Source organism: Ambystoma mexicanum, chromosome 10 (genome assembly GCF_040938575.1).
Source record: "Ambystoma mexicanum isolate Mex_15411 chromosome 10, UKY_AmexF1_1, whole genome shotgun sequence".
Classification (NCBI taxonomy): Eukaryota; Metazoa; Chordata; class Amphibia; order Caudata; family Ambystomatidae; genus Ambystoma; species Ambystoma mexicanum.
The window spans coordinates 238,083,670-239,138,784 of NC_090932.1; the positions used below are offsets into that span (position 1 = coordinate 238,083,670).

The 1,055,115-nt window shown below is 46.2% G+C and overlaps 2 protein-coding genes across 4 annotated transcripts; one reads left to right on the top strand and one right to left on the bottom strand.

Annotated features, from left to right (window-relative positions):
* The first annotated feature begins 87,123 nt into the window (after positions 1 to 87,123).
* On the top strand, positions 87,124 to 571,427 carry LOC138491315 (espin-like protein). Of its 2 annotated transcripts, none has more exons than XM_069617768.1 (8): positions 87,124 to 87,476; positions 313,957 to 314,033; positions 363,385 to 363,460; positions 419,274 to 419,392; positions 427,995 to 428,090; positions 448,169 to 448,291; positions 489,242 to 489,442; positions 567,726 to 571,427. In XM_069617768.1, the coding sequence occupies exons 3-8, from the start codon at positions 363,442 to 363,444 to the stop codon at positions 569,265 to 569,267; spliced, it is 2,100 nt and encodes a 699-aa protein (XP_069473869.1). In that variant the 5' UTR covers positions 87,124 to 87,476; positions 313,957 to 314,033; positions 363,385 to 363,441; the 3' UTR covers positions 569,268 to 571,427. The 2 variants fall into 2 exon arrangements, with proteins under 2 accessions (XP_069473869.1, XP_069473868.1); XM_069617767.1 differs by lacking the exon at positions 87,124 to 87,476 and adding an exon at positions 307,613 to 307,766.
* Positions 571,428 to 606,885: 35,458 nt separating this feature from the next.
* KLHL30 (kelch like family member 30) lies at positions 606,886 to 953,922 on the bottom strand. 2 transcript variants are annotated; one of them, XM_069617770.1, is made up of 8 exons: positions 891,984 to 892,103; positions 888,881 to 889,708; positions 887,475 to 887,640; positions 833,408 to 833,494; positions 734,371 to 734,526; positions 711,086 to 711,274; positions 662,633 to 662,778; positions 606,886 to 614,874 (listed from the first exon to the last, which is right to left on the bottom strand). In XM_069617770.1, exons 2-8 carry the CDS (start codon positions 889,652 to 889,654, stop codon positions 614,623 to 614,625), a joined length of 1,770 nt encoding a protein of 589 aa, XP_069473871.1. In that variant the 5' UTR covers positions 889,655 to 889,708; positions 891,984 to 892,103; the 3' UTR covers positions 606,886 to 614,622. The 2 variants fall into 2 exon arrangements, with proteins under 2 accessions (XP_069473871.1, XP_069473870.1); XM_069617769.1 differs by lacking the exon at positions 891,984 to 892,103 and adding an exon at positions 953,750 to 953,922 and having other exon boundaries at positions 606,894 to 614,874.
* Between the last annotated feature and the right edge of the window lie 101,193 nt (positions 953,923 to 1,055,115).

Below are 1,055,115 nucleotides of genomic sequence, written 5' to 3' on the forward strand. Positions count from 1 at the left end.
CGTTATGCAGCCTGCAAAATCCACAGTGCCCCAGCCCGTAATTCCAGTGTCGTGAAGTAACATGTATTTGGGAACGGCCGGCCTCATCGGCCACGTAGCTATTGCGCATCCCAAACTATTCATATCAATCATTGCTTCCTCGCCATGGCCCCTGTCTCAAGGACATTGAACAATAGAACGTTATATTTGCAGTCAGACCTGTGGGCATCTCCTCGCCGCTAGCTGGAAACCGAAAGCGCCGCCCTTCGAATTCCTCATTTGCAACATCACGTCGAAAAGGCATCTGTGGCCGTTTGAAATCACTAATTATTCCATCGAGTGCGGCTGTGTGTGAAAATGGCAACTGCCTTCACCCACAAATGGGACGCCCCGCCCGTCGTTGCAACTCGGTACGGTGATGCATGAGGGCCCACCGTTACTCGAGTACTACGTTCCACTGACCCTTCACAAGTCTGTTCGCGACTGCACAGATAGTATGTGAAACAATGGGACCACAGCAGAATGAACATATCAACCAATCTTACACGGCCATCGGGTACAAATACATGATTGCAATAGCAAGATGCAATTCCCCGAATTGCAGCGTTGTGCGCGGGACGTGCCCGGCCAAAGGGGAGAGCAGTTTGCACAGGTGGAATTAATCACCACAGGTGGAGGCCATACAGCCTGAAAACACATAAATTGCACAGCCAGTCTCCTCCCACAACCACACCGAAATGCTACCGGCAGGACTCGCGATGTTGGCCCTGGGGGACCTGATAGCACTGCAAGTACTCCAACTCCAAGAAGAAGACGAACACCAACTACAACCGGCCGCACGGAGGAGACGCAGGAGGAGGAGGAGGCCAAGGCAGGGCCAGCAAGGGCCGCCAGCACAGCCACTACCACCACGCAGGCAGCCCGCAATCCCACGCCTCCGAGCACATCCGTTCAACCTCACTGATGAGCAGATCCACACCCTCTACCGTCTGGACCGGGACACCATAGCCGCCATTGTGGACATGACACAGGCTGACCTTGTCAGCATGATAGATAGCCCAACCGCCATCCCACCCCTACTGAAGGTGGTGTCTGTACTCCACTTCCTGGCCACAGGCACCTACCAGCACACAGTCGGACAGTTGCATGGCATTTCTCAGCCACTGTTCTCACGGACACTATTGGAAGTGCTCGATGCCCTCCTGCAGCACGCAGACGACTACATCTCTCTACCACGCTCGGAGCAGGAAATTACCAACACAAAAGTGGGATTCCATGCACTTGCCGGCATACCGGGTTGCATTGGTGCCATTGACTGCACCCATGTTGAATTGGTCGTCCCACATGCCATGGAGGCCCAGTACCGCAACCGAAAACAATTTCATTCCCTGAATGTACAAATGGTGTGTGACTCCAACAGGATCATTACACATTGTTGTGCCCGATTCCCTGGATCAACCCATGATTCTATGGTCTTGAGGAACTCTACAATACCACGCTACATGGAGCGACACGCAGGGAACAGATCCTGGCTACTCGGTGAGTCTCATTACATGCATGAATATGTGTGGTATGTGATTTGGCAATGACCTGGCAGGAAGGGGGGGGGTGTGCGTACGTAGCAATGGCATTCCACATCATGCGTTTCTCGTCCACATACAGGTGATGCTGGGTATCCACTGAAGAGATGGCTCCTCACACCAGTCCGGAACCCACGGGACCAGCATGAGGAGGACTACAACCATGCCCACTCACGTACCCGTGTAGTCATTGAACAGGCATTCGGCCTACTGAAGACTCGTTTCCGCTGCCTCAGCAGGTCTGGCGGGGCACTCCTGTACCGCCATGAGAAGGTTGCAAAGATGGTGATGGCATGTGTCATGCTCCACAACATGTGCGTACGTAGAAATGTGCCCATGCCCCCTGACGCAGAACTGCAAGCACCTGATGATGGTCATGATGAGGGTGGGGATGTGGCAGCACCTCATGGAGTCTGCGAGGCACCGGAGGCCCGTGACATTCGTCAGCATCTCATTGATGCATGCTTCTAGCACTCACGCCTGGTGGCTGATACATGGACACGGGACTCGTGGCACTGTGTGTGTCTGGGACATGCACAATATGGACTGTACGCCTATGATGGCCTAGTACACAAAGATCAATGTCCACACATCTCATTGGTTGATCGTGCACTGTTTATGGCATATGTGATATCATGTTGAACACCCTATCGACCCGCCACCCAAGTGAGCCCAACACACCCCCTCCACCCTCCTACCTCCCCCCCGAACACCAGTGTCCAAAGATGCTCATTGTCAGTGGGCTGTCGCTATTGCAAGCCCCCTCTGCGGGTATCAGGGGCACCCCTGCCTGTGGAGCGCAGGTTCCTCCCAGATCTACGTTGGGGGCTGCCCTGGACGGAACTTGCAACGGATGATGTCTCTGCCTGCTCACGTCCATGCATGTCCCTAAGGGTTTGCGAGAGCTCAGTGAGCACACGGCGCACTGCGGCAAGTTCGGCACATACGTCTTTGGACGTCGCATGCAGTTCCCCCCTCAGGCTCTCGGTGCTTCTCTCCATTTGTGCCCTTAGCGTCTCTGTACCTCTCTCCATTTCTGCCCTAAGTGTCTCAGTTGATGTTTCTATGTCTGCCTTAGTGCCCCCACATTCATCGGCATGGTCCTTGAGGAGCGTGGCCATTTGCTGCTGTTGCACGATTAACTGGTCGAGGGACTGTTGCCACTGCTGGGCCATGGCCATTTGCGGGGGTGTCACAGAGGGGCTGTTGTCCTCATGTTGCCTTGCCACAGGGCTTGTGGGGGATGGCCAGTCGTCGTCTTGTGGGTGCCCCTGCGTGGTATCCTCATGTTGTACGGGATGGGACAGACAGGGGGATTGGGACAGGTCATGGATGGATCTGACTTCGACATCCCCGTCTTCGGTGTCCGAGCATGCTGCCATCAATGGGGTGTTACCTATGGTGCTGCTGCCACCAGAGGCAGTGCCTTCTGTGGCATCCATTGGGGGGACCTGTGGTGGTGGTGGTGGTGTGCCCATGCTGGCTTCTGGGGTGCCTGTTGATGTTCCCTCCTCTGTGCTGCCACCTGATTTGTGCTGCTGCCGTGACTTGATGCGTGCAGCTGAGGTGGAGGGTATCTGGCCGTTGGTCTTGGCCCTCTTTGCAGGTGTGCTGGTAGGGGTGTCCTGTAGCTCGTCGTTTGGATCGGACCCTGTGGTGGAGTAAAGGAGGGCGAGGGTTATTGATGGGTCTGTGGGAATTGGAATGGCATTGTATCACATGCATTGGAGTGGTACCTGAGGGTGATTTGGGTCGGGGCCTTGGAGGTGCTTTCATTTGTGTGTGGAGTGAGGGTGCAGTTGTTTGGCAGCCTGCAGTTAGGGTGTGCCTGCTGCACGTGTAGTGCGTGTTTTAGGGGATTTTAATTATTTATGTATTTATTGTGGGTTTTAACGTGCGCTATCAGGCCTATGTGTGTGGACGTTCTCCTGGACATGTGTTTCTGTAGCACTATGTGGACGCATGGTACTTCACATGGATGGACTGTGTGGATTTGGCATTTTTTTATTTGGCCCCCCTACCTGAATCTTCGGATGTCTGCACTCCTTTCTCCATCCCTCCGACTCCCTCTATGCTCTCCATTCCGATGGTGGACGCACAGATTTCTTCCCAGGGGGTCAACTTGATGGGTGATTCTGGACCTCCCCCGGTGGCTGTGGCAATGTTGCGGTTGGCAGAGAGTATGCTGCGGACGCGTATCCGCAGGTCGTCCCATCGCTTGCGGCATTGCTGTGGGGTGCGGGGTGCGGTCCCCACCGCACTTACCCGCTGTGCCACCAGAGCCCATATGGCCTTCTTGTTTGCAAGTGCCGTTCTGGTCATTTGCGTGGAGAAGACGACGGCAGCATTCTCCTGGAGGGTCTCTGTTAGCACGGTGAGTTCCTCACGGGAGAAGTGGACCTGCCGCTTGCGGTCGCACGCTTTCTTCGCTACTTTTCCCATTTTTCTTGGTTTCGCTAGGGTGGATGACGGGTTGGGGTGTGTTTCAGGGTAGTGATTTTAGTGGTTGTGTGGTTTTAGTGGTTTTATAGGTGTACGGCGGGATGTTTCCCGTTCCGGGGCCATGTTTTAACTTCCGTTTCCGTATATTTCCGGTCACCGTACTTTCCGGTAGGCGCACACTGCGGTGACCGCTAAGAGGGGTGGCGGTATTGCACCTAGGGCGCCGTACGGCGGCGGTGTGGGCCGTTTTGGGGTCATTTCCGCCATCGCGGACTTTGCACTTCCGCCATGCCGTGGTGCTCGTGCCCGATGGGTCGGAATGGGCCGCACTTTGCTCCTTCGTGCAATGGCGGAAACGCTATTTACGCTGTGGCGGTCCGGTCAGTCACTTTCCGCCAGGGTCGTAATGAGGGCCTATGACTTTGACGTGCTGTTGCCATCTTAACATATGAGAAGTCAAGTGTATATTCCAGAATCGAGCCAGAACACTTCCACCAAGTCAGTAGCGTAAAATGTGTTCATTACACTAGTTCTCCAGCATTGAATCTTTCATAGAGTCACATGCTGAGAATGTTCCCCGTTGTTAGGCTGGGAATCCTCTGTAACATAGAGCAGTTTCATTTTAAACTGAAAACATCAGCCACTTTAGTGCTCTATTATAGTCATTTTGGACCATACTGCTCACAGGCAATGGAAAGGGCCCTCTTAGCTCCAACACTGGAGGCCATCTTCAGATTTTGGCATATCACACGTAACGTGATAGCATGAGCCAAGAAGAACCAAACTTGGTAGGGAGGAGGGTTGCATGAGAATCCATGAAAAATACCAATGCTGGAGAACAGGAGTTGCAGGCAAGTAACTAATTCCTTCTCCAGCATTTGATCTTTCATAGATTCACACGCTGTGAATAGATTACAAAGCAGTACAATACAGCAAACGGGCAGAGGCAAGCTCCATGCAGCAAACACCACAGGAGACATTAACCTCACGCAAACAGGTTACTTAGTACTGCCTGGCCGACTCTAGACTCTGCTGCAGAATCTCAATAGAACTTCATGAACGTGTGCACCGACCTCCATGTTGCTGCTCTGCAGACGTTCAAAAGTGGGACGACAGAAAGAAATGCTGTAGTAATGGCCTCTGATCTGGTGGAGTGAGCCCTAGGCCTGACAGGGAGAGGTCTGCCTGCCTGCAGATGAAAGAGATGGAGGAGGATATCCATCTGGTGCTAAATAATTGGGTACTCCCTAATTTTTGTTGACGGGGGTCAAATCTGTTGGAAGGGAGAGTCTAAGAAGAAGGTGAGTACATTGCAGATTGACTACCCCTCTCTAGAGGTCCTGTATGGACACCGGTTTGGGTGGAGAAATCCTGCTTTCGTATTTGGCAGGGTTATCACCTTATTGGGAACAATTATTTAAGCTAAATGCAATTTTGCAAAAAACATAAATCTCTTTATTGATGATTCATAAAAACATCTTAAAAAACATTACAAACTTCTACTCAAATCAATCATACCTTTCATACAACTCATGATTTTTTACAAAAACGGGGTTCTACAACTTAAGTTTTCTTCCAGCATACCAATTATTGTTGGTATGCATGACATAGGAAAAGAGCATTTGATTTTCCTTTTTCGGTCGACATATGTTTCGGTCCCTGATTGTGTACCACCTTTGTCTGTGGTGGTCATTAATACAAGTGTTGGGCCATCTTCAGGACATTCGTTATTTCTAGAAGATCAGTTTTGTTCCCCATTCTCATAGATTGCCAAAACTGTGATCCATAACCTATAGTTAGGACGACTGAGCTTGGACTGCTGGGTGTAACAGTGGTTTATCATCCAGTGTCCAGAACCGGGAGGAACACGTATGTAGAGGTGTCTTTGATGGCTCTCTTAATCTAATGGAGATGGACGATGAATAGATTCGCTAGTTAGAGCGTCGATCCACTGATGGTTTCTGTGACGATACCTGTTTGAATGTTCTGCACGCGTTCATATCCTGCTTGCGATTGTCGGCAACCAGACCGCAGTGTCTTCCGTAAGAACAACTTCTTTCTTGTAGTAATATACATAAGCTCCCTGGGCCGATTGCATACACAGTGCAACCCTACCACTGCATTGCCCTGTGAGGCCTACATTCATGGCGTTACTACAGTTCATTTGTGTGCCCATGTTTTCCCCTCTAGGAGTGCCCCATCCCATCTTGCTTACTCCCATAGGTGGTAGGTGTGCCCCCCTATCTGGTGCTGAAGTAGGACCTTTAATGTGTTGGGTGGCAAAAAGGTCTATGTCTGGGGTTCCCCAGAGGCGGAAAATCTGCTGGAGCTGATGCTCCTATACCTCCCACTCGTGACAGGAGGGAAGTTGCCTGCCGAGGAAATCTGCCATGGTATTCTGTAGTCCTGGGATGTGAAGAGGAATGAGAAACATGCAATGTTGCAACGCCAAGTTTCACAGAGCCTTTGCCTCCAATGATTATGAGGGAGATCCTGTTCCCCCTGCTTGCATATGTAGAACAGTTTGGTATTGTCTGTGAAAATTCGCACCACTTTTCTTTTGTCTTTTGGAAGAAACAACTTCAGTGCCCAAAAGATGGCACGCAGTTCCAGGAGATTGCTATGCAGTGTTTTCTCCGGTACGATGTCCTTTAGTCGCGGGATGTTTTTCTGGTGGAGTTTTACCACCCCCCAAACAAAAATAAATTCGATGGGTTTTTTTGAAAAATAATTGCAGTAAAAAACCCCGTGAAAAAACATCCTGCGATGAAATGACATGGAACCATTTTCTCCACCTCTGTCCAAAGGCCACTGGCATGCAAGCTTTCTAAATGTGCACCCCAGCCCTATGGGAAAGCATCTGTGGTAACCATGACTTGGTGAATGGGGAGACAAAAGGGGGCACCCTGGAACAGGTGAGCTTTGATTGACCACCAACGCAGTTTTCTTTTTTTTTAACATTTGATTACGTTTACAATAACTCTAAGTTTGCTTAAATACATTACAGATGCACATCAAGTGCTGATCAACATATGTGTTTACAAGCTGTGTCTTACCCAATATGTTCTCCCTCCCCCTTCACATCCCAACATATAACTAATAACTTGCACAGTCTACAATCTCTTCCCAGTACCTGCATACTCACCACCCCCTGTCTTCAGGCTCTCCTACTATTGCATATAATCTTTATTTGTACATGTCCTCCAAGACGCAGCCTAATGCTACCTGGTCTCGGCTAAAAACACTGCTTGTATCAATGCTTTCCATGACCTCAGGTTCACTGAATTGTCTGATAGGGCCATGTTGGGTGCTCTTTGCCAGACATATGTTTCCGTCATTGACCATTTGTACAGGTCTGCCCACCAAGGTTCCACCGCCAATTTTCTCGGGGAATTCCACCCTGTGGCTATCCTCCTTTTCGCTGATACATATGCCAGGTCTTTAAATTAATGAATGTGTTTCGTGGTTTTTGTCCTTGTGAACTTTCCAAACAAACAGGCTGCTGAAGATTGGACATTGAGATTCACTTCTTCTTGCAATAATTTTCCCGCTATCGATTCCCAGTATTGTTGAATTATGGGACAGGACCAAAACATGTGTAGCATACCAAAGTTATCGCCCATGCATTTGGGGCAGTTTTGTGTAGTTTCGTTTTTGAACTTCCACATCTTCCAGGGTGTTAGATATGCTCTATGCGTGTGTAATAAACAGTTGTAACTGTTGCAGCCTATCGTTTCTGGATACTTGTTTGTGGTATGAGAGTACTTGGAGCCACCCTGTGTCGGTTAACTGTTCCCCACAGTCCATCTTACTATTTATAACGCTCTCTTCCGAAATACTTTCCTTCTAGAGCTCGGCCTCTTCCAACTCTCTGCGGGTGAGCTGTTTTCCAAACAGAGATTTGGGGGTAGATCCTTATCCCCTGCAGGTGCCTCCCTCTGGAAGAGCCTCCGTCTAAAACTGGACTTCCTTAAGTTCTGGAAACTACTCAAGGCCTTCCTTTTCCCTTCCTCTTTCTCTCTCTCTCCCCTGCTAACCTCCTCTCTCCTCGCTTCTTTCTCTCCTTCTTTCTCTTACTCAAGGCCTTCCTTTTCCCTTCCTCTTTCTCTCTCTCTCCCCTGCTAACCTCCTCTCTCCTCGCTTCTTTCCCTCCTTCTTTCTCTTCCCCAATCTGTTTAGCTCGCTGACTGGCCGCCTGGTGCACCTCCAGAGCCCTACAAGTCCCAGGCTCCCCCGCCAGTCCTGCACTTGCCTCCGGGCCTTGGCACTTTGCTTAGCACTACTGCATCATGCGCCATGAGTGGGGCAACCACTCTGCATTTAACCCTGCGCCCTCCTGGACTGGGCGCACTTGTCCCCTTCCCCCTCCCTCGTACTTCCGGTCTCTGTGCACTTGCATGAACTTGAATGTACTACGCCAAACAAATCTGTCTGTCCAGTCATCCCTCTGTCTCCCCTCTCTAGCCAGGCATAGCACTGTAGCTTATTGTACTGTGCTTTCCACCCCCCCCTTCTCTCCTCACTCCTTGTCACTCAGTTACACTAGTAGATATGCCTCTGGCCTAGTGTGCTAGTAATTGTCGTTTGATCATTTGGAATGTTCAAGTCCTAAGAATGATGGGGTCCCCTGGCGCTATTAGCAATAGACTTTGAGAAAGCCTTCGACTCGGCGCACTGGCCAGCACTGTGGGAAATAATGCGTTGAATGGGTTTCGGTGACCAATTCCTGGGATGGGTGCAGTTGCTATACAAGTCCCCAGAGGCCATGACCAGAGTAAATGGGTGGCTCTCACAGCCATTTAGATTGGGCAAAGGGACACGACAGGGCTGTTCCTTGTCTGCAATGCTTTTTGCACTCGCCATAGAGCCGTTGGCGATTCTGCTAAGAGAATCACAAATGTGGAAGGGTTTCCGGTGGACAGATGATTGGGAGGATAAGGTCTCATTATATGCAGATGACCTGCTCCTGTATCTATCAGACCCCATAACCTCTTGTCCTGCAGTGATACGCTTACTGAAGGAATACGAATCCTTTAGTGGTTTGAAGGTGAACTGGTCGCAATCCACACTGTTTCCATTGAGAGAGATGGGTAGCGTAGGGATACAGAGTTGCCCCTTTCGTATAGAAGTTAACCAGTTTCGTTACCTGGGGGTTCAGATAACAACGAACTTAAACAATTACGTAGAGAAAAACATCCACCCAATCATAAACCGCTTTGCAGAGGACGTCAAACACTGGAACGCCCTGCCACTGACCCTACTGGGGAGAGCAGCACTATTTAAGATGATGGCACTACCTAGATTCCTGTACATACTCCAAAATGCCCCGTTACACATCCCCAGACAGGAGTTTCACAGAATCGACAGAATCCTCCGGAAACTCCTGTGGAACAATGGACACCCGAGAATAGCGCTCCACATCCTGCAGCGTTCCATCTGGGAGGGAGGCATAGGATTGCCGCGCATACAGACATACTATTGGGCGAGTCAGATGGCAGTAATAAACAACCTATTACACGGCAACCCCTCGCTACCTCACATTAAATCTGATTCCCTGGATGGAGCGAACATAACCCCACTAGAGTCCCTATACCGGAAAACTAATACCAACACCACCAAAACAATGGCTGCTCACTGGGAATTAATCTGGGCAGAGGCGCATAAACATATAAACTGGGAAGGAAAAACCACACCGGTACAGCCACTGTGGGCAAATAAACACATCCCTGAGCTGGACAGGCTCCCAAAATGGCGGAACTGGATAACTGCGGGAATAACAAAAGTGGGGGATGTGATTCGGGATGGGGGAATTGTGCCATTTGAGGGGTTGGTGGAGGAGTTCAACCTGCCTGTCACTGACCGATACCGACATATGCAATTAAGTCATGCCCTACAGCGGTACTTGCCTGACCTGCGTGACATGGCAGACTGCACCCCCATAGAGAGGAACCTGGTCCTAGATAGCATAGACACCAAAATCACCTCGGTGATGTATAATGTTCTCACCTCGTTTGCCACACCGGAGCTATCGAGTCTAAAGTCTAAGTGGGAAAGGGATGTGGGAGAAATATTGCCTGAAGACTGGATAACAATCCTAATGTATCCGAGAGAAACCGCCATTTCGGCCAGATTGCGCCTTGTCCAGCTCAAAATCCTGCATAGAATCTACTATCCAAGGGTCGCACTGTACCGATGGAGTAAAACCACAGACCCGAATTGCCTGCGCTGCCGCCAGGAAGAGGGCACCTTTTTCCACATTATATGGGGCTGTCCGCACATCACGCTATACTGGCAACGCTGCTGTGACACACTTACTAAGGTACTGGGTTGGATCGTGCCCAGAGATCCGAAACTGATGTTGCTGGGTGTCGAGGACGAGGGTGAGATGTCTCGCACTGATAAGTTACTGTTTGCAACCACCACGGCACAGATCAAACGCAACATTGCCAAGCTATGGGGTTCGGATGTAACCCCTGAGCATGCACAATGGATAGATGATGTAGATGCATGCAGTGCGATGGAGCGAAGAGTATATGCGGCCAGAGGATGTCCTGGGAAAGCGGGGAAAATCTGGGAAAAGTGGGAGAACGCACAATAAGACCTTTGTATGACACAGGCCTGTGGCCAGAATGTAATTGAAATGCAAGAGTGTACATGTAATCGTTAACATAACCTTACATTGTTGAAAGCTGGACCTTATGTTCTTTTGTGATGTTCTTGGTTGCTGGACCCCTTCAGGGTCATTGTTCTTTTTTGTGTATTATGCAATAAAATCAATAAAAGTGTTTAATCAAAAAAAAAAAAAGAAAAAGAATGATGACTGTAATCCCTTGTTCTGTTCCCACTTCGAAACGCTTTGAAGAACTTCACTTTGCATAAGCGCTTTACAAATAAACAATTACAACTATAATCTCCCATTTGTGTCGTATCTGCAGTTCAGTGTTTGTGGACATGGAGATAAGCAGTTTGTCTAATCTGGAAATACCATGCCCTCCTTTGGAAAACTTGTATAGGGTGTCCACTACACTATTGGATTCCATGTGGTCATTCAGCCCGTGCCACCTTCTCCTAAGTGTGTTGTGTAATATGTGTTTCCCCTTGTGTATCCCTGTTTATTCTAATAGGTCTGAAAAATCGGTTAGGACTCCGCCTGTGAATGAGTCACCCATAGTCGCGATTTCGTTGGGTTCCCAGTATTTACGTATCCTCAAACGTGTTTGCTTGTTGTCAGCCACTAAGGTAACCAGTGGGATTTGGGGGGAGAATGGGACCTCAATCTTGAGCAGTTTGCATGTTCTATGCCACATGCGTCTGCCCAACGCCAGCATATGAGGTGGGTGTTTGAGGTGATTATCTTGTAGCTACAACACTTCTTTATGGTAAAAGTGCTTGCTGCTCTCTTGCAGCAGTGTGAAGTCTAGCGTTGATTCATCTGATAGCCATCCTGCAACAAATTGTAATTGTCTGGCTAAGAAGTATCGTTCAAAGGTGGGCCCTCTGATTCCCCCACTTTCATACGGGCAGCTAAGCGTGGATAAGGCCAGCCTTCACCTTCTGTTCTGCCATAAGAATGTCCTACAAATCGAATCTAAGTGCACAAAGAACTTTCTGGGTATATTGCAAGGGACGTTAGTGAAGAAGTGTAACATTCTTGGGAGTACCACCATCTTTAGTAAAGCAGCTCTGCCCATAAGTGTAAGTGTTAGCCGTGTCCAGAAGTTCACGGACTTCTCAACTCTAAGCAACGCCTGCTGTGTGTTATGCGTGTGCTCTCTTTGGGGATTGTGGTAGACGTCTATGCATAGTTATTTAAACGTATCTCTGCTCCAACGTATCTGTAATGTTGGCCAGTCGGTTTCTGCAATTCCTCTCAGTCCTGCTAGGGGAACCAGACACGACTTACGTCGACTAATCGTGATGCCATATAGTTCTGCCAATCTGTCTATGATCTCTAATATATATTGAAGTTTAGTTTCTGGTTGTTGTATGTAGAGAAGCATGTCATCTGCCTACATGGAAATCAAGTGACGCGTGCCATGCATCATTATAGCCGCCTTGTTGCACTCATGCCTCAGGTATGCTTCTATCGGTTTCAGAGCCAGGACCCCTGTCTCATACCTTTCTCTAATTCCCACTGCTCCGACATCTGACTGCCTGTCTTCTCTCTGGCTATTGGCTTGTTGTATAGCAGCATTACCCACCTAATGAAATCTGTCCCAATGCCAAATCTCAGCAATGCGGCCCGTAGCCATGACCATTTGATAGTCAAATGCTTTCACTACGTCGAGTGACGCCACTGCGTACTGCTCCCTGCAATGGTTGATGCTGTGTATAACGTGGTGCGATCTGCACAGCTTCCATGTAGTATTTCTACCAGGTAAATACCCTGTTTGCTCTGGGTGAATAAGATCGGCTATCGCTTCCTTCAGTTTATTGGCCAGCAGTGCGTTTAGTATTTTGCTATCTTGGTTCAAAAGAGAGAGCGGTCTGTATGAACCACATTCTGCGGGGGGTTTATTTGGCTTTGGGTGGGGTATTCTAATGGACTCCCTGAGTGAGTTTGGCAGTAAGCCCACTTCATATGCCTCATTAAACATGTTAAGGAGCAGTGTTGCCAGTTCTTCTGCAAATTATTTGTAAAATTTGCCTGGGAGACCATCGGCTCCCGGGGTTTTACCCGACGGTAATCCTCTTATTGTGGACACCAGCTCCTCTAGTAATAGTGGGGCCCCCAGTTGATCTGCAGCCGTGGCATCCAAGCGTGGGAGGTCTATTTGCCCCAGGGCCTCAGACTGCTTAAATTAAAAAAACTCAGATGTGTCCATATACAACTTTTTATAGTACTCTAGGAAGGTAGTGTTTATGTCTATTTGTATAGTGCAGGGCACACCTTTATCATTAACAATGGTGTGCATAATTTCCCTTCGGGTGTCGCTTTTGTACAGCCAGGCTAACAGCCTGCCAGGCTTATCGCCTTCTGCGTGTTCCCTCTATATGTATTAGGTATAGTTTAGCTTGCCTAATTTGTCCCAATGTACTGTGCATTCTTGTCTCAGCTTGGTTATAGCAGGGGAGAGCGTGTCGGAGTTATTCTCCTCTCTTTCAAAATGTACCAGTTTCTCTTCTGCCTTTTCCAGGTCCCTGGTGATTACCGCCTGCATCCCTCCTGACTTTGATATGGCTTCCCCTCTGATCGCCACTTTAAAAACTTGACAAAGAGGTTTTACTGATGTTACACTACCCGTATTTTGTTTAAAATAATTCTGGATGCTTCCTCTCATGTGTTCTCTGAACATCTCATCATGCAAGGCTCCACCTCTCAGTCTCCATGTCGGGATCCTTGGCCTGGGGGAGACCACCTGCCACGTTGTTAGGAGAGGGGCATGGTCAGATAGTACCCTTGTATTCTGTCTCTAGGAACTCACTGCAGCTGTCAGTACCCGTGAAAAAGTAGTCAATCCTAGTATGTATGTCATGCGGTGCAGAATAGTGTGAGTAGTATCTCAAATGCGGGTGGAGCCCTGTCCATAAGTCCAACAGTTCAAGAGTTCAGCAGATTGGTTAGTGTTTTAGCTGGGGGGTGGGGTGTGTCTATTTGTCGTCTGACCTCTCTAGGAGTGGTTTCAGGGTGCAGTTGAAGTCCCCTCCCCAAATGATCCCACAGTTTCTGTATGGGCCTATCCGTACATACAATGATTTAAAGAAGGTTGAGACATCATGATTTGGGACATATTGTTCACAATGCACACTTCTTTTCTTTTCTAGGATTCCATGTATCATAACCAGAATTCCATGTATCATAACCATCCTGCCTTCATCATCCAGTATCGGTTTTAGTATTCAGAGTGGTACTGTTGGGGCAATCCACACTAATACACCACTGGTGTATGTAGAGTATGTCGATCCTATTGTGTAAGCCCACATTGTTGTGCAATCTTGTTTTGTTTATCTTTAGTGAGGTGGGTTTCTTGGAGCAGTGCACTGTCCATTCTATGCCTATGTAAGTATGTCATGACCCTGTTCCTCTTGATATAACTGTTTAAGCCACAGACATTCCAGGTCATCAATCTAAGGCCTTCCATTGGGACTATAGTTATGGGTATACCTCTTGTGGTTCGTCCACCAGTAACATGTGCTAGGGGTCAAATATCACAAGTATGTTATATAAACTGTCAGCATAGTGGCTCTACTGCTCATGAGGCTGTGCAATTAAACTCCCATAACAATCCCCCTCTCCCCAAACCCCTCCCAACAATTGACCAGCTATACTTAGCATGCTCAAGCACTTTACACTCTAGTGCTACTCCATCAGAGTCTGCACAGCTGGAGTGCAGCCGGTGGATACTCTTCAATCAGTATCCCAAAAGGGTGTAGCTCCCTTTGGGCAGGGGCCACACCACACCCCCTTTCGCGTTCAGGCGAAGGGGTGTCTTCTGAATGTCTCCTGATTTTCTTGTCACTGTAATGTACCGAAAAATGAAATCTCAGGATTCTTGGTGATCATACCAGTCTGTGCTCCTATGCAATAACTTCATGCACTCCTTGATGACAAGTGTGTAGTGGTGCATAATTCTGGACAGCCCTCTAGGAGTTTACAATGGGGCTTAGATATTTAGTGTTCCATACACGTGAGGGTGTCATTCTTGTTCTGGTACCAGTTTCTCATTGTCCATCCAGTTGTGCATGCTTTCCGCAGTGTTAATAAAAAGGGTGCAGTTCTTGTATATGACTTTGAATCTAGCTAGGTACATCAGCATGTACTTAAGTTTAGCCTTACGAAGCCACTCCTTGGCCAAACCAAACTGCATTCTGCGTTTCTGCACTTGCAAGTTATAATCTGGGTACGCGTTCAGCAATGCTGACGCTCTTCGTATACTGCCTCTACTTCTAATGAATGCCAATATTTTTTTCGTCTTTGGAATTCATAATTTTGGCTATTATGGGTCAAGGGGAGGCACCTGCTGGTGGTCTTCTGCTTAGTGCCCTAAGCACCCGTTCAACCGTGAAGCCTTGTGTCAGGTTTCCTGGACCGATTTCCTGCAACAGCATATTCTCGACATAGGATGTTGCATATGTTCCTTCCTCTCCTTCTGGTAATCTGATTATCCCGACATTGTTCCTTCTGGCTTTGCCCTCGGCATCACCCGCTGTGCTCTCCAAATTTGCAAATTGTTGTTGTAGGGTCTTGACCTCACTTAGCGTGTTTCTCAAGTTTTTTAAATTTTTAAATAAATATCTTTATTCTTTTTCAACATGCAATAGTTACATTACAGTGGCAACAATTACCATAAACTTCAATTTATAGTGTACATGTTCCCCCTTTAACTTACCACCCCCCTTAACTGCTTGTGTAAAGTTCCTGTCTTTATATCCCTTTTTGCGATCCCTCCTCCTTAGCCCCAGTTTGTGTAGTCTGTGCAGCATTTTTGCTCTCGCTTTTGTTAAACAATGTTATAGTTCGAGCAATCCACTGCTGAAAGTCTGCTCGTAATTCTTGTTTCTGCTCTCCCAGCACCTTTTCCCATACCCGTGGTTCTCATGTTTGTCGTATTTTCTGTGACTTGTTTCTCCAGCGTCCCTGTCCTGTCCGCCAAGTCTCTGACATCTTATCTCAGAAGACCCATATCAGTCTCAGATGAGTCCATCTTGGATTCAAGTGAGGGTTTTAGGACGGCAATGGCCTGCAGGATTTTCTGTTTGCACTCCATTTGGTCTGTCAGCGTGGTATTTGGCTGCAGATAAGTTGCTAGGCTCTGTTCTATAGGTACTGTTGTAGTAGATGCCTTAATTATGATTTGTTTGGCTTTGTTCTTAGCTGCTTTGGATGGCATATGGAAGGCACTGCTTCACAGGGGGCACGTGTGCTTTGCCAAGTGCTCACACCCTGGGCGTACAGAACTTTCGGGTCATGTTCAGGATGGGGCTATTGCAGGAGTGAATTGCGGTGTAAGCCTGCCATTTTAGTTTGGGGCGGGCCTCATATTTCATTTGTTGCCATAACCGGTCCCACCGATCTTCGGGTGTGTCTGTTGGTGCTTTTCTGAGCTGTGCCTCAGCTCCCGGCCAAATGGCACAGTGTGGGTCCACAGGGGCAGCGCCGCTCATTTGTGTTTTCGGATCTAAACTCCTCTGTGCCGCCTGGGTAGTGTACTGTTGTGAGTACAGACAATCAAAGCACTTCTCTGGCAGTTCTACTGATACCGTCTCTTCTGTTTGTTACTGGAGCTATGCGCAAATTGACCACATGATTAAATTAATGGGCACAATGTATAGCAAACCTCCATCATGTGTGGGCTGCAATAGCAGTACGCTGTTACTCTCATGCACTGCTTGTTTTTCATGCAGGTTGGGTTTTGGCATATCCTCCCTCTTTACTTGTGTGCCATGACTCTGGGGCACACAGTGTAGTGTACAGGGGTTAGATACTGGTACTTTGTGTGATTTAGCTGGATGGCTCGTGTAGATGGCAGGCACACAATGCTGATAGCCGTGTAAGCCCACTAATTAGTGTCTGTACGCTTTGTGAAGGCAGTAGGCAAATTGTTGTAGCTCTCCGCTTGCAGCGTGGGGTACCGTTCGTGGCTACTGCTGCTCCAGGTATCTACAGCAGTGTGTGCTGTCCCTCACTCGGCGAGCACCATATCGCCTTGTCGTTCGTTGGGGGTTGCGGGGAGGGACACTAACTTACCATCATCTCAGCCATTGAATGTATGCTCGTTATGCCGACTGCTCCATGTCGCTCCAGAAGGAGGAACTCTTGCAGGGGCCGTATGTGGAGTCTGCAGTGAGGTAGAAGAGCGATGCAGGATGACATCATGCCCAACATGGACTTGTAACTGTGGACAGATACTGCCAGGGACACAGAGTTGTTGTACTTTGGCAAGGAGGGTACATATGTCAAACCTAAATTGTATTGCCCACTTGAGAAAACATCTGGGAACCCGCACATATAACTATCACTTTCTGTGTGAAGTCAACTCGCAATGAAAAGTGGCTGCATACGTCGCTGTGGAGCCATCCTCTCATAGCTCTCAATGGTATTGAACTCGAAATGGATAGATTATGTTTCTAAATCTGTGCTTTCTTAATATGAATGCTCTAAATATATATGTCATTTCATGAAGTCACAATACAAAGTTACCTTTTGGCTCAATTGTTGGAATGAGCATATGTATCCTGAATGGACATTACATCATGATCCTAGAACTGCTCAGACTTGTAATCAAACGACTTCCTGTTATGCGGTCCATCAAAAGAACACTGCATGTAACATAAGAAAACCAAGTGATGCAGACCTGCTCTATTATAGTCATTTTAGGTCCTATGCCCTGCAGCCAATAAAAAGATCTCCCTTCGCTCCACCCCTGGAGGCCATCTTCAGATTTTTACTGCACATTTTCGTGTTGGGAGTCCTCAATTTATCTCTCTACATTCGAATAATACATATGATACAAAAATATAACTTTAAGAAGTTTTTGATGTCAGATAAAGCTTGACGATCTGAAGACGGCTGCTCTGAGTTTTTAGACCATCAGTGGCTTTCCTGCCCACGGTAGCCCTGTCTTCCGTAAGTGACTTCAATTCAGCCCTCCAACTAAGTCAATGCCTAGCCTGGGATGCCCAATGCAAGCACTTATTTATATAGTTTTATGACAAGTTCAGAAATCTGGATGATGAACCCTTATATACCGCCCCTCTCTTTGAATCCCCCTGACCTCACTGAGCCAAGAAGTAGGTTTGTTTTGCAAATTAAAAGATTTATTTGAAAAATTAAACAATATATATCACACTTTTATGAATACATTAATATTTGATAGAACTCTTATGAATATGACAGTGACTAACAGTGGATAATATTACAGTAGCACAATTCTTTAATTACTTAGGAGTTGGTATAGAAAGGATAAGGTAGCAGAGAATACTTTGTATGGTTTCAAGGAAAAGCAATGATGGAAAGAATGCAGCACAGAATAAACTGGATATGGTTTCAACAAGAGATAATCTGATCACTTTTTCCTCACTCCCCCCCTATGCAATATGAAGAGATGGAAGTGAGGGCACACAGGTTTTCAGGAATACAATCAGAAGCAGTTCAGTTCATGTTTCACCCAGCAAGCTTAGAGAAAAAGGGATGATTTTAAAACACAGGCCAAATACTTTTACATGTGATTTGCAATGAAGTGAAAAATACGCTAAAAATGATTTTAATTCCCTATAGGAGATTCAGGGTAGGTGACAGCTACTTTGAATTAATTCAGGTCAACACTAGCAATGATTCAGGAATGATTATCAGAGTGAAACGAAATTCAGCAGTTGCAAGCAAGAAGCACCTATTTTTTTACAAGTGGTGAAATGGAGTCAAATTGCAGTTTGCAGCACTTTTTCCGAGTGCGTCGATCGCGATTACGGGTAAACTATAAGGAGTTGAAATGTCATTCTGGGTTTGTTGGAAAGCTTAGATTCTTAGCTTTAAGATGACAATTTCGCTTTTAGGACGTGCGGTTCAAAAGATGCAGATGTTTTTGTGGAGGTAGATTTTCAGAAATGAAGTAAAGATCCAGAATGACAAATGACACTTTCACAGCTTTGAAATGACAGAATGGACACACGATTTCTATGCAATTTTAAATAGGTTGAAATGGATGGGATGAGATTATTTTAGACTAAGAGATGACTATGCACAGTTCTGGCTGGATACTCACTCCTAATTTTGGACCGGAATGGGCCTTGGACTGCACTCTCGCCACGGGACGGTCTCAGCCACTGGTTCTGCTCACAGTGTGGCCTCTGGTCTGGGTCTGGCACTGCACAGCGGTCTGGTCTGGTCTGCTATCGGCACTGCACAGCGGTCTGGCCTGGGTCTGACGGGTTCTGGATACAGCTCTGCTTTCTGGGTCTGGTTCTGGCACAGAGTTCTAGCCAGAAGCAGAAACAGCACAGCCCGGCTGTTTTATTCTGATGTGCCCCTTGGAAGTCTGGGGTAAAATCAGTTTGCAAGATTGGAAGGCCAGCTGAGAAGAGTTCAGCTTGCAGTAGGACCTCTGCTTCAAAGTTCTGGAATATGGAGTCTGGTTTTCTTGTGCAGAGCGTCCCACCAATGTTCAGGTGATGAGTGAATCTGGAAGTCCCCCCACTAAGGCTTGCCATCCTTACTTATAGCAGAAATTGCATCACCAAAATGGGTGTGTGCGTGGGCATAACTAAGCCTGCCCCTCACAACTTATCATTGGCCAAATTCTCCTCTCTCCCTTGATTGGAGGAGGGAAATGGTGTGTCATCGTGATGAGGTATGTTTATGCGTCAGAGAATCCTCCCCTTGTCACTTTGCACCCAAATCTATTTTTGATTCAAATGCATATTTATCTCTGTACAATTTTTCTAATATTATATGTCCAGTTAACATATTTTCTGTAGCGCCAAATCATCCGATCCCTGTCTTTGTAAAATGTTGTGTCCACTTCTGACAGAATTCTGCCCTTTTCATCCAGAACACAATATCTACATTTTTCCAGAATTTACACAAATGTGCGCAAGGAATATGGGCATCAGATGATGAAGTGTCAGATTTTTAACATACAGACATTTGGAGTAATACCCTATTTTCCGCTACTACCCCCCAGAACATACCACAGAGTCCTAACACCTCTTAAAATGTGCACAGAAAAATCACAGGAATAATGATATTATTTATATAATTTTTACAATTTTGTACTATGAATTATCCATCTTTTTATTTATTTCAATTATGCTCTGGCCCAGATGGGTGTGGTTAAGTCCCAAAGCACATGGGGGAATTTCTTGCTTGCCCCCGCCTCCAAGCTCAGCTGGCTCACAGGGGCAGTGCCCCTCCCAGTTCCTTCCAAGAGGAAGCCATTTACGACCTCCTGATTTAGCAATTGCTTTGAGCCAAGGGAATTTCATTGTTCTGTTTCCCTGTAGTCCCAGGTACCCCTCCCCTGATTCAATCAGAGAGGTGTAATCTCCTTTTTGTGGGGGCAGAAGAAGGCAGGCCAGGCCTGTGAATGCAGTTGCTGGGCAAGTTTCAACTCCTGTCGGGGGTAGTTGCCGGGCAGAATTCAATCCCTTTAAGCCAGGCTTCAGCCAAATGTCACTTTTGTTCCAATTTTTCTTCATTCAAATCAAATTTACAATTTTTACACATGCATCTAGAACGCTGATTCTAAGTTCAAAACTATGACATTTAAATAGTTGCAACCTATGTGACACTCAAAAGTAGGTCACTCATTTTTTTTAAACATTTCGATTTTAGTGGCTTTAAATCCAATTTCACTTAAGCTGCTGACATTCACAGCTCAGCCAGTTTTGTTATGAACATTATTGTAGGCTCTTCATCGTTCCAGATTTTGTATGCACACAAGACTTCATTCTACCAGACGCCTGCTGGTGTTCAGTAAGATTTTTGAATATCTTGCAATGTTTGAAATAGGCATTTTGAGCTTGCATTCAGAGAAACAAAGGTGATTTCAAAGCGCTTTTTGAGCTAACAGGCACTGCTGTTTTTCCTTTGGCACCACGTTTCACTCATGGCGCTTCTGGCCCATCATGCTCGCACTGGTGGGTGGCAGGTCAGGCGACCATTTTGGTGTGCGCAAAAACTGCGCGGTTTTCCTGGATTCTGGCGCAAATGTGGGCTTTTCGGCCATCTTGAATTTTCCAAGCCCACAGCACCAAATGTTGCAGCATAATAACTCGAACATGGGTCAATACACCTGACACTTCAATATCCTCAATGTTTGTGCCTACAAAAATGTCTGAGGCCAGGAGCAAAAGTCTTTTTAAGGCCTGCATTCGATGTGGCCTAAACATTTCTTCATGTAAGACCTCCTCGAGAAGAGTCTATGCTGACTCCATCCACACCGTGTCATCAAAGAATGTGAGATTTGCCAGTCCTTCTCAAATAAAACCCAGTGGGACCGTCATTGATGACTGGTGACATGGCTCAACGATGCTGGGGGCCGAGGGGATTCTGACTCTTCTTCTACCCAGCCATCCACCTCTAGTAATAGGTCTAGATTGCATGAGGAATGATCAAAGAGCAGAAAGAGGGCACATCCAGCAACCACTGCAGGTGTCCCATTGCAGACAACACCAGCCACAACGTCAGAGAAATCTCCAAGTTCGCCCACGCCATCCCCACACAGTAGACAAGTTTCCCCATCTTCACTGTCTAAAGACGAGTGCTGTACTCGCACATCTTTGACGCCATCATCAATGACAATAGCACTGTCCACGACCACACATCTACTAAGACCTCAGAGTCGACGTCCTCAAACACCTTGTTGCTGTCGGCCACTACCAAGACCTCATCAGTGGTCTCTTAAACCTTGTTGATGACTACAAAACCTGCCTTGTCGATGACCACAGGGACACACACTCCTACGGCCACAATGACATCGTCAAAGGTCACAAAATCCTTGTCGGCTAAATCCTCAATGACAACAACGAAAAACACGTCTATTACACTTCCACCACTGAACTCATAAACTTTTGGACACTGTCATGACCAGTTCACCCCCTGGCTCTTGGGGCCAAACCAGATGCAGCCCTGAAACCCCTGGCATGATGGGAGATCTAACTCAAGCGGAACCAATTGTCTGCTTCGTCAGAAGGGGAGCTCAGACCTTCCAGCCCAGTATTGGTGTGAAGCTGGAAATGCTTTGGAGGGACAAAGCCTCCTTGTCCTTGTCCCACTACTTCCCTGTTGGTGTTTTATGTGCTTTTTTTATGCCACAGGAGTTCAGTCTAGACCTTTGGCAGTGCAGCTCCTCATTTTTTATTGTTGAACAACACCCATGGGCTACCCCTAAGGCACCCATGTGTAGGGGGACAACTTGGTACCCCGAGTGTGTGTTTTGGGGCACCAATGTGTTGCCCACAGAGCAGGCTATGGGATGGTGGCAGCTAGGTACGGATTTTGTTGGGAGGGTCTCCCCCATTTTGGGACACCCAGGCCCTGCCATAGGAATACATGGATTCCTGAACAAAGGCAAGATGGCCGCTGAAAGCCTCATGGCTTTCTACCTTTCGCTTCCTGTTTTTCAAAGACCTGAGAAGCCCTGCTCTGTCTCTCTTTACCTGTTTGGATGTTGGGTGGAAGGACCATATATGGCTCCAGGGCTGCCTCTGCTATACTAGTAGGAGCCTTCCCAGGGACTGCTTTTTTCCAAGCCATGTCTGAAGCTGGAGTGAATGCAGTGTGTGATCTGAAAGACTGGGAGTTGCCACGAATACACATCCACCGTTTTGAGTGTCCGGTTTGGGTGAATGGCCTGAAAGCCTGTGAGCATGATAGGTGCTGCATGATGAATGCTCTACTGTGTGATTGGCTGACTGAGCCTAGTTCAGTCTGAGTAAATGGGGGGATTTTTGGGACAGGAGGCCCCTCACTTACCTCTGGGTAAGAAGCCCAAGTCAGAAGCTGCAAGTCGAAACCACAAGTGAGAAGTTTGGCAGCTTGCAGCCTTAATCCAGCTATAGGAAGAAGTCTGAGGCTGTGCTGATTCAAGGCTGCTGTGATGATTCAAGGACTGATCAAGAGCGGACCTGGACAGGTGGCCTCTTCCCATAGCTATGAGGGGACATCAGCCACTGCTCAAGTGTCCTGGAAGCCAGCTCCGAGTGCCTGCCATCCTGCAGAGATAACTTTGTGGATCCAGTAGAAGAGAGTCTGGACATATTGAGCCCTAGAAGTCCCCCAGCATCATCCTGTGTCTGGAGGCGGTATGTGACCAGAACAAATCCAGATTGATGTGTATCGCCCAGAGGATAGGGTACCTTGACATAGTACTGCTCGACGCCTGGATCTTGCCAAGTTCCAACCAACTGAAGAAATCTTCAAGTGGCACTGCAGCCAAAACATCTGCCCACTTTTCCATGACTGAGGAAGTCCAGTGTTGCTGTCTGCAGAGAAGTGCCTGTCCGTGGATTTTCCGCAATTCTGAACTGAAGAACGAGTCCTGAGTGTCCAAACTTGGTGGAGGCCCACAGAGAAATCCAGTGCTCGAGTCCAATTGCCAGAAGCCATCCTGTCATCCGTGCTGCAGCTGCAGCACCGACGAACTGAATGACAGACAACCGCGAAATACTGAAACCTGACACCTAATTCTGTTACTGCACCCATCACCACCAAAGGACATTGACAAAAACCAAAGGACTCATCCTCACCTCCCAATCCCTGTCAAGGTCCACAGTGAGTTTCAGCTTTGGGGGACATCCAGTGTCGGCATAGCAACCCAACGAAGGAGACCACTGTGACAGATCTGCACCGCTGCCTTTCTGACGCTGCTTGGTTTCCTTCTCCTGCTAGACAGCAATGACTCAGTGACTTCTTCTTTCAGAGGGGGTCCATTCACATGGGGAACATTAAGTAAAGATGGGAAACGCCGCCACTTCACCTTCCGTGGCATCCAAGGTACTGGGACGAGGAAGAGGAACTTTCTCCCTTAGGATCCATCTAGGGGTCCCAGATTCATCTTAGGCTCAGCTCTTCTGTTGCTTCCCAGGTACTTTGGGGTGGTGGGAACCGGGGAAACAATAGCAGACTATTAATGAACACATGAGGTTGGGCATTGACATAACAGCAAAGTATAACTTACATTTTCTTACAGGTTGAAAGGTCTCATAGAATAGCATTCTTACTCTGAAAAGTATGCTGCGAGTGTTCTAAAATAATTTGCTTACATTTCTACACTTGTGGTTTAAAGTTAAGAGCGTTTAGTAATTGTAATGCTTTTTAATAACTGTTACCAGTTGGTGCATTATTGCTGAACTAAGTACAACTGTGGTACCACATAGAACTGTATATATGGTTTTAGAAGTGGAGTAGAATTTCATAGTACAAAGTGAGTCTTATTTATTTGTATATATCCACCTAACTAGTTATCCTTTAATAAAATAACTGTATTAGCACATAGCATAGTGTGTGGACATTCCTTTGTGGGGGTTTGGGGATTCACTGCACCTAAGAACCAGCCTGAATCCCTTCCCTCGAGTCTCAGCCTTGGCTGCTCGCCCAACATTACCATTTGAGAGCCTTGACTGGGGTGTTGCTGTACCTTTACCCCAACCATATAGTGGGTAGTACCACAGATACCTCCTCCAGTCTTTACAACTGGAAATGCCCACTCCAAAGGAAACACCTCTACTGGTGCCATCAGGCTGGGAGGCACCTTGCTAGAAGGCGCCTGTCCCAGTTGGAGGACTGGCTACACCGGCCAATAGAGACTTCTCTCTATGCAGCCTAGCCACATTAAAAGCTCTGGTTTCAGAGTTTCACCAAATGCTACCAAGCCCATCTGCAGCAGTTCCACAGCCAGGACCCAGTGGAGTTCCTGCTCCGCCTCGCCCCACAAGGGACAATTGACGTCTCCACAGGCCACTACAATTGTTTGATAATGAATCTGATGATGGCTAACAAGAACAACAGGCATCTGTCTATACCACCGGCACGTCGGATGAATTGGATGATATAGTTCCAGGTGATGGTGAACAAGAGAAAGCCCCTACTAGGGATTCCCCACCAGGTGAGATCGGATCCTTTCATGCCCTTATTGCCCATATGGGTGGGGACACCAAAATGTTCAGTTTAGCACCTGAAGAACAGAAGAAGGATAGCCTCCGTTATCAAAGGCGCGAGAAACACCGGATGAGTGTCTTGGGTATACAGTTGTTGGATGACACATGGAAGAAGGCTTTCTCTCTATGACCAACCCATAATCAGGACCCACCTAAAAGGAAAGGGTTGACCAAAAATAACAGAGTCCCAGACTCAGCGCCAATCTGGTTGAGAACCAAACCAACATCGGACTCTGTAGGTTCTGCTGAAGCACGGAAATGGTCCGCAAATCCTTCCTCTTTCTGCTCAGTCCCACCTGGTAAGGAGGGTAAATGCCTTGATTCCTTTGGGAAGAGGGTCATCACCATGGCTGCCATAACCATTAAGGGGCTAATGCTATGGTCACCCTTGTCAAGTATGACTGATATTTATGGTTCAAGCTGGGACCCATTCTCGAGTTCCTCCCAGAGGATAGGATGCAGGAAGTGATAGACATCCTTCGCGAGGTTGAAGCAGCATCTGATCATGCTATATCAGTGGACATTGCTGATACAGGTTTTCAGCAGTTAGGGAAGCGGCTGTACCACATCTGCAAGGATGGTTGAGAGCTACCAACTTCCGCCCCCATGTCCAAACTGGAGATGTCAACATGGCGTTCAACATGGTGGACCTGTTTGGGAAATAAGTGGATGAAACCTTGCAAATGATCAAAATGGATGCTGACATGGCATGCTCCATAGGGAGCTTGCAAAAAAAGCGCCAGTGCGTTTGGTCTGGAAAATCACGCTTAACCACGATTCTGTGGAAATACCGTCCCTCCTACCAGTGTCCATCCTATAAGGCACTCGGTTACTCCTCTTAAGTGACCTACAGGAAGAAATTGCAGTCCTACAGAGGCAACCAACTCCGGCGCGGCTCTTCACAATCCAGGCACCAATCATCTAAACAGCCCTGACCCACCAGGGTAATGCCCTTCTACTTAGCACCTCAGTGGGAGGAAGACTATCATAATTTGTCACAGAGTAGAAACATCACCACCGATGAATGGGTGCTCTCCCTCATCCAGCGGGGACATACACTGGAGCTCATCAAGCAACCACCTACCATCCTCCTGGTCAAGAAAGCAGAAAAACAATATCATCTGCTGCAACAGGGATTCCGGTTGCTGCTGTCCAAGGGAGCCATACAGCGAGTACTGCCCAGATACTCCAGATACTTCCTGGTAAGAAAAAGACAGGGGGTTGGAGACTGACTTTAGATTTCAGGGTCTTAAACAAATACCTAAAAGCTGAAACCTTCTGGATGGTCACACTACAACAGGTGCCATCATAGCTGCTGCACCTAGACTTCCTGGTCTCTGTAGACTTGGAGAACGCCTACTTTCACATCCCTATTAATCTTTTACACCACTGCTACCTGTGCTTCGTTGCCGCGGGGAAATATTACCTATTAAAGGCTCTGCCGTTCGGGCTGCGATCTGTATTTACCAGATGCCTCAACCCAGTGGTTGCACATCTCCACAGAAGGGGCACTCACGTCTACACCTATCTCAAAGACTGGTTGGTGAGGGCAATGTAATACGCCAAGCAAGCACACAGAACTTCTCAGACTCTTCGCTTTCTGCAATCCCTAGGTATCTCCATCAATTATCCAAAGTCCTGTCTCATTCCCTCCCAGTAGGCCCTGTACCTGGGGGCACATCTCGACATGCTGTCTTGCACAGCAACTCTGTCACAGGAGAGGGTATCTACCCTCCTCGCCAAAGTACAACACATTTCAGTGTCCCCATCAGTATCTGTCCGCAGTTACAAGTCCCTGTTGGGCGTGATGTCATCCTGCATCCCTCTTCTACCTCACTGCAGACTGCACATGCTGCCCCTGCATGAGCTCCTCAACGCTCGCTGGAAGCAGGTGTCTGGGTCCTGGCAAGACCAAATCAAGCTGAACCAATGCTGCAGAATTGCAGTGGTGGTCAGTCAAAGCTCACCTGGTTGAGTGTGCCCCCTTTCGTCTCCCCATTCACCAAGACACGTTTATGACCGATGCTTCTCCAGAGGGCTGGGGAGCACATTCAGATGGCCTGCATTCCAAAGGCTTTTGGAAATAGTTGGAGAAAACTCTCCATTTCAATCTCCTAGGACTGTGTGCCGTCATTTGGGTGCTGAAGTCGTTCCTTCAAAGAGTCAATGGAAAAGTGGTGCAAATCTTCACAGACAACACCAACACAATGTTCTAGCTATGCAAGCAGGGGCGGCCAAGATCTCCTTCCCCATCGTCAGAGGCCCAGGCCCTCTGGTACTGGACATGGCAACATTGCATGTTTCTCATTCCTCTTCACCTCCGAGGACTACAGAATACCATGGTTGATTCCCTCAGCAGGGAGCTTTGCTCCTGTCACGAGTGAGAGTTACATGTGTATCAGCTCCAACAGATTTTCCGCTTCTGGCGAACCCTAGACATAGACCTTTTTGCCGCCTGTTGGATAAGATTTTGTAGAGTCCAACTGGTGTGGGACTTTACAAGACTTATCTGCTTGGTATTAGTGACCCAACATTTAACATAGGCGCTAGAGTGGCTGAGCAGCCAGGCTTATCTAAAAGGGGTACTGTGAGCTCTAGAGCAGAACAATGAGATCAGTAAATACAAGTATTCAAGTAAACACTTACACCCTTAAAAGTTATATCTATTTATTTATTTATATATACACAAAGCAAATGAATCACACTAAATATACAGCAACTAATAGTAACATTGAATAGAATTTCAGAATCAAGTTATACATGCTGCAATAATGCAGGTAAGTAAATGATTTTCTACTAAAACATTTCCAACACACAGAGTGACCTCAATTACGGTCAGTAGTAGCATTTGTGGTTCACCATAAAATATTGAGTATGGAGGGAAAAAGTGTTACAGTAGAATAGAACACTGTAGCACTGTAACAATAGTAGTTTCTCCCAGAGGGATGTAGGAAGCCCTTTCCCCAGCAATAAGAGTGTCAAGCAATTAAAACCTTTATAGGGAAAAAGCACTAACAAAGCCAATAGGGTTCAGAAGGGATGCCTTTAGGGAGCCAGGAAAGCTAAAGTGCACAGGACAGTTCTAGTTCTGATGCAATCTTCTTAGAAAAAGTTAGTTGAACAGTCAATAGTTCTTTGAAGAAAAATCCAGGAGCTCAAGAGAGCCTACCTGAGGTGCACAAGCTGTTAGGCCTGCACAAGTGAATTGAAGTAATTCAAAAGGATAGAAAGGAGCACTCCCCAAGCTTGGAAGCACTCGATTTGGCTGAAGGTGATTAAGCTCAAAGCCCCCACAGTACCTTAGAACTGAAGCAGATGATCCAGCTGACTTCCTTCTTGATGCAGCGATGCAGACCCTTGTTCCTGGACCTTGTCGTGGTGACAAAAGGAAGGGCGCCTGGCAGGCTTCTGCAGCAGCACTCTCGTGAGGGACTCTGCAGCAATGGACTCCACTCATTTCAGTGGCTCTTTTTTTTGTTGAGTATTTAATCAAAAATTTGATTTTTACAACATCGTTTCTTTTCTCTTTCTTTTGTCCGAATTTGGACATCTTAATCATTTGATTCTGTAGGTTAGAATTTCTGGTCGCTTTACAAGGAGAGTCTTGGTTTTCATTTCGTTTCGCAGTGAGTTTTTCTGTTAAAGCGTTAAGGATTTTGTATGTCGCTAGTTGCCACGATGTGCGGTCACCACTTATCATCCTTTTCCACCATGTATCTTCATCAGTTACTGTGGAATGTTGGCAGATATATTTCATATAGGGGCGGCGGATGTTTGTCAGGCTTGGGCAGGACAGTATAAGGTGGCAAATGGTCTCTTTCTCGTTGCCACAGAATCTGCAGGTGCTAGTCAGCGATTGCTTCCTTATGTGGCGGATTTCGTTGGTGTCCACAAGATTCAGTCTTGCTCTGATTATAAGATTGCGTGCAGCTCGGATGGGGAATCTTTTGATGTAGTTCTGTAGATCGTCACGTTTTTTCCATAGCGGTGGTAAGTGAGAGACAAGCTTGTATTTTGAAGCTGCATCTAAAGTGCGAATCCAGTCCATGTCTTTAGTTTTTTTATTATTCTTGTAGGATTGTTAATCAGATCTTCTTCTGTACATTCGATGATTTTCAGTAGAGCTTGGTTTTCGTTTTTCCATTGACTTAGCATGATGCAGCTTCCCTCTAGAATTTCTTTGGACACCCGGCCGTGGAGAAAGGAACCGTTTGGTAGAATGCATTTCCTATATAGCATCAGAGTGTTGCAGTCTACACTGCCTTGAAGTGAAAGCAGACTGATTGCTTGCCGGATCAGTGTGATTGGCATTGAGTCCGGAAGGGTAAGGGTTGTCCTCCAAAAATAGGCTTCCAATTTGGGCCAAAGAGTCTTGGGTAAGGACGGCAACGCTTTTGATCCATTTGTAACCATGGGGACCACTTTTTGCTTGTAGAAGTTCAGTAGCGGGATGGTGGAGAATTTACCAAATTTTCTGTCTATTGCTTTGCCTTTTGTTGCTAGGCTTCGGATCTTATCGAACAGGGATTCTTGCATAGACGTTTCTTTTGCTGAATTGTCCAGAGTTACGCCAAGATATTTGAAGCTGTTTACTCTTTCAATTTTCGTTTTTTCCAGGAACCAGTTGTATTTGTCCCGCGCTCTGGTTTTGCGCTCCATCACCATGATTTTGGTTTTGTCGGTGTTGATTTCCAAATCGTTCTCGTTACAAAATAGTTGTAGATTGGTGAGTTGGCGCTGGAGGCCTATGGGCGTTAAATCCAGCAAAATAAGGTCATCGGCGTAGAGCAGTTTACTGATGGGTGCTTGTGCTATTTTTGGTGGGAAGGATCTGATTGAGGTTTCGGAATGTTGATAATCTCCCATGTAAGCGATAAAGAGGGCCGGGGCCAAAGGGCATCCCTGTTTGACTCCCCTATGTGTGTTGATCTGAGTGGATAAGTTGCCTTGCTGATTTAGTCGTACTTTAATGTTGGTATCCATGTGGAGTGCCTTAATCAGATTTAGAATGTCGCTTGGGCAGCCCCAGAAAGATAGTTTCTGCCATAGTCTGTTGCGATCGACTCTATCAAAGGCTTTGGAGAAGTCTACGAAGGCTGAGTACACTTTTGGGTGGCCGTCATTTATTTTGCTTTTCAAGATGGTTAGGAGGAAGATGTTGATTGTGGTTCCCAGTGTTTTTTTGAATCCGGCTTGGAAGTTGTCATTGCACGGAGTCTCTGTGGCCCAAGATTGGAATTCTTTTAGGAGAAGGGACCCAAAAACTTTCCCTGTAGGGTCTAGTAGCACAATAGGGCGGTAGTTTGTAGGGTCTTGCTTGTCGCCTTTCTTATAAATCGGGACCACTATTGCGGACAACCATGTAGGAGGTATCGATTGTGCAGCCACGCATCGTGTGAACACGGATCTTATGAATTTGGCCCATTCGATTGGATGTGATTTCAGGTCAAAGTTGGTGATACCGTCAGGTCCCGGAGCTCTGGATTTGTTCAATTTTTTAATGATGTTACAAATGTCATCTAAATCGTCCAGCTTTGTCCAGGTGTTAGTTTGGTTTAGGCGATTCAGGTCAGTCGACAATGGTTTCTGACGCTCGTATTTGGATAGAGTGTTTGGCAGCTCGAAGAGTGATCTAAAGTGGGTGGCCCAAGTTGCTTCATCGATTGAATTGGTAATTTCTGGTCCAGTAACCGACAATGTTTTATTGAGTAGAGACCAGAATTCTTTCGCGTTATTGGTGCAGATGGCTTTTAGCATGGTTTCGGCATCTTGTTGATGTAATGTCCATCTGTGTCTTCTCACGCAAGATTTATATTCTCTTGTTAGTTCTTTGATGGTTAGTTCTGTTTTTGACGGGGGAAGTGTTGCTGCTGATCTTTTTGCTTTCCTGTAGGCAAGGCGTCTGAGAACCAAGAGTTTGTCGTATGTATGGATGTGTGTTTGAGTGGTTTTGCTTGGGTTGGTTCGCTGAGTCATGTATGAGATAAGCAGGGGAGCATAATCCATGGTTTCGTGTTCAGGTGTATCGTTAGTTTTTGAGTAACGATTTGTCAAGTCTCTTATGCTTTGAGCTGTGAGACACAGTCTATTTTTTTGATTGTTTTTTTTCAAGTCCATTCTCCATTTTATCTCGGGTGATGAGTGGTGGTTTCCATGTGGTTACCAGGATGTTGTGGTCACTGGATGACGTTAGCTGGACATCGAAAGAAGTTGCTAAGGATAGCATGGGTTCAGGTACAAAAGTATAGTCAATGGTGGATGCCGAGTTGTTGTTTGTCCATGTTGGATGACGGGTGTTGCTTTTATACAGTGTATCCAAATTGTGAAGGTGTCTAGAGTTCATCAGTTTGGTCCAAGCTTCGCCTCGTCGTTCACTCTGTGTGTTGGCTTTAGTGGAAGTTTGTTTGCATTGGGCGTTTAGGTCGCCACATATTATAATGTGGTATGAGTTGTAGATGGTGCGTACCTCGTCCACAGTGGATTCAATTAAGGCCAAAAAGTTTTTTTCATCAATTGCCGCAGGGTTTCAGTAGACGTTTAGTATTGCCATCGGGATCGTCTGGTGGAGTACTTCCGCGTTAGGAGGGAGTTCCCATGTTAGCAGTAGTGCCTGCAGTGAATAGTTTGAGACGATAATGTCTGTTATTGCCAGGCCACTGTTGATTCAGCATGCAGTTATGAGGCCTGAGGATGGTCGGCCAAGTGATCGTTTTGATGCTGGTGCCAAACGAAGGTCAAAGCCGTCGAGTGATGGAGTTTTGGTCAACCAGGTTTCCTGGAGGCACCACAGATCTGCTGATCCTAGGTTGACGTCGCTAGGTGAGGTGAGGTGTTTGAATCCTCTGGTGTTCCATGATTGTAGTTTAAAGTCACGGGGGAGTCTTTCTTGAGTAGTTGTTGATTCTTGTAGGCTGGTTCTGTCCATGTCATGATCTCTGCTTCCAAAAGGTCAGGGTTTTCCCAACTCCCTTGGAAGCAGATCCATAACCCAGGTTCCGAGTGCCAACCAGTCCCAATTGGGACCTTTTCGACCCAGTCCTGGCGCCAGTGGCACCAGGCTCATAAATATGCCCAGTCCCAGCGCTGGAAGCGCCGGGCTCATAATGCTTGGGTGGACTTACCTGCAGCAGACCATGCTGCTTACTTGCCTGCCAGTTGAGCCTCTGATCCTCTTCTGTTTGGAACTACTTTTCCTGTTGGGTGGGGCAGGAGCCACTCCCTAGGTTCAGAACACTGGAACTCTTCTGGAAAGCAGGAACTCTTTTCTTACCTAGGCGTGGCTGTGGAAGGAGACGCCTAAGCACTACAGGAGGCTATTTAAACCACACCCGATGGATGAATCTTGCTTTGCGTTATTCTGCATCCTCTGCAGCAGAACGCTCATTGTGTCTTCTGCATCTGATCCTGGGCCTAAGGAAAAAGGCTTACCATCCTGAATCCAGTCTTCAGCAACACCTATAAAGACAAGAAAGAACAGGTTAGCATTACGGTCTTCAGTGACAGCGCTTCACTTACCTGGTCCATCGGCTGTCACCAACGCCTCGCGCTGCATTCCGGCATCTGAAAGACAAAGGCTTACCTACTCTTCGTGCGCTCCGGAGGTCTTCGCACTGCATTCCGGCATCTGAAAGACAAAAGCTTACCAACTCTTCGCACGCTCCGGAGGCCTTCGGCGCTGCATCCCGCATCTGAAAGACAAAACAAGGTGCGTTTAAAGACATTGGGGAACATTAATACTCACATGCCATTACTCCTTTCCACATCTAACCCAGTGGGTATTCCGGCACCCTGCAGCCGCTCCGAACTTTTACCTGCAAAATAAAAAGACAGTTAGAGCGCATCGTGAAGCAGGCAACAAGCGCTTACTTACGTGCTTCCAGGCGCTTCTATTCATCACACGGGCTCCATCTTCAACTCACTTCAGCCCGTCATCCGCCATCGCCGGAACCCTGCAAAACAAGAAACATCATTACTAAAGACTTTAAAGATATTAGAATTACTCAAAACTTACCGTTCGTGCAGTAAACGACGGACAGCAGTCCTCTGAAGTCAAGAGGCCTGCTCCCCTTATCCAGTGAAGAAACTGGTTACAGCACCCTGCCCCGAGGCAGATGGAGAGCACGGCGTTCACTTACCTAAGGTGAGAGCGTTAACCTTTGGGGTTCTACAGGAGAAGAGAAAGGGAAGAAGAGAGAGACATTCAATAACCCAGTTCCTTAATCCCATATTTTCTATCTGCAGACATCTTACCCTTCGAGTCAGACATACAGTGCACAGAGGTCCAGCCCAAAGAGCCAGCCGTGTGTTACACATCACCTTTGAAGATACGGTATACGCCCAGTCAAGACCGGCGCCTCTATGGGAATCAGGTGAGCGTTACAGAACGCAAAGCCTACCACAAAACTCCCGTCCAGGCGCTATGGAAACCTCGGATACCGACCAGCTAGCCCAGTTACTTGGGGAACTAAGGGCAGAAGTGCATGCAGCCCGTCATGAAACGAACGCTCTAAGAAGGGAACTGATTATTTCCAAGGAGCGAACAGATGATCTCGCTAGACAATTGCTACAGTCACAAGCCGGACAGACCCCGTTACCCGCATCTGGGGGAAATCTTCCTTCTACATCCTCTATGAATCCAGTGCAGATCAACCTACCTGGGAATGTACCTCTGGCTCCGCCCGAACGATTTTCTGGTGACCCAAAGAGGTTTGCAGTATTTATCAATCAGTGCCGGTTGCATTTCTTATGCCGGCCAGCAGCCTTTCCAACTGATCAAGCTAAAGTAGCTTTCGTGCTTTCGTACCTTAGTGGCAATGCGGCAGACTGGTCAATCCCTCTAGTAAATCAAGATGATCCGGTCCTCCATGATTTTCAAGCTTTTCAGCTCAGTATGGAAAAACTGTTCGCAAGACATTCACAGGGGCAGGCCTTGGACAATGAGCTTCTTTCGTTGCGACAAGGTAATCAAGACCTTTTGGCTTATATTGCGTCTTTCAACAGACTGATAGTTGAAACTCAATGGCCTGAGGACAAAAGGATTACGCTGTTTTATAGAGGTCTACGTGGAGAGCTCAAAGATGTGTTAGCCCAAGTAGTGAATCCCCCACAAGATTGTTCGGACTATATAGACTTAGTCGTTCAAATAGATCACAGACTGCAGAACAGGAAGGCCGATCGTTCCAAGTTTGATGCTCGAGTATTTTCCAAACCGCCAACTCCTTCCAAAGGAGTAGACTCCGGGGAACCCATGCAAATAGGGGGTCTGAAAGGTCCTCTAACACAAAAGGAGCGGGAAAGGAGAAAACAGTTGCAATTATGCCTCTATTGCGGAAACTCAGGGCACTTTCTTCGAGACTGTCCGGTGAAACCTGCCAAGAAGGCAGTAGGAGCTGCGGTTACCAAAGTTACAAACTCTGAGCAGGGAAACGACCTCGCCCGACAAGAATAGAGGTCCTCTTGCCGAGCGTGAAAACCAGTTCCGTGACCTCGCATTTCGTGATACCTATGGTCCTCATTAGCCCTGATAATCCGGATCGATTACATGCAATTGAAGCTTACGTCGACAGCGGTGCCATCGGCAATTATGTGGATCATGAAATGGTTTTGAGGATGAATCTAACTCTTTGTCCCAAGGCTGTAAAGGACGTCATTACTACGGTGGATGGTACAGAGATAGCCTCCGGGCCAGTAACGCATACCACTCAAGAGGTGACGCTAGTAAGTCAAGATGGACACCATGAGAAGATCGTGTTCGATGTGATCAAGGCCCCTCAGTTTCAGATTATTCTAGGAATACCTTGGTTAGAGAAACACAATCCTCTGATCGATTGGCGAGCAAGAACGGTCCAGTTTCCAGAATGTGTCTCTACTTGTCACCCTCCACCTGGTGTTGCACTGGCAGCAATTTCTTCAGAGACTCCCCAGTTACCTCCCGAATACCTAGAATACCAAGATGTTTTGCGGAAGGATCAGGCTATCTCTCTACCTCCTCATAGGTCTTATGACTGCCAGATAGACCAGATACCTGGATCTACTCCTCCTTGTAGTAGAATTTATGCCCTCACCGAGCCTGAGAACCTTCACCTTCGACAATACCTGGATCAATACCTGGCAAATGGGTTTATTCGTCCTTCCAAGTCCCCTGCTTCTTCAGCTTTGTTCTTCGTTCCAAAAAAGGAAGGAGACCTTAGAACTTGTATAGATTATCGCTCCCTGAACCAGATCACCGTTAAGAATAGATATCCGTTACCTTTGATCCCTGAACTCCTGGACCAAGTCAGAAAAGCATGCATATATACAAAGCTGGATCTTAGAGGAGCTTACCACTTGGTACGAGTAAAAGAGGGCGATGAATGGAAGACGGCCTTCCGCACCAAGTATGGGCTATTTGAATATCAGGTCATGCCCTTCGGACTTTGCAATGCCCCGGCCGCCTTTCAATATTTTATGAACGATGTCCTCAGAGAGCTCATAGATGTGTGTGTTGTTGTTTACATTGACGACATCCTCGTTTATTCTTCATCGGAATCTGAACATCGGAAACACGTGAAAATGGTCCTCGAAAGATTGCGTCAACACAAACTTTTCGCTAAGTTGGAAAAATGTGTTTTCAACGTGACTGAAGTTGAATTCTTGGGATTCCTATTATCACCTGGCGGAGTGCGTATGGATTCAAAGAAGGTCGATGCAGTTCTCAAATGGCCATCACCATCCTCCGTAAAAGGTGTGCAAAGCATGTTAGGCTTCGCTAACTTTTACCGCAGGTTTATCCCTGAATTCTCTCGAATAGTCCAGCCCATCACTGCCTTGTTAAAGAAAAACAAACGTTTTGAATGGTCTACCGAGGCGGAACAAGCTTTCCAGGATTTGAAGACTAAATTTATCTCTGCACCAATCTTAAAACACCCTCGCCCCGAACTCCCCTACATCGTGGAAACTGATGCTTCAAGCCTTGCCATGGGGGCAGTTCTATCACAAAAGGACCCGGTAACCAATCAGTTGCATCCCGTGGCATTTTGGTCCCGCAAATTCTCGCCTCCTGAAATCAATTACACGGTTACTGACAAGGAACTTCTGGCTATCAAGTCTGCCTTTAAGGCTTGGCGGCATTATCTGCTGGGGGCCCGACACACCGTTACTGTGATTACGGATCACCGAAACCTGCAATATTTGAAAACCGCAAAAGCCCAATCCTCTAGACAACTCCGTTGGGCATTATTCTTTGCCGAGTTTGACTTCATAATTACCTATCGACCTGGTACAAAGAACGGTAAAGCTGATGCCCTTTCTCGGATGGGAGTGGAAGAACACTTGATCAACCCTAAACCTGTACCAATCATTCCTGAACAAAGAATTCTGGGTGTAATCGCCACAGAATCCATAGAGGAAGTTAAGGATAAAGCCAGGCAACTTGTAACTCCAGCAGACATACAGAATTGGCATCTGCAGGGAAAGGACTTTGCAGTAAAGGACAACTTATTGTATTTCCAAGAACGATTATACCTACCCAGCACAGATTTACAGAAAAAAGTAATCTCTTGTTATCACGATTCTTTAATGGAAGGACATCCCGGTATGGCCAAGACCTCAGAAAAGATCAAGCGCTACTTCTGGTGGCCGTCTTGGAAAAAAGATATCAGAGACTTTATAATGTCCTGTGGAGTATGCGCCCAAAACAAGAGTCAAAAGGAAAGACCAGCAGGCCTCTTACGCCCTATTGACATCCCACCTCGCCCTTGGCATACGCTTTCTATGGACTTCATCACCGATCTACCTCCATGCTCCGGATACAATACGATTCTAGTAATCGTGGACTTATTCTCCAAGATGGCGCATTTCATTCCGCTCAAAGGCTTGCCAACAGCAGCAACTCTGGCCCGAGAATTTCTCGAAAACATCGTCCGACTGCGCGGTTTTCCTTCGGTTCTAATTTCGGATCGAGGTAGTCAATTTATTTCTCATTTTTGGCGAAGTTGCTGTCGGTCGGCTCAAATTGATGTGAGACTATCGACCAGTCACCACCCTCAGACCGACGGACAAACCGAGAGGACCAATCAAACTCTGGAACAGTATTTACGCTGCATGCTGCAACAAACTGAAAAAACTTGGAAAGACATCCTTTGGATAGCCGAATATGCCTACAATAACTCTGTCCATTCGGGAACTGGGAAAACCCTGTTTTTCCTTTTGTACGGCAGTCACCCTCGAACCTCGGAGTTGGATCCCCTCCAAGATCTTGAAACACCAGCAGTAGACTACCTGCATTCTACAATCACCCAAGCCTTTAAGGAAGCTGTTTCTCACCTTCAAAGGGCTAAAGAACAATACAAGAAAGGAGCAGATCAACATCGGAAGGAAGCCCCTCAATATCAAGTAGGGGATCAAGTCTGGTTATCCACCAAATATCTACCTCTAAAAGGGCCACGCACATTCAACCCAAGATACCTTGGTCCCTATTCCATCACTACCATAGTAAACCCAGTAGCGGTGAAGTTGGACTTGCCCCCGCACATGAAGATACATCCGGTCTTCCACGTCTCTCTATTAAAACCTGTGCAACCTCAAACCCGACTAACTAAATCTCCAAAACCTATCCTAGTTGATGGAGAACTCGAGTTTGAAGTCAAAAGCATTCTGGACTCCAAGATCTCCAAATCTAAACTATTTTACCTAATTGACTGGAAAGGCTACGGCCCCCAAGAGAGATCCTGGGAACCTGCTGAATATGTCCACGCTCCTCGCCTAATCAAAAGATTTCACCGAACATTTCCTGACAAGCCAAAACCCCCGGAGAAGCCCGGTTTGGGAGGGGCCTTGAGGGGGGGTACTGTCATGATCTCTGCTTCCAAAAGGTCAGGGTTTTCCCAACTCCCTTGGAAGCAGATCCATAACCCAGGTTCCGAGTGCCAACCAGTCCCAATTGGGACCTTTTGGACCCAGTCCTGGCGCCAGTGGCACCAGGCTCATAAATATGCCCAGTCCCAGCGCTGGAAGCGCCAGGCTCATAATGCTTGGGTGGACTTACCTGCAGCAGACCATGCTGCTTACTTGCCTGCCAGTTGAGCCTCTGATCCTCTTCTGTTTGGAACTACTTTTCCTGTTGGGTTGGGCAGGAGCCACTCCCTAGATTCAGAACACTGGAACTCTTCTGGAAAGCAGGAACTCTTTTCTTACCTAGGCGTGGCTGTGGAAGGAGACTTCTAAGCACTACAGGAGGCTATTTAAACCACACCCGATGGATGAATCTTGCTTTGCGTTATTCTGCATCCTCTGCAGCAGAACGCTCATCGTGTCTTCTGCATCTGATCCTGGGCCTAAGGAAAAAGGCTTACCATCCTGAATCCAGTCTTCAGCAACACCTATAAAGACAAGAAAGAACAGGTTAGCATTACGGTCTTCAGTGACAGCTCTTCACTTACCTGGTCCATCGGCTGTCACCAACGCCTCGCGCTGCATTCCGGCATCTGAAAGACAAAGGCTTACCTACACTTCATGCGCTCCGGAGGTCTTCACACTGCATTCCGGCATCTGAAAGACAAAAGCTTACCAACTCTTCGCACGCTCCGGAGGCCTTCGGCGCTGCATCCCGCATCTGAAAGACAAAACAAGGTGCGTTTAAAGACATTGGGGAACTTTAATACTCACGTGCCATTACTCCTTTCCACATCTAACCCAGTGGGTATTCCGGCACCCTGCAGCTGCTCCGAACTTGTACCTGCAAAATAAAAAGACAGTTAGAGCGCATCGTGAAGCAGGCAACAAGCGCTTACTTACGTGCTTCCAGGCGCTTCTATTCATCACACGGGCTCCATCTTCAACTCACTTCAGCCCGTCATCCGCCATCGCCGGAACCCTGCAAAACAAGAAACATCATTACTAAAGACTTTAAAGACATTAGAATTACTCGAAACTTACCGTTCGTGCAGTAAACGACGGACAGCAGTCCTCTGAAGTCAAGAGGCCTGCTCCCCTTATCCAGTGAAGAAACTGGTTACAGCACCCTGCCCCGAGGCAGATGGAGAGCACGGCGTTCACTTACCTAAGGTGAGAGCGTTAACCTTTGGGGTTCTACAGGAGAAGAGAAAGGGAAGAAGAGAGAGACATTCAATAACCCAGTTCCTTAATCCCATATTTTCTATCTGCAGACATCTTACCCTTCGAGTCAGACATACAGTGCACAGAGGTCCAGCCCAAAGAGCCAGCCGTGTGTTACACATCACCTTTGAAGATACGGTATACGCCCAGTCAAGACCGGCGCCTCTACGGGAATCAGGTGAGCGTTACAGTCCATGAGTTGCTATTTCGATCGATGCGTTGCCAGTGCTTTTGGGAGCCAAGCCCAGAAGCTAGATGAAATCGTATTTTTGGTTTTTGATGTAGAGGGCAAGTTTTGTGGTAAGTGGATGGTTTTGGTAAGATTCTTGTGTTGGTCGTGTCGTTCCTTTCGGAAGGCTATTTTTGCTTTTTGGTTGTCTTTAGTAGCAGCGTCTGATATGGATGGAGTTTGGGCAGTTTGAGGGGGAGGTTGAGACTGAGTTGATGGTAGCTTATCTGAATTTAGTTGAGCGGTCGTAGTGGTGTTTCGGTATGAAGGTCTCCGTTCATGTGCGCTACCCTTTATGTTATGTTTGGGTCTTGGATCATAGGCGTTTTCGCTGTTACGTGATTTCTTTGCTGAGGGTATTGTTTGTTTGGAGTTTGGGATCTCGTAGTTGCTTTGTTGTTGAGAGAGATGATATCCCAAACTGCGGAAGTCCCTTTCTCGGTCTAGCAGTTTGTTTTTGATTCTTCTCGAGATGTTGTGAAGGTAGCATGTAGCTCTTCCGTGATAGTGACTTGGTTCAACAATTCTTAGATCGTCTGACGTTATTTGGGACAATTTTGGAACAAGATGTATCAGCGTCAGGACTCCTCTTCTGTTTAGTGTGACTTTGTCTCTGTTGTGTTTCGTTTGTTCAACTTTAAGGAATCCACTTCTCCGTCTGACGTTCGGAGTGGTTGGAATTATATTGTGTGTTTGTTTTGGAGTTTTGTTGTTGAGTCGAATAGACAGTATTTTGTTTTTGACTATTGCTTCGTTCTCGATTTCTTCGCGATGGTTTGGGTGAATGTTTTGGAGCAGACGATCGGTCGGGTTTGTTTAGATTTTTTGGCTGGGTGTTGTTATCTTTTTCAGCACTTTTTTCTTCTTTTTTTTGATCGACCTTCATGCTGACGAATCTTAGATGCGTATTCGTTTTGTTTGAATCTGTTTTTTGTTTGATTTCTGACGACCGTTCTATCTTTTGTCGACGTTCTTCTAGGGTTAGGAAGTTCAGTGGGCTTTCTTGTTCTTCATGATTGTTGCTGATCCTGGGAGTATTATTTTCCTTGTTCGGTTTGGAAGGGTTGATATTTTCTTCTTGTTGGTGAGGTGTATTGCTCGTATCGAGTGTTGGATCTAGATGTTCTGAAAGATTCGTTAGGTCTGAGTTTTGTAGAAGGTCGTCCGTTGTTGTCGGTGAGCCCCTAGTAAGTTGAGTAGTAAGAGAAGGTTGAGAGCTCAGTGAGTTGTTCGATTGTTGGGATGCATTTTTTTGGGAAGACTGCTGCCTCCTGGGTGGTGTGCCGGGGTTGGATCTTTGATTTGTGATTTTTTTTGTTGGAAGAGGCGTTTTGTTTGTAGCGTCTGAGGCTGTAGGGTTATTTGAGTTTTTGGATCTGGTTGCGTCAAAGATTGAATAGGGTTGCTCCATTTGGTCTTTGGCCGCTTTGCTTCTGTTTTCTTTGTCGTCGATTACTAGGACGATGTTGGTGATAGATCCGTTTGTGGAAGTGGGGGATGTTGTAGCGTTTTTTTGGAGATCGGATTTGTTTGTTTAGCTGCAATATTTTTGTGTAAGTTTTCAGCTGTGAGATCAATAGGTAAGGCAGGTGTTTTAAGTTGAATTGCTGTTGTATCTGGTGTTGATCATTTTTCTAGGAGATTCAGAGTCGTTTCTATTGTCTGTAGGCGTGCGTTGATTTCTGCCAGGTTTGTCCAGGGAGTATTCTTTATGTCTTTTTGAGCTGTGACGTGACCTTCAAGAAAGGTGAGTGGATCATGGCTTGAAGTACTGTATGATCTTTTAGTGTTTCATTTAGCGATTCATAGAGTTTGGTGAAGGGAATAAGGGCAATTGATAATGCCGACATATATGATAGTAGGTCCAGTTTCTTTGAGGGTGTTTCATTTGTCAAAGCAGACGATTTTCTACCTGGTCCACGTGTGGGAGTGGATGGCGTATAGAAGCTTGTCCTGTCCGGGTGAGGGTCATACTCGCGATGTGATTCCCTTTTGTCTCTGGGTTCCTGAGGTGGTCGGTTTGTGTGGTCGATTTTTTTGAGTTCGTTTTGGTCTTCTGGTTCTTGATGACTTGAGTCTTTTTGTTCAATTGGTAGCGAGGATAGGGGGGTAGTTATATCCTGTAAGACTGGGAAGAGTAGTGTTGACATTGGAGGAGATGGAGGGATAGTTGTTTGCTTCTTGTTTACGGCGGCAGCTGGGACGATTTCAGAGTCTGTATCCGCTTGAAGTTCATTTGGTATTGGGCTTGAAGGAATGATCACTGGAGAAGATGAAGAGGCTGAAGTTTGTGGTATGAGCGGGGTTTGACCAAAGGTGAAATCGTCAGGAATCACTATGATGACTGTTTTGTCTGGCGTAGAATCGCCTTCTGGATTGACAGGTTGAATATCTTTTTGTCCTGTGTGGAGTGACTTTGCTTTTGGAGGAATTGGTGTATCCTTTTCGCTTCCTTCAATTTTTCTGTGCTTGCTGAGAGGTTGTAGGTCGTGCACTGCATCCAGTAATTCAGCATCTGTGAGCTCATAACGCGTGTCTGTGTGATTTCTCCCATTTTTTTTTTTTTTTAAAGAACTTTGTCAATGTTGACAATGGCAAAAATTTTGATCTTTTGTGTTTAGGATTTTAGTTTTTACTTTCTTCGCTTTCGTTTTGATGATGGTTTTTTGTGTTGTATTGTTTTCAAGAGTAGATATGGCTTTGTATTGCCGGTTTCCTTTTCTTTTCGTTGTCGTTCGCGCTTGGCGCAGAGGTTTTTTTGGGTTGGTTGGGCTTGTTTTATTTTTCTCAGTAGGCTAAGTCTCTGGGGGGGGTGGCTCAAGATCGTCATAGGTCTCAAAGAGCTCCTGCTCTGATGACGTGGCTGTCAGGGCGTGCAGTCGGCGGCTTGCAGCCGCAGCGGGGCCAGGTCCAGCCGCCTCTGCGTCTTCATCACGGCGTTCTCGCGGCCCCCGGCTCCCGCCTTCAGCATGGACGAGTGCAAGAATCGAATGCGGGACCACGGCAGCATCGTCGGCCGCAGAGTCAGCGGCGGCCCGGGAAACATCAGAGCTTCCAATCGATTTCATTACTGGATCCAGCGGCGCTCCGCGTCCTGGAAGGCGGGGGGCACCGCGAGGTCGGGTGGGTCTCCAGACTCTCCACCGCCGCCCGTGCGGACCAGCACACGGATCCGGACCCACCAGAGGTCCTCCTCTCGACTGCAGACACAGCACCCCCTCTGGGGCAAGCCGGTAAGCGAGCGAGGGGAGGCATGGTGGGAGGGATCGTGTTTGGTGAACTTGAAGCGATGTCAGAATTTGAATGTTGACATTGGATAATAGATGTCTCACGTTCCTCGAGCTCCTCTGGTGGTTTCAAGAGAGGCTCAGTTGAAAGTTGGGGATCATTCGGCGTCGGCCACAGGCTTTTGGTTAGGGTCCTTGTGGGTAATTTGAATAGTTTTTTTTCCCACTTTGTTTCCTGCAATTTTGGAAAGTTTGGTGGTTTGTGCTGAAGCATTTGGTGAGTTTTACAGGTCTTCTAGAGGGAGTTTTTCGAAGGGTGGACGGGGTCGCAGAGTTTTTAAGCGCCCGTTATCTTCTTCTAGAGGAGTGTTTGGGGGGGCAGTCAGACCAGTCATGCCAGCCATGACTGCCGGACTGCCACTCTCCGCCACTCCGCGTCCGCTCCGCGGTAGGTCTGAGTCTTTATGGTGAGCAGGGTAGGTTTGACTCCTCCTTCAGGTAAGGGTGGCCAGGGAAAACAGATCAACAGAAAGTAGACTGAAGGACTGCCACTCTCCGCCACTCCGCGTCCACTCCGCGGTAGGTCTGAGTCTTTATGGTGAGCAGGGTAGGTTTCACTCCTCCTTCAGGTAAGGGTGGCCAGGGAAAACAGACCAACAGAAAGTAGACTGCAGGACTGCCACTCTCCGCCACTGCTGCCTTTTTAATAATAATAATAATAATAATAATAATAATAATAATAATAATAATAATAATTTGGCATTTATATAGCGCTACAAACCCTCAGGTATCTGAGCGCTGCTTTTTATTACCCACGGTGTGTAGTGCTTTTTCTCAGCACCAAAGCGGAATGAATATCCCAGGATGGAATGTGCTCGGTCCCTCGGTCCTGAACTCTGGTGAGGAGACTCTGGATGAAGATGTCTTGCTTCTGTAGGCTCACACAGATGCCTGTGAAGTTTCAGCTGGATTCGTCCTTCAGAAGATGCTGCACTCATTGATGGTCCAGGTACCCCGGGTATTGGGAAATTGCAGCCCAAGAAGGTTGCAGCGACAGAGGGTTTGGCCCAGAATGAAGCAGGTCTTGGGGCTAGTTGGTCTCACCAGCCTAGGGAGGAAGTAATCCGTGGCACAGCTTTTTGTTGATAGGAAAATGGGGTCAGCACAGCTGCAAGGCTTCCCTGGTGCCTTTGCGGTCCTGGAAGGTGCTGCTGGCTTCTCTCTGTATATTCTTATTCGGATTTGATGTTCCAGTGGTCAACTCTGCCTGTAGTCCCAAAACCCTTGACTTATATGCAAAATCCCATTCACAGCAATAAGCGGTCATATCACCCGGGGGGGGTTGTCCTCTAGGACAGCCACCCACCCTGCTGTAACTAGTTTTGGCCAGGCATGCCTACAAACAAAGGCCAGTGAATTTTTGGGCTCCTCCCTCACTTCCTGCCTTCCCAAACACACTGGAGCCTGGGCGGGCTTCAGGGTTTGAAGCCTGCCAAAGGCAAAACACACAATGGACTCAACCCTGATCTAAACAACAGGGTAAAAGCCCAGAAGGAACTAACAAACATGAAATGGCAAAAAAAAGACCAGGGACATTTTGGTAAAATGGTCACGCTTGGGTGCTGTTCTGCCACTGAGAAATCAGCCTGCAGATACATTCGACAAAAGGTAGTAAAAAGAAACCACTGCCACCAGCCATTCGAGTTAGTTAGTGTAACAAAAGGTTACATGAAAAGTGGAATAAGGAGTTACTATGTAAACCTCCCAGCACTCCGCATAAGGTGGTGTGCGCTGGACCCACAAAGGAAACAAGGTAAGTAAGACAAAAGTTGTCCTACTATTCTTGGGAACCGTAGTTCACACAAGAAAATATAATTAAACATTTAGAGGAGCCCAAGGGCACTGCACAAAGGGTGCTGTGTGTAACTATATAAAAATCAGATGCCTATGGAGTTTACCAGACACCATTAAAACATAAGGATCTCAAAATCTTAGTTGGAGGGAAAAGGCATGACTGGGTGGCAAAACCTCCCACTCACTCACAAGGTTAAAATAAAAAAGGTCCCCGATTCCAGAAAAGGGCTGGGTGTCTCCATGGTTAAAGGGAATTAGCACAGAAACTGAACGTTCGCCCTAACACCACCTACCACAACAAATGGTGCATAGCAATCGCCAGCAGGTTTCCCCACCTAGAGAGCCTAGGGCATGACTTCTTGTTCACATGGAAGGGGAAGTCACTCTATGCCTTCCCAACAATTCCTCTGGTAGCGCAGGTCCTAAGTGTCTTCAGACAACATCAGTGCAAACTGATCCCAGTGGGCCCTGCATGACTGAGGCAGTTCTGGTACTTCAACATCCTGGAGATCTCCACGGCCCTCCCGATAAGAATACCCTCATCACGAGTTACTGTCCAGGTACAAAGGGGAAATTCTCCACCAGAATCCAGCATCCCTCAACCTGACGGACTGGCTCTTGTGTTCCTAGAATTTGACTCTCTCCCGTTACCTCAGGACTGCAGGGACGTACTGACATGGGTTTGCTCTCCCGCTAGACTTGCTTGTTACAGCAGCAAATGGAAGAGGTTTAGGATATGGTGTAAATTCAAGAAACTGGACCCTTTTACCATTCAATCGGCCAACATCCTGCTGTATCTGTTGTCTTTGGCACACACCGGTTTGGCTCACTCCTCCATTAAAGTGCATTTAGCAGCGATCTTGAGATATTCCTGTTCTCCTGTAACAACTTCACTATGGTCCCGACAGTTGATCGAAGAGCTCCTCTTTAGTTCTTTTCAACCAATCAAATAACCAATACTAGCCAGGGAGCTCAACGTCAGGCTTTCCATCCTAATGAAGCCACCCTTTGAACTGATGCACAAGAACCCGCTCAAATTCCTATCCTGGAAGACAGCTTTCCTAGTGGCCATCACCTCTACCCGTCGGGTAGGATAAATACAAGCACTCTCATCTCATGCAAAGTACCCTATCTAACGTTCCACAAATCCAAAGGAGTTCAACCACCAACCCCTCATTTCTGCCTAAGGGGCCATCCACATTTCATCTCAATGAACCCGCTGTGTTGCCATTGATTTTTGGATCACCGGTGAAGGCAAGTCCCTGTTTACGCACACTCCAGAATGAATACAACCCTCTAGGTAAATAAGCCAAGAGATAGCTTGCAAGGATAACAAGGTTTAATTGTACAGATTACAAAATATCAGCAAAGAACTCCGCTGCCAGACAATGTTCTGACTCCAGAATACTGGTGGGTCCCTTTTGAGAGGACCCAGTGTCATAGATGACATCACTTATAGGGTCTAAACCTGCACAGCTGGTTGGTAAAAACATATACATGTCCTGTTCCATAGGGGATTCCAGGCTACAATTGGTTAGCTTCACTCTGCCGTCTGTCAGAATCCATGTGGGTCTACTGGGCTTATCTCTCCGCGGAGTGAAGGTCAGGTCTCTCATAAATTGGTAAATCTATGCTAGTATGCTAAGCCTACTACTATATCACTGTCACTGTGGCATGTGCCTGTGGGTCTTGGGGGATTGGTGCCAGTGTCGCACTGAACCACATATTCTAGGCTTTTTTGATACTGCTCCTCTTGCACCCAAGGCTTCCACCCTTGTTTTGATCTATAATGTATCCCTCCCTGTACCTTGTGTTACAAATGATGTGTTTTATGCTGAAGGGTGAAACAGTTGTGCATGCTTAGATCTTTTATGGTCGCTTGGTTTATGCTGGGGGTTTGCTTACTATCATGGAATGCAGGGGTGTGGGCGTCGGGTCAGTGGTGTGGGCTCTGGCTCTGGGTTGGCTGGATGGGGGTTAGAGACCTCCTGGCAGCTTGGGTGTGATGAATGGGCACTGCAAGGAGCCTGGAGTTGTTTCACGGCCTTGCAGGGCACATTCCTCCCAATGATACTAAATGTTTGCAACAGTGAATGGACAAGGGAGAAGTGAACTTCTGTGAGAACTGGTGGTGTGGACTCATTCTGCCTTAGTGGTTTTGGGCCGAGTCAAATCTTTCCATGGAGCTCGACCGGTGTAGCGCGGCCATGCAAGCCTGTGCCTCCTCCATTATTACAAAATGGTGTTTCTTTCTGTGTGCCATCTAAGGTTATGCATCTGCTGTTTGCGCTATATTATATCTGCAGCAGGTTTCATAGTGCTGTTCTCTCCCCACTTGTACACTATACTATTTCATAGGGGATTCGCCTAACCTTAAAGCATCTAGGGGGGTGGGATATACTAATTTCCATCCCACCATTCCCCCTTTTGTTACTTCTACAGTAATAAATTCTCCTCCCCCATATTTACACTTGTTTTCTCGCGTTAGTGCTTTCTCATATGCGGGTGTTTCCTTTATTGGCATCCAGGCCCTACATAGATGTCTCAAACTTTCTCCTGATTGTGCATACCCCTCAGGTGTACATGTCATATAAATGCAACCCCTGTCCCCATCCAGTTCAACCCATACTTCTTTGTAATTTTCAGGGTCAGGGGAGAGGAACAATGGTTGTGTGGTATGGTCAACTATATCTCCAACCGGAATTGGGACCATGTGGTGAACGGAGTGGTCAGTTTGTTCTTCTATTTCTTTTGTATCACAATGTACTTTAGTACTGCCAATAAAAACCATCCTCATTGCGCTATTAGGCACTGCTTTGGCACAACACCAGAGACCCAATTGGCACGTGCAGAAGATCACCAAATCAAACACGATGATGGGCACCAGCATTTTCACCAATGTTCCAAGCCACGATGGGGCCCAGCTGAAGGCCAGGGAAAACCAATCTTCTTCTTGAACACCAGCTTCTTTTTTCATCTTCACCCCAGTTCATGCACTGCCGCAAACACTTGTCATAATGTCTCATTTTCAGCATCTTCAGAAGGTACCAATGTGCAACATGAACTACCAATCTTTTTTGCAAACACCTTCCATGGCTGTCGGTAGATCCAGCACATACCTGTTCTGTATTGTCATTAGTTTAAGGGCCCTCAGCTACACTTTTATGACGTTGAACCCTTGTTCAGTTTCGTTAGCCAACTGGATCAGCTCCCATCGCACAATTTGCAGACGTTTCACATTTGCTTGTGCCTGGATGCTGGGTATTAGAGATACAAAAAATTCTCTGCAGAATTATAGAGCTTGTATTCATTAGGTATTTGCATGAGCAGTTCAGATAAATCTGTCTATGTAATTCAATTATCTTTTCCTTCTTCGCAGTTGATCATATTGTTCTTTCTCAGGAAGGATGCGAATGTTTGTTGGCGGCATTGTGTGCTGTGCTTCAATTGCTGGGGGCACTGTGGGTGCCTCATCATTCATGGGCCCCCCCTGTCAGGTGTTCATCTGGGACTACTACCAGTGCTGAGTGCAGGGTAGCTAGCGAACAATAGCCACACCAAGAAGGCAGGAGGTGCAAGTGTGCTTGTTGGCCACACACCCAGTAGTAGTCCATCAGCGCTGCAGTGCCTTTCTTGAGGCCTGGAATTATCACAGTTCTGTTACACCGTTCGTTTGACCCGACAGAAACAGTTCCCTAATTGTAAAAACATACTTATTACGTTTTTTATTGGGGCACTTTTACTGGCTTCTCTATTGCTGCAATGCATGTCAATTTGGTGATGTGCTCTGTCCATGCTTGTGCACAAGTCTGTTCTACAAGTGCTGCAATCTTTTCGGGCAATCCTAAAGGTTCTTCAGCTTTGCATGTGAGTCTTGTTTCTTGCCACTTATTGTTAGTATATTTCGCCCCTTCGATCTCCATGTAGGGTTCTTTCAAACAGTTGGGGTTGGTTGAACTCGTTTTCCATTTCTGGACGTCCGGATTAATATGTTCTAGGTGGACTTTGAGTGCATGGAACGTGCCTCTGACCCTACATAGCGCAAGATGAATTATGCTTTGTGCCTCCATCATTGGGACTTCTTGCGGTGCTAAAACCTTGGGTGCCCCAGATGCGTGTAGTATTACGCAGCAGGCATAGCAACTCCCATTTGCTGTTCGTCTTCCCACTGTACTCATGTCAGAATACCAACTGTTGGAGTGCTCAGGATGAAGCATATCTTCAACTGCGTCTAGGCCCAGGCCATGGTATGCATCATATTTGAGTTTACGTCCTTGTCTTTTTATTCTTTTATGGCGTTTAACGTGCCTTTTTGCTACCCTGCTGATATTTACACTACTGCTTGCATTACACAAATGGTTCTTGACATTAGGAAGTAAGATTTCAAAATGTTACTAGTACATATAGTTGTATGGGTGTTGCTACTAATTGTGGGGGCCACATTATACGTGGTTCTCGTCAGGTTGTTGGATTCTGTTGAATTAAAACATACACTTTCATTCGTTCTTTCATTCGGATCTGGGCTTGGGGTCAATTCAGTTAAATTGGAGGGTATACTTATTTTCCAAATCTCTGTGCTGTCCCCCCTTCTTTTAGATGGCCAGCCCAGATAAAAGATATTCCCCAATATATCCACAACAAAAACATTAATAACGTAAACAAAATGGCCACAAAGTGAAAGCCAGAATCATAACTATACATCCTGGTACTACTAATTCTATTTCTATTCACAGTTGAAGAACATCTTGGCGTGGACATTTACATTGTAGCAGTACCTGTGTGTTGGAAAAAAACAGGTAAAATAGAGGGTTGTGGGTTCTGGAATTGAGGAAAGTTCATGCTCTAGCAGCAATGCATGGACTTTGAACTCTTTCACATGCACTCATATGGTCAGCATGAAGCTACATAAACTGAGGTATATTCGTTGTATTAAGTTTGGGTAGATGGTGTCAAATCGGGTGGTATCCAATATCGGAGCCCCTTCACTTTGACTGCAAGAGGCATGGTAAACATGACCTTGTGGGGCCCTTGGAACCTGGAGTCGTTCCACTTTCGCACAAAGCTTCTGACATAGACCAGCTCCCCCGGCAACAGTGGTTGAGCGGATGTGGTGCCAGTTTGCAGGATAGTTGATGTGTGTTCGTCTTCTGTGTTTGGCAGAGACATTTGTTTTGAGTTACATCTGATTGCACGTGTCAGTTGAGACAGATACTGCTTGTATTCTTCCCACAGAATTGCTGCTGCTCTATGGGCGTCTGACGTTCTCCTCACAGGGGAGATGGGTGTTTGCATGCGTCTGCCAGTTACATTTTCATGGGGGGAAAGGTGGTGGTCCTTACTGGGCTCTGTGCGTAAATGGAACAGTGCCAGGGGCAGGCAATACATCCAATTATTTTTCAGGGTGTTACATAACTTGGAGAGTCTGCTCTTAAGTAGGCTGTTTATTCATTGCACCACCCCATTTGCTTGTGGATGGTAAATTGAACACATAAGATGCTTGATTCCTAAAAGGGCTGTTATTTCTTTGAAGAGCTCCTTGAAAAAATGGGTGCCATTATTGGATCTTAAAAGGTCACACACCTCCATCGGGGGAAAACCTCTTGTATGAGGAATTTTTGCGGCACACTTGGCATCTGGGTGGACACATTGACTAGCCCCGACCCACCTGGAGAACGGACACACCACAACAATCAGATATTGTGCTCCATTACATCTTTCCCCATGTTGGCATAGTCAATGTGCAGCTCACGGAATGGGCCGATGGGGCGGGGCAGAGTGCTTCGCAATGTTCTGGGTGTCATCCCTGTACTAAACATTTGGCAGGTGGTGCATAGGACAACCATCATTGAGGTGTTCTTGTAGATTGGGAATTAACCAGTCTTTCTGGAGATCTGCTGCAATGTGTTGCTTATAGCTATGAGAAGAGTAATGCGATTTCTCAAAAGCTGTGTGCAGTAATTCCACGGCATTACTACTTTCCCCATACTTGCTGCCTCCATAAGGGATCAGTAGGGGATTGCATGCCCCTGTGTTTGAGCCATGTGTTTTGCTCTTCTGGTTGCGCCCTACGCTGCAGCTCAATTATTTGTACTATTCGGAGTGTTCTGTACGCATCTGTTTATGGTCTGCTGGTCGTTGTGCTCACAACCTATTCACATGATGTGAGCATTGGGTGATATCCTGCAGCTTTTTCTGCCGCATCAGCGCCTGCGATCCCCAACAAAAGTTTGTCACTATTGTGGGTGTGTGTTGCGCATGTAACGATCGCTACTAGAGAAGCCTCTGCGAGGGCGTAAATCAGGACATTGAGCAGGTCGACGTGATGTACTGGTGAGCCATCGGCTCTCCTGAATCCCCTCCTCCTCCAGCACGACAGACATGTGTGCACCGTGGTGGTGACATAAGCAGAGTCTGAATATATGGTGACAAAACACCCCTTGGACACCCGCAGGACTTCAATGAGTACTACCAGTGCAGCTGCTTGGACTGAACAATGTATGGGCAATCTTTTAATTATAAGATTTTCAAATTCGCCCTCTTCTAGGCGTACCACTACTGCTCCAACATGTCTCATCTGTCTCTTGATCAATTGATGCTGACCCGTCAACAAAGAGGATTTCTCCTTTGTCTAGGGGGTGTGTTTGGCTTTGGGGATATTATCATCTTCACCTTCAGTAGATGCACAGTCATGCTTTTGCAAATCTTCGGCGGTGCATGGTTCTATAAGGAACAGGGCTGGGTTCACTGTTTTGCACCTAACAACATGAATGTGTAGGCTTGATAATATGATCTCATAGGCGGATGCCCTTTGTGTGGTGAGGGTGGACTATGAGCGATCAAAGATCGTAAATAGTGAGTGCTCTACATACAGTGAGCACCCTATGACAAATTGTGGAGCTCTTTTCAATTGCGAAGGCCGCAGCTGCAAGAGCTTGTTCGCAGGTGAACTGTCCCTGCATCACAGAGTTGAGTGTACCACTGTAATAGTCCAGGGTTTGTGGCCCAATGTGCTCTTTTGGGTGAGTAATGCTATCATGAGTGTGCCATTTGAGTGTGAGAAAATATAAAACTCCTGTGTGTAGTCTGGAGTGGCAAGGACGGGTTCTGTTGAGATCACTTATTTTAAGTCATTAAAGCTCTTGATCATCTGAGGGGTCTACTCTATTCTGTTGTTTTCTTTCTGTGCTTTCTTGAGGCCCTGCAGGAGTGGCCTTGTGTGTGCTGCATAATCTAGACTCCGTGCCCTGCAATAATTGTACAATCCTTTACATTTCTGAATATCTCTCACTGTGAGTGGCTTAGGAGTGGCGCACACTGTTACTGCCCTGCCAGGGATTATTCTTTTTCGGTCTTATGAGTTGCGCTAGGTAGAGTATTTCCAGGTGGCAGTACTAGAGCTTTGCCTTGTCTACCTTGTACCCCTTCTGTGCTAGTAATTGCAATAGTGCGATAGAGTCCCTTCGACAGCTCTGATCGCTGTCGCTCAAAACTAGTAGGTCATCTACGTATTGAATGATCGTGCTGGGTACCTGAATGTTACCTAAGTTTTTGTCTAATATTCTATTGAAAATACTGGAGCTTTCATAGTACCCTAGAGGCAAACGAGTATGCACATAGCGCTTTCCGCCCAGGGTAAATGTTGTGAGGTACTGGGAGTCTGGGTGCAGCGGAACTGATAAGAAGGCGTTCTTCAAATCTACAACAGTGAAATGGGTTGCCTCCTTGGGGATGCTGCACAAAATGGATCCCAAAGTGGACACTCCTTTGTACTTCGTCATTAAGGGGGTGGAGATCTGTTGCCTTTTTAATGGGGTATATGGCATGATGAGGTGGAGGGTACTATGATCCCTTAGTGTAATAGGGCCTGTATTGTTACCCGGATCCCTTCCTCTGATTCTCTGGACAATGGATATTGCTTCACTCAGGGTACCACTGCCCCACCCTTGAGTGTGATTCTTGTTAAGAAAGATTTCCATTTCTTGTGTAATTTTCCCTCCAGTTGTGTACCCCCCAACCTTTTGCTTTGTTTAAACACCATAGTCTGATTTTTCCAGAGGAGCTCTGCCTTCTGCTGCACTCCCCTGAGCTTTTCGCTCACTTTTTATGTGGAAACTGACATGGCCTTAAAGACAGTCAGGACTGGGAGACTTTGTTTCCCTTAGTCCTTGTCAATGTTGCAACTTGCACAAAGTACCTTACAGTACAGTTTTTCCTGTCATTTCTAAAGGCCCTGGATACACTCGAAGGATCGTTTAGGACAAGTGCAGATGTGCCTTGGACAGGGCTGGTGGCAGATTATATTTTCATGTATTTTTAAGGCTTTCCTGCCAGGTAAACCGTGTTTACCACGTTTGGCATGAATAGGTGGCCTGGCTCCAAAATGACCGTGCCACGAGATTCTTTGTCCTGTCCTTTGGCCATCTTGCCCCTTCACCTTCCCCAGGTCGAGCTGATCCAGGTCAGTCCTTATTTGAGCATGTATTTTCCCACGAAGCGCCAAGCTTTCGCAGGCTTCTGTATGCCTTGAGTGTGCCCTCCAAGGATATGGGCTGGACTATCTAGTTCCAATACACATCTTGGGTGCTAGAGAGTCTGGTGTGCTGTGAATGCCTGGAACCACCGTGGTCCATGATTGGTCCACGTATGGTATGCTTGTATGTGAGCAGATCTCCCATTGGGTCCTCTTCATTTTGGAGTGAAGGATAGTTTGGATAAGAGAAGGCTCCAAACACCCATACTGTCATGGGTACCAGGCATGTAGTCGGGGAAAGCTGGGTGGAGGCTTGGCAGGCCTGGCATAGGCACACAAAAAAAACCATAGCAGATACCTTCTTTTAATTCCTTCCTGGTGTTTGTAGTAAATTGCTGGTTACCACTTCCTGTTGCCAAACAGGAAGTGCAAGAAAGTCCATGAGCTCTCTAGTGTTTGGGTGTGGCTGGCTATATAAGCCACACCCAAGATTCTTCCAGTGCTTCGTGTTACTTTCTGTAAGCTGCATCAGCAACACACGCACCGTGCTCCTGCTTACCTGCTCTGGATCATCCTGCTTCTGCTTACCTGCTCCGGATCATCCTGCTTCTGCTTACCTGCTCCGGATCAACCTGCTTCTGCTTACCTGCTCCGCATCATCCTGCTTCTGCTTACCTGCTCCGGATCAACCTCTGTGCTTTCTCCACGCCACAGCTTTCCCCGGACATGAGGTGAAACCTACTCCGGCACCTGTAAGCACAAAGAAGAACTTTAATTAGTGTGCTCGCTCCAGTAACTCTTCGCATACTCACCGAATCTTCCCGCTACGCTGGAATCCAGGTTCGTAGTCCGAGCGCCCAAATTCCTGCAAAAGAAAGGAGAGACATTACTTACTGTGCTCGCTCCAGTAACGCTGTGCATACCTACCGAAGCCTTTGTGCATACTTAGTGGACCTCAGAGGCTCTCCAGTAGCGCTGAACCCAGACTCGTGGCGCAAGCACTCCATAATCCACTCCTGCAAGGGAAAGGAGAGACATTACTAGGTGTGCTCAAACCTATAACGCCACACATACCTACCGGCGGTTCTGGGTTCTACACGCAGCACTACTCACCCAAGATACCTTTGGCCAAATAAAGACAATTTGGACATTACCGGACTCTCAAAATCCACCACGCAACGTTCGCCTTGTGGAAAGGACTTTCTTGCTAGTGAAGAAACTAGTACATTGAACACTCTACCTCGCTGTGAAGGCATATAACAGCGTGTGGCATCAGAACTCAGCAAACAGACATTGGCATCATCCCTACGAGTTTAGGGCTGTGAATCTCCCATAGAATCGCACCCCTGCGAATGCAGGATGGAGTGCACACCCCACTAAAAACCAAGGTAAGCCCTTAGGGGACATCACAGCACATAGTAGAGAGAAGGGAAGGGGCCCAGGGGAATCAGGTGAACCCAGGTCTGAGTGTGCATCTTATATTTGACAGGTGTTCCTCCGGGTGAAACAGGGGAAGTGAGAGCTCGGGGTCAAAGGAGGCTCATCCATCGCTCCAGCAGAGACACAGGTGAGTGTGACACATACCATGTCAATCTCTGGAGTTCTCACTAAACGTAGGCTAGGATCCAAGTATCCTGAAACTAAGAAGCCGAGTCGAGGGACCGCTGGTGACCCGCTGGAAAGTTTGGCACCCTGAGCCCACTGTCGTCCCGTGGGACCCCTCTGCATTTGGTCGTCCTAGACTGTCTGCAAAGATGCTTCGACCAGTTAGAATAGTGGGACCAACTATTCCCGGCACCTTCATCAACACGTTCAAGTAACCCTTTTCGGAAGTGTCCCTGGCCCAACCAGTGGGCTGACCAGCTTGCCCAGGACATTTGCCCTGATACCGCTGCCGTTTTGAGGAGGTCATTGAAACTTGGTACATCACAAGCTCTTTTTTCACAGCACTCTCACACCGAATTTCGTACTCTTGGCATCCCCAGGTCTGGAGTAAAGTGAGTGCGCCCGAACCGGAGTATACGCAGTTACCGTTTCGCCCAGCCGTGGTGACGAACTTTGAAAGTTCATTGCAGCTGTGGTACTCTGTGCCCTGAAGCCTGCTACAGCAGAACTTGCCTGATCCATCCACCAGGAGTGGAGAAATCACCACTGTCCCATTGGGAATCAACGCTGTATCTTCGTTGCTGAAAGCCGGAGATCCACGAAATTGCTGGATTTGAACCTGCAACCGAAGTGGACTCGACTGCCGAAGTTTGGTCCAGAGTGTGCCTGGGGTCGGTGAGTAATTGCAACCCTACCTGGTGGCCCCTAGCGCATCCATCCATTTTTATGCATGAGTGGCCCCTGAGGGCCCCTCTCCTTTCCACTGCTAGTGCGAACTAGCAAACTATTCCCAAACTCTGGAACCTGCTCTGCCCTGTTGGGGAGACCCTCCATGAATAGTGGGAACTTATTCTGCATTCCCTCACCCACATTCCTGAGCTGCTACAGACCCTTGAAGAGACCCCGTTTTGCCCATCTGCATTACCGCATGCGCCAGCATTGCAAGTGCATTTAAGCAATAGGCTCCACTCTTCCTAGGGATTGGACTGCCTTTCAGTTAGGATTGTGTTTGATGCAGAAGAGACTAAAGACAATTTGCACTGCCTGCTTCCTTCACCTTTTAGGTTGTGGACCCATTTTGTGCATTAACCCTTTAGACCCCATTGGTCTTGTATATGAGTATATTGATAGGATTTTGTTGGCTTAGAAGTATTACTGTGATTTTATTTGTGTGTTGAATCTCAAAGGCCTTGAAATAAATGTATTTGTACTTTAAATATATATACACCTGACTGGGAGTGATTTGTAAGTATCCTTTACTCTGTGTGCTCATTGAGGTCTTTCAGTCACCCTCAACCCTCCTGAGACCTAGTCTTTACAGCCGCCAATGCTACCTTGATTGGTGTGGCTTGTCCAGAAGGTTATCCTGTTCCAAGAAACTAGGCTGGCCTTCTGAACCTCTGCACACCAGGTCAGAGTTCAGAAATCCATCTTAACAATTCTCAAGGGAGTCACTTCTTATGTGGGTTAGTTGTCCATAAGTGTGTGGGAACCTGCTGTAAGTCTGCCTGACTGAATGGGGGTGGGGCGACAACTGCCATAAGGGGGCTCTGGACTTTTCTGTATTGCACCATTATCTCACAGGGTATGCACATTTCGAGGATGATCTCCCCGTCATTGCTGTCATCCTCAAAAAGTTCAGCATCGCTGAATTCTTTCAGGGGTACAGTGGAATCGATGCATAACATGGTGCGCCATTGGCACCTGTGGGGGTCAGTACCTAGTACTACAATCCTTTTTGCAGACATTAGTAACTCTTCTAGATCTAATGAGAGTTTTGTGCCTGCAACCAACTCTGGGGACGCCACAGGGTGAAAAATGAAATCAGTGGGCACTCTCCAGCAGGTTCTGGTAATCTGAGGGACGGCTTTTGCAAGCACTTTAATGCCATAAATGAACATGTCAGGGTTAACAGGGATTCCTTGTGCTGTTATTTCATTTGCCATAGCATGTATCATGAGCATTGCTCTTAGTGAACACATGCCAGGTGTGGGCAGATGATACCTCGGTCAGTAAATGAGATCGTCCTGTTCAGATTAACTCAGCAGATCTCTAGCGAGCAAGTTGTCAGGAGAACTCTGAGTATAAGAGGGGGACCCTTATGACCTTCCCTCCCACTTTGACATCTAGATCTTTTGTGTATGGAACTGTTAAAACAGTCCAAGACAATCCCTGTATGTCGAGAGTCTTTCCTGATAGCGGGAAGTTACCTTCGCGGATGCACAACTTGTCAGTTCCTGAGTCCACCATAAAGATGAATTGTTTGTTCCCTATCTCTGCCCCCACCAATGATTCCTCTTCTGGATTTAGGGACATTGACAGGACTGGACATGCAAGTGTTCTCTGTGGGCTGTCCTAGTCTGGGTATATGTCCGTCCCAGGGAATAAAAAAGGGTTTCCCTGCACTACTGTAGCGCCTTGAAATGAGGCCACTGTGCCATTAGGTGCAGTACCAAAAGCGTTTCTATTCTCCGCTGGCTGTGGGCTAGGGCGGGCTGGTAAGGCTGAATTGCCTGCTGCTGGTGTTGTGGGTGACAGGGGCCGGGTATCTGTGGGGGTAACTGTGTATAGGCCTGATTAATCTCATATGGTATCGAAGTAATTCTGGGAGGTGGCCCTTGGGGGCTACCTGGATGGGGACAGTCATAGTTCTGCTGGTTGTAGTTGTAACTCCCTACGTGCCTGCTCCAACTCTCTCTCAAAGTGCCTCCATCTTCTGCATGTCCAGCACTGCCCTGGTCCCCCTCCTCTCGGTCGCGGACCTCCATAACCCCACTCCTCTAGGACCCTCGGAACCCACCTCATCCTTGTTGCTGTCCTCCCTGCCACTGTGGTCCTGAAAATTGCTGTTTTCTCCCCCACTGTGGGCCCTCCCTCTACTGTCTTGCTCTGGAGTTGGTCCTGCCATTACAGCAGCCACTTTCACTAGTTTATTTTGAACCAGTTTCATTTCCTCAGCCTGTCTCCTCTGAACCGTTTCCTTTTCTAGCTCTTTGATTCTCCTACAGTGGTGAACTATAATACTTTGAGTTTTTACGGGCCACCCCTTAGCTTCCACCCTGGCTATCTTGTCAAGTGCCTTCTGTACCTCTTTGGGTAGGCCTCTTTTTACTATAAAATAGAAAAGTGATATTTGATTGATCCCAGGCGTTGCCCATTTCTGTTCTCCACATCTCTTGAACCTTAAGAAAGTACTGCACAGCTTCTTCCTCATCTCCTATTGTACACTGCATGATCGATTGTAAATCTGGGGTGTCCGGGAACTTTCGCTGCATTGCATCTTATACCCGTGCTCTAATCTTGTTAAATGATGCTCCATCATGGGGATCATTACTCAATGTTACTCCTGGGTATCCTGCTTTAATCCACATAGTCTCTGCCTGGTCTCCAACTGCAGCTACCAACAAACTTTTGATAACCCGTATTGCTAATGGTACCCCTGCTGTATTCTTTTCAAAGGCATAAATCCACTTCCCCGTCGCTGCTGTGAGTTGGGGGATCACCTTTGAAAGGGGCCCTTAGGGGTCCCTCGCGATATGGAAACAAGGCAATAACCATACACGAAAGGATGCGCCAGACACAAGGTTCAAATTCCCAGTGCTAGGGTTTATTGCAAGCAAAATAGTCCCAATTGGCCAACTGTGGTCTCACGCCCCGCGACGTGTATACTCTAGACCTCGAGGGACGCAAGAGAGCGAATTACGTACATCAGTTACATATATACAAAATGCATATCATACAATCAGCTATGTCATGTTTAACACCCCCCTTTTATTGAGTTTCTTTGAACTCGGGATGATGATGGACATTTCCGACGAGTATGACAATTATGACACTTTCGTTGTCTATTCTAGTAACAATGTGCAATTTAGAAAGTGCGGAGGCATCAATAGTTCTTGAACAGAACACGGTGCTTCTGTTCTTGGAAGCAAGCTGCACACGGGGGAAGAGTCACATTCCAAGCTTTGCTATCTATGAGGTGCTATTCGTGTCCTGGGAGCCGACACGCTCTAAAGGGTTTTTTGAAGGGGGGCCGTAAGAAGAACATAGTTCAAGCCTTTAGCTGCTTTATTCTAACATATTCTATCACAGTACGAGACTGGCTGGCAGCTGTGAAATGATTAAATGCCCTGCAGCTCTCCCTCAAGGCTACAGAGAAGGAGCATGGGCATTCCTTTCTGGGCGGCTCATGAGGAGTTTCAACGAACTCCTCAGTCCCCCGGCCTTGCCCTTTCATATTCAGTCAACAATGTTAACAGTTGAGCAGAGTAAGGAGAATTCGCAAGAATTGCAAGCTGCAAAGCAGTTTAGACAGAAAGCAATGAGCAATGGTTAACAAGCAAAATGGCGATTCTGGCTACGTTTAAAATGGCCACTTGTTGGTCAAGCATAGCAGTCTGTATTTCTATAATTCTGCGCATAAAACGGTTGGCCTATCATCCAAATGAAGGGTATTCATTTTTCCAGATTGACAAACCCTCCTTTTGGCCGTATGCCAAACGTTTTATTCATTCATTGTATCCTCCTCTGATGAGGATAAGTCTGGGGTATCTATGTCTGAACCTTTCATGCTATCGCAAGCATCATCTTCATCATTAATGTCTATAGCCATGAATTGTTTTATTGTTTTTGTTTCATCAGTGTCTCTGCTATTTCGGCCATGCATTTGTTTTCCTCTCGACACCATGTGCATACATCCCTTAGTACATCCCTCAGTTATCTCAGTGCAAACTATTGGTGGGCATTATATGCAACAGCAACATGTTATGAATATACCAAGTACCACCACTAGTATCAAAATTAACTTCCATCCCCAGGACCGCAATAGTCCCCAAAACCAGGATCCTATCCCCCAAACTCCTTCTTCAGTAGAGAGTGTGGAACTTAGGACATGTAATTTCCGGATTGCTTTATATATCGTAGGGGAGTAATCATCTATAAACACACAGCATGCAGTTTTTACGAGTTTGCAAACTCCCCCACGATCAACTAATATTATATCAAGAGCCATTCTGTTTTGTAGTGCCATTAGCCTAATTCCTTTTTCTTCCAACGTCATGTTGTATAAGATATCCGTTGTTGTATCTATTGTATTTTTTAGTATTCTGGACAGTTTCCTTATGTTATAGGAATTTTCTATTTGGGCCAAGAATGGTAAAAACGATTTGGCTACATCCATTGCTATCATTCCATCTTCACTACTCCTTCGGGTTCTACCTTTTAATCGCCTCACTACTTCTGCAGTTTCTAAGAGGAACACTCCTGGGAATAGTAGACCCAAGTAACACGTACCTCCCCAGTTCCTAGGTAACCATGGATATGCTTTTTCCCCACATATAAAGTAAACAGGGTCCCCTACGTACACGGGTTCTATTTCGTGCTTTAAAACCACTGTGTTCAGGCAGCTGCTAAACGTTCCTACTTTATAGGAACCCTTTTTCTTTAAACATAGGGGAGCAGTTTTGGGGCTATAATCCACTGTATAGGCAGGGGGCACAGCATCTTTACTCCATTCATCCCTTATTCGAAATGTCATTACTGATGTTTCTTCTGCTGGCGGGGTCGGTCAATTCTGCCTATGTAATCTATCTAGTCATGTTGTCTTTCGTGTATTTTTCCTCATGGGATCTGGTGATAACACGCAAGCTTTGTGGAATATGGAACAACCCACAGGTCTAATGATCACTTCCTCAAATTCATTCCTATTGGTCTCGTCTAGCTGACCCGTATTACCCTTGTTCCATTTCCCAAAGAACATTGCACTCAACGATACTTCACATGAATAAACCAATGATAACGGTTGTACATACCAGCCTATCCCTTTCCCACTGTGCTGTGGTAAATGGGCACACACCCAGCAATCTTTTTTCTTTAAAACCGCATGGGTCATGTTCATGATGAGCAACAATGTATTGTTGTCATATCCTTCTCTATGTCTTTCTTCCATTGGGGACAAAGTACCAGTGATTACATGAACCGGGCTCTCAGTAGCTGCTTTTAGCAAAAGTGTTTCTAATGGGTGCGCGGACTCCAGGAACCATAGTGTAATAGCTTATATTGTTGGTACTACCATACTTAGAGAACATAGGACCAATGTCCAAATCAGTACCTTATTCCTTTTACCATGCTTTTTCCCTAGATTTACAGTCTTTAAAACTATCATCTTTTCAGCAGGGGTGCAGGAGGAGGCTGAAACCGGCCTTGATTTGTTCTTCATCGTCCTTCTTCTTGCTGGCAAATTTCGTCGCAAATGTCTCTCGTTCTTGATGCAAAAAGTTCAATGAAAATGTCACAGTTCAATTCTGCCAACCCTTTCACAGCCTAGATCACTTATCCCCTCCGAGCAAGATTAATTGTTCTTTCTCCCACTGCTCAGACTATTTCTGAACAGTTCTTTATTGACAGAGTACTATGTGCATCCAGCTTGTCCCGCTCTGGCTTAGGACACATGTACTCTATCAGCCTTAGTACTTATGTGCGTCCGGCTTGTCCTGCTCTGGCTCCTGACACATGTACTTTATTATAAGCGCACCGAGGAGCCGTGAGTCTTGAATTGTCTGACTTGCACAACTCTCACACTTCTCTCCTCTACGCCCCTGGTTCCTACTCCGTCTGTGAGTGGAACCAAAGGCAAAAGAAAAGCACCAAAGATCTGTGGATCACTTTGCCTGTCGAGGCCGCAAATTATACCGTTTCACTCCTGGTATTGTATGATCCGTGAATAGTGCCGTTGCACTTCCAGTATCAAGCTCAGTGTCAGCCTGCGGCACAATGATGGGTAGCGATGAGCGCCGTGGCAATGATGTAGTTTCTTTCTCTGGCTTTGGTGCGTTTGCAGAAGCTGGTGGGCGCCAAAGGGGTACACGCGTTGTTTCTGCTCGTGTTTGCAATGCAGAGTTTGTGTCGTTCGGCAGTGATGTTGTTTCTGCTGAGCTACGTTGGGGCACTTTTCGCCCTTTCCCCTTCCTGGCAGCCTCCTCAGGCTCTGTTTCGAGTTTCACTTCTCGCTTAGGCTTTGTTTCAACTTTCACTTCTCGCTCAGGCTGATGCTGTGGCAGTGGACTGGCAACAGTTTCTTTCGTTTCCGAGACCGTTTCCTTTCTCTGGTCGTCAGAAGTTGTCAGCAGTCCTGGGAATCTTTTGGCATGTGTCGCATGGATCCATGCGTTGCGGCTGTCCACCCGTATGGCCGTCTGCGTCGCCAGCAACACTTGATAGGGGCCGTGCCACCTGGGTGCTAATGCTGTCTTCCGCTCAAAGTTCTTAATCAGGACCCAGCTTCCAGGTTCCAGCGTGTGCCCCGGTCCGGTGTATCGCACTGGTAACGCCTCCTGCACCAGCTGATGAATCAAACGCAACTTCGGCATTAAAAGGCCACAGTACGTGCTTAACATAGGATGCTCGGCCTCACATAATCTTTTGGGCTGCGGTGCGCACCATACATTGGCTGGTCTCCCCATTATAATTTCATAGAGGGAGAGCCCAGTTTTAGCCTGCACAGACGTGCGCATGCACAATAGCGCTACGGGCAATGCATCCACCCAACTCAAGTTGCTCCCAGCACAGATCTTAGCTATCTTTGACTTTAAGATACTGTTATGTCTCTCAACAAGTCCGGCGGAACTCGGATGCCTGGAACTGTGGAATCGTTTCTCTATCTGTAGACCTGCACAGATCTGTAGTACTACTGCGCCCACAAAATGTGGGCCGTTATCTGACCACAGGACACGGGGCAGCCCGAACCGGGAGAAATACTCCTTCAACATTACTTTTGCCGTTGACATGGCAGTACAGTCTTTTAAATGATATGCCTCCACCCACTTGCTAAATGCACAAATCACCACTAACACATATTTGTAGTTCTGGCACCTTTCCATTTCTATGAAATCAAAATGGATCACCTCGAATGGCATAGAGGGTGGGCAAAAACTACGTACTGGAGTCACGGTTCCCTTCCCTACATTGTGTTGCAGGCATGTAATACAATTCTGCACTAGCCTTTCTGCATTCTTTTTTATGTGCTCATTTTACCATACTGTGGACAAATGCTGTACCATTTTCTTTGCGCAAAAGTGGGTAGGGCTATGCGCCATTGTGACCATTGCGGTTACGTAACAATTTGGCAACATCCAATTCTTGGTCTCTTTGTCCACCCAACATCCTTCCAAATCTAACTCAGCAGAGCCCTCAGCCCACCCCTGAATCTCTTCGGTCGTGGCCTCAGCCTGCATTTCTTCTGACTGTGGCAACTCCATTCTCTATCATACAAGGTACTTCCTCTGTTTGTACTGTCATCATTCTAGTACTCAAATCAGTGGCTGTTTGTTTCGCAATCCTGTCTGCAAATGCGTTTCCCTCTCCCACTTTGCATGTTACTTTTTTATGCGCCTCGCATTTTACTATAGCTAAGCGCTTTGGAAACGTGAGTGCAGACAACAATCGTACAATCAAAGGGCCATGCTGAATCCTGGCCCCATGTGATGTCAAGAAGCCCCTCTCAGCCCAGAGTCGGCCAAAGTTATGAACCACGCCAAAGGCGTACTGGCTGTGGGTATAAATATTCACGTTTAAATTCTCAGAGAGTTCACATGCTCGGGTCAGTGCTATTATTTCTGCAGCTTGTGCCGAATTGTAGGGGATTCTTCTGCTTTCTACAACACTCTCTAGGGTAGTAATTGCATATGCGGCTGTTGATGTGCCATCAGGTAATTTAAAACAAGAGCCATCACAAAACAACTCCCCATCTGGCTCTTTCTGTGGGATGTCGCTCAAGTCAACTCTTCCCTTTGTTTCTTCTTCAGTGACCATTAAACAATCATGGGGTGGTGATTCCTTGTTACCAATTTCTGCTATGGGCAGTGGCATTAATTCTGCAGGATTCAATGCACTACACATCATAATTTGGATGTGGGGTGCAAACAAGATGAGCTCATATCTTGTTAGTCTAGCAGAGGTGAGGTGTTGCATCTGTGTTCTGTTTAATAGAACGTCTATGGCATGTGGCACCATCAGAATGAAAGTATGCCCCAATACCATTCCTTCCGTTTGTTTCACTGACGCAGCAGCCGCTGCAACAGATCGCAAACATCGTGGTAGTGCGCGCTACAGGGTCCAGCGCGGAAGAATAATAGCCGCACGGCCTATTTCTTCCACCTTGTTCCTGTGTCAAAACCGCCAATGCACATCCTTCACTCTTGCTCACAAATAGTCTAAAGATCTTTTTATAGTTAGGAGTGCCTAAAACTGGCGCAGCACACAATGCAGCTTTCAATTGCTCAAACGCTTTCTGACATTCCTCATCCCACTGTAAAGGCATCACTGCATCCTTTGTAGTTAATTTTATCATCGGCTTCACAATCAACGCAAAATTACTGATCCACTGCCGACAATAAGAGGCCATGCCTATTACAGCTCTCACTCCCTTTTGAGTTTTTGGAATAGGCATACTAGAAATACTTTCTATGCGTTCTGGTGTTAATCTTCTCCCTTCTTTCGAAAGTAGGTAACCCAAATAAGACACCTCCTTTTGATTATACTGGAATTTCTTCAAACTTGCCTTGTGACCATGAGTCGCTAGGTGTGTCAATAGTAATATAGAATTTTCTTTGCAGATCTCTTTTGTGTCAGCAGCTAGTAACAAGTCATCTATGTACTGCAAGAGTACGCAACCTTCAGGTAATTCTAGCATGTCTAGCTGCTCTTTTACCGCTCTGCTGTAAATACTTGGGCTTTCTGTGTATCCTTGTGGAATGCGTGTGAATGTGAATGATCGACCTCCTAGAGTGAACGCGAACAGATATCTACTGCTTTTATCCACTGGAATGCTAAAGAACGCGTTCTTCAAATCAACTACACTAAAGTATTCTGCAGTGGCCGGTATCATTGTCATTATTGTTGTGACATCTGGGACCAAAGGGAATTGTGGGTCTACCACTTTGTTCAATGCGCGCAGATCAATTATGAAACAATATGGTACTTCATTGCCTCCTTTCTTGTAAACTGGAAGAATCGGGCTGTTGCACGTGCTACCTGCAATTTCTTCAACCACCCCCAATCTCACCAGATCAGTAACAATACTCTTTAATCCCTTCTCACCTTCAACAGAAATTTTATACTGGGGAATTCGTGGTAATGTAACACCTTCTTTCAAAGTTATTTTTGCTGGCTCTATTTTCAAGCATCCTACATCGTTATCATGCATTGCCCATAGACAGGTTGGTACTCTACTTAGCTCTTCTGGTAACGCTTTTGACATAAATTCCGTCACCGGTGCATCGTGAGGCCAAATCGTGAGGAACACCCCATCTGCCGTACAATGTATAACTGCCCCCAATTTTCTCAACAAGTTTAATGCTAGCAAGTTCTCCCCACAATTTTCTGTCAGAAGAAATGGACACTGTTCTGTAAATGGTCCTATTGTAATTCGGACAGCTTCGGACATGGGGTCAATTACTGGTGTACCTGCGAATCCTACAGAAACATTCTTTTGCCCCGACAGTGGGATCTCCGGAACCAAGTGGTGGTCTATCGAACACTTCTGTGCCCCTGTATCTACAAGGAAACGGTGCTCCTTATTCCCGACTCCCATTTCTACGTAGGGTCCTCTCTGATTCACGGGAATAGACACTGGTTCCGACCCCTGCCGTGGGCTGTCCTATTGCGAAAATAACACATCGTCCGATGTGTAGTCACCGCTGCTACTATAATACGTGTTTGGCTGTGTATCAAAAATATTCCCATTTCCCCCTCTGTGTCCTCCACTCTGATCATTTCTCTGTTGGCCCTGCCCGCCCTGATTTTGGTTCGGAACACTTTGGTTCAATGCCTGGTTCTGTTGAGCTTGGTTTTGACCATAGGATTGGTTTTGATTACCTCCATTGGTATATCCCTGCTGCTGCTGCATGCTATTTCTGCTTAGGCCATTTGACCCCTGGTGTCCTCTATGAGGCCTTCTCTGGCCAAACCCACCTCTATTCTGCAGGTTCGGGCATTGCGCTCGCCAGTGTCCTTCCTCATTACAGTACGCACATTGATTTAATCCCAATGACACCCCGTGCATATTATTCAAATTTCCCCTGCCTTGTGCATTTCCTCTACCTCTATTGTACCAATTACCTGCTGCAGTAACACTCCTACTATCGTTTGCATCACTTCTTTTCTCATCTCCAATGGGTACCCATTACACATCTCACTTACTTCCTTTACTGACGTTTTCTTATTTGACATCCATCTCATCGTTTCCCTCACCCATGCCTGCAATCTTTGTTTATCACCTATTTGTCCCAGTGCCAGCGAATGCTTTGTACCACCTGGAAAAACTGTCGGCCGCGATTTTTGCATATACAACCTCGACGTCTCCTTCCTACCTTTCTTAATACACTCCTGACTATATTCAGGACAAGCAAACATTTCAGCATATCTATCTTCCATTTCATTTTTCAGTTCAATGAGTTTGTACACATGTTTTCTTACATCCTCATCTCTTTGCTCACTACGTGCTAACTTATTCAAATCTAACAATCGCTGTGGCGGTAAATTCCCAAGTATCTTTTTCCATTCTCCCACCAAAAATTCCCCCATGGATTCCAACACTACCTGCCTCTCGTTGCTTCTTCGGTAACCATATAATGAGGCCAATGCTGCCATCCCATCATTTCCTTCTATGTACATTTCTGCCTCTTGCTGTAATTCAATCTTTCCTTCATTGCTGATCGCGCTGCGAGTTACCTGTCCAAATCCTGTTCCTTCAGCCCTGCCGCTCGCCTCCCCGGTCTCAATTTCAACTTCGGGAGGGGCGGATGGTGCTGAATCTGTCTCTGGAGCGGGAGGTGCAGATGGGACAAGTGACACAGGTGGTATCTGTTAAGGGCCTTCCTGGGTGCTGGGAAATTGTGCATCTGCGGTCTGCGCTTGTGGTATGGCTCGAGCTGTGGGTGGGGCGTGGGTTAATGCTTGCGTGAGGGGAAGTGCTTGGGCTGCGGGAGGGGGTATGAGAGCTACTGGTTGGGCCTGCGCAGTCACTACTGGTGTGTTTGGTTTCGATCCTGGTTTTGGGCCTTGACCCGTATTGGTTAACAAATGTTCCATTAATTTGTCTGCTATGTGTAGTTCCCGCTGCGGGTATATTCCTTCTATGTTCATTTGCTCACGTCTCCCTTCCCGTCTTAGACTTGCCGTCGACTCCTCCTCCTCCTTTTCTTCTGCTACCTCAAGCTTCGATTTGTGCCTACGCGCATGCTTCTCTCTACTCCTAAATCGTAGCATTGCTTCCCTCCTCCAATCTTTGATAGTCTCTAAAGCTGCGGGTCGCGCTTTTTCCCTTATCAACACCCTTTCTAGGTTATCTATCCTCGCAATCTCAAAGCTACCATTAATCGGCCACTGATGGTCCTATTGCTTTCTAGTTTGCCTATGCCAAATTTCACAAAACATTATCGCACCCACACCATATTTTGCATACATGTCATAAGCCGGCGTTCCCCCAGGCGGTGCACTTTGGCCATTTTCCAAGGACTGTCTACCGAAGCGGAAAAGCCCCGCTAAAGTGGACAGTACTCCAGGCATGTTTTTAACCTTCCCCTTGGTTAATCAACCTTACTTTGGATGTTTGAATTTGCAAAATCAACCCTCTACCAATAATCAGGGTTTCGTTTGAATTGGGGAATGACTCACCTGATAAAACAAGTCGCCTGTTTCCTGACGCAACCTCTCCCAACGTCGTGTCTGCGCTTCTCTGGCTTCTGCCTCGTTTCGGGACCCTCGCCTTCTTTGCCCTCTGGCCCGGCACGTCGATCAGGGATCAGATGTGTGCAGATCTGTGGAAGGAATCTCTCCTCACTTCTACAGGGCGCCCCGTACAGCTCTTGATCCCGGCTCGATCGTCCCGTCCTAGCCGTTCTCCGCCTTTACTCCGTTACACCGTATATGATGGGGCAAGTGCGGGAGGGTGCCTATTCGGGCACCAACTTGGAAGGGGCCCTTAGGAGTCCCTCGCGATATGGAAACAAGGCAATAACCATACACGAAAGGATGCGCCAGACACGAGGTTCAAATTCCCAATGCTAGGGTTTATTGCAAGCAAAATAGTCCCAATTGGCCAACTGTGGTCTCCCGCCCCGCGATGTGTATTCTCTAGACCTCGAGGGACGCAAGAGAGCGAATTACGTACATCAGTTACATATATACAAAATGCATATCATACAATCAGCTATGTCATGTTTAACACCCCCCCTTTTATTGAGTTTCTTTGAACTCGGGATGATGATGGACATTTCCGACGAGTATGACAATTATGACACTTTCGTTGTCTATTCTAGTAACAATGTGCAATTTAGAAAGTGCGGAGGCATCAACAATTGTTGAACAGAACACGGTGCTTCTGTTCTTGGAAGCAAGCTGCACACGGGGGAAGAGTCACATTCCAAGCTTTTCTATCTATGAGGTGCTATTCGTGTCCTGGGAGCCGACACGCTCTAAAGGGTTTTGTGAAGGGCGGCCGTCAGAATAACATAATTCAAGCCTTTAGCTGCTTTATTCTAACATATTATATCACAGTACAAGACTGGCTGGCAGCTGCGAAATGATTAAATGCCCTGCAGCTCTCCCTCAAGGCTACAGAGAGGGAGCATGGGCATTCCTTTCTGGGCGGCTCACGAGGAGTTTCAACGAACTCCTCAGTCCCCTGGCCTTGCCAACAACAATGTTAACAGTTGAGCAGAGTAAGCAGAATTCGCAAGAATTGCAAGCTGCAAAGCAGTTTAGACAGAAAGCAATGAGCAATGGTTAACAAGCAAAATGGCGATTCTTGCTACGTTTAAAATGGCCGCTTGTTGGTCAAGCATAGCAGTCTGTATTTCTATAATTCTGTGCATAAGACGGTTGGCCTTCGGCCATCAAGATACGTCTATCATCCAAATGAAGGGTATTGATTTTTCAAGATTGACACCTTGAGGAGATTATTCATGTCCATCTGTGCCTGGGATACATAGTGAGGCAGTCCTGCAGCCTTGTGTATCAGTGGCACCTGCAGTTTCATTTTTCCTTTCCCGCCCTTATTTGCACTTCCCTTCTTCTGTTCTAAAGTTATCCTTCCAGACCTCTCCCTCAACTTCCCGTCCCATAAACTTTCTAGCCGTGGTGTAGCTTGGGGTGCCTGCTTGGCCACTCCCTCCCCCTCTTCTTCAGTGTCATCGAAATCATTCCAGTATTCCTCGTACCCTCTTCATGACCCCACATTCTCATAACCCAGGCTGTCTGTTTCTCCGTCACACCCTACATGAATGTTTTTTATAGATGCACTGTATATTCTGAATAGGAAGTCACCTGACTTCCACTCATCCCCGGGTGGTGGTGGGGTTGCCCCTGTGGGCGGCATCAGTGTCTCGGCTACCCTGGTGGCATTGCATGCTGCCCATGACCTGGCTAATTCAGTGCGTGTTGACTCCAGTGCTATCGCTAAGTCTCTTGCGCTCACTCCACTGTGGGCAGTAACCTGCGGAGGTGAAACTATTGGCGGGGTGGAGCCATACTTGCTATCATTGTGCCCGCTGACACATGTTGGGTTTGTATACCCTTCTGCTGGGCAGGTTGCTTGCGGATATATCCCCTTTTTCGTCTCCACTTTCTCTCCAGCCTCCCCTGTCCCTGTCTCTTTGCTACTGTCATGTGTCACCCCCTCTCCCTTCTGATCCTCGTTTTTTCAAACATCTTTCAGAGGTTCAATACTTGCCTCCTATTTTGTAATGGTCTCCCCTTATACTTTGCCGTCAGGAAGTTAGACATGTGCTTCAGCGCACATCTGTCAAAAGATCCATGCTCTGGCCAGGAGTGGGGCATTCCCCACTTTAGTCTCAGTCACCCATTGATTGTGATATTTTTTATTTTTTTCCCAATACAAGGGCAGGGACTTACATACATGGTCCAAGGGTGCATCTACCCTCATAGTCGTGTTTTTGCATGGGTCTTGTATTCGGGCTACACCTAAGCTACTGCGCCACAGTTAATACAGCAAATCTGTTAATTTATTTAAAGCATATGCCTTTCAGTCTTGACTTCGATACATGTCAATACTGTCAATGAATTAACAGAAGAATCATCAGTTTAATTTTCCTGCCACCCGCTATCCCCCTTCTTCACACACTCACTGCACTCTCTCATGATGCGCCCAAACACACACACCATACACGCCCCTCCTGGACCTCCTCCTTACACTTCAAAATACACCAACAAAACAAACTAAAATAACAAGCTAAAACAACAACCACTATTATTCCCGAGGTCTCTAATTATACAGAGCTTCTATATTTCTCCTTATATTTTTCCCGCACTGGTCGAGACAGTGGACGTGGTGCCACCTTTCCCCCTTACTCGGGGGTGAGGGGCGGAGGGGGCAGGGCTTCCTTATTCAATATCCTTAAAAGGTTAATAAAAAGGCCAAAAAATCAACACAATCCATAAACATATCACATTCTCAATTTCAGTCACTGTGTGTTCACACTGTTCACACTGCTCCATACACCTAACCCTACTTTGTTATCCCCTGCAGGCTATACTCACATGCTCACGTTCTCCCGAAGCCCTCCGTTCATGGGGTTCCACAACCGGCATGCACCTCTCCTTGGGGCCGCACCCCGCTCCAAAGAGCAGGCGAGAGTCTGCAAAGACAGCTCCCACAAGGCCACTCAGAGTACGTGTTTTGGGACAAGTCACTGTAGGTGGGCACGGCCCTTCCAGAGAGGCCGCCTGGATACCTCCGCATGTACGGGGCGATGGGATCATGTCAGCAGGGTCACCAAATGAAGGCAAGTCCCTGTTTATGCACACTCCAGAATGAATGCAACCCTCTAGGGAAATAAGCCAGGAGATAGCTTGCAAGGATAACAAGGTTTAATTGTACAGAATACAAAATATCAGCAAATGACTCTGCTGCCCGAGAACGTTCTGACTCCAGAATACTGGTCGGTCCCTTTTGAGAGGACCCAGCATCATAGATGACATCACAAATAGGGTCTAAACCGGCACAGCTGATTGGTAAAAACGTATACATGGTCCTGCTCTATAGGGGATGCTAGGCTACGATTGGTTAGCTTCGCTCTGCTGTATGTCAGACTCCACGTGGGTCTGCTGGGCTCATCTCTCCGTGGAGTGAAGGTCAGGTCTCTCATAAGTTACATTGTTAAAACTATGCTAGCATGCTAAGCCTATTACTACATCACTGTGGCATGCACCTGGGAGGCTTAGGGGATTGGTACCAGGGGGAGGAGAGGAAGAAATACAGTCACACTGACCCACACATTCTAGGCTTTGTTGATACCGCGCCTCTCGCACCCGGTTCATAGTGATAGTTTTGAAAGCAAAACTTTCGAAATACAAAAGTGCCGACACAAAAGCATCAGGAAAAAAAACTTTTTTTTTTGTTTTTTTTAATGGGAGGGTTCCCCCCTTACCCTGCGTTTTCTTTTTTTAAAAAACTTTTTTCTACACGAAACTAAAATAAAACCCATAAAATTTTTTAAAAATGTATTCGAAACTTTTTTTTTCGATGCTTTGTATTCTGCACTTTTGCATGTCGAAAGTATTCTTTCGAAAGTATGACTGGACACCTCGCACCCAATGCTTCCACCCTTGTTTTGATCTATAATATATCCCTCCCTCTACCTCGTGTTACAAAGGATGTGTTTTATGCTGAGGGGTGAAACAGTCATGCATGCTTAGATCTTTTATGGTCGCTTAGTTTACGCTAGGGGTTGGGGGATCGCTTACTATCATGGAATGCAGGGGTATGGGTGTCGGGTCAGTGGTGTGGGCTCTGGCTCTGGGTTGGCTGGGTGGGGGTTAGAGGCCTCCTGGCAGCTTTGGTGTGATGAATGAGCACTGCGAGGAGCCTGGAGTTGTCTCACGGCCTTGCAGGGCACATTCCTCCTAATGATACTAAATGTTTGCAACAGTAAAGGGACAAGGGGGAAGTGAACTTCTGTGTGAACTGGTGGTGTGGTCTCATTCTGCCTTAGTGATTTTGGGCCTAGTCAAATCTTTCCATGGAGCTCGCCTGTGCCTCTGGCATTATTACAAAATGTAATTTCTTTCTGTGTGCCATCTAAGGATATGCATCTGCTGTTCGTGCAATATTATATCTGCAGCGGGTTTCATAGAGCGGTTCCCCCCACCCCCTGTACACTATACTATTTCATAGGGGATTTTCCTCCCTTAAAGCGCCTAGGGGGGTGGGTTATACTCATTTCCATCCCAACACCGGTTACCCTGGCAGAGCGCTCTTTGCACACCTAGACATCGTGTGAGCTTTCAAATACTACATCTCCCGCACCAAACCCTGGCAACAGACATCACAGCTTTTCGTAACATTTGGCCCATCTGGAATTGGGAAGGCCATCTGTAGGCGGGCAGACCTCTTCCTGGCAGACCCAGGGCTCACTCCACCAGATCGGTGGCCGCTACTACAGCATTGCTTTCTGTCGCCCCACTTCTGGACATCTGCAGAGCAGTGACATGGAGGTCGGTGCACACGTTCACAAAGTGCTACTGTGCGGCAGAGATTCTGCCACAGAGTCTATAGTCGGTCCGCAACTTGTTTGCATGAGGTTAATGTCTCCTATGGTAAGGGTGTTCTGTGTGGAGCTTGCCTCTGCTCGTTTATTGTATTGTACTGCTTTGCAATCTATTCACAGGATGTGAATCTATGAAAGATCCAATGCTGGAGACGGAACTAGTTACTTACCTGTAACTCCTGTTCTCCAGCATTCATAGATTGCCATACAGCCCTTCCTCCTGCCCCATTTCGCTCTTCTTGACTCATACTGCCACGTTATGTGCGCTATGCCAAAATATGAAGATGGCATCCAGGGGTGGAGCTAAGAGAGCCCTTTCTACTGGCTGTGGCCAGCATGCACAAAACTACTATAATAGAGCACTAAAGCGACTCAAGTTTTCAGTTTAAAATTAAACTGCTCTATGTCACAAAAACAACAGGGTATAGTCACAGCATGTGAATCTATGAAAGATACCAATGTTGGAGGACAGGAACTCCAGGTAAGTAACTAATTCCTTATTACTATATCACTAAATACTAATGCTCATGAAAATCCTTTGAATTAGACCCATGCGAGTGAAAAGCCATCTCGCTGTCAGGAAGGTGAACCTTAATTGAAATATGGAAACTAACACATTTCTAACAGCTTATAGGCAGCCTAATTGATGCCACTTCTTGTGATCATTGAGTCCATCAATAGAACTCTCGAAGTGTACATCCAAAACTATTCTCTAAGTGACAGCTTTTTTTCAGTTATATAGCTGTGTGTGGTGCTGATTTTCACTATGGCTCAGCATTGTAAATCTTCAGGGCCATGCCCCATTGTGACAACATGTTGCACTAATGGTGCAGTAACATTTTCAGTGCACATTTTGGAACAATCTTTCATAATACCTGTTTTCACTTGCCTGGAAGTCCTGCTTGCCACTTCTCATATGTTAAGATGGTAACCTCAAGTCAACATTCTAGTCTTTTCAGATATCTACATCACATGGTTTTCTTACATTACATGTAGTGTTCTTATGATGGACCACATAACAGGAAGACATAGGATATTGAGTAATGACAGTTCACACACATTTTAAATATAGATGTATTTATTTTTGTTTCAGATTGTTCCACTTAGTCCTGAGGAAGACCTAGCACCTTGAACTGTTGCTGAAGATGTCGAAACTAGTTATTCAGTTGCTAATTAAATCAGAACACTTTAAGCTCACAAGCTAGGTAGACAATATGAGTATTCCTTTTTTTAATCTCAACTAGTTGGAGCTATGAAGGAATCAATAGACTTCTGCAGTATATAGATGAATAGGTCATTGTTCATTTCTTATATCTTGCAAAATTGCACGTGAAGCACTCTGCACTTTATGTGTCATTTTATGACTCTTTCATCAACATTAAGCTATGAATACATTTTTTAATATAGAGAATTTACTAATATTTTCGTGCAATAGATATTTGTGATATATAGATGGGACGCTGTTTGCCCTTGGTATTTTGTAATATTTCACTTGATGCTCATTACACGTTATGAACCATTTTATATAGATGTTTCAGATATTCAAATACTATTTATAGGTATGCAGTGTGAGTTTTTTTTATGTAATTACACATAGACAAAATAATTAAAATATATTGTGGTTTCGAGCTGTATGACCAACCTCTGCTTAACACAGGGATAGTTTGTGCATCCTTCATTTTGAAATTAATACTTAATTCGTTCCATCAGACACAACCTTCTTCTTGTTATGCCCTAGTTTGGACTGACACATGTTAATGTTATGTTAATGTTAAAGGATAGTTGTACCGTGCACTATTGCCACCGGAGTGGTCCCCTGGCGCTCTGGCAGTTCTGAAAAAGGGGAAGAGGGGTGAGTTAGTGGGAATAAGCTGGAAAAGTGCAAGAGAGCAGTGATGTGCTAATGGCAGCCTCAGCCCGGTGGGTCCGTTGGCTGGGCTTGGGGAGTTTTACGGTCGGTAGTCGTCGTGTGCTGTTGTGCGAGTCTGTGCGTTTTTTTGTTGTTGTTGCCGTGTTGTGAAGTTTGTGCGGATTGTTGTGTTGTAGGCTTGTGGTTGTGTTTTGTTAGAGTTTGAGAGGTGTATGCAGAGGGGTGAAATTGTTAGTAGATTGGTTAATTGGCATTGCTGTCCTTGCAATTATGTCTAGTTGTGATGCTTGCTATCATTCACTATTCCATCTGAGTGTGGCACTTGCTAATCTTTAATATCATATCTAGATGTGAGGCAGGCTAGTGATCATGATTCCATAAAAGTGTTGCGCTTGTTAACATTCACAGTTTCATTTAAGGGTGGCGCATGCTTACATTTATAATCTTATCTAGATACGACGCGTGCTAACGTTAAGAATTCCATCTAAGTGTGGCACATGCTGACATTCATAATCCTATCTAGATGTGATGCATGCTAAAGTTAAGAATTCCATCTAAGTGTGGTACATGCTAACATTCATAGTCCTATCTAGATGTGACGGAAGGTAATCTTCACAGTTCTCTCTAGGTGTGGCACTAGTTAACATTGGCAAGTATGTTACTATGTAATGCAAGGCCACATTTTCAATCCAACCATGAATAGATTTAGGCTGGTGGTCACAATTCTCTCGTATGCATGGTGTAAATCTATGGCAGTCTACGTTATGGAAAGGTAAGGTAGAGTGGTGGGGGCTTTCTGGAGTAGAGTAATTGCTCTGTACCCCACTCATGTCACACTTACAGTTTTTGTTGGTGTCTGTTCACTGCTGGCTTCATTGGCTTCCCCTGCGAACACCTGCAGACACTTTCTGGAGCTGCCAATGTAGGAGCCGCCCTTTGTCTTGGGTCCCTTCGCCGCTGGGGCTGCCTGGCAGAGGGCTGCCCTGATCCGGTCCAGGATAAGGAATGATTTGGCCAATAAGGTCGAGGGGGAGGGCGCGGGAGGCCGGACCTCGGGATCGGAGGCTACGGTGTGGTTGGGGAGCCTGTGAGGGTCCCGAAAACAGCAGCACCGCCATGATGGTCAAAATGGGAGAGAGGGGGGTCACTAGCACACGCTCACCTGAGCTTGCAATTATGCAAGCCCAGGATGGAAAATGGCCCAGGGAGCGGAGGTGCAGCGAGTCAGCCAGTTTGTGAAAACTAGGCCTTTTTTCTCCCCTTTCAGGATTCTCAAACTTAGGTGGCTTCGCCACATGTTGTTTTAATATGTACTGTATCAGTATTTAAAATTTTGCATTGTGAAAACTAAGCCTTTTTCTCCCCTTTCAGGATTCTCAAACTTAGGTGGCTTCTCACCAGTTTTAAAGTTGAGCATTTGTGAGCTCTTTAACCCTGAGAGTCTGTCCTATTTGGCAACTTGATTGCCGCTCGCTATCTTGTCTGCCTACTCTTGCCAGTGTCTCCCCCTCTCATTCCACCCCCTCCTCTCCTACCTACTCTATGGTGCTCTCTGTCTCTCCTATCTTCTCTAACTGCTTCTCTATTGACTAGCCTGCTCTCCTCACTAAATCTGGTAGGAAGAAGTTTAAAAAGGACATCCTGGTCTCCAACCCAGATCTCCCTATCGCTGACACTCACACCAGTGCCTCCTCCAAGGAAACTCTCACCGACATCCTCTTTGTCGTGTTCATCTGACTTATGGATCCTTCATATGGTCTCTGTGCTCTCTCATTTCTCCTCCTCTCCCATTAATGGTGGCACCCGTTGGGACACCCTCCTGACCTCCTTCCATTCCTCTAAAGTCATCATTAATGTTTACTCTAATGGGATTGTCTTGGTCCAAGGCCCTCAGGCCAACCTTCATCTCTTTGATAGACGCTTCCCGTGCCTCATGAACTTCCTTTCCTCTCCGGCTGACCCCCCTCCCCTTTCCTTGGCTACCTTGCCTTCCCCCTCCCTCTCTGCCCCCTCTCGGCACCTGCTACACCTCCGCAGGTCATACCTCTGATCTGTACCCCTTCCCGGAAGTCCTTCAATGATGGCAACCTTCTCCACATTGCCACTCTTAACTCTCGCTCTGCTGTCAAACATTCCTCTGATATCTGTCGCCTTCTTTAAGAACTTGACCTCAATGTCCTCGGTCTCACTGAGAACAATGCAAAGGTTGGACTAGTAGACAAAATGAAGGCTAACGGGATACACTAACAGTTTTTTTTAGCTTTGGTAATGTTACCAAGACTTTTTGTTTTATTCAAGAAAAAGACATTATTCTAAAACAATTATTAAACATTCAATTGTGCTATTGTGGCTCATTCATTTTCAATCATTCACATTCATACTGTCATCATCAATCTCTCACAAACATATATCTCTTTGAAAACTGGTATACATATCAACAAACAGTCAAATGTTTGTTATGTCTTAGTGCATTCACAATTTAGAAAAAAGGAATCCCCATCATTTTAGGGTAAACAACAGATCTGTGTTGTATTCTTTCCACAGATTTTTATGATCTCCTCGGTCTCACTGAGACATGGTTCACGGCCAGCTCTGTCACCAGCTTTGACACACTCCTACCTGATGGCTACAAGATCCTCTCCGCGCCCACGACCAACCGGTCTGGTGGGCGTGTAGCCCTTATCTTCCCTGAGTGGATACCTGTCTCTGTCACTCCTACGCAGACATGCTCCTCTTTTGAATGCCTCGTCTGAAGGCTCTTTCTCTCCCGTAGCCACTGTAGCTACTATCTATCGGCCACCTGGTCAGATTTCTTCCTTCCTCTCTGAGTGGGTGGACCTCTCCTCCTCACTCCTGGCCTCAACCACTCAACTCCTCCTTCTTGGAGACTTCAGCATCCACCTGGATGACTCCTGTCCCCCCTCTGGACTCATTCGCAACCTCTGTGACTCTCACTCACCATTCTCCCCTTTGGCCCGACTCATTCTGCAGGGCATACTCTTGATGTTCTGATCTCCTCAGACCTTCCCCTCTCTGTCCCTCTCTCCACTCCTCTCTCCTGGAGTGATCACTTTCTCCTATCCTCCCACCTCACCCTACCTACCCCTCAGGCCAAGCCACCTCCATCACTGCCACCCACCTTCTCGGTCATCTGACCCATGAAGCGTGTGTCAGTTGAGGCTTTCGACGCCACCTTCTCACCCCCATATACCCCTTTGGCTGACTCTCACCCTGACACAGCACTCTCCACGCTCCACTCTTCTATATCTGATACCCTTGATATCCTTGCCCCTGTCATGAGAATCCGCCTGAAGCTCAAAGCCAAGTGTAACTCCTGGTCTGACTCAGACCTCATCACCCTAAAACGCAAGTGCAGGGTGGCCGAGAGGAAATGACGTGCTTCATGTTCATCCTCTGACAAACTGGCCTGCCGCCTGCTGCAAAGGTAATACCGGCTCTCCGTTCTCACCAAGAAGAGAGCTCATATCCAAGCCTGCATCTCTGCGGCATCTAACAACTCGGCTGAAGTCTTTAAAATCTGCAAGGATTTGGCCAATCCTACAGCAGTCTCTACGTCTCCTATTCCCTCCCCGGCCCTCTGCACGGCACTGGCATCTCACTTCATTTAAAAAACTCAGGACATCCTGTCCTCACTCTCCTCCTATCACCTACCCCCCGCTATTCCCTGCTCTTCCTCTGGCCCTTCTGCAGCCACCCCCCTCCCTCTGTCTTTCCGCTTTTCTCTGCAGACAAGGTTTCTAGACAAGTCCGATCTATGAAAGTCTTGTCGAAACAGGTTCACCCCTGTTCCTCCAAAACTATCAAGGACCACATCGATTTCTGCAATCACTCCTTCGCCACTGGAGTCTTCCCATCACGCCTGAAGCACTCCCTTGTGCACCCTCTTCTTAAGAAACCCTCTGCCGACCCCTCCTGCTTGACTAACTATCGGATTATCTCCATCACTCCCTTCCTGGGAAAGCTCCTGGAGAAACTGGCCATCTCCCAGCTTAATCTCCATACTGAATCTGTGGTTTGTCTTCATGACCATCAGTCTGGCTTCAGAGCTGCCAGAAGCACGGAAAGTGCTCTCCTGAACATCCGTGAAGACCTGCTCTTCAACCTTGACTCTAACACCCCGTGCGCCCTCATCTTGCTTGATGGTTCCTAGTGATTGCATTGAATGCAAAAGCTTCGAATCCAAAACTATCGAAAAAAATGCACTGTAAAAATGCTTTTAAAAAAAAAAAAGATGTAATGGGGGGGTCCCCCACCCAAACCCCATTTTCTTACCCCTTAAAACCAATTATAGTAAAAACAAAAACTTTACCTACAAAAAATGCATTTTATCGATGCATTTATTTTCGAAGTTCTTGCATTTGAAACTATGTATTCGATGCAATTCCTGGATACCTTGCTTGATCTCTCTTCTGCCTTTGACACTGTCAACCATGCCATCCTGCTCAACCGTCTCCGTGATAATCTGGGTATCACTGGTCAGGCTCTGGCATGGCTGACTTCTTTCCTCTCCGACTGACCCTCCCAAGTCCAACTTGGGTCCTTCCGCTCAGATATCTTTTTCTCTACCTGTGGTGTCCCCCGGGGATCTAACCTCTCTCCCTGGCTGTTCAACCAATACCTAGCACTCCTTGCCCACTGCATTGCAGCTCTCTGCCCCAATTTTCAGTGCTATGCGGATGATAACCAGCTCATTTTCAGGCTACTCTCTGCCTCCTCCTCTCCTTCCCTCATCTCTGACTGTCTTTCTGCTATCCAGGAGTGGTGTGCCGCCAATGACCTCTGCCTAAATGCCAGTAAGACTGAGATTCTACTCATCGGTATACCCACTCCCACCTTCCCTGCAGCTCTCTGGCCGGCCTCTCTTGGCCCTCTTCCTGCTCCTACCTGCAAGGCTAAAAACCTCAGGGTCATCTTTGACTCCACGCTCTCCTTCTCTCCTCACATCTCTGACGTCTCTAAGAAGTCACACTACCAGCTGCACCTCCTCAGAGGTATTCTTCCTTTCCTCTCCTTCCCCAGAAGCTAACTGTCTCCAGAGTCCTGGTTCTCTCTAGGCTGGACCATTGTAACAGCCTCTATCTAAATCTGCCTGCCTCTACTCTCCACCCTCTGCAAGTTATCTAGAACAGGACTACAAGACTTGTCCTTGGCCTCAAGCCCAGGGATCGTATCTCTCCAGGACTGAAATCTCTGCACTGGCTCCCACTGGCTGCGTGGATTAAGTTCAAAACCCTCTGCATTGTCCACAAGGCCTTCTGGGTCCACAATACCTTCAACTCTCTCTTCCTAAATATCTTCCTTCTCAAGCTCCTAGCTCATCCGCCTCCAACTCCCTTAGGGTCAGTCGCTTCTCCAAGCAACGAGTTGGTGGTAGATCTCTCTCTTCGGCAGGGGCCTCCCTCTGTAACAGGCTTCCTGCCTCCCTGAAACTTGAGGAGAATCATCTCCGGTTCCGGAAGCACCTCAAAACCTTCTTTGCTTCTGCTTTCTCTCCCCCTCTCCCCTGCTGAATTCCTGGCTGAAACTGCACTGGTTACTTGGCCACCCTTTCTGATCTCGGGCCCAGGCCCCGCCGGTTGCACATCTGCACTGCCTCCCTGGCAGCCCCTGCAGCTGGGGACTCTTTTCTGTATCCCTACAGTGCCCCTACCAGCATTTATGTCAGCACTTTCCTTGCACTTGCGCCCAGCTGGCCGTTTTTATTTATCTTATGTATTCTACTGTCCCATGTACCGCACTTTCCCCTCTCCCTTCCCCCTCTCACTTTCCCTTCCCCCCTTTCCATGCACTTGCGTGATCTGAATGACACCTGGCCTAGTAGGATCGCTGTCTGTCTTCCCTTTGTTCCCCCTCCCTTGCCTCGTTGCACCTTGAAACACTTGTGTATAGGCGCATTATAAATGCCATATCATATATCATATCATATCATATCACCAACATGCTGCTTTGGATTGGCCAATAAGGGCCACGGGGAGGGTTCGGAGGCAGGACATGGGGATTGGAGGCTATGACGCGGCTGGGGAGCCCGCAAGGGTACCGAAAACAGCAGCGCCACCATGATGGTCAAAATACGGGTCAGGGGGTCCCTAGCACACGCTCACCTGAGGTCAGGGTGGAAAATGGCCCTGGGAGCGGAGGTGCATCGAGTCAGCCAGCACCAACATGCTGCTTTGGATTGGCCAATAAGGGCAAGGGGGACGGTGTGGGAGGCGGGACCTGGGGATTTGAGGTTATGGTGCGGCTGGGGAGACCGCAAGGGTCCCGAAAACAGCAGCGCCGCCATGATGGTCAAAAAAGGGGGCCATGGGTGACTAGCACACGCTCACCTGAGGTCAGGATGGAAAATGGCCCAGGGAGCAGAGCTGCAGCGAGTCAGCCAGGACCAACATGCTGCTTTAGACTGGACAAAAAGGGCCAGGGCAGGGTGCGGGAGGCGGGACCTGGGGAACTGGAGGCTACGATGCAGCTAGGAAGCCCGCGAGGGTCCTGAAAACAGCAGCGCTGCCATGATGGTCAAAATGGGTGGCAGGGTGTCACTAGCACACGCTCACCTGAGGTCAGGATGGAAAAAATGTTGTCAAATTGTACCCTTCAAACCCATTATCTTAAAAATGCTATTAGTGGGGATCAGGGCGTGCTCTATCTCTCTCTTTTTCTGTCCCTCTCCCTCTACCTCTCTCTCTCTCTCTCTCTCTCTCTCTTCTTCTTGCTCTCTTTCTCTCTTCTCTCTCTCTTTCTCTCTCTCTCTTCTCTCTCTTCCTCTTTCTCTCTCTTCTCCCCCTCCCCAGTCCCAACCATTTGTGTTCTCAAAGGCCATGAAGATTTCCTTGGGTGAGAACAGTAAAGCCTCCTGTGCCACCAGCCTCGCTGGAGGGACAATGCATCTGTGTGTATATATGTGTGTATGAGTAGAATAGCCCATTTCAGTTAAGCCGCACATGTCACAGTCCCACCTAGCAACCAACCCTGGAAGTTTACCTCTAATTCAGAGCCATAGAGCAAAGCATTCTGTGTATTCATGCATTAAACTAAATGCTTTCATGCTTGCTCCATATGAGTTTACTGTAATTGTCTTATAGGGCCATACTATTTTATACATATCTTTACCAGCTCAGAGATGCAACAACACCATCTCGCTGGATTGTACCCTTATGGGGGATACTCAGTGTAGTGTTGTTGACATACTTGTAATTGGAGTGTTGGGGCATGTTTACCTAACGACATCCATATTATAGTAGGTTTAAAAAAGAAGAGAAAAACAACCTTCTTCCATGGACTCTGAGAGAATAATATGCCCATTCAGTTTCCGAGCCTCATATTTCTTAGTGGCACCTAGTTATCGTTCCTAGAAGTTCACCTAAAAGTTCAGAGCCACAGAGCAAGGCACTATATAGGCCTCATCAGGAGTCTGGCGGTATCCTGTTGGTAATACCGCTGGGATACCACCAGCGCAAATACGGTTACTGCTACTCGAACCAGCGCTATTAGCACCGGATCATGAGTAGCAGTACATCAGTATGTTTCCATTCTCCATTGGACCCAATGGGGTTGGGGGGCGCTGTTATCACCAGCGGTAGTTGCGCCGGCGGTAATGGCACTGAAAACAGCCGAAAACGGGCAGTGACTAGACGTCCGGTTTTCCTGGGACAGTCCTGGGAGATCGCCCTCCTTCCCGGGATCCTGGGAGTTTTTTAATTTAATGATCCCCGTCCCGGAATTGGATGGGTGGCTGCAGTCCCGGTTTTTGCCAGGAACCGAATCAGAAATTATGAAATCGAGGCCCGGCGCGACTCTTCCTACGCGTGAAGGCTTTTCATGCACCCTTCCCCTCCCTGGAGGCTCTTCTCCAATGAGAGGAGTGTGTATGGAACACACACCCCTGCAACAGGCCAGCGACATGGAAGTAAGACTACAGTTTGTATCTGAGTCCTGTTTGTGTTTACTGTAGTCCTGCTTCTATGTCTATGGCCTGTCCCATTTTTTTTTATCTGGTCACCCTAAGTAATGGGACATTTTTACCTCCAGCTGAAAGCTGGAGGTAACACTCCCACTTACGGCCCGACTCATGATTGGGCCAACCCTTAAATGCGGCTGTAAACGCGTTACCGCCACATTTAAGGGATAAGGCCCAACTCATGATGAAGCCCAATGTCTATTCAGCCATTAAATGAAATGCTTACATTGTTGTTCCGTACAAGATTAATACTGTTCTCTTATAGAACAGCACTGTTTTAAACATAGCTTCACCAGCCAAAGAAAGACAGCTTTCCAGGATGCAGCATCCACGTTACGTTCTGCCTCGTGCCAGCTAACCATAGGAATTGTCCCTGCCAGTCGTCAAGTAACACAGCTGTCTACAGGGGGCAGCTGGTCACCACCAACGGGGCCCTGAGAGAATCCCCCCAACCCCCACATGCACTCACTTTCCACCATAGTTTTAAAATGTTCACATCTTTTTATAAAAACATGTTTTATTGTGTTTATGGTACAAATCCTACCTTACACACAATTTAATAACACACATCATGCAGGAGGTGTACTGATGGTAGCAAGCATGAATGGCGAGCCTCGAGGAACAAAAAATGATGGGAATGGCAAAAAATGTCCCATCCCTGAAGTGTTTTTGAAGTATTGTGCCAATAAGACTACCGCCCTCATGGCATAAGGCATGGAGAGGGCAACGCTCTTGGGAGGGAAGTGCCTGAAGGGTTTGGTGTATCTGCATTTATACTACTAACCCGCATGTTCCTCTTGTTCCTGAGTAGTTCCATAGAGTAGTAAGGGGTATCCGGGTATGTGGTCGGAGTGCCACTCAGCCACGGGTTTCTAACGGCTTGTGGCGGTACCAGGTGAGACACATGGAGACAGCAACTTCTTCTCCATGGTCTATTAAGCACTTGTTTGGCAACCTAAGGCGTGACGAGATAACCGGAGGTTAAGTAACACTGTGTTGTGTGATGGCTGTGGGCCCCTATTTGGCTGCCTACTGTGATTTGACCCATCCGTAAAATCTGAGCACAGATGGGCTAATGAGTTTCTATTTGGCCACCTGGCATGGAGTGACCCATTCAGCGAACCGGAACCGATTCATTGAGTAATGAATACAGAAGCACATGTAGATTGGGCGGCAGTGCTTTAAGCGGGATAACAAATCGAGGCAGGGATCTAGCGCACAGTGAGGTACATTTTTGGGTGTGGGGCCTATAAAAAAGCCGTGTCGACCTCAAATCCCAAAGCCTTTAAAAGAAGTGTAGCCTACTTAATGAAGAGTGACCTAACGGACACAATCGAGTTTTAATACTTACAATGAAAGGGGTAAATTATACTTTCAAATATATATTAAATAATATGAATGTGCTTAAAATATTGACCAAAATATATTCAGATATAAAACAGAACTTCAAATCAAAATAGGTCACTGCACCATGAAATCCCGTAGACCTGTTTGGAAGCAACCTAAGTTAAAATGTAATTAACTGCTGTTGTAATTATGAACATTACTGATAGTGACATCTACTGGTGAAAAGCAGTATTGTCATATCGCTTTGTATTTACAAGGAAGAGATCTATTGGGGAAATCCAGTTTGGACAGCCCTGCAGAGCCCCTGCTCAAGGGCAATATTTGGAGACTGCCCGAGCTGAGTCCTGGTTGCCCCAGCCCAGTTAAAGCCTTGCTGGGCAGGGAAGACTTGAAAGAAGCTGGATGTGTTCATTACTAGGAATGACAGATTAGGCAGAGAAATGTTAAGGCCCTCAGTGACTAAAATATACGAATGGAGATGCTAACAATGAAACGCTTTACACTATTATTACCTGGCGACGTGGGGTGGCGGCCTTCCAGCCAATCAGGAGGCCCCGAATGGGGGCTCCAAGTCTCGTCGGAGCTGGAGGCCACCATCTTCTCCTGCCGGGTCTGAGGTAAGTGTGCCCTGCACATCCCCTTCCCCTTGGCCTCCCCCCCGTTTCCACATATTTAGCTCCCTTTTCCCTCACTGGCACCGGGAACGCTAGTATTCCCGGCACATCACCGACGCAGCAGTGACTGCCATGGAAAGGGAGAAGAGACTACGTGTAGTGCCCTTCTGGCTGATCCATGGCCGCCATCTTGTTTGATAGTTTTTTTACAATTTGAGAAACAACAAACATGCTAGTTCTCAACTTGGAAAAAAAAACTATTAGTATCCAGGGTCAACGTGCCGGGATACTAATAGTAATAAACCACTATTGGTGGGTGCATTGCCGGGGCAGGTAATGCCCCAGGCTACGTTAAAGGCCTCACTTCGCCCAGGCTTCTAACTGGCCTGGGACATTACCTCTCCTGGTAATGCCCCCACCATCAGGGTTTATTGCTTAAGTAATTCACAGCCTTTGTTTACTGTCCTACTACAAGCTCTGTTTATCTTCTTTGTCTTGTCCTGTCCCACCACAGCTCTGTAGGTCAGCCAGGTCAAGTCAAACTTAACCCAAAATGTCAGTGGGGTGGGGAGGGTTGATCAGTGGCTTCACAAGCAGGCTGGGGTTATGGGAGCAAGCTGCCCCCCTCTGTGGCTCTTTTAAGAGCCAGACCTGGGCATTTGTCAGTGGCACACCTCTCCCGGTCGGCACCTCAATGAGGGTGCCGTAGGGGGAAAGGTGTCCCTCTGGCAGGACAATGTGTGCCTAGCATTCCTGTTCAGCACGCTCATTGTCCTGGCAGCAGGACACCTTACCCTTTTGGAACAGGAGAGATGGCCCGCTGCCAGGACAATGTCCCAAGGAGCTGCGGGCAGTAGAGGGGCTCTCACGTTGCTCTGTCAACAGAGCTTTACAATGTGAGTCATTAGGCACTGATGGGAAGGGGGACTATTAGCAGGGACTTCTGTGAGGGACGTCATTTAGGGGTTGCCAGATGTCGCAACTGCGACTTCTGAGGTCTTCCCTGCGACCTCTAAAAAAAATAATAATAAAGTTTTGTCTTTTTTTTTGTGTTTTTGTTTGTAATGCAAGCTCCTGGGCTGTGGCCAGCACCAGGTAGCTCTTTACTTCTGGAGTGGCTGGCTTTCTTGTTCAGGCCCCTTAAACAAAAGATGAAAAATAAGAACAGGAGTGCCACAAGTCTAACACTTTCAGCACTGACCCTAAATAAGAAAGAATAGGAATACCAAATAATGTGTCTTTCTGGAATTCTATACAAAAATTACTAGACTCATTAAAGGTTTATTTCAGGCACACTTCAGAGGATGAGTCACTGATTTAGTCTGTTCTCAAATGCCTCAACTCAGCCTCTCATCCTTCTGAGGTCGATAAATGAGTACCACCACAGGTTGGGTGATTATATAAAGTGCTTACGCGCTATATAATAACACATCATTAGGTCATGGACGTCTGCTTGCATTCACAGTAATTTGGTAATATGGGCCTATACACACTGATCTTAATGATACATATGGCGATTCATTCTTGTATGAAATGTACATTACATTATAGTGATATTGTAACCATATTTTTTGTAGTTTACAATGCTATGTGATGCCACTTACTGTTTTGTCAATGGGTGAAAGGTTGTGTTCCATCGCTTCCCGCGATATCACTTCAGGGTGGGGTCAAATGACATCCCTTCCTGTGCTGTCATCAGGGGTCAAGGGTCATGTGATGTCACTTCCGCTACCCCTGGCATTTTGGTGAAATGACGTCCCTGACTTCTGTCCCTTTAGAAATGTGAATAGGAGGGAGTGATCAGAAGAGAGAACGGTGCACAATGTTGCATGCTTTATGAAATAATGACTATCCTAGCGTTAAATCCCAAGACAGATTTGTTAGGCTCATTATAAGCTGCGTGTTGCTATTGTGGCTTTCCATGCATGATGGGGAGAATAAAACTAAAGCCATTCTCTTATTACTAAACATATTTCTATGGCAATGCATATAGTGTATAGTTAGTGTACTATGAAAGGCTAGTTTATTATCAAACGTGGTTTGCTTTCAAGGCATTGCTATACAGTATTATTTAAGCACATGAAATGCAAAGCAAAACCATAAATATATATATATCAACTAAACCTGGGAAGATGTGCTCAGTTGCTTAAATTGTCCACATATCTTTTTCAACATTTAACCAAAGTTTGTGATCCTGGGCAAATCATTTACACTGTGTCTCATCTACAGCTCTGTATGTGATTCTGATTCACTTCATAGCTTATGATAATATATCATGCTGTTATAAAAAAAAAGCCTAATTACTATAGAGTTGCTAACTTATGTGTCACTTGGCTTACTTGGCAACGTAGTCACTTCCATGGTGCCTCCAAGTATCAAAGACTAATGATGCTCCTTGCAATGTCCTTTTCTGTGAAGTCACTTCTGTTGGTGCAATCCATATGCAAATTAGGTTTGCATGGGGACCCAGTCATTTCATAACGAACATTTAAATAAATATATAAAGGGTAGTGGGGTGAGGGGGTTAAAATGGGTCATGATGGGGTTGGGGTGTCATGTAATATGGGTGAAAAATAGGGGCGGTTTGAGGGGGACCCCCAAATAAAAAATCTGTGTTTTTCAGTGTTTTGACCGCAATGAAATGTCCATCGTTAAAATCACTTATAACTGTTTTGCCCGAGAGCACCTGGACAGAGCTCTAATAGATGAGTTTCATGCATCTGTAATGATTCTATAGTTTATTTTTTTTGTTACGTGTTAAAATGCCATCTGCCAATAATGTTACCAAAAAAGTAGATTAGGGCAGATGTGGGCGGTTTAGGGGCGCACATGGGACCCTATGGAATTGCGCGCACTGCAATGAGGGGAAAAGATTGAAGGATTCGCCGTGGTTGGCAGTCTCAAACCGCACCACTGTCAGCAAATTGGATTGAGGAAATGTATAGCCTGGCAGGCATGGAAAATGTAATCTACAGAAGGCAGAAGAAATTGAAGATTTTTGATAAAATTTGGGTTCCTGTATGGTTGTATTTGGACTGTGAAAAGGGGGGTGGAAGTGGGGGGAGAGTGGGGCTGGGGGATACGGGTTGTGGTGGGGTTTATGAAACTTTTTGTTGCAATTCCCTGCTTCTCTAGGTCTTTTATGCTTTATTAGTTGTTATGATGTTGTTCTATTGACTAATACTGTTTGCTGTATATTTTTTTTATTTTATAAATAAAGAATTAAAAAGAAAAACAATTAGGGGAAAAGTAGCAGGGCTTTTTTCATGGCTCGCCCCCTGCACCCTCCCACTCTCGTAGTGCCCTGGCGGTGATATTGCTAAATCACAATCTACCCAATGGTCGTTGCGTCACTGCTCTAACCTTAATATTAACCCACTGGTCGTGGCCTGGTGTAAACCTCGGACAAGTCCTAGTGTCTTCCTTCGCTCCGAGTCTAATCATGCCCGTGTCGAAGTTGCCTGCGCTATGTGCGCTCGTGCTCTTGACACGGGGCTTCCCCACCCCCTCCACAACTCCATTACTGTGACTGCCACTTAATACTTGCCAGTGGATTAGAGGCTGAAATTAAATTTCCATCCTTGCTGCCGTGCACGCACTAAATCTTGCCCAGCCAGTCCCGCTTGCCCACCTCCACCGGCAACCCAAGCCGCCTAGAATCTGACACCCAGGGCTGCCTCTGTTGTGTGCGGGAGGTGACGCAGCATGCTCAGGAGCGCGGAGGCTGGGGCGACCGTGATCCTACCTCACAGGTAAATGATCCTGCGCCGAACACAGGGGGCTGCGGCCACCCGACACGGGGCGCTGAATTATTCACACCAGTAAAGCTGTGCCTGCCCTTCTTGTCAGGGCAAGAGAGCGAGCGCGCGTGCCGAGGTTTGCACAGACTTCTAGGCCGGAGTACACCAGGACACCCCAGCCTCTGCCAGCCTGCCCGTGACCCGTCCCGGAGACCGCCTGTGTCCGCAAAGTGCCTCCCGTGTCGCCTCGCTGCGCTCCTGAGATTCGCATCACACTGCTTGATTGTATAGGTATGTATGTAGGTGTGACCCACATTCCAGATTCCCAAAATGTCACCAAGGAGAGATCAAACGTTGGGTTTAGGAAAACTGTTAGGCAATAAAACATTGCTCCCACGGTGCTTGTCTGGACACGCCACGTTCCTACTCATTTTACCGATTTTCTTGTAGTCAACCCAAATTCCTTTATTTCCACGCAAAATACATTTTGGGGTTTTAGGAGATTAGGCAGTCATTGCTTGAAATTCAAATCGGCTGTGAGTCGGGTTATGAAGCCTAAATGCCTTCTGGGGCCAGGTTGGGGGAGTGGGGAGAGGTGTGTTGTAGATGTGGAGGGCGGTCGGGGGACTTATTTGAGCAGAAGGCAGACGTTTTCCCTATTGGAGCACACCCCTTAAGAAACATATTAAGGAACAGTCGTTGGAATTTTTATTTCCAGGTTTGAATCCCAGCTCATTACCGCTAGCATCTGATCCTGGGCAAGCGCTTTGTTTTCTCCAAGCGCCTGAATGACCGACAGCGTGTGTGAATTGTTAGTGTTGCGAAACGTGATCTGCAGGCCTCTTCATTCAACGATTCATGACACAACCCTCTTCTTACACTACTGTCATGCGCAGAGTTTAAAGAGCAGTTTCGGGGCGTACACGCGTTTACAGAAAATACCAGCAAGTCTTCATGTTATAGGACTTAGCACAGCCTGGCAGTTCTCAATATTTTACGACAAAGCACTAACGTGTCTTCCTGATTAAGGAGTGCCACCACTTTTCAATGCAAATTACAGGACGTGTTAAAAGACAAGTACCGCCATTACTCCTTGGTAAAGTGCTGGCCCTGCCTAATGTCCAAAGACAGGGCACTTACTGGTCGCTCTCACTGTGAAAGATGAAGTTCTGACGTTTCTCTTTCTTTTTTAATTGGTTCATAGTCAAAACATCGAAAAACAAAAGGTCGAAAGTCAAAATATCGAAAAAAAAGGTCGAAAAAAAAGTCGCATTTTATTTATAACATTTTTTATTCGAAATGGGGGGGTTCCCCCAACCCCCTTTTTTATTTTATTTTTGTTTTTACCTTTTTTTTTTACATACGAGAGCCAAAAAATAAATATAAATAAAAAAATAAATTATTCAACTTTATTTTTTTTTACTTTTTTTTAGACTTTTTGTCTTTCGACATTTTTTTTCTCGATATTTTGACTGCACACCTTTTTAATTATTTGTACATTTTACAAGGAACAGTTAACAGTAAATAGTAAAACAATATAATACATGTAGATAAGAGAATACATATTTACAAACTCAGAACTAGTACATTTTTAGAAATTCATCCCAAATTTTTGTATACAAGTTAAGCTTCCCTTGTTTCCTATAAATCACTCTCTCCCTGTTGGCAAGACAGGTCATCTCCTCAATCCAATCCACCACCGTCAGAGCAATCCGAGATTTCCAGCTCCTTAATATCATCTTTTTGCATATACAAGCCCCCCTGAACAACATTTTTTTTTGAGAGACTGAAAGATCTCCAAGCAACTCATCACAACCTAAAACCATCGTTTTGAAATCCAGAGCAATAACCTGATTTAAAATTCGCAGGCAAAACGTTTCTCCATGCTTATAGGCTGAGCACCAATACTTCTACAATTTTAAAGCCAGAGCTCTAGTAAAACTTTATGTTTATGAGGGAGCCCTGACATATTTTAACCTTGAAAGACGTGGCATGGTTAGTTCCAATCCCTAAAGATAAAATACGGCGGATAGCACTTTATTTTAAATTGCAAGGTAGTGCCATTTCTCCACCTTTAAAGCTGACTAAATTGCCAATTTTAGAACCAGAAGTCGGGGGTTCTAATACCAACTTGTGCATTTGACCAAAATCGGGTAGTCGAAGGCAGGTCACGTTATCAAAGTATTCCTCTAAACTTAAGTATGTGTGGTACATGTATGCAAACGAACAATTGTACAGTGTAATGCCTTTATTACATGGCTCCTCGTAGTCTGGTTTCTTTAATCTGCTGACTCATACACACAGTACTGGTTGATGTTCAGCTTCTCAAGTTTCAGATCCTTATCCTACATTGACATATACTATAGATTTCGTTTTTATATTGTGAACATGTGTTCTGTGTTGCCAGTTATTGGCAGTCTTCCACAGCTGCTCCCTCCATTTTCCATTTATTGCCAGCGTATGGCTAGGCAATTACATCATTTGCCAGGTATTACCATCATATGTACAGGTGCTACCATAATTTGCACAGTATTGCCATCCTATATGTCATATGGCCGCTATTGCTATCATATGCCAGGTATTGCCATCATATGCCCATTTTGCTGCAGTACTCCGGGTGAGTGTTGTGCCTTGTTAGGACCCTTTTGGGCCCGTTTATTTGTTGCCTGCAGACCCTTCTTGTGGTGCCCCTAGCCCGCTTTCACCCCGTGCAGCCATCCCTCCCCGCAGACCGTCTCCCTTCCGTGTTTTCTTCCTCCTCCCGCCTCCTCCACCCCTGATTGGCTGGATTGCCACCTGCACGGCCCTGATTGGTCCTGACGAGAAGCTCTCCCTTTCATTGCTGGTCCTCCCAGGGCAGCCCTCTGCCCGGCAGCCCATCAGCTAAGGACCCGAGGCAAAGGACGGCTCCTACAGTGACGGCTCCAGATCGTATCTGCAGGTATCCGCAGGAGAAGCAAGAAGCCAACAATAAGTAAGTGTGGCAAGGGCGGGGACTGAAGCAAATACTTCACGCCATACTACCCTACGACTCCACCCATAGAAACTATTTTGCCCACCTGTGGTGTAGTCTATACTTAGAAAGTGTTCCTAATAGCATTCTGTGGTACAATTGTATTTTGACAGTCCCCCGTAATATCATATCTGTGGTCTAGTTGCATTTAGAAAGTCTGCCTAATAGCATATTTGATTTGATTTGATGGATTTGTAACACGCTCTAAACAGACCTAACCGTATAATGGCACAGATCGTATTAATAACTCAGGAAGGCTAGGACAAAGTATATTCTTAAGTATATTTGAGAGCAAGAAAAGATCTAATTTTTATCCAGTGGGCACATTTTATTTAAACAGGAAGGTCTTTAAGGCCTTCCGGAAACTAAGCAGGGTCTCTGATTTCCGTATTTCCCTGGGTAGACTGTTCCAAAGTCTGGGACCATACAACGAGAATCTTCTATCCCCTCTAGAAACAAATGTAGATGGGGAAATGATTAATAGTGCTTGGTCACTTGAGCGAAGGGGTCTTGATGGTTTATAATATCTAAGCATTTCCTTAAGATAGTCTGGTGCCATATTATTCAGACATTTGAAGATCAGACAGGCTATTTTAAATTTTATATGGTCTTAAACTGATAGCCAATGGATTTGACAAAATGAGACATGGGCTGTTTTTTTGAGCCATAGATCAGCCTGACCGCAGCATTCTGCGCTCTTTGCAGTCTGCTGATCTGTTTTTTCGGAATGCCCACCAGTTGACTATTACAGTAGTCCAGGTGAGCATTCGTAAGTGCCCCCACTACTTGAGGATAGTCTTCCTGTGGAATGTAGGGAAGTGTTTGTCGTAGGAGCCGCAGGGAATAAAAGATTGCTTTTACTTTGGCTCCAACCTGGCTTTCGCTACCCAGATTGTCTTGCCAAATACAGCCGAGGGTTTTCACCTTTGTGGAGAATGTAAGCTCCACTCCTAATAGCTTAGGAAGAGGTTGAGTTTTTATTGCGGTCATGAGGTGTTCCGGGCCAAACATAATGAATTCTGTCTTGGAAACATTCCGTTGCAGTTGATTAGAGGCGATCCACTCACTGATTTGCTGAAGGCATTCTCCAATTTTGATAATAGTTTCTTTAACCTTATCGATTGAGATGAAAATCTGAGTGTCATCAGCGTAGGACTGGAAACTGACTCCATGCCGTCTCAAGATTTCCATGACTAATCGAAGGTATAGGTTAAACAAGAGAGGTGACAGTGAGGAGCCCTGTGGGACCCCACAGTCAACACTACTAGGAGCCGAGGTCAAGGCACCCAGTTTAACACATTGTTGACGTCCCTCCAAGAAAGACCTGAACCATTGGATGGCTTGTTCTGAAACTTTTCCAATCATCCTCAGTTGCTCCAGGAGGATCTCATGATTGACCATGTCGAAGGCAGCTGACAGATCAAGCATCACTAAAAGTGAAAGCTTGCCCAGGTCAGCTACCCTCAGCAACTCATCATAAACTAACAGCAATGCTGTCTCCGTACCAAATCTAGGACGGAACCCCGACTGCAGGGCATCAAGGAGTGAGTCCTCTTCAACAAATGCACGCATATCTGTGGTTAGAAAGTCCCCCTGATTTTAGAAGTGTGCCTAATACCGTGCCTTGCTTGAATTTAGAAGTGTGCCTAATACCCTCTCTGTGCAAAGTTGAATTTAGAAGTGTGCCTAATAGCCTCTCTGTGCAAAGTTGAATTTAGAAGTGTGCCTAACATACTCTCTGTGCATAATTGTATTTGGTTGCCTAAATATCCTCTCTGTACAATGTTGAATTAGTAGTGCGCCTAATAGCGTGCCTTGCTTGAACATAGAAGTGTGCCTAATATCCTCTCTGTGCAAAGTTGAATTTAGAAGTGTGCCTAATAGCCTCTCTGTACAAAGTTGAATTTAGAAGTGTGCCTAATATCCTCTCTGTGCATAATTGTATTTGGTTGCCTAAATATCCTCTCTGTACAATGTTGAATTAGTAGTGCGCCTAATAGCGTGCCTTGCTTGAACATAGAAGTGTGCCTAATATCCTCTCTGTGCAAAGATGAATTTAGAAGTGTGCCTAATATCCTCTCTGTGAAAAGTTGAATTTAGAAGTGTGCCTAATATCCTCTCTGTGCAAAAGTTGAATTTAGAAATGTATATAACAGCACTTTGGCATAGCAGAATTTAGACAGTGTCCCTAATAACGTCACCGTGCCAAAGTCTAGAAAGGCTGCCCTATAGCTTATCTGTGTCATAATTGCATTTAGAAAGTCTGCCCTATAGCTTATCTGTGTCATAATTGCAATCAGAAACTCTGCCCTATAGCAAACCTGTGTCATAATTGAATTTGAAAGTTGCATTTAGAAAGTTTACCCTATAGCGTATCTGTATCATAACTGCATTTAGAAAGTCCTCCTAAATTGCACTTAAAAGTCCACCTAAAAGCACATCTGTGGCGTTGTTACATTCGAAATTCTCCCTAATAGCATACCTGTATGCCAGCTTGCTCGAAGAAAGTCTATCAAACAGCGTAACTGAGCTGTTGTTGCAACTGGATAGGCCACCTAATAGCTACACTTCAAAATCGCCTAAAAGCATATCTGCGGCCTAGTTTGGAATTAGTACATTAAAACTTAGAATAAGTGAGTAATATCACCCTGCTTAGTTGAACCCCAGAAACCATGAATAATCTCACCTAGTGATATAGCTGAACTTATAAAGTCCAGATATAAAGTGTAATTTGCATCTGAAACTGTACCTAATAGCAGTAGTTGCAACTGGATAGGCTGCCTAATAGCATATTCTAAGATCTAGCTACAATTCAAAACCGCCTAAAGGCATATCTGCAGCATAGTTTGCAATTAGTACATTAAAACTTAGAATAAGTGAATAATATCACCCTGCTTAGTTGAACCCCAAAAACCATGAATAATCTCACCCAGTGGTATAGCTGAACCTATAAAGTCCAAATATAAAGTGTAATTTGCATCTGAAACTGTACCCAATAGCAGGTACTGCCGTGGTGCTGTTAATCACAGAAAAAGTGACCAATTAACATCTGATGTTATAGCTAAAGTGGCCTAAACCCATCTATATCACAGTTACTAACCATGAGTGCCACTCAATCCACCAAGGTCTGCCGGAAACGAACCCTGTGCACCGCCCCCGCCCTCCTGCCAGCCCTGCCTCCGGTCCCCTCCTCCACAAATCATCCCACCCTCAACCACATCCCCTACCCATCCCCTTTCCAAACACCAAGCCTGAGGGGCACGATGGCGAGCCAACCACCCTAAAACCACTGCTACTCTGAACCCCATCACTGATCAGCCTACTATGATTATTCCTGCTCCCTTCACTAGCCTCCCAGGCACACCCTGCCCAGCAATCATGCACCACCCACTTTTCCCATCAACCCCCACCATCATCCCCCTGACCACACCCCTTCCCCTCCCTAAAAACTGCACGCCTAGCCCTAGCAAGAACCAAAGCCTCATCCCTCTCCCCCTCTTACCCACCTACCCTCTCGCACACACCGATTGCAACACAGACACTTAAGAGGAAACGTACCTGGTCCGCCTCCATCTCTCAGCACTCATCGCCTCCCCTGTCTCGACCCAGCACCTGACCCCCCCAATCACCACCCTCCCCCCATGCCTCACTGTGGCTGAAACCCCACTCCCTTGATTTCTCACCGACCACAACTGAAACTCCTAACCCCCCTCACCCACCTTCAAATCCCCCGTGCCAAACCCAATCACCCTAACACACGCGTCCATCCACTCCCACCCGAAACCCATCAACTTTTCTGCTCGTCCACTCTTCCCATCGACCATCAACCACCCCACCCCTCTCGCTCTCCAGTTACCACCCTCTCCCCCCCAGCCCCCCATCTTTGCAGTTCCAACACCAACCTCATCTACCAAAGTGAATTGCATCCTGTTTAATTCCCGATCCGTAGCAAAAAACAGACACAGCATCTTTGACCTCCTCGCCTCTGACAAACCAGACCTGGTCTTCATCACCGAAACCTGGTTCTCTGACGACTTCGCCCCTATCACCAATAAAGCCTCCCCCCCCGACTACTCCCTCATCCTACTGAACCGTCCCTCTAGAGGAGGAGGAATAGCATTCGCCTTCAAGTCTCACTACCACGCCTCAATCATCGATAACCAACCTTCCATTCCTTCCTGCGAATCACTCCTCGTTAAACTATCCCTTTCCCCTTCATTCTCACACAGCTTCCTAATAATCTACAGACCCCCTGGCTACGATAGACAATTCTCAAACAACCTTTGCGGCTCTATTGCCACTCTTCAACTAAACCATCCCAACCTCACCCTTCTAGGAGATTTCAACATATGGCTCGACATTCCCACCAACCCTATGACACACTCTCTGGTTGACGGCCTAGGCGCGATTAACCTCCCACCCCACATAAACGGCCCCCCCGCCCCTATCATCTGGTCCGATCACTTCATTGTTTCTTTCACCATTCGCTCACCCGACCCGCTTCTTGTACCCGAACCTGAACCTCCGAATCTATGCAAATGCTGGAAGAAACTAATAACCCTTCCTGACCTAGCCGACGCACTCCTCCGGTCTCCTCCGCCTACCTGCCTACTCAATAATCAACTAACTCCCGATGCCTTTGACTAATGGCTTAATGTGATGCTGGAAATGCATCGGAGGGACAGGGCCTCCGTATCCTTGTCTTTTACTGCTTTTTATCGTGTGTTCTGTCGTGTTTTCCGCGCAGGAGTTCATGTGGGACTCCTGGCGGTGCAGCTCTCTTTCTTTTGGTTTGGTGAACGGACCCGTGGGATACCCTTATGGCACCCATGGGTGGGGGTACCACCCTGTGCCACTAGTGTATGTTTTTGGGCACCTGTGGCTGGTGGCAGCTCCATGCTGAATTTGACAGGTGCGCGGAGTATCCTCCATTTTGGGATACCCCGGCCCTTCCATTGGGATCAGTTGATTCCTGATGGAAAACAAGATGGCCCCGGTGGCCTCTTGCTTTCTATTACCCATTACCTTGTTTTCCCAAAGTCCTGGAAAGCCCTGACTCTGTCCCTTCCCCCTGACTTGCTGTTGGATGGAAGTGCCATATATGGTGTTGTTGTGAAGGCCCAGTCAGACTAGCTGGAGCCTTCCCGGTGATGTATGTTGTGGGTACCTCCTGTGGGTGGGACGTGGGTGAATAGAGTGTGTGGCGAATATACATTCTGTGTTGTGGGTGTCTAGTATCTAGTGGTTGACACAATGACTGAGACAACCCTGCCCGAAACCGGTATGAATGCAGCTTGGAGTGTTGAATGGCTCACATAACTTGTTGTGAGTGTCTAGAGAGAAGTGAATGGCCTGAATACCTCGTGTGCCTGATTGGCTGCCTGCCTGCATGAATGCCCGTAGTCGTGATTGGATGCTTGAGTGTGAGCCAGCGGAATGAATGGGAGATCAACAGTATATCTGGGGACCTCTCACTGCTAGGAATCGTGTTCAGAAACTCAAGTCCACTATGACGAGTAACTGGATTAACTGACGCTTGACCTTGAAGCCCTGCTGGACGAGAAGAATTGTTGTTGCTCCCCTTCACAATCTGAAAGCTGCTGTGCCTCCAAGGACTGACCCAGAGAGGACCTGGTAAGGCGCCCTCTTCCCGAGCTACGAGGGACCATCGTGCACAGCTGATCTTTGCCAACGCTCCCTGGTAGACAGACCTTCGACAGGCTGCCGACCCGATACGGGGACTGCTGCGGAACTCCAAGGAGAAGCACTCGGACTGTTGTCCACCACTGTCGACGACCGCCGTCGCCGACCGGAGCCGCCGTGCTCCCGTTTGCCTAAGAACTTCAATTGATCATCGGACGCTCTCGTCTGCATCGGCATCCGCTTGTCTCCCGCTGGAGAAGGCCCGACCGTCGACGCGCTGAGGAGCATCCACCCGTGGGTTTCCCGCCACCTACAGACCGCAGAGACGCCGACGATTCGCCGCCCTTGCTGGGCCACAGTTCTTCATCATCTCTTTGCGGTCCAGAACTATCGTCACCGAGGTGCCCCGCACGCCTCTTCCTTGCAGGACGCCGACGCTCTATCATCGACGAGCACCGCTAGGAACAAAGCTGTCACTTCCCTGCCATAGTATACCCTGTTCACCGTTGGACGTTCGACGACCGGTGACTCCCGCCTTAAAGGGAGGGCACTCAAGAAGGGCCGTCGTTTCCCCGACACCGAACGCCAAGTTCCCCGACACCTCTCGACGATCCGTGGCTCCCGCCTGAAAGGGAGGCACTCAAGAAGGATCGGTCGGTGCATCGTCGGAGAACTCTACTCCACCAGGTACATTGGGGGGGTAAAACCTTAATAGGAAGAAGTGAGACTATTGAACATATGGACTGTGCTTGTACGATATATCTTTATTTTACAGGTTGCCCAGGTGGGGGATCTCCACACAGAACTGTGTCTAGGGTACGGGGCCAGTATTCTGCCTATTGTTTCAACCCCCTTGCATTCCTTCCTATCTCTATTGCTGGTTTACTCGTTATTGATTTGTGTGACATTTTTACTGTACAGTTGATGCACTTTAATGGGATTTGATAACATTAGTGGTACCACTTTAGAATTGTATATACTTATCATTCTTGACTTCCGAGTACAAAGTGCGTTGTTGTGATCGTGTACATACCTTTGAATATTAATTATATAAAGACTGTGTTTTCAGTAATACAGTGTGTGGACATTGCTTTGTGGGGGTTCGGGGACTACACTGTACTAAAGAACCAGCCTGCATCACCTCCTGAGAAGCTAGGCCTTGATTGCTCCTCCATTGCTACCTTATAGAGAATCTTGGCTGGGGTCTTCTATGCCTCTCCTCTACCATATAGAGAGCGGAAGTACAGACACCCCCTACCAGTCTTTACACTGGTGGCAGCGGTGGGATGCTTATGGTTTTAAGACTCAGTGTGTAACCGTGCCACTTACAAAATATCTGCACTTTATTCGATTAAGGTTTGGGTGTGTACAAAATAACTGCATTACAAGCAATGGAGGCTATTGCGAATGGTAAATTGACTCGGATGCGCTTACAGGCTCTCCAGAGTGCTTGTGAGGCCAGGGAGTTAGACTTTGTGGATAAGTCTAGGGCTGAGCTGATAGCTGCCCTGGTGGACTACCAGACCGCTGGTGAAACTCTTGATGAGGGGGGAATGCAACCAATGAGGACTCTGCCCCTGGGGTTTCTACTGAATCTGTTTCTGGGAATGCCGCCATTCCTGCTGCCTCTGTTCCGAACCCCAGCAATTCCTTGGAGCTTGAGTTATTAAGGATGAAATTGGCCTTTGAATATCGCAAGTTGGAAATAGATGCTGAGCTTAAGAAAGAGGAGCTGGAGCAACAAGTGGAACTCAAGAATAGGGATCTTGAACTCAAAGACAAGGACACTGAATGTCAGAGAATCCAGCTAGAGAAAGCTCGAGTGGAGTCTTCAGCGAAACCCAGTGAGAGTGTCAGGTCCCCAGCCACTAAATTTATGAAGGATTTGGTTGGTGTGTTTTCGGAGGGTTCTGATATCTTCCAATGGATTGAAGCGTTTGAAATGGCTTGTGCAATTCATGATGTTGACAAAAGAGATTGGGCTAAGAGTTTGCTAAGCAGAGTGCCTCAAACTGGATAGGACTGTATTCTGAAGCTGAGTGTGGAAGAAAGGGGTCAGTATGAGTGTATGAAATCTGCTTTGATTGCCAAGTTTGGCAAGACACCTACCCAATACCTTAAAAGGTTCAGGGATTTTAAGAAAAGAGATAATGTGTCTTGGGTTGACTGGGTGAGTGCTGCGCACATGAATATGATGGGGTGGATTGACGGTTACAAGGTGAAAACCTTTGTTGAATTGTCCCACCTGTTGTTTTTTGAGCCTTTTTCTGAAGCCTGTTCACCAGAGCTGCGTCAGTATATTGCTGACCAGAACCTTTTGGATCCCTTTAAGCTGGCTAGGTTGGCTGACAAGTGGGTCTCCCACCGGGTGTCCCCTAAGGACTCCAGTGGGAAGGACAAGGACAAGGAAAAGGGGGCCTCTCAGAAAGCTGAGGAGTCCCAAAAGCAGTCACAGTCAAATAAACCTAAACCCTCCTCTCCTAATACCCAAAAATCTAGTGGGGATAAGTCATCTGTGGGTGGGAATAAGAGTAGTGGTCCACCTGCTGCAAAGCAGGCTCCCAGTGGTTCCAGTACCGTACCCTGCACTCCCAGCACTTGCTGGGACTGCGGGGCTCTGGACCACAAAAGGGGTGACTCCAAGTGTAAAGGTAAGGCACTCGGAGTACAGGCTGTCAGCCTGACCTACCCTTACCCCATGTCTGAGGTGGAGGCCACTATCCTCCCCTCCTCTACTGGGATCACCTTTGGCGCTCCCGTAGAGATTTCCTTAGTGTCCCTTGGGGCCTGGGACCAGTACGCGGAAGTACTGGCGACTATCCCACAGAACACCTGTAGATTTTTGAGAAGTGTCCTCCTGAATGGCCAGCCTTCTACTGGTTTGAGAGACACTGGGGCAAGCGTGGCAGTGGTGGACAGGACCCTGCTCAAGCCAGAGGACTATGTAGATGCTCCTCTGAGAACCACCAGGTTAGCTGGTGGGCCTCCCAAATTATCGCCTGTAGCCCGAGTCACACTCGTAATTGGAGACAAGACAGCAAAGCTTCCTGTCCTGGTTCAGGACAACGTCCCTGCTAACATTCTGTTAGGTAACGATCTAGTCGAGTTGGGATTGATCGTGGATGGTCTTCCCATGACTGCTGCTGCGGTCACTAGGTCACAGGTGACCCCGGGTCTGGCTGTGAGTCAGGTACCCGAGCCGAAGGCACAGCCTAAGGCACGACAAAGGAAGAGCAAGAAGGCCACCTCTGTGGAGGGAGCCCCTTCTCTTCCTTCTGTTCCTACAGCACCCATTGGGATCCATGCTCCGGACGGGCTGGGTCCAGTGGTAAACCCCGTCTCAACTCCTGTGGGAGAAGAGCCAGAAGACTCTCCTGTGGGAGAGGTTCTCAACCCGGAGGATCATCTCGATCTTCAATGCTTGTTAGGTGAAGGGGGACCCTCCCGGGCAGACTTCTGTAAAGGACAGAGAGAGTGTCCCTCTCTCGAGGGTCTGAGGAAACAGGCCCTGTCCCAGGCACAAGGCAAAGTGCCTAGAACTTTCCGGATTTATTGGGAGGGTGAGCTCCTTGTTAGTGAGCCCACTAAGCCCGAACCTGGTGCCCTCAAGAAGTTGTTGGCACCCCAGGTTTACAGGCCCTTCCTACTGCAGTTAGCGCATGAGGTGCCCTGGGCTGGTCATCTTGGTACCAAGAAGACTAAGCAGAGGCTCTCTGCCCATTTCTACTGGCCCCGGATGGGAGTAGAAGTGGAGTCCCACTGCAGGACCTGCCCAACTTGTCAGTTGTCTGGCAAGACTGGAGGCAGTGTCATTGCCCCCCTGCAGCCATTGCCAGTGGTTGGCACACCATTTGAGAGGGTGGGCATCGACATTGTTGGTCCCCTTGACCCTCCCACGTCAGGTGGACATCGGTTCATCCTGGTTTTGGTAGATCATGCCACCAGGTACCCTGAGGCTATACCCCTTCGGACTGTTACTGCCAAGGTGGTTGCCCGGGCCCTCCTGGGCATTTTCACCCACGTTGGATTCCCCAAGGAGGTTGTCTCTGACCGAGGATCCAACTTCATGTCTAGTTACATGAAAACCATGCGGAAAGAATGCGGGGTAACCTACAAGTTCTCCACTTCTTACCATCCCCAGGCTATGGTCTGGTTGAGAGATTTAATAAAACTCTCAAGGGCATGCTAGGTGCTTTGGAAGAGCCCCTAAGGAGGAAATGGGATTTCCTCCTGCCATGCCTGCTGTTTGCTTACCGAGAGGTATCTCAAGAGGGTGTTGGTTTCAGCCCCTTTGAGTTGCTCTTTGGACATCCCGTGAGGGGGCCCCTCGCCTTGATCAGAGAAGGCTTGGAAGCCACCCCTCCCAGTCCTGCCAAGCAAGTGGGGGACTATGTGTTAGGCCTCAGACGGAGGATGACACAGATGATGGGACAAGCAACGGCGAATCTCAAGGCTCGCCAGGAATTGAACAAATACTGGCATGACCTTAAAGCATCGCAAGTGGAGTGGACTCCGGGACAGGAGGTCCTCGTGATGGAGCCTTCCAAGCCTCGGGCATTGGCAGATAAATGGACTGGACCCTTCCGGATAGTCTCCAAGATGGGCGAGGTCAATTATCTGGTTGACATGGCAATCCCAGGGGTAGCCCCTCAGGTATTCCATGTTAATAGACTCAAGCCGTTCCACAGGCGAGCAGAAGTCTCATGTCTCTTGCTGGCTTCAGAGCAAGAGGAAGATGAGAGTGAGCCCCTTCCTGATTTGCTGCATAGCAACCCTCAGGATGGCTCAGTGGAGGGAGTACAGCTCTCTCCAGATTTGACAACCGAGCAGCAGAGTGCCTGCAGGACTTTGCTCCAGCAGTATGCCTCTCTGTTTTCGCTGACGCCAGGTCTTACACCGTGGTGTAAGCACGAGATTGACACTGGTGACAGCGTTACTGTCAAGAGCAGGAGCTACTGAATTTCAGATATGGTTAAGAACCACATCTAGGCTGAGGTCTCCAAGATGTTGGATCTGGGTGTTATTGAACCCTCAACCAGTCCCTGGTCCAGTCCAGTGGTCCTTGTCCCCAACGCAAGTTCCCAGGCCGGTACCAAGGATTGGAGCTTCTGTGTGGACTACCGAGGAGTCAATGCCGTCACCAAAACTGACGCGCACCCATTGCCCAGGGCTGATGAGCTCGTGGACACCATAGGTGCTGCCAAATTTGTGAGCACCTTTGACCTCACCTCAGGCTATTGGCAAATAGCTCTGATGGACCATGCCAAGGAAAAGACGGCGTTCTCTACACCAGAGGGACTCTACCAGTTTAGGGTCATGCCTTTTGGGTTGAAGAATGCCCCTGCCACCTTCCAGAGATTGGTCAATCATGCTCTCAGTGGGCTGGAAGCCTTTTGTGTGGCTTATTTAGACGACATTGGGGTCTACAGTTCCACTTGGGAAGAGCACTTGACACATCTGGGTAGAGTGTTGCAGGCCTTAAAGAGGGCTAACCTCACTATCAAGGCCACCAAGTGCCAGATAGCTCAGGGGAAAGTCACATATCTTGGTCATGAGGTAGGAGGGGGTCAAATCCAACCTCTCCCCAGTAAGGTACAGGATGTACAGGACTAGGAGACTCCCACTACTCAAACCCAGGTGAGAGCCTTTTTGGGTCTCACTGGGTACTATCTCAATTTCATGGCGGACTATGGAACCATAGCTGCACCACTGACAGCTCTGACTTCACCCAAGCTGCTTAGGAAGGTCAATTGGACTGAAGACTGTCAGAGGGCCTTTCAAGGCTTCAAAGAAAGTCTGTGTAGGGCACCCGTGTTGTGTGCGCCTGACTACAGCCGACCCTTTATCGTCCAGACGGATGCCTGCGACACCGGAATTGGAGCTGTCTTGTCCCAGTTAGATGACAAAGAGAGAGAACATCCTATCATATTCATCAGTAGACAACTCAAGGGTAGAGAACTTACGTGGGCTACTGTTGAAAAGGAATGTTTTAGTTTTAGGCCCTACCTTACAGGGTCTACCTTCAAGGTCCAAACGGATCATAAGCCCCTAAAATGGCTTATGCAGATGAAGGGTGAGAACCCGAAACTGCTCAGGTGGTCCATTAGCCTGCAAGGGCTAGACTTCACCATAGAGCACAGACCAGGGAAGAGTCACGATAATGCAGATGGCCTTTCCAGAAGGTATGTTGACCGTCTGGATGAGGGTGTCTATCCCGTGGGAGATTAGGCACCCTCCACCTCAGTCTGGGGGGGGCGACTGTGATGCTGGAAATGCATCGGAGGGACAGGGCCTCCGTATCCTTGTCCTTTAGTGCTTTTTATCGTGTGTTCTGTCGTGTTTTCCGCGCAGGAGTTCATGTGGGACTCCTGGTGGTGCAGCTCTATTTCTTTTGGTTTGGTGAACGGACCCGTGGGATACCCTTATGGCACCCATGGGTGGGGGTACCACCCTGTGCCCCTAGTGTATGTTTTTGGGCACCTGTGGGTGGCGCATAGAGCAGGGTATGGGCTGGTGGCAGCTCCATGCTGAATTTGCGCGGAGTATCCTCCATTTTGGGATACCCCGGCCCTGCCATTGGGATCAGTTGATTCCTGATGGAAAACAAGATGGCCCCAGTGGCCTCTTGCTTTCTATTACCCATTACCTTGTTTTCCCAAAGTCCTGGAAAGCCCTGACTCTGTCCCTTCCCCCTGACTGGCTGTTGGATGGAAGTGCCATATATGGTGTTGATGTGAAGGCCCAATCAGACTAGCTGGAGCCTTCCCGGTGATGTATGTTGTGGGTACCTCCTGTGGGTGGGACCTGGGTGAATAGAGTGTGTGGCGAATATACATTCTGTGTTGTGGGTGTCTAGTATCTAGTGGTTGACACAATGACTGAGACAACCCTGCCCGAAACCGGTATGAATGCAGCTTGGAGTGTTGAATGGCTCGGTACTATTCCCAATACACATAACTTGTTGGGAGTGTCTGGAGGGAAGTGAATGGCCTGAATACCTCGTGTGCCTGATTGGGTGCCTGCCTGCATGAATGCCCGTAGTCGTGATTGGATGCTTGAGTGTGACCCAGTGGAATGAATGGGAGATCAACAGTATATCTGGGGACCTCTCACTGCTAGGAATTGTGTTCAGAAGCTGAAGTCCACTACGACGAGTAACTGGATTAACAGACGCTTGACCTTGAAGCCCTGCTTGACGAGAACAATTGCTGTTGCTCTCCTTCACAATCTGAAAGCTGCTGTGCCTCCAAGGGCTGACCCAGAGAGGACCTGGTAAGGCGCCCTCTTCCCGAGCTACGAGGGACCATCGTGCACAGCTGATCTTTGCCAACGCTCCCTGGTAGACAGACCTTCGACAGGCTGCCGACCCGATACGGGGACTGCTGCAGAACTCCAAGGAGAAGCACTCGGACTGTTGTCCACCACTGTCGACGACCGCCGTCTCTGATCGGAGCCGCCATGCTCCCGTTTGCCTAAGAACTTCAATTGATCATCGGACGCTCTCGTCTGCATCGGCATCTGCTTGTCTCCCGCTGGAGAAGGCCCGACCGTCGACACGCCGAGGAGCAACCACCGGTGGGTTTCCCGCCACCTACAGACCGCAGAGACGCCGAAGATTCGCCGCCCTTGCTGGGCCACAGTTCTTCATCATCTCTTTGCGGTCCAGAACTATCGTCACCGAGGTGCCCCGCATGCCTCTTCCTTGCAGGACGCAGACGCTCTATCATCGACGAGCACTGCTAGGAATGAAGCTGTCACTTCCCTGCCGTAGTTCACCCTGTTCACCGTTGGACGTTCGACGACCCGTGACTCCCGCCTTAAAGGGAGGGCACTTAAGAAGGGCTGTCGATTCTCCGACACCGAAGCCAAGTTCCCCGACACCTCTTGACGATCCGTGGCTCCCGCCTGAAAGGGAGGCACTTAAGAAGGATCGGTCGGTGCATCGTCGGAGAACTCTACTCCACCAGGTACATTGGGGGGTAAAACCTTAATAGGAAGAAGTGAGACTATTGAACATATGGACTGGACTTCTGCGATATATCTTTATTTTACAGGTTGCCCAGGTGGGGAGATCTCCACACAGAACTGTGTCTAGGGTACGGGCCAGTATTCTGCCTATTGTTTCAACCCCCTTGCATTCCTTCCTATCTCTATTGCTGGTTTACTCATTATCGATCTGTGTGACATTTTTACTGTACAGTTGATGCACTTTAATGGGATTCGATAACATTAGTTGTACTACTTTAGAATTGTATATACGTATCATTCTTGACTTGCGTTGTTGTGATCGTGTACATACCTTTGAATATTAATTATATAAAGACTGTGTTTTCAGTAATACAGTGTGTGGACATTCCTTTGTGGGGGATCGGGGACTACACTGTACTTAAGAACCAGCCTGCATCACCTCCTGAGAAGCTAGGCCTTGATTGCTCGTCCATTGCTACCTTATAGAGAATCTTGGCTGGGGTCTTCTGTGCCTCTCCTCTACCATATAGAGAGCGGAAGTACAGACACCCCCTACCAGTCTTTACACTTAACACCTCACTAATGCGGCTCACACCCTCTTGCAAACCATCATCCAGCCGTGGCCTTTTCCCTAGATGGTTCACACCTGAATTGAAGACCAGTAAACAACTATATAAATGCCTAGAACGCAAATGATGGAAAGACAAAACTCCCCTGAGCAGATCCACCTTGGCACGGCACCTTCATCAGTACAAGGCCGAAATCCGGAAAGCAAAAAAAGCCCATTACAACTCCCAAATCCTAAACTGTAAAAACCCCAGCAAAGAACTTCACAAAATCATCATCGAATTCACCAAAACATCATGCACCACCACCCTCCTGACCCCCTCACAATCGCTGTGCGACTCACTCACTCTCCACTTTTACACCACAGCTCTTGAAAGAACAAACGCTCTAACCAACAAACTAGCTCTCTTACACCCACCAGGCAACCCACCCCCCATACCGGTCAACCCACCGCCTGCGACGACTACCCAACCAACGTTCGACTCTTTAGTCCAATACCTCCCGACCAATTTCTCAAACTTCTCTCCAGCCGCAAACCATCCAGCTCTTCGCTAGACCCTTGCCCGGCCACAACCCTCAAAGAAATGTTCACTTCTACCTGCGCAGGAGAACACGCAAGATCCATCATAAATGACTCCCTTTCCTCTGGAATTTTTCCTGACACATTCAAAACGGTTCATGTCAAACCTCTAATATAAAAAACCTTTGCTCGACCCTCTCGAGCCCAAAAACTACCGCCCCATCTCAAACACCAGATTCCTTGCCAAACTCATCGACCAAACCGCCTACTCCCAACTAAATGCCTTCGTCGAAGCCACCAATCTCCTAGACCCCGCACAATCAGGTTTCAGAGCCTGACATGGACTGAAACCACCCTAACCTCAATCTGGGACGACCTTAAAAACACAGCAGACTCCCCGGGATGCGCTGCATCAATCCTTCTTGACCTATCCGCTGCCTTCGACACAATCAATCACTCAATCCTCCTTGACCGCCTCCACTCCCTAGGAATTCGTGGAACCTCTCTCAAATGGATTGCATCCTTCCTCAAAAACAGGAACCAAATAAGCCTACTCTCCACCTATTCCTCCCAAGCCCGACCAGTCGACACGGGAGTTCCACAAGGAGCATGCCTATCAGCCCTCCTGTTCAATCTCTACATGGCCACCCTCCCACGGATAATTCGTTCACACAACATCCTGTGTTACAATTACGCTGATGACACTCAACTAATTCTAAAACTCATGAACTCAAAACCCAACTGCTGACCTGACCTCGCTTCCTGCCTACTCGACATAGAGCTCTGGATGACCACAAACCACCTCTTGCTAAACTCCTCCAGAACCGAAATCATGGCAACTCCGAACTTCTTCCACACCCACTACCCTGGCCATCTGCCATGGGCAACTCACTGACTCCCTCTAACTCAGTAAAAAACCTGGGATCCACCCTAGACTCTGACCTAACACTCTCGCGCCAAGTCAACAACGTCTCAAAGTCCTGCCACTACCACCTTAAAACTCTTAGGCGCATTTTTCCATACCTCTCCTTACCCAACAGGCTCTCCGCGGTCCAAACAATTGTTTTATCAAGACTGGACTACGCTATCCCCCCTCTACCTCGGAATCCACGCATACCAACTGACTAAAGTACAAAGAGCACAAAACGCGCAGCCAAAGTGCTACTAGCACTCGGCCCGAGAGACCACATCTCCCCAGCGCTCAAAACTCTGCCCTGGCTTCCAGTTGCCTGAAGGGTGACCTTCAAAACCTTATGCATTTCTCACCGAGCACTACATAAAACCGGACCTCAATATATTCAAGACAAACTAAAACCCTATCACCGTTCACGTACTCTAAGATCAAGCTCAGCTGGCCTCCTAGTCATACCTAAAACAAACTCAGTTAGGCTAGGCGGATCATCATTCTCAGCCTTGGCCCCCACACTGTGGAACACACTCCCACCCCACATCCGTCTCAATGAAGACCTCATTTCTTTCTGCAAATTACTGAAAACTTGGCTCTTCCCCTAAAACTGACCCCGATCTCAAACTAACTCAAACTGGATAACAGCATCTCAATGACATTGCCAAATACTAGATCATAAATAGCAATGCAGCATCATGATCCAAGCGAGAAATCGAAAACAAATTAACCTCTATTGGTTAGCTAAAAAGGACAAACAAAATAGAACGAGTAAAAGGATCAAACTTGTGAGGTAGATAAGAATACTTTGTACAAGAGCAGTAATGTGGCTGAAATTAAGGAAATGGACAAAATAAACAAAATGGACAAGAGGATCAATGTGGACATGAGGAATAAAGTGAATAACAACAACTCAACTAACCCAAACTACTAGATCTTAAATAACAATAAAACAAATAACAATACAACATCAAGATCCAAGCGAGAAATCGACAACTAATAACCTCTAATGTAAACTAAAAGGACAAACAGAATAGAATGAGTAAAGTAGATTAAAGCAGTGAAGTGGATAAAAAGAATAAATTGCACGAAAGCAGTAAAGCGGTTGAAATTAATGAAATGGATGTAATGATTGCAATGGACGAAAAGAACAAAATGGACGAAATGAATAAAGTGAAGAGACTGGAAAGATGGATACAGGAGACGGATGAGTACACAAACAGATGGCATGGAATGTATGAGTACATGGTATAAATGGAAAGTACAGAATAGTCGATTTGAGTACATGAGATGGGTGTAGTGCATGGGACAGATGGAGAGCACGGAAGGGATCGAGTGCGTACGACAAGTGACATGGGCTGAACCGATAATGCAGGATGAATGTACGAAGTGAGCGGAGCGGATGAAGTCGGTGGAATAGGTGAAGTGCGTACAGCCGATGAGTGCGTTGAGTGGATGAGTGCGTTGAGTGGATGAGTGCGTAGAGCGGATGAATGTGTAGAGCGGATGAGTGTGTAGAGTGGATGAGTGTGTAGAGCAGATGAGTATATAGATCAGATGAGTATGTAGAGCGGATGAGTGCGTAAGAGCGGATGAGTGCATAAGAGCGGATGAGTGCACAGAGCGGATGAGTGCGCAGAGCCGATGAGTGCGCAGAGCCGATAGTGCGTAGAACGGATGAGTGCATGGAGCGGATGAGTGCGTGGAGCGGATAAGTGCGTGGAGTGGATGAGAGCGCAAAATGAATGAGGGCATAGAGCGGATGAGAGCGTGGAACAGATAAGAGCAAGGTGCGGATGTAGATTGTGGTACGGATGTAGGTTGTGTGAGTGGATAATAGAATGGAGCGGATGTAGGGTGTTGAGCAGATTTAGGGTGTAGAGCGGATGTAGGGCGTGATGGTGTTGAAGAGATGTAGGGTGTTGAGCAGATGTAGGGTGTGGTAGTGTTGAGCCAATGTAGGGTGTTGAGTGGATGTAGAGTGTGGTGCGGGTGTAGAGTGCGGTGCGGGTGTAAAGTGTGGAGCGGGTGTAGAGTGCGAAGCCGATGTAGAATGCGGAGCGTGGAGCGGATGTTGAGTGCGGAGCAGGTGTCGAGTGTGGAGCAAACGGGTGATGTATGTGGATGGACCGGATGATGTATGTGGATGGAACAACGGGTGAAGTGGTTTGAAGGAATGGGTGTAGTAAGGGGAAGAAACTGGTGAAGTAGGTGGTAGGAACGAACGATTGATCTGGAAGAACGGGTGATGTATATAGATGAGACGGGTAAAGTATGAGGAAGGAACGGGTGAAGTATGTCAACAAAATGGGTCAAATATATTGAATAGAACGATTGAAGTATGTGGATGGAACGGGTGGAGTGGATCGATCAAGTGAAAAATGTGGTTGGAACGGAGGAAGTATGGGGTTGGAACCAGTGAAATATGTGAGTGGAATGGATGAACTGGGTGGAACGGATGAACTGGGTGGAACGGATGAACTGGGTGAAATGGCTGAACAAGGCAGAAAGGAGGAATGAGGCAGAAAGGAAGAACAGGTAGTATGTGGATGGAACGGGTCAAGTCTGTGGATGGAACTGGGTGGAACGGATGAACTGGGTGGAATGGATGAACAAGGCAGAAAGGATGAACAAAGCAGAAAGGAAGAACAGGTAGTATGTGGATGGAACAGGTGAAGTATGTGGATGGAACGGGTGAAGTATGTGGATGGAACTGGTGAAGTACTTGGATGGAACGTGTGAAGTATGTGGATGGAACGGGTGAAAGTATGTGGAAGGAACGGGTGAAATATGTGGAAGGAACGGGTGAAGTATATCGATGGAAAGGATGAACGGGTGTACAATGGGTGAAGTAGGTGGAACGGGTGAAATGGTAGAACGGATCAAGTAGGTGGATGAACGGGTGATGTGTTTGGAACTGGTGAAGTGGGTGGAACCGGTGAAGTGGGTGGAACCGGTGAAGTGAATGGAACGGGTGAAGTGGATGGAACCAGTGAAGTGGGTGGAACGGGTGAAGTGGATGCAACGTGTGAAATGGGTGGAACCAGTGAAGTGGATGGAACGTGTGAAGTTGACATATGTGGATGGATGATGCATGGAGAAAGGATAACGTGGGTAGAACCAATGAAAGGAGCATTGCATAAAATGGTTGCAGTGCATAAAATGGCTAGGAGTACATGGAACAGATTTGAGTACATGGAACAGATTCGAGTGCATGGAATGGATTGGGGTGCGTGGAACGGATTGGGGTGCGTGGAACGGATTGGAGTGCGTGGAACGGATTGGAGTGCATGGAACAGATTGGAGTGCCTGGAGGGGATTGGAGTGCATAGAATGGCGTGACTTACATCGAATGGTTTGGAGTGCATGGAACATTTGAAAGAGCATGGAAAAGAACGGTTTTGAATGCTTGAAATGGTTGTAATGCATGGAACAGTCGGAGTACATGGAACTGATGGAGTAAATGGAACTATTGGAGTGAGCCTGATCGCAAACACCTAAGGTAAACCACCATATCACATCTCCACGCTTACTCTCTTCTTTACACCACCACTCAACTAGAACACAGCGATACTAAGACACCATTCGGTATATCTGTTCTCATACCATCATCTGCCTCATACCCCCCATCACCCTAACTAAACACTGCTGGTTACACACCCTCCAGCCTAGGCGTTCTCCTCAGGCCTAAGGCAGCCAGAATCGGTCTGGATAAAACCTGCCAGAACGAACACATATTCTTGATCTCCCAACCACCACACCTACCGCTAAGAAGCAGCTTTCACACAAATGCCACACCTGCTGCACACATATCCGGTGCGCACACACACCTTTGACTCTCTCTATTTTCTCTACTGACTTGAACTTCGGTTCCCAAGGGCGTTCAACCTACCAGCGCCTTGAGACCATACCAATGGTACGTAAGGCGCTATATAAATGCAAAGTAACATAACATAACATATGCCCAGGCGCTACCATCATTTGCGCAGTATTGTCATCCAAATGTCATATTGCAGCAATTTCTGTCATATGCCAAGTATTGCCAACATATGCACAGGCGCTACCATCATTTGTGCATTATTGCCATCCTATACGTCATATGGCAGCTATTGCTATCATATGCCCATGCGCTACCGTCCTTTGTGCAGTATTGCCATCCTATACGTCATATGGCAGCTATTGTTATCATATGCCAAGTATTGGCATCATGTGCCCAAGGGCTACCATCATTTGCCAGGGATGTTATCGTTATGCCCCGGAATTGAGCTGGTGTGACAGGTGTTGCGATCATAGTACAGGCCTTGGCTTCATATGCAGATGGATTTTATGTGTTTTGTAAGATGCCACACTACATGCACACGCTGCTTCAGAGTGACCAGACGACGCTGAGAAAGGGAATTGTTTAATCAGGATATTTTTTCTGGAGGCTTGGAAAAGAGAACGAATCTTTATCAGCTAAACAATGTGTTCAATTCCTGATGCCGGAGGACGTTTATTCGAGAAGTGCTTTTGAAATGTGTATTTTATTCATTTGTAGATGGTTTAAAGGGTTCAGTCTATATCTAGGAATGTTAAAGACAGGTTTTTGTGAAAGAAAACAACATTTAGAGCACTTTCCTGACCCTTATATGGCTTCTCTGCAGTTTAAATCCACATGTAGATTGTTCCACATTTGTGTTTGGCTCACATGGGGATGCTTTAGCACCACCTCAGAGAATAAAACACAACTACAGAGTTAGGTGAGAGGAGAATGACATTTGTGCTGGGCTACACACAAAACAGTGCTCGAGTCGTGCTACCACCCCTATGCTGTGCATATTTGGTGATCAACGTCATAACATGGCACGGACAGCATCTACCATTAGTTGTTAGGTGCTGTTGTTCAAATTGTGCAAGTGCAACCTACTGAGGCAGCTTTTATTATCTCACCCTTTTGTAATATTACTCATTGATTTGTTTCAGGCTAATAGGCTGCATGTGTGGGACACGTTTCTTTGCAGGATCATCTAAGGCCTGTCAGAAGTAATAGTTCTTCCCTTAATTGCTTTTCTAAGACTGCAGCTATTCAAGAGGAGTTTTTATTTATGATGCTGTGTGTAAATGTAGTTTAGCAGACTGCCAGTTTTGTTTATATTGCAGTTTCATGTTTATTACGCAAACTGACATTGAATAATAAGTGGCCTGACTTACCATTAGCGTTGTTTTTAATAATAGGCATTTGAGCAGATGACAACATATCTTTGAATTTTGTGTCCATATTCCATAAAAGGTATGCACACATATGTAAAATGTTTTGTCTTGAACTAACATGCAATTTGAAGGTGCATGAAAAAAGGTTATTTATATTATGTTTAAGAACACCAGAGACCTTTTTTTGGTGGAAGCGTATTTAACGATGATGCTATATGGGTTCTTTGTTTAATGAAAAAAGCATTAATGTTAGGTTTTGCACAAAATTAATTTGTGATGGTGATTAACAAGGTGCCTATTACCTTGCCGTCATTGGTATAGTTTTGATTATCAAATAAAAACCTATATATCATCAACAAATTCATCCATTAAAAGACATTTACAAATGGTTTCTTCTGGGTCCAGTTCCTGGCATATGAGTTTATGTGCTTCTTCTGAATTTCTACAAAGGAAAATCCAGTTGTGATTTTATTATATCAATTGCATATATATATATATATATATATATATATATATATATCTATTACACGGCCTGCGGAAGCGTCCATGTAGTTATGGTTAAGTTGCTCAACCCATAGGAAGGGCGGCTTATATGTCCCCCCCCTCCCGGACGAATCCTCTCCAAACATTGCAAAAAAAGTAAATGGCCCCCTGAGATTGATTCTGCAGTTTGGTGAGGTTTCGTCCAGGAGGGGAAACGTTATAGGGGGTCCCAAAATGTGTAGTTGTCCTCATAGACGCAATGGAAAAAAAATTGCTCAAACCTACAGCCCAAACCACTGGATGGATTTTAACCAAATTTGATGCAGGAGCAGCGGCTTGGTCCTGAAAGCGTGCTTTTGTAAATTTCCTGTAAATTCATATAATAGTTTTTTTTTAAACCGCCAACACATGGTAAAAATAAATGTGTGTTATCTGGGTTCGTTCCACAGACTCACTTCCCTATTCGCTCCGTGGTCAGGCATCCGGGCCAATCAAGGGGTGACGTGATGTCTGTGGACACCGGACGCGCCCGCCGATTGGATGGTGAAAAACATGAGGTGTGTCAAAACTTGAAACGGCTGCAATGTTGGATTCGCGGACAGCAGCCTTTCGTGGATAGCGCAGTGGGGAAAAAGTCTGGAAAACACATTTTGGGTTATTTGGTTTGCCGAAAGAGGTCCTAGAAAGAGTGGGGGAGTGGAATGAAGATGATATGGGGCTGTTATACATAGAAAAAAGGCATGCAGGTGCCGCGCTGTCCGTGGTCAATTCTGATGTCCAGTTAAGGGCGAGTTTTGTTATGTACTTGTTATATAGTTTAATTATATTGTGGTGGTTGTGGCTAGTGGCCATATTCTTGGGGGGATGGCAGTAGGTCACAGCCCCAACAATCTGGCCACTGGCCACAACCATTATAGTAGTATGTGTATAGTAATTTTAGGTACTGTAAGGGGAGTAGGAAATATATGGTATTTATGATTAAAGAACAAATGAGGATAGTGCTTATGGAATATGTATTTGTTTACACTTGGTATGGTTACTTAGTTGTATCCAGTAGTGAAGCTGGAATCTCTGGTTCGTTTTCTGTGAAAAAAAAAGTATAATTTCTTAAGCCGGATTTAAATATACAATTACTTTTTTTGACCCTCATAAACAGTACATTCTATGCACTACGTTTGGTACAACATTAGCGCATGCTACACTGTTGTTGTATTGACTTGAATATTTATTGGGGGAAAATTCATAGAAGATAAAAAAACTACTACAATTATGTCAGTTTAAGTGTGATAGTATGTTTGTTTGAAGTGTGTTGTTGTTAAGGGAATGTTTAAAGTAGTTATATACCTGTTGGCATATTCTAACTACATTAGACTTTAAAAAAGATTTGTAGTAATCAGAATTGTGATAGCATATTTCAAGTGTATTGCAATGAAGGGTATTTTTTAAGTACTTACTTACCTGTTGCGGTATTCTAACTATTTTGCGCCTGCTTTTTATTTTAGAAAAAAATTACACACAGTGCTGCTATAAATGTACATATATATTTTTAACTTTCATGAAAGTGCTCCTAAAATGAAATATTTCTAAACGTCCAGCATTGTAAGTATTTTCTACTTGATGTGAGGAGGTGCTAAATGCCGCAATGCACGGCAATTGCTTGAGTGGTTAAAAAAGAGAATATGTTTATTGAAAAGTTTATTACAGGGTAAGTAGCAGGAAGCCTGTATATATATATTTGTAAAAGTGTTGAAGAACATACTTTAAAAAATATGAGCATACCTGTATTATGTCTTGTTAGATGCAAATGTTATTGAGTCTGTAAATAGACATTTTTGTAGAATTTTACAGTAGTTGTTGGTGTGGATGGCTGTGATTAACAGGACATATGTACTCTCAGAGATCAAGTGTACATCTTAAGAGTTGAACTGAGATGACAGGGTTACATGGAGAGTTTTTGGATGTGATTGGTGGATGGATGTGTGACTGTTTGGAAGCAGGTAATGACTTTTATAAGCATAAATGTAAAAAGGGTAAAAGGGCCACTCTGTGCTAATTGAGTGTAAACCGCCCCACGGCCTTCAATTGGACATTCTGTCTGCAGACAGCTCAGCAGTTCGCATACGGCACGTGCCACATCCGGGTCTTCTGAGGATCCCTAGCATGGAAAGGGGGCTGCGGAGACCGTGGACAGGCATGGTGTCTGCAGATGTTGGGGGATCAGCCAATCAGGTTTCGTGGGTGTGGTGTACAGACAGGAGTTTTGGTTGGTGAGATCACTGAAGATGGCTATGGCTATGTCTTTGAGGAGGCAGAGTGTATGGATTTTGAGGGATTCAACGATCCAGTCATTGAAGGCGTATGCTGAAAATCATGGCATCTGTGAAAGTATTAGATTGCAAGTGGAAGCTTTGTTGCATGGTGTTTGTGGGTTTAGCTGGCAGGCTTGCTGTCATTCTGCCAGAGTATGGCACACTTTAAATGTCCAGACATTATAGTTGTGTATTGTGGAGTGAACAGTTTGGGGTATGTGACTGCAATGTATTTCCAGGTTGCCCTGAAGGATTTTTTCAAAAGTCTAATGGAACTGTTTCCTGCTGCAAAGATTATTTTTTTCTTAGATAAATAGGAGGCAAACATGGAAATGTTTAAACTTTTGCAGTGCTGCATGTCAATAAAGCTGTATCTGCTTTTTTATATTCTGCAGCAATATCATGTTTTGAGGTGTGGATGTTTTTCGTGAAGATGGAGTTCATTTCACAGATGTCAAAAATTCTATTTTTCTTTACAATGTTAGGAATGCATTGAAACAGTTCCTGGAAGAAAATAGGAAGGGAAGATGTCGAGGATACAGTACTACTGTACATGAAAAGGTGTTTTTAACAAACCCAAAAAACAATGGTTCTTTTTAGAGCCAACACTAAAGAATAATTAACTGAAATTGAGTTAAAACTTCCCCACACCCTTTAATTTGACATTCCGTCTGATAGACACTGCATGTGCCATCTTAGCCATTTAAGGATGCCTGGCATGGAAAGCGTGCTGCAGAGACTGTGTGTGTCTGCGGATATCGGGGGATCAGCCAATCAGGTTTACTGGGTGTGGTGTACAGGAAGAGAGGGTAGCAGGAGCTTTGTTGGTGAGAACACTGAATATGGTTATTGCTATGTGTTGAAGGAGGCAGCGTGTATGAATTTTGGGGGACTCCATTGGCTGAAAGTCTATTCTGAGCACTGTGATGCTGGAAATGCATCGGAGGGACAGGGCCTCCGTATCCTTGTCCTTTACTGCTTTTTATCGTGTGTTCTGTTGTGTTTTCCGCACCGGAGTTCGTGTGGGACTCCTGGCGGTGCAGCTCTCTCTTGGTTTGGTGAACAGGCCCATGGGATACCCTTATGGCACCCATGGGTAGGCGTGCAACCCTGTGCCCCTAGTGTATGTTTTTGGGCGCCTGTAGGTGGCCCACAGAGCAGGGTACGGGCTGGTGGCAGCTACATGCTGAAATGACTGGTGTCCTGAGCGTCCTCCATTTTGGGATGCCCAGGCCCTGTCATTGGAATCGGTAGATTCCTGATGGAGACAAAATGGCCCCCATGGCCTCTTACCTTCCATCACCTGTTACCTTGATCTTCCCGAAGTTCCGGGAAGCCCTGACTCTGTCCCTTCCCCCTGACTGGCTGTTGGGTGGAAGTTCCATATATGGTAGTGTGGGGAAGTGCTGACCAGACTGGCTGGAGCCTTCCCAACAACCGTATGTTGTGGGTACGCCTGTGGGTGGGATCTGGGTGAATGGAGTGTGTGACGAATACACATTCTAGGTTGTGGTTGTCTAGTATCTGGTGGTTGACACAATGACTGAGACAGCCCTGCCCGAAACTGGTATGAATACAGTGTGGAGTGTTGAATGGCTCGGTACTTGTCCCAATACACATACATTGTTGTGAGTGTCTGGAGAGGAGTGAATGGCCTGAATGCACTATGCACCTGATTGGTTGCCTGCCTGCATGAATGCCCTTCGTAGTGATTGGATGCTTAAGTGTGACCCAGCGGAATGAATGGGAGATCAACAGTATATCTGGGGACCTCTCACTGCTAGGAATCGTGTTCAGAACTGTTCAGAGCTGAAGTCCAAACTACGAAGAGTAACTGGAGTGAAACTGATGCTTAACCTTGAAGCCCTGCTGGACGAGAAGAGTTGCTATCACTCTCCTTCGCAATCTGAAAGCTGCTGTGTCTCCAAGGACTGACCCAGAGAGGACCTGGTAAGGCGCCCTCTTCCCGAGCTACGAGGCACCATCGTGCCCCAGGTGTCCTTTGCCAAAGCTCCCTGGTAGACAGACCTTTGACAGGCTGCCGACCCGATACCGGGACTGCTGCGGAACTCCAAAGAGAAGCACCCAGACTGTTGTCAGCCACTGTCGACGAACGCCATCGCCGACCGGAGCCGCCATGCTCCCGTTTGCCTAAGAACTTCATTGATCGAAGGATGCACTCGTCCTCATCGTCGCCGCTGTATCCTGCTGGAGAAGGCCTGACCGTCGACGCACTGAGGAGCATCCGCCGGTGGGTTTCCCGCCACCCAAAGACCACAGAGACGCCGACGACTCAACGCCCTTGCTGGGCCACAGTTCTTCAAACTCTTTCCGGTCCAGAACTATCGACACCAAGGTGCCCCGCACGCCTCTTCCTTGCAAGACGTTTACGCTTCCCCATCAACGAGCACCACTAGGAACGACGCAGCCACTTCAACGTCGTAGCTCGACCTGTTCTCCGTCGGACGTTCGACGAACCATGACCCCTGCCTTAAAGGGAGGGCACTCAAGAATTCCCCGACGATAAACGCTACAACGCCAAGGTACTTTGGGGTTGCAGAACTATTGGAAAGTCTAGTGTGAACAATATAGGGACCGGGCTTGTATCCTTCTTCTACAGTTTGCCCAGGTGGGGGGGATCTCCACACAGAGCTGTGTTTAATGGTAGTTACCAGTATTCTGCCAATTGCTCAACGATTGTGCTTTCCTTCCCCTCTCTACTGCTGGTTTCCTCTTTATTCTGAGATCTAATAACGTTAGTGGTACTACTTTAGAACTGAATATATTTACCATTGCTGATTTTCAGAGTACAAAGTGAGTTATCGTGATATTGTATATAACTTTGAATATTAATTATATAAAGACTGTGTTGTAACCGATACAGTGTGTGGACATTCCTTTGTGGGTGCTTGGGGACTACACTGTACTTAAGAACCAGCCCGCATCACCTCCTGAGAAGCTAGGCCTTGATTGCTCGACCACGCACCAATAATAGAGAATCTTGGCTGGGGTCCTCTGTGCCTCTCCTTTACCATATAGATAGCGGAAGTACAGACACCCCCCACCGGCGTCTTCACACTTGTGGCAGCGGTGGGATGCTTATGGTTTTAAGAATGAGTGTATAACCGTGCCACTTACGAAGGATATCTGCACTTTATTAAATTAAGGTTTAGTCATGTGCAAGATAACTGCATTACAAGCAATGGAATCTATTGCGAATGGTAAATTGACTCGGATGAGCTTAGAGGCTCTCCAGAGTGCTTGTGAAGCCGGGGAGTTAGACTTTGTGGATAAGTATAGGGCTGAGCTGATAGCTGCCCTGGTGGACTACCAGATCGATTGTGAAACTCTTGAAGGGGGGATGCAACCAATGAGGACTCTACCCCGGGGGTTGTTGCCGAATCTGACTCTGGAAATGCCACCATTACTGCTGCCTCTGTTCCAAACCCCAGCACTTCTTTGGAGCTTGAGTTATTAAGGAAATTGGCCTTTGAATATTGCAAGTTGGAAATAGATGCTGAGCTTAAGAAAGAGGAGTTGGCACAGCAAGTGGAGGTCAAGAACCAGGATCTTAAGCTACAAGATAGGGATCTTGAACTCAAAGATAAGGACCTTGAACTCAAGAACCGGGACACTGAATGTCAGCGAATCCAGTTAGAGAAAGCTCAAGTGGAGACTTCAGCTAATTTGAAGTGTTATGGTACGGAGTGTGAGGAGGGAAGTGGGCTAGCCTACTCCCGTTTTGTAACCAAAACCCCCAGAAATGTGCCGTTATTACAACATACTTGTATGACGAGTATCAGCAAGGACCTAAAGAAGGTTTTGGAAATCTGTCTGGTGTTTTATTTTTCCAAAGTGCCAGAATGTAAGTTGAAAAACGAGTGATATAAATTTGGTGCCTGGGTAGTGGGCTTGGCTTTCGGCACACACACATGTGTACTCTGATTTGATTATTGGGTAATGCGGCATGGCCAAAGCCCATGCTCCTTGGATTTAGAGACTGACCATGGCTGTAAGTCATGAGCACTGGCCATTGGCCACATTATTAGGGTATAGTGGACCCTGAGCTAGGATGCAGGGCAGGTGCAGTGAATAATATGGGTGTTTTGGTGGAGCTGGGGTCATGGTTGAGCCTCATGCCGTAGGCAATTCAATGATGATTTGCATCTGCAGCATGCGCTGCTGATATCGATTGACAAAAGTATGAGTTGTAAAAAACATGTTTTTTAAAGGAGGTGTATAGTTCTTTCATATATATTAAATGAGAAATTATTAATAACTTATTTACAGTGATGTAACAACATGAAACATTTTCACTTATATAAACCTATTAAATTGACAGAAAAACTTTGTTAAAGGGAGGTTACGGTTAAGATGCATCCTATCCTTGGGACTCCTACGCCCCAGCATTTAGCCAGTGGCCTCCCATCTTGGCATCCCTTGGCACATCCTTCCTGGGCTCTTATGAGCCCTTGCCCATCCGTACCGCCACTTCTATTTCTGCACTTCTTTCACTGCACAATGCATATGTGCATTTGTTAAGTGGCATTTGGTGTGTGGAATTTTAATATGTTGATAAGGTTATATATAGAGTTTTTGGAAGTGATTGGTAGATGGATGTGTGACTGTTCGAAAGTAGGCAATGATGGAGTGTTACAAATATAAAGGTAAAAAGGTCAGAAGGGCTGTCCTGTACAATGGTGTGCACGTGCCATCTGGGTCTTTTAATGAGGCAGGGCCTGGAAAGGTGACTGCGGATACCACAGATGGTTATCAAGGTCCATAGATTATGGTCCTTATTGTATGCTAGAGAAACATATTTGTGAGAAACATATTTGTGACAGAAATTGTTTCTGTTCTTTACCATTTTTCTCTAGTATACAACTGTCCATTATTTCCATTGGAAATGTTGGAGAATCTTATTGAGTCGAACTACTTTACAGAGAAATGTAAAGTAGATGGAGTTTATAAGATCATTGTATTTAGTTCTATTTTTACCTGTGAAATGTTGTTCCTAACGGATCCTTTTTTTGATGTTTTTTGATTTAGTCTTTTGATTTGTGGCAGGGGTCCAGGAATTACGGTGGGGGCGGGAAGTGAGTGGAGGGAACCAACCACAGATAAGGAGGGGCAGGTGCATAGGGCAAGATGTTGGGTGTGCGTTAAATGTAATGTAGGGGGCAGTGTTTCTCATGCTCCTTGATTACAGCCTCAAAAGCACGTTGGAACTGCTCGCCCCTGCAGAGTGGTGTGTTACAGTATATACAGAGGACTGTTGTCTTGGAAAGATATGGATCAACAACCTCTTTTTTGGTTTACAAGGTAACTGGTGGGTTCTTCTGCACCACAGGAGTGGCCTATGTGGTACCAGTAGGGGTGGAGGAAGATGAGATAGAGGAAGAGAGCATATTACTTACTGAGAAAGGAACAGCTTTCTAAGAGAATCCCGGTCACATGGAGGTGGTCCCGTAGGAGTACTGCCCAGGTTGCCTACGACTGAGTACAATGTTGCACACAGCGCATTCTACCTTTGTAGCATTAGCCTTTGGTACGTCCCCAATGGTGGTAAAAAATTGCCACATCCGTGATTCTCAAACCAACAAAGAATTGCCTTCTAGTGCTGTGTTCCCAGCTTGTTTCTTATTTGATGAAAATCCATCCAGCGTATTGAGCTGTGTGCTTGACCCAAAATTTGACATTTTCCATATGAGAAAACCATTGCAAAAAGTGAAAACACACCCTCTAGTGGATCCTTAATATCTTTTGAACCGTAAAATGGATTTGCACGAAAGGTCTGAGTTTTGGAGTTCCTGGGCCAGACATCTCATTTGAAGAATTTAATCTGATCCGTCCTACAGTTCAAATTTATTAGACATAGAATGTACACATTTCCTACGGATGATAGGTTTCATCTTAACTATAGGGCGACAATCCACATATATATTGCATCCTGCACCATTGGTTAGGAGATGGAACAACAGTAGACAGATTCCCTCCTGTCCAACCTGCTTATGCACACACTTGCTGCAAGCAAGTCTCTGAGAACTATTTAATCCACATTCCATGCAGGGGACTACGTGACACCTTGATCTGCTACAACATGGTAGCCCACAACTATGGACATAGCAGGCACGAACGTCTGGTAGCATTTTAAGAAAATGGATACTTGGATAATGGATAAAAAAATTCCTAATTACATATTAAAGTATAAACCCATGTGTATTGAGCCCCTCCCCGTTGATACATTACCATCTTGACCAAGGATCTGCAAGCATGATTTAGTCAAAGGAGAATATCTATCTGTATTTTGAGATTTTTTTAAAAAAAAAAGGTTCTATAACCTGTGCAATATATCTGGAATGCAAACTAATAAGCATGTCTGTGGGCTTCATCTGCACAGTCTCTCACACACAGAGACACACACAATGTGTGACAACTTCCAACAATACCCTTGGAGTGTGCATATGCAATATGTTCGAAAATACAAGTAAACAAGACACCCTAGATCCCCCAAAAGAGTATGCTTGGAATATGTATATTCACAGTCAATGAACTTGTCATACAAGTAGATAAAGTATGCACATCAGTTAGTTTGAAATCCTAGTAAACATGGTAAATACGGTTGTAATATGTATAAGCAGAGCTACTTTGCACTGAATAAATATGCAGACCCACTCCTCACACACCCACATACAAGATTCCTTTGGACTGGGCACATGTGCATACATTACACTCGAAATGCAAGTGAGCACATTACACACAGGCAAGATGTCCAGACTGACTTTGGATACACAGACCCAAGCGCACACCACACTCCCACAGACACAAACATGCCCCCCTACACACCTCAAATCCACCCCACACACACAAATACCTCAGACTCATAATACTCACATACAATACTCTCAGACAACTTCAAACAATGTGCATACACTGGACATCATTACGAGTTGGACAGTGGGGGTTACATGAGGCAGTATTACTGTATACCGCCACATCACTGCACCGCCCAACTAAGAGTTTGGCAGAAGGCTGGAGGATTTACCAACTTTCTGCCCTATTTTGGCAGAATTGTCGCTGGCGGAATAACAGCCACAGTTATTCTGCGGAAATGTCCCGTGGAGTCCTATGGACGTCAAATAAATGGGGACAAACACTGCCAGCGCCACTTGTAATATGGTGGTAATACTGCCAGACCAAGTGGCAGTAATAGTCATTCTGTTTGCTGGTATCTCGGCAGATATACCACAGAGATACCACCAAATTTATAATGAGGCCCACTGTAAGGTGGTTGACTTTGATTCACAAAGAGGCCAGGGAAGGGAATACACTTAACACAGGTTTTTAATTGCACAAGTGGCTGTCACAATCACGTAGGGATAGGGACTGAATTAAACTGAATGCCAGGGTGTTTATTCCTTATGAAAGGGTAGTGCTCTGGGACCACATGATTAAAAAAAGTGTTACCCAGTGTAGTAAAGTGTTCCAGTAAATGTTCTCCCAAGTCTGAGTAAGTCTCAGGCTTAGTCTCTCACAGAAAATCCAAGGTAGCTAGTGAGATTACAGCCATGGGCTTTAAGTGGTCCCCGCACCCAATATCATACAGTTCTTAGGGTCTCGTCTCCACCCCGGGTATCAGTGTTCCTACACCATGTTTCTCATAGTTCTTGCGGTCTTTTATCCTCGGTTTTAAGTCCCAGGCTTTAGCTCTCTATTTGAAGTGTGTCAGTGAACTCTGTAAGCAGGGTTGTTGTGAGTGGTGGGCATCCAGCAAGGATTGGATCCACAGGATAATAGGAGGCTGTCATGAAGTCTAGTCTGAGTTCTCATTGTGCCCTTTCTTATCTTCCTCTCTCCAACTCTTCTGGTCCTACAGCCACTTCCCCCAGTCTCTCTTTCTTTTTCTCTTTCCCCCCGCTCCTTCTGTCTTGCCTACAGTCTCGTTCCTCCGCCTTACCCTTGTTTACCTCTTTCCATCTTTGAGCCCACCACCTTTTCTTGTTCATTCAGGACCTCCCACCTCTCATCCCATGCAATTCTTCTATCTCCTCCCTAATAGTATTCCAATCCTTTTCCACACCTCTCCCTTACACCAACTCCTTCAGCTCCAGCATGTGACAAGCCATTTCTCCTTTTCTTCTTTCTATCATGTGGTGGAAAAATTACCACTGATGATCACAGTGGATTGGGGAACAATTTATTAGTAAAAAGTGAACAGCACGACAAAACAAACCAGCGACAGTACAAGACTTCAGCCCAAGTGAGAACGCCCCTCCTTTCGAGCACTATTCTCATATACCCAAAGGAACACATGCACTTCAATGGAAGGGGTGGTCCAGACAGGGCAAGGAATCATACTGAAACAATGTTGCAAGCAGGGAACAAAACCCCATGATAGAAGTCTTTGATACCAGCTATGATCTTACATGTTAGATAGTGTTATCAGGAAGGACTGCATAACGTGATACATTTAGTGAAGTTGAATATACTTCTGAAAGAGTCACATATCGTGTGAGGCAGGCAAGGACACTTACAGTTTGATGACTTTCTTCTACTAGCACTACTTTTCCTTAGAAAGCGGGAGCCTAAAACACGCTGATATATGCCAAAAAGGTAACACTTCAGAAGCGAGAGATGTGAAAGCGAGCATAGCTACAGTCTAGGCACAGAGCCTTCATCGTAAAGTCATGTGCACTAAAGCCTCACCTCGCACAAGCAAGAACCAGAATTTAAATTGGCTGGTTTGCAGTTACTCATCAATATTATATTGCAGTAATATGCAAGTGGAGTACATAAAAGTTGACATTCCAAACTTTCCCCCACAGTCCCCTCCTGTGAGAACTTCACTCCAGGCTCATGGCATATATCTCTAGGCGAACAAACATCACAACCCGGCATGTCTTAGCAGCCTATTTCTTCCGTAGCATGACAGTAAAGCGCAATGTAACATTATTGAGCACTACATTGTAATTGGTGGACAGATAATAATGACATTTTCTGTTTCCCATGAACAGAGGACCTGTGTTGGTGTAGCATATAAACAAATTGCTGGGGAGGAAAGGTGGAGTGCTGCTGTCTTAGTGCATACTTGGTCTGGGGTGGGAAAATTCAAAGGACTGGTAAAGAACAAGTGGTAATGAGTGTCCGTACAGGGTCCTGGGCCTTGGGACTGGGTAACCAACTTGAGAACCAAACAGACATCGCCCCGCTGAAAAGGAATGGGTTTGACAGGGAACCTGGAGGATAAGTCATGTGGCAAATGGGCACGCTTGGTCCAATCATCGAATGGTTAAGTTCAGGAATCAGATTGTAACACCAGTACAAAGATTTGTGGCTTTAAGACAAAGTTCAATTGAATTCATCATGGCAGGTAAGGTGCGAGCCATAAGTGAGCTAAGTTTGCCAGACCAAAACTTCTAGTTCAAAGTTTATAGGCTCTGTGAAGTTGCTGCAAAGTAGATATCAACGTTCAAAGAGTTCTTCAATCCATAGTTTATGATCAAATGTTCCAGCTAAAAGTACAAACTACAAGTATCCCTGGGTCCAGAGCCACGTGCATATGAGGTTCATTGTAACAAAAAGAATGACCAACAGATGATACAAACAGGGGCCATAAATTTCAGGTATCGGTGAAACAACAGTAGTGACCTCTACGTTCTGCCAGTGCCTCACCACCTCAGGGTGATTCATTGTCATTGAGGGGACAAATCCAGGGATGAGTGACTTGTCCAGTAGCCACTTTGTTCATAGGTATTGATTCTCAAGAGCTCTTCCCTGGGATTGCAAAGTTGACCTTTTGAAGGCTGTGTTGTCAGGTCCAGAGCGGTCAGACACTGAAGATGGTATGCCAACAGTGAGGTCTGCATCGGGGTTGATTCTTCTGGAACTTCAACCGCCCGATGAAGGAGCCTTAGCAATAGCACCCACAAGGACCACACTCTGTGGGAGTGGTACAGAAGCTGCGGATCCTGGTTCAGCATGTGAGCATATTGGCTGATCGAGGGCCGTGCCCTTGCCTTCTGGTACTGGCCGTTCCATTCCATCAACACTGGACGAGTCTGACATCGGCAAATGATTGGCTGTGTCACTGGTGGTGGAGTTGGTGGTCATGGTGGAACTGGGGCCAATCTGAGGAAGATCGGTCATCACAGAGGTGATATGAACTGGGGTGGTGACATTGCGGCAATGCGCCGCATGGATCCAAGCTGGAATTCCAGAACACTTCATTGCAGAGTTTGTGCTCAAGCAGACCTGGAACAGGCTACACCAGCTAGGCTGGAGCACCGATTTCCACTGGTGGACCTTCACCAGGACCCAGTGTCCTGGCTGTAGAGGATTTGAAGGTTCAATAGTCTGTTCAGGCAGGGATTTACAGACCTGAGCCTGCAAACATCAAACACTTATAATCAACATGTCACAATATTGGAGCAGTGTATCATCCTCTAATGGCAGACTTTGAATGTGGGGAATAGCTGGGTTTGCAGCTGGGGGTGCAGTTCCTGTTTTCATGGACCAACCAGTGAGGATTTTATCGGCAGACAGTTTGTGAATACCCAGTGGATTATTGTGCGAGGCAAATAGAACCAGGGGCAAGGCTTGGGGCCTTTTCAACCCAGTCTCTTTACACATTTTAGACAGCCTTAACTTGAGGTCCCCATTCCAGCATTTTACATGCACACTAGTTATCAGGTGATTAGGTCAATGGAAATGTTGAGCTATTCCTAAAGCTTTGTACATGTCTCTAATAATTTGACCAGTAAAATGGGTACTTTGGTCGCTGCCTATATTGAGGGGCAGCCCAAAAACGAGATATATATTCTGCTAACAACCTTTTAGCCACAGTGACAGCATCTACCTTTCCACCTGGGTTGCCTGCACCCACCCAGAAAATACATCAACCAGGACCAAACAACAGTTAAAGTTCACACAGGCAGGGAGCTTTATAAAGTCTGTATGCGCGTGCAAGAATGGACCTCCCAGCACAGGACATAGAAACATCCTTGTGGGTACTGCTCTCCCAACATTATATGTGAGACATATGACACAGTTTTCGCAAAAACCGTGAGCCATAGAGGCTAAACCAGGAGCCATTCAATCTCAACACAATAAAGTAATCATAGCATTTTTACCTAACTGGGCTAAGACGTGAGCTTCATGGACCAAGTAGGGGAGGAGTATTTTAGGTGCCACCAGGTGGTCATCTGGCAAATGCCAGAGGCAGTCTACTCCTAACTTACAATGCCGTTGAGTCCAGGTCACCTTTTCAGCTTCTGGGGCTTGATTTCGGAGGATTGCCAGACTGGAAAGGGAAGTGATTTGTGATCGTGGAACTGCAACACAAACAAGAAATTCATTAGAAGCCAGAGGCCTATTTAATGGTGCTGAGCGAGTTGCACCATCTGCTAATGTATTACCTTGGGATATGAATGACTGTGAGGGATCATGTTCCTTGCATTTCACAGTAGCTACAGTTGCGGGCAGTAACATTGCAGTAATTGAAGTTGATACATATTTTCCATTTAATATTGGGGTGCTCGTGGATATTAAATATCCACGCTGCTTCCAGTCGGTAAAAGCCATAGCCAAGCTATGAAATTGTATGCGAAATAGTTCTAAATGGTTTCTTTCTTTTTTTAAAGGAGATGTAAACCTTTATTTTTCCAAATTGGCTGTATGGATAATGTGATGTTTTAAAAGAAAATGTTTTATTATGTTGGTTTGTTAGTGTAAAAGGTTGTGAACTCAACCATATGCACTTTAAATAAAGGAAAAGAAAAAAAATATCTGAGCTATCTTGAGCCAGAGCACAAGCACGGTTGTGGGCCATGAGTTTGGCGACCTGTTATCATTTTGCCCTAGTTAATCAACATGCATCTAGAACAGCATGGAGGGTACATAAAGAATACCAAGAGACCAATTGTCCATTTTCTGGGATACAGATACAAGACCCATTGACAAAAAGAATCAGGTCAGTTTCTCCACGGCAAACTGACAGTCATGCGACTCCGTGTCCTCCGGGGTTGATAGTAAAGAGGTGGGATTCAGGACTAGACATTGATTCAAAGTTACATTGGTGGCAGAAATAAGCAACTTTTTACATCGGGTGAGACAATAATTTGACCCATGCTGTACCTTCCCTTTAAGCACTAATGACAGCACAGCATGGGGAACCGCAATCTTGTCAGAATGCCCTTGCACTAAGGAGTCAGTGTTTTCGATCAAAAGGGCAGCAGCAGCGGCAGGTTGCTGACATACTGGGAGTCCCGTGGTTACTGGATTTAAAGCTACACTGTGGTAGGATACAGGCCGGGGCTTTTCACATGTAACTCTGTCAACAAACCATGAGAAAACCCTTTGCACGCATTACAGAACAACACAACAGGCTTACTGTAATAGGGCAAACCTAAAGCCAGAGCCATTGTGAATGCTTACTTGATGGTGACAAATGCATCTTCTGCTTCCTGAGACCATGGAAGTTGTTTGGGGATCAAATCATGCATGAGGTTTTGAAGGGGCTTAACTATGGAAACACATCCCGGGACTCATTGTCTACAGAAACATACCATCCCGAGGAACCCTGTCAACTGCTACCTGGTCTGGGACATAGGGAATTTCTGTATCGCTGCAGGGCAGACACAACTGTAATTTGTCTTTAGATGCCTTGTGATCTTTTTCAGCAAGCACCTTCAACAGAATAAGGGAATCTTCCTCACAAGCTTCCAAGCAGGATGCGGGGGGTGGCAGGGTAGGAGCAGATCATCAATGTGCTCTACTAGTGTTGACCCTCGTGGAAACTGAACTGAATCAAGATCTTTCTTTAAAATTTGGGAGAGCAGGGTAAGGCTTTCTAGGTATCCCATTGGAAACCTAGTGAACGTATAATGTGTGAATTTATGGGTAAGCGCAAATGGGTACTGACTGTCAGGATGTATGGGTATTGAGCAAAATGCTGAACACGAATTTACAACAGTGAAGTACTTGGCTGAATAGGGAATACATGACAAAATGGTAGCCGGATTAGTTACAACTGGAAAAACCAGTAACACAGCTGTATTAACTGCATACAAATCCTGAATAAAACATTCAACCTCTTTACCTGGCTTCTTAATGGGCATATTTGGAATATTGCAGGGACTGCGGGTTGGCACAACAATACCTTGTTTTAGAAGGGATTCTATTACAGGGTGAATACCTTCTTCAGCCGGTCAGGAAATAGGATACTGAGGTACACATGGTAGGGGCTTGGCAGGATTTAGAGTATTTTTTACTGGTGCAGCATTAACCATATAACCAGTGTCATTTCCATGGTTTCACCATAATTTGAATGGGACTTGATCCAACAGTTCCTGCCGCAAACAGGGAGTGTCAGCCTGGTCTCTAGGGGTCGAATAGTAATATTCTATAATAATGCCAGCACCATTTGCTCTCTGTGAGCAGAAATATCAAGGTATAGTCAGGGTTCCATTAGATGTCTCCTTGAATGATCATAGATTGGTCTCGCACAAGAACACACTTTACAGAATCCCCAGTAGAGGTAACGGTTTTCGTTCCAAATCGAGATGGTCTGTAACACCTCAGAACCATGGTTGGTATTTGTCTATGCGTCCTTTCAGAGAACACTATGGGTTGCCTTGGAGACGCTGGCGTCCTGTGCATTCACGTAGGTGCTCAGGCCGACAGCGCCGTGTTGTGCATGTGGTCAGCTGACCTGTACTTAAGCCCCACCCACGCGCATAACGGTGCTTCTGAATTTGTATTCTTTCAAAGCTGCGCTTCTTGTCACCTTGTCTTCTGGCTCCTTGAATCCCTGGCCTGCCTTGTGACTTTCCTTGTTCCATTCTTGTCATTGCCTTCGTCTTACCTGCTCATTGCCGAACCCGGAACGTCCACGGACCGCATTTGTCTCATCCCTCAAGTCTTACTTGCTCATTGCCAAACCTGGAACGTCCACGGACTGCATTCGTCTCATCCCTCAAGTATTACCTGCTCATTGCCAAACCCGGAACGTCCACGGACTGCATTTGCCTCATCCCTCGAGTTATACCTGCTCATTGCCAAGCCTGGAACGTCCACGGACTACATTTGTCTCATTCCTCAAGTCTTACCTGCTCATTGTTCAAACCGGAACGTCCACGGACTGCACTTTCCTCATTCCTCACGTCTTACCTGTTTGCCAAGACCACAGTCTCTTGGACTAATACATCTACAACCAGTGTCATATCTTCACTCTTCTACTGTTCAAAGACTTTAAGGAACTGAAAGGACATTCGTGCATCGGCGCAGGACCAAAGGACATTAGCACAATAGCGCAAGGAACAACAGACTCTTTAGGCGTCCTTGTGCCGGCGGGATTAGGAAAACAAGACAATGGATTTCCAGGACTACCACTTCCTTTCCAATATTCTTCTGCAAGCATCTATCCAGGTCACTCATTTGGTAAGCACAAACGATTTGGTTCTTCCTTTCTATTGCTATTCAGTACTCCTGGTAACAGTTACCTTTCTTGTTTCAGGATACTCACCAATCTAGCTTGGAACTATTCAGTCCCAGTCTGATTTTCTTGTTTGTGAGTATCACTTCATAACCTTTTTTTGTGATTCTATTGCCACAACTCACTTGTTAATACTTGGTTACTTTTTCTTGCAGCCAGCTGTCTGAGTACCAGGGTTTACCATATTTTCGGGCAATACTCACCTCAATCTGGCCTTTTGTACTCTTGTTGAAGGGTATATTGTCAGAAAGTCTAAATTGCATCACGACGTGTCATGCCACCACTACTGGAGTTAGCCCTTGGGCACTAACATATTCAGAAGCCTTTAAAAAATGGAAGAAGCCGCTGATCACTTAGCGGCTTTATCCAAAGTGGTGGCTAACCTCAGGGCTGACATGTCAGCAGCACACAATGCTACTCAACGCCGTATTAATGAGTTACATGCTGGCTTTCAGTCAGGGGCTGGAGCACCTAGTTCTGGAGTGGATTTAGCTTCAGGAAAGGCTTAATCGAGAACTGAGTGAAGTCCAGTCTACATGGCGGCTCAATTTCCGTTGGCTCCTCCAGAAAGATTCCTAGCGGATCCTAAGACCTTTCGTACATTCTTGTGTAGGCCTGCCTCCTTTCCAGATGCTACTACAAAGGCAGCACTAATTATGGCAATGACCCGTGTTTTTGATACCAGGTATAAATCACAGGCAACAGATCTGGAATTGCTTTCTTTACAACAGAAAGATAAATCCTTTTTGGAGTACTTGGCTAAATTCAACCAGCTAGTTGCTGAAACCGATTGGCCAGATGAAAAGAAAGCTGCTTTGTTTTATAAAGGTCTTTCGGATGGCTTAATGGATGTTTTAGCAACGGTACCGGCTGTGCCTAGTGGTTTCCCAGAACTGGTTGACCTGGTGTTGCAAATTGATGCCCGGAAGGCAGAACGAAAGGGTGTACAAAGAACCACCCTAGCCGTTCCGCCTGTGTTAACTTCTGTTTCAACCTCCGAGCTAATGCAGATTGGTGCCATTCGATGTCCACTTACTCCCTCAGAAAGGGAGCTTCGAAGAGCCAATCATTTATGCTTCTACTGTGGTTTGTCAGGACATTTTTTGAAACTCTGTCCCAAGAAACCTAAGAAGGCGGGAAACGCCAAAGCTCGACAATAGATGGGGTCCCTTTGTCTAGTCAAGTGGTCATGGATCCCAATCCTCGGTTTCTTTCTCAGTATTGGCTACATAATCTTCTACCTCTGAGACAACCTGGGCTGTTGATTCAGGTGCAACTGGAAATTATGTGGATGCACAATTTGTACGTGATCATTCCATTCCATTGATTTCCAAGAAAACACCTGAGTTAGTTAATGCAGTGGACGGTACATCTCTTATTTCTGGTTTGGTCACGGAACAAACCATTGACCTTGTATTATCAATTGGTGACAATCATTCAGAGGTTATCCATTTTGATGTAACTTAAGCTCCCCAACTCAAGTTGATCCTGGGCCTACCCTAGTTAATTAAACACAATCCTACCATCGATTGGATATCACGTTCTGTTGAATTTACCTCGGATCAATGTCAAAAGTCTTGTCATGTATCTATGGTTGAATCCATGAATCCTAGTTCCATGCTCCTGGATTTAGCATCTACGATTGGGGCGATCACTACAGTGCTCCTTCCTAAAGAATATGATTCTTTTAGGGACGTTTTTGATAAAAAGGTGTCAGAAAAACTACATCTGCATCGTCCTTATTATTGCCCGATTGAACTACTGGTAGAAGCCCGTATTCCTTCTGGAAGAATCTATTCACTTACGCAAAAGGAGGATGTAGTGCTAAAAGAGTATATAGATCAAGCACTCAGAACCAGATTCATCCATCCCTCCAGGTCACCAGCAGCATCACCTCTTTTCTTCGTTCCTAAGAAAGAGGGAGACCTATGCCCCTGCATCGACTACAGAGAATTGAACTCAATCACAGTCCGGAATCAGTAACAGATTCCTCTGATATCAGTCCTGTTGGATCAACTAGGCTCTTCCAAACTTGATTTAAGGGGGGCTTATAATCCAGTGAGAATCAGAGAAGGTGACGAATTGAAAAACAGCCTTCAAGACAAAGTACGGTCTGTTTGAATACTTGGTTATGCCATTCGGCCTTTGTAATGCCCCAGCTACGTTCCAGTATTTCATCAACGATGTGTTCAAGGGTTTACTGGACCAGTTTATGGTTGTCTATCTTGATGATATTCTCATTTACTCCTCCACCTACAAGGAACATGTGCAACATGTCTCCACCGTTTTACAGAGGCTACGTGAAAATAGTCTCTATGCCAAACTGGAGAAGTGTGTCTTTCATGTTGATCAGGTAGAATTCTTAGGATACAATATCACCAGTGAGGGTGTTAAGATGAGCAACAATAAGGTTAAAGTGATTTTGGACTGGCCTGTACCAAATAATGTAAAGTCCCTTCAGTCCTTTTTAGGATTTGCAAATTTCTACAGGCGATCCATACACTCCTTTTCTGCTATCACAGCTCCCTTTACTGCACTAACCAGTTCCAAAACTGGTTTTGTATGGTCTGATCACGCTCAAGAAGACTTTGACACGCTGAAGTGCACATTCACTTCAGCTCCGGTGTTTCAGCATCCGGATCAAAAACGTCCATTTGTTGTTGAGGCTGATGCCTCGGATCTGGCTGTGGGGGCTATTCTGTCCCAGAGATGTGAGGATACTGGTCTTCTCCATCCCCTGGCCTACCATTCTAGGAAACTAACTAAGTACGAGATGAATTATACTATCACTGAATGTGAACTCCTGGCAATACGTGATGCATTCCTGGTGTGGAGACACCATCTATTGGGTACTGTTACACCAGTACAGGTTTTCACCGACCATCGTAATCTTCTTGCTCTTAAATCAGTACGCTGTATCACCGCATGCCACGCACATTGGCATGAATTCTTTTCTATGTACAACTTTCAGATTACCTACCATTCAGGCAGTCTGCATTCTGAGGCAGATGCTTTATCCAGATTGAATGAAGGGGGTCAGACGCCTCTTCGGGAAGGGAAGGTGTTACAGCCGTTGTTTGTCATTTGTTCTTGTACTGTTGATTCTTCTTTGAAGGGTTTGATTAAATCCTGGATGGCAACCAGTCCTTCTGAACTCCATGACCATGAAATGGAAGTCATCAATTCCCTGGCATATGTACAAGGACGGTTGTATCTCCCTACATCTGAAACATGTGTGTTGGCCCTCCAGTGGTGTCATGATGCCTTAATGGCCGCACATCCAGGGAGACACAAGACTGTTGAATTAATAAAACGGTGGGTGTTCTGGCCTACGATGACTAAAGATGTGTCAGATTACATCAGGAATTGCGCTATTTGTGCTCAGTGCAAAGGTACGGTGTCCAAACCAATGGGATTGATACATCCTATGCCTGTTCTGAAGAAACCCTGGCTAATGATCTTAATGGACTTTGTGGTCGAATTACCTCTTGTCAGAGGTTGTGATACCATATGGTTGGGCGTTGACTACTTTTCTAAGAGGGCCTTGTTCGTACCTTGCCGGGGCATACCTTCTCCTCCGGTCCTCACGGAACTGTTCTTGCAGAACGTTTTCCGTCGTTTTGGACTACCGGAGATCATCATTACAGATCGTGGTTCACAGTTTACCTCCCGTTTCTGGTGTCATCTAGTCACTGCCTTGGGTATAGATGGACGTTATTCCACGGCCTATCATCCTAAAACAAATGGGCAAACAGAAAGGGCGAATGCCACTATGGAACAATTCTTACGTTGTCTAATCGCTGAGCATCAAGAGTCATGGTTAAATGTTTTGGAAGCGACAGAATATGTGTACAATAATTCAGTCCATTCGTCTACTTCTATCACTCCATTCTTTGCCCTTAACGGCCTACATCCCAGGTCAATTCCTGAGGATGTGATTCCTACCACTGGCAGCCCGGCAGCTCAGGCTTGCATTTGTGACTTCATTTCCCTGAGGGAAACGGTCTTTGATCACTTGGAGGCTGCGCAACGGCAAGCTAAACTCTATGCTGACAAGCACCGGATTCCTGCTCCCAATTCTCAACCTGGAATGCTGGTCTGGTTGGCTTCTAAGAATCTCCATTTGCCTGGTCGTAAATGCTTGATACCTCATTTTGTGTGTCCCTTCCCTATTAAAGAAGTGCTCAACCTATTGGTGGTTCGTTTAGAATTACCTTCCCAATGGAGGATTCATCCAGTCTTCCATGTTTCCCTTTTGAGGCCATGTCCCACAGGTACCCGCCTCCCTTCTCGTCCGGCACCTGTGATGGTCAAGGGTGTGGAGGAGACTGTGGTAAAGGCTATTTTGGATACTAAGATGATAAGGGGGGTGCGTCATTTCCTCATTGATTGGGAAGGTTACAGTCCAGAAGAGCGTACTTGGGAACCTGAATCAAATGTGCATGCTCCTCTCCTCTTGTCCAGGTTCTTGGCTACTCACTCCGGGGATCCATCTTTGGGGGAGGAAACTGCCAGGGTTCCATTAGATGTCTCCTTGAATGATCATAGATTGGTCTTGCACAGGAACAAACTTTCCAGAATCCCCAGTAGAGGTAACGGTTTTTGTTCCAAATCGAGATGGTCTCTAACCCCTCGGAACCATGGTTGGTATTTGTCTATGCATCCTTTCAGAGAACGGTATGTGTTACCTTGGAGACGCTGGCGTCCTGTGCATTCACGTAGGTGCTCAGGCCGACAGCGCCGTTTTGTGCGTGCGGTCAGCTGACCTGTACTTAAGCCCCACCCACGCGCACAGTGGTGCTTCTGAATTTGTATTCTTTCAAAGCTGCGCTTCTTGTTACCTTGTCTTCTGGCTCCTTGAATCCCTGGTCTGCCTTGTGACTTTCCTTGTTCCATTCTTGTCATTGCCTTCGTCTTACCTGCTCATTGCCGAACCTGGAATGTCCACGGACTGCATTCGTCTCATCCCTCAAGTCTTACCTGCTCGTTGCCAAACCTGAAATGTCCACGGACTGCATTCGTCTCATCCCTCAAGTCTAACCTGCTCATTGCCAGACCCAGAACGTCCACGGACTGCATTTGTCTCATTCCTCAAATCTTACCTGCTCATTGCCAAACCCGGAACGTCCACAGACTACATTCGTCTCATTCCTCAAATCTTACCTGCTCATTGCCAAACCCGGAACGTCCACGGACTGCATTGCCTCGTCTCTCAAGTCTTACCTGCTCGTTGTTCAAACCGGAACGTCCACAGACTGCACTTTCCTCATTCCTCACGTATTACCTGTTTGCCAAGACCACAGTCTCTTGGACTACTACATCTGCAACCGGTGTCATATCTTCACTCTTCTACTGTTCAAAGACTTTGAGGAACTGAAAGGACATTCGCGCATTGGTGCAGGACCAAAGGACATTAGCGCAATGGCGCAAGGAACAGCAGACTCCTTAGGCGTCCTCGTGCCGGTGGGAATAGGAAAACAAGACATTGGGTTTCCAGGACTACCACTTCCTTTCCAATATTCTTCTGCAAGCATCTATCCAGGTCACTCATTTGGCAAGCACAAACGATTTGGTTCTTCCTTTCTATTACTATTCTGTACTCCTGGCAATAGATACCTTTCTTGTTTCAGGATACTCACCAATCCCTAGAAGTGGTAGGTTCTTCAGCTGGCTAATTGGCACGCACTTTGAGCAAGATAAATGTATCTGTAGGCAGCACTGCTTGCAACAATTGATTCAAATCTACGCAAGTGGGGTGATGGCAATCTAATATGACTTGAAGCTTCTCCTTGAAGTTAACAGGATCTTCTTGTATGTTTGGAAATCTCTGTACAATATTATTCAAATCCATAGCGCTCCAGGGTGCATGTACAGTAACTAGGGTATCGCCTCCTCCAGGTAACTGTCTGAGCGGGAATACACCAGTACTGGCATTGGGCATTGTGTTCGAGAACCCTTCAAATGTGGCTGAGGAAGGCAGAAAAAGTTTAGAGATATGAGCTTTTATTTCAGGGGAGAGCGGGCTGAGCAAAGGATTTATTGGGGGTATACTGGTGATAAGTTGGCAGTGGGTTGTAAGTGTCCAAAATAGCTTTGGGACATTCCTTTAACGGGGGATCCCTTTGGATTACAGGATATCATTATTTGTACCCAGCTTCATGGGCCGGTACCTGCAGATTGGACTACTCAGTTTTCAGGGATTATGCCCAGGTCTTGGATTCAGTCTGTCTCTTAGTAACTTCGGAAAACCAATCTAGATAACTGCCCCATTACTGTTGATGGACACGTGCTCCTTTCTTTTGTAACGCCTTGCATAAATTCATTATTGTGCCTAAGTTGAATGTGCCTTCCTGGGGGAAGTGTCTAGGTGACTGATTTTGTGCATGTTTGTGCCATTTATCCAGGTACTTACATGCTTTGGTGAATAGAGAGTAAACATGAAGTGTGCTGGACTTCCATTAGAAGGCAGTTGCTCTTGTCTAGACTGCTCTGAACCCATTCTCATGGAGGTAAGACAAAGTATGACTTATTATGGATCCAGGTCCGTTCCTAACTCCATCTGAATCAGGATGCTATCGTGTCCCGTGGCTGTCAGCGTGGGCACGGCTCATAACTGACCTCCCTGCCACGTCTAATCAGAGGCTCAGGTATACCCCGCCTAACATCCGTTCCTCCCCCAGTACTGAAATTTCAGTAACACTCGCAAGTGTTGGTCAGATTTCAGATGACTGATGGTTAACAGCCTATATCCCCATTACGCTAACCAAAATGCAGAGTGGTATTTCAGCTTGTTGCAGAGACTTGGATCGGTAAGGGTCAAAGACAAGACACATAATCGGTAAAAAAAAAGCCTGTTACATCTCCCATACTAGGACAGAGAATAGTGTGAAATATAAAGCGGCGTTGCAACTAAGTTGCACATTTAGGTTTTCAAGTATCAAAGTATAGGGTCTAGACAAGGTAACCACAGGGCTCTCATCCAAATATTTTCATCACAGTCACGCAGAACACATTCACCCTAATCCCTAATCCATACTACACTACCCTGACCAGAACATCAGTCTCATGTTCTCTTAAATCAGTAGGGAGCCTGGATGCACCGCTTTTGCATTTTTTATCCTAATCTGCAGGGCCAACTGCTGTTACTTTTTCTTATTCTGGTAAACAGTTATATAGGGAGGGTACTTTTCCTCCTGTGTCCTTCGATAATCACAACAGATTTCAGATTTCAGTTCTCCGATTTCAGGCTTCAGAGACAAACATTTACCCCAACCCTGAAAAACTACAATTTACAAGACATAACATTTTCAGTCAGCTCTTTCTTCTGCTTCTGCTCAGTCTGCCCTCCTCGAGTCTCCGGGCGCTCCGACCAGCTCACTCCTCTCCGACGAAATTGTCTCTCCTGGCCCCATTGGATCACTGGGAGGTGTGCCAGGTGACCCTTCGTCTTGGCCCCAGGGCAGCGGGAATCCGATGTCTTATTAACCAAATTTATCGTGAAAAAATGACCACTGACGATTCCATTGGATTGGTGAACAACTTATTAGTAAAAAGTGAACAGCAGGACAAAACAGTGATAGTACGAGACTTCAGCGCAAATTAAAACTCCCCTCCCTCAGAGCACCACTCTCTTATACCCAAAGGAACACATGCACTTCAATGGAAGGGGTGGTCCAGACAGGGTAAGGAATCGTACTGAAACAATGTTGCAAGCAGGGAACAAAGCCCGACTATAGAATTCTATGATACTAGCTATGTTCTTATGTGTAAAACAGTGTTATGAGGGAGGACAGCATAACGTGATACCTTTAGTGAAGTTGAATCTACTCCTCAAAGATTCACACATGCTCTGAGGCAGACGAAAACGCTTGCAGTATGATGACTTCCGTCTACTAACGCTGCTTTTCCTAAGAAAGCGGGAGCCTAAAACACACTTACATACGCCAAAAAGGAAATGTGTCAAAAGCGAGAGAGGTGAAAGGGAGCATAGCTACATTCACTTCCTCTTTAACATCTTTCAACAACCCTTCCGAACTCTGCATCTTTTTCATTTATCCCGTGTTCCTTACTTATCCACCTCCCTTGAGCGTTGTCTCGCACTAGAGATTTACTCTCCCTCCCAGATTCTTTTTCCCTTAAGCACCTTATTCACCCCTTTTGGAACCTTCCTAATGACAATTAAGGTTCTCGAGTTCTCTTCTATCTCTCTCAACCTATTCACCCCTTTGATCCCCTTCTTCACCCCTTTGGTAACCGTCCTTTTGCCAATTAAGATTCTCTAATTCTCCCCTGTCTCTCCTACCTTCTTCACTCCTTTGAGAACCATCTTCTCCCATATGGACACTTCTCATCTAACAATTAGGCTCCCCCAATTCACCTCAATGTCTTGACATACTTCTTTTACTCTGGCATGACATTCATTTACTGGGCATCAATGTTCAAGCCAATATGATGAGTGTTCTTACATGGCAATATTGCCTACATTGGTGGAGCCAGCCTGGGCATGTTTTCTTTTCGAATGGCATTTAATGTGCAATACTGACATATTTTGGTGCAGCCAGCATAAACGTATAATGGCAAAGCCAGCATGAACATGTTTTTTATATTTGTATATCTTGTGGGCAAATGCATTGCGAAAATGCATTGGAAATGTTCATGTGCATTGTTGGTGACTTGAATCTATTTTATTTTTTGTGTGTTAACCTGATATAAACCTTGTGGCTTTTTACCCAATTTTCACTGAAAGTGTGTTGCAAAATGCACACTTTTTAACCCTTATTTTTAAATTTTTCTCGGGTGGAAACCACCTCCTTCCCGCTGATATCCCCTTGATTGTTTTGAGTTCCCTTGTTCTCCCTCCAATTTAATAAATCATCAGCCACCACTGCTCCTTTGGTGCACCTACTTCCTGCCTCCCCTCTGGTGCCGCTCCCCCCCCCCCCAGCGCTCTGAGTCAATCTCCTCCCAACCTCCTTGCCATTTCTTTCACCAGCTCTCTGGGTGTTGCTCCTCCCATCCCACCAAGCTCTCTTAATTAACTGTCTTCGGGGTTCATCTTTCCAAAGCCTCCTGGGCCCTCCCTGAATTTTCCAAACTCCTCCTTACAAAGGTTTCTGGGCCACTCTTCCTGCCTCCTATCTCCTGCTCGACTCCAGGGACTCTTTTCCTGTCTCCCGTTCGTGCTCCTTCTCTAACATAATGTACATCTACTTCTGTTTACCTCTCCATCCAGCTCCGAATTAGCTCTTCCTCCTAGATCCACCACCAACTAACTGAGCCCTTGGGTTTCTATCGAGCTTCTTTCTGGGTCCCACGTTTAGCCTCCTGTCTTCAGCTTTCCCCAGTCCCCAGGGACTCCAGTCCAGTCTCCTATCTCCAACTCTTATTCCTTCTCCAGCTTCTTCTGTTCACCTCTCTTGCCACCTCCAAATGGGCACTTCCTCCTAAGTTCAGCACCAACTGACTGAACCCTGGGGTGTTCATAGGGCTTTGGCCCCACCTTCAATCAGCTCTGTGGCTTTGGGACACAAAGGTCCGGTAGCTCAGATCGGGATAGCTGTCGGTCTCCGCCCCTGGGATGGCTTACAGCCCCGGTGTGGGGCAGGGGATTGGCTCGACCCTCCCCAAGGAAGGCCCTTCTTCTGCTTGCCACACTCTCATTCTGCCTTACAGCCTCTTCATTAGTTACTGGAACTCAGATTTGAAGGATTGCTATATTGAGCTTGGGAGCCATAGTTCTCTATGCATCAGTAGGTCTCTAGTGTCTGCTAGACCACAGTTTCACGAATCACGTCCGCCATCATGATTTTCCCAACTTCCTCTTCCTCTTTAGCTCAGTGGAATATGGACTGACTGGCTGATTCCCTCTGAAATTCCAAGGCTTAGTTCACGCTCCCCTCTTTCTCTGGGTGGATATAGGAGCAATTTCAGTGCCCACACAAGGGAAGGCAAGTATGCAGGCCCCGTTGGCTCTGTGGAGTCGTCACAACTTTATTCTCTTAATGGGACAAAAGCATCTACAGCTGCAATCTGATGAGGCCCTGCTCTCCATGTGTGGTATGGTGAGAGTAGCCATTGAATCTCTTGCTTGCCACCCCAGGCACAGTATTGCACTGCTTGAGGCAGCACTCAGCCCCTTCGGCGACCCCTCCATCAACCAATGCAGCCAGGCAGAAGACATTGTCACAGCATATTAAATTCTCTCTGAATATAAATAAGAGGAATATGCACGTTCAATGCATTCAGAATATAAGTAAGCACAATTAAAACAAAATACTCTGCAGTACTACTTCACAAAATGTATTTGGTAGATAACATGAGTTATGTAGTAAAACGGAGCCTTGTGAAGTAGTGTTGTAGTGGGAGTTATACATTAAAATGTAAGTTATAGGTAGGTTTAAGTTTAAAAAATAGCACAGTTCCATTGAGTGTTTGTAGCAAAGTTAATGTTCGCATTCCATTCACTTGTTTTTGTTGCATTTTGATGGCACACAGAACCACGAAATGTGCCAAAACTGTGTGAGAGAGAGAGGAGAGGGAGAGAGGGGGGAGAGAGAGAGAGAGAGAGAGAGAGAGAGAGAGAGAGAGAGAGAGAGAGAGAGAGAGAGAGAGAAAGAGAGAGAGAGAGAGAACGGGATGTTGAAAAGCATAATATCAAGTTGGCATTTCAATTAACAATACTTGTCACTTTCAGGATAAAAAGCACTGAATATTATTTCTTGTGACCTCCATAGCAGCAAACACTGAGAGCTTGCCTTACTCGATTTTGACGAATCAGAATTGTAGGATTCTGTCTGTGCATTATTTCAGGTTTAGAACCTGGGAGTGGCTGTGTAGGGATCCACTGCTTCTCCTGCAGTGTTGACACTAACACTGTAATTTCTCCCTCTGAATCCCCACCGCATCTCTGTATTTTTTTTACTGTGCATGCCCGTGCGGTCTAGCCCCTCTCTCCTTTTCCCATGGCCGACATGTCCTGCAGAGAGCAGAAGCTATCATCTGATGAAAAAGAAATGCTCTTTTGGACAAAGCATGCATTTGTGTGCATGCGTGTTGTAAATGAATTGTGTGTTCATGTGAGGGTTTGAATGAGTGTGCACAAATGTGAATGAGTGACTGTATTTGCATGTTTATGCGCAATGGAACGCCAAATGCAAGGATGTGCAATCCTGAGCTTTTTTGATTTTTTCTAAAACAAATGGTGGTAGTTTTCTCTCGCAGACAGTGTGCTCTGCTAAGTGGACCTCACTTTCGACAATGCTCCATGCTGAAAAGTAAACACCTATGTACTCTGCTGGGTCTTGAACACTGACACAGCAGCAGCTGCAAGTTCATTTGGCCACATGGCAGCTACAGAGTAACATGTACCTTCTAATGTGCACAGACAGGAGTTAATAACTTCCCCAGTGGGTCCCTTTTTGTACTTGGCATAGTAGCTTTAAGGGAAACACACTATTCATTGCAGTCTGCTGTCATACCAGTTCCTTATACAACGGGATGGTTAAGTTTAAGGGGGAATCCTGATTTGATGCCTAAAACATCCTTCTTGAAAATAAAGTTATTACAACAGACATGGATTGCCTTTAAAAGTACATGCACCCATGTGCAACCTCCCTGTAACTACATGAATTGATTTCCGCCGTGACCCTTGCAACTGCAGAGCCATTTATGTTTTTGCATCTGGCCCTAGAAATGTTACCCACAACATATGATTTGCCTATTCAGAATTTCCATTGTCATCTGCGTGATAAGTGCGACACCTTTCCTGGGAGAACATGAACATTTTTCCTACAGGTGGGATAGGAACTTAGTGCTTCAAGTGGGCCTCTGCAAGATAATGGCAAAGTCACATGAAGGAGAACATTATTGGAGCCCTTTTGATTTGAAGGAAGACAAGCGAGGGGGGCAAGTAATGTACAGCTGACAGAGGATCTGCAGACTGGAGAAGGGGCCAGGAATCTTGAATATGCCTAGGCCCTACTTCCTTCCTGCGACCCCCTCCTATCTTCCTGCATGCATTGCACTCTGGGAGATGACATCACATGGAATAATTCTTATTACAGTGACCATGACTCTCCCCTTACAGACAACTCAGAATGGATCAATCCGTGGTGACAAAATAACTACATAAGGAGAAGAGTGTGAGGAATTGCCATCTGGCAAGAGTGCAAAGCCCTGGCTTTTTGTATTTTTAGTACCTAAAATGATACAGGTGATTCCTTATCAAAAGGGGTTCTTTACTAACCAGATCCAACCCCATGCCAAAAGCATACTGCACTTGTGCCCTGTTGCTTCAGTAGCTTGATTCATAGCACCCACTCTGCTCGTGGCACAGAGCATGTTCAAAGTCACACGATACCCACTCGACTCCTGCAGTAACAGCAAAGTCACTGCAGCACATGGGCGACATTTAAGATATGCCACCTATACCAAAGCTGCAAAGATCATGAGTACCCCATGCTGGTGGTGGGGTAATCTCTAAGAATAATTAAATCCTTAAATATACATTTTGGATTAAATCCTTAAATATACATTGAATTTACTCTCAATCAGCCAGGCCTCTCCTGAAGGAAATTCTTCACACGTGTGAAGACTGAAAGTCTGCCTTAAGGGATTGGAGGAGCAGCCAGATCCTGGAAACATTCAAAGAGAGCGGAACTAAAGTCATAAATCGCCCTGCTAGCTCAACTACAAACAGCATTTACAATGACATCAGCATTCACAAGAGTCATGCATTCCCCAACTCTGAGCTGGAAGGAATTCACTCACTCCAGATGTTCTGGTACAGCGGAGAGAAACTGGAGTTGCCATGTAATAGATTATAAATATGAAAAAAAATGCACCAAAGGCGTTCCAGTGAGAGTCATATTTATCTTGTTAACTTTTGGATGGAACCTCGTAGAGACATAATTCTTTTTTCAAAAGAATTCAGCTAGAAAGTCCTATCAGCTGAACACCAAACACAACATTTCATTTTATGTTAATTATTTAAATTAGGTGAATGTGGAAATGTACGCACCAAAATAGCGCACTTTAGTGCATATATCCGAGCCTTCATGCCAGCGTGCCTGTTATCATGAAATAGAAATTGAATTTTTGTAAAAAAATATTAGTTATGTAAAGACAATGATCTCTAACACAAACATCCTATGTCGTACCAAGATGGAAATTGCCTTATTTGTTTCACCAAAGCGTGAGCAATCTGATGAACTGACTAGTAACATGATCACATGTGTTGAATATGCTGTTATACAACGTTACAAATGTTTAATACAGACATTTCTAAGATGACACCACATCACACAGAGTGAAACTGGGTTTGGAAGATATGCCCATCAGATTACCCTTCTCATTAGTATGCCCAATGACTACAGAGGGGTTGTTTTAGTGTGAAGTCCCTTTTGGAACACTGTCCAATCACATACATTGACCAATTGGATTAGATAAATGATATACACCTTTAAGAGGCATTTTCTACTCTACAAAACTTCAAACCCATTGATTCTGGGGACAGACACTCACTCACTGACTGATGGTGAGGAAGAAGCAGGCAAAGGAGAATTGACAACAGGAACGAGATGAACTATATTGCTTTCCTATTGGACTCATTTTTGGATTATTAGCCGAGTAAGTGAGACCTGCCTTCAGTCAAAGTCCCAGGCCTTCTTCAGTGAAAGAGACAACAGACAGGCTGTGAAGGCAAGATGACCCCATCATGTTGACTGATCCCCCCTATTCCTAGAGGGCGACAATTGAACAAGTCCTTGATAGGGTGCCCACCTGTGTGTGAGACAGCCAAAAGAAATGGTTGTGTAAGTATAATATAAAGTGGAAATAATCCTAGGATAAGCAATATTCTAAAGGGAAATAGATTAAACTCCTGGTCCCTGTCCTTTGCAAGTAGTACTGAGCGGCGGGAGTATACAAATGCACTGTACATCCTGGGAAATAAGTAAATAGTTCAGAAGTGTATGTACTTCTGGAATTATAGATTTGATTAAATAGATCCTATGGTCTGTATACTCAGTGATCCTGTGACTCCTTCTCTGTGCAATGTACAAGCACAGAAGAGCAGAGGTCATCTCTCTGCGCATACCTAGAGAAATAAAGTAATTGAAGTAATTTCCTGGTGACATCACCAAGCAGAATACTGTTACTGGTGCTGATCTATTCAAGAAAAGGGGGAAAGGGTTATTAAATGCCACCTATTTTCTGACTTTAAGTTGCCATTAAAGATTGCCCATGCGACTAGCGCAGGAAGTCTTGATTCTATTAAAGACACGGAGGCGAGCATTATGCTTAAACTTCTTTAATTACTGCTAACCACAGCTTTTTAAATCTTTCCTTTGTTTCAATATATATATATATTGTTTTTTTATAACTTGTATAAATAACAGAAAAAATGAAACACCATAGCCTTAACCTGGCTAAACTACTTCCCCCATGTGGCTCCCCTGCATGGTAGTCCAATAGCCTCTCTTCCACTGTCCAATCAGGTAACCCCTTTTACTATAAGTCACTTCTTCCCTGTGTCCCTTCCTCTTCTTTTGCAGCTCACCCCTTAACTGAACAAATGTCTGAAATCCAACTGAACTCTCGCATAATCCAACTGAGTCCTTCCTTTCTATCCTTGGTAGGCTCTCCATATTCTAACTCTGCTGTTCTGCTGCCCTCGTACATTCTATTCTCGGTGATTCTTTTGCTCTTCTCCTATGCAGAAAGAGAAATGTGCATGTTAGGGAGGGGAATACGATTCTTCACTTGTCATAATCAAGAATTTATATAAATTACTGTGAGATTTATTACAGTTCATATCATGACCCTTACAGCAGTATTCCCGTAGGGCGGGATAATGCTTGCCTCCGTGTCTTTAATAGAATCAAGACTTCCAGCGCTAGTCGCATGGGCAATCTTTATTCTATCACAAGACTGGAGGCGAGCATTATGCTTGTTCAAAGCTTTCTACAACTGCAGCTGCTATATTGGATACTGGTTTGAAGTAAAAGGTTTTAAAGACTGAGTCGCTCGACCAGTCTGCTGCCTTCATGATCTCCTGCAGCGGAACTCCGACTGCAAAAGCTCGTGAAGCCATGGCACCTCTGGTAGAGTGCGCTCCAAATTTTGTCGTGTCTATGCCTGCTAATTCCATCACTTCTTTTACCCATCTAGCAATGGTAGCTGACGTAACTGCTTTGTATGGTTTTATGCGCGCTATAAGCAACTGGATAACCCCCCCAGGTCTAACTGCTGCTGTAGCTGCTTCATAACACTTTATACATTTTGCCACACATAATTTCTTGTTGTTTGGAAAGTATGGGTATGATATCAATCTAGAATTAGTCTTTGTACGCTATGCTATGGTAAACGCTATCCCTTCCGGATAGTACATTTTTCTGTCTAGCTCTAGGGCTTTAACATCTGAAACTCTTCTACAAGACACTAGGCAGAGAAGTGTAGCTAATTTGCCTGAGAGTTGTTTGTCCGACAGCAAGCTGTTTCTTGGCCACTGCTCGAACAGATGTAGGACCTTCTGGACGTTCCACAGCGAGGAGTACCTAGGCATAGGGGGTTTGCTCATCTTTACACCCTTTAGGAGTCTTGAAATAGTGGGGTGTTCCCCTACTGGTGCACCGTCCACTAGCTCGTGTCCAGCGGAGACTGCTGATCTATATACTCCCACAGTCCTGAAAGCTTTCCCTGCAGAAGGGAGGCTAGCTAGAAAATTCACTACTTGAACTACAGATGCTGAAATGGGAGATATACTCCTCCCCCTGCACCATAAATCCCAGTCTTGCCACGCGGAATTATAGCTCCTGATCTTAGATGGGGCCCATGATAGATTGATAAGTTTTGTAGCGTCTTCTGAAAGGCCTGGCAAGCACCATCTATGCCTGAAATTTTGCACGCTATCAGGGTTATGGTCTGGTCCTCTATCAGAGGGTGTGGGGCTCCTGCTGGATCGGTCAGCACGTCTTGTCTGTATGCAATCCTCTGTGGAAAATCCGTAGAAAGTTCCATCAGAACTGGAAACCAGGCTTGCGACTTCCACTCTGGCGCCACTATCACTATTTGAGCTCTGTCTCTGCGCACCTTTGCTAGTACCCTCGCCAGCACCGTGAAGGGGGGAAAAGCATAATGCCTCTGCGACCCCAAATGATGCATGAATGCATCTGTTCCCTGGGCTTCCGGGTCCAGCTTCCAGCTGAAGAAATTCGCCAGCTGCGTGTTCAGCCTCGAGGCGAACAGGTCTATGTGCAAGAGGCCCCATTTTGCCTCTAGTTTCTCGAAGATAGTCCTGTGTAGCTTCCAGTCTCTGTAATCTACTTGGTGTCAGGAGTTCCAGTCCGCCACTGAGTTCAGGGCCCCTGGGAGATACTCTGCTTATCTTCTTCTCTAGGCAGTCGTGCCAGAAATCCTTCGCTAATTCTGCTAACATCTTGGATCTGGTGCCCCCCAACTTGTTTATATACCTTACTGCAGATATATTGTCCATCCTGAGAAGGATGCTGCAGTGTGCTTTGTCCCTGGTGAACGCCTTTACTGCAAATGACCCTGCTAGCAACTCTAGGCAATTGATATGTAGCTCTAACTCTTCTTGCAACCACTTTTCGCCTGTTTCTATCTCACTGCATCGAGCACCCCATCCGGACCTGTGGCGTCTGACTCGATAATTAATTCTGGTACGTCTCTGAAAATGGAGCGGCCGTTCCAGGCTTCCATATTGTGGAGCCACCAGGTGAGCTCTGATTTGCTTTCCTCGTCTAGGGGAACTAGTCGATGGTATCTCCAGCCTTTCCTTAGGTATTTGATCTTCAGTCTCTGAAGTGCCCTATAGTGTAACGGGCTGGGAAATATTGCTTGAATGGATGCTGCCAAAAGACCCACTATCCTGGCTAGATATACGGAAGAGGGATCAGCGGTTTCTTGAGTGCTGTTCTCAGATCCTTCTTGATAGCCCTCATTTTTGGTATTGGCAATTCAAAGGTAGCTTTCTTCGTATCTATAGTGAAGCCCAAGAACTCTAGTCTCTTGGTCGGCGTAAGCTCTGATTTGTCTCTGTTCACTAGAAACCCCAGACTGGAAATTAGTTCTATTGCCCATTGAATTTGATTCAATAAGCGATCTCTGTCCTCGGCCATAAATAGGATATCGTCCAAGTAGACAATTATTCGACACCCTTGTTCTCGAAGTGCTGTCGCCACGGGCCTCATAAGTTTGGTGAATGCCGATGGTGCCGACACTAGACCGAACGGTAGGCTTCTGAACTGCCATAGTTCGTCTCTCCACCTGAACCTTAGGAAGGGTCAACATTGGGGTGCTATCGGTACTGTGAGATATGCGTCTTTCAGATCTAGACGCGCGAGCCAATCTCCCTTTCTGAGCAAGTCTCCTAGCAGATGGATTCCTTCCATTTTGAAATGTTTGTATACTAACCAGCTGTTGAGTTCTTTCATATTGATTACTGGACGAACCTTGTCCTTGCAATGGACTAGGAACATATTGCTCAGGAAGGATTATTCGCTTCTCGTCGCCCTGTCTATCACGTTCTTCCACGCCAGATCCTGGATCTCTGCATCTAATAATGCTTCTTCCGCCTGTTTCATTTGAATTCTCTGAGGGGGACGTTCCTGTTCCGGATGGTCTAGGAACTCTAGAACAAAGCCTTGTACGGTCTGAAGGACCCATGCATCTGACGATAGATTGCGCCAATTGTGCCAATAACGCATCGTTCTGCCCCCTACTGGAGGATAGGTCGCTGCGCATTCTCTCACCTGCGTTGTTGTTTTGGTGTCGGTAATATCCACGTCCTCGACGTCCCAGAGAACTTTGTCCTCTGTTAGGGAAAAAGGCATCTTGTTGGCGGGTCTCCCAATACTGGGCTTTGGGGCCTTGAGATCTTCTTTTATTGAATCGGCTGGGCCAGCGGCCTTTATATCCACCGGCCCCTGCAAAAACTCTCCCTGGGAATACCTTCCTAATGGATGCCTGCACTTTTTCTAGCGCCGTGTATGTTCCGACGAATCTGTTAATTTCTTTGACAAATGTGTTTCCGAACAGAAGTCCTTGGGCGCTCTCTCTGGCCTCGTAAGATGCCAGGTCACCTAGTTTGTTGTCAATCTTCAGCAACATAGATCTGCGTCGCTCTGAAGATATTGTGCAGTTTGCGTTGCCTAGCGTGCAGACTGCTCTTTGTGCCCATCCTGCTAATATGAGTGGGTCCACTGGTTCCTCAGTGTCTTTAGCCCTTTCAGCTAAATCCATTATTTTCACTATGGGGCCGGCCAGGTCTAACAGTTTATCTTGGCATGTCTTCCATGCCCGATCCATGCCTCTTCTGGTGTCCTTCAATGCCTTCGTTACGAAGGTTAGCATCTTTGCGTCGAGCTCGGGTGTATCAGCTACTTTCCCTGTTAGCTCTGGTCTCGGACACTCAGCCCTGAGTCTGAATCTAGTATCTTTCTCCATAGGCTTTCTCATTTTCTGGGACATGTATAGAGCTACTCTTGGTGATGGGGTCCAGTCCGTCGATCTGGGGTGTCTAATGGTGTCCGGTTCGAACATGTCTGACATGTCTTCTTCATCTAGAGGGGCCTCCACACCACTGGCTTTGGGCTTGCCTGTACTCTTCTTCTGCGAGACTACGCTCTCTTTGCTTATGCTCTGATCATCATCCCCTTCCTGATCCTGATCTGAGTGTTCTGTGGATGATGTGGCATCCCCTATATTTTTTGCCCCTGGGGTAGGGGGTATGAGGTTGGGCATGGCTGTCTTTGTAAGAAAGGCACTTTTAAGCCTATTGAAAGCGTCAGCCACCTCTAGGGACTTAGTCTTCCCTGTATCAGTGCCCCGTGGAGTAGAAGAGTGTTTCCTCTTCCGGGCCACTTTTCTCCCCTTCTCACCTTGTGTCAGAGACTCTTGTGTTGAGGTTCCTTCACCGGGGTTGTCGAGCTTGCCAGCTTTTTTGCCCAGTATTTCTTCCAGGACTAATAGCCTATCTTGTAGAGGCTTAACTCCTATTGCTACGGCTTGAACCAATGAGTCGCCTAGCACTTTCTTGAAGCTATAGGAGAGTTCCATTTCTTCTCCTATGTATTCTCCCTCTTGCTCTGGTTCTCTGTCACTCCCTTCACTCCAAGCCTCATTATCCATGCTGTATGCCATGGTTATGCGCTGTATGCCTGTGCCTCACAGAGGATTGCTATCAGTTCGAGTGCTGTAGCTCCTCTTTTGCTGATGGCAACAGAATTATTATTATTATTTTTTTTCGAAATTAGGAACTGCCTCTGATCTGTGCAGACGAACCGCTAATAAATTAGAGACGTTCGCGTGTTCGGGAGTGAATGAGGGAGCGTAGTGTTGACCGTTAGCTTCTCCGTTAGCTTCTCTGTGAGAACACCCTTTCCTGAGAGGAAATTCGCAATGCGCATGCGCGAGCTTCCCTTGTTTCTACAGGGAGTGGGGCTTACCGCGTATTACGCATTGCCCGCGAACTTCTCTTTCTCGACGGTACTCGCTTGCGGCTGACTGGCCGAGCCCTAAAGCGAGTGAGATCCCTCGCGGGCTCGGCTATCAGCCACCCAGAATGTCAAACTGTCTCCACGAATATACGCATATTATTTTTCAGCACAAACGTTATTACAACTGTGCTAGTAAGTGCGCGTGCGCTTAATATGTGTATACACCCAATATTATGGAATTTTGTACAAGAAAAACAGTATAGCAATGCACTGTTAATAATGGATGTCACTTATCGGTGGTGCAGCAAAAAAGACGAGGAAGGGACCCAGGGAAGCAGTGACTTATAGTAGAAGGGGTTACCTGATTGGACAGTGGAAGAGAGGCGATTGGACTACCATTTAGAGGAGCCTCATGGGGGAAGTAGTTTAGCCAGGTTAAGGCTATGATGTTTCATTTTTTTCTGTTATTTATACGAGTTATAAAAAAAAAAATATATTGAAACAAAGGAAAGATTTAAAAAGCTGTGGTTAGCAGTAATTAAAGAAGTTTAAGCATAATGCTCGCCCCCGGTCTTGTCATAGAATTGAAAATGAGAAATGTACACCCTTGCACATTAATACAATAGGAATACCACTGAACGGAATATGTTTTCCTTTGTACAAGTAATCTACATGTGGGACGGTGAAGTAGCTTGTTTCCATTGAGTTTTCGAGAACCCTGTTTAAGATTCTGATGTGTCCATTGATTAGGGCCGGGGTGTTCATTTGCAATGACTAAGAACTTGAGAGAGATTTAAATAGGCAGGGATGTTCTGATTTAATCTGGTTTTCTATAGAATCACAATTCTATCCAAAGCCCTGATTCACTGTTCAGGCCATCGGACTGCACGCTCAGGATAATTCAAATGTATACATGGTGATGTGTGTGTTTTTAAAAGTTAACTTTCATAATAACGCAGTTTTGACCATTGATGTTGGAATTTCATAGATGCATAATTGTGTATACTTAAATTGATCCAATTCATTGCTATTTTATTAATAAATGGACCTTCTGTGCAACCCTTTCGAGTTTCTTATCCCAAAAGGGAAGAGAGGCTGTTGGGAACCAATATTATTAAATGTGGGTCCCAGGCCCATAAAACAAACTTTATTCAATAAATACAATTTGTACGCCCATGGTTTGGGGTGGGTTGAAAATTCCCCCGAGTTAGACTTCGCCCAATTAAAACATGCTGCAGACCCTTTGCTGATACTGCCATTGCGATGAAGAGCTGACGACATGACTGATTGCCACTTTGAGGCGACTCAACGCTGTGAAGCCCTGGAGACGCATCTCAGCTTTCATTCGCATTGAGAACTCATCGAACACTTCAAGCTATGCCATCTTGAACATAGTCTGCCTGTCCCAAGACTCTTTGAGTCTGAAGTTGTTGCCGCTTGTCAGACCACACCACATCATTGAACCCCATCGAGCCAGCTCACCATCTGAAACCCAACACCAAGCACCAGAAAGCACCCAGAAACCTAACTTAATGAGAACCTGGAAGAAGATAAAAGGTATAAATAAGTGGTTCTGTCCCCCTGGTCATTTTCTATGGGCCATTAGGATCGTAAGACCCCACCTTATATCTTAAAGACATATTCTTAAACTTTGTGTGACTTTCTACAAAATTATGAATCTACAGATAACCTTTCCTTAACACCCAGAGTGCCCTTTTCTCCTAAAGCCTGCATTCTCTGTGTATGTAACTACAGAGAAAGGCTGTTAGAGTTTTTAATAGTTTGCAATTTTAGTTTATTAAAGTATTATGTTTATAGACCCTTGATTGGACACTTCTTCATTTTGGTATTTACCATACTATTGATGTTATTGATGCGTCCATGCTGGCTCACACCCCCTTGAAGAGTGCAGCCTGCCCTCAGACCACACTACCATAAGGGGGAGGACGTATGCAATTCATTCTATGCCTGTATCCTATTTGTTTGAGATCAGTGCTGTTCTAATAGTAGTGTGGGTCCAGGTTGATTATAACGCTTGGAAGCCAAAGTAATAATTTCATCACAATTTGAGAGTGTGCAATTCGCACGCTTGTATTTAGCAAGAATTGGAGGGGGGAGGAGAGCGAACACAAGCACCATGACTGTGCTGTACAGGAGCGTGCTGGCATATACTTTGGACACAATCAATGTTTGTCCATATACATCATTTCAATAAAAAAAAAATCTTCTAAGTTGTTCATCCTGCCTTCAGTGGAGTCGGACCTTTTGTCTGGAACTACAGTGCAAACCAGTGGGAAGGGAAGGGGGTGGATAGTATATTTTAGAGCATTGGGTAGAAACATTATTCTTGCTCTGCTCTTTTTGGCCTGATTGCTGTTATGTTTCTTTCTGATTTTTAGCATAGCTGAACATCTTTATACACTTGGCATTTACTCACTAGTGCAATGTATTGGTTCTTCAATTACTCTGTTTCAAACTTTTGAACACCATCTCCAACCGTTTGTTTAAAAATACCCAATGAACGTCTAGAGCAGTGCTCTTTAAACTTTTTATGTCAAGTGCCTGGGCTTCCGGTGTTAGAGTGCTGCTTTTAATTTTTTTTTATCATGCAGACATTGGTTGCTGAATGTGTCATCCCATAATAAGTCAGGGATGTTTTGTTGGGGATAACACAGTAGGACACTTGCTTCCAGTCCATTCAAGGAAACACTTCAAGTCAACAGAAACCTCTTTGGTGCTACTTTTATTTCCTCAACAACAAATCATATTAGTTTATTCAGCAAACATCAGTGTGATGCTACAGAGCGGGCATTTCTAATGTCTGTCTACAGAAAGTGAGTACATGTGTGGCCAAAAACAGTGGTAATGCAGTGCCATTTTTAGCTTCTCTGCTACATTGTCAGCACTGATTGTCTGCACATTACCACGGCTGCTGGTAAAACCACCTTTTCAGCATCAGTGAACGTTTTTGTTTTTTGGGAACCTCCTATGATGCTTTCAATGCTTTGGCTGCAGTAGAAGCAATATTTCTAAATATTTTCTGCTGGTTGATTATTTGTAACTTGCATGCAAAGTACACCCCTTCTCTTGCCACTGAGGCCCTCGTGTTTAGTTTCTATGTGTGTCTTACTTTTGTTGGTTTTAAGCTGTCATTTACCAACGTTCCTCCACAAACCAGACATTGATGCCTAGTTTCAACACCGACTACAATGGAAGTGAATCCAAAATCTAAATATGTTCTTTCATACTTCCTGTATTTTTCAGGTTTAGTCTTTGCCCATGTCTGCATCTACCTTCCTTTTGCACTACCGCATTTTGGCAAAAAGAAGTGCTCCATCTCAAAATGGGTTCCTCACCTAATTAAATAATGCAAACTCCCATATTAATGCCCATCGCCTGCTTGGTTGTGGACCTGCATATCATGTACCCATGTGTGTTATAGCAGGATTTGTAAATGATCACTGCAAAATGAACATGCAAAAAACCTTTTAGAAAATGTAGGCGTGCCAAAAACACATGGCTGCTAAACAAAATCGGGGGCTTGAAAAGGAAAAGGTTCTCTAATAGGACCCTCTAGTGTTCTACATGTCCTCTGGTTTCCTTTTTGAAGATTTGGATGGTTTCCAGCAACCAAAAGAAGGCAAGGGACATTGCTGATTTCTTTTACTGGCCTAATTCAATTTAAGAAATTAGTGGTGCTCCTTTGATGAATCAGTGATGATTCCTCACAGAACCCTGGTCTTGGACCCTTCTCATGTAGCCAGGGAAAGGCAGATGCTTCCTGATCCCGACCCCAGTGGTGGTGTATTGTAGGAGGATCACATGTTGGGCGTGGGGGGACAGACCTGGAAGACTGGGAAACCCCACTGTTTACCTTTCCCCAAAATCCCACAATTTTGATGGCTGTTTTCCAAACTGCAAAAGTTAAAAGAGACAACTTTGTTGAAGGGGACTACAAGTTCCATAATCCCATGAGTACTGGGACAAGGAAGAGGCTGAAGGGGCATGCAGTTGCAGTAGTCAGGCAATTAAGCCTAACAGCCAACACCTAAAGGAATCTGAGCGGCATCAAAGGACCCCTCGGGTGCAGGCAAATGAAAGGATCTGGAACTATGACTGGAATGCGAGCAGTAGTAGCAGAGGGAAGAAAGCACGAAGCTGGCAAACAGCAGAAGTGGAAGAACAAGAGGGACACCGGCATGTGGAGACAGCAGCTTTCACTTGCTTGTTCTGAGAGGGCCCTGTCCCCCCAAACTCTGAAGTGCAGAGGCTGCACAGTGGAAGGCGTGAAGGAGAGCAGTATTTCCTCATGTGAGCTTGATTGCTGTGGTTGCTGTGCAGAGAACATGTTGCAGGCTGAGGCGAGGTCTCAGGAGCGAGAGGGGCTCCATAAATGTGTGGCCGGACCAGAAAGGAATGGTGTGGGTCCCTAAGAATACAGAAGCAGTTGAAGGTGTGGCAGAAGTCGTGGAAGCAGTGCGACCCGCATTGCAAGTGTTAAAGAAGACGCTGAGTTTAGCCTTCATACTAATACTTTGCGTGAGCATTGCCGGCAACAATATCCAGTTCCCTATTCACTCGCGTCTGGTTTAAAGTGAGCTGAAGTTGTTTGTTGAAGTTGTAATACAGGAACAATGGAAAAAGTAGCAATCACATATATGAGGAAAGTCCTTTTATTTGTGTGAAAAGCAACAGCTGCTTAAACCCATTGTTAAACCCTAAAGAGACTGTTACTATTTGAGGGAGTTGTGGTGTGCCACTAATTAAGAAGAGCAAACATTATAAAGGCCATTACCGAATACCTAACCTTGATAAAACAATTTTTGAAATCTATAACATTAAGAATTAATTCTTTTAACATTAAGAAATGGTCACGTGTGCCTAATTTTGATGCACAAAGAAAGACTGAACTCTATTCTCTACTTTAATGTGGCATACTTTCATACATAAGAAATTAAACAGTTTACAAGTGTATCTAATATTGAAGAGGAGAGCAAGTATTGCCCAAACCAAGAGTCTCCCCATATTAAGAGTGAAACCAGCCTTTCTCCGAGTCAAAGAGCTAGCTAACTGTTACTGTTAATCTAATAACAGTTCAACTGGCCTGGGTACAAGTATGCAAGCATTACCCGAAGCTAGGAGAGTGGCACTGAGACTTAGGTGTAATTACCTGAGCTTATAGCTGGCAGAAAGGGGACGATAAAGTTGGGGAAGGGAAACTGGCTGCTTGTAAAGACTATTTTGAAGTTAACCTAACCTGTATTGCCAGAGACCGTGGAAGACAGAAAGAAGTAATTCTTAAAGGCAAACCCGGTGTGTTATTGTGGCAGATAGACAAGAAAGGCAAAGAGGGAGCCCCTTTTGAAACTCAAAGAGTGCCTCACCTACGTGAAGGTGTTGAAGTACTTTAACGTGTATCTTCTCGAAGCCTGTCTAGAAGTACAAATCACTGAAGCTGTGGTAGTATAGCTTGTTGTCGGTAGATGCAACATTGTAGTAGCCTAAACAAAGTGGAGTACTGTGAGACAAATATGACTGTTCTCATGGTGAATCAAGTTGAAGTGAAGTTGTTGAAGTGGAAGCAGCAGCACTGAGAAGTCATCCTGACAAATATATATACCATTGTGAATACTAAACCGGTAACAGAGCAAACACTAACTCTTAACCAAGAACTGTGTTACACTGCATATCTTTTGTACTGTGGCAGATCTTTTTGAAGAGGCGACAAGGCATTGTGGCTGGGATTATCATTGGTGCTATTTGGTGGAAGTGGATATTTCACCAAGGAGAAAAGATTTGCTATCATTGGAACTTTGGTAAACAAACATTTACTTTGACTATGAAACATCAAGAGCTGATTTGAGACATTTTATTCTTTGGTTGACCATTAGCAGAATGTACCTTGAATCCTGGGAAGGGAATTTACCCAGTACATTAGAAGGTTATTAAGAAACTGTGAATGTTGTTCATGTTATGTTGTATTGCCATATATTTTCTTTGTGTATTTGTTGCTTAGTGTGAGGGCCCAATATCCTGTGTTAGAGTGATTTCCCATAGCTTTGGTTAGGCAGAGAAACCCTTGGCAGGGTAGGGATAGTGAGACATGTTTACTATATTTCTTTTTTAAGAATAAAATGGCATGTTTTGATAAATCATCCAAAATAATGTTGGTCACTTAAAATTACAATACACACCAGCGTTGGTGCCCTCTCAGGAAAATATTGTATCTGACTGTTCACTTTAGCAAGACTTCAATGGGATGCCACATGCTTCAATTTCTGGGCAATTGGTAGACAGTGCTTTTCCTGTACAAAAGATGTTCTGACTGGTGACCCTGGAAAGTAAATCAGAATTATATTTATCATAGAAAATGTACTCCCTCTGCATTACCACTGCCTCCCTTTTCCAGTAAGTGAAAAGAAAATACTTGCATGAACAAACCCTCAGTTGTGAACTCTCAGCAGCACCGGTTCCCCCGGCTCTTTTGCTTGGCCAGCAGTAAAAAGATGCCCACACAAGGCACCACCTTTTTGTCCTGCTTACTTTAAGCATTAACATCATTGTAAAGTAATCCTTACTTAGTTGTGTGGTTTCACAAGCTCCAACTATGGGGGATTGCTCCTCTAGAAGGTTGTCAGGCCAGTGATTTGAATATTGAAATTGATAGGGAAGAGAACAGTAGGTCAAATATTTGTAAAAGTACCTCCCAGTTTTGGCATCCGTGAGCATTCGGAAACACTCAGCTTCCTCCTGCCCACCACTCAAAAGGCAAGCACATTTCCACAATTGTAATCATGGTTCAGGTACCTGCTGTGGCTCCGCATAATGGGGTGAGCAATTATTTTATTCATGCCTGCCCCAAAGGCGCATTTCATTTGAATGGGGAACATGGACTCCCCCGAACCAAGATTGCTGGCATGTGCTGTTGAGGCATCCACCACCCCAGTACAAAATGCTTGCCCCTACTAATAGTGGGCAGGTGCTGTCAGCAGGAACCACTTACCCCCACATTCTCTGCATTCTTTAAAAATGGAGGCAGGTGCCTTAAGCCATGGATGCTAGCTCCAAAAAGTACATTTGTTTTAAAATGGCGACAGGGGGACTTCAGCAGGAGCCACTTAACCCCCCCCTCAAGTACATTCTTTTTAAATTAGGGACTGAGGGCCCTACTAAAAGAAAAGCAAGACCCTTAAAACTGTGCTTCACTCTAAGGGAGAGCACGGGTGTTAGGTGTTCGACCTATTTTTGTAGCCAGGCTGCTACTGTACTTTTCACCCCCACCAACGCTCTTTCCCTCGTCCCATTTTTGGGGGAATACGGTACCCTCTCCAGACCTCTAACATCCGCGTTCCACCTCTGCTCACACCCATTCTGCTTTGGCTGAATGGATGTGTGTAGGAACAGAGGGAGAGTCAGTGTTTTTTTTCTAGAGTGAGAGCTGAATGCCCTTAACAGTGGAATCCGGGTAAAGAAGGTGGGCTGGGGTGAACAGGGGACTGAAAAAGAAGCATTTACCTTATCCGGGAGGTGCTTCTAAGGAAGACGTGATACTGGGCGGAAATAAATGCAACCTGGTATCCTGGTGCAACACAATAATGACTGTGATGCTCCCGACCTGGCACCTGCCATGTCAGCTAGGGCACTTACTCTGTGAAGAAACTGTACTCCAAACATAATGAGAGTTTAGCTGTTGCATGGGCATGCAAATACTTTTATAATTTTCTATATGAGAAAAGATTTACATTTATCAAGCCCTCATAACTGTATGTGAAAACCCAAAAGCAAAAGTATGATCCCGCATAGTGAGATGTGGACACAGCCTGCAAGACTATGGGGGTCATTACAACCCTGTCGGAAGCCGTGCATGTAAAACAGGCACGGATGCCGCCGAAGTTGCATTTTATCCAGCTCCTGGCAATGGGGACGTACAGGGCCATTCCGACCTTGGTGGACCATTTATGTTCCCATTGCCAGGGGCCGGAATCCATGACTCCCCATTCCCATTGAGCCCCATAGGGCTCAATGGGAATGGGGAGTTTGGATGCACCGGCTCCGTTATAAACGGTGCCGGTGCATCCGACATGCTGTGCTCGCGGGTGCCTTTCTGCCCGCCAGGTCGGACCTGGCGGGCAGAAAAGCTCCCGCGAGCACAACTCGTAGGTTGCCGGTCTGGGAACTATGGTACCGGCAAGCTTACCGGTACCATAGTTCCCGGACCGGCAAACATATAATGAGGCCATATGAGTTTTTAATAGTACACAGAGCAGGAAAGGACCACAAAGCAGGACTAATATTTCCTGACAAGCATTCAGGCTGCCCAAAGTGCAAGAGAGAGCAATGAAGGAGAAGAACACTTAAACTTTGTGATATATGAAGCTGAAACTTCATCTTTTTCTGTGGAAGAAATCAGCACTGTCTATGAAGAAGATCCTTTGCTGACAACTGAAATACCTCCAAAAATAGAGGCAAACAGTTTCTTGAAAAACTATAGCACACACCAGCACACACCCAAGGTCAATTTATCTGAAATACCATCACCCCAGAATGAGGTCTGACAAAGTATGAGAGGCACAATGATTCTAATCCCAAAAAGCCTAAAACAGTGAGTCATTGTAGCAGGGGAAGAAGGCCATCAAATCCCTGCGAGGGTACACAACATGGTTCCCATCCATGGATGAAATTACTAAGAAAAGGACAGTTGTACCACACGTGATTGTTCACTTTAGCCCGCAACCTACCATGCCAGTAACAATGTCAGAGCTGCCTGCCAGAGTATGGTAGCAAGTAGCTGCAGATTTATGTGGGCCCACAGAAGAAGGTAACTGCTTAATGGTGGTGGTAGAAGAGTACTCCAGATTCCCTATTGTCAGAACCATAGCAATGACAGCTTAATAGCCAGTGACAGCAGCTTTTGATGACATTTCCAGCAAATGGGGGATACTGGATGTTGTAAAAACGGACAATGGGCCACCATTCCAGAGTCCTGATTTCAGGAAAAACACTATGTAGAATTTCATCATCAGAAAATAGTGCTGCTGTGGCCACGAGCCAATGGGATGCTAAAAGACTTATGGCAACCATTCAAAAGAGGCTACATCAGCCATATATCAAGCTCCCTTTTGCAAAACTGCAGGAGCGTGCCACAGCTGAACTCAGCATAGGGAACATCCCTGATGAACTAATGACAGGCAGGCCCTGGGGAACCAGAACTCCAGGCCGTAGAAGAGAAGAAATAACTCTAGTGTCAGCAACAAAGACCACCTATGCAGAAAGAAAGCCAAAGTATATACAGATGAGACATTGAGCAAGAGAAATCAACATCCAAGTGGGAGACACTGTCCTCATAAAACAAAGACAATACAAGAAAACAGATGGCATATTTCAAAAGGTTATACAAACGAAAGGGACCCTGATAACAGCCAAGAATGTGACGTGTATTTCCCATATATGCCCAAGTCAGCCATGCTTAAATCGGCATGTGGTATGAGCTGCAGACCAGGCCTGGTTGCTAAATGTACAGTGTCATGTAAACAGTTTTATATTTGGTACAATGCACGCTATAAGATTTGCTTTTTGCAAAGTGTTAGAGGTTTTTTCAATAGTCTGGGCTGAGTGGCAGTAACCTTGAGTTGAGTACATGATGCAAACTTACTGTAAACAATTTCCTATGACTGTACTTAAGGCCTTCTGGGACAAGTGCCAAATGAGATAATAATAAAAAAACAAAGAGATAAGAAGGCAATACAAAGAACTACAAAACAGTCTTTTCTGTAGTTTACATGGTCGATCAATGCTGTCTGTAGAACCTTTCTTAGAATGATTCCTAGTGCTGAATGATGATGTCCTTGGCTAATATTTGCACATGAAGGGTGCTGTCCACTGTACACTTTTGTTGGCACAATTCCTAGTGGCGAATGATGCTTGTGTCTTTGTTATTGCTTACACAAAATAGATGTGTTCTGCTGATATTTTGTTCATAAAGACTTTTAGTGCTGGATGAAGTTTGGGAATTGGAGCACAAATAGAGTCACCTCAGGCAGTGCACATAGCTGTTTGGGGCAACAGAGCTGGCAAGGGGAAGAAGCACATGGCTGGAATATTGTAGAAGAAGCATGGAGGTTTCCAGTTGGGAGGAGCCAACTGCCTCTTTTTTCTTTTACTGGATCTTAATGCCTTCCAGCTGGCTTCTGGCTGTTTTGAAGCATTTTGAGTCCCTGAAGGACTCTGGCTATTGACTTTTGAGCAGAACTCAGATTCTGTTAGGGCAGCTTGGGGAACAATTCTAAGGAGAATCAGCTAACCACCTAAAGAGCAGACACCTAATTCTGGATTGGCTATATGCTGACATCATTGATCCCAAAAGACACTTAACCTTTTTTGAAGCATTATATTCTATTTATGATACATTTTGATGCAAATATGATGGTGCATCAATAGGTGGCTTTTTAAATATTTTTGGAAATGTTTCAATTTTTCCATTTGTTCATTTTTCTTTGAATTGCGGATATTACCACAGATTCAGACTTCAACAGCCCTCTTCGACTCCCTTCCTTCTGCTGTTAGTGAGTATGAGGGGGCCTTTTACCCTTCATTTGATATCACATTGAGAAAGGTATTGAGCTTTTGATGGAGGCAGATGCCTCTATGAGATTGTTATTATTATTATTTATTTATTGTAATTAGTCAAACGACTTTTTACAATTCCTTATAATACAAACATATATACACATTTTATAATCTACAGGAGAGAATTCCATAAAACGATAATCCACTAAAAGTCATAGGGCCTCATTACGTGTGTGCCGGTCTGGAAACAACAGTGCCGGTAACCCTACTCGCACCGTTGTTTCCGGACCGGCACACTACTGGTTTGCCTGCCGGAGCTGCTGTGCCCGACAGGGCAGACCCTGCCAGACAAAGCTGCGATGGTAAGCAAGCCGTAACAGAAGCGCTGGCACTGTTATTCACGGTGCAGGTGCTTCCGTGTTCCCCATTCCCATTGAGTCCTATTGGACTCAATGGGAATGGGGAATTACGATTTACTGGCACCTGACTTTTCAGATCGCCGGGGTTGTAATCCCCTGGTGTTACCGGCAAGCCAGGTGCTGGTAAAGCTTACAAGTCCAGAGGCAACCCACCGGTAACACTGGCAGGGTTAACGCTGGACTTGTAATGAGGCCCATAATCTTTGACATAAAAATCGTTAAGAACCCTATCGATATAGTCCAAATATTTCTCTTAAGCAGTCATGTTTAAATCTTGCGATACATCACTTAACAGGAAGCAGAACAAATGGACATCAGCAAATAGATCATTTATACTTAGTTCATTGTATACATCTATATACTTATACTGTGTGCAACAATGCAATGTGCAAATATGCAATGTGCAATAGGAGTACAGATCAGCATTCAGTTTTTATAAATACAATTGTGTGCAAAAGAACAATGTGCAAGTAGTTATATAGTACTCTGATATTATCTACTGGAATGTACTATTGAACAATGTGAACAGATTTACAAAAATATGTAAAACTGCAAAAGTGCAAAAATATACTTGTATTTGAAGACTTTCCGACGGTCAACATAGTTATTATTCAGCGTTCGGGCACATTTACTTAAATGCCTATTACCTTTGTTATCTCCACCCAGACCCTGTAAAGTGCAATATGCACTGAAACAGAAGCAGAATTTAAACAATAGTTAAAAAAAATCATTGGATTTTATAGTGTCATAATCATTTACAATACTCTCATAGGCACAAATATAGCTGGGGCCTATGTTCGTACATTCTGTGAATGAATGTTTGGGAGTTTCCAGGCAATCCAGCGATTTACAGGCACAACAATATGTTTCTTCTGGCCTCAATTTCAATTCAGGGCCCAGTACAGTTAATAGGGGCAATTGATCCATGCATAGACACAATATTAGCATACGTATTTCGGGATTTGGACTCTGAATAATGTACGACTGTGGTCTCCTAACCCATGGACCACCCTCAACACTTGCCGATAGCATTTTAAGGTGGCAATGTAGTCATAATTTTTATTCTAGTCCCATAATTCAGATTTTGTCTTAAACAAATCTTTTAATCCATCATATTCAACCCTAGAGTTCCAATTCGGACACCAATTTATAGTTTTAAATTTCAACATTGCCAGATCATCAAAACTATCACCTCTAATGAGGCGATCCCTCCCACAGTTGGTACACAAGGCTTTCAAAATCAGGTATGATGGATCTATTCTGGAATTTAAATATAATTCACTTCTCTTCCTCTCAACCTGTCCCCCCAATATGATCAACCCCAACTCCAGATGGAGGAATTCCATTGTCACTGATGGTCTGAGTTTCAGGATCTTCCTCCTAAATGCTCCCTCCACTCGGTTTCATTCTCAATGCCTCAAGACCATACAAAATGGCAGGACAAAAGCTCTGTTTGTATAAAGTCAATATTCCCTCAAGGGAATATTCTGCAGTCTGATATGCACATTTATTAGAAAAATTGATTTATAAACAATCTTTTCTTTGTTCCCATACTGTGGTTCCCACTGTGGAAGTTAATGTGACTGTTGTTTTTTTTTACAGTCAATCAATAAAGTTTTCATTTTCTCAACATTGATTACAAGGTCATTCTCACCAGCGTAAGTGACCAGTTCCTCCAGAATGTATCTAAATCCAAAGAGAGTGTGGTCAAATACGACGAGGTCGTCTGCACATAACATGCTGGTGATCCTCATCTTCTCAATCCTAGGAGGACAATTTGAGCTGGCCAAAATCTGTTCTGGCAAATATACCAGATAGAGATTTTACCACAGGGGAGCCAAAACACAACCTTAATTGCCTATCATGATTTGGTGAGGCAGGAGCTAGATTGCCTAGCATGATTTGTGAGGTTGCCTATCACGACCTAGTGAGGAAGGTAGGTGGTTTTTAGGGTAAAACTGATTTTTTGTAGAAGGTTGATCAGTCTTAGGGGGTGATTAGGAGCATGCCGGTCTGGAAATACGGTGCCGGCAACAAAGTGTACCCAAACCTTTTCTGGACCGGCATACTCTGATTCTGCCGGTAGGGGTAGTGAACTACCGGCAGGCCTGACCTGCTTTTAGATCAAGCCCCTATCGGCAGATGATTCACTGAAGCACTGGCACCTTTAACAAGGGTTCCTCTGCCACCCTTAATGTAATATCCTGGTAATAACAGGATATCGGGTGGCGGAAGTACCAGCGGCTAACCGGCAACCTCGTAATGACACCATTAGTCTTGATTTGAGGTAGAGGCAATGACTATGATTCAGCTTTTCCATATAATGTTTTTTGCATTTTAAGTGTGTTGTGTAAGTGTGTTGTGTATAGTGATGATAATAATGGCAATGTATTTTTTACATGAGATTGTAAGAAGCATTCATTGAGTGCTCGTTACTGAGTGATACTTATTTTAACATGAATTTAAGGAGTGAGGCATCTATCTAAATGCATTGTCTACTGATGTGCTATAAATGGTACATGTCTTTTAATACACATATGAAGGGTTACTGGATGGCGTGAGCAGTGAACTATCAATAACAATATATGTGACATTGGTAAACCCCTCCTGTGCTGATGAATGAGTAGCAGCCACCCGATGCAAGAGGTTGATCGCCTGCTCTCATTACAGATGCGCAGTGACAGGTATATGCTTTTCCCTACCCCTATTCCTACCCCACCCCCTGCTGGCGGGTCCTGGACACTCCCATGGCGGTGGAGAGAAGGCTCTGGAGGTAGGGGTGCTAATAATCATGTCACTTGGAAGTAAGTCCCTTTCTTATGATGATCCCAAGTTACTTCAAGATAATTTTGAAATCTGAGGAAGAGACAGTACTAACAGGATAACCCCAGAAATTGATACAATAGTATCTGATGGAGAAGAAAAACATCCAGATGCTGTTTCACCAAGCTGAACACCATGTAAAAGGAATTAATAAGCCGCGAGACCAAAGAGAAAAAAGCTGACCTAAGAGATTTATTGATGAATTGTGGAGTGAAACAAAACAGGAAGGGTGAACAAATACTATGCAATTTATAATGTGCTTTTATTTCACAATAAACGCTCCGAGAACATCTGCCGATTTCCATATTCAACCACATTGGTAATTTCTTTCTTTGTTCTCGACCCACAAATGTTTATCGTGAGTCACACAGTGGTCCTTTGGGTATAAGAAGCGCTTTGGATGCGCCGTGAATTGCAAGGCTTCCGCATCAGCTTGTTCCTAGGCCACCGTAAACAATGTCAGGTTGCTTCTTAACGCTGGTACTGCGAAAGGGTATATCGGGCCGGGGCGATCGTCCCAAAACAGAGTGATTGAAATCCAGCCATTCAGGTGTATCTGCAACTGCCTGCTGAAGAAGCCATCAACTGGTATCTGGAAACGATGACATTCGCAGAATGGCAGGATGTAGCTGTGTAGAAAACAGAACAGAAATGTGTCTCAGTAGCCGTTCTGTATTCTAATTGATCAATTTACCCATTAATTCTGCACCGTGTGAAAACCTATGGTGAACACAAACGTGAAACAATGGAAACACAGAGAAAACATTGTGGAAAGTTGGAGTCTACGATGTGCTTGAGAGGTTAGTGCTATGGAGTATGTTTAGCTCGCAATGGGATGCGGATGCGGAAGCTGACGGAAGAATTCGAAGAACACATAGACGGCATTTTAACAGAATATTAGCGTAGAATTTGCTGTTGGTGGAACCTGGGGGAACCCAGACGTGGACTACATGCATTTCAGTGCTGGACTGCCCATGTGCCCAGGACAAAGACAAGTACACACAGGTTGTTTTTGCGTGTCATTGCAATATGCCACAAACAACAACCCATTACAATGTAGGCCAGTAATACCGGTCAGAAAATGAAACCTTGACTCGTTTGTCTATAAACTCGTCTACAGTAAAATGTACATAATATCCGGCATTTCCATTCTCTCGGCGTAACACAGAGGGTCGGTTCTTATCAGATTTTCATAAAATTAAATTACATGCTCCTTTGTCCAGTTTTAGAATGGTGAACCTTATCATATTTGACAGTATTACACACCTCCCTTCATTGATTCCATTCCGAATCCTCCCTTTCTTCCAAGGACGAAAAACAATCGAACCATATACTGTGTAGGAAGCGTAGGTGTGCACAGCACACAAGCAAAATTCAAACGTGGGACTTTCACTCCTATGGGAGCAAAAAGCCCTGCAGACCAACGTGGCATTTGAAATATTTTCGAAAAACAAACAAATTGTTTGCTGGATTACCTGGCATATTAGATGGCGTGTCCAGGGACCTGCAGGATGCCATGATAAGCCTCCTGTCTTCAAAGCAAGTGCTATCCCCCCACAAGGGACCATAGAGATTGTGATTGCTGAGAAACCAGTCCAAAAGAAGTCATTTTGGGATTTATTTGTTTACTGTTTTATGTACGTTGTATATATATTTTATTGAATATCTTATGTTCCTTTCCTATGTATATGCAAGATATGCTCTGATGCATTAAAATTGAATCACATGCAGTAGTCATTGTCACTATTTGTTTATTTGTTCGTCTATTGACTGTTAGGTTTTAGTGTTTCCTCTCCATGTGGGTTCCCATGACCTTGCTCAATTGTATTGTATAAACACGTGCTTGGTAAGGCAACTGCAGACCCTGCAGTTGCTTTCATGCTGATATCCATCTGACCCTCCCCCGATCAGTAAAGGACCCACAAGAGCTTAACGAAAGCACAGTGTTACACTGTATGGCCTCCTCCAAAAGGCACTTCTTGCAAAAAGAATTGACAAAGAGGATACATTTCAAAAGACAATTTGGACCCTTTATTTGGACAATTGACAAAGAGGATACATTTGAAAATACAATTTGGGCGCTTTATTTGGACAATTTATATAAACATTGTTGAACAAATCAATAGCTGCTAATCATTTGAACCGGGAAGTGAACTGTTCCACGAGGTCTGTTTTCGGTGGACAGGGCACATTTGCAATGTTTTGTGGCAATGTATGCGTCCTATGAACAAAATCATAAGCAATTCTATGAGTATGCATGTCCAACACAGTCAAAGTGAGATCTTTCAAAAAATCAAAATCAATTTCCTGGTATATTGGCTTGACCACCCATTGTTTGCTTCTTTTCGCAAATGCCACTGTGTAACAAAGCATCCCAAAGTTTTCTGCAGTCCTCGATTGTTCTCTCTCAATGTTCTCGTTATGCGCTAACACCACTAGTAATGTTCGATATTGCATCCCGTCTATGCCGAAATGCAATCTCTTGGGCCTGTACTTTAGGCACATATTGTGGAACACCTCCAAATCGTCCATGTGACAGAATTCTGTGAGTCCCTTCAATCTCTTGATAGAATTTTATCAAACACAATCTTCTCAAGAGCTTTGTGTGGAGGTGAAGGTGGAACCGACCACTTCTTCCTGTGAACCTGCTCCTCCGATAAAGGTCCATGTGCACATTGGTGAAAATGTAGGTTTTCTGTCCAAGAGTGAACGTTGGAACAGTGGTGCATTAATGAGCGCCAAGGGTTTAGATTTGTATTAGATATGTGGGAAGATCCAACTCTCAAGAATATGAACTTCAGCAAGTCTGTATGGCTCACCATTGGGATACTGGACGTCTCAGTGATGTCGTCACTACCGATAATCTGTGCTTCAGTCAATATGCTCACCTAAAAGAATTGACATGTGAAGCAACCGATTACGAAAAGATTATGCTTATTTCGAAGGGCACTATGACATAGTTTTCTGGGTTCATAAATAATTTTCTATGATGCTCCTAAAACCAGGGACAGATGTCTAGCAAAATGGGGTATAGTTATAAAGCAGTACAATCTGATAAATATGCAAAGTTTAGTAAGAAACATTTACACCAAAAGCACCAATCCGTTCATGTAGTTACCTTTTTAGTACCCCAAGGCCTACAGCTAGTTCATGAACCGTGACTCACCTGAGGCAGTGTGTGCATGAATAGAGTTGGAATTGCATTTGGAAGCAATTTACGAGACGTTCTTTGTCGATGCTTCTTTGTGTACTGTGATTGGTCATACATATCCGGGGTAAAGTGCAGGCTGCAGATGCGGAATCGATTGCCCCTCAAATCCCCCAAGACATGCTGGGCTCTACTTTCAAGCTCGATGACTCAAATCCACAATATCTGACCTATTCTCTTATTAGATCTGTATTCCTCGGGAATGTATGCATTATTGTGCCCTTAGGTTTGGTATGGGTCTTAGAACGGCAACCGTAAACCATACAAGCTGGCATTGTTGAAAAATCTGTTAAAAAAAGTGCACATAGTTTAAAAAGTATGTTACATGAATGCGTGAGAAAGATGGAATTATATCATACATTTTTCTATGCAATGTTTGTTTTGGTCACAGAAGCAAAACTTGTGCAGCATAGTCGACTATACACTAGGATAACTTTCATACAGAATTGATTAATGTGATGCAAAACGTAACGTGTTACTGGTTCGTTGAATATACTTTCATGCATCAAAAGGAAACATGCTTATAGACACGGTTCGCAAAGGATGGAATTCTATCCACATTGACACTGATGACAATTGCTATATATCGAGAACAGAACAAATTAAACGGAAGTCAATGGTAATGGCAATGAGATGAATGAACATTACACTACTGGGTACATTCATTTGAAATAGATAGAAATTTAGAGATCAAGAAAAGATGATTAGGTGACCTACCCATTACTTGACCAAGAAACAGATTCAGCAAGTAGGGTAGTTAGTAGCAGGAGAACAGGTATGGCGATCACAAGTTGACCTCCAGTGCTCAGAGGTGTTCACAGGTAGCACAATGACAAGCTGACTTTCAATGGTCACAGATGTTCTCAGGTAGCACGATCACAAGTTGACTTGCAGTGCTCACAGATGTTCTCATGATAAATATCAAGGGGTTTATAAAGAATTAGAAAAGTGGGTGTATGTGAATGAGTGACATGTTTATGGCGTGGTCTTATGTGGATAGCAGGGATGCAGCCTGCTTCAGGGGAGCCTGCCTGGAGACACTGGATGTGGGGAAGCCATGTGAACAATGGCCCCTGCGCGGAAGATACCTTTGAAGTGCACATGGTGTTTGACACCTTAGACATTTCCATCCCTGCCAGCCCCCTTGGCAGCGCACATCCACAGGTGCAAACTGCCATTAATAATGGAGGGGGGATGGATGGGCATGAGGTGTGCAGACAAGGCCCGGAACACCGCTGAAGGGAGAGACACACTTATGTGGATTGCAGGGGCGTGGCCTGCTTCAGGAGAGCCTGCCTGGAGAAACTGGGTCTGGGGAGGCCATGTGAACAATGGCCCCTGCGTGGAAGATACCTTGGAAGTGTACATGGTGTTTGGCACCTCGGCTGTTCCCATCCTGAGAGCCCCCTCGGGAGGGCACGGACCCAGGTGCGAACTGCCATTGATAGGGTAGGGGGGAATGGGCGGCCAAGAGGCATGCAGGAAAGAGCCGCAACACTGCTGAATGGAGACACACTTATGTGGATTGCAGGAGCACTGTCTGCTTCAGAGGAGCATGCCTGGAGACACTGTGTCTGGCTAGGCCATGTGTACAATGTCCCCTGCGCATAAAATACCTTTGAAGTATACAAAGTGTTTGGCACCTCGGCCGTTCCCACCCAGTCAGCCCTACCAGGACAAGTGAGCGTGTTCTTGATTCACTGAAAAATTGAAACAACCATTCATATTTTATTTTGTTGCTGATGTTGATGGCACAAATGTACCACACATTATATACTTCGGGTTGCAGCACAGTGTGGGAAAATCCCCTGTACTGACCGCTGTTACGGGGAATGTGGCTCTAATGGCACCAACAACACAGGCGGATATTACTTGTCGAACACGGTATCCAAGCCTCCCATGAAGCCACCATGTAAATGCACGATAGGCCACCAGACTGTTCCACCTCTGGAAGAGAAACATACAAACTGTATTTAAATGAACATGATAAGTGTATCAAACCTTAGTTAAAAATGCAATCTTGTACCCTATGGCATAGTTGCCAGTACAAATGTTACTTCATGAATCAATCAACTTGGGCTTTAAACTGTAGACACATTACAAAAGTGAATAGCTATGCATTCCGTAACGTTGGGGGCACAGAGAAATATTGGTTCTTGATTGTACATGAAAGACACAATAAGATGACCAGTATGATTTCCCCAAATCGCGAGTGATGTATAGAATTGCAAGACTACATTAATTTGGCAGTGATAGATCAAAGTTACGACAATATAGGAGACAAACAAGAAATGTAAGTGGCCTCAGTGGTCAAAGTGAAACATAGGGTGATGCCAGGAGAAGAACACCAACAAGCAGAAGGAAGGCAAGAAGCTAGTGAAATCAAGTCAATTATCTGATTTTATTTTTACTTGAAAATGTAAAAAATTAATTAAACATTTTAATCATTTGACATTTATAAAAAACATTTATAAAAAGCATCCTATATGTCACACATCCATACATTCACTCAATCTAAGTAATGTCATAAAACATTCAATTTATTCAAGAATATCAAAAAAACAGGAAATATACTTCATTTCCCATAAACAGTTAGAAGTAGTTCATCGGAATTAACTATTTCTAACTGTTTACGGGAAATGCGACTAGGCTCAGGCTCTTGATCCGGTGATTCGTCCTCCCAACTGTCGTCCGAAGCCCCATCGTTTCTGCATCTTTCTCTTTCGACTAATTCCGCCTCGGAATACTCCGGCTCGTACAGGTAGGGCTGTATTGTTGCCATTATGGAACAAAATTCAAATGGATAGTAATGATAGTACTAGTATCTGTTCACACGTACTACGAGCAATGAAGATAGCTGAACAGAGCAGAAACGAGTCACAGGATACACAAAGAAAGACAGTGAAACGATTAAAAAGCAACTCTGATGTTGTCCGATGAGAAGCGGTCTGTTTATACTTATTGAGGAAAGAGGCGTCCTGCCATTTCCATGGAGACAAGTCATTAGCTGGAGCGCAGAGAACGTTGACACGAGACGTGCATTGGCGTTGTGAAATAGGCCGCACGCGTCTAGTGATGTCAGCTTCAAGGGTGGGGATATTATTTAGTGCCGCCAGGGCAGTTCACCTTAGGGCGATGCAGCAACGGATAAGGATAAGACTAGCACAAGATGGCCGCGCCCTGCTGCATGATTTCGCATGTGTAAAAGTGAGGAAAACTACGGTAAGGTGCATAGGAAATGTTTGTACGATCGATCAACGTATGCTTAAAAACACATGCCCGAATGATCGGGACAATAATATTTTTGAGCGCACTATTCCTTTAAAAAGACAGATGTCCAAACTTATATAAATTAAACACCAAACCAGTGCAAATGCTTGAGACAAGTTGATACCCGAAAAGGTTTTGGCTAAGCACTGTTATTATGTACTCTTTGGCAAAAGTTCCTCCTTGTTCAAAACATGCCACTTTACATGTACCTGTTCGATAATGAAATGTTGGCTTCATTTGAAATGCAAACAAACAAGATGGCACGTGTCTGCTGATTACCTGAATAATACAATCAACTGTTAGGATTGGATTGGCTAACTGGGAAGCAGAGGAAACCTTTATAAACCAGCTGTTTTAGCCATCCAGGATGCTCACCTGAAATTACAATGAAGGCTATGACAATGTGGAAACCTGAGGGTGCAGAGCCTTGAGGATCACTGATCCCGTAAACAATTTGACACGACTGTGCAAGGAAGCAAGCAGAAACGTGAATGGCTAGGCCAAGACTGTAATTCTAGTCTATTAGCCTCATCACGAGTTGGGCGGTAGCCTTTAAATGTGGTTGTAATGGGGTTGCCATCGCATTTAGGGTCTGCCCAATCATAAGTATAGGGTGTTTACCCCTAGCTCAGAGCTGGGGGCAAACACACCAGAAAAATGTTGATTTTTGGTGCAATTACTGCACAGTAATACGGCCAGCGGTAATTACGCTGAAAAACTCACAATGGGGAATAATGTTTACAGCCCAACCCGTGATCGGGCGGTAATACTGCCGGACGGGTTGGTGGTAATGCAACTAAAGGTGGGCGGTATCCAATTCGTGATGACGAGTTGAGCTGTAGCCTTTAAATGCAGTGGTTACAGTATTCCCGCCGCATTTAAGGGATGGCTCTATGACGAATTGGGTGCTAAATGGGCTGTTTTACCTCCAGCTTTTTTCTGGAGGTGAAAATCCCATTTAGCACCGTGTATTACCGCCAGCTGTAGTAATGCGCGGTATTAGTGTCAAAGATTCCCCATCAGGTCCAATGGACCCAATGGGGGAAGGGGAGTTACAGATAACGCCCAAACTGGTGGGCATGAACGCTATTACAGTTGGGTGGTATTCCAGCCGGAATGCCGCCCAACTCGTAATGAGGCCCTATAGGTTTAAAATGTGGCATGTTGCAGTTTTTGCAGATTTATTTTTTTATTACATGTAAACTTTTAGAGGCTAAGATAAATTACAAAGTTGGACTGCCTTGGAAACAAGCAGCAAACCGCTTTTAGCTGCCTTTACCCTTAAACAGTAAACGGCTCATGTGGCTAAAAAGTTGTACTTTACCAATTTTTCCAAATACTCATTCTTTGACTGCTTCAATATTTTGGGGCTGAAATAAAGCAATTTTTACTCCTTTTTGCACCATGCATTTTTACAGTGGTAACACCATTTAAAAGACAACATAATGTATTTTGTTAGGTTAGCATTTCAACCTTCCCTATGCTGGTAAAACACTGAGTTTAGAGTTGCACTGAGTTTCGACAAGGTGCCCATGTGTTACCTGTGTTGCCCCTCCTACTTCTTTGGCCAGGATAAGTGATGCCATCAAAACAAGGGTGAGAGGAATCCTTACATGAAACTTTACATTGCATTACCTTTAATCTTTTTGAACCATGGCTGTAGATCACTTTTAGGTTGTTTTAAGTTAACTGGCCAAAGACGTTTTCACAGAGTTTTTAACCCTTTCCACCAAATGAGTTATCCAGAGGTTGTTCTGCATAACCTCATCTGTCCCCAGCTTCCCAAACCACAACATCACAATTTTGAGTATGATTTAAGTTTTACTTATCTACGCACAAATTGTTGATTGTAGGTAGTTTAACATTTTTTAGAAGTGAATAGAATAGTAGGATGCTGGTATCTACTCATCTAGTGTATTGCTATTATGAGGAACTTATACCAGGGAATGAACAGACATAAATGCTAACCAAGTGAGTTTGAGCTGTATTAATGTGTTTCTATTTATGAGTATAAAACACACTATTTTGCAAGGGCAGACACTTTTTGGATTAGTGATAAAACTGTGTAGGGAAGATATTGATCTCATCTAATGCTTACCTTACATACAAGGGTAATACGCATTGGTACATAGATTCAGAGGCAGACCTATGATAATATTGCTGTCTAATAGTAAGCGTGTCAGGTGGGTAGGGGGGTGGTTTATCTTGCACTAAAGCAGAGAGACCCAACCTCTCTAGAGTCTTGCTTTGGCTACGACGCTATTCTCTTTTGCAAAACTTGGCACAGATCCAGGTGGGCCTTTAAACTACCTTAGGGGTGGAGGTTAGGCTCTAACATGCATGGTATGATGTAAATGATCACACCCTATGACATGTTTTGCCATAAAGTATTTTGTCAATCACACAATTAACATTGATTGAGTAGGTGCTTACACCATGTGTAAGGTATGACAAGCCCTGGTGCTCACCACATATTCTAGGGAATTACATCATGTGACAGGTATGGACAACAAATCGGTATCTAGTCACACCAAATACTAGGTAGTGGCATCATATGCTAACAGTGCACCCCAAATGCCTAGCTATTTACACCATATGCCATATAGTGACATCACAGTACTGGTAATAACATTGTATCCCAGGTTTTGCCATCACATGTCTAGATATGCATGCCAATTTCCAGGTATTTATCATTTCTCTAGGCATCTGCAAACTGTTTGAGATTATATCAGTAAGCACCCAAGTACCAACACCATATACCATGTGCTGACATGGTGTGCACAAATATGCTATGTTTGCCATCATATGCCCTGATACCAATACCATGTTCCAGATTTGCCATCGACATCTAATATACTGCCATCCCCTTGAGGGTATTACTATGAATTGCTAGGCATTGCGATCAGATCCCCCTCACAGCATTATTGCCAGCAGAGAAGGGGGGTCACTGAATCCATGCTCTGTCACCTGCTCAGCCCGATTCTGTGCTCCCTTGGTATTTTCAGATGACTGCTGGATTTCAGGGGAGGAGCTCACCTTGCTTCCAATGTATATACACTCTTGCTTAGCAATAAGAAGGGGAATGTGGATCTCTTTAGGTCATGGTCTGAAACCCCTGGGTCTGAGCTGACAGAGAACAGGTGGCATAACGTGTAGGAATGTGTCATTGGCCACTTTGAATCTTGGGGAGAGGGTGCAACAAATTAAGATCCTCAATAAGGTTTATTAGACCCCAGTAAGGCTGTTTAGGACGGGCATCACTGATTCTGAAGCATTGTGGGGTTGTGGGCATAACATGAGATCCTTTGATCACATTGTCTGGGGGAGTCTAGTAAAGTGAGATAATTTGAGATTTAAGTGACTAAGATCATAAACAATGTTTTGATGGTAAACATGGATTTCGAGTTTGCAATTATTATTTTGGCGAGGATGATCTTCTAGAGCATCTTTCTTACCAGAAGTGTTGGTTTTTTAGAGCTTCCTTATCTACCAAAAAATGATTTTGAGAGATTGGAAAAGTGATAGTATGGTTTGAAGATCTCTGGAAAATGTCCTTGTTAGAAAATATATTGTGTAAACTGAAGAAGAATGCCTTATATGGTTATATTTTTAGATCTACTATAAGGAGTGTTAGTCCTTGTTCATTCCTGAGCTGCCGTGTATTGTGTTGTAATTGAGGGGCTGGTGGGTTAGTTGTACTATTGTTTGTTTAAAAAAAAATCCTTGGCTTTTGTACAATAAAATATGTGAATACAAAAAAATAAATATTAAAGGCAGACTCCCAGCAGCATTTCCTTATCTCTAAAAAGAGAATGGGGGTCATTACGACCCGGGCGGTAGCCGTGCCGGTGAATACTGGCACGGCTGCCGCAAGAGCCATGAAATTACTGGCACCTGGCAATGGGCAATTACCAGGGCATTCCAGCCCTGGCATACCCGGTAATTGCCCATTGCCGGGTGCCGGTAATTATTAATCCCCATTCCCATTGAGCTCCAAAGGGCTCAATGGGAATGGGGAGGACCGATGCACCGGCACTGTAAATAACGGTGCCGGCGCATCCGTCAAGGTCTGTGAGCAGGTGCCGTTGCACCCGCCAGGTCAGGTCAGACCTGGTAGGCGGAAAGGCACCCGCTCGCAGACCACGTAATTTGCCAGTCCGGTAACAACAGTGCAGCGGCAAACGGTGCCAGTAGCATACCGGCACCGTTGTTACCAGACTGGCAAACTTGTAAAGAGGCCCAATGTCTGTATTTCTCCTGGTTTGAAATCAAGGCTGCCACTAATCTCAGTCTTTAAAGCCCGACGGCCAACAATACAGTCTTGTTTTTCAGGAACGAGCAGTGACACTCGTTCATGTTTAAATTAGGTGCTCGGACACTTGTTCCAGTTTAAAAGTAGGTTATTGGCAATTTTCTACGAGATTGCATTTCCCATCATGAAGCAGATGCTCTGGGTTATAGGAGCACTGAAATATTTATTTCCCAAACAAAGTTGTAATGCATGTATTGGGAAGTGTTGTGACAGCAGGTATTCATTTCGGTAACCCAGCGCTGGTGGATCTTCTTTCCACGCCTAATGATGTATTACACTTGCTGTTCAGCGTGGACATGGAACTGAGTGCCAGGGCTGGCGCAAGAAACAGCATTTTGGTGCGCCTCTGCCTTACTCTGAGACCAGATTTGACTCTTTAAGAACAAAATTGTGCACTGTTCATGGCACCCTAAGGAGCTGTGTGGTATTACCTTATTGTAGTGCTGGCCATGTGAGGTATGTCCCCACGAGAGCCCTTTCCTTATCTGATCAATGCTGGTTATTGGTGACCTCTTTTAGCTTGCCATTCATCGTTACAATGCAGTTTTCTATTCCGGTCATATTAGTTTGGAATATCCTTCCCCCATTTCTGAGGTGATGTACCAATATAGGCTCATTTAGACAACTCATGTATTAATTTGGGAATGTTACAAAACACACTATACACATATTTATCCGTCTTACATTCTCAGAGTTTTGTCAGAGTTAGATAAACATTGTCCAGAGAATATCCATTTGATTAAGCACACTATACAGGTGCCTTTGTCCCACGCCTTTTTTCCTGGCCCCATTTCTAACTAGTTAAGTGATCCCAATCCATTCTCTTGACCCCTTGCACGCGAAATATAACCCATGCCTTGTCAGCTACCAAGGATTGCTGCAAGTGGGTTCTCCTACCCATTTTTACCCCAGCCATTTTCTGTATCAGATGCAGCTACCCTAAAGCCCTCTGACGTCTCTCCATGTTAATCAGTGGAGATGACTTTAGGTCAGGGGGCTGAGATCTACAGCCCTCCAGATGTTTAGGACTACGACTCCCATGATTCCTCTTCATTGACTATGCTGGATAGGTCTGATGCGAATTGCAGTTCAAAACATCTGGTGAGCCAAAGGTTGCCGACCTCTGCTCTAGGTACACAGATTGAAGCAGGCCTGAGCCAAGCAACGACTACAAGAAGGTGCATTTATCACGGTTTCTTTTGATGTGTGTCTTTCTAAAGCAGAACTGCAAAACTAAGAGGAGATTCATTAAGTGTGTATTATTTGGCATCCGGGTACTTGTAGTCTTGCACTCACGATGGAGGAAATAAAAATATAATCTTTTCTTAACATGCTTCTATAAAAGTGTATAATATATTTGCCATGTTGGTTTATGTTGTGAATTATGTTCCTTCATGTTGTGAATGGTGTTCTTTCATGTTATCTATTAAACAGTTTTATGTCTGCTTGTTACACTGAAATGTTTACGTATATGCACCAAATTACGCTGAAATGACAGGGTATGTAATCAAGTTCCTAAATTGTTTGGGCCTCATTACGAGTATAGCAGTGTGGGAAATAAGTGGCGCAGACGGAATAACCGCCACTTTTCCTGCTCTGCCATACTACGAGTGTGGCCCTGGAGTGGGGGATTTACCTCCAGCATCACGCTGCAGGTAAATCTTTCCACTTTCTGCCAAAAATTCAGAAAAATCGGCGGTATTACTGCAGCAGTAATACCACCGGCTGTAATTCCGCCTAAATCACTGTAAATTAATGGGGACTAATACCGCCACTACCACTTAATCTGGCGGTAAATCCACCGGACCAAGTGGCGGTAACAATCATTCTGTTGTGTAGTATTCTGGCGGATATATACCAGCGGAATACCGCCCAACTCGTAATGAGGCCCGAAGTGTGTCAGATCCTGGGCAAATATGCTTTTAGCTCACTGTGCCTTATCTGCCAAAAATTTGAATTGCCTAGAAAAGGGATTTAGTGCACAGTACGATAATCACTAAAAGTTCATGGTTTAAGCAAGGTTGCAATAGACAATATTTAACCCTAAGGGAAGGCAGAGCGACCTCCTCGGGCAGTAGTCACCGACAGCAACAGTAAAGGGCACCTTGAGGTATGAGGGCCTGGAGGGCGGCCTGAGATCAGTCACCAAAAATTATCCCATTCCCTCGTGGCAATGGCCCTTGGTGCACAGTGGCTTGCCCGCTGTTGTAACCATGAATTTGTATTTTTTTTGTCTTCACGTAAGGATTTGTCACAAGATTAAGTGGGAATGCCAGATAAGCCATGGGGATTTTGCGCTGGCTGCAGAGGAGCTCTGATTTATAGAGAGGCACTGTCCCATTATATAACCATTCTGCCCAGCCAAGCACTAGAGCAGGCTGATGACACTGATGCCGTGGGGTAGTGGCTTATGTGTATTGTGAAAAACAACAGTCAGGGCCCCCTAACTTTACCAATCCTGAACTGGCCAAGTAGTTGTGCACCACCTGCCACCCAATGGCCCACAATGAAAGCATGGGCCAGTATTGGTACACCGCTTCCTGGCTAGGTGGGTGATTAAAGCCATGGCCCAGAGTCTAGCTGCTGGTGGGACTGCCGGTTCTGTGAAGTCATGTTAATTTCTCTGCAATAGCATACACATCTCTGTTTCATTGCTGGCTCAGTCTATCTGTTTCCTGGCCTTAATTTGTAGGATCACAGTAGTGCTGCATTACACATTCCAAATTGTGTGGGAATGTGGACAGATTCTATAGTATGGTAAGAGGGCTTCCTATTACACATCTTAACTCTCTAATCCTACTCCACAGCGGTATGAATGAATACAAAGGAAAAAGTACTCCAGTATCCATCATCCCCGCCCTTCTATACTAGACCCTGCCACTAATCCCTTTTTGTTTCTTTATATAAACCCCTAATTTGAAGTAGTTCGACCTCTTTCTTCCAGTTGCACAGGCTTTGAGTTAAGTACCTCAGCTTTGATCCAGGTTTGGAGGGACGGCAGAGGATTTTCTGGACATTTAATGTTGATGCTTGGGGCTGGGTAGGTCAGGGGACCACTTTGGTCGCAAGTGGGGTGTGGAGGATTCCTGTTCGACCAGAGGGCTGCTTCCATGCTCAGGTTGAAGAGACCTAATTCTCGGAGCAGCATAGATTGAGCACAAGACGCTGGAATAATTTGAGGAAAGTACCCTAGAGCATCGGGTGTGCGTGACTCGCAGTAGCAGATTTTGCAGTCTGAGAACTCGTGAAGGTTGTTTTGGGAAAACGCAGGGAAAGCTTTCTCGTTTACCAGCCCACTTGTCCCAGGGTGATAGTGAGGTCGGGGATACCATGGTGGACGTATCATCTGAAGATGAGGACAAGAGTTTCCCCTAGATAAGGAGATTTGGTAAGATCATTTTGTTGCTTTTCTGAACTTCTTTATCACTGGCTGTGCACAGGCCTTTTGACCAAAAGCTATACACTTTTTCTCAATCTATTCAAGCATCAGTCCCCTAGGTATTGGCCTCCAAGAATCCCAGTACCTTAAAGGCTAGTCAACCCTCAAGGGCTGGGGATGACAACATGAAGTTATGGTCTTGCAGCCTGTGGCCCCAAGGGGACTGGTTAGTAAGGGCTACATGTTTGACCCTCAAGAGACCCTAGGAATAAAGACTCAGACACTAAGGTAAACAAAGTAGTTTAATACATGTGTAGTGTTTCTTTATTTATATGTGTTGTGCATGTGTGTGGATCATTCCATCCAGCCCCATGCAGACAGCAGGTTAAAATAAGTAGTTCAATAAACGTGCAGTGTGTTTCTTTATTAATATGTGTTGTGTATATGTGTGGATAATTCCTGCTGAAAACAGAAAGAAAAGAACAATAGAACAGAACTCCCCTACCCAAGAATGGGCTGGGCAAGGGGGAACAGAATCCAGGAGAATTTAAAAACAAGAGACAGTAGTGTTTATTTATATGTGTTGTGTATGTTTGTGGATCATTCCATTCAACCCCATGCAGACACCAGGATAAAATACGTAGTTTAATAAACCTGCAGCGTGTTTCTTTATTAATATGTTTTGTGTATGTGTGTGGATCATTTCTGCTGAAAAGAGAAATAAAAGAAAAGAACAGAACTCCCCTACCAAGAATGGGCTGAGCAGGGGAGAAAAGAATCCAGGAGGATTTAAAAACAAGCGACAGTTTAAAAAAGACAGTTGAGAGAGAGAAACAAAAGAAGAGATGGGGCAAGACTTCCATGGGGGGGGGGGCGTCACTGCATCGAGTGCCCCCCAGGGCCTAATTCAATGGAATAGTGTTTGACGGCACGTTGGGAGCCCCCAAGAGACTGAACCAGGGGGCCAAGCTGTTGATGTAATGGACAGCTCAACCGCCGCAGGGCTATGGCAACTCTCAGCCCGCCTGGGTGCCAGACCGGACAGGCCTGCAGTATCCAGGGCCCAGGCAGTGTGCTGGAAGCTGCCTAGGCCAAAGAAGATCAACCCAGCCTGGGCCATGTGTGGGGAGCGGCCCAGACCAGGCTGCCGGGCCATGCCTCTGAAGGCTCGCCTCGAGGCCAGCGAGGCGGGCCCTTTGAAAAAGTCATCCTGGACTGCGTATGCCAGGTGCAGTCGAGGAGGTGAAGAGTGGGGCGTAGAAGCTCACTCCCCCCAAAAGGGGGAGCAGTGAAGATGAAGTCCTGGGTTGGCTTCGCCGACCAACCCGATTGAAGAGGAGAGGAGGAAGTCCCAGGCTGCTTCATTTAGCATCCTGGGTGAAGGAAACCCCTGGGAGGTCCAGTGCAGCAGTCTGGGTGAAGATTGCTTCCTGGCCCCTGCATGGGGATGCCGCCTGACCTGAAAATGGCTGCGGGAGCAGTTGTGATCATGGCGGAGTGCTCATGACACTAGGGACACTGCCTAAACTCAAGATGGCAGTGCAGACCGCACGATGACTGGGCAGCCATCATGCTAACCAGGTCACCCGAAGATGTTAAACATGGCATGGGTACGACAGTGAATGCGGGTGGACTCCCCAGCCAACAGGGCCCACCCTGAAGATCCAAAAGAGCCACAGGTGTGGCAGGAATTGCAAGTGGACCCCCAGTCAACGGGTCCCACCCTAAAGATACTAAGGGCCATGGGGCATTACGGTGAGTGCAGGAGGGCCCCAGCCAACAGGGCCATCCTGAAGATCGCCCAAGGCCATGGAGTGCAATGATGATTAGGGGCAAACCCTCACTCATGCAGGGGGCCATCCAGGACATAGAAAATAGTGCGGGATGCGTGGTGAGTGCAGGTTGGCCCATGTAGTGGATGGGGCCACCCATCAGTGTGCCACCGCTAAGGACAGACAGATGAAAGGTGCTGTGAAGGGGGTGACTGACTGGAGCAGTCACCCCATTGTGACATAGTGTTTATATACTTCTAGAGTGCAACTGTTACCAACAAGGACATCATGGTGCTAAGAAGTGGGAGAAGACGACCATAGAAACCTAAAACAAGAACATACTAATGGAAAAAGGGATTTTATTCCATAATGAGACAGCAGCAACCGAAAACGCGCGACCACCAGTCTGTGAAGAATGAAAGCGGGAAACCTGAATCAGGAGATCATCGGAAGACTGAAGGGAACGAGAAGGAAAATATGGGCAGAAACTTCACCTGTAAATATTCTGGGCCAGTGCCATAAAGAGAACAATGGAAAATGCGAGCGCTTTAAATTCCATGTGCTTAGAGACTGGAAGCAAGGAAGAGTACAAAGAATAGGAGAAATAGAAGCATGCAGGGGGGGTGCCAGTAGCGACTCTAGTAACCGTGTTCTGAAGGACTTGCAGACGATGGAGGAGATACACAGGTTGGGCCAGGTACAAGGAGTTACAATAGTCCAAGGTCCTAGAATCAGTGGAAGACACCACCAACGTGCTGAGGTGTACAGGTCAAAAAGGCAGGGTCTTACAAAGAATCTTAAGCTTAAAATGGATGGCTTGGCAATCACACTCACTTGAGCTTCCATAGAAAGATAGGAAGAAATCTTAACGCAAAGATCTTTGACAGTGGAGGCCGGCTACGGGAAAGGTCCAAGAACGGTAGGCCAAAAAGGGGATGTCCAAAGGCAGGTGGCAGACAAGGCCCTACTACCAGCACTTTGGTTTTGTCCTCATTAAGATACAGCCAATTAGAGCTCATTCATGTATTAACTGTATGGAGACGTGAGCAGCAACACTCCGGAGCAGCCAATTGTGCAAGGTCAAGACGCACTAGAATCTGCATGTAATTCGTGTACGAGTCGCAGAGAAATCCAAAAGAGTGTATAAGCTTGACCAGAGGCTGAATATAAACATTAAAGAGCAGAAGTGAAAGAGCAGAACCCTGTGGGACATTGCATGTGATAGGAACTGGAGCAGACAAAAAAGGAGGTACAGAAAGAGATTGTGAATGATCAGAAAGAAAAGAATGAAACCAGGCTAGGACCGGGCCGGTGATACCCATGGTGGAGAGCCTGTCAATCAAGATGGAATGATCGATGGTGTCAAAATCAGCAGATAGATCTAACAAAATTAATGCTCTGACACCAACCCAATCCACTAGGTGACCAGGTCATCCGCTACGGAGATCAGCACTGATTCCATGCCCCAGCCCGACTGGAAACCCGACTGAAAAGGATCAAGAAAATAGGAGTCTTCCAGAACAGACTGTAAAAGAGGGGTAACCAAGGTTTCAAGCAGTTTCATACGAAAAGGAAGAAGAGAAATAGGTTGGAAATTAGCTGAAAGGAGAGGGTCCAGGGAGGGTTTCTTTAGAAGGGGGAGCACCAGAGCGTGTTTAAGAACCGCAGGAATAAAACTTGTGGTAAAGGAGTAATTGACCGCAGATACCACCACAGAGACAATAGAAGGCATGATCTCTTTAAAAATAGAAAGGGAAATGATATTCGATACAGAGGCCGATGTCAAACAATTAGTATCCTTCAAAATGTCAGAGGTATCAAAGCAAGGAAAGGAAGACCAAGAATGTGAGTATCTTGTTGGAGATGAAGAAAACACATCAGATGATAACTGTGAGCCAGAGCTAGCAATTTTCAACTGGATATCAGAAAGCTTATCTGAGAAGTGGAGGACAAGGAATTAGACAAAGTTGTATATGTATTTATATGTATATATCTGTTTAATTACTGATATGCAGGGTAACGGTTAAGTAGGGGGAAGTGTAAAGTTGGGGAAGGTATTAGGGGGTATGTTAAGTAAATTTAGAAGTTAAGTAGTGGTAGGATATGAATTATTGATAGGAACTTTAAGTACTCAAAGGGGTAGAGGGGAGGTACCCTGGTGTGAGGTAGCTGGACAGTATGGTGGCCTGCCTGAGGCAGCCTGGCAAGATGGAACCACCCAAAGAGGCCATGCTCTGGCCTCACACTCCATGTCGGTGGTAACTGAGTTTATGTAGCGGGTCTGTTGCACCATACTCACCCTAAGGGTCTCTGACGTAGCTGGTCCCCATTAGATGGAGCTCAGGTCAGAGGAATCTTAGGGAATCCAAAAGGGAAAGTATTAAAGGTGTCTACTTCCCTTAGTGATGAAAGAACTCAGAGTGCAGCACATCTCCTGCTTATCAGCAATTTTATTTTGAGGTGCAGCCCCCTCCCTACCGGCTGATCTAGGGGGTGTGTGGTGTTAGTTCCCATGAGGATTGTCCCTGGTCCGATGTGAAGGAGGTGTACACCTTTGCTTGGACCAGGGCCTGAAACTGGGATACATTCTGATAAAACCCCTTGTAAGAGAAACCACCCTGATTAGGCGACCTCCTGTAATGACTCATCCCAGCCTGGTAACCCCCAGGCAGGTGTGGTACTGGGCCCGGCCATGGTGGGGCTGCTTCAAGCAATCTCAAGACCCTCTGACCTGGGGGAGGTACAGAAACAGGTTAAGAGAACCACATTGGGGTCTTTGTACTGTTGGTAAGAGACCCAGGGTTGGGTTCCTCCCCATGTTACAGATATTACAGATATTCTTGGGGAATTTCAGGTTCATCGGGTTCCTTCTGGACTACAGGATGCAGTAGGTAACTCCATGTTTTACTCAGATGTTTTATCACACCCCAATTACATGGCATGGGATCCCTTCTTGTCTGCTGGAGAGTATGCAAGGATGTTACTCAGGTGTAAGATGGAACCATCTGGCAGGAGCAAGATTAATGCTGCTTTTCCTAAACTCTCCCTTCCACGGATTTGCCCCAACTCCTGTTCTAAACCCCATGATGGATTCCTTTTTCTCAAAGCACTGAAGGGATGTTTCTATAGGGGTGGGTAGGCCTTCGCAATCTCGAGAGAACAGACTTTAGAAAAACACTAGACCACTGTCATGGTCCTGAAGTCAGGGGCAAAGGCATGCAGGGGTCGCATGCACAGGAGACCTGGGTGGACACTGTCCTGGTGCCTTTGGCACCAGGCTCATGAACAAAAGTAAACAAGAACATCCATTTAACACCAAAAAGCTTTTATTATGAACATAGCACTTCAGATGCATTAGCCTTGAACATTCCGTCCATTAAGCAGGATGCATTAACCTTGAACATTCCATCCATTAAGCAGCTCCAAATGTACTCTTGGGTGTGGCTGGTAATGGATTGCCTTCGCACGTGCTCACTCTCTAGGAGTGGCAGGGTGTGGCTGGTAAGCCGGCCCTAATGGGCGTGCCCACGATCTCAGCTATATAAGCTGCCATGATCCTCAAAAGAGACGATTCGCGTTATTCTGCACTTGCAAGCAGCGTAACGCTCACTGTCGCCTGAGGTCAGACTTACCTTTGAAGATCCTGATTCCTGGACATCCTGCTTCCTGCCAGCATACTTACCAACTGGGGGAAGCTGTTCTTACCTGTACATCTCCTCGGCGAACCAAGTATTCATATTTACACTTTCCGGAAGGACAAAATCTTCATCTTTGCACCGTAGCACGACACGTTCCATCGTCGACAGCAGCGCCTGCAAGGAAAAACAGAAGACAAGGTTAGATATAAAAAAAACAGTCAGTTTAAGGTTGCGTTTCACCATACTTCGCGTTTTTCCTTAAACCTTCACTTACCTACTGTCGAATATTGCGGTAGCATCCATCTTCCATACGGCCGCGTCTCACAGCTGCATTGAGGCCGCATTTCCATCTAAGGGAAGAAAACAGAAGAGAGACATTATTGCGGGCATAAATAGGAGCAACATATAAAGACATTAAACAGAACGAACAGCATCACAAGAGTTCAAGAAAGACTTACCAATCATAAGGAGAAGCATAGTCGCAGCTGGACTGGACTAATCCTTATCAGGGATCAGTGAAGGAACTAGATCCCATTCGACGCGCCCCTGCCAGAAGTAGCAGGATGGAGAGCTTATCTTCCATAATTCACAGTAGCAGTATCACCACGTACCACTGCTCACAGCTTTTCTACTGAGGGAGAGGCCTGAAGGGGGTGATTCAAGTTCAGGGAGGGCTGCAACCGTGCCCCAACACCTCCGCAGAGACCAGGTGAACGTAACAACCACTGGTTACAATCATGGATCTAGCTGAGAAAGCTAAAGCAGCAGCGGTGGTATTGGATCCTGTTGAGTTTAGCAACCAGGCATTATGGGCAATCTGATTTCTAGAGGATGTCAACTCCACTATATTACAGGAAAAGAGAAAGGACAGCTCCGATTTGGGGAGATTAGTGGATACAAAAGGGCTAAAGTCTCTGGCTCTTTGTTTTCTGCGTACGACTTTGTGAAGGAATTCGGATGCTCCTTTACTTTACTTCACTCGAGAAAGCAAAGTCATCCTTAAAAAAAAATATATTTCCTCCCTCGCAGGACAAGGCTGAAGTGTTGAACGACGCAGGTGCACAGGAGACGCTGCCTGACGAAACGTGGCATGCTTCGCTACGTCCATTCTTCCGCACCTATAAGAACCGAGGCATGGACCCAATGCAGCAAAGCCCTTGTGGGACAAGGCTGCGTTGCTCAGTGATGGAGGTGTGCAGGAGACGCTGCCTGACAAAACGTAGCATGCTTCACTACGCCCGTGCTTCTGTGCCTATAAGAACTGAGGCACAGACCTTCTGCGGCAAAGCCCTCACAGGACAAGGCCACGGTGTTGAGCAATACAGGTGCGCAGGAGATGCTGCCCAATGAAACCTAGCATGCTTCTCTACGTCCAGGCTTCTGCGCCTATAACAATTGAGGCACGAAATCTCTGTGGCAAAGCCCTCGCAAGACAAGCCGCAGTGTTGAGCGATGCAGGTGAGCAGGAGACGCTGCTTGACAAAACGTAGCGTGTTTCGCTATGCACACGAGTCCACATCTATAACAACCAAAGCACAGACCCTCTGCATTAAAGCCCTCGCAGGACAAGGCCGCAGTGTTGAGTGATGCAGGTGCGCAGGAGACACTGCCCGACGAAACGTAGCACACTTCGCTACGTCCACGCTTCCGCGCGTATAAGAACCGAGGCACAGACCCTCTGCAGCAAAGCCCTTGCAGGACAAGGCTGCAGTGTTGAGTGATGCAGGTTTTTGGCGGCAAAGGGGATCCATCGTAGAAAGTGAGTGAGGATGACTCAATCTGATGTCTCCGGCCACCAGGTAAGACGTTGTGGGCAGAGTTTTAGCTTACGTTACTCTTTTTAACCACCCCCTGACTATTGCTCCTTCTCTCTCTTGCACTCGCGCTGTTGTTTCCTCCATGACCTGTCCTTGGCTCCCCCTATCCCCTGCTTACTTCACACCCTCGCAATTCCTGATCACGTGTGCTCACTTGCACCGTAGGCACCCTAGGCCGTGCGTCCTGTCTCTTATCTTAGGCCATGTGTGCTCCCTTGCAATCTTAGATTGCGTTCGCTCTCTCGCGACCTTAGGCTGTGTGCGTTTCCTCGCAATCCTAGGTTGTGTGCACTCCCTTGCATCCTGGGCCGCGTGCATTCACTCGCAATCCTTGATTGCATGCGATTCCTAGGCCATGTACATACCCTCACAATCCTTGATTGAGTGTGTTCCCTCTCTTCCTGGGCTGCGTGCGTTCCTTCACAATCCTAGCTTGTGCGCGCTCCCTCGCAACTCTAGGCCTTCTTCCCCACTTGCCCCATGCCCTCTGCATCCCCTGCAGGCCCTCTCCTTCCCTCACCTGACCTACTGTGTACTTCTGTGATTCTGTTCTCCATGGTTGTTGCATTCTTTTCCACTAGGTTCCCTACTTTGTCCTGCCTTTGTGTTGTTTGATATCCATGGTTGCTTGCTTACATCGTTCTGCCTGCATCCCTGTTGTTCATTCTTTTTTCTAGGTTCCCTGGTTGATTGTTCTGTATTTGGCGCTTTTATTTCTACTGGTTGTTTGCTTCATTGTTTTGCCTACATCCCTGCTGTTCTTTTCTTCCTATAGGTTTTCTGGTTCATTGTTCTGTTTTCTATCACTGTTTTTGTTTCTCCTGTTTGTTTCTTACATTGTATTGCCAGCATCCCTGCTGTGTCCATTCTTTACTTCTAGGTTCCGTTGGCAACTGACTATATTTTGTATCTGATTTTCGGCCATTGTTCTGTCTGTTGTGCGCCCCTCCTCCTTCTGTGTTCCCCCAGTCCTAGTGTTCCCCCCTCATGCCTGGCCCCTAGCTCCATTCTACACCCCCCCTCTGCCCTCTGCAACCTCTATGGTGCTCTCTGTCTCTCCTATCTTCTCTAACTGTTTTTCTATCGACTATCCTATCCTTCTCACTAAGTCTGGTAGGAAGAAGTTCAAAAGGGATATCCTGGTCTCCAACCCAGGGCTCCCTATCGCTGATACCTACACCAGTGCTTCCTCCAGACAGACCCTTACCGACATCATCTTTGTCGTTCCCTCTCCACGCCTATGGACCCTCCACATGGTCTCTGTTCTTTCTCCTTTTTCCTCTTCACCCATCAATGGTCCCACCCAATGGGAGGCCCTCATGGCCCCCTTCCACTCCTACAAGACCATCATTAATGTTTACCTAAAAGGCACCATCTTGGTCCAAGGCCCTCAGACCAACCTCCTCTTATTTTATCAACTTCCTTTCGTCTCCTGCTGTTCCTTCTTTCCCTTCTCTGGCTCCTTTGCCTCCTTCATCCTCTGCCACCTCTATGGTTGCCTCTGCTGCTTCGCTGCCCACCCTGTTGCCTCTTTCCTCTGCCACCCCTCTGGCACCAACATCCTCTTCCTTGGCTACCTTGCCCTCTCCTCCTTCCTCCTCTGCCCATCCTCAGGCGCATTCTACACTTCCTCAGGGCGTACCTCTGACATGTACCCCTTCATGGAAGAGTTTCAAAGGGGGCAACCTGCTCCACATTGCCACTCTCAACTCTCGCTCTGCTGTCAAATACTCCTCTGACATCTGCTGTCTCCTGGAAGAACTCGATGTAGATGTCTTCGGTCTGACCGAGATGTGGTTCACGGCCAGCTCTGTCATGAGCTTTGACACTCTCTTTCCTGATGGCTACAAGATCCTCTCTGCGCACAGAACCAACCCTCCCGGTAGGGGTGTAGCCTTGATCTTCCCGGAGTGGATCCCTGCTTCTATCATTCCTATGCAGGACTACTCCTCCTTAGAATGCCTGGTCTGCAAGCTATCTCTCTCCTGGCCTTTCTCTCAATGTGGCCACTATCTACCGGCCGCCCAGCCAGGTAGCCTCCTTCCTCTCTGAGTGGGTAGATCTCTTCCCCTCCGTCCTCGTCTCTACCTCTCAACTTCTCTCCTCTGAGACCTTACCATCCACTTGGATGCTTCTTGTCCTTCTGTAGGACTCTTTCATACCCTCTGCGACTCACTCTGTCTCTCTATTCTTCCCTCTGGCCCACCTCATTCTGGATGTTCTGATCTCCTCAGACCTCCCCCTCTCCAACCCTATCACCACTCCTCTCTCCTGGAGTGACCACTTCCACCTTTTCTGCATCTCTCTCTCTACCCCTCAGGCCAAGTCGGCTCCAGCACTGCCACCTACCTTCCCGGTCATCCGACCCATGAAGCGTGTGTCATTGGAGGCTTTCACCGCTTCTGTCTCTCCTCCTTCTACACCTTTGGCTGACTCCCATCCTGACACAGCCCTTTCTAACCTTCATCTTTATATCTCTGACACTCTTGATGCACTTGCCCCTGTCATGAGGATCCAAGCCCAAATCCAAGTGCAAGTCTTGGTACGAATCTGACCTCATCACCCTCAAATGCGAGTGCAGGGTGGCTGAGAGGAAGTGAAGGGCTACAGGTGCACCCTTTGACAAACTCGACTGCCGCCTGCTGCAAAGGCAGTACAGACTCTATGTCCACACCAAGAAGATAGCACACATCCAAGCCTGTGTCTCTGCGGCATCTAACAACTAGGAAAAACTCTTCAAACTATGCAAGGAGCTGGCCAACCCCACTGCAGTCTCTACCTCTCCTTTTCCCTCCCAGGCCCTCTGCACAGCCTTGGCTTCTCATTTCATCACTAAAACTCAGGACATCCTGTCCCTCTCTCTTCCTCCTCCTCCTCCTTCTCCTCTCCTGGCCTGCCTGTGGCCTCCTCTCCTCCTCCCATCTTTTCCTTTCTCTTGTTCACCCCAGACGATGTTTCTAGACAAGTCCGATCTATGAAAGTTTCATCAAAACAGGTTCTTCCCTGTTGTTCCAGAACCATCAACGACCACATCGACACACTTGCTCCAGCCCTGGTTGATTTCTGCAATCATTATTTTGGCACTAGAACTTTCCCCTGCCCCCTGAAGCACTCCTTTGTATACCCCCTCCTTAAGAAGCTCTTTGCCGATCCGTCCTCTCTGGCTAACTATCGCCCAATCTCTATCACTCCTTTCCTGGGCAAACTCTTGGAAAAACTGGCCATATCCCAGCTTAACCTTCATACTGAATCTGTTGGTAGTCTCCATGACCATCAGTCTGGCTTCAGAGCGGCCAGAAGCATGGAAACTGCTCTCCTGATCATCTGTGAAGACCTGCTCTCTAACTTTCTTTCTGTCCTCATTCTCCTCGATCTTTCTTCTGCTTTCAACACGGTCAACCATGCCATCCTGCTCACTGATCAGGCCACGCCCTGGCTGACCTCATTTCTCACTGACCGACCCTCTCAGGTCCAACTGGGGTCCTTCCTTTCTTCGATCTCTCTCTCAACCTGTGGTGTTTGTGGGATATATTTACCCACTCAGCAGTACTTCCCATCCATAATCAAGCTGCACTTCAGTCAATGTTAATATTAATCTTAAAGGATATTTGTACCACGCACTATCACCACCAGAGTGGTCCCCTGGCGCTCTGGCGGTTCTGAAAGAAAGGAGGGGTGGGGGATGGGGGTTAGTGGGGATGAGCTGGAGAAGTGCAAGAGAGCAGTGATCTGCTGTTGGCGGCCTCAGCCCGGAATTCCGTTGGCTGGGCTTGGGGTGTTATACTGTCGGAAGACGTTGTGTGCTGTTGTGAGGGTCTATGTGTGCTTTGTTTTGTTGTTGCAGTGGGGTGAAGTTTGTGTGGATTGCTGTGTTATAAGTTTGTGGTTGTGTTTGGTTAGAATTTGAGAGGTATATGGAGAGGCTGAAGTTGTTAGTGGGTTGGTTAGTTGGCATTCCTGTCTTGCAGTGAGGCGCAAAATGTTCGTATTTGTAATCAGGTGGGGTGTGTGGGCATCTCCGTGTCTATGTCCAGCTCAGGGCTGTACGACACTCACGGTCCATTTCCGATATGGCATCCGTTCATATGCATAACCTTGCCCAAGTTGGGCAACCAGCTGCCTATGTGGCCCCTGTTTGTATGCGGGGTGGGCAGGCGTTTGTGCTTCCCTCGCAGTCTAGCCCAGAAAGCAATCCTAATCTAGTCAGAGGGCACCATTGGTAAGCCCAGGTTTACTCCCTCCATGTGTTGAGGCCTGCTCGGCATTTATCATCTTATTTGGTTGCTCATTCATGTTACCGCTCCTACCCCCTTTGGTATGTCGCAATGCTAACGCTTGCACTTATGTCCAGGGGCGGCGTCTGCCTAGATTCACGACTCTCTTTGGTCCCTGCCCTTGCCAATATCCACAGCTTAATTAGTGTGGCAAGTGCTAATGTTCACCCAACTTATACAGGTATGATCTATAGTAGCATTTATTGAGGTTGTTCTCTGAGAGTTGGCTAGGGACGCTGGATTCTGTCCTTATGGGTGTTGCCTCTCTTGTTGTAGTAAGAGTTTCTTTATTCGGTTCTAGATGTTGTCATGGTCGTTCTAGATTTGTTTGTTGGGAGTTGGCTAGGGATGCTGGATTCTGTCATTATCAGGGTCGTTTGTGTTCTATTAGACATTGTGTCGTCTCTCTTGTTGTAGTAAGAGATTCGGTCCTAGATGTTGTCATTGTCATCCTAGATTTGTCATCCTTTTTATTGTGTTTCCCGTTTAGTGGTTTTGGTTTTTCAGTTTGCATCTGTGATGTTTAAGAGCCAGGTTTTTATTCATTTTCTGAATTGTAGGTGGTCTTTGGTTTTTTCTTATTTCTTTTGGGATGTTGTTCCAGGTTTTTGCGGCTAAGTGGGAGAAGGAGGAGCCCCCAGGTTTTTTCTTAAGGAATGGTTTTTCTTCCAGATGGATTTCATTGCTTGATCTGAGGAGTATTGTTGGCTTGTAGATTGTTAGTTTCTTTTGCAGGAATTCAGCTCCTTGTCCGCTGATTGCCTTGTTTGTTATGCACATTGTTTTTAAGGTGATCCAATGTTTGACTGGGAGCCAGTGCAGTGTTTTTAGGGCCGGGGTGACGTGGTCTTCTGGATAGTTTGAGGAGGAGTCTGGCTGCTCCATTTTGGATCAGTTGTAGTTTCTTCAGGAGGTATTCTGGTATCCCGAGATAGAGGCTGTTTGCATAGTTGATTCTTGACATGATTAGGGCGACGATTGTGAGTGTTTTGTGGGTGAAGGAGAGGAGAGGTAAGATTCTTCTTGCCGTGTGAAGGAGGAAGAAGCATTTCTTGATTATTGCATTTATTTGTGGTTCTAAGGTTAGGGTGTTGTCCATTAGGACTCCCAGATTTTTTACTACCTTGGATGGGATTGGTGCGGTTCCCATTTCCGTTGGCCATTGTATATAGGTGTTCTCTTGATTTTTGGATATAATCATGATTTCTGTCTTTCCTTGGGTTTCCTGGCTGAGTCAACAACAAAATGGCTGTGCTGGCTCCTTGGAGAACCAATGACCCGCACCAAAACTGTGTTTTGCAGCTGCAAAATGATGGCTGCACCATCTTGCCAAACACCTATTGGGCGAGTTGGAACAATGAGCACACTGAGAAAGGTGCCAGTGTGTATTCTTGTGTGCACCAAAACAACCAAATTCAAAAGCGGCGCTGCTCTGCGGTTTGCAAAGAAGTTCCCATTGAAAAGGGAATATTTTACATTGAAAAGGATGCTGCCCTGATGCTATTTTCATCTATTCAACATCACATTGCTTTTATCAATGAGGCTCTGCCTTGCACATTCATATCCAGATGGTGCTCTAGCAGAAGAAAGCATTATCCCTGCATGACAGGCTGTGTCAGGCCAGAACTGGGAAATTAACAGAAACTTTATTTTCAGCCGCATGGGAAAACAAGTTACTTTTGGACTACAAAATGTCAAAAATCAATGCTTCAAAGAGGCCCTGGCTCTCTGGGCCTATGTCAATTTCAGTGGATCTGTATTTTAAACAAATTGCTGTATAAAAGAAACTGGGGGTCATTCCGAGGTTGGAGGTAAGTATTAGTTCTTACCGGCATGGCGGAAAGAACGAGTCCGATCTGGTACCATGTCGCTATTTACAGGCCATTCCGACCTTGCGGGCACGAGCTTTCCGCCATGCCGGTAAATCCCCTAGCGGCATACCGCTAAAGGGCCCATTAAACCCCTTACCGGCATGAAGCGAGACGTACTTAACAACACCGCCGTCGAAGCTTTGCCGACCGTAATTAGCAGTGACCGTAATTAACGGTATCCGTAAATTACAGTCACCGCTAAATAACGGATACGGAAATTACGTCATCGCGGCCATCTTTAAAAACACAATCCATTGCCATCCTCTCCAGGTAGCACCCTTGGGACGAACCTGAACCTCAGAAAAGGCCTACACAACCGCCAGCTATGCCCAAAGCACCCAAGAAGTCAGCGGACCGCCTCCGCAAGCAGCGCTTCAGCCCTGAGGAGCTGCAGTCCCTGGTGGGCCAACTGGAGGAGCACGCAGATGTCGTGTTCAGCAGCGACATGCGCAGAGAGGCAGTGGCGCGCAAAAAAAACATATGGGCAGAACTTGCCCAAAGGGTGAGCGTGGTAGGCACCACCCCTCGCACCCCCAGGGACTTCCGCAAGAGGTGGGACGACTTGCGGTTGAGGGTGCGGAGCATCCTCTCAGCCAATCGCAGCCAGGCACTGCAAACTGGAGGTGGACCAAGTTCACCAGTGAAACTAGAGCCATGGGAGGAAACATGCGCTGCATTGATTGGCACAGAAGCAATCGAGGGCGTCGGCGAAATGGAGTGTGGGGCTCCGTCGTCTGCTGATGGAGGTGAGTGTCCAAAGTCAACACCGCCAATGGCAAATACATGCAGAATACACCTCCATGCCACGTCCAATGCACCTTGTCATACTGCCCTCCACCCATCCTGATAATGGCAAGACAACTGCCACCAAGGGACAAGTGCCACCACAGAATGCCCACCAACCACAGTGCAGTAAGTAGCACATCCCAATAAGCACACTGTGCAGCAGGCTTGGCAGTGTGCGAGTCAGACTGCACATGACCTGGCCAGGATTAGTGACTCCAACACCTGCGTACATATCCAACACATGCGTAGAATCCAGTGATGTAGTAACGGCCAAAATGCCACCAACCCAAAATGACTGAAATGTGAATGCTGCAATTCATTACATTAGCGTCTCACACAGCCACTCATGTTGTACCTTTGTTCTACACCCACAGGCAGTGAGCATGAGGGCGATGAGCCTGAGAAAAGCCGTCCCACCACATCGAGTGCCAAAGGCAGGGACCACCGCGTACCTGCCAGGAAGGACCGAACCACCACAGCTCCTCCCAGGCCCATTGAGGTTGCACAACCCCCATCCTTCACTTCATCTGCGCCTGCTAACATCTCCACACCAAGGTCAGAGGATTCCAGCATCTCTGGGTAGGTGGCAGCCACGGCCCCTCTGCAAATTGTCGACAGCCCCTTGTCAATTTGTGGTGCGTCTCAGGAGGAGTACTACCCCACTGTACACACACCCGAGCCCTACAATGTCCCCCAGGTGTCATGCAGTGACTCAGGGGAGGGTGACACACCAGTCCGAAGTGCACGTGGCGATGCACCGGGAGACGCAGATCCCGTGCCCAGTACCCCATTTGAGGCCCTGTCAGGGCATGTTGCCCCAATCCCCTGCAGGGATGATATGCCATCCCAGGATGCACTACGTGCAGGACAGCTCACTGCCCTCATTACTGACTTCAATGAGGAGAACCGCCAGGGCAGGTTGGAGTTACTGGAGGAGCTCAGGCAAATGCGTCAGGTGTTCACAGAAGGCACCAACCGTGTGTGTGAGGCACTTGGATGCATTGCAGACGCCCTTGTGGCAGCACATCCCACCCATGTGACTCAGCAGGAGGACACCCCCTCTACCAGTCACCCCACCCCGGCAAGCCCGGTGCGCCGCTCGCTGCGTTCTCAGCGGCGCAGGAACATGCCCCCCCCCGGCCCTGGGAGCATGGATGAATAGGCAATGCTGGCACATGTGGACTCAATGTGCTACACGGGACTAGTGTCGCGGAGTTGGGGGGAGGGGGGTGAGGGTGTGTATGGGAGTTGGGGGGAGGGGGCTGAGGGTGTGTATGGGAGTTGGGGGGAGGGGGGTGAGGGTGGAGGTTTTGTTGTTCAAGTTGGAACCAACAAATACAATACACCGGTTGTGCATAAAAATATCAGAGTGGACATTGTTCAATGTGCATTAGTCTTCTAATGACTCACAGTGCATGGTGTACATGTATCCCCACAACCAGTGCCCGATGCCCTGTCATCCTGACACCCTCAGCTGACTTGAGTGTCAGAAATATTGTCCAATCAATGATTGCCACACGGCACATCCCTCCTGTGCACCTGCACCGTGATGCTGTCCTGCCATTTCTTCCTCCACCCCCTCATCATCATCTGGTGGTAGCAGTTCCAGGTCAGGGGGCAGTGGCACGTTCCGACGGATACACGCATTGTGCAGCTTTACACATGCCATGGTGATCCTGGCCACCTTCTCGTGGCTGTTGATGAGTGCTCCACCCGAACGGCTGTGGCAACAAAATAGTGCCTTCAACAGGCCAAATCTCTGCTCTATGGCCACCCGTGTACGGATATGGGCTTGATTGTAGTCCTCCTCATGCTTCCAAGGGTAGCCACCATCACCTGCATGGAAGGGGAATGAAGGTAAGTGTTTGTACATTGATGGTGGGGAACTGTAGCAGTCTTGCATGGCAGCTGGTGATTTCTGGCCATACACACATGTCCCTGGTTGCATCAACCCCATTACTGGCCCGGCTATGTGTCCTGTGCCATGGAATGATGGAGAGGGTAGCTTCTTCAAGGTGGCTTATGGTGTGCACTCACATCTTGTTGCACGTGCACCGTATATGCGTGCAGCAGTGTTGGCCTGAATTCATTGATGTGTTGGGTTCTGTGTGATTTGGTGGCAGGGGGTGTTGACTGTAGTCAGTAGCATACTCGTCTTGCTGCACTGATCAGTACCATGGTGACTTACACCACTACTATGGGTGTGCGGAACCAGGGACACGCTGCGGTATCCCTGTTGGGCTCACTTCTATGCACTCCCAGGGACGTCTGTCTTGTGTGGTGGGATGCAGGAGGCTGCGAGATAGTGCATATGCAGTGCATGGTGTAGGATGCCCTTACGGTGTGTGTGGTCCGACGATGAGTGGTGCTTGTGTTGTGTTATTGGGCCAGGTTACCTGTCGGACGAGTAGTGTTGCGTTTTGTACATTCTGGCATCGCTGTGAGGTTAGGCAGTCATGTGCCATGTCGATTGCCTTGGGGCACTGTGTTCTGTGGGGTGCACATCGTGCACTGGCGTCAACATTCCCACACAGGTGTGATATGCACCCCCACCCTTTCCCACCAAGTTGGGGTATTCATCCACCCCAATCATGGCACCAATGCGCTGCCATGGCCCAATCAGGTGACTCACCAAGCAGTCAGGCACGTTGTCCAGCATGTAGCTCCATCTAGCGTGGTAGCGTGGGATTTCGCAGGACCAGGGGGTCATGTCTTGTTCGGGGGTATTGGGCACCGCAATGTGTGATGTCTTTACTGGCATTTCATACCATCTGGGCGTCAATGGAGCGGTATTGCTTGCAGTTGCGATACACCACCTCCATTGCATGTGGACAGTTCAATTCCAAGTGGGTGCAGTTGAGGGCACCCATGCAATTTGGCATGCCTGCCAGTGCATGGTAGGCAACTCATGTATCCAATATATCCTGGGGTGTCCGGGGTAGGGATATGTAGTCCCTTGTGTGTTTCAGGAGGGCATCCAGCACTTGTTTGAGTATCTGTGAAGATATGGCCTGTGGTATGCCATGCATGTGCCCCACTGTATGCTGCTACGTGCCTGTGGCAAGGAAGTTGAGTACAGACACTACCTTGAGTCGAGGGGGGATTGCAGGGTGGATTTCTATGTGGCTCACTATGTCGTCATGTGTCAGGTCCACTATGGTGGTGATGGTGTCCCGGTCAAGCCGGTACAGGGTGTGGATCTGCTCTGGTGTGAGGTTGAAGGGGGAGGCTCTGATGCGAGTGATTGCGGGGGCTGCCGGCGTGGTAATGGTGGCTGCACCGGTAGGGCATGCCGGGCCTGTCGCACCCTCCTTCTCCTCCTGTGTATCCTCTGTGGTGGTGGCTGTGGTGGTTGTTGTTGCTGTTGTTGTGGTAGCTGCCTTGCATGCAGGGCCTCCGGCTCCGGTAATGCTGCTACTATTGGTGTCATCTTGGTGTGGGAGGGGGTGTGGTGGGTGGGTGGGCTCCTTTTATGCTGTGTCAGACTGCATTGAGTCCACCTGTGCTGATTGTGTGCACCTGTGGCTCTAGGAACCACTGCTCAGAGTTCTTTACTCCTTCTCTGAGATGCCTGTATGTACTCCATGCCGGTAAGGTACTTTACGTCCTTGGGGATGCCGTCATTTACGTGAGCTACTTACTTGGAATCAGCTCCGGTTTACGCCATGCCGTTAATTACGGCATGGTGGGTCGCGCGCGCGACCCAAGACCGTAAATTACGGCATAGTAGTTTACGGTGCCGTAGTTTACGGTCTGAGGGGTCGGAATAGCGTGGAGCGGAAAACCATGCCGGTAAAGCATTACCGGCATGGTTTTGACCTTACCTCCAATCTCGGAATGACCCCCACTGACTATGACTGCAGAACAATGTGGGAAAATCAGATGGAACCTTTTGAAAGGAACATACAAGAAGGCTTCCCCACATGTTTAAATGTGCTTTTGCAAACCAATAAAAAAGCCTGTTTTATAAGTACAATGTTGAATAAAAACCTGACCTGTCCTAAAAATGTAAAGGGATTTTGCTGGGAAATATATATGGGATGTTTTATTCAACAGGCTTGCTTCTGATTCAAAGCAAAATAAACTAAATTAAAGAAATAGATGTTTTTGGCTGTACTGAGAAATCAGCCCAAACAGGTTTCTGCCATGGCCCAAGGGACATTTGGGTGCTGATAACAACAGTGCTGTCACGGCCCTCGCCCAAAACCCCCTCTGGCAAACCCATTGGCCTCGTGGAGTCAGGGCTCAGGGCTCTAGCGCCTGGCATCCTCTTCAAAAACACTCATGGGGCCAGTCCTGGCGCAAATGGCGCCAGGCTCATACACCATGAATAAACAATGTGCTTGGGAACTACTTTATTATTGTCAGCCAACATGGAGGCATCCACATAGCTTGGTTCCTAAGAACCAAGCTATGCGGTCTAGTGTTTTGGGTGTGGTAGCCTAGGGACTACTTTTCCTGGACTATTTTATTGGGGCTATTTAAACCACACCCGAGCAAGACAACACGCTTCGCGATACTTTGCAGCTTGCAACGTGACGCTCACCGTGTCCAGCTATTCCCTCGAACCTCAGAGAAGCAGAACCTGCAAGGAGACAAAAGGACCATCATTAGCAGCAGCATCTCACCTGCAGTCTTCATCTTTAAACACTCGCAGCTACTGAGAACAGCTTCCTCGAATCTGCACGCCTCCCGGACAGAACGACCTGAAAGAGGAAGATAGAGGCAACATTAAAGAAAGCAGTAGAGACATTTACAAATTACAAACTGCTCAAAAGGCTTACCTGGCTGGTCGCCTCTCGGCTGGCACCACTCCGGACATTCCATTCGCGCTGAAGAACAGCGCAACCTACAAGGAAGGAAAACACAGGTTAGCAATTGCAAGACTTTGCAGCCCTGTGCTTAGCGCTTACTTACCGCATCATAGCACTCTTAATGCGCCAACGTTTACCAGTGGGGCTCAACCAAGCCAGTTCGCCGCGCTGAAGGTCCGCATACCAAAGGGAGAAAAAAGAGACATTTTAAACAACGAAAGGCATGCAGGATAGCAACAAAACTAAAGAACAGCAATAAGACCTACTTGAACAATATCAAACGGGCCGGCGTCAGTGAAGTAACTGGACCGTACTCGCTCATGAAAGACAATGCGCCCCTGCAAACAAGGCAGGATGGAGAGTACGCCTAATTCTACCACAAGGTGAGGAGAGGGCGCCAGAGGAACTGAAATCATACGGGCATGGAGGAAGGATACTTACCCCAGTCGGTTAGTCTTGAACACAGTAGTCCTGTATTTTCAGGTAGAACCTTCCCCGCAGACCACATCAGGGCAAAGCTGAGAAGCATACCAGCGAGTAACCCGGCTGGGTGGCGTCCCTTTGTCATGATGCCTACCCCCGGGCATCTGGACCAAGCCCATCCGCCCCGGAAGCGGGCATCCAGACATTTAGTAAAACCTCAGAAGCCCCGGCTAGGGGCTATCTGGGTTCAGTTGGCCTAAGGCACCAGGCTCATAGTCATCACTTACCTCAGGCAGACCATGCTGCACATGCATCCAGGCCAATGTGAGACCTGGAAGGGACTATTTTTCTGCAAGGACTATTTTTTACTCGGATTTGGTTCTAGGGACTTCTTACCTGGGACTATTTTTGAGGCTATTTAAACCATGCCCGATCTACAACACACGCTTCGCGTTATTCTGCATTCTGCAGCGTAACGCTCACCGTGCCTGCGAACCTGCATCCAGTCTTCTGCCACGCCCGCCTCGCATCTGGAGCTCCTAGAAGAAAGGGGAAAATAGGAGAAGAGGTTAGGTTACGGACATTAATCTAATTCCTTACCTGGTTCAGGATCTTGCACCATTCCGAGCCTAAAGGGACATTACTTCGACACGCGTCGCTTCGCAGCTGCAGCGCCGCTCCATTCTCACCATCCACAGCATCTTCGACTCGGCGCTGCCTCCATCATTTTCTTCAGCGATCTTCAACACCTGGGGAAAAAAGACAAAGGAATAGCGAGGTGAGCCTAGAGAGACTACAAAGACAATCATTTTACCACAAGGCTTACCTGATTTACCACCGGAGGCATTATCCTTCAATACGCCGCATCTTCTTACGCCGCATCTATGAAGGGAGGAAAAAACAACAAGTTAAACTCACGCAACTTTACCGGATAGTGTTGGGTAATACAGACTCTTACCTGAACGCCACCAGCAACCGCCAGACAGTATTTGTTGCCGCAAAATCACCAAGGGGTGCAAGAGTGAGCATTGGACATCTAGAACTCTTTAAACTTGGTAAACTCCGGAGTCAATAATCTTCCAGAACTCCAATACCCCAAACCAGTGAAGTAACTGGTATCTACGCGCCCCTGCAAGCCACGCAGGATGGAGAGCTCATCCATTAAAAACATAAGGTGAGAACACTAAGTGGGAATATCAGAGGTGGCCAGCGGGGAGAGCGGGAGCAGTGGGGAGGGGTCTGCACTCAAATCCACGGGACTAAATCCCTTTCTCCATCTACAGAAGAATATTCCTACGAGTCAAGCACACGAGACTAGGCGGGTCTGTCCAGACAGCCATCTTTGCCCTACGCTTCACGTTGGTGGAGGCTGCTGCTGTCTGGGTTCGATCGACGCCCCTGTGGGAACCAGGTGAGCGTAACACTCTGTGGATACCAGGTGAGCGTAACAAGTGCCCTACCCCCATTCTAGGACACACGAGTGCTAATTGCTACCTTGGAAAACTTTGAATGGACCAAAAGCACTAAACAGCCCAGACTCATCAGACTTTTGTCTGAGCTGAGGCCTCTTACAATAGAGATTCTGGGACACAGACATGTGAAATAGGAAATCACACGTCCTCACGACTTCTACTGGGATCTTCAAAGCCAACTCAAGAGCAGCCTGGAAGTACATGACCATATTTGGAGGACAAAGGCAGACCATTTGCCTCAAAAGACTATTTTATTAATAAACTTTTCAGACTTTTGTCTTTGCAACAGGACTTTGCAGGAATGTAAAAAGTTAACAGTTTAAATGTAATTTTGTGGTTTTTAATTTAAGATGAGATAGCCTTCTCTGCCATATCGGGAACAGAAATGGCAGAGAATTGGATACCCTGAAGAAAGTGTACATGATGCCACTCTGAAATTCAATACTTACATGCCTTATGATAATCTATACCCATGTATAAAGTTATAGAATTTTAGGTTGAATATTTATCACTGAAAATCGCGAAAAACTATTAGACGGGCGAAACAAAGTCCTACAACCGTGAGAATTGGACTGCCATGGTCTGCATTAAATATGTACTGTGCCTATGTAATTTGTTAAAATGCCACAACTGTAAAAATGTGCCATTTATGTCAAAACTGGGTTGTGGCAAAATTAACTGTGGGAGGTTCTGGACATAGTAAACCCACATCATAAAGCTGATGTCATGTTTCTAAAAGTCCAACCAGCTGACAGGAAGGCGGTAACAATCACCCCTGACCAATCCAGTTGTTTAGAGGCATGCCCAGCTAAGCCTGCCCCACCATACAATCCTATGATGTCACCATGGCTTATAAATAAGGGTGGCTGACAGAACGCTAGAGACTCTCTCCTGAATTTCCAGCGCCTGCGTATCCTGACATTCCAGAACCACCTTTGCAAGATTCCAGACTCTACTGCAAGGCCAAAGCATAGCTGATCCTATCCCAGCAAGGCCAAAGCATACCCCCTGTAACTTGTCCAAAACTGTCAGAATTCTCGGTGCACCCTGTCCTTGTTTTTCTAGTGTTAGCACAATTCTTTCATTCACCTCATCTTGTAACTCCTTAACAATATTTGGAATAACTTAAATTAATTCCCACATATATCTGAACGCAGGGTGAAAGGGTTAAGTTGCAAATCAACCTGGGATCGTACCGTGTCTTTCTTTAACAATGTAGTCTTAATAATCTAGTTTAAGTAAAACCTTTCCTTTCTTTCCAAACCGATTTGCTCTTCTTAATTGCTTCATTTTACCAACACTGAACCTCCTTTCACCTTGAAAATCTCATCCATTTCTTCAGCTATAGTCACTCTTTCACATTCATATTATCCCTGTGATGTGCATCTATCACCCTGCCCAAAAACCGCATTCCGATTTTGTATATTTCACCCGTTTAAAAAAAGCAGTTTTGACATTTAAAACTGAAAAAAGTGTAAATGCAACTTTTCCACGTGTGATTTCGACAGCACTGGGTTCTCACTTTCACATTGCTTTTGAACTGTATGACTTTTGTGATACATTGCCTTATGGTTGCTAGTGATATAACATCCCTGATACTGTGATAAAACATATGTATATCATTATATAACCACACATATAATTAATTATTTGTTAAAATCTGAGTGTCATTTTAGGCCATTGCAAAAATAATTTTATGAGGGAAGATTGGATTTTGATTCTGTTTGCTGACCCATATCTCTGGCTACCTGCTGCTTCCTTCTAACCCCAGAGAATTTGATTAATTGTGGGTTGAGGGAACATTGCAGGGGGAAATGTTAACTCAGGTGCTATCTATCCTAATTAAAAAAGTGCTCATATTTATTTGTGCTTTAGATATGTTCTTGTAGAAGGTTAACCAAGTGTATTTCAGTGGTTTTCATTGTAATTATCAACCCAGTGGTGATTGTGTGATTTCTTTGAATTTTAAAATAAATAAATATTGCATTCCCACAAACTGGCCTGGTTCATGGTCCATTGTGACCTGGGGTATTTATAAAAGGGTGTGTGAGACGGGTTGTGTGCCATCTCAAATTGAATTCGTTAAAATTAAAGAAAAAGCATTCTAATCGCATGCTACATCTAAGGCTGAGGGCAAAAGTCCTGGTCTGGTGTGTGACACCCGGTTAGAATCCTTCACATGTTCCCCAGGGGTCTAACCTCTCTCCCTAGTTGTTCAACCAATAACTGGCACCTCTCGCCCACCACATTGCTGCTCTCTGCTCCAACTTTCAGTTTTATGCGGATGACACCCAGCTCTCTTTCAGGCTTCCCTCGGCCACCTCCACTCCTTCTCTCATTCCTGACTGTCTGTCTGCAATTCAGGAGTGGTGTGCCCCCAATGATCTCTGCCTTAATGCCAGTAAGACAGAGATCCTCATTATCGGAACACCAGCTCCCTCGTTTCCACCCTGGCCGCCCACTCTGGGTCCTCTTACTGCTCCTACCTGTGAGGCTAAGAACATTGGGGTCATCTTCGACTCCACCCTCTCCTTCGCTCCTCACATTTCCGACGTCTCTAAGAAGTCAAATTATCAGCTGCACCTCCTCAGAGGTATTCTTCCTTTCCTCACTTTCCCCCAGAAGCTCACTATCTCCGGAGCTCTGGTCCTCTCAAGGCTGGACTACGGCAAAAGCCTTTTTCTAAATCTTCCTGCCTATACTCTCTGTCCTCTACAACTTATCCAGAACAGGGCTGCAAGAATTGTCCTTGGCCTCAAGCCCAGGACTCGTATCCCTCCAGCTCTGAAATCTCTTCATTGGCTCTCCATTGGCTCCCAGTGGTGGCAAGGATCAAGTTCAAGCCCCCCTGCATTGTCCACAAGGCTTTCTGGGGCCTGGGACCACATTACCTCCAGCTCTCTCTTCCTAAGTATCTCCCATTTCGAGCTCTCCGCTCATCCACCTCCAACTCTCTGAGGGCCAGGTGCTTTTCCAAGCAGAGAGTTGGGGCAGATCTCTTTCTTTGGCTGGGGCCTCCATGCCTCTCAAACTTGAGCAGAACCACCTCTGTTTCCGGAAGCAACTCAAGACCTTTCCCTTTGCTTCTGCTTTCTCTCTCGTCCTCTCCCATGCTGATGACCCGTCTGGTCCATGCACTGGTCACCTGGCCAACGTGGGCCCAGGTCCTTGTACGTCCAGTTGCACTGCCTCTTGGCTCCCCCAGCACTTGTGGTCGGGATCTGTAACCCTACAGTCCCCTCTCTCTGCACTTATGAGCCACCTGCACTGAGCCACCCGCTGGTTGCACTTTTTGATTATATGCACTTCTACACCCCCTACTTTTTTTTGCACTTCTCTCCTTCCCCTTCCCGGCGCTTGCGCAATCTGAATGACACAGGGCCTAGTAAGATCGCTGTTTTGTCCTCCCTCTGTTTCCCCCCCCTCCTTGTCTTTTCGCACCTAGAAACACTTGTGTACATGCGTGTTGTAAATGCCATATCATATCGTATCATATCTCTGTGTCTCTTCCCAGGCCAGCTGTACTAGGGGCTGTTTGGCCGGCCGAGTTTCCCACTCTTCAGGTCCCTTAATGCTTATGCCCATACATACAGAGATCCTTACCATCTGACAGATACATAAACAAAGCCCTTCTTTCTCCCGAGAGCCCATGCAAGCAGAAGTCGCAGATTAGGAAGCGGCTGTGGGAGAGCAGCTATTTCCAAGGGTAACTGTACCTTCTCGCTTGAGTGTAGATGATCTGGTGAGGGAGGGGCCTTTAAGATTCTTTACAAGAAATTGCTTACTTGTTTCTCACGATCCGTGTCTTCTTCAGACCCTGCAGGGTTAGCATTAACAAGCCCCCAGAAAGGTCCCAGTCTCAATGCATGCAATACTCATTTCAATGCATTATGTATTCATTTCAATATGTCACATTCGTTAAGGTGTACATTTTGACGTGAACGGCTTCCCATAGGCGTGCAATCATACTGAAAGAATTGTTATTGCGTCAGCCATTTGTAGAATTTAGTCCAAATGCGTAAGCTCGGAAAATAGTTGCTGAATATTTTTTCAGGCCTTTTTTGTTTCCAAGCTGCCTGGTACATTCATATTTGCTCCACCTTTGGTCTGCATTACAGGGTAGTTATGACTATACTAACAACGGTCACAAACCATAACAATGAGATGCTGTATGATGCAGAGAGTGGTTTTGATTGAGCCATTGCATCTTCTCTAAAGAAGCATTTTCACTGACTCCAGCTTGGAATGGTAGGACATCCTTGACAATGTTATAATTTTCTTGTGCATACCAGTTCGGTGACAACATTTATAGGGCCTCATTACGACCCTGGCGGTACGGGGTAAACGGCGCCGTAAAATGTGCCGGCGCTGTTTACCCCGTACCACCACATTACGAGGTCCCCTCGCGGGACCCAGGAAGTAACGTCTGGTCAAACCAGGCATGCTTAACGGGTCCCGCGAGGGGAAGAGGGAGCAAACAACGGGCCAACTCATAATGGCCCGTTGTTTGCTCCCTCTCCCATTCCCATTCAGACCTATAGGGGCTGAAATGGGAATGGGGAAGGACAGGGTCCGGGTCCTTGGAGGGATGAATTACTGGGCCTTCCGAACGCCAATAGCAGCATGGCTACCGCTGAGGTCGTAATGAGGCCCATAGTCTATGGGCCTCGCCTCATTACGAGTTGGATGGTGATGACGGCAGTAATTCTGCAGGACGGAATTACTGTTACCGCCATGGTGTCTAGCGGAATTACTGCCATGTTACAGGTTGACGGGAGCACACACAACCCAACAGTAGTAACAGTAATTCCGTCTTGTGGAATTACCACCCAAATCAATGCCAAATGACAAATCTGCTGATTTTCAGCAGAATTACTGTTACCGTTGTAAATCAGTTGAATAACAGAACCAAAAATCCACCTAACTAAATCCGTCGTGACACAAATGTGAAGATCGGTGTCAGCCATTTTGAAAAACTAAATCCACTCAAAGTCACAATTAAGGGTTTGCCATCCAAGCTCAAACAGCACCCCAAACATGTCTGCAGGCAAAGGCAAAGCGAGGGTGACGGAAATGCACCAAGGAAAACCCATATTCACTGAGTAGGAGCTCACTGTGCTGGCAGAGGAGGTGATGGCCCATGCAGAGTAGCTGTATGGGTCTTACAACTGCAAAACGTCCTCCCAACGCAAGAATGTAGTTCAAGGGGAAATAAAGGATAAGGTGACAGCCGTGGGAAATGTCCCACAGGATTATGAGGACATACGGAAGCACGGTAATGAATTAAAAGCCAAGGTGCCGATGCTTGTCTCAAACCCCTATGGCGACACAGCGGCCCCAGGTGGAGGAACTGTGGCCCCACTGTAGCTCACACCGTTGGTGGACACGCTGAGCAGTATCCTACAGATGGCAGGCCTGGAGGGTGTGGGTACGGTGCGGGTGGGAGCCAGCAGCCAAGAAGACCCAGGTGAATACATGAGTGAATCATGGGCCCTATGCACAACTACATGAAATGTCAACAAACACACTTGCAGTCACCAAGCAGAAATGCACAAAGCCAATGCAGAAGCAACACATGTAACAGCGCAGGACAGTACATCAATGGGCATGGTAGGTGTGAACCCCTAAATGACATACCATGTACAAAGAGGAGGCCCTCATGTAGGACAAACCCAACAGCCATGGTACAGCAAGTATCATGAGCAGTCACCTATTCACAAGGTTGTATCCCCACCACTTCGTGCTAGCACGTTCAGCACCCATGTAAGAACACATCTGCTAAATACATTTGGCACAAATGCAACAGCTGTAGATGTCTGGGTCAAACACACAAGAGGTCAGTAGCAGTAAGGCCTCTGTGAAGCCGAGTCACTCCCACCTAATGTTGCACTCACACCCTCATAGCTAGAAGGGCACCCCTCATACAACAGGAGAAGAGGATATGCAAATAACAACAGGCCATCCCTAAATGGGTACTCACTACCATGCACAACATTTCAGATTCACACCTAATCATGAAGCCAATAATCCATCATACTGCATGTGTCATGAAGAAGGCCATCTCACTGTGACCCCATTGTACATTGCATGCACTGCATGAGAGGACACCATACAACCTTCCAATAAGGGTAATGATGCACTGTTTCCTGTCTCCCAACAGGGACACAAGACACCCAAGACCCCATGGGAGGCACCAGTGGGTCTGGCACATCTGCAATTGCAGGGGGGGCTGCGGTTCGGGCCATGCTACACCCAGAAAGGATATTCACCAGAAGAAGAACTCCAGGTCCTCCCAGTCCAAGGACCCTGCAGATGGCAATCTTGGAGCACAGGCACACCTACCGCAGTCATGGCTCCAACATCACCCATGAAAGAGTCTGCAGGACCTCTCCTCACTGTGCCTCCTCCCATCACTGTTGGGGAGTCTATCATGCAAGCCAATCGCCTAAGTACAGACGACATGCAGGCAGTGGAACAGGACTCTACAATGGACCCTGGCACCAAACCAGCTGTTACAGCAGCACCTGACTCTGTCACCCCTGCATCCACCCCTCCAGCTTCCCTTGTGAGGCAGAGGTCCCAGGAATCATCCCCCCCGCCCAGACTCTCGCCCATGCTGTCTTCTCCCTTGCCATCTCTCCATGCACTCCATTGGCACCATGCAGAGGACACTGAATCACCACCTGAGGATGACAAGTTACATGGTGAGCAGGCACCTGGCAGCCAGGGCAGGCACCTCTATCCGTCTCCCAGGCCAGTGCCACAGTACACTATGGATGCCATCAGTGAGAGGCTCACACAGATGGAAGAGCGGCAGGACAGGATGGAGCACATAGCTTAGGAGCAACTGGGTCACTCATAGGCAATCCATGATGTCTACTGCCCTGGACCGACTGTGTTGCTGTGCTTCTGAGTGCACTGCAAGCAACACCCTCATGAGCTGATGGGGGCAGGAGCTGTTTTAGCAAATGTTAGCCACTAATGAAAACATATCCATGGCCATTACACTCACCCTGCAGCATGTCCGGGTCAGTGAACTGGGCAGCTCCATTTCAGCCACCACTACTGAGAGATCTGTGGTGAGCATGTCATCAAGGTGCTCCCAGTGCTGCACCAGTCGTGCTGCCACTCTGACGTCAAAAGGTGGCAAGAGGAGGCAGTGGACACATGTATTACACAGACTGCAAACCACAGGGGTGTGGGGAGGGTATTCCTTTAGGGATGAGATTGTAAGAAGGGTATTGTGTTGGGGATGAGGTTGTGGGGAGGGTATTGTTTTAGGGATGAGAGCGTGCGGAGGGCATGGGTGTTTTGATTTCTGCACAATAAAACAATAGCTTACCTTGACACAGGCAAGGACAATGGTTTCTTTGAGTGACAGTGTACAATTTAATTGCTGGCTGTATACACACAAGAGTGAAATAGGTGCAAGGAAATGTTACTTGAAATAATTGTCCATGAGTTCTTGCCACACCAGATGGCCATCCATGCCTTCATGACGCAGACTGCGTGGCAGCACATGGGTGTTGTTGTCCTATGGGGGAGGCATGCCCACATCTGGGGATAGGGGAACATGTTGCCTGAGGCACATGTTGTGCAGCATGGCACAGACAATGACTATCTTCCCCACCTTCTCTGGGCTGTTCATAAGGGCCACTCCAGTCATGTTTAGACACCTGAAACATCCGTTCAGTAGGCCGAAGGTAAGCTCAATGTACAACCTTGTCCGGGTGTGCGCTGCATTTTAGGCCACCTCGTCTGGCGTTCGTGTATTGCAATCTCTAACAACGGAAACAAAACGTCCACACACATTACCATGGACGAGCTGCATCACAAATAATGAGGGAACTGGCGCGACTACGGAAGTCCGCTTGAACGCGACTCCAGCTGAGCGAACATAGAGGTGCATTGTGATATTTAGATGGAAGTAAGAAGTACATGGGCTCTTACTAAGTAAACATCCCCTTCTACGGATGCATGGTTGATTCCGGGTGCGAGTATAAGATACTTGATACAAGATGAAGATGTCGAGTGGTCTGACTTAGATATTGTGACTCTCCCCTTAACCGTGGTCCAGATACTTAGTAGACTTGTAGTACACGGTCTGTATGTGTGTTAAGCACAGTTAGAGTTTACTGACTTTTACAGTGCTTCGACTATTTGTTGAGCGGTGCTTATCCACCCTATCAGTATGATAGATGTAGGAAGGGTACAGATGGTGCCCCTGATGAAGTTCAGAAGACTTGTTTTATACAATAATTTATTTGACGAAACATGTTGGGTGTTTGAGATTTGGTATTGTAATAAGTTAACAATACAACTGAATAACATATTTAGTTATTGTATGTCCCATGGTAGCAAGAATGGGGACAGAATTTACTCAAACCACTGATAGAGGCTCGTGAGATATTCTTGAAGGAAAGGAACCTCAGAGGCTACTGACCACTGTGTTACTTTATGCATGATTGATTTGGTGTTCATAAAGGTGTCCTATGTTTTATAGTTTTCTATAGGCAGGGTGCTTGAGGGTGTTGTATTTAATTAGTTTACATCCAATAACAAACTTGTTTTTCCAACCTATGTCTTTACACTTAGCATTACAAAGGTAGCGGGCGCCCCTCTCTCGCAAGAACAGACATGATAACCTGTTCAGTGGTTATTAACCACTTGAGAGTTCGCAGCCACTGCTTTTACTCACTGTGCCTTTCACAGATGGGAAATATCCATTTGCATATCAGTCTTTGTCCTGCCCAGGGGCAGTCCAGCACCGAAATACAATGGCAATTCCAATCTGAACGAGAGTACCACCAGCAACCCCATACACGTGTTTCACCCTTGTTGGGGATCATCAGTGAGGTGAAGCTGATGCCTCTCTAAGCACAGTGAGAGGGAGACCACGTCTGGTTGCCCCCAGGAGACCTAGGGTTACCAATCCCAGGTTCCTTAACAAATAGCATTACAAAGGTAGCGGGCGCCCCTCTCTCGCAAGAACAGACATGATAACCTGTTCAGTGGTTATTAACCACTTGAGAGTTCGCAGCCACTGCTTTTACTCACTGTGCCTTTCACAGATGGGAAATATCCATTTGCATATCAGTCTTTGTCCTGCCCAGGGGCAGTCCAGCACCGAAATACAATGGCAATTCCAATCTGAACGAGAGTACCACCAGCAACCCCATACACGTGTTTCACCCTTGTTGGGGATCATCAGTGAGGTGAAGCTGATGCCTCTCTAAGCACAGTGAGAGGGAGACCACGTCTGGTTGCCCCCAGGAGACCTAGGGTTACCAATCCCAGGTTCCTTAACAAATAGCATTACAAAGGTAGCGGGCGCCCCTCTCTCGCAAGAACAGACATGATAACCTGTTCAGTGGTTATTAACCACTTGAGAGTTCGCAGCCACTGCTTTTACTCACTGTGCCTTTCACAGATGGGAAATATCCATTTGCATATCAGTCTTTGTCCTGCCCAGGGGCAGTCCAGCACCGAAATACAATGGCAATTCCAATCTGAACGAGAGTACCACCAGCAACCCCATACACGTGTTTCACCCTTGTTGGGGATCATCAGTGAGGTGAAGCTGATGCCTCTCTAAGCACAGTGAGAGGGAGACCACGTCTGGTTGCCCCCAGGAGACCTAGGGTTACCAATCCCAGGTTCCTTAACAAATAGCATTACAAAGGTAGCGGGCGCCCCTCTCTCGCAAGAACAGACATGATAACCTGTTCAGTGGTTATTAACCACTTGAGAGTTCGCAGCCACTGCTTTTACTCACTGTGCCTTTCACAGATGGGAAATATCCATTTGCATATTAGTCTTTGTCCTGCCCAGGGGCAGTCCAGCACCGAAATACAATGGCAATTCCAATCTGAACGAGAGTACCACCAGCAACCCCATACACGTGTTTCACCCTTGTTGGGGATCATCAGTGAGGTGAAGCTGATGCCTCTCTAAGCACAGTGAGAGGGAGACCACGTCTGGTTGCCCCCAGGAGACCTAGGGTTACCAATCCCAGGTTCCTTAACAAATAGCATTACAAAGGTAGCGGGCGCCCCTCTCTCGCAAGAACAGACATGATAACCTGTTCAGTGGTTATTAACCACTTGAGAGTTCGCAGCCACTGCTTTTACTCACTGTGCCTTTCACAGATGGGAAATATCCATTTGCATATCAGTCTTTGTCCTGCCCAGGGGCAGTCCAGCACCGAAATACAATGGCAATTCCAATCTGAACGAGAGTACCACCAGCAACCCCATACACGTGTTTCACCCTTGTTGGGGATCATCAGTGAGGTGAAGCTGATGCCTCTCTAAGCACAGTGAGAGGGAGACCACGTCTGGTTGCCCCCAGGAGACCTAGGGTTACCAATCCCAGGTTCCTTAACAAATAGCATTACAAAGGTAGCGGGCGCCCCTCTCTCGCAAGAACAGACATGATAACCTGTTCAGTGGTTATTAACCACTTGAGAGTTCGCAGCCACTGCTTTTACTCACTGTGCCTTTCACAGATGGGAAATATCCATTTGCATATCAGTCTTTGTCCTGCCCAGGGGCAGTCCAGCACCGAAATACAATGGCAATTCCAATCTGAACGAGAGTACCACCAGCAACCCCATACACGTGTTTCACCCTTGTTGGGGATCATCAGTGAGGTGAAGCTGATGCCTCTCTAAGCACAGTGAGAGGGAGACCACGTCTGGTTGCCCCCAGGAGACCTAGGGTTACCAATCCCAGGTTCCTTAACAAATAGCATTACAAAGGTAGCGGGCGCCCCTCTCTCGCAAGAACAGACATGATAACCTGTTCAGTGGTTATTAACCACTTGAGAGTTCGCAGCCACTGCTTTTACTCACTGTGCCTTTCACAGATGGGAAATATCCATTTGCATATCAGTCTTTGTCCTGCCCAGGGGCAGTCCAGCACTGAAATACAATGGCAATTCCAATCTGAGCGAGAGTACCACCAGCAACCCCATACACGTGTTTCACCCTTGTTGGGGATCATCAGTGAGGTGAAGCTGATGCCTCTCTAAGCACAGTGAGAGGGAGACCACGTCTGGTTGCCCCCAGGAGACCTAGGGTTACCAATCCCAGGTTCCTTAACAAATAGCATTACAAAGGTAGCGGGCGCCCCTCTCTCGCAAGAACAGACATGATAACCTGTTCAGTGGTTATTAACCACTTGAGAGTTCGCAGCCACTGCTTTTACTCACTGTGCCTTTCACAGATGGGAAATATCCATTTGCATATCAGTCTTTGTCCTGCCCAGGGGCAGTCCAGCACCGAAATACAATGGCAATTCCAATCTGAACGAGAGTACCACCAGCAACCCCATACACGTGTTTCACCCTTGTTGGGGATCATCAGTGAGGTGAAGCTGATGCCTCTCTAAGCACAGTGAGAGGGAGACCACGTCTGGTTGCCCCCAGGAGACCTAGGGTTACCAATCCCAGGTTCCTTAACAAATAGCATTACAAAGGTAGCGGGCGCCCCTCTCTCGCAAGAACAGACATGATAACCTGTTCAGTGGTTATTAACCACTTGAGAGTTCGCAGCCACTGCTTTTACTCACTGTGCCTTTCACAGATGGGAAATATCCATTTGCATATCAGTCTTTGTCCTGCCCAGGGGCAGTCCAGCACTGAAATACAATGGCAATTCCAATCTGAGCGAGAGTACCACCAGCAACCCCATACACGTGTTTCACCCTTGTTGGGGATCATCAGTGAGGTGAAGCTGATGCCTCTCTAAGCACAGTGAGAGGGAGACCACGTCTGGTTGCCCCCAGGAGACCTAGGGTTACCAATCCCAGGTTCCTTAACAAATAGCATTACAAAGGTAGCGGGCGCCCCTCTCTCGCAAGAACAGACATAATAACCTGTTCAGTGGTTATTAACCACTTGAGAGTTCGCAGCCACTGCTTTTACTCACTGTGCCTTTCACAGATGGGAAATATCCATTTGCATATCAGTCTTTGTCCTGCCCAGGGGCAGTCCAGCACCGAAATACAATGGCAATTCCAATCTGAACGAGAGTACCACCAGCAACCCCATACACGTGTTTCACCCTTGTTGGGGATCATCAGTGAGGTGAAGCTGATGCCTCTCTAAGCACAGTGAGAGGGAGACCACGTCTGTGCTTAGAGAGGCATCAGCTTCACCTCACTGATGATCCCCAACAAGGGTGAAACACGTGTATGGGTTTGCTGGTGGTACTCTCGTTCAGATTGGAATTGCCATTGTATTTCGGTGCTGGACTGCCCCTGGGCAGGACAAAGACTGATATGCAAATGAATATTTCCCATCTGTGAAAGGCACAGTGAGTAAAAGCAGTGGCTGCGAACTCTCAAGTGGTTAATAACCACTGAACAGGTTATCATGTCTGTTCTTGCGAGAGAGGGGCGCCCGCTACCTTTGTAAAACTATTTTTTAAGGAACCTGGGATTGGTAACCCTAGGTCTCCTGGGGGCAACCAGACGTGGTCTCCCTCTCACTGTGCTTAGAGAGGCATCAGCTTCACCTCACTGATGATCCCCAACAAGGGTGAAACACGTGTATGGGGTTGCTGGTGGTACTCTCGTTCAGATTGGAATTGCCATTGTATTTCGGTGCTGGACTGCCCCTGGGCAGGACAAAGACTGATATGCAAATGGATATTTCCCATCTGTGAAAGGCACAGTGAGTAAAAGCAGTGGCTGCGAACTCTCAAGTGGTTAATAACCACTGAACAGGTTATCATGTCTGTTCTTGCGAGAGAGGGGCGCCCGCTACCTTTGTAAAACTATTTTTTAAGGAACCTGGGATTGGTAACCCTAGGTCTCCTGGGGGCAACCAGACGTGGTCTCCCTCTCACTGTGCTTAGAGAGGCATCAGCTTCACCTCACTGATGATCCCCAACAAGGGTGAAACACGTGTATGGGGTTGCTGGTGGTACTCTCGTTCAGATTGGAATTGCCATTGTATTTCGGTGCTGGACTGCCCCTGGGCAGGACAAAGACTGATATGCAAATGGATATTTCCCATCTGTGAAAGGCACAGTGAGTAAAAGCAGTGGCTGCGAACTCTCAAGTGGTTAATAACCACTGAACAGGTTATCATGTCTGTTCTTGCGAGAGAGGGGCGCCCGCTACCTTTGTAAAACTATTTTTTAAGGAACCTGGGATTGGTAACCCTAGGTCTCCTGGGGGCAACCAGACGTGGTCTCCCTCTCACTGTGCTTAGAGAGGCATCAGCTTCACCTCACTGATGATCCCCAACAAGGGTGAAACACGTGTATGGGGTTGCTGGTGGTACTCTCGTTCAGATTGGAATTGCCATTGTATTTCGGTGCTGGACTGCCCCTGGGCAGGACAAAGACTGATATGCAAATGGATATTTCCCATCTGTGAAAGGCACAGTGAGTAAAAGCAGTGGCTGCGAACTCTCAAGTGGTTAATAACCACTGAACAGGTTATCATGTCTGTTCTTGCGAGAGAGGGGCGCCCGCTACCTTTGTAAAACTATGTCTTTACACTGTTTACTACTTTTTTGTACTCTGTTTTAGAGTTTTGCAGTAGACTTGTTTTAAAAGTGCACTAGGTTTTATATATACATTTTTTTTACTTAGTTGTATGTAGTTAATGAATGAGTGATGAAATTGTGATTTATTGTGATTAATATTAAAATTGTATACAAAAATGTTGTGTTGACACGGTACCTATTTGGTTCATGGGCCGAGTTGTTGTGACCTAGGTAGCAATAAGGGAAAGACCGATGGACGTTTTGTTTCCGTTGTTAGAGATTGTCCGTGGTTGCTTTTAAGGAGCTTGATTCAATACGTCAGTAATTTACTCCGTTGGTCTCTTATTGTCGTTTGTTTGTGTATTGCACACAGGTATCATGAGCCCTGGGAGTTATAGGTACCCAAAGTAACCTGCAAGGGTAAAGGACTCATGTGTTAGTAACTGTTGATTGAGGATGTGTTGCATTTGTACATGGCATGTTCATTTGTACTGTGTAGTTGACGTTACAGTGCCTAGTTGAACAACATGGTTGTGCATTACTGCAATGACTTGAAGCCTCATGCTTTCTACGGGTGTACGTGCATTTACACTTTGGGATACCCCTTTCACACATCTCTCTTCCACCAGTTGTGTCATTCATTCACTGTGACAGGATTACCAAGGTACATGCTCACTGTGTATGTATGGTTACCCTATGCATTGTGGTACATCTATTGCTACCTCAGTGCATTACTTACTTGCTATGGCATAGTGCTTTACTGTCATGCTACGTCATTTTCATGCAGGGCATACTCATGAGGGTTGGTGGCTGTTATGTGTGGGCTGTGAGAGAAGGTCCTGCACGCACAGGGCTGTGACAGGCATACATTGAGTTTACATTGAATGATGACCTCTCGTTGATGTGCCATTTGCCTTGTCAATCAAATTAGGGATATGTGATGCCACTTTTATTTGCCCAGTAGCCATGCACGTTGCCCTCAGTGTCTCTCCATGTACCCAATCAGTGTGCTGTTCTGCAAGACAATGGAGTCGTGGGTGGACCCGGGAGAGCGGGCACAGCAGTGTGTGATGATGAGGTCTGCATCAAAGGTCAGCAGTACATTCACTGAATGGCACTGCTTCCTGTTGTGGTATACCTCTTCTGCCACCTGAGGGGCCACTAGGGCCACATTGGTGTAATCTTGGGCTGCAATCACATTGAGCATTTGGGCAGGGAAATACAATTTTGCCTTTGTGGCACTGAATTGTACTTGGGTGGTGGGCAGGGAGATGTGCTGGGATGCATGCCGCAAGAGTACATTCAGCACCTGCAGAAGCACAATGGAGAATGTGGGCTGCAATATCATGCAACATGCCCACTGTGTGCTGGTAGGTGCCAGTTGCAAAGGAAATGCAGCACTAACATAAGTTTCAGCAGCAGTAATAGGGCTTTTCGGATGTTTTCTGGTTCTGGATTTTTTCCTAGATCAGGGATATCAGGTCAATGATGGTCTTCCTGTTGAGCCGGTAGAGAATGGTGACCTGACCATCTGCAAGTGCACAGGGTGATGGCCTTACCGGGGAATGGGCACTCGCCTTGCATGGCATCCCCATCGCCTCTCTGCTCCATGTGGTCTGTGGTGTTCCTGTCTCTGCACCTCCATGTACAGCATGAGGTGCTGAATGTCCAGGTTTTGCGACTGCTTGGCAGCATGGTGTTTGGAAGTGTACTACCCTTTCAGAGTAAATTTTGTGCACCTGTGGCTTCTTATAAATCACCTGTATGCATTTACCTCCACCTTTTAGATGGAGGTAAATGTGCTGTGTTTTTGCAGAATTTTGTGCCCAATTTTGGCAGTATTTTGACTTGTAATGCAGCAGAATTACCATTTCTATACATTTGCGCTAATTCTCGAATGAAGGGCTAATTCGCTAAGGCTAATTCCGCTGGCAGAATTAGTACCCACCCCTAAGTCGGTGGTGTGGTAAAAGTGGTGGTAATTCCATTACTGCCAATTTTACTGTATACCACCCAACTCGTAGTGCGCCACTATCTATGTTTTACTGGTGTGTGACAACTTTCTACTGTGGTCTATTACAATGCCTTGTAGTGAATGATTAATTGTATTACGTTACCAGGAACATTTTCTTTTACAGATTAAAATCTTTGCAAGCTAGAATAGCTGTTCCCATGATCGCTTATGTTAAAGAAAATGGTGATATTTCTATGTGAAGCATAGAGTTAATTTCATTGACTCATTGCAGCATGATTAAATAAGTAATTTCATAAGTGCTTTATTGGAATGGCAGAAAATGTATCTCAATATTATTGATTACTAATGTATTTCAGATATGTGATTTTGTTGTGTGTATTGTGAGAAACCTGAGGGTATCCTCACTCCTCTTTACCCTGGATCCTCTTTTCAGGTGGCCAGGGAAAGGCCATCGCTTTTGGATCCTGACTCTGGGGGTTGGAGAAGAGAGCGAGGATCACCTGGGTGGACTGTCCTTAGGAATTTGGAGTGGGGTGCCCACAGGCAAGACATGGTATCCCCCTTTACCTGTTCCCTAATCCCATTTGAAGACCAACCTTACCCTCCCCCGGCCTTTATAGGCTATTGTAAAACCTCTGCCCTCCTTTCCCCACATTTTGCCTCTTACATTACTGGGATGAGGAATAGACAACTAGGAGTGATGAACACTAAAACCTCATTTCACCACTCTAGTAGTGGGACGAAGAAGATGTCTGTAGAGTGCTTTAAAGAATGACATGTGCCTTTAATTATAGTCAGGCAAGCCCAATTGAGAGCCCACACCTGCAACCTGTCAAGTGGTTACAGGTGTATAAAGAGAGACCAAAGAACCAGCAAGGAGGGCAACAGGGAGGCCTGTGTGGGGGCGACCAGCAAGGGAACCTTCTTGTGAGGAGGCAGCCGTGGTGGGACCTGAGAGGAAGCTAGAATGCGGGTTGAAGTTCCAGAGGACATGTGGAGTCCAGGGCGAGCTGGGCCGTTAAGCTGCCACAGGTGTGGGAGCCTCCGTGTTGGAGAGAGAGCAGTCGGAGCTCCGAGCGAGGAAGAAAGAAGAAAGGATGCCGTCTGCATCTGTGCTGAGGTAGCGGAGCCGCCGCTGTGTGGTTGAAAGCATCTGGAGTGCGAGCGGGGCTTGCAGAGGCCGGCCCGCTGACCTGCGAGGCAGAAAGGAAGAAGCAAAGCCACCGTAGAGAAACGCCGAGGACCGATGAGTGACGGGAGAAGTCACTCAATACCGGGGAGCTCCTAGAGGGCTACACACAAGCAATTAAGTACTCTATGAGCTATATTGAATCCTGAAATGAATGAAAACCTGAAACAATGCTAATTGAAGACTGAACTGAATGAAACTTTGAAACACAGCTGAATTACGTATATTGAATACCGAACTGAGTGAAAACTTGAGACCTAGCTGAAGTAAGCTTATTGAGAAATTTTTTCACAAGGTACCCTTCCGGTCAGAAGAGAATGCTCGGACCAGACAAGCATTCTCTTCTGACCGGAAGGGTACTCTGTGCAAAAATTCACAATCCACTTCTGACTGTGCACAAGAGAAGAAGGAAACATCATAAAAAAGTCAGGTGTTTCTAGTCTAAAGAACGAAAGCATGGGGCCAAAAAAGATTGAATCGTAAGAAGTACAATCTGTGAGTGAAGGAATCCGATGTACCAATTTTTTCCACCGAACAATTTTAGGAAACTGCTAAGTGCGATCATTGTGATACCATGGGGGTATAGAAGATTTATACAATACAACATAAACATATTTTTTGACCTGAAGAAGGCCATATAATAACTTGGAAATGACTCCCGGGATGGTGTCTCATTAAGAAAAGGGGCCGAAACATGTCGACTATCCTGTAAGACTAGATGAATAACACGTCTTGTTGTGTTTTATATGTGTGATGGAACAGAAATCGATGTAGAAATGTGAAGAAAGCAGTTTTTTCTACTACAGTGCCAGAATGTATTAGATATCGGTGACTTTTGGGAAAACTGAGTAAACAGAGACTGCTTACTTTGATGTGTTCTCAGCATTTGTCAATGTGTCTTGTACTGTTCCTCCTACCCCATTGAAGGTTTTTTTAGGTGTTTTGATTGCCTGTCTGAAATTGCAATTTGTGACTATTTTTGTAGACTATTCATTTTGTTAACAAGTGTTTTAATTATTGATAGTGTTAACCACACTATGTGGATTTTTTTGTAAAATAAATTGTATATGTTTTGAAAATTTGATATCGTCTTAGTAATGTTTCATGGTGGAGAAATGTGAAAAGAACGCGTTTGGCTAATCAGTTACATAACATGGACAGAGAGAGGGGTAGCCGGTTTTTAATCTAAAACATATATGTATCTCTTTTTGCCAAAAGACCATTGCAACGTTTTGTCCTCCTGACTTTTATATATTCGTATCGTTAAAGAACAACTTTATTTGTTCTTGCTTGGATCCCATCCCCATTACCCAATTAAATGTAAAAATAACATACACATCAGGCAATTTCGTTTTTGGCCATCACGAGAATCAAGAGAAATCATTCCTTGAGGGAACCCACCAACCCATCTTCTCTTATTCTATCCATGTGCAACTTTTACTGTACACTTTATCCTTCCTCCCACCCCATGACATTTCCTAGTTTCCTGCTCTGTCCCAATGAACACTTCAATGTGTGTCTTCTTCTCATTTTTCTTCCATCGACACATCTTCCGCCTGATTCATCTTGTTTTAGCTTATTCCGCATCCACAGGCCTTCTTTAAGATCAATGCATGTGTTTACCTGTCCTTTGGGCTGCTTTGCAGCACGTTTATAGGCCCTTTGTCTTAGACCAGTCCTTTTGGTTTTCATTGTTCTTTACATCACAGAGTGCTCAAACTCTTAGGGCCTGATTCATGGAAGTGTTTTATAATGGGGCAATCCCACAGGAAAATGTTCCATGAATCAGGCCCTTAGTCTTTCTGATTCAAAGTCAGATAAAGGGGGGCATTCAATTGTTTCTTGGGAACACAAGGATGGGGGAGTCTTTTACAGTCACACTTTCAAAAGCTGTTGCAACTGGGCATCAGGTCCCTGGATGTTTTCTCCCTGCTCGCAGGATTGGTTGCCATCAATCACCTGGTGTGTAGGTATCTCTCGTCCATCTGTAATATAAAACTGAATGAGTTTCTTTCGAAAGATGAGTGTGTCTTTATCTTCAGTAATGCTTCCTCAAACTCAACCCTTAAAATACCTATGTGTTTATTTTAAACACTCCTTCTTCCTAAACAATTTCTACTGCATTGTCTCCTTTTCTAATATAATAGGATGGCTGCTTCTTTCTCTCTTTTCGCACATCTTGGTGTCAATTTATATTTAATACATGCTAATAATGATCACTAGTCTGTTCACACACTTGCTGTGTCAACCAGTACTCACCCTTTCCTTCTCTACTTTTCCACTTAATACCTACCTTCATCCTAATATAATGTTTCTTCCCATTATATTGCTATACTCTGCTGACGCCATGTAGACATTCCTCCCGTGCTCAAAAATGACAATTTTCATCTTTAAAAAATAAATCAACAATATCATATACATACAAACAATGTTTTTGTTACTTACTCTCATATGTTCTTTGGTATAGTTCTAAAATAAATTCTCTTATAATATCAGATCAATCTTGGCCATCCATACCCCAATTGGCCCTTCATTAATCAGATTGTCTCTTCATCAAAATAAACTACACTATTCAATTGTAACCAGCACCACCCATTGTGCTTATTGTTTGTAAATCTGGATATCATATCCAGACCTTCCTTTATCACCCTTGTCTCACAATATCACTCTTTGTTCCTTTCTTTGCACCTTCTATTAACTTTTGCTTTTTGCTTCATTTTATTTATTTATTTCACTGAATTGATGTCAATCTTTTGGTTTGAGCTTCTTACTTCATGCGCGTGTAGTTCTAACTGTTTATGATTACCTTATATTAATTAGTCTAATTACAACACAAACCCTCATATGTTTCATATTATAATCCCTTACATATGTATATTTTTATTTTGTTCCCCTATTCATTTCAATAGACCCATGTAATAAGGGCTTGCGGTTCACAGGACACTTGGCACTCTCTCCAAGTCTTCCTGAAAATATGCTGGGTGCTGCCGCATTTTTGTCAAATGCTATAAGATTTCCCCTTTCAGAGTGTGATGCTCCATCATCTATTGAGTCCTTTCTAAATATGTCGTCATCAGTGACTTCAATTAACCTAGATCCTTCCTCAAGAGCTATCACTGTCCTCCATGGTTCACTCACTCTCATTGTTCATTCCTTCAAGCATTGCCATTTCCTCTCGTACTATGGCTGCATATATTTCTTCAAGGATTGCCTATCCCCCATCTTTGTCCATAGGTATCCATATATTTGAACACAAATTCATCAGACAATTGTCACCATTTTCTCCACTAGGCCAGATAATGTTTATTTATTTATTTTGTTGCTTATATAGTGCGCCAAGCCCAAAGCCAACTGGGCGCTCTCTTACAAAAAAAGCTTACAAATTGTTGCTCAGGTTACATATATACGATATATACAATAGTCATAATGCATAGTAGATACAGTTCAGGTGCATTACTATAGATATAATATTTACCAGGTTACATATAGGAGTACACGGATGAATAGTGGGAGTTTGACGTGTTCAGCCGGTGTTGGTGGGGTGCTTTAATTACCCAGGGCTTGAGTGAAGAGGTGCGTTTTGAGTTGTCTATGGAATATCCAGAAACATTCTTGTGCTCTTAATTGGACTGGCAGGGTGTTCCATTGCTTGCTGGCAATCGTAGTATAGCTACTGCCGCCTGCTTTTTGGAGCTTGAATCTTGGGGTTACGAGGAGATCTAAGTAGGCTGCTCTAGTAGGCCTAGCACGATGTGGTATTGTGAATTTGTCTGACAGGTAGGTGGGGGCCACCCGGTGAAGACATTTGTGTGTCAAGGTTAGTGTTTTGAACGTGATTCATTCTTGTACCGGCAGACAGTGGAGTTTTGGTCTTGTGCAGAGATGTGCTTATCTGGGGATGTTGAGCGTCGCTCTGAGGGCGTTGTTTTGCAAAATCTGGAGTTACGGATGTTATTGATTTTAGCGCCTGCATGTAAGGCATTGCAGTAATCGAGTCGGGTCAGGACTAGGACTCTAGTCAGGGTAATACAGCTGTCATGAGATGGGAATTGTCTGCATGTGTTGATGAGTTTTCAGGTGTAGGTTGTGGCAGAAGTGGTGGCGTTTACTTGTTTAGTGAGAGTAAGTGATGAGTCTAAATAAAAACCTTGTGTTTTTACCTCGTTGGAGACTTTGATGGTATTACAATCCATGTTGAAGGAGTTGAAGGCATCATTTAGTTTGGCAAGCCTGAGTTGAGAGCCTATGATGAGCAACTCAATCTTGTCGTCATTCAAGCACAGCCCGTGGTGCGCAATCCAGGCTTGAATGGTAAGGTAAATGGCATTAAGTGTGGCAGTGTCTGAATTGTGGTCCCCAGTGATCAGTATGATGATCTGAGTGTCATCTGCATAGGTCGTGTAGGTGACACCCAGGTCGCCAAGACGGTCAAATAGTGGCTTTGTAAAAATATTGTACAAAGTCGGGGAGACACACGATCCTTGGGGTACTCCACACGAGACAATAGTGGGTGGTGCTTCTGCTTTAGGGAAGAAGACTTTCATTGTTCTGTCTGTTAGGAATTACTTTATCCATAGGGTGGCGTTGGGGGAGAACTGTGCCGCTGAAGCCAAGTGTTTGCATAAGATGTTGTGGCCCACGAGATCGAATGCTACCGAGAGGTCCAGGAGAAGAAGAAGGACTAGCTTCCCTTTATCTTTAAGGTCATCCATTTGCACTTTTAAAACCAGGAATGCTGTTTCAGTCCCATGTTTCAGGCGGAAACCAGACTGACATAGCCCAAGGATGTTATTGGCTTCCAGGCATTTCTGTATTTGAAGATAGGCTACTCTGTCTAGTATTTTCAGTAGAAATGGTACTGTCGTTATTGGGCGGTAGTTCGTCGGTATGTTTGGGTCGAGGGTGTTTTTTTAGTAATGGTAATACCCAAGCATTGTTTAGGTCCGTGGGGACCCAGTTGTTTTTAAACGAGGCATTGATAAGATTAATGATGAAAGGAGTGAGTTGGGGTGCACAGTCTTTAATGACTTTATGGGCCTCATTACACGGATGGTGGTAAGGATTTACCGGTACCGGTAAAATACCGGTACCGGTAAATCCTTACCGCCTTACTACGAGGTCCCTTTGCGGGTTGGGGGATTTAACGTCTGCTTTTTGCAGGTGTTAAAAACCAACCCACAAAGGGACCCAGGGAGCTAATTACGGTACCGCAATTTGCGGTACCGCAATTAGTGCCTTCCCCATTCCCATTATGCCCTATGGGGCGAAAATGGGAATGGGGAAGGGCAATGGAGGAAGGGGGAATTACCGCCCCGCCAACCTTGGAATGGGGCGGTAATTCCCCTTTCCGCCAAGGCGGTGCCGGTATTTTACCGGCATGAACCATGGCGCTAACAGCGCCATGGTTCTCCGCCATCCGTGTAATGAGGCCCTAAGTCTTTAAGGGGTCAACTTGGCACCTTGATGGTTTTAGACTTGCGATAATTTGGAGGACTTCTGAGTTGGTGACGTCCATGAATTCAAATTGAGGCACTTCCTTGTTGTTAGGGGTATTCTCATGATGACTAGGAGAATCGGAAAGTTTACCTAGACTTATTCTTTTTGCTTCTATTTTAGACTGGAGTCAGGTGATTTTGTCTTGGACTGCGTTTTGTATGTTCAGACACCAGCTTGCATCCTTGTTACTGTTTTCCACTGGTGGAATCGGAGTTTCTAATTCTTTAAGGATTGAGAATAGTTCCTTTGTTTTTGAGTTGACCTTAGTGATTCTGTCATTATACAGTGGGCTTTTTGTGAGGAGCACTTGTTGTTTGTATTCTCAGGCAGCATTGTCAAAATTAGTTTTATTTAGTACTGTCAGTGATTTCTTTCAATGAGATTCTGCCTTCCTTTTTGTCTTTCTGAGTGCTTTTAAAGTGGGGGTGAACCACCCATTTAAGTGAGCAGGTTGTTTGGCTTTGCGTAGGGCAAGGGGAGCTAATTTGTTTATGGCTGCAAGTATAGTGTCATTGTACTGTTCAGTCATTTTGGTCGGATCAGAATTATCTGTGAATTGTGTTGTCAGGATGGGTTGCAATAATGGGAGTAAGTTATTGGTTGTGATATTCCATTTGTTTCTGGTCGGAGCAGCTGGGGCCAGTATTGAGAGATTGGTTTGGCTGATCTTGGTATCGATATTGAATGTCATGAGATAATGATCTGACCATGGACAGGGAGAGTTCGATAAGATGGGCGAGTTGCAGTTGATATCCACCAGCCATTCGAGTGTGCGAACTTTCGCATGTGTGGGATTCTGGATCCAATGTGAGAAGCTGAGTGCTGACATTGTGTTGCCCATGGATAGAGTGTTTTTGTCAAATGGATCATTGAGCCCTAAGTTAAAATCACCCAGTATGATGGTTTGTGATTTAGGTTTGGTATTGGAAGAAAGATTTTGTGTAACCTTGTTCTCGAAGGTGAGTATAGGCCCTGGCAGTCTGTAGATGAGGTGGATATTTAGTGAGGCTGTAGCCGACAGCGAGATTTTTACTAATAGTAGTTCACCTGATCTGAGGGGAGTGATAGAAGTCTCTCTCATGTTCAGGGAAGTTTTTGCGATGATGGCTACGCCTCCCCCTTTGGCAGTGGGTCTGTCCATCCTGCAGATAGAATAGCTATCTGGGACAGCAAGTGAGAGGGCAAGGCCAGCTGCGGCGTGGAGCCACGATTCTGTTATAGCTAGAAAGTTAAGGTTATGTGATGTGATGATGTCAGCGATGCCTAGTGCGTGGGCTGGTAAGGATCTGGCGTTAATGATGGGTCCTAGGATGTTGCAGTCAGACGTGTTAATGTTGGTGTGATGGAGGTTGGGTGGATGTGTACTGGTGTTAGGAATTTGTTTTTTCTTGGAATGGTTGGAGCATTGGTGCAGGTAGTGTCTCTCGTTTGCTTCGTTCTGGTTGCTCGGTTGTCATTTCTGAGTTTCAGTGGACAGGGGCACCTGGGGTTATGACTGAGTCAATGTTGGGTGGTCAAGAATCTCAGACTCAGCTTGTCACAGTGCTTAATCAGGATGTTATTTTTTAGTATTGTCTTGTGGTGGTGGTTGAGAGCTGCAGGTAGGAAGCAGGTTGGCTGGATGGAGCGTGATTCAGGTAGTTGTAGAGGCATGAATAAGGACCGGGGGTAGTCTACGGCTGGACATGGTAAGATATTTGATTAGTGAGGTGGCCATGTTGGTCGGTAGGTTAGCAGACTTGGGGGAGAGGTGACAATCGCTGCTTAGTTAGGGGTGGTGGGCGCCGCTTGGTTACAGCAGAGGTTGGCCTTGTGGAAAGGACCTGAGCACATTCTGTCTCTAGCGGGTGCAGAATGAATGGAGGCTGTTGCGCTACTGTAGGATCCTTTAGAGCATGTGAGGCAATTAATAGACGTGCAATACGATTCGTGAATTATTGACTATAGGCACACAGGGGCGCACAAGTATCTGCGTGCGTGATTAGCTGCAAGTAAGGCAGGAACATCAATATCAATCCATTACAAATTGTAGTCATAATAGGCACACGGTTAATACAGTAAGGCAAGCAATGCGGGCCTCGGGGGTGCTTGGGTGACTGCATGCAAGTTTAACTAAATAGATAAATCAATGTAGGTTTATTCAGTTTACTTTTACAGATTATATGTCTAATAGTCAAGTAAATTCAGTAACTTTTACAAATTGTATGCATAATAGACAAATAGGAATCGCACGATTAGTGCAATAAGGAAAGCAAGGTGGGCCTCAGTGGGCGCCTGGTTGACTGCTGGCATGTTTGGGAAAAAAAATGCATGTTAGTAGAAGTATGTCAATTAACGTTACAGCATAATGGCTATAGTCAGTTTAACACTTGCAGTTTAACATTTGCGCGATTTGGCTGTGAGTTCACCCTATAATGTTAAAGGAAGTCGAAGACAGCGTGAGTTATCCCTGAGCAGGCAGTAATAATAACAGGTAATGGCTGGTCACTCGTAGGAGGTGAGATAAGGACGGTGTTTCAGGACAGAGTTATTGATGCTTTCGTTATTGTCCATGAGGTTAGCCAGGATTGTGTTGTGGCGACCATATCGGTATAGACATCACTTGTCTTAGCTGGGTCAAGAGGCAAGGTGATTGTGTTGGGACGCAGGTACAAGCCAGGCGGGTGGAGATGTAGCATACACGCTTACTGTGGTGGTGATCATGCTGGTAATATGGTGTCGTTTTGCTCAGGTCATCTTGCTGTGGGCAGTGGTCAGGGTCTCGGCTGTCCTTTAGATGTGGTAGGCGGTGGTAATCAACAAGATGGGTCGCGTTGATTGGTTGAAATCGAATGATGCAGCCAATCGGCCTGTGCCTGGCAGAAGCTTGGGATGCCTCCTAGCAACGAGGAGGAAACATGGCAGCCATTTTCAAATGGTTGTGCCGTGTTACCATAAACAATAATGCAGTTGGATTGAGTGGTTTTCTTGAACTAATTCTAGCCGTACAGTGAAGGGAAGCTTCAGGGGTCAAAGTCGGGCGCAGGTGGATAATTGTAGATGTTCAGTGGGTACATATGTAGTAAAGATGCAGTACAGCTAATTCAGCTCTGTATCTCACCAGTAGAGTGGCAATAGTTGCACAAATCCAGACGGCGATGAGCTGGATGATGGGGGAAAGGGGTCCTTGCCTCCCGCCGATGATGCAGCACACATAATGAAATGAAAAGGCACAGACAGGGCCTGGCCTTGCGCTGAGGGCCTTTGGCTATTGGGCCGGCTTCCGCTGCCCGGTCGCGTTGATTGGTTGAAATTGAGTGATGCAGCCAATCAACCTGCATGTCGCAGAAGCTTGGGATGTCTCCTAACAATGAGGCACATGAAAATAGTAATAGACTGTTCACTCCATAAATAGATAAACCTTCAACTCAACTGAAACATATCACAGAGCCACTTGCCCTGTGCGTGGAAATATAAATTTGCCCCATTTAAATAGTGTATTCCAAAAGTGGAACACATTATTATTTGTTCAATAAATAAAATCATCATGTTACGTTTTGTCATTAAAATCCCTTCCCAAAATATTGACTGGTGCCTGTCACAAATATAACAAAGGGTCAGTCATGTCACACTCTCCCACAGAGACTGGTAATTGATCAACAAAAGGAACTCAACCCGTAGCTCCAAAAAAAAAACCTGATGCTTCATGGCAATTCCCATCATTGGACACCTTTCCTCCTTCGTTCATGGACATGCAGTCACAGTGTCTACTAATAAAGCAAATGTTTTGCCTACTACCATCACATTAACCCTTGACTCCTCTTGGGGGTCTAATATCACTGATAATTCTGAACACATGAAGTCGTCCTGTGAACTATCCTATTGTGGGCGCATACATACCCCTGTTCCTGTGAAAGGATTTCCTCCTACTACAGAAGCACCTCCTATTCTGGAAGTCAATACCTCTTCTGTATTTACATATCACTAAATCTGCATGGGGGCTCGCTACAACTGCCCCTGCAGTGAATTTATTTGCACTTGCTCTAGCCGCTGTACCTGTTCCACTCTCTGCGCTTGCATCTGATACAATATCTGATCCTGGGTGAACCCTTCCCTAGCTTGTGAGCTAAATGCTGAGGATAAGCTGCCCGCTTCTTGAGAATTGTCAATTTTATACATATCCTTTGCTCCCGCATACACGCGCAATGTGCCCTGTCATGCCATATGTCCAACACACAGGAGGACCCAGTCTAACTAGTCACCTGGTTAAACCCTCCTTGTATATTCTGACTCTCATTCTGTATATTCTGAAAACCGCTTTGATTATTTTGACATCCACCCCTTCCTCTATAGCCCATTCCTCTGTCTTGTGGCAAACACCCACTCCCTTCTTGGCTCATCTGGTGCTGATTATTCGCCTGTGATGTGTGATGCTTGCTGTATTCCCAGTCCTTCTCCGCTTGTCAATACCACCCTCTCTATGGCAAATTTTAATAATCTTGACTTACTCAATTTTTCCTAGCATCATTTTTCTTTTTATCCTTCTCCTGTAACATCCGACAGCAATGTACTGTAGTCAACTGTATCTCAGGTTACGGTTTCGCTTCCATTCCTACTTGCTTCTTAAGTGCCTCTGTACCTGCCCAGGCAATCCCCAACATGAAATGTGGTAAAATACTGCCACTGTTTTCACCTCTGCTTGCGCTCTTCAAGAGTTCATTGCTCCTGAATATAAGCAAGCAGATCCATTAAAAAAGAAAAAAGGAATTCTAACTTCTTTTACATCATATTTTTAGCAAAACATAATATTCCTAACTGGTGTTCCTAATATAAAGCAAAAGCATCCTCTTTGTATGTGTGTGTGTGTCCCTATTGCTGTATTGAATTCCTTCTTCCGACTACCTGTGTGTGTCTTTTGTGTGCATTGATCCTGCAGTCCATTGATTGCCTCTACTTTCCACAAGACCATGGGTGCATATGTGTATGAGTACCTTCGCATGTGCGTGTGTGCATGTGTATATGCGTGTGCATGTGTGTGTGTGTGGGTGTGCATGTGTATATGTGTATGCGTGTGTGTGTGTGTGAATGTGCATGTGTGCGCATGTGTGTGTGCATGTGCATGTGTGTATATGAGCATGCGTGTGCACGTGTGTGTGTGTGTGTGTATGTGTGCATATGTCTGTGTGTCTGCACATGTGTGTATGTATGCATGTGTGTATGCATGTGTGTGTGATTCTATAAAAATACTTTTTTGACCTAATGTTTTCTCGATACAATTGTTTAAATATATCATGGCCCTTGTCCATATTATGTGTGACCTTAGCCCCAGTGCGCTTTGCGGCGCACTTTCCCTCGTTACCCACTGTTTCCTCATTCGAAATACACATTTATGCATTAATACATGCCTTCCCACTATTTTTCCCCAAAAAGGTGGTTTTGTTTAATTTATTCTTGCTATTCCCCATACATATTCACTGTGCTTAGTTTAATGTCATTCATTACTTCCTTTATATACTTTTTACTGTAATTTGCACTCATAATTACATTTCTATTCTCAGCATACCTTTTCACAATTTGTGTGATTCTAGACACATGTTTTCCTTTTTCTTCTCCAAATGCCCCTATATTATGTAGTTTATATTGTATAGTGGGGGAAACATGGTGCCCCCTCTTTAAGCCTGTCCAGTCTGCTCTAGCCCTGGTGCACATGCTTAAGTATACATGTGTAACTTCTCCATGACTCTGCATTGTATTGTGGTGCATATCCCATGTCTTCTCTCTGGCTCCAACTACCAATATTCTCACCATTCTGGTCACCCACAGCACTCTCCTGTGCTTTCATTTCCAATCTGTCTTTCTTTTCATAGCACACTGAAAACCGCTTAGCGAAACATTTTCCCTCTGTTTCCCATCTGTGCAATTGGCCAATGCATGCCTTATGAACTATATTTTTTCAAAAATGTCCCATCAATCATCAACAAAAAACGGACATTTGCCCAACATAAAATGAACAAATCAGGGGAGCTCTAGTGTGTGCTCAACAATGATGGCATCCAACACCAACCCCAAAAAATGACAAACTAACTCCCTAAAAATGGGAAGTGACCTGTATGACCCTAAACAGTGACTCAATGGGGTCTGCCCAGCTCACACACATACAATAACTGGGAGTAGCTTCCCATCACAAAAAAGTATATTAAGAAAATTAAGTTCAACCACATATAATTCTCCTGTCCAAAATCAACAATTTCTTCAAAATATACACCCTCGCTTGACTAAACAACCAGGGGTCTCATTACCCCACAATATATTAATCCAATCCAGTGCTTCTCTTAGCATCTGTTTTTAGTAACTCTGCACTAATGCCATAAAAAATGCTGTTTTTTCAAAAAGTACTCATTTGTCAATTACTCAGCGGGTGTCAACCATATCAATCACTTATTGAGCGTCCCCACTACAAAGCACATACATCATATATATGTACCCTAAAACTCCCAAAAAGAAACAAATTAATTTAAGAAGTCCGGGTTCAACTCTACATTTCCATAAGAGTCAGGGACAGCCCTCGCTCAGTATCAGCTTAATACCAAAAAAATATTATTTTTTCAAGACTGCACAAATGAATCACTAAATATTTTCCTTGCATATTTATACATATATTAGTTTCAATCCCGCTATTTGTTACTTATTTCAATCATATTTCCATGATTCTTTATATACTCTCTTGTTACAATGTAAATACACATACATGTTTTCCTAATTTCTGTCCATGGCTCCGCTAGTGATTTATAAAAAATAAAATAATTGTCAACCGCATATTGCTACTTTCTCTGTGCAGACTGATTCAACTGCATTAACTTCATAAGACTATCCCTGTTTCTAAATATAAAACAACTTTATTTTTTCCCACAACTTATTAGTAATATTTTACTTGTGTATGTCAGCGCTGGCTTTCTGCCAACTGCACACATCGCAATACAAAATTGCTTATCTCTCTGCCTTAATGGAATATGTGTGAAATGAAGAAACCAATTCATTCCGCCAGTTTAATCTGGATAGAAAAGTGTGGAAATTAAAAAAAGATATAGAATCATACAAAGAGGAGTACACATATCCATATCTGAAAGAAAACTACTATTCTGAACAAAATAAAGGATATACTCAAAGGTTCCCACGGAACCAACGGAAGAAATGTGTTAGTTTTTCAAACAGTTCTAACACAACCAGTGGAAGTGATCCGGAACAAGGAATAGATGAAGATCCATCCATTCCAGGAACATCAAATGCACCTCCCAAGAGGTTTTTGCAACCAAGAGGGGGGCAAAGGGGCAGACCAAGAAGAGCCAGACCCCTGCAGGAGTATGGAGTACGAACACGCCAATGGAGAGGTCGACAAGAAGAGATCCGGTAGCACCCATCTTTAATTTAACCAACCATGTCCTAACTCCAATTGAAAAACAAGTTCTCTCTAAGGGGCTAAGCTTTGTACCAATGAAAAAAGCAGATACCTTCCAGACTGAAGCGGAACTAAGAAGGTTCTTTAGAATGGTAAGACTAAAGTACTTTTTTAGGAATCCTGTCAACATCAACAATGATGAAGGGAAAACAGAAAGTAACACAGGTTTTAAATTACCATCTTCATTCATGCCACCCCCAGTGACAATCAGTCCAGAAATAAATGCTTTCGAAAATAAAGTACTCAATGAGGTGAGAAACACCATCAAGTGCAAGAATTACACAAGAGACAATATGACTAGGGAAGAACAAGATGCTATAAAACATCTAGATGCATCAACTCTTTTCCTAATTAAACCAGCTGATAAAGGCGGTGGCATCGTAATCTGGGGAAAAGATGACTACCAAAAAGAAGCTATGAAGTTATTGAACAACGAACATCATTATAAACTACTTGACGTAAACCCTACCCAGAGACTTCAAGAGGAAATAAATAGTTTAACATCTTATGCATCAAAAGAAGGATGGATAGAGGAAGATGAACAGTGTTTTTTTTAACAAATCCCATCCTACCCTAGCTGCCTTTTATATCTTACCCAAAATACATAAAGATGGTATGCATCCACCAGGCAGACCCATCGTTTCAGCGATTGGATCTATTTTAGAACCTCTATCTCAATATGTTGATTTTTTCCTCCGCCCGTTTGTGAAGAATATGAAGTCATATGTAAGGGTCAGCACAGAGATGATAAACATCCTCGAGAATCTTGAGGTAGGGGAAAATGACATTTTGGTAAGTTTCAATGTCTAAGCTCTTTATTCGAGCATTCCGGAATTGGCAAGCCTTACAGTTTTGGAAAAATATCTAAACCAAAGACCGGACCCAGTAAAAAGAGTCCAGACTGCATTTATTTTGGAATGCAAAAGATTAGCTTTCACAGAGAACTTTTTTATTTTTTAAACAAAAATGTATCAGCAGATACATGGTACAAGCATGGGAGCAACTTTCGTGCCAGATATCGCAAATTTATACGTCAACACTTTTGCAGCTGCCTTTATTTTCAATGAACAAAATCCATTCAGACACTTTATGACCACCTGGAATTGCTATATAGACAATGTCTTCACCATCTGGACTGATACCGCACTGGAACTAAATGACTTCAAAGAATGGTTGAACCTTCAATATCCTTTCTTAAAGTTAACAAGATGCACATGTGCTTCCTTTCTTGGATCTCATGATTAAAAAAATGAGCGAAAAGAAGTTAGAAACTGTGTTATTTTCGGAAACCTACCGATATAAATACATAACTCCACTATAGCAGTTACCACCCGAGCCATCTAAAATTGAATTTACCCTATGGCCAGTTCCTCCATATCAGAAGAAACTGCACGGACATTCAAAACTTTTATCAACATGCACAGGAATTGACCAACCGGCTGAAAGAACGAGGCTACCCCAATAAGTGCATAAGAAATGCAAGAAAAAGAGATAGGAACACAAGACGTGACATCTGTTTAACAAAATACAACAAACCTGTGGAAGAAGAGAAGATGGCATGTGTAACAACATACAATCCGATAAATTCTGCAATAAAAAAGAATATTTTGAAACACTGGTCATTAGTGAATACACCAGATTTCAAGCCAGTGAAACCCAGATTTGCATTTAAAAAAACAAACAACCTGAGGCAAATTCTGGTGCATACCTATAAGGAGGAACCAAAACCAAGATCAGACCAAACTACAATGTGGGCATTGCCACCAGTAGTAGGCCATCACAAGTGTGGACAATGCTCAGTGTGTGACTTAACAACCAACACAAAACGCATCGATCTAAACCACATCAAGTGGAACCCCAATGAATTTACCAACTGTAAAACACTGTGGGCAATCTAAGGGATAAGATGTCCCTGTAACTTATGGTATGTAGGGAAAACTAAAAGACAAGTGCGACAGCGCATATATGAACATTGGTCGTGCTTGAAAAATAATGCCTGATAAGCCTCTTGTGGACCACTACATCTGGAAAAAACACAACTATACCGAATTTAAGTGGATCGTGATTCAAACTGTGAAAGCAAGACCATGAAGGGAAGACAGAGATTTGGAATTGAAAAGACTAGAACAAAGATGGATTCAGAAAATGGACATTGTAAGGAACAGTTGAAACTCAGCCATAGAATGGAGTTTATTCTCCTGAGGATTATGTGAACAATAAGAATGTTTTTCCTCTTTCACATGTCAAGACAAAAACTGAATGGAAGAAAGATGGTACATAAATTAATAATGTCACACACATAAATAATGTTTAAAAGGTCAAAAAAGGATTTTGTAGAGGTGATATTAGATACGTACATAGTCAACACTCATGGAAATATAGACTGATATATGTAAAGATATATTGTATGTTGTGGTGAAAAATGAACTAACAATATATGTACAGTGGATGTGGCAAAGTGGGCAATTAAGATAAGGAAAGAGTACAATCTATAAGGCCAAATTAAGAAGTTATATGAAAAAAAGCTTTAGTACAAAATGTGAAATGAGTGCCTTTGAATAAATGTTAAATATGTTAAATATTTGTAAAAAAGTTGAATATATGTAGACCAAGTTGAAAACAAAATATTGCCAACTATAAAGATAAAGGCGTTATTGATTTCTCAACCAAATACGTACATGTGATGCTTTGATGTTAAAATATTAGTAAAATAGCTTTTCCTCACCTACGTCATTAAATCACTAACAATTTACAGAGTGCACAAGCCAAGGCTCGATTTGTTCACAATCCTAGTGCTCTTTCTATCACTATGAATATCACGAAAGAAAGAGTTTGACAAGAAGTTACTCAACTCCATAAATATTAATAACACAGCGCATGCAACATTTGCACTGTTATAAGTGTAATTAATTGCATAGATACATTGAAAAGCGGATAAACGCAGTCCTCTTTCTATTGCCATGAACACCACAGCATAGGGAGCCCTTTAAGAAACAGCGCCGGCAACAAGACACAAGTTTCTAGTCATTTAACGGTTCATTCTCCGTGTATACAGGTGAAAAGTGGTCCCAGATACATCAGATATGGAACCGGCATCAGAAAAGAACACAAGGTAAGGAAAACTGTATATCTGTAGTGCCGCGAGGGAAGAGGCGTGTACCCAGTACTGGCAGCAGCTTTATTCACATTTAGAAAGCACAATGTAACGATCTGTGCCGTAAATCATGTAATCGCAGTAAAGGAGATAATATGCTCCTGTTTAACACAACAAAGCAGCACATATTAACCATGTGGCTGCGAGATTGAAAATAAAGCTTTTCAAAGTGAGCAGAATATAATACTATCAGTTTGGGCTGTAAGAAGTAAGTTCAAAAAACGAATACGGATGAAGCATGTATCTGGAATACGATAAGAAACCATATGTGGCCACTTGTGGCCATTTGAAAAAGAAATAGAAAATTGACAATCAAACACCACAAGTTATAGTTATCTCTCATTATTATCTATAGGAGTTTAAAAGTGAAAGAGAAAATAGAAGATACACCGGACGACATTTACCAACTTATTGCGTGTTTAACGTATGTCAATAAATCAAAAATCAAAAGCGTAGAAAAATATGTGGAACATAACTGAATCCATAATAAAACAACAACCCTGTATGTTTATTCAACAGTGTTTTCAAGTGGCTCCATAAACAACATGCCCACTTGATAGTGGTCCCTGTTCGAAGTCTACCAAAAATGTTAGTGGACAAGACCTTATATGACAATTTTTAATTGTTTTAATTGAATTGAACACCCCGGTAAGCAAAGTATTTTTATTTTCTAGAAACCTAGATTGAGGGTTAGACGACTCATTAGCCAACCAAAAGAACCATTTGTCCTGACGAAGGCCTTGGGAAAATCTATTTGAAGATGGGCTTGATCCCATGAGAGAAAGGCCGAAACGCATTGACACATCATCTCAGAAATATATTAGCATGAGAAAAATCTATGTATGTAGAAAAGTGAGAAAAAAAAAGAACTGGCTTTGAAGTAAGAACAATTTTCACAACAGAAAGTTATGCGAAGTGAATTAACCTATGTAAAACCCTTGAAGAAAAATGTATTGTGTATTAATAGCGTGATGCTTTGTATGAAAAAGCTGTAACAAAGACATTTTTTTTTAAATAAAATGAATTAGGCAACAATTATACTTGCTACAAGCAAAAAGCACTGAGTCTGGGTATTTTAATATGATGGTATAGTACACCATCATTTGATGTCATAATGTATGGTCTGAAAGGTTTTGTGTTATGAAACAGGAGACAGGGGTAGTTTGTGTTTCACACATATTCCATATAGTCATTGGCTCTATTTAAACACAGACCCCTCAGAAACAAAAAATGTTGAGCATGACCTACTATATTTATCTCTCTGCCTTAATACATTTTTTCGACATGCTATATATTACATTACCTTCACTTTTTGCTGGAGAAAAAAAATGTGGTGTCAGTTTTTGTGTCAACTTAATTTGAAACCCCTATTGATCCCTATTTTTAACGGTGTATTTTCTTTTATCATTTCTCTTACATGTGATGTCTTATTTTTCCTTTGTTGGCATTATGCACTTAGCAGTTTTCTACCATGCAAGACTTTTTGGCTTGCTAAGACAGTTATCTGTACATATATATATAATTTAACCCCCTACCTGCCTTCACTTGCCTGCCTCAAAGTGTGCAAAATTGGTCACAATTTTTACTTAAAAAAATTATTTTCCCTGTTTTTTTTCTCCATAACATTTCAGATAGCGAATATGAGCACATCCATCAATGGTTTGCTCAGACCTTGGCCCTTTTCACTGCTTTCTGTCTATTTCAGGGTTGGTGCAAATCACTTTCCCTAAATAAATAATGTAATTTCTTGACTTCATCTCAACTTTGTACAACTCATTGTCGTTCTTTGACACCTTAATTTTAAAACAGATATATAGACAGACAGACTAGTCAACTCTTCACATTCATCCTCAGCGCTCTTTGCTTTATCTCTGCCCCTAAATATATCCTGATGGGGGTTTACGTCATTATATTCCAGGGACCTGTCCTCCGCATCTCCTACGTTACTTCAATTGAAATGTATAATGACTTCTTCTGAAATCTTTTGGACCAGGACTCTCCAGACCTTTTATCTCCTGTCTATATACACAAAAAACACCACTCATCTTTTCTACACTATTTTCTAGGTCCCCCGTTACTTTTTAAACAACTCATAACTTTTGAAAACTACTGATTACTTGCTGATAACTTATTTTATACTACTGATTACTTATTGATTACTTTAATATATGCATAACATGGTTTTTCCTTTGCCTTTGTCCCCTTACAATACATACCATAATCTACAGATGTCAAAGTGCACCATCATATCATGCTGACAGCCATGGGGAGACTTTCCCAGACAGAATGGAGGCATACTGCAGTTTCATTTACTTCCCCTATCACTTTCCCCGGGCATCTCCCTATCTCTGTCAGCATGTCAGCATAGAGCCTGGGTTCTTGTCCCTGGAAGATTTTCAGGGTCCCTTCGCCTGTTTGCAATATGTAAAGGGGGACCCTCTGCACTTCATCAGCTTTTGACATCTGTATTCTCTGGCACTGGATGCTGTTCAAAGGAATTTACACCCGGGTACAAGTTCACAGCCATCATTAATACAAGTTCACAAAGATTCACTGGAAGGCACACTGAGCTGCAACAATCAGCTTACCTGTATATGCTTTTTTCAATGATGCATCACTTTCATGCAAATTCAGGATACAGTGCTAATTGGTTCTCTTAAATAGAATATAAGCCCTCCTTGTCTTTGATTGGTTGGCTTATTTGTCACTCACAAAGCCCACATTTGCTCATTTTGACAAGCACCGGCTGACTGTCACATAGACTGATAAGCTTATTTTAGACTCAGCTAAACCTAATTACATATCCTTTAATGCTTGCCAAGAACCAGCCCTTGTCTACTTCTCGAGGTCCTGCCAAATTTACTTGGCTGCTCATACCATGAAAAACTCCATGAGCTCATTTTATTTGTTGCCAAATAAGCAGCTGTTCTGTCTAATTGGTAGCCTTCCCATGCCTTTATCTAATTTACTATCAATCAAGTCTGCTTTCTCTGACAATATTTCTAAGTATACTATTCCAGACATGCTTATCTTACAGTGAACTACTGCCAAAGAATATTCACCATCAGTATGATTCAGCTCTTTTGAAACTTGATCAGGAAGCCATTTTGTATTTTGGCCTCCATTTTAAAATCTCTCAGTCTTGCTAACCAAAGAGTAAATCAGTATTTACTTTTGAGCATAAACATTTTCTATCCACTTTTCAGATTATATTTTTACATATTCATGACGTGCGTGTAATACAGGAGACACCCTCTACTTCCTGAGTCATTCTGACCCTAATAAATTTATCACCCCACATGCACTCTTTATCTTAAAAACACACTATATTTCTTATTTTTGCAATACTGGAACCATTGATCAGCCTATCATGTTATCTGTGCTTGGTTTGAGGGGATGGGAGGTCTGGTACCCTCATACAATTTATAACTCTTAACCAGCTTGGCCTGGTGGATTGTTTCTATGGTAAATCAGGTGGGTGGGATGAGGTCACAGAGACTCTGACCAAGGCATTTTTAAGTGAGGCTTGTGAATTTCATAAAAAGCACTGCAGGTTATCTCAGTAGAAAGAAAGATCTGGGACTATCAAAATATATGTTCAAGGAGGAGGGCAGTTTTTCATTCACCTGAGGTCCAGCCTACTTTTTACGAAAGGAACCTTGCAGGATAAAAGAACGAAAGGTTTGAACAGCTGCCTTTGTAATCAGCATGACGTGGATGATTTTTTATATGTTCTGTTAATATGTCCTTTATACGCGAAACTGCAGGGCAAATATCTCTGTCCATTGTTTAGATACCGGGGGTTAAGAAGTGCACATATAGCTTTTAACATGATTTTATCCTCTCCAAGTGTTATCTATGCACAGAATATTTATATTTATGTTGAGCGTGGGCTGGAAATTAGAGCGTTTTTTATTGTAGCATATGTAACTTCACGTTGGTGTATTGGAGCTAATACATTGAGACATATTATACTTGTGTTGCTCTGGTTTTAATGTACTTTCATGGGCACTGCCCAAACTAAAGTTGTTTTTTTTAATCTATCTTTGAATTCAAAACAATCATTGACTCATTTTAAAGGTCCTGCTGAAACATGATTAATAGTAGAAGTGAAGCTAATTCATTTAAAAGTGAAATGAAGGGACAATAAGCTAATTGTAACATTGGGGACTTCATGCCCAAATTAATGGGATGAGGAAGAAGGATCTAGAGGCATTAGACTGCAAGGTGCAGTCTGATAATTTCAATTACCCACACCTGAGAGGGACTAAGGAGTATAATAATCCGCCTCAGGTGCAGACCATTAGCTGTTGTTGCGGTTGCAGTTGTCGCAGTAGTAGAAGCAGAAGGAGAAGAGTGTGGAGTACTGTTCAGGAATCCACATTGCATCAGCAGCCGAGATTGAGGGGCAGCAGAGAAGCCGCAATCACTGTTTACTGGAAAGCGGATGCTGATTTCGTGAGGATCTCTGCCCTCAAGCACTGTGACTGCAAAGATTGCAAGTTGGCAAGCATTGTTACTGAAGGGTTTCCCCAGGAGATATCATGTGCAGAGGTTGCATGGAGGGATACATTAATTCGAAGGCTTTCCCCAAAGTGAAGTGTGCTCTGGTGGCAGACGAGCACTGGAGCTCTTCTGGAGTGAGAAATGCTCTTTCGGTGAACAGCGTGGACTGCGGGGAGCAAGAGAAAGTGACTTACCTGGGAGCGGGAGGCAGAGAAAGCAGAAGGCAGCGGAGCGAGCTGACACGTATTCAGCACGTGGTGAGTTCACTAGTTGAATGTGACCCCAGAATGCTCAGTGATCGCCCGCTGGCCCATGCTTCTAATTTTGAATACTGAACTAATGGTAAGAGGCAGAAGTGGAGGATTGGGCCTAACTTTGCATACATAAATAAAGCTTATTAGCTAAAGTGGCAGAATAGGAACCTTGGGGGCAATTGTAATTCTTGAGATGATAAATGCCACCATTGCCAAAGCCAAAAGAAGACAATAGGAGAAGACCTTTTCAGCAACAAATATTGCTCCAAACCAAATAGGGTAGAAGATTAATTGTAAATTCTATTGTCACCAAGAGGAAGAGGCAATACTTAATAAAGGCCCAAACAAGCTTTGCTCAGACTCAGGAAGAGCGAGGGTGATAAAAAACCATTATCAGTATCTAATTGAAGCAAAAGTGAGAAAGTGTGACAGAAGAGCTGCATTACTGATAATCGCTATTCAGGAGGAGAGGAGTGGAATCTGCATTGCAGGTAGCAATCCCAAGGGTAAAACCAGTAACATCAAAGTGTTTTATGTTCCGCCAGCAAAATTAGTTCAGACTGAAGTTGTTATTGATTTTGTTGTACATAAACGACTTTGTTGTAGCAGAAGGGCTGTCATCCGCATAGCCAACACACAGGAGGAGAGAACCATAGTATGCAATACAAGTGGCATAAACAGCATCAATGTGGTTCATGTTTATAAAAGAAGTATTTATCTCTGAAGTTAGTGAAAGCCAAAAGACTTCACAAAGTTGTTGTTACTGAAGTTTCTGAATGTCCAAAGACTAACTTTACGACAGGAGCACTTGCATAATAGTTAGAATTGTATGGTCCTGGCAGGCGAGTGTACCAGGGCAAAGGACCTTGTAGTGTTAGACCTGGCAGGTGAGTGGACCAGTTGGAAGATTTTAAAGTACTTTTTTGTGGTTAAATACTGTGGAGAAGAAGAAGTGAAAAAGACACTACCTTATATTGTGAATCATTGTTGAATCATCATGACAAACTATTTATGTTGCCATTAAGGAACTGTGGAAGTATTTTGGTTCTGAAGAAGACGTTGGGTTGACTTTTTGTAATCAGTGAAAACACAAATTTGTTATTTCTGTTGGCACTAATGGAAATACCCATTGAGAGACTTGTTGGAGCAAGAAGAACATTGTTTCTTTCAGAATTGTGTTATAAAACCGAGCTTTCCTACTTTGAACTGTGGAGACAACATTTCTGCGGAAGGGAACATTACACAGGTCACAAGGAGAAACAGTTATTAAGTATATGTGTGATATAACTGTGGTTTTGATATACTTTGAATTGCCATACATTTCCTTCATATGTTTAATGTATGTATAAGTGTGAGGGACAGATTCATTTTGTTAGTCTTTCCTTTAGTTTGTTTGAGAGGCAGGGAAATTATCTTTAGGGTTGAGATAGTGAGGCGTTTATCCAACCATTTTAAGTTAATAAAATAGCATTTTATAAACAATCTTAACAAAGTTGTTTGCCTCACATTTCCGAGCCCTCACAGAGCTTAGATATAGATTTTTGGTGACAGTCCCACACAGGACATTGGTAGGTTTGTTGGTATGGCATGGAATAACAGCTGTGCATGATATATTTTTTTAAATAGTTCACAAAAATAGTTACGTTGGCATCAGTTTGAGGCGTGTGAATGTTAGCTGCCTGAAGGGAGCCTGTTACGATTGCAACGCTTTGGCAAAGCATTCCCAGTTGGTGTCTGTCTGTGGTGGAGGCAACATTTGGCAGCGTGGGGGAGTCACAGGAGTACTGTGCACGGGAAGAAATAAAACAGGAAGATCTATGGTAGAAGATAGGAATAGTACAGATGGTGATGATGATGATTAAAAGGGTTACCATTCATCACTAACTCATCATTAACATGCTAATGACAGGCACCACCTATTGTCACCTGTGGGATCTGGCAAAGATGGGAACAGGATGTTACAAGAATGCACAGAGTAGTAGTGATGATGACTGTTCTGCTCGTAGTGTTAGCCGTGGGTATGCAATTGTGTTTAGTGTGACTGATCCAGAGAAGCATACAACGGAGCAGACAGTATGAGTTGGGCGGTATCCCTGCTGCGATACTGCCCAACTATATTAGCGTTAGCACCCACCGGTCTGGTGGCATTACCGCCGGACCACAGGTTGGGCGCTAACTGTTAATCCCCATCCCCCATAATTGGGAATTTTCAGTGCAATTACCATGCAGTAATACTGCCGGCGGTAATTGCACCGGAAATGGGCATTTTTTGGTGAATAAGCCAGAGTCGTGAAAGGGCTAGCCCTTAAATGTGGCAGTAATACCGTTACCGCCACATTTAAGGGCTACCGCCTAACTCGTGATGAGGCCCACTGTTATATGAATATCATTTATTTGGTGTATGCAGGAAGCAGAGTAGCAGCGACAGACAGCTGTCTAAGACCCCTACAAGGCTGGGCTGGTTTGTCCACTGAGTATACGATTTGAACAGCTACAATTGTAAGCTCTTTTACTGACTTTACCACTGCTGGAAAGGTCACATTGCTGGATTTAGATAAATGCTTAATTTCAGTATTCATCTAATCATGTTTGCCTGTTTATTTCATGTCAGGAACGGGCAAGTGTAGCTAGATGTATGATCTGCAGGAAGCCAAATTGTTGTATATTCACAGAAACACCGAAAACACACGTTACAGGATTGTTTGGGCCACAGTTGGCTTTCCCACCGTTTATTCAAAACTATATGAGGGCAGGGGAAGAGGGGGCAGTAAGAAAGTGCTTGTGAAACAAGTGGGCAGCCAATACTAAGGGTACCTGTTCAAACGTATTTTATCAATTAGCGTAGCTCTTTCAATATTCAGTCATAACAATCAATCATAAAATGTTTCCTGAGAAGTCTACCAAAGTACTGCACACGTTTTTGGGCCATCAGATTCAGATGGTGAACAACAACATATCTACACATCTTTTTCATTGTCTGGCTTTTGCCACTGTCAGTATGGGCTTTAGCTATCTACTTCGAAGTTTCCGATATTTAGTGCAGAACATGGAGATGAAAAATGTCTCACATCTAAACAAACAGTTTTCTTACTTCTCCAGGGATCCAGCAAACCAAGTATTGCTCAGGTATTGCCATGGGTTTCTTCTTCATATGAGATCTCCCTCCATCAGTTATTCTTACGCATCATCTCCCTTGGAGTTGTACCACTTCCACAGTAGCCCCCTCTACTATCCTCCCAGGAGTAATCCAGAGATCTTTCCTTCTAACTGCCCCAGATTACTTTCCATATAACCAAGCCACCCATGGCAAATGACTATAGGTACTTCCTCGATGGTTGTCATCATTTGCAGTTGTGGGCCATTCCACAGCCAAAGTCATGTGTGAAAAATCTGAATGATTTTTAAAATAATTCTCTTGAACTGCAGCCCTATATTAATCCACCCTCACAATTGTAGAGGTAGACGCTTGGACTTTTGTACACTTTGCACCACTCCAGCAGAGCAAGCAAAGGTTGTTTTGTGCTCTCTTTTACCTAGGCATTCCATTCCACTTTTTGTGTCCACTAAACACCCAGACAATTCAATTCTGACACTAGCAATTTTGCTACCTTGTGCCTTGTGTCATTTAGTTCAGGGACAACATTTCCCCAAGGTTCATGGCTTTAGTTTTAGATTCACCCTTCTTTCTAGAAGGGTTTGGTAATCTTTTTTAGTTTTTTTGATTTAACTGTTTATTGAATACATTTAAATGTATAGCCAAAAGCAGGCCCTGCATTATTTTGAACGTGTAATGTATGAAAACAAGTTCAACTTGTCATCTTCCATTTTATGAAATAACAAGATTTGCTTGTTCTCAATGTACTGTACTAGCTGCAGAGAAGGGCAGCAGGTTCTTCAATATTGTATAAGCATTAAACAAATTGCCACACCAAAGAACAATGGTTTTCTATTTATATTTGTTCAGGCCAGAAATGTTATTTATTACAATTTATAAAATAATGTTTAAGTCCTTCTGGAAACAGGCAATCTTCAGCAGGGCTGTGCTTGTAGATTTTAAGACCTTGCTGCTTTGTTAGCCCAAAACATGAAAAACTAAACATTAACAAAGCAAATGAATGGAGTTAAAGAAGGATACGAGAAGCTGCACACTGAAACATACGTCACTACCAAACTAGGTTTTTGTCATTTCTGTGAGATGTGTGATATTTGTACCCCCGCTCTTGGCATTTAAGAAAAGTTTAGAATCAGCCCAAAATATGATCTTCAAAAGCTTTAGTGTGATGCTAATTACTTTGTTTTTTGTGGTTTTTCAATTATTATTTTAAAGAAAGTTAATAGATCTCTCTGTGTGGGTGACTAAGTAAAGATTCTATTGCTAAAAACAATTATCGAAATATGAATGCATTGATGCTTGTCAGGATTGCTCTGTGTTAGGCAGAATCTTGTGCAGTTCCCTTGGGGACCACTGCAAAAAGATTAAGACTACAGGAGTAAGCAGTAAACCCAATTGGTAGCAGTCTGCACCACCCAGATTTACCTGGTAGCTGTGGCTGAGCAGTTAGACCTCTCTCAAGAAGAGTAGGGCAGTATGTAGAGTATACACAATAGGGCCAAAAAAGCAGTGGAACAAGCAAACACTGACCAGAGCTTTGTATCAAAAGTATATAATTATTTATTTAAAACACACTTTAGGCAATACACTAGCACTCTAAATCAAAAGCAAGTTAAAACACAGTCAGATAACGTATAGACACCTCCCTTGATAACTATTAGACAAGTCAGAGTTAAAACACCACTATTTGTTAAAACAGATGTGAGCGCGTAAACTAGATGGCACTCCAATAGTTAAGTTAAAGGGAGAGAAAAAGGCAGGTCATAAAAATAAAGCAGTTCCCAACACTTTTCTAAGTTCAAAGCAAGTCAGTGAAGGCAGAATACACTGTAGAACTGTAGAACCAAAGTTCATAGGCTAGGCCCACTTTAAATGGAGCAAAGTGAAATGTGCCCAGGATCACACGGTTTAAAATGCACTAAATGTCTTTGCAGATTGTTCAAAAGAGGTTGGGGTGATTCAAGAAGTAAAGTTAGAAGGTCTGGGGCCAACCCAGTTGGAAAGCCAAGGATTTAAGGGTCACCTTTAGCAATCCGAAGAAAGGGGGGCCAGGTGGAACACAGTACCTTAAAGAGAGAGGAAGCTCCAGCGGAGGCAGTTGTTCCTGGCAGTGGATGCAAGTCATGGTTTCGATCAGGGGAAGAGTAGATCTCGTCGAGGAGGAAACTTGTAGTCGTTGCACTGTCCAGGGAAGAGACCAGGGGTGGAGTTCGTCGGTAAAAGGTGCGTTCCTTTTTTTCGCGGTCAAAGTGGTGAAGCTTGGCTATCCGGCCGCCGGGGTGCTTGGCATGTTTGATTCGACCAAGGGACGTCTTTGGAAGGCGAAATAGCGAACTGGTTGATCCCACCAGCTCAGAGGGAGAAGACTCTTCCTGCAGAAGATCTCTTGTCGTCAGGAAAGTGGTGAGGTTGTTGCATCAGGGCTTCACTGGTGGTGTCGTCGTTGCAGATGGCTCAGCTTCTTCCTTCTTTGGATTTCTTAGGTCCTGTGGCGACTGCTGAAGTTCCAGTCCCAAAAGCCCTGCTTTTATGCAGAAAAACCCCCATTCAACAGCCTAGCTGTCACTCAAACATGCTAAGTGGTGAGCCGTGCGGCTCACCACTGGGCCAATCAGAATAGAGTGCGACTTGAGTTGCTAAGGCAATGCAGTCCAGGGTGCCAATTCCCCTCCCCACACATCCTGTGGAACCCAGACAGAGTGGCACCTTTGGAGGGCTTCTGTGGAAAAGCCCGCCAAAAAGTGGAACAAAGGGCTCGACCTTGGTCAGAGTTACAGAGACGGACATGAACGCTATTTTAGAAAAGAGTTCTGGCAAAAAGACCCAACCGGTGATTTAATATTAAATAAATAAACCAGCGGTATCTTTAACAATTACACCAAAAAGTGGTGTGTTTAAAATCAATGGGAAAATCCCATAGGAAATATTCCGGTGGAATATTTTTGCGTGTTAACCACTGCCACCAGCCAGAAACTCGACAAGGGAGGACTGGACAGTGCCCCCTTGAAAACAGACCCAGGGGCAATATAATTAACCCCTTCCAGTACTTCCACAATATGATGGTTTGTACTGGTTCTGTTCACAATTTAGGACTAGCAAAGTCAATGGTGACTTTACATGCCCGGGGAGACAGTAGTAAGTCCCAGGGTATGGAGTCTATGTTTGGGGGTCACTATGACACCCCTGTGTTACTGCACTGAGGGTGCTGTGTAACACATACACAAAAAACAGATGATACCCTATGGAGTAAAAGACCTCATAGCCCAAAAGCACAGAAATAGTCAGAGGCATACCTCAAATCATGTCTAAGAGTGGGAGAAAAAGAGTCTCACTCTTAGCAGGAGAAAAAAACAAACCCCTAAAATCCAGCAAAGCTGCTGGGGGACTCACTAGGTTTGGGAAATTAGCCTATAAGAGAATTCTACCTAACACTCTGTTAATATGAAACTCAGGGGTACATCACATGGCAGCGCGTGTTGCACACATGTACTTTGTTTCTTTGGGGCAGGTTGATTTGGTGCAAATATTGAGCAGCAGCAGGTGTTTTTAATGGTATAGGTAGTTTAATGTGCAGCATTTTCTGCCAAATTCGATTTGATAGAATTTTTCCATCGAATTTCACTGCATAAATATGTAGAGGTCTTGGGGTTGGGTTAGTAATAAATAAATCGATAAAATGACGTCGATCCATTGTAATGCCAACGCAATGCTTCATGAGCTTACAATGATGTTTTCTTCACGGTCAGCAACTGTCTCCAATGTGTTGATGTGTGATGTCTTAAGGAAATCCACACATTTTGAAAATAGGTTCAGATTGAAACAACTATGTGCGTGATGGTCACACTCTGGGTTATTTTATGGTTACCGCACACGTTCCGTAGTCATTTTGAATACTTTAAAGCTTTTGAAATGATGTCCCTTCTGTTACTCTGTCCCCCACCTCATACATACATTCCCCAGTACCCGTTCTGCATTTCAGTACTCTTCTTTCCCCTCGTCTTTTTTTTTAAGGTTATATTGCATTCCCTTTTCAGGGAGTTCTCTAACAAGCCTCTACAAATAAGTATGTTAGCACAAGGTGTCTGGCCATTATAAAGCAGATGACTCACAAGGAGTTTAAAAAGTGTAACAATGTTAGAGAGTAAGGTGTACCCAATCCTTAAGAGTGTAATGCAGTCACAGTTAGGCTTATACATCAAAGTGTTATATACCCATAAAGAAATCCATATCACTTTTAAGTGAATAGATTTTTCAGTTGAACCCAAATGGCACATTTCAAAGGGTTACTCCTCAATTGTTGGTCTCAGCTGAGACTTCCATTTTCTCAATATTAGTTTCTTAGCCTATTATAAAGCTTTATTAAGGCAACCTTTTTTCATTATAGATCTTTGTATCTGTCACGAAATTGCTACTGCTCTGCAGGCGTACAGGGATGTGTACGGGGATGAGTAGTGGCTAAAATGCCTACTGAGCCCTCACACTACTACTAAACGAGCCATGATCCCAATTATAAAGGTGCAACGGGCACAGACCAAAAGGTATACCTCTTAGGGTGACGTGGGCCGAGAACAGCTTATACTCTTCAGGATGGGCAATGAGCTGGTACAGAAGCAATCCAAACAACAATAGTAATTTGCTACCAAAATAAAAGAATGTAAAACCACAGTTCTATAAAATAGGAGTAAAAAAAAAAACAAACAAGCCATGCAACTAATTAAACAACATGAAAGACTTGAACCTTTAAGGAAATACATAGAATGCAAACTTTTAGAGAAAAAGGGGGCCCAATGGGTGAAGACAGGGGTGCAGGCAATTTATTTGAGCAGCAAATGTCAAAAGTAATTGAAGATGTCGTTAAAAAGCACAGAGTGTGGTGTTATACGTCATTCGGGCCCCTTAGGTGGGCCAGGGGACAGTACCAGTGCAAATACCTTTATTGCTTGCATTGGGGATTCAACAGTGTCAAGCTTGGCTTCTTGGCACTTTACTGCTGTTGGGCAGATGTTGAGTTGGTTGAGCCGTGCTGTTCCAGTGGTTTTATTTATTTATTTATTTCATTTGTTGATAGCGCCCAAACCCGGACGTATCACAGCACTAGGTTACATTGTTGGAAAAAGACAACCGAAGTAGAACAGTTGCTGGGTTACATTATACATTGGTAAGAACAAGGGAGTTGAAAACAGAACAGTTGCTGGGTCACATGATTGGTATGGTTGTAGCAGTAATGGTAAGTAGGATACAGTTAGGTGTATTTGTTGTACAGAATGGTTTTGAGTTTTTTACAGAAGATCAGATAAGAAGGCTCGTCTTTCATAGATGGAGGGAGAGCATTCCAAAGAGTGGGAGCAATAAATGTGAAGCTGGCTCCTCCCGCTCTTTGTCTGGTGAATCTGGCGTTGTAAGGGAGGAGGAAGAGGAGGGTCTCAGGCTGCGGGGATTGTGTGTTTTTGAGATGCGCGCAGTGAGCTAAGTGGGTGCAGTACTGTGGATGCAGCCGTGGCTGGTACGTGCTTTGATGGGCAGCCAGTGAGTTTCATGTCTCACTAGAGAGATGTGGTCAGATCTCTTTAGGCCCCAGACAGCTTGAAGGGTGTTATTTTGGATCAATTGTAATTTAGTTAGATTTTTGGTGGCAATTCCAGCGAGTATGGCATTGCAATAATCCAATTTGCTGCCGACAATGGCCCTCGCCAGAGTAAGGCAGCTATTCGGGGAGAGGAATTTTATGGATTGGTTGATACGTTTAGTGGAGTAGGTGGTGGAGGAGGCAACAGCTTTTAAGTGTTTGCACATGGTGAGTTCAGAGTCTAGGTGGACTACCAGGGTTATGACAGAACTGGACACGTGGATTATGTTTCCATCAATGGAGAACGAGGCAAAGGCAGGGTCTAAGTGTGTGAGATGGTCTGGGGAGCCTATTATGAGCAGCTCTGTCTTGTCATCATTCAGGCTTAGGTAATGGCTAGCCATCCAGGCACGAATGATGCTGTAAATCCGGTTGATGTTGGCTCACTCGAGTCAGTGATTGCCGGTGAGTTTGAGGAGAATTTGCATGTCGTCAACAAAGTTGTTGTAGGAGATTTCAAAGAGCAGCTGTCAAAGAGCAGCTCAATATATATCTTATACAGGTTGGGAGATAGGCATGATCCTTGAGGGACCCCGTAGGGAACGGGGATAGGGTCAGCTGCTTCTGATCCGGCGAAGATCCTGGAGGATCGTTCACTCAGAAAAGAGTTTATCCAGTTGGTTTGCCTCATTGGAAAGGTTGAAGGTGGAGGGGAGATGGTAGCACAGGATACTGTGGTCAACATTGTCAAAGGCCATGGAGAGGTCTAGTAGTAGGAGGAGGGCGGGGTAACCTGCGTTCCGATTGCGTCAAGCTGAATCTTGAGGCTAAGGAGAGCAGACTGGGGAATAGTGAGAGGAGCGAGGGGTTCTGCACACATTTTAATGATATGGGATGGGCAGAGGCAGAGGTCTCCTTTGCAATTGGAGGTTTTTAGACGGTTGATGGTAGTGATTACTTCAGTTGGCGATACAGCGGAGAAGTGGAAGGGAGGCATGGACGGCACAGGGTGAACAAGTGGGCCTGTGGTGGGCACAGCATTGCAAAGAAGCAAGGATATTTTAGGATAGTTTTCTCTCTGAGGTTATGGGTCTTGTTGGCGAGTTTGGACTGGACCAGGGAGCTCCAGGCTTTGTCTTTAGGAGAGCTTTCTATGGGCGGCGCTGGGGATTCAAGCTTTTTAAAGATTTAAAAATGTTCTCGAGTATTGGAGCTGGCCTCATTGATTGATATCAATGCTGGCTTTGGTGGTAAAAATGACAGTTGTTTAGGATTTGACAGTTATAAGAAATGCTCTTTATGGGGAGTGGGTGGGTTTTTTCTCCATAAGTGTTCTTGTGCACGTTTCAGTTTACGGAGGGTCACTGGTTCCCCTGTAAACCAGTTGTGGTTGTTGCTTGTCTTTTCTGTTGTAGGTTTGAAAGGGGCATGCAGGTCTAGGGTGTTGAGGAGGTAGGCGTTGTAAGCAACGGGGATAGTGTCTGGATACATGCTTTCAGGTATCAGAGCTAGGGAAGAACTGATGGTGGGTTCCATTATTTCGTTGGTAGGTTTGCTGGTGTGTCTCGCAGTGATAGGGCGATGGATGTTGGTTATGCATGGTGTGTTGACGTTGGTGGGTGTGGTAAAGAGCATCAGAGAATTGTCTGTCCAGGGGATGGGGTCAATTGCTGAGATCGTGATGGGCAGGTTGCAGTTCAATATCCAGTCAAGGTTCCTCTCTTTAGAATGAGTGGGGACTGTGACGTCTTGAGTAAGGTTAATCTCAAGGCGAGTGGTACTGAGGGCTGTGGCCTTTTGGTCGGAGGGATCATTAAACCCTAAGTTGAAGTCTCTCAGGAGTAAGATCTTAGTATTGGGTTTGAGGATTGGCGCGATGAGCGATGGGATGTCAGTTTCAGGTGTGTTAAGGTTGTTGGGTTGGCTATAGAGCAGGATGATGTTCATGGCGGCCAGGTTCAATTTTGGCAAGCAGGATTTCATAGCCTGATAAGGGGCATGCGGAGGTCCTGATTGGGACAAAGGTCTTGGAAATAATAGCAACTCCACCTCCCATGTTGGATAGTCTGTCTGCTCCAAGAATAGAGTAGCCATCTGGTATGGCGAGGGATAGTGAGGGGCCTGCTTTGTCATGTAACCACGTTTCATCAATGGTGAAGAGGTTGAGATTGTGTTCCAGTATGAGATTGTGTATGTTGGGGGCATGAGAACACAGCAAGCAAGCCTTGATGAGGGTGCAGACGAGGTGATTGGGATGAGAAACGTTTAAGGGTGAGGGCTGGCTGGCCTGTGTGTGAGGCTGGATGGTGGTGGTGGGTGAGCTGGGAGCAGCCAGTCTGGGAGTGAGTGTATTTCTCAGGGGTTTGGTGGTAAGCAGGTGTTTGGGGTGTGGGTCTGGGATCATAGACATCGTAGTCTAGCTAGCCCTGCATGGGCTAGGGAGCAAGTTCTCGGTTGGTGACTGTTCTAGAGGTCAGAAGTGTGGTGGCTTTGGTGTTGTGAGGCGAGTAATCAGGGGAGTGGTGGTGTGGTGGGGGTAGGCAGTGGATAGCTTAAGATGGATGTGATACCTGACAGGGCTGACAGCAGGGGAGCTAGCAGGGCTGGTAAGGCGGACAATTGGGGGTTTTATGGAGGTGCACAGTGAGTCGAAGGGCAGGGCGCTGTGCAAGGTCCTGAGCCAATGGATTACAAGGGTAGAGGGCATGTTCTCTGAGCATTTTGAGGGTGGCACAGGGGAACTTGGGGTAAGGCCAGGCTCACTAGAGATGAGCGTGGGTGCAATGTGGGGGTGCCAGGCGGGTGACCTTGTGGGCTGGTTGGTTTGCCGGTCAGTTCTGGTAGCGCAGTTAGTCGAGGTAGGTAGAGGGAACAAGTATGGTTTCACAGGCGGCAGGGGCGGCGTTTCTTCGATGGTCTCCGGCCCTAGAACTCTTGCTATACTAGCAACAGGAGTGGTGTGGTCTGGCAGAGGTTGCAAGTGATGGACAACAGGAGTGGAACAGTCAGGCACAGGGTATAGGTGACTGGTATGTCCCCTCAGTAACCTGGCATGACAAGCATTGCATGTGGGTTCATGGCACGTGTAAGGTGGCATGGCAGTGGGGGTGGATGTGTTTTGGGGTTGGAATCCAGGTCATACAGGGTGCATAAGTGTGATGTGCAGCGGTTAAGTGTGGTGCAGCCCTTTTATAAGGGATGGGCCCCATGCCCATGGCATTAAGTGTGGGCACTAGCATGGGGGTGGTCTCTAACTCTATAGGGGCGGCAGGTACATTTGCACGATGTGCAAGATTCAAAGGCGGGGCATACATATTCGCAGGGTAGGGCCCCATCAACATAGCATTAGGCGCAGGCAACATAAGCATATAATTGGGTGCAGGCATCAACAGCATAGCATTAGGCGTAGGCATGGCGGCATTGCAATGGGGCGCTGGCAACATAAACATATCATTGGGCGCAGGGCATAGGCAAGGCAGTAAGTAGTGTGCATGCACATAATGAGCAGTTTGTTCACAGGCGAGCAAGTCAATGGGCGTGTTAATGACACGCGGGAGATTGGAGACAGCAAAGCTGATAGAAAAGAAGGTCGAAATGCATTTGGGATGCGGGTTAGCGCCATGAATGTTGGCACTGCAGGCACTTTCAAGTGTGCTTGCGTTGATCATTGCAGTGTAGGCAGATGAGGCGACAGGGATGGTGTGGGCAACAGTGCAGGTGTAAGCGCGTAGCAGAAAGAGTTATGCTGTGAAGGTGCGCAGTTCATTCACACATGAATCAAGGGAATGGAAGGCTGTTGAAGGGGATCGGGTGCAGAAGCAGGGTGGGGGATAGATGCCTTTGCAAGCAGAGACAGTATAGGTTTGGGGGTAGGGCGCAGGATTGCACAATCAGGCACATCAGAGAGTGACTTACCAAGGTCGGGGTCCCCTGTGCAGCCGCATAGAGGATGGGGAAGCAATCTCATCCATGAATTACTGATCGGGCAGGCAAGGGTTCGTGGTCAGGCATCCAGTCCCTGACTGGCCCGAAAGGAACCAGCCTTGCTTGTAGGCCTTCCCGAGCTGCGCCTGCTGGCTCTTGTTGCTGGCAGCATATAAGTTGTTGCTAGGCCAATCAAAGTGGTGCTGAGGCACTCGTGGAAGGCTCTCCAGAGCACATGGCAGTTGCCATCTTGGAAAAAGCATATTCACCTTGATTTTCAATGGAAGCAGCACAGGTGGGAGATTCGTTTTGTGCTGGCGGGGTTTCACCTCATAATGAGCACATGTAGGCACAGTGAGGTGACTTCAAGATGGGCTCCCTGTGGCTCGAGCCAATGTTCCAGATAGGTCAAGTTGATGGCTTCCAACTAGTTGAGTTGGTGGTCGAATCAGGTCGAGACAATGTTTCTTCTGGGTTAAGTTTGCATCGAGGTGAGCAAGTTGAGGACTTTCGGCAAGTTGATTTGTCCTTCGAGTCGGACCAAGATGGTACTTCTGTTGGGTTGAGTTGGTCCACAGGGTGAAGCGAGTCAGGTGTTTCAGCAGGAGCATTCAGGTATCAGGTTGCAGTGGCGATGCACTTCACTGGGTTGCTTTGGAGTTGAGAAGAGGCAGGTAAGTGATAGAAGTACTTGGAGTACCAAAGGCGGCATCACAAGTCATGTAGCTCTTCAAAATAAGTCGAGGCTTTTGGCTGCTTCTGGGATTCAGCGGTCCTGTGAGACCTATTCAAGGGTCTTCAAAGGCAAGGTGAGTCTTTTTCTGCCCTTCCTAGCCAGGAAGGGTTGTAGAGACTACTTGCGGGGTTCTGCCACCACCAGTAAGCAGGGTTCTGGGAACCAGTGATTCGGGTGCATAGGGCCTTGGGCAGCTGCAGGGTATCCCAAATGCAAACCTGAGCTGGGTAGGGAGAAGAGCATTCCTCTTCCTTGGAATTCATCTGTCTTCAGCTCTATAGCAAAGGACTTTGGAATATATTATATCCCCAACTGAGTTCTAGTTGAAATGTTCTCTTCTTGTTTTGAAGTCTGAAGTTAAAAAGCCAAAATACTAGAGTGGATTGATCCAGAGCAATCTTTATTTAGAGGTACTATCCAGGTTGCTATAACAAGTGTCCTTTGCATTCTGAGGTCTTATCTAGAAGGTTTTGTCTGCAGGAAGTGGGGAAGGGACAGGACATTTAGGGAGCCCCTGCAAAATCAAGGCTGGTGGTACCCCTCTATAGACTAAACCTCTCCTCTGGGCTGCTCTAACTCCACCCCCTTCCTCTGTCTGTCTACATTAAAAAGTCTCCATGAATCAACACCCTGGTGTGAGGTGGACATTGTCATGGCTGTAGGATGTGACCAGCCTTCTCAGGGTATCAAACAGGTGGTTTCCTGGGTGTGAATTCAGCCAACCCAGACAAGCTACATACACACCTGCCCCTTTCTTGCATGAGTCCCTGTTCACCAAGCTGATAATAAAGATGACATCAGGTGCTCGTGGTTTTTATAATTCTGCGATCCAAGTAGCCACCATGTATTTTTAGTATTTTATTTATTTCTATAGCGCACCAGGCCCAGGGGCATCCGGGCGCTTAACTTAGTTACAACAAGATGAAAGCATGACAAGGCAATGTGACAGAGTATTACAAGATTATTACAGGAAGATATACAAAATTTACAACATATACATTCAAATGAATATCGATAAGGCAGTGATTTACAGGATAGTTAATAAGGGATGCCGAGTAGGTCAAAGTGCAAGTAGGGCAGTAAGCTGATGTTAGCAGTCTTGGGCGGATAGCCATGCTTTGGTAAGGTATTTGAATTTCAGGAAGGAAGGTTCTGCTCTAAGGTCATTGGGGAGTGAGTTCCAAAGTTTGGCTGCCAGGATGGGGAAGCTGGTTCCACCAGATCTTAGGAGATTAAAGCGCAGGATGACAAGGCAGTTGGCTTGGGCCGCTCTGCGAGGTCTGGTGGAATTGTGGAAAGAGAATCTGTTAGCCAGGTAGCGAGGGGCTTGGTTGTGGAGGCATTTGTGTGTGAGAGCCAAGGACTTCAAGGAGATGCGCTGTGGGATAGAGAGCCAGTGCAGGTTGCGCCTGGTGTCAGATATATGCTGGCGCCTAGGAATGTTAAGGGCCGCTCTGATCGCATTGTTTTGGACAATTTGTAGCTTATTTAAGTTGCGGAGATTAGTACCTAGATAGAGGGCATTACAGTAGTCAACCTTGGATAGAACAAGGGTCCTGGCCAAGGTTACGCAGTTGGCAGTGGTTAGGAACGGGCGACAGGCGGTGATGAGCTTGCAAGTAAGCGCTGCTGCAGATGAGACTGCGTTGGATTGTCTAGTCAAGGATAGGGTTGAGTCGATGTAAATCCCAAGGGTTTTCGTGTCCTTAGCAATCGGGATGGTATTCCCATCGATGGTGAAAGACTTGAAGGCAGGGTTAAGTTTAGTGAGTTTTTGTGGTGAACCAAGAATGAGGAGCTCTGTCTTTTCATCATTTAGGCAGAGGCCGTGCTGGGCCATCCACGCTTGGATGACCTGGTAGATGGCGTTGATGGCAAGGGAGTCAGTTGTGTAATCGCCTGTGATGGGGATGAGTATCTGTGTGTCATCAGCGTAATTGGTATACGTGACGCCCAAGTGATCCAAAATATCGAAAAGGGGTTTGGTAAACACGTTATATAACGTGGGCGAGATACAAGACCCTTGGGGCACACCACAGGCGACCGGAGCGGGTGGTGCGGCCGCAAGTGGGGAGAATACACGCATAGATCTATTGTCCAGGAAGGATCTGATCCAAGTGGCGGCATTTTCTGAGAAGTGTGCGGCTGATTTGAGGTGATGGCAGAGAATTTTGTGATTGACGAGATCAAAAGCAGCAGAGAGGTCCAGGAGAAGTAATAATGCCAGTTTGCCTTTGTCTTTGAGATCTTCGATCTGCGTTTTTAAGTCAATAAGGGCGGTCTCAGTGCCATGGCGAGGCCGGAAGCCTGATTGCCTGAGTCCCAGAAGGTTATTAGATTCAAGGTATTCCTGAATTTGTAGGTAGGCCGCGCGGTCGAGGATTTTTAGTAAAAAAGGTACAGTGGTAATTGGTCTGTAGTTTGTGGGTATACTGGGATCGAGGGTAGGTTTTTTCAGAAGCGGGATGACCCATGCATCCTTAAGATTGTCCGGTACAATCCCAGAGCTAAAGGAGGAGTTGATGAGCGTAGTGATGAAGGGTGCTAGGTCGTGAGCAGCTTCCTTGATAATAGGTGCAGGACAGAGGTCACCCTGACAATTGGACGGTTTAAGGCTAGTGATAATCTTTTCCACTTCGAGAATGGAGAGTGGAGAGAAGCTAAAAGGAGTCAGAGAGTCTGTGATAGAGGGGTTTGTGGTAGGTATAGGGATCTGTAGAGGGTTGGATTGAAGGCTAGATTGTTTGTTGTTAATTTTAATTTGGAGAGTGGCAATCTTACCTAGGAGAGCTTCTTGGATTTTGGAGCACCAGGTGCTATCTTTGGTACATGTGTCAGGTGGGGTAACAGGAGTTTCAAGTTCTTTTAGAATTTTAAACAATTCTTTGGTGTTAGATTTGGCTTGCTCGATGCGTTTGTTATATGTGTCTTTTTTGCCTGGAATATAGCTTCCTTGTAGTTAAGGGTGGCCAGGAGTACGCGTGATTTGTTAGCTAGAGAGTGATTGCTTCTCCAGTGGGATTCTGAAACCAGACATGGCTTATATTTTTATATTAACCCACTGCCACCAGGATGACTTGGGGAACATGATTATTTAATTTTGAATCAGAGTTCCTTGTTGTTCATAAGCCACCTCTGCCTGTTGGAACTTTGAGTTCCAGCATCTGAGCTCAGGAATGTACAAGTGGCATTTGAGCCTGCACTTTTGCCACTGCAGCATAGCTGCTGTGGGATGTCAGTAGACAGACACAGCTAGGTACATGGCATACTATGATTTTTGGACTGGAACATTTATGAAAGCTAGTCTGATTAGCACAGCTCTCTTTTTACAGACAGAATTATCTGCATTACTTTATTGCTAAAAATAAAATCAGGCTTTTACACTTTCAAAAATGTTATCCTGTCACAGAATGGAAGGAAGACATGCCATTGAATAGGACAAGGTGTAGCATTCATTTAAATATGGAATTTCAATATGGAATTTAAATATGGATGCTCTCTTCACAAAAAGTTTACTCTGTAACGGGAAGTTACAATTCTGTTGTTAGTGGCAACGAGAGAAAAGAAAGCCCAATTCAATAACATATACATCTCTATCACTGTCCTTCCTACCTTCACCCATTCAAGATCCCAAACAACTTCTGGTATTTGGCAACAGTGCTGAAAACCTACCTCTTTTGTCCCACAACTCTCAAGAAAAAACAGAGACTTGGTGAGAGCAAACAACATTGCTTATTTTAACATGTTTGGGGAGTTTCATAGAGTACCTCTTTACCTAGAGATACCTTGGCTCTGGCAAATGAATAATATCCGCAAAGTCCATTCCTCTCTCACCTTTCATGCTACCAAACTCTTAATCTCCTCCCTCATCTTCTCTTGCCACCTCTATTGCTCTTCCCTCTTCCTTGGTCTCCCTGCTTCCCACCTTGCCCCCCTCAAATCCCTCTACCACTCTGCTATCCGTACCCTCTGCCTTCTCTCTCCCTTTGACTCCATCTCTAACTCACTATCTAACCTAGGCTGGCTTCCTTTCCACTCCCAACTTAAATTTCACTTCCTTTGTCTTGTCTTTAAATCCCTCCATGACCTTGCCCTTCCATATTTCTCCTCTCTTCTCTATTCCACACTCCCTCTCGCTCCCTTCGCTCTGCTGATCTCTTCTTATTTTCTGTTCCCCAGCCCCCTTGTGCCTCTTCTCGTTTCCGCTCCTTTCAGCTCCTTGCCCCTTTACACTGGAACTCCCTGCCTTTTTTATCTGCTCCATCCCTACCTATTCTTCATTCCGTTCCTCCTTGAAATCACTCCTTCTTCATTCCCCTCCCTGACACCCTATTCCCCTTTTTTCCCTTTCTCTCTCTCTCTTTCTCCCTCTAGTACCCCATCTTAGTTTTCTCATATGCAAATTGTTCTACATACTGTTTTTTGGTTTGATTCATGTATATTGTTGCTTCTACTGTTCCATGTTTGATGTATTCTTGTTGTTAAACTGTAAAGTGCCTTGGATTAGGGCACTTTATAAATACAATAAATACAAATACAAATACAAATTTGAACTCAGAACCAAGAGTTAAGAACAGGCTGTCGTCCAGAGCTTATGTGGTAAATTGGCTCTGGATTGGTTACATCTTCTGCAAATGGTATTAAGTTGTTAGACCCGTTTATCACAACCCGTTGTTGGCTGTAGACTAGTTGCAAGTTGGAGGGTTTTATTTATTTTTTGTACAGTGTTCAGAAATCTTAACCAAGTTCTTTTTGTTCTTACTGAGAGGTAGGCCCTTGTTTTCAGTCATTAATTTGTAAATGAATGAGGGAGTTGGGTGTAGATGGCAGTGGTGGAAAAGCCCACAAGGAGGAATTGAGGTAATGCTTCTTGAGATTTTCGTTTCCCTAAAGGAATCACTTTACCATCTTCTACCAATTGCAAGATTTTATAGATTTTAAGATTCATCAATTTTTTGCGAGATGGCGTAGCCTTATTGAGTCCGGTTGGTGATGCTGATTGAGGTACCTGCACTAGGAATCCTTTCCAATGATATTTCCTCTAAGTAAAGTGAATGTATTTATTTAAGAATGGAATAGGAAAATGTTCCTTGGAAAAATATTTGGCAGTGCATCCTTCATAATGAATCACTTCAAAGCGCTAGTGGAAACAGAGGGGCAGTTACAAGTACAGAATAAGGACCAGGCAAATTGAACAATCTTATTGGGAGCACAACCCACCTTTGGAAAAAACACTGACTGTAAGGTAAGTACACAGATATTCCCTGGAGTTAGTTTGGGTTGTTACTATATCCACAAAGAAAATTGTTGTGGGATTAATGCTGAATACATAATTGTTTCCTCTTGGGAAAATTAACTTTTAGCATTTACCTATGTCTCTTACACATAACAAATAGAATCAATTATGGATCAAAATGATTTTGTAACCAACCCCAAATTGTAAGTGCTAGAAGAACCAATTATTTAGTTAGTGATCAATATTTTAATAGTTGGTCCTGGTTCTAGATAAAACATGTGAAATGACACCTTCCATTGATTCTAAAATACCTCCTTCTAATGTGTTTCTTTTATACCCGAATGACAAATCCTTTATAAACATAATCCTGGTGCAGTCAGCAATTACATGTAAGAGAGACTTTCTAGCTCATTAACCAGATGAATAAATTACGCTCAGAATGAAAACTACATTGTGTTTCTGCCAGGGTGTAAATCAGGTAGCACTTGAGGTAACAAATACAAGCTCAGTAAGTGTATCTTCTTGAGTATTGTTCAAATACCTTATTGTGTGTGTCAATTGACTGTCTTGTCTTACTCTGCAGATTGCAAGGATTATTGTGTGCTGAGCTCTTATGTTAGTTGTCACTCAAGTACATGTGAACTATATTTTTTCTCTGTCTTTATTACCAGCTACTGAAGCGAGGAGGTACATTTGAATAGGACACAGGGCAGACCAAACTACAGAGGTTTGCTTCTCGATATGATGTCAGTGCATATAAGGTGCCTGTAGCTTTCTGTTAACCTGGGGACATGTGTGTGTCTTAGTCCCTAGTTGTTTTTCAAGGCTTCCTCAATGCAGTCTTCTTTGTCTCTGCCGACTTTGAGTTCTGGAAATAACACAAGGTGGGCAATAAAGGGAGCTATCGACTTCCAGCGCAGTCATTATGCGTTTGGTGGTAATTTGGTGGTAAATCCACAGATTTGCTGCTAAACTCGTTTACTGTTACCAACGCTCAGGCCAGTGGGCTTACTATGGTAATGGCATTACTAATGTTGGAGGATCGGTGTAAATGCCCATTTTTGGAGCCCCTAAGACTCTGTGGGGATTTTGGCAGGAATAATCGCTAGCAGTAATTCTGCTATGGTAATCCTGCTGATTTCTGGAGTAAAAGTGGAGGATTTACCTCCAGCTTTTTACTGGAAGTGAATCCTCCACTTTTCTTCCAAACTCAGAATTCAGTGGTGCAGTAAAACCGTTGATAATTCGGTTACTGCCAAAAAAGTGACAGTAACAGAATTACCAACACTTTTTTTTACTACACCACAACCTCCTAATGAGGCATAATACATGTTCTATCTGTGAGGGAGTTCGGTCGTATGGGTAGTGCGGTAGGTAATTTTCTATCTGTGTGGGAGTTTGGTAGTATAGGTAGGGTGGTAGGTCAGATACAGCAGACGGACAGCTGGATATTTTTCAAAGGGTCTGAATTTTATTGAAGTAAAGAAAAATTGCTAATTTAGCCCTACTTCTAAGGTAGGGGTTCCCTAATTTAGAAAATAACAAAAAGGGTGTTTGTCAGGACGTCTTACATAAATCAACCTTGCCCTCAGTCCAACCTGTGCTATCCTGCTGGCTGTCCCTACCACTAACAACGGAAACAAAAAGACTTGGGGCCTGATTCATGGAATAATTGGCATGGGAAATAGGGAACTTGCGTGCCAATCTGCGTGCAAAATCCAGTTTGTCGATTCAAGGACTTGCGTGGAGTTCGTGCAGGCTTGGCACGTCTCTGCGAGCTGTCACTCGCCTTGCATGAGACACCACGCAGAGCATGGGCGTGGCTTGCACAGAGGGCTGCAAAGGAAGTGGAACACAGAAAATGGGGAAGAACATGCAAAAAAGAGTGTGTTCCGAGGGACGGCCCACAGGCAGTCCCTCGCACGCCCACAATTGCACCAAACTACACTGTTAGGGAGAATGTTCAGTTTAGTGCTAAATACCTTCCCATTTAGAGACCTCCACCTCTTTTGCTGAACTTTGGGACTTTTGTACTGTTAATTCTATGTGTTTTCTGTGTTTCCGTTTGGTTTTTGGAGTCGGAACTAACTCCATAGGCACCATCTTTGCATTGTGACACACAGCACCTTCAGTGCAGTGGCACAGGGAAATCTCTTAGATTTCCCAAAGGTTTAAATACCTTCTCTTGGATAAACTACTGTTTCCAAGAGCAGTGAAGTGAAATCGACTTTACTTACAATTGTAACTTTCTAGACCCAGCACATACTATCTTACAATAGGGTGCTGCAAGGGTTCCTTAGTATTCCCTTTGTCTAGTTTCTCATGTAACATTTTTATGTTACCCTTTCTACAATTAATGGCTGGTGGCAGTGGTTTACTTTTAACTACCACTGGGAGTTGTTACCGCGGGCTGCTTTCGCAGCTGCAGTAAAGCACCCATGAAGGCCCATTTCGTCAAAATGGCCCTAGTCTTCTTTTTTCGCCATTTGTTGCTGGAATGGTCCTTCTTGTGATTTACTCTGCATGCCAAACCAGGTTTGGTCCCTTTGTCCATTTTGTATTTGGCGGGATTCGCGAGTGAAGCCCGCCTCTGACTCCAGTATATCTGGCAGGGGCAGGAAGTAAGGGAGGTGCCCGAAACTGCCTGTGCTTAATCCACTTGGTTACAGGAATGCACCCAAAGGTGTGATTGACAGCTAGGCTGGAATTAATGGGAGAAAGCTGCATACAAGGCGAGGCTTTTTGGCTTGGAAGGCAGAGCCGACCACTGGACAAAGGAATTTGAAGAAGAACTTGGAAGAGATGCCTGCTGCAACTCCTGGACCATTGGTTTGCCCAGTGAAGCCCTGCTGCTATGCTGAAGCTCCGAATTCGCCTCGACTAGAGAAGCCTTGCAAAGATGACGTCTCCCCTTGAGTTGGGAGGACTAATCAACTCCAAAGTGAGCTTGTTTGGACATCCTCTCGAGGCTTGCTGTACTTTCACTGATGCTGCTGCTGGAGCCGAAGTGCCAGTGAGAAGAACACCAAACGGAGTGCATCACTTTTAAGATGGACCCGAGCTGCTGGAAGAGCCTCCAGACTCCCAGTAAGCAGGACTGACCAAGCCTGAGCCATCTCAACAGAGTGCTGGACCCCAGATACGAGGAACAGCCAGAGTGGTATCCGTTAGACCACAGTGGTGCTATTTGCTGAGACGCAAGGAGCTGAAACCGTAAAGTGCAGCTGAATTGAAATTTGACCTTTGCTGTCGCCGACCGTCCCATTGTGTTGCAGGAGTCCCCAGAAGTCCTCCCTCTTTCCCCACGACTGAGGGGTTCAAAAGTACTTACCTGCTTTAGAATATTTGTGTGATCTCTTGTCTTATTCTGAAATCTCTTTACTTTGACACTCATCTCAGTATTGCTCTAAATGTACCAGTGATATATTAATGTCCACAGTGTCCTAGCTATTTAAGTCAGCTCAGTGTGTAGGAAGTGTCTGTGTGCCATCCCAAATGGGTATTTGCTGATTTAGGGAAACTAAGAGTGTGTATGTTGGAATGTATATGTGTTTTACTATTATATTGCCCCTTCTGAAGAAGGCTTATTCAAACTGACTGTTAAATAAATTAATAATTGTTTAATCACGCAACCTTGAGTGTGTTTATTTGGATACTTGTCACTGTGAATCTCTGTGCAACTCCCCTACTGCTCACATTGACCCCTCTTGAGATAAGCCTGGCTGCTGTGTAGTACAGACGTATACCAAAGATTGGGTTCCTATTGCCAGGAGGTCAAGGTTGTTGTAGTGCACCTAAAGGATACTGCTCCAAATCTTGCCTAACAGATAGGTATTCATGGAACCACCCGTGCATCCTCTCGGCATAGAAATGGCCATGCAAATCCCTCGGTCTCTACGCCACCCAAAGGCATGCGTAAAGACACCTGCAGGAATGCTTTACAGGGGTTTGCACGCAGAATTTAACCCGAGTCACAGTGCCGCCAACAGTTACGAGGGACCCTCCACAGGGTTCCCGAGATGCAGGCCTGCTTGCGGAGGACGGGACAGCTCACTGGAACATCCACTGAGCTTTGTGATGCCCGTTTCTGTAGTAAATACTACTTCAAATGTGCTTCTTTATATAGTTTGAGTTTATCATGTTATTCATATAGTCAATCGTTAGCAGTTTGACACCCAATATTTGCTTGAATTTCAATCACTTTTACACTTTCATATTTAAATTTTCTTTATTGTAATCCTTATATCAGAAGCCCTTTGCCAATGCATTTCGGACTGTGTCCTTCCTCATGGTGGGTTCTAAAAAACATTAACAGTCTGGCTTTAACTTCACCCCTAATATCATAAACCCAAGATAAGCATCACAAATCACATTTTTCAACATTCACAATTCTTTTTTCTTATGCCATCAAAGAAACATATACCTGCCAGATTGTTTTGTGCTTTCCTTATTAATCAATTTCTTCAATTCACAATTATATATTGCACACTGTTTAGCTGCAAAATAATTCTGTCTTGCATTCCTATGTCACATCCCTTAAGAGCATACCAGGATATATTCAGCTTTGGTGCTGCATGTGGTTATCCAAATGGTTATTTCTATATAAGGAAATGTTCTGTAAAGAAACCAAAATAACCATGCTTAGCATCTTTTTTTCTAATGTCCATAATCTGATAATGGTATTTGCCAAGTTGCTAATTACAACGTGTTGCAGGAAAATTAAAAAGATAAATCAATGTGTTTGCTCACCTCATCAAGACGCTGACAAGGTGCGCTCCTAAGGAGATTCAGTAATGGAGACTTGAAGTTCTCTGTATCAGTCAGCCGGTCCTTTCTAAACGAGGACACGAAACTTAGTTAAAAACCGAAAGTATACCAAGAGAATTCTAATGACACGGTCCGATCGTTGTTGGAGTGCTTACTAGATAGTGCTTCCATCCGGGCTCGCTCCGAGGGTCCACAGCATTGTGGTGTCTGGGGCAACAATGGTTCCACCTGGCAACAGAACGCTGCGGGCGGCGGCCCATCGTTAAATGTATTATGTCATTGCGTACGCGCACACAATGACGCTGAATTGTGGTCCGTTTTTGTTAGGGAATTGTAGTCCTGTGGGATTGTGCTTCTGGAGACAAGTAAATCCAAACAAACTCAAAAGTCCTAACGATGTGCAACATGGGTATTTAGAATGTGTGTGTTGCTTCCTAAAATGTGTTGAACCGGATTGAGAATGTATTGTGTCTGGTGAAATTCAGCATGACTCTAATCTGCAATGTTTATTATGCGAGACAATACGATCAATGCATCTCGCGTACAGGATACTTGTGTGTCCATAGCTGTGTTAATGAAGCTCAGAGGACATTACCTGTCCACATGGTGATACCTGTCAATTCTTAGAGCTCAAGTACATAATATTAGTATCTGAATTCAGCACGTTTATGTGCCTCACATGATTCACAATCAGCTATTTTATTTAAACTAAGTGGTTCTAATGGCCATACCTTCTAATATGATAGCATCAGTAGTCTCAAAGACAAGGTGTTGTGTCGTATTTGTGATATGTTGCTGTATTGCAAATTTCAGCAACTGTCAGATCCTGTGTAAATATTGAGGTGTTTTAAATATGTGTCAATGATTCTTAATGAAAGTGTGACATTTACTCAGTGCCATCAATTATACTTATATTATAATTCGTAATATCTGTGGATGTAATTTGCTATATACTCGTTATACATACAACTTCTATGGCATAGTATGGTTATTCATTGTCCAATGTTTGCATATCACATAAGTGCTCATATGCACTCATATTCATTGTGATAATAAAGTTACTTGTTGGGCATTTTGCTTTGATACTTATGAACTGAGTCAACATTATGTCCAATGCTCAATCTTATTACCCCTTTTTTTGTTCTTTTTTGGGGAGCTCTTTCATCATACAAAGTTCATAAAAAACAAAATAGATCCAGCTCTTCATTCAAAGCTGTTGGTGCAACTGTTTCAAGCCTATCTATCCAATAAGCTTCACGTTGTTCAAGTTTTTGTTGTTGTATTCATACGCAAATCTTTGGTTCTGATCACTTCCAAGATTTGAAACCAGAGCTGGTGTTTGTGATCTTGAAAGTGTCTTGCTATAGGTGAATGACGATTGTTCGTTCTTGCGTTAGATTTATGTTCATTCCAGCGTATGCGTGCTTTGCGGCTGGTTTGTCCAACATATGCAAGACCACATGGGCATTTAATTGCATACACTACATTCTGTGATTCACATGTAGCATAGTCCTTCGATAGAATTTTTCTGCTGGTACGTGAGTGTGTTGTAATGTTGCCCTTAGTCACATTGTTGCACGAAAGGCATGGATAAGTTCCTGTGTGCTTGCTGCGTTGTTTTCTGGTTCGATTGGGGTTGGTATCCACTAGAAGATCTTTTAGAATATGACTTGTTTGAAAGGCAAAAATTGGTTTATTGTTAAAGATACCTTGTGTCGTATGCTAGTAATGACCAGTGTTTCAATATTGTTTTCTTGATCCTATTAGATTGGATGCTGTACTTGCTCACAAACACTAGTTGTGTATCGGTCTTTGTTTTGCCTCCTGAGGTTCTGGTTCCTTATATTCGCTTGATCTAAATTTGTCAAGCATTTTAGTCGATTCACATTCCTAGTTTGTATTGGTATTGACGATTCTTTTGACTCCCAATAATTGGCTGTATGGTAAGCTCAAAATGGTTGAAGGCGGATGAAAACTTAACCTATGAAGGAGATTGTTCCTGTCCGTTGGTTTATGAAAAATATTTGTTTAAAAGTTAGGGACTGATGGTGTGATATGAACATCTAGGAAATGTAAACAGGAATTTCCAATTTCCGAGATAAACTGAAGTCTTGTATCGATTGTGTTGAGATATTGTAAAAAAAGTTGTAGATTCTTTGCTGTGTCTTTCCAAATCAAAAATATATTGTCTATATAATGATCCCAGTGCTTTATATATTTTTGCCAAACTGGATGGTGTAGAACATAGTCCTCTTCAAATTTGATCATAAAGGCATTGGCGTATGCCGGCACCATAGTGGCTCCCATTGCAGTTCCGCTTATTTGTTGCTAAAAAGTTTTATTGAACTTTAAGTATGCATTCCATGCAATAATTTCTAGCAGGATCATCATGAATTCATTTGAAGCTCCAACATTTTCTTCTTTCAATAAGATCCATTCCACAGCTTGCAGGCTGCATACATTGATGGTGACTAAGATGTCTGTATGTTCGATTTCTATGGTGTGCAGTGTGTTGAGGAAATCTGTGGTGTCCTTGATATACAAATGACATTTTTGAATGATAGGTTGTAAAATTCTATCAATATAAATTCCTAAGAGCTGTAGTAGTCCTTTAGTTGCTGCAACTATCGGTCTTCCCGGTGGTTTTTCAAGGGTCTTATGTATTTTAGGTAGTAAATATAAATGGGGAACCTTTGGGTATTGTGTTGTTAGGAATGATTTAGTCAAAGGTGAGATCCATTTATTTTCAGCATCAGTTAGCATTTCTTCAATCTTATTCTTAATTTCTTGTGCTGGATCGTTCGTTAGAACCTTATATGTTCTAGTGTCTACTTGCGGGGGACGTCAAACACTGTTTGAAGGGTGAGTGTGTTCGCAACAACCAAACCAAAAACATTTAAAACCCCTGTACACTTCTATTGTGATCAGATTTCATATATCCATCAACAACTAGGGTCACTGGTGTTAAGGGAGATGTTGCAGACTCATTTACTGGGAATTCCTGGTCCGCTAAGTGGGAGGACACCTCCACTGAGATCCTGTTTTCCCTGTCTGTCCCTGAGGGTGTTTTGCATAGCGGGCTTACCTCCTTTGGGAAGAAGGGACAAACACCCTGGATTGGTCACAGTAGGGAATAGAATTATGAGGCAAGATGTCAGAAAACTTCCTTAGACCACATTGATGGTTGTCTGAGAGTGTTGGTGATATTGGCTTCCCATGGCTTACCTATTGGTAGCTGTTTAGCAATCAAGTCCAGGCTTTAGGAGGGGAGTGAGGTTATGTTAAATTTAAAGGGCATTTGTACCACGCACTATCACGACTGGAGTGGTCCCCTGGAGCTCTGGCGGATCTGAAAGGAAAGTATCGAGTGGTGTGGGGGGGGGGTTAGTAGGGTATAGCGAGAATAGGTAGAGCAAGAGTTGTGATGTCCTGTTGACAGCTTCAGTACACTTTGCACCGTTCACTGAGCTTGGGTGCAATTTACGGGTTGGTACAATTCCCATGTGCTGTTGTGCATGGCTATGTGTTGTTTGTTTGTCGCTGCAGTGTGGTAATGTGCTGTGCAGAGATGTGGTTGGGTTTACTTGCGTTTGAGAAGTGTATGCACAAATTGAGGTTTTAGAGTTGGGTGAGTGAGGCTTTTCTTACCTCGTTGCATTGGACTTCTGTGCTCATCGTCTCTGTCTGTCCTGTGTGCTGGACGTTATGTAGCGGTTTAAATGCCGGGCACTGCGCAAGGTGGTGGCTTTTCTCTGTAATTGTCTAGCGTTTTGTGGGCATGAGGTTGTGGCGGCCTCAGGTGTACAGAGGTTTCTCATGTTTTTTTTAACTATGTTAAACTATATGTTGTTTAAACTATTTATGCAAGGGTAACATAAAAGGTAGTAAGTTCCAAACCTTAGAGTAAAAGTATTTGCTAGCTTTTAACCATTAGCGTCATAGTCGAGCACATTGCCACAGTCATTAATAGTCTCTTCAGCATTCGATAACATATATTTTCAACTCACGGTGCCCAAGGTGGTAAAGACAGGGGTAGGTTTCTGGTTGGTCAGGCAAGGAATGGGGCTAATGCTGCTTGTTTATAAAAGGGAGGAATAGAAGTCTTAGACGTCTGTGGCTGTAACTAATCGTACTTCTTTGGAAGAGGTGCCATGCACTCCAGTCTTCTGTAGTTGGGGGTTGGTTAATGGTCAGGGAGTATAGGGTTGCATTTCAGGGTATCCCATATTTATAGTGACATCAAAAAGCAGGTGGATCTTTAGGGCAAAGGAATAGCTAGGGGGCATCAAATGTAAGGTGTGGAAGCTAGAATAAGGTGCAGACCTGTCTGTTCAAATGCAGCCAAAGCCCCAGGGATGGAATGGTGCTGGTGAACCCAAGGAAAGGCACCTCAGAAAAGGATGCATACCTCGGAGTGAAGACACGCAATGGTTAGAGTCTGAAGGCCTGCAGATGCACAAGCTACTGTGAACCGTGCTGTAACTGTTAGTTTCTTGTGCATCTCGGCCTTGTTCCTCTTACCACTTTGTGTTTGGAAATGTCAGAAACTGAGATACGGACAAGGCTTACAAAGGAACACAGAGGTTGAGGCTTGTAACAAAGATAATCCCACCATGTGAAGGGGATTTGGCACTGTCCTGGTCTGAGCATGGAGGTAGTGTGTCTGCTGGTCCCGGAATGTGTAGGACTAAGCATCATAATCCAAAATGTCCTAATAAAATATTGCAGTGTCGAGTAGGGCTTTGTCGTGTCAATCTTCCGATTGGCAACTTCTTACAATTACAGTTCTTCTCCAAAATAATATAAGAAGACCCTCCATATTTGTGGGGAGCTGGGGTGAGGATAAGGGTGCCGATTTCCAAATGCATAGTTGCATTCATTCAATTATTGTGACGGCCACGCAACCAGTGGGCCCGCTGCATTCAAATGTCGTGGGCATCATTCCTTGCAAACTCTCAAGATGTGGATTCAAGCTTGAATCCAGACATGCTTTAAGGTTTTATCTGGTCATTACCTCTGCAGCCTTGAAACTCCTCAGCTAGCAGAGCCATGACTATATGGGGCCACATCCGTATGAAGCCTGCACTCAATTTTACACAAATACAGTCGGTAGGTCAATCGCCACAGTACCGGAACATCACTCCCTGAGGTTGATAAAAGGCTGCCAAGAACGAGTGAAAACTTCACATCCAGCATTCATCATCATCATCATAATCATCATCATCATGATTTGTATAGCACCTTTCACCATTGGTATGGTCCCAAAGTACTGTCGATTGAACGCCCTCGAGGGACGGAGTCCAGGTTTGGGAAAATTCATCAGAGGGGTTTAGAATGCATGTGTGCATTTTATCCAAAGCGAAGTTGAGTAGGGGAGGCCGGTTGCCTGCTAGCTACCCATGTCAATCAGGCACATGGATGGGTACTTTGAAAATGATAAGAGAGCATGTGAGAGTAGTAGAAGTACATTACGGGTCCAGCTATAATGAATTTTTGTTGTGGGGGATAGTTTCATTCTAATGGCAGAGGTGCTGTGCAATATGCCGTTGGGAAAGGCGTATGGTTGCAGATGTGTGTGGGTGAGTAGCCTTGCCTTTGGCTAGCTTCTATAAGTATGGAGTGAGATGCATGCCCGTCTGCTGTTGTTGGCTTCTTGGATTTGTATCTCTGGCATGGACTCCCTTTCTACTAGATATTGTTAATCAGGTTAATTCTTAATTCTTACCGTCCTTTGTGACTGTGTGGGAGTGCATTCATGCCTCAGTCATCCTGGGTTGAATAACTAGCTCAAGAGGACAGTGTTAGTCATGGTTCCAAGCAGAATAGCCATGTTTTGAGGGCCCTCTGGAAGGCAGGTGGTCTTCTATGCATTGGAGGCTAAGCGGCATAGAATTCCAGATAATGGGGCTGGGACGGAAAAGGTGGCTCCCTCAATTCTGGTTGATTTGAAAGAGTAAATCACCAGGAGGAGAGCAGTGCCTGATCGCAGGTATATATTGGGATGGTAGTGGCTGATATACCGTTGAAGGTATTTTGGGACTGCCTTGTGTAGGGCTCGGTGAGTGATACACATGGCTTTGAAAGAGACCTGTCATCCAAACAGGAGCCAGTGGAGGACACCAGGGATAGATGGGATGTGCTTTCTGGGACTGAAGGCAAGGATGAGCCTAGCTGTGGCGTTCTGGCCCCTTTGCAACTTTCTGAGTTGATAAACAGGGGCGCTCAGGTAGAGAGAGTTGGCGTAGTCTAGTTGGGAGAGGACAGATGACATGATTGCAGTCACTCTGTGCGAGTATGAGAGGTAAGTTAAGAGGCGTCTGAGTAGACAGAGGTGGAGGTAGCAGGATTTTGACACAGTGATAATGTGGTGTGAAAGAGACAGGTCAGTGTCCATCATACAACCCAGGTTTTAGACCACAGAGGATGCAGCAATGTGAGGTCATGAGCATAGGACAAACATGACATAGGGTTCATGAGGTGTCCTGACTCTCAGTGACTTAGGGTGCACCACAGAGAACAAATGATATTAAAATCTCTGACAAGCACTGAAATTTGAGCTTGTCATGTAAGGAAATCAGTTAAACCAGCAGTACAAGTGTGAACAGGTTTAGGGGTGCTGCCTCACAGTTGCCACATAGACCTTTTTCTCTCGCACCAGGGCCGTATTCCCATCTCCAGCAGTTCACAGTTTAGCTTTAGGCAATGGGAAAAAGGAAATGTTCATGTTATGAGTAGCCCAAGGGATGCAGTTGCCGCTGAGCTATCCTCCCGAGGCAGTTGAGTTGTTCCATATCTGATTTGTTTAAATGGCCTAATGAATCACAGAGTGAATTCAAAAAAAGAAGGGATGTCTTGGGTCCTTTGCGGTATTATGATCAGATTACTTACTGGTAATCTTCTTCAACTTCTAGTCCTACTTTTCCTTGTCACAGTACTTGCAGACAAGGCTCCGGTCTCCATGACAGGACCCATTCCCAAAGCTTTCTAGTGCCTACCATTTCTCCCCAGAGGTATAATACTCCCCCAATGCACAATCCTTAGTTAATATATTCATAAAGGATCATGGGCCCCTCGTCAACCACAGTGTGGGTGGTGAAGTCAGTACTGTGAAGAGGAAGAGTAGGACTAAGAGTAATGAAGGTTACTGGTAAATAATCTGATCATTACCTCCAGGTTCCTCATCCCAGTACTTACCTTTAAGTTGTAGCAAAGCGTCCCTGGAGGGACCTATGACAGAAAAGCTCACAGACCACAGGAAATTCTACTGTACCCTCCCAACACCATTTATTGACCAGAATCTGGAATCAGCACACACCAGAGTTCAAGACACCTTCACCCAAGGGACTCCTTGATTCTAACTTCATGTCATCTTGGATCGTATTGCAAAATGATGGCGCAAGGCAGGATTCTAAGGTATGGATGAGAACGCAACAGAGCCCCTATAACCCCAACCTACGAGCTGAAGGGCTTGCAATTAGAATGGTTGTTTTTAGGTCCCATTTTTTTTATTTCAATAGACAAAATAAGTTCGAAAGAAGAAAACCTAAGAGATGAAAAGACCAAAAGCACTTCCCATGGAGGAAGACACACAGGAGATGGAGTCCTAGAAAGCAGAAGGCCCCTGAGCAACTTCGTCACTTGCTGATCCCCTTCCCACTTGCCATCTAGTGTTCCATGAAAGCTCTTATTACAGCTTGCTGGGCTCTGCGAAATGAAATTGCAAACCCTGTATCAAACACGTCCTAAAGAAACTGTAGGACGTACAGGATTCCACATTCTAGGCCTGAAACCTAATAGTTCTAACACCAGGCCCTGAAATTAGATCAATGCCTCTCATAACTCTTGAGGCTTGTAGGACGCCTGTAATTCTGAATGGATATAGCCACATGACCTGTAATAACACTATTCTTCAATCCCTTCCTCTCAACCGCCTGAGCACCCAATGAATTGCCTTTGCCTCGCAGAACCCAAAATGCAGCCTCAGACATGGAGGACAAGAAGGAATGTGCCATGCGGGGAGCACCTGCTAGTTCCATAATAATTGGCATCTGTTAGGCTCTTACCGGTTCTCATGCATTCACATACAATCATGAGACGGAGCCTGGCCTGCTGTGAACTTTCTTTATTCACACCTACAACGTAACTAACTTTCTCCCCCTCCTGCCCCTCCCCTTCCGCCCTCTTTCCGCTTCCCTCCGAGTCTGTGTCTTAAAGGGGCTGTGTCCCTTTTACTCATGTATAACACCTCCCCCGTGCTTAACACGAAAGTCCAGTTACATCTGTTCAATGAGTCTCACTGGTTTCTTTATGTCCTGGGAGGCCTCCCTGGGGATTCTCTGCTCTCACCGGTCGTTTCCACCGGAGGCTCTGTCTCTTCTTCTTCACTTATGTTTCCTTCTGCCGTCTCCTGTGTTTCTGGCTCCTCAAGATACAGTCTCTTGAAGAAAGAGGAGTTTCGGGTGATGTTTCCCGGTTCTCCAGTTGCCGTGATCATGGGTCCTTTAATGGCTGTGATGACTCTAGGCTCGGGGCTGTATCGTGTGTCTGTCTTTTTGCGCTGGGTTTGCCGCACTAGGACGGTTTGCCCTACTTCTAATTGGTGTTCTTTTGCTCTCCTCTTTTTGTCGGCCCATTCCTTGGCTTTCCTCTTCTTTTCAGTGTCCCGTTCTCTGATGGCTGTGTCCTCTTCTGGGGTGTAGTCTTCCCACCGGGGAATACGTGTCCTGGGTTGGTACCTCACCATGAGTTCGGCTGGTGGCTTTCCCGTTGCGTCATGTTGAGTGTTTCGGTAGCATTTTAGCATGCTGCAGATGTCTTGTGGGTGAGGTGTCTGCTCTGCTACTGCTTTCTGCCTAGTTAGTTTGATGGTGGCCATGAATCGTTCCACCATCCCATTGGCCTGCGGCCAGAGTGGTGTAATCTTTTGGTGGTGGAATCCTAGGTGGTTCGCAAGCCTTGCAAATTCTTGTCCTTGGAATGGAGATCCGTTGTCTGTTTTGACGACGTTGGGGATGCCCCACTCGCTGAATAGTTCATCTATAATAGGTGCTGTTTCCGTGAATGATGTTGAGGATGTTTGCTTGATGAATGGGAACCTTGAGTATTCGTCCATTATCACTAGCAGGTATCCACCTTCTTCAAGTGGGCCGTAGAAGTCCATTGCTACTTTTTGCCAGGGCCTTGTTGGTATTGTGGTTAGTTGAAGGGGGTTCAGGTTTGGTCCTTTTGCTGCCAGTTGGCAAGGTCTGCAGTGCATGAGCATATCTTCTATTATCGTTTCCATGTATGGAAACCGGACGTAGTTCCTGAGCATTCGTTTTGTGTTGTCTATTCCCCTGTGGCCTTTGTGTGCCAGTGTTACCAGGGTTTTACTTAGGTCTCTTGGGGCTACTAGTCGCCTCCCGCGCAGCAATATTCCTTGGTCTGTGGCAACGAGTTCATTTCGTACCTTGGCTAGCCGATCAAGTTCCTTCCGGTCTGCATCCTCCCCCTCGTTTCCTCTTTTCTGGCGCTCTCTCCATTTGTTAGAGCGGGTGAGAGAGACGGCGGCTCTGATCGTTGGGTCAGCTTTGCTCCTCTCCTCGAATGTTACAGTTGAAATCATTGGTGGCATGACGTTTGAGACAGGTAGGAGACGTAGTCAGCGGCCTCGTGGGCCAGGGGGTCATCCTTGTCCACCAGGGGGTGTCTGGACAGGTAGTCTGCTGGGTTGGCGTCTCCTCCGGGTTTGTGGACTATTACGTAATCGTATTCTTGCAGTCTTATTCCCCATTGTTCTATGCGGGGTGGCATCTTGGTTTTGGGGTTTCTGAATATTGATAGGAGCGCCTGATGGTCTGTCACTAGAGTGAACTTCCGGCCGATGATGAAGTGATGATATTTCTCGCAGGCCCATACTGCAGCTAGGCTTTCCCTCTCCGCTTGTGAGTAGGCTCTTTCTGTGTGTGATAGGGCGCGGATAGCGTACGCTACTACCGCATGGTGGGTGTTGTCCGTGGCGTTGGTCTGGGCGAGGATCGCTCCTAGTCCCACAGGACTGGCATCGACTGTAATAATAGTGTGCCATTCTGGATGAAAGTATGCCAGCTGGCGGTTGTTGGTGAGGCTTTCTTTTTTGGTCGCGAACGCTCCTTGGCAGGGCGTGTCCCAGATGAAAGGTTGGTCCTTCTTCAGGAGGGTGCGAAGTGGGTCAGTCATTGTGGCATAGTTCGGGAGGTAACGTGCGCAGTACCCTGGCATTCCTAGGAAGGAGCGCTGTTCTGCGGCTTTCGTGGGGGCTTGGAGGTCGGTGATGGCCTTTATTTTGTCTGGGTTGGCTGTGATTCCTTTGTTGAAGAATATGTGCCCGAAAAAATTTGAGACTGGTCTTGTTGATGTCGCATTTGGATTCATTGAGCGTCAACCCTGCTTCTTGGAGGATGTTGCAGACGGCTCTTAGGGCTTTGTCGTGCTGTTCTCGGTCTTTGCCAAATATTAAGACGTCGTCAATATAGTTTAGTGCGTTCATTTCAGATGCCATCAGGTGTCTGATCGTCTCTTGGAAAATCTCTGCAGCGGATGATATGCCAAAGTTTAGTCTTTTGTATCTAAATAGTCCGTTGTGGGTTGCAAAGGTGATGATGGGTCTCGATTCTGGGTCCAGGACGAGCTGGTGGTAGCCCTGGTTGAGGTCTAGCTTTGAGAAGAACCTTGCTTGATTTAGCCGTATTAACATGTCTTCAAGGCTTGGGCCTGGATGTCTTTCCCTCTGGATGGCAGTGTCGACGCATATGCGGAGGCGTCCATTATCCTTGGGCACGATTACTATTGGGGATACCCATGGCGTTGGTCCCTCAGCTTTTTCTATGATGTCATTGAGAAGGAGGAGTTGGATTTCCTTCGACGCCTGTTCTTGTAGGTGGAATCCCACCTTGCAGGGGTTTTGTGGTACTGGCGTGATGGTGTCGTTGATGTGCAGCTTGATGGGCAACTTTTTTAGCATCCCCACCCCTTCAAATAGTTTGGGGAATTGGCTTTTGAGGTCTTCTTTGCCTAGGGGTTGGTCTATTATCGCCATGATAGACTCACGTGTCAAAGGGTGTCCTTCTATTATTTCCGACTGGTCGTAGCGTAGGTCAATTAGGGCCAGGGCACTGGCTGTCCGGTAACTGAGGAGGCAGCGGCCGATGGATGGGCTCTTTACGACATGTATTGTGGAGGTCACCGTGAGGTCATGATGTCGTAAGTCACATTGGAATTATCCTCTGGAGGTCATGGGTAGGGCCGCCCCCCATTGAAAAATGTGAGTCCTGGATTCTCGTAGGGGGTTTGAAGGGGCGATATCCCGGTATAGGTCTTTGTTCATGACGTTTACCGTCGCTCCAGTGTCGATGATGAATTTGTTTCTGGTGTTACTCATTTGAATTGTTACTCTGGGAGCTGAAGTGTCTTCTACGTCGACGCTGAGGAGGCGGACATACTCCCTGTCGTAGCCGTCTTGTAGGTATTCAGTATGTTCGTGTTCCCTTAATTGATATCTTGGTGGGGAGTTGAGGTATGGGTCTACGTCCTGTTCATGGGGGAACAGGGCTTCCCCCATGTAGGTCATCCCTTGCTCGGGCGTTTGCATGCAGTCTCGCTGGCGGATGTCGTATATTTCATGGTCTTTCCTGTCCAGTTCGATCTGGAGTCCTTCAAGGGCCCTTACGGTGTTCGGGCATTGGTAGACATTTGTAGCAGATGGAGCGTTTCTATCTGCAGGCCGATGTTGTTCTGTGTGTGTCTCTATCGTGCGGTTGGTGGGCCGCTGGCGGGCTAAGTTTCCTTCGGGTAGGTGTTCCTTACACATCACTTAGAAGTGGTTCTCCATTCCACATTTTAGGCAGCGCTGCCCGATGGCGGGACACGGGCCTCTATGTGGGTACGCGAACCCGCAGCGGTAACATTGTCGGTCGTTTTGTGTCTGTTGAGCTGTGTATCTTGTGTTTGCTCTGTTTTGTGAGGCAGGGTATCGGACATAGGGGTTTACAGCTGCGATAATGTCGCCCTTCTTGGGGTTTTCAATAGCTGCGGCTTGAATGTCCACTCTTTCTTAAACTCTGGCCAAGTCCAGCACTTCTTTCAGGGATAAGGGCTTCTTTAGGAGGTGTTTCCTGAACATGGAGGATATGCAGCCCTTAATTATGCGCAGCCTGATGGCTTTGTCGTCATTAAAGTTGGCGAAATCGCACTTGGTTATTTTTCTTTGAAGGCGAATGACGAATTCTCCAATCGATTCATGGGGGAGTTGACCACATTGATTAAAAGTATATCGTTCATAATCGCGATTGGGTGAGATGACAATTTTCTCGTTTATGGCTTGTAGGAGCTTCGCATATGTGTTGCGGTCCTGCAGGGGGACCGTGCGTATGATGTTTTTTATTTCTCTCCCTGCGACATTGGCGAAGATGCTGAGTATGTTGGGTGGTTCTTGGGTGCCGATGGCACCTACAAAGTCCTCAAATTCCTCCACCCACTCTTTCCATCGTTGACCTTGATCGTGGTGCGGGTTCAGTGTGAATGGGGCGGGTCTCCTCATTAAACTGGCGTGGGAGGAGGGTGTACCTGGTGGCCCTGGTGGTTGGGCATTGGGGTTCGCTGCGTCCTGATTTGACATGGTGGTGCTGCTGGGTGCGCTTTAGTAGCACAGGTGGCACGTTAATGCCGGTGGTTGTTGTCTCCTACGACACTGTGGTCGTTTGTCTGGTGTTGGGGTGTGGGCTTTTCCTCTGGGACTTGAGTTGGCTACCTGGTGGGTGAGTCAGATGTGGCGTTTGTCTTTGCCTTTACTGTAGGTGGGAGATATGGGTATAGTCCTGTTGGACCTGTATTACATGTACTTAGGCAGGTTACGTTGTGGGAGACACGGGGCTTCCCGCCAATTTCCTCTGTTCTGGTGGCACTGAGTGAGAGGCACAGGCTAGACCTTGCTAGGCTTGTGGTTCGTTCCCTTTGGTGGGTCTGATTTCCACTTCCTGTAGTGTCACAGCGCGGGAGACGCGGGTTTCCCTCTTTAGTGTATTGGGAAAGAAAATTCTATGTGTCATGCTTCAGTTTATTGGGAAAAGGTTCCCTGTGTCACTGAGCGGGAGACGCGGGATTAACTTCGCTGGGGGTCTGCCGGTATTTTGCCAGTTGTCACTCTGGGAGACACAGGGCTTCCCTCGGCCGTGTCTCCTTGTTTTCCTGGCCCACGTTTACGCTCCTTACTTGAGTTGACGTGGCCACGTCGGGTGCTTCTTCTCCTCCGCTCCGGCGGGCGATATGGATCAGCTGGGCCTGTGGCACGGTCGCGGGTATCTTCTTCTCATGCCGCTGGCGGGTGCGATTGTTCAGCTGGGCCTGCACCGTGGTCGCTGGTGTCTCTCTTCTCGTCGCTGGTTATTGGGGCTTCAGTTGCAGGCACGCGGGCTGCTACCTCTTCGCAGGGCACACGGGCCTCTGCGTTTACAGGGCACGCAGGCCCGTCACTATTGCTGGGCACAGAGACCCTCTCAGACTTCCGGGCACACGGGCCCGCCGTTAAGGCACCCGGGCCGCTGCTTTGATACAGGGCACACAGGCCCTCTCAGCTGCCGGGTGCACGGGCCCACCAGCAGGGCACACGGGCCACTGCTCTGTTACAGGGCACACAGGCCCTCACAAACTGCAGGGCGCACAGACCCACCAGCAGGGCACATGGGCCACTGCTCTGTTACAGGCCACACAGGCCCTCACAAACTGCCGGGCGCACGTGCCCACCACCAGGTCACATGGGCCACTGCTCTGTTACAGGGCACACAGGCCCTCACAAACTGCCGGGTGCACGGGCCCTCCAGCAGGGCAGACGGCCCGCTGCTCAGCTGCAGAGCACATGGCTCTTCAAACCTGCTGGGCTACCAGCCCTCCGTTGCTGCCGACACGCGAGGGTTCGTCGGCCTCGTCGCCAGTGTTAGGCTCTTACCGGTTCTCATGCATTCACATACAATCATGAGACAGAGCCTGGCCTGCTGTGAACTTTCTTTATTCACACCTACAACGTAACTAACTTTCTCCCCCTCCCGCCCCTCCCCTTCCGCCCTCTTCCCGCTTCCCTCTGAGTCTGTGTTCTTAAAGGGGCTGTGTCCCTTTTACTCATGTATAACAGCATCCAACCCTCCTTGGCAAGTAAAGGATAACCAGGATTACTTTGCCCCATCTGGTATTGATCTTCTCCGTACCCTGTGAATCAGAGGAATTGGAGGGAGGGGAAACGTCCACTCACTGGGGTGGCTGCCGTCTGTTTCTTTGGAACTTTGAAGAGAAAGAAAGAAGACACTGCTGCTAACTAAAACAAACAGTAGATAGAGACAGGCATATCTCCCCCTGCACCCTGCACGAATGGTATTGCACCACCACTTTGGGAAATCAGGCAGTGGAGACTCACGGCGCTCATCCTGAATTACCTCAAGAAGGCAGCACCAATAATATGGTCCACAACAGGGGCGACGATATAGCAGTCTGGTCTTGTGCAGCATCATAGTGACTTGTGCACAAAAAGTCACGCATGTGTTTGGGTCTTGAGGAAAGTGGGACAGAAGTGGTTGGCACCCCACTGAAACCGGTCAACTATTTTGGTCTGAATGTCTGAATACCAATCAGACATCCTTGAGGAATTAATCATCTTTTTGTTTTTAAAGTCTCATAAGTGAACAGATGAGCAGGGGGCATTAATTTAACATAAAACAAAAGAGCAGGGGGCATTAAAACTGAATTGTTCTCCCTTGATTGCTCCTTCGTCGGGTAATCCTGGATTGTAGTGTAGTATGGAACCTGTTTCTCACACACTATTGGCTGCAGTCTGGAATAACTCAGGACTAGCTTTCTCTGTCTGTCCCCTAACTCTAAATAGGTGGCACACCAGCTCCCACTAGGGTCAGTCACCACATGAGGGGTATCTAGCGGTGGTTGGAGGGCCAGTTTAGCTAAATTATAAGGCTTCTATGAAGAATTTGAAGTAAAGGAAAATCACCTGGACTTTTTTGTGTACCCTGCTCGCTTCCAGCACCTGCTGGAAAGACCATACTGGGCAGGATGATCTCCGACTGCTGGAACACACATCTTCAGCATGCTGGTGAACAAATGAAGATATGCATGGGTACTGCGGTTTAGAGATAGTGCGGGTGGGTGGCAGGTGCACTCTTTGATCTGTATTTGCTCTGCAGTGAACATCACTGGACAGTGGGTTAACCTGCACCCACGATCTAGGGCACTGCAAAGTCCTCCTTTGGGTTTTGCTGGGTTCAGCCAGAGTGAAGATTTAGGATGTGGGCAAGTATCTTGGCTCCTTTCAGCCAAGAGTGGCACTCTCTCCATGCCTGCTGGCGAGCCCACATGGATTGAGTGTTCAGTTCCCTGGCTGCTAGAAAATTACACCTCCTCACACCAGTGTGATTGCATACATGAGGGAGCAGACAGCCATTCAGGAAAATAGTGCACTGACAGCAAGCTCACAGATCTTGCAACGGCTGATTTAAAAGTAATTGGCCAGAGGAGCTTGCATCAGATTGTCTCGGGCACCAATGAAAAAGTGTCCCGCAGTTACAAAAGGCAATTCGTTTCTTTTGTGACAGACTGTTTGAATAGTACCCAAAGGGGAGTTTTTTGATCAAATGTGATGCAAATTGAGCGTTTTAAACAATATGTATTGAGTAACAATGGTCAAAACTACTAGCCACGTGTAAAGTAACTCCTCAAAAGGGCCCACATTGGCTAAAAAAGTGGCCCACTTTGACCTAAAAAACTAGCATTTTATGGTTTTGGTTCCGGCATTGCCCTATTGCCCTATAGGCCAGTCCGAGCCTTTAGCACTGAAGTAAACATCTCTGGACAGGGGAGGAACCTGCACCATTGAACTGGGGCCCTGTTAACTGATGGGCTGTTCCAATATTTCTCTTGTGGTGCATTAAGAACCTTGCAAGTACCATCCCAGTGCAGTTTTGCATGCATCTCTAGACCATTGACTGGAGCATGGATATTCCAGCCGAGCTCCAGCACACAACCACACACTGCATTTCAGAGGGTCAATTGGGTTATTGTAAACAAATAGTAGGCAGCAGTAATAAGGAATGGTTACACGAAGGAAACTCTCCACCAACCAGACCACATTTAGCATCCCTCTCTTTCTTCATTTGCTTGCCCCTTGCCCCACACCTAAACACACAAGACATAGAGGCTCCATTTCCCATCTGTGGTTAGGCTAAAGAAATCAATTGAAAAACTCTGATGGTTGGTTTCGTGCTAAAAATAATGAAGGGCGTAAGGGAGCACTGGCAGGTGAAATAATTCTCCATTCTCCTACTCTTCCTCCTTCATGGCCCCAACACATCCTCTGAAGTCAAACTTCTGGGGGTGCCAAAAGGGTAACTCTCGGAAAAAGGAAGTAGCCCGGCCCTCAGTTACCCCTTGTCCACGGAAGAAAGTTCTCTGCGTCCATCCCTGGAAATGGTCTCTTTTATGGGCAGGCTCTACATATGTCTCTCTTTGGCCCCTTAAGGAAAGGGGTTAACTTATCCCATAGAGACAAATGCACATATGCTTACTACATGTCGAGTCTTGCCCAGAAGATTTCTAGGCAGGTAAAGGATATAGGGCGAAACCCTCTTTTTTGTTGACGGTGGGGGCCTGACTCCAGAGGGAGAGGATGAATTGAACAGAGGAAACAGATTACAGGCTACCCCTCCCTTCAAAGCATAGGTAGTGCTAGAAAGCCTACAGGAGGCTAGGAGCTACTTAGGCTAGCCATATAAGATCACACTTACAAAGTGGGAGAATACAGATAAAACTAAATTTATTTGAAATTGAAAAACATAATAAAATCACAAAGGGGCAAGTGAATACATTTGTCTTGCAATATACAGCTATGTGAACTCAATACATAGTCAGTAACAAATACAGTGTTATTAAATGTACTGTAACATATTCGCAGCACATTTCTACTGTCGACACATTGTGTGTTTCTGGTTTGGATATAGATTTGCAACAAAATCTCTGCGTGATAATGATTTTATGGTGCTCCGAACTTTCCTGAGGACACAAGAAGGTGTTGTAGTCAAGGGACATGTAGAAATGGTCTATCGATAATTGAAGGCGTCTTGGGAAGGAATTAATTTATGTCAGCTGTCACATATACAGTTGAATGTTCTCCAAATCTCTGGAAAAACTGGTGCCAGGTTTTAAGAAAAAAATCAGGATTCAGTGTTTCAACTTCGTGTAATCTTCAGTACGGAGTTGCAGGCTGGCATAGAGGCAGTACTCCCATGTGGGGTCATAACGAGCTAGTGGAGCCGTGTGAGTTGCTGACAGTGTCCCGGGAGTACTGCTTCTATGCCAGCCTGCAACTTCGTAATGATGATTACACGAAGTTGGCATATGATTGAGTTTTCTCAACGGTTTGATGGGGACGACAGTAGCAGACACACTTAATTTATACTGCAGATTTAGAGCAACATTACAAATATTTTGGGCTGTGAGCATCCATTTCCAGTGCGCTAAATTATATGGGGTTCAACTAGAGTTTATGGCAATAAAAGAGGCCAAGTGCGTGCGGTTGCCACGGTAATGATGGTACAAACCTTCCAGCTCCGGATCTTTCCCCGTTTTAGAACATTTTAAGTGCCATTTCCAGAGGACCGGAAGGTGACCAATCAGGAACAACGAGATCCCTGCTAATGCAGACAGAGATCCTGACTGGACCTATTCAGTAGAGAGTAGATTGTGTCACTCACCCTTCCCCCATGCAGTGTACAGGTATTAAACACCTTCATTTATCTAGAGGGAATATTCATTGTCAGACGCAGATGGGATTGGGCAAACTACAGGTAGGGTCAGCTCATCAATGCCTGAAAATATAGGGCCTGATGGCATCCTGGATTTCTGTGGCTGTGCCCCTTGTTTCCATTTTCTAGCCCATCTCCTCAGGTAGTAGGCCCTATGTGAAAACAATTCAAAGACCTTGTACCTGTAAAATGAATTAGTGAATATCCTCTGAGGGTGTTTGACCCCAGCAACACTCATTGGGGGATTCTCCCTCAACTCCCTGGCTCCAACAATGATCAGAACAAAGGTCTTCTTCCCAAGATGGGGAGCCCCGATAAAAAGATCTGTCTTTTCACAGGCCAACACGGGATGTTTTCCACATGAACTGAAAGTGATCCCGAGGGCCTGATGATCCTTTACCCAGAATTCAGGAGGGCATAGTCAACTTTGGAATGTATCATACTATGGCCATGGGCTAGGTTAATAGAAAGAGGTGGATCCTTCCCATGGGTGAGAGTATCATGCACGCAGATCATGTGTGCAAAGTAAATACCTACTCTCCTTGTAAATTGCCTGCATCAGGGGTGCAGATTTTGCCATGACAGACACTCTGTCTGTCTTTGCCTGTGTCCTGGATTATTGCTCCTGATAACTTCTATGACCTTCGCTTGGTTGTACCATATGCTTCCCCAGGGCATGAAATTCTCACCCCTTTGGGAAGGGGGTTTCCTAGCCTAGTGGACTGGGGACTGTTTGCTATGACATTTGCATGTCCCTACGTACTCAGATAAACCTTATACATATCCCTGCCAATTGCAGTGTCTCTGTGGGAAATGAGAGATGGCCACACTCGGCTCACCACGATTACACCCTACTTTTTCAGGGCATCATGGTTGCCTTTGCTACTGCAACTGTCTTCCTCCCCGCCTCTCCTTTTCCCCAGACCACCTGGCACACAAAGAATACTGGCAAAGCACAAGAACTGACTATATGTAGTGTCCAGATTCCAGGTGTTTAGGTCATTACTCTCCTTCCTTACTGGTGCTCCTCCATATGGCAGCACGAGGGCCACTGGGTACTTAATTACTGATTGGTTCTTGCTGATATACCTGGACTGGATGGCCATCCTTCATTTCCTTTGGCCTACTTTGGGGGCATCTAGCTCGTGCAGAAAGTCTTCCACCTGTTCAGTGGGCGGCTGAGGAATTCGATCTTGTCCACTCACACGGTTTATGTAATTTTCCTGCTCGGGAGAATTTATTTAAGGTTTGTTAACTTTCTGGGTGAGGCTACAGGGTGACTCCTGTAGGTCTGCCCCCGCTACTTTCACCTCATTCAGCACCACGCCTGGGAGGGGAAATTCCTTTCTTTTGGGAGAGGGACCTTTCCAGAGGCAGTCTCTTGAGCACAGAGTATTACAATGAAGTTTCTCTTTGTTTTACAGTACTTGCCTACGAGTGTTTCATAAATGGTTTGAGGGTCCGATCGTCTGTCTTTGGTAAGAATCTTTAGTAAGTAATGTGATGAGGAAAAGAGAAATGGGGTGATGCCTTAGTTACCTTCTGGTAATCTTCATTACTCCTAGTCTCCTCTTCCTCATCACAGCACTTACACTTGAAACCGATTATCCCCCATGGATTTATACAGCAGGGTTTTGGTATCATGGAAGACATTTATACCTATTTCTAACAGTGAGGGGTATTCATTAAAAAAAAATATTTTTGGAATCGACTCATGTCAGAAGACTGGTTTCTTCAGAAGTACTGTGACGAAGAAGAGTAGTATTAGGAGAAATGAAAATGACCAGTGAGTAATCAGAGAATTACAGAAGATCCTCGTGATCATGGACAGCCGTATTTTGTGATGTCTTGTTTTCCATGTCAAGGAAAGATAAGGAATCAAGACATGATGTTGAAGGAATTCAATGCTGAGCAGTCTTGTGATTGTTGGTGAACAGTGTATTCTGAGTAATTGTGTTTCAGTCATGGGTAAGAAAGAAATCGTCCCAGCAATCAGTATTATGGTTGGAGGGATTCATTATAGTGCAGCCTTGTGGTCTTGGTCAAACAGTACTTCCATTGCACTTGTGTTGCAACCAACGTGAATAGTTTAAAAAAACAGGCATTGGAAAAAGAATGCATTGTTTCAGAGCAGGCCCGGGGTCTTGGGCAAAATATTTATTCTGAGATAATATACTCTATTATAAATTAGGACCCTGGAGGGGAGGTGTAGCGACCTCGCAGCCAATGAGCAGATTTGTAGCGGGGGTTTACCACACGGTACTGCCCCCACTCTGTGCCTCCTCAGAGTAGGAGGCGCCATCTTCCCTCTCTGGCTTGCCAGGTGAGTGCCATTCACCACAGCCACACCCCTTTTCCACACATAACGGCCCCCACTTCCTCCCCGCTTGCCTTCAACTTCCTTGTTGGTTGCCGGCGCCAGGAACTGTAGTGTTCCTATTGCAGCTCCGATGTCAGAATGGCCGCCATGGAAAGAGAAAAGGGACTACATGAAGTCCTTCTCCCTTCTCCCCTAACCATGGCAGCCATTTTTCTTTGTTTTTAAGTTGCGAAAAGACGAATCAGTCGTTTCGCCACTTAAACACTTTTAGTATCCCGTTAACCCCTTGCATGGGGGACATTTCCTCGACCAGTAATGCCCTGGGTCTTTGTTGAGGCCCTTGCTTTGCTTGGACCTCTAACTATGACCCAGGGCACTACCTGGCACAGTAATGCCCCCCCCAGCTCAGGGTTATTGCTTAAATAAAACAAAACACTGGACAGGGGCCTTCCCTACCTCTTCAACCTTACCCACCACAGAACAGATGCAGGTTATGGTAATTTACCCTGCCCCTGCTCTCTCTTCAGTCTGCAAGCTAACATGGACCACAGCACTCACTGGCAGTACCAGCAACCTTTCTGCTTTCTCCAAATTAACAGTTTGAACTTGCAGTTAGTTACTTGCCAGTTGTGAATTCTAGGCTTGGGAGTCATGTCAGTAGCATTTATTTCTGTTATCACTATGTGGGGCTAGAGTACTGTCCTTGGAATCTACATTAAGTAATGTTTTCATTATGTTTTAATGGAACATTACACATTTTTCTCTCAAAAATACAAAGGGGGCAAAAGGTCACTTGCTTGGATGGTCTGGCCCACCATTGGAGGCCCTTCAGAAAAAAAGGATCTATCTGATCACTGCGCCGCCATAAATGTTGACTTGGAAAATGCTGACTTCCATTACGGCGTGGTGCAGTGATCACAGATCAGTTCTTCCCTGCATGCCCGTACCCCCCAACCTACTTACCTTTTTGGAGGCATACTTAAGTGTGTGCCGCCGACTCCCCTCTATCGCTGCTATGTCAGTTCCCACACGGTCAGAGCTAGCAGCACAGGGTCCTTTTAAAAAAAAATGTTCCTGTCCCCCACTTTCCATCGAATGGAAGCGGGGGAAACATCCCGCAACACAGAGCTCCCATTACACCGAGCAAGGGGTGCAGTATAATGATAGTCGTTTTTTTGTGTGGTGCAAAGGCCCAGTAAAAGTCATGTCGCCATTATTTGGTGTACATTTTAGTGCGATTTCGAAATAAACACTTGTTTTTCCCTGGTGTAATTGTTTAGATTTAGTTTTACAAAGCATTTGGAAGGGTGAGGGTAAGGTGTGCACCACCTTTGTTAAAACAGCTTGAGATATTTGTTGGACGGGGAACTTGAGGGCCTGCGTATTTTATATCTCAGGCAGGTCTTTCTATGAACCAATCAGTTCATCCTCCTATGTCTCTTAGCACTTCACTTCGGCTAATGAGTGGAGACCCATGTCTGTCCCCTCTGCATAGCTACCAATTTCTTGATCTTTGTTGCACACATTGCATCTATTTTAGGAATTTAAATGGAGAGAGAGAGTGACAGAGTGAGAGAGAAAGATAAGGAGAGAGAAAGAGTGTGAGAGAGAGGGAGGGGTTGACAGTGAGAAAGTGAAATGGGAACTGTCTGCAGTGACCAGTGGTAGGTGTGTGGAGAAGAAAGTAAGGCCGTTTCATGCAGACTTCTAATGCTTTGTTTGACTTGTCCTACCCTTATTGTGTTGTTCTAGTTCGTGATAATCTTTGGTGTAGGTGGATTGATTGTTTCACTAACACGCTCACCATTCTAACTTTTATTTTTTACTTTACTGCTCTCAGGTGTCCCATAGTGATTCTGCCCATTCAAATATTCTTGCATGTGTTCCGCTGTAATATTACTCTTGAGTGTCGCACTGAAAATTTGCCTTATTGTGGTTTTGCTCCTGTGCAGCCCACTGTGGTTTCGCCACTGCAATTCATGTGAATTGCCCTAGATATCCGACCTTGACATTGTAGCATGCAATGTTCTTCCTATGGTCCGCAGCAGGACTATGCAATCTCTGGAATCTCTAATCTGAACTATCCACTTTTACTCAGTACACACGACTGCATGCTCCCTATGTCTTCTATGATGCCTTATTGTGTCTTCCACTCTCATCCAGGACCAGTCCCTGCATACTGTCCAATCCCAGAAACACAACCCCACAGAAGGGTGACTCGGGGCACCTCCTCACAAGAACTGTCATGCAGGCATTGTAGAAAGCCTAAATTCCTACATTTTTAACTCTGGCTTTATTCACACCAAACATGATAAAAGGATCAACCAAGTCCCAAAGTCGAAAACGAACAAAAGTATGATAACACCTCACCTCTTAGTGGTGTTAGAGGTTTTCCAGGGTTTCCTGAACATTTGGAGTCTTTAGAAAACTCTCTTGAGCACTCCATAGAGCACTGAACCCTGATATCGCCTGCCAGAGTGTTGTTGGTTTTCCAGGGGTCCTTGAACCATTGCCGATGCTTGTCACCATTTGGTGAACACCCAGTGATCCTACTCATCTCGTTGACAAGCAATATATAGAATTGTGGCTGTGTCGGAAGAGGACGTTTGTGAGTAGCCTTTCATAAAGTCCAGGGTGGGAATGTGTGTAACTGCCCAATTTGGCCCATCATTTCTTCTAATATGACCATGAGATATGCACCGAAATTGGAGTACTTTACAGAAGTTGATGAAAAATCCCCAGGTCCTATTGGGCTTAGAGACCAGAATAACATACAAAAAGCCAATGACTCAGGAAGGACGACTGCAACTTTCAGAATATTCTGGACTTCTTCTTCTATGGCTTTTCGGCAAGCTTCTGGTAGCCGATAGGGACATAGTCCCACCTATTTCTCTGGTAGCCTCAGTCTTATGCACAAAGCCATGGGCCTTTCTTGTTCACTGACAGAAGACATCCGAGAAGTGGTGTAGTTAGGATTCCAGGTCCTGCTTCTGTTCTGTCAGATGGTCTTACAGAATCAGTTCAATCAAAAATTGAGTTGTTGCAATAGTTGCGGGAGCTGCCAACGGGTTCTTCAGGTTACGTCCAAGCCTTCAACCCGTGGATGTGATAGACCGAGTTAGCCTTGTGGTCTCTTCGTTGGACTCCATAATTTTGGTCACTCAAGACATGGGCGACTTTATAGGGCTTATACCACTTAGCCATCAATTTGTTTGGTATAGGAGATGGGTAGTAACACGATGACCAGGTCTTCCACTTTGAACTTCCATAGCTCAGCCTATCTGGTAAACAACCTTTTTTGCTTTTCTGGGCTACTTTTTATCTGCTCCTATGATAAGCATCGGATAAACCACAGCCTATCTTGGGTGGTTTTGACAAACTCTCCTAACACATTTTCCTACTGGCTGTCACTTTCCCCACCTTCTTTTACGATTTCAAGTACATTGCGTGGCTCCCATCCATAAACCAGCTAAAATGGGGATAAACCATTGGAAGCATTTAGAGTTTTCCTGGCAGTGATGAGAGCCCAAAGCAGAAGCTCATACCAGTTCCTGGTATCCTTGGCTGCTATTTTCTTAAGAAGGGTTTTTAAGGTCTGGTTAAAATGCTCCACTATGCCATCACTCTCGGGGAGGTAGATGGTGGTGCAGAGGTTTTTGATATGCAGCATCTTTTCCAGGTCAGTCATATGATGTAACAAGAATCTTGTCACTTAATCAGTTAGTCAGTTAGGAGCTCTTTAGGGAAGCTGAACAGTGAAATGTAGGATATCAGGTATTTAAAAATATTTTGGGCCATATTGTTCCTCATGGGGAAACCCTTAGGGTATCGAGTTGCAAAATCCATAATGACTAGGATGTACCTGTTCCCTGACTGAGATGGACTTAAGGGAACAGACAGCATATCAATGTTAATTTGTGAGAATGGTTCCTCAATAATGGGCAAGGGCTGAACAACGTAACAGGAGGTCTTTTGTAGCACAGGATACTTTAGACAATATTTGCTGAAATATGCCTGGCCAGACGGCCCTACTGAGGATATTCTCTTGCGTTTGTAATGAAAAGATGGTAGTGGGCTAGATCTATAACAGCCCTTCCAAACTGGCAAGCGACTAACAGCTGGTGCCGGGTCTGCCCATCTCCCTTCACATTATTAGTGACCCTGTAGAATAGCTCCCCACTCTCTACAAGGTACACACTGCTTATTGTTTTCCAATCCTCTGCCAAGATATATATTTGAAAGGCTGATCTTATATTTGGGTTGTTGCGTTGGGGCCTGCACATTTTTCCTGAGGATTGTGTTTCATAGGGACAGTTATGATATGATATGATATGGCATTTGTAACGCGCCTATACACAGGTGTTTCAAGTTGCGGAGATGGGTTGCTTTGGCTGTGTGGGTAAAGGAGTGGAACAGTTCCTGGGGTTTGAGGGTTAGCTTCAGAAAGGTAGGAGGACCCACAACCATCTTCAGCCTTCTCCATCTACCCTAGCGCCGGCAGCCTCTCAGTCTCCATATGCATATTTTGCACATTGATTAATTGAGCAGTAGGATCTCCAGTGAGAAGTCAACTGTCCTATGTCTGAAGAGGAAAACCTTGACAACCCATCTATATTCCTGGTTTATGATGACTGTTTCCATAGCTATGCCATGATTTACTGTCAAACTTGACTTCAGGGGAAGGGAGCCAAATGTTCTTATGAAAGCATGACCTTTAGTCCAATGAAAATGCGGGCCAACCTAGCCAAAACTATATAAGTCACATACAACGGACCCAGGGGTGGCTCAAGTAGGTAGTTGAGCCATCAGAACAGTGCAAACTATTTGTAGCTTATGGGTGGAGAAGACTTGCATATAGGGGCTCGTTTTTATTAAGAGTAACATAAATGATTAATAAAATCAATGGCTAAACCTTTTATGCATTCTTTTTATGTGGCTCTTTATTTGCATTCATTTGTATGGCATAGATAGGGCACAGATCGTGATTTACAATTCAGCTCCTTCTCCACAAAACAAATGTGACAGCATTCACACCAGCAGGACATTTTCCTGCTGATGTAAATACTGTGGATTCCCATGGAATCCGCATGCTTTTAAAATCAGCAAAAAGCTGGTGGATTTCAAATGATAATATCTTTCTTCATTCACAGCAAACAAGATAAAAGGACCAACAATGTCAAAAAGAACAAAACCAGCAAAGGCGTCTTACGGACCTGATATGATATGATATGATATGATATAATGTGGCATTTATAACACGCACATACACAAGTGTTTCTATCTGCGACAAGGCAAAGAGGGAGAAACAAGGGAGGACAAAATAGTCATCTTCCTAGGCCTTGTGTCATTCAGATTGCGCAAGTGCAGGGAAGAGGGAAGGGGAGAAGTGTCAGTGGGGAGCGGAAGGGGGGAAGTGCAGTTAACTCACAAGTGCAGCCAGCAGGTGGCTCATAAGTGCAGATTGAAAGGACTGTAGGGTTGCAGATACAGACCCTTAAGTTCTGGGGAGCCCAGAGGCAGAGCAATGGCAACTGGACATGCAGGCGCCTGGGCCCGAGTTCAGAGGGTGACCAGGTGACCAGTGCACGGAGCAGTCAGGTCCATCAGCACGGGAGACGAAGAGATAAAAAGCAGAAGCGAAAAGGAAGGTCTTGAGTTGCTTCTGGAACCAGAGTTGGTTCTGTTCAAGTTTGAGAGAAGCAGGGAGGCTGTTCCAGAGGGAGGCCCCAGCCGAGGAGATAGGCCTGCCCCCAACTCTCTGCTTGGAGAAGCATCTGACCCTCAGAGAGTTGGAGGTGGATGAGGGGAGACTTCGAGAAGGAAGATGTTTTGGAAGAGAAAGTTGTAGGTAGAATGGCCCCAGGCCCCAGAAAGCCCTGTGGACAATGCAGAGTTTCTTGGAGTTGATCCTTGCAGCCACGGGGAGCCAGTGAATAGATTTCAGAGCTGGAGGGATCTGATCCCTGGGCTTGAGTCCTGTTCTGGATAAGTTGTAAAGATCGAAGAGTAGAGGCAGGAAGATTTAGAAAGAGGCTGTTGCAATAGTCCAGCCTAGAGAGGACCACAGCTCTGGAGACAGTGAGCTTCTGGGGGAAGTGAGAAAAGGAAGAATACCTCTGAGGTGGTACAGCTGATAGTTTTACTTCGTAGAGACATCAGAGATGTGAGGAGAGAAGTAAAGGGGTGGAGTTGAAGATGACACAAAGGTTCTTATCCTCACAGGAAGGAGCAAGAAGAGGGCCCAGAGTGGGCAACCAGGGAGAGAGAGGAAAGGAGGGAGTGTGTGTCCTAATGAGGATGATCTCAGTCTTACTGGCATTAAGGCAGAGATCATTGGCGGCACACCATTCCTGATTTGTGGCCACACAGTCTGGTATGAGAAAAGAAGGAGAGATGGCTGAAGGGAGCCTGAAAGAGAGCTGAATGTCATCCACATAACATTGAAAATTGGAGCAGAAAGTAGTGATGCGGTGGGCAAGAGGTGCGAGGTAGTGGTTGAAGAGCCTGGGAGACAGGTTAGACCCCTGGGGAACACCACAAGTAGAGAGAGAGAGATAGAAGAGCGGAAAGACCCCAGTTGGACCTGTGACAGTCGGTCGGTGAGAAAGCAGGTCAACCAGGCCAAGGCCTTATCACTAATACCAAGGTTGTCGCTGAGATGATTGAGCAGGATGGCATGGTTGACCGTGTCAAAAGCAGAGGATAGAGCACAGAAGGGAGATTAGAGTCAAGATTGGAGAGCAAGTCTTCACGGATGTTCAGGAGAGCAGTTTCTGTGCTTCTGGCAGCTCTGAAGCTAGACTGGTGTTCATGGAGGCAACCAACAGATTCAATATGTCGATTAAGCTGGGAGATGGCCAGCTTTTCCAAGAGTTTGCCCAGGAAAGGTGTGATGGAGATCGGGTGATAGTTAGCCGGAGAGGAAGGATCGGCCGTGGGCTTCTTTAGAAGTGGGTGCAGAAGAGAGTGCTTAAGGGGGAGGGGAAAGGCACATTGGCAAAGGCGTGACTGCAGAAATCAGTTAAGGCTGGAGCAAGGGTGTCAATGTGGTCCTTGATTGTTCTGTGTGATGACATCTTACCTCCCTGGATTGTTGTGACATTCCCAAGGGTTCTCAACTCCTTGCAGTCATTAGAAACATCTCCAGAGCAGTACATAAAGGTCTTAACACTAATACCACCATCTAAACAATTCCAGGTTTCCTTGAGGTCCACAAACCCTTGGAGATGTTTGTCATCGTCAAGTGAACTTTGTGATCCTCCTTGCCCATAGAGATGTAATTGCAGCTTGGCCACAAGAGTGAGTTGGTGCCAGGAGTCCCTATCCTCACCTGACTTCCTCTATTTCTATTACATCTGAGCCTTCCTTTTGTCTGCTGACTTGGCAGACTGTTCTCTTTGCCTCAAGCTTGTTTGTCCGGTCACCTTCTCCACCTGCCTTGGACTGATCTGGCTCTCTGGAACCTCATGACACTGTCCAACTATGTCCTCCTCAAGTCTGTCTTCTCCTTGTCTTCTTGACAACCGTCTTCACCACCTGATCTCACCTCCTCCTACTCTTGATAACTATCTTCACCACTTGATGGCCCCACCGCCTCTTGATCACGACCTCTGCACTTGATGTTACCACCTAATCCTGATTGCCACCAGGTGTCATTTTCTTCTCCGAATAACCACCTCCTCCACCGGTTATTTCTACCTCCTCCAACTACTTCTTACCTTTTGCCTCCAGTCTCTGCTTAAGACCCAGGAAAATACCTTCCAACACATTCCAGTCATCTTCTGCACCCATTTGCTCCAACCCCCACAATGACAGATAGTTTTTATAGGACTACTCCTTAGTTCTGATGCTCTCAACCTGTGTTGGATATTTGGGGCATGGCTGGGATTGGCTGCGGTTTCTTAGCTCACCTGTACCAAGTTTGGGCTCTTTGTATTGTCCAGACTATATCTAGGCTGGCTCCAATTTTGGAAACCTTCCCATCCTCCGTCTGATCATCTAGTACTGTCTGGGAAAGCCACAGCTCTTCCATGTTCACAGCGTGCGCTTTAGGTACTGGAAATGCTTCCCTGTATGGCTGTACTTCATTGCTGGGGAAAAGGAAGCATTATTTGTTGGTTTATTTGACGGATTGCATCTTTGCCGAATATACTCATGAGTCAATGATGTAACCTTTTAGTCCTTCACGTTAATGTTAATGTTAAAGGCCATTTGTACCGTGCACTATCACCACCAGAGTGGTCCCCTGGCGCTCTGGCGGCTCTGTAAGAGGAGGGGGGGGTTGAGTTAGTGGGTCGAAGCAGGAATAGTGCAAGAGAGCAGTGATGTGCTGTTGTAGGCCTCAGCCCGGTGGGTCCGTGGCTGGGCCTGGGGTGTTTGTGGCCGGTAGTCGTTGTGTACTGTTGTGCGAGTCTATGTGTGTTTTTTGTTTTGTTGTTGCAATGTAGTGAGGTTTGTGCGGTTTGTTGTGCTGTAGGTTTTGGTTGTGTTTGGTTTGGAGTTTGAGAGGTGTATGCAGAAAGGGAAATTTGTTAGTGGGGTTGGTTAGTTTGCATCTCTGTCCTGAATTGAGGCGCTCGGCTTGCATAGTCTCCCCATGATGTGCCTCTGTCCTCATCTGGGTCCGGCTGGCATACAAGGTTCCTTACCCCTCTGGCCCCCACCTCTATCACTTTCCCTCATAGCCCCCCCTGTCCTCCCTTCATACTCCTGTGGCCAGTGCACCTGCCAATGTCAACATCTCTGGTAGTGTGGTGGGTATACCGTCCTTTGATCGCGGGACTTTTCATCGTGGGTTTTTTTACCGCAAATTTATTAAAAAAAAAAAACTCGTTTTTTTTGGGGGGGGTGTTAAAAAATGTAAGAAATGTGTGCATGGGAATAAAAAAATAAATAAAGTGAACGGAGGGTTTGGGGGGGTAACCCCCCCAAAAAAAAAAAAATTAGATGGGTTTTTTTTCGAAAAAAATGTGCGGTAAAAAACCCTGCAATGAAAAGTCCTGCGATTAAATAACGTAGAACCAGTGTGGTGATTGCCAATATCTCGACAATTCCACAAAACTGTGGTACCTGGCGGTAGCTAACGGGCGGGCCGGAGGTGTCAGTGAGGTTGGCCGGGGTAGTTGACTCAGTCTACGTGCATGTCGCCTGTGTTCCGTTCTATCCGGTGTCACCCGTCCAGGTGCCGCACGAGGATCCCTGTCGGCTCGGGATTCTCTGTGTCCTTTCCAGTTTAGTCATCCTTTTTCCTGTTTCGGTTTTCAGTTTTTAATCTGTGGTGTTGAAGAGCCAGGTTTTTAGCGTTTTCCTGAATTTTAGGTGATCTTCGGTGTTTCTTATTTCTTTTGGGATGTTGTTCCAGGTTTTTGCGGCTAAGTGGTAGAAGGAGGTGCCTCCCAGTTTTTTCTTGAGGTATGGTTTGAGTTCCAGGCGGATTTAGTAGCTTGATCGGAGGAGTCTCGTTGGTTTGTAGACAGTTATTTTCTTTTGTAGGAATTCTGCTCCTTGTCCGCTGATTGCCCTGTGCGTTATGCACATTGTTTGAAGGTGATGCGATGTTTTACTGGGAGCCAGTGTAGTGTTTTTAGGGCTGGAGTTATGTGGTCTCTTCTGGATAGTTTGAGGAGTAGTCTTGCTGATACATTTTGGATCTGTTGCAGTTTCTTCAGGAGGTATTCTGGTATTCCGAGGTAGAGGCCGTTTGCATAGTTGATTTTGACATGATTAGGGCGACGATAGTGAGTGTTTTGTGCGTGAAGGAGAGGAAAAGTAGAATTCTTCTTGCCGTGTGGAGGAGGAAAAAGCATTTCTTCACTGTTGCATTTATTTGTGGTACTAGGGTTAGGGTGTTGTCCATTAGGACTCCCAGATTTTTTACTACCTTCGATGGAGTCGGTGCGTTTCTCATTTCCGTAGGCCACAAGATGGTGGTTTCGTTCTCTTGGTCTTTGGATATGATCATGATTTCTGTCTTTCCTGGGTTGATTTTCAGGTTGTTGGCATCCATCCAGTTGAAGACTTCTTTTAGACAGTCGATTAGGGTCGAATGGTGGGCATCAGTGTCTTTGATTTTGTAGATGATTTGAGTGTCATCTGCGTAGTTGTAACATGTAATGTTGTATTTTCTGAAGATTCTGATGACCGGAGTCTGATGGATGTTGAAATATAGTGGAGATAGTGAGGATCCTTGTGGCATTCCACAGTCGTTAACTCGTGGGGTGGATTTGAAAGGTTTGATCCATACGGTTTCTGTTCTGTCTGCTAGGAATGATTTGGTCCAGCGTAGTGCTGTGTCTGTTATGCCTATGTCTTCTAGTCTTTTGGTCAGGGTGTTGTGGCTAACTGTGTCAAAGGCTGCGAAGAGGTCGAGCAGAATAAGGGCTGAGGTAGTGTTTGAGTCTGCATTAGTTTTGAGGTCATCCTAGATGGATAGTAGTGCTGTTTCCGTACCTCTTGCTGGTCTGAAACCGACTTGAGCTTGGTCCAGCAGGTGGTGTTTTTCTACGTGTTCTTGGGTTAGTTTGTATACGTAGGTTTCTAGAAGTTTTTGCTGGGTAGGGGATGTTAGAGATCGGCCTGTAGTTGGAAAGGTCATCTACGTCACCACTTGTGTTTTTCAACAGTGGCTTGATGTATGCCGATTTGAAGATCCTCGGTACAGTCCCTGTTGCTAGTGATAGATTTAAAAGGTTTCTGTAGTGCTCTGCTGGCGATCCTTGCGCTAGGATTGATTTGTAGATGTCTGGGGGACAGGGGTCCATGGGTGATCCCGCTTTCTTGCTTCGTTTTACCAGCATTGCGAATGCCTCTGCTGAAATTTCAGGAAAGCTTTGGAGTTTGTGCTGTGGTTCCGTGTTAGGTTCGTTGAGCTGTATGTTGTGGTTGGTTGGTCCCTTTTTTATGGTTTGTCGGATGTCAATGATTTATTTTTTAAGTGGTCTGCCAGGTCGTTGCATAGTTTTTCTGAGGGGGTTGCGGTGTTATCGCAGCCTGGTGGGTTTCTCATTTCTTCAATAATGCTAAACATTTCTTTTTTTGTGTTGGCGGCATTGTTGATTCTGTCACCGTAATGTCTTCTCTTTGCCTTTTGAATTTCCTTCTTGTATGCGCAGATTTGTTTCTGGTACAGTGTTTTTTTCCCTGGGTTGTATTCTTTCCTCCATTCCAATTCCATCTTTTTGTTTTCCTTTTTCATGGCGTTTAATAGTGGGGCGAACCATTTTGCCATTGCTCTTTTTTTTGATGGGGTGAACGGTTTTTCTGGGGTAATCTTGTCTATTGTATCTGCAATCCATTTGTGTAGTATCTCTGCTTTCCCGTCTAGGTCAGCTAGCTCTAGTTCTGTAGTTGAGGGTTTGGTTAATTCCAGTTGTTCAAATAGGTTGCTTTCTTTGACGTGTTTCCAGTTTCTTTTCGTGGTGATTGTGAGTTTCGGATGTTGGATGTAGGCTTGAGTAGGCAGAGTGATCACTCCACAGTATTTGTATTGGTGGTGCCGTGGTAATGAGTTTTTCTTCGGCGAAAATTGCGTCTAGGGTGTGTCCTGCCGAGTGCATTGCTCCTTTGATTAGTTGTCGTAGTTTCATGGTGCTGAGTTGTTCAATCATTGAGTTTTGGGAGTTGGCGTGGCTGTCTTCAAACCAGATGTTGAAGTCCCCCAGGATGATTAGGTGTTCGTGGTTGATGGCTAAGTTGGTGATGGCTTTTATGAAGGTGTCGAAGAATAGTGTAGCCACAAATGTTTTAAACTTACACAATGGCCATAAAAATGTGTCCTAAGCATGCCAACAATGATCCCAAACACTCAAACATTATCCCAACAACCAAATGCGTCAAACCTTTCTCCCCAAAAGAAAAACACGAAAAAGGATGAAAAATTAGAAAAGTGACACACAACACAAAGATAATAAAAATCACAACACGCAACCACGATAGAAAGAAATGTGGCGCGAAAACATGCATAGCAAAACGCTATGTCAAAAGGAACAAAACACTACCAGATGAAAAACAGTAGTGTAGTGCAAATTCCAAAATTTGCAAAAAAAACAATTTGGACACCACAAAATGGAAAAATAAATGGTGTGACTTGTAAACTCTGAATAAAATTTAACAAATTACAACTGAACAAACGTCCAGTAACCCATGCTAGTGTATGGACCCTACCTGATCCAAATATTCACTACAACTCCACAAAATAACCACTGGCCTACCTGTGTGCCCTCCACTACTATTCAAAACCAAAAATGTATACTGGCGTGCAATAATAACAAAGTACCTCCTCCCGCATGCATTGCCTGGCACTACAGAAAACTAGGAGAACAAACTTTGCTCCTAACTAAGACTCCAACCTTAACATAGAGGAAAGAATTGTCAAGCAATAACCTTCAACGCAGACAATTAACTACTATTCTAAGGACCTATGTCCCCAGATTTCATGCGCATAATCTGCTATGAAAACTGACTACAGATCTCAAAAAATGGGCCCCATGCCCTAAGGTCAACATTTCTGGAACACTCTACTGTGTCCAACCTCCTAAAAAAAATAAAAAAGTGGGGTTCCTCCTGAAGGTTTTATCAACACTGGTAAACACACCTGGCCAGTATGTGTAAACCAAACCCCACAACATGCATGTAACTCCTAATTACATATTCCTTATTTGCGCAACTACTCCACAACAAACGTACATACTCCCACACGTAATATCACAAACGTGCAACACTGCACACGCACACCACTACAAAACACATGTGCTACCTCTCACACTCATACTACAACTACACAACTGCTGTCTACTGTGCGTACCCTTGCGTCACATACCCATAACTCCACTTGCGCACACATACGCAAACTTCAACCCACATTCCATACTACAACTTCAACACACATGTAAAACATACATATAAAATGTACATTTCCCAAAGTGCTCAATGATTCCCCAAAACACCTTATATAGGTGTGTTAGCCTCTGTGGGGGCGGGGGGCGTTATGGTTTGTGCTCAGGTGTGACAGAGCTGAGGCCAGGAGTGACAGGCCTGGCGGAAGGTGTTTTAGTTTAGGTGGGTTTTGTTTTTTAGTTTTGGTTTTGTTTGTCCATTGAGGCAAGGTTTTTGCTTTGTGGTGGCGGCACCGAGACCCTGGTGTGGCAGGCCAGGGTGGAAGAAGTAGTAGAAATGTTGTGGTTGTTAGTCCTAGCATGGTTGTGAGGTTGTTGCGTTTTTGTGATTGTTAAAGGGGGAGGATGTATAGCATCCTATATGTGATCAAGGATGTCTGTGTGAGTGCAGGGGCCTTGCAGAATGCTCTAGTGGAGCTTGGATTGTTGGGGACACCTAGAAGCTCCACAACGGACGGTTGGGGACTTGGAGCTGGGCAGAGAACCAGGGTAGAAGCTACTGATGATCTCTCTCTCCTATATACAATACTGAACCTGTAACTAAGAGAATAAAGCGTGTTTCCTTTTCTACAAAAAAAAAAAGAAGTTGTCGCCGAATGTTGCATCATATGTCGGCGGCCTGTATACCAGGATGAATGTGATGTTGGTTTTTGGGTTCGCTGTTAGGTGTATTACCATGGTTTCGCAGTTGAGGATGTCGAGCGGTTCGTCAGTTTTTATTTTCAGGTGTTCTTTGAATGCTATAGCAATGCCTCCTCCTTTTGTGTTTTTTCTGTTTATTTGCAGGCACTTGAATTTGGTTGGAAGGCAGCTTTGGAGTGTGATTTTGTAGTTGTCGTCCAGCCATGTTTCTGTGATGAACAGGATGTCAATGCCGTTATCGTCGAGTAGGTCGAAGATCTCTGTTGAGTGTTTCGACATGGATCTTGCGTTTATTAGATTGCAGTGAAGTTTGGAGGTGTTGTTTGGTTTGGGCTTTCTTGTCGAGCTCGATCTCTTGTTGGGCTGTGGGATTCGGGGTGTCAGAGTCTTCGAAGAGTTCTTCTAGGTTCTGTCTTGGGTTATTTTTGTTTTCATCAGGTTCGTCTTCCGGGAGTTGTGGTTGTTGATTGGAAGTTCCTCTTGCTTTGGTGATGTAGGGTGTTATCGCGTCGGTTTGTTGTTTGTCTTGTTCATTCTTCTTCTACTTGCTTGTGTTAGGTTGTTTGATGTTGCTGCTTCTAACGTTGGGTTGGATTGCTGTGGTGGCCAGTTGTCAGCAAGGTATGGAGTTAGGTAGAGGGATTTGTTTCTTCTTTCAGTATTGGTTCGATTTGTGTTCCTGTCTGTGGGGGTCTATTCTAAAGTTGTCGTTCTTAGTTGCTGTTCTGGAGTGTCTTTTCTTTATTCTCTTCGTCTTTTCCTTGCAATGGGTCGTTTGCGCGGCATTATAAGATTGGGAGTTGTTTAGTCTTTGTTTGGTGACGTCTAGTTGGTCCTGCTTTGGTCTGGTTGTTTTGTGGTGTAGTGTAGGGTTGAGGGGGGTGTCTGCTACTAGTTTGGGCTCCGTCTGTAGGTGGTATTCCAGCTGAAGTTGGCGAGTCGTTCAGTCGCTGTCCTAGGAGGGGAAGGGGGGTAGTAAAGGTTATTTAGTTGGGTGTTATCGGTGGCTCTTTACTCTCCATCTCCCTGAGCGCGGTTCACTCTGGTGAGCAGGCTATGTGGGTTTGGGAAGGGTATCTGCTGGTTGAAGGGTGGCTTGGACGGGCGCAGCTTGGACTTTTGCCTTGTGATGCGAGAGGCCTTAGTCAGAGTGGCACTCCACCGTAATTCACTGATGGGTTCTGTCTCACTTGAGAGTGAGCTAAATTTGCGAGTGAGCTAGATTTGAGAGTAAGCTAGATTTGAGACACCTGTACAGTGGGAGAGAGGCCTATGAATGCACTTTGGGGATCTCAAAATGCAGTTTCGGCCCAGCCGATCTGCTAAGTTGTTACACCTGTATAGTGGGAGGGAGGACTATCAAAATTTGAGACACCTGTACAGTGGGAGAGAGGCCTATTAAAGTGATCTAAATAACACAAAAAGCAGTTTGGGCCCAGAGGCCCTGCTAACTTTGAGACACCTGTACAGTGGGAGAGAGGCCTATCAATGCAGTTTGGAGATCACACAATGCAATTTGGGCACAGAGGCCCTGCTAGGTGGGAGAGAGGCCTATCAATGCAGTTTGTGGATCACACAATGCAATTTGGGCACAGAGGCCCTGCTAACTTTGAGACACCTGTACAGTGGGAGAGAGGCCCATCAATGCAGTTTGGAGATCACACAATGCAATTTGGGCACAGAGGCCCTGCTAACTTTGAGACACCTGTATAGTGGGAGAGAGGCCCACCTATGCGATCCAAACAACACAAAATGCAGTCCGGGGCCAGAGGCCCTGCCAACCTCGAGATACCCGTACAGTGGGAGAGAGGCCCGTCAATGCAGTTCCGAGATCACACAATGCAATCTGGGCACAGAGGCCCTGCCAAGTTTGAGACACCTGTATAGTGGGAGAGAGGCCTATTAATGTGATCTAAATAACACAAAATGCAATTTTGTGCCCAGAGGCCCTGCCAACTCCGAGACACCTGTACAGTGGGAGAGAGGCCCACCAATCTAGTTTGGAGATCACACAATGCAATTTGGGCACAGAGGCCCTGCTAAGTTTGAGACACCTGTATAGTGGGAGAGAGGCCCATCAATGTGATCCAAATAACACAAAATGCAGTTTGGGCACAGAGGCCCTGCCAACCTTGAGACACCTGTACAGTGGGAGAGAGGCCCGTCAATGCAGTTTGGAGATCACACAATGCAATTTGAGCATCGCCGGATGTGTGAAGACAATAATAACAATTATTGTGAAAATCCCATTGAAATAACAGGATAACTGGATATTCAGTCCATGGGTGGGGGTTCTAGTTCCTTCCAGGGAGCCGGGCATGTATTGCAGGCATGGGCACGTGGTTTTCCACCATTGTTCCGCCACCATCACAGGAGAGGGTTGTGTCATTAGCGTAAAAATCAGGGGTTAAAAACTGAGATTCAATTAAAACAAATATTTTTATCCCCTGGGAATTAACTCTGGCTTGTTTTGGTAGTGATGAAAGGAGCGTTTATCCATCTCTCCTATTCTTTGACCCATTTGGAGGAGACAAAGGCTAATCTGGGTTGTTGGACACAGATGGAGCTACTAATGTCCTCCTCATGAGCATGTGACCTTGCACGAATGCTCTGGCAATGCTCTGTCAGAGCCATTTGCTCCTGTTTTGTCATCGATCATGAGACAATGCAATTGCATGGTACAGAAAGGAGTTTCAGGGAGGAGAACTAGATATAGAACTACAGATGGCTACTGATCAACTATGGTGATATATTCCACCAACATGTTCTGAGGGCCATCTGATAGACGAGAGTGAAGCTTGACTTGTCTTTAAGACCATGGAGCCCCGAGTGGAAAACACTCCATTGTTCACAGGACCCATCTCTAGTTTTTTTATTGAGTATTTCCACCTGCATCCCTTTGTCGCCCACTGCACTGTCCACATGGACCAGCATTTCAAGTGCTGTCTAGGGGAGGCATGAGGGCATTTCTATATACAACACTAAAAAGATCAGGTTCCCTCTTTCCCCTCTCCTACCAGAGCATCCTAAAAACGAGAAAAAGAAAGACCTTATGGAGAAAACATGCCCACTGCTTCTGTGATGTCACAGCATTTGATGATGAATTCTATAACTGCCATGATGCCACAATAGGACGATACAACATATAGAGTTATACATGGGTAGCTACCAACTACAGGGATTTGTTCCCCCAAGGGCTTCTGAGTGACATCTTTTAGACAACAAGACTGAAACTCGAATTGTTTATGATTGTATGATTGTATGATTCCCTAGCCTTCCACTGATCGCAAAAGTTCACTCTGAAATATCTCCACACATTTTGTTCTCCCACACAAAATCCTTCATATAACTGGGTCTGCGAATGATCCTTCCTTTCCTTGACTTGTGTGAAATATCTGGTTTAGGTTTTGGCAAGGGCATTTTTGACAACTCTTTTTCTCTCACTACTTCCTTGATACACTTTCCATTCCCTCCAGTGTTCTCACCACTTTCCGCATTTTTCTCATCTCTATTAACATAATCATTTGATGCACTCGCACTATGTAGTTTAATTACATACACCCTCTCCATGTTCCAAACCCTTCCATCCTCAACATTCACTGCATGTCTAAACACCTCAACTACTACCACAGGTTTTGACCACTTGCATGGTCCATCTCTCAGAACAGGAGGAAGATTAATCCTTACCAACTCCCCCACTGTTGGAGATGCCTTCTCTTTCATACCATAGAATGAGCTGTCATGAGCTCGCTTGTTTTTCAACTGGGTGTTCCTAATATTCTCACACACATCCCCAAAATCTTTTTTTAACAACGGTTACTCTCTCCATCCAAGATGGGGTCAACTTTGTGTTAGCCTTGCGACCTCTACTTAACTCAAATAGGGACAATTCCGTCGTACAATGTGGGGTGAAACGGTGAGCAATAATTTTCTTCTTAACCGCTTCCTCCCATTTCAAACCATTTGCCCAAGCCCAATGAATGGTATCCTTGAGTACTTTGTTGAAAAGCTCAACTACTCCATTCGTCTGTGGGTGGTAAATGGTGCTTCTTTTGTGCACAATGGAGTCCTTCACACAGAAATATTCTATCTCTTTTGAACGGAATTGAACCCATTATCCGTCATGATAGTTTTTGGAAATCCTTCTCTTGCACAAATTTCAGACATAAATTCAACAATTATTTTTGCAGTCATACACGGCTTAACCAATACCTCCACCCATCTGGTCAAAAGATCAATAACCACCAGACAAAATTGCTGTTTGTCATCATTATAAATTGGGCCTAATATGTCCATGCCCCGATCATCCCATACTTTCCCTGGAATATTCGGCACCACCATGGGATACTTCATACTCATGCACATTCTATCACTTTCATTACAAAGGATACAGTCTCGGATGAATCTTTCAATTTGCAGGTCACACCCCGGCCACCAATAATCATCACGTATTCTTTGTTTCATCTTCACTATCCCTTGATGACCCTCGTGACCCAATTCAATAATTCTTTGACGTAACCCTGTAGGTGGGATAATTCTGTCACCTCTCATGACTCTGCCATTCTCTACTTTTAGTTCATTGGCAACTCTCCAATAATCCATGAGATAAAACTCTTCAAATTTAGTTTTCCTTAAATAATCTTGACTTTGAATTGTTTGTTTCAACTGCACCATCTCAGTGTCTTGTCCTTCTGCTTCTTCCCATTCCTTCATGGAAATAGACAAGGTTTCTATGTTTAGGACAACTTCTGATTCAGTTTCATTTCCATCACCAGTTTCCGAGATATTAGTAAGGCGTGATAAACAGTCAGCGGCACGATTTCTTATGCCTGGTATGTACCGTACTGTGCAATTATATTCTTGCAAGAGTATTACCCATCTCTTTATACGATTGGAAACTTTATCCAACCCTTTGTTTATGATGACATGAATTAGCAGCTTGTGATCGGTGCTAAGTTCTTCTTCAACACCCCAAATGAAATTTCAGAACTTTTCCGCTACCCATTTAATGGCTAGTGTTTCTTTTTCTATGGCCGCATAAGATTTCTCCGCACCCTTTAATAGTCTAGATGCGAAAGCAATCAAAACTTCCTCTCCATCAACCTCTTGAGTGACAACCGCTCCAAGACCAAGATTACTTGCATCTGTAGTAATTATAGTTTTCCTGCCACTTCTGAAATTCTTCAATGATGGTGCTCTGCTCAGTGCTAATTTGATCAATTCAAATTCATTTTCACATTCAACATTCCATTCAAACGTCTTCTTCTTTAAGAGTTCACGAAGTGGGATAGTGTGAAGGGCAAAATCCCATATAAATTTCGAATCATATTCTACCATTCCAATGAAAGTACGTACTTCCTCCTTAGACTTAGGTCTTGGCATGTTCTTTATTGCATCAGCTAATTGTTTTTTTTGGTTGTATCCCTTCGGCTGATATTGTGTGCCCAATATATTCAATTTCACGATGGTTAATGTTGCATTTATCTCTACTTAGAGTCATACCTGTTTCATACAACTTCTTGCAGACATATTGTAGCCTTTCATCATGTAACTTTTGATCGGTGGCATGTACTAAAATGTCATCTTGAAAGCAAATGATGTCCTGATCTCCGTCATAAAGTTTGTACATTATTTTTTGAAAAACTGACGCATCTGATATTAGCCCAAAAGGCATTCTTTTATATTGGTACAATCCATCAGGTGTGATGAATGCCATCAATTTCCTGGAGTCCCTGTGTAATTTCACTTGGTGGTATGCCGAAGTTAGATCAAGAATTGAAAAGTATTTCGATTGACCTATTGTGGACACAATTTCTTGGATATTCGGAAGTGGGTGCCTGTCAGGAACTACGCACTTATTAAGTTCTCACATGTCCACGCATATTCTCAGCTTCCCAGATTTTTTCCTGAGGACGACTAACTGTGAGACCCACTCACTTGCATCTATTCTTTCTATGATACCTTGATTCTCTAGGATTTTGATTTCTTTTTTCACCTCCTCCCTCATGGATAGCGGAATGGTGCGTAATTTTTGTGCTACAGGAGTATATCCCGGTTTCATTTTGATTTAATGTACAAAACCACAAAGACATGCAATTTAATTCCTGAACACACCTTTTATTATTCCATCGATTCCTTTGGTTTCCTTGGATTCACCACGTCTAATTACAGTACTTTCAAGTGATAGTACAGATTCACTGGCACTGGCATATAACTTCACTTTGAGTTTTCTTTGATGATTCCAACTCAATAAAGGTGTTCTTCCTGCCTTCGTGATATATATTTTACCATTTGCTTTCCTATCTTTGAATTTTAGTGTGCCCCCAAACCACCCAATAATATCTATTTTGACTCCTCCATAAGCTCTGGGTTTTATATCTGACTCATGTAAATACTTATGTTTAATGTTTATTTCTGTGCATAAATTCTGTGGTACCAGAGTGTATTTGGCACCAGAATCCATCATCATGTGCATGTCAATTCCATCAACACATACCATGGCTTTGGGACTTTCTATTTCTTCCTCATTCTCCTCGTCAGTTATGACAAATACACATTCTTCTCCATCTTCATTACTATAGTTTTCATCTCCTATCCAATTTGTTGAAGTATATTGAACTCTACAACATCTGGCATAATGTCCTTTGCCCTTGCATTTGCCACAAATAATCTTGAGGGCAGGACACTCCGGGTTATCTGCCCAATGATCTGTGCCATCACACCTGAAACACCTGCCAGTGTTCTTCCTCCTTGGACTATTTCTTTGTTTACGTGGGCTCTTTCTCCTCTTAGTACATTTTGTACTCTAGAAGACATTCCACCTCTCCTGTCTTTTCTCCATGGTGGTCTGCGAGTCCTCTCAGGCACGCTCCGCCTACTCGCTGTTTCTACCACTTGAGCTATTGATTCATTGTTCTTATTGGCATTTGTCACTGTGATATTGCTCATCGGGATTTCATGTTTGATCTCAACTGTCTTGTCTCTGTTTTCTAATTCTTTAACACATCTCTCAGTGGGCTCCATTTCCTTGGCCACACGTAAAATGGCTTCTAAAGGTGGATTATCTTCAAACCACAACCTTTCCCTGACCTTACTGCTTCTGCACTCCAACATGAACTGATCTCTCAGCCTTTCATCTAACTATGTATTGAGGTTACATGTTTTAGCCAATTTTCTTTTTTTTTATTATTAAGTTTATTGAATTTTATAGAAAACATACAAGCAACAAACTTATCAGCATTGTAATCGTAGAACTCATTGCATAGAATCCACACCCCATAACCACCCCCAACCTTCACAGAATCTAAAAAGCAAAACAGGCCAATTTATTATCACATGTCATCCAAAAACCCACCCCACATATCATCAAACAATTTCAACTTTTTGTTCCTGCGAAGGATAACCTTCTCAATTCTGGCCACTTGCCTCAAGTCCTCCACCCATTCTGAACAGGTCGGCCTCTCATCACCTTTCCATTTTCTCAAAACAATTTTTTTCGCAGAATTTGTAGCCCTAAAAAACCAGCATTTCTGTGGATAAGTGAGATCTTCCACTTTATCATCCTCACCCAAGATGATAGTGTTATAATCAAAATCCTCTTGCAGTAATAGAACCTCATTAATCTTCTCAGTGACACTCCTCCAAAATGTCCTCAGTTCATAACAGTCCCAGATCAAGTGTTCAAAGGAGCCGACATCATGCTTACCCCTCCAACAGGCCTCTGAGTCAATCATCCCTCTCGCATAAAGTCTCTGGGGAGTCCAAAACACTCTATTAAGAATTTTGATTTGGCGGCATTGTTCTCCAAGATTAATGGATGTCAGAGTTACGTTTTTACAAAGAAACCTCCACCTCTCCACAGTCATATCAGAGCCAAGGACCTCAGACCACTTAGTTAACAACCCCTCTTCTGGCGTGTACTGTTGGCTCAGATTTCTATATACTTTGGACGCCATATCACCTAATGTCTTATATTCAGGCAGCCATAACTGCCAACCACCGCCATCAACAGTTCTCTAGTTCCGCAGCAAACCTCTCAATTTTCTGTATTCACCAATTGTACAGTCTCTGAGATCTTTAATTTGTGCAAGTCTTCTATAGCTGATCCATTTGCCGTCTTCCATCAGATCACTCAACCATAGTACACAACTCAGGAGCCAGTTGAACCACAATAGCGGCCTCCCATTCAGTAAAATACCTGGATTCAACCAGATAGGGATGTAATCATTATCACATACCTTGCGCTTACTTTTCTTCCATAGTTCCCTCCAACAAGTTCTCAGGAATCTTGTCGGCGGAAATTTGCGATAACCAGATCCATCCACCGTGGACAGTATGGCCCTAGGCGGCAACGGAGAAGAACTACTTGATTCCGCCAGCGTCCAAACATCCTCCGAATCTTCAATAAATGGAACCAGATGCCTGGCTCTAAAGGCCAAATGATAATTCTCAAAGTCAGGAACCCCTAAACCTCCACAGTCTTGGGGCAGCTGCAATTTCCACAAGCTGAGGCGTGGCTGTTTGTTCTCCCAGAGAAAAGACTGGATTAAAATCTCAATTTTCCGCCAATGGCCCTTCTTCACGTCCAGGGGAAGCACACTGAGCACATAGTTGATTCGCGGTGTTGATGTCATTTTGATGGCATTCACTCTCCCCCAGAGACTCAATTTAAGTGCATTCCATCTCTTCAGGTCCAGCTCCAAAGATTGAATCACATGTGTAATATTGACATCCATTATTTTCGAGACATCATTCGTTAGCCAAATCCCAAGGTATCTCATCTTATTCGGACACCACTTAAAGGGAAAACCCTGCATCTTCAAAACAGTGCAAGTGGTTGATGCCGGCAACGCTTCCGACTTGGTCCAATTGATCTTGTATCCAGAAACCTTGTTGAACACATCGATCAACTCCATCAGCACAGGAATGGAGCTCTCCACATTCTGAACCACCACCAGCATGTCATCCGCATACAACCAAACTTTCTGGGAGGCTGCACCAAAGCGTACGCCCTCAATTCTATCTTCTTCTCTTATCCTCACAGCCAGCAATTCCATGGCGATCACAAACAGAATCGGCGACAGTGGACAGCCTTGCCTCGTACCTCTCCCAAGTTCAAAAATGCCTGAGTCCATGCCATTAGTCCGAACACAAGCAGTCGGCCGGGAATACAGCAGTCTTATCCATCCGATCATGGTATCTCCAAAACCAAAGCCTTTCAATGTACTTAAAAGATATGTCCATACAATACGGTCGAAAGCTTTCTCAGCATCCAAGGACAATGGGCCTCATTACGACCCTGGCGGAAATCGAAAAACGATGGCGGAAATGCAATACCGCCATCGAATAGCGCTCGGTGCGATCATGACCCGTCACCGCAAAGTACGATGCCATTAGCGACACCGTAGTGAACGCCAACGCTAACTGCACCAAGCATGCGCACGCGCGCCATGCCAAACCGTAATTACCACCATGGCGCAACGGTACGCGAATTCCGACCCTAGCGGACATGCACCTAACGCCATCAAGCACGGCGGAAAGTACCATTCCGCCATGGTGAGAAGTACGGCATCGCGAACCAACCGTAAACGGCCCTACTGAGTGCTTGTACACCGCTCCCTGGCCACATTGTACAACCCCCCGTAGGTGCAATGAAGTCACACAATGCAACCAGTGAAATGTACTAGTCATCCATGCCTGCCAACGAACAAATGAATCTCAAGAGTGCCCAATGGGAGCTGCAGGGCACAGATGGCACGAATACAGAAGCTATACAAATGGACATGACCTCAGTCTCCCACCAAGAAACGCACGCAAACACAGGCACCTGTGACCAGCAAAATTCCGATAATCACATCATTCCACCAATCCAACTGGCTGACCGGCATCTGTTACACAAAAGCTAATCCCCCGCCCCTGAGCATGACATCATCAAAACAGTCATAATGGCAGCCCTTATCCCTGACCTCACTGGGCTCCGTAGGCAAACGCGCCCAGCACAGTACCACGCAACTATACTCCGAAGCTGGAACCCAATGCAGATCTCCTCACAATACATCGCTCCCCAAATAGGAATATGCCACATCACTCGCAAAGAAGAACGCTACACGGTTCATATCAGAATAGAAATTTAATGCACAACAAATTCACCAAGCCCCTACAGCCATTAGGCCATGAACTCCAAAATATATTTCATTATCGTGGGCTGCATCCGCAATAAATGACCAGCTACTTCTTGTGTGACGCCCTGTTCCTTCATGGTACACAGGGGCTACATTCCCGTACGAAAAGGCAACATGGAAGCGCCTAGAACCGCAGGGCCGTCCCAATAGGGAGGCACTAGTCCAGCTGAAAGGCCGAAATGTTGCTCCTAGCCACTAGTACTGCGTAAGGGCATGTGGCCCATTGGCGATCGTCCCATAAGATCGTAATGCTGCTCCACTGATTAACACGAAGCAGCAGGTGTCGGGAGTAAAATCCATCTGCAGGAGTGGCATACAGATGGCAGTGGCAAAAGGGGAGGAGATACCTGTCAACCAAATGAAATGAAAAAGAATAGTATGGCCATCAGAACTACATTTGAATTAACCACTTCAATGATCACACCAAATCCACAGCCATATGCATGCTAGCCCACTCCAAAGGATCATCACCACCCACAAACCACTTGCGAATCATAACTATCTATATCGAGGTGAAAACACTATCACAAACGAGTGTACCTGTGCATGCGTCTGTTACAACAGAATCCATCTGATGGGATTGGTAACGTGCATAGACACAAGTGTCTGAAGGCACGTCGAGACAGGGAGGGCTCAACAAGGCCAGATAGACGATGGCCCCACTATGGCAGCCCTGCATCACATAGCGCAGGGGAGGCGGATAGATTCCAAGAAGCCCTGTACATGGCAAACTCTGTATCAAATCATCTGTCCATGCATCCATACATCATTCCCTCATCCCGTAATGAAAACGCCTGTTTCCATACTCACATAACATGTGAAATTTCCATTGAGTCTGTGCGTTATGCAGCCTGCAAAATCCACCGTGCCCCAGCCCGTTATTCAAGTGTTGTGAAGTAACATGTATTTGGGAACGTCCGGCCTCATCGCCCACGTCGCTATTGCGCATCCCATACTATTCATATCAATCATTGCATCCTCGCCATGGCCCCTGTCCCAAGGACATTGAACAATAGAACGTTATATTTGCAGTCAGACCTGTGGGCATCTCCTCGCCGCTAGCTGAAAACCGAAAGCGCCGCCCTTCGAATTCCTCATTTGCAACATCACGTCGAAAAGGCATCTGTGGCCGCTTGAAACCACAAATTAATCCATCTAGTGCGGCTGTGTGTGAAAATGGCAACTGCCTTCACTCACAAATGGAACGCCCCGCCCGTCGGTGAAGCTTGGTACAGTGTTGCATGAGGGTCCACCGTTACTCGAGTACTACGTTCCACTGACCCTTCACAAGTCTGTTCGCGACTGCAAAGATAGTATGTGAAACAATGGGACCATAGCCGAATGAACATATCAACCAATGTTACACTGCCATCGGGTACAAATACATGATTGCAATAGCAAGATGCCATTCGTCGAATTGCAGCATTGTGTGCGGGACGTGCTCGCCCAAAGGGGAGTGCAGCTTGCACAGGTGGAATGAATCACCACAGGTGGAGGCCATACAGCCTGAAAACACATAAATTGCACACCCAGTCTCCTCCCACAACCACACCCACTCCGAAATGCTACCGGCAGGACTAGCCATGTTGGCCCTGGGGGACCTGATAGCACTGCAAGTACTCCAACTTCAAGAAGAAGACGAACACCAACTACTACCGGCCGCACGGCGGAGACGCAGGAGGAGGAGGAGGCCAAGGCAGGGCCAGCAAGGGCCGCCAGCACAGCCACTACCACCACGCAGGCAGCCCGCAATCCCACGCCTCCGAGCACATCCGTTCAACCTCACTGATGAGCAGATCCACACCCTCTACCGTTTGGACCGGGACACCATAACCGCCATTGTGGACATGACACAGGCTGACCTTGTCAGCATGATAGATAGCCCAACCGCCATCCCACCCCTACTGACGGTGGTGTCTGTACTACACTTCCTGGCCACAGGCACCTACCAGCACACAGTCGGACAGTTGCATGGCATTTCACAGCCACTGTTCTCACGGACACTATTGCAAGTGCTCGATGCCCTCCTGAAGCACGCAGACGACTTCATCTCTCTACCACGCTCGGAGCAGGAAATTACGAACACAAAAGTGGGATTCCATGCACTTGCCGGCATACCGGGTTGCATTGGTGCCATCGACTGCACCCATGTGGAATTGGTCGTCCCACATGCCATGGAGGCCCAGTACCGCAACCGAAAACAATTTCATTCCCTGAATGTACAAATGGTGTGTGACTCCAACAGGATCATTACACATTGTTGTGCCAGATTCCCTGGATCTACCCATGATTCTATGGTCTTGAGGAACTCCACTATACCACGCTACATGGAGCGACACGCAGGGAACAGATCCTGGCTACTCGGTAAATCTCATTTCATGCATGATGATGTGGGGTATGTGATGCGGCAATGACCTGGCAGGAAGGAGGGGGGGGTGCGTACGTAGCAATGGCATTCCTCAATATTCCTTTCTTGTCCACATACAGGTGATGCCGGGTATCCACTGAAGAGATGGCTCCTCACACCAGTCCGGAACCCACGGGACCAGCATGAGGAGGACTACAACCATGCCCACTCACGTACCCGTGTAGTCATAGAACAGGCATTCGGCCTACTGAAGACTCGTTTCCGCTGCCTCAGCAGGTCTGGCGGGGCACTCCTGTACCGCCATGTGAAGGTTGCAAAGATGGTCATGGCATGTGTCATGCTCCACAACATGTGCGTACGTAGAAATGTGCCCATGCCCCCTGACGCAGAACTGCAAGCACCTGATGATGGTCATGATGAGGGTGGGGATGTGGCAGCACCTCAAGGAGTCTGCGAGGCACAGGAGGGCCGTGACATTCGTCAGCATCTCATAGATGCATGCTTCTAGCACTCACGCCTGGTGGCTGATACATGGACACGGGACTCGTGGCACTGTGTGTGTCTGGGACATGCACAATATGGACTGTACGCCTATAATGGCCTCGTACACAAAGATCAATGTCCACACATCTCATTGCATGATCGTGCATTGTTTATGGCATATGTGATATCATGTTAAACACCCTATCGACCCGCCACCCAAGTGAGCCCAACACACCCGCTCCACCCTCCTACCTCCCCCCCGAACACCAGTGTCCAAAGATGCTCATTGTCAGTGGGCTGTCGCTATTGCAAGCCCCCTCTGCGGGTATCAGGGGCACCCCTGCCTGTGGAGCGCAGGTTCCTCCCAGATCTACGTTGGGGGCTGCCCTGGACGGAACTTGCAACGGATGATGTCTCTGCCTGCTCACGTCCATGCATGTCCCTAAGGGTTTGTGAGAGCTCAGTGAGCACACGGCGCACTGCGGCAAGTTCGGCACATACGTCTTTGGACGTCGCATGCAGTTCCCCCCTCAGGCTCTCGGTGCTTCTCTCCATTTGTACTCTCAGACTCTCGGTGCTACTCTCCATTTGTACTCTCAGGCTCTCGGTGCTACTCTCCATTTGTGCCCTTAGTGTCTCTGTACTTCTCTCCATTTCTGCCCTCAGTGTCTCAGTTGATGTTTCTATGTCTGCCTTAGTGCCCCCACATTCATCGGCATGGTCCTTGAGGAGCGTGGCCAGTTGCTGCTGTTGCACGATTAACTGGTCGAGGGACTGTTGCCTCTGCTGGGCCATGGCCATTTGCGGTGGTGTCACAGAGGGGCTGATCACCTCATGTTGCCTTGCCACAGGGCTTGTGGGGGATGGCCAGTCGTCGTCTTGTGGGTGCCCCTGCGTGGTATCCTCATGGTGTACGGGATGGAACAGACAGGGGGATTGAGACAGGTCATGGATGGATCTAACTTCGACATCCCCGTTTTCTGTGTCGGAGCATGCTGCCATTAATGCAGTATCACCTATGGTGCTGCTGCCACCAGAAGCAGTGCCTACTGTGGCATCCATTGGGGGGACCTGTGGTGGTGGTGTTGTGGGCATGCTGGCTGCTGGGGTGCCTGTTGGAGTTCCCTCCTGTGTGCTGTCACTTGATTTGTGCTGCTGCCGTGTCTTGATGCGTGCAGCTGAGGTGGAGGGTCTTTGGCCGTTGGTCTTGGCCCTCTTTGCAGGTGTGCTGGTAGGGGTGTCCTGGAGCTCGTCGTTTGGATCGGACCCTGTGGTGGTGTAAAGGAAGGCGAGCGTTATTAATGGGTCTGTGGAAATTGGAATGGCAATGTATCACATGCATTGGGGTGGTACCTGAGGGTGATTTGGGTCGGGGCCTTGGAGGTGGTTTCATTTGTGTGTGGAGTGAGGGTGCAGTTGTTTGGCAGCCTGCAGTTAGGGTGTGCCTGCTGCACGTGTAGAGGGTGTTTTTAGGATTTTTAATTATTTATGTATTTGATGTGAGTTTTAAAGTGTGCTATCAGGCCTATGTATGTGGACGTTCTCCTGGACATGTGTTCCTGTTGCACTGTGTGGGCACGTGGTACTTCACATTATTGGACATTGTGGTTTTGGCATTGTTTTATTTGGGACACCTACCTGAATCTTCGGATGTCTGCACTCCTTTCTCCATCCCTCCGACTCCCTCTATGCTCTCCATTCCAATGGTGGAGGCACAGATTTCTTCCCAGGGGGTCAACTTGATGGGTGATTCCGATCCTCCCCGGTAGCTGTGGCAATGTTGCGGTTGGCAGAAAGTATGCTACGGACGCGTTTCCGCAGGTCGTCCCATCGCTTTCTGCATTGCTGTGGGTTGCGGGGAACGGTCCCCACCGCACTTACACGCTGTGCCACCAGGGCCCATATGGCCTTCTTGTTCGCAAGTGCCGTCCTGGTCATTTGCGTGGAGAAGACGACGGCAGCATTCTCCTGGAGGGTCTCCGTGAGCACCGTGAGTTCCTCACGGGAGAAGTGGACCTGCCGCTTGCGGTCGCACGCTTTCTTCGCTACTTTTCCCATTTTTCTTGGTTTCACTAGGGTGGATGACGGGTTGGGATGTGTCTCAGGGTAGTATTTTTTATGGTTGTGTGGATTTTGTGGTTTTATAGGTGTACGGCGGGATGTTTCCCGTTCCGGGACCATGCTTTTACTTCCGTTTCCGTATATTTACGGTCACCGTACTTTCCGGTTGGCGCTCACTGCGGTGTCCGCTGTGATGGGTGGCGGTATTGCACCTAGGGCGCCGTACGGCGGCGGTGTGGGCCGTTTTGGGGTCATTTCCGCCATCGCGGACTTTGCACTTCCGCCATGGCGTGGTGCTCGTGCCCGGTGGGTTGGAATGAGCCGCACTTTGCTCCATCGTGCAATGGCGGAAACGCTATTTACGCTATGGCGGTCCGGTCGGTTGATTTCCGCAAGGGTCGTAATGAGGGCCAATGTCACCACATCATTATGGTGTTCTTTGCTTTCATACAGTGTCAGCAACAATCTTCTCACATTTTCTGAAACATGTCTGCCTTTTACAAATCCAGATTGGCTTACATCTATGATATCCATCAGCGCATTCTCAATCCTCAAAGTTAACGCCTTGGCGAAAATCTTGTTGTCCGTGTTCAATAAACTGATCGGCCTATAGCTGCCAATTTTCTTAATTCAGTTATGTATTGTTCAACACTCTCCCCCTCTTCTTGTGCCCTTGTCCCGAATTTGTAACATTCTAGGATTGTGCTTATCTTTTTTTCATAGTGTTTGCTCATTTTCTTTACGGAACGTTCATATTAATTAAGGTCAACATCCTCATCAGGAGGTAATTCTGGTAAATCTCCACATTTCTCCTGCCCATCTGGGCCAAGACAGTGTAATAATAGTGACTTCCTTTTTTCCACACTGCAATTTTGACCACATACAACACCAGCATAGTGTTCAAAGGACTTGATCCACCTCCTCCATGGCACTGCTGGCTCACCAACTTCTGGCAGGAAGAACATGGGTGGGGTACACCATTGAGAGACATCTTATTATTAGAAAGCTGGATAGTATGATTGTCACTGGTGAGTAAGAGAATTATGGGTCATACAATGACTTGCAGGTACACTTACAGTAGTGTGTACTATCACTTAATTGTCCACTATTTGGTCGCAGTATTCATTGAATATATATATATATATTTATTTTTTTTACTTTGTCCCTTTAATTTAATTGAACGCATTCGTTTTATTTTATTTTCCCTTTTTTTTAGACTCCCGGTGAGCAGCTGTGCATGAGGAGGCATTCTCCCTTTAATTACAGTGAACGCGATAGTATGTGTCACTTTAAATCTTTTCAGGCCTCCGGCGAGCAACTGCGCATGAGCAGGCACGATCCGGTCGGTCTGATTAACTCGACTGGTACTGTAATGATTGCGCACATATATTTCAGAGCAACAAGCGCATAGGTACCTTTTTGTCGCCGTTTCCATAAGAGGAGGAGCTGGATGATGGTGCTGAGTGGAGTGGCAGCAGCGTATTCCGCGGAGCTGCAGGGGCCGCTCCGACGCTCTGGGACGAGAAGGTTTTAAGAAGGCGGTGGGGCCAGAACTAATCCTCATCGCCACTTGTAGTGATTGAGGTGAGGAAACTGAAGGAGATGTTATATATTAAAGATATGTTTATTGGATATTTTCACATATACATATAACGAGAGTGAATGATTATAAGGCCCCACCGCTGACAGCTCCACTGCAACAGTTCACGTTTGAAGATCGGTTCGCATTCTATCACGCAGTAAATGCGTGTCATGGAAACTAGGAACTGATGCATCCACAAGCCGGATCTCGTGGCGAGCCAGGTCTCATGGCATTATAGAAAGAAGCTGTACATACTGCAATGATGTCACCAGGAACCTGGAGTTGAAAGGCACCCTTTACTATAATGCGCCCATCGCTTACTGTGTTTTCAGCATGTCTATTTTAAACATGGGCCTTTTCACTGTAGTGTTTCCACCTTAGCCGTTTGCCGTTTTTTAAAAAACATGAGCGTTTTGTTTCTTTCTGGTGTGCGGGAATAGGGGGTGGTGGGTGTCAGTGTGAGGTGATGGGTCAGATGGGGGTTTTGGGAGGAACACCCAATTAAAGAAAAATCACCAAAAGCGACCACAATGAAAATGCTAACATTTAAAATAGCCACGCAGAAAAGACTTGAATCCCTACTCCTCTATAATTGTATATTATATATGGGTCCCTGCACCCCTTCCCTACCTCTGCATCGTCTCGTATGGGCCACCTTTGGAGGTGGTGTAGAGTGGAGGCATGAGACACTATATATGTTATCTTATGTTATGTTACTTGGCATTTATATAGCGCCTTATATGTCATTGGTATGACCTCAAAGAGAGTGTTGTATGGTGCGTGGGTGCACTGGATATGTGTGCAGCTGGTGTGGTTGTTGCATGAAAGCTGCTTTTTAGCGGTAGGTGTGGTGCTGAGGAAATCAGTTGGATGTGTTCAGTCTGGAGGGTGAACATCCAGACTGAGTTCTGGCTGCGTTAGGCCTGAGGAGATGCCTAAGCTAGCCGGAATGTGCTCAGCTAGCTGTGTTTTATTAGGATGATGAGGTGTTCGTGGGGTCATGCTAGTATGAGAACAACTAGCCCGAATTTGTCATGGTTTAGCTGTGTTCTAGTTGAGTGATGGTGTATAGGAGAGAGTAAGCGTAGTAGTGTGATATGGTGGTTATCAGTAAAGCGCCTGCGGCCAGGTACGAGAGCAGGACAGAGGGGCGTAAATAGCGGCATATGTATATAAAGCGACAGGATGGATAGGGGTAAACATGTGATACAGATAACATGGGGATACAGGTACATAGCATATATAGGAGATGAGTGGATGGAACATGCTATCTTTCATAGTTTCAGTTAAGTGAGGCACATGCTATCCTTCATAATTCCATCTAAGCGTGGCACATGCTATCTTTCACAGTTCTAACTAAGTGTGCCACATGATATCCTTCACAATTCCATCTAAGAGTGGTACATGCTAACATTCACAGTTCCAGCCAAGTGTGGCACATGCTATCCTTCACAATTCCATCTAGGAGTGGCGCATGCTATCCTTTACAATTTCATCCAAGAGTGGTACATGCTAACATTCACAGTTCCAGCCAAGTGTGGCGTGTGCTATCTTTCATAGTTCCAACTAAGTGTGGCATGTGCTATCCTTCACAAGTCTATCTAAGTGTGGCACATGCTATCTTTCACAATTCTATCTAAGTGTGGCACATGCTATCCTTCACAATTCTATCTAAGTGTGGCGCATGCTATCTTTCAAAGTTCCAACTAAGTGTGGCAGATGCTATTCTTCACAATTCCATCTAAGTGTGGTGCATGCTATCCTTCACAATTCCATCTAAGAGAGGCGCACGCTAACATTCACAGTTCCGTCTAAGTGTTGTACATGCTATCCTTCACAATTCCATGTAGGAGTGGCACATGCTATTCTTCATAATTCCATCTAAGAGAGGTACACACTAACATTAACAGTTCCGTCTAAGTGTTGTACATGCTATCCTACACAATTCCATGTAGGAGTGGCACATGCTACCCTTCACAATTCAATCTAAGAGTGGTGCATGCTAACAATCACAGTTCCAGCCAACTGTGGCACGTTCTATCCTTCACAATTCCATCTAGGAGTGGCACATGCTATCCTTCATTATTCCATCTAAGAGTGGTACATGTTAACATTCACAGTTCCAGCCAAGTATGGCACATTCTATCTTTCACAGTTCCAATTAAGTGTGGCACATGCGATCTTTCACAATTCCATCTAAGTGTGGCACGTGCTATCTTCACAATTCCATCCAAGTGGGGCACATGCTATCCTTCACAATTCTAGGTGTGGCGCATGCTATCCTTCACAATTCTATCTAGGAGTGGTACATGCTAACATTCACAGTTCTGTCTAAGTGTGGGACATGCTAACATTCACAGTTACATTCAAGTGTGGTGCATGCTATCTTTCACAGCTCCAACTAAGTGTGGCAGATGCTATTCGTCACAATTCCATCTAAGTGTGGTGCATATACAGCATAAAAGCCACCAAGTGGCTCATTGTGAGTTTGATGGTGCGGGAAACGATGGTGAAATTGTTGTCATTCAATTACTATGACTGTACCACTAATTTTCCACACCGGCTGATTCTGAATTTGGGGGTAAAGCGTAGGAAATACCACCAGCCATTGCTTTACAGCCACAAAACTGAGAATTTACTGACAGCGAATTTCCACCAGCAGTAAATCCTCAAAATTACAATAGATTTCTATAGACACCAGGAATAGGATTCAACACTGCCTTTCCACAGCTCGCAATCAGGGGGATTGTCTGTGATTGGGAGTGGCAGAAATAGTAAAAAGGGTTGGAGGTATTTCTAGAGGAAATGCTGCCAAACTTGTAGTGAAGTGTCAAGTTTCAAGTCACCTCTCTCCAGTTTCCTTAAAAAAGAAAAAAAGATATACATGAAAGAAACATTTCTGCATCCCGCCGCTGTGAATGCATAACAGTTGTTTGTGACTTCCATAATCCACAGATTCCATAACATCACAGCAGGTGGATACTGAATTTGGAAATGGAAATAGTGGCTAATTTCTTCATAGGAAGCCATTTACAATATTCGAAAAGAGAAATCGGTTTTTAATAGCGTCCAGATGGGTCTTGTGTATGCTCCTTTTCTAGTTACATGGGTTTGAGCGGGAACAGAGATGAGCTGCAGCGGTGTTAGTCCATAGCTGATCTGTGCTGTCATCACCTGGGGAGCAGCGTTTAGGCTCAGCAGTTCATTTACTTTTCATCAAGACCTCATCGGCCAAATGAACGATCTGGGTCTCATCCAAGTTTAATCACTTATCCCTTGTTTTGCTGGTAAAGCAAGAGCTGTAATAGGAGAGCCGATCTCATTACCTGAGGTGCCTCTGTGTATAGACGAGCAAAGACCAGGTTGCAATCCACTCTAAAGTGCTTTACTAGCATGACAAGGAAGCCAGGTCTTGCCAAAATGCATTTTGTATCAGGACCACGCATAGGCATACAATCAATTTGCAGTTTTCATTTTCCATTTTCTGGCATACTGCTGGTCATAGCACGTTCACCAACATGAAAGTGTTTTACAGTCATTATATTGGCCTTAATTTGGGCATAGGAAGCATGACGAAATGTTGTACAGGGCCATGCTGACATCTAATGCAAACCGAGGCATCAGGAAGACGCGCTTAACATTGGCCGAGCTGGAAAATGTTGTGAGCCCCATCATTAATTGGTATCACAGTGGCAAGGCTGGAATATTTCAGGGAACGGGCAACATGACAAGTGTTTTGCAGGCCCATGCAGACATATACTGTGAAACTAGGCAACATGAACATAGGCTTTACAGTGGATGTGCTGCCATGGATTGTGGGCACTATAATGAAAGTGTTTTACAGCGACATATATTTGGGCACAGACATAATGTAGCCCAATTTCCTACTGCACCTCCTCAGAGGTGCTCTGCCTTTCCTCTCCTTCCCCCAGAAGATCATGGTATCCCAAGCTCTGGTTCTCTCTTTGTTGGACTATTGTAACAGCCTCTTTCTAAATCTACCTGCCTCTACTCTCCGCCCTCTGCAACTAAGCCAGAACAGGACTGCGAGACTTGTCCTTAGCCTCAAGCCCTGGAATCGTATCTCTCCAGCTCTGAAATCTCTCCATTGTCTCCCAGTGGATGCAAGGATTAAAATCAAAACCCTCTGCATTGTCCACAAGGCTTTCTGGGGCCTGGGTCCAAAATACCTTCAGCTATCCCTCCGCAAATACCTCCCCTTTCAAGCTCTTTGCTCCTCTACCTCTAACTCCCCCAGGGTCAGTCGTTTTTCAAAGAAACGAGCTGGGGGTAGATCTCTGTCTTCGGCTGGGGCCTCCCTCTGGAACAGCCTCCCTGCCACTCTAAAACTTGAGGAGAATCATCTCCGGTTCCGGAAGCACCTCAAGACCATCCTCTTTTCTTCTGCCTTCGCTCCCCCTCTCCCCTGCTGATCTGTTCTCTCTTGGCACCGTGCACCTTGCCACCCTCTGTCCTCCGGGGACAGGTACAGCCTCACCCCGCCAACCTCCCGCACTACCTCTGGGCTACCCCTTGCACTGGGGTCTGTATCTGTACCCATACAGCCCCCCACTTTTTCTTCCTGCACTTATCAGACCTACCTTGTCTGCTGCCTTAAACCTAGAACTTGCAGATTGCTGGCCGAACTACCACTGTTTGTTGCCTATATTATTTATTTATTGTTATTTATCTGTTTCTCCTCTGCTTCGCACTTTCCACTTCTCTCCCTTCCATGCACTTTTCCCCTCCCTCTCTACCATGCACTTGCGCGTTCTCAATGTCACTGGGCCTAGTAAGAGCGCTATTTTGTTCTCCCCTGTTCCCCTCCCTTGCCTTGTCGCGCTCTGAAACACTTGTGTACGAGCGCGATAGAAATAAAATATCGATATCAATATCAATGCTCTTGTGTACTGTTAGTGACCTGGCATGCAACTATTGTGTTTCTTTATGTCTTAGCCTATGAGACCGATTGTACATTGTATGTTTTTTACCATGTTTTTCTCAAGAACAATGGTAAAATGCACCAATCCACCCCATTATTTTAAACATTTTCTTGTGGGGAAAACACTACATTGATTCAGGCTCTTTTACAGCACTAATTTGGGGGCACGCATTACACTGCCAATGCAAAAAAACAACAGCCTGCACTAACCTTGAATCGTTTATAATCTTTGTGCACCTTCTGTATCCCTCAAGCCCCTCGGTACCAAAAGCTGCCTTTATCACTGATCCATTGTTCGTCCAGTCAGTTATGGTTGTTGACTGCATGTTTGTGAACGTTGGAATAGTGAGTAAGGAGAGAGATGGGCGAATAGCTCAAAGTTTTGGGTCACTATAGATTTGTTAAAAATGGGCATGATGGTGGCAGCCTTGATACAGGGTGGGAAGATTCCAGAGGAAAGTGAAAGTTTGAACAGAAGAGAGTGGTAGGAGCCAGTCAGGAGTTGAAGGTCATTTAATGCTTGTGGTGCTGTTGCGCTCACCTTAGCTCTGCAGGAGCACCTGGAACCTCTTCCGTCAAGGAACTCGACAGGGACCTCCTAGGACTGCGGTTGCTGCGCGGGAATTGCCCTGTGGTAGGAACAGCAGGGTTAGGAAACAGTGTAAACAGGTCCCCCACACCCTCCTTGGGACCCAAAACCCTAGGGACTGCGCTCACCTTCGTTATAGAATAAGGGCGCTCTCCATCCTTCCTCTTCTTCAAGAAGGGGCACATGTAGAAATCCAGTTACCTCACTGGTTGTAGACTTGACTCCAGCCCAGACCTGCTGCAGCATGGTTTGCTTTCAAGGCAACGTGGCAGTAATCCCACCTATTCCTTGCCACAGTATCAATAGGTGCTTCTGTGTTGTGCACGCTACTCCTTCTAATGTGAGTTATTGTTAATGCTTCTGCACTGAACACGCTTTTCCTTGACTGTATTGTCTCTTTTCTGTGTCGTTCTCCTTCTTTCCTTAGGATTTTGCCTTGCGGTATTGCGCGTGGTGACTGTGCTTTCCTCCTTCTTGCGCGTGGTTTTTTATGCTTTCTTTCATTGCGCACTGCTTCTGTTCCTTTTCTGATGCCTTTCTTGTTGGTAATGGCGTTCGTGCTTTTGTGGTGCTGACTTGTATGCACGTGATGTTCCAGGCTTGTTGCGCGCTACTTTGCATGTGCGTGGCACTTACTGTCCTTTCTTTCTTGTTTCCATAGGTTGCGGTGAATTTCCCAGACTGGAGCTGTATCGGAAGACTTGCTGTTTCAAGATCATTTGCAGGATTGATCCACAGGTAAGTATGCAGAAACGCTGGTCGGGACCTTGGAATAACGTTTCTTCTTGCAGGAGCTGGTACCGGTGAACGTCACGCTGTCAAGCAGAATAACGCAAAGCGAGGATAACTGGCCTGGGTGTGGCTTACATAGCTGGCCACACCAGACCATGCCCAAAGCTCCAGACACACCCAAAAGCTGGTCTGCAGCATCCAATGCTGTTCGTTCAGTCCTCCTCCATGTTGGGAGAAAAACAGGAAGGGGGTTTTGAGGAGGAGGTCAAGATCATGGAAGATGTGCTTGAGGATTCTGGGGGGCGGGCATAAGAGGACAATGGAAAGAGGGATTGGTGCAGCAAGTTGAACAGCGGTGTAGATGAAAAAGGAGGAAGGAAAGACTGAGAGGGTTAGGAGGATCAAATGTGTTTGCCATTGTTAATTATGAGCTACAAACCATTGCATTGCTTAGATAGGTAAGAGGATTGTGAAAAGTAGCAAAGTCAATGTGCAAGTTTGCAAGAGTATAAGTGTCAGATGAAGGAGTGGTAGTCAAAGTGGTCCATTATAATGGAGGCTTTGTTACAGAGACATTATGCATTCCTGAGGAATCTATACCATTGCTGCGCCACCCGTAATTCCGCTGGCGAAAATGTCGACGACCATTACATTACAGCACAGTGATCAGATAGATCACTGTGGTTCGCATCCCCCTATCCTGCCTCCCCCCCGGCCACTTACCTTAACAGTGGCACACACGGAAGTGTGCCGCCGACTTCCCTCAATCCTTGCATCAGTTTCCACCCACTTACACGAGTCAGCGCTGGTGCTGCAGGGTCCCTTTTTTCTTTTTTTCTTTTCTTAAAACGTTCTTGTCCCCTGCTCTCCATTTAACGGAAGTGGGGGACACCCCTGCGACTCCCGATCCCCATTACCACACCTAAGAGGAACAGGACACACCCAGCAATCCCTGCTTCCCTTAGTCGCAGTAATGGGGGTCTGCATTCTTTTACTGTGCAAAGGCGCAGTTTCATACCAGGCGACATATTATTGTCGCAGTAATGGTACGATTCCTTCCTGAGTACCAGTGTGAATTTATTGTGGGAGTAGGAGGTGGTGACAGAAAATGGGATGCTTCATGAAATAGACAAGAAGGGTAAATGGGGTTGGGAGGGGTGTAGGTTGGGTGTTGTAATGAAGAGGGTCAGATGATTTAGATAGGACGGGAAGAGGAAGGAGAGTGGAGCAGTGTCAGACCTATGCAGGCAGTGCATGGAATCCTCATATGAAGGAGGAGAATGAGGAAGACATGCAGGAGCATATTGGTGGGGAAACAGCGAAGGACAAAGTGCAGGCCCAAGCAGGCACAGAGAGGAGCTGCCTACCCTACTAAGGATGAATAGAGCAGTACATCGAAGGTGGTAAATAGAGGTGTGTTCTCTGTATCGTGGTCCTAGTGTAGCCCAGGTTGTTATACTTTCGAGGACTGAGCAGCTATGTGATCAGGGGATAGCTTGAGACAGGGGGTCCCCAACACATGCCACTGTAGCAGAGCATGACTCTTCATTGTGGGGCGAGGCTGCCCAATATTGGGACAGAGCTGCCCTAGGTGATTCTGAGCCCTTGGCAGCATCATGCTCCCCACCCAACAGTATTGGGAGGATCAGAGACGGACAGGGGCATTAAACAGAGTATGGAATGGGGTTGACGCCGCTCATAGCTCTCCACTGTTATCTCCATTATACAGAGAAGGTGAGAGAGAGAATAAAGAGAAGTCTGGGAATTTTCTGTCCATGATCATGTCATCAGAAAGCCTAGAAAGACCCCACTAAGGAAAAGGAAAGGAGGCAGAGGAGGGCCTGTTTGGGCCAAAGCCATTTAAACTGTCTGTGCTTCTAAATGACAGATTTACCAACATGCGACCTTGCCTCGCAGTACAAGACCTGGGTGCGTTGTCCCAATCTATGCAGGAGCTGCAGATGCTTTGTGAATTTTAGAATGGAACCCCATTCTGGGATCAGAGAGCTTACATTGAATGGAGAAAGAGACAGAGGAAGCAATGCAGGAATTAAACATTTGATTCTTTGCCGTGTTTAGCAGGAATTTAACAGAGCCGCCCTATTTGACATGTCTAGACAGGGAAACAATCTATATTAATTGAGACTTATCAGATGGAATATGTAGTTGCTTGATGATAATGAGAGAGACCGGCTAAACCAGGGACGCCAATTCACCAAAATGCTAGGGGTAGTAGAAGTGGCCTCACACACCCGATGACATATGATCTTTGACCTTGATGATATCATATGACATTAACACCCGATGACACCACCTGACAGATGTATAAAAAAAATTACATAAGCTTCATAAAATACCAAACTGGTACTAAAGCAGATATAATACTCTTTTAGATACCAACCACATTTTAACTAAGGCGCTGCCTTAGATTGTGTTATGCTATAGCAGGCTTAGACCCAGTAGAACCAACATAGTCCATGGGGACTGCCATGCATATGCCGCTCTAGCCTAATATGTCAATTTACTACCACCTTATATCAATTATAGCTGCACATGTCATGGCTAGTAATCATGCCAAGAAAAGAGCCACATTCCCAGGTGCTGCCATAATACAGTATACCAAATGTACACTCTATTCGAGGTTACTGCCACCATGTGTATTATTGCCTTATAGCCAAGTACTGTCGAAATAGGTAAGTTGCAGCTTTATATGTCCAGTTTCTACTTTCAAATGCCAAGTCGTCCAATGTCTATTAATACCACTCAGTGTCAGTTAAGGCCCCATGCACCTGGTATGGTCACCTTTGTAGGGGCGAGCCTCTCATATCTAAATGCTGCCATCATTTGTGCAATGTAGCCTCAATGCCCAAGTAATAGCGTTCAATGCCTTTTGTGCATGTATAATATACCAATGGCCTCATCAGGGGTTGGGCGGAGCGGTAAAAATGTCCGGCAGCAATAGCGCAGAAAAGCCCCATAGAGTCCTATGGACTTGAAGCAAATGGGGATTAACAGTGCCACGGGAATTCGAGATCCGGCGCTAATTGCGGCAGACTAAATTTTGGCAACACTAATAGCGTTGGGCGGAATTCCGGCACATTTGCTGCCGGGATACCGCCCAACTCGTGATGAGGCCCCATATGTGCAGCTTTGCTTGCAATTGATTCCATCATGTGCCAAGAGAAGCCTCAAATGATCCCTAAACACCACTTAGTTCCTTAAATGCGTGGTATCTGTACCACGGGTGATGGCCAGCCTCAGATGACAATGAACACCTCATGCAAATGGAATGTTACTACTACATGTAATGTGCAGCCTCATTCCGAATTGCACAATCACATGTCAAATACAGCCTCAAATGCCAACAAAATTCCACTTAGTTACATGCATGCCATTTTTACCATCAGTGGTCTGCAGTCTGTGGCTAATCTGGTGTCTGTCGTGGGCTATTGCTCCTATGATCCCTCACAATTGACTATGTTGTGTAAGGTTGATGGGCGATTTAGTCCAAAACATCAGGCTAAGCAAAGGTGGCAGGCCCCTACAGTAGGTAATGGGTAGCCTCATATGTCAATTTGCTGCCATCATATGCCAACCATTTTCTCGAATGCCCCACAAATGGCAATTTATGAGAGGGCGGTGGAGGATGAAGCAGTCAAGAGAGGAAGGAAGCTGAAAAGGAGATTTGGAGTGGAGGGAAAGCATAAAGAAACAGATTATGTGGAGCAAGAGAAAAAAAGAAAAATGGGCTGATGCAGTGGGGGGAGAGTGAAGATGTGAGAATGAAAGAGGGACAGCAATAGGAGAGAGAGAGAAAGAGAGAGAGAGAGAGGGAGAGGAAGGGAGTCAGAGAGAGAGAAGAAAAAGAGACAGGTGAGGGAGGCTGTAGAGAGTACTGAGAGCTGAGTAAACTGGTAGCAAAATAACAGGTGGCTGAAGGCAGTGCCCTCATTCCTTGCAAGTCACAGCTTGAGTAAGTTACATTTCCCTCTCTTAAGCTCATTCCCTCCACCCCCTTAGAAAAAAAGAGGAAGCCTCAAACCTCGCAGAGACATTTTGTTTCAACCCATTATCCATCCACGAAGCCTGTTTTCTCCCAGCTTACCACACTGGTATATTAATTGTGTAAATTAACTTTGATTCAATAAAATAAGAGAGTTAAGCACTTTTGTACACGATCTACAATAATTTCAGCCATTGGAGTACATGAGGAGAAGCACAGATATAGGCCCCTCCCTCAGAACAGTGGCAAAGGCACAATTTGAAGCTGGTCGGGGTGTTGGTGCACGGGTCCTGCGGGCACTGGTATTTTATCTGATTCAAGGTTAGTGGCAGGGGGTGAACATGTTCAATGGAGGGGCATTCATATTCACTTGAATTAGCATATGTGACCAAGCTCGGGGTCTCACACTGAACATTTGTAAAATCGAATGAAATAGTGAATGTTACACTATCATTTGTGAGAAAAATTCTGTAAGAAGTCACAATCTGTTTTGCTGGTTAACCTATGGAAAAAAGCAAACAGATAGCAGGTCAGCTATAGTACACACAGCATTTGAAAATGCTTTTATGATGCTGCACCCACAATATCCGCCAGCATTTAAATTGTAAAACAATTTCATGATTGCGCCCACAATATATGCAAGAACTGTGAATCACATGCTGATGGTGCTAAACCTGTATTCGCAATATATACATGACCATATCACCCCTGCCTTTCTATTCCTCCCCTTGCCAATCCTTTACGTCCCCTCTTTCTTTGTACTTGCTTCATGGAGAATTTTGTTTTAAAAAATCCTTTTTTTTAATTTGCTGATTGTAATTGCATTGTGTGACAACTTTTAAACATCATGCATCATTGAATATTGTTTGTTAAATGCAAAGGATGTATTGCTCAGGAAATGTGTGACAAAAACTGTATACAAATAGCCCAGCCTTGAGAAAGACGGAGGCACGCTCGAAACATGTTTTGGGAAATTGGGCATGTGCCAAGTGACACGTAAACTAATAAAGAGACATTATTGGCTCAATTAAACTAACAACTTGTATTGATCTTAATCATAACTATTGGACTTATCAACATATCTAACTTACTACCAGGTATAGTGCGAACTAGTGCCAATCATATGTGTCAGCTGGTCACATATGCTTACTATGAGATAACGGTATGCCTTTAGGCCCAGACTAAGAGCAGCAGTCTATCTTACACTAGCAACACTCATTAAGTGCAGCGAAACCCAGCATAGCCCGATCCTTTTATATCACATTTCTTGAGTTCATTAAATGTTTAGGGGTTCAGTCAAATCTATATCAAATTCATCGGGATTCTTATCAAATGTATATCAGATTTACATAAAACGTATTCAACATTTTTTGGGGGTCATTACATTTATGGGGGTTCAATCACATGTATAGCGGTTCAGGGCATGATAAAGGGGTGTGGCCACCTGCCACTTGTCCATTTCAACCTTTAGTGGCCATTTGGTCCTTAGGATACAATTTTATGACAATATTTCATCTTGTAATGCTTGATGAAAGGTATCCCACTCGACTACTAAGTTGTTTCTTTACAGAGCCACATCACAGTGAACCTCTGCAGGGTAGCATCCCTGAGTTCATAGATTTCAAACCCTTAGGCTAAACCTTCTAAGGCAACTCGCTCAGGAACATTTGATAACAGGGGGTATAATCAGCTGCACAAAGCAACGGCAATGTTAAAGAACATAATTCCTTACTGAAAGCTTTAATTGAATATCTCATTTGGGAAGAATACACATGCTTCCATGACGGGGATTATTCACTAGCTGTAAAGGCAGTTGAATAACTCAGAGTCAGTACATTTGCTCGGTGGCAATGAAATTCCCTGTACTTTTATCTTCACTTGCTGTGACTTCATAACCCTCACGCTGGAAGTGATTCATACTGATTGTGCATATAAATTAATATTTGACACGGTCGCCCACATATTAGAGCTAGCATAGAGGTAGATATGTAGATAACATAAATAAAAGTCTGAATGTTTTTAAATGAAATCAATGTCTGTAGCCCACTTTTACCATGCATTGGGGATTTTTATTTCCAAGCCAAGCAGACAGCTTCTCACTGCACCTCTGTGTCTGCTCTCTAGATCCACAGCACAGGCAAGTGCACTGATGCACATTGTGAAACTTTTTAATTACATGCAGCAAAACATGATCCCTTCCCATACAAAAAGCTCATTAACAAAACAAGCAGACAAGAACCCACTGTGTCTATGTTCCCAATGCAAGACGCAAATATCAACCAGAAACACCTTTTTGTGCTGGCAGAAACACAAGTCTGTGTGCAGTTTGGGTAGGAAAGCTCACAGTTCCTCATTTAAGTCATTCATTGGGCCTAGGTATTGTCTCTATGTGATTCTAGAAAATCACCCGCTGCTGTGGAATGAGCATGGGTGGACTGGGAACTAAAAGAGGTCGTGGAAATAATGTTCAAAGTGGTGGCATATAAGACTTTTTCAGCAAGCCCAACCCTTTTCCTATGAGAAAATGTGGAAATAAAATAGGCTACCACACAAAAAAGGCCCAGGGTGCAGAGGCCTACTGGGAAATCTCCAGAGTTCCCTATAGGCCATCCCATCCCTGAAGGTACCTCCCAAGCTCTATTCTTTTTGTAAAGCCATTCCTTCAGAAATTGTCCGAAAGGAAGGTTGTTTTGGATAAAAACTGTTGAATTTCAGCAGTGCATTTATGTCCGTTTTTTAATGATATGGTTTTACTGCCAGTTTTTTATTTTGCATATCTGTGAAGATGGTTATGTCTAGGAAGTTAATTTGGGAGGTTTCGCAGTTTATGGTGAATTGCAGACATCTGTCTTGCTTATTCAACCATTGGATGAATCTGTTAATTTCTCGTTTCATCGAATGGTTGAATTCGCAGTCCTAAAAAGGTGATGATTATACATGATAAAACACTGCCAAACAAAGGACAGAAGGGACAGGCTGTTACCAACTCTGGAGGATTGTACTATAGGTATGAGTGATAAATGTTGTAATGCCTGTAATATACACATTCTATGTAATGAAAGGAAGGAGCCGGTGTCAGCAGATTGTTAGGATGAGTTGCCGTAACTACATGTAATCCTGTGGTATCTAAGCCCGGTTTAAAGCATAATTGTCAGAGAAAATAATAATAATCAAAACGAACATACTGGGAAAAGTAAAACTGTTTATATTTAATACACAGAAAATGTTACCTGAAAATTAAACTATATAAGTCTCTTGTATTGTATTTTGACCGCCTCAATTTGGTTTTCTATTATGTGCGAGTCCCCCTGTATTTCGTTGTACATTTCTGCCTGCGTTTTTTTAATAAAGAGTTTATGTCCTGTGTCGTCCATTTTCTGTTTTGTGTGAGTCTGATCGAGATTGTAAAATGGCAGGCGTTCGTATCCAGTGTTGCCAACTCCTCAGTCCGGAAAGTAGCTAGAGCCTGTCCTAAAAGTAGCTAAAAGTAGCTAAATGACATCATCGCCTAATTTGCATAATTGCCTTTGCAAGTTGCGCAATGGACGTAGGGGATCAATGACGTGGGGGTAACAAAAAGTGAATAAAAAACACCCTATATATGTTTAGAAGGCAAAAATGACCCAAAAATACACACTGGCAGAGTTGCTTTCTTGGTTTTTATTTTTTTATTTTTTGTTTAGTTTTCTCATGTTTGGTTTTTAATTGTATGGCCCAGTTCGGAGCCCTGAACAAATCAATGTATAACATGAGCATACCATCTTTTTAATACAATTTGCATTTAGTTAACTGAAATGAAAGAAAAAGATAACAGAAAACACGGGCAATAGAAAAAAATTGGCAATAGAAAAAAGCTGTCAATGTGGGAAAATAGATGGGCCTTAATTCAAAGTTTATTGTTTTGTTTCCAGACCCTCCTCCACACACACACGCAAAAGCCACAAGCTGTTCTCGCTCACAGAAAGAGTGGGACAATGTCATCATCTGCATCATGGCTCTCTATGGCAGGTTCAGCAACTGAGGGAGCTGACTTGAAAGAGTAAGCAGCTGATGTGCCAAATTGTTGCAAAACACTGTCGGGCAGCTGGTGCTCATAACAGGCTTCACCAGACAGCTTCAGTCCATATCGGATGTACAGGACTGAGTTAAGGCTCTGCAAGGACATCCGATTGCGAAGTTTGGTTTTTACTACACCCATCTGGCTGAATACTCTCTCAACTTGAGCATTTGAGTGTGGCAATGACAACACCGACACAGCAGCCATGGCGACTTCTTGAAATGGATTGATATCTGCTGCATCCCTGAACTTCCAAATCTCACTCCAGAAGCCCAGTGTGCTTTTGGTCTCGTTCCATTTCCTGAGGTGGATGACAAGCCATTGCTGGACAATCTTGTCTATCTCTGCAGGGGAGTAGCCAAGGAGCTTGGCTATTTTTACTACCTCTCCAGGGCTCTTATTATGCTTCAGAGTTTCCTGCACATTGAAAACAGACATATACTGCAATGCATCAATGTTGTCCGGTAGCCGCACCCTCAACTCATTTGTGAGGGAGATGGTGAAGGATGTACACCGCTTTCGGACATTGCTTTCATCCTCTGGCGCAAGGCGGAGTTCAGCTGCCTTGGACTCAAAAAGGTGCCCAAAATACGGTTTTGGACAGATGTAACCATCTATTGGCCTTTTCAGTACATCAATTTTTGCCAGAGGATTGAGTACCCTGCTGCTCACAGACTTGATCAGGCTAACCAAGCTGTCAAGTAGCTTAAGAGGATCCACCTGCTCTCCCTCAAAAGCCTTGATGGCCACCTGTACCTCACCCAGCACTGACTTTAAAAAGGTCAGATATAATATGTGTTGTGGATCACTGTACATGGAGTATAACATCTCAGCCATGTAGCAGTATTCACTGGACCTGGTAACTGAGAAATGAAGCTTAAGCTCCTCCCACTGGTCCAAAATGCGTGAAACTGCAGGTTCTATGGAGAGCCAACGTGTGGAACACACCTTTGTTATCTGTAAGGCTTTCTTCCCACAGTTGATGGTCTCATATATGGCCTTGTAGGCCAACCTGCGCTTGGGAGACACTGAAAACCATTTGTAAGTCTCCCGCACCAAAGTTTCCACGCTACGGGGGATGCCTTCATTGGAAGCATGAGTTACAGCAAGCTGCAGAGAGTGGCACACACAGCGAATAAGGATCAGATCCTTCAGGCCATACTCCTCCTTCAGCACTTTATGCACTCCATTGTTAACCCCCGTCATAACAGACGCATTGTCAGTCCCTATCCCCAGGAGTTTCTCTTTTTTGAGAGAACACTTCTCGAGGAAAGCCACAACAGCACGGGCTATAGAGCTGGCATCTCCTCCCTCCAACTCAACAAGCCCCAGAAATGTAGACACAATTGTCTGCTTTGTGACGCTGAAGTACCTTATCACAATCCCCAGGTACTTAGCAACACTTATATCTGTGGACTCATCGAGCAGGAGGCTGAAACGCAGGTCACCCACATCAGCAACCAGCTTTTTCAGAAAGTAGGGCGCTACAACACGATTAATCATTTCTGTGCACTTTGTCCTGTGCAGTTTGAAATGGGAAGCAGCACCAGAGTCTGGGAAAGCAGCTCTACATGCTTCGCCAATGTGATCAATTGCCAGCATAGGACAGTGTTCAGCGATTGCCATTGCCATGATGGCCTCAGCCTTTTTAGCAGAGTCAATTTGTTGAACCATAAATGGCAGCTTGATTTGGGTGGGACAGTAAGGCTTTGCCTTTATGGCATGCTTTAGTGTGGCCATGTGTTTTTTGACATCACTTAGTTTGGCGTAAAAATCAGCCTTACAATACAGGCATGATGCCCGTGTATCATCGCCAATAAGTGGGTTCAACCAGCCTTTGAATGCAGGGTTTGTTTCCCACTCCTTTCTGTACTTCTGTGTGTACAGTTTTGTCTGAGACATGATGAGGTAGGCAAATGCAACGATTTATACTTGTGCAGTTAATATCTCGGACACAAAGAACAGGCAACAAATACAGTGAATGTAAAAGGGCAGGATCAGCCAGCGCCGCGGAGGGATCAGTCACTAAGGGTCGCGACAGACCAGAGGGAACATCAAGAAACCACGGAACCCGACAGGAGCTACATGAAAAAGGAGGGGAAAAGGTTATGTTACAACTAGGCTGCAAAAGGTTATGTCACAACTAGGCTGCAAAATCACACAAGGGCCGGGGTAGGGGTGGAGTTTGAAGGAGGCAGAGCTTGCACTGGCAGTTGGACTCCGCTCCAATGAAATGTTGTGCCCATGAAGTGAAAATCAAAGGTAGCACCCATGAACCCACAGTTTAATTATAACTGCTGTCAGCACACACCTGTTCAAAGTGCAGACAGAACTGAGAGAATCTTTATACTCCGGATGGACATATTACATTGCCACACGCTTGCAGGGATTTACTGCATGCACATGGAAAGTTTGGGCATCCCCATTGTTGTCCTGCATGTGGCGCAATCTGGGTGTCAGGAGATGTGTCCCAGAGTGCACAGAAAAGAGCCACCAGCCTGATGCTGATGAGGAAAAGGCAGCACATATGGCACAACCGCAATGCAATGAGAGAGATGGGCAAAGAGCGAGACACTGTGTGTGGGGTATGCTTATGTAACATACTTAGCAGGATTGTTTTCCATTTGGTAGCTCTTGTTGTTTGGGAGGGGCTGCCTTTCAGACCTGTGCCTATAACAGCGGGGCTGTGCACCACTCACAGACATGCTAAGTTGCTGTTACATGCACAACTCCCTGACATGGTCGCAGAGTTGAGCCCATACATGTATCAACGTGCGCACACCATCCACACCATACAGTCCCCATCCACACATTAAAAGAAAAGCCCCCTACACAACGTGCACACAGTCCCCATCCACACATTAAAAGAAAAGCCCCCTACACAACGTGCACACAGCATACAGTCCGACTCCCCATCCACACACATACATTAAAAGAAAAGCCCCCTACACAACGTGCACACAGTCCCCATCCACACATTAAAAGAAAAGCCCCCTACACAACGTGCACACAGCATACAGTCCGACTCCCCATCCACACACATACATTAAAAGAAAAGCCCCCTACACAACGTGCACACAGTCCCCATCCACACATTAAAAGAAAAGCCCCCTACACAACGTGCACACAGCATACAGTCCGACTCCCCATCCACACACATACATTAAAAGAAAAGCCCCCTACACAACGTGCACACAGTCCCCATCCACACATTAAAAGAAAAGCCCCCTACACAACGTGCACACAGTCCCCATCCACACATTAAAAGAAAAGCCCCCTACACAACGTGCACACAGCATACAGTCCGACTCCCCATCCACACACATACATTAAAAGAAAAGCCCCCTACACAACGTGCACACAGTCCCCATCCACACATTAAAAGAAAAGCCCCCTACACAACGTGCACACAGCATACAGTCCGACTCCCCATCCACACACATACATTAAAAGAAAAGCCCCCTACACAACGTGCACACAGTCCCCATCCACACATTAAAAGAAAAGCCCCCTACACAACGTGCACACAGCATACAGTCCGACTCCCCATCCACACACATACATTAAAAGAAAAGCCCCCTACACAACGTGCACACAGTCCCCATCCACACATTAAAAGAAAAGCCCCCTACACAACGTGCACACAGCATACAGTCCGACTCCCCATCCACACACATACATTAAAAGAAAAGCCCCCTACACAACGTGCACACAGTCCCCATCCACACATTAAAAGAAAAGCCCCCTACACAACGTGCACACAGCATACAGTCCGACTCCCCATCCACACACATACATTAAAAGAAAAGCCCCCTACACAACGTGCACACAGTCCCCATCCACACATTAAAAGAAAAGCCCCCTACACAACGTGCACACAGCATACAGTCCGACTCCCCATCCACACACACACATACATTAAAAGAAAAGCCCCCTACACAACGTGCACACAGTCCCCATCCACACATTAAAAGAAAAGCCCCCTACACAACGTGCACACAGCATACAGTCCCCATCCACACACATACATTAAAAGAAAAGCCCCCTACACAACGTGCACAGGAATACATTAAAAACAACCCGTATGGCAGGCAGCACTTACCTTGACGTCGGAGAATTGCAGCTGTTCAGCAGTGGCAACTGCGAGTCGGAAGGAAGAAGGATTCCAGCCAGGCCAGGCAACAGGATTCACACTGGAGTCCACCGAGGCGAGGACGAGGTAACTGGCAGCAGAGGCGCTCAAAGCGAAGGCAGGCAGGGCCGGCTGCAACAGGAACGATGAACTGGATGAAGATCACGGTGACGGCAGTGGCACGTCTCAGCAGGATAGGAAATTAAATGGGAAACTAGTGTCCGCAATCCGCATACGCATTTCTTTTAATTTTGTAGGCGACAAATGAATCTCGCCGCATTCTCGCAGGCCGCGGCGACATGAGTCAGACGTCACGTGTTGTGTGGCGGGGGCCTGGCCTGGCTGGCTGGCTGCCAGGACGGGGGCACTGATTGGGGGTACTCCTATTGTTTTGGAGACGTACACCCTTTTCTATTGGTTTGGAAACGTGCAAGTCTCCAAACCAATAGAAAAAAAGTGTATGTCTTCAAACCAATGGGACTCGGGAGAAAGTAGCTAGATTAGTCGCTAGTCGCTAATGGGACTCGGGAAAGTAGCTAGATTAGTCGCTAGTCGCTTTCTATGGGAAAAGTCGCTAGGGACCCGCACTTTGTCGCTAAATATAGCGACAAAGCCGCTAAGTTGGCAACGTTGTTCGTATCTCCCACCTGTAGGGGGAGCCGGCGTGATCTGAGATGAATTTACCTCAGGTTGTGTTTGTCATGCCCTGCCAGGCATGGTGGGAGGTCGCAGGGGAGGGAGTCATGAGAGCTGTGCGCAGAGGAGGGGACCGGGAGCAAATGAGGACGTTGTGAGGCTTTGTCCGCTGGTGACCTGAGCTTACAAGCCGGTGCAACCTGTGTGCGCATAGCCCAACCCTGGCTTATTTTATCAGGGGCTTGGAGCTCAGCTGAGCGTGGTGTGTCATTCGCCACATGAGGGCCTCTGAGGTCGAGTGTTTTACTCCCTTAAGGTTTTCGTTGTGTGGATCACAGCGTGTCTGTTGCTTTCAAGAAGCAGTTAGGTAGGAGGGGAGAGAACCGGTTAAGAGGAGGGACATTTGTCTTGTAGCAGTTCTCATTCAGCTAAATTGGAAGTTTTATCACCGGCATCCTGTCTTTGTTCCTTTTTTTTAGGATGCTCATTCCAGTCTATATAACGTTCGTGACCTAGTGCTGGGATGAACGGGTAAATGTATATTTATGCTCCTGTGTGAGTGGCAGCTTTGAGGTAATGATTTGTGCAGGGTTTTTTCGTTTGGTGTTTCTCCTCCATAGACATGGTGCGTAAGGTGAGGGAAATTAAGGAGGTTTATTTTCTTGCAAACAAGCATATTATCTGCTCATGTTTCTGGTTAATAGAGTTGTTTTTTCGTGGTGAGTTTCACACGCATTGCCTTAGTCCCACTTTGCTCTTTTGTTCCATCACCTGTTGTTCCCAGAGCTGCAAGGCCCGGGGTCTGTCGGTGGTCATTGAGCCTGGTTACCTGGTATGCGGTTTTTATACAAACCAGCAAAGTTCATGTGTCGGGCTCTGCACGCATGAACCACGCTACGGGTGCTGCTGATTAGGAGGTGACTTTCTAGTGTTCGAGTTACTTTTATTCTCCATCCCAGAGAAAGAGAAAGAGAGGAGAAAAATAAAAAAAGCTGTTGCCACATTGTGGCACCATCTCTTTACGTGGTCTGATACTGCCCGTGTTTAGTTCATGCATCTATACACAGTACTTCCAATCCTAGATGGACTGGGCAAGGCCTACAGTGGTGGAAAAAACACTTTGGCTCCACTGTTCTCAGAGAGGAACAGGAAAGTTAGTAGTTCCAGTTCAAAACGATCCCTGATTCACATTAGGCACCTGGTTAGAATGTGTTCCAGCACACCAGGGGCCTTACACAATCGAATATTCCCTGGTTTTATTCAGTGAGACTTTCCCCACCATTCAGCATTTATATGGTAACAGAGGGGAGTAGCCTACACAATTTCAGAGACTGGTTTACTCTTTATGGTTGTCGGTGCATGTGGGGATTGTGTTTGTGAGTGTGTGACAGACTGCAGCTGACACTAGGTCCGCGGGTAATCATAGTTGTCACCTCCAAACAAATTTACCTGCTGGTAAAAAAAAAACAGATGAGGTTAGCATTCTATGCCAGGCACTGAATACACACTAGTTTATGTGTATATCATAGAGTTATTGCTGCCAAATGGAGGTCTGCACTTCATTATTCATCTAGAATGTTAACAATAATGAACGGTATTTGAAGGGGGGGTCTCAGGTCTGCACAAGCCTGGTCGCTCAGGAATGAACTAAAGTGTCTAATTTCATATTTCACTAATCTGTATTCATTCTCCAAGGCATCTGTTAACAGGGCCTGCCTGGTCATGGTATAATGCTTTAAACTGATTAATTACGAGAAGTGCCCTGAAGTGCCTGTTCGCCTTCTGCAGCCCTTGACTGCTGGACCTTTTGACTTTTGTGGACTTTTTTTTTTGCTTTAAGGGTGAGCTGCGTGTAGGACTTTAGCCAAAATATCCCTTAAGTGCTTTAGAATTATTTAGACCTATAGACCTTTTGACTTTTGTGGACTTTTTTTTGCTTTAAGGAATAAGCTTCGCCCACCTGCTCCGGGAATCCTTAAGAAAGCTGGGATGCGCGCACCTTCGTGCGCGCTCCGAGAAGTGCCCGGAAGTGCCTGTTTGCCTGGGGAGACTCCTTCTGCAGCCCTTGACTGCTGGACCTTTGGACTTTTGTGGACTTTTTTTTTTGCTTTAAGGGTGAGCTGCGTGTAGGACTTTAGCCAAAATATCCCTTAAGTGCTTTAGAATTATTTAATTGCCACAGTAAATACATCCTAACACTTAAAACCCTTATTTTCTATATATTTTAGAATAAGCCCCGCCCACCTGCTCCATGAATCTTAAAGAACGCTGGGCTGCACGAACCTGCGCGTGCGCATCGAGAAGTGCCCGGAAGTGCCTGTTTGCCTGTTAGCCGGGAGCAGGGGGCGAGGGTGGCCGGAACTCTATGTCCGTGTAGACCGTGTTTCTGTTATTGCGAGGAGGGAGGGCAGCAGCGTTCTCTTAAACAAGGCTGCTTTCAGTTGCACAGTGCTCTGAAAACCGCTGTTAAGGTAGGTGGTATAGAATCAACTGTGCGTATATGGGGACGCAGTGTCAATCCCCCTCGCAAGCTGATGCTTCATCAATCTTAAACATAGTGCGCACATAGGGCTGCAGCACACCGTTGTCATACATCGTAATTTTGAAGTGTAAACACTGCTCCACATAGTGTGTATAAAGGGCAGCAGTACACTGTTGCCGTGACATAAATTGGTAGGGCTAGCACATTACCGCAAAAGAGCGAGGAATCATTGTAGAAATCTCAGAGAAACAGAGTGTGCTCCAGATATAAACTCATGGGGGGGAGGTTGACAAAAGAAAGGTAAATTTGGTTCTTTTGTACAGATAAATAGAAAGATCCAGGGGTAAGGAGCAGGAAGAAAGAATAAAGGTGTAATTACTGTGTGAGTGTTACGTAATGGATACGTTTTTTCTAAGAGGGTAATGAAAGTAAAAGAAAGATTGGAGTGAGATAATAATTGTGTGCAAAAACTAAGGGGACACTGTGTCCATAGCATGGTGGGAACGTTAAGGAGTGGCAAGATACCATCGCATGAGGACTCCAATAAAAAACACGAGAAGAGAAACACTCTAATTGCAAGTGGTAGCTTTGTATTTATCCAAAGGAATACCTTTGAAGCGGTAAATCAACACTGCTTGGAAATGAATGAAGAAGATAGTAGGGGGCAGACAGGGGCAGTGGGGATTGATAAATGGGAACTGAGTGGAGTAGAATTCCCCCCGCTCCCTAAGGTATCAGAAGAGTGGAGAAATGACCCCGCAGAAATACATAAGAAGCGAGAGCATAATGCAGAACACATGCACAAAAGTTTTCTGAGCATGCAGGAAATCCCTGTTAGGCCATCAGCCCTAAACATGGAAGATTCTATGCCCACTGCACCACAGTCGGACACCTCCCTACTAGCACCAGCAGTATCTGCTGAATTGGACAGAAGGGTGAGGCTCTCTATGGGCCCATCAACCCCAGTAAGAGTAAGGGGAGGGGGTCTTGAAAATGTACACTTACATAAAGCAATGACTACAGAGGCGAGACTAGGAAGAAACGAGGTACATGACATACCCTAACCCCTCAATAACGACAGCAAGAGGGAGATATTGAAAGGCTCTATGGGGGTGGGGACTGAAACGGGCGTCTGAATTAAAGATTTACATAAATGTTCTAGTCCTTCCACCCCCGACTTACCCCCAAGTCATGACCACGAGGCATCAAATATAAATCACTCCGGCGAGGAATTGAGGGCTGAAGAAATCATGTCGTCTCCGGAGTCCTTTCCGGTCCTAACCAGGATCTTGAATCTACTGGATAAGGGCCACAAAAGAACTCACGGGGAGATACAGGAGTTTAGATTCATGATCTTAGAAAGCACTGAGAAGCTAAGCAGACCGGAAGGTTTCGTACAAGCACTAGACATGTATAAAAAAGACAATAATAAAAACACAAAAGGAAACCAAGACAATGTACAACAAAGGTACACAAACAGAGATAGAACAAATAGAGCAAAACGATTAATTGGTAAACGGTAACAGAAAATCCTCGCCCCAAACAGGACAGTCCTACGGGGAAATTGTGTCACGTGTGATTGAAAGAAAGGAAAAGATAGTTTGGGAGGAAGCAAAAGAATTAAAGAGACTGATATTACTTAACTCAGAGAAAATAAAAAGTGTGGAAACCCAAAGGGCAAGTGAGATTGCAAATATAAGGGGAAAGTCAGCAAACATTATAGATCAGAGCATGGGTAGTTAGCCAGATAGTCCATCAGCGCTATTGGCAGTGATTGAGGAGGAGGCCAATTACAATCTGGTACAGAAGCAGGCTCCCTTCCAGTACCATATAGCGCGCAGAGAAAAGAAAATGGGAGCGAGGGCCCTCAAAAGAAGAGCGAAGAGCGAGAAGGGGGGAAATGCAAGTTTGAATAAAAAAACTAAAAACCAGCCCACCCCTAAAATGAAAAATACTAATATGAACATGAAAGATATCTGCAGTTTATCAGTTGAGGAAGGATTACTGGATTTCACCCAGCTGAATGAAGAAAGTAAGAAAGCATTGGAGGTGAAGGAAGCTACGGGTGGTCAGGATCAGGGGAGAGAGGCAAATTCAGATCCCATAGCAGAGAAATAAAATTACATATATGATAAGGAATACAGTGAAGCTAAGAACACTTTCTCTGAAGCTATGAACCATACGGGTGGGCACGCCAGTAAATCGAAACAAAAAAAAACAAAAAAAATTGAAACAAACAAAAAAAAAGGATCCAATATACAGAATGTAAATAAATCAGAAGGGACTAAGGAGGGAAGGAGTATTCAAAATTTCTTTATCTTCAAAACCAAGGAAAAGTCTACAGTAGATATGGTGACTGAAGTAGGGATCCCACATGAGGAGAACAATACCCCGAAAAGGTTGTAGATAGTACTAACGTTTCTGCCAGACCAATATGGCAAGAGGGACATGTCCGAGAAGAGGGGAAAGTTACGGGCGATAGGAAACGCAGTGAAGTAGCTGTGATTCCGAGTGAAGACATTAAATAACTGGTTCAAGAAGCACTACTCAAACTAATTCAACACTCTTCAAAAGGTGGACTTCCTCTGCTGGCTTTTGATGGCATAGCACACAAGGAAGCCCAGAGGAAGATCGTACCGGATGAGGCTGGAGATACTAAAAAGGAACAAATTCTTCAGAGAGGGAATGATCAAAAGAATGAAGAAAGTATCAACACATGGGTGACAACACAAAAACATGTGCCGGAACAGGCTAGAATGTCGGATAGGAGAGAGGAAGGAAACGAGGCTGAGGGATTGGAAGAGAAGTTGAGAGAGAAGCACGAACCATGGAATTCAGATAAGGCGCAAGAACAAGGTAGAGGTCACACACGAGTCGAGGACGGGGAGAGTGATACGAGGGAAGGTGATAGTAGGGAGAGAGGCTTTGGCAGTAAATTGAACATAGAGGGGCAAGAGCAAATGTTCTATAATACGTGGATGGAAGCTAGAAGGGAATGGACAGAGCCGTAATTGGTGGACGACCCTAGTGTGATATTGAACTTCATGCTAACAATAGGGGGCCCCCCATCCTTAAATCGAGGCCAAATCCTCTCTTTGTTTAATGAGATTCCTTGCCTTTCATTAATATCCTCCAGTGACATTAAGCTTATAGATTACATACACCCAATAAGGTATGATTGTGTAAGAATAGTGTTCCACTCCAGAGCGACATATGAACTTGTCCTTGCGGAAGGAGTAGCACTGAAAAGATTTGGATATGGCATAGAAAACTTTAGTCAGGGCTCGGGGAAACAACAGGGAGGGGAATGGGTTGGGAACCCGAGAGAGACATATGGGAGTAATCAAGGGCAAGGTGGAGGAAGTACAAATACACAGACATACACAAAGGAAGCTGAGCTTGGATGTTTGGCATTAACCTTAAGAGAGTCGATCGCGAAGATTCAGTGTATGAAAGACATCCCTTAGAGTACTCCTAAGGTCACCTTCTTATCTTGGAACTCTAGGGGTTCAAGAGCCCTAATACATTCACCCACCACTTGCTCTCTGCTCTCAAGTTTTTCGTTTATGTGTATCCAGGAAACGTTGGCCGTGACTCTGATATCATTGGACGGCTTTACGGTTTTTCAGGAACCAGCAACGAAAAAACTGAAGGGGAGAACGTTGGGGGGACTACTCATTGCAATCAAGAACAATGTGAAGTTCTCAACTCTAAAGACCTTCCACGTCAACAAAGGGTGCATTGCGGTCCTTGTAAAAGTAGGACAAAAGGAATCGCTGATGCATCTGTTAATTATTAACATATACTGGCGGCCGGATGGTGACTTGAGGAAAAATATTCAGTCAATAGACTTAATTATCCTGGAATGCCAAGAGATGAGTTATGGACTCTATTCTTTGTGGGGATTTTAATTCCGGAATTTGTTTGGAAGAAGGTTTTAGGGAATACAGGGCTGGACGTAAGTTCAATGAAAAGGGGCCTATGTGGAAATGTCAGCAAGGGGAGTTATGGGCACATTTTCTGGAAGGGTGGGGCATGCAATGTGCCAATGATTTAGTGGAAGACTTAATGGAAAAAACAACATGGTCCAATGGAAAGTGGCACTCTACGATTGACTACATCTTTGTTTGTGCCAAGACCTTTAGGGGCCGATTCATGGAACAAACGTGCGCCGAAAATCTACGCGCAAGTAGGCGCAAGCAGGCGCAAGCAGGCGCAAGCGGAAAAAAACAGGCGCACGCGCACGCGTGCGATTCATGGAAGTCCCTGCGCGTGTTCACCGCGCGATGTGCGCCAAACCCGTGCATGGCGCACAAGTCACTGCAACATCGCGAAAGGCGTGCGCGACGGTGCGCGACGCGCACAGTGAAAGCGCACAACCTCAGCGCACACAGCAGAAAGTGGGCGGGACATGGGGCGTAACGCGCGGAATGGGGAACAACACGCAAAAATAAGGGCGTAACTGGAGATGCACTGCACGGAAGCAGAGGTAACGCCCACACGCACACGAACCACACGTATTCATGGAATGGAATAGGGCAAACCCACGCACAGCCAAAGCCGCGCACAAGCTGAAACACGTCCGCCACACGAAGGCAGGCGGTAGAGTCCCAGCGCATCAAAAAAGTGGCGCCGCGGGAAGTAAAATACGCGATTGAGCGGGGTACGTGTATTCCGGGGGTGCGCGGGAAGTTACACACGCGAATGAGCGGGCTACGTGTATTCCGGGGGTGCGCGGGAAGTGACACACGCGATTGAGCGGGGTACGTGCATTCCGGGGGTGCGCGGGAAGTTACACACGCGAATGAGCGGGGTACGTGTATTCCGGGGGTGCGCGGGAAGTTCCACATGCGATTTGGCCGGGTACGTGGATATCAGGGGTGCGCGGGAAGTTCCACACGCGATTGAGCGGGGTACGTGTATTTCGGGGGTGCGCGGGAAGTTCCACACGCGATTCGGCCTGGTACGTGGATATCAGGGGTGCGCGGGAAGTTCCACACGCGATTGAGCGGGGTACGTGTATTTCGGGGGTGCGCGGGAAGTGACACACGCGATTTGGCCGGGCACGTGAATTTCGGGGGTGCGCGGGAAGTTCTACACGCGATTTGGCCGGGTACGACGATTCCAGGGGTGCGCGGGAAGTTCCACACGCGATTTGGCCGGGTACGTGGATTTCAGGGGTGCGCGGGAAGTTCCACACGCGATTGAGCGGGGTACGTGTATTCCGGGGGTGCGCGGGAAGTTCCACACGCGATTTGGCCGGGTACGTGGATTTCATGGGTGCGCGGGAAGTTCCACACGCGATTCGGCCTGGTACGTGGATATCAGGGGTGCGCGGGAAGTTCCACACGCGATTGAGCGGGGTACGTGTATTTCGGGGGTGCGCGGGAAGTGACACACGCGATTTGGCCGGGCACGTGGATTTCAGGGGTGCGCGGGAAGTTCCACACGCGATTTGGCCGGGTACGACGATTCCAGGGGTGCGCGGGAAGTTCCACACGCGATTTGGCCGGGTACGTGGATTTCAGGGGTGCGCGGGAAGTTCCACACGCGATTGAGCGGTGTACGTGTATTTCGGGGGTGCGCGGGAAGTTCCACACGCGATTTGGCCGGGTACGTGGATATCAGGGGTGCGCGGGAAGTTCCACACGCGATTGAGCGGGGTACGTGTATTTCGGGGGTGCGCGGGAAGTTCCACACGCGATTCGGCCTGGTACGTGGATATCAGGGGTGCGCGGGAAGTTCCACACGCGATTTGGCCGGGTACGTGGATTTCAGGGGTGCGCGGGAAGTTCCACACGCGATTGAGCGGGGTACGTGTATTTCGGGGGTGCGCGGGAAGTTCCACACGCGATTCGGCCTGGTACGTGGATATCAGGGGTGCGCGGGAAGTTCCACACGCGATTGAGCGGGGTACGTGTATTTCGGGGGTGCGCGGGAAGTGACACACGCGATTTGGCCGGGCACGTGGATTTCAGGGGTGCGCGGGAAGTTCCACACGAGATTTGGCCGGGTACGACGATTCCAGGGGTGCGCGGGAAGTTCCACACGCGATTGAGCGGGTACGTGTATTCCGGGGGTGCGCGGGGAGCAGCACACGTGAATTGCACGTGTGGGTCCTCCCAGGTGTACCCTCTACACCCTCCACGGCCCCTGCAGGTGGCTCACACCACAGGGGCCTACCCAGCACATGTCCTGCAGGCACCCCATCCACCATGGCCATGCCCACCAGCCAACCCACATATCAACTAGCACTACTGCCCACCAACGCATGTCCCCCTGCACCCCCAGCCACCAGGGGCAGCCTCCAGCAGGCCCCCACCCATGTCTCCCCCCACCCCCACCCCCCAGCAGTGCAGGGGCAGCCTCAAACAGGCCCCCACTCATGTCCCCCTGCACCCCCACCCCCTAGCATCCAGGGGCACCCTCCACCAGGCCCCCACTCATGTCTCCCACCACCCCACCCCCCAGCCACCAGGGGCACCATCCACCAGGCCCCCACTCATGTCTCCCACCACCCCCACCCCCCAGCATCCAGGGGCACCCTCCACCAGGCCCCCACACATGTCTCCCAGCACCCCCACCCCCTAGCATCCAGGGGCACCCTCCACCAGGCCCCCACTCATGTCTCCCACCACCCCCACCCCCCAGCCACCAGGGGCACCCTCCACCAGGCCCCCACTCATGTCTCCCCCCACCCCCACCCCCCAGCAGTGCAGGGGCAGCCTCAAACAGGCCCCCACTCATGTCCCCCTGCACCCCCACCCCCTAGCATCCAGGGGCACCCTCCACCAGGCCCCCACTCATGTCTCCCACCCCCCCAGCACTGTGGGGCACCTGCCAGCAGGCCCCCACCCATGTCTCCCACCACCCCCACCCCCCCAGCATCCAGGGGCACCCTCCACCTGGCACCCACTCATGTCTCCCATCACCCCCACTCCCCAGCAGTGCAGGGCACCCTCCACCAGGCCCCCACTCATGTCTCCCACCACCCCCACCCCCCCAGCATCCAGGGGCACCCTCCACCAGGCCCCCACACATGTCTCCCAGCACCCCCACCCCCCAGCATCCAGGGGCACCCTCCACCAGGCCCCCACTCATGTCTCCCATCCCCCCCACTCCCCAGCAGTGCAGGGCACCCTCCACCAGGCCCCCACTCATGTCTCCCACCACCCCCACCCCCCCAGCATCCAGGGGCACCCTCCACCAGGCCCCCACACATGTCTCCCAGCACCCCCACCCCCTAGCATCCAGGGGCACCCTCCACCAGGCCCCCACTCATGTCTCTCACCACCCCCACCCCCCAGCCAGCAGGGGCACCCTCCACCAGGCCCCCACTCATGTCTCCCACCCCCCAGCACTGTGGGGCACCTGCCAGCAGGCCCCCACCCATGTCCAACTCATGTTCCCCACCCAACATGTCATCACAGTCCAGATCCCTGGTCTCTATGGTCAGCCCCCAAATGCAAAACACCCAGCCGAGTATTGCATCCACCCACTCATATTCTGCAATTACATCACAGAACACCAATTGCAAGTTCCAAAACAAACACATGTCCCTCACATACACCCAATGGGTGTCAGTGAATCTCAAAACACATAACATGAAATGCATGAAAACAATGAGACACCACACATTGAAGTGCAACAAATAAATAATGTATTAAAGGAAAGATGAATAGAAACAAAAATGAAGAAACTGAAATGTGAATGGAAAAAAATGAAAAGAAGCATGTCCGTCCAAAAAAAAGAAAAAATCAAAGAATATAGAAATCCAAAGTAATGTACTACAAAGTCAATGTCCACCAAACAAAATCCAATGTGAAAAAAAAACATAAGCCATTGATCCATGGATAATTTAAAAAAAAAAAGTATGTACAAGTCCACAACTATGTACAAAGCAAGAAGCCAGGGTCCATCATCCCAACAAAATAAAGGAAACCTAACTAACTACACTAACTAATAAAAAAAACTATATACAAAAATGTGGCCAATGTCCAAAAGGTCCAAATGAAATAAAAACAAAAATGAAACTTAACACTACCTACATAACTATGTACAAGGGCAGCGGGCTAGTTCCACGGCTCACTTCTGGATGTGCCGGGCCAGGGCATCATCGAACTCCTCCTCTATGTCCCGGAGGCGGTCCTCCTCCATGGCCCCGAGGGTCCGCAGGGCCGTCGAAGTGTCCACCTCCAAAGCCCTGCGGATTGCCTCGAGGCACTCGACCCGCCTCAGGGCCCTCTGCATGGAGTTCTCCGCCCTGACCATTGAGAGCCGTGCCTCTTCCGCCCGCTGCCGCTCCGCATATATGGCGTGGCCCAACCGCTGCCACACGGAAGACACTTTTTGTCCTGGGTCCTCCTGCCCTCCGGCCGATGCCTGCCCCTCCGATGTCGAAGGCCCCGAGCCTTCATGGCTCCCACCATGGAGCTGCTGCTGCTGTGCCTCTGCCCCTGCACTGCCTCCTGCTGCCTGCACATCCTCCGCCGGCTGGGGTGCAGTCGTTGACGTGGCCACCCCTGCTGGACGTCCGACTCCCGACTGTGGCAGGGATGCCTCCTCCACCAGCCTGGCCGCACCGTCAGAGGCAGCTCCACAGGGCACCCAGGTGACTGATGGGTGGGAAGATGGCACAGAGGACGACTGGCGCGTAGGGGGTCCAGCTGAGGAGGGGGTCGTGGCAAGCCCCATCAGACGGAGGAATCCGGCCTGGGTGACCTGTCCCAGCAGGCTGACGTGGTCAACGAGCCATTCGAGATGACCTGCAGTCTCTTCATGAAAAGACTGCAGGTCGCCTCGCATGGCCCGTTGACGCAACGCCACTCCAGCCAGGACAGGCTCAACCCGGGCCTGGATAGCCACGTCCGCAGGCAGGGGAAGGCCAGTTGACGTCAGCTCATCCCCTGCCTGAAAACTGGTCTGGACATGGGCATCCCTGCTGGTGCAAGATGATGCAGGGACAGGATCAGGGACAGGATTGCACACAGGCACCTCCGCGGCGGCCTGTGCTGCCTCCTGTCCCTGGTCCTGCACTGCACCACTAGCACCAGTGGGATCCCCACCCCCAGACCCCGTCTCCGGTGCTTGCACGGCCTCCTCCTCCACCAAACCCCCCACCAACCTGGATGACTCTGTGCCATCTTCCCCCGTTGGGCCCTGTGGGGTCCCAGCTGCCCCTTCTGCTGCCGAGGAGTCCAACTGCAACCTCCGCCTCTTGGACCTCCCCCCGGCAGCTGCGGCCTGGGACGCGGCACCGGACTCCTCACTCCCCGACGAGATGACAACCTGGGAGGGGAGCCGGGCCTTGCGTCTCCGGCTGGCGGTCGGATCCCCGCCGCTGTGCTCCACAGCACCTTCTCCGCCCTCTTCATCAGTTGACGCTGCAGACAGGGAGAAACAAAACACAGGCATCAGGGCACTGTACAATGTACACATACACACATGACAGTTGTACATGAGTGGCATTGGCAAACCTCTGACATGTCATCACAATCCCCAACACACATGTCATTACAACTTGCACACACGAGCCATACCACAGCCATGTTGCAACTGCCAACACCATCCATACACATACAACAGCATCAGCAGGCAAAGGTGAGCCAGACATCACATGCAACACAGGAAGTGCACCACACATGTACACACACCACCACACTTGCATGCATGTGTACACCTCTGCTAAGTGTCGCAGTGTTCAGACGGGCATCCATGTCACATCTGCCAATCAGGCTTCCACATACCGCTGTCACATGCATCCATGTTGCATCACTGTTGCACCCTTGTCAAATACACACACATGCACATGTACACAGCGCTGATACAATCAGCTGAAAACAACATACATGCGTGACATCACGGACATGTCTACTCACATACACATTCATACAGACTTGTGTGCCCACACAACTGCATTTGGCATGCAAGCCCACACACACAGGCACCATCCATGTCTCACACATTACAGCCCTCGCATGTGTCAGCCCCACGGCCCTGTACACCCGCACCCATACTCGACCCCATACAAACAGATGTGCAACCTGCACACTACTGAACAATCACCACACGCACTGCTCACAATCAGGATGCATGTACACTCACCGCTCGACTCCAGACGGGTCTGCCTCTCAAGGACCTGGACGTGGAGCGCTGGGGATATGTGTTCCAGGACCCTCATCTGTTCTTCCGACAAGTGGCCCCGGCGCCCCTTGGCATCCGCTGCCTTCAAGAGGCGCCGGGCCTTGGTCAGGGTCCTGGACCTGAAGTCCTCCCAGCGCTTCTTGACATGTTGGAAGTCGCGGACTGCCACCCCCTCCGCGTTGATGGCAGTCACGATGTCAGTCCAGATCCGAGTCCGTCCTTCCTTGTCAGCGCGGCAACTTCCGAAGAGGGCATCATACTGGCCCAGGACTTGCTCCACCAGGACACCAACTTCGGTGGCACTGAAGCTGGTGCCCCTCTGCCTCTCTGGCCGGGGGTTGTCAGTGGTCACAGATGGAGTTGGCCCCGACATGACAACCCCAGAGGCAGGAGTGGGTGGGCAACTGGGTCCTGGGGCTGGGCTGTGGAGCGATGGAATCCCAGTCGGGAGTCTTTGGTTCCAGCAGGGGTGGTCACACCAACAGCACCCCTGGCTGATGTGCAGGCAGCAAATGGCAGGGCACGTGGGCAGCAGGCAGTCAGGCAGCAGCAGATGGCAGGTGGGAGCGTGCTCGGGTTCTGGGGGGCAGTAGTTCGGCCTTCTGGGCAGGAGCGTGGTCTTCCGTGTGCTTACGCGTGGCCAGCTTGATACGGAGTGATTAGGCACGTGAAAATTCTGCACGTCAGCGTGTAATTCGAGGAAAGGCCCTTAGCGCGTAAGCGCGTCTGCACGCATACGCATTTTCATTGGACCAAAGGCCCTCAGCGCGTGAGCGCGTCTGTGACGTGACGTGCGAGGGAGTATCCCTCATTGCACGTGATGACAGTACACACGTGGATCCCAACCAATCGCGTGTGAAAGTTCACGGGACCCCGAAACACACGTACCCCGGCCAATCGCGTGTGGAACTTCCCAGGCACCCCGAAACACACGTACCCAGGCCAATCGCGTGTGGAACTACCCGCGCACCCCGAAACACACGTACCCAGGCCAATCGCGTGTGGAACTTCCCGCGCACCCCGAAACACACGTACCCAGGCCAATTGCGTGTGGAACTTCCCGCGCACCCCGAAACACACGTACCCAGGCCAATCGCGTGTGGAACTTCCCGCGCACCCCGAAACACACGTACCCAGGCCAATCGCGTGTGGAACTACCCGCGCACCCCGAAACACACGTACCCAGGCCAATCGCGTGTGGAACTACCCGCGCACCCCGAAACACACGTACCCAGGCCAATCGCGTGTACGCTCGCTCCCCTCCGATCACACGCGATGACACCAGAATACGGGAAACCAACGAGTCCGCCCACACGGAGGCGTCCCGCGCCCGCGCACAGCATAAAAGTGCGCGCAAACAACAAACGCGTATATACAGCGACGATGAATGCCCCATTTGTTGCTGCAGTGATTGTGGGACACCGCAGGAGGAGGAGAATAGCCAGGCCACGCATTTTTGCACCACGGACAGGCCTTTTTGGGATGCCTGACGACCAGGTCTACGGCAGGTATAGGTTTCCACCCCATATCATCCTAGACCTGGTCAGGGAGTGGGAAGATGACCTCACATCCCCCACCCTTTGCTCCCAAGCATTGAGCCCCTTGGAGAAGCTGCTCAATGTCTTGCATTTCTTGGCCACTGGGTCGTTTCAGCGGACCACTGCCATAGTGGGGGGGGTCTCACAGGCCACGCAGTCACGCTGCCTACACCAGGTACTGGCAATCATGACAGCGCGCCCCTCAGTCCGCAGGCACATATACATGCCCAGAACACCCGCAGAAAGGCAGGCCGTTGTCCTGGATTTTTTCAGGGTGGCACACTTCCCCAAAGTGCTCGGTGCCATAGATTGCACCCATGTGGCCCTACGTCCACCTAGGGCCACTGAGCACATCTACCGAAACCGCAAGCACTGGCATTCCATCAATGTACAGGTGGTATGCGATGCAAAGGGAATCATCACCTCTGTGTATGCAAACTACCCTGGCTCCACCCATGACAGTTTCATATACAGAATGTCCGCCCTGAGCCGGGCCCTGGAAGCTGGGCAGCATGGCGACACATGGCTCCTAGGTGAGTACAAATGCCCTTGCACATGCATGCAAGTCACACACAGACAAATATACCAACCCCAATAATCTGAACAATTATCACCTCCCCAGGGGACAGTGCCTACCCTCTGAGCAACCACATGATGACACCAATCCGGAACCCCACCACACCACCCCAGGTAAGATACAACGCTGCCCATATTGCAACCAGGGGCATAGTGGAGCGCACATTCGGAGTGCTCAAGTCACGTTTCCGCTCCCTTGACCGCTCTGGTGGGCAACTACTCTATGCACCAGCAGTTGTGTGCAGGATCATTGTGGCAGCATGTGTCCTGCACAATGTTGCAACACGGCAGGGCGTCCCGGTGGACATGGTGGTGCCCCCACATCCCCAACCACAGGCATAGGCGCTGCCCATGGGAGGGGACAGGGCACGTGGCGAGGTAGCCCGGACCCAGCTTGTGGCCACATTTTTCACCTAAACTCCCACCCCTGCGGAGTGCACACAGGCCTGGCACATACCAGGTGACAATCGATGATGACAAAGTGACAGTCAACTGTCACAACCCTACCACCCTGAGATAGTTGCCATGGAAGTGCCACATCGTCTGCATCCCTAGCTACTTAAACACAAGCTATCCTGTGCAACCAAAATGCACACATATGACATGTGACATGACATGAGCCATACACAAGTATTACAAGGCACAATGAGGCAGGGGGGGGGGGACAAGGGAACACAGAGAATGGTACTACTAGGCCAGGTGTCATTGTGATTGTGCAAGTGCAGGGGTAGGGGGAAGGGAAAAGTGCAAGGGTGGGGGGGAGTCCAGTACAGGGGAAGTAGGCCAAACAATTATACATAGGTCGCCTGGTGGCAACTGCTAAGGTAAGTGCAGACGAGTGCTGGGAAGGGAGGGCTGTAGGGATAGAGAGACAGTACTGCAGTGCAGGGGTTGCCAGGGTGGCAGTGCAAGTGGACAGTGGCTGGCCCAGGGACCGAGGTTGGTGAGAGTGGCCCAGTTGCAGCTCCTGTGCAGTTCCAGTGAAGAATTCTGCAAGGGAGAGGCAGAGAGTAAGCAGAAGCAAAGAGGAAGGTCTTGAGGTGCTTCCTGAACTGGAGATGGTTCCCCTCAAGTTCAAGTCAGGAAGTCTGTTTGAGGGGGAGGGCCCTGCTGCGGAGAGAAACCTACCCCCAGCTAGTTGCTCTGAGAAGCGGATGACCTGGACATGCAAGGTGTGCATCACACACACCTGCAAAACAGGCCATGGCCATCACTGTCATGACAGTCAAACCCTCCCAAACATCAACATGACATGGCAAGCAATACCCATACACCGACCCAGTAACGATAAGGTACACATTTCCATGTCCTAAATGTACAGTGGCATCGGACAATGATGCCTGACCCGGAATCCGATGAAATGACAGACCAACAAAATGTCCCACCAAAAATTAGTCGATTCCAAATGCATTACAACAGTCGTAGACGTAACATCACAATGAATGCCTGGCTATATGCACATGATGCATTGCAAAATGAACACTGCAGCTCATGTGTGCAATGTCCTACTCCTGCATCACACTGCTCAGCGCACAGCACAGTGAACAGCCATTGCGTGTGATGCACACCCTGAGCATCACATCTAAGTGACAGACTACATCAAACATCAAATTAGGCATGTACTCGAACCATAATCGGTCACAGAACATGTGCTGGCGGGACACAGTGGCCACCAGAAGGCAAACAGTGTACACGTGGATATGCAAGGGTGGGAGTACATGGAGTGCATCCGAGTGCAAGTGTGTGGTTCTGCAAGGACATGCACTCCACATATGCATGTGCACTCAAGTGACCATCAGTGTTCCCTACACATCACATGTGAACATCCACCATGTGTACACCCCAGCATGTCAAACCACTACTATCCCCTCGCACCTGAAAGGAAAACACAACACATGAACAGGCATTGATCAGCAGAACACAACATGTACATAGGACAACAACATTACAATGTCAGAGTTCCCATCACACTGCAGGGCAACGCAACTATCAACAACAACCCCCCCCCCTCGCAAATGACCATGACCCACTGAACAACTGCACCTGGGTCATGGAGCCTCCAACCCTCATTCCCACCTGGCCACAGGATCACCTTTACCCTTCGTGTCCATCTCCCACCTTGTGTGTAAAGAGATGCCTGAACCCTCAGAATCCACACTCATTTCCAAAATCACATAATCCAAGGCATGAAAAGGAACCCAAACACCCTCCAGTAGATGACTTGACATAGCAGTACGTCTCAAAGGCCAAGTACTACCACAATGATGCAACAACCAAGGTAGCACAGCAAAACAATGTCACGACAGGATGTGAGACATGTGTGGTACATGACATAGGATGATGCACCATGAATGGATGTGTACTGTCACAGATCCCCTGTACAGGCGCTGGAGTCTCATGAAACAACCACCCACACCATGTCCCGGGTGCCTGCAAGGTCAAACTCACACAGGCCCCTGAGATCCTGGTGGGGAAAGAGGTTCAGGGATATGCAGTCTGGACAGGTGTAGACACACTGGATGACTGGAATGCGTGGCAGGTGAGGGGAGCAGGAATGACACATGAAACCAGGGAATGCACGAAAATGTACAACCTGCATGAACACATGCACAATCCAAACAAACTTGGACATCATTGTCATGGCCTTCTGTAGTCCAGGCTCAGGAGTGGTACGAACCAACCACCCCCCCTAGGGTTTTGGCGCCTGCAAGTTCGGGGCTTACACAGGCATCCGCAACCCCAGTGGGGAAAGAGGGTCAGGGAACATTGCTTGGATAGGCATGGGAAGCAGGAACACCGGGTAGAGGGTACAGGTTTCGAAATTGCATAGGATCAAGGGTGATTAGGGTAAAAAACATACCAAATAGGACCACACATAAATCCATGCATCAGTACACTCCCCAGCAAGCCTATGCAGGGCAGTTTGTAAGAAAATACAACAAGACACTTAGCTCTGGTTTTGAGTGCTGGCCTCCTGCCTGCGCACTCTCAGGTCCGGTTACAGGAGCACTGCAATGCTGCAAAGAGAGACACAGTCAGCAACCAGTACATGCCAATTACACAAAAACACAACACAAAACATGCCCCATAACAACATACACCTCTACAAACAGAAAATCTGTGCTCCATGCTTCGTACCCATATATAACATCAACCCTGTGACGGGTCATTCACAGTCAATGCAGTAAGTCAGCCGCTGGTGGGTGCGTGGCAAATGGAACACCAATGTGTCACAATTCACACAACATGCAATGTTCCCTGGGTAAGCAGACAGACCCATATGGCAAGCCATGACTACAGATCAAGTTGCGTACCACCATGACCAAAACAAAGTAGCCAGTGCATTTATCATGAAGTACGTGGAATAGACATGCACTGCACCCGAGTATGTCCCTTGCTGTATGTCCCTGTGAGCTGCCCCTTTCCATGTCTTGGAAGGCTACATGGTTGATACAAGTGCCTCAATGAACCTTGGTGTACCGCAGGGTATGTGCCACTGCCCCTGCATGTGTCCCAGACAACCCTACTATCAACAGCCATCAGTCCACAAACACATCTGAGCTGCATTCTGTGCTTCAACACCAATATTTGTCTAAGCTCACCCTCAGTGCTGTGACTAAGCCTGCACGTGCAACTCGCCTGGTGCAAGCTTTGCTGTCTCGTGGCCCCCCTGTGATGCTCACCTTGCCTGGAGTTGCTTGGAACATGTCAGCAGTTCTAGGATGTGGGTCTGCAATCACTGTGGCTCTGCTTGTGCACACATGTGCATGTGGGCACCAACAAACGGGTCAGGAATTAGGTCGTCCAATGGGCCATGTCTGCTGGCAAAGGTGCTCTGATGCCTCATCCCCCTGCAGAAAGTGCATGAAACACATGATTAATGCATCAAAGTGATCTGTGTGTGTCTCATCAGGCATCTCATTACTTGACCATGTCAGAGAGTCACATCACAAATCACACCATCAGTCCGTCTTTCACCTACAAAGTGTGGAACACTATCTACAGCATGATTTGCAACAAGCACGTGTACAGGAAAGATATGAAACATAATACACAATGCATAGCAATCAATGTCCACATTAATCATGACACGCCCCATCTAGCAAAAGCTGAACAGTGGACAATTACACCTAAATCATCCCCACTAGGGGTGTCAACACAAGTCAAAAAGCACCAGACATGCCACAGATATGACAGTCCAAAGCCCTTGTGTAAAATTCTGTTACACCGAACCATCCTTGCGAGCCCATGGATAAGGGAGGCAGGAGTGGCATATGTGAGTCAAGGAACCCAAGCAGCAAACACATACACAAGACAACCATGAAGGGCCCAGCTGGAACAGACAGTGGATGCCTTCAAAAACCACAAGGCACCGCACTGTCACATGTAAGCACAATAGACTACAAATTTTAAACTAACTCAACTATTAACTAATTACACTAACTAAGGAAAACCTACATTACCTATTTAAACTAACTATCAAACAGAAACTTAACTAACTAAACTAAAAGAAAAATCAAAAATGGCCACATACGACCCGGGGGGGAGGGGAGGCACCCAGGAGGGGGGAGGTACAGGGTGCTGCTCAACATCCACATGCGATGATGCTGAGCCAAAAAAAAATACCTCCATGGGCTCAACGCCTTCACAGCACGACCTATGTGGGAGATAGATGGTCGTCCGAGTCTGGCTCATCCTGTAAAGGAGGACGTGGCACAGTAGCCTGGCCACGCCTAGCCGCAGCTTGCCCCTCGTCGGCAGCAAGTCTGCCGGACAGGTGAGCCTGGTTCTGTGTGGCGATGTTACATAGGTCTGCATGCAGGACCTCACGTGATACACGTGCTTCCTCTTGCAAGGTAGCACGTGTAACACGGAGTTCCTCCTGCAAGGCCTGGCTGGACAACCGCTGCACCTCCCGGCAAGCCGGTAGCTCAGCCGAGATGGTGCGCTCAAGCTGTGCAAACCTCTCCTCTGCCTGCTGCCTCTGGGACATCATAAGGACACCCAGAGTGGATCTGAGGGAGGCATACTCCTCCCTCAGGGCATCCATGTGCGCCTCTGCGTGAGCAGCAATTGCTTGACGCAGAGACGACATTTCAGCCTGGCGTGCCCTGTCTGAGGCCGCCATGCCCAGCCTGAGTGAGCGGGCCGTGGACCGTGCCGCCTGCTGCTGGAGTAGCACCTGCCTAGCAGGGGGGAGCACAGATCGGGCCACACGCTCCATGCTGTCAGCGATGTTCTCCATTGCTGCCCCCTGCCGTTCTGAATTGGCAGTCATGTCTTGCTCCCACTCAGTATACAGCGGTTGCGCGCGGCGACCGCGTTGCCGGGCTTGACCCCTGCGGGACCCAAGGACCGGGGGTCCTCGCTGTGTTGGCACCGCCTGCGGCTGCACGACTACATGCCCCCGTCGACGTGATGTCCCAGGCACATCAGTGACTGGTGTGGAGGGTGACCCTGCGTCCCGATCCACCACGGGCGGAGGAACCAAGACTGTCTGATCCCTCAGTGCAGGGGTCGCAGACAGAGGAGTGTCCACATCAGAATCACTCACCCCTGACACATGGACTTGATGGTCATCCAACTCAACATGGACGTCAGAGTCGTCATCAAGGCTGGACTCATAGGCAGCCAGAGACAGGATGGACTGCAGCACTTGGGGGTTTTCGTGGCCTACCACCCCACGACCCCCACTAGTGCCGGGTTGATGTGGTCTTACCAACCCTGTGTCTGGCATGACAACACCATCCTCTGCATCCATTGCGTCATCACCTGAAAAATAGAGAGGAAAAGGTCAGTACACATGTCAGAAGCACACAACACACACACACACCGACAGCAAAGGCATCTGGCAGACATGTGACACACAACATATGACCTTGCATGCATGCTGGGTCTACTTAGAATAGCTTCTGTGATCAGACCTGTTGAAAGGTGGCAGTTTGCATGGAAGTGGGTCTATGCAGTGCAGAAAATGTGTACGCCACTCACTACCTACATGTACAAGCACTCCATGGTGTGTGCTAGGAAATGTGAAGGCAGTGCAATGTCAAAATCAGACATCACGTGCATTGTGTATTCAATGTGTACCATGTCTAGAAGGCAAGCACCCCTCCACCCCAGTACCAAAGCAGGGATGCCTAGCATGGTATCAAAAGGCTGACCATACACCTGTGTATTGACAAGCAGTGTTGACTGGCATCAACAGCTTAATGTGATTTCAATTACAACACTGCAAATGATGCTGGGACAGTGGGCAGGACACATGATGGAAGATCCGGAGGCCGGCCACGTGTGTAGAAGACACGACAGGAGTTGGACAGAGTCATTGGCCATTGAACAGGCTGAGGCCTGTGAGCCACACAGATTGTCAGAGCCTAAACATGTGTGCAACGCAGGACTGAGCCACAGTTGACATGGGGAGGCCGATAATATGGCAGGCAATGTATGTAACCAAGGACTCATATTACAGTGATCATCCAGTCAAGGACACATAGGGGCATGTGTGCAATGCACATGGAGCATGAATGGGCACTCATGTCCCTGCGGGACATCTGACCCATGCACAGTACAAGTGGGATGCCCTGCATCGAGTACTAAGGCTGTACCACACGGCATATGTCTGGCAGTTTCTAAGCTGGAAGTTAGCATCTACACAGGACACATGAACATGAAACTACACATTGGCAAGAATGTAGCAGACCAGTGCAAAGGTGGAACTGGGGTGCAGAGTGGCGGAGGAGGGGCAAGGGAGCATGGCCACATGGAGTCCCGCATGCAGGCAGAGGAGACATGCATGACGGTGGCATTGCATTACTTACACATCAGAACCATGTACAGGTCACATGTAGCAGCAATCATGCACAACACATCCCACAAGTGAAACACACACGTCCTCAACAACTACGCATCAACACTCACTGGACTGGGCATCAAAGTCCAGCATCTCTCCCACACCTTCGACCATTTCTGGTGGTATGAACTCCGCAACGAGAGCCTCATGCGGAGTGAGTTCTTCCTCCTCTGGTGCAGGCCCACCGCCAGTCACCAGAGTCAAGTTGTAATTTGAGGCACGCTTGGCCTTAGTGCTGCGCTTGATGTCATTCCAGCGCTTTTTGCACTCCTGCGCCGTGCGCACCTCATGGCCGAATGAACTGACATGTTCCGCCACATGCTTCCAGTGGGTGTCACGTTGGGCAGCCGTAGTCTGACTATTGGCACCCACTAGCATGTCACGGCTGTGTCCCCGCACGTAGTCCACGAGGAAGTCCAGTTCCTGCTTACAGAAAGGCTTCTTCCTCGACGTGCAGGAGGTCGTGGCTGTGTGTGGGGTCCCAGCCTGTGCTGCAGATGCAACCTTCCTCCTCTTGGACTGTGGCGCAGACCCTGGCTGGCTAATGCCGCCCTGACCAGTATGGCCAGTGGGTTGGGTGGATTGAGCCGAGGGAGTGGCAGGTGGAGGGATGACCAAAGGCCTGACTTGTGTCAGTGGCAGCTGGGTGCCCACTAATGGACCCTGCGCAGCAACATCAGCTGTGGCAGGGTCATTGACCGCAACGGTCCTGGTTGGCAGACTCACAACCGGGGTGCTGTTGGGTGCATCTGCCCCTGCACTTGCCAACACCCGGCTGTTCGGGGCAGCAGATGACATGACTGCCCCAGGGACACGTGTCTTGGTCTGAGCAGCCCGGCCTGCCCCAATGGTTTCCCCCCTGGCCTGTTGGAGATCTACCAAGGGCTCTTCAAGTGCCAACGCAGCCTGCGCTGGCAGACCCTGAGCCTGGGTGGCGGTGTCCACAACTGCACCTGCAGCTACCGCTACCCTTGGGCCCGTGGCAGTCGATGAAACGGACTGCCGGGTCATACGGGTGCCAGTGCCAGATGCAGGAGCTGCATCCCCCTGAACCACAGGGGGTGGTGGCATGGCTGCACCGACACATGGCACAACATTGTGCTCAAGTGGCGCACCCCTGCCTCTTCCCCCTCTGTGGCTGCCCTGGACACCCTGGAGTCCCCCTACTCCCTGGTCACCACGGCCACGTCCCCGACCACGCCCGCCACGAGGAGGACGCCCAGCTGAGGCGCCCCTCACCTTTGGTAGCCTCCCTACCATGGCACAGATGTTATAGTGCTGGCACAGATGGAGTGGTGCCAATGGGAGGTGTACAGCACAATTGACCTGGGCAATTGGGGTGAAGGGGGTGGGAAGCAAGATGTTAACAGCCCCCCTGCACCTGCAAGGCTGTATGTGACCCCGGTGATGTGTTGACGGGTCACGCAACGCTCAGGCACCCCAAAACTGCAGTAAAACCGTGCACGCAACCCTGCAGCCTACGTGCGTGGATTAAACCTCCCGCAGTACGCGGTGGCACCCAGTAACACGTATAACGCGTACGCGTGGGAAGCGCAGGCTACGATGACATCGAAAATGGGTGCGATACACAGGGGCACCCGCAGTGGGAAAAGGAGCGTTTGCGACTCACCGTCTGACTAGCGCGATGCAGAAAAACACGCGTAGCCAATACCCCCGCCAAAAGAAGATATACGTCCTTGAGAGCTGTGAAGTAGATGGCGCGCGAAACAACTGGAAGCAGCAACACACGTCGGTCTCCACGAAAGGCACGTACAGCGAACTGCTGGGCCCGCTCACCTTTAACCCGTGCTGAGGGAAAACGCACGCGCGCGTCAAGTCACATGCGGACGTGCACTTTTTCACGTTTGATTACGCGCATTACACGCGGACGTGCAGTTTTTCACGCGCGCACGCTTATGCATGGGCCCTTTCCTCCTATTACACGCGGACGTGCAGTTTTTCACGCGCGCTTACGCGCATTACACGCAGCGTGCAGATTTTTCACGTGCCTAATCACTCCGTATGAAGCTGGCCACGCGAAAACGCACGGAAGACCACGCTCCTGCCCAGAAGGACACTTCACTGGCCCCCAGTGCCCCAAGCAGCCTCCCACATGCCATCTGCTGCTGCCTGCCTGCCTGCCTGCTGCCACCGTGCCCTGCCATTTGGTGCCTGCACATCAGCCATCTGCAGGGGTCCAGTTGCTGTGTCCACCCCTGCTGGTACAGAAGAGTCCCGACTCAAATGACATCGCTCCACAGCCCAGCCCCAGGACCCAGTTGGTCACCCACTCCTGCCCCTGGGGTTGCCATGTGGAGCACATCCACATCTGACACCAGTTGCAACCCCCGGCCAGAGGTTTTTCCCCTTCTGTAATGGCTTGGCAGGCTGAAAAACGATGGTCTGGAGGGTTGCCCAGAGCTTTGCCCGTGGTTATGATTAATTCAAAACCTTCCAGCCATCACCTTTCTGTTTTGCTAAAGTCACCCCGAGTGGGACGGGTATGCCCAGACGTGGGTCCCGAGTCTGCCGGGCCTAGAGACCCAAGCTACTCCTCACTGATGACGCCCAAAAAGGCTGAAACATGTCTGGGGATGCTTGTGGTCTCGTGCAGAAGGGATGTGACCTAGCAGTTCGGGCTGGACTGCCCCTTTTGGGGTAGGACCAAGCCTGATTTGCATCAGGTTTTTACCCTTCTGTAATGGCTTGGCAGGCTGAAAAACGATGGTCTGGAGGGTTGGCCAGAGCTTTGCCCGTGGTTATGATTAATTCAAAACCTTCCAGCCATCACCTTTCTGTTTTGCTAAAGTCACCCCCGGCCAGAGGGGCAGAGGGGCACCAGCTTCACTGCCACCGAAGTTGGTGTCCTGGTGGAGCAAGTCCTGGGGCAGTATGATGCCCTCTTCGGATCGTCCCGCGCCAAGAGGGAAGTACGGGAGAGGGCGCGGAGGGGGTGGCAACCCGCACCATCCAGAAGGTCAAGAAGCGCTGGGAGGACTTGAGGTCAAGGACCCTCATGAAGGCCCGGCGCCTTGTGGAGGGGGGCCGGGGCCGCATGAGTTCCATCCAGTTGAGGGTCCTGGAACGCATACACCCAGCGCTCCACGCCCAGGTCCTTGAGAGGGAGACCCGTCTGGAGTTGAGTGGTAAGTGGCCAAGCATTGCTGTGTGAGACAGGGCATGTTGCAGTGTGCTGGTTGTCTGATACCTGCCTGTATGTGTGACATAGGCCATGTACGCATGTATGTGTGCAGGGACATCATGGTAATGCATGTGTGACCTGTAATGTGTGAACCGCATGGTTGTTGCATGTGTTTGAATGTGACATGGGGAGCCCTGTGCAGATTGCACACATGACAGCATGGAAGTCTCTGTTCCTGGACATGGGTGGGGGCCTGGTGGAGGCTGCCCCTGGTGGCTGGGGGGTGGGGGTGGTGGGAGACATGTGTGGGTGCCAGGTGGAGGGTGCCCCTGGATGCTAGGGGGTGGGGGTGCAGGGGGACATGTGTGGGGGCCTGGTGGAGGGTGCCCCTGGTGGCTGGGGGGGTGGGGGTGCTTGGAGACATGGGTGGGGGCCTGGTGGAGGCTGCCCCTGGTGGCTGGGGGGTGGGGGTGGTGGGAGACATGGGTGGGGGCCTGGTGGAGGCTGCCCCTGGTGGCTGGGGGGGTGGGGGTGCTGGGAGACATGAGTCGGACATGTGTGGGGGCCTGGTGGAGGCTGCCCCTGGTGGCTGGGGGGTGGTGGTGCTGGGAGACATGTGTGGGGGCCTGGTGGAGGCTGCCCCTGGTGGCTGGGGGGTGGTGGTGCTGGGAGACATGGGTGGGGGCCTGGTGGAGGCTGCCCCTGGTGGCTGGGGGGTGGTGGTGCTGTGAGACATGTGTGGGGGCCTGGTGGAGGCTGCCCCTGGTGGCTGGGGGGTGGGGGTGCTGGGAGACATGAGTCGGACATGGGTGGGGGCCTGGTGGAGGCTGCCCCTGGTGGCTGGGGGGGTGGGGGTGCTGGGAGACATGAGTCGGACATGTGTGGGGGCCTGGTGGAGGCTGCCCCTGGTGGCTGGGGGGTGGTGGTGCTGGGAGACATGTGTGGGGGCCTGGTGGAGGCTGCCCCTGGTGGCTGGGGGGTGGTGGTGCTGGGAGACATGGGTGGGGGCCTGGTGGAGGCTGCCCCTGGTGGCTGGGGGGTGGTGGTGCTGGGAGACATGGGTGGGGGCCTGGTGGAGGCTGCCCCTGGTGGCTGGGGGGTGGGGGTGCTGGGAGACATGGGTGGGGGCCTGGTGGAGGCTGCCCCTGGTGGCTGGGGGGGTGGGGGTGCTGGGAGACATGAGTCGGACATGTGTGGGGGCCTGGTGGAGGCTGCCCCTGGTGGCTGGGGGGTGGTGGTGCTGGGAGACATGTGTGGGGGCCTGGTGGAGGCTGCCCCTGGTGGCTGGGGGGTGGTGGTGCTGGGAGACATGGGTGGGGGCCTGGTGGAGGCTGCCCCTGGTGGCTGGGGGGTGGTGGTGCTGGGAGACATGGGTGGGGGCCTGGTGGAGGCTGCCCCTGGTGGCTGGGGGGTGCTGGGAGACATGGGTGGGGGCCTGGTGGAGGCTGCCCCTGGTGGCTGGGGGGGTGGGGGTGCTGGGAGACATGAGTCGGACATGGGTGGGGGCCTGGTGGAGGCTGCCCCTGGTGGCTGGGGGGTGGGTGTGCTGGGAGACATGGGTGGGGGCCTGGTGGAGGGTGCCCCTGGTGGCTGGGGGGTGGTGGTGCTGTGAGACATGTGTGGGGGCCTGGTGGAGGCTGCCCCTGGTGGCTGGAGGGTGGGGGTGCTGGGAGACATGAGTCGGACATGGGTGGGGGCCTGGTGGAGGCTGCCCCTGGTGGCTGGGGGGGTGGGGGTGCTGGGAGACATGAGTCGGACATGGGTGGGGGCCTGGTGGAGGCTGCCCCTGGTGGCTGGGGGGTGGGTGTGCTGGGAGACATGGGTGGGGGCCTGGTGGAGGCTGCCCCTGGTGGCTGGGGGGTGGTGGTGCTGTGAGACATGTGTGGGGGCCTGGTGGAGGCTGCCCCTGGTGGCTGGGGGGTGGGGGTGCTGGGAGACATGAGTCGGACATGGGTGGGGGCCTGGTGGAGGCTGCCCCTGGTGGCTGGGGGGGTGGGGGTGCTGGGAGACATGAGTCGGACATGTGTGGGGGCCTGGTGGAGGCTGCCCCTGGTGGCTGGGGGGTGGTGGTGCTGGGAGACATGTGTGGGGGCCTGGTGGAGGCTGCCCCTGGTGGCTGGGGGGTGGTGGTGCTGGGAGACATGGGTGGGGGCCTGGTGGAGGCTGCCCCTGGTGGCTGGGGGGTGGTGGTGCTGGGAGACATGGGTGGGGGCCTGGTGGAGGCTGCCCCTGGTGGCTGGGGGGTGGGGGTGCTGGGAGACATGGGTGGGGGCCTGGTGGAGGCTGCCCCTGGTGGCTGGGGGGGTGGGGGTGCTGGGAGACATGAGTCGGACATGGGTGGGGGCCTGGTGGAGGCTGCCCCTGGTGGCTGGGGGGTGGGTGTGCTGGGAGACATGGGTGGGGGCCTGGTGGAGGGTGCCCCTGGTGGCTGGGGGGGTGGGGGTGCTGGGAGACATGAGTCAGACATGGGTGGGGGCCTGGTGGAGGCTGCCCCTGGTGGCTGGGGGGTGGTGGTGCTGGGAGACATGTGTGGGGGCCTGGTGGAGGCTGCCCCTGGTGGCTGGGGGGTGGGGGTGCTGGGAGACATGAGTCGGACATGGGTGGGGGCCTGGTGGAGGCTGCCCCTGGTGGCTGGGGGGGGTGGTGCTGGGAGACATGTGTGGGGGCCTGGTGGAGGCTGCCCCTGGTGGCTGGGGGGTGGGGGTGCTGGGAGACATGAGTCGGACATGGGTGGGGGCCTGGTGGAGGGTGCCCCACAGTGCTGGGGGGTGGGGGTGCAAGGGGACATGTGGCTTGGCTGGGGGGCATGGCCATGGTGGATGGGCTGCCTGTGGGACATGACATGGGGTGCAGGGTAGTCCCCTGTGGTGTGGGATGCCTGCAGAGGTCGTGGAGGGGGTAGAGGGGAGACCTGGGAGGACCCACACTGCCAATTCACGTCTTGAACTTCCCGCACACCCACCACCTGCGCACCCCTGAAATCCACGTACCCAGGCCAATCGCGTGTAGACTTTCTCGCGCACCCCTGAAATCCACGTACCTAGGCCAATCGCGTGTAGACTTTCTCGCGCACCCCTGAAATCCACGTACCCAGGCCAATCGCGTGTAGACTTTCTCGCGCACCCCTGAAATCCACGTACCCAGGCCAATCGCGTGTAGACTTTCTCGCGCACCCCTGAAATCCACGTACCCAGGCCAATCGCGTGTAGTCTTTCTCGCGCACCCCTAGAATCCACGTACCCAGGCCAATCGCGTGTAGACTTTCTCGCGCACCCCTGAAATCCACGTACCCAGGCCAATCGCGTGTAGACTTTCTCGCGCACCCCTGAAATCCACGTACCCAGGCCAATCGCGTGTAGTCTTTCTCGCGCACCCCTGAAATCCACGTACCCAGGCCAATCGCGTGTAGACTTTCTCGCGCACCCCTGAAATCCACGTACCCAGGCCAATCGCGTGTAGACTTTCTCGCGCACCCCTGAAATCCACGTACCCAGGCCAATCGCGTGTAGTCTTTCTCGCGCACCCCTGGAATCCACGTACCCAGGCCAATCGCGTGTAGACTTTCTCGCGCACCCCTGAAATCCACGTACCCAGGCCAATCGCGTGTAGAATTTCTCGCGCACCCCTGAAATCCACGTACCCAGGCCAATCGCGTGTAGTCTTTCTCGCGCACCCCTGGAATCCACGTACCCAGGCCAATCGCGTGTAGACTTTCTCGCGCACCCCTGAAATCCACGTACCCAGGCCAATCGCGTGTAGACTTTCTCGCGCACCCCTGAAATCCACGTACCCAGGCCAATCGCGTGTAGACTTTCTCGCGCACCCCTGAAATCCACGTACCCAGGCCAATCGCGTGTAGACTTTCTCGCGCACCCCTGAAATCCACGTAGCCAGGCCAATCGCGTGTAGACTTTCTCGCGCACCCCTGAAATCCACGTACCCAGGCCAATCGCGTGTAGTCTTTCTCGCGCACCCCTGGAATCCACGTACCCAGGCCAATCGCGTGTAGACTTTCTCGCGCACCCCTGAAATCCACGTACCCAGGCCAATCGCGTGTAGACTTTCTCGCGCACCCCTGAAATCCACGTACCCAGGCCAATCGCGTGTAGACTTTCTCGCGCACCCCTGAAATCCACGTACCCAGGCCAATCGCGTGTAGACTTTCTCGCGCACCCCTGAAATCCACGTAGCCAGGCCAATCGCGTGTAGACTTTCTCGCGCACCCCTGAAATCCACGTACCCAGGCCAATCGCGTGTAGTCTTTCTCGCGCACCCCTGGAATCCACGTACCCAGGCCAATCGCGTGTAGACTTTCTCGCGCACCCCTGAAATCCACGTACCCAGGCCAATCGCGTGTAGACTTTCTCGCGCACCCCTGAAATCCACGTACCCAGGCCAATCGCGTGTAGACTTTCTCGCGCACCCCTGTAATCCACGTACCCAGGCCAATCGCGTGTAGTCTTTCTCGCGCACCCCTGAAATCCACGTACCCAGGCCAATCGCGTGTAGACTTTCTCGCGCACCCCTGTAATACACGTACCCAGCCCAGTCGCGTATGGAAACACCCGCACCCCCCTGGAATGCACGCTCCCAGCTCTGCGTTTGCTGCTGCCCTTTGCGCTCGGTTGGGGATTTTGATGGCTTTTCCCTGCGCGAGAGGCGTTCTTGGAGGCGTAACTGGCGGTGCTGCAGGGTCGCTGCGCAACTGTGCGCCACGGCTGGTTTTGGTGGCTGGAATCCATGAATACGCTGTGCGCGGAAATGGATTTTAGCGCACACGGCTGGCGCAGGGATTCGCACGCGCACACTGTGCGCCAGCCGCGTGCGCCACTTGTGCGCTGAATTCTATGAATCGGCCCCTTAATCTTCTACAAGAGTTTAGGCTGACATACACTGAGGAGAGTGATCACAAAATACTTAATATGACACTATAGATAGACATGGAAAGGGGAGATGTGCAACACTATAGACTGAGGGTATCAGTTAACATCTCATTGAATAGAATTTCATGGGACAGTAGGAATATTGAGAAAGTGAATATGCTTTTCCAGTCAGACTTCCAAAAGAGTGTTTATGACCAAAAGAAAAAGCTGTATGCACATGATTCTTTTGGGAATTATATTGAGTTAGTAATAAGAGGAACAGCAGAAATAAAGAAAAAGGGCATAAGCAGAGAGAGGCATAAGCATATATTCTCAGATAAAATGAAAATTCTTAAGAAAGACAGGACCGTGAATTACGAGCCCTTTGTACATATGGTAAATATTCTGGCACAGAGCAAAATTCAGGGGAAATTAATAGGATGAAGAACCTATGGAAGAGAAAAGCAAGATGCCTGCGTGCAAAGCTTTATCAGGGAGATGCAGAGAACATGTTACTTTCTCTACGTGATGCAAACACATTGACATTTTGGGCCCTGGTAAATAGGGGAGGACAAGAGAAAGCCAAAACACAAACAGTATGTATTAACTCTGAGACATGGGAAGGTCATTTTGGGAAATTATAAAGCACCCCAATCCTGAACTGGAGCCCCCCGATAAATATCAGAAATTCTGTATGGAATGTTGAAATTTGTGTGAAGGATATTGAAAGAATCATACTAAAAAGCTCCTCTTCTAGAGCCCCAGGTCCGAATTTGCTCTGCAACAGGGTTATGAAGGAGAATGTGAATCTATGGGCCAAAATGTTATTTTTTTAATTTAAGGATATACTTAACACGAAAACCAATAAGTTGGAGAATGTCATACATAGTGCCAATTTACAAGAAGGGGGATAGTTCTTTTCCGACGAGCTACAGACCAATAGCCCTCCTGGACGTTGATTACAAAATTTTTACGGCCCTTGTTCTAGAGCACATTCGGAGCTGGATTGACAAACATAACATCTTGTCACCAAACCAGTTTGGGTTCAGAAGGAATGTGGATACAGACGCAGGAGGACTATTAATCAACATTCTTCAGCAATCAGCATGGACGAAAGGAAATCTTCCAGTTTATGTGGTGTCAATTGACCTAACGTCCGCTTTTGATTTAGTGGACAGATCAATTCTGTGGACGAAATTGGGAAATCTAGGAATGCCATTGTCCCTGCTGTCAATTGTATATAATATGCATGAGGACTCAAGATTAAAGGTGCGACTCAGTCTAGAGGGGCTACTATTACAAGAAAGTAGGGTAAAAAATGGGATGCAGCAAGGCTATATATATGCACCAACCATATTCAATTTATACTTTTCGGATGTGGGAAAAAGCTTCAAAAACCTCACTATAAATTCACCAAAAGTTGAAGGCTCAAAGGTGCATTGGACAGCATATGCAGATGACGTGACCCTATATGATCACACCCCTGTAGGGCTTCAGCGTCTTCTAATTGCTTTTAATGAATACATCCACATAAACGCTGTAAAAATAAATTACAGTAAAACAGTGATCTTATGTATGACACACAAGAAAAAGCCTAAATTTTGTTCATGGTTCCTAAATCACAAAAAACTGCCCACATCTACGGCCATTAGATATTTAGGGTACCCCGTGTTTGGAAATAAAAAAAGGCAAACTTTCAGGCCCTTCTGGTGGCAAAAATTAGCCCAATGATAGCACAACTATGAAAAATTGATTCCAAATATGGCACATTTTCGCTACTGCTGTGTATACGCTTGTATAAAAACAGAATAGTGGTGCAATTATGCTATGTGCTGGAATTAGCGCCTCTGTGGTGCAGGGAGGAAGTTTCAATATACGAGTCCAAAGTGGTAAAATCGATGGTGAGATGTTTGCCTAAATGTGTGCCTCTGGGAGCGATTCGCTATGAGCTTGGATTGCACTCCATCGGAAGTGTCATAGAATGGTGGAGAGTATCACACTATAGGAAGTTGATAACTACTAATGAAACAACACTATATGATATCATGGGCAAGGGGACTAGGAGTGGCTCTCCTCCATCATATCTTAGAGATATGATGGAGGAAGTAAATGGCGCATTGATAAACTGGGGGTTCCGCGGGAGATGTTCATTATGAATCCCATGAAGGTAAAAAAATTGCTGCTTCACTTTGATTGGAATCTCACTGTCCACGAGGTTAGGGAATGGAGACAGGATTACATGAGATTTCGTTTCAACGCAATTGCTGTACTACTTGTAGATTCTGTAATCAAAAGGAGAACTGTGAAACACTGGTGCACATATTGACTGAATGTGATGGTATAAGGAAAGAGCGTATCAGTCACTTTAGTCAATTTGTACCGAATACCGAGAGTGTCGATTTAGAACTTTTGTGGTTAGACATGCTGCATGGTAATTGAGTTAAACTAAAGATTGTAGTAGTAAGATTTCTGAAAAATGTTTGTTCTCTATAAAATCAAAGAGTTAGTGGATTATTTGATTGGATGTGAAAGTATTAGTACTGTGGGTTATTTGAATGAATTGTAAATACTGTTGAAGTGTTTTTCGTTTCCTTTGTCTTTTCTCCTTCCTTCTTTTTTGTTGTTCTTTTCTTCTTGCTCTTTTGTTTTGATTTGAGGTAATGAAATTGAGTGTGGGAAATGGAATTTTATATGTATATATGTATTTTGGAATCTTTGGTATGTTTTTATGGTATATTTGAATCGGACGGAAAAAAAACAGAAAAAATATACAAGTCTTTTTGTAAAAGTTACTATGTAATTATAAACAAATAAAAAAAAAGATTAATTACAGGCCTTCAGCATTTGTAACCATGGTCAGGAGTTAATGTACAAAAGAAGACTGTGTATGTTATAACCAAAGGGGCAAAGTGTTTTACTGTGTTTACAGCGGTACACCCCATGGTCAAGGTATTGCTGCTCTATTTATGTATGTGCACATTATAACAGCTACCATGCAGGGCTAAAATTGCATTGGCTTACTGTGCTCATTTCAACATAGGTCACACGTTTAATATGGTCCTTTCCTATTCTAGGACATATCAACGTTTGATTGGATAAAAGAGGCTTGTGGCCAGCTTTATTTTGCTGACTCAGTAGAGGCTGTTATCCAATACATCTATGGTTGAAGTTGCTCTCTCATTTTACCCCCAGTTTCTCACAAATCACGCATATGCACAATAAGGTGTATGTACCCATTCTCAGATTTCCCCACATGTGGCATTTCTATCATACATCCCCTCAGGGGCCCTCATCATACATTACAAATTAGGGCATAAACACCTTACATACGCACACTACAAGCAACATCGCCGGTGAGAGGCAGTAGATGAGGGTACTCAAATCCATATAAGCCTTTAAAGGACTGCACCCTAGAGATATGGAGGTAGAATATATAGGTCACCCATGCAAGTTAGTAAAGCAAAGAAGTATATGCATTTAAAATTACTGATTTAAAATATTTGTTATAAACTGTTTTTTAAAGAAATTGGTGGTAAAAGACCCCTGAAGGTAGCGCTGTTCATAAAGAAAAGCTTAGCACTTTAGTGTAACATGTTGTGACAGTACAGACATGAGCTATCACATACTGTCCCCATGGATTACAATTGTAAACAAGAGAGGGCGTATCTGCTCCAAGATGACACCCGCAATCATCATCACAGGTCCCCATCCATGATCGCGCCTCAAGCGATCGCGTTACTCAGGGCAAACTGCATATACAACTGAACGAGTCGGCGCGGATGCTGACTTAGAAACGCGGCATGAAATATTTGAAGAGCGCGCACAATTGGTAGGTTAATCCATATTACCCATGGTGTAACTTCATGTATGAAACTGCATACAGGCTTAGAAGTAGCTATAACTGAGAAGTGGCACTGGATTTGTATTACAGAACGCCACAGCCAAGTATCCCACGCCAACTTGATACCCATGGAGACAGGGCATAACGACCTCGCTACCCTGAAGGCTTAGCCTTTAAGAAGTGTTAAATCAGTATAGAAATTAGTTAGTCAGACATCGATATGTTTGAAAGCAATAGTCCTTAAGGCTTGCTTTTTCACTAAAGAAAACAAACAGAGAAAAACCTATTCAGAAGCACTTCAGCATGTAGGGTCTGAGTATCCACTATACAAGTAAGTAATCCACTTAAATTCTGTACCTCAGCAAGATTGTACAGCATAGACTGTGTTATTGACACCCCATGTGTCTATGATTACAGGTGCAGACAAATATCTCTACTGAAGTCTACAAGAAGAGCTTTATCAAACTGTAGGTATATACCCGGTTACAGAGTCTCAATGTCTAACAGCCATAAGAAATAGCATAGAGTAGCAGCTCATACATACTGTATATAATTTATCCACAGAAATGTCGTAGACAACGAAAAACCAGAAGCTGGACGTCACACTGCATTTTGAGGTTTACTAGAAAGTCCTGTTCAGTCAAGCCACTAACAAAGATTTGGCTGACTAACAATCAAATAATTAAATAATGGAAAGGGATATTGTACCATCTTTGTGTATATGAAAAAGAGTCTAACCCCCTTTAAACCCTATTTAAGGAAGGAGACTTGAGATTGTATGGCTCACAGTAGCACAGAGCTCAAAGAACGTGCCCTATTGGGTATCAGGTAATATTATCCCCATAAATAATGTCGCCATATATAGTTGCTGTGAAACGGCATAGGCGACATTATTTATGGGGATCATTTATGGGGTACATGGGAGGGGTGTCCCCCGATCCTTTAAAAAAATATGGGGTCCCCGCAGGTTCCATATGGCACTATCGCCGCAAAAAAACGGCGCCATTCTTGTATGCCGACATTTTTCCAGCAATATTAACACATGGAATCCCTTATTGATGGGGCATGCAATTTTGATGGATCACCCTAGTACATTGAAGAGTACAGAAGGTTTTAGGAACTGTATAAGCCCCTAAAGAAGTTACACAGATTTATTCTGAAAACAGGAACAAAACATGTTGGGCACATGTAAGGATCACAGATCTCTAATAGGATCTGAATAGTAATTGCTAGATTTACACAAGTTCTAGGTGTTTTATAATTGTTAGTATTGAGCACGGTGACATTTAGACATATTGCACTTTATATTAGTTCAATTAGATGGTTTTTAAATGTACTGTTTTATGTAATGATGTCTTGTTTACATGTAACTTTACCTTCATGATGAACTCACGGGTGAGAATGTTTGATTATTACATTTCCAAATTAAAGTTTTCAAAAGAAATGAAACTCTGAAAATAATATGAGTGTTTAACTCTACCTATACTAATGGTCCAGGATGGTTTTGTGTTCCTAGAAGACCCGCACAGAAAGCCGGCATTCCAACATGGCCGCTGTGTTTGCTGTAATCTAACAACACTGGCAGGTTGTGTATCCCTCCTCATTTCCAACTCCCCATGTACCAATAATTGTGCCACTCTTAGTGTTGCGTTGTGGCACCTATGAGCCAAAACTAAAAAGGGGATTCCAGTCATTCAGAGAACTTCCATCTATCTTAGTTGGGCCCAACGTTGGTTCCTGTTCTCTTTTTCAAGGATGATGCTTTGGATTTCTGCCATAAGCGAGAAACCCATGTACAGTTTCTCACCGACATTGCAATCTATTATGTGAGCTGTCACATTGACGCACAGTTGACTTGTGGCATTCTGAAGTTTAATTCACAGTCTTCTGCATGATCAATTAGGCCCCATTATAAGTAGGGGACAAAAGCAGTCTCGTTCACACAATATGGAGATGGAATAGGGGCATGCAGAGTGTTGTAACTTTAGAGTTCAGGAGAATTCCTTCTTTAGATTGCTACTGCGCCCCAGGACACCCATGCACACAGTTGGGATGACACGTGGCCTGCGCATCATTGAAGACACCTTTGATTTAAGAACTGCTTTATCAGACCTTCACTCAATCCCCTAAGGAAGGTCGATGAGGATCCCCTTTAGGAGATTTTGACATTCAGTGACTTCCACATATATATGTGAAGTTACCCGGACCACAGTGTAAGTGCATACTTGGTAAACCTTAAAGAGGAATACTGACATTTGGTTGGAGAGGCATTATGCAATAAGGCACCACAGATTCCTACAGTGCAAAGTAATGGGGGGTATGGAAATGACCTTGGGTCTCGCACCCTGCTGTATGGTAGGCACCTCCATCTGAGGTTTCACCTTTGATGGTTGCAAGTGGCAGGTATGTGATGCATTTGGGTAAGCGAGCTGAGGTTCACACTGTGTATGTGACATATTGCTTGATGGGACTTTGACCAACTTCTTTTTCTGGGCAAACTAGAAGACAGTGAAAACGGGGCGACACTACATTGGGTATGCACACTAAAAGATACTTTGACATTGATATGTAAGCTTGAACCCGTTATTTACTATTCCAGTGTATTTGTCACAGTACTAGTGCAAAAGCTTGGTCATTAAGAGATGACAACGAAGGGTGGAGTCCTAGTAAGTAATGAACTGGTGAGCAGGGATTTCTTGCATTGCTGGGTGTAGAAAGGCTCTTTCTTTTTCTCCTTTTTCTGTCAGCCCTTTATGATTGTATGTTTCCTGCAAATATGTTTTTCTCTCAAAAGAAATCCCTTTCCTTACGAGTTCTATTTCGTAGACGGAATGATTCAGAATGTGGTAACACTAATTCAATTTGCATATTGATGAGCTTAGTAGTGAAAGTTTAGGATTCTGAAATGTTTTAATGCAATGATCTGGAAAATGGTGTGAAATGCTCTATTTGCCATTTCCTGTGGTTTCATATTGATTTATTTGCTTTATTCAATAGATGAGCTGATGAAGACAAGACTCCACATATTGGTATGTTCAAGAAAGTTATAATTGAATATTAACATTAGCCTTCCTTTTTCTTTGATTTCACAGGAAACATCATTGGTGTCATAAGGTCAAGCCAACAGCACTTACAAAATCTTTTCTAAAATGGATACCATGGCTTCAGGTATGCATTTCTTCTTGTTAGGCTATTCCTCTGTAGGAGCTCCAATTACTGACTTGATTAAATCTAACATTAAATATTAGTTGTATTCAGCCACACAAATAACAGTACCTTTTCCCAGGGCAATGCCATTAGGCATGCAGTTGCTCATTAACATTCCCAGTGAGTCAGAATCTGTGTTGCTGAAAGACATATGAGCTATGGAGCAACATTTTTATTGTATTTGGCATTAACCTGCATGGACCTACTGCATCTCAGCCACTTCTAATTTTTATGGATGTGCAAATTGACACATATTTCCCAGAATGATGCAAAAGTGCTTGCACTGGACTTCTACAGCATAAGGCATAATTTGTGTTGAATTAAATGTCTTATCACAGTCAACAAAGTCAAAGGGGTTTGTTACTTGCCCTTGGCTATATTTGTTGGCAAGGAAGGCCATATTCAACAGCAAGTCAATGCAAGGTATGACTACTAATGCAAACATTGCCTTGACAGTGCCCACACGTTACTTTCATGTTGTATTATTGTGTCTCTATTGGTTGTTATCATTAACCAACAAACGATGACCTACTATTCTGCCTCAAGAGACCCCCAGCAGATTTTCTGTCTTTTTTTAATAAGTCATGTGGTCCAGATGATTATTTCTTTCCAGCTGTTTTTATGAATATAGCTACTACCTCAGTTAAGCTTTTCTTTTGCAATACTCTTTCTTAAGTATGTTTTGACCAAATCATAAAGGAATAGATTGGTGTCCACTAGAACACAGGCAAACATACATTTGCTATGACTGTGATGCACCATGGAACATTTTTTTCAGTCATAAGCTTCAATATCAATATTATCTAACAGTGAAGTTTCCCATTTATGAAGAGGGTTCCATTCAACATCCGAATGTTTTACTTTGAAATTAGTCATTTCGTGTTTGATATTTACCCCCAATAATAATGGCAGGTTTCTTTCCATTTTTCATATACATGCTGATGAAATGTTTCACAACGTGGTGAGTTTATTTGATACAAACCTGTCTGTTGGAATATAATGAACAGTTTGCTATATTTGCCTCCAGAAAATGTGGTTACCACAGTCAATTACGGGACCTTATCTGCTAAGACAATTGATTCCACAAATAGAGTAATATCATTTGATTGTGCAATTATTAAATTCTGAGTGAATCTATGGTGGTCATTACGAGTATGATGCTAACAGATGAACAATGTCTCACATGTAGTAATATGATTAATACATTTGGTATCCTTCATTCTCTAAATCTGATATGAGCTTAGCACTGCAAGAGTTTTAACAGAAGTGACTGCATGCAGTAATTCATTTGCACAGCTTCCTGATATAGGAAATAAGGCGGTGGGCATGTTAAACACTTTTGATGCATCCTATTCTGAATCCAGCACTCCCTACAGGCATCCTTGCATCATGGAAGGTGAGCTGGCAGTGCCGAGGATGATTGCCAATGAAAGGTCACATTGTCTTATGATAACAGCAGAAGAGATGACCATGGTTGAAACCAGGTTGTTTGGCAAAATAATGCTCAAAACTGATCCCTGCAAGCAGCCTACCTTATGGCACTGGATTCGTGACCATATCACTTCTGCCTCCACTCATCCTGGAAAAGTAAATGGAATAAAAAATTGTTCATCAACTTCAAGCGCTGAGTGCAGGTTGTTCAGGCTGAGCAGTATCGAAAGACCACAGCCGATGGAATATGCCTGCCCTGCTCATAAGGCTATTGAAGGAAAAGATGGGATCCATTGGTCTCAGAGGCGTGCAGGTGTTTGAGAGCCAGGCTTAAGGTGATTACACATGAAATAACTTAACGCAGTGCATGCTCAACATAATTGTTTGTCCACAAGTGTGCACATGACCACATGCAATGTGGAGAGCAACATACCTGTCTCTGGCCAACATTGGTCCATTAAGTAACAAAGTCAGCCTATTAACAAAGACCTAAATGCTGTTGAAAGGTTTTACACGTCAATGTACTGCAATGGAGATTCTTATTACCATACCCCGTCATTGGGAGACGAACATGTACATTTCATATTACCCAGTTCCTGCAGTCTTACATCAGCCAGGAATGGTGTGAGAATGATTCAATGCCCAATGCTCAGTGAGAGCTCTCCAAGTTCATGTCATGCATTCCACATCCTATGCAACTCTGTTCAGCTCCGTCTTCTCATTGTGTTGTGAGACATTTGCAGAGTGCGTTGTTGAGAAGAAGGGGAATGAAGATGAGGAAGACCCGGAGGACAGGGATGTTAGCACATGTGCCTGAGCAACTGCCCACTGACCATCTGCTTGTACTGCCAGCAAAGCACATTACTGAGGGTGCAAGATGAGGCTTTGCTCTTTTTGTAAAGCAGGTCTTCATATGCCAGGATCAAACAAAATGTGCCCCACTGCAATGTAATGAGAATGGGTGCCCCGACAAAGGTCATCATCAAGCTGTATATTATGAAGATCATGATAAAGATAATGATAATGATTTGTTATTTATATAGTGCCTTTATCCAAAGGGCTTTATAGAGCACATATTTGCTGCTATTGTCCCACTACCATGCAAAGGAACATGCAGAGAATGACATCCTGGGTGAGGGAACCAATAACTAACCTGCCACCTCTCATAGGGCGTGTGCTCAAATTTATTCCTCAGGGGTACTATGACTATCCTTCCCCACCAGCTGTGTCCCAGACTTCATAAGCCGAGGAGAGCGATTACACCAAAAAGTGTGGCATTTTATTCCTAGCATAAGATCATACCTCATAGTCACAAAACAATTACACATTTGTAGTAGCATCATTTTATAAAAGGTAGTCACTTGATAATTCGTCAATGGTGACATAGTCTTCCATTTCTACATCAGTCACTCTTAGCCTCACATATCACCATACATTCAATTTTTCATACCATAGAATCATATTAAAATCACATTTGTCAACAATCCATCAAACTGCTAGATTTCCTCTTTGAAGCAGACTTTTCATTTCATTGTGATGTTTTCATAGTTATTGTTTCCCTTGTTATTATGACAATATACAGAAGCATGCTACTGTCTAAAAGAACGGCTGCTAACAAATTCAGTACCATTTTTTCTTTTATTTCTTTTAAAAGCCAAGCTGGTTTCAACCAAAAGATCAGAGCTAGACATTTCTCTTTGACCCAGTCGTCATCAAGGGAAAAGAAACATACATTTTTACTACTGAGAGGTATTCCTTATAGAGTTGGCTCTTAGGTGGTGCACAGGCGCCACCTATAAGCCAAACCTGTTACATTGAGATAAGATATGAGGAGGGACACACCACTTGTGGGTGTGGCTAAATATGCACCCATAGATGCCCATGGCCATGCTAATCCCTATGGACCTTCCCCACACTCCCTGCCCCTCCCCATCCAAAACACATCCTCCTCCTCACCCACAACACATCCTCCACAAATATTTTTGAGCTAACTCGATCAAGCCGTAACATCAAATATGTGCTGTATGGACTCTGCAAGTATTATTTCTAAGTGGTTTTCTGTAAGTAAATGGCTTAATTGCAGATGTAAATGTGCTCCTGCTTTAAAAAATATATTTTTGAAGTGTGCCTTCAGTCTCCTGATTTATAAGCAATGTTATCATCATCATATAAATGTTTATTTTGGGACAAATTCCATAAAACAATATATTATATAAAGACACAACATTTTATAAATCAATACATAATAGACATTATCCACATCTCACTTTCTTACAATACATTCTATCATTATAAACCATAATGAATCAATAAAAAGTCTTCCTTATCTTAAACTCCTCTCTCAGAAAAGTTAAAAAGGCCAGGTTGCACATTTTGAGTCAGCCAAAGCAGATACAAAAGGGCTGGTCTGCATTAGTTAGTATTCCTCCGTTTTAAAATCACTGCAATTGATCTCCTTCTAATACTAGAATATGCAGGGCTGAATAATACAAAATGCAACACATCCTCATTCGATTCATCACACAGCATCTTGTATCTACTAGCCGATTGATCGCACCATTTTACAGTTACCGCTTTCAGTGGCAGATGATTCTTCCCGCCTCTGGAGTTTTTAAGACTGTCAGAAGATTTATTTTATCCCGTTTGAATTCATCGTTAAACTACTCCTGATGTAATGGTTGCAACCCGCTCTTCCATTTCCTTACGAATATTCCCATAACTGTATTGGCCAATGTTTCAAATGACTTCAAAATGACCTGGGACTGGGATGCCTCATTAAAAGTTCTCTCTAAATAGAACAAATTTGGACCGATCCATCATGGTGTATTACATTTTTGTCTATGTTCTTCCACTTTAGTCTTCTTTTACTATTACAATTCATTTCTACGGCTTCCAAATGTGGAATGACTTTGGATATGCCATGACAAGAGTTCCACTTTATAGACAAGGTCACTGGATAGTGGTCGCTAATAATAATTTAATAATAACAATAATGTATTTGTTTTCGTTCAAAATAACTTTTACAAAGAAGGTCAAAGACATCATTACCAACCTTAAAATATTCAATCATCATCCATTTGTTAGCAGAAATACAAAGATAATTAATATGAAACACTTGTGTATAGGCGTGTTATAAATGCCATATCATATCATATTGTATCATATCATATCAGTAGATGTTGCCCTTTGATAGTTTTTAAAGGTGTACTGACCAGGATTATCAGTGGGCACCCAGCCATTAATGGAATATGGTTATACATATGTTCCTTGCACTAAATTGTTTGCTTGTATATAGATAGGCATTGGCCAGACATTCCCTCCAAGTGGCCAGGTACTTAACCCATTTTAAACTGTTGCCATCATATGGCGAGGTAGTACCATTTTGGCAAAGATTGGCACACACACCCCCTCATGCCTACACTAAAGCCAAAGCTGTTGACTTTGCCAATGCTTGTTTCTCAATATAAATGACATTTGTACAGATATCTTGTTTAATATCTATTTGGAATGACTGGAGAAACAAACACAACATGAAATTCATCATCATTTAATTCATGTTTCTATCACTTCTATTCCTTTCTCAGGCATGCTTCTTGAACATAGTCATAGGATCTTAGCTGCTTACAACTCATAATCATAATAGCTTTAATTTTATTTATTTCAGGCAATAACTTTTTTCCAACCAATTTTTGATAGTTTGTCCTTTTTTACTGCATATATGCTGACAATAAAGTACAAACCATTAGTCATTTCTATTAATAACATGAACTAATAGTTTATTTTACATTACCTTAACAGCAGTGTGGCCCTTATAGGGGTAGTTGCAGTTTGTTTACCATAGCTCAGAATGGCAGAGGTTACGTACCTGATTGTGCCAATATATATGTGTGTGTGTGTCCTTTTGGGTCATTCGAGCAGTGCTTGAATATCAGTTCACCACAGTAGAGTGGAGGTGCAAAATACCTCTCTGCTGTGTAATCTGGGGAGGGGGGATTATCACAAGAATCATTGCTTTCATTGAGGTTTGAATATTGTTACCTCTAATCTCTCTTCAGTGCATAGATATTTTTCCATAATCTGCATCTTTTTGCAATGGATAACTTGTGCCCTCTCATAAAGTAGCCTATATGTCCTTTCAAAATTGTATGTGAATGGATTACTTTTATTTGTTTGAAAAAAAAATGCATGCACTGTTGCTCAAGATTCTTCAAAAAAGATTTGATTGGTTTGTCACTTTCATCTTGTTGGGCTTGTCAAACACTATTTCTCTGAACTTTTTTTCAGTGTGTCTCTTCTCAATGTAAGGCTCAACCGAGGGTCCATGAGTTACACAGTTGTTAAGTGATTATTTGTTATCTATGTTCACTAATGCGAGTATTTACTGCCCTTATACAGAACATTTATTTATAACACCAAAAACTAGAAGCACAGGGAGAATATAACACAAATGTCACTAGAAAGTGATCTTGGTACAATCTCACCTCCAGGTTTATCAGTCTGGGTTGTTTGCTGTGTCCAAGGGGCTCCCAAAGCTTTTTTCATTCAGTCTCAGCTTTTACCGCTTCCAGCACTTTTATTCTTTCTAACAGTCTGTTGCCGTTTTTAAGGCATTGCCAAACCCTGGGCCAATGCGCTCCCTTGTTTTGTCTCTTGGATGTGTCTGAGTCTCAATTACAAGCCATTAGTACAACAGTAGCTTCTCCGCAGTGCCTAACTGTAGCTAAAATATTTCTAATACACATTCATCCCTACGATATCTGAGCTGGGCCAGGTCACCCTCCCCATCTAAGATCCAGACGTCTCACCGTCTCGAGATCTCTCTATTCCTTGACTGATCTGCCTCTTCACTGCCATGCGACATGCTTGTTCCTCCTCCCACCTAAAGCACATGCCTTCAGCCAACAGGGCTGCCTGTTGCCTTAGTGGTCAGGCTATCTATCCGGGTTCCTCACCCAACCACCTATTCATGTCCTCTAGCCTTCTCCTTACTTTCTCCACCAGCCTTCTGGTGTTCTACAACCACCTCCTGATGTCCTCCGACCTCTAATATATTTTCTCGAACCTTCTGATGTTCACCACCCTTCTTACTTTAACCAATCACCTCTTGATATCCTCCTGGCTCTTTCTTATCCTCTCTAACCACCCCTGGATGTACCCCAACCACCCTGTGATTTTCTACAACCTCCTCCCAATGTGCTTAACCATGCTCCTTACTTCCAGCAACCACCTCTGTAGTTCACCCAACAGCATTCTCCCCTCTCATTTCCAGCCTCTTCTCAAAACTCTCCTCCCCAATCCTTGAATAACTCTCCATCTTACTCTGAACACTTTCCACAACCTCCTTCTCCAAGCTCCCACACTGTCAAACAAAGCTTTTTAATTTCGATGTGCTCTCTCTCTCTCTCTCCCAAGGGTAGGCCCCTTGTGAGAGTCTGCCCTTGTGTCCTGGAATTAATGTGGGGATGGGATTGACTGTCTCCAAGAGGCTCATTTTGGCTTGCTCTGTTGTTATGGGGCTGCACCAAGGCTATTATTTACCCTGGTCGCCATATTGAAATTAATTCCCCTGCCCCTTTTGCTCAAAAGTACAGTCAGAGAGGTACAAAGCCTCTCTACCTATTCACAATGGGCGAATAAAACTGTGATTTGCTCTAAAGGTGCTTCTGAATCTTATGCATGTGAAGATAAGGCATGGGTCTCTTTAAATTGCAATCTTGTTTAACTAGTGTGTGAGAATGCTGTCAATGGATGATGCTCTGGAAACACTTTATCATTAGATTCTGAAAGTGATGCAAGTGAATAATGAATTTGTAACAATGTATACCTTGTGGGTATTGTGAGAAACCTGAGGGTATTCTCACTCCTACTCCCCATGGATCCTCTTGCCAGGTGGCCAGGGAAAGGTCATCACATTTGAATCCTGACCCTGAATGTGCAGAAGCGAGGGAGGATCACCTGGGTGGATGGTCCTTGAGTATTGGGAATGGGATGCCCTTGGGCTCGATATAGTAGACCCCTAGTGAAAGTCAAACTAACCTTGGCCCAACATTCATAGGCTGTTTCAAGCCAGTTCCTGACTGTATTCCACACACAACACCTGACAGCACTGAGACAAAGAAGAGGCAACTAAGAGTGATGAAGATTTCCTCTCTTCACCACTTAGGTACTAGGATGTGGAAGCTGTATCCTGAACACTGGAAAGGTCAGGCATGTCTGCCTAACTATGGTCAGGCAGATCCAATTGACCAGGCACACCTGCAGCCTGTTAGAAGGCTGCAGGTCTATAAAATGAGGGGCAAGGGGCAGAGAAAAGAGAGAGATCCCACAAAGGAACCTGCAAGAGAACCTGCAAGAGAGTCCTCAAGAGAACTGTGAAGAAGAAGCAGGAAGGCCTGCATGGCAGAGGCCAACAGGAGACCCACTCTTTGTGGGAGCAGCTGCAGTGGGACTGGAGGCCAAACGAGGCCGCCGGCAGTCCCAGGCCACAGAGAGCAATGCCCGCATCCGTGAGAGAGCCAAAGGGCGCGCAGTGTTCACATTGGAGGTGTTCCCCACCTCAAAAGTGGAGCAGAGATAACAGTAGATGCCACTGGGAGCAGACCGCTGGTGAGTGTCGGTGGGAGCAGCAGATACCAGGGAGCTCCGAAACGGACTGCAGGCAAGTGCCAGTCTATATACTGAATACCGAACTATATGAAAACTTTACCATTGCAAGAACCCAGGTATACTGAATACGGATCAATATGAACTTTAACATTGCAGAAAACCATGGTATACAGAATACCGAACTATATGAACATTTTAACATTGTAAAAAAAACAAGTATATTGAATATCGAACTGTATCAAAACTTAGCACTGGAAGGAAACCCAGGTTTACTGAATATAGAACGACCTGAAACTTTTATCCTGAAATAAAATCACAGCCTATTGAACACCACATTATAGGGAAACTTCCCATTGAAGGAACTGAGCACATTCAATAGCGAACTTCAAAACGCTTTAACTTTGAGACAACGCGAGTGTGTAGTAAAACTTGCATTTAATTTTGCAATGTAGGAATGCTTTTGAACTCTGAAATGAAACCCAAATCATAGTAAACCTATGTTGCACAACACGTTACATCTAACCTTACAGTTGACTACATGAAAGGCTAAAGAAAACATGAACAATGAACTTTAATGGTGAATGGAGTGTGCCAAGACAACGACTTGGCGAAGGGTGTGTGATACATGATGGCAGGACCACAAGGCAACCAAGGAGAAGCCAAAGGAATATAAGATTGCATCCTAAAGTCAGGAGGCCACTACAGAAGAGCCAAGTGAAAGTAACTTGGCAAACAGGAGCCAGTGCCAAGGAACTTGTATGTGGGACTGAGGAGTCAAGGGACCTTGGTCGAGCAACCTGTGATTGGTAGGCCATGTGCTCTGACAACTGCACCTAGACCAGAGGACCCTGAACAGTAAACATTAATGACACCGAAACAAGCCCAATGAGAGTCCAGGGATCCTGGTTTCGTGACCTGTAATGGGTGGACCGTGCGGTCTGACAACTGCGCCTAAACCAAAGGACCTTGAATGGTGATAGCTAAGGACACCATGAAACAAGCTCAACAAAACCACTGCTACACTTTTAAAAAGACTAAAGCGAGTGAAGTCTTGGGGAAGGTAATCCTGAGAGTTTAGGAACTGTACTTGTTGTCTTGGGAAGAGAGTCCTGAGACCATTTTTGTAGTGGATTGTACAACCTAAAACTTGGGAAAGGAAACCCCAAGGATTGGTTGTGAACTATATTGCATTGAACTGGAGAAGGTAACCTTTGAGAGTTTTCTTTTATGGAACTTTATTATTCTTGGGGAAGGGGAGCTGAAAGTAAGCTCTAAGCTGGAAGAATCTCAGAACTTTGAGTTGAATATCCCTACACATTGGTTTATTATGGTTGTGAGGGCAAGGATAGATTTTGGACACGGACAGACCTTTAAGTTGAACTTTTTGACACAGACTTTCCTCAGTTGCGTTCTGGTAGGGAAAACCCACATTAGCATAGGGAAATGTAGGCCTTCAACCATTCTGACATTTCAGTTGAATGAATACCTTTTGTTTAAACTTGAAGTCTGTTGTCTGTGTCGTTCTTCATGTAGCCTTCACAGTACACACATTGGGGAGCAAATCTCTCTGTGTCTTTGATGTGCGTCTGGTTTACCCTATCGTATTGGCAGTAATAGGGCTTCTAGGTTGTAAAGCTGAATGACAGTACAATTATGACGTTGCCAGTCCGGCAACAATGGTACCGGTATGCTTTCTGATACTGTTGTTACCTGACGGGCAAACTCTGAGTTGTGCCGCGGGTGCATTTCATTCAAGTCTGCCCTGGCGGAATGAAAGGCACCCACGAACACAGCAAACCTGCAGCAACGGCACCGTTATGAATGGTGACTGTGCTACAGGCATCCCCATTCCCATTGAGCCCTATGGGGCTGAAATGGGAATGGGGATATACCAGCACCCGCAAAAGGGCAATTACCGGGTCCGGCGGGGCCGGAATACCCCGGTAATTGTCCATTCGCGGGTGCTGGATTTTCTTGCCGGCATGGAAGTAGCCTTGCCGGTAAAACCGGCAAGGCTACCTCCAACCTCGTAATGAGGCAGTGTTTTTGTTTTTCGCTCTCTGGGATTTGGGTCTGGTTTGTAGGAGCTTAAGGTTCTTTTACTCGGGGACGGGGTCCATACAGATTTCTCCTGTACTGTCGCCCGCTAGACAATCCCTCCCAATACTAGCCCAGGCCCATCATCCTCGAGATTGGGGAGTCCCCTTAGACCTCCCAAGATATCACCCAAATCAGGCTGTGGGCTTTGTCACACTATATATAAGAATGTGGGTGTATAATTTACGGCATTACATTTTTGCTGAGGAAATGTGTATGTTTTTGCAGTTTACCTTTACTATTTTCATTTTTTTAAATCGTTTTTTGGTGGAGCTGTAGGCAGCACAGTTTCTGCACAGTAATTGTCTCTTCAAAAGGGGCAAAACTCATAAAGACGTGATGATTTTGTTAGTATTGTCTTTGCGTCGTAGGGAGTGGAGCAGTTGATCTCTGAGTTTTCTTTTACATTTTTTGAAGCAAAGAGTGATGTCTTTTCAGTTGCCCCAATGATTCAGTTAAGTGCCAGTTCTTTCAGATTAATTGCTTTATTTCATTTATGATACCCAGCTCATTTTCAGTCTACCCTCGGCCTCCTCCTCTCCTTCCCTCATCTCCGACTGTATGTCTGCTATCCAGGAATGGTGTGCCGCCAATGACCTCTGCCTTAATGCCAGTAAGACTGAGATTCTACTCATCGGCATACCCACTCCCTCCTTCCCTGCAGCTCTCTGGCCAGCCTCTCTTGGCCCACTTCCTGCTCCTACTTGCAAGGCAAAAAACCTCGGGGTCATCTTCGACTCCACACTCTCCTTCTCTCCTCATATATCTGACGTCTCTAAGAAGTCACACTACCAGCTGCACCTCCTCAGAGGTATTCTTCCCTTCCCCTCCTTCCCCCAGAAGCTCACGGTCTCCATAGCCCTGGTTCTCTCGAAGCTGGACTACTGTAACAGCCTCTATCTTAACCTGCCTGCCTCCACTCTCCGCCCTCTGCAACTCATCCAGAACAGGACTGCGAGACTTGTCCTTGGCCTCAAGCCCAGGGACCGTATCTCTCCAGGACTGAAATCTCTACACTGGCTCCCAGTGGCTGTGAGGATTAAGTTCAAAACCCTCTGCATTGTCCACAAGGCCTTCTGGGGCCTGGGGCCTAAATACCTTCAACTCTCTCTTCCTAAATATCTTCCTTCCCGAGCCCTTCGCTCATCTGTCTCCAACTCCCTCAGGGTCAGCCGCTTCTCGAAGCAACAAGCTGGGGGTCGATCTCTCTCTGCGGCAGGGCCTCCCTCTGGAACAGCCTTCCTGCCTCCCTGAAACTTGAGGAGAACCATCTCCGGTTCCGGAAGCACCTCAAAACCTTCCTCTTTGTTTCTGCTTTCTCTCTCCCTCTCCCCTGCTAAATTCTTCACTGAAACTGCACTGAACCTGCACCTGGGTCACTCTCACCGACATCGGTCCTTGGCCCAGCCACTCTCCACTTGCACTGCCTCCCTGGCAACCCCTGCACTGTGGGACTGTCTCTGTATCCCTACAGCCCCCCCTCCCTGCACTTGTCTGCACTTACCTTGCACTTGCCACCAGCTGGCCCTATTTATTTATTTTTTATTCTACTTACCCTGTTCTGCACTTCCCCCCCTCTCCTTCCCCTTGCACTTTTCCCTTCCCCCTACCCCTCCACTTGCGCGATCTGAATGACACCTGGCCTAGTAGGATCGTTGTCTGTCTTCCCCTTGTTCCCCCCTCCCCGCCTCATCGCGCCTTGAAACACCTGTGTATAGGTGCGTTACAAATGCCATATCATATCATATCATATCAGTTGCACATTCGGGGAATCCTCATGTTGTTTCTTCTTTTTCGTGCCAGTTGGGAGGGCATCTTTGTATACTTGGCTCTTTTTGCTTCTCTTCACACTAACCTTGCCAGGTACCCTCTGTTTGTTATTTTTATTTGCATTAATTGTGCTGGGGCAAAGTAGTCATCTTTAGTATATTATCTTTTTGGGCACGTAGGTGCTGACTTTCCACTGCATTCATAATTTATGATATTTAGAAACACAATCTCCATTGTACTTGGTGTAAAACAAAATCTTCGATTAGGGGCTAATCCATTCCTCAACCTAGGAATACTAGGAACACTCCTTCTAGATCTTTCCGGATTACTAACACATAGGCAATCATTACGAGCATGGCGGTCCGGGAAGTACAGTACCGGTAAGCATGCCTGTACCGTACTTCCCAGACCGCCATACTACGGGCTGTGTTCGCGGTAACCATTTCACCCGCCAGGTTTTTCTTGGCGGGTGTAATGTCAACCGTGAGCATAGCAGGGGCGGCATATGGGGCAGAATGGGGATGGGGAGGCCCCGGATTCCGGCACCCGGAAATAGGCAATTACTGGGTCTGCTGAACTCGGAATGACCCGGTTCTTGCCCAATCACGGGTGCCGGATAAAATGCAACTCCGGCGGAAGCCGTGCGGGTTTTACCAGCACGGCTACCACCAGAGTTGTAATGAGGGACACAATCTATGTAACATTTCCAGGTTTATATATTCTCCTGTTGGGATCCATCATGGTCTCATGTATCCCATTTAGGCTTTGGGGGCATGCTAGATTGTCCAAGAGGATCTGGGACTGTACTTTGCCTTCCTCTTTCCTATTAGATAGGCGGTGCACCACCTCCGACCCAGGGACAGTGACACCCCATAGGTATAGGGTGTTCTTCCACCTAGGGACATTGGTAGCATACACATGAAATGGAAACAAGTAAACTATTATTGCTAGAAACGACTTCTTGCTCTTGTAAGTGTTCCTGTGTGATACACCTGATGCTTTACCTTACACTTAAGGCTATCATTCATTTCAAATCAGCTTCACTGATTGTTCTTATGCCCCTAATGTGCTACAGAGTTGGTGCATTTGAGAAGCCTCTAACGTGCCTAGCAGAACCTTCTCAATATTGCCTGGTACACTGGATTGCCCCAAAGACTCCAATACCCTAGATACTCTGGGTTTGGCCAAAGAACCAAGGACGTCATCTTTCAGGTACTCCCCTATATCTTGAATGGAAACATCCATTGAGGGCACCCCATGAAAACATGCAGCCAAGGTTCTCCCTCCAACTTCTCAACATGTTATCTCCCCAGTCTTGACTGTTGGATATTGGGAACTATGGCCTCAAAATACATTTTCCATGATCTTCTGTTGACTATTACCTTACAAACATTAGTCTGCCCTGATGGATGTTGTCCCCCATTAGCACCATCACTGTGCTGTCGCACACTGCCTTTGTTGACAACACCTCATAGCCATATTGTGTACAAAGCAGAATAATGCGACATCTGTTTCTACCTTTTCTACTGAGGGCTCCTCCTGTTTGATTTCGTAACCAGAACCTTGTCTTCTAAATGCCACATGCTCTTTCTAAATGATCAAAGTACATATGTGGGTATTATTCTGTAGGTATTAGTCATAGCTCTCTGGGGTAATGAAAGGGTGTCATGAGGCATATCATCAGGGTATATCCTAAGTTATATGCAACATGTCAGAAGAGGATACACGTAATGGGCTACTTAGACATATATTAGACAACAGATACAGTAGACATGTGGTGAGTTACATTGGTAGCCCCCTTAATCCCTATGTGGATGCATTCCGCATCTGCCACCAGTGGAGACTATGGGCTGTGGTGTAGCGGTACAGGAATGGGAAGTTGTTATACGGTATGGGGATGGTGGTTTGTTCCATACCTGGCAGCTCCCACATAAGATTCCATACATGTCGGACAATTCCCATTTTTCAGCACCAGTTTGTCATGCTTTTAGTCTGGAAACCTGGCTCAACAGTGAGCGATGCAGTGGCTTCTATCGCAAGTCATCTGGGCATTCATGGTGTGCTGCTGCTTTATGTTACAGAACACATGCACTCTGGATTATGGGGTGTGGAAAAATGGGTCAAGGCAATGTGTGTGCAATCCAGGCCTCCTAGCACATTAAGAAAAGCAACAACCTTGCAGAAGCTGGTTTGGCACCTTTCACAGTGCCCTGGTAGTTGGGGGCGGGGGATATGTACTCATGCACATGCGGTAACAAGACATTTAACACATACCCCAGGATGAGAAAGACCGTAGCTTGTGACATCCCTACAGGATTCCCATCATCTGTTTAAATGCTCTAAAACCAGAAGTATGTGGCACAGAAACGACCTTCAGACGAGCGAGGCTGAAGGACAGTCCTGCCATTGGCATTTATTGTTTGCATTTCCCCTTCTACTGCCTTGCGTAAAGAGGTGATACTGGCTCTGTCCTGGTAATAAAAGGTGATGGATTGCTAAAGTTTGAGTATTCATGGAGCAGGTCCCATCAGCTCGATAACTGGCTGTATCTCCTTTGGTATCTCTAGATTGCTGGGTCGATCAAGTCCTGAATAGGGTGCATGTAGGAAGTGGTAGAAGTGTACCGAAAAAAGTAGTGGAACTGTGGCCTCTGCAGGGGTTAGGGTAGTTGTAAGCCTAGTACAACATGTGACAAGGTGTTGCGGCTGGGGTATTGCAATAGTCTAAGTGGCTACTAACTAAGGCTCCCAGTCCAACTTTATACTTGCACAACGACATGAATGGACAAATCATCTGTATAGGTGGGGAATACGGTCATAAAAAGTAAAGGAATGGTAAACAGAACAAAATAAAAGTTCTGGAACACTGTTCCCGGATGTTCCCGCTCACTTCGATCACTGCATGTAGGTGTGGATTGATTGCTCTGTCGTCATGCATTTTAAAATCTGTGGCGAGCTTCCTTTTTATCTAGCTCTTTTGTATCCTTTGTTGGTGATAGAATTACTCCAGCTGGCAATGATTTCCAGCACCTCTCGGGTGCAAGTAAATATCAGAGGATTTTCTGACAGCATACAACCTCAAACCATGTAATAGTCCCATTTGTTATGTTTTCCAGATGCAGTGTCTTAATAACATTGCATGCAGGCAATAGTACACGTTGTGACTGTCTTTAGTGTTGGAAAGCTCACACAATGCAATCCGAAGAGTAGCAAAGGACAGATAGTTTATTGTATTGCAGCACCATAAGAAAAATACTAAAACCGACAGAATGTCCCCTGCAAACCTGTTCCTACTCCTTGGTATCTGATTTATATAAAGTTCAACATGGTCACAAAAGGAAATCGAAAATGAAGATATACATTGGACGGCCTTGACTAACCCTGGTGAGTTCCCTTGCCCTGCTTATAAGACCCGCTAAGTCCTTTCTCTATCTTTATAATAGTATGTCACTGATGCAGATGTACCTACCATTCTGATCACCTAATGTAGCACCTTATGGAAGTGTCCCGACCCTGGGGTAGCCTGGGGTCACCCGCCTCCTCCCTCACATGCCAGTAACATTCCAGATGCACTTTCAAATCCTACCAATTCATTGTCTCAGTGTCCTGACCACGTGTCACCTCCAAGCGCCCAGGCCTCGAAGAGCAATGTGAGCATTATGAATGCGAACTATCTAATAGTGGTGATGACATATTCATTAATGTACTGCCAAACCTAACAATTGATGCCCCACTATAATAACATAAATACAAGGGATATAAAGTGAGGTACAATGGACTCCAATAGGAATAAACTACAGGAAAACAGACCCATTAAAAATATTCTATGTCGGTAAACATGGAAGATAGTAACTAGTAGTATTAGAATTAGAATGTACTGCTACCAACCATCTTTTAATGACCCTTATATGTCTAAACATTTGCTCTTTTAATGTTCCTCTGTCCATGGCCACCATATTGCACCCATAAAAAATACTTTTTCCAGTAAAGAAAACTAATATTATTACTCACACTGCCTTCTTTTTCCCACTCTCTCCTAAGGTGAACTGGTGTTTTGAGCATGAACTTGAATAGGTGGAAAGCAATTGTATCCCTGGTCGAACACTGCTCCCCAATCTCGCTTGTTTCGAATTTTAGTGGGTGCCTTACATCTTGCACCTAGGGGAATAGTTCTGCCCAATAATGAGATTCCCTCATGTGTATGCATGACTAGCATACAGATCTACTTGAGATGGGTTGGTATGCAATAGACCCTAGAGGCATTATCTCTTGCTTTAAGGGGAGGAGTCCACCTGCACCTTGTACCTCAAACCTTCCAGCCATCACCTCTTTTGTTTTGTGTAAGTCACCCCGAGTGGGACGGGCATGCCCAGACTTCGGTCCTGTGCCTGCTGGGCCTAGAGACCCAAGATACTCCTCACTGATGAGCCCCAACAAGGCTGAAACATGTTTGGGGATGCGTGTGGTCTTGTGCAGAAGGGGTGTGACCAAGCAGTTTGGGCTGGACTGCCCCTTTTGGGGTGGGACCAAGCCTGATTTGTATATATTGTGAAAAAGGTGTGGTTTGCTTCCTGTCTGCGCACAAAACACCATTTAAGTACAAGTTGGCTTGATTTTAATTAGTATTCAGACAGCCTGACACGTGTTTCGAGCAACAATGCTCATCTTCGGAGACTGAAAGGCATACGAGCATGCATGATGTAAAAATAAATAAGATATAAATTCATTTCAATTTTCCACAAAGGTTGGGAGACCCAACCAGAGGCACAATGGTGGTTTTCAACCAACATATACCAAATGAACAGTTAGAAAATGTTATGAGACAAAATCACAATTCATTGCACCATGAGCCCAATACAAAAAAGGATATCGGGTAAAGCACCCATAGTTTAAGATTCCAGAGGTAATGTGGGTGCAAGGAAAATAAAGAGATAAAAAAACACATAAACAATTCCCAGATTAGTGAAAATCCAAAACTTTGGTCACACATTTGTCTCTCCAGTTAAAATCGCAACCAATACAAAATGATAAGTATGTGAAAAACCTTGAAATCCCTGTGACATGTGCAGAGGCACTGAAAGAAATTAATGTACAAATACTAATTGTTAACATGTTATTCATGAATTCCCCAGAAGTATGTTTTGTATTCAAATAACTGTGGGTATTTTACCAAAATGTTTCTGCAATTGCTGCAATAGATATTAAATTCTGGGCTCCACTGTAAGCGAAAAGATCAATTATTAGGCTCAAGCCAATTAATATTTTTATGATCCGAAATTATGGGGTCAAGTGTATATTTTTTGAAATGAACATACCTACATATGCGCAAATGCAAGATTAAATCTGTAGATCTGTAGTCTGTCTTGTCATCAAGGCAGAGAAAGGAGCAAGAGAAAGAAAACATAAAAAGACCCACTAATTAACAAGGTGTAAATTAATTGAATCTCGCTGCAGCGAGACGGTTACGTGCGCTGCCCCCAGGCCTCATCAGAGATCTCAGGGGCTAGCGCGAAAGACCTCTGATTACCGGCGTCTCCGCCTGAATGAGGTTTCTGGAGCCTCGCGCAAGAGGGATGCGTCCTAATTACTAATGTTATGGACCGCGGGCCCTTCCATATTCTAAGTGCGTGCATCCAGCAAGAGCTGCCATATTAGGTGTGTAGGCTTGGAGCCTAACACCATGGAGTTGGGGCACATTCCGTAGGAGTAAGGATTGCGAAGCCCATGCGCAATTATTAAAGAGTGAGAAATGTATGTTTGGACCTAATATGGGTTATTTCTGCTGTAAGTGCTTGCAAACTAAAGGTTACTTGAGAGAGAAAATTAAGATGGACACGCCAATCCATGCCGTGTATAGGTTGAACCAGTTGGATTGATATCTCCAACACGGCAAAGTGATGGGTTGCTGATGCACGGAACAAGTTGAAGGAAATGGGTGAGACATTCAAACCCTGTGCTTACTAGCCTGTGATATAAAATTAGAGAATCACTGGGGGAAATCCGGAAATTATGTGCGATTAATTTGAACCACTAATTAGGCATGGAAATTAGTAAAGGAATTTCCAGTAAAGGAATTTTTGCAAAAATTGAAAAATTAAAAAAGTATGTAAATTCATGATAACTGATTGGCAATGTTGATCTTTCTCAAAGATCACCAACTCTGCAAGTTATGAAAGTAAAGGCAACCTTGGCTATTTTGGTAAATTGTGATACCAATAACTGGGAGAGACAACAAAGGTGACCAATCTTGGATAGGTAGCACAATTCCACGATGTAGCACAATGTCATCTTTGATGTCCTGGGTGTTATTCTTAGCAATACACGTAGATGGTGCGAGTTATGGTTGCTTAGCTTACCATAATGGGGGAATGTGCAGTGGTTTTTGGTTTCACTGTGAAGTATAACATTCCTTTAGTGATTTTTTTTTTTTACTGAATTTACATATATATGTATGGCAGGGAACAAAAAGAAAGAAAGGGGCTAAACAAGTGATGTTGTCATTGATGTCATCATTGACATTTGAGATGACATCTTTCATGATCTGGGTGTTAGTGTTAGCAGTGCACAGTGGTGGTGGCAGGGTTGGGGGCTTAGTTTACCATAACTGTCGAATTTCAGGGGTTTTTCGTAGCATAAAGGGGAGATGGAAAGCATAAAGGGGAGATAGAAAGTTTTTTTTAGTGAAGTGTACAGGTTTTTGTTGGGGCAACTTAACCATAACGTCCCCTCAACAAAGTTTATTTTGTAGTGAAATGCAATAGTTTTTGGGAGGGCAACTGAACCCTAACGTCCCCTTATCAAAGTGTGTTTTGTAGGGAAATGTACAGGTTTTTGGAAGGTGGAACTTAAGCATGAAATTGTGGCAATGAAGTTGGTGAGCAGAATATGCACTGTAATCATGTGATTTTGAGAGATATGTAGTATAATCTATGTACTTGGCATACATTTAACATAGAACATTCAGAACCCCCTCCCTATTGACTTTAGAAAGGGACGGACTGAGCGCCTGTTTGCGGATGGGGGCGGACAGGATCAACATTACCCAAAGAGGCGGGGGGTATCTGAAAATGTACTATTGTCTTACACAAAAAATTGTGAAGCGGTGAAGAAGGGCATAAAGATATTGTAAGTAGTAATAAGTACATTTGGAAACTTGAAGGTAGGAAATGGAAACAACTCTTTTAATAATCATGTAGAATGAAGTGGATGGTACCAAAAAAAAAAGAAAGGATGCCACCACTGTAGTTACTTCACAGAAACTCGTCAGCCTGGAACGATAGTGGAGGGACGCATTTGGAAGAAGGGAGATTATAGCAAAAGAGTGAGTGCAGGTCATGTTTTTGAAGTGGGTGTGTTTTTTTTTTGGCATGTGGTGCACAAATAATAATTTCTTTCTGTTGCTTTGACCCAGAAATGGCTAGTACTTTGGAATGGCTGGAGGAGTATTTCCCGAAGGAGGAAATGTCTGAAGACAGTGACAACAATGGTACACATAGTGACCAGTATTTTATAGGCATTTAAAGTGTAGTATTTTTTTTTCAACAGACCAGGAAAAAAATGAGGAAAGGGCAACAGATGAGCTAGAAGAAGACAGAATTAAAAGGATAGAGTCGAAAATGGATGTTTTGAACAAGAATTTTCAAAGTTTACGGGAATTTGTGGAGGACGTTGTGAGAGGGAAAGTTCGGTACCATTGCCCCAACTGCACCTGCCCTGCTTCTCCATTCCCTAGTGACCCATCCCCAAACCTGCAACAGCAAAATAGACATTTCGACAAAGTATTCATCCCTTCTTCCCCTCAGAAATCTTCCCCTCATAACCAGCCCGTGTTAAATCCAAATTCTCCCATATTTGTTTCAGAGTCCGCTTCCCCTGCTGTTTCTTTAGATTGATGTGTGTTTTTGGATATATAGTAAATGGTTTTGTACAGTAGTTGTAGAGACAGAGTATGTGTTTACATTTTTTTTTTTAAAAGACGTAAAATGTTCGCGAACAGCGCGCCTGTTCGATCTATCCGCAAGAAATGGAATGTGGGTGCTGTCTAATGCCAAGTAAGATGGATGTGATGTGTGACAGCACCATCTTTTCACAATGTGCGTACATGAACAGAAAGGGGTGTCCAAAGGATATACTAACTCGGCGTACCGCTTGGGAACGAGATAATACATGGTGGTAGAACACACATGATGTCTGGAATGGGTGTAAATGAGTAGAAAGGGAGTGTATGAAGGACAGTATAGCGGTTCGTATTGGGCGCAGTCAAAATGGTGTGTCCGTAGAACAGGCACGGTGGGTGGCAAGGTCGTAGGGAAACAAAATGGAGTTGTCCTAAGGACACTGGAACTGTCCGTACAGTGAACATAGCATGCAAGCACATGCGCAGTACAAACGAAAGGATTGGCAACATTCCACCAGTTCCTAACTGTCCTTCTCACTTGTGTCGCACTTTGAAGTACTTTGAGAACCCGAACACTGTCCGTAGGACACTTGTGCGCATGTGCATGTGTCAATCTTTGCATTTGCTGTCCAGGGGACTTTCATGAAGGTGGCGGATGTGTTCAGGACGTCATCTTGTGACCGCACCTATGCTGAGCGTGGGGACTAGTTTCCGCGGTTTGTGTGCTTCCGCAACACTAAAAATGAACTTGTAGACACAAGGCAAAGTATTGTGGAGTGGAAAAATGTGATTTCACACATCCCAAACAATAGGCCACCTCAGGAGTTGCTGTGTAAAATTGAGTGTACCGCTTTGTAAGGATGAAGATGGTCACGAGGCAGCCCCTGCACCCCTTCAAAAGGCCACACCCCCGGAGCGCATCTTCATTGTCCTTCTAGCTATAGCAGATAGAGGTGTGTTGCCTCTACTGCTGTAGTGAGGAAAAGGAAACGAATTACTATGGCTTCCATGGCTGCCGTTGGGTTATTAGCCTCTGCACCTCCCCCAAACCCGCCACCATCACCACCTCACCAATGGCCTGCAGAGAGATAGTTGGGTGAGGATGTAGAGATTGAGGAAGAAGAGGAGGAAGAGAATGAAGTGGAAGAACTCCGCACTAGGAGCAGTCGCCGGGAGTCGTGGGTGTGGCAGTTGTTTTCCGTTTATGGGAACGTACCAAAAGTACGTGCTAACCTGGTGAAGTGTAACCAGTGCAATCTGGTGTTGAGACTCAGGAGATTTGGAGCATACAGTTTTGGTACGACAACCATGAAGCGGCACCTCACTTTGTTCCACACTGCGGACATTCGCACGGTGGTGCCATGTGAAGAGCGTAGTCGTTTGAGTTCCTCCACAGCATTGTAAGAATCCGATCCTCCCACCACAAGAGACACTCCTGTGGGGGAGCGCCTCCCTCCAGCTGCTTCAGAAGCCATTCGCAATGCTGTGGACCCTTGCCTTTCGAAGGTGACAGTAGCGTGCACGTATTGTGACGCAGTACTCTGCAGGGGCGAGAGTCTTCGAAGTGCTTTTGAGGCTGCAGTCAGCGAGCACCAGAAGATTTGCTCCTTACCTAAATAAAGGGCTGCAGTCAGCGAGCACCAGAAGATTTGCTCCTTACCTAAATAAAGATCACCCTTAATATGTATCTGTTCAGCTGCCTTTTCTTATCCCCAGGGCTGGTGTCCCTTCCTTACCTCCTCTCGCCTCTTCTCCTAGTGTGTGGAGTGCTGTTAATCAATGAACGTAAAAACAACAAAAATGACAGAAAAGGCTCTGTTCAGAGCCGCCTTTCTCAGTGTAACAATAGAACTATGAAGTGAAGGCCGTAGAGCCCTGCAGAATTTAGCAAAAGTTTGCGGACAGTCGTTGAGGGAAAAAAGGGAGGGTGCAAGCGGAGCAAACGCAATAAGGTGTACGTTGGGAGTAAGTGGCGGCTCTGAAAACAGCCTTTTGGTGGTGTGTTGTGTGGGTTGAAAAGGAGTGGATTGGGTGAAGCGGATTGTCCGATAGGTTAGTGTGATTGCAAAAGAGGGCGCAATGCATTTTGTATATTGTGAAGAAACATCTGATTGCCTGCAGATGTGAGTTAGACTCCATCTCGGCAGAAAATGAAATTGCTACGAAACAAGATGTTTTCATTGTGGAAAGAGGACATACCAACATCTCTTAAAAAGGCACATACAGCCTTATTCACATTGCGTCTCGCTTTCTCCATTTGTGGACCAAATGCAGAACAACGCAACCATATTTGTCTTTGGGCAATACGGGAAAAAAGTATTTGACAATTTGGAAACATGTCCATGAGCTTTGCGAGTCCTTCCTTCATGGCAAATTGTAAAGAAATTCCAGATACATGGCCTAAACTGTTTCCGCCACAATGAATGATGAGTATATCTGGAGGACGCTCTCTATGTAAAGTAACACAAAGAGGCACCAAGTCCAGCCATCTCATGCCGCGCACGCCATGCCAGTGCACTTCTGCATGTGGAAATCCGAGATTTGTAGATAAACTGCAGCTTTCGGCATGCACCTTTAACCAATGTATCCATGAGTCTCCCACAATCCAGACAATCTGTTTTGGAGCATGGAAATCCATGGCTGTGTGGTGTCCTGTGAGGGAGAAGACGGTCTTACTAAAGTACGTTGGTCAGAACACACCTACTGAACTTTATGGACCAATCCCTAGCGCCGCTCATTCTCATTAACATGTGGCTCCACCCTTCAGTCCCCAGTGGTGATATGTGCTGGCAGTTAACTACCGCCATGTTCGCGGACATGTAGAGGAGCAGAGCATGACAACGGTACATTAAAGTACTAATTCCCTTTTTTCCCCTTAAAGGTAGGCTCTGAGAAGAGGGGTTCTTTTTTTTGCCACATATCGTACAGACATGTGGTATTTTATGCATTTTTTTGTAGTTTTTGTCCTTGCTTTACTCTTGCAAACATTACAGAACTTTCTCTAAAGCAAGCCTTATGTTCCAAAAGAACATCGCATTTCCCAAAGAGGATAGTGCAACGCCACCTCCTTCAAAGCTATGCGCATTGCTCGGAGCAATGTTATTGTGGCTACAAAAACACATACCAACTCGCAGCATGAATGCACGCATGCCGCGATTGATGATGCACCTCCCGATGCTTTGATCTGGACAGAAAACAGAAGTGTTGGTCCATTGTAGTCTGGGGAGTAAAGCAGAAAAAATAACTTTGGATGTTGGGAAGATGGTCATGATTGCTTCAACCAACTGTGCCAAATCTGCCAACAAAGTACGAGAAGTCAGGTATCCCAAGTGACAAGCACCGTAGTGCAAAATTACCACATGAGGAGTGGTCATTCTACGCATGTCTCTGAAAACTTGCAGAATTGCCGCAGCATTGGCATCAGTGTAAGCGCTCCAGACCACCTCCACGCCTCGCACATCGAAATGGTGTGCCACATGCCTACTCTCGGCATAGTGTTGTAAGCCTTGCACAAAAATGTCTCTGAGCAGCAAAACACGGACTCTCTGCACCTCTGTCATTTTCAGTGTGTGCACCGTCTTTCGACACAAAAGAGTAACGTTAACATCTGATTGGCTGATGGCTACAGTCGTCTTTCCATGCAGGATTAGCTGTAGAAACCCGTATGTGACACGCCCTACCAGTGGACAAGCGTTGCCTAAGTGCGGCAAGTAACTCTTACCCAGTCCTTCCACCCTTTCTACAGCGGTACCAAAGCGAGTCCATCATTGGACATAACTAAGCGGGCGCACAATCAGCCACCAATCACATAGAACCTCGCTAATTTTAACTCCGTCATCATCATTGCGCACTTCAAAATTACTGTGGATGATTCTTAATGGAAATCGCATACCATTGCAAAGCACCTACTTCACAAGCTACTGTGCAAGGATTGCGAATTTCTACGTACAGCTCCATGCATGACCACATGCATCAGTATAGAGTGCAGGTATGTTCATTCTAATCAGAGTACATGTGGAAGCCTTATAATTTAAAATAGACAAAATAATGCTGGTAAATTTCCATAGGAAGCACATAACAACGCTCCCCCTTGTAAAGTGCAAGAGTGGCAATTTGCCATTAACAATTTGCACGACTGCTTACTTTCTTCTGCATTGTACATACGTTGCAAGCATGCCTATTTAGGCATAACTCTCAACCATTTTTATGTGAAGTGCGGGTGAAATGAGCTGATTTTGTTTTTGGCGGGTGACACGTCCATTGGAATGAATGGCTGTGCAGGAGGCTTGGCAGGTGAGTCTGCCCTTTACAAGGCGGGTGACACCCGCCAAAAGTGTGTGAGTTGAGAAGTATAATTTAGGGCAGACCTTAATTTTGTATGTGAAAATGGGGCAGTTCTGTCCTCTGTGCTGGCAACATAAATACTACTTGCAATGTGATCGTATGACAATAGTAATCGCTCCCGATTGTGGTGCTGACATGTCCTTCGGAGGGTCTCCCGATTTTTGGACATCGTGCTTTGCATTAAGTAGTACAAAAAGTTTGCCCATCTACTACATTGCCCTATCACTTACAAACCTCTATCCTATGCATAGTACACTTTGTAAAGAAAAAGGCATTTCCAAACCCCTAATAAAAGATAGATATTTTGAAGGACTTTGAAGTACCATATTGAAAGTAGTATACAAAGAGTGAGCAGAGAGAAGTGAAATGTCCATGTTGATTGGGTTGAAACATGAAAGTTGAATCGTATGACGAAAGAAGTACAAGTAAAGACTGCTCTATCATGACGGCTGCAAACACACAAAGTAATTGATATTGTTTTTTAATTCACCGTGAAGACTACTCTCCTGAGAATCAACAACATCTACACTGCAGACGACATATCCGAAGAAACCTTGGCATCTTCCACAAAAAAGTAAGTACAGTACAACCTTCATATTGTAACTTCTCCTTAAAGAGGCTGCGTGGGTTATTTGTTTACTTTGGGCACCAAAGGAAGCATTCAATTGTAAACCATTCTGCCTACAAATATCCAATTATAGGACACAGATTAACAGGTGGAATGGCTGACAAATGCTTGTGTGCTTGGTACTGAAATGACATAGGACATCCGTAGAAGTTTAGATAGTCAAAATAAGTGGCGGTAGCAAGTTTTTGCCATTTTGGTTATTAATAATGGTTCTCGGCACAAGTAGGGCACTGTGTACTGTCATCTAAAGCACATTGTACTAGTATGCAAACAGTAAAGTAGCCTTACCAAATGATAGTTAGAGGTCACTGTGCGTTGACACACCGTGCCAAAGAGTTTCCCCATCACACTTATGCACACAGCACACATACATTGGACAACAGACCAAAGAATATTTTTTTTTCTCAACAGACACCAAAGAATGCCTACCAAAAAAAAGCTCAGTAGAAAGGAATGCAGAATTAGAGCAAATAAAAATAAAGGTACCCAATGTAAGCATCCACCTGTTGTAGAGTTAGGTGAGAATCTTGGTACAAACCACCTAATGCAATTGGGTAACATAATAAAAGAAGTCTCAACTACTGAAAATGTACGTCCTCCATCAAAACGTATCACAAAACACAGAAATGATGTCAAAGAAACGGCTGCCAGTACAGCTAACAATGTTCCTAATAATCCTGATAGTGTAAGAAGAACCCATAGTAAAAAAAGTATTTTAGCAAAAATGTTTCATCACAGAGTCCTTCAGAATCTACTAAGAAGAGGACCAAAGTCATCCTCACCCCTAAAAACGTACCGTAGAAAGCTAATTCTGCAAGCACTCGTGGACAGTGCAATCCTTCTCAAAAGGAAGTTGTTCATATTAGTGTTAAAAAGGATGAAAACACTAACAAAAGTAAGTACCAAACTACAAATGAAACTCAGCAATAAACGGAATGTGAACAAAAATAATTCTTTGCATATTTATGGTGGTGAATGGAGTCACACAACAACCACAGAGCCATATTTCAATGAAGAAGCATACAAACAAAATCAAACAAACACAATTGCCATCCATAGCAGTGGACGTGGGTATGAGAAAATCAATATTACCATCATGGAACAAGAAACACTGCTTACAAAACTGTCTTCTGAAAACTCAGAATTATCTCTCGATTCAGCAGAACCACACCGTCCAGTATACAATGGCCGTGCACATCAATGTGTGCTATTCCAAATAAAGCATTCAAATCTTTACGTGTGTTCCTCAAACAATATGTAAAAGGTAAAGACAAAAGTAAAATCAAAGTGCTGCAAAATATGGAGATTTGTGTAGTGCGAAAACACACAGGACTAAAAGGACATTCACTAGCCTGCATTTCTGGGCCTATTTGCAAAAGTACCTTCCATGATATCAAAAGAATATCAGTACATCATTCTAAAGTAACAAATTTAGTGTATAAAATATATTGTGCAAAAAGTCCAGCTTCAGAATTAGGCAATTTAAATAGCACTCTTCTGCATGGTACACCCAAATACTTGCAAGAAGAAATGGACCGTATTCAGAAAAAGTATTTTGGAAGTGAGAGCCACGTAGAAAATGCAACAGTTTTAGAGCATAGTAGCGACAATTCTGCACATAGAAACCTTCTATTGCACACATACTAAAATTTAAAAGGTCATCGGCTGAAGTACCAAACCATGTGTGTGTATGTTGCCGCAGAACGTTTTACAAAAGGAACACAAAAAATGTGGACATAGCATACAAAATAGAAAACAATGAAGACTCTAAGTGGTTTGAATTAGCTTTGTACCTTTTAGCTGAAAGCAAGTATGAAGTAACTGAACGTCTAATATGTTGCAGTTACTGTACTGCAAAATTAGACAACAACCACACTCCTTCACATGCAATTACAAATAATTTAGAATTGTTTCCATTACCAAAACTCCTGCCACAGCTCAATTTGTATGAGAGCATAATAATTCAAACAGTTCACCCATTTCAAGCAATTATACGCCTTCATCCAAAAACAGCAAATTTACCTCCCTCTGAATTGGTGAAAGGCATTCGTGGCAAAGTAGTGTACTTGCCATTAGATCTAACAGAAAATGTACACACTCTAGGAGTGGAACGGTCAATAGAGCATTCTTTAATAGTCTTGGTAAATGGAGTACCACCAAAGGACAAAAAAATGTGGCAACAATTAGTAGACTTACACAAAGTTAACCAAGCATTGCAATATCTAAAAGACAACAATGAGCACTACAAGGTAATAAATATTGATGAAAGCTTAAGGCAAACAACTGAAATCATTCAAGAGCCATCAGAAACTTGACAATTCGAACTTCTGGATCCAGCTACAGTATCCATTCTGTTAGACCATTACACAATTCATCCATTGCATTCCAATGAAAGTATAGATGATGCACTAGAAACTTACCAAATGTGACAAACCAAAGGGTATTATTATTTTTTTAGCTATATTTCAGAATTAGAACGCACAGGCTTATGTGTCAATCCTAAATTAGAGGATTTAGGTATTGTTGTGATGTACACTCGAATTTCCATTAAGATTCATTCGAGATAGGTAGCGAATACACCACTCCAATATGGCCGCCATTTTTGGTTGGCCTAGCAAAGGTAGCAAAAGGTATTAGCACCATGGGGTTTCCATGGTAACCTTTAAACAACAGTAGACATTCAGTGAAACGCGCGTTTCTGCGGCTTCACCGTGTATTGAGACGAGTCTTTACACAGCATCAGGTAAGCTCGTGCCTCCAGCAGTATGGATGATAAGCAGAGTAGACCTTGAGTACTACCTAATGGATACATATATTTACAGATTGTTGTTTTGAAAATTGTTCGTGTCAGAGGAAATACTGCGATCTCTGCTAGTGAACGCGCAGCCATTTTTGAAGGCTTCATTTGGTTACAGGGAGACCAGGTCAGTGTAAATATAAGTTCCCTAGCATTATGCCTAAGTAATGTGACCCTGGGTAATGACTAAATGACATTTCTGTCTTCTCTCCTCTGGTATGGTTATACGCTTAATATTTCAACATTCCTCTTTTCCGTACGTATATTTAATATTTCTACTGGTTTGTGCACTGATGGGTATGAAATGGTGGCACTTTTACTTTATGCTATTGGTGATACGTATTTACTTATTTATATGTGGGATTAATGCTCTGGTAATGTGGTATTCATTGACTGCTATGTTTTGCACCTTTGTGCATACTTGACAACTTTGACCATGGACTTGATATTGCTTGTTTTATTATTTTTTGGTATTTTTGTGACTTCAATTTGTGTAACTTATGACTATATACAGGCCCTGATGAAGGATTTAGTCCGAAATGCATTGGCCTATCCCAGAAAGCATTTGCATTGAAGCATTTGCATTTGCATTAAGAGGAAATAGTAATTGACAACATTTTCTTTTTTCAAATAAATCGTATATATATAACACAAGCATTCTGCCTCAGATTGTGTGTACCAGTGAGATTGATTTTTTGACTCACTTGAAATAAGCCACTTTTAAGTGGATATAGGAGTGCAACCCGCACCGCTGGCCTCACGGCCAAGGTCTTTGAACATTGACAAACCAAAGGGTCACCAATGAGTATTTGGGAAAAAAGTATAGAAGCACGTGCTTTTCCACCGCTATTTCCTACTGGCAAAGGTGGGAGGTACGATGATAGACCCACTCAGATTGGGGCATCAGAATACCACTCATTACGAATGTATTCCCAAGATCCCAGATTTAGACGAAATGTGGAATACATATTCCACCTACTGTACGAAAGTGAATTAGCAACACTATGTTATGGAGTTACACACATTCTTAAATCTGGAACACACTTTCAAAATATATCAGCTACGCAGTTAATACAAAAAGTGCAAGAAAAAGATGAGGTTTTACAATCAAGTATACCAAATTTGTTTGAAAACATGCGCGGTACAAAGGAATACTGGTTTAGACGGTATGGAGACGTGCGTTGCATGATCAGAAACCTTGGACCACCAACTTGGTTTGTTACGCTAAGTTGTGCAGAATACGCATGGGAAGATTTGCATGGGTTCCTACGCATAGCAAACAGCAACAAAAACAACATAGATATATTAACACATGGAGAACTTTGCTCTCTAGATCCAGTTAATGTCTCAAGATATTTCCATTATCGTTTCATTGCAATGCTACACTTTATTTGCAATAAAAGTGTTCCTCCCCTTGGAGAAGTGCAACACTTCTTTTGGAGAAAAGAATATCAAGTGAGAGGAGCACCACATATTCACATGCTTTTATGGATCAAAGGTGCACCGAAATTTGGCCACGACAGTGATAGCACTGTTTTGCAGTTTATTCAAAAATATGTCACATGTGAAATCCCTTCACAACAGAGTCATAGGGCCTCATTACGACCCTGGCGTTAAGAATGGGAATGGGGAAGGGCCATGGTGGCATGGGGAATTACCGCCCCGCCAACCTCGGAATGGGGTGGTAATTCCCTATTCCGCCATGGTGGACACCGGCATGGACCATGGTGCTAATAGTACCATGGTCCTCCGCCTGGGTCGTAATGAGGCCCATAGTCAGCTGCATGGGCAGATTTTACAATTTCAAAGACACAAATGTGGCAAATATTGTCGCCGTAAATACAAAAACAAAGATAAATACTACACCAAATGCCGCTTTGGTTTCCCAGACCAGTTACAGACACAAGAAAGTAAACAACTTCATGTCTTCAGTTCTACATAGTGTTAAAGGTAAATCACCTAAAACAGGTATTACATAAAAATGAGAGAAGAATCAATATATATCAATGATTATAATGCAATCATTGCCCTATTATGGAATGCAAACATAGATGTGCAGTACATTGCAGACAATTCAACTGCTGTTGCACGATATGTTACAGCCTACTTAACAAAAGCAGAAAAAACAGAGCTTCAAGACCTCTGGGATGACCTAGCATCAGACAAAACATTATCACAGAAATTGTACAGCCGAGGCATAAAAATGCTCTCTCATAGAGAATGTGAGGCCTATGAAGCAGCAGATCGTTTAACCGGCACTGCTTTGTACAGAAAATCAGACAACATAGTATGGCTCAGTCTTGGTCCTGGAAAATCTAGAAAAGGAGTGCTAAAATCATATGAGGACATAGAAACTATTGCCAGAAATGATCCCAGCAGCCAAGACATTCTGAAAAACCATTTACTGGACACATACTATCCAAACAAGAGTACCACTCTGGAAAGCATGTGTGTGTACCACATAGATCAAAACTTTGCATACAAAAATAATGTAAAACCCGATGAAAGTAAACGTAGATATAGAGTAAACGATTGTGAAGGGAGCTTAGTGAAACTTAACAAACGAAGCTTCATTAATCATGTGAAGTTGTCATTAAAAACTCCTCAACAGAAAGAACTATATTAGATGTCTCATTTACAACTTTTGAAACCATGGAGAAAAGAAGAAGACATACTAGATAATTATGAGTGCTATGAAGATGCTTTCAAAGCAAATGAAAGCACTATCACCGATGTTAACTTTACGCAGTACAAAACAATGTTACACAATGAGCAGCAACAAGAAGAAGAAATTCAAGCCCAACTAGATAAGGACTCTTCTGACAGTAGTCAACCTTCTGTAACAGGAAGTCAAGAGCCATTAGGACAACCACTGATAGCAAATGAGGCTGACGTTGCTATGGCAGAAGTAGAGAACACCGTGTATCAGTATCAAGAAGATACAGAGGACTTAACTGTGCAACAAGGAAAACTTAGCAATGATCAGTGCACCATTTTTGAAGAGGTAACAAAACAAATTGTGCTTGGCGTACAGCACGAAAATAAAGAATGTACCTGCCAAAATGACAAACCTATACTGCTGTACGTCAGTGGGGAAGCTGGATCAGGGAAAACATTCTTAATCAAAATTATTAGCAAGTTCCTGCAGCAATTGACAAACAACAAACTGTCAGCTGTTGTAAAAGCCCCCACAGGTTTAGCTGCCTACAACATAGGCGGTGTGACTTTACACCGATTACTACTGCTTCCAGTAGAGCATCAAAATAAGTTAGACTACTACAAACTTTCTGCAGAAGTTGCAATGGAATTATGGAGAGTATTAAAGCAAATGAAAATGCTACTAATAGATGAAGTGAGCATGGTCTCCAAACTAATGTTGGCTTTGATTCATCTCAGATTGCAAGAAGTACTTAAAGGTAATAAGGAAGATCTCTTTGGTGGGAAACACATTATCGTTTTTGGAGATCTTCTACAATTGACACCAGTAAAAGGTGAACCGATTTTTAAACCCTTAGGCCACAAACTCTGCCGGAAAACTGTTGGTAGCATAGGTAATGTTAACCTTTGGCAACATTTCCAATACAGAGAATTAACTGAGAACATGCAGCAATCTGCAGATCTCACTTATGCCAACATCTTAAAAAGTATTACAGTTGGTGTATTATCGCAAGAAGCACAAGCTGTATTGAAAAAGCGGCATATACATGCACTTCATGGCGATAATGCATGCACAACTGATGTTATGGAACAAATAGCGCACAAAAATGTCAATTGTATGGCCTTAATGCCAACTCTTGCAAGCTGTTTGAAATTCAATGAAACAATGCTAAAGAAAGAAATGCAAGCAATAATAGAAATTAGCGCCACAGACAAACTAGACGTACATGGTTTGACAGTACCCATGTGTGAGCAAGCCACAACAAGACTAAATAGTTTAGAACATTCAATCTCCAACACAGCTGGGTAGGAAAAAGTATTGAAATTATCATTAAATTGTAGAGTAATGCTTAAACATAACCTTGACGTAGAGCAAGGGCCAGTTAATGGAGCATTGGGCACAGTTGCTTGCTTTCAATCATGCCCACATGATAACAGCATTCAGTTTGTAAATATTCACTTTGATAAAGTTTCACAAGTAAAAAGGATAGGGCGCTCAATGGCTCGATTCCTTCTCTTCAAAGACATGTATGTACGTAGAGAGCAACTTTCTCTAACTCTTGCATATGCAGTTACCATTCATAAATCCCAAGGTCTTACCCTAGATAAAACATTGATAGATATAGGAAAGACAGTGTTTAAGGAAGGCATGACCTACGTAGCATTATCACGCTTACGTACACTTGACGGTCTTTTGTTAATTAACTTTGATTCAAGTAAAGTCAAAGATGATATTCCTTGCATTCTAGAATACAATAGATTGTCTTCACTGTACACCCCTCATCTGAAACAATAACCTGTTCCAGATAAAGTAAAATGTGGTAAAAGAAAAGTAAAGGAAACAAAAATGCAACAGAATGCAACAGGAAATTCTGCACAAAAAAAAAAGTAGCTAAAGTTTCATCAATTGCTGCAAACATAGAAGAACCTATAAGGGAATGTAAAGCAGGCCCATCGGCAAAAAAGCAACAGAAAAACCAAAAAATGCACTCAGGTACAGAACTTGCTGGCCCATTCAAATTTTCAAATGAAAGTGGGGTAAATTGCTATGCAAATGTTGCAATGAATATTCTATTTCAAATGCCACCAATTGTTAACAATATTTACCTGCACAGCACAGACCAATTGTGTTTGCAAATGTTAGTACTGCATAGAAATTCAACAAGCAATCCTGAGAAAAACATACAGTGTTTATGGAGTAAGCCAACAATTGGACGACTGTGCTGGAATGGTGAGATTCACTATGAACTCACAAGAAGATCCACAAGAATTTCTAATGTACATACTATTAGTATTGGAAAACAAAACTATACCTGTAAATTAAATCTTCCAAATTTCGTACATGTGGAAACATACATGCACTCTCTGTAACAAAGTGATACAGGAAGAAATCCCAAATGAGCGATTTGTGAATATTTCCATACCAAATTGTGAGAGCATTCCTTTTCAGCAACTTGTAAAAAATGCAAACCATGGCAGATTATGTAGTATTTGCAATTCAGACAATCGCTCTACCTTACTAATACAATCACATCGTGCCTACATAATATTTATGCTTCTACGTTACAATGCAGATGGCACCAAAAACAACTGCAAACTAACTGGATTTACACATGGTCAAGTGTCACTTGGAAAGAAAACCTTTACAACAGTAGGAATAATCTACCATGCAGGAGCTACAACCAATGCAGGTCACTACACTGCATACATTAAAAAGAATTGTGGATGGTTTGAATGTAATGATAGCACCATTACTCTAAAGCAGAGGTTGCCAGCTAACCTAACAAATGCGTATTTAATGTTCTTGAAGCCAACATTTATGAAATAATGTGCACTTCAAAATTGTGAACAAAGTAAGTGAAAGACTACAAACAGTTAGAATACGCCCACAGGTATCTAACTACCCAACAGGATGGAAGAATGACACAAATAAATAATTATCACAGATTGTTGGAAACCAATGTACAGGCAGACTACGCCTATACGTATCCAACTGTAGTTAAAAATGGGCAGGAAGGCAACAAAGAAAACATTAATGGGAAAGATACAGGAAACAGAATATGTCAACAACACAAATGAATGAGTATCACAAATCTGTAGGAGCACATGCACAGTTAGAATACGCCTACAGGTATCTAACTACTCAACAGGATGGAAGAATGACACAAATAAATGATTATCACAGATCGTTGGAAACAAACTCACAGGCAGAATATGCCTATAGGTATCCATGTGTAGTTGTAAATAGGCAGGAAGGCAACAAACGTAACATTGATCAGAAAAATGAAGAACGCACTGAAAGGCAAACATGAAGTACTTAGTTGCTTAAGAAATTAAGTTTTTTTTAATCTCACAAGGATTTTTTTCCCCAGACCCAAGGATCAGAAAAGCAAACACAGAAACTGAGCACAATGCACAGTACACTGGTTTGTAAAGTAAAAATGAGGGTCTAACATTTTTTTTACTGTCTATTAAGCAATGTGGTAACTGTGGAAAATATGCAAACATTAACACACCTTTTTCTTTCATCACAGAAATGGTAAAAGTGCTACTTCCGCCAAGTACGAAAACCAAACACAAAAAAATGTTTCTGGATTGTAAACAAAGTAAGGAGTACGTATATTAGCAGGTATTTTATACACATGGGAATGTACTCTCCTAATGTGTGGTAGTAATATGCTGCAGTGCCTGTAGGCTGGCCTTTCGTCTGCAGTAAGTAAACTACCACCTACGCCTTACAAACAAATTGCAAGGAGTACAGGTCCTATCCACAACCATCACTGCATATGTGAAACATGGTCCTTGTAAAGTAGCTGCTTATAAATTTACTTTTCGGACCATCGTCTGCAGCTATGAAATGAAGAAACTAGGGCATCAAAACAACAACCAGAATCCACCACACCCATATTAACTTGGAACTCCACTGCTTATGACTTCAGTATTGCATGCATGGGCTTTAGCCATGCACCCAAGACTGCAGGGTCTCCCCACAACCACCTCGGTGATGTGTGGTAGTGGAGGTTATTCTATAGGTGTGTTATCCTGCTGTACCTCTGTCCAGAGGCTTCCCTCCTAGGTGTATGTCTGTAGATCTTACATGGGATGGGTGTGAAGTGTCTTCCATGTGTAGTACTTACCACTTTTTTGTTGGGGGCATGGGCTTCGGCCATGGACTCAACACTGCACGCACTCCCCACAACTTGCCAATGAAAATGCAACACAAGGGGTGTATGCATGGTTGCCACATGCGGCGGTGGTTGTGGCCAGGGCCTAGAGTCTTGGAAGTAAGGCCTTCGGCCTTCGCCGAAGGCCTTACTTCCAAGATTCTATGCCCTGGCTACAACCACTGTAGCATGTGCCAACCACGGCAGCGTACTAATGAAGATAATAATAGGCATTGCAAACAGTAAGTATGTATAAGTGTATTATTGGGTGCATGGCCTTCGGCCTTGCACCCAAGAGTGCAGGATGTCCCCACAACCGCCTCTTTGTTTTTGGGTGCATGGCCTTTGGCCATGAACCCAACACTGCCCGCACTCTCCACAACTTGCCAATGAAAATGCAACACAAGGGGTGTATGCATGGTTGGCACATGCTACAGTGGTTGTGGCCAGGGCCTAGAGTTTTGGAAGTAAGGCCTTTGGCCTTCGGCCGACGGCCATGTATCCAACACTCTAGGCCCTGGCCACAACCACCGTAGCATGTGCCAACCATGGCAGCGTACTAATGAATATAATAATAGGCATTGGAAACAGTAATGTATTCACAGCATGTAGGCAATTTCAATGTTCCCTAACACCAGACATGTCCGTACAAATGTAACAACTCCCCCATGCAATACACGGCCTCAAATACTGCCATTATTGGACCCCTCCTTTTCTGTGCGTACAAGGAGGCCGTAGAACATACGTCAGTAAGTAGGTATAAGTGTACTGTGCGTACAAGATGTCCATACACATTAGATCATGACGACCGACCCCCATAACAAGTGCATTAATCACCCAGATATGAATACTGTAGCCCCTGGCCACTACCATCGTAGCATGTGCCACCCATGGCGGCGTACTAATGATTGTAATAATAGGCATTACGAAAAATAATACGGTAACGGCATGTTGTCAATTTCAGTGTTGACTACCTATACCCGTGTGCTTTCAAGAGTTACAAATATCCTATCCACTACATGGACTGAAGTGCTGTCGTTATTATCCCCCACAGTTACTGTACGTACAAGGTGTCCATATAAATTACATCATGACGGCCGAGGAACAAATGCATAGATCACCTATTTCTTACTGTGTGAACCTTTCCCAATGCTCTGTGCCACAGCAAAATAGGGTAATGAAAAAAGCATGTGTACGCTGTTTGGTACTCCGCTTTCCGCGGATCCAAGATGTCGGGCGCATCCAAACCATCTGACGCAGAAGATGTCTCGCAGCAGCCAATGGACAGAGACGTTGCGTGTACGCGGTCATGACGGCAGCCCCTTAGCCAATCGGTTTCTTGTTCGTCGACCGAACAGGGAAGTGTGACCGCGGAGCGAATATAGATATCACTAATTTTTTCAGACCTATTTTTTCATAATTATAAATGAACGTACTGCATGTATGGTGACAAATTTTACAAAAGCATGCTTTCTGGACCAAGCCCCTGTACCTGCCGCAGATTTCGTCAAAATCCGTCTAGCGGTTTCACCTGTAGCCGTGCGCAAAGTTTTCCCCCATTCAGTCTATGGGAAAAAAAGATGTTTTGGGACCCCCCCTATAACTCCCCTCCCCCTGGACGATTTCTCACCAAACTTTACAAAATAATTCAGAGTGCCCCATATACTTATTTTACAAAGTTTGGTGAGGATTCGCCCAGGGGGAGCGGAGTTATAAGCCACCCAAAAAGTGCTCTTCCTATGGAAACAGCAACTTAACCATAACTGCAAGGCCACTAGCGTGGCCATGTAATATATATATGTCTGTATGTGTATAGTGAGCATATGATGTGGGAGTGGATGAGGGTGGGTGGGAGAGGTTAACGGAGTATGGGGGGGCCCCATTTTAAAAATAATAATTCACGTGACCTACAGGATTTGGCCAGAGGACGAAGTACCTGTAGTCACAATAAACAATTATAACTAATTAAATCACATTATCGTCCATCATGTCTGAATGATTTGCTTGATTTGAAACTGAAAGCAGATTTGAATTCAGCAAAGCATTCCCCACCATATACTTATAACCACAATATTTTAATATGTGCAAGTTATTAAATGTACGTATTTCAATAATGTTCTCATATTACAAGTCATTGGAATATGAAGAATGTCTGAGGATTCAGAATTTTCTTGGGATTTTACATTTATGGACCTCAATAAGTGGACAAGTGTATAACAGAAGTTATGGCAGACAAATATATCTCAGTGCAACCTGTTCATAACACCGGATGGGAGGAGGAAAAACTTCCCATAGTCACATGTCAAAATACATTAAACCCATCAAAATAAATGGGAGGATGATTGGGAGTCTGAACAGAACGTATGATAGGCCGCATTCAAAGAGAAAATGTTGCAACAAACAACGCTGCATGGGCTGCGTTCATGAAGTATTTAATGCCAAAATCGTAGGAAATAGAGTTCTTGGGAAATCTGCAGACAAAGAGAGCTTGTCTGGCAGGAGCAGTGCTGATTCGAAGTTCGACATTAGATGTATCTGACAGCAATTCCCCTTACAAAGGCTTTTTCCTGCAGAAGCCTGATGCAATGCCGGGTCCAACACAGAATCAGATTTGCTGAGAGTGATTTTGAAACCCGCGGACATATTGGAAATAGACCTGGTGAAGTTGCCTAGATCTGTTGATTTTCCTACCTGTCCAGTGCCATTTAAAGGCAAACCAAAAGTGACTCAAATAAACTCCTGTGCTTCCGATATATGTCCCAACAATTAGTTAAGCCCTAGATAGCAATAGAAAGTATTTCAGGGGAATCCTTTACCAGCTATGCCAAAATGGGGCCTGGACTGTAAGGAAAACATCGTGCAGGTATATTTTCAAAAAGAATGCCCCAGTATTTATGATTATGATGAGTATTTGATGTTCTCTGACACTAGTCAAAGAAATTAACTCATGGGTGTTTACAGAGACAATTAATGCCTAGATTTGTTACATGGTGTATAGCGAGCTTCACACATTTGCAGGAACTGTTAGATTTCCTGACTTGTGGAAACTATAGTTTACATAAAAAAAGAAATCCTGAATAGAGCTACACCCGTTAAAGTGGAATAAGAAGGTTAGTGTCCAATGTATTCCTAAGCAAAAACAAAGAGGTGATGGCTGGAAGGTTCAGAATTAATCTTAACCTCTGGCATTCCTCTGGACAACCCTCCAGACCACCATTCTTTGCCTGCCAAGCCATTACAGAAGGGGAAAGACTATGAATATCAGGCTTGGCCCACCTCAAAAGGGGCAGGCCAGCCCAAAGTGTTAGTTCGCATCCCTTCTGCACAAGATCACACGCATTCCCAGACATGTTTTGGCCTTCTGGGCATCATCAGTAGGGAGTAGCTTGGGTCTCTATGACCAGTAGGCACAGGACCCCATGTCGGGCTTACCCATCCCACTCAGGGCGACAAAGCAAAAACAAAGAGGTGATGGCTGGAAGGTTTAGAATGAATCTTAACCTCTGGCATTGCTCTGTGCTACCCTCCAGACCATTGTTCTTCGCCTGCCAAGCCATTACAGAAGGGGAAAGACTGTATGAATATCAGGCTTGGCCTACCTCAAAAGGGGCAGGCCAGCCCAAAGTGTTAGTTCGCATCCCTTCTGCACAAGATCATACGCATTCCCAGACATGTTTTGGCCTTTTGGTCCTCATCAGTGGGGGGTAGTTTGGGTCTCTATGACCAGTAGGCACAGGACCCCATGTCTGGGTTTACCCATCCCACTCGGTGTGACAAAGCAAAAACAAAGAGGTGATGGCTGGAAGGTTTAGAATGAATCTTAACCTCTGGCATTGCTCTGAGCAACCCTCTAGACCATCGTTCTTCGCCTGCAAAGCCATTACAGAAGGGGAAAGACCATATGCAAATCAGGCTTTGTTCTGCGTTGTAATGGCTAGGCAGGTGAAGAATGATGCTCTGGAGGGTTGCCCACCCCTCACTTGCTCTACCCCCACTCTCTCTACCCCCATACACTATACCTCCACTCTCTCTACCTTCACTGCAATACCCACCCTATCCCCACTCGCTCAACCCCACCAGCACCCACCCTACCCCCACTCTCTGTACCCACCCCTCTTCCCACCCTAACCCACTCTCTCTACCCCCACTCTACCCCCACTCTCTCTATCCCTACCCATTCCACCTGCCCCCACTCTCGCTATCCCCACTCACCCACACTATTCCACACTCTCACTATCCCCACCGACTCACCCTACCCCACCATACCCCCAAAACCTCTAGGCCACCCTACTCCCTCACTCTCTAACCCCACCCACATTACCCCTAGTGTCTCTACCACCACCAACCCTACCACCAACCTTCTCTACCCCCACCCAACCCTCACTCTCTCTACCCCACCCATCAACCCTACCCCACGCTCTCTACCATACCCACAATCTCTCTACCTCCATCCACCCACCCTTCCCCACTCTCTCTAACCATACCCATCCACCCTACCCCCAATCTCTCTATCCCCACCCACCCACACTACCCCCACTCGCTCTATCATCACCCACCCAATCTAATTCACTCTCTCTACTCCTACCCATCCTAACCCCACTCTGTCTACCCATACTCACATTCTCTCTACTTCCACTCACCCTACCCCCACTCACCCATCCTTCCCCCAGTCTCTCTATACTCACTCACTCACTCACTCACTCACTCACTCACTCACTCACTCACTCACTCACTCACTCACTCACTCACTCACTCACTCACTCACTCACTCTACCCTCACACACCCAACCTACACCCTACCTGCACTCTCTTTACCCCACCCACCCAACCCACCTCCCTCACCCATCATATTGCCATTCTCTGAACCCCCTCACCCACACTACCCACTTGCTCTACCCCCACTCACCCTACCTTCTCTCTCTGTACCCCCACTCTCTCTACTTCCACCCACCCCCACTCTCTGTACATACAACCCTCTCAGTACCCTCACCCACCCTACCCCACTCTCTCTACCAGCACCTACTGACCCAAACCCCACTCTCACTGTCCCATCCACCCACCCTACCCCCAGTCTCACTACCCACCCACCCTACCCTACTCGCTCTACAGCCCCACCCTACCCCCACTCTCTCCACCCCACCCACTCACCCTAGCCTAACTCGCTCCCCCACTCACCAACCCTTGCCCACATTCTCTGCCCCCACCCACCCTTTCCCCAGTCTCTCTATCCCCACTATTTATACCCTCACATACCCAAGCCACCCCCCTCTCTCTACCCCCACCCACCCAACCTACCTGCACTCTCTCTACCCCACCAACCCAACCTACCCCCACTCACCCACCCTACCCCCTTCACCTCAACTACCCCTACTCTCTCTACCCTGACCCACCCACGCAGACCCCACCCTCTGCACACCCACTCTCTCTACTCCCATAAACCCCCACTCTCTCTACTCCCACCCACCCAATCTCTCTGTACATACCCCCTCACTCTACCCTCACCCACCCTAACACCACTCTCTCTACCAATACCCTCACTCGCTCTACACCCACCGACCCTACCCCTGCTCTCTCTACCCCCACCCACCCAACCCCTACTCAGTTTACCCCACCTACCTCACCCCCACTCTCTATACCCCCACACCCATACTCATCCTACCTCCATTATCTCTACCCCACCCTACCTCCACACCCTCTACCCCATCCACTTGCCCTAATCCCACTCTCTCATTTCCCACCCACCCAACCTAACATCACTTCAACCACTCACCCTAGCCCCATTCGCACCACCCTCACCCCACACCCACCATACTCCCACTCATTCAATCCCATCAACACCCACCTTACACCTACTCTCTCTATTTGCCTACCCACCCTACCTCCAATCTCTCTACCACAACCCACCTACCCTACCATCGCTCTCTATTCCCCCACCCACTCACCCTACCCCACTTTCTCATAAACCAAACCACCCTACCCCCGCTCTATCCCCACCCACCATACCCCTGCTCTTTCTACCCCCACCCACCTTACCCCCACTCACCCACTCTACTGCTACTCACCCACCCTAACCAGCCTCTCTATCCCCACTTGCAATACCCTCACACACTCAATTTACCCCTACTCTCTCTACCCACACCCACCCAACCTACCCCCATTTCTCTCTACCCCTAGATTGGAGTGAAGAAAGTGGTGGTTGGAGATAATCACAAGGAGGAGGAGAGAGAATATTAGTAAGAAAGAAATTAGATATGTGCAGTAGGAGAGAGAGAACATCAGGAAGGGAGGAAGGAGATACATGGAGGGGTGTGGCAGGAGACACCTGGAAGAAACCGTAGAAGACAGACAGGAGAAGAAGAGAGAGGGCATCATGGAGGATGGAAGGAGACACAAGGAGGGGGTTGGAAGGGAACATCAGGAAGAGTCCTACGAGAGAACTTGAGAGAGGAAGGTGGTGGCGGCATACAGGAGGACAAGTGTGAGAACACCTGGGAGGAGAGTGGTAGAAACACAAAGGAAGTTGGAAGGAGAGAGAAGGGAAAGGAAAACCCACAAGCCTGATGAAGATGACATGGAGAAACAAGCATGTGATAAAGAGTTGAGGAGCTTCAGGAGAAAAGACAGATTGGAGTGGAGAAGACAGGAGTGAAGGTGAGGTTCAGAGGAACATTGCAGTCCATCAAGGATTAGAATAAGTACCAGAGGGAGTGAGGCCAATACTCTGAGATAGGGAGGTGATAAAGCACCTAGGTAAAGGCATACTATCAGTCTCTTGCCCACTATCACGACAGCACCCCAGCTCCCACCCTTGTGCAGGCATAGAAGGCAGCTTCACATGGGCATGTGATACTGCAACACAGACTCATCATCACTGAAGACAAGAAGTAAACATCTTAAGTGCAAGTCAAGAACATCAAATCCTACTTCTTCTGTGGCAACTTCCAAACCACAGCTAATGTCCCTGTCTGAAACAGATGGCTGCAAAACACTTCTCGCAGACTTCCCTAAACACTCACAATCTCTCCTCAAATTTAATTCTGCACGTAGTCGCTCAACTCATTACAGTCACCTGAAAATAGGACTAAAGCAACCAACCATAGCCAAAATCCAAAGGGTCTCTCTTCCAGACCATGTTCTATTCAGTACTTGCTGCATCATATTTATGGGTGTGGCTACCAGTCATTTGGTCGACAACCAAATGGTGGAATGACCATTTGGTCAACACCAAATGGTCGACTTTCTTTTTTTTTTTTTTACATTTTTTTTTTTTGGGAGGGGGTTGCTCCCCCAAACCCCCTTTTTATATATTAATTTTTTTTTAACCAAACAAAACAAAAATATATATATATATAAATAAATAAAAAAAAAATTCGACCATTTTTTTTTCGACCATTTGGTTTCGACCAAATGGTCATTCGATCTTTTTCTTTCGACCAAATGAGCGGACACCTATGGGTCTCTGTCCCAGCAAACTCTCATACCATTCCAATACATGTTGTGTATTGGGGAACCTCCTACTGCTACAAGTGAAGTCAATCCTTGGTCAGACTAGAAACTAGAAGAGGTAACACTAATACCTACAGGCAGGCCTTTTCAAACTACACACCCAGGATTTGGAAAGCTCTGCACCTCTCTGTTAGCCTGGTGTCAGCCTACGTAAGGTGCAGAAAACCACTTAAGATTTAAAATAACTCATATAACTCTGACTTGCAAACCCACTTTCAAGCGTTCCTAGATAGTTAGAACTCTAAAGTCTGAAAACCACACATTCAGAAAGTAAAATAGTAGGTGTCCCCAAATCTCTTCTGTTCTCCTCCACCTTAATGGCCAAGTAACTAATCCTTAAATCATGCCTGTTATCTCTGAGTATACTACTCTATTACAGCATTCATGTTTGTCTGCCTTACTCACCCTGGTTTTATGTACAGCATTCTGTTGCTTACCGAGGCTGTGTCGATACTTAACAAATACACACAAATAAACAATTAATTAGAAATTATAGAATAAAAACTATTGTGCAATGCCAAGCGCATACATTCATACATGCATACATCTAGGGCAGCATTGGTGCTTCATCTGAATGAGGTTCTCCGAGCAGCAACGTAGAGGCTCTGCTGTATTTCCAAGTCCAGTCCTTCACGTACCTTCACACACTACACACATCCATTAAAAAGAAACAGGGAGATTATGGAGGACTGGGTGCATAAAGGTCTTACTTCGGTGTGAGTCTGCAGTGAAATGAGAGGGCAAAATCTACACTTTATGTGGAATGGTACATATGCCTCATGCCATGACTGTGGGAGTGGAGACCAGATCAGAAGAGGCCTCTGTCTCCTGGTGCTGGTGTGAGCATTAAAAGAATCCAGGAATGTAAGCATTATAAAATATGGTGGGAGAGCAAGAGCAACATTGGGAAGGATGTTTTCTGCTAAAAGTCAGTTAGGTCCACCTCATGGGGAAGAGGAATGAGTTCATGCTAGGCTACAAGGTAAAAGTGGGGAGAGTGACATTAGCCTGTGTGGAAAAAAGGGGTCAAAATTGGGCAGTTGGAATGAATTCATTGCAAAAGTGCCCTGTCAGTGTGAGGATAGAGCAACTGATAATGGGACTAGTACAAAAAGGTAATACACATGTAAATAAAAAAATGAAAGAAGAAATGAAAGAAAACAGAAAGAAATGCGGATGACAAAATGTGTCTGCAAGAGGATGAAAGCAGTGGGTGAGAAAAAAGAATGTATGGGACAACGAATATGAGAAAAGACAAAAGGTACGTTCTATTAAGGAGGCGGAGGGTAGCTGGTGTAATGAGTGTGTAAAGATAGCAGACGCTGGTGTGGAAGTTGCTCTACGAGATAGGTCAATGGTCTTTAGATATGCTGTACGAGTCTAAGCAAATAGGAGGTGCCACAGACCTCTCATGTTGCCACCAATAGGCAACATCAATGCATAAAGTTCTGCCCTGAGCTTTTAGTAGCTTGGGGACAGTGGGTAAAATGTGAGTACAAGCTAGTGTTTGGTTGAAATTGTGGACGACATGCCTTCCTGATATATGTATGTGATAGGTCTGTAATCCAAAGCTAGCTCATATATCTAAGGTATGATTTTGTACTAGCTGTGCATATATTGTGAGTTTTGGAATCTGCAGAATTTGGAAGGATAGTTCACACTGCTAAATTGCGAGTGTAGGCTCTGTTCAACTTAGCTTGGCATTCTATTATGGAACATACGGGCCTGTTGGATGGGTTTAACCTAATAAAATAATTCTTAAGTCATCAAGATCGAGTGGCTCCCCTGTGACATTGGGATGTGACATGCGCGACTCATCTGCAAATGATAGCATAAGAGCTATTTGTCAGCTTGCTTCTTTCTAAGGGGTTTGAAACAGTGGCGCCCCCAGACATTATATATAGGGGTGGCCTGATGAGGCCACAAGAAATCTTGGGGTGGCACACCAAAACAAACCCATAACTGAATTTCAGGAAATCTATTATGCCAATGTAGTATATAGTCCAGTTGAAAACTATGTATGAGAGTTAAGGAATTGCAAATTGTTATAGTTCCATTTATTATTTAACAGTTAACTAGTTAATGTATCTGATGCGCATAGACTAATACCAGTACGGTTAACATTTTCAGTTCCACAATCCTGTTTGTGCCATGTAAGGAATATGTGATGCTTATATGTATGTTAAGCAATTTATGGTTCTTCAAACAGAATAGTTCTTGGTCAGTTTCACTATGAGTCAAATACTAAGAATTGCAAATCTTTTAGAAAAGAGTAACAGGTTTGATGCTTTCTAGCCCATCAGGTCTCTCAAGTAAGGGTCCTTAATATTTCTTTTTTTTAAATAACTCCTACAGTCTAGCTACAAAAATGATGGGAAATGCCCGAGTAATTTGCAGTAATTTCCCCGTTTAGTGGTAGTAAAGTTATCAACCTTGCAAAGATGAATGGCTGAGGCGGTCCTGCTGAGTTTTGCACGTTTGAGGCTGCACCCATGTCAGAGGCGAATGCTTAGCTTTTGCGTTATCCACTCTGACAGTGTGCATTGTACAGTCACCAGTATTAGGGTGAATTCCCACACATCCAGTTTCTGTCATCATATGCCAAGTGCAACATTATATGCCACATATTTATAGAGTAGCATGGCTGTGTAATCATTTTGCTAACATGCAAATATGTATAGCTCATCAGAGAATGCATACTCCAGTACATAGTGCGTCCCATGCATAGCGCATGTTGCAGGCAGGGGTGGGCTGGCCTATAGGGAACTTTCCGGTTGGTCTTTTCACCTTGGGCCTCTTTTGTGTGGTATTTCTAAATGTTCCAAAGGACAAGGGTTGGGTTTGCTGAAAATGTGCAACGTGCGGTCACTTTGAAAATGATTTCCAGGGCCTCATTTGGTGCCCAGTCCACCCTTGGTTCTAGGCCATTGGCGACAGCTTTGTTTTTAGCAAACAAAACGGAGCCACCCAATAGTAATCTTGGTCTTCCCTCTAACACAATCAAAATAAGGAAACATAGCACCCTCTAAATGATCCTCACTTATATAAAAACAGCAGTCGTGGGACCAAAAAAGTGTTGCAATAGGGAGGCCTGGCCTGCCCTAAGAGGACAGCTGGTGAAGCGAGCAGACATGGAGCGAGTGTGCAGACCCTGCAGCCATGATTAGCTTTCAGCATTTGGAGGCAGGAGTGGAACCTGGGCAATGCCAGGGGAACCCAATGAGAACCAGGAGGTAGCAGCCTGTACCTTGGCTGCCCCTAAATGACGTCCCTGGCTAAGCCGTGCAGCCCTGGGAACTAGCGAAAGACATTGGGCCTCATTAAGACCCAGGAAGTAGAGGGTTAATGGTGCCAGTAGAGCTGCCGGCGACGTTACCCCTCTACCGCCTCATTACGAGGTCTGCTCGCGGGTCCCTCTAAGGACATCTAGTAAAACCAGGCGTCCTTAGCGGGATCCGCTAGCATCCTCCCCATTCCCATTGAGCCCTATTAGGGCTCAATGGGAATGGGGATGTACCGGGTCCGGGTCCCGGGAAAGGGAATTACCAGGCCCTCCAAGGTCGGAATGGCCCGGTAATTCTGCATTCCAGGAACCCGACCCGGTACCCGGTATGGGGGTAGCCATGCCGCTAAAAGCGGCATGGCTACCTCCATACTCGTAATGAGGTCTGTGCCCAGCTCACTGAAGATGAAACCCACTTCCTCCACCTTTGCAACCAACAGGAACATGAAAGCGGATACCATTTTACAGAGTGTGCAAGGCAAATCACAGACCTTCCTGAGCTTAATAATAGACACAAAATGCAAATCCTTTTGTTCATCAACTGCCAGAAGGCAGAGAGACCTGCAGAATACCTGGCAGTGTGCCACAGTATTAGATCCACAACTGCCCAGAGCCATACAAAGCGACCGAACAAAGCAGTGACATTAACGCCCTCGAACAAGTGCACAAAAAGCAATTAATGATGCAGTACTCATCTGTGTCTAAACGATGTCCTAGAAATGCAGGAAAACGGTCAACATCGCATTACTGCATTGTTTTTCCAGAGCTGCCACTGCGGGCACAAGCGCACCCGATGCAAAGCAGCCTGAAGCAAGTAATGCACATCAGTGCTATTGCGCCCCCTGGGCTGTGGCGGCAAAGGGATTCATCCAGACACGGTATCTATGTGCCATCAGTGGCACGCCATACTGTGGGTGCCAGGAGGGGGAGGGGCACGGGTAGAAGAGGGGAGCCTGGCCCAGCCCCTGGGGCACTTCTGGCAAGCAGAGGCACGGAAAGAAGATACGCAGGCTTTGGTGGTAAGGGGGGGGGGGCACAGGAAGGAAGAAAAAGAGACTTGCACCATTTCTGGGGCACTTCTGCAAAAGGAGACCGAAGGCAAGCACCACCAGGAGAACAATAGCCACGTCCTGTCTTGGACACTGCTGCAAAGTAAAGGGCAGGGCAAAGAAGAGGGGAGAGAGACCCCCACTCCTCCCAGGGCATTATGGCAAGGAGGCGGTTCTAGAAAGATAGAGAAAGAGAGAGCGAGCGTAAGCCCCTGGGCCTGCTGTCAAAACCAAAGCACACATTGGCCCTCATTACGACCCTGGCGGAAAGTAACTGACCTGACCGCCATAGCGTAAATAGCGTTTCCGCCATCGCACGATGGAGTAAAATGCGGCTAATTATGACCCATCGGGCACGAGCATTACGCCATGGCGGAAGTGCAAAGTCCGCAATGGCGGAAATGTCCCCAAAACGCCCCTCACCGCCGTCGTACGGCGCCCTAGGTGCAATTCCGCCACCCATCATAGCGGTCACCGTAATGAGCGGTAATCGCAAAATACGGTGACCGTAAATATACGGAAACGGAAGTAAAAACATGGGGCCGGAACGGGAAACAGCACGCCGTACACCTATAAAATCAGAATCCCAACAAAACCATTACAAATCCGACCCTGAGACACATCCCAACCCGTTAGCCACCCTAGTTAAAACAATCAAAATGGGAAAAGTTGCTAAAAAAGCGTGCGACCGCAAGCGGCAGGTCCACTTCTCCCATGAGGAACTGACCGTGCTCACAGAGACCCTCCAGGAGAATGCTGCCGTCGTCTTCTCGACGCAAATGACCAGGACGGCACTTGCGAACCAGAAGGCCATATGGGCCCTGGTGGCACAGCGGGTAAGTGCGGTGGGGACCGCACCCCGCAACCCACAGCAATGCAGAAAGCGATGGGACGACTTGCGGATACGCGTACGGAGCATACTATCAGCCAACCGTAACATTGCCACAGCTACCGGGGGAGGATCGGAATCACCCATCAAGTTGACCCCCTGGGAAGAAATCTGTGCCTCCACCATTGGAATGGAGAGTATAGAGGGAGTCGGAGGGATGGAGAAAGGAGTGCAGACATCCAAAGAACCAGGTAGGTGGGCCAAATAAAACAATGCTAAATCCACAATGTCCAATCATGTGAAGTACCATGTGTCCACATAGTGCAACAGAAACACATGTCCAGGAGAACGTCCACATACATTGGCCTGATAGCGCACTTTAAAAGTCACATTAAATACATAAATAATTAGAAATCCTAAAAACACCCTCTACACGTGCAGCATGCACACCCTAACTGCAGGCTGCAACACAACTGCATCCTCAATCCACACAAAAATGAAACCACCTCCAAGGCCCTGACCCAAATCACCCTCAGGTACCACCCCAATGCATGTGATACATTGCCATTCCAATTTCCACAGACCCATAAATAACGCTCGCCCTCCTTTACTCCACCACAGGGTCCGATTCAAACGACGAGCTCCAGGACACCCCTACCAGCACACCTGCAAAGAGGGCCAAGACCAACGGCCAAAGACCCTCCACCTCAGCTGCACGGATCAAGACACGGCAGCAGCACAAATCAAGTGGCAGCACACAGGAGGGGACTTCAACAGGCACCCCAGCAGCCAGCATGCCCACAACAGCAGCACCACAGGTCCCCCCAATGGATGCCACAGAAGGCACTGCTTCTGGTGGCAGCAGCACCATAGGTGACACTGCAATAATGGCAGCATGCTCCGACACAGAAAACGGTGCTGTCGATGTTGGACCCATCCATGACCTGTCTCAATCCCCCTGTTTGTTTCATCCCGTACACCATGAGGATACCACGCAGGGGCACCAACAAGACGACGACTGGCCATCCCCCACAAGCCCTGTGGCAAGGCAACATGAGGTGATCAGCCCCTCTGTGACACCACCGCAAATGGCCATGGCCCAGCAGAGGCAACAGTCCCTCGACCAGGTGATCGTGCAACAGCAGCAACTGGCCACGCTCCTCAAGGAGCATGCTGATGAATGTGGGGGTTCTAAGGCAGTCATAGAAACATCTACTGAGACACTTAGGGCACAAATGGAGAGAAGTACAGAGACACTAAGGGTACAAATGGAGAGAAGTACAGAGACACTAAGGGTACAAATGGAGAGAAGCACCGAGAGCCTGAGGGGGGAACTGCATGCGACGTCCAAAGACGTATGTGGTGAACTTGCCGCTGTGCACCGTGTGCTCACTGAGCTCTCACAAACCCTTAGGGACATGCATGGACGTGAGCAGGCAGAGACATCATCCGTTGCAAGTTCCGTCCAGGGCAGCCCCCAACGTAGATCTGGGAGGAACCTGCGCTCCACAGGCAGGGGTGCCCCTGATACCCGGAGAGGGGGCTTGCAATAGCGTCTGCCCACTGACAATGAGCATCTTTGGACACTGGTGTTCGGGGGGGAGGTAGGAGGGTGGAGGGGGGGTGTTGGGCTTTCTTGGGTGGCGGGTCGATGGGGTGTGTAAGATAATTTCACATATGCTATAAACATTACATAATCATCCAATGAGATGTGTGGACATTGATCTTTGTGTACGAGGCCTTTATTGGCGTACAGTCCACATTGTGCATGTTCCAGACACACACAGTGCCACGAGTCCCGTGTCCATGTATCAGCCACCAGGCGTGAGTGCTAGAAGCATGAATCTATGATATTCTGACGAATTTCACGGGCCTCCTGTGCCTCGCGGACTCCTTGAGGTGCTGCCACATCCCCACCCTCATCATGACCATCTTCAGGTGCTTGCAGTTCTGCGTCAGGGGGCATGGGCACATTTCTACGTACGCACATGTTGTGTAGCATGACACATGCCATGACCATCTTTGCAACCTTCTCATGGCGGTACAGGAGTGCCCCGCCAGACCTGCTGAGGCAGCGGAAACGAGCCTTCAGTAGGCCGAATGCCTGTTCTATGACTACACGGGTACGTGAGTGGGCATGGTTGTAGTCCTCCTCATGCTGGTTCTGTGGGTTCCGGAGTGGTGTAAGGAGCCATCTCTTCAGTGGATACCCGGCATCACCTGTATGTGGACAATAAAGGATGTTTGTGGAATGACATTGCTACGTACGCATCCCCCCCCCCCTTCCTGCCAGGTCATTGCCGCATCACATACCCCACATTATCATGCATGAAATGAGACTCACCGAGTAGCCAGGATCTGTTCCCTGCGTGTCGCTCCATGTAGCGTGGTATTGTAGAGTTCCTCAAGACCATAGAATCATGGGTTGATCCAGGAAATCGGTCACAACAATGTGTAAAGATCCTGTTGGAGTCACACACCATCTGTACATTGAGAGAATGATATTGTTTCCGGTTGCGGTACTGGGCCTCCATGGCATGTGGGACAACCAATTCCACATGGGTGCAGTCGATGGCACCAATGCAACCCGGTATGCCGGCCAGTGCATGGAATCCCACTTTTGTGTTTGTAATCTCCTGCTCCGAGCGTGGTAAAGAGATGTAGTCGTCTGCGTGCTTCAGGAGGGCATCGAGCACTTGCGATAGTGTCCGTGAGAACAGTGGCTGTGAAATGCCATGCAACTGTCCGACTGTGTGCTGGTAGGTGCCTGTGGCCAGGAAGTGCAGTACAGACACCACCTTCAGTAGGGGTGGGATGGCGGTTGGGCTATCTATCATGCTGACAAGGTCAGCGTGTGTCATGTTCACAATGGCGGTTATGGTGTCCCGGTCCAAACGGTAGAGGGTGTGGATCTGCTCAGCAGTGAGGTTGAACGGATGAGCTCGGAGGCGTGGGATTGCGGGCTGCCTGCGTGGTGGTAGTGGCTGTGCTGGTGGGCCTTGCTGGCCCTGCCTTGCCCTCCTCCTCCTCCTGCGTCTCCTCTGTGCGGCCGGTTGTTGTAGTAGTTGGTGTTCGTCTTCTTCTTGAAGTTGTAGTACTTGCAGTGCTATCAGGTCCCCCAGGGCCAACATCGCTAGTCCTGCCGGTAGCATTTTGGAGTGGGTGTGGTTGTGGGAGGGGGTTGGGTGTGCAATTTATGTGTTTTCAGGCTGTATAGCCTCCACCTGTGGTGATTCATTCCACCTGTGCCAGCTGCAATCCCCTTTGGGCGAGCACGTCCCGCACACAACGCTGCAATGTGACGCATGGCATCTTGCTATTACAATCATGTATTTAATCCCGATGGCAGTGAAATATTGGTTTATATGTTCATTCTGCTATGGTCCCATTGTTTCACATACTATCTTTGCAGTCGCGAACAAACTTGTGAAGGGTCAGTGGAATGTAGTACTCGATTAACGGTGGACCCTCATGCAGCACTGTACCGAGGTTCACCGACGGGCGGGGCGTCCCATTTGTGAGTGAAGCCAGTTGCCATTTTCACACACTGCCGCACTACATGGATGAATTTGTGATTTCAAGCGGTCACAGATGCCTTTTCGACGTGATGTTGCAAATGAGGAATTCGAAGGACAGCGCTTTCGGTTTACAGCTAGCGGCGAGGAGACGCCCACAGGTCTGACTGCAAATATAACGTTCTATTGTTTAATGTCCTTGGGACAGGGGCCATGGCAAGAATGCAATGATTGATATGAATAGTATGGGATGCGCAATAGCGTAGTGGACGATAAGGCAGGACGTTCCCAAATACATGTTACTTCACAACACTAGAATTCCGGGCTGGAGCACAGTGGATTTTGCAGACTGCATTACGCACAGACTCAATGGAAATTTCAAATGTGATGTGAGTAAATAATCAGGCGTTTTTATACCGGGATGAGGGAATGATGTATGGATGCATGGACAGATGATTTAATTGAGAGTTTGCCATGTACATGGCTTTTTGGAATCTATCCCCTTCCCCTGCGCTATGTGATGCAGAGCTGCCATAGTGGGACCATCGTCTATCTGCCCTTGTTGAACCCTCCCTGTCTCGACGCGCCTTCAAACACTTGTGTCTATGCACGTTACTAATCCCATCTAATGGATTCTGTCTTAACAGACGCATGCACACAAACACTCGTTTGTAATAGTGTTTTCACCTCGATTTATATAGTTATGATTCGCAAGTGATTTTTGGGTGGAAATAATCCTTTTGAGTGGGCTAGCATGCATATGGCTGTATTTATTTATTTATTTATTTATTCAGATTTATTTAAAGCGCACGTCAGCCCGGGGGCATCGTGGCGCTGTTACATGAGGACATACATAATCTGGTTACCGTGGAAGGAAGATGGTTACAAAGCAGTTTTCATTACATGGCACATTTCGTAACAGACGTATGCGAGCTGGTGTGGGTGAAGGAAGGATGGAGTTAGTTGAATAGAGTGGTTTTGAGAGATTTGCGAAAGGAGTACAGAGAAGGTTCTGCTCTGAGTGAGTTAGGGAGGGCATTCCAGAGCTTAGGAGCTATGTGTGGGAAGCCTATGCCGCCGGCTTTGGCTCTTTTTACAGTGGGTACTCTGAGTTGGTTGGCGTGATGGCTTCTTCTGGGACGGATGGAAGAGTTCTTAGTTATAGTTTCAGATAGGTAGGGGGTGCTGTGTGATTGATGCACTTGTGTGTGAGAGTGAGGATTTTAAAGTTGATTCTTTCCTTGACTGGGAGCCAGTGGACAAGTCTTCTGGCCTGTGAAATATGGTCAGTTTTGGGGATGTGTAGTGCAGCGCGGAGGGCATTGTTTTGCACTATTTGGAGCCTGCTTAGGTTTTTAGACGATGTGCCTGCCAGGAGGGCGTTGCAGTAGTCCAATCTGGCTCCTATAGTAGCTCTAGCTATGGAGAGGCAGTTAGGCGTGGTGAGGTAAGGTTTGATGGCGTAAATGAGTTTGGTGGTCAGAGCAGACGCTGAGGCGATGGCGCTGGTTTGTCTAGTCATTGAGAGTGTGGCGTCAATGTAGACTCCTAAGGTCTTGACGGCAGAGGAGACAGGTATGCTAATACTGTCGATGATCATGTGAGAATAGTTGGGGCTGAGTTTGGTTAGTGTTTCGTTGGGGGCTAGGATGATGATTTCGGTTTTGTCTCCGTTTAGGCAGAGACCATTGATAGCCATCCAAGTTTGGATTGTCGAGTAGATTTTGAAGAGGGCTTCTGAGTCTAGGTCGTAGTCTCCGGAGAGGGGGAGGAGAACTTGCGTGTCATCTGCGTAGTTTGTGTACGCTATGTTGAGGGAGTCCAGTAAGTCAAAGAGGGTTTTGGTGAATAGGTTGTAAAGGGTTGGTGCAGTGCAGGACCCTTGTGGGACTCCACAATTTATAGTGGTGGGGGGGGCGCTGTCCTGGTCGGAGTACACTTTCATGGCCCTACCTTCAAGGAAGGATGTGATCCAGGTGGTAGCCTTGTGAGAGAAGTGTGCAGCATTGAAGAGGTGAGATGTGTGAATGCTGTGGTCGACCAGGTCAAATGCTGCAGAGAGGTCGAGCAGGAGGAGGAGAGCAGGTTTGCCTGTGTCCATTATTTTGGTAATTTGATTTTTTAAATCTAGAAGGGCAGTTTCAGTCCCATGGCCTTTGCGGAAGCCTGATTGTCTTTTGCCTAGGATGGTGTTGGTTTCCAGGTAGTGTTGGATTTGATTGTGTGCGGCTTTGTCTAGGATTTTTAGGAGAAAGGGGACGGTGGTGATGGGGCGATAGTTGTTAGGGGAGGAAGGATCGAGAGAGGGTTTTTTTAGGAGCGGGCGGACCCAGGCTTCTTTTAGGCATTGTGGTACAGTTCCAGGTGCGAAGGAGGCATTGATGAAAGCTGTAATGATGGGGGTGAGGGATTCTGAGCACTCTTTGATTAATGAGGGTGGGCAGATATCCCCTTTGCAGGTGGAAGGTTTGATTTTTTTGAGGAGGTCCTTGACTTCCGTCTCTGAGACTTCTCTAAAAGCAAAAAGGGGTGTTTGTGAGAGAGAGTTGTTGGTGGAAGGTGTGGGCGAGCAAGTAGGGGTGTTGAGAGCTTTGCGTTGTGAGGCTATTTTGTCTTGGAGAGTTTTAACTTTGTTGAGGAGGGCAGCCTGGATGCCTGTGCACCAGGCTTCATCCTTGATGATTTCAACTGGGCCGGGGGCAGGAATGTAGTGCGATCATTGAAGTGAGTAATACAAATGAAGTTCTGATGCCCATACTATTCTTTTTCATTTCATTTGGGTGACAGGTATCTCCTCCCCTTTTGCCGCTGCCATCTGTATGCCACTCCTGCAGATGGCTTTTACTCCCGACACCTGCTGCTTCAAGTTAATCAGTGGAGCACCATTACGATCTTATGGGACGATCGCCAATGGGCCACATGCCCTTACGCAGTACTAGTGGCTAGGAGCTACATATCAACCTTTCAGCTGGACTAGTGCCTACCTAATGGGACGGCCCTGCGGTTCTAGGCGCTTCCATGTTGCCTTTTTGAACGTGAATGTAGCCCCTGTGTACCATGAAGGAACAGGGCGTCACACAAGAAGAAGCTGGTCATTTATTGCGGATGCAGCCCACAGTAATGAAATTATTTTGGAGTTTATGACCTAATAGCTGTATGGGCTTGGTGAATTTGATGTGCATTAAAATTTGATTCTGATATCAACCGTGTAGCGTTATTCTTTGCAAGTAATGTAGCATATTCCTATTTGTGGAGCGATGTATTGTGAGTAGATCTGCATTGGGTTCCGGCTTCTGAGTATAGTTGCGTGGTACTGTACTGGCCGCGTTTGCCTACGAAGCCCAGTAAGGTCAGGGATGGGGGCTGCCATTATGACTGTTTTAATGATGTCATGCGGGGGATTAGCTTTTGTGTAACAGATGCCGGTCAGCCAGGTGGATTGGTGGAATGATGTGATTATCAGAAAATGGCTGGTCACAGGTGCCTGTGTTTGCGTGCGTTTCTTGGAGGGAGACTGAGGTCATGTCCATTGGAATAGCTTCTGTATTCGTGCCATCTGTGCCCTGCAGCTCCCATTGGCCCCTCTTGAGATGAGCCTGGCTGCTCAGTCACTCTGCCAACTTGTGTGGTACATGCTTATGCTGATGGTTGGTTTGTTTACTGGCAAGGGTACAGGGCTGGTGCAGTCTCCCTCAGGATACTGCTTTGAATGTTGCCTTACACTGGTGTCAAGCGATGGGGGCCTGTTGTTGTTTTGTCTCATGTTTCAGTTCATATTGCTGTACTTGGACCTTCACATGCCTGTGCTGCATCAGTACGGCAATGGTGACATGCCAAATATGGATGGCCACTCACAAGGCACTTGGGGCCCCTACATTCATTTGTTCGTTGGCATGCATGGGTGACTTGTACATTTCACTGGTTGCATTGTGTAACTTCATTGCACCTACGAGGAGTTGTGCAATGTGGGCAGGGAGTGGTGTACAGGCACTCAGTAGGGCCATTTACGGTTGGTTCACGATGCCGTAATTCTCACCATGGCGGAATGGTACTTTCCGCCATGCTTGATGGCGTTAAGTAAATGTCCGCTAGGGTCAGCATTCGCGTACCGTTGCGCCATGGTGGTAATTACGGTTTTGCATGGCGCGCGTGCGCGTACTTGGTGCAGTTAGCGTTGGCGTTCACTACGGTGTCGCTAATGGCATCGTACTTTACGGTGACGGGTCATAATCGCACCGAGCGGTATTCGATGGGGGTATTACATTTCCGCCATCTTTTTTCGATTTCCGCCAGGGTCGTAATGAGGGCCATTGTCAGGATAGAGCCACGCCCTGCCCATGGAGATGCCAAGGCAGTTGGCACTGGCATGACAGAAAGACCCTTCCCCTGCCACTGCTACCAGCCGGGTTGGGGCATCGCAAGAAAAGGCAGTGATTGACCCTGGAACGCAAATGCAAGAAGGGGCACAGGAAGGGGAGAGCGGGCACAGCCCCTGGGCCCCGTGCCAGGGAGGAGGCATTCACAGGAGGAAAGAGCCAAACCCTGCCCTTTACTCAGTGCTGCAAATTATAGGGGCGAAAAGCAGAAATCAGCGAAGCACATCATGCATGAGCTGCTCATCCTTCCCGGCTGGCATACGTGTGCCATGGATAGGACCCAGGCCCGTGGAGAAGGGGAGATAGACTCTGGCCCTGTGCTCAGGAGGGGCCACAGGAGTGGAGAGGATACACCATGCCACTGGGGCACTGCAGACGCGGGCGGCGGGCTGCGGCAATCCGTGGCCAAAAAGCAAAAGTAAAAAAATAAATACTTTTTTTTCGCTCTGAACTGGGCATGTTATTTTACAAGCACAGTTCAGTGCAGAAAAAAAGTATTTCTTTTTTTTGCTTTTCAAATTTTGCAGGGTGGCCGATCGGAGGGGGCAGCATTTTTATGAGGGTGGCCGTGGCGCCCCTGGTTTCAAAGAATGACATGTTATCATTTTAAGTGAGATGAAATGACTTAAAATGTCCATTGTTTTATTAATCAAAGAATTGCATTCCTCTTATCGTTAAGACCTGTATTATTTTGCTGATGATAAAATGCCAATGTGTGAGCAATGTGACATCTTAACTACAATGCATCGCCGCTTGTCTATGTTCATTGGATTGGATCCCTAAACGTCAAACCATAACTAATCATGTCCCACTTCACTTCTTCTAGTTTCAAAGTTTCGGAGCAAGATGGGGAAAGCAAACGATTCCAGCAAACCAATGATCCGGGATAAGATGATCAGCAAGTGTTTTCACAAAACAAAGGTTGCAGGAATATTTTCCCATTCTGTAAGTCATAGGAATCAGCCCAATTCCTTTCAATTGTTCAGTCTCATTTAACCCCCCCTTGACCTCATTGACATTGATCAACATCCCTTCTGTGAATGGAATAAACCACAATTGACCTCAGTATCTCTATATTTTCTGCTGATTTTTTTCTCTCTCCAGCCCCTCTACAATCTTGTTTAGCTGGTCTTTATGGTCCCAACGTGCACCATGGCAACCTTTTTTTCATCTGCATAACCTCCAGCTCCATCAATAGCACGACCACACATATCTTTATCTATCACATCTCTTTGCCCGCTGGTTCCATCTGTGTAATTGTGTTTGTTTCCGCCATGCTCCCTTTGTTTGCTGCTTCCTCATTTTGATGGGTTTTCGTAGTCTGCTCCAACAAATATCAAAAACCTCATTCACTAGAATGGGGGGGATGTCAATGATTACTCTCCACCTTCCTTAATGGAAACAAGCAACGGTTTTTGGGAAAACGGTAGTATAGAGTACTTGAAATCATATGTCACTATTAAGGACCTCATTTCAGAAGACCGCTTGCTGACGAATGACAACAACGAGAGCAAAATCCTGAGACAAAGCACATCATTTAAATCACAAATGCCCACCAATGGCTTGAATTCATTTGTAATATGTCACAATCGTGATTAAGGGAAGACACTGCTGCGCTCAGCTCTGTGGGGTGCATGCCTGACTCAAATAAATGCTGAAACGTCTTCATCCAGATGAAGCTTCTTGCAAGATTCTGACTTTACTGCTCAAGGAAGACCATTGGCATCCTAGTGACCTCCAGATTGGAATGTCGATGTGCACTCTACGCAGCATCCTAGACTACCAGATCCATTGACTCAAAGGGGTACCGAATGCAGAAGAGTGAGTGATCATCAAATTAAAAGAGTGTCAACAGGTTTCGGCCCAACTCAGAACCTCAACTAGTTACCAGTGGGGACAGATTAAAATTCAAAATGCTTTATCTAACTTTGAAGCATTTTCACAACATGGTTTTGTGCCCCATGCAAGTTAAAATGCCACACACAATAGAGGAGGCAGGTGCTTCTCTGTGTTTATGTCCACTGTATTTTGAGCCCCGTCTTGCGATCACATGTGACAATGTGAATATTTTCATGAAATCCTGCCAACAGTTTCGATCTGTGTGCCATTAATGCTCTACAGAACACCCCATACCTAATATTCAGAGCACTGTAAACCTCATTCTGAAACCTCCACATTTTCTATCTCACTGTTTAACATTTTTTTAGGAAACTCTGGAATCCAGGGTTAAACTGTAATTACGTTTGGGTAGTGCAATATAAAGCAACCTACACGTTAAAATGCGTACTTTATGGAACATCCAGGCTAGGATCCTGTATGTTCAATTATCTTGAGGCCTATTTAGAATGTAACTTTATTGACAAAAAACACTGGCCTGCAGAGGTAGCCAAACAAACCAATAATAATGCGCTGCCTTGTCTATTGTGGTGTATAACTTTGGGGGTGAGGCTGAGTATTTTTAAGGTGATGTAGTAAGAGATCGGAAACCTGTGGAGTTGCTTCAAAAGTTTCTAGATGTGATTTCAGTGTTTGTGGTTAAATGTCATTCTGAACTCTATGATCTGTATAAATTACAACCCAGCAGCAGAAGATTGAGATAGAGCAACCTCATTCCTAGTGATACAGTAACCAGTCCACTTCTTGGAAGCTCCTTCTTATGAATATAGCATGCTGCTTGCTTCTTGGCTATCTCAACCTTAGGAAAAGAGAGCCCTGCCCGCTTCTTGGAAGCTCCTTCGTAGGGATATAGCATCCTGATTGCTTCTTCGCAATCTCAGTCTTAGGGATATAGAGCTCTGCTCACTTCTTTGAAGCTACTTCTCAGGAATATAGCATCCTGCTGGCTTCTTGGCAATCTCAGTCTTAGGGATATAGAGCCCTGCCCACATCTTGGAAGCTCCTTCCTAGGTATATAGCATCCCGATTGCTTCTTGGCAATCTCAGTCTTAGGAATATAGAGCCCTGCCCGCTTCTTTGAAGATCCTTCCTAGCGATATGGCATCCTGCTCGCTTCTTGGCGATCTCAGTCTTAAGGATATGGAACCCTGCCTGCTTCTTGGAAGCTGCTTCCCAGGGATACAGCATCCTGTTTGCTGCTTGGCAATCTCAGCCTTAGGGATATAGAGCCTGTTCACATCTTGGAAGCTCCTTCCTAGGGATATAGCATCCTGCTTGCTTCTTGGCGATTTCAGTCTTAGGGATATCGAGCTCTGCCTGCTTCTTGGAAGCTGCTTCCCAGGGATATAGCATCCTGCTTGCTTCTTGGCAATCTCAGTCTTAGGGATATAGAGCCCTGCCCACTTCTTGAATCCTGATAGTAATTATTTCTTCACCTATACCACATGTGTTTTATTTATTTATTGGGTAGTTATAATGCGCCCATACAGCAAAAGGTGTTTCAAGGCACAGCAGGACAAAAGATAGGGGTGTAGGGGAACAGGGAAGAAAACAAAAACGGTCCTACTAGACCTTGTGACATTCGGATCGTGCAAGTGCAGTAACAAGAAATGCAGGGAGAGGGGAGGGGAGAAGTGCCAGTCAGGGCGGAAGGGCCCATGGGTTATGCGAGTGCCAAGGGGAGGCCAGGTGGACAAGTGCCAGGAGAAAGCAGAAAGTGCAGGGGAAAGAAGGTCAACATGCTAAGTGCAAGGGACAGGTCCGGAAGGGCTCAATGGAGAGGAGGCCCAGCCAGGGTAGTGCAGGTGGAGGGAGCCCAGAAGGGCAAGGGAGAGCAAGTGCAGGGTAGAATGGTCGAAGAGGGCCTGGTGCCCTATAAGAATATGAAGGAACCAGGCAGCCAGTCAAAAGGAGGCAGAAGGGACATTAGCATGGGAGGGGGCGAGGGAAGGAGGAAGAGAAAAGGAGGGTCTTGAAAAGCTTTTGGAACTTAAGGAGATCTAGTTCAAGTCAGAGAGGGTCAAGCAGGCCATTCCAGAGGGAGGCACCTGCAGAGGAGAAAGAGCTACCCCCCACTCTTTGCTTGGAAAAGCGTCTGATCTTAGAGAGTTGGAGCTAGAAGACCAAAGACCGAAGGGCTCTAGAAGGAGGCATTTAGGGAGAGAGAGTTTGATGTAGCGGGGTCCCAGGCCCCAGAAACTCTTATGGATGATGCAGTGGGTCTTGAACTTTATCCTCGCAGCAACCGGGAGCCAGTGGAGAGATTTTAGGGCTGGAGAGATGCAGTCCCTGGGCTTGAGGCCAAGGATAAGTCGTGCAGTCCTAGTCGGGATTAGCTGAAGGGGGTAAGGGGGGAGTTAGACAGATTAGGGAAGAGGCTGTTGCAATAGTTTAGCCTGGAGAGGACTAGAGCTCTGAAGACATTGAGTTTCTGGAGGAAGGTGAGGAAAGGGAGAAGGCCTCTGGGGAGGTGAAGCTGAAAGTGGGCCTTCTTGGCAAAGTGCGTGATTTGAAGAGAGAAGGAGAGAGAGGAGTCCAAGATGACACCAATGTTTTTTGCCACACAGGAGGGGAGGGGGCCCATGGAGGGCAGCCAGAGTGTAGGATGGAGGGGGGAGATGGTGTCCCAATGAGAAGGATCTCAGTTTTACTGGCATTAAGGCATAGATCTTTAGCCATGCACCATGCCTGAATAGCGGACAATCAGGAATGAGAGAGGAAGAAGAGGAGGAAGTAGAGCGAAGCTTGAAAGAGAGCTGCGTGTCATCCGCATAACACTGGAAGTTAGGAGAGAAGGCGGAGATCAAATATATAAAGGTGTATATATATATATATATATATATATATATATTTATATATATATATATATATATATATATATATATATATTTATATATATATATATATGGAAGGATGTCAGCACACCTTTCAAAACCTTACAGTCCTTATTGTATTATTCTAAATATGGTATTACAAGTATATTCCTGGTCTTAATCATCACACATCCATGAAAATATATCCAAAAAACATTCTTCATTTCTGGTTGCTTTATAGCAATACTTAACACGTATTCACCGAGGAAATGGCATTACATCGTTGCATTTTTGCAATAGAGTGGATAAACGTGTGTCACTGTTTCCATAAGGTACTTTGGTGAATCCATAAAGTACTAACACCTGCCTGCAAGCTTGCAACATATGCAGCCCGCAAGACAGAATAAAGGGTATGAATAGAGTTCTTGATAGGAGACAGAGCCGTTGGAGAAGCATTTTAAAAATGAGGCCGCCACTGTCAAAAAGGCACAACTACTAGGGCAGGTAAACTCACCTGTGGACCCCTAAAGAGGCTTATTTTACCCCCCTCTGCATTTATTCTTTTTTTCCTTTTGTCGTTGTCTATGAAATTCACTTACCCTGACCCCAAACAAGGAGAGCAGCAGTGGAGTTACTCGTATGTGACAATGGCCCAAATACAAAGGCGTGCTCCTGGGAGGCATCAGAAGTCAACATCTCTCCGGGTTCCACAGCTTCACTATGCCCAGGGATACCCGGCATAGTTACCATTCATTGGTGTATGCCCCCACCCCACTGCACCCTGGCATGTATGCAACTAGAGGTGTGCCCGGTCGGAACACTTCTCCTCTCCTTCGGCCAGCTAATGCCCAGGGGTGGGGGGTAGGGGGCACCAACAGGAAACATTCTCCTACAGAGCCATGGATACATCCTCAATGGGACAACAGACATCAACACCTTCGTTGGACCTGTGGTACCTTTTCTTCCGCACATCTAGTGTCATTACTGTCTCACCACTAAATGTGTCATGTAGCCAGTGGCAGATGAAGGAGAATGTGCACGAATTAGGCAGGACACTGCAGTTACATAAAAGGGGTCATTATTTTAGTTTGCAACTAGGGGAGACTTTAGTACTGAAATGAACGCCGGCTAAATGCACTATTTGTAACCCATGTGCACGAGTGAAAGAGAAACAGGGCAGCATTACAGGGACAGTTCGCACTAGGGGGGAAACCTGCCCTAGTGCAAACACGATATTATTTTTATGCATGTTTGCACCAGGGCAATATTTGCACCAGTCCTAATCATTTTCACATGTGCAAAAATGCATTTAAAGAATGTTTTTGCACTAGGGCAATTTTGACACTGATAGGAACTGCAATTGCACTTGTGCAAAGATTCTGTAATACCACCCTCGGGCGCTATGTTTTAATATGTGCCAACATACGAGAATTACCTGAGAGGAAGCGCTGGACTCGGGATCAGACAGGCACTAAAAAATAGCCCCCTGCCAAAAAAGGGTGTCACGGTGACAAATTGCAATGTCTGACTTTTCAAAGCAAAATATTTCATGGGGATCCATTTTTGGGGCTCACGATTTGGAAATGGTGCCATTTTAAACACAGAAACTACCAGCGCGTTGGACGGTAGGCAAACATCATGTCCGGGGATAAAAGCTGAGGCAACGGCCTTCAGAGGTAGCGCTGCGAAGTCTGATGCTGATTTACGGCATATCGACTGCCTCATTACCTCAGCACTTTACAAAAAGGCCGGTGCACTCTTTTACTTACAATAACACATTCACATATGGCGGAGGTATTCCCTAGAAGGGTGCCTGTACAATAGCACATAGATGAGAACGAGTGGTGAGACAGTAGACGAGGGACTGGGAAAGTGGGCCATGTGGTAGCCAGTGCCCATGTGCCTTGGGGCTCTTTAAATAAATAAATAAAACATGCTCTGGGCCTGATTTACAAAAGTGTTCTACAACAGCGCAGTTCCATTAAAAAATGCTTTGTAAATCGGCTCCATTTAATTTCCGCGAACTAAATGACTGTGGTAATTTACTACGTGGAAATTAACTTGGAATTTTGACTTCAATTAGTTGGTTTTCTTTAATTCAGGGTTTCCCCCTCCAATACCCTTCCCCCTTTCTACTGCCCCTGCCCCCAAACCCCTCCCCACCCTACTTTTACACCTCTTTTACCCACTCTTTACCCCTTTTGCCCCCCTTTTTACCTGGCCTTTTACCCCTCTAGTAATTTCCATGAAATAAACTACCACAAAGTAATTTGGCGCGTGGAAACAACGGGAGGCCTGCAAACCAGCCCCTCTATGTTGATGCTTATATCCAGGGCACCCCAAAACTGTCCAGCGGTGCTATAAGGTGCATGACACAAGGGTGTTTGATTGTGTCCACAGTGACCCCGCAGGTGGGCGCAAGAGGAAACACATTCTCAAAATGAAAGCCATTGCTTGGGGTCAGTAGAAGGAAGCATGGCCATGCCGTGCCATCTTTGTCAATTGTTCTATTAATCCATTAACTGACAGGCTATTATGCAAGTCTATGCAAAAAGGACGAGCATACTCGTCCTTGGCACTTTAAGAAAGGCAGCAAACACGTTTTACTTCAAATGCATTGTTGAGCACAGTCCTCACTGCACCCGAGCCTGCTGACTCTCCTTAAATCATCTCAGGGAGGGAAATGGTGAGCTTGCATTCCTCAAACCAGAATGGTTGTGCTGCAGGCCCAATTTAATTAATTGCCTGTTATGTTTCATGGATCTTTTCCTGTCTGAAGTTTCAAAGAGGTACTTCTTCAAATGATATGTTGTTCATTAAACCCTCTCCGCCATGGTCTCTGTGCAAAGGATTGTTACGCATACTTGGCGGGCACCAGTTAGGGTGCGCAACATTCTGGTTCTATACATATTCACCCACAAAAAGGTTGCACTGATTTAAAAAAAACAAAGTCAGCATACCTTCCGAAATTCAGCTAATAAATTAATAATCATATTATTCTAAAAAGTGCATGACCAAGCAGATTCCTCTAGGCAGTCATCCGAAATAAATACAAATTTAATTAGTCTCATTAATCAAAATATTTATTACCTACACAAAACAACCATTACAACACATCAGAATACATTCATTAAATGCATTGTTGCAGTCATTATAGGCATGCCGGAGCTGCCAACATGTGTTCAGGTGTTCTGAGTGCTTGTAGACGATCTATCAGGGTGAACATGCATTCATCGAGGCAATGGCGTGTCATCTCTGTATATTCAAGGGTATAACTAGAAAGCAAATAAGACCAAATGATTTCCACTGAATCCCAGTCTGAGTCCTGGGGATATGGAACCTTGAGCACATCTTGATAATCCCAACCCTAGAGATATGGCTCTGTGCACCCCCGATGGCAGGTATTTCACCCCCTGCTTGGATACTTGTCAGCCCTAGATATTCCTACCCTCTAGCCAACCGTTGCCCTTCTTGGCAGTTATGAAAACCGTTCAGCACACCTCTAGCAGAAGCTATTAATTTCCCCTTGCTTGGTTTTTGTCAGACTGTGGTATTATCCTATTCCAGTCAAGGTGGTGGCAGGGTCCTCCTGGGCAGTCTTAAATACTATTCAGCACACTCCTACCAGCAGGTGATCCTTCACCCTTGTTGGGGAATGACATTGCTACCCTCCTACCAAGTATTGCTCTCCTGGACAGGCAGGTTCTGCTTGGTATATTTCCAGACTTTGGTTACCCTTGTGGTAGCCACTGGTATAAGCAGGGAAGCAGTCTGGTCTTTCCTAGGACCATTTCTCCCAGTCAGCATCATCTCTTCCGATGTCTGGCTCACACTGCTTCTCTCCCTGGACAACTAATTCAGAGCTCACAATCCTTTAAAGCCCTCTTGATTAGTTTGATTGTTCTCCCTCTTTCTGCTTGTTCCCTTCCAGTTGTCTGCCCTCTTCTATCAGGGCTTTTCAGCTGCAAACAGTCATCATTTCGTTTAGGTTAATCTGTCGTTCTGGTACAATGGTGGCAGAGGGCTTAAATAGGCTCCTGCCATTTTGATGTCAGGTGGAAGGGAAGAACCGGCTCTACAGTGTGCACTGTGTCCCTCTGCTAAGTCCATGCCTGACCACTGTGATTTAGGACAAGGGTAAGCATCTATTTTCCTCCTCAGTGAGTACACACGAAAAGTAGTGCAGCGCTTGAGAGAGGAAACCCTGAATTCAGCAACAGCAGCTGCTGTCCCGCGCAGATCTCTTGAAGATGAGGCTGGTGTGTGTGCATATATATATGGCTAGGCGATGGACTTGCTTTCGGTAGAGGCTTTGAAAATAATGTACTTTTAGTGATGGGAAACAAGAGTGAGGCTCTGAGAACTCCCGCCATGTCTCACTTGCACATTAAACAGTGGGTTATAGTTTCAGGTCCCAAGTGCCTGCCTAAATCAGGGGTTGGTGGGGGGGGGGGAGGGAGTTAATGGAATTGGCACACCGCCTCATTTCAGCCCTTTTTGCCATCTTGTTTTCAACCTACAGTTCACTAATACACAGTGACTTCCAATGCATACCCATGGGCTATCTCTATTACCACTTACTGTTTCCAATTACATTACTACAACATTTACTTTTCTCCTCCATCTAGAATTCCACCTTGACTATCTCTGTCTCCATTCATGCCACAACACTGACTTTAACTGTTTACCAACTAAAACGGCAACGATTTTGATATTTGTGGAGAACAAGTCAAATAGATTCTGGTAGTGATAACGTCTGTAATGATAGCCTAGAAATTAACGTATGTTTTGTGCATTTTAAGAATTCTAATATGATGATGTATGTGATCTCTGTGCAGGTGGAGTCAAGCAATCAAGGCGATGGACAGTCCAAAACTAACTCTACCTCCCTGGTACTGGATGGACAGAAGATCAGCAAATGCCTGCAAAAAGGGGTAGGAATGCCAGTCAAAAGACCAGCTTGTGGGTAAAATAAATGTAGGGAGCTCCTAGCTTTCAAGACCACATAAGTGTCTATCTGCTTGTGGGTAAAATAAATGTAGGGAGCTCCTAGCTTTCAAGACCACATAAGTGTCTATCTGCTTGTGGGTAAAATAAATGTAGGGAGCTCCTAGCTTTCAAGACCACATACGTGTCTATCTGCCTGTGGATGAGATCGATATGGTTTTGAAAGCTAACAGCCAACATGTGAGTAAACAACATTAAGGCATATTCTGTGCAATCTCCCATGTAACCCACAGAAAGCTACGACACCAGGCCTCTCCCCCCCAATGTGTATTCCGTCAACCTCTTCCAATCTTGTTACTGGAGTTTCAAGCCATTTGTCTAAATGCTTTCTATAGAAACAACCACAAATTAGTGGATGGAAAGATCTAAATTAATCATAACCACCGGGAATTCCTATTAGCAAATTCATAGTCAGTTAGTTTTACCCCGTCTGTGCTATCAAAGAGGAGAAAAAAAGCAAATCGCTATTGGCCCCAACAGAAAAGGTGGAAGTCTAGCCTAAACTGATATGTCACACCCCTTCTCTTTTGGACTATAAGTAACCCTAGACATGTTGTGGACTTGTTTCATGTGGTCCGTGACATGTGGCTTGAGATACGAGATACAGCAAGCAGAGGACCCGGTCTGGGCAACTTTCTGAAACAACAGAAAAACAAGCATTGGCAAAGCCAATAGTTTTGGCCTTTACTGCTGTTTTTTGTATTTTTAATTTATAGGCCCCAGGGTGCAAGCAGGAGAGTGCAACGTTTCAAGAGATGATGCAAGGATGCAGGTGTGCAAGAGAATGCGAAGGAAAATAGAGAAAGGGAGGACACCATTGAGAGAGGCTGCCGTTGATGATTAGCAAGAAGAAATATGAGCAAGAAAGGGTGAGAGTGAGAGGGTAAGAGAAAAAGGAACGGTGCGAGAGGAAGGATGAGAGAAAAAGGGCTTCGAGTAAAGGTTTAGAGTAATACTCATTTTTTCCAATCACCTGCTTTTCTTTGTACGTTTTTCCCTGACAAACCTCCCACCCACCATTGTATGATATACATTTTCTTTCCTAAAAGGGAAATCCCTTCTCTGGTGCACAACTACTGAAGTGTGCAAACTCTGAACAAGAATTAAGTCTGTCAGGCACAGCCTCTATCTGGCAATATTAATTCACATGGATGACCTGTAATAGAATTTGGTGACCCTTGCAGAATCTCCATTTACTTTTACCACAAACACATATTGAAGACCCAAATGTACGGTTCATGCCCGCGTTCCTAGATACCTGATTGTCTGGCTGCCCCCGCCAGGGGGGTAATATGCATTGAGTTTTCCAGTTCTGTCTTTTTGCACAAAAGGCATCCAGGACATTTTGAGGGACAGTACTGTCACATCTCAACAGTATTCCAGGGGTTTTCATGGTGCAGTTCTGCCACACCTGAGAAGAATTATAGGACTTTTCAGTTGGAAGTACTGGCACGCCTAAATGCACCCTCCTTTCTTTCGCTGAGACAGTATTGTCCTGTCTCAGTGCTAATACTGGACTTTCAGCCAGGCAGTACTGTCACACCTCAGCAGGATTCCAGGGGTTGTCATGGTGCAGTTCTGCCACACCTGAGAAGAATTATAGGACTTTTCAGTTGGAAGTACTGGCACGCCTAAATGCACCCTCCTTTCTTTCGCTGAGACAGTATTGTCCTGTCTCAGTGCTAATACTGGACTTTCAGCCAGGCAGTACTGTCACACCTCAGCAGGATTCAGTGGCTTTTAAAGAGGTCAGAACTGCTACATCTCGTCAGGATTCAAAGGCTTTTAATGGGGCAGTACTGTCACATGCAAGATTTCATGGCCTTCAATGGGCCACACATTCACATTTCAGCGGGACTCCGAGGATTTCTGTGGCACAGTACTTGTACTTCACAGGCGAGGCCCTATAAAGGTATTGCTGATGAAACTCTGTAGGGCTGGGGACAAGTCAGTCATATTTCAGAGCATGGGCCTAAATGAATTAAAATAAGTCTGTATATACTCCTTTAGTTCATTTTCAATCTTGGGATTTCCTCTTACAAATCATTGATATCAGATCAGTCAAATACGTTCACTTCAAGAGAATCAAGACTACAACTCCCAGAATGCATTTGTGTGCAACACGAACGCCAAGACCATGCTATATATTGTCCTGATAGTATCTAGTTACCAGATTTACGATCAGGAGATCAACAGAACACTAGTACGTGTGTCCCCACTTGAGCAATGAGTGTAATCCTGGACAAATCAATTTATCTACTCCAGGATCTGGCAGAAATGGGGCTGCTTAGAAACCTGCTAATCCTGGTGATAGGAGCTATTCAAGAAAGCAACACTTGTATTCCGATTAATTTAGAGAGACAATTTAGTATGGAATCCCTTAACACCAGGCATTAAAATGCTGAGCTCGTGAAGAAAGCTTGAGCGCTCCCCAATAGATTAATTGATGCACAAGTGGGGGAGTCATTCCTTGGCGGGGGGCACCCCGTTTGAAGAAGAGATCTGCAGAGCCCTCTTGAAGTCCGGGGATTCCACACCAACTGTGATTTAAACTCCTAGGGATGCGAGGATGTCCTCGGGATTCCTCCTGTTCCGACAGGGATAGAAACTATTGCATCCAGCAAATTCCCATGGCTTCCAAACATTATACAGTGCTTTGCACCCACTGAAATGATAGGCGCTATATAGTCATGCCAGGCATAAGATTCCCCTACCCGCCTCAAGCTGCAGGCAAGTATCAGCAATGACAAACGTTTTTTGTTGGGGGGGATTAGGGGTACCTTAAGTTACCTCCCGCTGCACGTCCTCAGTATGGTAGGCCTAATGGGACCAGGCCATAACTCGGGCACACCATTTATTTATTTAATTGTTAGTTTATAACACGCTTAATACCAGCGTCATTGTTTCAAAGCGCAGGTTCCAGATTCGACCCTGTGTGGTGCTGCGTTGTCTTGCTTCCAAGAAAAACACATTGCCTCTGGGCTATCCTTCCTCACCATGCCACAATAAGGCTGTGTGAGTCCTCGCTTCAGGCACTGAAGTCCCTCCACTGCCTCCACCCTGCTACAGCGTCCACTGGCTGTCCAGGCAAGGAATTAACTGGCGTGGCTGCTATTTCTATTCTGAAATGGCATTGGTCGGTGACATCACGTGAAATCATGGTGGCAGCGGTGGCAGCAAACTTAATTGTTAATGTTACAGTTTCTCTCTGCTGCAGTCAGCATGGGCCGCCCTGCGTGTGCCTGAGCACTCACCACATAGGACGAACACAGGGTGCACGGTGCAGCCTGCAACAGAGGGGGGGAAGGAGTCAATGGCATCCTCTGCGTGGGCCCCTATGAGCACCACAGGGCCAAGTACAGCGCACATGCTGCACACGCCCGTCGCCGGCCCTGATTGGAATGTCACTGCTGTGACACAACGGAATGAAAACTATTACATATTCATCAAAGATTGGGTTGACTCACTACAGCTCTAGAGCCTTGCTCGGGCTGCAAACCAGGATTCGGTGAAAGAAAATGGCTGCTGTGTTGAAAAAAGGCACATGCTTTAGAGCCAATTACATAATAGTGACATCACTAACAAACTGGACAGCCAATCAACTACTGCTTACTTCTCAAAGCACTGAGCAACCCCCACAAATCAGTAAATGGCCATTTCCAGAGACATTTTAGATCAAAACGTAACTATAACAGTAACTTGGTTATTTTTTATACAAAATACTTTACAATATGTAACATAACTTAAAGGTTGTAGGAAATATTGTTTAACACATCAATCCAATCAAACAACATTTTAATAGCACATGGCAGCCACCGTTTTTGGAAGTAACCATGGCTGCCAAATTCACAACACAATACAAATGCAGGTACAGAGTGCAAAAAGGGGTGTGGTTTGAGGGAAGATGGGTGGGAATGGGAGGAACATCATGCATTTCACTTAGAGATGGGTGTTAAATGGGTGCGACACAGCCAAACTACACAAATACATTCTCATTTGTCATCTGCATTGGAAAGCATTAGAAACCTACATTCAAAGCTCCTAATTCAAGCTCCTATGTTACAGCTCTTATTTTAATGACAATAGTTTCGGCTTAAAGGTAGCGCTTTCCGTACCACCTAATAGCCTAGATGGAAAGCTTTAAATCAATCATAACCACTGGGGATTCATGTGGGCAGTTTTTCATACAATCTTTTTATCACTCCTCTGTAAACAGTACAGAAGGTGAAATGAACTGCTAGACAATATCCATTCATCAAGGGACCACAGTCAACCTACAAATGTTTTGACCTTATCTTAATCAGTGATATGTAGCTGGGAACACCCAACACTTCGAGCTTGGAACTAGGATGTGTTGGCTTTAATTCTTGCAAATTGAACTGTATGCAAACCTAAAGTGCACCTGACAGAAGGAGCATATTTTGAAATGTGTAGGCAAACAAATACAATATGACAGTGGCAGGTTCTCTCACGGTAGCCTAGAAATACCCCAGTGATGGCCCTCATTACGGGTTTTGCTGTATTCTGTAAGTATATACCTACATGTGCATACTACCATTACCACATATAGAATTCTGAGGAGCAGCAGCTGATTGTGAGATTACCGCTACAAAACCAATAATGAAACATGTAGAAAAACAGCAGAGATTGCAGGCAGTACAATTAAAAGACTGTGATAATTGCCATTCTCCAGCACTGGAACTTGCATAGATTCACATGCTGTTCAATATTACCCATTCTCCGGTCGGGAATCTTCCGGTTTATGAAACAGAATTCTCCAATGTGCACAACAATGAACTGCCCTCACTTTAGTGATCTATCAGAGTCATTTTGGTTTATTTGCTCTCCAGCTATTAGGCACTCTCTCCATTAACTCCAATCCTGAGGCCATTTTCAAGTTTCTTACTGTATTTTCACAGTTGAGAGTCTTCAGACTTCTCCAGAGTTCTTACTTCTTTGAATCTTTTCTCGGGAATCTATCCCCCTAGAACTATTGGCTTCATCTCAATTGCAAGATAAAGATATGCTCATTCATATTTGAAGGATAAGTAATGTTGGCACTCAGAGGAACTCTCCAGAAGGTTTGTAACATCCAATTTCCTCTCAAGGTTAAGCTCTCCGGAGTGTCCCATATACACAACATGGCTAAATTAAAAGAAAAGAAAAGCCTCTTAAGGAATTTGCACTATATGCAACTTAAACAGCATCTATGTTGACTATAATCATGATGAATACATGTTCTGCTGGAAGTGCTTGTACCCTGAGCATGAAAGGGGCCCCTAATCCATTTGCCAGTCTTTCTCTAAAAATACCTTAAGAGATGTCCTGGTTAGATGAGGGTACAATTGCCTCAGATTCAGCCACCCTCAAGAGTTCAGTCTCAGCCACTCTATCAGACCTTTGGAAAGAGACACTTCATCAAAAAGGGCTACATAACACAGGGATGTCTTGAGGAAGAAAAGGGCCAAGCGTGAAGATCCAGCCCAGGATATTGAAGGAACTCATAAGCTTTCCCTGTCTTGTGAATCCTTCTCATGGAAAAATGCTCACAGGTCAATGGAGGCCTTCATGAGAATGTTAACGACAGCTGCATCTACCATGAGTCGGTCTGCATCTCCTACATCAGCTGTGCCATGTACAAGGCCATCGTCATCCAAGACCAAACTGTCCAAAGCACAGTTGATGATGAAACAGTCTATTGACCGTTTTGAAAGGGACCACTCAAACCATGACAGGCTTGGTAACGGCCACCTCCTCAATGACAGCAGTTGTAGCTGCTAAGTGGTTTAGCCTATTCGTCTGTCAAGGTCTGCATAGGAGCCATTTCGTATTACACTCGCACACCAGGCACAACCTCTGTGTGCTCTGAGAGGCTAATAAGGGAGTTCTTGAAAGGTATTTTCAGGACATTTCCCCAAGTTCCCAACATCGCTCCCTTGTGGGAGCTCTATGCAATCCTTACAAGGTTAATGTGCCAGCCATTCGAGCTAATGCATGGCAGTAAAGCAGTGTTCTTGGTCACTGACACTTCATCCCAGACAGTAAGTAAGCTACATGCTCTCTGATTGAAGGAGACCTTCCTGGTATTCCAAAAGCACAGTGATCCTTTGAACAAATTCCACGTTTATGCCTAAAGTTCATTCCTTGTCCCACCTTAATGAACCACTGGTAGTCCGAGCATTATTTAATACACTTTCTACGTCTGCACAAAGGTTACTACCCTCTTTGGATGTCAGAAAGGCGCACATGCACTACTTCGGCCACACTAAGTATTTCTGCCATTCCAACCAACTGTTCATAGCGTTTGAACCTAATGGAGCAGGTCAATTGATCTCAAAGGCCTGATCCCCAGATGGCTGGCAGCCTGCATTACACATTGCCACACATAGGTGGGAAGGGTTATTCCTGGCAAGCCTCAGGCACACTCCACAAGGGATATGTCTACCATTGCTGCCGTTTTGATGGGGGTGCAACTCCATGACATCGGCAGCTCCACATACCTTTACAATGTTTTATTGCAGTGACAGGAACACGTCAGAGGAGTCAACAGACGGTACTGCGCAACTTGTTTGCATGAGGGGAGCCTGTTTCGTTTCCTCTGCCATTTTGACAAATTATTTCTAACTACTTTGCAATCAATTCTATAGCATGGCAATCTCTGAAAGGTCTAATGCTGGAGAAGATAAAAGTTACTTATATATAACTAAGGTTCTCCAGAATTTCATAGATTCACATGCAAGCCTACCTCCAACCCCTCATGAGACTCAGAATTACACGCTGCTGGTGCGTTAATATGTTCTGAAAATGGCCGTCATAGGTGGAGTTAAGGGAAAATGTGCCTTTTGGCTGGAGAGAAAATGAAAGGATTCTGATAGATCAATAAAGTGAGTGCAGTGCATTGTTGTCTAAAAGGGGCACTGCTATTTGATTTAACGAGGATTTCCATCTTAAGGATGGGGAATATTCAAGAAAATTTGAATGTGCACGTGACCTAACCAGTCTCTAGGGACCCAAAATGGACCAAAGGGGCTGTTAGCAGCTACCTTTTTGTCATTCTTGGCAGTGCTGAATCCGACTTCTTGGTGCTCTGTGTGCTGTGAATTCCAATCCATGGGCTCAGGGACAAGATTAGTCCTTTTCTCATTCTCCAAAACACAGGCGAGGCTGGCACACAACTGCAGGGTTCCTTCAACATGGTGAGGTCCAGGGTACCGCTGTGGCTGGCAGAAAGGCAGGGTCTTGCTACAGCTGCAGGTCACTCCTCAGGCTGCTGTGAACCCCCGACTAAGGATAAGCCAAATCCTTGTTCTTGGCTCCCAAACACGGGTGAGGCTGGAGCACAACTGCAGGGGTCCTTCAACACAGTGAGGTCCTGGATATCGCTGTGGCTGGTAGAAAGGCAGGACTGTTCCAGTAGCATATCACACCAATGATCCATGGGGATGGTTAGGGGACAGAGCTCCTCCCTGCCTTGGAACACCTGCCTTCACATCACAAGTGGAGGACTTTAGAAAGAACTGCTCTCTCAGCAGGGTCCAGCAAAGTCTTCTCACGTGATCATTGAAAGATGCTTCAAGATGATTCAAAGAAGTGGTGAGAGACCTCTTCTTTTATAGGCAAAGTCTTCAGGTGATTGGACTAAAGCTAGCCTGCATTAGGAGTCCTATCCCTTCTCTTCAAATAAGCAGACCTCGCCCTTCTGATGTCACACCCAAAGTGCTTTGCTCCAGAGGAAGTGGAGTGGACAGAAAAGAGAAAGAGAGGCAAAGAGATTCGAGATGGTGGAAGTCTACTTCCCATGGACAGAGTTACCCTGACAACTCTGGACCCCCCCACCCGACTCCCCCTCCATTTTCTCTATGAACAAAGGCCTTTAGAAATGAAGCCCCCTGGTGTGAGGCCTGGCCCTTTGTGAATGGGTGTGCCCTTTGATTCCTGTTCCCAGTCCAGCATCCTGTAGAGTGGCTGTCCCTGGGAGAAGGGTATTAACTGCCCTTACAAAGGAACAAAGAGAGGCAATCCACCTGGCTGCATTCCTGCTAGTAGGGCAAGGTCTAGCCTTTCTGGGGAATACACATAACCCTTGCACAGCAGAACTGGATCCACAGGGCTGAGGCTGACACATGTGTTATATCAATTTAATGTGGCTGAGATAACTCTGAGAGATGCAGACCACCATACCTTGAAATCTCTCCACTGGCTCTCGGTAGCTGCAAGGATCAAGTTCAAGACCCTCTGAATTGTCCACAAGGCTTTCTGGCGCCGTGGCCTGCACTACATCCAACACTCTCTTCCCAAATACCTTCCTTCTCGAGCCCTTTGCTCAGCATCCTCTAACTCTCTGAGGGTCAGACGCTTCCGATGGCAGAGACTGGGGGGCAGATCTCTCCCCTCTGCAGGTGCATGCATCCCACTGGAATGGCCTCCTGCCCATCTCAATCTTCAGCCGGACCACCTTAAATTACGGAAGCTGCCTAAGACCTTCCATTTCTCCTCTGTTTTCTCTCTCTCTCCCCTTTGCTGACCTACCTCTTCTGCTGCACCGTCTGGTTGCTTGGTTGCCCTCAGAGTCTTACTGGGTACCAGGCTCCTCCATGATCAGTTTCTCCTCCACTGCCTCCGGGCCTACTGTGCAATTAGGGGCTGTAACTATAACCCTACAGTCCCCTGCCTCCTTGCACTTACCCATAGCTGCGTGGCCGTGGCTGCACTCTCAGAGCAATTGCTGCCCTGACTGCACTGCCCCCTTCCCTCTCCCTGGCACTTTCCCTTTCCCTCTCCACGGCACTTACACCTTCTCCCTTCCCCCTGCTCTCTGTCGCAGTTGCATGAGCTGAATGACACCAGGCCTTGTAAGATCGTTTGTCTTGTCCTCTCTTTGTCTTCTCTCCCTTGTCACGCCTAGAAACACTTGTGTACAGGCACGCTATAAATGACATATCATACCCTAATTCAGGTATGCCTTATTTTTACAGTTTAGTGTGCAACCAGGACGGAATCTTTAGAGTTTGCATTTTTTGGAACAGGGGTGCATATTTTATATGCAGCCCCTATGCTGCTGAGACTTTGATGTCACTTGGGCACCTGAACCTCTGAAGCGGCTCTGTGCCACTGGTAGAACATGTGCCGCAAATCAGGATACCGATGCAGGAGGGTACAAGTACACACTATGGTTTTGGCATGGAGTTTATGAAAAGGTAATCTGATTAGCAGATTTCCCTTTCAGAGATGGAATTACCCACAACATTTTATTTTGTAATACTAATCAAAAAAGCCAGGACTTTCACACTCTTGCCAGATGGCAATTCATCACAGGGGGGCAGTCAGGGGATACAGACCAGGGTATCAGTTGTCTTCAAGCACTCACCAGCACAAATGTTGTACTCCAGAGGCTAATAGAATCTGCGAGCAATGGATAGATACATGCTGAAAAAGGACCTTGCTAGTGATGGTCAGGGGGAGGTGGCACTTGGTATCAACCACCTTAAGAAGCATTCAATGCATTTGGGATGCCATCAAAGAATTATTGAATTCTTTTTTCACCCCAAGCTGCACAATACCTCCGCCCACTGAGATGACCGGGTTGGTATTTGGAGTGATGTCACGCTGATGTAACGAATAGCATCACTTCATTCTAGATTGTCATGGGACTGGCGTGGGAGCCTGGGACTCCTGCTTCAACAGCTAAATCCTCCTCTTTCTCCTCAGTTTACAGGAGGAGGAAGGACTTGGCTTGGGCAACAGGACTAACTCCTAGCACTCTCCCTGGCTAGCAGCCATGTCACAAATACTGCTACAGTGTGTGATGTGAGTAGAGTAAGGGAGGTTACGTGGCAGTTGCAGGGGCAAGGCAAGGGGGTGTGGTGGGTGTTTGGTTAAGGATGAGGGGTGTGATGGGTGTTGAGGTTTAGGAGGAGTGATGGGTCATGTATGGAAGGTCACCTGAAAGGTTGTTTTGAGTCTCATCTTGTGAAAATTGGGAAAGGTTGGAGTGTAAATTCAGCCCATAACCTCAGAAGAAATTGTCTGGGTTGTATATGTTTCTGGCATGGACTCTACAATGTGGGTCCATTCCAGCACCAACAGAAATTAACTGCCTTTGACAGCATTGATATCTGTCTGCCTAGTGAAGAGGGGAATTTGAAAATCAACCATGGGACCCCCAAGAGGCACTGTGCTAGATGCAACTATTCATGACCACAAAGAAGCAGTTTACAGTAAGATGGCTGCTGCTGTGTGCATTAGCAACCTGCCTGGTGTTGCTACTACGAGCAAGCTGCTCTCCGTTTGGCAGAAAGAAGAGGAAATGAGCAGGGACACCCCAAGCCGGCAGGCATTGCCGGCCACTCCGAAAGGCCGATCCATAAGGCCCCAGGAGCTTTCTGCCGCTCTCCGCCGTGAGCTCCATATGCCGCAAGCACCCAGTGAGCATTTCAAGCCTATCAAAGGTAAGCCTGTTATCCCAGTGCTATCCTCTGGCTTAACTCATGAATTTATCCACCGCACTGTCATTCGACTTTACTGTAATTTCGAACATCCCTAGCCCCCTTGCCAGCACCTTCCTCAAGCCAGCTCTCGCACCTTCTCCTCCTCCGCAATCTGCCGTAGTGCAAGCCGATGGTCCCCTGCCGCATAAATGCTACAGAGAGGCCATCCTTTATGGCTATCACCCTCTGATGCACGTACAGCCTATGTGAATCTCCAACCACCCACCAAGCTTCCCACTAACGGGCAGAATAAGCATGCGCCACCCGATCCTCCATCCGAACACCAGTGATGCCCACACCGTATCATTGTACCTCAGAGACGTGGTCCCATATCTGTGATCCCAGGCAATCTCCAATCTGCCTGGGTTTCACAGAAGCATCTCTACCACGCACGCCGCCGGTTCAGGAAATTCCCTTGTTGAGCAACCGTTCCTGCAGAGATGCCTTCTGCATGAGCACAGACACTTCCCCCACCCTTATGCCTGCTAGCTCAGCAGCCTCCCCACCGGCACCCCCTTCATGCATCCTACCCTCAGGCCGACATGCTTCTCTAAAAGTGTATTCTGCACCATGGCACCAGTATCCACTCACATCAGAAATTCCAGAATGAGCCTAAAAACAAGTAAGGTGACCCCGTACTGTCTATCTGAATCCCCCCCAGCCAGGAACACTAAATTAGGGGCCCAAATGTGCTGCACTAGCACTGCACACTACCCTATAAGTAAGCCTTCACCAACAGAGAGGCCCCCCTAGACCCTTCCTACCGCTACACAACTAGCCAGCAACCTAAGGAGCGATCACTCCAAGTTGCACCACAGGCAAGACACACCTAACAGAACTCTACCTAGGAATCCCAGGGGGAAACAGAAGCACACTCATGACAAATACCTAGTCCATCCACAAATGAGCAGCAGGCATGCTGCTAGCCCGACTCCCTCTAAGCAACAGGCCAGCCAGCCTGTCCAAAAATCATACTCTTCCAGACCCACCAGGTCTGAAAGCCGCCCTCATAAATGCCGGGTCCATCCCAGCCCATGCTCTGGATGTAAATTACCTTATCATCTCCCAGAACCTGGATATGCAGCCATTACGGAATACTGGCTACACCAAGCCTCTAGCACTGCTCTGGCTCTAGCACTACCAGAGGGCTTTGCTATCCTCGGAAGCGACAGACCTGACGCTAGTGGAGGAGGCATTGCACTCATCTTTAAGGAATCCTTGCAAATAAGACCTACCAACATAACGATAGTAGGCAATTGCGAGCTACTCTCTGTCAAACTCTCCTCCAGCCCCAACGACTCTCTAACTATTCATGTGATCTACCAACCACCCGGCCCTCTTCCCACCTTAGTAAAGAACCTCATCCACATCATCAGAATTAACATCAAACCCACGACCAGGACTACCCTATCAGGAGACTGCAAGCTCAACGATCCCGAAGACCACAACGCTGCCTCAGTAGCCAATGCTCTCTCAGCCACTGGATTTAGTCACTGCATAAGGGCCCCCACCCATATTAAAGGCCGACACTGGACTGGGTAGCAGATCTCAACAGCCAGATCACCATATTGTCCAACTCACCATGCCCACATCCTTACCTTTACCTTCCCACCCAATAAACTGCCAATCCCTGTACGTCCTGCCATGCCACCAACCTGGTCCTGCAGTGCCCGGAAGATGACCAACGACTCAAAATCCCCACACCTCACACCTCTCCAACCAGAACACCTCCTCTCAGATGATCCCGGGATCCTAACTGACCCATACACAAACATCCTAGAAAGAGCAGTCAATACCATTACCCCACTAGCACCACGCAAGGAGAAACGAGCAGGGCATATCAACTAATGGTTCATCCCTGACTGCCAAACCTTACGCAAAGAAAACACCTAATGGAAGCCGCTTGGATAAAAGCCCCAACTATCGCATTCAAAGCCACATTCAACAAGAGTGCAAGGGAACTCAAACAAGCCATCATATCAGCGAAATCTGCGGCCTTCAATTCCAGAAGTCTCAATGCTAAATCCAACTCCCAAGAAATCTTCAAGATTCTCAGGGAGTTGGAAACACCTTCAACCCCGCCATCCACTATCATCAAAGACGAGCTGTGATGCTCAAACATTCAGGATGCCTTGCATGCTAAAATCCCCATGCTAAAGAAGATAATAGCTCTTAGAGCAGGCTCATATCAAAACCACCAGCACCCACCACACCCTCCTCCTCTCCCATAACAATTACACCCCGACCTTTGAACTCAAAAGAAATCACTGAAGCAGAAACCACCCGCATCTTAAAAAGCCTAAAGCCCTCAAGATGCAAGGAGGACATTTGTCCAGCTTCCATCATCAAAGACTGCACCGAAGCCTTAGTACAATTCATCACAAGGTTCATTAACGCCTCCTTCACTTCGAGTATAGTCACCACAAACCTTAAAGAAGCATGGGTCCTCCCACTTCTAAAGAAACCTTCACTAGACCCTGCAGTGCCTAACAACTACCATACAATCAGCACAGTCCTGTTCCTTCTAAAGATATTGGATAGGTCAGCATACATTCAAATACAAGACTTTCTAGAAACCAACCATTTCCTAGGCTCTCGACAATCAGGCTTCAGGCCTGGACATGGCACAGAATTAGCATTACTAGACCTGAAAAACCAGCTTGACAATCTCAGATATGAGGGGAAACCTGCACTCCTCCTTCTCCTTGACCTATCAGCTGCCTTTGAGCTAGTGGACCACCATACACTATGTCACCACCTCACAGCAGCTGCCAACTTCTCCCAAGACGCTACCACCTGGGTGGCCTCCTTTCTGGAAGTAATATCTATCAGAGTCTTCTCAAACATAGCCAGTGCCCCGCACCCCCCAATAGCTGTGGTGTTCCCCAAGGCTCCTGCATCTCCCTGACCTTATATAACATTTACACCGGACCTCTCTTTGACCTCTTGGTCTCCATTGGCATCTCGTACACAAATTATGCTGACGACACCCAGATCCTTCTCCCGCTGACTGGCATCTATGACAATGACTCCCTCACCATCAACAAAAATCTACTCAACAATCCAGGCGTGGATGGCCACAAACCATCTATTAATCAACGAGAAGACAGAGATCCCACTGCTAGGATCACCAGCAACACTGAAGAAGCTCAACTCTCAATCCACTTTCTTCACCATTACTCCCTGTCTGGGCAAACTCCTGGAAAAGTTGGCCATCTCTCAGCTTAACCTTCATTCCAATTCTGTTGGCTGTCTCCATGACCACCAGTCTGGCTTCAGAGCTGCCAGAAGCACGGACACTGCGCTCCTGAATATCCGTGAAGATCTGCTCTCCAACCTTGACTCTAACATTCCCTCTGTCCTCATCCTCCCCGATCTCTCTTCTGCCTTCGACGCGGTCAACCATACCATCCTGCTCAACCGTCTGCATGAAAACCTGGGTATCACTGATCAGGCTCTGGCCTGGCTGACCTCATTCCTCTCAGATTGACCCTCCCAGGTCCAACTTGGGTCCTTCCTTTCATCTATCTTCCTCTCTACCTATGGTGTTCCCTAGGGGTCTAACCTCTCGCCCTGGCTTCTCAACCAATATCTGGCAACTCTCGCCACTGCATTGCCACTTTCTGCTCAAATTTCCAGTGCTACGCTGATGACACTCAACTCATTTTCAGGTTGCCCTCTGCCACCTCCTCTCGCTCTCTCATCTCTGATTGCCTAACTGCCATTCAAGATTGGTGTGCCGCCAATGTTCTTTGTCTGAATGCCAGCAAGACAGAGATCCTCCTCATCGGCACACCTTCACCATCCTTTCCCCTCACTCTCTGGCCGGCCTCCCTTGGCCCTCCTCCTACCCCCACCTGCGAGGCTAAGAACCTCGGCGTCATCTTTGACTCCACACTTTCCTTCTCCGCCCACATCTCTGAGGTCTCTAAAAAGTCAAATGTCCTACTGCACCTCCTCAGAGGTACTCTGCCTTTCCTCTCCTTCCCCCAGAAGCTCATGGTATCCCAAGCTCTGGTTCTCTCTAGCTTGGACTATTGTAACAGCCTCTTTCTAAATCTACCTGCCTCTACTCTCCGCCCTCTGGAACTAATCCAGAAAGAACTGTGAGACTTGTCCTTGGCCTCAAGCCCTGGGATTGTATCTCTCCAGCTCTGAAATCTCTCAATTGGCTCCCAGTGGATGCAAGGATTCAATTCAAAACCCTCAGCAATGTCCACAAGGCTTTCTGGGGCCTGGGTCCAAAATACCTTCAGCTATCCCTCCGCAGATACCTCCCCTCTCGAGCTCTTCACTCCTCTACCTCCAACTCCCTCAGGGTCAGTCGTTTTTCAAAGAAACGAGCTGGGGGTAGATCTCTGTCTTCGGCTGGGGCCTCCCTCTGGAACAGCCTCCCTGCCACTCTAAAACTTGAGGAGAACCATCTCCGGTTCCGGAAGCACCTCAAGACCTTCCTCTTTTCTTCTGCCTTCGCTCCCCCTCTCCCCTGCTGATCTGTTCTCTCTTGGCACGGTGCACCTGGCCACCCTCTGTCCTCCAGGCCCAGGTACCTGCTCACTCTGCCACCCTCCTGCAATGCCTCCGGGTAACCCCTTGCACTGGGGTCTGTATCTGTACCCATACAGCCCGCCCTTTTCTTCCTGCACTTATCAGACCTACCCTGTCTGCTGCCTTAAACCTAGCACTTGTAAATTGCTGGCTGCATTACCACTGTTTGTTACCTTTATTATTTATTTATTGTTATTTATCTGTTTCTCCTCTGCTTCGCACTTTCCACTTCTCCCCCTTCCATGCACTTTTCCCCTCCCCTTCTCCCATGCACTTGCGCGTTCTCAACGTCACTGGGCCTAGTAAGATCGCTGTTTTGTTCTCCCCTGTTCCCCTCCCTTGCCTTGTCGCGCTCTGAAACACTTGTGTACGAGCGCAATAGAAATAAAATATCAATATTAATATCAATATATCAATATCAATACCATCGACAGAAATCTGATCCCAGTCTCTAACTCAGTAGAAATGATTGGGTTCTATCTGGATGCCACTCTCTCCCTCATGCGGCATGTGAACTCGATTGCCTCCTCACCTGCCTACACAACCAAGCTGATCAATGCTGCCAGACAATTCTTGACACCCCTCAACTGCCTCTCCATTGCTTGGGCTTTAATAGGGGCCACATTACACTAGTGGAATGCCCTCTTTGTAGGTACCTACCAAACAAAACATCAACAAAATGCAGATTCTCCAAAACAATGGCCTGCGCTCTGCACTCAACATCTCCAAAAGAGAACATATTACAGCAGCCAGAAGGAAAGCCCACTGGCTCTTGTGAGAAACCTGAAGGTGTCTCACTTACTAGTTCCCGGGGATCTGTCATCCAGGTGGCCAGGACATGGCCATTGCTATTGGATCTAGTTCCTGGGGGTGGACCAGTGCAGGAGGATCACATGGATGAGGGGACTTCGGGGAGTCGAAGTGGGACATTGAAGGGTGAGGCGTGGTATCCCCTTCCTTATGACACCTTTTCCCCATCCTGCCCAGTATGATACTTAAAAACTCTAACCGCCCTTTTCCAACACGAGCACTCTCTCACACCATGAGCAACAACAGACTAATGCCAGAGACGTTTACCTGACATGTCCCAACACAAGGGTCAGACAGAGTCAGGCAATTACCGATGACTACACACACCTGACTGCCCTTTCCCTTCCAAAGTGGGATAAAAGGAGGGGCACAGGCACACATTGTGAGCAAGGCCGAACGCACGAGGAAGCAGTTATTCCTGAACGCAGTTCAAATGTAGGAGAAAAGCGACGAGACCTGAAAGGATGTCAAGGAGGGAGTCGCCGTTGCCCTTTTCAACCTAGACCTGCAAAGCATCCGACAAAAGAAACAAAAGTCCGGGAATCGCAGCTGGCGAATGGTGTGATGGATGTCAGTGGTACATGGAACCCTACGGCACTGATAGCCAGGGCGGGGAGACGTAGTTGCCATCGTGGTACCCTCCTTGACTTCAGCGGCAAAAGAAACGCCAACGAGTTCAGCAGAGCCCGTGAGTCGGAAGAGCCTGATAGTGTGCCGGACTGTGCTAGGCTCAAGGTTGCAGTGGCAACAGTAAGAAAATTAAGAAGCAGAGATATTTTGTGAACAAACTTGGTACCAGAGATAGAGTGGTCCGGCACCATATGGGCGCTCATTCGAAAGACTCTAGCTAGTACCCCTCTCCTGAACAAAGAGACTGGGCCTCATTACGACCCTGGCGGAAAGGGTTTTACGCCAGCGTAATGCATGGCGTACCTTTCCGCCAAACTACGAGTTCCCGTAGCGCCATGGCGATTTTTTTGCCTGGTTTTTCCGGGCGGAAAAATCCATGGCGCTACGGGACCTGTTGTTAATTACGCCACCGTAATTTACGGTGGCGTAATTAACGCCTTCCCCACTCCCATTATACCCTATGGGGCAAAAATGGGAATGGGGAAGGGTAAATGGGGATTGGGGACTTACCGCCCCGCCAACGTCGGAATGGGGTGGTAAGTCCGCCAACCCACATGGCGGTGTTAGCAGCTCTGCGCCATGGACTATGGTGCAAATTGCACCATGGTCCTCCGCCAGGGTCGTAATGAGGCCCACTGTGTTGATTGAAACGCGTATTGAAACTACGAGTACCAAGAGGCCATAGAGGAAGGCCGACGTGAGGTGTCAAGGTGGTCATACAAGGATCAGGCCAAATGCCTTGTACAATCGAAAGTCCTTGACATGTTGCAGTGATTTTTGATGATTGTGAAATTCTGACAGAGGGAATTGTGAAACAGGCATTTGGGCCTGGCAGAGGCGAACGCTGTGTGAACTATGATTTTGTGAATAAAAACGCACTTGCCATAGGGTAACAGAGTGACTCAGCGAGACCTGATCGCCCTTCAGAAGTCTTTGTTTGAAGTTGACAAGTGCTGTGAAAGGTCTGAGCCTGGGTGAGGTGGAAAGGTGGTTGTTTAAAAAGACATTGGGCCTCATTACGAGGCTGGCGGTAGCTGTGTCTGTACTACAGGCACGGCTGCCGCCGGTATCCCTTTTGTTCCAGCACCCGCGAATGGGCAATTACCGGGTCATGCCGAGTTTGGCAGACCCAGTAATTGCCCATTCGCGGGTGCCAGTAATAAGGGACTCCCCATCTCCATTCGGCCCCACAGGACTGAATGGGAATGGGGAAGGTGGTAGCACCGGTACCGTTAATAATGGTACCGGTGCTACAGTCCTGTTCTGCTCGTGGGTGCCGGTACGGCCACCAGGTCAGACCTGGTGGCTGCAAAGGCACCTGCGAGCACAACTCGTAGTATGGCGGTACAGTAGCAACGGTGCCAGTAGCGCTACCAGCACCGTTGTTGCCTTACAGCCATACTTGTAATGAGGCTCATAGAGACTCTTGAATATTGCAAATAAGGAAATTGTTATTGAAAGGCAATAGTGAACCCGACTGAGGGACGTCAAGAGAAAAGTTGTGAAGAACATAAGTGAACAACATTGTGACAAGTATGAACCCGACTGAGGGATGTCCACAGTGAATGGTTGGTTTGAGCCCGATTGAGACGGCTGACGAGTGAGAGTAGGATCGGAGCCCGGCTGAGGGGGATCCAAGTGTGGAGGGTAACCACCCGATGTGAAGATTAGCAGAAGGAATGGTTTGTTTTGTTGTTTTGGCATATAAGGTCCTCTGACGAGTAGCAGAAGTTGTTGTTTTGGCACATCACGCCCCTCTGAAGCAAGAGACTTTGCATGAGAATAGACTTGGGCACAGAATGCCGTGATATAGAGAAAAGGAACTGTAAGCTTGTGCTGGAGAAACCCAGCAGTGTGCTGTGCTCAAGAGCCCCGCCTTGTCCCGTGCTAAGAAACGTGGGGAAGTGAGACCCCGGCCATGATATCCTGAAATCATTTTGTGAACTCTTCTTTCTTTTCTTATGAAACATTATCCAACACTATTTTTGTAACATAGTGGTTAGGATTGGCAATAGTTTTCTTTTAGTATAGGCCCTTTTTATTTGACTAGGCTCCACTAGGACTGTTTTATTATTATTTGGTGGTCGTAGCTTGCTCCCATCTTAGATTTAGGTGTAGATTAGGCGTTTATCTCACCCATTTTACAGTTTAATAAACACCCTTGAACTGTGATCACTTGTGTCTGTCTTGCTTTGAAACCATGCCTTCCTTACACTCCCTATTCGTGAAAGGATTCTATTCAAAACACTGTCAATCACACACTAATGCCTACCGGATACTGCGCCAGTATGCCTGGCCCAGAAATTGCAAGAGCCAAATCAGTCAGACCAACCAGGTCAATGCACGCACGCCGCCTCGCAATTCCTAAATTCAATCGAGTCAAAGGAGGAGGATCTAGCTTCCCTACGCTAGCAGCCAAGCATTGGAATGCCCTCCCACATGCCCTACGAGCGGAGGAATCCCACTGGGCCTACCAAAAATCCTTAAAAACATTGCTGTTCTCCTAAACTGTGAACACTCTAAGGCATTCCACCTGCATGCCTCAGCGAGTAACATTGTGAAACTTCCTATATGTCTGTAATGTTTTTTCTTCCCTCCTCCCTTCTCATTGAAGTCACCCTGTGAGTAACTGATCCTGTAACAGCGCCTCGATGCCTCCGGGCTTAGGTGCTTTACAAATGTAAAAATAAATAATTAAACAAGTTGAAAGTGGGCCTCCAGTGGCAGATAGGGAACAACATAACCTATAGGCTGGGGATATTCCGTGCAGCATACCGAAAATGTGCCAAAATGCCTCGGTGGCACAACAAAATAGTACAGCTACCAGCATGAAAAGATGGGGTATCGGGGTGCAGATGGCAATGCTGCTCTGAGTGTCCCATAGGACGAGCCGCAGGCTGGAAGGTAAGCCTACCGAGGGTGAGTATTTGCTCTTTCCTGGGCATCCAGGCAGGGTGATGGCTCCACCCTCGGACCAGTGGCCCGACTCATCCTCCTACTGTTTCTCTTTCATAGCTGCCTCCTCGCAACTTCCTGTTGCTATATTAACCTGTCTCCATCTACAGATCTATAGCTCATATAGGTGCTTCTTCAAGGCTACAACTCCCAGCACATTAATCTGCAGTGTTTTTATTTTTGTGAGGCTTTTATATCCTTTGTAGGTTATGAGATGCATCTGTACTTGAATTAGTCTCAGCTGGCAGTCAGTGTCAACACCTTTTTACTGGAGGTAATTTATTGGAAATTCCGCAAAGGTATTCGAAATTATAATTACATAATATGTCCTGCATGCAGTATTTGCGATTACCGCATGCAGAATTGTATGGCTTTTTAGCCCATGTGCTATATTCCTCATGCAGTGTCAGCTCATGCAATATCACCTGCGGTACCAACTCATTATCATATGGTCAGTTAATCCTTGTGATTTTACGACATCTGCGTGTTTTTGAAGTCACAGCAAAACTCGTAAGCCGGGTGTATATGTGCAATCGCGAGTTTCTTATTTAATACTCCGTGCAATCTTTATGCAGGGGGAGTCGACCAATCACATCAACGGACAGACGCAAAATGAAGCCAAGTCGAAGGAACTGGATGGCCTGCAAATCAGCACATTTCTACAGAGAGCCAAGAGAGTGGGAATGTTCTCCCAACTGGTATGCCACCCATCTGCTCTGTTCACTGTATTGCAGTGTTTCATGATCTCTGCATGGATCCTCTCTGTAGCGTTCTGGCAGTATCAGGTAATATTATCCCCATAAATAATGTCGCCATACATATAGTCGCCGGGAAACGGCATAGGCGACATTATTTATGGGGACGGTACCATGTCATAATATCGCCGCAAAAAACGGCGCCATTCTTGCATGGCGACATTTTTGCGGGGATATTATCACATGGAACCGGTCTGGCATGTTATATTCTCCTGTCTACGCCATGTTCATGGGTACACTGCATCTTCCATACATGGTACATTCCCTTCTGTTGAGTGTGACAAGATGCCTCACAAAGACCATTCTCCTCCCTAATACAGGGCAGCCCCCCATCACTCCCTCTCTCTCTCTCTCTCTCCCTCTTTTACACCCATCCGATGGTAGATTCCCACCTCCCGCCATGTCATGATCTCTCTCTAGCATGATGAGTTTTCTACAAATGGGCAATGGCTGTCCTTCTCCCATGTGACCTCCACCCCATGCAGCATGAATGCTTGTGCCCTCTCATTGTGTCTGATTAAATGCACTCTCTGCCTCTCTGGGCCTCATTACGAGTTGGAGGTCCGGGTCCGGGGTCTGTGAATGAGGAATTACCGGGTCATTCTAACCTTGGAGGACCCGGTAATTCCTCGTTCACAAAACCAATCCCCATTCCCATTCGAGCCCCGATAGGGCTCAATGGGGATGGGGATGGAGCTCCTTGGTCCCCTCACGGGACCCGGAAAGGTCGTCTGGTTTTACCAGACATCTGTTCCGGGTCCCGTGAGGGAACCTCATAATAGGGCGCAATGGGTTTACCGGCACCGGCACCATTACCGGTGCCGGTAAACCCATTCGGCCAGCCTCGTAATGAAACCCTCTGTCTCTTTGGCTCTATCCGTCCATCTTGCCTCTTTCTCACGTGCCTTCTCCTTCCTATTTCATGGCGTGCTTTCTCTACTGGTACCGGCCAATCTCCCCACTAGACGATGGTCTACTCATTCTCATTGAGTGGCATCCGCACCGTGGCAGCACATTCTGCCTACCAGTTACCATGTCATTGCGTGGCATAGCAGTTCACATCCCGAAACTGGCCCCACAGAGAGGCATGATATTGTCTATCTAATGGTGTGGATTCTTGATGATTGCATGGTTTCCCTCATAAAACTAAAACTGACAATGGGATGGCACGTTTTTTCCTTACGATATTGATATCATCAATTTTTTACAAATGACTCTTAATAATGGCCCGCCACGGTTTCTCTGACAATATCATGGCAAAGTGTATATTTTGCAATTGACTCTTGGCAATTGCAGGGCATAGCTTTTGCAAGACTCCAGATGAAGGGTTGCTTTTCTTTAAATCAATTACACCAGGCAATGACATTTGCCATATTCTCTTGTGACCCCAAACACTGACAGTGTGCATGGAATGTTTTCCCAAAGCTCTTACTCTTGAAAATGGCACAGTATGACACATTTAAAGGCTTCAAAATGTCATGACATGATGTCACCGTTAAAACTAACTCCTGATGATGGCATGGCCCTTTGTCCAAATTGATAATTCTTCATTTGGCTCATAAAAGTACGGAAAAATCACACACAAGCATACACATTGCTATCAAATAAATAACCAACACCATCAATACTATGGTGGGTTTAAGAAATGCACTAAAGGGCTAATATTGAGCCAAGCATATAATGCAAGGGTAGACTAGGCCAATTCAGTTACAAAGCCACACAGCGCCACCTAGTAGCCGTCTCTTGAAATGTAGCCTCATTTTGGATTAAATGAGCAAAGGACTGTGGGTATGCACCCTTTAAAAGAAAAACTTGCATTTTATGAAATTAATGTCATTATCTTGTAGGATAGCGATTTGTATTTATATCTTTAAGACCAACACAAAGGCTGCATATCCATATCTGCTCTTGAGCTCTGAATTGGAGGTGAACTTCCAGGGTTGCCCAGTAAGTGGTGCTGTCACACGTGTGGCTTGTTAACTAAATTAACACATTCCACTCACACATTATTAAGGTCTAACAGGGGCAGAATATTAAAGTTTATCAAATACATCTAAAATCTTTGGAAACAATAAGAGTATTTGCTGTCTAAATCAAAGGAATCCTCTTTGATCACACAGCCTAGGTTTTAACTTTACAACCGGCTTCCATAATTCTTGTAACTGCCAGCTGCCCTTCATCATATATGCAACACCAAAATAATGAACCCTTGTAGGTCTTGCTTCAGTAGTGTGCCCCACAGGTGAAAAGTACCTTCTTCATGGCTCATTGGGTAAGAGGCGCGTGAAAAAGTGGAGTAATGTACAGTCAGGAGCAGGGCCATCTTAAGCACTTTTTGGGCCCTGGGCACGGACATCTTTGGGGCCCCCCTCCACCAAACCAAACAAATTAAGGGATCATGAAAAATGATCGCACCCCCCGCCCCACCTGTTGCGCTAACAACCTATAGGTTGATATGCTGTCTTGCAGCATATTAAGCACGTTTACTCCCTTTAAGTCCCCTTACCTTCTTCACTATTGCTCTAATCAGAATGATAAACAAGTAGCATTTGAAGACCAACATTAGCAGTCTACGAATAGGTTACTGCTCTAGTGCATACAGGATAATTGTTATCAATAACATCCAGGAAGGTGTGCAGCCTGTAGTAGTAATGCAGGACCGTATGTAAAAGGTACATGTCACCCATAATAGACAGAGAACTCACATCAGCTGCCTCACAGAATACAAAAGGGCTCATGCATGGACAGAGGAGACCAATTGGAAGGAAGGAGAACGCTACACATACTGTAGCATGGATAGTGGATGCAGATTAGAAGCTACCAGAAAGGTGTCTTTATCCAGATAGATTGTGATTAGAAGTGGGATATGGTTTTCAAATAGTGTTGCCATTAGATATCAAAGGAACAAATACCTGTGGTGTGCGATATAAATATGCTCACTATAAAAGTGGAAGCAACCCTATAGCCAGTGAAACCATGATAAGTCTTTTATGAAGATCATACCATGAGAAGGAAATCACTCTGAAGGGCTGACAATTTTGAAAGGTTTAGGGACTGGCAATTTAAGATTTAATGAGATGCCCAGGATCACACATTGGTTAAGGGCTGAAGCGGTGAAGCTGGGATTTGTGCCAACACTGTTATTTCTGCATTTGAACACTTTCATTTCCAGTTCTTACCATTAACTAAAACAATCTCATTTTATAAAAACGGACTTGGAATGTACACAAATCACATTACCAAACATGACCATTTTTAACAAAATATTATAGAAGGGTTCTATGCAAAATTGGAATGGTTCTAGCTTCATTCTCTCCATTGTCAAGGGAAGTATATAAGTACCAGCATACCATTCGATGTGATTTAACAGATGTAATCTGGGTTTGTCTTTTGTATTTTAAAGCTTTAAATACTCCCAAAACAATGGGTTGTGACATTTTCTTTTATAAACGTGCATAAAAACCTTTGACTTTTACCAAAAAGCTAACCGTTTTTTGTGTCAAACAAGCAGACCTTGAAATATACTTGCCTAAGGCCTGCAACATCTGGTCCGCTCTCTTCTGTCTACCACCCCTCCCACTCAAATGGTCTACACAAGAAGAAAGATCAAATAATGGGCTAAACGATGCCAGAAGCATGCACGAAGGCAAACCTCACAGAAGATAGCAAAGTAATGTAAAATATATTAGATGATTTGACCAGGATCACTGTATCGTCTGCTGGCAAAGCCAGGATACAAGCATGAACGCTTCCGTTCCATAGTCTTGAATTTGGATACTTATTCACCTCTTGGACTAACCAGTTTATACCATCGTTGGAGGCGATTGTCTAGGTTTTACAACACATCATCTGAACAAACCAATTTCTAGACTCCATGTTAGTTTTTATAGCATTCCCTATCTGGTACAGGTACATTGCTTATACCAGCAGATGTTGTTCTGCAAAACCAAGTACATATGCAGGCAGTTTTATAAACTTCAGACATCGGAAAAGCTCAGCCAGCCTTGCTGGAATATGATATTCTAATTTTGCATATGAACACATATCTCTGCAATGGGTGCTTCACACACTGAGCTAACTTCGGAACCATTGTCGCACTCAATTTATCAATATGCATTTCACTGTTGCCTAATGCACATGCTCAACATAATTCCCACAGGAAGGAAAGAATGCTACAGAGTTGTGCTGTAAGGAACACACAAACTATGTATACCACAGTGAACACAGAAAGCAATACATGATGAATTGATCAAGGCAGAATGTACTTGTCAAAACAGAAAGGCAATGGGTTTAAGGACTCAGCAGCACCCCATAAAATATCCTGATGTGTGCTATTTAAGACTGGTTAACAATGTAATCTTCTTCAGATCAGGCAGCCTTTTTGGGGCCCCCCTCCAAGGTGGGGGCCCTGGGCAACTGCCCCTTTTGCCCTCCCATAAAGACGCCTCTGGTCAGGAGCCATAGATCCAGAGCAGGAAATCTATGCGCCAGTGCGCAGTTCTGCCCTAGGTAGAATGTTAGCATATGGCTAGCCTCCAGACAATCCCGATAAGACTTCACACCGAACTGTGTTTCTAAAAGCTGCATAGTTACATAGGCTAGGATATTTACAGAACGTTTATAATACGCAGCAGATTCATTAATACCTGTGTCTTTCATGTCCTTGCATGAAAGACACAGGGCCTCATTACGAGAATGGAGGTAAAGAAAATAGGAAGGCGGAATGGTATTACCGGCATCGTTAATGGGTCCAGGCCATTACGACCCGACAACCCGCAAATACCGCCACCGTCCGTACCGTGCCCCTTCATAGCGGCTTGCATGCGTACACGCGCCCCTTCGTGGAGGAAATACCGGGATGCCGGTAATAGGAGGACATCACAAGTTACGCGCGTATGCACTTACCGGCATCCCAAAGGTGGTTAATAGGGCCTGCATGACGGCGGCCATACAGGCATCGTGGACCATCTGTAAATAGCAACCTGCAGTGAAGGCAAACGCCACAGGTGCACACAATCACCACAGGTGGAGTCAATGGAGCCTGTCCCAGCATAAAAGGAGTACACCCACACACCACACCCCTTCCCACACCAAAATGATAACACTAGCTGTTGCAATCATGGGGCTGGAGGACATGCCTGTACTGCTACAACTACAGCAACAACAGCAACTACAACAACTACAGCCACAACAACAGGCAGCACAGAGGAGACACCAGAGGAGAAGGAGGGTGAGACAGGCCCAGCAATTACCACCAGTGCAGCCAGTAGTACTTCGTAGACAGCCACCAATCCCTCGCATCAGACCCAGTCCATTCAATCTAACCCCTGAGCAGATCGACACCCTGTACCGGTTGGACCGGGCCACCATCACCACCATTGTGGACATGATACATGACGACATTGTCAGCCTCATTGAAATACGCACTGCCATCCCCCCCGCTACTAAAGGTGGTGTCTTTGCTCCACTTCCTGGCCACAGGCACCTACCAGCACACAGTGGGCCAGCTGCATGGTATATCAGAACCACTCGTTTCACGCATGCTGACCCAAGTGCTGGATGCCCTCCTGAAGCACGCTAGCACCCACATATCCCTACCACGGACTGCCCAGGAGATTGTCGACACCAAAGTAGGCTTCCATGCACTGGCAGGCATGCCTAATTGGGTCGGTGCCCTCGACTGCACCCATGTCGAATTGGTAGTCCCTCATGCCATAGAGGCGGTGTACCGCAATCGCAAGCAATACCACTCCATCAATGTGCAGATGGTATGTGACTCCAGCAAGATCATCACACATTGTTGTGCCCGATATCCCAGATCGACACATGATGCCATGGTGCTGCGTAACTCCATGCTACCCCGTCACATGGAGTGACATGTTGGATGACGTGCCTGGCTGCTTGGTGAGTTGCCTGACTGGCCCATGGCAGTGCATAGGGGTTGTGATGTGGGGGGATGCATACTTCACCTGGGTGGGAATGGGCGGTGAGTGGACAATGCACTCAGAGCTAAACACTTCTGACCTGAACCTCCCAAACCGAACATGACACATCACTGCCACACATTGGGCCAATGCCGTACATCAATGACATGTAAGACACACAACCAGGCCACCATGGGTATGTCAATCGATGCATGACTAAACATGATTACAACTGTGCCAATGTGGCTAGTGTGATTAGGCACATACACTGCAATCATGGGAGGCAAGACATTGTTCTGCATCCACAGTACATCTCCATCAGCATGCAAGTTAACACCCTTCATCATCTGTACAACGCCATCCAGACTAGCAGACCATATTGCAGTACACAATGCATCCAAATAATCTTTGTGCATACGTACAGGGACATGTGAATGCCAACAGCAAATAGCTGAGGCCATGGCTGTGAATCCTAAAGGTGGCAGCTCAGAATGACTCGCACAGACCTCTTTGTACTCCAATGCAGTTGATGGAGGATATCCCTTGAAGCCGTGGCTACTTACCCCTGTGCGGAACCCGCGTAACAGCCATGAAGAGGAGAACAATCGAGTTCATACCCGTGTCGTGATTGAGCAGACCTTTTGCCTGTTGAAGGCGCGGTTCCGCTGCCTAAGCAGGTCTGGTGGAGCACTCCTTTATAGGCCTGAGAAGATGGCAAAGATCACCATGGCCTGTGTCATGCTGCAAAAAATGTGCATCCGGAGAAATGTACCACTGCCACCTGACATTGACATGCATGCACCGGGTGAGGGTGATGAGGATGAAGCGGAAGGAGAAGCAACAACCTTGCCTGTACGTGATGCACAAGATGGCCGTGCTGTACGCCAATCACTGATTGACGAATAGTTCTGAACCACAGGGATGTTGATGGATATGTGTCAGTGCTACACTGAGCACTGGGTCCATGTGGACATGCACACAGTGTATGTGGGGAGTTGGGCACTGTGCACTGTCATGAATAAAATGAATACACACGAAATGAACAATGTCCAGGCATTAAATTATTTTTTACACAACTGGTGTATTAATGTAAACTAAAGAAAAGTGCCTCACCCCTCCACCACTCACAAATGCCCCTCTCCCTCCCCCAACACACCAAAACTCCCAATACCCCCCAATGAACTCCCCATACCCCCAATGAACTCCCCATTCCCCCAATGAACTCCCCATACCCCCCAATTAACTCCCCCTTATTCACCTATACACCACCAACATCACCTCCCCCACTCCCATTGTTGACCCACACTATTTGCGTGCTTTCTTGGTGTCCGGGGGCAGCATTCCAGACTGCCTCGCACTCCGCCATGTCAGTCGCACAGGGCTGAAGGGTGCAGAGGATGCGGGTGTGGAGGATGGGGTGGATGCCGTAGTGATTGGCACGGCTGGCGCCGGTTGTCGTTGCTGCATGTGATGCAATATGGCGGTCAGGACCTGTGTGACGGCCCCCAAACTGTCACACATCATAACCGCAGAGGCGAGGCATTTATGACGGCAGTGTTCCCTGCAATGGCCTGAGCGATCTCTCGCCTTTTGTCCTCTCCGTCTGCCACATATTGGCAAACGAGTTCAAGCATGGAGTCTTGCCTTGCCTCCACCCTTGATAGCCGTGCCTCAAAGTCAGTGGGAGCACCAGAGGTTGAGGGTGCTGCGGCTGGGCGTGCAATTGCAGGGCTGGCCTCAGGGGTGGTGCTGAGGTCGGAACTGTGCAGTGCAGGATCCGCAATGGGGCTGGAGAGTGTGGCCTGAGTGTGGGGTTGGGGGGTGGATGGGGGATTGGGGTGTGTGGACATGTGTCACGACCCTCAGCCCTGATCCCCACTGGCAAGCCCATGGCCAGGAGGAATCAGGGCTCAGATCACTAATAAGGCCTGGCATCCACTTCTCAGGCCCTCTTGGGGCCAGTCCTGGCGCCTTTGGCATCAGGCTCATCAGTAAGGAAAGACATCTGCTTGAGGAACTACTTTATTTAGGCTTTCAGCCAACATGGAGGCATCCACATAGCTTGATTCCTAGAACCAAGCTATGCGGTCTAGTGTTTTGGGTGTGGTGGCCTAGGGACTACTTTACCTGGACTACTTTACAGTGGCTATTTAAACCACACCCGAACAAGACAACACGCTTCGCGTTACTTTGCTTCTAGCAACGTGACGATCACCGTGTCCAGCTTTCTCACGAGCCTGGTGAATTCCGGACCTGCAGAAAAACCAAGAACATCGCTAGCAGCAGAATCTTACCTGCATTCATCATCCTTAACTGCTCGCAGCTCCTGGGCAGCTCTGTTGGTGGAGTTCACCGCCCGGCGCGAAGGACCTGAGAAAAGGAGAAAGACATCATTAAAGGAGGTAGTGGAGACATTACAACCACAAAGCGCTTAAAGACTTACCTGGTTGGTTGCTTTTCGGCCGGCATAGCTCTGAAACACCATCTGCACTGGGATCTAACCACGACCTACGAAAAGAGAAAAGCAGAAGTCAGTGAGGACAAGGCATCGCTGCGCTACGCAAAGCGCCCCCTTACCACATCATAGCGCTATAGTGCGACATCATCTCCCGGTGACAACCAGCATATCCAGTTCTCCAAGCGGACACTCTGTGCTCCTAGGGAGATAAAAAAAGAGACATTTAGAACAGAGAAAAGGCATGCAAGAATTACGACGCCATCAATCGCACTAAGACCTACCTGAAAGACACCACAAGGGCAGCAGTCAGTGAAGTAACTGGACCGCCCGCGTCCACAAAAGACAACGCGTCCCATGCCCAGAGAGCAGGACGGAGAGCCCACCGATTCCGACAACCAGTTGAGAAGAGAACCTGGAGGGACTGGAAACAAAAGGGAGGTGGGGAAAACTTACCTTGGTCGCCCAGTCCTAATATAGTCTTCATTTCCAGGTGGAATCCCATCGACACCGAGACCACACCAGGGAATCATTGGGAAGGGCACCAACGACCATCTGGCTGGGTGGCGTCCCTGTGGATACCAGATGAGCGTAACAACATGCCACATGGATTGCGCCTTCTTGGTCCACATACTCTTCTGCTCCTATGTCAATGTCACTCAGTGGGGCTGTGGCTGCTGCCTCACCCATGGAACTTGTTGCAGCAGAATGGGTGTCACTGGCCTCCCCTTCCACTGTTGTAGGCAGCTCTGTGCTTGCAGTGTCATCCGCAGCTGTGGGGCACTCATGTGCGGGCATGGCCTGTGCACTCGCCCTGGCTTGTATTGTGGGCCGCAATGCTGCCCTGGAGGTGGTTTTGCCAGTGCCAGTTGGTTTTGCCCAGGACGTGGATGGCCTTGTGGCTGGGTCTTGACTGCCATCTTCTCCCTCGGTGCCTGGGTGGTAGAAGAGATGCAGGGCATCAGTGATGGTGTTACAAGCAAGATGCATTAGATAGTGCTGTGGAGTTTTTCATTTCTCATGCATTTATATCTTACAGGTGTGTCACACAGGGTAGTTTGAAGGGGGGCATTTTGGCATTAGCCGTGACGTCTCAATTCAGCAATGCTGCATGCCAGGTGGCATGCTGTTGTATTGGGGTTTGTGTGATGTATGACATGGGAATGGTCCCTATGTGTTGGCTGTCTGTTGGTAATGGGATTGGCACTCAGCATGCATTTCAGTGTGGCTGGGTTTGGGCCTCCATCTAGACATGGATATGTTGATGTGTGTGTGATGGGACATGCATTGCCTTGCCTGGGCTCTTTTCCACATCACTTGTGCTACATCATGGTTTGCCCTACTGGGGTTTGCAGGGTCACTCACCTCCATTTCCAGATGTTGCGGCACCCGTCTCCATCTCCCCGAAGCCCTCGATCGACTCCATCTGGATGGTAGCACTGCATGTCTCCTCCCAGCGCACTAGTTTGACCGGGGAGTGGGCACCCCCGCCTGTGGCCATGGCCTCCCGACGGTTGCTGGCCAGGATGTTGCGTACCCTGAGGCGGAGGTCATCCCACCTTTTCTTGCAGTCGTTAACTGTGCGTGGGGTGGTGGTGACAGCAGACACCTTGCGAGCTACCACCTCCCATATCTCCTTCTTCCTCTGCTGCGCCTCCCTTTTGAGGTTATGGGTGTTGATCTCATCAGCATGGACAGCAAGGGTGTCTGCCAACATGTTTAATTCCTCATCAGAGAAACCCTTCTTGCGCAGGCGGGGGTTGGTTTTTCGGGTTGCCTTAGACATGTTCTTTTCAATGGCCCTGGTCTCTCCTATGCAACACTTGTGGTTTGGGAGGATTGCAATGGATTGTGTTTTTAAAGATGGCCACCGGCGCATTTCCCATTCCAACGCAATTACGTTACTTCCGGGTCAGGTATTACGAGCCCCGTATTTACATGGTGTTATTACCGGGTCGGTATTAAGGGGTGCCCCCTAGGTGGAGGCAGTATCGGCAGGTCCCGTGATGCCGCTACCGGGGGGTTGGAGGGCCTTTAGCGGCATGGCGGCATGGCCATTACCGGCATGGGGGTTTGCGCGTGCTCGCGCACTCGTAATCAGCCGCTATTAGCGGCATCAAACGTGCACAGACCCGCTACTTCCTCCATGCCGGTAATGACCCCGTTTTTAGCGCACTTCTAGTAATGAGGCCCACAGGCTCATATGTATTTTGTATAATACGCCATTATTCACTGTTGATAGCAGACAAAATCCAAGTTGTAATACCTTACGACGTTGGACTAATTGAAATTATTATGCTGAGATGGGAGTTCCAGTAGCTGTGGAAGCTCCAGAGACTTCTTTCATTAGATGGTGGTCTCTAGATAAACAAGCACAAAGATGATCACACACAGAGCTGGACATCACTTTTACATTGGAAACAAAGACAGGATTCTGCCGCTTTAAACTCCATTGGCTGCAGGAAGAAATAGGCAGGGAATTCGGTCATTGATGTAGCAAAAGCATGTTATTCGCTTTTGGGATCGTCGTCGTAAAAGCCACTGCTTGAGATCTGCTTTGAAGAGGTTTGCAAAATGGGGCGCCATTCTTGTGCCCATGGCCATTCCAGTGTTTTCTAGCAAATGTCCTCCATTGAAGCAGAAATGGTTGTGTGTAAGTATGAACCTCATGAGATCTGTCATGGCTCTAATTGGGGTGTCTGTCTTGCCGGTTGTGTTTTGCAGCTATTCCATCTTCATATGGAATGTTGAAATAAAGTGTGGTTGCATCCAATGTTTCCAGTAGTGCATCCGGTGGTACACATTTAAGCTCTTAAATCTTCCTGAGGAAATGTGTTGTGTCTTGTACAAAGCTGTTTGTGCCCAACACCAAAGGTTTTAGAATGGATACAATATATCCAGATATGGCTGTGGTTAATGTGTTGACCCCAGAGATGATCAGGTGGCCCAGATGCTCCTCCTGGTTTGCGGATCTGTGGGAGGATATTCAATGTCCCAGGAGTCAAATTGTTTGGTATCAGATGCTGGAGGTTTTCCTCCACACTGCTTGGCATGAACTTGATGATTTGTTCCAGAGTTGTTTTGAACTCCATGGTAGGCTCCTCAGTAAATTCTTGGTAATTCTCTGGGTCAAGAAGTTTTCCGTATGCCTCTGCATGCCTCTACTTTCTATTTCTGGATATTAATGATGACAACAGATCCACCCTTGTCTGCAGGTTTTATTATGATTTCCTTGTTTGTATGGCATGTTCTAATGACTCTTCTTTCTTCAAGGTAAGGTTCTGTTTAGTTGGATGTTGTTTTTCGAGTAGGTCAGATCTTAAATGTTTTCTGAGACAGTCAGTGTACTGCTCGAGTGTCAGGCTATGGCCATGTGGAAGTGTCCAATCTGAGTGTTTTTTCAAGCCATCACAATCTGGTCCAGGCCTTAGTTCATTGTCATGCCCATGGAAATATTCCTTGAGACGTAAGCGCTGTATGTAGTATTTGATTCCACCAAAAAGTTGACATTTATCGAGTTCCTGGCTGGGGCAGAATGCCTGTCTCTTGGAAAGTACAGCTTCATCAGCATGTGTAAGGTTGATAACTGATGGTTAATTAGTGGTAGGATCGCCTATTTGGTCTTCAGTGTTGGCTCTGTTTGAAGTGCATATGTCCTTATCAGGGAGTGCCTGGAACCTTCCCTGTCCCTGAAAGTGAGCTTGTACCATTGCGTGTTCCATTGCTTGTAGATTACGCAGTTTCCTGTTTTTCTGAATTAATAAAGAATGATTAGATAATTATTTTTCAGCTTGTAGTCGGGTTGGGGTGCTGGACTGCTTATTTGCTATTACAGCTCTGTTTTGAGGTTACTGATCATGTTACTCAGTCTGGTACTAGTAGAGTAGAGCTGGTGTATGACATGATTCCTAATCTTTTTCTGATGCTTTTCTGCATCTTTTTTCAGCATATGCTGTGTTCTGGGTGGTCCTCGGTGGGTTTGAGACCCTGAGTCCTTTTGATATCAGATTATGATTCTTGCAAACAGTCACGAAGTAAATGTCGCTGTATAGCTGTGCTCTCCTCATTTGGCAGATGTGCCATTGTTTTGAACGCATTTCGGTATCCATTTTAATGTGCAGCGAAAGGGAATGGTCCTGTGTTCGACTGGTTTTAAAATCAAACACAATTCAGGTTTTGATGCCTTTTATTGGACTAAAAGAACACATTATCCTGAGATGGCAGTTCCATTAACTTTCAAAGTCCCAGGGACGTCTTCTTCAGATGGTGGTCTCACGATAAATGAGAAAAAGCAAATCACAATCCAAACTGGACATCATTTTTACATTGAAAAAAGACATGGGATTCTCCCACCTTAAACTCCATTGGCTGCAGGAAGAAGTATGCAAGGAATTCACTCCTGCACGGCCCCTTTATGTAAAGGGCCATAAAATTGAACGCACACAGGCACATGCTCATGCACTGCTAAGAAATTACATTTTAAGCAGGGCCATGGGTTGCACCCAATGTTTTACACACAAAGCGTAAGATGTTCCAACACTAAAGTAGGAGTTTAATCAGTTGAACCCAGTATGAAAAAAACCCAGTTATGATATTGTGTAGAAATATTTGGCCATTATAATGGCCCTCATTACACATTTTGTTCCGGCACTAAATCTGCCAAAATACTACCAAACCGCATTACTGTTATCGCAACTTGGTCCTGTGGAGATACCATGGGATTGTAAGTGGTGATAATTCTCCAATTTTAGAGTCCCTAGTACTCCATGGGGATCTTTGGCGGATTTACTGCTGGCAGGATTACTGCACATTAGTACCCGGCACTGTGCATCCACGGGATACACTGAACGTGGATTGGCTCTACCTCCAGCAATAACCTGGAGGTGAATCCACCACATTACTCCCCAGAATTGGTGGATTTGCCACAGGGTAATTCTGCCAGTGGTAAATCTGCCAAAATTATAATTTGGCATGGTGCGACAAGTTGCGATAACGGAATTACTGCCACGTTTTACCAGCTCTGCCAAACTTGTATTGAGGCTTAATATTTTGGCAACTGTGTTGTATGTTCTCTTCCATGAAATCTTTCAACAGCCTTATGTGCCAACGCTGCTTCATTCCTCTGGCATAAAGACATGCTCTATGCATTATCACATTGTGCATGTAAAGGTTTGATGGTAGTCAATCATATCACAGCGCTTATAGCAGGGTATGGAGTGGAGGAAGCTAGGGTCAGTGCTGCATAACAACACAAGCTTTCACAAGACATGGAGCTCTAGTTTTCCGTTTCCCAGTGAAAATGCCCAGGTATATGATCATTTTGCCATCATTTTTGAAAAATAAGCTGTGTGCAGGGACACACAGATACACCCACCAAACCTGACTTGAAGAGGAATAGCACCCTCTTTGCCATTGTGGGTTTGGTGATCACACGTTTTATATGTTGTTTCCAAGATAAGTTATAAGAAAACCACACAGATATTTGTTGGTCGCAGCCCTCTCAAAGAGCTCTTAGCCCCAGAATGTTCTTAGCCTTTCGTACATGGACCTAAATAAAGCTAAAAGTATCATAATGACCACTTGAGTTCAATTTTCTTGGTGCCCAATGGTGGTGAGATCCCAAACCCCCATATCGTCAGCATGAAGTAAATAACCTGCTTTGCATTGCCTGCTCTTGGTGAAAATGATTTATGTATATTCACTGCATTTGGAAATTCAACCAGCTACAGTTTGGACCATATGGAGGCAAGCAGGAAGAATAGCCTTACACCACCATGTGTGAGCAGTATTTGGGGGATAATTATCACTGAGGATCAACATGAATAGGGGTTATGTCTTGTTATGTACCTTCTTTACAATAACTAATATCCACTGTTTAGGTCCGTCAATCTGAGTCCCCCATACAAAGTAACACAGGGCACCCAGTCAAACACAACACTCGGAAATCCACAATGGAGCAGTAGAATAGCTGCTTTCTTCTTAGGTATCTCTAGATGAGAATGGACAGGGGGAGCGACGGTCCACCATACCTGTACACAATCCAGGTTGCTCCCTATTTGTAAGACAATGGGCCTCATTATAACTTGTTCGGAATGGGTTTAACGGCGCCGGTAATGGTGCCGGAGCCGTTAAACCCACTCTGCACTATTACGAGGTCCCCTCGCGGGACCCGCTCTGGACGTCTGGTTTTTCCAGACGTCCATAGCAGGTCCCGTGAGGGGACCAGGGAGCTAACAATGGGCCTGTTCGTAATGGGCCCTTTGTTAGCTCCCTCCCCATTCCCATTGAGCCCTATGAGGGCTCGAATGGGAATGGGAAAGGACCGGGCCCGGGTTCCCTGAAGGAGGAAATAGCGGGCCCTCCATACTCGGAATGGCCCAGTATTTCCCCATTCAGGGAACCCGGACATGATTTTGGAGGCAGCCATGGCCTTATTAAGGACATGGCTACCTCCAAAGTCGTAATGAGGCCCAATGTATCCCACTCCTCCAGATTTGCAAACACTATAATACATCAATAAGTGTAATTAGTCTGTAGGATTGTGGCAATCAAGCTGTCTTTTGTCTTTTTTATATAATGGAGTCAGAGGCCTTTCAAGAATATTGGTTGTAGATATTTCACCCACCATTCTGCATCCAAATCCATGTAATTATTTCGGTATTTAATCTGCTGGTAATTTTGTTTTCAGCAGAAAAGTTCTTTTTTTATAGTACTTATTTTTATTCTGCTTTACGGGGGAAGCCTACCACAAACCCCCTTCCCTCCTCCCCGTCTGTTAAATTCTTTATCCTTCAGCCTTTCCCTTTTTTCCATTTTGATATTTAGAAAAAAAGACAGCCCTTTCTGGCTGATATAACGTGCCTTCCTACCGAGATAAATGCATGTCACCTCTGCATCCAACTTATATACACAGATCAGAACCCCTTAGGGCCAACAGCCTTAGAGTCTTTTATTAAGTTTTACTGCTCCTATACATTTATTTAAAAAAGAAACCGTTCCGGAATAGCTTCATTTTAAAATAAAAGTGTAGGAAGAAGTTGAAACTTGTACTTCAGGGCTCTGCGCTGAACATTCCCTTAAACAGCAGGCACATTTGTTTGGGGGTTTGGATTGCTCGTGCGAGGGGGCGCGGCAGTGGTGTTTGTGGGGCGATGTGGCAGGCTAGCAGAGAAACTAGTTGCACTACTTTTCAACCACAGCTTCAAGGATATCATATTTCTAGCTACTGCCCCTAGAATTACATGTATTATTTCACCGGAGGGTGACTTTCAAGCGTGATCCCCAACTCCAGGAGTAGACGTGAACTATTCATGCATAATTGCTACTAAAGCTGTGGGCAAATAGATGGCCAGATAGAATACATAACTTCTCTTTGTATACAGAAACATCAATGGGTCTTTGGGCATACAGTTGACCTAGAAAATAGGCTCGTGTATCTTCTTCAATAACATTCTCGTTGGCCCTCAACCAATTCATTGTCTCCATAATAACGTACCTCCAAAACAAGATTTTTTAAATCATAATAGTCACTTGCCCCATCATAACTTCTTAGGCCTCCCTTTAAATCACATATTTCTTCTGTTTAATAAACTTGACATAAGCTGCTTCAAATCCACCATAATTTCAAATGTAAATTGTCTCTCCTCAACAAGGTTCAATTTCTTCGCAAACAACTTCCTTCACATAGCAGCGGTTACAATCAAACCAATAATGTGGTTGGAAGGATCTCCATGCGAAGATTTTTCTAAGGCTACATTTTTCTTCTTAAGTAACTTATAAGTTTAGTAATTCAAAGAATACTCATACACACTCTGTAAAATTTTGTAAAATATAGTAGTGACCTGATCACTCATTCACCTACACCACATTATGAAGAAATTGTACTTTGAGATCTGGAATTGTTTAATCACAATTGTGCTCATGACAGTTCATAAAAATTAACATTAGAATCTGAGGCAGTGTCGCTATTCAATCAGGATCCTCAGAATGTGGGCTCCGTTCATTAACCTATGACCAGGTTTCCGAGCAGCTTGTCAGTTGTGCATTCCTCCCCACTCAATACCATTACCCTGCTTCGCATCCCTACAACCACCCGCACACCGTTCTTTACCAAAAATCTCGACTTGCTTGTGATAAAGGCTCCTTCTAATGTTAAAAACGAAACATAAATTCTTACCTGTGTCAACTATTAAGCTGCTCAATACATTGCAAGTCCCTTTCCCTGTTGATGGCATCATTATCATCAACAATGAAAACGGACTTCAGCAGTACAGCGTTTTTAGAACCCTTGTGCGGTGCTTGCTGTTGCTAATAGTAATATTGCCTGCCCTGGGGGGGTGACCCTGCCAGTAGCAACACTGCGCGCCCTTCATTAATAGTCCCATGCTTTACTTGGTGGCTTAACTCAGGCATGTGTTCCCTTGCTGGCAGGGTCGGCCCGGTAGGGCAGGTAATATCGCCTCATTATAACATTGCAACAATCGGTCAGCAGAGAGCCTTAACCAACGTTACATATTTTGCTGTTTCTCTGCCAACATTCTGCCTTAATGTATCTCCCTTAGTAAACATTCCACTTTGGTGTCTGACCTTTTTTAAACTGTTTCTGTGATTTGTCCATATTATAATGGCATTATATCCCTGTCATGTAGGGGGTCTGTAACAGGTGTTTTACATTCAATGCACACTCTCAGCTTCACATTGGGCTCCTCCCGTAGTGACAGTGTGCGGTACAAATACCTTTAACATTAACATTAACATAACTCAGTGTTGGCTGATAACACCTTTTACAGCGTTACCCTTGACTGTAATGCCAAATTCGGCAATCGCAATTTGCATGCAACTACACCACTATAAATTGGCGTTGGCGGTCACTACCTATCAATCTGAAATCCTGAATTCCTTACATATTCCATAATTGATATTGGAATATTCAGCCGTCTAAAAACTCAATAAAGAAAATTGACAATGGCTTCTTAATAAACAACCCCAGGGTCTTTTTAGTGAACTCCAATTTTAATCCCAGAAAGGCAAATAAACTCAGACATACTTTTTTACTGAGAAAGACTTCCCCCACTTGGGAATCCACATTCGACACAACACTGAAGATGATCGGAACCTACAGAATTTCTGTAGAAAAGAGTATAGACATTTTGGCTTTGGTTGTAGCCATTGATTTTCTTCATTTTTCTTTATACAATAATGGGAAGGATTTGGTCCAGTCAAGCCCACTTTACTTCCAGTGTCCTAATGCTCAAGTGATCACACACTATCCCATTCCAAACACCTCCGGCCAATCTCTATTATAAGCTTTACCTCAATCTTCCTGATCCTTCATTGTAAGGTCTAATGATCTTCCCAATCTTCAGAGTTCTCTGCTACCTTGTGCTTCAGTTTCTTAGTATGCATCTGTTTGACACCTTAAATATCCATCTCACCTCCCAATTCTGCTGCCCTCCTTACTCCTCCTGAAATCCATATAACCCTCTGCCTACTCTGCACCATTATGCTATGTAGTCTCCTTGCTCCACTCACCCAGAAATTCACTTGTTCAACCTATACACTGGGTGAGCCTCGTGATCAGGGACCTGCTAACATGGGTTGATATAACACCTATGCTGCCTACACACCTCCACATTTACTGAGGGTCCCAACCATCCTTTACACTCTTGCATCCCCTGAACTCCCAACGTATTGATAGATTCATCCTCCTAGGACCTCTTCCTCAATGTCATATCTGATGTCATATAACTGACAGGACTGAAGTCTTATTCTTTCCTTCTAACACACTTCCTCCTCCCCCTCCACCTCCTTCTATTCTATTTCCCCCTTCTAATCTTCCTATTTCCAACCATGCTCGTAATCTTGGCAATCACTTTGACTCTTCCCTCTCCTTTACTCATCATATCTCCCTCACCTCGCATGCATGTCGCTACCATCTTTTTAACATCCGTAAAATCCGTTCCTCTCTCACCTTTAATGCTACTAAACTCTTAATATCCTCCCTCATTTGTTCTTGCCTCTTCTATTGCTCTTCTCTCTTCTTAGGTCTCCCCGCCTCCCATCTTTCCCCCCTCAAATCCCTCTACCACTCTGCCATCCATATCCTCTGTCTTCTCTCCCCTCACGACTCTATTTCCAATTCCCTTTCTCACTTAGGTTGGCTCCCTTTCCACTCCCAGTTTAAATTTCACCTCCTTTGTATTGTCTTTAAATCTCTTCACGATCCTGCTCCTCCTTACCTCTCCTCTCTTCTCTCATCTACACCCCCTCTCGCTCTCTTCATTCTGCTGATCTTTTCTTACTCTCGGTTCCCCCACCCCCTTGTGCCTCCTCTCGTTTCGCCCTTTTCAGCTCGTTGCCCCCTTACACTGGAACTCCTTACCTTTTACTATCCGCTCCTCCCTCACCTATTCCTCCTTCCGCTCCTTTTTGAAATCACTCCTTCTTCAATCCCCTCCCTGGCTCCCTTTCCCCTCTCACCCTTCTCTCCCTCCCTCTAGTAACCTTACCTTTGTTCTCTTTATCTTCCCCTTCTCTTCTAAATTCTCCTTCCTCCTACTACTCACTCTACTCACTACTTTCTCTCCCTCTTCCCCCTTCCACACACCCCTTCCTCTCCTTTCCCCTTTTCTCATGCAAATTGTTCTACATGCCAATTTTCTGGTTTGATTCATTTTTACTGTTATTGCTTCTACTGTTCTATGTTTATGTATTCTTGTTGTTATCTGTAAAGCGCCTTGGATTAAGGCGCTATATAAAACAAAAAATACATATACAAATATCAGCAACCAAGACACATTTGCTAATAAAGCCAGTTATAAACTCTTTGGGTGGTCTCATTCACACCCTCCTATTAGAAAAATATAGCATCCTGAACAACAAGAACCAACTATCTTGCTGAAGGAGATGAGTATCCCTGATCTTTGGAGAATATGCACTCTGTAAGGAACTTCCTGGACTTTCATATGACTAATTGGAATATATTCTAGTACAATACATCACTGGTCAAACCTCTTCCTTCATGTGTGCTATTTTATAGAACCCTCCAAGAAAATGGCTGGAATCCTTTCAGGAATACCTCCGACACCTGAGTCAACACATTCCTTTTATCTCCCTTCAGCAAATGGGTCTGCACCCCAAACCTTCTTGCCAAAATCTCGTAGAAGAAATAGATCACCTCAAATTCATCCAACTGGTGGATAAACCCAACCACAAGGCTTTGCACACTTATGACGTTGTTGAAATCCCCAACCTCTGCATCTTTGATTACAATGCCATGGTCTATTTCTCCACAACAGTGCCTAGACTATTTTGGGGTAGGAACCTGAACACTATAGATGGTGAATCCTATTTCCTTAGTCTACCAGCGATGGACCAACAGCTCTCCCACAGAAATATTTACAAAGATCAATTCAGCTGCTACAATCACAGCCTAAAACAATTAAAACCAAATATTGAGACCACCAGGGGGCGCAGGCTGAATGGAAGCCTGATTGCTGAGCTCCCCTAGAACGCCTGGCTGATTGCGAATATCCCAGCTTTCTCAGCCCGCAAGTGAAAGACATTTAATGCAAAAGGGGCAGAAGGTGCCCAGCACCCATAGTCCAACTCCCAGCAAAATTCGAACAGAGCAACCAGGTAAACGCGGCCAGAGAAGTTGCCCGCGCCCCCACCAGAGAAGAGGCCTCCGGCAACGGAGTGCGGTGGTTGGGCTTGGGCGCCAGGGGGCACCCTGAATTGCAGAAGAGAGCCTGGGAAAATCTCCCAGGGAAAGCAGCCCGCAACGAGGCAGATCGCACATCAAGGAGACTGCAGGAGCTGGTGACTTTAGGGGCCTCCTGTCAAAATCCTCTAAAGTGTCCGTGAGCTTCCCCAGGGGCTGCGCCCCTTCCCTGAAGATCGTAGGAGAGTGGAGCAGAGCGCTGGAAGCAATTGCTGCCCGAGCCACAGAGACACTGGCTGCAGCCGAAGGGAAGCCAGTACAGACTGGCACCCTGGTGTGCCCCAGAGACGGTGCAGGCATGGGGTGAGGGGGGCGGCATGCCCCCACCCGGCAGATCTTCTGCAAACCAGTGGTGAACCAGAGGTCCTAACTCCAAAACTCGCGCCCCGGGAGGACTCCAGCGACCAGCAACTTATAACCCAGGCAGGAACGGCAGAGACGGAGGCCCGTGGGAGTGGCCCGAGGTGGCAGCGCTCCTCCTGAGCCCCTGGAACCCTGCGGGCACTCGCCGTGGACAAGGGAGTAGCTGCATCACCCTGAAGAGGCGCCTCCCTGCCTTGCCCTCTCCACCGGAAAGCATCCCGCAGGGAGAGAAGGGCCGTGCAGCCCGGGTGCTGGTGTCCGCCCCCCATCTTGCAAGGTCTGCCCCAGGGGCACGGCACTAGTACTTTGGCCCAAGAAGTCCAGCAAGCAAGCACAGGTGCCCTCGGAGGACGGCCCTGTGCGGCCCTGTGTGAAGGAACTAGGTAAGGAGAGCGGGAGGGCCCCGAACTGCCCGCGGGCCTAAAAGTACCATCAGTGGCCCGGGGACTATGAGAAGGTCTCTCCAAGCCACAGAGTTCCCCCTGGGCACACATGCACGTGGCGGGCAGAAACTCACTCCGACCTCACGCCAATTAAGTCACGAGAAAACCCCTCACAGGCCAACCGAAAGCAACACTGCACCCATTTGCAGAAAATAAACAGGGCAGCCACCCCTGGCCTGGGGCTCCTGACTAAAGAGAAACTGTTCCACCAGAATACTACTCAGCAGCCAGTAACACTCTTCCAAACCAGTAGCGGGAGGCTTATTACCAAACAGCTCGGCATCTAAGCCAAACAACATAATGCTCCAGGGGTGGCTAAAACAGTAGATCGGATCGTGTTTATCTGCACCAACAAGTGTCTCCCCCCCCTTGGCCATAACAAACAAAGCGCCTCGAGCCCAGTGGCGCAGTCACCACTCAGAACAAGTGCCGGCGGATCGCCCACTCTCCTTGACAAAGGGCGAGGCACGCTGTGCCCGGCATACGGCCCAGTTACCACCTGAGAGCTTGAAATCATTATCAGTGACCACACAGAGAGTGGTTAAGCTCCGATTGTGTCAAGGGCGAGAGATGCCTCAGGGAGCAAAAATGGGTCACACCCAAGGAAGTAGTGGCAAGAAACACAGGCTCAGCATATAAGCAACAACTGACGCGAAAGCGGAGAACCCAAGAGCGTGTCCTGTATGCAGACCAGCACTGCAGCCACATCACTCCAGAAACTGCAGAAATATCGTCGAGAAACCGCCAAAATGGCCACCCCATTCTTCCAAGAGGAATCCCAGATTCCAGGGGGAAACCAGGAATTGTCCACCAAGGCAGACATTCACTGGAGTTCGAAAGGGTACACCGAGCAAGCGGCCCTCCAAGTGGGCTGACATCCGTGCTAGCCAGATGCCACAACTATAAACATAAAGTGGAAATCCTCCAGAGCGCAAAGGAATTGGAGTCAATTAACTTTAAAAACTCCAAGGTCAAAATCTTCCATGATCTTTCTGCCACCACCTTGGCTCGAAGAGGGTGTGCCATCCTCTCACCCTGTGGCTGCAGGAAAAGAGCACAAGATATCGATGGAATCACCTATTTTTCCCTGGTCTTCACATATGGAAATGAGGAATATAGAGTTACCTCGGGAGAGGAAGCCGAAGGTGTCCGAAAGGGCCTACAACCAGAACGAATCATGGAGGAGGGTGAGGAGGTGTCAGAATCAGCATGCAGACCCTCTGGACCTTGGAAGCAGAAAAGCAAGTCCAAAGGAGGCAAAAAATTTCAGAGACTGAACACCCCTTGACACAAAACAGGATGGAAGACATTTCGGGTCAGAATGACTCCAGGAATAGTAGCTGGCTTGGCACTATTGATAGTTGATCTTAGGCTTTTGCAGACATTCGACAGGTGTAGAAGAGATATTTGCTGAATAGTTCTCGGGGCAACACCCGATGTGTGGCCCTATGTTCACATCCGGGGCGTCTCAGCAGTTACAGAGAGTTAGCTTTCTCCTTCTTCTTCCACCTTTCTTTCTTTACTATTCTTTACTCTTCTTAGGGGTTGCGTGGGGGGAGGGAATGTCGGGGCCTGACCAAACCAAAAGGAAAATGGAGAATGCAACAACGCCTCTTGGGATCCCAAAGGAACAGACTTTGAAGAGACCCATCAGGAAACAGGCAGCAAGCCACACTGTGAGTGATGAAGGGCGTTGGTGCTCTCAGAATAGGGACACTCAACGTGAAGGGACTAAGCTCGCCACAGAAAAGATCCATGTTGATGCACACCTTTAAACAAGTCAATCTTGACATTCTGTTCATTCAAGAAACAAAGTTCAAACAAACGGGAGATGTTCAAATGAAAGGGGACAATATAGGAGGTTTGCTGTGGGCCTCAGGGCCAGAAAAAAAGGGAGGTGTTGGCATGTTATATCGGTCCTCCCTGAGACTCCAGATTACTCGCATACACAGGGATCAGGGTGGGGCATTTCTGGTTGTACACGGTACATTAGGGTCTTCTAATGTTATGTTGCGTTCAGTATACACTCCAAATTCTCAGCAATTAGCTTGCTTTTTGCAGGGACCTGCTGGCGACTAGAAGGGGAGAGGGTGAGCCCGCTCATATGCGGGGGTGACTTTAACCAGCTCACGATTCCAATGCTAGACTGGCGCTCTTACTGCCCGGGAGCCAACTCCCCCTGACCCCCAACAACGGGACTTTCCAACACCTAATATTAGCCCACCACCTAATAGACGCCTGGTGAGTAGCACACCCAACCACAAAAGCTTACACATTTTATTCACCTCCACACCAAACACACATGCAAATAGACTACATGTTTGTAAAGGGGAGCCTAGAACATCTGATTACAGGGGCTGCCACTGAAATAGTAGGATGGTCGGATCACAACATGGTTACAGTAAACCTAGACCTGGGACACAACACACCAGTAGATAAACGTTGGCTGTGTAGTGACACGCTGTTTAAAGATAAGCTTTGTCAGGAAAGTCTACATGAAGAGATAACACCGGCAAGATCCCACCTCAGTCTGGGAGGCCGCAAAAGCCACCCTAAGGGGTCTTATAATAGCTCAAGGCTCCTCAGTGAGACTGAAACAACTAAGGGAATCCCAGGTTAAGCAATCAATATGAAACAAAGAACAGGCCCTTCTAGAAGAGGAGGGGACACAACTGCTACTAGAGCAGAAATCAGAGCCCTCAGACAAGAGCTGAAAGGCACTGGTGACTCTGAGATTCCTTAAGCAGAAGTACTTCGAAAAGGGAGCTAAAGCCCACACTTTGCTAGCGGCAAGACTTCAAAAAGAAAGGGCATACAGGGCAGTCTTGAAAGTCAGGTCTTCCTGCAACACCGTCTTAACAAAGCCCACCGATATCACGGCCCGATTTGCCCAGTTTTACGAGCAACTCTACACATCGGACACCCCCCACTCTCCCGAAACCACAGAGAAATGCATGTCAAAAGTAGAATTCCTGCCCCTATCGAGTGCAGATCGGGATCAACTGAATAGCCCAGTAACCACAGAAGAAGTTGATCATGCCCTTTCCTGTCTGAAGGCAGGCTCAGCACCGGGTGCAGATGGTTTCACCCCTGCCTTCTACAAGAGGTTTAAGGGTGCCCGGACCCCATTCCTTGCACTCCTCTTTAACAGCATACTTGAGTCCGGCACGGCCCCGCCCTCCTTCGCGGAAGCAAGGATAGTAGTCGTAGCCAAAGAAGGGAAGGACAAATTAAACTGTGGCTCTTATAGGCCAATCTTGCTACTAAATGTCGACGCCAAGGTCTATGCCAGTATCCTGGGTAAGCGACTGAGTAGAGTTCTCCCTCAACTAATATGTAGTGATCAGGCAGGGTACGTCATGGAGAGGCAGGGAGCAGACAACGTCCGTAAAACTTTAGATCTCATGGCCTCCATCCCAGTGTCGGAAGTAGAGCCAATTTTGATTTTGGTCGACGCCAAAAAGGCCTTCGACCACGTGGAATGAAGATTCATGGTGGATGTCCTACACAAGACAGGTCTGGGCCCTGATTGGATCAGAGGTGCCGGGCACTCTACCAAAACACTCAGGCCAAGGTCGTAGTAAATGGGGTGGTATCTCAACAGTTTCGACTCACTAGGGGTACCAGGCAAGGATGCCCTCTCTCACCGTTGATCTATGTGCTGATTATGGAGCCTCTAGCCCAAAACATCAGGCAGAACTCTGAAATCACGGGCCTCCACAGGTATGGCATCGAGTATAAATTAGCGCTGTTTGCAAACGATGTGTTGGCCTACGTCACTTACCCCGAGCAATCGATCCCAGCCCTATTGCACGACATAGGACAGTAATCCTCCCATTCAAAGAAGCAGACCCACCCCCAGCCACTACCCCGCAGACATGGGGTTTCCAAATTTTACATACCAGCATAAAATATCTAAGGATAATGATAACGAGACACCTCCAAGAGCTGTTTCAACACAACTACAAATTGCTGTGGGTGGAGATCCAACAGGACCTAGGCAAATGGAGTAAACTCAATCTTTCATGGGCAGGCAAACTGACAGCAATTAAAATGAATGTCCTGCCACGGCTCCTTTTCCTTTTCCAATCCCTCCCAATCGCGCTTCCTAGCACATTTTTTAATACAGTTAAAGAAACTCTGCTGTTGTTTCTCTGGGACAAAGGTAAGCCTTGCATAACATGCAAAACTCTCATCCTAACGAAAGAGAAGCAGGGTCTTGCGTACCCAGACGTCCACAATTATTACACTGCAGCCCTGCTCCATGTCCTTGTAGATCATATCAGGGAGTCTAAGTGCAAACAATGGGTCGCACTAGAGAATGGGTTGTTTGCTCCAGTCACTATGGGAGAATGGTTTTGGGCCCCGTGGAATGCTATACTGTGTAGAGCTAGGGAACACCCGATTCTAGCAGCGCTTTGGGCGTCATGGAACAAAAGAAATCCATGTATGAAGGGAATAACAACTTGGCCATCGCCGCTTAGCTGCATCTGGGCTCCTCCGATCAGGGACTCCATTCTAGAACCCCTCCGGTTCCAACCCCAGTATGAGCAAGACCTGTTTAGAGCAGGGCAAATGTGGAGGGAGGGCTCCTTTTTGACCAAGGAGGAACTAGAGGCAGCAGTCAAGGTCTATCAATCAATCCCCTGTCCTATTTGCAACTTAAAGGGGTCCTCACTGACCATAAATGGAAAGACCAGCTGCAGCGCCCCCTCACCACTTTTGAAAAAATATTGAACACACACTCAGGAACCAGAGGCCTTATAACTTGCATGTACAGAGCACTCATCGACAGAGGCCACCTTTCCCCCTCGAGCACCAAAGCAAGATGGCATAAAGAACTGGGGTGGGAGAATAACCAGACAGGCTGGGATGCCATATACAGGGTGGTATGGAAATCCTCCATAGCTATGCAGTACAAGATGCACAATTGTAGAATACTAACACAATGGCACCTAATTCCTCAACAGCTGGCTAAAATGTACCCGGGCATCTTCCCCTATTGTCAGAGGGGATGTGCACAGATAGGCACATATTGGCACCAGTGGTGGAGTTGCCCTCAAATACAGGTGTTTTGGAAGGAGATCCTGGGGTGAATCTACGAGATTGAAGGCATTTGCAGAGTCTCTTCTCCCCATCTGGTCCTCTTTGGGGTTAAACAAACTGAAGACAGATACACACTCCTCCCACACATGCCAAGAAACTTGTTGCTAGTGGCCCGGGTCTGCATCACACTGAAATGGAAAGCATCTTCCCTGCCTACAAAGGGAGACTGGCTGAGAAAAGCAAAGGAAATCTACAAATGGAAAGCCTAACTGCCCTACTGATGGAAACCCATGCGCACATCAGCCAGCATTGGCTTCCATTCTTCCATTCTTGAAGTACTACAGAGACGCTTTGGCAGACCTGCCTTAATATGCGCCCCCTTGCCCAAGTGGAAAACCAATACTGGCTGTTGCACAGAACTTTGCCCTCTAAATGTTCCCCAATCTCCGCATGAACGTCAGTCACCTCATGGGAGCCTGCGCACAGAAACGTTCCTCCGCAGCACTCTCCTTGATAGAAACGTCAAGTCTTCTCTCATGACTCCAGCCTACTCACCTCGGTTTACACTGGTCACCAATAAACCCAAGCAATCCTCGGTCATTTGCTACGGTCAGACCCATAAAAGGGAGGAGGGGTGAGAGGGGAGTACCCTGTTCCTTATTCCTTTCTTGCTCTGTTCTTCATTCTTTATCTGTAATTTAATATCCCCCCGCCACCTTCCTCTTTATACCCTTTTTCATGGCTGGGGGTTCTTTTCTCACTCATACCGCTTCAAAATTGAAAACTGTAATTTTAGTGATCAAACTGTTTTTCCAGTCAATTGTTCATGTTTGAGCCTTACGGCTGATGCTCTTGTTGATCACAATAAAAATATATTTGTAAAAAAAAAAGAATTTACAAACATATCGTTTTATTCTCTGTTTACCCTCATCTTCTGAAACAAAAAGGGAGAGAGCCCTTGAAAGACTCACATGATCTTCCAGTTGAGTACTATCCTGACATATTCATGGTTGCGGCTGTAAAAAGGCATGTTTTTTTTTATTCAAATGTTCTTCTACCAATCCTGCATTGATGGGGCAGCACATTTCATTAACCAACTTTTCTGTGCCAATTTTAGGAAATTGCTGCTTCTTCTGTAACTGCAGTACCATCACTGGAGTCTGGAATATATTTAGACATTCTTCTCAGACCTCCCTACAGCCAAGCATCCCCACAGCAAATACATCTCACAAGGCCCCATGGACTGAACCACCACTGAGAGGTCTCCAATGACAGAATTGCCAAGATTATCAGCTACTCTAAACCCTGAATAACAAATACTGACACTTGCAACCCGAAGAGCATCAGGCTGGGGAGTCTGCTTTCACCCCTGCCGTAGCACAGATTTTAAATAGCTCATTCACAGGTGATGAAGTACCACAAGTCTGAAAACATGTTATCATAACATCTTTACTAAAGAAACTTAATGCTGGCACAACATTTGTAGCCAATTAATAGCCAATTGCAGGCCTCCTCTGCCTTGCAAGAGTCTCAAAACCACACTGACAAATTATCATTCAGTCTTACACATAACCTCCTAAGTGACTTCCAATCTGATTTTGGAACCCAACGTGGAACGTAAAGTACTCTAATGGACATCAGCAAAACAGTCCGCATTAATCCTCTTTTATCTCCCATTGCCTTCAACACTCCACCCCCCCTTTGTCACTTGGAAATTGTCTGCAGACTAGGTGGCACCGTCCTTCATTGGTTAAAAAAAAACACTGATTTCAGACCGCTCCAATCAGGCCATACAGCATGGCTTCCTACCAGAGACAGCACACATTGCCTGCAGTTACAGAGGGCTCATCACTCTCCCCAAGCCTATGCAACGCCTCGCATTGGTCCTTTACAACCACCACTGTGGATAGCATCTATATGTCGGTGACAGTCAAATTAATATCGGCATCCCTCAAGAACCTGGAAACATTCGTTTTTCGCAGTTTCTAAATAGTTACGACATCCATTCGGTTCTTTCTCTTCTTTGCATTCCTGATGCCAGTCAGGGGCTCAGTTGTATGGCTCCTGAGTACGAGGAGTCCATCTGGTCCATCGGTTTCTTTCGGCTCTGTTCGGCTCAGGTTTTTTTCTACTTAAACGCCCATTATACGATATATATCAGTGTTGTGGGAAATTCCCAGTGTCGCAGGTTGCACCAGTAGCAATTAGCGCTCCCCTCACTCCACCCCAAAAGCTGCTTCTGCAGCTTTCCTAGACATCTTGCGACCACCCTCTGCCAAGCCATGCACCTTAAATGCTAGTGACACCCCTCCAATCCTTCCTGCGTGCGCTTCCTATGTCTGCATCACCATTGGCATCAATAAATCACATGAGTGAATGGATTTCCAAATGGCACCTCCAGTATGTGAAGCCTTTAGCCTGAAATATAGACATTCACAATTGAAGGACGCCAATAAAACAGGCAGATTACCACAATAACGTGTAGTCTTTAAAACAGACAAATGACTTTGCAAATTGTGGATTCGTTGTAACTCATAGACAGAGACTACTAAACTCCTATCCACAGTAATTCTTCAAATCGCTGTTTGGCTTCAGAGACGGAACGGTATCAAGCATTTCAGTCTTCAAAAGCACTTTGAGCATGCAAGCATATGCCCAGTAGTCAGTCACTGAGGCATGTTAGCTACTGACATGACTTGGGCACTTTTGTCTTTGCATCTCCTTTCCTTGTAAATGTGGTGACTATTGTATACAACAGCATGAGTCGCTGACTTGGGCAAGTGTGTCCTTGAATATAATGAAATGACTACAATAAGAATAATGGTTTTGGTCCTATGAGCATTTTTGTTTTATTATAGATCCTAGGCTTCCCAGAGTTGATAGGTCTAGCACTTATTTGGACTTGCTCAGGCCTTATTTAGAGTGTGTGGTGCAGTCGAAAAGTGGCAGTTACGGGATTACTGTCACTTTTACACCACCATCACATTTACAGTATCAAATTAATACTGTTTTTATTAATAACATTAATACATTGCAAGTGGTTCAAAATAATGCTTTAAGAGCAGCTTTATACGTCCCAAGATCTCAGCATATCTCGGACTTAAAACGAAACACCCAGTGGCTATCTGTACCCCAAAGGATAGAGCATAAAGTACTCTCTCCGACCCACAAATGCTTGGCCAACCAGTCACCTAAATACCTAGCTGACAACTTTTCTCGCAATACCACTTCATGCCCCACCCGGCACAAGCCCACTGCCTGAAAGTCCTGAGGTTCAAGCTCCAGAAAGCAGGTGGCAGCAGCTTCCCTGTGCTTGCCTCCAAACTTTGGAACACTCTTCCCCTGACCCTCAGAACCGAACCGTCCTTCCTTCAGTTCAGAAGAGAACTCTAAGTCACGGATACTCTCGAAAGAGCTATAAGTAACATAGACTCTTCGTCCATCACCAACTTTACTCGAATCACTGTTTCCTATCCTCTCTTTTTACCTTAGCCATGACCTGCTCACCCTTGCTTCCTCAACAAGCCATTCATTACATATTCAACCTACACAGCCCACATACTACCTCAGCTGACATCATTGGTTTCTATTACATTATCCCTGTTATCATACTTCATATGTAAATGACTCTGCCTATGCATAACCACTCACTGTACTATATTGTATTCGTCTGTAATTTGTTTTGCTACTGTAACCATTTTCTGTATACAATGTAATAATATGACTATGCAACCAAGTAATGCGCCCAGATGCCTTAGGGCCAGGCTGCGCTATACAAATAAATAAAAAACAAACAAACAAATTGAAAATCATAAATTTCATCTGGTTTCGTGTGGAGTAAATTTTCTCTGCACAAAACCATTAACGCATTTGGTGATTATCTCATGCAGCCATTACTGATCCCAATGGAGTCCTATCGGGCTTGCAAACGGGGAATAATGGTATGTTCTGCATGAGGCCATCATTACAGTTTTTCCAGTATCCCACCAGTAATTCTGGTGGGATACCAGCAAAACTGCCTTACCGTTTCTGCCACCCGATATCCCAGTATTACCAGGATATTACGGGCAGCAGAGACGGCTGTAAGTTCCCATTCCGTGGAGTCCAAGAGGACTCCATGGGATGTGATTCTGGCATATATTTGCCATTAGGGGCCTGAACTCCTGAGGCAGGTCATGCCTTCCAGGAGATCACTGCCCCTAACAGCAAACCTGTGTTTCCCCGGTCCAGAAAAAATGCTGGTGCTGGAATTACCGGATTTTTTTCTGGCCAATTTTTCCACACCAGGGAACTCATAATGAGCCACTTAATCATGAAGACCCATCCTATTACTGCATCATTATTGCATGCAGTTACAGTAACCGAGTTTGGCGGTATTAGAGGAAATATCGCCAAACTCAAAATTAGGTCTTAAGTTGACAAAGGCGCCATGATACGTAAGGAGCAACAGGGCCTCTAACTGCAAGCTGCCTAAGCTTTAGTTTTGTTACATTAACTATTAGAAGGCACTCTAAAACAGATTATCCGATCTTTAGGTTCATTCCGAGGTTGGAGGTAACGGTCCTTGCCAGCATTGTGTAAATAGCGTGTCCGGGCAGTCATTAGTCTGCTAATAGAGGACTATTACGACTTTGCGGGCACAAGCTTTGCGCCATGCCGGTAAGGTCATGACCGCCATGCCGCTAAAGGCACGAAAAATGCCCTTTGCGGCATCATGCATAGTGCACATAGCACTACCGCATGGCCCAATGCGGTATTAGAAGTGACCGCTATTAGTGGTCACCGCTAATAACGGTCACCGCTATTAAGCAGAACCGGAGGTAGCATCATTGCACAGGAACGGGAAGGAGCACGGCGGCCATCTTCAAAAACACAATCCATTGCCAACCTCACCACACAGGACCCGTTGTACTGAAACCATTCTCCTATCACACCACTATGCCCAAGGCCCATAAGAAGGGAGCTGCCTGCCAGCGGAAGGAGAGATTTAATGAGGACGAGCTGGAGATACTGGTTGGGACACTGCAGGAGCATGCAGGGATAGTCTTCTCCAACAACATGAAGAGGGAGGCAATTCTGAAAAAAAGGAGATCTGGGGACTTGTTGCTTAGAAGGTGTAACACTCACCTGGTATACACAGGGACGTCACTCAGCCTGTTCTGACCTCTTACGACCTCGAACCCTTCCCTGGAGTCTACTCGACTGGAGACTGGGCCTTGTTTTCTTGGAAAGTGTGCTCTCTGTCCTGCTTTCAGCGCAGCAGCACGTTGATTGATGCAGGCTTGTTGCTGGCTAGTTACTTCACTGGCAAGAGTCCGGCAGGTAAGTATAATGAGTCTTTTGAATAGTTCTCTAACTTCGTTCCTTTCCTTCCTTAGATGGTGGCCGGCGTCCGGGGTTGGCGACGTGCTGCTGAGATGAGTAGCGCTGAAGGTGAGTGAGAGCGTGATGCGCGATGCGACCCTTTCGTATTTGTATTGAACTTAGTTATTTTTCTGTGTCTTTTAGGAGCCGCGACGTTTTCAAAGTGGATGCCGGTTATCAAGAAGAAATGCAGTGAGTAGGCGTGGTATGCGGTGCCTCTAGATGTTTTCAAGCTAACCTGGAGTGTCTTTTCCCTCTTGCAGATGGATGAGAAGTTCCGGAGACAGAGTTCCCCCAAAGCGGCTGGGATTCAGTTAAGCGGTTGAAGCTCGTACAGTCTTTAAAAATAAGCGGAGATTTTCTGAATGCTTACTAATGCCTTTTTTCTGTTCTTTTCCCTTTTCCTTAGGAAGCGGCGTGCTGGGATGGGAATGACACCACCGAAGATGCCCGCAGAACAGAAGGAGTGATGAATGATGGGCAGAAGCGCCGCAAGGTAAGGCTGTCCCTAACGGTGTTCTTGTTCTTGCAGGAGCTGAGCGCAGAAGAAAGATGCAGGCCTACTGGAGACCGATCCGAACACTGTGAGTGTCACGCTGCAGGTGCAGAAAACACAAAGCATGTTTCTCAGCCTGGGCATGGCTTAAATAGTCTCTGGGTATCCCAGGTGTCTCTGGGCTGAACCACACCCAAAAGACTAGACTGCACATGCAGTTCTGGGAACCGAAATATGTGGGGGCATCCATCTTATCCCCATCAATACACTACAAGTCCTATCCCCAATGTTATCCTATGGGAGTGAGTGAGTCTGGTGCCACAAGCGCCAAGTCTGACTCCAAGTGGGTCTTTGGAGGGATGGAGAGGCCCTTGAGGGCCATGTAGGTGATCGTGGCCTGGCTCCAGCCTGACATCTTGGAGGGCTGAGGACATGAGGGGCAGGAATCATGACAGAAGGTCAGTGCTGTTGTGAACACCCCACACACCATCAAAGACCGCCGTAAGCGCTGGGACGACCTGCGAATCAGAGTTAGAAATATACTCTCAGTGAACAGGAGCCAGACAATGGGAACAGGAGGAGGTCCCAGCTCACCAATCAAGCTGACCCCATGGGAGGACATCTGCACCAGCATGATTGGAATGGAGGCGATACAAGGTGTTGGCGAGATGGAGTGTGGTGCCACAACATCGGGCGATGGAGGTGAGTGTCCTAAGAAAACATTGTAATGTCGAGTCTGATGAAAGCCAACCAATATGTCAGTCCAAAGAGTCAAGCCATGGTCCAACACACACATACTCCCAGCAAAGTAGGCGGACGCATCACAGACACATGTAGATGCCTGCTGCATGGCAATGCCGTACCTGACACATACCACACAAAGATGTAAATGCCATGAGTCACACAGCATGCAGGCCCCAAATAATATGCATGTCAGATAGCATAGCTCTTGGCCAACATGAGTGACACCGACGTATGCCTGCATAACCCACTCATGTATCAAACAACGTGCTCATCCAAACACAAATGCCTATGACCCCCAATTGTGTGGATGATCATTTGTCCAAATGTATGTATGATGCCTATCAAAACATCACTCATGCCGTCCCTCTCTTCAACCCCCACAGGCTCCGACCATGACAGTGATGGGCAGAACGCAACCCCCATAAAGACCACACCCCGAAAGAGGTCCCGGGATGACGCCAACCACCCTTTGACAAGGCACAGAAATCAAGCCAGCGGATATAAACAAGTCCACAATAAACAACACAATCCCACCAGTATTCGGGGCGGTCCCTCAATCAACCCCTCAGATCACTACACGTAATACATAGACAAGTTTTTTTTGAAAAATGTATTTATTTTTCTTTATTTAATTAAAAACATTAAAATGATTATTAAATAGATCAGAGCTCATATAAGAGTAAGTATAAATATAGGACATACAGTTATACAACATAAATAAAGTGCAAAATTTGAAGAAAAATGCTAATATCACAATAGAGCTGCTGGGAACTTGCTGCCCAATTACAAGCTGGGTAATAATCACCATCGTCCAAAATAAGTCCAAGTCAATGTCGAAGGATAAAATCCACTCGAGAGAAGGGAATCCCTCGGGTGGAAAAAATCCTAGTCAACCGAATATAGTCAGGATGGTTTCGAAATGAATTCGAAGATGGATTAAATCCTGATAGTGGCAGCAAAAAAAGTCGTTAGTTCCGAATCTAGCAGTTTGAACATTGCAATAGACAAGAAACTGAAAGGTCCGCACAAAAATTATATTCAAAAACCCATACTCTAAAAAGTCTAACATGGGATGCGATACGTCAACTACTAAGGTGACATGCGAAATAAACCACAAATACGTAAAACAGTATCGTGAGCATGGCGCCTTAAACCAGGTAGTTTCGATGGAAAACACATCTAGCTGGATTACAGATGATGTCCATTTTCGTCAGGACATAGCATTCCCGTATAAACATTCATGAAGATTCATCTGTGTCTTGAAATTACCTACACAAATGTTATAAATTAAAAAGAGACACTAAAAATGTATGTTCTCCAAACAGTGAAATAAAGAAAAAGAAACGAGAAAATAGTAATGCTAACATCAAAGCAGCCTTTCATATAGGCCGCACAATCATTCATACATAATGACCATAAAACAAGTGATCTGAGGATCACGATGAAGGACCCGGTCCCCAGCACTGGGTTGGGACGTGTATAGTGGCTAGTAGGGGAGAAAATCTAATTACCATGATCTCAGACCCTTTGGGGGTGGGCCCAGAAGCCTGACAAAAAAGTCCAGGAAATAGCGATCCGGCCACACCAAAACAAATCACAATTGAATTAGATCTGTAAAAAATGAGAGAAAAGAAGGCCACAAATTGGTCATGAATTTCTCTGGTTAACAGATTCGAGCAAGATACAAGCAGCCAAAGAGAAAACCAGAAGTAGAAAAATAGATAAATATAACTCTAATGAAATAAACATACAAAAAAAATTACATATGTATAGAAAAGAGGAGCCCAAAAATGGGACTGCCTATATGTTGAAGATAAATTAAAAGAAATTGAGAATTAAAGTGAAAGAAACAAATGAGTGATGCAGTGGTATCCATAAAATAAATAAAGGAAGATCCTGCACCCAAAGAAGAAGGATAGAACCAACATCATAGTTGTCATTATGCTCACCATTGATCAAGCCCAGATCTGTCAATCAAGAACCATCAACAGATGATTCCTTAATGTGTAGAACAACCTCAACTACATGTACAGAATCGGATGTCCAAAGGTTGCCCAGAAGGGTGAATCTTCAAATGTCATTAAAGGATAGGCGAAGTCTGTGAGGCAATAGAAAGTACAACAAACTAGTAAGACATCTGTAATGTCCCAAAGTATCACATACATAGAATGCAACACTGCGCTGTATGGAATCAAGTCATGAAGCATAATCTGAAAGTTCATGAAAAAACTGAACTTACATCAGTCCAAACAGGATCTGTGTGTCTGTTGTATAGTCTAAGTAGCAGTACTACAAGGTTCCAACATATAGGTAAATCTATATAGATGTTTGACCTAATCTTGAAAATGAGAAATAAAACAAAGCCAAAAGCGTGAAAGATTCCGCCTAGCTACCCGTTCAAAGTTACTTACCTCAGCGGCAAAGGCCATAGACACCAAACCAGGAAGTCGGTAACCAAACTTCCTGTGTTGGCATTTGTCCGGGGTTAAATACGTCAATGGGCGTATCAGGACTGCCGTCTACAACGTCTCTAGTGGACGTGACTATTGACACAGAAAGGCACGGATAATCTCGGGCCACGTACCGTGCAATGGAAGGGAGCCGAATGGATGTAACCACGCCCCCTGAAGGTATACAGGCGGCCCAGCGTTACCTGTTCCACCATGGGGTCAAGACAACAAAGGAAAAATAAAAATAAAGGAAAAAATAAGTTATAATGCACCCCATGCAGTGGTAGATCTCTACCAGTATAGAGGTAGACATAACACCTAGAATGATTAACAATGGAATGCAACAGGCTAATAACGCCTGAAAGCCATATCGAAGGCACCAGGAATAACCAAAGCCTATAAAGGTGAGTCCAAAAGACATCACGACATAGAGGATCTATTGAAATGGAGCATGCCATTCTTCATGGGCATTCAGGCCCAGTATATGGCTTTGGGTGTTAAATATCCACCACTGTTCCCTTCGGGACAAATTCGTGGCTATGGCATAATGTCTGGTCCCGTAACTCTTTCAAGACACCACCAACGTAAGTTTTCACAGTCATGTTGGTGTTCAACAAAATGAGCAACTAAGGGAGAAGAAAGATTGCGAGTCCTGATTCTAGACTTGTGCTCAGAGATTCTCAGTTTAATAGGTCTAGAGGTTTTTCCTATATACGATTTATCACATGAACACATAATCACGTAAATCACGTTTTTAGAATTACACGTAGTGTGATCCCTCAGTTTCCAGACTCTGTGGTTAATGGTGACAGTGTTGGTCACTGTAGTAGATCCGCACTGACAACAATTGCCACAGGGATAGTTGCCAGTAACTCTTTCCATACCCCACATTTCAGTGATGGTTTTGGGTGCCTGGCTGGTCTGCAGTCTATCTGCCTGAGATAGCCAGCTCTTCAAATTCCTGCCCTTTTTGAATGCATACATGGGATGCATACAACCACCCTTTGACCTTGAGGGGACAACCCAGGGGCCACCGTGCACCAACAGGCAAGACACCCCTGGTTGCCATTACACGGGTGCCGACAAGGGCCGTAGAGGGGGAAGCACCACCACCCATTGGCCATCCTGAGGAACCAGCTGAGGCACCACATTCTGAGGAGTCCAGTTTGGCTGGGTAGGTGGCAGCCACAGCACCCCTGGCTGTGGAGGACCCCCAGGATGACATATGGGTGCCCGTTGAGGACGATGCATTGGAAGTGGTCCGTACACCCAGTCCACCGGCATCCCCCCAAATATTATCCCTCAAAACTGACCACACCACTGCCCCAGAGCAGTCTGGTCAGGAGCAGATGGAAGGGCGCTACAGTCCCATTTTGATGAGTATGGAGGCTGAGCAGGCTGAGCAGGACAGGCAGGGACCCTCAACTTCCACAGGTGCACCCGCAGGGCCGCAGCGGTCAGAATAGCTGACTGCCCTTGTGTGGCAGTTTGTTGTGGACAACACACTGGCCAGACAGGGGTGGTCCATCACGGAGAACACCGCCTCCATGGCCAAAACCTTTGCAGATCACACCAGCTGCCTCTGTGAGGAGGTCTCGGCCCTCCATCAGGTCTTAGGCCGCATAGCCGATGCCCTGGAGGCAGGGCATCCGGCTACCCAATCCCAGCAAGCTGCCACACCGTCATGATCCAGTTCAACCCAGACGAGCCCGCTCCGCAGGTCGGCACGTACCCTGCGCCGGCAAGACATGCCGCCACCTGGATCAGGGAGTGCCAATTGATAGTCAGGGCAGCCTCATGTAGGCATTGGAGACTTGATGGGACATGTGTGGGGGAGTTGTGGGGGGGGGAGGGTGTGTGGGGGAGTTGTGGGGGGAGAAGGAGGGGGGTGAGGGTGGTGGAGGGGTTTTGCACTTTTGTTAACATTGTTATATGTAATACGCCCGCTGTGTGAAAAGCAAGACCTGAGTGGACATTCATCATTGTGCATGTGTCATTTATTCATATACAGTGCATAGTGTACATGTACCCCCACACCCAGTGCCCTCTGTCCAACTATCATGTCACCCTCTGCTGCCATGTGTGTCAGAAATATTGTGCAATGACTGACTGGCGCACAGCACGTCCCTCCTGTGCATCGGCACTGCCATGATGTCCAGCCACATCTTCCTCATCCCATTCATCATCACCAGGTGGTAGCAGTTCAATGTCAGGCGGCAGGGGCACGTTCCGGCGGATACAAATATTGTGCAGCATGACACATGCCATGATGATCTTGGCCACCTTCTCATGCCTGTAGAGGAGTGCCCCACAACGACCAGCAGAGGCAGCAAAATCGTGCCTTCAACAGGCCAAAGGTCTGCTCAATGACCACACGGGTGCGAGCATGGGATCGATTGTAGTCCTCCTCGTGCCTGTTCTGTGGGTTTCGGACAGGGGTGAGGAGCCACGGCTTCAAAGGATAGCCACTATCACCTGCATGAGAGGCAATAAAAGGTAAATGTTAGTCGATTCATGATGGACAGCTGTACTAGTCACACATGCCTGCAGATTATCGTTGCCCACATGCACATGTCCCTGGATGTATTTAAGCCATTTTCAGTCCCTCAATGTGTCTTGTGCCATGGACTAATGGTGTGGGTTGCATCTTCAAGATGATACATGGTGTGCACTGACGTCTTGTTGCACATGCATCGTGTACGCATTCAGCTGTGCTTGTGTCAAATTTGTGATGTGTTGTGTTCTGTGAGATTTACTTAGAGGGAGCGTCGGCAGTAGTCTGTGCAATATTGGGCAATCAGCGCTGATCATTCCCATGGTGACATGCAGTACTCCTGTGGGTGTGGCGGCCCTGTGACAGACAGTGGATTCCCTAGTTGGTTCACTTTAATGCACTCCCAGGGATGCTTGTCCTGTGTGGTGATATGCTGGAGACAGCAACATAGTGCATATGCTCGGCATGGTTCTGGATTGCGTTATGGATGGTGAGGGCCACTGATGAGTGGTGCACGTGTTGTGGGATGTGGGGTGGTTTCCTGTTAGTCAAGTAGTGATAGGTGTGGACCTTACTTCATTCCTATGGGATTTGGGTGTCATACACCATTTGTGATGCTTTGGGGCACAGTGTTCAGTGATGTGCACATCGTGCAGTCACATCAACATTGGCAGCACGGTGATGTGTGCATCTCTCCCCCCATTTCAATGCCATGTGCCAGTCATGCAATTTACCGAGCAGCCAGGCACGTCGTCCAACATGTCGCTCCATGAAGCGTGGTAGCGTGGAGTTCTGCAGGACCATAGAGTCATGAGTTGATCGGGCACAACAATGTGTGATGATCTTGCTAGCGTTGCATACCATCTGCACATTGATGGAGTGGTATTGCTTGCGATTGCGGTACACCACCTCCATGGCATGCCGGACCACCAAATCCACATGGGTGCAGTCGAGGGCACCTACACAATTTGGCATGCCTGCCAGTGCATGGAAGCCAACTTTTGTATCAAATATCTCCTGGGGAGTCCGTGGTAGGGATATGTAGTCCCTTGTGTGCTTGAGGAGGACATCCAGCCCTTGGTTCAGAATGCGGGAAAATAAGGATTGTGATATGCCATGCATGTGCCCCACTGTGTGCTGGTAGGTGCCTCTGGCAAGGAAGTGGAGCACAGACACTACCTTCAGTAGAGGGGGGATGGCGGTGCATATTTCAGTGAGGCTGACAATGCCGTTGTGTATCATGTCCACAATGGTGGTGATGGTGTCCCGGTCCAGGCGGTACAGGGTGCAGATCTGCTCAGGGGTTAGGTTGAAAGGACTAGCTCTGATGCAAGGGGTTGGGGGCTGCCTGCATGGTAACGGTGGCTGCACTGGTGGGGTATGCTGGGCCTGTCTCACCCTCCTTCTCCTCCTGCGTCTCCTCTGTGGTGCCGGCTGTTCTTGTTGTTGCTGCTATTGTGGCAATGCTAGCATGTCCTCCAGCTCCAGTAATACTACTACTATTGGAATCATCTTGGTGTGGGAGGGGGGTGTGGTGTGTGGGTGTGCTCCTTTTGTAGTGGGCCAGACTCCATTGCCTCCACCCGTGCTGATTGTGTGTACCTGTGGCAGTTGGGATCACTGCACATGGCATTTTACGGTTGGTCTGCGATGCCGGTATTTACGGCATGCCGGTAACCACTTTTAACGCCTTCATGAAGCCGGTATTTGCATGTCCGCTTCACTTGTGATCTCCTCCAGTTTACAGCATGCCGCTAGTGCTGGCATGTTGGGCCTCGTGCCCGCGCACATGCCACTATTAGGGATGCCGTAATTTACGATGCCGCTAATAGCGGTCAAGCTGGTCAGAATAGCCCGTAGTCGTAAGCGATGCCGGTAATCCTTTACCGGCATGGTTTTTCCCTTAGCACCAACCTCGGAATGACCCCCTTTGTGTTTATTTTCATCCAGATCCAAAACATGGCACAGAGTGTGTCTACAAGGATGGGAAGTGACTCGCAGATTTAAGAAAAAGCTGATAGACGCTAATTACCTGGGAAGGGAATGTAATCCCTCTCAATCTGTTTAATTTCCCCGACTATGTGAAGAAAGAGACATGTAGATGTGCTTGTGAGGTGTTTTACAAGAAGTACAGCATCATGTTGCTATGAGCACTAGTGAGTAGTGCTATTATAAACTGATGCAAAGTTCACACATTTTATGGATGCACCATAATGACAGAGAGATGATTCTATGTGCATGAAGCAGTTCACTTTCAGAAAGTTATTGGGTTACTTGTGTTCATTAAGGATGAGCACGTATATAAATACAGTAATAATACTGAAAATTAAACAAAAATATTTAAGCCTTATAAAATGCACATACATTGAATTAATAGCAGCATTTTTGTATATTTGTTAATGCTGCTGCGCATTGTACGACATGAAAACTGACAATCCTTTGTCTTTATATATAATGGTTTGACTTCTCCCATGACTTCTAAGATGTCATGAGTTGTCTGATGAGGCGGGCTCCTCAGTGCGCCATGCCACTGTTCCGCTAGTAGCATAGACTCATTGCAGTGTCACAGCTTCGTTCACTGAAACCACTAACTCCTCACTAGGGCAGATCCTCTTTGAAAATTGGCTCATGATTCTGTCCTCATGGATTATATCATGAGACTAACACTTCACTATGTGGAGTCACAAATGGCCTGAAGGCAGACTCCCCCATGGGGCGCAGCAGGGTTTCTATCATGCCATGGACTCTTTAACATGATATGGCATGGATGACCACGGTGCTGCATGCTTCCTATTAAGGCCCTGCCTCCTCACTATGGCATGGTTTCACTCATTACACTTGTACTGTGCTTGAGGAATCTCCTTCCGAGGGTAGTCGCCATGTGGCAGATGTGCCTGCAATAATCAACAGTCCTTCCTACCGCTTACCCAGAAGCGCCACCAAGGGGTGGCCGATTTACCTCAGTGATTGCGAGAGTCTAGTACAGAGCCGCCAGGATACACCAAAACGCTCAGAAGGTGTAACTGTGCCAAACAAGTTGATACTGTGACTGATTATGCCCAGGGATAATTGGGTATCCTTGTACGTGAGCGCATGGAGTATGCCGATTGCTTGGTACAATTAGTACTCATGTGGCTGGCCATGCCCATGACTGAGTGTATACAGGACAGAGTATACCCATGGCTAAGTGTTATGAGGTTGTGAACCACTGACCCTACCCCTGAGTTAGTAAAATGTATGTACTAATTGTTAAGTATACCATTCCGGGAGCAAGGGTTGGCGCGCGCCTGAGCGTACCCATGTCTGAGAATACAGATTGCATCTACGAATTGGCATGTCTTTGTGTCTTACTATTGATTCCGATTCTGCTTTCTGGGCACATCCTATTGCAGAAGGGCCAGACAGACGAGTCCCCTGATCATGTGAAGGACAGCCTAGCTACCATACAGCTGGACGATGTGGACATCTCTGACCTGGATGCACTGGTGCCTACACAGGATGGCAAGGGAAGTGCCATTCCAGAGTGGAAGCGGCAGGTGATGGTGCGCAAGTTACACGCCCGCCTGGAGGAAGAGGAGGAGAAGAAGAGGAAGGTAGGAATCCGCCTAGACCAGAGTCTGCAAGAGCCTGAATACATAGCACAGAATGCCTTTTCAGCGAAAAAAATAACAGTGACAAAATATGGAATTTATCTCTATGTTCTTAAATCAACCCCAACCCCATTCCCACCCATTTTACCCCGTTATCCCAATCCTAATATCTATTTTTAAAAATGTTCGATGTTTGCTTCTCTTTTATAGCATTCTCTGTAATTGTATTCTCTATTATCACTGGATGCCCCTAGATAGTTGGTCTCTGTGCACTGGACAAGCGGGAACATCAATGTTTTGGTGAGGTAGAAGGGAGCAACATGTACAGATGGGGTGCAGAACCTGTGCACAGAAACCCCTGTATGCCACAGATGAGCACATGCAGTTTAGTATTGTAGATTCATCTGCAGTGTAATTCAAGGAAAATGTGCCTCATTATAGAACAGGGATTTAATCATGGGCAAAGCAATTTAGACATACTGTCCTTCAAAGGGACATACAAAATAACACAGAAGTGCAAAATGACCTAGAGATGAAACATGAGCCAAGGCATCGGGCTAATACAGGATGCAGAAGCGTGTACAGAGTAAAGGGCGCAATAGTTCACAGATAACAGATTAGGATGATAGGATCTGTGACAAAGCCAAATAGGTTCATTATCAGACTGGCACAAAAGTTCAGACTTTAAAACGACAGATCCTCACACAAAAGGGCCAATTAAAAACAAGCATTTGCAGTGCCAACAGTTTTGGCTTTTGTGTAAGCATGGGATAGGCACTTGCCAGGCACTGCTGTAGTGGTACTAACTGGCTATTGATGGTAGCAGGTGTGGGTAGCTGGGCATCTAATAGCAGTGCCTGGCAAATGCCTAATACGTAGACACAAGCCAAAACTGTTGATTTTTACAATGCTTGTTTTTAAAAGGACTTTAGTGAAGGACACTCATCGTGCTTACAAATCGAGAGACTGAAGGCAGTCCTGGTTAAGACATTGTTATTACAGTAGTGCATTTATAATTCTAATGAAGTCATTAACTCTCAGAAGACTGCTTTGAGAAAATACTGGCAGGCACTTCGAGTGTAAAGTTTAATTGTAAGGTTTGATTAAGGTGAGCTCAAAGAGCTCCCATGAGGAGGTGCATTTGGGTGGCAGGAACTTGGTGGGAATGGCCATAGGGATTAGCAGGGTCATGGGCAGTCAATGGATGGGCAAATAATCAAACAACGCCTACACAGGTTCTGTCCATTTTCATCTGGCATTTCTCCCTATCTGTACCCGAATGCAATAATGTTGGCATATGTGGCACCAAAGATCCACCTTATAGCCCAAACTAACAATGAACTCCATACAAGGATAGATTTTTTTGAAGTTTAGCCTATTATGTCTCTGGGTCAAATAAATTCTCTGTGTTCACTAAAAAATCTTGATAGGTACAAAAGAAGTCTCTAGGGATCTCTTCCGCAAATATATTCTCCCTTCTCAATCACTCATAGGGCCTCATTATGAGTGTGCCAGCCTGGTAACAACGGTGCCGGTAAGTTTACCGGCACCGTTGTTACCGGACCGGCACACTCCGAGTCTGCGTGCGGCTGCCTTCTCTCCTGCCAGGTCTGACCTGGTGGGCGGGACGGCACCCGCATGCAGGCTTTCCGGGAAGCACCGTTATTAATGCTTGTTGGTGCTTCCCTCATCCCCATTCCCATGGGACTCAAATTGGAATGGGGATTTACATTTTTCTGATGCCTGACTTCCAGGAACACCCGGGTCGTAATCGCCCGATGTTTCTGTGGAGCCAGGTGCTGGAAAAAATCACATGTCCGGCAGCAGCACAGGCCCATAGTCTTGGAACATTGGGGAGTTTGAGCCTATCCACACTTCTTTTCATGCTCCTGTTTGTATAGATGTTGGTCCTAAACCGCAATGAGCCACAACAGTCTTCTACCTAAGGGGACTGGTCTTTCCATCCTCCGTGACCTTATGCCACATGCTTGTTCCTAGACACCTCCTGCATTCACACTTCTGAATGCTAGGGCTTCTTCCTCACTACACTTTGGTCTTCACCTTCTGTCTCCTACTCCTCTCCCCTTCTAATGGCTACACCAACCTTCTCTAGTGTACCTTCTTCCTTTTCTCCCTTAAGCTATTCTCTGACATCCTCCTGAATGAGCTCTATCTCTTCCTCACTCCTGATTTTCTCTGTTCCACCTCCTTATTTTCCGCCCGTCCCTCCATACCCCCTGATATTTCTGGGCATCCTCACTCTGGCCACTTCAGCGAAGGATCGCAGAAGAAAAAGACAACTGCTGTTTAGATCTGCTAAAAGGGCCCAGGTTTGGAAACTTTACCTATCCCACCCAGCTAAGAAAACAGATGTTCATAAAGAAGCCAATCACCTCATCCAATCTCCACCCTTCATGCAAACACCTATCCTGCACTCAACAACACACTACCTAACCCCTCACAATCCCATTTACAGTCCACTCATCATCACCCACCCTCACCAGCCAAACAATCACACATTCTTGATCCTCATCATAAAGAGGTAATTCTACTTTGGCACCATGTACACCCTAAACATCCTCATCACCCAATTTACACAAAACAGCACGTTGACCACTCAGCACAGTCGAGTGGAGAACTCACAGTCACACAAAAGGCCTCCTGGTCATGGACACTCTCTGAAATGTCAACATTTAACGCCTTAAACTCCTCACCTGCCTGTTCCCACTCTCACATACTCAAATACACATCTTCAATCTACTCTGTGGACCACCAAAGACTAATAAAGGCCTAATCGCCATGATTATAGACATCACCATGACAACAGCTTAAAAAAAGACCCACTTCATAAACAGAACAACTGCCTTGGGGACTTCAACCGCTAACTTCAATCACAGACAACCAGTAATCTTAAAGAAGCCCTCATCGACATCTTTGACACATTGAATTTCAAACAATTGGCTGCAGTCCACACGCACACGACAAGGTCAGCACACTTGACTTGACCTGGTATCCACCACATCCTCTATTATCAAGTGCCTCCTACCTTTACCAATGGACTGGGCAGACACAATGTTATTTGTATAACACTGAGGTACATTCTCTCCTTTCACCATGGTAAAACCAAATATTTATTAATTCGCCAAGAACCTCCTGCTGTCTGGAGAAGCAGATAACTTCATCTCCCTAACATCCTCCATCAAACCATTGTCAATTATGCATTTTGCTAGGCAGACTCAACCACAACACCTTCCTCTACGGTGCACAAAAGAACTCAAAGATTGTAAACAATCTATCTACAGACAAGATAGTTCTGGAGAAAACCTCAACATCCAGAAGACTTCATCCAGAATTCATTGAAAGATTGCCAGTCCACATGGAAGACCATCATTCCCACTTCTAAGACAAACAATTATTCCTCATCCATAAAGTCCCCCAATAAATTCAGAGCCTAATTTAAAGCTTCCAAGCATTTCTTTAAACCTCTGTCGGAGACTCCAATACAATGCTGCATTGACAAGTGCAATGCAGTCAACAACTCCTACATGGATAAAATAGAAAGATCAAACAACACATCGACAGCAGCAATCACAACATTAAGAGAACAAACACTCCACCATGGGACATGCTAAACTTGTCCAACCTCAGGTCCATAACACTCAAAGAACTGTCTAGAACACTCATAGACCTTTAGGCCACCATCTATGAAGGTGACATCCTCCAACCTCTATCATGAAGACTGTCTCCTGAGAAGCACTCTGCCCACTTCTCCATGCCATCCATTCACTCACCGCTTCTTCCCTAATGCACTGAAGATAAGCCAGCTCCTTCTACTGTTGAAGAAGCCATTACTTGCCCCAGTTAACTTGGTTTACTACTGCCCTATCACATACCATCCCTTCATGCGAATGATCATTGACAAAGCAGTTGCACTCAGCTGCAAGAGAAGATCACCAAACACAACATCCCCCAAAACTATAGATCTGGATTTTGGCCAAGATGCAGCACTGACTCCCTCCACCCAGGCCATCAACAATGGCCTCCAAAATATTCATAAAGGATAACCTGCTTTTAGTTCAGTCCACCTGTCCCCACCTTCGATGCTGTCGACCGTAAAACACTTTTCAATATGATTATCAACCGCATGGGGTTTGACATCTCAGTCATACAATTTTCACCCCTTCCTTCACAGACATACACTGTCTCTTCCAGATTGATACCACAGGATTGCTGTTTTTCTTTTTTCTTTTTCTTTTTAAATGCAAATCATATAAACATCAACTTGACAGAACAAGTTTATAATCTCATAAATCCTTGCAAAGAACAAAATACAAAATAATTAATCCTTTCACTGTACACAATGAACAGCACCTTATACTACTGTACAATACTGGTCTACATGCTTAGAAAACATACCCCACACTTTACTAGATGTACTAGTACACCCCTGATTAACCAGAATACTGTGTTCTGTAAAATAGGCCTCCAGTAATGCATTATACCAGCAATCAGCTGAAGGGGCAACAGAGTCTTTTCAATGGGATGCAATGTGTCCTCTTGGTGATAGTTATGGCCTTACAAAAGACCTCACAGTAGCCATAGCCATAAACATTATCTAAACAAGAGTGCTGGGCAAGAAGCAGACTTTGGAGATCCTGCTGCATTGGAATTTTAAAAGCCAAGCTCAATTTGTCGACTGTTGTGTAGTGGAACCTCTGGGGCGTGTCGCCCCTTTAAGGGGTTGGGTCCCTCCCCGATGTATTGCCCTTTTAAGATGGGCCATGATGTCGTCATGGCCCAACCTAATAAAAGGGAGTCCTGCAGGCACGTGCGACACGCACGGCTGTGGACACCATGACTAAGTAACCGGTGTGTGTGTCCTTTATTGTGGCCTGCAGGCCCGCCCTGAGCCCAAGGGGCCTGCAGGCCACGGCATCATGGGGCCTCGCACACAGCCAGCCACACGAGCCTGCCGGAGGCAGCAAGGTGAACTGGACATCTACTGAGGCACGATGTCCCATGCCAGCTCCACCCCGCAACATTTGGCGACGAGGAAGTCGTCTCTCTCTCAGGAAAGAAAAGGAGAGAGAGAGAAGACCACGAGCACACGAGGCGCAAGCAATCTCCACAGGCCTTCAGTACAGCACCCGACCCTCACTGCAGCCAGGATGGACCCGCGCTCCACCGCACGCATGACGCACGCATGACGGTGATAGCCCGGGGCACCCTGCGGTGAGTTGCATCCTGCGGTGCTTGGCAGAAAGGAGGTAAAGTGGAGCGGCTACAGTCGCAAAGGAAGTGGCGGTTCCTGCAAAGAAAGGGTTCTCCCCCTTCCCTGGGGCACCCGCCGCAAGCAAGGGAGAAAGGGCCCCGTGCCCGAAGTGAAGGGCGGCATCGGCCGCACGGGAACGGGGGCGGCGCTACGAGGAGGCCGCACGTGTTCTCCCCCTCGCATCCAAGAACTGGAAAGAGTGTCCCGCGACCTTTGCCGCAACTGTGAAGAAGCGGGTCGTCACCCGTGTAGGATGAGGGTGATACGCCACCATCCCGGAAAAGGAAAATGCCCAGCGGCCAGTGCACCGTGACTCCCCAAGTGGCGTGTGCGCCAAGAAGGAAGGAGTCACGGCATCCGCCACATGGTGAGGGAAGGCGAGCTACCCACCCCACACCAGCAGTGAAGTGAAGACGGTGCCCGCCACAACCAGGCTAACCCCAGAAGAGGTGTGCGGCCCGCCCCCTCTACACCCCACCGCCGAGCGGAGGAAGCCGGTCCTGCGACCGCTGCCACAACCAAGAGGAGTTGCCCTTCCCCCACCCGCACGCATCACCAGGAGTCCCCAAGTGGCGTGCTTGCCACGAAGTTAAAGGAATAAGCAGACTCAGTTTATAGAAGGGGCAAGCTATGCGGCAACCGCTTCACCAAAGGAGTGAGTTGCCCTTCCCCCACCCGCCGAGAAATAGAAGCGGTGTCGGCCGCAACAATGAAGTACTCCGGGAAGAGGCATCGCTCGCTGGGAAGGAGGTGATCTGACTGCCCCTCCCTTTCTTTTCCCCCCCAGATGAGGAAGCCTGTCCTGCGGCCTCCGCTGCATGGAGACCTGAGCTGCCCCTCCCCCGCATGCCTGCACCACGGGCCGGGACAGAGGGAAAGTGGCATGAGCCGCAGTGGGGAAAGCCACAGCAGCCCTTCCCCCACCCGCCGTGAAGGAGAAGCGGCGTCCACCGCAACAAGGAAGAGCCCCAGAAGAGGCATTGCTCGCCGGGAGAGAGGTGAGCTGCCCGCCCTCCCCACCTCAGATGGGAAGAAGTGTGTCCTGCGGCCGCAACGAAGAGGAGCTGCCCCTCCCCTACTCAACCCGAAGCGGCTACACATGCGGTATCTTCTGCAGGGAAAAGGAGCTGCCCTTCCCCCGCGTGCCTGCCACCACCACGGGCCAGGCCAGAGAGGAGAGACAGGGGCACGAGTCACGTTAGGGAAAGCCACAGCTGCACTGTGGCCATTCTGCCCTGCGGCGGGAAAAGGGGAATGGTCCAGAGCGGAGCGAATAATGAAAGAGGGGCAAGAGAAAGTGGGTGTGCAACACTGCAATAGATATGCAACATAAAAGTGACAAGTACGCCACGGCGCAAACACCCTGGCACAAGGACGCAAGGACAAGGACCTGGGGGGGCCGTAGCCCCATGGCCTGGTGCAGGACTCTGCACACCCAAAGCAGCGGTATGTCACCACAACATAATTCAAGGCAACAAGTGGCCTGACACAGAAGCCACCCTGACTGACTGCAGGCACCCTGTCTGAACAACAGGTGGTCTTAACATTGAATCAACAAGGCCCCTGAACTGCCAGCCACTGGTGCTGCCCCGCATGCCACACCATCACAAGACGGGACCAACACCAAGATGCAGCACATCCGGCAGGCACTGGGTTGCAGCTCGGGACGAGTGCTTGTGCGCCCTCCTGTGCCATGGAAGGAAATAGACAAGGAAATGGAACAACCTGGACGCCCAGAGGTATGTGGGTCGCTGCCTTGCCCACGTCAAGGGACGGTGCCGATGTGGCCCCTGGCACCGGCCAGGTGCGGCTTTGCCGGCTGGGAACTATATCGTCATTGCATCGGTCTGCAATGGCCGCTCATGGGTGACAAACTGATCTCCAGCAAGTCCTACCATAGCGTTAAAAAGGGCTCAGTACATTGAGGTTGTGATGCTGTAGACCTGCATAGTATGTACATGCTGAAAGTAGGCTCAGTAAAGGACAGCAATATGAAGCTGTGCTCCTGCAGGTGGCGGGGATGATCTTTTGGTACCAGGGATTACCGGTGAGCGTCATGCAATGATGGCAGGTCCGCACCCCATGTTAATGAAGGGTCGATAGTATGCAGTCCATCTGCCAACCGTCCATCGGGGAGGTGCTCCCCCCCCCTGTGCCCGTCACCGATTAGTGCACCATAAAGTGAGACCAGAGGTGCTAATAGCACGTCCTGTTAAAGATGGTGCCACACCTCTGAAGTAATCTTGTTCTGCATTGATTTGAAAAAAAAGGGTGTGGGAAAATTAGGTATGTTATATGACAAGTTTGTTTTTATTCCCTATGAAAAAGGAGGGATGTTGTGTAGTGGAACCTCTGGGGTGTGTCGCCCCTTTAAAGGGATGGGTCCCTCCCCCATGTATTAACATCGACCACAAGAGAGGAATAAGGAGCCAGGTTAGGGCATACAAAAAACATATAGACTACATCAGCAGGGAGATGGCCACACCTTCGACAATTGTATATTTTATGTGTATAAAACCAGGACAGCTTGCGTGGAGCACTATAACATGCAAACAATTCTCACAGTAAAACAACTTCACTCACAAAATGACAGACTGTCCCTAGCTATGGTCTCAAGATCCCCATCGCCCACAGTGTTTTCCCAGTATTTAACCAAAGTGCCCTTAACCTCATCTAAGATATTATGTAACAATTTATAGTAAACTATAATAATACCCTGTCAGCAAATCTCAACCTCCGGCACAGCTCTCGGCAACCCTCCAAACCATTTGTTCTTTAGCCTGCCAAGCTATTAGAGAAAGGGGAAAGACCATATGCAAACCAGGCTTGGTCCCATCCCAAAATCAGTCCAGCCCTAACCCTTTCAGAAAGAATGGTATTTGAACACATGATACAGGATTTTAGAAACATCAAGATGTATCTTCGCTCAAAGGACAAACTCTCTAACCTGTGAATATTTGGAAAACATTGCTCTGGGGAGCTGTAACTCTTCACTTAATTGCTCGAAAGGTAATACATGTCTGCCCCCCCTAAAGAGCTGCCGACATAGAAAGGTGCCGCTGGGTCCCTCTCCATGCTATTTCATCAGAGAAAATGCAGTGTAAGCCTTTGTTAAAACACAAATAAGTATACGAGTCGAGTAGAGGTTTGTACAGCTTATGCTCTATTCACTGGCAATTTATTTAGTCAGAATCCTTTAACAAACCTAGGATCACTGACTGTAGTGACATCCATTGTGTCCAATATCTGCCCCAATGCAAGGCCATTAGTCTGGCCCTTGACTAAATCACAAGCCTGTTTATATAGGATTTGGAAGGGAAAATACTCCCATCTGCCAATTTACCACAGGCTTTTGAAGGCGATGCTTAGGCCTCTTACCGCTCCAAATAAAATTGGGTTGCAAGAAATGTAACTTCTTCAAAAAAACCCTGATATGTGAATGGGGATAGCATGAAAAAAATGTAGGAGAATATAGCAAGAAATATCATTTTAATCAGGTGGCATCCTTCTAAAACTGAACTAAAATAAACTTCCAGCGATCAAAATCAAACACACGAAAGCTGTTTACTTCCCAAATAGGTGATGCACTTGAGGACAGTCCCTGTGCAATCTGGGCAGTTAAGAGATTGCAACACCAGCTGTGAACTCCGAGTCCCCACGAGGGGCCATTTTAGCCAAGTCATCATCAACCTCATTATGGAACAACTGGGGGAACTGTTAAGATCCACCCAAGCGCCAATGACACCAGACTCTATTTAAATATTTACTCAGTCAATGAATAAACTGAAACTCTGCCTCTCCATTTTTTTTAAGTGAGTTTGTATATTACCAGTCTGAAGCTGAACCCCACGAAGACACAATGCATGCTGCCCAGTCCTCTTCTGCCTAAATGGTGTCAATACCCTGCTAGTTAGAGCCCCTTTGTCCTCTCTGGGCACACCAAAACTCGGGGTCCCATCCCCTTGAAAGTGGCCTGCACCCACCGATTGTACAATAAAAAGACAACTGATGCACCAACCTAACTGGTGGAAAAACTAACAATCTCCAGAGAGGTTCACAACACCAGAAGCCATAACATCCTCAGAAAGAACTGCAAGAAGAAAAAGGAAATCAACAGAAACCTGGCATTCCTCTGATATGCGGCAAGACTGTGCAACAGCACATTTACACATATTAGCCCCACCTCACCTCCAATTTATGAAGGAACTGACGACCCTGCTCAAAAAGAATACATTGTTACCTACTGACCTCCTAATAGTTTCTCTCCTCTACCCACTTTCATAAAGAAAATGGCCTATTCAGAGATGAAGGATCTTAACCAAAGACAAGTTTTAGTTGAGACACTTAAGGAAAGAATGATACAGATTGAAAGGCAAAAGGTAGGGGTGCAACTTTCCTTCGATGAGAGGAAATTGCCAAATTTGCATCCCAAAAGTTGGGTGGTGAAAACATTCTCCTAGAGGGGATGGTGATGGTAAGTTTTTAGTTGCTCCAATATTAGTCTGAGAGTCTGTGGTTTGGGTGTGATGCATAAATCCTAAGCTTTCCTTCCATCCATACTGATATAATTGAGGATTTGTGGAGAGCCATGTATGCTAAGATTTTGTGTGTTTTAATAGGGTTACTAAGGCCTTGGACATTCCAGCTTACACGTGATTTCAACCATTTATGTAGTGGTAATAATGGTAATGGTCAGGCAGGACCCGCGAGACGGAACATTACAGTATATCAAGCAACCGCTTGGACCCCATGTTCTAAAGCAGAAATTTCCAAAGGAGCAAGATTGCTAAGTGATGCTTCAGATGTCAAACATCTCAGCAAACATTTTTATAACTTGAAACAACCCCTTATTCCCACTGGGCCTTATATCCCGTTCCTTCACTGGTATTGACCCAATGGCCAGTAAAATCCACAAAACAGCCAGGTGCGTAACCTACCTGGTAACCCTTTGGGCCTAAAAGCCATGGAGGTAACTGTTCACACCAAAGGACCACTGCCTATGTAGAAAGGAAGCAGTAAACATTCCTCTAGCTAAGTAATGATGTGAAAACACATTTATGTCAGATAACGGTCTTCTAAACAGGCTAGATTTCTTGATGGTCGATGTAATGTATTGCTAGCCCTCACCAGGAGGAAGTGAAGAAATAAGACTTTTTGTACATGATTGTGAGCCAGGATTAACATTGAGTATTGGAAATGTAGATCTGTCAAAGTTCTTTCAGGAAGATTGGAAAGTCGGGCTATATTCTGGAAAGATCAGGAGCTTAGATGATTGATGTTGTAGATTGGTTTTCTCCAGAGCGGCCTTGAGGATACAGTTCCTGTCTCTATAGTTCAAGACTCGGGCAATAACGGGTCTCAGTGGCATGCCAGGAGCGGGTTTAGGCCCCAGCAATTGATGGGCTCTCTCTGTTTGAAAGTGGCTCGAAAAGACAGGATTCCCAAGTAGATTTCTGCAGCATTTTCTCCAGAAATAAATCAAGTGGGCGTTATTCTGCAGCATTTTCTCCAGAAATAACTCAAGTGGGCGTTATCGTTGTTTCCAGCCAGTCAATAATAGGGATATAATTGTGTTGAGACCTATTTTCTGGGTTGTCACATTTGGATCGAGAGGTGGCTACTTTTTATGCAGTTAGGTCAATTCCAGTTCTATCCATTGGTTGGAGGTTTCCATCGAGTCAATTCTCTTTTCTGCCTCTCCTGTTCTTGTGTATAACCATTCAATTTCATAATTTGAGGTGCCCACTTTAGCCGTGAGTTGACCGTTTGACCCATGATGCAAATGCTTTGCTGCAGTTGCAGCATCATGTCGTTGATGGTACCAGGGCTGTGGTTATCTGCAGCAAGAGCGATGGGTCCAGAGTTATTGGTTGTCTCAGCATGCTCCAGTGATTTCCTAGAGAACTTGCAAAGCTTAGCCTTCTTCTTAGCACTCGTCTGTTTCCCTGCCATGGTGGAAACCCGAGATGGGCGCATTGTGGGTGCGCTCGTACTGAGGAAGGACAGGTTTGTCAGGCCCCAAAGGCAAAAACCCTGTAGGCCCGGGGGAGGAGATCAATTCCACTCTCACAGGGAAGAACTGCAGGGACGCTAAACACCCCTGATAAACCAATGATCATTATTCAGACTAAGGGTTGAGGATATTCAGACAGCCTGTGGGTTGAAGCCAGGTTTAGTCTGCAGGTGCCAACTGTGGTGAAGCCCCGTATGTTGGCGCAAGTGCTCCATCAGTGGAGGTTTTGTTGGCCGCTACAGTGGCAGAGGTCTTCCTCTGCTGGAGCAGTTTGTAGCATTAGTTTTGGCAGGTGTAGTATCTCCAACCACCATTCTGGGGTTGGGTCCTACTGTCCTGACTCTGTGAGCAGCAGCAAGCCTGGGCCTATGATGTGGGTGGTTGTCACACCACAGCCCGCCTCTCTGGGCCACACTGGATGGCCCACTCAGAGCAGGAAAGTTGAGGTAATAGATGGGCACCCACCACATGGTCCGTTCCCTTGTGGTAGCTCTGCGGCCATTCTAGGCCCAGTTCCGCTATATTTAGGCTGCGGACTGGTGGCACAGCCATAACTCTCCCCTGCTCTGGATCAGAGAAGCCTATAGGTGCCGAGCCAGAAGCTGATGAGGTAAGAGTTCTGCGGGAGAATAAAATTAGAGGTTGTGCTATCAGCAGAGAGGATTAGTTAGATAGGATTATCGGGCCAGAGCGGGAGCACCAAGTTTTTAAAGCCATTGTGCTTGCCTGCTCAACAGCTCCCCCATATTGAACTACTTTAAACCTATTTGTGCCCTTCTGGTTGAAAGAATATTTTGTTCATTTAATAAAGGCATCTTTATAAGAACAGACTATTTTCTTGTATTGCTTCATAGTGTCGTGTAAGGTGATGAAGGTGGGGTTATGCAACAGCTTCCTCTTATTGAGGTCATTGAGGCTTTAGTTCCAGGATGAACCAAGTGGTGGATTTTCGATCTTGAGTTTTGTTGATGACACACGCACAGTAGTGTTGTTAATGGAGTTTACAATCCTGGTGTGAACATCTTGGGATAGTAACAGGCCATTAGGGCCTCAATATTTTCCATGCACATTATTTTTATGTTTCTCACCCACATTCTTAGGGTACTTGACTGGCCTATTTTTTTCAAATTGTCAAGAGACAGACAAGAGTAAGTGATCCAGCCATTTGACTCCAGCACCTACATGTTTGTAAAGTTTTAGATTATGAGTTCCAGACTGGACCACTTGTTGTGGGTTGGTTTTGAACACTGCTATAGTAGGTCATTGAAATTGAGTATGTTAGTGAAGGCCTCTAATACAGAGTTATCATTCCAGTGTAATTTTGGTTTCTTTAAAAGATATTATCTGATAACTCATTCAGTTGCATGATTATGTGGTCTATACATTGCCCCAAAAAATGCTCGTGTTCTCTTTACGGGCGGTATTTCACATTTATTCTCATGGATTTCTTTGGAGCTTCTATCTTGTCTTACACTAATAATTAAAAGGTGGAGAATGTTAGGTACATAGTCCTTTTCAAGGTAGAGTACTTATTTCAGTGAGTTCATCTTGTCGTATCATCAATGGATTTCAATTCGATGATGCACTTTTGGCATGGCGAATGAAGATGCAGGTATTGACAAAGCTTCTATACCTATGATCTCAAGTTTCTACTGGTGCTGCAGGCTTCCTGATAGTCTTCTGATTCTTCTATTGTCTCTGCTGTTTCTCATACTTGTGTCAGTATCAGAGGAAGTAGTCTTGTTTTACACCAGCCGTGAGTCACATTGTTTGCAGATGCCGTCTTACTCTGCTTTCTAGGAAGGCATGTGCTTGCCTCTTTCAATTCAAAACTTCTTCATTTGCCCGTTATCTGCCTCTGCTTCATGTTTTTGCTAGGGTGTATTGTCTGTTTAGCAGCCTGCAGCATTTTGACTGTTTTGTGTCTGCATCTGGGTTTTCCAGTTAGAGATGTATTTCTGTTTTGCTTCTTCTGTGAGTAGGACTTGGGGTGATTTCAAGTTCCTTTAATTCCACAGGGGGAAGAGAGTTTCTGATTCTTGGAGACATGTAGCTTCCTCTGTGGTTGGTGGGTTTGTTGCTCTTTTCAGTTGGGTTTTGTGAGATTTTGCCTGAAAGAACCCATTATGCCTTTCCTCTACACCTAAAACTTTGCTTGTCCCATTTAGTGCAGTTTCTGTTGTATTCAGGGATCGAGCCTTCACTGCCATATGCGACAAAAGCTTGATTACACAGTCAAATAATGTAATTAATTTAATCTTTAGGGGGATTAAACAGGGCAAGGGGCTCATGCCTTGGAATTTGGATTGTATGGCATAAATTGCTAGCATGACATCTTTTGCAGGTATCATATGGCCTCCATGGCAATTCCAGCAGCCTGGAATATTACTCCTACGCAGGTCTATTGGTTGGTTCTTGTTTTGGGTTTTCTCAGGAAGATCATCATTTTGGTCTTGGCTCTGTATATGTCCAGGCATCATAATGTACCATAACTTTCAATTATGACTAGGCTTTGGTGTAGCCTCTGTTCTGTCTGCTCATAAGGAGCTAGGTTATTAGCCTACAGTAGACATATATTTGCACCCTCTAGTGTTAGTCCAGGTGCTAGAGACTTGTGAAAGGTTATTGTAAAGTCATTCATATAGACTTTAAAAAAAAGTGGGCTAAGGGGACACCTTAGTCTTATTTTTTTTACATTTTATTTCCGTGGTTTGGCTGAAATGAAGCCTTTCACAATTTGTACATCTTCTCATTTATCTATATACAGTTAAAATTACATTCATCAATGATATTTGAGTTAATCTCTTATGCAATCAATATCATTCAGTTGGTGTGTTTTCATCAATATATTACTAGACCGTAGCAGATGTTTGCGATTGCAGTTTTAGATCATTTAAGAATCTTATTGTATTAATATTTAAAGATATCGATTCAGCGTTAATTATTATATTCCACATACCCTGATGCTCTAAATTTCTGTATTCTTTAAATGATTTAAAAATATATAATTTGCGCATATCATACAGAGCTTCAAATTCAGACAGTAGATGTTCAAGTGTTTCAATGTTTTCTGCACCAATACAAAATCTGCATCACGTGCACAAGTTCAGTTTTCTTTGTCATCGAGCTAATACTTGTCTGGTAGGTCATAGGTCGAATCTTAATCACATTATTTTTTTTGCGATATCGTGGATCCGGGAATTTAAGGAGATATTTTGGTAACTGTTTTCTTTTTTTTTTGTTGTAAATTAAAATGTGCACAGATTTTGTATACTCTGGATTGAGTTAGCATTTGTGACCAATCATAGTCCCATAGTTTCTTTTTGCTGTTTTGAAATAGATTACTGCAGTGCTACGACCATTTTTCTGCGCTTATAGCCTTCATTTAAAAGTAGTGATTTATTTCCATCCTTGTTTGAATTCTTTAAGAGGTGCCATATTCGAGCACTCAATTTCAAACATATTGGGCCTCATTACGACCTCAGTGGTAGCCATGCCGCTGTTGGCGGCATGGCTGCCGCCGAAATCGCCTGCAGGTCCGGGTTCCCAGAATGAGGAATTACCGGGCCATTCCAAGTTTGGAGGGCCTGGTAATTCCTCCCTCCAAGGACCCGGACCTTCCCCATTCCCATTTCAGCCCCCATAGGGCTGAATGGGAATGGGAGAGGGAGCAAACAACGGGCCGATTATGAGTGGCCCGTTGTTTGCTCCCTCTTCCCCTCGCGGAACCCGGTAAGCACGCCTGGTTTTACCAGGCGTGCTTACCGGGTCCCGCAAGGGGACCTCGTAATGTGGCGGAACGGGTTTGACGGGTCCGCATCCTTTTGCGGCACCCGTTAACCCGTTCCGCCAGGGTCGTAATGAGGCCCATTGTCTTTAACATATTTTCATTATTTTCTTGTTTTCTTTTTACTAATATTTGCTTGATACAATTTTTGTATTTTGATTTTCCCTTTTCGGATTCTTTCAATTTTGATTCTTTCGGCAAATTAATTAAATGCCTCAATTTCTGTTTCATTTGCGATTTTATTTGTTTCATTTTTGGGTCTGCTATATGCTTATGAATAAGATCGCTGCGTGCTCTAGGTTGTCGTTGTTCAATAAAGATAGCTAAGAAGTGGTTGTAAGGAACTGTGTCAGATGCTTTTTGTTCCTTAGTTGCTTGCATATTTTCTTGTGTTACCTTAGTGAATAGTTGGTCAATTTTAGCAGGCAACCAGTTGAGCCTATTTCGGCCGTTGTTCAAGGACATTTTGCCACTGTACATAGATTTTTCAGGAGTGATCAGGAGGTTCCAAGTTATTTCAAGCATATTTTGATCACTCATTGTTTATTCAATTATTTTAAAACAGTGAATCTCGTTTAGGTCTTGAGATGATAGGAACGCAAAATCGATTATGGATTTTGCCTCCTTTCTTTTCCATGTGAGTTTTAGGCTCGTGATTCCAGATACAGTTCCATTTAGGACGATGATATTTTTTCTCTTACATTAGTTTCATCCAGCATTTGCCTTTTGATGGGAGTAAATCGATATTCAAAGCTAAGCACTTTGTGTTTAAATCACCAGCAATTAGTATGGTATATTTTATAGGTTCATTTTCGATGGTGTCGAGTATATCTGTTATATATTTTAGAAAGGTGGCATCAAGGATTAATGTTGTGTTCCAATGTAGGTTTGGCACAGCTACATGACTGGTGAAAGGATGATTTTTGGCTTCAAATTCTATTTTTAGAAGTTGTATGCAAGGATGAGGTGTTAGCCAAGAAAATATTTTACCACCAGAGCCAGTATTACGGGCTGTAGGGCAACCCACATTTCTTGCAGCAATAGGAGGTCATACTTTTCAAGTGGACACTCAGGATCTTTTGTCAATAGGTGGGTAAATCCTCTTGTATTCCATATAATTGGTTTAAATTGAAGTGCTTTAGGTTTGCTCTATTGCATAGTAACGTGATTTGTCTTATCAATTGCTCGTTGGAGTCAGGACCATTTTGTCGTGGTGGTTCTCTCTTTGTTTGGTTCAGAGTAAAGCTCTATTTGGAGGTTTCCTCTCGTGCCCTCACAGTGTATTCGTAATTGTTGTTCTCTATAGTTCTCATTGTCATTTAACCTGACTTCTTCTTTCTCATTGTTATTAGGAACTTTTTCATTTGATTCACTCGATGTGCCCTTTGTCTCCATTATTACCTGTGGCAAGAGAAACTTGTGTTTTGTTTTCCTTAATTCAGGTTTATGGATGCTATTCATTTTCGCTTTAGGATCGTCATTTATGATCTTACCAGTATCTGAATGTCTTTCTTTGCTGGTTCTTTCATTAACATCATCGTCACTGGATGAATATATTTTTCTTTCAGCTGCTTCAAAAATTGTGTCCATTGTTGCACATGTTAGGAGTCTCTTCAGTGTCATCCAATGTAGATATTTTAGTATTTTTCTTTTTTTTGGGTTGTTGTTATTATTCAATTGTTGTTTATTGAGAATTTGAATTGATTTGTTTTTTCTTTCCTTTGGAACACGAGAATACATCATAAAGTGCATCCGATTGAATTTCATTGTTCTCTATATCTCCACTAGGTTTAGAGGTTGTCACGCTTTTTCCAAATTTGGATGTGCAATCTTTATAATCATTGTAGCATATTATAGATTTGTCTGTGTTTAAATCTTCAATGGTAACAACATCAGTTTTTTTCCAAGTGTCATTCAGATTAGTATCTGGCAGACAGTGTAGAGATCGGTCGTCTAGCGTAGGCACTTTGTAGAGTTCTAATAGTTGATTGCATTTTTTTTTGCCAATTCGTAGATGATCGCTAACTGGTCATTCAATGTTTTTTCCATTATTGCTTGGTTTAATCATATGGCCTGAATTAGTTCAAGCCATTAAGGTTATTTCATGAGAAGTGTTCTAAGATGGTCTCACCCCAAATGAGGGTCTGGCTGCTGGTTTTGCGAATGTGGTTTGTGAATTTGTGGGGCTACTGACAAAATATTTGTTTCAGTTTTCATAAAGTGCTGGTGACTCTGATAGGTTCGAATTTTGTAAATTCAGAGAACCAATTTACGTGTCATTAACAATTTGTATCGAGTGGGCGTCAGATTTATAAGTGTTAAATTGTACAGGCGATAGAATGGAGCTGAAATTCGCATTGCTCACTTCCTCATTGTCCAAATTAATTAAGTTCAAGGTGTTACAGCAGGGTCCAGGTCTAGAGGCTGACATTGTTTCAGCTATTACGTTGTTTTTTTATGAAATCTCCGCTTTAGTCGGGGTTGTGTTGTTATTTTTTATTATCGCTGAATATAGAGGGATATTTTGAAATTCTTTGCAAGTAAGGGAGGGTCCCATCTTGTTGGTATACGAGACCACATTTTCAGTTGAGACGTTGGTGTTTGTAGACTGTCAATGGTGCTGTTTCTGTTTGTGTATTGCAGGTCAAGATTTCCTAATCAGTAACTGTGCATTCTGGGTTATTGAGTGTTGTCAAAAGGGTCCATTGTGTAGCAGGTGTTTCTTAAGTCAGAGTAGTTTTGTTTAATGCTTTTTTGATCACGACTGCATTGGTGTTTTGTACCGGATTGATTGGAAAACATAGTTGTCTTATGTCTATCGTCAAAGAGGTTGAGCAGCACATTTTCCAGTAATATTTTGACATTTTTTGCCCTTTTCTAAAAGCGAGGGAATTGTTGCGGCTGATAATGTAGTATCTGTTTCAGTTCCTAATTCCATGCTGTTCAATTGGTATGGTATGGTATTGTTTATTTATATACTGCCTATACACAGGCAAATGTTTCAAAGCGTTCAAAGAGGGTGGGAACATGGGGAAAAACAAACAGTCTGCACAGGCAGAGTAAGTGAGTAAAAAATGCATTTAACAGTTTGGGAGACAGCAAATAGGCTTGGTGGCGATTATGCAGTTTTAACAGTGCAATTAAGGGGTGAAGGCAAGGGAGAACAGACATACGATCTTCAGGCATGGTGCATAATGGTCGAGCAAGTGCAAAGGGTCATAGAGAGGGGGGAGGATCAAGTGCACCCGGTCGGTTGAGACTGGGGTAAGTGCAGAGAGAGCCATTCCCTAAGATTAATTTCACAAGTGCATTGTGTGTGGGTGGGGTGTAGGGCCCTGTGGCAAGTGCGAAAGAGGACTGGCGGGGGTGCAGGGACCAGTGAGATTCTGTGGTACACTCGACCGCCAGTCAACGTCCTGTAAGGAAGAGGAGGGAGAGAGGGAAAAATGGGTTAGCTGGGTAGAGGTAGAGAGAAGGAAGAGGTGAAGAGGAAAGTTTTGAGGAGTTTCTGGAATTTAAGGAGATCCAGCTCAAGACAGAGGGAGGCAGGTAGGCTATTCCAGAGGGAGGCACCTGCTGAGGATAAGGATTTCTCTCCAAATCTCTTCTTGGAGAACCGGCTCACTTGCAGAAGGTTGGAGGTAGATGAGCGTAGGGCCCGTGAGGGACAGTATTTAAGTAGGCAGCGTTGCAGGTAGGTTGGTCGCAGGCCCCGGAAAGCCTTGTGAACAATGCAAAGGGTCTTCAATTTGATCATTGCCGCCACGGGGAGCCAGTGGAGGCATTTCAGCACCGGAGAGATGTGATAAGTCTTGTGATGCTGTTCTGGATGATTTGCAGAGGGAGCAGGGCAGAAGAAGGGAGGTTGAGGAAGATGTGTTGCAATAGTCCATCCTGGAGAGAACAAGGGCTCTTGACAGTGAGAGGAGAGACAGTGAGCCTCTTGAGGAAAGTGAGTAAAGGTAGAGTATCTCTGAGGAGGTGAAGCTGATAATTCGATTTTTTAGAGATGTCTGAAATGTGAGAGAAGGAGAGAGTGGAGTCAAAGATGACCCCAAGGTTGCTTACTTCGCAGGTGGGTGCCGGCGCAGGGCTAAGGGAGTCCGGCCACACCGAGAGTGGGAAAGCGGGACCAGAGGTCCCATGCGAACAATCTCAGTCTTAGTGACATTGAGGCGTTTGCAGCACACCAAGACTGAATAGCAGACAGGCAGTCAGATATGAGCAAAGAGGAAGAGGCGGCTGAGGGTAGCCTGAAAGATAGTCGCGTGTCATCTGCGTAGCACTAGAAGTTAGGGGTGAAAGTGGCAATCACACGTGCCGTTGAAGTACCAGGGGGATAGGTTAAATCCCTGGGGAACGCACAGGTTGAGAGGGTGATAGTTAAGTGAAATGCTCAGAGTTCCACCTGGGAGTGGCGGTCAGAGAGGAAGGAGGTTAACCACGCCAGAGCCTGACCAGTGATTCCCAGGGTGTCAAGGATACGTACTATCAGGATGTCATGGTTAACTGTGTCGAAGGCAGAGGAGAGGTTGAGGAGAATGAGGATAGAGGGGGTGTTAGTGTCAAGATGTCAGAACTTTGCAGTGTTAAAGTAGTCATTTGCTTGGTAGTAATGTGTTTTTTGTTAGTTATAGATGCGTAAATGTTAGTGTTCTAGAGTTTCTTGGTGAGGATAGGGATGCCATTGGTAAGCTGATGCCATTTCTCTTTTGAGGCTCGACACGTGCACTGATGAGATCTTCCTGAGTTGCTCTTTTATATTATTCCATTGGTTTGAGTTGGGATTCCCCTTAGAGTGTGTTGGTTTCAGTTCACCGAACGCATGTGCAAGGGCTGTGGAGGATGAGGTAAGCGAACGTTTAATATTGGCTGGCTTCCCCGGAGGTTGAATGAATTCATGAAAGGATTCATCATTTTATTGCATTCAGCAACTTTGTGCCTTTCGAAAACAGAACACGCATTTTAATCAATTGCATTGGGAAGTACCATATATGTAAAATACTGCAGACCAACCGAAAGGTCAACCACAAAAGACAAGGTGAGATTAGGAGGTGAAGGCAACCAAATATGTGACTGTACTGTACACATCCCAAAACTGTTGGCTTTGCTAATGCTCGTTTTTAACAGGAAGATATGTAAGGTATTGAAGACTTTATGCTATACTCTCCCTGACTTTTTGAGATATTTCAGCACAAAGATATCTGCATCGGGTAAACCCTGTGCTCTGCAAATATCACATTGGTAGGGGATCCCATGTTAGGAATCATGTGAGGGTGGGAAGTAAATCCAGTCAATTTCAGAGACATAGAATGTGCTAGTCTTTGAATAAAACAATGCAGTGTGGAGTAGAGTATGCAGGGTCTTTTTTGGATGGGACAGATCAAATCAGGAGTTCCATGTATACAAGATTTCTGAATAGGTTTCCAACCCATTGATTTTTGACATTCTTCTTATCAGATCATCAATCACATTTTCTTGCTTCGTAATGAGACTTGGATTGTGTTTTGCCCTGCATGGGAGGGATTAGGGATTGCTTGAAACTTCAGAGTAAGGACGGGAACAGCCGTCAATGGATAGGTGTCAGTGCCACATTAGATAGTGTGGCAGGTGGTAACAATGCGGCTAACACATTTGATGGTCTTTGAATTCGGTAGAATCAACAAGGCTAGAAAATGTTGACAGGAAGAGGACACATGTAGTTGCATGGTCAGTAGTCAACTGAAGCAAGGTGCAGAGGCAGACCGCTTAAAGTTTATGGAGAGGGGACCGTGGTCATTACATCAAATGCCAGGGTAGGGTGAGAGAAACTGGTGTCATTAATAGTGGAAGTATTGAGACTAATGTATTCTACACCGGGGCCAAAGTTGGGGGGTATTTATTAAGTACATAGTAATGGGTTACACATTTATAGTACAAGACCTGAGGGTTACTTAATCATGATGTGGACTACACAATTCTGAAAGAGTTCTGGTTGTGCCCACCGATAAGTGATGGCTGATATCCAGGCCATGATGGTTCACCATGCTTTCTGGTTGTGAGCTAATTGTATGGTGTTGAGGGTCAGGGTGAAATCTGTGACATCACAAGAAAGGAAAAATGCAGCCATCGGATAACAAACCATTGCATTGCATCGATGGGCCTCTGCAATGAGTTGTATCATTTTCATTGTCTGCTGTCCCTTGAACAAACTTCTGTAATGAACAGGATGTTTTTCAATGATATAGTGATCAGGGGGGTTAGGGAAGCCAATAGGAGCATGAAAGGTTGCCACAATAGCGGCATAGTAAGTAATCCCAAATGCACTAAAAAGGGAGAAAAGGAATCCCAGAGGGCCAGCTCCCTTGCACCTAATCAGGCAAGCAACAAACTCTGCACAATCCCCCCTGGCAATATGCAGGAGTGGGTAGACCTGCTGTCGGGACATGCAGGGTGGGAATCAGGGTACTCTATTGCGCCAGAGCGGTGGTCAGTGTGAGTTTGGGTCATAGAGGCCCGCCCAGGCCAGCAAAAGAAGATGACCCAGTGTAGGAATATTGCAGACCACAGCACCAGCCCTCTGATTTTGATGGTGCCAGGCTCTCTATCTCTCTGTACTTTCTCCCTCCCTTGCTCACCACAACCAAGCATGCCTATACACTATATTAATTTTCATTCTTGCTCAACTGCGAAACTCAGAGGGAAGCAGAACTGATTGCTGATTGTTGTCTTGCAATCCCCATGCTTCGTTTCCGGGTTGGGCTGGTGTGTGATGACACAAATGTTGTGTACTACTTACGTCCCACGAGCGCGGTGACATAAGGCACCAGTGAATACAGGGCCCGCCCCGCCGCACATGCTGGCAGTTACGAGCAAGCCAGAACAAACGCGTGTCGTATGTGTTCCTTCTAGCTCCACAGCCAGGGCCCCTGTGCAGGCCCCATCTCGTTCTCCCTTCAGCCGGCACACTGACAGGGAAGAACGGAACACTGGCGAAGAGGGACGTACTCATGCAGACAAGACAAAAACAGCGGTAACTCAGCCCAGGAGCCCTCGGCTCGGGTGAATTTTTTGAGACACGGTGGGGGACCCATCACCCACCCTTCTCCTCCTGTAAGACCCCAACTCTGGAGAAAAAGACAGAACAATACAAAACCAGGAGGTCAATGAAAACAGTCGGTTTGCCTACAGACCCATCTTCAAGCCAGGTGTCGCAGGAAGCGCCACTGCACCGCAGACAGCAATGGAGCAGAGCCATTGGACGCATCAAGGCCACACCGATACTAAGGTCATGAAGGTGAGCAGTGATCCAGCAAACACAAACAACGACGGCTGCGACTCCAGCATCGCAACATCATGGTGACTGGCCTGTCCACACCTAGACCCAGCACACCATCAAGAATTGCAGTGTCACTGATAACGACAGCACCATCCCCTCAACCTCACGGTGGGACAACAATGGCGCTCGGGCCGTTTGACCCATAGACCAACCCATCGTCAGTGGGCCCCTGTTGGTTATTGTGGATCCAGAAGTTTGAGATGGCGATGGACTGCAAATACATCACAACGCCCAGGAAGATGAGGTCACACCTTCTGCTCAACGTGTGCGACGACGTCCTGCACATCTTCAATACACTGGTAATCGGTGATGGTTCAGACATCTATCAACTGGCCAAAGATGCTCTCACAGCACACTTCATGCCACAACTGAACTCAGACTACGAAACGTTCATCTTCTGCACCACGGGTCAGATGGAGGAGGAAACACTTGACGCCTACCACACAAGACTCAGGAAACTTGCACTCTCGTGTGAATTCGACAACGTTGAGAAGGAGAAAAGGCGCCAAATCATCAATGGAATGCACTCTGAAAAACTACGCAGAATGGTGTTGAGCGAGAAGGGTATTCCCCTAGCCAGGATCCTCCAATATGGCGCCAAAGAGAACTGTTGCACGCGAGGGCGGCACATATGGGCACCATGCTGCAGAAGCTCCAACTGATGCCGACAACGACAACTATAGCTCAAATCGCCAACCACCAACGGAGGAATTCAACGACACAAACAACTCACCACGGTAGCAATTAAGGATCCCAGGACCCACAGAGTGTGGATGGTCTGGAGGTGCGCATCACAGAAGAAGAAACTGCCCAGCTCCCGGTGGAGCATGGGGCCGAAAGGACCACTACACGCGTGTCTGCAGATCATCAGGGCAATCACAATGCCCCCAACCCCAACCGCAACAGGACAAACGCATCCCCAAAAAGAAGAACCAAGCTAAAACCCACCGCGTAGAAGCTGCCAACTCGTCAACCGACGAATCTGGTGATGATGATGGTGACCCAGCGAAAAATGCAGAAAGTAGACAGACGAGAAGGAGGAGGAAAGTATACCTGGTCTCGGCACTTGACCACAGAGGTGTAGAGTCGGCGAAGAGACAATGAAGATGCAAATGCCTAGTGTCCATACAGGGCCAGGAGACGCAAATGACAATCGACACTGGAGCATCAGTAAACGTCATGCCGGTGACAATGTTCCAAAAGCTGCATCCCCGTCCTGGCCTCAAGCCAACTGACACACTATTGTTTGCATACGGATGCAAAACCCCACTACCAGTGGATGGACGTTTCAGAACAACACTAAGCAGGGGTGATCGAGTCCTCCAGTCAAAGGTATACATCGTCAATGCAGGCATTGAATGCCTACTCAGTGGGGATGCAGTGGAAGACCTGGGACTGATCTGTTTCATCTTCGATGTACCGGACTCAACGGACATCACCAGTCCCCTGGCGAAGTACCCGGGCATTCTCAAGGGAATAGGATGCCTAAAAGGAAAACGTATAAAGCTCCACATCGACCAGTCAGTACAGCCCCGAGCAGTACGCCACAGAAGGACCCCATTCCACATGAGGGACCTGGTTGAAAGGAGCTGCGATAACTCAAAAAAAGTAGGAATTATTGAAGAGGTAACAGGACGACACCTTGGGTGTCTCCCATGGTGGTGACAAAGTAGCCGAAACAGCCGGGGAAAGTGAGAATCTGCATCGACATGCGCCTTCCAAATGCGTCGATCAAGCGTGAACGTCACATCACACCCACATTGGATGAAATCATCACAGACCTTACACAGTCGAAAGTGTTCTCGAAAATTGACGTCAACACTGGGTACCATCAGCTCAAACTACATTTTGACTCGAGATACATGACTACTTTCTCCACACACCTGGGCCTACGCCGATACAAAAGACTGAATTTCGGCATCTCCTCAGCGGCAGAGGTTTTCCTGCAGGCCATTCAGGAGGTAATTCAGGGCATTTCCGGAGTACTGAACGTCAGTGATGACATCCACATCCATGCCAGCGACAGGCATGAACACATGCAACGCCTCGAGATGGTGCTCAGCAGGTAAAAGACCGCCGGGTTAACCATTCACAGGGACAAGTGCAAGTTCCTGAAGGAGGAAATCACATTATTCGGATACGTGTTTAACAGCGCGGGGGTATCGGCTGACCCACAAAAACTCGTGGACATAAAGGAGACCTCCCCCCAACGACGCCCACAGAAGTACGCAGCTTCTTGGGAATGGCGACGTGCTGTGGGAGGTTTATCCCCAACCTGGTTACGATGTCCGAGCCACTTAGAGAACTCACTAGATCGAACACCAAATGGTTCTGGAGCCCTGACTGCCAGGAGGCATTCGAGCGTATCAAAACATCCCTCTCAGCCGAGATGACTATGGCCTACTATGACCCTACACTAACAACAGAACTGTTTGTCTACACCAGCCCTGTCACCCTCGGAACCATCCTTGTCCAAGTATCTCGAACAGGGGAAACAAAGCCCATCACCTACATATGCTTTAACACAGACGGAGCAAAGATACTCACACATCGAGAAGGAGGCCATAGCAGTGTTGTGGGGATGCCGCCATTTCCACATCTATCTCTGCGGACGGAAATTCAGGGCTTACACAGAGCACAAGCCTCTCATCCCAATATTCACGGGATCATCGTCACACCCACCTGCCAGAATAGGGAAGTGGTTGCTCCACCTGCAACAATATGGGTTCGAGTTGGCCTACCAAGCAGGCACCGACAACCCAGTGGACTTCCTATCCAGGCTCCCGAGAGCAGCCACCCCAGGAGAAGTCAATGATGCGGAAGAAACGGAAGAGCACATATGCCAGATCGAACACACTATGAAACCCAAAGCAGTCAGCATTAACGACATTGTGGAGGTCACTCAGGACGACCCCTGCTGTGACCTGATCAAGAACACAATCATATCTGGCGAATGGAAATCATTCCTCAGCAATGTACACAACAACCACACGCCCGCAGCCAGAGACTTCCTCGCAGGCATGCCCCCAGTACGACAAGACCTGTTGGTCACCAGCGAGGGGTTAATCCTGAGAGGGGCCCGAATTGTGATCCCAAACAGTCTGCAGGACAGAAATGTGGTGTTGGCCCATGGAGGCCACCAAGGAATAGTCAGAACAAAAGCAAGGATCCGACACAGAGTTGGGTTCCAACACATTGACACTAAAGTGGAGCAACTCATAGCAGCCTGTCCCGTGCCAAATAACAGGTGCGCCACCGAACCCTGAACCCATACAGTCAGCAGAGCAGGAGTCCTCAAGATGGGATGCGATCAACATTGAATTTTGCACGGTTCAAGAAGGGACATATCTACTGGTGGCCATCGATGACCATTCCAGATACCCGTAGGTGCAGATTGTATCCTCAACAGCAGCAGAAATGGTTATACCAGCCCTGGAAAAGATGTTCGCCACACATGGCCTGCCTCAACGCATCAAAAGTGACAATGGACCACAATTCCATGGTACAGAGATCAAGAAATACCTGGATGATCTGCACATTCAATACCACCACATAACGCCAAGCTGGCCACAAGCAAACAGCGATGTGGAAAGGTTCATTCAAACCATCGACAAGGTGCTACGGTTATCCAGGACGCATTCCAGCCCCTGGAGAGTAGATCTATACCGATTCCTACGAAACTATCGGGTGACTCCTCACAGCTCCACAGGGCTACCACCGGCAGACATCATGTACGGGACATTGATAAACTCGTCAATTCCCCATCACCCAAGCAGGGGCATAGATGCCTATGTTGGTGATCGCACTGAACGAAGGAGAGTGGCTGCAAATGAACATATGAGCATTAGGAGGCATGCACGGAAGCTGGAAAACCAGGTGCTGGTGGTGCGAAACCCCATGAAGACCAAACTCGAAACACAGTATGATCATCTACCAAGGACCGTGACCTGAAAGGAAGGGACAATGTTGATGGCAGCACAAGGCCACCAACTGATCACCCGGAACGCCTCGTGGTTCAAGAGGGTGCCCCGACAAATCTGGACTGATGGGGACCAGCAGACCTCGGAAGAAGCGGAGCCGCAACAGTAGGGTGCAAGCCAGCAACCCGAGGGAGAGGCGACCCTGAGGTACGAGTCAGACGAACCACCCGACAGACCGGAGGAGGCATCTCAAAATGATGAAGGTGAGCCTAATCGGGGAACCAGCCTGTGGACTGGATCAAGGACAAGGCCAGGGCATTATCCGTTAAGGACAGCACGGAGGGCCCCGGAGAAGCTAAGAGACTATGAGTGGTAGAGTGACATTGGGGTGAGGCCAAGAAAACTGTGCTGGACTAGAGTGCACAGAAGAGTTAAGCTAATTTGTTTACCTAGTTACCAAGGTTATGTGTTGTTGTATTCTGTTGAGAAAAAGGAGGATTGTTGTGTACGCCTTACGTCCCACGAGCACGGTCACGTAAGGCACAAGTGAATAAAGAACCCGTCCCGCCGCACGTGCGGGCAGTTACGGACACGCTAGAACAAATGCATGTCGTGTGTGTTCCTTCTAGCTCCACTGCCAGGGCCCCTGTGCAGGCCACATCTCGTTCTCCCTTCAGCCGGCACAGAACGGAACAACAATGTAGGTCTCATCCTGGTACAGCTCGGTAGCACAGGTCTCACCACTCCAAGCCTGTCAGCTCCTGCTTCTACAGCATGCTGCCTGGGGGATGCGCATGTGTGCGCCTGTTGGCTGTGCGCTCCCAGAAGAATTATTCAGGCCATGGCGCACCCAAGCACACAACTAAACATGTTGTTAACCATTTAAAGGCAGTGTTGTAGACTTACCTACTCTTATTCAAACCTAACATGGTGATTGGACATCCCTCGCCTTGAGGAGGAAGATATTCTTAATATTTGCTTTTGATATCCCGCTGTTTGGTTATGGTATCTCCAGGCGTTCCTCTACTGACACTGTCTGCTTTTCCTAGGTTGGGAAGGGATGTAAGGGAGAGACTGCTTTGTTTAAAGACGTTTGGTGATATCAATTCAGGATTTCTGCATGGAATGGGGCATTGATATATGCTGCATTCCTAATGCATACAGCAACATTAGCCCTTGTCTGGAATTCATGGACTGGTTTTCCTAATTTTACACCAAAACATGAAAAAGAATAGTAGTGGCCTTAAAAAACCTTGTCAACGGGGGGAAGTAAGAATCACAGCATTAAACTGTGTGACATTACCTAAACCAATTGATTTGAAAATGAAAAATAGGACTGCATGGGAGCGGGATTTTGGCTTAATTTTTTAAGATGATGCATGGGGAGCTCTGGCATGTGTGTCATAACAGTCTCAAGGAAAGCTTAATTTAAATGGATCCATTTTCATTTTCCTCCAAGGCCTTCACCGACCCCTTCAAATGTACACAAATGTATGCCTGATAATTCTGTGGGTTGTCCCAGATATGTCTGTCACAATACTAACTTTATGCACATTGTTTGGAGATGTGCCACTACACATGATTTAAAATCTGGATTACCTATCAAAGATAACTTGCTGGGGGAGTTGACCTATCTCCTAAAGTATGCTTACCGGGCAAGATACTTTCTTGTAGAATGGTAAGTTAACAACTAAATATGTTGCTTCGTTTCTGGCTGCCACCCAAACTTCTCATAGAAGATCTAAGGTTGCACCTACTTTTAGTGAGTCGCTAAAAGGTTTTGTTGAATGGTCCACCACTGATAATGACATTAGAGCTAAGTCCAAGCCTTTTGTTACTAACCAGTTTTATGAGACAGTTTTTGCCTCTCTGTTAGCTACCCATCTGATCTTTTGGCTCCTTGAAATATATCACACTAATCGTGACATTCATTGATGTAAATCTATATATCTGATTATGTTATATTTGTCAATTTTATATATATGTCAAGAATGCCTTGCTACACGTATTTGCCAATGTGTTGGGATTATTGAGCACAACAGGCGAGTATACTTTAATTGATAAACTGTTTGTTTTAATCAGTATTAAGGAAAGCAGGATGGGGATGTACACCATGTTTACCTTTTTCTTACAGGTGTTATATTTCTTATAAAAACAATAAAAACAATAAAGATATGTATATATGAAAATATATTACAAGGCCCACTGTAGCAGGCGTGTAGTCATGGTTAAGTTGCTAAACTCATAAGAAGAGCACTTTTTCATCAGCTTATAACTTTGCTCCCCATGAACAAACCCACACCAAACTTTGCAAAAAAAAGTATATGGGTGGCTTTGAATTTTTTCTCCAAGTTTGCTGCGCTCCATGGGGGCAAAGGACCAGAGTTATAGGGGACCCCAGTTTTTTTTCCCCCATTAGTGAATGGGGAAAAACTTTTCAAATGGCTACAGGCCAAACGGCTGGATGGATTTTCGGCAAATTTGTGGCAGGGGCATGCTTTTGTGTGTTTAGTGAAAATCTGACCAGTACTTTTTTAAAAAATTACTGAAATGTACGTCCCAAAATATTTCCCTGTCTGCTTAACGAACCGCAGTGTCATTGGCCTGTGGTACGCCGTGATGTCGGAAAACGTTGGATGCGGCTGGTGGTTGGCTGGAGGGAAGCGTGCTCTGCGTCAACGTTTTTGGGAAATGCCGCCATGGTGTATATGAGGACAGTTCGGCGGTGGAAGGGTTTGGAAAATGGACTGTACGGAACGGGTGGGGGAGTGAAAAGTGGGTTATGTGAGATATGTGTGTAGGTGAAAGAAGACAGAGGAGTGCTTGTACTATTGGCGGGTACTGCCTGAACTGGGGGGTACCTACACAGGTGAGTACTTTGTGTGGTGATTGGAGGTAGGGGGCGCAACGGCCCCATACATTGTGCCGCCACTTGTTTGCGCCCACCTATTTCTTATGCGGATGGAATGCAGTAGTTGGCAACATGGTGCTATGCATGGGTTAAGGAACTTGCGTTGGGTTTGTGGAAGGATTACAATATTGGCTGCATGGAGTAAGGACATAGACCGTAGGGCATGGAGTGAAGAGAGTAGGCCTTTACCATACGTAAAGCAGTAACGCTGCAAGTGTGGGTGTACATCCGGTGCATGGTGGGGTTTGCATAGTGCAGCGTGTGGTTATTGATTGCAGTAGCCTAGTGTTGCAAACTGAATGTGGGTACTTTGGCAGGGGTACTATAGTTTAGGAATGGAAGTGTGGACAGCCATAGTTAGTGAAGGAAAGGTTGGGTAGTAGTGTTGGTGGTAGTGCTGTGTATGTGGATAGGTGAAGTTGGTCACATGGTGAAATGGATGGTGCTATTACGTAGCAGTGACAGCCTTGAAGGCCTAGACTGTTGGCTAAATGGCTGAAGGCTGTAGGCCATGCACTGAAGAGGCTAGGACTTGGACACACACAGTAGTAGGGCATTTTTGATTCTGCAGCAAGCAGAGGGTTGTGACCTGTAAAGAATGGGTGTGGAGCACATTTCAGACGCAATGGAGCAGGACAAGTGAGGCGCCATGACTGCTTGTGTGGTTTTGCTGGTGAGGATACTGTTACAACATGGTAAAGTTTTTGATGTGTACTTGGAGATGGTGCTGTGAAAAGTGATGCAGTGTGTCCACTGGGTGCTGGGTTTGCATACTGTCACTATGGAGTTACGGTGCCTGTGTTCAAGGTGTAGCCTATTGGGTGTATGGCCGAAGGTGGTAGGTTGTAGGCCATGGATTGAAGAGGCTAGGACTTGGGGAAACCCGCGCCACTAATGCAATGTTGACTGTGCATCTGGTAGCCGGTGATGACCTGCAAAGAATGGTTGTGCAGTACGTTGCAGATGACATAGAGCAGTACAAATGAGCTGGCAGGTGTGTATGTTTGGTTATGCAGTTGAGGTGGATGTTAGAATATGGTAAAGTTTTGGATGTGTGATTGGAGAGCGTGCAATGAAAAGTCACGCAGTGTGCCCACTTGGTGCATTGTGTGCATACTGGCAGTATTGCACAGGGTATGGTTGAAGTGCAGCTTATATGGGTTCTTTACTATGATGTGTGCAGAATTGTGGAGGTAGGGCAAATGTTGTGACAATGTTGTGGTTAGGTTGCTAGTGAAGGAATACTTTCTGCATGGTAGTGGGTAGGGGTGATGGAGGCTATGGTATGTTTGTGGATGGTGGTAAGTGCGACCTGTTTTCGTCAATGGGTGCTTTATGGAGTTAGGGAGTTGGGTTGAAGTGCTGCTATGTATGTTACATTTGTGTACTATGTTAGCTGTGTACATGGTCGTATGCATGCATTCATAGTGTTGTTGTGGGTGTGCATAAGGGTGGAGTGTTGTGTGCTAGGAAAAGGTGTGCTTGGTGTGCGGCAGGTTGTTGTGGATGCAGAAATTGGGCATTCTGTAGGAAAGGTTTCTGGTGGAGGGACTTTGGAAGCAAAGGGAATGTGGTCTCAGAGTGTTAAAGGGAACAAATGGAGTTGTGTACAGAAATGATAGTGTGCAATGCAGAGTTTAAGTATGTGATTGGTGCAGGCGCTTTAGAAAATGTGATAGTTGTTAATAGGCACCAGTAAGGGACTGTTGGAGAAATTGAGTGGAAAGGGAAGAAGTATTGTGCCTGCTTTACTGGGATGCGGCCTTAGCTGTAGCCTGGAAAGTGCACGTGCCACATCATGGCGTTCTTGTAAAAATGGAGTGCAAAAGGAAAAAAGTATTTTGTGCGATTTACTGGGCTGTGGCTCTAGCTGTAGCTGGGAGAGTGCACGTGCCACATCATGGCTTTATGAGCATGGCGCCTTCACAAATGGAATTGTGGGGATTCTCCAATGAGGATTGGAGGGTGTGGTTTAACTGAAGGGGCGGTGACATGTTTACCGAAAGGTAGATGTATTGAGGTTGGCGGACATGGAGAGATGGCGAGTGCTTATAGTCGGTGATACATTTTGGACGATCTGCACAAGTATGACGTGGAAAGGGGCTTCGATACTGATTTTCAGTTGGAAAGAGTGCAGGCTTTTTGGGCCACAGTTCATGAGTGGGGTTTCGGCTGCATGGATCTTCTTTGCAAATATGTGGCTCTGTTGGTACTGTGGATGTGGTGGGTGTGCATTTTGGAGGACTACATTTCAGCCACATGTCGTTTTTATGTTTGCTCGTTTATTTAAAGAGGTTGATGAGAGCTGTGATGAAGATATTTCCTACTGCAAAGGTGATTTTCTCATCGATGACACCAAGAGGAAAATGGTAGCATGCCAGTGTCAGTTGTCCACAGCTAGAGGTTAAGAGACGTTGGATAAACAGAAGCATGTGTGACTTTATGTCCAGTGTTGGGATGTAGTGCACGGACTATGACAGCATTAATAACCAGCAAGATTTCCAGTGGTTCCAGGGAAATTTAATTTTGTTGACTTCCATTGGCAATGCTGTTGTGTTTGCCACTGTGCACGAAGCTTTGCAGACAATCATGTAGAAATGTAAGATAACAGTTAATCTTCAGTGGAGAAAAATGTCAGGAGGAGAAGGAAACAGACAGTGAGCAAAAGACAGAAGAAGAAGAAAAACATTTCTATGAATGCGTGTATATAATAAAAATACGACAAAAAGGAAAAAAATATGTAAGTGTTTGTGGGGACTCCTCCTCACGTGATCTAGCGAGAATTAAAGAGCGCAAAGAGTGCAAAGAGAACAGAGGGCCAGAACTCGGCGGGAAGATGACCAAGGCAGTCAGCCCCGGCCCTCCTCCTGAGAAGGAGCTTAATAAGTGACAGGGTCCACCTGACAGATGCCCAGCTAGCAGAGCATAATACCAAGGCTGAGGACAGTTTCCTGGGTGCTCTTGCTGGCTAAGTGTGTCTGATTCCATGACACCTTGGATGAAGTGAAGGTAACTGCATCATTAAACAGCACAAAAGTGAGTACGGACCCCAGCCATGCTCTGGACCATACCCAACCCCCCAACATTGTTATTGTGCTGGTGTCTAAATAAACACCCACAGAAACCATCCAGTGTTCTGTCATCCTTCTAGGCCACCACAGTGGTTTTACACACCATCCTAAAGACACAATCAACACCCCTTTATTTCATGAACCCCCACCAACCCTAAAACCCTCTCAACCCCAACCCCCCCTCTAGTGTATAGCACGGTAATGCCACACAAACCACAGTACTGTGAGGATTCCACGTGGCACATCTGGTTGTTTTTAGGATGGCAGCTATATCATTGCCACTGAGGAGGCAAAGCAATTGGGTAATGTGCTAACTGGCTGTGGTGTGTACACAAAGACTGTGAGAGAAGGTTTGTTTGTACATATAAATGTAGGAGGCTATGGTGAAAGTGTGCAAGGTAAGGGGCATGCATCATGTTTGTATGCAGGGACTGAACGCACTTGCGTAAAACATTGCTACTAAACATTCCCTGCTGCTTTTGTGGGATCACTTTTCTGACATTTGTAGTAAATGCATTACAATGGAAGACCATATTGTGAAGTGTATAAAGTACGTGGCAGCCATGATGTTGTTATGCATGCAGTGTGTGCATTATATCATATGATGTGCTATGGTACTTTCTGCCGTTTGTATTGCGCATACTTACAAGTGTGCGAAGGAGCGCTGAGGAAAGGGATGCAGAACGGAGGCATACAGAGATATTGATTCCTCTAGGACAAGCCGACATTGACCGTGCAGAAGGGAATGGGTAGGGGGAGGGCAGAGTACAGTATATGGGAACAATATGAAACAGAAATACATGCAACTACGGCCGGTGCTCGCAAGTGGAAGGATAAGTTTTGACATAAAGTGATGTGTGCACTGTTAGGGTTATAGAAAGCAGTCCGCAAGTGCAGGGTTTGGTTGAAAGCTAGTGCACGGGTGGAAGTGTAAGGTGGGAGGTAGAATGGGACACTGGTAGAATGGGACACTGATAGAATGGGTAAGAAACCAGTGCACAATACTTTTTAGCCAGGAAGCCAGCAGGGGACAGGACGGGGAAAAAGAAGGAAGTACAATGAAAGGTTTTCAGGTGCTTTGAAAGCCTACCATTATTCTCCTCAAGGTGCAGGGAGACAGAGAGCGTGTTGCACAGGGAGGCTGCAGCAGAAGAAAGACATGTACCATCATCTGATTGCATGTACAAGCAACTGACCTGGGCGGCAAAGGAGGCTAATGAGGGAAAATGTGGAGCAAGCACATATGTAGGAAGTGAGAGTGGGAGGTATTGAGGTCCCAGGGATCAGATGTCATTCTGCATAATGGACAGGGCTTTTATTTTATTGTTCGCAGTCAGTGGGAGGTAGTGCACACATTTTACTAAAGCAGAGATAGGATACATGTCGTGCAGGCGAAGGACAACTTGCACACTCTTTTATGGGTAAGTTGGTGAGAACAGAAAGTAGAGGTATGAAGAGCCTGTGGCAACAGTGCGTACAAAGCACCACACCCGTGCAGACACTGACCTTTTGGACAGTACATGAAGGTTGCTAAAATGCATTCAGTGGTGCATTTAGTGCTTTATTTTTACAGGTTATGTAGTAGGTCGGTTAGTGGGGAACACATTTGGTATCAATGTGGGAAGGCAAGAACAGAGTTATTGATTAGCTAATATAATGTATGATATGGGTAAATAAAAACATTGGAAGCATATACCAACAAATTGTCACTTCATGGTGGCAGATGGGAGGAACATTAGTATGCTTTTTAATGACGTAGTGGACGCTTATAAGCAGATATCGTGCACACAGGTACTACTTCTAACAGAGTTGTGCAAACACTGCTAAAAATAATTCCATCCCTTTCTTTTGTGGTGATGGGTGCTTATGTGCTTGAATGTGCATGTATAATTACTGCAATGCTTCACTGAAGTTTCAACTGGAAGTGCTTCCCAATAACAGCACATGTGCAGCCTTATCTTGTAATGGTACATATGAACTGTTGTGGAGAAGTGACATTGTAGGATGCTGAAGTCTTGGAGGCCATTGGTGGATGCGTGTGTCAGTACTTACAAATACCTAATCAGGGAGTGGTGGGAAGAGGATAGTGGAAAGGGAAGAAGGACTGTTAATGAATTGTTGGGGTGCGGCTCTAACGGTACTTTGCGAGGAGCATGTGCTATTTTCTGTGCCTTTGAACATGCTGGCCAATGGAAATGCGATTGTTGCAATTGTCTAATGAGGTGATTAGATTGTGCGTCACAAGAGAAGGTGACCATATTTTGTTTAATTCCTGTGTGTAGTGAGGCGGGCAGAGATGGCGAAACGCAAAGTTTTCATAGGGGGGTGATCGCTTTGTGCTCGATCTGCTCCAGTATGCCATTGAAAGAGCCCTTAATAGCAGTTTGAATTTGGACAAAGCAGAGACTTTGTGGTGCGGTGTCCCTGTCCGTAGTTTCCACCATTTGGTTGAAGAATGTCGACGAGTGGCCACTTTAGGTACTGACACGTAGTGATAGTGCATTATGGAGCATTGCTTTTGGGTTCAATAGCTTGTGCAACTGTGTACCGTCAACTGAAAAAGATGATGAAAGAAGTGAAGCGCATTTTTGCCACTGCGAAGGTGATTTTCTCATTTATACCACCAAGTCCATTATATACCTATTTTAATGAATGTTGTCGGCAGCCAGAGGTGGGAAGGCGTCTTATCAACAGAAGCATGTGCAACTTTTTGCGTGCTGCTGGGATGTATTCCTGTAAGAATGAGAACATTGGTCATCGATATCTGCACCTTTTCAATGGAAATGGCATTTCAGTGTCGCACAGTGGCAATGACATTTGGTTTTCGAATCTACAGGCTGCAGTGAAGATGCTATTGTAAGAATGCGAGGCACAGAGCAACAAATAAAAACCATTAGAAAAGCCTAAAAAAGGAGTTGTTACTGTTGTTACTGTGGAAGTTAAAAAAAAAAGCCACCACTACAAAGGACATCCCCTACCTTGGTTGACATTTATTTCCCTACTCCCGCGCATGCACACCTGCAGGAAATCGCAGGCATCGACACAGTTGCAGGGTTGTAAGTGTAACATACGCCGATTTTGTAAATGCACATATTCTGTTTGGGATTGTGGAGGACACAGGATTGCGCAATAAGCTTTGTGGGTGTGCAATGCATGGCCAGAATGTGCTATACGATATATTTGTTCACCTTAATGCAGAGGGTGAGTTTATGGCTGTGTGTTGTACGCGCCACAGTGTATGATCTGTGGGTGATTTGTACATACATTACTTGACAGTGAATGAAAAAGGGCATCCGATGGGAGTTGTGTGCAGTGTATCATGTGGGTTTGTATGCGTATGGAGCACCTACATTGAAGTGATTGCTTTTGGTTTCTTTGTGTGAGACTTTGGTGACACTAGATCCAGACAGCATTATTGTTGTTGATTGTGTAGGGAGACATGCACACCATGTAACACAATGTTTAGTGGCGTTTCTGCTGAGTTAGGTAGTAGGGCAGGCAGTGATTCTGTTAATCTCCTGCATAATTTTGTTTCCCAATATGCAGCCACCTATGTAGGGACGTTATTTTTCATTTGGTGCGGAAATGGAGAAAGTGCGGTACATTGTGAAGAAGTGTATTTGTGTCTTTTTACAACTTGTGCCATTGTTATACTATACAAATCGGATTCTATAATTTGCCAGCATGAACATTTTTCCCCCACTAATAGCATTCTTTTTCCTATTACTGCATTTTTCTTTTGTGCCCGCTGTACACTCATTGCGTTGGTGCCCTTTTTGGAAGTACACGAAAAATGTTTTGATGTCATCTTTTATGTCCTGGGTGTTAGTCTTAGCAGTGCACAGTGGTGGTGCGTGTTATGGTTGCTTAGCTTACCATAACTGACGAATTTCAAGGGTTTTTCGGTTTTACTTGGAACCATAACGTCCCTTTAACAAAGTTTTTTTTAACAAAATTTCATTTGTTTTTAGTAGCGCAACTTAACCATAACGTCCCTTTAACAAAGTTCTTTTTACTGAATTTCATAGGTTTTTAGTAGCGCATCTTAACCATAACGTCCCTTTAACGAAGTTGTTTTACTGAATTTCATAGGTTTCTAGTAGTGGCACATAACCATAATGTAAACGAACATTTGACTTCATTGCACACCTTCCGGAGAATGCCACATGACCATATGCTGGCGCACAGCACGGTGACTTGTCCGAGAATCCGTACACACTTAACAGTAAGATCTACGCCTCGTGGACAGTGTGGACCTATATTTTTTACTGATGTAGGAACTTCAACTTCAACATTTCCCTTGCACAGTTCCAACACCTGTTCATACTCAGCCATTAACAACGTAGCACACAATACATACTTTTAGAAAAAGTACTATTTATCTGAAAACGACATGAGCTAAGACCATCCCTCCTCCCCAAGAAACAGCAGCACTGCTGTAATGAAGGAGCATGAGAAACACTGCCCCTACCTTACAAATAACACACGCACAACATTTTCCCCCCTCCACCTACCCCTCCATATTACTGTTTGGTGCCTCTTTGCTCATTTCCGTCCGCAACTTTCCTTCTTAGCTCTCCTTCCAAAAGAAAAAACCATCCCTAAAAAAATTCAATGTTCCTTTAAGAACCACCTTTCACAGTTTAAAAATATAAATAAAAAAAAAATCACATAGACTCCATCTACTTTGTATTTCTCAGTAAAGCACATAGACGCAATAAGACTTTCCAACATTTCAATTTGCAGTTTGTGTTATGCTAATGGGAATGTTGTAGCGTTCATCCTCCGTTCCAGGGACTGGAATGGTAAATAAAGGGCCAGCAGTCCAAGTTATCAGCCCTATCGAAGCGAGAGCGCATAACGCGATCTCTGGATCATTACCCCCCCTTCCGCCCCTAAAATGGGGGATGAATGCCATTAACAATCTAGATTTCCAAAGCAGTAACCCGTTCTACTAAAAAAGAGGATTTTTCGTTCTAAACCGGGCCGCCTGTGGCGTCCCGGATTAGAAAACAAAATCCTTTTCCAAGATGGCCACCATAGAAAGGGAAGGCGGGTGTACCATACAGGGCCCCTCTTTGCGTTCCATGGCAGCCTGCAAAAAGCAAAAACGAAACCCTGTTAACATATTACCACGAGCACTTTTTCCTTTCCCTTTCAAATGTATCCTAATGTCAAACAACTTTACCACAAAGCCAGTACCAGGTCGACATGGCCACTTCAATCCTATCTTTTCGCCCTTCTGGTCATGGCCAGTAGCCACATTGTGCGGATCATGACCTTATACCATAACCCCGCCATTCTGCCCACTGCCCATGGCTACAGCCTACCCCCCAGTCAGTAAAGGTGTACCGCTATTTTTTTAAGTACATTACGACACTTGTCAAATACGAAAACAATCCCCCATCTCGTCACATAACCAACCCTAATGATATTCTACACCTTTCCAAGATGGCCACCATTGAAAGGGCAGGCGGGTGTTCCATACAGGGCCTCTCTTTGCTTTCCATGGCAGCCTGTAAAAAGCAAAAATGAAACGCTGTTTACATATTACCACAAGCACTTTTTTCTTCCCTTTCAAATGTATCCTAATGTCGAACAACTTTACCTCAAAGCCAGTACCAGGTGGACATGGCCACTTCAATCCTATCTGTTCGCCCTTCTGGTCATGGCCACTAGCCACATTCTGCAGATCATGACCTCATACCATAATCTCGACATTCTGCCCACTCCCCATGGCTACAGCCTACCCCTCAGTCAGTAAAGGTGTACCGCTATTTTTTTTAACTACATTACGACACTTGTGAAATACGAAAACACTCCCAAATCTCGTCACATAACCAACCCTAATGATATTCTACACCTTTTTTGGATGACGTTCCTCTCCAGCGTAACCAAATGCAGCCATAAGCACCTACGTACCGTGACGCAGAACCTGAAAATGAACACACAGTGACATACAACGTAGCACGTCACATTTTCAATGAATAAACTGTTTTTTAAAAGAAAACATTAACACTTTACAATTTGTAAAGTACTTTTATTTCACAATAAACTGTGCGAGACCATCAGACTATTCCCATGTTCAATCAAATAGTAACTTTGTTTCTTCGGTCGTCATCGAAAATGTTAATCGTGAGGCACACGTTGTTCTTTTCCCATACACAAAGTATTCATTTGCGATAAAGCAACCACTTCGATCGCACAGTGAATTCCAAGACGTCGGCATGAACTTCAGCCTACACCGCCATAAAATATGTTATGTTACTCCTAATAGCCACTCCAGCGTACAGACAAATTGGTGCTCCGCGATCGTCCCATAAAACAGTGACGGTTAGGCAGCCGGTCACGAGTATGTGCATCTGGCGTGGGGAAAATCCATCACTTGGCATCTGGAATCCATGACAATCACAGTGAGGCAGGATGTAGCTGTTCGGAAAACATAACAGAAAATATGTATCAATACCCAACCTTTAGCAAACAATTTTAAAAAACACAAAAAGAAAGTGGAAACTGATACACAAATCGATGTGGTCATACATGACATTTTAAAGAAATATTAGCATTGAAAATGGGTGAATCTAGTGATAGCCTACAAACGGCGAGAATCTGCACTCTCCATAAATTAAAAAAAAAATAACAACTACACAGAAATATAATACTTCAGTTACATTGCCAAAATTAATGGTCAGGTAATAAAAAATTAAATCTCGTTCCGGTGTAGAGTCCTCAAAAGTAAATTTACACAATGTTCACCGTTGTGAAACTACGTGAAACTCAGACAGCAATGTACTTGCACCAAAGAATCGTCTTGAACTGATATTACATGTGCCTTACAAACCTTTTGAATACATAACCTTATCAGATGGTATTTTTTGCAAACTTTCACTCCCTTCATTCTTACTGAATTTTCCCTTTAACTCAAGGTCAAAAAACAATTGACCCTTATGGGTTCAGTCGGATGCGTGGGCTTCCTGAGCTCGCAACCAAAATAGCAAACCAAGTGACCTTCACTCAGAATGCAAATACATTCTCATTTTGCAACAACAATCTCAATGCATTCATGAGAACTGGTATTCCCATACACTTGCAGACTCGCTAAACTCTAGGCCGCCATTCTGACTGCAATATTAGTTTAAATACATTGTAACACAGACACATTAACTCTTCGCCTGTACGTTACGAACACTATATTGAGCAGCAACTTCCAATTTACCGTATGACTTTGGTGACAAGAAAACACCACTTTTTGACTTCTTGCTGCCACATCCCATCCCAGCCTCAATAACCCTCACCTTCCAAGACAGTGGGCCTCATTACGACCCGGGCAGTAAGGGATTACCGGTACCGGTAAGGGCACTGGTGCCGGTAATCCCTTACTGTCCAATTCCGAGGTCCCTTTGCGGGTCCTCCCTCATCGGCTGGTTTTACCAGCTGTTAAGGACGGGACCCGCAAAGGGACCTTGGAGGTAATTACAGTACCGCAATTTGTGGTACCATAATTACTGCCTTCCCCATTTCCATTGAGCCCTATGGGGCAAAAATGGGAACGGGGCAGGGCCAATGGTGAATGGGGAATTACCGCCCCGCCAACCTTGGAATGGGGCGGTAATTCCGCCATTCACCATGGCGGAATCGGTAAGGTACCGGCATCAACCATGGCGCTAATAGCGCCATGGTTAACGCCGGGGTCGTAATGAGGCCCAGTATTTCATACGTTTAACAAGTGCAATGTTGTGTTGTTTTATATGTTTTAGCGGCAATGTCCGCGTACACCAAAACATGAATGAAAGATGGTGGGCGCATCGAAACAATCTGACGCACGTCACGCCTCACTCCAGCCAATCGGCGGACACTTCACGTGTCCGCAGTCATGATGCAAGCCCATTAGCCAATCGTTATCTTGTCCACGGAGTGAACGGGGAAGTGTGACCGCGGAGCGAACATAGATATCCCTAATTTTTGGAGACATACTTTTTGGTCGTTTTAAAGAAAACTACTGGACGGATTGCCACCAAATTTACAAAAGCACGCTTTCGGGACTAAGATCCTGCTCCTGCCGCAAATTTGGTGAAAATCCGTCCAGCAGTTTGGGCTGTAGGCATGCGCAAAGTTTTCCCCCCATTCAATCTATGGGAAAAAAGACATTTTGGGACCCCCCCCTATAACTTTTCCCCCCATGGACCAAACCTCACCAAACTTTGCAAAAAAATTGTGGCCCATTTACTTTTTTTTTTTTACAAAGTTTGGTAAGAATTCGTCCAGGGGAAGCAGAGTTATAAGCCACCCAAAAATGCTCTTCCTATGGAAACAGCAACTTAACCATAACTACACAGCCACTACTGTGGCTGTGTATTATATATATTACACGGCCACGGTAGTGGCTGTGTAGTTATGGTTAAGTTGCTGTTTCCATAGGAAGAGCATTTTTTGGGTAGCCTGTGGCTACAAACTACTGCAGCATATCACAGCTATAGGTACACTTGTACTATGCAACATCATTAAGATGGTTGTGGGGAGGGTGTAGTGTTTTGGGAGCATGACCAAACTTTGTTTGTAGTGAAATTACAAGGCAAATTGGTTCCCATATGCTGTGGTGTTTCTGCCCAGGACCCAGAGGCTTGCCTGCAAGCCCAAAGGCCATGCACCCAAGACTGAAGTCATAAGCCGTGGGGTTATAAGTGAATATGGGTGTGGTGTAATGCGGTAGTTGTGTGCACGTCCTAGCGTCTTGGCTGCATGGCTGCAAACGATGGTCCCAAAAGTTAAATTATAAGTAGTTAATTTACAAGGACCATGGTTTTGATATGCAGCAATGGTTGTGGGTAGGAACTATACTCTTTGTACCTTGGTTGTAAGACGTAGGTGGTAGGTTACACAACCAAGATGCAAGGGCCAGCCTACAGCCACTGCAGCATATTAGTACCATAGATTAAACGTGTATGTTCGCATGTGTACAAAATGACTGCCAATATACTTACTCCTTCCTTTGTTCAGAATCCATATATGTTTTAAATGCCTTTAGTACTTGGCGGAAGTATCCTATTTTAATTTCTGTGATAAAAGAAAAAAGTATGTTAGTCTTTGCATTTTATGAAAACTTACTACATTGCATAATAGACAGTTTACCTTTTTTTTTTACCCTCATATTTAGTTTACAAACCAGTGTACTGTGCATTCTGCTCAGTTTCTGTGTTTGCTTTTCTGATCCTTAGGTCTGGGGAAAAGAATCCATGTCTGATTAAAAAAAACCTTTATTTGCTATGGTACTAACTACTTCCTTGTTTCTTTTGAGTGTTTCCTTCATCTTTCTGATTAATGTTATGTTTGTTGCCTTTCCGCCGATTTTTAACAACAGTTAGATACTTGTAGGCGTATTCTAACTGTGCATTTGTTCTTACAGTTCTGTGATATTCATTTATTTGTGTTGTTGTTATATCCTCTTGGGCAGTTAGGTACCTGTTGGCATATTCTAACTGTTTCTAGTCTTTTCCATAATTTTTTGGTAGTCTTGAAGTACACATTATTTATTAAATTTTGGCTTTAAGAAGATTAAATACGCATTTGTAAGATTAGCTGGCAATCTCTGCTTTAGAGTAATGGTGCTATCATTACATTCAAAACATCCACAATTCTTTTTAATGTATGCAGTGTAGTGACCTGCATTGGTTGCAGCTCCTGCATGGTAGATTATACCTATTGTTGTAAAGGTTTTCTTTCCAAGTGACACTTGACCGTGTGTGAATCCAGTCAGTTTGCAGTTGTTTTTGGTACCATCTGCATTATAACGTAGAAGCATAAGTATTATGTAGGCACTATGCGATTGTATCAGTAAGGTGGAGCGATTGTCTGAATTGCAAATAGTACATAATCTGCCATGGTTTGCATTCTGTACAAGTTGCTGAAATGGAATGGATTCACAATTAGGTATGAAAACATACACAAATCGCTCATTTGGGATTTGTTCCTGTATCACATTGTTACAGAGAGTGCATGTATGTTTCCACATGTAAGATATCTGGAAGATTTCATTTACAGGTATGCTCTTGTTTTCCAATACTAGTAGTAAGTACATTAGACATTCATGTGGATCTTCTTGTGAGTTCATAGTGAATCTCACCATTCCAGCAAAGTAGTCCAATTCTTGCCTTATTGCATGAACACTGTATGTGTTGTCAGGATTGTTTGTTGCATTTCTATGAAGCACATTTGCAAACACAATTGGTCTGTACTGCGTAAGTAAATATTGTTAAGAATTGGTGGCAATTGAAATAGAATATTCATTGCTACATTTGCATAGCAACTTACCCCAGTTTCATTTGCAAATTTGAATGGACCAGCTAGTTCTGTATCTGAGTGCATTTTTCTGAGTTTCTGTTCCTTCTTTGAAGACATACCTGGTTTACATTCCCTAATAGGTTCTTCTTTGTTTGTGGTAATTGATGAAGCTTTAGCTTTTTTTTTTCTTTGAGGGATTTGCTGTTGGATTCTGTTGCATTTCTGTTTGATTTAGTTTTCTTTTACCACATTTCACTTTATCTGGAACAGGATATTGTTTCAGATCAGGGGTGTACAGTGAACGCAGTCTATTGTATTCAAGAATGCAAGGAATATCAGCTTTGACTTTACTTGCATCAAAGTTCATTTGCAATAGACCGTCAAGTGTACGTAAGCGTGATAATGCTACGTAGCTCATGCCTTCTTTAAAGACTGTGTTTCCTATATCTATCAATGCTTTGTCTAGGGTAAGACCTTGGGATTTATGAATGGTAACTGCATATGCAAGAGTTAGAGAAAATTGCTCTCTACGTACATACATGTCTTTGAAGAGAAGGAATCGAGCAATTGAGCGTCCTATTCTTTTCACTTCTGAAAGTTTATCAAAGCCAATATTGACAAACTGAATGTTGCTGTCACGTGGGTATGATTGAAAGCCAACAACTGTACCCAATGCTCCATTAACTAGTCCTTGCTCGACGCCAAGGTTACGTTTAAGCATTACTCTACAATTTAAGGATAATTTTAATATTTTTTCCAACCCAGCTGTGTTGGAGATTGAATTTTCTAAACTATTTAGTTGTGTTGTGGCTTGCTCACACATGGGTACTGTCATACCATGTATGTCTAGTTTGTCTGTGGCGCTAATTTCAATTATTGGTTGCATTTCTTTATTTAACATTGTTTCATTGAATTTGAAACAAGTTGCAAGAGTTGGCATTAAGGCCATACAATTGACATTTTTGTGTGCAATTTGTTCCATAACATCAGTTGCACATGCATTATCGCCATAAGTGCATGAATGTGCCGGTTTTTCAATACTGCTTGTGCTTCTTGTGATAGTACACCAACTCTAATACTTTTTAAGATGTTGGCATAAGAGAGATCTGCAGATTGGCGCATGTTCTATGTTAATTCTGTGAATTGGAAATGTTGTCAAAGGTTGACATTTCCTATGCTGCCAACAGTTTTATGGCATAGTTTGTGGCCTAAGGTTTTAAAAATAGGTTCACCTTTCACTGATGTCAATTGTAGAAGATCTCCGAAAATGATAATGTGTTTCCCTGCAAAGAGTTCTTCGTTGTTCCTTTTAAGTACTTCTTGCAATCTGAGGTGAATCAAAGCCAACATTAGGTTGGAGACCATGCTCACTTCATCTATTAGTAGCATTTTCATTTGTTTTAATACTCTGCGTACTTCCATTGCAGCTTCTGCAGAAAGTTTGTAATAGTCTAATTTATTTTGATGCCCTACTGGAAGCAGTAGTAATCGGTGTAAAGTGACACCGCCTATGTTGTAGGCAGCTAAACCTGTGGGGGCTGTTACAACAGCTGACAGTTTGTTGTTTGTCAATTGTTGAAGGACCTTGCTGATGATTTTGATTAAGAATGTTTTTCCTGATCCAGCTTCACCACTCACGTACAGCAGTATAGGTTTGTAATTTTGGCAGTTACATTCTTTATTTTCTTGTTGTACACCATGTACAATTTGTTTTGTTACGTCTTCAAATATTGGTCCGCTGATCTTTGTTAAGTTTTGCTTGTTGTACAATTAAGTCTTCTGTATCTTCTTGATACTGATACATGGTGTTTTCTACTTCTGCCATAGCTACTTCTGCCTCATTTGCTATTAGTGGTTTTCCTCGTGGTTCTTGACTTCCTGTTACAGAAGGTTGACTACTGTCAGAAGAGTCCTTATCTAGTTGGGCCAGAAGTTCTTCTTCCTGTTGCGGCTCATTGTGTAACATTGTTTTGTACTGCGTAAAGTTCACATCGGTGATAGCACTTTCATTTGCTTTAAACGCATCTTCATAGCAGTCATAGTTATCTATTATGTCTTCCTCTTTTCTCCATGTTTTAAAAAGTTGTAACAGAGACATGTAATATAGTTCTTTCTGTTGAGAAGTTTTTAATGATAATTTTACATGATTAATTAAGCTTCCTTTGGTAAGTTTTACTAAGCTCCCTTCACAATTGGTCATTCTATATCTACCTTTGCTTTCATCGACTTTTATATTTTTTGTATGCAAAGTTTTGAGCTATGTGGTATAGACACATGCTTTCCAAAGTGCTACTCCTGTTCGGATAGTATATGTCCAGTAAATTGTTTTTTAGAATGTCTTGGCTGTTGGGATCATTTCTGGCAATTGTTTCTATGTCCTCATATGATTTCAGCACTCTTTTTCTCGATTTAGCAGGTCCAAGACTTAGCCATACTATGTTGTCTGATTTTCCATACAAAGCAGTACCGGTTAAACAATCTGCTGCTTCATAGGCGCCACATTCTCTATGAGAGAGCATTTTTATGCCTAGAGTGTACAATTTCTGTGATAGTGTTTTTTCTGATTCTAGGTCATCCCAGAGGTCTTGAAGCTCTGTTTTTTCTGCTTTTGTTAAGTAGGCTGTAACATATCGTGCAACAGCAGTAGAATTGTCTGCAATGTACTGCGCATCTATGTTTTCATTCCATAAGAGGGCAATGATTACATTGTAATCATTGATATATTTTATTCTTCTGTTCTTTTTATGTAATACGTGTTCTTAGGTGATTTACCTTTAACACTATGTCGAACTGAAGACATGAAGTTGTTTACTTCACCTGTTTCTGTAACTGGTCTAGGGAAACCAAAGCGGTATTTGGTGTAGTATTTACCTTTGTTTTTGTATTTGCAGTGACAATATTTGCCACATTTGTGTCTTTGACATTGTAAAATCTGCCTATGAAGCTCACTATGTGTCTGTTGTGAAGGGATTTCACAAGTGACATATTTTTGGATAAACTGCAAAACAGTGCTATCACTGTCGTGACCAAATTTAGGTGCACCTTTGATCCATAACAGCATGTGAATATGTGGTGCTCCTCTCGCTTGATTTTCTTTTCTCCAAAAGAAGTGTTGCACTTCTCCAAGGGGAGGAACAGTTTTATTTCAAATAAAGTGTAGCATGGCAATGAAACCATGATGGAAATATCTTCGCATATTAACTGGATCTAGAGAGCAAAGTTCTCTAGGTGTTAATATATCTATGTTGTTTTTGTTGCTGTTTGACTCATGTAAATCTTCCCATGCATATTCTGCACAACTTGGTGTAACAAACCAAGTCGGCGGTGGCCCAAGGTTTATGATCATACAACGCACGTCTCTGTGCCGTCGGAACCAGTATTCCTTTGTACCACGCATGTTTGTAAACAGATTTGTTATACTTGATTGTAAAACCTCATCTTTTTCCTGTACTTTTAGTATTAACTGCGTAGCTGACATATTTTGAAAGTGGGTTCCAGATTTCAAAATGTGTGCAACTCTGTAACATAGCATTGCTAATTCACTTTCATAGAGTAGGTGAAATATGTATTCCACATTTTGTCTAAATCTGGGATCTTGCGAATACATTAGTAATGAGCGGTATCTGATGCCCCAATCTGAGTGGGTCTATCATCGTATCTTCCACCTTTGCCGGTAGGAAATAGCAGTGGAAAAGCACGTGCTTCCATACTTTTTCCCATATACTCATTGGTGAACCTTTGGTTTGTCGCATTTGGTAAGTTTCTAGTGCATCATCTATGCTTTCATTGGAATGCAATGGATGAATTGTGTACTGGTCCAAAAGAGTGGATACTGTAGCAGGATCCAGAAGTTCGAATTGTCCAGTTTCTGATGGCTCCTGAATTATTTCAGTTGTTTCTCTTAAGCGTTCTTCAATATTTATTTCCTTGTAGTACTTGTTATTGGGCCTCATTACGACCCTGGCGGAGTGGGTTTACGCCAGCGTTATTCGCGGCGGACCCGTCCGCCCTACTACGAGTTCCCGTAGCGCCATGGAGCGTTTTCCGCCTGGTTTTTCCGGGCGGAGAAATCCATGGCGCTACGGGACCTTGTTGTTATTTACGCCATCGTATTTTACGGTGGCGCAATTAACGCCTTCCCCACTCCCATTATACCCTATGGGGCAAAAATGGGAATGGGGAAGGGTAAAATGGGGAATGGGGATTTACCGCCCCGCCAAGGTCGGAATGGGGCGGTAAATCCGCCAACCCCCATGGCGCTATCGGCAGCTTTCCGCCGTGCTCCATGGTGCATTTGGCGCCACGATTTCCGCCAGGGTCGTAATGAGGCCCATTGTCTTTTAGATATTGCAATGCTTGTCTAACATTATGTAAGTCCACCAGTTGTTGCCACATTTTTTTGTCTTTTGTTGGTACACCATTTACCAAGACTATTAAAGAATGCTCTATTGAACGTTGCACTCCTAGAGTGTGTACATTTTCGGTTCATCTAATGGCAAATAAACTACTTTGCCATGAATGCCTTTCACCAATTCAGAGGGAGGTAATTTTGCTGTTTTTGGATGAAGGCGTATAATTGCTTGAAATGGGTGAACTGTTTGAATTATGATGCTCTCATACAAATTGAGTTGTTGCAGGATTTTTGGTAGCGGGAACAATTCCAAATTATTTGTAATAGCACTTGAAGGAGTGTGGTTGTTGTCTAATTTTGTAGTACAGTTACTGCAATATATTAGGCATTCAGTTAGTTCATATTTGTTTTCTGCTAAAAGGTAGAGAGCTCATTAAAACCATTTGAAATCTTCATTGTCTTCTATTTTGTATGCTATGTCCACATTTTTTGTGTTCCTTTTGTAAAACATTCTGCGGCAACACACACACATGGTTTGGTACTTCAGCCAATGCCCTTTTAAATGTTAGTATTTCTTTTCTGTATGTGTGTAATAGACAGTTGCTATGTGCAGATTTGTTGCTATTATGCTCTAAAACTATTGCATTTTGTAAGTGGCTTTCACTTCCAAAATGCCTTCTCTGAATATGGTCAATTTCTTCTTGTAAGTATTTGGGTGTACCATGCAGAAGAGTGTTATTTAAATTGCCTAATTCTGAAGCTGGACTTTTTGCATAGTATATTTTATACACTAGATTTCTTACATTTGAATGATGTACTCATATCCTTTTGATATCATGGAAGGTGCTTTTGCAAATAGGCCCAGAAATGCAGGCTAATGAATGTCCTTGTAGTCCTGTGTATTTGTGCACTGGACAAATATCCATATTTTGCAGCACTTTCATTTTACTTTTGTCTTTCCCTTTTACATACAGATTGAGGAACTGACGCAAAGATTTGAAAGCTTTGTTTGGAATGGCACACATTGATGTGCACATCCATTTGTATACTGGACGGTGTGGTTCTGTCGAATCGAGATGTAATTCTGAGTTTTCAGGGGATACTTTTGTAAGCAGTGTTTCTTGTTCCATGATGGTACTTTTGATTTTCTCATACCCTCGTCCACTGCTATGGATGGCAATATTGCTGAGTTTCTTTTGTAGTTTGGTACTTAGTTTTGTTAGTGCTTTCATCCTACTTAACACTAATATAAACTTCCTTTTGAGAAGGATTGCGCTGTCCACGAGAGCTTGTAGGATTAACTTTCAACGGTAGGTTTTAAGGGGTGAGGATGATTTCGGTCCTCTTCTTAGTAGATTCTGAAGCACTCTGTGATGAAACATTTTTGCTAAAATACTTTTTTTTACTATGGGTTCTTGTTACTATATCAGGATTATTAGGAGCATTGTTAGCTGTACTGGTAGCCAATTTTTTGCCACGCTTTTTGTGTTTTGTGACAGATTTTGATGGAGGAGGTAAAGTTTTGGTAGTTGAAGCTTCCTTTGTTTTGCTAAACGACTGCATTAGCTGGTTTGTTCCAAAGTTCTCTACAAGCTCTACTACAGATGGATGCTTAGATTGAACACGTTTATTTTTATTTGCTCTACTTCTGCGTTCCTTTCTACGAAGTTGCTTTTTGTTAGGCATTCTTTGGTGTCTGTTGAAAAAAAGAAGGCATGCTTTGGTCTGTTGTTCAATGTATGTGTGCTGTGTGCATGCGTCTGATGGGGAAGCTCTTTGTCATGGTGTGTGAATGTGCATTGGAATCTTACAATGATTTGGTAAGGCTATTTTACTGTTTGTATACTACTACAATGTGCTTCAGATGAGAGTACAAAGTGGCCTAGTGGTGACATTATTATTAAACGAAATGCCATAAACTTGAAACAGCAACTTCTTTTCTAGAACTAACCTTCTAATGATTCTGTATGTCAACCATTCTGCCTGTTATTCTCTGTTTAATAAATGGGTATTTGTAGGTAGAATGGTTCAGAAATCAATGTTTGCTTTGGTGTACAAATTAAACAAATAACCCACGGAGCCTCTTTGAGGAATAGTTACAATATAAAGTTAGTACTGTGCTTACTTTTTTTTGCGAAATGACCAGGTTTCTTCAGATATGTCGTTTGCAGTGTAGATGCTGTTGATTCTCAGGAGAGTAGTCTTCACTGCGATTGAAAAAAAAAATGTATTTACTTTGTGTGCCTACAGCAGTGATGATACTGCACACATTAATTGTGCATCTTTCGTCAGAGCATTCTCCTTTCATATTTCAACCCAGTGCACGTATGCATTTCACTTGACTCTGTGATGCCTTTGTATGTTACTTGCAATATGTTACTTGCAAGTCCTTCTGAATTGAGAACAATTTTAAGGTTATGGTAATGCCTTGTTTTTTAAAAGGTATACTATCTATAGGAGAGAGGTTTGTAAGCGATAGGGCATAATAGTAGATGGGAACATTTTTTCTACTTGCAAATTATAAGCACGATGCCGACACATCGGAAGACCCTCAGAGAGAGAGATGTCACCACAGCAATTGGGAGTGCTTATTTTTCTCATACGATCACATTGCAAGTAGCATTACTGTAGGCCATACACAGTACACAACTCTGACATTTTCTAATGCAAAATCGAGTTTCGCCCTAAATAGGCATGCTTGTAACGTATGTATAGGTTATGCGGAAGACAGTAAGAAGTTCTGCGGTTTGTCAATGATAAATCGGACATCTTGCACTTAAAAGGGGGAGCGTTGGTATCTATTGCCTACACACATTTAGTGGCATTAATTTATTTAAATTACATCATAAGGGTTGCACATGTTCTCTGATTAAAATATGCATACCCGTACTCTATACTCATGCATATTCACATGCATGAAGCTGTACGTAGAAATCCGCAACACTTGCACAGTAGTTTGTGAAGTAGGTGCTTTGCAATGATATGCGACTTCCAGTCAGAGTCATCAACAGTACATTTGAAGTGCGCAATGTTGATGACGAGTTAGATTTAGCGATGTTCAATGTGATTGGTGGATGGTTGTGTGACTGCTTAGTTGTGTCCAATGTGGAAAGGGTAGAAGGACTGGGTAAGAGCTATGTGCCGCACGTAGGCAACGTTTGTCTGCGGGTATGGCGTGTCACATGCAGGTTTCTACAGCAAATCCTGCATGGAAAGGGGACTGTAGGCATCAGCCAATCAGATGCTCACATTACTCTTTTGTGTTGAAAGATGGTGCGTATACTGAAAATGGCAGAGGTGGAGAGGGTCAGGGTTTTGGTGCTTGGAGACATTTTTGTCCATGGTTTACAACACTATGCCAAGAGTAGGCATGTGGCACACCATTTCGAAATGAGAGAAGTGGAGGTGGTGTGGAGCGCTGACACTGATGCCAATGTTGCAGCAATTCTGCAAGTTTGCAGAGACATGCGTACGATGACCACTCCTCATGTGGTAATTTTGCACTACGGTGCTTGCCATTTGGGCTACGTGAGTTCACGTACTTTGTTGGCAGATTTGGGACAGTTGGTTGAAGCACTCATGAACATCTTCCCAACAACGAAAGTTATGTTTTCTGGTTTACTCCCTAGAGTAAAATGCAACAACAATTCTGTTTTCTGTCCAGATCAAAGTATTGGGAGGTGTATCATCAATCGCGGCATGTGTGCTTTCATGTTACAAGCTGGTATGTTTTTCTGCAGCCACGATAACATTGTTCCAAGTAATGCAGATTATTTTGAAGCAGATGGTGTTGCGCTATCTTCTTTGGGAAATGCCATGTACTTTTGGAATGTAAGGCATGCAAATAACAGATGTCTGTAAGGCATCTGCCCAAAAACAAAAACAAAAACGGCTCTTTTCAGTGCCAGCCTTAAAGGGGAAAAAGGGGAATAATACTTTAATGTACTGCCGTCATGCTCTGATCCTATACATGTCCGCGGATATGGCAGTAGTTTGCAGGCTGCGCATATCACCAACGGGTATTCTGGGGTGGAGACACATGCAAATGAGAATGAGCGGAGCTAGGGATTGGTCAATAAAGTTCAGTAGGTGTGTTCTGAACGGCGAGATTCAGTAAGCCTATCTTCTCCCTGACAGGAGACCACACAGGCATGGCTCTGCATGCTCGAAACAGATTATCTGGATTTTGGGAGAGTCATGGATACATTGGTTGAAGGTGCATGCAGAAAGCTGCCATCTATCTGCAGATCTCGGATTTCCTCATTTGGAAGTGCACTGTCATGGCGTGCGTGGAATGAGGTGGCTGGACTTGGTAGTTCTCTGTGTTACTTTACTGGCAGAGCATCCTCCAGATATACTTATCATTAATTGCGGAGGCAACAGTTTAGGCCATGTCTCTGGAATTTCTTTGCAATTTGCAATGAAGGAAGGACTTGCGAAGGTCATGGACATGTTTCCAAATTGTCAAATACTTTTTCCCCGTATTGCACAAAGACAAGTATGTCTGCGTTCTTTTGCATTTGGTCCACAAATGGAGAAAGCGAGACGCAATGTGAATAAGGCTGTTTGCGCCTTTCTAAGAGATGTTGGCATGTCCTCATTCCACAATGAAAACATTTTGTTCCGCAGAGATGGAGTCCATCTCACATGTGCTGGCAATCAGATTTTTCTTTGCAATGTTCAAAATGCATTGCAACCACTTTTGCATTCACAATAACCTATGTGACAATCCGTTTTCTCCAATCCACAGTTTTTGACCCACACAAAACACCACCGAAAGGCTCTTTTCAGAGCCACCACTTACTCCCAGCGTCCACTTCATTGGGTTTGCTCCGCTTGCACCCTCCTTTTTTGTGTGTCCTACGACTGTCCGTGAACTTTTTCATGAATGCGCAGAGGCCTACATCGGTCACTTCATAGTTCTATTGTTAAACTGAGAAAGGCGGCTCTGAAAAGAGCAATTTTTTAAATTTTTTGTTGTTTTCCACTTTCCTGCTTTTGCCCACATGACACACTAGGAGAGGAGGACAAAGGAGGGTAAGGAAGGGACACCAACCACGGGGATAAGAAAGGGCAAGTGGACAGAGAAAGATATAGGGTGAGCTTTACTTAGGTAAGGAGCAGATCTTCTGGTGCTCCGTGACCGTAGCCTCAAAAGCACTTCGAAAACTCTCCCCCCTGCAGAGTACTACGTCACAATACATACACACTATTGTCACCTTTGAAAAGTAAGGGTCAACAGCATCGCAAATGGCTTGTGAGGTAGCTGGAGGGAGGCACTGCCCCAAAGGGGTGTCTATTGTGGTGACAGGATCGGACACGAAGGATGTTGTGGAGGAACTCAATCGACTACGCTCTTCACATGGCACCACCTTGCGAATGTCCGCACTGTGGAACGAAGTGAGGTGTCGCTTCATGGTTGTCGTACCAAAGCTGTACGCACCAAGTCTCCCGTGACTCAGCACTACCTGGCACTGGTTACACCTCACCAGGTTCGCACATGCTTTTGGTGCGTTCCCATAAACGGAAAACAACTACCACACCCACGACTCCCGGCAAGTGCTTGTAGTGCAGAGTTCCTCCACATCATTCTCTTCTTCTTCTTCCTCGATCTCTACATCCTCACCTGTATATCTCTCTGCAGGCCCTTGGGGAGGTGATGGTGGTGGCGGGTTTGGGGGTGGTGCAGAGCCTAATGAAGCAACAGCAGCCATGGATGCCATGCCAATTACTTTCCTTTTGGTCACTACAACAGTAAAGGCAGTACACCTCAATTGACTATAGCTAGCAGGACAATGAAGATGCGCTCGGGGGTGTGGCCATTTATAGGGGTGGAGGGGTGCGCCTCGTGACCATCTTCATCACTCAAAAGCGTTTCGAAAATTTCACACAACATGTCCACAGATAAGCTATTGTCTGGAATATGTAAAATCATATTTTTAGACTGTACAATATTTTGCCCTGTGTGCATTGGTTCCTTTTGTACTGTTGCGGAAGCACACAAACTGCACAAATTAGTCCAGAAGCTCAGCGTGGGTGCGGTCACATGATGACATCCTGAACACATCCACGACATAAATGGGTGTCCACTGGACAGCAAATGCAGACTAACAAACTTGCGCATTCTCATGAATGACATTTGAGATGTCATCTTTGATGTTCTGGGTGTTAGTCTTAGCAATGAACGTAGGTGGTGCGAGTTATGGTTGCCTAGTTTACCAAAATTAGGGAAAGTGCAGTGTTTTTTGGTTTCACTGTGAATTGTAACATCCCTTTAACAAAGTTGTTTTACTGAATGGACATATATATATATATATATATATATATATATATTTCTGAGGCTTGTGGAATCTGCTTAGATCACATGCTGTGCATAGGCCGACATCTAGTGGAAGCTGCGGAGTATTACAGTTTGTTTTTCGAAAGTCGAAAATGGGCGTCGACACAGGCGTGCCAGTAATACTATCCCTAGTGTGACGTCCACTGTACCCAAGATCCCTCACGCGTGTAGGATCCTCAGATTGTTTTTTTCCGCCATACTGGTCGGAAGCATCTTGCGGAGTTCCCTGGCCTTAGCCATACTTTTGCTGTTATTATAATTTTAATTCTTATTCATTCCCTTCCCCACCCCAACGTCGACCCTCAACCTCGACGACGGCTGGAGAAGTCATCGACCGTCGACTGCTGCACGACGGATCTGGGCCTCGGTAGGCCGCTGGCCTCGGCCCGGGCCTAGTAGGCCGCTGGCCTCGGCCCTTACAAGTAGGGAGAGTGGGGGGTGGTACATACTCTTCACTCTTGATATATAGTTACATTTATATATATTCCTACACTTAGCAGCCCGCTGCCTTAAGGTGCGTATGGAGGGTACCCCTTTTCAATTCTGCCCCAAGTGCAATCGCAAATACCCTTGGGTCGACAGGCACGCCACGTGCAATCTCTGCTTGCCGAGGGATCACCCCGAAGCGAACTGCAGAGCGTGTAGTAGGTTTAAACCTAAGACACTTAAGGACCGTTCGACAAAGCGTTGGGCCCACCACGCCAGGCAGGAGGCCATGGCAGCGGAGGGCGCCTTCAGCGATGGCAGCGACGCCGTACTTTCGGACGGCGAGGGCATTACGGCGTCGAAAGACAGCCGACGAGCGCAGGTCCCCGACCTCGGAAGGTCGTCCGGCAAGGCGGCTATGGGGAAGACCCCCGCCGACGCAAGCGCTACACACCTAACACACACTAAACACACTAAGACCAACCGGACCTCGACGACGTCGACTTCCCGGAAAGAGGCACAAAAAGAACGGTCCGACTCGGTGTCCTCTGGGCGCTCTCGATCGAGATCGCCTCACGACGCAAGGCAATCATCCACTCTTGCCAAGAGTGCCTCGCTACACACACTAACGGAAGTTCGATCGTCGGGAGACGAAGACGACTTCCACCCCCAGGCCGCGCTCCAAGATACCGAGACCGCGGTTAACATCAGTGAGGCCCCACGCCCGAAGCACACAGATACCTCTCCAGACCCTCGACGCCAGGCGTCGAAAGTCTCTGGGGCCCCCAAGGGACAGGGAAAACATTTTTCCACGCACGGAGAAGGGGGGAAACAGCGGAAAGCACAGCCTTCCACCCCTGTAAAGCCTAAGCAGACAAGCAAACACAAGTCTACCCTTGAAAATAAATCACCTGCTAAAGTAATACCCTGTTCCAGGGAATGGTCCAGTGAAGACATAGACAGGGTTATGTCTAGGATGTCTTCCTTGGCTGATTTTTATGATAAGAACCCAGAACACTTTCTTTCATATAACCCTCAAGGGGCCACACCCTCAGGCTCCTCCGATCCTATCCCGCTAAGTAAAGAGCCCCGGGTCGAAAGACCTGAACCCTTCAAGGTTCAGCCTTACTCCACTCCATATTCTACTCCACTCCCCAGTTATCAGGGACAAGTTTTCCCTGAAGAGGACCAGGAGTTTGCATTTATGGAAGAACAAACCGGGACAGATTACTATGCAGAGGATGAGGACCTGGAGGAGGGAGAAGATGAGCAGGAAATTTACAGAGTAGATTCCCCAGTACAAAGCGAAGCCCCAGTTACTGACTCTCCAGTTGATAACCAGCCCCTCCTTAACGAGGTTCTCGCTCGAGCAGCGGAACACTTCCACATCGACACCCACGGTGTACAGGAGGAAAGGGACTTCGCGGAGGAGTTTGTAGGAGAGAGAAGACCGGTCGCTCAGACCATCCCTATCCTCAAATCCATCCAACGAAGAATAGATCCTTCCCTGGTGAATCCTAACCTCACCAGAGCTGTCAACCCCAGAATTGAAAAGATTTTCCGGGCAGCCCAGTCTGACCCTCTGTATATAAAGGGACATCTTAAACCAGATTCCCTAGTGGTGACCAACACTAGAAAGAGGGCTGGCACGCCCTTATCTTCATCAGAAGCTCCTCCCGACAAGGAGAGCAAAAAACTTTACGGGTTTGGCAAAAAGGTAGCCTCAACGTCCGCCTACCAAGCAAGGATTGCGAATTCCACCACCCTGTTGGCTAGTTACAATTGCCATCAATGGGAAGAAGTCGCGGCGCTCATTGCCTCTGCTCCAGAACCGTTAAAGGGCCAGCTGGCTCGGATCTCGGCAGAGGGGAGAGCCGTGTCTGGTTGCATTTTAAAAGCAACTTTCGACGCCGCTGACAACGCAGGGAGATTGATAGCAGAAGGTACTGTTATCAAGAGACATGCGTGGTTACGGCAGTCGGGATTCAAGACAGAAACCCAGGCTTCTTTAATAGACAAGCCAGTGGAACCCGACCTATTGTTTGGGAAAGCGGTCGAAGACGCACTTAAAAATGCCAAATATGAATATGAGACTCTCAAATCCCTTGGCCAGCTTACCAACAAACCCCCTAACCAGAGGGGGAACAATAATTTTCGTCGCCCACGCGGCCAAAATTCACAAAGAGGCAACTATGCCCAGGGACAAGGTACACAATGGAATAACAACCAGCAGTCTACCCAGAGTTACGGCAGGGGTAACAAGAGAGGTCGTGGAAGAGGCAGAGGCAGCCCCAACAAGGGCGGGGGCACGCCTCCACCAAAACAGTGACGCTCAGTTCAGGGTCCCTTGCCACGCAACCCCAGTAGGGGGACGCATTTCCACCTTCACCCAGGCTTGGGAAGGGATCACCTCAGACAGATGGGTGCTGTCAACAGTATCCGCAGGATATTGTATAGAACTACTGCAGCGTCCCCGGAATCATCCTCCACGACAAAGAGTGCACTCCCTAGAGCATCAAAGGATCCTTCTCGAGGAGATCGCCATTCTGCTAGAAAAGGACGCGATAGAACTCGTCCCAGGACACCAGGTAAACAAGGGTATCTATTCAACTTACTTCCTTGTGCCAAAGAAAGATTTGACAATGCGCCCAGTATTGGACTTACGGCCTGCCAACAAATATGTCAAGCCCCAAAAATTCCGTATGACCACGCTACAAGAGGTAATCCCCCTCCTAAAAAAGGGGGATTACATGGCAACCTTGGATATGAAAGATGCTTATTTTCATATTTCCATGCTCCCAGCGCACAAAAAGTACTTGCGCTTCAAGGTGGACAGTCGCCACTACCAATTCAAGGTACTGCCCTTCGGGATAGCTTCAGCACCAAGGGTATTCACCAAGGTACTGGCGGTGGCGGCTGCACACCTACGCAGGGAAGCAATCCCGGTGTACCCTTATCTGGACGACTGGCTCATAACGGGGGAAACCCCAGGAATTTGCAGGTCAAACATTCAGAGGACTATCGACCTCCTCCACGAATTAGGCTTCTCCATCAACGAGAAAAAGTCAAGTCTGGTGCCAAGCACCTCAAAACAGTTTCTAGGAGCTATCCTAGATACTCAGAAAGGATTGACCTTCCCTTCGGAAGAGAGAATTCGGAATATACTTCTGCAAATTCCGCATTATCAGTCAGGTCAACAGATAACAGTACGCAAAGCTATGCGGTTACTGGGCATGATGGCGTCATGCATTTACCTGGTCCCCCACGCGCGTCTGCGCATGCGTCCCATGCAGGAATGGTTGGCGAAACAGTGGTCTCAGGCAAGTGGTCATTGGGACGATCTAGTGGTCGTTTCGCCAACACTCGTACAGAGCCTACACTGGTGGACAAGAGAGAATCTCGCAAAGGGGAAACCCTTTTACGATCCCGAAGTACAAGCCGTGGTGACTACAGATGCATGCCTGACTGGGTGGGGAGCTCACCATCTCCACCACACAGCTCAGGGTCTCTGGTCTCACTCAGTAGCCAAGAACCACATCAATCTGCTAGAGCTTCTGGCAGTATTCCGAGCGCTAAGGGCGTTCGAGCCCCATCTACTGAACTTGTCGGTGCAGATCAGGACGGACAGCACGACAGCCATGTTCTATCTGAACAAGCAAGGGGGGACTCGTTCGCCAAATCTGTCCAAGCTTGCCCAGAAAATATGGATATGGGCACTCAGACGGAACATCTTCCTGTCATCGCAACATGTTCCAGGGGAGCTCAATTCCCTAGCGGATGCTCTAAGCAGAAACTCCCTCCCAGAAGAACACGAATGGGTCCTTCACAAAGACGTAGTAGAAGATCTCTTCTCTCAGTGGGGTTTCCCCACTATAGACCTATTCGCCACAAGCGAAAACAAACAATGCCCAGGATTTGCATCCAGGTTCCCCCAGCCGGACTCCCAAGGGAATGCCCTGTGGATGAACTGGTCAGGGATGTTTGCGTACGCTTTTCCACCAACTCCTCTCATCAGGAAGGTGGTGTACAAGATGAACAAGGAATCTATGACGCTCATCCTAGTTGCTCCCATGTGGGCGAGACAACCATGGTTTCCACACCTACGCAGGATGGCGGTGTGCGAACCCATCAGACTCCCAGCCTGGTACAACCTACTGTCCCAGCAACAGGGTCAAACAGTGCATCAGGAACCCAACTCTATGAACCTAGCAGCATGGCTCCTGAAGTCATAGAGTTTGGACATCTCAAATTACCACAGAGGTGTATGGACATTCTAAAGGAGTCCAGGAAACCAAATACAAGGCACTGTTACTTTGATAAGTGGAAAAGATTCGTTATCTGGTGCCAGAATAAACAAATCAACCCGGTTGATTGCACTCCTTCCAACGTTGTGACATACATGCTCCACCTGCTGGATGCAGGGTTGGTTTTTAACTCGCTGAAAGTACACCTGGCAGCCCTCTCGGCTTACACCACATCCCATAACAAGGTCTCGTGGTGGAAAGTACCAGTGGTTAAAGCCTTCATGGAAGGAGTAAAGAGACTTCACCCTCCTATTTCGAACCCACCGCCAGGATGGGACCTCAACGTGGTGCTAGCTAAGCTCATGGGACCCCCATTCGAACCCATGCATAAAAGTAGTCTCAAACACCTGACTTATAAAACGGCCTTCTTAGTAGCCATTACCTCCATAAGAAGGGTCAGTGAAATTCAGGCTCTGTCAGTGCAGGATCCTTTCTTTACTATCCACAAGGACAAACTGGTTTTACGCACACACCCTAGGTTCTCACCTAAATTCATATCCAAGTTCCATGTAAACCAGTCCATCGAGCTTCCGGCTTTCTTCCAGAACCCGCAAAGCTCGGCTGAGGTGAAACTACACACCCTAGATGTGCGTAGGGCGGTCCTATACTATGTAAATAAAACCAGACCGCTAAGGAAAACAGATCAACTGTTTGTCTCCGTAGCTACAGGCAGAGAGGGGGATCGCGTCTCTAAGGGCGCTATCTCGAAGTGGATTATCAACTGTATACAGCTGTGTTACTCTCTTTCTGACAAGACTCTGCCTTTTACGCCAAGGGCCCACTCTACTAGAGGCATTGGTGCCACTCTGGCTTTCATTGCAAATGTTCCCCTCGACACCATTTGCAAAGCGGCTACTTGGAGCTCTATTCACACTTTTACTCAGCATTACTGCATTGACACTCATTCCAAGACAGATACACAAGTGGGACAAGCGGTTCTAAGACACCTGTTTGCTCATGACCCTTCTCACATCCCACCTCCTTCTTCTGGTACTGCTCGCTAATCTATGCACAGCATGTGATCTAAGCAGATTCCACAAGCCTCAGAAGGGATACATTACTCACCGTAATCGTATTTCTGATGCTTGTATCTGCTTAGATTCACATGCGACCCACCCTTCCTCCCCTCCGAGAGAAGGCGCATGATTGCTTGTAGTCTTACCTTTTCTGTCTATCTGCTTGGATTATCTGTACTCACGCTACTCCTCATGCTTCCTCATGTCAGAAAAAATACAATCTGAGGATCCTACACGCGTGAGGGATCTTGGGTACAGTGGACGTCACACTAGGGATAGTATTACTGGCACGCCTGTGTCGACGCCCATTTTCGACTTTCGAAAAACAAACTGTAATACTCCGCAGCTTCCACTAGATGTCGGCCTATGCACAGCATGTGAATCTAAGCAGATACAAGCATCAGAAATACGATTACGGTGAGTAATGTATCCCATATATATATATATATATATATATATATATATATATATATATATATATATATATATGGCAGTGAACGAAAACAAAGGGGCTAAACAAGTGATGGTGTCAGTGATGTCATCAATGACATTTGTGATTCCATCTTTCATGTTCCGGGTGTTAGTGTTAGCAGTGCACAGTGGTGATGGCAGGTATGGTGGCGTAGTCTACCATAACTGGCGAATTTCAGGGTTTTTGGGTTTCACTTTGAACCATAGTGGGGAGGTGGGAAGGTTTTTTTTTAGTGAAGTGCACAGGTTTTTGGTAGGGCAACTTAACCATAACGTCCCCTTAACAACGTTTTTTTGTATATATATATATATATATATATATATATATATATATTCAGTGAAAAAACTTTGTTAAAGGGATGTTATGGTTCCAATTAAAACCGAAAAAACCCTTGAAATTCGCCAGTTATGGTAAGCTAAGCAACCATAACTCGCGCCACCACCGTGCACTGCTAAGACTAACACCCATGACATCAAAGATGACATCACAAATGTCATTGATGACATCACTGATGATATCACATGTGTATGTACTTTTCATGAAATATGTGTACAAGGGATTCTTATTATAATGTTGCGAAAAAAGTGTCAAGGATCATTGCAATAAATAACATACCCTAATTAGTGCATTGAACGATGCATTGATATAAATAGCATTCTATTATGGGGTTCTATCTAGTATACTAAGCTACTCATGCAGAAACATAGCATTGTGTGCAGCGTACAAGATGAAGGTATAATATTCGTAATGTTAATATGTTGAATAATGAAATGATAATCGTTTTCTTAATAGATTGTTGTGTACTGTGAAATATGTAATAAGTAGCTAATAAAACCCATGTATTACATAATTGCATTACTATAGACAAAACACAAAGAGACAAGAACACATACCAATATGGGTACATACAGGGAAAGTGAAGTTAGCAAAAAAGCACAAGTAGTAGCAGAAACAATTCATAACCTAACTGATTATTTTCATGCAAATAAATGATTGCTGTTTCAAAGCTGCTATTTACCCTATGTATATGTATCACTTGATGTGATTGGACCCCAAGGAAAGTAGTGTGAGTACAATGTATACAAATATAACCATATACAGGGAAAGTACAGCCATAAAAAAACAACAGAACTATCAGAAAGTGCTGATAAGTCTATTGATTATCTTTATGCACAAAAAGGGTTGCTGTCTTTCAAGCTTGTGTCTTCCCCTATGTATATGTTTCATATGATGTGATTGGACTCTAAGGGAATTACTGTAAGAACCTACTTGAAGGATACGCCTACAAATAAAATAAATTTTTTAGTTTCTGACTGTTACTGAAGAAAACCATGTGGCCTAGATATGTCAGCAAAAGAAAAAAGAGTGAGCCAGACATGTGATGTCGTAAGTGATGTCATCAATGACATGTGTGATGTCATCTTTGATGTCGTGGGTGTTACTCTTAGCAGTGCACAGTGGTGGCGCGAGTTATGGTTGCTTAGCTTACCATGACTGGCGAATTTCAAGGGTTTTTCGGTTTTACATGGAACCATAACGTCCCTTTAATAAAGTTTTTTCACTGAATTTCATAGGTTTTTAGTAGCACAACTTAACCATAACGTCCCTTTAACAACGTTTTTTCACTGAATTTCATAGGTTTTTAGTAGCGCAACTTAACCATAACGTCCCTTTAACAAAGTTTTTTCATTGAATTTCATAGGTTTTTATTAGTGCAACTTAACCATAACGTCCCTTTAACAAAGTTTTTTCATTGAATTTCATAGGTTTTCATTAGTGCAACTTAACCATAACGTCCCTGTAACACAATTTTTTTTTACTGCATTTCATAGGTTTTTATTAGTGCAACGTCACCATAACATCCTTTTCAATAGATGAAGACCACTAGCATCTTAGGTCCTCAAAGTGGGAACCCCAGGTGGTAAAAAAAAGATTTTTCTTCCCAAACCGGGACGCCGAAGGAAAATCTTTTACCAAGATGGCCACCATGGAAAGGGAAGGCGGGGTGTATAAAGAGAACACAACAGGGCATGAGCGGGGGGAGGGGGGGAACAGGAGAGAGACACAGGGCATGAGCGGGGGGTGGGGGGCAACAGCAGGGAGACACGGGGCATGAGTGGGGGTTGGGGGGAACACGAGGGAGACACGGGGCATGAGAGGGGGTGGGGGGTAACAGGAGAGAGACACGGGGCATGAGAGGGGGGTGGGGGTAACAGGAGAGAGACACGGGGCATGAGCGGGGGTGGGGGTAACAGGAGAGAGACACGGGGCATGAGAGGGGGGTGGGGGGTAACAGGAGAGAGAGACGCGGGGCATGAGCAGGGGGTGGGGGCAACAGCAGGGAGACACGGGGCATGAGTGGGGGTGGGGGGCAAGAGCAGGGAGACACAGGGCATGACCGGGGGGTGGGGGGCAACAGGAGAGAGATACGGGGCATGAGAGGGGGTTGGGGGATAACAGGAGAGAGACACGGGGCATGAGCGGGGGGTGGGGGGCAACAGCAGGGAGACATGGGGCATGAGCAGGGGGTGGGGGTAACAGGAGAGAGACACGGGGCATGAGCGGGGGGTGGGGGGCAACAGCAGGGAGACATGGGGCATGACCGGGGGGTGGGGGGAACAGGAGAGAGACACGGGGCATGAGAGGGGGGTGGGGGTAACAGGAGAGAGACACTGGGCATGAGAGGGGGGTGGGGGCAACAGCAGGGAGACACGGGGCATGAGCAGGGGGTGGGGGGAACAGGGGAGACACGGGGCATGAGCGTGGGGTGGGGGAACCGGGAAAACAGGGGGCATGAGCGGGGGGGGAGACAAGGAGGGAGACACGGCATGAGCGGGGGGTGGGGTGGAACAGGGGAGACACAGGGCATTAGCGGGGGGTGGGGGGTAAAAGCAGGGAGACACGGGGCATGAGCGGGGGGTGGGGGGCAACATCAGGGAGACACGGGGCATGAGAGGGGGGTGGGGGGTAACAAGAGAGAGACACGGGGCATGAGAGGGGGTGGGAGGGCAACAGCCGGGAGACACGGGACATGACCGGGGGGTGGGGGGCAACAGAAGGGAGACACGGGACATGACCGAGGGGTGGGGGGCAACAGGAGAGAGACACAGGGCATGAGCGGGGGGTGGGGAGTAACAGGAGACAGACACGGGGCATGAGCGGGGGATGGGGGCAACAGCAGGGAGACACGGGGCATGAGCGGGGGGCGGGGGGAAAACGAGGGAGACACGGGGCATGAGAGGGGGGTGGGGGTAACAGAAGAGAGACACGGGGCATGAGCTGGAGGTGGGGGCAACAGGAGGGAGACACGGGGCATGACCAGGGGGTGGGGGGCAACAGGAGAGAGACACGGGGCATGAGCGGGGGGTGGGGGGTAACATGAGAGAGACACAGGGCATGAGCGGGGGGCATGAGAGGGGCGTGGGGGGGTAACAGGAGAGAGAGACATGGGGCATGAGCGGGGGGTGGGCGGGAGGGATAGAGACACACGGGGCAGGAGCGGGGGATGGACGGGAGGGATAGAGACATACGGGGCATGAGCAGGGGGTGGGGGGGAGGGGAGAGACACAAGGGGCATGAGCGGGGGTGGGTGGGAGGGATAGAGACACACGGGGCATGAGCGGGGGGTGGGTGGTCGGGATACAGACACACGGGGCATGAGCGGGGGGTGGACGGGAGGGGAGAGACACACGGGGCATGAGCGGGGGTGGGGGGGAGGGATAGAGACACACGGGGCATGGGTGGGGGGTGGGGGGAGGGGAGAGACACATGGGGCATGAGCGGGGGTGGGGGGTAGGGTTAGAGACACACGGGGCATGAGCGGGGGGTAGGTGGGATTGATAGAGACACACGGGGCATGAGCGGGGGGTGGGTGGGAGGGATAGAGACACACGGGGCATGAGCGGGGGGTGGGTGGGAGGGATAGAGACACACGGGGCATGAGCGGGGGGTGGGTGGGAGGGATAGAGACACACGGGGCATGAGCGGGGGGTGGGTGGGAGGGATAGAGACACACGGGGCATGAGCGGGGGGTGGGCGGGAGGGGAGAGACACATGGGGCATGAGCGGGGGGTGGGGGGGAGGGATAGAGACACACTGGGCATGAGCGGGGGGTGGGTGGGAGGGATAGAGACACACGGGGCATGAGCGGGGGGTGGGGGGCAACAGCAGGGAGAGACGGGGCATGAGCGGGGGGTGGGGGGCAACAGCAGAGAGACACACGGGGCATGAGCAGGGGGTGGGCGGGAGGGATAGAGACATACAGGGCATGAGCAAGGGGTGGGGGGGAGGGGAGAGACACAAGGGGCATGAGCGGGGGTGGGTGGGAGGGATAGAGACACACGGGGCATGAGCGGGGGGTGGGTGGTCGGGATACAGACACACGGGGCATGAGCGGGGGGTGGACGGGAGGGGAGAGACACACGGGGCATGAGCGGGGGTGGGGGGGATAGAGACACACGGGGCATGAGTGGGGGGTGGGGGGAGGGGAGAGACACATGGGGCATGAGCGGGGGTGGGGGGTAGGGTTAGAGACACACGGGGCATGAGCGGGGGGTGGGTGGGATTGATAGAGACACACGGGGCATGAGCGGGGGGTGGGTGGGAGGGATAGAGACACACGGGGCATGAGCGGGGGGTGGGTGGGAGGGATAGAGACACACGGGGCATGAGCGGGGGGTGGGTGGGAGGGATAGAGACACACGGGGCATGAGCGGGGGTGGGTGGGAGGGATAGAGACACACGGGGCATGAGCGGGGGGTGGGCGGGAGGGGAGAGACACATGGGGCATGAGCGGGGGGTGGGGGGGAGGGATAGAGACACACTGGGCATGAGCGGGGGGTGGGTGGGAGGGATAGAGACACACGGGGCATGAGCGGGGGGTGGGTGGGAGGGATAGAGACACACGGGGCATGAGCGGGGGGGTGGGTGGGAGGGATAGAGACACACGGGGCATGAGCGGGGGGTGGGTGGGAGGGATAGAGACACACGTGGCATGAGCAGGGGTGGGGGGATGGGAGAGACACACGGGGCATGAGCAGAGGGTGGGGAGGAGGGGAGAGACACACGGGGCATGAGCAGGGGAGGGAGGAGGGGAGAGACACACGGGGCATGAGCGGGGGGTGGGTGGGAGGGATAGGCACACACGGGGCATGAGCGGAGGGTGGGTGGAGGGATAGAGACACACGGGGCATGAGTGGGGAGTGGGCGAGAGGGACACACGGGGCATGAGCGGGGGTGGGGGGAGGTCTAGAGACACACGGGGCATGAGCAGGGGGTGGGGGAGGGCTAGAGACACACGGGGCATGAGCGGGGGGTTGGGGGGAGGGAGAGACACACACGGGGCATGAGCAGGGGGTGGGGGAGAGGGAGAGACACACACGGGGCATGAGCGGGGGGTGGGGGGATGGAGAGAAACACACGGGGCATGAGCGGGGGGTGGGTGGGAGGGCTAGAGACCCACGGGGCATGAGCGGGGGGTGGGTGGGAGGGCTAGAGAAACACGGGGCATGAGCGGGGGGTGGGTGGGAGGGCTAGAGACACACGGGGCATGAGCGGGGGGTGGGTACGAGGGCTAGAGACACACGGGGCATGAGCTGGGGGGTGGGGGGGCTAGAGACACACGGGGCATGAGCAGGGGTTGGTGGGAGGGCTAGAGACACACGGGGCATGATCGGGGGGTGGGTGGGAGGTCTAGAGACATACGGGGCATGAGCGGGGGGTGGGGGGAGGGATAGAGACACACGGGGCATGAGCGGGGGGTGGCCGGGAGGGGAGAGACACACGGGGCATGAGCGGGGGGTGGGGGGAGGGATAGAGACACACGGGGCATGAGCGGGGGTGGGTGGGAGGGATAGAGACACACGGGGCATGAGCGGGGGGTGGGTGGGAGAGATAGAGATGCACGGGGCATGAGTGGGGGGTGGGTGGGAGGGATAGAGACACACGGGGCATGAGCGGGGGTGGGTGGGAGGGATAGAGACACACGGGGCATGAGCGGGGGGTGGGTGGGAGGGATAGAGACACACGGGGCATGAGCGGGGGGTGGGTGGGAGGGATAGAGACACACGGGGCATGAGCGGGGGGTGGGCAGGAGGGATAGAGACACACGGGTCATGAGCGGGGGGTGGGCGGGAGGGATAGAGACACACGGGGCATGAGCGGGGGGTGGGCGGGAGGGATAGAGACACACGGGGCATGACCAGGGGGTGGTGGGCGACAGGAGAGAGACACAGGGCATGAGCAGGGGTGGGGGGTAACATGAGAGAGACACGGGTCATGAGCGGGGGGCATGAGAGGGGGGTGGGGGGTAACAGGAGAGAGAGACACGGGGCATGACCAGGGGGTGGGGGGCGACAGGAGAGAGACACGGGGCATGAGCAGGGGTGGGGGGTAACATGAGAGAGACACGGGGCATGAGCGGGGGGCATGAGAGGGGGGTGGGGGGTAACAGGAGAGAGAGACACGGGGCATGAGCAGGGGGTGGGGGGCAACAGCAGGGAGAGACGGGGCATGAGCGGGGGGTGGGGGGCAACAGCAGAGAGACACACGGGGCATGAGCAGGGGGTGGGCGGGGAGGGATAGAGACATACAGGGCATGAGCAAGGGGTGGGGGGGAGGGGAGAGACACAAGGGGCATGAGCGGGGGTGGGTGGGAGGGATAGAGACACACGGGGCATGAGCGGGGGGTGGGTGGTCGGGATACAGACACACGGGGCATGAGCGGGGGGTGGACGGGAGGGGAGAAACACACGGGGCATGAGCGGGGGTGGGGGGAGGGATAGAGACACACGGGGCATGGGTGGGGGGTGGGGGGAGGGGAGAGACACATGGGGCATGAGCGGGGGGTGGGGGGTAGGGTTAGAGACACACGGGGCATGAGCGGGGGGTGGGTGGGATTGATAGAGACACACGGGGCATGAGCGGGGGGTGGGTGGGAGGGATAGAGACACACGGGGCATGAGCGGGGGGTGGGTGGGAGGGATAGAGACACACGGGGCATGAGCGGGGGGTGGGTGGGAGGGATAGAGACACACGGGGCATGAGCGGGGGGTGGGTGGGAGGGATAGAGACACACGGGGCATGAGCGGGGGGTGGGTGGGAGGGATAGAGACACACGGGGCATGAGCGGGGGGTGGGTGGGAGGGATAGAGACACACGGGGCATGAGCGGGGGGTGGGCGGGAGGGGAGAGACACATGGGGCATGAGCGGGGGGTGGGTGGGAGGGATAGAGACACACGGGGCATGAGTGGGTGGTGGGTGGGAGGGATAGAGACACACGGGGCATGAGCGGGGGGTGGGTGGGAGGGATAGAGACACACGGGGCATGAGCAGGGGTGGGGGGATGGGAGAGACACACGGGGCATGAGCAGAGGGTGGGGAGGAGGGGAGAGACACACGGGACATGAGCAGGGGAGGGAGGAGGGGAGAGACACACGGGGCATGAGCGGGGGGTGGGTGGGAGGGATAGGCACACACGGGGCATGAGCGGAGGGTGGGTGGAGGGATAGAGACACACGGGGCATGAGCGGGGGGCGGGTGGGAGGTACAGAGAGACACGGGGCATGAGCGGGGGGCAGGCGGGATGGCTAAAGACACACAGGGCATGAGCGGGAGGTGGGCGGGAGGGATAGAGACACATGGGACATGAGCGGGGGGTGGGCGAAAGGAATAGAGACACACGGGGCATGTGCGGGGGGTGGGCGGGAGGGATAGAGACACATGGGGCATGAGCGGGGGTGGGCGGGAGGGCTAGAGAAACACGGGGCATGAGTGGGGAGTGGGCGAGAGGGATAGAGACACACGGGGCATGAGCGGGGGGTGGACGGGAGGGATAGAGACACACGGGGCATGAGCTGGGGGTGGGCGGGAGGGATAGAGTCACACGGGGCATGAGCGGGGGGTGGGCGGGAGGGACACACGGGGCATGAGCGGGGGTGGGGGGAGGTCTAGAGACACACGGGGCATGAGCAGGGGGTGGGTGGGAGGGCTAGAGACTCACCGGGCATGAACGGGGGGTGGGTGGGAGGGCTAGAGACACACGGGGCATGAGCAGGGGGTGAGGGAGGGCTAGAGACACACGGGGCATGAGCGGGGGGTTGGGGGGAGGGAGAGACACACACGGGGCATGAGCAGGGGGTGGGGGAGAGGGAGAGACACACACGGGGCATGAGCGAGGGGTGGGGGGATGGAGAGAAACACACGGGGCATGAGCGGGGGGTGGGTGGGAGGGCTAGAGACCCACGGGGCATGAGCGGGGGGTGGGTGGGAGGGCTAGAGAAACACGGGGCATGAGCGGGGGGTGGGTGGGAGGGCTAGAGACACACGGGGCATGAGCGGGGGGTGGGTACGAGGGCTAGAGACACACAGGGCATGAGCTGGGGGGTGGGAGGGCTAGAGACACACGGGGCATGAGCAGGGGTTGGTGGGAGGGCTAGAGACACACGGGGCATGATTGGGGGGTGGGTAGGAGGTCTAGAGACATACGGGGCATGAGCGGGGGGTGGGGGGGAGGGATAGAGACACACGGGGCATGAGCGGGGGGTGGCCGGGAGGGGAGAGACACACGGGGCATGAGCGGGGGGTGGGGGGAGGGATAGAGACACACGGGGCATGAGCGGGGGTGGGTGGGAGGGATAGAGACACACGGGGCATGAGCGGGGGGTGGGTGGGAGGGATAGAGATGCACGGGGCATGAGCGGGGGGTGGGTGGGAGGGATAGAGACACACGGGGCATGAGCGGGGGTGGGTGGGAGGGATAGAGACACACGGGGCATGAGCGGGGGGTGGGTGGGAGGGATAGAGACACACGGGGCATGAGCGGGGGGTGGGAGGGATAGAGACACACGGGGCATGAGCGGGGGGTGGGTGGGAGGGATAGAGACACACTGGGCATGAGCGGGGGGTGGGTGGGAGGGGAGAGACACACGGGGCATGAGCAGAGGGTGGGGAGGAGGGGAGAGACACACGGGGCATGAGCAGGGGGGGAGGAGGGGAGAGACACACGGGGCATGAGCGGGGGGTGGGTGGGAGGGGTAGACACACATGGGGCATGAGCGGGGGGTGGGTGGGAGGGATAGAGACACACGGGGCATGAGCAGGGGGTGGGTGGGAGGGATAGAGAGAGACGGGGCATGAGCGGGGGGCGGGCTGGAGCCCTAGAGACACACGGGGCATGAGCGGGGGGTGGGCGGGAGGGATAGAGACACGGGGCATGAGCGGGAGGCGGGCGGGTATTGATAGAGAGACACGGGGCATGAGCGGGGGGTGGGTGGGAGGGCTAGAGACTCACCGGGCATGAACGGGGGGTGGGTGGGAGGGCTAGAGACACACGGGGCATGAGCAGGGGGTGGGGGAGGGCTAGAGACACACGGGGCATGAGCGGGGGGTGGGCGGGAGGGATAGAGACACACAGGGCATGAGCGGGGGGTGGGCGGGAGGGATAGAGACACACAGGGCATGAGCGGGGGGTGGGTGGGAGGGATAGAGACACACGGGGCATGAGCGGGGGGTGGGCGGGAGGGATAGAGACACACGCGGCATGAGCGGGGGGTGGGCGGGAGATACACACGGAGCATGAGCGGGGGGTGGGCGGGAGGGATAGAGACACACGGGGCATGAGCGGGGGGTGGGTGGGAGGGCTAGAGTCACACACGGCTTGAGCGGGGGGTGGGTGGGAGGGCTAGAGACACACGGGGCATGAGCGGGGGGTGGGTGGGAGGGCTAGAGACACACGGGGCAAGGGGTGGGGGGAGGGCTAGAGACACATGGGGCATGAGCGGGGGGCGGGCTAGAGACACACGGGGCATGAGCGGGGGGTGGGTGGGAGGGATAGAGACACGGGGCATGAGCGGGGGGTGGGCGGGAGGGATAGAGAGACACGGGGCATGAGCGGGGGGCGGGCGGGAGGGATAGAGAGACACAGGGCATGAGCGGCGGGCGGGCTGGAGGGATAGAGAGACACAGGGCATGAGCGGGGGTGGGCAGGAGGGATAGAGACACACGGGGCATGAGCGGGGGGTGGGCGGGAGCGATAGAGACACACGGGGCATGAGCGGGGTGGGCGGGAGGGATAGAGACACACAGGGCATGAGCGGGGGGTGGGCGGGAGGGATAGAGACACACAGGGCATGAGCGGGGGGTGGGCGGGAGGGATAGAGACACACGGGGCATGAGCGGGGGGTGGGCGGGAGGGATAGAGACACACGGGGCATGAGCGGGGGGTGGGCGGGAGGGATAGAGACACATGGGGCATGAGCGGGGGGTGGGCGGGAGGGACATACGGGGCATGAGCGGGGGGTGGGGGAGGGCTAGAGACACACAGGGCATGAGCGGGGGTGGGTGGGAGGGCTAGAGACACATGGGGCATGAGCGGTGGTTGGGTGAGAGGGCTAGAGACACACGGGGCATGAGCGGGGGGTGGGGGGAGGGCTAGAGACACACGGGGCATGAGCAGGGGGTGGTGGGGAGCATCTAGAGACACACGGGGCATGAGCGGGGGGTGGGGGGAGGGAGAGACACACACGGGGCATGAGCGGGGGGTGGGCGGGAGGGATAGAGACACACGGGGCATGAGCGGGGGGTGGCCGGGAGGGGAGAGACACACGGGGCATGAGCGGGGGGTGGGGGGAGGGATAGAGACACACGGGGCATGAGCGGGGGTGGGTGGGAGGGATAGAGACACACGGGGCATGAGCGGGGGGTGGGTGGGAGGGATAGAGATGCACGGGGCATGAGCGGGGGGTGGGTGGGAGGGATAGAGACACACGGGGCATGAGCGGGGGTGGGTGGGAGGGATAGAGACACACGGGGCATGAGCGGGGGGTGGGTGGGAGGGATAGAGACACACGGGGCATGAGCGGGGGGTGGGTGGGAGGGATAGAGACACACGGGGCATGAGCGGGGGGTGGGTTGGAGGGATAGAGACACACTGGGCATGAGCGGGGGGTTGGTGGGAGGGGAGAGACACACGGGGCATGAGCAGAGGGTGGGGAGGAGGGGAGAGACACACGGGGCATGAGCAGGGGGGGAGGAGGGGAGAGACACACGGGGCATGAGCGGGGGGTGGGTGGGAGGGGTAGACACACATGGGGCATGAGCGGGGGGTGGGTGGGAGGGATAGAGACACACGGGGCATGAGCAGGGGGTGGGTGGGAGGGATAGAGAGAGACGGGGCATGAGCGGGGGGCGGGCTGGAGCCCTAGAGACACACAGGGCATGAGCGGGGGGTGGGCGGGAGGGATAGAGACACGGGGCATGAGCGGGGGGTGGGCGGGAGGGATAGAGAGATACGAGGCATGAGCGGGGGGTGGGTGGGAGGGCTAGAGACTCACCGGGCATGAACGGGGGGTGGGTGGGAGGGCTAGAGACACACGGGGCATGAGCAGGGGGTGGGGGAGGGCTAGAGACACACGGGGCATGAGCGGGGGGTGGGCGGGAGGGATTGAGACACACAGGGCATGAGCGGGGGGTGGGCGGGAGGGATAGAGACACACACGGCATGAGCGGGGGCTGGGCGGGAGGGATAGAGACACACGGGGCATGAGCGGGGGGTGGGCGGGAGGGATAGAGACACACGCGGCATGAGCGGGGGGTGGGCGGGAGATACACACGGAGCATGAGCAGGGGGTGAGGGGAGTGCTAGCTACACACGGGGCATGACCGGGGGTGGGTGGGAGGGCTAGAGACACACACGGCTTGAGCGGGGGGTGGGTGGGAGGGCTAGAGACACACGGGGCATGAGCGGGGGGTGGGTGGGAGGGCTAGAGACACACGGGGCAGGGGGTGGGGGGAGGGCTAGAGACACATGGGGCATGAGCGGGGGGCGGGCGGGAGGGCTAGAGACACACGGGGCATGAGCGGGGGGTGGGCGGGAGGGATAGAGAGACACGGGGCATGAGCGGGGGGCGGGCGGGAGGGATAGAGAGACACAGGGCATGAGCGGCGGGCGGGCTGGAGGGATAGAGAGACACAGGGCATGAGCGGGGGTGGGCGGGAGGGATAGAGACACACGGGGCATGAGCGGGGGGTGGGCGGGAGCGATAGAGACACACGGGGCATGAGCGGGGTGGGCGGGAGGGATAGAGACACACAGGGCATGAGCGGGAGGGATAGAGACACACAGGGCATGAGCGGGGGGTGGGCGGGAGGGATAGAGACACACGGGGCATGAGCGGGGGGTGGGCGGGAGGGATAGAGACACACGGGGCATGAGCGGGGGGTGGGCGGGAGGGATAGAGACACATGGGGCATGAGCGGGGGGTGGGCGGGAGGGACATACGGGGCATGAGCGGGGGGTGGGGGAGGGCTAGAGACACACAGGGCATGAGCGGGGGTGGGTGGGAGGGCTAGAGACACATGGGGCATGAGCGGTGGTTGGGTGAGAGGGCTAGAGACACACGGGGCATGAGCGGGGGGTGGGGGGAGGGCTAGAGACACACGGGGCATGAGCAGGGGGTGGTGGGGAGGATCTAGAGACACACGGGGTATGAGCGGGGGGTGGGGGGAGGGAGAGACACACACGGGGCATGAGCGGGGGGTGGGCGGGAGGGATAGAGACACACGGGGCATGAGCGGGGGGTGGGCGGGAGGGATAGAGACACATGGGGCATGAGCGGGGGGTGGGCGGGAGGGACATACGGGGCATGAGCGGGGGGTGGGGGAGGGCTAGAGACACACAGGGCATGAGCGGGGGTGGGTGGGAGGGCTAGAGACACACGGGGCATGAGCGGTGGTTGGGTGAGAGGGCTAGAGACACACGGGGCATGAGCGGGGGGTGGGGGGAGGGCTAGAGACACACGGGGCATGAGCAGGGGGTGATGGGGAGGATCTAGAGACACACGGGGCATGAGCGGGGGGTGGGCGGGAGGGACATACGGGGCATGAGCGGGGGTGGGCGGGAGGGATAGAGACACACGGGGCATGAGCGGGGGGTGGGCGGGAGCGATAGAGACACACGGGGCATGAGCGGGGTGGGCGGGAGGGATAGAGACACACAGGGCATGAGCGGGAGGGATAGAGACATACAGGGCATGAGCGGGGGGTGGGCGGGAGGGATAGAGACACACGGGGCATGAGCGGGGGGTGGGCGGGAGGGATAGAGACACACGGGGCATGAGCGGGGGGTGGGCGGGAGGGATAGAGACACATGGGGCATGAGCGGGGGGTGGGCGGGAGGGACATACGGGGCATGAGCGGGGGGTGGGGGAGGGCTAGAGACACACAGGGCATGAGCGGGGGTGGGTGGGAGGGCTAGAGACACATGGGGCATGAGCGGTGGTTGGGTGAGAGGGCTAGAGACACACGGGGCATGAGCGGGGGGTGGGGGGAGGGCTAGAGACACACGGGGCATGAGCAGGGGGTGGTGGGGAGGATCTAGAGACACACGGGGTATGAGCGGGGGGTGGGGGGAGGGAGAGACACACACGGGGCATGAGCGGGGGGTGGGCGGGAGGGATAGAGACACACGGGGCATGAGCGGGGGGTGGGCGGGAGGGATAGAGACACATGGGGCATGAGCGGGGGGTGGGCGGGAGGGACATACGGGGCATGAGCGGGGGGTGGGGGAGGGCTAGAGACACACAGGGCATGAGCGGGGGTGGGTGGGAGGGCTAGAGACACACGGGGCATGAGCGGTGGTTGGGTGAGAGGGCTAGAGACACACGGGGCATGAGCGGGGGGTGGGGGGAGGGCTAGAGACACACGGGGCATGAGCAGGGGGTGATGGGGAGGATCTAGAGACACACAGGGCATGAGCGGGAGGGATAGAGACACACAGGGCATGAGCGGGGGGTGGGCGGGAGGGATAGAGACACACGGGGCATGAGCGGGGGGTGGGCGGGAGGGATAGAGACACACGGGGCATGAGCGGGGGGTGGGCGGGAGGGATAGAGACACATGGGGCATGAGCGGGGGGTGGGCGGGAGGGACATACGGGGCATGAGCGGGGGGTGGGGGAGGGCTAGAGACACACAGGGCATGAGCGGGGGTGGGTGGGAGGGCTAGAGACACATGGGGCATGAGCGGTGGTTGGGTGAGAGGGCTAGAGACACACGGGGCATGAGCGGGGGGTGGGGGGAGGGCTAGAGACACACGGGGCATGAGCAGGGGGTGGTGGGGAGGATCTAGAGACACACGGGGTATGAGCGGGGGGTGGGGGGAGGGAGAGACACACACGGGGCATGAGCAGGGGGTGGTGGGGAGGATCTAGAGACACACGGGGTATGAGCGGGGGGTGGGGGGAGGGAGAGACACACACGGGGCATGAGCGGGGGGTGGGCGGGAGGGATAGAGACACACGGGGCATGAGCGGGGGGTGGGCGGGAGGGATAGAGACACATGGGGCATGAGCGGGGGGTGGGCGGGAGGGACATACGGGGCATGAGCGGGGGGTGGGGGAGGGCTAGAGACACACGGGGCATGAGCAGGGGGTGATGGGGAGGATCTAGAGACACACGGGGCATGAGCGGGGGGTGGGGGGAGGGAGAGACACACACGGGGCATGAGCGGGGGTGGGGGGAGGGAGAGACACACACGGGGCATGAGCAGGGGGTGGGGGGAGGGAGAGACACACGAGGCATGAGCGGGGGAGGGGGAGGGAGAGAGACACATAAGGCATGAGCGGGGGGTGGGGGGGAGAGAGAGACACACAAGACATGAGCAGGGGGTGGGGGGGAGAGACACACACGGGGCATGAGCGGGGGTGGGGGGGAGAGAAACACACGGGGCATGAGCGGGGGTGGTGGGGAGGAAGAGAAACACACGGGGCATGAGCGGGGTGGGGGGGAGGCTTGAGAAACACACGGGGCATGAGCGGGGGTGGGGGGTAGGGAGAGAAACACACGGGGCATGAGCGGGGGTGGGGGAGGGAGAGAGACACACGGGGCATGAGCGGGGGGTGGGGGGAACATACAAAAACACGGACATGCCGCACGGACATGAGTTTGTGCGGCAGATCCCGCTCCTCGGCCCTCCGCTCCGCTGGCCACCGTGTGCAATGGCGTGAGCGGGGGGCTGGAGGAACAGGGGACACACGGAGCATGAGCGGGGGTGGGGGGACAGGAAGGACACACGGGGCATGAGCGGGGGTGGGGGGCAGAAAGGACACATGGGGCATGAGCGGGGGTGGGGCAGACATGGGGCATGAGCGGGGGTGGGAGGAACAGGAGACAGACACGCTCCTGCTGACCTGACAAAGCCTCTCATGCGGGAAAGAAAGATGGCGGGCGTCTCTGAAGCCAGACGCACTGCACGCTTTCACCGCATCCAATGAGAGAGCACGTCAGATGTCCGCGGACATCACGCAAGCTGCTGGCCCAATCACCGTCCTGTCCACGGAGTGAACAGGGAAGACCGAACGCAGATATCACTAATTTTTTTTGCCCTACTTTTTGGTCATTTAAAAAAAAACTACTGAACAGATTTTCACCAAATTTGCAAAAGAACGCTTTCGGGACCAAGCAACTGCTCCTGGTCCGAATTTGGTGAAAATCCGTCCAGCGGTTTGGGCTGTAGGCGCAAGCAAAAATGTTTTCCCATTCAGTCTATGGGAAAAACAGAAATGTTGGGACCCCCACTATAACTTTTCCCCCCCTGCACGAATCCTCACCAAAATTCAGAGTGGGCCATATACATTTTTGGCAAGTTTGGTGAGGATTCGTCCAGGGGGAGCGAAGTTATAAGCCGCCCAAAAGTGCTCTTCCTATGGAAACAGCAACTAAACCATAACTACACTGCCACTATTGTGGCAGTGTAATATATATATATATATATATATATATATATATATATATATATATATATATATATATATATATATATATATATATGTGGTTTAGATCTACTTGGTTGAAAATATTAGACCTTTTTCAATATGACCTTTTTTTGGTCGAAAATGCAGGGGAGACCACTGCACCAAGCCCCCTCCCTGACTTTCCCCAACCTTAACCTATTCACTTACCCTTCCCCATATATATATTTTAATTTTATTTTATTTGACCCAAAAAAAAGATTTAGAAAAATTGGTCAGATTGTAAAGGTCAAATGTTTTTTGATCAAGTATGCTAATACCTATATATATATATATATATATATATATATATATATATATATATATATATATACATATATATATATATATATATATATATATATATGAAAATTATAAAATACGATCCCTAATAGCCCAGAACATTGCAAAGATTATATATATTGTCTTATTCATGACCTTGAAGTAACAACCAGTAACTGCCCTCTGTCCACAATAGAGTAAAGGATATACATGCCTTGTTATTACACCCATTATGTCTGCAAAAGATGTTTTACTGTGTGAAATATAACTGTTGCGAAATGAAATATTGTGATTTCAAAAGATTGCTATGAATGAGACATAGATTACATATTTTTATTTTTTCAAAGACCTTTTCATCAAAATTTGTAGAGATAATGTAGCCTGCATTTTCTGAAAATTATCTGATTATTGTTCTCCATAGAAGTCAGATGATAATGCCCAGAGAAAAATGCAATATTAAAATATGAAGGATATTTTGTATTGCCTGATCTTTGTATACTTTTCATTATGGGATTTGTTTGTTGTGCCTTTAAATTGTCATGTCTTTTTGGGGAATCTTGGTGACAATCCATTAAGGGAGCAAAGTTTGGTATACATCTGTTCAGTGTTCTTTGTTACATCTTCCAGTGGAAAATACTTTAGTGGGATTTCAACTTTTGGGATCCCTAGTATACATTTTCTCAAGTTTATTTTTATAGAAGACAGCCTCCACAAAATCTTTTTATTATTACATTGATGTTATGGTTAAGGTGTCCTTTAAAGAAACAGTGAAGTTCAGTGCATAATCACAGCTTAAGGGACATTATGATTTCAATGCAAAACGACAAAAGCCCACAAATTGGGAAGCAACCATAACTGTAGCAGTGCCGTCATAAAACAACCATGAAATCAAAATTTACTGATTTTTCCTTCAAATTTAATGTGACCATAATCAGTTTGGTGTACTACTTGTGCTACTTGCCTCTTTTGTTTTGCTCCAGTCCACATATTATGTTATGTTTGAAAGCTTTTATACTCAACAAATCACCACTGGAGTGTTTTTATTCTGCGGGCCACCTACTCTGTAAAATTTCTGGAGACAAATTAAACTCTGTCTCACCAATACTCCTGCCTGAGCCCGAAATCTAGCTTCATAATCACATACTTTTTAACACACTATTTCTGATAATATGCATGGGTGATAGAACTCCCCCTGTCAGGGCCTAACACCTCCACTATTTTCAACCATGAGATCTAAGGAAAGGGGCTGTCTGGATTTAACCTGCTCTCTTTCTGCCTGCGGCCTGACTGTTTGACCCCACAAAATATTATTCAGTAGTATCTTGCACACTGACCTGAACAGGAAAAAGCATTATGCCCTGTACACTGCACTCATCAAGTACAGATGCCTTGGCCAGAGAACATCACCAGTGGAGTGAAAAGGGAAGAGGAGGAGAAGGTGGCTGGAGCATGGCATAGGGAAATGAACAAGGACCAAGGTATACGTGTACCCAATAATAAATGGACAAGACCAATACAAGTATATCAACACAGATTTTGGAACTCAATCGATGGTGTATATTTATTGAGAATTATTTTGACAAACAAAATAGTTTATTGTGTGCTTATTTTAAACATAATTAGTCTATAAATGCTAGAGTGGACCTCACCTAATGAAATTGCAGAAAAGAAAGTAGCCTGGTTTCCAGCCCATTCAAATTTGTATGTAAAAATTATAAGATTTGTTCATCACCTGCCTGAGTCCATTTAGTAAAGCATGCCTGAGTGTTGTCGCTAGAAACAGAAAGGATGGGTTATATTGTAAATTGTGTAGGAGCAGGATTTGGTGCCCCTCGCCAGGAATTAACCACAACTGATCATCTTATCTAGGATGGCATGGGATGGGATTCATACAAAGCTCTCATCAACCAAATGATAACAAATAAGGCATAGTACTCAGCCCACAATACCTCAATGAGCAAGTCAGAGGCAGACTGGGAGATTATAGCAAATTGAGAAGAATGCAAGATATAGGATCTGGCACCATGATTATGGAGGACACAAAACCTAAAGATCATAAATTGTAAAAATGCTTTGGCATTATACAGAGAACTACCCTACAATAGTACTTACAATAGAGTCAACCTGATAAAGTAATGTTAAGTAAGTGGTCTTGTACAACGCCATTCTGAAACTTTAGGTGGCCTCACTGAGCATAGCTCTGTAAGAAAAAATGGTCACTAGTGGGACAGTGATAGAGGCAGTTGAAGAATCTGTGGTGCTGATGGGAGCAGGTCAGAAGAACCTGGTTCCTGTGTGCCAATTTACTTTCTATGGGTTTGGCAGAGATACTTAGGATTATTCTATCCCTAAGGAAGAGTCCAGGATCTGAGAGACTAAGGCACCTTTGGGTACAAGACCTAACTGGTGTAATTGGAAAAGGAGTGGCCTCTGTGATAAAAACAATTCAAAGTTTCCTTCTCAGCATAACACAGAAAGCAAAAGGCATTTTAACCCAGTCATAAAACTATTGTCCATGCTGTAAGTATAGTGTGTGTTCAGAATTCCTGTTGAAAATGAGGAGCCCTTGCAATAATGGCATAGGTATGAACTGTACATTTTTTAAGATAATTATGAAATGCACATACTGTTCTGACAGCTTATGTTCTGTTATCAGATGATTTTCAAACAACAAATCTGGTTTGTGCAATGCCCTCCTCTGCAATCATTGTATTCTCTGATCTTTTCCATTTCTCCACAGAGCAGAGAAGGCAGCTACATGCCGATGGGAGGCTGGAGGTATTCCCAGGCCCACAATGCTGTGCTGGGGCCTTATGGAGAGCTAATGACGGAAGAAGACCTACTTTACCTTGAAACTCAGATCGAGGGACTGCAGATGAGGTGCAAACACAAGGAGTACGGGAGTGAACTGAAGCGTCTGGCTGAAGAATTGCAGAATATTTTGCCTGCACCTATTATCAATATTACAGTCAACACCCAGTTCCTGGACCAGGACCCCGGCCAGGACGTTCAGGCCTCACTGCCAGTGTGGTGCAACCGTATCTCTGGAGCAGTAAATAGTTTTTCCCAGACACTGACCAATGTGAACAAAAAGCCAGACTGTTTTGGAAACCAGGTCTATTCTCTGGAGGCCACAGAGATCCAACCACATGTTGCGGTCCACAGGCAGTTGGGAAAGTGTGCATCTTATGGTACAGTAGAGAGGGAAATCCTGGAGTTTGGGGTTTCAGTTAGAAATTTAAGAAGTAACTTTGAGAAACAAGATCTTCCAGGACAGACCAATTCCACTTCTCACCAACCACAGGTGTTCCATGAGAGCTACCGTTCAGTTGACGACTTCCTCATTCAAAAGATCCCATATTCTGATAATGATCATAATGACCATGCCAGTGGAGAGGAAAACACTAGCGACTCAGGCATCAGTTCAGAAGATAACTCTTGCATGAATGACTCTCCTGTTCCTCAGGGATTACCCACTATCATGCGCAAGGAGCGTATTGTAGTCCTGTTCCTTAGCCACTGGAAGAAATCTGCCTACTCCATATCTGAGAAGTTCAAGGCTAAGCAAACCCAGGATTCATTGAGTCACCAGGAGGCTAGTGAGTCAAGTCTGGGCCCAACAGGGATGGGAAGAGAGCTTCCTCCTCCAAATAAGCCTCTAATGGCAAGTAACAAACTTGTCCATTTGCTTACGCAGCGGGGCGTGATACAAAAGTTGATAGAGAACTGGAAGGGCCTTATTCCTAGTGTTCCATCACAGCAGATACAGAAGCTAAATCGGCAGAAAGTCACATACTCCCCCGAACAGTTCCTACCGCTTATGAATGGGAGACAGCTAGATTACAACAGCCTGACTCTCGATCTTTTCATGTTGGGTTACTTCCACATCCTGGAACTGGACCTCCCCAAAAAGGAACGCCAGATGAGACACCTACTCTGCTTTGAGGTGTTTGACCATCTGGGTACACATGGCTGGGAAGTGGTACGGGCCTTCCACAAGGCGGTCACTGAAGAGATTAATACTGGCAATCGCGAGTGGAGTGATGGGTTTGAAGATATAAGGAAGCTGTTCTTCGGCCAGGAAAAGCGACTTGTCTCTATGGAAATGAGCAACAGACTCAGGGTACAAAGTACCAAACTAGAGAGAGCGGAACCCATAGTGGGGGAGGCAAACTCCAAAAGCATTGAGGGGTTAAAAAATGATGAGATCTGCAGTTACATTGACAGGAGCTTTGCTTTCTGGAAGGAGAAGGAGGCCGAGCTTTTTGACTTTGAGGAATGATCATGTGGAAGAGACAGCTATTAACAGGAACCATAGTGACAGTGTCTTCAGATGCCTCGAAGCATGCTTTATATACTAGCATAGATTGGCTTACAGTGCGATTGACCCAGTCAGAGCTTTTCAGAATAATTTTAAGAACCAAATGTTTGACACTCTTTCCTCTGTAGTTCTGAAACAGTTAAGTGCTCATATAAAGATAGACTGTGGGGAGTAGGCATGGTCTGAGCATGACCACACATTCAAGTGTGACCGTTGGTCAGGCAGAAGCGACAGCCAAATGGTTTAGCATGCCATGCTGCTCTCTCACATTTTCTGCTGAGGAAGGAGGCCATCAATTAGATGGAAAGGGATGACGGTGCTTCTCGTGAGTCATAGAGTCCACAGAAGTGGACTCTGTAGCATGCCCAGAAGGAGCCCAGCACAGAAAGATTGGTCCGTTTAGAGTAGATGCCCAAATAACTTCATTTAGCATTGATGTAAACCTATTGCAGTCCTATGATTTGTGTTCCCCCTTTTAAGAAAGGACGTTGAAGAATGTCATTACCCATACTGCCTCCAATATCAGGTACAGTCTTGAAAGTTGTTCTTCACAGGATAAATAGAAGACAATAAGTCCACACATTTGCGTAAGACTTTGCTGCGTATTTCTGACCTCTATGGTCACAGAAAAGTCCCCATAGACGTACAGGGCTTACCGAACCTAAGATGCTTAAGATAAAACTAATGATGGTAGCATTACTCCAACCAATGAAATTCCTAAGTCGGCATCTCTGTGGATGCACTCACAAAAAGGGTCAGCAGGATAAAGTTAATTGAAGTCTCTGTTCTACAGAAGCAATGGGATAGAATATAATGAGTACTGACCAGGTTCCTGAACTGTCTAAGAGGCTAGAATAACTGTATGTTCAACTAACATATTCATATCTTCCCTTGAAATGAACAAGCACATTCCAAATCATGCTCCAAGAGTGAAGGAAGGATTTCTGTGTAGGAAGGACCTCATCCGGAGGGTATATGGACACACTTCTATGAGCGTTCACGTAGATGACAATGTTGGCAGCAAAGTGGCAAACAATGAACTAGAAAGACATGAGTATTGCAGAGTTGCCATCAAGGCTGATATGCAGAGAACACATGAAGCGGATAGAATATGACAAAAGACAGGGTCAGGTTAAGAGAACCTTAGCAGAGGAAATGCCACATGTGAACTCAGGAGAATGAGATGTTCAAGCGAATGTGCTCTCTCAAATAGAAATGCAGATCCTGATTGAAACAAAAAACAGGACGATCAAGGGACTTTAGTAAGAGTTGGCAAAAGCAAATTGGCTCACCAAAGCAGAACAATAATGGTGCTCCTCAAACTATTTCTATTCAATTCTTAAATCAAAAGTATAAATTCAGAGACGCCAACATCCATCATGGCAACTGTTCCACCGCCGTTAATCTTTCTGAACCTCCAATAGGATATCCTGCAATACAGCTGCCCAAAGATATAACCCACACCTGTCAAAGACTATGAATCTGCACTCCAGTTATCATGCTGTGGATTGGCTGTTGAAAACAATTACCCCAGAAAAAGAAAGGAGGCCTTGAGTCATAAAGAGCTGGGAAAAGGAAAACCACAAGGGAACTTCAGATACCAAAATAATGTATGGCACCCTTTAAAAAGAAACAAAATGAAGATCTGGTCTAGAATCATGAAACCTTGTTACCACAAGTGTCCCCTAAAGCAACTAAAAGATAACTAAGCGTGACTTGGCTGAGGAAGAAAATAGATCCAGCCATGATATGGGAACAAGCCCTGAAATTATTAACAAAGGTGCCAATAGATTAATGGAACTCAACATGGTAATGTATCATTGTAAGATGTGGAACAGGAACTCAGAGATGTAAGAAAGCAAAGCACAGGATGATTGCATACATTACAATAATTCATTGGGCCTCATTACGACCCAGGCGGAGGACCATGGTGCTATTAGCACCATGGTCCATGCCGGTGTCCGCCATGGCGGAATGGGGAATTACCACCCCATTCTGAGGTTGGCGGGGCGGTAATTCCCCATGCCGCCATGGCCCTTCCCCATTCCTATTTTTGCCCCATAGGGCTCAATGGGAATGGGGAAGGCGCTAAGTACGGTGCCGCACCAAGGTCCCTTTGCGGGTCCCTACTTTAACGGCTGGTAAAACCAGCCGTTAAGGTCGGGTCCCGCAAAGGGACCTCGTAATTAGGCGCTAATAGGTTAACGGCGCCGCAGCCTTTTACGGCACCGTTAACCCATTAGCGCCTGGGTCGTAATGAGGCCCTTTGACTCCAAAGACACTTCTAGTTACAGCAGTGCTCAGACATCTCCGGCCTTGGTTTACTGGTCAGTAGCCAGAAGCAACCAGTAAGTGTTCCAACTGAAGGAGACTCTGGTCTCTGTGCCCATTACTACGTGGTATGGACTGACAGCAGTAAAAAAAGACATTCAATTAAATGTCTCCTGTTAAACTAGAGGCCAGACATTTGAGACACTCTCCTCTTTCCCCAGGGAACACCTTCTCATTCTTCCCTTGTGGCCCTAACTCCATTTGTGAATTCAAACAAAACCGAATCAAGCTTTGGTCTGTATAGTATGTATCTCTTTTCAGTCCTACAACTCTTTTTATTGCCCTCCTCTACCATTCTAACGACTATTAGACTGTTTTCATATATTTTTGTCTAGTAAATGCAGTGTTATTTGTTATTATCCATTCTGTGAATTTATTTGATCTTATTTATGTTTTTGCCTAATGCACCAAAGGCTTTGCCGAAGTGTGCTAAATAAAACTTGAATGTGAAACATCGACTTTGAATGAAGATAAGATATCCCTATGTGAAGGATATAGGAGAGGAATAAAGGGGTGCAGCATTGGGGGAGTGTCACTTCAGATTTAGACGAGGTGTGCATGAAGCAACATAGTATCAGGCAATGCAGTATCAAGCAACGCTGCATATAGGCAGTTATTGATGCGAGATGCCAGTTCAGGAATGAAGGTGGGGTAGGTGATGATGATTTGATTATCATTGGCTAATAGAATACATGATAATGCAAAGGAAGAGATGGTTATGGCAATATGAGTGTGCATAGGAGGGGACCAAGGACAGACACATCTCTGACCCATATCAGAAAGGGAGTTTCAGAGAAGGTCTCAGTGTTCCAGGAATTAAAAATAAAGATTGTTCAGAAGGTAGGCATCCATCCAAGAGAGGGCAGGGCTGTGGAAGCTAAGATGTGAGACAGTTTGAAGGAGGGATGGTCAAATATGTCAAATGAGTTAGAGAGCTCAAGGAGAACGAGGACAGATGGCAGTGGATGGACCATAGTGATAAGGGCCATAAGGATAATCTAAATGTGCTTCTTTTTGCTTGCGTGTCTGTCCAATCTTGCCAGAGTAGTTTTTTAAAAAACTTTCCCCGGATTTAACATTAGCACCTCAACCGAGGTGTTCACAGGTTTAAGCTAGTCCATACATCTCATTTGCCAATTACCTACAACCCAATCAGTCTTAACATTGTTCATGTTTCTCAAAATATCAAACAGGGAGAGGAAGTCTGACATGACACATTTGCAGAACATTGATAACGATTTCCATAGAACAATAGAAGAGATCAACTGCAGACCCAGTTCGTATCTAAGTGAAGCCAACAGAGGTCTCATAGGAAGACGGAGTACTCTCCTCCAGAACAGTCCTTCCAGGGCCCTCTAAATTACCCACAATAGATTGAAGGCCACCTCTGCTCCATATGTTAGTATTGGCACAACCTTGTGTTTATAAAAGGTCAGAACCGGAATGATGGAAAACTTGCCGTGTTGCTTGTGCAATACCAACCCTTGGCCTGCCAACCTCTTCACTTTAGATCTTAACACCAGGTACCATGCCTTCTCATTTATACTTCGATTTAAATTGCCCCCCAGGTACATGATCAAATCCACCAGAATTAATCTTTTGGCCCCCACATACCACTTAAAGACACATTTAGACTTTTCTTGTAGTGTACTTAGAGTTATTATTTTAGATTTTTGTTGCGTTCATTCTCAAGTCATTCCTGCTTAAGTAGGTCAAGAATTGATTTAACCTCTGCTGCAGACCTATAGGTGTTTGATCTATAATGACAAAATCATCTGCATATAAGATTCAAGGTACTGGCAATCATGAATTTCTGGAGGAAAGGCCTTTATACTTCTCTGAGACAGTACCGGTGCCAAAGGACAACCTTGTTTAAGACCTCAATATGTGTTCATTTTTCTTGAAAATGTACCTTTTGTTGTTAGTCTGACTTGTATTGAGGTGGACAAGTATAGGGCATTAATTGCCCCAACAAGGTCTGGGGGGCATCGCCATTTTCGTAGTTTCTCCCAAAGCCTCTCTGCTGACACTGTCAAACGCTTGTTCCAAGTCAATAAATGCCAGATTAATTTTTGACTTATTCTTTAAAGCTCTTCGTTATAACAGGTTCTGCAGAAAGAGGTTTAGGCTAGCTCCCACCTCCCTGACAAATTCTGTCTGTCTTTGGTCTACATGGCCTGCCTTAGTTTCCATAGTTGCCAAGGTGTTTAAAAGGAGTAACAGTACCGAAGCAAAGATCTTTCCCAGTATGTCAAGGAGTCCTATAGGATGTTAATTCCTAGAATCTTCTCTATCGCCTTTCTTGCAAACCGGGATAATCAATGCCGTTTCCCAAGAGCTCAGCACCTCTCTAGCAGCAATGACCTGGCCAAATAGTAGCATTTTAAAGTCTGCCTAGAGACCCGGGGCTTCCTTTAACATGGAATTGGTGAGGCCATCGGACCCTGGGTCATGAGAATTTAGCTTTCCAATTAGTCCCTCAATATCGTCTTTGTCAAATTGGAAGGACCATTTCCTTAGGGGTATAGTTATCTTTTTGTTCGACCAAAGCAAACAGAGCTGTAAAATGACTTATCGAGCACTTTTCCAAAACCGGTGAAGAAAGTAGGGCTGATTGTAAACTATTGTTGTTTAACAAGTCCCATAAATTACGGGTGTTGTTTTTTCCATATGATCTCTAACATTTGTTCTGTATCATGTTGTAATCTCATGGCTCTGGATGCAATCACCCAGTTTCTATACTGTTGCTTTTGTTTTTTAAGAAGACTTTCTCTCTCGCCCCCACGGATTAGCCTTGGTTTCCTTAAATATGCACAACATGTTTTCCTCATTGCCACTGGACCTTTGTTATAGGTGAGGATGGGCTTAACTTCCACCCTCCCATGATTATGTCTCACATAGAGAAAATCTCTTAATAGCCAATTGTAATTTAGGTTCGTATTGGTTCTACTCTGGCTGTTGCTGTAATTTAATGTGATGGTTGGGACACCTGCATTACTTCTCCAACTATACATCTCAATGTTTCTTGTTTTCCTTTACACCTGATTTCCAGCAAGTTGTGATCACTATCTTCCATTGGAATCACGAACAGCAACTCAACTTGGTTGAAACAAAAAAAGAATCCAGGCAATATTTCTGTTTTCCCCTAAATCAAGTTGGATTACCTGGGATGGCGCCCTTGATTTGGCCAGTTAGCATATGGAACCCACATTCACTCACTTCTCGGAGCCACAATGCTGCCCTCTTTTGTAGAGACCTCTCCAAGAGCAGTTTACCAATGTCATCTAAACATTTAATATTGAGGTCTCAACAGATCACATTTTGGGGATATTTCAAACAGTATAAGCCTCATCAACCATCACCATTACACTTTCAACAAAGGCCTCTTATCCAATCATATCCACATCCCAATACAAATTACAATTGATTGCATTTCCTCAGAAGCTTTCTTTTCTCTATATAAGATTAGCTTTTGAGTGAACGTATTGGGGTTCTTCAGTTCTCTTACTGACAGTCCATGCCCTACCTTACCAAAGTCAACATGCTCGAATATGGTCTTCCTGCCGCACCTTTTTTGGCAGGATTTGGATAAATTGTAAACCCGTCACAAATAGGTTTGCAACAAAGCCAGTTCTCCTGTCAACATAAAGGGCCCTATTGATGGAAATTTGCGTAGAAATCCCGCAAGGGCCGCGCGCCGAGAAGGACACTATGCGAGCCTGCATGCAGAAAGAAAAATGTGTGCCCTGCGTGTTCATGCAATCTACAGCGCAAAGTAACCGTATTCGTAAATTGCCACCGGAATGACCCCCGACACGCCTGAAAGTAAAGCATAAACAGCCAGAACAGCTACCTTTGCACGCTCCCCTGGGTGCGAACACATGCACCCTTCAAATAGTGCGTGGGGTCCCCCGTAAGCATGCCTGCGACTCAGGAATCCTGCGCGGTGTCCACCGTAACTGTATCCGGCACCAGACAACATACATATGAATAATCATAACTCAGCAATAACTCAGGAAATCTGTGTGCTAACCCTCGTAAAACATTCCTGCACCCCGCAAAACTGCTTACGTGCACCCCTTAGAACATTAGAACCCTGACTGTGTACACACACACCAAAATCTGACGTGCAACCCCACCTGCGTGCTGCAAATCCTATGTGCAAGTGGATTTACGCCTGCCTTCGGGTGGCGGATCGTATGAAGGACTTGCATGGCCATTTCCCAACTGAGATGTTGCACGATCAAATCCATGATCACGTCTCATGTCGCACAATTGTGGGAATGCGAGGGACTGTCTGCAGGCCATCCCTCGGAACGCCCCCTTTTTTGCAAGTTCTTCCCCATTTTTGGTGTGAGCCCTGTGCGCAAGCCACGCCCACGCTCTGCTTGGAGTCTCGCGCAAGGCCCTTGAACAGTACAGCACATTCAATTCCATCAATCGACAAAGGTGGATTTGCATGCATTTACGTCCTATTTTCTGCGTCGACAATTCCATGAATCGGCCCCAAAATATCATATGTTTGTAGCCCCTGATCCTCCCTGTTAAACAGATGGACGAAGTCTCGAGTGTTCCAAGAGCCTGTTTGTAGTTGGTTTCGTGTACTACTGGCCTGATGTTAATTGTTCTTAGGAGCTGCCAGCATACCCGCCAGCCATGACCAGTCTTGTTTGTTCGTATTCTCTGTGCTCATATCATAAACCTCCACCACTTGTCGATCTTGACATTTTTGTACAATAAAACATCACTTTTAGAGGTATTTGCTTTTCTGGCATAGTAATCATCATGCGAGTTTCCTCCTGACTCGCAGAATTGTTCTTTGTCCGTATCTTTCCCTTTTTAACTCACTATTAGGTTGAAATGAGAGCAGAGCTTATCATTCTGGGTTAATAGATTTCTGCTCTCTTATATCAATGCCTAGTGGCAGCATGTATTTCTCCACTTCAATAAGGAATGACTACAACAAGGCAGATTTCAGGTGGAGAATTACCCAATCTAAACGAGTCTTGCTCATAAATTGGACCCCTGTATGTCGTCCGAGTCTATATCCCTTAATCTAGGAATGTGATCTAATAATTTCAAGACATTCCTTCTATTCAGGATCAAATTGTCATCCGCTGGTAATATTCTCTCTAGTACTATTGTATTCTCAGAGAACTGCTTTGTTTGTTGAATAGAAGACTTCTTTCTAACTGGATTATTCTGCTTTTAAAGGCCACCTTCACGTTTATTCATCAGTGATGGATTCCCTTCCAAGACTGCAGCCTTTCGTTTTTCCATGAGTTAGGAAGCTGTTGCTCCTATTTTCTAACTCTAACCTATTCACAACCTGACATGAAGCCATAAGGGAGAAGGACAGAGCATTATTAGGAGGTAATCACACCCTATTATCAGTAACAGAACACAAGTTAGTCTCAATTTCTTCAGCCTACTCAGCACCATCTGAATAAGTGGTAATTGGTCTCAATCCGATCCTCATTTTCTTCATCCAATTTGAGGCGGAGGTAAAACATCCTCCAGTGCTTTGATCCTTTTAAAGGTATTCCTTCTGGTACGTTCACCTTTTGCCATATTATGATCTATTATCACCAGATGTGTCTTTAGATTTCAAAAAGATTGTCTTGATCCATTGGACCTCGGTCTATTTACTAGTTGCCTGTTTTTACATTTCTTTTGTACCTCCTTTGGCTCCTGTGGGGATTTGACTTCTAGTCTGGAGTTTGGATGTTTAGATTTGTTTTTGTTTTCAAATATTGCAAATGGCTTTATATAGGGAGAGAGGGCCGGCTGATCATGCTGCAGTGTGTCCTCACTTATAGCTTCACCTCCCAGGCAATATAATGGCTTCACCAAACTTTGCCCCACAACTTCTTTTATCCATTGTAGACATGATTTTAACTCATTGGACCCCGTTTTGGTGCCACTCTGGGTGGTCCCCTTCCTTGGAGATATAGTAATTGGGCGCTTTGATGCTCCAATATTTTAGTGCAGTCCGCCTATGGGACCTGAAAAAGTGAAGCAGGGGAGTCCAATCAAGCCCCGGTTTCATCTGTACGTCTGCATTGTCCACATTTACATTTTCATAATGAGACCTCATCCATTTACAGGCTCCAAAATCATGGTTCTTTTGTCGCTTTCTTCACCTCATGCTAAATCACATAGTCTGTTTTGCCATTGAATGGATGACTCTGCGTCTTTATCCAGTCTTGCTTGAACAGTAGTGGTGGAGGATTACAAAAAGATCATATTTGAATGGATCATCACCAGTAATGGTGACTGGTCTTTGGGTGTATCATTCAGCGTTCCATACAACTTCGAGAATGGGGCTAAAAAAAAATAGTAAGAGCCGCCATTACATTGTTTTGACATTGTGTAGCTACTGGGGCTGAGAGGCTCCTTTCGTAGGTATTCGTAGGTATTCCGATTTCGTCTAAAGACAGAATCATTTCCAGATCTTTCAGAGGCCACAGAGGTAGATATTTGTGACTCTAGTATAGTTCCTCCCGATTCCGGACAGTCTATGGTGCTGTTAAGACAGGTGTAGAGAGCTGATGTTCTAGCTCTCTACTCTCCTGCTTTATCAGAGACTTCACACTATTTGATTTCATTTCAGAGAGCAGAACGTACTCTTGATCTTTTTCAGCAAATTGGCTTTTGTCATCCAAACAAAATGGGGTTGCTCTATTAACATTCATCGAGTCAGTCATTTTAATTTCAGCTATGTCTCGGGAGAGACGAGCTGCCAACATTTTGTGTTGCCCCTCCAAGTGATCCTCATTTGAGTGAGATACTCACAGCGTTTGGTTTGTAGATAGTGTGAGATTGTGGACTAATTCAGGAGAGAGAGAATTTGCAGTTGTGGTTATAGGGATGTGCTCTAAAGAGGAGCACTGCTCCATTAGCATTATTTCTTCACCCCTCTTTGGCACAAACTTATGCAGGGCCAAGCCTGCCAAATTCATTAAGGGCTCAGAAGTGCCACTATCACTGTTTGGGTGGGAACCCCTTCGTGTAGCATCTAAGCACATCGGGAGAGTCTGCTGTGGGTCCTTCCCACTTGCCGTGGTATATGAAATGTTATTAATGCCCCGATCGACTTGGACAGGCGCCAAACCCCCTCACACTCCCTGCGAGGGAGTAATTCCCACACAGGAAGTGGGTGTGACCCCCTCGCTTGAACATCCATCAAAAAGCAAAAATCTAGCATTCATAATCGTGTTTGTAACCTTGTCAAAAAGTGGGATAGCAATCACCTCTTTTCAAGATGTGGGGATGGGTGCTGGCGCATCCAAAAGCTTTAGCTGTCAACGGATGCGCGGAGCACTGACTTCCATCGGGGTCCATGTAGGAGCCATCCCACAGGTTGTGGCTGCGGACTCTTGAGTGGGTACCTTCCCAAAGAACAGGTCATTTAGCCGAGTTCGTTCTCAAAGAGGGGCACCTATGGACTGATTGTTTAAGGGATTTAGGTTTAGTCACCCTATGTTTCCTAGGGTCATCGAGACGTGGACCCCTTGCTCACTGTGTTCAGAGAGGGTCAGCTCCACCCCACTGATTAGGTGTAATGATTAACCACGTCTTACAATTGAAATGACAAAAAGAGCACAAACCTGAAACAGATGCAGCAATCTTGGAAGATGTGAGAATTCACCTGGTTACCTTTTACCTCCCAGTGAAACCTGACTAGAGGAGGAAGGCTTCCAGGGAAACCCTCTAGGGGGAAAAAAACCTGTTCTGAAGTCTGGAGTGGTCTGCGCAGAGGCTTCTTTGTTGGTGAAGCGTCTTATCTGCGATGGATGAGTACCCTGTAATGAGAAGGGTTCAATTAGTGGAGGCCAATAGAATGGGATAAATCTATAGGAAGATCTGTTACCCTTGGATGTTGTCAGGTGTCTCTATTAGCCCGGGTTGTTGAATCCGGGTCGTACAGGAAATAATGGTACTCTGTGGGTGCAGAGTAATTCTAAAGAAGAGTAGAGAGTATGAGGAAAGTAGGAAACTCACTAATGGCTGAGAGATAATCAGAAATATTCCTACCGTTGCTATAGTTCCGGAAAGCGGGCCGAGAGAGTTCCTCTGCCAAAGGGTGGCTGGTTTACTGCAATAGTGGTTTTCCAGCAGAGTCCGGAGATTTCTTATGAAGGATGAGTCCTGCGCTATCATTGAGGATATGAAGAAGGAGAAACTGGCAAGTGAGGGGAAAAGCACGGGTAGATGAGATATGTGAAAATGGAATCTAGCGTACCGATGTGGAGCTTGCCTCCAGGATCACGGAAAGAAACACTGAGGGGTGAAACAGCTGCGAAAGACCCTAGCAAAGCTTCTAGGATAAGAGAAGGAAACAAGAGAAAGCGATAGCAAGTTTAGACTAGAATCTAAGAATAAGGCCATAACCTAGGGAGGGCGTACTTACAAAATGTGGCTACCGTAAGAGTAGCAACGCGCTGCTGTGCCAGCGGAGATGTCAGAAGTATCATTGCCGGCATCAGGGGCTGAGCCGGAAAAACCATGTTGGATGGAAAGACTGCAACGACACCGCTCACTGGAGACACCATCTTGGTAGTAGCTAAACAAACCATAGCTAAACGCTGCCAACGGTGCCACAATGACCAGTCATGCCTGCGAGGTATGACATGAGGCCCAACAAGGCTGAAGCACGTGTATGGGGTTACTGTTGGTATTCTTGTTCATAAGAGAATTGTTATAGCATGTCAGTGCTGGACTGCCCATGTGAGTGGGACAAAGACTGATATGAAAATGGATATTTCACTTCTGTGAAAGGTACTGTGAGCTAAAGTGTGGCTGCGGACTCTTGAGTGGGTACCTTCCAAAAGGACAGGTCATTTAGCCGTGTTTGCTCTCAAAGAGGGGCACCTATGGACTATATTTTGACTGTTCTCGAGGAAGTTAGGGTCTCAGAGAACCTATATTCTTTTGTTTATGATTTGGATAGTCTTTAAGAAGATCCAGGGGCGAAATACGTGTCGGCATGAAGAATATTTTTATGATGAATTTAACCAGATATTAAATAATCTTGAGCATGAAAACATTGTGTGATCACTCTTTGAGATTGTATGGTTTTCGTATTTGTAATTCATTGGAGAGATTTAGAGATATTGTTTCAAGTACTACTTGAAATAACATTAATAAGTTGCCCTTACAACTGAGGTGCTTATGATAGGATCCTTCATGTAAGAAAGGCCATGCACCTTCTAACTATAATTGGGGTTGGTTGCCCTCCATCTGAATCCTCGACACTAAGGAGCAGCTGGCATAGCCTGTTTCTCCTGAGCCTTTTTCAAATCTGGGCTATTATTCTCAAGAATGACTGTGCATCGAATTCACCATCTATCAGTCATTTAAATAAATACATTCAACAAATTAAATTCACAAAATAAATTAAATGAATCCCAATGACAACATAAAGCACCATTTATATAGAATATAGCATATCAAACGTAAAAAAATAATGCAATTTATCAGTATTAATGAACAGCACAGCAACCAATTTTTTAAAGACAGACAATAAGGGTTGGCATTGGGGAGGAATGTACGGGGTATGAAAAAAGATATATAAAAATGAGGGGAGTAGAGGCGTGGGGACAATCAAACAGACAGACAAGAAACAAAAGTAAAAAAAGTCTCATTAGTCACTATTCCTCTATTGCATGTTGTTAAACTTATGCTATGTCGCAAGTTTTATAATTTACCCTATTCGAAGTTAACTCCTATTCACATCTGTTAAGAGTGGGCTGAGTTCCTGGGTTTAATCCCATAGTTGCAATCCTAATAAAATGTTCTTATGAAAAGGCCATTATTTTCTATACTAATATTGAAAATATTGGATCATACTCTGAACGTGCCACCTATACTGTTTGCTAAAGGTATCAATAGATATGTATTAAGAAAACTTCAAATGTTCCATTACCATCTTGGTTACTGTGATTACATATAAGGTAGGTAAACCCATTCATTATGTGAGCGTCCCAAAGGCTCTCCGGTTTTACGGAATTAGCAGTAGTGTAAAGTTAATATCAGTCAGAGGTGGAAGTGGGCGGGAGCGGTCGGGAGCGGTGCTCCCATACTTTTTATTTTTAAGTTTCACAGTTCTATACTTTTATTTTAAAAAGAAACCGTTTTGGAATGGTTTAGTTTTAAAATAAAAGTGTAGGAAGAGGTTGAAGCTTGCACTTCAGTGCACTGCACTGAACATTCCCATAAATAGCAGGTGTGTTTGTTTAAGGGTTTGGATTGTGTGTGGAAGGGGGCGCAGGGATGGGATTTGTGGTGAGAGGGGCAGACCAGTAGGGAACATAGTTCCACTACTTCTTTTAGTCCACTTCGACCACTGATATCAGTGCATAATCTCCTTGGTTATTATGCACAATATTTAGTGTTTCCCCAATCTTTACTATTCCCTGTGTAAGCCCAATAATGTCTGAAATTCTACAACTCAAAACTGAAAAGCTCTGTATACACGCTTACCTTGCTGCGTACTAATAACTTGCATTGGCTGCCTTCCGAAGGGAAAGCAGCCGGTGCCATTTTGGGACTATTTGTTTGTTGTAACCTAGGTAACGCGACGTCAGGAATACTGACGTGTAACTCCGAGCCGGTCAAGTTAGGATATTAAAGAGAAACAAAAGATTGTTCACCATTGCATGTTCCTAATACAAATTTAACTGCATAACATATAAAAAGAAATCTGCTCATTCCGTAACTCTCAAATTACAAATGACCCGAGATCTGGCGATTGCATATGCGTTGGCAAGTTGTTATAGCAACGTTGCTTAAACACGAGTCTTAAAGACGAACTCACAAAATTCCTGTCGGTGAATTGCCCATTTCACAAATATTAGCACGTTTCTGTGGCATGCTTTGCTGAGACACATATTAGCACATTGCTAGTTTATATTGTAACTCATTCCTTGCAATAGAACAGAGTATACGCGTTAGCATGTTGTTATAGTAACGTTGCTGAACATGGGTATATGTGTTAGCACGCTGCTATAGCAACGTAACTGGAGATTAGTCTCAATGACTAACTCACAGTTATCCTATCTGTGAAATGATGCTTTCACAAATATTCGCACGTTGCTATGGTGACTTAACTAGCAACAAATCTTCTTGAAAGCTCAAAAAGACATGAGCAGGATGCTTAAAGAGAAAATGTTAAAATATGTGTAAGTGGTCAGAAATGGCCCTTCCTATCTTTGGAGAGCCATAACGCAAATATTATTTGTTTAGATTGGTAGAAATTGCCAGTTAGTAATGCAACATAGCCTTACTATTAATTACCATGATAGTGTTATCCGTTACATATCAATGTTAATAATAACAACAAATTGTCCACATTGTGCAGAATATGATTATTGCAGAATGCACATTAACCTTACAGGAAGAATGCCATTTCAGTGTCAATATTAAGGGCTGTCACTGTTGAGTTGAAATAACAAATCAGTCTGGCCTCTGCTTGGCCTAGTGCTTTGACTCTATCCCCGCCCCTTTCGGACAAGGTGACATGCTGAAGGCCGACAAACTTAATTGAAGATTTATCATTCATTTGGTGATTCTTTTGCCAATGCACGGATAGTGGTAGGGTTGGATCTTTGCTTGAATTTTTGTCATAGGCTCCCGAATCCTGGTTCTTAACTCCCTTTTAGTGCTGCCTATATACCATTTTTGGCAAGTACAAATAATCCCATAGACAACATACTTGGTTCTACAGTTAATCCTTTGCTTGATCGTAACAATTTTACCATTGGGACCCAGGAGTTCTTTGGTCTTGTCACTTGCAAATTTGCACATTGTGCAAAAACCACATTTTCAAAAACCTTGCTCATTTGTAGCTAGCCATGTTGGTTGCTTATCTTCCTTGATATCTGGTAACAAAGATGAACTCATAAGTGATTTAAGGGTACTCACTTTCTTGAAAATAATAATCACTGGTCTATCATTGACAAATTTTGCTAAATGTTCATCCAATTGGAGTAGATGTCAATGTTTTTGTAAAGATTTTCTAATTTTCTCATGATCTTTGTTGAATTGAGTTACAAACACCAATGTCGTTGGTTTGCTCTCTTCTGTTTTTGTCTTTTGAGTTAAGGTGTCTGTCTGACTGTTGTACATTTTTAGTTTTCTCAAAGGCCTTTTGTATGCACTTTCTTGGGTACCTTCGCTGTTTGAAACGTTTCCTTAAAAGTATACACTCTTGTTCAAATGTATCTTGCTCTTTGCAGTTGCGCCTTGCTCTGATGTATTCTCCAAGAGGAATATTGTGTATCGTTGTGCGCTGGTGACAACTGCTGGCATGTAATATCGAGTTGACTTCAGTTTTTTTGCAGAAAGTCCAAGTTTCTAAATGATCATCTTTAGCATGGATAGTAAGTTCTAAGAAATTAATTTGCATAGCATTATTTTCCCCGGTGAACTCAATGTCAAAAGGATTCTGGTTCAATCTTTTCATGAATTCAAGGAAAAGGATTTCAGGACCTTCTCAAATCAGGAAAATGTCATCTATGTATCTTATCCATAGTTTCACTCTATTGTTGAAGTCTGGATCTTGGTAAACTGTATGTTCTTCCAACATTCCCATAAAGAGATTAGCTAGCACTGGGGCGTATCTGGTCCCCATTGCTACCCCTTTTAGTTGTTGATACAAGCAATTGTTGAAAGTGAACAGATTGGATTCAAGGGTCAGTTGTAACATCTCTTTAAGCATGTCCATTTGTTGAAAATATGAAGCAGAGTCGTTCCTGAAAGTATAATCAACTGTGGCTATTGCCCATTTATGTTGTATTGATGTATATAATGCTTTAACATCCAAAGTAGCCAGTATGAAAGAATCTTGCCATTCAAAAGTTTGGAGTATGCAAATTAAACTGGCAGAGTCCTGTAAGTATGATCTGACAAGACTAGCTCTTGGTTTCAATATCCCATCCAAGTATTCTCATAGGTTTTCAGTAACCCAACCAATGCCACTCAAGATTGGGCGACCTTCTGGTATAGTGTCATTGTGTTTATGAATCTTGGGTAAAAAATACATAGTAGGTGTTACTGGGTCTTTAGTCATTAGGTATGTCCTTTCTTCATCAGTGAGTAGACCTTTTTTGTGCCATTTGATTATAGATTCTTCAATATGACTTAGAATATTTTGTCATGCTGTTGTATTGAGATTTCTATAACAGCCGTGTGTTGACAGATGGTTAGCGGCCATACGTAGATAGTCTTCTCTATCTATCACCACAATATTTCCCCCTTTATCGGCTTCTTTAATCACTATTGATGTGTCACCCGATAGTGTTTGGAGAGCTCTTCTTTCACCCCTTGTTAGATTGTCATGTTCATGAGGTGGCCATCTTGTGACCTGGTTCGTACGTTGCGGACGATTATAGAGTTCTTTCGTAACTGCTTTATAGAAGGTATCTATTATATTGTCCATTGGTAATTGAGGAATACATTTTGATTTTGTTTTCAATTCTTTGGTGGTTAAGAGGTCTGGTTGAATTCTTAACTCATGTAGTAAGTTACGCATGTCAACATTTGCATCTTCTGTCAGGGACTGTGATACAAAGGTGTCTTCTATGTCTTTAATTGTTAGATCACTGATCAGTGTTGGCACTTCTTTGGCCTGGTAATCTCCTGGGGCTTTTGTAGCACCGCTTGATTTGGTTCACATATCATTTGTCATTTGTCCTGTTTATCTTGTCTAACTTCAACATGTGCATTATCAGGCTCAGATTCAACATCCGAAATTGCAGATGATGTGTTGGGTGTGGAGCTTCTGGATGCTGATTGAGAACTAGTATCATATTTAGCCTGGAAATTATACACTCTGTCCTCTCTATAGTCTTGTTCATCCCGATAGCTTTTTCTTAATTTTCTGATTTTGACTTCATCTTGATATATTTGTAAGATATCATACATTTTTTCATAATTTTTGAGTTTAGTTGCTTCATTTGATTTCATCTCACTTATTTCCTTTTTGATTAGCTCTATCCCTTCCACTGATCTTTTGTGTTCTCTTGAGGCATGCTCAATTAATAAATCCATCATCTTCATGGAACTGTTGCTAAGGTTAGCCTCCCATGCTTCAGCCAAATCACTATCTTCATTATTATTGAAGTTAGGGAAACTAAGTATTCTAAGACCACGTGGGACTTGGTCATTTTTAACATAGTTTTCAAGGGAGACTTTCTCCCAATATTTATCTATTTGTTTTTTAGACATCCTTTCCAGACGGATACATTTCGTACGAAGATCCTCCTGTCTTTTGCTCAAATTAGAGAAGGCATGTGTCATATCTCCTTTTTTAGTAAACTAGTTCTTAGTTTCTTCTTCTTGATTTTTGTGATAAGCAGCCATTTCAGTGCTTAACGGTGGTTGATGTGCCCTGTTGCCAAGCTGTAGTTTAGTATTTATCATTTATTTAGTATGTTATCATTTAATGGGCACCACAAGGCTATAAAATAAAACAACAATATAATTTGGCACAGAGTCCTGGATTTCTCTTTCTCATTACTGTTTCTGACAGCTTTTGGCTTACCGTCAATCCGGTGAACTGCGACAATATGCAAAAACTTCTTTGAAAGGGGTTTGTTGTCCCTATTCTTTTTTAACTATACTCCACTCAATAAAAGAGCTTACCCACTATAATTGGTGATTTAAGAGTCGCCGAATAGACCAGCTTTATCTTAAGCCTCTTGCTGTTTGCGGATAGCCTGTTTCTCCATTCTTTCTAAATTAACAGTGCATTAAACAAAGACATAGCAACCTAATACTTAGTATCTTATTGACATAATTGGAGAAAATTAAAACTAAAATGATAATGAGCTGGGTTGGGTAGATGATCAAGTAAGAGAGATGGCAAATTAAAAGTGTCCTCCGAGTTTCTTGTTCATTTTGCTCTCTTTGGGCAAAACATATTAAGTTAAAATGTGTGTGCCATTAGGGCTTTGGTAGGTGTTTCTCCAGCAAATTCTAGAATTCTAGTCGTTGTATGAAATGTTATGGGAAGTGGCCATTTAGAATTGTCTCTCGTTGGCAGCACTATTATGGTATTGTATATGGTTTTATAACAGTTCCACAGTCACTGGTCACCGATCAATACCATTGCACTACTTTCCCCTCCCTCACCTATTTACACCTCGCTGAGTACTAAGGCATGTTCCTTTTAACTGACAAGGGCCGTAAATGGTATTTTGCACTGCGCCACTGCAAGGCCTTTAATGTCTTTTTGGTGATCCCCTGCTGCAGCTGGGCGCCTTCAAACAGGAAACAAAGTAAGGAATGTGCACAATAGTATGCCTGCTGATGTGGTAATGGTCCTTATAGGGCTTTAAACTGACACACTGATCGTAAAAAGCACCTGTACTGCCAGTTCAAGCCTAAATAAAGTGGTTGCAAAAACCGAGTCCAATGGCACGATTCCTGAAATGGAGGCCAGCAGGTTCTTCGCCAAGGAGTGAACAATGCCACACAAAAAGCGTGGCTTTGTCGATAGAGCAACCTTAGCACCTGCCGTGTCTGCTATGACATGGAACAGACCTCATAAGTCAGAAGACACCCTGCCCCCCAAAACCAAGACATTTTGTGAGTTTACAATAAACAACACGTTCCTCCTCACCTTCTTTGGTAAGTTACTGTGCTCTCCTTTTCTGTAGGTCGTGCCTCTTTCTTGTCCCTTGCACTGTTTTACAGTAAAAGTATTACATTTTACGTTTCTGGTTTGGCATCAAAAGTGTTTGATACTGGAAGAGGGTAACGTACTGTCTGTTATGTGTGTTCTATTACAGCCCTTCCAGATACGAGCCTCTCATTCATTTTCTATGTCCATTGAAAAGAGTTGTTACTTTAGGGGTGGGCATTGCAAACGTGTGTCTGCTTCTCACTACAGCTCATTGCAGCCCTTCCCATTATAAGTATCTAATTAATTTTCTTCTGTTATTGGAGTCTTTTCATACACTATGTGGGTACAGTACTGTCTGTTGTGTGTTTGCCATTGCAGCTCATTACACCCCTTCCCATTACGTGTGTCTCAACACTGGAAGGGTTTTAAACTCTATGACATAATGGGGTGGGGCCAAATTTATTTGGGTCATGGGTACGGTCCATCTCTAACTGACAATTCTTTATTCACTTTATTTATCATTCATTAATATAGTGTGATACTGCTGCACAATTTTGTGTGACATACTTGCTCCTCATGTTGTGACATTTTGTTGTGACATACTTTCCTCACCACATCCCTTACAACTGCCCCCTTGTCACTTTCAACCTTACAGCCTCCCTTGCCTACTCACATTACACTGACAACCTCATCATCCTCTCTGACCCTGCTGCCCTGGCCACCCACTGCCGCCACATCTGGATCCCTCTTGCCTCCTACAGCCCCTCCCATTCTGGCTCCCTTGCCATCTTCCACTATCCTGGCTCCCTTGCTTGCACTCTCCTTACTGACACCCTTGTTACCCTTGTCTCCTCTGCCTCCGCCTACCTCTATCTCTCAGGCACTCTTGTCCGCTTACGATGGGGGACCTCTGTCCCCTGCACATCCCCCCACCCGAAAGTCCTTCAAAAGTGGCAGCCTGCCCCATGTTGCCACACTAAACTTTCGCTCTGCTGTCATGCACTCCTCTGACATCTGCCCCCTCCTTGAACTTCTGGACCTTGATGTTCTGGCTCTTACTGAGGCATGGTTTAAGGACATCTCTGTCACAAGTTTTCACACACTTCTTCCTGAAGGCTACAAGATCGTCTCTGTGTCCAGGCCCAACAGGCCAGGAGATGGAGTAGCCCTGATCTTTCCTGAGTGGATCCCTGTTTCCATTATCCCCACTCAGGTCTACTCCTCCTTTGAAAGCCTGGTCTGCAGACTCTCTCGCTCCCCTGTCTCTTCTCTTACTCCGGCCACCTTCTATCGGCCTCCAGGCCAGTCCACACTCTTCCTCTTGGAATGGTGATTTCAAGATGCCGACCTCGTATTCCCCAACGGCTGTTGGTCTCTGACTTTGTCACTCGAGCTCAACCCTGGGCTGTGGCCCCTTTGCTCTCCTGCTTGTCTCCTGGGACCTCGTCCGCCTGTGGACCTCTGACTGGTTCGCCTATCCTCAGCACTTTCACGGATCTACCGGTTGCTGACTGGTGACTCTGCGCCCGACTCCTTTGTCTCCCGCCAAACGGCTCCTCCTCGGGCAGAATTCAGCTTCTCCGCCCGGCACCCGCACTCCCAGGGCCCCGAGCTGAATTGTCCCACTGGTGAGTCTGTCGCCTCGGAGCCTGGCTGCATCGGCCCCCATCAGCTCGCCTCTCATCTGTTGCGCTGCGGCTTCTCCATTCCGGCACCCGAGCTCCTGGGTCCTTCTGTGCCGACCGCTTCTGCACCCACCTTGCCGCCTTGCCTCTTGCGGGCTGCGGCTCCTCCACCTCGACGCCGGTGCACCTTGATCCAAAGCCTCCTGTTGCCGACTGCTGCTCCTCAGGCCCCAGGCTGAGCGAATCCTGCGACGGTCTGTTACCTCGGAGCCTGCTGCACCGCACCCGCCAGCCCGCTCTTCCTCTGTTGTTTGCTGCTCCTCCACTTCAGCGCCCGTGCTCCTGAGCACTACGGTGTCTTCCACTCCCGCACCCACTTGCTGCCTCACCTCCTGTGGGTTGCGGCTCCTCCTCCTCAACGCCTTTGCACCTTGCACCAACGGCTCTTGTTACTGTCTGTAGCTCCCGAGGCCCCTGGCCGACCGAATCCTGTAACAGTCTGCTGCCTCAGAGCCTGGCTACACCGGCGTCCGCCAGCCCTCTCTTCCTCTTTGGATTGCTGCTCCTCCATTTCGGCGCCCCTGCTCTTGAGTCCTACGGTGCCTGCTACTCCTGCCCCCCCTGCTGCTCCGCCTCCTACAGACTTCATCTCCTCCGCCTCAGTGCCTGTGCTCCTGGTACCACCTCTCACTGTCTGAGTCCTCCTATCCCATCTGCTTCATCACCCCTGTACTGCTCCACTATCCAGGATCTGAGACCTCCGTGTCCAGCTGCTTCTTCACCCATCGTATGGCTCCTCCTTTGACGGGGACAGCCCCCCTCTGAGACGGCTCTCCTTGACTCCAGCAGTAGTGGGCCACAGCCTCAGTGTCCTTCCAACGGCTATCTACTGGCCCGCATCATCCACTGCGACCCATCTACTGCCTATTATTGACTGTGTTCTCACCTGATCTCACCTGCTCGCCTCTTGCTGCCTGTTCTTCACTCTTTACCTCTTTACCTCTGCTGCCCTCACCAGCCTCCGGCCTGCTTCTACCACTAAGGCCTCACCTGCTCGTCTCCCGTCGCATCTTCCCTCATCTATAGCTGGCTGTGCTGTGCCCCTGCTCTCACCTATTTCATCTGCAGTGGCTTCTCCCACGTTCCCTACGTCCTGCGGACACTTCTCCTCGTCCGTGGCAACTGACTACTGTGCCTTCCTGTGGGCTCATCTCCTCGCTGCTTCAGGTCTGCTTTTACCATCGAGGGATCACCAGCTCACCCTCTGCCTGCTCTGTCATCTGCAGCTTCCTCTATACCTACTCCTCCTGCCTTCATAGGACCCGCTTCAACTACAGTGACCTGCCTCTTCTCCATCCTACCTCCCCAGACTGCTTCCTCTACTGCGGGCTCACCTAAAGTGACCTTCCTATTCACTCTCCCTGTTATGCTTTCTCCTCTCTCTCAACACCGACACTCTCCCCCCTTTTTTCCCCCCACCTCTTCCCCCCTCTTTCTTCTAATGGCCATCTCCTCTCTCCATCTTCCCCTCTCCTCCCACACCCTCTCTATCCCTCTCCCCAACACCTCACCTCATCGCTGCAACCTTATCTATCCTCCTCTCACTGACACCTCTAATTCCTTCGATGTTGCCCTTTGGAACACCAGGTCCATCTGTAATAAAACCTCTGCCGTCCTTGATCTATTCCTTCGCCTTAATTTATAATTTCTCTGCATTACTGAAACCTGGATCCCCCCTCACAACACCTCTGTTCCTGCCTCCCTCACCTTCTCTTCCTTTGAACATGTCCCCCGCACCACTGGCCGTGGTGGTGGTCTTGGCCTCCTCTTTCGCCCACACTTTACCTCTTCTCCATCCCCTTCTTCTCTACCCTCTTCCCCCTCCTTTGAATACATGTTCAAAATCTTTAATTCCCCTCATGCTATTTCCTTCCTCATCATCTACCGGTCCAGTTTGCTCCTTCTATGAGGACATTGACCATCTCCTCAGTCTTATTTCCCCCAGTCCCACTCCACTTCTTCTTCTTGGTGACTTTAACCTTCACCTCTCTTCTAACCCCCCCTCCTCTCCTCTCATCTCCATCCTCGACTCCTACCTCCTCTCTCCCCTCTGCTCCCCTCCTACCCACCAATCTGGCTCTACTATTGATCTCATCTTTACTTCCTTCTTCTCTGCCTCCCCCATCACTTCCCTTCCCACCTACCTATCTGATCACTCCCTACTTTCTTTTTCCCTCTCTGCACCCTCCCCCTATCCTCCCACCCTATCCTCTACCTCCTTTCTCCGCCGTGACCTACACTGCTTTTACCCCTCCCGATTTCTAGCATCCCTCTTCTCCTCCCTCCCCCATCCCAATTCTCCTCTACCCCTGCCTCTGATGCCTCCTCCATTTTATCTTCCTCCCTCTATACTACTCTTAATCTTCTCCACCCCCTCTCTCCATTTCGCCCCTCTCACAAACCTGCTCAACCCTGGCTCTCTTCTCATCTCTCCTCTATGCACCGCCTCCTTAGGCGCCTTGAACGTCAGTGGCTCAAACACCCACCCCCTCTAACCAATCTGCTTATTTCTCCTATCATACCCTCTAAAATTCAGGCCTCAACTCTGCGAAATGCACCTACTACTCTGACCTTCTCCAGTCTCATTCCTCTTACCCTCGCCGCATCTTTCAAACGTTAGCCCGACTTCTCTCTCCCTCTACTCCTGATCCCTCCACTACCTCCTCTCTCTCTGCTACTGATCTTGCCTCCTCCTTTTCTAGCAAAGTCCTCAATCTCCACCAAACTATCATTTCCTCCCGCTCCTACTCTCCTCCCTCCCCTCCTCCTTCCCCCACTACCTTTGCTATGTCCTCTTTTGCACCGGTCACACATTCTGATGTTACTCTCCTCCTAGCCCGCACTCATCCTACTGCTTCCCCTTCTGATCCTATTCCCTCTTCCCTCATCCCTAAAATCTACCCCCTTCTGATTCCCTACCTCAGCTCTTTCTTCAACATCTGCCTCTCAACTTCCACCTTCCCTTCTCCTTTTAAGCACGCTACTATCATCCCTATTCTCAAAAAACCCTCTGCCAACCCCCATCTTGCCTCCAATTATCACCCCATCTCTCTTCTACCCTTCCTTTCTAAACTTCTTGAGCGTATTGTCTATTCTCAACTCTCCTCCTTCATCGCCAACCACTCACTTCTTCCCTCCACCCAATCCGGCTTCCGCCCAAGGCACTCTACTGAAACTGCCCTCACCTCTGTTCTCAACTCTCTCCTATCAGCACGCTATGCAAAGCACTCCTTTATCCTTATTCTCCTTGACCTCTCTGCTGCTTTTGATACTGTTGACCATCCTCTTCTCCTCACCTCCCTCTCATCATTTGGCTTTAAGGACAACGTTCTTAACTGGCTCTCCTCTTACCTTTCTAACCGTACCTTCTCTGTCTCCTGGGGTGGCTCCTCCTCCCCTTCTTTTCCTCCCAACTATGGAGTTCCCCAATGCTCTCTTCTTGGCCCTTTTCTCTTCCCACTCTACACCTCATTCCTAGCTCCTATTATCTCCTCTTATGGCATCTCCCACCACTTCTATGCTGATGACACCCAGCTCTTCCTCTCCTTCTCCTCCTTCTCTCCTGACATTCATGATAAACTCTCTTCTTGCCTCTCTGCTATTAAATCCTGAATGTCCTCACACTTCCTCACTCTGAATACTGACAAAACTGAGCTCCTTTTCTTTCCTGCTACCACTGTTCCTCCTCCCTCCCCTCCCCCCTTCATTCTCTTTCCCCCCACCCAGCTCTCCTTTTCTCCCCTTTCCCGCAACCTCGGTCTCCATCTTGACCCTCACCTCTCTCTGTCTCACCACATTTCTATCACTGCTAAATCCTGTCGCTTTCACCTCTATAACATTCGTAAAATTCGACCCCTCCTTACCTTCCATGCCACTAAACTTTTAATTACTTCCCTCCTCTTGTCCAGACTCTTCTACTGTTCCTCCCTTCTCTTCGGACTCCCCTCCTCTCATCTCTCCCCTCTCAAATCCATCTACCACTCTGCCATACGTTCCCTATGCCTCTCACCTCTTGATTCCATCTCATCCTCCCTCACCTCTCTAGGTTGGCTCTCTTTCCACTCCCAACTCAAGTTCAAGTTCCTCTGTCTTGTCTTCAAATCCCTCTATGATCTTGCTCCCCCTAACCTCTCCTCCTTTCTTTCCTTCTACGCCCCTTCTCGTCCTCTCCGCTCTGCTAATCTTTTCCTACTCTCTTCTCCTCCTGCACCCTGTGCCCCCTCCCGCTTCCGCTCCTTCCAACTCCTTGCTCCTTTTCACTGGAACCGCCTCCCCCTTCACATCCGCTCTTCTCCCTCCTACCCTTCCTTCACTCTTCTCTAAAATCTTACCTCTTCCACTCACTTCCCTAACACCCCACCTTTCCCTACCTCCTCCCTTCCCCTTTACCCTTACCTCTTACTCCTCCTCTTCCTACCCTCTCCATCCCTCCGATCCCCTTCCTCCCTTCACCCACTTGACTCTTGTCTCACCTTCTCCGGTCTTCCCCCCTCACATTCCTGCTCTTTCCCCCATACTTACCTCCTCTCACACCTACCACTCCCTTGCTCACCTCCTCCCTCCCACACCCTGCTCACTGCTACATTACTGTAAGTTGCTCTTTATGCTGTTATCTGCTTGTGGTTCATTTGTCATCTAAAGCTTGCTGTATATTTACTGTTCTTATGTAAAGCACTTTGGAGTAAAGGGCTATATAAATTCAATAAAATACAAATACAAAATAGTCCCGTGCATATATATTTATGAGTCATTGGGCATCATTATGATACTGGCGGTAGCCGTGCCGGTAAATTTAAAAAAGAAATTACAAATATACTTTAGCAAAGTTCTTCTACTCTAGCAATTTGCTTCAACTCGCACATGCATTTAAAAACATTAAAACAGTTTTCTACATTTGAATGGTGTCACAAAACTTCTCTGTACATACATCATGTTTGGAAATTACATGCTAAATTATTAGTCAATATTCTCTCTACGACATTCCCTCTTTGGACGAGCATACTTCTCATAATGTGCCTGTTGCAAGCCATTTGAAACCCCTCTCTTATAAACACCTCTATTGATTGTTTGACTCATTACTCAGCTCTTAATTCTTTTCAGCAGAACCTTTGGTCATAGAGTGACAAACTCTATTACTGTTCCAAACCTTGCCATCTGAGATTGTGACAGCCCCATGTAATCTTTTCACCACCTTAACTGGTTCTGACCAATACAAAACTCCTTCCTATCTCCCTTGAGGTAGTTTGATACACGCCATGTCCCCTACTTCAAAGATCCTTCTTTTTGTGACTTTCCTAACAACAAAACATTCCTTATTTTTATTTGTTTCTTAGTGATATCATCTCTAACCATTTGAAAATTAATTTTACTCGCGCCTGCCATACCAAACCAGGGAGGGCACACTCCAGTATTGGGCTTCCATCCCCTGAGCATCCTAAATGGAGAATTTCCAGTTGTGGAATGAGTGGTAAATCTATATGCTGCCACAACTTCATCAGTAACCTTCCTCCAATCCTTGCCTTCAGCAATGGCACCCCTGATGCTGTCTGTTAAGTCTCTCAACTACTATGTTGGTCTCTGGATGATAAATGGATCTTGTTCTATGCTATATGCCATTTCCTTTAAAGAACTTTTCCATCTCCTCCAAAACGCATTATACACCATTATCCATAATAATCACTGATGGATGTCCCTCTCTTTTGAATATCTCATCCTCGTCGCCATTGAAATGATGCAGACCCAGCAGGTAAGTTTCCTCTTATTTTATTAAGAGCAGCATATGTACCCCACTGTCTCCTTCACAATCAGCGTTCCTTCTGTTAGGACTTACTTTCCAAAGATGCACATTCCAATGCAAGATGTACATTCATAAAGTTCCAACACAGTATTCCACATGCTTGACATTCCACATTCTTAATGTTCAGTATGAAGAATACTACAGTTTAACTATGGTGAATATGCTTTAAGCAATTCCGGGTTGCTCATGAAAGATCCTGAGGTCTGCCCCCTAGTTCTTCTATAGTTACATATTCTATTTGTGGTTATATGAATGCTCCATTTATGTACTGCAGACAATATGCTGCCTTATTCTTCACTCCTGGTAAATATTCAACATCCTTCATGTAATCCTGTAGAGTGGCAACCCATTTCCTAATCCTGGAGGACACTTTCTCTAAACCCTTAGTAGTTAAAATCTCCTTTAAAGGTTTGTGATTGGATCGAATAATAAACTTCACACCCCACAAAAAAGGACGGAAGTTATTTATGGCCCATTTCACAGCTAATAACTCAATGGATGAGTAATTCTTTTCTGCTTCTTTTAATACTCATGAGGAAAAGGTAATGGTGCTTTCTCTTCACTTCCTTGAGATAAAACAGCCCCCAATCAATGATTGCTGGCATCAGCAGTTACTATACTTCTCTTGCTTGAATCATACCTATTCAAAGTCAGTGACTTATTTAAGGCTTGCTTAATATCTCTGAATTCTGCTTCACACAAACTGTCCTACTGAAAGTTTACACCTTTTTTTCCAGCTTCCTCATATTTATAGACTCAGAAGCTAGTCCCGGGATAAACGTAAAATAGTACTCAGCCATTCCCAGGAATGAGACAACTTGTGATTTGTCACAGGGACTCTGAAAATTCAAAATGCTATTCACTAGCCCGACCTTTTGTCTAATACCCTTTTTCTGATATCTCATGTCCCAGATACTGAATCACAGATCTTTGAAATGTACACTGTTCGTTACTAAGTGTCAAACCATATTTCAGGAAAATATCTAAAACCTTTTTCAATCGTACATTATGCTCTTCTGTGGTTTTGGCATAAACTAGCACGTCATCCTGGAAACATAATACCCCCTTAACATTGTGAAATAACAGGTACATCACTTGTTTGGAACACTGCTGCAGCAGACACTAAACCAAAAGGCATGCATTTACATTGGAATAAGGTTTCTGGTGTAATAAATGCAGTGATGTTTCTGTAATCGGGATCAAGAACTACTTGATGATATGCAGACCTTAGATTTGGTGTAGTCATAATCTTGTCCCCTTTTATGGTCCCCAACATTTCTGCAATGAGGATGTCTGTCTGATACAATACACTTATTAACTGATCGCAATTTCAATACACAGTTTTAGCTTTCCATTTGGTTTATGAACAATAACAGGAGGATAAACCCATTCAGAAGAAGCAGTCCTCTCTATCACCCAATTCTTCTCCATCCCTCCCAGTTCTTATTAACAGAAGGTCTGAGATTTATAGGAACAGATCTTGCCTTCTGCATCACTGGGATGGAAGCAGGCTTCATTCTTATCTTGTGCATATAACCCTTATACATCCTAGCTCCTCTCTAAAAACTGCATGACTCCCAACATCACTCAGAATAGCTCCAATCATGCCACCATCAACAGCATATACATTCTCATCAGCATTAGCATCCACATTTATGTTCAACCTATTCTGGTGAGACCAACTCAGTTAAGTGAAATGGCCTTTCGCTTGGCTTGCCTATTTTTAAACTGCAATATGGTTCAGCACCAACAAAGTATGTCAATATGTTTTCCACCACATACCACTGGTTTGATGTCTACTTCATTGAGATTGCATTCCTTGTATAAAGTAAAAATCTTCCTGGGCATTAAAGTGTACGTGGCTCCTTAATCTATAACCATCCCCACACCTGTACCTTCTGTCTTAATGGTAGCCACTGGTTTCTCAAGATCTGCATCTTCATCTCCATTAATCACAACACTGCTAATCACATCTTCATCTATGACACAAGTACATTCCTCAAGATCATTGCATAATTCATCTACATACTTTATGGATTCTTTCTTGGTCCTACAACAATTGGCAAAATGTCCCTTCTTATTACATTTTTTACATAAACCTTTGACCCCAGAACATGTATGGCTATTAGCAAAGCAATATAAACTATCACAATTTAAACACTTTTTCTTCTCTTCTTCATCCTTCTTTTCTTTAAACCTAGTTCATTTCTTTTTAACGACTTGTTTTATTTCATCGGACCTTCTACCCTGTACGGCCAAAACTTCTGCCACTTGCACCTCTTCTCCTTACTTTGTATCAGAGTCAGTCCTCTTTTCCAGTTCTCTGACACACTTGTGAGTGTGTTCAACTTCCTTTGCAACCCGGAGGACCTCCTCAAAAGAAGGATTACTTTTAGACTATAAGGCCTCTCGTATTTTACTATCAGTACACTCTAACATGAACTGATCACACAGTTTCTCACTCACTGTAACACCAAATTCACAGGGTTAGCTAAACATCTTAAAGCTGTGAAGTACTGTTCTACAGATTCATTTTGTAGTTGTTTTTCTCTTACCAAAAGGATATCTCTCCTAACACAATGCTGAGAGACTTCTCATAATGTTTGTCCAGTATTAGTATTCACTTTTCATACTCAGATAAACCACTGTACTCACTCTCTGACAATTGTGGTAAATTTGCGTACTGCTCTTGCCCATAATTCCCTAAACAGTGTGAAAGTAAACACTTCTTCCTTTCACTGGCAAAGTTCAGCCCATGCACAGCCAGAACAAGGTGTTCAAAACGTTTCTTCCACCTCTTCCAAGGAATGTTGGGTTCACTTTGGTCCTCTAGAAAATAACTGGGAGGGGGTTTGCCTTGCATTCTGTTTATTATGGAACTATTATTACCTTATGAAATGTTTGATACTACAAGAACTGCAAGGAACAAATTCACACATGCAGGCGCACACACACACACACACACACACACACACATTCACACACACACAGAGGCACACAGAATGTGGGGCAACCCAGAAATATTATGCTATCATGCAATCTAACCAGAGGTATTAAAATCACAGCATTTACAGTGCAAGATAATGTGTCTCAACTTGTTAACTGATATGTTCACAGATGTCTTCAACCAGCATGTAACTAATTAAATGCTGCCCACGCTGCAAGAAGAAATGAGACACTGGTGCCAAAGTCAAATCAACAGCCTTGTAGAATTACTGCATTCTCTGAAAGCGAAAAACAGCATCAAAAAACACACAGTGCATTTCTCCTGATCCGTTCTGAAACAATGTTTACTCAGTAACTATGGTGACAAAGATGGCCACTATGCCGGCCATTGGCAGAGGGTCCTTTCCTCAGGTACTCAGTAGTGCTCTCAGACGCGATTGCGGCAATCTCTTCGGAATGAAGATACGTCACGGTGGTAATGCATATGGCATTCAAATGCCAATGTGCACCAGAACGACACCAAAATTCAATACGGGAGTACCCCACAGCCTTCTCCGATCAGACCCCGAACACTGCCTACTGTTCTCCAGAGTGCAGTACACTGTCATGATGCCTACCTCCAAGGAGCCAGACAGGGCCCGGCACCCTCAGAGGCAGGCAACATGTATACTAGGGAAGTCCCAGCCACCCCAGATAGGGGCTCTTTGGACTCAGTCCTGGCGCCGTTGGTGTCAGGCTCATAAGGGATAACAGTCCTGGCACCATCGGCGCCAGGCTCATACAAGATATGGAAGGAATAGTGTTTGGTGCAAACTTACCTGGCAGACCATGCTGCAATTTCCTTACCTGGCAGATCATTCTACAACTTCCAGATGAAAAAGGAACTACTTAACCACACGGGTGTGGCTGGTGGCAGGATACATACCTTCAGTGGAAGGATACATACCTGGGACTACTTGAAAGGCTATTTAAGCCACGCCCAGACAGCAAACCACGCTTCGCGTTGTTTTGCTCATAGCCGCTGGACGCTCACCGTGCCTGCTCCTGCTCCAGCCCTCGACCACGCCTGCCAGCATCCTGGAAACACCTAAGGATAGAAAAGGGAAGAAGAAACAGGTGAAAACAAACCTTACCTGTTAAAGCTGCATTCTGGATTCAGCGCGCCAACGTTCCTGCAAAAAGACATCATTTTAAATACTCACTGCGTTGCATACATCTCGGCGCACTTCTCTTACCTGCACGTGGGGCCTTCGGCTCTGCGACGCCCATCCGGATCTCCTGCAGCATTCCAGCACCTACGGGGAGACGAAGAGAAGAAAGCAAGGTGAGAAGGGGAAAATAACCAAGAAGCACTTACCTGCCAAGCTAATTCTTCTTACCTTCGGGTCAATGCCATTCCTTGGACATTTCAGCACCCCGGCCCCTATGGGGAAAAAGCAAACATCACATTAGTGAATGCAAGAACCGTAGCAAACAAACTATTTAAAACTTACCTGCTTACAGGTCGGACTCAGCTTCTGCTTCGTGCCGGCTCCATTTCTTCGGCATTTTCGAACTCCGGCCCCTAAGGAAAAAGAGACAGGAAAAGACAGTAGTGGGCCTACACCAAAACTCACCTGAAATCAGGTTTTCGACGGAAACCGCCCTCAGCCCAGAGTCTTCCATTACCTGCAAAAGAGAAGAGGAACAGTTTAGACTCAAGCTTGCCATAAACATTTACGGTACTTACCGGAACAGACAAGCGAACTCGAACTTACTATCCAGTGACGTAACTGGATCCCAACGCGCCCCTGCATCAGAAGCAGGATGGAGAGCTCGCCTTTTCAATCCCTAAGGTGAGTCTCCACAGGGAATTACAGAAGGGTTGCAAGGAGGGTGAGAAGGGGAACGGGAGATCTACACAAAACCCGCAGAGTATTAACCCTTCCTTTTCGCTCACAGAAGGGTATTCATCCGAGCCAGACAAGCCAGATTTGGGAACCCAGCCCACTCCATCTTCAGGGTGCTGAACATCTACTTCGAAGAGGCCACAGCCGTCCAGACCACGCCCGCGCCTCCGTGGGAACCAGGTGAGCGTTACATTCACAGCTTTCTCTGATAGGGCCTCAAACAAGTGAATGCAGGAAATCACAGTCCACAGGCCCACGATGTACATCCACAGTTGCACTCAAAACTGGGCTATAGATAAGGAATACAAGTTGCAGCTCCAATGAAATTAAAAGCAAACAAACGATACAGGAGAAAACGAAAATCCTCTCCCAGGAGTTCTCCTGACTGAGTACAGCAACAGCAGTTAGGATCCAGCAATTAAATGAAGATTTACAACACTAGTACTCAGTATCGCCCCAGCGTTGTCCAGCTCGTCACCATTGAAATGATGAAGACTAAGCAGGTAAGTTTCCTTTTATTTTATTGAGAGCACATTTCGGCCCACTGGCTACTTCACAATCAGCGTTCCTTCTGTTATGACTTACTTTCCAGAGATGCACATTCATATAGTTCCACCACAGTATCCCACATACCTGACATTCCACATTTTTAATATTCAGTATGAAGAATACTACAGTTTACCTATGTTCATTATGCTTTAAGCAACCCCGGGGTGGCTCATGAGGGTTCCTGAGGCCTGCTCCCTAGTACTCCCTTAGTTACATATTCTATTTGTGCTTGCATGAATGCCCCATTTATGCATTTTGCAGTTTTGCTCAGTTTCCTTTAGCATGAAGGCTTGCTGGTGGCTTCCTGCCTCCACCAACCTCTGCTTGACAGATCTATTTTTGTTAAAACGTAAACACCTCTGGCTGCCTGACAAGAGATGTCTTGGCCTCAGGTACTGCGATGCTGAAGATTACTACCCATTTTAGTGAAGATTATCAGTATGCAATCCGAGTATTTCTGTTTATATGGGTCTATCCCCCCGAGTGGAAGATGAATCCTGATTTGTGGTAGGGCCTGCTCCGTCCAATGAACTATACCACCACAACAGACAGGCAATGTAAATAATGGGTGTTACGTGATAAAGGGGCACAAAGGGGTTAAGTTATTCGCCAAATAAAAGTAATAGGCACATAGTAAGTGCAGCCCATCCACACATGTGTACTTATGTGTGGGGCTGTGGGTAGGAGCAAGGGCTACATTGCCGCTGAACTAGCTGGCTTGCTCGGGTTCATCTTCCTGACCAACAGAAACAAGCATTGGAAAAAAACAACAGTTTGGGCTTTTTGTAGTCATGGGATAGGCATGTGCCAGACACTGCCTTGTAGTAAATAGCCATAACATGGAAACAGTTGACAAATATTGAGAGTATCTGGTAATATGACAAACGTGCCTGGCAAATGTTAATGCAAGAGCCAAAGCTGTCGGATTGGTCAGTGATGGCTAATGACAGCTATTAGGTGCAAGGACACACAATTTAAAGCACTCCCAACTTTGAGCAATAAACCCAATATTGAGATACATACATGGATATATTCCTTTCTCCCCCCTTAGATTGGAATTTTATACATACATGTGTGCATGTGTTACTATTAGTCCGGTCAATCTAAAATGGAAATGATGTACAGGAGACACAACCCAAGGTATGACCTTCAGGTGCACAAACATCTCGGGGGCATTAATCCACTGTAGGCTCATACATCTTAGAACAACGACAGCTGAACTACAAGTCCCAGAATGCAAAGAGCGGTTGACAGAAAAGCTAGAAATAGCACAAGGCAAGCCCGTTTGAAGCTTTGATTAATTAACACTTGACGGGTGTTTGCTCTACACAATTAGGTGGTTTGACGTTGTGGCAAAATAAACATATCTACATATTTATAACTGTGCTCATGAGTAAAAACTAAGAAAACTCTGTGTTTCATTCTCACTTCTGGAAGAAACCTTTAATAAGATGCTTATATGTAAATAGCAGGCAAACACATTTAGCCTGGGGCTAGAAGCACTTATAAGGAAGTGTGGATGATGACAGTTTTACGAGCATTTAACGGTGACGTTCTTAACTTGCTGCTCTAGGAATATACAGAGAATTCCAGGCAGGAGAATCAAATAGCAAACTGCACAGAATCAGTTAAACCATCGTGTCCCTCAGTGATTGGACTTGGCAGACACCCACAGCCTGCTTGGACGCCGCAGAAGTGGACAACTGTAAACATTTTACCAACTGGTGACGTCTGTAAATAAAACAGTGGAATATTTGAAATCAGTTGGGCATGCCAGAGTCTCTGATTGCAGTTATGCGACATCAACAAGCCAAACATGTGTTGTGAAGGCATGACTCTAACAGTGAAACTCAAAGGAACTGCACACGTCAAAAATTAGAGATGGTGCACCAAGCAGAGAAATGTCTTTCTTACAATAAGAACCCCGAGGGGCAAACACAGATGCCTGGGTGGGAGGTGGAGAAGGGTTAGCCCATGAGGAAGAGGACAGTGCCAAAGGGAAGCAGTTAGGAAAGAAGAGAAGAGACGGGAGTTACGTGGGAGGGGAAGAAGTCAGAAAGGCAGGGATGCCAGGCGACAGAGGAAACGAGGTGGGGATGAGCGGAGTACCAAGAATTTCTATGCCATGGAAAAAAGGCCTGCAGAAGAGTTTGCAAAATAAAACCATGGGCCGGCAAACAGAAAACTCGAAGGGGTCTATAGGGGCGGGGTCTCATTTCCCTTGAAGAAGGCATTTGCGGGGTCACAGAGCGTACAAGTAACACACCAAGGTAATTATAATGTATCATTGGTTATTTAGATGTATTTCTTTTCTTTTCAAGTTACAAGAATACAAGGCTACAAGAGTGTTCTGTAATGCACAAAGGAGAGTTTTTATGCTGTGTAAAAAAATAAGTACGTACAGAAGTACCTCCTGGAGGCAATCACAGTGTGAAATTCCTATGAAACGATGGCACGAGTAACAATATTATCAAAACGAAATCAACAGCTTTCTATCTTGGTGGTGGGCCGCAAGGGGACCCATGTCACATGACACCTTGAACCAGTCCTGGCTTTTTAGCCAACAGTGCTTTTCGTGTTGATGTTGGAAGCAGGGACAACTTATTAAGAGCACTAAACTACAAGTCCCAGGATGAAACGTGGTGCTCCTTCAAAATCAAGCACTTGCTCGTGGGTGGCCTCTTTGTATCTTTGATCCTCCCTCCCCAAGTGCTTGCTCACCATAGAATGAAGTGGTTTGGCATTGTGGCGAGATGAAATGTGCCTTCACATTTAAAACTATGGAACAATAAGGAAAAGAAACAGAGAAGTCTAGATGTGTATCATTACTCAATTAAGCAGTAAACCATACATTTATATAATAATAATTTACAATTGATCTTTTATACCACGATTAATACCGGAGTGAACCAGTTTCTAAGTGCAGGGCCGACATTCGAACCTGGATTACTCTGCGTCGTCTTGCTTCTCAGACGAGCGCGTTGCCCCCGGAGCTATCCTCACGGACCAGTGACCTGGGTTGCTCTGTGTCGTCTTGCTTCTAAGACGAGCACGTTCCCCCCGCAGCTACCCTCACGGACCGATAACCTGCGTTGCTCTGCGTCATCTTGCTTGTAAGACGAGCGCATTGCCCCCGGAGCTATCCTGATGGACCAATAACCTGCGTTGCTCTGTGTCGTCTTGCTTCTAAGACGAGCGCATTGCCCCCGGAGCTACCCTCACGGACCAGTGACCTGGGTTGCTCTGCGTCGCCTTGCTTCTAAGACGAGCGCATTGCCCCCGGAGCTACCCTCACGGACCGATAACCTGCGTTGCTCTGCGTCATCTTGCTTGTAAGACGAGCGCATTGCCCCCGGAGCTATCCTGATGGACCAATAACCTGCGTTGCTCTGTGTCGTCTTGCTTCTAAGACGAGCGCATTGCCCCCGGAGCTACCCTCACGGACCAGTGACCTGGGTTGCTCTGCGTCGCCTTGCTTCTAAGACGAGCGCATTGCCCCCGGAGCTACCCTCACGGACCAGTGACCTGGGTTGCTCTGCGTCGCCTTGCTTCTAAGACGAGCGCATTGCCCCCGGAGCTACCCTCACGGACCAGTGACCTGGGTTGCTCTGCGTCGCCTTGCTTGTAAGACGAGCGCATTGCCCCCGGAGCTACCCTCACGGACCAGTGACCTGGGTTGCTCTGCGTCGCCTTGCTTCTAAGACGAGCGCATTGCCCCCGGAGCTACCCTCACGGACCGATAACCTGCGTTGCTCTGCGTCATCTTGCTTGTAAAACGAGCGCGTTGCCCCCGCAGCTATCCTCACAGACCGATAACCTGCATTGCTCTGCATCGTCTTGCTTATAAGACGAGCGCGTTGCCCCCGGAGCTATCCTTACGGACCGGTGACCTGGGTTGCTCTGCGTTGACAGGCGCGTTGCCCCCTGAGCTATCCTCAAAGCCCGAAACAGGCCATCCACGTGCATGTAAGCCATAACACAAATGTAGGCAGGAACTATACACACTACTAAGAAGTGTGAATGAAGAAAGTTGTTGTTGCTTCTTTCCTTGACGGAATGCTGGATACCGTTTTTTTTATCAATTGAACACTGAATTGCCAGAGGTAGCGGAAGCAGGAAACTCCACAGGCGCGTTCAGCTTTTGCTAGAGATGTACATTGACAGTCGCGCATGAACAGAGCACTACCTTATAGCCGAAACTTAAAATGTAAGCACAGGGGGGCTAACACGAGAAGGCAGAGTCACTGGTTCTCTGGGGCACAAGACAAGAAGCAGGAGGCGTAAAAACGGAGGCGATTGAGGCTGAGATCCGAAAGAGCTGTGCAAACCCCCTGGACAATTCGATTAATTGTAGGTTGAAGAGAAGTGACTTTGGTGGGTGGGGCAGCTACTGTTCGAATGATTCCTACAGTACAGTGTATTAGGCTGACACAACAGGTAACAGTGAACGAGCAATTCCATAGGAGCACACTGCACAGGAGACTGACTCTGCAGCACATCCATCCAGGAAACTCGTGTCTGCAAATCATAGATCTGGTCTGCCTGGGTGAAGGAGCTGCAAACAAGCTCGAGGGTGCAAGTGCAAGTGCGACAAAACTGCGGCTGTCACACTTCAAACACAAATCAACACCCTGCAATGTTCTGTGCCTCCCCCTGCACCCAGAGCTGGCTTTAGGGCAGGATGGCCAGGGCGACCACCCGTGGCGCCATTAGCCCCCCACGACGCCAGCTAAGGGTGGGGGGGTTGGCGTTTCAAGGGCTACCCCGAGCTGGCGTGGTTGGAGAAGTGTCATTTTGAAATTAAATGCGCTCGCGGGAGCGGACGCATTTAACAACAATAGGGTGCTGGCACTCTATTGAGTTAACTACCACCCTGCTCAGGCTCAGGAGTGGGCGATAATCATCTTAATAGGGTGCCGCAGCACCTACTGTTGTTAAATGCACTGGCTCCCGCGAGCGCATTTCATTTTAAAATGACATTTCTTCCACCACAAAAGACACATTTGGCGCCTCCACCTCCACCCCCAAACCACAAATTTACCAGGGGCGTGGCAGGAGGGGGTGGGGCGCAAAATTGTTCTTTTTCTGCCCGGGTCCCTGCTGCCAGGAAGGCTGGCACTGCCTGCACCTGTTTAGAACGGCACAGTGTGAGGACCTTTCTGGGCTATTTTATTTAAAGCGCTTCATGTTTGTGAATTTGGGATGCACTTTTAAATGTCCAGAAGCAGCAATTTGAAAAGGAGGAGAAAGGGCTTTTTTTTTTTTAATGCAAGTGAGAAAATGCACTATCACCAGCGCATCTCCTCCCTTGCGCCAAAGAAAGACTTTAGAATCTGACCATTTGTGTTTTCCCCAAGTATCTTTCTCATTTGGATGGGGACACAAGCCTTGATACTCATTCAGAATTCGAGTACTACGGTACAGTGGTATCCATGTCATTTAATCGCCAGAATTTTCAAAGTCTGGCATTTCAACGTGGAAAGGTTCATCGAAGTTTTGAAAATTATTTTTGGGGGGGGTGGGTCCCCCCGAATCTCCCTCCGCCATCTATTTTACCTATTTCTTAACCCCCCAAAACCCTTATCTGCCCTTTCCCACCCCCCTAAACATTTTGATGAACATTAGTGCACATTGAAGTAGCAGGCTTTGAAAATTCCGGAGATGAAAGGATGCCGTACAATAATAATATATTTCCACTAGTACACAAGTCAGCGGTTCTCATTTAATCAACATCAATCAGACCGATGAAAGGTTCAGGCAGGTGATGTAACCCTGTTACCTGGAAGTTACAGAGCCCTGCGGTTGGGTAATGACATCATCAGTTTCTTCAAAGGTAGTGACGTTGACAGCGTTGAAACTGTGGATCAGCCCACACATTGGAGAGCAGCTCGATGTGTGCACAGGTTTTGGTAAACAGGTGCACACGATAGCAATGCAGCTAGAAGCAGTGCAGAAGATAACATTCACTGGTAAACAGGTGCACACGATAGCAATGCAGCTAGAAGCAGTGCAGAAGATAACATTCACTGGTAAACAGGTGCACACGATAGCTATGCAGCTAGAAGCAGTGCAGAAGATAACATTCACTGGTAAACAGGTGCACACGATAGCTATGCAGCTAGAAGCAGTGCAGAAGATAACATTCACTGGTAAACAGGTGCACACGATAGCAATGCAGCTAGAAGCAGTGCAGAAGATAACATTCACTGGTAAACAGGTGCACACGATAGCAATGCAGCTAGAAGCAGTGCAGAAGATAACATTCACTGGTAAACAGGTGCACACGATAGCTATGCAGCTAGAAGCAGTGCAGAAGATAACATTCACTGGTAAACAGGTGCACACGATAGCTATGCAGCTAGAAGCAGTGCGAAAGATAACATTCACTGGCAAACAGGTGCACACGATAGCAATGCAGCTAGAAGCAGTGCGGAAGATAACATTCACTGGCAAACAGGTGCACACGATAGCTATGCAGCTAGAAGCAGTGCAGAAGATAACATTCACTGGTAAACAGGTACACACGATAGCTATGCAGCTAGAAGCAGTGCGAAAGATAACATTCACTGGCAAACAGGTGCACACGATAGCTATGCAGCTAGAAGCAGTGCGAAAGATAACATTCACTGGCAAACAGGTGCACACGATAGCAATGCAGCTAGAAGCAGTGCAGAAGATAACATTCACTGGTAACAGGCGCATATGATAGCTATGCAGCTAGAAGCAGTGCAGAAGATAACATTCATTGGCAAACAGGCGCACACGATAGCAATGCAGCTAGAAGCAGTGCAGCTAGAAGCAGTGCAGAAGATAACATTCACTGGTAAACAGGTGCATATGATAGCTATGCAGCTAGAAGCAGTGCAGAAGATAACATGCATTCACTACCACAGAAAGGTGCTCATGCCGAGTAAAGAAGCAAGTGGCAGCCACACGCTGGTGAAGCCCAATGGCATCCGCGTTATCATTACCCAAGTAATGCATAGTGCCCATGTGATGTAAAACAGCAAGTGGAAGCCACACTCTTGGGAAGTGCAATGTCAATAACTATGGGAAACCTGCATATGTTTCATACTCTATAAAGGAGCAAGAGGGAATCACCATAGGGTTAAGTCCAATGTGACTAACTTTATTATTATTCAAGTGATCATGTGAAGTAATGAAGCAAATGGGAGCCACACTCTGGTGGAGTTCAAAGTGAATAACTTAATAATTATACAAGTCCTGCATAATGGAGCTCTCCTAACAAGGGAAGAAGCAAGTGGGAGCTACACTGGTGAATATTCCAGTGTAAGTAACTTTATTTAAGCAATAAACGATGATGGGTGGGGCTTGGCTCAGGATTTAACATTAGCCCGGTCATTACCTGCCAAAGAAAAACCCCACCCGGAGGGGCTTATTCCTATCAGCATCCTAGCACGTTATATCCGGGATGCTTATATATTTTGTTTCAAGTTGAGAAACTGTATGTTTGCCATTTTTCAACTTGAAAAAAACTACAAACCAAGATGGCCTCCATGGATTAGGGAGATGGGAACTACACATAGTCGCTTCTCCCTTTCCATGGCAGCTATTGATGAGACAGAGATATGCCGGGTACACAGAGTGTTCACAGAGCTGGCAAGGGACAAAGGAGCACGAGGTAAGTGGGGCGGGGGTGGGTGGGCTATGTGGAAACGGGTTGGTGGAAGGAAGGGCAAGGGAGTGCAGGACCACAGCAAGATTTCGGCCTCCCACTTCTGAAGATCCTCGCAGCAGGGGATTTACCTTGTGGTAAAGAACCCGTGCAGAGCCTCTTGATTAGCTGGGAGGCCTCCACCTGCCCCTCCGCCGGCTGCTAATATTTTTTTACATCATGCATGCCACCCATGGGAATTAAAGGATCAAGTAAAAAACACTCTCTGGTGTAGTCCAGTGTGACTAACTTTACAAATCTTGCATAGCGCTCATATAAGTAAATAGGCTAGTCAGAGCCACACTGCTGTGAAGTCCAATGTGAATACTTTCATGTGTATTCAATTCATGCATAGTCCTCATGCAAAGCTAAATTGCAAGTGGGAGCCTACTATGAAGTCCAGGGTGACTAACTTGAACATTGTTCCAAGGCCATGTGTGGTAAGGAACGGGAAAGATCTCCTTCTCAAGGACTTGCATAGAGTAAAAACCCTGGACTTGCATAGAGTAAAAACCCTGTTCATAATGGGCTTGGGGAAGGAGCTGCACGAGTGAGAGATGACGGACCAGTGAAATAAATATATAAACTGCAGGTTATGCACAGAGGTTTTCAGTTGATGCAGCACCCCAAGGAGCGACTGCAGTAAACACTTTGAAGGCAGTGAGATTTAGCCTTGGTAGACAGTAGGCTGCAGAGCACATCAATGTGTGTATTTATTTAATTTATTTGCAAAGCGCCTAGACGAGGCCCATATGCCTGGTAGCGCTGAGACAAGACAAAAACAGACGAAAGGATTGTACATAATAAAGACTGGGTGAAAAGAGGTGAATCCAAATTAACAAGAATCATCCTATCAAGTTGGTGAAGGAGAAGAGTTTTTTAAGTTCCTGTCTGAAGGTCGCGAAACTGGAGGAAGCTGTTAAATCTGGGGGCAGAGAATTCCAGGGAGCAGAGTGAGGAAAGGATCCTTGCGTAACTATAGAAAGTTTAGATTTAGGTATTTGCAAAAGGTGAGAATTATTTGATCGGAGGACTCTCTGATCTGGCAACCAAGACAGTTTACTAACCAGAGAGCAGGGGCCATTGCCATAAAGGCATTTGTGAGTGATGAAGAGCCGGCAGCCAATGCAGAGCCCTCCTTGCAATGAAACATGATTGGATCTACGCAGGCCCTCAAGAATGCCTACCGCGTTATTCTGAATCCCCTGCAGGCGAGCCATTTCGCATTTGCCAATTCCCTGGAGGAGATTTGCACAATAATGTAGATGCACCCTTATACTTGCTCAGGCGATTGTGGCACCCTGAGATGTATTAAGGAAGGGCCTCAGTCACACAAGGAGTTTCCGGTAGTATGCCGAGATTGAGACCAGACTGTTCATATGAGATTTCATATTCATTTCCTGATCCAGTATGACACCATATTTTTTTTACAATGGGCAATGTGGCAGTGGCACAGACTGCGATCTGAAACGGCTAGTATTCACTGACAAGTTTCCGAAGCTGGGGAGCGGTGCCCGCAATCATACACTCTGTCTTTAAGTTGTTAAGTGCAAGCCTGTTTTCCACCACCCAAGACTCAATCAGATTGTAGAAGGTGTTAACAGTGATGCAGTCGTTTCCGTGATCACCCGGAAGTGGGATGAGACACTGCGTGTCATCAGCATAGTTTGCAAAAGCCAACTCCTCTGCCTCCAACATCTCAAACAGCGGGATTGTGAAGATGTTAAACAGTGTAGGTGAAACACATGATCCCTGTGGTAGTCCACACAAGACCACACATTCGTCTGCCATGGCATCATTACAAAAAACGTTGGCTTTACGGGCAGAGAGAAAAGAGTTATTCCGCTCTGCAGCCGCTGATGAAAAGGAGGTCCAATTACGCAATCTGGAGACGAGTGTCCAATGGTCCGCCAGGTCAAAAGCAGAGGATAGATCAAGGAGCATGAAAAGTACCATGCAGCCTTTATCAAACAGGTGCAAAATGTTTGCATTGGGAGATCTAACAGAGTAGACTCAGTGCTGTGCGCTCTCCTAAATCCTGATTGCTTGTGCCCCAGTATGTTATGTGTGTCCAAGAAATCCTGGATCTGAATATATGCCACTTTATCTAGAATTATTTACCAAAAAAGGTGTGTTATAGAGCGATATTTCTCAGGTCGAGCCGGACCCAGGCAGTGTTTCTTTAGTAAGGGGGACATCCAAGCATGCTTGACAGCAGCTGCAATAATGTTATCCTGAAACGAGCAGTCCTCACATTCTGTGATAAGTGGTATCAGAGCAGTCCTCACATTCTGTGATAAGTGGTATCAGAGCAGTCCTCACATTCTGTGATAAGTGGTATCAGAGCAGTCCTCACATTCTGTGATAAGTGCTATCAGAGCAGTCCTCACATTCTGTGATAAGTGGTATCAGAGCAGTCCTCACATTCTGTGATAAGTGGTATCAGAGCAGTCCTCACATTCTGTGATAAGTGGTATCAGAGCAGTCCTCACATTCTGTGATAAGTGGTATCAGCTGCCGTACACAGGATTTGACTACCGAGGCAGAGCAGATGTCCCCTTTGCAGAAGGTCGGTTTAAGTTCAGACGAGATGCTACACATATTTACAGGAGAGGTATGACGGAAAAGGGGGACCCCCGGACGTAGGCCTCATATGAAACTGTTTACTGCAGACTCTGGTAGGGCAGCAGAGGCGTCCAGCTGCAGGGAAGTAGGAAGGATTGCGGGAGAGAGGGAATGAGGCAGGCAGTCGTCCCCAGTGGTTGAAGAAAGCAGGAACTATTGGCAAATGAATTTTTTTACCATCAACAGTTCCAACTTTTGCAAGCATTTGTACCATTTCTGAACGATTCCTTTTGAAGTTAAAGCAACCTCTTCATTTTAGCGCACTATAGCACTTACCTCTAAACTGAAACCTGTTTGACTCTACATTTGCAAGCGCCTGTATGACACCTGAGTCTGGATGGGCACTAGCTGGCTTAATATTGGCCGGGGAAGATGGAAGAGTTCCTGCTAACAATAAGCACAACTTTCTCCTCGCACCCCATGTCAAGTTGTTATCTCATGTTAAATGTTTAGATTTTACAGTTGATAAAGGTACGGGGCATTCAAGGGATGCTATTCTAATATCCAGTGGATACCTGGGATTTATCCTGTCATGCCACGGGGCATGTTTATAGGTGTCTGAGAAGCATTAGTGACTAGCCATTTGCAGTATTGTAATGCACTCCTGTGGGATACAGCAATGAAGCGTACCGGAAGACGGAAGTGATCATGTCCAGACTGCTCGCAGAAACCAGTTATGGCTTTGAGTTGAGCAGAGAATTCTGCTTAAAATTCTCTGCATCCTCTTCAAATGCATCCCTGTGGATGCTCCTAGCTACCTTAGGGACTGCATTGCACAGTAGATCCCAGATTTGAACCTTCGCTCTTTGACGCATCACAAACTATTCAACCCTTGGACTATCTGCCAGACCATAGGAGATAAAATACTTTCAGGCTTGGAAAACAGGCTTTAGAATAAATTATCAAATTGTACTCATGACAGAGCATATTTTTTCTAATTTCAGGCCCCTTCTAAAGCAGTATGTGTTTAGGTAGATTTTAGGTATAAGTAAAGATTAGCGACCTTGACGCATGTGTTGCACTATGCTTCAGACTAATCCATCCTACGTCGGGACATATTTCCTTGATTTTTATGGAACACTTTAACCACTGGTCGCTCTGCCAAATTAGGACTGAGCATCCAAATCATTTGTGTAACCTGTGCTATAGCTCTGCTGTCGTGTGGACATAGCCTCCTAAATGTATATGTGTGAAAGATCTGGACCCTAGGGAGCCTTTTGCTTATATCCTTATATAGACTTCAATCCGCCTCAAATAAGCAAATCCGGAACTTTGAGATAGCCAATTTCTCTTATCTCGAAGCCAACCTAATAACTGAAGTAACACAAGTGAAACCTATATGAACGCGATACCAAGCAATGCTAAGCTTCTCCTCTCAACTTCTAGCTAAGTTACAACTTAAGTGGGAAGACAATGTGGGCCACTTAGAGGAGCAGGAATGGACCAATGCCCTAATCTCAACTAAAGAGGTAGGCATCAGCAACAGATTCAATTTCAGACTCATCCAAATTAAAATAATATGCAGGCTCTACTATTCCAGACACTTACTGTGAAGGTGTGATGGGGCAAACGAACCAACATGTCTCAGAGGTGTGACCAAAAAGGGCTCTTTCTACAATGCTCTTTGGACGTGCCCCAAAATCCAGGCAATATGGGATGGAATATTAACTTAAATAGCTAAGGCACTACCAACAACACTGACTCAATGTCCAAAGTGGTGCTGCTAAAAAATCTCTGAAATGATGGGGAGGCTAACAAATACTGAGGACTATTTGTGACAGCGACTCTCATGGTAGCAAAAAGAGATATTGTGGCAAAATAGGATATAGACAAAAAACCTAGCTTGAGGAAATAGAAGATGGGGATAGACAAATGCTGTTCCATGGAGAAAATGTATACAGGAAGAGACATATGAACCTTTGGGGGAAATGGAAGGTACTCTCCAATGATTAATGTTAGTACCTCAAGATCTGGAGAAACCATTACAGAACAGCATTCGGTTTGAATGGAGGATCATCTCAGGTCATTATATCACAGGTAGAGTACGGCGTCAGCGAGAGGCGTCACTGGGGCGGGGGAGATGAGGGGGGCTATAGCCATGGGTCTTTTGGTTGTAGCCCCAGATAGAACCTCAGGGCCGGCAACCAAAAGGCTAGTCAGCCCCGAGTCCCGACATTAGCCTAACCCCAGAGCTTTTCCAGAGCTAGCAACACCCCTGGTTGTCAACGTAGAAGCCCATAATCACATGTTGCCCTTTGTCCCTTCTTGTTTGTGCTTACATGTGTTCTTGCTGATCAGCATGAGGTTATATCCTGTGAGAAAACAATATCTTTGTACGAATAGTCTAATGCAAGATGTGGGATTCTCACTAAGACTATATCGACCATACCTTGGACAATGCAAATGCGCTGTAAAAAAGAGTGTGTTATATATGCGGTTTCTTATGCCCAATCCTATAACAGAGGGATATCCCTGATGGCTCTGCCTCCAAGATCATCTCAATTGCAATATATAGCGGTCTTCACATATTTTAGCCACCCAGGTGTATTTGAGCAGCATGTCTGATTAGCCTGCACATGAACCATCATGACATATTTGGTCAGCCCCCATAGAGCTCCCCATACAGGCTAGCTAAATGTAATTTTGCAAAGCACCTTAGAGTATTAGAACAGCACAATGATAATACTGGTAGCACCCTACCCCAGTTGAGCAACACATATTATGAGGGCATCATTTCTAATGGTATTGTATTTCCTGCCACCAGAGGTTTCATAAATTATTAACTAAAATGGAATAAAGATGGGCAGTATAATTTCTTTCGTAGTATTTACACCTGCTTCTATTTCTTGTGCCATAGGGGTTTGATGTCTTTTCCCCACAAATTAATCTAGAAACAGTGGCAGACCCTGAAGTATTATGCCTTAAAAACAGCAGTCATTTACCTGCAAAGGATATGATTTTAATCATGTTGTGTAAAATGCAATTTTGGGGGTCCGGTTTTTTAAAAACTATTTGTTGCGGAGAACCTTCTGCTCTCTCCTAAACTCCCCATTACAGTTATGTTCACCCACAGCAGTGTATGGCTGGGATTTACACTCGGCTAGCTTCAAACTTTACTTGTCACCGTTGACCCCATAACAATCTCCCCTCTCTCTCTCTCTTTTGTTCTCTCTGTCTTTGTCTCGCTCTCAATATCTTACTTTATGCTCTCCCGTTCTCTGCCCGCTCTGTCTATCCTTTGCCTTCTTTTCAACTCTTTTACCCCATCTTCATTTCTGACTCTCCAGACGCAAGGTCTAGCAATTTTCCCCTTCTCCACTAATTCTATTCTCGCCCACCTTTCATTTTTCCTCATGAACTGTTTTTACATTGTCACTTATTGTATGAAATTGTTTGTGAGGATCTTGTATGCTATAAATTTGGCTTCACATAAAGTTTATTTTTTTCAAATTAATAACCGTATATTCTATCCCTCTTTCACTTTCCTACTTGTCAAGTATCGCCCCTTTTACATTCGTATTCCCCTTATCCCTCGATCCTCTGTGTCAGTCGCTTGCGTAACTGCCACCCCTCCTGATTGCTTTTTCTGCACCATACATCTCTGCCCTCTCGCTCGCCCCTAAGTGTATCCGCAAAAGTACATCATTGCTGTTCATTGTCAGTTTGCAGGTAACTGAAAAACTGCTGGTAATTCATTTGCCTGCAGTTTATTCAGTCCCCTCCGATTATGAGTTGCAAGCGTACGCATGGAGGTAATACCTCCAGAAAATGGAAGAATGACCTCCAGTGGAAATACCTCTGGAGGAAATTCCTCTATTCCAAAATGAAGTTCTATGGGGTTTCAGAATGGGGATTAACCACATCTCATTATCCGGTGGAGATTGCATAATTGCCATTGGTGGTGGCTTATTCTGCTTAGAGGAAATTGTACTGACAATAACTCTGCACATGTAATGAAGGCTCACGTGGAAATGCATTGGTAGTTCAAAATAAGATGGGATCTATCACATGATAATACAGTGAGATTTAAAAACGTGACATCACATGCATGAATTACAAAGTGTGACCAACATGATATGCCCTTCCATGAGCTCCGCTGAGATGTATTTCTCCACAGAATGGTGAGGTCCATCAGTCTTGGGTGCAAATCAAACCCGGAAAGAACATTTTTCCCACATTTCTCTTCGAACTTTAAGGAACGCTCTGGCCCTGGAAAGGTTCGGTCCACAGGGACACATCCATGAAGACGGAGGTTGTGCCATGGAAGAGCCATAGGCAGGGCATGGAACCCTCCATATTCCAGAGGTCCGCAGTACTGTCATACACCTCCAGCTCCACCTGGTAGTCACCAGCCATTCCCTTCCAGTGTCCACCAGTAACATACAGCTTGCCGCCCAATGTTACCATGCCCCCGTTCTCATGCAGGCTGTTCAAAAGCTGCACCTGCAAAAGGAAGAGTTGCTTTATTCTGCATCAACAGCATTGTTAAAGAACACTTTTCTTCATTGAGGTGACATACAATTGCACCGTGTCTGTGAAGCTGCGTCAAAGCGAAAGGGAAAGAGACACGTTTTAATCATTTCCATGTGGGTTGAAGCAACAAAGAACACAAAGGAAATCATCATTCTCACCTGGAAATCGTTCTGCCTTAAAATCACTGATGAAATTGGTAACCAATATTTTGCAAAGCCAGACCTTTTTCAAATGCCACCCCATTGGAGGCTGTAGACCCGTGAGGAGTCACTTCAGGAGGCTTTTGTGAACAAGGAGGTTGGTTTTAGGAGCTTTGCTGAAGGACCCTCATTATGAGGTTGGCGGGAACAGTACTCACCATAGTAACTCTTATATCCCTGCCTCCAGACTCAAGGGACGTCCAGCTGCAATTCGGAGACCAGGGCCTTTTCCCGGGGCAGGCAAAACATGTAAAAAGCAGAGAAAGCCTGGGGCATGTACATGGCTTCACCCTGCACTGTTGCCACCATCTTCAGAAGTCAGTTGTTGTTCCTTTCTGCCAGTGTCCTGAGAGGATAGCCTATTACAGGAGGTTAGGGGGAGGGGGCATGGACGACCAGTACAGGTGATGCCACAGTGAATAACTTGAACTTACCATTGCATTCTGTCCCCCTTCTTCCAGAAACATGGGTTAGATAATCCAATAATCCTTGGAAAGAGGTGGGAGGTAGCCAAACAGATTTTTGAGCATAGCCTGGCAGAACACTGCATCTGTTCCCAAACTCACACCCCATGCATCAGGATGGCAGAATGCACACTGAGATGCCCACGTCACTGCTTTGCAAATGAGTTCTAGCGAAATGCGATGCTGATATGCCCCCGACTTCACCTTGGCTAAACAGCATACAAGCCTGCTGAAGCGGGTCAGGCCACGCACCAGGTAGCATTTAGGGGTACGTGACACCACCAAAGGGTCCCAGAGTAATGTTGCCTTCTGTCGTTTATCCAGGTACCCCACTGTATCTTGCTAATAGGAGTTTGAATAGGCAGCCACACCCAACACCAGCTGCCGCTTCTTGCCCTAACACAAAATTGCCCACTATAGCATGATCAATGTGTCCATAATGTGATTAAACCCTGGCGCATGTATGCCTCATTAGTGATCTGCTCCAATACTAACCTCTCCCATATGTTCTTCCTATTGGTTCCGATGGTTCCCACTGTAATTCGGGGGGGGATGCACACCCTAATGTGGCCCTACCATGATTTGCTTCTAGGTGTTCAGTGTAGTTCATGTTCTGTGGCGATTTGGATCCAACGTTTCCTATTGAAATGCATGTCCTGGTGAGATTTTCCTTCAAGGCCTTCAAATTTGTACCCTACTGTGATGTGCTCCTTGATCACCCAATAGAATTCATACCCTTGTGTGATGTGTCTCCCAGATGTCGCACTGTAATTTGTGAACTTGCTCCCACATATCTTACCATCACATTGGTGACTTTGGTTTCTCCTTGAGACCTCACAGGACCCAGCCGCCTGTAACCTGCCTCTGGGGGCCTCTACTCTGTGCTCTTCCCTTGAACTACTCTCACCTACCCTTTATTTAGTACTCATATCTACCTGCTCTGCATGGCTTCTCTCTTCCCCTTGCTTCCCCACTCTGATTCTGGAAGAGTCTTTGCACACTGCCTGCAGCCAGTGATACCAGCACTTGTCATGTGTCGCTAGGGTGTTGACTCATAATTACCTTACCTGAAGGCCACGCTACATAAATGCCACCCAAGGGGCACCCCTGCAGTGAATGTGCAACTGTCACACCAGACACCTATTGGGATCTTCACTAACGCCTCTCCATGTTGACATTCTTAATTGCTACATTCGGCACAATAGAAGCATACCAATAAGCCACGTACACACAACAATTGAATACTGCACCCAAAAGACATCACAAAACATTAACACTACACCTTTCCAACCACATTACAAATTAGAGTCCCAGCTAATGCATCCTAGCACCACAGGAACACGAGTCTCTCCTTTCAGTACACATGTATGCAATGCCTTCAACAACAAAAACAGTCAGAACCAGAATTCCACACCTGGGCATTTCTGCACAAATCAACACAACGGCATAGGTAGCTTACAGTTGCTTCCTCCCCCCATGGTGTTTTCCTCCAAGGCTAGGGAGACATACTTCTCAAAAAGAGACATTGCAGGGGCCTCTTGTCTGGTATCAGAGAAGACCCAGCAGGCCACTGAGCACAGCACCTGAGCAGGATGGAGTAAGGTTTGAGACAACTCTCAGCTTCTAACCAACATACTAACCAACCGTGAACCAACATACTAAGGAAGGTGAAATGGGTGGCTGCGGTCCTCAAATGTTAAGCTTCCCTTCTACTGAACCTTAGATTCTTGCCTTCCATAAGCCTTAGCATGTTATAGTAATGTCTGAGTTTCCACATCGTCCCGTTCCCTCATCTGCCAACTGGAAAAGGCTTCTTTTGTTCCTCACGTGGTAAAGTATATTTATTTCAGAGAAGAGAGCAGGCCCGGCACAAGGAATTTTCAAATGGGTGGGCCAGGTGTGTGACCAGGGGGGCCCAAATTCCATTGGGTGTCAGTCTAGACGTACACTAAATAAAGTCCTGGCGTTGAACCACATTTCCCACATCCGTGATCCAGCAAAAAATGTCCCCCTCTATAAAAACCAGTACAGAGCAAAAAGAGCAGCAAGGAACATAGTGTTGCAACATCAAGCTACCTATCTTCCCTTCACATCTGCTCTTCCCTTTCTATTATATCCAATCCTCCTTCACCTTTCACCCTAAGTCACCTTCCTTCTGCTCCTCTAACCACCATTCCCATTTACCTCCACTCCCCCCTACTCCCACCAGCCCCCAGCATGCCTTTCATGGCCTTGCTTGGGCAAGTCGAGGGGAATGCCTCCTCTTCCTCCTCTGAGAGGGCTGAGCAGTGAGGCCCCCAGTCTCTGTACCATCTCAGATGGTGTTCGCCCAACAATGCCTTTCTGAACACTGTGGCTACTCCCAGCAGGCCCAGGAGGAGGTGCTTGTGCTACCTCCATCTCGTTGTGAAAGATTGAGCCTCCCCCTCCAGAATACTGAAGCAAGGAATAGGAGATGTTGTTTCTTAGAAAATTGCATTTTAAACATAACATTGTATATGTTGTTGCATTTAATTAACTTGAGGGTGCCAGGGAGTGATATCATGTAGGATAGAAGGCTAGGGTTGGGTGAACTGCATCAGGAGGCAGACGGTGCAGGTTGAGGTGTTTCCAGCCTCTTGGTATTGCTCCTAGTGGGGTATGGCAGGGAGGAGACTGCCTTGCTCACCTGACATGCCACTGTACATCATTGTCTGGTACATACTATGTAGATACTGTTTATAATATGCAATTTTCCATGATGACTTTTTGTTTGATGTGTTTACTTTGATTTGTTATTGAATTACACCATTTTGTTCAATAAATGTGGCCTGATATTTTCAAAGAAAGATGTGGATGTGTGTTCTTGGTGGGTCCTAATGCCTGTGCTGCCCATCTATCAAACCTACATCGAGACGTTTTGGAATAGCTTATAATGCTAACTGAATCACTTCTAGGGCCACCTATTTTTAGCAGGAAAGGCATAGTAAAATTAAATAATGTGTCCAGGATTACACACTTGGTAAATGGTAAAGACAGAATTTGAGTTTAGCCTGAAATTTAGATTCTCAACCACACAGCTTCCAAGCTCAAGTTGGTACAAATATGTGTTGAATACTCCATTACTACATTTTACACAGATTACTTTAAACATGCACAAGTCACTTTGATAAATCAACCTGACAATGTATTCATCATTGTAGAAACATGTTGATGAAAATAGTATGGGGGCATTTTATTTTGAATCTTAAATTGTACCGAAAGGTACCACTGCTGTTTCCACTTTTTTGAAAAGGGACCATTCATTAATGTTAATGTTTCCACCAAGTACTGGAAAAGTAAAGAGTAAAACACAGGTGAATATTGCCTTTGCTCTTCACCTTTCCACCAAGTGTCTGGAAAAGTGTAAATCACTTCCACAATTAATGATTGTGGAAGTCATTCACAATGAATTCCTTTGGAATCTGCTGCTTTTATCAGTTGTAAAAGTCAGGCAGATCCCATAGGAATCCATTGGTTTTCCGCCAACTTAAAAATACATGCTGGTGGAAAGCCAATCGGATTTGGTAGGGGGACCTTGTTAACTCCCATCTGCTCTCCAACTTTACCTGCCAAATCATACAAAATCCTGCAGCTCATAAAAAGTGGCAATAAATGCATTGAGCGCCATTTCTTCCACTCTGCTTGACTTGGAAAATGACCCCTATGATTGTAGCTTTATTTTCACTATCCTGAATGGAAGCCTACAAGCTGCAGCATAGAAATTAATGAGAGCATTCAAAACATCTCATACAGACACAATGAAATGAAATGCAGGTCGTTGTTTCACACAACTTGGTCTGTATCCCCTTAGTTTCTAATCACCCAACAATCACACTTAAATAGCTTGTTAAAACCCTATATAATTTAAAGAAAAAACTGCCACAGCAATGGCAACTGCCTTTTACCTTTTGTCATCTCTAATCACTTCCTGTTGTAAATAATCTGCCTCTGAGACACGTTAAAAAAATAACACCTCACTGGTAGGGCCTGTGCAGCCTTGGCTGTTTGTATTTGAGGGGAGAAAGGCAAAGCATGGGGGCATTTGTTCCTTGTCCAAATGTTAAATCCATAGATGTATTCTGTTTGAATGCAAACTCGTGAGTTACTAAAACTGTATGAGGTTATCAAGTCAGTTTGAGTCATGAAACATTTCGGCAGAGTAGACTAGGCTTCCACACAGACCAAGATACATTCTATTTAGGTCAGACCCCCATTGAAAAGTAATCATGAGAAGATCTGAAACTGGTCCATACCTGCCATGCTAGCCTTATCATTTTCAGGCAGGGCCTTGTTGGACCAACCCAGTGAGTTGCAGCTTGATTTCCTAGACGTAGCAAGCAAGGCACTCGCATCTGGGCATATACACGTTCACTTAGGGAGACAACTGAAGACAACATGCATTGGTGAAGCTAACAGCTTTGGAGTTTGATTAGGCATGAATAGGCATTTGCCAGGCACTGCCATAAGGGTATGTGGCGTGATGGAGTACTGAGGTGGACAAGGTGGTATAATTTTGGCTAAAGACTTGTATTCAAATAAAGAAAAGAACCTGTCTCTCCCTGTTTCAAGAGGGGTTTTCCCTACCTCAAACACAAAATAACTTGAGTGCTCGTCAGGATGTAAGGCAAAAGAAATCAATATACTGTCCTCTGTCCAAACCACCTACTCTATCCCTGACACTAACAAATAAACCAAGAAGAAAAGGGTTCAATGAACTTAGGTTGACTTAACTGCAGTCTCTTATATCACGGTATGATTTACCAAATATACCTAGACCAGGAAAATTAATCTCTTTTCCCGGTCTATCTGGAAGAGCCCTGGAGACTGTTCCTCGATAGTTCTGTGTACAAGTCTTTAGAAGTCTATCTACTTACTAGTATAATAATTGGTAAACAACAGAGTTAAGACTTTATCAACTCTTCTTTATTGCTGGCACTTTGTCAGGACTTTTTATATCTTGACTATTGGGGAGATTACTCCCTGCGAGTTCTTGATCCTTTTGGTACCTTCCATATGTGTTGAGTTGCCCACTGTGGTGAGGGTGTGGGAGTTCACTCCCGAGGCACTCTTGAGATTTAAGCTGTTTTATGTCACCACTGTAATGAAGGAGATCACTCCAGAGGAATACTTGTCTCTTGGTTCTTTCGGTATCACTACTGTGATGGAGATCACTCCTGAGGAATACTTGACTCTTCGGGCTCCCTGGACCCCACACAGCTTTCTCGCAACTCCTGTTACCTGTTTCTTCACTGGGGAGCGCAACAGGTTCTTCGCAGGATCTCAGGTCACTGTCAGTTCAGCATGTGTTCAGCACGTCTTCCTGCTTTGCTCCTCGTTGGTCTGTACGACTCCGCTAAGCTGTTACTGTGGCATTGTCGATGTGTTTTATGGACAAGATAGTCCACGTCCAAGAGGCCACACGACTGCTGGATTCTTCCTGCTTCACCAGCGAGTCGGGTTTGCTCCATCTCATGTAATTCCTTTCAGCTTCTTCTTCGGAGACCAACTGTCTCTCAGCGCTTCGGGCAGCGTGGGTTTGAATTTCCCAGACCCTGCACTATGGACACCAGCGTCCCTTACTGTTCTTCCTGCTCCCGAACACACTTAGTCCTTCCTTGGTCTTTATTTTATATTGCTGGGCCTGTCCCAGCGTAGTGTCAATGTTTGTCGTCAATGTCTTTGAAGTTACCTTTATGCCTAACAGTGGCCACCTCATCATGGTTCTTTGGTAATTTCTTCTACTGTTGTTGTGAATGTTTCTTTGGCTCTTCCTCATCTCAGTCCTGTCTGGCCTTACAGATGCAATAGTAGAGACTTCACAATAACACAAATTAGTAGCTTCAGGTTGGGAGGAAGAAGGAGGTAATAGAGCCATGGCTCCAGGGAACAAGGGTGGAGGGCCGTCTTTTACGGGACGGGAGTCCTGATCCCCATGAGCGGAGTCTTTCCATTTGAGGTCCTCCCACTTTTTACCACTCCTAGGGGGACCAGTGGGTAGGGGACTCACCTCCCTACCCTCATAGGGGAGGGCTAACCTGTGGGGAGATGTGATGAGAACCTGTGAATCTAATGGCACAGACATACTACAGAACAATGGCATGGAATGTTGCGCAGAGCAACGGTAGTGGTAATTTTGAATTCAAAGCCTTGCATCTATCACTATTTGATTTTACTACACTTTTCCCTCTTGAAATACATTTTTATTACTACCAACTTTAGCTTTTCACTTATACTCAAGTGGTTAATGCAGCAGAATATATACTTTGAATGTAATTTGTAAGGGCCCCCAGTTAGATGATGCACCTTCTGCAGAAATCTGTGTTCAGGCAACATCACCTGTCATTGTTTGATGTGGTTAACCATTTTATTAAGCATGATGTGAAAAGATGCTATATACCCACAAAAGAGAAACTTACTTTAATTTACAGAAACTGAAATTATGATTTTAGTTTTGAGAAAATAGTAGTAGGCAGCATGCTTGAATAAGTGTGCTACCCCACTTAAATATGTGAATGGCCCTTCATCTCCCTGGTCATTTGTGATTTCATGTTGTGGGGCATAAATCAATGTCTAGGGCAAGCAAAATCCTGGCCGGGCCTCCCTCAGTTCAGCCTCTCAGAATGATGTGTCTCTGGGGTTGCTGCCAGGCTCGGACTGGCCTATAGGGCAATAGGCCCATGGCCAAACCAAAAACGCAAAATGCTTGCGTGTGCCAGTTTTTTGGGTGAAAGTGGGCCCGTTTTTTGGGTGAAAGTGGACCCGTTTGATGAATTACTTCACTATGCAGTTAGTAGTTTTGACCAGTGTTGCTGAATAAAATTCTTTTAAATGCACAATTTGCATCACATTTTATCAAAACACTCCCCCTTGGGTACTACTCAAAACAGTGTCACAAAAGGAATGAATTCCCATTTTGCACTGTGGGCCACTTTTTCATTGGTGCCTGAGACAATGTTATGCCCCAGTTCGACCCTGGTTGCTGTTGCATGTGTAGAGTGACATCCAACCCCCAGGTCCATAATCCCTTGGATTCCAGTGCTGTTTGCCACAACTGGAATTGCTCCCTTTCTATGGGGGGTAGGGGGTCGCCCTGGGGGGCCTGGCCCCCCTGCTAGAGCCGGGCCTGGAAGAGAGAGAGACAGAGAGAGAGAGAGAAGAGAGAGAGAGAGAGAGAGAGAAAGAGTCAGACAGACAGAGAGAGAGAGGTGGCATTGTGAGCTAGAAAAATGGGACCTGTCTGCAAATGGCCAGGATTAGAAGTGCAGGGTTGCAAGTTCGTTTTGCCTTGTAAGGCCAACCCCTGCATTCCCCCGCGACTAACCAACTCTCTTATAGGTTTTCCTACCACATTACAGCACACACACGCATGCACACACACACACACACACCCATCCCCCCCAGCTCCACCCTCCCCCATGGACAGCCACCACAGGCCCAGCCGTTAGCACATCCACACTAACCGAGCCACAGCTAAACTCTCCTCTTTAGCCCTGTCACACTCTCCCAAATCAGCAGCTACCCAGACCCAAAGTGCTGTAGTCTATCAGACCTTGGGCTCTTCCCTATGGATAACATACTCCCAAGTTTCTTCCACCAAACCAATAGAAAGCAGATTGGCACTCAGGAACCAGGTGCTTCTGACCTGCACCCATCAACACCACAGGCTTCACAGCTTCCTTTTCCATGGTCCCACTAATGAACCCACCCCTCCTTTTCTCCTATAGAGCCAAGTGCAGTGAGACCACCAAAAGTGGTAGACACACTATACAAGACCATTTTCATTACATTAATGAGAGATATCCACTTCCACGGATCCATTGTGAGGAAACACAGGTTCACAGACCCCCAACTTGTTTAAATAGAAAACAGAAATGTGTGTTTTGATCCATGATTAGCAATTGATGCCTGACCCTCATGAGTTAGGAAAATGTAATTCAGCTCCAAAACGTTCATGTTGAGGGATATATCCTCTGGCGCACACTGGTAGTTTGCTAGGAAAGTGCCCAGGATTGTCCTCAAGGCATACTTCAACAGGTCTGCTGTCACAGCTATCAAAGGTTCAGGGGAATAAAAGGAAGCCCTACCTGGGCATTCAACGCAGATCCATTTAGGAACTTGGAGGATGGCAGATGAAGGGTCCCATCTCATACGTAAAACTAGCATTGGAGACCATCTGAATTCCAGAAGGCATAAGCGCGTAAGCATTATGGACCCACCAATCCGTTGCCACCTTCTTGGTGAATAAGCCATGGAACACCTGGTTCAAGGTCATTACACAGTCCTGTGGAGTAAAGACCCAGGCCCAGACTGTATCCCATATTGTACCAATGAAGACAATCATCTGGTTTGGAAATGAATGGACTATTCCACATTGACCAAAAGCCCCAGGGTGAACAAGAAAGCATTGCCCAGTTTTAGGGACAAGTTGGTTACTTGCGAGACAGACCTCACAGCAGAAGGTAACCATCTAAGTAGGATTATACATGCAGATTCTGTCAACACAAAATCATCAAAATGACCATCACTTTGAGGAATGCCCTTCCACAAGTGAAATGGTAATGTCTTGTATTTCAAATGGTGACTATTTGTCATAAAATGCAGGAATTTCCTGTTTGGTGCCAATATCGGTATATTGTGGTATGTGTCCTTAATGTCGATGGAGGGCAGTCAATCACAATGTTGTTGGTAGGTTAAGATTTCTGACACAGAAACCATCTTAAAGGTATTCTGGTAGGTTTAAGATCAGCTGTGGTTGGCTCATCTTTCTGTACATGGAGAACATGAGGGAGTAAGAGCCCTACCCTATCTCCTGGACTGGAACAGACTGCATGCTCTCTATATCCACCAGTGTTGACAAGACCCCTTTGTCCACTCTCCACACCTAGATATTTTGGGATACTTACCCGCTGACTGGAGTTAGTGCTACAAAGTTCTAGTCAGAGTACCATCAGTCCTTCCCTTTATTTGCAGCTTGAGCTGAGGGTCTTTCCAATTTTATCCTGCTTTCCCTACTTGTGGACCATTCCTGATGGACGCTTTTCTCTTCTCAGAGCAAATAGACAACAGTGATCTGGCCCTGTCAGAATTTGGAGCAGAAGTGCCAGATGGCTACTTCAGAGTGGGCTTGGTTATAACAGCCAGCGAATTAGGAGTTTGCTTGTCCTCCTTGCGATTCATGAGCTGTTCCCCCATGAAGAAAGTGAGTAACTCTTTTTTGTTAAATGGGATGTTGATTGCCCTCTTGCACAAAATATGAGGTTTGAGGACCACAGGCAGGTACACCATTGGGTGTCCCCACCAAGGGTTATTCCTTTTGCAGCCATGTCAACATGATGCAACTCTAAGTTAATCAAGGCAAGAGTGACTTGTTTTGCCCCAAGCAGCTCCTCCTCGAAGCTTTAATGCTTGTCGAGGGGCAGGTAACGCCTGTTAGGGATCTTGCTGCATAGTTTGTTCTTGTGACCCACCAGGACAGCATCCACATTAGGTTGAAGGTGAAGCAGGGAACAGTCTGTGTATACCTTCTTCCTTCAATGGGTTCAGCTGTGTGCACTCCTTGTCTATGAGGATGGGACAAGAGGTTGGATTTACCAACTGTCATCATGAACAACTTTGCAGGTGGATGTAACACTACATACAGAGGTTTATTAAGCATGGTCTGGTATTTTATGAGCATCTTATTGCTCACCACTATCATGCAATGAGTCATTTGACAAATCTTCTCCTCTGCTTTCATCAAATCTGTAGTCAATGAATCCTTGAACACACCTGCCTGACAGAGAGGACCAGAGAAAATACCCCTGTCTCCAAATGAGATGGGTCATGTACCTTATGCGCTATATGCTTCATCAGCAGCCCCAAGAATACATGAAAACTCAGGCTCTGGAGAGTTCTTTCACATCTTGAGGGGGCAATTTGTCCACCAGAATTTGGGGTTCTATGACCCTCGGTAAAGTGGGGTAAATGCCATTTGTTTGGAGATACGATCACAGGTGAGTGCTGGGTCATGGGCAGGTGCTCAAAATGAAGTGGTGTAGAAGTGTCTGACTAGTCCGTGAAGGGGCAGAGGGCACAAAAGTCTCAAATGTCCTTGAAAATGCCTTTCATAAGGTCTGAGAGCATAAAGTACTGGAACAACCCGAAGAGCCTCTCAGTGTCCAGTTGCGTTTGAGAGGACAGTCTATACTCCAGGGCCAGCATCTCAACTGCTCAAGGGTGGAGTGGAGAATTGTCGAACCCACTCCCTACTGGGTCAGCCACCCAGTGGATATCTTTCACACAAAGAGGCATGGTTAAATAAATATTCCCTGTTTTCTCAATCCACTGCAATCACACACCCACAGTTGGGTTATCAGTGAACAGAAGACACAACAGCAAGATACTGCCAACAGATGGGTCTGGTGCTATCCCATCAAGAGATTCCCTATCCTATAATTCTTCTTCTTCTTCAAATTATCGAATGCGTGGGCGGACCCACGCAGGCGCTTCCCCATCCAAAATGATGATGTGCACCTACCCCACCAATCTTACACACAGCCCTCACATTCTCATAACTCCTCTCACCACCCCGTCTGCCCGACAAAATCCAGCAACACACTGCTCCTCTCCCTGCCTCTCACCCCGACTCTTCCCAGCAAAGCCTTCCCACTCAGTTCAGCCACTCCCAGCGCAGACAACCAAACCCTCATCAACTCTCTCTCCTCAACATGCCTCTCACACGCAAGTAGAAAATGTCCCACAGTCTCAGGCACCCCACACACCGCACAGTCCCTCGACTCACGCTTCCCCACTCGAAACAGACTGTCATTCAGCCCCACATGCCCTATCCTCAACCGGTTCAGCATCACCTCCTCTCTCCTCCTCCATTCCAGTTTCCCTGCATCCACCTTCACAGACACATTCTCCCGAACACCAAACATCCACCTGCCCTTCACCCCACTCTCCCACCTCTCCTGCCACTCATCCATAACCCGCTTCACTACCACAGCCTTCACCTCATCCACACTCAAAGGTATCCTCACATCAACCGCTCCTCTCCTCATACCCGCACCCGCCGCCAAATCCACCAACTCATTACCCAAAATGCCACGCTGATAACCATGGTAACAATATTAAAAGCTGGGTGTAAAACCTTGGAAAAGAAGATGACCTTAAGTTCATAGGAGCATTTTTGGAGACAGTTCTTTTGGCAGGCTGAGAGCTACCAATCAAGGTAGTTCAGAGATGGCCAAAAAACCCAAGGTCCCTTTAAGAGAATCCACAAATTGTAAGCTTCCGCTAACTGTATCACTTTTCACTTGTGGGAGAGAACGTTGCCCTGGGCTTTTCCAAAACTGGAGGATTCTAATAATTAAAAATGGCAGAGGGCAAGTATGTGGGGTAAGGCTAGGGACCCCAAAGAAAAGACAGATATGCCCGGAGGCGAAAACTACCAGTTCTAGCCTAGATTATTCACTGTGCACCCATAATGGAGAGACCTGAATGTAGCCTCATATAAAAGGAAAGGGGACACCCTGTATTGTGTGGGTATTTGGAGACGGAGAAAGCAGAGTTGTCGGAGGTGAGTCAAAGAGAGACTCTGAATGTTTGAGGGGAGATGTGAGAGGGGTTAGGGGCTGAAATGAGAGGCAAGTAGAGAAGGAAAGTCAATAAACCAGTGCTCAGAAAGAAGGCTGAGAGAGGAATGAGAGGAGGCCCAATAGGTAGGAGCATGTGGCGGCAGTCCCTGAGAAGAAGAAAGATTGGTTTGGTGACCTAGAGGACCAGGGCCCTTGGAAAGAGTGGTGGTGAGAGGACTTGGGGAAAGACAGTGGAAGCTAAGGGGAGACCCCCTTTCTGCCTATTATGCTATGCAAGAGACCTGGTCTGTTCCAACCTTTTGGAAGAAAGCTGCATTAAGGACTTGAGTAATCAGGGGGAGGTCTTTCAATCGTACTTACACCACCAAAAGTCATTGCGAAGAAAGAAGGGGTGTCATTGCTCAAATACTGTGAGTGGTGGGGAGAGGCCCTGGGAGATCCCCAAGAGGGAGAAATATGAGAGACATGGTAACTTGAGGTCCTTGATTTTGTTTTCCTGAAACCTGATGTGACGTGTCAAGCTACTGTTGGGGAGAAGAACCCAGGCTTGGTTAGAGCTAGATTACCTATTTTAAAGTTAATTTGGTTCTTTCAAGCCCCTGAGACACAGACACGTCCCCCTATTCTAAATCACACCTAAATAAAGAGAGGGGTGAGAGGATTAGACTGAGAATGTTTAAGTCTCCTGACCCTGTTCTTGCCACCTTGAGCTTTAAGTTATCCACCCCAAAGGCAGACTTGTATCTGGCTTTTCCTGACCAATGTCTACCTTGTGACCGCTCCCAGCTGATGTCACTGATCAGTCAGAAGATCAATGTAAGAGGTTCAGCAGGGACAACCTCTTCCAATTCAAGAAATCCAATGAAACAGGTGACAGAGGGAGAGAGAGGGGTAGGCGGAGGGCCATAGAAAGGGGAAAAGAAGGGGAGCAAGATGAAGGGAGGAGAAAGAGAGATCCAGAAAGAGAGAGAGATAAAGAGAGAGAGAGAGGGAAGAGAGAGAGATAGAGAGAGAGGGAGAGAGAGACTGACTTGCTATGGGCCTGTGGGTCAGATGTCTAAAACAGCCGCCTCCTGTGCTAGTTCTGTAAGGTCATGCTGACAACAAAAAAGGGGAATAGGATACATTTTTTTCCCAAGAGACAGAAATAGACAGAAATGCACCAACTCCGGTCTCTTCCAGCCTGACATCCATGTTCACCACCCACCACATGGGCAAAGGGGTTCCACTGCTAAGGCAGTGGCCAGCATTATGAACTAATAAATAGTCTTGAAGTTCCCAGGTCATAAAAAATTGACCTTGGGCAGAAATGTGCAGGCTAAACCATGATCCATCAACGCAATGACTCACTCATCTGGGAGGACTAGCTCTTGTAAGTAAGCCATGGATTTTTTGCCTGCTCCATATCTTTTCCCTGTTCTCACACTAGCATAAAGCATCCCACAAAAATCCAGAACACACACACACACACACACACACACACACACCCACACCCACACCCACACCCACACCCACACACACACACACACACACACACAAAACATACATCCTTTCCCCCATGCTCTACAATCCCCAAATCAGGCAAATCAGGTTTTACATTGCAGTTATATTTAATTCTACTGCCAGACTCAAGAGGAAGATTCTCAAGCATCAAAATGTTTGTGATAAGGCAGCCTAGTTATAACCCCAATTAATGCAAGAAACTCTTCAAAAGGACTCTTTCACAAACTGATCATTAGTAATAGTTATGGGAAGGAACCCTTGAAATGCAAAAATTATCTGTTGGTTCAAAGTGCTTATGAGTGAGTGCTCGTAGAATACATTTATATTGCAAATTGGGTAAGAGTTACAAATTAGACGGAAAAAAAGACAAATGTAGACCCTGACAATGACTCCAAGCCCCAACTTTTTACAGCATGGTATTAGAGTTCTTTATCCACAAAATATATTTGGTTGATTATATAATCCCATTTGGATCTCAGACCTAGCTAGATGAGACAGGTTTAAATAATTGACAATTACTCTTCTGGTGTGCTCTGGAACAAATGGGCACCAGAATGATTGCCAGGTTGCCTTTGGATAGATCAATATGCTGAAAGCCTAATTCTTCATGTACCATATGGGCAAGTGGACATATTTAAGCAAGCGCAGGATTTTGCTGCTGAGGCAGGTGTAGAATAAGTTATGCCTGTCTAAACATAAAACACAGTGAGGCCAAACGGTGGCCACTAGCATCATGCAGCAGCTTGGCCATGTCCTCAATTTCACCACCAGTTTGGGGTGAAGAGCTGGCATTGCTGAATCTTCCTGTTTTCTCTCAAACTAATTTGCCACCCAGGGAGAAGTAACACGTTCTTCTGGGATGCAAAAAGGCATTTGTGGTTCCGTCTGGATGTAATAATGTCCACATTGAGGAAAGCGGACAGAGAAGCACAGAAAATAATGAGTTGTTGAGCTCTCATGTGTGCCCCAGTAAGTTAGCCAAATTAAGTAGTCTGCTTTTTTTGTTTTTGGCACAGAACCCTCTCGGTTGGACTGCAGAGAGGACCATCTGCTGTTGCATAGCCCATAAACATATGTCTACTGCATGGAAACAATGTGCATCACTACTTGGTCATGCAGAACAGTGCAGTGACATTACCCACCTGGAGAGGCCTTACTTTCCCCGAAGCTAGGATAGGAATTACTTTAAAGCTAAAACCCTTAGTTTCTGGATATTTATATACAAGTTCTGGACCTGATGCATGTTCACACTATGTATCTTCAGGCATGCCAATACACTGTTTGATCACAAGAGGTCATGAGAGCCAACAACTCGGGTTCCACAAATCAGTTGTTAAAATTTGGCTCCCTAGATAAAAGAAATTGTGCTGAGTAGATATCACCCTTTATAATGGGGAAAGGCCTTCCACAACAGCTGAACGGCTTTGATGAAGGCATGAGGGGGGATTCTGGCACACTGGCGAACACATCTAGATAGGAGAGTAGGTGAATAGATTACTGGAAAGTACCATGTGCTCCTTGAGAAGATGTGGCTTTGACCAACCAGTCATCCAGGTAGGTGTAGATATGCTCTCCCTAAAATCTCAGAGCCGAGGCCACTACAGCAATCCTTTTGATAAATAGTAGGAGGTGCAGACCAAAGGGTCAGACTTTGCATTGGTAGTGAAATCCTGCCACAAAATACATACATTTATTATCCCTTGTGACACGATACCACCTACGGTCACCAACCTGAAGGAGTTTGGAAGACACATACGCAACTAGTGTGTACACATAGCAAGGGAGAATGGATAGAATCTTTAATTCCTTGCTCCTGAGCAATCCGGCCTGAAGGCATTCCAGTAATTTGTGAATCTATTGTAGTAGCACTGGGGACACTGGCTGGCAGTGAATTGGGAATAAGCAAGTCAGGACGTTGACAGTACAGTCTTTGTCATACAGCTTGTCTTCCGACAGCATGGGGCGGCTTCCAAGAATAAGATGCCCAAACTAAGCAAGAAAATGAAGCAGGAAGAAGGGGACCACAAACAGGGACATATGTTTGTTGGTGGTATCCCTCCAGTGGGTGAATAGGGAATGGTCCTTGATAAGCAGATGGGCAGTCAATTTTGCTCTTTTGCTCATTCCTTTTGTTAGTTACCTCTGAATCCTTGAAAGGACCTGGGCCTGTCCTCCAACAAGACAGGACCATGAAAGTGATAATGGTCAGGGTATCTGTGGCCTAGACTTGCATTTTCCACTGCATTACTCTAATGTTCATAACACTTGCAGATGTATACACATGTCTGAATGCAGAGCCTATCAGGTGCACATCAATGTGCTGGACTACATTCATGTTGGCTATGAAATACAACCCCCATTTGGTAGCAGATTGTTTTGTAAAATCAACAATGCAGTCACAAGCAACTCATCATAGTTATTCTTGTACTCCTAGGCCACAGCTCCCCATTCCCATACTCTTGGAAAATCTGAGCAGCAAGGGGCATGGGTGGAGCATGCGCTCCATAAACAAATTAGCTTAATACCATTATGCGCGATACAGAATGTGTCAGAGGGAAACTCCAGCCAGCCTTGTCTCAGCACTCTAAGAACTGCACATCACACTGCTTTTCTCTATTGCTTTAAATTACTTACTAGCTGTGATTATTTTGTGGTAAAAGAGGGAGGGTGGACAGGGGACACGGGACTGTGCCATATGAATTCCGTGAGTACGGTGTACTTGTATTTTGTCCATTCTACTTTTCCCTATATTCATAGGAGGTTTCCCAAGCGGTTTGTGTAAGATAATAGGGACAGTCATATTATTGGGTCTTTTGGTCGACCCTCAACTCAAATTCATTACCATTTTTTAGCACCAGAATGTAGATTATGTAGATGATGGGTTGGTATCAGGCTATATTGGTGCCGGTGAGTAGGGGCAGTGCAGGGGACGGGTGAGTCTGGTGGGTCTACCCTCCATTCTTTGTTGGAAAATGTGGAAAAAAGGAGCAACAAAAGTGAGCAATTACATTCAAGCCATGTTGATATACATAGATCCTGAGAATACACAATCAATTCAGCCAAATAAGTAAATCAATAAGATGTGGCCAAATTAAGCATCAGCCCAAAAGCTTTGGATGGAATTTGGTGTGACCCAGGGTTGTTGATGTACAGATGACAGCCAGAATTATGCACCTAGGGAAGGTGACCGTAGGTGCTGTGACACCTTTGGAGTGTGCATAAACTCACATTACCTCTGTAAAAGAAATGTGACCCAAAACCCCTGAGCGATGTTGACAGCCCTACTAAAAGATCCTAAAAAGCACATTGTTTCCAGCAGTACCTGCAAACTGGGATAGAGAAACATATGTGAGTTGCCCAAGTATAAGCTAAGAGGAGGGTTTATATGCAAATGGAGGGATAATATATGCAAATGTGCTCTGTGTTCACAACTCATGATAAGTGGCATACACAGCACACATTACAGCCTGAACAATGACAATCCATTACAAACTTGGATAATTGGGCACCAATGGCACCTGATTATGAATGGATTCTGACACTCCTCTGATGGGCAGTGGAGCTTTTACCCCAAATATTGTCCCCATAAATAATGTCGTCTATGCCGTTTCCCGGCAACTATATTTATGGTGACATTATTTATGGGGATAATATTACCTGATACCCCATAAGGGATCCCTAGACTGCTGTGGCTGTGGTACACAAAAGAGTAGCATGCCAGAGACACATCATCATGCTCCTCAGTAACCAAACACAACAACAAAGAGCAGGAAGCCTATCCTCTGCAAGGTTATACAAACTTACCCCAGTACATTCCATCTCCCAACCTACAGGATACCTATCAAAGAGAGTGACTGGGACACTCAGCCATGATGCCCCATTGGACAAGGGGCAGAGCTAAGGAGCATGGTAGCTCATGATCACTTCCCCTACCAGGCTTTACCAGGCAGGCCATGGCTTCACAAGAAGCTGTAAGATAGCATCTTTACCCATGAGACTGAGCAGCTCAGGATGTACCCAGCTCAGTCGGACTCTTCGTTCCTGGCACCCACCTTGTTTTCCCACTGATTGTGGTGATTTCCATTGACAAGGTGGCACCTAGTACCAGACCAAATCGCTCTAAAATGCCCAAATCTCAACAGCATTACCTAAAGCAGAAAGACGTTGGCCTTCCTGACTCATTTATCATGGTCACATTCAAACGTGATCCGCATTGGTCATAGCTTCATTGCTTATATGCATGACCTTGCTACACCGTGAATCACTGACATGTGATAACATTCACCATGGACATCGACCTCTCCATATAAATAGTGGGGTAAAAGCATACCCTCGGTCAACAAGTATCACTGCGGGTACCACCATTTCCTTGGGCATCAGAGAGTGTGCGCGCACACACACGCACACACACACACACACACACAAACTCTCGCACACTCTCTCTCCAGTATTCATCTGCCATGAAAAGTAATAGTCTGAGCAGCAAGAAACCATCCATCTGCTAATAGGTCTCTTGGCTTGTGAAGCAGGATAAAGGCAGAAAAGCTGGAAAGCAAATCTCCTAAATTGAATGGACATCAGAGGAGAAATTTGAAGATCCGTCTTCTCCCTCAAAAAGAGGGCTCCTTGCTTTCCCACACTCCTTGGAGATGTCTAAAGTGGAAAGGAGGTTTTATATGAGGGGGAAAAGGTACAGAGCAATAGACTTACTGTAATAAAATACAGCGCTGATCAGAATATCTGTATGCATACAACTGCCAAGTATGCGTGGTATGGGTTATCTTGAAAGGCAGACCTGGCCAAGTCATGCATGAAGGCAAGCATATTATCCAATGACCAAATAAGCAGTTCAGTTTCCAAACTCATTGATATAGGTGGGAGAAGGGCGAGTGCAGTTAGCTATTATAAAAAAAGTGAGATGGTCAATTATATGCATTATGACTCTTCCTCTGCTAATGTGCCATTTATTCTTGGCATGTCGTTATCTTGAAAGCTAGAAAAGATAAAGTTAGACTTGAATGAAATCATGTTATCCAATGAGGTAAGTAACAACTCAGTTTCCAAAGTCGTACAAGCAAAATTAGGTGTAATAAACAAGTGAGAAGGCCTATTGGAAACATGTGCCAGTTTCAATAACTATGGGTGGCGATGGAAGGATCAAAGAAATAGGTAGTCCCAACAGTGGGGAAATGGACCATACCCCATGCATTTTGTAAATTGTGGCAATTCACTGTTCTAACACGTGCAATAAGGTCCACTGGATGATACCCCGAGATATAAAAAATATGGAATATGGATTCTAGAACAGCTGGCTTCAGGGAAGGCAGCTTTGGAGCTGCTATCCTGTGCCTCCTGACTCACCCACTTAACGTTGTGGCTGAGTCTGTTACTCCAGATGCAAAGAGGCAAAAAGGAGAAGATGGAGAACATGCAGGTGCCGGGGCTGAGAGGAAAATAGGCTGCTGGAACTTTCAACAAGGATGACTGTGGACATTGCTGAGATCAAGGCACAACTATGTGCATCAGATGAAAAGTTACTAGAGCTGTCTACCCAGGTTGATTCAGTGGAATCTCATATGAATGTGATGGAGGAAAAATGCACTGATGAGTGATCAGGGCAGAGAATTGAAGGTTCAAAATGAAAGGCTGACTTCCAAGTTGTCTGAAGAGGAAATCATTTTCAAGGAGAAATAATGTTTGCATTGCTGGGATCCCTTAAAATGTGGAACATGGCAACCTGTCATAGTTTCTGCTGAAAAACGTACCGAGAATGCTTAATTTGGACCCCAAAAATACTTTGGAAATAAAGCCAGGGCATAGGTCTTTGGGACCTAACCCGGTATTGGGTGGTGCTGGATGGACACTTCTATTTATTTTCGGATTGCAGAGGAGCAGAGGCCTTTTTATCTGATTTAGATGTGAACCTATGGAAGCTGCTTCTAATGACAACATCAATTTGCATGCTGCGAGGAGGAAGAAGTAATTCTGATTTTGTGTGCTCGCTTTGGATAACTGTGTTTTTATTAATTGTTATTGTTGATGGCTTACTCGTCTTGTTTTTATTTCAAGTACTTTTGTGGACCTAGTTTTTTGTAAGTGCGCCATGAGCAATCTCACCATTTGTTCTTTAAATGGTTGATGATGCTGTTTTTCATTTGTTATTTTTTTTAAACAAAAATTGTGTTTAATAATTTTTATTAGGCATGATAATTTACATTTGAAACAAGCATAAGTCAAAGAACATATTTATATTGTGTAGGTTTGAAAGTCAGTTAAATCAGTTAAAATGGTATAACAAGTTTAATACAATAATAAGCTAAAACGGTTCCACTGAAAGTTGATAATAAGTCATAAAAGGGGCACAGACTGGACAAGATATGATGCGGTTATAAATTGATGTGTTATTGTGCTTGCGCTTGTGTACGTGACGCAGCTTGGAGAGGCTGATTGGAGGAAAGCACCCTGTGAACGTGATGGAAACGTGTGGATGAATGGCAATGCTGTTCCGCATCATTATGGAAGGATTGAGGATTGATCGCACAGGGGGATGCAAGTGCTATGCGGTCGGTGGAGCAGCACTTTGGTGGCGTGCTGCAGTGTTCGGTATGGGTGCTGGTGAAGCCTTCCATGGGTAAGCGTATGCACTTTGGAGATGAATGTGTCCCGGCGAATGGTGTTCAGGGTGGGTGAGAGGTCCTCAACCCTGGGGACGTGACAGGGATACTTACAAATTCGGCCGCTGAGTATGTTGCTGGCACAGTTTGGCCCAAGTGGCGAAAGAAACTCGTACTGTGACTTCAAGTTGGCATGGCTGCTTCTGATCTTGACAATTCACTGCCAAACGGAGGATGACCTTTGTATTGCAGATTCGAGTGGTTCAGTGATTTGGAGGGTTGGTCACCCATCATTGAACGCTTCCTTATTATCAGCTATTGAATTGTACAGGTGGCCATTCTGATGTATTTGCCTATGCCTGTGTTGTTTTTGTCCTCAAAGTATAAGTATAAGGACTGGAGGGCTGGTTGATGGGTCTGGGTGGTGTGCACTCCATGGGGGAAATGCTGGTTAATTACATTCATAATTATTATTGTTCTTTTATAAAGCGCTTAATACCAAAGATTGGTTTCTAAGTACGGAATCAGGATTCAACCTGTGCTGCACTGCGTTGTCTTGCTTCCAAGACAAACATGCTGCCCCTGAGTTATCCGTCCCCCTCCCCCCCTCACCAATACATGTTCCAGGTTACATGCCATGTGGTAATGTAGAAATCTCGTATTTTTTTGTTTCTAGTTTCCCGTTAGGAAGTTCTGGGATGCGTTCTTTCTGTGTTACTAGGTGTTGAAATTGTTATCTCTTTACGGAGGCTCGAGCTTCACTGTCCTCGCCTCCCAACTCTGGAACGCCCTGCCACTGAATATTAAGTCATCCAAATCCTTCCAGTCGTTCAGGAAACTTGCCATTGGGTGGCTTCTGACAAAAAGTCAACCTTGAAGTTAGACTCAGTTATAAACTGTACTTGTTGCACATGCCTCATTTATGTCATTTTGGTTGCTACCACCTCCACTGTCTGTATATTCTGTATATAACTGTGGTCAAGTATCACCGCTCATTATCATGTACTGTGCCTTGTAACTTGTACTAAACGCCCTTTTACTCCTGGGTCCGAAGCGCTATAGAAATAAAATAAACAAACAAAACAAACAAACAAAACAAACAAACAATATGGGTGTTTGCAATGAAGGTTTTTTTTTTGTTGTAAACTTACTTAGTAAGGAGGCATGGGGTTCTGGAGGGCATGAATAGGATCAGGTTTTCTGGTGTTAACTTTGATGCTTCCGTATCACCTGTTTTTTCTTCAGGCTATTATGTTTTTAACATCATTTGCTTGTGTTGTGCTGTCTTGTGTCAATGTGGTTTGTGTGTGGTAGTTTCCGATTCCCCCTATGCCCGAGTGGGATTTGTAGTTGGGAGGCAGAAAGAATCCTTTTACCGGGTGATGTTGGAAGCTCTGTTCGTGCTTGCTGTGTTGTGTATATGGATGTTTGTTGCCAAAATCTGTAGCTTTGATAGTGGATGAAGCCGTTGACTTTTGTAACATGGAATGTGAAGGGCCTAAATTTCCCTAAAAAAAGGAAGACCGTTATGGCCAGGATTTGGAGAGCCAGGGCTGACATTGTTTTTCTTCAGGTGCCACATCTGTTTGATGAGGGTCAGATGTGCATGAAAGATGTGCGATAGTCACAGGAGATTACAAATAATTATTCTATGAAAACTAGAAAAGTGTGTATTTTGATTCGCAAAGGTGTGAATGCAATTGTTGAGACAGTGTCTAGGGATGGGGAGGGTATGATATTATTAGCAGATTTATTTTTTTGAATGGGTTCTGTTCATTATTGGTTCTGTATATGGGCCATGTACACCTGGAGGGAATTTTATTGTTGTATTGTCGACTTTGCTGCAAACTCTTTTGGGTGAAAGGGTCATTTTAGGGGGAGATTTTAATTGTGTTCTGGATTGTAAGTTAGATCGTTAGGTGGCTTGCAGGTACACGAATGTGAAAGCATGCAGAGATCTTAAAATTGTTTCTTGCAGGACTACAATTTGGTTGCAGCGTGGAGGACTATGACCCCAACAGAAAGGGAATTCTTCTTTGTTTCCCCGGTACATGATTCGTATTGAAGGATAGATTTGTTTTTAGTTACGGACATACTTGTTGAAAAGGTTGTGAATGCAGCGATTAAAGAGAGGACAATATCTGATCATGCTATGGTTGAGCTGAGAATTAGTTTGGGTGTAGGGATGTCAAGTTTTGATAGGTGGAGGATGAAAACTGGTATTTTGAGTGATCAGGAGTTGGTTGTTGCACTTTGTGTGTTCATTGAAGTTTTCTTTGTGGAAAATCGTGGTACCACTAACTTGTTAGTTGTTTGGGACAGTTTCAAGGCCACAATGAGAGGTGAGCTGATAAGCCATATATGTCCTATGAGAAAGGTCGGGTTGGCAGAGATTGGGAGGTTGGAAAATGAAATGGTGGTACTTCAGCAGAGATATATGCTATCTGGTGGTGGGAGGGACAGGTTGCAGATGCAAAAGGTGTCTGATTCCTGGAGGCGGATTGCTAATACTCAGATGGAAAGAGGATCCTTCTTCCAAAAGCACAAGTATTGCAAGGGTGGTGATAAGTGTGGTAGGCTCTTGGCAAATAAACTGAAGGGTATGGCAGAGAGATTGCGTATAAAAAGTGTGGAAAATGGTCACAGGGTATTGGTGATGAAGAATGCCAATATTTGTGAGTGCTTTTATTCCTTTTTACGAGACTTTGTATGAGGATGGTAGTTTTCAACTCGAGTGGGACTTGGAAGCCCTCTTTTGGTTGATTAATACACCTAGGCTAACTCAGTAGAGTAAAATAGCCTTAGAGGCTGATATTATGGAGGTGGAGGTTGTGACGGCTATTTCCCAGTATCAAGCCGGTGAGTCTCCAGGGTTGGAAGGTTTGCCGGGGGAGTTTTATAAAGTTTTTCAAGCTCAGTTCTCCCCTATATTGTGTGCGCTGTATAGCTTTATGCTACTTACCAGGAGATTATGCCCTTCTATGAGAGAAGCGCTTATTTCTTTAATCCCAAAGCCTGATAAAGATCACATAAAATATGGTAATTACCATCCATTAGTACCCGGGACGCGCGGCTGAACAGGAATACTGTGTGGTGATTGGCTCATTTGCGAGCCATACCACACGGTATTCCCGTCCACGCCGTGCGTGTCGGCTACTCTGTTACCAGCGCGGGGCGTTGCAGCCCCTCAGCCAATGAGGAGGCTCGAAATGGGGCAATCCCCGCTCCGAGCCTCCCCATGGCTGGAGGCTTCCCTCGTTCCCGGCCGGGGACTCAGGTAAGACATTTTTTTTTCCCTTTCCTCCTCCCTCCTCCCACCCCACCCCACTTACCTTCTATCTCGCAGTCTCCGCCGGCGGGGGACGATGGAAACCTCCAGCTGTGTGGAGACTCGGAGCGGGGCCATCCCCGCTCCAATCCTTCACATGGCTAGAAGCTTCCATCGTCCCCCGGCGGAGACCTCGGTACGTTTTTTGTTTTTTGTTTTTCTTCCCCATCCCACTTACCTTCTTTTTTCTTCTTAACTCGGGAGCGGACGTGCTGGGAACAGAGTGTTCCCAGCACGCCCGCTCCCGATGGCCGCCATGGAAAGGGAAAATGTACTACATTTTCCCTTTCCCGGCGGCCATTTTTGTTTTGCGTTTTTTTGGGTTTTTTTCTGTTTTGGAACAGAAAAAAAAGCAATTAGTACCCCGGTCTAACGGGCCAGGGTACTAATGGCAATAAGCCCCTCGACCGTCCCAGGTAATGCCCCGGGGGCTTCGATAAGGCCCTTGCTACACTCGGGCCTGTAACTATGGCCCCGGGGGCATTATCTGGGGCGGTATTGGCCCGCAGTCTCGTGGCTTATTGCCACAATATCATTGCTTAATGTTGTCTTGAAGCTCTTCACAAAGGTTTTGATGAACAGACTGGACTAGTGTATGGGGGAGATTATTCATCAGACACAGTCTGGATTTATGCGATAGAGATTTGGGCATGATAACATTAGAATGCTCATCGGCATTTGGGGACATGTGGGAGTGCTATCTCAGGAGCTGCAATGGTGTTTTTACATACTGTGAAAGCTTTTGACAGGGTGAACTGGGCTTATTTGGAATGCACAATGAGGGAGATGGGTTTTGGGGACCTTTTTAGGGGCAATAGGTTGTTTGCATGATGGAGCGAAGGCTGAGGTTTGGTTCAATTGAGTCCTCTTGAGGGAAATTGTCATGAAGAGGGGTACAAGGCATGGTTGTCCACTTTCACCATTTTTATTCAATATTGCATTAGAACTGCTTGCAGCTCGCATCAGACTGGAAGCGGGTGTATGCGGTATATGTGTGGGGAACCAAGAATGTAAGGTTTTGCCATATGCAGATGACATGGTTTTGATTTTATCGAATCCAGGTGAGAGTAGTATTTTGTTGAAGAGGGTTTTTGAGGAGGTTGGGTACTGGTCTGGACATAAGATAAAATGGGAAAAAACAGGTCTTTGTCTTCTTTGTGTACTCAGGGTTGTTTTGATTCCTGGGATTGTAAGTGTCAGGCCAACAAGTGAGGTATCTAGGGATTTAATTTTTGCTTAATATGAATAAGATTGTGGATTACAATGTGGACAAGATGATTGAGGTGATCTCGAAGGATGTGAAGCGATGGGATTGGGCCAAAGTAAATGTGATAGAGATGGTGCTTCTCCCAAAGGTGTTGTATATTATGCTGTCGCTTCAATTAAGATTCACAAAAAAAGAGCATGCAGCGGACTGACAAGGTTTTCCAGGGGTTCCTGTGGGGTAGCGGGAATAGGCCCAAAATGCCTAGCTTTATAATGGTGTGTTGTATTGATGAGAGTGAGTTTGGTCATCCTGATCTGTAGAATTATCAGAAGGGGTTTATGCCCAAGAAGTCAGTTTATTATTTTATGCTAGAGGGGGGTGTGGTGCTGGGTTTGTTGGAAATGGAGAGAGAGAGAGGTTGTGCTACCCTATTGTTTAGATAACTTGTATTCTTGGAGGAAGAGGCCATGTATGTGCAATGGTTTGTCCTCTATTGAGGGGGAATTATGAGGCTTCACTGTGGCACAATCCAGCATTGCAGATTGATAATCGATCCTTGAATTGGCAGAGTTGGGCCTCAAAGTGGTGCTAAGTATTGGTGATGTTATCCGATATGAGAATTTGCTGAGCTTTGCTGCATTGCAACACAGATTTCAGTTGGCAAAACGGGAACGGGACAGCGCTTAGGAGGTTGCTCGTGCATTGGCTGGGGCTGCTGCAATCCCTGCTTTGGAACAGGCCGGGATTATGTAATATATTTGACAATTACCCATACATGGTTTTTTTTTTATTATTAGTTTTTTATTCACATTTCTTAAGCGCACAGCAGACCGTAAGCATCGTGGCGCTGGTTACAGTGGTTACTCAAAGCTTAGTTAGATACAACACATGGTAGGCGTAATGGAGATGATGCGCTTATTACCGTGGAGTGACTTAACCTAGTAGCATACAAAAACATACCAGAAAAATGTGCATACTGGCAAGGCAATCCAAGTTGTGGGACGTGGAAGTGCAGAAGGTGGGTGAGCAGGAGTGGATACTTAGTTGAAGAGGGCCGTTTTTAGGTTTTTACTGAAGGCATAGAGAGACGTTTCGGCTCTGAGGTCGGTAGGGAGCGCGTTCCATAGCTTGGGGGCAAGATGTGGGAAGCCTATTCCTCCTGCCTTGGCCCTGTTAATTCGGGGCACTATAAGTTGGTTGGTGTATCCACGTCTGATGGGCCTTGTTGATAGTATTCTGGATAGAGTGACTGATAGGTATGAGGGTGCAGAAAGATTGATGCATTTGTGGGTGATGGAGAGAATTTTGAAATTGATACAGTCTTTGATTGGGAACCAGTGGCCGATTTTCCTGCTTGTGTAATGTGTTCTCTTTTGGGTATACTAAGAGCTGCTCTAAGAGCGTGGTTTTGGGTGGTTTGGAGTCTAGCTAGATTTTTATTTTTTAGATGTACCAGCTAGGAGGGCATTGCAGTAGTCCAATCTGGCTCCTATGGTGGCTCTGGCAATAGAGAGGCAGTTGTCCTTGGTTAAAAAAGGCTTTATAGCATTGATTAGTTTAGCGCTCAATGCAGAGGCCGAGACAATGGTGCTAACTTGTTTGTCCATGGATAGTGTAGCATCTATGTGGACTTCGAGTGTTTTGACCGAGGAGAGAACTGGGATGACACAGCTGTTGATACGGAAGTTGAGATATGTAGCACCTAGTTTGGCTAAAGTAGCCTTTTGACCAAGAATGAGCATTTCCGTTTTGTCCCCATTAAGGCAAAGCCCATTCGTGGCCATCCAGGTTTGGATAGTAGAGTAGATTTGCTGAAGTGTAGTAGCGTCTTGATGATAAATCCCTGTGAGGGGAAGGAGCACCGAGGTATCATCAGCATAGTTTGAATATGTCATCCCAAGTGCATCCAGTTTATCAAAGAAAGGCTTTGTAAATAGATTGTACAGAGTAGGGGCTGTACAGGAGCCCTGGGGGACACCACAGTGGATGATAGTGGATTCTGCGTTGGCTATGTTGGAGAACACTTTCATAGCTCCGCCTTCTAAGAAGGAAGTGATCCATGTTGCTGCGTGATTAGAGAAGTGGGCAGCATGCATGAGATGCTTGGTGAGGGTGTTGTGATCAACCAGATCAAACGCTGCTGAGAGGGCAAGGAGCAGGAGAAGGGCGGGCTTGCCCTTGTCTAGGATATTAATGATTTGGTTTTTTAAATCTAGGAGGGCGGTTTCAGCTCTGTGTCCTTTGCGGAACCCCGACTGTCTCTTTCCTAAGATTGAGTTAGTTTCGGGGTACAGTTGGATTTGTCTGTGAGCGGCCTTGTCAAGTATTTTGAGGAGAAACGGGACAGTAGTTATGGGTCGATAGTTGTTAGGTTGAGAGGGGTCTAATGTTGGCTTTTTTAGGAGCGGCCGCACCCAGGCCTCTTTAAGGCTGTCTGGGACTATGCCTGTTTTGAATGAGGCGTTGATGAAGGCGGTAAGGAGAGGCGCGAGTTGCTCAGCGCATTCTTTGATGATTTTAGGTAGGTTTAAGTCGCCCTTGCATTGTGAGGGTTTGAGATGTTTGAGGATGTCTATTACATCTACTTCAGTGATTTCAGTAAATGAGAATTTAGGAAGGTTGCTATTTATGGGTTTGGGCTGGTTCTGCTTCTGATGATTCTGTTTAGGCAGAGCTTTGTAGTGGTCTGAAATTTTGTGTTGGAGGAGATCTATTTTTTTAGCATAGCGGATTGTATGCTGTTGCACCAGGCCTCATCTTTAACAATCTCGTCAGTGCATATGGGAGGAACTGTTAGTTCTTTAAAGATAGTATAGAGTTCTTTTGTTTGGGAGTTAGCAGAGGCGATCCGATTGTTGTAGGGATCCAATTTAGCATTGAATATGGAGTCTTTGTATTTTTTGGAAATGGAATGGAAGTTAGCTTTGGTGACGTCACAAGAGTTGGTCTGGCATTTTTTAAGCACCTGGCGTTTAGAGTTGCACATGTTTTGGAGCTCTTCGGTGAACCAGGAGTTTGAGTGGAAGGATTTTTTCTCTTTTTTACTTTCTAATGGAGCGACAGTGTTGATAGCAATGGTGAGTGTATTTTTGAATAACTCTGCTAAGGTGTTGGGGTCTAGTGAGGATGGTGGTGCTAGGCATGGAAGGTTAAGACAAGCACTAACGTTCTCAGCAGTGAGTTGTTTTGCGCTTGTAGCTAAGGTAGCAGGTGCTGGTACAGTAGATTTGGCACATGGTGTGGAGGGGATGGTGAATTGTAGGCAGTTGTGGTCAGTCCATGGGAGGCAGATATTAGATACAAGGACTGTATCACAATTATGGTCTATGATCCAGTCAAGGATTCGACCTTTCGAGTGAGTGGGAAAAGTGACTTTCTGTTGAAGCCCAGGTTCGATTAGGTCTTTAGTGAGGGAGGAGGCCGTTTTGTCATTTGAGACATTGAAGCCTAAATTGAGGTCACCTAGGACTAGTGTCTTAGTGGATTTTTTGATATTTTTCCCTAGGAGGTGGGTGACTTGACACTGGAAGTCCGTAGTGGCTCCTGGTGGATGGTAGATAATGTGGATATTTATGGTGTTTTTTGGAGAGAGATCTAGTTTAGCTGATAGGATGTCTACATTTCCTTCTCTTTGGTGGGGTATAGGCCTTAAAGAGATGTCTTCTTTGAAGATAAGCGCTATTCCCCCTCCTGTTTTGTCAGGCCTATCCTGTCCGAGGATAGAGTAGCCTTCAGGAAGTGTTAGCGTGATGGCCGGTCCGGAGGCTTCGTGAAGCCATGTTTCTGTGATGGCTATTATGTCTAGGTATTGACTAGTGATTAGATCATTCATTACTAGGGCATGGGCATTGAGCGAGCAGACATTAAGTAGGGCGCATTTGTAGGGCAGAGGCTGGTTGTAATTTACAGTGGGATGGAGAGGGCCTTTTTTGATGGTGAGGAGTGTTGTTTAGTGGTATTGTAGGTGGGTATTTGGTGATGTGCTTTAGTGATAGTGTGTTTACTGACTGTGGTGCAGTGGTGTCTGCCGTTTGTTCTGTAGGGGGTCTGTGATCCTAGGCGGGAGTTTCTGTGTGCTGCAGGAATAGGTATGGAAGCAACATTCAAATGGTGGGTGTATTTCCTGAGTCTGTGTTGTCTGGAGTGAATTGAGGGTGTGTGCGTGGCTGTATGTGATGTATGTTGGGTGGGACTGGGCAGGTAGTTCATGGTGTCAGGGTTCTGGCTGCTGGCGTAGATGTGGCTGGTTAGCTCTAGTCCGCGCAAGTTCTGTGTGCTTTTGAGGAAGGTGAGCGCGGTGCCTAGCATGCAGATGAGGAGAGGCACGGTGTACATGCTGATGTAGGAGTTACAACTTATATGAGATGTGCTGAGGATGCGCACGATTGTCTAATAAATGCAGTAAGTTCCAGGTAGGGGGTAACATGTGAAGCTCTAACAGTTCGTGTTGGGGGAGGTCTGTCCCTAGTGGAGGAGGCACTGGTCCCTAGGGTATGCAGAACTTTGCTGTATGTCACGTTTCAGGCAATGGCGCTGGGCATTACAAACTTTGTCTGGTGTATCGAAAGCGACAATGTTAGGCTCGTCAAGCAATTACTGGATGTATTTGGTAGATAGCACAATTGGTGCGACAATTTTTCTAAATGCAGAATTTAAGCTAATCAACCTTTACTAAAGGTATTTGGTAGATAGCACAGTTGGTGCAACATTTTTCTAAGTGCAGTATTTCAGCTAATCACCATTTACTAAGGCCTTTGGTAGATAGAGTACTCTGTAGGTCAGTGAACAATCTATAGCAAGATATGCAGAATAAGAAATAGCTTTACAGTGCGTGGCAAAAGCAGCACTAGTACTGCATGTATGACTATTTTGCTATGAACGGTGTGCCGGCGTGTAGATACCGCAATAGCACCGTCCTGGAGTTAATCCAATCTCATACGTCGGCTGGAAAGGCCTTTGCCTTATTTTGGGCGCCGTTCCTATGTGGACAAGTGTGTCAGAAATTGTGCTTACCTCAAGCAGAGGGCAAGGCAGACTACCGGCCCCTTTTTACACTCCTTAAATTGATGCCTAAGAAACAAGCATTTGCTAAACGCCGGGATGGGTTACGGTGGGAGTGGAAAGTGGAATTGAGGTGAAATATTATGCCTGAACATTGGGACTTTGCATTGAGGGCAGGGTTCAGGGCGAAGCTGGACTTGAACCTGAGATTGGTCCATCAAATAATACTGGGGCGCTTGTATTGGACACGTGTGCGCATGCATCAATTGGGTTTGTTAGATAATGATTTGTGTTAGAGACAGAAACCTTGTTGCATGCATTGTGGGAGTGTACCAGGGTGCAAAATATTTGGAAAGATGTCTTCGATAGGTTGAATTTGATCATGGGTGTGTTATTTCCTCATCTGCCATTGCCGTCTGTTCTGCTGTTGAAGGCAGATAGATGTGCAGTGGCTTGTGAACATTGTCGCTGGATAGATAAGTCATTGATAGTGGCTGTTAAGCAGATAATGAAGATTTGGAAGACACAGAAGAAACCACATGTGGAGGATTGGGTGTAAGAGTCGCAGGTCTTCTCTAGTTTTGAGGAGGTTTAATTTTCGAGGCATGATAGGACTGAGAAGTATCTTGAATTGTTGGCATCTTTTAATGAGCTGTATGGTTAGTTTGGTTGTCGGATTCTATGTATCAACAGGATTGGAGGGCGGGGGCTGCTTGGGTTATTGGTTGTGTGTGTGGTTTTGTGTGTTGGTTCCCTCACCTTTTCGTGTGTTTTGGGTTTTTAATTGGGCGGTGGGGGGGTGAATACTCTTTGTTATTTGCATTGTTCATATTGTTGCATTTAGTATTTAGATGAATTGTGATTTGTGAAATTGCTCATTGTGTTTATGGAAAATGTGAAAATGAAATTATCAACAAAAAAAAGAAATATGGAATATGATTTCGTCTTGGAGTTCACTCTCAGCTGAAGTGTACTTCATTGTGCTCAAATGATCCACCTGAGCGCTGAAGACACTGGGACGTTGGTAATCCACTCTGAGGCAGGGGTTTTTGGACTTCATTTTATATATAAAAAGAGACTTTTGCTCTACCCCTGCATGAGCCGCAAGTACTTTGGACATGCTCCACCAGTCTAGGCAAAAAAAGGCAGAATTACAGTTGGTGAGGAGAGACCTGATGCAAATGCAAGTTCAAGCTTGTTTTCTTCAGCTTGCAACATCTATGGTGTCATATGAGGGAAAGCTCAAATCCTGCATCATTACAAGCTAGGTGGTGTAGAACAAAAGTGGCAGCAGTCCTATCAGTGCCACATTTTTGGTGTTAATAGAATTACTGCAACTTTTACCACACTGACAAAATCTGGGTTTTGACCTTAAAGTGAAGGATTTTCTCCTCCCCAGAAAAATACTGGAGGTAATCTCGAAGGATTTACTATTGTCGAATTACTGCTTGTGGTAAATCATAAAAATACCAAGAAAGAAAATCTCCAAATATGGGAATTCACATTGCCTCACCACCACTTGTAATCTGAAAGTAATTCAACCAGACTGAGCGGCAGGAACAGCAAATGACTTTGGTGGTAATTTTACAGAATTGCTGTGAAATTACCAGAAAACTCATTATTAACCCAACTTTACACATGCAGCAGTTGCTAAATCCTATTTGGAAGACAGAAAGACAACACCTGAAAAGGTTTTTGCTGCCCTTATGTTTCAGGACTGGGTCGAGCTCTACTGCCTGTAGATTAGGTTCATGGGTTAACCCAACAGGAGAGTGGATGGCACTGATAACAGTTTTCATGGCCTTGTATCCTGCTGGAGGTTGTCTGTAGCTCAGGCTTCAAGTGGGACAGAGGGGTAGAACTGCTAAGGTAGGATTTTCTTGACGTTTCTCTCTCTCTCTGTCTCTCTCTCTCTCTCTCCTTTCAATCCTCAGTTTCTTGTAGTAGGGCATGCAGGGTGTATGGTAAGGGTTGATTTAGGGAAGCATGATAAAAAAAACACTTGCATGTTTTCATTTGTAAATGGGGAAATACAGTGAACATGCAGAGAGGGGGGGGTTTATGTCCAGGTATTGTTTATGTTCAACTTTGCTCCTTTCCTTAATCAAAAAGATTGTGAGAAGATTAGTATGAGCAAGGCCCTCATAGAAGGGAATAAAAATGGCTGGTCAATTGGACTTCAAAATGTTTGTTGCTTTGAATACTCGAGGAACTGGAGTGGAGAACTAGTCACCACACATGAGGTTCTGATCTCTTTTGAGACCAGAATCTTTAACAAATGGGGTTGAGACTGTTGAGCCCAATGGCAAGTGTAAAGGGGTCACCGTTGGAAAGATCATTGTGTGGGACTAAGAACCTCTGGGGCCATGAAAAGCCACCAGCTGTGTGATGCCAACACCTGCTGGATTGCATGTCCAAACCACCATCCCTCCTAGACGATTTAGAATGCAAACAATATATTAGAATATTAGAATATGGAAATGAACACGGACGGTGTGGGGGATTGGAGGGCTGGCATGCGTAGGGATAATTGGTGGGAGTAGGAAACCATAAAGGAGAAAGCTAATTAGCAAGGTTGTAATTGAATTATGAAGGATATAGTATGCTTATACACATGACAGTCATAACACAAACTGCCCTTGAATTTAAGAGTAGACCTAAATCCACACAGGCCGTGTTCTCACAGACAATACAGAACAACAAGGACTCCTCTCTTGCCTTACCATTGCATCCTGATTCCCAGGCACGGCAAGTAACACGGATATGCCCCCATATTAGTTAAGGTCTTTGAACTAATTAGGCAGGAATGTGTGCAGCTGGAGAAGGGAAGGGTTGCGTCCTAGTACCAAGGTCGTATTTCTGAGAGCGAAAGTCTTGGGATGCCAAAACATGAACCAAGATTTAAGACACTAGCGCTCCCCAGAATGATGGTCATATCATATGTGCAGGAAAATGGGTCCCAAATCCTTTGTGAACTGGATTGATTAGTGGGACAATAGGTTTATTCTTGCAGAGGTGGAACTGATAAAGAGGAACACAGAGAACGACATGATCTATGCTTTGTGCCAGGGAGAGCTAAAGAATGACACCCATACCATGGGTAGAGCATGATGGGGCGCCAACGTGCCTGGGATGAGAAAAGGGCTGCTTTGTCTGCAAGGGCCAGGCTGACCTCGTAGAGTCCTACTGAGTTCACATTGATAACCGGGTGGATGTCACGTGGTTAGGATAAAAGGTTGGGTGGTGCCAATTGATGTTAACCAATTGCTTTTCAGCATTTCATGATGGACGAGGACGCTACCCATGTGTGGTGAAGATGAGAATGAAGGCAACAAAACCACCTGGAGAATGGGCTCTATGTAATCATTAGCATGTATATAGGCGTCAGCCAATGATGGTGGGGGATCAACACTGTATATCGATTATGTCATGCAAGATGATTTGTGTGATAATAACCTGAATCTTGTACGGAAGACATCAGAGAGCTCTGTGGCAGTGGATTCATATTACCCTGTTGCCTTTTTCTTTTGTATACAAAATAAAACTATTGTCTTTCTCAAAAGCGGGTGCACCTAGTCTTTTCCCCTAGCAGGTTGTATTTTCTTGGTCTGATCGCTGAGAGTGGCCCTACACATCTCCTGAGGTTTCATCCTCCAAGGGCCCCCCAGTCTGCCCTCAGAAACACTATCAAGTGCCATACATTTGCCATTTATTTCCAAGTTACCTTACATTGAAATATGCCTCATGTGGAGAAAGAAAAGTTTCCTAATACTAACAAAGTCTGAGTGGATCAGAGGAGGATAAAAGATTCCCAGATAAAATCAGCCAAAGGAAGGGTTTGCCATCAATATAGTACATATAAGATCTTTTCTGCGCCCTCATGCCCAATTCGCAACCCCACAAGAGAGTACGACTTTTGGGCACGAGGGAACAGAGCCCAACAAGAATGAGGCAACAGCAGGGAAATAAGCACACACTGAGTGTACGCCATTGTGCAGATCTGCAGGTAACCCACAAACACACTGGGGCTCATTGGAAGTTTTGCGGGGTGGGGAAAAAGTGGCAGTAATTCTGTTACCTCCACTTTTCCCACACAGCCAAACTACAGGTTTACTGGTGTGGTGGCCTGATTTACCTTCAGTCAAGAGCTGCAGGTAGGTTATGCATCCAACCTACTAAAAACAACCAGTATTACCCAAACTGGTATTACCAGTGCTTGTAATTCTGGCAATACCTCCATGGAGTCCTATAGGACAGGATTGAATATTAGAGAAGCCACAACAACTGAACCACATCGAGATAACTCGAGCATGCACATGGGGAGGTGGTGGAACCCAATCGGCCCCACCGATCACACGATCCCTGGCTAACAGGGAAACAGACCCACCAATCCCAATGCTCATTGGAATATTTAATGCAGAGGCCAGCATATGAAATGAGCCAATGTACCCTAGACAGTCTGTGCATCATGACAGCATTCTAGATGGTTGGTGGTGTAGCAGTCTGAGGGGTATGAGAGATAGAGATGAAGAACATGTGGTGACCATGTCAAAAAGGCTGCATTGTTGGAGAATTGAAGAACAGGTGGTGGATAAACCAGCAATTTAGGTACACTGTAAGAGGATTAAGGCTTCCAGGAGAGGTGAGAGCAGGAATACTGCTGGGAGCCAAGTTCCAAAAGCTATCAGTAATCCAGATTCTGAAGTGAAGAAATCAGAAAGTGGCCTTTTGGGGACTTTTGGCCTGGTACGGCAGGTAGTTGAAAAGCCGTCAGAGCTATCTAAACAAATGGACAACTTTGAGAGCCTAAACTGAGCCTGTGGGGACTAGGTGCCGGGGGGATCATTCCAGGGAATGGAAACCTTTGCCAGGGCAGTGGCTAAAATTACTTCAGCCTGACAAATACACTGGTAGGGGGGAAAGAAATCCAGCACAGGGGGCCTCTTGGACGTAAGGGGGAAACAACTAAGTCTTGACCTGTTAAAGAGCACCAGGAGACTCTCAGGGTGTTATCATACCATATCAGCTATGGTGTTCCAGAGGACTACTCATCGTTGGGATTATCTTGAGGAGGCACAACGTTTCCCTAGAAATGTTTCCATCGCAAGCCTAAACAGCAGATCATCTGAGTCTGGATGTGCTACTTGGCTCTGGGAACATTTGTTGGGGTATACTAGTGGCTGGGTGCCTCTCCAGGCTGCTAGATGTATGCAGAGCTGGCTGACTTAATTAATCCCGATTTCAAAGGAGGGAACAGTTAGATTAACTTCTTTGAAACTACATTTCAAGCAAGAGGGAACATTCGATGTATTGCCCCTTTAAGAAACCTGAGCACTGCATGTGAGAGAAACTATGTAGTGAAGGAAATACATTCCTTCTTTGCAGAAAGTAAACACACATTCAGGCATCAAGGGCCCCTTGTATATTTGAATTGCTTTCTGGTGCTCACACCTTGAGACCATCCCAGTACCTGACAGACATCTCATTTTCTTCCAGCACTTCTCAATGAGCCTGCACTGGCATCTGAGAGATATTTAATTTTCCTTCCGGTGCTCGCTTTGTGAGGCTGCACTGGACTCTGAGGTGCATTTTGGTTCCTTGTAATACTTGCTCCATGAGCCCACTATAGAGATGAACACATCAGATTCCCAGCAATATGTTGGGATGCATGTTCAAATCACATCCCCTCACAAACGATGTCTATTAACATGTGGCAAAAAATATATTAACGTGTGTTGAATGTGTAGAGGACGGTGTGGTGCAGGGGGAAGGGGGGAATCTTATGGGTGAAAGTAAATGGCGGGAGACACGCGTATTTTGGAAACCTATGCAGGGTAAACTAATCATTTGCTTTGCAATAGTGATGCATAGAATACATTGCATGTGTGCAACGTTTATAACATAAATTAACATTGCCTTTTAAAGCAGGCCTGAAACCTCGCAGGCCATGTCGGAGACACAGAACTACGCGGCCCCATCTCTTGCTTGATTATCTCATTCCATTCCCCAGTCATGGTAGGGACACGCACGTACACCCACGTATACATGTATCTAGTTATACGTTAGAACAATCAGGCAGGATTGTGCACAGCCAAATTGAAGAAGTGCGGCCCGGGGCAGAGGTCTTGGGCTGCCAAAATATGAACTGAGATTTTGGACACTAGCCCCCTTCAGAATAATGGTCATTCTATTTGAACTACCAGATGTTCAGGAGTAAGACTCTTTAATTCCTCTGGTAATGGATTGGTTAGTGAGATATCAGGTCTACCTTTTGGGAGTGGTAACTGATAAAGGGGCAGCAGAGAACAAGAAGGTCTATGATTTGTACCAGGGAGAGCAAAGGGTCATGCCAAAGTTATAGGACTGCAGCAGGGAGGCATGATGGCAGTGCCTATGTGTTTGGGATGAGAAAGAGTTGCTTTGTTTACAAGGACCAGGCTGACCTTGAAGTTATCTGCCAAATTCATGTTGACGACAAGGTGCACATCACGTGGTTAGGAGCAAAGACAGAGTGGATTTGTTTTAAGATTAACCAATTGCTTTGCAGTGTTCCGAGGTGAAGAGGCCGTTAGCCATGTGTGGAAAAGATGAAGAAGACACAACGAATTGGAGAAGGCCCATATGCGATTATTAGCATGTAGCCAATGAGGGTGGAGGATTAATAGGATTAATAGTGTATACCGAATGCCTCATGAATGATGAGTTTCATGTTTATAAGATGAAGTTCACGTTGATGACGAGAGAGACCTCTGTGGCAGTGGACTTATAATACCCTGGGCCTCATTATGAGTCCGGCGGTAACCGAGGCGGTAAAACCGCCTGGTTTCCGCCGGACTCGTATTACCATTCCGCCTCCGTGACTCCCGGAATTACCAGGGCATTACAACCCCAGTGTCCCGGGAATTCCGGAGGCGGAATGGTGTTAATCCCCATTCCCATTGGGGATGGGGATCATCGAAACACCGGCACCATTTCGTGATGGTGCCGGTGTTTCCTCGTCCGCCTGCAGGTGGGCGTTGTTAAACCCGCCAGGTCAGACCTGGCAGGTTTGATGCCTCGCCTGCAGGAGTTGTGATTTCCCGGCATGGAACAACGGTGGCAGCGAGTTTACCGCCACCGTTGTTTCCATACCAGGCGAGTTATAATGAGGCCCCCTGTCACCATTTCCCTTTTGGATACAAAATAAAGCTCTTGTTCTTCTTGAAAAAGGGTGCACCTAGCCTTTTATCCTGGCAGGTTGTTTTTCATATGTCTGGTTGTTGTGGATTTACACTACAAATGCAACAGCAGCCAGTATAAGAAAGCAGGGAAGAAAACTTCACACATACAGCACAAGGGGCCTTAAGCATCACCAGAGGAGAGACTCAAATAGAAAATGGTGGACAAGCTTTTTTAGGAATTTGTTTCGTACGGAACTCATAAATCATCAGAGGAAAATAAAATGTGCATTTGTCGCGACTGAACCAGCTGCAAGGGAGGAAGAAGCCCCTGAACACCTAACCGCAACAGGGGGACACCCAGGCACCTGAAACCAGTATCCAGCTCCATCCAGGCCCCTCACATTCCACCCACCAAAAATGCAGCTGGGCATGATGGTGACAATGACACCGTGTTTCCAAATACACCCAGGGTGAGCTGGTCATCAACATACTCTACATGGCACACGAAGATGATGCCCTACATAACTTTCAGGCGCAAATAGCAAGCATTGCCACCAAAAATGCCCTCTGGGATGAACTCACCAACAGTGTTAATGCCCTGGCATATCAGGGCATACTGTACCCCTGCCCCCTTCTGCTGCTCTGGGTTTGGGAGGGAAATGGATGTGGAGAAATTAGTGTGTGCCGTGTGTTATTTAAAGTTCATGTTAAGTTTCAGCTAAATATATATGTAGATCCCTGCTTATGTATATTGCCCTGGTGCCCCGCCCCGCCACACCTGCCTTTATTTTATATTAGCCATTTGTATGGTCTAATGTGTTCGATATTCGGCTTTCCTGGCATAACAAAGTTGCTTCGAAGTTGCCTCTTGATCACTACTCTTAGACCTTGTAATGGATATTGCTGGGAGAACTTTGATGCATTTGTTTGTTCTGTATCCTGTTTCTTTTAAAAACGGAACTGTGGCAGAGCCCCTTTGTCAGTTGATTTGCACACACCCCATGGAATCCAGCAATGTCCTAGAATGCCTTCACTTTGGCAGCCCTTGTGTGTGCATCATGCGGCATTGCTGTGTGTTGCCTGGCCAATGAGAAGATCACGTTGAGGACTTGACTATGAAGGGTAGGGGAATTCTGAGGTGATGCCACTGGTTCTCTGGCAAGAGACAGTGATAAAGAAATTCAAGGCGGCCACAACTTTTACCAATGATGGTAAGGCATGCCTTCACAGTGTGCATGATGTAAAACCCTCCTTCCACTGTTGTGTCAGTTTAAGTATTGTTGGGGGGGAGCGGATCCTCTGAGTGACCTCCACATCTGCCATTTGCATTAGGGTAATCCTACTCCTATATATACTTTACCTTCTCTGGCTCCTTCTCTTCATTAGACGTCAAAGCAGCACGATGCCCAATGGATCATCCATTTTGGTGATGTGCATTTATTCTCAAAGTGGTACTCTTTTATACTGTGTAGCCCGTTGTGATTGAAGTGCCCTGGAAAGCTCCACTTTGGGATTGGAGCAAATTTGAGGGCCAATCTTTTGGACCAAATTCGGTGCTCAGTTTTGAGACTCAGGGCATTGGTGCATTTTTGCACTTTGGTGGAAACTCCCCTCTTGCATGCTGGATTTAGAGGGTTTAAATGCTCTCTGCCAACTTTGTGCATCTCTTGCATTCCTTTTAAGTTTTGTCTGTGCTGTGCACTTGAACATCTCAAAGATGCGTGTCTCTGTGAAACGTGCAGTTTGCAGCCATATTGAGCAAACATGAAAACATTTAAGAGGATGCACTTTTTTTATTTGCAGTCATTGTAGAAATGTGCAGTTCATCTTCTTCTAAAAAGATTACTCGGGTATTTTAGGGTATTTATTGAGCACGGGCCTAGCTTTGCAAAGCAACAGAGCGCTTTACATTCATAGTGGGAAGAAAACAGCGAGGGAAGCAGAGAAAATGGAGTTCGGAGCTAAGAGGGGAGGGTGGGCAATTGGCAACATGGGGGAAGACAGTGGGGAGCAGATCACAGGTAGGGTGAGGAAAGCGGGGTGTGTGGACCTGGGTCTTAAGGAGGAGCCATTCCTTGGTAGAGGAAGTTATTGAGCTCTTTCCTGAAATGTAGAAGTGATAGAACAAGTCTGATGTTGACAGGTAGGAGGTTCCGCAGTCTTGGAGCGTAGACAGAGAAGGCCTGTCTTCTGGTTCTTACCTTCCTGCACTGTCATAATTCAAGTCTGCACATTTCCTTACTTCTGATGGATCGCAGGTCTCCGGAGATGCTGAGTTTCTCAGTGAGGTAGCTTGGGCGCTTCAGAATGACAACCTTGCAGATGATGCAACAGGGTTTGAAGATGAGATGGGCTTGCTGTGAGAGCCAGTGCAGTTCAATGAGGGTCGTGGTGATATGGTCGAATTTGCAGAGTCCTTTAATGAGTCTTGTTGCAGCATGCATTTTAGGGGTGCCATGGCAGTCGCTGGAAGGCCTTCCAAAGATGATCTCTGTATTTCAAGTGGGGTGTGGGGGGTCTGGACACCAGCGCAAAGATGAGCTAGCCTTCCCACTTACATAGACTAGTGTGAGGAGCACACGTCGTTAATGTGCCATTGCTCAGCCTACTGCAGTATCCACTGCTGTGAAAAATGCAGAGCAGAAGTACAGATGCTGCCATTATTAAGGTGGATGTGGAGAAGGTGATCCTTAATTGCGGAAAGTTGGGTTTTGAAGGACAAGGTGCAATCCCTTCCAGTGCTGATATAAATTGGTGTGTTGAAGGATATGTTCATCCCCAGTTGAGGTGACAATGCTGTTGTACAGGATTCACCCCTGATGAGATAAGGGTGGGTATAGCTGATCAGGGTAAATCACTCGACTGATGGTCAAATGGATGTGTGAGAAGGTGACTCACCACTGCTAAGACAAACATATGTATTGTTGACAGGGCAGATTACCTGCTTTTGTGAGGTGGATGTTTGTATACACTTTAAATAAAATAACTAAAAACTATGTGCTATTCTCTGCAGTGGTGCTTCAGATTTCAGCAGGCTTTGCTTGTCACAGAAATTCCAACAGGACACACAGGCAGATTGCAGTTGTCGAACACCATAGTGCTATTCTTGCAGTCAGTACATTCCAAGTTTGACCAATAGTGGAAGTTGACGCCTCAGCCTGTTCAGGTTATAAGAATGTGGGAGCACCTGTTGTGTCTTCTTGTATACTGTAAAGGAAAGTGTGTACTAACAGGTGGGTGTGGGTGCGCCCCTGCTGAGATGAACGGAAAAGGCTGCTGAGGAGAATAGTGGTGTGTGTGGGATGCGTACCTGCTAAGGTAAATGCATATGAGAGGACATTCTGCGCCAACTGTTGTGGGGAAGGGGATTTTGGATAACAGGGTATTCAACACTTTCAGGATTAATGTGTGTGTGTGTAGAATGAAGCTGCAGGGGTTGCAGGTTATAGTCCCCCGCTGCTAAAAGTGAGTGCGGGAACCCAAAGTTTATTCCCCTCTTGAAATTAGGGTGTGTGTGTGTGTGCGAAAGTATAAAGTGCACCCTTTGAAGAGGCGAAGGTGTACATGGAACCCACAAGCACCTCTTGCTTAGGAGAAGTGGCTGTGATAGGAAAGAGTATGCACCTTTGTGAAGTGAAGATAGGCATCGTCACTGGTGGGGCACAGTGCAACCCTTCCTTGGGTGAATATGAATGTTGAGGAAGGCAAGGTGCCAGACCTATTCTATGGTTAATGTCTAATTGATGGTGTGGTGTAGCCAGCCCCTGTTGCTATTCAGTTGGCAGTAGGTTAGGATGATTTCCTCTGAACAAGGAGATGTTAGAAGCTGCAAAAGGGGTGCCATTTAAAGTTCATTAGTGACTTTAAGAGGACATGTTGACTACTTTCTGCTGTAACATACATGGATGCAAGAGTGCATGGTCATTACTGCCTGCTGAGATATATAGGTGTTTACGTTGTAGTGCTCCACTATGTCTTAACTGGGTTGAGTCTGAATGACTAAGAAAAGCAAGAAAAGGGAGAAAGTGAAGCCAGCATTGAATCAGAGCCCTCAAAGACCTATTGTGCAATATTGAGATCCTAGGGGAATTGCTGCTAGTTCTATTGAGATTTGAGATTTAATGTAAAAGATACAGGAAATATTGAACTTTTATGGAAATTTGGTTTATTTGCCAGATTGAATGTTTATTTGTTTAATTTGTGGTTAATGAAATGTGTAGTTTTATGATGATTTTGACTAACAAATAAACGTATGATGACATATTGGGCCTCATTCACAAATATGTGGACTGAACCAAATCTGGAAATGTATTATTATTATAGTATTTATTGAGCACGGACATAACTTTGAGAAGCAACGGAGCGCTTTACAGAAGTGTACGCCACTACAGATACATAACGGAGCTCTTTTCAGAGGTAACAGCAGAACAGATATACAGCGGGGGTAGGATACAGAGGGGCACAGAGGATCGGTATAGCTGTACCAAGTGGCGGGGAGTGGAGGGGTGGGCAGCGTCTAGCAAATCAGTTGGTGCAAGGGCCTATGTGATGCCTAGGTATTGAGGAAGAGAGACTCCTTGAAGAGGTGGGGTTTGAGTTCTTTTCTGAATTGTAGGAGCGTTGAGGTGACTCTGATGCCGATGGGGAGGATGTTCCATTGTCGTAGACAGAGAAGGCTTGTTTGCTGGTCCTTTCCTTTTTGCAGCAGCGGATTTCTAGTCTGCATGTGTCCTGGCTTCTGGTGGTGTGCTGTCTGCCGGAGATGCTGAGTTTCTCCGCGAGGTAGCTGGGTGACTAAGCATCTCAGACTTTTCTGCTACCTGTGAGAAACCTGAAGGTGTCTCACTCACTAGTCCCCGGGGATCTGTCATCCAGGTGTCCAGGACATGGCCATCGCGATTGGATCCAGTTCCTGGGGTTTGACCAGAGCAGGAGGATCACCTGGATGAGGGGTCTTCAGGGAGTGGATGTGGGACACCGAAGGGTGAGAAGCATTATCCCCTTCTTTATGACACCTTTTCCCCATCCTGCCCAGTAGGATATTTAGAAACTCTACCCCCCTCCCCTTTTTGAACACAAACACTTTCACACCCTGTGAGCGACAACAGACTAATATCAGAGCTGTTTACCTGACACGTCCCAACACAAGGGTCAGGCAGAGTCAGGCAATTGCCGACAACTACACACACCTGACTGCCCTTTCCCTTCCCCATAGAGATAAAAGGCAGAGCACAAGAGCACACTCTAAGCAAGGCCGAACGCACGACAAAGCAGCTATTCCAGGGCAGCAGTTCAAACGGAGGAGAAAGGAAGCGAGACCTGAAAGGACGTCAAGGAGGGAGTTGCCCTTGCCCTTTGCAACCCAGACCCAGAAACATAAGACTGGGAATCGCAGCTCGCGAATGGTGTGACGGATGTCAGCGGTACATGGAATCCTCCCGCACTGATAGCCAGGGCGTGGAGACGCGGTTGCCATCATGCTACCGTTCTTGACTCCAGTGGCAAAAGAAACGTCAACGAGTTCAGCACAGCCGGTGAGTCAGAAGAACTTGATAGTGGACTGGACTGTGTTAGGCTCAAGGTTGCAGTGGCAACATTAAGAAGATTAATATACAGAAGTCTTTTGTGAACAAACATAGTACCAGACACAGAGTGGTCTGGCGCCACGTGGATGCTCATTTGGAGGTCTCTGGCAGGTACCCCTCTCATGAACAAAGAGACTGTGTTGAACTAAAGGAGTATTGAAACCACAAGTACCAAGAGGCCATAGGGAAGGCAGATGTGAGGTGTCAAGGTGGTCATACAAGGATCAAGCCAAACCCCTAGTACAATTGAAAGTCCTTGGCACGTTGCAGAGGTTTTGACGATTGTAAAATTGTGAAACAGAGGGGAACACTGTGAGAACTGTGATTTTGTGAAGAGTGATCGCCCTTCGGAAGTCTTTTTTTAAGATTGACAAGTGCTTTGGAAGTTCTGAGCCCAGATGAAGGGGACTTAGCTAAACCTAGATGGTTGTTTAAAAAGACGTTGAGACTTTCTAGTATTACAAATAAGGAGATTGTGATTGAAAGGCGGTAGTGAACCCGACTGAGGGACGTCAAGAGAAAGGTTGTGAAGAAGCTAAGTGAACAACATTGTGACGACAAGTATGAACCCGACTAAGGGGGGCCCACAGTGTGTGGTTGGTTTTAGCCTGATTGAGGGAGGCTAATGAGCGAGAGAGGTATCAGAGCCTGGCTGAGGGGGATCCAAGGATGAAGGCTAATCACTCGATGTGAAGATTAGCAGAAGGAAATGTTGCTTTGTTGTTTTGGCACATCAGGCCCTCTGAAGTAAGAGACTTTGCATGAGAAGAGACTTGGGCACAGAAGGCCCTGATATTGAGAAAAGGAACTGCAAGCTTGTGTCAGAGAAACCCAGGAGTGTGCTGTGCTCAAGAGTACAGCCTTGTCCCGTGCTAAAAATGTGGGGAAGAGAGATCCCCGCCTTAACATTCTGACTTATCATGTTTTGAACACTTCTTTCTTTTCTTGTGAAACATTATCCAAAACTATTTTGTAGCATAGCGGTAAGGATTGGTAATATTTGTTTTTATTATAGGCCCTTTTTATTAGACTTGACTCCACTAGGACTGCATTATTATTATTTGATGGTTGTAGCTTGCGCCCATCTTAGACTTAGGTTTATCTCATTCATTTTACAGTGTAATAAACACCCTTGAACTGTGATCACTTGTGTCTGTCTTGCTTTGATGCCATGCCTTCCTTACATATCTTACACCTTATTCAAAAATCTTCAAACAAGACACAATTTGGAGTTGTTTGGAGCATTTCGAGAAGTCTTTGAACAAATCTTTCTGAATCGCATTTGCACATGATCATCTCAAGTGCTCCAGGGAGCTCCAGATTTGATCCAGTTTTAGGGTTTGTGACTAAGGTCTAAGGTAGCAAGAACAAATCTGAGAAGCTCACATCATTTCCTTATTTGCGATAGTGAAATGCTTTGTGACTCTAACCCCAAGGGATCAATTTTCAAAAGGAAAAACAGAGAGCAAATTAGAAATGCATAACAAATGCAATCTAAGTAGGAGGTTCTCAAAAGTCAAATAGACAAGGAAAACACATTTTCATCTTTCACGATTTATGAATGGATTTCAACAGGAAGGTAACTCCGATAGCTTTATGGGCAGAGCAATTACTAATAAATATGTATCTAAAGAAACCTTGAGTAGGTGGGAACAACAGAAAGTGGGTAACACATAGGAATAATATATCTCTAGTCCTTTCTCCTCCAGAAAACTTACACCAAAACAGCCTACTGTTATGAGTCCCTGTCTCTTTTCAAAGACACTCTTTACAACAAAACCAAGGGCCTCATTACGATTTTGGCGGGAGCCATGCCGCTATTGGCGGCATGGCTGGCCAAAATCGGGTCCGGGTTCCCAGAATGGGGAATTACCGGGCCATTTCGAGTTCGGAGGGCCCGGTAATTCCTCCCTCCAGGAACCCGGGCCCAGACCTTCCCTATTCCCATTTCAGCCCCCATAGGGCTGAATGGGAATGGGGGAGGGAGCAAACAACGGGCCGATTACGAGAAGCCCGTTGTTTGCTCCCTCTTCCCCTCGCGATACCCGGTAAGCACGCCTGGTTTGACCAGGCGTTACTTACAGGGTCCCGCGAGGGGAGCTTGTAATGAGGCGGACCGGGTTTAACAGGTCCGCATCCTTTAGCGGGTCCCGTTAATCCGTTCCGCCTCACTTGTAATGAGGCCCCAAGTCTTTCCAAAAGGATGACCAGCTTAAAGTTCAAACCTAATCTTGAGCAGTCTCTAGCCTCCTGGCTATCCTAATTTAAATAACGATAAGTTCTAATAGATGCCCAACATGCATGCCCAAATCCTACACTTCAGTACTCCAACCCTATTCTACATAGGGTCGTAGAGCAGGTACTCACAGTTTGGCTCTTCGCTTCTTGCCTCCATGCTGTACATGGCATTCTCAAGACCTCAGAGCTGGTCTGGATGGACTAGTCCTTTGTGCCATCAGATCCTGTCCTTCCTGTCTTGAGCTTTCTCAGTGGCTTTTTCGCTGTCGATGTTTAGGCAGAACTCCAGGAGTGACCTGGCTACCTGTGTTGTTTGGGTTGTCGACTGTTCACTTGGGCTTTTCTTCTTCAGCTTCTCTGGTTCCTCTTGGACCTTAGCGACAAATCATGTTCAGCATTTGCTTTCTTGGTTGAACCTTTCTAGATCTCAAGTTTAGGTTTTGCTTTCTTGGCTGGCCCTTCATGTACCTCAAGCTCATATTGGATTTTCAAGACGGATCCTTCATCCTTCATGGACCTTGGGTGTCACATTGGCTGTCTTGGTTGGTACTTCCAGGACTTCTGTTTCAGCTTTCAGTTTCTTGGATGGTCCACCCTGGACCACAGGTGCAGCTTTCACTTTCTTGACTGGTCCTTCCTGGACCTTAGTTTCTATTTTCAATTACTAAGCTGGTCCTTTAATGGACCTTGGGTACCGTTCTGGTTTCTCAAAGGGGTCCCACATGTACCATACCATGGTTTTAGCATGCTTAGATGGGTATTTCCCTCACCCCATCAGGGTTCCTGCCAGGCAGCTGATGTGCTTGGCAATCCATCATGCAAATGGCCCAGCAATCCTCCCCGGCCCTTATGGGTCACTGTTGAAAGAATTTTTACTGTACGCCTTTCAGTTACCTTGGGCGTCTGAGGGCCTTTTCAAACATCATGGTCATCCTCTCTTTCCAGGATGAGATGGCTGGGAAAATTTCAGGCTTGGGTTTTGAGATACTCCATCAACTCTTCAGAGTCTGCCCCCAGACTGTCTTCCCTCACAGTCTTCCTTACTTCAGAATCTCCTGAAGAATGGAAGTTGATATAACAAGGCAGTCTGTCCACTGGCTCCCCATCTGGGAAATAATTAAATTTAAAATCCTCTCCATTGTACGCTACTGTTTGGATAATAAAGCTTCCTCTTACCTTGTCCAGAGGATCAAAAAATATTCACCCGACAGACCACTCAGATCTTCTAACTGTCAACAACTACTTACCATCAGATTCAGACGGAAACGAGCAGGCGGTTCTAGCTTCCCCGTTGTCGTTGCCAACCTCTGGAACAACCTGCCACTACACCTGCCATCTGAGACGTCCAACCAGCTATTTAGAAAAAAACGAAAGACTCACCTGTTCATCTAACTCCAATCTGGTTCCACCTACCTGGACAATCCATTCTGTATCTACCAATGTAACTAGCGCCAAGATGCCTGAGGGCTTGGTGCATTGCTATAAATACACAAATAAATAAATAACAAGGTAGCGCAAGCAGGCATGTATGCCTTCTTCAGAACTTCTTCCACTACTGGTCCAAGTGTCTCTCTCTTGATAATTCTGAAGCGTGAGCAGACTCCTCTGTCTCCCCCAGCTTTCTCTCTCCATCTGAGGATCCATGCCTCTTTTGCTTCCCTCTGAGGAGAGACTGCGCCTCTGTCAGTTGTTACCGTCTTTTGCTTCTTACTTTAGTTTGAAATCACTTCTCAGATTTTTAAAATAACCCATTTAGGGACTTAATGTTCTCTTAAGTGATTGACTCTCTTTCTGAGTTATTTGATTGCTTCCTTGCATAGTAAGCGGGTCATTATGGTTGCAAGTGGTGTTTGGTGTCTTCTTAGAATTCCACTCATACTCCATGCATGGTTGCACTTCTCTTCCACTTTCTTTGCCTCCCACTGCCGGTTCCGCGTTAGTGATCACACAGAGTGACATGCCCAGGGATGTTCCTGGCTGTGCTTTCATGTAATATTTCTTTAATTTTCCTGAAGTGTGGGTCAACCTGAGTTTGTGAACTGGGAAATTTGTGACCCCTCATCTGGAATTTTCTTTCTCTGTCTCATGATTGCTTTGTTTTCTCTTTGGCCTGTTGTATATCACCCAATTCTCCTCCCTTCCAAGTGGCTCACATGAGGGAATACCATGTCTTGAGCTTTGGATACCTGCTTCATCCACTCCAAAGATGGGTGATCAAGTAGCCACGGCCCAAGCTCGTCTCTAGTGGCCCACTGCCCCCACACCCCACAACAGGGAGGTCAAGAAAATCAACCACTGAAGACACTATAATCACTGACCAAACCTTTTATTTTCACAGTACTATCAAGTTGTTTGTGTGGCATTAAACTGGAGGAATAACCATGGTAATTCCTCCAAACCCCCATGGAGTCCTATTGACCACATGAATGAGGACTAACACTGCCACTCAACAATTTATAATCCAATGGTAATTTCACTGGACCAAATGTAACTGTTAAGAACAAGATAGTAATTTTAACCATGTTGCTATTCCCCTCACTATGTCAGCAGGGGATGTACCCTGTCTTCTCACAATCACCTTTAAGTAAACAGGAGTTTATCATCTTATTCCATACACACCTTCATCACAGCAGAGGAGTGTGCATTTACCGCCCCACCTTCATATCAGTATGAGTTCACCTGGTCTTTCCACAAACTCTGTCAAGTAGGTTTGGCTTGCACCCTGTCCTCCCAGTCTCACCTTCGCATTAGCAATGGTGCTTTCTCTCCCCTCTAATGCACCATCACCTCAGATCAATCTGTGATTTTCCCATTACCCCCATACCCACCTTCTGCCATAGGTTGGCTTGGGGGTCGTACATGTAGACTTTCTTGGTATTGTCCCCGATGAGGTAAATGAGCCCATGCAGTGTGGCGCAGCGTGGTCCGGAGAGATACTTTGGTATGAAAGGCGAAGCAATGACATTCCATCCATCTAAGGGGAAAAAGACACATCAGGTCTTCCTCACTTCAAGTTTGGGTACAGAACAACCTGACATTCGTGGGGCTCAGCATGCTGCAACCCTTGATTTACTACTTACACGCTAGATATAGTAGCACATAACTGAATGACCTGATCACTAACCAGAAATACTCATCATTCCAAGTACTACTATTCATCTTCAGAGTTGTTATTTATTTGACATTTTGTCTGTGTTGTCTGTTACATGCATTCACTCAGGCAGCTGTTATAATAACAGGACTTATCATTGCTGACTTCTTATGCTCAAAAGCCAAGCCCCCATAGCAGTGTTTGATGATAATATCTGGGGAGAGGGAAGGAGGTTATAAGGGCTCCAAAAAAGCAAGGTAGCAATTGGAGTAATGAAGATTACTGGTATGTGATCCCACAATTGCCAATTTCCCCCATTTCTCGTGAAATTTCTAAGCAGAACCGATATCGACACATAGCAATAATGGTACATGGGACAAAGTGCTGCAACTCACCAGAAAGCGCACATTCATGAAAGAAAGACTAATCCAAGGAAGAACCAAGCTAAATACTCCTGAAACCAAAAAAGACTCCAATCTTTCTCCCAACCTCCCACCCAACTGTGAGCTGGTGATGAGTGTATGTGGAAAGTAGTGTCCGGCTGCCCTCCATCCAGCCACACTTTCGAACCTACCCTGTGTATCAGCAGAGGGTGAGCTATCAGAGAGTAAGAGTAAGTCGCACAAGTAGATTATAGACTAATAGAGGGGGAAATGTTGGGGAGTCAGTTTGGCCACTCTATTTCTCTCTCTGTTCCTCTCCTTCTATTTTGCTTACTGTTCAGAATAGCGATGTAAAGAAGAGAATAGACAGGTGTTCACTTCCTGTCTAGCCGATGAACTTCCCAAGGATTAACTCTCACTCAGGGGCTGTAATGTTTTTCTGTATAAATAAGGAACAATTGAAATTGGGCATTCAATCAATGTTTTGTGTGATTGGATGAACACCTACTGGCCGATGGTTTGCGCCTCTCCGAGTGGTGAGTCAGTAGTTCATTGCAAAAAGGTACCTGCACTGGGAGTGAAATGGATGCAGGCCAGAAATGATTTAAGCTTAAGCTATGGGCACAGAGGGGGAAGCAAGCAGAGCTGGGAGCATAGGGGTTCTAATTGTTAAAGCTCCTGGGCATATGACAGATGAAATGACCACCCCATGAATCCCTACAAGTACTGACAGTACAGAGGAAACAGTAAGTGTGTGAAGGGAACTTGTGTGGAGGGGTTGTGGAATGATGTTTGTGGTTCAGAGTGGCAGTGGGTCTTGATGTATTGCTGGAGGCAAAGTGATTATTGTGGTTGAGGAGACAGGGGTTTCTGATGCCCATCACCAAAGAACTCTGTGGAGACCACAGGGTGTGTATCTGCTATTTGTGTCAAAACAACTACCCGATTCATGTGATCAGAAATTCCTTTCCTGAAGTGTATACACAACCACATGACATGTGGATGACCACACACCTCCCCTGTCAGCACTGACCCATGATGTAGTTTTACATGTATTCTTTTATCTTTATGGCCCCACATGTCACCCTTGTTGCAGATTCAAAGCACTGGCTTGCTTTGTGGATTGTGTCATTGTGAAAGCCAGGCCTCCTTCTTGGCAGTCATAAATGCCTAACCATCCAATAGGCTATTACATCTAGAGTTCAAAGAGGATGACCCATGGACTGTTCACAATTTGGGGGAGCTTGGACCATCAGTCATAGTCTAGGCTGCAAAAGGGTGCATAGTTTAGTTCCTCTGGTTGAAAAGGTTAAGAAAACAGGCACAGTATGGTACCCAGTCCAGCAGAAGAAGGCAATGATGTATCTCTAATAACTCACCACATGTACTCTGTTCAGGCTGGTGCGGTTTCACCTTTGATCTCGGGTCCTTATCCCGACTTGTGGGATGCTTCTTATGGATACCCTCCTGCTATTATTGCTGTATCCCTGTTGAACCATGCATCCTTGCTCTCCTTTATCTCGCATGCCGCCATTCATTAATGTTCTGATGATCCTTCGTTGGGACAGCCAGTGGAGGCTCACAGGGAAGGGGGTTTGGTACATCATATACAGGTGTAAGTGACATTGTGGTGGTGCTAGAAGATCTGGTGAGCACAGCTGTCAACATGGTGCGTTTTTTCTGGGGTTCAGCCATAGGTGAGCAAGATACCCCTGTGGGATTGTGAGAGCAATGATCACATTCTCTATAGAGTCTCTAACTCTCCCTCTCTCTTTGCTTGTCACCTTTCCACACATGATCCACACCAGCTGCACAATGCAGCCCTGTCCCGCATTGCCCTGATCATGTGATCAGCAACAGAGGCATACCTGTAATTATATTTCTTTCTTTCGTTCTTTCTTTCTTTCTTTCTTTCTTTCTTTCTTTCTTTCTTTCTTTCTTTCTTTCTTTCTTTCTTTCTTTCTTTCTTTCTTTCTTTCTTTCTTTCTCTCTTTCTCTCTTTCTTTCTTTCTTTCTTTCCCTCCATTAGCCAGCAGATGGAAGTATGCTGCATGCTGGTCTGAACCCAATGGTTCCTCCTTCCTCTCCCTGCCACTATTATTATTATTATTATTATTATTATTATTATTATTATTATTATTATTATTATTATTATTATTATTATATTTATTGAGCGCAGACCTAGCTTCGAAAAGCAACAGAGCACTTTACAGGTCATAGGGGAAATTACACTGTGAGGGAAGCAGAGATACAAGGTTCGGGGGGGGGGGCTAACACAGGTGGAGCGTTAGGTAGCACAATATCAACAAGCAACTAGGTGAAATGATGAGGCTCACACCAATTGGAGGTTAATGATGGTTTATTCATGTATCTTGGAGCTACTTAACAATCAATGAAGCTCAAAGGTTCCCCAAGCATCTTTCCTTCTGCGTTCCATGTTCGCATCTAAGTGGGCAGTGACACATGGAACACGGAACACAGAGCAATTCTACAAGAAGATATTACACTGGGGCATACAAAAGGGGGTAGCATATTACCCAGTCTCAGGTTAGGGGGCAGTGTGTCTGGACCTAGTTGTTAGGGAGGAGCCGTTCATTGAAAAGGAGGATCTTGAGTCCCTCCCTGAGGGTTGTAAACAAAGGGATGATTCTCATCCTGATGGGAAGGGGTTCTAGATTCTTGGGCTATAGACAGGTAAATGCCCGTTTTATGGTTTGTTCCTTCCTGCACTGGTGGAGTTCAAGTATGCACATGTCCTTACTTCTGGCGGATTGTAGGCTTCCAGAGATGCATAACTTGTCAGCAAGGTATCTTGAGAATGACACCCTTGTAGATGATGCACCAGGATTTTTAGGTGATTCATGGTTGCAGCGGGAGACAGTGCAGTTTGATGATGATTGAGCTGATCAAATTTGTGCAGTCCTTGAGTTGTCCTGCAGCATGTAGGTCACATCACAGGAGTGTCTGGGTGGTTATTACAAGCCCTCCCAGAAGGGAATTACCACCATCCGGGTGGGAGAGGCCAAAAAACTTGGGCAGCAGATGTGAAGTTGTTCTGCTCGGTTGAACAACTTGATTTTCCACAGGAGGGAAAGTTGGTACCAAGCCAGTAGTGCCATACCAATCTTAACCTTTTGGTGCCTCCCTCCTTCATTGCCAGAGGTCCTTCCAGGATCTCAGGGGTTTGGACCCCAAGCTTGTTAGTTAACCACAGGCCCCAGTTCTTCCCACTTGGGGTGATGTGAATGTCCTATCTCAATTCCACTTTACTGGCATTTGACACTTGCCTCTCTCCCTACTGTCTGAACAAGAATGCGTGTACAGTTCCTTCAGGGTAATCCATTGGATCTCCTCCTCCTACCTTCCTCTACTCAACAGCCATTTTGCTGCTTAAGTATATAGGTAGTGAACATCCTGTGGGCAGAGGGGCAGGCCACCTTGCTGTAGCTCATAGTTGGTACACACTTGGCTACAGGTGGACCCATCTTTCTTGTTACCTAATAGTCAAAGCATAGGAAAAGCCTGATTGGCCAAGCAGTGAGGTCAACCGTAGCATACAAAGGCCTGTTACACTCACCTGGTCTCTGCGGAGGCATTGGGGCACGGTTGCAGCCCTCCCAGGGGTGAGGTCACTCGGGTCCGACTGCGCTTATGTGGTGACTGGTGGTAATAGGTGATGCTGCTCAGGACTGCTCCTGTTGATTAGTTTTGGTGAGCACTCCGTCCTGCTGCTTCTGGCAGGGGCACTTGTATGATCTGGACCAAGTTCCTTCACTGGTCCCTTGCACGTGATAGTCCAGTCCTGCTGTGACTAAGCCACTATACTTCAGGTTAGTGTTCCTGGTTGCCTTTGTCTTTCCTCATCTGTTTTTGTTGTATTGTAAAGTTTGTTGTCTTGTATTGCTGTCCGTTCCACTTTTGATATTTGCTCTTTTGCTTTCTTCCCTTGCAGGTGATGTTGCCAGCCCGGCAGAAGCTGCAGAGCTCGAGGCGACAGCCGGAGGGAATGAGGAACGAAGCTGCAGTGGTACAGTAGCTGGTAAGTTGTTAACTAGGGGGCGCACAGGGTTCAAATGCAGTGCAGCCCTAGGACAGATGTTCTAACCTTGTCTTTCTTCTTCTTCACAGGGTCCGAGTTCATGGATGCGGAGTGCAGTGCTACGGCGTTGGGATCAAGATCACTGGATGTCAGGAGATGAGTCTGCAGATGAAGCGATGGAACACCGGTTTCCTGAAGGTGAGTATGCAGTAGACCGTCTGGTTTCCAAAGGTAAGTAAACTGGACCAAGCAGCGGGCAGCGGGTGCACAGTAACGAGAAGCACCAGCCTTAAGGATGGAGCATCTTATATAGCTAAGCTTCTGAAGCCACGCCCACCAGGTTCAGCCTGCCTGCCACACCCGATGAGTCAGCACATGAAGACCAGGCCTAGGGAGCCACACCCTGATGAGTCAGCACATGAGGATGTTCTCTGGAATAAAGGCTTTCAGCTCCTGGAAAGTTCTTATAAAATAAAAGCACTCCTGCACTGAAATAAAGTGTTCCTGCTAGGATCTCTATATGAGGCTGGTGCCAAAGGCGCCAGGACTGAGTCCAGCCAGGGCCCCTGTGTTTATAGGTCCCAAAGGGACATAAGTGAGTCAAGTGACCCATTGCCTCCATCACTAGATGGTGTGATTTTTGTGTTCTGGGGCCTGTGGCCGTGACAGGCCTTGAGGAAAGAGCTCATCCACTCTCTTCCTCCTTGACATCAGTGACCTTTTTATTTTATTTTTTTATTTGTGTTTTGATTTCCAACTACAAAAGAAAGAAATCTTTCACAGTTACATACAAAATAACATAAAAACGTACAATTGGTGGTCTGTACAGAGGGGGAAGGGACAAAAATGCTGGGATATATGTTGCAGATCTTTTCCTTACCCCCATCTTCTACGTTGTGCATATGTCACCAGAGCCTTTCACCAGGTTTATCGGAGAGGGAGACCTCTCAGAGACCTCATCAGTGACCTTCCTGAATGCTCTCCAATACAACTAGCCTCCTCTTACTCCTCAGACTCCTCCTGCTCCATCAATTTCTGCCTGAGTTCCTGCCTGGGCTCCCCCTGCTCTTCTTTCTGCATGGGCTCACGAGCAGGGCTGTATGTCCTGAGAGCCAAAATGTAAATGTTTTTTGAGCCATATAGTGACTGCCATGAAGTGGGAATGTGTTTATGTGCCATGCAACAACAGATCAACCTCTATGCAGTCCACCCAAGAGGGTTCCTGGTCAAAAAGGAAGACAACTTGATCTGGTTAACTCACCTCTATGAGATAGGTAAAGATGACAAACAGTACCAGTAAGGGTTCCTGTTTTCATTTCCTCAAATTAAAGAGCATTTTGGGAGCAAAAGCATAACAACAGACCTTTATGTTTGATGTACATTTCTGTGGTCTGCACGCTAACTCACTACAATACGTAGATAATGCAAACTGGATTTAGTGGTCATTTGATTTTTCTCTAAACTAACTCTAATATTAAAGAGTTTGTAACATGGAACATGGATACTTATTCAGACAGCCTTAGGATTTGGAGCAGAGGATGACATTGCGGTGACATCTTCACTCCACTAGGGTCTGAGGAATATCCTGCTGCTCATTTCCAGTGATAAAGCTCCTCTACTGCACAAGGAGAATCTTGCAGAACTTTAAAAGTGGAGTGGGTGTGTTTCAGGGTAAAGTTGTGTACATTTCCAGACATCCTTAGAGAATTATATATTTAAGATTCATTACCTGAACTGACCTCTCAGTTGCATATGTGGTCTTGGAAAAAAGCTGAAAATCTGACCTGTTTGAATGTTTTTCCAGAGCATACTGGCAAACCTTATCATGTTAGTTCCTGATTTCCTGCGTTTATCTTTCAAAGTCAACTACTTATTTGGACTATCTAGATGACATATAAGCTGAACGCTCAGTTCAGATTGCACCTGCCTCATGTCTGGGTAAATCAACTTCCCATCATTAGCCCCATCCGCACCATATTCATGTTTAGTGAAATGCCTAATGTTGTGTTTGACTCAGAATCTATGGTTAAGGGTTTTACCTCTATTATTATGTAATACAGCGTTGTATGTATCTAACCTGAACTCCTGTAAATAATGTGTCCCTTCCCAACTTATTTCCATTTGGAAGCTTGCTTCTTCACTACAGATGCATCTGTTATAGCATGCAAAATAGAATGATTTTCACAGAAACCTTCTTTCTGCCTCCTATCCCGATCCCACCTTGGGATCTGGTCAATTCGGGCTCCAAGGTCCCTTACTGAATGTTGGCCCTATGACATTTTCCAGTGATCCCAATTTAGGATGGGTCTGGGCCATGTTAATTTTTGTTAAGAACCAATGTGGGGACCAGAATCAGGCCTTGATTTAGCTGCGTTGACAGCACTGGCTTGATTTATGGTTCTGATTGGGATGCTAGGTTTTGGATCGTGGTCTTAGGCAGCACTTGGGCGAAACAGTGCCATGTGGCGTTACCAATTACTCCACCAAATATATGATCTGGTCTCCCTTTGGCTTTCTCCAAGGGACCCCTCTTTGCCTGAAAGACCTGCATGATAGCTGTCTGATGGCCCATTGAGAAAGGCCTGCAGCTATGCCCAGTATCTACTTTGACCACCACCCATGAGAAACCCAAAGTGCATGCCCTAAAGCCATACCCAAATTGACTGGGGGTGGCCTCTGGCCTGCCCTGGGAGAATGTTCTGGCCCTACACGGGAATGTCTGAGCCACCTGGTGGACCCATGTCAAATGTGAGGGGGATAAGGCCGGGACTACAATTTGAAACCTCAAAATCCCCCAATTCTCCCACTGAGCATGGGCTGCAGCTAGGCCCACTACCTAATTTGAATGGGGCAGGGCAGAACAAAGGTCCTTCAGCCCTGTCCTGGGGAACTTCAGTGGCCACTGGCTGTGGCAGAAGGGGATATTTAAAAATGTTTTGCAACATATATTAGCCTTTTCATGCCCTCCTTAGGATTGAAGCTCCAAAACGCCACTTCAACCAACGTTTGTTTGCAAAAAAGTCAACAGGTGACATAGGTGGTCCCCTCAAAAATGTTTTTCTCCTGGCCATGAAGGAGAATAGCAGTGATTGATCTGGCCAACCTTCTCTCTTACTGGCAAGATGATGGCTTAGCTACTGTATAGGACAGAACCAGCAGACAATCCTTCCCTCCTTACACCTTCCAAGCACACTCCGACAGTATTTCAAGTATACTTCTGAGGAATGCCATTGCAAAAATGTAAAATTTATTTATCAACAGTACAGTGCAAGGGAAGAGACACGGAAAGAGGGTATGTATGGTAGCATGGGGAGAGAAACATAAATATGCATACCCAAAGCTCTCTCATTTTTCCTAAATTAGACGATGAGTAGCACATCCAGTGTTTCAGTTTGCATTGTGGGACTTGTAGTCCTAGACAGAAAAATACCAGGCAGCACAGAATGAATACTCTTAGTGCATGAACTACTTCTGCCTTGTCAAATCCAACCGACCTATACAGTTACTTGGATGCAGTGGACCTGTGCTATATACTTTTTATCCAAATGAGTTACTGGCTTTTTTCAACATAGTGACAAATATTATGTGCACCTCTGAGGGACTTTACACCCCAACCTACAATCAGGATATATGATGTACCCTATGGTTCCATTGTGAGAAAACATGGCTTGTTTGTTGTGAGGGCTACAATAATTTACGGCAGCCTGTTTCTAAATTTCCAGGATGTTTCTACCATCAACCTGCATGTAAATCCAGTGCAGAGTCCTTCAGTTAGACATTATTCCTGTGTGGTGTGAATATGGCACCAATGGGGACTCTGCTAGTTGCAAGGCTGCAGTGGCCATGACCATATAAGATCAATTTGATTGCACTGTCTAGATTAAAGTCTTAATCCACACATGGAGAGCTGCCTAGGAGACACCTGCAAAATGCAAATATGGCAGCCGCTATTGATTTGTTGGCTGCCAATATGTTTCTGCTTCAAATACTAGTAGGACCTTTGGACTTATAAGGAGACTTTGGCCCAAAGACGAGACCTGGGGAATCTCTCCTTTAACCCCGAACCTTCCAAGATCCTCTTGATGACAAAGATCTGCCTGGTGATTGTGGTCTCACTTAGGCGCAGGATTGGGCTCGCACCGTTTGACTGAGTGGGACCAGCACATCCTAAGTACAAGCCATTCCCCCATAATAATTTTTATGATCAAAGACATATAAAGACACAAGAATTATGGGAATTTGGAAGGTTAACACTGAAACTGCCCAATCAAGAGATCCACAACTGTCGAACAATATCCTAGGGGCAGAACTTCAAATATCTGCCTGACAAGATAAACAGGAAGCATCACAGGAACTTCTACAAAGCAATCATAAAAACTGAACAATCAGAGAAAACCTGGTGTATAATGAAAGGCACTCGAAGTGAACTGTCATCCTCTTCAGGATTGGATTAAGTGATTCTTGAGGGCCTCATTACAAGTACAATGGTGTGGGAATAAATGGCAGTAATACAGTGGCAACTAAGTTACCACTGCATCAGCACTGCATTACCGCTCCGCCGTACTATAACTTTGGTGGTGAGGTGGAGGAAAAACCTCCAACAAAATGCTCGAGGTAATTCCATGGCCTTACCACCATAAACCAGCAATCTTAGTGGACTCCATAAATGGGGACTAACATTGCCATACCACCACATGTAATCCAGCAGTAATTCTGCTGGACCAAGTGGTGGTAACAGTAATTCCGTTTGGTGATGTTCTGGCAGATTTACCACCAGAATACCGCCAACATTCTAATGAGGCACTTCTAAAACATGTCAAAATCCTTTTTATCTTTAGCGAGCTGCAGAATTAATTTGAAGACACTTTCCTATTTCGATTTTTATTTAAATCCATCTATGTCAAGTAGAAACCCCAGCCTGCCAATGGTCCTTGTAACTTGTCTGAATTATCAGCATCACCTACTTTTTTCCAAATCCAGTTCATAACCATAGACTCTGCCAAATTTGAATAATTCATGCAGGACTTCTGGAGTGGATCTACCTGGATCGCTCTAGAGCAAGAGGACATCATCTACACCTTCTGCGTATGTGAGGAGTTTTCTGCTTTCTCCACTAAATGGAACTGACTTGCTCAGACTTAACAATACTACTGGGAATATGGTGAGACGCCAAGTCAACTTCTAATCTGGAGATTGAAGAAGTTGGAAGAGTCTAGATTGATCTTTGTACTGGAAGATGATCTAGGTAGTATACAGACTGATAATGAACGAATAGTAGAAGGATTTAGGAATTATTATGGGTCCCTCTATGAGGAAGAGATTTTAAGGAAAGACAAATGAATGAACAAATATCTTGGAAAGTTGGAGCTGAAGACACAAGACATGGATTAAGCAGTGAAGTTGAGGGAACCAATGAACAAATAGGAAATAAAAAAGGTGGCAAAGGAGTTAAATGGTGGGAAAGCCCAGGCCCAGGGCCAGATGGGTTTACTGTTGAATTTCATGCAAAATTGAGGCAATATATAAAGCTGATGTTATGATTAGTATGCCATAAGGCTTTAGTGAAAAGGCTAAAGCCACCCTTCAATCCAACATGTTTCGGATACTAACTGTATCCTTCATCAGGAAAATTAGGGACTGCTTTCCGAAATGTATAGATACATTTTAATTGATAAGTGAACCCATAGTGGTATAATCAATCTTTTATAATTAGATCCATACATGTAATGACTGCTAACCTAATCTTCTACATTCTTGCCAAGAGGAGGATCAATGTTAAATACGCCTTTGGACGCCTTTGCATGTAAAGGAAAGAGAAGCAGGGGATCGTTGAAAGAGGGGTTCAGTGAATGAATAGAGACTAAAGCAGAGGAGAATCAGATACTGAAAGCCATAGCAGCAATACAAACTACACTCGAGAGGAAAATAGATGAGGTTATTACGGATGTAGGCCTGCTGAGGCAGGATGTGCGAACGCTAGCGGAAAAAGTACAGACAGTGGAAATCCAAGCAGAGGGGAACAAGCAGCAGATAGCGTAGACCGTGACTGAAGTGGAAGAACTCAAGCTTCAAGTGGCAGTTCTGGAAAGCAGAGGAGAAGAAGAATCAGAGTAAAGGGTGCACCAAAACAACATAAGGATTTTGGGCCTGGCAAAAGGCGAAAAGGTCAGGGACCCTGCAACATTTGTGGAAAATATGTTGCTGCAGGAGGTGGGATCAGGCAATCTATCCCAAGGATTTACTGTAGAGAGCCCACTGCTCGTTCACCGGGAGCACCACCAAGAAGATCCTCAAGGTGGTTGTAGAAGATCCTCAAGTAAACCTACTGTACATATTGGAGGACCTGGATGAGTTTGCAAGGAATAACCCTGGAATAACCGCCAGCAAGTAAAAATCGAGCCTATTCCAATTAGCGGGCTTGGCAGGCCTGGAACAAGAGCGCTTACCTGACTTGGGACTGAGGTGGGCATTAGATACCTTTAGGTATCTGGGAGTGGATGTATACAGTGATCCTGGGAGAGAACATGGGTGGGACACACTGAAGGCATTGCAGGGGGTTGAAAGATCCATGGATTTCTGGAGGAAACTACCGTTGTCAATGATGGGCCGGGCTGCAATATTTAAGATCATGGTACTGCCACGTTTTTTGTATCATTTTGTTAATAATTCGCTAAACGAGGACAACATGCTGCTATACCTGCGAGACCCTGAAGTAAACCTACTGTACATATTGGAGGACTTGGATGAGTTTGCAAGGCTGTCTGGCATAACCGTCATCAGGGAAAAATCAAGCCTATTCCCGTTAGCAGGCTTGGCAGGCCTGGAACAAGAGAGCTTAGCTGACTTGGGATTGAGGTGGGCGGTGGATATCTTTAGGTACCTGGGAGTGGATGTATACTGTGATCCTGGGAGAGGACATAGGTGGGACATATTGAAGGCATTGCAGAGGTTTGAAAGATCCATGGACTTCTGGCGGAAACTACTGTTGTCAATGATGGGCCGGGCTGCAATACTTAAGATCATGGTACTGTCACGTTTGTTGTATCATTTTGTTAATAATAAAAAAGTAATGGAGACAAAGAGACAATCCTTGCATTCTCCCGATGGGGAGGAGTTATTTAAAGGGGGTCGGCCAAGATAGTGGTATATCCGGACTACAAACTGAAAGTGCATAGGCAACAGGCAGAGTTTGGCCCCACCAAGGAAAGGTTGAGAAATGCTGGCATCAAATATATGCTGACATACCCAGCTAAACTCAAAGTTCTGCACAATAGCGTCTCACATTTCTTTAACACCACAGCGGGAGCGCATTCCTGGATAGACGCGCAGGGAATTGTGCCTTTTCAGAGGAGATGCAGCGCAGAGACTTGAGAGGCAGTGTGACAGAGAAGTATGAGCTCTATGAAATTGCAGCAAGGGAGTGCAACTGTAAGGAGTAGGCACAACTCAGTGAAGACTGAAACGGAGTCGGGAGGGAAGGGTTACATACAGTAATCACAGTATACAGTATATAGCCTTTGAGTTCTTTGGGGTGCCAGTTAGGGGTGCCCAGCCACTGCACGCGAGATGGGGGAAGACGACTGGCAGAGGGTGAGAAGCAGCCGAACGTGTACGTGCCATGGGCCGTTGGGCAATTGTTATAACGTTTGGGGATGGGAGGGAGTTTACAGTTTGGTTACAGGTTGAATTAAGACATATGCTAACCCAGTATAGGGTCCTCATGGATGCATTGCCACATGGGATGCCTGAGGAAGAGGGAGGAATACTGGGGGGAATGGAGGCTGAGGCTCAGGGAATAATCTGAGAGGGAGAAGGAGGGGGAAGGCGAGTGGGATGCCAGGGGGAATTAGATGATGAGATCTAGAATCAGCAATGTTACACTGTGATTCCACTTGGAATGTCCAGGGACTGAATAGTTTTGTGAAAAGGAATAGAGTGCACACATACATGAAGGGGAAAGAGGTGCATATTGCTCTCTTACAGTAGACACACCTTACAGTGGCCAGACAAGCCGCAATCGCCAAGAAGTAGGGAGGCCAGTTGTACGGCACAACCTATTCAAAGTACGCTCAAGGTGTGCTTATATGGGTGGCTCTCTCTGTGGCCTTCAGACAATGAAGGAAGGATGGTCGCCTTGCATGGGTTCCTAGAGCAGAGAGAAATCTGCATCATAATACGTATGCTCCCGAAAAACGAGGCCACAACTTTTTTCAGAGTTCTGGGCCCTAGACTGGCTCAGTACAGGGGCGCCATATGGATATGGGGGGGATGTCAATTGTACACTTGAACCCACCTTAGACAGTTTGGACAACAGACATAGGAAACCGGCACCACCGGCTAAGGCATTCAGGGCACAGTTGCAGGAGATGGGGCTTAAAGATGTATGGAGAGAGCTGCATGGGTAGAGGAGGGGCTCCTCTTATTATTCTAGCCCGCATTGGGGTGTACACATGCATGGATTATATGCTTACGGGAGGTGAAATGCTGGGTGAATTTGTGACAGCAAAATTTAAAGCACGAGTCCTACTGGACCATACACTGCTGGTTGCGACGTGGCAGAGGGGTACGGTCAAACCCCCAATTCCAACATGGAGACTGAGAGGACTGAGAGCAGAAGCTTTACTGGATAAGGGGTGCAGAGCTCACATGTGGGAGAAAATCAGGGAGTACTTTGATAAAAACCTGGAGAATGTAGATAGTGCAGGCACCCTGTTTGAGGATTTTAAAGTGGTAATGTGAGGGGAAGCAATCGGTAGAATGGGAGGCATACGGAAGGAATTGCAAAATAGCATAGCAGCCATCGAGGTACAAATAGAACTATTAATGGATGGAAGGGAGCATCAAGAGGGGAGCGAAGAGGAGATCACCAGGCTCTGACAGACTTGCATAGCACACATGACTACGCCAGATATTTGGCGAGGCTGCATAAGAGTGGGGATACACCAGAGAGAATATTAGATTGGTTGTGCCATGCAGAAGAAAAGAGGGAAATGATTAGCGCCATCAGAGATGAGTGGGGGAAGGAGTGGTGGGCACAGAGAGAAATTAATGCGGCCTTTGGAAGGTATTATGGGTAGCTATACAGTGTGGGCAGAGGGGGAGATCACGCTGAGATAGAAGAGCCCGTGATGGACAAAGGGTTGCTGAGTATGAGGTATGAGAAAGCAGGGATCCTGGAGGCACTGCTGACGGAGGAAGAATTGAGAGAAACCATACTATCGCAGCCTACTGGCAAATTACCAGGGGCTGACGGCCTTACAGCAGACTTTTACAAGAAGTATGCGAATGAGCTAATGCTGCACCTCTTGCAAATGCTAGAGGAGGCGTATAAGACGGGGATGCTGCCTGCGAGTCTCTGTGCAAATTCTCAAACCTGGCAAGCCGCCACTGGATTGTGGCTCCTATAAACCGATCTCCATGATCAACCAGGATTGCAAAGTTTTAGCTGCACTCAAGGTAAACTCGGAGCAGGGGGTGACTACTCCATTGGTACACACCCTCAATCAGATTGGGTATGCTCTCAGAAGAAGCACATCCTGTAACCTGCCCAGACTACACCATATAATAAATTAAACCAGGGGCGAGGAAGAGTATGCAGTGGCATTGCTCGAGGCAATTAAAGCATTAGACTAAGTTCAGTGGGAATGTGGTTCGGATGGGCCCATTTTGTTTGCGTTTGGTGCAATTGCTGTACAGAAAACTGATGGCAGTGTTAGCATCTCAGAGGCTTGGAGAACTGAGTAGGTGAACCAAACAGGTGTAGGGGAGGGCTGGTCCAGGAGACCCCTCTCGCCTGCGTTTCTTCCCCAGGTGAGGGCTATGGCCCATTGGGCGTTCCCTCATGCCACCCGGGCCCAGGTGGTGGAGGGCTCACCCACTGGAGACATTGCCCACACGTATCGAATGCCCATATGTATTCATTACAACACAAATTTAGCTAGGCCCAAAAACCATTCTTTGCCCGGTAAAGATGGTGTGAGCTCAGCGCACTGTAGCGCGGCCCCCACCCTTGGAGAACATCCCTGTTGCCGCAGCACCCTGGCAGATCCGCTGCGAGCACGTTCCCACGAACAAAACGGACATGAGCTAGCGTAATGCACTAACATTGTATCAGTTCACCTCCCGCAGTGTATCATCGCTCCTAGCATGACCCGGCCAGCAGGCCTGGGAAATGAAAAGAACAGTAATATGGTCATCAGATGGCAGACAGTCTTTATGCATTAATGTCAAGACCTCTTGCATTATTTCTTTCTTCCACAAAATACAAACGCCTGTAGAAGGTATTAAAATGAGAAAGTATGCTCCCATGATATAAGCTATGGCAAGCTCGCACCATTGCAGGTGGATGCCAATGATAAAGGAACGCTCCAGGGATCTGTTCGTTGCGTGTATCACTGGGCAGCCTACCTCACGTGGTTTCGTGCCATAACCAAAGCTAATGCTGCTAGAGTACACGAGAAAGCGGATGCAACTATACTATGAACCCATGTAAAGAATGCGCGAGAGTGCACGTATCATGTGTGAATGTCTGAGCCCCTCATATGCCACCACCGTCACGTACAGTGGCGGGTCGTTTTCTATGTACTCCACTTATCTAACCACTACCTCATTTACTACGAATGTATATGCATGTAACTGAAACACTGTAGCTGCTAGAGTCTAATGTACAAATATGATGCTCGAACTGGGTATAATCGAAACGCACCCAGCAAAGGTTAAATGCATGTTTCGAAGTGATTTTAAATAAGTATTATAGAAAGTATTCAAATGTTTGCGATGTCTTTACTTATATTCAGCAACGCACGAGGGAGATACCTTTGTGAAAGCGTACAAAGTCTCGATGTATCCCCCTCCCTCCCTCAGAAGGCTGCCAAGACATGAGAACAGAGCCCCGCTCTGCGCTATCACGCCTCCCCCGACCCGACTGGAGTCGCTTCAAAGACTTGTAGCCCCACTCCAGCACCCAAGGCCGCGGCCAGCCACCTGCATTATTTACAGCACAGCAGTAAACCTTAGTTTAAACTCAAGCGCCCCCTCGTAAACCCCACAACCCACCGGACTGTCTCAGACTTATGGCCCTGTGCAATCAGGACACTCAACACTTTGACAACACACAGCGAAACATCCATAATCACTTCTAACAAGACAGAAAGACCTGTACCACCCGCCCCAGTCCCCGAAGCTTAGCCCCTCGACTTATGGTCCCGGTCAACAGATCACAAGTAACCAGGCCACGATATATTATCTCCAGATCCCTCACAAGGTGCATTCCTCCTGTGTTGCATTTAACCTATTAAAAGATTTACTAAAGAGAATAAAACTGTAAATGACTGAATGACTGCAGTGTGCATGGCAGAGGGCAAGTAAGTCAGAAAAGGCATTCATCTCTGCCACAGGCCGCCTCGGCACACCAACACCGCCCGGATGAACTCAAGCCGACCTGCCAGGCCCAGCCCAACCCACGAGGGTGACCAGTGACGTCCTCCAGCCAAGACCAACCACACCGCAGCAGCACCTATAGTTAGTCGTCGCCACCCAATCCCAATGAACTTGTGCCCCCTATAGTATGTAGGTTTTGATGACGTTTTTTGTAAATATATACGCCTGTCTTTGCTATTGTCAGACAGAGCGCTCTCGGAGTTTGCAGAGTTCTTTGCATGCCCAATTCTGATTGATAAAACTCCCATTTACGCTCACCCGCACTCTGTCTTGGCCTTATTCCCATGTTGGGAGAGTCCTTCATTGTCTCTCATTGCGGGGAGGATCGTGCTGTTTGGGGACGCTTGCTTTCAGTGGTGACCCCGATAGCGTGATTTTTATTTCCTCCTAAACTCCTTATAACCGTCCCCGTTTGGCACGAGAATCTCCGGTCGAAAAGGGATACGCACGGTGAGCCGGCTCCGGGAGGCTGCCCGCCAACGGCGACCGGTACACTAAGAAGTGCGCACTCAATAGAGAGGGGGTACGGGATCCCGGTTGAAAAATCCCCTTTGAGTACCGCTCGCCGGAGCCGGGGCTGACTGTTGAGCTGACGGCGACACTGCCTGGACGGACCCAGTTTCGGAGAGTATCGGTTCAAGACGGGCACGTGAGTACTGAGTGCGAGCGATCTTAAGGGGAGCGGGGAGTGAAGTGTAGGACAGGAAACGAAGAGGGGGTACGCAGATCTACTAAAGATCATCTTAAAATTTCCTTGCTTTTTCTTTGCATATGGCCATTAGGATTAAGAGGTGAATAAGAGATAAAAGTGACGGGAACCTAGCTCCGAAAGGGGGTGGAAGGCGGCGCCGCATAGTGCTATCTTGACTAGTACTGGGAATATATGAAGAAGTGGAGTATAAAATAAAAGTGTTCAGCAAAAGGGGACACTGAGAGTACATTAGTGACCGCTATTACTTTTTTCCTTTCTTTTCTTTAAGGGTAGGGGGGAGAATAAAGAACTGTGATTAGCACAGACTTGGGGGGACAGTAAGAGAAACAAAGTCCTATTAGAAGGAGGGGAAAACAGGTTAATATCTATATATATATATATGCGCATCTAGATACTCAAATAAGGCGATTAGGGACAGCCGGCTAGGGAGGAAAGGGAGGGCAGCTTGAATGGTGAATGGTGCCAAGAGGTGTGTGCACCTCGTATGTGCTAGAGGAGATTTTGACGTTGTGAATGTGTGAACGATTAGAAGTGCATAATAGTTAAATGGTCATAATAAGTGTGGTCGGATAAAAGTTTTTTCTCTCTTCAGAAAACGCCAATATAGTGGAGTGATGAGTACCTTTTTGATTTCCAGTCTGACATTGTCAAACCAAAGGATGGGTTGCTCTTGTATGTGCCCCTCAAAAAGAACATAATAGATATTGTGTACGGCCAGTTTTGTATTGTGCAGACAGGGAGGGGGAGAGCCCAAAGGGACCCAACATTGAATGTGAAGTAAAATATAAAGAATAATATTGATACGACATTTACATTGTAGTTGCAAACACACGAGGCACATCAGCACTAGGAGGGCACAGAGATGGGGGCTGAAACACCCTTATCACATATTTGTAAGAATCTCCCGGGATACGTGGAGCGGATTAAAAAATATCATGACCAATGGGTGACCGAGCTAAAGGGGGAGGGATTACCTCAGATTTGGCCCGAGGGAGGGTCGTTTGATAAAAGTGTCCTGGATACAGTGGCCACATGCATTTATCTAAAATACAAAGGAAAGCAGCTGCAAAATAGGAGGGAAATATTGGATCTGTGGAGGTTATTTGAAGAGATACCACCGCCTAAGACACCAGCATTAAATCCTGATCTCCCGTCCACCACAGACAATCCACTGCTAATACAAAGAGATGTCAAAGAAGGCTCAAGTGTAGCGCCACCAGTAGAGGTAATAAGTCTGTACCCGATAATAAAGAAGCCTGTGCCCGCAGAGGGGTACAGTGATCCCACTTACATACCTCCCCCGAGAGATACTACACCCCTCCGGCCCACGGCACCTCCGCCATACGAAAGCACGAGAGGGCGAGCCCAGGCAGGCGCACAAAGGGTGGATATAGAGAAGCTCACAGATGATTTAGAATCAAGACTGACGATAGCAAAGGATGAGCTCTCGAGGATAAAAGACATATGTGAACGAACAGCACTAGATGCAACTAGATCAGGGCGTACGTCCAGAGCGCAAGGTGAAAATAGAAAGCCTGAAGAGGGGTGGAAAAAGGGCGAGATTTTGTTCAGAATTGAGGAAGAACCAACGCGAATAATAGAAATAGGGCCCGGAGAGGGAGGTATTGCAAGCGAAGAAAGGCGGGGGGGAATTAGAGAGGAGTTGCTGTGTGACATAAGGGACGAGGTAGAAGAAAGCGACAGGTTGAGTATGGCGATAGGAGGGGGAAGCGAAGGGGGGGAAGGTACGTGTTCACTGAGAACCCTGGACGATGAGTGGACGGGGCGACTAAGGAACAGAGTGGGAAAAATGGCATCACTAGGGACATCAACAGCTCAAACGGGTCCGGACAGAACGACAAAAGGAAGGTTACAGAGGGAGGCCTAACTATATCCCATGGGCACAGATGGATAAGGCCAATTTATTAAAGCTATTGCCCCCGTTGTCAGGAGGGGCAAGTAAGTGGATATATGCCTTCGAGAAACATACTGCCGGGGTACCCCTAGCCATAGGAGATGTGAAAAGTCTACTCGTATCAGCGGTAGGTGACCAGGCTGAAAGGGTATGGGTTAAGGCCGGTTTCCCGGGAGTAACGCTAGACTGTGACCGCCATGATGGGGCATCCTTTAACACGGTGCGTGCCAGGGTGTGGGATGCCTTACGCGAAACATTCCCAGACACACCGGACTTGCAGTCAGTGATGCAGTGTACAATGAATGACGGGGAAGAGGCTATGGATTACATTTTTCGGGTCCAAGAGATGTGGAGAGCAGAAACGGGCACGCCCTGGTATTAATCGACATCTTTATTTTATTTTATTATAAAGAGAGGGCTCCCAAAGGAAGTGCAGAAGGCGCTTGACAAGATAGCAGGTATTGAAGCAAAAGGATGGCCAGAAATTCAAAGCATAATAGTACACCATTGTAAAAGAATAAAGGAGAGGGAGAAGGAGGTGGCGCAGAAAAGATTGGCAGACGAGGCGAAGTTAGTACAGTCAAAGTTAGTGAAGGTTGCAGCAGCAGTAGCCGCGCTCCCACACAGTAGGGAGGGAGATGAGGAGGAGGAGGGGCTGATAGCACTCCAAGGAAGGGTGGCAACTAATTGGGCAGGACCAGCACAGCGGCAGTGGACTGAGCAAGAGCAAGGTGGAAGCCCGCAGTGGCAAGAGTGGACCCCTCGAGGGGGACGAGGTGGGTACAGGGGCCGGAGAGGAGGCGGACAGGGGTATGGAGGAATGGGAGGAAATGGATGGCAGGGTCCCAGGGGCCCCCAAGGGAGTTGCTGGAACTGTGGACGATGGGGACATTACTCCAGGGAGTGCAGAAGTAGACAAAACAATGGGTTCCAGGAGGGGGAGACTTATGGTCATCCACACCCGGGAAGCCCATACGGTCTCCCAATGGGACAGCAGCAACTAAGAAACCCCGGCCAGGGTACCACGGGCCAGCAACAAGGACACCAGTATAGGACACAGAACCACCCCCAAAACAATGACAGCATGCAATACACGCCAGGTAACCCTTTCGCGACAACAGCAAACGGGGCCCCCGCGCCAGCGCCTTACAGCGGCATGTCGGTAGTTTCCGGAAATGTCTTTAATGAAGGAGGGGTGACGAGATACCCCGCATAGGACAGCCCACAGAGAACACTTGCGTGTCCAGTTCTATCCACCACCTACAATGCAGCAGAGGAACCATTGGTAGGGGCGCAGATAGGAGACAAGCTTTTTATATTCATGGTTGATTCGGAAGCGGAGAAATCATGTATCAGAGAGGGCCGATTCCCGTTATCTAACAGGAAGTTAGAGACGCAGGGGTTCTCTGGGGCTGTAGTTGAAGTTCCTTACACAGAAGCTTTGGATGTGACAGTGGGGGGTAAGACTGTAAAGGCACCCTTATTATATTACGAACATTCCCCAATTAACTTGCTAGGGAGGGATCTCCTGAGTAAACTCAACATGACCATATCATTTACCGAGAGAGGGATAGTGTGTTCCACACCCGGGATATGCCCCTTGCGTGCAATGTTGGTAGTGCAAGCCCACACAACCACGCAGGAAATACGAGGACTGCCACAAAATGAGGAAATGTTTATCAAAGGGCTGAAGACTCTGGCCCTCATAATTCCCGAGCTGAGAAGCATGGACTGGAGGATCCCGGCGGAGTTCCTCTTCCGCCCCATAGTATGCCCCAACGCAGCACCAGGATCAGTGGTATCGTTAGATTTGCACGCTGTGCAAGTGTCAGCAAAAAGAATAGCTGTGATCGGAGTGGACGAGGAAGGGTGTGAGTGGCGCACAGTGCTATGCACAAACGCCAACGTCGCCCTGCGAGAGGTAACAGATGAGGATCTCTTCTCAGACTCAGAAGGGGATGGTGAAATAGTGATGGAAATAGCGATACCCTGTGATATTTTAATACAAGCAAGGGAGACTCCCGTCCAATTGATGACAGTGGTAGGAGCACCACCGTCGTTTTTTGATGACGACATGAGGCTCGTACCAAACAACTTATGGACAACAGGCCCCCATGATGTGGGACTGTTGCATGGAGTACAGCCTGTGGTAATAAAGCTAAAACAAGGAGCCATTTTACCACGAGTTAAACAGTATCCTCTGTCTCGTGAAGCTGAAGAAGGGATAAAAGAGACAATAAACGCCCTACTAGCACAAGGGATAATAGTGCCTTCAAACTCCCCATGTAACACTTGTATTTATCCGATCAAAAAAGCAAAAGGGGGGTCTTGGAGGATGATACAGGACTTACGCCCCCTCAATGATGTAATTCAGAAGGAGTTCCCTCTAGTCCCGAACCCCGCATCAATACTGTGCAGCATCCCGAAAGAGGCATCACATTTCACAGTAGTGGATTTGAAAAACGCATTCTTCTCTATTCCCCTGGCTGAAGAGAGTAGATACCTTACCGCCTTCACACTGGGGGGTAAAAGGTATGAGCATTGCAGATTACCACAGGGTTACTGCGAGAGCCCGAGCATCTTCAATCGCATACTACATGAAGACCTAGGAAACTTATCAGTTGAGAGCACCATTATTCAGTACGTAGACGATTTACTAGTTTGCGCACGAAACGAAGAGACATGCAGAACAGATTCCATAACATTATTGACTTTGCTGGCCAACAAAGGGTACAAAGTGGACAAGGGAAAGCTACAATACTGCCTGACAGAGGTCCTGTATCTAGGACAGCTGATTTCGAGAGATGGAAAAAGAATAATACCAGACAGGGTAGAAGCCATAAGATCAGTACAAGAACCCACAACAGTAAAAGACATGCAGAAGTTTTTGGGAATGTGCAATTACTGCCGAGCATGGATATTAGATTATGCAGCATACACTAGGCCCTTATTACAAGCATTAAAGGTGGCCCAACAGGAGAACAGGAAGGTGGAATGGACGGAAGAGATGAGTTCCTCCTTCCAAACACTAAAAGAGTTGATTTCAAGCGCCCCAGTACTCGCAAACCCTGATTAAGGACGCGAGTTTTATCTATTCTCCCACTGCAAGGAAACACTGATGACAGCAGTCCTGACACAAAAAACATCCCTAGGACAAAAGCCATTGGCTTACTATAGTGGCACTTTAGATGCCGTGATGCAGGGCCATTTCGCGTGCGAGCAATCACTCGCTGCAGCCGCGTTTGCGATTGAGAAAAGTGCCACAATAGTAATGGGCGGCCCTGTAACATTGTTTATGGAACATTCATTATTTGCCATACTTGAGAGATCAAAAAGCACACTGACCACACAGCGGGCAACTGCCTACGAGATCATACTGTCCAGTGCCAACATCCATATAGTGAGATGCAAGACAGTGAACCCCGCCACATTCATTACAGAAGCGTGCACGCTCGAAGACATGCAGAACCACGATTGCGCAACCTACACAGGAGGAAGTGGGGAGGAGACAGTCGTGTGCGAGAACGCTCTAAGCGAAGGGGAAGTGTACTTTGTGGATGGGTCCGCATCTATTGACACGGACACGGGAGAAAAACACGTTGGCATGGCAGTGGTGAGGTTAGAAGACGGTGAGTATGAAACACTGGTACAATATCGTCTCCCATCACATTACTCCGCGCAGACAGCAGAACTGATTGCACTCATAGAAGCACTACATGCAGCAAAGGGTTGTGCAGTGACGATATACACAGACTCAGCTTACATGACAACAACAGTACATGGAGGCCTAGCAAGATGGGGGCGGAGGGGCTTTAGGAGGGCAGATGGAACACCTGTACAGCATGCAGAATTGTTAAAAGAGTTAATTGAGGCCCTGCAAAACCCCACTGCAGTAGCAATAGTAAAATGCCAAGCACATACGTCCAACACAGATGTTGTGTCTTTAGGGAACGCGGCAGCGGACGCTGCCGCCAAGGAGGCTTCCTATTTTCAGAAAAATGACACAGGTGAATACATGCTTAAGGACAAAACAAACGAAGAGCCGCCAGAGGGATATAATGTCATGCCCATACCACAAATAATAGAATTGCAGGAAGGAGCCAGTGCAGAGGAAAAACTATTGTGGACAAAGCGAGGGTGCAGCAAGTCAGGAACAGACCTGCTGTGGAGGCAAAATAACTCGGGGAAGGTGGTAATGCCACTTGAGCTACTAGAGATTGCATTTCAACAGCTACACTTCCCTGCACACAACACCAAACAACACATCGCAGCAGAAATACAGGAAGAATGGTTCGTGCCCTGTCTCCAGGAGCACGTGTCTCGCTTGGCAATGGAATGTACAACATGCCAAATATACAATTCAGGGATGACATTACGTACTCTCCGGGGAACAATCCCTAAGCCCATTGGCCCATTCAAGGAACTACACATAGATTATGCAGATATGGGGGAAAGGTGTAATGGTGCACGGTACATGATTGTGGTCGTGTGCCCATTTTCAAGGTGGGTGGAAGCAGGACCCTGTGCGCGACCCGATGCCAAGAGCGCCGCCAAGTTCCTAGTAAGGGAGGTATTCCCGCGCTGGGGAATTTGTGACGTCATCCGCTCAGACAATGGCACTCATTTTGTGAATGAGCTTTTTAAGGAAGTGACCACATTGTTGGGAATAAAACATAAATTATGCTCAATTTATCATCCTCAAAGTAATGGCGTAGTGGAAAAGATAAACGGATTGTTGAAGGGAAGGTTATCAAAACTATGCTTCTCATTGAAAAAGAATTGGATTTACTGCCTACCGCTTGCGCTATTTGAGTTACGAAACCAGCCAAGCAAAGACCACCATTTGTCCCCGCACGAGATCGTGACCGGGAGACGGATGAACACAGCACATTCACCACTGCGCGAACACTCAGACGCTCACAGAAGTGCCGCGATATTGGGAGATGAGTTCACAGACTATTTAAAGAAACTGACAAGGGCAGCGCGCGTGATAGCAAAGCAATTGTCCCCACCCTTCACTAGAGAAGAGGGAAATGTAACAGGCGCTGTCACGGAGCCAGAGCAACAACTACAGCTAATGCCAGGCGACTGGATATATGTCAGAAGTTTTGTGCGTCGGTGGAATGCACCACGATTCCATGGCCCATATGAAGTAATATTTTGCACGCCTACGGCGGTAAAGGTCAAAGGGTTGAGGTACTGGGTGCACTTGACCGATGTACGGAAGGCATATAGCAACGTACAAGAGGAGGTAGATGGGGAGGCACAGACAACAGCAAACGCTGCAACTGAGCAGAATAACTGATTATGAACTTGCGTGTATGTGCTGGTACTGAATTTGAAGAAATGCACAACTGATAAAAAAAAAAAAAAAAGGGAAAATTTTGTTTTAACCTTCATCTTGTTGAGTGTGAATATATATATATATACATATATAAAATGGAATGCTGAACTATAAACTTGTATACACCCTTGTCTGTGAATACCCCTCCCCGTATCCCCACCCGCTTCCATTCCCCGTCACATGTATATTGGCACTGATGGTGCCAACAAAATGTTTACATGTATGCACTCAATGCACTTTTATATCTTAAAACAGGAGCTTCCATGGCATCTAACGGGCGGCCTGCAACGGATAGATGTACTAGAATTAGAGAATGGTTAACTGTGAAATGTATATATTCGTATGAATGTGGACTATCTGCGTGCATTATATTGTTCTTTACATTATTATTTGGTCTGGTTACATACTGGTTCATAGCGTTCATCTCTATCGAGATGAACGAGGGGGGAGGGAGTAACACAACTACTGGGACCAATACAACTGCAAGTGTCAATAAAACTACAAGGGAAGGTGATTTTTTAATATGGGATGGAACTAAACTTGTGTGGGGCTACTATACTACGTCACCCAATGTTGTCATTTCACACGATGGAGGGCCAAAGGGTGAAAGACAAAACAACACACTGTCCCCACCTGAGATGTCTAATTACAATGCTCACAGCTTAAACGACCGAAATCCCTCTGCCATATCCTGGTTGTATAATACCCCCACCAGCCAACCTGCCCCCACGGCCATAGAGAATCAAAGAATGAGAGAAACACATGAAATATTATATGATGACTGGGTGAAGGGGGGCGGGAATGAGAAAGGGGGGTCTAGTTTGTCTCTTGCCCAGGGAATCGGGAAGAATATGAGGAATAAGAACAATAGACGGACGAGGGAAGCAGGAAGTAAGAAGTATGATGAGTACTATGGGTTAGGTCTAGATAAGATGGAAGACCCGCGACACCCCCACCAAACAAATAAGTGGTATGCAGACATGAGTGCCACAGCTAGACAAACAACAAACGAGAGCTGTTATGTTTGCTCCCTCATCCCTCACGCATCAGGTACACCCAAAGTACTATTACCCAAAGAGTTGCCGATTATAGATGCCCAATGTCTCCTTCATCTCACGTTATGCAGAATTAAGAACACCTTCCAGGCACATGAAGTGACTTTTCAAATGCTGCAGAACGAGAAAACGTGCTACCCAAAACCGTCAGGGGTTGTATGTCTGAGAGAACCATTTTTTGCAATCGAAGGGACACTTTTTTCTGATAACAAGTGGAAGAATGAAGAAGTAATGTGTAAAGCTGAAGCACTGAGGGGTGTGGCACCGGAGAAATTGCAATGGATAGAAGAAACATGCACACCCGTATGGAGAGAACACATTTCAAAACTAACCTGGGTTACGCCCATCGAAAAGCCTTTCAAGTTGCAGAATGAAATAGACTATGAACTATGTTTCAAAGGAGAGGGGAGAACGTCCATGGGGACGAACAAGAAGTGCAACAAAACCCTCACTATCCCAGACCTAAGAAAAGGGACTGCGGCCCTTATGGACACATATTGGGTATGTGGAAAACAGGCATACCTACACCTCCCCCCGTCGTGGAGTGGCAGCTGCTCAATGGCCACTCTGCACTCAGCTCTGATGGTGATACCAGAAAGCCACATCGATGGAAACAAAAGGACACAGGAACGCACACCACAGAGTGTGGCCCAACCGACTGCAGAACCACAAATGTATGTTCTGTCTTCTGGAAGCAAGGAAGAGGTGCTGACCCGCAACAGACGAGCATCAAACTATATATCAAAGGCATCATCAGAACTATTGGCCCAGATCCCAGACAAATATCAATTATTCAGCTCAGCAGAAACGTTTTTTGCCTCGCTCGTATCAAGTGTCCAAGCAAGGGCTAACGCAAAATGGCTCCAGATAACCCGCTGGGAATTAATTCAGCTGGCGAACGACACCGAAGAAGGTTTTAACATAATAAAGGTCGAACTAAGAGCCTTGCGACTGATGACCATGCAGAACAGGTATGTCCTGGACCTGTTGACGGCGATGGACGGCGGTGTTTGCCGAAAAATAGGAAGTGCCTGCTGCACTTTCGTACCTTCTGAAGACGCAGAGAACGGCTCCCTGTCCCATGTGATCGAAGCAGTCCATAACCTAGGAGAAAAAATGAAGATGGAAGGCGGAGCAGAAGATAGTACATGGTTCGATAACCTCTTCTCCTGGGTCCCCTCATGGCTTGGAACAACAATGAAATTTCTGATGCCAGCTGTGGTGTCCCTGCTTTTGATTTTCTGCCTATGCCAGGTGGGTCTTCGAGTCTGTGCTAACGCAGTACCAAATGGTGCAATGATGATGGTGACAATGGGCAACTCACACGGTACAATAAAAACGGTGCAAGAAGCACAAGTACAAACAGGGGTAGACAACACACCAAGGTACCAACTGGTGCCCATGTACCATGACAAGGATATTGTAGATAAGCTTTGGCACACCACCATCAAAGAGCCCCGCATACTAGAATGGTACGAGGAAGTGTGGGTAGATTTGGAAGGAGATGGTGGGTGCATATATCTTACGTGTACTCCAGATGAATACGCCAGGAGAGGTGAGAGTTTAAGGGGGGTGTGCAGAGCATGGATGCCTATCAAAGGAACTCCTGCATGGGATGAGGCGGTGATGGACGAAGCAGAGTGTAGGAGGATAGAGGAGTTAAAGAATTCGTTACTTTAGTAACGAAAGGGGGGAAATGTAGGGGAGGGCTGGTCCAGGAGACCCCTCTCGCCTGCGTTTCTTCCCCAGGTGAGGGCTATGGCCCATTGGGCGTTCCCTCATGCCACCCGGGCCCAGGTGGTGGAGGGCTCACCCACTGGAGACATTGCCCACACGTATCGAATGCCCATATGTATTCATTACAACACAAATTTAGCTAGGCCCAAAAACCATTCTTTGCCCGGTAAAGATGGTGTGAGCTCAGCGCACTGTAGCGCGGCCCCCACCCTTGGAGAACATCCCTGTTGCCGCAGCACCCTGGCAGATCCGCTGCGAGCACGTTCCCACGAACAAAACGGACATGAGCTAGCGTAATGCACTAACATTGTATCAGTTCACCTCCCGCAGTGTATCATCGCTCCTAGCATGACCCGGCCAGCAGGCCTGGGAAATGAAAAGAACAGTAATATGGTCATCAGATGGCAGACAGTCTTTATGCATTAATGTCAAGACCTCTTGCATTATTTCTTTCTTCCACAAAATACAAACGCCTGTAGAAGGTATTAAAATGAGAAAGTATGCTCCCATGATATAAGCTATGGCAAGCTCGCACCATTGCAGGTGGATGCCAATGATAAAGGAACGCTCCAGGGATCTGTTCGTTGCGTGTATCACTGGGCAGCCTACCTCACGTGGTTTCGCGCCATAACCAAAGCTAATGCTGCTAGAGTACACGAGAAAGCGGATGCAACTATACTATGAACCCATGTAAAGAATGCGCGAGAGTGCACGTATCATGTGTGAATGTCTGAGCCCCTCATATGCCACCACCGTCACGTACAGTGGCGGGTCGTTTTCTATGTACTCCACTTATCTAACCACTACCTCATTTACTACGAATGTATATGCATGTAACTGAAACACTGTAGCTGCTAGAGTCTAATGTACAAATATGATGCTCGAACTGGGTATAATCGAAACGCACCCAGCAAAGGTTAAATGCATGTTTCGAAGTGATTTTAAATAAGTATTATAGAAAGTATTCAAATGTTTGCGATGTCTTTACTTATATTCAGCAACGCACGAGGGAGATACCTTTGTGAAAGCGTACAAGGTCTCGATGTATCCCCCTCCCTCCCTCAGAAGGCTGCCAAGACATGAGAACAGAGCCCCGCTCTGCGCTATCACGCCTCCCCCGACCCGACTGGAGTCGCTTCAAAGACTTGTAGCCCCACTCCAGCACCCAAGGCCGCGGCCAGCCACCTGCATTATTTACAGCACAGCAGTAAACCTTAGTTTAAACTCAAGCGCCCCCTCGTAAACCCCACAACCCACCGGACTGTCTCAGACTTATGGCCCTGTGCAATCAGGACACCCAACACTTTGACAACACACAGCGAAACATCCATAATCACTTCTAACAAGACAGAAAGACCTGTACCACCCGCCCCAGTCCCCGAAGCTTAGCCCCTCGACCTATGGTCCCGGTCAACAGATCACAAGTAACCAGGCCACGATATATTATCTCCAGATCCCTCACAAGGTGCATTCCTCCTGTGTTGCATTTAACCTATTAAAAGATTTACTAAAGAGAATGAAACTGTAAATGACTGAATGACTGCAGTGTGCATGGCAGAGGGCAAGTAAGTCAGAAAAGGCATTCATCTCTGCCACAGGCCGCCTCGGCACACCAACACCGCCCGGATGAACTCAAGCCGACCTGCCAGGCCCAGCCCAACCCACGAGGGTGACCAGTGACGTCCTCCAGCCAAGACCAACCACACCGCAGCAGCACCTATAGTTAGTCGTCGCCACCCAATCCCAATGAACTTGTGCCCCCTATAGTATGTAGGTTTTGATGACGTTTTTTGTAAATATATACGCCTGTCTTTGCTATTGTCAGACAGAGCGCTCTCGGAGTTTGCAGAGTTCTTTGCATGCCCAATTCTGATTGATAAAACTCCCATTTACGCTCACCCGCACTCTGTCTTGGCCTTATTCCCATGTTGGGAGAGTCCTTCATTGTCTCTCATTGCGGGGAGGATCGTGCTGTTTGGGGACGCTTGCTTTCACAGGGGTGCCTGCTTTCTCCCATGATATTCATTTTAGCACTTGAACCATTGGCAGCCCTCCTCAGGGCAGATTTTAAGGAAGCAGGTATAATGGTAGGCGACAAGACACATGTGATCTCGCTATACACGGACAACATGCTGCTATACATGCGAGACCTTGAAGTAAAGCTACTGTACCTATTGGAGGACTGGATAAGTTTGCAAGGCTGTCCGGCATAACTGTCAGCATGGACAAATTGAGCCTATTCCCGTTAGCAGGCTTGGCAGGCCTGGAACAAGAGTGCTTACCTGACTTGGAATTGAGGTGGGCGGTGGATACCTTTAGGTACCTGGGAGTGGATGTATACAGTAATCCTGGGAGAGAACATGGGTGGGACACACTGAAGGCATTGCAGGGGTTTGAAAGATCCATGGACTTCTGGTGGAAACTACCATTGTCAATGATGGGCCGGGCTGCAATAGATCATGGTACTGCCACGTTTGTTGTATCATTTCGTTAATAAACCGCACAAAATCCCTGGCCAATTCTTCCTTAAACTTGACTGCCTAGCGAGGGGATTCCTCTAGGGAAGAGTGAGGTGCAAGATATCGATGGGCATGTTGCAGAGGGACTACAGGCCTGGAGAGATCAGACTGCCTACTTTTGTGGCGTGCTACCTGGCCGGGCAACTACAGTTTGTGTTCACTTGGCAAGTGGACGAGGGCCTGCGGGACATAGAGCTGTTGCAAGAGGAGGCTAAACCGTTCTTTCTAAAAGAGGCGTTATGGGTCAGCGGCGCCAGTCTGCAGAAGACATCAGCGCTCATAACGTTGGATGGAGAATTTGGCGTAGACTATGGAAGATGGTGGGTAAGCGGAAACCCTATTCGAGTAATATACCATTGGCTTCTATATGTGGGAGGAACCTGGGAGAGGTTTGTAGCCTACGGCTTCACTTTGAATCAAATGGGATATTCACATGGGGAGATCTGTATAAGGAGGGGACGAGGGTGAGCTTTCCGGGACTGGTGGAAAATGATGATATCCACAAAGGGCAATTTCTGGCGTACCGTAGGATGCTGAGGACAGCAGAGGACAGATTGCTGGGATTGAAAAAGGGGAGGAAGGAGATGCTATGCCAGACACGCTCTATGATGTGGCAGAAGGGGGACACGTGATCTCGAGGCTTTACGAGGCCATACTAGAAGCATTAGGTGAGGAGGAATTAAGAGTGAGAGCCAAGTGGGAGAGGGAGCTAGGGAGGACTTTTATAGATGAGCAATGGGTCCGAGTTCTGGTATATACGAGAAAAGTGTCCAGGAACACTAGATTCAAACAAATGCAACTACAAGTCACACACTGAGCATACATGAACCCACTGGTCATTTCGGGGTTCCCGGGAGTGGAATTGCAGAGAGGCCCTAGATGAGCAAGTGACTTGGCAGGGATGATGGACATGTTCAGGTCATGCTCAGTGATCGAGGCCTTTTGGCAGAATATAGTAGGAAGAGTTAGAGGGGGCGGGGTAGATATGTGAGGGTGGTCACCAGGAGCATGCCTAGTGGATCAGTTCCCACAGCAGAAACGGGAAGCACACCTGACCAAGATGAAAGACCTCACATGTGTCCTGGCTAAAAGAAGGATTGCGCTGGATTGGAAATTGGCAGAGGGTCCCCACATAGAGGCATGGTGGGCGGATTTCAAGAAATGGGCAGAAGCCGAGACTGTGGTGTGGCATAGTGCGGTGAATAGAGGTCAAAGGGAGGTTGGTAGTGATGTGACAAAGTGGAATTTACTGGTGCAGGAGATGTTTGCAACCCCTGGGGATAGCTCCCCCTGAGGAGAACAAGGTGGCTAAGGGGACAGACGTTGTGCAGCAAACTAAGCAGGGATGAAAGGGAGGTGGGCAGGGGTAGTGGGGGCAGGGGGAAGAGCAGTATGCAAGTTGGAGTTTTGTTTTGTTATGAAAACAAGTTATAACTGCGATATCACTCAAGGAGCCATCGGGCAATAGAACAGCAAAGGAGGGAGGGGGCAACGGGAACATGGTCTCGACAGCAGAGGCAATGCGTGAGATATGAGCATGGGTAATACACATATGTGGAACAGTACAGCATGCTTAAGAAATGGTAAATGCCTGGCATTTGCTTTCCGATGGGCTTCTATCTCACACCAATGTGTGGGAAATCTGTCGAACTGTTGTCCAAATGCAATACAAATACATCAAAAAAGAAAACTAGAGACAGACTATGGTGCCATGGCACAGGCAGCCTCTAAGCCAAGAGACATGTGGGGCCAGAATGTTGCATATTTACCCTCAAACAGCAGTGATGATTCTGTGGGGTCTCACCAGCAATCTGCCACAGAAAATTGATAATGCTCTGTTTTATTTGTTTGGTTGCCATGGACTGTAAACATGTTGCCGGGGGTTGGGATGGTGTTGCCGTCTGTAGTGAAGTATGTGTTGTTTTGTTTCTTTACAGTAAAACTTCAATAAAAACAGGATATGGATATGCTGACATTTGCTAAAACAACTTCTATGTAACAGACTGCACAGTCATTGTAGGCAAGCTGACACGCACAGACATGTGTATTTCCATCATTGTGTTCATGCATTTTAAATAACGAAAAGTTGTTCCAGCTAAGCACAGGGACAGACGATTTATTTGCACTTGGTCTCTTTCCCTCTTGCTGCCTAATACGTCCTGTGTAATTATTTTGCATTTCCCTGTTAGTTGGACTTGTTTGTACAAATGATTTTCACAACGTAGCTGCCAGCTTTTCTTGTAAAACTATTTTTTTCATCCGTCTGAACTTTCTCTTAATGTGTTATGTCTGAAAGGCCCTCGGAGATCTATTGTAGGAGATTTTTGTGGCAGGTGACATTTTCTATCCAGGCAGCCATTCTGAAAGACAGCATCAGCTGCCCGAGGCACAGTGCCTTCACACTCTTAGGCTCTGCGGTTTTAGCACATTTATGTATTCGAGAGAGCTCCTTCCAAGGCCTATACACCAGCAAAAAAATACAGATGGGATGGAGGAAAATAAACTAAACAGGGACGTCATTTCACCAAAATTCCAGGGATAGTGGAAGTGACATCACGTGCCCCTTGACCTCTGATGGCATCACAGGAAGTGAGACCATTTGACCCCACCCCAAGTGACATCACAGGAGGTGATGGCACCCAACCTTTCACCACAGAAGACAGAGGCTGTACCACTTCATGCTTTTAAACTTGGGACAATAGGTGTAGGGATTTTCTTGTCAATAGTGCACTTTGAACCATTGAACAGCAACCCACTCCAGCCAGTCACCCAGAGCCTGGATATTCCCCAACCATTTTCACCACGGACACCCCACCATCTACTGTGAGTCGCTAACGGTCCTACGTCAACAGCTTTAAATGTCTGGCACCCATTCCCACCCTCCAACACCTTACACCTCCAATGCCTTGCTCCAACACCTTCATGTGTACACACCATAAACCTCAAGCAAGCTAGTGACTTAAGTCTCCGGGACCATCCTCCAACACCCCAACAGTGTGAGTCTCAATTACCCTCCTCAAACATCTTATATCTGCGTTCAATGCATTTCAACTCTCTTACAACATATGATGTCTCAAACGCTCTCTCCCAACATCTGTAAATCACTAGTAAAGCATCTTAAATCGTCATTACCAGCCTCCATAACATTGATTCTCAAGCACACATGGCGGGTGAGAACCGATTGAAGTGTAAGGGGCTTGGCGGGTGTCACCCACCATGCAATCAGTTCACTCACCCGCGTGTGAGTGAATGAAGAGGTATATGTACGGAAGGCAAGCTTGCCTGCTTTTTTATAAATAAAACTGGATGACACCATTTTGTCAGGCTCTGCACATGATGCACTCAGATATTATTACCTGGCTATATTGCTGCACCATAGCTAAAACTGCACACCTAGCTGTGATGTGCAGCTGCCAAAAGTGGAACAATGGGTGTTTAAGAAAATATAAAAAGGGAACTGTGGTGATGTTTGGCCCCAAATGCTTGTGAACAAACTGACACGGAGGGCATGCTGAAGTTGTACAGGGGAAGACAATACAATCACAACACGCTATAAACAAAGGCAATCCTGTAGTATTAAGTGAACATTTGTGACAGAGCTGACCGACAGGTAGAGTTGTCAGGGGGTACCCAAAAAGCATCGACGTTTGAAAATGTTGGTCTGTTTTCCTGTTTACGTTAACTTTCAAAGGACATTAACAAAATCACCATTTTGAATCTTGGATGCCTGGTAAACGCCACAGGAATGTAGCCTTGCATTTGTTTCAGTCTCCTTGACTCTGCCATGAATCCGTGTTAGGTGAGATTGGGCAGCGCAACTGAAGGTTTTACCAAGTGTGACTTCTCTTTTCCTCACACCATCAAAGCACTCCACACCATTTGGTCTTTGGCTAATCCAGTGGGGAGCTGGAGCCGGTGGTGACAAGAAAGAGCCATCTGGCAAAGTGTCGAGCAAGGCAAACAATCCCCAGCACAAGTGAAATGAACCGCAATAGTTTCCACAAACACACGAAATACCATAAACCGTTAACCTGCCCTGCTTCCTCTATGCACAGAAAAAAGCAAACTTCTGGGTCTCGTTTTTTCTCTAAACGGGCTCCATCTAAGACTTAGATTTATTTTTCGAACACATCATAAATAAAGACGCGTTTGCAGTAGAAAAAGAAGAAAAAATTAAAATTTGCCAGATTTCACTTTTCTTTGTCCCTTGTCAGGGCGATGTACGTGACGTCTTTTGTCCTCATTACGACTTTGGAGGCTAATAGCGCCATGGCTGCCTCCAAAATCGTGCCTGGGTCCGATCTGGTGGAGTGGGGACTTACCGGGACATTCTGCCCTAGGCGGACCCGGTAAGTCCACATTCCAAATGCCATTCCCCATTCCCCTTTGAGCCCCCATAGGGCTCAATGGTAATGGGGAAGGCGCTAATTACGGGCCTGCTAATGGAAGGCCCGTAATTAGTGCCCTGGTCCCCTAACGGGACCCGTAAAGTGGTCTGACCACACGTACCTTGCAGTTCCCGCTAAGGAAACACGGAATTGGGCGGTAAGGGATTACCAGCACCGTTCTCCTTACCAGTGCCCGGTATCCCTTACCACCCACCTCAGAATGAGGCCCTTTGTCTGTAGCATGGGCCCTTCAGTGGCCCCTTCTGCTCTGAACCCATTCTCATGCCTTCCCCATCACCTGCTGAGGCCTTGATCGTGGACAGAGCAGACGAGCAACAAGGGACAATAAGAGCCCAGCACAAACTTTGAACATTTGGCCATATCTGAATACAACAGCCGACCACAGGTTCCAGGAGACAACTAACTTAAACCTAGTTTAAAAATTCACAAAGCAGCCATGCATACCCCAATGTACATTTTAATTATTTCCCACAAAGCTCCATTCAAAGTCGAAAAATAGATTAGAAAATGTAACATCTGGAACAGCAACTAAAAGGGTCTCTCTTGCACAAACATCGAGATTTCAGCTTTTTAGATTTCATTTTAGTTTGCCCACTCAAATGACTTTACATTTTCTTGTTACTATTAAATTAACAGTGATGGCCGGGGTAGGCGGATTACACGCAAGCACCTCGCTGAGCATAAAATGATAACTGACACGGGAGCTCTCCAACACACGTCTTCTTTATTTAAAGATCCGTCTCCAACTGCCGGTACACCGCCCTCCGACGTCACTTCCCTCCCTGCCTCCCGCCTCCCTTGACCCGGAACAATAGTGTCAACATGACATCCCCCCAATTTAAACAGTCACCCAACGGGGTGATAAACCACACAGGAACATAGTTCACTAAGCCATCTCCTCAATGAGGCAGCAAGGCTTAATCCAGGCCCTCTGTGCTCGAGAGCTGAAACTTTCACTTGAACCGCTGGCATCACAGCCTTCAACATAGTCCTCTTGGCCTGATGTTGCGGAATCTTCATGGTCACCTTGATATGGATCGTCTGAGATGCAGTTAATGGGTGTCTCCACTCTGCCACTTAACCGCCGAGCTCCGGACAGGGGCACTTTCTTGAAATTAGAGGAATTTCTGGTGGTTGTGCCTCTATCTCCATGTGCCGTGATCATGGATCCCTTCTTTTCCGTGATGATCAGGGGTTCCTCATGAAACACAGCTGTGTGCTTGTGCGTTTGGGGTTGCCTCACAGCAACAAAGTGCCCTACCTCTAGATGAGGGCCCTGCACCTTCCGCCGCTCATTGGCATACCTTTTCATGCGCTCTTTAGCAGCTAGATCTCGTTATCTCATTTCAGTGTCTACAGTCGGTCGATCTTCGGGCAGGGTGGCCTGTGGTAGTCTCGTCCGAATGTCTCTACCGAACATGACCTCCGCCAGAGTCTTCCCGTGGAGCTGTGGGGTGTGCTTCGGTAGTCCCTCAACAGCTGGTGGAGTACTTGCTCATACGGCTGACCGGTGAACGTGCTACCTGCAATGCTCTCTTCAAATTGGCCATGAACCTTTCTATCATGCCATTGGCCATAGGCCACAGTGGAGTGACCTTGTGATGGTGAAACCCCATGTATTCACTGAACTTTGCAAAGCTGTGTCCATTGAACGGAGGGCTATTGTACATTTTCATTGTCCGAGGGACCCCATAGGCCACAAAGATGTGGTCTAACACTGGTATGACATGGTGGGCTGCAGTCAAGGATATGATCTGGGCTTCTGGATACCTGGAATACTCGTCCATGATGGCTAACATGTATCTCCCCCCTCTATTGGGCCAAAGAAGTCAGCCGCCACAGCTTCCCCTATGCCTCCTGGAAGTTCTGACATTTTCAACGGCTCGGGATGACGATTTGGTGTAAGGAGACAACATGTGGGGCACAGTTTCAGGAGTTCTTCCACCATGGTGTCTAGCTGTGGAAACCACACTTTCTGGCGCAACATGCGCTTCGTGGAGACCACGTCTCTGTGACCTTCCTGTGTGAGCTCAATCACCTTTCGTTTCAGAGAAGTTGGGATTACCACCTTGTGGCCCTTCAGCAGGAGATTGTCATCTGAGAGCGCTAAATCCTCTTTCACCTGTAGCAACTGATCCACCTCCAGTCGTACCTCCTCCGCTGCTAGGCGACCCCGTTCTTTGGCCCTTCTCCATTGACCCGGCATGAGCCCTTCGCATATGATTTGGCAGGCCTGGTCAGCTTCCACTTCTTGGGCTAGCTGGCAGGCTCAATTCCTTCTAGTATGGCTTGTTGGATTAGGTACCGGAGGTACCTGTCCACCACTGATGGTTCAGGGGTACACTCTGTCTGTCGTTGGATGTCTGGACAAAAAGTCAGCAGGGTTTTCCTCCTTCCCAGGCCTATGTATGATTTCAAAGGAATAGTCTTGCAGTTGTAGCCCCCACCTGCGATGCGGGGTGGCATCTTAGCCTGCGGGTTACCGAATAAGAACAGGAGTGCTTGGTGGTCCGTAACAACCCGAAACGGCTTCCGGTACAGAAATAGGTGAAAGTGTTCACACGCACAGACCACGACCAGGCTCTCCTTCGCTGCTTAGGAATATGCCTGCTCCGTGTTCAACGATGTGGGTCTGCGATGGGTCTTTTGGGTCTATCTGGGACAAGATGGCACCCAACCCGGCGTGACTGGCGTCAACCGTTAGTTCAGTCTTCCTTTACGGATCGTAGTAGGACATGTTCTCGGCTTTTGCAACCCTTTCTCGAATCATCTCGAAGGTGCTTTGGCACCTCTCTGACCAGTCAAACGCTGCATTTTGTTTCGTTAGTGCTCTCAGGGGCTCGCTGACCATAGCAAAGTCTTTAATGTACCTTGTGCAGTAACTAGCGAGTCCCAGAAATTACCTCAGTTCTGATATGTTGCATGGGGGCGACGTTTCATTTAGTGCAGCAACCTTGTCAGGATCAGGTGTCATGCCATTTTCAGAAAATACATGTCCAAAGAAGCGTAGTGTGCCTTTTCTGAACTCACACTTCTCTTGGTTGAGGGTGAGGTTTGCGGTTTCCAGTGCCTCACACGGTTTGGCTAAGGTCTCGTCGTGTTTTCCCACATCTGTCCCAAACACCAGGATGTTGTCACTGTAGTTTATACAATTAGGGATGTGTTTTATTATATTATGGACTTCGGACTGAAATATCTCTGCTGCAGAAGAGACCCCAAAGGTTAATCTCTTATACCGGTATAGCCCCAGGTGGATAAGACCGTCATAATGTTCCTGCTCTCTGGGCTTAATACCAATTGATGGTACCGTTTTTTTAAGTCCAATTTTGAGAAAACTCTGGCCCCGTTCAATAGATGGATCATATCCGTTATGCACGGTGCCATGTGTCTCTCTCTGCTGATGGCTTGGTTTGGCCTCCTCATGTCAACACACAGCCTAATTGCACCAGAGCCTTTCTCGGGCACTGGAACAATGGCCAACACCCATGTGGTGGGACCCGTGGCCGGCTCTATAATGTCCTGTTCCAGCAGCTTGAGTAGTTTGTCTTCCACCTTCTTTTGAATGTTTACTGATATGCTCCTATAATGTTGTGCTATGGGGCGCACCGTCTCATCTATGTGTAACTTCATCTGCCTGTTCTGCAGTTTTCCGATTCCTTTGAAGAGGTTGGGTTACAGGTCTTGAATCATCATCACACGGTTGATGTACTTGTGTACCATGATTTTATACAAGACATGTATTAGGCCCATCTCAATGGGTGCCTTGAAACTAACTACACAGCCATTCTCGCTTTCTATCGCCAGCACATGTATTGGCTCTTTTTCTCCTGTCCCTTGTAGCGGCATGATCCCTCGAATTGTTCTATGTTATGTTATGTTATGTTATTTTGCATTTATATAGCGCCTTATATACCATTGGTATGGTCTGAAGGCGCTGGTAGGTTGAACGCCCTTGGGAACCGAAGTTCATATCAGTAGAGAGAGTAGAGAGACAAAAGGTGCGTGTGAGCACCGGGTATGTGTACAGCTCGTGCAGTATTAGTGTAATAGCTGCATTCTAGCAGTAGGTGTGGTGGTTGAGAGGTCAGGAGTATGTGTTCGTTCTGGCAGGATTTATCCAGAACGGATGTGGCTGCGTTAGGCCTGAGGAGAACGCCTCGCTGGGGGGTGTGTAACCAGCAGTGATTACTTTAGAGTAATGTGGAGTGAGCAGCAAATGTTGCTATGAGAACAGTTATACCGAATGGTGTCATAGTATCTCTGTGTTCTAGTTGAGGTGTGATGTAAGGAGAGAGTAAGCGTGTTGGCGAGATATGATGGGATTACATGCCCTTTCAGACATTTCTAAATTCACAGAGAGGCTATTCGCAGGGAGGCTATCGGGCACAATTCTAAATTCACAGAGGCTATTGGGCCAGCTTCTAAATTCAACTTTTCACAGAGGGGCTATTGGGTACACTTCTAAATTCACTTTTCACAGAGAGGCTATTGGGCACACTTCAAATTCAACTTTTCACAGAGAGGCTATTGGGCACACTTCTAAATTCAACTATGCACTTAAGGGGTGTCTTGGCGCCATAAGCGTAGATGTCCACCATGGCTGGGTTTTATTTCGGGCATTGAGGCAGCTCTTTGAGGACGTTCACCGTCGGCCCGGTGTCGATGAGAAATTCTGTTGGTCTTTTGTTGAGTTTGATGATCAGTGTTGGACTGTGTTCGTGGCTACTGGGTTGCCCAATGCATAGACATATGCCTTTGTTCTCTGTTCACTTCCAGAGGAACTGACCTCTGATTCAGACAGAATTTGTTCCACCAAGTAGCGCACATGGCACCTAGATCTACGTTCAGGTCTCACTCAAGTGACATACCTCCTCCTTTCCCTTCTTTTTGTCCTCTGTCTCTCGTCACCCGACTCCCGCTCCTTTGGTTAAGGGTCTTTGTGTCTCATGAGGGATGCGCTGTTGTCCCTGAAGTTTGAGATGTTGGAGGCATGGCCCTCGGTTTAAATCTTGAGAATGATTCTCTAGCTTTTTCTCTACCTTTGTCTCTGGGCATACGACACACTGATTTAAAGTGTCTTTCCTCGCCGTACGTGGCGCATCACTGGCCAATGGCAGGTACGTTCATGGAGGTATTCAAACCCACATTTGAAGCAAAATGGTTCTTCAGGTCTCCTCTCTTGTTGCAGTCGATGAATTGCATCTGTTGGCATGATGGTATTAAAGCTTTCAACTTGTGAGTCTACAGCTCTTTCTGCATGTGCGAGCGTCAAAATTTCATCCAAGTTGCGAGACTTCTATAACGGTTTCCTTCTGAATGTCTGTGACTCGCAGCCTGCAATGATTTGAGATCTCAGGGCCTCTGTATTTGAATAGTTTGCAAAGTCAGTGTTTCATCTTGATTCTCAACCTCATAACATATGCATCCATGGTTTCGCCCTTCGCTTGTTTGGTGCAGTGGAATAAGTGGCGCTTGTGGTCCACATTGGTGTGCCAAGTAAAGTATGCTGATAACGCTTCCTTCAAATCTCGTATGGAGCCAATGGTGTCAGCAGGCATCTTATCAATAATGTCAATAAAGTCCCATATCCAGCGGGTCCACCTTCGCCCCATGTTGCTCGTGTCGGTAACATCGAAGGTACCTGGCATTTGAGCAGCCAGGGAGTCTGGCAATCTGCACAGAGCTTGTTCTGGAAGGACCTGTGGCCCCTGGGCCTGGGCAACCTGCCCTTCGTCTTTGGCAGGCATGTTGCCCTCCTCATGCACTGTCTTGTTGCTTCAGTGCTGCTTTCAGCATCTACAGTAGCTCCACGGCTGCCTATCTGGCACGAGCACCGTGTTGGAGCTGAAATGGGAGACCCCTTGGGCTTAAATAGGGTGAGTTATCAGGGATGGCCGGCGAGTAGGCACAAGCACCATCATCTGGATTCCTTCCCCTGATCTCCTCTCACCGTTGTGTGCGAGTTACAGTTGCGGCTCGGCGTTCCAAACAGCCTCTTACGTAGTGTTCCACGTGGGCGGGCACAGCGTTATCACCGCCGCAGCCCAGGAGCTCCAGCTACTTCTGGCAGCACGTTTCAAATGGGCGGACACAGATTTCACCCTTTATGGCCCAGCTCGCCACGGTCTCTCCATGCGAACTGCGCGTCGTGTGACAGGATGCTGGCAGTCGCGCCTCCTGCAACCTGCTCCTTCACCTCCGCGACGTGGGTCTCTGCACCGGTGGTAAGCTGCCTCGTCGCCAGTTTGATGGCCGGGGTAGGTGGATTACGTGCAAGCACCTCGCTGCGCTGATAATGATAACGGACACGGGAGCTCTCCAACCCACGTCTTCTTTATTTTAAGATCTGGCTCCAACTGCCCTCCCACGTCACTTCCCTCCCTGCTTCCCGCCTCCCTCGACCCAGAACAATAAAGTCAACATGACATAAACTATTGTGCCTGACACAATCACAATTTACATAAACTGGGGCTCTACAGAAGTATTCTTTAAGGCCTGCAGTTTTCATGGCGACTCCCCCTCCCCCCCAATATTTTACCATTTTAAAAAAGCCTCATGCTTGTTTAACAGGCACAGAGAATCCATGTGTTGCTTGTCAATAAGCACCAATTCATGTGTTTGCCTTCCTCTGACACCAGTGCCCCGCACGCCTTCTCCAGCACATCCACTGCTCATCCTTGGTCCTGGCCCTGCACCCCAACAGGCAGTTACATTTCACTCAGCAACAGGCACTTCCCACATGCAGTGAACTTCAACATCCTGTCAGCAGCCCGCTGACTCCCCGCTGACTCTCGGGAGGTGTAGTTCGCAGCAGTTTAAATACAGGGGTCACAAGCTAGACCACAGAGGTTGCGGCCATGGACACAGGGGTCGTGGCTGTGACCCTCAAATGATGTCCTTGAAAATGAATCATTACCCTCTGCTACACTGAGGTCAAGCAAATACTCTGAACCAGGTATGATATGAAATCATGTCCAGTGGGAAGACATATGTCACGATGGAGATGATAATTATTCGGATGCCTCTTGTCAGAAGCAAACGCAAGAAAGTTAGTTGCAAATTAATTACAAAAATGCAGAGGCAATAGCGGATGGTATATCTTAGATATGTTTATATCAGGGAGGTTGAACATTATTTTGGAATGTAAGGACACATTTGGGCTGCTGGAAATTGACATAAAGCAATATCTCCAGATGGAGCATTGGCTTTTACACTCTCCAATGAAAGAAGCAGCAACCAGACCTCTTCACCCGTTTGTAAAACGAATTGTTATTAATGCATCTCCCAAAGGTTTAATATTCAGTATTTAAAAAATTCTTCTTACATCTTCAAGGCTGACACTGTGGGATTATATGAGGAAATTAAAGGAAAACCTAGATAGGAATGTGTAATTCCACGATTGGCACCATGTATGGATGAGAGCTAAGCTTTCTTTCACCTGTGTTAATGTTCAGGTGATATATGACCCCCGAGGCTGCATCCCTCAGGCCATGTCTAATGAATGTGGAGTAACTAAGGAGGGTTGCACCCCCTATTAGAAACCTGGTGGGAGTATTCAAAGCTGAAGTCATTTTTGAGTATGGTACTTCAGATTCTTTTAAGTCATGGTAAAGGAGCCTGGAACAGTAGAGTGGTTTTATTGGAGGTTTATGGTTAAACTAGTTTACCTATTGCGATAAAAAAAGACATATGTGGCTTGGGGAGGGTGATTGGGGGTATATTTGCAAGTAACCACACCTGCTTCTGGTTTTCTTTTCTTATTATCCTTCTCAAAACGTTTCAAATCTTCAAAGGGAAGTCGCCATGAATATTTTTTCATTGTCTGTTTACATGAACACCTTTTAAAATGGGTAAAAAGGTTTTTGACAAAATAAATGTAGGATCCCAGTGAGGAAGTGCAGTGAGGCAGGAAAAGGTGTATTCATATCGAGACGGATCAATGTTTTGCACCTTTGCTCACCAGAGGGCTTTAGGTACAGCCCTCTTAGCCCCGCACTAACTTCAGCACCTCCACCTGATTTGTCTTCCTAACCATTATCACAGGCCAGTGGGATCCCTGTGTGAAGCCTGTGCAATCCATCCTGGCAAAATGCAAGCAATCCATGAATGTGCATACTATGCTCATGAGGTGGATCACACATCTAGTTTGTGCTGGTCTTTATATTGCATGAATGCTACACATGTAAATGTGTTGCTTAGCCTCTTAACATTCCATGTCATACATGTGATCCCTTAGAGATAGCATGGCGAATTTTCCATTTTGGTTCATATCATGGCACATGGATCAACAGACAAAACTCGGAGCACAGTTTATAAAGTTCAAGGAACTTTATTAGACAACATAATAGGCTGAGGTATTAGGTTAAACTGTTCAGAAGGCAATAGAGAATTCAAAGATAGATGAACCAATAAAACATTCTAGAAGACCGTAGTCTATCAGTTCTTCCCTGTTTCCCTTAAGATCATCCAGCCAGCGATCAAAAAGTCGCTCTCAGTTTTTGGGGTTGAATTGTACGAGCACTTCTTTCTTGGTTCTTGGTCTTGTTGTTGAAAGCTTTGTCTGTCATTGGCCTCGTCAGGATGTAGTTCTCCTCTTTAGCTGATGCTAGAATGTCTGCTTTTCCAGGGTGGCCTGAATGTGCACCAGCCATCAGATCAGACTCCTTGGCTTTGATCTTGGTGGGCAGGGGATTACCAAGCATAACAGTCTTAGTGCTGGTGACAAACTCTACAACAGTCTTCTCCAGCATTTGGGTCCCTGTCTTAGTAGCAGGCTGTCGTTGCAAGCACATGCTTCTCCTTCCGGATTTTATTACCTTCCTCAGCGATCCACAATGCTCTGCTCCTCTTATTTTCCCTTCTTATATTTCATGTACTGCATTTCTCTCCTCCTCTAATGACCATAACTGGTTTTCCTCCTATCCTCCTCTGCAATCGCTATGTAGGCCCCTCCTTCAAAAGTTTTATCTCCTTGTCTGTTGTCTTCACCTCCTCCTTACTTTCCTCCTCCTCCTAATGTCTTCTCTACCTTTCCGCCACCACATTTTCATTCTGGGTTTTCTCTACCACTTCATCCCCCTCTTAGATGTTACCTCCTCTACCTCCCTGTAATGACCTCTCTTCTTATCTCAGCTCCCCTCCTCCTGACCCTTCTGTTCTGCACCTTCTTAACATTTCCAACCTCCTCGTGGAAACACCATGCAATCTCCAACACCAGGCTCCCACATCTCCTTGTGTAAACTGGGGACTTTGATATGTCAAAGGGTTCACCCATATTGCCAATGATTGAGAGATCGATGTCAATGTCAGCTGACCATTCTATGTACACGAGCGCGAGGATTGGTTCACTCATGAAAGAAGTACTATTTAACGTCTGAGCACAGCTATGCTAACTACGCCCACATTAAGTGGTCTACCATTTAGAATTCCAATCAAAGCTGCATTCCTTCCATTGCACTGTGGATTGTCTTTGCAATGTAGAGAGTGGTCCTGCTCTCAGCAGTTGAGGGTTGTCGGTGCCTGCTTGTGTGGGGCCTGCCCCAAAGTCTTCATTAAAAATATCATAATAATGATTTGTCGAGATTCCTGAAAGTCTTTCTGCAGAGACACGTGGCTGTGATCCCACTAGCGGGTCCCTAGAAAGGTTTGAAATTTGTCCAAAAGGTATTGAGCTTGAACCAGTCTATGTAGTGGTTTTACAGACTTTAGACTTTCATTAGGACCTATTTGTGGTGGACTGGCTGGCTGCCTGCCAGGTATATCAAACTCCTCTGTCGGGATGACAGTTACATTATGATGTGAGGGAGATGTCACTTAAATTAAGGTCTCCTAGGTTAGGCCTGGGGGTCCTGGGTTATCCTTACTTTAACCAATCCAGAAACTACTTCACAATGTAGGTGGAGGTGCCTGGCCCATGGTTCCTTCAGTTCCATCACCTGTACCAAAACAGGGGACTTTGCTGCAGTCACTAGAATAATATCACATTCTCAGCAGAACTCAACAATGATGCTAAACTTTCCTCACAGTCTCACTCTACCCAGCATCCCCCATATTTCCTCTCAGTTTGCTCCAGCAGCTCCTCCTTCCGCAACTCTCTTGCCTGGAAACCATCTATCATAAACCACAACCTGTCTATGGCCTTGGGGACTTCACTACACTGACTGCATCATTGTTGTCATCAGACATTGCATCAGTTTATGTCCTAGCTGGTGTGGTCTGTTCATTATTTTTCGAGGAACAGCAACATGTACTTAATGTCCATTATTTCCTGCTTCCGCTTACCCCTTTCAATGGACTGACAGTGCCAGTGCACAATCGGTGTATAGTCTGTGAACATGGATAATAGCTACCACCACCTCTAGCAATCCGTAGGGTCAGGTGCCACTTGCAGGTGTCCCATGGCCCTTTGTGCTGGAAAGACATGCGTTGTGCACCCTCTCCATAAGGTCAGTGAACCAGCCCTCTGACTAGTCCCTGGGAAACTGTGGATCCACAGAAAAGAAGTTTGACAGGCAGAGCCTCTTCATTTGGTCCTTGAACCAGTCCTCTTACTACAACTCAAAGTAATCCTCTTCAGTGCTTTCCAGGAGTTCCACTATGCTGTCAATCTATCTTCTGGAGTGTCCCTCAGCATATTCTGACCTATCCTCCAGAGCACTGGTCTTTACGAGTAGTTCCCATTCATGTTTCTTCATTTTTTTTATACCGTGTTGCCCAGATCAGACTTTCTGCCCTCTGCTTTACTTTACTGATGGAGATTTGTTATTATTGCAAAGTCGAAAGCCAACGTCGGCATGGACCTCACAAAGTAGATCCATGAACATTGCAGCTGTCCCAGGTGCTTTGCCCTCCAGTGCATGGCCACCCCTGTTCAGTGCAAACAGCTGAGAACCATTTGGCAGCAGGAAGGTGCATTGTCTATTTTATTATTCTTATATTTTGTTGTGGCTTGGCTGACTTGTCCATTGCCATCTCAAACCTTTTTTCTCAAATGGTACTATATATAGGGTAGTTTCTAGTTAAAACCTATTTAGGCCATCCCGCAATTACAAGGGTGCCAAATGAAGACATGATAAGACCTCTGTCTCAAAGGATCACAGTGCAGTCGATTTTGGTCACTTTGTGTCTCTACCTTTTAGGTTCATGAGCCAGTCTCTTATGCTTCTCACCACAAAAACAGCATGTCCCTCCCAGCGAGAGCTCTGGATGAAAAAGGGATTATCTTGGTCCCTTGACTTCCATGAATGCTCCCATGGAAGTATTCTCTCAACACCTTCCTAAACCTCTTTATTCTGCCTTATCTGAGCAGTTTTAGCCATGGAGAGGCTGCGATTAGTCAGCCCACCTCAAGTGGGCTACACCAGTTCGCCTACCACCGGGGAGAGTAGAAGCAGTCTTACCGGGTCGCTGCTGCATGGGCTGACCACTCTGTAATGCAGTACAGGGTCACCACTGGATTTTCTTACGCATGCTGTGTCTTACCCTGTACATCAGCTGATAATTCTGATGTAGAGCCATCAATAACTCAGGTGGATGTTCCCTTTTTAAGTATGAGGCACCTTGATCAGCTCTTCTCTTTTTATTAGTGTCTGATGTCCCTGTGTTTTTTGTTCCTTATCGTCATTTTTGGTAGCTTCCTGATACCTTCATTGTAAGAGCAACGTTTTTTCTTCTACACCTACAGCTCTTTATAAAGTGTCTCGAGTTTCTCTCTTAATTTTCTAATTTCTGTTTTAGCTGTAAATTACCCACTATGTTGCATTATTCATCCATCCAGGGTGTAATCTTTCTTATCTTCTTCCAAGAATGTGTCAATCGTGTCTGTTATGGAGCTGTATCACTGTATGTAAATAGTTATGTCCATGCTTGCTATTCATAGAGAGCAAGGTGTTCATTGTGTATGATGTAGTATAGTTCTACGTGGAATGTCACAGTGGAATATAGTTCTGAGCAGGGTGTTCATTGTGTATGATGTAGTATAGTTTTGTGTGGAATGTCACAGTGTAATGTAGTTCTGAGCAGGGTGTTCATTGTGTATGATGTAGTATAGTTCTACGTGGAATGTCACAGTGTAATGTAGTTCTGAGCAGGGTGTTCATTGTGTATGATGTAGTATAGTTCTACGTGGAATGTCACAGTGGAATATAGTTCTGAGCAGGGTGTTCATTGTGTATGATGTGGTATAGTTCCACGTGGAATGTCACAGTGCAATATAGTTCTGAGCAGGGTGTTCATTGTGTATGATGTAGTATAGTTCTACGTGGAATGTCACAGTGTAATATAGCTCTGAGCAGGGTGTTCATTGTGTGTGATGTAGTGTAGTTCTATGTGGAATGTCACAGTGCAATATAGTTCTGAGCAGGGTGTTCATTGTGTATGATGTAGTATAGTTTTATGTGGAATGTCACAGTGTAATGTAGTTCTGAGCAGGGTGTCATAGCCTGCCTGTGGCCAGAGAATGTTTACTCTTAATGTTGCTTCTATTACTGTTTGCACTAGCCAGCCAGGTGTAAGGTTGAGCTGGGGGTCTGTACTCCATGACATGTAATAAAGGTTATTGTTTCTCACTGGAAATTGCATGGGAATATTGTTCAGTGTCTACTTTGCAATTATTGCATTTAGCCTGCTTTATAGTGATTGTAACCAGAGCTTCTGCCACCCACCCTTGTGTGTATCATATAGTGGGGCTGTTTACCCTCTTAAAAACTAGCATGCACTGCCCCCCTCATAACCCTGATAGGATAAAGCTCGGACATCTCTCCAATTTAAGAGCTTTCCCAACTTTCCTGCCAGCATCTTTTCAAATTGTTTTGTAACTTTGAAACTTCCTTTGGTCATTTCTTGACTTCTGTACACCTCTACATTCTTGAAAGAACAGTTTTTGATAGTCGTATACATATCACGAGTGCTTCCTGTGATCTTGTTGTATAAAGTACTTTGTTGATTTCTGTTCTGACTCAAAGCCTGTAAATGTGATTGGACTGCCTGCCAAACACATTGGACACCCTTCTACAGAGGGCCAAGGCTACAGAGCTGTGTTTCGTTTTGTCTACTTGGGAATCCACAAGTGGATGTGATCAGCAAACTATCTTCTAAATCCATCTATGCCTTAGTATTGTACTGTGTTCCCTGTTTTTTTCAAGGTCTTTTCAATCTGAGTGAGCGCCATGTTCTCCTGCTCTGTCAATGGATGAGTTTCACCATCTTCCTCTGCCTTTACTTTTATGGTACTTCACACCTTTCCTTTAATTATTTTGTCTTGACCTATTCTTGTCTTTCCTTAGTACGCTTTTTCTTTAATGCATCTATTCTTCAAGGTGCCATGTCTCAAGGTGGCTATACCCCAAACAAGTTTATTCCTTGTACCCTGAATGGGGGCTACCCTCCAACCGAACATAATCTTGGCCTTCTTAATATGCAGCACCTAATGTACTAGATAGGCTTTCATCCTGAAGCCAATTCTTGCAAGTCAAGATACAAATAAAATAAGGTAAAATCAAGAGGTATCATTAATACTTTAACACCTGGGGTCAAGTGCTGGGGTACCCATGTCAGGTACTTTAGTTTCATAAAAATCTGGAGGATCTGAGCCATGGCACTAGATGTCAGACATGATTCTTCTAGTAGCTATAGCCCACCAGGATGGTACCTGTCTGCCCTTCTCATAGCCCGACAGACACCATCGCTGAAGGTAAACAAGTTTAAAGAGGGACGCTCTCTTCAGGAGAAGAAATCAGCACCAAGGGGTGCTCCATTCTGCTTTCTCTCTCCCAGCAATACTTAACTGTACAGAAAAGCGGGGAAGCTGCCCCAATTCGCCCTGTGCTCAGCCATTGGTAACATAGGTTAGAGTTACTAAACACCTTACAACTTCTCTGATGACACGTCATTCTAAAGGGGAGAGGGGTTGATGCAATTAGTGATATCATTCATGATGTGCTCAGTGAAATCATTAGGTATATCATCTGTCATTTTATCCCATGTTATGGACAAGGCATTTAGAGAGGTTGTGGTTGCACATGGCAGTTACCCTTAAATGGCGTGTTTTAGGAGTTGACAAGCTTTGTGTTAAAATGGGTATTTGTATTTTTAAAGCCCTTAACACCTACAATAAACACTCCTTCTGAAGCTTTCTTCACTGAACATCTATTATATAGGTTTCTTAGAGTGATCCATTCATGGCAGTCATGGAATACATTTGGCATTGGTAGGCATTGGTAAGCATTGGGAGGCATCGGTAAGCATCGGTAGGCATTGGGAGGCATTGGGAGGCATTGGGAGGCATTGGGAGGCATTGGTAAGGAGCACATTTGTGAGAAGCATAATAAATGCCTCAGCGTTAACTGCTTTGCCCACCTCCTTCTTCAAATGTTTGAAATTAATGCACCACCATGGTATTTGTAGGATTCAGATAACAATTGTCACCCATCTAACATGAGACAAGAGAATTGGGGTTTTCTGAAGAATGGTGAGACCGATTGTTACATGCAGGCCAATGAATGTTAGGAATAAACGTGAGGACCTTGCTCACAAGCCATGGGATGAGATACAATGATGGACTGAGATATGAAAAGAAAGGCTGTACAGAGCATTCACATATAATGGGTCAGTTACAATCCCTGTGCTTCCTTTTACTTACCTATAACAGGATTGTAGCACTGCATGGTCAGAGCGTTGTACTTAATTGCACAGGATCCTATGAGGTAGAGTTTGCCCAGGCATCCAGTTGCACTGAAGTTGCTGACGTATTTCAGGGCTGGGCTGATGGGAGCCCAGCCATCACTATAAGGATCATAGCACTCTACCTCCACCTTGTCCAAGAGAGTGCCTGTAAATCACACAAAAGTATTGTGAATTCGTTTTCTGTTTTTTTTCTGCTTTAAAATTGTGCTTATTAAGTGTGCCAATGGGAGAAAAGCCACTATACACAAAACATATATACTTAGCGGTCCGATTAATCTAAAAACTGTTAAACGTATTCCAAAAAGCAAGTCTTTAACAAAAAGGACTTGTATACAATAAGAAATAAAAGAAGACTATGCAGGAAATAACGGATCTATGTCATTACTGCGACTCCCAGAAGTCTGATGGCAGAAAATGGTGACTTTTTTTCCTCCCTTTTTTAAACCCCCTTTACACCACATACATATGCGTGGCCAGACCCTCCGCAGCCCCCATAATTATATTATACCCCCTCACACATATATATTTGCATTTGCGGTGTAAGGGGGGGAGGGGTCGAAAAAAAAGTTGGAATTTTCAGCATTTGGAGTTCTGCAGGCGACATTTTGATATATTTCCGAAATAACGGGCTCCCAGTGTAGGTGACCAGACCATAGCCATTGACAATACTCGAATCTTTCTGATACTGTCTTTCTTCATTGACTGGTACAAAAAAGTTTTAAAAGCTGAAGCCGCACCTCTTTTATCCGCTCATGGAAATTGAGTGTTATTTAACATGTATGCTGGATGGGCCCCTGAGCACGTGACGCTGCCTCTCTATCCAGCAAACAATCAAACGGATTGTGTACCATCATTGCACATAGAGCAACGCGGAACACGAGCAAGAGCAAGAATGATCTGAATGCCTGCATACCCAGAAGGCCCCCGCGATTCACATCATTGCTCCACCAAAGTCACCCAAATAAACAAAGCGTGAGTGGCAGACTTCATGTACGGCTTGGCCCCGAACTTTGGAATCTTTCCCTCAAAAGAACCTGGTACATTTCTGAAAACTGCTGAAAACCTCCCCGTTTGGTGAAGCATTTCTGGATTTGGAAAGTGAGATTTGAATGCATGAAATGTGATCTCCATGTACATATGCTTGTTTACGATCACTGCAACGCGAATTTAGGCTGCTGTTCATTGGTATTTCGCCTCCCTTTGCCCTCCTTCATACATTAGAGAGGTGTCTGTTGTATTAATGGCATCAGGGGTGGACTGGCCTATAGGGGAGCTCTGGAGATTTCCCGGTAGGCCTCTGCACCCTGGGCCTCTTGTGTGGAAACCTATTTTATTTCCACATTTTCTCACAGAAAAAGAGATGGGCTTGCTGAAAATGTGTAATATGGGGTCACTTTGAAGATGATTTCCAGGGCCCCTTTTGGTTCCCAGTCCACTTTATTGTGCACCCTTTCTTCTTCTCCCTTCTAGCAAGCACTCTGAAGCACAACGTGCATTTAGCACATAACAGAAAACACCACAACATATGTTGTGTCTAAATCTACAGATTGTTTAAAGGATAGCTTTATCAAACCTACATCGCGCCATCAGCTCCCAGTGTCATTCTTTCGAAGGTGAGGTAGGATCTTTCCCACCTCCTTGGAATCAAACGTCCTGCAACACGGAGAGCCTAAGAACATAATTACTACGGACTGCAAGCTTCTGTTTGAACATTTAATACGTGATTGCAATTGCTTTTTAAATATTAGTTAAGATATTGGCAACCTACCTCCAAAGAGTTCCTAGTTTAGGGCCTTCATCTAACCTACAAGGGAGGAATGTAGGCTATGAAGCTGATGCCTTCGAAAACCTGATGTTTAACTTCAATTCTGCATTATGCGTTTTAACATCACCTTATAATAGTGCACTTTTACGAGTGTCAGAGAAATCTTTTTTCATGACATGTCTCTATTTGAGAGCTGGTTCCATCTCTTGATCAAGAAACAAATCACAACCACATGATCACTGCTAAGCGGATAGATACATACATGCACTGTATGACTTCCTGGTGTAGAATCATTATCAAATTTAAAGCACTTCACTGTAAATAACCAAAAAATGACATTTTTGGCACCATGAATCCACTCCTAATCCACTCCCACCCAAATTGTCTCAAAAATAATCGTTAATCCTAACCTGGCCTATTTGAGACCCATCGAATCCAAGAAATGTGCCTGATAAGCAGCATTTCTGAAAGCATTATGTTGCAATGATGCCAAGGACTGTACAATATTACCAGTAAACGTATTTCTGCAGCCTAGTCTGTTTTAGAATAACATGCTGCTGTGCAGAGTCCGCCATCTAGTGGCTGATCCACATTATTACAATTTGTTTATGATACAAATGCAGGTGTTGACAGGGACATTCCTGTAACGAGAACATGTATGAAGTGTGTCTACTATCAACAATGATCCTTGCAGTCAGCACTTTTGTCTGATTGTTCGTTTTTTGCCTGAGTATACATGTGCTATTTTAAAGAAAAGTGTTTTTTCCCTTCATTGCTTTGTTGATTTAACATGTAAAAGCAATTCAATTGGGTGAACGTTTCACACTTATATATTGCACACTAAGTATTTCACTTATCACACCTCCTTCCTTTTTATTTACTTCCACAGTGGGTAGCGTGGGCTGGACGCAGGCATTCTAAAACATACTAAACTGCGGACCTTTCATTACTGTTAAATAAAGTTATCCTTTTGCAGCCTAGAATCTGTTTAGATCCAGATGATGTGCATAGATTAGTTTTTGGGGTGGTCAGGAAGGGACCCCCATCATTACGAGGGATTCAGTGTTGCACGCACCATATTGATGACCGGGGATGGCAGCAAACTGGGGCAATGCTGCAAATCCATATGTATTGAGTACAGTTCATTATGGATGGGATATATTACTTTTAGTGTTGCAGTTGTTTAGAATGTATACATATTAGATCTTCACACACGTAGAAAGATACAATATTGAAACTGCAAACTGCAACATGAACACAATCTACACAACAGGGTGCTTTGTAAACAGAACATGTTAGTTCCGTTTTATTGACAGTTGTAGCATTACCATATCAAAAAGGAAATCACAATACTTTCACAATAAAGCACTGCAACCGTTTAGTTTTAAATCGTTTTTCACCCTCCCAACCAACATGGACTCCCCACCCATTCCCCAAGGTATCTAACCAGTGTGTCTCATGAGTTTGTTGTGACCTGCTCCGGTGCCCATTTCTCACCTCCCTGTAGTGGGAGTAGACGCTCTACACACAGATCTGGAGCCTGGTCTGGGAACCACCATGTCCCTCTCTCAGCATCCTGTTGTGCCTGAGGTTAGCCCATGCAGTAAAATGGGCTCTATCTTCAAGTAGTAATAGCTCAAAGCAGAAGGTAGAATAGAAAATGTACACAATTATTAAACAAACATTTCATGTGGGTGATGTATGGACAAAGCTTTCCTTCCAAGTAGCCTTCCACATAAGAATGGAAGAGGTGTTTACAAGATTGTAACCCAAATATCTTACGAGGGTACCCAATCTACTCTCTCGCTGCCTAACGACCACCACATAGTTTTCGGATTCCCATTGCTCGAGAATATCACCACTTTAGATTTAGACCCATTGGCCTGCAGATTCTTAACGCTGTGCAATAAGTGGGCCAAGATGGTAGCATTATGGTGAGTGCCCATGATTTGCCTAAAACCCACTTGAAATTATGAGAGGATTGACACATAGCTAAATTGAGGTCTCCCAATAGGAGTAGGGCAAAAACCTTGCTTGTGGCATCAATTAGAGCGATGGGTCTATAGTTTTTGGGATTACCAACCTTGCCCTTTTTATAAATAGGAATGATAGTCGATTGTGACAATGATGAAGGAATAGTATGTGTCTCAAAAAAATAAACAAAGCATGGTTTTAGCAGCACCGATCACAAGATAGGAGCATTCTTTATGACAAAAGGTGGTAAACCATCAGGGCTAGAGGCCCTAGATGGTTTCAATTTGGTGATTGCCCACAAAAGATCATCCTCTATCCATGGGCATTGACCAGACACAATCAGGCCCTCGGTTGGGTCTCTCAATCCAGTGAACACACTGGGTAAATGAACTATTCAGGGATTGAGCAATCCATACTTGGATAGACCCTAGACTATTATTTATACATGCCCAAAATTGTTGTGCATTATTCGCCAGAAGATGCTTCAATATAATGTGATAATCATTCATATATAAGTCGAATTTCACAGATTTAAAAACATTCTTATGATGTTGGCAAATGGCATTTTTGATAGTCAAATACTCATCATTAGATAACCCCCTCAGTTTTAGCTGTAATGCTACTACGTTTAGCCCTCTTTGATGTTGCTATTCTTGCATCAAACTGATAGATAAATGTTTTTTTTAGAACCATCATAGTCCAAGTTATACGTTTTAGACAATCCATGATCATTTTATTTCGGTCTTCAACCCTCCCCCAAGATGTTGAATACGTCTCACTTTTCCAACCCAGAGATTTGACTGCGTCCGACAGAAAACGTGTGAATTTCATACACATTCTGTCATTCCATCTCAAAGTGAGACCGCCTCTGTCAGGAGAAACGCATACCATGGCAGGATTCAAATGGTGTGCAGAGTAATCAAATTGAATTTCAAAATGTATAACAAGATTATCTCCTATATGTGGATCATAAAATCATAGGGTCCCTGTTACGCTCACCTAGTCTCTGCGGAGGCGTTGGGGCACGGTTGCAGCCCTCCCAGGGGTGAGGTCGCTCGGGTCCGACTTCATCCTCTGCACTTATGTGATGACTGGCGGTAATAGGTGATGCTGCTCGGAACTGCTCCTGCGTGGAGAATAGGGGGCGTGAGTATGCCAGCTTGTGTGCCTGATCTCCTTCCAGAGGCCTTCTCCCAAACCGTGGTACCCGTAGGATGCGCTGTGCCTGGAAAGCACACCTGTTGATTAGTTTTGGCAAGCACTCGGTCCGACTGCTTCTGGCAGGGGCACTTGTATGATCTGGACCGAGTTTCTTCACTGGTCCCTTGCACATGGTTTTCCAGTCCTGCTGCGACTAAGCCACTATACTTCAGGTAAGTGTTCCTGTTTGTCTTTGTCTTTCCTCGTCTGTTTTTGTTGTATTGTAAAGTTTGTTGTCTTGTATTGCTGTCCGTTCTGCTTTTGATGTTTTCTCTTTTGCGTTCTTCCCTTGCAGGTGATGTTACCAGCCCGGCAGAAGCTGCAGAGCTCGAGGCAGCAGCCGGAGGGAACGAGGAACGAAGCTGCAGTGGTACAGTAGCTGGTAAGTTGTTAAATAGGGGGCTTGCGGGGTTCAAATGCGGCACGGCCCTAGGACGGATGTTCTAACCTTTTCTTTCTTCTTCTTCACAGGGTCCGAGTTCGTGGATGCGGAGTGCGGTGCTGCAGCATTGGGATCAAGATCACTGGATGTCAGGAGAAGAGTCTTCAGATGAAGCGATGAAGCACCGGTTTCCTGGAGGTGAGTATGCAGGAGAACGCCTGGTTTCAAAGGTAAGTAAACTGGTCCAATCGGCGGTGAGTGTCATGTTGCACGCGAGTGCACAGTAACGCGAAGAACCGGCCTTAAGGGTGGAGCATCTTATATAGCTGAGCTTCTGAAGCCACGCCCACCAGGTTCAGCCTGCCTGCCACACCCTGCCACACCCGATGAGTCAGCACATGAAGACCAGGCCTAGGGAGCCACACCCGATGAGTCAGCACATGAGGATGTTCTTTGGAATAAAGGCTTTCAGCTCCTGGAAAGTTCTTGTAAAAAAAAGCACTTCTGCACTGAAATAAAGTAAAAGCACTCCTGCACTGAAATAAAGGGTTCCTGCTCACATCTCTATATGAACCTGGCGCCAGGACTGAGTCCAGCCAGGGCCCCTGTGTTTATGGGTCCCAAAGGAACATAAGTGACCCATTGTGCCCATCACTAGATGGTGTGGTTTTTTATGTTCTGGGGCATGTGGCCATGACAACACTGCCCCTCAAGGCCCCTCTCATGGGTGGTTTCTTCCCTGGCCCTGGTTTAGTAGGGTTATTGCGGTGGAACTGCCTGATTAATCGTGGAGCGTGGACATGCTCACTGGGTTCCCAGGTCCGATCTTGGGGTCCATAACGTTTCCAGTCTACAAGGTAGTATAACTTGGACCGGACCATCTTAGAGTCTAGGATCCTTTTAACTTCATATTGTGGTTCTCCTTCAACTATTTTGGGATCTGGTGGAGTATCGATCTGCATACCTGGCCTCAATGATTTTAGGAGGGATACATGAAACACCAGGTGGATCCGCATGTGGGCCAGTAATTCTAATGTCATGGCCGCAGGATTGATCACAGCCTTGATAGTGTAGGGTCCCAGATATCTGGGACGGAATGCCCGTGGTCCTTTCAGAGGGATGTTTTTGCATGCTAACCAAACCTTGTCTTGGACTTGGTAGTTGGGAGCTTCCGTTCGGTGTCGATCCGCAAACTGCTTCTGTTTCTCTTTGGCTCTGGCAAGATGCTCTGCTGCTTCCTTAAGAATCTGGGTGATGGTTTTTTGTAAGGTCGTTACAGCGGGCATTTCTAATGATTCGAGTAGGTCGAAAACGGATGTCCGTGGATGTCGAACGTACACTATGTAGAATGGGCTTTGGCCCGTACTGGTGTGAATGGAGTTGTTATATGTGTATTCTGCTAACCAAAGTATGTCCTTCCAGGTAGCCTCGGTTTGTTGCAGCATACGCCTTATGTATTGCTCGAGGGTCTGGTTAGTTCGTTCGGTCTGGCCATCGGTTTTTGGGTGATGGCTGTAGATAACCAGAGGTCGATTTTGTCAATTTTACAACACCTTTTCCAGAATGCAGAGACAAACTGAGTTCCTTGGTCTGATATCAATATTGATGGGAACCCGTGTAGCCAGACAATCTGTTCCAAAAACATGGTAGCCAGAGTAGAAGCAGTTAGGAGACCTTTCAGGGAATAAAGTGGGCCATTTTGGAAAACAGATCTACGGCGACTAAGATGGCATTGTATCCATTACAGGAGGGACGGTCTGTAATAAAATCCATTGATAGCATATGCCAAGGTGCTGGGGGTACTTCTAAAGGATGTAGCAGACCTGCGGGACTTTGTTTTTGGGACTTGTGTTGTGCAGAGGTGCCACAGGTTGCGATAAACTGGACAATGTGCTTTCACCAAGTTGGCCACCAGTCATTTTTCTTTATTTTAGCTAGGGTTTTGGCCATTCCCGTATGCCCTTCTACTAATGAATCGTGATAGTTTGCGATGATTTGATTCTGTAATTTCTTATCCGGGATGTAAAATCGTCCTTGGTAGTATGATAGGTTGTCCACGATCGTATACCGGTCTCCCTTCCCTAGCCATTCCTGTTGCGCTGGTGGACTCATCAAGTGTTGCAGGTCAGATTTTAAATTGTCTACAGTGGTGGTTGCAGCAATCATGCCTTGGATTCGTCCTTCCGGGATGATGGCCACGGGGTCTGGTGTAGTGAATGCCTCTTCTTCCTCATTCATGCGAGACAGGGCGTCTGCTTTTCCATTGCATACTCCAGATCTAGATGTGATTACAAAGTCGTATTCCGCAAAGAAGAGAGCCCAGCAGAGTTGGCGTGATGATTGTGCTTTAGCGGTCTCAGATATTGTAGATTGCGATGATCCGTGACGACAGTGATTGTATGTCTAGCTCCAAGAAGATAATGTCGCCAGGCTTTGAACGCTGCCTTAATTGCTAGCAGTTCTTTATCAGTGATTGCATAATTGAATTCAGGGGCTGAAAACTTAGACCAGAATGCCATGGGATGCAACTGACCTGTTTCGGTGTCTCGTTGTGACAGGACTGCTCCCATTGCTATGTTGGAAGCATCAGTTTCGACCACATAGGGTACTTCTGGTCGAGGATGCCATAGAATTGGTGCTGTGGTAAATGCTTCTTTTAGCTCCTGGAAGGCTTTCTCTGCCTCTGCGGACCAATTGAATTGCTTATTTTTCCATAGTAAAGAGGTGATTGGGTGGACGATCTGGGAGAACTTGGGAATGAACCGGCGATAAAAGTTGGTGAACCCAAGTAATAATAATAATTTAGCATTTATATAGCACTATGAACCCTCAGGTATCTGAGCGCTGCTTATTATTACCAACGGTGTGTGGTGCTCATTTATCGACCTTGGAAAATGAAAAGCTGAGTTTGGCCCTGCTAGGATTCGAACCTGCGTTAGCAATCTCTGCACAGATGTCAACGCGAGTGCTCTACTCGCTGTGCCACTTGACCGGCTACTTCTACTCTGTACTCCCTTTATGGATGTCCGTGAGGGCCAGTTAAGGATAGCGTATACCCTGCGCATGTCCATGCATACGCCCCGTGGTGTGAGAATAAATCAGAGGAATTCTACCTGTGTCACATGAAAGAAGCATTTCTCCAATTTGGCATATAGCCGGTGTAGCCGCAGTTTCTCCAAAACTGCCTGTACATGGTTGACGTGGTCCTCCTTGGTGGTCGAATAGATATGAATGTCATCAATATAGACAAGAGTGTAGACATCCAACAGTTCGCGGAACACGTCATTCACGAAAAATTGGAACACTGCTGGGCCATTACAAAGTCCAAAGGGCATAACCTGATATTCATAAAGGCCATATTTCATGCGAAAGGCTGTCTTCCACTCGTCTCCTTTTTTGACTCTTACTGGATGGTAGGCCACTCGTAAGTCTAGTTTTGTATATATCCGAGCGTTTTTCACTTGATCCAAGAGCTCTGGGATAAGTGGTAACGGGTACCGTTTTTACCGTGATCTGATTAAGTGCTCTGTAGTCAATGCAAGTTCTCAGGTCTCCCTCCTTTTTAGGCACAAAAAAGGGGGCGAGGATGCAGGGGACGTGGATGGACAAATGAAGCCATTTGCCAGATACTGATCGAGGTAGGTTTTTAGATGCTAGTTTTCCTGTTCTGTTAGGGCGTAAATCCGGCTGCAGGGAACTTGAGCTCCAGGTACCAGATCAATTTGGCAGTCATACGGTCTGTGCGGAAGTAGGGTGTTTGCTTGCTCTTTTTGAAAGATATCTTGGTAATCCAGGTATTCAGGTGATAGTGAACTGGTGAGGCCCAGTATGGTTTCTTTCTTCGACGAACCTGGGTTGGTAAGACCTTTTAATGAGAATCCCTTACTATAACAGGTATTGGCACAGTCTTGGGGAAAGGTCAGAACTTGTTTATGCCTGTCAATCCTGGGATTGGGTCTCCAGCCAGGGGTCTCCAGCCAGGGCATTCCCAAAAGCATCTGGAACTGAGGAGCGCTGATGAGATCGAAGGTGATGTCCTCTTGGTGACCGTCCTGACACAGAAGCGTGACCTTCTCGGTGTAATGTGTCACTGGGCCGGATGATAGCTGAGATCCATCAACTGCTGTGACGTTTTCCTAAACCTGCTTCTGTCGGAGAGGAAGGCCTATCTGGGTAACCAGATCTTGGTCCATGTAATTTCCCGCAGCCCCACTGTCAATGTATGCCTCCAAGGCATGTATTTTCGGTGGTTGCTTGTGGTTTACCAGGAGCACAGGGATGACTAGATGTGAGGTCTGCATAGGTTCCTTTTCACCGCTCGACAAGTGGATCCCTACGCTTGCCGGGCATTGGAGCTTCCTGAGTCCTGTTCTTCTTCTTCACCCTTGTCAGTTGCTCCAACTGCTTTCCTGAGTGATTTCACTGGGCATTCTTAAAGATAGTGACCTGCCTTACCACAGTACAAACAAAGCTGCTGCTGTCTACTTTTCTCCCTTTCTGCCTTGGTGAGTGGGCTCCGCAAGCCTATGATTTGCATTGGCTCGGACTGATCATGGGATTTGGTTTGATTCTCATGGGGTCCCACATAGACCGACACCCCTTGGCCGGATCCATATTCCGATCTTGCAATCTGTGATCGAGCTGCACTGTCAGGTCGATGTATTCAGCACATCTTTACGGGGGATTTACTACTTGGGCTAATACGTCCTTAAATTCCCCTCGCAAGTCTCCTCTGGCCAGTTAGTTTGTGCTATCAAACGATTGAAGGAAGCGATATATGTTAGTAGGTCTTGATTGCCCTGCCGTAGTGTTAACAGTTCATTGTCCAGAGCCCGTCCTTGAGTATGCCATGAAAATAGTCTCTCCATTTCACGCTGGAAACCTCTGAAGTCTCGAAGCAAAGGATCATCCTGGTTTACCAAGGGTATTGACCAGTCCGCTGCACTACCTCCCAAATATGAGAGTACAAATGCCACTCTCGCTTGATCGTTGGGGAATGCCCCAGGTCTGCACAAGAAATGTAGGCAACATTGATTCATAAAGATGGCGTACTTATTCGGATCACCTGTGAAGTGTTCTGGCGGTGCCAGGAGAACCCCCCCTGGAAGAAGCACCTGTACTGGCGTGGGCTGTGGAGGCGCGGCAGGAGGGGCATACCCTGGCAATGGGACCTGGTCTGCCTGTGCCTAAGCATTTGCCTTGCTAGTTCATCTGTCCGCTCCTGGTTCACAATTAGATCCCTCCTTAGGGATTTGGTTTCTTGTCTTGAGGCATGAACTTCAACTCGTAACTCTCTCAGTAATCGGGCCAACTAGTCCGTTTCAGAAGTTTCCATAATGCCCAGGCAGAGATTCAAAGAGGCTTTGCATTCTGTTACGTTCAAATGGTCTCTGCAGAGGCTTTTGGGCATGGTTGCAGCCCTCCCGGGGGTGAGGTCCCTCGGGTCCGACTTCGCCCTCTTCGCTTATGTGGTTACTGGTGGTAATAGGTGATGCTGCTCGGAACTGCTCCTGCGTGGAGAATAGGGGGCATAAGTATGCCAGCTTGTGCACCTGATCCCCTTCCAGACCCCTTCTCCCAAACCGTGGTACCCGTGGGTTGCGCTGTATCTGTAAATCTCACCTGTTGATTAGTTTTGGCGAGCACTCTGTCCTGCTGCTTCTGGCAGGGTCGCTTGTATGATCTGGACGGAGTTCCTTCAATGGTCCCTTGCACGTAGTAGTCCAGTCCTGCTGCGACTAAGCCACTATACTTCAGGTAAGTGTTCCTGTTTGCCTTTGTCTAGTGCCAGGACTGAGTTCAGCTAGGGTCCCTGTGTTTATGGGTCCCAAAGGAACATAAGTGAGTCAAGTGACCCATTGCCCCCATCACTAGATGGTGTGGTTTTTGTGTTCTGGGGCCTATGGCCATGACAGGCCCACAATTAGATTTTAATATAGAAGATCTGAAAAAATAATCGATCCAAGAAGATGCCAAACCCCTGTGGCCTATAATTATGGGGGAAGCAGAATGAACACTGCTTCCAGTTGTACTAATTACCAGTCAGCCAAAAAGGCGTCCCACCCAGCCCCCGTGTTAAGGCTAATCAGAGATGCATAAGGAATACCAATAGATATATTCAACTTAGATCCTTCTGCACAATTAGAGTTAAAATGGCCTCCTACAATTAAGGCATCTCTCCAATAACCAAGCCTCAAACAAATTGGACAGAACCAAATGCAAGGATGCCACAGTTTGCCTGGCTGGATTCCAATATACGTTTACCAAGAGCAATTTGGAATTTGTTGTGATTGCAGTAATAGATACAGCCATAACTCCCTCAGAAATATGGATCAATTCAGAGTCTAGATTGGAGTAAACTGCTGATCTCCCTTGCAGGCAGAATAGGGATACTGAAGATGATAGTGCTGCCCCAATTTCTTTACAGGTTCACCAACATCCCTTTATGGCCAGGTGAGGGATTCTTCCGGACCTTGACTCGCACAATTCACACCTTTTTGTGGCACTCGGGTGGGGTCCATCTTAAACTTGGAGGGTGGCGGCTTCGGTGCTCCTGACTTTTTCAAATAATGGCTGGTTGCGCAAGTTCACTTCACGTCCCACTGGTTTAACACATTAGACCCCCCTCCACATGTCAGGCTCGAAAAACTAGCAGTTAGTGACCGGGACATTTGTTCCCTAGTTGTTCAACCCATCCCGTCAGTGCCAGACTCACTTGACCCGGTGGCCTGCACGTCCCTGGCCCTAACAAAAGCATGGAAATTACTAGTCACCGCCCACCCATTCCATGGTCATTTCCCACTTTGGAACTTCCTCCCAGGGGTCCCACATATACCACCACTCGTGGTACGCCGTTGGGCCGAGGCATGATATGAGCTGATCCGAGACATCTTTGAGCAGGGCAACTTTATTGAATGGCCAGACCTCCCATTGTCCCTGAGACGGAGACCATCTGTATGGCTTCAGTACTCGTCTCTCCGGAAAACCCTTAGACACAAATACCCCATGTTCCCAGCAATACCACCAGATGAACCCGCAATTACGGAACTAACCTCCCCTATGCCCACGAGGGGTAAAGTATCCAGACTCTACACCATGGTTCAAACCAGATCCACCCCAGCATTCATCAAACTGAAACACGCATGGGAGGATGACCTCGGGTTGGAGGTGACCGATGAGCGCTGGGCCCATATGTGCTCACGTATATACAGGGTTTCCTTCAATTACCGCTTCAAACTAATTCAGTTTAAGGTACTGCATAGATACCACTATACCCCGACCAGACTTCATCACATGCTTAATGACCACTCCCCAAGATGCCCCAGATGTGGACATGACTCCGCTGACTACATTCACATGATCTGGTCCTGTCCCCGCCTTACCCAATTTTGGAATTTGGTATGTTCCACCATGTCAACTACTCTTGAGCATCCCATTGACCCATCCCCAATGAGATGTCTCTTTCACGACTTCCCCGAACTTCGTCAAGACTCCAAAAAACTGTCCGGCCTCTGCATGTTGCTCGCAGTACGGTTCATTCTACTCTGTTGGCTTCGACCCACCCCACCCACTCATGCACAGTGGCTCAGGGCGGTCACTTGGGCTTCAGACACCGAAGAATCCTGGTCCCTACTGCAGCCCACTCACTCAAGACCCAGGGATGTTTGGCTCAAGTTTCGATCCTATATGTTCCGCTATGAATGCTGCATCAGATACCACATCCCCAGCTCTCACTCCCTCTCACCCCAGTTCCCCCTTCTGAACTGCTGTCTCCTCAGTCTTGCACCCACTCCACACATACTTTTCAAGTGTATAACCAAACTGTAAGTTAACTCTGTATACCTGTATTACCCAAATTGTTACTGTATTGTACCTGCCTTGTATGCTGCTCGCCTATGTCTGTGCTGCCAAGCTAAATAAATAAAGGTAAAAAAAAAAAAAATCAGAGTCTAGATCCAAGGTACCATCTATAGCTATAAACAAACCGTCACTCGATCAACTCATGTCCGCTCGAGTGGCAGGAGTGGTATAGGTTAGATATCCCTTTGAATCAAAATGACACTTTCCCATCGTTTGATGAAACATAAAAATGTTAGCAATCCTCATAAAGTCTGGTTTGTAGAGCATGTTGTTCAAATTTGCAAACCCACATACATTCCATGAAAGCACCTTAATTGAAGTAAGGTTAGGGTTGAGTCAGACCCTGCCTTAGGACTGCGAAGGTTTTAAATGCTGATTGAATCCAGGACCAGTCGTCTCCCTCTTTGAACATATTAAAAATTTGAGCTACTGCGGTGAGAGAGCATTTGCCGTCAATCAAGTTGGAAAGTAAAGGTTCAGGCACCACACTCACTTGCGGGTGAGTAGATACAGCTTCCTCTGTGCATTTCACTTTGTGTAGTTCAAAACCCAAGGAATGTAGGGTAAGGTCCTGATCTCATACCATGTTGAAAATTATTTCCGAATGGAAATGAGAAACCATGAGATAATTGTGTACTAGTGGGAGTGATAGTCCTCTGACGGTAACAACATCAATAAAGGGATCTGTTTGAAAATATCCAATAATTTGGTTCTATTCAAATGCCTCAAACCATTAATTTGAGTGGAGCATTCCAATCCCACTAACTTAGAAGAATAACATTCATTTCTATCCAGAGGGTGGCCAATCGAGTGGAGATCCCCCTTAGATTTAAGGGCTACTTCAGAGCAGTTGTTTTGGAGGTCCCAACTGTTCGAACGTCCGTAACTGCTACCCTTATGATGTTACTATCAACACCTACTCCTATATTCATCTCATGGTTGGAAATTAAGTTAGTTTCAATATTCAGTGATATAAGTTTATTAGAGGATCGCAAAAAATATATTATTTTTGTATGTTGACCCTTCATACGTCTCAGTTGCTGACTTTGAAATAGAGGGAAAGGAATCTAAAGAGAGTAAAGCATTTTCACTGTCCCAAGTCCTCACTTTGGTTGTGTCGAGAACAATATATGGGTCAGTACACACTTCTATAGTTGTAGGAGTTGGAATAGTAATGTGGCCAACAATCATACTAGAAAAGTTCATAGGAGGTTCTGGTACACCAGGAGACCTCCTCCTGTACACCAGTAATAGATACACATATTTATATCCTTGTCTGAGGAGACCTGCGTGTTAAGATCTATTATGACATTAGACATGGGAAGCTTCCATAAAAGTTTTTATGAGGAATTACAGCGATTTAGTTTAGGTGCCAGAAGGTTTTTAGATTCCTTTTTCCTGGGGTTCTTCTTCTTTTTACAAGGTTGATTGATGTTAGGCAGAAACCTGTGCAGTTCCCTTAGGGACCACTGCAAAAGATTTAGGACTACAGGTTGGCAGTAAACCCAATTGGTAGCAGTCTGTACCACCCAGATTTACCTGGTAGCTGTGGCTGAGCAGTCAGACCTCTCTCAGGATGAGTTAGGCAGTATATAGAGTATACACAATAGGTACAGAGATACAGTAGCACAAGCAAACACTGACCAGAACTTTGGTGTAAAAGTATATCATTATTTATTTAAAGACACACTTGTAAATTACACTAGCACAAAAAGAGGTAAGTAAATTCAACACACAGTCACTATTATATATATACAACCCTAATTACTTATTAGACAAGTCTTAGTGAGAAACACCACTTATTTTCAGACAGAGGTGAGCGCTTAACATAAGATGGCACTCTAATAAGTTATTTAAAAAGGGAGGGAAAAAGGCAGAGTTATGAAAGCACACAAATCTCAATACTTTTCACAGAACCACAGTGAGGCAGTTTAGGCAAAGTCTACTGGAGAGCAAGGAAGTTCAAATTCCAGGCCCACTCTTAGAGAGAGCAAGCGAAATGTGTCCAGGATCACACAGTGGGGTTATGCCCAAAGAGTCTTTGTAAATACTTCACAAAAGATTGAGATCAACTCAGGAAAAGTTAGTTAACAGGCCCCAGGCTAACCCAGGTTAGAAAGTCAAGGATTTACTGTCACCCCGAACGATCTGTCGCAAGGGAAGCCAGGCAGGACACAGTACCTGAAAATGGGAAGAACGCTCTAGCGGGGGCAGTTGTTCCTGGCAGCGGATGCAAGTCGGTGTTTCGTCCAGCGGAAGAGGAGGTCTCGACATGGAGGAAAGCTGAAGGTCTTTGCACTGCCAGGGAAGAAACCAGCCACAGAGTTTCCCGGTTACAAGGTACCACCCTTTTCTTCGCGGTAGTGGTAAACCGTGGTATTCCTGTTGCCGGGGTGCTTGGCATGGGCAAGGCGGCCACAAGATGGTCCAGGAAGGCGAAAAGACGGGCAAACTGGTTATCCCCATCAGTCAAAGGAAGAAGACTCTCCGGGCTGGAGATCTCCTCTGTCGTTGGGAAAAGTGGTGAGACGGTTCAGCAGGGCTCCACCGGTGGAGTCATCATTGCAGGTCAGCTCGGCTTCTCCCTCCTTGGATTCTTTAGGTCCTGTGGCGACTTCTGAAGTTCCAGTCCCCAAAGCCCTAATTTTATGCAGAAACCCCCCATTCATTCAGCCTAGCTGTCACTCAAACATGCTAAGTGGTGAGCCGGGCGGCTCACCACTTAGACCAATCACACAAGAGTGCGACTTGAGTTGCCGAGGCAACTCAGTCCATGGTGCCTAAACCCCCTCCAACACCTCCTGTGGTACCCAGACAGAGTGGCACCACTTTTGGAGGCTTCTGTGGAGAGGCCCGCCAAAAAGTGGAACAAAGGGCTCGACTTGGGTTGGAGTCACAGAAAAACGAACACAAACGCCATTTTGGAACCAAGTTTTGGCAAAAAATACCAACCGGTGAATTTATATTAATTTAATAAACCGGCGGTATGTTCGAGGCTATTTTAAAAAAGTGGTAGCCTAGAACAAACGGAAAATCCCATAGGAATATATTTGCAGTCAAATATAAAAAGTAGTATCCACTGCCACCAGCCAAAACTCAGTCGGGGGGAACTGGACAGTGCCCCCTCGAACAACAGACCCTGGGGCAATCGAATTACCCCGACCAGTACGTCCACAATATTATGGTTTGTACTGGTTCTGTTCACAATTTGAGACTAGTAAAGCCAGTGTTGACTTTACATGCCCTGGGAGACAGTAGTCAGTCCCAGGGTATGGAGTCTATGTTTGGGGGTCGCTACGACACCCCTGGGTTGCTGCGCGGAGGGTGCTGTGTAACCCACATATCAAAAACACATGAAACCCTATGGAGAAAAGGACCCCATAGCCCATAGAATACATACAAAGTCAAAGGAACACCTCAAATCATGTCTAAGAGTGGGAGGAAAAGAGTCTCACTCTTAGCAGGAGAAAAAAATAAACCCCCAAAATCCAGCAAAGCTGCTGGGGGACTCACTAGGCTTGGGAAATTAGCCTTACAGAGAATTCTCCCTAACAATTGATAATAGAGGAAAGAATCGAAACCTCCACATTCTCAATCATATCACCTCTAACCATGGGGGGCGGGGGATCAGGTAAATCAAAAAGGAAAGTTGAAACACTCATTCTAGATACACATTCAACCAAAGGAGTAGGACTATTGGGAGTTTGAGTAATGGCTAACTGGTCGGACTATCCCTTTTACCAAATGTAACATTGTTAGGATGAAGAGGTACAATCACATAATTGATAGCGAAAACCAAATATCCCATATTCCCCGAGAGCGCCGGGGGTTTGACGGTAGGGCTAATAGCTCCGGCGGTAATACCGCTGGGGTTAGCGCCCAACTCGTGATGAGGCCCATGTGGAGTGCTGGGGGATACAATGTATTCCCTTTTTTACTTACCTGGTCACATTTTTGTTACAATTGCAAGTTTACTTGAATGGCTGGTGGCAGTGGTTTTACCTTATGACTTTATTACTCACAGGCTGTCAAATCAGTCTCGGTAATGCAGAGTAGGGCCACCATTCTGCTCGTAGTTTTCTAGGTCTTCTGCCATTCTAAGCAGGAACACCCTTGGTTGAATTGTTGTCTTCAGCGCGAATGCTTTGCATCTTTAAAATATCTGGGTCTTACACAGCTTGATTAGCTGCTGCTCTTCTAAACTTGTAACACTGGTTTTTGCTTCCCTGAATTGCTTAGTGGTTATTCTAAAATAGTTCCATAAAGTTCTTACCTTAGAAACTGTATTATACACTTCTTAAAAGTTACTGGGTATATCTAGCTGCTAGATATCAGATAGTAATGTACCAATAGGTCAATTACTTATCTTGAAATAGATTGTGTCTTTCTTAAAGTGTAATTGGGTTTTACTTTTCCTGAATTGCTTAGTGCATTGTAAAATAGTTAGTGAGTGTTCATATTTATCATTAAGTAGCTTAAGGCCCTCCAAAAAGTATATGAGGTCCACTGCTAGCTCTGAACTGTGTTCTACAAAGTAATATCTGTTACATGGTGTATGCTTGTAACTGGGTTGGTTTATTAAGGGATTTCTGTACCTGAGTGTCACTGCATGACTAACAGGGTCTACTACCCTTGAATTACTGATGGTATTCGAAAAGTATATATAAGCTGGTTTTACTCCCCAAGAATAGCTGACTGCCATTCTGAATGATATGATATTTTAATTATAGCGCGCCCATACACAAGTGTTTCAAAGCGCAACGAAGCAGGGGAGGGGAATAGGGAGCAAGGCAACGATCGTACTAGGCCCAGTGACACTGAGATCATGCAAGTGCAGGGGAGAGGAAAGGGAAAGGGAAAAGTGCCATGGGAAGGGGAGGAGGATAAAGTGCAGGATATTAGAGCAGAACAACAAGAGCAAAAAAGGCGGCCAGCAGGTGGCAGTGCAAGGTTAAATGCAGAAGAGCAAGTGCTAGATAGTGCATGTAGGGGCCAAGGGGGACTGTAGAGTTACAGATACAGCCCCAAGTGCAGGCTTTCCAGGAGGCAGTGCATGTATGCAGCTGGGAGGGCAGGGACCTGGGCCCGTGGTTCAGGGGGGTAGCCAGGTAACCAGTGCATATCAGCCAGGAGGTCAGCAGGGAAGAGGAAGAGGGAAGTCAGAAGAAAAGAGGAAAGCCTTGAGCTGCTTCCAGAACCAGAGAGGGTTTTGCTCAAGTTTCAGAGAGGCAGGGAGGCTTTTCCAGATTGAAGCGCCTGCCGAAGAGAGAGATATTCCCCCTGCTCGTTGCTTGGAAAATCGCTTGACCCTCAGGGAGTGGGAGGTGGGGGAGTGAAGGGCCCGAGTAGGAAGATACATCAGAAGAGAAAGCTGGAGATATTTTGGTCCCAGGCTCCAGAAGGCCTTGTGGATAATGCAAAGGTTCTTGAAATTGATCCTTACAGCCACTTGGAGCTAACGGAGGGACTTAAGTGCTGGAGCGATACGATCCCTGGGCTTGAGGCCAAGGACATGTCTCGCAGTCCTGTTCTGGATGACTTGCAGAGGGCGAAGAGTAGAGGCAGGCAGATTTAAAAAGAGGATGTTGCAGTAGTCAAGCCTAGAGAGAACCAGAGCTCTCGAAACAGTGAGCTTCTGGGTGAAGGAGAGGAAAGGGATAATACCTCTGAGGAGGTGTGATTGGTAATTTGACTTCTTAGAGACGTCGGAAATATGAGCAGAGAAGGAGAGTGTGGAGTCAAAGATAACCCTGAGGTTCTTGGCCTCGCAGGTGGGTGCAGGAGGAGGGCCAAGGCAGTCCGGCCGGAGAGTGAGGGGAAAGAGGGTTGCAGGTGTGCCAATGAGGAGGATCTGCATCTTGCTGCCATTCAGATCATTGGCGGCGCACCACTCTTGAATTGCAAAGAGACAGCCCGGGATGAGAGAAGGAGAAGAGGCGGAAGTGGGGAGCCTGAAAGTGAGCCGGGTGTTACCCAAATGTGTTGTAGGTTTGAATCACCTTGAACTGCTGATTGCTATTCTTAATTAGGTTATACTCTGGGTTGTATCCCATAAGTATTGAGATGGTTTTTATAATTCGCTTTATATGATATGTTATAGTACTTATTTCCCCAATATTTATCTGGGCCTACTTGTATTTAAATAAACCCTTTATTTTACACTATATTGGGCTCTATCAGAACCTTGGCGGTATCCCAGCCGTAAATCTGCAAGAATACCGCCAATGCAAATGGTGTTACTGCAACTCTGACCGGCACTATTAGCGCTGGATCCTGAGTTGTGGTATGACTGTAAGTCCCAATTTTTTAAAGAGTCCATAGGACTGTATAGGGCATGTTGCGCGCTATTACCACTGCGCAATTTGCAACACGGTAATAGCGCTGCAAATGGGCAGAAAGTGGAGATTTTTACCTCCAGCAAAAAGCTTGAGGTAAACCTCCCACTTTCTGCCCAAACTTGGTAATAGAGTTACCGCCACATTTCTACAGCTCCGCCCAACCGGTGATAAGCCCCATAAGGTTTCAGTGTTTCTTTGGACCATATGTATGCTACAATTTCTTTGTATCAAGCTACAGCCCTCTCTCCCTCCTAAAATAAGCCAGGCTGATCTGTCTATGCTACCAACCTTCTCAGGTGGTACAGCCTTAAACTAAGAGTGGAGCTTATGTACTGTCTCAGATGTATGGTTTTATGGAGCTCTTAGTTGGACTTTTGAAAAACGGTCCTAACAACAGGCACTACAGATATTTAACCGTTATTCCTCAGTGGCAAAATATGTTGTACTCTAGAAGAGTGTCTGCATGGTAATTTTGTATCTTGAGTTAACTTTGATATCATTAACAGGTGTAAATTATGGGAGACGCTAAGTGACCTTAGGGTGGATCCTATTCTTGTGAGATTCAATGGTTTGTATTCAGATAACACTGCAAGTCCGGTTCGGACTCTGGGAGGCTGGGACAGACTTCTTTAAATGCCCAGGTACCCCATTAAAGATCTATTATAAAGTGATTAAAGCCTCCTGAAAACCTCTCTGGCAGTCCTGAGAACCCCATCCCACCGGATTCCAGCAACTTTGTTTTCTGACAGCATTATCGCGTTGTCTACTACTGAAAAAGTGAAATTTTCTTTTTTTTTCAGTGCCTTTCTACAGTTGTGTGCTGACAGGTAATTCTGCCTTTATCCAGGCATTTGAAAAATCATGGTTGCTGGCTGGCCTTTTGCTCTGAAAGCTCTGAAAAGAAAATATTGTGTTAGCACAGAAAGTCTCAGAGTTATGTTGGCTTTTGACTGACCAGCAATGATGCAATGCAGCTAGAACTGGTACTCATCTACTCACCCTAATTCTTATTAATCTTTACATTCCCTCATCAAATAAGAAGTAGGTCTACTCTTTAAATAAGAAGTAGGTATCATTTAAGCTATTTGATGGTGATTAATGCTTTCATTAATAACAGTATTCCTATCACAATATACAGAAGGGGTACATAATAGCACTCCACTATTTACTCTTCAAACTGATGGCATGAAGGATTATCTCAAAGACACAATTTTGTAAGTACCAAAAACTAAGAGAAAGCAATGAATGCTTTTAATTTGCACAGCAGACCTGGTCCTTGTTGTTAAAAAAGCCCTCCTAGCAAATCCAATTTAAACAAACTGAAAAACAAATAAATACACAAACACGTTTGTTAGGTTACTTATATATAGTGCCCAACATTGCCCAGGGACCATTCAAAGCATGATGGGTGAAGAAGAAAAGGAAAGAGTCAGGCAGAGGAGTTCACAGGGCAGGCAGCATCACAGGTGCATTACATTGATTGGGGTGCTTGCACATTTTCTAATACTATTCCGAAGGACTGCAAAGCACTACAGAACAATAGAGAGAAAAGAGGTGTGTAGGTAAAGAGATTCCGGAGTGGGCGTGTATCAAGGAGGGTGGAGGAGAGCGTGAGTGTGAAGGTGAAGTACTAAAGAAATCAGGACAAATGATTATATTCGAGCCAGCTCAAGTGGGGAAGCGGGTGCTTTCCTGAACACTGGGAAAGGTCAGGTGAGGATAAAATGCCACACTGACCCTACCTTCCACAGAGGTATAACCCAACTAAGACTATGAACACTTTCAAATAATGGTGGGCCTTGCACTATCACTCCTCCAAATGGATGCTCTCAGCACGACTGCCTGGCTGTGCTTAAAGCCTGGTGGACTAGAGTATGCACAGTATGAGTAGGCTTCCTGAGGTGAAGTGGTCCTATTCTGCTAATTGTGCCCACAAGGAGAGATCAAGATACATATGCTCATCGCTAAAGCTCTGCAACTGTGTTGAGAGCAACACAAGAACAAAGATTCTTGGTGCATGGAGAGAACAGCTTGACAGTGACGCCTAAACAGTGAGTGAGACATCATCCTCCACACAGGAGGAACTAAATAAAACACAATCTTCCTTGCAGAAATAGAGAGGATGAACAAGATTCTGTGCCTGGGTAAAAGAACCTGCTATGGGAATTCTCATATTGGGAGGTTAGACATCCTTCCTTCATGACTGTGCTACTGGACCACCAATTAGCACCCATTGTGGACTATTTGTGACTCATCCATCACCATAATCCTCCCTGGACAATACCAATTCATATTTTGTCTTTACTTTCCATTTGCAACACTTTGGAACTTCCTTATTTAATTACAGAAACTACATTTGCCATAATGCACCTTGTGGCAGTTCTCATTGCCTGCCTATTCCTATGCAACAGTCTCAGAACTATAATCCCCACTAGCCTTAGAGATCAGTGCTGCTTTCACTTTCCCTGGACCAGAGATGGAGGAGGCAGATAACCTTCACGTGTAGTGCTCCAGGTGCTGCTAATGAGCCTTCTTCAGCACAGGGCAGGGCAGTATTTAAGCAGCTGCCTGCAGGAGCACAGCACTCTTGCATTGAGTTCGCTCGCAGACCCTGTCGCTTTGATCCTTGGATTTCTGCTGTGTCCTGCTGTTTAAAGAACTTTCTCCTGTTCCTTTTCCCTGTGCTCTCTGCTGCTGCCTGCACTCCTCTGCCCTGTATGACTGTGCTTCCTGCCCTGCAGCACTGCTCCCCTGCTTACAGCCCTCTGTTCCCTGGCTGCAGCCCCTTGCTCTCAACCAGCTATTCTCTTGTTCTCTGCCTGCATTTCCCTGTTCTGTGCCCATAGTCTGTGCTTCCTGCCTTTATCTTCCTAGATTACAGTCCTGAGTTTCCTTGTTATCTGTCTGCAGTTCAGTCTTTGTTATGCTAGTCCAGAGTTTCAGTTTTGAGTTTTCTTGTTCCTGGTTTATAGTTCAGTACACTGTTCCTTGATTCCGGTCTTTAGTTTCTAGTCTGCAGTTCCAGTCTCCTGTACCCTCTCACTTTCTTGTCTTATTGCTTTCCTCTTTCTTCTTGCTCTCATTCCTGAACCTTTCTCACTTTGACTTCTTATTCTTTCCCGGAATATTTCTGTTGCTATTCGTGTCCTCACTTGTGCTTATGTAATTCCTTTGTTCATAGAAGGCTGCTGGGTTTCCCAGCAGGCAATCTCTGCCCCTTTCCTCGGTGTGGTTTGCTATTGTACCTGCGCCATGTTGTTAACAGTTTGCTGGTTCCTGTTTCAGGCAGCAGTCACTGTTCAGTTCTTGCTGGACCCATACAGGCTTCAGTCTTGTGAGTATTGTTTCCTTGTTCGTGCCTTAGGGCACAGACACAGACACCCACTCCTGCTGCTCCTTTCCATGAGCATTCAGAGTGGGGCCCTGTAATAGTAACTAGCTCTGAAGACCAGAGTTTCCCCTGACCAAGTGGGAAACTCTTCCCCCATTCTGTGTACAACACAATTGGGAACCAGTTTGTCTTACTTGTACTCCCTGCCCCTTTCTGTTCACTCACTTTGTTGCCTGTAGTTATTGCCTATCCTTTCTTGTCTGCAGGATTCCTTAGACTGCTGTCTCTTGTGCACTTTTCACCCTTTGGCTTTGTGGGCACCTCTCTGCCTCAAGCCCGACACCTTCAGCGAGCAGGTGAACAAGTAATTTGTGAACATCAATTCACTGACCTCCAATGGCGTAGATCTCTCCATTCAGGATGGCACTGGCATGGTTTGTCCGTGGTCTACGCATTGGAGTGATTGGTTGCCATTTGCCCTTTTTCATTTGGAAACACCAGCACTGTGTAGTGGACCAGGTGTCACTACAGGATCCTCTGGAGCCTCCTAGAAAAATAGAAAAAGAATCTTAGATTTACAGAATGCATGCCATAGATCATACCCACAAGCTATTGATCATTAAGTCCCAAACTCAACACTCTGTAGATTGTATTCCATGTGTTTTTAGAGTTATTGTTATTTTGCTTATATCGCGCCAAAGCCCGTAGGCATCCACGGGCCGAGAGACAGATATAGTGACGGAAAGCTACCTGCAGGAATTCATACTAATTGAAAAGATACGTTTTCAATTGTTTCCGGAAAGCAGAAAGGTCCTTTGTCTTACGCAATGGTGCAGGCAAAGCAGTCCATGCCTTGGCTCCTTGGGTATGAAAGGCCCTTCCGAACCCACAGGATCGTTTCACCCAGTGCTGTACCAGTATGGAGTCTTCTGCTGATCTTGGATTTCTTTTAGGCTGGTAAATGCTAACAACGTCCTTCAAATAGACGGGTGCATTACCAAAGATGCATTTATGGCAAATAGTTAGCAGTTTAAACTGGCTTCTGGCTTCCAAAGGGAGCCAATGCAGTTTTTTTCTAGCTGCAGTTGTAGGTTCTGAACGCTTCATCTGAAAGATGATGCAGATGGCTTTGTTCTGTATTTATTGTAGTTCTTGGATATCAGCTTTACTTGCACCACCTACGAGTACATTACAGTTGGATAAATTGTCATTGAAAAATGAATTCTCATAAAGTGATCTCTTGATTAATCAGTGTGTTACATTGAGTTAAAAAATCAAGTCTGTTGCTTTTAGAGCTAGAATAGTAACTAGACATTCTTCACGATTATCGGCACTATTTGCAAAAATGAAAATGGGTTTTAGAGGCAGAAGAGCTAATCAGGTTTCATGCAAACCTACCATTTAACTACAGGTTGGCAATGTTTTGAAGTTGCGTTCAGCGTTTCCCAAATCAGACAGCAGTCCATCCTGCTCACCCCTCACCAAAAACCACTGTATTTGATTAACATTAATGAGAAAGTAAGTGGGTAACATTCCTCTTTTACTGAATTCTCAGGCTTAGACCCCCCTTACTTCTCTTCTGATCATTGCAAAATGCCACTGTTCATTTTTCTCTTGCATATGCTAAAGTTATAGGGCCTCATTACAGTTTTGCCAGTCCAGTATAATTGCTGGTATAATCGCCAGTAATTCGGAATGAACCAAAATGACTGAAAATAAATGACCGAATGCGTGATTTGGCTGCATTATCAGCCGTTTGAAAATTCCATGTGGGTGGGGTGTGGTGGCGGCGTCGGTGGGGGCTGAGCCCAAGTTGGAAATGTTCAGGGGAGAAAAGACTGAAGGTTATTTCTGAAAAAAAATCTTCGGTCTTTTCTCCCTCGAACATTCGGATCTCGTGCTTTCAACCCCGATCCAGTAATTCCAACATCAGCACTTTTACCGGACTGGCAGAACATATGTTTGCCAGTGGGGGCACTGTTTTACCTTCAGCCAAGAGCTGCTGGTAAATTCGGCCCCTACCAGCAAATAAATGCCAGAATTACCGGCACCAGTATTACCAGTGCCGAAAAGTCCAGCAATCCTCTCCATGGAGTCCTATGAGACTCCATGAAATGGGAATTTAGCGTCCTTTCTACCACCTGTAATATTCCGGTAATTCTGAGATTAGGCGGTGGAAACGGTAGGTGCAATTTGCCAGTATCCCGCCGGAATTACTGGCGGGATACCAGCAAACATGTAAGAAGGCCCATAATCTTTACTCAGTAAAAAGTAATCACTCAATTACTAAAGCTTGCACATTTAATAATGAGCTTTTGGTTTCTAATGAGAGTTCATTTACCAATGATTGCAGATTTTCTAATGAGTCTTTATTTAATTATGAGCCTTAAGTATGTAAAATCCAACAGCAAAAAATCACTTGTGCATTCATTTTCAAAGTTAACCCAAAATCAAAGATGCATTTGGCCAAAATTGCATTTCAACATTCAGTGTATCATCACCGGATTGATGGTTTGCAAGCCTTCAGTTTCTGGCTTCTCTGTCCGAAGCATCTCTGCGCCTGCCTGCTGTGTGCTGAATCTCTGGACCCTATTACACCATCTGGCCTTCTCAACTCTTGATCTTGCTATTGCTCTATCCGTATTGTTTGATTAGCTTACTTTAAGCCCAAAAACCTACAGACTTTATGGCCAACATCTGTTTTCGTAATGAAGCATAAAGGAACAGCCTGGCAATGTGCCAGACACTTGCATATTTAAGTGATTTATGCAAACGATTTTTCCATGTAGCTCTTACAGTGTGGAATAGCAGTTTTGTATCCTTGAGGGACAGCAAGTCTTAAAGTAAGTCCTGATTTTCATTATTTTGCAAGCTTTGCACTCTGCTATCTAACACAGCAATTACTATTTTTATCTATAATGTGGGATTTACCACATTTACAGAGGAGGTTTTATAAACAAGGTCATATTGTTATCTTACTTTAAATTGGTGTCCTTCTAATTGTGCCTGCCATTTTTGACTTCATTTGAGTCATAGATTGTGCTTAGTTGGTGAATGCCTATTTTATTTCTATGGATGCTTTCAGCTCAGAATCTACACTGCTGTTGGTTCTCCGTGATCATTACGCCATTGGAACACTTTTTGCTTGTGGAGTGCTGCTCGCCTGAACAGTTTCTGTTGATGCCGTTCGTATTATATATATATATATATATATGCCTTTGGCAAGAGTACAGCTGACATATCCTAGATTGCCCTTGAAGTTCTGTACAGTTTTTTCATCAAAAGCTCTCTTTTTGAAGCAAAGTAATATAACCAGTGAATCTAATTTCTATTGGCTTAATGAACACTGAAATGGTATGTGCTATACAGCTATAAGGCAGCCACATCACCACAGTGAATCAGCTCCTTCACTGCACTCAGATAGGGCTGTAATCTACCAATACATTATTTGCATTTCAAGTACTCAGTGAGAAACCTCTGTAAACACACTCCAACCCTCCTCCAAATGGCCATAGGTGCCTAACAAAAATACAGAGTATAGCACTTAAGCTGGAATTGTGATAATGCACTGCTTTCCAAACCTGAAATCAAACCTTCTTGCTGGCCCCTTCTCAAATGCCCAACGTATATTTTGTATTTTGTATTTTATTTGGTTTTTTTATAGCGCCTTACACCAAAGCACTGAACATAAGAACAAGCACAGTACAAATAATGAATTAACATTTAAAACACAGAATATTTCTGTGGTTTTAGTAATCCTCGTTACCCATATACTAATATAAATACTTCCAAAAAACTGGAGGAATCCCTCTGTGCCTTTGGGCAATACCATATATTAAGGTGTTACCTTGTCAACATCCTCCAAGGTGGAAAGGCATTCAAAAGGGAAGGAACTCACACATCCACATGCATTGGAGTAACAAGAGTAACACACATGTCGTTTAGAAGGCTGTGAATGCTGTTCTGCTATTTAAGTGGCAATAGAGTGTTCAGAAAATCTGCCATGCACTTAAGGGGTTAACTTTTCAAATCAGTAGTTCCTGGTGCAATGGCATACTGGTTGTTGGGTGGCTCTGTACTGCAGTGAGGGGTAAATGGCAGTAGGTGGCAGCATGGGGTCTTCATGGAATCTTAGTGACTACATAACTGATGGAAAAAAGAGCCAATGCCTGTAGGACTGGTGGTAGACCAGGGAAGCAGGACCTGACTGTGAAGGGTGTGAGCGAGAGAGGAAGGGATAAGACTGCTTTAAGGTGAGTGGCCTTGTAAACCGAGTGCCTGTAGACAGACTCCCAGGTTCTCACCTCCCCAACTGGGGAGGGGAGAAGCCAAGCACATAATGAAAGGAAATGTGCATCAATACGTAATTACAGAGTTCCCTGGAGAGTGGATGGTATATGTTCATAGGCATGGGAGGGACACTCGGGAAAGGAAATGGCATCATTATACATTGATGAGAGACTAATTGGCTAATAATGTGTGTGTCTTCAAGATCTAACTAAGAGTGAGTAGAGAAAGGTAGTAGGGGATGGCAGAAACTCTGTAACCAGGTAAGTTCCACTGTCAGCAATGTAAATTATTTATAACAGGAGTAATATCGTGAAATAAAGGATAGGAGAAGGTATTGGCAGCTGGTCACTTGTGTCAAGGTGATTCTTTACAGGTGTCCCTCTGTGAGTAGAACAGATGTGTTGCACCACAGGCAGCAAATGTGGAAACTGACTGACACCTTTATTCCCCCCCCATCCCAAAAGGTGAGGAATTTGAGTCTTTCGTCTTGACCAAGATTAGGTCACACGACTGGGTCGCTCCACAGCTAGACCACTTCTTAGCACTCTACTGTAATCTAACCCCTAAGAATCTTAACAGGTGCCAGGTGAAATATAAGCGAGGAGGAATTATTACAAACGTTATTAACCTAGGCTACCACAGCCTTTGTTCGGAGGTAGTGCTCATTGCCTGCCCTGTGGCTGTCAATAACATGTGTGTGTTTTGGTAAAATGATACACTTTCCTTTAAGGGGCAGCACGATTCTGTTGCTCTTTCTGTACAATTTTAACTATGTTAAAGTCCGGAGTATACAATATCTGTAAAGAGAGCAGATGCAATTTCTTTCAGGCGCAACAATCAAAAGAAACAAAACATTCCCTGTAGCCCCTTTGCTGAGGGTATGACTTGAGGCCATGATCCAAGCATCTAAAATACCCCAGGTCTTCCCACTGGGTATGGCTGCAGTGGACACTTTGCACGAGACATGGCCCCTGGCACCGCCAAGACCCCCAGGTTGCTTTTGGGTGTGGCCTTCAGCCACAATGACCTATTCCTGGGGCATAGCCTTCAGCCACATCCCTGGCAAGGCCAGGCTACACATTGTTTCCACTGTGCATGGCCATTTAGCCACAAACAGTGGATACTCTGCCCGCAGCCATTACCCTGGCTCCTTCAAGAGCTCCAATGTGCCCAATTAACATGGCTTCTGGCAATTCCCAGAAGCCCTTTGTCTAATGCATGGCATGTGTCAGGCACCTCCAAGAGACCTGCATGGCCTGCAGTTATGCCCAATGGATACTTTACCCAGGGCATGGCCAATGAAGACCAATACTTTGCCGAAAGGCTGCATCAATGCTCAGAGGACACTGCCTGCTGTATGGCATTTCAGCCACGCCCCAAAAACGACCAAAGCAACCAACACACCAACTGAGCATGGCCTGTGGCTGTGCATAAAAGGCACTTTGCCATGGGCATGGCTTTTGTCCATCCCCCCGGCAACTTCAAGACCATGGCCGAAGTGGAAATTTAGCTGGAAGCATGGCCTTCTGCCGATCACTGGCATCTTCAAGCCATACACTGTGTCCACTGGGCATGGGCTGCCAACATTCCAATATTCTCTTGATTGCATGGCCTTCGGCTATACAGTAGCCTCCTTCAAGAGCCCCAATGTGTCCAATAGGCATTGCGTGCAACCATTTCCAGCAGCATACCCAAGACACCGCCAAGACACCTACTTTGCACATGGACCTTGGCTACTTGGATAGTTTGCCCAATGGCCTCAGCAATGCTCCTGGGAGATGTTGTCTGGGGAATGGTCTTTCGGTCATGCTTGTGGCCCCTTCATGACCTGTGGACATGCACAGAGGCCACTCCCAGGCACTTCCAGGACATTTTGCTTAAGGCATGGCACGCCACCAAGCCCTGATACATCCGGGCCATGTACAGTCAATAGGCTACCTATAGCATAGGCCCCTACACCATACCACGGGCTCCTTCAAGACCCTCAGTGTGCCATCCCCAGAAGCCCTTCTGCCTGAGGAATGGCCTTGCCCATAACTCTGGAACCTCCAAGACACCCACTTTGCTCTACGCATGATTTTCAACTATGCCGCAAGCACCTCCAAGATAATCATGTTCCCCAATGGGCAGGGCCTGCAGACATTATCTGTGGACACTTTTCCAGGCATTGGTTTTGGCCTTGCCTCGGGTACCTTCAAGACACTCATTGTGAGCATTGGATATAGCCCGGACCCTTGGCCAAGGGCATAACATTTGGATGCCGCAGGTGTCTTCAAGAGCCCTAATGTGTCCTCTCTGGATTGCCCAGTGGAACCTTCACCCAGGGTATGGGCAAAGGCCATGTCCCCGGCACCTCCAAGGACACCCAATCTGGTGAAGGCCAAGGCCCTGGCACATCCAAGCTTTTTTTTCCTTTGGACATAGGCCATGCCCAAAGAACATTTTTCCTAGCATGATAAGTTCCAAGAGCCCAATGCCAAAGTGCCACCTATTAGCCAAAATGATTGCATTGAAGTACATCTAGGGCAGTGGTCGAAGTGAGCAGGAACGGTCGGAGGCGGTGTTCCACTACTTTTATTTTTTACTGTTAACAGCTCCACTACTTTTTGCAACCATTTTCACCATTCCGAAACTGTTCTTTATGAAGTTAAAGCACACATCACTATTTTCCCACCGGATATCAGTTACAGCTAAATTAAAATCTATTTCAGCTCAATTGGCTGTTAACCAACATGATTGCAACCCTTGAAAAATGTGTTGCACGTTGCTCATTTGCTTCCTACTGTGTCCCCCGCCAGAGTCGCAGTTCCACACATTTTTTTTGGTACACTTCTATCGCAGGTCTAGGGTGGCAAGGACGTGGGTACCGGGGCAAGTTTGTGAGTGTTGTTTGGTTATTTATTCACCCGTTGACGGTCCTTGGTCGTCCTCACCCACTCTCTTCCCCTCTCCACCCAAAACACACCCTCCTGGGATCTCTTTGATCTGTAACAAGTACTAACATCAAGCTTTGGTCTCTGCCGGTGTTGTTTCTAAGCAGTCTGCTCAGAGTTCATAGCTTAATGGCATCTGTAAATGTGCTATTGGTGTAATACAAATGTCACCTTTACCCACTCGATTTAACGCTGTAATTGCATTGCAGTCCTGTAAAAATAAAAACAAGAATTGCCAAAGCCAACAGTTCTGGCGTATGCATAGTATTATATAGGCATCTGATTAGCACTGCTCTCACAAACCCAGATAACACACAATTTTCTGGCTATTGACATCTTGTTGCAAGGTAGTGTCACTGTGGCAGTGCATGACAATTGACTATCCCATGCCTACAAAAAAGCCACAATTATTGGCTTTTTAAGCTTTGAAATATGATGCTGTTTTTCTAAATCCTTGGAAACGGTATAACAGACCAAATAAAAAAAAATTTCATCTTCGAATGCCCAAATGTAGGACCTGGCAATATGATTGGCTTATCTCTGCAGCACGTTCTTGCATCAGCCACTGCAGATTGATCGAACATTTCAAATAAAAGGGTGAAACATGGGATATTTATGTCACTGTAGAACGTCTTTTTGTGCACCGATCACCAATTATGCTTGGCCTTCTACTGCCGGGACATTATTCTGCGATTGACTTTCAGGGTTTGTGTCAGCAGTGCAAAGTCACTTTTCAGCAGTGCAAAGTCACTTTGAACTGGGCAAATATTCCATTAATCTGGCTATTTAGGGGCTTTAGCGCAAGGATACATTCTGAAAATTGGTACATTAGGGAAATGCATCATAAAAGCCTGAGTAATTACATGCCATTGCAAAGAACATTCGAAAAAGGTGCTGACAGACTACAAAATGTTAGCATCGTGTTAATATTTTTGTTATTGTTGCGCCTGAAAGAAATTGTACCTGCTCTGTTTACAGACATGCTATACTCAGGACTTTCACATAGTAAACATTGCACAGAAAGTGATTGAACCAGAATGGTGCTGAACTCTTAAATGAAACACACACGTTATTGGCACCCACAGGGCAAATTGAGAAATCCCAAGAAACAGGCAAGCCCTTCTTATTATCGTCCACACACATTGCACTCAGTTTCGCATTGGCTTCCAACACTGGGTTCAGGGGTGGGATGCTGCTGATGATGACAGGTTACATACAGTCGTGCACAAATGTGGGCCGTCTCAAGGCCGGTGCTATCACTAGGCAAGGTTAGGCTCTTGCCTATATGTGCAAAATGTTAGAGCAGCAAAATGCTGCTTTAACTCAACATGCTACGTTTAATGTATACTGTCTGGCTTTGCCTGTGATAGCACAGCCCGGTCCCCTGTACACTGTCTGCGGGCTGGCACAGGCAGCAGCAGCAGCAGAGAGACCAGGTGGCGCTGTGAAGGTTGGGGTCAGGCCTGGGTCATGCTCACGAGTGGCATCAAGGGCGTGGCTGTGGTAGCACTGGCACCTGCACATTACGGAGCAAGCACCACATGTGCCCCTCTTGTTCTGCCTTCTGTGCGTAGTTACTCAGGGATGGACCGACGGTCTTGTTTGGCTCAGAAGGCATCCGACGATATTTCACATTGTGGGGAAAGAGCTGGTGCAGCTGCAGCTTCTGAACGTGGCGAAAGCTGATTAATCAGGTGAGACAGACACCCTCACTCCTTCCCCCCAGCTCTGTGTCATACCCTTGTCTCTGACTTTGCTTTTGAAATGGGTGTTTTTGGCTCCCCAGATCACTCACTACTTTATGAACTGAGGCCAATAAATAACTGCGCCCGAGACCCATTTTATTTTTGTCAAGCAGAACGTCTCCTTTTTTTGTAAATATATGTAACCGGGTTGAGCCATGTTCTAAATAAAAGGCCTGGCGAAATGACTCTCAAAGTTGGAATCAAGATTTGCTGTGCATATGGGCAGTAATAGCCGTGAATTATGTCGTGGGTGGAGCTACAATTATAATTGAGTCCAAAGATAAAGGAAGCAATCCTGCGTGATGCTGTTGATACCATTCCTGGACTTCACGCAGGCCATGTGATGAATCATGAGAGCATTTATTTTTGGTTTTGGAAAGCACACCTATAATCTGAGTTAGGAGCAATGGCATATGAGGAGGGACAAAAAGGTTGTCAGTGTTGTTTGCTTGTTGACCCACCCATTGACTACTCAAGGCCATGCTAATCCTTGACGCTATGGCCCATCCAACCCACTTCCTGCCCAAAAAAGCATCCACTGCTGGGATGTCTTTGAGCTCGATTTACTCAAGCTTTACCATACAACTTTGCACTTGTAGTGCTTGCCCAAGCAGTCTTCTGAGAGTTATTCACTTGATTTGAGCTGTACATGCGCTACTGATATAATACAAATGTGTTACCAGGCCTGCCTACAGCTACTCAATTTATAAGTACTATGCTGTCCACCACTGATGTCCTGTTAAAAACAACCATTGGCAAAGCCAACAGTTTTGACTTGTGTATAAGTATTGGGCATACATTTGACAGGCACTTCCGTTATATGCCCAAGTATTCAAACTATTTAGCACCTGCTACCATCAATGACCAGTTAATACTACTACTGCAGTGCCCGGCACATGCCTTTCCCATGCCTATAAAAAGGCCCAAACTGTTGGCATTGTCAATGCTTGTTTCTTTTGTTTTGGTGGTGTGGCACCAAATCTGGCAGGGCACCTGAAGCTGCTGTTTTGAGCTACCCCACATTCGTTTGTTGATTACTCTTTTTTTGCATGCTAACCTAAAAGTCAGCCCCTTCTGCGGGACAATTCTCACCTCGTGAACTCAAGGCTGTGGGGGGGGGGGAGTCGTTGGTGGGAGAGGTGCAATTCACTGAGAGTGAAGCTGGCAAGTGCCAACAGCTGTCTTCAGCCCTTCAACCTGGGAGCATGCTTTTACAACAATTCATCTTTTTTGAAATGTGGAAGCGGGTTTTGTTTCATCAAGTTTTGTCTACTTCTCAAACCTTAATTCGGAGCATGTGTCCGTCCTCGTTTTTTACATGCCACTTGGGAGAGTTACACAGATGTGTTTCTAATGTTTTGAGAAACCTTTTTTAACGTTTCAAGATATATACATTTCCTCATGTGGTCATTTCTCCTCTAAAAGTGTTTTGATAACCTTCCATATTGTATATTGCCAGATTCACATATGAGCCTCAGTTGTTTCACAGAAAATCCAACCAAATGTTTTGTTATGTTTGGTGGGGGAGGATTGTTGTTTCTATAGTACCATTGACTTGTTTAATAAACCTGTATTTATGAAACACAGAGGCTTTCATTTGACTTCTGAAACCTAACACTGTGAATGGAGGTGAGGGTGAGGAAAGTGCAATGGGATCCATCCACAGCCAAAGATGTGAGTGTTAGGTGGAGGTAATGGGTTTGCGGCAATCAGTAACAAAATGTGTAGGGTTGGTTGAGAATGGTTAGGATCTGGAGTGGGGCGGGGGCGCCAATCTGACAGTTTGCCTAGGGTGGCAAAATACCTTGGGCCGTCCCTGGTTCCCTCTTAAGCATTTCTCCCCTTCATATGAGGGTAAAAACTACAATCTGTACAGAGATGTGCATGCAGCACTCGGGTATTGGTGTTGGGGCAATTGTGTGGCAGACAAGAATGAAACGCAAACATTAGCAAAGCCAACTTTAATAATGTGGCAGACGCATGATAAGTTGTAATGCATTTATTAAAGTTACTCACAAGGAGCCCTGCACCTCCTTGTTTGCATGTCTTCCTCCAAATGTCATCTACCCTCCCCCTCTACAACCCACCCATTTCACTTGGAACTTGGCGACTTCAAAGTTCCATATCAGTTACATATGCCCTCTCTAACAAATCAACAACATTTAAGGACATGGAAACTTCATACCTTTTGTAACATATGCTAACTATTGTAACATTTGTAAAGAATTTTAAATCTTTTTTTCTAACTATTTTATTCAGTTTATAGCAATACAGATTCATACTTTTAAATAGCGAACAATAAAATAACCGTCTTTAAAAAACATTTATAAATACTGAACATTTTCAAGTAAACCCCCCTCATTTCCAATGTCCTCTGCATCAGCACATAATCAGGACAAAATTATAATAATTAAAAAGAAATCCTCAATTTATCATTTCAATAAATCATGCATTAAACATATCTTATCGTCCAAACTTCTCCAGTTCCTCTTGCTCTTATACTAACCCATTCCAGTTCGCAATTCTGAAATCCGCTCCAAATTTTATCAAACGTATTGTTTTTCCTCTGTAATTCATAAATACTATTTCAATATTGAAAATTGAATACATTACCTCTGGCCAAGTATCTCTAAATGGAAAGATTGTTGTATTTAAAACTTAACAAATATATGGAATTTCATAATCATTTGAATACATTAATTTAATCCCATGGAATCTCAATTTATGTGACTCAACTTGTTTAATGCTAAATGTGATGCTGTAAATGCTTTTGGAGAGACATGGCCTCCTCGTCCTTCTCCTACCACTTCTCTGTTGGTGTTTTCTGTGTGTTTTTCTGCACAGGAATCCAGTTGGGACCCCTGGCAGTGCAACTCTTCATTCTTACGTTTTGGTGACCAGTACCAATGGGCTACCTTTAGTGCACCCTTTGGTGGGGGCATACCCTTGGACCCCTAGTGTATGTTTCTGGGCACCTGTGTACTGCACACAGAGCATGGTATGGTCTTGTGGCAGCTACATGCGGACTTGGCAGTGGCTCTAGGCATCCTTCATTTTTGGGATGGCCAGGCCATGCAATTGGAATCAATGGATTAATACCCTTTGCAAGATGGCCACTGGTGGTCTCTTGGTTTCCTTTGCCTTTCTCCCTTGTTTCTCAAAGTCCTGAGAAATCTGGCTCAGTTTATCATGCAACTGCTGCTCTTCACACAAATCGTCCTGGAAGCCAGTCCTGTATGACTGCCGTCCAGAGAAGGGATCTTCGTTTGCCCAGAAGCCAAGAAATTAATTTGTGCCACCCCGGGTCCAGAGGAGTATGCGTGACCGCTGGAAGCCAAGCTGCTGAGTATTGCCCGGAAGAGGGAGTACCGTGACATAGTGCTACCTGACACCCAGACCTCCTAAAGTTCCAACCATCCAAAGAAGTCTTCAAGGGGCATCCTTGCCACAACATCTATCCACTTTTCCATGCCGGAGGAGATCCAGGGTCACTGTTTGCAGAGAAGAGTCTGCTGTGGGTTTCCCACCACCAAACTCCAAAGAAGACGTCCCAAGGGTCCAGACTCAAGTCCAGTGGTCATGGCCAGGTTGCCAGAAGTCATCCTGACATCCGTGCTGTGGCTGCAGCACCAAAGGAGAACAGAAAGGTGGTAAACCGTGAAATCCACCAGAAACACAACATCTACTTCTGCCACTGCACCCGTCGTCACTGTAAGTCATCCACAAACATCAAGTGTCTTATCTTCTTCATCCACAGCTGGTGTAACAACCCGACATCAGAGACCACTGCAAAGGTCCTGCATTGTTGCCTTTGCGACACTGCTTAGTTCCCTTCTTCTTCCCGACACCAACATCCCAGTGATTCCTTCTTCCAAAGTGGATCCATCCTCGAGGGGTATCATCGAGTAAAGCCAAGAAACCCCACCACTTCACCTGCCAAGGCACCCAAGGTACTATGACGAGGAAGAACATCTTCCATCCTCAGGATTCATCCAGTGGTCCCAGATCCATCTTGGATCCTGTTCTCATGTGGCTTTGCAGGTACTTAGGGGTAGTGGGATCTGTATAAAGAGAAGTACACTATTAATTAACACATTCGGACTGGGATGTAATATACAACTTAAAGTACACCTTAACTTTTCCATACAGGTTGCCCAGTTAGGGGGATCCTCACACAGTATTTCATTTTTATCCTAAAGAAAGCATCCTGCCTATGTTGTAATGATTACCTGCTTTTCTACAGTAATGCTTTATGAGTTAACCCTTGCCTAAGAATTTAAATGCGTTGTAATAACTGTCAGCAGTTGGTGCATTACTGTTGAATTTAAAGGTAACAGTGGAACCACATAGAACTGTATATACATCTTAAGTTAAGTTACCTGTTTAGATTTCTAGTACAAAGTGTGTCTTATTTATTTGTGTGTATCTACCTGACTTGTATCCTTTAATTAAAAAACAGTGTTATCACTAATATACGTCTGTGGACATTCCATTGTGTGGCACTTGGAGATTCACTGTACCCAAGAACCAGGCTGCATCTCATCCTTTGAGTCTCAGCCAGGCTGCTCACCCAACATTACCTATTGACAGCCTTAGCTGGGGTGCTCTGTACCTCTAACCCAACTATATATTGGGCAGAAGTACAGATACCCCCTTCCAGTCTTTACAGTAAACAAATCGTATGTCCTACATGTCACTCAAATTCCACATTCAGCACTAATACATAACATAATCTCCTAGTAACAGTCCTAAACCTTCGGCTGCGTAGATTGCCACTCACTTAACCACTACATTCCTCTCAATTTATGGACCTACCATTTCCACTCACGCCACCACCACTTCCCTCTTGCCTATTTCCATTCACTCTGCCTGTGAGCTTCTCCTCCATTCTTGGCTAATCCCGTGCCCGTGTGACATTTCACCACCACCCTATTCCATCTCCGACCGTTGTCCATTATCATAAAATGAGATTCACTGCGCATCACCTTCCTGGGCCCAAAATAAACTGATTCTCATTAGGAATTCGGCACTAAGCGGTAAAAGTGGTGGTAATGGAAGTGCCGCCACTTACACCACAATGCTGGATTACGGACTTGTTTCAAGTCACAGGTGCACCCAATTGACTCAGGAGGTGTGTGTGGATGAGCCTTTAATCACCTTAAACCTAGCAAGCCCACCACTTAGGAAGTGAACACACGATTGTACATAAAGCAAGCTTATTTTACAATTTGAGGGGGAGTAGTTAGATGGTGTTGCAGGACCAAACTAACACAAGTCTCAACAAAACACATCAGTTCACATCTTTTATACAGTTTTGCAACAGTTAAAACACTCCCAAATACTTTATGTAGTCCACCCCCAACCATGATTGGACAAACCCCTCTTCAAAGAAATCCTTCTTTTCCCAATTCCTATGTTTTCAGTCGCAAGCTTTATCTAAATAAAATAATTATCTTCAGATAATATTCATAAGACACCGCTTCTTATGAATTGTCCATAGTAGGTCACGACGTCAACACATGGGTAAACATTGGTATTGAAAATATAATTTGTTAGTAGCAATAACTGGCCTAAGCCATTTAAACCCTACCTCTTGATTTGCACATGCTTGCATGGACATTCCCCGCGATTTAAGTAGGCTGAGTGAATGATTTCTCTTTGTTCTTGATGCTATCTCATTTCCAAGGTCATCGTTCCATTGAAACTTTCCAATCTACAAAAACTCCCACTTCTTCGCACAATTGAAATCTCTAAATAGCTTTGGGCACTAGCTACCCCAGTGACCAAACTAAATAGCAAAACTTCTGTCATGCTTTCAGGCAGCAGGAGATTACATCTGCTATCTACAAGACTTATCAGACCTGCTATCTACAAGACTTAAAAACTCAGGGCTATTTCTGCAGCTGCTAATCACGAAGGTTGTGAAGTAACTCATTGACCTGTTTTCTGCTCTCTGAAAACCTAAAAAGGTCAGCTTAAAAAGTCAAAAGTGCATTTTGCAAGAAATCCCCAATGACTGCGTTTTTATTAATTTTGAAAAGGCTACTATATTGAGATCCATGAATTCCCCATGTATTTATATTCAGGTTCATGTATGTTTTTACATTTGGTGAACTTAATACTTTGGGTCTCATTACGAGGGTACAGGCACGGCTGCCGCCGGTAATAGTTTTCTTCTGGTGCACAGAAAAGGGCAATTACCGGGTCATTACGACCTTGCCGGACCCAATAATTGCCCTTTTCTGGGTGCTGGAAAGAATTATTCCCCATTCCCATTCGAGCTCCATAGGGCTCAATGGGAATGGGGAGGGTGGTAGCACCGGAACCGTTAATAACGGTACCGGTGCTACCATCATGTTCTGCTTGTGGGTGCCAGTACGGCCACCAGGTCAGACCTCGTAGTATGGTGGTACGATAGCAATGGTGCTGGTAGCGCGACTGGCACCATTGTTGTCTTACCACCATACTTATAATGAGGCCCTTTATCTTTCTGCGTGTGTGCAAGCTAATATGTATCAATTGCAAGCACTTTGATATCTATGAAATTGCAACATTGTGCACAGCTTGCCGCCAGCCTCAGTCATCAATATGGTATGCACAGCAAGAACCCTTCGTAATCATGGGGATCCTTCCTGACCACCCCAACGTTCCCCCCTTTAGTTAATACTTTAACTAATAAATCATAATCCCCTTCTTGGGGAAATCCCGACAACCATTTCTCACACTGATGTCAATATTGGAAAACTCCTCCGCCGAACAAACCCAACTCAGAGTATATAAGGCCCCACCTTCCTCACAGCCTGCTACTATTCATTCAGCCACAGCAGCTAGCAAGACCTCAGCAGGGAAGGGGACAGGAACCACAAAGTTGCAGGAGATGTGCGCTGCGGAGGGCACACATACCATGTGTCCACCCATCCCCTTGGACACTGATGGACAACCAATTAGTGACACTCTATTGCTTGGACTGTCACACCATCACAGACCTGCTCACCCTGATTGAGGCTGATCTCCAGAGTGCCAATGCAATCAGAACTGCCCTCCCCCACCCTGGTAAAGTTAATGTCCGTACTACACTTCTGTGCCACGGGCGGATTCCAGCACACTGTTGGGACACTGCATGGGATGTCACAGCCAACTTTCTCAAAGGCGCTGGAACAAGTCCTGAATGTGCTCATGAGGCATGCCCATTAGCACCTCTCTATATCCACGACACAGGCGCACACAACAAAGGGATATGTCCACACCATGGCCCAGTTCCCCAACACCATAGCAGCAGTGGATTGTAGACATGTGGCATTAGTGTCCCCCCAGGCAATGGAGCAGGCATACCGGAACAGGAAACAGCAAGCCTGAGTGCGGTTGGAATTTACTGACAGTTAGAAAGTCACAGGCCCTCATTACGACCCTGGCGGAATTCGGAAAACGATGGCGGAAATGCAATACCGCCATCGAATAGCGCTCGGTGCGACTATGACCCGTCACCGCAAAGTACGATGCCATTAGCGACACCGTAGTGAACGCCAACGCTAACTGCACCAAGCACGCGCGCGCGCGCCATGCCAAACCGTAAACACCACCATGGCGCAACGGTACGCCAATTCCGACCCTAGCGGACATGTACCTAACGCCATCAAGCATGGCGGAATGCACCATTCCGCCATGGTGAGAAGTACGGCATCGCGAATCAACCGTAAACGGCCCCACTGAGTGCCCGTACACCGCTCCCTGCCCACAAAGTACAACTCCCCGTAGGTGCAATGAAGTCACAATGCAACCAGTGAAATGTACAAGTCACCCATGCATGCCAACGAACAATAGAAACACAACAGGGGCCAATGGGAGCTGCAGGGCACAGATGGCACGAATACAGAAGCCATCCCAATGGACATGACCACAGTCCCCCACCAAGAAACGCACGCAAACACAGGCACCTGTGACCAGCAATATTCAGAAAATCACATCATTCCACCAGTCCACCTGGCTGACCGGCATCTGTTACACAAAACCCAATCCCCCGCCCCTGAGCATGACAACATTCAAACTGTCATATTGGCAGCCCCCATCCCTGACCTCACGGGCTTCGTAGGCAAACGCGCCCAGTACAGTACCACGCAACTAAACTCCGAAGCTGGAACCCAGTGCAGATCTCCTCACAATACATCGCCCCCCAAATAGGCATATGCCACATCACTTGCAAAGAAGAACGCTACACGGGCCAAATCAGAATAGAAATTTAATGCACATCAAAATCACCAAGGCCATACAGCCATCAGGCCATGAACTCCAAAACACATTTCACCATTGTGGGCTGCATCCGCAAGAAATGACCAGCCACTACTTGTGTGACGCCCTGTTCCCTCATGGTACACAGAGCCACATTCACGTACGAAAAGGCAACATGGAAGCGCACAGAACCGCAGGGCCGTCCCAATGGGGAGGCACTAGTCCAGCTGAAAGGCCGAAATGTTGCTCCGAGCCACCAGTACTGCGTAAGGGCATGTGGCCCATTGGCGATCGTCCCATAAGATCGTAATGCTGCTCCACTGATTAACACGAAGCAGCAGGTGTCGGGAGTAAAACCCATCTGCAGGAGTGGCATACAGATGGCAGTGGCAAAAGGGGAGGAGATACCTGTCAACCAAAAGAAAAGAAAAAGAACAGAATGGCCATCAGTACTACATTCCAACAACTCACTGCAATGATCACACTAAATCCACAGCCACATGCATGCTAGCCCACTCCAAAGGTCCATCACCGCCCAAAAACCACTTGCGACTCATAACTATCTATATCGAGGTGTAAACACCATCACAAACGAGTGTACCTGTGCATGCGCCTGTGAAAACAGAATCCATCTGATGGGATTGGTAACGTGCATGGACACAAGTGTCTGAGGGCGCGTCGAGACAGGGAGGGCTCAACAAGGCCAGATAGACGATGGCCCCACTATGGCAGCCCTGCATCACATAGCGTAGGGGAGGCGGATAGATCCCAAGAAGCCCTGTACATGGCAAACTCTGTATCAAATCACCTGCCCATGCATCCATTCATCATTCCCTCATCCCGGGATTAAAACGCCTGAATATTTACTCACATAACATTAGAAATATCCATTGAGTCTGTGCGTTATGCAGCCTGCAAAATCCACAGTGCCCCAGCCCGTAATTCCAGTGTAGTGAAGTAACATGTATTTGGGAACGTCCTGCCTTATCGTCCACTACGCTATTGCGCATCCCATACTATTCATATCAATCATTGCATCCTCGCCATGGCCCCTGTCCCAAGGACATTGAACAATAGAACGTTATATTTGCAGTCAGACCTGTGGGCATCTCCTCGCCGCTAGCTGAAAACCGAAAGCGCCGCCCTTCGAATTCCTCATTTGCAACATCACGTCGAAGAGGCATCTGTGGCCGTTTGAAAACACTAATTAATCCATCGAGTGCGGCTGTGTGTGAAAATGGCAACTGCCTTCACCCACGAATGGGACGCCCCGCCCGTCGTTGCAACTCGGTACAGTGATGAATGAGGGCCAACCATTACTCGAGTACTACGTTCCACTGACCCTTCACAACTCTGTTCGCGACTGCACAGATAGTATGTGAAACAATGGGACCACAGCAGAATGAACATATCAACCAATGTTACACGGCCATCGGGTACAAATACATGATTGCAATAGCAAGATGCCATTCCACGAATTGCAGCGTTGTGCGCGGGACGTGCTCGGCCAAAGGGGAGAGCAGTTTGCACAGGTGGAATGAATCACCACAGGTGGAGGCCATTCAGCCTGAAAACACATAAATTGCACAGCCAGTCTCCTCCCACAACCACACCGAAATGCTACCGGCAGGACTCGCGATGTTGGCCCTGGGGGACCTGATAGCACTGCAAGTACTCCAACTCCAAGAAGAAGACGAACACCAACTACAACCGGCCGCACGGAGGAGACGCAGGAGGAGGAGGAGGCCAAGGCAGGGCCAGCAAGGGCCACCAGCACAGCCACTACCACCACGCAGGCAGCCCGCAATCCCACGCCTCCGAGCACATCCGTTCAACCTCACTGATGAGCAGATCCACACCCTCTACCGTCTGGACCGGGACACCATAGCCGCCATTGTGGACATGACACAGGCTGACCTTGTCAGCATGATAGATAGCCCAACCGCCATCCCACCCCTACTGAAGGTGGTGTCTGTACTCCACTTCCTGGCCACAGGCACCTACCAGCACACAGTCGGACAGTTGCATGGCATTTCTCAGCCACTGTTCTCACGGACACTATTGCAAGTGCTCGATGCCCTCCTGCAGCACGCAGACGACTACATCTCCCTACCACGCTCGGAGCAGGAAATTACCAACACAAAAGTGGGATTCCATGCACTTGCCGGCATACCGGGTTGCATTGGTGCCATCGACTGCACCCATGTGGAATTGGTCGTCCCACATGCCATGGAGGCCCAGTACCGCAACCGAAAACAATTTCATTCTCTGAATGTACAAATGGTGTGTGACTCCAACAGGATCATTACACATTGTTGTGCCCGATTCCCTGGATCAACCCATGATTCTATGGTCTTGAGGAACTCTACAATACCACGCTACATGGAGCGACACGCAGGGAACAGATCCTGGCTACTCGGTGAGTCTCATTACATGCATGATAATGTGGGGTATGTGATTCGGCAATGACCTGGCAGGAAGGGGGCGGGGGGTGTGCGTACGTAGCAATGGCATTCCACATCATACGTTTCTCGTCCACATACAGGTGATGCTGGATATCCACTGAAGAGATGGCTCCTCACACCAGTCTGGAACCCACGGGACCAGCATGAGGAGGACTACAACCATGCCCACTCACGTACCCGTGTAGTCATTGAACAGGCATTCGGCCTACTGAAGGGTCGTTTCCGCTGCCTCAGCAGGTCTGGCGGGGCACTCCTGTACCGCCATGAGAAGGTTGCAAAGATGGTGATGGCATGTGTCATGCTCCACAACATGTGCGTACGTAGAAATGTGCCCATGCCCCCTGACGCAGAACTGCAAGCACCTGATGATGGTCATGATGAGGGTGGGGATGTGGCAGCACCTCAAGGAGTCTGCGAGGCACCGGAGGCCCGTGACATTCGTCAGCATCTCATTGATGTATGCTTCTAGCACTCACGCCTGGTGGCTGATACATGGACACGGGACTCGTGGCACTGTGTGTGTCTGGGACATGCACAATATGGACTGTACGCCTATGATGGCCTAGTACACAAAGATCAATGTCCACACATCTCATTGGTTGATCGTGCACTTTTTATGGCATATGTGATATCATGTTGTACACCCTATCGACCCGCCACCCAAGTGAGCCCAACACACCCCCTCCACCCTCCTACCTCCCCCCCGAACACCAGTGTCCAAAGATGCTCATTGTCAGTGGGCAGTCGCTATTGCAAGCCCCCTCTGCGGGTATCAGGGGCACCCCTGCCTGTGGAGCGCAGGTTCCTCCCAGATCTACGTTGGGGGCTGCCCTGGACGGAACTTGCAACGGATGATGTCTCTGCCTGCTCACGTCCATGCATGTCCCTAAGGGTTTGCGAGAGCTCAGTGAGCACACGGCGCACTGCGGCAAGTTCGGCACATACGTCCTTGGACGTCGCATGCAGTTCCCCCCTCAGGCTCTCGGTGCTTCTCTCCATTTGTGCCCTTAGTGTCTCTGTACCTCTCTCCATTTCTGCCCTAAGTGTCTCAGTTGATGTTTCTATGTCTGCCTTAGTGCCCCCACATTCATCGGCATGGTCCTTGAGGAGCGTGGCCAGTTGCTGCTGTTGCACGATTAACTGGTCGAGGGACTGTTGCCTCTGCTGGGCCATGGCCATTTGCGGGGGTGTCACAGAGGGGCTGTTGTCCTCATGTTGCCTTGCCACAGGGCTTGTGGGGGATGGCCAGTCGTCGTCTTGTGGGTGCCCCTGCGTGGTATCCTCATGTTGTACGGGATGGGACAGACAGGGGGATTGGGACAGGTCATGGATGGATCTGACTTCGACATCCCCGTCTTCTGTGTCGGAGCATGCTGCCATCAATGGGGTGTCACCTATGGTGCTGCTGCCACCGGAGGCAGTGCCTTCTGTGGCATCCGTTGGGGGGACCTGTGGTGGTGGTGTTGTGGGCATGCTGGCTGCTGGGGTGCCTGTTGATGTTCCCTCCTCTGTGCTGCCACCTGATTTGTGCTGCTGCCGTGTCTTGATGCGTGCAGCTGAGGTGGAGGGTCTTTGGCCGTCGGTCTTGGCCCTCTTTGCAGGTGTGCTGGTAGGGGTGTCCTGAAGCTCGTCGTTTGGATCGGACCCTGTGGTGGAGTAAAGGAGGGCGAGGGTTATTGATGGGTCTGTGGGAATTGGAATGGCATTGTATCACATGCATTGGGGTGGTACCTGAGGGTGATTTGGGTCGGGGCCTTGGAGGTGCTTTCATTTGTGTGTGGAGTGAGGGTGCAGTTGTTTGGCAGCCTGCAGTTAGGGTGTGCCTGCTGCACGTGTAGTGCGTGTTTTAGGGGTTTTTAATTATTTATGTATTTATTGTGGGTTTTAACGTGCGCTATCAGGCCGATGTGTGTGGACGTTCTCCTGGACATGTGTTTCTGTTGCACTATGTGGACGCATGGTACTTCACATGGATGGACTTTGTGGATTTGGCATTGTTTTATTTGGCCCACCTACCTGAATCTTCGGATGTCTGCACTCCTTTCTCCATCCCTCCGACTCCCTCTATGCTCTCCATTCCGATGGTGGAGGCACAGATTTCTTCCCAGGGGGTCAACTTGATGGGTGATTCAGGACCTCCCCCGGTGGCTGTGGCAATGTTGCGGTTGGCAGAGAGTATGCTGCGGACGCGTATCCGCAGGTCGTCCCATCGCTTACGGCATTGCTGTGGGGTGCGGGGTGCGGTCCCCACCGCACTTACCCGCTGTGCCACCAGAGCCCATATGGCCTTCTTGTTTGCAAGTGCCGTCCTGGTCATTTGCGTGCAGAAGACGACGGCAGCATTCTCCTGGAGGGTCTCTGTTAGCACGGTGAGTTCCTCACGGGAGAAGTGGACCTGCCGCTTGCGGTCGCACGCTTTCTTCGCTACTTTTCCCATTTTTCTTGGTTTCGCTAGGGTGGATGACGGGTTGGGGTGTGTCTCAGGGTAGTGATTTTAGTGGTTGTGTGGTTTTAGTGGTTTTATAGGTGTACGGCGGGATGTTTCCCGTTCCGGGCCCATGTTTTAACTTCCGTTTCCGTATATTTCCGGTCACCGTACTTTCCGGTAGGCGCACACTGCGGTGTCCGCTGTGATGGGTGGCGGTATTGCACCTAGGGCGCCGTACGGCGGCGGTGTGGGCCATTTTGGGTTCATTTCCGCCATCGCGGACTTTGCACTTCCGCCATGCCGTGGTGCTCGTGCCCGATGGGTCGGAATGGGCCGCACTTTGCTCCTTCGTGCAATGGCGGAAACGCTATTTACGCTGTGGCGGTCCGGTCAGTTACTTTCCGCCAGGGTCGTAATGAGGGCCACAGTGTGAAAAAGGTGCTCTACGTGACTGATTTGGATTACCTGGATCCTTCATTGAATATTCAGTTGCAGCATGGAAAACATTGTAAGTGAGTAGCAATCTACTATTGTACCTAGAAGCATTCAGCTTGGCTCTGCTAACGATGCCTACTTCACCCTACAAAACCACACCCCCAGCGCGAGCGCTTGCGAAAATGAGTGCGGCTGGAGTGCACTGACAGTTAGGCACAGTGTTAAAAGGGTGCTATATGTGACTGATTTGAATTACCTGGATCTTTCATTGAATATCCAGTTGCAGCGTGGAAAATATTGGAAAATATTGTTTGCGAGCAGCAATTTACTATTGTGTCTGGGAGCATTCAGCTCAGCTCTGCTAATGCTGCCTACTCCACTCTACAAAACTGCACCCCCAGCGCGAAGCGCGCGTGAACGTGAGTGTGGCTGGAGTGCACTGACAGTTAGACAGTTTGGCAGTAAAGCGGTTTTACCGAATAGCAGAGGAATTTTGATATCCACAAATTGTTCTTTGAGTGCGACATACTTGGATTCATTTTAGTGGCTGCAAAGTTTGAGCCTGGTATTTTCTCACCATATGTGCAATTAACCAACAGCAGACGAATGGTTGCACAACCGTCTGCAAGTTGTGGGCCCATCTCTGACTGGGAGCTGTTATTATCAATTAGCCGTCCCTTGAAAGTTTCTCCGGGTGAAGGACACTCGCAATCTCTGGGCCCTCAAGATGTGGGTGGAGTGTCCTTTTGTTTCACTGATCAATAAAAGAGTCAAACCAATGTTTCCACTTATGGTAAGATTTCAGACTACTTTCCCGCGACCTCAACTATCAACCACATGTCTCCCTCTGATTGTCTGGTTTTGAATTACTTTTTTCCAGCTGGGAGTCACCCACCGCTGGATTTTAATGTAGTTCTAACTCCAACTGGAGTTTTGTCTGCCATCTCGAACACTCCAATTATGATTTCAAATGTTGATTGAAATAACATTTCTTCAATGCTGGATTCACCCCCATATTGATCTATTATGCACACACTTTATGCTTAATCTTCCCCCACGTAGACGTTCTACATTGTCAAAGCATGCTTACAATAAACTGGATGCAGGGCAAAGGGATATTTTGATGGAAATTAAAAAGAATTTGAGTATTTTGGTTTCCCTTAATGAGGGGATTAAGGTAGAAACCAAGACACATTAGGTCATGCTTGAATCATTTCTTTTTAAGTTTGAAAATATGAATGCCCACAGCAATTTTAAGGATTTTTATTTCATCAGCAACAACCAAATGGTTGCCTCTGGGAACTTCAAAGAAGTAATTGAATGAAGCCTGTTCTCAAAATACGTCCAGTAGTGTAACTTTAACAACAGTGACCCAATTGAATTTAGAGTTAGTGTTAGTAAATGGTGCATCAGATGGTAATATGAATGCTGATGAACAAGGGACTATTGCATCTATGACTATGACTAATACATCTGTACAAGACAGTGTTTTGACAAAAGCCCATCCGATTAGAGATGACAGCTCTTTATTTGCTGGTCTATTATTATTGCCAGTAGTCCAAACAACTGTCGTGCCCCTTGATATTTTAGTGGGCAACCCCGCTGGCCCTTCTGTGATAGTTTAACGAGGCTGGGATTGCAATCCAGTGTGAGGCTCTCTGTGGAAAATGTAATTTTGGGTCAAGTATTTTGGTTGTACGAAGTAAAAGGGAAAGTAAACAACTTAGGAAGACAAAAAACATGTAATTTAACAAGCTTAATAAACAAGCCATAAAAATGTTTTAAAACTGTTTCTTAAAACGACCCTTGTGCAGGAACGTATTAGATGATAAGCCAGTTATTTTATTTTATTTTATTAGTTATTTGTAATGCGCACTATACAGCAGAATTCTGTTTCAAGGCGCATCAAGCATCAAGACGGGAGCATAGGGGTTAAGGGAGAAAGGTATAAAACAAAAACAAAACATTCTTAAAAGGTCTTGAAGCATTTGGGAACGTGCAAGTGCTATCCCTTGAGAGCAAGGCAGAGCGGGCGGGGGAAGGGAAGTGTGAGGAGGGTGAGAAGGGGAAAAACAAACAAAACGCTCTGACTAGGTTGTGAGACGATTTAGAACATGCAAGTGCTGAGACATAAATGGGGGTGAGGGTGAGGAAAGGGAGTGCAGCAGGGGAAAGGTAAGAGGTACAGTAATGCAAACAGTTAAAAAGTGGAGGAACCAGTAGGTAAACTGCATTAAGGAGGAACCAGACATGCAATTGAGACAAGCAGGTAAGGGTGACTTCAGACTGGAAAAGCCTCGCCTCAGGGAATGAGGGGCTACATCAGGCATGCAGACCGGAAAAGGCATCACACGGTTTCAAAGTCAATTTGCAGTTGCAGGAAGTCAATGCAAAACACAGCAAGATTCCAAAGTTAAATCGGTCGTTACAGGTAAGTCAGAGTAAACACAGATAGGATCCAACGTCAATCCAAGGGGTAGGGTAGGAAGTACAGAACACAGCAAAGGGCATTGAGCCGCGGACAGGTGGGTGGAGGAGGGTAAACAGCAAGAAGAGCCAAGGCTGCAGATTCCACCCCAGTAAGAGCAGGAAGTAAAGGGAGACACAGCAGGTTAGAGCAGTAGATCAGGAGGAGAGATAAAGAGGCCAGGGAAGGCATTCAGGCAGGGAAGGACAACATGGGGAGCACTGGATCAGGGGAAGCCTGTGGATGCCCCAGCTGAGCCCCCAGAGGAGAGATGAAACAGTAGGAGGGGTATAGCAGGAGAAGACAACTAGAACAACACATACCACAATCGGAAGGGGAGGAGGGCCAGCCAAAGGAATGAGGAAGAGTCATGGCTGGGAAGAGATGTGGAAAAACAAGGCTGCAGGTGAAACTGTGCAAAAGCGGAGCCCCAAACCAACAAGGAGACAGGAGAGAGATGGGGCCAGGGTGGAAAACACTGGAGGTGAGTGGGAAACTGGGAGGAAACATGGTGTGGGTGTGGGGAAACACTGGGGGTGGTTGGGAAACTAGGAGGAAACAAGGAGGTATTGTGCGGGATGGTGGGGGGGAACACTTGTGGGATGTTTTTACCCATGCATCCAAGCCCTACCATAAAACTGTGCAGTACTGGCATGGAAAACATCATGATGGCCAGAACTCCCCAGAGAGTGCACAGGGAAAACATGAAGAATAGGCTGCCACCCATGTTTGCCTATGTTATGAGCACAGGGGGACACTGCCTAAAACCACCATTGGGCTACACACACAGTAGCCTGAAACCATTGGGAATGGCAATGCTGATTGCCAAAAGCAACCCAGAACTGTGGCGAATTCATTTTCTTAATGTCAAAAATGGATGCAGTACCGGTGCTCACCACTATCAGAAAGCCGGCGTCTTAAAATCACCAGACTTTTGTGTAAAACTGAACAAATGAACCGAAACCAGGCCAAGGAAAGACTTGCTAAGAGGTGGATACAATGTAAAACTATATTCTGAAATGACTTGAAGGAAGTAATTATTTAATGTATATATAAAAAATGGCTGCATGTAAGTTGGATTTGAATGTAGAAAACTGGGAACTAAAGTGACATTTAGCTGAATTCTGCCTGACAACTGCCCCCGACAGGAGTTGAACTGGCTCAACAACTCTTCCCAGGCCTGGCTGCATCCTGCTGGCCCCACCAAAAGGAGATCACATGGCCCTGTTGATTGAAAGGGGAGTAGCCCCTGGGGACTACAGGGAACTGAACAATGGGCCTTCTTTGGCTCAGGCAAATGTTATATTGGGGGGGCCGTAAAGTGGCTTCCTCTTGGGAGAAACTGGGAGGGGCAGTGCCTGTGAGAGCCAGCTGAGCTTGGGGGAAGTGGATAAACCAGTTATTCCACCATGTGATGTGGGAAGCCACACCCCTTTTTGACCAGGGCAAATTTTAAAAAGATAGATTACTCATAGTGCGGACTGGTCAAAATTATATAAATAATATCATTATTCTTGGGATTTTTCGTGCACATTTTAAAAGGTGTTAGGACCCTGTGGGATGTTCTTGGGGATAGTAGTGGAAAAAAGGTTGTTACTCCAAATGTCTGCATGTTAAAAATCTGACGCTTTATCATCTAAAACCCATATCCCTGGTGCACATTTGTGTAAAATCTGGAAAGGTTTAGAGGTCGTTATCTGGATGAAAAGGGGAGAATTCTGTCATCAGTGGACACGACATCGTACAAAGACAGGGATCGGATGGTTTGGTGCTACAGAAAATATTTTAACTGGACCTATAATATGAGAAAAATGGTACATAGATAAATATGTATTTGGATCAGAAATAGATTTGTGTGCAATCTGACAAGGGGAGGTTCCTCTGACCATAAAACCTACAGCATCACTCTGACACTCCATTTCTTCCCCCCAATCAAGGGAAAGAGGAAAGCTTGGCCAATGATAAGTGAGAGGGGCAGGCTTAGCTAGGCCCAGGCACACACCCATTTTCAAAACACATAAAAAGGGCCACTGAAACCCAGGTAGGGGATGCACTTTACACTTTCTTGCGGGACGCTTTGCCGGGAGACTCCAGACTTCAAATCCATCAACCTCCAGAGACCAGAGATCCAGAGAGACCAGAGATCCAGGGAGACCAGAGATCCAGAGAGACCAGACCTGTGCAGTGCTGAGAGCAGAACCAGATATGATATGATAAGGCATTTGTAACGCGTCTATACACAACCAGAGACCAGACCGCTGTTCAGAACCGCCAGAAGTCCTGTCCAACCTGACCAGACCTTGACGGCTTATTTCAAAAATATAGTGTGAGTACTCACTGCGCCAAAACCAATCTCTTAGTTTAAAATAATCTAATCCAAACTATTTTAGCCTATTAGAACTGCCTCCTAGAATCGTGTCATTCTGTCATCTTTAAAATTGAAAACTGTCATCTGTCATTCTGAGCTTTAAAATTTCAAATCCGAAAAACTACTTTCACAAAATCGTCCGTATCTCCGGAACCGTTTGTGCTAGGAACGAGATTTAACTTTCATCTTAAAGCTAAGATTCTAGGCTTTCCAACGAACCGAGAACCTACTCCTTGTAGTGCTTCCGTAATTACGCTCGACGTGCGCGAGTAACTTTGCGGCGATTTGACATTTTGCACAATTTCAGCCACGTGTAAAAATCAGCAGCTTCTTGCCTTCCTTTGCTAAAATTCGTTTTAACCTGCTGGTTACACATAGAGCATTGCTTAAGTGAGCCTGAACTAATATAAACTAGATATCACCCACCCTGAACCTCTAGAGGGAATTAAAAGCATTTTTAGCACATTTCTCACTTCATTGTCATCACATTCAAAGCATTTTGGGACTGTGTTTCAAACCTCTACCTGTTTTCCTCTAAGCTTGCTGGGGGGAACTGCATTTCGTATTGCATTTTGTTGGGATTCTTGAAGACTGTGTGCTCTCCTTCCATTTCTTACATTGCATAGGGGGGGAGTGAATTGTCAAGGAAAAGTGATTGCATTGTCTTTTGTTGAAGCCATATCCAGTTATTTTCTGTACTACATTTCATTCATCATTGCGTTTCGTTGAACCATATAAAGCATTCTTTCCCACCTTATTCTTCTGTTCCTATTCATAAGTTACCTATTGCTGATTACTGCTCATATTCACAGGTGTGCTATCCATTATCAATTTATTTATAGAAGTGTGATATATATATATATATTGTTTACATTTTCAAATAAAACTTTTAATTTGCAAAACCAACCTACTTCTTGGCTCAGTGGGGTCAGCGGGATTCTAAGAGGGGGGTGTTATACAAGGGTTGTCATCCAGAGTACTGAACTGGACATAAAAATACATCAATAAGGGTTTTCCTCAGCATCCCAGACTAGGCATCGACTTAGCTGTAGTGTTGATTGAATATCGCTTACAGAGTGGGGGCTCGTCTGGGATATTCTGGGTTAGATTTACCACTTGTGCAGATTAATACAGTGTGCCAACTGACCAGATACACATATCCAGTTAGATCACCACGCTGTTTTACACTGTGAAAGCACCCCTCAAAGGAACGCTCTAAGGAAATGGTCTGTTTTGCAAAATAAAATACTAACTGTTGTAAGTCAGGAGGGAGATCAATCTCCAGCATGACGACCGTGGTAGATATGAAAATAGCGAGGGAGCACCTCTTACATAAGCTATTTGTGAGAGGTGAGTGGACTCATCAGGACCAAGCGGTCTGGTTGCAGGCAATCGCGCAACAGGTCACTGAAACAGGGTCAGATATATGGAGAGATCAGGGTCCCCTACATGTGGCCCTGAGGGAAATATATATGGCCCCTAAGGCAAAAGATGAACACAATAAGATTGCCAGGATAGCGGCATATTTGTATCTATATATGGAAGTCATGCAGGACAAATGTGCTGAAGGCCAAGATCTGGCAAATAGGCAACAGATGACGTTAGAAAAGGCCCAATCTGACCTGGTCTCTTCTGAGCAGAGGCTGCACGAGAGCCAGGAGTCAGAAAATGACAGCAGACAGTACATCACTAAAATAAAGGAGGATATGGATAGGCAACAGGAAAAGGCTGACCAGGATACCAGATTTCAGGCCTTGCAGAAGGAGTACCAAGAAGGTTTGGACTCCCTTCTGCAGAGCCAGAAAAAGCTGGAGAAACAACTGGACTTCAACAGGGCATGCACAGAGCAGGCAGCCACCCTGCAAATTCGATTAGACAGAGAGAAAGAGGAAAGCAATAAATTGATTCTGAAAGACCTGGATACCCAGGCAGAGTTTGATCAGGAGTGCCAGAAAGCTGGTGCCTTCCAAAGGCAAAGTGACGACCTGGCGGCACAGATGCAGGCTCTTAGTCAGGAAAGGGATACCTTAGGCCAGGAAGTCTGCCACTTAAAAGGGAAAATAGAAGAAAATCACCTGGCCCTCCAGGGAGTGGGTGACCTCCAAAAAGAACACCAGAACTTGTTAGAGCACACCATGAGGGTGGAGGATGCTCTGGCAAGAAAGGAGCAGACCAATAGGGACACAGCTCAGGAGGTAACCCTCCTGCAGCAAAGACTGGCCCAGTACTCCAGGACCAATCAGGAGGAACAGAGAGAGAATGAGGCTCTCTGCCAGAACAATGATAGGCTCCAGCAACAGGTAGCGATGCAGGAGAGACTGATAGAGTCTAGTAAGGCCTTAACTGAGGAACTGAAAGCGCAGGCTCTTGCATTGCAACAGGGAGCAGGGGCGGATAGAGATGAGGTTCGCTGGGAAAGAGAAACTCCTGAGCATAACCGAAGGAGCCCTAGTGCCAGAGGCCTTCACCTCTACCAGTCCCTGGACTCTGCCACCCCCATGTTCCCTGGCGCTCATGAGCACGGGGCCACAGGGATGGCAGATTACTATCCAGCTAAAAGTATGGGGCTCATAGGCCAGTACCACCCAGGAATGGAGGGGCGGGCATCCGGGTATGGGCACCCAAGCACAGTGCAATTTAGTGGGGAACCCCAGGATAGTAGGCCCACTAAGGGCATCCTGAAAACCTCTGCCCAGTTAGGTCAGTGGGGGCGATACCCATCAAATCCTGGTAGCAAGGAGGGATCTGAAGACTCCTCTGAGTGTCACAGGACACAGGAGACCAGGTCCCCACATTCTGCCAGCCATTCCCAGGCTCGCAGAATCCGGGAAAACCTGGAAGATCAGACGGGCGCTTCTGAGTCGGAGGATGAATGGACCAGGGTAACCCGAACCAAAAAGGCCAATAAGGCAGAAAGGGCCTTGCTTAAGGACCCATTGAAACAAATAAAGGCAATAAGGAGTGTCATCACGCCTTATCATAAGAACGCCAAGTATTCTGTTTGGGAACACTTGGAGCTCTATGAGCAAATGATGGAGACTTTCCATTTGAAGGACAGCCAAAGCTGTATTCAATATGTAAAGTGGACCTTCTCACCAGAATACTCCAGTTTCTTTGACGGGCTGGAGGATCAAAACCATTCAAGGTGGTCCACATACAGGGCGGCCATCTTGAAACATTTTTCTGTGCACAGAAATCCTCAAGAGGCTCGCAAGGCAGCCTACAATTTGCAATGTGGGGAGGATCAGGCCCCACAAGAATTTGTGCAGGAGTTAAAGCATGCTTTTGCACAGACTACAAAAAGGGTGCGCACAGACAGCAAAGAGTTTGTTAATACTTTTTTCCATGCCTTGCCCAAATACATCATGACCCAGCTAGTGAGAGATTTTCACGAGAAGAGGTCACTAGACTGGGTCATTGAACAGGCTACCCGGATCTATGAAGTGCAGAAGCCCATAGAAAATAAAAATAATGCGCAGAAAAACCCCAAGACCAACAGCACCCCTGCTGCTGCCAAGGTGGCAGAGGTTAAGGTTGCCCACGTTTTAGATTTGGAGATGGGGGGGCCTAAAAACCTGCCTGCACCAAATAATTCACAGCCTAGAAGGCCCTCGGGCCAGTCACAGACAGGGAGTCGAGGAGGTAGTCCCACAAATGGGGTCCCTCGCTCCCCTGATTATGTAAGTCCCCGCTACAAGGGAAACCGACCCATCCTGGGTTATGTGTGGACTCCTCCAGCCCAAGGGGGGGGGATCCAGCCAAGCACCTGAACCAGGGAACTTCCCTCCTAACGTCCCCCAGGAGAGCAGAAATTCACCAAATCCTGGGCAGAACTTTTTCCCAAGGTATCCACCCAATTTCCAGCCCCAAAATCATCCATCCTTCTTTCCCCAATTCCCTGAGCTCAGACAACCTAATCCGGGAGAGGGGAGGACAAGGGTGGAGGGGTACCCGAATCTTCCCAACCCAGGGTATTACCAGAGAAGGGATAGCTACCCTTCCCGGGATCAGCCCAGGGGAGAAAATAGAGCCCCGTATCAGCCTGAGCGGGTTTCCCAGTTAGAGCGGCAGGTCCAAAATATGGCACGGGGTCTGGGTCACATACTGAGTGCTCAAAAGAACCCTCAGATGAGCATGCCACCGCAGAATGCCCCAAACTCTGGACCTGGTGAACCAGAACAATGACGGGGGCAGCACCCCGATAACCCACCGGTTCCCAGAGAGGAGGCACAAGGGGAAGGGGGGTGTAAAGCCTTGGAGAAGCTTCCTTCCCAACTTGTAAACAGCCCCTGGAAAACCAGGAACCGGAAACAAAATCTCCTGCCCCTGAAAGCCTGCCTCCCAAGGAGCAGAGGGGGGGTAGGAGAAACAAAGGACCCAAACAGACCCACTTGGTGGAGGAGGTACAGGTCTTATAATTTGAGGGAGAGGGATCCTCAGAGGATCCTGGGAAAAGGATCTTCTCCTTCAGAGATGGGGGAACTCCTCCCAAAGAAAAATGGGTCCCAAGAGATTCCAATCCAGACTGGGTAGATGTGGGGATGAGCTGTCGCCGCCCATCATCCTATCCCAGAACCAACAAAACCAAAAACCCCTGGTTCAAACCCATCCTGATGACTGCCTCCAAAAAGTGGGGGGCAGCTCAGAACCCAAAACCATTTCCAGTTGCCAACTTTTTCTTTCAGATTCCCCAGGCTCTCCACAGAATTCTGCCCAAATCTCTTCGCTAGCAATGTCCAAAACCAGAAAGTTAGCCCACCAGTTGTCCAAAAATGTGCATTATCTGTGCCCCCTTGAGGAGAAGGAGGGAAGATACTATGCCCCGGTACAAGTACAGGGGCAAGGTACCATTTTGGCACTGGTGGACACGGGATCCCAAGCTACCCTTCTGTCCAAAAGGGCCTTTGATGAACTAGATGCAGGAAGGGGGGAGAATTACCGTATTCCTCTCACCTCTCTTCCTGGACAACTGCAGAACTTTGACGGGAAGGAAATTCCTGTCGAGGGGACTGCAGATTTGGACATCAAAATTGGGCGACACAAGGTGAAACACCCGGTCATAGTGGTGACTCCAGAGGGCACCCCTTGTTTACTAGGGAATGACCTCCTGAGAAGGTTGTCACCCCTAATAGATTGTGTAAACCAGGTCCTCTGGACCCAGACTAGCCGACCAATAAAATTAAAACAGAGTGTCAACCATGTTAGTTTAAAAGGCACCTGCCACATGGTTGAACAAAAATCAGACCAAGTAGAATTTCACTTCCAGAACAACCAAATTCCAGACGTGACAGTAATAGCAGTAGGACATTAGACTGGTGATGGGGGGTCCTCTCTATTTCTGAAAATCAACCTTCCTTCCAGTTTAAGGTGGCATTCCACACTGGAAGGAAACACTCTGAAATTCTTTACCAATCCACAATCAGACACCCCCACTCATATAGTCCAGAATGATGTGAAATCAGCTCAGAGCCTGGCTGATATTCAGCAAATTGGAGAGCAGTTGTTCATCCCTGTTCAGTTAAATGATGGGAAGAACTCTGTTCTCGCTCAAGTGTGTGTGAACAACGGTAAGAGCTTCATCAGCGAAGCCATGTTCCGCCAACTCCCAAAAGATCCAGCCATTCCCACATTCAAACTGATAGACAAATGGGAAATGGATCTGGAAACACCCAATTCCAAACATCTCCTGCCAAGCAGGTGTATGCTCAAAATCTCCATTGGCAACAAGAGCATAGTCCATAATTGTTGGGTCGTGCGAGATGTCTCTGCTGCCTTTTACTTAGGCAGTGACATTCTCAATCGCTTCGCCATTAGTTTGGACCTAATAAACTTCAAAGCTTGGTCCCAATTAGCGGATAATCCCATGGGCTTTGATGATTCAGAAAAAGCATTTAGGTCAGCTCAATTGCTACCTTATGCAGTTGAAATTCAGATTAAAGAGGAAGTCACCATCCCAGAAAGAACCCGACAATTCTCCCTGGAAGTGAAGGTTAAAAGAGGACAAAAATTGAAAAACCCTGATGCTTATATACATCTAAATGCTTCTCTCCAACAGCAAGGGTTGGGGGTAAACCCAACACCATTAGTCAACATAGAACATGACACCATTCCAATAGAGGTGGATAACAGCGACTTAAAGAGTATTACTCTAGCCGCAGGCACCATTATCGGAATGGCGGTTGATGACCAACATTTTTCCATTGATTTAGGGAATGAACTGTTAGGACCGATCCCCAAGGACTGTTTTGACAGTGACAGCGATGACAATACAACACCAGACAGGATCTTCACCCGGCATGGGGGGAACTTCCTGGTGTACACTTCCTGTCCTTATGGTAAGGAAGATGTGACTTGTGACTTCAGGAGGGATGAGGTGATTTTCCAGGTCCATGAAGGCTGCCATTCCCACATGAGGCCTCCTGTACCAAATCAGCACTCTGACCAGGGACTTCTCCACCTAGCTGGAGGAGGCCGCTGAGATAGCCAAACCAGAAGTCTTTCCAGGCTTCAGGCAGATGGTGGAAGAGAGAGTCAACCTAGCTGATGCATGTGTGACTCTGGAACAAAAGCAAAAGTTGAAACAAGTTTTCTTGGATTTCTAAGATCTCTTTGCGGTAGACTCATATGACTGTGGTCGCACCGACATCCACACAACAACAATTCCCACGGACCCTGGCATGACTCCAGTGTTTGTGAAGCAATATTGCTTGCCTCTCACATCCATGGAGTCCCTTACTGAAATAATTAAGAACCTTGAGTCCCGGGGAATAATCCGTCCAGTCCACAGCACTTTCAATAATCCGGTGCTGGGAATATTGAAGCCAAACGGCCAGTGGAGACTCTGCGCCGACCTTAGGGAGCTCAACAAACGGGTCCATACTTCCCGATGGCCTCTGCCCTACATTGACCAAGGGCTGGCCCAGATTCAGGGGTCACAAGTATTCACTGCAATAGACCTGACCAATGGATACTGGACCGTGCCTGTCAGTAGGGAGGACCAATACAAACTGGCTTTTACCTTTGGGGGCCAGCAGTATACCTGGACCCGGACTCCCTTCGGTTAGCTCAACTCCGGCAATGAATTCAACATTTTCTTACATAAGGCCATGCCCGACCTGGGTGCGAGGGGTAACCTGGCTTATGTACATGATGTCCTCATCAAAAGTTCATCTGTGGAGGAACACATAGCGGAGATCCGTTATGTTCTGACGCAGTTGAGGGCCGCCGGAGCAAAACTTTCCTTTCAGAAAGCACAGTGGTGTAGAACCCGTGTTAATTTCTTGGGGCATGAGATTACTCCTCAGGGTCTCTGTCCCCAAGAAAAGAAAGTGGAAGCACTTCAGAAACTGAAGGATCCCACAACTCTGCGGGAACTAAGGAGCCTCCTTGGACTGTCTAATTACAGCAGAAAGTTCATTGAGGGCTACGCAGAGATCACCAGACCCCTGATTCATCTCTTGAAGGGGGGGGGTCAACTGGGAATGGGGTCCAGAACAATCCGAGGCAGTAAGACAACTCAAGAGAAGCCTCTCTCAAGCGCCTTGCCTAGCTTACCCTGTCAGAAACAAGGAGTTCTTCCTGGAGACAGGGTTCTCTAATACGTGCTTGACGGCAGTATTATACCAAAAGCATGACAAGGTCAATAAAATAATCTCCTATGCGAGCAAAACTTTACCCTCTGTGGAGGAAAAATTCAACGATTGTGAGAAGGCACTCCTGGCAATGGTGTGGGCATTGAAGAATTACCGCCCGTTTATCTAGGGGGAACACATCATAGTGGAGACTTCACACCAGCCTCTGCAATATCTCCAAAGTGACAGAATCCGGGCCGGAAATGAGAGTAATTCCCGAATTACTTCCTGGATTCTGTCAATGCAAGGCTTTCTGTGGAGGTCAGATATGGCCAAAACAAGAAAAGTCCCCTCGCGCAAGGTCTGGCTGACTTGCATGATTGTGCCAGAGAAAACTGTCTCGAGGACGAAAGCCTAAAAATCAAGGACAACATGGAGGCATACCTTAATTCCCCACACAAAGTCTTTGAAGAAGACAAGTGTGAGGGAATGCCCACTGTCTATGTGGATGGATGCTCGTACCATGTTGACAACAACGGGGAGAAGGAACTGGTGGCCGGCGTAGGGAATGCATGGGTGAATGAGTCCCCAGAACCCTCCGCTGGATACAAAATTGGTCCCCGAAGTAGTCAGGTGGCAGAGTTGATGGCTGTGCATCAGGCCATCCTCACTGCCGTCCAACATCAACTCCATGAACTAGTCATAATCACAGATTCGGATTATGTACGGAACGGGTTCATGGAGCACCTGGTTAATTGGAAAACCAGAGGCATGCTATGTGCTAATAACAAACCCTTGAAACGTGGGCAGTTAATCCAAAACATTGATGATCTGGTCACCTCGAATGGGATGACCATCTACTGGAAAAAGATCAAGGGTCATTCCAAAGTAGAGGGACCAGACAAAACTGGAAATGACTTAGCTGATCAGCTGGCCAAAACCGGGGCCATCCAAGGGGATCTAATAGAGATAGAGTCCCTGTTGGGGGAAATACACGTCACTGCTATCACTAGGTCCCAGACAAATGCTCACAATTATCTTTCAACTGCCCAATGGAGTAAGGAGACCCCTGATGCCGATTTAATCACGGCTCAAAAGGGGGATCCAATAATTGGTAAGTTTTACCAACACATTGAGGACCCTGAGAACTTTCCCCTGACGGATACCGATTACATTGGGAAAGAGGACCTAAGAGTGTTGATGAAATGTCCAAAGATGTTCCGGATCCAAGACGGGTTGTTGGTAAGGAAATCCCAAGCTGGCCATGATCAGTGGGTGGTTCCTACCTCATTCCGAAGCCTGATGTTAAGTCACGCCCATGATGCGGCCACAGCCGGTCATAGGGGGTTTCACACAACACTTGAAATCTTAAGAGAGGTTGCATACTGGCCACACATGGGCCAGGACCTCAACCAATATTTTAAGGGTTGTCTTGTGTGTGCACAATTTCAGCCATCATCCCTCACACAACGTGCGCCTCTCCAAAAAAGGGGGATGACACTGCCATGGTTAGATTTGCAAATCGACTTTGTAGGCCCTGTAATTCGCTCGTCTAGAGGAAACAAGTACATGTTGACCGTAACATGCTTGTTTACCAAGTGGGTGGAATGTCTCCCGGCCCCAAACTGCAAGGCAGAAACAGCAGCTGCCCTGATGATTAACCACATCTTTTCCCGTTTTGGTCTACCTCAAAGGATTGAGTCAGACAGGGGTAGCCACTTCACCAGTGAAGTAATGACAAAGATGTGGGAGATACTGGGGGTCAAAAGGATGTTGCATATTGCTTACCGGCCAGCTTCCTCTGGGGCAGTAGAACGCTACAACCGAACCATTGTGAGCATCTTAAAAAAGTTTGTGGCAGATTCTGGGCCAAGTTGGGATATCCGATTACCTCTGGTCTTAATGGCCATCAGATCTACCCCTTCATCTGCAACTAAAATGTCACCATTTGAGTTGATGACTGGACGCAAGATGGTGCTTCCTCAGCATTTGCTCTACAGGACCCAAGAGCAGACACTGATAAATGCCTCCACAACTCATGAGTATGTGGAGAATTTAAGGAAACACCTTCAGCATGCTTTTGCCTATGCTCAGCGGAATCTAGAAAGATCAGCTGATAGCATGAAAACCCACTACGACCTGAAGACCACCAGGAAGGAATTTACTGTGGGGGACCGGGTCTATCTATACAATTTCCAAAGGAACCAGGCCAAACAGCGAAAATGTTTGCCTACATGGAAGGGACCCTTTAAAATTATAGACAAGATCTCCCCTGTTGCCTACAAAATCCGCATCCCCAAAGGTAATTTGGCGGCAGGGGAAGATAAGTGGGTCCATATTAATCAGCTGAAGTGTTGCCATCCCAGGCACACTCTGCAACAACTGGAGGAATCCACTGGAATCCCAGAGGGGGCCTCTCCAGAGTAATTCAGTTCCAACCCTAAAATATTCCACATATAGCATATAAAATTCTGTGATTCTTGTATATATATATATGTTCGTGTCTCCTAATTTAAAAAAGAAAATGTATATGTTCATATCTTCTGATTTATAAAATGTATATGTTCGCCACACCATTAATAGTGGTGGAAACATGTCTAGGAATGTGTATTGCCGCTTTGCTTTATCATCCTAGGAGAGATGAAACCATGGAGACTGACCACGGAAGGCAACCTGGGGACCGGGAGCGAAGATCCTAGGGGCCCGGGGTACCGCCCAATCCTCCCATCAGGACCAGCAAGGAGAACTGATTGATCGACTGGAGGGAGGAAAAGATGCTGAACTGTGCCATCTACGGAATTGGAAGAAGATGAGGCGAACATCCCAGATCTTGCAAGTTCCATCAGTGAAAGATCAGAATGGCCATCGCAAGAGGGGGGGCTTGTGGGATGTTTTTACCCATGCATCCAAGCCCTACCATAAAACTGTGCATTACTGGCATGGAAAACATCATGATGGCCAGAACTCCCCAGAGAGTGCACAGGGAAAACATGAAGAATAGGCTGCCACCCATTTTTGCCTATGTTGTGAGCACAGGAGGACACTGCCTAAAACCACCATTGGGCTACACACACAGTAGCCTGAAACCATTGGGAATGGCAATGCTGATTGCCAAAAGCAACCCAGAACTGTGGGGAATTCATTTTCTTAATGTAAAAAACGGATGCAGTACCGGTGCTCACCACTATCAGAAAGCCGGCGTTTTAAAACCACCAGACTTTTGTGTAAAACTGAACAAATGAACCAAAACCAGGCCAAGGAAAGACTTGCTAAGAGGTGGATACAATGTAAAACTATATTCTGAAATGACTTGAAGGAAGTCATTATTTAATGTATACATAAAAAATGGCTCCATGTAAATTGGATTTGAATGTAGAAAACTGGGAACTAAAGTGACATTTAGCTGAATTCTGCCTGACAACTACCCCCGACAGGAGTTGAACTGGCTCAACAACTCTTCCCAGGCCTGGCTGCACCCTGCTGGTCCCACCAAAAGGAGATCACATGGCCCTGTTGATTGAAAGGGGAGTGGCCCCTTGGGACTACAGGGAACTGAACAATGGGCCTTCTTTGGCTCAGGCAAATGTTATATTGGGGGGGACGTAAAGTGGCTTCCTCTTGGGAGAAACTGGGAGGGGCAGTGCCTGTGAGAGCCAGCTGAGCTTGGGGGAAGTGGATAAACCAGTTATTCCACCATGTGATGTGGGAAGCCACACCCCTTTTTGACCAGGGCATAATTTTAAAAAGATAGATAACTCAGTGCGGACTGGTCAAAATTATATAAATAATATCATTATTCTTGGGATTTTTCCGTGCACATTTTAAAAGGCGTTAGGACTCTGTGGGATGTTCTTGGGGATAGTAGCGGAAAAAAGGTTGTTACTCCAAATGTCTGCATGTTAAAAATCTGACGCTTTATCATCTGAAACCCATATCCCTGGTGCACATTTGTGTAAAATCTGGAAAGGTTTAGAGGTCGTTATCTGGATGAAAAGGGGAGAATTCTGTCATTAGTGGACACGACATCGTACAAAGACAGAGATCGGATGGTTTGGTGCTACAGAAAATATGTTAACTGGACCTATAATATGAGAAAAATGGTACATAGATAACTATGTATTTTTTTTTTTTTTTTTTAAATTTTATTTGTGTTTGACTCTCTTAACAAGTAAGAGAGACTTTACAAAGAAGATATAATAAAAAAGGGCATTACAGCAAATGCCTACAAACGTGAAGACTTACAATGCATAGACCTAAAAAGACATCATACAAGTAAAAGTTTAAAAGCCATTAATTCCTATAACATAATGAAAAACACATAAAAAACAAAAGAATACACAATAGGGTTATCTATACGCTCAAATGTACATACATCCTCAAATTCATACTAATTTACAAGGGGGAAGAGAGTTAAAATAAGTGATTCAAGAGATATTCATGTAACAGTCTTTTTCCAATTCTCTTGCAATCACTTTACATAATTTCGTTACAGCATATATCAACGGCTTATGGTTACCTCGCATCATTCTGTCCCAAAGAAAAGGTAGGCAGTCAATAAAATTAATGTTTACAAATTCCATCAATAATAACGATCTTTGATTCCTAAAATGGGGACAATTTAAAACCAGATGTTTCAATGTTTCAGTGGGTTCGGTACACATGGGAAATCTGCAGTGCGGACTGGAGGCATACAGCTTGTGACCGATCCATTTTACAACTCTTTCTTTAGTATGAAACAAATTGAGTTTGAACCAGAGTTACAAGGAAAAAGCACAATGTAGTCGTGTCTAGGGATACGTTTACGTGCGAATAATTGGTATTCCTTGTAAAGATAGTACGATCCCATTTCATCAAGGGTTGTGCACCAATCAAGTTCAAAAAGTTTTTTTTTAGCATAGCCCGGTCTATGATAGACATCGTCCACGGTAATGTTAGCCGTCTTGAGTATACCAGCCATTTTTGACACATAGAGAGCCATGGAAGACGTAGGTGACAGCGTAATGGTATGATTCAACTCGGCATATAGGGAGTTCGCTGTGGGATGCCTGATCTTAGCAAAATTGGTTAGGAGTCGCCATTTCCAACGGGTAGACAGTGCTACTAGACCCAATTCATGCCTCAAGATCGCATTGGGGAGGGACATCGGAAGCGACATGGCACGTTTCAGGGCAGTACCCTGCAGTTGGTCCAAAATTGGGCCCATTTCACCCATACATATGTCAAGAGAATACAGGATTACGCTTTCAATTTTCAAAGTAAAGAACTCGATAAGGGGAATTAATGAAAATTTGCAGTATTTTGCATAGATTACTTTGGATTGTGATATCAAGGGTCTGATCTTTTTACTGAGAACATCATGCCACATTGAGATGGAATTTTTCTCTGTTAAGTAGTATCCCAAGTAGATCGTTTCTCTAATGACTGAGATGGGGATCTGCATGAGATGCCACTGTGATTTGCCAGTTCGTTTCTGTACACCAAATTGCATTACTGCTGTTTTAGCAGGATTAGGCATCAGATTGTGTGCTAGTGCAAATTCTTCAAATAGACGTAGTTTAAGTTGGAGGCCTGACGGGGTGGGATCAAATAAGATGATATCGTCTGCAAAGGCGATCCACTTAAGGTGGATCAAGCCGATTTTAGCAGAGAAGAGATTTTTTTCATCCCAACCTTTATCAAGATCAGAGAGGTATAGGTTAAAGAAGGTAGCAGCAAGATTGCAACCTTGCTTCAAACCCACCTCTGTGCTGATATCTTTAGAAACGCGTCCCTCTGAAGTAAGCTTGATTCTGTAAGAAGTGTTAGTGTGTAAGGCTTTAAACCAATAAATGAGAATAGACGGAATTCCCATGTTGGTCAACTTAGTCCATAATATATTACGGATCACTGTGTCGAAAGCTGAGGACATGTCGATAAGAGCGATGTAGACCGGGTTAGATGTTGGTTTTTTGGCTTCTGCGATCGTGAATGCCATTACCATAGCATTTAACGCGGTGGACATGCCTTTTCTAAATCCAGTTTGGTATTTGGAATATAGTCCTAGTGCCCCAATGTACTTTTCCAAGTCATGAAGAAGGAGGGAGGCGAATAGTTTCGCCGCAGTGTCAATTAAGGCAATGGGACGGTAATTCTGTGGCAGCGCAGCATCTCCTTTCTTAAAAATCGGAATGATGTTGGCAGTTAGCCATGAAGCTGGAATAATTCCTGTGTTAAAAATGGACTGAAACTTGGTATTGAGAATACAGGCCCACAGGTCCGGATCTTCTTTATAGAGGCATGGAGGAAGGCCGTCGGGACCGGATGATTTAGAGTAACTGAGTTTGGAAATCGCCCATTTAATGTCAGCGATGGACCAGCCCAACCGCGGCAGATCTTGATATCTTATTAGCGGTGTCGAGATATTCGCAAATTGCACCGGAATCCGGAATTTGTGCCAGATATACTTATACCAAGTAGGTTCCGATATGACATTCGGCATAGAAAGTGATACTTGCGAAGAATTGCTCTTAATCGTTCGCCATATAATACGGGTGTCATGAACAGAGATGGCTCTGATGAGTTTACAATTTATTTCGTTATGCCTTATGAGCCTTAACTGCTTCAAGCTATGTTTGTAATTCGACAGAATAGATTTGCGCCGCGAATGATATTGTTCCTGCGACAGATCTGGAAGTTTTTTCAGGGCCCTAAGAGCCTTGTTTTTTTCCCGCTTCTGTACTTTACACAGCGGATCAAAAGAATGACAGTCTTTGATATCTGTATTTTTCTTTTTGTTGAAGTATGTTAGTGCTATGTGCGTTATTTCAACATATCGCTGCTCAAGGGCATCCATAGGCATACAATCCAAGTTATGCCAAGGCGCAATGGCTGACTTTATAAATTGGATAAATTGCTTGCAGAGAGCCGTAGACCATCTGATAGAGGTCATAGGCCGATCTACTTCACATAATGCAGTATGTATTTGGATCAGAAATAGATTTGTGTGCAATCTGACAAGTGGAGGTTCCTCTGACCATAAAACCTACAGCATCACTCTGACACTCCATTTCTTCCCCCCAATCAAGGGAGAGAGGAAAGCTTGGCCATTGATAAGTGAGAGGGGCAGGCTTAGCTAGGCCCAGGCACACACCCGTTTTCAAAACACATAAAAAGGGCCACTGAAACCCAGGTAGGGGATGCACTTTACACTTTCTTGCGGGACGCTTTGCTGGGAGACTCCAGACTTCAAATCCATCAACCTCCAGAGACCAGAGATCCAGAGAGACCAGAGATCCAGGGAGACCAGAGATCCAGAGAGACCAGACCTGTGCAGTGCTGAGAGCAGAACCAGAGACCAGACCGCTGTTCAGAACTGCCAGAAGTCCCGTCCAACCTGATCAGACCTTGACGGCTTATTTAAAAAATATAGTGTGAGTACTCACTGTGCCAAAACCAATCTCTTAGTTTAAAATAATCTAATCCAAACTATGTTTGCCTTTTAGAACAGCCTCCTAGAATCGTGTCATTCTGTCATCTTTAAAACTGAAAACTGTCATCTGTCATTCTGAGCTTTAAAATTTCAAATCCGAAAAACTACTTTCACCAAATCGTCCATATCTCCGGAACCGTTTGTGCTAAGAACGAGTTTTAACTTTCATCTTAAAGCTAAGATTCTAGGCTTTCCAAAGAACCTACTCCTTATAGTGCCTCCCTAATTACGCTCGACGCGCGTGAGTAAATTTGCCGCGATTTGACATTTTGCACAATTTCAGCCACGTATAAAAATCAGCAGCTTCTTGCCTTCCTTTGCTAAAATTCGTTTTAACCTGCTGGTTACACATAGAGCATTGCTAAAGTGAGCCCGAACTAATATAAACTAGATATCACCCACCCTGAACCTCTAGAGGGAATTAAAAGCATTTTTAGCACATTTCTCACTTCATTGTCATCACATTCAAAGCATTTTGGGCCTGTGTTTCAAACCTCTACCTGTTTTCCTCTAAGCTTGCTGGGGGGGGGGGGAACTGCATTTGTATTGCATTTTGTTGGGATTCTTGAAGACTGTGTGCTCTCCTTCCATTTCTTACATTGTATAGGGGGGGGAGTGAATTGTCAAGGAAAAGTGATTAGATTGTCTTTTGTTGAAGCCATATCAAGTTATTTTCTGTACTGCATTTCATTCATCATTGCGTTTCCTTGAACCATATAAAGCATTCTTTCCCACCTTATTCTTCTGTTCCTATTCATAAATTACCTATTGCTGATTACTGCTCATATTCACAAGTGTGCTATCCATTATCAATTTATTTATAGAAGTGTGATATATATATATATTGTTTAAATTTTCAAATAAACCTTTTAATTTGCAAAACCAACCTACTACTGGCTCAGTGGGGTCAGGGGGATTCTAAGAGGGGGGTGTTATACAAGGGTTGTCATCCAGAGTACTGAACTGGACATAAAAATACATCAATAAGGGTTTTCCTCAGCATCCCAGACTAGGCATTGACTTAAGCTGTAGTGTTTATTGAATATCGCTTACACACTGGGTCAAGTGGTAAATGCAGAGGAACAAGGTGAGAGGGAGGGGGCAGGGGGAACGCCAGGGGCAAGTGGGAAACGAGGAGGAACAAGGTAAAAGAGGGCAGGGGAGGGGGTAAACACTGGGGAAAAGGGAAACAACAAGGAACAAGGTGCATGATGATGGGGGAGGGGAAAAACACAAGAGAAGGGGAAACGAGGAGGAACAAGTTGAAAGATGGCAGGGGAGGGTGGAAACACAGGAGATGAGTGGGAGCAAGGAGGAAACAAGGAGGTAAGGTCCGAGATGGCGGGGGAGGGGGAACACGAGAGTCAAGTGGGAAACGAGGAGGAAACAAGGAGGAAGGTGCACTTTGGCGGGGAAGGGGGAACACTGGGGAAGAGGGAAATGAAGAAGAACAAGGTGCGAGATGATGGCAGAATCACAGAGGATGAGTGGGAACGAGCAGGAAACAAGAAGAGGGAAATGAAGAAGAACAAGGTGCGAGATGATGGCAGAATCACAGAGGATGAGTGGGAATGAGCGGGAAACAAGAAGGTAAGGTGCGAGACGACGGGAAGGGTGGAAACACCGGAGGCAAGTGGGAAATGAGGACTGAGGAGGCAAAGTGCAAGATGGCGGGGGAGGGGTGAATACCGTGGGCAAGTGGGAAATGAGGAGGAAGCAGGAGGAAAGGTGTAAGATGGCAGGGGAGGGGGGAACAACAGTGGCAAGTGGAAAAAATGAAGGGAGGAAAAGTGATTGGAAGGGAAGGATATAAGAGGGAAAGTTGGGCTCCTGCGGATTGTGTAAAGAACTGGCAGGAAGAAGGCAAAATCAGGTGGTAAGAACCAGGGGGAAGAGGAGAGAAGGCCTTACCCTAGACAGACGGAGGAAGGAGTGATATATTAAGGGCCCATCAGACACAGACAGGCATGGATCCTTTACCTGGGGTCATTTCCATAGGAGCCTGCTTCACCTGCCAGTTCTCCGCCATTGGTTGTAAGTACGATGCAACAGCCAATTACAAATGAAGTGCAGGACCCGGAGCTGGAACAAGCCCCTTTCCTGTAGCGGACATGGGATCCACCATCTTTGCTGAGCAGTCGGCTCTGGTTAATGCAGCATGGCCTATGAAGGCCCACGATCAGGGACAGCTCCACCACCACAGCTATGGATGGAAAGTAGCTGCGTGGTGGTGGAGCTGCAATAATGCACTCATTGATAATGCAGCAAAAGAAAGAGGGTTGGTCTGTGTTATTATCAAGGAAGTAGCTCATCCTTGTGTAACTCTAGCAGCTAATCCAACGCATAGTGGTTTAGTTCCTACAACAATGAATTCCTGCATGCGATCACCATTCATGCCTGTAATACAATTGGCCACTTCCAGTAACAGTGCTCCCATCCTCTCTACTACTCTAAATTCAGTTATCGACTTGATGCAGACTGGTTTGGTAACCATGACTGTGAATTCTTGAATGCAATTGCCATCAACGTCAGTGACACAATCAAAAGTGCTTAGTAGGGGGCGTGGTCAGCGCGCGGACGATGCGGACGTGAGCCGAGTGAGCTCCCGCAAGCGCCAAAATAATCCTGCATTTTCATCCTGATTCCTGGGGATTTCGTGCGAAATAAACACTGCGACCGAGCCCATAAAGATGTGGGCTCGGATTGACGGAGGTGGTGGCACCTGCCTGCCCAGATGACGGAGATAAATCCACATTTTGCCGAGGCCCGGCAGCAGAGCTACGCGACCAAGATGGCCGCCGGTGCCTGGGGACGGACTTCTTCCGCCTGATCGAGAGGCCCGAGACGACCTGACACGGCGGGGCACGGGACAGAACGTGCGGCGGACGCCCGGGACCTTTCTTCCTCCACCGCCGAACCTGAGATTATTCACCGGCTGAGCCCCGCTGACACCCGGAGGACGCCCGAACGGATCCGATCCGCGAGAGAAGTGCGGGGGAAAATGGCGGCCCTCCTGAGGTCCCGGTGGTGTGCGGCTCCTGCCTCCTGACTCATATCCACTTTGGGACACCACGCCGCGACTGCAGCCGCGTTAGAAGTAAGTGACCGAGCCCTGCCCGCTGAGGACTGTACCGTACCAAGGGGGGACCGCCACCCGCTTGGGGGAACAGCTAGAAGTGCCGGAGGTCCACGCGTATTGTGGAGGCCCACTAAAGGGCGCTGGGCCTTAGAGTACTCTCGTCACATAAGCCCCAGGCCCTGGTGGAGGAGGCTTTTGGAACTCATACCCCCTCACTTGGCTCGCTGCTCGGCCACCATCCCATACACCAGGGGGGTACGACCACTCCAACGGCGTTCATACAATAATTCCAGCCCCGTCGTAGCAGACACCCCACTACTCCCGAGAACGTGGGGAAGGACAGGCAGAAGAAACCATCTACACAGAGCAGCATGGACCAGTTTGCCGTCGCTACCACCCCGGCCCCGGCGGACCCTGCAACACGGGAGATAAATCCCTCCCCTTACGGGACGTAATGGCGGCCATCGCCAACTCTCGCTCCTCCATGGAGACCAAAATAGACAGTATGGCGGCGGATGTCTCCTTCCTACGCCACGATCTGCAGAAGCTGACTTCCAGAACAGGAGTCGTGGAACACCGCATCTCCGAAGCGGAGGACAGCATCGGTGGGATCAACCGTCAGCTGTCCCAAGCCTTAAACCGCCTGAAAGCCTTGGAGGTGAGAGTGGATGATGGAGAGGGAAGGTCCCGCCGCAACAACGTTCGCATCCTGGGCCTGTCGGAGGGGGAAGAGGGTCAATGCACGGAATTGTTCCTGGAGCAGTGGCTCGTGGATATCTTCGAACCTCAATCCTTCTCAAAATTCTTTTCGGTGGAGAGGGCTCATAGAATACCTTCGGGCAAACCGCTCCCGGGCGCTCCGCCCCGGACTATCATCGCTCGCTTGCTCAACTACCGCGACAGGGATGCCGTTCTGCAATTGTCACCCTTGCAGGGGGCGATCACCCATAACGGCTCCCGAATCGCCTTCTTCCCGGACTATACCCGAGAAGTGCAGAGGGCACGACAATCCTTTGAACCACTCAAGAAACAACTTGCTCAGATGAACGTGAAATACGGCCTGCTCTTCCCGGCCCAACTTAAGATCTATCATAAAGGCACTACTGTCCACTTCACCGACCCACAAGACGCCTGGAAGTGGGCAGAGGCTCACATAGAGGGCGATTGGACTGCAAGACCAAGGAGACCGAGAGGACGACCCCGACCCGGGCCGAGGCGGGCCTCCCCGAGGAGACACCCAGAACGGGGAGGACGGGAGATCCCGGAGCCACCGGCACAACAAGAAGAGGAATGAACTAACTATAGTCCCCTACGAGGACCTTAGAACACTGCTGGGACACACGAGGGTGTACCGACCGCGCCTCAGATACCGACGCGCAATTTACCCACCATGGAAGAAGTCGATGATGGGCGCAAGGTGGGAACTCTGGGGAAAGGTCTGAACTCTCCCCTGGTTAGACCTCTTCCCCCCCTCTCTTTTTCATGTTGGTTTCGACCCTATCTAAGGGTCTGGTTTTTGAGCTGACACCTTAAGTTGAAGGATCAGCATGTTTGGGCGACAGGTACTTCGTGTTGGGGTGGAGTATGGGGTGGGGGTATGTTGGGAAAGTTTTAAAATTGTTTGTTGGTTTCTTCAGGACTGCCACTTGCTCATGGGCCGAACTACTCACTGTCCCCTGTTAGGGGCGTCTCGCACTGTTCCACGAAGCAACCCTGCTTCCTTAGTACAGGCGAAGAATACACCGCCATCTCTTATGAATCGCTACACCCCGAATATCCCCATCATACGTAGTAAATATCCTCTACGCAAACTCACATATCCCTCATGCAGCACACTAAGTCCTTGAAACTCCTTACTTGGAATGTGAATGGGATGGGGTCAGGAATTAAACGGCGCCTTATCATGCAATTCCTAAATAGACATTCCCCTGATGTGGCCCTCCTTACGGAAACCCACTTGGCTGGGGTAAACTGTGCCTTCTTCCAAAGAACTAACTATCGCCTTGCCTTTCATGCGGGATACACAATGGGCTCCAGGGGCACCCTTATTCTGATACACAAACGTATACCATTTATTCAGCATACCGTAGAACAAGATCCCAGGGGCTGATAAGTGTTCATCCTGGGAACGATCTGGGGTCAAAAGGTGGCAGTTGTCTCGATCTATTCTCCACCGGGTCTGGGACAGGAATTACTGGATGACCTCACCACCCTTATAGGTAAACATCACCCTGACATATACATCCTAGGGGGGGATTTCAATGACACCATGAATAACAACACTGACCGCTCCCACCTCTGAAATCGTAACCCAGATACCCCTACCAAATTAGCCAACTTTACATCTGCCCTTGGGTTCCGGGATGTATGGAGGGAGCTACACCCCGATGTTAGGGAATATTCATTCTACTCTGGTGCCCACGGTTCTATGTCCAGACTGGATTATTTTCTTCTATCGCACACTGACCTCTATAGGGCAATGTCCGCAGAACTGCTCCCTCGGGGCATCTCGGACCACTCACCGCTTTTGATGGAAATATGTATGCAGGGCGCCCTCCCCCCCAGAACGTGGAGACTTAATAGCTAATACCTGGGGTTCCCGGAGCTGATAGATCGCCTAGAGGAAATATCCGCCGAATACTTCGAAATTAATGAAGGATCGGTAGATAACCCCGTGACTGTATGGGAGGCATACAAAGCAGTGCTTAGGGGCGAAATCCTCTCTTGGACGACACATAAAAGGAACACCCGGCTCCAAAAGATACTAGAGGCCGAGAAGGAAGTGAGCGACAGGGAGGCTAAACATATTTCCGACCCCACGCCTGACACCCATCGTTCCCTCCAACGCGCCCAAGAGCGTCTTCGGAACAGAGCGATGGATGACGCTAAGCAGGCCCACTGGCAGGCTAAAGCGAGAATATACGAACTAGGGGACAAAGCGGGCAAAATGCTCGCCTGGCTGCAGAAGAGAGACGAAGGACAACGCCATGTCCGGGAAATAGTCACACCACAGGGCGACAGCTATCACTCTGACACTGAGATTGCTGAGGCCTTCTCGATGTTCTACGCAGACTTGTACCGAGCCCCAGCCTCTCCACTAGACCCATCCCTCTTAGCCGAGCTATCGTTGCCGACGCTCTCCGTGCAGCAAAGGGAGCATCTGGACTCCGCCATATCAGAGGCCGAGATTTCAGAGGCACTATCTCAGGTCCAGTCGGGGAAAACACCGGGCCCGAGCGGATTCCCTGTTGAAACCTGGCAAAAGCTAGGAGCAGACAAGATGGCGGCCCCCCTGCACAGAATGTTTCTTGCCGCCCGGGAACAAGGGACCCTCCCACCAGACCTATGTAAAGCGACCATCGTGGTCATACCCAAACCTGACAAACCTCCACACAAATGTGCTTCCTACAGACCTATATCATTGATTAATGGAGAGGCCAAGGTCCTCGCAAAACTCCTGGCGAACCGGTTACAACTGGTTACATCCACCCTGATTCACCCGGACCAATGCGGATTTCTGCCCCACAAATCGACCCGGATGAATCTACGCCGTCTCCATTTCGCAATGGAGAGATCTCCGATCATAATCGGACCTTTGGCCCTGCTGGCAATCGATTTTGAAAAAGCGTTCGATTCAATTCGATGGGATAGCCTTTGTGAGATTATGCGTCGTATGGGATTCGGGGAAGTCTTTATAGGATGGGTACAATTACTCTATACTAACATCCAAGCGGAGGTAAAGGTAAATGGATGGTCCTCTCGATCCTTCCCCTTGGGCCGAGGTACGCGGCAAGGATGCCCGCTGTCCCCCCTTTTGTTTGCCCTTGCAATCGAACCACTCGCTATTTGGCTTCACCAAAACACAGCCTGGACGGGGTTTAGTTGGCCAGAGGGCTATGAGGACCGTACATCTCTTTACGCAGACGTCCTCCTTATATACCTGGGAGACCCGCCTCGATCCTGTCCCATCGTAACACAGCTGCTCATCCGCTTTGGTAAATTTTGCGGACTCAGAATCAACTGGGATAAATCAGTTTTCTTCCCTGTGAAGGGTGGAGAGCAGGCCATCCCCCAGGAATGCCCGTACCGAGTTGAACGACAAGGCTTTCGATACTTGGGAATCTGGATATCCGGGGACCTGACAAGCTATGTAGAACACAATCTCCGACCGATCACAGACCGATTCATTATCGATGTCCAACACTGGAAACTTCTCCCCCTGACCCTTATGGGTAGAGCGGCACTCTTTAAAATGATGACCCATCCCAGATACCTCTATGTCCTTCAAAATGCCCCACACAGAATTCCAGACTCAGAGTTTCACCTAGCAGAGACACTTCTTAGGGACCTTATATGGGGGGGAGGCCAACCACGAATAGCGTTAACCACCCTTCAGAGATCGATCTGGGAGGGGGGAGTGAGAGTCCCCCATCTCCAAACCTACTATTGGGCATCACAATTGGCTGTGGTTAACGATCTGCTTCACGGGAATCGGGACCTACCTCACATAAGAGCTGCGATGGCCGCTATACAGAATGCAGACCCACTGACCATCCTTTATCAACCCCTCCCGAGAACCCCCCCACCCACAACTACAACGCACCTCACTATGGTCTGGAGACAGGCACACCGATTCGTTGGGTGGGATAATAAAGTCACCATCGCACAACCTCTCTGGCAAAATAATAATCTAGCTGCGTCCCGTGAACTAGAGCCATGGCCCAACTGGATGAAAGCAGGGGTCACGCGAGTTGGGGATATGCTCACAAATGGGAAACTGGCCTCATTTGAAGATCTACAGTCACACTTCCAGATCCCAAATACGTAACGGTATCACTACATAAAACTAGCCCACGCTTTAAGAACCCACTTAACAGCTGACACAAGGCTACCGGACTACACCCCCATAGAGCGTAACATCCTACCAGCGTATATCCCCACCAAATGCACTTCCATCTTATATAATGCCATATCCTCCTTTGCTACCCCCGAACTGAATGAGCTCAAGGCGAAATGGGAAGCGGATGTGGGAGAGATAGATCCGGAGGACTGGATACAAGTCCTCATGCACCCTCGTGAAATTGCTATCTCCTCTAGGCTCCGACTGGTGCAGTTGAAGATACTGCACCGGGTATACTACCCTAGGACGCGACTATACGGCTGGAAAAGGGCCCCAAACCCAAACTGTCTCTGCTGCGGGGAAGAGGAGGGAACCTTCTTTCACATCTTGTGGGCATGTCCCCGGATACAAGCCTTTTGAAATGCATGCTGTGGGGAGCTCTCCAGGGTCCTGGGCCAGACCATACCACTGGACCCAAAAGCCCTACTCCTGGGAATACCTAATGAAATCGAAGCTAACAAGTGGAGAGATTGCTCTTACACACGGCAGCAGGGCTGATCAAGCATAATATAGCGCAGAAATGGGGAGCCCCTGACCCCCCGACAATGGACCAATGGAAACTGGATATGGACGTGTGCGCCATGATGGAGCATAGGATCTATTTGGCAAGGGGTTGTCCCAACAAAGCCTCGAAAATTTTGGATAGGTGGGAAGAAGAACCGATCTAAGACTCCCTCCTGCATGCTGGGGAGCGTGCAATGGGTATTATGTACTACACGCCGATATATGTACTAAGGAAGTCCCCTGACCACAGCTGATATGTGTACTGCCTTTGTTGATTGAGACTGACCATGATAGTCCTTATGTTGATTTGTTTTTGATTTTTGTGATTGTTGTAATACTATGATAATAATAAAATACTTTATTAAAAAAAAAAAGTGCTTAGTAACAGTGTCAGATTAGCCCCATTTTATGCAGGAATCCCCTTCTTCCAAATCAGGCCAGTGAAGGACCCCGTTTTGATAAAATTGTGTCTATTGCTTCATTTCAAATAACTAAATAACTAATCAATACACCAGTAACACTCTCTCTGCTCTCAGTGCTTGCGGAAGCATTGGTGACAACCCCTACCCCCACCCAGACATCTCCATTCAAAGTTTAGTGTGCTAAAACGTTGTAAGAATAGAGAGATTACTAACGGAGATCCTGACGAGAGGTACCTAGTAGGCCCTGATAGGACTAGGAATTAAGAGCGAATGGGCCTTACTCGTTGCGTGGGTGATTCGAAGTGTGATCAGGACCTGAAAGTGCTGCTGGAAGGAGTTATCCCTGATTACAAACATGCAGTCTTAAATCGTACTAACATCTTATATCTTTTGAATGCAAAAGCATCTCTTACAACAATCACTTCTCGAGATAGCGATAGGGTTCATTTCTTGAACCACTTTAGAACTGACCAGGCCTATGTCCATTTGGTTCTGGGGATGGTCATGGATGTATTCATGAGTTAACTGAGTATCATTTGCACATTTGGCTTTGATATTACACTCTATATACGGATAGGGATGATTTTTTTTATTTTTTTTTTATTTACTTGTTTACAATCAAGAACATTTCATTTTTACAAGACGTTGATACGCAACATAGAAAAACACATTTTGTAAAAGAAGAAAGATTGAAACCAGTAAACTAAGTGCTTCACTAAAGAAAACTTAATGTCCCAGCAGAAAAGAAAATCAATATTCATTGAATTACACTTGACTAGGTTGTATATTCTGGTTTAAACTCAAAGCTGCTTCTAAGATCTTTACTGTCGCTATAGACCACTTAGTTCTGTCTCCTGCAATCAGACGGCACCACCATGTGTTTTCCTCTCGGAGTGATACATCATACATCAAAGGGAGCAAATAGGCTTCCCGCAAGAATGCGGTTCTTGTGCAAGTCATAAGTAAATGTCTTATAGTTTCCACTGTATCTGGCTCCGAACAGAATCTGCAAGTATGAGCGTTAGTTTTCGTGCGGATTGCTATAATTTCCTGCGTCGGTAGCTGATTGAATCTTATTTTCATAAAAGTTTTCTGCATTTTTATGTTGGGAAATTTTATGCAGTAGCTCATAGGTTGGTTAAGTTTGTTTATTGTTGCTGGTAAATGAGCCAGGAGCTTGTTTCCTATTGTATTTTCACCAGTTTGGATCCAATCTGCTTGTGCTATTTTGGCTTTGATTCTGTTGGGATTCACGATTAGGTCGTCTGCTGAGCAAGCCAAATCTGCTAATTGTTTTGTAAGTTTTTGTGCCCAATTATTTAATGCTCTACAACGGCTTGGCTGAGCTCTATCTGGACCAGCTTATAGATTGGAAGGGTATCTGGAAGAATAATTTTCCGAAAGAGACGCATCTGGCTTTGGTTAACTGATGCATGTAATGATAGTAAGCCCAATTTGCGTCTAACAGCAGCAATTGAGGAAGATTTGGGCAGACCCAACACGGCTTTCCATAGGTAGCCTTCCAGCTTGGTCCATATGGTATTATCAATGTTCAACACAGCATCCATGCCGTAGATGATTGACGGAACTACCTTTTGTTTGTAGAACTGGATCGCTGGAAGAAGCGAGAATTTGCGTTTCGACCTAAGTCTTTTTCAGGGCCAATGGAGTAGCGATAAGGCTCTGGATGGAGCTGATGGGTGGTCCTCCCGAGTCAGGGGGCCACTGGGGCTGGATAGCCAATTCTGGTGCTGAGTCGGCGTGTCAGCGCCAAGCCAATTCGGTTACATGCCGACTCGGCACCAGAATTGGTTATCCAGCCCCAGTGGTGCCCTGACTCGGGAGGACCACCCATCAGCTCTATCCAGAGCCTTATCGCTACTCCATTGGCCCTGAAAAAGACTTAGGTCGAAACGCGTGTCGGCTGTGTGCACTTACCCTTGTTGAACAAAACGGGCAATTTCTGTCCAACTTAATGTTTTGAAACTGTGCTGGTATTGGGTTTTTACAACAAATAAAACATTAAATTACTAAGACAACCAAGACTCCTCGGACCCGGTGATGAACCCAAATCTCTAGCAAATCAGCTATATTCATGGATCTTTGAATCCTCCCAGCGCCCAAAATTATCCATAGGTTTGCCTTCTCATCAATTCAATCAGCCTTGGGAACCCCGGAGTTGGTCCCCAGACAAACCAGGAGTAAGGCTGCAGGCCAACATACTCTTACCTCAAAAACAAGGCATGCGGTAGACTGGGAGTCCCGACCCAGATAACTCCACATAGCTGTAACCTCCAAGATATTGTAATGTTTGGTGTGCAAGAATTCTCCCAACTTTAAATGATGTATTGGTTCTGTACCAATTGAGTTAATCAACCATTTTATTTACCTGGGTTTTCCAATCACAGTTAAGCCACAAAAACAATACATTAAAGAATGGTTGAAAATCCAGTCTACCAAATTGTTCAACCAGATGTGGACAGTGGATGAAAGGTTTGGCAAATTTACACTGATGCCAGCCCTGAGATTTTATGAGGGAAAGATCTTCCCCAACATTTTATATGGTATCCAAATGTTGGCAACATGGGCTATTGATTTTTTAACAGTCCTGGAGAGCATGATCTGGAGGAAGATTCTCTGTCTACCAAATAGTGTTCCCATTTCTGTGATCAGGTATGAGCTTGGTATCTATACTTTAAAAGACAGGGCCTAGTGGATATTCTTCAGTTTTTATTAAAAAATCTTCAGTTTGAAACACAACCCATTGTTTTTAGATCTATGATTTATTTTTGACAGCAAGGGGAACACATTTGTTAATAGCTTTTGCACATTCTGCACTGATCTGCTAGACACAATAGGGTCCTCGATTGCAAATTGACCCGTAATCTTGGAAAAGTGAAACTGTTACTGTTTTGTTATGGCTGTTCCTCTACCATGGACGGCTCGCACGCATACAGTTCCATCAGTCATCTGAGTGGGGACTACAAAAATGTTGGCATCCTTGCCACATGTGCAGCATTGGTAAGGCTTGGGCTGGGTGCTAGCCACTGATTCCTTGGTAGGGGTGTCAGACATGGAACTAAATGGCTCATTGCCCCAGAGGTGTTGCATGATTACAGTGATGGCCCTGGCCATGGTCTTATGTGAGGCCGGGATTTGTTCAGCCAGCTCCCTCTGTAGGGTGTTAGTTGCATTTGAGTGCACCGTATTCCGGCACAGTCTGTCAATGGAAGTGGCCACTCGCATGGAGGCACGCTGAATCACATTGTGCACGGCCTGCAAATGGCACAATTGCTCCTGCATGTTGGCACACATTTCCACCTGCCATTCCTCAATCTGTCCAGCCGCTCCCAAATGTCTTGCAATGTGGGACCCTGCACTGGCTCAGGGGATGGTTTGTGGCCCATACCCTCTGCTCCGCAAGGTCATCCATGTCCTCCAAGTGCACTAAGTGACTCACAGGTGAACCTGCAGGACTGGAGTTGTTGGAGGCAGACTCAGATTGCACAGTGACAGTGGGTGCAGTGGGCAGGGCCAGTGCATGGATGTTGGCTGCATTTGGGTGACTGTGTTGTACTACTGAGTGCCGGCAATGGTAGGGGGTGACCATGTTCCGGGTGGAGCAGAAGCCTCTGCAATGGCCAGAGTAGGTGGGTGAATTGTGGCTAGTGTGCCAGTGGCCAAGGAAGTGGACGCTATGGTCCCCATGGACATGTGTGTTTTTGTGACACTTCCCTTCTTCGCTGAGGCATGGCCTATGACCTTTGCTGTACTAGCTGGTGCTGGTATGCCTGAGGCACTGGCACCTTCCGAGGTCTCCTGGGTGTCTTCTGTGCCTGTTGGTAGACATGAAAGTGTGTGTCAATCCTGTCACAGGGTGCTAGGCCTCCGGGGTGGGGGGCATATGCCATCTGACTGACAGTATGGCAGTTTACAGCATTGATTAATGTGCGTGCATATGGTCAGTGTGGGGGTCAAGGTTCCTTGTGAGGGGCGTGGCTGGGCAGCCAAACACTTTTGTTTGTGAGGCTGCGCATGGAGTGTTAGGTACTGTGCACGGCACTGTCCCACTTCCCCTGATTTGATTGTTATGTGCAGCCAATCTGGGGCCTTATAAATACTGCTTCAAACGTGATTGGATATAGACATGCACAACAAGCATTTGCACGCTGAAGCAGTTTATCAAACAACGACTCCTCATTTGGGTGTGGCAGTCCTGGTCTCGGACTCGCTTTCTTCAACTTGCTGACAGTTTAACTCTGTCAGTGCTGTTTAACCTCTCTGGTGCTTTAGGGCAGGGCAGGTTTTCGGAGATTAGGGCCGCATAGAGAGTCAAAGAGATCTGTGGGGAAAGCAGGGTTTACACGGTCACGCCATACTGCAATACTGGCACAGAATTTAAATGAATCGCGGCCTACTTTACTATGTGAAACGTTTTTGTCTGAAAGGTGTTCTTTACACATTTTGACCATACGTGGCAGAGTAGGTGCTATTTGCTGTATGTCCGAGTTGAATAACACTACAACTCTATTGTTAGACGCCTTGCTTGCCGTCATTGATGGGAGGGCGAAGATACTTCTTAGCTAATCTTTACTTCCGTGACTGTGTGCTATAACTAGAGATAACTGTTTCGAGAGCCAGTCATTTCATGTGGCATACCTTTCCCAAAACATATTCAATGTATTATGTGGGCTTTCATTGCAGGGTTAATAATTTTATATTTCAGCAGTGAATCATGGCAGAAAGTTGAAGGGGTATAGGCCGTATTTAACCCTCCTGTGATGTGCTTATCCTATATAAGATCTTTTCACTGCCGTACATTTAAAATCGTACACAGTAGCGTGCGAAACAGAGCCGGTTATTGGAATTGCAAGGCCCCCCTGCATCAAAAGAGGTGCAGGGTCCCCTAATTTGCTTATGTGTTGATATCACAGTAAGTGATAGGGAGTGACACATGACACGAGTATTTGATACTCAAGAAGATTGTGAGATGTTTTATACAAGAACATAGTAAGCCAAGAGACAAATACGTGCAATATATGGTCACTCACTGTTATTATTATAATTGCAGCGGTAGCAAGAGCGATCTTAATCACTTTTAGGGACTTCTAAGTTTGCCAAATAGGGCACAGTATACAAATCCTTCCAAAAATATATCAAGGGAAAAAGAGTACAATTGCAGCTTTTTTTTGCCAGTACCAGGATGCAAAGCAGTGTAAATCTAAACACGGCATCTCGGTTTTGTTAAGGTACATCGGAAGATTAAAGACAGATGATAGATAGTGTGTGATAAGGTCATGTTTGTAGTCTGTTTCAGGAGTGCAACGAAACCTACATTTCGGGGGTGGGGGAATAACTGGTTATGAGTGGGGCCACTTTAGAAATGGGGAGGGGCAAACTTAGAGGCTCCACCCCCTTTGTTCTACCTCAAGGGTTGTCCGGCGGGGAGCCCATATATCTTTTCCCTCTTTCCCCACCCGTCCCTCTCTTACCGACCACCACACCTCCGACCTTCTACCCTCCAGAATCAGCTTCTCGGTCCAGCATTACACATAAGTGAACACACATATTGTCATGCATGCTGGACATATTACCTCTGGACCTGGAACAACATCTTCATGCAGAACGAGTTATGCTCATAGAACTGCTAGACTGTTCTATTCTAAATGGAGATTGTTTGATGCACTGCCGGGAAAACAACGTCTGCATTATTCACGTCGTTAAATTCACGTGATTCACGTTAGTCACATGTGTTATGACAGTACGTTCATAAGCAGCGTGGATACGTCGCTCGCTGCTTCTGATTGAACCAATATGGCGTTTGGTAACTGAAACCCTTGATCTGCGTCCTCGCATTCTCTTCAGTTACTTCCTTGGCTTCTTCGGCGTGTTTTCTTCCACATGTGAATTCCTGGAGCTGCTGTCTGGAAGTCACAGGTTGGCCGCACTGTCTGCGTGCTCTTCAATCGCGTGTATTCTGAAACTCGGGTTCCTGATTTCTTCGCATGCTGCTTTCCTGACTACGTGAAGTTTGGTCGTGTGTAAATCCCACGCAGACGCTGTTTCCAAGCGTGGCTGTCCTGGGCTGCGTGTACTTTAGTCGTGTGTTAAATCTCATGCGGATGCTAGCGCAGCTGTCCCAGCTGCGTGTACTTTGTTCGCGGGTAATACACACGCAGACTCTGGAACTCTTCAGGTACGGCTGCTCTGACTGTGTGCACTTTTGTTTGCATATCGCACGCGGTCTACTCTACTCTTTACACGCTGCGGTCCTAGTTGCATGTCCTTGTGTTGCGTGTGTATCCTTACGCTTGCAAGAGCGGCTGTCCCGGCTGCGTGAACTCTGTCGCGTGTAAAACTGCACGCGGGCGTTTCAACTCTGTTGATACGTGTAATTCCACGCGCATATAATTCTTTGCTTTGGAGTGAATCCCTGGCACCTGTGATGAGATAACAGGTGGACTCATTTCATCATATTTCTGTTCTACGTGGGAAAGGAAGTATTTATTTTTGAAGGTGATTGTGCACAGTACTTTGGACGCTATCCTGTGGTGCACCAACCCAGTATCTAGCGTAAGCCTCATGCCGTTCGGGATAAGTCTCCCTTACTAACCTTCCTCTCCTTTTTGTTGTTTCAACTCCTGGATTTCTTCAGAGGCTTTGGTGGAGACTTCAGTTCTAAGCCTGCAGGTCAGTGTTGTTAATTAGTGCTATTGCTGTTCTATAGTTGATTTGGGACAGTTTCTCATGATACTTTATTTATCCTAGGCTGACTTTCTATAAAGCTCCCACGCCCTTTCCAGTGATCCCTCTCTCTGCCTGTTTCACCAGTCAGAGAGTGGTATCATTTGGAAGGTCTAATTTGACTTCACTACTATCAAGTCGTGTGAATAAGGATCCAGAAGAGCCCTACCAATTGTATCCTTTTTGGTTACCGTATCCTTTTCATAAGATACCTTGGTGATTTATGACAGAATCAGAAGCCATGGAGGGTACGGATCCTTTAACTGTCTTGACTCAGTTAATCACCGATTTGAGAAACAAAATGATTACGGCACAGGACATATTGCAGCATCGCATGGATGTTATGCAAGACGCCATTCATGCCAGTTCTCAGGGAGCACAGGCTCCAGTGGACACTCCATCTGGATCTGGGACAACGGCACCACCACAAGAGACCCTTAAAGTAGTTATGCCAACACAGTTTCCTTTGACTCCCCCGGAAAGGTTCATAGGTGATCCTAAAACCTATAGAACCTTTGTCAATCAGTGCCGACTCCATTTCCTGTGCAGGCCTAACTCGTTTCCCGATTTAACTACAAAAGCAGCATTGGTGCTTTCTCATTTGGGGGGTACAGCTACGGCTTGGGCTAATCCTTTATTGGAATCAAACAGTCCCTTGCTGTACGATTGTGATGATCTTCTGGCTGCTATGAGTAAGGTCTTTGATATGCGCTACGCCACTCAAGCCACAGATCTGGAGTTGTTAAGTCTACAACAAGGTAATCAAACTCTGTTGGCTTACATAGCCAGATTCAATCAATTAACGGCTGTTTTCTACAAGGGTCTTTCAGAAGAGCTAAAAGACGCCTTGTCTACGGTCCCTGTGGTTCCTACAGGCTTCACAGAATTTCTCGATTTGATTCTACAAATCGATGCTCGAAGAAATGCTCGCAAAGGAGAGAGAAAACCTTTTTTGCAAACACCGGTTCGTCCGGAGGCACCGGCAGCTTCCTCGAATGACCCTGAACCAATGCAGATTGGTGCCGTGAGAGGCCGGTTATCTAATGCAGAGAGAGAGAACCGAAGAAAAAACAATTTATGCATGTATTGCGGTTTATCTGAGCATTTACCGGCGGCATGTCCCAAGAAACCAGTTAAGCGTTCGGGAAACTCCAAAACTCGACAGTAACAGGAGTCCCTGTGTCGAGTGTTACATCGGACTCCCATACCATTCCAGTGTACGCACCTATAGTTGTTGAGGTGACGTTACGTTTTGCTGACCAATAATTAGTTTCCAGGGCTATGGTTGATTCCGGAGCCACAAAAAAATTACATTGATATCACGTATGCTAAGAAATGTTCTATACCCCTTGTAAACAAGAACAAACCTGAAACAGTTAATACTGTAGATGGGTCAGTCTTGACTTCAGGTATGGTAACCCAGGAGACTGTACCTATTCGGATGATTTTATCAAATGGTCATTCAGAGGAAATGATTTTCGATGTCATTGCGGCTCCTCAGTACAAACTATTGCTTGGTCTCGCCTGGTTGACTCTTCATAATCCAACCATTGACTGGGTTACGGGATTGATCCAATATCCTTCCATTTATTGCAGTGAACATTGCTTTACCAGTCAGGAGGTGTAAAGGACCGGTAGGGGGTGGTCTGTACTTCTGCTCTCTATATGGTAGAGGGGAGGCACAGAGGACCCCAGCCTAGATTCTCTATTCGGTAGCTATGGTCGAGCAATCAAGGCCTAGCTTCTCAGGAGGTGATGCAGGCTGGTTCTTAAGTACAGTGTAGTCCCCAAGCCCCCACAAAGGAATGTCCACACACTGTATTGGTTAGACACAGTCTTTATATAATCAATATTCAACGTTATGTACACTTATCATAATAACTCATTTGTACTTAGGACAATCAACAATGGCAAATATATACAATTCTAAAGTGGTACCACCCTTTGTATTAGATCTCATTAAAGTGCATCAACAATACTGTAACAATATCACACAGATCAATAGAGTGAAACCAGCAATAGAGAGAGGAGAGAAAATAAGATGGTTGAGCAATGGGCAGAATACTGGCCCCTACCACTAGACACAGTTCTGTGTGGAGATCCCCCCACCTGGGCAACCTGTAAAATAAAGATATAGCACAAGCCCAGTCCATATATTGTTCTGCAAGTCTTATTCCCTCCTATAATGTTTTACCCCCCCAATGTACCTGGTGGAGTCGAGTTCTTCGAAGAGGCGTCGACAGATCCTTCTTGAGCGACATCCTTTCAAGCGGGAGTCAAGGATCGTCGAGAGGCGTCGAGAAGCGTCGAGGAACTCGGCGTTCGGCGGCGGGGAACCGACGGCCCTTCTTGAATGCCTTCCCTTTCAAGCGGGAGACACGGGGCGTCGAACATCCGTCGAGGAACGCGGCGTTCGGTGTCGGGGAATCGACGGCCCTTCTTGAATGCCTTCCCTTTCAAGCGGGAGACACGGGGCGTCGAACGTCCGACAACAAACAGGGTAGAACGGCATCGATGAGGCGGCAGCTTCGATCCAAGCGGTGCTCGTCGACGACGGAGCGTTGGCGTCCTGCAAGGCAGAGGCATGCGGGGCACCTCGACGACAATTGGTCTGGACCGCAAAGATTCGTGAAGACGGGGGCCCAGCAAGGGCGTCGAGTCGTTCGAGTCTTTGTAGTCTTCGGGTGGCGGGAAACCCACCGGCAGGTTTCTCCTCGGCGCGTTGGTCGTCCTCGACTTTCTCCGGCAGGATAAAGCGGTCGACGGTGCGGACGAGGGAGTCCTTCGATTCAAATGTTCTTAGGCGAGGAGCGGACGGCTCCGGTCGTCGGCGGCACGGCGTCATGTGGTTCCCACGGCTGGGCAACACAACTTCAACGGGCCTCCAGCGGTTACACAGACCTGCGAACCCTGGTCGACGGCAATGGACTTCGACAGCGGCGATGTCCGGGTGCTTCACTTCGATCTCCTCGGCGGTCCCGTCTCGGGTCGGCAGCCTTTCGAGGGTCTGACTTCCAGGGCGCTTCGGCAAAGATGGAGCGGTGCTCGATGGTCCCTCGGAGCACGGGAAGAGGGCGCCTTACCAGGTCCTCTCTCGGGTCAGTCTTCGACGATTTCGGCAGCCTTCGGATCGGTCGAAGTAAATGCAACAGCAAGTCTTCTTCTTCCAGCTGGATGTCGAGGATCAGCAGTTCCAGTTACTCTTAGAGTGGAGACTCAGCTCCAGAACGCTTCTGAACAATTACCAGTGGTGAGAGGTCCCCAGATATACTATTCTGTCTCTCATCCACACTGCTGGCACACACTCAGCAGCCAATCATACAGAAGGGCATTCATGCAGTCAGTCAGCCAATCAGGCACACAGTGCATTCAGGCCACACTCCTCCCTTTCAGACACTCACAACAAGGAATGTGGATTGGGACAAGTACCCAGCCATTCAACACTACACACTGCATTCAGGCCAGTTTCGGGCAGGGCTGTCTCAGTCTTTGTCTCTCATGCCAGAAACCAGACAACCACAACAAGGAGTGTATATTGGTCACACACTCCATTCACCCAGGTCCCACCCACAGGAGGTACCCACAACATACAGTCACTGGGAAGGCTCCAGTCAGTCTAGCTGGGCCTTCACAACAACACCATATATGGAACTTCCACCCAACAGCCAGTCAGGGGGAAGGGACAGAGTCAGGGCTTCCCAGGACTTTGGGAAAACAAGGTAACAGGCAATAGAAAGCAAGAGGCCACAGGGGCCATCTTGTTTCCTACCAGGAATCAACTGATCCCAATGGCAGGGCCTGGGTATCCCAAAATGGAGGACACCCAGAGCACCTGTCAAATTCAGCATGGAGCTGCCACCAGCCCATACCCTGCTCTGTGGGCCACCCACAGGTGCCCAAAAACATACACTAGGGGCACAGGGTTGTACCCCTACCCATGGGTGCCATAAGGGTATCCCATGGGTCTGTTCACCAAACCCAAAGAGAGAGCTGCACTGCCAGGAGTCCCACATGGACTCCTGGGCAGAAAACACGACAAAACACACGATAAAAAGCAGTAAAGGACAAGGATTCAGAGGCCCTGTCTCTCTGATGCATTTCCAGCATCACAGTCGCCCCCCCCAGATGAGGTGGAGGGTGTCTAATCTCCCACGGGATAGACACCCTCATCCAGACGGTCAACATACCTTCTGGAAAGGCCATCTGCATTATCGTGACTCTTCCCTGGTCTGTGCTCTATGGTGAAGTCTAGCCCTTGCAGGCTAATGGACCACCTGAGCAATTTCGGATTCTCACCCTTCATTTGCATAAGCCACTTCAGGGGCTTATGATCTGTTTGGACCTTGAAGGTAGACCCCGTAAGGTAGGGCCTAAAACGCCTAAGGCTCCAAACTATGCTAAAACACTCCTTTTCAACAGCAGCCCACCTAAGTTCTCTACCCTTGAGTTGTCTACTGATGAATATGATAGGATGTTCTCTCCCTTTGTCATCTAACTGGGACAAGACAGCTCCAATTCCGGTGTCGCAGGCATCCGTCTGGACGATAAAGGGTCGGCTGTAGTCAGGCGCACACAACACAGGTGCCCTACACAGACTTTCTTTCAAGCCATCAAAGGCCCTCTGACAGTCTTCGGTCCAATTAACCTTACTAGGCTGTTTGGGTGAAGTTGGAGCTGTCAGGGGTGCAGCTATGGTTCCATAATCTGCCATGAAATTGCGATAGTACCCAGTGAGGCCCAAAAAGGCTCTCACCTGGGTTTGTGTAGTGGGAGTCTCCCAGTTCTGTACATCCTGTACTTTACTGGAGAGAGGTTGGATTTGACCCCCTCCCACCTCATGACCAAGATAGGTAACTTTCCCCTGAGCTATCTGGCACTTGGTGGCCTTGATAGTGAGGTTAGCCCTTTTCAAGGCCTGCAATACCTTATCCAGATGTGTCAAATGCTCTTCCCAGGTGGAACTGTAGATGGCAATGTCGTCTAAGTAAGCCACACAAAAGGCTTCCAGCCCACTGAGCGCATGGTTGACCAATCTCTGGAAGGTGACAGGGGCATTCTTCAACCCAAAAGGCATGACCCTAAACTGGTAGAGTCCCTCAGGTGTTGAGAAGGCCGTCTTTTCCTTGGCATGGTCGGTCAAAGCTATTTGCCAATAGCCTGAGGTAAGGTCAAAGGTGCTCACAAATTTGGCAGCACCTATGGTGTCCACGAGCCAATCAGCCCTGGGCAATGGGTGCGCGTCAGTTTTGGTGACGGCATTGACTCCTCGGTAGTCCACACAGAACCTCCAATCCTTGGTACCCGCCTGGGAACTTGCCTTGGGGACAAGGACCACTGGACTGGACCAGGGACTGGTTGAGGGTTCAATAACACCCAGATCCAACATCTTGGCGACCTCAGCCTGGATGTGGTTCTTGACGGTATCTGACATACGGTAGCACCTGCTTTTGACAGGCACACTGTGACCAGTGTCAATTTCATGCCTACACCACGGTGTAAGGCCTGGCGTCAGTGAAAACAGAGAGGCATACTGTTGGAGCAAAGCCCTGCAGGCCCTCTGTTGCTCTGTTGTCAAATCCGGAGAGAGATGTACTCCCTCTACTGAGCCATCCTGAGGGTTGCTATGCAGCAAATCAGGAAGGGGCTCACTCTCATCCTCTTCTTGCCCTGAAGCTAGCAAGAGACATGAGACTTCTGCTCGCCGGTGGAAAGGCTTGAGCCGGTTGACATGGAATTCCTGAGGGGCTACCCCAGAGGCTCCCATGTCAACCAGATAATTGACTTTGCCCATCTTGGAGATGATCCTGAAGGGTCCAGTCCACTTGTCTGCCAAAGCTCTAGGCTTGGTAGGCTCCATCACAAGGATTTCCGGTCCCGGAGTCCAATCCACTTGCGAGGCTTTAAGGTCATGCCAGTACTTATTCAATTCCTGGCTGGCCTTGAGATTTGCTGTTGCCTGACCCATCATTTGTGTCATCCTCCGCCTGAGGCCTAACACATAGTCCCCCACTTGCTTGGCGGGACCTGGAGGGGTGGCTTCCAAGCCTTCTCTGATCAAGGCGAGGGGCCCCCTCACGGGATGTCCAAAGAGTAACTCAAAGGGGCTGAAACAAACACCCTCTTGAGGTACCTCTCTGTAAGCAAACAGCAGGCATGGCAGGAGGAGATCCCATTTCCTCCTTAGGGGTTCTTCCAAAGCCCCTAGCATGCCCTTGAGAGTTTTATTAAATCTCTCAACCAGACCATTGGTCTGGGGGTGGTAAGAGGTGGAGAACTTGTAGGTTATAGGTTACCCCGCACTCTTTCCACATGGTTTTCATGTAACTAGACATGAAGTTGGATCCTCTGTCAGAGACAACCTCCTTGGGGAATCCAACACGGGTGTAAATGCCCAGGAGAGCCCTGGCAACCACCTTGGCAGTAACAGTCCGAAGGGGTATTGCCTCAGGGTACCTGGTGGCATGATCTACCAAGACCAGGATGAACCGATGTCCACCTGAAGTGGGAGGGTCAAGGGGACCGACGAGGTCGATGCCCACCCTCTCAAATGGTGTGCCAACCACTGGCAATGGCTGCAGTGGGGCAATGACACTGCCTCCAGTCTTGCCAGACAACTGACAAGTTGGGCAGGTCCTGCAGTGGGACTCCACCTCTACTCCCATCCGTGGCCAGTAGAAATGGGCAGAGAGCCTCTGCTTAGTCATCTTGGTCCCAAGATGACCAGCCAAGGGCACCTCATGCGCCAACTGCAGTAGGAAGGGCCTGTAAACCTGGGGTACCACCAACCTATTGAGGGCACCAGGCTCAGGCTTAGTGGGCTCACTAACAAGGAGCTCACCCTCCCAATAAATCCGGAATGTCCTAGGCACTTCTCCTTGTGCCTGGGACAGGGCCTGTTTCCTCAGTCCCTCGAGAGAGTGGCACTCTCTCGGTCCCTTACAGAAGTCTGCCCGGGAGGGTCCCCCTTCAGCTAACAAGCATTGAAGGTCGGGATGATCCTCCGGGTTGAGAACCTCTCCCACAGGAGAGTCTTCTGTCTCTTCTCCCACAGGAGTTGAGTTTGGGTTTTCCACTGGACCTAGCTCGTCCGGAGCATGGATCCCAATGGGTGCTGTCGGAACAGCAGGAAGAGAAGGTGTTCCCTCCACAGAGGTGGCCTTCTTGGTCTTCCTTCTTCTTGCCTTAGGCCTCGCCTTTGGCTCGGGTACCTGACTCACAGCCAGACCCGGTGTCACCTGTGACCTAATGACTGCAGCAGCAGTCATGGGAAGACCATCTGAGATCAACCCCAACTCTACCAGATCATTTCCTAACAGAATGTTAGCAGGGACATTGTCCTGAACCAGGACAGGAAGCTTTGCTGTCTTGTCTCCAATCATGAGTGTGACTAAGGCTACAGGCGATAATTTGGGAGGCCCACCAGCTAACCTGGTGGTTCTCAGAGGAGCACCTACATAGTCCTCTGGCTTGAGCAGGGTCCTGTCCACCACTGTCATGCTTGCCCCAGTGTCTCTCAAACCAGTAGAAGGCTGGCCATTCAAGAGGACACTTCTCAAAAACCTACAGGTGTTCTGTGGGATAGTCGCCAGTACTTCTGCATACTGGTCCCAGGCCCCAAGGGACACTAAGGAAATCTCTACCGGAGCACCAAATGTGATCCCGGTAGAGGAGGGGAGGACAGTGGCCTCCACCTCAGACACAGGGTAAGGGTAGGTCAGGCTGACAGCCTGTACTCCAAGTGCCTTACCTTTACACTTGGAGTCACCCCTTCTGTGATCCAGAGCCCCACAGTCCCAACAAGTGCCAGGAGTGCGGGGTACGGTACTGGAACCACTGGGAGCCTGCTTTGCAGCAGGTGGACCACTACTCTTATTCCCACCCACAGATGACTTATCCCCACTAGATTTTTGGGTCTTGGGAGAGGAAGGTTTAGGTTTACCCGAATGTGACTGCTTGTGGGACTCCTCAGCTTTCTGAGAGGCCCCCTTTTCTTTGTCCTTGTCCTTCCCACTGGAGTCCTTAGGGGACACCCGGTGGGAGACCCACTTGTCAGCCAACCTAGCCAGCTTAAAGGGGTCCAAAATGTTCTGGTCAGCCACATACTGACGCAGCTCTGGTGAACAGGCTTCAGAAAAATGCTCAAAAAACAAGAGGTGGGACAATTCAACAAAAGTCTTAACCTTGTATCCATCAATCCACCCCATCATGTTCATGTGCGCAGCACTCACCCAGTCAACCCAAGACACATTCTCTCTTTTCTTAAAATCCCTGAACCTTTTAAGGTATTGGGTAGGTGTCTTGCCAAACTTGGCAATCAAAGCAGACTTCATACACTCATACTGACCCCTTTCTTCCACACTCAGCTTCAGAATACAGTCATATCCAGTTTGAGGCACTCTGCTTAACAAACACTTAGCCCAATCTCTTTTATCAACATCATGAATCGCACAAGCCATTTCAAACGCTTCAATCCATTGGAGGATATCTGAACCCTCCACAAATACACCAACCAAATCTTTCATAAACTTGGTGGCTGGGGACCTGACACTCTCACTGGTTTTAGCTGAAGTCTCCACTCTAGCTTTCTCTAGCTGGATTCTCTGACATTCAGTGTCCTGGCTCTTGAGTTCAAGATCCTTATTTCTGAGTTCAAGATCCCTATTCTTGAGCTCCACTTGTTGAGCCAACTCCTCTTTCTTAAGTTCAGCATCTATTTCCAACTTGCGGTATTCAAAGGCCAATTTCATCCTTAATAACTCAAGCTCCAAGGAATTGCTGGGGTTTGGAACAGAGGCAGCAGGAATTGCGGCATTCCCAGAAACAGATTCAGCAGAAACCCCAGGGGCAGAGTCCTCATTGGTTGCATTCCCCCCCTCATCAAGAGTGTCACCATCAGTCTGGTAGTCCACCAGGGCAGCTATCAGCTCAGCCCTAGACTTATCCACAAAGTCTAACTCCCTGGCTTCACAAGCACTCTGGAGAGCCTCCAAGCTCATCCGAGTCAATTTGCCATTTGCAATAGACTCCATTGTTTGTAATGCAGTTATCTTGTACACAACTAAACCTTAATTTAATAAAGTGCAGATATTTTGTAAGTGGCACGGTTATACACTGATTCTTAAAACCATAAGCATCCCACCGCTGCCACCAGCTGTAAAGGACCGGTAGGGGGTGGTCTGTACTTCTGCTCTCTATATGGTAGAGGGGAGGCACAGAGGACCCCAGCCTAGATTCTCTATTCGGTAGCTATGGTCGAGCAATCAAGGCCTACCTTCTCAGGAGGTGATGCAGGCTGGTTCTTAAGTACAGTGTAGTCCCCAAGCCCCCACAAAGGAATGTCCACACACTGTATTGGTTAGACACAGTCTTTATATAATCAATATTCAAGGTTATGTACACTTATCATAATAACTCACTTTGTACTTAGGAAAATCAACAATGGCAAATATATACAATTCTAAAGTAGTACCACCCTTTGTATTAGATCTCATTAAAGTGCATCAACAATACTGTAAGAATGTCACACAGATCAATAGAGTGAAACCAGCAATAGAGAGAGGAGAGAAAATAAGATGGTTGAGCAATGGGCAGAATACTGGCCCCTACCACTAGACACAGTTCTGTGTGGAGATCCCCCCACCTGGGCAACCTGTAAAATAAAGATATAGCACAAGCCCAGTCCATATATTGTTCTGCAAGTCTTATTCCCTCCTATAATGTTTTTACCCCCCCAATGTACCTGGTGGAGTCGAGTTCTTCGAAGAGGCGTCGACAGATCCTTCTTGAGCGACCCCCTTTCAAGCGGGAGTCACGGATCGTCGAGAGGCGTCGAGAAGCGTCGAGGAACTCGGCGTTCGGCGGCGGGGAATCGACGGCCCTTCTTGAATGCCTTCCCTTTCAAGCGGGAGACACGGGGCCTCGAACGTCCGTTGAGGAACTCGGCGTTCGTGTCGGGGAATCGACGGCCCTTCTTGAATGCCTTCCCTTTCAAGCGGGAGACACGGGGCGTCGAACGTCCGACAACAAACAGGGTAGAACGGCGTAGATGAGGCGGCAGCTTCGATCCAAGCGGTGCTCGTCGACGACGGAGCGTTGGCGTCCTGCAAGGCAGAGGCATGCGGGGCACCTCGACGACAATTGTTCTGGACCGCAAAGATTCGTGAAGACGGGGGCCCAGCAAGGGCGTCGAGTCGTTCGAGTCTTTGTAGTCTTCGGGTGGCGGGAAACCCACCGGCAGGTTTCTCCTCGGCGCGTTGGTCGTCCTCGACTTTCTCCGGCAGGATAAAGCGGTCGACGGTGCGGACGAGGGAGTCCTTCGATTCAAATGTTCTTAGGCAAGGAGCGGACGGCTTCGGTCGTCGGCGGCACAGCGTCAAGTGGTTCCCACGGCTGGGCAACACAACTTCGACGGGCCTCCAGCGGTTACACAGACCTGCGAACCCTGGTCGACGACAATGGACTTCGACGGCGGCGATGTCCGGGTGCTTCACTTCGATCTCCTCGGCGGTCCCGTCTCGGGTCGGCAGCCTTTCGAGGGTCTGACTTCCAGGGCGCTTCGGCGAAGATGGAGTGGTGCTCGATGGTCCCTCGGAGCACGGGAAGAGGGCGCCTTACCAGGTCCTCTCTCGGGTCAGTCTTCGACGATTTCGGCAACCTTCGGATCGGTCGAAGCAAATGCAACAGCAAGTCTTCTTCTTCCAGCTGGACGTCGAGGATCAGCAGTTCCAGTTACTCTTAGAGTGGAGACTCAGCTCCAGAACGCTTCTGAACAATTACCAGTGGTGAGAGGTCCCCAGATATACTATTCTGTCTCTCATCCACACTGCTGGCACACACTCAGCAGCCAATCATACAGAAGGGCATTCATGCAGTCAGTCAGCCAATCAGGCACACAGTGCATTCAGGCCACACTCCTCCCTTTCAGACACTCACAACAAGGAATGTGGATTGGGACAAGTACCCAGCCATTCAACACTACACACTGCATTCAGGCCAGTTTCGGGCAGGGCTGTCTCAGTCGTTGTCTCTCATGCCAGAAACCAGACAACCACAACAAGGAGTGTATATTGGTCACACACTCCATTCACCCAGGTCCCACCCACAGGAGGTACCCACAACATACAGTCACTGGGAAGGCTCCAGTCAGTCTAGCTGGGCCTTCACAACAACACCATATATGGAACTTCCACCCAACAGCCAGTCAGGGGGAAGGGACAGAGTCAGGGCTTCCCAGGACTTTGGGAAAACAAGGTAACAGGCAATAGAAAGCAAGAGGCCACAGGGGCCATCTTGTTTCCTATCAGGAATCAACTGATCCCAATGGCAGGGCCTGGGTATCCCAAAATGGAGGACACACAGAGCACCTGTCAAATTCAGCATGGAGCTGCCACCAGCCCATACCCTGCTCTGTGGGCCACCCACAGGTGCCCAAAAACATACACTAGGGGCACAGGGTTGTACCCCTACCCATGGGTGCCATAAGGGCATCCCATGGGTCTGTTCACCAAACCCAAAGAGAGAGCTGCACTGCCAGGAGTCCCACATGGACTCCTGGGCAGAAAACACGACAGAACACACGATAAAAAGCAGTAAAGGACAAGGATTCAGAGGCCCTGTCCCTCTGATGCATTTCCAGCATCACAGGAGGTGTCAACCAAATCATATATTTTGGCCTCTATGGAGGGAGGTTCCACTATCAGTGTGGTACATCAGATCGGTACACATATACCATGTGAATATACGGAATATGCTCATGTTTATGACAAAGGCCAGGCAGAACAGCTGCCTCCACATAGACATGATTGTCCGATTGAACTAATTCCTGGGGCTAAAATCCCTACTGGTCGTGTCTACTCTTTAACTCCCAAAGAAGATGTTGTCCTGAAAGAATACATCGATAAAGCTCTTGATATGGGAATCATATGGCCATCCCAATCACCTGCTGCCTCCCCATTATTCTTTGTTCCAAATAAAGAGGGAGATCTAAGGCCCTGCGTTGATTACAGGGCTCTTAATGACATCACCATAAAGAACCAGTTCCCTTTACCATTGATAAATGTTTTGTTAGATCAGCTAGGTACTTCCATGTACTTTTCTAAATTGGATTTACGAGGAGCATACAATCTGGTTCGCATTCGTGAGGGCGATGAATGGAAGACCGCTTTCAAGACGCGGTTCAGCCTTTATGAATATCTGGTGATGCCTTTTGGCCTTTGTAACGCTCCCGCCACATTTCAGTTCTTCATGAACGACATCTTCAGAGACATGATGGACCAATTCGTGGTGATCTACTTGGATGACATATTGATATATTCATCATCTTTCCCAGAACATGTTAAACATGTGTCTGCTGTCCTACAAAGGCTCAGAGAGAACAAACTCTTTGTTAAAGCCGAGAAATGTGTCTTCCATACACAAGAAGTTGAATTCCTGGGTTACGACATTACCAATCATGGTGTTCGAATGAGCCGTTCCAAAGTGAAGGCCATATTGAATTGGCCCATTCCACATAATGTCAAGTCACTACAGTCATTCCTAGGTTTATCGCAGATTTATTCGTTCCTTCTCCAAAACAGTGGCCCCATTGACAGCTTTAACTAGTTCCAAAGTATCATTCTGTTGGAACCAGAACGCCCAAGCCTCTTTTGAGATGTTAAAGGAAGCATTTACCACTGCACCTGTACTTCAACATCCTGATCCTGATTGTCAGTTTATCGTTGAAGCGGATGCTTCCAGTGTCGCTATCGGAGCTGTACTTTCGCAAGTTTGTGCAGAAACCAAGGAGGAGCATCCAGTCACTTTTTTCTCTCGTAAGCTAACTTCATATGAACAGAACTATACCGTTACTGAGCGGGAAATGCTTGCGATCAAGGATGCTTTCCGAGAATGGCGACATCATCTTCTTGGGGCCAAACATCAGGTGTTGGTGTACTCTGATCATCGGAATCTTCAGGCATTCAAAACTATGAAATGTCTTATGGCTCGACAGGCCAGATGGCATGTGTTTTTTGCTCAATACAATTTCCAGATTACTTATCGCCCTGCCAGACAACATGTCAAATCGGATGCTTTATCCCGCATTGGTGAGGAGTTGAAGGAAGAACCACCGGTGCAAAATACGTTGTAGGCAGACCATGTGATTTGTAGTTGTTCTGCACAACCTTCCCTAAAACGTGAATAACAGGAATGGGTGAAACAAAATCCCTGATTGGTTCAGGAACTGAATCTAGACATACACAACGGTTTGCCTTTCACACAAGGGGTGCTTTATCTACCAACAGTTACCACTCGGAACAAGGCTCTCAGTTGGGGACACGATTCCTTGATGGCAGCCCATCCTGGACAGAAGAAGACCCTAGAGCTGCTCAAAAGATGGTTTTGGTGGCCTTCCATAAGACGAGATGTTATAGATTATGTTTCAACATGTTCTGTATGCATCCAATGCAAGAACACTCCTGGCAAACCAGTGGGTTTACTCCAATCCTTACCTGTTCCTCACAAACCCTGGGAGATGATATTGATGGATTTTGTGGTAGAACTCCCAAGAAATAATGGTTACAATACCATATGGTTGGTGGTGGACTACTTTACGAAATTGGCTCTTTTTGTTCTCTGTATTGGGTTACCAACAGCTGCTGTCCTAGCTGACCTACTCATCCGGCATATATTCTGGTTTTTTGGTGTACCTTCAGTGATAATTACCTATAGGGGCTCTCAATTTGCGTCACGTTTTTGGAGAGCACTAAACTTGGCATTACTAATTGATGACAGGATGTCTAGTGCTTATTACCCCCAAATGGACAGACAGACTGAGAGGGTGAATAGCAATATGGAACAATACCTGCGGTGTTTGTGTCTGCAGTTCCAGTCAGACTGGGTCAATGTCCTGCCGGCAGCGGAATTTGCCTACAATAATTCTTACCATAGTGCCATAGGTACTTCACCTTTCTATGCTCTGTATGGGCAACACCCCCGATCCATTCCTTTGGATTCCGGTTTGTCTATGGATACTCCTGCAGCAGTTCGTAATGTCAGAGATCTAAAGAGTCTACAGACGAAGGTGAAACAGCAATTGGAGCAGGCTAAAAAACGAGATAAGACCTATGCTGAAGTTCATAGAGTCCCTGCACCAGTGTACAAAGCAGGCATGAAAGTATGGCTGTCTACTAAGAACTTGAGGATACCTGGTAAAAAGAAACTGTTGCCTAAGTACATTGGGCCATATGAAGTGCTCAACGTTATTAACCCGGCTGCTGTCTGTCTGGCATTGCCAAAACGATGGCGAGTGCATCCAGTATTTCACGTGTCACTCATCAAGCCATGCTCCGATGTTACTAGATTGCCTATACGGCCTGTTTCTGTTTCTGTGAAAGGTTCGGACAAATTCGAGGTACAAGAAATACTGGATATGAGACTACGTTCTGGTAGGCCGTATTATCTGGTGGACTGGAAAGGCTATGGTCCCGAAGATAGGTCCTGGGAACCTCTTTCCAATATCCATGCTCCCGCTTTATTAAGAAAATTCCATTTGAAAAGGGGAGAGGCTGCTCCTTTGGGGGGTGGCACTGTCATGCATGCTGGACATATTACCTCTGGACCTGGAACAACATCTTTACGCAGAACGAGTTATGCTCATAGAACTGCTAGACCGTTCTATTCTAAATGGAGATTGTTTGATGCACTGCCGGGAAAACGACGTCTGCATTATTCACGTCGTTAAATTCACGTGATTCAGGTTAGTCACGTGTGTTATTGCAGTACGTTCATAAGCAGCGTGGATACGTCGCTCGCTGCTTCTGATTGAACCAATATGGCGTTTGGTAACTGAAACCCTTGATCTGCGTCCTCGCATTCTCATCAGTTACTTCCTTGGCTTCTTCGGCGTGTTTACTTCCACATGCAAATTCCTGGAGCTGCTGTCTGGAAGTCGCAGGTTGGCCGCACTGTCTGCGTGCTCTTCAGTCGTGTGTATTCTGACACGCGGGTTCCTAATTTCTTTGCATGCTGCTTTCCTGACTACGTGAAGTTTGGTCGCATATAAATCCCACACAGACGCTGTTTCCAAGCGCGGCTGTCCTGGGCTGCATGTACTTTGGTTGCGTGTTAAATCTCACGCGGACGCTAGCGCGGCTGTCCCGGCTGCGTGTACTTTGTTCGCGGGTAATACACACGCGGACTCTGGAACTCTTCAGGTATGGCTGCTCTGACTGCGTGCACTTCTGTTTGCGTATCGCACGCGGTCTACTCTACTCTTTACACGCTGCGGTCCTAGTTGCGTGTCCTTGTGTTGCGTGTGTATCCTCACGCTTGCAAGAGCAGCTGTCCCGGCTGCCTGAACTCTGTCGCGTGTAAACCTGCACACGGGCGTTTGAACTCTGTTGATACGTGTAATTCCACACGCATACAATTCTTTGCTTCGGAGTGAATCCCTGGCACCTGTGATGAGATAACAGGTGGACTCATTTCATCATATTTCTGTTCTACGTGGGTAAGGAAGTATTTATTTTTGAAGGTGATTGTGCACAGTACTTTGGACGCTATCCTGTTGTGCACCAACCCGGTATCTAGCGTGAGCCTCGTGCCGTTCGGGATAAGTCTCCCTTACTAACCTTCCTCTCCTTTTCGTTGTTTTAACTCCTGGATTTCTTCAGAGACTTTGGTGGAGACTTCAGTTCTAAGCCTACAGGTCAGTGTTGTTAATTAGTGCTATTGCTGTTCTATAGTTGATTTGGCACAGTTTCTCATGATACTTTATTTATCCTAGGCTGACTTCCTATAAAGCTCCCACGCCCTTTCCAGTGATCCCTCTATCTGCCTCTTTCACCAGTCAGAGAGTGGTATCATTTGGAAGGTCTAATTTGACTTCACTACTATCAAGTCGTGTGAATAAGGATCCGGAAGAGCCCTACCAATTGTATCCTTTTTGGTTACCGTATCCTTTTCATAAGATACCTTGGTGATTTATGACACATTTACACACACACAATTACACATTCACTCACTCATTTAAACATCCCATTGACCATACACTTGCTCATTTACAAACGCACCCAGCCCCCCATAAAGCATACACTCATTCACATACACTCATTCATACATACATTACATACACACTCCTTGCAAACATGTATACATACATAATGAGCTAACATGCAACACCCTTTCACACTGCTAGTTTCAGAAAAGGCTTCCCTTGCCTCTCTGCCTAACAAAAAGCAAGTGTGCACATCAGCCCCCTCCCCCCAGATGTGAAAGAACACATGTTTATTTGTTTATTGATTTGTAGGGTGCACCAAACCCTTAGGTAACTGGGCGCAACAGAATACAAGGATACTTTAAGTTTAGTTACATAGTAGGGAGGGAAGGAGACGTATATGCATACATTACATATTCCACAAATCTAGCAAGGATCATACATATATGCATACATAAGGAGGGATACAAAACAGCTGGGGATGGGTACAGGATAGTAGATAAGTGCCAGGAGGGGTTCAGGGGCTAGCTAGTGCATGGTGCATATTAGTTTGCCGTGAAGGTCGTTGGATCGTAGCCATTTGAGAATGTTACATCTAAAGCTGCAGTAAGACTTTCTATTCTGAGGTCACGTGGAGTGCATTCCAAAACTGGGCAGCTTTTACCGGGAAACTACTTTCGCCTGTTTATTTTAGCCTAAATCTGGGTATCTGTAGGCAGTGGGAGTTGGCAGCTCTGGTGGGGTGGGTCGGTGTTCTTCTGACTAGTCTCTCCGCAAGGTAAGGGGGAGCTACATTATTAAGGCACTTAAATGTTAGCGAGGCTATTTTAAGTGAGATCCTGTCACTGATTTTTAGCCAGTGGTGTTCTCTTCTCATATTGGATACATGTTCTCTAGTGGGTAGATTCAGGGCCGTTCTAAGAGCGTTGTTTTGCAATATCTCAATTTCGTCTGTGATGTATTTGTTGGTTTATAGTGATAATACCGAAAACAAAAATATCGAAAACAAAAATATCGAAAACAAAAGACCGAAAAAAAAAAATATCGAATTTCTTTTATGACGTTTTTTTCTCTAAATGGGGGGGTTCCCCCCCAACCCCCCTTTTTTCTATTTTTTTTTATTTTAACCCTTTTTTTACTTACCTGACCCCAAAAACACATATAAATAAATAAATAAATAATTCGATATTTTTTTTTCTCGAGATTTTGTATTCGAGATTTTTGCAGTTCGAGATTTTGTTTTCGGTATTTTGACCGACCACCGTATTTGTTAGGTACTAAGTATAGGGCATTGCAATAGTCTAGTTTAGAGAGTATTAGGGCTCTGGCGAGGATAATGCAACTAGCTTGTGTTAGGAAAGCTCGGCATGCCCTAATAAGTTTGCAGGTGTAGGCGGTGGATGATGCTAGAGGGTTTACCGGTTTCCTAAATGTTAAGGTGTAATACAAGTAGTAGCGTAGCGTTTTCACTTCTTTGGCTACTGTAATTATGTTGCCATCGATGTTGAACGCAGAGTAATTGGGGTTAGGTTTTTTTAGGTTAGCAGCAGAGCCAAGGATCAGGATGTCTGTTTTGTCATCATTCATGCAGAGGCCATGGTTTGCCATCCATGCCTGAATGAGGAGGTATATTTCATTTACCAAGGCCGTATCAGAGAGAAAGTTGCCCGAAAAGGGAATGAGGATCTGGGTGTCATTTGCATAATTTGTGTAGGTGACATCCAGCCTGTCCAATATGTGAAATACGGGCATGGTAAATATGTTATACATAGCTGGCGAGACGCAAGAACCTTGAGGAACACTGCATGCTGTTTGGATTGGGTCTGCCGATGTGGAGAAAACTCTCATTGTTCTATTGTCTAGAAATGACTGGACCCAGGCTATGGCTTCGCTCGAGAAGTGGGCAGCCGATGCTAGGTGTTTACACAAAACTCTGTGATCCACCAGGTCAAAGGCTGCTGACAGGTCAAGGAGGAGCAACATGGCAGTGTTTCCTCTGCCATTAAGCTTGTCAATTTGTATCTTAAGATCAATTAAGGCCGTCTTGTGCCATGTTGTGGTCTAAATCCAGATTGGTGGGAACCTAGGATCTGGTTAGGTTCAAGATAATTCTAGATTCGTAGATAGGCTACTCTGTATATTATCTTGAGAAGGAAGGGTACCGTGGTAATGGGCCTGTAGTTGGTGGGGATGGACGGGTCTAGAGTTTGTTTTTTGAGAGGTAAAACCCATGACTCTTTTAAATTACTTGGGACGGTGTTGGTACAAAAGGAGGCATTAAATAGTTTAGAGATGAAAGGGGCTAAGTCTCTTGCAGCATCCTTAATTAGTTGGGCCGGGCATTTGTTGCCCTTGCAATTAGAGGGTTTCAGAGATGCGATAATTTTTTCAGTTTCCTGGATGGATACTTTGGCGAATTTGAACAGAGCTGGACTAGGCGTGCCTTTAGTAGGGCTGGTGGGTAGTGTCTCAGTGGGAGGCAAGGAAGCTTTTTTTGGGCAATTTTGATTTGAAGTGTTATTTTATTGGCTAGGGCATTTTGGATGCTGGTGCACCATTGTTTGTCTTTAGGTACATTGTCGGAAGAGGTTATGGGGGATTGTAATTCCCAAAGGATTACAAACAATACCTTGGTATTGGAGCTGGCATTAGAGATTATTTCATTGAAGAGATCTTTTTTGGTACGGATAATTTCTTTTTTGTAGATATTTGCAAAGTGATTTAATTGCGATTTGTTTTCATCAGAAGGGGAGTGTTGCCATAGGGATTCTAATTTCCTTTTTTGCAGTCTTAATGCTTTAAGGTGAGGGGTAAACCAGGCATTGAGATGTGCCTGTTGTTTACTCTTGCGTAACTGGAGGGGCGCAATGGTGTCAAGGGCCTTGGTCATGGTATTATTGTAAATCTCTGCAAGGAGATCGGGGTCCGAGTTACTTGGGAGAGCGTTGATAGTGGAAAGGAGTAGTGGCAGGAGATTGTCAGGTGTGATCTTTTTTTTTAGATCTAGTAGGGGGTGGAGGTGCCATAACTTTATCTTTGACTATCCGTTTATCTATAGTTATGGAAAAATCGATTAGGTGGTGGTCAGTCCATAGTTGAGGGGTAGTTTTAGTGATAGTGGTAGTGCAATTCAGAGCGGCAACCCAATCATAGGCATATATAAATCAAAATAGGCTAGTCCGGCATAGGCAGGGCATATATAGATCAAAATATGCTAGTCCAACATAGGCAATGCATATATAAATCAAAATAGGCTAGTCCGACATAGGCAGGGCATATATGAATCAAAATAGGCTAGTCTGGCATAAGCAAGGCATATATAGGTCAATATAGGCTAGTCCGACATAGGCAGGGCATATATAAGTCGAAATAGGCTAGTCTGGCATAGGCAGGGCATATACAAATCAAAATGTGCTAGTCCGACATAGGCAATGCATATATAAATCAAAATAGGCTAATCTGACATAGGCAGGGCATATATGAATCAAAATAGGCTAGTCTGGCATAAACAGGGCATATATAGATCAAAATAGCCTAGTCTGGCATAGGCAGGGCATTTATAAATGAAAATAGGCTAGTCCAACATAGGCAGGGCATGTATAAATCAAAATAGGCTAGTCCGACATAGGCAGGGCATGTATAAATCAAAATAGGATTGTTACAGTTACATTATTACTATTACAGCACATGTTGTATATGTGAGACAGTGGGCGGGGAATACAGTGCAAGGTTGATTATAGTTCATGCTTAGCTCTATATGAACACAAGGTAGATTACAATTGGCAGTGATACACAATAAGCGCCGAAGTGCGGTTGAGAAGCGCACGGGCAAAGTACATTAAGATACAGCAATGATTGGTTAGAGACAGCAGTCGGTACAGGGAAGCAACTATACAGTTCGGTGATATTGGAGTTAGAGTAGCGATCAATGTACGCAGTGATAAAGGGCAGGTAAGGCTATCGATTACCATCCAGACTGCAAGTTGTTCATTGGTGTCTCAAGGGGCACAATCGTAACTAGTGATAGCACAAGCAGCCGAGTGGTACAGATCTTGCAGTATTGCGTGCAAACCACATTAGCGAATTGGGTATAGTGAAGTAAGATCAAACTTCCTAGCTCTGTATGATGACGTGAGTTTGCAAGGTGATAGCAACAGTTATTTTGGCCCGTAGGGCTAAGACAAGAGTAATAGTGCACTAGATACCTTGGTGTTTATCAGAGTTATCCTGGAACCGATGATCAACGTGGTTCAAGCAGCAATTGTCAGGCTGTGCTCCTAGGCGGATGCTGGATGAGAGGGCTTAAGTGCGGTAGCGCAAACGCACGGACTAGCCACGGACAGGCTACAGACAGGCAGCGGCCTTATAGATCAGGCCTTAGAGGAACAGGCCGGCTTCCGCCTTCCGGTTCAGCCGGAATACTGATGTACGGCAGGGGGCCAATCAGATTGTAAATCTTCAGGAGGCCCGTTGCTAAGCAAACCATAAATACTTCATGGTGGCGGCCATTTTAGCTTACCTCCGCGAGGTACTTGGAGTATGGGCGAAGGCGAACACGCAGCACGAATGGTGTTATGGATACAAGCGAACATATAAGAACGTATACCTTGTTATATATTTGCTTGTATCCGTGAGGAGGTGAGGAGGGGGCTGATGTGTGCATTTCATTTTTGTAATACAGTGCAGTGATGGAAGTCTTTGCTGAAAGTAGAAGCTTTCAAGTTTTGCTGCGTTTGTGCAAAGAAATGCTTCTGCACAAACACAGTAAAACTTTAAACTCAAAATCCTGACAAGGTGAAGTGAAAGCTATAAAGACTTAACTGGATTAACACCCACAAGGAAAGACATGATTACAAACTGTACGGAAAGCCAATAGGAGAAGAAAAAAAACTGAACTGCCTACCGAAATACTTACAGCTGTTTCCAAGTTGGTTTTTCAGATTGCAGTTTCTGAGAATTTGTCTCAACCTATTCCTGACGGGAGAAGTATTAACACCACGAAACAGGGCGGAAGGAGCTTTAATTTGCTGGCTGTGTAAGGAAAAAGATTCAAACGAAACACTATACCATCTAGTGATGTCTTCTTCGGCTACAAAAGATTTAAGGATGCTCCTTATGACAGAAATAGTAAAGAAACATGGACACAGACCAATTGAAGAATGGTGGAGAATCTTACTAGCAAGAGAGCGAATTTCGATTACCTTGGCTCTCATTATATTGGTAATTGCCATTTTCGAGCTGTTGGAACATTGACACGCAGACGTAGACCAGGAGGGCCATCGTTAAGATCCACGAGAATGCAACAGATGTGTGGGTCTACACGTATGTGTGTGATGGACTTGATTTTATATATTGGACAAAATTGTCTTAAAAAGGTTTAACTACTGTATAACCATAAAATAGCCAATACATAAATAAATAATTAAAAAAAACTTTAAAGCCGCTGATTTCAGGAAAGGCATCTCTCCCCTCTCTGAGTAACAAAAAGCCCCGCCCCTCCGCTCAATTTTCAGGAGCGTGAGAGGGGGCTGAAACCCAGCCAGCTCAATGTTGTTGCGCCTCTGGTCTGTGTGTTAGTGTATGATGTGAAAACAAAGTAAAGTTCTGCAAAAAAAGTGAAAGATTTTGGTGTGCCAACTAACTACAAAGAACTTTCCCTTTGCATGGTAAGTCCATAATAATGAGTGTTAATTATCTTAGTATCTGAGGACCCAGTGAGAACTCCAGTGACTGATCCCCTGGGTCTTGGGATAGGGGAGTTGTCTACCAGACTACAACCCAGTTAGCATACAGCAGAGGGAGCTTCTGAGCTGTAGGGGGCGAAGGGCATTGGAGTGGTGCCCTAGGCTACAGCACAGGCTAATCATGCCGAGACTCAGGCCCTAGCACAATAGCCAGTGTTTGCATTAACTATGACAATACAGCCCTGAAGGACAGAGTCCTGAGTCACGGCTGAATCGCTGCCCATTGTTTAATTTGCCAATGCTGAGTAATTGATTGTATCTTTATATAAATCAATATAATGACATTTCATGGGATATATTTGGTTGCCCTGATGCACATTCGTTTTTAGTTGTGACCTGCTGGGGGAGTGCAAAATGGTAAAGGCTAAAAACAACAACAATGGACTTAAAAAGAAAATAAAAAGAAAGTAATTTAAAATTGCACAGAAGCTGTTGAGCGAGTATCCAGGTAAAACTCTGCAACACATGACTAGTAGGCTTGAGGGTGGTCTCCAACCCCTCAAATGAGAGCATCTTTTCTCATATAGTAAAAGGCAGTACTCAATCACTGTCAATGCACTGAAGAATAACACTACCTTGGAATATCTTTGCCCCTGACAGCCATGGTGCAGCACCAAGATGTGTCAAAACCTTTTGAAAGGTGATCAGTGCCTGCTTCAGGGAATCTAGGCCCTTTTCCATAGAGGGTTTTGCATGGGGGTTTTGCCATTATAAACCACTTATGTGAATTAGGCCCTTGAAATGTGTTCATGGCCTCAGGGTTACGTACAGACCAACTTATTTTATTACACCCCATGATAATAACAACCTCTCCAACCCTTTGTCTCCTTTACAGAAATATCACACACATTATCTTTTGTTTGCCAAGGATAGTTTCCACTCTGCCATAAAGTCTGTCCATTTCTGCCCTTGTACGTTCCTTGTATTCTGCTTAATGGTTGCTGTGGGTTTGTTAGACATTATTATTCTGTTAGTAAAAGATTGATCCCATTCTCGTATGCAGTGGGCATTGAAGTCTCTCCCAAAGATGACAAAGCCTTTTAACGACATAGGTCCTTTTTACGCAAGTACCTCATTGCTTCTGTATGTATACCGGCAAGAACATCATAGATGTTTATCACCAAAATCGCTGTGCCATGCTCCTTTATCAGATCCTATATCTCTTCTATTAGTAAATTTGGGTTTTGATGATTCAAATTGATATCTTGGGTTCTAAGGTGCGAGTGTACAGTAATCAGTAAGCCACGCAGGTGGCGGCCATGTCTACCTCTGTGTGCTGTTGTTTATTACACTAAACCCATCCTCTCTAAACTGGACAATTAACCAGATTTTCTAGATCATAAAAATATAAAATTCTATTGAATTCTCAAGACCCGTGATGTTGCTTACAAAATAACTATGCCCCTGTGTGTTACCTGAGAGTACAGACAACTATCATGGCCGTGTTTTGAAATTCTCCTGTAGTACACCAGGTACCATGACCAATTTGCAACGGTCTCCTTTTCCTGCATAGGTTGTTTTAGTGTGTTCATCCTCTCTACGTAACTGCCCTCTCTGCTGCTAACAACCTTACATGATGTGTAATCAAGTTAATTCTTTGTGTTTTGCATAGTGTGTTCATGTTCAAGCTGTATGTCATATCCAAGCTTTAAAAGGAGATAATAGGATTGGGACATTCCTAGCCATATTGGAGTACACTTGATATCTTGCAGTGCTTGTGGGTTGATCAATTTATGTAAATTTTGTCTGAACATCTGGCTACTTGAAGGGCCCAAAATTGTACTGCTGCAGGAAACTATGTCTAGTGCACATTTCGATTTGGATGGCTACCAGACTTTTACCAGACGAGCCGTTTATTCTGGCTTGGGATGTCCTAGGGGAGGGCTTGCAGTGGTAATCTACCTGAGAATAAAACTGGTGTCTGAAATCTTTTTTTAAATCAGAATGGCTTCTTGCTGTTAAAATGACTCATACTGGGTCCGGGATGCGTACCTTGTGGTGAATCTATATTGGGATTCTGCTAGTGTGACTCTTGAGGATGTAACCAACTGCCTAGGACAACTACTTGAGGATTGGCATGCCAAGGGTAATGGGGCAAATATCATTCTAGCTGGGGATTTCAATTCAAACTGTGCCGAGGGTGCTGAACAATTCAAATGGTGGTGCACACCTTCAGTCCCTGATTGTGAAAAGAGGTTTTGAATGGGATTCATTCCTGAGTGAATGGGTTATGTTCCAACTGGAGGATCTGACCTCTACTGAACTACATGACATATGGGGGATTCTCGATCGAGGATTGACTATCTCTATGTTACTTCCACTCTGGAAGCTAGATGTGGTTCCTTGACCTGTTTTGACCCCGGGGTGGTGAACCATGTACTCTTGACAGTTGTGTTGGACATTACTTTTTCACTATTTGAAGTCAGGGTGGATCTGGCACTAATTCACCCATGTAATGGCAGATGTACAGTTACATGGAATCCCAAGACAATATCCAAGTTCACTCAATACCTTGCCAAGAGGTTTGACGAAATGAATGGGGGGGTTGCTGTCTTTGGGGACTCCAGCTGAGCAGGTAAATATTGTCCATAGTATTGTTAGTGAAGGTCTTGATGACCTGGTGCATAACAAGGGGATTCTGACTGTAGGGAGAAAGCGCCATGCCTTCGATGTTAGGATTTTTGCGTCTAAGCAAGCCAAAGGGCGAACCATCTGTGGGCTCTAGAGACAGAGATCAAATGCTATGGACTACCAACTACCCAGGAAGAAAGCTGTGCAGACTCATACAGATGTGGTAAAATCCCTATGTCTGGAGTCATACGAACGAGATAACCTTTGTGTGGGTAAGGAGGATACCATTTGGGTGAACCTCAACTCTGTTGGTGGGGAGCAAACTCCTAATAAGGATTCTGTCATCTCTGAGGCCACCTGGGTGGCTTTTTTTAAGGCTAAATACTCGCCTTCAGTAGATAGGTTTTCATGTCCAGACCCTAGCTTGGGATCAATAGTGTGGGGGGAATGCCTATGGGTGATGTCTGATATTATCTGGGCTATTGAAAATCTCAAACCATCGAGGGCCCCTGGTCCAGATGGTATCCCACCTTTTGTATTTAAGAGCTCTCCTTCCTTATGGATGACCCTTCTAAAACCCCTCTTTGATGCTATATTTTTGTACCACCTCATTCCGCCGTCGTGGGTTCAGTCGATCATTATACCTATCTATAAGGGTGTAAGTTATTTCAACCCGGCACTCCACCTAAGTCAATGCCTAGCGTGTGATGCACAGTTGGAACCCTTAATTATATATTTTTGTTTATAAATTCTTTTATTTCTGAATGATGTACCCTTATATCACGTCCCTCTCTTTGAATCCCCCCGGTCTCACTGAACCAGGAAGCAGGCTGTTTTGCAAAGTTAAAAGATTTATTTTTATGAATTTGAACAACATATATATATATATATCCTCATATATGTATATATATATGTATCCTTTGCGGGTACCTGGGGAAGAAGTTCTGTCCAGGATTTGGGGAATTTCTGCCCTCCTGGGGGAAGTGAGGAGGGAAGTTCCCTGGGTTAGCTGCTGTTTGGTTGGACCCCCCCCCTTGGGTGGGAGGAGTCCACACATAACCCAGGATGGGTCTGTTCCCCTTGTAGCGGGGACTTATGTAGTCAGGGGAGTGAGGGATCCCATTTGTGGGACTACCTCCTTGACTCCCTGTTTGTGACTGGCCTGAGGGCCTTCTGGACTTGGGATTTTTCAGATTTTGTGCAGGCAGGTTTTTAGGACCTCCATCTCCACATCTAAAATGGGGGCAACCTTCATCTCTGCCACCTTAGCAGCAGCAGGGGTGTTGGTTGGTTCGGGGCTTTTTGCATTATTTTTGTTTTCTATGGGCTTTTGCACCTCATAAATTCGTGTGGCCTGTTCAATGACCAAGTCTAGTGATCTTTTCTCATGAAAATCTCTCACTAGCTGGGTCATGATGTACTTGGGGAGAGCGTGGAAAAAAGTATTCACAAATTCTTTGCTGTCCGTGTGCACCCTTCTGGTGGTCTGCGCAAAGGCATGCTTTAATTCCTGCACACATTTTTGTGGTGCCTGATCCTTCCCACATTGAAGGTTGTAGGCTGCCTTGCGAGCTTCCTGAGGATTTCTGTGCACAGAAAAATGCTTCAAGATGGCCGCCCTATATGTGGACCATCTAGAATGATTTTGGTCCTCCAGCCCCGCAAAGAAGCTGGAGTATTCTGGTGAGAAGGTCCATTTCACATAATGAATACAGCTTTGGCTGTGCTTCAAATGGAAAGTTTCCATCATCTGCTCAAAGAGCTCTAAGTGCGCCCAAACAGAATATTTAGCGTTCTTATGATAGGGCGTGATGACGCTCCTTATCACTTTAATTTGCTTTAAGGGGTCCTTAAGCAAGGCCCTTTTTGCCTTATTAGCATTTTTGGTTCGGGTAACCCTGGTCCACTCCACCTCTGACTCAGAGGCACTGCTCCCAGAGGTGCCCGTCTGGTCTTCTAGGCACTCCTGGATTCTGCGAGCCTGGTAATGGCTGGCAGAATGTGGGGACCTAGTCTCCCGTGTCCTGGGGCGCTCAGAGGAGTCTTCTGATTCCTCCTTGCTCCCAGGATTTGATGAGTACCACCCCCCCGCCCACTGTCCTAGCTGGGCAGAGGTTTTCAGGATGCCCTTAGTGGGCCTACCCTCATGGAGTTCCCCACTAAATTTCACAGTACTTGGGTACCCATACCCAGATGCCTGCCCATCCATTCCTGGGAGGTGCTGGTCTATGAGCCCCATATTTCTGATTGTATTGAAATCTGCCATCCCCGTGGCTCTTGGCTCATGTGCACCAGTGGACATGGGGGTGGCAAAGTCCAGGGATTGGAAGAGATGAAGGCCTCTGGTACTAGGGTTCCTGAGGTTATGCTCAGGTGTTTCCCTTTCCCAGCGAACCTCATCTCTCTCAGCCCCTGCTCCTTGTTGCCATGCAAGAATCTGCGCTTTCTGTTCCTCTATCAAGGCCCTGCTAGTTTCTATCAGTCTCCCTTGCATGGCTACCTGTCTGTGGAGCTTGTCATTGTCCTCAGAGAGACTCATTTTCTCTCTGTGCTTCCTGTGTTGTTTTAGCGTATTGGGCCAGTCTTTGCTGCAGGAGGGTTACCTCCTGAGTCCTGTCCATACTGGCCTGGTCCTTCCTTGCTAGAGCCTCCTTCACCCTCCTGGTGTGCTCTAACAATCTTTCATGCTCTTTTTGGAGGTCACCCAGTCCCTGAAGGGCCAGGTGATTTTCATGTATTTTCTCTTTTAAATGACAGACTCCCTGGCCTAAGGTGTCCCTTTCCTGACACCCTCCTCTGTCTTTGAAGCGCACCAGCTTTCTGGCGCTCTTCATCAAATTCTGCCTGGGTATCCAGGTCTTTCAAGATTAATTTATTGCTCTCTTCCTTCTCTCTATCTAGGTGGCTTTGCAGGGTGACTACCTGATCTGTGCATGCCCTGTTGAAATGTATTTGTTGCTCCAGCTTTTTCTTGCTCTGCAGTAGAGAGTCCAAACTTTCTTGGTGCTCCTTCTGTAGGGCCAGCATTCTGGTATCCTGTTCTGCCTTTTCCTGCTGCAGGTTACCCATGTCCTCTTTTATTTTGATTATGTACTGCTACTTTCCTTTTCTGATTCCTGGCTCCTCTGTAGCCTCTGCTCAGAAGAGTCCAGATCAGTTTGGGCCTTTCCTAATGCCTGCAGTTGTTTGTTTGCCAGATCTTGGCCCTCGACATATTTGTCCTGTATTGCTCCAATATATAGGTATAGATATGCCGCTATTTTGGCAATCTTGTTTTGCTCTTCCTTTGCCTTAGGGGCCATATATAGTTCACTCAGGGCCATATGTAAAGGACCCTGATCTTGCCATATATCTAACCCTGTTGCAGTGATCTGTTCTGTGATTGCCTGCAACCACACATTCTGATCCCGCTCTGTCCATTCACCCCTTACAAATAATTTATGCAATAGGTGCTCTTTAGCCATATTCATCTCTACCAAAGTCGCCATTCCGGAAATATTAATTTCCTTCCTGACTTACAGAATTTTTCTTTTATTTCTGCAAAACAGACCGATTCCTTAGAACGTTCCTATTGAGGGGTGCTTTTCACAGTATAACACAGCGTGGTAGCCCAGCAGGGATTATGTATCCCACTAGTTAGCACACTGTATTAGACTGTCACAAGTGGTATATCTAATTCAGAAATCCCGGCAGAGCCCCAAACTTGTAAGTGATTTCAACCCGGCACTCCACCTAAGTCAATGCCTAGCGTGTGATGCACAGTTGGAACCCTTAATTATATATTTTTGTCTATAAGTTCTTTTATTTCTGAATGATGTACCCTTATATCACATCCCTCTCTTTGAATCCCTCCCGGTCTCACTGAACCAGGAAGCAGGCTGTTTTGCAAAGTTAAAAGATTTATTTTTTGCAAAGTTAAAAGATTTATTTTTATGAATTTGAACAATATATATATATCACACTATTAATATTTATACAATGACCACCATTGGGTGATGTCACACCAATCAACAATCTCTTTAATCAGAATGGTATGGATGAGAAAAATAATGTAGCATAGAATAATACTTGATAAGGATAGGAAAACAATGCAGCATAAAATAATACTTGATATGGGTTCGATCAAATGCAATGTCACTCTTTCCCCCTGTACTACTCAATTCCCCCAATATGCAGTATAAAGAGATGGAAGGAGAGAACACAGGTTTCAGGAATAAAAACTCAACAAATACAGTTCAATCCCAATTCCCCCCAGCAAGCAGAGAGAAAGAGGAATGATTTCAAACAGGTCAAATGCTTTTGAATGGGGCTTGTAATGAATGGGAAAACACTGGAAAGTGGACTTAATTCACTTAATTGTATTCAAAACTAGTGGGAGCCACTTTGTATAGTTTCAGGTGAATACTAGCAATGATGATTGAATAACTAGCAAATTGAAAACTGATTCTAAGGTCAGATGCAAAGAATATCTGTTTTACACGTGTTGAAATTGATCCAAATGCAAATTCGCGGCAAACTTTTCAGCGCGCGCGAAACGCAATTGCAGGAAAACTGTAAGGAGTTGGAATGCTTCAATTTAACACTTACATTTAGTTTCTAGCATGTACGGTATGGAAGTTACAGAGGTTTTAGTAGAGGTCGATTTTTATCCGAAAGAGTCAAGATTTTCAAATGAAAGATGCGCTTTTGAATATTACCAACAAGGATTTCTTTACACTAGGGAGGCTATGAAGATGCAAGATACCCAACGGGACAGCCACCAGAACAGCGGCGCCTCTGCTCTGACTTTTGCCCACCAAGACACTTGTCTTTCTTCAGCAAATATATTAGCGCAAAGATGAATTTATCACTACAATTAACAAAGGACTATATGGATGAGGGAAAGAGTCAGATAAACAAGAAAGGTTCTACAATGCAGTTCTGGATATGCTAAAATGGGTTGGATAGGATTACATAAAGATAAGAGATTGGCTAGGGACAATTCTATGCTAGATACTCACAACTATGGTTTGGAATAGGCCTGTCAAAGATCTGGTCAAAGGTTTTGGACTGGAATTCTGCCCACCGGACAGGATTCAGGCACCCGGTTCTGCACTCAGCACGGCACTCTGGTCTCTGCACGGCCTCTGAACTGGATCTGATGGGTTGGTTCTGGGTTACAGCTATCTGGTTACAGCCCTGCTCTACTGGTTTGGATCTCTGGATTCTAGCAAGAGTTCTTGGCGAGAAACAGAAACAGCACAGCCCGGCTGTTCAATTTTTGGTGTGCCCCTTGGAAGTCTGTGGATAAAATCAGGTTTCAAGATTTTAAAGGCCCACTGAGAAGGGTTCAGCCTTGGAATTGGGCCTTCTGCTTTCAGAGTTCTGGAGTCTTGGATCTGGGTTCCTCCTGCAGAGCGCTTCGCCAGTAAATCAGTTGATGGGTGAATCTGTGTGTCCTTGTAGGTCCTAAGCAGTCCCTATTTATGTATTTCCCAAAGAGGTGGGTAGGCTGAATTATACTAAGCACACCCTCTAGGAATCCTATCGGTTAGAGTCTTTCCCCTCTCCTGATTTAAGAAGGAAATCTAGTGTCATAATGATGCTGTATTTTACAACCCAGGGAGTCCCTCCCCTTTGTTTCTGTACAGTATATCTATTTTTCACATACATTTGCAGTACCGTAATTAGCACCTTCCGCATTCCCATTATGCCCTATGGGGCAAAAATGGGAATGGGGAAGGGCAATGGTGGAAGGAGGAATTACCAGCCCGCCAACCTTGGAATAGGGCGGTAATTCTCCTTTCCACCAAGGCGGTGCCGGTATTTTACCGGCATGGACCAAGGTGCTATTAGCACCTTGGTCCACCGCCTACCGTGTAATGAGGCCCAGTGTCAGATCTGTCCACATTTTTCTCCATACATGCGCATGACATCTGGGCATAATCCTGTGAACTTTCATATTCCTAGCATTATTACAATTGCTACAACATCCAAATTTCGGTAGTCCTGTCTCTGAACATCGCACAGAGTCCAGAATAGTTTCAAACGGTGAGCAGCATTTTCATATTAACAACCTCTAATTTACAGATTTTTACAGATTGTTCACAGTTTTCTATGAGTCTTTTTCAAAAAGATATTTTCTTGTAATCTAAGATACACAAATCTGCCTGGTCCCGCTTCCATGGTTTGCGGGGCCTAGAGCAGTCCCAGGCTCTCTTCCTGCTGGCAGTCGGTTTCTGTTGAAACCCGAATTTGCATTTGCTTTCAGTCCAGAGCAAAACCCTCTCCTCCTTTCATTAGCATCTAAATGATAGTTCCTGGGCAGAGAGCAAAAGGAAGGCACCATTTGTTGGAGAAAACTGTGGAATGTGCTTTTGAAGTCCTCTGGCTGGTATCATTTCACTGCAAAACACTTTGTTTAAAATTGTATTTTCTAAATAACTTTACATTTTGTAATGCTCACCTGGTATCCACGGGGACGTCACTCAGCCTGTTCTGACCTCTTACGACCTCGAACCCTTCCCTGGAGGCTATTCGACTGGAAACTGGGCCTGAAACACAGGATTGGTAGAGTTTAACTCCCTATTGTCTCTGTGTGCTTGAACCCCTTCTTCCCCGGGGTCCAACCCTTCCCTTTGATCCACAGCTCACCTTGTTTTCTTGGATAGTGTGCTCTCCATCCTGCCTTCAGCGCAGGGGCGCGTTGATTGATGCGGGCTCGTTGCTGCCTAGTTACTTCACTGGCAAGAGTCCAACAGGTAGGTATAATGAGTCTTTTGAACAGTTCTCTAACTTCGTTCCTTTCCTTCCTTAGATGATGGCCGGCGTCCGGGGATGGCGGCGTGCTGCTGAGTTGAATAGCACTGAAGGTGAGTGAGAGCGCGATGCGCGATGCACCCCTTTCGTATTTGTATTGAACTGAGTTCTTTTTCTGTGTCTTTTAGGTGCCGCAACGTTTTCAGCGTGGATGCCGGTTATGAAGAACAAATGCGGTGGGTAAGCACAGTATGCGGCACCTCTAGATGTTTCCACGCTAACCTGGAGTGTCTTTTCCCTCTTGCAGATGGATGAGAAGTTCCGGAGACAGAGTTCCCCCATAGTGGCTGGGATTCAGCTAAGCTTTTCAAGCTCGTACAGTATTTAAAAATAAGCGAAGATTTGCAGAATGCTTACTAATGCCTTTTTTCTGTTCTTTTCCCTTTTCCTTAGGAAGCGCCGTGCCGGGATGGGAATGACACCGCCGAAGATGCCCGCAGAACAGAAGGAGCGATGACTGATGGGCAGAAGCGCCGCAAGGTAAGGCTGTTCCTAACAGTGTTCTTGTTCTTGCAGGAGCTGAGCGCAGAAGAAAGATGCAGGCCTACTGGAGACCGATCCGAACACGGTGAGTGTCACGCTGCAGGTGCAGAAAACGCAAAGCATGTTTCTCAGCCTGGGTGTGGCTTAAATAGTCTCTGGGTATCCCAAGTGCCTCTGGGCTGAACCACACCCAAAAGACTAGACCGCACATGCAGTTCGGGGAACCGAAATATGTGGGGGCATCCATCTTGTTCCCATCAATGCACTACAAGTCCAATCCCCAATGTTATCCTATGGAAGTGAGTGAGTCTGGTGCCACAAGCGCCAAGTCTGACTCCAAGTGGGTCTTAGGAGGGATGGAGAGGCCCATGAGGGCCATGTAGGTGAAAAAACCGGAGCCTAAGGGACACTTTGGTGCACACATACATTGAGGCGATCAAGACTCCAAATACACTGTGGGATTTACCAAGTGTGGTGGGAATTGTGTGGCATGTCGCTACACCACCCCTACGAAGACTTTTGATCACAAGGACTTTCATCGCATTCTAAACACTCACACTAATTGTAACAGCAAGTGGGTTATTTATGGAATACGTTTTCCCTGTCTGTTATTATACATTGGCAAAACCTCCAGACCGATCAAACAGCGGATCTCGGAGCATCGATCTTCCATTAAAAACAAAGTACCGGATAAGCCTTTGGTTGAGCATTTCAACCGGATGGGTCATACAAACGAAGACATATCGTGGACCATCATACAGCAACTGTCCCCACAGAAAAGAGGTGGAGATAGGGACAAAGCACTAACTAGACTCGAACAACAGTTAGTGCACAAACTTGACACTGCCAAAACAGGTTTGAATATATCGGTGGAATGGAAACATTTTTACGCCAATTGAGTTCCTACAGATAGCTAGTTTGGGTGGATTCCTCTTCTTTATTATCCCCAACAACACCTGTCTAGCGACATCTGCCCATAAGTGGGTTGATTACTCACGGTTGCTTTTAGTGTTCGTAATAATCTCTAGGTCCCTTATGTTGACTGTATTATTCTCTGTAGACTGTAATGTATCACGAATGAATGTCCATATGTCTTATGTACATACAGCCAAGTAAGATTTCTATGTGTTCTGACATTTACGTCCCTATGGACATGTGTATAACTGTTGATACTCTTATAACACTGAGGTTACATTTTCTTCTGTTAATACACAACACGCCATGTAGCGAGTATGTGGTTCTAGCGGCATCTGCCCATAAGTGGGATGATTACTCATAGTGGCTTTGAGCGCTCGTTATAATCTCGTGGACCCTTAGGTTGATTATATTATCCTCTTTAGACTGTAATGTATCACCAATGAACGTCCACATGTCAAATATACATACAGCCAAGCAAGTTTTCCATTTGTTTTGACATTTACGTCCCTATTGATATGTCTATTACTGTGGATACTCGTACGACACTGAGTTTTCATTTTATTCATTTTCTTCAGTCAATATTCAACACGCCTTGGAGCGAGTATGTGGCTCTTCCACAGGGGGCACCTTCATCAGCACATGTGTGGTGAATCATAGCTTGGGTTTAATATAACCCTCATACCCACATCGGTTTCTCAATTCCGCCCCGGCTTGTGTTGTACGGCGTTAGTGACACACCTTACGGTAGATGGGCAGCACAGTGGGTTAACTTGTGTATTCCATAATCTGGGCCGATCCATGTGTACGTTGTGTTGTTTTTATCTGTGTTTACACGGCAACCACACACCATGTTCTTTTGGTTGCTCCGTGTCTAACACTTTACTCAGGCTCTTTTGCACTATTTGCCTGCATTGCAGGGTGCACCTCCACGGAGGGCACCTCTCCCCCCCAGATCAGCACGAGCCGCCTTGATTGGCTACTTGGTCGATGACACGCAACCAGGGGCGCGCCACCGCGTGGCCAATCAGTGCGACCCATGGGTTTGATTACCCGCGGTCACCGTGACTACGGTTTCGCTTTCACCGTTACCATTGCAGAGGAGACGCCATTCTACGCGAGTCGTGGCAACTCCTAGGAAGTAAGTTCTGCCTTGTTCTACGTGTGTTTACTCTTCGTAGAGCACACACTGGCAAATTCACATGCGTTTGTGCACGTCTCAGTACTTCCAACAGTATCAGTCTGCTTTCCACACGCATAGCGACTGAGCAGTCCAGCGGCCATTAGTTGTTGTTTTACTGTTTTACTGGTTTTTCCGCCGTGCTTTTGCCACTCTAAAGTGCACGCTAGCTCGATTAGGTGCACAAGCATGGAGAAATCAGCATGTTTATTTTAAACACACCATTAATGTTCGGAGCCGGCACCGGCCCATTATAGTTTTTATTGAATGACTATAGAATAGGTGATTATTACAACTGTGCATTATATGTTTTGCACACAGGTCGTGTCCACTACAGACACACCAGGAGGGAAACTCACGCAAGATTCGTTTCCACCAGTGTCGCGTAGAAGACACTTGTTACCACTTGAGGTAAGCTCTTACCCTATTACATTAGATATGGTGTTAGATACCATGACCTGGATGGCACTCTTACAGTGTCTTATGTGTTTTTCCGGGCTCCACAGATACATACTGGTTGGTTCTTTACGGCGCAGCAAAATGGCCGCTGGGCTCCTGTACTCAAAATGGACCAGTCTTACCTTGGCAGTGGATTAACCCTTGGTAAGACACAAGCCTCTCCACCAGAGAGCTTGGTTGTATATTTTTTTAGCATCCATAGAGAGCTTTTTTGAATCATCATTTTAACGCTGAGGTCCTCCTCCACTCACTGTACTCCATTTGTTTTTTGTTTTTCATAGATAGATACCCCGGGACTACTATCATTTCACCACACGTCCTGATGAAGGCCTGCTCACTTAGCTGCACTTTACAGCTTTTCTAGGCTGAAACACCGTTGTGTTAACGACTAAACATCACATGAACAGTGTACAGCTCAAACACTGTTGTTATTGTGACTTCTTTATGTTATGTCAATGATTGTTGATTTCTGTCCTCATTGCACAACTGCACCGACAATAATCTTTTGCTGTTGTATGTTTGTACATTGAGATCCTCTCTTGTTATGGATCATACCCATTTGTATTGTTTCTCCAGAATACCCCTAGGTACTCTATCTGAAGATTATTAAAATACACCAATGTGAAAGAATGTATGTGTAGTGACATGTGTACATTTTGATATTTGGGAGTTGAGGGACCTCTCACCCTGAAAAATTGTGTTTTTTGTTCAATCTGGCTCCAGCCTGACATCTTGGAGGGCTGGGGACATGAGGGGCAGGAATCATGACACATTTTCAACAAATATACACTCTTAATTCCAGTCTTTTTAAAACATAGAGATTGCATAGTAGCAACCTATATTGCTTTTGATGGCAAGTCTCTTCTTTTCCACAATTTGATTTTAAGACACAAGTTTTAAACTGCCAGTATAAGTAAATGACAGCTTTGACACAGGCGAGCGTCGGTACTGCGCCCATATCTGACATATTTTTCCAGGCAAGCACCTTTTTGAATGTGGATATTTTTGTGATGAAAAGTGCTTCTCCTGACATTTTGCTTATGGGGATTCCTTAAATAAGGTGATGTTTAACACCCAACAAGGATGTTGGATCTTTTCTGATGTTTAGGAAGCATGATTTTGCACTTTCAACAGCCAAGGAAAAACGGATTTTAAAGTACTTCTGGGTTTTCCTTGGAATGTTGTTCTGCCTTTTCAAGTAGTTTCATTTCACTCTGCGGGCAGCCCAATGACAGGTTTTCGCAGCGTGGTCTCCTGTTGTACCACTGACATAGGCAAAATGGACTGGCAGCCTCTTTTTCAGGTTTCCCTGCGCACTTCTCGGAGATTTTTAGCGCATAGAACTTTTTGGCGGCCATCCTGTTGTTTCTGATGAAAGCAGCACACAGTGATGTTGCAAGGCAGAGCCTAGTGGGTCAGAACATCCCACAAGGGAGATCCTGCTGACCCAGCCAATTACAGAGTTATCACCCTCATTGATGCCACATGTAAGGTGTTTTCTATTCTTTTCCTTAGGGACCCTGATCATCATATTAGGTATTTGGGAATATTCTCCACATTTCAAGTTGGGTTCAGAAAAAACATTGGCACTCCACTCAATGCCACAATACTTGCATATTTGTTGTCTAATGTTCATAATAAAGATGTGGGTGAGGTCTATACGGCATCCCTACATCTGTCTAGTGCCTTTGTCTGTGTGGTAAGATCTCAACTGTGGAATAAATTACCTTAGCTGGGATGTACCCAAAAGGTTGGTTCAGCTCTTGGCGCTGGTCCATAGAGGCATTTCTCTGAAGGTGCGCCTCACACAAGAAGGCTTGCTGTCTACCCATATTTGCACTTGGGTTGGTCTGAAGCAGGGCTGTACCGTTGCCCCTGTCCTCTTTAATCTATATGGGCGGGATGTGCAACATCTGTGGAGGGGCGAGATGATGTCAGCGGCTAAATTGGGTGGTCTCAGACTTGAATGGTTAGCCTTCGTTGATGACTTTATTCTCTTCAATTGAACCACCATGGGCCTCCAATACAAACAAACTTAATTTGCTCAGTATTGTACCAACAACAACGTATCCCCTAATGGGAGTAAATTCAAAATTGTTTTTTTCTCCAAAAGCCGAAAGAGAATTAAACATTTTACATAGAATCTAGGTGGGGAGAGACTGGAATATGTGGACTCCCTAAGGCACTTGGGATATAATCTGTCCAACCGTCTTTCTGTGTAACCTGGAAGGCAGGCCTTGAGAGTAGGCTCTCTCCCTTGACTTCTGAAATTAAATGTTTGTACAGAAGGGTGTGCAGGTTTGCTGTTCTACCAATTCAGCACTTCTACTTGGCCAACGTTGTTTCTGTGATTTTGTATTGTTTCGTTTTCTGCCTATTAGATATGGGGGACTATCTTAATGTGGTACAGGGTAAACTGTGGAAACAGGTTTTGGGTCTTTCAATCGCTATCCCTAACTGTATCATGAGGCACAAACTGTTTTACCTCACTCAAGGCCCGCTATGCCTGGCGTATGCTGGCTTCTTATTCTAAGCTCATTTGTCCACCGCCCAATAGTTTATACATGGATCTGTCTATTATCACCAACGAAGCCACTCTTCCCTCCGTCAATTCCTTTATTAAAATAATTAAGGATATCCTGATTCGCATTGGTGGAACTGAAGAGGAATTAGTACATCGAACGGGGTGCATCAAGGTTAAACTGTATAGATTAATACGCAAAATGTCTACATAAGATTGAATGCATCCCATGATATCTGCAGAGGCTTCCCTGCAGTAGAGTCTGTGAGGTTTACTTACATTTTCGTCTTAACCAGTTTCACTCAAAGGAATGTATTTTACACTGGAAATGTCAGCAGCCTAAACTAGATAACATCCATTGTAGGTTCTGTGGTAGCATGTATGACCAGGAAATCCTTAAGCATTGGGTTTCTGTCTGTCCTTACTTTTGGGAAAATAGAGAGCAATTCTTCAAACAAAATGCTCCAAGAGAATATGATTTCTCTATTAACCTATTCTGGTCCTGTTTAATGTGGTGACATAATGTTTCACTCATTTTATCTTTGTATCAATTTTTACTATGTGTTTATGTTCTTATAAACTGAAATGTGCTTCTGTTTTTTATATAGTGAGAAATTGTGTATTTTATATTTGCTCTTTAAATTTTTTCTGTACAACTATGTGTTTTTGAGTAAGGTTGCTTTGGTAACCAAAATCACAATAAAAAGTTTTTTTTAAAAGGAGAATAGTAAGAGATTATCAATTGCAACATACACTCTCTGAAGCACATTTAACACAAGTAATAGATTGTGCAGATCGGTTTACCCGATCCCAGTGTCGGCCCATTTCCCTAGGGAGACTCATTTGGAGAAGCCCTTTCTTTGACATACGAAGAACAGTCTGTTTTACTTTACTTTATTCTTTATTTCAGTGTAATTAAGCAATAAAAGAAGCACACAATAAAATCCTCAAATACAATCATGCAATCATAAAACACATATTGACACCCCCAAAGTAAAACATCAAAGGCAAACATGCCAAATCCAGATCATGCCAAACACATCACCCATAAACATAAGATTTAAGATAAAAGAAACATTGTCCTAAAAGCAAGATTAAAAAGCTACAATCACTATTATATCAGCAGCAGTGACACAACCTCTCACAGATTCAAGAGCCATGTGGGAAGATCTCACTTTGAGATGTAGTCAAATTGGCTTATGCCAATGGGATCTCTCAGTTGCAGAGGCAGGGCATAAACAAAAGAATGCATTTCATCTTCCGTCGTAGCGTGACAGCACGGCACAAAGATGACCTACTCTCGCCCCAGTTGCAAATGTAATGTGCAAATGGCAAAATCCCAAGTCAAAGTTTAGCATAAATACTCTTCACATTCGGGCTTAGCTGATAATCCAAATACGGTTCTAAGCCCCACATCTTCCTAACTGACAGATAATTAGCTGCTAGCTTTCTCATGCATCAAGATTCAATCATCACACCCCATGCCCAATACTTGAAACAAGTCTTAACATTTTTATAGCCCGAGACAAATTTAGTGGAGTTTGTCTGTTGGCAAAAGGTTAGAATAAAATAGCAGAGTTTCAGATGTCCAACTCTTATCATACGAAGTACCGAGTCACAGAACTGTCCTTACTGTTTTCTTCAATTCTGTTTGCATTCATGGTGCCTTTGGTTACCCAATTTTGAAGATCCTATTGCACCCCACCTTTTTTTTCTTTGTACTATGAGATTTCTTTTACGAGGGTGTAGTCTTCTTCTGTATTAATTGGGAAGGTGACCCATTGACTATGGTCTTATTGATAGGTTTAAATGGGTGTTTGCCTTCGTCTGCTTTATGATTTTTTTGCTTCTTGACTTCCCTTCGCAGTCTTTTTTTGCGTATCCACCTTCTTAATTGACCGAAAGTGATCCTCTTTTTTTATAAACTGGCGTACCTCTTCTTCCATATACTCAATACAGTGGACTTCCCCAGCCTCAGATAGAAATTTGTTTAGGATCAGTTCCAGTTTGATACCCTTAGGGCTATCTTTTGAGATTGCGTCCCTCTTGGTGTGATCACACTGGGCCTCAAGGAAATGATCCACTTTACATTAAATTGTCTTGTGCACAGATTTCATTAAACATGATGCGGAAGGGTTTTATGCGTGAAATCCAAAGCATGCATCGGCATCGTAGATGGCGGCCGGCAATTATGTGATTGTGGGGGTAATCAGTCTATGGTTTATGTTACCTTCAGAGAATAGAGCGAAAGCCGACAAAGCCACTAGGCTAGCAACACAAGTTCCTTGTTGGCTTTCCAAATGACTAATTTGGACTGTTTTTCCTTTTCACTAGTTGTCTCAGTAGCCCCCTTGTTATCCTCCCCATCGATTGCCTCTCTCAGCAGGCTGTGACACAATTGTAGTAAAGAGATATTATCAGGTGGGCACCCCTAGACCTTTCTGCTAGGTTGTCCCTGTCACGTTTGCCACAGCTATTGACAAACAGTAGTCAGTTATTTTCATAGTGTTGCTTGACCGAGCTCCTCCACCTTGTAAAGAGCCAAGCTAAGTAAGGGACTGCTTCATACTCTGTAGATTGTAACAAGATCTATTATTCACATCTAAGATCTTTCAATCAGAGTAAACTGAGTAATGGGTGTTTACTGAGCTCAAGAGTGTGGGAAATTGTGCAATTTTAGAAATGTGTGCTGTAGCCTGATAAAGCACTAGTTAGTAACCCACAGTAAGTGTCACAATAGCCACCTACCTAAACGTATGTTTCAAAGCACCGCGTTACATTACGGTACGTCAGACTGCTGACTGCCACCACTTGACAGCCACATCATGCGCATGCTTTGTGGACTGTCTGCTGTTTTGTGGACTTGCTGGCCGGTGTTTGGAGTTAGCAAAGACAATCAAGTAACAGTGTAGCAGTTCTAGAGAAGGATTCGGTGGTTCCTGCTGACTACCACTGCTTGTCCCCCACTTCGCAAACAGGTTTCACACGTCACCTGCTATTTCGTAGCCATGCGGGGGGGCAGACTCCCTAATCCAATGGAGTAAAAAGAGTAAAAAAGAAAACTAAGTAACTGTATCAGCTGGAGAGATTCCTACTGACTGTCACCACTTGTCTGCCACTTCGTTGGATGCTTTACAAATGTGAGGGTGAAAGTTGAGTAGCCGGATAATCTGCTTGAGGAGGGGACTATTCACATGGGAATACTGACTGAGGACACTACAGACTGAAGACAATATTGTTCACATTGTATACAGCTACTGATAATATTTACCATGGGTACAGGTGATCTCATTGGCACAATGTCTGAATGCAATGCCGGCGACAGTGGGCGCTCGGAGGAGTCATGATTCCTGTACATGATTCTGATGCTCCTTCCCTGGATAGGAGTGATTGAGGGTAGTTTTGAAGGCCGGAACATTTTTTTATTTTACTTCTAGGTGTACGGGGTTCCAGTGTTGTAGTGCATGGAGGGTGTAGGGGTGATAGCAGGAAGCAGCAGAAAAGGAGGGCTGCCCGGTTCAGCCTGGCTTCAGATCGCAGGATTCGGGGGGAGCAGGAAGAGGTGGAGTTAGCAAAGAGAGTGGACATTCCATAGAATTAAGATGAATGCCTGCGTTACTTGAGAGCATCAAAATAAAATCCACACTACAAATCAACAATCATGTTAATTCAAACTTTGTAGAAATCACCCACGCTTACGGGGCCGGGCCACCAGCCCACACCTAGACATGTCCGAGCATAGTGAGGGCCCTGGTGAAGGCACACCGCCCTAAGCATAGGTTATTTGTATTCACACCCAGGGTTTCGTACCAGGTGCAAATAGTTGTATTTATTTTGGTTGTTTACCAGAGATGGGTCCGCGCACACTGAGCGAGGCCAATATCCAGTGGAAAAAAAATGGCAGCTACCATAGCAAATAGAAAAGGAACATAGTCTATGGGGACCGGAAGAAGCAGCAGACCCGGGAGCTCAAGAAGGTGAGTGGGTTGGGAGTAGGGTAGTAGAGGGGAATTAGATGATGACTTTAGGCAGAGGGTGTGAATTGGGAAAACATTGTGATCCTCCAGAGAAGGGCCTCGGGTGGCTGCAGAAACGCAGGTGGTACACTGTGTGCTCTCTCCTTAATTTCCAGCCAACTGATTGGGTGAGCCCCCTTCCTCGGGTGCAAATACATTTTATTTCACACGTCACTGTCCACGTCACTGCCCTACCTCTTATATTTTCTTTTGGCGCTAAACCAAACAACACGCTCGGCCATGCCCAGAATTTCCTGCCAAATCAGCGTGTAGCACATTTTATGTAGTCTATCCTACTCCTCTTCCTCCTGGCACAGGTGGTGACTGTAAAGTACACAGGGGAGACTTAACATTGAGCAACAATGAAGGGAAACCAAAGGACTACTAGCAAGAGTAATTTCCTTTCTCAAGAAATATCTATACAGTCAATTTGCCAAATATCTCCAAAAGACCTATTCCTAATCCAAGACATGATCAATTTATGATTCCGCAGAGGGCAAGGAGAGAACGGGTTCAACATTTCCCTGGATGCACCTGGTTCCGTCCCTGTTCAACACAAGATTCACACGCTGACACAGAAGACAGGTCCTGCAAGAACCACACAACTAGGAACACTGACTGGAAACTGAACTTTATCCCGAAAGGTCCCGCCCACATCATCTACGGTCACATGACCATGCACGTGTCACTACTGAACGAATGATCCGACAGTACACACCTTACCTGTGACATAAACATCGTTATTCAAGGAGACAACGGAAAAGCCCCACTTGTTGTAATCAGGGAAATCTGGGAGCGCCGTCCATTGCTCTGCAAAACGGAAAACACAATGGTAAGAAACAGTAGCATAAAGGAAGGGATGTCTTGGCCAATCCAGCCCAAGCTGTTCCGACGTCACAAGATACATTTTAAAAAGGAAGGAGTCCCCTTGCAATGAAAGAAATTGTGCAATACGAAATTCCCCAAAATATTCTCACTAAGAAGAGTTAAAATCGTGAATTTGAAGCTTATCCGCTTCAAACCAGGATGGATCTCAGATTAACATTTATGAAAGGGGAAGTTTAACGTTACACCTGCATTATTACCCAACTCAATGGCACTCAATTAACGGAACTCAGAATTCGAACCAGTGACTGTAGGATGCACACAGATGGCTGAAGCAAGCACTTAACTCAGTGGGCTGTCTAGCAGCACCTGTAATGTATGTAACTAGCTCTTGTAAGGTCTGTAAGGTCTGACATTGTGGTAGCCTCTTGGAACTTCATAGGCAATGCTTATGTGCAGGAAGCGCCGGCCCAAGGGGTGCGGCTATACAAGGGCGCCCCCACGGCACAGCAAAGAAAGGGCACATTGCCTCCAGCTCAGTGTCATGTAAACAGCGCCTGTTGAATAATCATAGGGTGATTGGGCGCCGTTTCCATGACACTGAGCTGGAGGCAAGACACCCTTCAACACACTTTACAAGAACAGCAGGGAGGCCCAGTTCTTCACTGAGCCCTCTGCTGTCTGCATTTGTGGTGGGTGGGCACACGAATCTTGCACAGGGCGCTGGCAGACCTGGGGTCGGCATTGGTAACAGTGCAGGTGAATGTGAGCAAGGATTCATACATACCAACATTATCCATTCCATTCGGAAGAAGGTCGTCTAATCCTGGGTATGGCTGAGCTTTATGGGACTTGTAGTCCTGGATTTATAATGGGGAAATCTAGGACCACAAGTCCCAGAATGCAAACAGGACTCACCTAGCATCTCCCGAAAGGAATGGATAATGTAGGCATGTATTGGGAGTTTGAAGACTTCCATTCACAAGACCAGTGGAGTGACACTGATGGATACACACTTGCGGGTCTGTTACCTATTTAAAGAGATGGACCTAGTGTACTCCTGGCATTGCAGTGTAAAATCACCCTGTCCCTCATTAAAATATGTTATTTTTATATTTATCTTGTTACCTTGTTACACAGACTGAGTGAACAACACTGTCATATTTTGTTACAAAAAGATTAAATTACAACACAGACGCAGACACGTTTATAAACAATCTAATCATTATCTAGAAAAGGAAAAGAAATTGATCATACCTAAAACAGACAAAAATAAGTATAGTGGGCATTTAAATAAACGAATAGTGCACCAGGAGCCAGATTAACTAACGCTTGCACGTGCACTTAGAACCTGTGCTGCTGCTTGTGCAATGGGCCGGGGAGCAAGCAGATCCTGCCCCAATCAATCGTGCACAAAGATGCTTGCACTGGGGCCAAATGGTGTTTGCACATTTTTATGCCGGGAGGATGGGAAACAGAGCAAACAGTGTTGGTTCAAAAATGTATAAGTAATGTAGTTTGCGCCACTCGGTAAATTGACCGAATTTAAAGGGTCACAATTGACCTTTTCACAATTGACCGAATATATATATATATATATATATATATAATGGTTTGGTAATATATATATATATATGGGTTTTGGGGGGTTTGGCGTTGGGTGGGGGGTTGTGGGGGGTTTCCCCCCACATATATGGTACAATTGACCTTCACAATTCGGTCAATTGTGAAAAGGTCAATTGTCATTCGAGCAGTTGTAAAACGATCAATTCGTATACAACCCAAATGTTACATAATGTGGTGCCTAACATCTGGTGTTGTCCGTATACTCTGCGACAGGAGAGATTGACCCCGATTCGCAATCGTGTTGTGCACACCTTCATCTACAATATATGTTGTGGATGCAATTTTCAGAATCTGGGCAGCCATTTGGGGCCTTGGCGGGTTGAAGGGGTGGGGGGAGGTGACAGGTGCACTTGAAAGCGCAATCCGATTCACGACAGGATCCACTTTCATGTTCGGCTGCCTTGTTAGATAATAGTTGCACGGAAAAGTGCAATGTTTTCACTGCTCGTGGAAACGAAGTTCATGCCATCATTAGTTTGGGCTAAAAGCCGAAGCTATTGCATTTGAGTACAGATAGGGAGAATTGGCATGTGAAGAGGGATACATGCTTCAAGATGTTGTTTGGATATTTGCCTACCCTTTGCCCCTCCCCGCCCAAAACACCTCCTCCTATGAACTTTTAGAGCTTCCTTTAAACAAGCCTTGCCATCAAACTTTGCACTCGAAGTGCCTGCCAGTGTATTTTCAAGGCATTTTTCTGAGACCTGACAATACAATACTTAATTGGAGCTACAAACACGCCACTGGAGTAATAAAGATGTCTTAACCAGCTCTGCCTTCAGCCACTCGATTTACAAGCATATGCGTGTCCTTCACGGAAGTCCGGTTCGAAACAAGCATTGGCAAAGCCAGCAGGTGTGGCCTGTATGTATTGTTTATTTATTATTTATTTATAGCATCTGTGTAACGCCCAAACCCGGAGGTATCACAGCGTTTGTATAGTAGAAAACACTGGGTGCAGAAAATAGCCACTGGACATGAAAGTAAAAGGCATTAATCATATTTGTTGAACAGCCAGGTTTTCACAAGTTTTTTGAAGATTGGGTAGGAGCGTTCATTTCAGATGTTGGGGGTGGGGGGTTAGCAAGTTTCAAAGGGAGAGCGCTATGATTAGGAATCTGCCACCACAGATGCCCTGGTATGCCATGGTACTTGCATCATTTTGCACTGGCTACCATCAATGGGCAGTTAATACCACTGGTTGCCATTGCCAAGGCTGGTTTTTTGGTTAGTAGCAAAGAGAGGGACAGCTTTATTCCCTGCATTTTCACTCTACCAGAACAATCCCTCACCGCAACAGCCGCTTACTCCACCAACAAGACCCAAAATGAAACTAACATGGAACCTTTGAGAAGCACACAAGCCATTCCCTAAGAGGAGGCCTCCCTCCTCTGTCAAGTGAATGCTATGTACACCGACAAGTCAGTTGCTCTGCTGTTCCCATCATATGGCTCAAGTCCTTCTGGCAGACTTTCACCGAACATACCAACAGAGCAGCCATCTCGCATCACCTGCGCGGCTGTAACGTTCCATACTCGTATGCTGAAACCATCAGCCTGCAATATCAGACGATGCGACGCCTCTAGCGCCTGGCATGGAGCCGCTGGCTCGGCAGTGTTACCGTCTCAATTAAATGACACCGTTAGCTCGAAAGGGGAATTACAGCAGAAAGCACACGCCATGAAGCAGCAACTGCAATAGAGTCCCATTCTTGTTAGCTGAGACAGGGAGAGACCACTCACTATAAAGCTTATTCTGAATGAGTGCCTGAAAAAATGACAAATAACATAAGCGAGATCATGTGATGGAGTGGGCGAGAGAGGGAGATGTACACCCACACCCTGGCCGCATTCCTCTGCTCACTGTAAAACGCGCATGCGCGACAGCAGTGTTTTTATACATGGTTCAATTTTGAACTCCCAAACGGAGCGCGAAATGGAATAAAGAGCATTTACAATGATGGGCCTTTAAGGAGTACCCCTGTGAAGGTGGTGTGTGTGGCGCTGCCCGATGACGGGCACGCACGCGGCGGCGTGACGTTGCACGTCGCCGCGTGCAACATAAATAAACGGGGCGTTTCCCGGCCGTGCAGAGCGACCCGGAAGCCCGAACAGTGAGGACGCGTGTGGAAGTGTCGTCCTTACTAGATGGGGGCTACGGGACCGCATGGGGGCATGGAGGAACCCTCAACAGTGGCGACGAGTGGGGGAAACGATGCCCGGGCCCGGCGGTGATTATTGATTATTTTTTCACCGAAACGAGGTGAATGCAACACTTCGTTTCTTTGCCGCGGGTAGTGCGTTACCCACGCGGCTGGCGGCCATTTTGGTAAACAAGCTGTGGGACTTCACGAGGCTCCGGTTTCGGCTCGGAAGCGGCCCCAGTCTTAATTTTTGGAACTCCTGACAGCAGGAAGGCATACCTGCAAGAATATATGCCTAATTTCAATTCTGGCTTTTCCTTGGGTTTCCTACGTCGAGTGAAAGCAAGAAAGAAGGTTTTGGGCCTAGGGTCTTCATGACCCACGCATTTTCTTCTTCTAATTTTTGGGACATTTGAAAGCTGAACAGTTCATCCTCATCTCTTTCATCATCAGGCTGGTGGATACACTCTGTTTTCATCCTCTTCATCATCAAGGTGGTGCATCTTCATCAACAGTTTGGTGGCCACGCTGATCTTCACCCTCTTCATCATCATAAGGAGTTGCAGTGACTGCGGAGTTTGAGTTGCGGCCCCTGTGTTCCATGCTGGGGTGCCTGTGCGCTCAGACTCATGAGTGACATTGAGGACCTAGGTGGTGCAGCGGCAGTACAGCGGCCTCCTCCGCCCCCGCCACGTGCGCTACCTCAAGTGCAGCCTGTGCAGCAACCTCCACTTGTTCAGGCGGCTCCTCAAGGTCCTCCACCTCTCGTACAGCCAGTGGCAGGGCCGGCTGCTCCACAGATCCTTCCTGTCATGGCCCAGGTGCGTACCCAGGCGGCTCTGCAGCCCATCCCCGAGTTTGATGTGTCGGGCCCACCATCGAGTTTAGGGCCCAGATGGAGGAGGTGGGTGGACCGTCTGGACATGTATTTTCGAGCGGCCCAGGTGGTGGATGATGACACCAGGCTGGCAACCATGCTGTATTCGGCGGGACCGTCCGTTCAGGAGATCTTTGAATCACTGCCGCCTGGGGATGGATCATATGGTCAGGCGAAGGCCACCCTGCAAGCTTACTTTCTGCCTCTTGCCAACGCGGACTATGACCGTTTTGTGATGTTATCGGCCGATTAGAAGGACGATGAAACACTGGACTCCTTCTATGGACGCTTGAGGCGTCTCTCCTTAGCCTGCGCATGGGGAGATGCAGAGGACATGATTAGGACGATGCTTATCCAGGCGTGCTCATCGGGCAAGCTCAGGCGTCAGGTGCTACGAGAACCAGGCATCACGCTTCAGCGCATCCTTGAATTGGGGAGGTGCCATGAGGTGTCAGAGGCGAGAGCAACCGAAATGGAGACAGGGTCGCGCTCCATCAAGACTGAGGAGGTATGTGCGATGTGGCGCGGCTGCAGGGGTGTCAGAAGGCCTGGAGGTGCTCCCCGAGAGAGGGCCGGAAGGGCAGGGGAAATTTGCATAAAGTGTGGATACGACCTGCCCCACCCAGCCGAGTGCCCGGCGGCCGGAAAGACGTGTGGACGGTGTGGGTTGCCGGACCATTTCTCAAGGGTATGCAAGGTGGCCACGCCCATGCTGGTACCGAGAGGCCCAGGGCGGCCAAGTTTTGTCCGCCAGGGTCGGCCGCCCAACGTCGCTCAGGTGGATCAGAGCGAGGAGGATGCCCAGGTGGAGGAAGTGGAGGAGGACGAGGAAGAAAATGTGTTCTTTGTCTCGAGTGTGGGGGTCCTGAAGAGTAAAAACAGGAGACAGCCCAGGTCTGTGATCGAGGTGAATCAGTCTCCCGTTCCGGTCCTCGTGGACACTGGGGCATCCGTCAATGTAATGGCACGGGGACATTATGATGTCATGGACCAACCCCCCAAGTTGGCTGCGCCAAGGGCCCACATCTTTGCTTTTGGTGGTCTTGACCCTATCCCCCTGGATGGTGCGTTTGTGGCCAAGGTGGAGCATGATGGCTCTCAAATTAAGGCACGGTTCTATGTGACACCTGTGAGCACCAACACGTTGCTGAGCTGTGCTGCAGTGGAGGCCCTTGGCATTGTCACTTTCGCGTATTCTGTCTACTTGGAGGACATAAATGACTTGTTGGAGAAATATGCGGCACTGTTTAAGGGGATCGGACAGATGGTTGGGGAACCGGTGAGACTACATATTGATGAGTCGGTGCAGCCCATTGCCCTGAAGCATCGGAGGGTGCTGTTTCACCTTCGAGAACATGTCGATAAGGAGCTGGACAGCCTGGTAGATCTGGACATAACAGAGAAGGTGGAGGCCCCCCCCCTATAGTAGTGGCATGAAAACCCAAGCAGCCCGACGCTGTCAGGATCTGTGTTGACATGAGGCTCCCAAACAAGGCCATCAGGAGAGAAAGGCACCTCACTCCGACGATAGATGACATCATTGCAGAGGTACAAGGTGCTCGCTTCTTTTCGAAACTGGACCTCAGGGCGGGGTATCACCAGGTTGTACTCCACCCTGAGTCGAGATATATCACCACCTTCACCACACATCGAGGGCTCTACCGTTACAAGAGACTCAGTTTTGGTGTCTCCTCGGTGGCGGAGGTATTCCAGAATATCATCCGGGGTGCCCTAGCGGATTTGGAGGGAGTTTTGAATATAAGCGACGACATTCTGGTGTTCGCGAGAACGGAGGTCGATCATCTGCGGCGTTTGGCAAAGACATTTGAGAGACTGCAGTCCTTGGGCCTCACCCTACACAAAGAAAAGTGTGAATTCCTGCGACCATCAATAGAATTCTTTGGCTTTGTGTTCAAGGAGGGGGGAGTGTCTCGTGATCCCAAGAAGGTGCAGGACATAAAGAAGGCGCAGCCTCTGTGTCTGAGGTACGGAGCTTCCTGGGCATGGTTACGTACTGTGGACGGTTTATTAAAAATCTTGCCTCCAGGTCGGAACCGCTCAGGGCACTAACGAGGAAGGACACGATCTGGAACTGGGGCCCACTGGAGCAGGCTGCGTTTGACGACATCAAGGGCGCCCTGGCAGCTGAGGACACCATGTCTTTCTTTGATCCCATGTTACCATCGGAGATTATTGTTGACGCCAGCCCGTTCGGACTGGGCGCAGTCCTGACCCAGGTAGACCCTGATGGGGGCATCCGCCCGGTAGCATACGCGAGCAAGGCCCTGTCTGAGGCGGAACAACGATACTCGCAAATTGAGCGGGAGGCACTGGCAGTTCTCTGGGGATGCCGGCACTTCCGACTCTATGTTCTCGGACGCCCGGTGACGGTCGTGACGGACCACAAACCGTTGCTGCCTATCCTGGTGGGATCATCATCCAAGCCACCCGCGCGGATTGAAAGATGGATGCTCGCCCTGCTGGAGTATGGGGTCACTCTTGTCTATCGGCCTGGGGCGAACAACGTGGCCGATTACCTCTCCAGACACCCGGGGGCACCCGGCGGAGGAGAACCGGACACTTGCGCAGAGGAGGCAGAAGAACATGTCCGGGTGGTAGTGGAGGCGGAAACGCCGAATGCCATGCCTCTTCAGGAGCTTGAGGCGGCGGCAGCTGAGGATGAGCGCTTTAACATTCTGAAGCAGTCCATGCAGCAAGGCTCCTGGAAGTCGGTGCTGGAGGCCCTGGCAGGGCGCACTCAGGAGGCCAGGACTGTACTGGAGCAGCTATGGAAAGTCCGGGAGGAACTATCATTTTCAACGTCTGGGCTCCTGCTCAGGGGTGATCGGATTGTGGTGCCCCAGTCGAAGGTGGGCGACGTGATTGCGCTGGCACATCGTGGTCACCAGGGTGCCGCCAAGACCAAGGCCCGCCTAAGGCTGAAGGTGTGGTTTCCGGAACTCGAGCGTAAGGTGGATGACTTCGTGGCGGCCTGCGTGTGGTGTCAGGTGGCTTCTCCACTACAGCGGGAGCCGGAGATAGAGGCGATGCCTCGCGGGACGCGACCATGGGAGTTCGTCCATGCCTACTTCGGCTCCACCACTTCTTGGTACTAGTTGACGAGTATTCAAGATATCCAGAGGTGGAATTTGTGGACTCAGTAGCGTTCGAGCACGTTGTGGTCGCTGTGGAGAAGGTATTTGCGGCCCATGGATTCCCACAGACGTTGTGCTCGGACAATGGGGCACCATTCCAGAGCGAACATTTTTCGGAACTGATGGTGAGCTATGGGGTGGTGCACAGGAAGATCACTCCCCTGTGGCCAAGGGCCAATGGTGAAGCTGAACGGCTCATGAGGACTCTAAATAAGACCTTTAGAATTGCCCAGGGGCAGGGACAGCCGCTGCAGAGAGCATTGTACCAATTTCTGAGGGTCTATCGCACCACGCCCCATGCATCCACGGGAGTGGCCCCGGCGGAGGCACTGTTTAGGCGTTGCCCGCGTGGGTTGATACCCGAAGTGGGGGAGAAGGAACCGGGCGTGATCGATGATCAGCAGGTCGAGGCAGACCGAAGAACACGGATCGAGCAGGAGAATGCTCGGAGAGTGCTTCGCCCACAATGGCTGGAACCGGGTGACGAGGTCCTCATTCGTAACAGACACCCACATGGAAAGCTCTCTCTGCCCTATGAGCCAGAGCCGTTGGACGTTGTCGCGGTCAGAGGGTCCATGGTAACTGCATCGGATGGCCGGTCTGCGGTCACGCGCAATGTCAGCTTTTTCAAGAAGCTACGGGATCCAAGAACCGACCCGCCTCCTGAGCCCGATCCCGGGGATCTCCCAGAGGACACTGCTGAAACACCATGCCTGCCTGAGTCCTCGGCCAGACCAACACCTGTGGACAGATCACCCGTGCCAGAGGTGAGCAGGAGGTACCCCCAGAGGGCTGGGCGAGGGAAACCTGCTCGCCTCACCGATTACGTACTTGGATATTTGGCTGACTACTGTAGTGGTAATCACTGTTGAAGTAAGGGGACCCGGGTGGCTGGTAATAAAGGGGTGTTTCTTACGATGGGAAATGTTAAAGTGTTATTGTTATGATGTGTTTGATGTGCAGTGAATAGTTGTAGTGCGTGTTGTTGTTCTCCTGGAAAAAGGAGGAGTGTGGCGCTGCCCGATGACGGGCACGCACGCGGCGGCGTGATGTTGCACGTCGCCGCGTGCAACATAACTAAACGGGGCGTTTCCCGGCCGCGCAGAGTGACCGGGAAGCCCGAACAGTGAGGACGCATGTGGAAGTGTGGTCCTTAGTAGATGGGGGCTACGGGACCGCATGGGGGCATGGAGGAACCCTCAACAGTGTGGGTGGTGATGAGGCTCCAATGAAAACATGAGTGACGTGCGGGAAGACAGTCACCAACAGGCCCGGCCTTAGGGGGGAGCGAGCCGGGCGACCGCCCGGCGTGCCATGCCCCCCAGGGCACCATTAGCCCCGGCCACGCCAGCTCAGGGGAGTCTTTCAAGGGCTCCCCAGAGCTGGCGTAGCAGGAGAAGGCACAGCGGCGGGCGCATTCAATGACGAGAGGGTGCTCAGCACCCCATTGTCACCAAATGCGCCCATCCGCCGTGGGTGCCTTCAACAACAAAAGGCGCTATTAGTCCCCCACCACGCCAGCTCGGGGAAGTCTTTCAAGGGCTCCCCGGAGGTGGCATAGTGGCAGAAGGCATGGCAGGTGCCCCACTGTTACCAAATGCGGCGGTGGAGCGCATTCAACAACAACAGGGCGCTGAGGCACCCTATTCATATCATTACCTGCTCGCCAGCGCAAGGAGGTTAAAAAAAAGAAAGAAGAAAAAGTGCCACTTCCTGGCCCGCCCCCTGTTGACCATGGGCGCGCAGGGAAGGTGGGGCGCCAATTTGCCCATGGTACCACTGCCCCTAAGGCCGGCCCTGGTCACCAAAGTATTCATAAGGGGGTTGGTATCCGCCGTCCAGTCTCATGCAGCCAGGACTCGAGCAAGACTCTGTGAGAATCCGTGCATTGCAATTCGCAAGATGCCCACGGGCAATGCAAGGTGCAGACGCAACCTCACATTCGCACTCACAGATTCCGTGTCTTTCTGAATAAGCATGACGAACGGAGTTCAAAAGACATTTTATTAAAAGGTGTTTTTTGTTTTTACTGTGCAGAAAGTGGACGATAAACCGGCCGAAGCAGTGTTCACAAAACGGCTGAATCACCTTATATTGGGAAGCTGCTTGGAGATTATAATAATAACCATTTATATAGCGCTACGAACACTCGGGTATCAGAGCGCTGGTCATTATTACTCACGGTGAGTGGTGCTCATTTATCGACCTCGGAAGGGTGGAAGGCTGAGTTTGGCCCTGCCGGGATTCGAACCTGCGTAGGCAGGCTCTGCACGGATATCTATCTTTAGGAAACCTGGGGATGTAGCCCGAGCTGCCTGCAGGAATTTATTACCTATACATCTCTGGCCCAGAAAGGCCCAAAGGCCGCTCCTTTGGTGGTTTAACAACCTGGATCAGTCCACGCTATTGTAGTGAAAGTAGATTGACCTATTTAAATACCCCAGGTGTCCTTGAAATACATGTGTTTTATTCCTCTAAGCAAACTATACGTTTTAACATCTACAACAGAGTGAATGTCCCTAATATAGACGATGCCCTTTCTATGGTACAATGCAGATTGGATGCTTTGGGAAAGAGCGTGCATGATGACACCATGATGGTATTGGCTGGTGACCTTAATGCCCAGTTCGAACCACCAAACTATACAAAAGGGCTGTTCATGGAGGAGGCTATAGCCTGGCACATCCCAGACCTAGTGGCGAGCTAGCCAACCACTACACATAGACCAGCTCGTTCAGATGGCGCGTGTTGTAGCAAACCTTGAGCTCAGGGCAGCTGATGGCCCGATGCAGTTTGACCAACCAGCTAGACCAATCTTTGTAGCCAGATCGGGCAATCTTATATTGATTACATTCTGATTACCGCTAAAAAAAAAGGCGCTTGTTAGCTATGTATGTTGTAGATGCTCGCACTTATAGTGACCATCGACAGCTTGGTTTAATGTTGTGCAGGAGGTTGGAACCGAGCGGAATACCAGGTTAGTAACTATTAGGGCATGGTAGAGAGGCAGATGTATACATCATCTATAGAACATGCCCCCTCACCTATGTCATATTGGAGAACAGCAAGAAGACGCTGTGCATGGGTAACATCCCAATGCCGCATTGAAGGTATGAGAGACGCTATGCACTCAGACTACCATATTGAATGTACCCTCAAACTAATGTGGTAGAAGGAAGTCTGCAGTCACCACTGAATATAGAAGATCTATAAGTGAAGTCTGACAAGTGTAAAATGACGTCCTCAAGAGAAGACACAAAGGCGTACTGAAACAATATATGAATACTTAAAGAATGACGATGTGACTGAAGTGACAAAGCGAACATGTAAGGAAAAAAAGAAATGGTATACACTGAGAATATAAGTGAAAAGAGATACAGTAGATGTATATGAGCAGAAACACAAGGTAGATGAGAAATATAGAAGCTTGCTTAAGAGAAGAAAATAGAACACGGGTAAAGCAGCCATGATGAGAAAATGGACATCGGCTTTGTATAATAGTAAGCAAGAAGCCTGAAGGAGAAAATCCAAGGCTGCAGAGCTGACAGGCACTGGAATACAAATTTGTGGAAGAGCAAAGAATATTTGTTTGGCTTGGGATCAACGATGCTGCAGCATGAGCCAATTGCAAGGCTTGAAAGGAGTCAACGAGGATAAGTCATGCATGCAGGACATATTTCTTTTAGATTAAGCAAAGGAGTGAACACTTGCAAGTGCCAAGTATTGGCAATTAAAGACATGGAAAGCACATCCAAGATAGAGCAAGCAAGTCTCCAGAGGCCGAAGGGGAGTAAAAGCACCTAACATAATTGAATCAAATAGCGCTAAATAGAAGCACAGGGTGGACAAAATCACGCTTTCCTCATATGTGGTGTAAGACCAATTCATAAGCTCCAGACGAAGATAGCAATGTTCATTAATTCCCTTTAAAGTTCTGTGGATGAGAACAGTCAGCAATGTCATCTACAAAGAAGAAGCATGGGCTCAGGGCTTACTGATTAGAGATGGTAGTCTGACGTTGTTCCCCACACCGGGGTTTCGTTTTGCTTACGTGCTGCTAATGAGCTGAATGTCCAACGTTGGAATAGAGTGCCAACCAATCATGATGGCCTATGTAATGGTGGACTATACATTGTTGCAGGAGCCAATCCGCTACTGTTATTCTGCTATTATCTGTATTATACATAGAGGTAGTTCAAGGCGTTCCCACTTGATAAGCGGCAGCAAATGATGTTACTAACACTAAATTAACAATTGGTATAAATGTTCCCATAACCAATCCCTCCGCCCGATAGGTTTTTACTGTTTGCCATGTAGGATGACCTCATAGCTGACGTAAATTGAGGTATAAAGCCTTTTGTGTAATTGAAATGTGTTGAGAGTGTGTGAGCTGTGATTTGTGTTGCTCGCCAGGTTCCCCTACTTTATTGAGCCGATAATAAAGTAAAATTTTGCCATATTAATTGAGTCTCTCTGGTTATTTGGACCTTAGATCAGTTATTGTGGTAATCCCATCTGGCACTTGGAATGCCCCAGGTGCTACTACAAACCCATGCAACAAACTTTGGAAGACTCTTGTAGACCTTGGTATTCCATTGGTATATAACATTCCATAAAGGGTCTACAGACAAAGAATACAGGGAATGTAAGATATAATTTAGCCGCAGATACCACCAGTCCTATTGATATCAACCTTGGAGTGCCCCATACTTGTGTGCTTGCTCCTACATTATGTTCTATAGATATCAATACATTGATCAAAACTCCCAAACTCAAGTAGAAACTGATGCACCCAGATTGGGTTGTGATTTTGTACCCCTCTTGCTTTTTGCTGAAAATGTAATTTTTCCTTTCCAAAACTCCTGCAGGGATAAAAAGACAGGTAGATATTTTCCACAAGGGTTGCATCAACTGTGGTCTTACAATTATTATTCAAAAGACAGCAAACAGCAAGAACAGATTGAATCTGAGTGTAAAGATTGGGGTCAATTTATTGAGCAGGTGGACACCTTTGACTATCTGGGAATTAGATTTTCTGCCAAAGGCACTTGGTGTGCCCAGATAGAAAGGGCAGTGATGACACTGGACAGAACAAGCAATGCTGTACTAAAAATGGCCTGTACCCTTGGTGGCAGAAGTATGTCTCTTTCTCTTGAATTCTATAATATGCAAGCTAGGGAAGCATCAATCTATGGTTCTGATAACAAAAAATGTCAAAACAGCCCACCCCATCTGAACAGAATGAACTTGTAACACATAATGTAAGGCGGGCTCGTAGCGTTGGAGGCCACAGCCCTGCAAAACGGGTTTTAATGTTTGTGCCCTAATTGTTGAAAAGGTGGGACAGAATAGACAAAAGTGTGCCAGGTCTTCCTTGGGTGCCCTACAGGGGGGCAAGACTGGTCCGTCCTCCCTTTAGACCAAGCTGACATCATATCTCTCCGGTGTATGCAGTTAAAACCGTCCCTTGAAACAGGAAGGTGATGAGACGGATATTTGTCCTGGCTCAGATATTCGTGGAGGCCGGGGGACATAATCATTGAATGTGTCCTATTGGCAGGTTTCATAAACTCTGAAGACACACTTCTGGCCAAAAGAAACTGGAGCACACTTATTCTCACAGACTGTGTAGTCTCTGAAGGCAGCAAAACTGATGTATGAAAACAAAAACCCACCCCTGCATCAGCCAGCAGCGTTTTTACACACCTGAGCCAAGGGATGTTTAGATGAGAGTCTCTGGGCACCAAGTAACTAATTAGTTCCTGAGTCAAGGTGGCTTGAGTATTTTCCCAGATTCTGAGCTGACCGGTAAAGCTGCAACCAAACCATCCAAGAACCGACAGCCAAGCTCTTGGTGTACTGCCAAAATAGGAGCAGCCCCAGGCAGCCCCAGGAAGCTCTTAAAAAAGTTATTCCTGGCCACCTGAATGGTGTTTTTATTGTTGATTGCAGATTTGTCTTAGCACTTTTTTATGACACATGTGGAAATAATAGTCTTTGATGATGGTTAGGGTTATTATGGAACCGCGGGTGTTTCTATTCTTGAGGCACATCTCACTAGGGATGTTATGGTTTCTAAATCACTCTCATTAGAGCCTAGGTTGGATGGCATCATCAGAACGTATGCCTTGTCTGTGGAGTTTAAGTAAAAGGAAGTTTACTTTAAACGTGTCGCTATTGTGGCTTTGTCGATAGATTATCAGATTCAAAACAAACATAATGCTTGCCATACAATTCCTATTCATAATATAGGAAACTTTCCAGGAGTTCTGATTCTATTTAAGAGACAAGCGTGAGCATTATCCCACCCAAGGATTTTATGAGTATGCGTATGTATGGACATTTATGGTCCATGATGAATACTGTATTTTAATGATAACCGCACAGCGTTTGACATTATCTGTGTCATTGATACAGTATTTTCTCTATTAAGGAAAGACATGGCATTGATTTAGTTTGTTATCGGAACAGCGATCAAACAATTTTAAGAGGGGATTCACTCGACCACGAGAGTGGTCTCTAAATGGGAGATCATGCGAATCAAAGATTGTGTCACGTCCTCGATCTTGCCTTCCTCCCGACACTTACCCGGCACCATCCGTTCCCGTACCCACCACCCACACCAACGGGGAAGACACGGCAGGCGGGATGTCCGAGGGGGCAGAACCACCTCTTTCCGCCCATTTCCGTGCTGGCGCTTGCCCTGGCGTCTCATCCACGCCCGACGGCTCAGGTGTCGTCGGCTCCAGCTCCCGCGCACGGGGGAACCCGATCGCGTCTCGCTCAGACGATCACGTGACTAGTCACGGAATCGTCTGTAGCCGACGCCGGCGTCCACATTGGACAAACACCAATCACTGATGGCGTCCGAACTCACATGACGCTCCTGTGCGGTCATGTGCCCTGTCACGTGATCTACCTTTCCTTCAAAAGGAGCTGAGAGGAAACACTCAGTGCTTCACAGCTGTTTCGACCAGAGACCTGTTCGGCATTACCCTCTTTCTTTTTGCTACAGTTTTGGAACTCGACCACGGAACGTTACTTGGACTTGTCTTGGATTTCCCTTTGGATTCGACGTATCATCTGGACCCTTGGAACTCTTGACCCCCCTTTCTGGCCCTGGAATTGTTCTGGATTACCCTTTTGTCTTGGCGAACTTCTAACCACGCAATTCCTGTCTATCACGTTTTGCCTCCTGAGTCATTTGGGGTTCACCACCTGGACCTTGGATGGACTTGCTATCTGGTCACGCTCTGGCTACAGGTGTGAGTTGGAGGAACTGCAGTACATCCCAGCCTGCTGTTGGTCTTCCCTCGTTGTCTATTCAGGTTTCCCACCTGTCCTATCATCCCCAGGGTAAGCTTTGTCGTTTTTCCTTGTTTGCTTGCACTGCCATTATTGTTCGAAGTATACCTGATCCTAACCTTTGCCTTACAGCACTCAGGGGTCCTTCCGGTGTTCCCGGTATCTGACTGACGACGCCACTCATCACCTGTGGCCTCAAAGATTGCTAGGGCAGTATACTTTACCTGCTCGAGCGGTACTTGGGGACGGAGGTAGTTTATAGCTGCACGACCATCAAGGCGGATCACCAAGATCAGAACAGACTGTGAAGCCTATTGGTCATCCAGCTATGGACACCTCAGCTGGGGACCCCGTGACGGCTTTAATGCAGGCAGTGACAACACTCAGGGTCGACATGGCAACCGCTACTGCAACCCTACGCGCTGATATGACCGCTGCCACCACCGCATTACACCACCGCCTCGACACGGTACTAAGTGCACGCCATCCCTTACCTGCAGAAGCTGAATTTGATGAAGCCATTCCTCCCCAAAACCCTCCTCCTGTCATACCCCCTTCCTTCCCGGCCGCTCCTGTGGTGATCCAAAACCCTTTTCCCTTGGCTGCTCCCGAAAGATACCAGGGCGACCCAAAGAAATACCGTACTTTCATCAATCACTGTAAACTTCATTTCATGTGTCGTCCTCAGGCTTTCCCCGATTCCGTATCAAAAGCAGCCTTTCTTCTCTCCCATCTATCTGGGGTAGCCGCCACATGGGCCAATCCATTGCTGGAAAACAACCACCCTGCGTTGTACGATTTTGAGTTACTGACCCAAGAGATGGCAAAAGTATTCGACACCAGGCACAAAGCACAGTCTAGAGACATGGAATTCTTAGATCTCACGCAGGGTCGGTCAACCCTCATAAAGTACATCACCAGGTTCAATCAGTTGTCTGCTGAGACCTCCTGGCCAGAAAATAAAAAGGCTGTGGTGTATTACCGGGGTTTATCTGGGGTCATGAAAGATGCCTTATCTGTAGTGCCTACGCTTCCCACAGTATATGCTGATTTGGTGGACTTAACATTACAAGTCGATGCCAGACGATCAGAGCGACGCGGAGAAGGTACATCCTCCTTCCCACTTCCATCCACGGCCGTTGCTACTCCCGAACCCATGCAGATAGGCGGGATCCGCAGCCCTATCACACACATCGAACGAGAGCGCAGGAGAACGGACAATGCCTGTTTTTACTGCGGTCTCAACGGGCATTTCGTAAAAGAGTGTCCTCGCCGCCCAAAAAACAGAAACCCGGGTTTTCAGAAGGCTCGCCCCTAAGATCAGAGGTGGGAGCGAGTACTATCCGGAATACCTCTGAACCCACATTCGGTCCTGTGCGACCCATTATAGTTCAGGCCTTTCTGAACCACGCTACAGGTTCTCACGCCGTGTCATTAGTGATAGACTCAGGTGCTACAGGCTGCTTCATCGACATAGCCTTGGCCGGTTCACTGGACCTGCCTTTGGTCACGAAGACATGTCCCGAACCGCGGTCCAGGCGGTGGATGGTACTTCTCTTGCCTCTGGTCCGATCCGGCAACAGACAGCTCCCTTAGAGCTGATTGTTCAGGAAAACCACAAAGAGACGATCTCGTTTGATCTCATTGCCACCCCTCAGTTTGGAGTAATTTTAGGCATTCCTTGGCTAAGGCTGCACAATCCCCTCATCAATTGGGGGACGGGTCAGGTAACATTCGAATCCGAAACATGTCAACACTACTGCCTACTGGCAACACCTCAGTTCTCCAGTCCCGCGGGAATCCTGGGAAGCGTCACATCCATGGCTATAGGGGACAGCACTGACCACCATGATACGCACACAGTAGGGGCTGTCACGGGTGGGATACCCGCTGTTTACCACGATTTCCAGGCGGTATTCGACAAAAGGTCTGCAGAAGGCCTACCCCCGCATCGACCTTACGACTGTCCCATCGACCTGATTCCTGGCGCATCTATCCCAAAGGGTCGTATCTACTCCCTGACTCAGGTGGAAGAGCGGACCTTGCAGGAGTATATCCAACAGGCTTTACGGCTAGGTCATATTCGTCCATCGACTTCTCCGGCTGCAAGCCCTATATTCTTCGTTCCGAAGAAGGAAGGGGACCTCCGTCCCTGTGTCGATTATAGGCGCTTGAATGCCGTCACAGTGAAGAACCGCTACCCCATACCTCTGATCACTCCCTTTCTGGACAAACTCACCCATGCCACAATATACACCAAACTCGATCTCCGCGGGGCATACAATCTTATTTGCATGCGTGACGGTGATGAATGGAAAACGGCCTTCTGCTCACGACAAGGCCTATTCGAGTACACTGTCATGCCTTTTGGTCTTTGTAACGCCCCGGCTACCTTCCAACTCTTTATGGACGACGTTTTCAACGATATCTTGAACACTTATGTAGTTGTCTATCTAGACGACATTCTGGTGTTCTCCACTTCCCTTGATGAACACATAACACATGTCAGGGAAGTATTGTCGCGACTACAAAGCAACGCCCTTTACGCCAAGCCCGAGAAATGTACGTTCCATACCAATCAAGTCGAATTCCTGGGGTTCCATATCACGCCCAAGGGGCTCTCTATGAATCAAACCAAGGTTCGGGCAATCGACGAATGGCCGACTCCGACCAGTCTCAAGCAGCTACAGTCATTCCTAGGATTCGCGAACTTTTATCGGAGGTTCATATCAGGGTTTTCTTCGGTTGTGGCTCCACTCACGGCACTCACTAGCCCTTCTGTCCCCTATGTATGGTCCACGGCTCAGCAATCTGCTTTCGATATACTGAAAACCCTGTTCACCACCGCTCCGGTATTACAGCACCCTGACCCCGACCTTCCGTATATTCTCGAAGCAGATGCCTCTTCCTATGCATTAGGTGCGGTGTTATCCCAGACCTGTTCTACCACCAACCGTTTGCATCCAGTAGCATTCCACTCCCGCAAGTTCACGACTACCGAACTACACTACACGGTTACAGAAAAGGAACTGCTGGCTATTAAGGATGCACTACAGGTCTGGAGACACCACCTTCTAGGTGCCAAACATCAAACCACAGTGTTTTCGGATCATAAAAATCTCCAGGACCTTGCTTCCTTGAAATGCACAAACAGTCGCCAGGTTAGGTGGCATCTTTTCTTTGCCGCGTATGATTTTGTGGTCAAACACAGGCCCGGTGTTGGACACGGTAAAGCCGATGCCCTGTCTCGTTCACCTGGGGGGGAGACCCTTCCCATTTTTCCGGACACCCTGTTGGGAAAGAATCATGTAATCTGTCTATGCACACCGACTCCCTCCTTGTTGTCAACTATCCGCCAATGGGCCTCTCAGTACCCGGAATCACTGGCGGAATGGGACCCGGTCATGCAAGATGGACTGCCTTTCGTTCATGGGGGTAAACTCCTTCTACCCACAAGTGAAACCCGGAACCAAGCGCTGACCTGGTCCCACGACGCTGCCATCAACGGTCACCCCGGACAACTTCGTACCTTAGACCTCCTTAAGCGTTGGTGCTGGTGGCCTACGATGAAGCGTGACGTACGGGACTACGTCAATACCTGTGCGGTGTGTGCCCAGGGCAAATCGTGCAGGGGTCGGCCCTTGGGTCTTCTCCTTCCTCTCCCGATCCCTCCACGACCTTGGCATACGATTTCCATGGATTTGGTCACTGATCTCCCCCGCACTCATGGGTTTGACACTATTTGGGTCATAGTAGACTCGTATACCAAGTTTGCACGTTTTATACCCTGTAAGGGAATACCTTCAGCCCCTGTCTTGGCCAAACATTTCTTCAAGCATGTATTCTGTCTTTTCGGATTGCCCCATGTGTTGGTCTCTGATCGTGGTTCCCAGTTCACTTCCCGTTTTTGGCGGGCCCTAACCGCTCTGTTGGGCATAGTTTCCCGATTTTCCTCTTCGTATCACCCGGAGAGTGACGGCCAGACTGAAAGGGTCAACCAAACATTGGAGCAGTATCTGCGCTGCTTGACGCTACAATACCAGGACACATGGCTCACTCTGCTACAACTTGCGGAGTTTGCCTACAACAATGCTCTGCACTCGGCTACCGGTTACTCACCTTTCTTTTCACTCTACGGTCAGCATCCTCGCACCCTCCCCATTCCAGACTTTTCCTCTTCCAACACCCCCGCCGCATCGGCTTGTGCCCGAGACATCGTATCTGTCCACGCTCACACCTTGGTCCACTTACGTGAGGCACAGGCTTCCATGAAGGCGGCTGCTGACAAGAAAAGGGCCGTTCCGCCCGTTTACGGGGTGGGGGATAGGGTTTGGCTCTCCACTCGTCATCTACATATCCCTGGCTGCCGCAAGCTGTTGCCTCGTTTTGTGGGTCCTTACAGAGTGGTCAAGGTTCTGAACCCGGTGGCGTTGCGTCTGGCGGTACCCTCCGCTTGGCGGATCCACCCGGATTTCCACGTTTCTCTCCTTAAGCCTTGCCTTGGCCCTACCCGCTTGGTTTCTCCTCCTGCTCCCGTCTCTGTCTCTTCTCCCGATGTATTTGAGGTCCGGGCTATTTTGGGTTCTCGTGTCCATAGGGGTGTCCTGCAGTACTTGGTGGACTGGTTGGGTTATGGCCCTGAGGATCGATCGTGGGTTGCTTCCCAGGATGTTCATGCCCCCCGTTTGTTGGCCCGTTTTCATCATGACAATCCTTCGAGCCCACGCGGTCGTGGGCCTTTAGGGGGGGCTCTGTCACGTCCTCGATCTTGCCTTCCTCCCGACACTTACCCGGCACCATCCGTTCCCGTACCCACCACCCACACCAACGGGGAAGACACGGCAGGCGGGATGTCCGAGGGGCCAGAACCACCTCTTTCCGCCCATTTCCGTGCTGGCGTTTGCCCTGGCGTCTCATCCATGCCCGACGGCTCAGGTGTCGTCGGCTCCAGCTCCCGCGCACGGGGGAACCCGATCGCGTCTCGCTCAGACGATCACGTGACTAGTCACGGGATCGTCTGTAGCCGACGCCGGCGTCCACATTGGACAAACACCGATCACTGATGGCGTCCGAACTCACGTGACGCTCCTGTGCGGTAATGTGCCCTGTTACGTGATCTACCTTTCCTTCAAAAGGAGCTGAGAGGAAACACTCAGTGCTTCACAGCTGTTTCGACCAGAGACCTGTTCGGCATTACCCTCTTTCTTTTTGCTACAGTTTTGGAACTCGACCACGGAACGTTACTTGGACTTGTCTTGGATTTCCCTTTGGATTCGACGTATCATCTGGACCCTTGGAACTCTTGACCCCCCTTTCTGGCCCTGGAATTGTTCTGGATTACCCTTTTGTCTTGGCGAACTTCTAACCACGCAATTCCTGTCTATCACGTTTTGCCTCCTGAGTCATTTGGGGTTCACCACCTGGACCTTGGATGGACTTGCTATCTGGTCACGCTCTGGCTACAGGTGTGAGTTGGAGGAACTGCAGTACATCCCAGCCTGCTGTTGGTCTTCCCTCGTTGTCTATTGAGGTTTCCCACCTGTCCTATCATCCCCAGGGTAAGCTTTGTCGTTTTTCCTTGTTTGCTTGCACTGCCATTATTGTTCGAAGTATACCTGATCCTAACCTTTGCCTTACAGCACTCAGGGGTCCTTCCGGTGTTCCCGGTATCTGACTGACGACGCCACTCATCACCTGTGGCCTCAAAGATTGCTAGGGCAGTATACTTTACCTGCTCGAGCGGTACTTGGGGACGGAGGTAGTTTATAGCTGCACGACCATCAAGGCGGATCACCAAGATCAGAACAGATTGTCCTCGGCTTCAGGTTTCAGACTTTGTGTTTGACTGTTCTTGATTGTGTAGGAGGTTTTGGTTTCCTTCATGGCTCAAGCTGTTGTAACTTCTGCATATTCCTTCTCACTTTATGGCATGGGTGGAATTGGGAATGGGTCCTGGTATCACATGATGCCAAAAGATTCAAGGACTAATGAACAATCTCTCCAGGGGAGATGGAAAAGAGATTGCATTTATTTTTGCCTTTACTGCCGCTAAGTTGAAAGGGAGAAAGTCAGGCATATTCCTGCCTTTAACTGACTCAGAACAACTCGAACATATTCAGTATTGGTCATCTCAATTATAGTTTACGTCACAACAAAAAAGACTGCACATCAATCACAAACATAGCCTCTCATCGTGAGTAAAAAAATCAAAATTCCTACATGCTCTAGTTCAAATACCACATGGGGTATCTGCTTCAGCCAGGACCCATTGCAAGGATACCACTGCAAAAAAAGCAAAATGTGACAGGTCATGGGCCATAAGGAAAAACAGCAGCAGGCAGCAAAGTATTTCTGCATGCAGTCATTTGTTTAGTGCATACACATAGTAAGCGAAATATAAAGCTGTGACCATTAGAGAAGCCAAGGTTCAATCCAATGAAACCTTGCACTTGTGATAGCAATCCAGGCAAGATGACAGGTGCAGCTGTGGGAGGAAGCTCACATTCTCTGACCAGAGCAGAACTTCTTGGCAGAGTTAAAAGGCAAGGCTTTGGAAGGTTCACTTAACTGTTAGTGTAGTGTTTTTTCTATTTCCCTTTCTTTTATAAAGAACATACATCTTCAAAAATATAGTGTGTGAACAATTTCTCATTTTGCATTTGTGAAAAGTGTTTGCTGTACCTGTCAACCACCTCTCTCACCTCCTAAGAGGTGTGCCTGGTCTGCTCTGCCACACTACCATTTATGAAACTTAAGGGAATCCCTGGTACCTAAGTAAGTGAGACATATGTAAACTCCCCGACAGCAGGGTTTAAGGAGAATCTCCCGAACACATTCCAAAAGATGTGCCTGACCCTAAAACCCCAAATGAGCACTATTCAGTTACCCTTGCAATCTCTTTACTGTCCAAATGACTAGCTCCCTAAACCCGGTCATGATTGGGGATTCTTCCTCCTTTATATACTTGTTTGTTTGTTTGTTTATTTATTTGTATTGCGCACCAGACCCACAAGTATCAGGGCGTTTAGCATAAGATGACTTACAGCTTAGTTACACACCAGAATAATACAGTACATATGATTTTATACATGGTCACATGCCATGTAAAGATCTACATATCTATCCTGGCCACTACTAGGCCATGATGAAGCAAAGTAGGTATGGTCACCGGGTACATATGGGCAGTTAAAACCCCATACTGTGAAAGTGATTATAACGGCTACAATTGCCAATCACACCATGAAACCTTAACATTTCACCTCTGACCACCCATGTGTGTCATTTTCTGCACATCTGATGCATCTCTGTGCAGAAGCAGACACTATCCTCACTGTATCCTGAACATGGGCTCAGGTATCAGCAAAAGACTTATTATGGGTGTGACGAAGCTTTACTGAGTCACCTTTGTCCTTCACAAATTACGTTGGCTTCCCCTCCCGGCCGGATACAGTTGAAGACTGCATATATCATCTACAAAGCAGCCACGAGTAGCACTCCAGGTCACCTGGTGGATAAGCCCCACATATCTAGTGGCACGTGCCCCTCTCGCAGCAAATCCACCACACAGCTCAAAACACAACACGTCTGCAAAGGGAGGATCCACAAACAATCCTTCTCTTTTCACACACCCACTCTCTGAAGCTTGATCCCAGTATAGGCTCGGAATGTCGCCACATTTCCCAAATCTCATGAAACCTGGGCGTTTCACCCATACCCGGCCCAGGACAAATCCTGATGGATGCACGGACTGGAGCACAGACCACCACTAACAGTACCGAGCTAATGTTAAAGATGCCAACCCAAACGCTGGCTGGCCACATCCTGTACAATGCTCCACTGCTCTCGAGATAGGTCAGCACTTTAAACAATAAAATACAGAATATAAAATAGGATGGTTTGGTGCAGGAGGGCAATAATGACTCTGAGGTCAGTAGAGCTAGTGCCAGTTGAATGTCAGCAGGCTCCACTGCCTTCCCTACAACCACCATCACCACTACTGTATAATAACGATACATGTAATTATGTGGTATATAAAGCGTTTTGCATCAAAGCGCTATATAAATATCAAATTACTATTACTGCTGCAGTTATTGCTGTCAATGCTGCTGCTGCCATGAATTCTGCACCGAACATAGTAGGTAGCTGTACAGTGAGGTACAGCCAAATGTTGTCAAAAAGCAGTGACAGGATACCTGGAAGAAATAGCCAAGGTGACTGCCACTTCTCAGTCTGGTGACCAGATACATTTGTTGTTGTAGATAATATGTTCAGACATCGGTAGCTAGGGCAAACAGGGAAGGAGGATGGTGGCAAATAGGCGGCGGCCTAGAGAATTAGGGCATACAGTCACGCCAGCAAGTGCCCCAGTGCCCAATGAGGTTAATGGTAATAATGATGATGATCTTGAAACTCTGGAGGCACAGGCATGCCAGAGGGAATGCCAGGGCATGATGCCCAGGTTCAGTGAGAAGAGGCTGATCCACCTAGATCTGCTGTGGTGTATAAGCACATCATAGCCAGGATGCAGGCAAAGGATGCTTGCCAGGGGATCAATGAGGACGTGGCCAAGGATCAAGGAGAGGGCCGCTGCCTAAACAGACAGTGTTGTGGCCAGTTTGGGAAAATAAGGATGGGGAGTAACAGTCAAGCACTCTGCAGGGACATCCAGTACTTGGCCGCTTCTGACTTGCTCCGGAGCGGATGGATCCATTGAGCCACGGGGCGAGTGAAGTAGTAGACTTACTGTCATGCCTCACACATTAAAGCACGAGAAACAACTCTCTGCCCAGTTGCCACTAGGCATGGGCACGAACTAAATCACCCTCTCTACTTCCAGGTCTGCCTTATCCCTTGGAATGGGCAATCCAGAGACGCAGTAACCGGGGATTCCGGACTGTGTGTGTTGACCCTGAGCTATCCTATGAGCATATTGCATGTGTCAAGTTGGGATGATGGTAAAATAGACATGCATTGGGCTACATGGGTCTGAGGGGTGGATATATGGGGTTTTGGTGTGTGTTGGGATAGGGTAGGGATAGAATCCATGGGCATTTGGGATATGCTGGACTAGTGTGGGGTAGGAATGATTGGCATTTGTGGTGTGGTAGTGTGCCATGGGTTAGAGTTGGGTCATTATCAGGGAATATGGAGTGTTTTGGATCTGGTCGGCATTAGGAGAGAGGCATAGTTGGGGTGCATTAGGTTAGGATGGGAGTGGGAGAGGTGGCTACATACACTACAGGTCCATGCTGGAAATAGAATGTTTAATGACATATAAATAGGATGCTCTCTACCTGTCATCTTAGTCTTGTCTGTGGGACATTATCACTCATGTCCTCGAAGGATAGTGCCATAATAACCTGTCAGGCCACTCTGTAAGTTCAGCCATCAGGATGAGCATGTGAAACCTTGTGTCTTCATCATCCTCATCACTGCCCCAGTAGATAGTCTACCTTAGTGGCATGGGCATGCTACACCTGCTGGCTATATTGTGCAGTGTGCAACATTCCACCACTGCTTTCCATTCTTCTGCGGAATATATTGCCGAGCACCCCCGGTCCAGTCAAGACAGCAGAGTCTCACCTTCCCAGGGCACAGCCAAATACCCGCTCAATTGCATTATAAGACAGGTATTGCTCTTCTGCAGTTCCTGTGCTGCGTGAGGATCACGAATGGCTGCCTTCGTCTACGTCAGTAGTAAATATCCAGACTAACATGCAACATGCCAGAAGGGCTGGATGCAATACATGCAAGCAAGATTATTCACGGTAAGTAAGCTTACTTTGCAGTTTACATTGGATCGATAGTCATCATTTTGGGCATTCAAAATACTGTTTAAATTTTCAATCGTCACATTCAAACCAGAACGTTTTCAAGAATTTCAGGAATTTCCAAAAGGTTTTCCATTCGTAGGTGGTGTGGTAAATTGTTCCATAAATTTGGGCTATTCTTTGGTGGGGAGGGTCCTCTCATTCACCATCTCTTGGAGTAGGCATGCCGATGTAGAACAGAGAGTTCTCATGAGATGTCTCCTACCTTTCTTTCAGAAAAAAAAAATCAAAACCCACCCATTCCACTAACCTTCACTGATCTCCACTTTACTATTTCTTACCTCCTGCATCTTTTTCTTCCTGCAATTACCTTTGTAACTGTTAGGACTGATTTTCTATTCTCTGGCTTGGTGGACATATGTATAGAAGGCCAACCTATATTGTGACAGGGACAACTCTGGGAAGCTGTAGCCAAACCCGTTTAGGTGGCAGTGACAGCTGGTCTAGGCTAAGTTCTTCAGAAGGGTGAGTTTGTAAAGGGTCCACAATGAAGTCACACAATGGGAATCACACATTGCACTTACAGAGGATGTATACAAATACAGTTATTTAATTATGGCAAAACACACTATAAGAAAATGAATACAAGCAGGTAGACTTATCACACAATACTATCAAACTAAATACATATATACATTCACAGGTTCAAATGCACAATACAAATCAAATACTCCTGCATAGGAATGGATAGGTAAGTATTATACACCAAAAGGTCCACAGAGATGATCCCTAGCTAAAATTGTCCAACCCTAAGTTGCCTGGGGCCTTGTGCCCTATGGTTCAGGACACAGTTCCACTGAATTTAGGATGCAGGAAAAAATGCAGGTAGGGTCTCTGGGGTCCAGTGAAGGGTTCTTAGAGTTAGGGTTTAATGTAGACTAATGCCCAAAATTATCCCCAACAGTCAGAAGTCTTGCAAAGGCAAGCATTGACAAAGCCAATAGTGTAAAAAATATGATTATTATAAGCCCTTTGACTTATAACAGGAGTATAGGGGTAGGTTAAAAACTCAATAACTTACTCCACTTACTCTGAATCTTCCCCCAGACTTGGTAGAACAAAGGAATGGTGTCCTAGGTTGCTTTTCCTGCTGAAATCCGCAGTCCTCGATTTTTAGGGGTTGCAGGTTTGAGAATAACTCTGGTCGGGATCTTTCGCTGGTGCAAAGACTCTCGGTCAAGGAATGGAAAAACAAACGATGCAGCACCCCTCTCAGTACTGGACTCGTGTCAGGTAAGCAGGCTTTTGGATGGTGCACGCCGCACTCAGCGATGCAACAGCACTCAGTAGACGCAGACAGACTTTCTGGTCTTTATCAGGTCCCCTTTGTGCTAGGACACTGAAAATTTGCAGAGGGTGTCGTTGCAGTGGCAGCTGAGGCGGAAACTCAGAACGGCGACAAAGTTAGCATGGTAGCCCAAAAACGAATCTGGTCAGCCACAGGACGTTTCCAGTGCACTTATGAAGGTGTTTTTTGTGCTGCGCACCGAGCAGACGTCGGGAATGGATGGTCCCTCCACTCCTAGGGTCGTAGCACCTTCACAGGGCTGCTAAATATCTTGCGACTGACAGGGTTCCACCAGGGCTGCAGCAGAATTCGGTTGCCAGGCCTCCTTCAGTCAGGTTTCAGGTTTCTTTGCGGGTCTCTCAGCTGGACAGGATACTTGGCTCCTTCAGGTTTCTCCAGGATCTCGGAAGAATGCATGCCAGGGTACTCTTCTTATCCTAAAAGCCTGGTAGGAGTCGAAACTCCCACTAGCCAGTAGCAGAACTAGCCCACATACACACCCCACAGTTGTCCAATCAGGACCACTGGCAGGAACACTCATGCATACCACTCGGACACACAGAAACCAGGATGTGGATTAGGGAATACTGACCCAGTGCACAACCTGCCTGCAAACACACAAAGCACTCCAGTAGCCCGCCAAAAGCTACTGCTTTCCCGGGCACTGGAAGTCCTTATAAGGATCTTCCTAGACTCTGAGGCCAGGAAGAAGGCTAAACAAGATGGCAAAAAGAACAGGTGAAAATCTCGTGGCACGGCCATGTTTGACCAGTAACCACAGTCAGTAGCCAAACGCGGTAAAGCTAAAACGAAATTCCCCAAAAAGTGGGGAAAAGTCACTGCTGCCACCAGCCCATCTTTTAAGCACACATAGACTAACCAAAAATCCTTTTGAGTGCTAGTCTAGGGCAAAACAAAAATGCACCCCATTTCAATGCAGTGTAAGCTGCTTTGTGCAATGATAAAAAGTTACCACAAGTGATACAAAAGTAACCACAAGTAGCAACATAGTAACACGACTAAGGGAAACACTGTTTCTCAGTACTGATAGCCTTAAAGACATATCAGTTTTCCTATAACATGTGAGCAAAGTCCAGTGCAGTGAAGCTTAAGGCTTCAATGTACTGCAAAAAGTGCAGTACGTTTCAGAAGTTGACTTGGGTGGGGTTTGTTAGTTCATTTTGAAGCATTCCATAGACTTATGATGGGAATCAGAGAGTCTAATTAGAACCCATTCTTTTGTTCCTCCAGACTGCACTATGGTAACTCCTAGCAAGACTGTGCGCTCTAGCTTGTCCTCCTCAGATGTTGATGTGCACTATTGTAATTTTTTCGATTTTCTTTCTTTCATTTTCAATTCAGCTTGGATTTTGGAAACCTTTCATTTTTCAGCCAGTTTTTTGCTTTTTAGTTTGTGTGGGGTCAAGGTATCGAATGAATGTGTGATATCAGTATGTAGTGTTTAGAGTATGGGCTCTGTGTCAAGGAATTGGTTAATTCCCCCTTAAGAATTACAAAAGGCCAGTGCAGCAAATGATGGGGTTATCTATTATCAATGTCTCTTTACTGTGGGAGATCATGTAGATTTATTTTCGTGATCAGGTTTATTGCAGGGAAATCCAAGACTTCTTTAACTAGTTGAAGATCTCAATCCTTACTTGTGATATCTGTTTATCGTATTAAGTGAATTCTAAGAAGCACTTAATGAGTTATGCAAATATCACAACATATGGATTTAAACTTGAATAGTTTCAGAGTGACCAAAAGTACTCATCCTCCTTTCTGTTGTTGTGCAGAATTTTGCTCTCAGGAAGTAATGCAGTTTTCAGAAAACCAGGTTTTGTTGTTTCCCAGAAAGTCGATATTTTTCTTTTTTTTTACTTTTTATTGTTTTGCATTAAGAGTGTTAATGAACAGCTGAACATCAAGAGCATAACATGGTATCTTATGAAACACAATTGGAAAACACCTTCGTAATCACACATTTCACATGCCATGAGGATTACTGTCCAGCAGAGAGAAGAACAGCAAGTCATTTTTCAAGGCATCGCCCGGTGTCAACTGCCGGTATATATTGCTCCTTTTATCCGCCCCGTCCCACTTCCCCCAAATCCTCTTCCATTTCCCAGGGCATCCTCAAGCAATGTATACTCTTTTCTCCAGGTCTTTGCAGCAATCCATTTCTGCAACACATGTCGACAGTTTTGGCAGGTGACACCCCCCATTTTGTCCCCACCGTTTGTTTCATCAAACCAACTGCCGTGGACTCAGTTTCTCATATTTGGTAAAGCAAGTCTCTCCACACAACCCCAAGAGCAGTAATTATCGATCTTCAAGTATCTGAAGTCATGAAACCGCATGGACCCTGGTAAGGCACTTTTGCCAAAATCGACGAGCCCTTGGGCACTCCCAAATGACGTGAAATAAGGTGCCCTCTGCCCTCCCACGCACCTGAGACATTCTGGACTCTCCGCCCGCCCCTTCTAAACAAGGTGGTGTATTCATAGTAGATCCTGTGCAGTATTATGAGCTGTATAAGCCTTATATGGGCTAAAATACCGATTTCCCTTGGAAACATCAGGGACTCCACCCAGTCTTCCGACTCCATCGATCTGCGATCCTGCTCCCAGCGATCCCTTAGGGTTTCCAAATCTTTTGTAGCAAATGCTGTGCGGACCTAATACAGGGTAGAGATGTCTTTTGAGGCAATGCGCTCCGAGAGTAGGTCTGCCTCTATCGAGGAGCAGGGCAGCACCTCCCGAGAAGCCTGGAACTGGGTCAACAGGGCGTGAGCCACCTGCAGGTAATGTTATCTCTCGGTTTCCGGTAGACCAAATTTCTCAGTTAACTCAGAGAAGGGGACCAACACCCCCGCCCATTACCTCCCCCAATGTGCAAACCTTACATTTCTCCCACACCTCTAATCTACCAATCTTCCCGACCTCTGGGAGTAAAGCGTTATTCCATAGTGGTTGAACCAAGGTGGCTATACCCCCCCACCCAACATAACAGTGAGAGGCTTTCCACACCTGCCTAACATGATACATCATGAGTGGAAACGGCCACCTCTTCTGACAGCTGTAAAGGATCTGGGCGGGATAGAAGCCATTCATCAATCTCCTATAGGCCATTATGTGCAGCAGGAACACGTCCCCATGTAGCCAATCATTTACCACCAGTAGTTGGCTGGCCCAATAATAACCTCTTAAGCTAGGAAGCTCCATACTCCCCTCCCACACAGACCTCTGAAATGTGGCTAGAGCCCCAACCACTTTATCAAATTCAGCCTTAGGTAAAAGCATTGGCGCATTCTGCAAGACATAGAGGTATCCTGGAAAAGTTAACATCTTAAATACAGCCACTTTCCCAAGTATTGCCAAGAGGAGAGATTTCCAATGAGTGACATGCCATACAAATTGGTTTGTAATGGGGTGTAAATTGCATGTCGTATAATCTGCCAAATCCAATCCCCCCCAGATTCCTAGATATCTGAAGACTTCCACTAACACCAATTATGGACAGCTCAGAGGGGGCTCACTCTCCATACCCTGTAGGGGGAACAGACCGGATTTATCCCAGTTCACTTTCAACCCCCTCGCTCCCTGCAACTCCTGCAAGTTCTGTGTAACCCAGGCACAGGCCTCCCTAGGCTGGCTAAGATAAATGAGAAGATCGTCTGCATATAGCGAGACTTTATCCTCGACCCACTGCCTCCAGCAAAAGCCGACCAGGTCCCGTCAGTTCTCAATGACTCGATTGCTAGTGTAAACAAGAGAGGGGACAGAGGACACACCTGTCTAGTCCCCCGTTGTAGGGAGAAAGCCCGGGACGTCACCCCATTCACACAATCATCCGCCATCGGAGACGAGTATAGCAACCATACCCAACTCAAAAAATTTTCCCCAATCCCCATACGAGCCATCACTTCCCATAGGAACCCCCATTCCACAGAATCAAAAGCCTTCTCCAGGTCCACCGAAAGAAGCACCACTGATTCCTCCAGTGTATGTGCCTGTGAAATCGGCTTGAATAGCCTACGGATATTCATCCTAGTAGACTTATCAGGCATGAAGCCACATTGATCCGGATGAATCAAGGATGTACTGATGTTCAGGAGACTCTCCATCAATACTCGAGCAAGGATCTTAAGCTCCCCATTAATACGAGGCGCAAGACTCTGGGGGCCGACCCTCTTTGTGTATAACAACTATGCAGGCTCTGCGCATTATCTGGAGATAATGATCCAGCAGCCTTTGCACGAGTGAACATCCTTATGAAGCTGTGGCAGCACTATTTCAGCTAATTTTTTCCAGACCTCAACATGGAATCCGTTGGGCCCAGGAGCTTTCCCCGAGTTAAGATGGTTTAGGGCCAGTGCCACCTCTTCCTCCGTGATATCCACCTCTAATCCATCTGTCTGGGTTAAGGTCAGCCTCAGAAGAAAGGGAGCACCCCTAGGCCGATCTTCGCCTTTCCTGGATCGATAGAGCTCTTCATAGTCTGAGGCAAACACTTCTGCAATCTCATCCCCTCTGTCACCCGATTCCCACCCGGAGTTACCACCTCTCACTTTTATCCAGCCATGCCAGTGTTTTTTCCATGCTCACATGGAGGCTGGGTGGATGGGAATCCACAAGGTGCCGAATACCATATACACCTCAAAGGGCTCTTTCACGTGGGGACCATTGTCCGCATTGGCCACCCCAGAGCTGGTGTCGCCAGACTCCCGATTGAAGACGCTTTCTCTGCAATCAACATTTGTATGTGTCCTTTGACTAAGTTGTTGGCCTATCACGCTCCCCTCAAGCATATCATCCCCCTGCGGTATCAATGGCAGTTCGCACCTGTGGCCGTTTGCTCACAAGGGCCTGGGTGGGTGGGAATGCAAAAGGTGCAGAATACCATGTAAAACTCAAAGGGTTCTTTCGCACGGGGACCATTGGCCACATGGCCACCCCAGACCGGGTGTGTTCAGAATCCCCTTTGAAGGCCATGTCCCTGCAATCAACATTTGTATGTGTCCTTGGACTATGTTGCAGGCCTATCATGCTCTCCTCAAGCACATTCACCCCCCTCTGGTATCAATGGCAGTTCGCACCTGTGGCTGTAAGCTCGCAAGTGGGCTGAACGGGCAGGAATGAGGAGGTCAAACATTGCCATAGAGGCTGGCTGGGTGTGAACGAACACATCAGACATTCACATACGCACTGTGAGAAACCACAGGGTGTCTCAACTACTAGTTCCCGCGGATCTCTCTCTCAGGTGGCCAGGGCACAGGCATTGCCTTTAGATCCAGACCCTGGGGGTGGACCAGTGTGGGAGGATAACATGGGTGAGGGATCTTCGGGAAGTGGGGGTGAGGCAACCAATGGTGAGACGTGGTATTCCCCCCTTTCCCGTACCCATGACCCAGCCTATTGTATAGGATTCTCCAATGTTCCAACTCCCCCGCCCCTTCTGCACAAACACTGGGCTGAGGAAGAGGGTGATGGAGAGTGAAGAGCCTAACCTTCACAAATCTCATTGGACATGTCCCGCTAATCGGGTCAGGTAAAGTCAGGCACCTGACTTTAATCTCATACATCTGATACCCATTAGCAATCCCCATCCGGATAAAAGGCGGAACATAGAGACACACTCTCAGCAAGGTGGAACACAAGAAGGAGCAGAACTTCCCAGGGTGAAGGCAAACCTACTGGAGCAGAGTGAACAATTGATGGACTAGAGAGAAGGGTAAAGAAAACCTCAAGTTCCCTGCAGGAGGTTGTTGCCTCCGGGAAGCCGTGAAGGAGACGCGGAGAAAGCCAAATCGCAGACCAGAAGAAACCTGCATTGTCTTTCAAGGATGCGAGCGACCTTCCCGGGTGAATGACAGTGTTTGGTAGGCAAGTCCAAGTCTGTGGTATTAACCTTGTCACGTGAATCAAAGCCGCAAAGACAAGAAAGGAATAAGCACAACAGGTGAGATAGTGAAAGAAATGAAAAGCCGGTTTGTGTCAAGGAACGATTGAAGCCGCAGCAGTGTATCTCACAAGTGAAGGTTGCACACATGCTGATGAGACGCAAAAGCTAACCAGTGATTAACTTTTAAGTGGCTGATAACTGTGAAGCCAATGATACGGTTCCATGTAATAATGTCGCCACAAAAATATCGCCATACAAAAATATCGCCGAAAAATTGTCGTTTTTTGTGGCGACATTATTGCATGGAACATGCGGGGGACACCCCCGCAACCCCAAATGTTTTTTCTGCCCCTATCGCCACATATATGGTCACCCAAATAATATCGCCACAACATTTTCCCGGCGATATTATTTACGGCGACCATATATGTGGCGATATTAATACCTGATACCAATGATACAGAGTACCGGAGTGGTCCAGTGAAAGGAAGTAGCCCACTCAAAAAGTCTCTGCCAAATGTGAAATTTTTGGTTATAAAGCGACAAAGCGAACAAACTCTGAAATGCGAAATGGTCAAGATTAACCCTGGCAAAAGGGGAAGTGAGAAGGTGAATGCTGGAAAGAGAAAGATTTATTTTGAACCTTTAAGCTTATGGTGTTGAAATTCCAAGACCAAGAGACACTGGGGCAAATAACATAAGAGTGTGAGCTGAAGAAAAAGTTGATGTGGTCCTGCGGAGGTCTATAGTAAAAGCCTTGCACATTCGAAAGTTTTCAACATCAGAAAAAGGTCCGAGCCTGACTGAGGGAAACTGGAGGTTTGATAAGTTAGGGGAAGGGAAACCCTAAGGAATGTGAATTTAGCTAGGGGAAGGGAACCCCTGCAAGTGCTGTGATTGCAAGGTCCGAGCCTGGCTGAGGAGTGATCTGTGTTCAATCAGGTACTTTTTGGTTGAAAGGTCCGAGCCTGACTGAGGGAGACCTACGTGAACGTTTTGCTTTGAGAGGCTGGAGCCTGACTGAAGGAGACCTGCGTGAACTTTTGTTGAACTGTGAAAGAACTTTTGAAAGCAGCAATTAGTGACTTTAATGTGGAAGGCCAGGCGGCGGCGATCCACGTTTTGAACTGCCTTAGTTTTGAGAACCTGAGCAAGAGTATGTCCCCCTGTTTATGGGGGCTGCCTTACTCCGTGCTGTCCAACATGGGGAGGAGAGCTGATTCAGCCATCTTAATTCTTTATGTTATAACACTGATTTTCCCTTGCATACATATTTCCCTTTACACACATTTTTGATTAAGAGGGCAGGAATTAGGTTTTGTTAGTATAGGCCATTTTGATTTGACAGAGACTGACTAGAACTTTGTTTTCTCTATTATTTGATGGTAGACATTACTCCTATCATAGCTATAGGGCAAAGCAGGAGGTTTTTCCCAACCCCGAGAATTGAATAACGGTTTTAAACCTTTACCTCTTGTGTCAGTGTCATACTTGTGATACCATGTCTCCCTTACAACACCCACTTTTGTAAGCCTTTATAAACACCTTGAAGGCTCATCTGTTCTTCCAGATAAGGGCCAGTCAAGTAATGGTGATGTAATCTTACTAGATATGCATTAATAGTTATATATTTCTTTACCTTTCTTTATATTTATTTCCCTAAATATCATCGATTTATATTACAAAAATAAATGTTAATGTGATTATTTAAAGTATGTGCCTTTATTTCAAAATCATTTAAAGGGGAAGTTCACTCAAAAATGTTATGCTTCAAAAATATTGCCCATATTAAACATTATATATTTGCCATTATTAAAAAAAAAGTTCCTATAGAAAATATGCTTCAGAAAGGGCTGATTTTCAAGCACTCGGTGGCGGCCATTTTGTCAGAAGAAACAGTTTCTGCTGTTTGAGTTAATGCTGTGCTTGCACAGCAACAATCAAGCAAAAGCCCGTTACTGGGAGCTTTTGCTTATTGCTGCTGTAGAGCAGAGCAGTTTTCAGCATGCCAGCAGTTCAACTTAGTATGCAACGTGGTGTAAGTGACAAGTGAAATAAATTGTCTGGTCACGGTATCTTCATCTTGGAGCCATTGACTGCTGCTGCATATCTAAAGGGCACTCACTTATTTCATTGCTTTGGCTCGCATTTGGAAATGTGTAAAGATCTTTGCTGGATCAATAAGCCATTTAATGAGCTGGAAATTCAACTGCTATGCAGCGCTGCATAGTCATTACCACGGTTGTGTCACTGTGAATGAAAATAATTACTTTCTTTGGTATCCCCATTCTCCTCTTAATAGGGCAGTGAAGTCCCTCTGCTGCAATTTGCCAAACAAACGTCCATTTGTCTAATGATTATTAATCAGGAGTAAGGAAAAACAATCCCCTCAATGCTGTTTTATTTCCAGACTACAGTTCCCATAATTCATTACTACTAAATCCTTCAGACTTTATTCAATATTTAAATTACTGCAGAGTGTTTCTCCCTTCCTCCCACACCACCCGAAGAAATAAGCCTCTTGTACTGCAACAGGTTTGTAAAGTTGGCATCTGAGTCATGAGTTCCCATCCTGTGTCTGGTGATAGAAAACTATACCCGAGGACAAGGCGCGCCCACGCTGGCACATGCAGGCACAGGCGCTCGAAATGCCCACTAAAAGCTTTGGGTGAAACCTGTTCTGCATACCCATGTAGTGCGGGCCAGAACAGGCGAGCACTAGTTTAAATGGCTGAAAAGCAATTGTAATTGAATATTACACAAAAAGGGTCTTACTAACGAAGTATAACTGTGTTATCCAAAACTTACTTGAAGGTTGATAATGTTCCTTGAATCTGTGTTTCAATAAATCCGAACATTATATTGTCCAGTTTAATTACTATGTGATTTCTTGCTGAGCGCCACGGCACAACTCCTAGGGTCTACTACACTGTATTATTGTAAGTAATCCAAAACTAACTATTGGTTTTGACTTCCCTAGAACTACTTTTAGGTGTTCCAAATTAGGTTATACGCTTTGGTCTGTGTACCTGCAAGTATAGTGTTGTGTTTTATAATGTGTTTATATATAATGTGATAGTACCTATTTACCCAAGATTTACCTTGGTCTACTTGTATTTAAATAAACCCTTTATTTATACAATATATAGTGTTTCACTGTTTCTCTGGACTATTTGTATTACAATTTCTTTGTATTGATTCTACAACCCTCTCTCCCTCCTAAAATAAGCCTGGGTGCTCTGTCTACCCTACCCTGAACTCAGCAGGTACAGCCTTATACTAAGAATCTTGTACTGTCTCAGTTGAATGGTTTTACTAAGCCCTTATTTGGACTCCAGAAAAACTGGCCTAATAGTCATATTTATGATATGAAGAAAGTACATAACGAGGGCTGGGCCACACTGCGTATTTCAGAAACATGGTTTAGGTAAATTGAGGCACAAGGAATACAACACAGGATTCTGTAAAAAGAAAATGGGGCTTGTCTGTGCAGATCTTACACTTACTGTGATGATCTCAGCTACGAGTCTCCAGGATCACAAAACAAATAGCCCCAGCCGCTCCCTGCCCACATATAGAGGTGTGCGCCACAATGCAGGGCGAAGGAAGAGAGGAAGAGTGGCGGGTGTTGGTGCAGGTCTTTCCTGTGCTGCGGCAGCTTCCCCACTCCAGCCTCAGTTGGCAACAGCTGCTTCACTTCCCCTTTCCAGGGTGCTGCTGGCTCTGCTTTACTTCAGTAATATGCACGCTTTGATATAAAAGGACTTCCCTGAGAAGAAACCGGCTGTCCCGCGGTTGTAAGAGCAGTGCAGCTGTCCTTTCAACCTGTTCTCGGCAGCAGTAAGCAAAATCTCCCAGTAGGGGCTTTTGCTTGATTACTGTTGCAAGAGCAGAGTTAACAGAAACACAGGAAGCTGGTTCATTTTTAGAAAATGGATGCCTCCTAGTGCTTGAAAATTAGGACTTTGAGGCTCATTTGCACAATATTTTGCATAGGTACTTTTTGTAAAACAATTTTAATATATATATTTTATATTGGGCAGTCTTTTTGAAGCATAACATTTTTGATATTTTTTTGATCAAATTTATAGATACGTATACTTTTTTATTCTGAAACAATTTGTAAAATATGAGAAATAGAACAGAGCCTGAAAGTAATGCAATCACATACTTGAATATTTAAAATACAACAGATGCAAGATGTACTATTACAATTGTTCGAATTCACCTTGCACACAGGACATGGATTGACAGAACAAGAGTTATTAATTGTGTGACTGTTATTAATCAAGCATTATGACTGGGCTGAAGTCGAAGGGACCCGAGTGTGGACTGAGTAGCCCTATTTTTCCAGTAGTCCACCCACTTTTTTCAGAGTGCAGCTTCATATGCTAATTTCAGGTGAAACACTGTTCAATTGATAGGTTAATAAGTCAACCATTTATTTTGGGACTTGCCCACTGAATTAAGGTCTGACCGAATAAATAGGCTGACAATGTATGGATTTTAGCATGCAACAAAGATGCATTTAATTTTATACTTTGATGAACAATACCTCTCTGTCGCATAGCATTAAGAAGAGTGATTAACAGTTGTCGTAATTCAAACATAAGTTCTGAATGCAATTATGCATCACCTTGTTAGAACAACTAAGGAGTAGAGCCAGTTCCACAAAGAGTTGCATTGGCTTTGAAGTCAAGGATAAATATTTTGTAATGGCCACTCAATCTAATGACCCAGTTTTCATGATTTATACCTCTGTCTCATTTAACCTATTTTATATACACCACATCATATGGTGTTCTTCCATTGCAACACATCCTTGATGCACCATTCATTCTACGATTGCTTAAAATAAAATGTAATACCTCTGTTACCATTTTGAGCCATCCCCTCACTCTTTATTCACTCCCCTTCCCTCACATGGCACGCATCCCCTTTCATTTGCCCACATTGCACATTGAGTAATTGCTTGTAAAACACCCCTTCCAGTTCCCTGGTTCACATGTACATGTCACATCACATTTATTTGCCATTCATGTAATGCATGACATGAGAGGAAGTTGTGGATGGGCACTTGATGGTAATTGTAGCTATGGGGACTGCCCATGGACAACCCAGTAAAAGACACGGTGGACTTGACATTTATTGTGCAGAGACATTTATTGTGCAGACATATTGCACTTTCTTGTAAAGTTTGCTGCATATTTCCATTCATGAAAGCAGGGGTAACTGTGTGGGGTGTCATCCATGTATATGGTGATGGAGAGGGAGTAAGTTTGACCAATAATATATATTTGTGTTGGGCACCAAGCAGAGGAGCTTTCCTTCAAAACACTTAAGGTTTTCAGAAAGGGGGGAAAAGGATGGCATCTCAGATGTGCACATTCCCGCGGCCTTTCACAGGAAAAGCTTTAAGTGGACAATATTGTCTAATACGTGCATATAATATGACCATTAATTGTATTATTATAATAATATGAAATACATGACTGTTACATCCTTTGCTGCGTGTTATTGAACTGTACACAAAAGTAACACATTCTACCATAATTTTATTATTCATAGTAATTACTGGGGGTGTTACCAAACTCTCTTTTAAAATGAATACACAAGAGTTCAATTATCTCATCAGAAAAGTGGAGCAGCAGTCATACAGAAGGAAAGCAAGGAACAAAACTAAGATATGGAGTCTAACTTCACTGGCAAGTATGAATCGTGCTAAGTGGCTCCAGATTGCAATTGACCAAAGGTTTATGGGCCACTGTTTTACCCAACATTGAAATAACGGGCAAAATAATCTGTCAATTAAATGCATAATTTGCTGATGTGCACTATGAATGTGCACATGTGGCCTTTGCTCATTTTTATCTTACTGAGGAGGCCCACATGTGCAGGACACCCAGGCGTACCTTCAACATTGCAGGAATCAAGATGATTGCTGAACTATATCTACGAAGAAGTCAGTAAGCACTTCAGAACTCACCTAATTCTAGGAATGCTGGAATGTTAGTGATTTAAACATTATTCGTTTTTTTTGTTGCACTTTGCACATGTGGCCCTGGGAGCAACAGTCCATTCCGGCTGGTGGGCAATCACTCCTTTATCACGTTCCCGGTCCGCCCGTGCCATCCCTATACATACCACCGCTTTTCATCCATCTACATCATGCATTTGTATTTCACGCTGTAACCATCTCTATATGTCCAATATGATTTCTGAAATTACTTTGTGCGTTTTTAATCCACATTAAAGGTGGTTAGCGAATAGCTAGTTAGCTAACAGCAATACATTCTTATCAGGTGTTGGGAACTAGGTGCATTGAGAAATGTTTCAATAGGTTGCAGAGTCCCAATAGTGAAATTATTTCACCAATTAACAGAATTTCAGAAGTCGTTGTAATGGGGTCAAGGTGGAAAAGCCTATTTTAATGGTGTGTATTTGAATTATGTTTTTTGAGAAGTGAGGCTTGGAAGTGTACAGGCACAATACAATTTGGTTTTGTTGTGATGTTGTTGCTTGACCTTACGTTGAAGAAAGACTGGCACTTGTTTTTAAAAACTCTTTCCACAGTAATGCAATCACAACCCAGCCTGATCTGAACCGTATGCGCAGACCGATCTGTACCTTAACCAAGCTGCTGCAGGATGGCCTTCATTCTGTGCATCCAAATCAAACATGTTTGTGAACACTAGCAAACAGCAATGTGTGGTGCACGTGTTCTGCAGCCAGGGTCGGACCGAGGTAGTGCAAAATTAAAAAGTGGCCCACATTTGCAAATGATAAATGTTAATGTTAAAGGTATTTGTACTGTGCGCCGCCACCACCGAAGTGGTCCCCAGGCGCGCAAAATGGCAATTCATTCCTTTTGTAACAGACTGTTTGAATAGTACCCGAGGGGGATTTGTTTGATGAATGAAATACAAATTGTGAAATTTGAAGAATATTTATTCAGCAACAATGGTAAAAAAGTGGGCCACTTTGACCAAAAAACCCGCGCACAATAGCGTTTTGCGTTTTTATTTTCGGACATTGCCATTTTGCCCTATAGGCCAGTATGAACCAATCTGCACTTCGCCTATGTGTATCTGTGAAAGAATTTGTACATTTTGTGGGACCAGTCACCTTGATACAGTTAAAATGGAAGTAAATATTTTGCTATGTGAAATACTTGAAATATTTCATTGTGTTTCACTGCATAGCTTGCTATTGAAAGCAGATGATAATATTGATCATTTTGTGGCATGTGTTCACTAAAACGAAACCTACCCGTGGCTGGCAGTGAACACAGAGGGTCTCATTGTTATTGGTCCTTGAATCAACCATGCTAACAATTTGAAGGATAGAGAAAATGGAATCTCAAGACAGCAAGTGAGGATGCCATGCTTGATGATTAACGATGTGACAGATGCATGTTCAATTTGATGCAAAGAATAGACATTGTACATGTTCATTTTAACGTAATTTGATAGTTAACATATGTATGTACTGTGTACATTCTATTATAAGTACTGGGTACTGAAATATATTTTTGCATTCCCAAATTTACATTGCTACGTTCTACCAATGTGCGCTTGCCATGGGTTCAATCTTCAAATTTACGGTTTCTTCAATCGTAAGTGGACAATAAACGTTAACAATGCATCTGTGATAGCCATTATTTGGGATGATTGCCAGACAGCAATCTGTACTTTTGCGGTAAGAGTAGCAAGGAGCAACATGGCAGTTTATAAGGTCGGAAAACTTACAGAACGCCATGTGCATCAATCAAGCAACGATTATGGAACATAAGAACTTTAACTCAAGAATGCAAATACTGGGATTAATTGATCGATGAACGGAATCGGCATTATATGATCACCATTCACAGTTATACAAAAAATGCAATGCATGCAATGTTTGCTAGCTACAACCTCTAATGGCAAATGTTATCAATGTTTTCATGGGCATAATCTTCTCTTTTGAGGCTTATGTTCAATAATAAAAGTTACGTTTCAGACTATTGCTGTTTTCTTCAAAGTATACGTTTCTTTCCATTTTTGTGAAAAGAAAAGAAACTTTCACGCTGTGTGGATGTGTGTGTTTATGTTCCTGGTTCTGTGTTAGGTAACGTTATGATATGGGTGATGACAGGGTATGTTTAGCTATGCTGCCCATGATCGTCATTAAAATAGGTGGAGCATATTGTTTTGACTAGAGATGTCAGATTTAGGGATGGGAAATCTGAATTACTGCCGCAAGTGCACTTGAACTTAGGGTAATGGATCAACGGATAAGATTACCACAAGATGGCGATACCTGACCCGCCATTTTTGTATGTGTAAATGTGAGGAAAATGAAGGTAAGATGCATTGAAAGTTTTTTTAAGATCGATTGATGTATACTCTAAAATACATACCCAATCGATTGGGTCAATAACATTTCTGAGCGACCTTCCCCTTTAAATCTACATTAACTGATATCTAAATATGCCCATAGTTAAAATGCTCCATTCCAGGTAGTTTACATTATTTATTATCAGCTTTTGACTGTACAGATCGGAAGTGTCACGGTCATTACTAACTGGTATGGGCATCCCAGCTGGCCTTCCTTTGGCTAAAACTCAACCAGGCTTACAAAACATATTAATGGTTATGCCAAATCTCTATTAGAAAAGAGACTAAAGTTGAACACGTCAAATTTGGGTAAATGTATTTTGGTTGTAGAGGAAAGATATTAGAAGTCATTCACAAATGGTTGTCCAATCCTGAAATACAAACATTATGTTTATCTGGGCATTAGGATTTCAGAAAATGCAATGCGAGGAGACAGTTGAAAGACGAACAATGAGACTGTCTCAGGTCTTGACAGTGGCTTTTAGGTTTGCTTCTGGGTCCCATTTTAGTCTGGTGGTTCCAATAGTGGATAATTATAGAGTGAAGGCCCTATTGGCTATATATTGTAATGGCCTTTGGAGTGGTGGTCAGGTTGGCAGTCCACAATGGCTGAAAATGACTTTCTGTGCCTTTCATTGGTGTTCCACCGTCAACCTCAATGTATACTGAACACATGGAAATTAAAATGTGCTATGTAACCCATTTAAAGATATTTGTCATAAAATTACCTTATTCATTAAATGGCTTGATTATTAACTGATAACACCTTAACTTTCTGCATGAAAGGTCTTTGTGGGACACCCCTGGGACATGGACAAAATCTTTTAGCAGAGATTTGAAGACACAATTGTTAATGTTGTTACCATTCAACAGGGAGGAGCTGGGAGAATGTTGCTTTGATGTTAAAACATTACCCTTAGCACTGTCTATTGGGTTCAATTATAACCTTATTTTAATTAACCATCACAAAAGACATACCCTCCTAGTTCGTATGGGCGGTCTCCCCTTATTTTCTGTGACTGTCAGATACGGACAAAGAGATGACATTGAGAGGACGTGCATCTGTTGTTCAAATAAAGTAGAGACAGCTCCTAATTTCATGTTAATGTTTCCTATGTACAACAAACCTAGAACAACCCTTTTTAGGGGCCAGCTCATTCTTTCAAAATAAACTAGCCTCACTTTATCTCTGGACAATGCAAGATTAGCTGCCATGATGATTGTGTGTGCAGCATTTGCTATTTGTATGAAGTTTCGGTTTTCTTTGTGAGAATTATCAATGCATCTGATATTTGTTATATTTATGTGTTGTATTTAATTTTTATGTCTTCATGGACTATCTTTTATGATAGCAGCTGCATTGGCTTTCATGGAATTTCGAGTTTCAATCTAACCTGAAACAGAAATAAGACCTTCAATAAGATACTGGCCAGTGACTACTTCATCATTGGATTTATGAAGACCAATTAGGCTATGTCCCTGCCCTTAAAACTCTGATAAATAATTTGTAGGATCTGTGATGAAAACCCTGGCCTGTGTCTTGGAGGAGGAGACATCACCCACTGATTAATTAAGGGTCTGGCATAGATGGGTGGGAATTCCCTGCACTATTCCACCATGTGCTAGTCTTTTGGCAGGGGTTTGCACATGGACCAAGAGCATGGTGCTGCCCATTGAAGGGCATCTCAAAGAGAGTGGGGACATTTGGTATTTATTTTGATTTTTAGGGCGCTATTGGCAAAGTGCTGAACAAATTAATAAAAATGGTACATTAAACTTGAAACAATGCACAATGCAATTGTATTCAGTCAGCAGGATATGGGAGTTAGGTGGTACAGTCAGTTGTTTGAGAGGGCCGAAAGAAGGTGGGTTTTCAAATGTACTTGAAATATGCATAACCGGTTGCAAAATGTCAAGTTGCACACTAGTAGTCAGCCATAAAAGTCACTTGCAAACTCAAATTCTATACATACAAAGAGTACACCATTTCTTACTCGCCAAGATCCAAATATCACTAGCCTGTAGCGAGTGCACATTTTGTGCCCTGTACGTCAGGAGGAAGAAGAACGAATAGCAAAAGGAAGCGCGTTCTGGAGCTTGGGGGCGAGTAAAGTGAAAAAGCAGAAACAGGATGATGCAGAGGGAGGTTTAGGGACAGAGAGTAGGAGGAGTTCTGACAGCACGGGGAGATGGAGGAGAGAAGGGGGAAATAAAGGAGGAGAGGGATAATACCATGGATGCACTTGTAGACAATTGGGAGAACGTGCAAAAGGATACAGAAGTCAAAAGGGTGAAGGGATACGGATAAGTGAGAACTGACGGAACAGGCAGAGAGAGAAAAGGGAAGATGGACATATGAGTTATAGACAGAGTGGAGGGGAGTAAAATGAGAGGCAGGAACACTCAGAAGGAGGGCAGAGCAATAGTCAATGAGGAAAACGATAAGAGAAATGATAAGGAACTTAGTAGCATGGAAAGACAGATAGGGACGTGTGTAGCAGATGTTGAATAGAAAAAAGCGATTGGAGCAGGAAGTGTTTGAAATATGGAGAGAAAATGAGAGAAAAGGGTTACAAGTGATGCCTAGATTCTGGGCTGGGGGAAAAGGGAGAGAGAACGTGTGAAGAAAAGGAAGCAGGAGGAACGAGTTGGGGAATAGTTGTAGCAGGAAAAAAAGAGGACCACAGTTTTTGAGGGGTTGAGATGGAGGAGAGTTGTTTAGCAGAGAGATCCTTTGAGACAGTGGAGTGGAGTGAGTTGGAAAAGAAGGAAAAGGAGAAAGATTTGTGTCTCATCAGCATAGACGTGCTAGGAAAGAGTGTAGGAGGATGTAAGAGTGGAGAGGGAAGAAAAGGGGCCCTAGTACATAGCCTTGAGGAGCACCAGTAAGGAGAAGATAGGAAGAAGAAGTGTTACCAAAGCAAGTGTCATAGTAAATGCGGTTTGGGAGATAGGAAAGAAACCATTTAAGGACAGAGCCCGAAAAGCTAAGAGTGAAGAGAGTTGAGAGTAGAAAAGGGAATAGAGTGATCTACAGTGTCAAGGGCAGCTGAAATATCAAGAAGAAGAATAACACAGGAGACTTTGGAATGATGAGCAGAGAGAAGAGCTGTCTTGGTAGAGGGGGAGGAGCCAGAGCTGGACTGGAGAGATGGAAGAAAGGAGTGGGATTAAGATAGGAATAGAGATAGGAATAGATGGTGTGCTCAAGAAGCTTAGAAAGAAAGTGAAGAGAGACAGGGCAGAAATTGACAGGGCGAAAGGGATCAAGGGATCTAAAACACAATCCTCTTCATGATGCACCAGTTCCCAAAGGTTATCCCATGCATTAGCAAATCTCCCATGAAGGGCTCCATATAGCATTCATAACTCCTAGTTATACAACGTTGTGGCCACCTGCAGGGAAGCATTTGTCAAAATCTACCCATAAAGAAAACAAGGAGAAAGAATTTCTGAGGCATGGAGAATGTGTTGTTCATAGTAACAATGCTTCTCCCACCATTTAAATGCCTTGCATGGTTTACCACACCTTGATAAATCTGTGTTCTGCTAGGATTGGAGGTCCATAGCAGCAGATCAGCTCCCAGACTTGACTAAGTTTAAATAAACATGGTGGTTGGCCTTAATCAAGGCTCATAGAGTGGTTCTGAGCAAGGAGGGGCAAAGCTAAGAAAGCGCCTGGGACACCACAAACAATCACTGCATAACCAATCTACTTCCAAAATACATAATGAAGAATGCCTGAAAGTAGTTAAGTTACGTCAGTCACCATAGATGGGCCCTGCTCGTTATACCAGCTGCTGGCTGTTTGACAAGACTTTGGGTGCTTGGAGACAGAGAAGGAGCAGTGGAGATATTTGGGGGAGAAATCAGAATAAGAATGCAGTGGAGTAGGATGAAGGAGCATGAAGAGAGATGGTCAGATAGAGAGGAGAAGGGGGTGGTGAGAGGAGAATAGAGGTGGAGAGCAGTAAGTAGGTGGCTAAAGGGGTAATTAAAGGAGAAAAGTTATGAGAACGGTGCCTAGAAGAGGGTATAGGTGACACTAACAGAAATGGAAAGGTGTATGATGAGGAAGAAGCTGGAGGATACATGAAAATAGAGGAGGATGAGTGTGTGGGGGAGGTCAGAAGATACATTAAGAAAAATGAGGAAAAGTCTGTTGAGGAGAAATCAAGGAGAGGAGGAGTGTGCTCATGAGGAGGTTGGCGGTGACATTGGAGGAGAGGTGGAGGAGTGTGTTAAGGGGGAAGTTGGATTAAGAGCTGAGTGTGAGGAAAAGACTATTCAAGAAAAGGCAGTTGTAGCAGATCAAAAGGAGATGATAGAGGCGTACATAAACCCTATGATTGAGAGGTGTGAGTGGAGAATGGGTGAAGGTATGATAAATCTGCATCATTTTTCCTAAAATCTAAAACTTCTGTGTCTGCCTCCGCTTGATCCTACATAGCTTCAGGACAGGTCACACACAGGACCCTGGAACAAAACTTTGTGTTTGTCTGTTAAGGCGCCCTGATGCCTGCGGGCTGCCAGCACTATACACGTCGACATACATACATACATACATACATACATACATACAAAAAGGCCATTGAGCAGAATTCCTGAATGCTGAAAAGGCATTTGATTCAATCAGTAGTAACATTATATTCTGTGTCATGGAGACAGCACACATTGGCATAGGGTTCACAGGTTGGTTGAAATCCTGTATATGGATCATCTGGTCAAAGTTGGACCAAGGAACATCATCCCGGGAGCATGGAGCATAGGATGAGGCATGCTTCGAGAATTTAGCTTGGTGATGGAAACCAATTGAGTATGGAACTAGTGGAAGACTAGATATTGATAGCGGGTAGAGAACATGCAGTGCTATTGTACGCTGATTCTGTTCTCCTTTTGAAGGACCAAGCATGAACTGTACCAGCAGTCCAAGAATCTCTTTTCCTTGCCGGACCTATGAGCTAAATGCCCAGATCCCTTACCAGATCCCTTACCAGACTTACCTCGACGGTAGCTACCTAAGTAATTTACATATTTCATGTGTTACCACATAGCTGATGAGTTCAAATTAACTGTTTTGGGGGTAATTGAAGTGCTAAGGGGCTCGCTGGAGTTTTCGTTTTAACTCCCTTTAACAATTATGGGTGAGCGGTACTCAGCAAAATTATTATTTTGCCAAGGTTGCCATATCTCTTTGTAGAGTCTGTGCCCTGTATTACTGTTAGTGTCTTCCAAGACTCTGCATAGGTTGTTGTGGGATTCAAGTAGGCATACAGTCTCCCTCAATATTTTGGAAATATTGTATGATGATGGAGGAAGGGGTCTCTTAAGGTAGAGATGCATTTTTTGGTCTCCCACTTTCAGTAGGTGCTACAGAGTTTTGCCCCTCACAGTTCCACAGAGTTGGGATTTATTGGTGCCAACATGAGCCCCTGGCACATGATAGGTTCCTGTACTATCACTATGGTTAGAGGCATTCCCACCTCAGATCAATATCTATACACATTATGGACCAAGGACTTACATAGGGAATGTCAGAAGTTAATGCTTAGTCTAGTCTATGCTAAGTAATGTCCGCTATGGTCTCTCACTCCATTTGCCCAAGAAGCAAGAGGGGTAGAGCTACGCCTATGTAAGCAGGTTGTACCAAATGTCGAGACATGTTTAATGATAGATTTTATACAACACCCATGAAAATATGTTACAATACAAAGTGCCCCAGGGCTACTTTCTGCAATTCTGTGACTTAGTAAAGGGACAAGGGAGTCTGGACCTATGTCTCTAAAGGAACCCGAGGAATCTGCCACCTTATCTACCCTCATTTGATTGGGAATGGGACCATAATCAGTAACATTTATATGCAGTGCCACCTACTGCATATAGAGGGGGTGCTAGAGAGCTCTATGAAGATGGTCGTGAGGCCTTAAGCTCCTGGGTGAATCCACATGAATCGGGCAATCTATCCTGCTTCCTGACCTGCTAATCTGTGCTCCCACGAACTACGTTGTAGGTAAAACCCTTGTGAATGCTCCGGTCCAACAACCAAGTGTCTATGTGTCCCAGGCCGAAGATATTCAACTTCATGTGCCTGTCGTGGTGTGGTGTGGTGAGCCGGCGAAGATACTCTGACGAGGCTCATAACGGGAGCGCAAGGACAAGGCAACGCCAACGTGTACAAGGTGAAACATCTATCTGCAGCGGAAGCTGGAAGTAATTGCAGGAAACTAATGCGAGGAGCAGCGCCAACCCACCGGCAACCCGGCCTCCCAGCTGGTGGGGAGGCACAACTCAGATCGACGAGGCGGCTGCCCGCCTTGGAAGGAGCATAGCGGTTGGGCTGCAGTGGAACGGTGTGGCAGCTGAGACCATCCTGCGTGCGTGGTCGACCCTCGGGGGGAGCATGCATACTAAGCTGACCAACCAGCACTAAGAGGACAAGATTGCTTGGGCGGGAAGCGTGACACCTCGTGCTCATCACGCAGCGATCAAGCACACTGCTGGCAAGGCACCGCTGCTCACATGTAAACACATGCAAATTCGCTGCAGTCTGTACAATCAGGTGGCGGTAGAAAGCAAGAGCCTGCAACTTGATCCTTGGACTGAAATTGGAAGCAAACACAGGCAGAGGCACCCAGGCAAGCCGTGGCGGCTTGGACAGACACCGCTGGAGGTAGGGGCTGATGAAATATTGCACCCAGGGAGACTGTGTCGCGTAGACAGAATAATTGGGAGACCTGACAGGGGCAGCGCATCGAGGAGGTATCGAGCAAAAAAGTGGTTCACCCCTGCCCCCGCACTGGAACTTCTGTGGGATAATAGCCGTGGCTGGCGGCAGTGGCAATGTCTGTATCACATCTGCACAGGGCGAGCAAGTGAGGGCTCTATTTTCTACAAGTAATCCTCCCAGTGAGTGTGAGGTCAGATGAGGGAAGCTGCAAGGACCTTCTTTTGGCTCAATGCAATCAGCCCTATGTGACGACAAATAACCTCTGGCCACAGACCCACCATACAATAGGGGTCCTCTGGCGGAGCAGCTGAATCCCCTTGTCGCGATGGCCAAATCAAAGAAAACAGGCAAGCAGCAGCAAGCCAAGTTACATTTTGAGACTCCGGCTAAGACTAACACCAGAGATATGTTCCCCAGTGGAGGTCTCACAACCCTTGCTGCTGGACCCAAATAGAGCATTGGGTGACATCAATATAATGTTGGGTCAGGTGCAGGCAAGCATTCAGTCACTGGATGGTAAAATGGACCCTGTGACATGCAAAGTCGACCAAATGCTGGTGCGCCAAACACAGGGATCGACTGGACATGGTTGAGGGCCGGGGTGTCCACGATAGAGGATGGGGCCAACACTACCAGCAGAGACTTGGCCATGATTAAACAGGCGATGAAAGAGTTGACGGACAAGCAGGATGACTTCAAGTCCTGCTCTAGCTGCAGTAACCTGCAAATTGTTGGGGTGCGTGAGGCGGCAAATCAGTGGAATATGAAAACAATGGTGGAGGAGCTCCTGAGGGAAGTCCTGGGTGTTGATGCTTTTTCAGCAGTGTTTATAGTGGAAAGGGCACACAGAATACCAAGTGGTAGGAAACCAAATCCGGGAGCACCCGCTCGCCCACTGATCGCCCGCTTGCTTAACTACCAGGATAGGGACCTGGCCCTGCGCAAAGCTAGGGAGAAGGGCTCTTTGACATACAGGGGTGCACACATTTGTATGTTCCTGGACTTCTCGAACAAAGTACAAGCCTCAAGGAAGATGTTCATAGACATCAAAAGGAGGCTTAGAGCACGAGACATGAAGTATGCCATGCTCTTCCCCAATAAACTCAGAGTGGAACACGAGGGGAGGGTATTGATTTTTCAACACCTCGAAAGAAGCACACACATTTCTTGAGACTTTGCCCAGAATACTACGACGATGGAACAATAATGACTAATGGTGCATGTCTCCATACTAAGCTCAGTGGTAGGAGTGTGTCCTAGTGGACAGATAATCAGATCATTGGCAGTCAGGCCAAAATTTCGTCTGTTGGATTGCATGGAGGTCGGGTCTTGGTGCGCCCCCATGCATGAGCTGTTGAGTTGCATTCTGAATTGGGGTGGAGGGTACTGGCAGATTGGGGATGCTGGTGGGAATCAGGGGGGTTGTTAAGACCTGAGGGAGGAAGAGTACTGGAAGAATGAGGTTGCTAATGAGCATTTTGGGTGGGGGGCTGCTGGAGTTATTGTTAAATTTAAGCAGCTAAATCAGGTGTCTTATCCTACTGGAGAGGAGATGTGATGCGGTTCTGTCTCCTACTGATATGACATATATAATGGTGCTAAGGATGCATGAGGAAGGGGATGGCCAAGTTCTTTAACTGCATGACCTGCAACTTGCGGGGTCTGAATTGTCCATCTAAGGGCTGCAGAGTCCTTTTATATATACAGAAGCATCATGTATATGTGGCATTCCTCCAGGAGACACATCTGACCCCTGGTGCGGAATAAATGTTTGGGTGGAGCCACCGATACTTTTCATCATACTCGTCATACTCTAGGGGCGGTATATTCTCCTGCACAATTCTGTGGGGTTCCGTTTGCTATCTCCAGTGAGTGATCGGGAGGGTCGGTGTCTACTTGTGCGGGGCATCATACAGGGCTGGTTATACACTCTGATCAACTATTATGGGCCCAATCAGGACTCAATGGATTCAATAGAGTGGATAGACTGCCAACTTGAAGGGTCACCCCCGTGGGGAATTATATGGGCTGGGGACTTTAACATGGACTGCACAAGGGAAGTGTGTCACCTGATGCAGAAAGTTACACGCAAATTGCAAGACATGTGTTTGGCTTGGGAGGTCCTTGATGTATGGAGTTTTAGAAATATAGGGAAGACAGAATACACATTTCATTCCTCCGTCCATCGCTCAGCATCCAAATTGGATTACCTTTTGGTTTCACATACACTTGCAAATGTGATGTCTGATGTGGCTGTTCAGGCATGTACGTTGTCAGACCAGAATCTAAGTGTTTTGGCCGCGGCTGAAACTACTGTGGCCGAAATGAGAAAGGTGCAAACTACCAAAAGGTTGCACCTTTCTCATGCGAACACACATACATACTCACACCCACCCACACCACACAACACACCCATAACACCCCCCCACACCCTCAGCACACCCCCACCAACCCCCCAAACATAAACAAACCCCACTTACCTTCATCTTCACGCTGGGTTCCTGCAGCGCCAGTTCCCTTTCACTTCCGTGATCGGGAACCAGCATCACAGGGTCCTTTTCTTTTCTTTCTTTTTTTTTTAACAGAAGGCTACGGGGGTGAACCCCCGCACCCCCCGCTCACTATACCATAAAGTATAGTGAGCAGGGTGATGCGGGGGACACTCCTGCAGCCCCCCTTTTTTTTTTTACAATGCTACCACCAAAGGTTTGAACTATTGGTGTTTGAACCTTTGGTGGTAGCATTTTTAGAACTTCTGGACATTGCAACCATTTATTTTTGGTAAAATCGGCCCATACCTTCAGACCACACCACTGTACTGATGACCATGGAACTGCAAGATCAAAGAAGAGAAAGGGCCCCCTGGGTGTTTAAGAGTGAAGGGCAGTCCGACGTGGTATTTAGGGAGGAAATAGCCAAGGCCATTGATATGTTTTTTTAACTGAATGTGGACACCGTGGAATCTTGGGTAACATTATGGGAAAGTTTTAAATGTGTAATCAGAGGGGAGTGTATTTTGAAGGAAGCAGGGATTTTGAAACTATCAGAGACAGAAACTCGGTTACAAAGATTGCAGGCTAGGGGAACTAACTGTCACTGGTGGTGGTGCTGCTGCTGTTGAACCCTGACAAGCCGGCGGACCAATGTTCCACCTACCGCCCTATATCCCTCATTAATTTGGATAATAAAATTCTGGCTCAAATATTGGCATCCAGGCTTTCTCCACTGATGCATAGATTGTTGAAAGCTGATCAATCAGGGTTCATTCCCGGGCGCTCCACTTACGTAGGATGCTTGGGTTATTGTCGGCGGTGAGACAGGAAGACCAGGTGGCTCCTGCACTGCTGAATGTGACTAAAGCATTTGATTCAGTGGAGTGGACTTTTCTGTGTGTGGTCCTACGCAAGATGGGATTGGGGGACTAGTTTATATACCGGCTCTCGTTGTTAAACACACTGCCCAATGCTAGGGTCAGGGTGAATGGGCATCTTACCCTGTTATAAAGCTAGAGAGGGGCACGAGACAGGGATGCCCTCTGTCCCCATTGCTATTTGCTCTGGTAATAGAGCTGCTGGCTGAGAGGATTAGGGACTGCCACTTACACAGAGGAATATGGCTTTATGAACACAGGGTGGTTGTGTCCCTCTATGCGGACGATGTGGTGCTCTTTGTCGCAGACCCTGATCGCAATCTAGACCTTATCATGCGGGACATATTCAGATTCAGTGACATTTCAGAGTTAAGGATCAACGCTACAAAATCGGTCATCTTCCCTCTTAAACACTTTGCCGATGACCTGGGGTTTCAGTGGCAGGGGGTCCTCACTCGATATCTGGGGAAAAATATCACCTGTGATCCAGCGGATTTTTACAAACATAACCACTACAGAGTGCTGGAACATGTTATGTTAACAATGGACCGGTGGATGGGTCTACCGCTTAACCTTTACAACAGGATATCTCTAGTCAAAATGGTGCTCTTGCCCCGTTTTTTATATGTGTTTCTTAGCATCCCCTTGGCACTACCCAACGATTGTTTCTGGAACCTACTATCTGCAATACTGCGATTTATATGGGCTGGGAAAGAAGCTAGAGTCTCGTGGTGGAAGTTGATTGCACCACTGAACGAGGGGGGGCTGGCGCTACCTGACTTTGAGACCTACTACGATGTTGCTCAGGCGGGATTCCTCCTACATTGGTATGGGGTCCAATCAGATAGAAGGCATGTTGAAATAGAGAGGGCGCTGGCGGCTCCATTCCTCTTGCGATCAGTGATTTTGACGGCCCCAGGAACAGTGTCTAAAGCAAAGAATATGGTAGAACCGACCTGCAGGTCGTGGGCCTGGATAGAGCATAAATCTAGAAGCAAAGTCATCTACTCTCCAGAAATACCAGTTATTCACATTCCGGGAATCCCACTAACCGTTGGGAGGTGCTATGTGACCTATACTAAACGACTGAAGGTGACCTGCTTTTGTGACTTTTTTCCGGACGGTCAATTTATATCCCTGGAAGGGATGCAGAATAGGGGGGAGCACACACCTCTGGATGTATTTATATACTTCAGACTAGGGAATTCCCTGAAACAGGTGTTCCCGACTTTCCTCAAAGAACCGTAAATTGCCACCCCGATACTTGATAAAATGCTTAAAGACGCAAGGCAGGGTAGGACAGTTTCAATTATGTACAGAATGTGTCCTGGGGACAAAATAAAAGCAGGTAAATCCCCTCAGGAGAAATTGGAGGTTTCACTGGGGTGAACGATACCCACGCAAACATGGGAATATTGCTGTGGTGAGACGAAACGAGTGGCACTCCATGCTAGTTTTAAACTGATTCATTTTAAATACCTACATCAATATTATTACACGCCATCTTCGCTGCATAGACACTTCCCGGAGGCACCAGAAATCTGTGGGAGATGTGGCAGAGCACAGGCGAACTTCGTGCATCTGGCATGGGGCTGCCCAGTGGGGTTTTTTTGTATTGGGAAGGGATTTTTGAGACGCTGAGTAATATAGTGAGGGAAATGGTGGAACAGGAGCCGATGACAGCGCTTTTGGGTTACACCAAACATATTCCCAGGAGTACAAGAGGGCTGGTGGGGCTGCTCCTGCTCTTAGCCAAGAGAAGAGTGGCAATGGTGTGGGGAAGGAATCAATCCCCCGGGTTGGAACAGTGGCGGGCAGATGTTTTATACTGCAAGGATATGGAGACCCAATTTGGCAGACGTCTGCACCCCCAGACTGCACCTCCAGACTGCAGCCAGAGTCATATGGGGTCCATATATCTAATACCAGGTGGCCCAAAACCACGCTTCCTTGAGTAGGTTGTCGTTTATGCCCCCAGGACTACTGTGATTTGAATATGTGTACCCTTGTATAACCTGCACATTGTAAGAGGGGATGTCTCCTCAGCACTGTTCTCGTATGCTGATTCTCCAGCCCCTCTGATACATGTGGAGAATGATACTGTATGTTGTCCTGTACCACAGATTCGTTTTCTGGATTATGAAATAGATGCTTTCAATGAGCTGCTTTATTGTTTTTGTGCACTTTTTTGTACTAAAACCAGTACACGAGTGATGTATATGTTTTAAAATGCTAATAAAGAAAGTAAAAAGAAAAAGAAATTGTAACTTTATATAAGCCAAGTCTGATTGCTGTCTAAGTGTCACCATTGCTATCTAAGTGTCACTATCCTATTACCAGTAGTATATAGCAGTATTCCTGGAAGGGGAGGTAGGAGTACTTGGATGTAGGAATAATAGATCTAACCTGCTGATTCTGTAGTTTTCTCATTGGGCATTGCCTAAGGGCCAAAACATCAAGATGAAGTTGTGTTTCCTACATTTTGATTGTCTATTGGTCAAGGGGATGATCGTTATAAATTGAATGTCCATTTCCCCCTCACATGACGGCTCTCTGAGTCGCTAAGGTGCACTGTTCGGCAACTGTACAACATAAAACGGGATGTCAGGCTGCAAGGCAAGTTAAAGACAGGGGGGTGTCATGGGATGGGGCTCTCTTCCTAACAACATACTCTTCCCGCCAAACATGTTCTTCCCCTCTGCCCTCCAAGTTCCCCAAGCATAGGGGTGTGTAACCTTTGTCTCCCCAGATGTTTCGGGCTACTATTCCCATGATATCTGGCTATAGACTATGCTGTTTAGGGATGATGATAGTTGTAGTCCAAAATATCTGGAGAGCCAAGGGTTGCAAACCCCTGCCATATCACATCTAAGCCTGGGAGAACCCTTGCTTAGAATGGTTTACTAGGGCGTCATGACGCAAGCAATGGGAGATGTTCTCTGTTGTTAAATTGCTGTCACGTTACCCTGCCAGGTCCTGATATGTCAATATTGTGAATTCAAAGCCATCAATTGTGACGTGTTGACCTCGATGAACTTTGACTGCACTTTATATATTGTTATGCACATGTTTTTATTAGGTCTGATGTCTTTCAAGAAACATCGATAGATTGTAGCATTTTTATAAACATTACAATGAAAAAAGGAAAAATGTATATGTTCTGTTAGATTCTGTTTCTCCATGCTTGCCAGTGTAGGAAGCGTACATGTAGATGCGGGTCAGTAGCTCAGTCACACCTATGGGTGAGCAGTACTTCTAGAATAATACTATCACTGGTTCACTTATCTCAGCACACTCAGCTTTAGTTGCACACATCACAAATCCCCACACTGCAGACTTATTTGATTCTTCCACTCGGCACTTACTGGTTCGGGAGTTATAGAAGGTGCAGTTGTTGGTGGCAGGTGGGGGCTCATTATCGTCTTCATCCTCTGTCTCGTCTAGTGCTCGTCCCCCAACCACCACCAGCACCTCTTGCAGCATCTGCGGGTGGACTGCTGGGGTATCCATGCCATCGCATACAGCCTCTCCCTGCAATGGAACACACTGTCAAATAGCTGAAGTCTGCGTGGTCCATTCATGTAGGGCCCATACTGTGTGGCCATTGACAATGTTGTAATCCAAACAAGGGATCCTATCATAGCACGCTAAACAATGTTAATATCAGGCTACTGAAACCTCCCACAATGCAACTGTCAGGGTGCCAAGAGTCTTGACTTGAGTACATAACATCAGTGTGACTCCATATACTCCAGGCCTCACATTTGAGAGATAACCCTGAGAAGGGAGGCCTTTTAAAAGATTTGAATTTTGATCACCTAAAAAAAGTTCATATTTTTGCCATTCCCTTTACTTGCACTGGGCTCAGATTTGGTGATTACAGGCTCAGTCTCTGCATGCTTAATGTTGCCAGCCTAGTCACCGGCCTTGCTGGGAGGACCAGAAGAGTCTACGCTGATATGTAACATTTCTGCATGGACAGTTAGTGCATCCTGTGTATGAGTGAGAAGAAGACCCGGAAATTGATTACTGCTATCGCCGAGGCAGAAAGCTAGTATTCCATTGTGCCTGAAGGTGTGATATGATATGATAGTTTATTTATATAGCGCCTATACACAATGCGTTTCAAAGCACTTCAAGTTTACACCAATGTGTACATCTCCCAGAGGAACACTGAGAGCATCTTCTTGGAGAAGGAGAAGAACCTAATGTTGATTTAATGTATGTGCCTCTGGGAATGTATACTGGTTGCAGTCCACCAAAAAAGAAATACAAAATAAAATAAACGAGCTAAATATTGTGCCTCTCTGGTCTGTCTCCAAGGAGTGAGGAAGCAACACATGGTCTGTAAGTTGTGCCTTTTGGAATGCTGGGAATGTGCAGTACACTAGAGAACACCTGGAGCACAATGTTGTGCTTTATGACATGTATGCAGGCCGCACAACCTAGAAGAAGATCATGCACTGTGTTATGGGCATTGTGGGATGACTCACCAAGTACAAGGAGTGTATTTGGTTCTTGTGGAATTGATCTAGGTTTAGAAGGGCCTGGACTGGATTATGTACTTGAAGGGTGTACTATTTCTGAAGAGCATGTACTGGATTCTGTTGCTTGTGATATGGAATCCGGCGAAGAATCCTGAAAACCTTTGATTGGATAACTGCAACAGGCTGAGCAATATCTGAAATTTGACCTCAGGTATATCAATTGACCTTTACCCCAGTTATATGACCTTTACCCCAGTTATATTTGATACACAGAGATCACTCACCTGTCTTCTGCACTGTGAGATGACAGCTTGGCAACATTCAGACTCCTGGATAAGTGGCTCTGATGAAAGGAGATTTTGAAGATACTGGTCTGCAAGCAAAGGAAGATGGGTCAACTCCAAGAGTTCTGGCAAGTCTGCAGCTCTTGCAGGCACATCATACCGGACCCACCAGAGTACAGCCTCAGCCAAGCTCTGCTCATCATTGACCTGCAACAGTTTGCTGGAAAGGTAGGTGGCCAGGCGCCCCTTAGAGAGCAGGAGGAACTCCTCCTGGTGGGACACAGCCTCAAAGTTTTCTTGTAGAAAAGCCCATGCCTTGGTTGTTACCTCCGGACAGCCAAAACGGTCTCCAAAAATCCAGATCCCTAGGCAGTTTGTGGCATCCATCTGCTGCTGTAGGTAGCGGCTGCAGACCTTGTGGACAGTAGGAAAATGAAGCTGACTGGAGGTACGGATTAGCCCTTCCACATTCCCTTGGTTAATGGTCAGCTTCCCAGTGTAGGCAAATTCCAGCAAAGTCGCTAAGATGACTGGGTCAACATCCTTTATCTCCACTTCAGCACGGATGTTCTCCACGAAGTCTCCACAAAACATGGAGTGGAAATAGTGGCTACAAAGTGCCAGGATTCCACGGTGGCAAGGAAACTCTTGCCCGGCCACAATTAGGATGACATCACAAAAACGTGGATCAGTGCGAAATGCCCATAGCCCATCCAGCATGGTTTGAGAATGAGAAGGGAGTGTGAACTCAAGGTCATCAATATTTCTCACCATAGTTTCAGTGTAAAGAAATGTCCTGCCTGCTGGGTCTGAATATTTCAGGGGTACCTAGTGAAGGAAAAGAAAGAAAATGAGGTCAGGAATCATTTGTGAATCAGATGATGGAAAGTCAGAGAATAGGCACACTTCGAATGAGTGTGCAGATTGTGATCAGCAAATTCATGGGTTGATGCAGCACATTTTTGTCTTCATTGACCATGACACGCAAAACATTAATCTATACACACTGCTAATGCAGAGTGAAAGAGAGAGCAGCAGACTGTACAAAACATCTCACTGAGGTGTCATCACAAGGCTCTATTATTCTGCAATATTTCTATAACAAGATTGAAAACCTTCTCTTGTCCAGCAACCACATTTTCTACCTTACAAACTCCTACTCTCTTGCGCCCCTCTGTCAACTAACACACACCACCCAGCCATCCCTGCAAGTGTATGCATATCTCCATAGTGACAGAACAGGCCTCTTCATGCTATTCTCATGGGATGGACATATGAGTTTTATTTGCCAGATAGAACATTGACAACTGAGCCCTGTCAGTCTAGAAATGACTAACCAGTGAACTCTGTTGAAATCAACAGAAATGATCACTGCACCCTTCCTATTAGGAAATTGCAAATCTGTACAATCTACTACCATTGAAGGTACTGATGCTTGTGTTCTAACCCTCTGGACAGGAGCGATTAATGTAGACTGACTATATGTTCAGCACTGACCTCTGCATTATGACCAAATGAACGACAGGCAACTCTCCTTAAAACAGGACATGGATAGGACTGATCATTCTTCTTACGGGTAGAATGTAGCATCCGTGATCATCCTGCCAAGTTGACGTGGGGACAGTGATCAAGCATTAATCCAAGAGGATGGATGTTCCTAATCTCCCACCGCCCATCAAGCAAAGTCCTGATTTTCTTCTGGAAATGTAGCGTTGCTCTGTTGATGAAGTCTATTACATTGGAAGTCTTTAGCTGCCAGTCTGCCACAGCGTCCCTTCATTCTTTTTTTTATTTCGATATGTGGTTCATGTGTTTTGGGGGTTTTAGTTCCATATAAAGCTCAAATTCCTAAGGATCTTCAAATGATACAATGCCTGATGTTTAGCACAGGACCCTCCTGAGGGCAGGGCTACACCATGTATGACGGGTTTTTCCAAGGGAAATAGTATTACCTGGCCTGCTGTAAGGGGCCAATTCTGAATGGTTGCATCGTATTCATTTCAGTAATTAATGTATGGCTGTACTCTAGGGTGAGCCTACTGGTGATCCCTTCCAAAGTCCAGTATTCTGCAGTCATACAGTATTCATATGGACAGTGTGTGGGGAACATGATGTGCCCTTAAATGGGCATCATTCGCTAAACTGGCATTTTCTACATCTGGGTAACACAAGTGTCACTATAATGTCAGATGTCTCAAATCCTGACAGATCCTCCTCATCGGGACACCCGCTCCCTCCTTTCCTCTCTCTCTGGCCGCACACTCTGGGCACTTTTCCTGCTCCTTCCTCTCAAGGCTAAGAACCTGGTGTCATCTTTGACTCCACCCTCTCCTTACATCTCTGACGTCTCTAAGAAGTCAAACTATCAGCTGCATCTCCTCAGAGGTATTCTTCCTTTTCTTGCTTTCACCCAGAAGCTCACTGTCTCATGGAGCTCATACGCACTGCCACGGAGGAAGCGGACCTGTAAAGCACTGCCACAGAGTAAAGTGTAACAGGCAGCAGGTCCCTGACACAGCCCGTGACAGCCCCCCGTGGCAGAACAGGGTGTGGGGACACAAATGGCATGGGCACATGGTGGATCAGAGTACATGACGGAAGGTACAGTCCCCTGAAAGGGTTGGAGTATGAACAAGGACAAGAAGGAGCCCCTTTTGGACATGGGGCCATTAAAGGTGACGGCAGACTGCAGCTTCCTTCAGTTAAGTTGGGGAGGAGGTTTAAATGTACACAAGTATGGTTTTGGTAATCAGTGGGTTGCATGGAAGTCTAGTAAGAGTAGGTTGAGGCATGCCCAAGGCCAACCAGCTAGCTGAGGGGGTTAGCGATTAACACTGATATTAAATGGTAGCCTGAGCATAGGGTACGAATATGAGATGGGCTGAGATGGGGGCACTGTGGTTCTGGTTGACCTGTTGATGATGGGTTAAAATATAATTGACCACTGGGGCTAAAATCCCCCCCTTGTATGGTGTTTGTTATTATCTAGAAACAGGGTGATAAGAAATCAGGTGATAGCCCAACCTCTGTTCTAATTATTGTATCTAGAAATGCAGGTTGCCTAATGCTTTCGTTATTTAAGACGACCTGGGGTGTTACTCACCGGACGGGAAGTAAACCAATCGGTGACCGGAAGACACAGGACTGAACTATTGATTGAAGAGCTAGGTCGGGGCCTCCAACCTAGCCTCCTCTCTGTGAGGGCACAAGACCTTTTTAACGATATGACCCTCTTCTGGGTAGGACCAGGCAGATGGACTGATCGTTCAAAAGGGCGGGGAGGACACGCCGCCAAGAACCCAGCTGTAAAGGAAAAACAAGAGGTGAGCAATTGGAACTTTAAGAAGAATCCCTTTCCCTTGATACTTCTTTCTAGTAGTACCTGAGCTATGCCCTCCCCTTGTTTTAAGGCAACCGGAACCACCTATAAGTAAGAAAGGAGAATGTAACCTATACTAATGATAGTGGTCGATTAGCTACGAGGTATGGAAGCATAAAAATAGAAAACCCTTACCACTGCTGTGCTGTTGAGTCTGAGTTGTCCCAAAGAGTTCAAAAACGGAAGTGCAAAATAACAAATGGGTAGGTTAGTTAGGGAACTGAACCCGGGCGGAATGAGGGCCGCGCTAGAGTCGGGTAGGTGCACTATCTGCAAGGCGTCCCTGTGCACTACTGAAGAATGTCCAATGGAAGTCTGATTGTGGAGATGATGGTAACAGCAACAATAAGAGGCACAATTGAATCGGAGTATTGCAGGTGATGGAGTTCAGCGGCAAGGTACGAAGAGTACAAGTAATGCTTGTTTAGCAAGTAGTGAAAAAGTAGAGTCTTACCGAAGCCGTGATCACAGGTTTCCAAAAGGCGGCAGGTATAGGCAGTCCGTGAAGGAGGAAACAGGTCTGGTACACGGGTAAGTAGTTTTCCAAAAGCGGCAGGCAAAAGCAGTCCGTGAAGGAGGAAACAGGTCTGGTACACGGGTAAGTAGTTTTCCAAAAGCGGCAGGCAAAAGCAGTCCGTGAAGGAGGAAACAGGTCTGGTACACGGGTAAGTAGTTTTCCAAAAGCGGCAGGCAAAAGCAGTCCGTGAAGGAGGAAACAGGTCTGGTACACGGGTAAGTAGTTTTCCAAAAGCGGCAGGCAAAAGCAGTCCGTGAAGGAGGAAACAGGTCTGGTACACAGGTAAATAAAGTAGGATCGAAGACGGAACTTCTAAACACCGGGATGCAACTTTAATCAGAAGCAGCGTCTTGCCCGGTTCTGAGGTTTAAATCGGGAAGGAGAAAGGCAGAACCGGACGAAACTGAGGTTCACGCATCATTGCCTCTCTGCTGACAGCGGGAGGCAGAAGGCTGGGAATCGTAGTCCAACTTGCCGCAGAGCGCTGCGGAGTGAGCCGAAGCCACTATTTTCCAGGGCAGTTGCCAGTGGGCGTAGAATGGGTTTGCAATGTGACGCATGCCCTTACGAAGGGCAATAATCCTCCTCCGGGCCTGCCGAGGCGTAACAGCATCCACCCCCAAAGGCGGCACCACCCCCCTACGGGCATGAAAGCGGCGAAGCAGGGCCGGAGCATGAATATTAGATAAAGGCTCCCAAGATCTATCCTCAGGGCCAAAACCTTTCCAGTCCACCAGGTAAAAAGGACGACCCCTCCGAAGTCGGAAATCCAGGATATCGGCCACCTCGAACTCATCATTGCCATCCACCCGCACCGGGGGTGGGCGGATCGGCAACCGCATGTTGGCCGGACAAGGCTTCAGCAAGCTGACATGAAACACTGGGTGCTGTTTCCAGGATGAGGGCAATGAAAGACGCACAGCAACTGGATTCAAAACCTTAGTGACAGGAAAGGGTCCCACAAACTTGGGTAAGAGCATTCGTTTACCAGGCATTCTCAGGTTGCGTGATGACAGCCAAACCTTCATACCCACACGGTAGTCGGGTGCAGGTGTCCGATGCATGTCAGCAAATTTCTTAGCCTTTGCCTGAGCATGCAGCAGGTGTTGACGAACGACCTCATGAATGGACTTGAGGTCCCGAACACACGCATGAGCCGCTGGATTGTCAATGGGAAGATCAGGATCCAGGGGCAAGGACCGCGGATGGTGTCCGTAAAGTGCAAAAAAGGGAGATACACCAGAAGCGGTATGCAGAGAATTGTTATAAGCGAATTCAGCAGGTGGTAGCAACGCCAACCAGGATGACTGGAAACGAAGTGTGAGGCAGCGCAGGTATTGCTCGAGAGTAGCGTTGAGCCGTTCAGTCTGCCCATCTGTTTGTGGATGGAAGGCAGAGCTGAACCTGTCATCAATGCCCAGAGATGCCGTCAGAGCCCTCCAGAAACGTGATGTAAACTGCGGTCCGCGATCCGAAACCTGAATAGAAGGCAGACCAAAGAAACGAAATACGTTCCTAAGGAACAATGAGGCCAAAGTCGGAGCAGAGGGCAAACCCACACAAGGAACGAAGAGCGCCATTTTTGTGAAATAATCAATTACCACCCAGATGGTATCAAAACCGTCCACCGGTGGCAGGTCCACAATGAAATCCATAGAGACCATGTACCATGGCTTGTGAGGAACCGGGAGTGACTGCAACAAACCCACAGGTTTAGACCGGGAGACCTTACATTGAGCACACACAGAACAGGAGGCCAGATAGTTAACCACGTCTTGTGACATAGACGGCCACCAGGCCCAACGACGGAGCAAGTCCAGAGTCTTCTTTTGGCCTGGATGAGCCGCTATCAAGGAGTCATGGGATAAAGCAAGGGCTTGGAGACAGGCTTTCCCCGGGGGCACAAACAGGCGGCCCTGAATATAGGGAAGTCCTTGTACCACATCAAGATTTAGGGTTACACATTCCTCTTTATGTGTATTCACCCAGTCCAAGATTAAAGAACGGAGCAAAGGTCGTGGAGTGCACGCACATACGACCCTAGAAGGCAGCAGAAGAGGGCAATCGGGTTTGCTTTGCTCCGAGTGAGAGGGCAGGCGAGACAAGGCGTCTGCACAAACGTTGAGACGGGCTGGCCTATACGTGATGGTGAAATTGAACTGGGAAAAGAAAAGGTGCCAGCGGGCCTGCCGGGCAGTGAGACACTTCATTGATTTGAATGCCAATAGACTCCGATGGTCAGAGAAGACAGTAACCGGATGACGGGCCCCCAATAGATGATGACGCCATTCAGAGAAAGCGTCCTTGACTGCCAGCAATTCTCTTTCCGTGATAGGATAGTTGCGTTCGTATGGTGTCAGTTTCCTCGAAAAGAACGCAACCGGATGAATCTCACCCGAATCCTGACAGGGTTGCGACAGAATAGCCCCGATGGCCATCCCAGAAGCATCAGCTTCCACAAAAAATGGTAGGAGCGGATCGGGATGTTGCAGCACTGGGGCTGAAGAAAAAGCCGCTTTTAAGGCCTCGAAGGCGGATTGCGCTTCTGGTGTCCATCGGTATGGCTGTTTTGAGCTAGTTAAAGCCGTCAAAGGAGCCGAGATGGTAGAAAATGAAAAGATAAAGCGCCTGTAAAAGTTCGAGAATCCCAGGAATGACTGTAGGGCTTTGGTTGTAGTAGGGACAGGCCATTCCAAAACGGCCTTAACCTTGGACTGGCTCATCCGGATACCCCGGTTGGTAAGGTCATATCCTAGAAACTCAACCTCCGACGAATTGAAGATACACTTCTCGGCTTTGACGAAGAGATGGTTCTCTCTCAGCCTTTGTAAGACGAATCTCACATGTTCGGTGTGTTCACTCTTGGATGAGGAGTAAATCAGTATATCGTCTAGATAGACCACAACAAACCGGTCCAGACAATCGTGAAAGACATCATTCATGAAGGCCTGAAAGGTGGCCGGGGCGTTACACAACCCGAAGGGCATCACTAGGTATTCAAATAACCCGTACCGGGTCTTGAAGGCGGTTTTCCACTCGTCCCCTTCTCTTATGCGAACTAGGTTGTAAGCACCCCGCAGATCAAGTTTGGAAAAGATTATAGAGGAACCTAGCTGATCCAAGAGGACAGAGATCAGGGGAAGAGGGTACTGGTTCTTGACTGTGATTGCGTTTAATGCCCTATAATCAATACAAGGGCGAAGGTCACCTTCTTTTTTAGGAACAAAAAACAGAGGCGACGCTGCCGGTGATCTCGATGGTCTGATGAACCCTGTAGCCAATGCCTTGTCAATGTACTCTTTTAGCACTTTGTCTTCTGGCAGTGTGAGCGAATAAACCCTGCCAGCAGGTATTTTAGCCCCCGGTACCAGGTCGATAGGACAATCATATGGCCTATGTGGGGGCAACTGATCTGCTCCACCTTTATCGAATACGTCCCGAAAAGAAGCGTATTCCACAGGGATGCGTGGTTCAATGGCATTGGTAATGGCACCTATCAAGGCCATTGAGGCCACCAGGGCTTGACAGGAAGTACCGGAAATGCTACTAGTCTGAAAACATCTTTCGTTACAGACAGAGGAAGGAAACTGTACCACCTTCCTGGCCCAGTCAATGTCAGGATTGTGATGTTGTAACCACGGAATGCCCAAAATTACACGAAGCTGTGGGGCCTTAATTAGGTCGAATGTGAGTGTTTCGGTATGTCCATCGTCCGTCTGCATACGGACGAGAGACGTGCTTTGAGTAACCAGACCCGAGACCAGAGAAGAGCCGTCTACCGCATGTACGGCTTCAGGTTGTGGTTTAGAAACCACAGGAACGTTATTGCTCATGGCATAATCATAATCCATATAATTCCCAGTAGCACCGGAATCAATTATAGCCTGAGAAGAGAAAGAACAGTCAGTTGTGGTGGTAAATACCACTGGCAGACTAACAGGTACGGTAATTGCCACATTCGAGTCCAAAGATAATACCCCCGGCATAGGGACTCCTGCTATCGCCGGGTTCTGGCGTTTCCCGCCTTCTTAACGGGTCTTTTTGGACAATCCTTGAGGTGGTGCTCAGACGAACCACAGTACATACATAAATTGTTGGATCGACGGTGTTCACGTTGTGCAGGAGACAACGGACCACGTACCGCCCCTATCTGCATAGGCTCAGAAAAAGCAGAGGAAGGAGGATTAACAGAATCAAGGGGAAGGGGGACTGGAGTCATATTTTTCCGTTCTCCCTTCCTTTCAGATCTTCTAGCATCTATTTGTAGTACCAAATCAAGTAACTCCCCGAATGTGGTCGGAATCACCGGCACAGTAGCAAGGATGTCTTTTAACTCCTCAGACAATCCTTTGTAGAATACCGCAGATTTCTTTTCTTCCGGCCAATCCGTCTCGGCTGCCAACTGATTGAACCTAGTGAGGTATGTAAACAAGGAAGACGTACCCTGACGTAAATTTAAGAATTCTAGATCCGTGGCTTGTGACTTGTACCGGGTATCAAATACCCTATTCATGGCTGTAATAAGAGCGTCACAGTCATACAAAACATAGCTATTGGATTCAAGCAAGGGATTAGCCCAAGCTGCCGCCGTCCCTCCGAGGTGCGAAAGGATAAAGGCCGCCTTCGTGGTGGGATTGGGAAAGGCCGAAGGGCGACAAAGAAAATGCAATTTGCATTGGTTGATACATGTCCGGTACTGCTTTGGGTCACCCGTAAAGTGTTCCGGAGGAGCCAATGGGAATTGGGTGGCCATCAGAACGGGGCCCGAGGTGAACCCAGAGGCAGAGGCTGAATGGGCTCCAGAACCTGAGGCAGTAGCACCGGACGGATCAATTCCCAGAGTCTGGGGTGCTGGAAAGGGCCTCATGTTGTCAATCCGCTGGTGTAAGGCATCATGTGCAGCAGTCATGTCTGCCCGTAGTTCGGATACCAAATGAACTAGAGTGGTCAACGGATCCGCTTCTTCCATGGCTTCTGATTTTGTTACTCACCGGACGGGAAGTAAACCAATCGGTGACCGGAAGACACAGGACTGAACTATTGATTGAAGAGCTAGGTCGGGGCCTCCAACCTAGCCTCCTCTCTGTGAGGGCACAAGACCTTTTTAACGATATGACCCTCTGCTGGGTAGGACCAGGCAGATGGACTGATCGTTCAAAAGGGCGGGGAGGACACGCCGCCAAGAACCCAGCTGTAAAGGAAAAACAAGAGGTGAGCAATTGGAACTTTAAGAAGAATCCCTTTCCCTTGATACTTCTTTCTAGTAGTACCTGAGCTATGCCCTCCCCTTGTTTTAAGGCAACCGGAACCATCTATAAGTAAGAAAGGAGAATGTAACCTATACTAATGATAGTGGTCGATTAGCTACGAGGTATGGAAGCATAAAAATAGAAAACCCTTACCACTGCTGTGCTGTTGAGTCTGAGTTGTCCCAAAGAGTTCAAAAACGGAAGTGCAAAATAACAAATGGGTAGGTTAGTTAGGGAACTGAACCCGGGCGGAATGAGGGCCGCGCTAGAGTCGGGTAGGTGCACTATATGCAAGGCGTCCCTGTGCACTACTGAAGAATGTCCAATGGAAGTCTGATTGTGGAGATGATGGTAACAGCAACAATAAGAGGCACAATTGAATCGGAGTATTGCAGGTGATGGAGTTCAGCGGCAAGGTACGATGAGTACAAGTAATGCTTGTTTAGCAAGTAGTGAAAAAGTAGAGTCTTACCGAAGCCGTGATCACAGGTTTCCAAAAGGCGGCAGGTATAGGCAGTCCGGAAAGGAGGAAACAGGTCTGGTACACGGGTAAGTAGTTTTCCAAAAGCGGCAGGCAAAAGAAGTCCGTGAAGGAGGAAACAGGTCTGGTACACGGGTAAGTAGTTTTCCAAAAGCGGCAGGCAAAAGCAGTCCGTGAAGGAGGAAACAGGTCTGGTACACGGGTAAGTAGTTTTCCAAAAGCGGCAGGCAAAAGCAGTCCGTGAAGGAGGAAACAGGTCTGGTACACAGGTAAATAAAGTAGGATCGAAGACGGAACTTCTAAACACCGGGATGCAACTTTAATCAGAAGCAGCGTCTTGCCCGGTTCTGAGGTTTAAATCGGGAAGGAGAAAGGCGGAACCGGACGAAACTGAGGTTCACGCATCATCGCCTCTCTGCTGACAGCGGGAGGCGGAAGGCTGGGAATCGTAGTACAACTTGCCGCAGAGCGCTGCGGAGTGAGCCGAAGCCACTATTTTCCAGGGCAGTTGCCAGTGGGCGTAGAATGGGTTTTCAATGTGACGCATGCCCTTACGAAGGGCAATAATCCTCCTCCGGGCCTGCCGAGGCGTAACATGGGGATAACTAATGGTCCCAGCCAGGTGGCGATGGCCAAGCCAGCAGGCGTTTAGTTGAACATATCAAACCTTCCTTCTTACAAAACATGGCATTGAATACACAGTACCATTGAATTACATTTTCTCCAGAAATTGCATTGACTACAGACACATCCTAGTGGTTTACAATATGTATAAATAAACATCATTTACATATATGCAAACTCTATTGGATGCATAAAAGCCCAACCTAACCTGTCATGTTTCAGTTCTTTATGCAAGAAAATGCTGAACATTCATCAGGGCTTAAATTCAGTACTCAGATCAATAGAATGGAGGAAAACACACATTAGCGTGTCTCTGGAGGGATCTAGGGTAGATTAATTTCCCAATCTGCAAAAACAAATCAAACATCTGCAATTAAGGCGTGTACACCAAAGCGTATAATAGATAGCCACACCCAGCCTTGTTAAAAATACTTGTTATTCCAGTCGGGGAACTGGCATTCATTTAAAATGCAATTTCTCAAAGTTGCATCTACACAAAGCAGAAAACATACTGCTAGTTTCTGTACCTTTCAAAACCCACTCAACCCAAAACCAGTCCATATCCACAAATGATATATGCAATGATATAACACTTACTGACATCTTGTGTGCCGATAAGACCGCAGTCTAAATGGATGTTTCTTGGACGTATTTTACGAGCTGCTGTGAACGGTAACAATTACACTGTCACCGATCTTGTAAGCAACGCTTACGGGGCACCTGGATGTCTGGCCACACAAACTCTATGTGTGTACCTACCTTCTTACTGTGGAGCAGACGCGTCACTAGGGGGGGGCCTCCACTGAAATCCTGTGCCCCTCTTTAAGTCCCTCCTATAGTGGCATACCGAGCGGGGGAGGGGCAGGGAGGGCAAGACCAGGATATTTGTCAGTGGGACAACAAGGAGAGTTATCCCATTGGCAGGACAATGTGTGCTGAGCAATTCCTGCTCAGCACGCTCATTGTCTTGGCAGCAGGACACCTTACTCTTTCAAAACGGGAGAGTTGTCCCGCTGCCAGGACAATGTCCCAAGGAGCTCTGGGCAGCAGAGGGGATCTCAAGGTGCTCTGTGTCAACAGAGCATTTCAATGTGAGCCACTAAGCACTGATGGGAAGGGGGGGGGCTATTAGCAGGGACATTTGTACCTTTAAAATGAGAATGGGAGGGAGTGATCAGAAGTGAGAAGGGTGCATAATGTTGCATGCTTTATGAAATTACTATGGCTTTAAAACCCAAGGGGGATGTGTTAGGCTGCATTAATCTATATGATGCTATTGTGACTTTGCATGCAGATGGGGAGAATAAAACTAAGGCCATGCTCTTATTGCTCAACATATTTCTATGACAATGTATACAGTGAATAGTTAGTTTACTATGAAAGAATAGTTTATTATGTAATGTGGTTTGCTTCCAAGGCATTGCTCTAAATGAAGTATTATTTAAGCACCTGAAATGCAAAGAAAAACCTTGATAAAAATGTATATCAACTAAACCTGGGAAGGTGTGCTTGGTTGCTTAAATTGTCCACATCCCGGTTTCACCATTTAACCAAAGTGTGTGATCCTAGACAAATCATTTACTCACTCTGTGTCTTATCTGCAGCTCTGTAAGTGATTCACTGAATAGCTTATATTAATATATCAACCTGTTATTTTTTTTTTAAAGCCTATTGACTATAGAGTTGCTTTATATGTAATAATAGTGCAATTTAGGTATTTTGCACCACAAAGTTATTTGCCACTTCCATGGTACCTCTGAGTATCAAAGACTGATGATGCTTCTTGTAATGTCCATTTCTGTGAAATCATTTCTGTTAGTGCAATCCATATGCAAATTAGGAGGGTTGCATTATTTTGCCCCAGAGCGCCTGGATAGAGCTCTAATAGATGGGTTTCTGGCATCTGCAATGATTCTAGAGTTGTATTGTTTTTGTTGTGTTAAAATGCCATCTGACACTAATGTTACCAAAAAGTAGAATGGGGCAAGGGTGGGTGGTTTGGGGGCACGAATGAGACCATATGGAATTGGGCGAACTGCATTTTGGGGGGCAAGAAGCAGGACTTTTTTTGTGGCTCACCCCCCCCCCCCCCACACTCCACTCTTGCAATGCTGGATACTCCACTGCCCCCCTGTCTGGGCTACTCTCTCTGCAGTGCTGCCTGTGGTCCGCCCGCACGGCACACACACAGGGCTGCAATACACAGGGCCTCAATGCTGCTGCCCGAGTCAGACTATGGGCATGGCAAATACAGTGAAGAACGCACCATAAAGGCGCAAACAGAATAGCAGACTGGGGTGATGGTGAGCAGTCAGAGTCCATTGCTACTGCATTCGTGCACACCCATGCACAGCTAGGTGAAAAAGGCAGCCCTGCCCTTCTTAAGGGAGTGAGTTCTCAGTGAAAAAAGACCCCAATTAGAATTTCAACAACCGGGCCTGCCCCGCCGTCGATTGTAGAAATTCAAATTGGGGTCTTGTTGGGTATCTCGCCCCTGACTAGGGTTTCCTGGCCGAGCCCATAGCTTCACTGAGGGAAGCAGGGGGCTCAGGGATCTAATCTGCTGTCCTCCTTTCCCAAGCCATCACTTGCACATTTGCAGGATTTTTGTCTAGCCTGTTTTTTTCTTCTGGCCTGAAAGGGGCACACAGTGCACTCGAGAAACCAAAGTGGCTCCATCTCTACAGAATACACTGCTTCAAAGGATCATATCTTGTCGCTGGTTGACCGCTGTTATAGAGCACACACTCACACACACTGTGCTCCTCTAGTGCACATGCCCATCTGGATATTCTCAGTGCTCTTGCTACAGTTGCACTATAACATGTCCACACAAAGACACTGCTGAGAAAGGAACACACAGCCCCAATTGCGATCTGCACAGACCTTCCAGTAAAGCACCCGTAGCCGGATGCAAGATGCACAAAAAGGCATTGAGAACCGTAGTTATTCATGGCACACTTGTGAAAGGCCCCCTACAGCAGATGCGATCAGGACACAATATGGACACTATCATTTCAAAGTGCATAAAATGGCAAGTGTCCATTACCAGCCAATGATCACAGGCAACATCTGAACAAATTGCCCATGAAGGTCCGAAACCAGGAGTGCCATATACCAAACTTTGGAGAAATACCGATATATACTTTCAATATCGATATAGGATGAGACAATATCGGTAACATCAAGATATATACATATATACAACAGAATTGCTTGCTGTATGAATGCACGATTTCTACCTCCTCGAGGCCACGTTGAAATACTTCGCCAATTTGGGAAAAGCATACACATTGGGCCTCATTACGCGGTTGGAGGTAGCCATGCCCTTAATAAGGGCATGGCTACCCCCAACCTCGGGTCCGGCTCCGGGTCCCGCGAAAGGCCTGTTAATTCCCTTTCGCGGGTCCCGGAGCTGGTATGTCCCCATTCCCATTTGAGCCCCCATAGTGCTCAATGGGAATGAGGAGGATGGTAGCAGTGGTACCGTTCATAACGGTACCGTTGCTACCATCCTGGTCTGCTCGTGGGTGCCGCTCTGCACGCCTGGTCTGACCAGGCATCCAGAGCGGCACCCACGAGCAAACTCGTAATGTTGCGGCATGGCACAACGGCGCCGGTAGCACTACCGGCGCCATTGTTGCCTTACCGCAAAAGTCGTAATAAGGCCTATTGCCCTTTTATAAATGGCCCCCCTACTTTTGTCTGTGGCCCCCTATGTGCCCCCCTAAATTTGATTCCTGGAGACACCAGTCTGGAGCCCCCCGTTTCACACATTCTTCAGGGACTCCGTGTGTGTCTGCCGCTGGACTTGACTATTTGGTCCTGCTGTAGCGGCCACTTATTCCTTGGGTACATGCACCACATGTCTACCTGGAATTCAACCTGAGTCCTTCATCTACAAATTCCAGTGATTCTCTGCCTCTCACGAAGCACATGTATGTGTCCCGATTGTAGGTAGCATAACAGTATTTTGTTTCCCTTTAGCTGTTAAATATACCCATGATTCTGTGTGCATCTGTTTTAAGTAGGTAAGTTAATTGGTCTTGCATTCTTCCCTTCTGCCATTTGTTGATGGCCTTGCTGCATGTTGGTCTGCAAAAACAGAGGGAGGGGCTGTTAGTGGGATAGAGGGTGGGGCATATAAGAAACCTGTGCTGTTGATAGGTGCAGGTTCGGTTCAGTTCAGAAGTACCTGAGACTTGTGTGCCGGAATGCTTCTATGGGTTTGGTGGCAACCCTTCGGGATATGAAGAGTCCAAGATCTGCACAGCCAAGCGTGCTATGGGTTGTGTTCCCTGCTGATGAGAGGGAGAGAAATAGGACTGAAGAGGGGAGCTTGCCAAGCATCAAAGTTTGTGAGTTATTGGCTAGGCCTGTGGCAGCCGTCTCTGGGGATGTGACTGTGCAGCATGGTTCCATGTAATAATGTCCCCACAAAAATATCGCCATGCAAAAATATCGCCGAAAAATGGCAGTTTTTTGTGGGGACATTATTGCATGGAACATGCGGGGGACACCCCCGCAATCCCCAAACCCTTTTTTTTTGGCTGCCCCTATCCCCATATATATGGTCACCCATATAATATCGCCACGACCTTTTCCCAGCGATATTATGTACGGTGACAATATATATGGGGATAGTATTACCTGATACCTGCAGTATTAGGAGGTATGAGATTGTTTCAGTTGTTCTAAGTCCAAACCATGTGAACCATTTTCTGATTTGTCAGTGGAGCGCACATGGATTTTTGGTAAGTTTTCTGATTTAACTGATGCCGTCATGGGGCGAGATTGAGGTAAGTAGGTGAATAGTTGGATGGGTCCTAGTGCTGGCCTTCATGAAGCTAGTTAAAAAGACAGGTCTTTAGAAGTTTTCTGAAGTACAGGTGGTCTTCTTCTGTACAGAGGTGTCTAAGTGGGAGTTTGGTTGTAGAGTAGGAGAACAAAGACCCCCATTCCATTTCTGGTGGAAGTCTGGTACTGCGATTGTTGTGTTGCTGCTGGATTGCAGTGTTTTTGATGGGGTATAGTGTGAGAATATCCAGTATAAACCCAGGATGCCACATGCTATGTCACGCCACAGCAAGGTTGTGGAAGGAACATGTATACACTCGACATGGGAACCTTCACGTTAAGTGAGGATTTGAGGTGTGTTGTAGGAACTGGGGGTAGAGGGCCAGGCCCCCCTTTCCAGGTCACAGGGCTCTGGAGTGGATGCAGCCTATTGCCACAACTTTCTCAAGAGTGATTGCAGGACAGGTTACCCCTCAAATGTATGGACCAAAGCATGTGAGTAGGAAGATGTCCTTAATATCCTGAATATCCTGGGGAAAGGTTGAAATAAACATGCAGCACTAGCACATGCTGATTAACAACATGAAATGTGGTTTGCGAGTGCAATCCAAATGTTATGTAATGGTAATGTTTATTTATAAAGCGTCTATACACAAGACCAGTGTTTCAAAGCGCTCAAGGAGGGTGGGAACATGGGGAAAAAACAACGGCCGTTCAGAGCCCTTGAAATTCTGAAACGATAATAGTCTGCACAGGCAGAATAAGTGTGTATAATACAAGTAACAGTTGAGACAACAGCAAATATGTCTGATGACAATGCTGCAGTTTTTCCAGTGCAATTGAGGAGTGAAGACAGGGGGGAACAGACAGACGATCTTCAGGCAAGGTGCAATCGGATCGTACAAGTGCACAGACGGTTACAGAGGAAGAGATTGGGTGGGGGACACGTCCTGAGGATGGGGGGTCCAAGTGCACCCAGTTGGTAGAGACTGGGTTAAGTGCAGAGAGAGCCACTCTCTGTGGGTAATTTCTCAAGTGCAGTGATGGTGAGGCGAGTGCAGGGCCCGGAGGCGAGTGCCGGAGGACTGGCAGGGGGTGTCAGGGACCTGTGAGACTCTAAGGTGCATCAGGCGGCCAGTCAGCAAGCTGTATGGAAAAAGGAGGGAGAGAGGGAACGAACAGAGAGATAGGTTAGCAGGGTAGAGGGAGAGAGAAGGAAGAGGAGAAGAAGAAAGTCTTGAAAGTCTTGAGGAGTTTCCGGAACTTAAGGAGATCAGGCTCAAGACGGAGGGCGGCAGGGAGGCTATTCCAGAGGGAGGCACCTGCTGAGGATAAAGATCTCCCTCCAAATCTCTGCTTGGAGAACCAGCTCACTCGCAGAAGGTTGGAGGTAAATGAGAGGAGGGCTCGGGAGGGACAGTATTTAGGTAGGCATCGTTGCAGATAGGTAGGTCCTAGGCCCCAGAAAGCCTTGCGGACAATGCAGAGGGTCTTGAACTTGATCCTTGCAGCCACGGGGAGCCAGTGGAGGGATTTCAACGCCAGAGAGATGCGGTCCCTGGGCTTGAGGCCAAGGATAAGTCTTGCGGTTCTGTTCTGGATGAGTTGCAGAGGGCGAAGAGCAAAAGCAGGGAGATTGAGGAAGAGACTATTGCAATAGTCCAGCCCAGAGAGAACCAGGTCTCTGGAGACAGTGAGCCGCTGGGGTAAAGTGAGAAAAGGTAGAGTACCTCTGAGGAGGAGTAGCTGATAGTTAGACTTTTTAGAGATGTCCGAAATGTGAGAGAAAAAGGAGAGTCTGGAGTCGAAGATGATCCCAAGGTTTTTAGCCTCACAGGTGGGTGCGGGCGCAGGGCCAAGGGAGGCCGGTCAGAGTGAAAGTGAAAAGCGGGAGCAGGCGTCCCAATGTGAACGATCTCAGTCTTACTGATGTTGAGGCAGAGGTTGTTTGCAGCACACCGTGACTGAATAGCAGACAGACAGTGAGATATGAGGGAGGGGGCGGCTGAGGGTAGCCTTAAAGATACTTGTGTGTCATCAGCGTAACACTGGAAGTTAGAGGTGAAAGTGGCAATCACACATGCCAAGGCAGCCATATAGACGTTGAAGAACCAGGGGGATAGGTTAGATTCCTGGGGAACGCCCCAGGTTGAGAAAGCGATAGTCGAGAGAAAGACTCTGAGTTCCAGCTCGGATGGGCAGTCGGAGAGAAAGGAGGTTAACCACGCCAGAGCCTGACCTGTGATTCCAAGGGTGTCACAGAGGCGTGTGATCAGGATGTTGTGGTTAACAGTGATATCAGTGATGTCATCAAATATCAATGATATTTGTGATGTCATATTTGATGTCCTGGGTGTTAGTCTTAGCAATGCACGTAGATGCTGCGAGTTATGGTTGCTGAGCTTACCATAACGGGGGAATGTGCAGTGTTTTTTGGTTTCACTGTGAAGTATAACATCCCTTTAACAACGTTTTTTTACTGAATGTACATGTATATATGTGGCAGGGAACGAAAACAAAGGGGCTAAACATGTGATGTCGTCAGTGATGTCATCAATAACATTTGTGATGCCATCTTTCATGTTCTGGGTGTTAGTGTTAGCAGTGCACAGTGGTGATGGCAGGTATGGGGGCTTAGTTTACCATAACTGGCGAATTTCAGGGGGTTTTCGGTTTATATTTGAACCATAATGGGGAGGTAAGAATTTTATTTTTAATGAAGTACACAGGTTTTTGGTATGACAACTTAACCATAACGTCCCCTCAACAAAGTTTCTTTTGTAGTGAATTTTTCAGGTTTTTGGAAGGGGAACTTAATCATAAGATTGTGTCAATGAAGATGTTGTGCTGGATATACACTGTCATCATGTGATTGTGGGAGATATGTAATATAATGTACATACCTGATATATATTTAACAAAGAACATACAGAACCCCCTCCCTATTGATATTAGAAAGGGACGGACTGAGCGCCTGTTTGCGGACAGGGGGTGGACGGGATGAACATTACGCAAAGATGCAGGGGGTATCTGAAAATGTACCATTGTCTTACACAAAAAATCTGCAACGTAGAAGAAGGACACAAAGATATTATAAGTAGTAATAAGTAAATATGGAAACCTAAAGATGTGCAATGAAAATGACACATTGAATAACCATGTGCAATGAAATGGATGGTACCATAAATAAAAAAGGATGCCTCCATCCTAAGCACTTCACAGAAACTCTGCAGCCTGGACTGACAGTGGACGGACGCAGTAGGACGAAGGGAAATTACATCAAAATAGTGAGAGAAGGTCATTTTTATATATGTGTGTGTAATTTCTTTAGTATGTCGTATAGAAATAATAATTTCTTTCTGTTGTTTTGACACAGAAATGGCAAGTACTTTGGAGTGGCTGCAGGACAATTTTCCGCATGAGGAAATGTCTGAAGACAGCGACAATAATGGTACACACTGCTCTGCACAGGCAAAATACTGATCAATATTTTATAGGCATTTAATATATGTATATTTTCTTGTACAGACCAGGAAAGAAAAGCAGAAAGGCCAACAAACGAGACAGAAGAAGACAGGATGAAAAGGATTGAGCAGAAAATTGATGTACTGAATGACAATTTTAAAAGTTTTAGGGAGTTTGTGGAGGACTGTGTGAGAGGAAAAGTACGTTACCATTGTCCCACCTGTACCTGCCCCGCTTCTCCATTCCCTAGTGAACCATCCCCAAACCGACAAGAAGAAAATAGACGTTTTGACGAAATATCCATCCCTTCTTCCCCTCAGAAATCTTCTTCTAATAACCAGCGCGAGTTGAATCCTAATTCCCCTATATTTGTGTCAGTATCTGCTTCCCCCGCTATTTCTTTGGATTGAAGTGTGTGTGTGTGTGTTTGGAATGTTTTTGTATAGTAGTTGTAGTTATAGAGTTTTGTGGACTTTTTTTTAAAAAAAAGACTTAAAATGTTCGCGAACAGCGCGCCTGTTCGACCTATCCGCAAGGAATGGAATGTGGGTGTTGTAAAGGCAGTACACCTCCCCTTACGAATGTCAAGTAAGATGGAGTTGATGTTTGACCGCAACATCTGCGCACATAAACAGAAAGGGCATCCTAAGGACATTATACCTCGCCGTGCCGCTTACAAACGAGATGAAACATGTTCGTAGAACACACCAGGTGTCCGGGATGGTTGTCAATGAGCAAAATGGGAGTGTGTTAAAGACAGTATACCTGTCCGTATCGTCTTCAGCCAAAATGGTGGCATCTGTAGAACAGGCACGGTGCCCGGCAAGTTCTAAGTCAAACAAAATGGAGTTGTCCTAAGGACACTGGACCTGTCCGTACAGTGAGCATATCATGTATGCACATGCGCAGTACAACCGTAAGTATAGCGAACATCGGACCTATCTCTAACTGTCCGTCTCACTTGTGTCGCACTTTGAATTAGTTTGAGAACCCGAACACTGTCCGTAGGACATTTGCGCGCATTCGCACGTTTGTTACTCTGCATTTGCTGTCCAGCGGACTCCATTTCTGTCGCAGATGTGTTCAGGACGTCATCATGTGACCGCACCCACGCTGAGCGTGTGGACTAATTTGCGCAGCTTGTGTGCTTCCGCAGCAGTAAAAAAGAACGTGTAGACACAAGGCAAAATGTTGTAGAGTGTAAAAATATCATTTCACATATCCCAGACAATAGCTTACCTGAGGACTTGTTGTGTAAAATTTTCGTACCGCTTTGCAGGGATGAAGACGGTCACGAGGCACACCCCTCCACCCCTATAAATGGCCACACCCCCAAGCGCATCTTCATTGTCCTTCTAGCTATAGCAGATTGAGGTGTATTGCCTTTACTGCTGTAGTGACCAAAAGGAAAGTAATCGGCATGGCTGCTGTTGGTTCATTAGCCTCTGCACCCCCCCCAAACCCGCCACCAGCTCCCCAAGGGCCTGCAGAGAGATATACGGGTGAGGTTGTAGAGAGTGAGGAAGAAGAGAATGAAGTGGAGGAACTCCGCACTAGGAGCACTCGCCGGGAGTCGTGGGTGTGGCAGTGGTTTTCCGTTTATGGGAACGTACCAAAAGCACGTGAGAACCTGGTGAGGTGTAACCAGTGTGAGGTGGTGCTGAGTCACGGGAGACCTGGTGCGTACAGCTTTGGTACGACAACCATGAAGCGACACCTCACTTTGTTCCAGACTGCGGACATTCACAGGTGGTGCCATGTGAAGAGCGTAGTCAATTGAGTTCCTCCACAGCATCCTCCGAGTCCGATCCTCCCACCACAAGAGACACTCCTGTGGGGGAGCGCGTCCCTTCAGCTGCCTCACAAGCCATTCGCAATACTGTTGACCCTTACCTTTCAAAGGTGACAATAGTGTGTATGTATTGTGATGTAGTACTCTGCAGGGGGGAGAATTTTCTAAGTGCTTTTGAGGCTACGGTCACGGAGCACCAGAAGATGTGCTCCTTACCTAAGTGAAGCTCACCCTATATCTTTCTCTTTCCACTTGCCCTTTCTTATCCCCGTGGCTTGTGTCCCTTCCTTACCCTCCTTTGGCCTCCTCTCCTAGTGTGTCGTGTGCTGAGAACCAATAAACGTGGAAACAACAAAAATTACAGAAAAGGCTCTTTTTAGAGCTGCCTTTCTTAGTTTAACAATAGAACTATGAAGTGACCATTGTAGACCCCCGCGAAATTGTGGAAAAGTTTGCGGACAGTCGTAGGGAAAAAAAAAGGAGGGTGCAAGGGGAGCAAACACAATGAAGTGTACGCTGGGAGTAAGTGGTGGCTCTGAAAGGAGCCTTTCGGTGGTGTGTTGTGTGGGTCAAAAACTGTGGATTGGAGAAAACGGATTGTCACATATGTTATTGTGAATAAAAAAGAAGGCGCAATGCATATTGTACATTACGAAGAAAAATCTGATTGCCAGCATATGTGAGATGGACTCCATCTCTGCGGAAAATGAAAGAGCTGCGAAACAAAATGTTTTCATTGTGCAATGAGGACATGCCAACATCTCTTAAAAAGGCACAACAAGCCTTATTCACATTGTGTCTCACTTTCTCCATTTGTGGACCAAAAGCAGAAGAACGCAGCCATATTTGTCTTTGTGCAATACGGGAAAAAAGTATTTGACAATTTGGAAACATGTCCATGAGCTTCGCAAGTCCTTCCTTCATTGCAAATTGCAAAGAAATTCCAGAGACATGGCCTGAACTGTTTCCTCCGCAATGAATGATAAGTATATCTGGAGGACGCTCGGTCAGTAAAGTAACACAGAGAGGTACCAAGTCCAGCCACCTCATGCCACGCACGCCATGCCAGTGCACTTCCACATGAGGAAATCCGAGATCTGCAGATAAACTGCAGCTTTCTGCATGCACCTTCAACCAATGTAGCCATGAGTCTCCCAAAATCCAGACAATCTGTTTGCGAGCACGCAAAGCCATGGCTGTGTGTTCTCCTGTCAGGGAGAAGATGGTCTTACTAAATCTCGCCGTTCAGAACACACCCACTGAACTTTATTAACCAATCCCTAGATCCGCTCATTTTCATTTGCATACGTCTCCACCCCAGAGTTCCCGTTGGTGATATGCGCTGGCTGCAAACTACCGCCATGTCCGCGGACATGTATAGGATCAGAGCGTGACGACAGTACATTAAAGTATTATTCTCCTTTTTCCCCTTTAAGGTGGGCTCTGAAAAGAGCTTTTTTAAAATGTGTTGCCAGATACCTTACAGACATCTGTTATTTTGTTTATTTTTTTGTATTTTTTGTCCTTACTTTACTCCTACAACCATTACAGAAAATTCTCTAAAGCAAGCCTTACGTTCCAAAAGAACATCGCATTTCCCAAAAAAGATAGCGCAACACCATCTGCTTCAAAATAATCTGAATTACTTGGAACAATGTTTTTGTGGCTGCAGAAAAACATACCAGCGCGTAACATAAACGCACGCATGCCACGATTAATGATACACCTCCCAATACTTTGATCTGGACATAAAAAAGAATTGTTGTCCCATTGTACTCTAGGGAGTAAACCAGAAAAAATTACTTTCGCAGTTGGAAAGATGCTCATGAGTGCTTCAACCAACTGTCCCAAATCTGCCAAAAAAGTACATGCAGTCACGTAGGCCAAATGGCAAGCACCGTAGTGCAAAATTACCACATGAGGAGAGGTCATCATACGTATGTGTCTGAAAACTTGCAGAATTGCCGCAACATTGGCATCAGTGTCAGCGTTCCACACCAGCTCCACTCCTCTCACATCGAAATGGTGTGCCACATGCCTACTCTCTGCATAATGTTGTAAGCAATGGACAAACATGTCTCCAAGCACCAAAACCCTGACCCTCTCCACCTCTGCCATCTTCAGTGTATGCACCGTCTTTGGACACAAAAGAGAAATGTGAACATCTGATTGGCTGATGCCTACAGTCCCCTTTCCATGCAGGATTTGCTGTAGAAACCCGTATGTGAAATGCCCTACCCGCGGACAAGCGTTGCCTACATGCGGCACGCAACTCTTACCCAGTCCTTTCACCCTTTCCACAGCGGTAGCAAATCGAGTCCCTCATTGGACACAACTAAGCAGTCACACAACCATCCTCCAATCACATTGAAAATCGCTAAATGTAACTCCGTCATCAACATTGCGCACTTCAAAATTACTGTTGATAATTCTGAATGGAAGTCGCATATCATGCAAAGCACCTACTTCAGAAGCTACTGTGCAAGTGTTGCAAATTTCTACGTACAGCTCCAAGCATGCGGACATGCATGACTATAGAGTACAGGTATTTATATTTCAATCGGAGAACATGTGCAACCTTTATGATTTAATGTAAAACAAATTAATGCTGCTAAATGTGCATAGGCAATACATACCAACGCTCCCCCTTTTAAGTGCAAGATGTCCGATTTATCATTGACAAAATGCACGACTTCTTACTGTCTTCCGCATAACCTATAAAAACGTTGCAAGGATGTCGATTTTGTATTATAAAATGTCGGAGTTGTATACTGTGTACGACCTACAGTAATGCTACTAACAATGTAATCGTATGACAAAAGTAAGCGCTCCTGATTGCTGTGGTGACATCTCCCTCTGAGGGTCTCCCGCTTTTTTAGCATTGTGCTTTTAAATTGCAAGTAGACATTTTTTTCCCATCTACTACTATGCCCTATCGCTTACAAACCTCTCTCCTATTGATAGTACACCTTGTAAAAAACAAGGCATTTTCATAACCTTAAAAATGTTAGCAATTTTGAAGGACTTGCAAGTAACATATTGCAAATACCATGCAAAGCCTGCACAGAGTGAAGTGAAATGCGCACATGCACTGGGTTCAAATATGAAAGGAGAATGCTCTGACGAACGATGCACAATTTATGTGTGCAGTATCAGCACTGCTGTAAACACACAAAGTAATTAATTTTGTTTTTTTGAATCACAGTGAAGACTACTCTCCTGAGAATCAACAGCATCTACACTGCAGACGACATATCCGAAGAAACCTGGTCATTTTGCAAAAAAAAGTAACTACAGTGCTACCTTTATATTGTAACTACTCCTCTGCATCTCAAAGAGGCTGCATGGGTTATTTGTTTAATTTGGGCACCAAAGCAAACATTGATTTTTGAACCATTCTACCTACAAATATCCATTCATTGAACAAAGAATAACAGGCAGAATGGCTTACAAATCCCTGTGTGTTTGGAACTCAAATAACGTCCGTAATCCTTAGAAGGTTAGATTTAGAAAAGTAGTTGCTGTTGCAAGTTGATGGCATTTAGTTTATTAAAAATGCTTCTCATCACCACTAGCCCACTTTGTAGACTCATCTGAAGCACATTGTACTAGTATACAAACAGTAAAATAGCCTTACCAAATCATTGCAAGAGTCCAATGCAAATTCACACACCATAAAAAAGAGCTTCCCCATCAGAGTCATACACGCATGCACACAGCACACATACATTATACAACAGACCAAAGTATGCCTTCTTTTTTTCAACAGACAATAAAGAATGCCTACCAAAAAGCAACTCCGTAGAAAGGAACGCAGAAGTAGAGCAAATAAAAATAAAAGTGCCCAATCTAAGCATCCATCTGTTGTACAGTTTGTAGAGAATGTTGGAAGAAACCGCTAATGCAGTCGGTTAGCAAAACAAAAGAAGCTTCAACTACCGAAACTTTACGTCCTCCATCAAAATGTGTCACAAAACACAAAAATGTTGGCAAAAAATCGGCTACCAGTACATCTAACAATGCTCCTACTAATCCTGATAGTGTAACAAGAACCCATAGTAAAAAAAGTATTTTATCAAAAATGTTTTGTCACAGAGTCCTTCAGAATCTACTAAAAAGAGGATCGAAATCATCCTCATCCCTTAAAACCTACCGTAGATAGTTAATCCTACAAACTCTCATGGACAATGCAATCCTTCTGAAAAGAAAGTTGTTTATATTAGTGTTAAATAGGATGAAAGCACTAACCAAATTACAAAAGAAACGTACCAATAAACGGAATGTGAACAAAAATAATTTTTTAAATATTTGTGGTGGTGAATGGAGTCACACAACAACCACAGAACCATATTTTAATGAAGAAGCATACAAACAAAATCAAACAAACACAATTGCCATCCATAGCAGTGGACGAGGGTATGAGAAAATCAATAGTACCATCATGGAACAAGAAACACTGCTTACAAAAGTATCCTCTGTAAACTCAGAATTACCTCTCGATTCAGCAGAACTACACCGTCCAGTATACAAATGGCTGTGCACATCAATGTGTGCCATTCCAAACAAAGCTTTCAAATCTTTACGTCAGTTCCTCAATCAGAATGTAAAAGGTAAAGACAAAAGTAAAATGAAAGTGCTGCAAAATATGGATATTTGTCCAGCGCGCAAATACACAGGACTACAAGGACATTCATTAGACTGCATTTCTGGGCCTCTTTACAAAAGCACCTTCCATGATATCAAAAGGATATCAATACATCATTCAAGTGTAAGAAATCTAGTGTATAAAATATACTATGCAAAAACTCCAGCTTCAGAATTAGGCAATTTAAATAACACTCTTCTGCATGGTACACCCAAATACTTACAAGAAGAAATTGACCGTATTCACAGAAAGTATTTTGGAAGTGAAAGCCACTTACAAAATGCTATAGTTTTAGAACATAGTAGCAACAATTCTGCACATAGCAACCTTCTATTTCACACATACAGAAAAGAAATAGTAAAATTTAAAAGGTCATCGGCTGAAGTACCAAACCATGTGTGTGTGTGTTGCCGCAGAACCTTTTACAAAAGGAACACAAAAAATGTAGACATAGCATACAAAATAGAAGACAATGAAGACTCTAAATGGTTTGAATTAGCTCTCTACCTTTTAGCAGAAAACAAATATGAACTAACTGAACGCCTAATATGTTGCAGTTACTGTACTACAAAATTAGACAACAACCACACTCCTTCACGTGCTATTACAAATTATTTGGAATTGTTCCCACTACCAAAAATCCTGCAACAACCCAATTTGTACGAGAGCATAATAATTCAAACAGATCACCCATTTCAAGCAATTATACGCCTTCATCCAAAAACAGCAAAATTACCTTCCTCTGAATTGGTGAAAGGCATTCGTGACAAAGTAGTTTATTTGCCATTAGATCTAATGGAAAATGTACACACTCTAGGAGTGCAACGTTCAATAGAGCATTCTTTAATAGTCTTGGTAAATGGTGTACCAACAAAGGACAAGAAAATTTGGCAACAACTGGTGGACTTACATAAAATTAGACAAGCATTGAAATATCTAAAAGGCAATAACGAGTACTGCAAGGAAATAAATATTGATGAAAGCTTAAGGGAAACAACTGAAATAATTGAAGAGCCATCAGAAACTGGACAATTCGAACTTCTGGATCCTGCTACAGTATCCACACTTTTGGACCATTACACAATTCAGCCATAGCATTCCAATGAAAGCATAGATGATGCACTAGAAACTTACCAAATGCGACAAACCAAATGGTCACCAATGAGTATATGGGAAAAAAGTATAGAAGCACGTACTTTTCCACTGCTATTTCCTACTGGCAAAGGTGGAAGATACAATGATAGACCCACTCAAATTGGAGCATCAGAATACCACTCTTTACGAATGTATTCGCAAGATCCCAGATTTAGACAAAATGTGGAATACATATTCCACCTACTCTATGAAAGTGAATTAGCAATGCTATGTTACAGAGTTGCACACATTTTGAAATCTGGAACCCACTTTCAAAATATGTCAGCTACGCAGTTAATACAAAAAGTACAGGAAAAAGATGAGGTTTGACAAGCAAGTATAACAAATTTGTTTGCAAACATGCGTAGTACAAAGGAATACTGGTTCCGACGGCACGGAGATGTGCGTTGTATGATGAGAAACCTTGGACCACCGACTTGGTTTGTTACGCTAAATCGTGCAGAATATGCATGGGAAGATTTACATGAGTTCCTACGCATAGCAAACAGCAACAAAAACAACATAGATATATTAACACCTGGAGAACTTTGCTCTCTAGATCCAGTTAATGTGTCTAGATATTTCCATCATCGTTTCATTGCCATGCTACACTTTGCTTGTAATAAAAGTGCAATACTTCTTTTGGAGAACAGAATATCAAGCGAGAGGAGCAACACATATTCACATGCTGTTATGGATCAAAGGTGCACCGAAATTTGGTCACAACAGTGATAGCACTGTTTTGCAGTTTATCCAAAAATATGTCACTTGTGAAATCCCTTCACAACAGACACATAGTGAACTGCACGGGCAGATTTCACAATTTCAAAGACACAAATGTGGCAAATATTGTTGCTGCAAATACAAAAGCAAAGGTAAATACTATACCAAATGCCGCTTTGGTTTCCCTAGACCAGTTACAGAAACAGGTGAAGTAAACAACTTCATGTCTTCAGTTTGACATAGTGTTAAAGGTAAATCACCTAAGAACACGTATTACATAAAAAGAAGGGAAGAATTAAAATATATCAATGATTACCATGCAATCATTGCCCTCTTATGGAATGCAAACATAGATGTGCAGTACATTGCAGACAATTCAACTGCTGTTGCACAATATGTTACAGCCTACTTAACAAAAGCAGAAAGAACAGAGCTTCAAGACCTCTGGGATGACCTAGCATCAGACAAAACATTATCACAGAAATTGTACAGCCTAGGCATAAAAATGCTATCTCAAAGAGAATGTGACACCTATGAAGCAGCCGATCGTTTATCCGGTACTGCTTTGTATGGAAAATCAGGCAACATAGTATGGCTAAGTCTTGGCCCTGCTAAATCTAGAAAAAGAGTGCGGAAATCATATGAGGACATAGAAACAATTGCCAGAAATGATCCCAACAGCCAAGACATTCTAAAAAAACAATTTACTGGACACATACTATCCGAACAGGAGTAGCACTTTGGTAAGCATGTGTCTATACCACATAGCTCAAAACTTTGCATACAAAAATAATGTAAAACCCGATGAAAGCAAACGTAGATATAGAGTGTCCGATTCTGAAGGGGGCATAGTGAAACTTACCAAACTAAGCATAATTAATCATGTAAAATTGTCATTAAAAACCCCTCAACAGAAAGAACTGTATTACATGTCTCTGTTACAACTTTTCAAACCGTGGAGAAATGAGGAAGACATACTAGAAAACTATGACTGCTGATGAAGATACTTTCAAAGCAAATGAAAGCGCTATCACTGATGTGAACTTTATGCAGTACAAAACAATGTTACACAATGAGCAGCAACAGGAAGAAGAACTTCAGGCCCAACTAGATAAGGACTCTTCCGACAGTAGTCAACCTTCTGTAACAGGAAGTCAAGAACCACTAGGACAACCACTAATAGCAAATGAGGCTGAAGTAGCTATGGCAGAAGTAGAAAACACCATGTATCAGTATCAAGAAGATACAGAAAACTTAAATGTACAACAAGCAAAACTTAACAAAGATCACCGCAACATTTTTGAAGACGTAACAAAACAAATTGTACAAGGTGTACAACACGAAAATAACGAATGTACCTGCCAAAATTACAAACCTATACTGCTGTACGTGAGTGGTGAAGCTGGATCAGGGAAAACATTCTTAATCAAAATCATCAGCAAGTTCCTTCAACAATTGACAAACAACAAACTGTCAGCTGTTATAACGGCCTCCACAGGTTTAGCTGCCTACAACATAGGCGGTGTCACTTTACACCGATTACTACTGCTTCCAGTAGAGCATCAAAATAAATTAGACTATTACAAACTTTCTGCAGAAGCTGCAATGGAATTACGCAGAGTATTAAAACAAATGAAAATGCTACTACTAGATGAAGTGAGCATGGTCTCCAACCTAATGTTGGCTTTGATTCACCTCAGATTGCAAGAAGTACTTAAAAGTAACAACGAAGATGTCTTTGCAGGGAAACACATTATGGTTTTCGGAGATCTTCTACAATTGACACAGTGAAAGGTGAACCTATTTTTAAAACCTTAGGCCACAAACTCTGCCGGAGAACTGTTGGTAGCATAGGTAATGTCAACCTTTGGCAACATTTCCAATACAGAGAATTAACTGAGAACATGCAGCAATCTGCAGATCTCACTTATGCCAATATCCTAAAAAGTATTAGAGTTGGTGTACTATCTCAAGAAGCACACGTTGTATTGAAAAACCGGCACATTCATGCACTTTATGGCGATAATGCATGTGCAACCGATGTTATGGAACAAATAAGGCACAGAAATGTCAATTGTATGGCCTTAATGCTAACTCTTGCAAGCTGTTTCAAATTCAATGAAACCATGTTAAATAAAGAAATGCAACCAATAATGGAAATTAGCGCCACAGACAAACTAGACGTACATGGTATGACAGTACCCATGTGTGAGCAAGCCACAACAAGACTAAATAGTTTAGAAAATTTAATCTCCAACACAGCTGGGTTGGAAAAAATATTAAAATTATCCTTAAATTGTAGAGTAATGCTTAAACGTAACCTTGACGTCGAGCAAGGGCTAGTCAATGGAGCACTATGTACAGTTGTTGGCTTTCAATTATAGCCATGTGACAGCAACATTCAGTTTGTCAATATTCGCTTTGATAAAACTTCAGAAGTGAAAAGGATAGGGTGCTCAACTGCTCGATTCCTTCTCTTCAAAGACATGTATGTACGTAGAGGGCAATTTTCTCTAACTCTTGCATATGCAGTTACCATTCATAAATCCCAAGGTCCTACCCTAGACAAAGCATTGATAGATATAGGAAACACAGTCTTTAAAGAAGGCATGAGCTATGTAGCATTATCACGCTTACGTACACTTGACCGTCTATTGCTAATGAACTTTGATGCAAGTAAAGTGAAAGCTGATATTCCTTGCATTCTAGAATACAATAGACTGCGTTCACTGTACACCCCTCATCTGAAACAATATCCTATTCCAGATAAAGTAAAATGTGTTAAAAGAAAACTAAATGAAACAGAAATGCAACAGAATCCAACAGCAAATTCCTCAAAGAAAAGAAAAGAAGCTAAAGTTTCAGCAATTACCACAAACAAACAAGAACCTATTAGGGAATGTAAACCAGGGCCGTCGGCAAAGAAGGAACAGAAATTCCGAAAAATGCACTCAGATACAGAACTAGCTGGTCCATTCAAATTTGCAAATAAAAGTGGGGTAAGTTGCTATGCAAATGTAGCAATGAATATTCTGTTTCAATTGCCACCAATTGTTAACAATATTTACTTGCACAGTACAGACCAATTGTGTTTGCAAATATTAGTGCTTCATAGAAATGCAACAAGCAATCCTGACAACACATACAGTGTTCATGGAATACGGCAAGAATTGGACGACTGTGCTGGAATGGTGAGATTCACTCTGAACTCACAAGAAGATCCACAAGAATTTCTAATGTACTTACTATTAGTATTGGAAAACAAAAGCATACCAGTAAATGAAATCTTCTAGATTTCGTACATGTGGAAACATACATGCACTCTCTGTAGCAATGTGATACAGGAAAAAATCCCAAATGAGCGATTTGTGTATGTTTCCATACCAAATTGTGAAAGCATTCCATTTCAGCAACTGGTACAGAATGCAAACCATGGCAGATTATGTACTATTTGCAATTCAGACAATCGCTCCACCTTACTGATACAATCACATAGTGCCTACATAATACTTATGCTTCTACGTTATAATGCAGATGGTACCAAAAACAACTGCAAACTGACTGGATTCACACACGGTCAAGTGTCACTTGGAAAGAAAACCTTTACAACAATAGGTATAATCTACCATGCAGGAACTACAACCAATGCAGGTCACTACACTGCATATATTAAAAAGAAATGTGGATGGTTAGAATGTAATGATAGCACCGTTACTCTAAAGCATAGATTGCCAGCTAATCTTACAAATGCGTATTTAATCTTCTTAAAGCCAAAATTTAATAAATAATGTGTACTTCAAGATTGCCAAAAAATTATGTGAAAGACTACAAACAGTTAGAATACGCCAATAGGTATCTAACTGCCCGAGAGGATATAACAATGACACAAATAAATGGATATCACAGATTTGTAGGAACAAATGCACAGTTAGAATACGCCTACAGATATCTAACTGTTGTTAAAAATTGGAAGGAAGGCAACAAACATAACATTAATCAGAAAGATGAAGGAAACAGTATATAACAACGACACAAATAAATGAATATCACAGATCTGTAGGAACAAATGCACAGGTACAATACGCCTACAGGTATGTAACTGTTGTTAAAAATCATCAGGAAGGCAACAAACATAACAATAATCAGAAAGATGAAGTAAGCACTCAAAGGAAACAAGGAAGTAGTTAGTACCATAGCAAAAGAAGTTTTTTTTTAATCCGACAAGGATTTTTTTTTCCCAGACCCAAGGATTAGAAAAGCAAACACAGAAACTGAGCACAATGCACAGTACACTAGTTTGTAAACTAAATATGAGGGTAAAAAAAGGTAAACTGTCTATTATGCAATGTATTAAGTTTTCATAAAATGCAAAGACTAACATACCTTTTTCGTTTATCACAGAAATGAAAAAAGGGATACTTCCGCCAAGCACGAAAAGCATTTAAAAAATATATGTGGATTCTGAACAGAGTAAGGAGTAAGTGTATTGGCAGTCATTTTCTACACATGCGAATCTACACGTCTAATCTATGGTAGTAATATGCTGCAGTGGCTGGAGGCTGGCCCTTGCATCTTCAGTGTCTAATCTACGACCTACGCCTTACGACCAAAGTACATAGAGTATACTTCGTAGCCACAACCATTGCTTCATATCGCAACCATGGTCCTTGTAAATTAGCTACTTATAAATTTACTGTTGGGACCATCGTCTGCAGCCATGCAGCCAAGACATTACGGCGTGCACACAACTAGCGCATTACACCACTCCCATATTCACTTATAACTCTACTGCTTATGACTTCAGTCTTAGGTGCATGACCTTTGGGCATGCAGTCAAGACTGTGGGTCCTGGCCAGAAACACCACAGCATATCGGAACCATTGTGCCTTCTCATTTCACTATATACAAAGTTGGTTTTGGGAGCATGGCTTTTAGCCATGCTCCCAAAATGCTACACCCTCCCCACAACCATCTTAATGACGTTGCATAGTAAGTGTACCAATAGCTGTTATATGTTGCAGTACTTTGTAGCCACAGGCTACAGACGTGAGTTTGAGGCCATAGAATTATCAATTTATGGGTGTACAGTATATAAAATGCACAGTTGCTTACAACTTCACTTCTTATTACTTTGTTCAAATACTCTGTAATCTGGCCACTACTACCACACCATATGACATCCATTGCGGCATATAAGTACACTACATACAAATGTGCTTTTGGGGAATGGCCTTCGGCCATATATCCATGATTGCAGCCCCTCCCCACAGCCGCCTGAGTGATGCAGTACCACACCATATCACTCCCATTGTGCCTTGTAAGTATACTACATACAAGTGTTCTGATTGGTGCATAGCCTGCGGCCATGCACTCATGACTGCAGACCCTCCCAACAGCCACCGGACTGATGTTGAATACTAGGGGTGTCTCTGTAGCTCTGAAATGCTTCACTGTTTGTGGCCAGGGCCTAAAATCTTAGGAGTATGTCCATACATTTCAATATATGGTTGTGAAGTAGCGTATAATTGCTGTGCTTACAAGTTTCCTTTTGGGTGCATGCTTGGGTGTATGGCATACAGCCTGCAACCATGCACCCAAAAGTACACATCTTCGCCAAAACCACCGCACTAGATAAAACCCATGTGGGCTTGTAAGTGAAGAGGTTATAGCTTTGGTATTGGGTGCATGGCCTTCGGCCATGCACTCACGACTGCACACACTCCCCACAACCAGGCAATCGATACGCATTACTATGGGTGTATCCATGGGTGTGACATGCTGCGGTGGTTGTGGCCAGGGCCTACAGTCTTGAAAGTAAGGCCTTCAGCCGACGGCCATGCATCCAAGACTCTAGGCCCTGGCCAGAACCACTGTAGCATGTCACACCCATGGCGGCGTACTAATGAATATAATAATACCCATAGGAAAAAGTATTACAATTATGGCATGTTGTCAATTTCAATGTTCGCTACCACTACGCGTCTCCTTACAACAGTAACAAGTTTCCTGTGCACTGCATGGACTGAAATGCTACCGTTATTACACCCCTCATTTTCTGTGCGTACAAGGTGGTCATAGAAAATACATCGTGAAGACCGACCCCCAGAACAAATGCATTGATCACCCATGTCTTACTTTCTGACCCTGTCCCAACGCTCTGTGACACAGCAAATAAGTTTTATAAATATAGCATGTGTACGCTGGTTGTTGCTCCGCTATCGGCGGATCCAAGATGTCGGGTGCAGCCAAACAATCTGATGCAGAACATGTCTCGCAGTAGCCAATCGGCAAAGACGTTGCGTGTCCGCGGTCATGACGCAAGCCCATTAGCCAATCGTTAGCGAACAGGGAAGTGTGACCATGGAGCTGTTATAGATATCACTAATTTTTTTAGACATACTTTTTGCTCGTTTTAAAGAAAAATACTGCACGGATTGTCACCAAATTTACAAAAGCACGCTTTCTGGATCAAGCCTCTATACCTGCCGCAAATTTCGTGAAAATCCGTCCAGCGGTTTGACCTGTAGCCGTGCGCAAAGTATTTCCCCCATTCAGTCTATGGGAAAAAAAGACATTTTGGAACCCCCCTATAACTTTTCCCCCCCTGGACCAAACATCACAGAACTTTGCAAAAAAATTCAGAGTGGCTAATGTACTTTTTTTGCAAAGTTTGGTGAGGATTGGGGGAGCGGAGTTATAAACCGCCCAAAAAGTGCTCTTCCTATGGAAACAGCAACTTAACCATAACTACACGGCCACTACTGTGGCCGTGTAATATATATATATATATATATATATATATATATATATATACTGGCAATATGATTCCTTTCTGTCACTTCTTGTGCTGTTCAGTGTTTTTAAACATTTCAATTCAATTAAAAGTAATCCAACTCTTCTGACTCTCCTCCTCTGCCTCCCTTCCACATTGATCCACCTCCTTATCCTCTTTTTCTCTATTTTACTCCCCTGTTTGCTAACTCTTTTCATCACTGTGTTCTGCCACACCTTTACACTCTTTCCTTCTCCAGGTGAGCCATCCAGTCCATACCTCTATTCCATTATCATTCCTTGATCATCCACTCTGCTTTATGCTCCATAGTCATTATTCACTTCCACTTTTCTCTGTGTCCAATGACCAATTTTCCTAATTAATCTTGCTGTGTTTGTTGCCTTCTTTTCTATCTATGTTGTGCACTCGTGAGTTTCAATCTGAGCTTTCAGTTGAATTGAATAGTATTTATTCATTTTTATTTATTAAGCATTTACAACAAAATGGGGTTTCCAGGCACCACAAGGCAAAAGTGGGGGGGGAAGAAGGGGAGTAAATAACAGTGGCAAAAACAGTAAATATAGAATCGTGGCCCTACTAAGCCTTGTGACATTCGGATGTGCAAGTGCAGTGAATATGAACCGGTGTACCCAACATTAGGCCCTTTAAGACAAGGTAGCAATACTTTGAGATGGATGGGGATGCAGAATATACTCAAACATCAATAATCAGACCGACTCAGGAAGTTGGCAAAGTAAGTCTGTTTTATTTTCAATTGTCTAAAACAGAGAGTACAACGAACATCAACAAACAGGTTTGATCTTCTCACTTAGGTCATTTCATAAAAAACACAGCTTATATAGCAAAAACTCATCATCACTGATGTCAATCTACGTGGCAAACTACAAAAACCTACTTGAGAGAGTGATAGACTTAGTGGGAACATCTAGGTACACGTTCCATACTTGTCAGAGGGAGTGATTAGATTTCTAACATCAGGTGGGCAATTAAGCCCTCCTCTAATACAAGTCACTATGAACGTCATCAAATACACAACGTCCCATTGGTTATACAAACTATAGGGCTCTCTATTATGTGGCCCTCTATCATTGGTTGGCACCCTCGTATCCCTCTGTAATATTCTACACACGCTAACAGCACACAGGCTGGCTGGCACCCAGGTGCTAGTGAGCTGGTCTTGAAAATAGCTTCCCACCTAGTTAGCATGCCATCTATCATCACTTTTGCCATCTGCTAGTCAATTAGCCTTTGAACATTGGCCTTGGAAATGTTCTCTGTTCCTGAGAATAAAAGAGAGTACAGGCATACTTTGTCTCTTGGTTTCGATGTAGCTCAACCCAGTCTCTATTTTCATCCGACCATGTGACTGGAGACCATGTCTCTGAGCATTTTACTGTATTAAACTTTATTAAATAAAGAACCTCTGATGTCTTCAATGTTCTTGCACCTCACCTCAGAAAGGAGTTTGTTTTTTTCACACGTTGTGTAGCTTCTGCATGAACATTCATGCTCACGGTGGCCTTGACTTCCTGGTGCTGGGCCAGCCAAGCCTTTCTTGGATTCACCTTTGTTTATTAGCTGTTTTCATACTGCGCTACACTGAAAAAGCCTTTCGGTTCACAGGGTCCAAACTCTGCTAAAGTGCATTTGTGGAACATCCATAGTCCATACAGTCCTATGCATATACATTGGCGCATTTCCGCAATCTATTTACTACTAAACCAGCCTCAAGAATACTTTGTCTGCTTGCATTACTACGTCTGTACACTTCTGAAATAGCTTGTTATCTTCTTCATTATTTCTGTAGCATGAACATCTTCATCTCGAGCCCGAAATGTTGCTCATCTTTAACACCTTCTTTGCTTCTATAGAATGTCTATACTTTTCAGCCTCTTCTTCTGGGTGCGTCAGCTCTGCTCTGTATGATGTCACCAGTCTTCTTCCTTGCTCATTTTTCCCACTTCCACCGGGATTTCATTCAAATGGCCATCATATATTCTCAAGTGCATATATGGTTTTCTCAATGGGAACCTTGCTTCCATGATTCTTTGTGGTATAGGTATATTCACTGGTAGTGCAGTTGTCTCACACTCTGGCTCTCAACATTTAGGCACCATAGGGGCAGAGCTTTGAGTTGGGGTACTTGGCTTCACCGCTACAAATAAAAGTGCAGAAATGGACGGGGTTGAGGGGAAAGCAAGTTATGGGCAAGTACTGGTGGGAGCCCGAGAGAGAAGTACCAAGGGGTGCCATGGTGGGAGGCCACTGGCTCAGTGTTAGGGTGGAGATGCGCAGCTGCCAGGCAGTGGTCCCGCAAGGGCAGTGCTGAAAGGAGGAGGGTGCTGGTGTTGACTAGATAGAGGGCCTGGTAACCTGTGAGGTTCATGAAGAACCAGGCCACCAGTCTCAGTGGCAGTGGGATGATTAGCAGGGAAGGGAAAGAGGATTAGCAGCAAAGGGAAAGAGAAAAAGAGGTAGAGAAAAGAAGACTTTTGATAAGTTTCCAGAACTTAAGGAGGTCTGGCTCAAATCTGAGAGGGCCAGGGAGACTGTTCCAAAGAAAGGCACTAGCCGAGGACAGAGATCTGCCCCCCACTCTCTGTTTGGAGAAGCATTTGACAAGCAGAGAGTTGGATTTAGAAGAGCAGAGGGCTCTAGCAGGGAAGTATTTAGGGGGAGAAAGTTGGAGATAGCGTGGTCCCAGGCCTCAGAAAGATTTGTGGATGATACAGAGGGTCTTGAAGTTGATCCTTGTGGTCACCGGGAGCCAAGTTTCCTTTTGGGTGCATGCTTGGGTGTATGGCATACAGCCTGCAACCATGCACCCAAAAGTACACATCTTCGCCAAAACCACCGCACTAGATAAAACCCATGTGGGCTTGTAAGTGAAGAGGTTATAGCTTTGGTATTGGGTGCATGGCCTTCGGCCATGCACTCACGACTGCACACACTCCCCACAACCAGGCAATCGATACGCATTACTATGGGTGTATCCATGGGTGTGACATGCTGCGGTGGTTGTGGCCAGGGCCTACAGTCTTGAAAGTAAGGCCTTCAGCCGACGGCCATGCATCCAAGACTCTAGGCCCTGGCCAGAACCACTGTAGCATGTCACACCCATGGCGGCGTACTAATGAATATAATAATACCCATAGGAAAAAGTATTACAATTATGGCATGTTGTCAATTTCAATGTTCGCTACCACTACGCGTCTCCTTACAACAGTAACAAGTTTCCTGTGCACTGCATGGACTGAAATGCTACCGTTATTACACCCCTCATTTTCTGTGCGTACAAGGTGGTCATAGAAAATACATCGTGAAGACCGACCCCCAGAACAAATGCATTGATCACCCATGTCTTACTTTCTGACCCTGTCCCAACGCTCTGTGACACAGCAAATAAGTTTTATAAATATAGCATGTGTACGCTGGTTGTTGCTCCGCTATCGGCGGATCCAAGATGTCGGGTGCAGCCAAACAATCTGATGCAGAACATGTCTCGCAGTAGCCAATCGGCAAAGACGTTGCGTGTCCGCGGTCATGACGCAAGCCCATTAGCCAATCGTTAGCGAACAGGGAAGTGTGACCATGGAGCTGTTATAGATATCACTAATTTTTTTAGACATACTTTTTGCTCGTTTTAAAGAAAAATACTGCACGGATTGTCACCAAATTTACAAAAGCACGCTTTCTGGATCAAGCCTCTATACCTGCCGCAAATTTCGTGAAAATCCGTCCAGCGGTTTGACCTGTAGCCGTGCGCAAAGTATTTCCCCCATTCAGTCTATGGGAAAAAAAGACATTTTGGAACCCCCCTATAACTTTTCCCCCCCTGGACCAAACATCACAGAACTTTGCAAAAAAATTCAGAGTGGCTAATGTACTTTTTTTGCAAAGTTTGGTGAGGATTGGGGGAGCGGAGTTATAAACCGCCCAAAAAGTGCTCTTCCTATGGAAACAGCAACTTAACCATAACTACACGGCCACTACTGTGGCCGTGTAATATATATATATATATATATATATATATATATATATATACTGGCAATATGATTCCTTTCTGTCACTTCTTGTGCTGTTCAGTGTTTTTAAACATTTCAATTCAATTAAAAGTAATCCAACTCTTCTGACTCTCCTCCTCTGCCTCCCTTCCACATTGATCCACCTCCTTATCCTCTTTTTCTCTATTTTACTCCCCTGTTTGCTAACTCTTTTCATCACTGTGTTCTGCCACACCTTTACACTCTTTCCTTCTCCAGGTGAGCCATCCAGTCCATACCTCTATTCCATTATCATTCCTTGATCATCCACTCTGCTTTATGCTCCATAGTCATTATTCACTTCCACTTTTCTCTGTGTCCAATGACCAATTTTCCTAATTAATCTTGCTGTGTTTGTTGCCTTCTTTTCTATCTATGTTGTGCACTCGTGAGTTTCAATCTGAGCTTTCAGTTGAATTGAATAGTATTTATTCATTTTTATTTATTAAGCATTTACAACAAAATGGGGTTTCCAGGCACCACAAGGCAAAAGTGGGGGGGGAAGAAGGGGAGTAAATAACAGTGGCAAAAACAGTAAATATAGAATCGTGGCCCTACTAAGCCTTGTGACATTCGGATGTGCAAGTGCAGTGAATATGAACCGGTGTACCCAACATTAGGCCCTTTAAGACAAGGTAGCAATACTTTGAGATGGATGGGGATGCAGAATATACTCAAACATCAATAATCAGACCGACTCAGGAAGTTGGCAAAGTAAGTCTGTTTTATTTTCAATTGTCTAAAACAGAGAGTACAACGAACATCAACAAACAGGTTTGATCTTCTCACTTAGGTCATTTCATAAAAAACACAGCTTATATAGCAAAAACTCATCATCACTGATGTCAATCTACGTGGCAAACTACAAAAACCTACTTGAGAGAGTGATAGACTTAGTGGGAACATCTAGGTACACGTTCCATACTTGTCAGAGGGAGTGATTAGATTTCTAACATCAGGTGGGCAATTAAGCCCTCCTCTAATACAAGTCACTATGAACGTCATCAAATACACAACGTCCCATTGGTTATACAAACTATAGGGCTCTCTATTATGTGGCCCTCTATCATTGGTTGGCACCCTCGTATCCCTCTGTAATATTCTACACACGCTAACAGCACACAGGCTGGCTGGCACCCAGGTGCTAGTGAGCTGGTCTTGAAAATAGCTTCCCACCTAGTTAGCATGCCATCTATCATCACTTTTGCCATCTGCTAGTCAATTAGCCTTTGAACATTGGCCTTGGAAATGTTCTCTGTTCCTGAGAATAAAAGAGAGTACAGGCATACTTTGTCTCTTGGTTTCGATGTAGCTCAACCCAGTCTCTATTTTCATCCGACCATGTGACTGGAGACCATGTCTCTGAGCATTTTACTGTATTAAACTTTATTAAATAAAGAACCTCTGATGTCTTCAATGTTCTTGCACCTCACCTCAGAAAGGAGTTTGTTTTTTTCACACGTTGTGTAGCTTCTGCATGAACATTCATGCTCACGGTGGCCTTGACTTCCTGGTGCTGGGCCAGCCAAGCCTTTCTTGGATTCACCTTTGTTTATTAGCTGTTTTCATACTGCGCTACACTGAAAAAGCCTTTCGGTTCACAGGGTCCAAACTCTGCTAAAGTGCATTTGTGGAACATCCATAGTCCATACAGTCCTATGCATATACATTGGCGCATTTCCGCAATCTATTTACTACTAAACCAGCCTCAAGAATACTTTGTCTGCTTGCATTACTACGTCTGTACACTTCTGAAATAGCTTGTTATCTTCTTCATTATTTCTGTAGCATGAACATCTTCATCTCGAGCCCGAAATGTTGCTCATCTTTAACACCTTCTTTGCTTCTATAGAATGTCTATACTTTTCAGCCTCTTCTTCTGGGTGCGTCAGCTCTGCTCTGTATGATGTCACCAGTCTTCTTCCTTGCTCATTTTTCCCACTTCCACCGGGATTTCATTCAAATGGCCATCATATATTCTCAAGTGCATATATGGTTTTCTCAATGGGAACCTTGCTTCCATGATTCTTTGTGGTATAGGTATATTCACTGGTAGTGCAGTTGTCTCACACTCTGGCTCTCAACATTTAGGCACCATAGGGGCAGAGCTTTGAGTTGGGGTACTTGGCTTCACCGCTACAAATAAAAGTGCAGAAATGGACGGGGTTGAGGGGAAAGCAAGTTATGGGCAAGTACTGGTGGGAGCCCGAGAGAGAAGTACCAAGGGGTGCCATGGTGGGAGGCCACTGGCTCAGTGTTAGGGTGGAGATGCGCAGCTGCCAGGCAGTGGTCCCGCAAGGGCAGTGCTGAAAGGAGGAGGGTGCTGGTGTTGACTAGATAGAGGGCCTGGTAACCTGTGAGGTTCATGAAGAACCAGGCCACCAGTCTCAGTGGCAGTGGGATGATTAGCAGGGAAGGGAAAGAGGATTAGCAGCAAAGGGAAAGAGAAAAAGAGGTAGAGAAAAGAAGACTTTTGATAAGTTTCCAGAACTTAAGGAGGTCTGGCTCAAATCTGAGAGGGCCAGGGAGACTGTTCCAAAGAAAGGCACTAGCCGAGGACAGAGATCTGCCCCCCACTCTCTGTTTGGAGAAGCATTTGACAAGCAGAGAGTTGGATTTAGAAGAGCAGAGGGCTCTAGCAGGGAAGTATTTAGGGGGAGAAAGTTGGAGATAGCGTGGTCCCAGGCCTCAGAAAGATTTGTGGATGATACAGAGGGTCTTGAAGTTGATCCTTGTGGTCACCGGGAGCCAAGTTTCCTTTTGGGTGCATGCTTGGGTGTATGGCATACAGCCTGCAACCATGCACCCAAAAGTACACATCTTCGCCAAAACCACCGCACTAGATAAAACCCATGTGGGCTTGTAAGTGAAGAGGTTATAGCTTTGGTATTGGGTGCATGGCCTTCGGCCATGCACTCACGACTGCACACACTCCCCACAACCAGGCAATCGATACGCATTACTATGGGTGTATCCATGGGTGTGACATGCTGCGGTGGTTGTGGCCAGGGCCTACAGTCTTGAAAGTAAGGCCTTCAGCCGACGGCCATGCATCCAAGACTCTAGGCCCTGGCCAGAACCACTGTAGCATGTCACACCCATGGCGGCGTACTAATGAATATAATAATACCCATAGGAAAAAGTATTACAATTATGGCATGTTGTCAATTTCAATGTTCGCTACCACTACGCGTCTCCTTACAACAGTAACAAGTTTCCTGTGCACTGCATGGACTGAAATGCTACCGTTATTACACCCCTCATTTTCTGTGCGTACAAGGTGGTCATAGAAAATACATCGTGAAGACCGACCCCCAGAACAAATGCATTGATCACCCATGTCTTACTTTCTGACCCTGTCCCAACGCTCTGTGACACAGCAAATAAGTTTTATAAATATAGCATGTGTACGCTGGTTGTTGCTCCGCTATCGGCGGATCCAAGATGTCGGGTGCAGCCAAACAATCTGATGCAGAACATGTCTCGCAGTAGCCAATCGGCAAAGACGTTGCGTGTCCGCGGTCATGACGCAAGCCCATTAGCCAATCGTTAGCGAACAGGGAAGTGTGACCATGGAGCTGTTATAGATATCACTAATTTTTTTAGACATACTTTTTGCTCGTTTTAAAGAAAAATACTGCACGGATTGTCACCAAATTTACAAAAGCACGCTTTCTGGATCAAGCCTCTATACCTGCCGCAAATTTCGTGAAAATCCGTCCAGCGGTTTGACCTGTAGCCGTGCGCAAAGTATTTCCCCCATTCAGTCTATGGGAAAAAAAGACATTTTGGAACCCCCCTATAACTTTTCCCCCCCTGGACCAAACATCACAGAACTTTGCAAAAAAATTCAGAGTGGCTAATGTACTTTTTTTGCAAAGTTTGGTGAGGATTGGGGGAGCGGAGTTATAAACCGCCCAAAAAGTGCTCTTCCTATGGAAACAGCAACTTAACCATAACTACACGGCCACTACTGTGGCCGTGTAATATATATATATATATATATATATATATATATATATACTGGCAATATGATTCCTTTCTGTCACTTCTTGTGCTGTTCAGTGTTTTTAAACATTTCAATTCAATTAAAAGTAATCCAACTCTTCTGACTCTCCTCCTCTGCCTCCCTTCCACATTGATCCACCTCCTTATCCTCTTTTTCTCTATTTTACTCCCCTGTTTGCTAACTCTTTTCATCACTGTGTTCTGCCACACCTTTACACTCTTTCCTTCTCCAGGTGAGCCATCCAGTCCATACCTCTATTCCATTATCATTCCTTGATCATCCACTCTGCTTTATGCTCCATAGTCATTATTCACTTCCACTTTTCTCTGTGTCCAATGACCAATTTTCCTAATTAATCTTGCTGTGTTTGTTGCCTTCTTTTCTATCTATGTTGTGCACTCGTGAGTTTCAATCTGAGCTTTCAGTTGAATTGAATAGTATTTATTCATTTTTATTTATTAAGCATTTACAACAAAATGGGGTTTCCAGGCACCACAAGGCAAAAGTGGGGGGGGAAGAAGGGGAGTAAATAACAGTGGCAAAAACAGTAAATATAGAATCGTGGCCCTACTAAGCCTTGTGACATTCGGATGTGCAAGTGCAGTGAATATGAACCGGTGTACCCAACATTAGGCCCTTTAAGACAAGGTAGCAATACTTTGAGATGGATGGGGATGCAGAATATACTCAAACATCAATAATCAGACCGACTCAGGAAGTTGGCAAAGTAAGTCTGTTTTATTTTCAATTGTCTAAAACAGAGAGTACAACGAACATCAACAAACAGGTTTGATCTTCTCACTTAGGTCATTTCATAAAAAACACAGCTTATATAGCAAAAACTCATCATCACTGATGTCAATCTACGTGGCAAACTACAAAAACCTACTTGAGAGAGTGATAGACTTAGTGGGAACATCTAGGTACACGTTCCATACTTGTCAGAGGGAGTGATTAGATTTCTAACATCAGGTGGGCAATTAAGCCCTCCTCTAATACAAGTCACTATGAACGTCATCAAATACACAACGTCCCATTGGTTATACAAACTATAGGGCTCTCTATTATGTGGCCCTCTATCATTGGTTGGCACCCTCGTATCCCTCTGTAATATTCTACACACGCTAACAGCACACAGGCTGGCTGGCACCCAGGTGCTAGTGAGCTGGTCTTGAAAATAGCTTCCCACCTAGTTAGCATGCCATCTATCATCACTTTTGCCATCTGCTAGTCAATTAGCCTTTGAACATTGGCCTTGGAAATGTTCTCTGTTCCTGAGAATAAAAGAGAGTACAGGCATACTTTGTCTCTTGGTTTCGATGTAGCTCAACCCAGTCTCTATTTTCATCCGACCATGTGACTGGAGACCATGTCTCTGAGCATTTTACTGTATTAAACTTTATTAAATAAAGAACCTCTGATGTCTTCAATGTTCTTGCACCTCACCTCAGAAAGGAGTTTGTTTTTTTCACACGTTGTGTAGCTTCTGCATGAACATTCATGCTCACGGTGGCCTTGACTTCCTGGTGCTGGGCCAGCCAAGCCTTTCTTGGATTCACCTTTGTTTATTAGCTGTTTTCATACTGCGCTACACTGAAAAAGCCTTTCGGTTCACAGGGTCCAAACTCTGCTAAAGTGCATTTGTGGAACATCCATAGTCCATACAGTCCTATGCATATACATTGGCGCATTTCCGCAATCTATTTACTACTAAACCAGCCTCAAGAATACTTTGTCTGCTTGCATTACTACGTCTGTACACTTCTGAAATAGCTTGTTATCTTCTTCATTATTTCTGTAGCATGAACATCTTCATCTCGAGCCCGAAATGTTGCTCATCTTTAACACCTTCTTTGCTTCTATAGAATGTCTATACTTTTCAGCCTCTTCTTCTGGGTGCGTCAGCTCTGCTCTGTATGATGTCACCAGTCTTCTTCCTTGCTCATTTTTCCCACTTCCACCGGGATTTCATTCAAATGGCCATCATATATTCTCAAGTGCATATATGGTTTTCTCAATGGGAACCTTGCTTCCATGATTCTTTGTGGTATAGGTATATTCACTGGTAGTGCAGTTGTCTCACACTCTGGCTCCCAACATTTAGGCACCATAGGGGCAGAGCTTTGAGTTGGGGTACTTGGCTTCACCGCTACAAATAAAAGTGCAGAAATGGACGGGGTTGAGGGGAAAGCAAGTTATGGGCAAGTACTGGTGGGAGCCCGAGAGAGAAGTACCAAGGGGTGCCATGGTGGGAGGCCACTGGCTCAGTGTTAGGGTGGAGATGCGCAGCTGCCAGGCAGTGGTCCCGCAAGGGCAGTGCTGAAAGGAGGAGGGTGCTGGTGTTGACTAGATAGAGGGCCTGGTAACCTGTGAGGTTCATGAAGAACCAGGCCACCAGTCTCAGTGGCAGTGGGATGATTAGCAGGGAAGGGAAAGAGGATTAGCAGCAAAGGGAAAGAGAAAAAGAGGTAGAGAAAAGAAGACTTTTGATAAGTTTCCAGAACTTAAGGAGGTCTGGCTCAAATCTGAGAGGGCCAGGGAGACTGTTCCAAAGAAAGGCACTAGCCGAGGACAGAGATCTGCCCCCCACTCTCTGTTTGGAGAAGCATTTGACAAGCAGAGAGTTGGATTTAGAAGAGCAGAGGGCTCTAGCAGGGAAGTATTTAGGGGGAGAAAGTTGGAGATAGCGTGGTCCCAGGCCTCAGAAAGATTTGTGGATGATACAGAGGGTCTTGAAGTTGATCCTTGTGGTCACCGGGAGCCAAGTTTCCTTTTGGGTGCATGCTTGGGTGTATGGCATACAGCCTGCAACCATGCACCCAAAAGTACACATCTTCGCCAAAACCACCGCACTAGATAAAACCCATGTGGGCTTGTAAGTGAAGAGGTTATAGCTTTGGTATTGGGTGCATGGCCTTCGGCCATGCACTCACGACTGCACACACTCCCCACAACCAGGCAATCGATACGCATTACTATGGGTGTATCCATGGGTGTGACATGCTGCGGTGGTTGTGGCCAGGGCCTACAGTCTTGAAAGTAAGGCCTTCAGCCGACGGCCATGCATCCAAGACTCTAGGCCCTGGCCAGAACCACTGTAGCATGTCACACCCATGGCGGCGTACTAATGAATATAATAATACCCATAGGAAAAAGTATTACAATTATGGCATGTTGTCAATTTCAATGTTCGCTACCACTACGCGTCTCCTTACAACAGTAACAAGTTTCCTGTGCACTGCATGGACTGAAATGCTACCGTTATTACACCCCTCATTTTCTGTGCGTACAAGGTGGTCATAGAAAATACATCGTGAAGACCGACCCCCAGAACAAATGCATTGATCACCCATGTCTTACTTTCTGACCCTGTCCCAACGCTCTGTGACACAGCAAATAAGTTTTATAAATATAGCATGTGTACGCTGGTTGTTGCTCCGCTATCGGCGGATCCAAGATGTCGGGTGCAGCCAAACAATCTGATGCAGAACATGTCTCGCAGTAGCCAATCGGCAAAGACGTTGCGTGTCCGCGGTCATGACGCAAGCCCATTAGCCAATCGTTAGCGAACAGGGAAGTGTGACCATGGAGCTGTTATAGATATCACTAATTTTTTTAGACATACTTTTTGCTCGTTTTAAAGAAAAATACTGCACGGATTGTCACCAAATTTACAAAAGCACGCTTTCTGGATCAAGCCTCTATACCTGCCGCAAATTTCGTGAAAATCCGTCCAGCGGTTTGACCTGTAGCCGTGCGCAAAGTATTTCCCCCATTCAGTCTATGGGAAAAAAAGACATTTTGGAACCCCCCTATAACTTTTCCCCCCCTGGACCAAACATCACAGAACTTTGCAAAAAAATTCAGAGTGGCTAATGTACTTTTTTTGCAAAGTTTGGTGAGGATTGGGGGAGCGGAGTTATAAACCGCCCAAAAAGTGCTCTTCCTATGGAAACAGCAACTTAACCATAACTACACGGCCACTACTGTGGCCGTGTAATATATATATATATATATATATATATATATATATATATATATATATATATACTGGCAATATGATTCCTTTCTGTCACTTCTTGTGCTGTTCAGTGTTTTTAAACATTTCAATTCAATTAAAAGTAATCCAACTCTTCTGACTCTCCTCCTCTGCCTCCCTTCCACATTGATCCACCTCCTTATCCTCTTTTTCTCTATTTTACTCCCCTGTTTGCTAACTCTTTTCATCACTGTGTTCTGCCACACCTTTACACTCTTTCCTTCTCCAGGTGAGCCATCCAGTCCATACCTCTATTCCATTATCATTCCTTGATCATCCACTCTGCTTTATGCTCCATAGTCATTATTCACTTCCACTTTTCTCTGTGTCCAATGACCAATTTTCCTAATTAATCTTGCTGTGTTTGTTGCCTTCTTTTCTATCTATGTTGTGCACTCGTGAGTTTCAATCTGAGCTTTCAGTTGAATTGAATAGTATTTATTCATTTTTATTTATTAAGCATTTACAACAAAATGGGGTTTCCAGGCACCACAAGGCAAAAGTGGGGGGGGAAGAAGGGGAGTAAATAACAGTGGCAAAAACAGTAAATATAGAATCGTGGCCCTACTAAGCCTTGTGACATTCGGATGTGCAAGTGCAGTGAATATGAACCGGTGTACCCAACATTAGGCCCTTTAAGACAAGGTAGCAATACTTTGAGATGGATGGGGATGCAGAATATACTCAAACATCAATAATCAGACCGACTCAGGAAGTTGGCAAAGTAAGTCTGTTTTATTTTCAATTGTCTAAAACAGAGAGTACAACGAACATCAACAAACAGGTTTGATCTTCTCACTTAGGTCATTTCATAAAAAACACAGCTTATATAGCAAAAACTCATCATCACTGATGTCAATCTACGTGGCAAACTACAAAAACCTACTTGAGAGAGTGATAGACTTAGTGGGAACATCTAGGTACACGTTCCATACTTGTCAGAGGGAGTGATTAGATTTCTAACATCAGGTGGGCAATTAAGCCCTCCTCTAATACAAGTCACTATGAACGTCATCAAATACACAACGTCCCATTGGTTATACAAACTATAGGGCTCTCTATTATGTGGCCCTCTATCATTGGTTGGCACCCTCGTATCCCTCTGTAATATTCTACACACGCTAACAGCACACAGGCTGGCTGGCACCCAGGTGCTAGTGAGCTGGTCTTGAAAATAGCTTCCCACCTAGTTAGCATGCCATCTATCATCACTTTTGCCATCTGCTAGTCAATTAGCCTTTGAACATTGGCCTTGGAAATGTTCTCTGTTCCTGAGAATAAAAGAGAGTACAGGCATACTTTGTCTCTTGGTTTCGATGTAGCTCAACCCAGTCTCTATTTTCATCCGACCATGTGACTGGAGACCATGTCTCTGAGCATTTTACTGTATTAAACTTTATTAAATAAAGAACCTCTGATGTCTTCAATGTTCTTGCACCTCACCTCAGAAAGGAGTTTGTTTTTTTCACACGTTGTGTAGCTTCTGCATGAACATTCATGCTCACGGTGGCCTTGACTTCCTGGTGCTGGGCCAGCCAAGCCTTTCTTGGATTCACCTTTGTTTATTAGCTGTTTTCATACTGCGCTACACTGAAAAAGCCTTTCGGTTCACAGGGTCCAAACTCTGCTAAAGTGCATTTGTGGAACATCCATAGTCCATACAGTCCTATGCATATACATTGGCGCATTTCCGCAATCTATTTACTACTAAACCAGCCTCAAGAATACTTTGTCTGCTTGCATTACTACGTCTGTACACTTCTGAAATAGCTTGTTATCTTCTTCATTATTTCTGTAGCATGAACATCTTCATCTCGAGCCCGAAATGTTGCTCATCTTTAACACCTTCTTTGCTTCTATAGAATGTCTATACTTTTCAGCCTCTTCTTCTGGGTGCGTCAGCTCTGCTCTGTATGATGTCACCAGTCTTCTTCCTTGCTCATTTTTCCCACTTCCACCGGGATTTCATTCAAATGGCCATCATATATTCTCAAGTGCATATATGGTTTTCTCAATGGGAACCTTGCTTCCATGATTCTTTGTGGTATAGGTATATTCACTGGTAGTGCAGTTGTCTCACACTCTGGCTCCCAACATTTAGGCACCATAGGGGCAGAGCTTTGAGTTGGGGTACTTGGCTTCACCGCTACAAATAAAAGTGCAGAAATGGACGGGGTTGAGGGGAAAGCAAGTTATGGGCAAGTACTGGTGGGAGCCCGAGAGAGAAGTACCAAGGGGTGCCATGGTGGGAGGCCACTGGCTCAGTGTTAGGGTGGAGATGCGCAGCTGCCAGGCAGTGGTCCCGCAAGGGCAGTGCTGAAAGGAGGAGGGTGCTGGTGTTGACTAGATAGAGGGCCTGGTAACCTGTGAGGTTCATGAAGAACCAGGCCACCAGTCTCAGTGGCAGTGGGATGATTAGCAGGGAAGGGAAAGAGGATTAGCAGCAAAGGGAAAGAGAAAAAGAGGTAGAGAAAAGAAGACTTTTGATAAGTTTCCAGAACTTAAGGAGGTCTGGCTCAAATCTGAGAGGGCCAGGGAGACTGTTCCAAAGAAAGGCACTAGCCGAGGACAGAGATCTGCCCCCCACTCTCTGTTTGGAGAAGCATTTGACAAGCAGAGAGTTGGATTTAGAAGAGCAGAGGGCTCTAGCAGGGAAGTATTTAGGGGGAGAAAGTTGGAGATAGCGTGGTCCCAGGCCTCAGAAAGATTTGTGGATGATACAGAGGGTCTTGAAGTTGATCCTTGTGGTCACCGGGAGCCAGTAGAGAGATTTTAGGGCTGGGGAGATACGGTCCCTGGGCTTGAGGTCAAGGATAAGCCTTGCAGCCCTATGTTGTATTAGCTGAAGGGGACGTAGGGAGGAAAGAGGGAGGTTGAGAAAGAGGCTGTTGCAATAGTCCAGCCTAGAGAGGACCAGAGCTCTGGAGACATTGAGCTTCTGGGGGAAGGTGAAGAAAGTGAGAATGCCTGTAAGGAGGTGAAGCTGGAAGTGGGCCTTCTTGGCAAGGACCAAGATGTGAGGGGTAAAGGAGGGAGAGGAGTCGAAGATGACCCATGGTTTTTGGCCTCACAGGATGGTGAGGGTAGAGGACCCAAGGAGGGCAGCCATAGGGTAGGAGGGAAACAGGGTGCAAGTGTCCCAATAAGAAGGATCTCCATCTTACTGGCATTGAGAAAGAGATCGTTAGCCATGTACCATGCCTGGATGGTGGTCAGACAATCGGGGATGAGAGAGGTGGGGGAGGTGGTAGTAGAGGGAAGTTTCAAGGAAAGCTGTGTGTCATCAGCATAACAATGGAAATGAGGAGAGAAGGAGGCAATCAGGTGAGCCAGAAGGGCGATATATAAATTGAAGATCCCCAGTGATAGGATGGAGCCCAGGGGGAAACCGTAGGTAGAGAGTGAGGTGGTGGAGGAGAAAGGACCCAGTGGCAACTGGGAAAGGTGGTTAATGAGGAAAGAGGTCAGCCAGTCCAGTACCCTGTCCGTGATGTCGAGGGTATAACAGAACCATTTTATGATGATAGAATGGTTGACTGTGTCGAAGACGGAGGAGAGATGGAGGAGAATGAGAACAGCAGGAGAGTTAGAGTCAAGATTTGCTAGCATGTCTTCACAGGTGTTCAGGAGAGCAGTTTCCGTGCCTTTGGATGTCGGAATCCTGATTGATGGTCATGGAGGCAACCAACAAGTTCAGTATGAAGGATCAGTTGGAGAAGGACCAACTTCTCCAAGGGTTTACCCAGGAAGGGGTTGTTGGGGATGGGGCGATAGTTAGCCAGGCAGGTGGGGTCAGCAGGCTGTTTTTTAGGAGGGGGTGCACAATGGAGTGCTTGAGTGATAGACTGAAAGAGCCAGTGGCAAAGGAGGGGTTACAGAAGTCAGCAAGAGCCGGAGTGGGAGAGGAGATGTTGTCCTTAATGGTTTTAGAATAACATTTTACTTATAGAGCACTATATGCCAAAGCGCTATACAAAAAAACAAATGAACATTACAAATCAATTGGAATCAGCAAGAAGAATAAAAGAAAACAATGAGCAGGTAAAATCAGGAGGTAAGTAAATGGGTCTTGAGTATTTAACCAAAAAGGGGAAGAGAGGAAAGGGTTCCATGCTGTAGGGGCTAAAAGAGAAAAAGATTGAAAATGAGATTTAGCACAGAAGGACAGGGAACACTAAGTAGAACGAGAGATTGAGAACGAAGGGTACAGGAAGGGGTGTAGAAAGAAATAAGGGAGGAGAGATAGGGAGGCACATGACCATGGAGACATTTAAAAACAGACAAAGAAAATTGAAAAGTAAACATGATTCAAAGGGGAGCTAGTGCAAAGAGACTAAAGCAGAATATATGGAGTTTCCTTTTGTATATGCGTGGGAATCAGGCACGATTCAAAAGGCAGAGTTAGGGGTTTGTCAGAGGCAGGGATTGTGTTTGGGTGGGGCATGGAGATTCATGAGGTAGAGTAAGGAAGTGTGGGGAGAGTGGAAGACTGTAGTTGTCCATGGGGTGAGTGAGGTGGTTGGTGTATCACGTGGTGAAGTGGGGTGTTTGGGGGAAGAGCGGGAAAGGAGAAATGACAGCAGGCACTTGCAGGTTGTTCAATTATATTTTTCCATAAAACACAAGCCTTCAGAAATAATGATATCCTGATCTTTCACCAATCACATAGGTCTCCTCAGGTCCCAAGATGGGTCATCAAACAGTGTTGAAGTATGTAATCCCACAGGGCTGTACTGGTGGGTCCTGGGGAGGAGGGATGGCCATGGCTGATGCCATATTTTAAGTTAAATAACAGTTGTGCTAATATTCTTCCAAGCATGTGCTCTCTCCTGGATTGGAGATGGAAAATCAGTAAGAATAGGTGTAGGAGCTGCGAAAGGGTACATTTTCAGCTTGAAACTTCCTAGATTAGCTGAAAATGCATTTTCAAACTGTATGCGAAGCACAGACCCATTTGCGAAGCGTAGACCACTTCACGGACACATCATCACGTTGCACTTGTGCTGACGGTCACGTGACGCTGTCTGGAAAGTCTGAGGGGACGTCAGACGTTTGCGTTCGTCTGCGAACAAAATACGGTGTAAAAAGTTGTAGAAAGTTGATACAAGTGTTAAGAATATTGCTAAAAGTTGGGTAATGGCACAGTTTGTACTTCAAACTTCCTACATTTTCTGAAAATGCTGCTTTACTGGGGGTAAGTATGATATTAAGAAATTGTAGCAAATTAGGGTGTACTGGTAAAAACCTATGAAATTCAGTGAAAAAAGTTGTTATATTTAAATATTCAGTGATAAAAACGTTGTTGAAGGGACGTTATGATTAAGTTGCACTAATAAAAACCTATGAAATTCAGTAAAAAAACGTTGTTAAAGGGATATTATGGTTACAATTAAAACCAAAAAAACCTTAAAAATTCAGCAGTTATGGTAAGCAAAGCAATCATAACTTGCACCACCACGGTGCACTGCTAAGACTAATACCCAAGACATCCAAGATGACATCAAAAAAATGTCATTGATGGCATCACTGATGACATCACATATCTGGCCCACTTGTTGTTGTTCACCGACACATCGAGGCCTGGTGCTTTTGTTAACTGACAGTTAAAATATGAAAATTGAGAAGGTGCTATATATCTAGACGTTAACCTTCTTCTATGTTCTTAAAGCACTTTCTTTAGGGTTTGCTCTCATTGCATGGTGCATATATATGGGGCAATAAACAGGCCTCAAAGACACAACTCATTTGTATACATGATGATGAACTTTAATGTTATTTACATTTTCTAGTAATGTTGTTTCTTTTTTCCTTACTTTAGTTTCCCTGTATGAGCCTCTGATTTGAATGCATTGCAGGTTTTCATATGCATTGTCTGTACTAACATAAGTATGTAGTAAGTCTCCAATTATTAGCTATTTAGTCCATTTTTAACATTACTGAAAACTCTGATAAGGTAGCATTTATTATTTTACTAGCCAAAATTACGAAATTAAAAATATTCTACTCCAATAATGCATGCTGCAGCCATTGCCTATATGTATGTATTAGGTTACTGTATTTACAACAACACTCCAATATAATATTTTGTTTAGATAAGTACATTCTTTAATACAGTAAATACTTCATGATAGGTCTCTTGATCACCCTGACATCTTGTTATCAACATTGTAAACACAACCCCTTGTAAAATCTTTTCATCAAAATTAATTTCATATGTGATGTCATCTATGACATTTGTGATGTCATCTTTGATGTCCTGGGTGTTAGTCTTAGCAGTGCACGGTGGTGGCGCACGTTATGGTTGCTTAGCTTACCATAACCTGCGAATTTCAAGGGATTTTTGGTTTTAATTGTAACCATAACGTCCCTTTAACAACGTTTTTTTCACTGAATTTCATAGGTTTTTATTTGTGCAACTTAACCATAACGTCTCTCTAACAACGTTTTTTCACTGACTATTTATATATAACGGAGTAATTTAATTAGGGCTGATTGTAAAAAGGAAGAAAATAAATAAATAAGGTTTTGTGAAATGGTGAAAATGTCTTTTGATAATTGTCAGTCAGTCATTATTAAATTTATTTGATCATAGGGCCATCAAAGTACAAAAAAACATAATACATTACTCATATACATTTACATTAACTTAAGCTGTCACCCCACTTCCAGGCTGTGAGAAAGCGTTGTCGTCATATGGAGAAGAGCCCCAGACAAAGACTGTTAGCAGCGACCCCTACTTCTGTGGGCAACCAGTAAATTGGCCATATGAGCCGTCATCCCGCTGCTGTTAAGTGTCCCCTCCGAATACCTTTCGCAGAGGGACTGTGTTGGATCCTGAGAGCAATGGAGGCAGTATTCTTATTTCAATCAGTGAAGTATTATTGGGATAAGGGGAGGGACTGATTACAATTGTAGTACATGTTTGCAAACATCTTCTCATGGCCATTGCCAGTATTCCAGTGACCACCCTGCCATAATTCAATACAGATGGTGTCAGCGCTGCATCCCCAATAGTGATAAGACCTGACACAGCTTATGATGTCATCTCTTATTAGGGAGCAATATTTCCTAACGGTTAGTAGCCAATGGGTGCATTTGTTAATTAAGGAGTTCCGGGATTCAGGCTGGTCGCACATACCTCTGAAGACTTCATGCAGGAATATCCGCCGTCCTCCACGCTGGCCTCTTGTGTGGTTGTGTATCTGAGCTCGGTTTATTTGGAGTCTATGACCATTGTGGCTGGTATTGTTAGAGGCCTGTATGGGTGCTGCACAGCCTACCCCTCCACCCTGGTTGCTACTCCATGGTGTACTTCTCAAACCCCGATCTACCTGCTCGTGTGCAAACCCTGAAGGGGTTTGAACAAACCTTTGCTGCTGATTGGGATTTTCAGGAGAGGCGGTGTGCTCAGCTCGTAGCACGGATGCCTTCTCTGGTGAAGGAGTGCGGGCACTCATAATTTCCTTTGAGTTTAGCTCAGGTGGCTGGGTGTCGTGGGGTTTCGCAAAAAGTGTCTCAGCGTGGTTTATGTAGTCCTCTAAACTTGGATGTCGCTCCCCTATAGCTCTGCCTCCCTGACAGCTTTCGAGAATGGTTAGCAGCAGCTTCTTAGGCCTGCCAATTGACTAAGGGGACCTTTGTTGTCTTGAAACAAGAAGGGGGTTGGGAGAGCCTGTGTTCCACTGGTGGTCGGTGTGTGGTGAGGATTGGCATTCAACTGATAACCATTTTCGACACACATGCCCTGCACCTCTTCATTGGGGGTTTTGGGCACACTGGTTACTAAGGTAGTTGGAATGGACCTAAATGACAGGCCCCCTCCTGCTCTCCTCCCCTCCTCCCTTCTCCCTCTTCAGTGAGGAACCAGGTGCTACATCCCTGGGTGTACAATCATTTCCACCTTCGTCCCCTCCATCAAAGCCAAATGTCATCAGATTGGTGGCAGAACCTCCCTCTGTGTTGAAGAGTTGGATAGGCTCGAGAGTTGGACAGTTTCGATCCACAGCTACAACAATATCAGGTTCAATTGTTATAGTGCTAGGGGTGGCTGGCTCATGACTCCCTGAGTTAACGTTACAGGGATCAGCCTCTCCATTGCTCAGCAAGTCCTCCGAGGTGGTGCAGTGATTGACCCCTTCATGTCAATCAGCGGCCTTACCCCCATGACACCCAGGGTACTCCCTAAAAAGTGGTTAATTTCTTTTATTAGCAGGCATGCATCACCCGAGAGCTTAATAAAGCTGTGGGGCGGCACCTTGAAATCAGCACCTGGGGGATTGGGCAACACCAGGATTTTCCTTTTTATGGTTAGTATTTTCCTCTTTGGACGCTTGAACAGCAGGAGGCTTTGTGGGATGAGGTTGGAGGGGCAACCATGTGGTCCATTTCGGTCATAGTTAGCATGGTATGAAGGGTGAACAATAACAGGGTCAGTCACTCAGGCAGTTTAGATCACCCCCCCACAGTTGCTCTTCCTCACCTTAGCTACACAGAATCTCCCCCACTTTTCTTTGTGTAGGTGATGCGCTGGCAGATCACAGGCTTAGGTGCTCACTGCAGGCGCCTAACACCCTTCGGAGCCCAACACCTGCGCCCTTCTCCCGCAGGCTTCACCCTGGCGAGCTGAGGCCAGAGCAGAAATAGGAGTTGGGGGCATGGCCAAAAGCAGTCCCGGTACAGAGGCCCTCCTGGGACAGAACTCAAACACAGGCAGGAGCCCAACACCCGTGCCCTTGTCCCACAGGCTTCATCTTGCAGGCTGGGGCAGGAGCAGAAAAAAGAGTTGGGGGTGTGGCCAAAGGCAGTACCGGTACGGCAGCCTTCCTGGGCCAGAACTCAAATGCAGGCGGGAGCCCAACACCTGCACCCTTGTCCCGCGGGCTGATAATTGTATGCTGTTGTTGTTTTGTCAATTCTGTGTAAATCCTGCGAGGAAATATGTGTGCAAAAAGTACTGAACCTCTTTTTCTTTTTATTTGCTAGACATTAACTCCATTAACTTCCAGCCTGGAGGCAGGAGTGGAGTCCGGGGAGGACCCTTGGAAAACAGGAAAGAAGTAAGAAAGGGGGTGCTGTGCTACACCCCCAACCCAAAGATGGAAAGGGAGACTGGAGTGCCCACTCCTTAATGAAGAAAGTTCAGCCGGGCGGGCTCCAACCAAAAGAAAATGATGAAAGAAAAAGAAAAGGGGTTGGATGAAAACCCCACTCTGCCCTGGTCTTCCCTATGAAAGAATCATGGAAGAGCAGGGGGGGCTGAGAGGTGTAATCAAAGGCCCCAAGCCAACAGAACTAAAAGGCCCACTGGAAAAATGACCTGCCAGCCTTCATAAAGAAATAACAGAGTCTTCACACTGATAAATGGGCATATTAAGGCAGACTGTGAGGTTTCTGCAAGTAGCACAAGGAAGGGCTATGTGACGAAGGCCTAACTGTCATTGCAAAAGGAAAAGCAGCATTTTAATTCACAGTGGCAGAAGAAATTCAAAGGTCCCTTTCAAATGAAAAACAGGATTTTCAAACACTGACACAAAACGGTTTTGCATGTGTGCTTACAGTTTAAAGCAAGATATGAGAAAAATGTTCCCCTGCCAACATAAAGATGTCAGGGAAGAGACTTGGGCCACATTATAAGTATGGTGGTCCAGAAATAAGTGTGCAGGCAGCAATGTACCGGCACCCTTTCTGGACCGCCATACTACAACAATGCTGGTAGGCACCATGGATCACCTGGCAGGTCTTACCTGCTGCGTTTTCAGGCCTCTACAAGCATGGTTGTCATGTAAGCACTGGCACCGTTAAAAACAGTGCCAGTGCTTCTGTGTCCTCTTTTCCATGGAGTCCTATGGGTCTCCGTTGAAATGTGGAGTAACCGTTACCTTCGCCACTTGTGATATTCCGGTGGCACTAAAATATCAGGAGATGGTTAAGGGTGTTAAAGGGTTGTTGGTAACCTGCCACCTACCAGCAGGTTTTTACCAGCAACCCCGTAATGAGGCCCTTGGTGTGTTGACAAAAAGTAATGTATATTATGCTTCACATGCAAAATACCAGCAAACATCTGGAAAGAAAAGCCCACTTTGTTGCTGTGAAGATTTTATTTAGGCCCAAGGCAGACCCTTTTGGCTTGTTGGTGGGCAAACTTCACAAATAACACCCCCACTGAAAGCCTGGCTTGCATCCCAACTATTTACAACTGCAATAAAATGGGTCCTGCCTGAGGGGTGTTGGAAAACAAACTTTCTTTAGACTTGCTGACTCTGCAGGACAATTTCCCTTGGCTGGTGCATCACCGGAATATAGGGGGAGGTGTGAAAACAGGGGCTGCAATCAAGACTGAAGTCTGAATTCAAACAAACACATAGAAAGAGACTAATTAAAAAAAAACTCTGGTCACAGGCTGGCCTAGAGAGGCAAATGGTGCTGCGGACAGTGGGCCTCCAATTTGCATATCCCAAATATTTGCTATTGATGTAAAATAACTATTATCATTTAGGCCTTTTTCTCAGCAACCATAAATCATACTTCTTGATTGACATATCATTTTTAGGTAGTTTCCAGGTGAATTTGGTGATATAAAATTCATCCAGCTGTGACTCAGGGAACTGTAATGGCCATCTAAGATGGGTTTGTGGCTGATCTGAAAATGTTCCAAAGTTGAGAGCTGACGAATGGGTATAGGGTAAAATTAGGAATATTGATAATAAATGACACGTTTTACAAACTGTTATGCTGTTTGTAAAAATGGCAGAAAATTGCCAAACGGCTCTGCAACATGGTGCAGACCCGACTTTGTCTTATTAAATTCCTCCCTGATTATCTGAATCTCAAAATATGTATATTATGGTAGTTATTAGTAAAAGTATGAAGTTTTGTCACATAACTAGTTTTTGTCAAAAATCTAACATGAAAACAAATGGGGATTGCAAATGGAAGCTGCCATATATCTGCCCCAAACCCATAAGCCAATCCTTAGAGAGGGGATGGATTTGGGAGTAGAGAAAAGGGTAACTGTCCAATCCTATTTGCAAGAACTCGTGCAAGGCATTCTCCAAGATTGTAAAGGTGACAGTTTCATCGCTGCTATATTAAGTTGGTGCACTATGAGCAAGGCACAGAGCTGCTGAAATTTACTATCGGAGAGAGCGCCTAAAATTATCATCAGACAGAGCTGCTGAAATTTATCATCAGTGAGAGCTCCTAAAATTATCATCAGACAGAGCTGCTGAAATTTACCATCAGAGAGAGCTCCCGACAGCTGCAAGGAAACACCAAAGGGGGTTGCATCTGGGTGGAGCTGTACATTACTGGGAATGTCCAAAAAGCTGACTGGGGCCTATGGCAGAGAGCTGAAGACCATCCTTCAGAGTGGACTGACCAGACCCCTGCCCTGCCCTGCCCTTCCAGAGGGTCCGGACATGCAGCTGGCCGCAGGCATTGAATCCTTTCCGTTTTAGTGGGTTGGGGGTAGGGGTTGGGCAGAATGGTGTAGATCCTTAGCCAATGTAACTTGAAATATTAATTTCATTAATTCCCCTTGTGATTTTTGTTAAAATTTGAAATTAACAAAGATCATTCCCAGTGTGTGCTGCAAACTATAGCCCGTAATGCAATTGGGTAATCCTATTTTGCCTGTTAACCCTGACTTCTTTTAGGAAAAGGGGTGCCTTTATTCCTAAACCAAAGGTTAAAAAAATCATCCCCATTTTACCATCCGGCTCCCCCAACACATGCCTTTAAGTGGAGGGCATCTGAAATCCAAAATTCTCTAATCATCCCAATTTGTGCTATCCAGCGTCCCCAACACATGTCTTTAAATGGAGTGGGGTCTGAAATCCAAAATGTGCAAATCATCCCAATCTTTGCTATCCAGCTTCCCTAACACAGGCCTTTAAGTGGAGAGGGGTCCAACATACTCAAATCATCCCAAGTATACTCCCCAGCTTCCCCAAAAGAGGCCTTTAAGTGGAGGGGCGGGTCTGAGATCCAAAATTCCCAAACCAATTCAGATTGTTCTGTCTGACTTCCCCAACACAGACCAAAGTAAGGGGGAGGAGGGTCTGAAAAACAAACTGCTAAATCACCCTGTGTTTATTTACTAATATTGTATAGCATCGCAAATGTAAAGTGATGTTATTCAGGGACCAGTTGTTTTCATATTTGTATAAAGTCAAATATTGTTATTCAAGTTTTCCAATCCAAATGTTGTGAGTTATTTATATAGAGAGAGGTTTATTGTGTTGTACCACAGATAAAGAGGTGGGTGATATTTTAGTGTAATTTTCTTTTACCTATCATCCAAATTAATACAAATATATTTCCTGTACACCGGCCTGGTTCTTGGCTCATTGGTAGCTCAGGGGAAGGGATCCAAGGGGCATGGTATGAGGCTGAGATAGGGCTGAAAAAAGAATTGGCATTAACCATTTATTGTGTGAATTCCCTGTGTTGAGGGTGGCCTCTCAATAAAAAGTTACAGAAGTGACTCACACAACTGTCAGAAATGTGTGTACTGCCATCTGGGACTGAGTTGCCCCTGCAACAAACTGTTGGGTTCAGTCTTGGTAGCTCCCTTTGTTTTCTGCTGGGAAGGCATTGCACCTTCCCAGGCAGATGATAAAAGTCTGCAGGGGGTAAGGACGGTGCCAGTGCTTCAAAGGGAACCTGATAGCACTATGAGGAAGTCACACAAATGAGGTAATTACTATAGTCTCTTTGATGTAAGGAAGAAAGGGGAGATGAGGTTATGGTAGCCCAGGAGAGAACATTCAACCAAGAGAGGGGTTCCACCATCTTGGATTTTCCTAGGTCATACACTTCCTGTGCCCTGAGCTCACATCCTGCAGACACGAACCTCTGGGAGGTGACATCAGAATGCAAAACTATTGTTACAACTCTGGAAATCGGCCCTTTACAGAAAGCTTGAAATTGACCAGTCACTGTGGCAAAAAGGGGATGAGACCCACCCCTTATTTGTATAATCTTTGGACTCAAGAAGAAGGATGATTTAGCTGGAACTTCATTGTGTTACGGTCTGCCCATTTCCTCAGCCAATGAGGTGAAGACAAAGCTTTCCAATGAAGAACCAGGACTTTTTCCCCAGCCACTCAAGGGTAACTTTTGGAGTGACTTGCTTTTCAGACAAGGTCTCCCTGCTTTCTGGACACTGGAATCCAGGACTGCACCTACTGAAAGTGACAGCCCATGCAAGTGCTCTATGGCAACCTTCCTGGCTGGGAAGGGCAAAAGAAAGACTCTCCTTTCCTCAGAGAACATTGACAGGGCCTCACAGCTCACCAAGGCACTGCTGCGGGTACATGCAAGTCTGCTTCTTCGACACTGTTACCCAAGACTCTTCCTGCTGGAGTGGAAAATGTTGCAAGTGTCCCTGGCACCCAGGCAGACAGGGAAGAGCAGAAGAAGGACGCACCTTACCTCAGATACCCTGAACAGGTCCTCACAGCCCACTCAAACAAAAGAAGCTGACTTTGTCTCTCTATTTAATTTTTAACCCCTTTGGGTGATTGCTAGCATGTCAACCCGAACATCCCCTATATGTCCCAATCTTCTTTGAGCCAAATGTTGTTGCTGTTCATTGAATTGCACACTGTTGCTGAATCCCATCACACCAGCTTGACCAATCTCAAACATAATTCCCCCCGACGGTAAGTGCCAAGAGGCTCGGCACGCTGCTGTAAATCCCGAGAAAGAAGATGGTAGTCTATTGACAGTTGTTCTGTCACTCTGGACTGATTCTATGGACCCTGATGACAATGAAAACCCCACTCCTTACCTTTTTAAAATACATAAACTTTAATTTGAATATTGCTATACAGTCAATTGCCTGCATCACCTGGTCTTCATACTTGGAATGTCCTGTTCAACCAAACGCCTACATATTCTGCGTATTTCATTTCGAGGGTGGGTTGTTTATTTTTGTATTTGTTTCTTTCTTTTTAGTTTAAATAAAGTCTTGCATTTTTATAGAGCCTGAATTGGACATTTATTTTGTTTTGGTGCCAGAGTACTATTGTTGTCTTACACCCCTCTTGAAGAGTATAACCTGCGCTCATCCCAGGCTATCTTAAAGAGGCAATGGGTACCATTTATGGTATGCCTGTTTCACATTGTGGGATTGCAATCAATCCTGATTTTAGTAGTAGTGTGGCGCTAAGTAGACGTTTAGAAACCACAACTCACCCTGTACTCCTGCTGACAGGGAGTCACTTCATCACACCCTCCCAAATAAAATGCTCACCCTATTGACTTCAATGGGATCGTCCTACAAAACATTTGTCTTAGCCCTACTTGGGGATTCAACAGGCAGAAAGGTAGCCAACGGTTCCCAAAAGCATGAGATGTGATATCAGCATAGGTGCCAGGTTATAAGGGCTCATCTTGCTCAAGCCACACCAATGATGCATGCCCTGCGGCTTAAAGGACCGGGACAGACAGCCTTGAAACCACAGAAGCAAGCTTTCTTTCAGCAGATGTTTTACAAGCAGTTGAGTGCCTTTTTCTATCACCTAGCCGTGCACTTGTTGGGATGGAGATGAGCCTATCCCACCCACCAAGGCGCTTCCAAATAAGGAAAACCCCATACAAGGCTACATAAGACACAAGGGGGGATCAGCACACAGGCTCAGATATCATATATGCCCTGTAGTACATAGAAGTAGGTGAATAGCACTGGTCATGCCCCTTCCCTGCGACTCCATTTTGTATTAGGCCAAGAACAGACAAACTGCTGGCCTGCGATGCTCATGCCCCAAGTTCACACAGAAGTGCCAAGATCAATATCGGCACAACAAGCCAGCTCTGCACGAGCCCTGTTCCCACGGAAGTCCATTTCCCTCTTGTTCCTTCAGTGTTGCGAATATTTAGTATCGCCTCTGGGAATGTGCCCCGCGCAGAGCGTGAGACAGTACCAGGCCCTGCACTGCATCCATTCATCTCCTCTAACCTGCCATCAAGCCTCTGACCCCCGGAGCCGGCCACACTTCACTGACCCGACCCCCAGGTCCTAACCTCCCCAAAGTGCCCACCACAGATCTAAAACCTTCACGACCATATATCTCCCTAACAGCGACACAAGTGTCCTGTAACATGAGGTACCGGGAAGGGAAAATCACAGATCAAACCCCAGGGGGGAGACCTTGGGTGCGGGAACCGCAGTATTAATGAAGTCCTGAATGTATGGGTCAGCATGACAGTATTTTATCCTCCCCTCTTCTTGGCACCCCTTTCCTGTGCCTCCCAGGTGCCTGCCACAATGAGTGAAGAATCAGTCTTAGTTGTTTAGCTTAGATAAGATACATTGTGTTTCATGTGCCCTAACCTTCACCATGAGGATGAGCCCAGCTGACCCACGTGGAGCAAGATTGACGGAGAAGAACCAGCCAATTAGTGCTTGGCGTCCCCTATGGAGCAAGCCCATGTGTAGGGTGCTTCCAATCAGGAGCACCAAAATCTCTCATATAGCAATAATGCGTTTTGTGCTTATAACCCCATGTTTGATGATGTAAGATCAGAGCGCTCTCCAACAGCAGAGTTCTTTGCTGATATTTGTATTTTGTACGAGTAAACCTTGTTATCCTTGCAAAGCTATCTCTTGGCTTCTTTCCCTAGCGGGTTGTATTTACTGTGCTGTGTGCGTTTTGCGGACACGCCTTCACACTATAAGGGGCGAGCATCCCTGCCATACCCTTAGACTATCCGGCTGTCGCCTCCACAGCTACAGTGATGCTCCCCTGCCTGACACGGAAATCTCAGGATTATGGAAGCCTATAGGAGAATCATCACAGAGGACCCCTGTCTACCGGCTCCAGTCCCGAACACCACTTTACCAGGCCTCCCTGCATGCATGCATGGACTGCCTGCTCCCTTGCTTTGTGTTGTCTTTGCCTGCTGTTTTTACAGACTCATGGCTGTTCTATTGTGCCTTTACAAATTGCGCTGTACACAGCACAACTGTCCCTGTGTAGAGGCCAGGCTGTGTGGACCCGACCTACTGCAAGAAACAAAATGTAAAGGATTTAAAATGTGCGAGCGAAACACTATCAGGGATTGAAGGTATGTGTGTTTGCTCTCGTCCTTGCCAATAAGTGTTTACCTTTTTACATTTAAATGCATTTGTTTTTATTTCTGTGCCTGCATATTTTGGTGAAGAAAGTTAGCTAGATGTGTAGAAAGTCCTTTCTTTGAATTCTGTGACTTGTAGTTCTGATCTGAAAATATGAAATGTACAACTACCAGTCCCAGAAGGCAGGGATTGTCTCTAAGCACTAGACTAAACCACTATTTGTGCTTCAACTTGACTGCTGTCCTGGATGCCTCCCCTTCCTCCAAGCAGCCAGGGGGCCTCCTGCGTTCACAATAAAGGACACTTTAACCCTTAGTAAAATAAAACTTTGTATGCAGCTACTTACAGGCTTCCATTTATCATAGGAAACATAAAGGTCCAATCATACTCGTTTTGTACAATATGTTTACATGATGGTTTATATTTTGTCAGGCTGGTTTATTATGCGACTTGTTTACTTTTAAAGTCATCTCTATAGATATTAAGTCATATTATATTAGCCATGCAAAGCCCAACATCAACACATATCTTTACCGACTAAAACTGGGAAAATATTTGGCTAAGTGCTTGAAAATTAGACTGGCCTCAAATCCTGGTTTCACCATTTAAGATCCTGGGGAAATCAATTAATCCCCCTGAGCCTTAAATGTGAGTCCCTACACGTGGTTCAGATGGTAGTGCACGATATTTAAAAAAGAAATGCTCACTCATAGTTTACTAGTCTAGAGCATAGCATTGTCAAAGCCAACAGTTATGCCTTGTGGATAGTGAACATGTTTTCTCTATTACAACGCATTCACCATACAAATACTTGTTTCAAAATGCATGGGCCACCTTGAGGATCTCGGCTACAGTTGGTGTTGTTGATAGTTGAGAGGATTGTCACTAAATTAAAACTGATTAAAACGTATTTACGTCATTTATTGGCTTAAGAGAGGCTTTTGGCTTTTCATTTGCAAGCAAATTACGTTTAAAGTTAGTTTGTGCAGCTGCAGTTAACGCTTTTACAGATGGAAAATCGGAGCGAGTGCCCACAGACAATGAAAATATCCAAAAGAAAATTGAAGTGAATACTTTTTTGCCATGTTGTTGTCTTCTTTGTGAGTACTTTATTTACAAGTTAATAAAACGTGCTTTTGTTTATTGCAACGACTTCATAATGTGGGGACGGGGTTGGAATCAGGGCGTGCAGTACGGTTGTGCATTCAAGTGTTTTACCAAGGGCGCCAAACTGTCTACAAACGTCCCTGGAAGGAGGGGACACCGCGGGGGATGGAGAGGGAAAAAGTTGAAGTAACACACAATACAAGTGTGGCGGTCTGGAATTAAGGGTGCCGATAGCTCTGTACCGGCACCCTTTCCAGACCACCACACGGGTCATTACGACCCAGGCGGTAAGTACACCAACTTTACCACCATGGTGTAAACTATGTTTACACCATGGTGGATGGAGGATTTACCGCCCCATTCCAAGGTGAGTGGGGCGGTAAATACCCATTTCCCATTTACCCTTCCCCATTCCCATTTTTGCCCCATAGGGCATAATGGGAATGGGGAAGGCGCTAATTACGGCACCGTAAATTACGGTGCCGTAATTAGCACCAAGGCGGTTTAGCGCCATGGATTTTAACGCCTGCTAAAAGCAGCCTTAAAATTGGAATCAGGCGTTAAGGGTTAACGACGGCGTTAACCCTTAACGCCTGAGTTGTAATGAGGGCTGGGCCGTTGCGCCGACAGGTCTGACTTGCTTGGCGTAAAGTCACACGCCTGCAGAGTTTCCGAGTCTCCATCCCCATGGAGTCCAGTGGGAATGGGAATGGGGTCTTACACTTTACGCCGCCAGATATCCCGGGCCACTGGGACTTGTGATGTCCCGGTGGCAACAGGATCTCAGGTGGCGGAAACGGTGTTAGAGTCCGACGGCAACCTGCCGGACTTGTAATGAGGCCCAATGTCTCTTTGCACACGAAGTCTATGGATAGGTGTGTTGATACACTAGTGATCCATGTTGACATATTGACTAGCTCTGACAATATTGTATTTGGGAGCCACTGTTTCAGTGCTCTCCCCAGCCTAAGTTAACCTTACCAGGCCCACCCTCGAACCAAGTAAATGCCTATCAACGGCCCTTCTCTGAGCCGCATCCCTGCGAGGCCCATGCCCAGCCTAAGACTTAACTTTGTGCTTCAGTGGGGGAACTAGAGTGCTAACTTTCCACAATACTTGTGTGTTCATGTTTTACTAGTCTTTTCCAGGGGCTATAGCTGATCCTGCCTTTCTCCAGTGTCAAAATGATGTTTTGTACTTTCAAAAGCCAATCGCATCGCACGCTGTAAGCCCGGTTTGGTTTTATTTCCATATAAAAAATACCCAATTTGTGGGGCAGGTGACCCCGGCTTAGGTTATTGCCTGCTCGCTGTCCCTGGGCTCTGGCTCGCGTACCTGTGCCAATTGTGTGTATATTGCACTCTTTAATGTGTGTGTGTGTGCGTATATAGTGTAGTTTAATACGTTCAGTGATGTTACTTCCTTGTGCTGTCACCTGGGACTAATGTCACACATCATTTACTGTGATGTTGATAGCATGTCACTGCCTGGGCTCCACCAATACAATGGTTCAGTTGTCACCCACGGTACTAAACCTTCCTATACATTTATCAAGCCTTTCCAACATAATAATGAATGAAACGTCCGTACAGTATAACACATTCAAATTCACATTTTGCTGTGGGTTGTCAGCCATTAGCTGGAGAGATGGCCGGGCACTCCCCTGAGGATAGGCCTCCGGGACTATGAATGAGACTTGGCATCTCTCTGTGCCCCAGTAGTACCGCACCGTAAACATGCCCCATTTGCTCAGCAGGCATCGCACAGGCAAGGATGGCCCCCATCACACCATGTTCCCGAAATACAGCCGGAGCCATCCCACACATTCCGCCTCGTCATGCTAACGCAAGTGCGGTGTTACCCGCTGCCAGTGTGGGCATCTCGCACAGGGAGCTGTGACAGGCGCCCCTGCTGCTTCTGATCCCACCACGGTCCCACTGGGCCACTTCCATTGTCTGTCAGCTCTTTCAGCGCACACCGAACACACTCACCCTTACTTCTCGCTCCTCGGCCTCACGCGCTCCTTCCTCTCACACGGGTACAGCCCACTGAACTGGGGACACTTCTTGGATTCGCCAGGATAATCTCGGGGTGTACAAACCCTCTGCTCTTCCGGTCTAGGCGCCCGAGGATCAAGCTAAACACCCGTTTCGAAATCTTTGGCTCAGACCAGGCCTGTAGTGCCTGGCTATTTTTAACTGCAACAGACTGGAGATTGGGCGGCAGCAGCTGGGAGGGGGAAGGGTTTTATTTGGTAAGACACAACCGCGAATTCTCACCAACACTTGTGCTTTGACATGGCATAGATGTAAACATACCATCTAATCCCCTCGTTTTAATAGAATTTTTCAGTAATCAATGCGTGTGTTTCAACAGTGCAGCGCTAAACATATTTGAAACAATTAATTGTAATGAGAAATGAGGCTTCACTTCGCTTCCCTTCCCTTCTCAAAATGAAAGGTATTTACATTTCCTGAGCAGTTTACTCAATACCTACAGAAAAAAATGAACCTGCTTGTAGAAGATGCATGCTGATCACTGCGTGGGAACTTATTCAAACATTTAAACTGCTTGATAAGTGCTGAAGAAACTTTAAGCAAGCATTTCTCTTTCACCGGGTTTACATTTATATTTAAAAAGGTTCTCATTGTGACCTTGTCATATTGCATCAAAGAGCAGGCTAACTCAAGTAGTGCTTTATTTCCGATTCCGAGGACACAATCCTTGATTGCCTTGGGCGAGCATGATCAGTGAAGGGGTTAAGTCCTTTGTACACACTAGCGTTATGGCAGCAGATTAGCTAAAACCTGGAGTTAAGAAAACGTACAGCACAAGTACACTACATTCACTGTAGAAAATCACCTTCTTACACTCACCGGCTTCACCTGGTTATAATGCATGGCAGCTTGCAATATCTGTATACAAGCCTGGAAATAATGTTTACATTACAGGCTATTTGTGACATCACAACTGACCTGAAATAAGAAAATGACATCACAACTGCTCTGAAATCAGTTATTATGCTTCTGTTGTGACGTCACAGGGCCTCCTGCTCGAGCCAAAAAAGAGAATTTCAGCTGTCGCTGCAGCACTTAATTAAAGCAGCGAAAAGCTTTTCAAATTCCTTGCTTGCAGAGTAGTTTTTTGTGACACATTGCAGTCGGTAATTGACAAGGAAGTGTTTATGGTAGAATGCTTTATTTGTGCAATGCTAGAGTTTAACTAATGTGAACAAGAATCTGTGTTATTACTTTAAAGCACAAAATGAAAGTTTTTTGTTCAATACAATTTATTCAGCTGCTTGGACAATTGTTCTGTGACACATTTGGAGCTGCAGATTCTGTATTGATTATATGGATCAGCAAATAGAAGAGCTCTTCCGATATATTAAGCAAGAGACAAGGGGCCTCATTATGAGGTTGGAGGTCCATGGCTGCCTCCAAAACCCTTCCGACTCCGCCCTGGTGAATGGAGCAATTACCGCTGCATTCCGAGGTCGGAGGGACCGGTAATTTCCCATTCACCAGGGCCATTCCCCATTTCCATTTGAGCCCCCATAGGGCTCAATGGGAATGGGGAAGGCGCTAATAATGGTACCGCAAATTGCGGTACCGTTATTAGCTCTAGAGTCCCTTTGTGGGTCCCGTCCTTAACTCCTGCAAAAACCAGGCGTTAAGGAAGGACCCGGAAAGGGAACTCGTAGTAGGCAGGTAAGGGATTACAGGCACCAGTGCCCTTACCGGTGCCGGTAATCCCTTACCTCCCACCTCGTAATGAGGCCCAAGGTATTTTGACTTGAATTGAATTGATATTTTATTTCTATCGCACTCATACACAAGTGTTTCAGAGCACGACAAGGCAAGGTAAGGGGAACAGGGGAGAACAAAACAAGGATCTTACTAGGCCCAGTGACACTGAGAACGCGCAAGTGCATGAGAGAGGGGGAGGGGAAAAGTGCATGAAAGTGGGGAGAAAAGGAGAGTGCGGAGCAAGGAGAAAACAGTTAAATAATAATAAATTAATAAATAATAAAGGCAACAAACAGTGGTAGTGCAGCCAGCAAGTGGAAAGTGTTGGGTTTAAGGCAGCAGACTGGGTAGGTCTGATAAGTGCAGGAAGAAAAAGGGAGTGGGCTGTATGGGTACAGATACAGAACCCAGTGCAAGGGGTGGCCCAGAGGCAGGGCGGGAGGGTGGCAAGGTGAGCAGGTACCTGGGCCAGAGTACAGAGGGTGGCCAGGTGCACGGTGCAGAGGGAGAACAGAATCAGCAAGGGAGAGGGGGGCGAAGGCAGAAGCAAAGAGGAAGGTCTTGAGATGCTTCCGGAACCAGAGATGGTTCTCCTCAAGTTTTAGAGTAGCAGGGAGGCTGTTCCAGAGGGAGGCCCCAGCCGAAGACAGAGATCTACCCCCAGCTTGTTTCTTTGAAAAACGACTGACCCTGAGGGAGTTAGAGGTAGAGGAGTGGAAAGCTTGAGAGGGGAGGTATTTGCACAGGGATAGCTGAAGGTATGTTGGACCCAGGCCCCAGAAAGCCTTGTGGGCAATGCAAAGGGTTTTGAATTTAATCCTTGCATCCACTGGGAGCCAATGGAGAGATTTCAGAGCTGAAGAGATAGGATCCCAGGGCTTGAGACCAAGGACAAGTGTCGCAGTTCTGTTCTGGATAAGTTGCAAAGGGCAGAGAGTAGAGGCAGGTACATTTACAAAGAGACTGTTTCAATAGTCCAACCTAGAGCAAACCAGAGCTTGGGAGACAGTGAGCTTCTGGGGTAAGGAGAGGAAAGGCAGAGTACCTCTGAGGAGGTGCAGTAGGAAGTTTGAGTTTTTTGAGACATCAGCGATGTGAGCGGAGAAGGAAAGTGTGGAATCAGAGGTGACCCCGAGGTTCTTAGCCTCGCAGATGGGGATAGGAGGAGGGCCAAGGGAGGCAGGCCAGAGAGTGAGGGGGAAGGATGGAGATGGTGTGCCGATGAGGAGGATCTCAGTCTTGCTGGCATTCAGACAAAGATAGTTGGCGGCACACCAAATTTGAATGGCAGTTAGGCAATCAGAGATGAGAGAGGTAGAGGAGGTGACTGAGGGCAGCTTGAAAATGAGTTGAGTGTTGTCCACATAGCACTGGAAGTTTGAGCAGAAAATGGCAATGCAGTGGGCGAGAGTTGCCAGGTATTGGTTGAAAAGCCAGGGCGAGAGGTTAAACCCCTGGGAAACACCACAGGTGGAAAGGAAGGACCCAAGTTGGACTTGGGAGGGTTGATCAGAGAGGAAAGAGGTCAGCCAGGCCAGAGCCTGATCGGTGATGCCCAGGTTATCACACAGACGGTTGAGCAGGATGGTATGGTTGACCGTGTCGAAGGCAGAGGAGTGATTGAGTAGGATGAGGACAGAGGGAATGCTCGAGTCAAGGTTGAAGAGCATATCCTCAGGATGTTCAGGAGAGCAGTTTCCGTGCTTCTGCCAGCTCTGAAGCCAGGCTGATGGTCATGGAGACAGCCAACAGAATCGTAATGATGGTTAAGCTGAGAGATGGGCAGCTTTTCCAGGAATTTGCCCAGAAATGGAGTAATGGAAATTGGGCGATAGTTGGCCAGACAAGAAGGATCAGCTGTGGGTTTCTTGAGAAGAGGATGCACAAAGGAGTGCTTAAGAGGGGAGGGTAAGGATCATGAGGCAAAGGAGTGGTTGCAAAAATCGGCAAGGGATGGAGCGAAAATATACATGTGGTCCTTGATAGTTTTAGAGGAACAGAGATAGACCTGTTTGGATGAGGCTTTCATAGATCGGACTTGTCTAGTGACCTCAGCAGGGGAGAAAAGAGGAAAGGACGAGAAAGAGGGTGGGGGGAGTGCTGAAAGAGGATCGGCAAGTACAGGCAGAGTGGGGAGAGGAGAAGGAGTGGAGGAGAGGGTGGACAGGATGTCCCGGGGTTTTGAGATAAAGTGAAAGGCAAGGGCTTTGCAAAGAGCCTGGGAGACAAGAGGAGGGGGCAGATTTTAAAGAGTTTGGCAGAGTTGCAAGATGCCGCAGAGACACAGGCTTGTATGTGGACACTCTTCTTGGTACGGACAGAGTCAGTATTGCCTTTGGAGTAGGCGACAGGTCAGTTTGGCAAAGGATGAGCAGGAATCCCCCCATTTTCTCTCAGCCGCCATACACTTACGTTTAAGTGTAGCTAGGTCGGAGACATACTAGGAATTGCACTTGGCTTTGGACTTCAAGCGGATCCTCATAAGTATCAGAAATAGAAGGGTAGAGAAGAGACAGGGCTGTTTCAGGGTGTGAGTCAGCCAGAGGATGACGGGGGGAGAGGGGGAGAAGGTGGCAGTGAAGGACTCAACTGACACACGCTTCATCGGCCAGATGTCCAAGAAGGTAGATAGCAGTGTTGGGGTAGGCTTGGCTTGGGGGAAGAGAGAGAAAGATGAAAGGAGGCAGTGATCACTCCGGGAGAGATGAGTGGGCAGAGGGATGGAGAGGGGGAGGCCAGAGGAGATCAGGATATCAAGTGTATGCCCTGCAGAGTGCGTTGGGCCAGAGGGGAGAATAGAGTGGGAGAGGGAGTTGCAGAGGTCACGAAAGAGCAAAGATGAGGCACAGGGAGAGTCAAGGTGAATGTTGAGGTCACCAAGGAGGAGGAGTTGAGTGGTTGAGGCCAGGAGGGAGGAGGAGAGGTCAGCACACTTGGAGAGGAAAGAGGTGATTTGACCAGGGGGCCGGTAGAGAGTAGCAACAGTAAGAGAGTGGCCAGGAGAGATTGTGAACCTGCATTCGAAAGAGGAGTAAGCCTGAGTGGGAATGATAGTGGCAGGAATCCACTCAGGAATGATCGGGGCTGGGTGGATCTGGGTGCAGAGAGGATTTTATAGCCATCAGGGAGGAAAGTGTCAAAGCTTGTGACAGAGCTGGCCGTGAACGTAAGACCGAGGACATCAAGGTCCAGTTCTTCAAGGAGGTGGCAGATGTCAGAGGAGTGTTTGACAGCAGAGCAAGAGTTGAGAGTGGCAAGATGAAGAAGGTTGCCAGCCTTAAAGATCTTCCAGGGAGGGGCACAAATCAGGGGTACGCCATGCAGAGGTGTGGAGGGAACCCAAAATGGGGCAGAGGAGGAGGGAAGAGTGGGCAAGGTAGCCAAGGAGTGGGAGGAGGGGACAGCCGGAGATGATAGGAAGTTGATGAGGCGAGGAAACCGCCTATCGAAGAGGAGGAGATTGGCCTGAGGGCCTTGGACCATGACAATGCCATTTAGGTAGACATTAAGGATGACTCTGTAGGAGTTGAAGGAATCCATGAGGACTTACCAGCGAGTGCCACCATTAATGAGAGAGGAGGAGACAGGACAGAGCACAGAGATCATATGCAGGGTCCATAGATCCGCGAAGGGACGACAAAGAGGATGTTGGTGAGGGTCTGTCTGGAAGAGGCGCTGGAATAGGTATCGGTGATAGGGAGACCTGGGTTGGCTACCAAGATATCCTTTTTAAACTTCTTCTTTTCAGACTTAGTGAGAGGGAAGGATAGTGGATAGAGAAGCAGTTGGAATAGATAGGAGAAACAGAATGCGCCATGGGTGGGAAGTGAGAGGAGGCAGAGGGAGGAGTATGCAAGTACAGCAGAATATAACAGTCACTGGGCTAGTAGGTTACACTCAATTGCCAAAGTTAAATGCAAAATACACCCATGTTTGACTTTCAAGTTAAATGCAGAACACACCCAAGTTTGACTTTCAAGCTAAATGCAGTATAAACCCAAGTTAAATGCAGAACACACACACACGTTTTACTTTCAAGTTAAATGCAGAACACACCCAAGTTTGACTTTCAAGTTAAATGCAGAACACACCCAAGTCTGACTTACAAGTTAAATGTAAAATACACCCAAGTTTGACTTTCAAGTTAAATGTAAGACCAAGTAGTTATGGAAATGAAGTGGGAATCAGATGTTAGAGGTGAGTACAGAAACGACATTCACTTGAGTACATAACAAGGAGAGATGCGAGGGAATGAAAGTGTGTTGCTATGTATTATAAGGAACAAAATGCTTCTTGCGATACATAAACAAGAAGTAACCCTGCAGTTATGTGATCTTATAAAGGAAATCAGCATTCAGCCGCGTTCCGCTATTTTGTCACAAACCTCCTCTGTAACCTATCGCACATATACACAGTTTTCTATTCCTTGTCCCAGTACTCAATAGCATCTTGGTGAGACCCCCGATCCCCACCCAAGACAGACACATCATAGCCTACATTTCACATTTACTAAATAGTTTTTATGACGGACCCAGTGGTCAAGTGGAGGGTGAACTCGAAATAACTATTTAGGCTTAGTATTTTAAAGAAGTACCTTAAGTTGTAGATTTGGCAGTAAAGCACAGATGTGATGAATGCTGTAACTGCTTACAAAGTTGCACACGGTTGTATGTTATCCATATCAGGGATCTAGGCAAATTGTGTTAGTTAGCCATATCTGGCAGTTAGGCCTCTATCCAGGATTCCCGGATTTTGTTGTTTTGCATTTGCTGGTGTGTTTTGAAATGTAGTTTTTTTTCCATCCGTCCAGGAAACTCGAATCCAGGTGTTTTGCATTTGCTGCTGTGTTTTGAAATGTAGGTTTTTTCCCCTCTATCCAGGAAACCTGAATCTATGTGTTTTTCATCCATTGCTGTGTTTTGAAACTTGGTCTCTTTTACCTCTGTCCAGAAAACTTGAATCTAGGTGTTTTGCATTTGCTGTTGTGTTTGAAGTTTAGGCGTTCCTCCCTCTATCCAGATATATATATTCAGTCCCCTCAGCAGCCACAGAAAGGAGAGGGCAGCAGCCCCTCTTCACCGACGACGATCGCCCCACACATGGCCCCACATGTGGCCCTGCCTGCCCCTCGTGCAGCGACAAAGATTCCTCGAGGCCCAACAGTGCTGCAAAGAGCACCGTACTGGGAAAGGCTGCACCATACTGGATGGATTGCAGCTGCCGCTGATTCACAGTATTTTCTTTGAAATCAAGCACGGAAACCCATGCCTGACCTTCCTTGCCTGACCCCTTGATGCCGGGCGCAGAGCGGCACCAAAGCGAGGCTGCTGCCTTGTTGCTAGGTAACTAGCACTATTTGAAGCAGCAAACTTCCGCCGGCAGGCGGATACGCCGGCGGCTCAGCCAAGGCCCTCATAAGGCCCCTGTTTACCCCTGTTTGCACCGATTGTGCCGGTGCCGTCTCTACTCTACCTCCTCCTACCATCTGAACAGACCTACCATATGACTGTTATACGCTATGAGAGCCCTATATTCTGAAAGATCCTGTTTCAATAGTCTCTGGCTCACAGGCCACCTTGCCGTGCTTACCTCTACTCACCACATGTCCCGTTGTATTGAGGTGGTCAGACCATAATAAGATGGCCGACCTATAGAGCTCGCTGCTCCCTCACCCAAGCTCTTACCTGATTGCCTGCACCACAGCTTATCTCCTACCCTGATTCACCGGTAGGCGCAAACCGGCGTCTGCACTAAGGCGGAAAACGAAGGCTCCTGTCCTGAGCCTGTCACGAGCCAAACAGAGCCCAGGCCAGTCCCAATGCCTGGCCGCTCCGGCCCAGGACCTGTTTATCATCTCGCCATTAATCCAGCCAGCCACCTGGTAAGACTGTGAAATCACTGTAACAAGAACAATAAGCATAAACACAGTGTTATTGTACCATTGACTACTGCCCACTAATTTATTTACTGTATTGTTTCCTGTGCATAATTTGATCACCAACTAGCCTCCATGTATTATGTTGCCTTGCCATAGTTAATAACCATGTAATTTCGCATTTATTCTAGTATCACCTTCTCCGCATTTGTATTGTAAGTGTCCTAGTAATACCACCCAAGTCAACTGTAGATAGTGATCTTCACACCCTACCTGTGCAGTGTTGTAATTCTGTGGTTAACCCTACGAGTTATACCGGTAATCGCATGAGTGCAATTACTACCATTCTGTTACTGCCTCACAATCGTATCTCTGGTAAACCAAATGACTCAGAGAACTTTCAGCACTTTGCCTGCATAGTCACCTTACCTCCAACCGTCACCATTAGCCTCCCCACAGACAGTAGATGCCTAGTCCTCCAATTCTATTAAACCATGCCAAGTTGGTTACTGTTTATGATGTTCCCCTTTTGTACTGTACCATGTGAATTGCCCTGCACAGGCTCCTACTTCATTATCCATGAAAACGGCCTCCTCAGGGCTGCATGCCTTCGTCATCACCCCATACCTTGTCCCACACCTTTCCTACCACACACCAATCCTTTTCCCCAGCACTATCACCAGACCAACACGCAAAAAGTCACTCTAATGGCCCAAAAGCTACAAATTACTACCAAATCATACACTCTCGTTACCAATAACTCGCCCATAATAACCTACCCGGTCCTCAATGCACTCAGATGTGCTAGACTCAGATCACGGACCTATACCACCCCACGTTGTCCAGACAGGGATTATACCATACCAAGCAATCCAAACAGATCCCGCTACAGGGCAGCATTAGATCCCAAAGACTTAGATCTCAGCCAATAAATTGCCCCAGCTCACTGGCCTCCACTACATCTAACACCACAGGCAGTGTACACGCACCAGTCTACCAGCCCAAACCTTCCAAAATAATTAACAACCAAACAACAAACCACTACCGCTGGGATTACCGACACCTGCTTACCACCTGTAGTCCAAAAGCCACCCCCTCTAAGCACCTCAAAGCAGCACTCATTAATGCACGCTCCATAGCTGCACATACCACAGAAATACATGACTACATTATTGAGCAACAGCTTGGCCTACTCATAGTGACTGAAACCTGGCTCCACCAAGCCTCTGGACCAATACTTACCATTGCCATTCCTCCGGATTATACTATCCTCAGGATAGACAGAACGAAGCCAATAGGTGGGGGAGTAGCTATTATTGCTAAAACCCATCTTAAAATAAGAGCTTGCCCCATAGAGAACCTAGACGCGTATGAAATCTTACTAGCTAAACTAGCCACTAACCACAAAACTACTATAAACATAGTAACCATTTATAGAACTAAATCTCAGCCTGAAGTAGACATACCTTTAATACTAACGCCATTCATTAAACCCAAAACAAAATGCCTAGTCCTTGGCGTCCTGAACCTTGGATTCAATGATACCCAAGACTACAAAGCAGAAGCACTACACAGTGCACTTAAAGACATGGCCTTCACACAACTCGTGAACGCTCCTACCCATACAAAAGTGAGAATATTAGTTTGGCTACTACCACTCAATACCTCAGTATCCTTAGACGCCATCAACACAGTATCTTGGTCAGACCATCACAGTGTAAACTTCTCTATCCTGTGTAATGAACCAGACCCACCTAAACCTAACATAGCGGATTCCTATGTAACTAGAAATATCCGCAAACTCTCAGCAGATAACCTCAACCCCCTTTTAGCATTCACCCTCAATGACAAAATGATTACTAATAAGAACCCCTGTGTCTTGGCTGACACCTACCACAAATGCCTCACTAACACAAGATACCCTAGCACCTTGCGTCACCAAAACCAGACACAAGGACAAAAAATCCTCCTTCTGGTTTAATGATGAATTAGTCTCCCTTAGATGGACCAAACGATCGCTTGAACACCGTCTAAACAAAACCCACACTCCAGAAGCCACAGAAGCATTCAATACCGCCAATAAAATGTGTAAAGCAGCTATCATTGCTCACAAAGCAGATGCCCTCAATACTAGGATAAACATGCCTCCTCAGACACAAAAGAGCTATTCTCCATCCTTAAAGAGTTGGAAAAACCCATCCCTATCATTAACCCGGTTCAACAGAGCAAAGAATGGTGCACCAACATTCAAGATGCTCTTGCCACTAAAATCAAACTCCTACAAAACAAAATAATTTCCAAAAGAAATCTTGTATCCGATAAACACCTCACGTTGAACCAAATCATTAAGCACTCAGGAGACATTACTCCCACTTTCAACTTCGCCCCAGTCCCCCAAGAAGTAGTACAAATACTATAGCTAAACTCAAAGCATCCAACTGCAAAGGAGACAACTTCCCAGCACACCTAGTCAAACTATGTGCCCCTACCCTCACCCCTATAATCACCAACTTTGTGAATGCCTCTTTCAACTCTAATCTGGTCCCAGCTAGCATCAAAGAAGCATGGGTCACGCCACTATTAAAAAAGCCTACGCTAGATCCTCTAGCTCCCACCAACTACCGGCCCATAACTACCGTCCCCTTCCTACTCAAAATCATCGACAAACTAGCCTATAACCAAATACAAACCCATCTTGAACGAAATAACTTATTAGGGGCTAGGCAATCCGGCTTCAGGCCTAACCATAGTACTGAGACGGCCCTCCTGGACTTGAAAGCCAATTAGATACCATCAGAGATACAGGGAAAATGGCCATGCTACTGCTCTTGGACCTATCAGCAGCATTTGACCTGGTAGACCATGACAAACTCTGTGAAACACTAAAAAAAGACTTTAATTTCTCAAACAATGCCACACTCTGGATCAAATACTTTTTAACTGATCGAACATCCAGAGTCGCCATAGGAAATGACTCAGCCGACCCTATACCAGTTCCCATAGGAGTTCCCCAGGGATCATGCCTCTCCCCCACCCTCTACAATGCATATACTAAACTCATATTCTCAGCCCTAGATGATATGGGTCTCATCGACACAAATTTTGCAGATGACACCCAGATCCTCATCCCTATTACGGGGGACTACACCCAAGATACCCAAACCATCAATAAAGTCTATGCCATCATTCAAAATTGGATGGCCTTTAGCAGCCTTTGTCTCAATGATGAGAAAACTGAAGTTCTCATCGTGGGCTTACAAAAAAGAATAAGCACCCTCCATCCTGATTACTCACACATCAATATAGACGGCACTCACATCTCAGTACTCTTGGGGTATATATAGATGCCAATCTCACTATGTATAAACAAATATCAGCCCTTTCCTCCTCAACAGCATATACAGCCAAACATATTGCACTCAGTCGCCAATTCCTCACTCCTACAAATTGTATCACTCTGGCTAGAGCGCTAATTTTAACAAAACTGGACTACTGCAACATCCATCTCCTAGGTGCCTCCAAAACCAATATCAACAAGATACAGTTACTGCAGAACAAAGCCCTCAGAGTGGCTCTAGGTATAAAGAAATTTGAACACATATCCAACATTAGGCGAGAAAATCACTGGCTGCCTATCGAAGCAAGAATCATTTTCAAAACACTATGTGTAGTTCATAAATGCATTACAAACAAAGCCCCTAGTTACCTCATCACCACTATCAAGAATAAAATCTCCTACAGAGTCCTTAGATCCAATAACTTGGCTCTATTAGAAATATTGCAATACAAATATAAGACAGCAGGTGGAACTAGCTTCAAAGTCCTAACCCCAACTCATTGGAATGCCTTACCACTTAATATCAAAAATGAGGACACGCTATCAGGGTTCAAAAAAGCACTGAAAACCTGGTTGTTCAACAAATACTAAATGCAGCTAGTCCCAATCTACCAGGGTACTAGAGTGGCCCTGACCTACCTTGATTTTCCTAACTGGTCCTATGGACCATATGCATGCCCAGTAGCCTATTATGCAACAAGAGTCTTAAATGATCGGCTGTTACTGCTTTGATGGATTGCAACATTGTATAAGAAATACTATAAACTGTCTGCTACAATTTTTTAATGGATATGTAAAATTGTATAAAAATAATTCTAAGATGTCTGCAAATTCACCGTGATACCCCTGGGTCTGGGCGAGTAACAAATGTAATAAATAAATAAATAAAGACACCCTCCCATCCATTCTGCACATGCTCCCAGCCATAGGTGCTCTACCGCCTCAACTGGGTCCAGCCAGAGCCGCACTCCAGCGTTACAGCTGTGCTCCAAGTGAAACAACTGCAGAACTAAGTCTCTGCATAGTAAGTCTCGGCTGGCGTGGGAAGGCTGGCAAAGGATCAAGTCTCTCATCCTCTTCGCCGAGCTCGCCCTCTTCCTGCCACAAGACTCTCTTCACTGGTCTGGACATCCCTTCTCGTGTACCTGATTCGTCTGCACCTGGCTTGCTGCTAGGCCGCCTGGTGAGTTTGTGGTGCCTTGTGCAGTTTCTCCCTCCCTCTCTTTCTCCCTCCTTCCATCTCTCTGCTCTCTCCCTCCATGGTGCTTTCCATCTCCCCTATCTTCTCTAAGTGCTACTCTATTACCTATCCAATCTCTGTTTCGAAGCCTGGAAAGAAAAAGCTCAAGAAAGATCTCCTGGTCTCCAATCCAGGCCTGCCCATCGCTGACACCTATGTCAAGGCTTCTTCCAGGCTGACTGTCAATGACATCCTCTTTGTCATTCCCTTCCCGGAACTTTGGACTCCCCATATGGGCTCAGTGTTCTCCCCTTTCTCTTCTTTGCCCATCAATGGTGGAACCCAATGGGAAGTACTCTTGGCATATTTCCCATCCTGTAGGGGCATCATTAATGACTGTCAGAATGTGTTACGCTCACCTGATATCCCCGGGGGCGTCTGGAAGGCTTTGAGATGTGGAACCCTGGATGCGTAGTTGCCCAGTGCTGAATAAGGAATCTGCAATTACAGAAGGGAGAATTTGTGATAACTGTTTCTAATGGGTGAATCTCCCACCTCCCTTTGACCCATTCCCTTCCCACTGGGTTCTTTTCTCACCTTAGTTATTTGTAGGGTGAGCTATCCGTCCTGCATTTCTTGTGCAGGGGCGCTTGACGTTTGTTGGCGAGCTGCCCGAGTTGCTTCACTGGTGCAGTATGCCTTCCTTGGGCCCAGGCCTGCCGTGACCCTGAATCTGCTGGTAGGCAGGTAGGTTTGTTAATTCTAAGTCTTTGTTCTGTTTATGGTGGGAATTCATTAATGTCTTTATCTCCTTCTTTTCAGGTTCGAAGGTCTTGATGCTGGCGTACCGGATGGAGAGGCACGTTTCTAGGTAAGAGAAGGCGCGAAGCGCATTGCCTTTATTGTCTTTTAAAGCTAACCTGTGTTTTCTTCTTCTTCTCCTCACAGGCCGCTGTGGTGCAGCGAGTGGATGAGAGCGCGATGAAAAACAGGCCCCCAGAATCCGTTAAGGTAAGTACAGCGCTGTGCGGTTGTTTAATATTGAAAGCGAACCTGAATATGTCTCTTTTCCTTTGCAGATGTTGCTGTGGTGCTCCGGATGGAAGCATGGAATTCAGGTAAGATTAGTAATTCAATGTTTTGGAAGCGCACGTTCTAATATTGTTTTTCCCTTTCTCGTTATTGCAGGTTGCAATGTTCGAACAGCAGCTGTGGTAGCAGTTCGCCGGAAGTCCTTAAGCTAGTACTCACAGGTGAGTGATGTTTCTTCTTCTCTCGGTTTCCACAGATTGCAGCCCAGTTGAGATGCTGAGTGCTGGATGGTGTTTTCTCAGGTAAAACAGAATAATCTTGTTCTTGTTCTTGCAGGATTACAGGAAGATGCTGAAGACCAGGAGCTGGACACGGTGAGCGTGACGCTGCTGGTTGCAGAATAACACGAAGCATGTTCTGCAGTCAGGGTGTGGTTTATATAGCTCAGGTAAAGTAGCACCAGGGAAAGTAGTTCCAGGCCTGCCACACCCAAAACACTAGACCGCATGGTTTGGTTCTTAGAACTAGACTGTGTGGGTGCTTCCATGTTGGATTTAAAGGCCCATGTACATAAATGGGACCTAGTTTGAACAGCCCTTACTTCCTACATATGAGCCTGGTGCCAAAGGCGCCAGGACTGGCTCCAGGAGCCCTTTTGCAGTGGTTTTAAGGCCCTCAGGGTTCTGGTGGGAGCCTGCTTGTGGCACAACTTGTGCCCCCTCACAGTGGTCATGACAGCACTCCCCCCAAGGCCCCTCATATGGTATCCTTCCTGTCCGGTCCGGGTTGGTGGGGTTATCCAGGTGAAACCTCTTAATCAGACGTGGTGCGTGAATACGTTCACTTGGTTCCCAAGTTCTGTCTTGAGGCCCGTACCCTTTCCAGTCCACTAAATAGTATAGCTTAGATCTGGTACGTTTTGAATCCAGGATGTTTTTAACTTCAAATTCAGGCTCTCCATCAACTAGCACAGGTTTTGGTGGTGTTAAGACTCGGGTTCCTGGTTGTACAGGTTTTACAAGTGACACATGGAACACCAGATGAATTTGCATGCTTGGTGGTAAGGCTAACTTGACAGCCACCGGATTTATCACTGATTTGATGGTATAGGGTCCTAGATATCTTGGACGAAAGGTCTGGGTACCTTTTATCGGCACATGTTTTGATGCCAAACAGACTTCGTCTCCAACCTGGTAATCGGGAGCCTTCTTTCGATGCCGGTCTGAGAATTTTTTTTTGTCTGTCTTTGGCTTGCAGTAAATATTCATTTGCCCTTTTGAAGGCTTGGGTTATGCTTGTGTGTAAAGTATTTACCGCTGGCCTTCCCAAGGTCGTGGGGGAGTCTAGTTCAGAGGTACATGGATGTCTTGCGTATATTGTGTAGAATGGGCTTTGTCCCATGCTGGTGTGTATGGAGGTATTGTATGCGTATTCCGCTATCTATAACAAGTCTTTCCAATTCTCTTCCACTTGATGCAGCATGCAACGTAGATACTGTTCTAATGTCTGGTTTGTTCTTTCTGTTTGTCCATCCGTTTGGGGGTGATGGCTAGTGGATAATCGAACATCGATTTGTGCCATGGTACAACATTTCCTCCAGAAGTTGGATACAAATTGGCTTCCACGATCTGAGATTAGGACTGAGGGGAAACCATGCAGTTTTACAATCTGTTCAAGAAATGCTTTTGCCAGACCGGTAGCGTTAGGAAGTCCTTTGAATGGAATGAAATAGGCCATTTTAGAGAACAGGTCTACAACCGCCAGAATGGTATTAAAACCTTGACAGGGAGGTAAATCCGTAATAAAATCAAGAGAAAGAGTATGCCAGGGAGGCGGTGGAATATCCAGCGGTTGTAGGAGGCCAGCTGGTTTCTGTTTTTGTGATTTATTCTGTGCACATATCCCACTGGATAGAACGAATCGAGCAATGTCCTTACGCCAGGTTGGCCACCAATAATTCCATTAAACCTTGGCTAGAGTCTTAGCAATTCTGGGATGGCCTTCGATCAGGGAATCGTGATAACCAGACATGACCAATTCTTGCAGATCTTTACTTGGTAGATATAGTCGTTCCCTGAAGTAGGGTAATCCATCCAGAACCGTGTGCTGTTCATTTTGGGAATTCCAAAGATCTCGGGGTTCATTAAGGTTCGAATCCTATCTTGAAGTTCACTCAGAGTCAATCAGGTGGTGAGTACCCGTAGTCTATCACTTGGGATGATGACAACAGGGTCCAGGGTACTCTTCGTTTTCTCTTCAACACCCATACGAGGCAAAGCATCGGCCTTCCCATTCTGAAACTCCCAGTCGGTATGTTATTACGTAATCATATTCTGCGAAGAATAGAGCCCACCGCAACTGTTGTGACTATTGGGCTTTTGCTGACTTTAGGTATTGAAGGTTTCGGTGATCTGTGATTACTGTGATGGTATGTCTGGCACCTAATAGATACTGCTGCCAGGCTTTGAAGGCTGATTTTATTGCCAACAATTCTTTGTCTGTAGTTGCATAGTAAAGTTCTGGTGGTGAGAATTTATGTGACCAAAAGGCCACGGGGTGTAATTGGCCTGTCTCTGGATCTTTTTGAGAGAGAACTGCTCCCATAGCTACGCTGGAAGCGTTTCCACTACATAGGGGAGATCAGGACGAGCATGTCGTAAAAAATTGGTGCAGAGGTGAATCTTTTCTTGAGTTCTTGAAAGGCCTGTTCCGCCTCTTCAGTCCATTGGAATTTTTTGTTGTTTTTTCTCAGTAACAATGTGATTGGGTGGACTATCTGTGAGAAATCTGGAATAAATCGGCGATACAAATTCGCAAAGCCGAGCATGCTTTGGGTTCCTTTAAGTGTTGAAGGTGATGGCCAATTAAGGATGGCATCTACTTTGTGGAAATCCATCTTGACTCCCTTTGGCGAGAGAACAAAACCAAGGAACTCACCTTCAGTGACATGGAAGGAGCATTTCTCGAGTTTAGCGTACCGTTTGTGCTGGCAAAGTTTTGCAAGGACTGAGCGAACATGTTCCACATGATCTCTTTCAGAGGAGGAATACACCAGGATGTCGTCAATATAGACCAGGGCACAGACATCGATTAATTCCCGCAATACATCATTCATGAAGTATTGGAATGCTATGGGAGCGTTGCACAGCCCGAAAGGCATTACCTGATATTCGTACAGGCCATACTTGGTGCGAAACGCGGTTTTCCATTCATCCCTTTCTTAATACGTACAAGGTGGTATGCTCCTCTGAGGTCTAGTTTGGTGTAGATTCGGGCATCCTTGACTTGTTCCAACAGTTCTGGGATAAGGAGCAAAGGGTAGCGTTTTTACTGTGATTTGATTAAGTGCGTGGTAATCGATGCATGTCTTCAAATCTCCTTCCTCCTTGGGTACAAAGAATAAGGGAGAGGCTGCCGGTGACTTTGACGGATGGATAAACTCGTTAGCCAGGTATTGATCCAGATAGGACTTCAAGTGGAGATTTTTGGTTTCCGTAAGTGCATAAATTCGACCACAAGGAACCTGTGCGCCAGGTATCAGATCGATCTGACAGTCATACGGCCTATGTGGTGGTAATGTGTTAGCCTGTTCCTTCTGAAAAACATCTTGATAATCCTGATATTCTTTTGGTAAGGTGTCCATTGGTTCCGCGATCCCCGATGCTATTCCTTGAACAGATTTCAGGTTTGGCTGTGGTATAGATTTCGGGTAGCAAGCGTGGGCGCATTCGTCAGAAAAGGTCAGTCTCTTTGCATGCCAGTCTATGTGGGGATTGTGAGTTACTAACCATGGCATCCCTAAAATCAACCAGAACTGAGGAGCTTTGATGAGGTCAAACGTGATTGCTTCTTGATGTCCATCCTGACACAAATGGGTTCATTCTGTTGTGCAATAGGTTACTGGTCCCGAAGCAATTTCTGTACCGTCAACAGTAGTTACTTTTCAGTTGTTGGTTTTGTGCATAAGGGAAGTCCCATTTCTGTTGCCAGATCTCAATCTATGTAATTACCAACTGCTCTGCTGTCTAAATATGCCTCTATGGCATGCATCTGTGACGGTCGTTGGTGATTGATCAAGGTTACTGGTAGGGCTAAATGTAAGGTCTGTGACTCATCCTTCTCGCTCGACAAGCAGACCTCTACACTTGCCAGGCCTGGTAGTTTTCTGATTCTTTTCCATCATCTTCTTTCTCTGTAGCACCTACCACCTTCCTTGGAGGTTTCACTGGACATTCTTTGAGGTAGTGACCCGATTTACTGCAGTATAGGCATAACTGTAGCTTTCTCCTCTTGTCTCTTTCAACCTTGGTTAAAGGGGGTCGTACTCCTCCAATCTGCATGGGTTCTGTGGTATTTTCTGATGGACGTGGTTCTTTTATCTTCTTGCCACCCCGCTTCTACAACCAGTCTATTAAAGGTGGCAATATAAGTCAGCAAATCTTGATTCCCTTGGCGGAGGGACAGGAATTCGTTATCAAGAGCTTGTCCATGCAAGGGTCGAGCAAATAACTTTTCCATCTCCTGTTGAAAACCCCTGAAGTTCTGCAGTAATGGGTCATCCCAGCTCACTAAAGGTACCGACCAGTCTGCGGCACATCCACTCAAATATGATAACACGAAGGCCACCCTCGCCTGGTCGTTTGGGAAAGCACCAGGCCTTCAAAGAAAATGGAGGCAGCACTAGTTCATGAATGTTGGGTACCTTCTGGGTTCTCCATTAAACCGTTCTGGTGGTGCCAGGGGTACTGCTCCCGGCAACGTTATCTGTACTGGATTGACTGATGATGGTGTATCGACGGATGGGGCGAATCCGGGCAATGGAGCCTGCCCCACCTGTGTTTGTAGTAGCCGTTTGCTTAGTTCATCAGTATGGTCTTTTGTGAATATTAACTCTCGTCCTAAGGCATTGGTTTCCAGCCAGGCTGCGTGTACATCTGCACGTAATTGTCCCAAAAGCTGGGCTAACTGATCAGTTTCAGATGTCTCCATGACACCCAGGTGGATAAGGTTTAAAGGCTTTGTGTTCTGTTACGCTCACCTGATATCCCCGGGGGCGTCTGGAAGGCTCTGAGATCTGGAACCCTGGATGTGTAGTTGCCCAGTGCTGAATAATGAATCTGCAATTACAGAAGGGACGATTTGTGATAACTGTCTCTAATGGGTGAACTCCTACCTCCCTCTGACCGATTCCCTTCCCACTGGGTTCTTTTCTCACCTTAGTTATTTGTAGGGTGAGCTATCCGTCCTGCATTTCTTGTGCAGGGGCGCTTGACGTTTGTTGGCGAGCTGCCCGAGTTGCTTCACTGGTGCAGTATGCCTTCCTTGGGCCCAGGCCTGCTGTGACCCCGAATCTGCTGGTAGGCAGGTAGGTTTGTTAATTCCAAGTCTTTGTTCCGTTTATGGTGGGAATTCATTAATGTCTTTATCTCCTTCTTTTCAGGTGCAAAGGTCTTGATGCTGGCGTGCCAGATGGAGAGGCACGTTTCTAGGTAAGAGAAAGCGCGAAGTGCATCGCCTTTATTGTCTTTTAAAGCTAACCTGTGTTTTCGTCTTCTTCTCCTCACAGGCCGCTGTGGTGCAGCGAGTGGATGAGAGCGCGATGAAAAACAGGCCCCCGGAATCCGTTAAGGTAAGTACAGCGCTGTGCGGTTGTTTAATATTGAAAGCGAACCTGAATATGTCTCTTTTCCTTTGCAGATGTTGCTGTGGTGCTCCGGATGGAAGCATGGAATTCAGGTAAGATTAGTAATTCAATGTTTTGGAAGCGCACGTTCTAATATTGTTTTTCCCTTTCTCGTTATTGCAGGTTGCAATGTTCGAACAGCAGCTGTGGTAGCAGTTCGCCGGAAGTCCTTAAGCTAGTACTCACAGGTGAGTGATGTTTCTTCTTCTTCTTTCGGTTTCCACAGATTGCAGCCCAGTTGAGATGCTGAGTGCTGGATGGTGTTTTCTCAGGTAAAACAGAATAATCTTGTTCTTGTTCTTGCAGGATTACAGGAAGATGCTGAAGACCAGGAGCTGGACACCGTGAGCGTCACGCTGCTGGTTGCAGAATAACACGAAGCATGTTCTGCAGTCAGGGTGTGGTTTATATAGCCCAGGTAAAGTAGTACCAGGGAAAGTAGTTCCAGGCCTGCCACACCCAAAACACTAGACCGCATGGTTTGGTTCTTAGAACTAGACTGTGTGGGTGCTTCCATGCTGGATTTAAAGTCCCATGTACATAAATGGGACCTAGTTTGAACAGCCCCTCCTTCCTACATATGTGCCTGGTGCCAAAGGTGCAAAGACTGGCTCCAGGAGCCCTTTTGCAGCGATTTTAAGGCCCTCAGGGTTCTGGTGGGAGCCTGCTTGTAGCACAACCTTTGCCCCCTCACAGTGGTCATGACAGAATGGCACTCATGGTTCAGGGCTCACCTCCTCCTTCTTGATAGGTGTCTTCCATCACTCATGAACTTCCTCCCTTCTCCTGCCACTCCCCCATCTGCCACTCCTCTGCCCTCTTCGTCGCCACCACCGGCAGGCGTAACACATTCCTTTACCCCTCCTTGGAAGACCTTCAAAGGTGGTAACCTGCTACACTTAGCTACCCTCAACTCTTGCTCTGCTGTTAAACACTCCGCCTGACATCTGTCACCTCCTGTTTGACACACTCCTCACAGAGGGCTACAAGATCCTCTCTAAGCCCAGGCCTAACCACTATATACAGCTCCTCGTTTCCCCTAAGTAGCGCCTACTGGCAGGTTGATGCCGCACAATCAAAGCCTGGTAAAGTTCGGGGATCGAATTATCAGCGCTTTATTTCGATCCCCGTCCGAAGGGAACCGATTTGCCATGTCACCCCAAGTATTGTCACATTGTGCCATTGTAACGATTGGACAACTTAGGTGCTTAAAGTACCGACCGTGTCCACTACCGCACCACGCGCACGTCACCCCAACAAGCCAGAAATGTTGTGTCCAGCACAGAGGCGCACTAATCATGGATCCATCCTCGCCTAGACTTGCACATCTCATTGCTCGTGGTTCAGTCAGCAAGGGCCTGGTCACTGCTGTGTACTCATCGCAGCCGCTAATGCTGTTTTTTGAGTGAGGGACCGACGTCTTTGTTCTTGCCAATGCTGTCTCTATGGATAGCCCGGGGTGTAATGGGTCCCCTTCCCCTTCATCACGTGTGCTTCCCTCAAGCCCCCATTCACTTAGCAGGAGAAAAAAAACATGTGATGTGATGTCATAAGGTCAAAATTCACGTCACATTTCCTGTGATGCCATGTCCTATCATTTCATTTGGTCACATTGATGTGACATCATTTCCTGTGATGTCATCATTATGCTAATTACTATTTTTTAACCTTTAAGATTCCTACAGATTTTTGGTCACAGAATGTTGGCATGTATGCTACAGGACCACTGGTCCGGTCTCCCTCTTCCACTCAGAGTGGTCTGACCTCACCTCTTCTCTCCTGACCTCCACCTCCAAGCTTCTCTTCCTTGTAATCCTCACTATTGACCTTGACTCCCCTGATGCGGCCTCTGGACTCTTCTGCAGCCTCTATAACTCTCTTTCCCTCACCATTCTTCCACCCGGTCTGACGCACTCTGCCAGACACACGTTGGATGCTCTCATCTCAGCAGACATCCCCTTCTCGAACCCTCTCACTACACCTCTCTCCTGGTCTGATCATGCTCCCTTGTCCTCTCATCTGGATCTCTTGGGTCCCCCGGCTAAACCTCTGCCCGCACTGCCAGTCTTCTTTTCTGTAATGCGACCGAAAAAGCGAGTGTTAGTTGCTCCTTTTGCCACCACTTTCATTCCCCCTCCCACTCCGGCCACTGATTCTCACACTAACACAGTCCTTGCTAACCTTCACCTCTCCATCTTCAACACTCTGGACATCCTTGCCCCTGTCATGAGGATCTGCATGAAGCCTGCCGCCAAGCACAACACCTGTTATGATTCAAGGCCTATCGTCTCTGAAATGCAAGTGCAGAGCTGCTGAGTGGAAGTGGCAGGCTTCGAGCACATCCTCTGACAGACTGGCCTGCTGCCTGCTCCAAAGGCAATACAGACTCTCCGTCCGCTCAAAGAAGACCTATATCTAAGCCTGCATCTATGGGGCCACTAACAACATAGCTGAACTGTTAAAAATCTGCAAGGAACTCGCCAACCCTACTACAGTCTCCACTTCGCTGCCATCCCTGACCCTCTGCGCTGCACTGGCCTCTCACTACATAACCAAAACTCAGGAAATCCTGTTCTCACTCTCCTCTTCACCCCTCCCTTCTCCCTTGTCCGCTCTCGGACGTCCCTTGGCCTCCCTGCCCCCTTTCCTCCTACTCTCCTCTTTCTCACCCATATCACCGGATGAGGTCTCTAAAGAAGTCCTCTCTATGAAAGTCTCTTCCAAATAGGTGCTCCCCTGCTCCTTCAGAACTATCAATGACAGCATTGCCCCCCTCACTCCAGTCTTGGCTGACTTCTGCAATCACTCCTTTGCCACTGGCTTCATCCGGCTACTCCTCAAGCACTCCCTTGTGCACACTCCCCTCAAAAAGACTTCTGCCGACCCCTCCTGCCTGGCTAAATACTGCCCTATATCCATTACCCCCTTCCTGAGCAAACTCTTGGAGAAGCTGGTCATCTCCCAGCTGATCCACCACACTGAATCTGTTGGTTATATCATGACCACCAGTCTGGCTTCAGAGCAGCCAGAGGCACGGAAACTGCACTCCTGTCATGGCCACAGGACAAGGACTATAAGCTCCACTACATAAAGGGTCCAGTTGGACCCAGTCCTGGCGCCAGGCTCATGAGAAAGTGTGCTCTGCACACATTTATTCTGGTGCACGTGCTATTTTCTTCCCTGCAGGACCTCCACGTGCCTCCAGGTCGGGCGTGGCCATAGGAATGCATTGGGCTGCATGTGCAGCATCTTCTGGGAGTGGCTCGGTGGGGCCACAAGTCAGAACAAATGGGCGTGGCCGGGATCAGGCTATTTAAGCCTGCCCCTGCTCGCATGCAAGCGCTTCGCGTTAGTCTGCTTGTAGCAGCGTAACGCTCACCGCCGCCTGAAGCGCATCTTACCTGATTCCAGCAATAACCATCAGCTGAAGCGCATCTTACCTGATTCCAGCAATAACCATCGCCTGAAGTGCATCTTACCTGATTCCAGCAATAACCATCGGCTGAAGCGCATCCTTACCTGATTCCAGCAGCAACCGCAGTCGGAGCGCATCCTTACCTGATTCCAGCAGCAACGCAGTCGGAGGGTATCCTTAGCTGATTCCAGCAGCAACCGCAGTCGGAGCGCATCCTTACCTGATTCCGACTCCAGCCTCAAACACCTACTCGGGAGTCCATCTCCCGGCAGCATAATCGCAGTTCCAGGCATCATTCACCCGCCGGCAGATCTTTGGATAACAGCATCCCAGTCTGAATTTGCCAGGCCATCCATGCAAGAGAAAAGGATAAACAAGGTTAGAAAAACTATAAAGACATTACGCTAAGGTTGCGCTCAAACCAATCCTGGCGCTTGACCTAAGGACCAAACTTACCACCTATTGGGACTTCATGAACTCTCTTATTCTCCTTTGGGGCTCGCTCTTGCACCGCAATTCTGCTGGGCCTCATATCACCTAATGGGAAAGAGGAAAGACATTACAGGAGATACAGACAGTTATCAAGGAAAAAGACATTACAAAAGAATACAGACAATAATCATTAACGAGGAATACTTACCTTTGAAGTGGTTCAGCCACAGCCGGTCTGGTCTTCCACGCACATGGATCAGTGAAGAAACTTGGTCTATCTGAAAGTGCCCCTGCAGTGAGAGCAGGACAGAGAGCTCGCCATCATAATTAAACAGGTGAGACTAGGAGGCCACCAAGGGGCGCAGGCAAGATGGCTGCCTGAACTATCAGCTCCCCACATGGCCTCGGGATAACAGTGGAGCATAAATAGTGAAAGGAACTTTATCCTCCTCAAACCCTAAGAAACAGCTGCTGGAACCTCCAGAGACCCCAGCGACACCTTTCCGAGCCTCAGAGGTGCATCAGAACTGAAGTTAGCGGACTCGGAACGGATGTGAACCCCCTCCCCCTTCCAGGCCGGCGTTGTGAACGGATCGAACACACAGGGCTACACTCCGCAGCTAGACAAGTGATCCCTGGGCTGCAGCTGACAGGCAGACCCTGCACCTTGTGGAGCCGTCGGCAGCCTCGGCGGGGGACCGGGGAATCCCTCGAGGACTTGGACTGTGCCCGCCCTGAGCCCCGTGATCCGCACAGCCTCTGCGACGGGTCCGTAGTGGTGAGCGGGGACTGCGTTGCGGCGCTGCCTGTGGCCTGGGCCGATGCGGGAGCGCGCCTGGGCCCCTTCCAGCACACTGCAAGCCCCCCCACAGGGCAAACCACCAGGGGAGGAGCGGACTCCCTTGATCCTCCGCGGGGGCACAGATTCTTCGATCTACCCCCCCTTATAGGCCTGGGCCATCGCAGGAGCACGCCTGGGCCCCCCCCTCTTACTGTGTCCCCACTGTGGGACTGGCCATCTGGGAGTCAACACCCAGGGAAACCATATAGGGGGAGAGGTCCTGGAGTAATCACCCCTCCACAGTGGCGGCTACTGCACTGCATCCCTGGGAGAAAACTCTGCGCTTACCCACCCTGCCACCCCACCTGCAGCATCATTCCAGTCCACCGCACAGCCCACTGGAAGCAAATTGAGGTTAATTGAGGCTCTGAATTGAGGCTTGTTGGGTATTTCGTATAGATTTGGGGCCTAGCGGTATTTTCTTACCGCCAAAATGAAAATAATTCAGTAATAATCACTCTTTGCATTCAGATTAGATTTGGTATATAGTACTACAATATATATACATTATTTCAGCACACAGATACATTTAGTGGTATACTTTATATTGGTAGGCGTTATTGGTGGTATTTCTGGTGAGCATAATTCCTTTGTTTTATATGTGGCCCCAATATCCAGAACCCCTTATTTTTATTTAGTTTGTTCGTGTGATCACTAGAGAGGCCCCAGGCTTACATTTCAGGAACACCACATTTTCATTTGGAGTGCCACCATGGGCTTTCCTCACTGACTTATCTATGACAGCGGGCTAACATGTGGTATTCATCACCAACTTATCTACATCAGTGAACTATGTCCAGGGCCTCTCTTTCTGCTGACTCATGTATCTCCAGCAGCAGGCTATTCCATTATGTTATTATTATGTTCCATTCAGAAAACACACACTTATATACTGAATGGAATCGGGCAAACAGCTACCGCCAAGTCTTATTTTTAGCTACCTTAAAAATGACAATTGCACTGTCTAAACATCTCCCCATATTATCAGTACTGTAATGGTAGATGCACAAAGAAAAGAGAAAAATAAAACACACTACCTGTCTGCTTTCAGATATTTTTGTGTATTATAAAAATTGCATTTCAACACGATCTTACTCTTTTTACAGAAATAAATGGAAATTGCACAGTAACAACATTATCTGTAACAAAATGCGAAGAGAGCGGCGAGAACATATTCAATTTGCAACATTAAACATGTTGATAAAACACTGGAATTTCCTCTTCTACTCGGACAGAATAGTTTCGCACACATACACACTGCCCCCGCACTCTGCAATATAATTACCAAGCCTGTCCAGCATGTGAAATTCTTCGGCTGGTCGCCTTCTGGAAGTCCCTCTTAGATCACCCCAGCAAGGACGAGCATCTGCCGTCACTCAAACTGGAGTTCCCAGTCTCTGCAGCAGTGCACTTGGATCTGCTTTTTCAATCAGGAAACTCCCTAGCCACCAGCGAGCTCTTTCTCCGTGCTGTGTAAAAATGTCTTCTTCCTCTTTTCTTCCCAGAGGTTCATTAGAAAAGCTCTGTTACAGCCTACCAAATGAGTTCAACCAATGAAATTCAATCATGTCCTACCCTCCTTCCCTTGAACAATGGCTTGGCTTATACAGTTGCAACTGTAACAAAACTGATTTCCTGCTTATTCGAGTCTTTGCTTCCTGCAAATACTGTGGACAGAGCACAGATAGAAGCAAAGAGAAAAAAAATAAAAAATCTGGATGCGCGTTTAAAATGACTTTCAGAGCCTGTCATTTTCCATCTCATTTTGCACTGGAGAACACATTATATTATTAATGAGTTAGAATCGTTAGTATTGTTAATGAGGTTAGTTCATTAATCCTCAAATATGTCTCCTGCAACAGAGGAATTTCAGATGAGAAAAAAAATATGCTTTTAAGTGTGAAAAGAATTATTTGCATTTTAGATGTAGAAATCGTTTTTGACTGAATAGCCTGTTTTCATTTACATGTCCATGTCAGCCTGGCAACACATGCCTTGCTGTACCACATTATAGCAATGCACCAAACCCATGCAGTGGTGCTGCATATAAAAATGCTAAATACTCTTACAGGCTCCAAGTGCTACTACCCTGGTGACTCTACTACGGACCCCCTGACCCCTGAGGACTCAACCGTGAGTACTAGCAACCAACAGGGGTGGGGGGCCTGATCCAGGGGGTTCCTGCAGGGGGTTCCTGCAGGGGGTTCCTGCCCTCCACCCCTCTCTCTTTCCGCCGGACTTATGATCTACTCTCAAGTGAGTGCCAAGACAACAGGAGACCGCTGACATTGCATCTGGAATCACAAACAGCGTTTTCCCATGAAACCCTAAATCAATCAATACTTAAGGCACCAGAGTACCCCCCGGGTACAGAGGGGGGCTTGAAGACGAGGGGAAGCGGGACACATCAGTGTCCCTTAGGCGGGTCCCCGGGCCACGTGGGAGCCTTCTACAAGCATATCAGACCACATGGATGCACCCATTGTGCAGCACCACACACGAGCTGAACTGGTAGGAAAAAGGGAAAAGCTCGCATCCCTGGGAGACGCTACTGGAGACTCCAATAAACCACAAGAGATTTGAAAGCAGTAACACCCCATGAGTTGGAAAACAACCCTAGCAAAATTCCAATTCGCAACTGGGGAGCCAACGATGGATACCAGCGCCTCTTCCACACCGCCCCCTGATATGAACACTATGCAGAATAACATCCAAATGATCTTGGATGAAATCAGGGGCATGAGAACGGACATGGGTGTTAAGCTAGCTGACCTCACCGCCAAAGTCTGAGGACCGAATGGAGGGGGTGGAGAACAATCACGCATCCACAGACCTTCTGGAGACACAGATGGAGATAAAGTTCAGGGAGGTGCAGGGACGGGAGAACGAGCTTCGTCTCAAGGTGGATGATATGGAAAATCGCGAACGGAGAAGTAACCTGTGGATTTTTGGCCTGACTGAGGCGGAGGGCGAAACCTAGGCTGGTCTTGAGAGCAAGGTGCAGGAAATTATCAGGATTGTTCTGGGGATTGACTGTGGGGAGACCGTTCTGATTGACAGGGTTCACCGAGCTGGTGGAGGTGGTAGGGGCCCTCCCTCAGTCCTGGCGAGATTCCACTATTATAGAGACAAGGCGAGAATACTGGAAAAGGCGAGGACTCTAAAGGACATACAATATGACAACTCCAGGGTGGCAATCTATCAGGACCTGTCCGCTCTCACGCTGCAAATGCGGAAAAAATGTGGGGCAATCACCAGATGGCTACAGGAAAAGGCAATCAGATACCGCTGCGGCCTCCCATTCTATTTGGCGTTCGAATGGCGAGGGGAGAACCACCAGCTGGTGATGGAAGAAGACATCCAGAGAGCCACCGACGAGCTGGTTGGAGACCCACCAGGAACCTCGGGGGCACAGTCTGGGACAGACAGAGACCCAACCCGGACTCCGCGGAGCCCTGACTCAAGCCAGGGGAAACATAAAGTGAAAGGCATGCGGACATTTCCAAATACCAGACACCCCCCTACAGGTCGTGTTGGGCCCACGGGATTGTGAAGAGAGAGTGGGGGAATGGAGAAGAAAGTCGATGCCCCTTTCCACAGTGCAATTGCTTGCATAGTCCTCATAGGGCCCGCCCGGGCCGCGGGTAACTGAATGTCATCTTTTGATGCAGCCACTGTTGGCGAGGTTTAGGTTTGGGTAATGTTACAGAAAGTTTGAAGCCCATTGCGGAGTTGATCGGAGAGGGGTTGACCTCTCTGGAGGTTATATAGGTTTGGCACCTGATGTGGGGGTACTCCCCCCGGCATCGTTCCGAAAGTTAATGTATGATGGGACTTGTAATTTACGGGACGCAACCCAGTTTGTTGATGACGGGAGGGGAGAGCTGAAATGGGGATCCCATATGGGGGCTTGAATCCCAACTGAAGTTTTAGGAATACATCTTTTAGCAAAAGAAATGGAGGATGTGTTCCATATCATTTATTATCCCGGGGCATGGGTAGCGGTCCTGGTGGTTCGTTTTACTAACCCCAATGTATGTTGGGCGACGGAGACGAACGCCTCATGAAACGGGTAAGGGAAACGGGGATCAAGGGAGGGGAAGGAAGAGAGCCAAAGGAAACGGGGATACCACACCATGGAACTGGGGCTCAAACACACGAATGACGCGGAGGGAACTCACGGAAACTTTAAGGGGCAAGGACAACAATGACCATGGTTGAGGGACGGATTGGTTCGCTCAATGTTAAGGGCCTAAACTCACAAAACAAGCGGTCCCTTACAAGCAACATGTTCTGTAAGCAAAAATTGTTAGTCCTTTTCCTACAAGAAACTCATTACAGGAGGGGGGCAGAGTCAACGATAAAGGGAAAAGAAATAGGCAGACATTTCTGGGCCTCACACAAATCCTCAAAGAAAGAGGGGATAGGTATCATCCTGGGCAAATCATTGCACCTTACCGACATTGAAACTAAAAGGGGCTTTGGGGGTAGATTTCTGGGGATCAAGGGCCTATCCCAGGGTACACATGTCACATTGGCTACCCTGTACGCGCCCAACATTGGCCAAATTAAGTTTATTCGTAAAGTCCTTAGAGTCATGGATGAATAGGCAGAAGGCGCTAAGATTCTGGGTGGGGGTTTCAATCTTATTGCAGACCCCCGACCAGACTGGTGGTCTGCCAGAGGCGTAGGGCCGAAAGCCCCCACAAAAGATAACCTAGCTATGAGGGACCTATAACGGGAATACCACTGGGTAGATGTATGGCGAAAATGCTGGCAAGCCCCGGGGGGGTTACACGTTCTTTTCCCTTCCTCATCAAACATATACCAGAATTGACCTACTATTGATATCGGAAGAGAGGGGTGGAGAGGTTGGTAACCCCAAGGTTGAATCAGTGACCTGGTCAGACCATGAACTTCTATTCATGGTTTGGCGACTGCAGGATGCCCCAAAGTCATATAGGTGGCGCTGTAATGACACTCTCATGAGGGACCAGGTGTTCAGGGAATCCCTACGGAAAGAAATGGAAGCCTTTTTTGTAATAAATGACACAGGGGAGATCCCAATGGCCACAGTCTGGGAGGCGGCAAAGGCTATGTTCAGGGGTCTCCTTATTGCAGAAGGCGCCAGTAAGAAAAGGGAGAGGGCGCTAATAGAATCTAAACTTCGTGAGGAACTACGGGCCATGAGGGCACAGCTCACTAGTGGCAACGTAGACCGAGAAAAACTCCTGGGCGAAATGAGAGACAAGCGACAGGCCCTGCACACACTCCTAATTGGTGAGGTGGTTAAGAAAATGAGATACACAAAACAGCGATATTATGAGAAGGGGGATAGAGTGGGAACACTCTTGGCCCATAGGTTGAGAGGAAGTAGAGCTGCTAGGCGGATAGAGCGGGTTAGAGATGGGGCAGGCAACATCCAGACATCAACCAAGTATATAGCTGAGTCCTTTGCAAGCTTTTACAAAGAGCTTTATGCCAAACAAAAGGACGAATCATCAGAAGATATTCAGAGATATCTTGAGGACCATCCCCTACCCAAGCTTACAGACTCTAAGAGGGAGGCTCTGGAGAGGGACATAACGGAGGAAGGGGTGGAGGGGACTATCAAAAAACTGAAGGTAGGCAAGACACCTGGGGGAGACGGTTACATAGCCGATTTTTACAAACAATACCAATCGGTACTGATAAAACCGCTAGGATCCTGGCAACACGCCTAGAAAAATGCCTTCCCAGATTGATCCACGCCGACCAGGTCGGCTTTGTGTTGGACAGACAGGGGGCCGATAGTATGCGTAAAACCATGCATATATTGAGCTCAAGAGGAGTTAGAATGGAAGGTGCTCTTCTCCTGTCCCTAGACGCGGAGAAGGCGTTCGACAGGGTGAGCTTGGCCTTCATGGAGGGGGTTAAATCATCCCTCGGGATGGGACCTAAATGGCGAGGATGGATTTCGGCTCTCTACTCTCACCCCTCAGCAAAAGTGGTAGTTAACGGGATGCCCGCTATCCCCCCTCATATATGCGTTAGTGATGGAACCCTGGGCCATAGCTACCAGAGGAAACGACAAGATCCAGGGCATTAAAATGTGGGATTCTAACCATAAAGTTACCCTCTTCGCTGACAATGTCCTATTATATCTTTCTAACCCATCCCAATCAGTCCCCGAGGTGCTACATAGCCTAGAGCAACACGGGGCCCTCGCAGGCTATAAAGTATACCTAGACAAATCAGTTGCATTCCCGACAGGCCAACTTAAAGACATAGAGAAGCGATATGCTGAGGACCTCCCACTTTGTAAACAACCCGAGGGATTTTGTCACCTGGGGATCCAAATACCAACAGACCTGGCGGACCTCTTCAAGGCAAATTACACCCCTCTTTGGTCAGCGATCAAACGAAATCTTGAGCGTTGGACAAAATCCAGCCTCTCATGGATGGCACGCCTTAATTCCATAAAGATGGTGGTCCTCCCCAAGTTCCTATACTTATTCCAAATGCTCCCAACCCAGATACCAAAGCCCTTCCTCTTAGAAATCAAGCGGACTCTTCTCCGCTACCTTTGGGTGGGAAAATCCCATAGAATTGCCTATGACACCCTGATAAGACCCAAGGACGAGGGCGGAGTTAACTACCCAGACTTAGACACCTACTATAAAGCATCACAGCTGCGAATCCTTGTGGATCACCTGATGATGGGTCTGAAAAAGCAGTGGGTGGGCCTAGACAACTTTCTCTTCTCCCCGGACACACTAGACGAGTGGTTGTGGGTTCCCAGGGCGAGTATCCCGAGGAGAGTTTTGAACCATCCAGTACTGGGAGTGTTATGGACAATATGGAGGGAAGGGGGCTACCTTTGGTGGCTCACGACGTGGCCTTCGCCCTTGAGCTGCATTTGGGCCCCTCCACTCTGGGAGGGAATCAACGAGCCACTAGCCTTCCAACAATGGTACGAGGCTGGCCATGGTAGAGCTGGACAGCTATGGATGGAAGGGGTGTTTATATCATTGGGGGATCTGAAGGAGGCCTTGGGCCTCCCCAACCTCTCCCCCTTTTGCTACTTGCAACTCAAAGGGGCCCTCACTGAAATCAGATGGGGGGACACCCTTAGGCGAGACTTAACAGACTTTGAGAAATTTCTTATCACACACAAAGGGACCAAAGGGGTAATATTACGGCTCTACAGCTTTTTATTGTTTACCACCCCACGGGACCCCCCATCCTCCGAAGTACAATGGGAAACATACCTAGGCACACCCATCACCGAAAGGAGATGGACCAAGATATGTAGACAGGCCAATCGCTCTACGGCTGCACCTCAATACCGTCATCAGGCCCTCAAGCTGATCCACAGGTAGCACTATCCCCCGCAGAGGATAGCCAAGATGAGAAGGGGCTGCGATCCACACTGCTGGAAATGTCACACTGAAAAAGGGGATTACATACATATGTGGTGGAAGTGCCGAGTGGTACAAACCTACTGGAACGAGGTCCTGTCCTGGATTAAGGAGGTTGACGGGATGGAAAGGACCCTATCCACCTGGCTAGTGTTGTTCGGCATTGAAGTGGAGAGGGGACCAAAGGTGAAACATGACCACATGCTGCATGTGATGAGTGGGTCTCTAAGGTACAAGCAATCTATGACATGGAATTCTTAACCCATTTGATTGATTAATCTAGGTCCAATATTGAGGGCCTATGACTTCCCTTCTTTGATAAGTATGGGAGACCGGGATAAGACTCGAGCAACACCTTGAATAGCCTCTCTGGACTCGAATATTTCTGTCTAAGATAAACCCCCCCGAGTATGAAGGGACAGACTGGTGCGGGAGATGTTGTTTTCAGGTCATGGCCCTTGCTTCCCAAGCGACCCCACCCCTATTTTGAGCTTACCTTATATTTGCGATATGTCTTTGTGAAGATAATGTGTTGGACCCTGCGGTTATTATTCTTTATTGAGCCATGGTGTGGGAGAGGGAGGGGGAAGGGTGTGGGAGGTGGGGAGGGAGCGGGAGGGAAGGGGGGGACAAAAAAGTCAGAGACTTGGCACTTGACTAGTTGACCTCCTTCCTCTCTGTCCGACCATCCCTGGTTCAACTGGGCCCTTTTCTCTCTTCCATCACAATCTCCACCTTTGATGTCTCTCAGAGCTCTATCCTCTCGCCGTGGCTTTTCAACATCTACCTTGCCGCTCTAACCCATTTGATGCCCACCTTCTCTCTTAACTTCCAGTGTTATGCAGACTTCAAGCTTCCCTCCACTGCCTCCTCTTCTTCCTCTCTCATTCCTGGCTGTCTGGCTGCTATTCAGGCATGGTGTGCTGCTAGCGATCTCTGCCTTAATGCCAAAAAGGCTGTTATCCTTCTCATTGGGACCACAGCTCCCTCCTACTCTCTGGCCGCCCTCCATGGTCCCATACCCCCACCCTCTTGTGAAGCAAAAAACCTTGCTGTCATCTTCAATCCCCCTCTCTCCTTCTCTCCTCACATCACAGACCTTGCCAAGAAAGCGCACTTTCAGCAACACCTCCTCAGAGACATTCTCCCTTTCCTCACCTTCCCCGAGAAACTCAGTGTCTCCAGAGCTTTGGTCTTCTCCAGGTTGTACTACTTCAACAGCCTCTTCCTCAATCTGCCTAAATCCTCCCTTATTCTAATCCAGAATAAGACTGCAACTCTTATCCGTGGCCTCAAGTGCAGGGACCACATCTCTCCAGCCCTAAAATGTTTCTGCTGGCTCCCGGTTGCTGCGAGGAAAAAGTTCAAGACCCTCTGCATCATCCACAGGCTTTCTGGGGCCTGGGACCCCGCTACACCCAATGCTCTCTCCCTAAATACCTCCATGCTAGATCCCTTTGGTCTTCTAGCTCCAACTCTCTGCATATCAAATGTTTTTCCAAGCAGAAAGTAGGGGGGTAAATCTCTCTCTTACGCAGGAGCCTCCCTCTGAAATGGCCTTCCTGACCCTCTCAGACTTGAGCCGGATGACCTTAAATTCCAGAAGCTTCTCAAGACCCTTCTTTTCTCTTCTTTCTTCCATCTCAGCCTCCCCTGCTAATGTCCTCCTCTGCCACGTTGACTGGCTGCCTGGTTCCCTCTGATTCATACAGGGTACTAGGCCCAACTAGTACCCCAGTACCTTGGTCTCCCCTGAACCCCCCTCCCCGCCCCTATCCTGCAATTGCCCAACCGGGCTCCCTCCCCCTGCACTAGCCTGGCTGGGCCTGCACCCCTATTGAGCCCATTAAGCCCGTCTTTGCACTTAGCATGTGGACCTTCATTCCATGAAGTCCTGGCACTTTGTCCACCTGGCCTCCCCTTAGCACTCGCCTAGCCCATGGGCCCTCTTCCGCCCCTTCCTTCCCCTAGCACTGGTACACTCTCCACTCCGGCCTTCACATCCTTTGCCTCCTTAGCATTAGCGCATTCCACTCTGACTGGCACTCCACAACCCCCCCCCCACTTCCCTGCACTTCTTGTTACTGCACTTGCACGATCCGAAAGACACAAGGCCTAGTAGGACCGTGTTTGGTATTCTTTATCCCTGTCCCGCCCCCTCCTTTGTCTTGTTGCACCTTGAAACACCATTGCTGTGTAGGCACATTATAAATACCCAATACGTACATTAAATAAGTGCAGTTAATCTTGTACAGGTAAATTGAAATGTTTCTTTTAAAAAAAAGCAAAGGAAAAAATAATGTATCTTGCGAGGCTGATACCATGAACATTAACATTTTGAAGGCAGGCAAAAGAGCCAACCTTAGTAGCGAGACTGATTGTTATTAGTAGGCGCAAAGATGTTGTCAACAAATGCTCCAATATTGTGGCTGCCCCATATTCTCTAAGCATTGTATTACATTAGGGACATTCAAGTTGCACCAGCTTCTCTGATACAAATCACTCAAATCCAAGAGAGTAGGGTGGTGAATGACAATATTTTAATGGAATGAATTGTGTTTCCGTTTTATAGAAGCATTTCATAAATTTCGTAACCTCTCACTTTTGATGAATTATGTTTCCATTTCACAGAGGTGTTTCATGGATAACATAGTCTCTCAGTTTCATAAGCTCTCCATTAGGAATAATTGTGTTTCACCACTGTGTTTGCAGTGGATCATCAGGAGAGATTCGGTTCAAGTATTTTTCCTCATAGTTATGAGATGAAATAATATAAAATTCCTTGTTATCCTGAATCTGTACGATTACTGCAACCCCTACCACTGCGACCCCTGAAATTGTCGACTTAAAAATAAATATTTCTACCCCCTTTTCACCACATATATATGTGGGGGGAGACCCCCGGATTCCCCACGACTTGCATTATATACCATTACCCCACCACATATATATGTGGTGTAAAGGGGGTTGAAATAAAAACAAATTGCCATTGTCGGCGGTTGCAGTGATGGGGGCGCAGTAATGGTATAATTCTGTTATCCTAGGACAAGAATGGAAAAGATGGTCTTATTTTTAAAAGAAAATTATGTGTAGTCAAGATTTCTTTTCTAATATTAAACAAAAAATAGTAAACACGCTCTCACCCCTTCTAAGATATTCAAACTAATAGTATTTTTTCTTCTTGTAACTTTTTTCTGATTTTTGTTGCGCAATCTGAAAGATTCAATTTAGTCCTTTCAGAAGTATACACTAAGAATTCACAAGTGCAAAGCAAATAAACATATACATTTAAGTTAGGGATGCACACATTGCATTCTTTTCAAGTGTACCTTAAAGAGCTTTGAGAAAAGAGCTCCAGTAGGATCCGATTGTCCTTTCCTGAAAACGCTGATCTGCACAAAGGGTTGGCGTTCCCAAATGGCTGCTATTTATTAACGTGCACGGTGATGTCATCACCCAGTAAACGCGATGATGTCACGACGCAATTGCAGACGACTGGACGACGGCCATCTTGTGATGGTTGTTGGTTGAGCGCAGACGCGAGAGGGAGAGAGCAGTGTTTCATCAGATGAGGAGGCAGACCCAGGCAGGGCGGAGCGGTGTCTGGGTGGAGGGTGCTGGGCTCGAGGAGGCGGAGCAGACTCTCGAGGTGGGTGTAGGGGGTGAGTGTGCTTGGAGGAGGTGGTAAGGATGGCAAAGGGGAATGGGAAGGCTGAAAAGAAGGGGGTGTGGAGGAGGGGGCGAAGAGGGGGAGGACGCTGACTGCGAAATCTACATTTGTGGAGGGGGGAAAGGAGGGAAGTGAGGGGCAGCATTGCAGCAGGTCTCCACAGAGGGATGATGGAGGGGGGCTGGACCGGGGCAACTCTGGGTCGGGGACCCAGGAAAAGTGCACTTTGGAGGGGCTGGGGGCCACAGGGAGCGGTGTGCCTGGGGTGGAGCAGATGCAGTGTGACAGTGTGTGGAAGGTGGTGTTGAAGCCTGATAGTCGTGTGAAGACGTTTCTGGGGGAAAATCCGATGGTGTTTGCTGGATGGGTGAAGGCGGCTGTGGGGGATGTCACTCGGGTGCTAGTGGTGGCTGGGGGCCGGTTGTTGGTGAAGGGGACGGATGCTGGTAGTAAGGCTAAGATTCTAGAGGTGCGATGTCTGGGTAGGCATGCGGTGCAAGTGTTTGATCAAAGTGGTGTGTCGTGTAAGGGGGTGCTGTATGGAGTGCCGGTGTCTGTGAATATGTCTGAAGTGGAGGAGCAGCTGGCGGATGTGGGGGTGGTGGAGGCGTGGAGGTTGGGGAGGAGAGATGCACAGGGGAATGTGGTGTCTACGACTGTGGCAGTGAGGTTTGCGAGGGCGGAGTGTCCAGAGGTGGTGGAGTTGAGTTACCAGAGGTTCCGTGTGAAAGTTTATGTAGCGTTGCCTTTGAGGTGTTATAAGTGTCAGCAGTTTGGACATGTAGCGAGAGTAGGCAGGAATGAGAGGCACTGTGGGAGGTGTGGTGGAGATCACGATATTAAGGAATGCAAGGTGGAGACCCCGGAGAAGTGTGTGAATTGTGGGGGGGCACTCTACTGCGTTTAGGGGGTGTGAGAGCCACAGGGTGGCGAGAAAGGTGGTGCAGGTGAGGGCGTCAGAAGGTTTGTCTTATGCGGAGGCTGTAGCAAAGGTGAAACCGGTACGGGTAGTGAGTGAGGTGTGTGGGAGAGAGCCGGTGATGGATGAGGCTGTGGGAAGGAAGAGAGTGGTGGGTGAGGTGAAAGGCGTAGAAATGGTGGTTGTCCCGAAAACTGAGTTTATGTGCTTTATAGTGAGTGTGCTGGAGCTGGTTCAAGGGAATTTGTCTGTCAGTGTGTCGGATCTTACGAAAGGAGTGGTGGAAGCGGGGAGGAGGTTTTTGAGTGTTGTGGATGTGTTGGAACAGGATGTGTTTAGGAAGGTTGCTAAAGTGCGGAAGCAGAGTGGGGTGTCGGCCTGAGAATTTTGCAGTGGAACGCAAGGAGTTTGTTGAGGAATGGGCTGGAGTTGAAAGCTATGTTGTGTGGGGAATTGAATGTTGATGTGGTTTGTATCCAGGAACGTGGTTAAGGGGTGATCTGAGGTTTGTGATTCTGGGTTTTGAGTTGTTTCGTAAGGATAGGCTGGGGGGGTGTGGGTGGGGTGTGGCTCTGGCAGTTCGGAAGGGGTTGGTTGCAAGGGAGATTGTGGTAGATGGAGCAGTGGAGGCTATCGGGGCAGGAATTCGGGTAGGGGGATCGGAAGTATTGGTGCTGAATTATTATAATCCGTGTGAGGTGGTGGAGGTGGGTGTGCTGTCTGGAGTGATAAGGGGACATGTGGGACCTTGCGTTTTGTGTGGTGATTTCAATAGTGCCAATACGTTGTGGGGTAGTGATAGGACAGATGCGAATGGAGAACTGTTGGAGGGCATGGCGGATGAATTGTGTCTGTTTTTGCTGAATGATGGTTCGGGCACGCGGTTGGATGTGAGGACTGGGAAATTGTGTTTGGATCTGACCTGGGTGTCTGCTGCGATTGCGGGTGAATGTGATTGGGAGGTGCGTGAGGATGGGGATATGGGGACCGATCATTCGGCATTTTGGTGACTGTGAGGGGTGAGGTAGGGGTCAGGTCCCCGATGCATGGGAGTCGGTTGAATTTTAGGAAGGCTGATTGGGAGTTGTATAAGGGATTGTGTCAGGAACTGATTGTTTCTCGGGATAGGGATGGGGGGGTGGATGAATGAAATGAGCATCTTGTGCAGGGAATCAGAGCGGCGTCAGTGGCGGCAGTTCCGGAGGTTGTGAAGGGGAAGGGTGGGAAGGTCGAGGTTCCTTGGTGGTCGGTGGAATGTTCACGGCTGTGGCGGCGCGTAAGAAGGCTAGGGCCAGGGCGGTGAGATCAGGAATTTTGGAGGATTTGTTGGCATATAAGAAGGCTAAGGTGGTGGTGCAGAGGGTGATTAGGGAAAGGAAGCGTGGATATTGGAGGGGCTATTGTGGGTCCCTGAGAAGTAATTCTGGTGTGGGTGAGGTTTGGAAGCAGTTTAAGCTGATGTCTGGGTTGATGAGGCCGCAGGGTGGTATGTCTGTGCTGTTGAAAGGGGTGGAGGTGGTCAGTGAGGATGGGGAGAAGGCAAATTTGTTGGGGGAATATTTTGCGGGAGTGCACAGTTCGGGGAACTTCCCGGAGGCAGTGAGGCTAGGTATGGGTGTAGTTGAGGAGGAAATGCGGGAGTTGTTGGCGGATGTTGGGCCTGGGGAAGAGCAGTATGAGATTACGTTTTCTATGGTGGAGTTGGATGGGGCGATTCGGAAGGGGAAGTGGTCTAGTCCAGGGGTGGATGGGATCATGTATGTATTTTTGCAAAAGTTGCCAGTGGAATGTAAGTTGGAGGTGTTGGCTCTGTTCAATGAGATCTGGAAGTGTGGAGTTTTGCCGAGGTTGTGGAAAAGAGGGATTGTGGTGGCGATTTTGAAGGGTGGCAAGGTCCCTACGGAGTGTAAGTCATATAGGCCGATTGCGCTGACTGTTGTGCTGTGTAAGGTTATGCAACGGATGGTGCTTGAGCGATTGGGGTTTTATTTGGAGTCGAATGGGTGTTTGAGTGATTTTCAGAGTGGGTTCAGGAGGAAAACGGTTGGTGGAAGATCCGTTAGTGAGGTTGGTGACTGGTGTGGAGGAGGCGTTGTGCAATGGGGAGCTGGTGGGGGTGTTCTTTTTGGATTTGGAGAAGGCTTATGATATGGTGTGGAGGAGTGGGGTCTTGGTGAGACTGTTGGAGATGGGTGTGAAGGGGAGGATGTTCCAGTGGATTAGGGCGTTTTTGGCTGATAGGACCTTTCAGGTGAGAGTGAGGGGGATGATGTCTGAGGTTTGGAAGATGGAGAATGGGACGCCACAGGGGAGTGTGATTAGTGCGATGCTGTTTAATGTGATGGTGGATGGGTTGATTCGGGCTTTGGCGGGTATCGGGTGTCAGGTGGATTTCGTCACAGATGATGGTGTGGTATGGGTAAGAGGGCGGAGTTTGTTGTTGGTGCAGAGTCGGCTGCAAGCTGCGATAGTGCGTATGGAAGAGGGGTGTGGGAAATGGGGCGTTTCGGTGTCTGTGGATAAAAGTGTGAGTATGGGTTTCTCGAGGAGAAGAGTGCAGCAGGAGTTGGACTTGGTTTTGAAAGGTGTGAGGGTGAAGAGTGTGGAAGAGTTTCGGTACTTGGGGGTGATTTTGGATAGGAAGTTGAACTGGAATTTGCAGGTGGATGGTATGGTGGATAAGTGTAAACGTAGGTTGAATTTGTTGCGGGCGGTGACTGGGAAAGAGTGGGGTGCGCAGCAGAAGTGTTTACGAATGTTGTATAAGGGGTTGATTTTGAGTGTGATGGATTTTGAATGTCAGGTGGCAGTGGGTTTCACGGCGAGCCAGAAGCTGCGGTTGGATAGGGTGCAGGCGAGGGCATTGAGGGTGTGTTCGGGTGTGATGAGGTCCTCTTCAGTGAATGCGGTGCAGGTACTTGTGGGGGAGATGCCGTTGGGGTTGAGGAGGGATGCGTTGAATATGAGGTTTTGGGTGAAGTGCAGTGGGAAGAGTGTGGCTCACCCGGTGCGTGAATGTTTGCTGTATAATTGGAGGTTTGACTATTATAGGGACCGGTGGAGGAGGAAGGGGGGCACTTTGGGGTTTCACATGTGGGAGAAGGGGGTGCAGTGGGGTGTCGGCGAGTTGTTGGCTGTGACGGGTACGGATTTGGTGAGATGGCCGATGTGGATGATGGGGTCTCCAAAGGTGTGTTTGGAGTTGGCGAGTGTGGTGACAAAGTAGCAGGGTTTGCGGGGTGAGATCAAGGCTTTGGGTCAGGCGTATGTGGCAGGGAAGGAAGGGTGTAAGGTGTTCACGGATGGTTTGAAGGATCCTGTGTCTGGGAGAGTGGGTATGGCGTATTATCTGGAAAGCACTGGGGAGTATAAAGTGGGGCGACTGACGAATGACATGTCGATTTGTACGGCTGAGTTGGTGGCAATTGCATTGGCGATTGATAGGGTGTGCGAGTTGGGGTTTGAGAAGGTGGTGGTGTTTTCGGATTCATTGAGTGGGTTGCAGGTGATTGTGGCAGGGGATGGTGATAGGAAGGATGTGATTTTGGACATCAGGAGGAAGATTGATCGGTGTGCGCGTGGGGGGATGGATCTGGAGTTGGCGTGGGTTCCCAGTCACAGTGGCAGTTTGGGTAATGAGCTGATGGATTTGGCAGCGGGTGCGGGTATGGGGAAAGGAACTAATGATGTGAGGATACCTTTGAGTGTGGATGAGGTGAAGGCTGTGGTGGTGAAGCGGGTTATGGATGAGTGGCAGGAGAGGTGGGAGAGTGGGGTGAAGGGCAGGTGGATGTTTGGTGTTCGTGAGAAAGTGTCTGTGAAGGTGGATGCAGGGAAACTGGAATGGAGGAGGAGGGAGGAGGTGATGCTGAACCGGTTGAGGATAGGGCATGTGGGGCTGAATGACAGTCTGTTTCGAGTGGGGAAGCGTGAGTCGAGGGACTGTGTGGTGTGTAGGGTGCCTGAGACTGTGGGACATTTTCTGCTTGCGTGTGAGAGGCATGTCGAGGAGAGAGAGTTGATGAGGGTTCGGATGTCTGCGCTGGGAGTGGCTGAACTGAGTGGGAAGGCTTTGCTGGGAGAAGTCGGGGTGAGAGGCAGAGAGAGGAGCAGTGTGCTGCTAGATTTTGTGGGGCAGACGGGGCGGTGGGAGGAGTTATGAGAATGTGAGGGCTGTGTGTAAGATTGGTGGGGTAGGTGCACATCATCCTTTTGGATGGGGAAGCGCCTGCGTGGGTCCGCCCATGCTGTCGATAATTAGAAGAAGAAGAAGACGACTGGACGCCAGGTAGAGGGGTTGGAGAAGCATCAAACAGCAAGTGCACTGCACCCATTGCAATTCCGTGTCCTTCCCAGAGGCAGAGAGGACATTGGGTGGGCTGGTTCCTGCCTGGTGACGGCAAGCTGCTGGGCACCATACAGAGTAGGTGGAGGAGCATCAAACAGTGAATGTGATGTGCACAATTAAATCCCTTGCCTGCCCCAAAGAAGAGCAGACTTCGGGTGGGCTGTTTCTTCCTCATTAAGGCCGGATGCTGCATGCCAGATGGAGGAGCATTCAGAAAGTCAAACAGCGTACATGCTGGGTACTTTGAAATCCATGTCCTGCCCAAAAACAGAGCAGCGGAGACGTAGGGCGGGCTGTTCCATGCTGCTCTCCATCAACTCTGAAACTCCTTGATGAGCATGAGGGCTCTCTGAAAACCCAAAGTGTCCTACCATCTTCTGCTGTGTTGGAAACAATGTATTACTCTCCTCTGTGACTTGGTACAACAACCAAGGTTGACTGAATCACGTAGGACTCATTGGAGAGTGATTTAGCCTATGACTGGTGGCCTCTCAAGAATTGGTGACCGACTGCATCATGAGTCCTTTATGGCTCCATCGTTTATTCTTTTATTGACTTTTCTTTTAAGAGTGAGAGAACTTTTTTGAGTGGGCTGGGTGTTTGCAGATGGACCTGAGCACAAAACTACACTTTTTATGCATTTCTGACTTCATGGTTAGTGAATTCTAGATAGTAATGAAGGTTGAATGCTGCTTGTTTAAAAAATAATTGCATTAACAGCTTCATTTTCGTATGGAGACTATTTTTTATTTCCAAACCTTTTTCTTATGTGGAAATTTGAAGTCCAGACTTGATAACTTACACTAAACTGCTTCCAAGATTGTCTTTGCTTGGATCATGTTTGAACTTCTAGATGCAATTTTGCACTTCTGCACTTTCAATTTACCTTTGGACAGTATGGTGACCCAGACGAGGTGTGAGGCGGACTTGGGAACAACCACCAAGCCTGTCAGGTGTTCCCGCATTATTAATTCAAGACCTTGGTAATAAATGTTTCAAAGGAATTCCATCTCAATTTCTATTCATCTGGTGGCACCCGTGGTACATTTTGCCAATTGTGGCTACAGGGGGCAGGTGACAGTTTGTGTCAAGCTAGTCATCCTGGATGTGTAGCACAAAATGATTGGTGTGTCATTGAGGACTGATTTTCTCTTGTTTATTCTTTTTTGTACTTTCTCATCTGTAAATATTTTCAATCTCTGGCAGCAGGTAGTCTGCCCCACCGTTTAAATAAAATACATATCTGCCAAAATAATCACCCCGATTAAATAAGTTAATTGCTTGATTAATGAGATTGAATTGCTGCTATTGACTTGAATTGAGAAAGATAAGATGTCAGGGCAGCCCCACATTGACAGCATGACATCTGTAATGAGCAAATTCAATAATAGATTGCTATCCAAGAATGGGGCTCAAATGATCCAGACAAAATATCTTTCTCTTAGGTAGATAGGGGATGATGGTAGCCTAGGACTTGTGGAAAACAAGTTTTATTTCTGTTCTGTTGAACACAGGTTCTCTTTGTTGTTTACATGACTGCCCTGCAGCAGTCTCTGAGTCCTGATCTATGTATAACTTTGCATATTGAGCTTACAAAATACAAAGCACTTCCATAAGACTTGTGGGCCATGAACTGAGTTTGCGGTTGTCAAAACTAAACACAAGACAAACAAATCTGTTAATCATGCAACCTTTGACCCTACAAGAGGAAGGTTATAAGTTTCAACATTCTTTGTTCTGTTTATCCTGTTGTTGGTTTATAACTAATCTGTAATGTTTTCCAAGCATACAGCTTCAGCCTTGATGGTTAGCTATCTGCATTCTTGTGGTAATTCCTTTTTGCACGATTTATACCTCGCTTATGTATAGAAGGCATTTTTGTGAACCTGATTGTCGAAGCGTACTGGCAAAAACATGTATCGCTCTCTCTCCACTTTAGTGTTGAAAGAATATATGTTTTATGATCTACTCTTTGAAGGTGTTTTACATGTTTCTTTTTCCATCCCAGGCGGGTTGAAGTAAATGATTTCCCCCAAATGGCACTCCAGATGGAACCTCGACAGAGCTGAAATCCAGTCGGACTAAGATCTGCGGTCAAGGAAGGACATAGGTCGGCAGACGACCGCGGGGAACACTGCAAGAGGTGGGCTTTGGTTTCCTGCAGCCAAGATCAATGCCCAGCCTGTCTGTCTCCATGACACGTTGATTCACCTGGCCGAGGTTCCCCACCTGAGGAGTGGCACATTTCCACAAGACACCATCATAGACCAACGCCAACAGACCCGCTGAGAGTGTTGCAGAAAATCTTGTGTGTTAATGTATGTTTGAGATCATAGCACAGGGGGATAGCCCTATAGTTAAGTTATCCCTGTGTTGCTGGGACCTTGTGATCAGAAAGGAAGGAAATATGGGAGGTTTATGCACAACGTTTCAATGTTGTGGTTTACAATGTTGTCAGAAAAAAAGAAATAATATTGAATGGCTTGTTTGGACACCTCCTGAGGGTAGACTAGGGTGGGAGATAATGATAAAAAAGCGTCTTGGAGCAGTACTATGTTTTAAGGAATGGCATACACATATACTGCTGCAACGCCCGATCTACAGTTCCCTGTGCACAGGTCTTTCGATATTTCGATCTTGATAAAATAGGATATCTCTGTAGGACATTAGCCACAAAGGGGGAAACATTAATTAGACCTTTACAGAGGAAACATGAAGATTATTCATAGCACAAGGCTATGCGAGAGGCACAATTAAAAAAGAGAAAGAGAAAACTCCAGTTTGAGCGAAAATAAAAGAAGAATGTGACCAACGTGATAGAGAAATGCTTCTGACCACTAAAAAGCTGATTTTCATTGGTCCCAGCCACAGGCTAGCACACCCCTAATCCAGACCGATGGAGATGGGGACCCATTGTTAGAACACTTGTTAGTAAAGCGACCTCCTCCACGCCCACACAGCCCATCTGAAACAGTTGAAGAGAACGGGCAGGAGGAACACAAACATGTCACACATAGAGTTACCTCTATTCAAATGACAAAAGCCATACAAATTATACAATAATTTATTTATTTATTTCATTTGGTGGTAGCGCCCATGGGGACATAGGGGTGGATGCAACAATCAACTGCATTAATGAATTAGTCCCAACGATCAGTAACACTATTATACAGGAACTATGCACAAGGGTATTTAAGGAACACAAATTATATAACATTAACACAGGGGACAACACATCATGTGATTTTCCGTCTGATTTTGAGCAAATGGATGAGGGTAGTAGGATGTATGCACTTACTACTGACGCCTGTATGGATGCAGTTTGCATTTTGTTGCAATGGCATATAAATAACCCACTTATTTCTTCACAACTCTCCATGCAAGAGGGCCCGTGTTTCGATAAAACAAACCGTACCCATCAGGTAAATGTTCTATGGAACAGAATGGAATTACTGTCTTTCACAAAAGATTACACAGACATTAAACAAAACCCAGAATAATGGTACAATCAAACATATAGGATATTGCGGACTGGCCTTCTCATGTTAGGAGACATAGATCAGTTATTTTCCTGCATATTACCAGCTGATCTTTGGAGACAGTGTAGAAAGCAGCATAGTGAGGATCTGGCTATACAATGGACAGGTATAGAGAACATCCAGGTAGTAGGGTACAGAGGAAAAACGGGAACACCATGAAGATATAATTAAGCTGCCTGATTTACTTCTCACATGGATACAACAGATTGTGCCCCGAAAACAGATGAACTGGGATACACGTACCTCATGTAGGCAAGAAGAGAATGTGAGTGTAGAACAATATTTTGCCAGAAAGGAGTACGTGTTCACCTCCTACAGTGGCATGGACCTAGAAACACCAGAAGGGCAAAGGGGTTTTGCTCACACTTCACAGAGGGGTTGTTGCCTTGTTTGAAGGGGGATATCCAAACCTATGAATCTACATGGCCAACACAGACTGCTACCCAAATGCTTAATATGGCTAGGTGTTATGCAAATAGGCACACTAAGGTTAAAGTTGAAAAAGAAAAGGATCTGAAAACCAGGGCATTGATGCAACAGGCCTTCCCAGAGAGGGGAAGAAGAGGTATACGCATGCAAAGAGGGAGAGATATGTATAGAGGAAGAGGTGGAGGAGGTTCACCCCCAGGTGAATATAGGAGTATAGTGGATGACGGATGCCATTTTTATAAAGCATCTGACCATTGGATCCGTGAGTGCTCACTGAGGCAGAGGGGAAGAGGGAGATCGATAGGGGAGGAGGATGATGGGGAGGTAATTGGAAAGTGATGAAAGAAAATGAGACAGACCAAAAGAGAACGTGGAAGCACAAGGGCAGCATAATTATTTTGTCCCCCAACTAGGACAGCAGTGCTCTGCTAGGGAATACTACGAAAATGATTTTTATACCAGCAATTAGGCAGCATAAGGCTGCCCTGGAGAGGGGACTGGGCGGGTGAGTATCCCAGTAGATCAAACTGGCCTTTTCGTGGAGGTTATGATAAAGGGAAAAAGCACAACATTTTTGCTAGATACAGGGGCTACTAACACTTCTATTTTCCGCAAATTAGTTCCTGCCATATCCCTCTCTGGGAAAATGACTATATCAGTGGGATTTTCGAACACGCCTATTCAAAGTCCGATATCAGAACCTATGCAGTTTTCAATTTGATCTATAGCTTGCCTAACACCACATGCGGTAACTGATAAATGTGTACTGAATCTATTGGGACTTGATTTATTAAAACACTTGCATGCTAACATCTATTGCTCCCGAAATGGGGTTTACCTAACATGTTCTGCTTTCTCTTTTACTAAATGCTATGCTACCTCCTCTCACACTTTACCGCCTGAATTACACAGCGTGAATAAAAGGGGATGGGCAATTGATAAGAATGGGTTAGGTACTGTGAATATTGATCCAGCTGTAATACATATAAAACCATATGAACCAAGTTTTATTTCTGTTCTCTTGAACACCCGTTCTCTTCATTGTTTACCTGACTGCCCTGCAGCTGTCTCTGAGTCCTGATCTATGTATAACTTTGTATACTGAGATAATTACATGATATGTTAAGTCATTTATAACGCGCCTGTACACAAGTATAAAAAGATACAAAGCACTTCCATAAGACTCGTGGGCCATGCACTGAGTTTGCGGTTGTGACAACTAAACACAAGACAAATGCATCTGTTAATCATGCAACCTTTGATCCCGCAAGGGGAAGGTTATAAGTGTCAACATTCTTTGTTCTGTTTATCCTGTTGTTGGTTTATAACTAATCTGTAATGTTTTATAAGCATACAGCTGCATCCTTGATGATTAGCTATCTGCATTCTAGTGGTAATTCCTTGTTGCGCGATGTATGATATGATATGATATGGCATTTATAACGCGCCTCTAAACAAGTGTTTCAAGGCGCGACGCAGCAAGGGGGGGGATAGAGGGAAGACAGAGACAAGGATCCTACTAGGCCAAGTGTCATTCAGATCGCGCAAGTGCAGGGGAAGTGGCAAAGTGCGGGATGGGAGGGGGTGGGGACAGTGCAGTTCATGGGATAAATAGAAAAAATAAAACAATAAGAGAAGTACAACCAGCTGGTGGCAAGTGCAAGGGTAAGTGCAGACATCAGGTGTCAAGTGCTGGTGGGGGACTGTAGGGATACAGAAAACAGTCCTCAAGTGCGGGGGTTGTCAGGGAGGCAATGCAGGTGTGCAACTGGCGGGGGAGGGGACCTGGGCTTGAGATCAGAGGGTGGCAAGGTAGCCAGTGCAGTGTCAGCCAGGAATTCAGCAGGGGAGAGGAGGAGAGAAAGCAGAAGCAAAGAGGAAAGTTTTGAGGTGCTTGCAGAACCAGAGATGGTTCTCCTCAAGTTTCAGGGAGGCAGGTAGGCTGTTCCAGAGGGAGGCCCCAGCTGAAGAAAGAGATCTACCACCAACTTATTGCTTGGAGAAGCAACTGACCCTGAGGGAGTTGGAAGCAGATGAGCGAAGAGCTTGAGAAGGAAGATATGAAGGAAGAGAGAATTGAAGGTATTGAGGCCCCAGCAGGCCTTGTGGACAATGCAGAGGGTTTTGAACTTAATCCTCGCAGCCACTGGGAGCCAATGCAGAGATTTCAGTCCTGGAGAGATACGATCCCTGGGCTTGAGTCCAAGGACAAGTCTCGCAGTCCTGTTCTGGATGAGTTGCAGAGAGCGGAGAGTAGAAGCAGTCAGATTTAGAAAGAGGCTGTTGCAGTAGTCCAGCCTAGAGAGAACCAGAGCTCTGAAGACAGTGAGCTTCTGGGGGAAGGAGAGGAAAGGAAGAATACCTCTGAGGAGGTGCAGCTGGTAGTGTGACTTCTTAGAGACGTCAGAGATGTGAGGAGAGAAGGAGAGTGTGGAGTCAAAGATGACCCTGAGATTTTTAGCCTCACAGGTGGGAGCATGAAGAGGACCAAGAAAGCCGCCCAGAGAGTGACAGGAAAGGAGGGAGCGGGTGTGCCGATGAGGAGAATCTCGGTCTTACTGTCATTGAAGTAGAGATCATTGGTGGCACACCACTCCTGGATGGCAGACAGACAGTCAGAGATGAGAGATGGAGAAGAGGTGGCCGAGGGTAGCCTGAAAATGAGCTGGGTGTCATCTGCATAGCACTGAAAGTTGGGGCAGAGAGCGGCAATGCAGTGGGCAAGAAGTGCCAGGTATTGGTTGAACAGCCAGGGAGAGAGGGTAGACCCCTGGGGACACCACAGGTAGAGATAGAGATAGAGCAGAGGAAGGACCCAAGTTGGACCTGGGAGGGTCGATCAGAAAAGAAAGAAGTCAGCCATGCCAGGGCCGGACCGGCGATACCCAGGTTATCACAGAGACGGTTGAGCAGGATGGCATGGTTGACTGTGTCAAAGGCAGAAGAGAGATCAACTAAGATGAGAGCACAGGGGGTATTGGAATCATGGTTGGAGAGCAGGTCTTCACGGATGTTCAGGAGAGCAGTTTCTGTGCTTCTGGCAGCTCTGAAGCCAGACTGATGGTCATGAAGACAACCAACAGATTCAGTGTGAAGAATGCTTCGCTTAAGTATAATAGGCATTTTTGTGAACCTGATTGTCGGAGAGTCCTAGCGAAAACGTATTTATGGCTCTATCTCCACTTAAGTGTTGATAGAATAAATGTTTTATGATCTACTCTATGAAGGTGTCCCACATGTTTCTTTTTTCATTCCAGGCGGGTTGAAGTAAATGATTTCCCACAGACTAATTGTGGAATCTACCAATTAAATTGCCTCAGTCATACGCCCTTATGTGTCAAAGCCCAGTTCATCAAATAGCTAAATTCAACGTGCATAAAAGACCTGGTTTGACAAGGATTGCCAAAAGAAAAATGGAGACCTAGCAATTCTTTGAAATCTTTCTTCCCAGATTTAACGATAAACTTTTGCCATTCATTAGCATTTCATAAGAGTTCTTCAATGAACAACTGCCTTCCTACATATTTTCAATGCGTATCTACATTGGCGATTCCAGTAGGAGACACAAACAAAGCATGTCCGTTATTATTTAGATCATTAAGCTGCTCCAGAGTGCACACACAGATGTGTTGGTCTTTAGCACACAAATGCATCAATATTACATTTGGTGCCTGGTATGCTTTTGTGGGACAGCAGGCACAAAAGGCGTGCACACATTCCAATGCCACAACTGCCATGGTGGGCAAAGTCGGTGCACACGACTGAAGGGAGTTAACCTTTGTATTGAAGGCTACACTTTCCTCTCAAACTGCATCATGTGTATGGCCATTATTAAATTACCACAATGTGAAGTGCAGATGCCTGTAAAACATAGACTGACTGTAGTGTCCACAAATAATCTGGTGTTTTTGCAGCGGTGCATGGAAATAATGGAGAAATGCAACATTTCCATACCTGGTAGCCGCATTAAATATTCTTTACAGTTATGTAAGGTTTCTGTAACCCTCAATAGCCGTTATGCAACTGCTTTTCTGTATCAACCTAAAGGGTTCCCTCACTGCTGCCTTCCTTTCATTAAACACATTTAGCCTTTGGTTCCACAGTTTAATTAAGGAAGATGACAATTTAGTTATTTTCCATTTGTTCGCAGGCCAATTTGCTTGAGGCCCACTTGTTTTCAATTTTTTAACACATTTCCTTGCGAGCAATATGGGGTTTAGGGTTAGGTATTTGATTATTTTGGGGAGGGTTGCAGGGGGTTCCCTGTGTATTTTACTAGCAAGGAAATGTGTTTAAAAAATAAGACAAAAAGAAATGCGAACAAATGGGCCTCAAGCAAATTTACACGAACAGACATCATAGAACTGACTAGTGAGACATATATTTGGTAATAAACTCTGGGAACAGATGTATACTGCGCCTGACTCAAGAGATAAGCAGCACACCACCAAAATGTCGTCCTCATGACTACATTTCAGGCATATTGGTACTACATTTGCTGATAGGCGCTATACAGTGGTTTGACAGGCATCCAATTTGCCTTTGAAAAGCAACAGAGAATAACCCAAATACTTACCTCTATTTATGCTTCCAACCAAGCCAGGTGGAGAAACACTAGTAGTTGAAGGCGCCCTCTTTCCTCATCAAGTCAATTTTGACAGGTGGATACACCCCCTTTGTGTCTTTAGTCCTGCCCCCTTTTGATAGGGTTTTGATATCAATGTAATATAAAAATTATTTCAAAACGATATCAAATCGATTTCAAATTTATAGCATATTCATATAAATGCCTATAAAGTGTGTTTGTGTGTTTTGATATCAAAAGGGTATTATTTATATCAGTTTGATATAAAGTTTATATTAAAATGATTTTAATAAATATGGGAGAGCTTGTCTGTGCTGTTGCTTGGTCGAGGGCATATTGAGTTGTGAGGAGTTAGCCGGCGAGTGTTAGGTGACACTTTGATGACGCAGGAGTGTGTGTGGCCTTGATGGTATGACATCATAATTTTATATAAAGCTCATGGGAATTTTGATAAGTCTTTGAATAATTTTATATAAACTTTGAATCATTTTATAAAGCTGGCAGGGATTTTGATAAGCCTTTGAATAATCTTTATATAAAGGTGGCTGGGGTTTTGATCCAACCTAACTAAAGTTTATATACAATCAATTAGTTTTATATAAAGTGGACAGGGATTTTGATAAGAACCTAAATAATGTTTATATAAACTTTATAGGGCTTTTCTAGGCATGCGATTATCATTTTATAATGTGAAGGATAGGTCTGGGAGGCTTGTGGCTATTTTAACACCAATAAAAGTTGAATAAAAATGATTTTACAATGGTGTGGACACGCATGTCATGCAGGCATGATGGGCCATGCCCGGGCATGTTTTGTTTATACTAGGATGGGTGGCATGGGCATGCACAGCTACGGGACAAACATCAAACCCTTCAAAATATAGACAGGCCAAGCGGAACAAGGGTTTTAAAAAAAATAAAACAGCTGAGTTGCAGGGACAGGGAACATATAGTTTATTAAAATTATAGTTGACAGAATGAAAATAAGGGTTTTTCAAATGAAAAGTGAAGATCTAATTTCAGGGGTGCACCTTTTTGTCATTTTTAAAAACACAGTGTTCACAAAAACACAGCCGCAGATCCATAGGCAAACATAAAACCATTGAAAACTGAAACAAAAAAAAGTTGTAAGCTATTGCTCATGACTGTGTAAAATATAGTTGTACGGAGTGACAAAATCTGTATATGCTATACAGCCAAAAGTGTCTTTATAAAAAAACACAACGGGTTAGCCCCACTGTTTCTGCAGGCAGGATCTCACATGCACACACTCATGCACACACGCACATGCACACACGCACACGCACACACACACGCACACACATCACACACACATCAGAGACGATGCTCTTATCTATGAAGCTGGCTTTGGCTGATGACACAGCGTATGTCGCTCTGGCTCAGTTATTTGTTGACTCATCCCATCAGCTGCTAAGTATTAAAATATTCGAAAGCGACATCAGAATGCTGCACCTTAGAATGATGCCCTGAGGCATGTGTAATCTCCAGATGGCATGTACTGCGTGTGTTTAAATGTCATTTGAATGAGCCCATTCATTGTAAAGTCAATCTCCGGATGGCATGTGCAGTATGAGGGATGTTCTGATATGATGGCTGGGGATGGTGCTGGATGGGATGTCTTTTAAAACCCATGCTTTGCAAGCCGACTAGAATAGTGCTGTGGATATCAAGATTTGCACGATCTGTCGAGCCCGGTTGGAACTGAAGACCCCTGCCATCTACAAGTCCTGTGACGGAAGAGGCCTCATTTTGGAAAGAAAAATAAGGTAAGATGTGTTTTATTTATTTATTTTATGTAGCCTTGTACAGGGATGTGAAAGGATTACTAATACATGGAAGCCTTTTAAACATGTACACTCTTCATACACTCTTTAAATCTAAAGAAGAGCGTGTCTAATGCTAGAAAGTGTTTCAAGGCGCTAACCTGTGCTTTCTGGAAATGGCAAGAGGTGTAAAAATGGTTCCTAGTGTTTTTAGCCCAGCTATTGTAAAGTTTAATATATTTATACACTCTTTAAATCTAATGAAGAGTATTTCTAGTTCTAGAAAGTGTTTCAAGTTGCTAACATGTGTTCGTGACTCTGCAGTTCTAAGTGTTTATAGCCCCAGTTATTTAATGTGCAATAGAAAAAGATATATTCGTTTTTGGGAGGACATGCCTGAATGAAAGTGAGTTTTTGGCTAAACAGCACACATTTCTCAAAATGCTGGGTCACTGGTGCAGTGTGCTTTTTAAACATAATATGAAAGCTATTTTATTTAAAGTTTGTTCTAGAATCTAGCTCTGTGTATTTTTGATTAATGGGGCAAACAGCAAATTTAAAGCAAAATGTGTTTATTCTTTGGGCGCAGCCAGGTTTAACTGCCAGCCTGCATTTGTATACATGGAAGTTAAAGTGTGTTTTAACATTGGCAGGCAAGGGTTAAGTTACATGCAAAACTGTCACAGGCGAGATAGGGTCATTTTGTAATCTGCATTTTATGTTTGTTCTGTTGGAGAGGCTCTTTGACATGTAATATTTATCAGCATTTTTAGATAGCTGCACCTCAGAAGCTATAGTCAGCTATAGTCAGCTGGAGCATTCTATGTGTAGAATGGAAACACCTATATTTAAGTATTTAGAAAGTGCACAACACTCTTGGTTCTAGGAAAGCAGTTGTGTACACAAGCTATAGCTTGTTTATAGGTGCATTGTGAGGCGTGGGTTGACAAAGCAAATAGTCAGGCCCTGTATGTAGTGATGCAGAAATATATTTTGAAACATTGTTTATTTTGAAACATTGTTTATAACAAATATATTCTCTGCAAGTCCTGCAAGTTTCGAGGCGGGCACTGCTTACAGCCAGCATTCTAGATTAATGCATTCAACTAGGCACAGTGCCCGGTTGGAGAACATCACTTATCAAAGGGGCTTCTAAATGTCTCATTGGTTGTGCTAGTCGGGATGGTTGTGTGGGTGATGTTGTGTTGTTTTCTCAATTGTGTGTCATGATTTAAAAAAATATTGCTGCATTATTGATGCTTTTGCCAATGTGTCACAGATCACACGGGTGGTTGAAAATGTTTAAGGTCACCGAGATTCAGGATGTTTAAATATTAATATTATAATGTGCTGATTCTATATTTTATTTGTAGAAATGGCTTTCAACAATTGGATGTTGCAACAGGCCACTTCTGGAAAAACAGACTGCAGCGTTGAACAACTCGAGGGTGTTGGAATGGTACCTACTGCCTGTTGTTTCTAGATCAGCAAACCTTGGATGTTTTAATGCAAGGGCCGATGGATTTGGGGATCTTGCTGCAGCTGATGTCTTTTGTGAAATCATCACCGGGGCCACTTGGCTCTGGATCTTTTGCACTGCCCAATAGAATGTCTTGGGGCCTAATAAGTGATACAAAAGTCTTCAAGGGGCAGGCTGCGCGCATGCGCCGGCAACTTCTGAATGTTTTAAGAGCACAGGGATAGGCTTGCCTGTCTCTATTGGATCTCTGGTGGGCGCTGGGATCGGTCCTTTTTGCATGGATCAACAGGGGTTATACACCAGAGAAGCTGCTGCTACCAAGATATGAAGCACTGAGTTTTTACAACCGGCGCTACAGAGTGTGATGCCCCAAGGATGGGTCATCATGGCTGTTGATCGTAAGGGCCCAAGGAATGCCTGGGGGACCCCTGCAATCGAAGTTGTTCTTTTTAGATTCATCAATGGGGTATCTTTGTTGTTGTTCATTATCAAGGGCCCAGGGAATGTCTGGGGGGTCCCGACAACTGGAGTTATTTTTTATCTTGTTTTTGATTCATTCAGAGAGGCCAGAGGAGTGTCTGGGGCCCCAATGATCAAAATTGTTCTCCTGATTTATTAATGGGTTGATGGATTACCCGAGGCCCCAACAAGCAGAGTTATTCTATTCTTTTTAAAAACATGTGTCATGACACTGCTAACAAATGCCAACCCAATGTTTTTTTACAGGGGTGATGGATGGGTCAATATATGCTGAATGATTTGTCATAACTTCTAAAGCTATGTTGTGTGTGATATATACTACATGTGATTTATACAGTTTTCAAGCGGTATATCATGTTTTTTATTTACAGCTTCTTGTTAGGTGACGAATGACAATTCATTTGTAAGCATTCAGATAGTGCTTAAATGTTAGATATCGACGGTGAACTATAGCAGTGTTTGTTTTATTAACTCCTAGAAGGCTGAAAGGCTAAATGCCTGTTGTGATTTGACCTCGCCCGAGAAGCTCGCATTTAGACACCTGTACATATTTTGTTAATGCTCAAGTATTGGTCACAATGAACATTCTAAAGGCCTGTAGTGTCCTGTTTGCTATTAACACAACAGCTAAACTTGTTGAATTGTTTTGAAGTGAATTTCGCTAAAGTAGCCAAGAGTGATATTTAGATGGCACGGTGTAGAAATGAACACTAATCTAGAGCGTTAAAGAATACAACTTTTTAACACTGCCTATCGGGCAACAGGCAAAATAAATGCATGGTGCTGTGGTGCCTTTTCATTTATGAAACACTGTTTTTGGCGCTGAAGCTTATGAGATAGAACAAATCAAATGGTTAAAATGTACAACCTGTAGTTCATTGTCGGTTGGAAAAAATTTGATTTAAGGATGGTTCTGGGGTGTTTAGCAAAATAGAGTCACAGCGTGGTTGTGGTGTCACTTTACTGCTGAAGGGGCTGTCACATTCTTTATAGTTTGTTTTCAATATTGTGATTATAGAAATCACTTTGTGTTCTCGGAAATAGTCTGTGAACATACTTATGTCGGCCTGCGCAGTTATCAAACAGCTATTTTTCTTAACAGCTGCTGGAAGCAACTCATGGAATGATCACATTTTAAACCTGATAATGTTGACTCACATCATAGTATTTTGCGACCTATTTCTAAGTATTGTACAGTGGCAGGATACAAAACCAACTGGGCTAGAGGCTAATAATAAAATGTAAAAATGCATTCTATTGTGTGACTGGTGATCTCTGAGTAAGTGTTAACATTTATTTTGTTGGCGGTGATTCTATGTGTAAGACCAGTCGGGGCATGCATCGAGTTAACACAAAGCATAGCTCAAACAGAACACCATCAGAATGGGGAAAAGTCGCAAAAATCAGATGTGGAGGCCCAATTTAAATCAAAATTATATGAAATTATTGAGCATCGTCAAAAGTTTAAAACCCTATTGTAAAAAGAAGCAGCTTGTACAACCTATGGTTCAGAGCGCTTTTGAAAATGTGGAAGGCGCTGTTTCGATGCTACTAAAGCATCTAAGGGGTAATACTAGCACCTTAGCGCAGAGGCTTGTGAATTAGCTATAGGGTTGCAGGCAGACATTACGATAGACAGTGGTCCGGTTGTTCAGCACCCTAGTCATAGAAGGGGCCTCTGATACACCTTGTGAAACATTCACAGAGGTGCACCCAGCTACTGCGCTAGACACGGCACCGGGTCTTGCACACAATGCACTAACCACCTTTCTAGTCGATATTTCACAAATATCTCCGTCCGCACCCGCTCCTGGAATATCCCATATATCAAACATATCAGACAAGCACAAACAGCTATGAGTAGCAACTAATGACTCAGTGCAAACCCCTCCATATTAGAAAACAAAAAGAAAATGCTCAAGAACAAGCCCACGCAGCCCACTGCTCTGGGAGATTGAGTCAAATTAAAAACACAGCCATTGTCAAGCCCCTTGTTACAGACAAACTGATTGTTCAAAGTGGTGGCAGATATTCGTTTCGACAAAACTTAAAATGGGCCAGATCTCGAGCGCAGGGACGTCAACTATTTAAAATCTTGAAAAAACCCTGCTTGGTTATATCCTGATGTGATCGAGCTACCACACCGCAGATATGAATGCCCCAAACACTGGATGCCCCAGTGTATTTGGAAAGGGTGCAAACTTATCGAAGACGTAATAAAAAATTTGCAGCTGTGGAGTATTACGAGGAATTTAGATGTGTAAACTTGGTCCACTTACACTCTATGGGTCACGGAAAAACGGTTATAATGGAGGCTGTGGAATCCACTAGTTGTGAGGCCACGCTCCGGTGGTGCTTATAAGCCTTTGAGCAAGATTCTGCACATTCACATCATAAAATCTAAATGCTGTTAGTTATTAAATTTCAAACACGGCCCCCTACATCTCTGCCTGGCGTCTAGTCTTATAGGTTTACTCTAACCACAAAGCATAACAGACACCGTTATATGTTCAAAAGCTTTGCAAGTGCACAAAGAATTAAAACTACCAACAGGCACTACAGTAGGGCCTGGACAACTGAATCTCTTTGAGGAGTATTTTAATAGACCCATCAAAATACTCTATTTTAACAACAGGGTGTGATGATATTCTTCCACTTACGGCTAAAACAGCCAGAAACACTTTATATGTTTACACCACGACAACCATTTTTAGTGTATTGAATCTAAAAGGTTTTCTGAGTGCTAAATATCTCTGTCAGCATTGTCATCACATTTCCAAAAACAAACATAGATATAGTTGTCAATATTACTGTTGTCTGTGTTTAAGAGAAGAGTGTCAAACGCTTAAGGAAGAACCTGAAAAATGTCCTAGCTGTCACACGTTTGTGAGGTCCTGGCGCTGTCTACCCACGCACATTCAGAAACCGGCATTGGGGGTGTTCATGTGTGAACCACTCATTGACTGTCTCGTGTGTCAAAAAGGTGACAGCTGTTGGGAATTTACAAAAGTCTACTGTGTGGCTGCCTTTGTAAGTACTTGTGTAATGAGCAAATTCACGGGCTACACCTTTCTAGCCCAAAATTCCAAAGGATATGATTCATACTTTGTGTTGAGACAGTTAGTTTGGAAAAATTGAAATAAAGCTTATCACCCACGGTGCTAAGCTAATGCCCATCTTGGTGGTACCTCTACAAATGCAGTTCCTTGATTCTTTGAACTTTTTGCTAAGGAAACTCAGCAAATTTCCAAAGGCATTTAGATTTCCTGGTTCATAGGGTTTCTGTGGCCATCTTTTTAACACATCCGCTAACCAAAAGTACCTGGGACCAATTCCAAATCCGGCACAGTACAGTGTTCATTACATGATGCCTAGTGAGAAAAAACAGTTTATGACCTGTGACAAGGTAAATGAGCACAGCGTCTTTGATTTTTTCCAAGTGTTATGGGCTTACTGTAAAGAAGATGTTAGCAAGCTTGTAATTTGCTCAGGGAGGGAATCATTCAGATGACTCACCATGAAACACCTATAAAGGGTGGAATACACGTGCCATACATTGACCCTTTTCAAAATATCACACTGGATAGTTGTTGTATACAGACCTACAAACAGCTATATCTAAAACCTGAAACAATCCCTACTGCAACATGATTCATATCAAGGCCGGCAAAAACATTATTGAACGCCGTCTATTCAGTGGATCTTATGCAGCAGAAAAACAGAGAAAATCTCAATACAATATGCCCTAACTGGCGGTGGTGAAAAACAATACAGAGTCTTGGTCGTATGGCTATGCGGTGGTTCAGGAAGTGGGTTTACATTGATGATCGCTATGAACATCAGGGCATACACTTGTGTATGGGACACATTGAGGACAACCCTGCTTGGCGGCTGTTGGTAAAATTATGTCTTAATTTTTGGTGGGCTAAGTTTGCGCAAAGAGTTAATTTGCTGAATACATCCATCATCATAGACCATGAAATTCTTCAGCCTATCTATTTGATAATTCTTATGACGTGAGCAGCTGCGTGTTCGTAGATGATGAAACGGCTTGTCTATGCTGGCGCTATGCCGTGGAATACACAAGTTCAGACAACACACATTTTTGTCAGCCGCCGTGGGAATGTCAACCCGCCCACTGTTAATCATTTAGGGGATCTAACTTCTGAGCTAGATCCTGAAAAATACACAGCAGAGTTCATATTTGTGGGGCCCAAAAAAATATGCCTATCGCACATCCCTAAGAGCTGTCAACATGAAAGTAAAAGGTATAACGTTAAATGTTAACAACACTGGCTAAATACATTTCGACAGTTTAAAAGATCTGGTGCAATACTTTGTACAGGGAGATACATGTGACACTGCACTGTCTATCGTCGTTACACACCTGTGTATAGTGCACAATAACAAACAGTGGGAAATTAGCACCATCACTCTACAAAAGATGCTCAGGGTTGTATTTGATAAAATAACACTGGCAGCAGATGGGTGGACACATCCCTGTGGCTATTAAGTATTATAACAAGAACCTTTACCAGCCTACACTCTTTCACAGCACTTCTGTAGTTGTAATTGTGACACAGCCCTTCAATCTAAGTGTCTGAGATTTTGTATATTTGCATCTGCATGTGTATTTTTTCTATTACATTAAATGTTTTTACACATGTATTTTTCCTATCTGTATTAAGTATATCTTTTTTTATAAATAAAATATTGTTATAATTCATAAACTGGTCTTGTTCTTTATTATGTGGTCCTATTTACTATATGTGTTATAACACACATCACTTTTAAAAGTTTATTTAGTTCATACGTATAATGGTATGTTGTGCTTGGGGCTATCAACTTTTCGAGAGACTGGTTTTAATTGCACTGTAGAATTCTGTTGTTTTTAAATGTTGACTTTTTTATTTTCACAAGCATTGTTATAAACTCTTGACATCTTTATGTCATCATATATTTCTGCCAGTTTTATACAGGCCGTGTTTGCCCTCTGTAACCGTTCAATATAAAAAGACACAACCAGGTTTTTTATAACAACAGATTTTTATTCATATTTAAACATGTATTTTTATTCAGATTTTATTCACATTAAATAACTTGAGTTATCACATGTTGCAAAACGATCTTCTTGGATACAAATATCACTGTATCATCAATTACTTTATGTACAGATTGTCTTTCACCACATCAATACGCAGACATACATAATAGAGAGATGGTTGGCAAACAATTATAAATTACTCAAATCCATATCTGCCAGCCATTGTTGATTGACATCACATACCACAGTCATTCGCCATTTAAAATGATTTTGGGCCGGTTTGTGTAGCGTGTAGGCCTCCTCCCCTGAAAGCCACATCTTAACCGCTCCCCGTGCCACCTTCTTACCATTGCTTTGCAGTTATGATCAGGCTGTCAACCCCTCCATGACTGCCAACATCTCCTTCATCATAATATATTTTCGACAGATTCGGGGCAGACATGTTAGCGCAACATAAAGACACAGTTAGTTTTTATAAACAACAGATTTTTAAAAGTAATTTTTACTCAAAATATGTTCATAATAAAATACTAAAGTAATCTGCCCTGTTATAGAATCCATACTACATGTGAATAATGCACAAACACATTGCCTACAGTCACTTAGTTAATCGCGCGTGCTAAATTCCATTAGGCGCTCATTTATATATACTTTATTCCTGCCCAATTGGGAACTGTTTTCTCAATAATGTTTCTAACGCCCATCGAACACATGAGTCTAAACTTCTTCATTTTCAAGAGCGGGTTGTTTGCAGATTCTATAGCCCATAATACGCATCTTTCAGTCCCCAGCACCGATCCTTATCTGTGTCAATGGCTGTGTCAAGCACAGCAAATCCACAATGCATTTAGGGCTCAATGCAAAACATATTTTGTGTAGCGAATTATCCACGTAAGATAGTTCCAGACATTCGTGAGCATCCTGTTGGGGATAGTTAATTTTATGTCCGTAGCACCATCTGTAAAAGTGCTGTTTTAAACAATCCTCAGCCACTATGGCCATGACCTCCTCAACGGCTCGAATATCAGCGCGAAGAGGGGCTGTTGTGTCCATGTCAGTCTCCATTAGCGTAATACAAGCCGTATACATTTATTTATTGCATTTGTTACACGCCCAAACCCGGCGGTGTCTCAGCATAGTTACAGACAGCTTGCTTTTAAGATAATACAGTATATGGTACAAATCACGTAATTGTCACAACATAGTACATTTCACAAACATTACTTTTAGTTGATGATGTCAGAGCACGAGGTGTTCGGGAAACCGTACTAATCAGGAAGTGGCCAAGTACTTGCTGGTGTTGCTGTCAAGGGGAGGAGAGAAGCTTCATAATTGTTGAATAACCATGTTTTAAGTGTTTTCTTGAAGCATTTATGTGAAGGCTCCGTTCTGACATGGAGTGAGAGTGCGTTTCAGTGTTTGGGGGCCATTACTGGAAAGCTACTTCCCCCTGCTCTAGTGCATTTGAAACATGGGATGAAGAGGTATTCATTGTTATTAGATCTTAGTGTTCTCGAGTTTCTATTTAGGGCGACTGAGTTATTGATATACGTGGGGGCCTTCTTGGCAGGACATTTGTGCATGATGCATAATGTTTTGAAGATGATTCTGGCCTTCATTGGGAACCAGTGGTATTCTCTCCTGATGGTAGACATATGGTCCAATTTTTTTAGTCCCTTTTATTTATTTATTTGTTGCATTTTTTACACGCCCAGACCCTTAGGTATCACGGCGAGGTTACAGACAGCTTATTTAAAACATTCATTAGACGACCATTGCAGAGCAGTTACAATCGTATTTGCAGCAGTGCAGAGGTATAAGTCTAAATGTAATTACAACAGTGGTGCAAGTCTAAGGAGGTTTGCAACCGGGCAGAGAATACATACAAAAGCAAAGTAATTACAATAGTTTACACCAGGGCAGAGAATACATACAAAAACAAAGCTGTTTACAATAAGCAGAGGTACCGCACAGATGCAGTCCTGTTTCCATATAAAATGATGGTGGTTTTTATTGGAATTGGTTGAAAAGCCAAGTTTTTAACAATTGTTTGAAGCCTGTGAAGGTTTCCTCATTTTTGATGATGCTAAGGGGGAGGGTGTTCCAATGTTTAGGGGCTAGATATTGGAAGCTGCTGCCACCTGCTCTAGTATTTTTGTAACAGGGATTGCTAAGAGTCCGTGGTTATTGGATCTAAGGGAATCTCGTGAGTTCTTTTCCAGCTATATCGTGATTCAAATAGATGGGAGCATTTTTATGGAAGCATTTAAAGGTGATGCAGAGAGTTTTGAAAATGACTCTAGCTTTGATGGGCAGCCAGTGGTGGTCTCTTCTGGTCTTGGAGATATGGTCAGATTTTCTTATTCCAAGGGCAGCTCGTAGAGCTTTATTTTATATTAGTTGTAGTTTGTTGAGGTTTGAAATAGATGTACCAAGTAATAATACATTGCAGTAGTCGAGTCTTGATAAAATCAAAGCCCTGGCCAAAGTAATGCAGTTGGCAGGGGTCAGGAATTGGCAGCTTAGTGCAATTAGCTTGGAAGTATAAGAGGTAGAAGATGGCAGAGTGTTAATGTATTTGATCATTGTGAGGTTAGCGTCCAAGTAGACTCCTAGAGTTTTTACATTTTTCAGTACCGGTATCAAAGTGCCATCTATATTGATGGAAGAGTAGTTGGGATGGAGTGCAACTATTTTAGACTGGGGACCCACAATGAGAACCTCTGTCTTCTCATCGTTGAGGCAGAGGCTGTTTAGTGCCCTCCAATTTTGAATTATGGCATATATTTTGTTGATAGTCAGAGTATCTTGGGTATAATTCCCTGAAAGTGGAATGAGGATCTGGGTGTCATCTTCAAAGTTGGTGTAGATGACACCCATATCATCTAGTGCTGAGAAGAGAAGCTTAGTATATGCGGTATAGAGTGTGGGTGAGAGGCAGGACCCTTGAGGTACACCAATGGGGACTGGGATAGGGTCTGCAGCTTCTTTGCCTATGGACACTCTGAAGGTTCGTTCCGCAAGAAAGGATTTAATCCACATGGTGGCGTTGGAGGACAAATTGAAGGTGGAGCAGAGTTTGTTGTGATCCACCAGATCGGCACCTGCGGATAGATCTAATAAGAGGAGGACGCATGTGTGTCTCTGATGGTGTCCATCTGAATTTTAAGGTCCAGGAGGGCAGTTCACGTACTGTGATTGGGATGGAAGCCGGATTACCTGGTTCCAAGGAGCTGGTTCTGTTCTAGATGTGCATGGACTTGATTGTAGGATATTTTGTCAAGGATTTTAAGAAGAAACAGAACTGTTGTTATTGGCTTATAATTAGTGGGCAAAGAAGGATCAAGGGTCGTTTTTTTAGAAGGGGTGTAATCCAAGCCTCTTTAATACTAGCTGGAACCAAATTGGCATTAAAGGAAGCATTTACAAAATTGGTTATGAGAGGAGTAAGAGTGTGGGCACAAGATTTGACTACTTGCACTGGGACTGAGTCTCTTTTGCAATTTGAGGCTTAAAGTTTAGATATGGTGTCAAACACTAATTCTTGGGAGACTGGGGTGAAATAGAAAAGGGGGTTGGTGTTCTCATAAGAATACAGAGGGTGATTGGCAGGGGCGTGTTTATCTGCTAGTAGTTGCTTTTTGGTTGCAATTTTGTTTTGAAGTAGATCAACCTTAGCTGCTACGGCATTTTGAATAGTGGTGCACCACTCTTTACTCGAAGTAGTGGAGTTTGTGGCTGCACGCAGTGCTTTTTTTGTAAATGTTGTAGTTTGGCTAAATTGGCATTCGAGGTGCCTAACAATAATACATTGCAATAATCTAGCTTTGATAAAATGAGTGCCCTGGCTAACATGATGAGATTTGTGGTGTGAGAAATTTACGACTTAATGTGATTAGTTTAGATGTGTAGGAAGTGGCCGAAGAGATGGCGTTTACATGTTTGGACATAGTTAGGTATGTGTCTAGGTGAACGCCTAAAGTTTTCACCTGTTTTAAAACTGGGATAGCTGTTCCGCACTGATTTTGGCAGGGGAACCCACAATGAGAATCTCTGTTTCGTCATCATTTAAACAAAGGCTATTCACTGCCATCCAATTTTGAATGATTGTGTATATATTGTTAATCACTATGGTGTCTTGATCATAGTTCCCAGTTATAGGGATTAGGATCTGGGTGTCGTTAGCGAAATTCGTATATATGATACCCATGGCATCCAGTGCGGCGAAGAGTAACTTAGTGTAGGCATTGTAGAGTATTTAGCAACAAGCATGACCCTTGTGGGACTCCTAGAGGTACTGGGATTGGGTCTGCGGCCTCTCTCCCAATGGAGACTCGGGAGGTGGGATCTGTCAGACAGGATTTGATCTAAAGAGTGGCAGCATGTGAGAATTGGAAGTCATTTACTAAAGTGGAGCAGAGTTTGTCATGACCCACTAGATTGAATGCAGTGGATATATTTAATAGAAAGAGGATGCAGAGTTTGCCAGCGTCTCTTATGGAGTCAATCTGGATTTTAAGACCCAATAGATCTATTTCGGTGCTATGGTTAGGCTGAAAGCCCGACTGTCTCACTCATAAGAGGTGGTTTTGTTCAAGGTGAATTTGTATTTGTAAATAGGCTATTTTATCCATAATTTTCAATAAGAAGGGAGCCTTAGTCATAGGGCGGTAGTTAGTGGGACTGTTGGATCTAGTGAGTTTTTTTTAGGAGAGGGGTCACCCAAGCTTCTTTGATGCTGGCAGGGACTATATGAGTGTTGAACAACGCATTAACAAAGTTAGTGATGATTGGGGAGAGTGTGGGAGCGCACAATTTAACAAGGTTGGCTGAGAAGCTGTCGCCTTTGCAGTTGGAGGGTTTTACTTTGGAAATGGTGTCTAGTACTTATTCGTGTGATACCGGGATGAATTTAAATTGAGTACATGAGTTTTCCCTGCGGATATCTAGAGTTTGTCTGGGTCTATTTTTGCTGGCCGGGACTTTTGTTTTGGAGGACTTTTTCTCTTGGAGTACTTGTATTTTGGATGCTAGAGCATTTTGTATAGTGGCCCACAGTGCTTTACTTGAGTTGACTTGGGTGGAGGGTGCCACAGGATTTTCCAGTTCTCACAGAATTGTAAAGAGCTCTTTAGAATTAGAGGATGCGTTGTTGATGCGGGTATTGAGGGTGTTGGCTTTATGCGTTATGATAGCTGTTTTGTACATTTTGTTGGCTTCTGCGAAGGCTACTCATGATTCAGGGGATAAGGTCTTTGTATGGATATGTTCCAGCGATCTTTTATTTGAACCAAAAGGTAGTACGTTTGTATGGTAGTCAAGTTTTAGTTGTGAGTGGGGCTAGAGTATCGATGGTCGTTTTGAGACAGTTATGATAGAGGTCGGCCAGACTACCGGGGTCAGTGCTCAGGCTAACGTTGGTAGACAACGCATCCTTATGGCTGGGGGTGAGGCTGTCTACTGTTAAGTTCCGTTACACAGACTGTTATCCCTGGGCTTTCAATTTGTTTTGAACAGCAAGCACACTGAATAATAACACTGTCTTTAAGGCTATTGGTCTCCATCAGCAGAAGACAGGTCTTACACAGGCTATTTACACAATAACCTGCGTTTTCAAGCTGGTTTGAACAACCAACACAATAAGTGTTAAAAGTCTCTGCCGCTGATTCAATCAGCCCATCCCCGCACACGCGGCCTTGTTTTTCATCATGGGCCTGAGGGGCGGCTTCCATCTCTGGCATCATAGCCACGTCTGCCTGCAGCATCATAGCTTCACAATCCTTATCTTCAGAGCTCACATCGGGCACAAATGGCTGCTCCATAACCGCATTGTCATTGTTCCAAAACTCTTCAGGGTCATAACCGGCCATTAAATCCTGAGCACCCTCTATCCCCTCATACACCATAAAATCCAACAGGGTTTCTGGGGTTTGGGGGTACATTTACCAGCCCAGCAGAACTCCCCTGCACCACCCAACTGCATTTTCAGCAGTTTCAAGAAGAACGGCTGTGCTGGCTCTGCTGAGCACTTATTCCCTTGCAAAAAACTGTGTTTAGCAGTTACCAAAAATAATGGCTGCGCTGGCTCTGTTGAGCACATATGGGGCGAGATGAAACATAGAACACCCCGAGAATTGCTGCAATTATTGTCTTAATGTGCACCAAAACGAAGAATTCAAAAGCAGCCTGGTGGAGCGCTGCTGTGCTCAAAGCTCAAGATTTCTAACTGAAAGAGAAAATGTTCTGTGTTTAAAATAACTGCGCACTGATGCTATTTCCATCTTTTCAACATTATACAGTTTGGTTGCTGATAAGACACATTCATGCCCATTTATCTTCAGGCAACGGAGGGCAGTCCTCCCTGAAAGGCATTATTTGTCAAAGCGAAATCTGTGAAATAGCAGAGAAATTCACTCCAGGCCGTACAGCAAGCGTTTTATTTTTGCAACAAAATAACACAGGCAAACTCTTCACAAGAGGCTCTCGCTCTTGCTTTGCTTATATCAGTTTCAAAGAACCCTTTTCTTGAACAGATTCCTGTGTATAAGAAATTGAGCAGAGCTATGGAAATGTGCTGAATGAAGATGCGAGGAAAATCGCATTTGTAAATGACTAAGGAAAGTAAACTGAACCTGTCTTACTTTGCTTGGCAAAAACAACGAAAGGACACTTTTAAAGCTAAAATGCGAAATCATCCCGATATTCACACAGAAACAGCATTATTTGTGTGGAACTGGGGTGGTTTAAGTGTATATTATACTTTTTTTTTACTAAAGACTTGGTTTCTGTGAAAGAAAGTAAGAAAGAAAAACAATGTGTGTTTGAAAACAGCATAATAAAGGGGACTGGGCAGGAAATTCAAAGGCACTAAAGCTTCCTGAGACAGGAATCTCCCCCACAAACTACATATGCCATAATGAAAGGTTGCTATGGTAACCCTGCTGCCCAGAGCTGACACAGTTGGGGTAGGATGACTGGGGAAATCTTAAGGACAGCCCTCCAGTGACAGATGCCATCCATTTGATTTAAAGGACTTTTGATATCAAAGTATTTATTTCAGTAACCTAAAGAAGCAGTAATGTGAAATTATGACAGTTTTAAATGTCATTGTTGCACCATTAAAATAAGACATTGTGGGTTTTTCTGACATGTGGTGGATGCAAACGCCAGTAAAATGTAATTTCTGGGGAAAGCGTACATGATACAGTTTAGCAACTTAATGAAAATATGCCCAGTGATAATATGTATATATGTAGACAATTGTAGATTTTTAGGTGAAATGTTTTCCATGGAAATGTCGAATGTTTGTCTGGATAACAAAGCAATATCGCACAAACTTGGCATTTAGATAGAAAAGTCCCTTGTGAAATATGGAATCTGCCTATTTAATTTTCCTGATGATGACATTTGTAAATTTAAGTGTTTTGCTCCATAATTGATTTTGACAAAAGTAACTTTGGTAAAACAAAGCACATTGTAAAAACACGCACACTAAACTGAGTCGCTTCCTTCAGTCCAATCTGCCTACAGGGAGGCGGTGACAGTTACAGGCTGACCTATCCGATTTAGCAGGTATATCTAGCTTAGTTCTGCCCACATAGTAAAAATCCTCTGATATCATCCGGTCTATATAAGGTGGAGACATACAGACAGTCAGGAGATTCAAAAATCCAAGATTCAAGAAAATCCAGCATTCATAAATCAACATCCAGATATCCAGATATTTCACATTCACCCTGCAAGATTCCAGATTCCAGTGCCAGGCCAGGGGTAGCTGATAGAAGACCCAGACAGAACCTCTTACCCAGGCTGAACCTCTTATCCAGAATTAAACCCTACAAAAATCCCAATAATTCAGGGAAAAAGGGGAGAAGTCTGCCAAACCCTTTTGGGATTATCCAGCAACCAGACCTGCTTTGCCCAGCTACCTGTTTTGCCCAGTTGATGCACCCTGCTGTCCAAGAGATCAGACCCCGGTTGTCCGCTGTGTCCCTAGAGGAGAGCCCAGCTGTTGCCCAAGTGACCAGATCTTTTTCCCATGTCCCGAGGCCTGGCTGGCTGTCCAAACTATTGCATTCAAGTGCTTGTTGTAAGTATTTCCCTTCCCCAGTAACCAGAAAATGCATCCCTTGCTTTGTTACCTGGTATTATGTCCAATCCCATAGAAATCCTATAAATACCTTAGAAAAGTCCTTAAAATTGTCAGAATCCTCTGTGTACCATGTCCTTAGGAAAATATGTGTTCATTTTCATGTGTTAGGGCCATTCTTTCCAAATCATTTCAGTCCGCTATATAAGTCTCTAGTACTATTTGGAATACATTAATTAATTCCCATATAAAGAGACACACATTGTGAGGGGGTTAAAATTGCAAATTAACCTTTTTTCGCAGGCAGCGTTCCTCTTTTCTAGCCACTAAAATATAGTCTCAGTAAAACTTGTCATATTTCTTTTAAAACCGATTTTCCCCATGCAACTGCTTTCATTTTAAAAAAGCTGATTGTTCCTTTCCCTTTTAGAATCCCATACTGTCATCCATCCAAAGGTCACCCTTTCACTGTCATCTCATACCTGCTATGTGCCTTTGTACCTTAGCATTAAAACCACATTCTGATTTTTTCTGTTTAGCTAATTTTCCAAGCCGTTTTGCTATTTTAAACCTGTGAAACGTAGCAATTGCAATTTCGCCACGTGTGATTCTTGCTGCACTGTGTTTCCTTCCATAGTCGATTTTGTACACTGTATGCGGGTTGTTTAGTACATTGCTTGTAGCTTGCGAGTTTTCTTCCTTTTTTGATACAGCCATACACATTCTTGCCTTATCCAATGAACCACACATGTAAAATCACCATTCAGTAATTCTGAGTGCCATTTTGCTCATTTTTCAAGGGAGCTCAATCAGATTTTTGCCTCCCATTCAGGGGTGGTTGGTCGGATTCTCATTCCGATTTTTGCCTAGTATACCTGACTCCTTGCTACTCCACCCCAGCCACACCAAATCTGGTTAACAGGGTTCTGAGGGGGTGTTGCGGGGGAATGCTTAACTGTGGTGCCATTTAAAAGCACTACCCAAAAGTAATCTTGCTTTCTTTCAATTGTGCATTGTGTCTCTTATGTTAGAAAGTTAAACTAAGTGGCCCTCATTACGACCCTGGCGGAAAGTGACTGACCGGACCGCCACAGCGTAAATAGCGTTTCCGCCATTGCACGAAGGAGCAAAGTGCGGCCCATTCCGACCCATCGGGCACGAGCACCACGGCATGGCGGAAGTGCAAAGTCCGCGATGGCGGAAATGACCCCAAAACGGCCCACACCGCCGCCGTACGGCGCCCTAGGTGCAATACCGCCACCCATCACAGCGGACACCGCAGTGTGCGCCTACCGGAAAGTACGGTGACCGGAAATATACGGAAACGGAAGTAAAAACATGGGCCCGGAACGGGAAACATCCCGCCGTACACCTATAAAACCACTAAAACCACACAACCACCAAAAACACTACCCTGAGACACACCCCAACCCGTCATCCACCCTAGCGAAACCAAGAAAAATGGGAAAAGTAGCGAAGAAAGCGTGCGACCGCAAGCGGCAGGTCCACTTCTCCCGTGAGGAACTCACCGTGCTAACAGAGACCCTCCAGGAGAATGCTGCCGTCGTCTTCTCCACGCAAATGACCAGGACGGCACTTGCAAACAAGAAGGCCATATGGGCTCTGGTGGCACAGCGGGTAAGTGCGGTGGGGACCGCACCCCGCAACCCACAGCAATGCAGAAAGCGATGGGACGACCTGCGGATACGCGTCCGCAGCATACTCTCTGCCAACCGCAACATTGCCACAGCCACCGGGGGAGGTCCTGAATCACCCATCAAGTTGACCCCCTGGGAAGAAATCTGTGCCTCCACCATCGGAATGGAGAGCATAGAGGGAGTCGGAGGGATGGAGAAAGGAGTGCAGACATCCGAAGATTCAGGTAGGTGGGCCAGATAAAACAATGCTAAATCCACAATGTCCAATCATGCGAAGTACCATGTGCCCACATAGTGCAACAGAAACACATGGCCAGGAGAACGTCCACATACATCGGCCTGATAGCGCACGTTAAAACTCACAATAAATACATAAATAATTAAAAACCCCTAAAACACCCACTACACGTGCAGCAGGCACACCCTAACTGCAGGCTGCCAAACAACTGCACCCTCACTCCACACACAAATGAAAGCACCTCCAAGGCCCCGACCCAAATCACCCTCAGGTACCACCCCAATGCATGTGATACAATGCCATTCCAATTCCCACAGACCCATTAATAACCCTTGCCCTCCTTTACTCCACCACAGGGTCCGATCCAAACGACGAGCATCAGGACACCCCTACCAGCACACCTGCAAAGAGGGCCAAGACCAACGGCCAAAGACCCTCCACCTCAGCTGTACGCATCAAGACACGGCAGCAGCACAAATCAGGTGGCAGCACAGAGGAGGGAACATCAACAGGCACCCCAGCAACCAGCATGCCCACACCACCACCACCACAGGTCCCCCCAACGGATGCCACAGAAGGCACTGCCTCTGGTGGCAGCAGCACCATAGGTGACACCCCATTGATGGCAGCATGCTCCGACACAGAAGACGGGGATGTCGAAGTCAGATCCATCCATGACCTGTCCCAATCCCCCTGTCTGTCCCATCCCGTACAACATGAGGATACCACGCAGGGGCACCCACAAGACGACGACTGGCCATCCCCCACAAGCCCTGTGGCAAGGCAACATGAGGTCAACAGCCCCTCTGTGACACCCCCGCAAATGGCCATGGCCCAGCAGAGGCAACAGTCCCTCGACCAGTTAATCGTGCAACAGCAGCAACTGGCCACGCTCCTCAAGGACCATGCCGATGAATGTGGGGGCACTAAGGCAGACATAGAAACATCAACTGAGACACTTAGGGCAGAAATGGAGAGAGGTACAGAGACACTAAGGGCACAAATGGAGAGTAGCACCGAGAGCCTGAGAGTCCAAATGGAGAGTAGCACCGAGAGCCTGAGAGTCCAAATGGAGAGTAGCACCGAGAGCCTGAGAGTCCAAATGGAGAGAAGCACCGAGAGCCTGAGGGGGGAACTGCATGCTACGTCCAAAGACGTATGTGCCGAACTTGCCGCAGTGCGCCGTGTGCTCACTGAGCTCTCGCAAACCCTTAGGGACATGCATGGACGTGAGCAGGCAGAGACATCATCCGTTGCAAGTTCCGTCCAGGGCAGCCCCCAACGTAGATCTGGGAGGAACCTGCGCTCCACAGGCAGGGGTGCCCCTGATACCCGCAGAGGGGGCTTGCAATAGCGACAGCCCACTGACAATGAGCATCTTTGGACACTGGTGTTCGGGGGGGAGGTAGGAGGGTGGAGGGGGTGTGTTGGGCTCACTTGGGTGGCGGGTCGATAGGGTGTTCAACATGATATCACATATGCCATAAACAGTGCACGATCAACCAATGAGATGTGTGGACATTGATCTTTGTGTACTAGGCCATCATAGGCGTACAGTCCATATTGTGCATGTCCCAGACACACACAGTGCCACGAGTCCCGTGTCCATGTATCAGCCACCAGGCGTGAGTGCTAGAAGCATGCATCAATGAGATGCTGACGAATGTCACGGCCCTCCGGTGCCTCGCAGACTCCTTGAGGTGCTGCCACATCCCCACCCTCATCATGACCATCATCAGGTGCTTGCAGTTCTGCGTCAGGGGGCATGGGCACATTTCTACGTACGCACATGTTGTGGAGCATGACACATGCCATGACCATCTTTGCAACCTTCTCATGGCGGTACAGGAGTGCCCCGCCAGATCTGCTGAGGCAGCGGAAACGAGTCTTCAGTAGGCCGAATGCCTGTTCTATGACTACACGGGTACGTGAGTGGGCATGGTTGTAGTCCTCCTCATGCTGGTCCCGTGGGTTCCGGACTGGTGTGAGGAGCCATCTCTTCAGTGGATACCCAGCATCACCTGTATGTGGACGAGAAACGTATGATGTGGAATGCCATTGCTACGTACGCACACCCCCCCCCCCTTCCTGCCAGGTCATTGCCGCATCACATACCCCACATCATCATGCATGAAATGAGACTCACCGAGTAGCCAGGATCTGTTCCCTGCGTGTCGCTCCATGTAGCGTGGTATAGTAGAGTTCCTCAAGACCATAGAATCATGGGTTGATCCAGGGAATCTGGCACAACAATGTGTAATGATCCTGTTGGAGTCACACACCATTTGTACATTCAGGGAATGAAATTGTTTACGGTTGCGGTACTGGGCCTCCATGGCATGTGGGACGACCAATTCCACATGGGTGCAGTCGATGGCACCAATGCAACCCGGTATGCCGGCAAGTGCATGGAATCCCACTTTTGTGTTTGTAATTTCCTGCTCCGAGCGTGGTAGAGAGATGTAGTCGTCTGCGTGCTGCAGGAGGGCATCGAGCACTTGCAATAGTGTCCGTGAGAACAGTGGCTGAGAAATGCCATGCAACTGTCCGACTGTGTGCTGGTAGGTGCCTGTGGCCAGGAAGTGGAGTACAGACACCACCTTCAGTAGGGGTGGGATGGCGGTTGGGCTATCTATCATGCTGACAAGGTCAGCCTGTGTCATGTCCACAATGGCGGCTATGGTGTCCCGGTCCAGACGGTAGAGGGTGTGGATCTGCTCATCAGTGAGGTTGAACGGATGTGCTCGGAGGCGTGGGATAGCGGGCTGCCTGCGTGGTGGTAGTGGCTGTGCTGGCGGCCCTTGCTGGCCCTGCCTTGCCCTCCTCCTCCTCCTGCGTCTCCTCCGTGCGGCCGGTTGTAGTTGGTGTTCGTCTTCTTCTTGGAGTTGGAGTACTTGCAGTGCTATCAGGTCCCCCAGGGCCAACATCGCGAGTCCTGCCGGTAGCATTTTGGAGTGGGTGTGGTTGTGGGAGGAGACTGGGTGTGCAATTTATGTGTTTTCAGGCTGTATGGCCTCCACCTGTGGTGATTCATTCCACCTGTGCAAACTGCTCTCCCCTTTGGCCGAGCACGTCCCGCACACAACGCTGCAATTCGAGGAATGGCATCTTGCTATTGCAATCATGTATTTGTACCCGATGGCCGTGTAACATTGGTTGATATGTTCATTCTGCTGTGGTCCCATTGTTTCACATACTATCTGTGCAGTCGCGAACAGACTTGTGAAGGGTCAGTGGAACGTAGTACTCGAGTAACGGTGGGCCCTCATGCATCACTGTACCGAGTTGCAACGACGGGCGGGGCGTCCCATTTGTGGGTGAAGGCAGTTGCCATTTTCACACACAGCCGCACTAGATGGATTAATTAGTGATTTCAAACGGCCACAGATGCCTCTTCGACGTGATGTTGCAAATGAGGAATTCGAAGGGCAACGCTTTCGGTTTTCAGCTAGCGGCGAGGAAATGCCCACAGGTCTGACTGCAAATATAACGTTCTATTGTTCAATATCCTTGAGACAGGGGCCATGTCGAGGATGCAATGATTGATATGAATAGTTTGGGATGCGCAATAGCGACGTGGGCGATGAGGCCGGACGTTCCCAAATACATGTTACTTCACTACACTGGAATTACGGGCTGGGGCACTGTGGATTTTGCAGGCTGCATAACGCACAGACTCAATGGATATTTCTAATGTTATGTGAGTAAATATTCAGGCGTTTTAATCCCGGGATGAGGGAATGATGAATGGATGCATGGGCAGGTGATTTGATACAGAGTTTGCCATGTACAGGGCTTCTTGGAATCTATCCGCCTCCCCTGCGCTATGTGATGCAGGGCTGCCATAGTGGGACCATCGTCTATCTGGCCTTGTTGAGCCCTCCCTGTCTCGACGCGCCCTCAGACACTTGTGTCCATGCACGTTACCAATCCCATCTGATGGATTCTGTTTTGACAGACGCATGCACAGGTACACTCGTTTGTGATGGTGTTTACACCTCGATATAGATGGTTATGAGTCGCAAGTGGTTTTGGGGTGGTGATGATCCTTTGGAGTGGGCTAGCATGCATATGGCTGTGGATTTAGTGTGATCATTGAAGTGAGTTGTTCGGATGTAGTTCTGATTGCCATTCTGTTCTTTTTCTTTTCTTTTGGTTGACAGGTATCTCCTCCCCTTTTACCACTGCCATCTGTATGCCACTCCTGCAGATGGCTTTTACTCCCGACACCTGCTGCTTCGTGTTAATCAGTGGAGCAGCATTACGATCTTATGGGACGATCGCCAATGGGCCACATGCCCTTACGCAGTACTGGTGGCTCGGAGCAACATTTCGGCCTTTCAGCTGGACTAGTGCCTCCCCATTGGGACGGCCCTGCGGTTCTGTGCGCTTCCATGTTGCCTTTTCGTACGTGAATGTGGCTCTGTGTACCATGATGGAACAGGGCGTCACACAAGTAGTAGCTGGTCATTTCTTGCGGATGCAGCCCACAATGGTGAAATGTGTTTTGGAGTTCATGGCCTAATGGCTGTATGGGCTTGGTGATTTTGTTGTGCATTAAATTTCTATTCTGATTTGGCCCGTGTAGCGTTCTTCTTTGCAAGTGATGTGGCATATTCCTATTTGGGGAGCGATGTATTGGGAGGAGATCTGCATTGGGTTCCAGCTTCGGAGTTTAGTTGCGTGGTACTGTACTGGGCGCGTTTGCCTACGAAGCCCAGTGAGGTCAGGAATGGGGGCTGCCAATATGACTGTTTGAATGTTGTCATGCTCAGGGGCGGGGGATTGGGTTTTGTGTAACAGATGCCGGTCAGCAAGGTGGACTGGTGGAATGATGTGATTTTCGGAATATTGCTGGTCACAGGTGCCTGTGTTTGCGTGCGTTTCGGGGGGGGGGGAACTGTGGTCATGTCCATTGGATTGGCTTCTGTATTCGTGCCATCTGTGCCCTGCAGCTCCCATTGGCCCCTCTTGTGTTTCTTTTGTTCGTTGGCATGCATGGGTGACTTGTACATTTCACTGGTTGCATTGTGACTTCATTGCACCTACGGGGAGTTGTACTTTGTGTGCAGGGAGCGGTGTACAGGCACTCAGTGGGGCCGTTTACGGTTGATTCGCGATGCCGTACTTCTCACCATGGCGGAATGGTACATTCCGCCATGCTTGATGGCGTTAGGTACATGTCCGCTAGGGTCGGAAAAGCGTTTTGATTGTGCGCTGCATCCCTGGCCATTATAAAGAGTCCTGGTCTGCAGTGCGACACCTCTTTAAAAGCCTTAACAGGTTGTTCTCCCCTCGTTTGAGCTATAGCTGATCATAGTCGCCATTTTCTGAATAGCCCTTGGTGGTTAGCTCAAAAAGTGCTGTGTTTTCCAATCGTCGCAATAAGCTATATATCCGGTTCCAAAGCACAACACTGTGTCACCCTAGCCGTAAGCCAGCCCTTTCAATCAATTTTATTTCAAGCATTCTCAAAATGGCTGCCATCTTTATATACAAATAATATAAAATATATATAAAGTTTATATAAACATTATTTAGGTTCTTATCAAAATCCCCTCCCTCTTTATATAAAACAAATAAAGTTTATATAAACATCATTTGGGTCATATTAAAATCCCCACCAGCTTTATATAAAAACTATTCAAAGGCTTATCAAAATGCCCGCCAGCTTTATATACAATTATTCAAAGTTTATATCAAATTATTCATAGGCTTATTAAAATCCCTGCCAGCTTTATATAAAATGATGATGTCATACCATCAAGGCCACAACCTACTCCCGCATCATCAAAGTGTCACCAACACCTAACACTCACTGGCTATCTCCTCACAACTCACTATGACCTCGACCAAGCAACAGCTCACACGCGCTCTCCCATAGCAAAATCATTTTTACATAAACTTTATAACAAACTGATATAAATGATACCCTTTTGATATCAAAACATATCAAAACTGAAAAACACACATTATAGACGTTTATATAAATATGATATAAATCTGCTATTGATTTGACATCTTTTTTATATCTTTTTTATATTAAATTAATAGCAAAAATTAGATCAAAAGGGGCAGGACTAAAGACACAAAGGGGGCATGTCAACCTGTCCAAATTTACTTGATGAGGAAAGGGGGTCCCTTCAACTATTAACGCTGCAAGCTTGTATCTGGTAATGCACAGTTAGAAACTGCCCTCATCACATTGGGCATGCATTACATTCCAGTCTCGCACTCCCTCCTGAACTGGCAGCACTTCCACAAACTCACTGTGCCTATAAGAACCGATCTCTATCTCGATTTACACATGTGTGATGATCCTAACCTGCAGAGCCAAGTACTCACTCAAAAGGAATACTTGCAGAACATAAGAGTGATAAAAACACACTTGCAGTAAGAAAAAAGCACAAAACAATCCTTGGGAACTCATAACTGCTAAACACAGAAATAGCCTAATGCACACATACACGCTCAGCACATGCACTCACACATCACTACGCCTTGTCTCCAAACCAAAATCCGGCAAACGTGCCACTCTGCCCAAATATCATGGACTAGACGACGCTCCATTCCACAAGGCTAAACAGCGCTGTTTTAGCAACACAATCTTGCTCCAAAAACTCATGCCACAGTAAACGTGTTTCCAGAAAGCACACACATGCACACAGCAGAACAATGCAGATCATTTGCAATAACCCAGATTTATAAGTAACGTAGGCTGCCCAAGAGATGCATACCTTTCTAATGCACTCCCTAAAATCATGCAAATATTCACAACAAAATAAAATATGGAGTAACAAGCAGGCAGGTGTGTGACACTTTATGCCATCGGCACTGTTCAGGAGATGATATCCATAAAGAGGACCCTTACTATAGTTCTGCCTGGTGTGAAGACCTACCTCCCTGCCCTCTTATCTAACATGTTTCAATAGTTACATGAAATTAGCAGCCACAACTAAAGCGGTGAGTGTGCTCTGTGATACATAATTAGACAGATACAGGTGGTGCCATAAAGATTAATAATTTCGGCTGATACTTCTCTGCACCTTGACTCTGAACGAGACACCTTGTATCATTGAGTGGCCTCTGGGTGATTGATTTCTTTGTTTCCTATCGCTGATGGGCCTGTGGTGCAAATATGGACACGTTTTCAGCCCGTTAAGACCACTACGGTGGTGAAGTGTGAAGTAGAAACGCCAATTAACATAACATAAGGTCCATGCTCTTCACGGTAGGGGGTCTAAAGCAACTGAGATACACTCAATGTTCTGCATTAAACAGGGGCGTCATACAGTATATTGTGCTTTGCAGAACTGTCCTGTAACCAGGATTCAGTACCCTTTTGCATCCATGATAGGAGATGCATGTGTTTTTCTGGCAAGCATTCCGTAACACACACTGTACAATAGCGTACTGGTCGCAGCTCTTTCCCTCCATTCAGTGTACAGTATAGTACAGTAAACAGTGTATACCTCTTTTCCATTTCACAAGTGCCAACAAGACTCAGAGCTACACTACAAGGGATATCAATCGTGGTGAAGGATACACAGAATATCAGCCAAAATTGTACATTTCAATGACACCAATTAAGCCTTGGAAAATGTTTTGGCCAGGGAAGGCCTTTATCCTGGGTAGCACAAGGCTGTTAGCACTAGGGTGCCTTACCGCCAGGAACACCCCCAGGGACCCTCCCCGGCCTTATTGAGTGTGGTGTGAACAAGTGTCAACAAATTAATTAAGGCTACCATAAACTCTGGGAGATAGGATTACCCTTAAATGTGCTGTTTAATGGTGGTGCCAAGCGTACTGTATAAGACTTGTCTTTATACGGTCTATCAAGCAATGATCCAGCCAATTTATTCATTCTCATGTAACCGGTTGTCCTTCCATTGTAGCATGCAACTCCTTTTAAGGCCAGCTTTTTGAGACAACTGTAGAGTTATTCGTTGTGAATTTCATTGGTATTGTAGTGTTATCATATCTATCACTGCTCTTAATGCTCTGCCTGCAGTGGCCAAGACCATAAATACAGAAATGAGCGAGCATCTGAGCTTTATACTTTATCCAGAAACCTTCTAACTTTCAGGATTTCTATAAGGCTGTCTGCAATCTACTACTGCAACAGTGGAAAAGCCCACCCAGAGAACAAAATTATCAACCATTTGATTGAGTAAGCACTGTGGTGCAAAGGGGGGAGAGCTGCAGGTCTGTGCTGGCATTCATTTTCTACCATTAGGACCTCATAGATCAGCTCCTTCAACAAGAATACAAGAGGAGAGTTTGACAGCTCAATGCAATTTTATTGTGGGAGCAAGGGATGAATCTAACCACAGGAGAAATCTACCACAGACTTCAGGGTTTGGGGTGGCAATGGGAAACAGCAAGGTAAGGATTCCTGTTAATGAAAAGTACAGTTTGCATGGTTGAACCATCTCTGTTTTAGAGCAGAGAGAGAGTAGATGCTGGGACATGTAGTCACTGCCAGATAAGCACCCATAGTTTTTGTGCTCTTAACGCAGAGCATGTGTAATTTTGCATATTTGTACAGGGAGTTTTGCGCTCTTAATGCACTGCATCCTCAGATGTGTAGCCACTGCCAGATAATCGCCTACAGTGAGTTGTGTGCTATTAACCCTTTGCAGAGGACGAGGTATTGAATGCTAGATGGGCGGCTGGTAGAGGAACAATTGGTAGTTTAAAAAAAAGAAACTTTTTTTATTGGTTGTTTCACGGCACAAGGCATTCATTATTACATTATCATCATGAAATACATCTGGGGGGACAAATATACATGAAGGTAGCATTTCAACATGGAACAAGGCTTCCCGAAACTGCATATAGTAATGTGGGAGCAATTTAAAACGTGGCATACATTCTGAACTACTGGGCCATACATGGTTGTACCTGGGTATTATCCCTATTTCCACGGAGCAGTTACTAACTCGCTTACTGTGAAACGAGATAAGACACAAAAGGGCCCGCATATGTTCTTGGGCTTGGTCTGCTGTCCATGTCATATTTTATTTTTATTTATTTGCATTTTTAAAGCACTCACACTGTTACAGGAATTGTTTTTTTTTTTTAGTTGCGTAATTGTTTTTTTGTTGTTTTTGTTGGTCTTAGTTGCATATTTATAACGTGCTTAAATACCCAGAGGTTTCTAAGCGTGGAGCCGGGGAGCGAACCTATGTTGCTTCGTGTCGTCTTGCTTCCAAGGCGAGCACGTTGCCGCTGAGCTATGTTGTGATCAATGTCCAGTTGTATTTGGGAACGCGGGGCAGCCAGCCAAACATGCAGCACATGTATTCACATGGTATCACACTCCCCAGCATAGTAGATGCCGCTACCACCACCTCCCCGCAGCATGGGGCTCATCCACATCATATGAATGAAGTTTGCAGACTCACTGTTGCATCTTGGACAGTTACTCGCCCTGGTGCGAACAAACAAATGGAGACGGGCTGGGGCTAGGTACGCCCTGTGCAGGGTTTTAAACTTCATTAGTTGTAGTTGTGTATTAAACGCCACACTGTGTGTACGCTCTCATAACAGTGCCCATTGTTAATCCGTAAAGGGGGTCCCTGCATCTCCCTCCCATTGTCGCCTGCACCTCTGGGGTTCCTGGGGTGTGTCCCTCTGGAGAAGCCCGTAGAGTGTAGAAACCATCCGCCTTGCCGCCGAAGAACCAGCCAGGACCTACATGAATGAGGCTGTTGCTGGTATAGTTGGGAACGACGGGGACCATGTATTAAAAGCTGCTTGCATTTTATGGTACTGAAATGTATGGTGAAGCCCCATCCCCATTTTTTCAGAGAATTGCTCCGGCGACACAAATATTCTCCCAGGGTATAGATCAGTCATACATTCGATCCCCTCCCCCTTCCATTCTCGTAGTATCGCTTCATCGCACCTATCTTCCATAATTGGAGGCCCAGGTCAAATGGGATATCAATCCGTAGGCGTTTCAGTGCCCGGCTCCATGTGTGGATTGTACATGCCACAGGATCGAATTTACATTTGTCTGCCACCTTCCGCGATACCAGGATCCCCTGCAGCGTGAAGGGGTGTACCGTACCGAGCCTCTCTCTATGTGCATGTGGGGGTATCATGGTGCTCCCGGCATCCAGTAGGAATGCGAAATGCAGCTGCGCAGCGATGAAGTACAGCTCTACATCTGGTGCTTCCACGCCCCACACCACCCGGGGAGGGGCAGGGTGTCCCAGCTCACACGCAGGGTCTGCGGGTGCCAAGCTAACTTACTCAGCTAGGCCCTCAATTCGGCTAGGTACCCAACACCTGGCCATACAGGGATATTTTGAAAAAGGTACAAGAGTTTGGGGACTATCACCCTTTTAGAGATCGCTATCCGGTCTAGTAAAGAGAGCGGAAGTCTGCACCACCCGTCCCCCCTGGTCCGCATAGTATTCAAATACTTAACATGGTTGTCTTCCAGCAGCCTTGAGGCATTGCGACTCACCCGCACACCAAGGCACTTAACCGACTCCTGCTCCCATCTATACTCCCCAATTTTGCCCGGTTAATAGTAGTGCCTTGTTCAGTGGGAATAAGACAGAATTGGTCCAGTTTATTCTAAGGCCGGATTGCCTGCCAAACGCTGCTATCTCCTGCAAGAGTGGTCCTAGATTGGCGTCAGGGTCTTTGAGATACAAAATGGCATCATCTGCATACAGCGACACTAGCTCCCTAGTGCCACCCAACACCAGGCCCCTTGCCAAATGCAGTTTGCGCAGTTGGGCCACCATTGGCTCAACCGCCAAGGCAACGAGCAGCGGCGATAGTGGACAGCCCTGTTTATGAGTTTGCACCCATATACAGTAGCCACACTGCTGCTAGGAAATACCCTGGGATTCCCATCCTGCAGCAGGACCTCAAATAGGTAGTCCCACTCAACAGAGTCAAACGCCTTCTCCATATCAATCAGTGCTGCGACTGCCTGCTCCTTGAGGTGTATCTGGGCCAGGATAGCGAAAAGTCTGTGCAGGTTCAGCAAAGTTGACCTCCCAGGAATAAAACCCGACTGATCCACATGGACTACACTGGAGACGTACGGAAGGAAGTAGCCGGTCCGCCAGCACTTTGGCAAAAATCTTTGTATCTAAATTAAGCAGGGAGATGGGGCGGTACGAGGAGCACTCCAAAAGGTCCTTCTCGGTCTTCAGTATCAGGTTGATCACTGCCTCCCGCATGGTTGTGGGAGCTGACCCGCCTCCATCGCCTCCTCCCAGACAGACAACAAGTGCTGAGCTACCTTGGGACCCAGTTCCTTATAAAACTCAGCAGTGATCCCGTCTGTACCGGGAGCCTTAGCTGAGGGAAGGGTACGAATAGTGCGCAAGATATCATCTTGTGTGATAGGCACTGCTAGAGCGGTAACCACCTCATGTTCCAACATGAGCAGAGACGCCTCCTGCATGTATTGCACCAGCTCAGGAGTTGGGATCGACCCCCTGGACTCGTATAATCGCTTGTAGTATTGGCAAAAGGCGTCTAGGATGGCTTTTGTCTTTATTACCACCTCGCTGCCCTCATTTCTCATGGCAGCGATGCTTGTGGCTCCCTGTTCGCGCCTAATCATTGCTGCGAGTTTCCGCCCCGGTCTACCGACTTTTCCATAGCGGTGTGCTATTTCCGGGCGCCCTAGTAATTTATCCTCCCAGTCCACCAGGGCATTGAAGTGATCAAGTGCTTCCCTGATACTGGTCCTACATGCAGCGTCCTCCTCGACTTCCGCCCTGCTCTCGAGGCCCTTGATTTCTATTTAACTGTCTATATATTGTCTTTAGCATCCCCAGCACCAGTGATAGGCATCCCCCCCCGCAGTACCAACTTAAATCCCTCCCATGTGGAGCTCATCGACGGGACGGAACCCAGGTTCTCCTGGAAATATAGCGTAACTAGGCTGAGTACTTCACTATTGAATACTACATCTAGCAAGGCTGCCGCCTTGAATCTCCAGAAAGGACGGGGGATAGCCTTGTCTACTGAGTCCAGGGACCAAAGGACGGCTGAGTGGTCGGATAGCATTCTGGGGAGGTGGGATCAAGTGATCGTCCTGCAGATTAGGGGCAGGCTCGCCAGTATATAGTCTATACGCAAGGAGGTGTTATGGACTGTTGAGTGCAATGAGTACTCACTGCCCTCCTGCCAGAGCATCCGCCACACATCGCCTATCTCCAGCTATGCCATGCAATTCCTTACTGTCTCTGCAGCTCTAGACCTTGGGCGAGTGCTCCCCACAGAACTATCCTTCTCCGGGTCAAGAGCAAGATTGAAGTCCCCCATCCAGACAAGATTGGTGTGTGAGTATTTATGGCACAGGGATAGCAGGGACTTAAAGAATGATGGATCGTCCACATTTGGGCCGTAGATGTTAACGAACGTCAGCAACATGGATCCCCAGCACCCCAAAACTATCAAAAAGCATCCTGCTTGGTCAATTACGGTGTCCTTGGTACTAAACAAAGCGATTTGTGTACTAGTATCATGGCCCATGGCAAATACGTGGAATAGGATGTAAAATATTTGCACTCCCCCCAGGACTTCGCAACCCCCTGGTTATTTTTACCGACCAGGAGAGTCTCTTGTAAAAGGGCCACCTTAGCCCTGTGTCTCTCGCAGTACTGTATCACCTTGCAAGTCTTGCAGGGATTATTGAGCCCCTGTACATTCCAGTTTACGACCTTGCAACAAGCCATACCTCCTGCCATGTTTCAGAAGGGTCCGCCTGCTAGCTCCCACCCTCCGCAGCAGACCATGTACCTGAGACGTGAACCATTTTGAAATAACAACCCGCAACATGCCCCCACTGACCCCCATGCTCCCAAACACTCCTCCAGTAACTGACATTCCTGCCCCCACCCACACTGCCCATCCCCAACTAGCAGTGAATTGCCCCCCCCCTCTCAAATCGCCCCAACTTATTAACCTTGCCATCGCCCGGGGACACCGGACTCCACAACTCAGAGGCTCGCCCATCCCCGAACCTCAGTGGGAGGCGCTTGTATTGCCAACTTAACTCTGCATCTGGACTGATTCATTACATGGGTCAGCATATCTATAACCCATCGACTGAGTCCAGGGACCAAAGGACGGCTGAGTGGTCGGATAGCATTCTGGGGAGGTGGGATCAAGTGATCGTCCTGCGGATTAGGGGCAGGCTCGCCAGTATATAGTCTATACGCGAGGAGGTGTTATGGACTGTTGAGTGGAATGAGTTCTCACTGCCCTCCTGCCAGAGGATCCGCCACACATCGCCTATCTCCAGCTCTGCCATGCAATTCCTCACTGTCTCTGCAGCTCTAGACCTTGGGCGAGTGCTCCCCACTGACTGAGGCATGGAAATAGCAGTAGAAGATAAATCACAGGTGCAGCCATGTTATTTAGGCCACTGAGGTTCTCCTTTCTGCATCTCCCAAGTTATATAGACTTGGATAGTAATAGTTCCGAATTTACTGGGCTAAGGTTTCAGTATCTGAGTCATTCCTGTGGTAGCGTCTCCAGAAAGTCGTGTACAGTGCCCGGATCCGTGAAGATGTGCCCCCGACCGCCATGCTGCACACATAGCTTGGATGGATAGAGCATGGCGTGTTGTAATCCTCTCTCCCGTAAGGTGCACTATGCCGCCAGAAAGGATAGACGGCCTTCTGCACTGTCAGGGTGAAGTCCGATAGAACGATACAAGTCGTCCAGCTGTCTGGCTCTCCGTAAGGATTGTGTTGCGGTCCCTGTAGTTCAACAGGCACGCTATTGTTGGGCGCGGGCTCTGGCCTGGTCTGTGCGCCACATGTGACACCCTATTCGCCCTTTCAATCAGGAACTGGGTTGACAGCGGGGGCATCTGTAGCACTTCCTGGACAAACTTCTCTGAAAAGATGTCCATGTTTTGATGCAGGACGGATTACGGGACCCCCACCACCCGGATATTGTGCCCCTGGGACCTCGCCTCCAAGTCTTCATTTTTTTCCCTTACTGCAGAGACCTCTCTCTGAAGCGAGCAAATTGCCTGCATTGCTTCGCCGCTGGTATCCTCTAGGGCCCCCACATGATGTTCTACCTCAGAGATTCGTCCACTCTCCTTCTCAATCCGTTCCTGCATGCGGTCAACCTTGTATGCAATGCTGTCGAGTTTTGTGTTGATAGACACAAAGCCGGACCTCATTTCCGTCAGTACCAAGCTAAGTTCTGAGACCGGAGCTGCACTAGCAGACTTCGGGGGGGAGGGTCTCCTCATGGCCGGGCAGGCTGGGTCTGTCCGTGTTGTCCCGAGGCAACAGCATCTACTCTCCCCCTCCACTAAGCCTGTCCTTCTGGGTGAAAGACAATCGGGATTGCCGCCTGTTTCCTTTGGCCATGCGACTCTTTTCTCCGCCGCCGGCCCAAATGACCACCAAAGAGGCACTGCGAATAGCAGCCATGGTCGGTAGTTAGCAGTCAGCAGTGCGTTCAGCAGCACACTCAGCAGCTGCGGCCCCCGGGTCTCCGGGTGGGTGGCCACCATCCCATACAGTTTGCTCAGTGTCAATTACAGTTACTCGGGTGGGCCAAGCGTGGTCGCCGCAATATCGTGGGGTGTACTGCATGGGGCTAGGTATTAGTACAATGGGGGCCCAGATGGCCGGGAACGTCAATGCCCTCCCCGGGGAAGCGGGAGCACATGAATGTTTGTGTTAGCAAAGGTTCTATCCCTTCTCCACCAGGGTAGCGTCCCCGCAGGATCAGCTCCAATTGATCTGCAGTGCCCACCTGGGAGCACAGGCCGGCACCCCAGGGCCACTCCAGTAGCTAGAATATCTCGTCCCGGGGCCGGGGTCAGTCAGGACGCAGGGTCTTCTTCTATTACTCCCGCTGGGTGCAGGCACCGTGCCCGTGATTAGTGCAGGCCCCGCAGAGTCAGCAGAGACTGCTGCACTCCATTCTTGTTTGGGCCAAGAGGGTGTCATATCAGGAAGGGGCTCGTAAATTAAACAAACTGTGACTAGTCTCGGCTATGTGTGTTGGCACCCCTGGGCGACACAGGTGGGTTGGGGGGCCGGTATTGCTTTAATTGACTGATGGACATCAGGGTGGTCAGTCGTCTGGTCCAAGCCCTTGCACAATGATGAGCACAAGTATTCAAACCTTTATGAGGGCCCAAGGCATGCAGCGTATACCTCGCCCGTTCACCGCACCAGGGCTGACTGCAGACAATGCCAGGGCCTCCGTGAGTCCTGACCAAGCATTGGATCAGCCTCGTGCCCAGAACAGGTGGACCCCTCAGGTTTAGAGATCTTGCCAGCAGGGGAGGTTCTTGAGTGTCCGGAGGAGCTGTTGGTGGCTACCCAATGCCCCCGGGTATTGGACTTCACTACTGGGTCATTGCCCTTGTTTTGTCAATTTTCCATCCTGATACTTTTAGGCACAGCGCTTCTTCTTACGTTTTTATGTGGCATGCCTCTTGTGTTCTGCAGATGTTTCTCTAACCTCCCTAAGATCAAAATAAATGTTGGACGTGTTTTAGTGACTCGGATTTACTGGTGCACTGCTCTATCTTCCAGGCTTGTTCTGCTGGTGGAACCGCTGTATGCCTTGGACAAGCCGCTCCTCCTATCACTCAGGCCGCAGCAACCTCCTCCTCCCTGCTGCTCTGCGAAGCTCCACGTGGGATACGCTCAGGGGCAGTGCATCCGCTATGGCCCCAGCCCGGGGTACAGCCACGTAGGCTCCCCCATTTATATTTTTGTATTTTATTTATTTATAAAGCGCAACCAGGCCCAGGGGCATCCGGGGCGCATTACTTAGGTTACAACATAGTAATGCAGACATATCATTACAGAACTTTACAGTTATATACATACATATCATTACAGTGATTTACAGTTATATACAAACACAGAAAGTACAAATTAGGCAGTTTCCTATTTACACTAAGGTGGGTAGTGGCTATCGAAGGCAGGAGGCTAGCGAGAGGGCAGGGGTGAGTCTTGGGCGGGGAGCCAGGTTTTAGCCATGGTTTTGAATCTTAGGAAGCAAGGTTCCTCTCTTAGCGGGTTAGGAAGCGAGTTCCAGAGTTTGGCAGCCATTACTGGGAAACTGGTCCCGCCAGCTCTCTGGAGGTTGTAGCGTGGTATGGTTAGGCGATTAATCTGAGCAGTTCTGCAGAGTCTGGTAGCGCTATGGAGAGAGAATCTTTTGGCAAGGTAGCTGCGTGCTTGGTTGGAGAGGCATTTGTGAGTGCAAGTGTTTTCAGGGAGATACGTTGTGCTACTGAGAGCCAGCGTAAACTGCGTCAGGTGTCTGATATATGTTGGTTCCTGGGAATATTTAGTGCAGCTCTGATGGCATTATTTTGGATAATTTGTAACTTGTTTATGTTACAACAGTTGGTGCCTAGGTAGAGGGCGTTTGTCATGATCTCTGCTTCCAAAAGGTCAGGACTTACCCAACTCCCTTGGAAGCAGACCCATAACCCAGGTTCTGAGTGCCAACCAGTCCCAATTGGGACCTTTTGGACCCTGTCCTGGCGCCAGTGGCACCAGGCTCATAAATATGCCCAGTCCCAGCGCTGGAAGCGCCGGGCTCATAATGCTTGGGTGGACTTACCTGCAGCAGACCATGCTGCTTACTTACCTGCCAGTTGAGCCTCTAATCCTCTTCTGTTTGGGTCTACTTTTCCTGTTGGGTGGGGCAGGAGCCACTCCCTAGGTTCAGAACACTGGAACTCTTCTGGAAAGCAGGAACTCTTTTCTTACCTAGGCGAGGCTGTGGAAGGAGACACCTAAGCACTACAGGAGGCTATTTAAACCACACCCGATGGATGAATCTTGCTTTGCGTTATTTTGCATCCTCTGCAGCAGAACGCTCATCGTGTCTTCTGCATCTGATCCTGGGCCTAAAGGAAAAAGGCTTACCATCCTGAATCCAGTCTTCAGCAACACCTATAAAGACAAGAAAGAACAGGTTAGCATTACGGTCTTCAGTGACAGCGCTTCTCTTACCTGGTCCATCGGCTGTCACCAACGCCTCGCGCTGCATTCCGGCATCTGAAAGACAAAGGCTTACCTACTCTTCGCGTGCTCCGGAGGTCTTCGCACTGCATTCCGGCATCTGAAAGACAAAAGCTTACCAACGCTTCGCACGCTCCGGAGGCCTTCGGCGCTGCATCCCGCATCTGAAAGACAAAAGAAGGTGCGTTTAAAGACATTGGGTAACTTTATTACTCACGTGCCATTACTCCTTCCCACGCCGAACCCAGTGGGTATTCCGGCACCCTTCAGCAGCTCCGAACTTGTACCTGCAAGATAAAAGGACAGTTAGTGCGCATCGTGAAGCAGGCAACAAGCGCTTACTTACGTGCTTCCAGGCGCTTCTATTTCTCACACGGGTTCCATCCTTAACTCACTTCAGCCCGTCATCCGTCATCGCCGGAACCCTGCAAAACAAGAGACATCATTACAAAAGACTTTTAAAGACATTTGAAATACTCGGAACTTACCGTTCGTGCAGTAAACGACGGACAGCAGTCCTCTGAGGTCAAGAGGCCTGCACCCTTATCCAGTGAAGAAACTGGTTACGGCACCCTGCCCCGAGGCAGATGGAGAGCTCGGCGTTCACTTACCTAAGGTGAGAGCGTTAACCTTTGGGGTTCTACAGGAGAAGAGAAGGGGAAGAAGAGAGAGACACCCAATAACCCCAGTTCATTAACCCCATATTTTCTATCTGCAGACATCTTACTCTTCGAGTCAGACATACAGTGCACAGAGGTCCAGCCCAAAGAGCCAACCGTGTGTTACACATCACCTTTGAAGATACGGTATTCGCCCAGTCAAGACCGGCGCCTCTGCGGGAATCAGGTGAGCGTTACAGAACGCAAAGCCTACCGCAAAACTCCCGCCCAGGCGCTATGGAAACCTCGGATACCGACCAGCTAGCCCAGTTACTTGGGGAACTAAGAGCAGAAGTGCATGCAGCCCGTCAGGAAACGAACGCTCTAAGAAGGGAACTGATTATTTCCAAGGAGCGAACAGACGATCTCGCTAGACAATTGCTACAGTCACAAGCCGGACAGACCCCATTACCCGCATCAGGGGCAAATCTTCCTTCAACATCCTCTATGAATCCAGTGCAAATCAACCTACCTGGGAATGTACCTCTGGCTCCGCCCGAACGATTTTCTGGTGACCCAAAGAGGTTTGCAGTATTTATTAATCAGTGCCGGTTGCATTTCTTATGCCGGCCAGCAGCCTTTCCAACTGATCAAGCTAAAGTAGCTTTCGTGCTTTCGTACCTTAGTGGCAATGCGGCAGACTGGTCGATCCCTCTAGTTAATCAAGATGATCCGGTTCTCCATGATTTTCAAGCTTTTCAGCTCAGTATGGAAAAACTGTTCGCAAGACATTCACAGGGGCAGGCCTTGGACAATGAGCTTCTTTCGTTGCGACAGGGTAATCAAGACCTTTTGGCTTATATTGCGTCTTTCAACAGACTGATAGTGGAAACTCAATGGCCTGAGGACAAAAGGATTACGCTGTTTTATAGAGGTCTACGTGGAGAGCTCAAAGATGTGTTAGCCCAAATAGTGAATCCCCCGCAAGACTGTTTGGACTATATAGACTTAGTCGTTCTAATAGATCACAGACTGCAGAACAGGAAGGCCGATCGTTCCAAGTTTGATGCTCGAGTATTTTCCAAACCACCAACTCCTTTCAAAGGAGTAGACTCCGGGGAACCCATGCAAATAGGGGGCCTGAAAGGACCACTAACACAAAAGGAGCAGGAAAGGAGAAAACAGTTGCAATTATGCCTCTATTGCGGAAACTCAGGGCACTTTCTTCGAGACTGTCCGGTGAAACCAGCCAAGAAGGCAGTAGGAGCTGCAGTTACCAAGGTCACAAACTCTGAGCAGGGAAACGATCTCGCCCGACAAGAATAGAGGTCCTCTTGCCGAGCGTTAAAACCAGTTCCGTGACCTCGCATTTCGTGATACCTATGGTCCTCATTAGCCCTGCTCATCCGGATCGATTACATGCGATTGAAGCTTACGTCGACAGCGGTGCCATCGGCAATTATGTGGATCATGAAATGGTTTTGAGGATGAATCTAACTCTTTGTCCCAAGGCTGTAAAGGACGTCATTACTACGGTGGATGGTACGGAGATAGCCTCCGGACCAGTAACGCATACCACTCAAGAAGTGACGCTAGTAAGTCAAGATGGACACCATGAGAAGATCGTGTTCGATGTGATCAAGGCCCCTCAGTTCCAGATTATTCTAGGAATACCTTGGTTAGAGAAACACAATCCTCAGATCGATTGGCGAGCAAGAACGGTTCAGTTTCCAGAATGTGTCTCTACTTGTCACCCTCCACCTGGTGTTGCACTGGCAGCAATTTCTTCGGAGACTCCCCAGTTACCTCCCGAATACCTAGAATTACAAGATGTTTTCCGGAAGGATCAGGCTAACTCTCTACCTCCTCATAGGTCTTATGACTGCCAGATAGACCTGATACCTGGATCTTCTCCTCCTTGTAGTAGAATGTATGCCCTCACCGAGCCTGAGAACCTTCACCTCCGACAATACCTGGATCAATACCTAGCGAATGGGTTTATTCGTCCTTCCAAGTCCCCTGCTTCTTCAGCTTTGTTCTTCGTTCCAAAAAAAGAAGGGGACCTTAGAACTTGTATAGATTATCGTGCCCTGAACCAGATCACCGTTAAGAATAGATATCCGTTACCTTTGATCCCTGAACTCCTGGACCAAGTCAGAAAAGCATGCATATATACAAAGCTGGATCTTAGAGGAGCCTACCACTTGGTACGAGTAAAAGAGGGCGATGAATGGAAGACGGCTTTCCGCACCAAGTATGGGCTATTTGAATATCAGGTCATGCCCTTCGGACTTTGCAATGCCCCGGCCGCCTTTCAATATTTTATGAACAATGTCCTCAGAGAGCTCACAGATGTGTGTGTTGTTGTTTACATTGACGACATCCTCGTTTATTCTTCATCGGAATCTGAACATCGGAAACACGTGAAAATGGTCCTCGAGAGATTGCGTCAACACAAACTTTTCGCCAAGTTGGAAAAATGTGTTTTCAACGTGACTGAAGTTGAGTTCTTGGGATTCATATTATCACCTAGCGGAGTGCGTATGGATTCAAAGAAGGTCGATGCAATTCTCAAATGGCCATCACCATCCTCCGTAAAAGGTGTTCAAAGCATGTTAGGCTTCGCTAACTTTTACCGCAGGTTTATCCCCGAATTCTCTCGAATAGTTCAGCCCATCACCGCCTTGTTAAAGAAAAACAAACGTTTTGAATGGTCTACCGAGGCGGAGCAAGCTTTCCAGAATTTGAAGACTAAATTTATCTCTGCACCAATTTTAAAACATCCTCGCCCCGAACTCCCCTACATCGTTGAAACTGATGCTTCGAGCCTTGCCATGGGGGCAGTTCTATCACAAAAGGACCCAGTAACCAATCAGTTGCATCCCGTGGCATTTTGGTCCCGCAAATTCTCGCCTCCTGAAATCAATTACACTATTACTGATAAGGAACTTCTGGCTATCAGGTCTGCCTTTAAGGCTTGGCGGCATTATCTTCTGGGGGCCCGACACACCGTTACTGTGATTACGGATCACCGAAACCTGCAATATTTGAAAACCGCAAAAGCCCAATCCTCTAGACAACTCCGCTGGGCACTATTCTTTGCCGAGTTTGACTTCATAATTACCTATCGACCTGGTACAAAAAACGGTAAAGCTGATGCCCTTTCTCGGATGGGAGTGGAAGAACACTTGATCAACCCTAAACCTGTACCTATCATTCCCGAACAAAGAATTCTGGGTGTAATCGCCACACAATCCATAGAAGAAGTTAAGGATGAAGCCAGGCAACTTGTAACTCCAGCAGACATACAGAATTGGCATCTGAAGGGAAAGGACTTTGCAGTGAAGGACGACTTATTGAATTTCCAAGAACGATTATACCTGCCCAGCACAGATTTACAGAAAAAGGTAATCTCTTGTTATCACGATTCCTTAATGGAAGGACATCCCGGTATGGCCAAAACCTCAGAAAAGATCAAGCGCTACTTCTGGTGGCCGTCTTGGAAAAAAGATATCAGAGACTTTATAATGTCCTGTGGAGTATGCACCCAAAACAAGAGTCAAAAGGAAAAACCAGCCGGCCTCTTGCGCCCTATTGACATCCCACCTCGCCCTTGGCATACGCTTTCTATGGACTTCATCACCGATCTACCTCTATGCTCCGGATACAATACGATCCTAGTAATCGTGGACTTATTCTCCAAGATGGCGCATTTCATTCCACTCAAAGGCTTGCCAACAGCAGCAACTCTGGCCCGAGAATTTCTCGAAAACATCGTCCGACTGCACGGTTTTCCTTCAGTTCTAATTTCGGATCGAGGTAGTCAATTTATTTCTCATTTTTGGCGAAGTTGCTGTCGGTCGGCTCAAATTGATGTGAGACTATCGACCAGTCACCACCCTCAAACCGACGGACAAACCAAGAGGACCAATCAAACTCTGGAACAGTATTTACGCTGCATGCTGCAACAAACTGAAAAAACTTGGAAAGATATCCTTTGGATAGCCGAATATGCCTACAATAACTCTGTCCACTCGGGAACTGGGAAAACCCCATTTTTTCTTCTATACGGCAGTCACCCTCGAACCTCGGAGTTGGATCCACTCCAAGATCTTGGAACACCAGCAGTAGACTACCTGCATTCTACCATCACCCAAGCCTTTAAGGAAGCCGTTTCTCACCTTCAAAGGGCTAAGGAACAATACAAGAAAGGAGCAGATCAACATCGGAAGGAAGCCCCCCAATATCAAGTAGGAGATCAAGTCTGGTTATCCACCAAATATCTACCTCTAAAAGGACCACGCACATTCAACACAAGATACCTTGGTCCCTATTCCATCACTACAATAGTAAACCCAGTAGCGGTCAAGTTGGACTTGCCCCCTCACATGAAGATACATCCGGTCTTCCACGTCTCTCTATTAAAACCCGTGCAACCTCAAACCCGACTAACTAAATCTCCAAAACCTATCCTAGTTGATGGAGAACTCGAGTTTGAAGTCAAAAGCATCCTGGACTCCAAGATCTCCAAATCTAAACTATTTTACCTAATTTACTGGAAAGGCTACGGCCCCCAAGAAAGATCCTGGGAACCTGCAGAATATGTCCACGCTCCTCGTCTAATCAAAAGATTCCATCGAACATTTCCTGACAAGCCCAAACCCCCGGAGACGCCCGGTTTGGGAGGGGCCTTGAGGGGGGGTGCTGTCATGATCTCTGCTTCCAAAAGGTCAGGATTTACCCAACTCCCTTGGAAGCAGACCCATAACCCAGGTTCTGAGTGCCAACCAGTCCCAATTGGGACCTTTTGGACCCTGTCCTGGCGCCAGTGGCACCAGGCTCATAAATATGCCCAGTCCCAGCGCTGGAAGCGCCGGGCTCATAATGCTTGGGTGGACTTACCTGCAGCAGACCATGCTGCTTACTTACCTGCCAGTTGAGCCTCTAATCCTCTTCTGTTTGGGACTACTTTTCCTGTTGGGTGGGGCAGGAGCCACTCCCTAGGTTCAGAACACTGGAACTCTTCTGGAAAGCAGGAACTCTTTTCTTACCTAGGCGAGGCTGTGGAAGGAGACACCTAAGCACTACAGGAGGCTATTTAAACCACACCCGATGGATGAATCTTGCTTTGCGTTATTTTGCATCCTCTGCAGCAGAACGCTCATCGTGTCTTCTGCATCTGATCCTGGGCCTAAAGGAAAAAGGCTTACCATCCTGAATCCAGTCTTCAGCAACACCTATAAAGACAAGAAAGAACAGGTTAGCATTACGGTCTTCAGTGACAGCGCTTCTCTTACCTGGTCCATCGGCTGTCACCAACGCCTCGCGCTGCATTCCGGCATCTGAAAGACAAAGGCTTACCTACTCTTCGCGTGCTCCGGAGGTCTTTGCACTGCATTCCGGCATCTGAAAGACAAAAGCTTACCAACGCTTCGCACGCTCCGGAGGCCTTCGGCGCTGCATCCCGCATCTGAAAGACAAAAGAAGGTGCGTTTAAAGACATTGGGTAACTTTATTACTCACGTGCCATTACTCCTTCCCACGCCGAACCCAGTGGGTATTCCGGCACCCTTCAGCAGCTCCGAACTTGTACCTGCAAGATAAAAGGACAGTTAGTGCGCATCGTGAAGCAGGCAACAAGCGCTTACTTACGTGCTTCCAGGCGCTTCTATTTCTCACACGGGTTCCATCCTTAACTCACTTCAGCCCGTCATCCGTCATCGCCGGAACCCTGCAAAACAAGAGACATCATTACAAAAGACTTTTAAAGACATTTGAAATACTCGGAACTTACCGTTCGTGCAGTAAACGACGGACAGCAGTCCTCTGAGGTCAAGAGGCCTGCACCCTTATCCAGTGAAGAAACTGGTTACGGCACCCTGCCCCGAGGCAGATGGAGAGCTCGGCGTTCACTTACCTAAGGTGAGAGCGTTAACCTTTGGGGTTCTACAGGAGAAGAGAAGGGGAAGAAGAGAGAGACACCCAATAACCCCAGTTCATTAATCCCATATTTTCTATCTGCAGACATCTTACTCTTCGAGTCAGACATACAGTGCACAGAGGTCCAGCCCAAAGAGCCAACCGTGTGTTACACATCACCTTTGAAGATACGGTATTCGCCCAGTCAAGACCGACGCCTCTGCGGGAATCAGGTGAGCGTTACAGCGTTACAATAGTCGATTTCTGACAGTACCAGTGTCCTGGCTAGTATAGTGCAGATGGATGGGGATAAGAAGGGGCGGCTGGCTGTGATCAACTTGCAGGTGTAGGCGGCTGCAGAGGCGACTGCGTTAGTTTGCTTAGCCATGGAGAGTGTGGAATCAATGTAAATACCTAATGTTTTAGTATCCTTGGAGACCTTGATAGTGTTACCATCAATGGTGAAGGAGTTAAACAGAGGGTCTAGTTTGTGCAGTCTTTGGTGTGAGCCGAGACTGAGGAGCCCTGTCTTTACATCATTCAGACAGAGTCCGTGCTGTACCATCCAGGCTTGGATGACTAGATAGATGGAATTCACAGCAAGAGAGTAAGTTATATAGTCTCCTGTGATAGGGATGAGTATCTGGGTGTCGTCAGCATAATAAGTGTATGTGATACCCAGATAGTCCAAAATATTGAATAATGGCTTGGTAAACACATTGTACAAAGTGGGGGAGACACACAACCTTGTGGTACCCCGCAAGTGACTGGTGAAGGTGAGGCTGCTGCAAGGGGGGGGAAAAACCTGCATGGATCTGTTGTCCAGAAATGAACTGATCCAGGCTGTTGCTTTATCCGAGAAGTGTGCAGCTAGTTTGAGGTGTTGACACAGTATTTGGTGATTTACAAGATCAAATGCTGCAGAAAGGTCAAGTAAGAGTAGTAGGGCCAGTTTACCTTTATCTTTTAGGTCTTCGATTTGTGTTTTAAGGTCAATGAGGGCAGTTTCAGTGCCGTGTCGTGGTCGAAACCCGGATTGCCTCAGTCCCAGGAGATTGTTGGATTCAAGGTAATCTTGAATCTGTAGGTAAGCAGCTCGATCAATGATTTTTAGAAGAAATGGCACCTTGGTGATGGGCCTGTAATTAGTTGTTATGTTTGCATCCAATGTTGTTTTTTTTAAGAGCGGGATAACCCAAGCGTCCTTCATATTGTCAGGGACAATCCCTGTGCTGAAGGATGAGTTTATGAGGGTGGTAATGAATGGGGCTAGATTGTGGGAGGCCTCCTTAATGATGGGCGCAGGGCATAGGTCCCCCTGGCAGTTGGAGGGTTTGAGACTGTTGATAATGTTTTCAACTTCAATAACGGATAGGGGAGAGAAGCTGAATGGTTTCAACGAGTGAAGACTAGGTTGTTTTTATTCGGGTGGATGTTGGGTTGTGGGTTGAATTGTAAACTGTTTTTTGTCATTGATTTTGGCTTGGATCGAGGTTATCTTTCCAAGGAGAGCATTTTGTATATTGGTGCACCAAGTGCTTTCTTTAGTGCAAGTGTCAGGTACGGTGGGGGATTCTAGTTCTTTCAGTATCTTGAACAGCTCTTTGGTATTGGATTTGGCTTGTTCAATGCGTTTGTTATAAGTGTCTTTTTTCGCCTGAAGTATGGCTTCCTTATAATTTAGGGTTGCAAGGGTAATGCTAGCTCTATTGGTTTGAGTGGGGTTGCTTTTCCAGCGTGCTTTGGAATTTTGTTTTTCTTTGCATAAAGTTCTAAGTTGGGGTATAAACCAGGAGTTCAGGTGAGCCCTAGGTTTAGGTTTTCTCAATTTAGAAGGGGCAATGTGGTCCATGGCTTTTAACATAGTCTGATTGAAGGTGTCAATCAGGACAGTTGGGTCGGTGCATGACAGTGCCTGTTCGTTGAGGACTGGAAGGATAAGAGGGAGACGTTTTTCGCAGGTTATGTCACGCTTATTTCTGGTTGAGATAGCGGGTGCGATGTAAGAGGTTGTACTAATGGTAGGGGCTGGGATGTTAAAGGTGATTAAATTGTGGTCCGTCCAAGCACAAGGTTGGTTGGATTCCACATTAATTTCACAGTTAAGGCCAGCTATCCAATCAAGGATTTTGCCCTTGGAATGTGTAGGTTTATTGATGTGCTGAGTGAAGCCTACGTTGGTGAGCATATTGTTAATAACATGGGCGGCAGGATAGTTGGTGTCAGAAAGACCCAGGTTGAAGTCACCTAATGCGATAATTTGAGAGTTGATATTCGTGTATTCTGTCAGAATGTTGGATAAGTCTTCAGAGAAGGTGGAAAGAGCCTCTAGGGCCTGTATATTAGGTGTAATGTAATGGTATGGTTAGGGGTAAGAGCAACTTTAGCTGTCAGGACTTCTACTGATGAGATTTGGTGTGTGGAGACAATACAGAGGGCCATGCCCACACTAGGGCCGCACCCCCTGCAGCTGCCCCGGTAACGTGGTGCATTCACCAGCCGGGGCTGCCGGGTCCTCCTACCACTCCGGCAGATGTCTTTGTCACACCCAGCCCCCACACTTCTCCGTCCTCTGGGGCATAGGGTTGTTGCACCTCCATAGCCCTCCAACACAGCCCAGCACCACCCAGGCAGCCCAGCCCCCACAGCCGCCAGGTGCAACTGCACCCCGGCCTCACTCTGCTCCTGCGCCGGTCGCTCACACCACCCGGCATCACGCCGCCTCCTCCTCCTCATAGGCACACATCGCGGCCACCACTTCATTATGATTTCAGTTTCGGATGGGCTGCACTTCCAAACACAAGCCCCCATTACTGTATGTACTCGGTGACGCTGGTGAGTGGACGTCTGGGTCCCCCCTTCTACTGGTCCATACGGAGCTCAAATAAAGGCAGACAACTTAGCTGCAGGCTCACTAGTGCCCTTAGGAACAATTGGTAGTTGGCTCAGTAATACAAAGTAGGGACAGAAATGGGCAAATGCCAGTGAAAACAGCCAGAATAACCCCCAAAGGGCTCGCCCACGCACTTTATGTTTACTCATTTTAATAGAGGTGCTTGTGAATTTTTAGATCCTGGATTTATTTGGTATGACAAAATAAGTACACAGTTGCAGGTACGTTTTATTTGGACAAAGAGTCATAGCATTCCGATGGGCATTAAATGAACAGAAAGGGAAGATAACTCCAAGGCAGTGGGAAGCATTTGCAAGATGGTTAGAAGAGGTGACAGCAAGATTAGGGGCATAAAGGACGTTTGTGACAGATTGCAAGGACAAATGAAGTATTTAAGGTCAAACGGAGTGTCAGAAGGAAATACGCACTTGTGCCCCCAGAAAACAGAGGAGAAAGCTGACACTGAACAGCAAGAGCAGGACAGTAAATCCGCGGAGGATTTCATTGTCTTTTTTACTTGCATGCGAGCAGCCATAAGAGCAGGACAGAGACAGCCTCAACAGGGGGCACCCACACCAAAGAATGCTCCATTACAAGGGCCTCAGCCATTTCAGCTCTGTGAACGTGAACAACTGGTCAGTGTGACCGGGGAGCCACATGGGGACATATTCTGCTTGGTGCACCTCCCTCATATGCTCCATCAGTGGTGAGAGGAGGGACACTGTACGAGTGAGAGTCCTGAGTGCTCCAGACACCTATTAGAAAATGCCGGCAACAGCGGAATCTTATTACCATGGACACCAGATAATTTGTGAAACCTGGCGAAGGAATTTCCAAATATTAAAGCACTTTGTGGAGGAGCTGCAAATGGTCCTCCAATGTTATAATCCCTCAGGGGCAAATATGAACCAGCTAATGAGCGTAGTTATGCCGCCTGCAATAAGACAAATACTTGCACAATGTCCAAACTGGCCAGCTCACGATCCAGGGACCGGGACCCTGTTGGTTCAGGCTAGAGAAAGAATAATCACTTCCAATCCTTGAGGTCTGCCCCCAGAAAACTGATTGAGCTAAGATAGGGAGTTGTATAAAGGCGAATCCCCTTCGGAGTATCTGAATAGGTTGAAAGTAGTATTCGCACAGCATTCAGGAATCACTAAACTGGACAGGAGTCTGCAGGAATCTGTAGTCGGTTCTTTTATTACCTGAAATCCAGACACAACTTAAAAACTTGTGTATTGGGTGGGAGACTAAACTAATCTTTTAGCGGAACTGGTGGTGGTTGTGAATCACTGTGCTAGGAGTAGGATAAGAAAACTTTTGAAAGTGAATTGATAACTTTGCAGATGCAGAGCTTACAAGGACTTGTACAGGGGCAGATGCAGAATATGCAAGCTATTGCCCAAAGGGGAAGCAAACCTCAGAACAGGGGCCACGGAGGAATGGAGCAGATAATATAAAGGGGGAAGTTGAGAGGTCCCAGGCAAACAATTCAAAAAAGACTGTGGGGCCCACCAGATCAGCCAAGACAGTGGCATCCAGTGGACCAGTAGAGAAGGGGCATGGCCAAATACACAGGGATGGCAGGAACCCCCAACAAACCTCTTGGTTTGTTTCATTTCATTTCATTTATTAGATATACATCTAGCCAAAAGGCTTTGTATAACTAAAAAACATACATTTTTACAAAGATATAAAATCATTTACATTTCCAAAGTACATCATTCAATACATTTTAAAATCACCACAATCTTTAGATAAAATACTACAAAATAGTAAATAAGATTAATATCGTTTCCTCTCATAAAAATCATCCACAAGTCAGATATATCTGTCATGTCAGTTGCATTATTAAAAGATTTAAAATACTTAGTTCTCAGATCAATTAAACTTTCACTGGTCATCATCACCACATTAACGACATTTCCTAATTCCTAATCTATCGCCTTTCATCTCCAGTGCCTACGTCATGTTAAATTTCATCATTAAATAAAAACAAAACGTGCTAGTACTGGGATAAGCTTCAATATACTTAGGGGGCATGGTTCGAGTCAAATACTCTTCAAGGTACCAACCACTATTGGCTTTCGATGCAAGATGAATCATATTTTGTTCATGCCAACAATCGTACACTTTCTTGTTTACTCTCTTCTTTAGGACTTTTATTGTTAGGGTTCCTGGGCCACACCCAAATAACCATTTTTCGATGTAATCTTTGCAGGGTGCCGATGGTACCAATCAACCCATTACCTTCAAGGCTAAGATACGCTTTCACATATGGCACAATGATTGTATCAGTGGATAGTGTGACCACCTTCTCATTGGGCAGGGCACATTGACAGGTATAAGCATACCAGAAACCTTTAATGGCAAACTCTAGATACAAATATTCCACACTAAGACTTTGTGGTAGGCGCAATAGTTTCCTCAAAAGTTTGGCTTCAAAAACCACTATGCGTTTAACAAAAACATGTCCCCCTTGGTTTGTATCTACCGTAAGCAAACAGGGCATTGGAAAACTGAGTGTCCCTTCAGACCACAGAGACTGTATTCCCTTGGTAACTCAGGACAGAGTGAGAATCAAGCTCACCCAGCAGTGGGCACAGTCTACATTCCCGATAATGGCCAAAGAGCACAAGCTCCTTTCCTCAATCTGAATGCTACCACCTTTACTCCTAGATCCTCAAACACTACTCAGATTCACAAAGGCCCTTTCTGACTAGTGGAAGAAGGTGGAATTTTGGAAATGCCCCTTAATCACAGTAAACCAAGACGGTCTGTATGTCTACTGTCATGTGGGGGTTATGTCTGTATCATGTTTAGTGAATACAGGGTCTAAAAGATCAGCCCACAAACGGATGATTTTCCTGATGTACCTATAAGTAAAGAGACTGTGAAAGCTGTGGGTATATATAATACCCCTATTTTACACCCAGTGACAGATTCACTCACAATTACACTAGGACCCATCACCGATAGGCATGCGTTCCTTTTAAGGCATAATGTACCAATAAATATGATAAGCAGAGACCTCTTATTTACACTCAGGTGTACTATATACTACACCCCATACGGAGTGCTTTTGAGTGTCCCCTCTGCAGGTAGAAGGTGGGGGGGGGAACGGGAATGAGGGATGGTCGGATAATTTAAAGGGATTAATTAACAATATACCTGTCTCTTTATGGCCCACCCATCATAATGAAGTAGGCGACATCCACACAGCTGAACATGTTAGGATTAAAGTAGACCCAATCAAGAGATTGCCCAGTACTCCTCAATACCTTTTGAAACCTGAAGCTGAAATAGGAATACTCCTGACATTGGGCCTCATTACACCTCAGGCTTTAAGGGTTAACGCCACCGTTAACCCTTAACGCCTGATGATTTTAACGCCTGCTTTTAGCAGGCGTTAAAATCCATGGCGCTAACCTGCCATGGTGCTAATTACGCCGCCGTAATTTACGGCGGCGTAATTAGCTCCTTTCCCACTCCCATTATGCCCTATGGGGCAAAAATGGGAATGGGGAAGGGAAAATGGGAAATGGGGATTTACCGCCCCACTCACCTTGGAATGGGGCGGTAAATCCGCCATCCACCATGGTGTAAATGGAGTTTACACCATGGTGGTAAAGTTGGTGCACTTAGCACCAAGGTTGTAATGAGGCCCATTGAATCCTTCCTGAATCAGGTGATTATCGTTCCTACTATTAGCATGTGTAACACTCCTATATTGCCAGTGAAGAAGCTGGAAAGTTCATGTATCACTTTGTTCAAGATTTAAGGGTCATAAATGCAGAGGTTGCCCCTTCCATCTGAGTGGTGCCAAATCTTGCCACTATCCATTCCTGTATTCTTCCTGATGCCACCCATTTCACTGAAGTGGACCTTTCTTCAGAGTTCTCATCTGTTCCAATACATCAAGATAGTCAATACTTTTGGGCACTTTCACACAAAGGAGACAAGTACACCTGGACTAAATTATTAATTCAATATGTAGATGATTAACTGCTACCATCACCTTCTTATGAAGCTTGGAAACAAAACACCCAGGAACTGCTGACTGCCCTGGCTCAGAAAGGGCATAAAGCATCCAAGCAGAAGCTTCACTTGTGAAGACAGGGTGTTCACTATTTAGGACATGGTATTATGAAAGGTAACTGGTTGATATCCCATGGGGAAAAAATAGAGACCGTTTATAAAATCCCAGAGCCCCATACTGCCACAGAAATTAGAGCATTTTTTTGAAGAGTGGGGGGGGGGGGCTTTACAACCGACTATTGATTTTAGTGTATGCTGAGATAGCCAATGTCCTTCTACAGTATACCCAAGTTAATGCTTTGGAGCCCTTACAATGGATTTCGGAGGCCAAGGAAGCCTCCATGAGGATAAACAGATGTTTGGCTGAAGCTCTTTCTCTGGGACGCACAGATTATAATACAGGATTTACTTTTAGTTGTCAAGAACAAGACACACTTGCTCTAGCAGTTTTTACCTCCCTGAAACATAGTATTCATTTCAGGCCCATATCCTACCATATTGAGAAGGAGGACCCAGAGGCTGCTGTAATGCCGACGTGTTTGATATTTGTTGCAGCAGCAGCATTGGCAGTAGAGCAGAGTGAAAACATTGTGCTAGGATCTCCCTTGGAGGTAGCAGTATTCCACGCTGTAGTTATTGAAAAGCAACACAGAAGATATGTCGGTTTCCAGAGCAAATAAATATGAAATCTTTCTTTTGCACTCCACAAAAACTACAAAGACTAGGTGCTCTGTACTGAACCCAGCTTCCCCACTCCCCAATAAGGGGACCAATAAAGGGACCCACATAATCCTACCACACACAAATGTGTTACCCGTGCTAATCTCTCTGATATGCCTCTTTCTGACCCTACCTGCTGTACTTCATTGATGGGTTGTGTAAATGTGATCAAAATGGGAAATTGGTTGCAGGGTACGCATAGTCAAACCTAGGGAGTTGGTTGAGAGTGGAAGGTTGCCCCATGTCGCCTATGCCCAAATAGCAGAATGACCTGGCCCTTACCAGGGCTTGATGCCTAGTAGCATACAGACTATGCCTTGGGGGACCATGACTTTGGTCAGGTCTGGAAACAGAGAGTATTCTTAACATTGATAGGGACTCCTATAAAGAACTGACAGTAAGTGAAAGCTTTGCTAGATGCTATCATGTTACCAGAAAAGATCGTTAGGTGTGCCACTCATCAATCTTTGGTTGATCCAATTAACTGCGGGCAATGATATTGTGGAATGTACCACTAAGATGGCTACTGCATCAAAGTCTGAAAACACATATATCCAGCCACTTCTAATCCTTCCCTTATAAAACTCTTGAAGATTTGGCCTCAATACAAGAAAAATCATTCTGTAGTGAAAAAGGCAACTGGATACGGAAAGGCTGTCAGTTGCACAATGACTCTCCATGGAGAGAGGACCATGGTTGGTTAGTGTCTCCAAGATTTTAATATCTCACCTTGTTAAGTTGTTTCACAGACAGGCACATGCAGGGTGGGATGGAATGTTCATGTCCCTGAATCTATCATGGTTAGCTCCTGAGTTTTCCAAGATGACACAAGAATACTGTCAGCATACTATTGTCTGCCTTCATAATAATGTGGGAAAGACTGTACTCTTCATAGAGGGGGCACATCCACCCCCTTGTAGCCTCTATTTTAAGTTACAAGTAGATTTTCTGGCGCTTCCACATTATAACAACTGGCAGTACCTTCTGGTTATATTGGATATCTTCTCGGGGTGGGTGGAGGCTAACTCATGCAGGAAAGAAGATGCAATAACTCTAGTTCAGATTTTTGGTGAATGTCTTTGTCCCAAAGTTCAGAGCACACATTAGCATTTATAGTGGCTAGGGCACACATTTTAAAAATAATATCATAAAGGCACTTTTGTCCACGTTGAAGATTCAGTATAATTTGCTTGCCCTCACTACCCCCAATCTGCAGGCGCAGTAGAGAGAAGAAACTGGGTATTGTATTGCAATTGGTTATTTATAACATGATTAATACCCATAGGTTTCTAAGCGTGGACCCGTGGATCAAACCTGTGTTGCTCCGCACCATCTTGCTTCCAAGGTGAGTGTGTTGCCCCTGTGCTATCCTCCCGAGACAGGAAAATGGATCATAAAACATTTACTAGTTGTGGAGGGTGTTAAGGGAATTGGCATTGGTGTAATGGATGTGATGGTATGGAGGGTGAAGTTCCGCAAGGTGCGATTTTATATTTTAAAGTATTGAGTAAACTGGAAGGCCACTTTGGAAAACTGGCTAATATTGTTTTAGAACTGTACATGCTTTTTTGCAGGGCCCAATACCAGAGACATTCTAAAGATAGTTTTTGGTAGATGTAAGGAGATTATTAATGACATATAAATTGATGATGGTGGAGAACATGCAATTCACTTATGAAGGCGCACCTGGAATACCAAAATTCAAGCAGAGCTTGAAAAGAAAGAGTCAGTAAATAGACATTGGGCAGGGGTTCTGGAGCGAGTTAATGTGTGTATCGTGAACAAGAGCAAACCTTACAAGGAGTACTGTGGACATAGCATCAGTATCCAAAAATCAGATAGGCCTCATTACGAGTTCAGCGGTGTGGCCAAAAATGGTGGTAATGCATTGGTAACTGAGTTAACATTGCCTTACTGTCGCATTATTGCACCACCGAACTATGGGTTTGGAGGTAAGGTGAAGGAAAAACCTCCAGCAAAATGCTGAAGGTAATTCATCCTCCTTACTGCCAAAAAACTGGCAACTCGGCAGAATTAGCGCTGGGGTATGGACTCCAATTAATGGGGGTTAACACCGCCTACCACCATTTGTAATCCAGCAGTAATTCCGCCAGACCAAGAGGCGGTAACGGTAAATCTGTTTGGTGGTATTTTGGCAGATTTACTGCCAAAATCCCACCAAACCTGTAATAAGGCCCCAAGGGTAGTGGTATGGTAGTGTTGGCCCCCTTTTTTGTAGTCCTTAGGAATTTATGGGAGTTTTTTGGAATGACCACAATCAGTAACTCTGATGTGGTAATTCTGACGATTCATAGTGGCAAGGTGGTTGATTTACCTCCAGCTTCTGGTAAGGGTTCTAGTTATCTGCTTTGAAACCCATTCAAATATTACAAAAAAATAAATGAAATAAAAAATAGTCAGCACTAGATAGGCCGTTTAAATATGTTTCCCTCTTAACTAAAGTTTTCTCCGAAAGGGGAACAATGATTTATAATTGAGGAAGAGATGCTATTGTGTTGTTGAATAACTCAGAATACTGTAGGGCCAATGTTGATAAAGCTTAGAGGACCATGGAAATGGCTCAATATGAGGACACTAAGAAGAAAATGCACTGTGTGACTCAAACCTGCCTAATAGAACATGAAAAGGTTATGTGATTTGTCAAGTTGAAGGATGTATTTAGAGTGTTTGAGATAAGATTAGTATGCAGTTATCTTCTCACCCCTCCAACCATAAAGGCTGGGGGAAAGATTAGGGGCGACCACACATGACCAAGGGTAGAATGAGATGTTGGATTTGGTGGTCCAGGATGGACTGTAGGGTTGAGGAGATAATGGAGATTAGGATATGTATGAGTAGGAAGTGATAAGTTGCATAAGGAGTCTATTACAGAACGGCATTCTGTAGACTTCCTCCATGATGAATGGGAGAAGGTTTCACCGACTTCATTGTGTTATTGGGCATGGTTGATTATGGTAA

Excerpts from the sequence above, each read along its gene's own strand:
- LOC138491315 (XM_069617768.1), top strand. Across the intron at positions 419,393-427,994 it reads CAGGAATATTTTCCCATTCT|GTGGAGTCAAGCAATCAAGG; the intron begins GTAAGTCATAGG and ends ATCTCTGTGCAG. Across the intron at positions 448,292-489,241 it reads TGGGAATGTTCTCCCAACTG|AAGGGCCAGACAGACGAGTC; the intron begins GTATGCCACCCA and ends ATCCTATTGCAG.
- KLHL30 (XM_069617770.1), bottom strand. The coding sequence starts at position 889,654 with ATGGTGAGAAATATTGATGACCTTGAGTTCACACTCCCTTCTCATTCT. Across the intron at positions 887,641-888,880 it reads TCTCACAGTGCAGAAGACAG|GGAGAGGCTGTATGCGATGG; the intron begins GTGAGTGATCTC and ends GTTCCATTGCAG. Across the intron at positions 662,779-711,085 it reads GTGCTACAATCCTGTTATAG|ATGGATGGAATGTCATTGCT; the intron begins GTAAGTAAAAGG and ends TTTTCCCCTTAG.